The sequence below is a fragment of the Pleurodeles waltl genome, chromosome 7, assembly GCF_031143425.1.
Source record: "Pleurodeles waltl isolate 20211129_DDA chromosome 7, aPleWal1.hap1.20221129, whole genome shotgun sequence".
NCBI classification, from domain to species: domain Eukaryota; kingdom Metazoa; phylum Chordata; class Amphibia; order Caudata; family Salamandridae; genus Pleurodeles; species Pleurodeles waltl.
The window spans coordinates 280,530-1,433,962 of NC_090446.1; the positions used below are offsets into that span (position 1 = coordinate 280,530).

Sequence of the window (1,153,433 nt, forward strand, 5' to 3'; positions counted from 1 at the left end):
GATGCAAAGGGTAGGCTTAATAATCTCTCACAGAGGGCCCCTACACCACGATTCGTCACGTAATCAGACCCCATCAGTAAGATACTGTAGAGCGTCCCGAGATGGAGCTCGCGCGCCACCCATTCAAGTCTACATGAAGTGCGAGAGGGGTGGCAGATGCCGCTGATGCAGCAGCTCGGCCGTCTCTGGCTGGACTGGCTCAGGTGGGCGGCATCTTGGCATATGCAAGACCTTCGTGTGAGAACGGTGGCAGCCAGAATTAGAAATCACTTTGAACCCAACAACAGAAAGTGCGTATTCTAAGAAATCCTAAACTAGTCCTAATTTATTTCATAATGCGTACATTGTGCCAAACCTTCGTGTAAGAACAGTGGCAGCCGTAATTAGAAAGAACATTGATAATGAGCAGAAAGTGCATAGCCCAGTATATCCTAAGCTGTTCCTGTTATTATTTCGGTCGATATGGGATGCGTGTTCGGCCAGACACACGGCCGGTGTATAGATCCCTGCTATACTCAATAGAATACTAACTCCTATCAACAAGGAGCGCGCCACGCTTGTGAGGATCCAGACTGAGTGCAAAGGTTGCTGAGAGTAAGAAATCATTTAAAAACACTGTAAATGCAAAGGCATTGGCAAATAACAATCACCCATCACAGAAAATGAATTGCATTTGTCACGTCGTATATGCAGATCGATCGTCATCAGTCTCCCGTAAAATACTCCAGTTCCTGGTCAGTATTTAGACCCTCCACAAGTGCCCTGAAACGCATCATCCACATCGCTTCTCCGCTCTGTAGATGGAGCTTCAGCTGCCTCCCGGGGTCTCTGAATATATTTTCAATCCCATAAGACCCGAAGTCCTTATTGGGCACATGTGTGGCGCAATCCCTGGCGTGCACTGCATTGGATGGCTCACATCTCTTATATGTTCACTCATCCTCTCTTTAAAAGCTCTAATAGTACTCCCAGCATATGTACGGTCGCACCTACACACAATTAAATATATTACATACATGGTGTTACAATTGATATTGGGTTGAATTTCATAACTGTTATTCACATCCCTCTGAAACTCTTTATCTCATGCAAAGCTCATCACAAACACCACGATGGCCACATTTAAAAAACACTCAACGTATGTTTTGTAAGCGAATAATCATGTGGTTTAGATGTAGGATAACTGGGGCTCAGAATAACTCTCAAAGATCTACCCCTACGGTCTGTCTGAAATACAGTAATCCAAGGCCTTGTCTTCCATAAAACATGCCACTGTCTCTGCATGATATTCCGTAAGGCACTGGACCTCCATGTATAATCTGAGATTAATAGAGCCATGTCTTGTTTCCTTTCCTTTTAGTGGTTAACATTAAGGGTTCACTCCTTCTCACTTTAACGATCTTTTCCTATGCCCTCTGATAACTCATGCTGTGTACCCTCTTCGTGCAAAGCGTACCCCCATATCATGTGCACATTCATGAAATCTTAGTTTGTTGCTACAGTTGCATCTGGCACGCATCATCTCTCCACATGGGACTGCTCTACTCTGGTGTCTTGGGTGTGCACTGGATGCATGCAAAACAGGGTTGCATGAAGATGTTTTACAGTATAATCTGCTGTGTATTGTGTTGTTTTCAATAACGGTTCCACATCTAAAAAGACATTCTTGTCCTCACTGTATTGGTGTGTAAAACTGATGTTCGCATTGTTTGTACTAAGATAGTCACAAAACTCCTTTAGTTCTTGTGTGGTGCCAGTCCGTTTCATAAAACAATCATTAATGTAATGTCCCAATATGTAATGAAACCATTCTATCATGTGCCTCCTGAGCCCCAGATACACTCCTCCTCTGACTGCCCTAAAGAGGTTCCTCTCGGAGATAGAAAACCTGGAGCCCACAGCCACACCCTGTGTTTGTCTATACCAATCATGCTCGAAGAGAAAGAAATTAATACTCATTATTAAGTCACTCATACACAGTAACATTTCTGTATGTTCCCACAAACTGGCAGATCTAGTGTTAAGAGTATGTTGTAATGCTTGCATCCTTATTTCATGTTCAATACTGGTATATAGTGTCAGACATCCAGTGTCACCATAATCATTCCATGTTCCCAACGATCACCACTGACTAAACTCAAAATATGCTTGGTGTCTTTTATAAATGAAGGAAGATTTAGCACAAATGGTTGTGAAAATATGTCTACAAACTCAGAAAGCCTTTCCGTTGGTCCTGCAATGCCAGACACAAAGGGCCTACCTGCTGGAAAGGGGAGATCTCTCTGTACTTTAGGAAGGGCATATGGACAGAGGTATCTAGGGCGATGCACTCGATAACACATGTATTCATCGTCATCTAATAAACATTTGTCATGCCACAACTTAAGACGTTTGTTAATCCTACTGGTAAGGTCAAAGATTGGATTAGATGTCAATTTCCCTAACAAGCTACATCATGTAGTTGTGAGTATAGTTTTGTTCATAATCACAGCAGTTCATCTCCACAGTATTGCCCCCCTTGTCAGCCTCACTAATTATAAGGTTGGCATCTTTCTGTAATGACTTCAGGGCCACGCGTTTCCTATGACTGAAGTTATCGCTCTCTCTGCCATCTCTTGACCTCTGACATCGAATGAGTTTGTCCAGGTCCCCAGAAATAAGTATATAGAAGGCATCTATATTATGACTACTTGTAAAACCTGGCATCCATCAGGATTTGGTTTTTAAATCAGTAATGACATTGGTAGCAGTATTGAGATCATCCTGCAGCTTGGGGACCGTGATGGGATCATCCTTAAAGTACGTGGCATAGTAGCGTCACCACATGACGTATGTCTCGTATAGTGAACGCACTCCACTCCGGTATCTGACAGCCTCAGCTCGTTATTTGGTTGAGGGTTCAATGTGAAAAATGCCTTTATTTGGAGACATCTAATATACTTGTATAAATCTATTTTTAATTTCCAAATGTCACCCCGCTAGCAGGGCAAACCCCAACGCTCTCCTCAAGAGTGAATTCACATGAGGAGTGAGTGTCTTCCTGGCAGTCCCTGCTCTGTATCAGTTTCTGCTTTTTGTCCCATGACCTCGTCTTCGAGCCTTTCCCCTCTTCTGGAGCTGCCGCCTCTCTTTCCCCTCCGCGGTTTCTTGTGGGATCCAATCACCTGATTTGCTCCAGATCCCCCCATTCAATATGCTGAACTTCCCGTAAGAAAGTGCTCTCCTTAGCAGACCTACTTTGTAAGGATATCCCTTCGGCTCCATCAGTATCACTCTCGCTGATGGGTGGAGTGCTGGGGGAGGTGGAGTCCAAACCAACACAGGCTGTCTCTTCTGCCTTTTTTTACCGTCCGACTGTACCAGATGATCATATTTTTTAGAAAAGTGAAAATTCTGCCACTATGATAATCCGCCTCATCCCTTTTTGACTTTCTTGCTTTTCGTTGTTTTTTATCATCCTGATGTTTGGATAAGATACCATTGAGAATTTGGTAATTCTTGGTAGGTGGTTCAACTAGGTTTAAGTCCCTAATTTTGTTATCTAAAGTTGCAATTTCTGCTTGCAATCTGGAGACCGTTCTATCAGTGTTCTCAACGAGAATATCGACAGGCTTCATGAATCTAGGTGTTAGTTCCTTTTCCCATAATACCAATAGACCCTTCTCTAAGTCATTGTAGGCAGGGATAACCTGTGATCTCAGACCCCTCGGTATTCTGTTCAGTTTGACATATTGTCCCAATGTGTCATATCATACCATCACAGCGCTTTTGTGTCTACCTCACGGTTTGAGTTCCTACTGTAAAATGCATGCCTAGGGTGTGGTGAACTGAAGGTGTCTTCTGATGGGGAATGCTATTAATGTGGATTATTTTGGTGTTGGGTTTTACCTTGAAGTTGTGCACAGGTTTCCTATTTCACACTAACTGATTCTTTGAAGACAGACCCAGCTTCTTTTCCACATGCATGACATCTGCATCCCTATGCTGATGAACATTTCACAAGGTATGTACTTTCACCAGAGAGGCTATGGTCACGTTTCATTTATCCTAGCCATGGTCTTGACATGTATGTTGTCATGTTAACTGAAACTTAAAAGGATTTGTTACATGGGCCATGTGAGCAATGAACACAGAAGAAAGGAGATGAGAAACATCTGCAGGAGGAGACAAAGAATACCAGTGGTTTATTAAAATACATTGAACACCCGTATGTATGTGCCCTCTGGCCTAGCTTTGCCTTTAAGACTGCATCTGTGGGCGTGGCGAAGTGCCCTCTAGAAAGATGGGACACGCCCATTTTATAACATAATTCATGTTTCTTGTTGCAGAAACACCTGAGTAAACATAAAAAATGAAATTCCCACGGTACTACAACACCACGTGTATCCCCATCCCCCATCTGGTGGGTCCCTGGGCCAGAGCCTGTGAAGGTCTTCCAGACACAGGAAGTAAGCATCCTCTGGATGGGATGGGGCGGGGTCCTTCGGTTCTCTGGGTTATTGTCAATGGCTGCAGAGCCTGCCCCACAGTTCAAGCAGTCTCAGGCCCGCCTTCTGTCCTTTTGTGGGGATGAAGATCACAAATGTTATTTTTGGGTCAAGGCATCCTGGGGCTTGACACAGAGAGAGTATTCTGCGTACATTGGGTGTTGAGGTCTTGGCATTGCAGCTGCCATGTTTCATGCGACAAGCTGCTCCGGTCAGACACTGATACCCCTCATTCTCACAGCAGAAGATTCCCTGGTTTAATGATAGGTTGTTGGCTCAAGAGTCCAAGGTTTATATTGAAAAAGCCGCTGTGGTTGTGTATTGAGTCATCCACATCAGAATCGCTGAGTTCATACAGATATCAACACTTTGCCAAAAGTCACCACGTTCTTTTGGAAGAGGCACTGATTGGACAGTGCGTGGGAGTCCAGAGGCGGTCTTTGACCTCACAGAAGGTGCTACTCAGGTTTACGTGATGTTGTGTTCCTGAGATCTGCCATGTTCTTACAGTAGATTCTGTATTGTTTGGGCGATGAGTTGTAGGGTGGTGAGTCCCTGTGTCCTTCCAGACCTTACTCAGGTGAGACCATGAGTTTAGTACATTGGAGAAGCTTCAGGGTCCCTCAGCAGGTGGTCCTCAGGTGGAAGTAAGGGTCGCAGAAGGAAGAGTCTTCCTATTTTGAAAGGTGACACTTCTGTGGCTGGAAGAGGAGGTGTGCACCAGAGAGTCCTCAGTCCTACAGGAGATGGGAGTCTGTCTGAAAGGCAAGGTTTACAATGGAGTCTCCACTACTTCCAAAGGCTACTCTTCTTGCATAACCATGAGTTGTATATTGAAGAGTCGCTACTCTGGCTGAACAATAAGCATTTAGCATCACCACCACTATAGTCCTAGAGCAAAATTTGTTTTGGTAGTTTTTTTCTGTTGTTCGTTGGAGATTCGTCATATTCCTACAAAATGTACATCTAACACTGACAGATGCAAGAAGATGAGGCCTCGTTTTCACAGAAGATGCTGCTCCCATTGAACGTCTGGTTGCAGGAAGTCAAAGGCTGGAGTTTTCACTGACGATGCTGCTCCCATTGAACGTCTGGTTGTAGGAAGTCAAAGCCTGGAGTTTTCACTGAAGATGCTGCTCCCATTGAACGTCTGGTTGCAGGAAGTCGAAGTCTGGAGTTTTCACTGACGATGCTGCTCCCATTGAACGTCTGGTTGTAGGAAGTCGAAGCCTGGAGTTCTCACTGAAGATGCAGCTCCCACTGAACGTCTGGTTGTAGGAAGTCAAAGCCTGTAGTTTTAATTGAAGATGCTGCTCAGTGCTGATTTGCAAGAAGGCAAGGGCTTGAGGTTTCACAGAGGATTCTGCTCAGGTTGCATGGTGAGCTGTAAAGAGAAGGCCACGAGTTCTCACCGAAGATCCTGCTCAGGGTCAGTGAAGATTCCTTTGGCTGACAGACACGACCTGCTTACAGAGACCAGAGTCCACACATTGTTGTAGCAAAGGCAACTCTGAAGGAGGAGTTGTAAGATGGTGATTGTTGAGGCTCAAATAGGAATTGCCACAGTTGGTGAAAAATGAGTTCTCTCTAACAACATGTTCTTCTAATGTAAAGTTTGTAACTTTAGAACAATTGTGTTGTCTTAAAAGATGTTCTCTTTGGGTTCATCTGGCCTGAACATTCTTACAAATGGTTTTCTGAAAGGAGAAGCTGCTGCAGTTAATATTTAGGCTGTATGGTCTGGACCCCCAAGGCTCTCCGAAGATGCTGAAGTCGTTTAACCCTGCTAAAGAGATCAGCTCTTTTCATAATTATGCTCTGTCTCATCCAATTAGGCTGGCCTGTTTCCTGATGGCAGGAAATACCTTGTAATGAAAACACAACAAGCAGTGGGTCAGCCATGAAGGAAGAATGTCCCACTCTGGTGGTGAGGTAGAATGGCCACACATTACTCGACTGACACGTTTGCACCTTCCTGAAAGCAGTGCAAAGATGAAATACAGATGAACCAAAGAGAGATATACCATGGGGTAGTGTGGTCATAGGATTGTCTATGGTACTTGTGTTGTCAGCTCACTAGAGCTGCACGTCCTCCTCATAGTCCTCGTCCAAGGCCGTAGACTGCAGATCCTCGAGAATTTGTGAGATCTCTTCAGCCGTTGGGTGTGTGAACTCCATCTCGTCCAGCTCCATGTCCAGGTCTGCAGGTGCTGGCCCGTTCGGGCCTTCCTCTGGCACAGGAGTCGGTGCGGACTCCTCCGGCATACACGGGTCCAGGTGCACCACGCAACTGCTGCCCTTCCGGCTCCATACTTTAGGGTTCTGATCGGAGGGGCGTCCCTTTGTGGAGAGGCTCCGACTTCCATCTCGAAAGCTGGCTAATGGCGGGCGCAGCCTCACACCAGATTTGGTGGATCCCTCAATGGCTTTCTGTAGCTGCGATAAAAAGAAGAAAGAATGGCAAAATGTGAGTAGCAATGAGGAGAGAAGGTTAGAAGATTTGAAAGCAACAAACTACCATTTACAAGGCCTCAGCTTTGTGCACCCAGAGCAGCAACTACTTACAAGAAACCTGAGATGGACTTCAACATCCACAGAGTACCTCATACCAGAACTGTACCACTGACTCCCACCACCACAGACTTCTCTAATAAGACCTCTGAAATGGACATAGAGCAGCAGGCTGTCTCTTACGAGAAGTCGGAGATGGACTCAATGGACGCTGGATTACCTCTTACAAGGAATCCGACATGGAGTCCTTCGTCAATGAAGTACTCTTACAGGTCCTGACCTCCAAGAGGGACTCCAAGAGGGACTCCAAGAGTAACAGACACCCTCTCAAACATACTCTAAAAAGGACTCCGAGAACAACAGACAACCTCGTACAAGGATGCTGACATAGTCGAAGAAGGTAAACCACCTCTTCCAGGATCTCTGATAGTGGTAAGAATTACACCCAGAATCCCTGTCGCCTGCGCAATGTATGAAACCCTCTCAGGTGTCGGGCGTGGAGTTGGAACAGTCCAGTTAGAGGGTGGAAAGTGACACAAGAACAATCCTTAGAGGCATATTCCTCTCTCTATGTGCGCTGAAGAATGCATCACACACGGATAGAGAGTGGTTGTAATGAGACTCCACCCACTATGAGGCCCCCTCTCTTTTTCATCACCCCTCATGACTCCCCACCCAGACCCTTCTACACTCATTCCTTCCCTCTTCCGTCACCTCTCTCACTTTTTATGAGTCTCACACTCTATGCCCTCTCCGTCCCACTCGGCGGAAGTCTCACTCAAGCTTGTACTCACGTCCTTACTCGGATACAGGACCCAGATGAGGGTGCACCGCAGGTTTCTCACTCACCTCTGGCAGCGCCAGCACCCCTCGCAGCTTCCCGATGTTTGTCACGTAGGCATGACTGAGGCCCAGCAGAGAGAAGAGAGTGTGGGTCTAGAAGGAAAGCAAATGGGTAGAAGTAAAAAAAGAGAATGAATTCATAAATGAATACATAGAGAAGGAGTCCTGATGCCAGTGTGAAGCTAGAGGTGCAAGTTATTACACACTGAGTATTTATTTTATTTTTTCCGGAGAATTCCCTCTGTTTTTAACCCGCTGGTGTCTTGTCAAATAACACCCCCCTCAAGAGACCAGAAATCATGACTGGCTGGGGTGAGACTAAAGCACCCAATGTTTTGAGTTCAACAGAGTAATATAATTTGCCTGGTTAAGGGGGGAACTGGTGGTTGGAATCCTTCTACTGCAGTGCATGACAGCCTTTTTACAGAAGCACATGGGGTGATGTCTGAAGGCCTCCTATGTAAAGTCCATGCAGCCCCTTGTGACTGGACATCACCCCAAATGTGGCCCTCCTGATGAAGCAGGAGGTAATTGTGATCTGGTTGGAAATTCATCTTTCAGCCCAAATCAGGGTTGTAAGTGTTGGGCCAAAACCACATGCAGTGATGCCCACCACACCTCACCAGGTGGAACCTGTGGAAATCTGCCCGGGGAAGCTGCACACCATGTGAGGAAAACAGGCCTGAAAATCTTATGTATCTCCTCTTGGCACTAGAGAATGTTCAACCAAGTAAATAACATCATCAAAATGAACATAAAAGTAGTCTACAGAATAAAAGTTTTGATGGCCTTTCGGAAGCTTACAGGGCAGGTTTACCTAGAGTTCATGGAAGGCGAGTCGCTGCGCTGCATGAATGTGAGAGCGCTGAAGAGCGCCATATTCACTAAGATGCAATGCTCTTATGCCCTCTCCCGGCACTGGCACCAACAAAGGTGCCTACACAGCATGGTGCAGGGATGCCTGCATTATGACAGGATTGTTTGTGTGCAGGGAGGGACATCTTCCTGCACTAAAACATTCAGACGCATATTCCTTTTGCAGCACACACTGAATGAGGAAGCAATGAGGAAAATAAAGATATTTATCATTGTTACACCTCGCTGGAACAGGCGAAGCATTACGATGCATTCCCAGGTTTACTGGCTTTATGAAATCTAGGAATGCTCAAAATCCATGGGTGGACACATAGGAACGCCTGTGCTTCATCCACAGAATGCCTTCTAGGCGCAGGGTAATGCAAGGCAGCACTATGCGCTGTGTTGCAATACTTTGTGTTTACTAAACCATGCAAAGTAGTTTTTATGGCTTAGCAAATACCAAAAATGATTTAGCACTGGGGCTGCCCACAAAAGTGACACAACCCAGACATGAAATCATAGTAAATCTGCCCCCAAGTGTGGGTGAAGAATAAGCCCGGGGTCGGACTGTATCTGAAGACTTCAAAGCTCTCAAGTCGCTGGTAAGGGGTGTGGGCTTCATATTAACACTGGGAGTAATCTCAGATGACCTCACCAGAGCCATATTGCATCCACACTGGTGCAGCAATGTCACTTTCCATCTGTCTTTCCAAGCCTTTGAGGAGAGTCAATGGACTGGCGTCAACATTAACTGGTTCTCTACAAAACGTGAACTGGGGTCTCAGTAACTTACTCTGTAACAGCCACCAAGCAGGCAGGCGGGTGGGAGAATGGACCAGAAAGATCACTGTAGGTGAGTAAGTTTTTCTTTTTTCTTCTGATGGCTACTTCTGCATGCAGATTCCTCACCTATGGAACAGATTCTGGGAACAACTTCCCAGAAGGCTGCTTAATGAGGAAGACCTAGAGAACCGATCTGGCAAAATAGCCATCCCTATGAACTCTGGAATCCAACAGTAACGGTTAGCAAAAGTGTGTAGTGATGCTCACGTAGCCGTGCAGCAGATGTCTGCAGTAGGAAGAGCCCTGGCCTGATGGAATGAGCACTGATCCCTCCTGGTGGCTCCTTCCTGGCCAGAGCACAGCAGGTCTTTGATGCACAGAATGACCCATCTGGACAGTGTTCGCTTATGAACTGCGTTGCTTTTCATGGAACAGCAGTAACCAAACAAGAGCTGCTCATCCAGCCGTGTATCCTTGAAGAAGTCTAAGTAGAAGCTGATCGCCCGTTGTGCAGCCAACCTATGAAGTGTTCTTCCTCAGTAGCACAATTAACTGCCCCAAGTGAAGGTGAATGGACCCTTCAGGACTGAAAGCGGCCATGGTTTGCAACATCAACTTCTCAGGGAACAATGAGGTGAATAACTGATGGGAACCAAGACTTGCCTTGTCACGGTGATTGCCACTGAAAACACTATCTAAAACGTTAACATTCACAAGTACTAACTGTGACTGGGCTCAAAAATAGATCCCATCAAAAACCTCAAACCAAGGTTAACGTTACCACGGGGCACAACAAAGGGAGCTGATGGATTCAAACGAGTAAACACAACTCAACAGGGAATCTGAACAGGGAAGGCCAGAGAGACAGAAGAATGCTGACATCACAGCCAAATCCCCCTCACGCTGCCTATTGAACACCCCTCTGAGCAGGGCGCGTGCGAGCTGCATAATTTCCAACAAATGAGCCCAAAGTGGGTCTGTGCTGTGTCTACGCGCCAGGAAATACATCTGTTTCATCTCCCAGAATAAGCAGATTTAATGGGTGAGTGACCAGCTGATAGGATTACGCTGACCATCTCCAGTGGTAGCTGAAAGGAGCCTACAAGTCCCCGCTGAATCTCCAGGCATGAAGGTGGAGGTGCAGATATCGGGGTGCAGCACCATTCTCCTTGACTGGAACAGAAGGTCTGGTCTGAGTGGAGGCATGAGCGAGGCACGGGGAGAAGCACAGGTCTGCATACCACACCCTCCTTGGCCAATTTAGGATGATTAGAATTACTTGGCAAATCTTCTTCAGAACTCTTGGAATACACAGGGTACCTAAACCATGTCAACTAAATCTCGTCCCCCAAGGCTCCACTCAACGGATACTGAAGGGCACAAACTGCTGGCATTGAGCATTACCTGAGGAGATGAACAAGTTCAGTAAAGTATGTGCTGAGTGCATCTGGCAGGAGATGCCATTGGGGTTCAGCAGGATAAAACTGACTCAGACTGTCAGCTCTGACATTAAGAGACCACACTAGGTAATTGGCTGTCAACAAGATCCCCTTGTGGAGTACCCAAGACCACAGCCTCAATTCCATTAGGCAAAAAAGTTGAGACTCTACTCCCCCTTGCTTGATCACTTATCACGTTGTACTGTCCGTCAAGACCTGGATGGACCAGCCTTGGATGGAGAGGAGGACGCCTAGTGCACCAGCCAAATCACCTGCAATTCCAGCAGATTAATGTGAAGTACCCACTCTTCTGGAGCCCAAAGACCTGTGATTTCCAGGTCCCCCAGATGAGTGCGGCCCCTAGGTGGAGTCATCTGTCCCTACCGTGTCCAAGGTTGGAGGGAGACATCTGCTGCAGTGCTCGGGGAAATTAAGATGGAGTTTGACAGGTCTCCCCCTGTGCTGGAACCACTGTTTGTGGGGGGCACCACTTCATACCCTAATGCCCCAATGCATGCATGTCCAGACGAATTCAGGAAGCCAGAGGACCTAACAGCAGTAAAACTTTGAGTTCTGGAACTCGCTCCCTCTGGAAAAGATGGGACCATTTTTAGAACATCGACAATTCTCAGAGGAAGGGGGAAAGAGTGGAGAAGGGTACGAACTCTTTGAACTGGAAGTCCTGGAAAGGCTTGAGATGAGATTTGGGCTTATTGATCGGAAAGTGACGGTCGAACAGTAATAGCACTGTCAACTGCAGATGACGCATCACCACCTTCAACAAACCGGCTCTGATCAACCTGTCATCCAAGTACAGGAAGATTGGGATGCCCAACTCTCTGAGATGGGTGGCAACCACTGTAATCACCTTGGTGACGTTTCAAGGTACCAATGTCAAACCCGAGGGGGGCACTGTAAATTGGTAGTGCTTAGAGCCCACCACCAAATGCAAGAGCTTCGAAGGAAACTACAAAACTGGAATTTGGAAATATGCATTGTGCAGGTTGAGTGATATCCTCTAGCCCCCAACTACCGATGCCAATAACACCCGAGCTAAAGTCAACATCTTATCCTTCTCCTTCCTGAGGAAGAAATCCACCTCCTTACAGTCTAGGACCCAGCAAAACAGCCACCCTCTGGGGACAGGGAAGTAACAGGAGCAGCATCCTTTTGCATTTCCTGCTCTGGTACTAACTCCACAGCGGTCTTCAAGGGGAGTGTTGCAATTTCTTTTTGTAAGACGGAGAGATGGTCTGGTGGAAAGGAGGTTGGAGGTGGGGGATGGAGGACGTGAGGGTTTCCACCTGAAGGACAGGGACGGTGTACACCATCCCTGTGGTCTGAAGGATCCACTGGTCTGGCGTAATGGCCTTCCAGGCCAACCGAAAGGAGGATAACCACCCACATACTCCATTAGGGTCTGAAGAACCAAAAAGAACCAAACTAGACCTGCTTTCCAAGTGGTGCAGGAAGGACAAGGAGGAGGCTTGCTGGGAGGATCCAGGGCCCTTAACTGTAGTTCTGCCTCTGTCGTGCTTGACCAGCAGACTTTGAGGCTGCTTGGCCTATAAGGACTGGAACTGGGAAATGGAAAACCACCCTTGAGAATCATTGAAAGCACAAAACAGGTGCTAGTCCCGGGTTGGCTGAGGTTGTTGAAGAATCAAGTATTGGTCTGTGGCCTTGATCACCCTGAAGCCCTCTAGTGACGAATTGAGCTTCTCCCTAAACCGGCGTACTCCATTGCAGGGGGGTCCATCCAGTTGGCCTGCACATCCATGGAGAAGTTGGAGGCTTGAAGTCAAGCACTTTACCTTCCATGTATAGAGGTACCCATTGCACGTGCCACCAAGTCAGTGGTGTCAAGGCTGGATTGTATAATGTGATCACAGGGTCCTGGAAGTGGGCTTTCATGTCTTCCAGGCCCTGGGGGTCCCATTACCCACTGGTTTACTGTGCCAGAAGAGAGGTAGCACTGCGTGCCAGACTGCCTGCCGAAACCGTTTTCTCCCCCCAAACTTCCTGCTGTTTTGACTCCCTGGTGAAGGAGCAAAAGGAATGATGTCCACCGAATGCCTGGAGGAACAGGATGCTTGTGTGATGAGGCTTTCAGGGGACAGGTAAGAACGGGGGGGTCTGTTGGTGCTGGGCAGGATCACCTTACCACCAGTGAGTGGACCCCTGGTGCTGAGAGGTCTTCTCCCAGGCTGCCATCACGGGATGCAGCAAGGCCTCTTTTTTGGAGGCCAGAAGGGGTTCTTATGTGGGTCTGATAGGCATGAGCGCCTCAGCGAGGGCTTTCTTCTTCACGCCCACCATTGGACGTTGAAGCACCGGTACTTCTCCTGCTTCTTGGACCACTGAGTTCAAAGGCCTGGTGTTTGTGCCCCCGTGCCTGGTGTTTGTGCTCCCGTGCCTGGTGTCTGTGCTGTGCCTGGTGTCTGAGCCGTGCCTGGTGTTTGTGCCCCCCGTGCCTGGTGTCCATGCTGTGCCTGGTGTCTGTGCTGTGCCTGGTGTCCATGCTGTGCCTGTTGTTTGTGCTGTGCCTGGTGTCTGTGCTGTTCCTGGTGTCTGTGCTGTGCCTGGTGTCTGTGCTGTGCCTGGTGTTTGTCCCCCCCCGTGCTTGGTGTCTGTGCTGGTCCTGGTGTCTGTGCTGTGCCTGGTGTTTGTACCCCAGGGCCTGGTGTCTGTGCTGTGCCTGGTGTCTGTGCTGTGCCTGGTGTTTGTGTCTGGTGTCTGTGCTGTGCCCGGTGTCTGTGCTATGCCTGGTATTTGTGCTCCCGTGTCTGGTGTCTGTGTTGTGCCTTGTGTCTGTGCCGTGCCTGGTGTCTGTACCGTGCCTGGTGTCTGTGCCGTGCCTGGTGTCCATGCTGTGCCTGGTGTCTGTGCTGTGCCTGGTGTTTGTGCTCCTGTGCCTGGTGTCTGTACTGTGCCTGGTGTTTGTGCGGTGTCTGGTGTCTGTGCTGTGTCTGGTGTCTGTGCTTTTCCTGGTGTCTGTGCTGGTCCTGGTGTCTGTGCTGTGCCTGGTGTTTGTGCTCCCCTGTCTGGTGTTTGTGTCCCCGTGCCTGGTGTCTGTGCTGGTCCTGGTGTCTGTGCTGGTCCTGGTGTCTGTGCTGTGCCTGGTGTCTGTGCTGTGTCTGGTGTTTGTGCTCCCGTGTCTGGTGTCTGTGCTGTGTCTGGTGTTTGTGCTCCCGTGTCTGGTGTCTGTGCTGTGCCTGGTGTCTGTGTTGTGTCTGGTGTTTGTGCTCCCGTGTCTGGTGTTTGTGCTGTGCCTGGTGTCTGTGCTGTGCTGTGCCTGGTGGCTGTGCTGTGCTTGGTGTCTGTGCTGTGCCTGGTGTTTGTGCTCCCTTTCCTGGTGTCTGTGCCGTGCCTGGTGTTTGTGCTGAGCCTGGTGTCTGTGCTGTGCCTGGTGTCTGTGCTGTGCCTGGTGTTTGTACCCCCCGTGCCTGGCAGGCTGCACCTGGTTGGGTGTGGTGTCCCCCACATGCTCAAGCTATCAGACGATGCTTACGGACATCAACAATATTTTCTGTCTTTCCTTTAAGAAGATCCCTTGGGCCACCGTCACGAGATGATTCTGTCAGGGTCCCGCATTATCAGGGCATGGAAGGTGGGTCTCATGTAGATGTCCCTGGGATGTCATCAGTTGCATATCATCCACCAAGAAGGCTTGGGCTCCGGCTGCCACTCAGGCTTACAAATCATCATGGTTTTGTTGTCTCGCTCGTGTTTGAATGGCAATACCAGTTCCTTGTGCAAGATATCGCTTGAGTAATTAATTATGTGACTTCTGTGAGTCCTGAAAGAAAGTCTTACTGTGCGGGTAAAAGCCACAAGTTGTCTGTTCCTTTGAATCATAATCTAGTGAATGGTTGTCTACTGGGGGCACACCCTACTCCTTTGTGTTTTAACGAAGGAATCAAACTTTCTAAGAGTCCTAAATAATTAATGAGTAAATGAGTGAAATAAATCACACCGCTGCCAAAATCTCACCCGATGCTGAATATCCTATACATGTATCTGAAATATACCCATATATGTCCTTTTTTAAAGCCTTAATACTCAACATCCTGGGATGCCAGCTCGGTTTTACAGTTGCCTCCAGCCCTGTGTGCCAATGATGTCTGTAGCGTCCTCGGCAGCCTGGGTACCTGCCAGTGACCACGACACACATGGAGCTGAATATTACAGCCTTTACGCATCTACATGTAACTGTGAACACAACATTCTAAGCCAAGCTTTCCTTGTGTTCCTCTTTAACACTTGCTGCTACGGAGTCCGTTCCGTGCCAAAAAGGTTCCGTCATAAAACCCGCAAGACACTACAATGCCCTCTCCCTTAAGCTATTTTCCACTAAACTGAGGACCTGTGTGTCTAATCTACGAGCACAGGGCAGGAGAATAAGGCCCTCATTCTGACTTTGATGGGCGGCGGTCGCCGCCCGCCAAAATCTGGCTGCCGAATGACCGCTCCACGGTCAAAAGACCGCAGCGGCCATTCCAACTTTCCCGCTGGGCCGGCGGGCGCCCTCCAAAAGAGCGCCCGCCAGCCCAGCGGGAAAGCCCCTGCAACATTGAAGCCGGCTCCGAATGGAGCCGGCGGTGTTGCAGGGGTGTGACGGGTGCAGTTGCACCAATCGCGATTTTCACTGTCTGCAAAGCAGACAGTGAAATTCCTGCTGGGGCCCCCAGGGGCCCCACGACACCCGTTCCCGCCCTCCTGTTCTGGCGGTGAAAACCGCCAGAAACAGGCTGGCGGGAAGGGGGTCGGAATTCCCATTGCGGCGCTGCAAGCAGCGCCGCCATGGAGGATTCCCCCAGCTGGGGGAAATCCGGAGGGAAACCGCCGGACCCAGCTGGGCGACCGCGGCTGTCGGAATAACAAAGGAAGCACCGCCAGCCTATTGGCGGTGCTTCCGTGGTCGTTGACCCTGGCGGTCGATGACCGCCAGGGTAAGAATGACCCCCTAAGATCCGTAATTCAGTCAGACATCCTCGTTTCCTCCTCGCCTAGGACTGTGTGTCGTCTGTCGCCTCAAGAACACGACGCTTGAAGGCCAGCTTCCAGAGCATCCTCTCTCATGGCTTCCAGGAGCCCCCGGGGGCCGCGTCATCTCCTCTAAGCCGCAGCATCGATGCCATCTGCTGTGGGGCTCAGTCAGCCACAGCAGCTCTGGCCTCTCAAGCCCGGGGGTCTGCTCCCGACCTGGGGCGCCCCCATCGGTGGTGCCCGGTCCTCATGCCCCCACCAGTGGGATGGACGTGCTCCAAGCAGATGCCAGACGCCTCCGGTCCTTAGGTGACTTATCATCCCACCGCAGTGGGAGTTATGGCCTCCCCTGCACCCCCCAGTTCCCCCTCCTAGTTCCAGGTGCCCACATTCTCCCACCTCATGAGGATGACGTCAATGGCCTTTGCAGTTTGACCCCCCATAGCTGGTGCTGCTTTCCTGGCCTTGTTCTTCCTTCTGGTTATTTTCCTGCCCCGCACATAGTCCCTTCACAGTGAGAATCAGGACTTCAGTGCTTGCCCCAGAATGAGCCCAACCCCCTCGCGTGTGCCAGGGTGAGGCGCAGACGGTCTATCACGATCTGTCTGCCCTGTTTTAAAATCCCCACGAGGCTGGTTTTTAAACTTCCTTTTCTGAAATATGGTATTAAATCAGCTAGAACAGCCGCTCAGGTGTTGAACAGGCTGGCTGATGAAATTATGTGTTTCAGAATTTTAAAATTGTTTCACAGCTTTAACACATGTATTGATTCTTGTTGTACATCGATTAATTCTCACAACGCTGTTATAAAACTATCCAATTTCAATGTATTATGTTTCTAACTTTTTATGGCATCTTACTGTTTTTCTCTTTGTAGATCTTAAACGTTATTAAAATCTTGAACTCTTGAGACTTGTTACTGATTCGATCTTTCATTTGCTCAGGGCAGTGTCAGGATTGGCTGGGAGCGCCCACCCAGGGCGCGCCCGGGCAGTCTGGGAGCCTGTGCAGGCTCTCTCCAGCGAGAGCTCTGTGAGCATGCGTGTTTGGACGGCCCGAGGTCGCCGGCCAAACATATGCGCTCTGAGGGGGAGTGCTGTGTACTACCGCTCACTGCTCGTCACCCCCGTGGCCCCGCCCCCTTTACCAGAAAACGATCATAAACAAAGTTTAGGATCGTTTTCTGGTAAAGATTTTGAGGCTGCTGCTGCTGGCAGTGGGGGCGACGCTCCTCCGTCCAAACAGAGGGGTGGCCACTCTTTCTGTTTGTGCGGCATTCTCCAGCAGACATAGAAAGAGGACAGAGCCCACATGGATTCTTTCTGTGCAGGAAGGGGCCCCTTCTGTCTGCGACACAGGCATCCAGGGATCATGGTGCAAGGGTCCCTGAATCAGCGCTAGCAACTGATTGTGCGCCCGCGCAGGGGCAGAGGACAGAAATGAGCCCTGTGGAACAGGGCAGCTCCGCAAGGTCACTTGCTCTGCTGCCCCGCGCCGCGGGGCTCGCAAATAATATGCCCTGTAGTCTTTAATAAAACTAGGACTTTCCCTCATTAACTTACGAACATCTACCTGTGTGTGAGTAAGGTGTTAGTGAAACTACAGGTGAAAGTAATCTCATGGCAGTGTATTGGGTAGGATTGTCTATGGCTCTGAGATGTCCAATGTTGATGAGATAAGGGACAGGGTGCATGGAAACAGGTGATGGTGTGCAGGTGTGCTTGGAAATAAAAGACACGGGCCCAGATTTAGTGCCCCCTTAGTGTCGTTTTTTAATGTTAAGGCAGCACTAAGTTGGCCTTTTCTGCACCATATTTACAAAGTGGCGCAATGCATGCATTGCGCCACTTTGTAATCTTTTGCCCTACATTATGCGTGCACCTGGCATAATGTATACTATGGGGGCGTTTCCCCAGTAGCTGGGCTGAAAAAATATCACAAAGAAATCTAAAAGATTTTTTGCATAATGTTTTTGGCACTTTTAACGCCTTCTCAGAGCAGGCGTTAAAAGAGGGCACATCCTTGTTTACAATGGGCCCCTCTGTACCGTTCAGGGTTAGCACCAAAATGTTGGGACTCACCCTGAACAGTACCTCAATAGTGTAAAATGTTTTGATGCTATTGCCCCCTACCCTGCGCCATTGTGCTCCGTATCTTAGATACGGGGTACACATGGTGGTGGTGGGGGGCGCTGGGTGCAGCACCACTTTCCTAAAGCTGCCCCACAGTGCGGGTGAACCTCACAAGAGAGTAGATTATTTCACTAGTATGCTGGGATATGGTATGCCCAGAAAGGAAATCCAGTGTTGGTGAAACAAGAGAGCGCAGATTATTTCACCAGTGAGCTTCGGTGTAAGTATGCATGGGCAGCAGAGACACCACAGTGTTGGTGGAACACTGGACATGGTAAATTATTTCACTAAAGTGCTGGGATGGGAGTGTACATAGAAAACATAAGTCGTATTAGCAAATAAATAGGGGGTGTCCTAGATGTGGTGTGCTGAGGTGTGTCTGCACAGAAAACATATGCAGTATTACTGAAAACAAAGAAGAGGGGTGTCCCAGCTGGGATGAGTGTGCATGGAAAGCACAAGGAGTAATAGTGAAAACACATGCCAGAGACATCCTAGTTGTAAAGTGCTGGGATGTGAGTGTGCATGGAAAGCACAAGCAGTATTAGTGAAAAGACAGGAGAGCATTTATCCTAGCTCTAATATGTGGGAACGCGAGTGTGCATGGAAAGCACAAGCAGTATTAGTGAAAACACAGAAGAGCGTGCATCCTAGTTGTAATATGTGGGAACACAAGTGTGCATGGAAAGCACAAGTAGTATTACTGAAAACACATGCCAGGGGGTATCCCAGTTGTAATGTATTGGAATGTGAGTGTGCATGGATAGCACAAGATGTATTAGTGAAGACACAGTAGAGGGCGTATCCTAGTTGTAATATGCTGGGATGTGAGTGTGCATGGAAAGCACAAGCAGTATTAGTGTAAAAACACAGAAGGGTGTCATTCCTAGCTGTAATATCTGGGAACGCGAGTGTGCATGGAAAGCACAAGCAGTATTAGTGAAAACACATGCCAGTGGGTATCCTAGTTATAATGTGCTGGGATGTGAGTGTGCATGGAAAGCACAAGCAGTAATAGTGAAAACACAGAAAAGTGTGATTCCTAGCTGCAATATGTGGGAACGCGAGTGTGCATGGAAAGCACAAGCAGTATTAGTGAAAACACAGGAGAGCGTGCATCCTAGTTGTAATATGTGGGAACACAAGTGTGCATGGAAAGCACAAGGAGTATTACTGAAAACACATGCCAGGGGGTATCCCAGCTGTAATGTATTGGAATGTGAGTGTGCATGGAAAGCACAAGCAGTATTAGTGAAAAAACATGTCAGTGGGTATCATAGTTATCATGTGCTGGGATGTGAGTGTGCATGGAAAGCACAAGCAGTAATAGTGAAAACACAGAAGAGTGTGATTCCTAGCTGCAATATGTGGGAATGCGAGTGTGCATGGAAAGCACAAGCAGTATTAGTGAAAACACATGCCAGGGGGTATCCTAGTTGTAATGTGCTGGGATGTGAGTGTGCATGGAAAGCACAAGATGTATTAGTGAAGACACAGTAGAGGGCGTATCCTAGTTGTAATATGCTGGGATGTGAGTGTGCATGGAAAGCACAAGCAGTAATAGTGAAAACACAGGAGAGCGTGCATCCTAGCTGTAATATGTGGGAACGTGAGTGTGCATGGAAAGCACAAGCAGTATTATTGAAAACACATGCCAGGGGGTATCCTAGTTATAATGTGCTGGGATGTGAGTGTGCATGGAAAGCACACGCAGTATTGGTGAAAACACAGAAGAGTGTGATTCCTAGCTGCAATATGTGGGGACGCAAGTGTGAATGGAAAGCACAAGCAATATTAGTGAAAACACATGCCAGGGGGTATCCTAGTTGTAATGTGCTGGGATATGAGTGTGCATGCAAAGCACAAGCAGTATTAGTGAAAACACAGAAGAGTGTGATTCCTAGTGTGGGAACGCGAGTGTGCATGGAAAGCACAAGCAGTATTAGTGAAAACACAGGAGAGCATGCATCCTAGTTGTAATATGTGGGAACACAAGTGTGCATGGAAAGCACAAGTAGTATTACTGAAAACACATACCAGGGGGTATCCCAGTTGTAATGTATTGGAATGTGAGTGTGCATGGATAGCACAAGATGTATTAGTGAAGACACAGTAGAGGGCGTATCCTAGTTGTAATATGCTGGGATGTGAGTGTGCATGGAAAGCACAAGCAGTATTAGTGAAAACACAGAAGAGTGTCATTCCTAGCTGTAATATCTGGGAACGCGAGTGTGCATGGAAAGCACAAGCAGTATTAGTGAAAACACATGCCAGTGGGTATCCTAGTTATAATGTGCTGGGATGTGAGTGTGCATGGAAAGCACAAGCAGTAATAGTGAAAACACAGGAGAGCGTGCATCCTAGTTGTAATATGTGGGAACACAAGTGTGCATGGAAAGCACAAGGAGTATTACTGAAAACACATGCCAGGGGGTATCCCAGCTGTAATGTATTGGAATGTGAGTGTGCATGGAAAGCACAAGATGTATTAGTGAAGACACAGTAGAGGGCGTATCCTAGTTGTAATATGCTGGGATGTGAGTGTGCATGGAAAGCACAAGCAGTATTAGTGAAAACACAGAAGAGTGTGATTCCTAGCTGTAATATATGGGAACGCTAGTGTGCATGGAAAGCACAAGCAGTATTAGTGAAAAAACATGTCAGTGGGTATCATAGTTATCATGTGCTGGGATGTGAGTGTGCATGGAAAGCACAAGCAGTAATAGTGAAAACACAGAAGAGTGTGATTCCTAGCTGCAATATGTGGGAACGCAAGTGTGCATGGAAAGCACAAGTAGTATTAGTGAAAACACATGCCAGGGGGTATCCTAGTTGTAATGTGCTGGGATGTGAGTGTGCATGGAAAGCACAAGATGTATTAGTGAAGACACAGTAGAGGGCGTATCCTAGTTGTAATATGCTGGGATGTGAGTGTGCATGGAAAGCACAAGCAGTAATAGTGAAAACACAGGAGAGCGTGCCTCCTAGCTGTAATATGTGGGAACGTGAGTGTGCATGGAAAGCACAAGCAGTATTATTGAAAACACATGCCAGGGTGTATCCTAGTTATAATGTGCTGGGATGTGAGTGTGCATGGAAAGCACACGCAGTATTGGTGAAAACACAAAAGAGTGTGATTCCTAGCTCCAATATGTGGGGACGCGAGTGTGAATGGAAAGCACAAGCAATATTAGTGAAAACACATGCCAGGGGGTATCCTAGTTGTAATGTGCTGGGATGTGAGTGTGCATGGAAAGCACAAGCAGTATTAGTGAAAACACAGAAGAGTGTGATTCCTAGCTGCAATATGTGGGAACGCGAGTGTGCATGGAAAGCACAAGCAGTATTAGTGAAAACACAGGAGAGCGTGCATCCTAGTTATAATATGTGGGAACACAAGTGTGCATGGAAAGCACAATGAGTATTACTGAAAACACATGTCAGGGGGTATCCCAGCTTTAATGTATTGGAATGTGAGTGTGCATGGAAAGCACAAGATGTATTAGTGAAGACACAGTAGAGGGCGTATCCTAGTTGTAATATGCTGGGATGTGAGTGTGCATGGAAAGCACAAGCAGTATTAGTGTAAAAACACAGAAGGGTGTCATTCCTAGCTGTAATATCTGGGAACGCGAGTGTGCATGGAAAGCACAAGCAGTATTAGTGAAAACACATGCCAGTGGGTATCCTAGTTATAATGTGCTGGGATGTGAGTGTGCATGGAAAGCACAAGCAGTAATAGTGAAAACACAGAAAAGTGTGATTCCTAGCTGCAATATGTGGGAACGCGAGTGTGCATGGAAAGCACAAGCAGTATTAGTGAAAACACAGGAGAGCGTGCATCCTAGTTGTAATATGTGGGAACACAAGTGTGCATGGAAAGCACAAGGAGTATTACTGAAAACACATGCCAGGGGGTATCCCAGCTGTAATGTATTGGAATGTGAGTGTGCATGGAAAGCACAAGCAGTATTAATGAAAAAACATGTCAGTGGGTATCATAGTTATCATGTGCTGGGATGTGAGTGTGCATGGAAAGCACAAGCAGTAATAGTGAAAACACAGAAGAGTGTGATTCCTAGCTGCAATATGTGGGAATGCGAGTGTGCATGGAAAGCACAAGCAGTATTAGTGAAAACACATGCCAGGGGGTATCCTAGTTGTAATGTGCTGGGATGTGAGTGTGCATGGAAAGCACAAGATGTATTAGTGAAGACACAGTAGAGGGCGTATCCTAGTTGTAATATGCTGGGATGTGAGTGTGCATGGAAAGCACAAGCAGTAATAGTGAAAACACAGGAGAGCGTGCATCCTAGCTGTAATATGTGGGAACGTGAGTGTGCATGGAAAGCACAAGCAGTATTATTGAAAACACATGCCAGGGGGTATCCTAGTTATAATGTGCTGGGATGTGAGTGTGCATGGAAAGCACACGCAGTATTGGTGAAAACACAGAAGAGTGTGATTCCTAGCTGCAATATGTGGGGACGCAAGTGTGAATGGAAAGCACAAGCAATATTAGTGAAAACACATGCCAGGGGGTATCCTAGTTGTAATGTGCTGGGATATGAGTGTGCATGCAAAGCACAAGCAGTATTAGTGAAAACACAGAAGAGTGTGATTCCTAGTGTGGGAACGCGAGTGTGCATGGAAAGCACAAGCAGTATTAGTGAAAACACAGGAGAGCGTGCATCCTAGTTGTAATATGTGGGAACACAAGTGTGCATGGAAAGCACAAGTAGTATTACTGAAAACACATACCAGGGGGTATCCCAGTTGTAATGTATTGGAATGTGAGTGTGCATGGATAGCACAAGATGTATTAGTGAAGACACAGTAGAGGGCGTATCCTAGTTGTAATATGCTGGGATGTGAGTGTGCATGGAAAGCACAAGCAGTATTAGTGAAAACACAGAAAAGTGTCATTCCTAGCTGTAATATCTGGGAACGCGAGTGTGCATGGAAAGCACAAGCAGTATTAGTGAAAACACATGCCAGTGGGTATCCTAGTTATAATGTGCTGGGATGTGAGTGTGCATGGAAAGCACAAGCAGTAATAGTGAAAACACAGGAGAGCGTGCATCCTAGTTGTAATATGTGGGAACACAAGTGTGCATGGAAAGCACAAGGAGTATTACTGAAAACACATGCCAGGGGGTATCCCAGCTGTAATGTATTGGAATGTGAGTGTGCATGGAAAGCACAAGATGTATTAGTGAAGACACAGTAGAGGGCGTATCCTAGTTGTAATATGCTGGGATGTGAGTGTGCATGGAAAGCACAAGCAGTATTAGTGAAAACACAGAAGAGTGTGATTCCTAGCTGTAATATATGGGAACGCTAGTGTGCATGGAAAGCACAAGCAGTATTAGTGAAAAAACATGTCAGTGGGTATCATAGTTATCATGTGCTGGGATGTGAGTGTGCATGGAAAGCACAAGCAGTAATAGTGAAAACACAGAAGAGTGTGATTCCTAGCTGCAATATGTGGGAACGCAAGTGTGCATGGAAAGCACAAGTAGTATTAGTGAAAACACATGCCAGGGGGTATCCTAGTTGTAATGTGCTGGGATGTGAGTGTGCATGGAAAGCACAAGATGTATTAGTGAAGACACAGTAGAGGGCGTATCCTAGTTGTAATATGCTGGGATGTGAGTGTGCATGGAAAGCACAAGCAGTAATAGTGAAAACACAGGAGAGCGTGCCTCCTAGCTGTAATATGTGGGAACATGAGTGTGCATGGAAAGCACAAGCAGTATTATTGAAAACACATGCCAGGGTGTATCCTAGTTATAATGTGCTGGGATGTGAGTGTGCATGGAAAGCACACGCAGTATTGGTGAAAACACAAAAGAGTGTGATTCCTAGCTCCAATATGTGGGGACGCGAGTGTGAATGGAAAGCACAAGCAATATTAGTGAAAACACATGCCAGGGGGTATCCTAGTTGTAATGTGCTGGGATGTGAGTGTGCATGGAAAGCACAAGCAGTATTAGTGAAAACACAGAAGAGGGTGATTCCTAGCTGCAATATGTGGGAACGCGAGTGTGCATGGAAAGCACAAGCAGTATTAGTGAAAACACAGGAGAGCGTGCATCCTAGTTATAATATGTGGGAACACAAGTGTGCATGGAAAGCACAATGAGTATTACTGAAAACACATGTCAGGGGGTATCCCAGCTTTAATGTATTGGAATGTGAGTGTGCATGGAAAGCACAAGATGTATTAGTGAAGACACAGTAGAGGGCGTATCCTAGTTGTAATATGCTGGGATGTGAGTGTGCATGGAAAGCACAAGCAGTATTAGTGAAAACACATAAGAGTGTCATTCCTAGCTGTAATATCTGGGAACGCGAGTGTGCATGGAAAGCACAAGCAGTATTAGTGAAAACACATGCCAGTGGGTATCCTAGTTATAATGTGCTGGGATGTGAGTGTGCATGGAAAGCACAAGCAGTAATTGTGAAAACACAGAAGAGTGTGATTCCTAGCTGCAATATGTGGGAACGCGAGTGTGCATGGAAAGCACAAGCAGTATTAGTGAAAACACAGGAGAGCGTGCATCCTAGTTGTAATATGTGGGAACACAAGTGTGCATGGAAAGCACAAGGAGTATTACTGAAAACACATGCCAGGGGGTATCCCAGCTGTAATGTATTGGAATGTGAGTGTGCATGGAAAGCACAAGATGTATTAGTGAAGACACAGTAGAGGGCGTATCCTAGTTGTAATATGCTGGGATGTGAGTGTGCATGGAAAGCACAAGCAGTATTAGTGAAAACACAGAAGAGTGTGATTCCTAGCTGTAATATATGGGAACGCGAGTGTGCATAGAAAGCACAAGCAGTATTAGTGAAAAAACATGTCAGTGGGTATCATAGTTATCATGTGCTGGGATGTGAGTGTGCATGGAAAGCACAAGCAGTAATAGTGAAAACACAGAAGAGTGTGATTCCTAGCTGCAATATGTGGGAACGCGAGTGTGCATGGAAAGCACAAGCAGTATTAGTGAAAACACATGCCAGGGGGTATCCTAGTTGTAATGTGCTGGGATGTGAGTGTGCATGGAAAGCACAAGATGTATTAGTGAAGACACAGTAGAGGGCGTATCCTAGTTGTAATATGCTGGGATGTGAGTGTGCATGGAAAGCACAAGCAGTAATAGTGAAAACACAGGAGAGCGTGCATCCTAGCTGTAATATGTGGGAACGTGAGTGTGCATGGAAAGCACAAGCAGTATTATTGAAAACACATGCCAGGGGGTATCCCAGTTATAATGTGCTAGGATGTGAGTGTGCATGGAAAGCACACGCAGTATTGGTGAAAACACAGAAGAGTGTGATTCCTAGCTGCAATATGTGGGGACGCGAGTGTGAATGGAAAGCACAAGCAATATTAGTGAAAACACATGCCAGGGGGTATCCTAGTTGTAATGTGCTGGGTTATGAGTGTGCATGGAAAGCACAAGCAGTATTAGTGAAAACACAGGACAGTGTGTATCCTAGCTGTAATATGTGGGAACGCCATGGGCATGGAAAGCACAAGGAGTATTAGTGAAAACATATGCCGGGGGTATCCCAGCTGTGATGTGCTGGGATGTGAGTTTGCATGGAAAGCACAAGCAGTATTTAGTGAAAACACAGGAAAGTGTTTATCCTAGCTGTAATATGTGGGAACGCAAGTGTGCATGGAAAGCACAAGGAGTATTACTGAAAACACATGCCTGGGGGTATCCCAGCTGTAATGTATTGGAATGTGAGTGTGCATGGAAAGCACAAGCTGTATTAGTGAAGACACAGTAGAGGGTGTACCCTAGTTGTAATGTGGTGAGATGTGAGTGTGCATGGAACGTACAAGCAGTATTTGTGAAAACACAGGAGCGCGTGTATCCTAGCTGTAATATGTGGGAACGTGATGGGCATGGAAAGCACATGCAGTCTTATTGAAAACACATGCCAGGGGGTATCCTAGTTGTAGTGTGCTGGGGTGTGAGTGTCCATGGAAAGCACAAGCAGTAATAGTGAAACACAGGAGAGGGGGTATCCTAGCTGTAATATGTGGGAACATGATGGGCATGGAAAGCACAAGCAGTATTAGTGAAAACACATGCCGGGGGTATCCCAGCTGTGATGTGATTGTGCATAGAAGACACCAAGGAAATACACCAGCGACAGGACAGGGAGTGCAACGTCGCCTCACCTTATGCAGGGACGTCCTCTCCACCAGCTGGAAGGGTGAAGGGTCAATGCGACAGGTGTCAAAGCAGGCAGGCTTGTCCAGCTCCTGTTCCTCCCACTCTCTGACCTATGGGGAGACAGACATATGAAAGATCAACATCTCTGGTAATGTCAGGCCCTCACTCCCCTGCCTACCCGTAACCCCTCCATCTAACATCCTCATGCAGCAGCAGGAATGGTACTATCACACACTGCCTTCCAGGTGAAGCTGCAGTTACTGCAGGAATGGTACTATTACACACTGCCTTTCAGGTGAAGCTGCAGTTACTGCAGGAATGGTACTATTACACACTGCCTTTCAGGTGAAGCAGCAGTTACTGCAGGAATGGTACTAGTACACACCGCCTTCCAGGTGAAGCTGCAGTTACTGCAGGAATGGTACTATTACACCACCCCTTCCAGGTGAAGCTGCAGTTACTGCAGGAATGGTACTATCACACACCCCGTTCCAGGTGAAGCTGCAGTTACTGCAGGAATGGTACTAGTACACACCACCTTCCAGGTGAAGCTGCAGTTACTGCAGGAATTGTACTATTACACACCGCCTTCCAGGTGAAGCTGCAGTTACTGCAGGGTTTGTACTATTACACACCGCCTTCCAGGTGAAGCTGCAGTTACTGCAGGAATGATACTATTACACACTTCCTTCCAGGTGAAGCTGCAGTTACTGCAGGAATTGTACTATTACACACTGCCTTCCAGGTGAACCTGCAGTTGCTGCAGGAATGGTACTATTACACACTGCCTTCCATGTGAAGCTGCAGTTACTGCAGGGTTTGTAATATTACACACTGCCTTCCAGGTGAAGCTGCAGTTACTGCACGAATGGTACTATTACACACTGCCTTCCAGGTGAACCTGCAGTTACTGCAGGGCTGGGGCTATTACACACTGCCTTCCAAGTGAGGGAAGTGAAGCTGCAGTTACTGCAGGAATGGTACTACTACACACCGCCTTCCAGGTGAAGCTGCAGTTACTGCAAGAATGGTACTATTACACACTGCCTTCCAGGTGAACCTGCAGTTACTGCAGGAATGGTACTAGTACACACCACCTTCCAGGTGAAGCTGCAGTTACTGCAGGAATGGTACTAGTACACACTACCTTCCAGGTGAACCTGCAGTTACTGCAGGGGTTGTACTATTACACACTGCCTTCCAGGTGAAGCTGCAGTTACTGCAGGAATGGTACTATTAGACACTGCCTTTCAGGTGAAGCTGCAGTTACTGCAGGAATGGTACTAGTACACATTGCCTTCCAGGTGAAGCTGCAGTTACTGCAGGAATGGTACTAGTACACACCGCCTTCCAGGTGAAGATGCAGTTACTGCAGGAATGGTACTATTACACACCCCCTTCCAGGTGAAGCTACAGTTACTGCAGGAATGGTACTAGTACACATTGCCTTCCAGGTGAAGCTGCAGTTACTGCAGCAATGGTACTAGTACACACTCCCTTCCAGGTGAAGCTGCAGTTACTGCAGGGTTGGTACTAGTACACACTGCCTTCCAGTGGAAGCTGCAGTTACTGCAGGGTTTGTACTATTGCACACTGCCTTCCAGGTGAGGGAAGGGAAGCTGCGGTGACTGCAGGAATGGTACTATTACACACCGCCTTCCAGGTGAAGCTGCAGTTACTGCAGGAATGGTACAATTACACACTGCCTTCCAGGTGAAGCTGCAGTTACTGCAGGGTTTGTACTATTACACACTGCCTTCCAGGTGAGCCCGCAGTTACTGCAGGAATGGTACTAGTACACACTGCCTTCCAGGTGAAGCTGCAGTGACTGCAGGGTTGGTACTCTTACACACCGCCTTCCAGGTGAGGGAAGGGAAGCTGCGGTCACTGCAGGGTTGGTACTATTACACACTGCCTTCCAGCTGAGAGAAGGGAAGCTGCAGTGACTGCAGGATTGGTACTATTACACACTGCCTTCCGGGTGAGGGAAGGGAAGCTGCAGTGACTGCAGGGTTGGTACTATTACACACTACCTTCCATGTGATGGAAGGGAAGCTGCGGTGTCTGCAGGGTAGGTACTATTACACACCGCCTTCCAGGTGAGGGAAGGGAAGCTGCAGTGACTGCAGGGTTGGTACTATTACACACTGCCTTCCAGGTGAGAGAAGGGAAGCTGCAGTGACTGCAGAATTGGTACTATTACACACTGCCTTCCGGGTGAGGGAAGGGAAGCTGCAGTGACTGCAGGGTTGGTACTATTACACACTACCTTCCAAGTGAGGGAAGGGAAGCTGCGGTGACTGCAGGGTAGGTACTATTACACACCGCCTTCCAGGTGAGGGAAGGGAAGCTGCAGTGACTGCGGGGTTGGTAATATTATACACCGCCTTCCAGGTGAGAGTAGGGAAGCTGCAGTTACTCTAGGGTTGGTACTATCACACACTGCCTTCCAGTTGAGTAACGGGAAGCTGCAGTGACTGCAGGGTTGGTACTATTACACACTGCCTTCCAGGTGAGAGAAGGGAAGCTGCAGTGACTGCAGGGTTGGTTCTATTACACACCGCCTTCCAGGTGAGGGCAGGGAAGCTGCAGTGAATGCAGGGTTGATACTATTACACACCGGATTCCAGGTGAAGCTTCAGTGACTGCAGGGTTGGTACTATTACATACTGCCTTCCAGGTGAGTAAAGGGAAGCTGCAGTGACTGCAGGGTTGGTACTATTACACACTGGCTTCCAGATGAAGCTGCTGTTACTGCAGGAATGGTACTATTACACACTGCCTTCCAAGTGAGGGAAGGGAAGCTGCGGTGACTGCAGGGTAGGTAATATTACACACCACCTTCCAGGTGAGAGAAGGGAAGCTTCAGTGACTGTAGGAATGGTACTATTACACACCGCCTTCCTGGTGAAGCTGCAGTGACTGCAGGGTCTGTACTATCACACACTGCCTTCCAGGTGAAGCCACAGTTATTGCAGGAATGGTACTAGTACACACTGCCTTCCAGGTGAGGGAAGGTAAGCTGCAGTGACTGCATGGTTGGTACTATTACACACTACCTTCCATGTGAGGGAAGGGAAGCTGCGGTGACTGCAGGGTAGGTACTATTACACACCGCCTTCCTGGTGAGGGAAGGGAAGCTGCAGTGACTGCAGGGTTGGTCCTATTACACACTGCCTTCCAGGTGAGAGAAGGGAAGCTGCAGTGACTGCAGAATTGGTACTATTACACACTGCCTTCCGGGTGAGGGAAGGGAAGCTGCAGTGACTGCAGGGTTGGTACTATTACACACTACCTTCCAAGTGAGGGAAGGGAAGCTGCGGTGACTGCAGGGTAGGTACTATTACACACCGCCTTCCAGGTGAGGGAAGGGAAGCTGCAGTGACTGCGGGGTTGGTAATATTACACACCGCCTTCCAGGTGAGAGTAGGGAAGCTGCAGTTACTGCAGGGTTGGTACTATCACACACTGCCTTCCAGGTGAGTAACGGGAAGCTGCAGTGACTGCAGGGTTGGTACTATTACACACTGCCTTCCAGGTGAGAGAAGGGAAGCTGCAGTGACTGCAGGGTTGGTTCTATTAAACACCGCCTTCCAGGTGAGGGCAGGGAAGCTGCAGTGAATGCAGGGTTGGTACTATTACACACCGGATTCCAGGTGAAGCTGCCGTGACTGCAGGGTTGGTACTATTACATACTGCCTTCCAGGTGAGTAAAGGGAAGCTGCAGTGACTGCAGGGTTGGTACTATTACACACTGGCTTCCAGGTGAAGCTGCTGTTACTGCAGGAATGGTACTATTACACACTGCCTTCCAAGTGAGGGAAGGGAAGCTGCAGTGACTGCAGGGTAGGTAATATTACACACCACCTTCCAGGTGAGAGAAGGGAAGCTGCAGTGACTGCAGGAATGGTACTTTTACACACCGCCTTCCTGGTGAAGCTGCAGTGACTGCAGGGTCTGTACTATCACACACTGCCTTCCAGGTGAAGCCGCAGTTATTGCAGGAATGGTACTAGTACACACTGCCTTCCAGGTGAGGGAAGGTAAGCTGCAGTGACTGCATGGTTGGTACTATTACACACTACCTTCCATGTGAGGGAAGGGAAGCTGCGGTGACTGCAGGGTAGGTACTATTACACACCGCCTTCCTGGTGAGGGAAGGGAAGCTGCAGTGACTGCAGGAATGGTACTTTTACACACTGCCTTCCAGGTGAAGCTGCAGTTACTGCAGGGTTTGTACTATTACACACTGCCTTCCAGGTGAGCCCGCAGTTACTGCAGGAATGGTACTAGTACACACTGCCTTCCAGGTGAAGCTGCAGTGACTGCAGGGTTGGTACTCTTACACACCGCCTTCCAGGTGAGGGAAGGGAAGCTGCGGTCACTGCAGGGTTGGTACTATTACACACTGCCTTCCAGCTGAGAGAAGGGAAGCTGCAGTGACTGCAGGATTGGTACTATTACACACTGCCTTCCGGGTGAGGGAAGGGAAGCTGCAGTGACTGCAGGGTTGGTACTATTACACACTACCTTCCATGTGATGGAAGGGAAGCTGCGGTGTCTGCAGGGTAGGTACTATTACACACCGCCTTCCAGGTGAGGGAAGGGAAGCTGCAGTGACTGCAGGGTTGGTACTATTACACACTGCCTTCCAGGTGAGAGAAGGGAAGCTGCAGTGACTGCAGAATTGGTACTATTACACACTGCCTTCCGGGTGAGGGAAGGGAAGCTGCAGTGACTGCAGGGTTGGTACTATTACACACTACCTTCCAAGTGAGGGAAGGGAAGCTGCGGTGACTGCAGGGTAGGTACTATTACACACCGCCTTCCAGGTGAGGGAAGGGAAGCTGCAGTGACTGCGGGGTTGGTAATATTATACACCGCCTTCCAGGTGAGAGTAGGGAAGCTGCAGTTACTCTAGGGTTGGTACTATCACACACTGCCTTCCAGTTGAGTAACGGGAAGCTGCAGTGACTGCAGGGTTGGTACTATTACACACTGCCTTCCAGGTGAGAGAAGGGAAGCTGCAGTGACTGCAGGGTTGGTTCTATTACACACCGCCTTCCAGGTGAGGGCAGGGAAGCTGCAGTGAATGCAGGGTTGATACTATTACACACCGGATTCCAGGTGAAGCTTCAGTGACTGCAGGGTTGGTACTATTACATACTGCCTTCCAGGTGAGTAAAGGGAAGCTGCAGTGACTGCAGGGTTGGTACTATTACACACTGGCTTCCAGATGAAGCTGCTGTTACTGCAGGAATGGTACTATTACACACTGCCTTCCAAGTGAGGGAAGGGAAGCTGCGGTGACTGCAGGGTAGGTAATATTACACACCACCTTCCAGGTGAGAGAAGGGAAGCTTCAGTGACTGTAGGAATGGTACTATTACACACCGCCTTCCTGGTGAAGCTGCAGTGACTGCAGGGTCTGTACTATCACACACTGCCTTCCAGGTGAAGCCACAGTTATTGCAGGAATGGTACTAGTACACACTGCCTTCCAGGTGAGGGAAGGTAAGCTGCAGTGACTGCATGGTTGGTACTATTACACACTACCTTCCATGTGAGGGAAGGGAAGCTGCGGTGACTGCAGGGTAGGTACTATTACACACCGCCTTCCTGGTGAGGGAAGGGAAGCTGCAGTGACTGCAGGGTTGGTCCTATTACACACTGACTTCCAGGTGAGAGAAGGGAAGCTGCAGTGACTGCAGAATTGGTACTATTACACACTGCCTTCCGGGTGAGGGAAGGGAAGCTGCAGTGACTGCAGGGTTGGTACTATTACACACTACCTTCCAAGTGAGGGAAGGGAAGCTGCGGTGACTGCAGGGTAGGTACTATTACACACCGCCTTCCAGGTGAGGGAAGGGAAGCTGCAGTGACTGCGGGGTTGGTAATATTACACACCGCCTTCCAGGTGAGAGTAGGGAAGCTGCAGTTACTGCAGGGTTGGTACTATCACACACTGCCTTCCAGGTGAGTAACGGGAAGCTGCAGTGACTGCAGGGTTGGTACTATTACACACTGCCTTCCAGGTGAGAGAAGGGAAGCTGCAGTGACTGCAGGGTTGGTTCTATTAAACACCGCCTTCCAGGTGAGGGCAGGGAAGCTGCAGTGAATGCAGGGTTGGTACTATTACACACCGGATTCCAGGTGAAGCTGCCGTGACTGCAGGGTTGGTACTATTACATACTGCCTTCCAGGTGAGTAAAGGGAAGCTGCAGTGACTGCAGGGTTGGTACTATTACACACTGGCTTCCAGGTGAAGCTGCTGTTACTGCAGGAATGGTACTATTACACACTGCCTTCCAAGTGAGGGAAGGGAAGCTGCAGTGACTGCAGGGTAGGTAATATTACACACCACCTTCCAGGTGAGAGAAGGGAAGCTGCAGTGACTGCAGGAATGGTACTTTTACACACCGCCTTCCTGGTGAAGCTGCAGTGACTGCAGGGTCTGTACTATCACACACTGCCTTCCAGGTGAAGCCGCAGTTATTGCAGGAATGGTACTAGTACACACTGCCTTCCAGGTGAGGGAAGGTAAGCTGCAGTGACTGCAGGGTTGGTACTATTACACACTGCCTCCCAGGTGAGAGAAGGGAAGCTGCAGTGACTGCAGGGTTGGTACTATTATACACTGCCTTCCGGGTGTGGGAAGGGAAGCTGCAGTGACTGCAGGGTTGGTACTATTAAACACCGCCTTCTGGGTGAGGGAAGGGAAGCTGCAGTGACTGCAGGGTTGTTACTATTACACACCACCTTCCAGGTGAGAGAAGGGAAGCTGCAGTGACTGCAGGCTGGTACTATTACACACTGCCTTCCAGGTGAAGCTGCAGTGACTGCAGGGTTGGTACTATTACACACTGCCTTCCAGGTGAGTAAAGGGAAGCTGCAGTGACTGCAAGGTTGGTACTATTACACACTGCCTTCCAGGTGAATCCGCTGTTACTGCAGGAATGGCACTATTACACACTGCCTTCCAAGTGAGGGAAGGGAAGCTGCGGTGACTGCAGGGTTGGTACTATTACACACTGCCTTCCAGGTGAAGCTGCAGTTACTGCAGGAATGGTACTATTACACACCGCCTTCCAGGTGAGGGAAGGAAAGCTGCAGTGACTGCAGGGTTGGTAATATTACACGCCGCCTTCCAGGTGAGAGAAGGGAAGCTAGCTGCAGTGACTGCAGGAATGGTACTATTACACACCACCTTCCTGGTGAAGCTGCAGTGACTGCAGTGTCGGTACTATCACACACTGCCTTCCAGGTGAAGCCACAGTTACTGCAGGAATGGTACTAGTACACATTGCCTTCCTGGTGAGGGAAGGTAAGCTGCAGTGGCTGCAGGGTAGGTACTATTACACGCTGCCTTCCAGGTGAGTAAAGGGAAGCTGCAGGGACTGCAGGGTTGGTACTATTACACACTGCCTTCCGGGTGAGAGAAGGGAAGCTTCAGTGACTGCAGGGTTGGTACTATTACACACCGCCTTCCGGGTGAGGGAAGGGAAGCTGCAGTGACTGCAGGGTTGGTACTATTACACACCGCCTTCCGGGTGAGGGAAGGGAAGCTGCAGTGACTGCAGGGTTGGTACTATTACACACCGCCTTCCAGGTGAGGGAAGGGAAGCTGCAGTGACTGCAGGGTTGGTACTATTACACACTGCCTTCCGGGTGAGAGAAGGGAAGCTTCAGTGACTGCAGGGTTGGTACTATTACACACCGCCTTCCGGGTGAGGGAAGGGAAGCTGCAGTGACTGCAGGCTGCTACTATTACACACTGCCTTCCAGGTGAGGGAAGAGAAGCTGCAGTGACTGCAGGCTGGTACTATTACACACTGCCTTACAGGTGAAGCCGCAGTTACTGCAGGAATGGTGATAGTACACACCGCGTTCCAGGTGAAGCTGCAGTTACTGCAGGAATGGTACTAGTACACACCGCCTTCCAGGTGAGGGAAGCTGCAGTGACTGCAGGGTGGTACTATATCCAACTGAGGGAAGGGAACTGGCAGTCACTGAAGTCTTATACCTCTTTGAAGTGAAAGCCTGCCCCCTGGTGATGAGACTTGGAAGTGCAGCTGCACAGGTGCTTGCTTTTGCAAGTCCTGTGGAGAGGTGTCACATCGCGCTCTGCTGTGGCAACATGTGGAGGTGCAACTTTAGAGAGTCTCAGAGATCTTCACAGTGGAGGGAAGAAGCACAGAGTAGTGCTGAGAAGCAAGACTAGAGCTATACAGAGGCTGAACTTCTCCCTAGAGAGCAGAAACGTTTTGGTGACCGGTGGGACGGAAGCTACAGAGCCTCACTGGCGTAACAAAGGCCCCGGCAGCCCCCGTGGTGCAAGGGGCCCAGGAGTCCAGGGCCCCCTCAGCACACCGCCAGGCCTGAGTGAGTCCGGAGCAGGGGGGTCTTCATGTTCTTTGCAGGGGGCCCCTTGCAGTGTTGTTACGCCCTGCTGAGCCTCACAGCTTGTTTCAGCTGGGAAAGGCATGGCGTCTTGCTGGTCAGAGGTGACGTACCATAAATAAGGCCTGAGGTTACCAAAAGACGCTCCTTCAGTACAGTCATTGGAGACTGGGTGCACAGACTCTCTGTAGGTGAGGGTGGTAATCAAGAAAGGACTGTAGACGGCTTCTAGGCTCCTTCGGCTGGGGAAAGAAGTCCTGAACCATCTTCTCTTAGATGAGAGGTGGCATTGTCTCTGCAGAGTCCTACAGCTCCTGGGAGAAGAGACACACGGCACCCTGGTGCGGTGAAGTAAAAACGCAGACAGAGTCTCATATCTCCTTCTAGTTCCACTGCTCCAGTAAAGAGATGCCACTGTAGCTTTGAAGGGTGTTGTAGCTCCAGGTTTAAGAAAAAGATATCCTGCTCCCACCTCTGTCAGTGGCCTGAGGACCTGCAGCAGAAGAGGGTTTCTTTCTCCAGCTGGAGAGATGACATGCTCTGCCCGCTGGTGGTGAAATGTGGAACTGCTGCTATGACAAAGCTTCTCCGTTGCAAGAGCTTTGAGAAATAACATGCTCTGCCCCCGGTGGTGAAATGTTGAACTGATGCTATGAAGCCTCGCAAAGCTTCTCCATTGCAACAGCTATGAGAGATAACATTCTCTGCCCCCTGGTGGTGAAACGTGGAACTGCTGCTGTGAAGCCTTGCAAAGCTTCTCCATTGCAACAGCTATGAGAGATAACATTCTCTGCCCCCTGGTGGTGAAACGTGGAACTGATGCTATGACAAAGCTACTCCATTGCAAGAGCTATGAGAGATAACATGTTCTGCGTCTGGTGGTGAAATGTGGATCTGCTGCTGTAAAGGGTCTCACAGCTCCTCTTGCAGTGGCAGAGATGTAATCCTCTGAGCTTTGATGCTGAGAATGGAAAGAGAGGTATTTTTTGTTCTCCATGATTGCGACTCACCTCATCAGGAGTCATTGTGTCCAGGAACTCCAGAGAATCCTGCAGAAGAAGCAGAGAAAGGGATCAGTGGCAGTGAGATGGATGCGCTCATTTAAAAGAAGCCTGGGTAACTCCCAGCACTTCAATCTTCATGCCAAACCATTACCAACTCACTATTGTAACTCCTACAAACTGCATATTTACAACAAACTGGTCCCTGCCACCAGGGTGAGACCCACCACCTTTACACTAGACCAGTCCCTGCTCACCAGAGTGAGACCCATGACCTGCATCTTCATACCAGATCAGTCCTTGCTCACCAGGGTGAGACCCACAGGGTGAGACCCACCACCTGCATCTTTATAGCAGAACAGTCTCTACTCACCAGGGTCAGACCCACCACCTGCATCTTTATACCACACCTGTCCCTACTCACCAATGGTGAGACCCACAGGGTTAGACCCACCACCTGCATCTTTATACCATACCAGTCTCTGCTCACCAGGGTGAGACCCACCACCTGCATCTTTATACCACACCTGTCCCTACTCACCAATGGTGAGACCCACAGGGTTAGACCCACCACCTGCATCTTTATACCATACCAGTCTCTGCTCACCAGGGCGAGACCCACAGGGTGAGATCCACCACCTGCATCTTTATACCATACCAGTCTCTGCTCACCAGGGTGAGACCCACAGGGTGAGACCTACCACCTGCATCTTTATAGCAGACCAGTCTCTACTCACCAGGGTGAAACCCATCACCTGCATCTTTATTCTAGACCAGTCCCTACTCACCAGGGTGAGACCCACCACCTGCATCTTCATACCACACCTGTCCCAACTCACCAGGGTGAGACCCACCACCTGCGTCTTTGTAACAGACCAGTCTCTACTCACCAGGGTGAGACCCACCACCTGCATCTTTATACCAGACCAGTCTCTGATCACCAAGGTGAGACCCACCAACCCCATCTTTATACCAGACCAGTCCATACTCGCCTGCGGAGGCCCCAACACCTGCATCTCTATAGCAGACCAGTCTCTTCTCACCAGGGTGAGACCCACAGGGTGAGACCCACCACCTGCATCTCTATACCACATGCCTAGTCACCAGAGTCTCGCTATCTGTATCTATATACCAAGCCAGCACCTACTGTCTGGGGTACCCTCACCAGCTGCATCTTTACACCAAACTGGTCCTCGCTGGCTGAGGTTGATGCCCCCTTTATCCAGGGCAGAGGACAACTGCACTGAACCAGGGGGAAGTCATAGTTGCCCATGAAAAGATGTAAGTATAGGAGATGAGAAAAAAGCTCTGGAAATAGAGTCTAGAAAGAGACTACAGAGGTTGAGAAGCGAGTCTTGTGATTAGACAGAACGAGCTCTTTAAGTAAAGCTGAAGAGAATTACACAGAGACATTCACATCTTTTATTTTTTGTTATAATCTGTCCTGTTAACTGGTTAACAAGAATGAACACCATCGCTCCCTGCCTATTGCCATCCAACATGCATGTTTGTGAGGAAGAGAAGAGATTGTCCCAATAAATGCTGACCCAGAATGTTCAAGTGGACACGAGCAATATAATGTCAACTAGTCAAACAAGTGCTCTCGTAGCTGTGAAGATTGTGCCATATGCAGGACAGCTCTACCAGTCAACCTGCTGCTAAATAGTACAAAGTACACCGGATGAGTGCATATGAGAAGCAATTTGTAAAAATCAAATGACATGCCCCTGTAGATTCGCATACATAGGAAATATTTAAGCATGATCGTGGTTTGCACCGAAGAAACTGAGCACTCCACTTCCAAAGGGACTCAATGGCAATGAAGAGCTCAGAGTATGGCGCTGGGGCAGAGGCTCTGAAGGGAGTCATCACTTGATGATCTTCATCCTTCTCACGTTAGTAAAGGCTCTCCTGGTCCATCTCTTTGCTAACTGTTTACTGTTCTTGGTCTGCATTCTCTGTCATGCTGATGGATTGTACTATCATTGTGGATTGGGTCATAAGATTAATCTATTTTTCAAACTCAGAAAAACAAAATGTGGTGTTAACTATACACAGGCATAAATAAAGTTCACAGTCTGGGCTAGTGGTGCTTGTATTCTGCATAGTTGATGGTGTTGAACCTTGAATGGCTTGAGAAATGTCATGGAAAACCAAGAGTGTAGTTAGTTGGAAATAGCAAACAAGGATTACTAAATTAGTAAACATTTTTGAAATTAACGTCTTAAATGACAACTGATAATACAATCGTATACATTTTTTCTTGCCACGGACCAGTGGTGTTTGCACTTTCTTCAGCATTAGTCTGACAGCATGATCTGCTCACATGTTTCTCACGCACTTCAGAAGTATGAATAAGGGCTGCAGAGCGTATTATTCAAACCCTTATTCCGATGTATATATCAGCACTAGTTTGTCCCACCTCTGAGATACCAGAAGTTCACTTTCTCACTTTTCTTCTGCTTTGATTTATGTTTACTCATAAAATAATCATTCTGCATTTTCAAGCACGGTGGTCCATATTTATGGATGGTTAGTGTCGCTTAAGCGCCATTACTTTTGGCGCTAATAGGGTGCTAACCTAACTCCATATTTATATTTTGACGCTTTACCTGTCTAGCGTCAAAGTATTAAAGTTAGCACAATATTTAGGATGTGCAACTCCACCTTGCATCAATGAGGTGAAAATAGGCGTTCCTGTACTAAATATGATGCTAACCGCCTAGCGCCATATTTATCTCCAGGCGCAGACACAACGCGCAAGGATGAGCCGGACCTTCATAATGTGCTAAGCCCACTTAGCGCCGTTCTTTAACGCCTGGGTCAGACGAGGCATTAGGGTGCAGGTAGGCCCATTTCCATGGGTAAACACTGTGGAGTGGGCACAACGATGCCAGCCCCAGGAACACCACCATCCACACCACATGGACACCACAGCAGGGAGTCCATCCCAGGTAAGTTGAGGTAAGCATAATTGTTTTTTTTAAGTAACATTGGAGGCCCCTTACATGGGGCCCACTGCCTGGCACTGGATCTGTACGGCTTGCCCAGAGGACACTAGTCCCCTGTGGTGGGCTTTGGGGTGGTGGTAATGACTCTTGTCTACACTTAGAAAGAGCCATTTTTTGGCTGCTTAGCCATCATAAAATGACACTAGGTTGGTTAGCGGCATATTTTTTGCTGCTAACCAGCCTAACGTCATTTCAGACCCATTAGCTCAATTTTCCCTAACATTATCCCTGACCTGCTAGAGTCTTTTTTTTATGCTAGCCATTCCTTAGAGCCATCTCACGTCATTTAATAAATATGGTGCTAAAATTGCTCTAAGGAATGGCCCTAGCCAGCATTAAGAAAAATTACGCAAAACGGCGTTTGCACAGTTTTGAAATTATTTTTCATAAATATGCCCCTGTCTTTTTAATACTATTTCCTCAATAAAGGGCATTCCTGGCCCTTAATGTTTTAGCTCCTTAAACCTAAACTAGAGGATGGAACATTCAATATCAGTACACAGTAAAAGAAACATTCAAGCTGCTTACAGTGCTGCCTTGAGGATCGAATCTGAAGCTGTAGAGTGTTGTGTTGACTTAAAGTACCTCTTCAATCTCTTAGCAAAATATATATAAAATGATTCTTCCAAACTGCTCTCAAGATAATTACATTCTCAGCTGGGATGGTTTGTGGGGGCTTCAAGATCTCAGCTGGGATGGTTTGTGGGGGCTTCAAGATCTCAGCTGGGATGGTTTGTGGGGGCTTCAAGATCTCAGCTGGGATGGTTTGTGGGGGCTTCAAGATCTCAGCTGGGATGGTTTGTGGGGGCTTCAAGATCTCAGATGGTGGTTTGTGGTGGCTTCAAGATCTCAGTTGGGATGGTATGTGGTGTCTTCAAGATCTGAGCTGGGATAGTTTGTGGTGGCTTCAAGATTTAGGCCCTCATTTGGACCTTGCCGGTATATACCGCCTACCGCCGCGGCGACCGCTGCCAAAAGACCGTTGCCGCGGCAACCAGCCATGTGCCGTATCATGACCACAGCCGGATTTTCTCCAGAAGGATGGTGGAAATCCAGCTGTGGCCATGCTGGCGGATGGCGCTAAGGTGGCGCTGCTGCCGGCCGTATTATGAGAATTAATACAGCCTGGCAGTGTTCTGCTAGCAGATGCTGCTTCTGGCAGCAGCGCCCCATCCCATCTCCTGCCAGAGGACCCCCTGGACACAGGTAAGTGGGTGATCCGACAGGGGTGGGGGGTGTTTTGTGTGTGTGTGTGTGTATGAATGTGCATGCATTTATGTGGATGTGTGTTGTGTGTTGTATGTGTGTGCATGTTTGGGGGTGTGAGTCTGTGTATGTTGAGTTGTGTGAATGCATGTCATATGTAAGTGTGTGTGGATGTGTGTGTGAATGGATGTATGAATGCCTGGATGAATGTAGAAATGGATGTGTGTATGCATGTGTGTGTGTGTGTGAAGGGAGAGGCGTGTATGAAGGGGGGTCTGGAGAGGAAGTGGGGGTGGGAGGGAAACCTGTGGGGGGGCGGGGAAGACCCCTATCAGTGACAGGGAAGGGATTCCCTGTCACTGTTAGTGCCTACCGCCATGGTTTTCGTCATAATCCCACAGGCGGTACAGAGGCGGCCGCCGGGCTGGAGATTGCAGTCGGTGTGGTATATTGGCGGTTTGGCTTCAGCCAATATTATAATATGGAGAAAAGTACCGCCAGCCTGTTGGCAGTACCTTCCTCCATATTACCGCCGACCGCTGGGGTCATAATGACCCCCTTAATCTCCCAAGTGTTATTCTGAATATCAAAACGGATGCCTTGGCCCTGCAGAATCATTAGCTGAGTTTTGAAGTAGAGATTATGGGGGTCATTAAGACCCCGGCGGTCGGCGATAATATGCCAGTAAGTACTGCCAACAGGATGGCGGTACCTACCTCCATATTATGACAGTGGAGGGTTGGCTGAAGCCAACCCACCAATGTATCACTCCGACCGCTATGGCGGTAACAGCCGCTGGGTTAGAGATATCCATCTCCAGCCCGGCGGCCATCAGTGTTCCACCTGCAGGATTATGACCCCGCCTCCCGACATGGTTTTCGTGGCTTTCTTAATGCCACGAAAACTATGGCGGTAGGCACTATCAGTGACAGGGAATTCCTTCCCTGTCACTGATAGGGGTCTCCCCCATCTAGTTAGGCTCCACCCCACCTCGCCAAAGCCCCCCACCACCTCTACATTCACACCCCCTTCACACACACACACACACACGCATTCCCACATGCATCCATGCATGCATAGATCCCTTCGCACACACATCTGCATACACTTTCATACATACATGCAGACACACATTCACATAACACAAGATACACGCACTCACACGTCCATACATGCACACATGCATTCAAAACGCAACACACACCCCCATCCACACTCTCAAACATTCACACTCACCTCCACACACAACACCCCCCACTCCCCTCCCCTGTCGAAGACCCGACTTATCTGTAGTCAGGGGGTCCTCCGGCAGGACATGGGACGGAGCGCTGCTACCGCCAGCAGCACCTGCCAGCAGAACACCGCCAGGCTGTATTATTTTTCATAATACGGCTGGCGGCACCACCTTACCGCCATCTGCCGGCATGGCCACAGCCGGATTTCCGCCATTCTCCTGGCGGAAATCCAGCTGTGGTCATAATACGGCAGAAGCCTGGTAGCTGCGGTGACGGTCCTTTGGTGGCCATCACCGCGCCGGTAGGCGGTTTTTACCGCCATTGTCATAATGAGAGCCTTAGATTTGATTTTCATCTGTTTTGTTGTAGACAAAAATTAAAAGTTTCACTTGGTCAGCACTGCGATAAGCTGTGGGTGAAAGTCACAAGGGTTTGTAGTAATGTCAGTAAATTGTTTAATAGGAGGGGTCAGTACATGGTGAACTCTAGGAGAGGTTTGTGTACCATTTCAACACCCGGATCTCTTGGCAGCTGGCAGTTCTTGTGAAGGATGCAGCTCCCAGTTTGGGCCCTGAAACTTAGAGGACCTCATTTACAAGGCCCTTGCGCCATTGGAGCGTCACCGTTAGTGATGCTCCCCTAACGCCGTTCCATTATCTATATTTACAAGGCAGCATTAGGCCACTTGCCATGGCTTAACGCTGCCTTGTAAGTATGCCCCCCTGGACGCAGTTTTCTGTGGCAGAGGGGTGTGCAGTGTGTTTTGCCATGGGCGTTCCACCACAACACACATTGCATTTTGACGCTGCCCCGGTTTTATGAGGAATCATAAACCTGATGCAGCGCCAGTAACTAACGCCGACCCAGGAGTGGCGTTAGCATGGTGCAACGAGGAGAAATACTTTTATTTCTCCTTGTTTTTGCTTTTCCTACGTGTGCTGCATTCTGGAATGCACATAGAAAAGCAAAACACCATCAATGATGGGTCATGTGCAGGAGTTCCCGTGTTGTTGTTTGGCAGCTCATTTTAGCGCTAGGGAAGTCACAGGGGGGTACTGTATTGCTTTAAATACGGCGCATCCCTGCATTTCTTAAGTGACACAGCGTGGCACTGCCAGTTTTGACTTAGAGCTGCTCCACTTTTAAGTAAATGAGGCCCATAGTTTGGAAAGGTCATCGATGTTGGTCCTGGCAGCGAATCTGCAAGGGAAGTTATATTTCAGGATCCGTCTTTTTAGCCAAAGATTGGGCAGATTTAAGAAAAGCGGTGCTCGCCCAGCGCAGCGCCACTTTTCCTGCACTACTTAGCACCCCCCTACCACCACCATGTGTGCTCCATATTTAAAATACAGTGCACCAAGGGTCAGGGGAAGGGGCAATACCGTCAAAATATTTGATGCTGTTGATGCACTGTTCAGGGTTAGCACAAAATGTTGGCGCTAACTCTGAACACTACATAGGGGCTCATTGAAAACAACGGTGTGCCCCCTTTTAACGCCTGCTCCACGGAGGTGTTACAAGTATTCCCAAAAAATTATGCAGTGGAATCCCTTAGATTCCACTGCGCCATTTTTGGAGTCCACCTAGCGGGGGAACGCCCTTTTGTATACATTATGCATGGCGCATAGATTTTTTAAGCCTAACAGCACATTAGCAGAAAAAAATGACTCTAATGTGGCACTAGAGCACATTAAATCAGGGCCATTGTTACTAGAGTAATGCATGTCGTGAGAGCTGCCTGCCAGACACTAGTACTCCAAGCCTGCGGCGTGGAATCTTTGGGTGATGGAAGGCTCCTGGCTACCTTGGACTTTCTAGCTCAAGTTAAATTCCTCAGGAATCCAGTTGGGTATCAAATCCACCAACGTGGGGCTCATTAAGAAACTTGTAGAGCTGAAGCTGAACCCTAGAATGACTTCGAGATAGGAGCCATTGTGAAGCAGGCAACAAAAGAGACAAAGGGCACTATCGAGAGAACTAAAAACTGTATTATATGAAAGACTTTTCTGAGATACCCAGTCAGACTAAGGAAATCTTCAACATCTTACTTTTACTCAGCAAGCCTGAATCCTTAAAGAGCATCACATGCGTTTCCCAACCACACACCCCATTTTCTTCGATTACGGAGTTCACAAATAAGCTATATCATCACCAATGCCCAGGACGTGCCTCAATTCGCCCATCCCTTTTCCGGACTTACATTCAACCTTCACCTCGTTCCAACCCCTGAAACCTAGCTAGGCCCTCAGCTTGGCCATATAAAAAAGGCTCTTCCCCTTGCTCAGCCAAATGCCTCCAAGTGCCTCCTCCAATGCTGGTGAATGGTGTTACTGTTGGAAAAATCGATGTGCACAATGATACATTCATTCATAAAAAAGGAAACCGGATTGCTATGGTCAAATTCTCCCACCATGAACTCTCCATCAACCCCTACCCAAACGTACGTGTCAGGCAGGCTCTGAGGCCTAGCCCTGAGGCCACTGATTGACAGGTCACAAGAGAGGCAGCAAGTCGCCGGCAGACAAACGCGCAAACGGGAAACTCATATAGGCGCAGGAACACCACAATGGTACCAGGAGATTGGCCCCAATAAAACACACATGCCAGGAGGCTTGTGCAGACATGCCCAAACACCATAAAGTCAGATGCCACATGTAGTTATAAACACCAAGCAACTCAGAACACAGCACACATAGTAACACACAGCAATCACGCGCCCCTCATGCCGGATATCTGAACACCTTACCCACTGGCCTTCATTGTGTTCATGCAAGGTCGAGGCCCACCTGCATCTGTTATCAGTACTTTATTTATGACTCCAAGAAAACTGCTTGCATTCTTCACCAAAATAGAAATGTTTAAATTGTTTTATAGCACTCAGAGAAATGTATAAAACACCGTGCAGATCAATTGTACTTTAAGACAGTCCTCATACCCTGTTCCTGTAACTGTTCTCCCAGCCATAATACTTAATGAAACAAACTGTTCCTGTTTTGTCAAAAGCCTCTTGTCTTTCGTTTTTTCAAGGTAAAGCTTCGAGCAACAATGGCCTGATCAATCCCTCCCTCCTTACGGAATAGTACCCGGTGCCCTGAAACATGCAGTGCTCACTTCCTTCTGACAACACCAACTGCTAACCAGGAAACGCAGCCATCTACTGCCCTAAACACACCCTCCAGCTCCCGGCTCCTGGACAGTCATGGAAAGGGAAGAAGCACAATGGCTACAAGAATGCGTAGAACCCAATCACCTTCTTCGTGAGTCCGTCTGGTGAGGGGCATCAAAACGACATTAATTAACATTAGGAAGGAGCTGCTCCTCTTGCTGGACAAGGACAAGACAACTTTCTGAAACCCTGCTTGATATGTCCACAGCCTACGATGCGAGTGACTATTCAATATGTCTGGAGAGGATGGAGGGAGCTCTGGACCTGCACTGCACTGCGCAAAATCATTCCCACCAACCACAGTCAAAAGTCAATTTTGTGTCAATTGACGCATCCTCATGTCCGTTGATGTGTGAAGCTCCTACAGGGTCTTCCAGTCATTCCTTCTTTACGTCATCGACGGTAATCCCTTAGCAGACCACCAAGGGCACTACTGGGTGAACTTCCAAAGGAAGCTGAAGATATTCAACCCGACATCGACTAAGAAAACAGATCGGAGAATTAAACTGACTTGTCCATCTGTCTGGACCAGGAGTTCAAATGCACTATGGAGAGCTACGTGTGCAAGAATAGAGCAGGACAGAGATTTGGTTCAGGTGGTCAGAAAGCCTGAGCATGATGCACTACCATTTGCCTGGCATTCAAACCTCAGACCCCCAACCTCAACCTCATTAAAAGTGAGGAATTTGGGAATACTCTTTGACACTGTTCTCACGGTTGCTCCCCAAGTCAATGCCACAGCAGATGGTGAATATGTATCTCTCTAGTATCCCACTGGCCCAAGCTGAGTGGAGCCCTGATCCAGGCACACCTCAAATACTGCAACGTGTTCTTCTCTTCTAATTTGGTCTCCAAAAGAAACTCTTTGCCAGCCTTTAAAACTGAGGAATCTAATGTGCCTTAACACAGAAAGTGTTACCACAGCAAGCCTATTTTTAAAGCTCCCGACTGCCCTTCAGATGCCAGGATTAAATAAAAGATCCCGTAGACCATCCACAGAGCTACTGTGGCAAACATCCCACTTATGTCTGGAAGATCACACCTTTCTACACCCCCATGAGGGATTTTTATTCTCAGCCCATCAGAAGAACCTATGAAAGGATTTTAGCTCACTACATACCCACTAGAGAACGTTGTTCTACCTCAGCTCATCAGACCAGCTAAACCTGTTATCCTTCAAAAAAGCAAAATACCACGGAACACCCTTGATCTGAAAGCCAACCACAAGATGTTTAGGAACCTCATGAAAATTGAACTTTTCAGGCTCACGTTGAACTGAGTTTGCCTTGGAACAAGGATCACAATGAAGAAAATTGGACATGGTCACCTACCTCGCCCAAGCAGAGGCTAACTTTCTCTCCCAACAATGAATCTTCATCTCTTTATCATAAGCACTCTGACATTAATAAAAGGAAACACGTAAAAAAAAACATATCACTCTATGGAAACTTATCAACCTCACTACTTCATTCGAATGAAAGCTTGCCCGCTCTTGATCCTACTCAGACCACTCAATTTAAGACTCTTGTCCCAGGGCCGAGGCTCGGCCACCCATGAAATGGCCTCTGGCATTGAGGTTTCCCGCTCTCTCGGAGCTTATGATCAGATAACTGCAAGTCCCGCTGCTCTTTCACATATGGCATCGGAACGGCTGGCAAGCGATCGGGCGAGGTTATTAATCTTTTTTGGTCTTTTGTGTCACTTACCCAATCTGACATCCGCTCTTAATTTCGTGCCACAAAAGTGCCATTTTGGATATTTTCTTAGAGTGTAAAGCTTTCACGCTCCATCTACCAAATGACAAGAGGAGATATTCTATATTTTGAAGGTTGAAGAGCAACTGATAGACCTGGCATCTTTTGGCCTGTTTCCCCTGTCCTTTTGCCTTCTGACCTGTTGTTATGGTACACTGGACTTGGTTTTTACTGGTTTACTGTCTCTGCACACTTTACCACTGCAGACCAGTGCTGAAGTGCAAGTGCTACCTGTGTAAATTGTATTGCTGATTGGTTTATCCATGATCGGCATATCTGATTTACTAATAAGTCCATACTAAAGTGCACAACGTGCGCCCAGGGACTGTAAATCAAATGCTACTAGTAGGCCTGCAGTGCTGATTGTGCCACTGTAGGACAGTAACCTCTTTCTAGCTAGGTTACCCCCACTTTTGGCCTGTATGTCAGTGTGTTTGACTGTGTCTACTGGGATCCTGCTAATCAGGACCCCAGTAGTTATGCTCTTTCCCTTAAATTATGGTTCTTGCATACTGATAACCCAGTATTTCACCCATAATTGGCATACTGGTGCCCCCTTATAAGTCCCAAGTATATCGTACTGAGGTACCCAGGGCATTGGGGTTCCAGGGGATCCATATGCAAAGGCATCTGCAGGACTGCCATTGCATCCTGCGTGAAAGGGTGCATGCACCCTTTCACTGCCATTTAACTGCACCAGGTCACTGTAAGTCACCCCTACAGCAGGCCCTCCACCCCTGAGGGCAGGGTGCAGAGTACCGGTGTATGAGGGCACCGCTGCACTAGCAGAGGTGCCCCCACGACCTCCATGACCATTTTCCCGGACTTCGTGAGTGCGGGGACTCCATTTTACGATTGTTCTGGACATAGGTCACTATCTATCTCCAGCTACATAATGGTAACTCCGAACATAGGCATGTTTGGTAGCAAACATCTTGGAAACATACCCAAGGCTTTTCAAGCATTGGTTGTATGATTCCATGCACTCTGGGGGCTCCTTAGAAGACTCCCAGTATTACCATCCCAGCCTTCTGCTAGCACATCACAGACAGGTTTCTGTACTCCTGTTGCTTGAGCAGCTCAAGCCCAGGAAGCAGAACAAAGGATTTCCTCTGAGAGAGGGTGTTACACCCTCTACCTTTAAAAATAGGTGTGACAGGCTGGGGAGGAGTAGCCTCCCCAAGCCACTGGAATGCTTTGAAAGGCACAGATGGTGCCCTCCTTGCATAATCCAGTCTACACCGGTTCAGGGACCCCCAGACCCTGCTCTGGCGCGAAACTGGACAAAGGACAGGGGAGTGACCACTCCCCTGTCCATCACCACCCCAGGTGTGGTGCTCAGAGCTCCTCCACAGGGTCCCTGGGTTTTGCCATCTTGGATTCCAAGTTGGCAGGGAGCTCTGGGAGCATCTGAGTGGCCAGTGCCAGCAGGTAACGTCAGAGCCCCCTGATAGGTACTTACCTGTGTAGCTGACCAATCCCCCTTTCAGGGCTATTTAGGGTCTCTCTCTTGGGCGGTTCTTCAGATTCGGATTGGAAGACTCCAGCAGGAATCCCCTGCATCCTTTACTTCACCTTCTTACTGAAGAAACTGCATTTGGACCCTCCAGGAACTCCACAAACTGCAACAAAGAAGCAAAGATGACTTCTGCAACATTGTGTCTTCAGCTCCTGCCAGACACTGCAACTGTTTCCTGGTCGTGCATCCTCGGAGGACAGCCTGTCTTCAGCCTGAACCAGAAGAGCTAAGGAATCTCCTGTGAGGTGAAGGAGTCACTCCCCTGCTTCAGAAGGCACCTCACTGCATTGGCTGTGTGGATCCTGCATCATGGGTGGTGGACTGAAGTGGTCCTAATGATCCTAAAGTCCTACTGTCCAACTTTGTGGAGGTAAGAGCTAACCTCCCCACGCAAGACAGTATCACTATGCACCGCATGTTTTGCAGTTGCCAAGGCTTGTTGCCATCTTTCTACAAAGTTCTTCATCATAGTGCAGCTCCAGCCCCCAGCACTCTATCCTGCAATGCATATCTTCCTGAGTGGTTCTCCGGCGGCATGGGAGCCTTTGTCGTAGTGCTGCGTGGGCCTCCTTTTGCACCTCCTTTGTCCCCATGCTGTGGGAATCCTGTGCATGCTGCCTGGTCTTCTGTGGACGCTCTGAGTTGCTGAGAGCCCCCTCTGTATCTCCCTCCTGGGTAGAGTCCACCTGGGCCTTCCTGGTCCTGGTAGCGCCATTTTCCGCTAACTGCCAGCTTTGCTTGTGCCAAGGCTTGTTGGCGGACTCCAGCAACGCAAACCAGACTGCAATCCTCTATCCGTGGGACATCATCTGCACCAACCAGGAACCCAAATCCGTCTTCCTGGGTGCAGTACTGACTGTTCTTCTTCACCAGTGGTTCTTCTTTTGCACCTTCATCCGGGTTAGCACGGCTCCTGTTCTCCCTGGACTCCAGGAATCCATCTTGGTGGCTTGCAGTCTCTTCTGGTTCTTGCAAAATCTTCTATCATGTGTTCTTGTGTGTTCTAGGAAACCTACTGTGATTTACTCCTGCTTTCCTGGGCTCTTGGGTGGGTTTTATTACTTACTTTTGGTGTTTTCTAAAACTCCCAGCACCCCTCTACACACTACACTTGCCTAGGTGGGAAACTAACTTTCGCATTCCACTATTTTAGTATATGGTTTGTGTTCCCCCAGGCCCTTTTCTAACTATTGTGATTTTCACTAATTCCACTGTTTTCTAACTGTTTTACACCTGTTTCTGCATACTAGTGTATATAATTTGGGTATTATTTACCATCTAAGGGAGTATAGCATTGATGGTATTTTTGGCATTTGTGTCACCAAAATAAAGTACCTTTATTTTTGTAACACTGAGTATTTTCTTTCATGTGTGTGAGTACTGTGTGACTACAGTGGTATTGCATGAGCTTTGCATGTCTCCTAGATAAGCATTGGCTGCTCAGCTACAGCCACCCCTAGGCAGCCTGGCTTCTAGACACTGGCTATGTTTCACTAATAAGGGATAACTGGACCTGGTACAAGGTGTAAGTACCCAAGGTACCTACTTCAAACCAGGCCAGCCTCCTACAGCCACCCACCTGAGCAGCCTGTAAACCTGTCACAGGGACCACTTGCACTTTAGCACTGGTCTGCAGTGGTGAAGTGCACAGAGATAATAAGCCAGCAAAACCAAGACCAGCAAACCATAAAAACAGGAGGTCAGAAGGCAAAAGGACAGGTGAAACACACCAAAAGATGCCAGGTCTAACATGTACCCCCTGCAGCTGAGAGTAAGGAGAACTACCCAATCCCCTGGGAGTTCTCCTCAATACGGCAGAAGAACCAGGACAGACATCAGCGTTGGTGTGCTCTGTGCCAGCACAGTGATCCACCGTAAAGTCCATCCCCTGTAGGGAAATGGACCACCTACATCCTAATGCAAATTGAACCAGTCATATATTTAAACAAAGGGAAAGGCATAAAACCAGCAGCTTCCAGCTAAACATTCTCTCTCCTTGAGGCCATTGCTGTACTTTATCCTTAACTATTTGGTGCAATTTCTCATTTTTTTAGGCCTTTTACTTCTCGTTGAGATTATTTATTAGATACAATTCCACCACATGCCTTCCTTTATTTCAATGGGTAGAACAAAACCAGCCAAGCGCCGTGACAAGATGCTGTTGGTCACTCATAAATCCTAGAATGTGCAGCAACCTGACATTGTTATCTACTCAATGGCCGAATCCTCATTAACAATGGATAATCAAGTTTCATCCACCCATAAACCTTTTTCTCCTCCTACCACTATCATTACTCCAGGAAAAGAACTGGCTCCTCCAGCCAAATCACCTACAATTTTGATGCTGGAGGACGCAATGGAAGATATCAAAAGCGTAAACCTTTTGTTGTGGAAACTGATTCTACCCTCCAGAGAACGGGGTGAAATGGTCTAATCTAGAATCCAGTTTCTGAGAGAGAACCAAGAGTAAGTGCTGCTCGAGGTGAGGCACCTACAATTGACTCAGTGTTTAAAATGATCTCCTCTAAGAAACAAGCAGAGGTCTTAGAAAATCCCAACAGGTATAATAATTTGAGAATTTCTGGAACTCCTGAAGGGGGAGAAGGCAACAATGTGATTTCCTTCTTTAATATTAACATTTCTTAAAGCGTTTGCCTTCAGTATTGCCTCGATCTCAATATGCAGAGGGCACACAGTGTTGGGTGTAAGTCTACAATGGCTCCTTATACTGGACGGAGAGGGATTAATGTTCTTTTTCTTCAATACTTTGACTTAATGAAACTTCTTTCAGCAGCAAAGCAAAGGAAACAAATGATCTGATGTGTTGAGAAGATCCTTTTCACTCATAATCTCCCAAGAGCAACAGCTAACAGACAGAGGCGGTCATTCTGACAGCGGCGGGCGGCGGTCACCGCCCGCCATGCGGTCACCGGTCGCCGCCCACCATGCGGTCACCGCCAAATGGCCGCTCCGCGGTCAGAAGACCGCGGATGCCATTCTGGCTTTCCCGCTGGGCCGGCGGGCGCCCGCCAAGGGAGCGCCCGCCGGGCCAGCGGGAAAGGCCCTGCAACAATGAAGCCGGCTCCGAACGGAGCCGGCGGAGTTGCAGGGGTGCGACGGGTGCAGTTGCACCCGTCGCGATTTTCACTGTCTGCTAAGCAGACAGTGAAAATCATGGTGGGGCCCTGTTAGGGGGCCCCTGCACTGCCCATGCCAGTGGCATGGGCAGTGCAGAGGCCCCCAGGGGCCCCACGACACCCGTTCCCGCCATCCTGTTCCTGGCGGTAAAAACCGCCAGAAACAGGATGGCGGGAAGGGGGTCGGAATCTCCATGGGGGCGCTGCAAGCAGCGCCGCCATGGAGATTCAGCCCAGCCGGGGGAAATCCGGCGGAAAACCGCCGGACCCGGCTGGGCGACCGCGGCTGTCAGAATAGCAATGGAAGCACCGCCAGCCTGTTGGCGGTGCTTCCGTGGTCGTCGAGCCAGGGTCAGAATGACCCCCAGAGTTTCTTTAACTGTGTCCAGCTCTGACATCCATGAATTCCAGATTTGTTCTTAGTACTTCTTGCCTCTATAAAGTCACCTTTAAGGATCAAACTACAACTTTGAAACTCCTGACCAACTTAAAAAGTGGATTTATTTCCACAAAGGTTAAGCTATGGATGCTGGCAAAATCCGAACTTTAATATTGTTTTATCTTTTGATAACATGAATGTGTATGTGATTGGATCCTTTTTATTCAATTTCATCTTCACCTGGTCCTTGTTTGTCACAGGTGTGGGTTGCTTGGCCTCATGATCTTATTTCCGACTGTGCATTCTGCTACGCTTCCCATCACCGCTAAGCACCCCTATTGCTCCTGTAATGCGCTTCCTGAGGTGTTTATCCGTTCAGTCCTTACCTCTTGTCTCTATATTACTCTTTTTAGATCTCTGGTCCAGTGGGGCTTGACCTCAGGCTGGGAATTTCTTTGTGTTTCAAACAACCCCCCCCCCCAACATACATTGCTCTCTCTTCAATTTTATTCCAAAATTATAGTTGAAGTCTTGGAGAATCTGCTAGGCTCTCTTTCTTACCAAGGTAGTTATTTCTTTAACCCCTTTGTCTTTCTTTCTTTTCCTTTTTGTTTCATCTTCTCTTGTCATTTTATTTCATTCTCTCTCCCATAGCCCTACATTCTACCCCTTCTTGTTGTTCATTTGTTCACAAATGTATTTTAGTTCTTGGATTGTTCCTGATTGCATAATGTCCGTCTCTGCCTACGTGTTGTATACATCATCATGCGTAACCTTTGTGTCACTTCCTGGAATGTTAAAGGTCTATAAAATCCTATCAAAAAGCAAATCGTCATGACTCACGTATCTAGGGTGAAGCATAAGGTTGCTTTACTGAACGAAACTCACCTCATTCATGAAGATACCAATGCTCTTAAAAAAATGGGTGTCATGTTTTTCTACTTCTGCTAAGAATAATAATAACGAGATAATTGTCGTCTTTCATAAATCATTAAACCCTGACATAGAAAAAGAAATAAGACATGATGATGAGAGGTGGCTTCTTGTAAATCTCAGGATAAACAATGACAGATTATTTATATTGTTTTGGCCCTAATGGGGTTGATGTTCGGTTCATGGATCCTTTTTTAAATATAAGTTTAAATGTACACTAATGACATGAAACAGCCTTTAAAGAATCAATACACCTTAGAGGATTAGTAGGTGGTTGGAGGGTATACTGCCCTGATCTTATGTAGTATACTTTCTGCCCTCCTGCACACCCCATCAATAATTACAACAGATTAAATCTCATAATGTATAATATTGTACTATTTGTGCTGCTGACACTGGACTCAAGGAGGAAAGGGCACTGTGCTGCTGACACTGGACTGAAGGAGGAAAGAGCACTGTGCTGCTGACACTAGACTCACGGGGCAGGAGCACTGCGCTGCTGACACTAGACTCAAGGAGGAAAGAGCACTGTGGTGCTGACACTGGACTCAAGGAGGAAAGAGCACTGTGCCGCTGACACTGGACTCAAGGAGGAAAGAGCACTGTGCCGCTGACACTGGACTCAAGGAGGAAAGAGCACTGTGCCGCTGACACTGGACTCAAGGAGACAAGAACACTGTGCCACTGGCACTGGACTCAAGGAGGAAAGAGCACTGTGGTGCTGACACTGGACTCAAGGAGGAAAGAGCACTGTGCTGCTGACACTAGACTCACGGAGGAAAGAGCACTGTGCCACTGGCACTGGACTCAAGGAAGCAAGAACACTGTGCTGCTGACACTGGACTCAAGGAGGAAAGAGCACTGTGCTGCTGACACTAGACTCACGGGGCAGGAGCACTGCGCTGCTGACACTAGACTCAAGGAGGAAAGAGCACTGTGGTGCTGACACTGGACTCAAGGAGGAAAGAGCACTGTGCCGCTGACACTGGACTCAAGGAGACAAGAACACTGTGCCGCTGACACTGGACTCAAGGAGGAAAGAGCACTGTGCTGCTGACACTAGACTCAAGGAGGCAAGAGCACTGTGCTGCTGACACTGGGGTCAAGGAGGCAAGAGCACTGTGCTGCTGACACTGGACTCAAGGAGACAAGAACACTGTGGTGCTGACACTGGAATCAAGGAGTAAAGAGCACTGTGCTGCTGACACTGGACTCAAGGAGACAAGAACACTGTGGTGCTGACACTGGACTCAAGGAGGAAAGAGCACTGTGCCGCTGACACTGGACTCAAGAAGGAAAGAGCACTGTGCCGCTGACACTGGACTCAAGGAGACAAGAACACTGTGCCACTGGCACTGGACTCAAGGAGGAAAGAGCACTGTGGTGCTGACACTGGACTCAAGGAGGAAAGAGCACTGTGCTGCTGACACTAGACTCACGGAGGAAAGAGCACTGTGGTGCTGACACTGGACTCAAGGAGGAAAGAGCACTGTGCCGCTGACACTGGACTCAAGGAGGAAAGAGCACTGTGCCGCTGACACTGGACTCAAGGAGGAAAGAGCACTGTGCCGCTGACACTGGACTCAAGGAGACAAGAACACTGTGCCACTGGCACTGGACTCAAGGAGGAAAGAGCACTGTGGTGCTGACACTGGACTCAAGGAGGAAAGAGCACTGTTCTGCTGACACTAGACTCACGGAGGAAAGAGCACTGTGCCACTGGCACTGGACTCAAGGACGCAAGAACACTGTGCTGCTGACACTGGACTCAAGGAGGAAAGAGCACTGTGCTGCTGACACTAGACTCACGGGGCAGGAGCACTGCGCTGCTGACACTAGACTCAAGGAGGAAAGAGCACTGTGGTGCTGACACTGGACTCAAGGAGGAAAGAGCACTGTGCCGCTGACACTGGACTCAAGGAGACAAGAACACTGTGCCGCTGACACTGGACTCAAGGAGGAAAGAGCACTGTGCTGCTGACACTAGACTCAAGGAGGCAAGAGCACTGTGCTGCTGACACTGGGGTCAAGGAGGCAAGAGCACTGTGCTGCTGACACTGGACTCAAGGAGACAAGAACACTGTGGTGCTGACACTGGAATCAAGGAGTAAAGAGCACTGTGCTGCTGACACTGGACTCAAGGAGACAAGAACACTGTGGTGCTGACACTGGACTCAAGGAGGAAAGAGCACTGTGCCGCTGACACTGGACTCAAGAAGGAAAGAGCACTGTGCCGCTGACACTGGACTCAAGGAGACAAGAACACTGTGCCACTGGCACTGGACTCAAGGAGGAAAGAGCACTGTGGTGCTGACACTGGACTCAAGGAGGAAAGAGCACTGTGCTGCTGACACTAGACTCACGGAGGAAAGAGCACTGTGGTGCTGACACTGGACTCAAGGAGGAAAGAGCACTGTGCCGCTGACACTGGACTCAAGGAGACAAGAACACTGTGCCGCTGACACTGGACTCAAGGAGGAAAGAGCACTGTGCTGCTGACACTAGACTCAAGGAGGCAAGAGCACTGTGCTGCTGACACTGGGGTCAAGGAGGCAAGAGCACTGTGCTGCTGACACTAGACTCAAGGAGGCAAGAGCACTGCACTGCTGACACTGGATTCAAGGAGGCAAGGGCACTGTGCCGCTGACACTGGACTCAAGGAAGCAAGGGCACTGTGCTGCTGACACTGGGGTCAAGGAGGCAAAGGTGCTGTGCTGCTGACACTGGACTCAAGGAGGCAAGAGCACTGTGGTGCTGACATTAGACTCACGGGGCAAGAGCACTGTGCTGCTGACACTAGACTCAAGGAGGCAAGAGCACTGCGCTGCTGACACTGGACTCAAGGAGGAAAGGGCACTGTGCCACTGGCACTGGACTCAAGGAGGAAAGAGCACTGTGCTGCTGACACTGGACTCATGGAGGAAAGGGCACTGTACTGCTGACACTGGACTCAAGGAGGAAAGAGCACTGTGCTGCTGACACTAGACTCACGGGGCAGGAGCACTGCGCTGCTGACACTAGACTCAAGGAGGAAAGAGCACTGTGCCGCTGACACTGGACTCAAGGAGACAAGAACACTGTGCCACTGGCACTGGACTCAAGGAGGAAAGAGCACTGTGGTGCTGACACTGGACTCAAGGAGGAAAGAGCACTGTGCTGCTGACACTAGACTCACGGAGGAAAGAGCACTGTGGTGCTGACACTGGACTCAAGGAGGAAAGAGCACTGTGCCGCTGACACTGGACTCAAGGAGACAAGAACACTGTGCCGCTGACACTGGACTCAAGGAGGAAAGAGCACTGTGCTGCTGACACTAGACTCAAGGAGGCAAGAGCACTGTGCTGCTGACACTGGGGTCAAGGAGGCAAGAGCACTGTGCTGCTGACACTAGACTCAAGGAGGCAAGAGCACTGCACTGCTGACACTGGATTCAAGGAGGCAAGGGCACTGTGCCGCTGACACTGGACTCAAGGAAGCAAGGGCACTGTGCTGCTGACACTGGGGTCAAGGAGGCAAAGGTGCTGTGCTGCTGACACTGGACTCAAGGAGGCAAGAGCACTGTGGTGCTGACATTAGACTCACGGGGCAAGAGCACTGTGCTGCTGACACTAGACTCAAGGAGGCAAGAGCACTGCGCTGCTGACACTGGACTCAAGGAGGAAAGGGCACTGTGCCACTGGCACTGGACTCAAGGAGGAAAGAGCACTGTGCTGCTGACACTGGACTCAAGGAGGAAAGGGCACTGTGCCACTGGCACTGGACTCAAGGAGGAAAGAGCACTGTGGTGCTGACACTGGACTCAAGGAGACAAGAACACTGTGCCACTGGCACTGGACTCAAGGAGGAAAGGGCACTGTACTGCTGACACTGGACTCAAGGAGGAAAGAGCACTGTGCTGCTGACACTGGACTCAAGGAGGCAAGAGCACTGTGCTGCTGACACTGGACTCAAGGAAGCAATGGCACTGTGCTGCTGACACTGGGGTCAAGGAGGCAAAGGTGCTGTGCTGCTGACACTGGACTCAAGGAGGAAAGAGCACTGTGCTGCTGACACTGGACTCAAGGAGGAAAGAGCACTGTGCTGCTGACACTGGACTCAAGGAGGAAAGAGCACTGTGCTGCTGACACTAGACTCAAGGAAGCAAGAGCACTGTGCTGCTGACACAGGAGTCAAGGAGGAAAGAGCACTGCGCTGCTGACACTGGACTCAAGGAGGAAAGGGCACTGTGCCGCTGACTCAGACTCAAGGAAGCAATGGCACTGTGCTGCTGACACTGGGGTCAAGGAGGCAAAGGTGCTGTGCTGCTGACACTGGACTCAAGGAGGCACTGTGACTCTGCAGCTGTCAGTGCTGTTGAAGAGCAGACAGGATTGTGCTGTTGACTCTGGTGCTGAGGAGACCACAGCATTGCGCTGTTAAATCATTTAATGCTGGATTTTTGAGTGATACACAGCTGCACTCCAGTGTAAGGAAAGTGAAACCTGTCACACCAGACTTGTGCCTCAGCTTTGTTCAGTGAGCTGTCCTGTTGACTTGCAGATCAAAGGTGAAATAAATACCACATTTGGCTCTGGCAGTCCTGTCTGTTTCAGAGAAGGAGGAAGTATGGGCCTGTTTGCACCTTTATGACATGGATTGTGTGCACGTCCTTTTCACCCCTCCATAATTTGTAACTAGTACTTGTAAAGTCATCAAGCGTGTTGCTGAGTGGGGCTAGTTCCACTGGATGGGATGTTTATTGTTTTCCTTTCTCTGTACTTTTTTGTGGGTTTGCGGCTTATCTAGATCTGTGCTCAGTTGTCCTGGAGGACGTCTTTGCAGATCGCTTACATTTTTCCTGCAGGTTGTTAGGCCTGACACACGGAGGTAGTGGTTCCCCAAGATGTTTTGCTTTTCTCTAGGAGGTTTTGCTGGATCTCACAAGGGGCCACCGGCCCTGGTCACTTTCCCACTGTATGATCAGTGCGAAAGTGCTGCTGTGATCTTCCATCCACCAGGAAGTGGTGCTAGCCCGTGTGCACCTACTGGCGCATGGGTGGTCTCCTATACAGATACTGGGGGGTGCCCACCTGCAGATGGGTTTTCTAACATGAGGACTGAGCCTGAGAGCGCAGGCCAGTATAGGCCCCCTTGCCATCTTGTGGTGTCTTTAATCCACTGGCATAACGAAACTGGGGGGGGCCCCCTACAAAGAAATTGGAGGGGTCCCTCCTCTGGACCCACTCGGGTCAGGTGATGTGCTGAAGGGGCCTGGTGAAGCTCAGGGGTCCCCGCACCATGGGGTCTTTGTTACACCACTGATTTAACTAAAGTGTTCAGCCTGCCTCTAAAGCATTGTGTGTGCGCCACAGCACATGTGCCCAGGGAGTGAGGAGTACCCAAGCGTGTTGTCGCTGCCCATGACAGCTGCTCTGCCCATAAGGTGACATGGGAAGAAGTCTTATCAGGTCCGGCTGCAACAGTGGACTGCAGGGAGCTGCCTCATGATGTTTAGTGTCATTGGATTCAGAATGACAAACCCCCTCTGATGGTAAAGGTGGTTTTGTTATTAATGCCCTAGGAAGAGGGCATTTATTGGTTATAAAATGCTTTGTGTCCTGTAAATTCAGCTTTATTCCACTGGTTGTGGGGAAATAGCATTACCCAAGCATCAGCTACGTAACTTCGGAATTTAGAACGACAGACCCCCTGCCGTTGGGGCTGCGATAGATCGATTGACGGAGTGCTTCCTCACACTGGGCCTCTTGGAGCCAGAGCCCGCCCCACTAAAGACAAAGATCTACATTCCATGGCCTCGGCGGAATGAGGCAGGGATGAAGTTTACGGGATACATCTGTGTTTCAAAGGAGAATCTTTGAACCACCCCGCACTTCAAAGGCACACTTTAGTATGACTAGGGATACAACACGTCAGCAGGGAGAGTTGCATCTACGGTGACAAGGTACAAGGGACTGGTACTGCTGGAGCATGTGGTGAGCACGGTCAGAGGAGTGCACAGGAGGATAACAGCCCGAGGAAGAGATTCACTCACATTCCTGTGTTGTGGCTGGCCTGAGCCGACTGCCTGCTGCTGTCTAGTAACCTGAAGTCTGATCTCTAAGGGCAGGTTGGGCTGCCCCTCGTTCTCTGTGGAGGTCTCAGGCCATCAAAGACCTCCTGCGAGGGACTTACAGCGCCTGCCAGTATCATCTAGGGAGCAGTGCCCTCAACTGTGCCTACATCGTATGCTGGACTCCACCTGGCAGCAGCGGCATGAGCGTGGACTACGTATTGTGTCTGGAGACCAGAATTGCCTGGTCGGGTGGTTGTCAAGTGCTTCCCACACTGCAGGCGAGTGGCCCTTCATTATGGGGACCACTGCACGCCAAAACATCTTGTGGTGTGAATCGGATCCCCTGGTGCGGGACCCCCGTAAACTGCTGTTGTCAAGTGTGCCACATTTCTCTCATGTGACCCTCGGCTGCAAGCGCATTGCATGCTGTGCCCCGGGGGTACCACTGTATCTGTGCTATATTCTGCCCCATATGGCATGGCTGAACTTGTGTCGAAGTGTGTGACGGGGGGGTCTGGTGCAACTAAAGTCATTGTGTACCAGACATTGTGCCTCATTCCAGGGAGGCACAGAAACCAAGTTCCTTGTGTGAGCGGAGGGTCTAGATCGACTCAAGTCATCGAGCACTGGATGTTGTGCCTCACTCCAGTGGAGTGAGGGATTTACGTTCTCCATGGGAGCGTCCGGGATTGTCGGGTGCAGTTCAAGTCATCACACACCTGACTTGTGCCTCTTTGTGAGGCGGTACCACATTGTAAAGTGTCTATGGAGTGATTGTATGGCCAAGGGCGACCCAGGTCATCGGGCCCTTGATGTTGTGCCTTATATTTGTGGAGGTACAGCACTGAGCACTTTTCACATGGGATCCCCATCGTCTGGTGCAACTCAAGTTTTCATGCACCAGATGCGGTGCCTCCTTGTGCAGGTGGCATGGACCTAATAACTCTTCATGTGGGACCACCATTGTCAAGGGTAACTCAAGTCAACACGCCCAATGGTGCACCTCTATGGAAGTGCTGGAATTGGTAACTATTTGGTAACATTGGATTGTCTGGCTGGACGCAGGAGGCTAGCGGGTGCCCCAGTGACTCTCCACCGTTGTGTTGCAGACCTCTGAGAAAACCTCCTACTGGGAGCCCAAATGTCTTTGCTGATTGTTGCTGGACCGGCTGCTGTCTCCCCCTCCCTTTGTCCCCGGGATTCGGCGAGGTGTGACTTTGGCCGCTAGTGGCCTCGTATCCAGCGGAAGGTTGACTCAATCTCAGGGTTGTGGTGGGGCGGGATAGCTGAAGCTGTTTGGTGGGTTGAGGGCAATTTGGGCCCAGGGTGCTGCATTAGGGTCCCAGTAGTGAGTACATACGAGTGTATGTGCTCGAGCTGACTAATACCCATGGCACAGCACGGAGGTGGAGAGTGGATGTGCGGGCGAGAGTGCTGGTGATTGCAAGGGCAGCACTGTGGAATTTCTTTTCACGTTCTTCTTACAGTGAATTCCTGAGGCTGGCATTGCAAATTATTAGTGCTGCCTACGCCGCAGTGTTATTGGAAACCAGGGTGCACCCTGAAGTTATGTGTTAGACTGAAGTTGGTAAACCCTAGCATGGGTCTTGTGCTGACAATGTTTGGCATCGCATGAGGGTGCTGGGAGTAAAACTATAGTTTTCTCACTTGTACATACTGTCGCTGGTGTTACACACAGTTCGCATAATTTTGTGAACTCTATTGCTAAAAGTGATTTATGCCCAGATTTACATGATACGTATGTTGTGTTATCAATGTGTGTATTGGATACAACTTTAACATACCTACACAGTGAGTGAAGTCTCATTTGTGGTTATGGTGAGTGAGTGTTGTGCCAGTGCTTTACAAATTGCCTCAGTGATAAGCCTGACTGCAGTGCCAAGCTACCCAAGGGTGAGTGCAGGCTATACAGTGAGTGCAATCACCCATCCCTGATGGGAGTAGCAGGTTCTGTCTGGCTAGGGCCTTGCCTAAGTCATCCAGAACGTGCCGCCTCCAACAGGGGTGATTATACTTACTTTCTTAATGTTGGCATGACATCCCACAGGTCCTTTGCTCTTCATCTGCTGACACGGAGCTAGGCTGAGAAAGGCGTGTGATATCTGACAGCTCATTGCTTAGTTGTTGAGAAATGTTTTTTAAGGGCACCCTTTTGTCTTGACATTGTGTGTTGTGTTGACAATCTCAAGGTCCAGGGAACTGCCTTCATATTCTTGGCTCGTGCCCGTGCACCCGGAATCATTGATATTTTTGCTTTATGCACGATCTAAGGACTGCGCTTGGCTGTCTACTTTTGTTTGGGGAGGGGCCAGTGCCATCCATGCTCGTACAATAGCATGCATCTGACAATGTGGGCCCTGCTCTCAGTAGTTTTTGTTTAAACTTTCCATGTTCTGATAAATTTCTTGTTTTTAGGTCTTGCCTACATACAGCTTTAGATGTCTGCTGTGAAAAGACCTATTGTGTACAAGACCAGCACTTAGAGTGGGTTTTAAGTTAGAACATTGCTTACCATTGGTTGGCTTTCTTGTCTGTTACTGATTAAAAGAAGTGTATCCTTCCCTGCTTACATTTAGGGAAGTACCCTTTTTCTTTCAGCACTCAGTGGGCATGCAAGTGTGCTCTTACTCTCTCCTTCACGAGCAGCGTTCCCCTCACATTCCCCACACTCTCTGCGTTGCTCTGACCCTAAGTTTATCTTCTGCTTCCCCTGCCCCACCCGCCACACTTCTCTTTTTAAGATTATTTCTAACTCCCTGCCCCTCCCTGCAGCGCTCCTTTCTGCCTCTTGAGGGCAGGGCCTTCCTCCTCCCACTCTTCTCTTGCTCCCCTTCCTTTCACGTTGTTTAATTCTGTTTTTTCTAGAGCACCCAGCTGCCGACATTTTCTACCCAGTGAGCCTGCCACCTGGAACAGCATCTAAGCGACTGCAGAGAGGCCAGGGTTCCTGCAGTGAAGCTCGCCGGCAACATCAGCTAACTCAGCGGCTGCGCATCAGCTGCCCTGAGACCCAGAGAGAAGCAAGAAAAGCCACAGTAATGTCTCATCGTCTCTGGCTTGTGTACTGTGCGCACCACAGGCATATTTACTTGAATGGCAGCGCAGGGCGATGTAGCAAGTGACCTTGCTGTGCTGCCCTGCACCACAAGGAAAGGGCAGAAAGTACCATGGATATGAAATACGTGCATTTCTGTCCTTTCCCCTGTGCTGGCACCCCCTTGGCTGCCTAGCACCAACGCAGGCACCCTTGCACCATGGAGCCCCTTCCTGCACAAAACAATCCTGCTTACAGCTCAGGCATCCATGCACCAAGGTGCCCCTTCCTGCACCAAACGATCCTGCTTACGGCGCAGGCATCCATGCACCAAGGTGCCCCTTCCCGCACCAAACGATCCTGCTTACACCGCAGGCATCCATGCATCATGGAGCCCCATCCCGCACAAAACGATCCTGCTTACAGCGTAGGCATCCAAGCACCAAATTGCCCCTTCCTGCACAAAACGATCTGCGTGCACCACTCCTGCACCAAACGATCCTGCTTACAGAGCAGGCATCCATGCACCATGGTGCCCCTTCCTGCACCAAACGAGCCTGCTTACGGCGCAGGCATCCATGCACCATGGGGCCCCTTCCTGCACAAACGATCCTGCTTACAGCACAGGCATCCATGCGCCATGGTGCCCCTTCCTGCACAAACAATCTTGCTTAAACCACAGGCATCCATGCACCAAGGTGCCCCTTCATGCACCAAACGATCCTGCTTACAGCGAAGCCATCCATGCACCAAGGTGCCCCTTCCCGCACCAAATGATCCTGCTTACAGCGCAGGCATCCATGCACCAAGGTCCCCCTTCCTTCACTAAATGATCCTGCTTACAGCGCAGGCATCCATGCACCATGAAGCCCCTTCCCGCACCAAATGATCCTGCTTACAGCGCAGGCATCCATGCACCAAGGTGCCCCTTCTAGCACCAAACGATCCTGCTTACAGCGCAGGCATCCATGCGCCATGGAGCCCCTTCCTGCACAAAATGATCCTGCATACAGTGCAGGCATCCAGGTGCCTAGGTGCCCCTTTCTGCACCAAACGATCCTGCTTACAGCTCAGGCATCCATGCGCCAAGGTGCCCCTTCCCGCACCAAACGTTCCTGTTTACAGCGCAGGCATCCATGCACCATGCAGCCCCTTTCTGCACAAAACGATCCTGCTTACAACGCAGGCATCCATGCGCCATGGTGCCCCTTCCTGCACAAACGATCCTGCTTACAGCGCAGGCACCCTTGCACAATGACGCAATGTGGCCTGCATGAATGCACCAGGAGAAGCAATGCATCTGTGGGCATTTAAACCAGGCCAGGAGGCTGCCACATGATGGGACCAGGGGAGAGAACTGCTTTCTGAGGGTTTTGGAAACAGGCCAGGTGGCTGCCATGGGGTGGAACAGGATCTCTGGACTAGATCCTACTGCTTGCTAACTGACTGCTCCTAGAGAAATCCATGGCCCATAGTGGACGATCTGTGCGCACATTTGGCCATTTGGTTGTTTTTGAAGTGTTCAGTGTGAAAGATAATCAGAAAGTGGAAGCTCAAAGGCACCACCATGGCTAGTAGGAGGGAGCGGTAGGCCAGACGTGCAGGGGTTAAACCTTTAGACGTGGCAGCTGTGGGGATGTGCGGGATGGCATCAGCAGAGGCAGACCTCTGGATCAGCAAGTGGCTCCCAAAGGTGAGGACCAGAAGCCAGACACTGCAGCAGTGTGGCCACAAAGCAGCTCTGAAGGGTCTGGACGCTTGACACAGGACCACAAGGTGGATGGAGGGGTGAGGCGGGGGGGTTCCAAGAGAGCCATGCTGTGGCTCTAGATGTGACATGGCCATTGATCCTGGGCAAGAGGATGACCAGAGCTGAAAAGGAGGCAGCAGTAGCAAAAGTTTACAGACTTTAGAAGTCACTATTGGATGTAGGTGCAGAGATGCCATCTGGGAAAGAACAAAGGGCCCTCGTGGTAAAAAGAGAATCAAGACTTGGGGAATATTTGTGAAATTGTGGCGCCCCTTGCCACTGCGTCACAGAGAAAGGGCAGGAATGCGCCGTATTTAAGGCAATACACCGCAAGGGTGCTGCGTTCACGCACCAGCGCAGGGAAGACATGGCGCATTCCGGCCCTCCTGTGAGGCTCTTGTGTGTGCTTCAATGCGCAGCACACACAGAGGAAAGAAAGAAGATATTTACGGGGAGGCGCAGTTTTTTTATGCATTCCTAGGTCTACCACTGCTGATAAATCTGGAAATGCATCAAAATCCACAGCTGTCGCGTGGGAACACCCACGGAAACGCCCTCTGGCGCGGATTAATGCGACACAGCGATTTGCTTACTTGAGATTTATGAACCACTCAAGCCCGCACAAGGTAGCCTTGCGTGACTTCATAAATCGCACTAAAGGTTTGCGTAGGTGCAGACGTGACACAAAGCTGCTCAGAAGGAAGGCCCTGGGTTCAGAGCAGCACTGATTACACTCCATGAAGTGATGTCTTTAGGAAGTGAATTGGGGACCAGTATGCAGTGATGCTTAAAGTCTGCTCAGGCGGATACTGTAGGATGGGACAGCAGTTCAGGAAGTCACCCATGTGGGCCTGAAGGATGTGCGTGGACCAGACCTTGCAGTAACCAGGGGCTGAGCATGGGTAAAGTCGAGCTAGTCTCACCTGGGTGGGCGCCTCCAGTTCTGGCACCTCAGGACTGCGACGAAGCAAGCGCTGCACCAGTGACCTTAGGACAGTGACAGGGCTCCTGGCTGAAGAGAAAAGACAGAGAAAGCTCTCAGGACTATGCAGGAGGCTGGAAATACAATCCACAATAAAACTCTGGAACAGGCAGCGGTGGTGCAAGCTTCTCTAACAGAGTCTAGGTGGAGCACAGGCAGAGGTGGTGCAAGCATCTCTCACACAGACGGTGCATCACAGGCAGCAGAGGTGCAAGCTTCTCTCACACGAACTGGGTGTGGCACAGACAGGAGTGGTGCAAGCTTCTCTCACACAGACTAGGTGCAGCACTGGCAGCAGTGGTGCAAGCTTCACTGTCAATGCCCAAGCACAGTACAGGCTGCAGCGGTGCAAGCTTCTCTCAAACAGTCTAGGTGCAGCACAGAGAGCAGCGGTACAAGCTTCTCTCACACAGTCTATCTGCAACACAGACAGAGGTGGTGCAAGCTTCTCTAACAGAGTCTAGGTGGAGCACAGGCAGCAGTGGTGCAAGCATCTCTCACACAGACGGTGCATCACAGGCAGCAGAGGTGCAAGCTTCTCTCACAGAGTCTAGGTGCAGCACAGACAGCTGTGGTGCAAGCTTCTCTCACACAGACTAGGTGCAGCACAGAGAGCAGCGGTACAAGCTTCTCTCACACACTCTAGGTGCAGCACAGAGAGCAGCGGTACAAGCTTCTCTCACACAGACTAGGTGCAGCACAGAGAGCAGCGGTACAAGCTTCTCTCACACAGTCTAGATGCAGCACAGGCAGCGGAGGTGCAAGCTTCTCTCACAGAGTCAAGGTGCAGAATGTGCAGCAGTGGTGCAAGCTTCTCTCACACAGACTAGGTGCAGCACAGAGAGCAGCGGTACAAGCTTCTCTCACACAGTCTAGGTGCAGCACAGAGAGCAGCGGTACAAGCTTCTCTCACACAGTCTAGGTGCAGCACAGAGAGCAGCGGTACAAGCTTCTCTCACACAGACTAGGTGCAGCACAGAGAGCAGCGGTACAAGCTTCTCTCACACAGTCTAGGTGCAGCACAGAGAGCAGCGGTACAAGCTTCTCTCACACAGTCTAGGTGCAGCACAGAGAGCAGCGGTACAAGCTTCTCTCACACAGACTAGGTGCAGCACAGAGAGCAGCGGTACAAGCTTTTCTCAAACAGTCTAGGTGCAGCACAGAGAGCAGCAGTACAAGCTTCTCTCACACAGTCTAGATGCAGCACAGAGAGCAGCAGTACAAGCTTCTCTCACACAGTCTAGATGCAGCACAGGTAGCGGAGGTGCAAGCTTCTCTCACAGAGTCAAGGTGCAGAATGTGCAGCAGTGGTGCAAGCTTCTCTCACACAGTCTAGGTGCAGCACAGAGAGCAGCGGTACAAGCTTCTCTCACACAGACTAGGTGCAGCACAGAGAGCAGCGGTACAAGCTTCTCTCACACAGTCTAGATGCAGCACAGGCAGCGGAGGTGCAAGCTTCTCTCACAGAGTCAAGGTGCAGAATGTGCAGCAGTGGTGCAAGCTTCTCTCACACAGACTAGGTGCAGCACAGGCAGAGGTGGTGCAAGCTTCTCTAACAGAGTCTAGGTGGAGCACAGGCAGCAGTGGTGCAAGCTCCTCTCACACAGTCTATGTGCAACACAGACAGAGGTGGTGCAAGCTTCTCTCACACAGACTAAGTGCAGCACAGGCAGAGGAGGTGCAACCTTCTCTAACAGAGTCTAGGTGGAGCACAGGCAGCAGAGGTGCAAGCTTCTCTCACATAGACTGGGTGTGGCATTGACAGGAGTGGTGCAAGCTTCTCTCACAGAGTCTAGGTGCAGCACAGACAGCTGTGGTGCAAGCTTCTCTCACACAGACTAGGTGCAGCACAGAGAGCAGCGGTACAAGCTTCTCTCACACACTCTAGGTGCAGCACAGAGAGCAGCGGTACAAGCTTCTCTCACACAGACTAGGTGCAGCACAGAGAGCAGCGGTACAAGCTTCTCTCACACAGTCTAGATGCAGCACAGGCAGCGGAGGTGCAAGCTTCTCTCACAGAGTCAAGGTGCAGAATGTGCAGCAGTGGTGCAAGCTTCTCTCACACAGACTAGGTGCAGCACAGAGAGCAGCAGTACAAGCTTCTCTCACACAGTCTAGGTGCAGCACAGAGAGCAGCGGTACAAGCTTCTCTCACACAGTCTAGGTGCAGCACAGAGAGCAGCGGTACAAGCTTCTCTCACACAGACTAGGTGCAGCACAGAGAGCAGCGGTACAAGCTTCTCTCACACAGTCTAGGTGCAGCACAGAGAGCAGCGGTACAAGCTTCTCTCACACAGTCTAGGTGCAGCACAGAGAGCAGCGGTACAAGCTTCTCTCACACAGACTAGGTGCAGCACAGAGAGCAGCGGTACAAGCTTTTCTCAAACAGTCTAGGTGCAGCACAGAGAGCAGCAGTACAAGCTTCTCTCACACATTCTAGATGCAGCACAGAGAGCAGCAGTACAAGCTTCTCTCACACAGTCTAGATGCAGCACAGGTAGCGGAGGTGCAAGCTTCTCTCACAGAGTCAAGGTGCAGAATGTGCAGCAGTGGTGCAAGCTTCTCTCACACAGTCTAGGTGCAGCACAGAGAGCAGCGGTACAAGCTTCTCTCACACAGACTAGGTGCAGCACAGAGAGCAGCGGTACAAGCTTCTCTCACACAGTCTAGATGCAGCACAGGCAGCGGAGGTGCAAGCTTCTCTCACAGAGTCAAGGTGCAGAATGTGCAGCAGTGGTGCAAGCTTCTCTCACACAGACTAGGTGCAGCACAGGCAGAGGTGGTGCAAGCTTCTCTAACAGAGTCTAGGTGGAGCACACGCAGCAGTGGTGCAAGCTCCTCTCACACAGTCTATGTGCAACACAGACAGAGGTGGTGCAAGCTTCTCTCACACAGACTAAGTGCAGCACAGGCAGAGGAGGTGCAACCTTCTCTAACAGAGTCTAGGTGGAGCACAGGCAGCAGTGGTGCAAGCTTCTTTCACACAGTCTATGTGCAACACAGACAGAGGTGGTGCAAGCATCTCTCACACAGATGGTGCATCACAGGCAGCAGAGGTGCAAGCTTCTCTCACACGAACTGGGTGTGGCACAGACAGGAGTGGTGCAAGCTTCTCTCACAGAGTCTAGGTGCAGCACAGACACCTGTGTGCAAGCTTCTCTCACACAGACTAGGTGCAGCACTGGCAGCAGTGCTGCAACCTTCTTTCACAGACTCTAGGTGCCGCACAAGTAGCAATGGCGCAAGCTTCTCTAACGCAGACTAGGTGCATTACAGGCAGCAGAGGTGCAAGCTTCTTTCACACAGTCTATGTGCAACACAGACAGAGGTGGTGCAAGCATCTCTCACACAGACGTGCATCACAGGCAGCAGAGGTGCAAGCTTCTCTCACACGAACTGGGTGTGGCACAGGCAGCAGTGGTGCAAGCTTCTCTAACGCAGACTAGGTGCATTACAGGCAGCAGAGGTGCAAGCTTCTCTCACATAGACTAGATGCAGCACAGGCAGCAGTGGCGCAAGCTTCTCGCACACAGACTGGGTGTCGCACAGACAGGAATAGTGCAAGCTTCTCTCACAGAGTCTAGGTGCATCACAGGCAGCAGAGGTGTAAGCTTCTCTCATGTAGACTAGATGCAGCACAGGCAGCAGTGGCGCAAGCTTCTCTCACACGGACTGGGTGTGGCACAGACAGGAGTAGTGCAAGCTTCTTTCATGCATACTAGGTGAAGCACAAACAGCAGCAGTGCAAGCTTCTCTCATGCAGACTAGGTGCAGCACAGGCAGCAGCAATGAAAGTTACCTCACACAGACTAGGTCCGGCACAGAGAGCAGCGGTGCAAGCTTCTCTCACAGAGTCAAGGTGCAGAATGTGCAGCAGTGATGCAATCTTCTCTCACATAGACTAGGTGCAGCACAGGCAGCAGTGGTGCAAGCTTCTCTCACAGAGTCAAGGTGCAGAATGTGCAGCAGTGGTGCAAGCTTCTCTCACACAGACGGTGCATCACAGGCAGCAGAGGTGCAAGCTTCTCTCACATAGACTGGGTGTGGCACAGACAGGAGTGGTGCAAGCTTCTCTCACAGAGTCTAGGTGCAGCATAGACAGCTGTGTGCAAGCTTCTCTCACGCAGACTAGGTGCAGCACAGGTAGCAGCAGTACAAGCTTCTCTCACACAGTCTAGATGCAGCACAGGCAGCGGAGGTGCAAGCTTCTCTCACAGAGTCAAGGTGCAGAATGTGCAGCAGTGGTGCAAGCTTCTCTCACACAGACTAGGTGCAGCACAGGCAGAGGTGGTGCAAGTTTCTCTAACAGAGTCTAGGCGGAGCACAGGCAGCAGTGGTGCAAGCTTCTCTCAAACAAACGGTGCACCACAGGCAGCAGAAGTGCACGCTTCTCTCACATAGACAGGGTGTGGCACAGAGAGCAGCGGTACAAGCTTCTCTCACACAGACTAGGTGCAGCACAGGCAGAGGTGGTGCAAGCTTCTCTAACGGAGTCTAGGTGGAGCACAGGCAGCAGTAGTGCAAGCTTCTCTCACACAGACTAGGTGCAGCACAGGCAGAGGTGGTGCAAGTTTCTCTAACAGAGTCTAGGTGGAGCACAGGCAGCAGTAGTGCAAGCTTCTCTCACACAGTCTATCTGCAACACAGACAGAGGTGGTGCAAGCTTCTCTAACAGAGTCTAGGTGGAGCACAGGCAGCAGTGGTGCAAGCATCTCTCACACAGATGGTGCATCACAGGCAGCAGAGGTGCAAGCTTCTCTCACATAGACTGGGTGTGGCACTGACAGGAGTGGTGCAAGCTTCTCTCACAGAGTCGAGGTGCAGCACAGAGAGCTGTGTGCAAGCTTCTCTCACACAGACTAGGTGCAGCACAGGTAGCAGAGGTGCAAGCTTCTCTCACAGAGTCTAGATGCAGCACAGGCAGCGGAGGTGCAAGCTTCTCTCACAGAGTCAAGGTGCAGAATGTGCAGCAGTGGTGCAAGCTTCTCTCACACAAACTAGGTGCAGCACAGGCAGAGGTGGTGCAAGTTTCTCTAACAGAGTCTAGGTGGAGCACAGGCAGCAGTGGTGCAAGCTTCTCTCACACAGTCTATGTGCAACACAGACAGAGGTGGTGCAAGCTTCTCTAACAGAGTCTAGGTGGAGCACAGGCAGCAGTGGTGCAAGCATCTCTCACACAGACGGTGCATCACAGGCAGCAGAGGTGCAAGCTTCTCTCACATAGACTGGGTGTGGCACAGACAGGAGTGGTGCAAGCTTCTCTCACAGAGTCTAGGTGCAGCACAGACAGCTGTGGTGCAAGCTTCTCTCACACAGACTAGGTGCAGCATTGGCAGCAGTGCTGCAAGCTTCTTTCACAGACTCTAGGTGCCGCACAAGTAGCAGCGGCGCAAGCTTCTCTCACACAGACTAGATGCAGCACAGGCAGCAGTGGCGCAAGCTTCTCCGACACAGACTGGGTGTGGCACAGACAGGAGTAGTGCAAGCTTCTCTCACAGAGGCTAGATGCAGCACAAACAGCAGCAGTGCAAGCTTCTCTCGCACAGACTGGGTGCAGCACAGGCAGCAGTAGCGCAAGCTTCTCTGACACAGACTGGGTGTGGCACAGACAGGAGTAGTGCAAGCTTCTCTCACAGAGGCTAGATGCAGCACAAACAGCAGCAGTGCAAGCTTCTCTCACATAGACTGGGTGTACCACAGACAGCTGTGTTCAAGCTTCTTTCATGGAGACTAGGTGCAGCACAGGCAGCAGCCGAGCAAGCTTCTCTCACATAGACTGGGTGTGGCACAGAAAGCTTTTTGCAAGCTTCTTTCATGCAGACTAGGTGAAGTACAGGCAGCAGCGCTGCAAGCTTCTCTCACACAGACTTGGTGCAGCACAGGCAGCAGCAATGAAAGCTTACCTCACACAGACTAGGTCCAGCACAGAGAGCAGCGGTGCAAGCTTCTCTCACACAGTCAAGGTGCAGAATGTGCAGCAGTGGTGCAAGTTTCTCTCACACAGACTAGGTGCAGCACAGGCAGAGTTGGTGCAAGTTTCTCTAACAGAGTCTAGGTGGAGCACAGGCAGCAGTGGTGCAAGCTTCTCTCACACAGTCTGTGCAACACAGACAGAGGTGGTGCAAGCTTCTCTAACAGAGTCTAGGTGGAGCACAGGCAGCAGTGGTGCAAGCATCTCTCACACAGACGGTGCATCACAGGCAGCAGAAGTGCAAGCTTCTCTCACATAGACTGGGTGTGGCACTGACAGGAGTGGTGCAAGCTTCTCTCACAGAGTCTAGGTGCAGCACAGACAGCTGTGGTGCAAGCTTCTCTCACACAGACTAGGTGCAGCATTGGCAGCAGTGCTGCAAGCTTCTTTCACAGACTCTAGGTGCCGCACAAGTAGCAGCGGTGCAAGGTTCTCTCACACAGACTAGATGCAGCACAGGCAGCAGTGGCGCAAGCTTCTCCGACACAGACTGGTGTGGCACAGACAGGAGTAGTGCAAGCTTCTCTCACAGAGGCTAGATGCAGCACAAACAGCAGCAGTGCAAGCTTCTCTCGCACAGACTGGGTGCAGCACAGGCAGCAGTGGCGCAAGCTTCTCTGACACAGACTGGGTGTGGCACAGACAGGAGTAGTGCAAGCTTCTCTCACACAGACTAGGTGCAGCAGAGGCAGAGGTGGTGCAAGTTTCTCTCACACAGACTAGATGCAGCACAGGCAGCGGAGGTGCAAGCTTCTCTCACAGAGTCAAGGTGCAGAATGTGCAGCAGTGGTCCAAGCTTCTCTCACACAGACTAGGTGCAGCACAGGCAGAGGTGGTGCAAGTTTCTCTCACACAGACTAGGTGCAGCATAAGTAGCAGCGGTATAAGCTTCTCTCACACAGACTAGGTGCAGCACAGAGAGCAGCGGTACAAGCTTCTCTCACACAGTCTAGATGCAGCACAGGCAGCGGAGGTGCAAGCTTCTCTCACAGAGTCAAGGTGCAGAATGTGCAGCAATGGTGCAAGCTTCTCTCACACAGACTAGGTGCAGCACAGGCAGAGGTGGTTCAAGCTTCTCTAACAGAGTCAAGATGGAGCATAGGCAGCAGTGGTGCAAGCTTCTCTCACACAGACTAGGTGCAGCACAGGCAGAGGTGGTGCAAGCATCTCTCACACAGACTAGGTGCAGCACTGGCAGCAGCTGTGCAAGCTTCTCTCACACAGACTAGGTGCAGCACTGGCCGCAGTGCTGCAAGCTTCATTCACAGACTCTAGATGCCGCACAAGTAGCAGCAGCACAAGCTTCTCTAACGCAGACTAGGTGCATTACAGGCAGTAGAGGAGCAAGCTTCTCTCACAGAGGCTACGTGCAGCACAAACAGCAGCAGTGCAAGCTTCTCTCACACAGACTAGGTGCAGCACAGGCAGCAGTGGTGCAAGCTTCTCTAACAGAGTCTAGGTGGAGCATAGGCAGCAGTGGTGCAAGCTTCTCTCACATAGACTGGGTGTGGCACAGACAGGAGTGGTGCAAGCTTCTCTCACAGACTCTAGGTGCAGCATAGACAGCTGTGTGCAAGCTTCTCTCACACAGACTAGGTGCAGCACAGGTAGCAGCAGTACAAGCTTCTCTCACACAGTCTAGATGCAGCACAGGCAGCGTAGGTGCAAGCTTCTCTCACAGAGTCAAGGTGCAGAATGTGCAGCAGTGGTGCAAGCTTCTCTCACACAGACTAGGTGCAGCACAGACAGAGGTGGTGCAAGTTTCTCTAACAGAGTCTAGGCGGAGCACAGGCAGCAGTGGTGCAAGCTTCTCTCACACAGACGGTGCACCACAGGCAGCAGAAGTGCACGCTTCTCTCACATAGACTGGGTGTGGCACAGAGAGCAGCGGTACAAGCTTCTCTCACACAGACTAGGTGCAGCACAGGCAGAGGTGGTGCAAGCTTCTCTCACAGAGTCAAGGTGCAGAATGTGCAGCAGTGGTGCAAGCTTCTCTCACAGAGTCAAGGTGCAGAATGTGCAGCAGTGGTGCAAGCTTCTCTCACACAGACTAGGTGCAGCACAGGCAGAGGGGGTGCAAGCTTCTCTAACAGAGTCTAGGTGGAGCACAGGCAGCAGTAGTGCAAGCTTCTCTCACACAGTCTATCTGCAACACAGACAGAGGTGGTGCAAGCTTCTCTAACAGAGTCTAGGTGGAGCACAGGCAGCAGTGGTGCAAGCATCTCTCACACAGACGGTGCATCACAAGCAGCAGAGGTGCAAGCTTCTCTCACATAGACTGGTTGTGGCACAGACAGCTGTGTGCAAGCTTCTCTCACACAGACTAGGTGCAGCACAGGTAGAAGCAGTACAAGCTTCTCTCACACAGTCTAGATGCTGCACAGGCAGCGGAGGTGCAAGCTTCTCTCACAGAGTCAAGGTGCAGAATGTGCAGCAGTGGTGCAAGCTTCTCTCACACAGACTAGGTGCAGCACAGGCAGAGGTGGTGCAAGTTTCTCTAACAGAGTCTAGGTGGAGCACAAGCAGCAGTGGTGCAAGCTTCTCTCACACAGTCTATGTGCAACACAGACAGAGGTGGTGCAAGCTTCTCTAACAGAGTCTAGGTGGAGCACAGGCAGCAGTGGTGCAAGCATCTCTCACACAGACTGGGTGTGGCACTGACAGGAGTGGTGCAAGCTTCTCTCACAGAGTCTAGGTGCAGCACAGACAGCTGTGGTGCAAGCTTCTCTCACACAGACTAGGTGCAGCATTGGCAGCAGTGCTGCAAGCTTCTTTCACAGACTCTAGGTGCCGCACAAGTAGCAGAGGTGCAAGCTTCTCTCACACAGACTAGATGCAGCACAGGCAGCAGTGGCGCAAGCTTCTCCGACCCAGACTGGGTGTGGCACAGACAGGAGTAGTGCAAGCTTCTCTCACAGAGGCTAGATGCAGCACAAACAGCAGCAGTGCAAGCTTCTCTCGCACAGACTGGGTGCAGCACAGGCAGCAGTGGCGCAAGCTTCTCTGACACAGACTGGGTGTGGCACAGACAGGAGTAGTGCAAGCTTCTCTCACAGAGGCTAGATGCAGCACAAACAGCAGCAGTGCAAGCTTCTCTCACACAGACTGGGTGCACCACAGACAGCTGTGTTCAAGCTTCTTTCATGGAGACTAGGTGCAGCACAGGCAGCAGCCGAGCAAGCTTCTCTCACATAGACTGGGTGTGGCACAGAAAGCTTTTTGCAAGCTTCTTTCATGCAGACTAGGTGAAGTACAGGCAGCTGCGCTGCAAGCTTCTCTCACACAGACTTGGTGCAGCACAGGCAGCAGCAATGAAAGCTTACCTCACACAGACTAGGTCCAGCACAGAGAGCAGCGGTGCAAGCTTCTCTCACACAGTCAAGGTGCAGAATGTGCAGCAGTGGTGCAAGTTTCTCTCACACAGACTAGGTGCAGCACAGGCAGAGGTGGTGCAAGCTTCTCTAACAGAGTCTAGGTGCAGCACAGACAGCTGTGTGCAAGCTTCTCTCACACAGACTAGATGCAGCACTGGCAGCAGCTGGGCAAGCTTCTCTCACACAGACTAGGTGCTGCATAGGTAGCAGCGGTATAAGCTTCTCTCACACAGTCTAGATGCAGCACAGGTAGCGGAGGTGCAAGCTTCTCTCACACAGTCAAGGTGCAGAATGTGTAGTAGTGGTGCAAGCTTCTCTCACACAGACTAGGTGCAGCACAGGCAGAGGTGGTGCAAGTTTCTCTCACACAGACTAGATGCAGCACAGGCAGCGGAGGTGCAAGCTTCTCTCACAGAGTCAAGGTGCAGAATGTGCAGCAGTGGTGCAAGCTTCTCTCACACAGACTAGGTGCAGCACAGGCAGAGGTGGTGCAAGTTTCTCTCACACAGACTAGGTGCAGCATAAGTAGCAGCGGTATAAGCTTCTCTCACACAGACTAGGTGCAGCACAGAGAGCAGCAGTACAAGCTTCTCTCACACAGTCTAGATGCAGCACAGGCAGCGGAGGTGCAAGCTTCTCTCACACAGTCAAGGTGCAGAATGTGCAGCAATGGTGCAAGCTTCTCTCACACAGACTAGGTGCAGCACAGGCAGAGGTGGTTCAAGCTTCTCTAACAGAGTCAAGATGGAGCATAGGCAGCAGTGGTGCAAGCATCTCTCACACAGACTAGGTGCATTACAGGCAGTAGAGGAGCAAGCTTCTCTCACAGAGTCTACGTGCAGCACAAACAGCAGCAGTGCAAGCTTCTCTCACACAGACTAGGTGCAGCACAGGCAGCAGCGGTGCAAGCTTCTCTCACACAGACTAGGTGCAGCATAGGCAGCAGTGGTGCAAGCGCCTCTAACAGAGTCTAGGTGGAGCATAGGAAGCAGTGGTGCAAGCTTCTCTAACAGAGTCTAGATGGAGCATAGGCAGCAGTAGTGCAAGCATCTCTCACACAGACTAGGTGCAGCACTGGCTGCAGTGCTGCAAGCTTCTTTCACAGACTCTAGATACCGCACAAGTAGCAGCGGTGCAAGCTTCTCTAACGCAGACTAGGTGCAGCATTGGTAGCAGCGTTACAAGCTTCTCTCACACAGTCTAGATGCAGCACAGGCAGCGGAGGTGCAAGCTTCTCGCACAGTCTAGATGGAGCACAAACAGCAGTAGAGCAAGCATCTCTCACAAAGACTAAGTGCAGAATGTGCTGCAGTGGTGCAAGCTTCTCTCACATCGACAGGGTGTGCCATAGACAGGAGTGGTGCAAGCTTCTCTCACAGAGTCTAGATGCAGCACAGACAGCTGTGTGCAAGCTTCCTTCATGCAGGCTAGGTGCAGCACAGGCAGCGGCACAAGCTTCTCTCAAACAGGCTAGGTGCAGTACAGGCAGTGTATGCTTCATTCACACAAACTAAGCACAGCACAGAGAGCAGCAGTGCAAGCTTCTATCACAGAGTCTAAGTACAGCACAGGCTTCTCTCATGCAGACTAGGTGCAGCACAGACAGCAGCAGTACAAGTTTGCACCACACAAGATTCCTTCACAAACGCACATGATAGGTGTCTCACTGGCAGCAGCCACCCAAGCTTCCCTCAAAACACAGATATGATAGGGTGGGATCAAGCTTTTGTCACGCATGCACGCGTGCACCCACACACACAGCATTGGTGGGTCACTAGCAGCAGCAGTGAAAGCTCCATCACAACAACGTGTGACAGGGGCCTGGCTTGCAGTCGCCATGGAGAGATGCCAACCACCCCGTTGTGCAGAAGACTCCCGTTTACCCACCAGGTTGACGCTACTTCACTTTCCTCCACTCTCTACACCATTACGTTAATAAGAAAGACAATGAAACAATAATGGCCGCCTCTTTCCTCTTCAGCATGTCCCAGATGTGGAGGAGATGTGGATGGATCAATCCAGGTCACCTGGTGGATTTACTACATCTTCCAGCATCACACCTGTATTTTGTGAATGTGAGCTCAAGGCTGTACCACCAGGTCTCTCTCCTGTCTCTCTGATAGCTCACATCATCAAGTCTCGGCCCCAGTGATTGCGAACACGTTACATACCTCCAGTAACTACTTCTCCTGTAGAGACTCTAACTGCAGATTCCTCACCTTTTGAATATTTCCCAGACGTCGGACTGGATCTGAAAAAAATTCAAGCCGTGCCACTGTGGGCAACATGTGGACCCACACCGACGTCACTCCAACGCGGAAGCGATGCCCAGTGGCCTGATGCACTCTGACATCACTCTGCGTGCTGAACCGTCTCTGCCCGCACACGCAGAATCCAGTCTCCATATTGGTAGTGACCAGTGTGCAGAACTATAATGGGGACTCTTATTAGAAGAGTCCAGGTCGCAGACGAGGGAAGAAGGGAAGGTCAGTGAGGAACCTGCAGTTAAATAGTCTCTTACAGAAATATCGTTACCTCATATAAGTAACTTGTTCTTCAGCTAGAGACCTCTAAGAGCAGATTCCTCTGAAGAGCAGATTCTTTTGAATAGATACCAAAGTAGTACCTCTTAGATGGGGGTCTGTGAACTGGCTCAAACCGAAAAGCTCTGCAGGACCGAGCATGCAAAGTGTCTTTCTCGACAAGGCTGTTCAGACGATAGTGCTTTGTGAACGTATGGAGTGACGCCCACGCAGACACCTAGCAAATGTCCAGGACAGGCACTCCAAGTGCGGTGGTAGCAGCCTGGGTCTTGGTGGAGTGAGCCTGCGTGCCTCTCGGATGCTGCTTCTTGGCTATTGCACAGCTAATCTTATTGCATAGAGCGATCTAGCGAGAAGCGGTCCACTACTGCACTGCTTCGCCTTTCCTCACTCCACAGAATCCAATATTGCACCGATCACCTACCCGGTCTCCTCTGGGGTGAACAGTATAGAAGCTAAGATCCAATCGATGGAGTCTCTCCTCCTCATAGGGGTGAGATGGAGCAAAGAAGGCAGGAAAGGTAATATTCTGGCTGACAGGAAATGGAGTCCCTACCTTTGGAAGCAAGGAGTCTCAAGTCTAGAGGACCAACTTGTTTGAGTAGAAAGTGGTGTGGGGTGGTTTGACGGAGAGGTCTTGTGGCTCGCTCACCCATTGTGCCGATACAGACTTTTTTGAGAGACATCTGACTGCCAAGATCACATCAACAACCTCCGGGGGAAGATTGAAAACTCTCAACTGTTGCTGCTCAGTCACCAAGCATGGAAGTGGAGTGCGTGAGGGTTCGGATGCAGGGCTCTGTCCTGCTGCTGCACCTGAAGTGGAAGCCTGATCAGAGAAGAGATGCTCATGCCCAGGAGTTTGGGATACCTTACTGTCCATGCCCAATCTTCAGCCTTTAGATGACTTTGGTTCGGTCATTGCTGATCTTTTTCAGAACTCGGGGCAAGATAGGTATTGATGGGAAGGTGTACAGGAGTCCTACGTTCCACCACCAGAACATATCTCTGAGCAAGAGACACCTTGGAAACTCCAACATGCAAACGCGCTGACATTGCACATTGTTGGCCGTGGCGAGAAGATCGAGCCAAGGTCCTCTCCAGTCATGGAAATCCTTGCACCACTTCCAGGTGTAACTGGCAATCATAATCTGCAGCAGAGTTCACCTACTCTCGCGTTCAGAGATCCTGGCGGGTGGCATCCCACCAGGGAAATCGCCCGAGGTGCAGGGCGTCCTAGCACAGGGTCCACGACTCCGCTCTGCCCTGCTTGTTGGAGTATCACGTGGCGATGGTGTTCTCGATGACAGCTGGCAGCAGCATGCCTTTGATAGAAGAAAAGCTTTCAATGCCAAGTGGAAGGAAGACTCAGAGCTTCAACAGGCTGATGTGGAATCGAGCCTCTGTGGGAAGCAATAAGCCTCGGATCTCCACCTCTTCCACGTTGCCACTCTGACCCAGAAGCGATCCTTCGATCATCACTGTTAGCTCCAGGTGGGGTAGTAACAGGGGTCTGCCACTGACCCACTCACGTTCCAGCAGTCACCACTGCGGGTCTTTTTCAGTTTCATCCAAAATCTGGACCTGATCTAAGAGATCCCTCTGTCGCTGTGCCCACTGGGACTCCAGATCCCACTTCAGAGTATGAATGTGCTGTCTGGTGTGCTTGATGAGAAGGCCATAATCAGTCGAAAACAGCCTCAGAGTCATCCATGCTGCAAACCCGGACCGAAGCTGAAACATTGGGATCACAGCCAGCATGTCCTGGATTATCTGTTCTGGGAGGGAGGTATGCAACTATGCCATGTCCAGAATGGCCTTGATAAAGGGAGCCTCTGCCATGGAATCATGTGTGACTTTGGAATGGTGATAGTGACCCCCAACAATGTTGAGAGGTTCGCGCAGTCTGGAGGTGGTGACGACTGCCTACAGCGAACCTGTCTTCAGAAGCCAGTCACTGAGGAAGGGGAAGACTGGGACCCCGGCCTCTGAAGATGCGTTGCAACCATCTCCATCCCCTTCGTGAACACCTGAGGGTGCTGCTAAAGCAAAAGAGAAACAGAGCAAACTGAAAATACTCCTGGCTCACTGTGAACCGCAGGTAACATCTGTGGGCCAGCAGGGTGGGGATGTGGAAATACACGTCCTAGGCGCCCAACGCTACCATCCAGAACCAAGGGTCAAGAGCTGACAAGACCTGAGCCAGGGTCAGCATCTTGAATTTGAGAAGCTCAATGAAAAGGCGAACGTCTAGGTTGGAACAGACTTTTTTGAGCCCCAAGAAGTAACAGGAGCAACAACCACAACCAACATCTGGAGCCTCTCTATGACTCCTTTGGCCAAAAGGCCCTGTGCTTCCTGCAGCGATGGGGACAGCAAGCGCACTGCGGTCCTGTCATCTTTAAAGGCCTCTAAGGCCAAGTCAACTTCATCCCCAAAAAGACAGTAACCATGCAAGGGCATGTCCATGAGACTGACCTGGACACCACCCAAAATATCAGTGGACCGCATAAAGACATGACTGAGAAGGATCGTGCTGGAGGCTATGCACCCACCAATACAGTCCGTGGTATCTAGCTCACATAAGATGGTGAATTTGGTGGCATCACGATCATCCTGTGCAGGATGGCAAACTCTTCCTCAAGTACACTAAGGGAACACCTGGGCCACAGGGTCTACAAAGTATGAGGGTAGCATCCTTAAAGGCAGCTGCCATCCACTGAGTGAAGGGCCAAATGTATGGAAAACAAAACTCACTTCCTCTTGGATTCCCTATCAGGGGAAGTAGATAGGAATGAAGTCGGGTTCACCATGCTGGCCGAAGCTTGTACCACAAGGCTCTTAGGAGTGAGGGGTGGGTGAGGAAGTCTGGGTCGCCCGGAGAACAGCAATGATGCCTGCAACAGATGAAATAACAGAGGGGCCTTGAAGCGGGTTTGGCCCAGATCCACAAAAGTGTGTCTGTAAGAGCCTTGCTGAAGGTAAGTATGGGCTTGATCAGGTTGGAGCACCTCAGTTCAGACACTGAACTTAACTTCCTGAGTGTAGAGTTGAAAAGCAAGGACCTCTGTCACCACCCACACAGCCATCGCAAAGGAGGCACTTTTCTCTGTTGCAATGCCAGGAGGCAAAACCAACCCAGGGCCTGATTCACAAAGGTAAACTTAGACGCTTGGTCTAAACTTAGACCAAGCATCTAAATTTACAACTTTGGGAATTCAGAAAGACCATTTACGAGTCCTATCTTTAGGTCCACACTCTGGGCAGAGATAAGCCTGAGTGTGGACCTAAAGATAGTACATGTAAATGCCCTTTGTAAATTCCAAAGTCATAAACTTAGATGTTTAGTCTAAGTTTAGACCAGACATCTAAGTTTACCTTTGTGAATCGGGCCCCCAGTGTCTGGTGAAGTATCCAGACCTCTGCCATCCTGGAAGTTCTCATATCAACTGTCATCATGCTAGAGCTGAGCAAACTCATCCCCAGCATCACAGACACCGTTATCCAAATCTGTGTTAAACAATTCATGTAGCACGTGAGCTCTTCTGAGGGGAAGGGGCACTGTATCAGAATTAAACCAGTGGGCAGTAGGCGGCTGCTTTATGAGAGAAATGCATGGCATTGGTTGAAGTTGGAGCAGAGCCGTCTCTGTGTCGCACAGCACTATGGGCTGCCCATCATCATCTGGTGTCCGTGGCCCACAGTTGGTGGATCATGTTCCGTGGCGCAGAGAGGCTGCCAGTACCAAAGTTGGTCTGTAACCCAGAATTAAACCTGACAGTTTGACTGGCACTCAGGGTGGACCTGATGGTGGAAGTCCATTTGGGAGACCCATCAGCTCATTGGGGCCTAAAGGCACCCTACAGGGAGCTGGCAAAAAGCCACAGCTTGGCATCATAGAACTCTTCGATTAGCTGAGGCATTGCAGACAGGCCTGGAAATTCAGGACAAGGATCAGAATCAGCTTCGAGAGGGAACGGGTTTGGAAGCGACACTGGGAGATACGTTGATGTCTTAGCGTGTTCTCAGGTGATTAAGAGTTTGGGAAGGGGCAAAGTCTTGCTTGAAGTTTTTCTGTTTTTTCTCTGACTTACCCAAAGATTTGCACGGTGGTGACAATCTGTCACAGGTATGACCTTTCAAGTGGGATCAGAACGCCCCTTGGAACTCAACCAGTCACGACGTGGAGTCCTGCCGTGCTTCGTGATGAACAGCTTTGCATCTCAATCCCAGGTGGGTTTTGGGTGCTTCAAGGCGCATTCACTGCAGGCCTTGGAGTCGGGGTCAAACCCAGCCACCACAGGCAAACCACGTGCGGATCGGTTACACACAGGTTTTTGGTGACATTCCCCACACAGTTTAAACCCTGTAGGTTTGGGTGGTGATATATTGCCTTGCACACTGTAGCAAAATTGAAATGACCATCTCGAAAGAGATGATGGTGTATGTTGGCGTGGAAAGAAAGAACTGATGTTAATGCGCATCAGGTTCCCCGCATGTCACTTCTAGAGCCAAAATCGGCGTGCAAAGCTACTTCTTGAGATTTACTGAATCAAGTCTGACACCTGGGGGATATTCAAAAGGTGAGAAATCGGTGCTTAGAAGTATTCATCAGAATGTACAACCAGGCCTCTCTCCTGCTACTAGATCCAACTGGATCAAGTCTTCTCCCCACTCACGGTGAGTTCAAAGGTGTACAACCAGGCCTCTCTCCCGCTACTAGATCCAACTGGATCAAGTCTTCTCCCCACTCACGGTGAGTTCAAAGGTGTACAACCAGGCCTCTCTCCCGCTACTAGATCCAACTGGATCAAGTCTTCTCCCCACTCACGGTGAGTTCAAAGGTGTACAACCAGGCCTCTCTCCCGCTACTAGATCCAACTGCATCAAGTCTTCTCCCCACTCACGGTGAGTTCAAAGGTGTACAACCAGGCCTCTCTCCCGCTACTAGATCCAACTGGATCAAGTCTTCTCCCCACTCACGGTGAGTTCAAAGGTGTACAACCAGGCCTCTCTCCCGCTACTAGATCCAACTGGATCAAGTCTTCTCCCCACTCACGGTGTGTTCAAAGGTGTACAACCAGGCCTCTCTCCACATCTCTACTAGATCTCCCAGGATTCATTCTCGGTCGAAGTGACTGTGTGAGCACAAAGCTGTACAAATAGGCTTCTCTCCCTGCCTCAGCTTGATCTCCCAGCACCTAGTTATTGGTCCCTGTGATTGTAAATACAAGGCTGTACAACCAGGCTTCTGTCCCTGTCTCTGGGAGACCTCAAGTCCTGCCATCTGTGACTTTGAGCACAAGACTATACTGCCATGCCTCTCTCCATACCTCTGCTAGACGTCCTTAGACCTGAAGTCTTGTGGTGATGAGCGAAGCTTGTTTGATCCCATTTAATGCCCAGAAGCCTGGAAAGATGGAGCTTCAGGAAGCTTCTTTGGGAAGCCAGGAGTGAGAAGTTGCAGGCTAAATTTGTCACATCCCCATGGGAGATACATGAGTGCACATCGGCTCCTGACATTAAACCCCCTTGAGTGTCCCCTGTAATAGCCTAACACCCTTTCGGCCCTTACCCTGGGGGTCCGTGCTTATCGGCTGCTCCACAGGTTTGAGACAAATCACGGGGCCATTGGGTTCATCTGAAACACGAGGGGGAGTTGTTGGGGCCTACGATGAGAGAGAAATAAAGAAAATTGATTAGACAATGAGAAACAATAACACTAAAGCATCTACATTTAAATTAACCATGCCATATAATATTAGTGTTAGTCCTGTCAGGCTTAGATTGGTCTTGATCCGAACGTTTGCCTGCTCCCTTCCTATTTTGCTGAATGTGTTTTTGTTGCCCATAAGCCTTTGTGCACTTTACCACTGCTAACCAGTGCTAAAGTGCTCGTGCTCACTCCCTACAACATGGAAACATTGGTTAACACCTGATGAGGGTATTTAATTTATGTCTAAGTCCCTAGCAAAGTGGTATACCATATATCCAGGGCCTGTAAATAAAAAGCTACTAGTGGGCCTGCAGCTCTTATTGTGCCACCATTTCTGTTGCCATTTCTGTGTATGTAGTTTAAACCGTCAATTCGACTTGGCCGAACAAGTCCTTTGCCAAGCCTAAAACTATCTTTTTAATAGACAGGGCAGGGGGCATTGTATTTAAAAAGCTGGCATGTACTTTTAAGTTTTACATGTCCTGGTTGTGAAAAACTGCTAAATTTGCAATTCACTACAGGGAGGCCTACCTCTCTCACAGATTAACATTGAGTTATCTTATTACATCTAATTCATCTAATTACATGGTAACGTTTGTTTGGGAACAGTTACAAGAATCATGTTTGATGTAATTGTAATTTAAACGCCTTTTCACTGTTAAAGCCAGATTTAAATCACAATTCTGAAAATTCCACTTTTAAAAAGTTGCCATTTTCATGTCCTAAATATATGGTGCCTGCAGCTGGTTTCTGGGTCACATTACTGGGTGTGAGTGGCATTTACCCTTTGTGTGTTCCTACTAGACAGTCACAAAAAAGGTAAAGGGTGGTGGCAGGATAGGGCTAGATAACCCAAATCCCCAACTTGGGACTTATAAACTTTTCTGCCAAAAAGTGCTCTGAGAACTGAGAGAAGACTGGGACCTACCTCCTCATTGATTTGCCTAAGGTTTATCACTGGTTGGCCAAACTTCCTGGTAGTTCCTGCTATGGTTTTCTTTGCAGCAGAAAATCCTGTTCAATGGCTTCTCTCTGGAAGAGTATCCAGCCTTCTGGAGCCCTTGTTGGACTCAGCTTGCAGTCCCATCCCACTGGAGATTTTCGACTTTAAAAAAAAAATACTAAGTACGAAAGTAGAACTCTTCACCATGACTTCATCCAGCAGCTCTCCGACGACAACGCCTTCTTCTTGGACACCACTAGCTGCCTTTGCCCAAAGAACTTTACTTCTAAGACATTGTTCTCCAAACATTCTTTTAAGTCCGAAGGAAAGCGGAGACGGGGCCCAATTCACTTTGTGCATCCGAACGGCTTGCCATTGCAGATGAGCATGGTTCTCAACTTCGCCTTAATCTTGCATGACTATGGCCCTCATTCCAACCCTAGCGGTCTCTGACCGCCAGGGTGGAGGGCAACGTTAGAACCGCCAACAGGCTGGCGGTGCTTCCAGGGCCATTCTGACCGCGGCGGTAAAGCTGCGGTCAGAAAAGGGGATCCGGCAGTTTACCGCCGGATTTCCCCTGGCCCAGAGAATCCCCCATGGCGGCGTCGCTTGCAGCGCCGCCATGGGGATTCTGACCCCCTTCCCGCCAGCCTGTTTCTGGCGGTTTACACCGCCCGAACCAGGATGGCGGGAACGGGTGTCGTGGGGCCCCTGACAGGGCCCCATTAAGATTTTCACTGTCTGCTTTGCAGACAGTGAAAATCGCGACAGGTGCAACTGCACCAGTCACACCCCTGCAACTCCACCGGCTCCATTCGGAGCCGGCTTCATTGTTGCAGGGTCTTTCCCGCTGGGCCGGCGGGCACCCTTTTGGCGGTCGCCCGCCGGCCCAGCGGGAAAGTCGAAACGACCCCTGTGGTCTTTTGACCGCGGAGCGGTCTTTCGACGGGGGAACTTTGGCGGGCGGCCTCCGCCGCCCGCCAAACTCAGAATGACCCCCTATATGTCCTTAGTTGGTGCTTTGATCTTTTAGGCACTAGATTTTACTAAAACCTTTAAAAACTCATAACTCAGGTTCTACTTATTGGACTTTTGTTGATTTAGTGTCAGATAATTTGATAAAATGTACTGTATTTTGACTTAAGTGGTGTGGGATTTTTCTTGTGTTATATTTTCACTTTATTACGCTTTGTGTGCTGCATACATACTTTACACATGCCTCTAACTTAAGGGGGACTGCTTTTGTGTCAGGCTACCAGAGGCTTAATCACAGCTTGATTTAGTGACTTTTTGTGGTTCTTTCTGACATGGATTGTGGCTGTTGCTTGAGAAGGGTCACAGCAGCCCTCCAACCAACAACCTGATTTCTCACAATTAATCTAGCAGTACAGCTTCCTACCAAGCAAGAGTACTTAGAACAGGAACAGAACCACCTTTTCGTTTTAATGCATCACATAGGAAATTATTTTTTCTTGTTGATTCAAAGGTAAGGTACTATTGGTTTTGAATTACTGCAACCTCTCAACACAATTTTAACACAAAAGGATGTCAAAAGGTGGGAAAGGGAGGGAAGAAAACACAAGGAGGGTATAGTCTTAGCCCATGAGCCCTGGCACTGCCCTGCATTTTTTTGTTTGCTTGTGCCCATGTGACGAGGAAAACGTTTGCACAGTGCTAGGGAGGGAATGCACGACGTTTGCTGACCCACTGCCCCATGCTGTATGTTGTGCTGGGCGTACCTCCCATCACTTTTTGAATATATTAGTGCGATGAACTAGTTGCAAGGGGTATCCCTAAACATGGGTCCTGTGGTCACTGTGCTGCTGGAACCAAGCTACACCCGACTGAAGAGCTCCAACCAGGGTTGAAGAGGTCTAGAGCTGCTTGTATTCCGTTTCAGGGAGGAGATGGCCTGGCAGACCAGGCTGGACTGTACCCATTGGTGCAGGGTTGGGACTGATTTCCAGAAGGCTGGGTCCAACAGAGGTGGCACAGTGCGCAAGATAACGATGGACTGGGATGTGGCCCAAGTAAGTACCAGTGGCTGCGAGGAATTCAAGCATTCCAGCCACACTTTTCTGTATACTTCGGTTATCTGTGAGAAGAGCACAAGCGTTTCCACATAGAGTTTGAAGATGAGATGGGCAGTATGGAACCTAGGAGGTCCCGCAGAGGACAGGGAGCTTTCAGGACCTGGAGGTGGCCAAGTGACCAAACTGGTGTCTGTCGGAAGACCAGTGAATGTCTCCTGTCACTGTCAGGGCTTTCAGCAGGAGGTGGGGATCAGAAACCTGATAATCTATTCCCAAACCATCAATAAAGATGAAAGATGAGACTCGCCCTGCTCATGCCTCCTTAGTACGCACTTCTCTGATCACAACTCCTTGGTACGAATGCAGCTGCAACTGGACGACTGGACGGGGCAAACCAACAGCATTGTGGTCATCAATCTGCCAAGAACCCAGCACGGAAAGACCCAGCACATCCCTCATCCAAGAGTTTCCTGAAATGCGGCCGCCTCCAGATGGTCCCTGCTATTCAAGGGACTTAGGAGCAGTTTGAAGTAAGATGCCACTGCAGAGGAGCTCTCTCACCTTGTGCTACGTTTGCATTTCCTGACAGGCTGCAGGCTCAGGGGCTGCTTTCATTGCACGAGGCCTGATTCTGGTTTCCAGCCTGGCTCTGCTCAAGGCACGAAGAGAGTTCAGTCCTCATCAACAGCAGTCTTTCAGCGACAAGAGATCTCTAGAATACAAGAGAGGCTGATACTCTGGGAGCAGGGACAACCTACTCTCAGGATGTGGACACAGGCAGTACTCATCCATGGAGACAGTTCTGTGAGCAGTGGACACAGAGACTGTTCAAGGGAGACAGCTCTGAGACAGCTCTGTGAGCAGTAGACACAGAGACTGTTCAGGAGAGACAGCTATGTGAGCAGTGGACACAGAGACCGTTCAAGGGAGACAGCTCTGTGAGCAGTGGACGCAGAGACTGTTCAAGGGACACAGCTCTGAGACAGCTCTGTGAGCAGTAGACACAGAGACTGTTCAGGAGAGACAGCTCTGTGAGCAGTGGACACAGAGACTGTTCAAGGGACACAGCTCTATGAGCAGTGGACACAGAGACTGTTCAAGGGAGACAGCTCTGTGAGCAGTGGACTCAGAGACCGTTCAAGGGAGACAGCTCTGTGAGTAGTGGACGCAGAGACCGTTCAAGGGAGACAGCTCTGTGAGCAGCGGACTCAGAGACCGTTCAAGGGAGACAGCTCTGTGAGCAGCGGACTCAGAGACCGTTCAAGGGAGACAGCTCTGTGAGCAGGGGACTCAGAGACCGTTCAAGGGAGACAGCTCTGTGAGCAGCGGACGCAGAGACCGTTCAAGGGAGACAGCTCTGTGAGCAGCGGACGCAGAGACCGTTCAAGGGAGACAGCTCTGTGAGCAGTGGACTCAGAGACCGTTCAAGGGAGACAGCTCTGTGAGCAGCGGACGCAGAGACCGTTCAAGGGAGACAGCTCTGTGAGCAGTGGACTCAGAGACCGTTCAAGGGAGACAGCTATGTGAGCAGTGGACACAGAGACCGTTCAAGGGAGACAGCTCTGTGAGCAGTGGACGCAGAGACTGTTCAAGGGACACAGCTCTGAGACAGCTCTGTGAGCAGTAGACACAGAGACTGTTCAGGAGAGACAGCTCTGTGAGCAGTGGACACAGAGACTGTTCAAGGGACACAGCTCTATGAGCAGTGGACACAGAGACTGTTCAAGGGAGACAGCTCTGTGAGCAGTGGACTCAGAGACCGTTCAAGGGAGACAGCTCTGTGAGTAGTGGACGCAGAGACCGTTCAAGGGAGACAGCTCTGTGAGCAGCAGAGAGAGAGACTGTTCAAAGCCTGCCTCTCAGGATGTGGACACAGCCTAGTACTCATCCATGGAGACAGCTCTCGAGAACACTCAGGTCTTCAGCATTCATGGCATGGAGTCTCCTCCAGTCCTGAAGCTTTGGACAGACTGCTCTACTTAGATGAATGGAAGGATGCATTTGGCTTCATTCAGAGGCTCACATATCACGGGTAACTGGTCATTCGTCACTTTTCTGAAATATGCCATAACCGGATTTAATATAAATTGAGCCTATGCAGTCCTGACAGAGAAATGAGAGGAAATTCTGCTCTATTAACATCCAGAGGTACAAAATAAGGCTGTTATATCAGCCCAAGTACAACCTTCCAGCTCTTATAACAATATGCGATGAGCGATCTAATGTATTTTCAAAATATTATTTCATCTGAAGTGTTTTTATTTCCAGTGACCTTAGGTTCACAGGAGGTGAAACTGTAGTGATGTCACATGCCTGTGTCACGTGAACTCTATCCTCATTGGAGTTCGATACTGGAGTGATGTCACATGTCTGTGTCATATGAACTCTGTGCTCATAGGAGTTGGATACTGTAGGGATGTCACGTGTCTGTGTCGCACGGACTCTGTGCTCATAGGAGTTGGATACTGTAGTGATATCAGGTGTTTGTGTCACATGGACTCTGTGCTCATTGGAGTTGGATACTGTAGTGATGTCACATGTCTGTGTCGCTTGGACTCTATGCTCATCGGAGTTGCATACTGTGGTGATGTCACGTGTCTGTGTCGCATGGACTCTGTGCTCATAGGAGTTGGATACTGTAGTGATGTCACGTGTCTGCGTCACATGGACTCTGCGCTCATAGGAGTTGGATACTGTATGGATGTCACGTGTCTGTGTCGCATGGACTCTGTGCTCATAGGAGTTGGATACTGTAGTGATGTCACGTGTCTGTGTCACATGAACTCTGTGCTCATAGGAGTTGGATACTGTAGTGATGTCACATGTCTGTTTCACATGGACTCTGTGCTCATAGGAGTTGGATACTGTAGTGATGCCACGTGTCTGTGTCACATGAACTCTGTGCTCATAGGAGTTGGATACTGTAGGGATGTCACATGTCTGTGTTGCATGGACTCTATGCTCATTAGAGTTGGATACTGTAGTGATGTCACGTGTCTGTGTCGCATGGACTCTGTGTTTATAGGAGTTGGATACTGTAGTGATGTCACGTGTCTGTGTCGCATGGACTCTGTGCTCATAGGAGTTGGATACTGTAGTGATGTCACGTGTCTGTGTCGCACGGACTCTGTGCTCATAGGAGTTGGATACTGTAGTGATGTCACGTGTCTGTGTCGCACGGACTCTGTGCTCATAGGAGTTGGATACTGTAGTGATGCCACGTGTCTGTGTCACATGAACTCTGTGCTCATAGGAGTTGGATACTGTAGGGATGTCACATGTCTGTGTTGCATGGACTCTATGCTCATCGGAGTTGGATACTGTAGTGATGTCACGTGTCTGGGTCACATGGACTCTGTGTTCATCGGACTTGGATACTGTATTGATGCCACGTGTCTGTGTCACATGGACTCTGTGCTCATAGGAGTTGGATACTGTAGTGAAGTCACGTGTCTGTGTCACATGGACTCTGTGTTCATAGGAGTTGGAAACTGTAGTGATGTCACGTGTCTGTGTCGCATGGACTCTGTGCTCATAGGAGTTGGATACTGTAGTGATGTCACGTGTCTGCGTCGAATGGACTCTGTGCTTATAGGAGTTGGATACTGTAGTGATGCCACGTGTCTGTGTCGCTTGGACTCTATGCTCATCGGAGTTGCATACTGTGGTGATGTCACGTGTCTGTGTCGCATGGACTCTGTGCTCATAGGAGTTGGATACTGTAGTGATGTCACGTGTCTGCGTCACATGGACTCTGCGCTCATAGGAGTTGGATACTGTATGGATGTCACGTGTCTGTGTCGCATGGACTCTGTGCTCATAGGAGTTGGATACTGTAGTGATGTCACGTGTCTGTGTCACATGAACTCTGTGCTCATAGGAGTTGGATACTGTAGTGATGTCACATGTCTGTTTCACATGGACTCTGTGCTCATAGGAGTTGGATACTGTAGTGATGCCACGTGTCTGTGTCACATGAACTCTGTGCTCATAGGAGTTGGATACTGTAGGGATGTCACATGTCTGTGTTGCATGGACTCTATGCTCATTAGAGTTGGATACTGTAGTGATGTCACGTGTCTGTGTCGCATGGACTCTGTGTTTATAGGAGTTGGATACTGTAGTGATGTCACGTGTCTGTGTCGCATGGACTCTGTGCTCATAGGAGTTGGATACTGTAGTGATGTCACGTGTCTGTGTCGCACGGACTCTGTGCTCATAGGAGTTGGATACTGTAGTGATGTCACGTGTCTGTGTCGCACGGACTCTGTGCTCATAGGAGTTGGATACTGTAGTGATGCCACGTGTCTGTGTCACATGAACTCTGTGCTCATAGGAGTTGGATACTGTAGGGATGTCACATGTCTGTGTTGCATGGACTCTATGCTCATCGGAGTTGGATACTGTAGTGATGTCACGTGTCTGGGTCACATGGACTCTGTGTTCATCGGACTTGGATACTGTATTGATGCCACGTGTCTGTGTCACATGGACTCTGTGCTCATAGGAGTTGGATACTGTAGTGAAGTCACGTGTCTGTGTCACATGGACTCTGTGTTCATCGGAGTTGGATACTGTAGTGATGTCACGTGTCTGTGTCGCATGGACTCGGTGCTCATAGGATTTGGGGACTGTAGTGATGTCACGTGTCTGTGTCACATGGACCCTGCGCTCATAGGAGTTGGATACTGGAGGGATGTCACATGTCTGTGTCACATTGACTCTGTGCTCATAGGAGTTGGATACTGTAGTGATGCCACGTGTCTGTGTCACATGGTCTCTGTGCTCATCGGAGTTGGATACTGTAGTGATACCACGTGGCTGTGTCACATGGACTCTGTGCTCATAGGAGTTGGATACTGTAGGGATGTCACGTGTCTGTGTCACATGGACTCTGTGCTCATAGGAGTTGGATACTGTAGGGATGTCACGTGTCTGTGTCGCATGGACTCTATGCTCATCGGAGTTGGATACTGTAGTGATGTCACGTGTCTGTGTCACATGGACTCTGTGTTCATCGGAGTGGGATACTGTAGTGATGTCATGTGTCTGTGTCGCATGGACTCTGTGTTTATAGGAGTTGGATACTGTAGTGATGTCACGTGTCTGTGTCGCATGGACTCTGTGCTCATAGGAGTTGGATACTGTAGTGATGTCATGTGTCTGTGTCGCACGGACTCTGTGCTCATAGGAGTTGGATACTGTAGTGATGTCACGTGTCTGTGTCGCACGGACTCTGTGCTCATAAGAGTTGGATACTGTAGTGATGTCATGTGTCTGTGTCGCACGGACTCTGTGCTCATAGGAGTTGGATACTGTAGCTCATAGGAGTTGGACACTGTAGTAATGTCACGTGTCTGTGTCGCACGGACTCTGTGCTCATAGGAGTTGGACACTGTAGTGTTGCCACGTGTCTGTGTCGCACGGACTCTGTGCTCATAGGAGTTGGACACTCTAGTGTTGCCACGTGTCTGTGTCGCACGGACTCTGTGCTCATAGGAGTTGGATACTGTAGTGATGTCACGTGTCTGTGTCGCATGTACTCTGTGCTCATCGGAGTTGGATACTGTAGTGATGTCACATATCTGTGTCACATGAACTCTGTGCTCATAGGAGTTGGATACTGTAGTGATGTCACGTGTCTGTATAGCATGGACTCTGTGCTCATAGGAGTTGGATACTGTAGTGATGTCACGTGTCTGTGTCGCATGGATTCTGTGCTCACAGGAATTGGATACTGTAGTGATGTCACGTGTCTGTGTAGCATGGACTCTGTACTCATAGGAGTTGGATACTGTAGGGATGCCACGTGTCTGTGTCACATGGACTGTGTGCTCATAGGAGTAGTGATGCCACGTGTCTGTGTCGCATGGACTCTGTGCTCATAGGAGTTGGAGACTGTAGTGATGCCACGTGTCTGTGTTGCATGGACTCTGTGCTCATAGGAGTTGGAGACTGTAGTGATGCCACGTGTCTGTGTCACATGAACTCTGCGCTCATTGGAGTTGGATACTGTAGTGATGCCAGGTGTCTGTGTCGCATGTACTCTGTGCTCATCGGAGTTGGATACTGTAGTGATGTCACATATCTGTGTCACATGAACTCTGTGCTCATAGGAGTTGGATACTGTAGTGATGTCACGTGTCTGTATAGCATGGACTCTGTGCTCATAGGAGTTGGATACTGTAGTGATGTCACGTGTCTGTGTCGCATGGATTCTGTGCTCACAGGAATTGGATACTGTAGTGATGTCACGTGTCTGTGTAGCATGGACTCTGTACTCATAGGAGTTGGATACTGTAGGGATGCCACGTGTCTGTGTCACATGGACTGTGTGCTCATAGGAGTAGTGATGCCACCTGTCTGTGTCGCATGGACTCTGTGCTCATAGGAGTTGGAGACTGTAGTGATGCCACGTGTCTGTGTTGCATGGACTCTGTGCTCATAGGAGTTGGATACTGTAGTGATGTCACGTGTCTGTGTCGCATGAACTCTGTGCTCATAGGAGTTGGATACTGTAGTGATGTCACATGTCTGTGTCGCATGGACTCTGTGCTCATAGGAGTTGGATACTGTAGTGATGTCACGTGTCTGTGTTGCATGGACTCTGTGCTCATTGGAGATGGATACTGTAGGGATGTCACGTGTCTGTGTCGCATGGACTCTGTGCTCATCAGAGTTGGATTCTGTAGTGATGTCACGTGTCAGTGTCACATGGCCTCTGTGTTCATCGGAGTTGGATACTGTAGTGATGTTACGTGTGTGTGTCACATGGACTCTGTGCTCATCGGAGTTGGACACTGTAGTGCTGTCACGTGTCTTTGTCACATGAACTCTGAGCTCATAGGAGTTGGATACTGTCGTGATGTCACGTGTCTGTGTCACATGGACTCTGCGCTCATAGGAGTTGGAGACTGTAGTGATGTCACGTGTCTGTGTCGCATGGACTCTGTGCTCATCAGAGTTGGATTCTGTAGTGATGTCACGTGTCTGTGTCACATGGACTCTGTGTTCATCGGAATTGGATACTGTAGTGATGTCACATGTCTGTGTCACGTGGACTCTGTGCTCATAGGAGTTGGATACTGTAGGGATGTCACGTGTCTGTGTCACGTGGACTCTGTGCTCATAGGAGTTGGATACTGTAGGGATGTCACATGTCTGTGTTGCATGGACTCTGTGCTCATAGGAGTTGATACTGTAGGGATGTCACGTGTCTTTGTCGCATAGAATCTGTGCTCATCGGAGCTGGATACTGTAGTGATGTCACATGTCTTGGTCACATGAACTCTGTGCTCATCGGAGTTGGATACTGTAGTGATGTCACATATCTGTGTCACATGAACTCTGTGCTCATAGGAGTTGGATACTGGAGGGATGTCACATGTCTGTGTCACATTGACTCTGTGCTCATAGGAGTTGGATACTGTAGTGATGATCACTTGTCTGTGTCGCATGGATTCTGTGCTCATAGGAATTGGATACTGTAGTGATGTCACATGTCTGTGTCGCATGGACTGTGTGCTCATAGGAGTAGTGATGCCACGTGTCTGTGTCGCATGGACTCTGTGCTCATAGGAGTTGGAGACTGTAGTGATGCCACGTGTCTGTATCGCATGGACTCTGTGCTCATAGGAGTTGGATACTGTAGTGATGTCACGTGTCTGTGTCGCATGGACTCTGTGCTCATAGGAGTTGGAGACTGTAGTGATGCCACGTGTCTGTGTCACATGAACTCTGTGCTCATAGGAGTTGGATACTGTAGTGATGTCACGTGTCTGTGTCGCATGGACTCTGTGCTCATAGGAGTTGGATACTGTAGTGATGTCACGTGTCTGTGTCGCATGGACTCTGTGCTCATTGGAGTTGGATACTGTAGGGATGTCACGTGTCTGTGTCGCATGGACTCTGTGCTCATAGGAGTTGGAGACTGTAGTGATGTCACGTGTCCGGTTCGCATGGACTCTGTGCTCATAGGAGTTGGATACTGTAGTGATGCCACGTGTCTGTGTCACATGGAGTCTGTGCTCATAGGAGTTGGATACTGTAGTGATGCCAGGTGTCTGTGTCACATGGACTCTGTGCTCATCGGAGTTGGATACTGTAGTGATGTCACGTGTCTGTGTCGCACGGACTCTGTGCTCATAGGAGTTGGATACTGTAGTGATGTCACATGTCTGTGTCACACGGACTCTGTGCTCATAGGAGTTGGATACTGTAGTGATGTCACGTGTCTGTGTCGCATGGACTCTGTGCTCATAGGAGTTGGACACAGTAGTGATGTCACATGTCTGTGTCGCATGGACTCTGTGCTCATAGGAGTGCATACTGTAGTGTTGCCACATGTCTGTGTCGTGTGAAGTCTGCGCTCATTGGAGTTGGATACTGTAGTGATGCCAGGTGTCTGTGTCGCATGTACTCTGTGCTCATCGGAGTTGGATACTGTAGTGATGTCACGTGTCTGTGTCACATGAACTCTGTGCTCATAGGAGTTGGATACTGTAGTGATGTCACGTGTCTGTATAGCATGGACTCTGTGCTCATAGGAGTTGGATACTGTAGGGATGCCACGTATCTGTGTCGCATGTACTCTGTGCTCATAGTGATGCCACGTGTCTGTGTCGCATGGACTCTGTGCTCATATGAGTTGGAGACTGTAGTGATGTCACGTGTCTGTGTGGCATGGACTCTGTACTCATAGGAGTTGGATACTGTAGTGATGTCACGTGTCTGTGTCGCATGGACTCTGTGCTCTTAGGAGTTGGAGACTGTAGTGATGCCACGTGTCTGTGTCGCATGAACTCTGTGCTCATAGGAATTGGATACTGTAGTGATGTCACGTGTCTGTGTCGCATGGACTCAGTGCTCATAGGAGTTGGATACTGTAGTGATGTCACGTGTCTGTGTTGCATGGACTCTGTGCTCATTGGAGATGGATACTGTAGGGATGTCACGTGTCTGTGTCGCATGGACTCTGTGCTCATAGGAGTTGGATACTGAAGTGATGTCACGTGTCTGGTTCGCATGGACTCTGTGCTCATAGGAGTTGGATACTGTAGTGATGGCACGTGTCTGTGTCGCATGGACTCTTTGCTCATAGGAGTTGGATACTGTAGTGATGCCAGGTGTCTGTGTCGCATGGACTCTGTGCTCATCGGAGTTGGATACTGTAGTGATGCCACGTGTCTCTGTCGCATGAACTCTGTGCTCATAGGAGTTGCATACTGTAGTGATGTCACGTGTCTGTGTCGCATGAAATCTGTGCTCATAGGAGTTGGATACTGTAGTGATGTCACGTGTCTGTGTCGCATGGACTCTGTGCTCATAGGAGTTGGATACTGTAGGGATGTCACGTGTCTGTGTCGCATGGACTCTGTGCTCATCGGAGTTGGATACTGAAGGGATGTCACGGGTCTGTGTCGCATGGACTCTGTGCTCATCGGAGTTGGATACTGTAGTGATGTCACGTGTCTGTGTCGCATGGACTCTGTGCTCATCGGAGTTGGATACTGTAGTGATGTCATGTGTCTGTGTCGCATGAACTCTGTGCTCATAGGAGTTGGATACTGTAGTGATGTCACATGTCTGTGTCGCATGGACTCTGTGCTCATAGGAGTTGGATACTGTAGGGATGTCACGTGTCTGTGTCGCATGGACTCTGTGCTCATCGGAGTTGGATACTGTAGTGATGTCACGTGTCTGTGTCGCATGGACTCTGTGCTCATCGGAGCTGGATACTGTAGTGATGTCACGTGTCTGTGTCGCACGGACTCTGTGCTCATTGGAGTTGGATACTGTAGGGATGTCACGTGTCTGTGTCGCATGGACTCTGTGCTCATAGGAGTTGGAGACTGTAGTGATGTCACGTGTCCGGTTCGCATGGACTCTGTGCTCATAGGAGTTGGATACTGTAGTGATGCCACGTGTCTGTGTCACATGGACTCTGTGCTCATAGGAGTTGGATACTGTAGTGATGCCAAGTGTCTGTGTCACATGGACTCTGTGCTCATCGGAGTTGGATACTGTAGTGATGTCACGTGTCTGTGTCGCACGGACTCTGTGCTCATAGGAGTTGGATACTGTAGTGATGTCACATGTCTGTGTCGCATGGACTCTGTGCTCATAGGAGTTGGATACTGTAGTGATGTCACGTGTCTGTGTCGCATGGACTCTGTGCTCATAGGAGTTGGACACTGTAGTGATGTCACATGTCTGTGTCGCATGGACTCTGTGCTCATAGGAGTGCATACTGTAGTGTTGCCACATGTCTGTGTCGTGTGAAGTCTGCGCTCATTGGAGTTGGATACTGTAGTGATGCCAGGTGTCTGTGTCGCATGTACTCTGTGCTCATCGGAGTTGGATACTGTAGTGATGTCACGTGTCTGTGTCACATGAACTCTGTGCTCATAGGAGTTGGATACTGTAGTGATGTCACGTGTCTGTATAGCATGGACTCTGTGCTCATAGGAGTTGGATACTGTAGTGATGTCACTTGTCTGTGTAGCATGGACTCTGTGCTCATAGGAGTTGGATACTGTAGGGATGCCACGTGTCTGTGTCGCATGTACTCTGTGCTCATAGTGATGCCACGTGTCTGTGTCGCATGGACTCTGTGCTCATATGAGTTGGAGACTGTAGTGATGTCACGTGTCTGTGTGGCATGGACTCTGTACTCATAGGAGTTGGATACTGTAGTGATGTCACGTGTCTGTGTCGCATGGACTCTGTGCTCTTAGGAGTTGGAGACTGTAGTGATGCCACGTGTCTGTGTCGCATGAACTCTGTGCTCATAGGAGTTGGATACTGTAGTGATGTCACATGTCTGTGTCGCATGGACTCTGTGCTCATAGGAGTTGGATACTGTAGTGATGTCACGTGTCTGTGTCGCATGGACTCTGTGCTCATAGGAGTTGGATACTGTAGGGATGTCACGTGTCTGTGTCGCATGGACTCTGTGCTCATTGGAGATGGATACTGTAGGGATGTCACGTGTCTGTGTCGCATGGACTCTGTGCTCATAGGAGTTGGATACTGAAGTTATGTCACGTGTCTGGTTCGCATGGACTCTGTGCTCATAGGAGTTGGATACTGTAGTGATGGCACGTGTCTGTGTCGCATGGACTCTGTGCTCATAGGAGTTGGATACTGTAGTGATGCCAGGTGTCTGTGTCGCCTGGACTCTGTGCTCATCGGAGTTGGATACTGTAGTGATGCCACGTGTCTCTGTCGCATGAACTCTGTGCTCATAGGAGTTGCATACTGTAGTGATGCCACGTCTCTGTGTCGCATGAACTCTGTGCTCATAGGAGTTGGATACTGTAGTGATGTCACGTGTCTGTGTCGCATGGACTCTGTGCTCATAGGAGTTGGATACTGTATGGATGTCACGTGTCTGTGTCGCATGGACTCTGTGCTCATAGGAGTTGGATACTGAAGGGATGTCACGGGTCTGTGTCGCATGGACTCTGTGCTCATCGGAGTTGGATACTGTAGTGATGTCACGTGTCTGTGTCGCATGGACTCTGTGCTCATCGGAGTTGGATACTGTAGTGATGTCATGTGTCTGTGTCGCATGAACTCTGTGCTCATAGGAGTTGGATACTGTAGTGATGTCACGTGTCTGTGTCGCATGGACTCTGTGCTCATAGGAGTTGGATACTGTAGGGATGTCACGTGTCTGTGTCGCATGGACTCTGTGCTCATCGGAGTTGGATACTGTAGTGATGTCACGTGTCTGTGTCGCATGGACTCTGTGCTCATCGGAGCTGGATACTGTAGTGATGTCACGTGTCTGTGTCACATGAACTCTGTGCTCATAGGAGTTGGATACTTTAGTGATGTCACGTGTCTGTGTCGCGTGGACTCTGTGCTCATAGGAGTTGATACTGTAGGGATGTCACGTGTCTGTGTCGCATGGACTCTGTGCTCATCGGAGTTGGATACTGTAGTGATGTCACATGTCTGTGTCACATGCACTCTGTGCTCATAGTAGTTGGATACTGTAGTGATGTCACGTGTCTGTGTCACAAGGACTCTGTGCTCATAGGAGTTGGATACTGTAGTGATATCAGGTGTTTGTTTCACATGGACTCTGTGCTCATAGGAGTTGGATACTGTAGGGATGTCACATGTCTGTGTCGCATGGACTCTATGCTCATCGGAGTTGCATACTGTGGTGATGTCACGTGTCTGTGTCGGATGGACTCTGTGCTCATCGGAGTTGAATACTGTAGTGATGCCACATGTCTGTTTCACATGGACTATGTGCTCATAGGAGTTGGATACTGTAGTGATGTCACATGTCTGTGTCGCATGGACTCTGTGCTCATAGGAGTTGGATACTGTAGGGATGTCACATGTCTGTGTCGCATGGACTCAAAGCTCATCGAAGTTGCATACTGTAGTGATGTCACGTGTCTGTGTCACATGGACTCTGTGCTCATAGGAGTTGGATACTGTAGTGATGTCACGTGTCTGTGTCGCATGGACTCTGTGCTCATAGGAGTTGGATACTGTAGGGATGTCACATGTCTGTGTCGCATGGACTCAAAGCTCATCGAAGTTGCATACTGTAGTGATGTCACGTGTCTGTGTCACATGGACTCTGTGCTCATAGGAGTTGGATACTGTAGTGATGTCACGTGTCTGTGTCGCATGGAATCTGTGCTCATAGGAGTTGGATACTGTAGTGATATCAGGTGTTTGTGTCACATGGACTCTGTGCTCATAGGAGTTGGATACTGTAGTGATGTCACATGTCTGTGTAGCATGGACTCTGTGCTCATAGGAGTTGGATACTGTAGGGATGCCACGTGTCTGTGTCGCATGGAATCTGTGCTCATAGGAGTTGGATACTGTAGTGATGCCACGTGTCTGTGTCGCATGGACTCTGTGCTCATAGGAGTTGGATACTGTAGTGATGTCACGTGTCTGTGTCGCATGGACTCTGTGCTCATCGGAGTTGGATACTGTAGTGATGTCACGTGTCTGTGTCGCATGGACTCTGTGCTCATAGGAGTTGGATACTGTAGTGATGTCACGTGTCTGTGTCTCATGAACTCTGTGCTCATAGGAGTTGGATACTGTACTGATGCCAGGTGTCTGTGTCACATGGACTCTGTGCTCATCGGAGTTGGATACTGTAGTGATGTCACGTGTCTGTGTCACATGAACTCTGTGCTCTTAGGAGTTGGATACTGTAGTGATGTCACGTGTCTGTGTCGCATGAATTCTGTGCTCATAGGAGTGGGATACTGTAGTGATTTCACGTGTCTGTGTCGCATGGACTCTGTGCTCATAGTAGTTGGATACTGTAGGGATGTCACGTGTCTGTGTCGAATGGACTCTGTGCTCATAGGAGTTGGATACTGTAGTGATGTCACGTGTCTGTGTCGCATGGACTCTGTGCTCATAGGAGTTGGATACTGTAGTGATGTCACGTGTCTGTGTCACATGGACTCTGTGCTCATCGGAGTTGGATACTGTAGTGATGTCACGTGTCTGTGTCACATGAACTCTGTGCTCTTAGGAGTTGGATACTGTAGTGATGTCACGTGTCTGTGTCGCATGAATTCTGTGCTCATAGGAGTGGGATACTGTAGTGATTTCACGTGTCTGTGTCGCATGGACTCTGTGCTCATAGTAGTTGGATACTGTAGGGATGTCACGTGTCTGTGTCGAATGGACTCTGTGCTCATAGGAGTTGGATACTGTAGTGATGTCACGTGTCTGTGTCGCATGGACTCTGTGCTCATAGGAGTTGGATACTGTAGTGATGTCACATGTCTGTGTCGCATGGACTCTGTGCTCATAGGAGTTGGATACTGTAGGGAAGTCACGTGTCTGTGTTGCATGGACTCTGTGCTCATAGGAGTTGATACTGTAGGGATGTCACATGTCTGTGTCGCATGGACTCTGTGCTCATCGGAATTGGATACTGTAGTGATGTCACGTGTCTGTGTCACATGAACTCAGTGCTCATAGGAGTTGGATACTGTAGTGATGTCACGTGTCTGTTTCACATGGACTCTGTGCTCATAGGAGTTGGATACTGTAGTGATGCCACGTGTCTGTGTCACATGAACTCTGGGCTCATAGGAGTTGGATACTGTAGGGATGTCACATGTCTGTGTCGCATGGACTCTATGCTCATCGGAGTTGGATACTGTAGTGATGTCACGTGTCTGGGTCATATGGACTCGGTGTTCATCTGAGTTGGATACTGTAGTGATGCCACGTGTCTGTGTCACATGGACTCTGTGCTCATAGGAGTTGGATACTGTAGTGAACTCACGTGTCTGTGTCACATGGACTCTGTGTTCATCGGAGTTGGATACTGTAGTGATGTCACGTGTCTGTGTCGCATGGACTAGGGTGCTCATAGGAGTTGGAGACTGTAGTGATGTCACGTGTCTGTGTCACATGGACCCTACGCTCATAGGAGTTGGATACTGTAGGGATGTCACATGTCTGTGTCGGATGGACTATATGCTCATCGGAGTTGGATACTGTATTGATGTCACGTGTCTGTGTCACATGGACTCTGTGTTCATCGGAGTTGGATACTGTAGTCATGCCACGTGTCTGTGTCACATGGACTCTGTGCTCATAGGAGTTGGATACTGTAGTGATGCCACGTGTCTGCGTCACAAGGTCTCTGTGCTCATAGGAGTAGGAGACTGTAGTGATGTCACGTGTCTGTGTTGCATGGACTCTGTGTTCATCGGAGTTGGATACTGTAGTGATACCACGTGTCTGTGTCACATGGACTCTGTGCTCATAGGAGTTGGATACTGTAGGGATGTCACGTGTCAGTGTCGCATGGACTCTGTGCTCATCGGAGTTGGATACTGTAGTGATGTCATGTGTCTGTGTCGCATGGACTCTGTGCTCATAGGAGTTGGATACTGTAGTTATATCACGTGTCTGTGTCGCATGGACTCTGTGCTCATAGGAGTTGGATACTTTAGTGATGTCACGTGTCTGTGTCGCACGGACTCTGGGCTCATAGGAGTTGGATACTGTAGTGATGTCATGTGTCTGTGTCGCATGGACTCTGTGCTCATAGGAGTTGGATACTGTAGTTATATCACGTGTCTGTGTTGCACGGACTCTGTGCTCATAGCAGTTGGATACTGTATTGATGTCACGTGTATGTTTCGCATGGTCTCTGTTCTCATAGGAGTTGGACACTGTAGTGATGTCACGTGTCTGTGTCGCATGGACTCTGTGCTCATAGGAGTTGGATACTGTAGTGATGTCACGTACTTGTCGCATGGACTCTGTGCTCATAGGAGTTGGATACTGTAGTGATGCCACGTGTCTGTGTCACATGGAATCTGTGCTCATAGGAGTTGGATACTGTATTGATGTCACGTGTCTGTTTCGCATGGACTCTGTGCTCATAGGAGTTGGATAATGTAGTGATGCCACGTGTCTGTGTCACATGGAATCTGTGCTCATAGGAGTTGGAGACTGTAGTGATGTTACGTGTCTGTGTCACATGGACTCTGTGCTCATAGGAGTTGGATACTGTAGTGATGTCACGTGTCTGCGTCACATGGACTCTGTGCTTATAGGAGTTGGATGCTGTAGTGATGTCACGTGTCTGTGTCGCATGGACTCTGTGCTCATCGGAGTTGGATACTGTAGTGATGTCACGTGTCTGTGTCGCATGGACTCTGTGCTCATAGGAGTTGGATACTGTAGTGATGTCACATGTCTGTGTCGCATGGACTCTGTGCTCATCAGAGTTGGATACTGTAGTGATGTCACGTGTCTGTGTCGCATGGACTCTGATGCTCATAGGAGTTGGATACTGTAGTGATGTCACATGTCTGTGTCGCATGCACTCTGCGCTCATAGGAGTTGGATACTGTAGTGATGTCACATGTCTGTGTCGCATGGACTCTGTGCTCATCAGAGATGGATACTGTAGTGATGTCACGTGTCTGTGTCGCATGGACTCTGTGCTCATAGGAGTTGGATACTGTAGGGATGTCACGTGTCTGTGTCGCATGGACTCTGTGCTCATAGGATTTGAATACTGTAGTGATGTCACATGTCTGTGTCGCATGGACTCTGTGCTCATCGGAGTTGGACACTGTAGTGATGTCACGTCTCTGTGTCACATGGACTCTGTCCTCATTGGAGTTGGATACTGTAGTGATGTCACATGTCTGTGTCGCATGGACTCTGCGCTCATAGGAGTGGATACTGTAGTGATGTCATGTGTCTGTGTCACATGGACTCTTTGCTCATCGGAGTTGGATACTGTAGTTATGTCACGTGTCTGTGTCACATGGCCTCTGTGTTCATCAGAGTTGGATACTGTAGTGATGTCACGTGTCAGTGTCACATGGCCTCTGTGTTCATCGGAGTTGGATACTGTAGTGATGTTACGTGTGTGTGTCACATGGACTCTGTGCTCATCGGAGTTGGACACTGTAGTGCTGTCACGTGTCTTTGTCACATGAACTCTGCGCTCATAGGAGTTGGATACTGTAGTGATGTCACGTGTCTGTGTCACATGGACTCTGCGCTCATAGGAGTTGGAGACTGTAGTGATGTCACGTGTCTGTGTCGCATGGACTCTGTGCTCATCAGAGTTGGATACTGTAGTGATGTCACGTGTCTGTGTCACATGGACTCTGTGTTCATCGGAGTTGGATACTGTAGTGATGTCACGTGTCTGTGTCACGTGGACTCTGCGCTCATAGGAGTTGGATACTGTAGGGATGTCACGTGTCTGTGTCACGTGGACTCTGTGCTCATAGGAGTTGGATACTGTAGGGATGTCACGTGTCTGTGTTGCATGGACTCTGTGCTCATAGGAGTTGATACTGTAGGGATGTTACGTGTGTGTGTCACATGGACTCTGTGCTCATCAGAGTTGGACACTGTAGTGCTGTCACGTGTCTTTGTCACATGAACTCTGCGCTCATAGGAGTTGGATACTGTAGTGATGTCACATGTCTGTGTCACATGGACTCTGCGCTCATAGGAGTTGGAGACTGTAGTGATGTCACGTGTCTGTGTCACATGAACTCTGTGCTCATAGGAGTTGGATACTGTAGGGATGTCACATGTCTGTGTTGCATGGACTCTATGCTCATCGGAGTTGGATACTGTAGTGATGTCACGTGTCTGGGTCACATGGACTCTGTGTTCATCGGAGTTGGATACTGTAGTGATGCCACATGTCAGTGTCACATGGACTCTGTGCTCATAGGAGTTGGATACTGTAGTGAAGTCACGTGTCTGTGTCACATGGACCCTGCGCTCATAGGAGTTGGATACTGGAGGGATGTCACATGTCTGTGTCGGATGGACTATATGCTCATCGGAGTGGGATACTGTGTTGATGTCAGATGTCTGTGTCGGATGGACTCTGTGCTCATTGGAGTTGGATACTGTAGGGATGTCACGTGTCTGTGTCGCATGGACTCTGTGCTCATAGGAGTTGGAGAGTGTAGTGATGTCACATGTCTGGTTCGTATGGACTCTGTGCTCATAGGAGTTGGATACTGTAGTGATGCCACGTCTCTGTGTCACATGGACTCTGTGTTCATCGGAGTTGGATACTGTAGTGATGTCACGTGTCTGTGTCGCATGGACTCTGTGCTCATAGGATTTGGAGACTGTAGTGATGTCACGTGTCTGTGTCACATGGACCCTGCGCTCATAGGAGTTGGATACTGGAGGGATGTCACATGTCTGTGTCGGATGGACTATATGCTCATCGGAGTTGGATACTGTGTTGATGTCAGATGTCTGTGTCGGATGGACTCTGTGCTCATTGGAGTTGGATACTGTAGGGATGTCACGTGTCTGTGTCGCATGGACTCTGTGCTCATAGGAGTTGGAGAGTGTAGTCATGTCACATGTCTGGTTCGTATGGACTCTGTGCTCATAGGAGTTGGATACTGTAGTGATGCCACATGTCTGTGTCACATGGACTCTGTGCTCATAGGAGTTGGATACTGTAGTGATGCCAGGTGTCTGTGTCACATGGACTCTGTGTTCATCGGAGTTGGATACTGTAGTCATGCCACGTGTCTGTGTCACATGGACTCTGTGCTCATAGGAGTTGGAGACTGTAGTGATGTCACATGTCTGTGTCGCATGGACTCTGTGTTCATCGGAGTTGGATACTGTAGTGATACCACGTGTCTGTGTCACGTGGACTCTGTGCTCATAGGAGTTGGATACTGTTGGGATGTCACGTGTCTGTGTCGCATGGACTCTATGCTCATCGGAGTTGGATACTGTAGTGATGTCACGTGTCTGTGTATCGCATGGACTCTGTGTTCATAGGAGTTGGATACTGTAGTGATGTTTCGTGTCTGTGTCGCATGGACTCTGTGTTCATAGGAGTTGGATACTGTAGTGATGTCACGTGTCTGTGTCGCATGGACTCTGTGCTCATAGGAGTTGGATACTGTAGTGATGTCACGTGTCTGTGTCGCACGGACTCTGTGCTCATAGGAGATGGATACTGTAGTGATGTCACGTATCTGTGTCGCACGGACTCGGGGCTCATAGGAGTTGGATACTGTAGTGATGTCACGTGTCTGTGTCTCACGGACTCTGTGCTCATAGGAGTTGGACACTGTAGTGATTTCACGTGTCTGTGTCGCACGGACTCTGTGCTCACAAGAGTTGGATACTGTAGTGTTGCCACGTGTCTGTGTCGCACGGACTCTGTGCTCATAGGAGTTGGATACTGTAGGGATGTCACGTGTCTGTGTCGCATGGACTCTGTGCTCATAGGAGTTGGATACTGTAGGGATGTCACATGTCTGTGTCGCATGGACTCTGTGCTCATAGGAGTTGGGTACTGTAGTGATGCCACGTGTCTGTGTCACATGGAATCTGTGCTCATAGGAGTTGGAGACTGTAGTGATGTCACGTGTCTGTGTCACATGGACCCTGCGCTCATAGGAGTTGGATACTGGAGGGATGTCACATGTCTGTGTCGGATGGACTATATGCTCTTCGGAGTTGGATACTGTATTGATGTCACGTGTCTGTGTCACATGGACTCTGTGTTCATCGGAGTTGGATATTGTAGTCATGCCACGTGTCTGTGTCACATGGACTCTGTGCTCATAGGAGTTGGAGACTGTAGTGATGTCACATGTCTGTGTCGCATGGACTCTGTGTTCATCGGAGTTGGATACTGTAGTGATACCACGTGTCTGTGTCACGTGGACTCTGTGCTCATAGGAGTTGGATACTGTTGGGATGTCACGTGTCTGTGTCGCATGGACTCTATGCTCATCGGAGTTGGATACTGTAGTGATGTCACGTGTCTGTGTCGCATGGACTCTGTGTTCATAGGAGTTGGATACTGTAGTGATCTTTCGTGTCTGTGTCGCATGGACTCTGTGTTCATAGGAGTTGGATACTGTAGTGATGTCACGTGTCTGTGTCGCATGGACTCTGTGCTCATAGGAGTTGGATACTGTAGTGATGTCACGTGTCTGTGTCGCACGGACTCTGTGCTCATAGGAGATGGATACTGTAGTGATGTCACGTATCTGTGTCGCACGGACTCGGGGCTCATAGGAGTTGGATACTGTAGTGATGTCACGTGTCTGTGTCTCACGGACTCTGTGCTCATAGGAGTTGGACACTGTAGTGATGTCACATGTCTGTGTCGCACGGACTCTGTGCTCACAAGAGTTGGATACTGTAGTGTTGCCACGTGTCTGTGTCGCACGGACTCTGTGCTCATAGGAGTTGGATACTGTAGGGATGTCACGTGTCTGTGTCGCATGGACTCTGTGCTCATAGGAGTTGGATACTGTAGGGATGTCACATGTCTGTGTCGCATGGACTCTGTGCTCATAGGAGTTGGGTACTGTAGTGATGCCACGTGTCTGTGTCACATGGAATCTGTGCTCATAGGAGTTGGAGACTGTAGTGATGTCACGTGTCTGTGTCACATGGACCCTGCGCTCATAGGAGTTGGATACTGGAGGGATGTCACATGTCTGTGTCGGATGGACTATATGCTCATCGGAGTTGGATACTGTATTGATGTCACGTGTCTGTGTCACATGGACTCTGTGTTCATCGGAGTTGGATATTGTAGTCATGCCACGTATCTGTGTCACATGGACTCTGTGCTCATAGGAGTTGGAGACTGTAGTGATGACACGTGTCTGTGTCGCATGGACTCTGTGTTCATCCGAGTTGGATGCTGCAGTGATACCACGTGTCTGTGTCACATGGACTCTGTGCTCATAGGAGTTGGATACTGTAGGGATGTCACATGTCTGTGTCGCATGGACTCTGTGCTCATCGGAGTTGGATACTGTAGGGATGTCACATGTCTGTGTCGCATGGACTCTGTGTTCATCGGAGTTGGATACTGTAGTGATGTCACGTGTCTGTGTCGCATGGAATCTGTGTTCATAGGAGTTGGATACTGTAGTGATGTCACGTGTCTGTGTCGCATGGACTCTGTGCTCATAGGAGTTGGATACTGTAGTGATGTCACGTGTCTGTGTCGCACGGACTCTGTGCTCATAGGAGTTGGATACTGTAGTGATATCACGTGTCTGTGTCGCACGGACTCTGTGCTCATAGGAGTTGGATACTGTAGTGATGTCACGTATCTGTGTCGCACGGACTCTGTGCTCATAGGAGTTGGACACTGTAGTGATGTCACGTGTCTGTGTCACACGGACTCTGTGCTCACAGGAGTTGGATACTGTAGGGATGTCACATGTCTGTGTCGCACGGACTCTGGGGTCACAGGAGTTGGATACTGTAGTGATGCCACGTGTCTGTGTCACATGGAATCTGTGCTCATAGGAGTTGGAGACCGTAGTGATGTCACGTGTCTGTGTCGCATGGAATCTGTGCTCATAGGAGTTGGAGACTGTAATGATGTCACGTGTCTGTGTCGCATGGACTCTGTGCTCATAGGAGTTGGATACTGTAGTGATGTCACGTGTCTGCGTCGCATGGACTCTGTGCTTATAGGAGTTGGATACTGTAGTGATGTCACGTGTCTGTGTCACATGGACTCTGTGCTCATCGGAGTTGGACACTGTAGTGCTGTCACGTGTCTTTGTCACATGAACTCTGCGCTCATAGGAGTTGGATACTGTAGTGATGTCAAGTGTCTGTGTCACGTGGACTCTGCGCTCATAGGAGTTGGAGACTGTAGTGATGTCACGTGTCTGTGTCGCATGGACTCTGTGCTCATCAGAGTTGGATACTGTAGTGATGTCACGTGTCTGTGTCACATGGACTCTGTGTTCATCGGAGTTGGATACTGTAGTGATGTCACGTGTCTGTGTCACGTGGACTCTGCGCTCATAGGAGTTGGATACTGTAGTGATGTCACGTGTCTGTTTCACATGGACTCTGTGCTCATAGGAGTTGGATACTGTAGTGATGCCACGTGTCTGTGTCACATGAACTCTGTGCTCATAGGAGTTGGAGAGTGTAGTCATGTCACATGTCTGGTTCGTATGGACTCTGTGCTCATAGGAGTTGGATACTGTAGGGATGTCACATGTCTGTGTTGCATGGACTCTATGCTCATCGGAGTTGGATACTGTAGTGATGTCACGTGTCTGGGTCACATGGACTCTGTGTTCATCGGAGTTGGATACTGTAGTGATGCCACATGTCTGTGTCACATGGACTCTGTGCTCATAGGAGTTGGATACTGTAGTGAAGTCACGTGTCTGTGTCACATGGACCCTGCGCTCATAGGAGTTGGATACTGGAGGGATGTCACATGTCTGTGTCGGATGGACTATATGCTCATCGGAGTGGGATACTGTGTTGATGTCAGATGTCTGTGTCGGATGGACTCTGTGCTCATTGGAGTTGGATACTGTAGGGATGTCACGTGTCTGTGTCGCATGGACTCTGTGCTCATAGGAGTTGGAGAGTGTAGTGATGTCACATGTCTGGTTCGTATGGACTCTGTGCTCATAGGAGTTGGATACTGTAGTGATGCCACGTCTCTGTGTCACATGGACTCTGTGTTCATCGGAGTTGGATACTGTAGTGATGTCACGTGTCTGTGTCGCATGGACTCTGTGCTCATAGGATTTGGAGACTGTAGTGATGTCACGTGTCTGTGTCACATGGACCCTGCGCTCATAGGAGTTGGATACTGGAGGGATGTCACATGTCTGTGTCGGATGGACTATATGCTCATCGGAGTTGGATACTGTGTTGATGTCAGATGTCTGTGTCGGATGGACTCTGTGCTCATTGGAGTTGGATACTGTAGGGATGTCACGTGTCTGTGTCGCATGGACTCTGTGCTCATAGGAGTTGGAGAGTGTAGTCATGTCACATGTCTGGTTCGTATGGACTCTGTGCTCATAGGAGTTGGATACTGTAGTGATGCCACGTGTCTGTGTCACATGGACTCTGTGCTCATAGGAGTTGGATACTGTAGTGATGCCAGGTGTCTGTGTCACATGGACTCTGTGTTCATCGGAGTTGGATACTGTAGTCATGCCACGTGTCTGTGTCACATGGACTCTGTGCTCATAGGAGTTGGAGACTGTAGTGATGTCACGTGTCTGTGTCGCATGGACTCTGTGTTCATCGGAGTTGGATACTGTAGTGATACCACGTGTCTGTGTCACGTGGACTCTGTGTTCATCGGAGTTGGATACTGTAGTCATGCCACGTGTCTGTGTCACATGGACTCTGTGCTCATAGGAGTTGGAGACTGTAGTGATGTCACATGTCTGTGTCGCATGGACTCTGTGTTCATCGGAGTTGGATACTGTAGTGATACCACGTGTCTGTGTCACGTGGACTCTGTGCTCATAGGAGTTGGATACTGTTGGGATGTCACGTGTCTGTGTCGCATGGACTCTATGCTCATCGGAGTTGGATACTGTAGTGATGTCACGTGTCTGTGTCGCATGGACTCTGTGTTCATAGGAGTTGGATACTGTAGTGATGTTTCGTGTCTGTGTCGCATGGACTCTGTGTTCATAGGAGTTGGATACTGTAGTGATGTCACGTGTCTGTGTCGCATGGACTCTGTGCTCATAGGAGTTGGATACTGTAGTGATGTCACGTGTCTGTGTCGCACGGACTCTGTGCTCATAGGAGATGGATACTGTAGTGATGTCACGTATCTGTGTCGCACGGACTCGGGGCTCATAGGAGTTGGATACTGTAGTGATGTCACGTGTCTGTGTCTCACGGACTCTGTGCTCATAGGAGTTGGACACTGTAGTGATGTCACGTGTCTGTGTCGCACGGACTCTGTGCTCACAAGAGTTGGATACTGTAGTGTTGCCACGTGTCTGTGTCGCACGGACTCTGTGCTCATAGGAGTTGGATACTGTAGGGATGTCACGTGTCTGTGTCGCATGGACTCTGTGCTCATAGGAGTTGGATACTGTAGGGATGTCACATGTCTGTGTCGCATGGACTCTGTGCTCATAGGAGTTGGGTACTGTAGTGATGCCACGTGTCTGTGTCACATGGAATCTGTGCTCATAGGAGTTGGAGACTGTAGTGATGTCACGTGTCTGTGTCACATGGACCCTGCGCTCATAGGAGTTGGATACTGGAGGGATGTCACATGTCTGTGTCGGATGGACTATATGCTCTTCGGAGTTGGATACTGTATTGATGTCACGTGTCTGTGTCACATGGACTCTGTGTTCATCGGAGTTGGATATTGTAGTCATGCCACGTGTCTGTGTCACATGGACTCTGTGCTCATAGGAGTTGGAGACTGTAGTGATGTCACATGTCTGTGTCGCATGGACTCTGTGTTCATCGGAGTTGGATACTGTAGTGATACCACGTGTCTGTGTCACGTGGACTCTGTGCTCATAGGAGTTGGATACTGTTGGGATGTCACGTGTCTGTGTCGCATGGACTCTATGCTCATCGGAGTTGGATACTGTAGTGATGTCACGTGTCTGTGTCGCATGGACTCTGTGTTCATAGGAGTTGGATACTGTAGTGATGTTTCGTGTCTGTGTCGCATGGACTCTGTGTTCATAGGAGTTGGATACTGTAGTGATGTCACGTGTCTGTGTCGCATGGACTCTGTGCTCATAGGAGTTGGATACTGTAGTGATGTCACGTGTCTGTGTCGCACGGACTCTGTGCTCATAGGAGATGGATACTGTAGTGATGTCACGTATCTGTGTCGCACGGACTCGGGGCTCATAGGAGTTGGATACTGTAGTGATGTCACGTGTCTGTGTCTCACGGACTCTGTGCTCATAGGAGTTGGACACTGTAGTGATGTCACGTGTCTGTGTCGCACGGACTCTGTGCTCACAAGAGTTGGATACTGTAGTGTTGCCACGTGTCTGTGTCGCACGGACTCTGTGCTCATAGGAGTTGGATACTGTAGGGATGTCACATGTCTGTGTCGCATGGACTCTGTGCTCATAGGAGTTGGGTACTGTAGTGATGCCACGTGTCTGTGTCACATGGAATCTGTGCTCATAGGAGTTGGAGACTGTAGTGATGTCACGTGTCTGTGTCACATGGACCCTGCGCTCATAGGAGTTGGATACTGGAGGGATGTCACATGTCTGTGTCGGATGGACTATATGCTCATCGGAGTTGGATACTGTATTGATGTCACGTGTCTGTGTCACATGGACTCTGTGTTCATCGGAGTTGGATATTGTAGTCATGCCACGTATCTGTGTCACATGGACTCTGTGCTCATAGGAGTTGGAGACTGTAGTGATGTCACGTGTCTGTGTCGCATGGACTCTGTGTTCATCCGAGTTGGATGCTGCAGTGATACCACGTGTCTGTGTCACATGGACTCTGTGCTCATAGGAGTTGGATACTGTAGGGATGTCACATGTCTGTGTCGCATGGACTCTGTGCTCATCGGAGTTGGATACTGTAGGGATGTCACATGTCTGTGTCGCATGGACTCTGTGTTCATCGGAGTTGGATACTGTAGTGATGTCACGTGTCTGTGTCGCATGGAATCTGTGTTCATAGGAGTTGGATACTGTAGTGATGTCACGTGTCTGTGTCGCATGGACTCTGTGCTCATAGGAGTTGGATACTGTAGTGATGTCACGTGTCTGTGTCGCACGGACTCTGTGCTCATAGGAGTTGGATACTGTAGTGATATCACGTGTCTGTGTCGCACGGACTCTGTGCTCATAGGAGTTGGATACTGTAGTGATGTCACGTATCTGTGTCGCACGGACTCTGTGCTCATAGGAGTTGGACACTGTAGTGATGTCACGTGTCTGTGTCACACGGACTCTGTGCTCACAGGAGTTGGATACTGTAGGGATGTCACATGTCTGTGTCGCACGGACTCTGGGGTCACAGGAGTTGGATACTGTAGTGATGCCACGTGTCTGTGTCACATGGAATCTGTGCTCATAGGAGTTGGAGACCGTAGTGATGTCACGTGTCTGTGTCGCATGGAATCTGTGCTCATAGGAGTTGGAGACTGTAATGATGTCACGTGTCTGTGTCGCATGGACTCTGTGCTCATAGGAGTTGGATACTGTAGTGATGTCACGTGTCTGCGTCGCATGGACTCTGTGCTTATAGGAGTTGGATACTGTAGTGATGTCACGTGTCTGTGTCACATGGACTCTGTGCTCATCGGAGTTGGACACTGTAGTGCTGTCACGTGTCTTTGTCACATGAACTCTGCGCTCATAGGAGTTGGATACTGTAGTGATGTCACGTGTCTGTGTCACGTGGACTCTGCGCTCATAGGAGTTGGAGACTGTAGTGATGTCACGTGTCTGTGTCGCATGGACTCTATGCTCATCAGACTTGGATACTGTAGTGATGTCACGTGTCTGTGTCACATGGACTCTGTGTTCATCGGAGTTGGATACTGTAGTGATGTCACGTGTCTGTGTCACGTGGACTCTGCGCTCATAGGAGTTGGATACTGTAGTGATGTCACGTGTCTGTTTCACATGGACTCTGTGCTCATAGGAGTTGGATACTGTAGTGATGCCACGTGTCTGTGTCACATGAACTCTGTGCTCATAGGAGTTGGAGAGTGTAGTCATGTCACATGTCTGGTTCGTATGGACTCTGTGCTCATAGGAGTTGGATACTGTAGGGATGTCACATGTCTGTGTTGCATGGACTCTATGCTCATCGGAGTTGGATACTGTAGTGATGTCACGTGTCTGGGTCACATGGACTCTGTGTTCATCGGAGTTGGATACTGTAGTGATGCCACATGTCTGTGTCACATGGACTCTGTGCTCATAGGAGTTGGATACTGTAGTGAAGTCACGTGTCTGTGTCACATGGACCCTGCGCTCATAGGAGTTGGATACTGGAGGGATGTCACATGTCTGTGTCGGATGGACTATATGCTCATCGGAGTGGGATACTGTGTTGATGTCAGATGTCTGTGTCGGATGGACTCTGTGCTCATTGGAGTTGGATACTGTAGGGATGTCACGTGTCTGTGTCGCATGGACTCTGTGCTCATAGGAGTTGGAGAGTGTAGTGATGTCACATGTCTGGTTCGTATGGACTCTGTGCTCATAGGAGTTGGATACTGTAGTGATGCCACGTCTCTGTGTCACATGGACTCTGTGTTCATCGGAGTTGGATACTGTAGTGATGTCACGTGTCTGTGTCGCATGGACTCTGTGCTCATAGGATTTGGAGACTGTAGTGATGTCACGTGTCTGTGTCACATGGACCCTGCGCTCATAGGAGTTGGATACTGGAGGGATGTCACATGTCTGTGTCGGATGGACTATATGCTCATCGGAGTTGGATACTGTGTTGATGTCAGATGTCTGTGTCGGATGGACTCTGTGCTCATTGGAGTTGGATACTGTAGGGATGTCACGTGTCTGTGTCGCATGGACTCTGTGCTCATAGGAGTTGGAGAGTGTAGTCATGTCACATGTCTGGTTCGTATGGACTCTGTGCTCATAGGAGTTGGATACTGTAGTGATGCCACGTGTCTGTGTCACATGGACTCTGTGCTCATAGGAGTTGGATACTGTAGTGATGCCAGGTGTCTGTGTCACATGGACTCTGTGTTCATCGGAGTTGGATACTGTAGTCATGCCACGTGTCTGTGTCACATGGACTCTGTGCTCATAGGAGTTGGAGACTGTAGTGATGTCACGTGTCTGTGTCGCATGGACTCTGTGTTCATCGGAGTTGGATACTGTAGTGATACCACGTGTCTGTGTCACGTGGACTCTGTGCTCATAGGAGTTGGATACTGTTGGGATGTCACGTGTCTGTGTCGCATGGACTCTATGCTCATCGGAGTTGGATACTGTAGTGATGTCACGTGTCTGTATCGCATGGATTCTGTGTTCACAGGAGTTGGATACTGTAGTGATGTTTCGTGTCTGTGTCGCATGGACTCTGTGTTCATAGGAGTTGGATACTGTAGTGATGTCACGTGTCTGTGTCGCATGGACTCTGTGCTCATAGGAGTTGGATACTGTAGTGATGTCACGTGTCTGTGTCGCACGGACTCTGTGCTCATAGGAGATGGATACTGTAGTGATGTCACGTATCTGTGTCGCACGGACTCGGGGCTCATAGGAGTTGGATACTGTAGTGATGTCACGTGTCTGTGTCTCACGGACTCTGTGCTCATAGGAGTTGGACACTGTAGTGATGTCACGTGTCTGTGTCGCACGGACTCTGTGCTCACAAGAGTTGGATACTGTAGTGTTGCCACGTGTCTGTGTCGCACGGACTCTGTGCTCATAGGAGTTGGATACTGTAGGGATATCACGTGTCTGTGTCGCATGGACTCTGTGTTCATAGGAGTTGGATACTGTAGTGATGTCACGTGTCTGTGTCGCATGGACTCTGTGCTCATAGGAGTTGGATACTGTAGTGATGTCACGTGTCTGTGTCGCACGGACTCTGTGCTCATAGGAGATGGATACTGTAGTGATGTCACGTATCTGTGTCGCACGGACTCGGGGCTCATAGGACTTGGATACTGTAGTGATGTCACGTGTCTGTGTCTCACGGACTCTGTGCTCATAGGAGTTGGACACTGTAGTGATGTCACGTGTCTGTGTCGCACGGACTCTGTGCTCACAAGAGTTGGATACTGTAGTGTTGCCACGTGTCTGTGTCGCACGGACTCTGTGCTCATAGGAGTTGGATACTGTAGTGATGTCACGTGTCTGGGTCACATGGACTCTGTGTTCATCGGAGTTGGATACTGTAGTGATGCCACATGTCTGTGTCACATGGACTCTGTGCTCATAGGAGTTGGATACTGTAGTGAAGTCACGTGTCTGTGTCACATGGACCCTGCGCTCATAGGAGTTGGATACTGGAGGGATGTCACATGTCTGTGTCGGATGGACTATATGCTCATCGGAGTGGGATACTGTGTTGATGTCAGATGTCTGTGTCGGATGGACTCTGTGCTCATTGGAGTTGGATACTGTAGGGATGTCACGTGTCTGTGTCGCATGGACTCTGTGCTCATAGGAGTTGGAGAGTGTAGTGATGTCACATGTCTGGTTCGTATGGACTCTGTGCTCATAGGAGTTGGATACTGTAGTGATGCCACGTCTCTGTGTCACATGGACTCTGTGTTCATCGGAGTTGGATACTGTAGTGATGTCACGTGTCTGTGTCGCATGGACTCTGTGCTCATAGGATTTGGAGACTGTAGTGATGTCACGTGTCTGTGTCACATGGACCCTGCGCTCATAGGAGTTGGATACTGGAGGGATGTCACATGTCTGTGTCGGATGGACTATATGCTCATCGGAGTTGGATACTGTGTTGATGTCAGATGTCTGTGTCGGATGGACTCTGTGCTCATTGGAGTTGGATACTGTAGGGATGTCACGTGTCTGTGTCGCATGGACTCTGTGCTCATAGGAGTTGGAGAGTGTAGTCATGTCACATGTCTGGTTCGTATGGACTCTGTGCTCATAGGAGTTGGATACTGTAGTGATGCCACGTGTCTGTGTCACATGGACTCTGTGCTCATAGGAGTTGGATACTGTAGTGATGCCAGGTGTCTGTGTCACATGGACTCTGTGTTCATCGGAGTTGGATACTGTAGTCATGCCACGTGTCTGTGTCACATGGACTCTGTGCTCATAGGAGTTGGAGACTGTAGTGATGTCACGTGTCTGTGTCGCATGGACTCTGTGTTCATCGGAGTTGGATACTGTAGTGATACCACGTGTCTGTGTCACGTGGACTCTATGCTCATAGGAGTTGGATACTGTTGGGATGTCACGTGTCTGTGTCGCATGGACTCTATGCTCATCGGAGTTGGATACTGTAGTGATGTCACGTGTCTGTATCGCATGGACTCTGTGTTCATAGGAGTTGGATACTGTAGTGATGTTTCGTGTCTGTGTCGCATGGACTCTGTGTTCATAGGAGTTGGATACTGTAGTGATGTCACGTGTCTGTGTCGGATGGACTATATGCTCATCGGAGTGGGATACTGTGTTGATGTCAGATGTCTGTGTCGGATGGACTCTGTGCTCATTGGAGTTGGATACTGTAGGGATGTCACGTGTCTGTGTCGCATGGACTCTGTGCTCATAGGAGTTGGAGAGTGTAGTGATGTCACATGTCTGGTTCGTATGGACTCTGTGCTCATAGGAGTTGGATACTGTAGTGATGCCACGTCTCTGTGTCACATGGACTCTGTGTTCATCGGAGTTGGATACTGTAGTGATGTCACGTGTCTGTGTCGCATGGACTCTGTGCTCATAGGAGTTGGACACAGTAGTGATGTCACATGTCTGTGTCGCATGGACTCTGTGCTCATAGGAGTGCATACTGTAGTGTTGCCACATGTCTGTGTCGTGTGAAGTCTGCGCTCATTGGAGTTGGATACTGTAGTGATGCCAGGTGTCTGTGTCGCATGTACTCTGTGCTCATCGGAGTTGGATACTGTAGTGATGTCACGTGTCTGTGTCACATGAACTCTGTGCTCATAGGAGTTGGATACTGTAGTGATGTCACGTGTCTGTATAGCATGGACTCTGTGCTCATAGGAGTTGGATACTGTAGTGATGTCACTTGTCTGTGTAGCATGGACTCTGTGCTCATAGGAGTTGGATACTGTAGGGATGCCACGTATCTGTGTCGCATGTACTCTGTGCTCATAGTGATGCCACGTGTCTGTGTCGCATGGACTCTGTGCTCATATGAGTTGGAGACTGTAGTGATGTCACGTGTCTGTGTGGCATGGACTCTGTACTCATAGGAGTTGGATACTGTAGTGATGTCACGTGTCTGTGTCGCATGGACTCTGTGCTCTTAGGAGTTGGAGACTGTAGTGATGCCACGTGTCTGTGTCGCATGAACTCTGTGCTCATAGGAATTGGATACTGTAGTGATGTCACGTGTCTGTGTCGCATGGACTCAGTGCTCATAGGAGTTGGATACTGTAGTGATGTCACGTGTCTGTGTTGCATGGACTCTGTGCTCATTGGAGATGGATACTGTAGGGATGTCACGTGTCTGTGTCGCATGGACTCTGTGCTCATAGGAGTTGGATACTGAAGTGATGTCACGTGTCTGGTTCGCATGGACTCTGTGCTCATAGGAGTTGGATACTGTAGTGATGGCACGTGTCTGTGTCGCATGGACTCTTTGCTCATAGGAGTTGGATACTGTAGTGATGCCAGGTGTCTGTGTCGCATGGACTCTGTGCTCATCGGAGTTGGATACTGTAGTGATGCCACGTGTCTCTGTCGCATGAACTCTGTGCTCATAGGAGTTGCATACTGTAGTGATGTCACGTGTCTGTGTCGCATGAAATCTGTGCTCATAGGAGTTGGATACTGTAGTGATGTCACGTGTCTGTGTCGCATGGACTCTGTGCTCATAGGAGTTGGATACTGTAGGGATGTCACGTGTCGGTGTCGCATGGACTCTGTGCTCATCGGAGTTGGATACTGAAGGGATGTCACGGGTCTGTGTCGCATGGACTCTGTGCTCATCGGAGTTGGATACTGTAGTGATGTCACGTGTCTGTGTCGCATGGACTCTGTGCTCATCGGAGTTGGATACTGTAGTGATGTCATGTGTCTGTGTCGCATGAACTCTGTGCTCATAGGAGTTGGATACTGTAGTGATGTCACGTGTCTGTGTCGCATGGACTCTGTGCTCATAGGAGTTGGATACTGTAGGGATGTCACGTGTCTGTGTCGCATGGACTCTGTGCTCATCGGAGTTGGATACTGTAGTGATGTCACGTGTCTGTGTCGCATGGACTCTGTGCTCATCGGAGCTGGATACTGTAGTGATGTCACGTGTCTGTGTCGCACGGACTCTGTGCTCATTGGAGTTGGATACTGTAGGGATGTCACGTGTCTGTGTCGCATGGACTCTGTGCTCATAGGAGTTGGAGACTGTAGTGATGTCACGTGTCCGGTTCGCATGGACTCTGTGCTCATAGGAGTTGGATACTGTAGTGATGCCACGTGTCTGTGTCACATGGACTCTGTGCTCATAGGAGTTGGATACTGTAGTGATGCCAAGTGTCTGTGTCACATGGACTCTGTGCTCATCGGAGTTGGATACTGTAGTGATGTCACGTGTCTGTGTCGCACGGACTCTGTGCTCATAGGAGTTGGATACTGTAGTGATGTCACATGTCTGTGTCGCATGGACTCTGTGCTCATAGGAGTTGGATACTGTAGTGATGTCACGTGTCTGTGTCGCATGGACTCTGTGCTCATAGGAGTTGGACACTGTAGTGATGTCACATGTCTGTGTCGCATGGACTCTGTGCTCATAGGAGTTGGATACTGTAGTGATGTCACATGTCTGTGTCGCATGGACTCTGTGCTCATAGGAGTTGGATACTGTAGTGATGTCACGTGTCTGTGTCGCATGGACTCTGTGCTCATAGGAGTTGGACACTGTAGTGATGTCACATGTCTGTGTCGCATGGACTCTGTGCTCATAGGAGTGCATACTGTAGTGTTGCCACATGTCTGTGTCGTGTGAAGTCTGCGCTCATTGGAGTTGGATACTGTAGTGATGCCAGGTGTCTGTGTCGCATGTACTCTGTGCTCATCGGAGTTGGATACTGTAGTGATGTCACGTGTCTGTGTCACATGAACTCTGTGCTCATAGGAGTTGGATACTGTAGTGATGTCACGTGTCTGTATAGCATGGACTCTGTGCTCATAGGAGTTGGATACTGTAGTGATGTCACTTGTCTGTGTAGCATGGACTCTGTGCTCATAGGAGTTGGATACTGTAGGGATGCCACGTGTCTGTGTCGCATGTACTCTGTGCTCATAGTGATGCCACGTGTCTGTGTCGCATGGACTCTGTGCTCATATGAGTTGGAGACTGTAGTGATGTCACGTGTCTGTGTGGCATGGACTCTGTACTCATAGGAGTTGGATACTGTAGTGATGTCACGTGTCTGTGTCGCATGGACTCTGTGCTCTTAGGAGTTGGAGACTGTAGTGATGCCACGTGTCTGTGTCGCATGAACTCTGTGCTCATAGGAGTTGGATACTGTAGTGATGTCACATGTCTGTGTCGCATGGACTCTGTGCTCATAGGAGTTGGATACTGTAGTGATGTCACGTGTCTGTGTCGCATGGACTCTGTGCTCATAGGAGTTGGATACTGTAGGGATGTCACGTGTCTGTGTCGCATGGACTCTGTGCTCATTGGAGATGGATACTGTAGGGATGTCACGTGTCTGTGTCGCATGGACTCTGTGCTCATAGGAGTTGGATACTGAAGTTATGTCACGTGTCTGGTTCGCATGGACTCTGTGCTCATAGGAGTTGGATACTGTAGTGATGGCACGTGTCTGTGTCGCATGGACTCTGTGCTCATAGGAGTTGGATACTGTAGTGATGCCAGGTGTCTGTGTCGCCTGGACTCTGTGCTCATCGGAGTTGGATACTGTAGTGATGCCACGTGTCTCTGTCGCATGAACTCTGTGCTCATAGGAGTTGCATACTGTAGTGATGCCACGTCTCTGTGTCGCATGAACTCTGTGCTCATAGGAGTTGGATACTGTAGTGATGTCACGTGTCTGTGTCGCATGGACTCTGTGCTCATAGGAGTTGGATACTGTAGGGATGTCACGTGTCTGTGTCGCATGGACTCTGTGCTCATAGGAGTTGGATACTGAAGGGATGTCACGGGTCTGTGTCGCATGGACTCTGTGCTCATCGGAGTTGGATACTGTAGTGATGTCACGTGTCTGTGTCGCATGGACTCTGTGCTCATCGGAGTTGGATACTGTAGTGATGTCATGTGTCTGTGTCGCATGAACTCTGTGCTCATAGGAGTTGGATACTGTAGTGATGTCACGTGTCTGTGTCGCATGGACTCTGTGCTCATAGGAGTTGGATACTGTAGGGATGTCACGTGTCTGTGTCGCATGGACTCTGTGCTCATCGGAGTTGGATACTGTAGTGATGTCACGTGTCTGTGTCGCATGGACTCTGTGCTCATCGGAGCTGGATACTGTAGTGATGTCACGTGTCTGTGTCACATGAACTCTGTGCTCATAGGAGTTGGATACTTTAGTGATGTCACGTGTCTGTGTCGCGTGGACTCTGTGCTCATAGGAGTTGATACTGTAGGGATGTCACGTGTCTGTGTCGCATGGACTCTGTGCTCATCGGAGTTGGATACTGTAGTGATGTCACATGTCTGTGTCACATGCACTCTGTGCTCATAGTAGTTGGATACTGTAGTGATGTCACGTGTCTGTGTCACAAGGACTCTGTGCTCATAGGAGTTGGATACTGTAGTGATATCAGGTGTTTGTTTCACATGGACTCTGTGCTCATAGGAGTTGGATACTGTAGGGATGTCACATGTCTGTGTCGCATGGACTCTATGCTCATCGGAGTTGCATACTGTGGTGATGTCACGTGTCTGTGTCGGATGGACTCTGTGCTCATCGGAGTTGAATACTGTAGTGATGCCACATGTCTGTTTCACATGGACTATGTGCTCATAGGAGTTGGATACTGTAGTGATGTCACATGTCTGTGTCGCATGGACTCTGTGCTCATAGGAGTTGGATACTGTAGGGATGTCACATGTCTGTGTCGCATGGACTCAAAGCTCATCGAAGTTGCATACTGTAGTGATGTCACGTGTCTGTGTCACATGGACTCTGTGCTCATAGGAGTTGGATACTGTAGTGATGTCACGTGTCTGTGTCGCATGGACTCTGTGCTCATAGGAGTTGGATACTGTAGGGATGTCACATGTCTGTGTCGCATGGACTCAAAGCTCATCGAAGTTGCATACTGTAGTGATGTCACGTGTCTGTGTCACATGGACTCTGTGCTCATAGGAGTTGGATACTGTAGTGATGTCACGTGTCTGTGTCGCATGGAATCTGTGCTCATAGGAGTTGGATACTGTAGTGATATCAGGTGTTTGTGTCACATGGACTCTGTGCTCATAGGAGTTGGATACTGTAGTGATGTCACATGTCTGTGTAGCATGGACTCTGTGCTCATAGGAGTTGGATACTGTAGGGATGCCACGTGTCTGTGTCGCATGGAATCTGTGCTCATAGGAGTTGGATACTGTAGTGATGCCACGTGTCTGTGTCGCATGGACTCTGTGCTCATAGGAGTTGGATACTGTAGTGATGTCACGTGTCTGTGTCGCATGGACTCTGTGCTCATCGGAGTTGGATACTGTAGTGATGTCACGTGTCTGTGTCGCATGGACTCTGTGCTCATAGGAGTTGGATACTGTAGTGATGTCACGTGTCTGTGTCTCATGAACTCTGTGCTCATAGGAGTTGGATACTGTACTGATGCCAGGTGTCTGTGTCACATGGACTCTGTGCTCATCGGAGTTGGATACTGTAGTGATGTCACGTGTCTGTGTCACATGAACTCTGTGCTCTTAGGAGTTGGATACTGTAGTGATGTCACGTGTCTGTGTCGCATGAATTCTGTGCTCATAGGAGTGGGATACTGTAGTGATTTCACGTGTCTGTGTCGCATGGACTCTGTGCTCATAGTAGTTGGATACTGTAGGGATGTCACGTGTCTGTGTCGAATGGACTCTGTGCTCATAGGAGTTGGATACTGTAGTGATGTCACGTGTCTGTGTCGCATGGACTCTGTGCTCATAGGAGTTGGATACTGTAGTGATGTCACGTGTCTGTGTCACATGGACTCTGTGCTCATCGGAGTTGGATACTGTAGTGATGTCACGTGTCTGTGTCACATGAACTCTGTGCTCTTAGGAGTTGGATACTGTAGTGATGTCACGTGTCTGTGTCGCATGAATTCTGTGCTCATAGGAGTGGGATACTGTAGTGATTTCACGTGTCTGTGTCGCATGGACTCTGTGCTCATAGTAGTTGGATACTGTAGGGATGTCACGTGTCTGTGTCGAATGGACTCTGTGCTCATAGGAGTTGGATACTGTAGTGATGTCACGTGTCTGTGTCGCATGGACTCTGTGCTCATAGGAGTTGGATACTGTAGTGATGTCACATGTCTGTGTCGCATGGACTCTGTGCTCATAGGAGTTGGATACTGTAGGGAAGTCACGTGTCTGTGTTGCATGGACTCTGTGCTCATAGGAGTTGATACTGTAGGGATGTCACATGTCTGTGTCGCATGGACTCTGTGCTCATCGGAATTGGATACTGTAGTGATGTCACGTGTCTGTGTCACATGAACTCAGTGCTCATAGGAGTTGGATACTGTAGTGATGTCACGTGTCTGTTTCACATGGACTCTGTGCTCATAGGAGTTGGATACTGTAGTGATGCCACGTGTCTGTGTCACATGAACTCTGGGCTCATAGGAGTTGGATACTGTAGGGATGTCACATGTCTGTGTCGCATGGACTCTATGCTCATCGGAGTTGGATACTGTAGTGATGTCACGTGTCTGGGTCATATGGACTCGGTGTTCATCTGAGTTGGATACTGTAGTGATGCCACGTGTCTGTGTCACATGGACTCTGTGCTCATAGGAGTTGGATACTGTAGTGAACTCACGTGTCTGTGTCACATGGACTCTGTGTTCATCGGAGTTGGATACTGTAGTGATGTCACGTGTCTGTGTCGCATGGACTAGGGTGCTCATAGGAGTTGGAGACTGTAGTGATGTCACGTGTCTGTGTCACATGGACCCTACGCTCATAGGAGTTGGATACTGTAGGGATGTCACATGTCTGTGTCGGATGGACTATATGCTCATCGGAGTTGGATACTGTATTGATGTCACGTGTCTGTGTCACATGGACTCTGTGTTCATCGGAGTTGGATACTGTAGTCATGCCACGTGTCTGTGTCACATGGACTCTGTGCTCATAGGAGTTGGATACTGTAGTGATGCCACGTGTCTGCGTCACAAGGTCTCTGTGCTCATAGGAGTAGGAGACTGTAGTGATGTCACGTGTCTGTGTTGCATGGACTCTGTGTTCATCGGAGTTGGATACTGTAGTGATACCACGTGTCTGTGTCACATGGACTCTGTGCTCATAGGAGTTGGATACTGTAGGGATGTCACGTGTCAGTGTCGCATGGACTCTGTGCTCATCGGAGTTGGATACTGTAGTGATGTCATGTGTCTGTGTCGCATGGACTCTGTGCTCATAGGAGTTGGATACTGTAGTTATATCACGTGTCTGTGTCGCATGGACTCTGTGCTCATAGGAGTTGGATACTTTAGTGATGTCACGTGTCTGTGTCGCACGGACTCTGGGCTCATAGGAGTTGGATACTGTAGTGATGTCACGTGTCTGTGTCGCATGGACTCTGTGCTCATAGGAGTTGGATACTGTAGTGATGTCACGTGTCTGTGTTGCACTGACTCTGTGCTCATAGGAGTTGGATACTGTAGTGATGTCACGTGTCTGTGTTGCACGGACTCTGTGCTCATAGCAGTTGGATACTGTATTGATGTCACGTGTATGTTTCGCATGGTCTCTGTTCTCATAGGAGTTGGACACTGTAGTGATGTCACGTGTCTGTGTCGCATGGACTCTGTGCTCATAGGAGTTGGATACTGTAGTGATGTCACGTACTTGTCGCATGGACTCTGTGCTCATAGGAGTTGGATACTGTAGTGATGCCACGTGTCTGTGTCACATGGAATCTGTGCTCATAGGAGTTGGATACTGTATTGATGTCACGTGTCTGTTTCGCATGGACTCTGTGCTCATAGGAGTTGGATAATGTAGTGATGCCACGTGTCTGTGTCACATGGAATCTGTGCTCATAGGAGTTGGAGACTGTAGTGATGTTACGTGTCTGTGTCACATGGACTCTGTGCTCATAGGAGTTGGATACTGTAGTGATGTCACGTGTCTGCGTCACATGGACTCTGTGCTTATAGGAGTTGGATGCTGTAGTGATGTCACGTGTCTGTGTCGCATGGACTCTGTGCTCATCGGAGTTGGATACTGTAGTGATGTCACGTGTCTGTGTCGCATGGACTCTGTGCTCATAGGAGTTGGATACTGTAGTGATGTCACATGTCTGTGTCGCATGGACTCTGTGCTCATCAGAGTTGGATACTGTAGTGATGTCACGTGTCTGTGTCGCATGGACTCTGATGCTCATAGGAGTTGGATACTGTAGTGATGTCACATGTCTGTGTCGCATGCACTCTGCGCTCATAGGAGTTGGATACTGTAGTGATGTCACATGTCTGTGTCGCATGGACTCTGTGCTCATCAGAGATGGATACTGTAGTGATGTCACGTGTCTGTGTCGCATGGACTCTGTGCTCATAGGAGTTGGATACTGTAGGGATGTCACGTGTCTGTGTCGCATGGACTCTGTGCTCATAGGATTTGAATACTGTAGTGATGTCACATGTCTGTGTCGCATGGACTCTGTGCTCATCGGAGTTGGACACTGTAGTGATGTCACGTCTCTGTGTCACATGGACTCTGTCCTCATTGGAGTTGGATACTGTAGTGATGTCACATGTCTGTGTCGCATGGACTCTGCGCTCATAGGAGTGGATACTGTAGTGATGTCATGTGTCTGTGTCACATGGACTCTTTGCTCATCGGAGTTGGATACTGTAGTTATGTCACGTGTCTGTGTCACATGGCCTCTGTGTTCATCAGAGTTGGATACTGTAGTGATGTCACGTGTCAGTGTCACATGGCCTCTGTGTTCATCGGAGTTGGATACTGTAGTGATGTTACGTGTGTGTGTCACATGGACTCTGTGCTCATCGGAGTTGGACACTGTAGTGCTGTCACGTGTCTTTGTCACATGAACTCTGCGCTCATAGGAGTTGGATACTGTAGTGATGTCACGTGTCTGTGTCACATGGACTCTGCGCTCATAGGAGTTGGAGACTGTAGTGATGTCACGTGTCTGTGTCGCATGGACTCTGTGCTCATCAGAGTTGGATACTGTAGTGATGTCACGTGTCTGTGTCACATGGACTCTGTGTTCATCGGAGTTGGATACTGTAGTGATGTCACGTGTCTGTGTCACGTGGACTCTGCGCTCATAGGAGTTGGATACTGTAGGGATGTCACGTGTCTGTGTCACGTGGACTCTGTGCTCATAGGAGTTGGATACTGTAGGGATGTCACGTGTCTGTGTTGCATGGACTCTGTGCTCATAGGAGTTGATACTGTAGGGATGTTACGTGTGTGTGTCACATGGACTCTGTGCTCATCAGAGTTGGACACTGTAGTGCTGTCACGTGTCTTTGTCACATGAACTCTGCGCTCATAGGAGTTGGATACTGTAGTGATGTCACATGTCTGTGTCACATGGACTCTGCGCTCATAGGAGTTGGAGACTGTAGTGATGTCACGTGTCTGTGTCACATGAACTCTGTGCTCATAGGAGTTGGATACTGTAGGGATGTCACATGTCTGTGTTGCATGGACTCTATGCTCATCGGAGTTGGATACTGTAGTGATGTCACGTGTCTGGGTCACATGGACTCTGTGTTCATCGGAGTTGGATACTGTAGTGATGCCACATGTCAGTGTCACATGGACTCTGTGCTCATAGGAGTTGGATACTGTAGTGAAGTCACGTGTCTGTGTCACATGGACCCTGCGCTCATAGGAGTTGGATACTGGAGGGATGTCACATGTCTGTGTCGGATGGACTATATGCTCATCGGAGTGGGATACTGTGTTGATGTCAGATGTCTGTGTCGGATGGACTCTGTGCTCATTGGAGTTGGATACTGTAGGGATGTCACGTGTCTGTGTCGCATGGACTCTGTGCTCATAGGAGTTGGAGAGTGTAGTGATGTCACATGTCTGGTTCGTATGGACTCTGTGCTCATAGGAGTTGGATACTGTAGTGATGCCACGTCTCTGTGTCACATGGACTCTGTGTTCATCGGAGTTGGATACTGTAGTGATGTCACGTGTCTGTGTCGCATGGACTCTGTGCTCATAGGATTTGGAGACTGTAGTGATGTCACGTGTCTGTGTCACATGGACCCTGCGCTCATAGGAGTTGGATACTGGAGGGATGTCACATGTCTGTGTCGGATGGACTATATGCTCATCGGAGTTGGATACTGTGTTGATGTCAGATGTCTGTGTCGGATGGACTCTGTGCTCATTGGAGTTGGATACTGTAGGGATGTCACGTGTCTGTGTCGCATGGACTCTGTGCTCATAGGAGTTGGAGAGTGTAGTCATGTCACATGTCTGGTTCGTATGGACTCTGTGCTCATAGGAGTTGGATACTGTAGTGATGCCACATGTCTGTGTCACATGGACTCTGTGCTCATAGGAGTTGGATACTGTAGTGATGCCAGGTGTCTGTGTCACATGGACTCTGTGTTCATCGGAGTTGGATACTGTAGTCATGCCACGTGTCTGTGTCACATGGACTCTGTGCTCATAGGAGTTGGAGACTGTAGTGATGTCACATGTCTGTGTCGCATGGACTCTGTGTTCATCGGAGTTGGATACTGTAGTGATACCACGTGTCTGTGTCACGTGGACTCTGTGCTCATAGGAGTTGGATACTGTTGGGATGTCACGTGTCTGTGTCGCATGGACTCTATGCTCATCGGAGTTGGATACTGTAGTGATGTCACGTGTCTGTGTCGCATGGACTCTGTGTTCATAGGAGTTGGATACTGTAGTGATGTTTCGTGTCTGTGTCGCATGGACTCTGTGTTCATAGGAGTTGGATACTGTAGTGATGTCACGTGTCTGTGTCGCATGGACTCTGTGCTCATAGGAGTTGGATACTGTAGTGATGTCACGTGTCTGTGTCGCACGGACTCTGTGCTCATAGGAGATGGATACTGTAGTGATGTCACGTATCTGTGTCGCACGGACTCGGGGCTCATAGGAGTTGGATACTGTAGTGATGTCACGTGTCTGTGTCTCACGGACTCTGTGCTCATAGGAGTTGGACACTGTAGTGATGTCACGTGTCTGTGTCGCACGGACTCTGTGCTCACAAGAGTTGGATACTGTAGTGTTGCCACGTGTCTGTGTCGCACGGACTCTGTGCTCATAGGAGTTGGATACTGTAGGGATGTCACGTGTCTGTGTCGCATGGACTCTGTGCTCATAGGAGTTGGATACTGTAGGGATGTCACATGTCTGTGTCGCATGGACTCTGTGCTCATAGGAGTTGGGTACTGTAGTGATGCCACGTGTCTGTGTCACATGGAATCTGTGCTCATAGGAGTTGGAGACTGTAGTGATGTCACGTGTCTGTGTCACATGGACCCTGCGCTCATAGGAGTTGGATACTGGAGGGATGTCACATGTCTGTGTCGGATGGACTATATGCTCTTCGGAGTTGGATACTGTATTGATGTCACGTGTCTGTGTCACATGGACTCTGTGTTCATCGGAGTTGGATATTGTAGTCATGCCACGTGTCTGTGTCACATGGACTCTGTGCTCATAGGAGTTGGAGACTGTAGTGATGTCACATGTCTGTGTCGCATGGACTCTGTGTTCATCGGAGTTGGATACTGTAGTGATACCACGTGTCTGTGTCACGTGGACTCTGTGCTCATAGGAGTTGGATACTGTTGGGATGTCACGTGTCTGTGTCGCATGGACTCTATGCTCATCGGAGTTGGATACTGTAGTGATGTCACGTGTCTGTGTCGCATGGACTCTGTGTTCATAGGAGTTGGATACTGTAGTGATGTTTCGTGTCTGTGTCGCATGGACTCTGTGTTCATAGGAGTTGGATACTGTAGTGATGTCACGTGTCTGTGTCGCATGGACTCTGTGCTCATAGGAGTTGGATACTGTAGTGATGTCACGTGTCTGTGTCGCACGGACTCTGTGCTCATAGGAGATGGATACTGTAGTGATGTCACGTATCTGTGTCGCACGGACTCGGGGCTCATAGGAGTTGGATACTGTAGTGATGTCACGTGTCTGTGTCTCACGGACTCTGTGCTCATAGGAGTTGGACACTGTAGTGATGTCACGTGTCTGTGTCGCACGGACTCTGTGCTCACAAGAGTTGGATACTGTAGTGTTGCCACGTGTCTGTGTCGCACGGACTCTGTGCTCATAGGAGTTGGATACTGTAGGGATGTCACGTGTCTGTGTCGCATGGACTCTGTGCTCATAGGAGTTGGATACTGTAGGGATGTCACATGTCTGTGTCGCATGGACTCTGTGCTCATAGGAGTTGGGTACTGTAGTGATGCCACGTGTCTGTGTCACATGGAATCTGTGCTCATAGGAGTTGGAGACTGTAGTGATGTCACGTGTCTGTGTCACATGGACCCTGCGCTCATAGGAGTTGGATACTGGAGGGATGTCACATGTCTGTGTCGGATGGACTATATGCTCATCGGAGTTGGATACTGTATTGATGTCACGTGTCTGTGTCACATGGACTCTGTGCTCATAGGAGTTGGAGACTGTAGTGATGTCACGTGTCTGTGTCGCATGGACTCTGTGTTCATCCGAGTTGGATGCTGCAGTGATACCACGTGTCTGTGTCACATGGACTCTGTGCTCATAGGAGTTGGATACTGTAGGGATGTCACATGTCTGTGTCGCATGGACTCTGTGCTCATCGGAGTTGGATACTGTAGGGATGTCACATGTCTGTGTCGCATGGACTCTGTGTTCATCGGAGTTGGATACTGTAGTGATGTCACGTGTCTGTGTCGCATGGAATCTGTGTTCATAGGAGTTGGATACTGTAGTGATGTCACGTGTCTGTGTCGCATGGACTCTGTGCTCATAGGAGTTGGATACTGTAGTGATGTCACGTGTCTGTGTCGCACGGACTCTGTGCTCATAGGAGTTGGATACTGTAGTGATATCACGTGTCTGTGTCGCACGGACTCTGTGCTCATAGGAGTTGGATACTGTAGTGATGTCACGTATCTGTGTCGCACGGACTCTGTGCTCATAGGAGTTGGACACTGTAGTGATGTCACGTGTCTGTGTCACACGGACTCTGTGCTCACAGGAGTTGGATACTGTAGGGATGTCACATGTCTGTGTCGCACGGACTCTGGGGTCACAGGAGTTGGATACTGTAGTGATGCCACGTGTCTGTGTCACATGGAATCTGTGCTCATAGGAGTTGGAGACCGTAGTGATGTCACGTGTCTGTGTCGCATGGAATCTGTGCTCATAGGAGTTGGAGACTGTAATGATGTCACGTGTCTGTGTCGCATGGACTCTGTGCTCATAGGAGTTGGATACTGTAGTGATGTCACGTGTCTGCGTCGCATGGACTCTGTGCTTATAGGAGTTGGATACTGTAGTGATGTCACGTGTCTGTGTCACATGGACTCTGTGCTCATCGGAGTTGGACACTGTAGTGCTGTCACGTGTCTTTGTCACATGAACTCTGCGCTCATAGGAGTTGGATACTGTAGTGATGTCACGTGTCTGTGTCACGTGGACTCTGCGCTCATAGGAGTTGGAGACTGTAGTGATGTCACGTGTCTGTGTCGCATGGACTCTGTGCTCATCAGAGTTGGATACTGTAGTGATGTCACGTGTCTGTGTCACATGGACTCTGTGTTCATCGGAGTTGGATACTGTAGTGATGTCACGTGTCTGTGTCACGTGGACTCTGCGCTCATAGGAGTTGGATACTGTAGTGATGTCACGTGTCTGTTTCACATGGACTCTGTGCTCATAGGAGTTGGATACTGTAGTGATGCCACGTGTCTGTGTCACATGAACTCTGTGCTCATAGGAGTTGGAGAGTGTAGTCATGTCACATGTCTGGTTCGTATGGACTCTGTGCTCATAGGAGTTGGATACTGTAGGGATGTCACATGTCTGTGTTGCATGGACTCTATGCTCATCGGAGTTGGATACTGTAGTGATGTCACGTGTCTGGGTCACATGGACTCTGTGTTCATCGGAGTTGGATACTGTAGTGATGCCACATGTCTGTGTCACATGGACTCTGTGCTCATAGGAGTTGGATACTGTAGTGAAGTCACGTGTCTGTGTCACATGGACCCTGCGCTCATAGGAGTTGGATACTGGAGGGATGTCACATGTCTGTGTCGGATGGACTATATGCTCATCGGAGTGGGATACTGTGTTGATGTCAGATGTCTGTGTCGGATGGACTCTGTGCTCATTGGAGTTGGATACTGTAGGGATGTCACGTGTCTGTGTCGCATGGACTCTGTGCTCATAGGAGTTGGAGAGTGTAGTGATGTCACATGTCTGGTTCGTATGGACTCTGTGCTCATAGGAGTTGGATACTGTAGTGATGCCACATCTCTGTGTCACATGGACTCTGTGTTCATCGGAGTTGGATACTGTAGTGATGTCACGTGTCTGTGTCGCATGGACTCTGTGCTCATAGGATTTGGAGACTGTAGTGATGTCACGTGTCTGTGTCACATGGACCCTGCGCTCATAGGAGTTGGATACTGGAGGGATGTCACATGTCTGTGTCGGATGGACTATATGCTCATCGGAGTTGGATACTGTGTTGATGTCAGATGTCTGTGTCGGATGGACTCTGTGCTCATTGGAGTTGGATACTGTAGGGATGTCACGTGTCTGTGTCGCATGGACTCTGTGCTCATAGGAGTTGGAGAGTGTAGTCATGTCACATGTCTGGTTCGTATGGACTCTGTGCTCATAGGAGTTGGATACTGTAGTGATGCCACGTGTCTGTGTCACATGGACTCTGTGCTCATAGGAGTTGGATACTGTAGTGATGCCAGGTGTCTGTGTCACATGGACTCTGTGTTCATCGGAGTTGGATACTGTAGTCATGCCACGTGTCTGTGTCACATGGACTCTGTGCTCATAGGAGTTGGAGACTGTAGTGATGTCACGTGTCTGTGTCGCATGGACTCTGTGTTCATCGGAGTTGGATACTGTAGTGATACCACGTGTCTGTGTCACGTGGACTCTGTGCTCATAGGAGTTGGATACTGTTGGGATGTCACGTGTCTGTGTCGCATGGACTCTATGCTCATCGGAGTTGGATACTGTAGTGATGTCACGTGTCTGTATCGCATGGACTCTGTGTTCATAGGAGTTGGATACTGTAGTGATGTTTCGTGTCTGTGTCGCATGGACTCTGTGTTCATAGGAGTTGGATACTGTAGTGATGTCACGTGTCTGTGTCGCATGGACTCTGTGCTCATAGGAGTTGGATACTGTAGTGATGTCACGTGTCTGTGTCGCACGGACTCTGTGCTCATAGGAGATGGATACTGTAGTGATGTCACGTATCTGTGTCGCACGGACTCGGGGCTCATAGGAGTTGGATACTGTAGTGATGTCACGTGTCTGTGTCTCACGGACTCTGTGCTCATAGGAGTTGGACACTGTAGTGATGTCACGTGTCTGTGTCGCACGGACTCTGTGCTCACAAGAGTTGGATACTGTAGTGTTGCCACGTGTCTGTGTCGCACGGACTCTGTGCTCATAGGAGTTGGATACTGTAGGGATATCACGTGTCTGTGTCGCATGGACTCTGTGTTCATAGGAGTTGGATACTGTAGTGATGTCACGTGTCTGTGTCGCATGGACTCTGTGCTCATAGGAGTTGGATACTGTAGTGATGTCACGTGTCTGTGTCGCACGGACTCTGTGCTCATAGGAGATGGATACTGTAGTGATGTCACGTATCTGTGTCGCACGGACTCGGGGCTCATAGGACTTGGATACTGTAGTGATGTCACGTGTCTGTGTCTCACGGACTCTGTGCTCATAGGAGTTGGACACTGTAGTGATGTCACGTGTCTGTGTCGCACGGACTCTGTGCTCACAAGAGTTGGATACTGTAGTGTTGCCACGTGTCTCTGTCGCACGGACTCTGTGCTCATAGGAGTTGGATACTGTAGTGATGTCACGTGTCTGGGTCACATGGACTCTGTGTTCATCGGAGTTGGATACTGTAGTGATGCCACATGTCTGTGTCACATGGACTCTGTGCTCATAGGAGTTGGATACTGTAGTGAAGTCACGTGTCTGTGTCACATGGACCATGCGCTCATAGGAGTTGGATACTGGAGGGATGTCACATGTCTGTGTCGGATGGACTATATGCTCATCGGAGTGGGATACTGTGTTGATGTCAGATGTCTGTGTCGGATGGACTCTGTGCTCATTGGAGTTGGATACTGTAGGGATGTCACGTGTCTGTGTCGCATGGACTCTGTGCTCATAGGAGTTGGAGAGTGTAGTGATGTCACATGTCTGGTTCGTATGGACTCTGTGCTCATAGGAGTTGGATACTGTAGTGATGCCACGTCTCTGTGTCACATGGACTCTGTGTTCATCGGAGTTGGATACTGTAGTGATGTCACGTGTCTGTGTCGCATGGACTCTGTGCTCATAGGATTTGGAGACTGTAGTGATGTCACGTGTCTGTGTCACATGGACCCTGCGCTCATAGGAGTTGGATACTGGAGGGATGTCACATGTCTGTGTCGGATGGACTATATGCTCATCGGAGTTGGATACTGTGTTGATGTCAGATGTCTGTGTCGGATGGACTCTGTGCTCATTGGAGTTGGATACTGTAGGGATGTCACGTGTCTGTGTCGCATGGACTCTGTGCTCATAGGAGTTGGAGAGTGTAGTCATGTCACATGTCTGGTTCGTATGGACTCTGTGCTCATAGGAGTTGGATACTGTAGTGATGCCACGTGTCTGTGTCACATGGACTCTGTGCTCATAGGAGTTGGATACTGTAGTGATGCCAGGTGTCTGTGTCACATGGACTCTGTGTTCATCGGAGTTGGATACTGTAGTCATGCCACGTGTCTGTGTCACATGGACTCTGTGCTCATAGGAGTTGGAGACTGTAGTGATGTCACGTGTCTGTGTCGCATGGACTCTGTGCTCATAGGATTTGGAGACTGTAGTGATGTCACGTGTCTGTGTCACATGGACCCTGCGCTCATAGGAGTTGGATACTGGAGGGATGTCACATGTCTGTGTCGGATGGACTATATGCTCATCGGAGTTGGATACTGTGTTGATGTCAGATGTCTGTGTCGGATGGACTCTGTGCTCATTGGAGTTGGATACTGTAGGGATGTCACGTGTCTGTGTCGCATGGACTCTGTGCTCATAGGAGTTGGAGAGTGTAGTCATGTCACATGTCTGGTTCGTATGGACTCTGTGCTCATAGGAGTTGGATACTGTAGTGATGCCACGTGTCTGTGTCACATGGACTCTGTGCTCATAGGAGTTGGATACTGTAGTGATGCCAGGTGTCTGTGTCACATGGACTCTGTGTTCATCGGAGTTGGATACTGTAGTCATGCCACGTGTCTGTGTCACATGGACTCTGTGCTCATAGGAGTTGGAGACTGTAGTGATGTCACGTGTCTGTGTCGCATGGACTCTGTGTTCATCGGAGTTGGATACTGTAGTGATACCACGTGTCTGTGTCACGTGGACTCTATGCTCATAGGAGTTGGATACTGTTGGGATGTCACGTGTCTGTGTCGCATGGACTCTATGCTCATCGGAGTTGGATACTGTAGTGATGTCACGTGTCTGTATCGCATGGACTCTGTGTTCATAGGAGTTGGATACTGTAGTGATGTTTCGTGTCTGTGTCGCATGGACTCTGTGTTCATAGGAGTTGGATACTGTAGTGATGTCACGTGTCTGTGTCGGATGGACTATATGCTCATCGGAGTGGGATACTGTGTTGATGTCAGATGTCTGTGTCGGATGGACTCTGTGCTCATTGGAGTTGGATACTGTAGGGATGTCACGTGTCTGTGTTGCATGGACTCTGTGCTCATAGGAGTTGGAGAGTGTAGTGATGTCACATGTCTGGTTCGTATGGACTCTGTGCTCATAGGAGTTGGATACTGTAGTGATGCCACGTCTCTGTGTCACATGGACTCTGTGTTCATCGGAGTTGGATACTGTAGTGATGTCACGTGTCTGTGTCGCATGGACTCTGTGCTCATAGGATTTGGAGACTGTAGTGATGTCACGTGTCTGTGTCACATGGACCCTGCGCTCATAGGAGTTGGATACTGGAGGGATGTCACATGTCTGTGTCGGATGGACTATATGCTCATCGGAGTTGGATACTGTGTTGATGTCAGATGTCTGTGTCGGATGGACTCTGTGCTCATTGGAGTTGGATACTGTAGGGATGTCACGTGTCTGTGTCGCATGGACTCTGTGCTCATAGGAGTTGGAGAGTGTAGTCATGTCACATGTCTGGTTCGTATGGACTCTGTGCTCATAGGAGTTGGATACTGTAGTGATGCCACGTGTCTGTGTCACATGGACTCTGTGCTCATAGGAGTTGGATACTGTAGTGATGCCAGGTGTCTGTGTCACATGGACTCTGTGTTCATCGGAGTTGGATACTGTAGTCATGCCACGTGTCTGTGTCACATGGACTCTGTGCTCATAGGAGTTGGAGACTGTAGTGATGTCACGTGTCTGTGTCGCATGGACTCTGTGTTCATCGGAGTTGGATACTGTAGTGATACCACGTGTCTGTGTCACGTGGACTCTGTGCTCATAGGAGTTGGATACTGTTGGGATGTCACGTGTCTGTGTCGCATGGACTCTATGCTCATCGGAGTTGGATACTGTAGTGATGTCACGTGTCTGTGTCGCATGGAATCTGTGTTCATAGGAGTTGGATACTGTAGTGATGTCACGTGTCTGTGTCGCATGGACTCTGTGCTCATAGGAGTTGGATACTGTAGTGATGTCACGTGTCTGTGTCGCACGGACTCTGTGCTCATAGGAGTTGGATACTGTAGTGATATCACGTGTCTGTGTCGCACGGACTCTGTGCTCATAGGAGTTGGATACTGTAGTGATGTCACGTATCTGTGTCGCACGGACTCTGTGCTCATAGGAGTTGGACACTGTAGTGATGTCACGTGTCTGTGTCACACGGACTCTGTGCTCACAGGAGTTGGATACTGTAGGGATGTCACATGTCTGTGTCGCACGGACTCTGGGGTCACAGGAGTTGGATACTGTAGTGATGCCACGTGTCTGTGTCACATGGAATCTGTGCTCATAGGAGTTGGAGACCGTAGTGATGTCACGTGTCTGTGTCGCATGGAATCTGTGCTCATAGGAGTTGGAGACTGTAATGATGTCACGTGTCTGTGTCGCATGGACTCTGTGCTCATAGGAGTTGGATACTGTAGTGATGTCACGTGTCTGCGTCGCATGGACTCTGTGCTTATAGGAGTTGGATACTGTAGTGTTGTCACGTGTCTGTGTCACATGGACTCTGTGCTCATCGGAGTTGGACACTGTAGTGCTGTCACGTGTCTTTGTCACATGAACTCTGCGCTCATAGGAGTTGGATACTGTAGTGATGTCACGTGTCTGTGTCACGTGGACTCTGCGCTCATAGGAGTTGGAGACTGTAGTGATGTCACGTGTCTGTGTCGCATGGACTCTGTGCTCATCAGAGTTGGATACTGTAGTGATGTCACGTGTCTGTGTCACATGGACTCTGTGTTCATCGGAGTTGGATACTGTAGTGATGTCACGTGTCTGTGTCACGTGGACTCTGCGCTCATAGGAGTTGGATACTGTAGTGATGTCACGTGTCTGTTTCACATGGACTCTGTGCTCATAGGAGTTGGATACTGTAGTGATGCCACGTGTCTGTGTCACATGAACTCTGTGCTCATAGGAGTTGGAGAGTGTAGTCATGTCACATGTCTGGTTCGTATGGACTCTGTGCTCATAGGAGTTGGATACTGTAGGGATGTCACATGTCTGTGTTGCATGGACTCTATGCTCATCGGAGTTGGATACTGTAGTGATGTCACGTGTCTGGGTCACATGGACTCTGTGTTCATCGGAGTTGGATACTGTAGTGATGCCACATGTCTGTGTCACATGGACTCTGTGCTCATAGGAGTTGGATACTGTAGTGAAGTCACGTGTCTGTGTCACATGGACCCTGCGCTCATAGGAGTTGGATACTGGAGGGATGTCACATGTCTGTGTCGGATGGACTATATGCTCATCGGAGTGGGATACTGTGTTGATGTCAGATGTCTGTGTCGGATGGACTCTGTGCTCATTGGAGTTGGATACTGTAGGGATGTCACGTGTCTGTGTCGCATGGACTCTGTGCTCATAGGAGTTGGAGAGTGTAGTGATGTCACATGTCTGGTTCGTATGGACTCTGTGCTCATAGGAGTTGGATACTGTAGTGATGCCACGTCTCTGTGTCACATGGACTCTGTGTTCATCGGAGTTGGATACTGTAGTGATGTCACGTGTCTGTGTCGCATGGACTCTGTGCTCATAGGATTTGGAGACTGTAGTGATGTCACGTGTGTGTGTCACATGGACCCTGCGCTCATAGGAGTTGGATACTGGAGGGATGTCACATGTCTGTGTCGGATGGACTATATGCTCATCGGAGTTGGATACTGTGTTGATGTCAGATGTCTGTGTCGGATGGACTCTGTGCTCATTGGAGTTGGATACTGTAGGGATGTCACGTGTCTGTGTCGCATGGACTCTGTGCTCATAGGAGTTGGAGAGTGTAGTCATGTCACATGTCTGGTTCGTATGGACTCTGTGCTCATAGGAGTTGGATACTGTAGTGATGCCACGTGTCTGTGTCACATGGACTCTGTGCTCATAGGAGTTGGATACTGTAGTGATGCCAGGTGTCTGTGTCACATGGACTCTGTGTTCATCGGAGTTGGATACTGTAGTCATGCCACGTGTCTGTGTCACATGGACTCTGTGCTCATAGGAGTTGGAGACTGTAGTGATGTCACGTGTCTGTGTCGCATGGACTCTGTGTTCATCGGAGTTGGATACTGTAGTGATACCACGTGTCTGTGTCACATGGACTCTGTGCTCATAGGAGTTGGATACTGTTGGGATGTCACGTGTCTGTGTCGCATGGACTCTATGCTCATCGGAGTTGGATACTGTAGTGATGTCACGTGTCTGTATCGCATGGACTCTGTGTTCATAGGAGTTGGATACTGTAGTGATGTTTCGTGTCTGTGTCGCATGGACTCTGTGTTCATAGGAGTTGGATACTGTAGTGATGTCACGTGTCTGTGTCGCATGGACTCTGTGCTCATAGGAGTTGGATACTGTAGTGATGTCACGTGTCTGTGTCGCACGGACTCTGTGCTCATAGGAGATGGATACTGTAGTGATGTCACGTATCTGTGTCGCACGGACTCGGGGCTCATAGGAGTTGGATACTGTAGTGATGTCACGTGTCTGTGTCTCACGGACTCTGTGCTCATAGGAGTTGGACACTGTAGTGATGTCACGTGTCTGTGTCGCACGGACTCTGTGCTCACAAGAGTTGGATACTGTAGTGTTGCCACGTGTCTGTGTCGCACGGACTCTGTGCTCATAGGAGTTGGATACTGTAGGGATATCACGTGTCTGTGTCGCATGGACTCTGTGTTCATAGGAGTTGGATACTGTAGTGATGTCACGTGTCTGTGTCGCATGGACTCTGTGCTCATAGGAGTTGGATACTGTAGTGATGTCACGTGTCTGTGTCGCACGGACTCTGTGCTCATAGGAGATGGATACTGTAGTGATGTCACGTATCTGTGTCGCACGGACTCGGGGCTCATAGGACTTGGATACTGTAGTGATGTCACGTGTCTGTGTCTCACGGACTCTGTGCTCATAGGAGTTGGACACTGTAGTGATGTCACGTGTCTGTGTCGCACGGACTCTGTGCTCACAAGAGTTGGATACTGTAGTGTTGCCACGTGTCTGTGTCGCACGGACTCTGTGCTCATAGGAGTTGGATACTGTAGTGATGTCACGTGTCTGGGTCACATGGACTCTGTGTTAATCGGAGTTGGATACTGTAGTGATGCCACATGTCTGTGTCACATGGACTCTGTGCTCATAGGAGTTGGATACTGTAGTGAAGTCACGTGTCTGTGTCACATGGACCCTGCGCTCATAGGAGTTGGATACTGGAGGGATGTCACATGTCTGTGTCGGATGGACTATATGCTCATCGGAGTGGGATACTGTGTTGATGTCAGATGTCTGTGTCGGATGGACTCTGTGCTCATTGGAGTTGGATACTGTAGGGATGTCACGTGTCTGTGTCGCATGGACTCTGTGCTCATAGGAGTTGGAGAGTGTAGTGATGTCACATGTCTGGTTCGTATGGACTCTGTGCTCATAGGAGTTGGATACTGTAGTGATGCCACGTCTCTGTGTCACATGGACTCTGTGTTCATCGGAGTTGGATACTGTAGTGATGTCACGTGTCTGTGTCGCATGGACTCTGTGCTCATAGGATTTGGAGACTGTAGTGATGTCACGTGTCTGTGTCACATGGACCCTGCGCTCATAGGAGTTGGATACTGGAGGGATGTCACATGTCTGTGTCGGATGGACTATATGCTCATCGGAGTTGGATACTGTGTTGATGTCAGATGTCTGTGTCGGATGGACTCTGTGCTCATTGGAGTTGGATACTGTAGGGATGTCACGTGTCTGTGTCGCATGGACTCTGTGCTCATAGGAGTTGGAGAGTGTAGTCATGTCACATGTCTGGTTCGTATGGACTCTGTGCTCATAGGAGTTGGATACTGTAGTGATGCCACGTGTCTGTGTCACATGGACTCTGTGCTCATAGGAGTTGGATACTGTAGTGATGCCAGGTGTCTGTGTCACATGGACTCTGTGTTCATCGGAGTTGGATACTGTAGTCATGCCACGTGTCTGTGTCACATGGACTCTGTGCTCATAGGAGTTGGAGACTGTAGTGATGTCACGTGTCTGTGTCGCATGGACTCTGTGTTCATCGGAGTTGGATACTGTAGTGATACCACGTGTCTGTGTCACGTGGACTCTATGCTCATAGGAGTTGGATACTGTTGGGATGTCACGTGTCTGTGTCGCATGGACTCTATGCTCATCGGAGTTGGATACTGTAGTGATGTCACGTGTCTGTATCGCATGGACTCTGTGTTCATAGGAGTTGGATACTGTAGTGATGTTTCGTGTCTGTGTCGCATGGACTCTGTGTTCATAGGAGTTGGATACTGTAGTGATGTCACGTGTCTGTGTCGCATGGACTCTGTGCTCATAGGAGTTGGATACTGTAGTGATGTCACGTGTCTGTGTCGCACGGACTCTGTGCTCATAGGAGATGGATACTGTAGTGATGTCACGTATCTGTGTCGCACGGACTCGGGGCTCATAGGAGTTGGATACTGTAGTGATGTCACGTGTCTGTGTCTCACGGACTCTGTGCTCATAGGAGTTGGACACTGTAGTGATGTCACGTGTCTGTGTCGCACGGACTCTGTGCTCACAAGAGTTGGATACTGTAGTGTTGCCACGTGTCTGTGTCGCACGGACTCTGTGCTCATAGGAGTTGGATACTGTAGGGATGTCACGTGTCTGTGTCGCATGGACTCTGTGTTCATAGGAGTTGGATACTGTAGTGATGTCACGTGTCTGTGTCGCATGGACTCTGTGCTCATAGGAGTTGGATACTGTAGTGATGTCACGTGTCTGTGTCGCACGGACTCTGTGCTCATAGGAGATGGATACTGTAGTGATGTCACGTATCTGTGTCGCACGGACTCGGGGCTCATAGGACTTGGATACTGTAGTGATGTCACGTGTCTGTGTCTCACGGACTCTGTGCTCATAGGAGTTGGACACTGTAGTGATGTCACGTGTCTGTGTCGCACGGACTCTGTGCTCACAAGAGTTGGATACTGTAGTGTTGCCACGTGTCTGTGTCGCACGGACTCTGTGCTCATAGGAGTTGGATACTGTAGGGATGTCACGTGTCTGTGTCGCATGGACTCTGTGCTCATAGGAGTTGGATACTGTAGGGATGTCACATGTCTGTGTCGCATGGACTCTGTGCTCATAGGAGTTGGGTACTGTAGTGATGCCACGTGTCTGTGTCACATGGAATCTGTGCTCATAGGAGTTGGAGACTGTAGTGATGTCACATGTCTGTGTCACATGGACCCTGCGCTCATAGGAGTTGGATACTGGAGGGATGTCACATGTCTGTGTCGGATGGACTATATGCTCATCGGAGTTGGATACTGTATTGATGTCACGTGTCTGTGTCACATGGACTCTGTGTTCATCGGAGTTGGATATTGTAGTCATGCCACGTGTCTGTGTCACATGGACTCTGTGCTCATAGGAGTTGGAGACTGTAGTGATGTCACGTGTCTGTGTCGCATGGACTCTGTGTTCATCCGAGTTGGATACTGCAGTGATACCACGTGTCTGTGTCACATGGACTCTGTGCTCATAGGAGTTGGATACTGTAGGGATGTCACGTGTCTGTGTCGCATGGACTCTGTGCTCATCGGAGTTGGATACTGTAGGGATGTCACGTGTCTGTGTCGCATGGACTCTGTGTTCATCGGAGTTGGATACTGTAGTGATGTCACGTGTCTGTGTCGCATGGAATCTGTGTTCATAGGAGTTGGATACTGTAGTGATGTCACGTGTCTGTGTCGCATGGACTCTGTGCTCATAGGAGTTGGATACTGTAGTGATGTCACGTGTCTGTGTCGCACGGACTCTGTGCTCATAGGAGTTGGATACTGTAGTGATATCACGTGTCTGTGTCGCACGGACTCTGTGCTCATAGGAGTTGGATACTGTAGTGATGTCACGTATCTGTGTCGCACGGACTCTGTGCTCATAGGAGTTGGACACTGTAGTGATGTCACGTGTCTGTGTCACACGGACTCTGTGCTCACAGGAGTTGGATACTGTAGGGATGTCACATGTCTGTGTCGCACGGACTCTGGGGTCACAGGAGTTGGATACTGTAGTGATGCCACGTGTCTGTGTCACATGGAATCTGTGCTCATAGGAGTTGGAGACCGTAGTGATGTCACGTGTCTGTGTCGCATGGAATCTGTGCTCATAGGAGTTGGAGACTGTAATGATGTCACGTGTCTGTGTCGCATGGACTCTGTGCTCATAGGAGTTGGATACTGTAGTGATGTCACATGTCTGCGTTGCATGGACTCTGTGCTTATAGGAGTTGGATACTGTAGTGATGTCACGTGTCTGTGTCGCATGGACTCTGTGCTCATCAGAGTTGGATACTGTAGTGATGTCACGTGTCTGTGTCACATGGACTCTGTGTTCATCGGAGTTGGATACTGTAGTGATGTCACGTGTCTGTGTCACGTGGACTCTGCGCTCATAGGAGTTGGATACTGTAGGGATGTCACGTGTCTGTGTCACGTGGACTCTGTGCTCATAGGAGTTGGATACTGTAGGGATGTCACGTGTCTGTGTTGCATGGACTCTGTGCTCATAGGAGTTGATACTGTAGGGATGTTACGTGTGTGTGTCACATGGACTCTGTGCTCATCGGAGTTGGACACTGTAGTGCTGTCACGTGTCTTTGTCACATGAACTCTGCGCTCATAGGAGTTGGATACTGTAGTGATGTCACGTGTCTGTGTCACATGGACTCTGCGCTCATAGGAGTTGGAGACTGTAGTGATGTCACGTGTCTGTGTCACATGAACTCTGTGCTCATAGGAGTTGGATACTGTAGTGATGTCACATGTCTGTTTCACATGGACTCTGTGCTCATAGGAGTTGGATACTGTAGTGATGCCACGTGTCTGTGTCACATGAACTCTGTGCTCATAGGAGTTGGATACTGTAGGGATGTCACATGTCTGTGTTACATGGACTCTATGCTCATCGGAGTTGGATCCTGTAGTGATGTCACGTGTCTGGGTCACATGGACTCTGTGTTCATCGGAGTTGGATACTGTAGTGATGCCACATGTCTGTGTCACATGGACTCTGTGCTCATAGGAGTTGGATACTGTAGTGAAGTCACGTGTCTGTGTCACATGGACCCTGCGCTCATAGGAGTTGGATACTGGAGGGATGTCACATGTCTGTGTCGGATGGACTATATGCTCATCGGAGTTGGATACTGTGTTGATGTCAGATGTCTGTGTCGGATGGACTCTGTGCTCATTGGAGTTGGATACTGTAGGGATGTCACGTGTCTGTGTCGCATGGACTCTGTGCTCATAGGAGTTGGAGAGTGTAGTGATGTCACATGTCTGGTTCGTATGGACTCTGTGCTCATAGGAGTTGGATACTGTAGTGATGCCACGTGTCTGTGTCACATGGACTCTGTGTTCATCGGAGTTGGATACTGTAGTGATGTCACGTGTCTGTGTCGCATGGACTCTGTGCTCATAGGATTTGGAGACTGTAGTGATGTCACGTGTCTGTGTCACATGGACCCTGCGCTCATAGGAGTTGGATACTGGAGGGATGTCACATGTCTGTGTCGGATGGACTATATGCTCATCGGAGATGGATACTGTGTTGATGTCAGATGTCTGTGTCGGATGGACTCTGTGCTCATTGGAGTTGGATACTGTAGGGATGTCACGTGTCTGTGTCGCATGGACTCTGTGCTCATAGGAGTTGGAGAGTGTAGTCATGTCACATGTCTGGTTCGTATGGACTCTGTGCTCATAGGAGTTGGATACTGTAGTGATGCCACGTGTCTGTGTCACATGGACTCTGTGTTCATCGGAGTTGGATACTGTAGTCATGCCACGTGTCTGTGTCACGTGGACTCTGTGCTCATAGGAGTTGGATACTCTTGGGATGTCATGTGTCTGTGTCGCATGGACTCTATGCTCATCGGAGTTGGATACTGTAGTGATGTCACGTGTCTGTGTCGCATGGACTCTGTGTTCATAGGAGTTGGATACTGTAGTGATGTTTCGTGTCTGTGTCGCATGGACTCTGTGTTCATAGGAGTTGGATACTGTAGTGATGTCACGTGTCTGTGTCGCATGGACTCTGTGCTCATAGGAGTTGGATACTGTAGTGATGTCACGTGTCTGTGTCGCACGGACTCTGTGCTCATAGGAGATGGATACTGTAGTGATGTCACGTATCTGTGTCGCACGGACTCGGGGCTCATAGGAGTTGGATACTGTAGTGATGTCACGTGTCTGTGTCTCACGGACTCTGTGCTCATAGGAGTTGGACACTGTAGTGATGTCACGTGTCTGTGTCGCACGGACTCTGTGCTCACAAGAGTTGGATACTGTAGTGTTGCCACGTGTCTGTGTCGCACGGACTCTGTGCTCATAGGAGTTGGATACTGTAGGGATGTCACGTGTCTGTGTCGCATGGACTCTGTGTTCATAGGAGTTGGATACTGTAGTGATGTCACGTGTCTGTGTCGCATGGACTCTGTGCTCATAGGAATTGGATACTGTAGTGATGTCACGTGTCTGTGTCGCACGGACTCTGTGCTCATAGGAGATGGATACTGTAGTGATGTCACGTATCTGTGTCGCACGGACTCGGGGCTCATAGGAGTTGGATACTGTAGTGATGTCACGTGTCTGTGTCTCACGGACTCTGTGCTCATAGGAGTTGGACACTGTAGTGATGTCACGTGTCTGTGTCGCACGGACTCTGTGCTCACAAGATTTGGATACTGTAGTGTTGCCACGTGTCTGTGTCGCACGGACTCTGTGCTCATAGGAGTTGGATACTGTAGGGATGTCACGTGTCTGTGTCGCATGGACTCTGTGCTCATAGGAGTTGGATACTGTAGGGATGTCACATGTCTGTGTCGCATGGACTCTGTGCTCATAGGAGTTGGGTACTGTAGTGATGCCACGTGTCTGTGTCACATGGAATCTGTGCTCATAGGAGTTGGAGACTGTAGTGATGTCACGTGTCTGTGTCACATGGACCCTGCGCTCATAGGAGTTGGATACTGGAGGGATGTCACATGTCTGTGTCGGATGGACTATATGCTCATCGGAGTTGGATACTGTATTGATGTCACATGTCTGTGTCACATGGACTCTGTGTTCATCGGAGTTGGATATTGTAGTCATGCCACGTGTCTGTGTCACATGGACTCTGTGCTCATAGGAGTTGGAGACTGTAGTGATGTCACGTGTCTGTGTCGCATGGACTCTGTGTTCATCCGAGTTGGATACTGCAGTGATACCACGTGTCTGTGTCACATGGACTCTGTGCTCATAGGAGTTGGATACTGTAGGGATGTCACGTGTCTGTGTCGCATGGACTCTGTGCTCATCGGAGTTGGATACTGTAGGGATGTCACGTGTCTGTGTCGCATGGACTCTGTGTTCATCGGAGTTGGATACTGTAGTGATGTCACGTGTCTGTGTCGCATGGAATCTGTGTTCATAGGAGTTGGATACTGTAGTGATGTCACGTGTCTGTGTCGCATGGACTCTGTGCTCATAGGAGTTGGATACTGTAGTGATGTCACGTGTCTGTGTCGCACGGACTCTGTGCTCATAGGAGTTGGATACTGTAGTGATGTCACTTGTCTGTGTCGCACGGACTCTGTGCTCATAGGAGTTGGATACTGTAGTGATGTCACGTATCTGTGTCGCACGGACTCTGTGCTCATAGGAGTTGGACACTGTAGTGATGTCACGTGTCTGTGTCACACGGACTCTGTGCTCACAGGAGTTGGATACTGTAGGGATGTCACATGTCTGTGTCGCACGGACTCTGGGGTCACAGGAGTTGGATACTGTAGTGATGCCACGTGTCTGTGTCACATGGAATCTGTGCTCATAGGAGTTGGAGACCGTAGTGATGTCACGTGTCTGTGTCGCATGGAATCTGTGCTCATAGGAGTTGGAGACTGTAGTGATGTCACATGTCTGTGTCGCATGGACTCTGTGCTCATAGGAGTTGGATACTGTAGTGATGTCACGTGTCTGCGTCGCATGGACTCTGTGCTTATAGGAGTTGGATACTGTAGTGATGTCACGTGTCTGTGTCGCATGGACTCTATGCTCATCGGAGTTGGATACTGTAGGGATGTCACGTGTCTGTGTCGTATGGACTCTGTGTTCATCGGAGTTGGATACTGTAGTGATGTCACGTGTCTGTGTCGCATGGAATCTGTGTTCATAGGAGTTGGATACTGTAGTGATGTCACATGTCTGTGTCGCATGGACTCTGTGCTCATAGGAGTTGGAGAGTGTAGTGATGTCACATGTCTGGTTCGTATGGACTCTGTGCTCATAGGAGTTGGATACTGTAGTGATGCCACGTGTCTGTGTCACATGGACTCTGTGTTCATCGGAGTTGGATACTGTAGTGATGTCACGTGTCTGTGTCGCATGGACTCTGTGCTCATAGGATTTGGAGACTGTAGTGATGTCACGTGTCTTTGTCACATGGACCCTGCGCTCATAGGAGTTGGATACTGGAGGGATGTCACATGTCTGTGTCGGATGGACTATATGCTCATCGGAGTTGGATACTGTGTTGATGTCAGATGTCTGTGTCGGATGGACTCTGTGCTCATTGGAGTTGGATACTGTAGGGATGTCACGTGTCTGTGTCGCATGGACTGTGTGCTCATAGGAGTTGGAGAGTGTAGTCATGTCACATGTCTGGTTCGTATGGACTCTGTGCTCATAGGAGTTGGATACTGTAGTGATGCCACGTGTCTGTGTCACATGGACTCTGTGCTCATAGGAGTTGGATACTGTAGTGATGCCAGGTGTCTGTGTCACATGGACTCTGTGTTCATCGGAGTTGGATACTGTAGTCATGCCACGTGTCTGTGTCACATGGACTCTGTGCTCATAGGAGTTGGAGACTGTAGTGATGTCACGTGTCTGTGTCGCATGGACTCTGTGTTCATCGGAGTTGGATACTGTAGTGATACCACGTGTCTGTGTCACGTGGACTCTGTGCTCATAGGAGTTGGATACTGTTGGGATGTCACGTGTCTGTGTCGCATGGACTCTATGCTCATCGGAGTTGGATACTGTAGTGATGTCACGTGTCTGTGTCGCATGGACTCTGTGCTCATAGGAGTTGGATACTGTAGTGATGTCACGTGTCTGTGTCGCACGGACTCTGTGCTCATAGGAGATGGATACTGTAGTGATGTCACGTATCTGTGTCTCACGGACTCTGTCCTCATAGGAGTTGGACACTGTAGTGATGTCACGTGTCTGTGTCGCACGGTCTCTGTGCTCACAAGAGTTGGATACTGTAGTGTTGCCACGTGTCTGTGTCGCACGGACTCTGTGCTCATAGGAGTTGGATACTGTAGGGATGTCACGTGTCTGTGTCGCATGGACTCTGTGTTCATAGGAGTTGGATACTGTAGTGATGTCACGTGTCTGTGTCGCATGGACTCTGTGCTCATAGGAGTTGGATACTGTAGTGATGTCACGTGTCTGTGTCGCACGGACTCTGTGCTCATAGGAGATGGATACTGTAGTGATGTCACGTATCTGTGTCGCACGGACTCGGGGCTCATAGGAGTTGGATACTGTAGTGATGTCACGTGTCTGTGTCTCACGGACTCTGTGCTCATAGGAGTTGGACACTGTAGTGATGTCACGTGTCTGTGTCGCACGGACTCTGTGCTCACAAGAGTTGGATACTGTAGTGTTGCCACGTGTCTGTGTCGCACGGACTCTGTGCTCATAGGAGTTGGATACTGTAGGGATGTCACGTGTCTGTGTCGCATGGACTCTGTGCTCATAGGAGTTGGATACTGTAGGGATGTCACATGTCTGTGTCGCATGGACTCTGTGCTCATAGGAGTTGGGTACTGTAGTGATGCCACGTGTCTGTGTCACATGGAATCTGTGCTCATAGGAGTTGGAGACTGTAGTGATGTCACGTGTCTGTGTCACATGGACCCTGCGCTCATAGGAGTTGGATACTGGAGGGATGTCACATGTCTGTGTCGGATGGACTATATGCTCATCGGAGTTGGATACTGTATTGATGTCACATGTCTGTGTCACATGGACTCTGTGTTCATCGGAGTTGGATATTGTAGTCATGCCACGTGTCTGTGTCACATGGACTCTGTGCTCATAGGAGTTGGAGACTGTAGTGATGTCACATGTCTGTGTCGCATGGACTCTGTGTTCATCCGAGTTGGATACTGCAGTGATACCACGTGTCTGTGTCACATGGACTCTGTGCTCATAGGAGTTGGATACTGTAGGGATGTCACGTGTCTGTGTCGCATGGACTCTATGCTCATCAGAGTTGGATACTGTAGGGATGTCACGTGTCTGTGTCGCATGGACTCTGTGTTCATCGGAGTTGGATACTGTAGTGATGTCACGTGTCTGTGTCGCGTGGAATCTGTGTTCATAGGAGTTGGATACTGTAGTGATGTCACGTGTCTGTGTCGCATGGACTCTGTGCTCATAGGAGTTGGATACCGTAGTGATGTCACGTGTCTGTGTCGCACGGACTCTGTGCTCATAGGAGTTGGATACTGTAGTGATGTCACGTGTCTGTGTCGCACGGACTCTGTGCTCATAGGAGTTGGATACTGTAGTGATGTCACGTATCTGTGTCGCACGGACTCTGTGCTCATAGGAGTTGGACACTGTAGTGATGTCACGTGTCTGTGTCACACGGACTCTGTGCTCACAGGAGTTGGATACTGTAGGGATGTCACATGTCTGTGTCGCACGGACTCTGGGGTCACAGGAGTTGGATACTGTAGTGATGCCACGTGTCTGTGTCACATGGAATCTGTGCTCATAGGAGTTGGAGACCGTAGTGATGTCACGTGTCTGTGTCGCATGGAATCTGTGCTCATAGGAGTTGGAGACTGTAATGATGTCACGTGTCTGTGTCGCATGGACTCTGTGCTCATAGGAGTTGGATACTGTAGTGATGTCACGTGTCTGCGTCGCATGGACTCTGTGCTTATAGGAGTTGGATACTGTAGTGATGTCACGTGTCTGTGTCGCATGGACTCTGTGCTCATCAGAGTTGGATACTGTAGTGATGTCACGTGTCTGTGTCACATGGACTCTGTGTTCATCGGAGTTGGATACTGTAGTGATGTCACGTGTCTGTGTCACGTGGACTCTGCGCTCATAGGAGTTGGATACTGTAGGGATGTCACGTGTCTGTGTCACGTGGACTCTGTGCTCATAGGAGTTGGATACTGTAGGGATGTCACGTGTCTGTGTTGCATGGACTCTGTGCTCATAGGAGTTGATACTGTAGGGATGTTACGTGTGTGTGTCACATGGACTCTGTGCTCATCGGAGTTGGACACTGTAGTGCTGTCACGTGTCTTTGTCACATGAACTCTGCGCTCATAGGAGTTGGATACTGTAGTGATGTCACGTGTCTGTGTCACATGGACTCTGCGCTCATAGGAGTTGGAGACTGTAGTGATGTCACGTGTCTGTGTCACATGAACTCTGTGCTCATAGGAGTTGGATACTGTAGTGATGTCACGTGTCTGTTTCACATGGACTCTGTGCTCATAGGAGTTGGATACTGTAGTGATGCCACGTGTCTGTGTCACATGAACTCTGTGCTCATAGGAGTTGGATACTGTAGGGATGTCACATGTCTGTGTTACATGGACTCTATGCTCATCGGAGTTGGATCCTGTAGTGATGTCACGTGTCTGGGTCACATGGACTCTGTGTTCATCGGAGTTGGATACTGTAGTGATGCCACATGTCTGTGTCACATGGACTCTGTGCTCATAGGAGTTGGATACTGTAGTGAAGTCACGTGTCTGTGTCACATGGACCCTGCGCTCATAGGAGTTGGATACTGGAGGGATGTCACATGTCTGTGTCGGATGGACTATATGCTCATCGGAGTTGGATACTGTGTTGATGTCAGATGTCTGTGTCGGATGGACTCTGTGCTCATTGGAGTTGGATACTGTAGGGATGTCACGTGTCTGTGTCGCATGGACTCTGTGCTCATAGGAGTTGGAGAGTGTAGTGATGTCACATGTCTGGTTCGTATGGACTCTGTGCTCATAGGAGTTGGATACTGTAGTGATGCCACGTGTCTGTGTCACATGGACTCTGTGTTCATCGGAGTTGGATACTGTAGTGATGTCACGTGTCTGTGTCGCATGGACTCTGTGCTCATAGGATTTGGAGACTGTAGTGATGTCACGTGTCTGTGTCACATGGACCCTGCGCTCATAGGAGTTGGATACTGGAGGGATGTCACATGTCTGTGTCGGATGGACTATATGCTCATCGGAGATGGATACTGTGTTGATGTCAGATGTCTGTGTCGGATGGACTCTGTGCTCATTGGAGTTGGATACTGTAGGGATGTCACGTGTCTGTGTCGCATGGACTCTGTGCTCATAGGAGTTGGAGAGTGTAGTCATGTCACATGTCTGGTTCGTATGGACTCTGTGCTCATAGGAGTTGGATACTGTAGTGATGCCACGTGTCTGTGTCACATGGACTCTGTGTTCATCGGAGTTGGATACTGTAGTCATGCCACGTGTCTGTGTCACATGGACTCTGTGCTCATAGGAGTTGGAGACTGTAGTGATGTCACGTGTCTGTGTCGCATGGACTCTGTGTTCATCGGAGTTGGATACTGTAGTGATACCACGTGTCTGTGTCACGTGGACTCTGTGCTCATAGGAGTTGGATACTGTTGGGATGTCACGTGTCTGTGTCGCATGGACTCTATGCTCATCGGAGTTGGATACTGTAGTGATGTCACGTGTCTGTGTCGCATGGACTCTGTGTTCATAGGAGTTGGATACTGTAGTGATGTTTCGTGTCTGTGTCGCATGGACTCTGTGTTCATAGGAGTTGGATACTGTAGTGATGTCACGTGTCTGTGTCGCATGGACTCTGTGCTCATAGGAGTTGGATACTGTAGTGATGTCACGTGTCTGTGTCGCACGGACTCTGTGCTCATAGGAGATGGATACTGTAGTGATGTCACGTATCTGTGTCGCACGGACTCGGGGCTCATAGGAGTTGGATACTGTAGTGATGTCACGTGTCTGTGTCTCACGGACTCTGTGCTCATAGGAGTTGGACACTGTAGTGATGTCACGTGTCTGTGTCGCACGGACTCTGTGCTCACAAGAGTTGGATACTGTAGTGTTGCCACGTGTCTGTGTCGCACGGACTCTGTGCTCATAGGAGTTGGATACTGTAGGGATGTCACGTGTCTGTGTCGCATGGACTCTGTGTTCATAGGAGTTGGATACTGTAGTGATGTCACGTGTCTGTGTCGCATGGACTCTGTGCTCATAGGAGTTGGATACTGTAGTGATGTCACGTGTCTGTGTCGCACGGACTCTGTGCTCATAGGAGATGGATACTGTAGTGATGTCACGTATCTGTGTCGCACGGACTCGGGGCTCATAGGAGTTGGATACTGTAGTGATGTCACGTGTCTGTGTCTCACGGACTCTGTGCTCATAGGAGTTGGACACTGTAGTGATGTCACGTGTCTGTGTCGCACGGACTCTGTGCTCACAAGAGTTGGATACTGTAGTGTTGCCACGTGTCTGTGTCGCACGGACTCTGTGCTCATAGGAATTGGATACTGTAGGGATGTCACGTGTCTGTGTCGCATGGACTCTGTGCTCATAGGAGTTGGATACTGTAGGGATGTCACATGTCTGTGTCGCATGGACTCTGTGCTCATAGGAGTTGGGTACTGTAGTGATGCCACGTGTCTGTGTCACATGGAATCTGTGCTCATAGGAGTTGGAGACTGTAGTGATGTCACGTGTCTGTGTCACATGGACCCTGCGCTCATAGGAGTTGGATACTGGAGGGATGTCACATGTCTGTGTCGGATGGACTATATGCTCATCGGAGTTGGATACTGTATTGATGTCACGTGTCTGTGTCACATGGACTCTGTGTTCATCGGAGTTGGATATTGTAGTCATGCCACGTGTCTGTGTCACATGGACTCTGTGCTCATAGGAGTTGGAGACTGTAGTGATGTCACGTGTCTGTGTCGCATGGACTCTGTGTTCATCCGAGTTGGATACTGCAGTGATACCACGTGTCTGTGTCGCATGGACTCTGTGCTCATAGGAGTTGGATACTGTAGGGATGTCACGTGTCTGTGTCGCATGGACTCTGTGCTCATCGGAGTTGGATACTGTAGGGATGTCACGTGTCTGTGTCGCATGGACTCTGTGTTCATCGGAGTTGGATACTGTAGTGATGTCACGTGTCTGTGTCGCATGGAATCTGTGTTCATAGGAGTTGGATACTGTAGTGATGTCACGTGTCTGTGTCGCATGGACTCTGTGCTCATAGGAGTTGGATACTGTAGTGATGTCACGTGTCTGTGTCGCACGGACTCTGTGCTCATAGGAGTTGGATACTGTAGTGATGTCACTTGTCTGTGTCGCACGGACTCTGTGCTCATAGGAGTTGGATACTGTAGTGATGTCACGTATCTGTGTCGCACGGACTCTGTGCTCATAGGAGTTGGACACTGTAGTGATGTCACGTGTCTGTGTCGCACGGACTCTGTGCTCACAGGAGTTGGATACTGTAGGGATGTCACATGTCTGTGTCGCACGGACTCTGGGGTCACAGGAGTTGGATACTGTAGTGATGCCACGTGTCTGTGTCACATGGAATCTGTGCTCATAGGAGTTGGAGACCGTAGTGATGTCACGTGTCTGTGTCGCATGGAATCTGTGCTCATAGGAGTTGGAGACTGTAGTGATGTCACGTGTCTGTGTCGCATGGACTCTGTGCTCATAGGAGTTGGATACTGTAGTGATGTCACGTGTCTGCGTCGCATGGACTCTGTGCTTATAGGAGTTGGATACTGTAGTGATGTCACGTGTCTGTGTCGCATGGACTCTATGCTCATCGGAGTTGGATACTGTAGGGATGTCACGTGTCTGTGTCGTATGGACTCTGTGTTCATCGGAGTTGGATACTGTAGTGATGTCACGTGTCTGTGTCGCATGGAATCTGTGTTCATAGGAGTTGGATACTGTAGTGATGTCACATGTCTGTGTCGCATGGACTCTGTGCTCATAGGAGTTGGAGAGTGTAGTGATGTCACATGTCTGGTTCGTATGGACTCTGTGCTCATAGGAGTTGGATACTGTAGTGATGCCACGTGTCTGTGTCACATGGACTCTGTGTTCATCGGAGTTGGATACTGTAGTGATGTCACGTGTCTGTGTCGCATGGACTCTGTGCTCATAGGATTTGGAGACTGTAGTGATGTCACGTGTCTGTGTCACATGGACCCTGCGCTCATAGGAGTTGGATACTGGAGGGATGTCACATGTCTGTGTCGGATGGACTATATGCTCATCGGAGTTGGATACTGTGTTGATGTCAGATGTCTGTGTCGGATGGACTCTGTGCTCATTGGAGTTGGATACTGTAGGGATGTCACGTGTCTGTGTCGCATGGACTGTGTGCTCATAGGAGTTGGAGAGTGTAGTCATGTCACATGTCTGGTTCGTATGGACTCTGTGCTCATAGGAGTTGGATACTGTAGTGATGCCACGTGTCTGTGTCACATGGACTCTGTGCTCATAGGAGTTGGATACTGTAGTGATGCCAGGTGTCTGTGTCACATGGACTCTGTGTTCATCGGAGTTGGATACTGTAGTCATGCCACGTGTCTGTGTCACATGGACTCTGTGCTCATAGGAGTTGGAGACTGTAGTGATGTCACGTGTCTGTGTCGCATGGACTCTGTGTTCATCGGAGTTGGATACTGTAGTGATACCACGTGTCTGTGTCACGTGGACTCTGTGCTCATAGGAGTTGGATACTGTTGGGATGTCACGTGTCTGTGTCGCATGGACTCTATGCTCATCGGAGTTGGATACTGTAGTGATGTCACGTGTCTGTGTCGCATGGACTCTGTGCTCATAGGAGTTGGATACTGTAGTGATGTCACGTGTCTGTGTCGCACGGACTCTGTGCTCATAGGAGATGGATACTGTAGTGATGTCACGTATCTGTGTCTCACGGACTCTGTCCTCATAGGAGTTGGACACTGTAGTGATGTCACGTGTCTGTGTCGCACGGTCTCTGTGCTCACAAGAGTTGGATACTGTAGTGTTGCCACGTGTCTGTGTCGCACGGACTCTGTGCTCATAGGAGTTGGATACTGTAGGGATGTCACGTGTCTGTGTCGCATGGACTCTGTGTTCATAGGAGTTGGATACTGTAGTGATGTCACGTGTCTGTGTCGCATGGACTCTGTGCTCATAGGAGTTGGATACTGTAGTGATGTCACGTGTCTGTGTCGCACGGACTCTGTGCTCATAGGAGATGGATACTGTAGTGATGTCACGTATCTGTGTCGCACGGACTCGGGGCTCATAGGAGTTGGATACTGTAGTGATGTCACGTGTCTGTGTCTCACGGACTCTGTGCTCATAGGAGTTGGACACTGTAGTGATGTCACGTGTCTGTGTCGCACGGACTCTGTGCTCACAAGAGTTGGATACTGTAGTGTTGCCACGTGTCTGTGTCGCACGGACTCTGTGCTCATAGGAGTTGGATACTGTAGGGATGTCACGTGTCTGTGTCGCATGGACTCTGTGCTCATAGGAGTTGGATACTGTAGGGATGTCACATGTCTGTGTCGCATGGACTCTGTGCTCATAGGAGTTGGGTACTGTAGTGATGCCACGTGTCTGTGTCACATGGAATCTGTGCTCATAGGAGTTGGAGACTGTAGTGATGTCACGTGTCTGTGTCACATGGACCCTGCGCTCATAGGAGTTGGATACTGGAGGGATGTCACATGTCTGTGTCGGATGGACTATATGCTCATCGGAGTTGGATACTGTATTGATGTCACATGTCTGTGTCACATGGACTCTGTGTTCATCGGAGTTGGATATTGTAGTCATGCCACGTGTCTGTGTCACATGGACTCTGTGCTCATAGGAGTTGGAGACTGTAGTGATGTCACATGTCTGTGTCGCATGGACTCTGTGTTCATCCGAGTTGGATACTGCAGTGATACCACGTGTCTGTGTCACATGGACTCTGTGCTCATAGGAGTTGGATACTGTAGGGATGTCACGTGTCTGTGTCGCATGGACTCTATGCTCATCAGAGTTGGATACTGTAGGGATGTCACGTGTCTGTGTCGCATGGACTCTGTGTTCATCGGAGTTGTATACTGTAGTGATGTCACGTGTCTGTGTCGCGTGGAATCTGTGTTCATAGGAGTTGGATACTGTAGTGATGTCACGTGTCTGTGTCGCATGGACTCTGTGCTCATAGGAGTTGGATACCGTAGTGATGTCACGTGTCTGTGTCGCACGGACTCTGTGCTCATAGGAGTTGGATACTGTAGTGATGTCACGTGTCTGTGTCGCACGGACTCTGTGCTCATAGGAGTTGGATACTGTAGTGATGTCACGTATCTGTGTCGCACGGACTCTGTGCTCATAGGAGTTGGACACTGTAGTGATGTCACGTGTCTGTGTCACACGGACTCTGTGCTCACAGGAGTTGGATACTGTAGGGATGTCACATGTCTGTGTCGCACGGACTCTGGGGTCACAGGAGTTGGATACTGTAGTGATGCCACGTGTCTGTGTCACATGGAATCTGTGCTCATAGGAGTTGGAGACCGTAGTGATGTCACGTGTCTGTGTCGCATGGAATCTGTGCTCATAGGAGTTGGAGACTGTAATGATGTCACGTGTCTGTGTCGCATGGACTCTGTGCTCATAGGAGTTGGATACTGTAGTGATGTCACGTGTCTGCGTCGCATGGACTCTGTGCTTATAGGAGTTGGATACTGTAGTGATGTCACGTGTCTGTGTCGCATGGACTCTGTGCTCATCAGAGTTGGATACTGTAGTGATGTCACGTGTCTGTGTCACATGGACTCTGTGTTCATCGGAGTTGGATACTGTAGTGATGTCACGTGTCTGTGTCACGTGGACTCTGCGCTCATAGGAGTTGGATACTGTAGGGATGTCACGTGTCTGTGTCACGTGGACTCTGTGCTCATAGGAGTTGGATACTGTAGGGATGTCACGTGTCTGTGTTGCATGGACTCTGTGCTCATAGGAGTTGATACTGTAGGGATGTTACGTGTGTGTGTCACATGGACTCTGTGCTCATCGGAGTTGGACACTGTAGTGCTGTCACGTGTCTTTGTCACATGAACTCTGCGCTCATAGGAGTTGGATACTGTAGTGATGTCACGTGTCTGTGTCACATGGACTCTGCGCTCATAGGAGTTGGAGACTGTAGTGATGTCACGTGTCTGTGTCACATGAACTCTGTGCTCATAGGAGTTGGATACTGTAGTGATGTCACGTGTCTGTTTCACATGGACTCTGTGCTCATAGGAGTTGGATACTGTAGTGATGCCACGTGTCTGTGTCACATGAACTCTGTGCTCATAGGAGTTGGATACTGTAGGGATGTCACATGTCTGTGTTACATGGACTCTATGCTCATCGGAGTTGGATCCTGTAGTGATGTCACGTGTCTGGGTCACATGGACTCTGTGTTCATCGGAGTTGGATACTGTAGTGATGCCACATGTCTGTGTCACATGGACTCTGTGCTCATAGGAGTTGGATACTGTAGTGAAGTCACGTGTCTGTGTCACATGGACCCTGCGCTCATAGGAGTTGGATACTGGAGGGATGTCACATGTCTGTGTCGGATGGACTATATGCTCATCGGAGTTGGATACTGTGTTGATGTCAGATGTCTGTGTCGGATGGACTCTGTGCTCATTGGAGTTGGATACTGTAGGGATGTCACGTGTCTGTGTCGCATGGACTCTGTGCTCATAGGAGTTGGAGAGTGTAGTGATGTCACATGTCTGGTTCGTATGGACTCTGTGCTCATAGGAGTTGGATACTGTAGTGATGCCACGTGTCTGTGTCACATGGACTCTGTGTTCATCGGAGTTGGATACTGTAGTGATGTCACGTGTCTGTGTCGCATGGACTCTGTGCTCATAGGATTTGGAGACTGTAGTGATGTCACGTGTCTGTGTCACATGGACCCTGCGCTCATAGGAGTTGGATACTGGAGGGATGTCACATGTCTGTGTCGGATGGACTATATGCTCATCGGAGATGGATACTGTGTTGATGTCAGATGTCTGTGTCGGATGGACTCTGTGCTCATTGGAGTTGGATACTGTAGGGATGTCACGTGTCTGTGTCGCATGGACTCTGTGCTCATAGGAGTTGGAGAGTGTAGTCATGTCACATGTCTGGTTCGTATGGACTCTGTGCTCATAGGAGTTGGATACTGTAGTGATGCCACGTGTCTGTGTCACATGGACTCTGTGTTCATCGGAGTTGGATACTGTAGTCATGCCACGTGTCTGTGTCACATGGACTCTGTGCTCATAGGAGTTGGAGACTGTAGTGATGTCACGTGTCTGTGTCGCATGGACTCTGTGTTCATCGGAGTTGGATACTGTAGTGATACCACGTGTCTGTGTCACGTGGACTCTGTGCTCATAGGAGTTGGATACTGTTGGGATGTCACGTGTCTGTGTCGCATGGACTCTATGCTCATCGGAGTTGGATACTGTAGTGATGTCACGTGTCTGTGTCGCATGGACTCTGTGTTCATAGGAGTTGGATACTGTAGTGATGTTTCGTGTCTGTGTCGCATGGACTCTGTGTTCATAGGAGTTGGATACTGTAGTGATGTCACGTGTCTGTGTCGCATGGACTCTGTGCTCATAGGAGTTGGATACTGTAGTGATGTCACGTGTCTGTGTCGCACGGACTCTGTGCTCATAGGAGATGGATACTGTAGTGATGTCACGTATCTGTGTCGCACGGACTCGGGGCTCATAGGAGTTGGATACTGTAGTGATGTCACGTGTCTGTGTCTCACGGACTCTGTGCTCATAGGAGTTGGACACTGTAGTGATGTCACGTGTCTGTGTCGCACGGACTCTGTGCTCACAAGAGTTGGATACTGTAGTGTTGCCACGTGTCTGTGTCGCACGGACTCTGTGCTCATAGGAGTTGGATACTGTAGGGATGTCACGTGTCTGTGTCGCATGGACTCTGTGTTCATAGGAGTTGGATACTGTAGTGATGTCACGTGTCTGTGTCGCATGGACTCTGTGCTCATAGGAGTTGGATACTGTAGTGATGTCACGTGTCTGTGTCGCACGGACTCTGTGCTCATAGGAGATGGATACTGTAGTGATGTCACGTATCTGTGTCGCACGGACTCGGGGCTCATAGGAGTTGGATACTGTAGTGATGTCACGTGTCTGTGTCTCACGGACTCTGTGCTCATAGGAGTTGGACACTGTAGTGATGTCACGTGTCTGTGTCGCACGGACTCTGTGCTCACAAGAGTTGGATACTGTAGTGTTGCCACGTGTCTGTGTCGCACGGACTCTGTGCTCATAGGAATTGGATACTGTAGGGATGTCACGTGTCTGTGTCGCATGGACTCTGTGCTCATAGGAGTTGGATACTGTAGGGATGTCACATGTCTGTGTCGCATGGACTCTGTGCTCATAGGAGTTGGGTACTGTAGTGATGCCACGTGTTTGTGTCACATGGAATCTGTGCTCATAGGAGTTGGAGACTGTAGTGATGTCACGTGTCTGTGTCACATGGACCCTGCGCTCATAGGAGTTGGATACTGGAGGGATGTCACATGTCTGTGTCGGATGGACTATATGCTCATCGGAGTTGGATACTGTATTGATGTCACGTGTCTGTGTCACATGGACTCTGTGTTCATCGGAGTTGGATATTGTAGTCATGCCACGTGTCTGTGTCACATGGACTCTGTGCTCATAGGAGTTGGAGACTGTAGTGATGTCACGTGTCTGTGTCGCATGGACTCTGTGTTCATCCGAGTTGGATACTGCAGTGATACCACGTGTCTGTGTCACATGGACTCTGTGCTCATAGGAGTTGGATACTGTAGGGATGTCACGTGTCTGTGTCGCATGGACTCTGTGCTCATCGGAGTTGGATACTGTAGGGATGTCACGTGTCTGTGTCGCATGGACTCTGTGTTCATCGGAGTTGGATACTGTAGTGATGTCACGTGTCTGTGTCGCATGGAATCTGTGTTCATAGGAGTTGGATACTGTAGTGATGTCACGTGTCTGTGTCGCATGGACTCTGTGCTCATAGGAGTTGGATACTGTAGTGATGTCACGTGTCTGTGTCGCACGGACTCTGTGCTCATAGGAGTTGGATACTGTAGTGATGTCACTTGTCTGTGTCGCACGGACTCTGTGCTCATAGGAGTTGGACACTGTAGTGATGTCACGTGTCTGTGTCACACGGACTCTGTGCTCACAGGAGTTGGATACTGTAGGGATGTCACATGTCTGTGTCGCACGGACTCTGGGGTCACAGGAGTTGGATACTGTAGTGATGCCACGTGTCTGTGTCACATGGAATCTGTGCTCATAGGAGTTGGAGACCGTAGTGATGTCACGTGTCTGTGTCGCATGGAATCTGTGCTCATAGGAGTTGGAGACTGTAGTGATGTCACGTGTCTGTGTCGCATGGACTCTGTGCTCATAGGAGTTGGATACTGTAGTGATGTCACGTGTCTGTGTCGCATGGAATCTGTGTTCATAGGAGTTGGATACTGTAGTGATGTCACATGTCTGTGTCGCATGGACTCTGTGCTCATAGGAGTTGGAGAGTGTAGTGATGTCACATGTCTGGTTCGTATGGACTCTGTGCTCATAGGAGTTGGATACTGTAGTGATGCCACGTGTCTGTGTCACATGGACTCTGTGTTCATCGGAGTTGGATACTGTAGTGATGTCACGTGTCTGTGTCGCATGGACTCTGTGCTCATAGGATTTGGAGACTGTAGTGATGTCACGTGTCTGTGTCACATGGACCCTGCGCTCATAGGAGTTGGATACTGGAGGGATGTCACATGTCTGTGTCGGATGGACTATATGCTCATCGGAGTTGGATACTGTGTTGATGTCAGATGTCTGTGTCGGATGGACTCTGTGCTCATTGGAGTTGGATACTGTAGGGATGTCACGTGTCTGTGTCGCATGGACTGTGTGCTCATAGGAGTTGGAGAGTGTAGTCATGTCACATGTCTGGTTCGTATGGACTCTGTGCTCATAGGAGTTGGATACTGTAGTGATGCCACGTGTCTGTGTCACATGGACTCTGTGCTCATAGGAGTTGGATACTGTAGTGATGCCAGGTGTCTGTGTCACATGGACTCTGTGTTCATCGGAGTTGGATACTGTAGTCATGCCACGTGTCTGTGTCACATGGACTCTGTGCTCATAGGAGTTGGAGACTGTAGTGATGTCACGTGTCTGTGTCGCATGGACTCTGTGTTCATCGGAGTTGGATACTGTAGTGATACCACGTGTCTGTGTCACGTGGACTCTGTGCTCATAGGAGTTGGATACTGTTGGGATGTCACGTGTCTGTGTCGCATGGACTCTATGCTCATCGGAGTTGGATACTGTAGTGATGTCACGTGTCTGTGTCGCATGGACTCTGTGCTCATAGGAGTTGGATACTGTAGTGATGTCACGTGTCTGTGTCGCACGGACTCTGTGCTCATAGGAGATGGATACTGTAGTGATGTCACGTATCTGTGTCTCACGGACTCTGTCCTCATAGGAGTTGGACACTGTAGTGATGTCACGTGTCTGTGTCGCACGGTCTCTGTGCTCACAAGAGTTGGATACTGTAGTGTTGCCACGTGTCTGTGTCGCACGGACTCTGTGCTCATAGGAGTTGGATACTGTAGGGATGTCACGTGTCTGTGTCGCATGGACTCTGTGTTCATAGGAGTTGGATACTGTAGTGATGTCACGTGTCTGTGTCGCATGGACTCTGTGCTCATAGGAGTTGGATACTGTAGTGATGTCACGTGTCTGTGTCGCACGGACTCTGTGCTCATAGGAGATGGATACTGTAGTGATGTCACGTATCTGTGTCGCACGGACTCGGGGCTCATAGGAGTTGGATACTGTAGTGATGTCACGTGTCTGTGTCTCACGGACTCTGTGCTCATAGGAGTTGGACACTGTAGTGATGTCACGTGTCTGTGTCGCACGGACTCTGTGCTCACAAGAGTTGGATACTGTAGTGTTGCCACGTGTCTGTGTCGCACGGACTCTGTGCTCATAGGAGTTGGATACTGTAGGGATGTCACGTGTCTGTGTCGCATGGACTCTGTGCTCATAGGAGTTGGATACTGTAGGGATGTCACATGTCTGTGTCGCATGGACTCTGTGCTCATAGGAGTTGGGTACTGTAGTGATGCCACGTGTCTGTGTCACATGGAATCTGTGCTCATAGGAGTTGGAGACTGTAGTGATGTCACGTGTCTGTGTCACATGGACCCTGCGCTCATAGGAGTTGGATACTGGAGGGATGTCACATGTCTGTGTCGGATGGACTATATGCTCATCGGAGTTGGATACTGTATTGATGTCACATGTCTGTGTCACATGGACTCTGTGTTCATCGGAGTTGGATATTGTAGTCATGCCACGTGTCTGTGTCACATGGACTCTGTGCTCATAGGAGTTGGAGACTGTAGTGATGTCACATGTCTGTGTCGCATGGACTCTGTGTTCATCCGAGTTGGATACTGCAGTGATACCACGTGTCTGTGTCACATGGACTCTGTGCTCATAGGAGTTGGATACTGTAGGGATGTCACGTGTCTGTGTCGCATGGACTCTATGCTCATCAGAGTTGGATACTGTAGGGATGTCACGTGTCTGTGTCGCATGGACTCTGTGTTCATCGGAGTTGGATACTGTAGTGATGTCACGTGTCTGTGTCGCGTGGAATCTGTGTTCATAGGAGTTGGATACTGTAGTGATGTCACGTGTCTGTGTCGCATGGACTCTGTGCTCATAGGAGTTGGATACCGTAGTGATGTCACGTGTCTGTGTCGCACGGACTCTGTGCTCATAGGAGTTGGATACTGTAGTGATGTCACGTGTCTGTGTCGCACGGACTCTGTGCTCATAGGAGTTGGATACTGTAGTGATGTCACGTATCTGTGTCGCACGGACTCTGTGCTCATAGGAGTTGGACACTGTAGTGATGTCACGTGTCTGTGTCACACGGACTCTGTGCTCACAGGAGTTGGATACTGTAGGGATGTCACATGTCTGTGTCGCACGGACTCTGGGGTCACAGGAGTTGGATACTGTAGTGATGCCACGTGTCTGTGTCACATGGAATCTGTGCTCATAGGAGTTGGAGACCGTAGTGATGTCACGTGTCTGTGTCGCATGGAATCTGTGCTCATAGGAGTTGGAGACTGTAGTGATGTCACGTGTCTGTGTCGCATGGACTCTGTGCTCATAGGAGTTGGATACTGTAGTGATGTCACGTGTCTGCGTCGCATGGACTCTGTGCTTATAGGAGTTGGATACTGTAGTGATGTCACGTGTCTGTGTCGCATGGACTCTGTGCTCATCAGAGTTGGATACTGTAGTGATGTCACGTGTCTGTGTCGCATGGACTCTGTGCTCATAGGAGTTGGATACTGTAGTGATGTCACGTGTCTTTGTCGCATGGACTCTGTGCTCATAGGAGTTGGATACTGTAGTGATGTCACGTGTCTGTGTCGCATGGACTCTGTGCTCATATGAGTTGGATACTGTAGTGATATCACGTGTCTGTGTCGCATGGACTCTGTGCTCATCAGAGTTGGATACTGTAGTGATGTCACGTGCCTGTGTCGCATGGACTCTGATGCTCATAGGAGTTGGATACTGTAGTGATGTCACATGTCTGTGTCGCATGTACTCTGCGCTCATAGGAGTTGGATACTGTAGTGATGTCACGTGTCTGTGTCGCATTGACTCTGTGCTCATCAGAGTTGGATACTGTAGTGATGTCACGTGTCTGTGTCGCATGGACTCTGTGCTCATAGGAGTTGGATACTGTAGGGATGTCACGTGTCTGTGTCGCATGGACTCTGTGCTCATAGGATTTGAATACTGTAGTGATGTCACATGTCTGTGTCGCATGGACTCTGTGCTCATCGGAGTTGGACACTGTAGTGATGTCACGTCTCTGTGTCACATGGACTCTGTCCTCATTGGAGTTGGATACTGTAGTGATGTCACATGTCTGTGTCGCATGGACTCTGCGCTCATAGGAGTGGATACTGTAGTGATGTCATGTGTCTGTGTCACATGGACTCTTTGCTCATCGGAGTTGGATACTATAGTTATGTCACGTGTCTGTGTCACATGGCCTCTGTGTTCATCGGAGTTGGATACTGTAGTGATGTCACGTGTCAGTGTCACATGGCCTCTGTGTTCATCGGAGTTGGATACTGTAGTGATGTTACGTGTGTGTGTCACATGGACTCTGTGCTCATCGGAGTTGGACACTGTAGTGCTGTCACCTGTCTTTGTCACATGAACTCTGCGCTCATAGGAGTTGGATACTGTAGTGATGTCACGTGTCTGTGTCACATGGACTCTGCGCTCATAGGAGTTGGAGACTGTAGTGATGTCACGTGTCTGTGTCGCATGGACTCTGTGCTCAACAGAGTTGGATACTGTAGTGATGTCACGTGTCTGTGGCACATGGACTCTGTGTTCATCGGAGTTGGATACTGTAGTGATGTCACGTGTCTGTGTCACGTGGACTCTGCGCTCATAGGAGTTGGATACTGTAGGGATGTCACATGTCTGTGTCACATGGACTCTGTGCTCATAGGAGTTGGATACTGTAGGGATGTCACGTGTCTGTGTTGCATGGACTCTGTGCTCATAGGAGTTGATACTGTAGGGATGTTACGTGTGTGTCACATGGACTCTGTGCTCATCGGAGTTGGACACTGTAGTGCTGTCACGTGTCTTTGTCACATGAACTCTGCGCTCATAGGAGTTGGATACTGTAGTGATGTCACGTGTCTGTGTCACATGGACTCTGCGCTCATAGGAGTTGGAGACTGTAGTGATGTCACATGTCTGTGTCGCATAGACTCTGTGCTCATCGGGGTTGAATACTGTAGTGATGCCACGTGTCTGTGTCACATGAACTCTGTGCTCATAGGAGTTGGATACTGTAGTGATGCCACGTCTCTGTGTCACATGGACTCTGTGCTCATAGGAGTTGGATACTGTAGTGAAGTCACGTGTCTGTGTCACATGGACTCTGTGATCATCGGAGTTGGATACTGTAGTGATGTCACGTGTCTGTGTCGCATGGACTCTGTGCTCATAGGATTTGGAGACTGTAGTGATGTCACGTGTCTGTGTCACATGGACCCTGCGCTCATAGGAGTTGGATACTGGAGGGATGTCACATGTCTGTGTCGGATGGACTATATGCTCATCGGAGTTGGATACTGTGTTGATGTCACGTGTCTGTGTCGGATGGACTCTGTGCTCATTGGAGTTGGATACTGTAGGGATGTCACGTGTCTGTGTCGCATGGACTCTGTGCTCATAGGAGTTGGAGAGTGTAGTGATGTCACATGTCTGGTTCGTATGGAGTCTGTGCTCATAGGAGTTGGATACTGTAGTGATGCCACGTGTCTGTGTCACATGGACTCTGTGCTCATAGGAGTTGGATACTGTAGTGATGCCAGGTGTCTGTGTCACATGGACTCTGTGTTCATCGGAGTTGGATACTGTAGTCATGCCAAGGGTCTGTGTCACATGGACTCTGTGCTCATAGGAGTTGGATACTGTAGGGATGTCACGTGTCTGTGTTGCATGGACTCTGTGCTCATAGGAGTTGATACTGTAGGGATGTTACGTGTGTGTCACATGGACTCTGTGCTCATCGGAGTTGGACACTGTAGTGCTGTCACGTGTCTTTGTCACATGAACTCTGCGCTCATAGGAGTTGGATACTGTAGTGATGTCACGTGTCTGTGTCACATGGACTCTGCGCTCATAGGAGTTGGAGACTGTAGTGATGTCACATGTCTGTGTCGCATAGACTCTGTGCTCATCGGGGTTGAATACTGTAGTGATGCCACGTGTCTGTGTCACATGAACTCTGTGCTCATAGGAGTTGGATACTGTAGTGATGCCACGTCTCTGTGTCACATGGACTCTGTGCTCATAGGAGTTGGATACTGTAGTGAAGTCACGTGTCTGTGTCACATGGACTCTGTGATCATCGGAGTTGGATACTGTAGTGATGTCACGTGTCTGTGTCGCATGGACTCTGTGCTCATAGGATTTGGAGACTGTAGTGATGTCACGTGTCTGTGTCACATGGACCCTGCGCTCATAGGAGTTGGATACTGGAGGGATGTCACATGTCTGTGTCGGATGGACTATATGCTCATCGGAGTTGGATACTGTGTTGATGTCACGTGTCTGTGTCGGATGGACTCTGTGCTCATTGGAGTTGGATACTGTAGGGATGTCACGTGTCTGTGTCGCATGGACTCTGTGCTCATAGGAGTTGGAGAGTGTAGTGATGTCACATGTCTGGTTCGTATGGAGTCTGTGCTCATAGGAGTTGGATACTGTAGTGATGCCACGTGTCTGTGTCACATGGACTCTGTGCTCATAGGAGTTGGATACTGTAGTGATGCCAGGTGTCTGTGTCACATGGACTCTGTGTTCATCGGAGTTGGATACTATAGTCATGCCAAGGGTCTGTGTCACATGGACTCTGTGCTCATAGGAGTTGGAGACTGTAGTGATGTCACGTGTCTGTGTCGCATGGACTCTGTGTTCATCGGAGTTGGATACTGTAGTGATACCACGTGTCTGTGTCACATGGACTCTGTGCTCATAGGAGTTGGATACTGTTGGGATGTCACGTGTCTGTGTCGCATGGACTCTATGCTCATCGGAGTTGGATACTGTAGTGATGTCACGTGTCTGTGTCGCATGGACTCTGTGTTCATAGGAGTTGGATACTGTAGTGATGTCACGTGTCTGTGTCGCATGGACGCTGTGTTCGTAGGAGTTGGATACTGTAGTGATGTCACCTGTCTGTGTCGCATGGACTCTGTGTACATAGGAGTTGGATACTGTAGTGATGTCACGTGTCTGTGTCGCACGGACTCTGTGCTCATAGGAGATGGATACTGTAGTGATGTCACGTGTCTGTGTCGCACGGACTCTGTGCTCACAAGAGTTGGATACTGTAGTGTTGCCACGTGTCTGTGTCGCACGGACTCTGTGCTCATAGGAGTTGGATACTGTAGGGATGTCACGTGTCTGTGTCGCATGGACTCTGTGCTCATAGGAGTTGGATACTGTAGGGATGTCACATGTCTGTGTCGCAAGGACTCTGTGCTCATAGGAGTTGGATACTGTAGTGATGCCACGTGTCTGTGTCACATGGAATCTGTGCTCATAGGAGTTGGAGACTGTAGTGATGTCACGTGTCTGTGTCACATGGACCCTGCGCTCATAGGAGTTGGATACTGGAGGGATGTCACATGTCTGTGTCGGATGGACTATATGCTCATCTGAGTTGGATACTGTATTAATGTCACATGTCTGTGTCACATGGACTCTGTGTTCATCGGAGTTGGATATTGTAGTCATGCCACGTGTCTGTGTCACATGGACTCTGTGCTCATAGGAGTTGGAGACTGTAGTGATGTCACGTGTCTGTGTCGCATGGACTCTGTGTTCATCGGAGTTGGATACTGTAGTGATACCACGTGTCTGTGTCACATGGACTCTGTGCTCATAGGAGTTGGATACTGTAGGGATGTCAATTGTCTGTGTTGCATGGACTCTATGCTCATCGGAGTTGGATACTGTAGGGATGTCACGTGTCTGTGTCGCATGGACTCTGTGTTCATCGGAGTTGGATACTGTAGTGATGTCACGTGTCTGTGTCGCATGGACTCTGTCTTCATAGGAGTTGGATACTGTAGTGATGTCACGTGTCTGTGTCGCATGGACTCTGTGCTCATAGGAGTTGGATACTGTAGTGATGTCACGTGTCTGTGTCGCACGGACTCTGTGCTCATAGGAGTTGGATACTGTAGTGATGTCACGTATCTGTGTCGCACGGACTCTGTGCTCATAGGAGTTGGACACTAGTGATGTCACGTGTCTGTGTCACACGGACTCTGTGCTCACAGGAGTTGGATACTGTAGGGATGTCACATGTCTGTGTCGCACGGACTCTGGGGTCACAGGAGTTGGATACTGTAGTGATGCCACGTGTCTGTGTCACATGGAATCTGTGCTCATAGGAGTTGGAGACCGTAGTGATGTCACGTGTCTGTGTCGCATGGAATCTGTGCTCATAGGAGTTGGAGACTGTAGTGATGTCACGTGTCTGTGTCGCATGGACTCTGTGCTCATAGGAGTTGGATACTGTAGTGATGTCACGTGTCTGTGTCACATGGACTCTGTGTTCATCGGAGTTGGATATTGTAGTCATGCCACGTGTCTGTGTCACATGGACTCTGTGCTCATAGGAGTTGGAGACTGTAGTGATGTCACGTGTCTGTGTCGCATGGACTCTGTTTTCATCGGAGTTGGATACTGTAGTGATACCACGTGTCTGTGTCACATGGACTCTGTGCTCATAGGAGTTGGATACTGTAGGGATGTCAATTGTCTGTGTTGCATGGACTCTATGCTCATCGGAGTTGGATACTGTAGGGATGTCACGTGTCTGTGTCGCATGGACTCTGTGTTCATCGGAGTTGGATACTGTAGTGATGTCACGTGTCTGTGTCGCATGGACTCTGTCTTCATAGGAGTTGGATACTGTAGTGATGTCACGTGTCTGTGTCGCATGGACTCTGTGCTCATAGGAGTTGGATACTGTAGTGATGTCACGTGTCTGTGTCGCACGGACTCTGTGCTCATAGGAGTTGGATACTGTAGTGATGTCACGTATCTGTGTCGCACGGACTCTGTGCTCATAGGAGTTGGACACTGTAGTGATGTCACGTGTCTGTGTCACACGGACTCTGTGCTCACAGGAGTTGGATACTGTAGGGATGTCACATGTCTGTGTCGCACGGACTCTGGGGTCACAGGAGTTGGATACTGTAGTGATGCCACGTGTCTGTGTCACATGTAATCTGTGCTCATAGGAGTTGGAGACCGTAGTGATGTCACGTGTCTGTGTCGCATGGAATCTGTGCTCATAGGAGTTGGAGACTGTAGTGATGTCACGTGTCTGTGTCGCATGGACTCTGTGCTCATAGGAGTTGGATACTGTAGTGATGTCACGTGTCTGCGTTGCATGGACTCTGTGCTTATAGGAGTTGGATACTGTAGTGATGTCACGTGTCTGTGTCGCATGGACTCTGTGCTCATCAGAGTTGGATACTGTAGTGATGTCACGTGTCTGTGTCGCATGGACTCTGTGCTCATAGGAGTTGGATACTGTAGTGATGTCACGTGTCTGTGTCGCATGGACTCTGTGCTCATAGGAGTTGGATACTGTAGTGATGTCACGTGTCTGTGTCGCATGGACTCTGTGCTCATATGAGTTGGATACTGTAGTGATATCACGTGTCTGTGTCGCATGGACTCTGTGCTCATCAGAGTTGGATACTGTAGTGATGTCACGTGCCTGTGTCGCATGGACTCTGATGCTCATAGGAGTTGGATACTGTAGTGATGTCACATGTCTGTGTCGCATGTACTCTGCGCTCATAGGAGTTGGATACTGTAGTGATGTCACGTGTCTGTGTCGCATGGACTCTGTGCTCATCAGAGTTGGATACTGTAGTGATGTCACGTGTCTGTGTCGCATGGACTCTGTGCTCATAGGAGTTGGATACTGTAGGGATGTCACGTGTCTGTGTCGCATGGACTCTGTGCTCATAGGATTTGAATACTGTAGTGATGTCACATGTCTGTGTCGCATGGACTCTGTGCTCATCGGAGTTGGACACTGTAGTGATGTCACGTCTCTGTGTCACATGGACTCTGTCCTCATTGGAGTTGGATACTGTAGTGATGTCACATGTCTGTGTCGCATGGACTCTGCGCTCATAGGAGTGGATACTGTAGTGATGTCATGTGTCTGTGTCACATGGCCTCTGTGTTCATCGGAGTTGGATACTGTAGTGATGTCACGTGTCAGTGTCACATGGCCTCTGTGTTCATCGGAGTTGGATACTGTAGTGATGTTACGTGTGTGTGTCACATGGACTCTGTGCTCATCGGAGTTGGACACTGTAGTGCTGTCACCTGTCTTTGTCACATGAACTCTGCGCTCATAGGAGTTGGATACTGTAGTGATGTCACGTGTCTGTGTCACATGGACTCTGCGCTCATAGGAGTTGGAGACTGTAGTGATGTCACGTGTCTGTGTCGCATGGACTCTGTGCTCATCAGAGTTGGATACTGTAGTGATGTCATGTGTCTGTGTCACATGGACTCTGTGTTCATCGGAGTTGGATACTGTAGTGATGTCACGTGTCTGTGTCACGTGGACTCTGCGCTCATAGGAGTTGGATACTGTAGGGATGTCACGTGTCTGTGTCACATGGACTCTGTGCTCATAGGAGTTGGATACTGTAGGGATGTCACGTGTCTGTGTTGCATGGACTCTGTGCTCATAGGAGTTGATACTGTAGGGATGTTACGTGTGTGTGTGTCACATGGACTCTGTGCTCATCGGAGTTGGACACTGTAGTGCTGTCACGTGTCTTTGTCACATGAACTCTGCGCTCATAGGAGTTGGATACTGTAGTGATGTCACGTGTCTGTGTCACATGGACTCTGCGCTCATAGGAGTTGGAGACTGTAGTGATGTCACATGTCTGTGTCGCATAGACTCTGTGCTCATCGGGGTTGAATACTGTAGTGATGCCACGTGTCTGTGTCACATGAACTCTGTGCTCATAGGAGTTGGATACTGTAGTGATGTCACATGTCTGTGTCGCATGGACTCTGCGCTCATAGGAGTGGATACTGTAGTGATGTCATGTGTCTGTGTCACATGGACTCTTTGCTCATCGGAGTTGGATACTGTAGTTATGTCACGTGTCTGTGTCACATGGCCTCTGTGTTCATCGGAGTTGGATACTGTAGTGATGTCACGTGTCAGTGTCACATGGCCTCTGTGTTCATCGGAGTTGGATACTGTAGTGATGTTACGTGTGTGTGTCACATGGACTCTGTGCTCATCGGAGTTGGACACTGTAGTGCTGTCACCTGTCTTTGTCACATGAACTCTGCGCTCATAGGAGTTGGATACTGTAGTGATGTCACGTGTCTGTGTCACATGGACTCTGCGCTCATAGGAGTTGGAGACTGTAGTGATGTCACGTGTCTGTGTCGCATGGACTCTGTGCTCATCAGAGTTGGATACTGTAGTGATGTCACGTGTCTGTGTCACATGGACTCTGTGTTCATCGGAGTTGGATACTGTAGTGATGTCACGTGTCTGTGTCACGTGGACTCTGCGCTCATAGGAGTTGGATACTGTAGGGATGTCACGTGTCTGTGTCACATGGACTCTGTGCTCATAGGAGTTGGATACTGTAGGGATGTCACGTGTCTGTGTTGCATGGACTCTGTGCTCATAGGAGTTGATACTGTAGGGATGTTACGTGTGTGTGTGTCACATGGACTCTGTGCTCATCGGAGTTGGACACTGTAGTGCTGTCACGTGTCTTTGTCACATGAACTCTGCGCTCATAGGAGTTGGATACTGTAGTGATGTCACGTGTCTGTGTCACATGGACTCTGCGCTCATAGGAGTTGGAGACTGTAGTGATGTCACATGTCTGTGTCGCATAGACTCTGTGCTCATCGGGGTTGAATACTGTAGTGATGCCACGTGTCTGTGTCACATGAACTCTGTGCTCATAGGAGTTGGATACTGTAGGGATGTCACATGTCTGTGTTGCATGGACTCTATGCTCATCGGATTTGGATACTGTAGTGATGTCACATGTCTGGGTCACATGGACTCTGTGTTCATCGGAGTTGGATACTGTAGTGATGCCACGTGTCTGTGTCACATGGACTCTGTGCTCATAGGAGTTGGATACTGTAGTGAAGTCACATGTCTGTGTCACATGGACTCTGTGATCATCGGAGTTGGATACTGTAGTGATGTCACGTGTCTGTGTCGCATGGACTCTGTGCTCATAGGATTTGGAGACTGTAGTGATGTCACGTGTCTGTGTCACATGGACCCTGCGCTCATAGGAGTTGGATACTGGAGGGATGTCACATGTCTGTGTCGGATGGACTATATGCTCATCGGAGTTGGATACTGTGTTGATGTCACGTGTCTGTGTCGGATGGACTCTGTGCTCATTGGAGTTGGATACTGTAGGGATGTCACGTGTCTATGTCACATGGACTCTGTGCTCATAGGAGTTGGAGAGTGTAGTGATGTCACATGTCTGGTTCGTATGGAGTCTGTGCTCATAGGAGTTGGATACTGTAGTGATGCCACGTGTCTGTGTCACATGGACTCTGTGCTCATCGGAGTTGGACACTGTAGTGATGTCACGTCTCTGTGTCACATGGACTCTGTCCTCATTGGAGTTGGATACTGTAGTGATGTCACATGTCTGTGTCGCATGGACTCTGCGCTCATAGGAGTGGATACTGTAGTGATGTCATGTGTCTGTGTCACATGGACTCTTTGCTCATCGGAGTTGGATACTGTAGTTATGTCACGTGTCTGTGTCACATGGCCTCTGTGTTCATCGGAGTTGGATACTGTAGTGATGTCACGTGTCAGTGTCACATGGCCTCTGTGTTCATCGGAGTTGGATACTGTAGTGATGTTACGTGTGTGTGTCACATGGACTCTGTGCTCATCGGAGTTGGACACTGTAGTGCTGTCACCTGTCTTTGTCACATGAACTCTGCGCTCATAGGAGTTGGATACTGTAGTGATGTCACGTGTCTGTGTCACATGGACTCTGCGCTCATAGGAGTTGGAGACTGTAGTGATGTCACGTGTCTGTGTCGCATGGACTCTGTGCTCATCAGAGTTGGATACTGTAGTGATGTCATGTGTCTGTGTCACATGGACTCTGTGTTCATCGGAGTTGGATACTGTAGTGATGTCACGTGTCTGTGTCACGTGGACTCTGCGCTCATAGGAGTTGGATACTGTAGGGATGTCACGTGTCTGTGTCACATGGACTCTGTGCTCATAGGAGTTGGATACTGTAGGGATGTCACGTGTCTGTGTTGCATGGACTCTGTGCTCATAGGAGTTGATACTGTAGGGATGTTACGTGTGTGTGTGTCACATGGACTCTGTGCTCATCGGAGTTGGACACTGTAGTGCTGTCACGTGTCTTTGTCACATGAACTCTGCGCTCATAGGAGTTGGATACTGTAGTGATGTCACGTGTCTGTGTCACATGGACTCTGCGCTCATAGGAGTTGGAGACTGTAGTGATGTCACATGTCTGTGTCGCATAGACTCTGTGCTCATCGGGGTTGAATACTGTAGTGATGCCACGTGTCTGTGTCACATGAACTCTGTGCTCATAGGAGTTGGATACTGTAGGGATGTCACATGTCTGTGTTGCATGGACTCTATGCTCATCGGATTTGGATACTGTAGTGATGTCACATGTCTGGGTCACATGGACTCTGTGTTCATCGGAGTTGGATACTGTAGTGATGCCACGTGTCTGTGTCACATGGACTCTGTGCTCATAGGAGTTGGATACTGTAGTGAAGTCACATGTCTGTGTCACATGGACTCTGTGATCATCGGAGTTGGATACTGTAGTGATGTCACGTGTCTGTGTCGCATGGACTCTGTGCTCATAGGATTTGGAGACTGTAGTGATGTCACGTGTCTGTGTCACATGGACCCTGCGCTCATAGGAGTTGGATACTGGAGGGATGTCACATGTCTGTGTCGGATGGACTATATGCTCATCGGAGTTGGATACTGTGTTGATGTCACGTGTCTGTGTCGGATGGACTCTGTGCTCATTGGAGTTGGATACTGTAGGGATGTCACGTGTCTATGTCACATGGACTCTGTGCTCATAGGAGTTGGAGAGTGTAGTGATGTCACATGTCTGGTTCGTATGGAGTCTGTGCTCATAGGAGTTGGATACTGTAGTGATGCCACGTGTCTGTGTCACATGGACTCTGTGCTCATCGGAGTTGGACACTGTAGTGATGTCACGTCTCTGTGTCACATGGACTCTGTCCTCATTGGAGTTGGATACTGTAGTGATGTCACATGTCTGTGTTGCATGGACTCTGCGCTCATAGGAGTGGATACTGTAGTGATGTCATGTGTCTGTGTCACATGGACTCTTTGCTCATCGGAGTTGGATACTGTAGTTATGTCACGTGTCTGTGTCACATGGCCTCTGTGTTCATCGGAGTTGGATACTGTAGTGATGTCACGTGTCAGTGTCACATGGCCTCTGTGTTCATCGGAGTTGGATACTGTAGTGATGTTACGTGTGTGTGTCACATGGACTCTGTGCTCATCGGAGTTGGACACTGTAGTGCTGTCACCTGTCTTTGTCACATGAACTCTGCGCTCATAGGAGTTGGATACTGTAGTGATGTCACGTGTCTGTGTCACATGGACTCTGCGCTCATAGGAGTTGGAGACTGTAGTGATGTCACGTGTCTGTGTCGCATGGACTCTGTGCTCATCAGAGTTGGATACTGTAGTGATGTCATGTGTCTGTGTCACATGGACTCTGTGTTCATCGGAGTTGGATACTGTAGTGATGTCACGTGTCTGTGTCACGTGGACTCTGCGCTCATAGGAGTTGGATACTGTAGGGATGTCACGTGTCTGTGTCACATGGACTCTGTGCTCATAGGAGTTGGATACTGTAGGGATGTCACGTGTCTGTGTTGCATGGACTCTGTGCTCATAGGAGTTGATACTGTAGGGATGTTACGTGTGTGTGTGTCACATGGACTCTGTGCTCATCGGAGTTGGACACTGTAGTGCTGTCACGTGTCTTTGTCACATGAACTCTGCGCTCATAGGAGTTGGATACTGTAGTGATGTCACGTGTCTGTGTCACATGGACTCTGCGCTCATAGGAGTTGGAGACTGTAGTGATGTCACATGTCTGTGTCGCATAGACTCTGTGCTCATCGGGGTTGAATACTGTAGTGATGCCACGTGTCTGTGTCACATGAACTCTGTGCTCATAGGAGTTGGATACTGTAGGGATGTCACATGTCTGTGTTGCATGGACTCTATGCTCATCGGATTTGGATACTGTAGTGATGTCACGTGTCTGGGTCACATGGACTCTGTGTTCATCGGAGTTGGATACTGTAGTGATGCCACGTGTCTGTGTCACATGGACTCTGTGCTCATAGGAGTTGGATACTGTAGTGAAGTCACATGTCTGTGTCACATGGACTCTGTGATCATCGGAGTTGGATACTGTAGTGATGTCACGTGTCTGTGTCGCATGGAATCTGTGCTCATAGGATTTGGAGACTGTAGTGATGTCACGTGTCTGTGTCACATGGACCCTGCGCTCATAGGAGTTGGATAATGGAGGGATGTCACATGTCTGTGTCGGATGGACTATATGCTCATCGGAGTTGGATACTGTGTTGATGTCACGTGTCTGTGTCGGATGGACTCTGTGCTCATTGGAGTTGGATACTGTAGGGATGTCACGTGTCTATGTCGCATGGACTCTGTGCTCATAGGAGTTGGAGAGTGTAGTGATGTCACATGTCTGGTTCGTATGGAGTCTGTGCTCATAGGAGTTGGATACTGTAGTGATGCCACGTGTCTGTGTCACATGGACTCTGTGCTCATAGGAGTTGGATACTGTAGTGATGCCAGGTGTCTGTGTCACATGGACTCTGTGTTCATCGGAGTTGGATACTGTAGTCATGCCAAGGGTCTGTGTCACATGGACTCTGTGCTCATAGGAGTTGGAGACTGTAGTGATGTCACGTGTCTGTGTCGCATGGACTCTGTGTTCATCGGAGTTGGATACTGTAGTGATACCACGTGTCTGTGTCACATGGACTCTGTGCTCATAGGAGTTGGATACTGTTGGGATGTCACGTGTCTGTGTCGCATGGACTCTATGCTCATCGGAGTTGGATACTGTAGTGATGTCACGTGTCTGTGTCGCATGGACTCTGTGTTCATAGGAGTTGGATACTGTAGTGATGTCACGTGTCTGTGTCGCATGGACGCTGTGTTCGTAGGAGTTGGATACTGTAGTAATGTCACCTGTCTGTGTCGCATGGACTCTGTGTACATAGGAGTTGGATACTGTAGTGATGTCACGTGTCTGTGTCGCACGGACTCTGTGCTCATAGGAGATGGATACTGTAGTGATGTCACGTGTCTGTGTCGCACGGACTCTGTGCTCACAAGAGTTGGATACTGTAGTGTTGCCACGTGTCTGTGTCGCACGGACTCTGTGCTCATAGGAGTTGGATACTGTAGGGATGTCACGTGTCTGTGTCGCATGGACTCTGTGCTCATAGGAGTTGGATACTGTAGGGATGTCACATGTCTGTGTCGCAAGGACTCTGTGCTCATAGGAGTTGGATACTGTAGTGATGCCACGTGTCTGTGTCACATGGAATCTGTGCTCATAGGAGTTGGAGACTGTAGTGATGTCACGTGTCTGTGTCACATGGACCCTGCGCTCATAGGAGTTGGATACTGGAGGGATGTCACATGTCTGTGTCGGATGGACTATATGCTCATCGGAGTTGGATACTGTATTAATGTCACGTGTCTGTGTCACATGGACTCTGTGTTCATCGGAGTTGGATATTGTAGTCATGCCACGTGTCTGTGTCACATGGACTCTGTGCTCATAGGAGTTGGAGACTGTAGTGATGTCACGTGTCTGTGTCGCATGGACTCTGTGTTCATCGGAGTTGGATACTGTAGTGATACCACGTGTCTGTGTCACATGGACTCTGTGCTCATAGGAGTTGGATACTGTAGGGATGTCAATTGTCTGTGTTGCATGGACTCTATGCTCATCGGAGTTGGATACTGTAGGGATGTCACGTGTCTGTGTCGCATGGACTCTGTGTTCATCGGAGTTGGATACTGTAGTGATGTCACGTGTCTGTGTCGCATGGAATCTGTCTTCATAGGAGTTGGATACTGTAGTGATGTCACATGTCTGTGTCGCATGGACTCTGTGCTCATAGGAGTTGGATACTGTAGTGATGTCACGTGTCTGTGTCGCACGGACTCTGTGCTCATAGGAGTTGGATACTGTAGTGATGTCACATATCTGTGTCGCACGGACTCTGTGCTCATAGGAGTTGGACACTGTAGTGATGTCACGTGTCTGTGTCACACGGACTCTGTGCTCACAGGAGTTGGATACTGTAGGGATGTCACATGTCTGTGTCGCACGGACTCTGGGGTCACAGGAGTTGGATACTGTAGTGATGCCACGTGTCTGTGTCACATGGAATCTGTGCTCATAGGAGTTGGAGACTGTAGTGATGTCACATGTCTGTGTCGCATGGAATCTGTGCTCATAGGAGTTGGAAACTGTAGTGATGTCACGTGTCTGTGTCGCATGGACTCTGTGCTCATAGGAGTTGGATACTGTAGTGATGTCACGTGTCTGCGTCGAATGGACTCTGTGCTTATAGGAGTTGGATACTGTAGTGATGTCACGTGTCTGTGTCGCATGGACTCTGTGCTCATCAGAGTTGGATACTGTAGTGATGTCACGTGTCTGTGTCGCATGGACTCTGTGCTCATAGGAGTTGGATACTGTAGTGATGTCACGTGTCTGTGTCGCATGGACTCTGTGCTCATAGGAGTTGGATACTGTAGTGATGTCACGTGTCTGTGTCGCATGGACTCTGTGCTCATAGGAGTTGGATACTGTAGTGATATCACGTGTCTGTGTCGCATGGACTCTGTGCTCATCAGAGTTGGATACTGTAGTGATGTCACGTGTCTGTGTCGCATGGACTCTATGCTCATCGGAGTTGGATACTGTAGTGATGTCACGTGTCTGGGTCACATGGACTCTGTGTTCATCGGAGTTGGATACTGTAGTGATGCCAGGTGTCTGTGTCACATGGACTCTGTGCTCATAGGAGTTGGACACTGTAGTGAAGTCACATGTCTGTGTCACATGGACTCTGTGTTCATCGGAGTTGGATACTGTAGTGATGTCACGTGTCTGTGTCACATGGACTCTGTGTTCATCGGAGTTGGATACTGTAGTGATGTCACGTGTCTGTGTCACGTGGACTCTGCGCTCATAGGAGTTGGATACTGTAGGGATGTCACGTGTCTGTGTTGCATGGACTCTGTGCTCATAGGAGTTGATACTGTAGGGATGTTACGTGTGTGTGTCACATGGACTCTGTGCTCATCGGAGTTGGACACTGTAGTGCTGTCACGTGTCTTTGTCACATGAACTCTGCGCTCATAGGAGTTGGATACTGTAGTGATGTCACGTGTCTATGTCACATGGACTCTGCGCTCCTAGGAGTTGGAGACTGTAGTGATGTCACGTGTCTGTGTCGCATAGACTCTGTGCTCATCGGGGTTGGATACTGTAGTGATGTCACATGTCTGTGTCACATGAACTCTGTGCTCATAGGAGTTGGATACTGTAGTGATGTCACGTGTCTGTGTCGCATGGACTCTGTGCTCATAGGAGTTGGATACTGTAGTGATATCACGTGTCTGTGTCGCATGGACTCTGTGCTCATCAGAGTTGGATACTGTATTGATGTCACGTGTCTGTGTCGCATGGACTCTATGCTCATCGGTGTTGGATACTGTAGTGATGTCACGTGTCTGGGTCACATGGACTCTGTGTTCATCGGAGTTGGATACTGTAGTGATGCCACGTGTCTGTGTCACATGGACTCTGTGCTCATAGGAGTTGGATACTGTAGTGAAGTCACATGTCTGTGTCACATGGACTCTGTGTTCATCGGAGTTGGATACTGTAGTGATGTCACGTGTCTGTGTCGCATGGACTCTGTGCTCATCAGAGTTGGATACTGTAGTGATGTCACGTGTCTGTGTCACATGGACTCTGTGTTCATCGGAGTTGGATACTGTAGTGATGTCACGTGTCTGTGTCACGTGGACTCTGCGCTTATAGGAGTTGGATACTGTAGGGATGTCACGTGTCTGTGTCACGTGGACTCTGTGCTCATAGGAGTTGGATACTGTAGGGATGTCACGTGTCTGTGTTGCATGGACTCTGTGCTCATAGGAGTTGATACTGTAGGGATGTTACGTGTGTGTGTCACATGGACTCTGTGCTCATCGGAGTTGGACACTGTAGTGCTGTCACGTGTCTTTGTCACATGAACTCTGCGCTCATAGGAGTTGGATACTGTAGTGATGTCACGTGTCTGTGTCACATGGACTCTGCGCTCCTAGGAGTAGGAGACTGTAGTGATGTCACGTGTCTGTGTCGCATAGACTCTGTGCTCATCGGGGTTGGATACTGTAGTGATGTCACATGTCTGTGTCACATGAACTCTGTGCTCATAGGAGTTGGATACTGTAGTGATGTCACGTGTCTGTTTCACATGGACTCTGTGCTCATAGGAGTTGGATACTGTAGTGATGCCACGTGTCTGTGTCACATGAACTCTGTGCTCATAGGAGTTGGATACTGTAGGGATGTCACATGTCTGTGTTGCATGGACTCTATGCTCATCGGAGTTGGATACTGTAGTGATGTCACGTGTCTGGGTCACATGGACTCTGTGTTCATCGGAGTTGGATACTGTAGTGATGTCACGTGTCTGTGTCACGTGGACTCTGCGCTTATAGGAGTTGGATATTGTAGGGATGTCACGTGTCTGTGTCACGTGGACTCTGTGCTCATAGGAGTTGGAGACTGTAGTGATGTCACGTGTCTGTGTCGCATGGACTCTGTGCTCATCGGAGTTGGATACTGTAGTGATGTCACGTGTCTGTGTCACGTGGACTCTGCGCTCATAGGAGTTGGATACTGTAGGGATGTCACGTGTCTGTGTCACATGGACTCTGTGCTCATAGGAGTTGGATACTGTAGGGATGTCACGTGTCTGTGTTGCATGGACTCTGTGCTCATAGGAGTTGATACTGTAGGGATGTTACGTGTGTGTGTGTCACATGGACTCTGTGCTCATCGGAGTTGGACACTGTAGTGCTGTCACGTGTCTTTGTCACATGAACTCTGCGCTCATAGGAGTTGGATACTGTAGTGATGTCACGTGTCTGTGTCACATGGACTCTGCGCTCATAGGAGTTGGAGACTGTAGTGATGTCACATGTCTGTGTCGCATAGACTCTGTGCTCATCGGGGTTGAATACTGTAGTGATGCCACGTGTCTGTGTCACATGAACTCTGTGCTCATAGGAGTTGGATACTGTAGGGATGTCACATGTCTGTGTTGCATGGACTCTATGCTCATCGGATTTGGATACTGTAGTGATGTCACGTGTCTGGGTCACATGGACTCTGTGTTCATCGGAGTTGGATACTGTAGTGATGCCACGTGTCTGTGTCACATGGACTCTGTGCTCATAGGAGTTGGATACTGTAGTGAAGTCACGTGTCTGTGTCACATGGACTCTGTGATCATCGGAGTTGGATACTGTAGTGATGTCACGTGTCTGTGTCGCATGGACTCTGTGCTCATAGGATTTGGAGACTGTAGTGATGTCACGTGTCTGTGTCACATGGACCCTGCGCTCATAGGAGTTGGATACTGGAGGGATGTCACATGTCTGTGTCGGATGGACTATATGCTCATCGGAGTTGGATACTGTGTTGATGTCACGTGTCTGTGTCGGATGGACTCTGTGCTCATTGGAGTTGGATACTGTAGGGATGTCACGTGCCTGTGTCGCATGCACTCTGTGCTCATAGGAGTTGGAGAGTGTAGTGATGTCACATGTCTGGTTCGTATGGAGTCTGTGCTCATAGGAGTTGGATACTGTAGTGATGCCACGTGTCTGTGTCACATGGACTCTGTGCTCATAGGAGTTGGATACTGTAGTGATGCCAGGTGTCTGTGTCACATGGACTCTGTGTTCATCGGAGTTGGATACTGTAGTCATGCCAAGGGTCTGTGTCACATGGACTCTGTGCTCATAGGAGTTGGAGACTGTAGTGATGTCACGTGTCTGTGTCGCATGGACTCTGTGTTCATCGGAGTTGGATACTGTAGTGATACCACGTGTCTGTGTCACATGGACTCTGTGCTCATAGGAGTTGGATACTGTTGGGATGTCACGTGTCTGTGTCGCATGGACTCTATGCTCATCGGAGTTGGATACTGTAGTGATGTCACGTGTCTGTGTCGCATGGACTCTGTGTTCATAGGAGTTGGATACTGTAGTGATGTCACGTGTCTGTGTCGCATGGACGCTGTGTTCGTAGGAGTTGGATACTGTAGTGATGTCACCTGTCTGTGTCGCATGGACTCTGTGTACATAGGAGTTGGATACTGTAGTGATGTCACGTGTCTGTGTCGCACGGACTCTGTGCTCATAGGAGATGGATACTGTAGTGATGTCACGTGTCTGTGTCGCACGGACTCTGTGCTCACAAGAGTTGGATACTGTAGTGTTGCCATGTGTCTGTGTCGCACGGACTCTGTGCTCATAGGAGTTGGATACTGTAGGGATGTCACGTGTCTGTGTCGCATGGACTCTGTGCTCATAGGAGTTGGATACTGTAGGGATGTCACATGTCTGTGTCGCAAGGACTCTGTGCTCATAGGAGTTGGATACTGTAGTGATGCCACGTGTCTGTGTCACATGGAATCTGTGCTCATAGGAGTTGGAGACTGTAGTGATGTCACGTGTCTGTGTCACATGGACCCTGCGCTCATAGGAGTTGGATACTGGAGGGATGTCACATGTCTGTGTCGGATGGACTATATGCTCATCGGAGTTGGATACTGTATTAATGTCACGTGTCTGTGTCACATGGACTCTGTGTTCATCGGAGTTGGATATTGTAGTCATGCCACGTGTCTGTGTCACATGGACTCTGTGCTCATAGGAGTTGGAGACTGTAGTGATGTCACGTGTCTGTGTCGCATGGACTCTGTGTTCATCGGAGTTGGATACTGAAGTGATACCACGTGTCTGTGTCACATGGACTCTGTGCTCATAGGAGTTGGATACTGTAGGGATGTCAATTGTCTGTGTTGCATGGACTCTATGCTCATCGGAGTTGGATACTGTAGGGATGTCACGTGTCTGTGTCGCATGGACTCTGTGTTCATCGGAGTTGGATACTGTAGTGATGTCACGTGTCTGTGTCGCATGGACTCTGTGCTCATAGGAGTTGGATACTGTAGTGATGTCACATGTCTGTGTCGCACGGACTCTGTGCTCATAGGAGTTGGATACTGTAGTGATGTCACGTATCTGTGTCGCACGGACTCTGTGCTCATAGGAGTTGGACACTGTAGTGATGTCACGTGTCTGTGTCACACGGACTCTGTGCTCACAGGAGTTGGATACTGTAGGGATGTCACATGTCTGTGTCGCACGGACTCTGGGGTCACAGGAGTTGGATACTGTAGTGATGCCACGTGTCTGTGTCACATGGAATCTGTGCTCATAGGAGTTGGAGACTGTAGTGATGTCACATGTCTGTGTCGCATGGAATCTGTGCTCATAGGAGTTGGAAACTGTAGTGATGTCACGTGTCTGTGTCGCATGGACTCTGTGCTCATAGGAGTTGGATACTGTAGTGATGTCACGTGTCTGCGTCGAATGGACTCTGTGCTTATAGGAGTTGGATACTGTAGTGATGTCACGTGTCTGTGTCGCATGGACTCTGTGCTCATCAGAGTTGGATACTGTAGTGATGTCACGTTTCTGTGTCGCATGGACTCTGTGCTCATAGGAGTTGGATACTGTAGTGATGTCACGTGTCTGTGTCGCATGGACTCTGTGCTCATAGGAGTTGGATACTGTAGTGATGTCACGTGTCTGTGTCGCATGGACTCTGTGCTCATAGGAGTTGGATACTGTAGTGATATCACGTGTCTGTGTCGCATGGACTCTGTGCTCATCAGAGTTGGATACTGTAGTGATGTCACGTGTCTGTGTCGCATGGACTCTATGCTCATCGGAGTTGGATACTGTAGTGATGTCACGTGTCTGGGTCACATGGACTCTGTGTTCATCGGAGTTGGATACTGTAGTGATGCCACGTGTCTGTGTCACATGGACTCTGTGCTCATAGGAGTTGGATACTGTAGTGAAGTCACATGTCTGTGTCACATGGACTCTGTGTTCATCGGAGTTGGATACTGTAGTGATGTCACGTGTCTGTGTCACATGGACTCTGTGTTCATCGGAGTTGGATACTGTAGTGATGTCACGTGTCTGTGTCACGTGGACTCTGCGCTCATAGGAGTTGGATACTGTAGGGATGTCACGTGTCTGTGTTGCATGGACTCTGTGCTCATAGGAGTTGATACTGTAGGGATGTTACGTGTGTGTGTCACATGGACTCTGTGCTCATCGGAGTTGGACACTGTAGTGCTGTCACGTGTCTTTGTCACATGAACTCTGCGCTCATAGGAGTTGGATACTGTAGTGATGTCACGTGTCTATGTCACATGGACTCTGCGCTCCTAGGAGTTGGAGACTGTAGTGATGTCACGTGTCTGTGTCGCATAGACTCTGTGCTCATCGGGGTTGGATACTGTAGTGATGTCACATGTCTGTGTCACATGAACTCTGTGCTCATAGGAGTTGGATACTGTAGTGATGTCACGTGTCTGTGTCGCATGGACTCTGTGCTCATAGGAGTTGGATACTGTAGTGATATCACGTGTCTGTGTCGCATGGACTCTGTGCTCATCAGAGTTGGATACTGTATTGATGTCACGTGTCTGTGTCGCATGGACTCTATGCTCATCGGAGTTGGATACTGTAGTGATGTCACGTGTCTGGGTCACATGGACTCTGTGTTCATCGGAGTTGGATACTGTAGTGATGCCACGTGTCTGTGTCACATGGACTCTGTGCTCATAGGAGTTGGATACTGTAGTGAAGTCACATGTCTGTGTCACATGGACTCTGTGTTCATCGGAGTTGGATACTGTAGTGATGTCACGTGTCTGTGTCGCATGGACTCTGTGCTCATCAGAGTTGGATACTGTAGTGATGTCACGTGTCTGTGTCACATGGACTCTGTGTTCATCGGAGTTGGATACTGTAGTGATGTCACGTGTCTGTGTCACGTGGACTCTGCGCTTATAGGAGTTGGATACTGTAGGGATGTCACGTGTCTGTGTCACGTGGACTCTGTGCTCATAGGAGTTGGATACTGTAGGGATGTCACGTGTCTGTGTTGCATGGACTCTGTGCTCATAGGAGTTGATACTGTAGGGATGTTACGTGTGTGTGTCACATGGACTCTGTGCTCATCGGAGTTGGACACTGTAGTGCTGTCACGTGTCTTTGTCACATGAACTCTGCACTCATAGGAGTTGGATACTGTAGTGATGTCACGTGTCTGTGTCACATGGACTCTGCGCTCCTAGGAGTTGGAGACTGTAGTGATGTCACGTGTCTGTGTCGCATAGACTCTGTGCTCATCGGGGTTGGATACTGTAGTGATGTCACATGTCTGTGTCACATGAACTCTGTGCTCATAGGAGTTGGATACTGTAGTGATGTCACGTGTCTGTTTCACATGGACTCTGTGCTCATAGGAGTTGGATACTGTAGTGATGCCACGTGTCTGTGTCACATGAACTCTGTGCTCATAGGAGTTGGATACTGTAGGGATGTCACATGTCTGTGTTGCATGGACTCTATGCTCATCGGAGTTGGATACTGTAGTGATGTCACGTGTCTGAGTCACATGGACTCTGTGTTCATCGGAGTTGGATACTGTAGTGATGCCACGTTTCTGTGTCACATGGACTCTGTGCTCATAGGAGTTGGATACTGTAGTGAAGTCACCTGTCTGTGTCACATGGACTCTGTGTTCATCGGAGTTGGATACTGTAGTGATGTCACGTGTCTGTGTCGCATGGACTCTGTGCTCATAGGATTTGGAGACTGTAGTGATGTCACGTGTCTGTGTCACATGGACCCTGCTCTCATAGGAGTTGGATACTGGAGGGATGTCACATGTCTGTGTCGGAGGGACTATATGCTCATCGGAGTTGGATACTGTGTTGATGTCACATGTCTGTGTCACATGGACTCTGTGTTCATCGGAGTTGGATATTGTAGTCATGCCACGTGTCTGTGTCACATGGACTCTGTGCTCATAGGAGTTGGAGACTGTAGTGATGTCACGTGTCTGTGTCGCATGGACTCTGTGTTCATCCGAGTTGGATACTGCAGTGATACCACGTGTCTGTGTCACATGGACTCTGTGCTCATAGGAGTTGGATACTGTAGGGATGTCACGTGTCTGTGTCGCATGGACTCTGTGTTCATCGGAGTTGGATACTGTAGTGATGTCACGTGTCTGTGTCGCATGGAATCTGTGTTCATAGGAGTTGGATACTGTAGTGATGTCACGTGTCTGTGTCGCATGGACTCTGTGCTCATAGGAGTTGGATACTGTAGTGATGTCACGTGTCTGTGTCGCACGGACTCTGTGCTCATAGGAGTTGGATACTGTAGTGATGTCACGTGTCTGTGTCGCACGGACTCTGTGCTCATAGGAGTTGGATACTGTAGTGATGTCACGTATCTGTGTCGCACGGACTCTGTGCTCATAGGAGTTGGACACTGTAGTGATGTCACGTGTCTGTGTCACACGGACTCTGTGCTCACAGGAGTTGGATACTGTAGGGATGTCACATGTCTGTGTCGCACGGACTCTGGGGTCACAGGAGTTGGATACTGTAGTGATGCCACGTGTCTGTGTCACATGGAATCTGTGCTCATAGGAGTTGGAGACCGTAGTGATGTCACGTGTCTGTGTCGCATGGAATCTGTGCTCATAGGAGTTGGAGACTGTAGTGATGTCACGTGTCTGTGTCGCATGGACTCTGTGCTCATAGGAGTTGGATACTGTAGTGATGTCACGTGTCTGCGTCGCATGGACTCTGTGCTTATAGGAGTTGGATACTGTAGTGATGTCACGTGTCTGTGTTGCATGGACTCTGTGCTCATCAGAGTTGGATACTGTAGTGATGTCACGTGTCTGTGTCGCATGGACTCTGTGCTCATAGGAGTTGGATACTGTAGTGATGTCACGTGTCTGTGTCGCATGGACTCTGTGCTCATAGGAGTTGGATACTGTAGTGATGTCACGTGTCTGTGTCGCATGGACTCTGTGCTCATATGAGTTGGATACTGTAGTGATATCACGTGTCTGTGTCGCATGGACTCTGTGCTTATCAGAGATGGATACTGTAGTGATGTCACGTGCCTGTGTTGCATGGACTCTCATGCTCATAGGAGTTGGATACTGTAGTGATGTCACATGTCTGTGTCGCATGTACTCTGCGCTCATAGGAGTTGGATACTGTAGTGATGTCACGTGTCTGTGTCGCATGGACTCTGTGCTCATCAGAGTTGGATACTGTAGTGATGTCACGTGTCTGTGTCGCATGGACTCTGTGCTCATAGGAGTTGGATACTGTAGGGATGTCACGTGTCTGTGTCGCATGGACTCTGTGCTCATAGGATTTGAATACTGTAGTGATGTCACATGTCTGTGTCGCATGGACTCTGTGCTCATCGGAGTTGGACACTGTAGTGATGTCACGTCTCTGTGTCACATGGACTCTGTCCTCATTGGAGTTGGATACTGTAGTGATGTCACATGTCTGTGTCGCATGGACTCTGCGCTCATAGGAGTGGATACTGTAGTGATGTCATGTGTCTGTGTCACATGGACTCTTTGCTCATCGGAGTTGGATACTGTAGTTATGTCACGTGTCTGTGTCACATGGCCTCTGTGTTCATCGGAGTTGGATACTGTAGTGATGTCACGTGTCAGTGTCACATGGCCTCTGTGTTCATCGGAGTTGGATACTGTAGTGATGTTACGTGTGTGTGTCACATGGACTCTGTGCTCATCGGAGTTGGACACTGTAGTGCTGTCACCTGTCTTTGTCACATGAACTCTGCGCTCATAGGAGTTGGATACTGTAGTGATGTCACGTGTCTGTGTCACATGGACTCTGCGCTCATAGGAGTTGGAGACTGTAGTGATGTCACGTGTCTGTGTCGCATGGACTCTGTGCTCATCAGAGTTGGATACTGTAGTGATGTCACGTGTCTGTGTCACATGGACTCTGTGTTCATCGGAGTTGGATACTGTAGTGATGTCACGTGTCTGTGTCACGTGGACTCTGCGCTCATAGGAGTTGGATACTGTAGGGATGTCACGTGTCAGTGTCACATGGACTCTGTGCTCATAGGAGTTGGATACTGTAGGGATGTCACGTGTCTGTGTTGCATGGACTCTGTGCTCATAGGAGTTGATACTGTAGGGATGTTACGTGTGTGTGTGTCACATGGACTCTGTGCTCATCGGAGTTGGACACTGTAGTGCTGTCACGTGTCTTTGTCACATGAACTCTGCGCTCATAGGAGTTGGATACTGTAGTGATGTCACGTGTCTGTGTCACATGGACTCTGCGCTCATAGGAGTTGGAGACTGTAGTGATGTCACATGTCTGTGTCGCATAGACTCTGTGCTCATCGGGGTTGAATACTGTAGTGATGCCACGTGTCTGTGTCACATGAACTCTGTGCTCATAGGAGTTGGATACTGTAGGGATGTCACATGTCTGTGTTGCATGGACTCTATGCTCATCGGATTTGGATACTGTAGTGATGTCACGTGTCTGGGTCACATGGACTCTGTGTTCATCGGAGTTGGATACTGTAGTGATGCCACGTGTCTGTGTCACATGGACTCTGTGCTCATAGGAGTTGGATACTGTAGTGAAGTCACGTGTCTGTGTCACATGGACTCTGTGATCATCGGAGTTGGATACTGTAGTGACGTCACGTGTCTGTGTCGCATGGACTCTGTGCTCATAGGATTTGGAGACTGTAGTGATGTCACGTGTCTGTGTCACATGGACCCTGCGCTCATAGGAGTTGGATACTGGAGGGATGTCACATGTCTGTGTCGGATGGACTATATGCTCATCGGAGTTGGATACTGTGTTGATGTCACGTGTCTGTGTCGGATGGTCTCTGTGCTCATTGGAGTTGGATACTGTAGGGATGTCACGTGTCTGTGTCGCATGGACTCTGTGCTCATAGGAGTTGGAGAGTGTAGTGATGTCACATGTCTGGTTCGTATGGAGTCTGTGCTCATAGGAGTTGGATACTGTATTGATGCCACGTGTCTGTGTCACATGGACTCTGTGCTCATAGGAGTTGGATACTGTAGTGATGCCAGGTGTCTGTGTCACATGGACTCTGTGTTCATCGGAGTTGGATACTGTAGTCATGCCAAGGGTCTGTGTCACATGGACTCTGTGCTCATAGGAGTTGGAGACTGTAGTGATGTCACGTGTCTGTGTCGCATGGACTCTGTGTTCATCGGAGTTGGATACTGTAGTGATACCACGTGTCTGTGTCACATGGACTCTGTGCTCATAGGAGTTGGATACTGTTGGGATGTCACGTGTCTGTGTCGCATGGACTCTATGCTCATCGGAGTTGGATACTGTAGTGATGTCACATGTCTGTGTCGCATGGACTCTGTGTTCATAGGAGTTGGATACTGTAGTGATGTCACGTGTCTGTGTCGCATGGACGCTGTGTTCGTAGGAGTTGGATACTGTAGTGATGTCACCTGTCTGTGTCGCATGGACTCTGTGTACATAGGAGTTGGATACTGTAGTGATGTCACGTGTCTGTGTCGCACGGACTCTGTGCTCATAGGAGATGGATACTGTAGTGATGTCACGTGTCTGTGTCGCATGGACTCTGTGTTCATAGGAGTTGGATACTGTAGTGATGTCACGTGTCTGTGTCGCATGGACGCTGTGTTCGTAGGAGTTGGATACTGTAGTGATGTCACCTGTCTGTGTCGCATGGACTCTGTGTACATAGGAGTTGGATACTGTAGTGATGTCACGTGTCTGTGTCGCACGGACTCTGTGCTCATAGGAGTTGGATACTGTAGGGATGTCACGTGTCTGTGTCGCATGGACTCTGTGCTCATAGGAGTTGTATACTGTAGGGATGTCACATGTCTGTGTCGCAAGGACTCTGTGCTCATAGGAGTTGGATACTGTAGTGATGCCACGTGTCTGTGTCACATGGAATCTGTGCTCATAGGAGTTGGAGACTGTAGTGATGTCACGTGTCTGTGTCACATGGACCCTGCGCTCATAGGAGTTGGATACTGGAGGGATGTCACATGTCTGTGTCGGATGGACTATATGCTCATCGGAGTTGGATACTGTATTAATGTCACGTGTCTGTGTCACATGGACTCTGTGTTCATCGGAGTTGGATATTGTAGTCATGCCACGTGTCTGTGTCACATGGACTCTGTGCTCATAGGAGTTGGAGACTGTAGTGATGTCACGTGTCTGTGTCGCATGGACTCTGTGTTCATCGGAGTTGGATACTGTAGTGATACCACGTGTCTGTGTCACATGGACTCTGTGCTCATAGGAGTTGGATACTGTAGGGATGTCAATTGTCTGTGTTGCATGGACTCTATGCTCATCGGAGTTGGATACTGTAGGGATGTCACGTGTCTGTGTCGCATGGACTCTGTGTTCATCGGAGTTGGATACTGTAGTGATGTCACGTGTCTGTGTCGCATGGACTCTGTCTTCATAGGAGTTGGATACTGTAGTGATGTCACGTGTCTGTGTCACATGAACTCTGCGCTCATAGGAGTTGGATACTGTAGTGATGTCACGTGTCTGTGTCACATGGACTCTGCGCTCATAGGAGTTGGAGACTGTAGTGATGTCACATGTCTGTGTCGCATAGACTCTGTGCTCATCGGGGTTGAATACTGTAGTGATGCCACGTGTCTGTGTCACATGAACTCTGTGCTCATAGGAGTTGGATACTGTAGGGATGTCACATGTCTGTGTTGCATGGACTCTATGCTCATCGGATTTGGATACTGTAGTGATGTCACGTGTCTGGGTCACATGGACTCTGTGTTCATCGGAGTTGGATACTGTAGTGATGCCACGTGTCTGTGTCACATGGACTCTGTGCTCATAGGAGTTGGATACTGTAGTGAAGTCACGTGTCTGTGTCACATGGACTCTGTGATCATCGGAGTTGGATACTGTAGTGATGTCACGTGTCTGTGTCGCATGGACTCTGTGCTCATAGGATTTGGAGACTGTAGTGATGTCACGTGTCTGTGTCACATGGACCCTGCGCTCATAGGAGTTGGATACTGGAGGGATGTCACATGTCTGTGTCGGATGGACAATATGCTCATCGGAGTTGGATACTGTGTTGATGTCACGTGTCTGTGTCGGATGGACTCTGTGCTCATTGGAGTTGGATACTGAAGGGATGTCACGTGTCTGTGTCGCATGGACTCTGTGCTCATAGGAGTTGGAGAGTGTAGTGATGTCACATGTCTGGTTCGTATGGAGTCTGTGCTCATAGGAGTTGGATACTGTAGTGATGCCACGTGTCTGTGTCACATGGACTCTGTGCTCATAGGAGTTGGATACTGTAGTGATGCCAGGTGTCTGTGTCACATGGACTCTGTGTTCATCGGAGTTGGATACTGTAGTCATGCCAAGGGTCTGTGTCACATGGACTCTGTGCTCATAGGAGTTGGAGACTGTAGTGATGTCACGTGTCTGTGTCGCATGGACTCTGTGTTCATCGAAGTTGGATACTGTAGTGATACCACGTGTCTGTGTCACATGGACTCTGTGCTCATAGGAGTTGGATACTGTTGGGATGTCACGTGTCTGTGTCGCATGGACTCTATGCTCATCGGAGTTGGATACTGTAGTGATGTCACGTGTCTGTGTCGCATGGACTCTGTGTTCATAGGAGTTGGATACTGTAGTGATGTCACGTGTCTGTGTCGCATGGACGCTGTGTTCGTAGGAGTTGGATACTGTAGTGATGTCACCTGTCTGTGTCGCATGGACTCTGTGTACATAGGAGTTGGATACTGTAGTGATGTCACGTGTCTGTGTCGCACGGACTCTGTGCTCATAGGAGATGGATACTGTAGTAATGTCACGTGTCTGTGTCGCACGGACTCTGTGCTCACAAGAGTTGGATACTGTAGTGTTGCCACGTGTCTGTGTCGCACGGACTCTGTGCTCATAGGAGTTGGATACTGTAGGGATGTCACGTGTCTGTGTCGCATGGACTCTGTGCTCATAGGAGTTGGATACTGTAGGGATGTCACATGTCTGTGTCGCAAGGACTCTGTGCTCATAGGAGTTGGATACTGTAGTGATGCCACGTGTCTGTGTCACATGGAATCTGTCCTCATAGGAGTTGGAGACTGTAGTGATGTCACGTGTCTGTGTCACATGGACCCTGCGCTCATAGGAGTTGGATACTGGAGGGATGTCACATGTCTGTGTCGGATGGACTATATGCTCATCGGAGTTGGATACTGTATTAATGTCACGTGTCTGTGTCACATGGACTCTGTGTTCATCGGAGTTGGATATTGTAGTCATGCCACGTGTCTGTGTCACATGGACTCTGTGCTCATAGGAGTTGGAGACTGTAGTGATGTCACGTGTCTGTGTCGCATGGACTCTGTGTTCATCGGAGTTGGATACTGTAGTGATACCACGTGTCTGTGTCACATGGACTCTGTGCTCATAGGAGTTGGATACTGTAGGGATGTCAATTGTCTGTGTTGCATGGACTCTATGCTCATCGGAGTTGGATACTGTAGGGATGTCACGTGTCTGTGTCGCATGGACTCTGTGTTCATCGGAGTTGGATACTGTAGTGATGTCACGTGTCTGTGTCGCATGGACTCTGTCTTCATAGGAGTTGGATACTGTAGTGATGTCACGTGTCTGTGTCACATGAACTCTGCGCTCATAGGAGTTGGATACTGTAGTGATGTCACGTGTCTGTGTCACATGGACTCTGCGCTCATAGGAGTTGGAGACTGTAGTGATGTCACATGTCTGTGTCGCATAGACTCTGTGCTCATCGGGGTTGAATACTGTAGTGATGCCACGTGTCTGTGTCACATGAACTCTGTGCTCATAGGAGTTGGATACTGTAGGGATGTCACATGTCTGTGTTGCATGGACTCTATGCTCATCGGATTTGGATACTGTAGTGATGTCACGTGTCTGTGTCACATGGACTCTGTGTTCATCGGAGTTGGATACTGTAGTGATGCCACGTGTCTGTGTCACATGGACTCTGTGCTCATAGGAGTTGGATACTGTAGTGAAGTCACGTGTCTGTGTCACATGGACTCTGCGATCATCGGAGTTGGATACTGTAGTGATGTCACGTGTCTGTGTCGCATGGACTCTGTGCTCATAGGATTTGGAGACTGTAGTGATGTCACGTGTCTGTGTCACATGGACCCTGCGCTCATAGGAGTTGGATACTGGAGGGATGTCACATGTCTGTGTCGGATGGACTATATGCTCATCGGAGTTGGATACTGTGTTGATGTCACGTGTCTGTGTCGGATGGACTCTGTGCTCATTGGAGTTGGATACTGTAGGGATGTCACGTGTCTGTGTCGCATGGACTCTGTGCTCATAGGAGTTGGAGAGTGTAGTGATGTCACATGTCTGGTTCGTATGGAGTCTGTGCTCATAGGAGTTGGATACTGTAGTGATGCCACGTGTCTGTGTCACATGGACTCTGTGCTCATAGGAGTTGGATACTGTAGTGATGCCAGGTGTCTGTGTCACATGGACTCTGTGTTCATCGGAGTTGGATACTGTAGTCATGCCAAGGGTCTGTGTCACATGGACTCTGTGCTCATAGGAGTTGGAGACTGTAGTGATGTCACGTGCCTGTGTCGCATGGACTCTGTGTTCATCGGAGTTGGATACTGTAGTGATACCACGTGTCTGTGTCACATGGACTCTGTGCTCATAGGAGTTGGATACTGTTGGGATGTCACGTGTCTGTGTCGCATGGACTCTATGCTCATCGGAGTTGGATACTGTAGTGATGTCACGTGTCTGTGTCGCATGGACTCTGTGTTCATAGGAGTTGGATACTGTAGTGATGTCACGTGTCTGTGTCGCATGGACGCTGTGTTCGTAGGAGTTGGATACTGTAGTGATGTCACCTGTCTGTGTCGCATGGACTCTGTGTACATAGGAGTTGGATACTGTAGTGATGTCACGTGTCTGTGTAGCACGGACTCTGTGCTCATAGGAGATGGATACTGTAGTGATGTCACGTGTCTGTGTCGCACGGACTCTGTGCTCACAAGAGTTGGATACTGTAGTGTTGCCACGTGTCTGTGTCGCACGGACTCTGTGCTCATAGGAGTTGGATACTGTAGGGATGTCACGTGTCTGTGTCGCATGGACTCTGTGCTCATAGGAGTTGGATACTGTAGGGATGTCACATGTCTGTGTCGCAAGGACTCTGTGCTCATAGGAGTTGGATACTGTAGTGATGCCACGTGTCTGTGTCACATGGAATCTGTGCTCATAGGAGTTGGAGACTGTAGTGATGTCACGTGTCTGTGTCACATGGACCCTGCGCTCATAGGAGTTGGATACTGGAGGGATGTCACATGTCTGTGTCGGATGGACTATATGCTCATCGGAGTTGGATACTGTATTAATGTCACGTGTCTGTGTCACATGGACTCTGTGTTCATCGGAGTTGGATATTGTAGTCATGCCACGTGTCTGTGTCACATGGACTCTGTGCTCATAGGAGTTGGAGACTGTAGTGATGTCACGTGTCTGTGTCGCATGGACTCTGTGTTCATCGGAGTTGGATACTGTAGTGATACCACGTGTTTGTGTCACATGGACTCTGTGCTCATAGGAGTTGGATACTGTAGGGATGTCAATTGTCTGTGTTGCATGGACTCTATGCTCATCGGAGTTGGATACTGTAGGGATGTCACGTGTCTGTGTCGCATGGACTCTGTGTTCATCGGAGTTGGATACTGTAGTGATGTCACGTGTCTGTGTCGCATGGACTCTGTCTTCATAGGAGTTGGATACTGTAGTGATGTCACGTGTCTGTGTCGCATGGACTCTGTGCTCATAGGAGTTGGATACTGTAGTGATGTCACGTGTCTGTGTCGCACGGACTCTGTGCTCATAGGAGTTGGATACTGTAGTGATGTCACGTATCTGTGTCGCACGGACTCTGTGCTCATAGGAGTTGGACACTGTAGTGATGTCACATGTCTGTGTCACACGGACTCTGTGCTCACAGGAGTTGGATACTGTAGGGATGTCACATGTCTGTGTCGCACGGACTCTGGGGTCACAGGAGTTGGATACTGTAGTGATGCCACGTGTCTGTGTCACATGGAATCTGTGCTCATAGGAGTTGGAGACCGTAGTGATGTCACGTGTCTGTGTCGCATGGAATCTGTGCTCATAGGAGTTGGAGACTGTAGTGATGTCACGTGTCTGTGTCGCATGGACTCTGTGCTCATAGGAGTTGGATACTGTAGTGATGTCACGTGTCTGCGTCGCATGGACTCTGTGCTTATAGGAGTTGGATACTGTAGTGATGTCACGTGTCTGTGTTGCATGGACTCTGTGCTCATCAGAGTTGGATACTGTAGTGATGTCACGTGTCTGTGTCGCATGGACTCTGTGCTCATAGGAGTTGGATACTGTAGTGATTTCACGTGTCTGTGTCGCATGGACTCTGTGCTCATAGGAGTTGGATACTGTAGTGATGTCACGTGTCTGTGTCGCATGGACTCTGTGCTCATATGAGTTGGATACTGTAGTGATATCACGTGTCTGTGTCGCATGGACTCTGTGCTCATCAGAGTTGGATACTGTAGTGATGTCACGTGCCTGTGTCGCATGGACTCTGATGCTCATAGGAGTTGGATACTGTAGTGATGTCACATGTCTGTGTCGCATGTACTCTGCGCTCATAGGAGTTGGATACTGTAGTGATGTCACGTGTCTGTGTCGCATGGACTCTGTGCTCATCAGAGTTGGATACTGTAGTGATGTCACGTGTCTGTGTCGCATGGACTCTGTGCTCATAGGAGTTGGATACTGTAGGGATGTCATGTGTCTGTGTCGCATGGACTCTCTGCTCATAGGATTTGAATACTGTAGTGATGTCACATGTCTGTGTCGCATGGACTCTGTGCTCATCGGAGTTGGACACTGTAGTGATGTCACGTCTCTGTGTCACATGGACTCTGTCCTCATTGGAGTTGGATACTGTAGTGATGTCACATGTCTGTGTCGCATGGACTCTGCGCTCATAGGAGTGGATACTGTAGTGATGTCATGTGTCTGTGTCACATGGACTCTTTGCTCATCGGAGTTGGATACTGTAGTTATGTCACGTGTCTGTGTCACATGGCCTCTGTGTTCATCGGAGTTGGATACTGTAGTGATGTCACGTGTCAGTGTCACATGGCCTCTGTGTTCATCGGAGTTGGATACTGTAGTGATGTTACGTGTGTGTGTCACATGGACTCTGTGCTCATCGGAGTTGGACACTGTAGTGCTGTCACCTGTCTTTGTCACATGAACTCTGCGCTCATAGGAGTTGGATACTGTAGTGATGTCACGTGTCTGTGTCACATGGACTCTGCGCTCATAGGAGTTGGAGACTGTAGTGATGTCACGTGTCTGTGTCGCATGGACTCTGTGCTCATCAGAGTTGGATACTGTAGTGATGTCACGTGTCTGTGTCACATGGACTCTGTGTTCATCGAAGTTGGATACTGTAGTGATGTCACGTGTCTGTGTCACGTGGACTCTGCGCTCATAGGAGTTGGATACTGTAGGGATGTCACGTGTCTGTGTCACATGGACTCTGTGCTCATAGGAGTTGGATACTGTAGGGATGTCACGTGTCTGTGTTGCATGGACTCTGTGCTCATAGGAGTTGATACTGTAGGGATGTTACGTGTGTGTGTGTCACATGGACTCTGTGCTCATCGGAGTTGGACACTGTAGTGCTGTCACGTGTCTTTGTCACATGAACTCTGCGCTCATAGGAGTTGGATACTGTAGTGATGTCACGTGTCTGTGTCACATGGACTCTGCGCTCATAGGAGTTGGAGACTGTAGTGATGTCACATGTCTGTGTCGCATAGACTCTGTGCTCATCGGGGTTGAATACTGTAGTGATGCCACGTGTCTGTGTCACATGAACTCTGTGCTCATAGGAGTTGGATACTGTAGGGATGTCACATGTCTGTGTTGCATGGACTCTATGCTCATCGGATTTGGATACTGTAGTGATGTCACATGTCTGGGTCACATGGACTCTGTGTTCATCGGAGTTGGATACTGTAGTGATGCCACGTGTCTGTGTCACATGGACTCTGTGCTCATAGGAGTTGGATACTGTAGTGAAGTCACATGTCTGTGTCACATGGACTCTGTGATCATCGGAGTTGGATACTGTAGTGATGTCACGTGTCTGTGTCGCATGGACTCTGTGCTCATAGGATTTGGAGACTGTAGTGATGTCACGTGTCTGTGTCACATGGACCCTGCGCTCATAGGAGTTGGATACTGGAGGGATGTCACATGTCTGTGTCGGATGGACTATATGCTCATCGGAGTTGGATACTGTGTTGATGTCACGTGTCTGTGTCGGATGGACTCTGTGCTCATTGGAGTTGGATACTGTAGGGATGTCACGTGTCTATGTCACATGGACTCTGTGCTCATAGGAGTTGGAGAGTGTAGTGATGTCACATGTCTGGTTCGTATGGAGTCTGTGCTCATAGGAGTTGGATACTGTAGTGATGCCACGTGTCTGTGTCACATGGACTCTGTGCTCATCGGAGTTGGACACTGTAGTGATGTCACGTCTCTGTGTCACATGGACTCTGTCCTCATTGGAGTTGGATACTGTAGTGATGTCACATGTCTGTGTCGCATGGACTCTGCGCTCATAGGAGTGGATACTGTAGTGATGTCATGTGTCTGTGTCACATGGACTCTTTGCTCATCGGAGTTGGATACTGTAGTTATGTCACGTGTCTGTGTCACATGGCCTCTGTGTTCATCGGAGTTGGATACTGTAGTGATGTCACGTGTCAGTGTCACATGGCCTCTGTGTTCATCGGAGTTGGATACTGTAGTGATGTTACGTGTGTGTGTCACATGGACTCTGTGCTCATCGGAGTTGGACACTGTAGTGCTGTCACCTGTCTTTGTCACATGAACTCTGCGCTCATAGGAGTTGGATACTGTAGTGATGTCACGTGTCTGTGTCACATGGACTCTGCGCTCATAGGAGTTGGAGACTGTAGTGATGTCACGTGTCTGTGTCGCATGGACTCTGTGCTCATCAGAGTTGGATACTGTAGTGATGTCATGTGTCTGTGTCACATGGACTCTGTGTTCATCGGAGTTGGATACTGTAGTGATGTCACGTGTCTGTGTCACGTGGACTCTGCGCTCATAGGAGTTGGATACTGTAGGGATGTCACGTGTCTGTGTCACATGGACTCTGTGCTCATAGGAGTTGGATACTGTAGGGATGTCACGTGTCTGTGTTGCATGGACTCTGTGCTCATAGGAGTTGATACTGTAGGGATGTTACGTGTGTGTGTGTCACATGGACTCTGTGCTCATCGGAGTTGGACACTGTAGTGCTGTCACGTGTCTTTGTCACATGAACTCTGCGCTCATAGGAGTTGGATACTGTAGTGATGTCACATGTCTGTGTCACATGGACTCTGCGCTCATAGGAGTTGGAGACTGTAGTGATGTCACATGTCTGTGTCGCATAGACTCTGTGCTCATCGGGGTTGAATACTGTAGTGATGCCACGTGTCTGTGTCACATGAACTCTGTGCTCATAGGAGTTGGATACTGTAGGGATGTCACATGTCTGTGTTGCATGGACTCTATGCTCATCGGATTTGGATACTGTAGTGATGTCACGTGTCTGGGTCACATGGACTCTGTGCTCATCGGAGTTGGACACTGTAGTGCTGTCACGTGTCTTTGTCACATGAACTCTGCGCTCATAGGAGTTGGATACTGTAGTGATGTCACGTGTCTGTGTCACATGGACTCTGCGCTCATAGGAGTTGGAGACTGTAGTGATGTCACATGTCTGTGTCGCATAGACTCTGTGCTCATCGGGGTTGAATACTGTAGTGATGCCACGTGTCTGTGTCACATGAACTCTGTGCTCATAGGAGTTGGATACTGTAGGGATGTCACATGTCTGTGTTGCATGGACTCTATGCTCATCGGATTTGGATACTGTAGTGATGTCACATGTCTGGGTCACATGGACTCTGTGTTCATCGGAGTTGGATACTGTAGTGATGCCACGTGTCTGTGTCACATGGACTCTGTGCTCATAGGAGTTGGATACTGTAGTGAAGTCACATGTCTGTGTCACATGGACTCTGTGATCATCGGAGTTGGATACTGTAGTGATGTCACGTGTCTGTGTCGCATGGACTCTGTGCTCATAGGATTTGGAGACTGTAGTGATGTCACGTGTCTGTGTCACATGGACCCTGCGCTCATAGGAGTTGGATACTGGAGGGATGTCACATGTCTGTGTCGGATGGACTATATGCTCATCGGAGTTGGATACTGTGTTGATGTCACGTGTCTGTGTCGGATGGACTCTGTGCTCATTGGAGTTGGATACTGTAGGGATGTCACGTGTCTATGTCACATGGACTCTGTGCTCATAGGAGTTGGAGAGTGTAGTGATGTCACATGTCTGGTTCGTATGGAGTCTGTGCTCATAGGAGTTGGATACTGTAGTGATGCCACGTGTCTGTGTCACATGGACTCTGTGCTCATCGGAGTTGGACACTGTAGTGATGTCACGTCTCTGTGTCACATGGACTCTGTCCTCATTGGAGTTGGATACTGTAGTGATGTCACATGTCTGTGTCGCATGGACTCTGCGCTCATAGGAGTGGATACTGTAGTGATGTCATGTGTCTGTGTCACATGGACTCTTTGCTCATCGGAGTTGGATACTGTAGTTATGTCACGTGTCTGTGTCACATGGCCTCTGTGTTCATCGGAGTTGGATACTGTAGTGATGTCACGTGTCAGTGTCACATGGCCTCTGTGTTCATCGGAGTTGGATACTGTAGTGATGTTACGTGTGTGTGTCACATGGACTCTGTGCTCATCGGAGTTGGACACTGTAGTGCTGTCACCTGTCTTTGTCACATGAACTCTGCGCTCATAGGAGTTGGATACTGTAGTGATGTCACGTGTCTGTGTCACATGGACTCTGCGCTCATAGGAGTTGGAGACTGTAGTGATGTCACGTGTCTGTGTCGCATGGACTCTGTGCTCATCAGAGTTGGATACTGTAGTGATGTCATGTGTCTGTGTCACATGGACTCTGTGTTCATCGGAGTTGGATACTGTAGTGATGTCACGTGTCTGTGTCACGTGGACTCTGCGCTCATAGGAGTTGGATACTGTAGGGATGTCACGTGTCTGTGTCACATGGACTCTGTGCTCATAGGAGTTGGATACTGTAGGGATGTCACGTGTCTGTGTTGCATGGACTCTGTGCTCATAGGAGTTGATACTGTAGGGATGTTACGTGTGTGTGTGTCACATGGACTCTGTGCTCATCGGAGTTGGACACTGTAGTGCTGTCACGTGTCTTTGTCACATGAACTCTGCGCTCATAGGAGTTGGATACTGTAGTGATGTCACATGTCTGTGTCACATGGACTCTGCGCTCATAGGAGTTGGAGACTGTAGTGATGTCACATGTCTGTGTCGCATAGACTCTGTGCTCATCGGGGTTGAATACTGTAGTGATGCCACGTGTCTGTGTCACATGAACTCTGTGCTCATAGGAGTTGGATACTGTAGGGATGTCACATGTCTGTGTTGCATGGACTCTATGCTCATCGGATTTGGATACTGTAGTGATGTCACGTGTCTGGGTCACATGGACTCTGTGTTCATCGGAGTTGGATACTGTAGTGATGCCACATGTCTGTGTCACATGGACTCTGTGCTCATAGGAGTTGGATACTGTAGTGAAGTCACATGTCTGTGTCACATGGACTCTGTGATCATCGGAGTTGGATACTGTAGTGATGTCACGTGTCTGTGTCGCATGGACTCTGTGCTCATAGGATTTGGAGACTGTAGTGATGTCACGTGTCTGTGTCACATGGACCCTGCGCTCATAGGAGTTGGATACTGGAGGGATGTCACATGTCTGTGTCGGATGGACTATATGCTCATCGGAGTTGGATACTGTGTTGATGTCACGTGTCTGTGTCGGATGGACTCTGTGCTCATTGGAGTTGGATACTGTAGGGATGTCACGTGTCTATGTCGCATGGACTCTGTGCTCATAGGAGTTGGAGAGTGTAGTGATGTCACATGTCTGGTTCGTATGGAGTCTGTGCTCATAGGAGTTGGATACTGTAGTGATGCCACGTGTCTGTGTCACATGGACTCTGTGCTCATAGGAGTTGGATACTGTAGTGATGCCAGGTGTCTGTGTCACATGGACTCTGTGTTCATCGGAGTTGGATACTGTAGTCATGCCAAGGGTCTGTGTCACATGGACTCTGTGCTCATAGGAGTTGGAGACTGTAGTGATGTCACGTGTCTGTGTCGCATGGACTCTGTGTTCATCGGAGTTGGATACTGTAGTGATACCACGTGTCTGTGTCACATGGACTCTGTGCTCATAGGAGTTGGATACTGTTGGGATGTCACGTGTCTGTGTCGCATGGACTCTATGCTCATCGGAGTTGGATACTGTAGTGATGTCACGTGTCTGTGTCGCATGGACTCTGTGTTCATAGGAGTTGGATACTGTAGTGATGTCAGGTGTCTGTGTCGCATGGACGCTGTGTTCGTAGGAGTTGGATACTGTAGTGATGTCACCTGTCTGTGTCGCATGGACTCTGTGTACATAGGAGTTGGATACTGTAGTGATGTCACGTGTCTGTGTAGCACGGACTCTGTGCTCATAGGAGATGGATACTGTAGTGATGTCACGTGTCTGTGTCGCACGGACTCTGTGCTCACAAGAGTTGGATACTGTAGTGTTGCCACGTGTCTGTGTCGCACGGACTCTGTGCTCATAGGAGTTGGATACTGTAGGGATGTCACGTGTCTGTGTCGCATGGACTCTGTGCTCATAGGAGTTGGATACTGTAGGGATGTCACATGTCTGTGTCGCAAGGACTCTGTGCTCATAGGAGTTGGATACTGTAGTGATGCCACGTGTCTGTGTCACATGGAATCTGTGCTCATAGGAGTTGGAGACTGTAGTGATGTCACGTGTCTGTGTCACATGGACCCTGCGCTCATAGGAGTTGGATACTGGAGGGATGTCACATGTCTGTGTCGGATGGACTATATGCTCATCGGAGTTGGATACTGTATTAATGTCACGTGTCTGTGTCACATGGACTCTGTGTTCATCGGAGTTGGATATTGTAGTCATGCCACGTGTCTGTGTCACATGGACTCTGTGCTCATAGGAGTTGGAGACTGTAGTGATGTCACGTGTCTGTGTCGCATGGACTCTGTGTTCATCGGAGTTGGATACTGTAGTGATACCACGTGTTTGTGTCACATGGACTCTGTGCTCATAGGAGTTGGATACTGTAGGGATGTCAATTGTCTGTGTTGCATGGACTCTATGCTCATCGGAGTTGGATACTGTAGGGATGTCACATGTCTGTGTCGCATGGACTCTGTGTTCATCGGAGTTGGATACTGTAGTGATGTCACGTGTCTGTGTCGCATGGACTCTGTCTTCATAGGAGTTGGATACTGTAGTGATGTCACGTGTCTGTGTCGCATGGACTCTGTGCTCATAGGAGTTGGATACTGTAGTGATGTCACGTGTCTGTGTCGCACGGACTCTGTGCTCATAGGAGTTGGATACTGTAGTGATGTCACGTATCTGTGTCGCACGGACTCTGTGCTCATAGGAGTTGGACACTGTAGTGATGTCACATGTCTGTGTCACACGGACTCTGTGCTCACAGGAGTTGGATACTGTAGGGATGTCACATGTCTGTGTCGCACGGACTCTGGGGTCACAGGAGTTGGATACTGTAGTGATGCCACGTGTCTGTGTCACATGGAATCTGTGCTCATAGGAGTTGGAGACCGTAGTGATGTCACGTGTCTGTGTCGCATGGAATCTGTGCTCATAGGAGTTGGAGACTGTAGTGATGTCACGTGTCTGTGTCGCATGGACTCTGTGCTCATAGGAGTTGGATACTGTAGTGATGTCACGTGTCTGCGTCGCATGGACTCTGTGCTTATAGGAGTTGGATACTGTAGTGATGTCACGTGTCTGTGTCGCATGGACTCTGTGCTCATCAGAGTTGGATACTGTAGTGATGTCACGTGTCTGTGTCGCATGGACTCTGTGCTCATAGGAGTTGGATACTGTAGTGATTTCACGTGTCTGTGTCGCATGGACTCTGTGCTCATAGGAGTTGGATACTGTAGTGATGTCACGTGTCTGTGTCGCATGGACTCTGTGCTCATATGAGTTGGATACTGTAGTGATATCACGTGTCTGTGTCGCATGGACTCTGTGCTCATCAGAGTTGGATACTGTAGTGATGTCACGTGCCTGTGTCGCATGGACTCTGATGCTCATAGGAGTTGGATACTGTAGTGATGTCACATGTCTGTGTCGCATGTACTCTGCGCTCATAGGAGTTGGATACTGTAGTGATGTCACGTGTCTGTGTCGCATGGACTCTGTGCTCATCAGAGTTGGATACTGTAGTGATGTCACGTGTCTGTGTCGCATGGACTCTGTGCTCATAGGAGTTGGATACTGTAGGGATGTCATGTGTCTGTGTCGCATGGACTCTCTGCTCATAGGATTTGAATACTGTAGTGATGTCACATGTCTGTGTCGCATGGACTCTGTGCTCATCGGAGTTGGACACTGTAGTGATGTCACGTCTCTGTGTCACATGGACTCTGTCCTCATTGGAGTTGGATACTGTAGTGATGTCACATGTCTGTGTCGCATGGACTCTGCGCTCATAGGAGTGGATACTGTAGTGATGTCATGTGTCTGTGTCACATGGACTCTTTGCTCATCGGAGTTGGATACTGTAGTTATGTCACGTGTCTGTGTCACATGGCCTCTGTGTTCATCGGAGTTGGATACTGTAGTGATGTCACGTGTCAGTGTCACATGGCCTCTGTGTTCATCGGAGTTGGATACTGTAGTGATGTTACGTGTGTGTGTCACATGGACTCTGTGCTCATCGGAGTTGGACACTGTAGTGCTGTCACCTGTCTTTGTCACATGAACTCTGCGCTCATAGGAGTTGGATACTGTAGTGATGTCACGTGTCTGTGTCACATGGACTCTGCGCTCATAGGAGTTGGAGACTGTAGTGATGTCACGTGTCTGTGTCGCATGGACTCTGTGCTCATCAGAGTTGGATACTGTAGTGATGTCACGTGTCTGTGTCACATGGACTCTGTGTTCATCGGAGTTGGATACTGTAGTGATGTCACGTGTCTGTGTCACGTGGACTCTGCGCTCATAGGAGTTGGATACTGTAGGGATGTCACGTGTCTGTGTCACATGGACTCTGTGCTCATAGGAGTTGGATACTGTAGGGATGTCACGTGTCTGTGTTGCATGGACTCTGTGCTCATAGGAGTTGATACTGTAGGGATGTTACGTGTGTGTGTGTCACATGGACTCTGTGCTCATCGGAGTTGGACACTGTAGTGCTGTCACGTGTCTTTGTCACATGAACTCTGCGCTCATAGGAGTTGGATACTGTAGTGATGTCACGTGTCTGTGTCACATGGACTCTGCGCTCATAGGAGTTGGAGACTGTAGTGATGTCACATGTCTGTGTCGCATAGACTCTGTGCTCATCGGGGTTGAATACTGTAGTGATGCCACGTGTCTGTGTCACATGAACTCTGTGCTCATAGGAGTTGGATACTGTAGGGATGTCACATGTCTGTGTTGCATGGACTCTATGCTCATCGGATTTGGATACTGTAGTGATGTCACATGTCTGGGTCACATGGACTCTGTGTTCATCGGAGTTGGATACTGTAGTGATGCCACGTGTCTGTGTCACATGGACTCTGTGCTCATAGGAGTTGGATACTGTAGTGAAGTCACATGTCTGTGTCACATGGACTCTGTGATCATCGGAGTTGGATACTGTAGTGATGTCACGTGTCTGTGTCGCATGGACTCTGTGCTCATAGGATTTGGAGACTGTAGTGATGTCACGTGTCTGTGTCACATGGACCCTGCGCTCATAGGAGTTGGATACTGGAGGGATGTCACATGTCTGTGTCGGATGGACTATATGCTCATCGGAGTTGGATACTGTGTTGATGTCACGTGTCTGTGTCGGATGGACTCTGTGCTCATTGGAGTTGGATACTGTAGGGATGTCACGTGTCTATGTCACATGGACTCTGTGCTCATAGGAGTTGGAGAGTGTAGTGATGTCACATGTCTGGTTCGTATGGAGTCTGTGCTCATAGGAGTTGGATACTGTAGTGATGCCACGTGTCTGTGTCACATGGACTCTGTGCTCATCGGAGTTGGACACTGTAGTGATGTCACGTCTCTGTGTCACATGGACTCTGTCCTCATTGGAGTTGGATACTGTAGTGATGTCACATGTCTGTGTCGCATGGACTCTGCGCTCATAGGAGTGGATACTGTAGTGATGTCATGTGTCTGTGTCACATGGACTCTTTGCTCATCGGAGTTGGATACTGTAGTTATGTCACGTGTCTGTGTCACATGGCCTCTGTGTTCATCGGAGTTGGATACTGTAGTGATGTCACGTGTCAGTGTCACATGGCCTCTGTGTTCATCGGAGTTGGATACTGTAGTGATGTTACGTGTGTGTGTCACATGGACTCTGTGCTCATCGGAGTTGGACACTGTAGTGCTGTCACCTGTCTTTGTCACATGAACTCTGCGCTCATAGGAGTTGGATACTGTAGTGATGTCACGTGTCTGTGTCACATGGACTCTGCGCTCATAGGAGTTGGAGACTGTAGTGATGTCACGTGTCTGTGTCGCATGGACTCTGTGCTCATCAGAGTTGGATACTGTAGTGATGTCATGTGTCTGTGTCACATGGACTCTGTGTTCATCGGAGTTGGATACTGTAGTGATGTCACGTGTCTGTGTCACGTGGACTCTGCGCTCATAGGAGTTGGATACTGTAGGGATGTCACGTGTCTGTGTCACATGGACTCTGTGCTCATAGGAGTTGGATACTGTAGGGATGTCACGTGTCTGTGTTGCATGGACTCTGTGCTCATAGGAGTTGATACTGTAGGGATGTTACGTGTGTGTGTGTCACATGGACTCTGTGCTCATCGGAGTTGGACACTGTAGTGCTGTCACGTGTCTTTGTCACATGAACTCTGCGCTCATAGGAGTTGGATACTGTAGTGATGTCACGTGTCTGTGTCACATGGACTCTGCGCTCATAGGAGTTGGAGACTGTAGTGATGTCACATGTCTGTGTCGCATAGACTCTGTGCTCATCGGGGTTGAATACTGTAGTGATGCCACGTGTCTGTGTCACATGAACTCTGTGCTCATAGGAGTTGGATACTGTAGGGATGTCACATGTCTGTGTTGCATGGACTCTATGCTCATCGGATTTGGATACTGTAGTGATGTCACGTGTCTGGGTCACATGGACTCTGTGTTCATCGGAGTTGGATACTGTAGTGATGCCACGTGTCTGTGTCACATGGACTCTGTGCTCATAGGAGTTGGATACTGTAGTGAAGTCACATGTCTGTGTCACATGGACTCTGTGATCATCGGAGTTGGATACTGTAGTGATGTCACGTGTCTGTGTCGCATGGACTCTGTGCTCATAGGATTTGGAGACTGTAGTGATGTCACGTGTCTGTGTCACATGGACCCTGCGCTCATAGGAGTTGGATACTGGAGGGATGTCACATGTCTGTGTCGGATGGACTATATGCTCATCGGAGTTGGATACTGTGTTGATGTCACGTGTCTGTGTCGGATGGACTCTGTGCTCATTGGAGTTGGATACTGTAGGGATGTCACGTGTCTATGTCGCATGGACTCTGTGCTCATAGGAGTTGGAGAGTGTAGTGATGTCACATGTCTGGTTCGTATGGAGTCTGTGCTCATAGGAGTTGGATACTGTAGTGATGCCACGTGTCTGTGTCACATGGACTCTGTGCTCATAGGAGTTGGATACTGTAGTGATGCCAGGTGTCTGTGTCACATGGACTCTGTGTTCATCGGAGTTGGATACTGTAGTCATGCCAAGGGTCTGTGTCACATGGACTCTGTGCTCATAGGAGTTGGAGACTGTAGTGATGTCACGTGTCTGTGTCGCATGGACTCTGTGTTCATCGGAGTTGGATACTGTAGTGATACCACGTGTCTGTGTCACATGGACTCTGTGCTCATAGGAGTTGGATACTGTTGGGATGTCACGTGTCTGTGTCGCATGGACTCTATGCTCATCGGAGTTGGATACTGTAGTGATGTCACGTGTCTGTGTCGCATGGACTCTGTGTTCATAGGAGTTGGATACTGTAGTGATGTCACGTGTCTGTGTCGCATGGACGCTGTGTTCGTAGGAGTTGGATACTGTAGTAATGTCACCTGTCTGTGTCGCATGGACTCTGTGTACATAGGAGTTGGATACTGTAGTGATGTCACGTGTCTGTGTCGCACGGACTCTGTGCTCATAGGAGATGGATACTGTAGTGATGTCACGTGTCTGTGTCGCACGGACTCTGTGCTCACAAGAGTTGGATACTGTAGTGTTGCCACGTGTCTGTGTCGCACGGACTCTGTGCTCATAGGAGTTGGATACTGTAGGGATGTCACGTGTCTGTGTCGCATGGACTCTGTGCTCATAGGAGTTGGATACTGTAGGGATGTCACATGTCTGTGTCGCAAGGACTCTGTGCTCATAGGAGTTGGATACTGTAGTGATGCCACGTGTCTGTGTCACATGGAATCTGTGCTCATAGGAGTTGGAGACTGTAGTGATGTCACGTGTCTGTGTCACATGGACCCTGCGCTCATAGGAGTTGGATACTGGAGGGATGTCACATGTCTGTGTCGGATGGACTATATGCTCATCGGAGTTGGATACTGTATTAATGTCACGTGTCTGTGTCACATGGACTCTGTGTTCATCGGAGTTGGATATTGTAGTCATGCCACGTGTCTGTGTCACATGGACTCTGTGCTCATAGGAGTTGGAGACTGTAGTGATGTCACGTGTCTGTGTCGCATGGACTCTGTGTTCATCGGAGTTGGATACTGTAGTGATACCACGTGTCTGTGTCACATGGACTCTGTGCTCATAGGAGTTGGATACTGTAGGGATGTCAATTGTCTGTGTTGCATGGACTCTATGCTCATCGGAGTTGGATACTGTAGGGATGTCACGTGTCTGTGTCGCATGGACTCTGTGTTCATCGGAGTTGGATACTGTAGTGATGTCACGTGTCTGTGTCGCATGGAATCTGTCTTCATAGGAGTTGGATACTGTAGTGATGTCACATGTCTGTGTCGCATGGACTCTGTGCTCATAGGAGTTGGATACTGTAGTGATGTCACGTGTCTGTGTCGCACGGACTCTGTGCTCATAGGAGTTGGATACTGTAGTGATGTCACATATCTGTGTCGCACGGACTCTGTGCTCATAGGAGTTGGACACTGTAGTGATGTCACGTGTCTGTGTCACACGGACTCTGTGCTCACAGGAGTTGGATACTGTAGGGATGTCACATGTCTGTGTCGCACGGACTCTGGGGTCACAGGAGTTGGATACTGTAGTGATGCCACGTGTCTGTGTCACATGGAATCTGTGCTCATAGGAGTTGGAGACTGTAGTGATGTCACATGTCTGTGTCGCATGGAATCTGTGCTCATAGGAGTTGGAAACTGTAGTGATGTCACGTGTCTGTGTCGCATGGACTCTGTGCTCATAGGAGTTGGATACTGTAGTGATGTCACGTGTCTGCGTCGAATGGACTCTGTGCTTATAGGAGTTGGATACTGTAGTGATGTCACGTGTCTGTGTCGCATGGACTCTGTGCTCATCAGAGTTGGATACTGTAGTGATGTCACGTGTCTGTGTCGCATGGACTCTGTGCTCATAGGAGTTGGATACTGTAGTGATGTCACGTGTCTGTGTCGCATGGACTCTGTGCTCATAGGAGTTGGATACTGTAGTGATGTCACGTGTCTGTGTCGCATGGACTCTGTGCTCATAGGAGTTGGATACTGTAGTGATATCACGTGTCTGTGTCGCATGGACTCTGTGCTCATCAGAGTTGGATACTGTAGTGATGTCACGTGTCTGTGTCGCATGGACTCTATGCTCATCGGAGTTGGATACTGTAGTGATGTCACGTGTCTGGGTCACATGGACTCTGTGTTCATCGGAGTTGGATACTGTAGTGATGCCAGGTGTCTGTGTCACATGGACTCTGTGCTCATAGGAGTTGGACACTGTAGTGAAGTCACATGTCTGTGTCACATGGACTCTGTGTTCATCGGAGTTGGATACTGTAGTGATGTCACGTGTCTGTGTCACATGGACTCTGTGTTCATCGGAGTTGGATACTGTAGTGATGTCACGTGTCTGTGTCACGTGGACTCTGCGCTCATAGGAGTTGGATACTGTAGGGATGTCACGTGTCTGTGTTGCATGGACTCTGTGCTCATAGGAGTTGATACTGTAGGGATGTTACGTGTGTGTGTCACATGGACTCTGTGCTCATCGGAGTTGGACACTGTAGTGCTGTCACGTGTCTTTGTCACATGAACTCTGCGCTCATAGGAGTTGGATACTGTAGTGATGTCACGTGTCTATGTCACATGGACTCTGCGCTCCTAGGAGTTGGAGACTGTAGTGATGTCACGTGTCTGTGTCGCATAGACTCTGTGCTCATCGGGGTTGGATACTGTAGTGATGTCACATGTCTGTGTCACATGAACTCTGTGCTCATAGGAGTTGGATACTGTAGTGATGTCACGTGTCTGTGTCGCATGGACTCTGTGCTCATAGGAGTTGGATACTGTAGTGATATCACGTGTCTGTGTCGCATGGACTCTGTGCTCATCAGAGTTGGATACTGTATTGATGTCACGTGTCTGTGTCGCATGGACTCTATGCTCATCGGTGTTGGATACTGTAGTGATGTCACGTGTCTGGGTCACATGGACTCTGTGTTCATCGGAGTTGGATACTGTAGTGATGCCACGTGTCTGTGTCACATGGACTCTGTGCTCATAGGAGTTGGATACTGTAGTGAAGTCACATGTCTGTGTCACATGGACTCTGTGTTCATCGGAGTTGGATACTGTAGTGATGTCACGTGTCTGTGTCGCATGGACTCTGTGCTCATCAGAGTTGGATACTGTAGTGATGTCACGTGTCTGTGTCACATGGACTCTGTGTTCATCGGAGTTGGATACTGTAGTGATGTCACGTGTCTGTGTCACGTGGACTCTGCGCTTATAGGAGTTGGATACTGTAGGGATGTCACGTGTCTGTGTCACGTGGACTCTGTGCTCATAGGAGTTGGATACTGTAGGGATGTCACGTGTCTGTGTTGCATGGACTCTGTGCTCATAGGAGTTGATACTGTAGGGATGTTACGTGTGTGTGTCACATGGACTCTGTGCTCATCGGAGTTGGACACTGTAGTGCTGTCACGTGTCTTTGTCACATGAACTCTGCGCTCATAGGAGTTGGATACTGTAGTGATGTCACGTGTCTGTGTCACATGGACTCTGCGCTCCTAGGAGTTGGAGACTGTAGTGATGTCACGTGTCTGTGTCGCATAGACTCTGTGCTCATCGGGGTTGGATACTGTAGTGATGTCACATGTCTGTGTCACATGAACTCTGTGCTCATAGGAGTTGGATACTGTAGTGATGTCACGTGTCTGTTTCACATGGACTCTGTGCTCATAGGAGTTGGATACTGTAGTGATGCCACGTGTCTGTGTCACATGAACTCTGTGCTCATAGGAGTTGGATACTGTAGGGATGTCACATGTCTGTGTTGCATGGACTCTATGCTCATCGGAGTTGGATACTGTAGTGATGTCACGTGTCTGGGTCACATGGACTCTGTGTTCATCGGAGTTGGATACTGTAGTGATGTCACGTGTCTGTGTCACGTGGACTCTGCGCTTATAGGAGTTGGATATTGTAGGGATGTCACGTGTCTGTGTCACGTGGACTCTGTGCTCATAGGAGTTGGATACTGTAGGGATGTCACATGTCTGTGTTGCATGGACTCTATGCTCATCGGAGTTGGATACTGTAGTGATGTCACGTGTCTGTGTCGCATGGACTCTGTGCTCATAGGAGTTGGATACTGTAGTGATGTCACGTGTCTCTGTCGCACGGACTCTGTGCTCATAGGAGATGGATACTGTAGTGATGTCACGTGTCTGTGTCGCACGGACTCTGTGCTCATAGGAGTTGGATACTGTAGTGATGTCACGTGTCTGTGTCGCACGGACTCTGTGCTCATAGGAGTTGGACACTGTAGTGATGTCACCTGTCTGTGTTGCACGGACTCTGTGCTCACAAGAGTAAGATACTGTAGTGTTGCCACGTGTCTGTGTCGCATGGACTCTGTGCTCTTAGGAGTTGGATACTGTAGGGATGTCACGTGTCTGTGTCGCATGGACTCTGTGCTCATAGGAGTTGGATACTGTAGGGATGTCACATGTCTGTGTCGCATCGACTCTGTGCTCATAGGAGTTGGATACTGTAGTGAGGCCACGTGTCTGTGTCACATGGAATCTGTGCTCATAGGAGTTGGAGACTGTAGTGATGTCACGTGTCTGTGTCACATGGACCCTGCGCTCATAGGAGTTGGATACTGGAGGGATGTCACATGTCTGTGTCGGATGGACTATATGCTCATCGGAGTTGGATACTGTATTGATGTCACGTGTCTGTGTCACATGGACTCTGTGTTCATCGGAGTTGGATATTGTAGTCATGCCACGTGTCTGTGTCACATGGACTCTGTGCTCATAGGAGTTGGAGACTGTAGTGATGTCACGTGTCTGTGTCGCATGGACTCTGTGTTCATCGGAGTTGGATACTGTAGTGATACCACGTGTCTGTGTCACATGGACTCTGTGCTCATAGGAGTTGGATACTGTAGGGATGTCACGTGTCTGTGTCGCATGGACTCTATGCTCATCGGAGTTGGATACTGTAGGGATGTCACGTGTCTGTGTCGCATGGACTCTGTGTTCATCGGAGTTGGATACTGTAGTGATGTTACTTGTCTGTGTCGCATGGACTCTGTCTTCATAGGAGTTGGATACTGTAGTGATGTCACGTGTCTATGTCGCATGGACTCTGTGCTCATAGGAGTTGGATACTGTAGTGATGTCACGTGTCTGTGTCGCACGGACTCTGTGCTCATAGGAGTTGGATACTGTAGTGATGTCACGTGTCTGTGTCGCACGGACTCTGTGCTCATAGGAGTTGGATACTGTAGTGATGTCACGTATCTGTGTCGCACGGACTCTGTGCTCATAGGAGTTGGACACTGTAGTGATGTCACGTGTCTGTGTCACACGGACTCTGTGCTCACAGGAGTTGGATACTGTAGGGATGTCACATGTCTGTGTCGCACGGACTCTGGGGTCACAGGAGTTGGATACTGTAGTGATGCCACGTGTCTGTGTCACATGGAATCTGTGCTCATAGGAGTTGGAGACTGTAGTGATGTCACATGTCTGTGTCGCATGGAATCTGTGCTCATAGGAGTTGGAGACTGTAGTGATGTCACGTTTCTGTGTCGCATGGACTCTGTGCTCATAGGAGTTGGATACTGTAGTGATGTCACGTGTCCGCGTCGAATGGACTCTGTGCTTATAGGAGTTGGATACTGTAGTGATGTCACGTGTCTGTGTCGCATGGACTCTGTGCTCATCAGAGTTGGATACTGTAGTGATGTCACGTGTCTGTGTCGCATGGACTCTGTGCTCATAGGAGTTGGATACTGTAGTGATGTCACGTGTCTGTGTCGCATGGACTCTGTGCTCATAGGAGTTGGATACTGTAGTGATGTCACGTGTCTGTGTCGTATGGACTCTGTGCTCATGGGAGTTGGATACTGTAGTGATATCACGTGTCTGTGTCGCATGGACTCTGTGCTCATCAGAGTTGGATACTGTAGTGATGTCACGTGTCTGTGTCGCATGGACTCTATGCTCATCGGAGTTGGATACTGTAGTGATGTCACGTGTCTGGGTCACATGGACTCTGTGCTCATAGGAGTTGGATACTGTAGTGAAGTCACGTGTCTGTGTCACATGGACTCTGTGTTCATCGGAGTTGGATACTGTAGTGATTTCACGTGTCTGTGTCGCATGGACTCTGTGCTCATCAGAGTTGGATACTGTAGTGATGTCACGTGTCTGTGTCACATGGACTCTGTGTTCATCGGAGTTGGATACTGTAGTGATGTCACGTGTCTGTGTCACGTGGACTCTGCGCTCATAGGAGTTGGATACTGTAGGGATGTCACGTGTCTGTGTCACGTGGACTCTGTGCTCATAGGAGTTGGATACTGTAGGGATGTCACGTGTCTGTGTTGCATGGACTCTGTGCTCATAGGAGTTGATACTGTAGGGATGTTACGTGTGTGTGTCACATGGACTCTGTGCTCATCGGAGTTGGACACTGTAGTGCTGTCACGTGTCTTTGTCACATGAACTTTGCGCTCATAGGAGTTGGATACTGTAGTGATGTCACGTATCTGTGTCACATGGACTCTGCGCTCATAGGAGTTGGAGACTGTAGTGATGTCACGTGTCTGTGTCGCATAGACTCTGTGCTCATCGGGGTTGGATACTGTAGTGATGTCACGTGTCTGTGTCACATGAACTCTGTGCTCATAGGAGTTGGATACTGTAGTGATGTCACGTGTCTGTTTCACATGGACTCTGTGCTCATAGGAGTTGGATACTGTAGTGATGCCACGTGCCTGTGTCACATGAACTCTGTGCTCATAGGAGTTGGATACTGTAGGGATGTCACATGTCTGTGTTGCATGGACTCTATGCTCATCAGAGTTGGATACTGTAGTGATGTCACGTGTCTGGGTCACATGGACTCTGTGTTCATCGGAGTTGGATACTGTAGTGATGCCACGTGTCTGTGTCACATGGACTCTGTGCTCATAGGAGTTGGATACTGTAGTGAAGTCACCTGTCTGTGTCACATGGACTCTGTGTTCATCGGAGTTGGATACTGTAGTGATGTCACGTGTCTGAGTCGCATGGACTCTGTGCTCATAGGATTTGGAGACTGTAGTGATGTCACGTGTCTGTGTCACATGGACCCTGCGCTCATAGGAGTTGGATACTGGAGGGATGTCACATGTCTGTGTCGGATGGACTATATGCTCATCGGAGTTGGATACTGTGTTGATGTCACGTGTCTGTGTCGGATGGACTCTGTGCTCATTGGAGTTGGATACTGTAGGGATGTCACGTGTCTGTGTTGCATGGACTCTGTGCTCATAGGAGTTGGAGAGTGTAGTGATGTCACATGTCCGGTTCGTATGGACTCTGTGCTCATAGGAGTTGGATACTGTAGTGATGCCACTTGTCTGTGTCACATGGACACTGTGCTCATAGGAGTTGGATACTGTAGTGATGCCAGGTGTCTGTGTCACATGGACTCTGTGTTCATCGGAGTTGGATACTGTAGTGATGCCACGTGTCTGTGTCACATGGACTCTGTGCTCATAGGAGTTGGAGACTGTAGTGATGTCACGTGTCTGTGTCGCATGGACTCTGTGTTCATCGGAGTTGGATACTGTAGTGATACCACGTGTCTGTGTCACATGGACTCTGTGCTCATAGGAGTTGGATACTGTTGGGATGTCACGTGTCTGTGTCGCATGGACTCTATGCTCATCGGAGTTGGATACTGTAGTGATGTCACGTGTCTGTGTCGCATGGACTCTGTGTTCATAGGAGTTGGATACTGTAGTGATGTCACGTGTCTGTGTCGCATGGACTCTGTGTTCATAGGAGTTGGATACTGTAGTGATGTCACGTGTCTGTGTCGCATGGACTCTGTGCTCATAGGAGTTGGATACTGTAGTGATGTCACGTGTCTGTGTCGCACGGACTCTGTGCTCATAGGAGTTGGATACTGTAGTGATGTCACGTGTCTGTGTCGCACGGACTCTGTGCTCATAGGAGTTGGACACTGTAGTGATGTCACCTGTCTGTGTTGCACGGACTCTGTGCTCACAAGAGTAAGATACTGTAGTGTTGCCACGTGTCTGTGTCGCACGGACTCTGTGCTCTTAGGAGTTGGATACTGTAGGGATGTCACGTGTCTGTGTCGCATGGACTCTGTGCTCATAGGAGTTGGATACTGTAGGGATGTCACATGTCTGTGTCGCATGGACTCTGTGCTCATAGGAGTTGGATATTGTAGTGAGGCCACGTGTCTGTGTCACATGGAATCTGTGCTCATAGGAGTTGGAGACTGTAGTGATGTCACGTGTCTGTGTCACATGGACCCTGCGCTCATAGGAGTTGGATACTGGAGGGATGTCACATGTCTGTGTCGGATGGACTACTTGCTCATCGGAGTTGGATACTGTATTGATGTCACGTGTCTGTGTCACATGGACTCTGTGTTCATCGGAGTTGGATATTGTAGTCATGCCACGTGTCTGTGTCACATGGACTCTGTGCTCATAGGAGTTGGAGACTGTAGTGATGTCACGTGTCTGTGTCGCATGGACTCTGTGTTCATCGGAGTTGGATACTGTAGTGATACCACGTGTCTGTATCACATGGACTCTGTGCTCATAGGAGTTGGATACTGTAGGGATGTCACGTGTCTGTGTCGCATGGACTCTATGCTCATCGGAGTTGGATACTGTAGGGATGTCACGTGTCTGTGTCGCATGGACTCTGTGTTCATCGGAGTTGGATACTGTAGTGATGTTACGTGTCTGTGTCGCATGGACTCTGTCTTCATAGGAGTTGGATACTGTAGTGATGTCACGTGTCTATGTCGCATGGACTCTGTGCTCATAGGAGTTGGATACTGTAGTGATGTCACGTGTCTGTGTCGCACGGACTCTGTGCTCATAGGAGTTGGATACTGTAGTGATGTCACGTGTCTGTGTCGCACGGACTCTGTGCTCATAGGAGTTGGATACTGTAGTGATGTCACGTATCTGTGTCGCACGGACTCTGTGCTCATAGGAGTTGGACACTGTAGTGATGTCACGTGTCTGTGTCACACGGACTCTGTGCTCACAGGAGTTGGATACTGTAGGGATGTCACATGTCTGTGTCGCACGGACTCTGGGGTCACAGGAGTTGGATACTGTAGTGATGCCACGTGTCTGTGTCACATGGAATCTGTGCTCATAGGAGTTGGAGACTGTAGTGATGTCACATGTCTGTGTCGCATGGAATCTGTGCTCATAGGAGTTGGAGACTGTAGTGATGTCACGTGTCTGTGTCGCATGGACTCTGTGCTCATAGGAGTTGGATACTGTAGTGATGTCACGTGTCCGCGTCGAATGGACTCTGTGCTTATAGGAGTTGGATACTGTAGTGATGTCACGTGTCTGTGTCGCATGGACTCTGTGCTCATCAGAGTTGGATACTGTAGTGATGTCACGTGTCTGTGTCGCATGGACTCTGTGCTCATAGGAGTTGGATACTGTAGTGATGTCACGTGTCTGTGTCGCATGGACTCTGTGCTCATAGGAGTTGGATACTGTAGTGATGTCACGTGTCTGTGTCGCATGGACTCTGTGCTCATGGGAGTTGGATACTGTAGTGATATCACGTGTCTGTGTCGCATGGACTCTGTGCTCATCAGAGTTGGATACTGTAGTGATGTCACGTGTCTGTGTCGCATGGACTCTATGCTCATCGGAGTTGGATACTGTAGTGATGTCACGTGTCTGGGTCACATGGACTCTGTGCTCATAGGAGTTGGATACTGTAGTGAAGTCACGTGTCTGTGTCACATGGACTCTGTGTTCATCGGAGTTGGATACTGTAGTGATTTCACGTGTCTGTGTCGCATGGACTCTGTGCTCATCAGAGTTGGATACTGTAGTGATGTCACGTGTCTGTGTCACATGGACTCTGTGTTCATCGGAGTTGGATACTGTAGTGATGTCACGTGTCTGTGTCACGTGGACTCTGCGCTCATAGGAGTTGGATACTGTAGGGATGTCACGTGTCTGTGTCACGTGGACTCTGTGCTCATAGGAGTTGGATACTGTAGGGATGTCACGTGTCTGTGTTGCATGGACTCTGTGCTCATAGGAGTTGATACTGTAGGGATGTTACGTGTGTGTGTCACATGGACTCTGTGCTCATCGGAGTTGGACACTGTAGTGCTGTCACGTGTCTTTGTCACATGAACTTTGCGCTCATAGGAGTTGGATACTGTAGTGATGTCACGTATCTGTGTCACATGGACTCTGCGCTCATAGGAGTTGGAGACTGTAGTGATGTCACGTGTCTGTGTCGCATAGACTCTGTGCTCATCGGGGTTGGATACTGTAGTGATGTCACGTGTCTGTGTCACATGAACTCTGTGCTCATAGGAGTTGGATACTGTAGTGATGTCACGTGTCTGTTTCACATGGACTCTGTGCTCATAGGAGTTGGATACTGTAGTGATGCCACGTGCCTGTGTCACATGAACTCTGTGCTCATAGGAGTTGGATACTGTAGGGATGTCACATGTCTGTGTTGCATGGACTCTATGCTCATTGGAGTTGGATACTGTAGTGATGTCAAGTGTCTGGGTCACATGGACTCTGTGTTCATCGGAGTTGGATACTGTAGTGATGCCACGTGTCTGTGTCACATGGACTCTGTGCTCATAGGAGTTGGATACTGTAGTGAAGTCACCTGTCTGTGTCACATGGACTCTGTGTTCATCGGAGTTGGATACTGTAGTGATGTCACGTGTCTGAGTCGCATGGACTCTGTGCTCATAGGATTTGGAGACTGTAGTGATGTCACGTGTCTGTGTCACATGGACCCTGCGCTCATAGGAGTTGGATACTGGAGGGATGTCACATGTCTGTGTCGGATGGACTATATGCTCATCGGAGTTGGATACTGTGTTGATGTCACGTGTCTGTGTCGGATGGACTCTGTGCTCATTGGAGTTGGATACTGTAGGGATGTCACGTGTCTGTGTCGCATGGACTCTGTGCTCATAGGAGTTGGAGAGTGTAGTGATGTCACATGTCCGGTTCGTATGGACTCTGTGCTCATAGGAGTTGGATACTGTAGTGATGCCACTTGTCTGTGTCACATGGACACTGTGCTCATAGGAGTTGGATACTGTAGTGATGCCAGGTGTCTGTGTCACATGGACTCTGTGTTCATCGGAGTTGGATACTGTAGTGATGCCACGTGTCTGTGTCACATGGACTCTGTGCTCATAGGAGTTGGAGACTGTAGTGATGTCACGTGTCTGTGTCGCATGGACTCTGTGTTCATCGGAGTTGGATACTGTAGTGATACCACGTGTCTGTGTCACATGGACTCTGTGCTCATAGGAGTTGGATACTGTTGGGATGTCACGTGTCTGTGTCGCATGGACTCTATGCTCATCGGAGTTGGATACTGTAGTGATGTCACGTGTCTGTGTCGCATGGACTCTGTGTTCATAGGAGTTGGATACTGTAGTGATGTCACGTGTCTGTGTCGCATGGACTCTGTGTTCATAGGAGTTGGATACTGTAGTGATGTCACGTGTCTGTGTCGCATGGACTCTGTGCTCATAGGAGTTGGATACTGTAGTGATGTCACATGTCTGTGTCGCACGGACTCTGTGCTCATAGGAGATGGATACTGTAGTGATGTCACGTGTCTGTGTCGCACGGACTCTGTGCTCATAGGAGTTGGATACTGTAGTGATGTCACATGTCTGTGTCGCACGGACTCTGTGCTCATAGGAGTTGGACACTGTAGTGATGTCACGTCTCTGTGTCGCACGGACTCTGTGCTCACAAGAGTTGGATACTGTAGTGTTGCCACGTTTCTGTGTCGCACGGACTCTGTGCTCTTAGGAGTTGGATACTGTAGGGATGTCACGTGCTGTGTCGCATGGACTCTGTGCTCATAGGAGTTGGATACTGTAGTGATGCCACGTGTCTGTGTCACATGGAATCTGTGCTCATAGGAGTTGGAGACTGTAGTGATGTCACGTGTCTGTGTCACATGGACCCTGCGCTCATAGGAGTTGGATACTGGAGGGATGTCACATGTCTGTGTCGGATGGACTATATGCTCATCGGAGTTGGATACTGTATTGATGTCACGTGTCTGTGTCACATGGACTCTGTGTTCATCGGAGTTGGATATTGTAGTCATGCCACGTGTCTGTGTCACATGGACTCTGTGCTCATAGGAGTTGGAGACTGTAGTGATGTCACGTGTCTGTGTCGCATGGACTCTGTGTTCATCGGAGTTGGATACTGTAATGATACCACGTGTCTGTGTCACATGGACTCTGTGCTCATAGGAGTTGGATACTGTAGGGATGTCACGTGTCTGTGTCGCATGGACTCTATGCTCATCGGAGTTGGATACTGTAGGGATGTCACGTGTCTGTGTCGCATGGACTCTGTGTTCATCGGAGTTGGATACTGTAGTGATGTCACGTGTCTGTGTCGCATGGACTCTGTGTTCATAGGAGTTGGATACTGTAGTGATGTCACGTGTCTGTGTCGCATGGACTCTGTGCTCATAGGAGTTGGATACTGTAGTGATGTCACGTGTCTGTGTCGCACGGACTCTGTGCTCATAGGAGTTGGATACTGTAGTGATGTCACGTGTCTGTGTCGCACGGACTCTGTGCTCATAGGAGTTGGATACTGTAGTGATGTCACGTATCTGTGTGACACGGACTCTGTGCTCATAGGAGTTGGACACTGTAGTGATGTCACGTGTCTGTGTCGCACGGACTCTGTGCTCAGTAGTTGGATACTGTAGGGATGTCACGTGTCTGTGTCGCACGGACTCTGTGCTCACAGGAGTTGGATACTGTAGTGATGCCACGTGTCTGTGTCACATGGAATCTGTGCTCATAGGAGTTGGAGACTGTAGTGATGTCACGTGTCTGTGTCAAATGGAATCTGTGCTCATAGGAGTTGGAGACTGTAGTGATGTCACGTGTCTGTGTCGCATGGACTCTGTGCTCATAGGAGTTGGATACTGTAGTGATGTCATGTGTCTGCGTCGCATGGACTCTGTGCTTATAGGAGTTGGATACTGTAGTGATGTCACGTGTCTGTGTCGCATGGACTCTGTGCTCATCAGAGTTGGATACTGTAGTGATGTCACGTGTCTGTGTCGCATGGACTCTGTGCTCATAGGAGTTGGATACTGTAGTGATGTCACATGTCTGTGTCGCATGGACTCTGTGCTCATCGGAGTTGGATACTGTAGTGATGTCACATGTCTGTGTCGCATGGACTCTGTGCTCATAGGAGTTGGATACTGTAGTGATGTCACGTGTCTGTGTCGCATGGACTCTGTGCTCATCAGAGTTGGATACTGTAGTGATGTGACGTGTCTGTGTCGCATGGACTCTGTGCTCATAGGAGTTGGATACTGTAGGGATGTTACGTGTCTGTGTAGCATGGACTCTGTGCTCATAGGAGTTGGATACTGCAGGGATGTCACGTGTCTGTGTCGCATGGACTCTGTGCTCATAGGATTTGGATACTGTAGTGATGTCACATGTCTGTGTCGCATGGACTCTGTGCTCATCGGAGTTGGACACTGTAGTGATGTCACGTGTCTGTGTCACATGGACTCTGTCCTCATTGGAGTTGGATACTGTAGTGTTGTCATGTGTGTGTGTCACATGGACTCTGTCCTCATTGGAGTTGGATACTGTAGTGATGTCACATGTCTGTGTCGCATGCACTCTGCGCTCATAGGAGTGGATACTGTAGTGATGTCATGTGTCTGTGTCACATGGACTCTTTGCTCATCGGAGTTGGATATTGTAGTGATGTCACGTGTCTGTGTCACATGGCCTCTGTGTTCATTGGATTGGGATACTGTAGTGATGTCACGTGTCAGTGTCACATGGACTGTGTTCATCGGAGTTGGATACTGTAGTGATGTTACGTGTGTGTGTCACATGGACTCTATGCTCATCGAAGTTGGATACTGTAGTGATGTCACGTGTCTGTGTCGCATGGACTCTGTGTTCATCGGAGTTGGATACTGTAGTGATACCACGTGTCTGTGTCACATGGACTCTGTGCTCATAGGAGTTGGATACTGTAGGGATGTCACGTGTCTGTGTCGCATGGACTCTGTGCTCATAGGAGTTGGATACTGTAGGGATGTCACGTGTCTGTGTCGCATGGACTCTATGCTCATCGGAGTTGGATACTGTAGTGATGTCACGTGTCTGTGTCGCATGGACTCTGTGTTCATCGGAGTTGGATACTGTAGTGATGTCATGTGTCTGTGTCGCATGGACTCTGTGCTCATAGGAGTTGGGTACTGTAGTGATGCCACGTGTCTGTGTCACATGGAATCTGTGCTCATAGGAGTTGGAGACTGTAGTGATGTCACGTGTCTGTGTCACATGGACCCTGCGCTCATAGGAGTTGGATACTGGAGGGATGTCACATGTCTGTGTCGGATGGACTATATGCTCATCGGAGTTGGATACTGTATTGATGTCACATGTCTGTGTCACATGGACTCTGTGTTCATCGGAGTTGGATACTGTAGGGATGTCACGTGTCTGTGTTGCATGGACTCTGTGCTCATAGGAGTTGATACTGTAGGGATGTTACGTGTGTGTGTCACATGGACTCTGTGCTCATCGGAGTTGGACACTGTAGTGCTGTCACGTGTCTTTGTCACATGAACTTTGCGCTCATAGGAGTTGGATACTGTAGTGATGTCACGTATCTGTGTCACATGGACTCTGCGCTCATAGGAGTTGGAGACTGTAGTGATGTCACGTGTCTGTGTCGCATAGACTCTGTGCTCATCGGGGTTGGATACTGTAGTGATGTCACGTGTCTGTGTCACATGAACTCTGTGCTCATAGGAGTTGGATACTGTAGTGATGTCACGTGTCTGTTTCACATGGACTCTGTGCTCATAGGAGTTGGATACTGTAGTGATGCCACGTGCCTGTGTCACATGAACTCTGTGCTCATAGGAGTTGGATACTGTAGGGATGTCACATGTCTGTGTTGCATGGACTCTATGCTCATTGGAGTTGGATACTGTAGTGATGTCAAGTGTCTGGGTCACATGGACTCTGTGTTCATCGGAGTTGGATACTGTAGTGATGCCACGTGTCTGTGTCACATGGACTCTGTGCTCATAGGAGTTGGATACTGTAGTGAAGTCACCTGTCTGTGTCACATGGACTCTGTGTTCATCGGAGTTGGATACTGTAGTGATGTCACGTGTCTGAGTCGCATGGACTCTGTGCTCATAGGATTTGGAGACTGTAGTGATGTCACGTGTCTGTGTCACATGGACCCTGCGCTCATAGGAGTTGGATACTGGAGGGATGTCACATGTCTGTGTCGGATGGACTATATGCTCATCGGAGTTGGATACTGTGTTGATGTCACGTGTCTGTGTCGGATGGACTCTGTGCTCATTGGAGTTGGATACTGTAGGGATGTCACGTGTCTGTGTCGCATGGACTCTGTGCTCATAGGAGTTGGAGAGTGTAGTGATGTCACATGTCCGGTTCGTATGGACTCTGTGCTCATAGGAGTTGGATACTGTAGTGATGCCACTTGTCTGTGTCACATGGACACTGTGCTCATAGGAGTTGGATACTGTAGTGATGCCAGGTGTCTGTGTCACATGGACTCTGTGTTCATCGGAGTTGGATACTGTAGTGATGCCACGTGTCTGTGTCACATGGACTCTGTGCTCATAGGAGTTGGAGACTGTAGTGATGTCACGTGTCTGTGTCGCATGGACTCTGTGTTCATCGGAGTTGGATACTGTAGTGATACCACGTGTCTGTGTCACATGGACTCTGTGCTCATAGGAGTTGGATACTGTTGGGATGTCACGTGTCTGTGTCGCATGGACTCTATGCTCATCGGAGTTGGATACTGTAGTGATGTCACGTGTCTGTGTCGCATGGACTCTGTGTTCATAGGAGTTGGATACTGTAGTGATGTCACGTGTCTGTGTCGCATGGACTCTGTGTTCATAGGAGTTGGATACTGTAGTGATGTCACGTGTCTGTGTCGCATGGACTCTGTGCTCATAGGAGTTGGATACTGTAGTGATGTCACATGTCTGTGTCGCACGGACTCTGTGCTCATAGGAGATGGATACTGTAGTGATGTCACGTGTCTGTGTCGCACGGACTCTGTGCTCATAGGAGTTGGATACTGTAGTGATGTCACATGTCTGTGTCGCACGGACTCTGTGCTCATAGGAGTTGGACACTGTAGTGATGTCACGTCTCTGTGTCGCACGGACTCTGTGCTCACAAGAGTTGGATACTGTAGTGTTGCCACGTTTCTGTGTCGCACGGACTCTGTGCTCTTAGGAGTTGGATACTGTAGGGATGTCACGTGCTGTGTCGCATGGACTCTGTGCTCATAGGAGTTGGATACTGTAGTGATGCCACGTGTCTGTGTCACATGGAATCTGTGCTCATAGGAGTTGGAGACTGTAGTGATGTCACGTGTCTGTGTCACATGGACCCTGCGCTCATAGGAGTTGGATACTGGAGGGATGTCACATGTCTGTGTCGGATGGACTATATGCTCATCGGAGTTGGATACTGTATTGATGTCACGTGTCTGTGTCACATGGACTCTGTGTTCATCGGAGTTGGATATTGTAGTCATGCCACGTGTCTGTGTCACATGGACTCTGTGCTCATAGGAGTTGGAGACTGTAGTGATGTCACGTGTCTGTGTCGCATGGACTCTGTGTTCATCGGAGTTGGATACTGTAATGATACCACGTGTCTGTGTCACATGGACTCTGTGCTCATAGGAGTTGGATACTGTAGGGATGTCACGTGTCTGTGTCGCATGGACTCTATGCTCATCGGAGTTGGATACTGTAGGGATGTCACGTGTCTGTGTCGCATGGACTCTGTGTTCATCGGAGTTGGATACTGTAGTGATGTCACGTGTCTGTGTCGCATGGACTCTGTGTTCATAGGAGTTGGATACTGTAGTGATGTCACGTGTCTGTGTCGCATGGACTCTGTGCTCATAGGAGTTGGATACTGTAGTGATGTCACGTGTCTGTGTCGCACGGACTCTGTGCTCATAGGAGTTGGATACTGTAGTGATGTCACGTGTCTGTGTCGCACGGACTCTGTGCTCATAGGAGTTGGATACTGTAGTGATGTCACGTATCTGTGTGACACGGACTCTGTGCTCATAGGAGTTGGACACTGTAGTGATGTCACGTGTCTGTGTCGCACGGACTCTGTGCTCAGTAGTTGGATACTGTAGGGATGTCACGTGTCTGTGTCGCACGGACTCTGTGCTCACAGGAGTTGGATACTGTAGTGATGCCACGTGTCTGTGTCACATGGAATCTGTGCTCATAGGAGTTGGAGACTGTAGTGATGTCACGTGTCTGTGTCAAATGGAATCTGTGCTCATAGGAGTTGGAGACTGTAGTGATGTCACGTGTCTGTGTCGCATGGACTCTGTGCTCATAGGAGTTGGATACTGTAGTGATGTCATGTGTCTGCGTCGCATGGACTCTGTGCTTATAGGAGTTGGATACTGTAGTGATGTCACGTGTCTGTGTCGCATGGACTCTGTGCTCATCAGAGTTGGATACTGTAGTGATGTCACGTGTCTGTGTCGCATGGACTCTGTGCTCATAGGAGTTGGATACTGTAGTGATGTCACATGTCTGTGTCGCATGGACTCTGTGCTCATCGGAGTTGGATACTGTAGTGATGTCACATGTCTGTGTCGCATGGACTCTGTGCTCATAGGAGTTGGATACTGTAGTGATGTCACGTGTCTGTGTCGCATGGACTCTGTGCTCATCAGAGTTGGATACTGTAGTGATGTGACGTGTCTGTGTCGCATGGACTCTGTGCTCATAGGAGTTGGATACTGTAGGGATGTTACGTGTCTGTGTAGCATGGACTCTGTGCTCATAGGAGTTGGATACTGCAGGGATGTCACGTGTCTGTGTCGCATGGACTCTGTGCTCATAGGATTTGGATACTGTAGTGATGTCACATGTCTGTGTCGCATGGACTCTGTGCTCATCGGAGTTGGACACTGTAGTGATGTCACGTGTCTGTGTCACATGGACTCTGTCCTCATTGGAGTTGGATACTGTAGTGTTGTCATGTGTGTGTGTCACATGGACTCTGTCCTCATTGGAGTTGGATACTGTAGTGATGTCACATGTCTGTGTCGCATGCACTCTGCGCTCATAGGAGTGGATACTGTAGTGATGTCATGTGTCTGTGTCACATGGACTCTTTGCTCATCGGAGTTGGATATTGTAGTGATGTCACGTGTCTGTGTCACATGGCCTCTGTGTTCATTGGATTGGGATACTGTAGTGATGTCACGTGTCAGTGTCACATGGACTGTGTTCATCGGAGTTGGATACTGTAGTGATGTTACGTGTGTGTGTCACATGGACTCTATGCTCATCGAAGTTGGATACTGTAGTGATGTCACGTGTCTGTGTCGCATGGACTCTGTGTTCATCGGAGTTGGATACTGTAGTGATACCACGTGTCTGTGTCACATGGACTCTGTGCTCATAGGAGTTGGATACTGTAGGGATGTCACGTGTCTGTGTCGCATGGACTCTGTGCTCATAGGAGTTGGATACTGTAGGGATGTCACGTGTCTGTGTCGCATGGACTCTATGCTCATCGGAGTTGGATACTGTAGTGATGTCACGTGTCTGTGTCGCATGGACTCTGTGTTCATCGGAGTTGGATACTGTAGTGATGTCATGTGTCTGTGTCGCATGGACTCTGTGCTCATAGGAGTTGGGTACTGTAGTGATGCCACGTGTCTGTGTCACATGGAATCTGTGCTCATAGGAGTTGGAGACTGTAGTGATGTCACGTGTCTGTGTCACATGGACCCTGCGCTCATAGGAGTTGGATACTGGAGGGATGTCACATGTCTGTGTCGGATGGACTATATGCTCATCGGAGTTGGATACTGTATTGATGTCACATGTCTGTGTCACATGGACTCTGTGTTCATCGGAGTTGGATATTGTAGTCATGCCACGTGTCTGTGTCACATGGACTCTGTGCTCATAGGAGTTGGAGACTGTAGTGATGTCACATGTCTGTGTCGCATGGACTCTGTGTTCATCCGAGTTGGATACTGCAGTGATACCACGTGTCTGTGTCACATGGACTCTGTGCTCATAGGAGTTGGATACTGTAGGGATGTCACGTGTCTGTGTCGCATGGACTCTATGCTCATCAGAGTTGGATACTGTAGGGATGTCACGTGTCTGTGTCGCATGGACTCTGTGTTCATCGGAGTTGTATACTGTAGTGATGTCACGTGTCTGTGTCGCGTGGAATCTGTGTTCATAGGAGTTGGATACTGTAGTGATGTCACGTGTCTGTGTCGCATGGACTCTGTGCTCATAGGAGTTGGATACCGTAGTGATGTCACGTGTCTGTGTCGCACGGACTCTGTGCTCATAGGAGTTGGATACTGTAGTGATGTCACGTGTCTGTGTCGCACGGACTCTGTGCTCATAGGAGTTGGATACTGTAGTGATGTCACGTATCTGTGTCGCACGGACTCTGTGCTCATAGGAGTTGGACACTGTAGTGATGTCACGTGTCTGTGTCACACGGACTCTGTGCTCACAGGAGTTGGATACTGTAGGGATGTCACATGTCTGTGTCGCACGGACTCTGGGGTCACAGGAGTTGGATACTGTAGTGATGCCACGTGTCTGTGTCACATGGAATCTGTGCTCATAGGAGTTGGAGACCGTAGTGATGTCACGTGTCTGTGTCGCATGGAATCTGTGCTCATAGGAGTTGGAGACTGTAATGATGTCACGTGTCTGTGTCGCATGGACTCTGTGCTCATAGGAGTTGGATACTGTAGTGATGTCACGTGTCTGCGTCGCATGGACTCTGTGCTTATAGGAGTTGGATACTGTAGTGATGTCACGTGTCTGTGTCGCATGGACTCTGTGCTCATCAGAGTTGGATACTGTAGTGATGTCACGTGTCTGTGTCACATGGACTCTGTGTTCATCGGAGTTGGATACTGTAGTGATGTCACGTGTCTGTGTCACGTGGACTCTGCGCTCATAGGAGTTGGATACTGTAGGGATGTCACGTGTCTGTGTCACGTGGACTCTGTGCTCATAGGAGTTGGATACTGTAGGGATGTCACGTGTCTGTGTTGCATGGACTCTGTGCTCATAGGAGTTGATACTGTAGGGATGTTACGTGTGTGTGTCACATGGACTCTGTGCTCATCGGAGTTGGACACTGTAGTGCTGTCACGTGTCTTTGTCACATGAACTCTGCGCTCATAGGAGTTGGATACTGTAGTGATGTCACGTGTCTGTGTCACATGGACTCTGCGCTCATAGGAGTTGGAGACTGTAGTGATGTCACGTGTCTGTGTCACATGAACTCTGTGCTCATAGGAGTTGGATACTGTAGTGATGTCACGTGTCTGTTTCACATGGACTCTGTGCTCATAGGAGTTGGATACTGTAGTGATGCCACGTGTCTGTGTCACATGAACTCTGTGCTCATAGGAGTTGGATACTGTAGGGATGTCACATGTCTGTGTTACATGGACTCTATGCTCATCGGAGTTGGATCCTGTAGTGATGTCACGTGTCTTGGTCACATGGACTCTGTGTTCATCGGAGTTGGATACTGTAGTGATGCCACATGTCTGTGTCACATGGACTCTGTGCTCATAGGAGTTGGATACTGTAGTGAAGTCACGTGTCTGTGTCACATGGACCCTGCGCTCATAGGAGTTGGATACTGGAGGGATGTCACATGTCTGTGTCGGATGGACTATATGCTCATCGGAGTTGGATACTGTGTTGATGTCAGATGTCTGTGTCGGATGGACTCTGTGCTCATTGGAGTTGGATACTGTAGGGATGTCACGTGTCTGTGTCGCATGGACTCTGTGCTCATAGGAGTTGGAGAGTGTAGTGATGTCACATGTCTGGTTCGTATGGACTCTGTGCTCATAGGAGTTGGATACTGTAGTGATGCCACGTGTCTGTGTCACATGGACTCTGTGTTCATCAGAGTTGGATACTGTAGTGATGTCACGTGTCTGTGTCGCATGGACTCTGTGCTCATAGGATTTGGAGACTGTAGTGATGTCACGTGTCTGTGTCACATGGACCCTGCGCTCATAGGAGTTGGATACTGGAGGGATGTCACATGTCTGTGTCGGATGGACTATATGCTCATCGGAGATGGATACTGTGTTGATGTCAGATGTCTGTGTCGGATGGACTCTGTGCTCATTGGAGTTGGATACTGTAGGGATGTCACGTGTCTGTGTCGCATGGACTCTGTGCTCATAGGAGTTGGAGAGTGTAGTCATGTCACATGTCTGGTTCGTATGGACTCTGTGCTCATAGGAGTTGGATACTGTAGTGATGCCACGTGTCTGTGTCACATGGACTCTGTGTTCATCGGAGTTGGATACTGTAGTCATGCCACGTGTCTGTGTCACATGGACTCTGTGCTCATAGGAGTTGGAGACTGTAGTGATGTCACGTGTCTGTGTCGCATGGACTCTGTGTTCATCGGAGTTGGATACTGTAGTGATACCACGTGTCTGTGTCACGTGGACTCTGTGCTCATAGGAGTTGGATACTGTTGGGATGTCACGTGTCTGTGTCGCATGGACTCTATGCTCATCGGAGTTGGATACTGTAGTGATGTCACGTGTCTGTGTCGCATGGACTCTGTGTTCATAGGAGTTGGATACTGTAGTGATGTTTCGTGTCTGTGTCGCATGGACTCTGTGTTCATAGGAGTTGGATACTGTAGTGATGTCACGTGTCTGTGTCGCATGGACTCTGTGCTCATAGGAGTTGGATACTGTAGTGATGTCACGTGTCTGTGTCGCACGGACTCTGTGCTCATAGGAGATGGATACTGTAGTGATGTCACGTATCTGTGTCGCACGGACTCGGGGCTCATAGGAGTTGGATACTGTAGTGATGTCACGTGTCTGTGTCTCACGGACTCTGTGCTCATAGGAGTTGGACACTGTAGTGATGTCACGTGTCTGTGTCGCACGGACTCTGTGCTCACAAGAGTTGGATACTGTAGTGTTGCCACGTGTCTGTGTCGCACGGACTCTGTGCTCATAGGAGTTGGATACTGTAGGGATGTCACGTGTCTGTGTCGCATGGACTCTGTGTTCATAGGAGTTGGATACTGTAGTGATGTCACGTGTCTGTGTCGCATGGACTCTGTGCTCATAGGAGTTGGATACTGTAGTGATGTCACGTGTCTGTGTCGCACGGACTCTGTGCTCATAGGAGATGGATACTGTAGTGATGTCACGTATCTGTGTCGCACGGACTCGGGGCTCATAGGAGTTGGATACTGTAGTGATGTCACGTGTCTGTGTCTCACGGACTCTGTTCTCATAGGAGTTGGACACTGTAGTGATGTCACGTGTCTGTGTCGCACGGACTCTGTGCTCACAAGAGTTGGATACTGTAGTGTTGCCACGTGTCTGTGTCGCACGGACTCTGTGCTCATAGGAATTGGATACTGTAGGGATGTCACGTGTCTGTGTCGCATGGACTCTGTGCTCATAGGAGTTGGATACTGTAGGGATGTCACATGTCTGTGTCGCATGGACTCTGTGCTCATAGGAGTTGGGTACTGTAGTGATGCCACGTGTTTGTGTCACATGGAATCTGTGCTCATAGGAGTTGGAGACTGTAGTGATGTCACGTGTCTGTGTCACATGGACCCTGCGCTCATAGGAGTTGGATACTGGAGGGATGTCACATGTCTGTGTCGGATGGACTATATGCTCATCGGAGTTGGATACTGTATTGATGTCACGTGTCTGTGTCACATGGACTCTGTGTTCATCGGAGTTGGATATTGTAGTCATGCCACGTGTCTGTGTCACATGGACTCTGTGCTCATAGGAGTTGGAGACTGTAGTGATGTCACGTGTCTGTGTCGCATGGACTCTGTGTTCATCCGAGTTGGATACTGCAGTGATACCACGTGTCTGTGTCACATGGACTCTGTGCTCATAGGAGTTGGATACTGTAGGGATGTCACGTGTCTGTGTCGCATGGACTCTGTGCTCATCGGAGTTGGATACTGTAGGGATGTCACGTGTCTGTGTCGCATGGACTCTGTGTTCATCGGAGTTGGATACTGTAGTGATGTCACGTGTCTGTGTCGCATGGAATCTGTGTTCATAGGAGTTGGATACTGTAGTGATGTCACGTGTCTGTGTCGCATGGACTCTGTGCTCATAGGAGTTGGATACTGTAGTGATGTCACGTGTCTGTGTCGCACGGACTCTGTGCTCATAGGAGTTGGATACTGTAGTGATGTCACTTGTCTGTGTCGCACGGACTCTGTGCTCATAGGAGTTGGACACTGTAGTGATGTCACGTGTCTGTGTCACACGGACTCTGTGCTCACAGGAGTTGGATACTGTAGGGATGTCACATGTCTGTGTCGCACGGACTCTGGGGTCACAGGAGTTGGATACTGTAGTGATGCCACGTGTCTGTGTCACATGGAATCTGTGCTCATAGGAGTTGGAGACCGTAGTGATGTCACGTGTCTGTGTCGCATGGAATCTGTGCTCATAGGAGTTGGAGACTGTAGTGATGTCACGTGTCTGTGTCGCATGGACTCTGTGCTCATAGGAGTTGGATACTGTAGTGATGTCACGTGTCTGTGTCGCATGGAATCTGTGTTCATAGGAGTTGGATACTGTAGTGATGTCACATGTCTGTGTCGCATGGACTCTGTGCTCATAGGAGTTGGAGAGTGTAGTGATGTCACATGTCTGGTTCGTATGGACTCTGTGCTCATAGGAGTTGGATACTGTAGTGATGCCACGTGTCTGTGTCACATGGACTCTGTGTTCATCGGAGTTGGATACTGTAGTGATGTCACGTGTCTGTGTCGCATGGACTCTGTGCTCATAGGATTTGGAGACTGTAGTGATGTCACGTGTCTGTGTCACATGGACCCTGCGCTCATAGGAGTTGGATACTGGAGGGATGTCACATGTCTGTGTCGGATGGACTATATGCTCATCGGAGTTGGATACTGTGTTGATGTCAGATGTCTGTGTCGGATGGACTCTGTGCTCATTGGAGTTGGATACTGTAGGGATGTCACGTGTCTGTGTCGCATGGACTGTGTGCTCATAGGAGTTGGAGAGTGTAGTCATGTCACATGTCTGGTTCGTATGGACTCTGTGCTCATAGGAGTTGGATACTGTAGTGATGCCACGTGTCTGTGTCACATGGACTCTGTGCTCATAGGAGTTGGATACTGTAGTGATGCCAGGTGTCTGTGTCACATGGACTCTGTGTTCATCGGAGTTGGATACTGTAGTCATGCCACGTGTCTGTGTCACATGGACTCTGTGCTCATAGGAGTTGGAGACTGTAGTGATGTCACGTGTCTGTGTCGCATGGACTCTGTGTTCATCGGAGTTGGATACTGTAGTGATACCACGTGTCTGTGTCACGTGGACTCTGTGCTCATAGGAGTTGGATACTGTTGGGATGTCACGTGTCTGTGTCGCATGGACTCTATGCTCATCGGAGTTGGATACTGTAGTGATGTCACGTGTCTGTGTCGCATGGACTCTGTGCTCATAGGAGTTGGATACTGTAGTGATGTCACGTGTCTGTGTCGCACGGACTCTGTGCTCATAGGAGATGGATACTGTAGTGATGTCACGTATCTGTGTCTCACGGACTCTGTCCTCATAGGAGTTGGACACTGTAGTGATGTCACGTGTCTGTGTCGCACGGTCTCTGTGCTCACAAGAGTTGGATACTGTAGTGTTGCCACGTGTCTGTGTCGCACGGACTCTGTGCTCATAGGAGTTGGATACTGTAGGGATGTCACGTGTCTGTGTCGCATGGACTCTGTGTTCATAGGAGTTGGATACTGTAGTGATGTCACGTGTCTGTGTCGCATGGACTCTGTGCTCATAGGAGTTGGATACTGTAGTGATGTCACGTGTCTGTGTCGCACGGACTCTGTGCTCATAGGAGATGGATACTGTAGTGATGTCACGTATCTGTGTCGCACGGACTCGGGGCTCATAGGAGTTGGATACTGTAGTGATGTCACGTGTCTGTGTCTCACGGACTCTGTGCTCATAGGAGTTGGACACTGTAGTGATGTCACGTGTCTGTGTCGCACGGACTCTGTGCTCACAAGAGTTGGATACTGTAGTGTTGCCACGTGTCTGTGTCGCACGGACTCTGTGCTCATAGGAGTTGGATACTGTAGGGATGTCACGTGTCTGTGTCGCATGGACTCTGTGCTCATAGGAGTTGGATACTGTAGGGATGTCACATGTCTGTGTCGCATGGACTCTGTGCTCATAGGAGTTGGGTACTGTAGTGATGCCACGTGTCTGTGTCACATGGAATCTGTGCTCATAGGAGTTGGAGACTGTAGTGATGTCACGTGTCTGTGTCACATGGACCCTGCGCTCATAGGAGTTGGATACTGGAGGGATGTCACATGTCTGTGTCGGATGGACTATATGCTCATCGGAGTTGGATACTGTATTGATGTCACATGTCTGTGTCACATGGACTCTGTGTTCATCGGAGTTGGATATTGTAGTCATGCCACGTGTCTGTGTCACATGGACTCTGTGCTCATAGGAGTTGGAGACTGTAGTGATGTCACATGTCTGTGTCGCATGGACTCTGTGTTCATCCGAGTTGGATACTGCAGTGATACCACGTGTCTGTGTCACATGGACTCTGTGCTCATAGGAGTTGGATACTGTAGGGATGTCACGTGTCTGTGTCGCATGGACTCTATGCTCATCAGAGTTGGATACTGTAGGGATGTCACGTGTCTGTGTCGCATGGACTCTGTGTTCATCGGAGTTGGATACTGTAGTGATGTCACGTGTCTGTGTCGCGTGGAATCTGTGTTCATAGGAGTTGGATACTGTAGTGATGTCACGTGTCTGTGTCGCATGGACTCTGTGCTCATAGGAGTTGGATACCGTAGTGATGTCACGTGTCTGTGTCGCACGGACTCTGTGCTCATAGGAGTTGGATACTGTAGTGATGTCACGTGTCTGTGTCGCACGGACTCTGTGCTCATAGGAGTTGGATACTGTAGTGATGTCACGTATCTGTGTCGCACGGACTCTGTGCTCATAGGAGTTGGACACTGTAGTGATGTCACGTGTCTGTGTCACACGGACTCTGTGCTCACAGGAGTTGGATACTGTAGGGATGTCACATGTCTGTGTCGCACGGACTCTGGGGTCACAGGAGTTGGATACTGTAGTGATGCCACGTGTCTGTGTCACATGGAATCTGTGCTCATAGGAGTTGGAGACCGTAGTGATGTCACGTGTCTGTGTCGCATGGAATCTGTGCTCATAGGAGTTGGAGACTGTAGTGATGTCACGTGTCTGTGTCGCATGGACTCTGTGCTCATAGGAGTTGGATACTGTAGTGATGTCACGTGTCTGCGTCGCATGGACTCTGTGCTTATAGGAGTTGGATACTGTAGTGATGTCACGTGTCTGTGTCGCATGGACTCTGTGCTCATCAGAGTTGGATACTGTAGTGATGTCACGTGTCTGTGTCGCATGGACTCTGTGCTCATAGGAGTTGGATACTGTAGTGATGTCACGTGTCTTTGTCGCATGGACTCTGTGCTCATAGGAGTTGGATACTGTAGTGATGTCACGTGTCTGTGTCGCATGGACTCTGTGCTCATATGAGTTGGATACTGTAGTGATATCACGTGTCTGTGTCGCATGGACTCTGTGCTCATCAGAGTTGGATACTGTAGTGATGTCACGTGCCTGTGTCGCATGGACTCTGATGCTCATAGGAGTTGGATACTGTAGTGATGTCACATGTCTGTGTCGCATGTACTCTGCGCTCATAGGAGTTGGATACTGTAGTGATGTCACGTGTCTGTGTCGCATTGACTCTGTGCTCATCAGAGTTGGATACTGTAGTGATGTCACGTGTCTGTGTCGCATGGACTCTGTGCTCATAGGAGTTGGATACTGTAGGGATGTCACGTGTCTGTGTCGCATGGACTCTGTGCTCATAGGATTTGAATACTGTAGTGATGTCACATGTCTGTGTCGCATGGACTCTGTGCTCATCGGAGTTGGACACTGTAGTGATGTCACGTCTCTGTGTCACATGGACTCTGTCCTCATTGGAGTTGGATACTGTAGTGATGTCACATGTCTGTGTCGCATGGACTCTGCGCTCATAGGAGTGGATACTGTAGTGATGTCATGTGTCTGTGTCACATGGACTCTTTGCTCATCGGAGTTGGATACTGTAGTTATGTCACGTGTCTGTGTCACATGGCCTCTGTGTTCATCGGAGTTGGATACTGTAGTGATGTCACGTGTCAGTGTCACATGGCCTCTGTGTTCATCGGAGTTGGATACTGTAGTGATGTTACGTGTGTGTGTCACATGGACTCTGTGCTCATCGGAGTTGGACACTGTAGTGCTGTCACCTGTCTTTGTCACATGAACTCTGCGCTCATAGGAGTTGGATACTGTAGTGATGTCACGTGTCTGTGTCACATGGACTCTGCGCTCATAGGAGTTGGAGACTGTAGTGATGTCACGTGTCTGTGTCGCATGGACTCTGTGCTCAACAGAGTTGGATACTGTAGTGATGTCACGTGTCTGTGGCACATGGACTCTGTGTTCATCGGAGTTGGATACTGTAGTGATGTCACGTGTCTGTGTCACGTGGACTCTGCGCTCATAGGAGTTGGATACTGTAGGGATGTCACATGTCTGTGTCACATGGACTCTGTGCTCATAGGAGTTGGATACTGTAGGGATGTCACGTGTCTGTGTTGCATGGACTCTGTGCTCATAGGAGTTGATACTGTAGGGATGTTACGTGTGTGTCACATGGACTCTGTGCTCATCGGAGTTGGACACTGTAGTGCTGTCACGTGTCTTTGTCACATGAACTCTGCGCTCATAGGAGTTGGATACTGTAGTGATGTCACGTGTCTGTGTCACATGGACTCTGCGCTCATAGGAGTTGGAGACTGTAGTGATGTCACATGTCTGTGTCGCATAGACTCTGTGCTCATCGGGGTTGAATACTGTAGTGATGCCACGTGTCTGTGTCACATGAACTCTGTGCTCATAGGAGTTGGATACTGTAGTGATGCCACGTCTCTGTGTCACATGGACTCTGTGCTCATAGGAGTTGGATACTGTAGTGAAGTCACGTGTCTGTGTCACATGGACTCTGTGATCATCGGAGTTGGATACTGTAGTGATGTCACGTGTCTGTGTCGCATGGACTCTGTGCTCATAGGATTTGGAGACTGTAGTGATGTCACGTGTCTGTGTCACATGGACCCTGCGCTCATAGGAGTTGGATACTGGAGGGATGTCACATGTCTGTGTCGGATGGACTATATGCTCATCGGAGTTGGATACTGTGTTGATGTCACGTGTCTGTGTCGGATGGACTCTGTGCTCATTGGAGTTGGATACTGTAGGGATGTCACGTGTCTGTGTCGCATGGACTCTGTGCTCATAGGAGTTGGAGAGTGTAGTGATGTCACATGTCTGGTTCGTATGGAGTCTGTGCTCATAGGAGTTGGATACTGTAGTGATGCCACGTGTCTGTGTCACATGGACTCTGTGCTCATAGGAGTTGGATACTGTAGTGATGCCAGGTGTCTGTGTCACATGGACTCTGTGTTCATCGGAGTTGGATACTGTAGTCATGCCAAGGGTCTGTGTCACATGGACTCTGTGCTCATAGGAGTTGGATACTGTAGGGATGTCACGTGTCTGTGTTGCATGGACTCTGTGCTCATAGGAGTTGATACTGTAGGGATGTTACGTGTGTGTCACATGGACTCTGTGCTCATCGGAGTTGGACACTGTAGTGCTGTCACGTGTCTTTGTCACATGAACTCTGCGCTCATAGGAGTTGGATACTGTAGTGATGTCACGTGTCTGTGTCACATGGACTCTGCGCTCATAGGAGTTGGAGACTGTAGTGATGTCACATGTCTGTGTCGCATAGACTCTGTGCTCATCGGGGTTGAATACTGTAGTGATGCCACGTGTCTGTGTCACATGAACTCTGTGCTCATAGGAGTTGGATACTGTAGTGATGCCACGTCTCTGTGTCACATGGACTCTGTGCTCATAGGAGTTGGATACTGTAGTGAAGTCACGTGTCTGTGTCACATGGACTCTGTGATCATCGGAGTTGGATACTGTAGTGATGTCACGTGTCTGTGTCGCATGGACTCTGTGCTCATAGGATTTGGAGACTGTAGTGATGTCACGTGTCTGTGTCACATGGACCCTGCGCTCATAGGAGTTGGATACTGGAGGGATGTCACATGTCTGTGTCGGATGGACTATATGCTCATCGGAGTTGGATACTGTGTTGATGTCACGTGTCTGTGTCGGATGGACTCTGTGCTCATTGGAGTTGGATACTGTAGGGATGTCACGTGTCTGTGTCGCATGGACTCTGTGCTCATAGGAGTTGGAGAGTGTAGTGATGTCACATGTCTGGTTCGTATGGAGTCTGTGCTCATAGGAGTTGGATACTGTAGTGATGCCACGTGTCTGTGTCACATGGACTCTGTGCTCATAGGAGTTGGATACTGTAGTGATGCCAGGTGTCTGTGTCACATGGACTCTGTGTTCATCGGAGTTGGATACTATAGTCATGCCAAGGGTCTGTGTCACATGGACTCTGTGCTCATAGGAGTTGGAGACTGTAGTGATGTCACGTGTCTGTGTCGCATGGACTCTGTGTTCATCGGAGTTGGATACTGTAGTGATACCACGTGTCTGTGTCACATGGACTCTGTGCTCATAGGAGTTGGATACTGTTGGGATGTCACGTGTCTGTGTCGCATGGACTCTATGCTCATCGGAGTTGGATACTGTAGTGATGTCACGTGTCTGTGTCGCATGGACTCTGTGTTCATAGGAGTTGGATACTGTAGTGATGTCACGTGTCTGTGTCGCATGGACGCTGTGTTCGTAGGAGTTGGATACTGTAGTGATGTCACCTGTCTGTGTCGCATGGACTCTGTGTACATAGGAGTTGGATACTGTAGTGATGTCACGTGTCTGTGTCGCACGGACTCTGTGCTCATAGGAGATGGATACTGTAGTGATGTCACGTGTCTGTGTCGCACGGACTCTGTGCTCACAAGAGTTGGATACTGTAGTGTTGCCACGTGTCTGTGTCGCACGGACTCTGTGCTCATAGGAGTTGGATACTGTAGGGATGTCACGTGTCTGTGTCGCATGGACTCTGTGCTCATAGGAGTTGGATACTGTAGGGATGTCACATGTCTGTGTCGCAAGGACTCTGTGCTCATAGGAGTTGGATACTGTAGTGATGCCACGTGTCTGTGTCACATGGAATCTGTGCTCATAGGAGTTGGAGACTGTAGTGATGTCACGTGTCTGTGTCACATGGACCCTGCGCTCATAGGAGTTGGATACTGGAGGGATGTCACATGTCTGTGTCGGATGGACTATATGCTCATCTGAGTTGGATACTGTATTAATGTCACATGTCTGTGTCACATGGACTCTGTGTTCATCGGAGTTGGATATTGTAGTCATGCCACGTGTCTGTGTCACATGGACTCTGTGCTCATAGGAGTTGGAGACTGTAGTGATGTCACGTGTCTGTGTCGCATGGACTCTGTGTTCATCGGAGTTGGATACTGTAGTGATACCACGTGTCTGTGTCACATGGACTCTGTGCTCATAGGAGTTGGATACTGTAGGGATGTCAATTGTCTGTGTTGCATGGACTCTATGCTCATCGGAGTTGGATACTGTAGGGATGTCACGTGTCTGTGTCGCATGGACTCTGTGTTCATCGGAGTTGGATACTGTAGTGATGTCACGTGTCTGTGTCGCATGGACTCTGTCTTCATAGGAGTTGGATACTGTAGTGATGTCACGTGTCTGTGTCGCATGGACTCTGTGCTCATAGGAGTTGGATACTGTAGTGATGTCACGTGTCTGTGTCGCACGGACTCTGTGCTCATAGGAGTTGGATACTGTAGTGATGTCACGTATCTGTGTCGCACGGACTCTGTGCTCATAGGAGTTGGACACTAGTGATGTCACGTGTCTGTGTCACACGGACTCTGTGCTCACAGGAGTTGGATACTGTAGGGATGTCACATGTCTGTGTCGCACGGACTCTGGGGTCACAGGAGTTGGATACTGTAGTGATGCCACGTGTCTGTGTCACATGGAATCTGTGCTCATAGGAGTTGGAGACCGTAGTGATGTCACGTGTCTGTGTCGCATGGAATCTGTGCTCATAGGAGTTGGAGACTGTAGTGATGTCACGTGTCTGTGTCGCATGGACTCTGTGCTCATAGGAGTTGGATACTGTAGTGATGTCACGTGTCTGTGTCACATGGACTCTGTGTTCATCGGAGTTGGATATTGTAGTCATGCCACGTGTCTGTGTCACATGGACTCTGTGCTCATAGGAGTTGGAGACTGTAGTGATGTCACGTGTCTGTGTCGCATGGACTCTGTTTTCATCGGAGTTGGATACTGTAGTGATACCACGTGTCTGTGTCACATGGACTCTGTGCTCATAGGAGTTGGATACTGTAGGGATGTCAATTGTCTGTGTTGCATGGACTCTATGCTCATCGGAGTTGGATACTGTAGGGATGTCACGTGTCTGTGTCGCATGGACTCTGTGTTCATCGGAGTTGGATACTGTAGTGATGTCACGTGTCTGTGTCGCATGGACTCTGTCTTCATAGGAGTTGGATACTGTAGTGATGTCACGTGTCTGTGTCGCATGGACTCTGTGCTCATAGGAGTTGGATACTGTAGTGATGTCACGTGTCTGTGTCGCACGGACTCTGTGCTCATAGGAGTTGGATACTGTAGTGATGTCACGTATCTGTGTCGCACGGACTCTGTGCTCATAGGAGTTGGACACTGTAGTGATGTCACGTGTCTGTGTCACACGGACTCTGTGCTCACAGGAGTTGGATACTGTAGGGATGTCACATGTCTGTGTCGCACGGACTCTGGGGTCACAGGAGTTGGATACTGTAGTGATGCCACGTGTCTGTGTCACATGTAATCTGTGCTCATAGGAGTTGGAGACCGTAGTGATGTCACGTGTCTGTGTCGCATGGAATCTGTGCTCATAGGAGTTGGAGACTGTAGTGATGTCACGTGTCTGTGTCGCATGGACTCTGTGCTCATAGGAGTTGGATACTGTAGTGATGTCACGTGTCTGCGTTGCATGGACTCTGTGCTTATAGGAGTTGGATACTGTAGTGATGTCACGTGTCTGTGTCGCATGGACTCTGTGCTCATCAGAGTTGGATACTGTAGTGATGTCACGTGTCTGTGTCGCATGGACTCTGTGCTCATAGGAGTTGGATACTGTAGTGATGTCACGTGTCTGTGTCGCATGGACTCTGTGCTCATAGGAGTTGGATACTGTAGTGATGTCACGTGTCTGTGTCGCATGGACTCTGTGCTCATATGAGTTGGATACTGTAGTGATATCACGTGTCTGTGTCGCATGGACTCTGTGCTCATCAGAGTTGGATACTGTAGTGATGTCACGTGCCTGTGTCGCATGGACTCTGATGCTCATAGGAGTTGGATACTGTAGTGATGTCACATGTCTGTGTCGCATGTACTCTGCGCTCATAGGAGTTGGATACTGTAGTGATGTCACGTGTCTGTGTCGCATGGACTCTGTGCTCATCAGAGTTGGATACTGTAGTGATGTCACGTGTCTGTGTCGCATGGACTCTGTGCTCATAGGAGTTGGATACTGTAGGGATGTCACGTGTCTGTGTCGCATGGACTCTGTGCTCATAGGATTTGAATACTGTAGTGATGTCACATGTCTGTGTCGCATGGACTCTGTGCTCATCGGAGTTGGACACTGTAGTGATGTCACGTCTCTGTGTCACATGGACTCTGTCCTCATTGGAGTTGGATACTGTAGTGATGTCACATGTCTGTGTCGCATGGACTCTGCGCTCATAGGAGTGGATACTGTAGTGATGTCATGTGTCTGTGTCACATGGCCTCTGTGTTCATCGGAGTTGGATACTGTAGTGATGTCACGTGTCAGTGTCACATGGCCTCTGTGTTCATCGGAGTTGGATACTGTAGTGATGTTACGTGTGTGTGTCACATGGACTCTGTGCTCATCGGAGTTGGACACTGTAGTGCTGTCACCTGTCTTTGTCACATGAACTCTGCGCTCATAGGAGTTGGATACTGTAGTGATGTCACGTGTCTGTGTCACATGGACTCTGCGCTCATAGGAGTTGGAGACTGTAGTGATGTCACGTGTCTGTGTCGCATGGACTCTGTGCTCATCAGAGTTGGATACTGTAGTGATGTCATGTGTCTGTGTCACATGGACTCTGTGTTCATCGGAGTTGGATACTGTAGTGATGTCACGTGTCTGTGTCACGTGGACTCTGCGCTCATAGGAGTTGGATACTGTAGGGATGTCACGTGTCTGTGTCACATGGACTCTGTGCTCATAGGAGTTGGATACTGTAGGGATGTCACGTGTCTGTGTTGCATGGACTCTGTGCTCATAGGAGTTGATACTGTAGGGATGTTACGTGTGTGTGTGTCACATGGACTCTGTGCTCATCGGAGTTGGACACTGTAGTGCTGTCACGTGTCTTTGTCACATGAACTCTGCGCTCATAGGAGTTGGATACTGTAGTGATGTCACGTGTCTGTGTCACATGGACTCTGCGCTCATAGGAGTTGGAGACTGTAGTGATGTCACATGTCTGTGTCGCATAGACTCTGTGCTCATCGGGGTTGAATACTGTAGTGATGCCACGTGTCTGTGTCACATGAACTCTGTGCTCATAGGAGTTGGATACTGTAGTGATGTCACATGTCTGTGTCGCATGGACTCTGCGCTCATAGGAGTGGATACTGTAGTGATGTCATGTGTCTGTGTCACATGGACTCTTTGCTCATCGGAGTTGGATACTGTAGTTATGTCACGTGTCTGTGTCACATGGCCTCTGTGTTCATCGGAGTTGGATACTGTAGTGATGTCACGTGTCAGTGTCACATGGCCTCTGTGTTCATCGGAGTTGGATACTGTAGTGATGTTACGTGTGTGTGTCACATGGACTCTGTGCTCATCGGAGTTGGACACTGTAGTGCTGTCACCTGTCTTTGTCACATGAACTCTGCGCTCATAGGAGTTGGATACTGTAGTGATGTCACGTGTCTGTGTCACATGGACTCTGCGCTCATAGGAGTTGGAGACTGTAGTGATGTCACGTGTCTGTGTCGCATGGACTCTGTGCTCATCAGAGTTGGATACTGTAGTGATGTCACGTGTCTGTGTCACATGGACTCTGTGTTCATCGGAGTTGGATACTGTAGTGATGTCACGTGTCTGTGTCACGTGGACTCTGCGCTCATAGGAGTTGGATACTGTAGGGATGTCACGTGTCTGTGTCACATGGACTCTGTGCTCATAGGAGTTGGATACTGTAGGGATGTCACGTGTCTGTGTTGCATGGACTCTGTGCTCATAGGAGTTGATACTGTAGGGATGTTACGTGTGTGTGTGTCACATGGACTCTGTGCTCATCGGAGTTGGACACTGTAGTGCTGTCACGTGTCTTTGTCACATGAACTCTGCGCTCATAGGAGTTGGATACTGTAGTGATGTCACGTGTCTGTGTCACATGGACTCTGCGCTCATAGGAGTTGGAGACTGTAGTGATGTCACATGTCTGTGTCGCATAGACTCTGTGCTCATCGGGGTTGAATACTGTAGTGATGCCACGTGTCTGTGTCACATGAACTCTGTGCTCATAGGAGTTGGATACTGTAGGGATGTCACATGTCTGTGTTGCATGGACTCTATGCTCATCGGATTTGGATACTGTAGTGATGTCACATGTCTGGGTCACATGGACTCTGTGTTCATCGGAGTTGGATACTGTAGTGATGCCACGTGTCTGTGTCACATGGACTCTGTGCTCATAGGAGTTGGATACTGTAGTGAAGTCACATGTCTGTGTCACATGGACTCTGTGATCATCGGAGTTGGATACTGTAGTGATGTCACGTGTCTGTGTCGCATGGACTCTGTGCTCATAGGATTTGGAGACTGTAGTGATGTCACGTGTCTGTGTCACATGGACCCTGCGCTCATAGGAGTTGGATACTGGAGGGATGTCACATGTCTGTGTCGGATGGACTATATGCTCATCGGAGTTGGATACTGTGTTGATGTCACGTGTCTGTGTCGGATGGACTCTGTGCTCATTGGAGTTGGATACTGTAGGGATGTCACGTGTCTATGTCACATGGACTCTGTGCTCATAGGAGTTGGAGAGTGTAGTGATGTCACATGTCTGGTTCGTATGGAGTCTGTGCTCATAGGAGTTGGATACTGTAGTGATGCCACGTGTCTGTGTCACATGGACTCTGTGCTCATCGGAGTTGGACACTGTAGTGATGTCACGTCTCTGTGTCACATGGACTCTGTCCTCATTGGAGTTGGATACTGTAGTGATGTCACATGTCTGTGTCGCATGGACTCTGCGCTCATAGGAGTGGATACTGTAGTGATGTCATGTGTCTGTGTCACATGGACTCTTTGCTCATCGGAGTTGGATACTGTAGTTATGTCACGTGTCTGTGTCACATGGCCTCTGTGTTCATCGGAGTTGGATACTGTAGTGATGTCACGTGTCAGTGTCACATGGCCTCTGTGTTCATCGGAGTTGGATACTGTAGTGATGTTACGTGTGTGTGTCACATGGACTCTGTGCTCATCGGAGTTGGACACTGTAGTGCTGTCACCTGTCTTTGTCACATGAACTCTGCGCTCATAGGAGTTGGATACTGTAGTGATGTCACGTGTCTGTGTCACATGGACTCTGCGCTCATAGGAGTTGGAGACTGTAGTGATGTCACGTGTCTGTGTCGCATGGACTCTGTGCTCATCAGAGTTGGATACTGTAGTGATGTCATGTGTCTGTGTCACATGGACTCTGTGTTCATCGGAGTTGGATACTGTAGTGATGTCACGTGTCTGTGTCACGTGGACTCTGCGCTCATAGGAGTTGGATACTGTAGGGATGTCACGTGTCTGTGTCACATGGACTCTGTGCTCATAGGAGTTGGATACTGTAGGGATGTCACGAGTCTGTGTTGCATGGACTCTGTGCTCATAGGAGTTGATACTGTAGGGATGTTACGTGTGTGTGTGTCACATGGACTCTGTGCTCATCGGAGTTGGACACTGTAGTGCTGTCACGTGTCTTTGTCACATGAACTCTGCGCTCATAGGAGTTGGATACTGTAGTGATGTCACGTGTCTGTGTCACATGGACTCTGCGCTCATAGGAGTTGGAGACTGTAGTGATGTCACATGTCTGTGTCGCATAGACTCTGTGCTCATCGGGGTTGAATACTGTAGTGATGCCACGTGTCTGTGTCACATGAACTCTGTGCTCATAGGAGTTGGATACTGTAGGGATGTCACATGTCTGTGTTGCATGGACTCTATGCTCATCGGATTTGGATACTGTAGTGATGTCACATGTCTGGGTCACATGGACTCTGTGTTCATCGGAGTTGGATACTGTAGTGATGCCACGTGTCTGTGTCACATGGACTCTGTGCTCATAGGAGTTGGATACTGTAGTGAAGTCACATGTCTGTGTCACATGGACTCTGTGATCATCGGAGTTGGATACTGTAGTGATGTCACGTGTCTGTGTCGCATGGACTCTGTGCTCATAGGATTTGGAGACTGTAGTGATGTCACGTGTCTGTGTCACATGGACCCTGCGCTCATAGGAGTTGGATACTGGAGGGATGTCACATGTCTGTGTCGGATGGACTATATGCTCATCGGAGTTGGATACTGTGTTGATGTCACGTGTCTGTGTCGGATGGACTCTGTGCTCATTGGAGTTGGATACTGTAGGGATGTCACGTGTCTATGTCACATGGACTCTGTGCTCATAGGAGTTGGAGAGTGTAGTGATGTCACATGTCTGGTTCGTATGGAGTCTGTGCTCATAGGAGTTGGATACTGTAGTGATGCCACGTGTCTGTGTCACATGGACTCTGTGCTCATCGGAGTTGGACACTGTAGTGATGTCACGTCTCTGTGTCACATGGACTCTGTCCTCATTGGAGTTGGATACTGTAGTGATGTCACATGTCTGTGTTGCATGGACTCTGCGCTCATAGGAGTGGATACTGTAGTGATGTCATGTGTCTGTGTCACATGGACTCTTTGCTCATCGGAGTTGGATACTGTAGTTATGTCACGTGTCTGTGTCACATGGCCTCTGTGTTCATCGGAGTTGGATACTGTAGTGATGTCACGTGTCAGTGTCACATGGCCTCTGTGTTCATCGGAGTTGGATACTGTAGTGATGTTACGTGTGTGTGTCACATGGACTCTGTGCTCATCGGAGTTGGACACTGTAGTGCTGTCACCTGTCTTTGTCACATGAACTCTGCGCTCATAGGAGTTGGATACTGTAGTGATGTCACGTGTCTGTGTCACATGGACTCTGCGCTCATAGGAGTTGGAGACTGTAGTGATGTCACGTGTCTGTGTCGCATGGACTCTGTGCTCATCAGAGTTGGATACTGTAGTGATGTCATGTGTCTGTGTCACATGGACTCTGTGTTCATCGGAGTTGGATACTGTAGTGATGTCACGTGTCTGTGTCACGTGGACTCTGCGCTCATAGGAGTTGGATACTGTAGGGATGTCACGTGTCTGTGTCACATGGACTCTGTGCTCATAGGAGTTGGATACTGTAGGGATGTCACGTGTCTGTGTTGCATGGACTCTGTGCTCATAGGAGTTGATACTGTAGGGATGTTACGTGTGTGTGTGTCACATGGACTCTGTGCTCATCGGAGTTGGACACTGTAGTGCTGTCACGTGTCTTTGTCACATGAACTCTGCGCTCATAGGAGTTGGATACTGTAGTGATGTCACGTGTCTGTGTCACATGGACTCTGCGCTCATAGGAGTTGGAGACTGTAGTGATGTCACATGTCTGTGTCGCATAGACTCTGTGCTCATCGGGGTTGAATACTGTAGTGATGCCACGTGTCTGTGTCACATGAACTCTGTGCTCATAGGAGTTGGATACTGTAGGGATGTCACATGTCTGTGTTGCATGGACTCTATGCTCATCGGATTTGGATACTGTAGTGATGTCACGTGTCTGGGTCACATGGACTCTGTGTTCATCGGAGTTGGATACTGTAGTGATGCCACGTGTCTGTGTCACATGGACTCTGTGCTCATAGGAGTTGGATACTGTAGTGAAGTCACATGTCTGTGTCACATGGACTCTGTGATCATCGGAGTTGGATACTGTAGTGATGTCACGTGTCTGTGTCGCATGGACTCTGTGCTCATAGGATTTGGAGACTGTAGTGATGTCACGTGTCTGTGTCACATGGACCCTGCGCTCATAGGAGTTGGATAATGGAGGGATGTCACATGTCTGTGTCGGATGGACTATATGCTCATCGGAGTTGGATACTGTGTTGATGTCACGTGTCTGTGTCGGATGGACTCTGTGCTCATTGGAGTTGGATACTGTAGGGATGTCACGTGTCTATGTCGCATGGACTCTGTGCTCATAGGAGTTGGAGAGTGTAGTGATGTCACATGTCTGGTTCGTATGGAGTCTGTGCTCATAGGAGTTGGATACTGTAGTGATGCCACGTGTCTGTGTCACATGGACTCTGTGCTCATAGGAGTTGGATACTGTAGTGATGCCAGGTGTCTGTGTCACATGGACTCTGTGTTCATCGGAGTTGGATACTGTAGTCATGCCAAGGGTCTGTGTCACATGGACTCTGTGCTCATAGGAGTTGGAGACTGTAGTGATGTCACGTGTCTGTGTCGCATGGACTCTGTGTTCATCGGAGTTGGATACTGTAGTGATACCACGTGTCTGTGTCACATGGACTCTGTGCTCATAGGAGTTGGATACTGTTGGGATGTCACGTGTCTGTGTCGCATGGACTCTATGCTCATCGGAGTTGGATACTGTAGTGATGTCACGTGTCTGTGTCGCATGGACTCTGTGTTCATAGGAGTTGGATACTGTAGTGATGTCACGTGTCTGTGTCGCATGGACGCTGTGTTCGTAGGAGTTGGATACTGTAGTAATGTCACCTGTCTGTGTCGCATGGACTCTGTGTACATAGGAGTTGGATACTGTAGTGATGTCACGTGTCTGTGTCGCACGGACTCTGTGCTCATAGGAGATGGATACTGTAGTGATGTCACGTGTCTGTGTCGCACGGACTCTGTGCTCACAAGAGTTGGATACTGTAGTGTTGCCACGTGTCTGTGTCGCACGGACTCTGTGCTCATAGGAGTTGGATACTGTAGGGATGTCACGTGTCTGTGTCGCATGGACTCTGTGCTCATAGGAGTTGGATACTGTAGGGATGTCACATGTCTGTGTCGCAAGGACTCTGTGCTCATAGGAGTTGGATACTGTAGTGATGCCACGTGTCTGTGTCACATGGAATCTGTGCTCATAGGAGTTGGAGACTGTAGTGATGTCACGTGTCTGTGTCACATGGACCCTGCGCTCATAGGAGTTGGATACTGGAGGGATGTCACATGTCTGTGTCGGATGGACTATATGCTCATCGGAGTTAGATACTGTATTAATGTCACGTGTCTGTGTCACATGGACTCTGTGTTCATCGGAGTTGGATATTGTAGTCATGCCACGTGTCTGTGTCACATGGACTCTGTGCTCATAGGAGTTGGAGACTGTAGTGATGTCACGTGTCTGTGTCGCATGGACTCTGTGTTCATCGGAGTTGGATACTGTAGTGATACCACGTGTCTGTGTCACATGGACTCTGTGCTCATAGGAGTTGGATACTGTAGGGATGTCAATTGTCTGTGTTGCATGGACTCTATGCTCATCGGAGTTGGATACTGTAGGGATGTCACGTGTCTGTGTCGCATGGACTCTGTGTTCATCGGAGTTGGATACTGTAGTGATGTCACGTGTCTGTGTCGCATGGAATCTGTCTTCATAGGAGTTGGATACTGTAGTGATGTCACATGTCTGTGTCGCATGGACTCTGTGCTCATAGGAGTTGGATACTGTAGTGATGTCACGTGTCTGTGTCGCACGGACTCTGTGCTCATAGGAGTTGGATACTGTAGTGATGTCACATATCTGTGTCGCACGGACTCTGTGCTCATAGGAGTTGGACACTGTAGTGATGTCACGTGTCTGTGTCACACGGACTCTGTGCTCACAGGAGTTGGATACTGTAGGGATGTCACATGTCTGTGTCGCACGGACTCTGGGGTCACAGGAGTTGGATACTGTAGTGATGCCACGTGTCTGTGTCACATGGAATCTGTGCTCATAGGAGTTGGAGACTGTAGTGATGTCACATGTCTGTGTCGCATGGAATCTGTGCTCATAGGAGTTGGAAACTGTAGTGATGTCACGTGTCTGTGTCGCATGGACTCTGTGCTCATAGGAGTTGGATACTGTAGTGATGTCACGTGTCTGCGTCGAATGGACTCTGTGCTTATAGGAGTTGGATACTGTAGTGATGTCACGTGTCTGTGTCGCATGGACTCTGTGCTCATCAGAGTTGGATACTGTAGTGATGTCACGTGTCTGTGTCGCATGGACTCTGTGCTCATAGGAGTTGGATACTGTAGTGATGTCACGTGTCTGTGTCGCATGGACTCTGTGCTCATAGGAGTTGGATACTGTAGTGATGTCACGTGTCTGTGTCGCATGGACTCTGTGCTCATAGGAGTTGGATACTGTAGTGATATCACGTGTCTGTGTCGCATGGACTCTGTGCTCATCAGAGTTGGATACTGTAGTGATGTCACGTGTCTGTGTCGCATGGACTCTATGCTCATCGGAGTTGGATACTGTAGTGATGTCACGTGTCTGGGTCACATGGACTCTGTGTTCATCGGAGTTGGATACTGTAGTGATGCCAGGTGTCTGTGTCACATGGACTCTGTGCTCATAGGAGTTGGACACTGTAGTGAAGTCACATGTCTGTGTCACATGGACTCTGTGTTCATCGGAGTTGGATACTGTAGTGATGTCACGTGTCTGTGTCACATGGACTCTGTGTTCATCGGAGTTGGATACTGTAGTGATGTCACGTGTCTGTGTCACGTGGACTCTGCGCTCATAGGAGTTGGATACTGTAGGGATGTCACGTGTCTGTGTTGCATGGACTCTGTGCTCATAGGAGTTGATACTGTAGGGATGTTACGTGTGTGTGTCACATGGACTCTGTGCTCATCGGAGTTGGACACTGTAGTGCTGTCACGTGTCTTTGTCACATGAACTCTGCGCTCATAGGAGTTGGATACTGTAGTGATGTCACGTGTCTATGTCACATGGACTCTGCGCTCCTAGGAGTTGGAGACTGTAGTGATGTCACGTGTCTGTGTCGCATAGACTCTGTGCTCATCGGGGTTGGATACTGTAGTGATGTCACATGTCTGTGTCACATGAACTCTGTGCTCATAGGAGTTGGATACTGTAGTGATGTCACGTGTCTGTGTCGCATGGACTCTGTGCTCATAGGAGTTGGATACTGTAGTGATATCACGTGTCTGTGTCGCATGGACTCTGTGCTCATCAGAGTTGGATACTGTATTGATGTCACGTGTCTGTGTCGCATGGACTCTATGCTCATCGGTGTTGGATACTGTAGTGATGTCACGTGTCTGGGTCACATGGACTCTGTGTTCATCGGAGTTGGATACTGTAGTGATGCCACGTGTCTGTGTCACATGGACTCTGTGCTCATAGGAGTTGGATACTGTAGTGAAGTCACATGTCTGTGTCACATGGACTCTGTGTTCATCGGAGTTGGATACTGTAGTGATGTCACGTGTCTGTGTCGCATGGACTCTGTGCTCATCAGAGTTGGATACTGTAGTGATGTCACGTGTCTGTGTCACATGGACTCTGTGTTCATCGGAGTTGGATACTGTAGTGATGTCACGTGTCTGTGTCACGTGGACTCTGCGCTTATAGGAGTTGGATACTGTAGGGATGTCACGTGTCTGTGTCACGTGGACTCTGTGCTCATAGGAGTTGGATACTGTAGGGATGTCACGTGTCTGTGTTGCATGGACTCTGTGCTCATAGGAGTTGATACTGTAGGGATGTTACGTGTGTGTGTCACATGGACTCTGTGCTCATCGGAGTTGGACACTGTAGTGCTGTCACGTGTCTTTGTCACATGAACTCTGCGCTCATAGGAGTTGGATACTGTAGTGATGTCACGTGTCTGTGTCACATGGACTCTGCGCTCCTAGGAGTAGGAGACTGTAGTGATGTCACGTGTCTGTGTCGCATAGACTCTGTGCTCATCGGGGTTGGATACTGTAGTGATGTCACATGTCTGTGTCACATGAACTCTGTGCTCATAGGAGTTGGATACTGTAGTGATGTCACGTGTCTGTTTCACATGGACTCTGTGCTCATAGGAGTTGGATACTGTAGTGATGCCACGTGTCTGTGTCACATGAACTCTGTGCTCATAGGAGTTGGATACTGTAGGGATGTCACATGTCTGTGTTGCATGGACTCTATGCTCATCGGAGTTGGATACTGTAGTGATGTCACGTGTCTGGGTCACATGGACTCTGTGTTCATCGGAGTTGGATACTGTAGTGATGTCACGTGTCTGTGTCACGTGGACTCTGCGCTTATAGGAGTTGGATATTGTAGGGATGTCACGTGTCTGTGTCACGTGGACTCTGTGCTCATAGGAGTTGGAGACTGTAGTGATGTCACGTGTCTGTGTCGCATGGACTCTGTGCTCATCGGAGTTGGATACTGTAGTGATGTCACGTGTCTGTGTCACGTGGACTCTGCGCTCATAGGAGTTGGATACTGTAGGGATGTCACGTGTCTGTGTCACATGGACTCTGTGCTCATAGGAGTTGGATACTGTAGGGATGTCACGTGTCTGTGTTGCATGGACTCTGTGCTCATAGGAGTTGATACTGTAGGGATGTTACGTGTGTGTGTGTCACATGGACTCTGTGCTCATCGGAGTTGGACACTGTAGTGCTGTCACGTGTCTTTGTCACATGAACTCTGCGCTCATAGGAGTTGGATACTGTAGTGATGTCACGTGTCTGTGTCACATGGACTCTGCGCTCATAGGAGTTGGAGACTGTAGTGATGTCACATGTCTGTGTCGCATAGACTCTGTGCTCATCGGGGTTGAATACTGTAGTGATGCCACGTGTCTGTGTCACATGAACTCTGTGCTCATAGGAGTTGGATACTGTAGGGATGTCACATGTCTGTGTTGCATGGACTCTATGCTCATCGGATTTGGATACTGTAGTGATGTCACGTGTCTGGGTCACATGGACTCTGTGTTCATCGGAGTTGGATACTGTAGTGATGCCACGTGTCTGTGTCACATGGACTCTGTGCTCATAGGAGTTGGATACTGTAGTGAAGTCACGTGTCTGTGTCACATGGACTCTGTGATCATCGGAGTTGGATACTGTAGTGATGTCACGTGTCTGTGTCGCATGGACTCTGTGCTCATAGGATTTGGAGACTGTAGTGATGTCACGTGTCTGTGTCACATGGACCCTGCGCTCATAGGAGTTGGATACTGGAGGGATGTCACATGTCTGTGTCGGATGGACTATATGCTCATCGGAGTTGGATACTGTGTTGATGTCACGTGTCTGTGTCGGATGGACTCTGTGCTCATTGGAGTTGGATACTGTAGGGATGTCACGTGCCTGTGTCGCATGCACTCTGTGCTCATAGGAGTTGGAGAGTGTAGTGATGTCACATGTCTGGTTCGTATGGAGTCTGTGCTCATAGGAGTTGGATACTGTAGTGATGCCACGTGTCTGTGTCACATGGACTCTGTGCTCATAGGAGTTGGATACTGTAGTGATGCCAGGTGTCTGTGTCACATGGACTCTGTGTTCATCGGAGTTGGATACTGTAGTCATGCCAAGGGTCTGTGTCACATGGACTCTGTGCTCATAGGAGTTGGAGACTGTAGTGATGTCACGTGTCTGTGTCGCATGGACTCTGTGTTCATCGGAGTTGGATACTGTAGTGATACCACGTGTCTGTGTCACATGGACTCTGTGCTCATAGGAGTTGGATACTGTTGGGATGTCACGTGTCTGTGTCGCATGGACTCTATGCTCATCGGAGTTGGATACTGTAGTGATGTCACGTGTCTGTGTCGCATGGACTCTGTGTTCATAGGAGTTGGATACTGTAGTGATGTCACGTGTCTGTGTCGCATGGACGCTGTGTTCGTAGGAGTTGGATACTGTAGTGATGTCACCTGTCTGTGTCGCATGGACTCTGTGTACATAGGAGTTGGATACTGTAGTGATGTCACGTGTCTGTGTCGCACGGACTCTGTGCTCATAGGAGATGGATACTGTAGTGATGTCACGTGTCTGTGTCGCACGGACTCTGTGCTCACAAGAGTTGGATACTGTAGTGTTGCCACGTGTCTGTGTCGCACGGACTCTGTGCTCATAGGAGTTGGATACTGTAGGGATGTCACGTGTCTGTGTCGCATGGACTCTGTGCTCATAGGAGTTGGATACTGTAGGGATGTCACATGTCTGTGTCGCAAGGACTCTGTGCTCATAGGAGTTGGATACTGTAGTGATGCCACGTGTCTGTGTCACATGGAATCTGTGCTCATAGGAGTTGGAGACTGTAGTGATGTCACGTGTCTGTGTCACATGGACCCTGCGCTCATAGGAGTTGGATACTGGAGGGATGTCACATGTCTGTGTCGGATGGACTATATGCTCATCGGAGTTGGATACTGTATTAATGTCACGTGTCTGTGTCACATGGACTCTGTGTTCATCGGAGTTGGATATTGTAGTCATGCCACGTGTCTGTGTCACATGGACTCTGTGCTCATAGGAGTTGGAGACTGTAGTGATGTCACGTGTCTGTGTCGCATGGACTCTGTGTTCATCGGAGTTGGATACTGAAGTGATACCACGTGTCTGTGTCACATGGACTCTGTGCTCATAGGAGTTGGATACTGTAGGGATGTCAATTGTCTGTGTTGCATGGACTCTATGCTCATCGGAGTTGGATACTGTAGGGATGTCACGTGTCTGTGTCGCATGGACTCTGTGTTCATCGGAGTTGGATACTGTAGTGATGTCACGTGTCTGTGTCGCATGGACTCTGTGCTCATAGGAGTTGGATACTGTAGTGATGTCACATGTCTGTGTCGCACGGACTCTGTGCTCATAGGAGTTGGATACTGTAGTGATGTCACGTATCTGTGTCGCACGGACTCTGTGCTCATAGGAGTTGGACACTGTAGTGATGTCACGTGTCTGTGTCACACGGACTCTGTGCTCACAGGAGTTGGATACTGTAGGGATGTCACATGTCTGTGTCGCACGGACTCTGGGGTCACAGGAGTTGGATACTGTAGTGATGCCACGTGTCTGTGTCACATGGAATCTGTGCTCATAGGAGTTGGAGACTGTAGTGATGTCACATGTCTGTGTCGCATGGAATCTGTGCTCATAGGAGTTGGAAACTGTAGTGATGTCACGTGTCTGTGTCGCATGGACTCTGTGCTCATAGGAGTTGGATACTGTAGTGATGTCACGTGTCTGCGTCGAATGGACTCTGTGCTTATAGGAGTTGGATACTGTAGTGATGTCACGTGTCTGTGTCGCATGGACTCTGTGCTCATCAGAGTTGGATACTGTAGTGATGTCACGTTTCTGTGTCGCATGGACTCTGTGCTCATAGGAGTTGGATACTGTAGTGATGTCACGTGTCTGTGTCGCATGGACTCTGTGCTCATAGGAGTTGGATACTGTAGTGATGTCACGTGTCTGTGTCGCATGGACTCTGTGCTCATAGGAGTTGGATACTGTAGTGATATCACGTGTCTGTGTCGCATGGACTCTGTGCTCATCAGAGTTGGATACTGTAGTGATGTCACGTGTCTGTGTCGCATGGACTCTATGCTCATCGGAGTTGGATACTGTAGTGATGTCACGTGTCTGGGTCACATGGACTCTGTGTTCATCGGAGTTGGATACTGTAGTGAAGTCACATGTCTGTGTCACATGGACTCTGTGTTCATCGGAGTTGGATACTGTAGTGATGTCACGTGTCTGTGTCACATGGACTCTGTGTTCATCGGAGTTGGATACTGTAGTGATGTCACGTGTCTGTGTCACGTGGACTCTGCGCTCATAGGAGTTGGATACTGTAGGGATGTCACGTGTCTGTGTTGCATGGACTCTGTGCTCATAGGAGTTGATACTGTAGGGATGTTACGTGTGTGTGTCACATGGACTCTGTGCTCATCGGAGTTGGACACTGTAGTGCTGTCACGTGTCTTTGTCACATGAACTCTGCGCTCATAGGAGTTGGATACTGTAGTGATGTCACGTGTCTATGTCACATGGACTCTGCGCTCCTAGGAGTTGGAGACTGTAGTGATGTCACGTGTCTGTGTCGCATAGACTCTGTGCTCATCGGGGTTGGATACTGTAGTGATGTCACATGTCTGTGTCACATGAACTCTGTGCTCATAGGAGTTGGATACTGTAGTGATGTCACGTGTCTGTGTCGCATGGACTCTGTGCTCATAGGAGTTGGATACTGTAGTGATATCACGTGTCTGTGTCGCATGGACTCTGTGCTCATCAGAGTTGGATACTGTATTGATGTCACGTGTCTGTGTCGCATGGACTCTATGCTCATCGGAGTTGGATACTGTAGTGATGTCACGTGTCTGGGTCACATGGACTCTGTGTTCATCGGAGTTGGATACTGTAGTGATGCCACGTGTCTGTGTCACATGGACTCTGTGCTCATAGGAGTTGGATACTGTAGTGAAGTCACATGTCTGTGTCACATGGACTCTGTGTTCATCGGAGTTGGATACTGTAGTGATGTCACGTGTCTGTGTCGCATGGACTCTGTGCTCATCAGAGTTGGATACTGTAGTGATGTCACGTGTCTGTGTCACATGGACTCTGTGTTCATCGGAGTTGGATACTGTAGTGATGTCACGTGTCTGTGTCACGTGGACTCTGCGCTTATAGGAGTTGGATACTGTAGGGATGTCACGTGTCTGTGTCACGTGGACTCTGTGCTCATAGGAGTTGGATACTGTAGGGATGTCACGTGTCTGTGTTGCATGGACTCTGTGCTCATAGGAGTTGATACTGTAGGGATGTTACGTGTGTGTGTCACATGGACTCTGTGCTCATCGGAGTTGGACACTGTAGTGCTGTCACGTGTCTTTGTCACATGAACTCTGCGCTCATAGGAGTTGGATACTGTAGTGATGTCACGTGTCTGTGTCACATGGACTCTGCGCTCCTAGGAGTTGGAGACTGTAGTGATGTCACGTGTCTGTGTCGCATAGACTCTGTGCTCATCGGGGTTGGATACTGTAGTGATGTCACATGTCTGTGTCACATGAAATCTGTGCTCATAGGAGTTGGATACTGTAGTGATGTCACGTGTCTGTTTCACATGGACTCTGTGCTCATAGGAGTTGGATACTGTAGTGATGCCACGTGTCTGTGTCACATGAACTCTGTGCTCATAGGAGTTGGATACTGTAGGGATGTCACATGTCTGTGTTGCATGGACTCTATGCTCATCGGAGTTGGATACTGTAGTGATGTCACGTGTCTGAGTCACATGGACTCTGTGTTCATCGGAGTTGGATACTGTAGTGATGCCACGTTTCTGTGTCACATGGACTCTGTGCTCATAGGAGTTGGATACTGTAGTGAAGTCACCTGTCTGTGTCACATGGACTCTGTGTTCATCGGAGTTGGATACTGTAGTGATGTCACGTGTCTGTGTCGCATGGACTCTGTGCTCATAGGATTTGGAGACTGTAGTGATGTCACGTGTCTGTGTCACATGGACCCTGCTCTCATAGGAGTTGGATACTGGAGGGATGTCACATGTCTGTGTCGGAGGGACTATATGCTCATCGGAGTTGGATACTGTGTTGATGTCACATGTCTGTGTCACATGGACTCTGTGTTCATCGGAGTTGGATATTGTAGTCATGCCACGTGTCTGTGTCACATGGACTCTGTGCTCATAGGAGTTGGAGACTGTAGTGATGTCACGTGTCTGTGTCGCATGGACTCTGTGTTCATCCGAGTTGGATACTGCAGTGATACCACGTGTCTGTGTCACATGGACTCTGTGCTCATAGGAGTTGGATACTGTAGGGATGTCACGTGTCTGTGTCGCATGGACTCTGTGTTCATCGGAGTTGGATACTGTAGTGATGTCACGTGTCTGTGTCGCATGGAATCTGTGTTCATAGGAGTTGGATACTGTAGTGATGTCACGTGTCTGTGTCGCATGGACTCTGTGCTCATAGGAGTTGGATACTGTAGTGATGTCACGTGTCTGTGTCGCACGGACTCTGTGCTCATAGGAGTTGGATACTGTAGTGATGTCACGTGTCTGTGTCGCACGGACTCTGTGCTCATAGGAGTTGGATACTGTAGTGATGTCACGTATCTGTGTCGCACGGACTCTGTGCTCATAGGAGTTGGACACTGTAGTGATGTCACGTGTCTGTGTCACACGGACTCTGTGCTCACAGGAGTTGGATACTGTAGGGATGTCACATGTCTGTGTCGCACGGACTCTGGGGTCACAGGAGTTGGATACTGTAGTGATGCCACGTGTCTGTGTCACATGGAATCTGTGCTCATAGGAGTTGGAGACCGTAGTGATGTCACGTGTCTGTGTCGCATGGAATCTGTGCTCATAGGAGTTGGAGACTGTAGTGATGTCACGTGTCTGTGTCGCATGGACTCTGTGCTCATAGGAGTTGGATACTGTAGTGATGTCACGTGTCTGCGTCGCATGGACTCTGTGCTTATAGGAGTTGGATACTGTAGTGATGTCACGTGTCTGTGTTGCATGGACTCTGTGCTCATCAGAGTTGGATACTGTAGTGATGTCACGTGTCTGTGTCGCATGGACTCTGTGCTCATAGGAGTTGGATACTGTAGTGATGTCACGTGTCTGTGTCGCATGGACTCTGTGCTCATAGGAGTTGGATACTGTAGTGATGTCACGTGTCTGTGTCGCATGGACTCTGTGCTCATATGAGTTGGATACTGTAGTGATATCACGTGTCTGTGTCGCATGGACTCTGTGCTTATCAGAGATGGATACTGTAGTGATGTCACGTGCCTGTGTTGCATGGACTCTCATGCTCATAGGAGTTGGATACTGTAGTGATGTCACATGTCTGTGTCGCATGTACTCTGCGCTCATAGGAGTTGGATACTGTAGTGATGTCACGTGTCTGTGTCGCATGGACTCTGTGCTCATCAGAGTTGGATACTGTAGTGATGTCACGTGTCTGTGTCGCATGGACTCTGTGCTCATAGGAGTTGGATACTGTAGGGATGTCACGTGTCTGTGTCGCATGGACTCTGTGCTCATAGGATTTGAATACTGTAGTGATGTCACATGTCTGTGTCGCATGGACTCTGTGCTCATCGGAGTTGGACACTGTAGTGATGTCACGTCTCTGTGTCACATGGACTCTGTCCTCATTGGAGTTGGATACTGTAGTGATGTCACATGTCTGTGTCGCATGGACTCTGCGCTCATAGGAGTGGATACTGTAGTGATGTCATGTGTCTGTGTCACATGGACTCTTTGCTCATCGGAGTTGGATACTGTAGTTATGTCACGTGTCTGTGTCACATGGCCTCTGTGTTCATCGGAGTTGGATACTGTAGTGATGTCACGTGTCAGTGTCACATGGCCTCTGTGTTCATCGGAGTTGGATACTGTAGTGATGTTACGTGTGTGTGTCACATGGACTCTGTGCTCATCGGAGTTGGACACTGTAGTGCTGTCACCTGTCTTTGTCACATGAACTCTGCGCTCATAGGAGTTGGATACTGTAGTGATGTCACGTGTCTGTGTCACATGGACTCTGCGCTCATAGGAGTTGGAGACTGTAGTGGTGTCACGTGTCTGTGTCGCATGGACTCTGTGCTCATCAGAGTTGGATACTGTAGTGATGTCACGTGTCTGTGTCACATGGACTCTGTGTTCATCGGAGTTGGATACTGTAGTGATGTCACGTGTCTGTGTCACGTGGACTCTGCGCTCATAGGAGTTGGATACTGTAGGGATGTCACGTGTCAGTGTCACATGGACTCTGTGCTCATAGGAGTTGGATACTGTAGGGATGTCACGTGTCTGTGTTGCATGGACTCTGTGCTCATAGGAGTTGATACTGTAGGGATGTTACGTGTGTGTGTGTCACATGGACTCTGTGCTCATCGGAGTTGGACACTGTAGTGCTGTCACGTGTCTTTGTCACATGAACTCTGCGCTCATAGGAGTTGGATACTGTAGTGATGTCACGTGTCTGTGTCACATGGACTCTGCGCTCATAGGAGTTGGAGACTGTAGTGATGTCACATGTCTGTGTCGCATAGACTCTGTGCTCATCGGGGTTGAATACTGTAGTGATGCCACGTGTCTGTGTCACATGAACTCTGTGCTCATAGGAGTTGGATACTGTAGGGATGTCACATGTCTGTGTTGCATGGACTCTATGCTCATCGGATTTGGATACTGTAGTGATGTCACGTGTCTGGGTCACATGGACTCTGTGTTCATCGGAGTTGGATACTGTAGTGATGCCACGTGTCTGTGTCACATGGACTCTGTGCTCATAGGAGTTGGATACTGTAGTGAAGTCACGTGTCTGTGTCACATGGACTCTGTGATCATCGGAGTTGGATACTGTAGTGACGTCACGTGTCTGTGTCGCATGGACTCTGTGCTCATAGGATTTGGAGACTGTAGTGATGTCACGTGTCTGTGTCACATGGACCCTGCGCTCATAGGAGTTGGATACTGGAGGGATGTCACATGTCTGTGTCGGATGGACTATATGCTCATCGGAGTTGGATACTGTGTTGATGTCACGTGTCTGTGTCGGATGGTCTCTGTGCTCATTGGAGTTGGATACTGTAGGGATGTCACGTGTCTGTGTCGCATGGACTCTGTGCTCATAGGAGTTGGAGAGTGTAGTGATGTCACATGTCTGGTTCGTATGGAGTCTGTGCTCATAGGAGTTGGATACTGTATTGATGCCACGTGTCTGTGTCACATGGACTCTGTGCTCATAGGAGTTGGATACTGTAGTGATGCCAGGTGTCTGTGTCACATGGACTCTGTGTTCATCGGAGTTGGATACTGTAGTCATGCCAAGGGTCTGTGTCACATGGACTCTGTGCTCATAGGAGTTGGAGACTGTAGTGATGTCACGTGTCTGTGTCGCATGGACTCTGTGTTCATCGGAGTTGGATACTGTAGTGATACCACGTGTCTGTGTCACATGGACTCTGTGCTCATAGGAGTTGGATACTGTTGGGATGTCACGTGTCTGTGTCGCATGGACTCTATGCTCATCGGAGTTGGATACTGTAGTGATGTCACATGTCTGTGTCGCATGGACTCTGTGTTCATAGGAGTTGGATACTGTAGTGATGTCACGTGTCTGTGTCGCATGGACGCTGTGTTCGTAGGAGTTGGATACTGTAGTGATGTCACCTGTCTGTGTCGCATGGACTCTGTGTACATAGGAGTTGGATACTGTAGTGATGTCACGTGTCTGTGTCGCACGGACTCTGTGCTCATAGGAGATGGATACTGTAGTGATGTCACGTGTCTGTGTCGCATGGACTCTGTGTTCATAGGAGTTGGATACTGTAGTGATGTCACGTGTCTGTGTCGCATGGACGCTGTGTTCGTAGGAGTTGGATACTGTAGTGATGTCACCTGTCTGTGTCGCATGGACTCTGTGTACATAGGAGTTGGATACTGTAGTGATGTCACGTGTCTGTGTCGCACGGACTCTGTGCTCATAGGAGTTGGATACTGTAGGGATGTCACGTGTCTGTGTCGCATGGACTCTGTGCTCATAGGAGTTGTATACTGTAGGGATGTCACATGTCTGTGTCGCAAGGACTCTGTGCTCATAGGAGTTGGATACTGTAGTGATGCCACGTGTCTGTGTCACATGGAATCTGTGCTCATAGGAGTTGGAGACTGTAGTGATGTCACGTGTCTGTGTCACATGGACCCTGCGCTCATAGGAGTTGGATACTGGAGGGATGTCACATGTCTGTGTCGGATGGACTATATGCTCATCGGAGTTGGATACTGTATTAATGTCACGTGTCTGTGTCACATGGACTCTGTGTTCATCGGAGTTGGATATTGTAGTCATGCCACGTGTCTGTGTCACATGGACTCTGTGCTCATAGGAGTTGGAGACTGTAGTGATGTCACGTGTCTGTGTCGCATGGACTCTGTGTTCATCGGAGTTGGATACTGTAGTGATACCACGTGTCTGTGTCACATGGACTCTGTGCTCATAGGAGTTGGATACTGTAGGGATGTCAATTGTCTGTGTTGCATGGACTCTATGCTCATCGGAGTTGGATACTGTAGGGATGTCACGTGTCTGTGTCGCATGGACTCTGTGTTCATCGGAGTTGGATACTGTAGTGATGTCACGTGTCTGTGTCGCATGGACTCTGTCTTCATAGGAGTTGGATACTGTAGTGATGTCACGTGTCTGTGTCACATGAACTCTGCGCTCATAGGAGTTGGATACTGTAGTGATGTCACGTGTCTGTGTCACATGGACTCTGCGCTCATAGGAGTTGGAGACTGTAGTGATGTCACATGTCTGTGTCGCATAGACTCTGTGCTCATCGGGGTTGAATACTGTAGTGATGCCACGTGTCTGTGTCACATGAACTCTGTGCTCATAGGAGTTGGATACTGTAGGGATGTCACATGTCTGTGTTGCATGGACTCTATGCTCATCGGATTTGGATACTGTAGTGATGTCACGTGTCTGGGTCACATGGACTCTGTGTTCATCGGAGTTGGATACTGTAGTGATGCCACGTGTCTGTGTCACATGGACTCTGTGCTCATAGGAGTTGGATACTGTAGTGAAGTCACGTGTCTGTGTCACATGGACTCTGTGATCATCGGAGTTGGATACTGTAGTGATGTCACGTGTCTGTGTCGCATGGACTCTGTGCTCATAGGATTTGGAGACTGTAGTGATGTCACGTGTCTGTGTCACATGGACCCTGCGCTCATAGGAGTTGGATACTGGAGGGATGTCACATGTCTGTGTCGGATGGACAATATGCTCATCGGAGTTGGATACTGTGTTGATGTCACGTGTCTGTGTCGGATGGACTCTGTGCTCATTGGAGTTGGATACTGTAGGGATGTCACGTGTCTGTGTCGCATGGACTCTGTGCTCATAGGAGTTGGAGAGTGTAGTGATGTCACATGTCTGGTTCGTATGGAGTCTGTGCTCATAGGAGTTGGATACTGTAGTGATGCCACGTGTCTGTGTCACATGGACTCTGTGCTCATAGGAGTTGGATACTGTAGTGATGCCAGGTGTCTGTGTCACATGGACTCTGTGTTCATCGGAGTTGGATACTGTAGTCATGCCAAGGGTCTGTGTCACATGGACTCTGTGCTCATAGGAGTTGGAGACTGTAGTGATGTCACGTGTCTGTGTCGCATGGACTCTGTGTTCATCGAAGTTGGATACTGTAGTGATACCACGTGTCTGTGTCACATGGACTCTGTGCTCATAGGAGTTGGATACTGTTGGGATGTCACGTGTCTGTGTCGCATGGACTCTATGCTCATCGGAGTTGGATACTGTAGTGATGTCACGTGTCTGTGTCGCATGGACTCTGTGTTCATAGGAGTTGGATACTGTAGTGATGTCACGTGTCTGTGTCGCATGGACGCTGTGTTCGTAGGAGTTGGATACTGTAGTGATGTCACCTGTCTGTGTCGCATGGACTCTGTGTACATAGGAGTTGGATACTGTAGTGATGTCACGTGTCTGTGTCGCACGGACTCTGTGCTCATAGGAGATGGATACTGTAGTAATGTCACGTGTCTGTGTCGCACGGACTCTGTGCTCACAAGAGTTGGATACTGTAGTGTTGCCACGTGTCTGTGTCGCACGGACTCTGTGCTCATAGGAGTTGGATACTGTAGGGATGTCACGTGTCTGTGTCGCATGGACTCTGTGCTCATAGGAGTTGGATACTGTAGGGATGTCACATGTCTGTGTCGCAAGGACTCTGTGCTCATAGGAGTTGGATACTGTAGTGATGCCACGTGTCTGTGTCACATGGAATCTGTCCTCATAGGAGTTGGAGACTGTAGTGATGTCACGTGTCTGTGTCACATGGACCCTGCGCTCATAGGAGTTGGATACTGGAGGGATGTCACATGTCTGTGTCGGATGGACTATATGCTCATCGGAGTTGGATACTGTATTAATGTCACGTGTCTGTGTCACATGGACTCTGTGTTCATCGGAGTTGGATATTGTAGTCATGCCACGTGTCTGTGTCACATGGACTCTGTGCTCATAGGAGTTGGAGACTGTAGTGATGTCACGTGTCTGTGTCGCATGGACTCTGTGTTCATCGGAGTTGGATACTGTAGTGATACCACGTGTCTGTGTCACATGGACTCTGTGCTCATAGGAGTTGGATACTGTAGGGATGTCAATTGTCTGTGTTGCATGGACTCTATGCTCATCGGAGTTGGATACTGTAGGGATGTCACGTGTCTGTGTCGCATGGACTCTGTGTTCATCGGAGTTGGATACTGTAGTGATGTCACGTGTCTGTGTCGCATGGACTCTGTCTTCATAGGAGTTGGATACTGTAGTGATGTCACGTGTCTGTGTCACATGAACTCTGCGCTCATAGGAGTTGGATACTGTAGTGATGTCACGTGTCTGTGTCACATGGACTCTGCGCTCATAGGAGTTGGAGACTGTAGTGATGTCACATGTCTGTGTCGCATAGACTCTGTGCTCATCGGGGTTGAATACTGTAGTGATGCCACGTGTCTGTGTCACATGAACTCTGTGCTCATAGGAGTTGGATACTGTAGGGATGTCACATGTCTGTGTTGCATGGACTCTATGCTCATCGGATTTGGATACTGTAGTGATGTCACGTGTCTGTGTCACATGGACTCTGTGTTCATCGGAGTTGGATACTGTAGTGATGCCACGTGTCTGTGTCACATGGACTCTGTGCTCATAGGAGTTGGATACTGTAGTGAAGTCACGTGTCTGTGTCACATGGACTCTGCGATCATCGGAGTTGGATACTGTAGTGATGTCACGTGTCTGTGTCGCATGGACTCTGTGCTCATAGGATTTGGAGACTGTAGTGATGTCACGTGTCTGTGTCACATGGACCCTGCGCTCATAGGAGTTGGATACTGGAGGGATGTCACATGTCTGTGTCGGATGGACTATATGCTCATCGGAGTTGGATACTGTGTTGATGTCACGTGTCTGTGTCGGATGGACTCTGTGCTCATTGGAGTTGGATACTGTAGGGATGTCACGTGTCTGTGTCGCATGGACTCTGTGCTCATAGGAGTTGGAGAGTGTAGTGATGTCACATGTCTGGTTCGTATGGAGTCTGTGCTCATAGGAGTTGGATACTGTAGTGATGCCACGTGTCTGTGTCACATGGACTCTGTGCTCATAGGAGTTGGATACTGTAGTGATGCCAGGTGTCTGTGTCACATGGACTCTGTGTTCATCGGAGTTGGATACTGTAGTCATGCCAAGGGTCTGTGTCACATGGACTCTGTGCTCATAGGAGTTGGAGACTGTAGTGATGTCACGTGCCTGTGTCGCATGGACTCTGTGTTCATCGGAGTTGGATACTGTAGTGATACCACGTGTCTGTGTCACATGGACTCTGTGCTCATAGGAGTTGGATACTGTTGGGATGTCACGTGTCTGTGTCGCATGGACTCTATGCTCATCGGAGTTGGATACTGTAGTGATGTCACGTGTCTGTGTCGCATGGACTCTGTGTTCATAGGAGTTGGATACTGTAGTGATGTCACGTGTCTGTGTCGCATGGACGCTGTGTTCGTAGGAGTTGGATACTGTAGTGATGTCACCTGTCTGTGTCGCATGGACTCTGTGTACATAGGAGTTGGATACTGTAGTGATGTCACGTGTCTGTGTAGCACGGACTCTGTGCTCATAGGAGATGGATACTGTAGTGATGTCACGTGTCTGTGTCGCACGGACTCTGTGCTCACAAGAGTTGGATACTGTAGTGTTGCCACGTGTCTGTGTCGCACGGACTCTGTGCTCATAGGAGTTGGATACTGTAGGGATGTCACGTGTCTGTGTCGCATGGACTCTGTGCTCATAGGAGTTGGATACTGTAGGGATGTCACATGTCTGTGTCGCAAGGACTCTGTGCTCATAGGAGTTGGATACTGTAGTGATGCCACGTGTCTGTGTCACATGGAATCTGTGCTCATAGGAGTTGGAGACTGTAGTGATGTCACGTGTCTGTGTCACATGGACCCTGCGCTCATAGGAGTTGGATACTGGAGGGATGTCACATGTCTGTGTCGGATGGACTATATGCTCATCGGAGTTGGATACTGTATTAATGTCACGTGTCTGTGTCACATGGACTCTGTGTTCATCGGAGTTGGATATTGTAGTCATGCCACGTGTCTGTGTCACATGGACTCTGTGCTCATAGGAGTTGGAGACTGTAGTGATGTCACGTGTCTGTGTCGCATGGACTCTGTGTTCATCGGAGTTGGATACTGTAGTGATACCACGTGTTTGTGTCACATGGACTCTGTGCTCATAGGAGTTGGATACTGTAGGGATGTCAATTGTCTGTGTTGCATGGACTCTATGCTCATCGGAGTTGGATACTGTAGGGATGTCACGTGTCTGTGTCGCATGGACTCTGTGTTCATCGGAGTTGGATACTGTAGTGATGTCACGTGTCTGTGTCGCATGGACTCTGTCTTCATAGGAGTTGGATACTGTAGTGATGTCACGTGTCTGTGTCGCATGGACTCTGTGCTCATAGGAGTTGGATACTGTAGTGATGTCACGTGTCTGTGTCGCACGGACTCTGTGCTCATAGGAGTTGGATACTGTAGTGATGTCACGTATCTGTGTCGCACGGACTCTGTGCTCATAGGAGTTGGACACTGTAGTGATGTCACATGTCTGTGTCACACGGACTCTGTGCTCACAGGAGTTGGATACTGTAGGGATGTCACATGTCTGTGTCGCACGGACTCTGGGGTCACAGGAGTTGGATACTGTAGTGATGCCACGTGTCTGTGTCACATGGAATCTGTGCTCATAGGAGTTGGAGACCGTAGTGATGTCACGTGTCTGTGTCGCATGGAATCTGTGCTCATAGGAGTTGGAGACTGTAGTGATGTCACGTGTCTGTGTCGCATGGACTCTGTGCTCATAGGAGTTGGATACTGTAGTGATGTCACGTGTCTGCGTCGCATGGACTCTGTGCTTATAGGAGTTGGATACTGTAGTGATGTCACGTGTCTGTGTTGCATGGACTCTGTGCTCATCAGAGTTGGATACTGTAGTGATGTCACGTGTCTGTGTCGCATGGACTCTGTGCTCATAGGAGTTGGATACTGTAGTGATTTCACGTGTCTGTGTCGCATGGACTCTGTGCTCATAGGAGTTGGATACTGTAGTGATGTCACGTGTCTGTGTCGCATGGACTCTGTGCTCATATGAGTTGGATACTGTAGTGATATCACGTGTCTGTGTCGCATGGACTCTGTGCTCATCAGAGTTGGATACTGTAGTGATGTCACGTGCCTGTGTCGCATGGACTCTGATGCTCATAGGAGTTGGATACTGTAGTGATGTCACATGTCTGTGTCGCATGTACTCTGCGCTCATAGGAGTTGGATACTGTAGTGATGTCACGTGTCTGTGTCGCATGGACTCTGTGCTCATCAGAGTTGGATACTGTAGTGATGTCACGTGTCTGTGTCGCATGGACTCTGTGCTCATAGGAGTTGGATACTGTAGGGATGTCATGTGTCTGTGTCGCATGGACTCTCTGCTCATAGGATTTGAATACTGTAGTGATGTCACATGTCTGTGTCGCATGGACTCTGTGCTCATCGGAGTTGGACACTGTAGTGATGTCACGTCTCTGTGTCACATGGACTCTGTCCTCATTGGAGTTGGATACTGTAGTGATGTCACATGTCTGTGTCGCATGGACTCTGCGCTCATAGGAGTGGATACTGTAGTGATGTCATGTGTCTGTGTCACATGGACTCTTTGCTCATCGGAGTTGGATACTGTAGTTATGTCACGTGTCTGTGTCACATGGCCTCTGTGTTCATCGGAGTTGGATACTGTAGTGATGTCACGTGTCAGTGTCACATGGCCTCTGTGTTCATCGGAGTTGGATACTGTAGTGATGTTACGTGTGTGTGTCACATGGACTCTGTGCTCATCGGAGTTGGACACTGTAGTGCTGTCACCTGTCTTTGTCACATGAACTCTGCGCTCATAGGAGTTGGATACTGTAGTGATGTCACGTGTCTGTGTCACATGGACTCTGCGCTCATAGGAGTTGGAGACTGTAGTGATGTCACGTGTCTGTGTCGCATGGACTCTGTGCTCATCAGAGTTGGATACTGTAGTGATGTCACGTGTCTGTGTCACATGGACTCTGTGTTCATCGAAGTTGGATACTGTAGTGATGTCACGTGTCTGTGTCACGTGGACTCTGCGCTCATAGGAGTTGGATACTGTAGGGATGTCACGTGTCTGTGTCACATGGACTCTGTGCTCATAGGAGTTGGATACTGTAGGGATGTCACGTGTCTGTGTTGCATGGACTCTGTGCTCATAGGAGTTGATACTGTAGGGATGTTACGTGTGTGTGTGTCACATGGACTCTGTGCTCATCGGAGTTGGACACTGTAGTGCTGTCACGTGTCTTTGTCACATGAACTCTGCGCTCATAGGAGTTGGATACTGTAGTGATGTCACGTGTCTGTGTCACATGGACTCTGCGCTCATAGGAGTTGGAGACTGTAGTGATGTCACATGTCTGTGTCGCATAGACTCTGTGCTCATCGGGGTTGAATACTGTAGTGATGCCACGTGTCTGTGTCACATGAACTCTGTGCTCATAGGAGTTGGATACTGTAGGGATGTCACATGTCTGTGTTGCATGGACTCTATGCTCATCGGATTTGGATACTGTAGTGATGTCACATGTCTGGGTCACATGGACTCTGTGTTCATCGGAGTTGGATACTGTAGTGATGCCACGTGTCTGTGTCACATGGACTCTGTGCTCATAGGAGTTGGATACTGTAGTGAAGTCACATGTCTGTGTCACATGGACTCTGTGATCATCGGAGTTGGATACTGTAGTGATGTCACGTGTCTGTGTCGCATGGACTCTGTGCTCATAGGATTTGGAGACTGTAGTGATGTCACGTGTCTGTGTCACATGGACCCTGCGCTCATAGGAGTTGGATACTGGAGGGATGTCACATGTCTGTGTCGGATGGACTATATGCTCATCGGAGTTGGATACTGTGTTGATGTCACGTGTCTGTGTCGGATGGACTCTGTGCTCATTGGAGTTGGATACTGTAGGGATGTCACGTGTCTATGTCACATGGACTCTGTGCTCATAGGAGTTGGAGAGTGTAGTGATGTCACATGTCTGGTTCGTATGGAGTCTGTGCTCATAGGAGTTGGATACTGTAGTGATGCCACGTGTCTGTGTCACATGGACTCTGTGCTCATCGGAGTTGGACACTGTAGTGATGTCACGTCTCTGTGTCACATGGACTCTGTCCTCATTGGAGTTGGATACTGTAGTGATGTCACATGTCTGTGTCGCATGGACTCTGCGCTCATAGGAGTGGATACTGTAGTGATGTCATGTGTCTGTGTCACATGGACTCTTTGCTCATCGGAGTTGGATACTGTAGTTATGTCACGTGTCTGTGTCACATGGCCTCTGTGTTCATCGGAGTTGGATACTGTAGTGATGTCACGTGTCAGTGTCACATGGCCTCTGTGTTCATCGGAGTTGGATACTGTAGTGATGTTACGTGTGTGTGTCACATGGACTCTGTGCTCATCGGAGTTGGACACTGTAGTGCTGTCACCTGTCTTTGTCACATGAACTCTGCGCTCATAGGAGTTGGATACTGTAGTGATGTCACGTGTCTGTGTCACATGGACTCTGCGCTCATAGGAGTTGGAGACTGTAGTGATGTCACGTGTCTGTGTCGCATGGACTCTGTGCTCATCAGAGTTGGATACTGTAGTGATGTCATGTGTCTGTGTCACATGGACTCTGTGTTCATCGGAGTTGGATACTGTAGTGATGTCACGTGTCTGTGTCACGTGGACTCTGCGCTCATAGGAGTTGGATACTGTAGGGATGTCACGTGTCTGTGTCACATGGACTCTGTGCTCATAGGAGTTGGATACTGTAGGGATGTCACGTGTCTGTGTTGCATGGACTCTGTGCTCATAGGAGTTGATACTGTAGGGATGTTACGTGTGTGTGTGTCACATGGACTCTGTGCTCATCGGAGTTGGACACTGTAGTGCTGTCACGTGTCTTTGTCACATGAACTCTGCGCTCATAGGAGTTGGATACTGTAGTGATGTCACATGTCTGTGTCACATGGACTCTGCGCTCATAGGAGTTGGAGACTGTAGTGATGTCACATGTCTGTGTCGCATAGACTCTGTGCTCATCGGGGTTGAATACTGTAGTGATGCCACGTGTCTGTGTCACATGAACTCTGTGCTCATAGGAGTTGGATACTGTAGGGATGTCACATGTCTGTGTTGCATGGACTCTATGCTCATCGGATTTGGATACTGTAGTGATGTCACGTGTCTGGGTCACATGGACTCTGTGCTCATCGGAGTTGGACACTGTAGTGCTGTCACGTGTCTTTGTCACATGAACTCTGCGCTCATAGGAGTTGGATACTGTAGTGATGTCACGTGTCTGTGTCACATGGACTCTGCGCTCATAGGAGTTGGAGACTGTAGTGATGTCACATGTCTGTGTCGCATAGACTCTGTGCTCATCGGGGTTGAATACTGTAGTGATGCCACGTGTCTGTGTCACATGAACTCTGTGCTCATAGGAGTTGGATACTGTAGGGATGTCACATGTCTGTGTTGCATGGACTCTATGCTCATCGGATTTGGATACTGTAGTGATGTCACATGTCTGGGTCACATGGACTCTGTGTTCATCGGAGTTGGATACTGTAGTGATGCCACGTGTCTGTGTCACATGGACTCTGTGCTCATAGGAGTTGGATACTGTAGTGAAGTCACATGTCTGTGTCACATGGACTCTGTGATCATCGGAGTTGGATACTGTAGTGATGTCACGTGTCTGTGTCGCATGGACTCTGTGCTCATAGGATTTGGAGACTGTAGTGATGTCACGTGTCTGTGTCACATGGACCCTGCGCTCATAGGAGTTGGATACTGGAGGGATGTCACATGTCTGTGTCGGATGGACTATATGCTCATCGGAGTTGGATACTGTGTTGATGTCACGTGTCTGTGTCGGATGGACTCTGTGCTCATTGGAGTTGGATACTGTAGGGATGTCACGTGTCTATGTCACATGGACTCTGTGCTCATAGGAGTTGGAGAGTGTAGTGATGTCACATGTCTGGTTCGTATGGAGTCTGTGCTCATAGGAGTTGGATACTGTAGTGATGCCACGTGTCTGTGTCACATGGACTCTGTGCTCATCGGAGTTGGACACTGTAGTGATGTCACGTCTCTGTGTCACATGGACTCTGTCCTCATTGGAGTTGGATACTGTAGTGATGTCACATGTCTGTGTCGCATGGACTCTGCGCTCATAGGAGTGGATACTGTAGTGATGTCATGTGTCTGTGTCACATGGACTCTTTGCTCATCGGAGTTGGATACTGTAGTTATGTCACGTGTCTGTGTCACATGGCCTCTGTGTTCATCGGAGTTGGATACTGTAGTGATGTCACGTGTCAGTGTCACATGGCCTCTGTGTTCATCGGAGTTGGATACTGTAGTGATGTTACGTGTGTGTGTCACATGGACTCTGTGCTCATCGGAGTTGGACACTGTAGTGCTGTCACCTGTCTTTGTCACATGAACTCTGCGCTCATAGGAGTTGGATACTGTAGTGATGTCACGTGTCTGTGTCACATGGACTCTGCGCTCATAGGAGTTGGAGACTGTAGTGATGTCACGTGTCTGTGTCGCATGGACTCTGTGCTCATCAGAGTTGGATACTGTAGTGATGTCATGTGTCTGTGTCACATGGACTCTGTGTTCATCGGAGTTGGATACTGTAGTGATGTCACGTGTCTGTGTCACGTGGACTCTGCGCTCATAGGAGTTGGATACTGTAGGGATGTCACGTGTCTGTGTCACATGGACTCTGTGCTCATAGGAGTTGGATACTGTAGGGATGTCACGTGTCTGTGTTGCATGGACTCTGTGCTCATAGGAGTTGATACTGTAGGGATGTTACGTGTGTGTGTGTCACATGGACTCTGTGCTCATCGGAGTTCGACACTGTAGTGCTGTCACGTGTCTTTGTCACATGAACTCTGCGCTCATAGGAGTTGGATACTGTAGTGATGTCACATGTCTGTGTCACATGGACTCTGCGCTCATAGGAGTTGGAGACTGTAGTGATGTCACATGTCTGTGTCGCATAGACTCTGTGCTCATCGGGGTTGAATACTGTAGTGATGCCACGTGTCTGTGTCACATGAACTCTGTGCTCATAGGAGTTGGATACTGTAGGGATGTCACATGTCTGTGTTGCATGGACTCTATGCTCATCGGATTTGGATACTGTAGTGATGTCACGTGTCTGGGTCACATGGACTCTGTGTTCATCGGAGTTGGATACTGTAGTGATGCCACATGTCTGTGTCACATGGACTCTGTGCTCATAGGAGTTGGATACTGTAGTGAAGTCACATGTCTGTGTCACATGGACTCTGTGATCATCGGAGTTGGATACTGTAGTGATGTCACGTGTCTGTGTCGCATGGACTCTGTGCTCATAGGATTTGGAGACTGTAGTGATGTCACGTGTCTGTGTCACATGGACCCTGCGCTCATAGGAGTTGGATACTGGAGGGATGTCACATGTCTGTGTCGGATGGACTATATGCTCATCGGAGTTGGATACTGTGTTGATGTCACGTGTCTGTGTCGGATGGACTCTGTGCTCATTGGAGTTGGATACTGTAGGGATGTCACGTGTCTATGTCGCATGGACTCTGTGCTCATAGGAGTTGGAGAGTGTAGTGATGTCACATGTCTGGTTCGTATGGAGTCTGTGCTCATAGGAGTTGGATACTGTAGTGATGCCACGTGTCTGTGTCACATGGACTCTGTGCTCATAGGAGTTGGATACTGTAGTGATGCCAGGTGTCTGTGTCACATGGACTCTGTGTTCATCGGAGTTGGATACTGTAGTCATGCCAAGGGTCTGTGTCACATGGACTCTGTGCTCATAGGAGTTGGAGACTGTAGTGATGTCACGTGTCTGTGTCGCATGGACTCTGTGTTCATCGGAGTTGGATACTGTAGTGATACCACGTGTCTGTGTCACATGGACTCTGTGCTCATAGGAGTTGGATACTGTTGGGATGTCACGTGTCTGTGTCGCATGGACTCTATGCTCATCGGAGTTGGATACTGTAGTGATGTCACGTGTCTGTGTCGCATGGACTCTGTGTTCATAGGAGTTGGATACTGTAGTGATGTCAGGTGTCTGTGTCGCATGGACGCTGTGTTCGTAGGAGTTGGATACTGTAGTGATGTCACCTGTCTGTGTCGCATGGACTCTGTGTACATAGGAGTTGGATACTGTAGTGATGTCACGTGTCTGTGTAGCACGGACTCTGTGCTCATAGGAGATGGATACTGTAGTGATGTCACGTGTCTGTGTCGCACGGACTCTGTGCTCACAAGAGTTGGATACTGTAGTGTTGCCACGTGTCTGTGTCGCACGGACTCTGTGCTCATAGGAGTTGGATACTGTAGGGATGTCACGTGTCTGTGTCGCATGGACTCTGTGCTCATAGGAGTTGGATACTGTAGGGATGTCACATGTCTGTGTCGCAAGGACTCTGTGCTCATAGGAGTTGGATACTGTAGTGATGCCACGTGTCTGTGTCACATGGAATCTGTGCTCATAGGAGTTGGAGACTGTAGTGATGTCACGTGTCTGTGTCACATGGACCCTGCGCTCATAGGAGTTGGATACTGGAGGGATGTCACATGTCTGTGTCGGATGGACTATATGCTCATCGGAGTTGGATACTGTATTAATGTCACGTGTCTGTGTCACATGGACTCTGTGTTCATCGGAGTTGGATATTGTAGTCATGCCACGTGTCTGTGTCACATGGACTCTGTGCTCATAGGAGTTGGAGACTGTAGTGATGTCACGTGTCTGTGTCGCATGGACTCTGTGTTCATCGGAGTTGGATACTGTAGTGATACCACGTGTTTGTGTCACATGGACTCTGTGCTCATAGGAGTTGGATACTGTAGGGATGTCAATTGTCTGTGTTGCATGGACTCTATGCTCATCGGAGTTGGATACTGTAGGGATGTCACATGTCTGTGTCGCATGGACTCTGTGTTCATCGGAGTTGGATACTGTAGTGATGTCACGTGTCTGTGTCGCATGGACTCTGTCTTCATAGGAGTTGGATACTGTAGTGATGTCACGTGTCTGTGTCGCATGGACTCTGTGCTCATAGGAGTTGGATACTGTAGTGATGTCACGTGTCTGTGTCGCACGGACTCTGTGCTCATAGGAGTTGGATACTGTAGTGATGTCACGTATCTGTGTCGCACGGACTCTGTGCTCATAGGAGTTGGACACTGTAGTGATGTCACATGTCTGTGTCACACGGACTCTGTGCTCACAGGAGTTGGATACTGTAGGGATGTCACATGTCTGTGTCGCACGGACTCTGGGGTCACAGGAGTTGGATACTGTAGTGATGCCACGTGTCTGTGTCACATGGAATCTGTGCTCATAGGAGTTGGAGACCGTAGTGATGTCACGTGTCTGTGTCGCATGGAATCTGTGCTCATAGGAGTTGGAGACTGTAGTGATGTCACGTGTCTGTGTCGCATGGACTCTGTGCTCATAGGAGTTGGATACTGTAGTGATGTCACGTGTCTGCGTCGCATGGACTCTGTGCTTATAGGAGTTGGATACTGTAGTGATGTCACGTGTCTGTGTCGCATGGACTCTGTGCTCATCAGAGTTGGATACTGTAGTGATGTCACGTGTCTGTGTCGCATGGACTCTGTGCTCATAGGAGTTGGATACTGTAGTGATTTCACGTGTCTGTGTCGCATGGACTCTGTGCTCATAGGAGTTGGATACTGTAGTGATGTCACGTGTCTGTGTCGCATGGACTCTGTGCTCATATGAGTTGGATACTGTAGTGATATCACGTGTCTGTGTCGCATGGACTCTGTGCTCATCAGAGTTGGATACTGTAGTGATGTCACGTGCCTGTGTCGCATGGACTCTGATGCTCATAGGAGTTGGATACTGTAGTGATGTCACATGTCTGTGTCGCATGTACTCTGCGCTCATAGGAGTTGGATACTGTAGTGATGTCACGTGTCTGTGTCGCATGGACTCTGTGCTCATCAGAGTTGGATACTGTAGTGATGTCACGTGTCTGTGTCGCATGGACTCTGTGCTCATAGGAGTTGGATACTGTAGGGATGTCATGTGTCTGTGTCGCATGGACTCTCTGCTCATAGGATTTGAATACTGTAGTGATGTCACATGTCTGTGTCGCATGGACTCTGTGCTCATCGGAGTTGGACACTGTAGTGATGTCACGTCTCTGTGTCACATGGACTCTGTCCTCATTGGAGTTGGATACTGTAGTGATGTCACATGTCTGTGTCGCATGGACTCTGCGCTCATAGGAGTGGATACTGTAGTGATGTCATGTGTCTGTGTCACATGGACTCTTTGCTCATCGGAGTTGGATACTGTAGTTATGTCACGTGTCTGTGTCACATGGCCTCTGTGTTCATCGGAGTTGGATACTGTAGTGATGTCACGTGTCAGTGTCACATGGCCTCTGTGTTCATCGGAGTTGGATACTGTAGTGATGTTACGTGTGTGTGTCACATGGACTCTGTGCTCATCGGAGTTGGACACTGTAGTGCTGTCACCTGTCTTTGTCACATGAACTCTGCGCTCATAGGAGTTGGATACTGTAGTGATGTCACGTGTCTGTGTCACATGGACTCTGCGCTCATAGGAGTTGGAGACTGTAGTGATGTCACGTGTCTGTGTCGCATGGACTCTGTGCTCATCAGAGTTGGATACTGTAGTGATGTCACGTGTCTGTGTCACATGGACTCTGTGTTCATCGGAGTTGGATACTGTAGTGATGTCACGTGTCTGTGTCACGTGGACTCTGCGCTCATAGGAGTTGGATACTGTAGGGATGTCACGTGTCTGTGTCACATGGACTCTGTGCTCATAGGAGTTGGATACTGTAGGGATGTCACGTGTCTGTGTTGCATGGACTCTGTGCTCATAGGAGTTGATACTGTAGGGATGTTACGTGTGTGTGTGTCACATGGACTCTGTGCTCATCGGAGTTGGACACTGTAGTGCTGTCACGTGTCTTTGTCACATGAACTCTGCGCTCATAGGAGTTGGATACTGTAGTGATGTCACGTGTCTGTGTCACATGGACTCTGCGCTCATAGGAGTTGGAGACTGTAGTGATGTCACATGTCTGTGTCGCATAGACTCTGTGCTCATCGGGGTTGAATACTGTAGTGATGCCACGTGTCTGTGTCACATGAACTCTGTGCTCATAGGAGTTGGATACTGTAGGGATGTCACATGTCTGTGTTGCATGGACTCTATGCTCATCGGATTTGGATACTGTAGTGATGTCACATGTCTGGGTCACATGGACTCTGTGTTCATCGGAGTTGGATACTGTAGTGATGCCACGTGTCTGTGTCACATGGACTCTGTGCTCATAGGAGTTGGATACTGTAGTGAAGTCACATGTCTGTGTCACATGGACTCTGTGATCATCGGAGTTGGATACTGTAGTGATGTCACGTGTCTGTGTCGCATGGACTCTGTGCTCATAGGATTTGGAGACTGTAGTGATGTCACGTGTCTGTGTCACATGGACCCTGCGCTCATAGGAGTTGGATACTGGAGGGATGTCACATGTCTGTGTCTGATGGACTATATGCTCATCGGAGTTGGATACTGTGTTGATGTCACGTGTCTGTGTCGGATGGACTCTGTGCTCATTGGAGTTGGATACTGTAGGGATGTCACGTGTCTATGTCACATGGACTCTGTGCTCATAGGAGTTGGAGAGTGTAGTGATGTCACATGTCTGGTTCGTATGGAGTCTGTGCTCATAGGAGTTGGATACTGTAGTGATGCCACGTGTCTGTGTCACATGGACTCTGTGCTCATCGGAGTTGGACACTGTAGTGATGTCACGTCTCTGTGTCACATGGACTCTGTCCTCATTGGAGTTGGATACTGTAGTGATGTCACATGTCTGTGTCGCATGGACTCTGCGCTCATAGGAGTGGATACTGTAGTGATGTCATGTGTCTGTGTCACATGGACTCTTTGCTCATCGGAGTTGGATACTGTAGTTATGTCACGTGTCTGTGTCACATGGCCTCTGTGTTCATCGGAGTTGGATACTGTAGTGATGTCACGTGTCAGTGTCACATGGCCTCTGTGTTCATCGGAGTTGGATACTGTAGTGATGTTACGTGTGTGTGTCACATGGACTCTGTGCTCATCGGAGTTGGACACTGTAGTGCTGTCACCTGTCTTTGTCACATGAACTCTGCGCTCATAGGAGTTGGATACTGTAGTGATGTCACGTGTCTGTGTCACATGGACTCTGCGCTCATAGGAGTTGGAGACTGTAGTGATGTCACGTGTCTGTGTCGCATGGACTCTGTGCTCATCAGAGTTGGATACTGTAGTGATGTCATGTGTCTGTGTCACATGGACTCTGTGTTCATCGGAGTTGGATACTGTAGTGATGTCACGTGTCTGTGTCACGTGGACTCTGCGCTCATAGGAGTTGGATACTGTAGGGATGTCACGTGTCTGTGTCACATGGACTCTGTGCTCATAGGAGTTGGATACTGTAGGGATGTCACGTGTCTGTGTTGCATGGACTCTGTGCTCATAGGAGTTGATACTGTAGGGATGTTACGTGTGTGTGTGTCACATGGACTCTGTGCTCATCGGAGTTGGACACTGTAGTGCTGTCACGTGTCTTTGTCACATGAACTCTGCGCTCATAGGAGTTGGATACTGTAGTGATGTCACGTGTCTGTGTCACATGGACTCTGCGCTCATAGGAGTTGGAGACTGTAGTGATGTCACATGTCTGTGTCGCATAGACTCTGTGCTCATCGGGGTTGAATACTGTAGTGATGCCACGTGTCTGTGTCACATGAACTCTGTGCTCATAGGAGTTGGATACTGTAGGGATGTCACATGTCTGTGTTGCATGGACTCTATGCTCATCGGATTTGGATACTGTAGTGATGTCACGTGTCTGGGTCACATGGACTCTGTGTTCATCGGAGTTGGATACTGTAGTGATGCCACGTGTCTGTGTCACATGGACTCTGTGCTCATAGGAGTTGGATACTGTAGTGAAGTCACATGTCTGTGTCACATGGACTCTGTGATCATCGGAGTTGGATACTGTAGTGATGTCACGTGTCTGTGTCGCATGGACTCTGTGCTCATAGGATTTGGAGACTGTAGTGATGTCACGTGTCTGTGTCACATGGACCCTGCGCTCATAGGAGTTGGATACTGGAGGGATGTCACATGTCTGTGTCGGATGGACTATATGCTCATCGGAGTTGGATACTGTGTTGATGTCACGTGTCTGTGTCGGATGGACTCTGTGCTCATTGGAGTTGGATACTGTAGGGATGTCACGTGTCTATGTCGCATGGACTCTGTGCTCATAGGAGTTGGAGAGTGTAGTGATGTCACATGTCTGGTTCGTATGGAGTCTGTGCTCATAGGAGTTGGATACTGTAGTGATGCCACGTGTCTGTGTCACATGGACTCTGTGCTCATAGGAGTTGGATACTGTAGTGATGCCAGGTGTCTGTGTCACATGGACTCTGTGTTCATCGGAGTTGGATACTGTAGTCATGCCAAGGGTCTGTGTCACATGGACTCTGTGCTCATAGGAGTTGGAGACTGTAGTGATGTCACGTGTCTGTGTCGCATGGACTCTGTGTTCATCGGAGTTGGATACTGTAGTGATACCACGTGTCTGTGTCACATGGACTCTGTGCTCATAGGAGTTGGATACTGTTGGGATGTCACGTGTCTGTGTCGCATGGACTCTATGCTCATCGGAGTTGGATACTGTAGTGATGTCACGTGTCTGTGTCGCATGGACTCTGTGTTCATAGGAGTTGGATACTGTAGTGATGTCACGTGTCTGTGTCGCATGGACGCTGTGTTCGTAGGAGTTGGATACTGTAGTAATGTCACCTGTCTGTGTCGCATGGACTCTGTGTACATAGGAGTTGGATACTGTAGTGATGTCACGTGTCTGTGTCGCACGGACTCTGTGCTCATAGGAGATGGATACTGTAGTGATGTCACGTGTCTGTGTCGCACGGACTCTGTGCTCACAAGAGTTGGATACTGTAGTGTTGCCACGTGTCTGTGTCGCACGGACTCTGTGCTCATAGGAGTTGGATACTGTAGGGATGTCACGTGTCTGTGTCGCATGGACTCTGTGCTCATAGGAGTTGGATACTGTAGGGATGTCACATGTCTGTGTCGCAAGGACTCTGTGCTCATAGGAGTTGGATACTGTAGTGATGCCACGTGTCTGTGTCACATGGAATCTGTGCTCATAGGAGTTGGAGACTGTAGTGATGTCACGTGTCTGTGTCACATGGACCCTGCGCTCATAGGAGTTGGATACTGGAGGGATGTCACATGTCTGTGTCGGATGGACTATATGCTCATCGGAGTTGGATACTGTATTAATGTCACGTGTCTGTGTCACATGGACTCTGTGTTCATCGGAGTTGGATATTGTAGTCATGCCACGTGTCTGTGTCACATGGACTCTGTGCTCATAGGAGTTGGAGACTGTAGTGATGTCACGTGTCTGTGTCGCATGGACTCTGTGTTCATCGGAGTTGGATACTGTAGTGATACCACGTGTCTGTGTCACATGGACTCTGTGCTCATAGGAGTTGGATACTGTAGGGATGTCAATTGTCTGTGTTGCATGGACTCTATGCTCATCGGAGTTGGATACTGTAGGGATGTCACGTGTCTGTGTCGCATGGACTCTGTGTTCATCGGAGTTGGATACTGTAGTGATGTCACGTGTCTGTGTCGCATGGAATCTGTCTTCATAGGAGTTGGATACTGTAGTGATGTCACATGTCTGTGTCGCATGGACTCTGTGCTCATAGGAGTTGGATACTGTAGTGATGTCACGTGTCTGTGTCGCACGGACTCTGTGCTCATAGGAGTTGGATACTGTAGTGATGTCACATATCTGTGTCGCACGGACTCTGTGCTCATAGGAGTTGGACACTGTAGTGATGTCACGTGTCTGTGTCACACGGACTCTGTGCTCACAGGAGTTGGATACTGTAGGGATGTCACATGTCTGTGTCGCACGGACTCTGGGGTCACAGGAGTTGGATACTGTAGTGATGCCACGTGTCTGTGTCACATGGAATCTGTGCTCATAGGAGTTGGAGACTGTAGTGATGTCACATGTCTGTGTCGCATGGAATCTGTGCTCATAGGAGTTGGAAACTGTAGTGATGTCACGTGTCTGTGTCGCATGGACTCTGTGCTCATAGGAGTTGGATACTGTAGTGATGTCACGTGTCTGCGTCGAATGGACTCTGTGCTTATAGGAGTTGGATACTGTAGTGATGTCACGTGTCTGTGTCGCATGGACTCTGTGCTCATCAGAGTTGGATACTGTAGTGATGTCACGTGTCTGTGTCGCATGGACTCTGTGCTCATAGGAGTTGGATACTGTAGTGATGTCACGTGTCTGTGTCGCATGGACTCTGTGCTCATAGGAGTTGGATACTGTAGTGATGTCACGTGTCTGTGTCGCATGGACTCTGTGCTCATAGGAGTTGGATACTGTAGTGATATCACGTGTCTGTGTCGCATGGACTCTGTGCTCATCAGAGTTGGATACTGTAGTGATGTCACGTGTCTGTGTCGCATGGACTCTATGCTCATCGGAGTTGGATACTGTAGTGATGTCACGTGTCTGGGTCACATGGACTCTGTGTTCATCGGAGTTGGATACTGTAGTGATGCCAGGTGTCTGTGTCACATGGACTCTGTGCTCATAGGAGTTGGACACTGTAGTGAAGTCACATGTCTGTGTCACATGGACTCTGTGTTCATCGGAGTTGGATACTGTAGTGATGTCACGTGTCTGTGTCACATGGACTCTGTGTTCATCGGAGTTGGATACTGTAGTGATGTCACGTGTCTGTGTCACGTGGACTCTGCGCTCATAGGAGTTGGATACTGTAGGGATGTCACGTGTCTGTGTTGCATGGACTCTGTGCTCATAGGAGTTGATACTGTAGGGATGTTACGTGTGTGTGTCACATGGACTCTGTGCTCATCGGAGTTGGACACTGTAGTGCTGTCACGTGTCTTTGTCACATGAACTCTGCGCTCATAGGAGTTGGATACTGTAGTGATGTCACGTGTCTATGTCACATGGACTCTGCGCTCCTAGGAGTTGGAGACTGTAGTGATGTCACGTGTCTGTGTCGCATAGACTCTGTGCTCATCGGGGTTGGATACTGTAGTGATGTCACATGTCTGTGTCACATGAACTCTGTGCTCATAGGAGTTGGATACTGTAGTGATGTCACGTGTCTGTGTCGCATGGACTCTGTGCTCATAGGAGTTGGATACTGTAGTGATATCACGTGTCTGTGTCGCATGGACTCTGTGCTCATCAGAGTTGGATACTGTATTGATGTCACGTGTCTGTGTCGCATGGACTCTATGCTCATCGGTGTTGGATACTGTAGTGATGTCACGTGTCTGGGTCACATGGACTCTGTGTTCATCGGAGTTGGATACTGTAGTGATGCCACGTGTCTGTGTCACATGGACTCTGTGCTCATAGGAGTTGGATACTGTAGTGAAGTCACATGTCTGTGTCACATGGACTCTGTGTTCATCGGAGTTGGATACTGTAGTGATGTCACGTGTCTGTGTCGCATGGACTCTGTGCTCATCAGAGTTGGATACTGTAGTGATGTCACGTGTCTGTGTCACATGGACTCTGTGTTCATCGGAGTTGGATACTGTAGTGATGTCACGTGTCTGTGTCACGTGGACTCTGCGCTTATAGGAGTTGGATACTGTAGGGATGTCACGTGTCTGTGTCACGTGGACTCTGTGCTCATAGGAGTTGGATACTGTAGGGATGTCACGTGTCTGTGTTGCATGGACTCTGTGCTCATAGGAGTTGATACTGTAGGGATGTTACGTGTGTGTGTCACATGGACTCTGTGCTCATCGGAGTTGGACACTGTAGTGCTGTCACGTGTCTTTGTCACATGAACTCTGCGCTCATAGGAGTTGGATACTGTAGTGATGTCACGTGTCTGTGTCACATGGACTCTGCGCTCCTAGGAGTTGGAGACTGTAGTGATGTCACGTGTCTGTGTCGCATAGACTCTGTGCTCATCGGGGTTGGATACTGTAGTGATGTCACATGTCTGTGTCACATGAACTCTGTGCTCATAGGAGTTGGATACTGTAGTGATGTCACGTGTCTGTTTCACATGGACTCTGTGCTCATAGGAGTTGGATACTGTAGTGATGCCACGTGTCTGTGTCACATGAACTCTGTGCTCATAGGAGTTGGATACTGTAGGGATGTCACATGTCTGTGTTGCATGGACTCTATGCTCATCGGAGTTGGATACTGTAGTGATGTCACGTGTCTGGGTCACATGGACTCTGTGTTCATCGGAGTTGGATACTGTAGTGATGTCACGTGTCTGTGTCACGTGGACTCTGCGCTTATAGGAGTTGGATATTGTAGGGATGTCACGTGTCTGTGTCACGTGGACTCTGTGCTCATAGGAGTTGGATACTGTAGGGATGTCACGTGTCTGTGTTGCATGGACTCTGTGCTCATAGGAGTTGATACTGTAGGGATGTTACGTGTGTGTGTCACATGGACTCTGTGCTCATCGGAGTTGGACACTGTAGTGCTGTCACGTGTCTTTGTCACATGAACTCTGCGCTCATAGGAGTTGGATACTGTAGTGATGTCACGTGTCTGTGTCACATGGACTCTGCGCTCCTAGGAGTTGGAGACTGTAGTGATGTCACGTGTCTGTGTCGCATAGACTCTGTGCTCATCGGGGTTGGATACTGTAGTGATGTCACATGTCTGTGTCACATGAACTCTGTGCTCATAGGAGTTGGATACTGTAGTGATGTCACGTGTCTGTTTCACATGGACTCTGTGCTCATAGGAGTTGGATACTGTAGTGATGCCACGTGTCTGTGTCACATGAACTCAGTGCTCATAGGAGTTGGATACTGTAGGGATGTCACATGTCTGTGTTGCATGGACTCTATGCTCATCGGAGTTGGATACTGTAGTGATGTCACGTGTCTGGGTCACATGGACTCTGTGTTCATCGGAGTTGGATACAGTAGTGATGCCACGTGTCTGTGTCACATGGACTCTGTGCTCATAGGAGTTGGATACTGTAGTGAAGTCACCTGTCTGTGTCACATGGACTCTGTGTTCATCGGAGTTGGATACTGTAGTGATGTCACGTGTCTGTGTCGCTTGGACTCTGTGCTCATAGGATTTGGAGACTGTAGTGATGTCACGTGTCTGTGTCACATGGACCCTGCGCTCATAGGAGTTGGATACTGGAGGGATGTCACATGTCTGTGTCGGAGGGACTATATGCTCATCGGAGTTGGATACTGTGTTGATGTCACGTGTCTGTGTCGGATGGACTCTGTGCTCATTGGAGTTGGATACTGTAGGGATGTCACGTGTCTGTGTCGCATGGACTCTGTGCTCATAGGAGTTGGAGAGTGTAGTGATGTCACATGTCCGGTTCGTATGGACTCTGTGCTCATAGGAGTTGGATACTGTAGTGATGCCAGGTGTCTGTGTCACATGGACTCTGTGTTCATCGGAGTTGGATACTGTAGTGATGCCACGTGTCTGTGTCACATGGACTCTGTGCTCATAGGAGTTGGAGACTGTAGTGATGTCACGTGTCTGTGTCGCATGGACTCTGTGTTCATCGGAGTTGGATACTGTAGTGATACCACGTGTCTGTGTCACATGGACTCTGTGCTCATAGGAGTTGGATACTGTTGGGATGTCACGTGTCTGTGTCGCATAGACTCTATGCTCATCGGAGTTGGATACTGTAGTGATGTCACGTGTCTGTGTCGCATGGACTCTGTGTTCATAGGAGTTGGATACTGTAGTGATGTCACGTGTCTGTGTCGCATGGACTCTGTGTTCATAGGAGTTGGATACTGTAGTGATGTCACGTGTCTGTGTCGCATGGACTCTGTGCTCATAGGAGTTGGATACTGTAGTGATGTCACGTGTCTCTGTCGCACGGACTCTGTGCTCATAGGAGATGGATACTGTAGTGATGTCACGTGTCTGTGTCGCACGGACTCTGTGCTCATAGGAGTTGGATACTGTAGTGATGTCACGTGTCTGTGTCGCACGGACTCTGTGCTCATAGGAGTTGGACACTGTAGTGATGTCACCTGTCTGTGTTGCACGGACTCTGTGCTCACAAGAGTAAGATACTGTAGTGTTGCCACGTGTCTGTGTCGCATGGACTCTGTGCTCTTAGGAGTTGGATACTGTAGGGATGTCACGTGTCTGTGTCGCATGGACTCTGTGCTCATAGGAGTTGGATACTGTAGGGATGTCACATGTCTGTGTCGCATCGACTCTGTGCTCATAGGAGTTGGATACTGTAGTGAGGCCACGTGTCTGTGTCACATGGAATCTGTGCTCATAGGAGTTGGAGACTGTAGTGATGTCACGTGTCTGTGTCACATGGACCCTGCGCTCATAGGAGTTGGATACTGGAGGGATGTCACATGTCTGTGTCGGATGGACTATATGCTCATCGGAGTTGGATACTGTATTGATGTCACGTGTCTGTGTCACATGGACTCTGTGTTCATCGGAGTTGGATATTGTAGTCATGCCACGTGTCTGTGTCACATGGACTCTGTGCTCATAGGAGTTGGAGACTGTAGTGATGTCACGTGTCTGTGTCGCATGGACTCTGTGTTCATCGGAGTTGGATACTGTAGTGATACCACGTGTCTGTGTCACATGGACTCTGTGCTCATAGGAGTTGGATACTGTAGGGATGTCACGTGTCTGTGTCGCATGGACTCTATGCTCATCGGAGTTGGATACTGTAGGGATGTCACGTGTCTGTGTCGCATGGACTCTGTGTTCATCGGAGTTGGATACTGTAGTGATGTTACTTGTCTGTGTCGCATGGACTCTGTCTTCATAGGAGTTGGATACTGTAGTGATGTCACGTGTCTATGTCGCATGGACTCTGTGCTCATAGGAGTTGGATACTGTAGTGATGTCACGTGTCTGTGTCGCACGGACTCTGTGCTCATAGGAGTTGGATACTGTAGTGATGTCACGTGTCTGTGTCGCACGGACTCTGTGCTCATAGGAGTTGGATACTGTAGTGATGTCACGTATCTGTGTCGCACGGACTCTGTGCTCATAGGAGTTGGACACTGTAGTGATGTCACGTGTCTGTGTCACACGGACTCTGTGCTCACAGGAGTTGGATACTGTAGGGATGTCACATGTCTGTGTCGCACGGACTCTGGGGTCACAGGAGTTGGATACTGTAGTGATGCCACGTGTCTGTGTCACATGGAATCTGTGCTCATAGGAGTTGGAGACTGTAGTGATGTCACATGTCTGTGTCGCATGGAATCTGTGCTCATAGGAGTTGGAGACTGTAGTGATGTCACGTTTCTGTGTCGCATGGACTCTGTGCTCATAGGAGTTGGATACTGTAGTGATGTCACGTGTCCGCGTCGAATGGACTCTGTGCTTATAGGAGTTGGATACTGTAGTGATGTCACGTGTCTGTGTCGCATGGACTCTGTGCTCATCAGAGTTGGATACTGTAGTGATGTCACGTGTCTGTGTCGCATGGACTCTGTGCTCATAGGAGTTGGATACTGTAGTGATGTCACGTGTCTGTGTCGCATGGACTCTGTGCTCATAGGAGTTGGATACTGTAGTGATGTCACGTGTCTGTGTCGTATGGACTCTGTGCTCATGGGAGTTGGATACTGTAGTGATATCACGTGTCTGTGTCGCATGGACTCTGTGCTCATCAGAGTTGGATACTGTAGTGATGTCACGTGTCTGTGTCGCATGGACTCTATGCTCATCGGAGTTGGATACTGTAGTGATGTCACGTGTCTGGGTCACATGGACTCTGTGCTCATAGGAGTTGGATACTGTAGTGAAGTCATGTGTCTGTGTCACATGGACTCTGTGTTCATCGGAGTTGGATACTGTAGTGATTTCACGTGTCTGTGTCGCATGGACTCTGTGCTCATCAGAGTTGGATACTGTAGTGATGTCACGTGTCTGTGTCACATGGACTCTGTGTTCATCGGAGTTGGATACTGTAGTGATGTCACGTGTCTGTGTCACGTGGACTCTGCGCTCATAGGAGTTGGATACTGTAGGGATGTCACGTGTCTGTGTCACGTGGACTCTGTGCTCATAGGAGTTGGATACTGTAGGGATGTCACGTGTCTGTGTTGCATGGACTCTGTGCTCATAGGAGTTGATACTGTAGGGATGTTACGTGTGTGTGTCACATGGACTCTGTGCTCATCGGAGTTGGACACTGTAGTGCTGTCACGTGTCTTTGTCACATGAACTTTGCGCTCATAGGAGTTGGATACTGTAGTGATGTCACGTATCTGTGTCACATGGACTCTGCGCTCATAGGAGTTGGAGACTGTAGTGATGTCACGTGTCTGTGTCGCATAGACTCTGTGCTCATCGGGGTTGGATACTGTAGTGATGTCACGTGTCTGTGTCACATGAACTCTGTGCTCATAGGAGTTGGATACTGTAGTGATGTCACGTGTCTGTTTCACATGGACTCTGTGCTCATAGGAGTTGGATACTGTAGTGATGCCACGTGCCTGTGTCACATGAACTCTGTGCTCATAGGAGTTGGATACTGTAGGGATGTCACATGTCTGTGTTGCATGGACTCTATGCTCATCAGAGTTGGATACTGTAGTGATGTCACGTGTCTGGGTCACATGGACTCTGTGTTCATCGGAGTTGGATACTGTAGTGATGCCACGTGTCTGTGTCACATGGACTCTGTGCTCATAGGAGTTGGATACTGTAGTGAAGTCACCTGTCTGTGTCACATGGACTCTGTGTTCATCGGAGTTGGATACTGTAGTGATGTCACGTGTCTGAGTCGCATGGACTCTGTGCTCATAGGATTTGGAGACTGTAGTGATGTCACGTGTCTGTGTCACATGGACCCTGCGCTCATAGGAGTTGGATACTGGAGGGATGTCACATGTCTGTGTCGGATGGACTATATGCTCATCGGAGTTGGATACTGTGTTGATGTCACGTGTCTGTGTCGGATGGACTCTGTGCTCATTGGAGTTGGATACTGTAGGGATGTCACGTGTCTGTGTTGCATGGACTCTGTGCTCATAGGAGTTGGAGAGTGTAGTGATGTCACATGTCCGGTTCGTATGGACTCTGTGCTCATAGGAGTTGGATACTGTAGTGATGCCACTTGTCTGTGTCACATGGACACTGTGCTCATAGGAGTTGGATACTGTAGTGATGCCAGGTGTCTGTGTCACATGGACTCTGTGTTCATCGGAGTTGGATACTGTAGTGATGCCACGTGTCTGTGTCACATGGACTCTGTGCTCATAGGAGTTGGAGACTGTAGTGATGTCACGTGTCTGTGTCGCATGGACTCTGTGTTCATCGGAGTTGGATACTGTAGTGATACCACGTGTCTGTGTCACATGGACTCTGTGCTCATAGGAGTTGGATACTGTTGGGATGTCACGTGTCTGTGTCGCATGGACTCTATGCTCATCGGAGTTGGATACTGTAGTGATGTCACGTGTCTGTGTCGCATGGACTCTGTGTTCATAGGAGTTGGATACTGTAGTGATGTCACGTGTCTGTGTCGCATGGACTCTGTGTTCATAGGAGTTGGATACTGTAGTGATGTCACGTGTCTGTGTCGCATGGACTCTGTGCTCATAGGAGTTGGATACTGTAGTGATGTCACGTGTCTGTGTCGCACGGACTCTGTGCTCATAGGAGTTGGATACTGTAGTGATGTCACGTGTCTGTGTCGCACGGACTCTGTGCTCATAGGAGTTGGACACTGTAGTGATGTCACCTGTCTGTGTTGCACGGACTCTGTGCTCACAAGAGTAAGATACTGTAGTGTTGCCACGTGTCTGTGTCGCACGGACTCTGTGCTCTTAGGAGTTGGATACTGTAGGGATGTCACGTGTCTGTGTCGCATGGACTCTGTGCTCATAGGAGTTGGATACTGTAGGGATGTCACATGTCTGTGTCGCATGGACTCTGTGCTCATAGGAGTTGGATATTGTAGTGAGGCCACGTGTCTGTGTCACATGGAATCTGTGCTCATAGGAGTTGGAGACTGTAGTGATGTCACGTGTCTGTGTCACATGGACCCTGCGCTCATAGGAGTTGGATACTGGAGGGATGTCACATGTCTGTGTCGGATGGACTATATGCTCATCGGAGTTGGATACTGTATTGATGTCACGTGTCTGTGTCACATGGACTCTGTGTTCATCGGAGTTGGATATTGTAGTCATGCCACGTGTCTGTGTCACATGGACTCTGTGCTCATAGGAGTTGGAGACTGTAGTGATGTCACGTGTCTGTGTCGCATGGACTCTGTGTTCATCGGAGTTGGATACTGTAGTGATACCACGTGTCTGTGTCACATGGACTCTGTGCTCATAGGAGTTGGATACTGTAGGGATGTCACGTGTCTGTGTCGCATGGACTCTATGCTCATCGGAGTTGGATACTGTAGGGATGTCACGTGTCTGTGTCGCATGGACTCTGTGTTCATCGGAGTTGGATACTGTAGTGATGTTACGTGTCTGTGTCGCATGGACTCTGTCTTCATAGGAGTTGGATACTGTAGTGATGTCACGTGTCTATGTCGCATGGACTCTGTGCTCATAGGAGTTGGATACTGTAGTGATGTCACGTGTCTGTGTCGCACGGACTCTGTGCTCATAGGAGTTGGATACTGTAGTGATGTCACGTGTCTGTGTCGCACGGACTCTGTGCTCATAGGAGTTGGATACTGTAGTGATGTCACGTATCTGTGTCGCACGGACTCTGTGCTCATAGGAGTTGGACACTGTAGTGATGTCACGTGTCTGTGTCACACGGACTCTGTGCTCACAGGAGTTGGATACTGTAGGGATGTCACATGTCTGTGTCGCACGGACTCTGGGGTCACAGGAGTTGGATACTGTAGTGATGCCACGTGTCTGTGTCACATGGAATCTGTGCTCATAGGAGTTGGAGACTGTAGTGATGTCACATGTCTGTGTCGCATGGAATCTGTGCTCATAGGAGTTGGAGACTGTAGTGATGTCACGTGTCTGTGTCGCATGGACTCTGTGCTCATAGGAGTTGGATACTGTAGTGATGTCACGTGTCCGCGTCGAATGGACTCTGTGCTTATAGGAGTTGGATACTGTAGTGATGTCACGTGTCTGTGTCGCATGGACTCTGTGCTCATCAGAGTTGGATACTGTAGTGATGTCACGTGTCTGTGTCGCATGGACTCTGTGCTCATAGGAGTTGGATACTGTAGTGATGTCACGTGTCTGTGTCGCATGGACTCTGTGCTCATAGGAGTTGGATACTGTAGTGATGTCACGTGTCTGTGTCGCATGGACTCTGTGCTCATGGGAGTTGGATACTGTAGTGATATCACGTGTCTGTGTCGCATGGACTCTGTGCTCATCAGAGTTGGATACTGTAGTGATGTCACGTGTCTGTGTCGCATGGACTCTATGCTCATCGGAGTTGGATACTGTAGTGATGTCACGTGTCTGGGTCACATGGACTCTGTGCTCATAGGAGTTGGATACTGTAGTGAAGTCACGTGTCTGTGTCACATGGACTCTGTGTTCATCGGAGTTGGATACTGTAGTGATTTCACGTGTCTGTGTCGCATGGACTCTGTGCTCATCAGAGTTGGATACTGTAGTGATGTCACGTGTCTGTGTCACATGGACTCTGTGTTCATCGGAGTTGGATACTGTAGTGATGTCACGTGTCTGTGTCACGTGGACTCTGCGCTCATAGGAGTTGGATACTGTAGGGATGTCACGTGTCTGTGTCACGTGGACTCTGTGCTCATAGGAGTTGGATACTGTAGGGATGTCACGTGTCTGTGTTGCATGGACTCTGTGCTCATAGGAGTTGATACTGTAGGGATGTTACGTGTGTGTGTCACATGGACTCTGTGCTCATCGGAGTTGGACACTGTAGTGCTGTCACGTGTCTTTGTCACATGAACTTTGCGCTCATAGGAGTTGGATACTGTAGTGATGTCACGTATCTGTGTCACATGGACTCTGCGCTCATAGGAGTTGGAGACTGTAGTGATGTCACGTGTCTGTGTCGCATAGACTCTGTGCTCATCGGGGTTGGATACTGTAGTGATGTCACGTGTCTGTGTCACATGAACTCTGTGCTCATAGGAGTTGGATACTGTAGTGATGTCACGTGTCTGTTTCACATGGACTCTGTGCTCATAGGAGTTGGATACTGTAGTGATGCCACGTGCCTGTGTCACATGAACTCTGTGCTCATAGGAGTTGGATACTGTAGGGATGTCACATGTCTGTGTTGCATGGACTCTATGCTCATTGGAGTTGGATACTGTAGTGATGTCAAGTGTCTGGGTCACATGGACTCTGTGTTCATCGGAGTTGGATACTGTAGTGATGCCACGTGTCTGTGTCACATGGACTCTGTGCTCATAGGAGTTGGATACTGTAGTGAAGTCACCTGTCTGTGTCACATGGACTCTGTGTTCATCGGAGTTGGATACTGTAGTGATGTCACGTGTCTGAGTCGCATGGACTCTGTGCTCATAGGATTTGGAGACTGTAGTGATGTCACGTGTCTGTGTCACATGGACCCTGCGCTCATAGGAGTTGGATACTGGAGGGATGTCACATGTCTGTGTCGGATGGACTATATGCTCATCGGAGTTGGATACTGTGTTGATGTCACGTGTCTGTGTCGGATGGACTCTGTGCTCATTGGAGTTGGATACTGTAGGGATGTCACGTGTCTGTGTCGCATGGACTCTGTGCTCATAGGAGTTGGAGAGTGTAGTGATGTCACATGTCCGGTTCGTATGGACTCTGTGCTCATAGGAGTTGGATACTGTAGTGATGCCACTTGTCTGTGTCACATGGACACTGTGCTCATAGGAGTTGGATACTGTAGTGATGCCAGGTGTCTGTGTCACATGGACTCTGTGTTCATCGGAGTTGGATACTGTAGTGATGCCACGTGTCTGTGTCACATGGACTCTGTGCTCATAGGAGTTGGAGACTGTAGTGATGTCACGTGTCTGTGTCGCATGGACTCTGTGTTCATCGGAGTTGGATACTGTAGTGATACCACGTGTCTGTGTCACATGGACTCTGTGCTCATAGGAGTTGGATACTGTTGGGATGTCACGTGTCTGTGTCGCATGGACTCTATGCTCATCGGAGTTGGATACTGTAGTGATGTCACGTGTCTGTGTCGCATGGACTCTGTGTTCATAGGAGTTGGATACTGTAGTGATGTCACGTGTCTGTGTCGCATGGACTCTGTGTTCATAGGAGTTGGATACTGTAGTGATGTCACGTGTCTGTGTCGCATGGACTCTGTGCTCATAGGAGTTGGATACTGTAGTGATGTCACATGTCTGTGTCGCACGGACTCTGTGCTCATAGGAGATGGATACTGTAGTGATGTCACGTGTCTGTGTCGCACGGACTCTGTGCTCATAGGAGTTGGATACTGTAGTGATGTCACATGTCTGTGTCGCACGGACTCTGTGCTCATAGGAGTTGGACACTGTAGTGATGTCACGTCTCTGTGTCGCACGGACTCTGTGCTCACAAGAGTTGGATACTGTAGTGTTGCCACGTTTCTGTGTCGCACGGACTCTGTGCTCTTAGGAGTTGGATACTGTAGGGATGTCACGTGCTGTGTCGCATGGACTCTGTGCTCATAGGAGTTGGATACTGTAGTGATGCCACGTGTCTGTGTCACATGGAATCTGTGCTCATAGGAGTTGGAGACTGTAGTGATGTCACGTGTCTGTGTCACATGGACCCTGCGCTCATAGGAGTTGGATACTGGAGGGATGTCACATGTCTGTGTCGGATGGACTATATGCTCATCGGAGTTGGATACTGTATTGATGTCACGTGTCTGTGTCACATGGACTCTGTGTTCATCGGAGTTGGATATTGTAGTCATGCCACGTGTCTGTGTCACATGGACTCTGTGCTCATAGGAGTTGGAGACTGTAGTGATGTCACGTGTCTGTGTCGCATGGACTCTGTGTTCATCGGAGTTGGATACTGTAATGATACCACGTGTCTGTGTCACATGGACTCTGTGCTCATAGGAGTTGGATACTGTAGGGATGTCACGTGTCTGTGTCGCATGGACTCTATGCTCATCGGAGTTGGATACTGTAGGGATGTCACGTGTCTGTGTCGCATGGACTCTGTGTTCATCGGAGTTGGATACTGTAGTGATGTCACGTGTCTGTGTCGCATGGACTCTGTGTTCATAGGAGTTGGATACTGTAGTGATGTCACGTGTCTGTGTCGCATGGACTCTGTGCTCATAGGAGTTGGATACTGTAGTGATGTCACGTGTCTGTGTCGCACGGACTCTGTGCTCATAGGAGTTGGATACTGTAGTGATGTCACGTGTCTGTGTCGCACGGACTCTGTGCTCATAGGAGTTGGATACTGTAGTGATGTCACGTATCTGTGTGACACGGACTCTGTGCTCATAGGAGTTGGACACTGTAGTGATGTCACGTGTCTGTGTCGCACGGACTCTGTGCTCAGTAGTTGGATACTGTAGGGATGTCACGTGTCTGTGTCGCACGGACTCTGTGCTCACAGGAGTTGGATACTGTAGTGATGCCACGTGTCTGTGTCACATGGAATCTGTGCTCATAGGAGTTGGAGACTGTAGTGATGTCACGTGTCTGTGTCAAATGGAATCTGTGCTCATAGGAGTTGGAGACTGTAGTGATGTCACATGTCTGTGTCGCATGGACTCTGTGCTCATAGGAGTTGGATACTGTAGTGATGTCATGTGTCTGCGTCGCATGGACTCTGTGCTTATAGGAGTTGGATACTGTAGTGATGTCACGTGTCTGTGTCGCATGGACTCTGTGCTCATCAGAGTTGGATACTGTAGTGATGTCACGTGTCTGTGTCGCATGGACTCTGTGCTCATAGGAGTTGGATACTGTAGTGATGTCACATGTCTGTGTCGCATGGACTCTGTGCTCATCGGAGTTGGATACTGTAGTGATGTCACATGTCTGTGTCGCATGGACTCTGTGCTCATAGGAGTTGGATACTGTAGTGATGTCACGTGTCTGTGTCGCATGGACTCTGTGCTCATCAGAGTTGGATACTGTAGTGATGTGACGTGTCTGTGTCGCATGGACTCTGTGCTCATAGGAGTTGGATACTGTAGGGATGTTACGTGTCTGTGTAGCATGGACTCTGTGCTCATAGGAGTTGGATACTGCAGGGATGTCACGTGTCTGTGTCGCATGGACTCTGTGCTCATAGGATTTGGATACTGTAGTGATGTCACATGTCTGTGTCGCATGGACTCTGTGCTCATCGGAGTTGGACACTGTAGTGATGTCACGTGTCTGTGTCACATGGACTCTGTCCTCATTGGAGTTGGATACTGTAGTGTTGTCATGTGTGTGTGTCACATGGACTCTGTCCTCATTGGAGTTGGATACTGTAGTGATGTCACATGTCTGTGTCGCATGCACTCTGCGCTCATAGGAGTGGATACTGTAGTGATGTCATGTGTCTGTGTCACATGGACTCTTTGCTCATCGGAGTTGGATATTGTAGTGATGTCACGTGTCTGTGTCACATGGCCTCTGTGTTCATTGGATTGGGATACTGTAGTGATGTCACGTGTCAGTGTCACATGGACTGTGTTCATCGGAGTTGGATACTGTAGTGATGTTACGTGTGTGTGTCACATGGACTCTATGCTCATCGAAGTTGGATACTGTAGTGATGTCACGTGTCTGTGTCGCATGGACTCTGTGTTCATCGGAGTTGGATACTGTAGTGATACCACGTGTCTGTGTCACATGGACTCTGTGCTCATAGGAGTTGGATACTGTAGGGATGTCACGTGTCTGTGTCGCATGGACTCTGTGCTCATAGGAGTTGGATACTGTAGGGATGTCACGTGTCTGTGTCGCATGGACTCTATGCTCATCGGAGTTGGATACTGTAGTGATGTCACGTGTCTGTGTCGCATGGACTCTGTGTTCATCGGAGTTGGATACTGTAGTGATGTCATGTGTCTGTGTCGCATGGACTCTGTGTTCATAGGAGTTGGATACTGTAGTGATGTCACGTGTCTGTGTCGCATGGACTCTTTGCTCATAGGAGTTGGACACCGTAGTGATGTCACGTGTCTGTGTCGCACGGACTCTGTGCTCATAGGAGTTGGATACTGTAGTGATGTCACGTGTCTGTGTCTCACGGACTCTGTGCTCATAGGAGTTGGATACTGTAGTGATGTCACGTGTCTGTGTCGCATGGACTCTGTGTTCATAGGAGTTGGACACTGTAGTGATGTCACATGTCTGGGTCGCATGGACTCTGTGCTCATAGGAGTGCATACTGTAGTGTTGCCACATGTCTATGTCGTGTGAACTCTGCACTCATTGGAGTTGGATACTGTAGTGATGCCAGGTGTCTGTGTCGCATGTACTCTGTGCTCATCGGAGTTAGATACTGTAGTGATGTCACATGTCTGTGTCACATGAACTCTGTGCTCATAGGAGTTGGATACTGTAGTGATGTCACATGTCTGTATAGCATGGACTCTGTGCTCATAGGAGTTGGATACTGTAGTTATGTCACATGTCTGTGTCACATGGATTCTGTGCTCATAGGAATTGGATACTGTAGTGATGTCACGTGTCTGTGTAGCATGGACTCTGTACTCATAGGAGTTGGATACTGTAGGGATGCCATGTGTCTGTGTCGCATGGACTGTGTGCTCATAGGAGTTGGAGACTGTAGTGATGCCACGTGTCTGTGTCGCATGGACTCTGTGCTCATAGGAGCTGGATACTGTAGGGATGTCACGTGTCTGTGTCGCATGGACTCTGTGCTCATAGGAGTTGGAGACTGTAGTGATGCCACGTGTCTGTGTCACATGAACTCTGTGCTCATAGGAGTTGGATACTGTAGTGATGTCACGTGTCTGTGTCGCATGGACTCTGTGCTCATAGGAGTTTGATACTGTAGTGATGTCACGTGTCTGTGTCACATGGACTCTGTGCTCATTGGAGTTGGATACTGTAGGGATGTCACGTGTCTGTGTCGCTTGGACTCTGTGCTCATAGGAGTTGGAGACTGTAGTGATGTCACATGTCCAGTTCGCATGGACTCTGTGCTCATAGGAGTTGGATACTGTAGTGATGCCACGTGTCTGTGTCACATGGACTCTGTGCTCATTGGAGTTGGATACTGTAGTGATGCCAGGTGTCTGTGTCACATGGACTCTGTGCTCATCGGAGTTGGATACTGTAGTGATGTCATGTGTCTGTGTCGCACGGACTCTGTGCTCATAGGAGTTGGATACTGTAGTGATGTCACATGTCTGTGTCACACGGACTCTGTGCTCATAGGAGTTGGATACTGTAGTGATGTCACGTGTCTGTGTCGCATGGACTCTGTGCTCATAGGAGTTGGACACTGTAGTGATGTCACATGTCTGTGTCGCATGGACTCTGTGCTCATAGGAGTGCATACTGTAGTGTTGCCACATGTCTGTGTCGTGTGAAGTCTGCGCTCATTGGAGTTGGATACTGTAGTGATGCCAGGTGTCTGTGTCGCATGTACTCTGTGCTCATCGGAGTTGGATACTGTAGTGATGTCACGTGTCTGTGTCACATGAACTCTGTGCTCATAGGAGTTGGATACTGTAGTGATGTCACGTGTCTGTATAGCATGGACTCTGTGCTCATAGGAGTTGGATACTGTAGTGATGTCACGTGTCTGTGTCGCATGGACTCTGTGCTCATAGGAGTTGGATACTGTTGTGATGTCACGTGTCTGTGTAGCATGGACTCTGTGCTCATAGGAGTTGGATACTGTAGGGATGCCACGTGTCTGTGTCGCATGGACTCTGTGCTCATAGGAGTAGTGATGCCACGTGTCTGTGTCGCATGGACTCTGTGCTCATAGGAGTTGGATACTGTAGGGATTTCACGTGTCTGTGTAGCATGGACTCTGTGCTCATAGGAGTTGGATACTGCAGGGATGTCACGTGTCTGTGTCGCATGGACTCTGTGCTCATAGGATTTGGATACTGTAGTGATGTCACATGTCTGTGTCGCATGGACTCTGTGCTCATCGGAGTTGGACACTGTAGTGATGTCACGTGTCTGTGTCACATGGACTCTGTCCTCATTGGAGTTGGATACTGTAGTGTTGTCATGTGTCCGTTTCACATGGACTCTGTCCTCATTGGAGTTGGATACTGTAGTGATGTCACATGTCTGTGTCACATGGACTCTGCGCTCATAGGAGTGGATACTGTAGTGATGTCATGTGTCTGTGTCACATGGACTCTTTGCTCATCGGAGTTGGATACTGTAGTGATGTCACGTGTCTGTGTCACATGGCCTCTGTGTTCATTGGAGTGGGATACTGTAGTGATGTCACGTGTCAGTGTCACATGGACTGTGTTCATCGGAGTTGGATACTGTAGTGATGTTACGTGTATGTGTCACATGGACTCTATCCTCATCGAAGTTGGATACTGTAGTGATGTCACATGTCTGTGTCGCATGGACTCTGTGCTCATCGGAGTTGGACACTGTAGTGATGTCACGTGTCTGTGTCACATGAACTCTGCGCTCATAGGAGTTGGATACTGTAGTGATGTCACGTGTCTGTGTTGCATGGACTCTGCGCTCATAGGAGTTGGAGACTGTAGTGATGTCACGTGTCTGTGTCGCATGGACTCTGTGCTCATCAGAGTTGGATACTGTAGTGATGTCACGTGTCTGTGTCACATGGACTCTGTGTTCATCGGCGTTTGATACTGTAGGGATGTCACGTGTCTGTGTCACGTGGACTCTGCGCTCATAGGAGTTGGATACTGTAGTGATGTCAAGTGTCTGTTTCGCATGGACTCTATGCTCATAGGAGTTGGATACTGTGGTGATGCCAGGTGTCTGTGTCACATGAACTCTGCGCTCATAGGAGTTGGACACTGTAGTGGTGCCACGTGGCCATGTCCCATTGACTGAGAGAGAGTGATGTAGAATGCCGGTGCGGATGCTGTGAGTGAGCCATGAAGCATGGAGCTGTGGTGCCTGAGTCCTTTGTGAAGTCCAGGAGTTGCTTACAGTTGTAGGGAGGATGAAGCCTCACACTGCTCTCAGTCTGTGGCTTTAACCTATCAAGTACTGACAAGTGAGACAAATGTGCATTATTACGAGGAGGAAAGAAACACAACACTTTCTATCAGATCCAACTCCAGATGAACTGCTGCCTAAAACAAAACATTCTAAAACAAGACGTATCATGAGATCATAATCCCAATCAAAGAAACAGGACCATTACATAACCTAAAGGACCAGCATGAACTAAAGCATCTGTCTCCTACCTAAGTGGTAGCATGCTCTTATGTGAGGACCCTTTTCTCAAACTACAACATTTGGTGCAAATTGATAAAGAGTACCTGTGAGAAGATGCAGCAGGACTCTTCTGGTCATTGGAGTTATTTCTGACACAGAAGGAGGTCCATTGAGAGCCAGAGAGAGGCTCTGTGACTATGGAAGTGTGGTGTGGGGCCGCCCACTCTCAAGTGTAGTGTGGAGTCGCCCACTCTTGAGTGTAGTGTGGGCCGCCCTCACTCCATTGTAGTGTGGGGCCACCCAGGAGCTATCCTCTCTCCAGTGTAGTGTGGGGCCACCCAGGAGCTATCCACTCGCGAGTATAGTGTGGGGCCACCCACTCCCCACTCTCGAATGTAGTGTGGGGCCACCCACTCTCAAGTGTAGCATGGGCCCACCGACTCTCGAGTGTACTGCGGGGCAGCCCACAATCGAGTGTTGCGTGGGGCAGCCCACTCTTGAGTGTAGTGTGGGGTCACCTACTCTGAAGTGAAGCTTGGGGCTGCGCACTATAGAGTGTAGTGTGGGGCTGCCCACACTCGAGTGTAGGTTGGGGCCACCCATTCTCGAGTGAAGTGTGGGGCCACCCACAGTTGAGGTTAGAGTGGGGCAACCCACTATCAATTGTAGTGTGGGGCCACCCACTCTCGAGTGTAGCATGGGGCTGCCCACTCTCCAGTGTAGCATGGAGCCGGCCACTCTCCAGTGTAGCGTGGGGCCGCCCACTCTCCAGTGTAGCGTGGGGCCACCCACTCTCCAGTGTAGTGTGGGGCTGCCCACTCTCCTGTGTAGTGTGGGGCCACCCACTCTCCAGTGTAGAGTGGTGCTGCCCACTCTTGAGTGTAGCATGAGGCCGCCCACTGTCTAGTGTACCATGCGGCCACCCACTCTGGAGTGTAGCGTGCGGCTGCCCACTCTTGAGCATACTGTGGGGCTGCCCACTCTCAAGTGTAGTGTGGGGCTGCCCACTCTCGAGTGCAGTGTGGGGCCACCCGCTCTCAGCTGCTGGGCATGAGGAGTCTAGGCGGGAAGAGACTATAAGCCAGCAGAGTGGAGAGACTGCTAAAGTTATGTGTTGAGTGAAGAGTCCAAAGCATAATGACATTGCAATGGAGACAGGTAGTAGAGGTAGGGTATGTGCCATGTGATGAGCAGCGAATAGAAGCTGAGGCTTACTAAGAACTTGTGCTTATGTATCACAAGTCGTTGCAAAGCAATGCACGTCCTTAAATGGGATTTACAAAGGCACGCAAGGGCTATTTTCACCACCTTACACAACTCTGTAAAGAAATGTCACGAAATGTAGCAGATTGCGCTAGGTTGCGTTACACTTCACTGTGCGAGGCGTTCCATGGGAAGAGCATGGGTGTTCCCATGCATCCACCCACGGAAGCTGACCAATCTCAGACTGGCTAGAGGTAGCAAACCTGGGATTACTCCACAATGGTGGGCCTACCACACAGAGGCTTAGCAAGGAGAAATATGTTTTTCTCCTTGATACTTCGTCTTTCTGTGTGTGACGTGTTCCGCCACATGCATAGAAAGATGAAATCTCCTCTTAGAATAGTTCTTGTGCAGGAAGGAATAGGAACGCAGCCACGGTGGACGGGCATTTGCAATAACCATGGAAAGGATGCGAAAGTGGACTTTACATCACTTCATTGGAACAATCTGGCAGGTTTACTGTTTGTTTATGGTCTGCTTGTTAAAGTGAAGGTTGATACTGTCACAACCCCTTTCAGAGGGCCATGGGGCAGACAGGGGCTACTGGGCCCAATCACAGGGGTTGCGACCTTTTACTACCACTGTCCCAAGGCACAACCTACTAGGAGTCCTGAGTAACTGGGCCAAATACTACACCTTCAGCACTTGACTCTCAGAAGTAGCACTGGAGTGAAGCAGTCCAAGGCTCCTCAGGGGGAGGTAGGTGCAAGGTATGTGAGGGCTCAAAACTCAAAATACTCATAGCTACCCCAATAAGACTGTCCAGTTGAATGCATAGGTTTGGTAAACAAAAGCAGTATGTATTACACATGCAAAACACAGCATATGAAATAATCCACACAACAAGTCCCTAACGGGTAGCATCCTAGTAGCGGCCTGGACAGTGCCCCACTCCTCCAGGGCACCTTCCTCCCTCCTCCAGACGAACCTGCCATCCCTGGCTTTTCTTTAGAAGTGACCCCTCAGGTGCTGCCCGCACAAGCGATCCGCAGAAAAATCACGCTTTGGTTTTGAAAGTTCAGCTCACTATCGCACTAATCCGTCAAGCTCGAGCAAGCCAGGGTGCATCTTCACACCGTCCAGGCATGAACAAGCTGCACTACATATTTCCGCATCGGCTGGGTGATGCACTGATGTGGTAGCAGTCAGAAACACCTTTCAGGTGCTGCGGTTTCTCCAGTAGCTTCTCCAGGCCCAGGGCTTCCAAAATGGAACCCATGGGCCTCCAGGTTATACACCATCCTCAGGCACACATACAACTCAGCAAGCTCACACAAGTATCATGCACTGCCGAGTGCTACACACAGGGTAAAGGCACACAACATCAGAACTTTGCATGAGTGGGCCTGCAGGCACCACTCCTGTAACACATAAAACACCTGTTTACATCACAGATTACTATTAAACACCACTTGGGTAAGCTGCCACCTCTGCGCTCATACTACCTAACTCCTGGCAAGGGCAGTAGCTCTCTACCATTGTGAGTGAGATGCTTGATGTGCCCCTCCCAGTCTAAGACCACATAATCATGAGACCAGCCAGGATCACCCGCAAAGTCAGTGTTCACCCATGACCAAAAATCACTACCAGAAAACCAGCTCTCCATAGAGCTAGGGCACTCAGGCCAGGGGTGCACTTTCACCACTATGCAGGGGACTTTTCTGTCCCAACAGACGCCATGAGGATTTCACCTTTATGCACTTACGAGCCCCGCCACTGCCCTGTGTTGTGGGCCACAAGTTCTGCCTTTTCCACTATAAGGTGTTGTGAGCACTGACGTCCTGTATGAGGACGAGAGCACGCTCTCCTTGGAATGCTGAGCTAAAGCCCTTCGATGCATCATGTGAGTCGGAAGCACCCAGCTCCTGAACATCCTCATCTGATGGTGCTCAGCGCACATCACCTCAGAAGCTGGTACGTGGGCCCTGAGTGCTCCACGACACCCAGTGCGAGTAAAGAAAAAAGAGTGTCTCATGCCTACAGAGGCTGCATATTTAAGGGCGTCCATTTCAGAGTTACCGCAGGAGATACCGTGGCGTAGCGCTGCCATTATGGCTTGATATGCAGCTCCATGATGTTCGATCCTTCCCACTGTGATGTGAGTGGGTTTAGCGGTTGATGAAGATGGCATGGCAGTGACCATGGAAGTAAAAAAGGACTACTGTACTTGGGTTACCTATTGATGGGGCAGAAGCAGGTTAGCAATGAAGGAAGAAGAGTCCTTCAGCAAGGACCTGGGAGAAGATGATGGGATACTAGCAAAGAAAAGGCAGAACTGTTGAACGGAGTACTTCTAGCTTCGAGGTGCCAATGAAGATCTGGAACGCCAGTACATATCCATGCTGGGTATGCAGGATCAGAGAAGATGCATTTATGTAATGTTATGTAGATCTGATTGGTGGAGCTTATCACCCATGAGGGCATCCAGCGCCGGAGCAGAAGCGTAGGTCTTCTAGGTGAGCATCCAGGTCTTCTGATATTTGTGGAAGTCGAGGAGTGGAGTTGTAGTCCTCAATGTAGAGGGAGTTCATTCCAGTTTTTGGATGCAATGGAGGAAAAAGCGCAACCTCCTGTCTTGTGTCTGTGGATACGGAGGATTTGTGTGAGGAAGAAAGAGGTGGAGTGCAAATATCTGGAAGGTTGACAGAGTTGCAGTTACGGAGGTACGCTAGCTCTGCACTGTGGAGGGCTTTGTAGGCGTAGATGAGAAGCTTGAATGCAGTGCAGTTTCACGAGGTATGGCATAATTTGAATGCTTCTGGCGATGTCTAGGATGAGTCAGGAGTGTTCCGGATGGGCTGGAGTCTTTGGGTGAGTTGGCTGGGGATGCCGACATACAGGGCATTGCCGTAGTCGAGTCTGCTGGTGAAGAAGCCCCAGGGACCATTTGTTTACTGTGTGTGAGGAGCCATTTGAAGATTTTATGACGCATTCTGAGGATGTGCAGCAGAAGGTGATCACGGCATTCACTTCTTTGGTCATTGATAGCTTGTCATCAAGGATGATGCCGAGGTTTTTGGCATGGTCTGTGGAGTGGGTGTAGAACCCAGGTCGGGTTCCCTATAGGACGGGTCCCAGGGATAGTTCTTACTTCTGAAGACCAGGATCTCTGTTTTATCAGTGTTGAGTTTGAGGCAGTTCTCAAGCATCCAGTTTGCTTTGTTGGGAATGCAGGCGTAGAAGTTATTCCTGGAGGCGTTGTTCATTTCGGTGGGAGAGAGAATGAGCTGAGTGTCATCAGCATAGGAGACGCTGTTGATGTTGTGGGTTTTTATGATGCAAGCAAGAGGTGCCATGTAAATGTTGAAGGGTTTGACTGAGGAAGGAGCCTCCGGGGGACTGTGCAGATGAGCTGCTTGTGTTCAGAGGTCAAAGTAAGGAGTCTGACCCACTGGGTCTTGTTGGAGAGGAGTGAGGCGATTCAACTTAGGGCAAGTCCTTGGACTCCTGATTCTGAAGTCTGGTGATGAGGGTGCTACGGGAGACCTTGTTGAATGCTGCCAGAAGTTTGAGCAGGGTAAGTGCAATGCTCTCTTCTCTGTCAATGATTGAGCGAATATCATCTCTTGCAGATGACCTCCATGCTGTGTTTGCTGCAAATCCTGATTGGGCAGATTCCAGGAATTGGAGAGCTATTTGTTGATCTCTTTCTCAAGGACTTTGGCTAGGAAGGGAAGGAGCGAGATGGGCCTCAAGTTGCTGAAGTCCTTTGGATTAGCCAAGGTTTCTTCAGCAGAACCTTGACCTCCGTGTGTTTCCAGCTGGGCGGGAAGTGTCTGCTGAGGATGAAGGTGCTGATGATGGTGACAAGGTTGGTGCTGATCATTGCACATAGGGTATGTGGGAATATGTAATTCTTGTGTCTCTTAGCTCAGGGGTTAGTACATTTGAGTGAAAGTACTGTTTGTATTGCCAGTTCCTATTGGAAACGATCTTGCTGAAGTTTGAAATGGGATTCTAATGCTAAGTGAGAACCAGATATTTTTAGTGCTGTGTCTTTGTTTGACACATGTTTATTGTTCAGTTTTATTTGCTTTTACAGCATTTGGTAAATGTGTCCACCATTGTTTCATGTGTGGCTAAACTGGTTCATGTGTTGTTTTAAGAGGATCCTGTTAGAAGAGATTAAACTTGCTGAGTGTGTGGGAAAGAGTGGTAGATGTGCAAATGAAGATACAGGCATGTGGAGGAGGAGAACCAGGTGGCGAGAGGAATTGAAGGGATCTGATGTGTGGCTGACAGACAGACACAGAGGCTTGTGCTCCGGCAACAGTCGTCACAGTGAACAAATGTGAAGTTTCAACAACTGTCTGGTGCTGGAGACGGAGGGCTTCAGTGTAAGGTGTCGTGTGTGTATTCGTTTTCTTTCGGGTTCTTTTTTCCCCTGTATATTCTCTGGACGAGTGATCATTTTGAACAAATGAGAGGAATCAACAGATGTGTGGTAGTGTAGGCGGAGTACATAGGCACTTGCCTCCTGTAGGTGTGTGATCACCTACACTTCTGCGGGTCCATTGTGTGTACAGAAGGGAGGATCACACTTGGCTTCGGTGAGTGTAAGTGTCAGGTGTGGTGTATGGCTGCTTCACTGTCCTGGCACCAGTAGGTGTTGGTCCACTCTACTGAGCTGAGCTGACGTTGTCTTGTTGTTTAAGGGTCACTCTTGCAGGAGTTCAATATATGCCCTGTGCGTAAGGACCTCTGCGATGTCGTGTATGTAAAGAAGATGCTGATGTGGTGATGTGGCACGTCTGGGTTGTCCTGTGTGTTAGAGGAGGATGTGATAACGTGGCATGTCTGGGTTGTCCTTTGTGTAAGTAAGAGGAGGATGTGGTAACATGGCACATCTGGGTTGTCCTGTGTGTAAGATGATGATGATGTGGTGATGTGGCATGTCTGGGTTGTCCTGTGTGTAAGGAATAGGAGTATGTGGCAACGTGGTACATCTGGGTTGTCATGTGTGTTAGAGGAGGATGTGGTAACGTGGCACGTCTGGGATGTCCTGTGTGTAAGATGATGATGATGTGGTGACGTGGCAAGTCTGGGTTGTCCTGTGTGTAAGGCAGCGGATGAAGGGGTGACGTGGCACGCCTGGGTTGCCCTGTGTGTAAGAGTAGGATGTGGTGACATGGCACGTCTGAGGTGCCCTGTGTGTGTAAGGAAGTGGTTGATGTGGTGACGTGGCATGTCTGGGTTGTCCTGTGTGTAAGGAAGAGGATGATGTGGCATGTCTGGGTTGTCATGTGTGTTAGAGGAGGATGTGGTGACGTGGGATGTCTGGGTTGTCCTGTGTGTAAGAAAGATGAGGATGTGGTAACGTGGCACGTCTGGGTTGTCATGTGTGTTAGCGGAGGATGTGGTTACCTGCCACGTCTGGGTTGTCCTTTGTGTAAGATGATGATGTGGTGACGTGGCACGTCTGGGTTGTCCTGTGTGTAAGGAAGATGATGATGTGGTTACCTGGCACCTCTGGGTTGTCCTGTGTGTTAGAGGAGGATGTGGTGACGTGGCATGTCTGGGTTGTCCTTTGGGTAAGCAAGGGGAGGATGTGGTAACGTGGCACATCTGGGTTGACCTGTGTGTTAGAGGAGGATGTGGTGATGTGGGACGTCTGGGTTTTCCTGTGTGTAAGTAAGAGGATGATGTGGTGACGTGGCACGCCTGGGATGTCCTGTGTGTAAGATGATGATGTGGTGACGTGGCACGCCTGGGTGGTCCTGTGTGTAAGATGGTGATGTGGTGACAATGCATGTCTGGATTGTCCTGTGTGTAAGGAAGAGGATGATGTGGTGACATGGCACGTCTGGGTTGTCCTGTGTGTAAAGAAGGGGTTGATGTGGTGATGTGGCATGTCTGGGTTGTCCCATGTCTAAAAAGAGGATGATGTGGTGACGTGGCATGTCTGGGTTGTCCTGTGTGAAAGGAAGGGGATGATGTGGTGACGTGGCACGTCTGGGTTGCCCTGTCTGTAAGATGATGACGTCATCTGGGTTGTCCTTTGTGTTAGAGAAGGATGTGGTGACGTGGCACGTCTCAGTTGTCCTTTGTGTAAGTAAGAGGAGGATGTGATGATGTGGCACGTCCGGTTTGTCCTGTGTGTAAGTAAGAGGAGGATGTGGTAACGTGGCACGTCTGGGTTGTCCTGTGTGTAAGGAAGAGGATGATGTGGTGACATGGCACGTCTAGATTGTCCTGTGTGTAAAGGAAAGGGTTGATGTGGTGATGTGGCATGTCTGGGTTGTCCTGTGTGTAAGGAAGAGGATGATGTGCTGACGTGGCACATGTGGGTTGTCTTGTGTGTGAGGAAGTGGATGATGTGGCATGTCTGGGTTGTCCATTGTGTAATGACAATGATGATGTGGTGATGTGGCACGTCTGGGTTGTCCTGTGTGTAACGAAGCTGATGATGTGGTGACGTGGCATGTCTGGGTTGTTCTGTGTGTAAGAACAGGGGACGATGTGGTGCGAGCCATGTCAGGTTTGTCCTGTGTGTAAGGAAAAAGAGAATCTGGTGATGTGGCACATCTGGGTATTCCTGTGTGTAACAGGAGGATGTGATGATGTGGCACATCTGGGTTGTCTTGTGTGTAAGGAAGTGGATGAAGGGGTGGTGGGGTAATGTGGCACGTGTGGGTAGCCCTGTGTATAAGATGATGATGTGGTGACATGGCACATGTGGGTTGTCCTGTGTAACGAAGAGGATGAAGTGGTGACGTGGCATGTCTGGGTTGCCCTGTCTGTAAGATGATGATGTGGTGACGTGGCACTCCTGGATTGCCCTCTGTGTAAGATGATGATGTGGTGACGTGGCACGCTTTGGATGTCCTCTGTGTAAGATGATGATGTTGTGACGTGGCACGCTTGGGATGTCCTCTGTGTAAGATGATGATGTTGTGACGTGGCACGCCTGGGATGTCCTCCGTGTAAGATGATGTGGTGACGTGGCACGCCTGGGAAGTCCTCTGTGTAAAGATGGGACAATGTGGCACAGTGGTGTGCGTCTGTGATGCACGCGCTGGCTGTGCATGCTGGAGATGATGAAGGTCCATGCTGTGAGGGTGAGGATCACACATGGGGTGTTGGTGTCCGCTGTGCTGGTGTGAAGCCTGGAGGTGAGGACGCCCGGAGGGAGGTTGGAACCCAAGCAGGACCTGGGGTGATGGTCTCTAAGAGCCCCCCAAAGGAGTCAAGAGCTTGCTCCTCCGTCTACAGCACACACGTGTCTCACTCTTCGGAACCTGCCACAGGACATCAGTGTGGCACAGTTTATTGAAAGTTATTGACGTGTTTAGCTTACATGTGAATGAGGCGCGCAGCCGCACCAGAAGCTGTCACGTGTGTCCAGTCACCAAAGACTGAGGCCAATAGTTACTGAACATTTCTCAGCAGTGAGAAAGTCAACAATTACCGTCTGACTCTCAGAAAACAGCTCTGTTTTGATTATTAAACGCTCATCTGGATGCAGTCAGCAGCATCCATTAGATCTGGTGTACTTTAGGCGTGAGATGTGCACGACCCGAGGCAGAGGTTGGTGTTTCCCTGAGGCCTCCCCGCCCAGAGAAGGCTCTTTACCGGGGTCAGGTGGGCAGTGGCAGGTCTCAGATGCTCCGGGTAATGAGATGATGCTCAGGAGCTTTGGGGCTCCTTCAGCTGAGTAACAGAAGCTGGACCTGACACATAGCGAAGTGGGATGAATGGTTCACTTACTGGTAAAATGCACTTGGTGAAGGCGTTGAAACAAACTGCTACGTTTCCACATTTCGAGAGGTTGGTAAAACAACGTTTAATTTACATTTGCATAAACTGAAGTTTCCAGCAGAAACCCCAAGTTTATGATTGAATGTGCATTTGAAACGCTCCCCCTAAGGCTGGTGCGCTTGGCGCAGGCGCGCCGGTGCCTGGAGGAGTTGCACGTCTGCTGCCCTGTAAAGCTCCTTGAAGCCCATTATAGTGAAGGACACTGAAGTGCGGACTGGACAAACCGCCGAAGCGCTACAGGTCTCTCTCAGCCACCTTGAATGGGATGTAGACTCCATGATGTTGGCTTCTCTCTCCTCTTTCCCTCTTCTCTGCTGACTTTCCCATTCTTTCTCACACTCTCTCTTCCTCCCTTCTCTTGCATTTGATCTCTCAACTTCACTTCTCTCTATCTCGATCTCATCCCCACTTCCTCTCCTCCCTTCTCTCTCTTTCTCGCTCCCTCCTTCGCTCCCCCTCTCCTTTTTGTCTCTTTTTTGTCAATCTCTACTTCCCACTCTTTCTCTTTTTCTCAGTCCTTCGTGCCTGTTCCTACCTCTCCCTGACTTACCTCCCTCTTCACAGCCTCGGTCTCTTCGGCTGTTACATCCTCGTCCACGAAGGCGAAAGACTCGCGCTTGGTCTTTGGTGGCGATGACCCATGGCCTCTCCTAGGAGGCTGTCGCTGGCCATCATAGGGGGCCTCCTGAAGCTTCTCCTGCATGTCCCTGGTCAGCATGAGGCGGCGCTCTGGACTCAGTTGTCGATCCAGCAGACCCAGGACCTCTGTCCTCTCTATGGACCCCAGGAGGACCATAGAGTCTGAGAAAAGACAGGAGAGCAGGGTCAATAGATAGATAATCATAGAGTCAGAGAAATTATAGAACAGTAAGGTCAGTAGTTAGAGGTTCATAGAGTCTGAGAAAAGACAGGAGAACAAACCACTAGATAGAAGATCCTAGAGTCTAGGAAAAGACAGGAGAGCAAGGTCAGTAGATAGAGGATCATAGAGTCTCAGAAAAGCGAGAAGAGGATCATAGAGACTCAGAAAAGAGAGGAGTAAGGTCAGTAGAGGATCAAAGAGTCTGGGGAAAGACAGGAGAGCATAGTCAGTAGATAGAGGATCATAGAGTCTAGGCAAAGCCAGTAGATAGAGGATCAGCGAGTCTAGGAAAAGATTGGAGAGCATGGTCAGTAGACAGATAATCACAGAGTCTAGGAAAAGACAGGAGAGCAAGGTTAGTAGATAGAGAATCATAGAGTCTGAGAAGAGAGAAGAGGATCATAGAGTCCCAGAAAAGAGAAGAGTAAGGTCAATAGAGGATGATAGAGCCTTGGAAAAGACAGGAGAGCAAGGTCAGTAGTTACGGGATCATATAGTCTGAGAAAAGACATGAGAGCAAGGTCAGTAGATAGGAGATCATAGAGTCTGAGAAAAGACAGGAGAGCAAGGTCAGTAGAGTCTGAGAAAAGACAGGAGAGCAAGGTCAATACTTTGAGGATCATAGAGTCTGTGAAAAGAGAGGAAAGCAAGCCCAATAGATAGAGAATCATAGAGTCTGATAAACGAGAGAAGATAGAGGATCATAGAGTCTGCGAAAGGAGAGTAGAGGATCATAGAGTCAGAAAGGAGAAGAGTAAGGTCATTAGAGGGGGATTGATTCTGAGAAAAGACAGGAGAGCAAAGTCAGTGGATAGAGGATCATAGAGTCTGAAAAAAGATAGAAGAGTATGATCAGTAGATAGAGGATCATAGAGTCTAGGAAAAAGTGGGAGCAAGGTCAGTAGATGGAGGATCATATAGTCTGAAAAAAGACAGGGGGAGCAAGGACAGCAGACAGAGAATCATAGAGTCTAGAAAAAAGACAGGAGAACAAGGTCAGTAGATAGAGGGTCATAGGGTCTGAGAAGAGAGGGAAGAGGATCATAGAGTCCCAGAAAAGAGAAGAGTAAGTTCATTAGAGGATGATAGAGCCTGGGGAAAGACAGGAGAGCAGGGTCAGTAGTTATAGGATCATAGAGTCTGAGAAAAGACATGAGAGCAAGATCAGTAGTTACAGGATCATAGAGTTTGAGAAAAGACAGGAGAGCAAGGTCAGTACTTAGAGGATCATAGAGACTGTGAAAAGACAGAAGAGCAGGTCTGTCCATAGAGAATCATAGAGTCTGAGAAAAGACAGGAGAGCAAGGTCATCAGTTAGAGGACCATAGAGTCTGAGAAGAGGATCATAGAGTCTCGGAAAAGAGAAGAGTAAGATCATTAGAAGATCATAGAGTCTGGGGAAAGACAGGAGAACAAAATCAGTAGATAGAAATTGATAGAGTCTAGGAAAAGACAGGAGAGCAAAGTAAGTACACAGAGGATCATAGGGTCCGTGAAAAGAGAGGAAAGCAAGCCCAATAGATAGAGAATCATAGAGTCTGATAAAAGAGAGAATAGGAAGGTTAGAAGATAGAGGATCATAGGGTCTGAGAAAGGAGAGAAGAGGATTATAGAGTCTCAGAAAAGAGAAGTGTAAGGTCATTAGAGGGGAATTGATTCTGAGAAAAGACAGGAGAGCAAATTCAGTGGATAGAGGATCATAGAGTCTGAAAAAAGATAGAAACGTATGGTCAGTAGACAGAGGATCATAGAGTCTAAGAAAAGACAGTGGGAGCAAGGTCAGTAGATAGAGGATCATATAGTCTAGAAAAAGACAGGGGAAGCAAGGGAAGCAGACAAAGAATCATAGAGTCTAGAAAAAGACAGGAGAGCAAGGTCAGTAGATAGAGGATCATATAGTCTGAGAAGAGAGAGAAGAGTATCATAGAGTCTCAGAATAGAGAAGAGTAAGGTCATTAGAAGATCATAGAGTCTGGGGAAAGACAGGAGAGCAAGGTTAGTAGTTAGAGGATCATAGAGTCTGAGAAAATACAGGAGAGTAAAGTCAGTAGATAGAGGATCATGGAGTATGAAAGAAGACAGAAGAGTATGGTCACTAGATGGAGGATCATGGAGTCTAGGAAAAGACAGGAGAGCAAAGCCAGTAGATAGAGGATCCTAGAGTCTAGGAAAAGACAGGAGAGAAAGGTCAGTAGATAGAGGAGCATAGAGTCTGAAAGAAGATAGAAGAGTATGGTCACTAGATGGAGGATCATGGAGTCTAGGAAAAGACAGGAGAGCAAAGCCAGTAGATAGAGGATCCTAGAGTCTAGGAAAAGACAGGAGAGAAAGGTCAGTAGATAGAGGGTCACAGAGCCTCAGAAGAGAGAGGAGTAAGATCATTAGAGGGTCATAGAGTATGGGGAAAGACAAGAGAGCAAAGTCAGTAGACAGTGAATCGTAGAGTCTAGGAAAGGACAGGAGAGCAAGGCCAGTAGAGGATCATAGAGTCTAGGAAAATTCAGGAGAGCAAGGTCAGTAGATAGAGGATCATAGAGTCTAGAACAATTCAGGAGAGCAAGGTCAGTAGATAGAGGATCATAGAGTCTGTGAACAGACAGGAGAGCAAAGCCAGTAGAAAGAGGATCATAGAGTCTGAGAAAAGACAGGAAAGCAAGGTCAGTAGATAGAGGATCATAGGTTCTGAAAAAAGGAGAGAAGAGGAACATAGAGTCTCGGAAAAGAGAAGAGTAAGGTCATTAGAGGAGCATTGGTTTTGTTAAAGGACAGGAGAGCAAGGCCAGTAGATAGAGGATCATAGAGTCTAGGACAATTTAGGAGAGCAAGGTCAGTAGATAGAGGATCATAGAGTCTAGAAAAATTCGGGAGAGCAAGGTCAGTAGATAGAGGATCATAGAGTCTGTGAACAGACAGGAGAGCAAAGCCAGTGGAAAGAGGATCATAGAGTCTGAGAAAAGACAGGAAAGCAAGGTCAGTAGTTAGAGGATCATAGATTCTGAAAAAAAGGAGAGAAGAGGAACATAGAGTCTCAGAAAAGAGAAGAGTAAGATCATTAGAGGAGCATTGATTTTGTTAAAGGGCAGGAGAGCAAAATCAGTAGATAGAGGATCATAGAGTCTAGGAAAAGACAGGTTTAATGTCAGTAGCTAGAGGATCATAGTGTCTGAAAAAAGATAGAAGAGTATGGTCAGTAGACAGAGGATCATAGAGACTGAGAAAAGATAGAAGAGTATGGTCAGTGGATAGAGGACCATAGAGTCTTAGAAAAGATAGAAGAGTATGGCCAGTAGATAGAAGAGCATAGAGTTTCATAAAAGAGAGAAGAGGAATGTCAGTAAATGAATGACATTGAGTCTGAGAAAGGAGAGGAGAGTAGGGTCATTAGATTAAGGATCATAGAGTTTGAGAAAGGGGAGAAGAGCAAGATCAGGAAGTTGGAGGATCATAGAGTCTGAGAAAAGAAAAAAGAGGAAAGTCATTATATGAAGTATTATATAGTCTGAGAAAGGAGAGAAGAGCACGAGGATATTTAGAGGATCATAGATCCTTCTCTTTCTTTGCTGCTTCGCAGAACAGGACTGTTTGTCTTTACTGTTTGTTCATTGTGATCATGCTTTAGTGATGATTTCCTTAGTGTGATAAAATTGTGTAAGTAGCAGCGAGAGACCACTTCAGCGCACGCGATTCCCATTATTGCATGTACCGCCGCACAGAGTGATTCAAGCGGTCGGATTACATGGCCTCGTGTAACGCCACGTTACACTCGTGCTGCAACAGGCCATATTTATTTGTTGCACCCGGCTGGGTGCAGGGAGGCTGAAGGATGGAGAGCTTTAGTGCGAAGACCGTAGGCCTCTTTCTGGCTTGCTGCCCACGCTTGCGCTTCACGCCGTGGGTCTGTTTGCAGGATTGAATTGGATCGCAGGCCCATTCCCAGAATCGGCGAGCACTGAGTCAGCTCCCCCTGTGCCAAGAACGCAGTAGAGCATAACATTCCCCATACGCCTGTGTGCCTGGGCTGTAATCTGGCTCATACAGGTTTATTCCTGAGGGGAAAGAGAAGTGAAATAAGGGAACTTCCTCCTGCTAATCTTATAGGAAGTTAACTGTGCCTCCCTAAACGGGCTGAATGTTTCTGCCCCCCTCCGTATGACAGTCATTACAGAAGGCTTGCTTTCCCCCCATTTTTACCAAATTGCATTATACAGGCCTGTGACTCTTTCATCATTCCGTTGCTATGGCGGACAGGCAGACCCCTGATGATGTCTCATATTACCAGGAGTAGGAGGACCGGCTCCCTACGGAAGTGCACACACTGGATGCCTCATTTGCCCAATTGGTTAACAGGGCCCTCGCGGTACTGCTCCAGTCAATTGCCAGAGAGCTGAAGAGGTATGCCCTGATTGTCCCTCCCTATGGCCAACCTAACCCCGTGCCTTGCCCTCCCCGAAAGGACGAGTGATCCCTTCCTCCTCCCAAATGGCCCTATGCAGCTCCCATGGCCCAACAGCCCCAAACTACAGCCACGTACCACAAGTACTCATCGCAGCCCTCCACCAGCGCCCAGGCCCTCTCTCCCCCTCCTCAGATGACTTCTCAGATGATTCACACTCCCCCAGTCAGACTCAGACAACGACACCTTGCATCCCCAGAAACGACAGCATCATACCTCAGACGACCAACAGACGGCCACCCTGACAGGCAAAGGTCTGGACCCAACTTCTGCTCTTACCTTTGATCCAGATGCGATCATTCACCCCAAGTCATCAGATTGGATCCCGCTTTCTGCAGTTGCGGAATGCGCCCAAACACGACTCAGAAATGCCTTATCCAAGGATGTCAGGTACCGCCTCCATTCTGAATGCCCCTGCCCTGATATTCCTGGCATGATAGCCCTGACACCCGAGTTAGACCCATACCTGGTGACCTTAATCAAACGCTCCTCCAAAGTCCCTAAGAAGGGTAGAGATAGATCCTTGAAGTCCTGCCAGGACAAAGTTTTGGACCTTGAAGGGCTCTTGTGCAAAATTTTACACCTGGTAGTAGCCGCAAAGGAGACCAGCTCCATAATTGATACCGAGACCCTAGCAGGCTGGGAACAACATGCATTGTGCATTTTGGGCAATGCGAATTGTGCAATTTCCATGGAGAGGAGGTGGTCGATTTTATTGCACATCAATAACAGGCTAGGAGATCTGGCCATTGCTGAGCCAGGAACCCTGGCCAATGGTCTCCTGTTTGGGGACAAATTTGAAAAAGATCTGAGCAAGTTTGTCTATATATTCACAGCCCTAGACAAGTCCCAAACCTCACTAAACAACATGTTCCAGCAGCCAGGGCCAGCAGAAATCGAGGGCATCTGCCTGGCCGCTGCATCGCACACATCTCCCAGTCAGGCTATACCACCTCAAGAGGGGATATATGTCTCAAGCGAGAGACACCTTCTATCCTGCCAGGGCGCAGGCTGGACATGCCCGTTTAAATCGAGGTACTTCTGGGGCAACTACAACTCTGGCTCCAACCCCCAAGGTAACCTTGATCCCTCCCTCGTCAGTAATGCTGGGGGGGCAGGACCAGACTTTTCCCTGTACAATTGGTCCTTGTTAACCTCAGATCAATGAGTACTGGAGATAGTCACAAGTTTCCACTGAGTTCTTTGGGACTTCCCAACAGACATGCCTACCACAGCCAATCCATTTTCCCCTACTAGATCACTTCTCTATTCAACAATAAAAAGACATAGACCAACTGTTGAGCAAAGATGCAATCTCCCCCTGCCAAGTCAATCTCTCAGGGTTTTGCAGCAATATTTTTGTTGTAAACAAGAAAGGTGGAGGCTCCCACTTAGTAATCAACTTGAAAGAACTCAACAGCTGGATTCTTTATCCCCCCTTCAAAATGGAGGGGATCCATCTCCCAAGAGACATTCTCAAGGAAGGAGGTTGAATGGTTCGTTTGGGCCTAAAGGATGCCTACCTCTCGATCCTGATATTTCCTCCTCACATGAAGTTCCTACAATTCAATCAATGGTTCTTCTCTTCGGACTCTCCTCTGCCCCTTGATATTTCACCAAGGTTATACGTTCGGTGACAGAGAAGCTCTGCTCCAGAAGGGTTTGAATGATCGTCTACTTAGACGACATCCTCCTTATGGCCCAAGAAGTCATTAGAGTAGCATAGAGTCTGAATAAAGATAGAAGAGTAAGGTCAGCAGATAGAGGATTACAGAGTCAGAGAAAAGAGAGAAGAGGCAGGTCAGTAAAGGAATGATTATAGAGTCTGAGAGTGATAGAAGAGTACGGTCAGTAGATATAGGATCATAGAGTCTGAGAAGTGATAGACGAATACTGTCAGTAGATAGAGGATCAGAGAGTCTGAGAAGTGATAGACGAGTACGGACAGTAGATATAGGATCATAGAGTCTGAGAAGTGATAGAAGAGTACGATCAGTAGATAGAGGATCATAGAGTCTGAGAAGTGATAGAAGAGTATGGTCAGTAGATAGAGGATCATAAAGTCTGGGAGAGGAGAGGAAAGTAAGGTCTGTAGATAAAGGATCATAGAGTCTGAGAAGTGATAGAAGAGTACGGCCAGTAGATAGAGGATCATAGAGTCTGAGAAAGGAGAGGAACGTGAGGTCTGTAGATAAATGATCATGGAGTCAGACAAAAGAGAAATGAGTGACGGCAGGATGTAGGAGGGGCATCATATCTGTGTGAAGATAGAAGAACACATTTAAGAAGATGGAGAACAAAATAGACTTTAGAGAAGGTAGACAAGCCTGGCAGGAAGATGGGAGACCTAATCTCAGTGATTGTGACGGCAACCTTTTCCTACCCCTAGAGAAGACAGAGTGGACATCTATTGTTAGAGCAGTATTTGAGGTGAGTTTTAATCCAGACCAGAGCTACATTAGTGGAGCATTTTACAAGATTGAGCCCTTCCCAATACCAGGAGTATACCAGGAGTATTCTGTGCAGTGGAGGCCCAGTAAATGCCAGGCTGCAATGGTGAAGATGTTAGATATACACAAGTAATCAACTCTCATCACTTACCTGCTGATTCCACCAGAGGCAGCGTCTTCAGAGTGCAGCTCTCCAGCAAGTTCTGTAGGTCCCGATATTTGCAGTTAGAAGAGATAAATTTCACGTCTTGCACCATGATGTCCTCCACGAAAATGTTGTATTTACTACAAGACATGCAATAGTAAATCTCACTAAACAACACAAGGAAGTGTGAATGTGCTGGCCTTAACCACGTTAATGTTAGTCCTCTTGAGGCTGGCACGGGTCCCCAGATACATCCCCAGGCTCAGCTCAGATCTTAGCTTGAGTGTGACCTGCATCCAGTTTCAGGTGGAGTCCACTATGGGCTCTGCCCTTTGGTTTCTATCACCGTGGTGCTTTTTGTGCAGGTGTATACTGAACTTTCAGACACTGTAGACCATCCAAAATGTCCATGTAGAAGGACATTGGTGGCATGGAGCTGAGACTGACTCTATTCTACCTTTCAGATGCACACCAGGAATCTCTGTGTCCTTCTTCTATCTTTACATTTCCTACACGTTGGGTTCATCTGAGCTCCGCCCTTAACCATGACCTTTTTAATACATTATCTTAACTTTAATACAGCCCTCACAACAAAAACGCCAAGGTCATTCTCTGCATTTACTCTCACCTGGGTGCCTTTGTCAAAAGATTTTAGAGCTGTATGATTGGAATTAAATGTTTTAATTCTGGTAAAACCAGGGTTCTGTTACTAGGTGGCCCCATTTGTCTGGTTTTCTGGACTCAGTCACCAGACTCCACCTCCATCAATGGCCCAGCAAGTTTGAAATCTTTGCTTTAAATACCATCACCAGCTTTTTCTGGCGCCTCAGAGTTGTTAGTTTTCACCATCTTATTTCTTTGCATTACAAATGTTGGTGAAAACCCTTCCCTGGTTTCCAATAAATACACAGAGTGATGATTAAAAATAAACTTTTCCTAATATCTGCATTTATGGCAATTCTTTATATTTAGGTGTCTCTGGAAATGCTGCTACCAAATTAATATTGGGCATCTCCTATTGCAGCCCCTCAAAATCTATTTTATTTACTGAAATAGCACTTTCTTCATTTGAACAAACATTTTAGTGTAAAGCATTGGCAGTGCCTTTCAGACATGGCCTTTTAGGCTTATTTCAGGAGCAGGCTTTAGTTCCACCAATCAGTGGGATGCAAATGTGCATTCAATCCAGGGATTGCTTCCTGCTCCAAACATCTGGTGTGGAGTCTACTTTTGCCACCTACTTCCACATCCTTATAAGATTCTGCCCTGACATTTGAGACTTACATTAAGTTACAAGTTGTTTCATAAAGGGATAAAAACTATTGGGTTCTTTCCAAGGGAGAAACGTGTTGAAGAATGGCTTGGTTGTAGCTACTGTGTCATTTGGGGTGACAGTAGGTTTTATAAAGTGTACATTTACACCACTGCCTAAGCATCCATTTCTGCAGGCACTCACTGGTCCCCACTGGCCACATGCCACTTTCAAGCCAATCGTCACAACTCAGACTTTGTAGAAAAGTGAAGACCTGCCTATCTGACGGCACACCCGGGCACCTCCATTGGGTGACTCCTATTTCTACCAATGAAAGCCAAGAGGCAGTGACCTTTCAATTAAAGGCAACCTATCTTGTTGTTTGAAAAGGTCACTTCCCCTTCCAATATCAGTTTCTGAAAATGCCCCTGTCTCATTTACACAACTCATCACCTTCAAGGTCACCATCAACCATCACAAAGACCAACACATCTACAAATCTGCCTCACAGTCTTCAATCTCCCAGTGGGCCCCACTACAAAAACAGATGAAGGAAGTATTCACAGAATATGCCACCTCTCCAGACCCCACTTCACACACGCAGCCTCCACTACACTCACTGATCTCCGGATTGGCCAACATTTTAGACCTGGCAGTAGCCGCAAAGGAGACCGGATCCATGATTGATACAGAAACCCTAGCAGGCTGGGCACAACACGCATTGTCCAGTTTGGGCAATGCGAATTGCGCAATCTCAATGGAGAGGAGGCGGTCGATTTTATTGCGCATCAGTCCCAAGCTAGGAGATCTGGCCTTTGCTGAGCTGGGAACCCTGGCCAATGGTCTCCTGTTTGGGGACAAATTTGTAAAAGATCTGGGCAAGTTTGTCTATACATTCAAGGCCCTAGACAAGGCCAAAACCTCTTTAAACAACATGATTGGCCACTATTTCTAGTCTTGTTATAGTAAATGTCTTCTATCTAGGAGAACCCCTTCTCTGGTTTTCATAACCATGTATGTCATGGTGAGAAAGTAATAATGCACCTGTTTTCCTTCTTGGTACCTGAACTCCTGGGGGGGGGGGAATATGCAAGGGAATTGGCCTTAGAGTAGGCTTCTGCATTATACAGAAACCAAGTGGGGTGGGACAAAGACTCTCGTTTTAATGATGAGTGCCACGTTCAGGCTCAAAATCTCTTCAGTTAGAAGCTAAGGGTGATATAAAAGCTACTCTAGATCAATTACAATATCAAGGTACAAAAGTGACTTATCACTCCACCCCAATCACTCCTCTTTTCCCAGTTGAAACCGGCAGTTCCTATGGAATAGTTCTAGATGATAGAGCTTTAAATGTACATACACATGCTGTCCAAAACACTCATGCAAAAAGAACAGATGATGGAGAAAATGCTGAACAATGTCAAACATTCACCTCCAGTGAGAGACCTGGGCCTGATTCCATTGTTTGTTTTTGCTCACCACAATATTCCAGTTTGAACCCAGCCATATGCAAATCTCTGCTCCCCTAGGGCACAGTTCAGCCAGAACTAACAGGCCAGGTCCTCCCCAGACCAGAAACAAGCATCCCGGGACCAGGTTCAAGGTATCACCCCTCATCAGGATGCTTGCTTCTGGTCCAATGGGGCAGGGTCAAGACCGATTTGCATATGATTTGCATAAGGCTGGGACCAAGCTATATATAACAAACTATCGCTGGAATCACCAGTGTCATCACCTCCCTCGCTGGCCCTGGTAAGACGTCCTTAGTGCTAGAGGGTCTAGAAAATACCTTACCGGACAGTTTTCTTCTAAGAAATCCTGATAATGTATCAGTCGGGCTGCCTCCCTGGGACTGGCAGATCCCCACGCCATCTCTTTCATCATTTGTGCATCAACCCTGCACAGAAGGACCAACCACGGCCAGTAAAAGGAGGCATCCATCATTCATTTTGACTCACACTAGATGCTGACTTCTTAATAAAGCAATCTGTACTGACCGACTGGTACTCTCTACTGACCTACTAGTACTCTCTACTGACCGACTGGTACTCTCTGCTGAACTACTGATACTCTCCACTGACCTACTGGCACTCTTTACTGACCTACTGGTACTCTTCACTGACCTACTGGTACTGTCTAATGACCTACTGGCACTCTCAAATGACCTATTGATACTCTCCAGTGACCTACTGGCACTCGCTACTGACCTACTGGTACTCTCAGCTGACCTACTGGTATTTTCCGCTGACCTACTGGTACACTCTACTGACCTACTGGTACTCTCCACCTACTGGTACTCTCTGCTGACCTACTGGTACACTCCACTGCCCTACTTGTACTCTCTACTGACCTACTGGCACTCTCTGCTGACCTACTGGTACTCTCTGCTGACCTACTGGTATTCGCTACTGACCTACTGGCAATCTCTACTAACCTACTGGTACTCTCGCTGAACTACTGGTACTCTCTACTGACCTAGTGGTATTCTCCACCTACTGGTACTCGCTCCTGACCGACTGACACTCTCTACTGACCTACTGGTACTTTCCGCTGACCTACTGGTACTCTCTGCTGACCTACTGGTACTCTCTACTGACCTACTGGTAGTCTCTAATGACCTACTGGTACTCCCCACAGACCTACTGGTACTCTCCACCTACTGGCACTCTCTACTGCCCTACTGGTACTCTCTACTGACCTACTGGTACTCTCCACTGACCTACTGAAACTCTCTACTGACCTACTGGTACTCTCCACCTACTGGTACTTGCTATTGACCTACTGGCACTCTCTACTGACCTACTGGTACTCTCCACTGACCTACTGGTACTCTCTACTGACCTACTGGCACTCTCTACTGACCTACCGGTACTTTCCACTGACCTACTGGTACTCTCACTGAACTACTGGTACTCTCTACTGACCTACTGGTGCTCTCCACCTACTGGTAGTCACTACTGACCTACTGGCACTCTCTATGACCTACTGGTACTCTCCGCTGACCTACTGGTATTCTCTACTGACCTACTGGTACTCTCTACTGACTTACTGGAACTGTCTACTGACCTAGTGGTACTCTCTACCGATCTACATGTACTCTCCGTTGACCTACTGGTACTCTCTACTGACCTACTGGCACTCTCTGCTGACTTACTGGTACTCAATACTGTCCTAGTGGTACTCTCTACCGACCTACATGTACTTTCCACTGACCTACTGATACTCTCCACTGACCTACTAGTACTCTCTGCTGACCTACTGGTACTCTCTGCTGACCTACTGGCACTTTCTACTGATCTACTGGTACTCTCTACTGACCTACTGCCACTCTGCACTGACCTACTGGAACTCTCCACTGACCTACTGGTATTCTCTACTGACCTACAGGTAGTCTCTACTGACCTACTGGTACTCTCCACTGACCTACTGATACTCTCCACTGACCTACTGGTACTCTCTGCTGACCTACTGGTATTCTCTGCTGACCTACTGGCACTTTCTACTGATCTACTGGCACTCTCTACTGACCTACTGGTACTCTCCACTGACCCACTGACCTGCTGCCACACTCTACTGACCTACTGGCACTCTCTACTGACTTACTGCTACTGTCTACTGACCTAGTGGCACTCTTTACTGACCTACTTGTACTCTCCGCTGACCTACTGGTACTCACCACTGACCTACTAGTATTCTCAACTGACCTACTGCTACTCTCTGCTGACCTACTGGCACTCTTCAGTGACCTACTGGTACTCTCCAATGACTTACTGGTACTCTCCGCTGAACTACTGGTACTCTCTACTAACCTACTGGTACTCTCCACCTACAGGTACTCGCTACCGACCTACTGGCACTCTCTACTGATCTACTGGTACTCTCTACTGACCTACTGGTACTCTCCACTGACCTACTGGTACTCTCTACTGACCTACTGGTACTCCCCACCTACTGGTACTCACTACTGACCTACTGGCACTCTCTACTGACCTATTGGTACTCTCCACTGACCTACTGGTAGTCTCTATTGACCTACTGGTACTCTCCACAGACCTACTGGTAATCTCCACTGACCTACTGGTACTCTCCACCTACTGGCACTCTCTACTGCCCTACTGATACTCTCTACTGACCTACTGGTACTCTCCACTGAGCTACTGAAACTCTCTACTGACCTACTGGTACTCTCCACCTGCTGGTACTTGCTATTGACCTACTGGCACTTTCTACTGACCTACTGGTACTCTCTACTGACCTACTGGTACTCTCCACTGACCTACTAGTACTCTCTACTGACCTACTGGCACTCTCTACTGACCTACTGGTACTCTCCACTGACCTACTGGTACTCTCACTGAACTACTGGTGCTCTCTACTGACCTATTGGTACTCTCCACTGACCTACTGGTACTCTCACTGAACTACTGGTACTCTCTACTGACTTACTGGTACTGTCTACTGGCCTAGTGATACTCTCTACTGACCTACATGTACTCTCTGTTGACCTACTGTTACTCTCTACTGACCTACTGCCACTCTCCACTGACTTACTGGTACTCACTACTGACCTAGTGGTACTCTCTACCGACCCACATGTACTCTCCACTGACCTACTGGTACTCTCTACTGACCTACTGGCACTCTGCACTGACCTACTCGAACTCTCCACTGACCTACTGGTATTCTCTACTGACCTACAGGTAGTCTCTACTGACCTACTGGTACTCTCCACTGACCTACTGATTCTCTCCACTGCCCTACTGATACTCTCTACTGACCTACTGGTACTCTCCACTGACCTACTGAAACTCTGTACTGACCTACTGGTACTCTCCACCTGCTGGTACTTGCTATTGACCTACTGGCACTCTCTACTGACCTACTGGTACTCTCCACTGACCTACTAGTACTCTCTACTGACCTACTGGCACTCTCTACTGACCTACTGGTACTCTCCACTGAACTACTGGTACTCTCACTGAACTACTGGTACTCTCTACTGACCTACTGGTACTCTCCATTGACCTACTGGTACTCTCACTGAACTACTGGTACTCTACTGACTTACTGGTACTGTCTACTGGCCTAGTGGTACTCTCTACCGACCTACATGTACTCTCTGTTGACCTACTGGAACTCTCTACTGACCTACTGGCACTCTCCACTGACTTACTGGTACTCACTACTGACCTAGTGGTACTCTCTACCGACCTACATGTACTCTCCACTGACCTACTGGTACTCTCTACTGACCTACTGGCACTCTGCAATGACCTTCTCGAACTCTCCACTGACCTACTGGTATTCTCTACTGACCTACAGGTAGTCTCTACTGACCTACTGGTACTCTCCACTGGCCTAACGATACTCTCCACTGACCTACTGGTACTCTCTGCTTACCTACTAGTACTCTCTGCTGACCTACTGGCACTTTCTACTGATCTACTGGCACTCTCTACTGACCTACTGGTACTCTCCACTGACCCACGGACCTGCTGGCACACTCTACTGACCTACTGGTACTCTCTACTGACTTACTGGTACTCTCTACTGACCTAGTGGCACTCTCTACTGACCTACTGGTACTCTCCGCTGACCTACTGGTACTCTCCACTGACCTACTAGTACTCTCAACTGACCTACTGGTACTCTCTGCTGACCTACTGGCACTCTTCAGTGACCTACTGGTACTCTCCACTGACCTACTGGTACTCTCTGCTGACCTACTGGCACTCTCTACTGACTTACTGGTACTCTCTACTGACCTAGGGGCACTCTCTACTGACCTACTGGTACTCACCGCTGACCTACTGGTACTCACCACTGACCTACTAGTACTCTCAACTGACCTACTGGTACTCTCTGCTGACCTACTGGCACTCTTCAGTGACCTACTGGTACTCTCCACTGACCTACTGGTACTCTACGCTGAACTACTGGTACTCTCTACTGACCTACTGGTACTCTCCACCTACTGGTACTCACTACCGACCTACTGGCACTCTCTACTGACCTACTGGTACTCTCTACTGACCTACTGGTACTCTCCACTGACCTACTGGTACTCTCTACTGACCTACTGGTACTCCCCACCTACTGGTACTCACTACTGACCTACTGGCACTCTCTACTGACCTATTGGTACTCTCCACTGACCTACTGGTACTCTCCACTGACCTACTGGTACTCTCTACTGACCTACTTCTACTAGCCACTGACCTACTGGTACTCTCGCTGAACTACCGGTACTCTTTACTAACCTATTGGTACTCTCCACCGACTAGTATTCGCTACTGACCTTCTGGTACTCTCTATTGACCTAGTGGCACTCTTTACTGTGCTACTGGTACTCTCCGCTGACCTACTGGTACTCACCACTGACCTACTGGTGCTCTGCTGACCTACTGGTACTCACCACTGATCTACTGGTACTCTCAACTGACCTACTGGTACTCCCTGCTGACCTACTGGCACTCTTCACTGACCTACTGGTACTCTCCACTGACCTACTGGTACTCTCGGCTGAACTACTGGTACTCTATACTGACCTACTGGTACTCTCCACATACTGGTACTCGCTACTGACCTACTGGTGCTCTCTACTGACCTACTGGTACTCTCAACTGACCTACTGGTACTCTCCACTGGCCTACTGGTACTCTCTACAGACCTACTGGTACTCTCCACCTACTGGTACTCTCTACTGACCTACTGGTACTCTCCACTGACCTACTGGTACTCACTACTGACCTATTGGCACTCTCTACTGACCTACTGGTACTCTCGCTGAACTACCGGTACTCTCTACTGACCTACTAGTACTCTCCACCTACTAGTATTCGCTACTGACCTACTGGTACTCTCTAATGACCTACTGGTATTCTCCACTGAACTAATGGTACTCTCCACTGACCTACTGGCACTCTCCACTGACCTACTGGAACTCTCTACTGACCTACTGGTAGTCTCCACTGACCTACTGGTACTCTCTGCTGACCTACTGGTAGTCTCTACTGACCTACAGGTACTCTCTACGGACCTACTGGTATTCTCCACTGACCTACTGGTACTCTCTACTGACGTACTGGTAATCTTCACGGACCCACTGGTACTGTCTAATGAGCTACTGGCACTTTCAACTGACCTACTGGTACTCTCCACTGACCTACTGGTACTCACCACTGACCTACTAGTACTCTCAACTGACCTACTGCTACTCTCTGCTGACCTACTGGCACTCTCCATTGACCTACTGGTACTCTCACTGAACTACTGGTACTCTACTGACTTACTGGTACTGTCTACTGGCCTAGTGGTACTCTCTACCGACCTACATGTACTCTCTGTTGACCTACTGGTACTCTCTACTGACCTACTGGCACTCTCCACTGACTTACTGGTACTCACTACTGACCTAGTGGTACTCTCTACCGACCTACATGTACTCTCCACTGACCTACTGGTACTCTCTACTGACCTACTGGCACTCTGCAATGACCTTCTCGAACTCTCCACTGACCTACTGGTATTCTCTACTGACCTACTGGTACTCTCCACTGGCCTACTGATACTCTCCACTGACCTACTGGTACTCTCTGCTTACCTACTGGTACTCTCTGCTGACCTACTGGCACTTTCTACTGATCTACTGGCACTCTCTACTGACCTACTGGTACTCTCCACTGACCCACGGACCTGCTGGCACACTCTACTGACCTACTGGTACTCTCTACTGACTTACTGGTACTCTCTACTGACCTAGTGGCACTCTCTACTGACCTACTGGTACGCTCCGATGACCTACTGGTACTCTCCACTGACCTACTAGTACTCTCAACTGACCTACTGGTACTCTCTGCTGACCTACTGGCACTCTTCAGTGACCTACTGGTACTCTCCACTGACCTACTGGTACTCTCTGCTGACCTACTGGCACTCTCTACTGACTTACTGGTACTCTCTACTGACCTAGGGGCACTCTCTACTGACCTACTGGTACTCACCGCTGACCTACTGGTACTCACCACTGACCTACTAGTACTCTCAACTGACCTACTGGTACTCTCTGCTGACCTACTGGCACTCTTCAGTGACCTACTGGTACTCTCCACTGACCTACTGGTACTCTACGCTGAACTACTGGTACTCTCTACTGACCTACTGGTACTCTCCACCTACTGGTACTCACTACCGACCTACTGGCACTCTCTACTGACCTACTGGTACTCTCTACTGACCTACTGGTACTCTCCACTGACCTACTGGTACTCTCTACTGACCTACTGGTACTCCCCACCTACTGGTACTCACTACTGACCTACTGGCACTCTCTACTGACCTATTGGTACTCTCCACTGACCTACTGGTACTCTCCACTGACCTACTGGTACTCTCTACTGACCTACTTCTACTAGCCACTGACCTACTGGTACTCTCGCTGAACTACCGGTACTCTTTACTAACCTACTGGTACTCTCCACCGACTAGTATTCGCTACTGACCTTCTGGTACTCTCTATTGACCTAGTGGCACTCTTTACTGTGCTACTGGTACTCTCCGCTGACCTACTGGTACTCACCACTGACCTACTGGTGCTCTGCTGACCTACTGGTACTCACCACTGATCTACTGGTACTCTCAACTGACCTACTGGTACTCCCTGCTGACCTACTGGCACTCTTCACTGACCTACTGGTACTCTCCACTGACCTACTGGTACTCTCGGCTGAACTACTGGTACTCTATACTGACCTACTGGTACTCTCCACCTACTGGTACTCGCTACTGACCTACTGGTGCTCTCTACTGACCTACTGGTACTCTCAACTGACCTACTGGTACTCTCCACTGGCCTACTGGTACTCTCTACAGACCTACTGGTACTCTCCACCTACTGGTACTCTCTACTGACCTACTGGTACTCTCCACTGACCTACTGGTACTCACTACTGACCTATTGGCACTCTCTACTGACCTACTGGTACTCTCGCTGAACTACCGGTACTCTCTACTGACCTACTGGTACTCTCCACCTACTAGTATTCGCTACTGACCTACTGGTACTCTCTAATGACCTACTGGTATTCTCCACTGAACTAATGGTACTCTCCACTGACCTACTGGCACTCTCCACTGACCTACTGGAACTCTCTACTGACCTACTGGTAGTCTCCACTGACCTACTGGTACTCTCTGCTGACCTACTGGTAGTCTCTACTGACCTACAGGTACTCTCTACGGACCTACTGGTATTCTCCACTGACCTACTGGTACTCTCTACTGACGTACTGGTAATCTTCACGGACCCACTGGTACTGTCTAATGAGCTACTGGCACTTTCAACTGACCTACTGGTACTCTCCACTGACCTACTGGTACTCACCACTGACCTACTAGTACTCTCAACTGACCTACTGCTACTCTCTGCTGACCTACTGGCACTCTTCAGTGACCTACTGGTACTCTCCAATGATTTACTGGTACTCTCCGCTGAACTACTGGTACTCTCTACTAACCTACTGGTACTCTCCACCTACAGGTACTCGCTACCGACCTACTGGCACTCTCTACTGATCTACTGGTACTCTCTACTGACCTACTGGTACTCTCCACTGACCTACTGGTACTCTCTACTGACCTACTGGTACTCCCCACCTACTGGTACTCACTACTGACCTACTGGCACTCTCTTCTGACCTATTGGTACTCTCCACTGACCTACTGGTAGTCTCTACTGACCTACTGGTACTCTCCACAGACCTACTGGTAATCTCCACTGACCTACTGGTACTCTCCACCTACTGGCACTCTCTACTGCCCTACTGATACTCTCTACTGACCTACTGGTACTCTCCACTGAGCTACTGAAACTCTCTACTGACCTACTGGTACTCTCCACCTGCTGGTACTTGCTATTGACCTACTGGCACTTTCTACTGACCTACTGGTACTCTCTACTGACCTACTGGTACTCTCCACTGACCTACTAGTACTCTCTACTGACCTACTGGCACTCTCTACTGACCTACTGGTACTCTCCACTGACCTACTGGTACTCTCACTGAACTACTGGTGCTCTCTACTGACCTACTGGTACTCTCCACTGACCTACTGGTACTCTCCACTGAGCTACTGAAACTCTCTACTGACCTACTGGTACTCTCCACCTGCTGGTACTTGCTATTGACCTACTGGCACTTTCTACTGACCTACTGGTACTCTCTACTGACCTACTGGTACTCACTACTGACCTATTGGCACTCTCTACTGACCTACTGGTACTCTCGCTGAACTACCGGTACTCTCTACTGACCTACTGGTACTCTCCACTGACCTACTGGTACTCACCACTGACCTACTAGTACTCTCAACTGGCCTACTGCTACTCTCTGCTGACCTACTGGCACTCTTCAGTGACCTACTGGTACTCTCCAATGATTTACTGGTACTCTCCGCTGAACTACTGGTACTCTCTACTAACCTACTGGTACTCTCCACCTACAGGTACTCGCTACCGACCTACTGGCACTCTCTACTGATCTACTGGTACTCTCTACTGACCTACTGGTACTCTCCACTGACCTACTGGTACTCTCTACTGACCTACTGGTACTCCCCACCTACTGGTACTCACTACTGACCTACTGGCACTCTCTACTGACCTATTGGTACTCTCCACTGACCTACTGGTAGTCTCTACTGACCTACTGGTACTCTCCACAGACCTACTGGTAATCTCCACTGACCTACTGGTACTCTCCACCTACTGGCACTCTCTACTGCCCTACTGATACTCTCTACTGACCTACTGGTACTCTCCACTGAGCTACTGAAACTCTCTACTGACCTACTGGTACTCTCCACCTGCTGGTACTTGCTATTGACCTACTGGCACTTTCTACTGACCTACTGGTACTCTCTACTGACCTACTGGTACTCTCCACTGACCTACTAGTACTCTCTACTGACCTACTGGCACTCTCTACTGACCTACTGGTACTCTCCACTGACCTACTGGTACTCTCCACTGACCTACTGGTACTCACCACTGACCTACTAGTACTCTCAACTGGCCTACTGCTACTCTCTGCTGACCTACTGGCACTCTTCAGTGACCTACTGGTACTCTCCAATGATTTACTGGTACTCTCCGCTGAACTACTGGTACTCTCTACTAACCTACTGGTACTCTCCACCTACAGGTACTCGCTACCGACCTACTGGCACTCTCTACTGATCTACTGGTACTCTCTACTGACCTACTGGTACTCTCCACTGACCTACTGGTACTCTCTACTGACCTACTGGTACTCCCCACCTACTGGTACTCACTACTGACCTACTGGCACTCTCTACTGACCTATTGGTACTCTCCACTGACCTACTGGTAGTCTCTACTGACCTACTGGTACTCTCCACAGACCTACTGGTAATCTCCACTGACCTACTGGTACTCTCCACCTACTGGCACTCTCTACTGCCCTACTGATACTCTCTACTGACCTACTGGTACTCTCCACTGAGCTACTGAAACTCTCTACTGACCTACTGGTACTCTCCACCTGCTGGTACTTGCTATTGACCTACTGGCACTTTCTACTGACCTACTGGTACTCTCTACTGACCTACTGGTACTCTCCACTGACCTACTAGTACTCTCTACTGACCTACTGGCACTCTCTACTGACCTACTGGTACTCTCCACTGATCTACTGGTACTCTCACTGAACTACTGGTGCTCTCTACTGACCTACTGGTACTCTCCACTGACCTACTGGTACTCTCACTGAACTACTGGTACTCTCTACTGACTTACTGGTACTGTCTACTGGCCTAGTGGTACTCTCTACTGACCTACATGTACTCTCTGTTGACCTACTGTTACTTTCTACTGACCTACTGCCACTCTCCACTGACTTACTGGTACTCACTACTGACCTAGTGGTACTCTCTACCGACCCACATGTACTCTCCACTGACCTACTGGTACTCTCTACTGACCTACTGGCACTCTGCACTGACCTACTCGAACTCTCCACTGACCTACTGGTATTCTCTACTGACCTACAGGTAGTCTCTACTGACCTACTGGTACTCTCCACTGACCTACTGATACTCTCCACTGCCCTACTGATACTCTCTACTGACCTACTGGTACTCTCCACTGACCTACTGAAACTCTGTACTGACCTACTGGTACTCTCCACCTGCTGGTACTTGCTATTGACCTACTGGCACTCTCTACTGACCTACTGGTACTCTCTACTGACCTACTGGTACTCTCCACTGACCTACTAGTACTCTCTACTGACCTACTGGCACTCTCTACTGACCTACTGGTACTCTCCACTGACCTACTGGTACTCTCACTGAACTACTGGTACTCTCTACTGACCTACTGGTACTCTCCATTGACCTACTGGTACTCTCACTGAACTACTGGTACTCTACTGACTTACTGGTACTGTCTACTGGCCTAGTGGTACTCTCTACCGACCTACATGTACTCTCTGTTGACCTACTGGAACTCTCTACTGACCTACTGGCACTCTCCACTGACTTACTGGTACTCACTACTGACCTAGTGGTACTCTCTACCGACCTACATGTACTCTCCACTGACCTACTGGTACTCTCTACTGACCTACTGGCACTCTGCACTGACCTTCTCGAACTCTCCACTGACCTACTGGTATTCTCTACTGACCTACAGGTAGTCTCTACTGACCTACTGGTACTCTCCACTGGCCTACTGATACTCTCCACTGACCTACTGGTACTCTCTGCTTACCTACTGGTACTCTCTGCTGACCTACTGGCACTTTCTACTGATCTACTGGCACTCTCTACTGACCTACTGGTACTCTCCACTGACCCACGGACCTGCTGGCACACTCTACTGACCTACTGGTACTCTCTACTGACTTACTGGTACTCTCTACTGACCTAGTGGCACTCTCTACTGACCTACTGGTACTCTCCGCTGACCTACTGGTACTCTCCACTGACCTACTAGTACTCTCAACTGACCTACTGGTACTCTCTGCTGACCTACTGGCACTCTTCAGTGACCTACTGGTACTCTCCACTGACCTACTGGTACTCTCTGCTGACCTACTGGCACTCTCTACTGACTTACTGGTACTCTCTACTGACCTAGGGGCACTCTCTACTGACCTACTGGTACTCACCGCTGACCCACTGGTACTCACCACTGACCTACTAGTACTCTCAACTGACCTACTGGTACTCTCTGCTGACCTACTGGCACTCTTCAGTGACCTACTGGTACTCTCCACTGACCTACTGGTACTCTACGCTGAACTACTGGTACTCTCTACTGACCTACTGGTACTCTCCACCTACTGGTACTCACTACCGACCTACTGGCACTCTCTACTGACCTACTGGTACTCTCTACTGACCTACTGGTACTCTCCACTGACCTACTGGTACTCTCTACTGACCTACTGGTACTCCCCACCTACTGGTACTCACTACTGACCTACTGGCACTCTCTACTGACCTATTGGTACTCTCCACTGACCTACTGGTACTCTCCACTGACCTACTGGTACTCTCTACTGACCTACTTCTACTAGCCACTGACCTACTGGTACTCTCGCTGAACTACCGGTACTCTTTACTAACCTACTGGTACTCTCCACCTACTAGTATTCGCTACTGACCTTCTGGTACTCTCCATTGACCTAGTGGCACTCTTTACTGTGCTACTGGTACTCTCCGCTGACCTACTGGTACTCACCACTGACCTACTGGTGCTCTGCTGACCTACTGGTACTCACCACTGATCTACTGGTACTCTCAACTGACCTACTGGTACTCCCTGCTGACCTACTGGCACTCTTCACTGACCTACTGGTACTCTCCACTGACCTACTGGTACTCTCGGCTGAACTACTGGTACTCTATACTGACCTACTGGTACTCTCCACCTACTGGTACTCGCTACTGACCTACTGGTGCTCTCTACTGACCTACTGGTACTCTCAACTGACCTACTGGTACTCTCCACTGGCCTACTGGTACTCTCTACAGACCTACTGGTACTCTCCACCTACTGGTACTCTCTACTGACCTACTGGTACTCTCCACTGACCTACTGGTACTCACTACTGACCTATTGGCACTCTCTACTGACCTACTGGTACTCTCGCTGAACTACCGGTACTCTCTACTGACCTACTGGTACTCTCCACCTACTAGTATTCGCTACTGACCTACTGGTACTCTCTAATGACCTACTGGTATTCTCCACTGAACTAATGGTACTCTCCACTGACCTACTGGCACTCTCCACTGACCTACTGGGACTCTCTACTGACCTACTGGTAGTCTCCACTGACCTACTGGTACTCTCTGCTGACCTACTGGTAGTCTCTACTGACCTACAGGTACTCTCTACGGACCTACTGGTATTCTCCACTGACCTACTGGTACTCTCTACTGACGTACTGGTAATCTTCACGGACCCACTGGTACTGTCTAATGAGCTACTGGCACTTTCAACTGACCTACTGGTACTCTCCACTGACCTACTGGCACTCTCTGCTGACCTACTGGTACTCTCTACTGGTACTCTCTGCTGACCTACTGGTACTCTCTACTGACTTACTGGTATTCTCTGCTGACCTACTGGTACTCTCCGCTGACCTACTGCTACTCTCCACTGACCTATTGGTACTCTCTGCTAATCTACTGGCACTCTCTACTGACCTACTGATACTCTCTACTGACCGACTGATACTTTCTACTGACCTACTGGTACTCTCTGCTGATCTACTGGTACTCTCCGCTGACCTTCTGCTACTCTCCACTGACCTACTCTCTACTGATCTACTGGCACTCTCTACTGGCCTACTGGTACTCTCCACTAACCCACTGACCTACTGGTACTCTCTACTGACCTACTGGTACTCTCTACTGACTTACTGGTACTCTCTACTGACCTACTGGGACTCTCTACTGACCTACTGGTACTTTCTACTGACCTACTGGTACTCTCAGCTGACCTACTGGCACTCTCCACTGACTTACTGGTACTCTCTACTGACCTACTGGTACTTTGTAGATATACACATGATAGAACACTGAAGATTTCAAACCCAACACAGAACAGATCTACAGATTTAAAAAAGAAAAATATGACAAGAGAAGCCAATGTCACAAAGGCCTCAATGCTCTCCAAATCAATCACTCAACACGCAAACAGAATGTTCCCAGCGACAAATGCAACTTCCATATTACTTTGATGAAACCGATCAACAATGAGATATGACCTCTATCCAAATTGCTAAAGTGATGTGAAGGGCACTGATCGCATCATCCTAAAATAGACCTTCTTGTTTCTGTTTTGAGAAATCATTTATGCAGTGAGGACCTCCAGGTCCAGCCCTGACCACTTCTGAAGACCTGCAGCTCCCCCAGTTCCTCTGTAGTAACATCTCTTGTTCAGCACCAAGAGAAGTTCTGGGCACAAGTCTGCGCTCAATAAAAATAGTTTTATATAGAGAGAGATAGAGAGACAGAACTTCTAGGGTTGTGCTGGTCACCTTTGAGGTCACCACAGATCTGTTCATTAATGACGTGCATCTTTATCTCGGGTTGTGATCCATCAATGAGCATTACCAGATACAAACCTGAATATGAGCCTATTGTAAATGAACCCCCACCAGAGCAAAGCATCTGCTCGTTTATGATGTTGCAGCAGAATTCAAGCCCCACCCTGGCAACGTAACACAGTGTTGTTTAGATTTATCCTATCTCTTGCCTTATGCGCTGACTCACTCTACTTGTGCAGTGACTTCCAGCTCTTCTTAAAAGAAAGTATAGGAAACAAGTCACACAGCATGCCAGACACTGGTCCCCTCTAAAAACAGGACCCTCTCTGTGCTCCTAATCCTAGCTTCTCATATCTGGGCCCAGTTCATCACCCACTGGCCTGACAACACTGACTGACATACCGCATGCAGCCACTCACAGGATAGGCAGCAAAACTGACTGTGACCATGTTTCCCCCACAGTGAGGATCAACCTTGGCTGCCACACCCAGCATGTGTCTGATTTACAACTATCTGTAAGATGATCCTCCCATGGCACAGACCTTTATGGCCATTAAAAGGACTGTCACTGTCATCCCACACTGGACCCAAGATCATTCACTGGTGAGATCAGAATTCAATGCATCACCAAATGGACCAAGAAGAAAGATGCCAGAGCATGCAACCAACAACTGTCCTGCTCTCTTGCTTGCTTCAACAGTTTAGAAAGCCAGTGAAGACTTTCCTCTTCTTGTGACTCCTGTACCAATGAGTTAAATATCCTGTGTGACTCCAACCCACTCTGTAAGACTTGATGACAGAGTCAGAGTGACCTGGAGGTTCACCTGGTGTTACACGGGGCCACGTTACTGAAGTGAAGCTCATCTTTCCCATGTACTCACTTGAGCCATCCTTAGAAGCTGCCTGAATGGAGTTGCCACTCCATGGACTGAGCATTTTACTTCCCGTAAGCGGTATTGCCTTAGGTCAGAAGTCCCTGCACTACGTACATGCCGTGTACCCTCAATAGCACAGCCCATGCCGGGAAAATGTACAAGTTAAATAAATAAAATTAAAAAAAATCCTGACTTCACTGCACCAATGCTGATCTGCAGACACCATTCTCATGTCACTCACTGAAAGGACTTGCTTGCCCAGGCCCCTTTAACAGGGACGGCAGAAGTAAAAATTCTAAAAACTGAAATGAGAGAATAGCACATTTCAGAGGGGACACTTCAGAAGCCTGTCCTAGGTCCATGCACACTTGCAGACCCGGAATCAGGCTCTGTGCCTGTGGATTTGATGACTGACAGACAATGGGAACAAACCATGATTCATCCAGCCCTCGCACTGCCTAATGCTAAATGGTGCGGATGGTCATCTTCTGCTGCATGGGTCAGTGCATGCTTGGAGCAGAGGAGGAGGCCGTGCTGTGGGTTAGTACCTCATGTGGCTCCAGGCGAGGTCGGGCAGATAGGGCAACTTCTTCACCTGAATGATGCTGTCGTACAAGCTGGGCTGCAAGCTCTGGGCCACCATGTTGGCGAGAATCACAGCTACCATCATCGGAAGGATGTGCGAGATCTGGCCAGTCAGCTCGAAACAGATGACTGCAGTGGAGACCGTGTGCGTCACTGCCCCAGTCATGGCTGCTGCACCTAAGGGTGGGAGACGAAGCATGGTTGGAGGGTACGGCACAGATTAGGAGAGGGAGGAAGGAGACAAAGAAATCTGGAAAAGTACTAGAGAACATGCAAGAAGAAAGTAGGTAACTCACCTATGACAGCATATCCCCCGGGCAAGATTTTGTAAACAATTCCATCAAAAAGAATTCCGTTAGGGAAGAGGGTTGCCATAACTTCGCCGATGGTGCGTCCGAAGGCAGCTCCTGTAACCAATCACACCAGGCTTTGGTCAGAGCAGGACCTGCCGGGAACATCCAACCACACGTAGACCAGTGAGTTCACAGCACGCGCTGTGGACATATACCTGCTTACTCACTTGCTCACTCACCTGCTCACTCGCTCACTCACCTGCCCACTCACTCACCTTCTCACTCACCTGCTCAATCGCTCACTCACTCACTCACCTACTCACTCGCTCACTCACCTGCTCACTCACTCACTCACCTGCTCACTCACCTGCTCACTCGCCTGCTCACTCACCTACTCACTCGCTCACCTGCTCACTCACCTGCTCACTCACCTGCTCGCTCGCTCACTCACCTGCTCGCTCACCTGCTCACCGGCTCACTCGCTCACTCACTCACCTGCTCACTCGCTCACCTGCTCACTCACCTGCTCACTCACTTGCTCACTCACCTGCTCAACTTCTCACTCACTCACCTGCTCACTCACTCACCTTCTCACTCGCTGACTCACCCGCTCATTCACCTGCTCACTCACCTGCTCACTCACCTGCTCACCTGCTCACTCACTCACCTGCTTACTCACTTGCTCACTCCCTCACTAACCTGCTCACTCACCTGCTCACTTGCTCACTCACCTGCTCACTCAACTGCTCACTTGCTTACTCACCTGCTCACTCACTCACCTGCTCATTCACCTGCTCACTCACTCAACATCTCACCCACCTGCTCACTCGCTCCCTCACTTGCTCACTCACCTGCTCACCTGCTCCCTCACCTGCTCACTCGCTCACTCACCTGCTCACTCACCTGCTCACTCACTCACCTGCTCACTCACCTTCTCAATCACTCACTTGCTCACTCACTCAATGGCTCAATAACCTGCTCACTCACCTGCTCAGTCACCTGCTCACTTGCTCAGTCACCTGCTCACTCGCCCAGTCACTCACCTGCTCACTCACCTCCTCACTCACCTGCTCACCTGCTTACTCGCTCACTCACCTGCTCACCTGTTCACTCACCTGCTCACTCGCTCACTCACCTGCTCACTCGCTCAATCACCTGTTCGTTCACCTGCTCGCTCACCTGCTCACTCGCCTGCTCACTCAATTGCTCATTTGCTCACTCACCTGCTCACTCACCTGCTCATTCACCTGCTCACTCGCTCACCTGCTCACTCACCTGCTCACTCGCTCACTCACCTGCTCAATCACCTGCTCACTTGCTCACTCACCTGCTCACTCGCTCACCTGCTCACTGACCTGCTCACTTGCTCACTCATCTGTTCACTAGCTCACTCACCTGCTTACTCACCTGCTCATTTGCTCACTCGCCTGCTCACTCACATGCTCACTCACCTGCTCACTCACTCACCTGCTCACTCACTCACTCACCTGCTCATTAACCTGCTGACCCACCTGCTCACTCACCTTCTCACTCACCTGCTCACTCACCGGTTCACTCGCTCACTCACCTGCTCACTCGCCTGCTCACTCACCTGCTCACCTGCTCACTCACCTACTCACTCACTCACCTGCTCACTCACCTGCTCACTCACCTGCTCACTCACCTGCTCACTCACCTGCTCACTCGCTCACTCACCTGCTCACTCACCTGCTCGCTTGCTCACTCACCTGCTCACTCACCTGCTCACCTGCTCGCTCACTCACCTGCTCACTCCCTCACTCACTCACCTGCTCACTCACCTGCTCACTCACTCACCTACTCACCCACCTGCTCACTTGCTCACCTGCTCACTCGCTCACCTGTTCACTCACCTGCTCACTCACTTGCTCACTCACCTGCTCACCTTCTCACTCACTCACCTGCTCACTCACTCACCTTCTCACTCGCTGACTCACCCGCTCATTCACCTGCTCACTCACCTGCTCACTCACCTGCTCACCTGCTCACTCACTCACCTGCTTACTCACTTGCTCACTCCCTCACTAACCTGCTCACTCACCTGCTCACTTGCTCACTCACCTGCTCACTCAACTGCTCACTTGCTTACTCACCTGCTCACTCACTCACCTGCTCATTCACCTGCTCACTCACTCAACATCTCACCCACCTGCTCACTCGCTCCCTCACTTGCTCACTCACCTGCTCACCTGCTCCCTCACCTGCTCACTCGCTCACTCACCTGCTCACTCACCTGCTCACTCACTCACCTTCTCAATCACTCACTTGCTCACTCACTCAATGGCTCAATAACCTGCTCACTCACCTGCTCAGTCACCTGCTCACTTGCTCAGTCACCTGCTCACTCGCCCAGTCACTCACCTGCTCACTCACCTCCTCACTCACCTGCTCACCTGCTTACTCGCTCACTCACCTGCTCACCTGTTCACTCACCTGCTCACTCGCTCACTCACCTGCTCACTCGCTCAATCACCTGTTCGTTCACCTGCTCGCTCACCTGCTCACTCGCCTGCTCACTCAATTGCTCATTTGCTCACTCACCTGCTCACTCACCTGCTCATTCACCTGCTCACTCGCTCACCTGCTCACTCACCTGCTCACTCGCTCACTCACCTGCTCAATCACCTGCTCACTTGCTCACTCACCTGCTCACTCGCTCACCTGCTCACTGACCTGCTCACTTGCTCACTCATCTGTTCACTAGCTCACTCACCTGCTTACTCACCTGCTCATTTGCTCACTCGCCTGCTCACTCACATGCTCACTCACCTGCTCACTCACTCACCTGCTCACTCACTCACTCACCTGCTCATTAACCTGCTGACCCACCTGCTCACTCACCTTCTCACTCACCTGCTCACTCACCGGTTCACTCGCTCACTCACCTGCTCACTCGCCTGCTCACTCACCTGCTCACCTGCTCACTCACCTACTCACTCACTCACCTGCTCACTCACCTGCTCACTCACCTGCTCACTCACCTGCTCACTCACCTGCTCACTCGCTCACTCACCTGCTCACTCACCTGCTCGCTTGCTCACTCACCTGCTCACTCACCTGCTCACCTGCTCACTCACCTGCTCACCTGCTCGCTCACTCACCTGCTCACTCCCTCACTCACTCACCTGCTCACTCACCTGCTCACTCACTCACCTACTCACCCACCTGCTCACTTGCTCACCTGCTCACTCGCTCACCTGCTCACTCACCTGCTCACCTGCTCACTCACCTGCTCACCTGCTCACTCGCTCACCTGCTCACTCACTTGCTCATCTTCTCACTCACCTGCTCACTCATTCACCTGCTCACTCGTTCCCTCACCTGCTTACTCACTCACCTGCTCACTCACCTGCTCACTCATCTGCTCACTCACTCGCTCACCTGCTCACTCACTCACCTGCTCACTCGCTCACCGGCTCACTCACTCACTTGCTCACCTGCTCACTTACTCACCTGCTCATTCACCTGCTCACTCGTTCACTCACCTCACTCACCTGCTCACTCGCTCACTCACCTGCTCACTCACCTGCTCATTCGCTCACTCACCTGCTCACTCACTTTCTCATTTACCTGCTCACTCACCTGCTCACTCACATGTTCACTCGCTCACTCACCTGCTCACTCACCTGCTTACTCACCTGCTTAGTCGCTCACTCACCTGCTCACTCACCTGCTCACTTGTTCACTCACCTACTCACTCACTCACCTGCTCACTCGCTCACTCAATTGCTCACTCCCCTGCTCACTCGCTCACTCACCTGCTCACTCACCTGTTCACTCACTCACTCACCTGCTCACTTACCTCCTCACTCGCTCAGTCATCTGCTCATTCACCTGCTGACTCGTTCACTCACCTTCTCACTCACCTCCTCACTCGCTCACTCACCTGCTCATTCACCTGCTCACTCGCTCACTCACCTGCTCACTCGCTTCCTTTAAAGCTCAAGAACACCAGGGCCTTAAAGCACAGAGACCCAGACACACTGGCATTTGTAAACATGTGTGCATCTCTAATTGATTGTACCCTTTCTGCTGTTCCCCTTACAAGATTGGTAAAGGACCCTTCCTTGATGAGTGGCTCAAGAACGCTTCAGCAGTGGTTCCCCATAATCGGTCGTGCTGCTGCCCAAAGTCCAGTGTCTTGTAACTACAAGTTGCGTGCTATGACAGACTGCACTCAGCCGTCACGCCAGGAGGTTTGGAACAATCATCAATGGAAAACCATACAAGGCCACACAGTTAAATGCCGTCACAGCATCTTGCTTTCATACCCTGACGCTGCAGAGGAAGATGTTCAAATGGCTCCCAACCAACACTAGACAAACTATTAATCACGGCCTGCCCACCAGCAAGTTAGACTGCGGGGAACCCCCTCAAAGTGGGGACCACCAAGCAGCTCGCTAGAAGACTACAGACCATCCAGAACTCAACAGCCAGACTCATCCTGAACCTCCACCACAGCCCTCGCACCACACCACACTAGAGGAGCGCCTCTGGCTCCCGACGCAAAATGTGCTCATTTCAAGCGCCTCACTCACACATAATCAAGCAAGTATACAACTTAGGCTAGTTCAGGCAGGTAGGCCCCACCTCCCTACCTGACCTGTGGAATCTCCTTCCACCGACAGACACCTCCCCTGCGCAGGACTCCTATGTGCACACCGCCCACGCATAAACAGAACAAGAGCGGGACTGCAGGCCTTTGAAAGCTTGGCACCACCTCCAGCTCCACACCAGAGCCTCCTCCCTTCCTGAATCCCACGAGAAGCTCAAGCCCTGGCTTTTCAATCACCCAACCTGCCTAGGCAGGGCTGGGCTCACACCTGCTCAGCACCAGGGTACCCTCGCGGTGACTGTGCACCTCACGAATACGCATCACATCATTCCAACCACCGCCTTTTGTACACTTCAGAACAGCTACAAGGCACTGGTGATAATCATACGCTGACCAGTAGTTATAAATAGGTCTGGGCAAATCTTTTGTCCAGTAATATTCTTGCTCAATTCCAAATTAATTGGTTATGCTCCCTCTCTTATCACTCATTGACTTTATGCTGGACTTTGATCATGTGCACACACACTATGGAAATACCACACACACATACTTGGCTTTATTTTTGTATTCCTGAAGCTGATCTTTGACAAGAACATGACTAGTGGGAACGTGTGGAGCTGAACGTGTGCCACGGTGAGCATGGAAATCTAGCAGACGAAGGGAAGGAGCTGAATTACAATGCTTTTCACAATCAGGCATAGCGGAAGGGAAACTCACCTAGTATAAAGACTGGCATGAAGGCTCCACAGGGGATTGGCATCGTGGTGGCAATGACGGACATCCAGAACTGCAAGAGAACCCCAAACACATAACTTAACTTCCATGAACGTCCCCCTCCTGAGCTATGGTCCCTACATGTTTCTTAGCAGAAACCTCTGACGAAACGCCACGGAGCACCTCTGGGTGTTGGTTATTCCGGCATGCAAGGGGAGTAAACATGGCAATGGCTTGCGAGGGTAGCTGACACCAAGATGGTGCTGACTGGAGCACTGGCATCCCCTCTGGATGTGCCAAGAAAGGTCAGAAGTGCCCTCCACCCTGACACGATGCTCATCATCCTCAGAGAAGCCCCCCACAATGTTCCTTCAGCACCAGATCTGGAAGGGCCAGGAAGACAGAAGCTGCAGGTCCCACCTTCTGTGCCTTTCTTGGCATTAATGTGACATTACCAAGAAAGTGGCAACCACCTCAAAAAGTATAATTAGGATTTTGTGAGTGGCAATTGGCATCTATCTCACTGAGACGTGAATTCACAGCTCACCTGGTCAGGGAGATGACAATACATTTTAGTTACAAACCATATCAGAGTCTCTCAAACTAGTGATCTGGATGGGAAATTCTCCCATCGCCAGTTCCAGCAAGGTGAGTGCTCCGCTCATAAAAGCCTGCAGCTGCAGTCAGCAGGGTGAGCCACCCCCAGAGGTGGGGGTGACATATAGACACTACTTGTTGAGAGGGTGAGGGTGGTGTTCCTGACATGGATGCAGTGTTTACTGGGTTGCTTGTTAGACTGGGTTTGTAATTGTTCTTTGCATGAAGGAAGCTGTTAGTACTGATATATAGACACTACTAGAAGGTGATGGTGGTTTTCTTGATGCGCATACTGTGGTGGCCGAGGTAATTGTTGGGTTAAGCTTGTTGATTTTCCTTACATACCCAGGTTGGCTTGTTTTGTCCAGTGAGTTGGATACTGTGGGTTTCTCGATATATACCTAGGGGCAGATTTAAGAGCCCCTCGTACCTCCTAGCCCCACATTAGCATAATTTTTTTAACACTAATATGGCCCAATGAGGCCAAAATCGCAGAAAACTACAAAGTGGCACAATGCCTGCCCCACTTTGTAACCCTTTGTGCTACAGTATGCCTGCGCCAGGTATAATGTATGCAAAGGGGGTGTTCCCCCGTTAGGGGTCCGAAAGAATGGTGCAAAGAAATCTAAGTCATTTTGTTGCGTCATTTTTTCTGCACTTTTAACACCTGCACACAGCAGGCATTAAAATGATACTTTCATTGGTTTCAATGGGCTTCTGGGTGCTTTGCACAATTAGCGTCAGAATTCTTTATGCTAAACCTGCAATGCGCCAAACTAATGTCAAAAACTCTGATGCTAGTTCCCTAACTACCACCATGGTGTGCAGTATATAAAAACAGTGCACACATGCTGGCGTTAGGGGGCGCTAATGGGTGCAAGAGAAGTGGCACTGCACTAGGGGTTGGTGTCCTCACTGTTTGGATATGGTTGCACAATTGTTGGTATGCAAGTTGTGTTTGATTACTTGACTGTGTTGCATGTCAGGGTTGTTATTTATGGTTTTGATACGCAGACTGCTGGTTGTGATGAGTGTGATGGGACTTGGTATGCCACTTTGCTTATTAACTTGGTTTTGCAGTCTTCTTCATGTGCATTTAAAGTAAAACTGGCTGTTCTTGAAACCTGTGCTTAGTGGGATGGGTGTATTTGTGTTTTTGAGTCACAAACTGCATTTTGAGTACAGTATGTTGGACAGTTTTTGCTGTGTGTTTAGATGCTCTGTAAGTGTAGGCCGTGCTTCTTAAGATGCATCTTGGTTCCAGATATGCAGATGGTGACCACTGCAATAGATGCTGTTGGGTTTTCTTAAGTCACAGTGTTGTCTGCATTCCTTACACTGGCGTCCTTAAGATGCACAGTACTTGCTGAGTTGTGTGGTTACTTGTTGAGTCAGGTTTCTTGATGTTCTCCGTACAGACAGGCATTATTGAAAGGAGTGTTGCGCTCTTATTAGGCATGGAGACCTGTTGAGCTGGGTTAGTTGTGTTCTTCACAGGGTTGTTGAAGTGGGCGAGGTGTTCTTGTTAGGCAGGGAGACCTGTCGAGCTGGGTTAGTTGTGTTCTTCACAGGGTTGTTGATGTGGGCGAGGTGTTCTTATATGACAGGGAGATCTGTTGAGCTGGGTTAGTTGTGTTCTTCACAGGGTTGTTGATGTGGGCAAGGTGTTCTTGTTAGGCAGGGAGATCTCTTGAGCTGGGTTAGTTGTGTTCTTCACAGGGTTGTTGATGTGGGCGAGGTGTTCTTGTTAGGCAGGGAGGTCTGTTGAGCTGGGTTGGTTGTGTTCTTCACACAGTTGTTGATGTGGGCGAGGTGTTCTTGTTAGGCAGGGAGACCAGTTGAGCTGGGTTAGTTGTGTTCTTCACAGGGTTGTTGATGTGGGTGAGGTGTTCTTATTAGGCAGGGAGATCTCTTGAGCTGGGTTAGATGTGTTCTTCACACGGTTGTTGATGTGGGTGAGGTGTTCTTGTTAGGCAGGGAGGTCTGTTGAGCTGGGTTGGTTGTGTTCTTCACACAGTTGTTGATGTGGGCGAGGTGTTCTTGTTAGGCAGGGAGACCTGTTGAGCTGGGTTAGTTGTGTTCTTCACACAGTTGTTGATGTGGGTGAGGTGTTCTTATTAGGCAGGGAGATCTGTTGAGCTGGGTTAGTTGTGTTCTTTACAGGGTTGTTGAAGTGGGCGAGGTGTTCTTGTTATGCAGGGAGACCTCTTGAGCTGGGTTAGTTGTGTTCTTCACAGGGTTGTTGAAGTGCGCGAGGTGTTCTTGTTAGGAAGGGAGACCTGTTGAGCTGGGTTGGTTGTTCTTCACATAGAGACAGGGTTGTTGATGTGGGCAAGTTGTTTTTGTTAGGCAGGGAGGTCTGTTGAGCTGGGTTAGTTGTGTTCTTCACACAGTTGTTGATGTGGGTGAGGTGTTCTTGTTAGGCAGGGAGACCTGTTGAGCTGGGTTAGTTGTGTTCTTCACAGGGTTGTTGATGTGGGTGAGGTGTTCTTATTAGGCAGGGAGACCTGTTGAGCTGGGTTAGTTGTGTTCTTCACAGGGTTGTTGAAGTGGGTGAGGTGTTCTTGTTAGGAAGGGAGACCTCTTGAGCTGGGTTAGTTGTATTCTTCACATGGTTGTTGATGTGGGCAAGGTGTTTTTGTTAGGAAGGGAGACCTCTTGAGCTGGGTTAGTTGTCTTCTTCACAGGGTTGTTGAAATGGGCGAGCTGTTCTTTTCAGTCAGGGAGACCTGTTGAGCTGGGTTAGTTATGCTCTTCACAGGGTTGTTGATGTGGGCGAGGTGTTCTTGTTAGGTAGGGAGACCTCTTGAGCTGGGTTAGTTGTGTTCTTCACAGGGTTGTTGAAGTGGGCGAGGTGTTCTTGTTAGGAAGGGAGGCATGTTGAGCTGGGTTAGTTGTTCTTCACATAGAGACAGGGTTGTTGATGTGGGCGAGGTGTTCTTGCTAGGCAGGGAGGTCTGTTGAGCTGGGTTAGTTGTGTTCTTCACACAGTTGTTGATGTGGGCGAGGTGTTCTTGTTAGGCAGGGAGACCTGTTGAGCTGGGTTAGTTGTGTTCTTCACAGGGTTGTTGATGTGGGTGAGGTGTTCCTATTAGGCAGGGAGACCTGTTGAGCTGGGTTAGTTGTGTTCTTCACAGGGTTGTTGATGTGGGCGAGGTGTTCTTATTTGACAGGGAGATCTGTTGAGCTGGGTTAGTTGTGTTCTTCACAGGGTTGTTGATGTGGGTGAGGTGTTCTTATTTGACAGGGAGATCTGTTGAGCTGGGTTAGTTGTGTTCTTCACAGGGTTGTTGATGTGGGCGAGGTGTTCTTGTTTGGCAGGGAGATCTGTTGAGCTGGGTTAGTTGTGTTCTTCACACAGTTGTTGATGTGGGCGAGGTGTTCTTGTTAGGCAGGGAGATCTGTTGAGCTGGGTTAGTTGTGTTCTTCACAGGGTTGTTGAAGTGGGCGAGGTTTTCTTGTTAGAAAGGGAGACCTGTTGAGCTGGGTTAGTTGTGTTCTTCACAGGGTTGTTGATGTGGGTGAGGTGTTCTTATCAGGCAGGGAGACCTGTTGAGCTGGGTTAGTTGTGCTCTTCACAGGGTTGTTGATGTGGGTGAGGTGTTCTTGTTAGGTAGGGAGACCTCTTGAGCTGGGTTAGTTGTGTTCTTCACAGGGTTGTTGATGTGGGCGAGGTGTTCTTGTTAGGCAGGGAGACCTGTTGAGCTGGGTTAGTTGTGTTCTTCACAGGGTTGTTGATGTGGGTGAGGTGTTCTTATTAGGCAGGGAGACCTGTTGAGCTGGGTTAGTTGTGTTCTTCACAGGGTTGTTGATGTGGACGAGGTGTTCTTGTGGGTGAGGTGTTCTTGTTAGGTAGGGAGACCTCTTGAGCTGGGTTAGTTGTGTTCTTCACAGGGTTGTTGAAGTGGGCGAGGTGTTCTTGTTAGGAAGGGAGGCATGTTGAGCTGGGTTAGTTGTTCTTCACATAGAGACAGGGTTGTTGATGTGGGTGAGGTGTTCTTGTTAGGCAGGGAGGTCTGTTGAGCTGGGTTAGTTGTGTTCTTCACACAGTTGTTGATGTGGGGGAGGTGTTCTTGTTAGGCAGGGAGACCTGTTGAGCTGGGTTAGTTGTGTTCTTCACAGTGTTGTTGATGTGGGTGAGGTGTTCTTATTAGGCAGGGAGACCTGTTGAGCTGGGTTAGTTGTGTTCTTCACAGGGTTGTTGATGTGGACGAGGTGTTCTTATTTGACAGGGAGATCTGTTGAGCTAGGTTAGTTGTGTTCTTCACAGGGTTGTTGATGTGGGTGAGGTGTTCTTATTTGACAGGGAGATCTGTTGAGCTGGGTTAGTTGTGTTCTTCACAGGGTTGTTGAAATGGGCGAGGTGTTCTTATCAGTCAGGGAGACCTGTTGAGCTGGGTTAGTTATGCTCTTCACAGGGTTGTTGATGTGGGCGAGGTGTTCTTGTTAGGTAGGGAGACCTCTTGAGCTGGGTTAGTTGTGTTCTTCACAGGGTTGTTGAAGTGGGCGAGGTGTTCTTGTTAGGAAGGGAGGCATGTTGAGCTGGGTTAGTTGTTCTTCACATAGAGACAGGGTTGTTGATGTGGGCGAGGTGTTCTTGCTAGGCAGGGAGGTCTGTTGAGCTGGGTTAGTTGTGTTCTTCACACAGTTGTTGATGTGGGCGAGGTGTTCTTGTTAGGCAGGGAGACCTGTTGAGCTGGGTTAGTTGTGTTCTTCACAGGGTTGTTGATGTGGGTGAGGTGTTCCTATTAGGCAGGGAGACCTGTTGAGCTGGGTTAGTTGTGTTCTTCACAGGGTTGTTGATGTGGGCGAGGTGTTCTTATTTGACAGGGAGATCTGTTGAGCTGGGTTAGTTGTGTTCTTCACAGGGTTGTTGATGTGGGTGAGGTGTTCTTATTTGACAGGGAGATCTGTTGAGCTGGGTTAGTTGTGTTCTTCACAGGGTTGTTGATGTGGGCGAGGTGTTCTTGTTTGGCAGGGAGATCTGTTGAGCTGGCTTAGTTGTGTTCTTCACACAGTTGTTGATGTGGGCGAGGTGTTCTTGTTAGGCAGGGAGACCTGTTGAGCTGGGTTAGTTGTGTTCTTCACAGGGTTGTTGATGTGGGTGAGGTGTTCCTATTAGGCAGGGAGACCTGTTGAGCTGGGTTAGTTGTGTTCTTCACAGGGTTGTTGATGCGGCGAAGTGTTCTTATTTGACAGGGAGATCTGTTGAGCTAGGTTAGTTGTGTTCTTCACAGGGTTGTTGATGTGGGTGAGGTGTTCTTATTTGACAGAGAGATCTGTTGAGCTGGGTTAGTTGTGTTCTTCACAGGGTTGTTGATGTGGGCGAGGTGTTCTTGTTTGGCAGGGAGATCTGTTGAGCTGGGTTAGTTGTGTTCTTCACAGAGTTGTTGATGTGGGCGAGGTGTTCTTGTTAGGCAGGGAGATCTGTTGAGCTGAGTTAGTTGTGTTCTTCACAGGGTTGTTGAAGTGGGCGAGGTGTTCTTGTTAGAAAGGGAGACCTGTTGAGCTGGGTTAGTTGTGTTCTTCACAGGGTTGTTGATGTGGGTGAGGTGTTCTTGTCAGGCAGGGAGACCTGTTGAGCTGGGTTAGTTGTGCTCTTCACAGGGTTGTTGATGTGGGTGAGGTGTTCTTGTTAGGTAGGGAGACCTCTTGAGCTGGGTTAGTTGTGTTCTTCACAGGGTTGTTGAAGTGGGCGAGGTGTTCTTGTTAGGAAGGGAGGCATGTTGAGCTGGGTTAGTTGTTCTTCACATAGAGACAGGGTTGTTGATGTGGGCGAGGTGTTCTTGTTAGGCAGGGAGGTCTGTTGAGCAGGGTTAGTTGTGTTCTTCACACATTTGTTGATGTGGGCGAGGTGTTCTTGTTAGGCAGGGAGACCTGTTGAGCTGGGTTAGTTGTGTTCTTCACATGGTTGTTGATGTGGGTGAGGTGTTCCTATTAGGCAGGGAGACCTGTTGAGCTGGGTTAGTTGTGGGCGAGGTGTTCTTATTTGACAGGGAGATCTGTTGAGCTGGGTTAGTTGTGTTCTTCACAGGGTTGTTGATGTGGGTGAGGTGTTCTTATTTGACAGGGAGATCTGTTGAGCTGGGTTAGTTGTGTTCTTCAAAGGGTTGTTGATGTGGGCGAGGTGTTCTTGTTTGGCAGGGAGATCTGTTGAGCTGGCTTAGTTGTGTTCTTCACACAGTTGTTGATGTGGGCGAGGTGTTCTTGTTAGGCAGGGAGACCTGTTGAGCTGGGTTAGTTGTGTTCTTCACAGGGTTGTTGATGTGGGTGAGGTGTTCCTATTAGGCAGGGAGACCTGTTGAGCTGGGTTAGTTGTGTTCTTCACAGGGTTGTTGATGTGGGCGAAGTGTTCTTATTTGACAGGGAGATCTGTTGAGCTAGGTTAGTTGTGTTCTTCACAGGGTTGTTGATGTGGGTGAGGTGTTCTTATTTGACAGGGAGATCTGTTGAGCTGGGTTAGTTGTGTTCTTCACAGGGTTGTTGATGTGGGCGAGGTGTTCTTGTTAGGCAGGGAGATCTGTTGAGCTGAGTTAGTTGTGTTCTTCACAGGGTTGTTGAAGTGGGCGAGGTGTTCTTGTTAGAAAGGGAGACCTGTTGAGCTGGGTTAGTTGTGTTCTTCACAGGGTTGTTGATGTGGGTGAGGTGTTCTTATCAGGCAGGGAGACCTGTGGAGCTGGGTTAGTTGTGCTCTTCACAGGGTTGTTGATGTGGGTGAGGTGTTCTTGTTAGGTAGGGAGACCTCTTGAGCTGGGTTAGTTGTGTTCTTCACAGGGTTGTTGAAGTGGGCGAGGTGTTCTTGTTAGGAAGGGAGGCATGTTGAGCTGGGTTAGTTGTTCTTCACATAGAGACAGGGTTGTTGATGTGGGTGAGGTGTTCTTGTTAGGCAGGGAGGTCTGTTGAGCTGGGTTAGTTGTGTTCTTCACACATTTGTTGATGTGGGCGAGGTGTTCTTGTTAGGCAGGGAGACCTGTTGAGCTGGGTTAGTTGTGTTCTTCACAGGGCTGTTGATGTGGGTGAGGTGTTCTTATTAGGCAGGGAGACCTGTTGAGCTGGGTTAGTTGTGTTCTTCACAGGGTTGTTGATGTGGGCGAGGTGTTCTTATTTGACAGGGAGATCTGTTGAGCTGGGTTAGTTGTGTTCTTCACAGGGTTGTTGATGTGGGTGAGGGGTTCTTATTTGACAGGGAGATCTGTTGAGCTGGGTTAGTTGTGTTCTTCACAGGGTTGTTGATGTGGGCGAGGTGTTCTTGTTTGGCAGGGAGATCTGTTGAGCTGGGTTAGTTGTGTTCTTCACAGGGTTGTTGAAGTGGGCGAGGTGTTCTTGTTAGAAAGGGAGACCTGTTGAGCTGGGTTAGTTGTGTTCTTCACAGCGTTGTTGATGTGGGTGAGGTGTTCTTATTAGGCAGGGAGACCTGTTGAGCTGGGTTAGTTGTGCTCTTCACAGGGTTGTTGATGTGGGCGAGGTTTTCTTGTTAGGAAGGGAGATCTGTTGAGCTGGGTTAGTTGTGCACTTCACACAGTTGTTGATGTGGGCGAGGTGTTCTTGTTAGGCAGGGATATCTATTGAGCTGGGTTAGTTGTGTTCTTCACACAGTTGTTGATGTGGGCAAGGTGTTCTTGTTAGGCAGGGAGATCTGTTGAGCTGGGTTAGTTGTGTTCTTCACAGGGTTGTTGATGTGGGTGAGGTGTTCTTGTTAGGCAGGGAGATCTGTTGAGCTGGGTTAGTTGTGTTCTTCACAGGGTTGTTGAAATGGGCGAGGTGTTCTTATTAGGCAGGCAGACCTGATGGGCTGGGGGTCCCAACAGCCTTTGCTCACTTCCTGCTGTTTGTGTTCTTGATAGGCAGTATTTGAGTGGTTTTTGTTATCGATATGTGCAAATTGTTTGTTGGGGGATGTTTTGACATGCAGACAGCACTGGGAGAGTTGGGTTTGCAGTTTGGATTTCCATAAAGTGCTTTTCCAATGTTCATTGTAGGCAGACACCACTTTTTTAGTTGAGGTTGTTCGTTTTTTAATCTATAGAGTGTTTGTCCAATTGACTCTATTGAGTTGAATTTACTGTCTTTTTGATTGTGTGAGTCGCTTCTCTTGATAAACGCTAGATGCTGGAGTTCTTGACGTACAGACAATGCTTGTTAACTTTAGTAGGCAGTCTTTTGGGGTGAATATGTTTTTTTAAACATTAAACAAAGGGGATTTTGAGTGGAAGGTATCAGAACACCTTCTGACATAAATACTGGTTCCTAAACTTTGTTTATAAAATATTGCCCTATTGTACTTAATAACAGAAATCGTACACCAAAGGGGACAATATTTTAGTAAATTATATTTATTTCACAATATGTATGTCAGTCGATGCATACTCGCAGACAGTGTTCTAACATACAACCTTTTCAAGTCTGCTTGAGATGAGTATACTGCTTGATGGAAATATCCATGTAGTTTGTTGCACTCGTATTAGTGGTCTTGATAAGCAGCCAGTGTTTGTTGATCTTACTGGGTTGCTTGTTCTCAGTGTGCATGAGAGCTCGTTAGTGCTTGTTGACTGGGTTTGCTGGTTATCCAGACATGATAACTGAATCAGGTGCCCTACAGCTCCTGTATAGAATGCATTGGTTGAACTGGGTTCTTCACAGACAGACACATTGGGTTGGATGTCTTGGTGTTTTTGATGCAGTCATTACCTGTTCACTTGCAAGTGGTGCACGTGACATTGAGGTCATGCTTCCTCAATCAGCAGTTTTCTGTTCTTGCTACACAGAGACTGTTTTGTTGATGTCTTGATCTGCAGACAGTGTTTTGAGGGGGTTGAGCTGGTGTTCTGATACTTACACACTGCTTGTTGGCTTGGGTTTATTGGTGTTTTTAATTACTATAGAGTCATTGAGTTCTTTGTGCTACTGTTTTGATCTGAAGACAGTGTCGGCTGAGTTTTTCATGCCAGCGTTGTTGGTACGTTGGGCCAGATTTACAAGAAAGTGGTGCAGCAGCTGAGATGCGCCACGTTTCTTGTGCCCTCCCTAATGGCACCATGTGTGCGCTGTATTTACAATGCGGCACACCATGGCGCATGCTAGCACAATAGCATCAATATGTATGACTCTATTGTGGTACTTTGCAGGATTAGCGCCATAAATTGTGGCGCTAATCCTGCATGGTAAAGGGAGGCCCGCTGAAAGTAATGACCATGTCATATTAACGCCTGCTCCGAGCACTGATGCTAAAAATGGCGCAGTGGAATGTAAGTTTACCTGCGCCGCTTCTATAGGCCTTCTTACGGGGGAACGCCCCATGCGCCACATTATGCCTGGCGCATCATAACGTTGCTCAAGGGGGCACAAAGTGGTGCAATGCAAGCATTGCACCACTTTGTAAATATGGCAAAGGAAAATGGCCTCTTTAACACCACATTAGCGTAAAACAAATGATGCTAGTGTGGCACTAGGAGGCGCCAGGGCCGTTTAAACCTGGCCCTTCGAGTTGGATATGTCTCTTTCCTAGATATACGTCTACATGTTGCATGTGTTTATATGATGGAGGATCACCATGACCTAGTCTAAGAGCCGTGTGAATGTTTCATGGACATTGCTATTCTGGACTTGTTGCAAATGGTACCCCTACCTTCATGATGAAGAAAAGGCTCAGGATGACGAAGACGCTGACTTTAGGGTGGACCCACACGGCTGATCGACCCAGCCCTTGCGTGTTGTCCATGTGCTTCGTCCAGGTCTGGTTATCAAATAGAGAAGATATGCTTTCTCGTGGCATCAGCTGAAAAGAGGAACCATTAGAAGAGACCAGTTAGAAGAGACCAGTCAGTTGTATCACCTACAGAAACTTTCCCTTGTAGGGTTACTCCTATAGTGGGAACAACGCCTCCTAGCTTGTCATCAGACAGAAAGGATAGCCCCACTTTCACCTGCAGGTTTGTTCATATAGTGGGTACATTTCCCCTTGTGCACCCACAGCTTGGCCTTGTCTTTGGGTAGGAAGGTGGGACGGGAGAGGCTCTGTTCTCATTACTTTTCTCAGACGTGCCCGAGGAGAAGAATTCTAGGCCCAGATTCACTTAGATTTTGTATCAGGGTTGTGCCACTAAAGCAAAATTCAACACAAAATCCATTTGGGCATTTACTAAGCCACTCAAAATCAATCTGCGTGGCTTAGTAAATCCAAAATTACACAGCACCGCACCTAGCACGGCCTTGTATAGCTTTCCATTGAGCTTGCATACAAGGGTGGACCATGGGTGTTACTGGGCATCCAACCACATAGTTTGATGCAAACTCAGACTTACAAAGTCTTGTAAACCTGGGTTTGCTCCAGAATGGTGCACCTACCCGACAGAAGCGTAATGAGACGAAATGCCTTTATTTACCCTCCTTACTTTCTGTTTCTAGGCATCATGCTGTCTGCATCACACATAGAAAGAGGAAATTGCTTCTCAGGACTGTGTTTTTTGCAGGAAGAAATCCCTTCCTCCACAAAACCAGTCCTCCCCATAATACATGCCACGGTGCAGCACGGCGTAAGGGCGCCTACATTGGTTCTAAGCATCACACAGTGCACCACTGCTACGAGCGAGAACACGTGCGCCACATCTCAGTGGATATGGTGCACTTCTCTCTCCCTTTCACGCAATGAAACGCAGCATTGATGTGTTGCGTGAAATATTAGTAAATCTGCCCCTTAGGGGCCCTAAAGAAAGACCTCACGTGAAACCACAAACCTGTTGCGGCAATTGTCTTGAGATGTATCCACTAATAACCTTGTCTCAGCCCATTACTGGCCGGGGAGACGTAGCTAATCCTGCCTCTGAGGAGCAGAGCATCTGAAGAGAGAGAACCAAGGTGGCGCTAACCAAGGTGGCAATGCCTCAGCAGCAAGTCTAGGGCACACGTGACCCACTGGCTGGGAGGATACACATTGGACTGGGCCATGAGTCTGTCACATTCTCAGAAGTGGATCACTGTGGGACACTCTGAGTCGCTGAGGGTCACCATGAGCCTTTCTGGGGTCACAGTAGGTTCCAGTGAATCATCTAGAGTCCTTATGGGTCACAGTGGGTCATTGTGAATCTTGGTGGATCACTGACTCATCATGAGTCCTTATGGTTTACCATGCGTCACAGTGAGTCTTTATGGGTCACCATGGGTCATCGTGAATCTTGGTGGATCGCTGGCTCATCATGAGTCCTTATGGTTTACCATGGGTCACAGTGAGTCTATGTGGGTCACCGTGGGGCATTGTGAATCTTGGTGGATCCTTGACTCATCATGAGTCCTTCGGTTTACCACCGGTCACAGTGACTCTTTATGGGTCACCATGGATCTTGGTGGATCACTGAGTCATCATAAGTCCTTATAGTTTACCATGGGTCACAGTTATTCCTTATGGGTCACCATGGGTTATCGTGAATCTTGGTGGATCACTGACTCATAATATGTCCTTATGGTTTACCATGGGTCACATTGAGTCTTTATGAGTCACTGTGGGTGATTGTAGGGTCACACTGGGTTACAGTGAGTCATCTAAAGTTTTTATGTGCCACCATGGGTCATCGTGAATCATGGTGGATCACTGACTCATCATGAGTCCTTATGGTTTACCATGGGTCACAGTGAGTCTTTATGGGTCACCGTGGGTTATTGTGAAACTTGGTGGATCACTGACTCATCATATGTCCTTATGGTTTACTATGGGTCACAGTGAGTCTTTATGGGTCACCATGGGTTATTATGACTCTTGGTGGATCATTGACTCATCATAAGTCCTTATGGTTTACCATGGGACACAATGAGTCTATATGGGTCACAATGAGTCATCGTGAATCTTGGTGGATCACTGACTCATCATGAGTCCTTATGGTTTACCATGGGTCACAGTGAGTCTTTATGGGTCACCATGGGTCATTTTGAAACTTGGTGGATCACTGACTCGCCATGAGTCCTTATGGTTACCATGGGTCACAGTGAGTCTTTATGGGTCACCATGGGTCATTGTGAAACTTGGTGGATCACTGACTCGCCATGAGTCCTTATGGTTACCATGGGTCACAGTGAGTCTTTATGGGTCACCTGGGTCATTGTGAAACTTGGTGGATCACTGACTTGTCATGAGTCCTTTTGGTTACCATGGGTGGCAGTGAGCCTTTATGGGTCACCGTGGGTTAGGGGGAATCTTGGTGGATCACTGACTCATCATGAGTCCTTATGGTTTATTATGGGTCACAGTGAGTCTTTATGGGTCACTGTGGGTCACTGTGAATCTTGGTGGATCACTGACTCATCATAAGTCCTTATGATTTACCATGGGTCACAGTGAGTCTTTCGGGTTCACTGTGTGTCACTGTGAATCTTGGTGGATCACTGACTCGTCATAAGTCCTTATGATTTACCATGGGTCATAGTGAGTCTTTACAGGTCACCGTTGGTCACTGTGAATCTTGGTGGATCACTGCCTCATCATGAGTTCTTATGATTTACCATTGGTCACAGTAAGTTTTTATGGGTCACCGTGGGTCAGCGTGAATCTTGGTGGATTACTGGCTCGTCATAAGTCCTTATGGTTTACCATGGGTCACAGTGAGTCTTTAGGGTTCACCGTGGGTCACTGTGAATCTTGGTGGATCACAGACTCATTATAAGTCCTTATGGTTTACCATGGGTCACAGTGAGCCTTTACTGATCATTGGACGTTGTCATGGGTCACTAGGAATCTTCATTAGTCACTGTGGGTTACCATGAGTCTTTATGGGTCAGTATATGTCTTTGTGGGTCACTATAGGTCACTGTGAGTGTTCATGGGTCACTGTGAGTTTTCGTGGATTATCATGAGTCCTCATGGGTCACCATAGATAACTTTTGATCACCATGGGTCCTCGCGTTTCTTTGGGGGTCACAGAGGGTCACTGTAGTTGGTGAGGTTCACTATAAATGTTCTTGGGTCATGGTGGGTCTTTGTGGGTCTCCGTGGGTCACTGTGAGTCTTCATGGGTCACTTTTGATCACCATGGGTCCTCACGTTTCTTCGGGGGTCACAGAGGGTCACTGTAGTTGTTGGGGTTCAATATAAATATTCTTGGGTCATGGTGAGTCTTTGTGGGTCTATGTGCGTCACTGTGAGTCTTCATGGGTCACCATTGGTCACTTTTGATCACCATGGGTTCTTGTGTGTCTCTGAGGGTCACCGTGGGTCACTGTGAGTCTTCATGGTTCACCACAGGGAATCATATATCTTTATGAGTCACTGTGGGTCATTGTGAGTCACTGTGAGTCTTTGTGAGTCACTGTGGGTCAGTGTGAGTCACTGTGGGTCAGTGTGACCGTCTGTAGGGAACCGAGGAACACTGTGTATCACTCTATCACATACCCTGCCGTCCATCCTGACCACCAGACCGCTGTGTCAACAGTTGAAAACCCGTGTCCATTACCATACATTCACCCATTCATTCATTCACTCATTCATTCGAGGGCCAAGAGATGCTCACACTTTTCTACGCTGCTTCACAACAGTGTGAACTTGCAATGCTGCTGTCTGGCAGGAAAGCACAAACACACTGGATTGTCACCCTCTGGGACAACATCTACACAGTAATGTGTCTGACCTGGCAAATCTCTCGGCCCCAAAGTGGTCCCTGTGGCACATCTGACCCTTCATGGAGCCTCCCGCCAATAACCTGCAGGCAGCACCTACCTCTCCGGCCATGAACTGTCCGAATCCTGGGGGAAAGGTCAGCGTTGCGATGACAAAGGTGATGACCCCGGGGTATATGAGGCGACTGTGGAGAGAAGAAGTGCAGAGTGTGAATGAGGGCTCATCCTCCAGGCGGTGCTGGCAGCGTCTGTCACACCTCTTGACACTTTCACACTGCGGTGCCTTCACAAGGTGCCTCTCGCTAACACCCAGACAGCAGGTTACACCCCACAGGTCCTCTTCCCACAATCCCAACCTAACAACAAGAGGGAGTGATGCTCCAGACGCGTGGTCAAACCAAGGCACCGGGCCTGATTTACAGTTTGGTGGATGGGTTACTCCGTCACAAGAGCGAGTGATATCCCATCTGCTCTATTACGGTGTCCGTAGGATATAATGGCATCGTAACATGGCGGACGAGTTACTCCGTCACAAGAGTGAGTGATATCCCACCTGCTCTATGATGGTGTCCGTAGGATATAATGGCATCGTAACATGGCGGACGAGTTACTCCGTCACAAGAGTGAGTGATATCCCACATGCTCTATTATGGTGTCCGTAGGATATAATGGGATCGTAATATGGCGGATGAGTTACTCCGTCACAAGAGCGAGTGACATCCCATCTGCTCTATTACGGTGTCTATAGGATATAATGAGATCGTAACATGGCGGACGAGTTACTCCGTCACAAGAGTGAGTGATATCCCACATGCTCTATTATGGTGTCCGTAGGATATAATGGGATCGTAACATGGCAGATGAGTTACTCCGTCACAAGAGTGAGTGACATCCCATCTGCTCTATTGGGATCGTAATATGGCGGACGGATATCTCTCACGTTTGCCACAGAGGAACCCCTTCAGCCAAAGTATAAAGGTCACACCAGTACAGAGGTGACACCAGTACCGAGAGCATGTCAGTACTGAGGTGACTCTAGTACCGAGGTGACACCAGTACCGGGATCACACCAGTACCGAGCTCACACCAGTACTGAGGTCACACCAGTACCGGGCTCACACCAGTACCGGGATCACACCAGTACCGGGCTCACACCAGTACCGAGGTGACACCAGTACCGGGCTCACCAGTACCGAGGTGACACCAGTACCGGGCTCAGTACCGAGGTGACTCCAGGATCATCTCACACCTAAGGGGCTCCGAAGCCTGGTGTTGGTGTGTTTGGCACAGTCCAGCAGCAGGGGCGGGACCTGTACCCCAGATTCACTCTTTTCCCACTGAACCCCCTCCAGCTGCACACACGCCATGGGCGGATATTCACAGGTCTGCGGAGCTCACCCAGTGCTAGGTGGAGGGTGGATGCCATGTCTGGCGGGGCCTGGCCAGACCACCAGTGGTGAAACCTGCTGTGGGGTGTTCGTGGCCCCTCGAGCCCTTGTTTAGGGACAGTTTGCAGCCGGGCTTGGAAGACTTGCAGGGTGTTGGCTACCAGTGCTTGTTTGCTGGTCGCCACTGCACATCCATGCAGTCAGGGCGGACAGAGCTTGTTAACTCGCTGGTTAGTGCTCTCACTCGTGCACCCTTCACACCACACACCCCAGGACAGGGCCAGCCCCGCCCCACCCGCACAGCACAAGCACACTTACTACTTGGTGAGAAACTTGCTGAGGGCGGTCTGCCGCCGGATGCACAGCACCACTTGTCGGTTCAGGTAGACGAAGAAGGCGCCCAGGAAGCCACAGCAGATCCTGCAGATGGGACAGGAGAGGAGGGGGGTGAAGGAGGCAGAGAGAAACTAGAGGCAAAAAAGAGGCAAACAAGAGGCAAACTAGAGACAAACAAGAGGCAAACAAGAGGCAAACTAGAGGCAAACTAGAGACAAACTGGAGGCAAACAAGAGGCAAACTAGAGACAAACAAGAGGCAAACTAGAGGCAAACAAGAGGCAAACTAGAGGCAAACAACATGCAAACATGAGGCAAACAAGAGGCAAACAACAGGCAAACTAGAGGCAAACTAAAGGCAAACTAAAGACAAACTAGAGAGAAACTAGAGGCAAACTAGAGACAAACTAAAGGCACACAAAAGGCAAACAAGAGGCAAACTAGAGACAAACAAGAGGCAAACTAGAGCCAAACAAGAGAGAAACTAACGACAAACTAGAAGCAAACTAGAGACAAACTAGAGGCAAACTATAGACAAACTAGAGCCAAACAAGAGGCAAACTAGAAGCAAACTAGAGACAAACCACAGGCAAACAAGAGGCAAAGCAGAGACAAACTAGAGGACAACAGGAGGCAAACTAAAGGCAAACTAGAGACAAACAAGAGGCAAACTAGAGACAAACTAGAGGCAAACTAGAGACAAACTAGAGACAAACTAGAGGCAAACAACAGGCAAACTAGAGACAAACAAGAGGCAAACTAGAGACAAACTAGAGACAAACTAGAAACAAACAAGAGGCAAACAAGAGGCAAACTAGAGGCAAACTAGAGACAAACAAGAGGCAAATTAGAGGCAAACTAGAGACAAACAAGAGGCAAAATAGAGACAAGCTAGAGACAAACTAGAGACAAACTAGAGACAAACTAGAGGCAAACTAGAGGCAAACAGGCAAACTAGAGACAAACTAGAGACAAACTAGAGGCAAACTAAAGGCAAACTAGAGACAAACTAGAGGCAAACAACAGGCAAACTAGAGATAAACTAGAGGCAATCAAGAGGCACACAAGAGGCAAACTAGAGGCAAACTAGAGAGAAACTAGAGGCAAACTAGAGACAAACTAGAGTCAAACAACAGGCAAACTAGAAGCAAACAAGAGACAAACAAGAGACAAACTAGAGACAAACAAAAGGCAAACTAGAAGCAAACAAGAGGCAAACTAGAGACAAACTAGAGGCAAACAACAGGCAAACTAGAGACAAACTAAAGGCAAACTAGGGACAAACTAGAGGCAAACTAGAGGCAAACTAGAGGCAAACAACAGACAAACTACAGGCAAACAAGAGGCAAACCAGAGGCAAACTAGAGACAAACAAGAGGCAAACTAGAGACAAACTAGAGGCAAACTAGAGTCAAACTAGAAGCAAACAAGAGGCAAACAAGAGGTAAACTAGAGGCAAACAAGAGGCAAACTAGAGGCAAACAAGAGGCAAACTAGAGGCAAACAAGAGGCAAACAAGAGGCAAACAGGCAAACAAGAGGCAAACAACAGGTAAACTAGAGGTGAACAAGAGGCAAACTAGAGACAAACTAGAGGCAAACAAGAGGCAAGCTAGAGGCAAACAAGAGGCAAACAGGCAAACAAGAGGCAAACTAGAGGTGAACAAGAGGCAAACTACAGACAAACTAGAGGCAAACTAGAGGCAAACAAGAGGCAAACTAGAGACAAACTAGAAGCAAACTAGAGACAAACTAGAGGCAAACAGGAGGCAAACTAGAGACACACAAGAGGCAAACACGAAGCAAACAAGAGACAAACAAGAGCCAAACTAGAGGCAAACAACAGCCAAACTAGAGGCAAACTAGAGAGAAACTAGAGGCAAACTAGAGACAAACTAGAGGCAAACAACAGGCAAACTAGAGACAAACTAGAAGAAAACAACAGGCAAACTAGAGGCAAACTAGAGACAAACTAGAGGCAACCAACAGGCAAACTAGAGACAAACTAGAGGCAAACAACAGGCAAACTAGAGGCAAACAACAGGCAACTAGAGGCAAACAACAGGCACACAAGAGGCACACATGAGGTACACAAGAGGCAAACAACAGGCAAACAAGAGGCAAACTAGAGACAAACAAGAGGCAAACTAGAGACAAACAAGAGAGAAACTAACGACAAACTAGAAGCAAACTAGAGACAAACTAGAGGCAAACTATAGACAAACTAGAGCCAAACAAGAGGCAAACTAGAAGCAAACAAGAGGCAAACCACAGGCAAACAAGAGGCAAAGCAGAGACAAACTAGAGGCAAACAACAGGCAAACTAGAGGCAAACAGAAGGCAAACTAAAGGCAAACTAGAGGCAAACTGGAGACAAACTAGAGACTAACTAGAGGCAAACAACAGGCAAACTAGAGGCAAACTAGAGACAAACAAGAGGCAAACTAGAGACAAACTAGAGGCAAACTAGAAACAAACAAGAGACAAACAAGAGGCAAATTAGAGGCAAACTAGAGACAAACAAGAGGCAAAATAGAGACAATCTAGAGACAAACTAGAAGCAAACTAGAGGGAAACTAGAGACAAACTAGAGGCAAACTAGAGGCAAACAGGCAAACTAGAGACAAACTAGAGACAAACTAGAGGCAAACTAGAGACAAACTAGAGGCAAACTAGAGGCAAACTAGAGGCAAACAGGCAAACTAGAGACAAACTAGACACAAACTAGAGACAAACTAGAGGCAAACTAAAGGCAAACTAGAGACAAACTAGAGGCAAACAACAGGCAAACTAGAGATAAACTAGAGGCAAACAAGAGGCACACAAGAGGCAAACTAGAGGCAAATTAGAAGGAAACTAGAGGCAAACTAGAGACAAACTAGAGGCAAACAACAGGCAAACTAGAAGCAAACAAGAGACAAACAAGAGACAAACTAGAGACAAACAAGAGGCAAACTAGAAGCAAACAAGAGGCAAAGTAGAGACAAACTAGAGGCGAACAACAGGCAAACTAGAGACAAGCTAAAGGCAAACTAGGGACAAACTAGAGGCAAACTAGAGGCAAACTAGAGACAAACTAGAGGCAAACTAGAGTCAAACTAGAGGCAAACAACAGCCAAAATAGAGGCAAACTAGAGAGAAACTAGAGGCAAACTAAAGACAAACAACAGGCAAACAACAGGCAAACTGGAGGCAAACTAGAGGCAAACAACAGGCAAACTAGAGGCAAACTAGAGACAAACTAGAGGCAAACAACAGGCACACTAGAGGCAAACTAGAGACAAACTAGAGGCAAACAACAGGCAAACTAGAGGCAAACAACAGGCAAACTAGACACAAACAAGAGGCACACGAGAGGCAAACTAGAGACAAACAAGAGGGAAACTAGAGACAAAGTAGAGGCAAACAACAGCAAACCAGAGGCAAACTAGAGGCGAACAAGAAGCAAACTAGAGGCAAACTAGAGGCAAACAAGAGGCAAACAGGCAAACAAGAGGCAAACAACAGGTAAACTAGAGGTGAACATGAGGCAAACTAGAGACAAACTAGAGGCAAACAAGAGGCAAACAACAGGCACACTAGAGGCAAACTAGAGACAAACTAGAGGCAAACAACAGGCAAACAACAGGCAAACTAGACACAAACAAGAGGCACACAAGAGGCAAACTAGAGACAAACAAGAGGGAAACTAGAGACAAAGTAGAGACAAACAACAGCAAACCAGAGGCAAACTAGAGGCGAACAAGAAGCAAACTAGAGGCAAACTAGAAGCAAACAAGAGGCAAACAGGCAAACAAGAGGCAAACAACAGGTAAACTAGAGGTGAACAAGAGGCAAACTAGAGACAAACTAGAGGCAAACAAGAGGCAAACTAGAGGCAAACAAGAGGCAAACGAGGCAAACAAGAGGCAAACAGGCAAACAACAGGCAAACTAGAGGTGAACAAGAGGCAAACTAGAGACAAACTGGAGGCAAACTAGAGGCAAACAAGAGGCAAACTAGAGACAAACTAGAAGCAAACTAGAGACAAACTAGAGGCAAACAGGAGGCACACGAGAGACAAACAAGAGGCAAACACGAAGCAAACAAGAGACAAACAAGAGCCAAACTAGAGGCAAACAACAGCCAAAATAGAGGCAAACAAGAGAGAAACTAGAGGCAAACTAGAGAGAAACTAGAGGCAAACAACAGGCAAACTGGAGGCAAACTAGAGACAAACTAGAGGCAAACAACAGGCAAACTAGAGGCAAACTAGAGACAAACTAGAGGCAAACAACAGGCAAACTAGAGGCAAACTAGAGACAAACTAGAGGCAAACAACAGGCAAACTAGAGGCAAACAACAGGCCCACAAGAGGCACACATGAGGTACACAAGAGGCAAACAACAGGCAAACTAGAGACAAACTAGAGACAAACTAGAGGCAAACTAGAGGCAAACAGGAGGCAAACAACAGGCAAACTAGAGGCGAACAAGAGGCAAACAACAGGCAAATTAGAGGCAAACTAGAGACAAACTACAGGCAAACTACAGGCAAACTACAGGCAAACAACAGGCAAACAACAGGCAAACTAGAGACAAACAAGAGGCAAACTAGAGACAAACTAGAGACAAACTAGAGGCAAGCAAGAGACAAACAACAGGCAAACAACAGGCAAACAACAGGTAAACAACAGGCAAACTAGAGGCGAACAAGAAGCAAACAAGAGGCACACTAGAGGCAAACTAGAGGTAAACAACAGGCAAATTAGAAGCAAACAAGAGACAAACAACAGACAAACTAGAGGCAAACTAGGGACAAACTAGAGGCAAACAACAGGTAACTAGAGGCAAACAGGAGGCAAACAGCATGCAAACTAGAGGCGAACAAGAGGCAAACAACAGGCAAACTAGAGGCAAACAACAGGCAAACTAGAGGCAAACAGGAGGCAAACAACAGGCAAACTAGAGGCGAACAAGAGGCAAACAACGGGCAAACTAGAGGCAAACTAGAGACAAACTAGAGGCAAACAACAGGCGAACTAGAGACAAACAACAGGCAAACTAGAGACCAACTAGAGGCAAACTAGAAGCAAACTAGAAGCAAAGCAGAGGCAAACTAGAGACAAACTAGAGGCAGACTAGAGGCAAACAGGTGGCAAAATAGAGGCAAACTAGAGACAAACTAGAGGCAAACAACAGGCAAACTAGAGGCAAACTAGAGACAAACTAGAGGCAAACAACAGGCAAACTAGAGGCAAACAACAGGCACAGAAGAGGCACACATGAGGTAAACGAGAGGCAAACAACAGGCAAACTAGAGACAAACTAGAGGCGAACAAGAGGCAAAATACAGGCAAACTAGAGGCAAACTAGAGACAAACTAGAGGCAAACTAGAGGCAAACTACAGACAAACTACAGGCAAACTAGAGGCAAACAAGAGGCAAACAAGAGGCAAACTAGAGACAAACAAGAGGCAAATTAGAGACAAACTAGAGACAAACTAGAGGCAAACAAGAGACAAACAACATGCAAACAACAGGCAAACAGGCAAACTAGAGACAAACAACAGGCAAACTAGAGACAAACTAGAGACAAACTAGAGGCAAACAAGAGACAAACAACAGGCAAACAACAGGCAAACAGGAGGCAAACAACAGGCAAACTAGAGGCGAACAAGAAGCAAACTAGAGGCAAACAAGAGGTAAACAACAGGCAAATTAGAAGCAAACAAGAGACAAGCTGGAGGCAAACTAGAGACAAACTAGAGGCAAACAACAGGCAAACTAGAGGCAAACAGGAGGCAAACAACATGCAAACTAGAGGCGAACCAGAGGCAAACAACAGGCAAACTAGAGGCAAGCTAGAGGCAAACAACAGGCAAACAACAGGCAATCAGGAGACAAACAACAGGCAAACTAGAGGCAAACAACAGGCAAACAACAGGCAAACAACAGGCAAACTAGAGACAAACTAGAGACAAACAACAGGCAAACTAGAGACAAACTAGAGACAAACTAGAGGCAAACTAGAAGCAAAGCAGAGGCAAACTAGAGACAAACTAGAGGCAAACAAGACGCAAACTAGAGGCAAACAGGTGGCAAAATAGAGGCAAACTAGAAGCAAAGAAGAGGCAAACTAGAGGCAAACTAGAGTTAAACAAGAGGCAAACAAGAGGCAAACAAGAGGCAAACAAGAGGCTAACTAGAGGCAAACAAGAGGCAAACTAGAAACAAACAAGAGGCAAATAAGAAGCAAACAAGAGGCTTACATGAGGGAAACAACGGGCAAACAAGAGTCAAACTAGAGGCGAACAAGAGGAAAACTAGAGACAAACAAGAGGCAAACAACATGCAAAAACGAAGCAAACAAGAGGCAAACAAGAGACAAACAACAGGCAAACAACAGGAAAACTAGAGGCAAACTAGACACAAACAAGAGGCACACAAGAGGCACACGTGATGTAAACAAGAGGTAAAAAAGAGGCAATCTAGAGGCAAAGAAGAGGCAAACAACAGGAAAACTAGACACCAACAAGGGGCAAACGAGGCAAACTAGAGGCAAACTAGAGGCAAACTAGACACAAACAAGAGGCACACAAGAGGCAAACTAGAGGCAAACAAGTGGCAAACTAGAGACAAAGTAGAGACAAACAACAGCAAACCAGAGGCAAACTAGAGCCAAACAAGAGGCAAAAGTAGGGACAAACAAGAGGCAAGCAAGGAGACAAACAAGAGGCAAATAAGAAGCAAACAAGAGGCAAACAAGAGGGAAACAACAGGCAAACAAGAGTCAAACTAAAGGCGAACAAGAGGAAAACTAGAGACAAACTGGAGGCAAACTAGAGGCAAACGACATGCAAACACGAGGCAAACAAGAGACAAACAAGAGACAAACAACAGGCAAACAACAGGCAAACTAGACACAAACAAGAGGCACCCAAGAGGCAAACTAGAGACAAACAAGAGGGAAACTAGAGACAAAGTAGAGACAAACAACAGCAAACCAGAGGTAAACTAGAGCCAAACAAGAGGCAAAAGTAGGGACAAACACGAGGCAAGCAAGGAGACAAACAAGAGGCAAATAAGAAACAAACAAGAAGCAAACAAGAGGGAAACAACGGGCAAACAAGAGTCAAACTAGAGGCGAACAAGAGGAAAACTAGAGACAAACTAGAGGTAAACTAGAGGCAAACAACATGCAAACAGGAGAACAAGAGACAAACAAGAGACAAACAAGAGGCAAACTAGAGGTAAACCAGAGGCAAACTAGAGACAAACAAGAGGCAAACTAGGGACAAACAAAAGGCAAGCAAGAGACAAACTAGAGGTAACTAAGAAGCAAACAAGAGCCTTACAAAAGGGAAACAACAGACAAACAAGAGTCAAACTAGAGGCGAACAAGAGGAAAACTAGAGAAAAACAAGAGGCACACAAGAGGCACACATGGGGTAAACAAGAGGTAAAAAAGAGGCAATCTAGAGGCAAAGAAGAGGGAAACAGCAGGCAAACTAGAGGCAAATTAGACACTAATAAGGGGCAAACAACAGGCAAACTAGAGGCAAACAAGAGGCAAACTAGAGACAAACTAGAGGCAAACAACAGGCAAACTAGAGGCAAACAATAGGCAAACTAGAAGCAAAGCAGAGGCAAACTAGAGACACACTAGAGGCAAACAAGAGTCAAACTAGAGGCAAACAGGTGGCAAAATAGAGGCAAACTAGAAGCAAAGAAGAGGCAAACTAAAGGCAAACTAGAGGCAAACTAGAGGCGAACAAGAGCCAAACAAGAGGCAAACAAGAGGCAAACTAGAGGCAAACAAGAGGAAAACTAGAGACAAACAAGAGGCAAATAAGAAGCAAACAAGAGGCTTACATGAGGGAAACAACAGGCAAACAAGAGTCAAACTAGAGGCGAACAAGAGGAAAACTAGAGACAAACAAGAGGCAAACAACATGCAAACACCAGGTAAACAAGAGGCAAACAAGAGACAAACAACAGGGAAACTAGAGGCAAACTAGACACAAACAAGAGGCAAACGAGACAAACAAGAGGCAAACTAGAGTCAAACTAGACGAAAACAAAAAGCAAACTAGAGGCAAACAAGAGGCAAACTAGAGACAAAATAGAGACAAACACCAGGCAAACCAAAGGCAAACTAGAGACAAACAAGAGGCAAGCAAGAGACAAACAAGAGTCAAAGAAGAAGCAAACAAGAGGCAAACAAGAGGGAAACAATGGCCAAACCAGAGTCAAACTAGAGGCGAACAAGAGGAAAAACTAGAGACAAACTAGAGGCAAACTAGAGGCAAACAACATGCAAACACGAGGCAAACAAGAGGCAAACAACAGGCAAACTAGAGGCAAACTAGACACAAACAAGAGGCACACAAGAGGCAAACTAGAGGCAAAAAAGAGGCAAACTAGAGACAAAGTAGAGACAAACAACAGCAAACCAGAGGCAAACTAGAGCCAAACAAGAGGCCAGAGTAGGGACAAACAAAAGCAAGCAGAAGACAAACCAGAGTCAAATAAGAAGCAATCAAGAGGCAAACAAGAGGGAAACAAGGGGCAAACAAGAGTCAAACTAGAGGCGAACAAGAGGAAAACTAGAGACAAACTAGAGGCAAACTAGAGGCAAACAACATGCAAACACGAGGCAAACAAGAGGCAAACAAGAGACAAACAACAGGCAAACAACAGGCAAACTAGACACAAACAAGGGGCACACAAGATGCAAACTAGAGGCAAACAAGAGGCAAACTAGAGACAAAGTAGAGGTAAACTAGAGGGAAACAACATGCAAACAGGCAAACAAGAGACAAACAAGAGTCAATCAAGAGGCAAACTAGAGGTAAACCAGAGGCAAACTAGAGACAAACAAGAGGCAAACTAGGGACAAACAAGAGGCAAGCAAGAGACAAACAAGAGGCAAATAAGAAGCAAACAAGAGGCTTACAAGAGGGAAACAACAGGCAAAAAAGAGTCAAACTAGAGGCGAACAAGAGGAAAACTAGAGAAAAACAAGAGGCACACAAGAGGCACACATGAGGTAAACAAGAGGTAAAAAAGAGGCAATCTAGAGGCAAAGAAGAGTGAAACAACAGGCAAACTAGAGGCAAACTAGACACCAACAAGGGGCAAACAACGGGCAAACCAGAGGCAAACCAGAGGCAAACTAGAGTAAAACTAGAGAAAAACAAGAGGCAAACTAGAGGCAAACAAGAGGCAAACTAGAGACAAAGTAGAGACAAACAACACGCATTCCAGAGGCAAACTAGAGACAAACAAGAGGCAAGCAAGAGACAAACAAGAGTCAAATAAGAAGCAATCAAGAGGCAAACAAGAGGGAAACAACAGGCAAACATGAGTCAAACTAGAGGCGAACAAGAGGAAAACTAGAGACAAACTAGAGGCAAACTAGAGGCAAACAACATGCAAACACGAGGCAAACAAGAGGCAAACAAGAGACAAACAACAGGCAAACAACAGGCAAACTAGAGACAAAGTAGAGACAAACAACAGCAAACAAGAGGCAAACTAGAGCCAAACACGAGGCAAAAGTAGGGACAAACAAGAGGCAAGTAGGGAGACAAACAAGAGTCAAATAAGAAGCAAACAAGAGGGAAACAACGGGCAAACAAGAGTCAAACTAGAGGCAAACTAGAGGTAAACCAGAGGCAAACTAGAGACAAAAAAGAGGCAAACTAGGGACAAACAAGAGGCAAGCAAGAGACAAACAAGAGGCAAATAAGAAGCAAACAAGAGGCTAACAAGAGGTAAACAATGGGCAAACAAGGGTCAAACTAGAAGCAAACAAGAGGAAAACTAGAGACAAACTAGAGGAAAACTAGAGGCAAACAACATGCATACAGGCGAACAAGAGACAAACAAGAGACAAACAAGAGTCAAACTAGAGACAAACTAGAGGCAAACTAGAGGTAAACAACATGCAAACAAGAGGCAAACAAGAGACAAACAACAGGCAAACAACAGGCAAACTAGAGGCAAACTCGACACAAACAAGAGGCATACAAGAGGCAAACAAGAGGCAAACTAGAGACAAAGTAGAGGTAAACTAGAGGAAAACAACATGCAAACAGGCAAACAAGAGACAAACAAGAGACAAACAAGAGTCAAAAAGAGGCAAACTAGAGGTAAACCAGAGGCAAACTAGAGACAAACAAGAGGCAAACTAGGGACAAACAAGAGGCAAGCAAGAGACAAACAAGAGGCAAATAAGAAGCAAACAAGAGGCTTACAAGAGGGAAACAACAGGCAAACAAGAGTCGAACTAGAGGCGAACAAGAGGAAAACTAGAGAAAAACAAGAGGCACACAAGAGGCACACATGGGGTAAACAAGAGGTAAAAAAAAGGCAATCTAGAGGCAAAGAAGAGGGAAACAACAGGCAAACTAGAGGCAAACTGGACACCAACAAGGGGCAAACAAGAGGCAAACTAGAGGCAAATAATAGGCAAACTAGAGGCAAACTAGAGAAAACAAGAGGCAAACTAGAGGCAAACAAGAGGCAAACTAGAGACAAACAACAGGCAAACCAGAGGCAAACTAGAGACAAACAAGAGGCAAGCAAGAGACAAACAAGAGTCAAATAAGAAGCAAACAAGAGGCAAACAAGAGGCAAACAAGAGGGTAACAACTGGCAAACGAGTCAAACTAGAGGCGAACAAGAGGAAAACTAGAGACAAACTAGAGGCAAATTAGAGGCAAACAACATGCAAACATGAGGAAAACAAGAGGCAAACAAGAGACAAACAACAGGCAAACAACAGGCAAACTAGAGGCAAACTAGACGCAAACAAGAGGCAAAGAAGAGGCAAACTAGAAGCAAACAAGAGGCAAACTAAAGACAAAGTAGAGACAAACAACAGCAAACCAGAGGCAAACTAGAGCCAAACAAGAGGCAAAAGCAGGGACAAACAAGAGGCAAGTAAGGAGGCAAACAAGAGGCAAATAAGAAGCAAACAAGAGGCAAACAAGACGGAATCAACGGGCAAACAAGAATCAAACTAGAGGCAAACTAGAGGTAAACCAGAGGCAAACTAGGGACAAACAAGAGGCAAGCAAGAGACAAACAAGAAGAGGCAAACTAGGGACAAACAAGAGGCAAGCAAGAGACAAACAAGAGGCAAATAAGAAGCAAACAAGAGGCTAACAAGAGGGAAACTAGAGACAAAGTAGAGACAAACAACAGGGAAACTAGAGGCAAAGTAGAGACAAACAAGTGGCAAATCAGTGCCAAGTAAGAGGTAAGCAAGAGACAAACAATAGTCTAATAAGAAGCAAACAAGAGGCAAACAAGAGGGAAACAACGGGCAAACAAGAGTCAAACTAGAGGCAAAGAAGAGGAAAACTAGAGACAAACAAGAGGCACACAAGAGGCAAACAAGAGACAAACAAGAGGTTAAAAAAGAGGCAAACGAGAGGCAAAGAAGAGGCAAACAACAGGCAAACAACATGCATACCAGAGGTAAACAAAAGGCAAACAAGAGACAAACAAGAGGCAAACTAATGGCAAACAAGAGTCAAACTAGAGTCAAACTAGAGGCAAACAAAAGGAAACTAGAGGCAAACACGAGGCAAACTAGAGACAATCTAGAGACAAACAACAGGCAAACCAGAGGCAAACAATGGACAAACAATAGTAAACTAGAGGCGAACAAGAGGAAAACTAGAGACAATCAAGAGGCACACATGAGGTAAACAAGAGGTAAAAAAGAGGCAAACTAGAGGCAAACAAGAGGCAACCTAGAGACAAAGTAGGGACAAACAACAGCAAACCAGAGGCAAACTAGAGACAAACAAGAGGCAAAAGTAGGGACAAACAAGAGGCAAGCAAGAGACAAACAAGAGTCAAATAAGAAGCAAACAAGAGGCAAACAAGAGGGAAACAATGGGCAAACAAGAGTCAAACAAGAAGCGAACAAGAGGAAAAGTAGAGACAAACAAGAGGCACACATGAGGTAAACAAGAGGTAAAAAAAGAGGCAAACTAGAGTCAAACAACAGGCAAACTAAAGACAAAGTATAGGCAAACAAGAGGCAAAGAAGAGGAAAAGAAGAGGCAAACTAGAGGGAAACTTCATGCAAGAATCATGTGAACAAGAGACAAACAAGAGGCAAACTAGAGACAAACCAGAGGCAAAGAAGAGGCAAACTAGAGGCAAACAACATGCAAACAAGAGGCAAACAAGAGGCAAACAAGAGACAAACAAGAGGCAAACTAGAAACATACAAGAGGTGAAAGAGAGGCAAACAAGAGGCAAACAAGAAGCAAACTAGATACAAAGTAGAGGCAAATTAGAGGCAAACAAGAAGCAAACAAGAGGCAAACTCCATGCAAACAACAGACAAACAACAGACAAACAAGACGCAAACTAGAGGCAAACAACAGACAAACAACAGGCAAACAACATACAAACAACAGGTGAACAAGAGACAAACAAGAGGCAAACTTCATGCAAACAACAGACAAACAAGAGATAAACAAGAGGCAAACTAGAGACAAACTAGAAGTAAATAAGAGGCAAACAAGAGACAAACAAGAGGCACATAAGAGCCAAACTATAGGTAAACAAAAGGCAAACAAGAGGCAAACTAGAGACAAACAAGAGGTAAACAAATGGCAAACTAGAGACAAACAAGAGGTAAACAAGTGGTAAACCAGAGACAAATAAGAGGTAAACAAGATGCAACCTAGAGACAAACAATAGGCAAACTAGAGGCAAACCAGAGACAGACAAGAGGTAAACAAGAGTCAAACAACAGGCAAACTAGAGGCAAACTAGAGCCAAACAAGAGGCAAACAAGAGGCAAACACCAGGCAAACAAGAGGCAAACATGAAACAAATAAGAGGCAAACACGAGGTAAACACGAAACAAACAAGAGGCAAACAAGAGACAAACAAGAGGTAAACAAGAGGCTTGGAAGAGACAAGCAAAAGGCAAACTAGAGTCAAGCAACAGGCAAACAACAGGCATACCAGAGGTAAACTCAAGGCAAACAAGAGACAAACAAGAGGCAAACTAGAGGCAAAATAGAGGCAAACAAGAGGCAAACTAGAGACAAACTAGAGACAAACAGCAGGCAAACCAGAAGCAAACTAGAGACAATCAAGAAGCAAACTAGGGACAAACAAGAGGCAAGCAAGAGACAAACAAGAGGCAAATAAGAACAAAACAAGAGGCTAACAAGAGGAAAACAATGGGCAAACAATAGTCAAACTAGAGGCGAACAAGAGGAAAACTAGAGACAAACAAGAGGCACACAAAAGGCACACATGAGGTAAACAAGAGGCACACAAGAGTCAAACTAGAGGCAAACAAGAGTCAAACTAGAGGCAAAAAAGCGGTCAACTAGAGACAAAGTAGAGACAAACAATAGGCACAACAGAGGCAAACTAGAGACAATAAATAGGCAAACTAGGGACAAACAAGAGGCAAGCAAAAGACAAACAAAAGGCAAATAAGAAGCAAACAAGAGACAAACGCGCGAAACAAAGAGCAAACAAGAGTCAAACTAGAGGCGAACAAGAAGAAAATGAGAAAAATAAGAGGCACACATGAGGTGAAGAAGAGGTAAAAAAAAGAGGCGAACTAGACACCAACAAGAGGCAAGCAAGAGGCAAAAAACCGGCAAACACAAAGCAAACGACAGGCAAACACGAAGCAAACAAGGCGAAGAAGAAACAAACAGAAACAAACAACAGGCAAACTGGAGGCAAACAAGAGGCAAGTTAGAGACAAATAACAGGCAAACAACATGCAAACAAGAGGTAAACAAGAGGCAAAGAAGAGGCAAACTAGAGACAAACAAGAGGCACACAAGAGGCACACAAGAGGTAAACAAGAGGCAAACAACAGGCAAACAAGAGGCAAACAAGAGGCAAACAAGAGGCAAGCTAGAGACAAACAACAAGCAAACAAGAGGCAAACAAGAGGTAAACAAGAAGTAAACAAGAGGCAAACAAGAGGCAAACAAGAGACAAACAAGAGACAAACTAGAGGAAAATAAGAGACAAACAAGAGGCAAACAAGAGGCAAACTAGAGGCAAACTAGAGACAAACAAGAGGCAAACTAGAGGCAAACAAGAGGTAAAATAGAGACAAATAACCAGCAAACAACAGGCAAACAAGCAGAACACTAGAGGCAAACAAGAAGTAATCAAGAGGCAAAAAAGAGGCAAGCAAGAGACAAAAAAGGGTCAAACTAGAGGCAAACAAGAAGCAAACAAGAGGCAATCAAGAGGCAAACTAGAGACAAACAAGAGGTACCAACAGGCAAACAACAGGCAAACTAGAGGCAAGCAGGCAAATAACAGGCAAACTAGAGACAAACAACAGGCAAACAAGAAGCAAAGAAGAGGCAAAGAAGAGGCAAAATTGAGAAAAATTAGAGACAAACACAAGGCAAACTAGAGGTAAACAAGAGGAAAACAAGAGGCAAACAAGAGGTAAATAAGAGGCAAACAAGAAGCAATCAACAGCCAAACAAGAGACAAACAATAGGCAAACAAGAAGCAAACAAAAGGCAAACAAGAGGCAAACTAGAGACAAAAAGCCAACAAACAACAGGCAAACAAGCTGGAAACTATAGGCACACAAGAGGCACACAGGAGGTAAAGAAGAGGCAAAGAAGAGGCAAGCTTGAGGCAAAAAAGAGTCAAGGTAGAGGCAAACTAGTGAAAACAAGAGGCAAACCAGAGACAAACCAGAGGCAAACTAGATGCATACAAGAGACAAACAAGAGGCAAACTAGAGACAAACAGGCAAACAAGAGGCAAACTAAAGACAAACACCAGGCAAACAAGAAACAAATAAGAGCCAAACAAGAGGCAACCTAGAGCCAAACAAGAGGCACACTAGAGGCAAACAGCAGGCAAACTAGAGGCAAAATAGAGACAAACAAGAGGCAAACAAGAGACAAACAAGAGTCAAATAAGAAGCAAACAAGAGGCAAACAAGAGGGAAACAACGGGCAAACAAGAGTCAAACTGGAGGCGAAGAAGAGGAAAACTAGAGACAAACTAGAGGCAAACAACATGCAAACACGAGGCAAACAAGAGTCAAACAAGAGAAAAACAACAGGCAAACAACAGACAAACTAGAGGCAAACTAGACACAAACAACAGGCACATAAGAGGCACACGTGAGGTAAACAAGAGGTAAAAAAGAGGCAATCTAGAGGCAAACAACAGGCAAACTAGAGGCAAACTAGACACCAACAAGGGGGAAACAAGAGGCAAACAAGAGCCAAACAAGAGGCACACTAGAGGCAAACAAGAGGTAAACTAGAGACAAACAAGAGTCAAACTAGAGGCAAACAAGAGGCAAACTAGAGACAAACAAGAGGCAAACAAGAGGCAAACAACAGACAAACAAGAGTCAAATAGGAAGCAAACAAGAGGCAAACAAGAGGGAAACAACAGGCAAACAAGAGTCAAACTGGAGGCGAAGAAGAGGAAAACTATAGACAAACAAGAGGCACACAAGAGGCACACAAGAGGCACACAAGAAGCACACAAGAGGCAAACAAGAAGTAAAAAAATAGGCAAATTAGAGGCAAACAACAGGCAAACTAGAGGCAAACTAGACACCAACAAGGGGAAACAAGAGGCAAACGAGAGGCAAAATAGAGGCAAACAAGAGGCAAACTAGAGACAAACTAGAGACAAACAGCAGGCAAACCAGAAGCAAACTAGAGACAATCAAGAAGCAAACTAGGGACAAACAAGAGGCAAGCAAGAGACAAACAAGAGGCAAATAAGAAGAAAACAAGAGGCTAACAAGAGGAAAACAATGGGCAAACAAGAGTCAAACTAGAGGCAAACAAGAGGAAAACTAGAGGCGAACAAGAGGAAAACTAGAGACAAACAAGAGGCACACATGAGGTAAACAAGAGGCACACAAGAGGCAAACTAGAGGCAAACAAGAGTTAAACTAGAGGCAAAAAAGCGGTCAACTAGAGACAAAGTAGAGACAAACAATAGGCACAACAGAGGCAAAATAGAGACAATCAATAGGCAATCTAGGGACAAACAAGAGGCAAGCAATAGACAAACAAAAGGCAAATAAGAAGCAAACAAGAGACAAACGCGCGAAACAAAACGCAAACAAGAGTCAAACTAGAGGCGAACAAGAGGAAAATGAGAAAAATAAGAGGCACACATGAGGTGAAGAAGAGGTAAAAAAAGAGGCAAACTAGACACCAACAAGAGGCAAGCAAGAGGCAAACAAACGGCAAACACAAAGCAAACGACAGGCAAACACGAAGCAAACAAGGTGAAGAAGAAACAAACAGAAACAAACAACAGGCAAACTGGAGGCAAACAAGAGGCAAGTTAGAGACAAATAACAGGCAAACAACAGGCAAACAAGAGGTAAACAAGAGGCAAAGAAGAGGCAAACTAGAGACAAACAAGAGGCACACAAGAGGCACACAAGAGGTAAACAAGAGGCAAACAACAGGCAAACAACAGGCAAACCAGAGGCAAACAAGTGGCAAGCTAGAGACAAACAACAAGCAAACAAGAGGCAAACAAGAGGTAAACAAGAAGTAAACAAGAGGCAAACAAGAGGCAAACAAGAGACAAATAAGAGACAAACTAGAGGCAAACAAGAGGCAAACAAGAGGAAAACAAGAGGCAAACAAGAGGCAAACTAGAGGAAAATAAGAGACAAACAAGAGGCAAACAAGAGGCAAACTAGAGGCAAACTAGAGGCAAACAAGAGTTAAACTAGAGGCAAAAAAGCGGTCAACTAGAGACAAAGTAGAGACAAACAATAGGCACAACAGAGGCAAAATAGAGACAATCAATAGGCAATCTAGGGACAAACAAGAGGCAAGCAATAGACAAACAAAAGGCAAATAAGAAGCAAACAAGAGACAAACGCGCGAAACAAAACGCAAACAAGAGTCAAACTAGAGGCGAACAAGAGGAAAATGAGAAAAATAAGAGGCACACATGAGGTGAAGAAGAGGTAAAAAAAGAGGCAAACTAGACACCAACAAGAGGCAAGCAAGAGGCAAACAAACGGCAAACACAAAGCAAACGACAGGCAAACACGAAGCAAACAAGGTGAAGAAGAAACAAACAGAAACAAACAACAGGCAAACTGGAGGCAAACAAGAGGCAAGTTAGAGACAAATAACAGGCAAACAACAGGCAAACAAGAGGTAAACAAGAGGCAAAGAAGAGGCAAACTAGAGACAAACAAGAGGCACACAAGAGGCACACAAGAGGTAAACAAGAGGCAAACAACAGGCAAACAACAGGCAAACCAGAGGCAAACAAGTGGCAAGCTAGAGACAAACAACAAGCAAACAAGAGGCAAACAAGAGGTAAACAAGAAGTAAACAAGAGGCAAACAAGAGGCAAACAAGAGACAAATAAGAGACAAACTAGAGGCAAACAAGAGGCAAACAAGAGGAAAACAAGAGGCAAACAAGAGGCAAACTAGAGGAAAATAAGAGACAAACAAGAGGCAAACAAGAGGCAAACTAGAGGCAAACTAGAGACAAACAAGAGGCAAACTAGAAGCAAACAAGAGGTAAAATAGAGACAAATAACCAGCAAACAACAGGCAAACAAGCGGAACACTAGAGGAAAACAAGAAGTAATCAAGAGGCAAAAAAGAGGCAAGCAAGAGACAAAAAAGAGTCAAACTAGAGGCAAACAAGAAGCAAACAAGAGGCAATCAAGAGGCAAACTAGATACAAACAAGAGGTAACCAACAGGCAAGCAACATGCAAACTAGAGGCAAGCAGGCAAACAACAGGCAAACTAGAGACAAATAGGCAAAGAAGAGGAAAACTAGAGACAAACAACAGGCAAACAAGAAGCAAAGAAGAGGCAAAGAAGAGGCAAAATTTAGAAAAATTAGGGACAAACACAAGGCAAACTAGAGGTAAACAAGAGGAAAACAAGAAGCAAACAAGAGGCAAACAAGAGGTAAATAAGAGGCAAACAAGAAGCAAACAACAGCCAAACAAGAGACAAACAATAGGCAAACAAGAAGCAAACAAAAGGCAAACAAGAGGCAAACTAGAGACAAAAAGCCAACAAACAACAGGCAAACAAGCTGGAAACTATAGGCACACAAGAGGCACACAGGAGGTAAAGAAGAGGCAAATAAAAGGCAAGCTTGAGGCAAAAAAGAGTCAAAGTAGAGGCAAACTAGTGAAAACAAGAGGCAAACCAGAGACAAACGAGAAGCAAACTAGATGCAAACAAGAGACAAACAAGAGGCAAACAGCAGGCAAACAAGAGGCTCACTAGAGGCAAACAGCAGGCAAACTAGAGGCAAAATAGAGACAAACAAGAGGCAAAAAAGAGACAAACAAGAGTCAAATAAGAAGCAAACAAGAGGCAAACAAGAGGGAAACAACGGGCAAACAAGAGTCAAACTGGAGGCGAAGAAGAGGAAAACTAGAGACAAACTAGAGGCAAACAACATGCAAACACAAGGCAAACAAGATGCAAACAAGAGACAAACAACAGGCAAACAACAGGCAAACTAGACATAAACAAGAGGCACATAAGAGGCACACGTGAGGTAAACAAGAGGTGTAAAAGAGGCAATCTAGAGGCAAACAAGAGGCAAACTAGAGGCAAACTAGACACCAACAAGGGGGAAACAAGAGGCAAACAAGAGCCAAACAAGAGGCACACTAGAGGCAAACAAGAGGTAAACTAGAGACAAACAAGAGTCAAACTAGAGGCAAACAAGAGGCAAACTAGAGACAAACAAGAGGCAAACAAGAGACAAACAAGAGTCAAATAAGAAGCAAACAAGAGGCAAACAAGAGGGAAACAACAGGCAAACAAGAGTCAAACTGGAGGCAAAGAAGAGGAAAACTATAGACAAACAAGAGGCACACAAGAGGCACACACGAGACACACAAGAAGCACACAAGAGGCAAACAAGAAGTAAAAAAATAGGCAAATTAGAGGCAAACAACAGGCAAACTAGAGGCAAACTAGACACCAACAAGGGGAAACAAGAGGCAAACTAGAGGCAAACAAGAGGCAAACTAGAGTAAAACTAGAGGAAAACAAAAGGCAAACTAGAGGCAAACAAGAGGCAAACTAGAGACAAAGTGGAGTCAAACAACAGGCAAACTAGAGAAAAACAAGAGGCAAACTAGGGACAAACAAGAGGCAAACAACAGACAAACTAGATACAAACAGGCAAACAATAGGCAAAAAAGAAGTAAACAAGAGGTAAACAAGAGGCAAAGTAGAAACAAAAAAAACTACTAAAACGGGCAAACAAGTGGGAAACCAGAGGCAAACAAGAGGCACACTAGAGGCAAACAAGAGGCAAATAAGAGACAAGCTAGAGGCAAACATGACGCAAACTAGAGACAATCAAGAGGTAAACGAGTGACAAACAAGAGGGAAACCAGAGACAAACAAGAGGCAAACAAGATTCAAACTAGAGACAAACAAGAGGCAAACAAGAAACAAACAACAGGCAAACTAGGGACAAACATGAGGTAAACAAGAGGCAAACAACAGGGAAACTGGAGACAAACAGGCAAACAAGAGGCAAGCTAGAGGCAAACACCAGGCACACAAGAAACAAATAAGAGGCAAGCATGAGGTAAACAAGAGACAAAAGAGGCAAACAAGAGACAAGAAAGAGGTAAACAAGAGCAAACTAGAGACAAACAACAGGGAAACTAGAGACAAACGACAGGCAAGAAAGAGACAAACAAGAGGCAAACTAGAGACAGACAAGAGGCAATCACAAGGCACACAAGAGGCATACAAGAGCTAAACAAGGGACCAACAAGAAGCAAACTAAAGGCAAACTAGAGGCAAACAAGAGGCAAACTAGAGACATCCAGTAGGCAAACAACAGGCAAACAAGATGTAAACTAGAGGTAAACAAGAGACAAACAAGAGACAAACAAGAGACAAACAAGAGACGAACTAGAGGCAAACTAGACTAGAGGCAAACAAGAAGCATACAAGAGGAAAACAAGAGGAAAACAAGAGGCAAACTAGAGACAAACAAGAGGGGAACTAGAGACAAACAAGAGGTAACTAGAGACAAACTAGAGACAAACAAGTGGCAAACGGGAAGCAAACAGGAGACAAACAAGAGGCAATATAGAGACAAACAAGAGGCAAAATAGAGACTAACTAGAGACAAACATTAGGCAGCTGAGAGGATGGAAGAGGAGACCCCGTTCTGAAGACAACCAAACTTGAGAGAAATATACACTGAATTATACCTCTAGGAAGCAAGATGTCGTCAGATATAGGAGATGAAAAGAAAAAAATAATACAAAATTCACTTACTGACGTGCAAAACTCACTTCAGAGGCAAAACACATAGGTAATTCTGTGAAGAGTCGGAGAACCACCTGATATTTTGTGTTCTTTAACGTGGGTTAACTTATGGTGATCTAGCATGTACCCCTGCCCGGACTGCCCGAGTGAATGTATAACTGGACTTGTATGTTTGCCCTGGCATCACACGACTCTAGCGTGTGTAGTGAGGCACAGGTCTGTCCCTCACAATGTGATGTCCAGGAGCTGGCCTGTGCCCTGAAGGCATACACCAGGAGTGCAGAGAGGACAGATGGCTACTGCCCTGAGAGTGGGCACACAACTACTGCCCGCAGAGTGGACATATGGCTACTGCCCTCAGAGTCAGGTGGCTACTGCCCTCAGAGTGGACATATGGCTTTTAGAGTCAGATGGCTACTGCCCTCAGAGTGGGCATATGGCTACTGCCCTTAGAGTGGACATATGGCTGCTGCCCCCAAAGTGGACAGATGGCTACTGCTCTGAGAGTGGGCACACAACTACTGCCCTCAGAGTGGACATATGGCTGCTGCCCTCAGAGTCAGGTGGCTACTGCCCTGAGAGTGGACATATGGCTACTGCCCTGAGAGTGGACAGATGGCCACTGTTATGTTATGTTAATTTAATTTATATAGCGCATGGCTGCCCTAAGGCTTCCCAGCGCTTGCAGTAGTGATCTCACTCAGATAAGTGTTGAAGGCAATTACACACAGGATTTAAAGTAACCAGGTCTTTAAGAGACGCCGGAAACTTAGTTCATCTCTATTCTGCCGAAGAGAAATGGGGAGTGAATTCCAAAGTTTGGCGCCCAGGAAAGCCATTGACCTGCCACCCCACTTGGTCTTCTTTGTTGTAGGAATAGCTGCTAGGGCTGCGGATGATGACCTGAGTTGTCTGCTAGGCTCCTGAACCTCACTGAAGAGTACAGAAAAGGAGGACTCTTTGCATGAAGGGACCCTCTGTGAAGATAACAGAGGGTCTTAAACTTTATTCGTTGCTCTATCGGTAGCCAATGCAGAGCCACCAGGGCAGCCTTGGCCGAATGATGTTTGGGCAGATTATACAGAAGACGGGCCGCTGTGTTTTGTAGCACCTGGAGTCTTTTTATCACATATTTTGGGGAACCCAGAAAGAGGGTATTACCATAGTCTTCTTGAGAGCTAATGAGCACCTGGACTATGAGCCTTTTTGCAAGTAAAGGAAGAATTTCCTGAGAAGTCTGAAAATTCCGACACAGGTAGAAGATATTTTCTTTGCCTGCACCTCCATTGTTAGCCAGGGATCTAGCCCTACCCCCTGGCTCTTGATCTGGTTCCTCTGGGCTGTGAGCTCTCCTAGGAACTCAAGTGTCGGGACTACTTGAAACGAGGGGGAGGGATGTCCCATTATCATAACCTCCGTTTTGTCCCCATTCAGCTTTAGCTTGCTTTCCTCCATCCACTTGGAGACTGCCTGTAAGCAGGGACCCAGCTGATCTGTGGAAGAGTTATGAATGGGGGAGAAGGATACCACGAGCTGCGTATCATCAGCATATGATACAAGTGACAGCCCGAAGGATTCCACTATTCTGGCCAGCGGGGTCATATAAACATTAAAAAGTGTGGGGCTAAGGGAGGAGCCCTGCGGTACTCCCCACTGGCTTTCCAAACTGTCTGATAGAAAAGAGCAATCAAGGACTTGGAATGTTCTCCCTTCTAAAAATTGAATAAGCCATTTATGGGCCTTATCAGATATTCCAGCTTCCCTTAGTCTATGGAGCAGCATCACATGCTCTACAGTATCAAATGCTGCACTAAGGTCTAGGAGGATGACTGCAGATGGCATACCTTGGTCCATGCGTTTCTTGACTATTTCAGTCACTCCTATCAGCACAGATTCAGTACTGTGGGCTGGCCTGAAGCCCATCCGGGAGGGATGAAGAATTTGGTTTTCCTCAAGGAACTTACAAAGATGGACATTAACATGTTTCTCGAGGATTTTAGTCGCTGTGGGAAGCATGGAGACGGGCCTATAGTTGTTCAGTATCAGCGGATCCAGATTGGATTTTTTGATCAAAGGTTTTACTATTGCATGCTTCCATTGTGAAGGTAACGCATTGTGAGTCAGGGACAGGTTCCGTAAATCTGTCAGAATGGGGACTGCCGTGTCTCCTCCTCGAAGTAAAATGGAGGGAGGAGCGGGGTCTAAAGGAGATCCGGATTTCAAAGTCCTGAGAAGACCCAGCGTGGCCTCTACAGACAGGGCCGGGAACCTAGATAAACTGGGTAGGTTTTCAATTTTTAAGCTACATCTTTCCTGTGGAATGTGGGGTTGATTCGGAAAAGCTGAATATATATCTGCAATTTTCTTTTGGAAGAATGTGGCAAGCATATTACTGTGTTCTACAGATGCCTCTGTGTTAGGTAATGGGGCATGGGGGGGACACTAAGAACCGGAATATTTATTTGGGGGAGTTTACGGTCAATTTTATTTTTGTCTCATAGTAATTGCTTTGGGCTATAAACATGAAATTGTCTGATGGCCTCCCTGTATTCTTTCCTAATCGTGTTGTCATAAGTTTTCCTCCATTTCCTCTCAATGCGCTCGCAGACTCTTTTTTACTCATGCAACTGGAGAGAAAAACAACGGGGCTCTCTTTTTCTGGGTGCCCGAGGACCCTCCGGAAAGTAGGAGAGTGGTATCCAAACTATTAGTTAACCAGTTGTCAAAAACTGTCGCTGCATTATCAATATTTCCCTGAAGAATGGGTTTAGTTTGTTTGAGAGATTGCGTCCATTGGCTAGTGTTCAAGAGATGCCAGCGCCTGCGCGGGTGAGAATTGGCATAGGAGATGTTTATTCTTGTTTTAAGAGTCAGAGTCAAGGAAATTAGCATATGGTCTGACCGGGCCAGAGGAGACGGGGGAGTGCTTTTAATTCTGATAAATTGCTAAAAACCAAGTCAATCGTATGCCCTTTATCGTGTGTGGGTCCTTGGATCAATTGGCTTAGATCCAATGCTTTCATGTCATCTAGGAGGGTCCTGGCTGCAGTGTTAGAGGATTCGGCTTGGATATTAAAATCTCCTAGTAACGTGAAGTTGGGTCTAGTACAAATGAGTTCTGCTACTTTATCAGGGAGAGCATCAAGTAACTGTTGTACCGAACCGGGAGGGCGATAAACTAGTAAGCCCGAAAGGGTGAATTGGGGGCTAAAATAGAGGAGAACAGAAGTCTCTCACACTCCGGTAAGGGGAACGATTGGGTGGAAACTCTCAAAGTGTCATTGCAGATGATGGCGATTCCTCCACCTCTACCAGAAGATCTATCTACTCTTGTAATTGAATAGGGGGGGGGGCAATGCCAGTGCCATGTCAGGTCCAGATCCCTCGTGGAGCCAGGTTTCTGTAAGGAAAAGGACTGAGGGTTTTTTAGGTTAATATCTAGTTTATGCGCTGTCAAAGACCTGCAGTTAGCCATCAAAAGGGTACATTTAGATAATAGTTGACTGTGGTTTATTGGCCCATTGTTTTGCCTTGTCCCCCAGTTGTTCTCCTGAACACCTGTTAAGTCTGTGATGGTGTGGCTACCCCTATCTGTTTCTGTATCAGGTCTGACTGGTCTGCCTGTGAGTTGAGAGATAACCTGTTTGGGACTGTTATCCGGGTCTGATCAGGCAGGGGAACTAGCACCTAGGCCCGGTCTGGCGCGGACGGGCGCAGACGGGCTTGCCTTGAGGGCACCTTCAGCGCGCCCGCGGCGCCCTCAGAGTCCGATGGCTACTGCCCTCAGAGTGGACAGATGACTTCTGCCATCAGATTCAGGTGGCTACTGCCCTCAGAGTGGACATGGCTACTGCCCTCAGAGTGGACATATGTCTACTGCCCTGAGAGTGGACAGATGGCTACTGTCCTCAGAGTGGACAGATGGCCACTGTCCTCAGAGTCAGATGGCTACTGCCCTCAGAGTAGACAGATGGCTTCTGCTCCCCGAGTGGACAGGTGACTACTACCCCAAAAGTAGACCAATGGCTACTCCCCCAAGAGTGGACAGGTGACTACTACCCTCAGAGTGGACAGGTGACTACTGCCCGAGTGGACAGATAACTACGGTACTCCAAGTAGACAGGTGACTACTGCCCTCAGAGTGGACAGATGGCTACCATGCTCAGAGTGGACGAATTGCTACTGTCCTTGGAGTGGACAGATGACTTCTGCCCTCAGAGTGGACAAATGGCTACTGCCCTCAGAGTGGACAGACGGCTACAGCCCTCAGAGTGGACAGATGGCTACTGCCCTCAGAGTGGACATATGGCTATGCCCTCAGAGGGGACAGATGGCTACTGCCCTCAGAGTGGACGGATGGCGACTGCCCTAAGAGTCAGATGGCTGCTGCCCCTAGAGTAGACAGATTGCTCCTGCCCCCAGAGTGGACAGGTGACTACTGCCCTGAGAGTGGAGAGATGAGTCCTGCCCTCAAAGTCGACAGATAACTACTGCCTGCAGAGTGGACAGATGGCTACTGCCCGCAGAGTGGACAGATGGTCACTGCCATCAGAGTGGACAGATAACTACTGCCCGCAGAGTGGACAGATAACTACTGCCCGCAGAATGGACAGATGGCTACTGCTTGCAGAGTGGACATGTGGCTACTGCCCGCAGAGTGGACAGATGAGTCCTGCCCGCAGAGTGGACAGATGAGTCCTACCCTCAGAGTGGACAGATAACTACTGCTGCCAGAGTGGACAAATGGCTACTGCCCTCAGAGTGGACAGATGAGTCCTGCCCTCAGAGTGGACAGATGGCTACTGCCCCAGAGTGGACAGATGGCTACTGCCCACAGAGTGGGCAGATTGCTCCTGTAGCCAGACTGGACAGGTGACTACTGCTCTCCGAGTGGACGGTTGAGTCCTGCCCTCAGAGTGGACAGATAACTACTGCCTGCAGAGTGGACAGATGGTTACTGCCCACAGAGTGCACAGGTGGCTTCTGCCCTCAGAGTGGACAGATGGCTACTGCCCGCAGAGTGGACAGATAACTACTGCCCACAGAGTGGACAGATGGCTACTGCCTGCAAAGTGGATAAATGGTTACTGCCCGCAGAGTAGATGGATGGCTACTGCCCTCAGAGTGGACAGATAGCTATGGCCCTCAGAGTGGACAGATGGATACTGCCCTCAGAGTGGACGGGTGAATACTGCCCTGAGAGTGGACAGATGAGTCCTGCCACAAGAGTGGACAGATGGATACTGCCCTAAGAGTGGACGGGTGAATACTGCTCTGGGAGTGGACAGATGAGTCCTCTACTGCCCGCAGAGTAGACAGATGGCCCCTGTCCTGGGTTTAACACATAGGCTATGGTGGCACACATTGTACTGTATTGATCTTATTTAGATGCCCAGATCTTTCATTCTGTGCCAGTGTGGCCTAGATGTCCCATGAGAGAAAGATCCTGCTGTGTTGTGAAGCCCAGAGTCTTCTGCTAAATCCTACCTATGCCCGGGGCATGTAGAGTGTGTGACCGGTGTACGTACAGTGTGTAACCGGTGCACGTACAGTGTGTGACCGGTGCATGTGCAGTGTTTGACAGGTACACGTACAGTGTGTGACCGGTGCACGTAAGTGTGTGACCGGCACATGTGCAGTGTGTGACCGGTGCACTTGCAGTGTGACCTGTGCACGTACAGTCTTTGACATGTGCACGTACAGTGTGTCACTGGTGCATGTACAGTGTGTGACCGGTTCACGTACAATGTGCGACCGGCGGACGTACAATGTGTGATCGGGGCATGTACAGTGTGTGACCGGTGCATGTAGTGTGTGACCGGCGCACACACAGTGTGTGACCGGTGCACGTACTGTGTGTGACAGGTGCACGTACAGTGAGTGACAGGTGCACGTACAGTGTGTAAGAGGTGAACGTACAGTGAGTGACAGGTGCACGTACAGTGTGTGAATGGTGCACGTACAGAGTGTAAGAGGTGCACGGATAGTGAGTGACAGGTGCATGTACAGTGTGCGACCGGTGCATGTACAGTGAGTGACAGGTGCACGTACAGTGTGTGACCAGTGCACGTACAGTGTATAAGAGGTGCACGTACAGTGAGTGACAGGTGCACGTACAGTGTGTGAATGGTGCACGTACAGAGTGTAAGAGGTGCACGGATAGTGAGTGACAGGTGCATGTACAGTGTGTGACCGGTGCACGTACAGTGAGTGACAGGTGCACGTACAGTGTGTGACCGGTGCACGTACAGTGTGTAACAGGTGCACGTACAGTGAGTGACAGGTGCACGTACAGTGTGTGACCGGTGCACGTACAGTGTGTAACAGGTGCACGTACAGTCAGTGACAGGTGCACGTACAGTGTGTGACCGGTGCATGTACAGTGCGTGACCGGTGCATGTACAGTGTGTAACAGGTGCACGTACAGTGAGTGACAGGTGCACGTACAGTGAGTGACAGGTGCATGTACAGTGTGTAACAGGTGCACGTACAGTCAGTGACAGGTGCACGTACAGTGTGTGACCGGTGCATGTACAGTGCGTGACCGGTGCATGTACAGTGTGTGACAGGTGCACGTACTGTGTGTGACAGGTGCACGTACAGTGAGTGACAGGTGCACGTACAGTGAGTGACAGGTGCATGTACAGTGTGTGACAGGTGCACGTACAGTGAGTGACAGGTGCACGTACAGTGTGTGACCGGTGCATGTACAGTGCGTGACCGGTGCATGTACAGTGCGTGACCAGTGCATGTACAGTGTGTGACAGGTGCACGTACTGTGTGTGACAGGTGCACGTACAGTGAGTGACAGGTGCACGTACAGTGTGTGACCGGTGCATGTACAGTGCGTGACCGGTGCATGTACAGTGTGTGACAGGTGCAGGTACAGTGTATAAGAGGTGCATGTACAGTGTGTGACAGGTGCAGGTACAGTGTGTGAATGGTGCACGTACAGAGTGTAAGAGGTGCACGGATAGTGAGTGACAGGTGCATGTACAGTGAGTGACAGGTGCACGTACAGTGTGTGACCAGTGCACGTACAGTGTATAAGAGGTGCACGTACAGTGAGTGACAGGTGCACGTACAGTGTGTAAATGGTGCACGTACAGAGTGTAAGAGGTGCACGGATAGTGAGTGACAGGTGCATGTACAGTGTGCGACCGGTGCATGTACAGTGAGTGACAGGTGCACGTACAGTGTGTGACCGATGCACGTACAGTGTGTAACAGGTGCACGTACAGTGAGTGACAGGTGCACGTACAGTGTGTGACCGGTGCACGTACAGTGTGTAACAGGTGCATGTACAGTGTGTAACAGGTGCACGTACAGTGAGTGACAGGTGCACGTACAGTGTGTGACCGGTGCATGTACAGTGCGTGACCGGTGCATGTACAGTGTGTGACAGGTGCACGTACTGTGTGTGACAGGTGCACGTACAGTGAGTGACAGGTGCACGTACAGTGTGTAAGAGGTGCATGTACAGTGAGTGACAGGTGCACGTACAGTGTGCGACCGGTGCATGTACAGTGTGTGACAGGTGCATGTACAGTGTGTGACCGGTGCATGTACAGTGAGTGACAGGTGCACGTACAGTGAGTGACAGGTGCACGTACAGTGCGTGACCGGTGCATGTACAGTGTGTGACAGGTGCACGTACAGTGTGTGAATGGTGCACGTACAGTGAGTGACAGGTGCACGTACAGTGCGTGACCGGTGCATGTACAGTGTGTGACAGGTGCAGGTACAGTGCGTGAATGGTGCACGTACAGAGTGTAAGAGGTGCACGGATAGTGAGTGACAGGTGCATGTACAGTGAGTGACAGGTGCACGTACAGTGTGTGACCGGTGCACGTACTGTGTGTGACAGGTGCACGTACAGTGAGTGACAGGTGCACGTACAGTGTATAAGAGGTGCACGTACAGTGAGTGACAGGTGCACGTACAGTGTGTGAATGGTGCACGTACAGAGTGTAAGAGGTGCACGGATAGTGAGTGACAGGTGCCTGTACAGTGTGCGACCGGTGCATGTACAGTGAGTGACAGGTGCACGTACAGTGTGTGACCGGTGCACGTACAGTGTGTAACAGGTGCACGTACAGTGAGTGACAGGTGCATGTACAGTGTGCGACCGGTGCACATACAGTGTGTGACCGGTGCACGTACAGTGTGTAACAGGTGCACGTACAGTGAGTGACAGGTGCACGTACAGTGTGTGACCGGTGCACGTACAGTGCGTGACCGGTGCACGTACAGTAAATGACAGGTGCACGTACAGTGTGTGACCGGTGCACGTACAGTGCGTGACCGGTGCATGTACAGTGTGTGACCGGTGCATGTACAGTGTGTGACCGTTGCATGTACAGTGTGTAACAGGTGCACGTACAGTGAGTGATAGGTGAACGTACAGTGTGTGACCGGTGCACGTACAGTGCGTGACCGGTGCACGTACAGTGAGTGACAGGTGCACGTACAGTGTGTGACCGGTGCACGTACAGTGCGTGACCGGTGCATGTACAGTGTGTGACCGGTGCATGTACAGTGTGTGACCGGTGCACGTACAGTGCGTGACCGGTGCATGTACAGTGTGTGACCGGTGCACGTACAGTGTGTGACCGGTGCACGTACAGTGATCACCTTTGGAGCTGCCCAGACCTCAGATGGCCCTGATCCAAACACAATTTCAGACCCCTTCTGATGTGCTGAACCAAGTGTGCCTGAGTTATTGCAGCCGGAGTCCATGACTTCTGGAGGTGGCACAAAAACCCCAAAAGGACCCTCTACTACAGGACAACCATTATCATGGCTGCCATATTCGCCATGACTTGAAGCCAGCTTCTCACCCTAGAGGTGTCCTGGTTCAGAAGTGGCTGCCTCTGAATCTTCAAAGGTCGGGGTTCTGGTAGCACCTCTACCCCAATATCTCTCCGGAACCTCGCCGCCTTGAGCTCAAGCACCTAATGGTGTCACTTTGGACTTCTTCAAATTGATGAAAAATCCATGATCCTGGAGCAGAGATATCACTTGTCGAAGATGCCCCAGCATAACTGCCTTGGAAGGAGAATGTACAGCATTCGTCCAGATAAGGCTGTTTATCCCCGGGTGTGTAACACACCCACAAGAAGCGCCACCAGCTTTGTAAACACTCTTGGAGCTAATTTTAGTCCAAAGGAAAAAATACAGACTGAAAATGCAGCCCTAAGCTGAAAAATAAAGAAACTCCTGATCTCCGTTTGCAATTGAGATGTGAAGATAAGCGTCCTGCAAATCCGTGGTTAGCATATATTTCTTTGGCTGAATTATTAGAAACGTTTGTCTTGATAACAGCTGTTGGGCTCATGATGAATTTCTGGCTGAGAATGGCTCCTTTCCTCGCCCCTCTATGGCTCGCCTGAGGTGCTGGCGGTCCGGCAGCAGAGGAAAGCCTCCCTTGTAAGGCACAGTAAGCTCTGAGGAGGGTATGCAACTGCTCCTCGAACAGGTTTAATGGTAAGAAGCCCGGCTTCTTGCTCCTGTTAGCCAGACCCTCAGAAGCCCCTGTCCTCATGCGTGGCCCCCTCCAAGCTATGAGGATCCCTCCCTAGAGATTGAGCAGCGGGTCCTGCACACACCTGCGCTCACTGCCAGGGTTATCTCAGCATCAGTCATTGGTGGCCACATGAGTCTCCTTGTCCCACATCAGACGAAGGGCCCTCTTTGGACTGACCAGCTAGGGCTCCTCACACCGAGTCTCGGTGGCGACTCTCAAACACGCCACAATGTGGTCTTCTTCTCCTCGTCTGATGGACCTTCCTCTAGACAGTGACCAAAGGAGCCCTGGGGCAACGAGGCTTACGCAGGGCGTCCGCGACCGTTTTATACAATTGAATAACACCAAAAACCATGCACTAAAAATGGTAAAGTATATACACATAAAGGAGAAAAGTTGAAAATGTAAACACATGTTCTATATTTGACTGATAACTAAACCAAATATTTCAATATTTGAGAATCTGTCTGGTGTATTCTGGTTTTTCCATTTTTGTGTACCGTTTTGAGGTTCAAATCAAAGAAATTGCTTAGGCCGGGCATCTCCGGCTTCTAATAATGATGAAGTGCACACCTGCGGATTTCAGTACTGGCGGTCTTTTGCCTGCAGCAGCTTCGGCGGTCCTGTAAAAGAACCACTAAAGTCGTAATGAGGCCCTTCGTGTGCGCCTGCGGATTCCAGTAATGCTTGGTGAGGATCCACTGAAGTCAAAGTTAAGAACCGCAGCTCTAGAGGAAGGACCTGCCTCCTCAAGAGTGGGTGAGAGGAAGGATGAGGAGTGATGATGAACGGAAGGATGAGGAGTGATGATGAAAGGATGAGCAGTGATGATGAGTAGAAGGATGAGGAGTGACGATAGAAGGATGAGGAGTGATGATAGAAGGATGAGCAGTGATGATGAGTGGAAGGATGAGGAGTGATGATGGAAGGATGAGGAGTGATGATAGAAGGATAAGGAGTGATCATAGAAGAATGAGGAGTGATGATAGAAGGATGAGGAGTGATGATGGAAGGATGAGCAGTAATGATGAGTGGAACGATGAGGAGTGATGATGAGTAGAAGGATGAGGAGTGATGATGAGCAGAAGGATGAGGAGTGATGATAGAAGGATGAGGAGTCATCATAGAAGGATGAAGAGTGATAATGGAAGGATGAGCAGTGATGATGAGTGGAAGGATGAGGAGTGATGATGGAAGGATGAGGAGTGATGATAGAAGGATAAGGAGTGATCATAGAAGAATGAGGAGTGATGATAGAAGGATGAGGAGTGATGATGGAAGGATGAGCAGTAATGATGAGTGGAACGATGAGGAGTGATGATGAGTAGAAGGATGAGGAGTGATGATGAGCAGAAGGATGAGGAGTGATGATAGAAGGATGAGGAGTGATCATAGAAGGATGAGGAGTGATGATGGAAGGATGAGCAGTGATGAAGAGTGGAAGGATGAGGAGTAATGATGGAAGGATGAGGAGTGATGATAGAAGGATGAGGAGTGATCATAGAAGGATGAGGAGTGATGATGGAAGGATGAGCAGTAATGATGAGTGGAACGATGAGGAGTGATGATGAGCAGAAGGATGAGGAGTGATGATGAGTGGAATGGTGAGGAGTGATGATGAGTAGAAGGATGAGGAGTGATAATGAAAGATGAAGAATGATGATGGAAGGATGAAGAGTGATGATGAGCAGAAGGATGACAAGTGATGATGGAAAGATGAGGAGTGATGATGGAAGGATGAGGAGTGATGATGAAAGATGATGAGTGATGATGGAAGGATGAGGAATGGTGATGAGGGAAGGATGAGGAGTGATGAGCGGAAGGATAAGGAGTGATGATGGAAGGGTGAGGAGTGATGATCAGCTGAAGGGTGAGGAGTGATGATGAGCGGAAGGATGAGGAGTGATGATGAGCAGAAGGATGAGGAGTGATGATGGAACTATGAGGTGTGATGATGAGTAGAAGGATGAGAAGTAATAAAAGGTGAATAGAGATGAAAGAAGATGAAGAGTGATGATGGAAGGATGAGGAGTGATGATGAGCGGCAGGATGAGGAATGATGACAGAAGATGAAGAGTGATGATGAAAGGATGAGGAGTGATTATGAGCAGAAGGATGAGGCGTGATGATGGAAAGATTATGAGTGATGATGGAAGGATGAGGAGCGATAATGAAGGAAGGATGAGGAGTGATGATGGAAGGATGAGGAGTGATGACGAAAGGATAAGGAGTGATGGTAAGTGGAAGGATGAGGAGTGATGATGGAAGGATGAGTGATGATGAGCTGAAAGATGAGAAGTGATGATGAGCAGAAGGATGAGGACTGATGATGAGTAGAACGATGAGGAGTGATGACGAAAGATGAAGAGTGATGATGGGGGCATAAGGATAGATGATGAGCGGAAGGATGAGGAGTGATAATGAAAGATGAGGAGTGATGATGAGAGAAGGATGAGGAGTGATGATGAGCAGAAGGATGAGGAGTGATAATGAAAGATGAGGAGTGATGATGAGGGAAGAATGAGGAGTGATGATGAGCGGAAGGATGAGGAGTGATGTTGGAAGGATGAGGAGTGATGATGGAAGGATGAGGAGTGATGATGAGTGGAAGGATGAGGAGTGATGATGGAAGGATGAGGAGTGATGATCAGCTGAAGGATGAGGAGTGATGATGGAATGGTGAAAAGTGATGAGGGAAGTATGAGGAGTGATGAAGGAAGGATGAGGAGTGATGATGGAAGGATGAGGAGTGATGATGAGTGGAAGGATGAGGAGTGATGATGGAGGGATGAGGAGTGAGGATGGAAGAATGAGGAGTGATGATGAGTGGAAGGAAGAGAACTGATGATGACTGGAAGGTTGAGGAGTGAGGATGATCAGAAGGATGAGGAGTAATGAAGGAAGGATGAGGAGTTATGATGAGCAGAAGGATGAGGAGTGATGATGAGTGGAACGATGAGGAGTGATAATGGAAAGATGAAGAATGATGATTGAAGGATGAGGAGTGATGAGCAGAAGGATGAGGAGCGATGATGGAAGGCTGAGGAGTGATGATGAGCGGAAGGATGAGGAGCGATGTTGAAAATATGAGGAGTGATGATGGAAGGATAAGGAATGATGATGAGCAGAAGGATGAGGAGGAAAGATGACTGAAAGGATGAGGACTGATGATGAGTGGAAGGGTGAGGAGTGATGATGGAGGATGAAGAGTGACGATGGAAGGATGAGGAGTGATGATGAGTAGAAGGATGAGGAGTGATGATGAGCAGGAGGATGAGGAGTGATGATGACTGGAAGGATGAGAAGTGATGATGAGTTGAACAATGAGGAGTGATGATGAGCAGAAGGATGAGGTGTGATGATAGAAGGATGAGGAGTGATGAAGAAAGGGTGATGAGTGATGTTGGAAAGATGAGAAGTGATGTTGGAAGGATGAGAGGTGATGATGGAGGGATGACGAGTGATGATGAGCTTAAGGATGATGAGTGATGGAAGGATGAGGAGTAAAAATGGAAGAATGAGGAGTGATGATGAGGAGCTGAAGGATGAGGAGTGATGATAGAAGGATGAGGAGTGATGATGAGCAGAAGGATGAGGAGTGATGATGGAAAGATGAGGAGTGATGATGAATGGAAGGATGAGGAGTGATGGAAGGATGGGGAGTAAAGATGGAACAATGAGGAGTGATGATAAGCTGAAGGATGAGGAGTTATGATGGAAGGATGAGGAGTGATGATGGAAGGATGAGAAGTGATGATGAGCAGAATAATGAGGAGTGATGATGGAAAGATGAGGAGTGATGATGAGTGGAAGGATGAGGAGTGATGATGGAAGAATGAGGAGTGATGATGAGTAGAAGGATGAGGAGTAATGATGAAAGATGAAGAGTGATGATGGAAGGATGAGGAGAGATGATGGACGGAAGGATGAGGCGTGATGATGAAAGGTGAGGAGTGATGATGAGGGGAAGGATGAGGAGTGATGATGAGCTGAAGGATGAGGGCTGATGATGAGTGGAAGCATGAGAAGCGATGATGGAAGGTTGAGGAGTGATGATGAGCAGAAGGAAGAGGAATGATGATGGAAGGATGATGAGTGATGATGGAAGGTTGAGGAGTGATGATGAGGGAAGGATGAGGATTGATGGATGAGGAGTGATGATGGAAGGATGAAGAGTAATGATGAGCGAAAGGATGAGGAGTGATAATGAGCAGAAGGATGAGGAGTGATGATGAGTAGAAGGATGAGGAGTAATGATGAAAGATGACGAGTGATGATGGAAGGATGAGGAGAGATGATGAGCGGAAGGATGAGGAGTGATGATGAGTAGAAGGATGAGGAGTGATGATGAAGAGTGAGAGGCAGAAGGATGAGGAGTGAGGATGAGCGGAAGGATGAGGAGAGATGATGAGCAGAAGTATGATGAATGATGATGAAAGATGAAGAGTGATAATGGAAGATGAAGAGTGATGATGGAAGCATGAGGTGATGATGAGTTGAAGGATGAGGAGTGATGATGAGTTGAAGGATGAGGGTTGATGAGTGGAAGGATGAGGAGTGATGATAAGTGGAAAGATGAGGAGTGATGATGGAAGGGTGAGGAGTGATGAGCGGAAGGCTGAGGAGTGATGATGAGTTGAAGGATGAGGGCTGATGATGAGCAGAAGGATGAGGAGTGATGATGGAAGGATGAGGAGTGATGATGAGCAGAAGGATGAGGAGTGATGATGAGTGGAAGGATGGGGAGTGATAATGGAAAATGAAGAATGATGATGGAAGGATGAGGAGTGATGAGCGGAAGGATGAGGAGTGATGATGGACGGCTGAGGAGTTATGATGAGAGGAAGGATGAGGATCGATGTTGAAAAGATGAGGAGTGATGATGGAAGGATGAGGAATGATGATGAGCAGAAGGATGATGAGTGATTGTAGGAGGCTGGACTGGTTTGTAGTGAGTACCTAGGGGTACTTGCACCTTGCACCAGGCCCAGTTATCCCTTATTAGTGTATAGGGTGTCTAGCAGCATAGGCTGATAGATAATGGTAGCTTAGCAGAGCAGCTTAGGCTGAACTAGGAGACGAGTGAAGCTCCTACAGTACCACTTAGTGTCATATGCACAATATCATAAGAAAACACAATACACAGTAATACTAAAAATAAAGGTACTTTATTTTTATGACAATATGCCAAAGTATCTCAGAGTGTACCCTCAGTGAGAGGATAGGAAATATACACAAGATATATATACACAATACCAGAAATATGCAGTATAGTCTTAGAAAACAGTGCAAACAATGTATAGTTACAATAGGATGCAATGAAGACACATAGGGATAGGGGCAACACAAACCATATACTCCAAAAGTGGAATGCGAACCACGAATGGACCCCAAACCTATGTGACCTTGTAGAGGGTCGCTGGGACTATTAGAAAATAGTAAGGGTTAGAAAAATAGCCCACTCCAAGACCCTGAAAAGTGAGTGCAAAGTGCACTAAAGTTCCCCAAAGGACAAAGAAGTCGTGATAGGGGAATAAGGCAGGAAAGACACAAACCAACAATGCAACAACGCTGGATTTCCAATCTGGGGTACCTGTGGAACAAGGGGACCAAGTCCAAAAGTCACAAGCAAGTCGGAGATGGGCAGATGCCCAGGAAATGCCAGCTGCGGTTGCAAAAAAGCTTCGACTGGACTGAAGAAGCTGCGGTTTCTGCAGGAACGCAAAGGGCTAGAGACTTCTCCTTTGGAGGACGGATCCCACTTGCCTAGTAGAGTTGTGAAGAAGTGTTTTCCCGCCGAAAGAACACCAACAAGCCTTGCTAGCTGCAATTCGTGCGGTTAGCGTTTTTGGACTCTGCTGTGGCCCAGGAGAGACCAGGAGGTCGCAAATTGGGCCAGGAGGTAGAAGGGACATCAAGCAAGACAAGAAGCCCTCTTAGCAGCAGGTAGCACCCACAGAAGTGCCAGAAACAGGCACTACAAGGATGCGTGAAACAGTGCTCACCCGAAGTTACACAAAGGAGTCCCACGTCGCCGGAGACCAACTTAGAAAGTCGTGCAATGCAGGTTAGAGTGCCGTGGACCCAGGCTTGGCTGTGCACAAAGGATTTCCGCCGGAAGTGCACAGGGGCCGGAGTAGCTGCAAAAGTCGCGGTTCCCAACAATGCAGTCCAGCAAGGTGAGGCAAGGACTTACCTCCACCAAACTTGGACTGAAGAGTCACTGGACTGTGGGAGTCACTTGGACAGAGTTGCTGGATTCGAGGGACCTCGCTGGTCATGCTGAGAGGAGACCCAAGGGACCGGTAATACAGCTTTTTGGTGCCTGCGGTTGCAGGGGGACGATTCCGTCGACCCACAGGAGATTTCTTCGGAGCTTCTAGTGCAGAGAGGAGGCAGACTACCCCCACAGCATGCACCACCAGGAAAACAGTCGAGAAGGCGGCAGGATCAGCGTTACAGAGTTGCAGTAGTCGTCTTTGCTACTATGTTGCAGGTTTGCAGGCTTCCAGCGCAGTCAGCAGTCGATTCCTTGGCAGAAGGTGAAGAGAGAGATGCAGAGGAACTCGGATGAGCTCTTGCATTCGTTATCTAAGGAATCCCAAGAGACAGAGACCCTAAATAGCCAGAAAAGAGGGTTTGGCTACCTAGGAGAGAGGATAGGCTAGCAACACCTGAAGGAGCCTATCACAAGGAGTCTCTGACGTCACCTGGTGGCACTGGCCACTCAGAGCAGTCCAGTGTGCCAGCAGCACCTCTGTTTCCAAGATGGCAGAGGTCTGGAGCACACTGGAGGAGCTCTGCGCACCTCCCAGGGGAGGTACAGGTCAGGGGAGTGGTCACTCCCCTTTCCTTTGTCCAGTTTCGCGCCAGAGCAGGACTAAGGGGTCCCCTGAACCGGTGTAGACTGGCTTATGCAGAATTGGGCACATCTGTGCCCAAGAAAGCATTTCCAGAGGCTGGGGGAGGCTACTCCTCCCCTGCCTTCACACCATTTTCCAAAGGGAGAGGGTGTAACACCCTCTCTCAGAGGAAGTCCTTTGTTCTGCCATCCTGGGCCAGGCCTGGCTGGACCCCAGGAGGGCAGATGCCTGTCTGAGGGGTTGGCAGCAGCAGCAGCTGCAGTGAAACCCCGGGAAAGGCAGTTTGGCAGTACCAGGGTCTGTGCTACAGACCACTGGGATCATGGGATTGTGCCAACCATGCCAGGATGGTATAGAGGGGGCAATTCCATGATCATAGACATATTACATGGCCATATTCGGAGTTACCATTGTGAAGCCACATATAGGTAGTGACCTATATGTAGTGCACGCGTGTAATGGTGTCCCCGCACTTACAAAGTCCGGGGAATTGGCCCTGAACAATGTGGGGGCACCTTGGCTAGTGCCAGGGTGCCCTCACACTAAGTAACTTAGCACCCAACCTTTACTAGGTAAAGGTTAGACATATAGGTGACTTATAAGTTACTTAAGTGCAGTGTAAAATGGCTGTGAAATAACGTGGACGTTATTTCACTCAGGCTGCAGTGGCAGGCCTGTGTAAGATTTGTCAGAGCTCCCTATGGGTGGCAAAAGAAATGCTGCAGCCCATAGGGATCTCCTGGAACCCGAATACCCTGGGTACCTCAGTACCATATACTAGGGAATTATAAGGGTGTTCCAGTAAGCCAATGTAAATTGGTAAAATTGGTCACTAGCCTGTCAGTGACAATTTGAAAGAAATGAGAGAGCATAACCACTGAGGTTCTGATTAGCAGAGCCTCAGTGAGACAGTTAGTCACTACACAGGTAACACATTCAGGCACACTTATGAGCACTGGGGCCCTGGAGAACAGGGTCCCAGTGACACATACAACTAAAACAACATATATACAGTGAAAAATGGGGGTAACATGCCAGGTAAGATGGTACTTTCCTACACAACCCCCCCCCCCCAAACGAAGGACAATAAGACTAGCCATGACCTGACGAGTCTTCATTGTCTAAGTGGAAATATCTGGAGAGTCCATCTGCATTGGAGTGGCTACTCCCAGGTCTATGTTCCACTGTATAGTCCATTCCCTGTAGGGATATGGACCACCTCAACAATTTAGGATTTTCACCTTTCATTTGTTTTAGCCAAAGTAGAGGTTTGTGGTCTGTCTGAACAATGAAGTGAGTGCCAAACAGGTATGGCCTCAACTTCTTCAGAGCCCAGACCACAGCAAAGGCCTCCCTCTCAATGGCAGACCAACGCTTTTCTCTAGGGGTCAACCTCCTACTAATAAAAGCAACAGGTTGATCCTGGCCCTCAGAATTAAGTTGTGATAGGACTGACCCTACTCCTAATTCAGATGCATCAGTCTGGACATAGAATTTTTTAGAGTAACAAGGGCTTTTTAGGACAGGTGCAGAGCACATGGCCTGCTTCAGCTCCTCAAAAGCTTTCTGACAGCTAGCTGTCCACAATACCTTTTTAGGCATCTTTTTGGATGTGAGGTCATTAAGAGGGGCTGCAATGTTCTTAATGAACCTCCTGTAATACCCAGTGAGGCCTAGGAAGGCTCTCACCTGAGTCTGAGTGGTAGGGGGAACCCAATCTATAATAGTTTGGATTTCCCCCTGTAGTGGTGCAATCTGTTCCCCACCAACAAGGTGTCCCAGATAAACCACCTTCCACTGCCCTATCTGGCACTTTGAAGCCTTGATAGTGAGGCCTGCCTTTTGCAGGGCCTCCAAAACTTTCCATAGGTGGACCAGGTGATCATCCCAGCTGGAGCTAAAGACAGCTATATCGTCCAAATATGCTGCACTGAAAGCTTCCAGCCCTTGCAGGACTGTGTTCACCAACCTTTGAAAAGTGGCAGGTGCATTCTTCAATCCAAAAGGCATTACTGTGAACTGGTAATGTCCTCCAATGGTTGAAAATGCAGTTTTAGGTTTAGCATCTTCTGATAATTTGATCTGCCAATACCCTGCAGTCAAATCAAAAGTGCTTAGATACTTGGCAGATGCCAGTGTATCTATGAGCTCATCTGCCCTGGGTATAGGGTGAGCATCAGTTTTGGTTACAAGGTTGAGACCTCTATAGTCTACACAAAACCGCATTTCCTTCTTTCCATCTTTGGAATGGGGTTTTGGTACAAGTACCACAGGAGAAGCCCATGGACTTTCAGAGTGCTCAACCACTCCCAGCTCTAACATTTTCTGCACCTCTTGCTTTATGCAGTCCCTGACATGGTCAGGCTGCCTATAGATCTTACTTTTGACAGGTAAACGGTCTCCAGTATCTATAGTGTGCTCACACCAAGAACTGGTACCTGGCACAGTAGAGAAGAGTTCAGAGAATTGATCTAGGAGGTTTATGCAATGGTCTTTCTGCTCAGCAGTAAGACAATCAGCCAAAACTACACCTTCCACAAGAGCATCTTGTTCTGTGGAAGAGAAGAGATCAGGTAGAGGATCACTGTCTTCTTCCTGTCCCTCATCAGTTGCCATGAGCAGGGTGAGATCAGCCCTGTCATAGTAGGGTTTCAGGCGATTGACATGGAGCACCCTAAGGGGACTCCTGGCAGTGCCTAAGTCAACTAAGTAGGTGACTTCACCCTTCTTTTCAACAATTATGTGGGGTCCACTCCATTTATCTTGGAGTGCTCTTGGGGCCACAGGCTCCAAGACCCACACTTTCTGCCCTGGTTGGTACTGAACCAAAACAGCCTTCTGATCATGCCATTGCTTCTGGAGCTCTTGGCTGGCCTGAAGGTTTTTACTGGCCTTTTTCATATACTCAGCCATCCTTGATCTGAGGCCAAGTACATAATCCACAATATCTTGTTTTGGAGCTTTTAAAGGTTGTTCCCAACCCTCCTTTACAAGTGTGAGTGGACCCCTAACAGGGTGTCCAAAAAGAAGTTCAAAGGGGCTGAAGCCCACTCCTTTCTGGGGTACCTCCCTGTACGCAAAAAGGAGGCATGGTAACAGGATATCCCTGGAGTTTTTCAGGGAGACCCATAATCATGCCTTTGAGAGTTTTATTAAATCTCTCCACCAGTCCATTTGTTTGTGGATGATAGGGTGTAGTGAACTTGTAAGTCACACCACACTCTTTCCACATGGCCTTTAAGTATGCAGACATGAAATTGCTTCCTCTGTCTGATACTACTTCCTTTGGGAAGCCCACCCTAGAAAATATTCCCAGGAGGGCCTTTGCCACTGCAGGTTCTGTAGTGGTCCTTAAAGGAATTGCTTCAGGATATCTTGTGGCATGGTCCACTACCACCAAGATAAACCTATTGCCTGAAGCAGTAGGAGGGTCAAGGGGGCCAACTATGTCAACCCCTACCCTTTCAAAGGGAACCCCAACCACAGGCAGTGGAATAAGGGGTGCCTTTGGAGTGCCACCTGTCTTGCCACTGGCTTGACAGGTTTCACAGGACTTACAAAATTCCTTTGTGTCCTCAGACATCCTAGGCCAATGAAACAAGGGAACAAGTCTGTCCCAAGTTTTCATTTGTCCCAGGTGTCCAGCTAGGGGAATGTCGTGTGCAAGAGTTAGGAGGAACTTTCTGTACTCCTGAGGAATCACTAATCTCCTGGCAGTTCCAGGTTTAGGATCCCTTGCCTCAGTGTACAAGAGGTTGTCCTCCCAGTAAACTCTGTGAGAGTCACTGACATCCTCATTAGCCTGTTTGACAGCTTGCTGTCTTAGACCCTCTAATGTGGGACAGGTTTGCTGTGCCACACTCAGCTCCTCCCTGGCAGGCCCCCCTTCACCCAAAAGCTCAGCAGTGTCTGCTTGAAGCTCCTCTGGTGTAGGTTCTGCACAGGGAGGGAACTCTTCTTCCTCAGAAGTAGAATCCACTGTAGAGGGAGGGATAGTAGGAAGTGGTTTGCTTCTACTAGCCCTAGCTTTAGGGAGCACTTGGTCCATTGTTCCAGGATCCAAGCTTCCCTGTCCTTTTTGCTTTTTGGCCTGAGCCCTTGTCAAAGCAAAAATATGCCCTGGGATGCCCAGCATTGCTGCATGGGCCTCCAACTCCACATCTGACCAAGCTGATGTCTCCAAATCATTCCCTAATAGACAGTCTACAGGTAAATCTGAAGCTACCACAACTTTCTTTGGACCAGTAACCCCCCCCCCCCCAGTTGAGATTTACAACAGCCATGGGGTGGCTAAGTGTGTTGTTGTGAGCATCGGTTACTTGGTACTGGTGACCAAGTAGGTGTTGTTCAGGGTGGACCAGTTTCTCTATGACCATAGTCACACTGGCTCCAGTGTCCCTGTAGGCCTGAACCTCAACACCATTTATTAGGGGTAGCTGCTTGTACTTATCCATATTAAGGGGACAAGCAACTAAGGTGGCTAAATCAATAGCCCCCTCAGAGACTAACACAGCCTCTGTGGTCTCCCTAACAAGACCAACCCCAACTAAGTTACCAATAGTGAGCCCAGCTACTCCCTTGGATTGGCTATTAGTAGGTTTGCTCCCACCACCACTGCTATTAATAAGGACACTAGGTGTAGCAGTAGGGGTTGTAGTGGTAGGAGGCTTGGTGCCTTTCTTTGGACAACTGGGATCTGTTGTCCAATGGCCTTTTATTTTACATAAATAGCACCATGGTTTCTTTTCCTTGTTTTGATTAGAAGAGGATTTGGGCCCACCACCCCCACCAGAGTGTTTTTGTGGGCCTGATGAAGACTCATTTTTAGATTTGTCCCCACCCTTGTCAGAAGACTTACCATCCTTCTTCTTGTTGCCATCTTTGTCACCCCCTGTATGAACTTTTCTGTTCACCCTTGTTCTGACCCATTTGTCTGCCTTCTTTCCCAATTCGTGGGGAGAGGTCAGATCAGAGTCCACCAAGTACTGGTGCAACAAATCAGACACACAATTATTAAGAATATGCTCTCTCAGGATCAAGTTATACAGGCTGTCATAATCAGTAACTTTACTGCCATGTAACCACCCCTCCAAGGCCTTCACTGAATGGTCAATGAAATCAACCCAGTCTTGTGAAGACTCCTTTTTGGTCTCTCTGAACTTTATCCTGTATTGTTCAGTGGTTAAGCCATAACCATCCAGGAGTGCATTCTTAAGAACTTTGTAATCATTAGCTTCATTTTCTTTTACAGTAAGGAGCCTATCCCTACCTTTTCCACTAAATGATAGCCATAGGATAGCAGCCCACTGCCTTTGAGGGACATCCTGTACAGCATAGGCCCTCTCAAGTGCAGCAAACCACTTGTTAATGTCATCCCCCTCCTTATAAGGGGGAATTATCTTATGCAGATTCCTGGAATCATGCTCTTTTGCAGGATGACTATGGGGAATACTGCTGCTGCCACCATGGGTTTCTAAACCCAGTTTCTGTCTCTCCTTCTCTACTTCTAAAGTCTGTCTATCCAAATCCAGCTGTTGCTTCTTGAGCTTCAGTCTGGTTTGTTCCACTCTCAATCTATTGAGTTCCCTTTCTAACAATCTGTCATCAGGGTGGGTGGGAGGGACATGCCTTGAAACAGAAGTATGGTGAGAATGGACAGAAGGAGACCTGTCCCTTACAGAGGGCACCCTAACAGCTTGGCTAACAGAACCATCATTTCTACTGTGATGAGAATGAATGCTCTTGCTATGATGTGAGACAACACTATCTGTATGGTGTGACTCAACATCAGTACCAACTATGCTAGACTGTCTAGTAATGGGCAGGCTAGGAATTTTCTTTCCTGAATCTTTTCCTGGGGGAGTCCCTGGATCAGATTGGGAACCATTAGCTACTTTTTCAACAGATGGGGCACTTCTTGCCTTATCTTGTTCTTTAAGCATGTTAAGTAACAATTCCAAGGAAGGATTCTTCCCTACACTCAAACCTCTCTCTATGCAGAGACTCCTTGCTCCTTTCCAGCTAAGGTGATCATATGCAAGTTTGGACAGATCAACATTTTGGCCTGTGCCAGACATTTTTAGAGAGAGTTAAAGTGATAGGAAAAGAGAAAAACGTTTGTCAGAGCTTTTAGAAAGACAGAGAAAAAAACTTTTAAAACTTTTTAGAACTTTTTAGAAAGTTAGAAGTACTTTTCAGCACTTAGAAAAGAGTGAAAAGAGGAAATGCAAAACTTTTTGGCAATGTGTTTATACACTGAACTTGTTTTGTATATTTTTCTCTTATGAAAAGTACAATGACAAGAGTGGTAAGTAGTCTCAAAGCACTTATCCCACCGCTGCACAACCAATGTAGGAGGCTGGACTGGTTTGTAGTGAGTACCTAGGGGTACTTGCACCTTGCACCAGGCCCAGTTATCCCTTATTAGTGTATAGGGTGTCTAGCAGCATAGGCTGATAGATAATGGTAGCTTAGCAGAGCAGCTTAGGCTGAACTAGGAGACGAGTGAAGCTCCTACAGTATCACTTAGTGTCATATGCACAATATCATAAGAAAACACAATACACAGTTATACTAAAAATAAAGGTACTTTATTTTTATGACAATATGCCAAAGTATCTCAGAGTGTACCCTCAGTGAGAGGATAGGAAATATACACAAGATATATATACACAATACCAGAAATATGCAGTATAGTCTTAGAAAACAGTGCAAACAATGTATAGTTACAATAGGATGCAATGGAGACACATAGGGATAGGGGCAACACAAACCATATACTCCAAAAGTGGAATGCGAACCACGAATGGACCCCAAACCTATGTGACCTTGTAGAGGGTCGCTGGGACTATTAGAAAATAGTAAGGGTTAGAAAAATAGCCCACCCCAAGACCCTGAAAAGTGAGTGCAAAGTGCACTAAAGTTCCCCAAAGGACAAAGAAGTCGTGATAGGGGAATAAGGCAGGAAAGACACAAACCAACAATGCAACAACGCTGGATTTCCAATCTGGGGTACCTGTGGAAGAAGGGGACCAAGTCCAAAAGTCACAAGCAAGTCGGAGATGGGCAGATGCTCAGGAAATGCCAGCTGCGGGTGCAAAGAAGCTTCGACTGGACTGAAGAAGCTGCGGTTTCTGCAGGAACGCAAAGGGCTAGAGACTTTCCCTTTGGAGGACTGATCCCTCTCGCCTTGTAGAGTCGTGCAGAAGTGTTTTCCCGCCGAAAGAACGCCAACAAGCCTTGCTAGCTGCAATTCGTGCGGTTAGCGTTTTTGGACGCTGCTGTGGCCCAGGAGGGACCAGGAGGTCGCAAATTAGGTCAGGAGGTAGAGGGGACGTCGAGCAAGACGAGGAGCCCTCTTAGCAGCAGGTAGCACCCACAGAAGTGCCAGAAACAGGCACTACGAGGATGCGTGAAATGGTGCTCACCCGAAGTTACACAAAGGAGTCCCACATCGCCGGAGACCAACTTAGAAAGTCGTGCAATGCAGGTTAGAGTGCCGTGGACCCAGGCTTGGCTGCGTACAAAGGATTTCCGCCGGAAGTGCACAGGGGCCGGAGTAGCTGCAAAAGTTGCGGTTCCCAACAATGCAGTCCAGCGAGGTGAGGCAAGGACTTACCTCCACCAAACTTGGACTGAAGAGTCACTGGACTGTGGGAGTCACTTGGACAGAGTTGCTGGATTCGAGGGACCTCGCTCGTCGTGCTGAGAGGAGACCCAAGGGACCGGTAATGCAGCTTTTTGGTGCCTGCGGTTGCAGGGGGACGATTCCGTCGACCCACGGGAGATTTCTTCGGAGCTTCTAGTGCAGAGAGGAGGCAGACTACCCCCACAGCATGCACCACCAGGAAAACAGTTGAGAAGGCGGCAGGATCAGCGTTACAGAGTTGCAGTAGTCGTCTTTGCTACTATGTTGCAGGTTTGCAGGCTTCCAGCGCGGTCAGCAGTCGATTCCTTGGCAGAAGGTGAAGAGAGAGATGCAGAGGAACTCGGATGAGCTCTTGCATTCGTTATCTAAGGAATCCCAAGAGACAGAGACCCTAAATAGCCAGAAAAGAGGGTTTGGCTACCTAGGAGAGAGGATAGGCTAGCAACACCTGAAGGAGCCTATCACAAGGAGTCTCTGACGTCACCTGGTGGCACTGGCCACTCAGAGCAGTCCAGTGTGCCAGCAGCACCTCTGTTTCCAAGATGGCAGAGGTCTGGAGCACACTGGAGGAGCTCTGGGCACCTCCCAGGGGAGGTACAGTTCAGGGGAGTGGTCACTCCCCTTTCCTTTGTCCAGTTTCGCGCCAGAGCAGGGCTAAGGGGTCCCCTGAACCGGTGTAGACTGGCTTATGCAGAATTGGGCACATCTGTGCCCAAGAAAGCATTTCCAGAGGCTGGGGGAGGCTACTCCTCCCCTGCCTTCACACCATTTTCCAAAGGGAGAGGGTGTAACACCCTCTCTCAGAGGAAGTCCTTTGTTCTGCCATCCTGGGCCAGGCCTGGCTGGACCCCAGGATGGCAGATGCCTGTCTGAGGGGTTGGCAGCAGCAGCAGCTGCAGTGAAACCCCGGGAAAGGCAGTTTGGCAGTACCAGGGTCTGTGCTACAGACCACTGGGATCATGGGATTGTGCCAACCATGCCAGGATGGTATAGAGGGGGCAATTCCATGACCATAGACATATTACATGGCCATATTCGGAGTTACCATTGTGAAGCCACATATAGGTAGTGACCTATATGTAGTGCACGCGTGTAATGGTGCCCCCGCACTCACAAAGTCCGGGGAATTGGCCCTGAACAATGTGGGGGCACTTTGGCTAGTGCCAGGGTGCCCTCACACTAAGTAACTTAGCACCCAACCTTTACTAGGTAAAGGTTGGACATATAGGTGACTTATAAGTTACTTAAGTGCAGTGTAAAATGGCTGTGAAATAACGTGGACGTTATTTCACTCAGGCTGCAGTGGCAGGCCTGTGTAAGATTTGTCAGAGCTCCCTATGGGTGGCAAAATAAATGCTGCAGCCCATAGGGATCTCCTGGAACCCCAATACCCTGGGTACCTCAGTACCATATACTAGGGAATTATAAGGGTGTTCCAGTAAGCCAATGTAAATTGGTAAAATTGGTCACTAGCCTGTCAGTGACAATTTGAAAGAAATGAGAGAGCATAACCACTGAGGTTCTGATTAGCAGAGCCTCAGTGAGACAGTTAGTCACTACACAGGTAACACATTCAGGCACACTTATGAGCACTGGGGCCCTGAAGAACAGGGTCCCAGTGACACATACAACTAAAACAACATATATACAGTGAAAAATGGGGGTAACATGCCAGGCAAGATGGTACTTTCCTACACAACCCCCCCCCAAACGAAGGACAATAAGACTAGCCATGACCTGATGAGTCTTCATTGTCTAAGTGGAAATATCTGGAGAGTCCATCTGCATTGGAGTGGCTACTCCCAGGTCTATGTTCCACTGTATAGACCATTCCCTGTAGGGATATGGACCACCTCAACAATTTAGGATTTTCACCTTTCATTTGTTTTAGCCAAAGTAGAGGTTTGTGGTCTGTCTGAACAATGAAGTGAGTGCCAAACAGGTATGGCCTCAACTTCTTCAGAGCCCAGACCACAGCAAAGGCCTCCCTCTCAATGGCAGACCAACGCTTTTCTCTAGGGGTCAACCTCCTACTAATAAAAGCAACAGGTTGATCCTGGCCCTCAGAATTAAGTTGTGATAGGACTGACCCTACTCCTAATTCAGATGCATCAGTCTGGACATAGATTTTTTTAGAGTAACAAGGGCTTTTTAGGACAGGTGCAGAGCACATGGCCTGCTTCAGCTCCTCAAAAGCTTTCTGACAGCTAGCTGTCCACAATACCTTTTTAGGCATATTTTTGGATGTGAGGTCATTAAGAGGGGCTGCAATGGAGCCATAGTTCTTAATGAACCTCCTGTAATACCCAGTGAGGCCTAGGAAGGCTCTCACCTGAGTCTGAGTGGTAGGGGGAACCCAATCTATAATAGTTTGGATTTTCCCCTGTAGTGGTGCAATCTGTTTCCCACCAACAAGGTGTCCCAGATAAACCACCTTCCCCTGCCCTATCTGGCACTTTGAAGCCTTGATAGTGAGGCCTGCCTTTTGCAGGGCCTCCAAAACTTTCCATAGGTGGACCAGGTGATCATCCCAGCTGGAGCTAAAGACAGCTATATCGTCCAAATATGCTGCACTGAAAGCTTCCAGCCCTTGCAGGACTGTGTTCACCAACCTTTGAAAAGTGGCAGGTGCATTCTTCAATCCAAAAGGCATTACTGTGAACTGGTAATGTCCTCCAATGGTTGAAAATGCAGTTTTAGGTTTAGCATCTTCTGATAATTTGATCTGCCAATACCCTGCAGTCAAATCAAAAGTGCTTAGATACTTGGCAGATGCCAGTGTATCTATGAGCTCATCTGCCCTGGGTATAGGGTGAGCATCAGTTTTGGTTACAAGGTTGAGACCTCTATAGTCTACACAAAACCGCATTTCCTTCTTTCCATCTTTGGAATGGGGTTTTGGTACAAGTACCACAGGAGAAGCCCATGGACTTTCAGAGTGCTCAACCACTCCCAGCTCTAACATTTTCTGCACCTCTTGCTTTATGCAGTCCCTGACATGGTCAGGCTGCCTATAGATCTTACTTTTGACAGGTAAACTGTCTCCAGTATCTATAGTGTGCTCACACCAAGAAGTGGTACCTGGCACAGTAGAGAAGAGTTCAGAGAATTGATCTAGGAGGTTTATGCAATGGTCTTTCTGCCCAGCAGTAAGACAATCAGCCAAAACTACACCTTCCACAAGAGCATCTTGTTCTGTGGAAGAGAAGAGATCAGGTAGAGGATCACTGTCTTCTTCGTGTCCCTCAACAGTTGCCATGAGCAGGGTGAGATCAGCCCTGTCATAGTAGGGTTTCAGGCGATTGACATGGAGCACCCTAAGGGGACTCCTGGCAGTGCCTAAGTCAACTAAGTAGGTGACTTCACCCTTCTTTTCAACAATTATGTGGGGTCCACTCCATTTATCTTGGAGTGCTCTTGGGGCCACAGGCTCCAAGACCCACACTTTCTGCCCTGGTTGGTACTGAACCAAAACAGCCTTCTGATCATGCCATTGCTTCTGGAGCTCTTGGCTGGCCTGAAGGTTTTTACTGGCCTTTTTCATATACTCAGCCATCCTTGATCTGAGGCCAAGTACATAATCCACAATATCTTGTTTTGGAGCTTTTAAAGGTTGTTCCCAACCCTCCTTTACAAGTGTGAGTGGACCCCTAACAGGGTGTCCAAAAAGAAGTTCAAAGGGGCTGGAGCCCACTCCTTTCTGGGGTACCTCCCTGTAGGTAAAAAGGAGGCATGGTAACAGGATATCCCATCTCCTGCTGAGTTTTTCAGGGAGACCCATAATCATGCCTTTGAGAGTTTTATTAAATCTCTCCACCAGTCCATTTGTTTGTGGATGATAGGGTGTAGTGAACTTGTAAGTCACACCACACTCTTTCCACATGGCCTTTAAGTATGCAGACATGAAATTGCTTCCTCTGTCTGATACTACTTCCTTTGGGAAGCCCACCCTAGAAAATATTCCCAGGAGGGCCTTTGCCACTGCAGGTTCTGTAGTGGTCCTTAAAGGAATTGCTTCAGGATATTTTGTGGCATGGTCCACTACCACCAAGATAAACCTATTGCCTGAAGCAGTAGGAGGGTCAAGGGGGCCAACTATGTCAACCCCTACCCTTTCAAAGGGAACCCCAACCACAGGCAGTGGAATAAGGGGTGCCTTTGGAGTGCCACCTGTCTTGCCACTGGCTTGACAGGTTTCACAGGACTTACAAAATTCCTTTGTGTCCTCAGACATCCTAGGCCAATGAAACAAGGGAACAAGTCTGTCCCAAGTTTTCATTTGTCCCAGGTGTCCAGCTAGGGGAATGTTGTGTGCAAGAGTTAGGAGGAACTTTCTGTACTCCTGAGGAATCACTAATCTCCTGGCAGTTCCAGGTTTAGGATCCCTTGCCTCAGTGTACAAGAGGTTGTCCTCCCAGTAAACTCTGTGAGAGTCACTGACATCCCCATTAGCCTGTTTGACAGCTTGCTGTCTTAGACCCTCTAATGTGGGACAGGTTTGCTGTGCCACACTCAGCTCCTCCCTGGCAGGCCCCCCTTCACCCAAAAGCTCAGCAGTGTCTGCTTGAAGCTCCTCTGGTGTAGGTTCTGCACAGGGAGGGAACTCTTCTTCCTCAGAAGTAGAATCCACTGTAGAGGGAGGGATAGTAGGAAGTGGTTTGCTTCTACTAGCCCTAGCTTTAGGGAGCACTTGGTCCATTGTTCCAGGATCCAAGCTTCCCTGTCCTTTTTGCTTTTTGGCCTGAGCCCTTGTCAAAGCAAAAATATGCCCTGGGATGCCCAGCATTGCTGCATGGGCCTCCAACTCCACATCTGACCAAGCTGATGTCTCCAAATCATTCCCTAATAGACAGTCTACAGGTAAATCTGAAGCTACCACAACTTTCTTTGGACCAGTAACCCCCCCCCCCAGTTGAGATTTACAACAGCCATGGGGTGGGTAAGTGTGTTGTTGTGAGCATCGGTTACTTGGTACTGGTGACCAAGTAGGTGTTGTTCAGGGTGGACCAGTTTCTCTATGACCATAGTCACACTGGCTCCAGTGTCCCTGTAGGCCTGAACCTCAACACCATTTATTAGGGGTAGCTGCTTGTACTTATCCATATTAAGGGGACAAGCAACTAAGGTGGCTAAATCAATAGCCCCCTCAGAGACTAACACAGCCTCTGTGGTCTCCCTAACAAGACCAACCCCAACTAAGTTACCAATAGTGAGCCCAGCTACTCCCTTGGATTGGCTATTAGTAGGTTTGCTCCCACCACCACTGCTATTAGTAGGGACACTAGGTGTAGCAGTAGGGGTTGTAGTGGTAGGAGGCTTGGTGCCTTTCTTTGGACAACTGGGATCTGTTGTCCAATGGCCTTTTATTTTACATAAATAGCACCATGGTTTCTTTTCCTTGTTTTGATTAGAAGAGGATTAGGACCCACCACCCCCACCAGAGTGTTTTTGTGGGCCTGATGAAGACTCATTTTTAGATTTGTCCCCACCCTTGTCAGAAGACTTACCATCCTTCTTCTTGTTGCCATCTTTGTCACCCCCTGTATGAACTTTTCTGTTCACCCTTGTTCTGACCCATTTGTCTGCCTTTTTTCCCAATTCTTGGGGAGAGGTCAGATCAGAGTCCACCAAGTACTGGTGCAACAAATCAGACACACAATTATTAAGAATATGCTCTCTCAGGATCAAGTTATACAGGCTGTCATAATCAGTAACTTTACTGCCATGTAACCACCCCTTCAAGGCCTTCACTGAATGGTCAATGAAATCAACCCAGTCTTGTGAAGACTCCTTTTTGGTCTCTCTGAACTTTATCCTGTATTGTTCAGTGGTTAAGCCATAACCATCCAGGAGTGCATTCTTAAGAACTTTGTAATCATTAGCTTCATTTTCTTTTACAGTAAGGAGCCTATCCCTACCTTTTCCACTAAATGATAGCCATAGGATAGCAGCCCACTGCCTTTGAGGGACATCCTGTACAGCACAGGCCCTCTCAAGTGCAGCAAACCACTTGTTAATGTCATCCCCCTCCTTATAAGGGGGGACTATCTTATGCAGATTCCTGGAATCATGCTCTTTTGCAGGATGACTATGGGGAATACTGCTGCTGCCACCATGGGTTTCTAAACCCAGTTTCTGTCTCTCCTTCTCTACTTCTAAAGTCTGTCTATCCAAATCCAGCTGTTGCTTCTTGAGCTTCAGTCTGGTTTGTTCCACTCTCAATCTATTGAGTTCCCTTTCTAACAATCTGTTATCAGGGTGGGTGGGAGGGACATGCCTTGAAACAGAAGTATGGTGAGAATGGACAGAAGGAGACCTGTCCCTTACAGAGGGCACCCTAACAGCTTGGCTAACAGAACCATCATTTCTACTGTGATGAGAATGAATGCTCTTGCTATGATGTGAGACAACACTATCTGTATGGTGTGACTCAACATCAGTACCAACTATGCTAGACTGTCTAGTAATGGGCAGGCTAGGAATTTTCTTTCCTGAATCTTTTCCTGGGGGAGTACCTGGATCAGATTGGGAACCATTAGCTACTTTTTCAACAGATGGGGCACTTCTTGCCTTATCTTGTTCTTTAAGCATGTTAAGTAACAATTCCAAGGAAGGATTCTTCCCTACACTCAAACCTCTCTCTATGCAGAGACTCCTTGCTCCTTTCCAGCTAAGGTGATCATATGCAAGTTTGGACAGATCAACATTTTGGCCTGTGCCAGACATTTTTAGAGAGAGTTAAAGTGATAGGAAAAGAGAAAAAAGTTTGTCAGAGCTTTTAGAAAGACAGAGAAAAAAACTTTTTAAACTTTTTAGAACTTTTTAGAAAGTTAGAAGTGCTTTTCAGCACTTAGAAAAGAGTGAAAAGAGGAAATGCAAAACTTTTTGGCAATGTGTATATACACTGAACTTGTTTTGTATATTTTTCTCTTATGAAAAGTACAATGACAAGAGTGGTAAGTAGTCTCAAAGCACTTATCCCACCGCTGCACAACCAATGTAGGAGGCTGGACTGGTTTGTAGTGAGTACCTAGGGGTACTTGCACCTTGCACCAGGCCCAGTTATCCCTTATTAGTGTATAGGGTGTCTAGCAGCATAGGCTGATAGATAATGGTAGCTTAGCAGAGCAGCTTAGGCTGAACTAGGAGACGAGTGAAGCTCCTACAGTACCACTTAGTGTCATATGCACAATATCATAAGAAAACACAATACACAGTTATACTAAAAATAAAGGTACTTTATTTTTATGACAATATGCCAAAGTATCTCAGAGTGTACCCTCAGTGAGAGGATAGGAAATATACACAAGATATATATACACAATACCAGAAATATGCAGTATAGTCTTAGAAAACAGTGCAAACAATGTATAGTTACAATAGGATGCAATGGAGACACATAGGGATAGGGGCAACACAAACCATATACTCCAAAAGTGGAATGCGAACCACGAATGGACCCCAAACCTATGTGACCTTGTAGAGGGTCGCTGGGACTATTAGAAAATAGTAAGGGTTAGAAAAATAGCCCACCCCAAGACCCTGAAAAGTGAGTGCAAAGTGCACTAAAGTTCCCCAAAGGACAAAGAAGTCGTGATAGGGGAATAAGGCAGGAAAGACACAAACCAACAATGCAACAACGCTGGATTTCCAATCTGGGGTACCTGTGGAACAAGGGGACCAAGTCCAAAAGTCACAAGCAAGTCGGAGATGGGCAGATGCCCAGGAAATGCCAGCTGCGGGTGCAAAGAAGCTTCGACTGGACTGAAGAAGCTGCAGTTTCTGCAGGAAAGCAAAGGGCTAGAGACTTCCCCTTTGGAGGACGGATCCCTCTTGCCTCGTAGAGTTGTGCAGAAGTGTTTTCCCGCCGAAAGAACACCAAGAAGCCTTGCTAGCTGCAATTCGTGCGGTTAGCGTTTTTGGACGCTGCTGTGGCCCAGGAGGGACCAGGAGGTCGCAAATTGGGTCAGGAGGTAGAGGGGACGTCGAGCAAGACAAGGAGCCCTCTTAGCAGCAGGTAGCACCCACAGAAGTGCCAGAAACAGGCACTACAAGGTTGCGTGAAACAGTGCTCACCCGAAGTTACACAAAGGAGTCCCACGTCGCCGGAGACCAACTTAGAAAGTCGTGCAATGCAGGTTAGAGTGCCGTGGACGCAGGCTTGGCTGTGCACAAAGGATTTCCGCCGGAATTGCACAGGAGCCGGAGTAGCTTCAAAAGTCGCGGTTCCCAACAATGCAGTCCAGCGAGGTGAGGCAAGGACTTACCTCCACCAAACTTGGACTGAAGAGTCACTGGACTGTGGGAGTCACTTGGACAGAGTTGCTGGATTCGAGGGACCTCGCTCGTCGTGCTGAGAGGAGACCCAAGGGACCGGTAATGCAGCTTTTTGGTGCCTGCGGTTGCAGGGGGACGATTCCGTCGACCCACGGGAGATTTCTTCGGAGCTTCTAGTGCAGAGAGGAGGCAGACTACCCCCACAGCATGCACCACCAGGAAAACAGTCGAGAAGGCGGCAGGATCAGCGTTACAGAGTTGCAGTAGTCGTCTTTGCTACTATGTTGCAGGTTTGCAGGCTTCCAGCGCGGTCAGCAGTCGATTCCTTGGCAGAAGGTGAAGAGAGAGATGCAGAGGAACTCGGATGAGCTCTTGCATTCGTTATCTAAGGAATCCCAAGAGACAGAGACCCTAAATAGCCAGAAAAGAGGGTTTGGCTACCTAGGAGAGAGGATAGACTAGCAACACCTGAAGGAGCCTATCACAAGGAGTCTCTGACGTCACCTGGTGGCACTGGCCACTCAGAGCAGTCCAGTGTGCCAGCAGCACCTCTGTTTCCAAGATGGCAGAGGTCTGGAGCACACTGGAGGAGCTCTGGGCACCTCCCAGGGGAGGTACAGGTCAGGGGAGTGGTCACTCCCCTTTCCTTTGTCCAGTTTCGCGCCAGAGCAGGGCTAAGGGGTCCCCTGAACCGGTGTAGACTGGCTTATGCAGAATTGGGCACATCTGTGCCCAAGAAAGCATTTCCAGAGGCTGGGGGAGGCTACTCCTCCCCTGCCTTCACACCATTTTCCAAAGGGAGAGGGTGTAACACCCTCTCTCAGAGGAAGTCCTTTGTTCTGCCATCCAGGGCCAGGCCTGGCTGGACCCCAGGAGGGCAGATGCCTGTCTGAGGGGTTGGCAGCAGCAGCAGCTGCAGTGAAACCCCGGGAAAGGCAGTTTGGCAGTACCAGGGTCTGTGCTACAGACCACTGGGATCATGGGATTGTGCCAACCATGCCAGGATGGTATAGAGGGGGCAATTCCATGATCATAGACATATTACATGGCCATATTCGGAGTTACCATTGTGAAGCCACATATAGGTAGTGACCTATATGTAGTGCACGCGTGTAATGGTGTCCCCGCACTCACAAAGTCCGGGGAATTGGCCCTGAACAATGTGGGGGCACCTTGGCTAGTGCCAGGGTGCCCTCACACTAAGTAACTTAGCACCCAACCTTTACTAGGTAAACGTTGGACATATAGGTGACTTATAAGTTACTTAAGTGCAGTGTAAAATGGCTGTGAAATAACGTGGACGTTATTTCACTCAGGCTGCAGTGGCAGGCCTGTGTAAGATTTGTCAGAGCTCCCTATGGGTGGCAAAAGAAATGCTGCAGCCCATAGGGATCTCCTGGAACCCCAATACCCTGGGTACCTCAGTACCATATACTAGGGAATTATAAGGGTGTTCCAGTAAGCCAATGTAAATTGGTAAAATTGGTCACTAGCCTGTCAGTGACAATTTGAAAGAAATGAGAGAGCATAACCACTGAGGTTCTGATTAGCAGAGCCTCAGTGAGACAGTTAGTCACTACACAGGTAACACATTCAGGCACACTTATGAGCACTGGGGCCCTGGAGAACAGGGTCCCAGTGACACATACAACTAAAACAACATATATACAGTGAAAAATGGGGGTAACATGCCAGGCAAGATGGTACTTTCCTACACAACCCCCCCCCCCCAAATGAAGGACAATAAGACTAGCCATGACCTGATGAGTCTTCATTGTCTAAGTGGAAATATCTGGAGAGTCCATCTGCATTGGAGTGGCTACTCCCAGGTCTATGTTCCACTGTATAGTCCATTCCCTGTAGGGATATGGACCACCTCAACAATTTAGGATTTTCACCTTTCATTTGTTTTAGCCAAAGTAGAGGTTTGTGGTCTGTCTGAACAATGAAGTGAGTGCCAAACAGGTATGGCCTCAACTTCTTCAGAGCCCAGACCACAGCAAAGGCCTCCCTCTCAATGGCAGACCAACGCTTTTCTCTAGGGGTCAACCTCCTACTAATAAAAGCAACAGGTTGATCCTGGCCCTCAGAATTAAGTTGTGATAGGACTGCCCCTACTCCTAATTCAGATGCATCAGTCTGGACATAGAATTTTTTAGAGTAACAAGGGCTTTTTAGGACAGGTGCAGAGCACATGGCCTGCTTCAGCTCCTCAAAAGCTTTCTGACAGCTAGCTGTCCACAATTACCTTTTTAGGCATATTTTTGGATGTGAGGTCATTAAGAGGGGCTGCAATGGAGCCATAGTTCTTATTGAACCTCCTGTAATACCCAGTGAGGCCTAGGAAGGCTCTCACCTGAGTCTGAGTGGTAGGGGGAACCCAATCTATAATAGTTTGGATTTTCCCCTGTAGTGGTGCAATCTGTTCCCCACCAACAAGGTGTCCCAGATAAACCACCTTCCCCTGCCCTATCTGGCACTTTGAAGCCTTGATAGTGAGGCCTGCCTTTTGCAGGGCCTCCAAAACTTTCCATAGGTGGACCAGGTGATCATCCCAGCTGGAGCTAAAGACAGCTATAGCATCCAAATATGCTGCACTGAAAGCTTCCAGCCCTTGCAGGACTGTGTTCACCAACCTTTGAAAAGTGGCAGGTGCATTCTTCAATCCAAAAGGCATTACTGTGAACTGGTAATGTCCTCCAATGGTTGAAAATGCAGTTTTAGGTTTAGCATCTTCTGATAATTTGATCTGCCAATACCCTGCAGTCAAATCAAAAGTGCTTAGATACTTGGCAGATGCCAGTGTATCTATGAGCCCCTCTGCCCTGGGTATAGGGTGAGCATCAGTTTTGGTTACAAGGTTGAGACCTCTATAGTCTACACAAAACCGCATTTCCTTCTTTCCATCTTTGGAATGGGGTTTTGGGACAAGTACCACAGGAGAAGCCCATGGACTTTCAGAGTGCTCAACCACTCCCAGCTCTAACATTTTCTGCACCTCTTGCTTTATGCAGTCCCTGACATGGTCAGGCTGCCTATAGATCTTACTTTTGACAGGTAAACTGTCTCCAGTATCTATAGTGTGCTCACACCAAGAAGTGGACCCTGGCACAGTAGAGAAGAGTTTAGAGAATTGATCTAGGAGGTTTATGCAATGGTCTTTCTGCTCAGCAGTAAGACAATCAGCCAAAACTACACCTTCCACAAGAGCATCTTGTTCTGTGGAAGAGAAGAGATCAGGTAGAGGATCACTGTCTTCTTCCTGTCCCTCATCAGTTGCCATGAGCAGGGTGAGATCAGCCCTGTCATAGTAGGGTTTCAGGCGATTGACATGGAGCACCCTAAGGGGACTCCTGGCAGTGCCTAAGTCAACTAAGTAGGTGACTTCACCCTTCTTTTCAACAATTATGTGGGGTCCACTCCATTTATCTTGGAGTGCTCTTGGGGCCACAGGCTCCAAGACCCACACTTTCTGCCCTGGTTGGTACTGAACCAAAACAGCCTTCTGATCATGCCATTGCTTCTGGAGCTCTTGGCTGGCCTGAAGGTTTTTACTGGCCTTTTTCATATACTCAGCCATCCTTGATCTGAGGCCAAGTACATAATCCACTATATCTTGTTTTGGAGCTTTTAAAGGTTGTTCCCAACCCTCCTTTACAAGTGTGAGTGGACCCCTAACAGGGTGTCCAAAAAGAAGTTCAAAGGGGCTGAAGCCCACTCCTTTCTGGGGTACCTCCCTGTAGGCAAAAAGGAGGCATGGTAACAGGATATCCCATCTCCTGCGGAGTTTTTCAGGGAGACCCATAATCATGCCTTTGAGAGTTTTATTAAATCTCTCCACCAGTCCATTTGTTTGTGGATGATAGGGTGTAGTGAACTTGTAAGTCACACCACACTCTTTCCACATGGCCTTTAAGTATGCAGACATGAAATTGCTTCCTCTGTCTGATACTACTTCCTTTGGGAACCCCACCCTAGAAAATATTCACAGGAGGGCCTTTGCCACTGCAGGTGCTGTAGTGGTCCTTAAAGGAATTGCTTCAGGATATCTTGTGGCATGGTCCACTACCACCAAGATAAACCTATTGCCTGAAGCAGTAGGAGGGTCAAGGGGGCCAACTATGTCAACCCCTACCCTTTCAAAGGGAACCCCAACCACAGGCAGTGGAATAAGGGGTGCCTTTGGAGTGCCACCTGTCTTGCCACTGGCTTGACAGGTTTCACAGGACTTACAAAATTCCTTTGTGTCCTCAGACATCCTAGGCCAATGAAACAAGGGAACAAGTCTGTCCCAAGTTTTCATTTGTCCCAGGTGTCCAGCTAGGGGAATGTCGTGTGCAAGAGTTAGGAGGAACTTTCTGTACTCCTGAGGAATCACTAATCTCCTGGCAGTTCCAGGTTTAGGATCCCTTGCCTCAGTGTACAAGAGGTTGTCCTCCCAGTAAACTCTGTGAGAGTCACTGACATCCCCATTAGCCTGTTTGACAGCTTGCTGTCTTAGACCCTCTAATGTGGGACAGGTTTGCTGTGCCACACTCAGCTCCTCCCTGGCAGGCCCCCCTTCACCCAAAAGCTCAGCAGTGTCTGCTTGAAGCTCCTCTGGTGTAGGTTCTGCACAGGGAGGGAACTCTTCTTCCTCAGAAGTAGAATCCACTGTAGAGGGAGGGATGGTAGGAAGTGGTTTGCTTCTACTAGCCCTAGCTTTAGGGAGCACTTGGTCCATTGTTCCAGGATCCAAGCTTCCCTGTCCTTTTTGCTTTTTGGCCTGAGCCCTTGTCAAAGCAAAAATATGCCCTGGGATGCCCAGCATTGCTGCATGGGCCTCCAACTCCACATCTGACCAAGCTGATGTCTCCAAATCATTCCCTAATAGACAGTCTACAGGTAAATCTGAAGCTACCACAACTTTCTTTGGACCAGTAACCCCCCCCCCCCCAGTTGAGATTTACAACAGCCATGGGGTGGCTAAGTGTGTTGTTGTGAGCATCGGTTACTTGGTACTGGTGACCAAGTAGGTGTTGTTCAGGGTGGACCAGTTTCTCTATGACCATAGTCACACTGGCTCCAGTGTCCCTGTAGGCCTGAACCTCAACACCATTTATTAGGGGTAGCTGCTTGTACTTATCCATATTAAGGGGACAAGCAACTAAGGTGGCTAAATCAATAGCCCCCTCAGAGACTAACACAGCCTCTGTGGTCTCCCTAACAAGACCAACCCCAACTAAGTTACCAATAGTGAGCCCAGCTACTCCCTTGGATTGGCTATTAGTAGGTTTGCTCCCACCACCACTGCTATTAGTAGGGACACTAGGTGTAGCAGTAGGGGTTGTAGTGGTAGGAGGCTTGGTGCCTTTCTTTGGACAACTGGGATCTGTTGTCCAATGGCCTTTTATTTTACATAAATAGCACCATGGTTTCTTTTCCTTGTTTTGATTAGAAGAGGATTTGGGCCCACCACCCCCACCAGAGTGTTTTTGTGGGCCTGATGAAGACTCATTTAAAGATTTGTCCCCACCCTTGTCAGAAGACTTACCATCCTTCTTCTTGTTGCCATCTTTGTCACCCCCAGTATGAACTTTTCTGTTCACCCTTGTTCTGACCCATTTGTCTGCCTTTTTTCCCAATTCTTGGGGAGAGGTCAGATCAGAGTCCACCAAGTACTGGTGCAACAAATCAGACACACAATTATTAAGAATATGCTCTCTCAGGATCAAGTTATACAGGCTGTCATAATCAGTAACTTTACTGCCATGTAACCACCCCTTCAAGGCCTTCACTGAATGGTCAATGAAATCAACCCAGTCTTGTGAAGACTCCTTTTTGGTCTCTCTGAACTTTATCCTGTATTGTTCAGTGGTTAAGCCATAACCATCCAGGAGTGCATTCTTAAGAACTTTGTAATCATTAGCTTCATTTTCTTTTACAGTAAGGAGCCTATCCCTACCTTTTCCACTAAATGATAGCCATAGGATAGCAGCCCACTGCCTTTGAGGGACATCCTGTACAGCACAGGCCCTCTCAAGTGCAGCAAACCACTTGTTAATGTCATCCCCCTCCTTATAAGGGGGGACTATCTTATGCAGATTCCTGGAATCATGCTCTTTTGCAGGATGACTATGGGGAATACTGCTGCTGCCACCATGGGTTTCTAAACCCAGTTTCTGTCTCTCCTTCTCTACTTCTAAAGTCTGTCTATCCAAATCCAGCTGTTGCTTCTTGAGCTTCAGTCTGGTTTGTTCCACTCTCAATCTATTGAGTTCCCTTTCTAACAATCTGTTATCAGGGTGGGTGGGAGGGACATGCCTTGAAACAGAAGTATGGTGAGAATGGACAGAAGGAGACCTGTCCCTTACAGAGGGCACCCTAACAGCTTGGCTAACAGAACCATCATTTCTACTGTGATGAGAATGAATGCTCTTGCTATGATGTGAGACAACACTATCTGTATGGTGTGACTCAACATCAGTACCAACTATGCTAGACTGTCTAGTAATGGGCAGGCTAGGAATTTTCTTTCCTGAATCTTTTCCTGGGGGAGTACCTGGATCAGATTGGGAACCATTAGCTACTTTTTCAACAGATGGGGCACTTCTTGCCTTATCTTGTTCTTTAAGCATGTTAAGTAACAATTCCAAGGAAGGATTCTTCCCTACACTCAAACCTCTCTCTATGCAGAGACTCCTTGCTCCTTTCCAGCTAAGGTGATCATATGCAAGTTTGGACAGATCAACATTTTGGCCTGTGCCAGACATTTTTAGAGAGAGTTAAAGTGATAGGAAAAGAGAAAAAAGTTTGTCAGAGCTTTTAGAAAGACAGAGAAAAAAACTTTTTAAACTTTTTAGAACTTTTTAGAAAGTTAGAAGTGCTTTTCAGCACTTAGAAAAGAGTGAAAAGAGGAAATGCAAAACTTTTTGGCAATGTGTATATACACTGAACTTGTTTTGTATATTTTTCTCTTATGAAAAGTACAATGACAAGAGTGGTAAGTAGTCTCAAAGCACTTATCCCACCGCTGCACAACCAATGTAGGAGGCTGGACTGGTTTGTAGTGAGTACCTAGGGGTACTTGCACCTTGCACCAGGCCCAGTTATCCCTTATTAGTGTATAGGGTGTCTAGCAGCATAGGCTGATAGATAATGGTAGCTTAGCAGAGCAGCTTAGGCTGAACTAGGAGACGAGTGAAGCTCCTACAGTACCACTTAGTGTCATATGCACAATATCATAAGAAAACACAATACACAGTTATACTAAAAATAAAGGTACTTTATTTTTATGACAATATGCCAAAGTATCTCAGAGTGTACCCTCAGTGAGAGGATAGGAAATATACACAAGATATATATACACAATACCAGAAATATGCAGTATAGTCTTAGAAAACAGTGCAAACAATGTATAGTTACAATAGGATGCAATGGAGACACATAGGGATAGGGGCAACACAAACCATATACTCCAAAAGTGGAATGCGAACCACGAATGGACCCCAAACCTATGTGACCTTGTAGAGGGTCGCTGGGACTATCAGAAAATAGTAAGGGTTAGAAAAATAGCCCACCCCAAGACCCTGAAAAGTGAGTGCAAAGTGCACTAAAGTTCCCCAAAGGACAAAGAAGTCGTGATAGGGGAATAAGGCAGGAAAGACACAAACCAACAATGCAACAACACTGGATTTCCAATCTGGGGTACCTGTGGAACAAGGGGACCAAGTCCAAAAGTCACAAGCAAGTCGGAGATGGGCAGATGCCCAGGAAATGCCAGCTGCGGGTGCAAAGAAGCTTCGACTGGACTGAAGAAGCTGCGGTTTCTGTAGGAACGCAAAGGGCTAGAGACTTCCCCTTTGGAGGACGGATCCCTCTTGCCTTGTAGAGTTGTGCAGAAGTGTTTTCCCGCCGAAAGAACACCAACAAGCCTTGCTAGCTGCAATTCATGCGGTTAGCGTTTTTGAACGCTGCTGTGGCGCAGGAGGGACCAGGAGGTCGCAAATTGGGCCAGGAGGTAGAGGGGACATCGAGCAAGACAAGGAGCCCTCTTAGCAGCAGGTAGCACCCACAGAAGTGCCAGAAACAGGCACTACAAGGATGCGTGAAACGGTGCTCACCCGAAGATACACAAAGGAGTCCCACGTCACCGGAGACCAACTTAGAAAGTCGTGCAATGCAGGTTAGAGTGCCGTGGACCCAGGCTTGGCTGTGCACAAAGGATTTCCGCCGGAATTGCACAGGGGCCGGAGTAGCTTCAAAAGTCGCGGTTCCCAACAATGCAGTCCAGCGAGGTGAGGCAAGGACTTACCTCCACCAAACTTGGACTGAAGAGTCACTGGACTGTGGGAGTCACTTGGACAGAGTTGCTGGATTCGAGGGACCTCGCTCGTCGTGCTGAGAGGAGACCCAAGGGACCGGTAATGCAGCTTTTTGGTGCCTGCGGTTGCAGGGGGACGATTCCGTCGACCCACGGGAGATTTCTTCAGAGCTTCTAGTGCAGAGAGGAGGCAGACTACCCCCATAGCATGCACCACCAGGAAAACAGTCGAGAAGGCGGCAGGATCAGCGTTACAGAGTTGCAGTAGTCGTCTTTGCTACTATGTTGCAGGTTTGCAGGCTTCCAGCGCGGTCAGCAGTCGATTCCTTGGCAGAAGGTGAAGAGAGAGATGCAGAGGAACTCGGATGAGCTCTTGCATTCGTTATCTAAGGAATCCCAAGAGACAGAGACCCTAAATAGCCAGAAAAGAGGGTTTGGCTACCTAGGAGAGAGGATAGACTAGCAACACCTGAAGGAGCCTATCACAAGGAGTCTCTGACGTCACCTGGTGGCACTGGCCACTCAGAGCAGTCCAGTGTGCCAGCAGCACCTCTGTTTCCAAGATGGCAGAGGTCTGGAGCACACTGGAGGAGCTCTGGGCACCTCCCAGGGGAGGTACAGTTCAGGGGAGTGGTCACTCCCCTTTCCTTTGTCCAGTTTCGCGCCAGAGCAGGGCTAAGGGGTCCCCTGAACCGGTGTAGACTGGCTTATGCAGAATTGGGCACATCTGTGCCCACGAAAGCATTTCCAGAGGCTGGGGGAGGCTACTCCTCCCCTGCCTTCACACCATTTTCCAAAGGGAGAGGGTGTAACACCCTCTCTCAGAGGAATTCCTTTGTTCTGCCATCCTGGGCCAGGCCTGGCTGGACCCCAGGAGGGCAGATGCCTGTCTGAGGGGTTGGCAGCAGCAGCAGCTGCAGTGAAACCCCGGGAAAGGCAGTTTGGCAGTACCAGGGTCTGTGCTACAGACCACTGGGATCATGGGATTGTGCCAACCATGCCAGGATGGTATAGAGGGGGCAATTCCATGATCATAGACATATTACATGGCCATATTCGGAGTTACCATTGTGAAGCCACATATAGGTAGTGACCTATATGTAGTGCACGCGTGTAATGGTGTCCCCGCACTCAGAAAGTCCGGGGAATTGGCCCTGAACAATGTGGGGGCACCTTGGCTAGTGCCAGGGTGCCCTCACACTAAGTAACTTAGCACCCAACCTTTACTAGGTAAAGGTTGGACATATAGGTGACTTATAAGTTACTTAAGTGCAGTGTAAAATGGCTGTGAAATAACGTGGACGTTATTTCACTCAGGCTGCAGTGGCAGGCCTGTGTAAGATTTGTCAGAGCTCCCTATGGGTGGCAAAAGAAATGCTGCAGCCCATAGGGATCTCCTGGAACCCCAATACCCTGGGTACCTCAGTACCATATACTAGGGAATTATAAGGGTGTTCCAGTAAGCCAATGTAAATTGGTAAAATTGGTCACTAGCCTGTCAGTGACAATTTGAAAGAAATGAGAGAGCATAACCACTGAGGTTCTGATTAGCAGAGCCTCAGTGAGACAGTTAGTCACTACACAGGTAACACATTCAGGCACACTTATGAGCACTGGGGCCCTGGAGAACAGGGTCCCAGTGACACATACAACTAAAACAACATATATACAATGAAAAATGTGGGTAACATGCCAGGCAAGATGGTACTTTCCTACAGTGATGATAACTGAAAGGATGAGGAGTGATGATGAGTGGAAGGGTGAGGAGTGATGATGGAGGATGAAGAGTGACGATGGAAGGATGAGAAGTGATGATGAGTAGAAGGATGAGGAGTGATGATGAGCAGGAGGATGAGGAGTGATGATGACTGGAAGGATGAGAAGTGATGATGAGTGGAACAATGAGAAGTGATGATGAGCAGAAGGATGAGGAGTGATGATAGAAGGATGAGGAGTGATGATGACTGGAAGGATGAGGAGTGATGAGTGGAAGGATGAGGAGTGATTATGGAAGGATGAGGAGTGATAATGAGCAGAAGGATGAGGAGTGATGATGAGTCGAAGGATGAGGAGTGGTGATGGAAGGATGAGGAGTGATGATGAGTGGAAGGATGAGAACTGATGATGACTGGAAGGTTGAGGAGTGATGATGAGCGGAAGGATGAGGAGTGATGAAGGAAGGATGGGGAGTGATGATGAAAGGATGAGGAGTGATGATGTGTGGAAGGGTGAGGAGTGATGATGAAAGGATGAGGAGTGATGATGGAAGGATGACAAGTGATGATGAGCAGAAGGTTGAGGACTGACGTTGAGCAGAAGGATGAGGACTAAAGATGGAAGGTTGAGGAATGATGATGAGCGGAAGGTTGAGGAGTGGTGATGAGTGTAAGGATGGCAAGTGATGATGGAAAGATGAGGAGTGATGATGGAAGGTTGAGGAGTGATGATGAGTAGAAGGATGAGGAGTGATGATGAGGGAAGGTTGAGGAGTGATGATGAGCGGAAGGATGAGGAGTGATGATGGAAGGATGAGGAGTGATGATGAGCAGAAGGATGAGGAGTGATGATCAGCTGAAGGATGAGGAGTGATGATGGAATGGTGAAGAGTGATGAGGGAAGTATGAGGAGTGATGAAGGAAGGATGAGGAGTGATGATGGAAGGATGAGGAGTGATGATGAGTGGAAGGATGAAGAGTGATGATGGAAGAATGAGGAATGATGATGAGCAGAAGGATGAGGAGTGATGATGACTGAAAGTATGAGGAGTAATGATGAGTGGAATGGTGAGGAGTGATGATGGAGGATGAAGAGTGACGATGGAAGGATGAGGAGTGATGATGAGTAGAAGGATGAGGAGTGATGATGAGCAGGAGGATGAGGAGTGATGATGACTGGAAGGATGAGAAGTGATGATGAGTGGAACAATGAGGAGTGATGATGAGCAGAAGGATGAGGAGTGATGATAGAAAGATGAGAAGTGATGAGGAAAGGATGAGGAGTGATGTTGGAAAGATGGGAAGTGATGTTGGAAGGATGAGAGGTGATGATGGAGGTATGACGAGTGATGATGAGCTTAAGGATGATGAGTGATGGAAGGATGAGGAGGAAAAATGGAAGAATGAGGAGTGATGATGAGCTGAAGGATGAGGAGTGATGATGGAAGGATGAGGAGTGATGATGAGCAGAAGGATGAGGAGTGATGATGGAAAGATGAGGAGTGATGATGAATGGAAGGATGAGTGATGATGATGGAAGAATGAGGAGTGATGATGAGTAGAAGGATGAGGAGTAATGATGAAAGATGAAGAGTGATGATGGAAGGATGAGGAGAGATGATGGACGGAAGGATGAGGCGTGATGATGAGGGGATGGATGAGGAGTGATGATGAGCTGAAGGATGAGGGCTGATGATGAGTGGAAGCATGAGGAGCGATGATGGAAGGATGAGGAGTGATGATGAGCAGAAAGAAGAGGAATGATGATGGAAGGATGATGAGTGATGATGGAAGGTTGAGGAGTGATGATGAGGGAAGGATGAGGATTGATGGGTGAGGAGTGATGATGGAAGAATGAAGAGTAATGATGAGCGAAAGGATGAGGAGTGATAATGAGCGGAAGGATGAGGAGTGATAATGAGTAGAAGGATGAGGAGTGATGATGGAAGAATGAGGAGTGATGATGAGTGGAAGGATGAGGAGTAATGTTGAAAGATGAAGAGTGATGATGGAAGGATGAGGAGAGATGATGAGCGGAAGGATGAGGAGTGATGATGAGTAGAAGGATGAGGAGTGATGATGAAGAGTGAGAGGCAGAAGGATGAGGAGTGATGATGAACGGAAGGATGAGGAGTGATGATGAGCAGAAGTATGATGAATGATGATGAGTGGAGCGGTGAGGAGTGATGATGTGTGGAAGGATGAGGAGTAATAATGGAAAGATGAAGAGTGATAATGAGCAGAAGGATGAGAAGTGATGATGAGTGGAACGATGAGGAGTGATGATGAGTTGAAGGATGAGGAGTGATGATGGAAGGGTGAGGAGTGATGAGCGGAAGGATGAGGAGTGATGATGAGTTGAAGGATGAGGGCTGGTGATGAGCGGAAGGATGAAGAGTGATGATGGAAGGATGAGGAGTGATGATGAGCAGAAGGATGAGGAGTGATGATGAATGGAAGGATGAGGAGTGATGGAAGGATGGGGAGTAAAGATGGAACAATGAGGAGTGATGATAAGCTGAAAGATGAGGAGTTATTGTGGAAGCATGAGGAGTGATGATGGAAGGATGAGGAGTGATGATGAGCAGAAGAATGAGGAGTGATCATGGAAAGATGAGGAGTGATGATGAGTGGAAGGATGAGGAGTGATGATGGAAGAATGAGGAGTGATGATGAGTAGAAGGATGAGGAGTAATGATGAAAGATGAAGAGTGATGATGGAAGGATGAGGAGAGATGATGGACGGAAGGATGAGGCGTGATGATGAGGGGAAGGATGAGGAGTGATGATGAGCTAAAGGATGAGGGCTGATGATAAGTGGAAGCATGAGGAGCGATGATGGAAGGATGAGGAGTGATGATGAGCAGAAAGAAGAGGAATGATGATGGAAGGATGATGAGTGATGATGGAAGGTTGAGGAGTGATGATGAGGGAAGGATGAGGATTGATGGATGAGGAGTGATGATGGAAGGATGAAGAGTAATGATGAGCGAAAGGATGAGGAGTGATAATGAGCTGAAGGATGAGGAGTGATAATGAGTAGAAGGGTGAAGAGTGATGATGGAAGGATGAGGAGAGATGATGAGCGGAAGGATGAGGAGTGATGATGAGTAGAAGGATGAGGAGTGATGATGAAGAGTGAGAGGCAGAAGGATAAGGAGTGATGATGAAACGAAGGATGAGGAGTGATGATGAGCAGAAGTATGATGAATGATGATGAAAGATGAAGAGTGATAATGGAAGATGAAGAGTGATGATGGAAGGATGAGGAGTGATGATGGAGGGATGAGGAGTGATGATGGAAGGATGAGGAGTGATGAGGGAAGGATGAGCAGTGAAGATGGAAGGATGAGGAATGATGAAGACTGGAAGGTTGAGGAGTGATGATGAGCAGAAGAATGAGGAATGATGAAGGAAGGATGAGGAGTGATAATGAGCAGAATGATGAGGAGTGATGATGAGCAGAATGAAGAGGAGTGATGATAAGCAGAAGGATGAGGAGTGATGAGTGGAAGGATGAGGAGTGATAATGGAAGGATGAGGAGTGATGATGAGTGGAAGGATGAGGAGTGATGTTGGAAAGATGAGGAGTGATGATGGAAGGATAAGGAGTGATGATGGAGGGATGAGAAGTGATGATGGAAAGATAAGGAGTGATGAGTGGAAGGATGAGAACTGATGATGACTGGAAGGTTGAGGAGTGATATAGGAAGGATGAGGAGTGATAATGAGCAGAAGGATGAGGAGTGATGATGAGTGGAAGGATGGGGAGTGATGATAGAAGGATGAGGAGTTATGATGGATGGATGAGGAATGATGATAAGCAGAAAGATGAGGACTGATGATGACTGAAAGGATGAGGAGTGATGATGAGTGGAAGGATGAGGAGTGATGATGGACAGATGTGGAGTGATGAGGGAAGGATGAGCAGTGAAGATGGAAAGATGAGTGATGATGAGTAGAAGGATGAGAACTGATTATGAGTAGAAGGATGAGGAGTGATGATGAGTGGAAGGATGAGGAATGATGAAGGAAGGATGAGGAGTGATGACTGGAAGGATGAGGAGTGATGATGACTGGAAGGATGAGGAGTGATGAGTGGAAGCATGAGGAGTGATTATGGAAGGATGAGGAGTGATAATGAGCAGAAGGATGAGGAGTGATGATGAGTCGACGGGTGAGAAGTGGTGATGGAAGGATGAGGAGTGATGATGAGTGGAAGGATGAGAACTGATGATGACTGGAAGGTTGAGAAGTGATGATGAGCGGAAGGATGAGGATTGATGAAGGAAGGATGAGGAGTGATGATGAAAGGATGAGGAGTGATGATGTGTGGAAGGATGAGGAGTGATGATGAAAGGATGAGGAGTGATGATGGAAGGATGAGAAGTAATGATGAGCAGAAGGTTGAGGAGTGATGTTGAGCGGAAGGATGAGGACTAAAGATGCAAGGTTGAGGAGTGATGATGGGCAGAAGGTTGAGGAGTGATGATGGGCAGAAGGTTGAGGAGTGATGATGAGCGGAAGGATGACATGTGATGATGGAAAGATGAGGAGTGATGATGGAAGGTTGAGGAGTGATGATGAGCAGAAGGATGAGGAGTGATGATGAGTGGAAGGATGAGGATTGATGATAGAAGGATGAGGAGTGGTGATGGATGAATGAGGAATGATGATAAGCAGAAGGATGAGGACTGATGATGACTGAAAGGATGAGGAGTGATAATGAGTGGAAGAATGAGGACTGATGATGGAAAGATGTGGAGTGATGAGGGAAGGATGAGCAGTGAAGATGGAAGGATGAGAAGTGATGATGAGTAGAAGGATGGGAACTGATTATAAGTGGAAGGATGAGGAAGGATGATGAGTGGAAGGATGAGGAATGATGAAGGAAGGATGAGGAGTGATGATGACTGGAAGGATGAGGTGTGATGAGTGGAAGGATGAGGAGTGATGATGGAAGGATGAGGAGTGATGATGAGCGGAAGGATGAGGAGTGATTTTGGAAAGATATGGAGTGATGATGGAAGGATAAGGAGTGATGATTTAGGGATGAGGAGTGATGATGGAGGGATGAGGAGTGATGATGGAAGGATAAGGAGTGGTGATGGAATGGTGAAGAGTGATGAGGGAAGGATGAGGAGTGATGATGAGCGGAAGGATGACGAGTGATGATGAGCAGAAGGGTGAGAAGTGATGATGAGTGGAACGGTGAGGTGTGATGATGTGTGGAAGGATGAGGAGTGATGATGGAAAGATGAAGAGTGATAATGAGCAGAAGGATGAGAAGTGATGATGAGTGGAACGATGAGGAGTGATGATGAGTTGAAGGATGAGGAGTGATGATGGAAGGGTGAGGAGTGATGAGCGGAGGGATGAGGAGTGATGATGAGTTGAAGGATGAGGGCTGGTGATGAGCGGAAGGATGAAGAGTGATGATGGAAGGATGAGGAGTGATGATGAGCAGAAGGATGAGGAGTGATGATGAGTGGAAGGATGGGGAGTGATAATGGAAAATGAAGAATGATGATGGAAGGATGAGGAGTGATGATGGAAGGCTGAGGAGTGATGATGAGCGGAAGGATGAGGAGCAATGTTGAAAAGATGAGGAGTGATGATGGAAGGATGAGGAGTGATGATGGAGGGATGAGGAGTGATGATGGAAGGATGAGGAGTGATGAGGGAAGGATGATCAGTGAAGATGGAAGGATGAGGAATGATGAAGACTGGAAGGTTGAGGAGTGATGATGAGCAGAAGAATGAGGAATGATGAAGGAAGGATGAGGAGTGATAATGTGCAGAATGATGAGGAGTGATGATGAGCAGAATGAAGAGGAGTGATGATAAGCAGAAGGATGAGGAGTGATGAGTGGAAGGATGAGGAGTGATAATGGAAGGATGAGGAGTGATGATGAGTGGAAGGATGAGGAGTGATGTTGGAAAGATGAGGAGTGATGATGGAAGGATAAGGAGTGATGATGGAGGGATGAGAAGTGATGATGGAAAGATGAGGAGTGATGAGTGGAAGGATGAGAACTGATGATGACTGGAAGGTTGAGGAGTGATATAGGAAGGATGAGGAGTTATAATGAGCAGAAGGATGAGGAGTGATGATGAGTGGAAGGATGGGAAGTGATGATAAAAGGATGAGGAGTTATGATGGATGGATGAGGAATGATGATAAGCAGAAAGATGAGGACTGATGATGACTGAAAGGATGAGGAGTGATGATGAGTAGAAGGATGAGGAGTGATGATGGACAGATGTGTAGTGATGAGGGAAGGATGAGCAGTGAAGATGGAAAGATGAGTGATGATGAGTAGAAGGATGAGAACTGATTATGAGTAGAAGGATGAGGAGTGATGATGAGTGGAAGGATGAGGAATGATGAAGGAAGGATGAGGAGTGATGACTGGAAGGATGAGGAGTGATGATGACTGGAAGGATGAGGAGTGATGAGTGGAAGCATGAGGAGTGATTATGGAAGGATGAGGAGTGATAATGAGCAGAAGGATGAGGAGTGATGATGAGTCGAAGGATGAGAAGTGGTGATGGAAGGATGAGGAGTGATGATGAGTGGAAGGATGAGAACTGATGATGACTGGAAGGTTGAGAAGTGATGATGAGCGGAAGGATGAGGATTGATGAAGGAAGGATGAGGAGTGATGAGGAAAGGATGAGGAGTGATGATGTGTGGAAGGATGAGGAGTGATGATGAAAGGATGAGGAGTGATGATGGAAGGATGAGAAGTGATGATGAGCAGAAGGTTGAGGAGTGACGTTGAGCGGAAGGATGAGGACTAAAGATGGAAGGTTGAGGAGTGATGATGGGCAGAAGGTTGAGGAGTGATGATGGGCAGAAGGTTGAGGAGTGATGATGAGCGGAAGGATGACAAGTGATGATGGAAAGATGAGGAGTGATGATGGAAGGTTGAGGAGTGATGATGAGCAGAGGGATGAGGAGTGATGATGAGTGGAAGGATGAGGATTGATGATAGAAGGATGAGGAGTGGTGATGGATGAATGAGGAATGATGATAAGCAGAAGGATGAGGACTGATGATGACTGAAAGGATGAGGAGTGATAATGAGTGGAAGAATGAGGACTGATGATGGAAAGATGTGGAGTGATGAGGGAAGGATGAGCAGTGAAGATGGAAGGATAAGGAGTGATGATGAGTAGAAGGATGGGAACTGATTATAAGTGGAAGGATGATGAGTGGAAGGATGAGGAATGATGAAGGAAGGATGAGGAGTGATGATGACTGGAAGGATGAGGTGTGATGAGTGGAAGGATGAGGAGTGATGATGGAAGGATGAGGAGTGATGATGAGCGGAAGGATGAGGAGTGATTTTGGAAAGATATGGAGTGATGATGGAAGGATAAGGAGTGATGATTTAGGGATGAGGAGTGATGATGGAGGGATGAGGAGTGATGATGGAAGGATAAGGAGTGGTGATGGAATGGTGAAGAGTGATGAGGGAAGGATGAGGAGTGATGATGAGTGGAAGGATGACGAGTGATGAGTGGAAGGATAAGGAGTGATGATGACTGAAAGTATGAGGAGTGATGATGAAAGGATGAGGAGTAATGATGTGTGGAAGGATGAGGAGTGATGATGAAAGGATGAGGAGTGATGATGGAAGGATGAGAAGTGATGATGAGCAGAATGAAGAGGAGTGATGATAAGCAGAAGGATGAGGAGTGATGAGTGGAAGGATGAGGAGTGATAATGGAAGGATGAGGAGTGATGATGAGTGGAAGGATGAGGAGTGATGTTGGAAAGATGAGGAGTGATGATGGAAGGATAAGGAGTGATGATGGAGGGATGAGAAGTGATGATGGAAAGATGAGGAGTGATGAGTGGAAGGATGAGAACTGATGATGACTGGAAGGTTGAGGAGTGATATAGGAAGGATGAGGAGTTATAATGAGCAGAAGGATGAGGAGTGATGATGAGTGGAAGGATGGGAAGTGATGATAAAAGGATGAGGAGTTATGATGGATGGATGAGGAATGATGATAAGCAGAAAGATGAGGACTGATGATGACTGAAAGGATGAGGAGTGATGATGAGTGGAAGGATGAGGAGTGATGATGGACAGATGTGGAGTGATGAGGGAAGGATGAGCAGTGAAGATGGAAAGATGAGTGATGATGAGTAGAAGGATGAGAACTGATTATGAGTAGAAGGATGAGGAGTGATGATGAGTGGAAGGATGAGGAATGATGAAGGAAGGATGAGGAGTGATGACTGGAAGGATGAGGAGTGATGATGACTGGAAGGATGAGGAGTGATGAGTGGAAGCATGAGGAGTGATTATGGAAGGATGAGGAGTGATAATGAGCAGAAGGATGAGGAGTGATGATGAGTCGAAGGATGAGAAGTGGTGATGGAAGGATGAGGAGTGATGATGAGTGGAAGGATGAGAACTGATGATGACTGGAAGGTTGAGAAGTGATGATGAGCGGAAGGATGAGGATTGATGAAGGAAGGATGAGGAGTGATGATGAAAGGATGAGGAGTGATGATGGAAGGATGAGAAGTGATGATGAGCAGAAGGTTGAGGAGTGACGTTGAGCGGAAGGATGAGGACTAAAGATGGAAGGTTGAGGAGTGATGATGGGCAGAAGGTTGAGGAGTGATGATGGGCAGAAGGTTGAGGAGTGATGATGAGCGGAAGGATGACAAGTGATGATGGAAAGATGAGGAGTGATGATGGAAGGTTGAGGAGTGATGATGAGCAGAGGGATGAGGAGTGATGATGAGTGGAAGGATGAGGATTGATGATAGAAGGATGATGAGTGGTGATGGATGAATGAGGAATGATGATAAGCAGAAGGATGAGGACTGATGATGACTGAAAGGATGAGGAGTGATAATGAGTGGAAGAATGAGGACTGATGATGGAAAGATGTGGAGTGATGAGGGAAGGATGAGCAGTGAAGATGGAAGGATAAGGAGTGATGATGAGTAGAAGGATGGGAACTGATTATAAGTGGAAGGATGATGAGTGGAAGGATGAGGAATGATGAAGGAAGGATGAGGAGTGATGATGACTGGAAGGATGAGGTGTGATGAGTGGAAGGATGAGGAGTGATGATGGAAGGATGAGGAGTGATGATGAGCGGAAGGATGAGGAGTGATTTTGGAAAGATATGGAGTGATGATGGAAGGATAAGGAGTGATGATTTAGGGATGAGGAGTGATGATGGAGGGATGAGGAGTGATGATGGAAGGATAAGGAGTGGTGATGGAATGGTGAAGAGTGATGAGGGAAGGATGAGGAGTGATGATGAGCGGAAGGATGACGAGTGATGAGTGGAAGGATAAGGAGTGATGATGACTGAAAGTATGAGGAGTGATGATGAAAGGATGAGGAGTAATGATGTGTGGAAGGATGAGGAGTGATGATGAAAGGATGAGGAGTGATGATGGAAGGATGAGAAGTGATGATGAGCAGAAGGTTGAGGAGTGACGTTGAGCGGAAGGATGAGGACTAAAGATGGAAGGTTGAGGAGTGATGATGAGCGGAAGGCTGAGGGGATGATAATGAGGGGGAAGGATGACTGATGTCTCCCCTGACTCCACTGAGCCCCACCCGCCGTCCCCACAGTGCACACGTGCTGCACGCGCCGCCAACATCGTGGAAGAGGAAAGTGGGAAAGTTTTAAAAACATAGTCGGAAGAATGTATTTCGCCATCTGACTTCTACCGAAGCAGAGGCAGCTAAATGGACCCTTTGAAGGTTTTAAAAACCGAGAGTCGCCCGCCTGAATCGGGTCTAGTGGCATGAATGCGCTCAGTGTTACCACCCGGGCGGTATTGTACCGACACCACCAGTAGTTTCAACCCGAAGCTTGTGCTGGGGATTACTGAAGACTGGCCATGAGTCGCCCCGTATTTGTATCCCTTTTGTTAACAGTCAAGTAATCTCAGCTGAGACACCAGGTGCTTCAGTGCGCTATGGTTCCGGAGGTGGGCCCTTCTGTGCCAGCGACAAGCATGCGCCATGAGGTGAAATGTGCCCTGCCCCCTCGCCCCTAATCCGGTAACTGCACTCTGTGCCCCCGTCTGTCCGGAGCCTGTACTACTCTACCACCAGCTGGGTGCTTCGGTGCGCTACGGCTGTGGGGATGGACCCTTCCGTGCCAGCGACAAGCTTGCGCCATGAGGTGAGATATGCTCTGCCCCCCCCCCCCCTCCTCTCCCCCCCACACACCTCTATTCGGCGCCTGTACTACCCTAAAAATGCTGGGTGCTTCGGTGCGCTATGGTTCCGGAGGTGGACCCTTCTGTGCCAGCAACAAGCTCCCCCCCCCCGCCCCTAATCCGGCATCTGTTCACTGTGCCCCTTCTGTCCGGCGCCTGTACTACCCTAGCACCAGCTGGGTGCTTCGGAGCGCTATGGTTGTGGAGGTGGACCCTTCTGTGCCAGCGACAAGCATGCGCCATGAGGTGAGATCTGCGCTGCCCCCTCTATCCGGCGCCTGTACTACCCTACCACCAGCTGGGTGCTTCGGTGCGCTATAGTTGTGGAGGTGGACCCTTCTGTGCCTGCGACAAGCATGCGCCATGAGGTGAGATCTGCGCTGCCCCCCTCTATTCGGCGCCTGTACTACCCTAAAACTGCTGGGTGCTTCGGTGCGCTATGGTTCCGGAGGTGGACCCTTCTGCGCCAGCAACAAGCTCCCCCCCGCCCCTAATCCAGTATCTGTTCACTGTGCCCCTTCTGTCCGGCGCCTGTACTACCCTAGAACCAGCTGGGTGCTTCAGTGCGCTATGGCTGTTGGGATGGACCCTTCTGTGCCAGCGACAAGCTTGCGCCATGGGGTGAGATCTGCTCTGCCCCTCTATCTGGCGCCGGTACTACCCCAGCACAAAGCTCGGAGCTTCGGTGCGCTAACATCTCACTAGAAGGTTTTAAAGGGTTTTTTCTACATTAGAGATGGGCAGGGACTGAGATCTCAAGGGCCTCCAAGAAGTGGATCTTCGAGGCCCGGCGAGCCCAGCTTAGTTTCCGTGCAGGAGACGTGGCCTGGTGACCCCAGCCACAGACCACGTTGCCTGTGTCCTCGGGAGAAGGTCTGAACCATGGGATCGTCTCATCTTCATTTTAATCCCGGCAAATCTCCCTGTCATAGAAAGGACGTGACCCACTTCGTGTTTGTTGAGATTCACTGCAATAACGCCCACAGTTTGTGCCATGTATAGCTGGCCACCCTAAAATGTGGGTTCACCCTCCTCGCTGCACATGGTCCCCCCTCCCCGGACCCCCGAGTGCCCGCTCACTCCAGCACTTACCCAATGACTGCAAAGGCCGGCAGCTCCTGCAGGTCAAAGGGGAACTCCATCCGGAAGTTGGTTCTGAAGAGGGCAGTTATGGTGACTGTGGAGAGAGAGATGCTGTGAGATGGAGGGCAGAGAGGGTGGAGAGAGAGGGTGAGGCGGGATGGAATTGTGGGAGGGTGGACAGCAATCGAGAGAGGCAGATGGGGGGGGGGGGAGAGCAGTGATGCTGACTGTGGAAATAAAGATGCTGTGAGATGCACATGGAGAAGAAGAACACGAAGAGAAGGGCAGAGCTGAGGAGAGAAGGGACAGGACTGATGAGAGAAGGGCAGAGCTGTGGAGAGAAGGGACAGGACTGAGGAGAGAAGGGACAGGACTGAGGAGAGAACAGCAGAGCTGTGTAGAGAAGGGACAGGACTGAGGAGTAAAGGGGTAGAGCTGTGGAGAGAAGGGACAGGACTGAGGAGAGAAGGGGCAGAGCTGAGAAGAGAAGGGGCAGAGCTGTGGGGAGAAGGGACAGAGCTGAGGAGAGAAGGGCAGAGCTGTGGAGAGAGGGGCAGAGTTGTGGAGAGAGGGGCAGAGCTGAGGAGAGAAGAGGCAGAGCAGGTGAGAGAAGGGACAGGACTGAGGAGAGAAGGGCAGAGCTGTGGAGAGAAGGGGCAGGGCTGTGGAGAGAGGGGCAGAGATGAGGAGAGAAGGGCAGAGCTGTGGGGAGAGGGGCTGAGCTGATGAGAGAAGGGCAGAGCTGTGGGGAGAGGGGCAGAGCTGAGGAGAGAAGGGCAGAGCTGTGAAGAGAAGGGGCAGAGCTGAGGAGAGAAGGGCAGAGCTGAGGAGATAAGGGACAGGACTGAGGAGAGAGGGTCAGAGGTGAGGAGAGAAGGGCAGAGCTGTGGGGATAGGGGCAAAGCTGAGGAGAGAAGGTGCAGAGCTGTGGAGAGAGGGGCAGAGCTGAGGAGAGAAGGGACAGAGCTGTGGAGAGAGGGGCAGAGCTGAGAAGAGAAGGGTCAGAGCTGTGGAGAGAAGGGACAGGGCTGAGGAGAGGAGGGCAGAGCCCTCTACGCCGGCACCACAGTCAAGCTTCAGCAGAAACTCCAGAGGATCCAAAACGCAGCCGCCAGCCTCATCCTGAACCGCCCACGCCATGAACACATCTCCCACCTCAGATCCCTTCACTGGCCCCCGATCCATAAAAGGGTCATCTTCAAAGTCCCCATCCACGCACACAAATCCCTCCACAACACTGGACCAGCCTACCTTAACGAAAGAGTGAACTTCCACACTCCCACCCGCCACCTCCACTCCGCTGACCTCGCACTCACCACAGTTGCCTGCATCCAACGCACCACCACTGGAGGCAGATCCTTCTTCTACCTCGCCCCCAAGACCCTGAATTCCCTCCCCACCAACCTCTGCAAGACTCAGGACCTCCTGTCTTTCAGAAAACACCCCCAGACATGGATTTTCAAACAGTAACCGGCAGCCCCACCACCCTACTGCCTGCCCCCCCCCCCCCCCAGCACCTTGAGACCCTTACGGGTGAGTAGCGCGCTCTATATATTTTTTGATTGATCGAGCTGTGGAGAGAAGGGGCAGAGCTGTGGGGAGAGGGGCAGAGCTGTGGAGAGAAGGCCAGAGCTGTGGGGAGAGGGGCAGAGCTGTGGAGAGAAAGGGCAGAGCTGTGGAGAGAAGGGGCAGAGCCGTGGGGAGAGAGGGGCAGAGCTGAGGAGAGAAGGGCAGAGCTGAGGAGAGAAGGGACAGGACTGAGGAGAGAGGGGCAGAGATGAGGAGAGAAGGGCAGAGCTGTGGGGAGAGGGGCTGAGCTGATGAGAGAAGGGCAGAGCTGTGGGGAGAGGGGCAGAGCTGAGGAGAGAAGGGCAGAGCTGTGAAGAGAAGGGGCAGAGCTGAGGAGAGAAGGGCAGAGCTGAGGAGATAAGGGACAGGACTGAGGAGAGAGGGTCAGAGGTGAGGAGAGAAGGGCAGAGCTGTGGGGAGAGGGGCAGAGCTGAGGAGAGTGGCAGAGCTGAGGAGAGAGGGGCAGAGCTGTGGGGAGAAGGGCAGAGCTGTGGAGAGAGGGGCAGAGCTGAGCAGAGAAGGGCAGAGCTGTGGAGAGAAGGGCAGAGCTGTGGGGAGAGGGCAGGGATAGCAGAGAGGAGAGGAAGGGATGGGGGGAGCACTGGAGGTGAGGACTGAGGATACGAGACAGAGTATGGACAGTGCAGCACAGATGGGACGAGGCAGCTCACACACAGCCAGAGAAGGGCAGGGTCTGGAAGAGGGGGGCCATGTGATGGGCCCCTGGACACAGCATCTTATGTCCTGTTGATGGCGAGGGGAGGACTCCCTAGGTCCACAGGGCTTACCAGGCACTTCCTCTTACCTTAATGCAGAGATGGCACCCCCAGGACTCACTACAGGGCTCCTGATGGCACCTTGGGGCCTCCTGGTGTCCCTAAGCATTGGCATTCCTCACACACACTATAGTCTCTCCAGCCATCGCTTCTTGGTCATCAGTCGAGGGTCAGTCGTGAGGTCGCTATAACAAACACTAGTTTCTCCAGCCACTGCTTCTTGGTCATCAGTCGAGGGTCAGACGTGGGGTCGCTACAACACACAATAGTCTCTCCAGCCATCGCTTGTTGGTCATCAGTCGAGGGTCAGTCGTGGTGTCGCTATAACACACAATAGTCTCTCCAGCCATTGCTTGTTGGTCATCAGTCGAGGGTTAGTCATGGGGTTGCTATAACACACTGTAGTCTCTCCAGTCATTGCTTCTTGGTCATCAGTCAAGGATCAGTCGTGGGGTCGCTATAACACACAATAGTCTCTCCAGCCATTGTTTCTCGTCATCAGTCAAGGGTCAGTCATGGGGTTGCTATAACACACTGTAGTCTCTCCAGCTATTGCTTCTTGGACATCAGTTGAGGGTCAGTCGTGGGGTCGCTATAACACACAGTAGTCTCTCCAGCCATAGCGTCTTGGTCATCAGTTGAGGGTCAGTCGTGGGGTCGCTATAACACACTGTAGTCTTTCCAGCCAACGCTTCTTGGTCATCAGTCGCAGGGTCGCTATAACACAACATAGTCTCTCCAACTATCGCTTCTTGGTCATCAGTCGAGGGTCAGTCGTGGGGTCGCTAGAACACAACATAGTCTCTCCAGTCATCGCTTCTTGGTCATCAGTCGAGGATCAGTCGTGGGGTCACTTTAACACACAATAGTCTCTCCAGCCATTGCTTCTTGGTCATCAGTCGAGGGTCGGTTGCGGGGTCGCTATAACACACTATAGTCTCTCCAGCCACTGCTTCTTGGTCATCAGTAGAGGATCAGTCGTGGGGTCGCTATGACACACTGTAGTCTCTCCAGCCATTGCTTCTTGGTCATCAGTCGAGGGTCAGTTGTGGGGTCGCTATAACACACTGTAGTCTCTCCAGCCATCTCTTCTTGGTCATCAGTTGAGGGTCAGTCGTGGGGTCGCTATAACACACAATAGTCTCTCCAGCCATCGCTTCTTGGTCATCAGTCGAGGGTCAGTCATGGGGTCTCTATAACACACAATAGTCTCTCCAGCCATCGCTTCTTGGTCATCAGTCGAGGGTCAGTCGTGGGGTCTCTATAACACACAATAGTCTGTCCAGCCATCGCTTTTTGGTCATCAGTCGGGGGTCAGTCGTGGGGTCGCTAGAACACACTGTAGTCTCTCCAGCCATCGCTTCTTGGTCATCAGTCGAGGATCAGTCGTGGGAGTCACTATAACACACTGTAGTCTCTCCAGCCATTGCTTCTTGGTCATCAGTTGAGGGTCAGTCATGGGGTCGCTATAACACACAATAGTCTTCCAGCCATTGCTTTTTGGTCATCAGTAAAGGGTCAGTCACGGGGTCGTTAGAACACACTGTAGTCTCTCCAGCCGTCGCTTCTTGGTCATCAGTAGAGGGTCAGTCGTGGGGTCGCTATAACACACAATAGTCTCTCCAGCCACCGCTTCTTTGTCATCAGTCGAGGGTCAGTCGTGGGGTCGCTATAACACACTGTAGTCTCTCCAGCAATTGCTTCTTGGTCATCAGTCGAGGATCAGTTGTGGGGTTGCTATAACACAACATAGTCTCTCCAGCCATTGCTTCTTGGTCATCAGTCGAGGGTCAGCTGTGGGGGTCGCTATAACACACAATAGCCTCTCCAGCCATCGCTTCTTGGTCATCAGTCACGGGTTAGTCGTGGGATCGCTATAACACCCAATAGTCTTCCAGCAATAGCTTTTTGGTCATCAGTAGACAGTCAGTCACGGGGTCGCTATAACACACAGTAGTCTCTCCAGCTATTGCTTCTTGGACATCAGTTGAGGGTCAGTCGTGGGGTCACTATAACACACAGTAGTTTCTCCAGCCATCGCTTCTTGGTCATCAGTCACGGGTCAGTCGTGGGATCGCTATAACACCCAATAGTCTTCCAGCAATAGCTTTTTGGTCATCAGTAGACAGTCAGTCACGGGGTCGCTATAACACACAGTAGTCTCTCCAGCTATTGCTTCTTGGACATCAGTCGAGGGTCAGTCGTGGGGTCACTATAACACACAGTAGTCTCTCCAGCCATCGCTTCTTGGTCATCAGTCGAGGGTCAGTCGTGGGGTCGCTATAACACACTGTAGTCTCTCCAGCCATCGCTTCTTGGTCATCAGCCGAGGGTCAGTCATGGGGTCGCTATAACACACTGTAGTCTCTCCAGCCATTGCTTCTTGGTCATCAGTCGAGGAGTTGCTATAATACAGTGTTGTCTCTACAGCTATTGCTTCTTGGTCATCAGTCGAGGGTCAGTCGTGGGGTCGCTATAACACGCAATAGTCTCTCCAGCCACTGCTTCTTGGCTACTGCTACCAGATTCACTTGCTGAAAACTCTGCCAGTAAATATATTTACAACTATTGAACCACTGGTTTGAATATTGCCCTCCAGCGTGTGGCAGTGGGGGGGTGTTGGGTGGTTCGGGCATCTCTAAGACCCTCATATTGTGGCCTTTGCTTGACCTGCGGTGATTGCAGGGGATCACATGTTTATAAAGCATCCAAGCTAGAGCGCATGGCTATACCTTATTACATGTCCCAGCCACCTCTTCTCACATTAACCAAGAGTCCACACCCACACAGGCCGGCCCTACTGGCCACAGCACTGGCCTTTGCATCCAACCTCCCCACCACACTCCCACATGGACACCACCCTGCATCCTTGTTCCACACAGGCAACCCCTTCTGGCCACAGCACTGGCCCCTGCATCCAACCTCCCCACCACACGCCCACATGGACACCAACCTGCATCCTTGTTCCAGACAGGCAAGCCCTTCTGGCCACACCACTGACCTTTGCATTCCTTCCTCTCCACCACATGGACACCAACCTGCATCCTTGTTCCACACAGGCCAGCCCTTCTGGCCACAGCACTGACACTTGCATCCAACCTCCCCACCATACCCCTACATGGGCACCAACCTGCATCCTTGTTCCACACAGGCCAGCCCTTCTGGCCACAGCACTGACACTTGCATCCAACCTCCCCACCACACCCCTACATGGGCACCAACCTGCATCCTTGTCCCATACAGCCCTGCTCTTCTGGCCACAGCATTGACACTTTCATCCAACCTCCACACCACACCCCCACATGGACACCAACCTGAATCCTTGTTCCAGACAGCCCAGCTATTTTGGCCACTCCACTGACCATTGCATCCAACCTCCACACCACACTCCAACATGGATACCAATCTGCATCCTTGTTCCACACAGCCCAGCTCTTCTGGCCACAGCACTGAACCTTGCATCCAACCTCCCCACCACACTCCTGCATGGACACCAACCTGAATCCTTGTACCACAGAGGCCAGCCCTTCTGGCCACAGCACCGACCCTTGCATCCCTTCCTCCCCACCACACTCCCACATGGGCACCAACCTGCATCCTTGTTCCAGACGGCCAGCACCCGGAAGATGAAAGCGCTGAAGGTGGCTGCAAAGAAGCCTCGCCAGTAGTTCCTCACAGCGAAGTAAGTAGATGTGACCTCAATGCTGAATAAGACTCCTGAAGGGATAGATATGGTTCAGAGGAAGGCGTTAGTGAAACATTGCACTGCTTGTTTCCTGCCTACACACATGCAACCCGCCTTCTTTCCAGAAGCTGCACTGCGTGTGAGTACCACCCCACGTCTCCTACTATGGTGGTCTTACAAATCCCGGCTTTAGTGGGGGAGAAGGTTTGGCAGGTATGTGGAGCACAGAATCCCCTGGGAGACTTGTCATAGGAACTGAACACACATCTGAATTGTGAAGAGGAGACGCGACATAGTCGACATAGTTGAAGTAGTGTGTGAGGTGGAGGTTGCTTTAGGTGTCTTTGGCTTGCCCGGTGGAGAGGGTTGTGACATGGAGGTCCCTGCGCTGCTGCGCTGCAGTACTTACTGCTTTGTTGTGAGATGCAGGTCTCTCCAGGGATGTGTGGGCTGCATATGTGGAGCAGGATGTGAAATGAAAGATAATGCAAGCTTTTTTTAGGTCACGTTGGTAAGGTAGTCTGTCAAATAAATGTATTTCCACAATTGCAGTGGAGCAGAGAATCGTTAGGTGAGCTGGAGGTGAGCTCCAGGTGTGTGCTGTCCCTCACTGATGGTGCGGCGTCTGAGATGGTGATGTCTCCAGGTGTGTGGTATCCCTCGCTGATGGTGCGGCGTGTGAGATGGAGTTGTCCCATGGTGTGTGCTGTCCCTCACTGATGGTGCAATGTATGCAATGGAGATGTCTCCAGCAATCTCCCAGGGTGTGCTGTCCCTCACTGATGGTGTGGCGAGTGAGATGCTTCCAGGTGTGTACTGTCCTCATTGATGGTACGGCGTGCGAGATGTCTCCGGGTGCGTGTGGCCCTCACTGATGGTGCGGTCTGTGAGCTGGAGATGTCTCCAGGTGTCTCCTGTACCTTATTGATGGTGCAGAGTGGAGCTGGAGATGTCTCCTGGTGTGTGCTTTCCCTCACTGATGGTGCAGCATGCAAGATGGAGATGTCTCCAAGAGTGTTCTGTCCCTCACTGATGGTGTGGCGTGTGAAATGGAGATGCCTCCAGAAGTTTGCGGTTCTCTATCAGTGGTACTGCATGTGAGATGGAAACGTCCCCAGGTGTGTGCTGTCACTCACTGATGGTGTGGCATGCAAGATGCGCATGCTTCCAGGTATGTGCTGTCCCTCACTGATGGTGCAGCGTGCAAGATGGAGATGTCTCCAGGTTTGTCCTGTCACTCACTGATGGTGCCTTCTGTGATATGGAGATGTCTCAACGTGTGTGCTGTCCCTCATTGATGGTGCAGCGTGTGAGATGGAGATGTCTTCAGGTGTGTGCTGTCCCTCACTGATGGTGGGGTGTGTGAGATGGAGATGTCTCCAGGTGTGTGCTGTCCCTCACTGATGGTGCGGCGAGTGAGATGGCGATGTCTGCAGGTGTGTGCTGGCCCTCACAGATGGTGCAGTCTGTCAGTTTAACGACGCAACTCCAGCAATGCGTCACTTTAGTAGCAACAGATGCGTCAGAATTTCTGACGCATCTGTGAAAATGTGTGCCATGGAGCTCTGTATTGTAAATACAGCGCATCCATGGCGTTGTTAGGGGATGTGTGGGAGACGCAGGAAATCTGGTGCATCAATGACGATGTTTCAGTTTCTTCTAAATGAGGCCCACAATTTGTGAAGCAGAACATACCGGTGAGGTAGGGGATGGTCATCATGATTCAGTCTAGGCTTCCTCACTTGTAAGTCATGATCCCTCCCCAAACTTGACAATGGTAATACAGGCCGCTCTGCATGACCAAAGGCCCTGCGCAGTGTGAGGTTGGTTGGCTTTATGAAGGATGGGTTCCCCAGTTCCTAGTAAGGTTTGGGAAGGAAGTCCACCCGGCCACCTCCCCCTTTAATTAAATAAATTGACCATGGGGTCCCCAGGGCCTAATAATGCTTGGTAAGGGGGCCTTGCACCACTCTACCTCTTAATAAAAAAAGGCCCTGGGGATGGAGTTCCCAGAGCCATAATGTGTTTGAGTGGAGGAGGGTCCCACAGCTCCTCTCCTCTTTAAAACAAAGAGGTCCTGGGTGATGAGGTCCCCAGGCCCAGCCCTGTAACCAAGATGTTGTGCACTGTGGGGCTTTCTGCCTTTGAGGGCATTGGTCAAAGGTCACAGGCCAAACCTTGTGGCCAACCCCCCTCCAGACATGGCCAAAGGCTGTGCACAGCGTAGGGTTGGCTGCATGCGGGGGTTGACGAAAGGACCTCTCCACATGGCAGCCCGTTGGCCAACCTCCGCCATGCATGACCAAAGGCCCTATGTTGTGTGGGGTTGCTGCCTTTATGGGGGTGGGGACCCCATGGCCTAATAAGGCTCAGAAAGGGGGGGGGGGCACCCGGCCTGTTCCCTCTTTAATAAAAAAAAAGGTCAAAGGGGGATGGGATAACCAGGGCTTAATAAGGCTCGGGGAGGGGGCCCACGTGGCCACTCGCCCCTTAATAAAAAACAAAAGGCCCTGGGGGATGGGGACCAGAGCCATAATAGGTTTGGGGAGGGGAGCCACGCAGCCCCCCTAAGCCCTGTGCTCAACACCCTGCCACACACGGCCAAAAGGCATGTGCAGTGTGGTGTTAGCTGCATTTTTTAGCATTTAAACGTTACGTGGTTACTGAACATTTTACCTAACTATAACGTTACTTTAACTTTTGTTTTTAATATTCACTGCAAAACAAAGGCTAAAGGGACATTATAGGTATCTCAAGTAACTATAACTATAGCTCATGCCCTCAGGTAACTATAAGGCATGCCCTGACCATGAACAGTTGATGTCATTACACATATTGCATGATATAATCAATGGTGTCATAGAAGATGTCATGAATGATGTAATATATGGGGTAATTAGCACTGCATGGTGAGGGTGTGAGTTATAATTTACTTAAGGAACAAGTTATAGTTACTTGAAATAACTATAACTGGTGAATTTCAGTGGTTTTGTTCATTAAAATGACTAACATTTTCACCTAACTATAAAGTCCATTTAATCTTTTTTTTCAGTGAATTTCTAGTGTTTTTTATGTAGTTATATTTTATTACCATATGTAAAGCCAACGCCGACCGCGCATGGTCGAGGGTGGGGTATTTGTTGCAGTCCCTCAAGGATCAATCCTCGCTCAGACCCAGCTCAGTCTGAGGATCTAGCCTCCTGGAGTCTTACTGGGAAACTGGACATCTTCCATCATCATCCGCCGATGATGCTCAACTGTACATAAAGGTCTGCTCTCCCAGCAACATCCTGCACCTTGCCAGCACACTAAACGCCTTCCAAGGCTGGATGAATTCCCATCACTCAAAACGGAATTCTTCCAAAACTCTATTGCTCCTCATCTGCTACCAAAAGCACCACTGCCCGAAACAATCTTGGATGGACATATTAAACACCCTCAAGAGCTAACCCATCCTCCTTGACGGTGCCAAACCCTCAGAGTCATCCTAGGAAAATGGCTTAACCTATCATCTCAGATGGACACTATGGCCAGAAATGCGTGCTATCAATGTTGTCTTCTCTGAGGAACGCACCTTTATATTCCTGACCACTATCCAATCATTCTTGGGCAATTCCTGGTACTACCCAGGATCAATTACTGTAACTCTCTCCAGGACTCATCTCACCCCCTACCCCCATCAGTCCTACACCTGGCAATACACTTCCTCTATGGCACAAAGGGAACAACCATATTTTATCAGTACTGAGCTCACTGCACTGGCTACGCATTGATGCCAGGCACTCACAGCTTCATTCACTCACAATAACCTGCGCACATTGACTCCACGGGCTTCTAATGATGTACCCCAGAACCTGCAGGCTTCCACATTCAGTGCACAAGGTTCAAGGCTGAGATCAGTCTCAGGGCAGTGGCACGTGCACCAGGACAGGGCGGCCAGCTCACTGCTCCCCTGCATCACGGGCATTGCATGATGTACCCCAGAACCTGCAGGCTTCCACATTCAGTGCACAAGGTTCAAGGCTGAGATCAGTCTCAGGGCAGTGGCAAGTGCACCAGGACAGGGCGGCCAGCTCACTGCTCCCCTGCATCACGGGCTTCTTGTGATGTACCCCAGAACACGCAGGCTTCCACATTCAGTGCACAAGGTTCAAGGCTGAGATCAGTCTCAGGGCAGTGGCACGTGCACCAGGACAGGGCGGCCAGCTCACTGCTCCCCTGCATCACGGGCATTGCATGATGTACCCCAGAACCTGCAGGCTTCCACATTCAGTGTACATGGTTCAAGGCTGAGATCAGTCTCAGGGCAGTGGCAAGTGCACCAGGACAGGGCGGCCAGCTCACTGCTCCCCTGCATCACGGGCTTCTTGTGATGTACCCCAGAACACGGAGCCTTCCACATTCAGTGTACAAGGTTCAAGGCTGAGATCAGTCTCAGGGCAGTGACACGTGCACCAGGACAGGGCGGCCAGCTCACTGCTCCCCTGCATCACGGGCTTCTTATGATGTACCCCAGAACCTGCAGGCTTCCACATTCAGTGCACAAGGTTCAAGGCTGAGATCAGTCTCAGGGCAGTGGCACGTGCACTAGGACAGGGCGGCCAGCTCACTGCTCCCCTGCATCACGGGCATTGCATGATGTACCCCAGAACCTGCAGGCTTCCACATTCAGTGCACAAGGTTCAAGGCTGAGATCAGTCCCAGCAGTGACACGTGCACCAGGACAGGGCGGCCAGCTCACTGCTCCCCTGCATCACGGGCTTCTTATGATGTGCCCCACAAAATGACTTTAGGGACAATATTTCTTTTCACCCTTTGAATGGGGCTTTGCTTGTGTGTAGTACGCATGCTACTCCACAAAGCACCATTGTCACCTCCTGTAAGCTGAAATGCTTGAAATCTGCTTCATTGCATGAAAATGGTTAAACAACCTTTCAAATTAGATTCCACCACCATGGATCCCGACGTCCTCTCAGTGGTACCCCTCTGCACACGTATGCACAGTTAGTGAAAATAGCACGCTTACTGGTATCCTTCTTCAGACGCCCACCAGCTGGTGTCACTTTCAATGTACTATTTGGACATTTACAGTCTCACCTAACGTGCTTAATTTGTATATAAAAACGTGCCGGTGCCCAAAGCTCTCCTCTTAAACATGTGGCTGCTACATTTTAACATGCGAGCAAAGAATACTGAGGCAGTGTAATCCTAAAGCCATCTTGGGCCTCTTTTATCCATTTACAGCCACTTCTGCCCCTTCAACTCACTCTTGCAGCTTTCTGCTTTCTCCCTTTGTGACGCTTTTTTGTTTTTATCTTCCTCCCTCTTTCCCATGTGTGTCTTTTGCTCGCAGTAAATGCCTGATAGAAAAAAATAGGTGTCAGACCCCAAAACTAAGTGCCGGTACCCTGCACCGGAAACCACAGGCTGAAATAAGCACTACTCACCTACCAGACGCACAAGCTGTCTGATTGTGAAAGACGTACTGTGGCTTAACAAGAACTGGTACTGGGTTTAGAGCCCACCTGTAGGAAAGAACCATCTTGCCTGGCATGTTACCCCCATATTTCACTGTAGATATGTTGTTTTAGTCTATGTGTCACTGGGACCCTGCCAGGAAGGGCCCCAGTGCTCATAAGTATGTGCCCTGTATGTGTTCCCTGTGTGATGCCTAACTGTCTCACTGAGGCTCTGCTAACCAGAGCCTCAGTGGTTATGCTCTCTCTGCTTTCCAAATTTGTCACTAACAGGCTAGTGACTAAATTTACAAATTCACATTGGCATATTGGTACACTCATATAATTCCCTAGTATATGGTACTGAGGTACCCAGGGTATTGGGGTTCCAGGAGACCCCTATGGGCTGCAGCATTTCTTTTGCCACCCATAGGGAGCTCTGACAATTCTTATACAGGCCTGCCACTGCAGCCTGAGTGAAATAACGTTCACGTTATTTCACAGCCATTTAACACTGCACTTCAGTAACTTATAAGTCACCTATATGGCTAACCTTCACCTGGTGAAGGTTGGGTGCAAAGTTACTTAGTGTGTGGGCACCCTGGCACTAGCCAAGGTGCCCCCACATCGTTCAGGGCAAATTCCCCGGACTTTGTGAGTGTGGGGACACCATTACACGCGTGCACTGTACATAGGTCACTACCTATGTACAGCGTCACAATGGTAACTCCGAGCATGGCCATGTAACATGTCTAAGATCATGGAATTGTCACCCCAATGCCATTCTGGCATTGGGGGAACAATTCCATGATCCCGCTGGTCTCTAGCACAGAACCCGGGTACCGCCAAACTGCCTTTCGGGGGTCTCCACTGCAGCTGCTGCTACTGCCAACCCCTCAGACAGGTTTCTGCCCTCCTGGGGTCCAGGTAGCCCTGGCCCAGGAAGGCAGAACAAAGGACTTCCTCTGAGAGAGGGTTTAACACCCTCTCCCTTTGGAAATAGGTGTGAAGGCTGGGGAGGAGTAGCCTCCCCCAGCCTCTGGAAATGCTTTGATGGGCACAGATGGTGCCCATCTCTGCATAAGCCAGTCTACACCGGTTCAGGGATCCCCCAGCCCTGCTCTGGCACGAAACTGGACAAAGGAAAGGGGAGTGACCACTCCCCTGACCTGCACCTCCCAGGGGAGGTGCCCAGAGCTCCTCCAGTGTGTCCCAGACCTCTGCCATCTTGGAAACAGAGGTGTCTGTGGCACACTGGACTGCTCTGAGTGGCCAGTGCCAGCAGGTGACGTCAGAGGCTCCTTCTGATAAGCTCTTACCTCTCTTGGTAGCCAATCCTCCTTTTCTGGCTACTTAGGGTCTTTGTTTTGGGGATCTCACCAGATAACGAATGCAAGAGCTCATCAGAGTTCCTCTGCATCTCCCTCTTCACCTTCTGCCAAAGGATCAACCGCTGACTGCTCAGGACGCCTACAAAACCGCAACAAAGTAGCAAGACTACTACTAGCAACCTGGTATCGCTTCATCCTGCCGGCTTTCTCGACTGTTTCCTGGTGGTGCATGCTCTGGGGGTAGTCTGCCTCCTCTCTGCACCAGGAGCTCTGAAGAAATCTCCCGTGGGTCGACGGAATCTTCCCCCTGCAACCGCAGGCACCAAAAGACTGCAACACCGGTCCCCTGGCCCCCCTATTAGCATGACGAGCGTGGTCCCTGGAACTCAGCAACTCTGTCCAAGTGACTCCCACAGTCCAGTGACTCTTCAGTCCAAGTTTGGTGGAGGTAAGTCCTTGCCTCCCCACGCTAGACTGCATCACTTGTCCTCTGGGTCCCCTCTCATCCTGACGAGCGTGGTCCCTGGAACTCAGCAACTCTGTCCAAGTTATTCCCACAGTCCAGTGACTCTTCAGTCCAAGTTTGGTGGATGTAAGTCCTTGCCTCCCCACGCTAGACTGCATTGCTGGGTACCACGTGATTTGCAGCTGCTCCGGCTCCTGTGCACTCTTCCAGGATTTCCTTTGTGCACAGCCAAGCCTGGGTCCCCGACACACTAACCTGCAGTGCACAACCTTCTGAGTTGTCCTCCAGCGTCGTGGGACTCCCTTTTGTGACTTCACATGGACTCTGGTTCACTCTTCTTCCAAGTGCCTGTTCAGGTACTTCTGTGGGTGCTGCCTGCTTCTGTCAGGGCTCCCTACGCTGCTGGGTGCCCCCTCTGTCTCCTCCTGCAAGTGGCGACATCCTGGTCTCTCCTGGGCCACAGCAGCACCCAAAAACCTCTACCGCGACCCTTGCAGCTAGCAAGGCTTGTTTGCAGTCTTTCTGCATGGGAACACCTCTGCAAGCTTCATCGCGACGTGGGACATCTATCCTCCAATGGAGAAGTTCATAGTCCTCTTCTTTCATGCAGAACTCCAAGCTTCTTCCAACAGGTGGCAGCTTCCTTGCACCCTCAGCTGGCATTTCCTTGGCTCCTGCCCACTCTCGACACTGTTGTGACTATTGGACTTGGTCCCCTTGTCTTACAGGTGCTCAGGTCTGGAAATCCACTGTTGTTGCATTGCTGGTGTTTGTTCTTCCTGCAGAATCCCCCAATCACGACTTCTGGGCTCTCTGGGGGTAGCAGGTGCACTTTACACCTACCTTTCAGGGTCTTGGGGTGGACTATTTTTCTAACCATCACTGTTTTCTTACAGTCCCAGCGACCCTCTACAAGCTCACACAGGTTTGGGGTCCATCCGTGGTTCGCATTCCACTTTTGGAGTATATGGTTTGTGTTGCCCCTATACCTATGTGCTCCTATTGCAATCTACTGTAATTTTACACTGCTTGCATTACTTTTCTTGCTATTACCTGCATAATTTTGGTTTGTGTACATATATCTTGTGTATATATCTCATCCTCATACTGAGGGTACTCACTGAGATACTTTTGGCATATTGTCATAAAAATAAAGTACCTTTATTTTTAGTACTTCTGTGTATTGCGTTTTCTTATGATATTGTGCATATGACACCAGTGGTATAGTAGGAGCTTTACATGTCTCCTAGTTCAGCCTAAGCTGCTTTGCCATAGCTACCTTCTATCAGCCTAATCTGCTAGAAACACCTCCTCTACACTAATACGGGATAACTGGACCTGGCACAAGGAGTAAGTACCTTTGGTACCCACTACAAGCCAGGCCAGCCTCCTACATTGGTTGTGCAGCGGTGGGATAAGTACTTGTAACTACTTACCACTTTGTCATTGTGCACTTTTCATAAGAGAATAATATACAAAACAAGTTCAGTGTATGTACACCTAACCAAAAAGTTTTGAATTTCTTCTCTCATACTTTTTATAAAGTGCTGAAAAGTATTCTAAAACTTCTAAAAGTTTTCTAAAAGTTAGAAAAAGTTTTTTTTCTCTGTTCTTTAAAAAGTTCTGAAACTTTTTCTTCCTTCTCACTGTCTCTAAACCTTTTACTATCTTGTCTGTAGAAGACTCTACTCTTAAAATGGTCAATACTACTTATGACAATTTGAATCACAAGAACCTAAGGAGTCTCTGCCTAGATAGAGGTTTAGTGATAGGAAAGAACCCTACAAAAGAGTTTCTATTTAACATGCTTATTATGAATGATGAGTCCCAAGCAGGCACTTCAAATGAGAGGTTAATAGAAGGGTCCCATTCTGACTCAGGGGATCTCCTTGAGGGAGGTGGGGAGGGTTCTGTTCCAAATCTGCCCCCTAGCAGAACACCCAGTAATGTTGGTAGTAATAGAGGTTCCCATCATAGTAGAGGAGTCTTTATTCCTGGAGGCCAAGTTGTTAGGGTTCAGTCAGTTAGAGGCAGATCCCCCTCTGTTGTTTCCAATTTATCTTCTGTGTCCAAGCATTCCCAACCCACCCACCCTGAAGACAATATGTTAGAAAGGGAACTCAAAAAGTTGAGAGTTGAAGAGACCAGGCTGAAGCTTAAACAGCAACAGCTGGCCTTAGATAGGGAATCCTTAGACCTGGAGAAGGAGAGACAGAGATTGGGGTTAGGACCCCATGGTGGCAGCAAAAGCAGTATTCCTGATAGTGATCCTGTTAGAGAGCATGATTCCAGGAATCTGCACAAGATAGTCCCCCCTTACAAGGAGGGGGATGACATCAACAAGTGGTTTGCTGCACTTGAGAGGGCCTGTATGGTACAGGGGGTCCCTCAAAGGCAGTGGGCTGCTATATTGTGGCTACTCTTTAAATGGAAAAGGTAGGGATAGGCTCCTTACTGTTAGAGAAAGTGATGCTAACAATTTTGCAGTTTTGAAGGATGCACTCTTGGATGGATTTGGCTTAACCACTGAACAATACAGGATTAAGGTCAGAGACCCCAGAAAAGAGTCCTCACAAGACTGGAAATACTTTGTTGACTGTTTAGTGAAGGCCTTGGAGGGGTGGTTACATGGCAGTAAAGTTTCTGACTATGAAAGCCTGTATAATCTTATTCCGAGAGAGCATATTCTGAATAACTGTGTGTCTGACTTGTTACACCAATATCTAGTGGACTCAGATCTGACCTCTCCCCAAGAATTGGGAAAGAAGGCAGACAAATGGGTCAGAACAAGAGTGAACAGAAAAGTTCATACAGGGGGTGACAAGGATGGCAAGAAGAAGGATGGTAAATCTTCTGACAAGGGTGAGGACAAAAGTAAAACTGAGTCTTCATCAGGCCCACAAAAATCCTCTGGTGGGGGTGGTGGGTCCAAATCCTCTTCAAATCAACCTAAAAAGCCTTGGTGTTATTTGTGTAAAGTCAAAGGCCATTGGACAACTGATGCCAGTTGTCCAAAGAAAAACACCAAAACTCCCACTACCACAACCCCTACTGCAAATTCTAGTGCCCCTAGTTATAGCAGTGGTGGTGGGAGCAAACCTACTAATAGCCAATCCAAGGGAGTAGCTGGGCTCACTTTTGGTAATTTAGTTGGGGTTGGTCTTGTTAGGGAGACCACAGAGGCTGTGTTAGTCTCTGCAGGTGCCATTGATTTGGCCACCTTGGTTGCTTGTCCCCTTAATATGGATAAGTACAAGCAACTTCCCCTAATAAATGGTGTTGAGGTTCAGGCCTACGGGGACACAGTTGCCAGTGTTACCATGGTGATAGAGAAACTGGTGCACCCTGAACAACACCTACTTGGTCAGCAGCAGTACCAAGTGACAGACGCTCATAACAACACTCTTAACCAAAACATGGGAAAGGCTTGTCCCCCTGTTTCACTGGCCTAGGATGTCAGAGGACACTAAAGATTTTTGCAAGTCTTGTGTGACCTGCCAAGCCAGTGGCAAGACTGGTGGCACACCGAAGGCTCCCCTTATTCCACTACCTGTGGTTGGGGTCCCCTTTGAAAGGGTAGGGGTTGACATAGTTGGCCCCCTTGACCATCCTACTGCTTCAGGCAATAGGTTTATCTTGGTGGTTGTGGACCATGCCACAAGATATCCTGAGGCAATTCCTCTAAGGACCTCTACAGCACCTGCAGTGGCAAAAGCCCTCCTGGGAATCTTTTCCAGGGTGGGTTTCCCAAAAGAGGTTGTATCAGACATGGGTAGCAACTTTATGTCTGCATACTTGAAAGCTATGTGGAAGGAATGTGGTGTAACATACAAATTCATCACTCCTTATCATCCACAGACTAATGGACTGGTAGAGAGGTTTAAAAAAACTCTCAAAGGTATGATAATGGGACTCCCTGAAAAACTCAGGAGGAGATGGGATGTCCTGTTACCTTGCCTCCTTTTTGCTTACAGGGAGGTACCCCAGAAAGGAGTGGGCTTCAGCCCCCTTGGAACTCCTCTTTGGACACCATGTAAGAGGTCCACTAACACTTGTGAAGGAGGGTTGGGAACAACCTTTAAAAGCTCCCAAACAGGACGTAGCCTAAGATCCAGAATGGCCGAGTACATGAAAAAGGCCAGTAAAAACCTTTAGGCCAGCCAAGAGCTCCAGAAGCAATGACATGACCAGAAGGCTGTTCTGATTCAGTACCAACCAGGACAGATGGTGTGGGTATTGGAGCCTGTGGCCCCAAGAGCACTCCAAGACAAATGGAGTGGACCCCATCTAATTATTGAGAAAAAGGGTGAGGTTACCTATCTGGTAGACCTGGGCACTGCTAGAAGTCCCCTTAGGGTGATTCATGTCAACCGCCTAAAACCCTACTATGACAGGGCTGATCTCACCCTGCTCATAGCAACAGATGAAGGACAGGAAGAAGAGAGTGACCCTCTCCCTGATCTCTTCTCCTCCACTGAAGAAGATGCTTTAGTGGAGGGAGTAGTTTTGGCAGATTGTCTGACTGCAGAACAGAAAGACAACTGCATAAATCTCCTTGGACAATTTTCTGAACTCTTTTGAACTGTGCCAGGCACCACATCTTGGTGTGAACACACAATTGATACTGGAGTCAGTATGCATGTCAAAAGTAAAATATATAGGCCACCTGACCATGTCAGGGACTGCATAAAACAAGAGTTTCAGAAAATGCTTGATCTAGGAGTGGTTGAACCTTCTGAGAGCCCATGGGCGAGTCCTGTGGTGCTTGTACCAAAGCCTCGCTCAAAAGATGGAAAAAGGGAGATGAGGTTTTGTGTAGACTACAGAGGTCTCAATCAGGTAACAAAAACTGATGCTCACCCTATACCCAGGGCAGATGAGCTCATAGATACACTGGCATCTGCCAAGTATCTAAGCACCTTTGATTTGACTGCAGGGTATTGGCAGATCAGATTGGTTGAGGATGCTAAACCTAAAACTGCATTTTAAACTTTAGGAGGGCACTACCAATTTACAGTGATGCCCTTTGGTTTGAAAAATGCACCTGCCGCTTTTCAGAGATTGGTGAACACAGTCCTGCAAGGGTTGGAGGCTTTTAGTGCAGCATATCTAGATGATATAGCTGTCTTTAGCTCCACCTGGGATGAGCACCTGGTCCACCTTTGGAAAGTTTTGGAGGCCCTGCAAAAGGCAGGCCTCACTATAAAGGCCTAAAAGTGCCAGATAGGGCAGGGAAAGGTGTTTTATCTGGGACACCTGGTAGGTGGAGAACAGATTGCACCACTGCAGGGGAAAATCCAGACAATCATGGATTGGGTTCCCCCTTCAACTCAGACCCAGGTGAGAGCCTTCTTAGGCCTCACTGGGTATTACAGGAGATTCATTAAAAATTATGGCTCCATAGCAGCCCCTCTTAATGATCTCACAAGTAAGAAGATGCCTAAAAAGGTATAGTGGACAGCTAGCTCTCAGAAAGCTTTTGAGGAGTTCAAACAGGCCATGTGCTCTGCACCTGTCCTAAAAAGCCCATGTTACTCCAAGAAATTAATTGTTCAAACTGATGCATCTGAATTAGGGGTAGGGGCAGTCTTAGCACAACTGAATTCTGAGGGTCGGGATCAACCAGTTGCTTTTATCAGCAGAAGGTTGACCCCTAGGAAAAGCGTTGGTCTGCCATAGAAAGGGAGGCCTTTGCTGTGGTCTGGTCACTGAAGAAGTTGAGGCAATATCTGTTTGGCACTCACTTCATTGTTCAGACAGACCACAAACCTCTACTTTGGCTAAAACAAATGAAAGGTGAAAACCCTAAATTGTTGAGGTGGTCCATATCTCTACAGGGAATGGACTATACAGTGGAACATAGACCTGGGAGTACCCACTCCAATGCAGATCGACTCTCCAGATATTTCCACTTAGACAATGAAGACTCATCAGGTCATGGCTAGTCTTATTGTCCTTCTTTTTTTTGGGGGGGGGGTTGTGTAGGAAAGTACCATCTTGCCTGGCATGTTACCCCCATATTTCACTGTAGATATGTTGTTTTAGTCTATGTGTCACTGGGACCCTGCCAGCCAGGGCCCCAGTGCTCATACGTATGTGCCCTGTATGTGTTCCCTGTGTGATGCCTAACTGTCTCACTGAGGCTCTGCTAACCAGAACCTCAGTGGTTATGCTCTCTCTGCTTTCCAAATTTGTCACTAACAGGCTAGTGACTAAATTTACCAATTCACATTGGCATACTGGTACACCCATATAATTCCCTAGTATATGGTACTGAGGTACCCAGGGTATTGGGGTTCCAGGAGATCCATATGGGCTGCAGTATTTCTTTTGCCACCCATAGGGAGCTCAGACAAACCCTTACACAGGACTGCAATTACAGCCTGCGTGAATTAACGCACATGTTATTTCACAGCCATTGTCACTGCACTTAAATAACTTATAAGTCACCTATATGTCTAACCTTCACTTGTTGAAGGTTAGGTGCAAAGTTACTAAGTGTGAGGGCACCCTTGCACTAGCAAAGGTGCCCCCACATAGTTCAGGGCCATTTCCCCGGACACTGTGAGTGCGGGGACACCATTACACGTGTGCACTACATATAGGTCAATACCTATATGTAGCTTCACAATGATAACTCCGAATATGGCCATGTAACATGTCTAAGATCATGGAATTGTCCCCCCATGCCAAATCTGGTATTGGGGAGCCAATTCCATGCATCCCGGGGGCTCCACTATGGACCCCCAGTCCTGCGAAGCCAGCTCTCTGAGGCTTGCACTGCAGCTGCTGCTGCTGCCACCTCACAGACAGGGTTCTGCCCTCCTGGGGTCTGGGCAGCCCAGTTCCAGGAAGGTAGAACAAAGCATTTCCTCTGAGATCAGGGTGTCACAACTTCTTCCTTTGGAAATAGGTGTTACAGGCTGGGGAGGGGTAGCCTCCCCCAGCCTCTGGAAATGCTTTGAAGGGCACAGATGGTGCCCTCCTTGCATAATCCAGTCTACACCAGTTTAGGAAACCCTCAGCCCCTGCTCTGGTGGAAACTGGACACAGGGGAGGGGAGGGACCACTCCCCTGTTCATCACCACCCCAGGGGTGGTGCCCAGAGCTCCTCCAGTGTGTCTCAGACCTCTGCCATCTTGTTTTCAGAGTTGTGAGGACACTCTGGAGGCCTCTGAGTGGCCAGTGCCAACAGGTGACATCAGAGACCCCTCCTGTAAGGTGCATACCTGGGTAGGTAGCCAATCTTTCTCTCAGGGCTATTTAGGGTCTCTCCTGAGGGCTTCTCCTCAGATTACGACTTGCAAGAATCCACCAGGACTCTTTTGCACTTCTCTCTTCAACTTCTGCCAAGGATCGACCGCTGACTGCTCCAGGACGCCTGCAAAACTGCAACAAAGTAGCCAGAAGACTACCAGCGACATTGTAGCGCCTCATCCTGCCAGCTTTCTCAACTGTTTCCTGGTGGTGGATGCTTTCAGGGCTGCCTGCCTTCACCCTGCACTGGAAGCCATGAAGAAATCTCCTGTGGGTCGACAGAATTTTCCCCCTGCTCCAGCAGGCACCAAACTACAGCCTCACCGGTACTCTGGGTCCCCTCTCATCCTGACGAGCGTGGCCCCTGGAACACAGGTGATGGACCCAAGTGACCTGACTGTCCAGTGGTCCAACTGTCAGAATTTGGAGGAGGTAAGTGCTTGCCTCTCCTCCCCAGACAGTAATCCTGTGCACCGTGTGATCTGCAGCTACAAGGGCTTCTGTGCACATTTCCAAGAAATCCTGCATGCACAGCCGAGCCTAGGGCCCCAGCACTCCGTCCTGCGATGCTCAGCTCCCTGAGTTGACCTCCGATGTCGTGGGACCTCTTTTTGCAGTGTTGAGACGACCACAGTGTTCAGTATTCTTGAACCCGTGTTTAAGGACTTCTGCGGGTGCTTCCCTCCTACCAGTGGGCTCCCTACGTGGCTGAGGGCCCCCTCTGGTAACATCCTCTTCCTTCCTGGGCCCGGACAGCACCCTTTTTCTTCAACGCGACTCTTGCAGGTAGCAAGGCCTGTTTGCAGTATTTTGCCAAGGAAACAACTCTGCATCCACCAGCATGCGGTGTGACACCTTCTGCACAAAGCAGAAGGTCCTACCTCCTTTCGTTGGTGCAAAACCAGCATCTTCTTCTAACCGGAGGCAATCATTTTGCACCTTCATCCGGGGTTTAGTGTACTCCTGCCCCCCCTAGACACTTTAGCGACTCTTGAACTTGGTCCCCTTTCTTTACAGGTCTTCAGGTCTAGGAATCCGTCTTCAGTGCTTTGCAGTCTGTTGTGGTCCTTGCAAAATCCTTTATCACGACTTTAGTGTGTTATGGGGTAAATAGTAGTACTTTACTCCTGCTTTCCTGGATCCTGGGGTCGGGTCTCCTTTACACTCTTAGTGTTTCCTCACACTCCCAGCGACCCTCTACACACTACACTAGCCTAGGGGTCCATTCGTGGTTCGCATTCCACTTTCTTACTATATGGTTTGTGTTGCCCCTATGCCTATTACATTCTATTGTTTTACAGTGTTTGCACTACTTTCTGACTGTTTTACTTACCTGATTTGGTTAGTTGTGTATATTTTGTGTATGTTACTTACCTCCTAAGGGAGTATTTCCTCTGAGATATTTTTGGCACATTGTCACTAAAATAAAGTACCTTTATTTTTAGTAACTATGAGTATTGTCTTTCTTGTGATATAGTAACTATATGATATAAGTGGTATTGCATGATCTTTGCTTGTCTCCTAGTTCAGCCTTGGCTGCTCTGCTATAGCTACCTCTATCAGCCTAAGCTGCTAGAACATTACTACACTCTACTAATAAGGGATATCTGGTAAAAGGTGTAAGTACCATTGGTACCCACTACAAGCCAGGCCAGCCTCCTACCCTGTTCCAAACCTGCAACAACTTTGCAACAAAGAAACAACTTTTAAATAACTCTCTCTTCCCGCCGGAAGCGTGAGACTTCACACTCTGCACCCGATGCCCCCAGCTCAAGCTCCAGAGAACCAACACCGCAGAGAGGGCTCCCAGGCGACTACGACGACGTGGGTAACCCCTGAACTCCCACAGGGACGCCTGCAGAGAGGATCGAGAGGCTCCCCCTGACCGCGACTGCCTGGTAACAAGGAACCCGACACCTGGACCAAGGACTGCACCCGCAGCCCCCAGGACAGAGAGGAACCACCTTCCAGTGCAGGAGTGACCAGCAGGCGGCCCTCATCCTAGCCCAGTCAGTGGCTGGCCCGGGAAGCCCCCCTGTGCTCTGCCTGCATCGCCTAAGTGACAACCGGGTCCTTCCATTGTTTTCAATAGCAAACCCGACGCCTACTTTGCACAGTGGACCCTGCCGCCCCTGTGCCACTGAGGGTGTGTTTTGTGTGCCTGTTTGTGTCCACCCCGGTGTTCTACAAAACCCCCCTGGTCTGCTCCCCAAGGATGCAGGTACTTACCTGCTAGCAGACTGGAACCGGAACACCCCTGTTCTTCATAGGCGCCTATGTGTTTTGGGCCCTCCTTTCACCTCTGCACCTGACCGGCCCTGTGTTGCTGGTATAGTGACTTTGGGGTTGCCTTGAACCCCCAACGGAGGGTTGCCTAGGCTCAGGAGACTGACGGTGTAAGTGCTTTGCTTACTTGAGGAACCTAACCGTGGTTTATATAGCGCTTTATCCCCCCGGTCAGCAAGTGAACCGCTCCACCTTTATTCATGTTCTTGGTGCCCTCCGAAGCGGGTGATAGAGAGGGCCCCTCACGCCCAGCCTCGTCTCTTCTCAAACGAAGCACCTCTTCTCGAGAGCTTCCCTCGGATGTTAAATGGATTTCCCCTTGAGCTCGTGGCCGTGTCATGAAGGAGGGGAGCGTGAGCTGAAGTCCGGCCCGCTAAGGCCTCGAAGCACTTGTCACGACTCAGAAGTACTTCCACATATTCGGGCCACTTGAATTATGTGGCAAGGTTTCCTGCGCGAGAAGTAAGGGTGAGCAATGCAGCAGGTCTTGTGGTAGAATGACTCCAATGACGTGTCACAAAGGTTGTTACTCACTAGTACCAGTGTAACACTCACCAATAGCATTCAGCGACTTAAAGGTGACCCGTAACCTCTTACGAAGGGCCTGTGACTGACTGCCAGGCTGAGAGCAGAGTTCTTGGTAACTTTTGACCAAAGCATGGAGCAGATGATGGATTATGTGGCAAGAAGTACATATCCAGAATAATGCAAACACTGAGCCTCAGGAATGAATAAGGGCTGTGCCCTGCATGCGTTACTCGGTGAATAAATCAGCAAGGAGAGCGCCTTAGACACAAGTGCCAGGCCCACTCATGAGCAAAGAAACACTCAGGGGGTCATTTTGGTACGGGACCGCCAGGGCTAAAACGACAGAAGCACCGCCAACAGACTGGCAGTGCTTCCAGGCGTATTACAACCGCGGCGGAAGTCCCGGTGATTACGAGTCCCCTACCGCCAGCCTTTTTCTGGCAGTTTTCACCACCAGGAAAAGGCTGGCGGTACGGGGAGTCGTGGGGCCCCTGGGGGCCCCTGCACTGCCCATGCACATGCAGACAGTGAAAAGCGCGACGGGTGCAACTGCACCCGTCGCACAGCCGCAACACCGTTGCTCAATTTGGAGCCGGCTCCTATGTTGCGGCCGTGATCCCCGCTGGGCCGGCGGGGATCTCCAAATGGCCACGGCGGGGGTGCAGCCACATTCACGGGCGCATGGCGGTCAGATCTTGGCAGGCGGCTAATGCCGCCTGCCAAGGTCGTAATAACCCCCTCAGTCTGTGGTGTACAGCGCCTACAAGACCTTCCCTAATCTGTACTCGGCGCTGTATCTGGCCCCACGATTACAGAACCTAGTTTTTTGCTTCTTTGCTAATTCCATGTCATTTTATGTGAAAAGGCTCTGCCACCCTGTGCTGAGGGGTTGATGGCTACACCAAGAACCTGAATTAATAAATACTTACTTAGTGAGCACTGATATATAACTTCGAGTGATTACTGGTACAAATTCTTGAGTGAGGGAGTTTTGTATGAACACACTCTGAGCCCAATGTGGCAGAAAGCACATGGATGTAAACTATTCACCCAGAATGAAGTCACTTGCTCATTTGACAAATCAGGAATTCCGCCCTTAGTTCTTCGCAAAGTCTGTAATTCTTTTGCAAATCACATTTCCTCCTCTCTCTAGCCTTAAACCCAGAGCAGTGCATTGTACAGGAAAACCAGCACTGCCTTCAATAAGTCTTAAACGAAGTTTCCATATTTCGTGATAAATCAACCAGAAACTATATACGATTTTTGTAGTGTGTAAATAGGTGAGGAAAAAAGTACGATGCCTTCATTCATGCAGCACTCACTCTGCACTGAGAACACTCACACCCTCCTCCCTGCACTCATACACTGCCCCCACACCTCTTAACCTATTACTAATCCCATAGCCGAAACCGAATGCATTTACCAATGCTTGTCCATTCGGCTCCAGGAAGGCTATTTAAGGTGTTTCTACTTTCGTGCATGACATTTCCTTGGCAAGTTGTGTGCAGTGAATAAATCATTGTCTAAGTTCCGCATGCTCCGTCTGCTGAGTAATCCATTGACACTTACAATGCAGGTATTTGTATAGGAATGTGGTGTTTGTGCTCCGCTGGGTCAAAGGTAAAGAGACATTGGATGTGTCACTGGGTGGGGGATGGGCGTCAGAGGTGGTAACATGAGTGGTGCCTCCCGTATGGACATCGTCTGGGAGCCACTGATTCCTCTCATGTTTGTATCACACTAAGGCCCTCATTATGAGATTGCCGGCAAATACCACCTACCGCCACGGTGACGGCCGCCAACATACCCTCACTACCGACCGCTATAACCGTCGATGGAATTCTGGCAGAAGGCTGGTGGAATTCCGTCTACTGTCATGGCGGCAGATGGCGGTAAGGTGGTGCTTCTGCCAGCAGCAGCGCCTCACCAGCAAAACACCGCCTACCATAGCAGCAGCGCCGCGTCCCGTCTCTTGCCGGAGGACCCCCTGCATGCAGGTAAGTGAGGTTCTCTGACAGGAGAGGGGAGTGGGGGCAGTTGTGTGCATGTGTGGGGGTGTGTGTGACTGTGTGTGAATGCGTGCATGCATGTGTGATGCGTGTGTGCATGAGTGGCTGTGAGTGGACGTGCATGTTGTGTCGTGAGATTGCGTGTGTGCCTGGATGTATGTTCGTGAGTGTTGCAGTGACTGTGTATGAATGCGTGGGTGAATGCATGTATTCATGTGTGTGTATGGGTGTGTATGTATGTGCGTGTATGTGTGTAAATGTGCGGGGAGTTGGGAGGGGAGGATGGGGGAGGTCTCTGGGGAGGGAGGGGTGGGGGAGACCCCTATTAGTGCCGGGGAAGGAATTCCCTGGCACTGATAGTGCCTACCGCCATGGTTTGAGTGGCGGTACAGAAACGACTGAAACCATGGCGGTGGGCGGGGTCATAATGCCATTGGTGGCCTAGTGATGGCCGCAGAGCTGGAGACTGTACTCTCCAGCCCGGCGGTCATTACCGCCATGGAGGTCGGTGTGGTGCATTGGCAGTTTAGCAATGTTATAATAGTGGAGGTAGGAACCGCAAGCCTGTTGGCGGTAATACCTCCACTATTCCACCGACCGAAACTGAGAGGGATTCTCTGTCCCTGGCATCCGAGGTAAGTTACATGAATGTTTTTAAATCTATGTTCTCTGCATTCTTGAGGTGAGCGTGTGTTTACGTGAGAGAGAGTTTGTAATTGTGCATGTGTGTGTGTGTGAAACTGAAGGCCAAGGGGCGAGTGATGTCACTTCCGGCCACTAGCCCTGGCCCTTTCATGGGTAGCCAGATTCTGAGAGCGGAAGTACTGTTACCTCATCATGGACTCTTGTGACACACTTCCTTCGAGCTGTGCAGCAGAGGTGCAGTATGTGTCTATTGGGGTATAAGTTAGAGATGAGAATGAACTTTTCCTGAGCCGAGGCAAGTCTTGTTCTGCTCAGTATGGGGTGTGACTTGGGAGGCCTCTCACTCTTCCCATGTCCACAACACTTCTTACAGCATTCTAGGCCATGTGCTGCTGCTGTGCTGTGGCCCTGGCTGTGCTGCTGCTGTGGTGTGACCCTAGCTGGAGAGCACCTCCTGTGCTGGGAGTGCTGTGCCTGTCATGTGCAGCTGCTGTGGTGTGGCCCTGGTTGTGTTGCTGCTGTGGTGTGACCCTGGCTGGAGGGCACTTTCTGTGCCGGGCGTGCAGTGCCTGTCATGTGCTGCTGCTGTGGTGTGACCATGGCTGTGCTGCTGCTGTGGTGTGACCCTGGCTGTGCTGCTGCCATGGTGTGGCCCTGGCTGGATGGCATCTTCTGTGCCGGGCGCACTGTGCCTGTCATGTGCTGCTGCTGTGGTGTGGCCCTGGCTGGAGGGCACCTTCTATGCCGGGTGTGCTGTGTCTGTCATGTGCTGCTGTGCTGTGGCCCTGGCTGGAGGGCATCTTCTGTGCCGGGCGCACTGTGCCTGTCATGTGCTGCTGCTGTGGTGTGGCCCTGGCTGTGCAGCTGCTGTGGCGTGGCCCTGGCTGGAGGGCACCTTCTGTGCCGGGCGCGCTGTGCCTGTCATGTGCTGCTGCTGTGGTGTGACCCTGGCTGTGCTGCTGCTGTGGTGTGGCCCTGGCTGGAGGGCACCTTCTGTGCCGCCTGTGCTGTGCCTGTCATGTGCTGCCGCCTTGGTGTGACCTTGGCTGGCGGGCACCTCCTGTGCGGGGCGCGCTATGCCTGTCATGTGCTGCTGCTGCTGTGGTGTGGCCCTGGGTGGAGGGCACCTTCAGTGCCGGGCGCGCTGTGCCTGTCATGTGCTGCTATGACCCTGGCTGGAGGGCACCTTCTGTGCCGGGCGCGCTGTGCCTGTCATGTGCTGCTGCTGTGATGTGACCCTGGCTGTGCTGCTACTGTGGAGTGGCCCTGGCTGGAGGGCACCTTCTGTGCCGGGCGTGCCGTGCCTGTCATGTGCTGCTGCTATGACCCTGGCTGGAGGGCACCTTCTGGGCCGGGCGTGCTGTGCCTGTCATGTGCCGCTGCTGTTGTGTGGCCCTGGCTGGATGGCACCTGCTGAGCCGGGTGCGCTCTGCCTGTCATGTGCTGCTGCTGCTGTGGAGTGGCCCTGGCTGGAGGGCACCTTCTGTGCGGGCGCGCTGTGCCTGTCATGTGCCGCTGCTGTGGTGTGGCCCTGGGTGGAGGGCACCTCCAGGTCCGGGAGCGCTGTGTCGGTCATGTGCTGCTGCTGTTGTGTGGCCCTGGCTGGATGGCACCTGCTGAGCCGGGTGCGCTCTGCCTGTCATGTGCTGCTGCTGCTGTGGAGTGGCCCTGGCTGGAGGGCACCTTCTGTGCTGGGCGGGCTGTGCCTGTCATGTGCTGCTGCTGTGGTGTGGTCCTGGGTGGAGGGCACCTTGTGTGCCGGGCGCGCTGTGCCTGTCATGTGCTGCTGCTGTGGTGTGGCCCTGGGTGGAGGGCACCTTCAGGTCCAGGCATGCTGTGCCTGTCATGTGCCGCTGCTGTTGTGTGGCCCTGGCTGGATGGCACCTGCTGAGCCGGGTGCGCTCTGCCTGTCATGTGCTGCTGCTGCTGTGGAGTGGCCCTGGCTGGAGGGCACCTTCTGTGCGGGCGCGCTGTGCCTGTCATGTGCCGCTGCTGTGGTGTGGCCCTGGGTGGAGGGCACCTCCAGGTCCGGGAGCGCTGTGTCGGTCATGTGCTGCTGCTGTTGTGTGGCCCTGGCTGGATGGCACCTGCTGAGCCGGGTGCGCTCTGCCTGTCATGTGCTGCTGCTGCTGTGGAGTGGCCCTGGCTGGAGGGCACCTTCTGTGCTGGGCGGGCTGTGCCTGTCATGTGCTGCTGCTGTGGTGTGGTCCTGGGTGGAGGGCACCTCGTGTGCCGGGCGCGCTGTGCCTGTCATGTGCTGCTGCTGTGGTGTGGCCCTGGGTGGAGGGCACCTTCAGGTCCAGGCATGCTGTGCCTGTCATGTGCCGCTGCTGTTGTGTGGCCCTGGCTGGATGGCACCTGCTGAGCCGGGTGCGCTCTGCCTGTCATGTGCTGCTGCTGCTGTGGAGTGGCCCTGGCTGGAGGGCACCTTCTGTGCGGGCGCGCTGTGCCTGTCATGTGCCGCTGCTGTGGTGTGGCCCTGGGTGGAGGGCACCTCCAGGTCCGGGAGCGCTGTGTCGGTCATGTGCTGCTGCTGTTGTGTGGCCCTGGCTGGATGGCACCTGCTGAGCCGGGTGCGCTCTGCCTGTCATGTGCTGCTGCTGCTGTGGAGTGGCCCTGGCTGGAGGGCACCTTCTGTGCTGGGCGGGCTGTGCCTGTCATGTGCTGCTGCTGTGGTGTGGTCCTGGGTGGAGGGCACCTCGTGTGCCGGGCGCGCTGTGCCTGTCATGTGCTGCTGCTGTGGTGTGGCCCTGGGTGGAGGGCACCTTCAGGTCCAGGCATGCTGTGCCTGTCATGTGCTTCTGCTGTGACCCTGGCTGGAGGGCACATTCTGTGCTGGACGCACTGTGCCTGTCATGTGCTGCTGCTGTGGTGTGGCCCTGGGTGGAGGGCACCTTCAGGTCTGGGCGCGCTGTGCCGGTCATGTGCTGCTGCTGCTGTGGTGTGGCCCTGGCTGGAGGGAACCTTCTGTGCCGGGTGCGCTGTGCCTGTCATGTGCTGCGGCCCTGGCTGGAGGGCGCTTTCTGTGTCTGTCTTGAGGTTCACTACAGCTCTGGTGCAAGTGTCACTTTGAGAAGGTCCCCGGCTCAGGCCTGAGTGCGGATGGGATACTCACCTCCTCCACAGGGTTTTCATTCAGTGTTTAGTAAGATCCATTGGTGGTGGTGGTAAGATGGAGGTCTGGACACCAGTGGGATCATTATGGAAGCAGCGCCTGTGACTGAGGTCTCTGCCTTGGCTTCAGTGCTGGAGTGAGGGGTCTATGGATGTCAGGGCTGGTCTACAGAGCGCAGCAGTGTAGGAGATTCTGAGAAGGATGTATACCCATGGACAAGGGTGGGGAGGACATGGGGGACAAATGATCCTGAAGTTTAAAAAGAGATAGTGATACAGTCCCTGTTTAAACTTCATTCGTTTTTCAGTGCATTAAAAGCAACAGAACTTTAAACGAACGAAGTTTAAACCGGGCTGATGACTCTTTTCCCGATCCAAGCTGGCAAAGCCCATCGGCCCGAGATTGCTGCAGCTTCCATGACACAGAGGATTATCTATCTGTGTTCTGGACTCTTGTACTTCCCAGGTCATTCAAAGGCCTTTCAAATGTAGAAGAGGCTTTGTTTTTTATTGCTTCTTGTGCCCCCTGCAGTATCACACTCTTTTCAGCCAACTTGCAAGGTGTCATTTAAAAACTTGGGGGCATATTTACACTCCATTTGTGCTGAATTTGCATCAGCTCTTTACACAGATTCGGTGCAAAACTAACTCCATATTTATATTTTGACACTAGACACATCTAACATCAAAATATTGGAGCTTGCACCATTTGTAAAATGTGTCAACCTACCTTGCGTCAATGAGATGCAAGGCAGGCGTTCCCATCTAAAAAATGGTGCTAACCCCAGAGCCCCATATTTATCCCCCTGTGCTAAAATGACGCACAGGTGGGAGGAGGGGCTAAATAATGGTGCTAGGCTTGCTTTGCACCATTATTTAACGCCTGGGTCAGACCAGGCGTTAGGGGACCTCTGGACCCATTTCCATGGTTGAACACCATGGAATGGGTCCACAGTTGCCCTCCTCAAGCCTCAGGAACACCCCCACCCACACCAGAGGGATACTGGAGGATAGGGGACCCCATCCCAGGTAAGTACAGTAAGTATAGGTGAGTATTTTGTTTTTTAAATTGAAGTGCCATCGGGCCCAACTTTGGCCCCCCCTGCATGTCACAGGGAGCAATGGCCATGTCACCTGTGCTGGCCATTGGAATGGTGGGCATGACTGCTGCCTTTTCTAAGACAGGAGTCATTTGGTATGGATGGTTTGAGTCAGAAAATGATGCTAGGCTGGCTAGAGGCATTTTTTGGCGCAAAACCCCCTTCTCCCATACCGCTACCCAAACCCGGCTAACGCAATTATTTTTTTTCCGCTAGCCCACCCTTTGCACCGGAATGCACCATTCCATTAATATAGCACTCAGCTGGCATCCTGGAATGACGCAAACCGATGCTATACTTTTTGACCCAAAACTGTGCAAACGCAGTTTTGCGTCAAAAAGTATAAATATGGGCCTTGGTGGGGCAGATAAACAGGGATAAACTGCTTCATTAGCATAGCTCTCCCCATTGACAAATATACTGCAGAAGAACCTTGTCACACACTTATCTTCTTCAAATGAGAGGGTATCAAGCTCCCTTTAAAATACAAATGAGCAAGACAGTTCCAATGTATTATTATTTTGGTATTTCTATGGCGCTTTCCTATTACTTGTGAGTCCCAAGGAGCTGTAACATAAATATTTGACAGAATATAAAAGTGAATGTCTTTTTATTTTCATAGCACGGGGCTGGTCTGTGTGTGTATAGGGTGTGTGGACATGTATGTGTGTGTGCGGGGGGTGCAGTAACCAAATGAAATCTGACTACCCCCATCCCCTGCAGGAATGAGGCTTCTGGAAGTCTTTTCTAAGCATTAGTTAGTAGGACACCCCAAAAGGAGGTGGTGTGAGAGCCGATGCACTCCCCAGTTATAGGGTCTTGGCCGCAGCCCCTGGCACTGTGTCCACCTCGCCTCACACCCGTGGCCAGGCCCAGCGGGGACAGACAGACAGACAGGAACCAGCCAGAGACATGGAGAAGTGAGAAGGTGGAGACTTGCCTCCAAGTGGAGTCCCGAAGCAGCAGCCCACGCCGACAGCACAGCCCACGGTCAGCACATCCGTGTAGTGATACGGCTGCTACTGGTGGAAGAGATGGGAGGCCCAGAGGAGACAGACAGACACCACAGAGACAGACAGAAAGGAGGGAGAAACGGGGGTGAGTGAAGAAGACTCCAGGACTTCCAGGGGGCTGGTGGACTCCCAGTGGACCCTTCACAAGCCCAAAGATTGTGACCACATGCATCACATAGCAAGAGTGCTGTGTGCATTCTGCTTCAGGCATAAAACAACCTCGCTCTACACAGGAAGTGACCTTTTCACAAAGTGGCCTAAACAGGAAGTTATCTCAAAGAGGAGCGGCTTACATAGGAAGTGATGTCACCCAATAATGGTGAAAGCAGGAACTAAAGTCAAAAGGGAAAGACCAAAACAGGGAAATGTCCTCACAACCTCATACATGAAAGAGAACATATCCTAGCATGGAGGTTGTTGGAACAGAAGATTACCATGTACATCTTAAACAGGAAATGAGCTAAGAGTGATCCATGCTGCAGAGGAACTCAAAGTCACATCTGAAAACCAACAGAACGGACCTGCATGCGTGCACATCTCCTGCTTAAGTTACACGGGCCACAGCGTCTGAATTTAATTCACTTCCTCTCTTTGCAACTTAATGTGCCTTTGTGATGCCACACTGAGTGAATCTGACTTCACACTGCAGGGAAAGGCAACCCCTCAAAAGATCAAAACAAGAAAAAAGCCAGGCCCAGTGGTTCAGCCTCTGTCTTCAGAAGTGAGGTTCAGCTTAAGTCTCAAAGCCCCACGAGGACAGAGCTCAGGATCTGCAAAATCCACATCTCTGAGGGTTACAATGACAAAGTCAGGAGTATTGGTGTAAATACTTCAACCTTTACTTTATAGTGGCGGAGGTTAGTCCTAAGCAGCACCCCATCACCTCAGCTCTGCTCCTTGCTTTGTAGGAAAAGGGACCTCTACACCCTGACCACCCTCTGATTCCTTCATCTTTGCTTGTCTCTGTAAGACGCCAAGCCTATACCCTCTCTACAGTGTCCCATCCCTTCGCCAGCGCTTGTCTCTGTAGGACGCTGAGCCTATGTGCTCCGTGCAGTGACCCGCCCCTTCACCTGCGCTTGTCTCTGCAGGACGCTGAGCCTATACCCTCTGTACAGTGTGCCATCCCTTCGCTTGTCTCTGTAGGACGTTGAACCTATACCCTCTGTACAGTGTCCCATCCCTTCGCTTGTCTCTGTAGAATGCTTAGCCTATACCCTCTGTACAGTGTCCCATCACTTCGCTTGTCTCTGTAGGACGCTGAACCTATACCCTCTGTACAGTGCCCCATCCCTTCGCTTGTCTCTGTAGCATGCCAAGCCTATACCCTCTGTACAGTGTCCCATCCCTTCGCTTGTCTCTGTAGGATACTGAACCTATAGCCTCTGAACAGTGTCCCATCCCTTCGCTTGTCTCTACAGGACGCTGAGCCTATACCCTCTGTACAGTGTCCCATCCCATTGCTTGTCTTTGTAGGACGCTGAGCCTATACCCTCTGTACAGTGTCCCATCCCTTCGCTTGTCTCTGTAGGACGCTGAACCTATACCCTCTGTACAGTGTCCCATCCCTTCGCTTGTCTCTGTAGGACACTGAACCTATACCCTCTGTACAGTGTCCCATCCCTTCGCTTGTCTCTGTAGGACGTTGAACCTATACCCTCTGTACAGTGTCCCATCCCTTTGCTTGTCTCTGTAGCATGCTGAGCCTATACCCTCTGTAGAGTGTCCCATCCCTTCGCTCGTCTCTGTAGGACACTGAACCTAATCCCTCTGTACAGTGTCCCATCCCTTTGCTTGTCTTTGTAGGACGCTGAGCCTATACCCTTTGTACAGTGTCCCTTGCCTTCACCTATGCTTGCCTCTGTAGGACACCGAGCCTATACCCTCTGTACTGTGTCCCATCCCTTTGCCAGCGCGTGTTTCTGTAGCACGCAGAGCCTATACCCCCTCTACAGTGTCCCATCCCTTCGCTTGTCTCTGTAGGAACCTGAGCCTATACTCTCTGTACAGTGTCCCATCCCTTCACTCATCTCTCTAGGATGCTGAGCCTATTCCCTCTGTATAGTGTCCCAACCCTTCGACTGGCACTTGTCTCTGTAGGAAACCGAGCCTATACCCTCTGTACAATGTCCCAACCCTTCGCCAGCGCTTGTTTCTGTAGGATGCTGAGCCTATACCCGCTGTACAGTGTCTCATCCCTTCGCTTATATCTGTAGGATGCAAGCCTATACCCTCTGAACAGTATCCCATCCCTTCAACCGGTGCTTGTCTCTGTAGGACGTTGTGTCTACACCCTCTGTACAGTGTTACATGCCTTTGCTTGACTCTGTAGGACGCTAAACCTATACCCTTCGTACAGTGTCCCATCCCTTCAACCGGGGACCCTTGCAGTGCCCATGCCATTGGCATGGGCACTGCAGGGGCCCCCAGGGGCCCCACAACACCCCATACCGCCATCCTGTTCCTGGCGGGCGACCCGCCAGGAACAGGATGGCGGTATGGGGTGTCAGAATCCCCATGGCGGCACAGCAAGCTGCGCCGCCATGGAGGATTCTGCAGGACAGCGGAAAACCGGCGGGAGACCGACGGTTTTCCTGTTCTGACCGCGGCTGAACCGCCGCGGTCAGAATGTCCTGAGGAGCACCGCCAGCCTGTTGGTGGTGCTCCCGCATCCCCCGGGTCGGAATGACCCCCTAAAACTTTACCCTCTGTATAGTGTCCCATCCCTTCGCTTGTCTCTATAGGACGTTGAGCCTATACCCTCTGTACAGTGTCCCATCCCTTTGCTTGTCTCTGTAGGACGTTGAGCCTATACCCTCTGTACAGTGTCCCATCCCTTTACTTGTCTCTGTAGGATGCTGAGCCTATACCCTCTGTACAGTGTCCCATCCCTTCGCTTGTCTCTGTAGGACGTTGAGCCTGTAACCTCTGTACAGTGTCTCATCCCTTCGCCTTTGCTTGTCCCTGTAGGACGCTGAGCCTATACCCTCTGTAAAAAGTCCCATCCCTTCACTTGTCTCTATAGGACGCTGAGCCTATACTCTCTGTACAGTGCCCCATCCCTTCGCTTGTCTCTGTAGGACGCTGAGCCTATACCCTCTGTACAGTGCCCCATCTCTTCGCTTGTCTCTACAGAACGCTGAGCCTATACCCTCTGTACGGTGTCCCATCCCTTCGCTTGTCTCTAAAAGAGACGCTGAGCCTATATCCTCTGAACAGTGTCCCTTCCCTTCACTTGTCTCTGTAGGACGCTGAGCCTATACCCGCTGTACAGTGTCCCATCCCTTCGCTTGTCTCTGTAGGACGCTAAGCCTATACCCTCTGTACAGTGTCCCTTCCCTTCGCTTGTCTCTTTAGGACGCTGAGCCTATACCCTCTGTCCCATCCCTTCGCTTGTCTCTGTAGGACACTGAGCCTATACCCTCTGTACAGTGTCCCATCCCTTCGCTTGTCTCTGTAGGACGCTGAGCCTATACCCTCTGTACAGTGCCCCATTCCTTCGCTTGTCTCTATAGGACGCTGAGCCTATACCCTCTGTACGGTGTCCCATCCCTTTACTTGTCTCTGTAGGACGCTGAGCCTATACCCTCTGTACAGTGCCCCATCCCTTCGCTTGTCTCTATAGGACGCTAAGCCTATACCCTCTGTATGGTGTCCCATCCCTTCGCTTGTCTCTGTAGGATGCTGAACCTATACCCTCTGTACGGTGTCCCATCCCTTCGCTTGTCTCTGTAGGACGCTGAGCCTATACCCTCTGTACGGTGTCCCATCCCTTCGCTTGTCTCTATAAGATGCTGAGCCTATATCCTCTGTACAGTGTCCCTTCCCTTCGCTTGTCTCTGTAGGACACTGAACCTATACCCTCTGTACAGTGTCCCATCCCTTCGCTTGTCTCTGTAGGACGATGAGCCTATACCCACTGTAGAGGGTCTCATCCTTTCACCATCACTTGCATCTTCTGGACACTGAGGGTACAACCTTTCAGCTGCATCCCATGCGTTCACCTTGAATCTTTACACTTGAGTTCACAGGGAAGCACATACTGTGGAAATGACTGCTTCAGAAATTAAAGAACATAAGTAAACAGTTTCCTAAGATGAGAGCTGATTGGGCAGAATTAAATTCCAGATGGAAGGAAACACGACATGGCTTCTACAAAGAAGCGCCCTGAAGCAGGAAATGACTTCACTGGTAACCAGTGTCTAAAAATAAAATAACCCCAGAAGAAGGAAGCATAAAGAGGCAATGGTCTCTTACTCAAGCACAGAGAAGGCCCCTACTTATAAAGTGGCCTGAAACAGGTCTGAGGTGAAGTAACCGTACATGGTTGGATATTGCTGGGGGAGGATATGACCTGTTAGAGGAGGGTTTGAAACTGGTCCTGACCTCCTCTGTGAGGGGACAGGAGACAGGTGGGTGGTACCAGAGTATCACCGCCAGAATGTGGTCTGGCACAATCATCACCAGTGGAAGTCCCATCGCACACCCCCATCTTCTTCCCTCTTTAAGAGAGTACTTAGAGGACACAAATTAATAAGTTACACCTTGAATGAAGTGAAAAACAAATGCAAAAAGTTGAAAGGTGAAAGGGCAGAGGTTGTCGCAAATGTTGAAGATTCCACTTGCCTCCAAGAGGAGCACCGAAGCAGCAGCCCACTCCGACTGCGCATGCGGCCACCAGAAGGTCGAGCTGCCTCTGCACATCCTGCAGTGTGGGTGGTGGGACCAGCATGCAAGGGTTAGAGACAAAACACAGCCAGAGGGTTAGTACAGAGCACTGAGAGCCAGCAGCAGCAGCGCAAGGACACAAGAGCGGGCAATGAACTGGATCCAGCTACAGGTAAAGTCAACCCTAGAGGAGATGAGTCAGGAGACAGAAACCCCACCTAGAGGGATCAGTGTTAGCTCAAGGTCATCCCTACAGGAGATCAGTCAAAAGACATAAAACTTACCTACAGGGAACAGTGTTAACATCAGGTCCACCCTACAGGAGATCAGTCAGAAGATATAAACCCTACCTAGAGGGATCAGTGTTACCACAAGGTCAACTCTACAAGAGATCAGTCTAAACACCTAAAACTTACCTACAGGGAACAGTGTTAACATCAGGTCCACTCTTCAGGAGATAAGTCAGAAGACAGAAACGCTACCTACAGGGATCAGTGTTAACACAAGTTCAGCCCTTCAGGAGATCAGTCTAAACACATAGGGGGTTATTACAACTTTGGAGGAGGTGTTAATCCGTCCCAAAAGTGACGGTAAAGTGACGGATATACCACCAGCCGTATTACAAGTCCATTATATCCTATGGAACTCGTAATACGGCTGGTGGTATATCCGTCACTTTACCGTCACTTTTGGGACGGATTAACACCTCCTCCAAAGTTGTAATAACCCCCATAAACTCTACCTACAGAGATCAGAGTTAGCACAAGGTCAGTCATACAGGAGATCAGTCAAAACAGATAAAACCTACCTACAGGGATCAGTGTTAACACAAGGTCAACCCTACAGGAGATCAGTCTAAACACATAAAACTTACCTACAGGGAACAGTGTTAACATCAGGTCCACCCTCCAGGAGATCAGTCAGAAGACATAAACCCTACCTACAGTGATCATTGTTAACTTAAGGTCAACCCCACAGAAGTTCACTCTAAACACATAAACCCTACTTACAGGGATCAGTGTTAACACAAGGTCCATCCTAAAGGAGAGCAGTCTAAATACATCAAACCTACAGGGATCAGTGTTAACACGAGGTCAGTCCTACAGGAAGTCATTCAATACACATGAAACTTATGAACAGGGATCAGTGTTAGCACAAGGTCAACCCTAGATGAGATCAATCAGGAGACATAAACCGTACCTAGAGGGATCAGTGTTAACTCAAGGTCAGTCCTAAAGGAGATTAGTCTAAACACATAAAACCTGCAGGGATAAGTGTTTAACACAGTCAATCATACAGGAGTTCACTCTGAACACATAGGGGGTCATTCTGAGTTTGGCGGGCGGCGGTTGCCGCCTGCCAAACTTCCCCCGTCGAAAGACCGCTCTGCGGTCAAAAGACCGCAGGGTCCATTTCGACTTTCCCGCTGGGCCGGCGGACGACCGCCAAAAGAGCGCCCGCCGGCCCAGCGGGAAAGGCCCTGCAACATTGAAGCCGGCTCCGAATGGAGCCGGCGGTGTTGCAGGGGTGCGACGGGTGCAGTTGCACCCGTCACGATTTTCACTGTCTGCAAAGCAGACAGTGAAAATCCTGCCGGGGCTCTGTTAGGGGGCCCCTGCACTGCCCATGCCAGTGGCATGGGCAGTGCAGGGGCCCCCAGGGGCCCCACGACACCCGTTCCCGCCATCCTGTTCTGGCAGTGAAAACCGCCAGAAACAGGCTGGCGGGAAGGGGGTCGGAATCCCCATGGCGGCGCTGGAGGATTCTCCCAGCCGGGGGAAATCCGGCGGGAAACCGCCGGACCCGGCTGGGCGACCGCGGGTCGGAATACTAAAGGAAGCACCGCCAGCCTGTTGGCGGTGCTTCCGTGGTCGTCGACACCGCCAGGGTCAGAATGACCCCCATAATCCCTACCTACAGGGATCAATGTTAACACAAGGTCAGTCCTAAACGAGATCAGTCTAAACACATAAACCTACAGGGATCAGTGTTAACACAAGTTCAGTCCTACAGGACATCAACCAAAGCTGATAAATCCCCCCCGCTGGGGATCAGTCGTAACTGAAGGGGATCTGTAGACAAGACCGCTGGCCAGAGGCCTAGCACTCAGGCTAGAAACACAGAGTCAACCCAACAAGCATCAGTCTACAGACCGGAGGTCAGTCTATGAACATAAGGTCGATCTGACAGGCGATCTGTTTAGACCCAGAAGGACAGCCCTAGAGCAGAGCAGTCTGTGCACATAAAGCCTGCGCTACAAGAGGCTGATCTATGAAACGACTTCAGTTCCTCTAGGCCACTGTGAAAGATGGCAGTCACTAGGTGGGATCACTCTAAGGCCCAGATTTATGGGGTTCGTGTTGAAGGGCAGCGCAGCAGGTCACCTAGTTGTGGTGCCCTGCATCACAGGGAATGCACCATATCTAGCCAATGACGCACATTCCCGTCCTGTCCCCTGCGCTGGTGCACAGTGGGCTGCTGCAGGATTATTTTTGTGCAGATAGGTACACCTTCCAGCACAAAAACAATCTGAGAGGAAACAACAAGATGAAATAGTGACATTTCTTCTTGGTACGCCTCTCCTGGGTAGGCATGAGATTTTGGTGAATTCCCAGCTTTACAAGTCCTTGTAAATCTGGGAATGCTTGTCCATGGGTCCATGGGTTTGTGTGGGAACTCCCACAGCAGCGCCCATGGAACAACTCCCTTGCGTAGAGTAAGGCAACACAACGATTTTCGTTGCTTTGGCTTATTCCATATTTATGAAGCCATTCAAAGCCATGCAACGTGGCTTTCCGTGGCTTCAAAAGTATGACTTAGTGGTTTCCACCACCCATGAACCACGTGGCTTGGTGCAAGCATGGTGCAAACCGCTCATAAATATCCCACTAAATGCAGAACACCTCCCTGAAAGGAATCAGTCTACGCAAATAATCAAAATTATATATTAGATCTATCTAGACACACAAAAACATCTTTACAGTCCCTACACAGGTCTCTCTCTCACAGACACACACGCAGAGATGCACACACATATACACACAGACATACACACTCACACAGACACACACACAGACACACAAACACACACACATAGATGCACACAGACACACGCAGACTCACAGACACACACACTAACTGACTCTTTAGGATATCAGCCCAGACTCACAGGGCCTCACTTCTGAGGTTTTGGCATTGCCAGCTTTATGAAATCCTGTATATCTGGGAATGTGTCAAATGCCATGGGTGTTATGTGGGTACACCCCGTAACACCCCTGTCATGCCTCCCTATCCAAGTATGAGGTAATGCAACGACCTGCGCTGCGTTGCCTCAGTCCATTTCTACAGGGCCATGAAAAGCCACACATGGTGGCTTTACGTGGCCTTATAGATATGTCCCTGCAGTGTGCACCGCAGGACCGTCACTAAAAGTGACAATCTGTCAGCGCAGAGGGGCTCGTAAGTAGGCCCCACAGGATCAACCCTACAGGGAGCAGTCTATATACAGAAGGGCAACTCTCTGTGACTCAGTCTGTACACTTAAGGTCACTCCCCTATTGGAGGTCAGTCTCAATACACAAAACATACTCTAAAGTGTATCACTCTACACAAACAATGACAATTCTACGTATGTCAGTCTGTGCATATGCTCAACTCTACCGGGGAACATTCTACAAAAGACCAGTGCAAACCTCTAAGCCGTGCCGGATGGTGTTCACCGTATAGCCGCAATGTCACTCCTGCGGGAGATCATTCAATGCACAATATGTCAGCTCTATAGAGCACCAGTCAGTGCAGGCAAGGTCACCTCTAAAAGCGTGACTCTGCATATACAAGGTCAACTCTACAAGACATATTCCTCTTCAGAAGATGAACTTGACGAGAGGTCCTCATTCCGTCGCCTCTTCGTTTCCGCTTGTATTTCCCTCACGAGCCAAGTCTGCTACATAGATGCAATGTCAACGCACAGGTGTAAACAAAGGGGGTTATTCTAACTTTGGAGGAGGTGTTAATCCGTCCCAAAAGTGACGGAAAAGTGACGGATTGACCACCAGCCGTATTACGAGTCCATTATATCCTATGGAACTCGTAATACGGCTGGTGGTATATCCGTCACTTTACCGTCACTTTTGGGGCGGATTAACACTCCTCCAAAGTGAGAATAACCCCCAAAGTGTCCTGGTTTTTCTACTTGCAGGATACTCGCGGGAAGCTATCAAGATCTTCTTTTGGGGCTTGAGGTGACTTGCACCAGGAAGCAGGCAAGCTTCCTGAGTATGAATCCATCTAAAGCTCTGCAGATGGGGAGATCTTTGTGGACTAACTTGAAATAGTTGTAAGAAACACAGGAAGGGTGCGGATTCTGGGCTCCTCCTTGGTCACCAGTCAGCTTGCCCTATGGACCCTCCCTTCTTCAACAAACACTTGTTTCTACTCTCCCTGCTTCTTAAGGTGCAGCTGCCATTCCTGTGTTTTGTACACAGGGTCATGATAGCCAGGGAGTATTTTCAGCCCCACACTGGCTTTGAGATTCTGTTTGTTCAGGACTTGCGGTGCGTGCAAAGGGTCCTAAACGCGCCAGTGGCATGCTCATAAGTGGGAGACGTTGTTTGACAAAGCCAAGCATCTTCCACAGCTTCTTGGAGAGGACATTCCAGGCATGTGTGAAATGTACATCTTGGGGTACCCCCCCCGACGCACTCTTTGCTAGCTAGCCTCAGCGGATCTATCCACCCTCCTAAATTATCCACCAGAAGTGAGGCTGTCCAGTGCGTCCAGTGCGGAGCCGCAGTCTGCAAGTCCCTCCTTTATCTCCATGGCTCCAGCTTTTCAAACCTAGAACTGTGCAAAGGCTGAGAGTGAACATCAGGCTGAGGAGGGGAGGAGAGATTGCACAGAAAAAGGGTAAGTCTGTGTGTTCAAGGTCACCACAACACAAGGGTGGGTCTGTATGTTCAAGGTCACCACTACAGAGGGGTGGTCTGTATATTCAAGGTCAACCCTACACAGGGGTGCGTCTGTATGTTCAAGGTCACCAACAGGGGTGGTCTGTATATTCAATGTTACCACCACAGAGGGGTGGTTTGTATATTTAAGGTTACCACTACAGAGGGATGGTCTGTATATTCAATGGTACCACTACAGAGGGGTGGTCTGTATATTCAAGGTCACCTCTACACAGGGGTGGGTCTGTATATTCAAGGTACCACTACAGAGGGTTGGTCTATATATTCAAGGTCACCACTACGGATGTTTCTCTGGTGCACACAAGGTGAGTTTATAGAGGATTCGCTTCTACAGACCAGGTCAACGCTACAGTGAGGTGCTTTGTATATAGATAGTCAATCTCGGCCTACAGTGAGTTGGATAGTACACAGAGGGTCAGCTTCGGCCTACAGTGAGGTGGTTTGTACACATATGGTCAGTCTAGGCCTACAGCGATGTGGTTTGGATGCAGAGGGGCAGCCTCAGCCTACTGTGAGGTCATAGTGTGCAGGGTGGAACTCCATTGGGAGGCACTGTCTGCAAATGTGCTGCCAGCTAACTGGGGGTCACTAAGAATGTTGCTTTCTCTACAGGGGAAAGACATGGTCACATGCGAGCAGTGTCCACAGACGGACCGTCTATGGCAAGAAGCCAGCACCAAGAGTGGCCTGAGCCACACACAGGTGCAGTTTCTGAACCCAGGTGAGGGACCCTATGATGTGGACCCAAGAGGCATGCTCTGTAAATCATGTGACCTGTGAGGCGAGAAACTTACAGAATATGCTGCAAACAAGAACACTTGCTAAATAGTGTTACTCATGTACAGGGAGGGTCTAACAGCCTCTGGTGAACATTATTCACAGGCAGAGATAGGTAGGGACATTGGTAAACTCAAAGTAAGTCACTTTTTCAAGGAAGAGTCTCTACTGAGAAACACTGTCTACAGATAAGGTGTTCTCTGCAGTAACATGCTCCTCGGAGAAGTGTGCTGGAGAAGGGCATACACGGCGCAGCCAAAGCCCCTATTGGAACTACTCAAGCTCTGCAGCCGAGCTGTCTCTACCAGGAGACAATCTTTAATGTGACGCAAGGCAGTCAGTACAGTGAAGGCATCAGGCACAGCTTCCAGCTGGCTTCTCCCATCATCCACAGACCCCATATCGTAGTGTCTGTAATGCTCTCCTGTGTCCACCACACGTAGATCTATCTGTGAGGAAGCCAAGGGGTCGCAGCTCCTTCTGGGATGCCAAAGATTCTGGAATTGTTCCTTCCCATTCGTTTCCCTGTAGAGGATGGCAGATCTCCACCAGCTGGGCATGTTGTGATGAGCTCCATGAATGGAGGTGGTGTCTAGTGGTGCAGGTAAGAGGATGATGTGATTACTGGTGAACGTAGCTAACCTGTCTCTGCAAAAAGGTTGTGCATACAGAGGAACCACAAGCGGTCTCTACAGCAAAGGGTTCCCTACTGGACAGCTTTCACCCCCTGCACCGGTGGTCTCTACAGGAAAGGGGTCTCTACAAGACAGTTGTCACCACCTGCACAGGCGGTCTCTACAGCAAAAGGTTCCCTACTGAACAGCTGTCACTCTCTGCACTGGCGGTCTTTACGTGAAAAGGTCCCGTACTGGACAGCTGTCACCCCCTGCAGTGGTTGTCTCTACAGGAAAGGGTTCTCTACTAAACAGCTGTCACTCTCTTCACTGGTGGTCTCTACAGGAAAGGTTTCTCTACTAGACATTTGTCACCATCTGCACAGGTGGTCTCCATAGAAAAGGGTTCCCTACTGGACAGCTGTCACTCTATGCACAGGTGGTCTCTACATGAAAGGGACCCTAATGGACAGCTGTCACCACCAGCACAGGGGGTCTCTACAGCAAGGCAGGCACTTGAAACAGCAGCTTATGTTGTCTTTGCGATGAGGAGCTTCACTATGCACCCCTACATCAGATAGGCACAGGCAGCCAATACAAGGAAGCAGTCATTAGACAAGTCACTATGAGCAGGCACAATGATGCAGCCAGTGGATAGGCAGTCACTGGCACAGCCAGCCCATGCGGCTAAGCTGGCGCTTGTATGTTTCAACAAGCACTGCAAGATGCAAGTCTTGTCAGTGGTGATGGACGTGGCCTTGCATGCAGGCAGCCTGTCCTCTCAAGCGGTATAACTCCACTAAATGTGCTTAGTGGCAGCATAGCTATGTGTATAATCTGGCTAGTGGCAGTCCTAACACATACTAAGATGAAGCAGTTTGTAGTATGTGCATGACAAGCAACATAGCACAGAGGGCAGGCAGCCATGTATGAAGCAGGTTTAATCCCCATGGGCTCATTCTCACATTTCACAGAGGACAGGCAGCCATGTATGAAGTAGGTTTCATCCCCGTGGGTGCACTCTCACATAGCACAGAGGCCAGGCAGCCATGTATGATGCAGGTATCATCCCCATGTGCGCATCCTCACATATCACAGAGGACAGGCAGCCATGTATGAAGTAGGTTCCATCCCCATGGGTGCACTCTCACATAGCACAGAGGCGAGGCAGCCATGTATGAAGCAGGTATCATCCCCATGGGAGCACCCTCACATATCACAGAGGACAGGCAGCCATGTATGAAGCAGGTTTAATCCCCATGGGTGCACTCTCACATAGCACAGAGGCCAGGCAGCCATGTATGAAGGATGTTTCATCCCCATGGGTGCACTCTCACATAGCATGGAGGCCTGGCAGCCATGTATGAAGCAGGTTTCATCCCCATGGGTGCACCCTCACATATCACAGAGGACAGGCAGCCATGTATGAAACAGGTTTCCTCCCCATGGGTGCACTCTCACATAGCACAGAGGACAGGCAGCCATGTATGAAGGAGGTTTCATACCCATGGGCGCACCCTCACATATCACAGAGGACAGGCAGCCATGTATGAAGCAGGTTTCATCCCATGGGTGCACTCTCACATAGCATGGAGGCCAGGCAGCCATGTATGAAGCAGGTTTCCTCCCCATGGCTGCACTCTCACATAGCACAGAGGACAGGCAGCCATGTATGAAGCAGGTTTCATCCCCATGGGTGCACTCTCACATAGCACAGAGGCCGGGCAGCCATGTATGAAGCAGGTTTTATCCACATGGGTGCACTCTCACATAGCACAGAGGCCAGACAGCCATGTATGAAGCAGGTTTCCTCCCCATGGGTGCACTCTCACATAGCACAGAGGCCAGGCAGCCATGTATTAAAAAGCAGGTTTCATCCCATGGTTTAAGTCCTACAAGGCAGGACCTCTTAGATTCCAGCCTGGGATGCTGGGTGCATGTCATGCAACTCCTGCACCCCTTAACATGTATCAGGAGATCTGAGCCCCACACTTACCTGGTACACACCGCAGAAGACCGACATGAACTTGCTGAGTACAGCAGCGCAGATGCTTGCAATATGCACAAAAGGCCCCTGGGGAGGAAGAAACAGAGAGAGAGGTCGCTGGGATGAAAACAGACAAGGGACTTACTGTGTCTTTGGTGTAGAGCACCACTCTCTTTATTATTCAACTCCACGAGGCTGAAGGTCTCCCCAGGCACTGATGTCTCAATGTGGGAAGACCTAACCAGGCTGTGGACTAGCACTGGAGCCATAAGAGACCAACCCAGGCAGCCCAGGCACCCAGGCTGCTGCCCCACACCCACCCACCGTGGTGGCCTCCCTCATGAGTCATTTGCCTCTGGTGGAGATGCTCACTGAGAGATGTGTAAGAGGAAATGTGTTAAGAGACCAAAACTGTCTCCAGATTCAAAACCACACCCACCATACTAGCAGAAGACCCTTCAGCTTCCTCGTCACTCCTTCCCAGGAGGTTCTAACATTACCAGCCCATTATCTTTCTCTGGAATGTTCCAAAATTATAACTTCAGTCTCTTCCTTCAGGATGCTCCAGAAGGAAGAGTCCATCATCTTTCCTTGGAATGTTCTGAAGGAAGACTGCAATTTCCTTCTCTGGAATGCTACAGAATGAAGAACCCATTGCCTTCCTACAGAATGTTGAAGAACAAAGAGTCAATTGTCTTCCTCTAGAATGTTCCAGAAGGGATAGTCCACTGCTCCCTTGGAATGTTCTGAAGGAAGAGTCTACAGACTTCCCTTTGAATATTCCAGAATGAAGAACCCATTGTCTTCCCTTGGAATGTTCTGAGGGAAGAGTCCATTGTCTTCCCTTGGAATGTTCTGAGGGAAGAGTCCATTGTCCTCCCAGGGAGTGTTTTGAAGGAAGAGCCCCTTGTCTTTCCTTGGAATATTCCAGAAGGAAGAGACCATTGTCTTCCTCTGAAAGACCCCCAAAACAAATCAAAGTTGAAAGAAGCATTACTTTCTCAGTGGGGTTGGTGTAGAGGCGCCCTTCATTCCCCAGGTGCCAGCTCAAGAAGGACAAGACCATCAGTGTTTATCACAGCGTTTAAAGGATGAGGGGTATCACCACCTCCCAGATGGATTGCACAAATTAGATGCTCCCAGCCTCCCCTTCTGAGGTGTTCGAATGAGGTTCCACAACCTTCCTCTTGATCAGTCATTGCCAACCCATCCCCCCACCAAGGCTCAGTCTGAACCTTACCCTAGATCGGTCACCCACCCCCTCCCAGGATGAGAACCTTACCTCCTTGCCCACCGGCATCCCACTGCCCAGACCCGCAGTCAGGCCGATGACCTTGGCCAAGAAGGCCTTGAAAGTGAGGTACTCCTTCAGGACCACGCCACGCAGGATTGTCTTCAGCTCTGGGATCCCTGATCCTGGAGGGAGAGGAAGGAGGGTGAGTGAGACAACAACAGAGTGAGACAACAACAACTGAGTGAGACAACAACAACTGAGTGAGATGATAACAGAGTGAGACAACAACAACTGAGTGAGATACAACAACAGAATAAGACAATAACAAAGTGAGACTACAACAGAGTGAGGCAACAACTGAGTGAGACAATAACAACTGAGTGCGACACAACAGAATGAGACAAGAACAGAGTGAGACAAAAGCTGAGTGAGACAGAACAGGGTAAGACTACAACAGAGTGAGACAACAGCAACTGAGCGTGACACAGGAGAGTGAGACAACAACAGACTGGGACCACAAGAGAGTGAGACAACAACAACAGAGTGAGACACAACAACAACAGAGTGAGACAACAACAGTCAGACAACAACAGAATGAAACAAGAACAGAGTGAGACAAAAGCTGAGTGAGACAGAACAGGGTAAGACTACAACAGAGTGAGACAACAGCAACTGAGCGTGACACAGGAGAGTGAGACAAAAACAGGCTGGGACAACAAGAGAGTGAGGCAACAACAACAGAGTGAGACACAACAACAGCAGAGTGAGACAACAACAATCAGACAACAACAGAATGAGACACAAGAACAGAGTGAGACACAAGAACAGAGTGAGCCAGCAACAACAGAGTGAGGAGACACAACAACAGATTGAGACAACAGAGTGAGACAACAACAGCAGAGTGAGACAACAACAGAGTCAGACAACAGCAGAGGCAGGTACAACAACGGAGTCAGACAACATAGTAAGACAACAATAGAGTGAGACGCAAGAGCAGAGTGAGACCCAATAGAGTGTGACAACAACGGAGTGAGCCAACAAGAGAGTGAGACACAAGAACAGAGTGAGACACAAGAACAGAGTGAGTCAAAAACAGAGTGAGACACAACAACAGAGTGAGACACAACAACAGAGTGAGACAACAAAGACCTATCAGAATGAATCTCATAGTCAGGCATATGTGGCATTAGGAGGAAAAATTAGTCCAGGTAAAATACAAAAGGAGGATAGAGACAGATATAACACAGACGCATGGAGGGAAACAGACCCAAGGACAGGCATGGCCAAGGAAAACCTGGTGGAGAAACACAGCTAGGAGCAAACAGCCAGAGAGAACAATAGTTTAGAGCGACACTGACCAAGGCCTACAGGCACAAAAGACACAAAAAGCAAAACCATGTTAAAGCAATGAAACACATAGGGAAACAAGCACAAGCTGACACAAGGGCAGAAAGAAAGATGCAGAAAGTGAGACAGAAAGCGGGGGGCAGACAAGGAGACACAGATATATTTGTATATTTACACTAGTTTGTCCAGTGGGGAGTGCTTCTGCCAGGCCTGTAAAGCGGCACAAGTGAACCCCAAAACACTGTTATTGTTCATTCATCTTCTGTGGATTGTAGAAGGTGAGACTTGTGTTTTACCTTTGCTGTTACAGGCTTTTCAAGTTGCACTAGACTCCCCGGGACACCCCCCTCACTGCAGGATTTGCTGCTGTCACTTTGCTGGAAGGTTCTTTCTGGAGGGAATAACTGTGCCCACTAAAGGGACTTCACAGTTTAACTTAATCAGAGGGAAATTGGTAGCATCTGAAAATGCACGAAGTCGCTTATGTGCAGCATTTGTATTTTATTTTACATATATATGGTATTCACTTAAAAGCCAAAGGTTACAGGGACGTTATAGTTAGGTTCTGAATTAACTCGCACAAAACCAGAGAAATTCCCCTGTAATAGTTAGAGTTCTTTAAAGTAAGTATAACCCGCACCCTAAGGTAACTGTAACTTGCAACTTAGCCGTGCACTGCTAATGACCCCACATGTTACAGCACATAGGCAGCTGCTTAAGATGCAGCTCTCTGTCTGCAAAATAAATTGTTTGCTCTGTTTCCCTGCTCGCATGTCTTCAGGCAGGGAAACAGAGGAAACCTCTACTTCCAGCAGGTGAGAGCTGCTTGACGGCTCTCACTTGCTGCGAGCAGAGTGTTTGCTCTGGCTTGGATGGAGCTGCCAAAGCTCCTGCCAAGTCAGCACAAACAGCTGTGTCCCGAGGGTGAGCACCCCAGGACATAGCAGGAGCTGTCCTTGGGGGGTGGCAGTCCCCAAGGCCATCTGTGGCTCCACGAGGGGGGCCGCGCAGCCCCCCTCCAACGTTAAAATAGCCCTAGTTTTAAAATAGCCCCAAGGAGGTGCTGGTCCCTGGAGCCTGCAACGGACCCCCTTCCTTATTTTATATCAGCTCCGGGGAGGTGACGGTCCCCAGGGCTGCCGGGGGTTGCGCAGCCCCACTTCTTATAATTAAATTGCCCCAGTGAGATGGTGGTCCCTGGGACTGCGGGGGTCCACAGGATCCCTCCTAGTACAATAAACACATTTTGCCCCAGGGAGGTGTTGGTATCCGTGGTGCGGGGGCTGTGTGCCCCTGCATATTATGAAAAAAACAGCCCTGGGGAGGTGGGGAGCCCCAGGGCATGAATAAGCCTAGGAGGGGGATCCTTGTGCCCCCTCCTTATTTTAAACAATCCCTGGGACCTGGCCCACCTGGGAGCTCTAATGGGAGAGCGCGTTTATTTAAAAAAAAAAAATCTTACCAGAAACTTACAGCGATGTTGCAAAATTGCAGTAAAAATATCAAATAAAGTGTTTTTTTGCTCTGGTTTGGTCCCTCTGCTACCCAAGCACTAGAACTAAGAGGTCAGGTTTGTCCCTACTCTGGCCCCTTTTCTTTTTATATCACTTGTTTTTTTGGAACTTGGCTGCCGAGCCACAAGATGGCTGCAAACACTGCCTGGTTTGAGGTGTTGGCAGCCAGTCAGAGCTCTGCAGCTCGGTGCACAAATTCTTCTTATTCATAAAGTCGTCTAGGAGGATCCGTGGCCCTAGATATAAACATTTATTTTGCCTTTAATATCGCAAAAACTACTGAACGGATTTACACCAAATAACCAAAAGCACAACCTGCAGAACAAGATCTAGCTTTCTGCCAAGTCTGGTGCAGTTTCATCCCGCAGTTTGGGTGGTTTGGGCTTTTCCTCTGGGAATTAACATGGGAAATGCACGTTTTTTGACCCCCCTGCCCCCCCCCCCCCTTTTCTCAGCCTCCGAGGGATGGATCACCCCAAAACTTCTCATTCGCATCAAAATTCACTAGAACACTTTTTGGGGGAAATTTTGTGAAGATTCTTCAAATGGTGACAAAGATATGGGCAAGCCAAAATGGTTTTTCTATGGAAACATGGTCCTAAGTATAAGTACATAGTGGCGACCGCCAGCCGGTAATGGACTGCAGAGGACAGTGCGATATAAACTGCAAAGGGCAGATAAATGTGGACTCGAAAGGGCATTAAGGTATTAACTGCAAAGGATATTAGGATATGGGATTTTAAGGGCAGTGAGTTGTGAACAGCAGGGGCAGTGAGATGTGGGTTGACATGGACAGTGAGGTGTGGGCTGCAAGGGACAGTGACACATGGACTGCAGAGGACAGGGGGATGTGGACTTTAAAGGGCAGTGAGGTATTAACAGTAAAGGACATTAAGATATGGGACTTTAAGGGCAGTGAGTTGTGGACTGCAAGGGAAAATCACATGTGAACAGTAAAGGACAATGAGATTTGGCTGACAAGGGCCATCAGGTGAGGACTGCAAGGGGCAGTGAGATGTTGTAGGAAAGTACCATCTTGCCTGGCATGTTACCCCCATATTTCACTGTATATATGTTGTTTTAGTTGTATGTGTCACTGGGACCCTGTTCACCAGGGCCCCAGTGCTCATAAGTGTGCCTGAATGTGTTACCTGTGTAGTGACTAACTGTCTCACTGAGGCTCTGCTAATCAGAACCTCAGTGGTTATGCTCTCTCATTTCTTTCAAATTGTCACTAACAGGCTAGTGACCATTTTTACCAATTTACATTGGCTTACTGGAACACCCTTATAATTCCCTAGTATATGGTACTGAGGTACCCAGGGTATTGGGGTTCCAGGAGATCCCTATGGGCTGCAGCATTTCTTTTGCCACCCATAGGGAGCTCTGACAATTCTTACACAGGCCAGCCACTGCAGCCTGAGTGAAATAACGTCCACGTTATTTCACAGCTATTTACCACTGCACTAAAGTAACTTATAAGTCACCTATATGTCTAACCTTCACCTGGTGAAAGTTGGGTGCAAAGTTACTTAGTGTTTGGGCATCCTGGCACTAGCCAAGGTGCCCCCACATCGTTCAGGGCAAATTCCCCAGACTATGTGAGTACGGGGACACCATTACACGCGTGCACTATACATAGGTCACTACCTATGTATAGCGTCACAATGGTAACTCCGAACATGCCCATGTAACATGTCTAAGGTCATGGAATTGTCACCCCAATACCATTCTGGTATTGGGGGGAGAAGTACATGATCCCCTGGGTCTCTAGCACAGTACCCGGGTACTGCCAAACTGCCTTTCCAGGGTCTCCACTGCAGCTGCTGCCAACCCCTCAGACAGGTTTCTGCCCTCCTGGGGTCCAGGCAGCCCTGGCCCAGGAAGGCAGAACAAAGGATTTCCTCTGAGATAGGGTGTTACACCCTCTCACTTTGGAAATAGGTGTGAAGGACTGGGGAGGAGTAGCCTCCCCCAGCCTCTGGAAATGATTTGATGGGCACACATGGTGCCCATCTCTGCATAAGCCAGTCTACACCGGTTCAGTGATCCCCCAGCCCTGCTCTAGCGCGAAACTGGACAAAGGAAAGGGGAGTGACCACTCCCCTGACCTGCACCTCCCAGGGGAGGTGCCGAGAGCTCCTCCAGTGTGTCCCAGACCTCTGCCATCTTGGAAACAGAGGTGTTGGGGGCACAATGGACAGCTCTGAGTGGCCAGTGCCAGCAGGTGACGTCAGAGGCTCCTTCTAATAGGCTCTTACCTCTCTTGGTAGCCAATCCTCCTAACTTGGAAGCCAAACCTCCTTTTCTGGCTATTTAGGGTCTCTGCTTTGGGGAATTCTTCAGATAACGAATGCAAGAGCTCACCAGAGTTCCTCTGCATCTCCCTCTTCACCTTTTGCCAAAGGATCGACCGCTGACTGCTCAGGACGCCTGCAAAACGCAACAAAGTAGCAAGATGACTACTAGCAACCTTCTATCGCCTCATCCTGCCGGCTTTCTTGACTTTTTCCTGGTGGTGCATGCTCTGGGGGTAGCCTGCCTTCACCCTGCACCAGAAGCTCTGAAGAAATCTCCTGTGGGTCGACGGAATCTTCCCCTTGCTAACGCAGGCACCAAAAGACTGCAACACTGGTCCTCTGGGTCCCCTCTCATCCTGACGAGCGTGGTACCTGGAACACAGCAACTCTGTCCAAGTGACTCCCACAGTCCAGTGACTCTTCAGTCCAAGTTTGGTGGAGGTAAGTCCTTGCCTCCCCACGCTAGACTGCAAAGTTGTGTACCGCGTGATTTGCAGCTGCTCCGGCTCCTGTGCACTCTTCCAGGATTTCCTTCATGCACAGCCAAGCCTTGGTCCCCGGCACTCCTTCCTGCAGTGCACAATCTTCTGAGTTGTCCTCCGGCATCGTGGGACTCCCTTTTGTGACTTTGCATGGACTCTGGTTCACTTTTCTTCTAAGTGCCTGTTAGGGTACTTTTGCGGGTGCTGCCTGCTTCTGTGAGGGCTCCCTGAGTTGCTGGGCGCCCCCTCTGTCTCTTCCTCCAAGTGGCGACATCCTGGCCCCTCCTGGGCCACAGCAGCACCCAAAATCCTCTACCGTGACCCTTGCAGCTAGCAAGGCTTGTTTGTGGTCTTTCTGCATGGGAACACCTCTGCAAGCTTCATCGTGACGTGGGACATCAGTCTTCCAAAGGAGAAGTCCTCTTCTTTCTTGCAGAACTCCAAGCTTCTTCCAACTGGTGGCAGCTTCCTTGCATCTTCAGCTGGCATTTCCTGGGCTCCTGCCCACTCTCGACACTGTCACCACTATTGGACTTTGTCCCCTTGTCTTACAGGTACTCAGGTCTGGAAATCCACTGTTGTTGCATTGCTGGTGTTTGTTCTTCCTGCAGAATCCCCCTATCACGACTTCTGTGCTCTCTGGGGGTAGTAGGTGTACTTTACTCCTACTTATCAGGGTCTTGGGTGGGGTATTTTTCTAACCCTCACTGTTTTCTTACAGTCCCAGCGACCCTCTACAAGCTCACATAGGTCTGGGGTCCATTCGTGGTTCGCATTCCACTTTTGGAGTATATGGTTTGTGTTGCCGCTATACCTATGTGCTCCTATTGCAATCTATTGTAATTCTACACTGTTTGCATTACTTTTCTTGCTATTACTTACCTAGTTTTGTTTTTTGTACATATAACTTGTGTATATATCTTATCCTCTTACTGAGGGTACTCACTGAGATACTTTTGGCATATTGTCATAAAAATGAAGTACCTTTATTTTTAGTAACTCTGTTTATTGTGTTTCTTATGATATAGTGCTACATGATGTATGTGGTATAGTACGAGCTTTACATGTCTCCTAGTTCAGCCTAAGCGGCTTTGCCATAGCTACCTTCTATCAGCCTAAGCTGCTAGAAACACCTCTTCTACACTAATAAGGGATAACTGGACCTGGCACAAGGTGTAAGTACCTCTGGTAGCCACTACAAGCCAGGCCAGCTTCCTACGGATGTGGACTGCAGAGATCAGTGACATGAACTGCAAAGGACAGTGAGAGATGGCCTGCAGAGGACAGTGAGATGTGGACTGCAGAGGACAGCGACATGAACTGCAGAGATCAGTGACATGAACTGCAAAGGACAGAGAAACATGGACTACAGAGGACAGTGAGGTGCACAGTCAGGTGAGGACTGGAAGGGACAGTGAGACGTGGACTACAAAGGACATTGAGGTGTGGACTGACATGCACAGTGAGGTGAGGACTGAAAGGGACATTGAGACGTGGACTACAGAGGACAGTGAGGTGTGGACTGAAAGGGACAGTGAGACGTGGGTTGCTGAGGACAGTAAGGTGTGGGGTGACATGCACAGTAAGGCAAGAACTGAAAGGGACAGTAAGACATGACTACAGAGGACAGGGAGGTTTGGACTGACATGCACAGCGAGATGAGGACTGAAAGGGACAGTGAGACGTGGACTGCAGAGTGTAGGAAGCTGGCCTGGCTTATAGCGGGTACCTGATGGTACTTACACCTTGTGCCAGGTCCAGTTATCCCTTATTAGTAGATTAGTAGTGTTCTAGCAGCTTAGGCTGATAGAAGGTAGCTATGGCAAAGCAGCTTAGGATGAACTAGGAGACATGCAAAGCTCCTACTATACCACTTATATCATATGGCACTAGATCATAAGAATCATAATACTCAGAGGGCCAGATGTATGAAAGCTTTTTGCATTCGCAAACGGTGCGAATGCCCGTTTGCGAATGCACAAAGCCATTTCAGAATGTATGAAAGACATTCTGAAAGCAATTTTAAGGAATCGCTAAAATAGCGACTCCTTAAAATTGTGACCCTGTTTAGAGAGTCGCAAATTGCGACTCTCTAAATAAGAAATCGCAAATAAGGAATCCTTGTTTGCGATTTCTTAGCACATGTATGAAGCAATTCCTAAATGCGAATTGGGCATTTAGGAATCGTTATTTACCACCGGATTGAACCTGGTGGTAACCATGTGCAAATTTTTAAAATGCATTTAAAATGCATTTTTAAAATGTACATGTAAAGCACACAGGCCCTTTGGGCATGTGTGCACCTTACATGTCCTAAAAAAATATTTTGGGGTGCAGCAGAGGGGGCCTTAGGCCCCCAGCACCCTGGGGTTTTGCATCTCCAAAATTGCGATTTCTAGTTAAGAAATCGCAAATTTGGAAATGCAAAAAATTTGCAGATATGGGCCTCCAGTAGTACTACTATTTCCCCAGAAACACACTAAACTCGTGATAGAGGATTTTGTAAAGACCACAACTGACTGCAAAGCACTGAAGACGGATTCCTGGACCTGAGGACCTACAAGGGAAGAGGACCAAGTCCAAGAGTCATTAAAGTGTCCAGGGGGGGGCAGGAGCCCACTAAACCCCGGATGAAGGTGCAAAATGGCTGCCTCCGGATGGAAGAAGCTGAAGATTCTGCAACAACGAAAGGTGCCAGGAACTTCTCCTTCGTGCAGAAGATGTCCCACGGAATGCTGGTGGATGCAGAGTTGTTTGAAGTAAAAGGGTGCTGCCCGGGCCCAGGAAGGACCAGGATGTCGCCACTTGGGAGAGGAGAGAGAGGGGGGCCCTCAGCAACATTGAGAGCCCACGCAAAAGAAGGTAGCATCCACAGAAGTCCGAGAACAAGGGTTCAAGAAATTGAGCACGGCGATCGTCTCAACACTACAAAAGAGGGTCCCACGAAGCCGGAGGTCAACTCAGAGGGTTGAGCAATGCAGGACGGAGTGCTGGGGACCTGGGCTAGGCTGTGCATGAAGGATTCCTTGGAAATGTGCACAGAAGCCCTACCAGCTGCAGTTCACGCATTGCACAGGATTACTGTGTGGAGAGGGGAGGCAAGGACTTACCTCCTCCAAATTTGGACAGTTGGACCACTGGACAGTCTGCGCTACTTGGGTCCACCACCTGTGTTCCAGAGGCCATGCTTGTCAGGATGAGAGGGGTCCCTGAGTACAGGTGACGCTGAAGTTTGGGGCCTGCTGAAGCAGAGGGAAGATTCCCTCGATCCCCGGGAGATTTCTTCGTGACTTCCAGTGCAGGATGAAGGCAGGCAGCCCCCAAAGCATGCACCACCAGGAAACAGTCGATAAAGCCGGCAGGATAAGGCGCTACAATGTCGCTGGTAGTCTTCTTGCTACTTTGTTGCAGTTTTGCAGGCATCCTGGAGCAGTCAGCGGTCGATCCTTGGCAGAAGCCGAAGAGAGAGGTGCAGAGGAACTCTGGTGAATTCTTGCAAGTCATTATCTGAGGAAAAGCCCACTGGAGAGAACCTAAATAGCCCTCAGAGGAAGATTGGCCACCTAGACAGGTAAGCACCTATCAGGAGGGGTCTCCGACGTCACCTGCTGGCACTGGTCACTCAGAGGCCTCCATTGTGCCCTCACACCTCTGGATCCAAGATGGCAGAGGTCTGGGATACACTGGAGGAGCTCTGGGCACCACCCCTGGGGTGGTGATGGACTGGGGAGTTGTCACTCCCCTTTCCTTTGTCCAGTTTCGCACCAGAGCAACTGGGGGGTCCCTCAACCAGTGTAGACTGGCTTATCCAGAGATGGGCACCATCTGTGCCCTTCAAAGCATTTCCAGAGGCCAGGAGAGGCTACTCCTCCCCAGCCCTTAAAACCTATTTCCAAAGGGAGGGGGTGTAACACCCTCTCTCAGAGGAAATTCTTTGTCTGCCTTCCTGGGACTGGGCTGCCCAGACCCCAGGAGGGCAGAACCCTGTCTGTGGGTTGGCAGCAGCGGTAGCTGCAGTGAAAACCTCAGAGAGCTAGTTTGGCAGTGGCCGGGGTCCATAGTGGAGCCCCGGGGATGCATGGGATTGGCACCCCAATACCAGATTTGGCATGGGGGACAATTCCATGATCTTACACGGCCATATTTGGAGTTACCATTGTGAAGCTACATATAGGTGTTGATCTATATGTAGTGCACGCGTGTAATGGTGTCCCTGCACTCACAAAGTCCGGGGAAATGGCCCTGAACTACGTGGGGGCACCATTGCTAGTGCAAGGGTGCCCTCACACTTAGTAACTTTGCACCTAACCTTCAGCAAGTGAAGGCTAGACATATAGGTGACTTATAAGTTACTTAAGTGCAGTGTAAAATGGCTGTGAAATAACGTGGACGTTATTTCACTCAGGCTGCAGTGGCAGTCCTGTGTAAGATTTGTCTGAGCTCCCTATGGGTGGCAAAAGAAATGCTGCAGCCCATAGGGATCTCCTGGAACCCCAATACCCTGGGTACCTAGGTACCATATACTAGGGAATTATAAGGGTGTTCTAGTGTGCCAATTGGAATTGGTAAAAATGGTCACTAGCCTATAGTGAAAATCTTAAAGGCAGAGAGAGCATAAGCACTGAGGTTCTGGTTAGCAGAGCCTCAGTGACACAGTTAGTCTCCTCACAGGTACGCACATTCAGGCCACAAACTATGAGCACTGGGGTCCTGGCTAGCAGGATCCCAGTGAGACAGACAAAAACAAACTTATATACATGTGAAAAATGGGGTAACATGCCAGGCAAGATGGTACTTTCCTACACAGAGGACAGTGAGACGTGGACTGCAGAGGACAGTGAGGTGTGGACTGACATGCACAGTCAGACGATCACTGAAAGGGACAGTGAGACATGGACTGCAGAGGACAGTGGGGTGTGGACTGACATGCACAGTCAGACGAGGAATGAAAGGGACAGTGAGACGTGAACTGCAGAGGACAGTGAGGTGTGGACTGACATGCACAGTCAGGTGAGGACTGAAAGGGACAGTGAGCCATGAACTGCAGAGGACAGTGAGGTGTGGACTGACATGCACAGCGAGGCGAGGACTGAAAGGAATAGTGAGACGTGGGCTGCAGAGGACAGAGAGGTGTGGACTGACATGCACAGCGAGGCGAGGACTGAAAGGGACAGTGAGACGTGGACTACAGAGGAGAGTGAGGTGTGGGCTGATGCACAGCGAGGCGAGGACTGAAAGGGACAGTGAGACGTGGACTGCAGAGGACAGTGAGGTGTGGACTGACATGCACAGTGAGGCAAGGACTGAAAGGGACAGTGAGACGTGGACTATAGAGAAGAGTGAGGTGTGAACTGACATGCACAACGAGGTGAGGACTGAAGGGGACAGTGAGACGTGGACTGCAGAGGACAGTGAGGTGTGGACTCACATGCACAGCGAGGGGAGGGCTGAAGGGGACAGTGAGACGTGGACTGCAGAGGACAGTGAGGTGTGGACTGACATGCACAGCAAGGTGAGGATTGAAAGGGACAGTGAGACGTAGACTACAGAAGACAGTGAGGTGTGGACTGACATGAACAGCGAGGCGAGGACTGAAAGGGACAAAGAGACGTGGACTACAGAGGACAGTGAGGTGTGGACTGACATGCACAGTGAGGTGGGCTAACATGCACAGTCAGGCGAGGACTGAAAGGGACAGTGAGATGTGGACTACAGAGGACAGTGAGGTGTGGACTGACATGCACAGGGAGCTGAGGATTGAAAGGGACAGTGAGACGTGGACTGCAGAGGACAGTGAGGTGTGGGTGGACATGCACAGCGAGGCGAGGACTGAAAGGGACAGTGAGACGTGGACTGCAGAGGACAGTGAGTTGTGAACTCACATGCACAGTCAGGCGAGGACTGAAAGGGACAGTGAGACATGGACTGCAGAGGACAGTGAGGTGTGGACTGAGATGAACAGCGAGGCGAGGACTGAAAGGGACAGTGAGATGTGGACTGCAGAGGACAGTGAGGTGTGGACTGTCATGCACAGCGAGGTGAGGACTGAAAGGGACAGTGAGACGTGAACTGCAGAGGACAGTGAGGTGTGGGTTGACATGTACAGCGAGGTGAGGATTGAAAGGGACAGTGAGGCGAGGACTGAAAGGGACAGTGAGATTTGGACTGCAGAGGACAGTGAGGTGTGGAATGACATGCATAGTGAGGCGAGGACTGAAAGGGACATTGAGGCTAGGACTGAAAGGGACAGTAAAACGTGTACTGCAGAGGACAGTGAGGTGTGGACTGTCATGCACAGCGAGGTGAGGACTGAAAGGGACAGTGAGACGTGAACTGCAGAGGACAGTGAGGTGTGGACTGACATGCACAGTGAGGTGAGAACTGAAAGGGCCAGTGAGACGTGGACTGCAGAGGACAGTGAGGTGTGGGTTGACATGCACAGCGAGGCGAGGACTGAAAGGGACAGTGAGACGAGGACTGCAGAGGACAGTGAGGTGAGAACTGACATGCACAGCGAGGTGAGGACTGAAAGGGACAGTGAGACGTGAACTGCAGAGGACAGTGAGGTGTGGACTGACATGCACAGTGAGGTGAGAACTGAAAGGGCCAGTGAGACGTGGACTGCAGAGGACAGTGAGGTGTGGGTGGACATGCACAGCGAGGCGAGGACTGAAAGGGACAGTGAGACGTGGACTGCAGAGGACAGTGAGTTGTGAACTCACATGCACAGTCAGGCGAGGACTGAAAGGGACAGTGAGACATGGACTGCAGAGGACAGTGAGGTGTGGACTGAGATGAACAGCGAGGCGAGGACTGAAAGGGACAGTGAGATGTGGACTGCAGAGGACAGTGAGGTGTGGACTGTCATGCACAGCGAGGTGAGGACTGAAAGGGACAGTGAGACGTGAACTGCAGAGGACAGTGAGGTGTGGGTTGACATGTACAGCGAGGTGAGGATTGAAAGGGACAGTGAGGAGAGGACTGAAAGGGACAGTGAGATTTGGACTGCAGAGGACAGGGAGGTGTGGACTGACATGCATAGTGAGGCGAGGACTGAAAGGGACATTGAGGCTAGGACTGAAAGGGACAGTAAAACGTGTACTGCAGAGGACAGTGAGGTGTGGACTGTCATGCACAGCGAGGTGAGGACTGAAAGGGACAGTGAGACGTGAACTGCAGAGGACAGTGAGGTGTGGACTGACATGCACAGTGAGGTGAGAACTGAAAGGGCCAGTGAGACGTGGACTGCAGAGGACAGTGAGGTGTGGGTTGACATGCACAGCGAGGCGAGGACTGAAAGGGACAGTGAGACGAGGACTGCAGAGGACAGTGAGGTGAGAACTGACATGCACAGCGAGGTGAGGACTGAAAGGGACAGTAAGACGTGGACTGCAGAGGACAGTGAGGTGTGGGTTGACATGCACAGCGAGGCGAGGACTGAAAGGGACAGTGAGACGAGGACTGCAGAGGACAGTGAGGTGTGGACTGACATGCACAGCGAGGCGAGGACTGAAAGGGACAGTGAGACGTGGACTGCAGAGGACAGTGAGGTGTGGGTTGACATACACAGCGAGACGGGGACTGAAAGGGACAGTGAGACGTGGACTGCAGAGGACAGTGAGGTGTGGACGGACATGCACAGCGAGGCGAGGACTTAAAGGGACAGTTAGACGTGGACTGCAGAGGACAGTGAGGTGTGGACTGACATGCAGAGCGAGGCGAGGACTGAATGGGACAGTGAGACGTGGATTGCTGAAGACAGTGAGGTGTGGACTGACATGCACAGCGAGGTGAGGAGTGAAAGGGACAGTGAGACGTGGACTGCAGAGGACAGTGAGGTGTGGACTGACATGCACAGCGAGGCGAGGACTGAAAGGGACAGTGACACATGGACTGCAAAGGATGGAGGCTGGTGATAAGCCACAGACCACCGCCTAGCAGCAGCATTTTGCCACCAACTTACCAATCGCCTGTGGGGACACAAGGTGGCAGAAGAGGGCAGCAAAGAGGATCAGCACCAGAGGGTAGGTGACCCAGGCCAGGTACTGCAGGACCACGTTGTCACCCATCTGCTTGAACATCCACTTGTAGGCTGTGGGGAGAGGCAGAGACGGGGTGAGCACTGCACGTGTAGCACCTAGCGTAAAAGTTATATACCTACCATATTGCATGTATAGCAGAAAAGAGTTATATACCCACTATATTGCGTGTATAGTGCGTGGCGGAAGAGTTATATACACACTATATCGCGTATATAGTGCGTAGCGTAAGAGTTATATACCCACTATATTGCGTGTATAGTGCGTGGCGGAAGAGTTATATACCCACTATATCGCGTGTATAGTGCGTAGCGGAAGAGTTATATACCCAGTATATCACATGTATAGCACATAGCGGAAGAGTTACATACCCACTATATTGCACGCATAGCGCATAGTGGATGAGTTATATACCCACTATATTGCATGTATATTGCATGTATAGGGCGTTGCAGGAAGAATTAAATACCCACTTTATCACATGTATAGCACATAGTGGAAGGGTTATTTACCCACTATACACAAAGGACAGGGGAATGATCACTCCCTATCCACCTCCTCCCCTAGGGAGGTGCCCAGAGCTCTGCCAGGTGACCACTTAATTCTGCCTTCTTGGAAATAAGATGGACAGAGGCCCCTGGAAGCATTTGAGTGGTTAGGCCAGGTAGATGACGTCCCGGACCCCCTCTAACAGGTGGGTCACTTCAGAGAGTGACCAACCTCCTTTTAGGGTTACTTAGGGGTCCGTGGGGGTCCTCAAATTTGTCGAGCAAGAATCTCCAAGTAACTATCTGCAAGACATCTGCTCCTGGCCTCTCAGGAGCAAAAGATGGTCTGCTGGTCTGCTTTGGAACCAAACAATTCTGCTTCTGGTGGGAAGGCTCCCATTGCAACATTGTTTCTCTGGATCCTGCAAGAATTCTGCAACATCCAAGGCTGTGCATCCTCCAAGGTAACAAAGACTCTGTTTGCACTAGGAAGCAAGAAGGAATCTCCTTTGGAGTGAAGGGATCACTCCCCTGCATCCACAGGCACCTCAAGACAAACTTGACTGGTTGGTGGGGTCTGCTGTTCCAAAGACATTGAAAGGCTCTATGACTTCCTCTTGGTCCTGCTTGTCTTCTGACCAACTTGGGAGACTGTGGGCCCATGCTCCTGCCAATGGGCTGGATCCCCTGTGCACCACAACTGTTGCACTTGCCAAGGATTGTTGACCTTTGTCCAGGAAATCTTCAGTTGCCAAGAAGCCGCGGCCTTCAGCACTGTGCAGCTCGAAGATCAGCCCCTGTCCTGCAACTCCTGCGACATGGGACTTCTGTTTTGTTGTGCCGCTGAGACCTCCTTGTGACTCACTGTGTCCATCACCTGTGGGTAACTCATGGAGGCTCTAATGACTTCTGCTGGCCATTCTGTGTGCCGAGGGCCAGTCCTGACTCTCCTTCAAGGGTAGAGACTCCTGGATCTTGCTGGTTGCCAAAACTCTGCAAATACCTCTTCAGCTCCCTGCCTGCATTTACCAGTGATTGTTGGTGACCTGGCTGATCACTGACCCTCTTACAATCCAGCAACTATCGAGGGACTGCTCATAGACAACTCCTAATATCTTTTGCAGGTCCTGGACCCCACAGCTGGGCTTCTACCTGCACTGACTTGCAGGAACTTCACCTCTAGGAGAGTGGGCAATGCCACCTGCACCATCCTGGGCACCTCCACGGGTGCTGGACTCTGTCCCTTCCTTTTCAGGTCCTCCACGTCCAGAATTTGGTCGTGGGTTCCTCTGGCCTGGTCTACGGATCGTGACAGCAGCTGGGCAATCTGAGGCTTCCAATGACTTCAGAGAGAGTCCCTTCTTTCCTCTGCATCGGGGTCCCCTGGTGTAGGTACTCCTGTCTTATGGGTATCCACTGTGGTCGGCATTCCCCAACCCTCATCTTGTCTGTTGGTTTCCTCGGGGTCCACTGGGAAGGGTCCTGAATCACACAAACTCCAACCACTACTCCCTGTGTTAGACTATGGGATGACTGGGTGGGTAAATACCTTGAACCTGGACGCTGGACACTCGGGACACTTACTGAGCTTACCTCTGGTGTTTTCATCTACCCCCTGATCCTAGCTAACTACCACACTTACCTTGGTTGGGTTCACTATTTCTCATTCCACTTACTTAGTATATGGTTTGGCCTCCCCATAGGGCCCTGTGTATTTTTTGCTGTTGGTTATTTTGTGTGTATATTGTGTGTAGAAACCTCCAAAGGGAGATATATCAATGCTAGTCTAGTAGTTAGTGCTGTAATAAATTTGCCTGACTGCTGAGGCGTGGAAGTGTTTTACATTCCTCCTGGATAAGCTTTAGCTGCTCGCCTCAGCTACCTATAGAAATGTTTTACTATCACTAAGGTTGCCTGGACTCAGTATAGGGTGCCACGCCATAGGCGTACACCATAAAACTGAGCCAGCCTCCTACATTGGTGGCAGCGGTGGGATAAGACACTTGCATTGCTTTACCAGTAAGTCATCAGTGACTTTCCATAAGAAAGATCACTACTAACTATAGGTTACACCCTACACAAGTAACTTTAGGAACTTCTAAACTTTTGCCTGGGTAGTCAGGGGTCTAGCATACACCTTCCTCTGAGCCTTTTAAAAGTTTAGAAACTTAGGGCCAGATTTAAGGAAAAGTGGTGCTGCACCAAGTGCAGCGCCACTTTTCTTGGGCCCCTTATCGCCCCCCTAATGCCACCATGTGTGTGCTGTATCTAAGATACAGCGCTCCATGGCAGAAGTTTGGGAACTAGTGTCAAAATTTTTTACGCCAGTTTGGAGCTTTGCAGGATTAGCATCAAAATGTTTGACGCTAATCCTGCAAAGCCCATTGAGGCTCATTTTAAGCAACGGTGTGTCTCCTTTTAACACTTGCTCTGAGCAGGCATTAAAATGCCAAAAAAAAGATGCAAAGAAATTTCTTAGATTTCTTTGCACCATTTTTTCACCCCCCAATGGGCGAACACTCCCTTTGCATACATTATAGCTGGCACAGGCATAATGTGGCACAAAGGGTTACAAAGTGGCACAATGCATGCATTGCACCACTTTGTAAATCTGGTGCAGCAATTTTGGCCTCGTTGGTGCATCACGTACACTACTCTAATACCATGTATTTAGCGGAGAACACTGACCAGACTCATTAGTCTAGGCATGGGGGGCTTAAGTACAATTAACTTAGTTCCCTGTGTCCAGTTAGAAACTTAAAGACCAGTAGTAACCTTACCAAAGCTATTCTTCTAGATTTACTTATTCAGGATGACCTTCAGAATCCTAATAGGGACATGGAATTAGATGAAGAGGGTGAACCCCAAGTGTTGGAAAAGGAGGTGCCGGGTACTTTCTATGACCTCACTGGGCAGAACCATGAGGATTCTGGAGAGAACCTTGAGCCTGCAGGGAGCTGTGATGGTAGCACAAGGGGGGGTTGTAATAGTAGGTCCTATTTTTCTCCTCCTGGGTTGGTAAAAAGGGTATCCAGGAGGAGTGTTTCCTCCTCATCCTCAGATTTCCTTGCCCCAAAATCTGCTATTGGCACCATCCACTCTAGCTCAGATGAGGGATCCCTAGAGAGGGGGCTCAGTTTGCTGAAACTTGAGAAGTCCAAACTCAAGTTGAAACAGCAGCAGCTGAGGGAGAGAGGACCTGATATGGAAAGGGAAGGAAATAATTTGGGGTTAGAACCCGATGGTGGCAGCATAAGAGAGTCCAGGGTCAGGGAAGACTCCTTTGATTCCAGGAATCCCAGCAGGATAGTCCCTCTTTACAAGACAGGGGGTGACATCTATAAGTGGATGACTGCTTTAGAAAGGGCCTGTAAAGTCCAGAAGGTCCCTCGGAGTCAGTGGGCAGCTATCCTGTGGCCCTCCTTTGCAGACAAAGGCAGAGACAGGTTTCTGAATGTGAGGGAGGAAGATGCAGATAACTGCCAGGTCTTGAAAGAGGCTCAGACTGATGGGTTTGGGCTCATGACTGAGGAGAATAGGTATAAGTTCAGAGAAACTCAGAAGAATTCCTCCCAAGACTGGTTGGATTTTGTGGACTGTGCGGTTAAGGCCCCGGAGGCTGGTGGCCTGGTAGTAATGTGCAGGACTATGACGAGCCGTACAATCTTATCAAGAGGGAGCACATCCTTAATAATTGTGTGTCGGACAAGCTGCATCAGTACCTGGTGGACTCAGATCTGACCTCTCCCCAAGAATTGGGAAAGAAGGCAGAAAAATGGGTTTGCACCAGGGTGATTAAGAAGTCTCACAGTGGGGGTGACCAAAAGAAGAAGGGTTCTTCTAAAACCCAGGCGAAAGATGGGGAGAAACCTACTGAAAAGAAGAAAGAATCTTCATCAGGACCAGAACATTCTTCTGGGGGTGGGTCTAAATCCTCTTCCTCCTCCTCCAAAAATAAACCTCTGTGCTTCCTGCGTAGGGAAAAAGGCCATAGAGCAGGTGTTAGCAACTGCCCTAAGAAAAGCATCAAGAGTACTACCACTCGCCCTAGTGACCCTAGCAATAGCACAGGTGGTAGTACTTCAACCAAGGGTGTAGCTGGGTTCACCTCTGACACTGCAGTGGACTCTGGCCTAGTCAGAGAAACCACTGAGGCTGTCCTGGTATCAGAGGGTGGCACTCACATTACCACTCTGGCTGCCTGGCCTTCTAATATGAGTAAATGCAGGCAGCACCCCCTCATAAATGGTACTGAGACAAAAGCTTACAGGACCACAGGTGCCAGTGTCACCATGGTGACTGAAAAACTGGTGTCTCCTGAGCAAATCTTACTTGGTCCCAATTACTAAGTCACCAATGCTGATAACACCACTAAGTTTCACCCCATGGCAGATGTTAACCTTAGCTGGAAGGAGAGGGTTACTGGCCCTAAAAGAGTTGTAGTGTCCTCTTCTATTCCTGTAGATTGTCTAATGGGCTGAAGTGGAGTTACAGACCCATGCAGCAATGCTGGGTATCCCTACCAATGTTTTTGTGACAACTAGAGCACAGGCCAGAAAACAGGGAGGATCAGGGGCACTGAAGCTTGAAGGTATGGACCAGTGTGCTCCCAAGAAGAGAGGTAGGAAGGGTAAAAGATTACCTCCTGCCCAGGACTCATGTGAGGGTCAGCCTGCTCAGGTAGACGATCTTACTCCTTGTGGGGAACCTGCATCAGAGGAGCTGGAAGCTGACACAGCAGAGCTCTTGGGTGAAGGGGGGGGGGCTCCAAGGAAGATTTGAGTTTGGAGCAGAACTCCTGCCCCTCTCTTGAAAGCCTCAGGCACCAAGCTGCTGCAAAGGAGGCAATGGATGTCAGTGGCCCCCACAGGGTCTATTGGGAAAATGGGCTCCTATACTCTGAGGCTAGAGACCCCAAACCTGGTGCCACCAGGAGGTTGACCATACCTCAGAGGTTTAGGGAGTTATTATTGAACTTAGCCCATGACATTCCCCATGTAGGACATCATGGGCAAAGAAAGACTTGGGACAGACTTTCACTGATCCCATATGTCTGAAGACACCAAGGAGTTTTGTTGCTCCTGTGTCACCTGTCAGGCCAGTGGCAAGACTGGTGGCACTCCAAAGGCCCCCTTAATCCCACTGCCAGTGGTTGGGGTGCCCTTTGAGAGGGTAGGGATGAACATTGTTGGTCCCATTGACCCTCCTACAGCATCTGGGTACCACCAGGTACCCAGAGGCCATTCCCCTTTGGTCCACTACAGCTCATGCAGTGGCCAAGGCCCTCCTGGGAATCTTTTCCAGGGTGGGCTTTCCTAAGGAGGTTGTATCCAACAGAGGCGCAAACTTCATGCCTGGATAACGCAAAGCAATTTTGAAGGAATGTGGTGTAACCTAAAAAGTCACCACTCCTTATCATCCACAGGGAAATTGGTTAGTTGTGAGGTTCAACAATACCCTAAAAGGTATTATTATGGGCCTCCCATACAAACCAAGGAGAAGATGGGATGTCCTACTACCTTGTCTTCTTTTTGCCTACAGAGAGGTTCCACAGAAGGGGAGTGGGTTACAGTCCATTTGACTTCTGTTTGGACATCCAGTTAGGGGTCCTCTTGCTCTTGTGCAGGAGGGTTGGGAGCAACCTCTTAAACCCCCTAAACAGGACATAGTTTACTATGTACTAGGCCTACGCTCTCGCATTGCAGAGTAAATGAAGAAGCCTTCCAAAAACCTTGAGGCCTGCCAAGAGCATCAAAAGCAGTGGCATGGCCAAAAGGCTGTGCTAACTGTTTACCAGCAAGAACAGAAAGTGCGGGTCTTAGAGCCGCCTGTGGCCCCAAGAGCACTCCAAGAGACGTGGAGTGCCCCCCACACGATAGTAGAGCAAAAAGGTGAGTTCACCTATCTGCTTGACCTGGGCACTCCAAGAACTCCCCAGAGGGTGCCTCATGTGAACTGCCTTAACCTTACCATGACAGAGTTGACATGAGCTTGAAGCATGGCCACTGATGAAGGGCAAGAAGCAGAGGGTGACCCTCCCCCTGACCTTCTGTCCCACAACTCTGTTGATGGTTCAGTGGATGGGGTAGTCTTTGCAGATTGCCTCTCTGAACAACAACAATCCGACTGCAGACAAGTTCTCAGTCAGTCTTCTGAACTCTTCTCCCTGACCCCTAGTTAGCCCCTCTGGTGTGTCCATGATGTGGACACAGGTGATAATCTGCCTGTGAAGAGTGAAATCAACAGGCAGCCTGACTGTGTCAGAGATTGCTTCAGGACAGAAGTCCAAAAGATGCTGGATTCTGGGGAGAGCCTTCAGATAGCCCTTGGGCTAACCCAGTAGTCTTTGTGCCAAAAACCCCACTCCCCGGGTGGAAAGAGAGAAGTGAGGTTTTGTTTAGATGACAGAGGCCTCAATGCAGTCACTAGGACTGATGCCCATCCAATTATTTGGGCAGATGAGCTGATTGATAAGCTGGCTTCAGCTAAGTACCTCAGAACGTTTGACCTAACAGCAGACTATTGGCAGATCAAGCTAACTGATGCTGCCAAGCCTAAAACAGCATTTCCCCCCCATGCACTTTGGTCTGGAAAAAGCACCTGCTACATTCCAGAGGTTGGTGGACCAAGACCTGGCAGGCATGGAAGACTTTAGTGCAGCATATCCAGAATACATTGTTGTCTTTAGCCTGGCAGGATCACCTGGTCCGCCTCAGGAGTGTACTTGAGGCCTTGCAAACGGCAGGCCTCACTATCAAGGCTACAAAATGCCAGATAGGGTAGAGTAAAGTTGTTTACCCGGGCCACCTGGTAGGTGGAGGCCAAGTTCAACCCCTACAGAGCAAAATCCAAACCATCATGGATAGGGTTTCTCCAACTACCCAGACCCAGGTCAGGGCTTTTGTGGGCCTGACTGGCTATGACAGGAGATTTGTAGAAGGATATGGCCCCATCCCATTGTTGCCCCCCTGAATGATCTCACTTCTAAAAAGATGCCCAAAAAGGTACAATGGACAGTTAGCTGTCAAGAGACCTTTGATGCCCTGAAAAGGGCCATCTGCTCAGCTCCATTTCTCAAAAGCCCAAACTATTCCAAATAATTCATTGTTCACACTGGTGTTTCTGAATTAGGAATAGGGTCAGTGCTATCAAAACTAAATGAAGATGACCAGGATCAGTGTGTGGCTTTTATCAGCAGAAGGTTGACCCCCAGAGAAAACATTGGTCAGTCATTGAGAGGGACAGCTTTGCTGTGGTCTGGGTCTTGAAGAAGTTGAGGCCATACATGTTTGGCACTCACTTTATTGTTCAAACAGACCACAAGCCCCTCCCCTGGCATAAACAGATGAAAGGTGAGAAGCCCAAAGTTTTGAGGTGGTTCATTTCCCTACAGGGGATGGACTTTTCAGTTAAACATAGACCTGGGAGTAACCATACCAATGCAGATGGACCCTCCAGATATTTCCACTTAAATAATGAAGACTCAACTGGGCAAGGGTGGTCTCATTAGCTTTCTTATGGAGGGGTTATGTAGGAAAGTGTCAACTTTCTACTATAGTTACCCCCACTTTTTACCTGATGCCAGTGTGTTTAGACTGTAGTTCATTGGAACCCTGCTAATCAGGACCCCAGTGTCTGTGCTCTCTCCTCTAGACTTGGTTGCTGGTAAACTTTTTACACCCACAATTGGCATACTTGTGCACCCATGTAAGTCCCTAGTATATGGTACTTAGGTACCCAAGGCATTGGTACACAAGGCATCCCCATGGGCTGCAGCACAGATTGTTCCACCCATGGGAGCCCATGCAAACTGTGTCTGCAGGCCTGCCTTTGCAGCCTGCATAAAATGGTGCATGCACCTTTTCACCACAGATATATATCCTGGTCACTGCACGTTGACACTGTAAGTCACCCCTCTGGAAGGCACTTCAGCCAAAGCATGTCCCTAAGTGTAAGAGTACCCCTGCATGAGCAGAGTGCCCCTTTAGACCCCAGGCCCCATTTCCTGGACTCTTTATTTAAATGCAGGAAAGCCACCCTAAGGTATGTAGTGGACTAGTCAACTCAAGTGGTCCATCTACATGATGGCTTCTCTGAACCTAGGCATGCTTGGTATCAAACATGGTGGAATCATGCAACTACACCGATTCCAGAGTTAGTTGCAGGATACCATGTACTGCCCCTTGTTCTGCTTGGGCCAGTGCCTTTGTAGCCTTAGGGGGTCTAGCTGCCGGCCCATGCTGCTGCTGACCCCAGACAAGGTTATGCCCTCCTGCTGGCGAGCCTGATGAAGACCAGAGAGGCAGAACTAACTGTCGTTAATGGTTACTTAAAAGCTACCCCGTGGGTGGGTCCTAAGATTTGCCGAGCAAGACTCTCCAAGGAAGTCTCTGCAAGACATCTGCTCCTGGCCTCTGGCACAGCTGCTGGTCTGCTTTGGAAGTGAAACATGGCTGCTTCTGGTGGAAAGGCTCCCATTGCAACACTTTTTCTCCGGATCCTGCAAGAACTGTGCAACATCCAAGGCTGTGCATCCTCCAGCCAGGGTCACAAGGACACTGTTTGTACCTGGAAGCACAAAGGAATCTCCCTTGAAGTGAACGAGTCACTCCCTTGCATCCGCAGGCACCTCAAGACAACGTCAACCAGCTGGTGGAGCCTGCTGTTCCAGGGGCATCGAAAGGCCCTGCTTCACAGGTGGTGAGTCTGTGGCTTCCTTTGGGTTCTGCTTGTCTTACGACCAACGTGGGTGACTGTGGGCCCCTGACACTGGACTGGAATCCCTGTGCACCATGACTGCTGCACTTGCCAAGGCTTGTTGATTCTTCCTCCAAGAGATCTTCAGGCACCAAGGAGCCCTGGCCTCCAGCACTCTGCAACTCACAGATCAGCCCCAGTCCTGCAATGCCTGCAACGTGGGACTTCGTTTTTATTGTGCTGCTGAGACCTCCTTGTGACTTCCTGTGTCCATTACCTGTGGGTCACTTGTGGGTGCTCCAACAACTTCAGCTGGCCTTCATGCATGCTGAGGGCCAGCCCTTATTCCCACTGAAGGGTAGAGTCTACTGGACCTTGCTGGTCCCCAAAACTCTGCAAATACCTCTTCAGTTCCTGCTTGCATTTGCCAGAGCGTTGCCGGAGACTTGGCTAGTCACTGACCCTCCTGCAATCCGGCGACCATCGAGGGACCGATAACACGTGTCTCCTGGGATCTTTTGCAGCTCCTGGAGCCCTCAGCTGGACTCCTTCCTCCACTGACTTGCAAGAACTTCACCTTCAGGAGGGAGGGCATTGCCACCTGCACCACCTGGGCACCTTCAAGGGTGCTGAACTCTGTCCCTTGCTTTTCAGGTCTTCCACGCCCAGAATCTATCCGTGGGTTCCACCGGCCTGGTCCAAGGGTCATGACAGCAGCTGGGCAATTCGAGGCTTCCACTGACTTCAGAGGGAGTCCCTCGTCCCCTCTGCATCCGGGTTCCCAGGTGTAGGCACTCCTGTCTTCTGGGTATTCTCGGGTGGGGACTCTCCAGCCCTCCTCTTGTCTGTTGGCTTCCTCAGGGTCCACTGGGAGGGGTCCTGAATCACACAAAGTCCAACCACTACTCCCTATGTTAGTCTATGGGATGACTGGGTGGGTAACTACCTTGCACCTGGACGTTAGGGACACTTACCGTACCTATCTCTGGTGTTTTCATCTACCCCCAGCTCCTAGCTAACTAACACACTTACTTTGGTTGGGTCCACTTTTTCGCATTCCACTCACTTAGTATATGGTCGCACCCCCCACCCCCATAGGGCCGTGAGTTTTTTATGCTATTTCTACTACTTATTTTGTGTGTATATTGTGTGTAGATATCTCCAAAGGGATATATACCAATGCTAGTCTAGTAGTTAGTGCTGTAATAGTCTTTTATTTTTGCAACATGTGAGATTCTTTCTTGCGAGTGAGTTACTGACTGACTATTGTGGTATTGCAAGTGCTTTATATTCCTCCTGGATAAGCCTCAGCTGCTCAACTCAGCCATCCCTAGAGAGCTCTTGCTATCTGGACACCTATTCACTATCACTAGGGGTTGCCTGGACTCAGTATGGGGTGCCGCACCATAGGTGTACACCATAAACTGAGCCAGCCTCCCACAGGGTATACACCCCCATATTGCATGTTTAGCTCACAGCAGAAGGGGTATACACCTTTTATATCTCATGTATAGTGGGTAGCGAAAGGGGTATAGACCTATTATATCACACATATAGCTCGCAGCGGAAGGGCTACACACCCTCTATATTGCATGTATAGAGGGTAGCGAAAGGAGTATACACTCACTATATCACACGTATAGCTTGCAGAGGAAGGGGTACACACCCTCTATATCTCATGTATAGTGGGTAGCAAAAGGGGTATACACTCACTATTTCACACATATAGCTCGCATCGGAAGGGGTACACACCCTCTATATTGCATGTATAGTGGGTGGCGAAAGGGGTATACACTCACTATATCACACGTATAGCTTGCAGTGGAAGGGGTGCACACCCTCTATATCGCATGTATAGTGGGTAGCGAAAGGGGTATACACCTACTAGATCACAGGCATAGCTTGCAGCAGAAGGTGTATACTCCCTCTATATCTCATGGATAGTGGGTAGCGAAAGGGGTATACACCCTCTATATCACACGTATAGCTTGCAGCGTAAGGGGTATACACCCTCTATATCTCATGTATAGTGGGTAGCGAAAGGGGTATACACCTACTACATCACACGTATAGCTCGCAGCGGAAGGGGTATACTCCCTCTATGTTGCACGTATAGCTTGCAGCGGAAGGGGTACAGACCCTCTATATCACATGTATAGGGGGTAGGGAAAGGGGTATACACCTACTATATCACACATATAGCTCGCAGCGGAAGGGGTATACACCCTCTATATCTCATGTATAGTGGGTAGCGAAAGGGGTATACACCTACTATATCACACGTATAGCTTGCAGGGGAAGGGGTACACACTCTCTATATCGCACGTATAGTGGGTAGCGAAAGGGGTATACACCTACTATATCACACGTATAGCTTGCAGCGGAAGGGGTACACACCCTCCATATCTCATGTATAGTGGGTAGCGAAAGGGGTATACACCTACTATATCACACGAATAGCTCGCAGCGGAAGGGGTACACACCCTCTATATCGCACGTATAGTGGGTAGCGAAAGGGGTATACACCTACTATATCACACGTATAGCTTGCAGCGGAAGGTGTAAACTCCCTCTATATCTCATGTATAGTGAGTAGCGAAAGGAGTATACACCTACTATATCACACGTATAGCTCACTGCGGAAGGGGTATACTCCCTCTATATTGCATGTATAGCTTGTAGCGGAAGGGGTATACACCTACTATATCACACGTATAGCTCGCAGCAGAAGGGGTACACACCCTCTATATCTCATGGATAGTGGGTAGCGAAAGGGGTATACACCCTCTATATCACACGTATAGCTTGCAGCGTAAGGGGTATACACCCTCTATATCTCATGTATAGTGGGTAGCGAAAGGGGTATACACCTACTACATCACACGTATAGCTCGCAGCGGAAGGGGTATACTCCCTCTATGTTGCACGTATAGCTTGCAGCGGAAGGGGTACAGACCCTCTATATCACATGTATAGGGGGTAGGGAAAGGGGTATACACCTACTATATCACACATATAGCTCGCAGCGGAAGGGGTATACACCCTCTATATCTCATGTATAGTGGGTAGCGAAAGGGGTATACACCTACTATATCACACGTATAGCTTGCAGGGGAAGGGGTACACACTCTCTATATCGCACGTATAGTGGGTAGCGAAAGGGGTATACACCTACTATATCACACGTATAGCTTGCAGCGGAAGGGGTACACACCCTCCATATCTCATGTATAGTGGGTAGCGAAAGGGGTATACACCTACTATATCACACGAATAGCTCGCAGCGGAAGGGGTACACACCCTCTATATCGCACGTATAGTGGGTAGCGAAAGGGGTATACACCTACTATATCGCAGGTATAGCTTGCAGCAGAAGGGGTACACACCCTCTATATCTCATGGATAGTGGGTAGCGAAAGGGGTATACACCTACTATATCACACGAATAGCTCGCAGCGGAAGGGGTACACACCCTCTATATCGCACGTATAGTGGGTAGCGAAAGGGGTATACACCTACTATATCGCAGGTATAGCTTGCAGCAGAAGGTGTAAACTCCCTCTATATCTCATGTATAGTGAGTAGCGAAAGGAGTATACACCTACTATATCACACGTATAGCTCACTGCGGAAGGGATATACTCCCTCTATATTGCATGTATAGCTTGTAGCGGAAGGGGTATACACCTACTATATCACACGTATAGCTCGCAGCAGAAGGGGTACACACCCTCTATATCTCATGTATAGTGGGTAGCGAAAGGGGTATACACCTACTATATCACACGTATAGCTCGCAGCGGAAGGGGTACACACCCTCTATATCGCACGTATAGTGGGTAGCGAAAGGAGTATACACTCACTATATCACACGTATAGCTCGCAGCGGAAGGGGTATACACCCTCTATATCTCATGTATAGTGGGTAGCGGAAGGGGTATACACCTACTATATCACACGTATAGCTCGCAGCGGAAGGGAGATACAACCGTTATATCCTACCCCCTCTATATCACACATATGGCTCATAGTGACTGCTAAATGTGACCACTTGCTCCCGCCCCTCCAGCCCTGGCTCACCCTGCAGGCTCTTAGCACTGGCGTAGTCCATGCTCCAGCTCACCAGCGCCATCACCAGGCCGAGCAGCACAAGGAAGATCCAGTCCTCGCCGAGCTTCCGTATGATGTACTTCTGCACACGCCGCACACAGTCTGCGGACAGAGACACAGGCCTTGTTAGTTATAGGCATACGAAGCAAGGGTGTGACCAACTCTAACCCTCCTCTTCTCATTCTCAGTGTCACTGTCCCAACTTTATGGTTGTGTGCATTCCTGAAGCACAAGTGCGTCGCTTGGGCGATCAGTTCTAGAAGCTGCCTTTGAAATATGTGTGGCAGTTGTAGGACCCTTACCTGCAGCATCAACCAATCTCTAGCCTTGCAGCACAGCAATGAATACTGAATCCAGCTCTACACATCACTCTGGAGTACTGTAATCAAACCCAAAGGCTGTCTCTAGAGTATTGTGCTCCCTCCTATGTCTCACTCCACAGTGTATGATATAACATTTCTCATCAGTGAACAAATAAGTGACAGCAGTTACAGCTGTCGTTGCACTTCTCACCACCAGAGGACAGAGCACAACCTGTCTTTCACTACAGAAGATGCCAGATGCCCTGTGTGTGCAGCTCTCTGTCTCATCATTAGATGGCACTGCGGGACATCTCTTTCACTAGAAACAATGACAAATGACCTGTGCATGCAGTTCTCTGTCTCATCATTAGATGGCACCGAAGAACATCTCTTTCACTGAATGGGAAGCTGAGAGGCCCTCGTCTTAGGGGAACTGCTGCTTATCACCACCAGGAGGCAGAGCAACATCTGTTTCATTAAAAGGGATGACAAATGCCTATGCATACAGCTCTCAGTTTCGTCATTAGGTGGAGCTGCAGGACATCTCTTTCACTAAAGAAGATGACAAATTCCCTGTGTGTGCAGCTCTCCATCTCGTCATTAGGTGGCGCTGCATGACATCTCTTTCACTGCATTGGTGCACTCCTCCTTATCACCACCAGAAGGCAGAGCACGAACTTCCTTTCATTATGTAGAAAACCGGCTCTCTATATAGTGCACTAAAAGGAAGTACACTGTGCAAAGAGTCCATTGGATCTCCAACTCGTTTGAGAGGCAGAAATAGATAGGAACTATTCTGTGGTAGTGTGGGTGAGCAGTTAGGTTTATCAAGGAGTCGTTTTAGGCATGTGTTGTACTCACAGAAGCAATAAATGTGACACACACTCAATGAATAAATACGAGACCGATTTAGAAAAATAACATTTGCTTTTATATATGCTTTGAACCAAAGAACTTCGTTATAAGGTGAACAGATTTTAAAAGATAAATACTTTGCAGTTTCAAGAATCAACACCGTGCAATTTCTGAGTTCAGCAATGTTAACCTAACTGAGGAAATCAAGAATGCAGTTTGGCAGGTAAAGACACAACTTACAAATCCAGTCTTTGAGATTTTAGGTCATCATCAGGCAAGGTTGAAATCAGTACCAAGAGTGCACCGTCAGTGGCACGGGGGCAGCCGGGTGCAGAGTGCCAGCACAGCATCGGGCACCCAATGTTAACCGATAGAGACTGGGGGTAATCGATGATGCGCTGCTCCCAGGTGAGTAAAGTGGTGTCAGGGCTGGATCTCCTGGGCTTGAGGTAATCACAGGGGGAGTCACAAGGCAGCACCAAACTTGCACCTTCTGCAGCACAGGGGTGGCGGGGTGCAGAGTGCCAACACAGCTTTGAGCACCCGGTGAAAGTCAATGGGGGAGAACAGTTTTGGAAAAAGGCTGCAGGCTCGGGCCAGAAGGCGGAATGAAAAAACCCGCAGCTGCCCAGATAAGTTCTGATTCTAGAGTACGTAGGGACACCGACGGTCCAGCTCCTCAAGGCCCAGGGGCTCCAGGTGCAGGGGTGTACTTTTCCATCGGGAACAGGTGACCGGGCAGGTCGATGTCAGGCATCAGGAGTCTTCAATTTGAAGCTATAGGCTTTGAGGCTGAGTCCGGCAGGGGTCCGCCCACGGTGGACTCGGACAAAGAATCACTGGGGAACCTCTGCAAGGCCGGTAGGTTACTTGGACTAGGGCTGTGAGGGTCGGGTGCAAAGGTGGGTCCGGACGAGGTTTTGCAAATCCTCGGGGCAGAGTTATTTTTCTTATAAAGTTGGTTCCTTCTTGAACAGGTCCACTCTTCTCAGGAGATCTTGATCTACATTGAAGGCAGGCAGTTCTCCCAAAGCTTTGGAGGTCGCTGGGCTGCAGGATGGGTCATCTTTTGGCACAGGATTGTTGTAGGCTTTAGTGCAGACAGGCCGGTAGGGCTGGGGCCAAGTCAGTTTGTGTGTGCAGTCTTCTCTGCTGATGTGACTCTGTACTGTTCGGCTCTTCTTACGTCATCAGGAATCTGAGTTCTAGGGCTCAGGGATGCCACCTAAACACTGAATTTATGGGTGTAAGAGGGAGTGCTGTGTGGTAGTCAATGGGCTACTCACCTTTAGGTTTACTACACCCTCTTTATGACCACTTCTGTTGGGAAGTGGGCATAACCTTAACCCCACTGGCCTAATTCAATCCAAACAAGATTAAGGAATTTAAAAATTAGTGTCCACTTCAGTTCGTCCACCTTAGGGGTGGAACTGCCATGAAGTGAGCACTCCTCCTAATTTCACTAATTTTCCTGACTGTGCTGGTGCCAAAATTGGGGTCAGGATGGGGGGAGGGCAGTAATCACCACCATCTGGAGAGATTTGAGTTGCATTACAAAGTCAGCAAGATCTTTGAAGAACCCCTCCCTGGAATCTCCATCCTGCCTGGGAGAAGAAGTAACACCTCTGTCCAGTGCAGGCTTTTGCCTCAGGACCTCAAGAGTGCTGGCTCTCACCGTGGAGGGGCAGAAATGGGTCTGTGGTGGCTGAACTCGTCAGGGCCAGTCAGTCAGCACACTGGTAGTTGGTAGGTTTTCAGGAGGCACCTCTAAGGTGTGTGAATTTTTTTAACAAATTCATGAGTGGAATCAGTGAGGGTTTATTATTCTGAGATGTTTGACACTAAACACCCCAGGATTCAGAGAACCATCATGTAGCTGGGGAACTCGTAGTGACCAGTGGCCAGCACAGGCATTTAAAATGTCTTCGACTTACTATGTCTGAGAATAGACAAAGACATAGCAGGGGCAAATCCGCTCACACAGATATGCCCTCACATGTAATTTAATGAGCCCTGTCTTAGGTCTGTAAGGCCTGCTTGAGGGGTGACTTACATATACTGCACGCAGTGTTTAAGGGACATGGCACACAGGCCGTGTGCCATGTCTTGTTTTCAATTTTGGAAGCAGCTTGTCACGCAGCCTGCAATGGCAGTCTGCATAAGGTTGGTACTGGGTTCCTCAGTGTGGCACAAGTAGTGCTGCAGTTCTGAGGAGCCCTCTTCAGTACGCATGGTCTAGGTACCAGGGGTATCATTTACTAGGGACTTATAGGGGGCTGAAGTGCCTGGTCACTTGGGGATCAAGTGACCAGATGTCTTGTTTTGGGGAGGGAACACTGGCACTGGAGACCTAGTTAGGAGGAGCCCAGTGTACTTCATTCAAAGTTGCATCTAAAAAACAGGCAAAAAGTGTGTGTGGGGGAGAGGGGCGGGGACTGCAACCAGAACCCAGCTCCCTACACATTACAGATGATGCCTGGTGCCCTATTCGTGCAGCTCTCTGTCTCGTCATTAGGTGGCGTTGCAGGGCCTGTCTTTTACCATGTATGAAGCTGAGAGTCCCTCGTCATAGGTGCACTGCTGCTCAGCACCACCAGGGGTAAGAGCACGACCTCTCTTTCATTACAGTTGATGAAATATGTCTATGCTTGCAGTTCTCCATCTCGTCATATGGTGGTGCTCTAGGACATCTCTTTCACTGCATGGGAAGCTGGGAGATCCTCATCATGGGTTCACTGCAGCCTATCACCACCAGAGGGCAGAGCACGGTCTCTCTTTCATTACAGAAGATGACAAATGCCCTGTGTGTACAGTTCTCCATCTCACCATTAGGTGCTGCTGGAGGACATCTCTTTCACTACAGAAGATGACAAATGCCCTGTGTGTGCAGTTCTCTGCATCATCATTAGATGGCACTGCGGGACATCTCTTTCACTGCATGGGAAGCTGAGAGGTCCTTGTCATAGGTGCACTGCAGCCTACTACCACCAGAGGGCAGAGCACGGCCTCTCTTTCACTACAGAAGATGACAAATGCCCTGTGTGTGCAGTTCTCTGCATCGTCATTAGATGGCATTGCAGGACATCTCTTTCACTGCATGGGAAGCTGAGTGGTCCTTGTCATAGGTGCACTGCAGCCTACTACCACCAGAGGGCGGAGCACGGCCTCTCTTTCACTACAGAAGATGACAAATGCCCTGTGTACAGTTCGCCATCTTGCCATTAGGTGGCACTGGAGGACATCTATTTCACTACAGAAGATGACAAATGCTCTGTGTGTGCAGTTCTCTGTATCGTCATTAGATGGCACTGCGGGACATCTCTTTCACTGCATGGGAAGCTGAGAGGTCCTTGTCATAGGTGCACTGCAGCCTACTACCACCAGAGGGCAGAGCACGGCCTCTCTTTCATTTATAGAAGATGACAAATGCCGTGTGTGTGCAGTTCTTTGTCTCCTCGTTAGGTGGCGCTGCAGGACATCTCTTTCACTACATATGATGACTGATGCCCTATGCATGCAGTTCTCCTTCTGGTCTTTAGATGGCGCTGCAGGACAACTCTTTCATTACAGGAGAAGCTGCAAGGGCTTCCTCATAGGAGCACCTGCAAAGGAGATGGGAGATCCTGTAGAGCCGTGGTCCACGTCTCACCACCAGATGACCGACTCTGATGCTTGTCCAAGGGTGGAGTCCTGCACACTAGGCAGTCATTGGCGTACATAGCACGCCGGATGCAGGTCAGGGGCATCCGACCTTGGTTATATAACCTTCAGGGAAGAAGTCTCGAGGGTCGTACTCTCCTGTGGGTGGGGTCTCTCCACTGCCCAGTCCCCACTTCCAGTTCCTGGCCAAAGGGAGGCGGTGACTGCGGACCTAGAAAAATCATCACTGAGGGATTCTTGAAAGAGAAGGGGCTGAACCTCAATTCCCAGGGCCGGGCAGGCCTGGGACACTAAATAAGCCTGGCCCCATTAGGGAATCAGCTATAAAAAAGTGTCTCATATGTAACCAGGGCAGTTGTGAATAGTAACACACACTGCGTTGGTGTTTTATGAGGTATGGGAGGATCCATCCTCTAGCGCTTGCTGTGGTGCGTGGGTGGGTGGTTGGGCCATCTCGGTAGACGCCAGTGCTTTGTGGAAGGGATGCATGACCACTCATGACACACGGCTCAGGAACTCATGGCCAGTGCAGCCTTCATCTCTCTTCTTCTAGTTCAGAGCTTTTTCTGTTTGACGCTGATGTTCCGTAGCGCTTGGTTGCCACAGGGGCTCCAGCACTATAGGTTGGCAGTGGTGTCAGTGCAAGCAGTCCTGAGACGCAGAAAGACGAGTACCTCTTGTCACCAGAAGAGGGAAGATGAGGACACATCGCCAACACATGCAACATGAAGCTGCTGTGAAGCTGAATTCCCACCCATCAGCTGCAGAGGACAACACATGCCACTTCACACCTTATGGATGAGCCGTTAGACCCCGTACGTGGCAGCTTCATGTGTTGTCAACAGAAGGCACAACACCTCATCACAGATCAAACCTCTCAGCTTACCGGAAATGATTGTGTGTGCCTGTGTCCCCTCTCTTCAACCATCACACTTCTAGGCCTGCGTCCCATAACATCATAACCACACCTCGGTGGTCATCACGCGTGGAATGGAAACACTTTCTACATAGGATCAAAGCAAACAACAGCATTCTTGCAGTACCAGCCACAACAGCCAGCCCATGTAGCAATTGCTCCTGCACCCTACATAGAGGAAGTAAGCACTATACAGATGCCACATTATGATAAACAGACACACACAAATGGATGAGCTGTTGAACAATCTTTAGGTCAGTTCCATTTCTCACCACAAGAGGGCAGAATCTCCAGTGCTTCTGCGCATGCCCAAGGCTCTTACCTCGCCACTTGGAGTAGTGCAGTCGTTTGACCTCCGCTTCACTATCACGCTTTGGGGTGCTGGCCTTGCGCTCTTTTGCCTGTTTGTCATGCAGGAGCCTGGCTGCCTCCTTGCGAGCGAAGTCTGAGAGCTGGTCCGTGTACTGTCCATAGATCTGTGAGGGCGAGAGAGAGGGTGAAGGAGATGGAAGGACATAGCCAGAGCGCCCTCACTCTCACCAGCAGACCACCATGGCCTTTCGTGTAACGTTGAGGTGAAAATACTGAAACTTAGTTTGCCTACACTTTTTGCTGCTTAGCAACAAAGTGCACACAAAACAGATTTCCCTAAAAAGTTGTCCTGTCTTTTATGACTACAAAGTAGAAAGTGTTAACACTTGCGCAGAGATGCTAGACGCTGTGGGTCTGATTTGGCACTCAAAAGCGATGGATATCCCATCCACCGAAATCTAAATCTCATCGAAGATAATGGGCCTATGTCATTCCAGTACAAAAACAAACATGCATTGGCAAAGCCAATACGTCTGACAATGTCCACCAGCCTTTTGTTTTTTTGCAAATTATTTTGTGTGGAAGCTGCTGTGCCCTCATCAATCAAAACATTGGCTTAAAAGAGATTTTTTGGTTTAAAAAACCACACTTTTCCCTAGTAGTCTCTGCCACTACACTAAACTGCTTTGTGTGTGGCCGTGCTCTTTGCGAAGGTCAGAGTGTAGTCACAGTGAAGGTAGCCAGCGGCTGAAGTGAGCTGACGCACCTCCCCTGCTATGGGCTTTAGTGAACGTCAGTAACACAATAAAAGCCCAAGCGATGAACCAATTTGAGTATAGAGGTGCTCGTTGTGAAAGAGCAGAACGCCATCATTCGCAGAGATGTGAGCCCACAGGGGCGGTGGGCTGCCAGTGCCCACTGCGCATCCTGTAGTATGCGGGGGAAAAGATACATTTCAGAATAGCAATCAAATGGTTGAAGAGGGCTGGCTGAAAGCCCCTGTAAGTAGGAATATTATGTATTTGATTTTAGTTCAATCAAGAAGTCTTGACTTTGGCCAGACGTAAAAACCTGTGCCATTTGCTGTGAGTGGGTAATTCAGTTAGTGATGAGGGGAGTGCACCAGTGGTGAGTGGGTAATTCGGTTAGTGGTGAAGGGAGTGCATCAGTGGTGAGTGGGTAATTCGGTTAGTGTTGAATGGAGTGCACCAGTGGTGAGTGAGTAATTAGGTCAGTGATGAGGGAAGTGCACCAGTGGTGAGTGGGTAATTCAGTTAGTGATGACGGGAGTGCATCAGTGGTGAGTGGGTAATTCGGTTAGTGGTGAAGGGAGTGCACCAGTGGTGAGCGGGTAATTATGTTAGTGATGAGGGGAGTGCACCAGTGGTGAGTGGGTAAATTGGTTAGTGATGAGGGGAGTGCATCAGTGGTGAGTGGGTAATTTGGTTAGTGATGAGGGGTGTGCATCAGTGGGAAGTGGGTAATTCTGTTAGTGATGAGGGGAGTGCACCAGTGGTGAGTGGGTAATTCGGTTGTTGGTGAGGGGAGTGCATCAGTGGTGAGTGGGTAATTCTGTTAGTGATGAGGGGAGTGCATCAGTGGTGAGTGGGTAATTCGGTTAGTGATGACGGGAGTGCACCAGTGGTGAGCGGGTAATTATGTTAGTGATTAGGGGAGTGCACCAGTGGTGAGTGGGTAATGTGGTTAGTGATGAGGGGAGTGCATCAGTGGTGAGTGGGTAATTATGTTAGTGATGAAGGGAGTGCACCAGTGGTGAGTGGGTAATTCGATTAGTGGTGAGGGGAGTGCACCAGTGGTGAGTGGGTAATTCGGTTAGTGGTGAGGGGAGTGCAACAGTGGTGAGCGGGTAATTCGGTTAGTGATGAGGGGTGTGCATCAGTGGTGAGTGGGTAATTTGGTTAGTGATGAGGGGAGTGCACCAGTGGTGAGCGGGTAATTCTGTTAGTGATGAGGGGAGTGCACCACTGGTGAGTGGGTAATTCGGTTAGTGGTGAGGGGAGTGCACCAGTGGTGAGTGGGTAATTCTGTTAGTGGTGAGGGGTGTGCACCAGTGGTGAGTGGGTAATTCAGTTAGTGGTGAAGGGAGTGCACCAGTGGTGAGTGGGTAATTCGATTAGTGGTGAGGGGAGTGCACCAGTGGTGAGTGGGTAATTCAGTTAGTGGTGAAGGGAGTGCACCAGTGGTGAGTGGGTAATTCGGTTAGTGGTGAAGGGAGTGCACCAGTGGTTAGTGGGTAATTCTGTTAGTGGTGAGGGGAGTACATCAGTGGTTAGTGGGTAATTCGGTTAGTGGTGAGGGGAGTGCATCAGTGGTGAGTGGGTAATTCTGTTAGTGATGAGGGGAGTGCACCAGTGGTGAGTGGGTAATTCGGTTAGTGGTGAAGGGAGTGCACCAGTGGTGAGCGGGTAATTCGGTTAGTGATGAGGGGAGTGCTTCAGTGGTGAGTGGGTAATTCTGTTAGTGATGAGGGGAGTGCCCCAGTGGTGAGTGGGTAATTCAGTTAGTGGTGAAGGGAGTGCACCAGTGGTGAGTGGGAAATTCGGTTAGTGATGAAGGGAGTGCACCAGTGGTGAGTGGGTAATTCGGTTAGTGACGAGGGGAGTGCACCAGTGGTGAGTGGGTAATTCTGTTAGTGATGAGGGGAGTGCCCCAGTGGTGAGTGGGTAATTCAGTTAGTGGTGAAGGGAGTGCACCAGTGGTGAGTGGGAAATTCGGTTAGTGATGAAGGGAGTGCACCAGTGGTGAGTGAGTAGTTCTGTTAGTTATGAGGTGAGTGCATTAGTGGTGAGCGGGTAATTCTGTTAGTGATGAGGGGAGTGCATCAGTGGTGAGTGGGTAGTTCGGTTATTGATGAGGGAAGTGCACCAGTGGTGAGTGGCTAATTCGGGTAGTGATGAGGGGAGTGCATCAGTGGTTAGTGGGTAATTCTGTTAGTGGTGAGGGGAGTTGTAGGAAAGTACCATCTTGCCTGGCATGTTACCCAATATTTCACTGTATATATGTTGTTTTAGTTGTATGTGTCACTGGGACCCTGCCAGCCAGGGCCCCAGTGCTCATAAGTGTGCCCTGTATGTGTTACCTGTGTTATGACTAACTGTCTCACTGAGGCTCTGCTATCCAGAACCTCAGTGGTTATGCTCTCTCATTCCCTTTCCAAATTGTCACTAACAGGCTAGTGACCAATTTCAACAATTTACATTGGCATACTGGAACACCCTTATAATTCCCTAGTATATGGTACTGAGGTACCCAGGGTATTGGGGTTCCAGGAGATCCCTATGGGCTGCAGCATTTCTTGTGACACCCATAGGGAGATCTGACAATTCTTACACAGGCCTGCCAGTGCAGCCTTAGTGAAATAACGTCCATGTTATTTCACAGCCATTTACCACTGCACTTAAGTAACTTATAAGTCACCTATATGTCTGACCTTTACCTGGTAAAGGTTGGGTGCTAAGTTACTTAGTGTGTGGGCACCTTGGCACTAGCCAAGGTGCTCCCACATTGTTCAGGGCAAAATCCCCGGACTTTGTGAGTGCGGGGACACCATTACACGCGTGCACTATACATATGTCACGACATATGTATAGCGTCACAATGGTAACTCCGAACATGGCCTTGTATCATGTCTAGGATCATGGAATTGTCACCCCAATGCCATTGTGGCATTGGGGAGACAATTCCATGATCCCCAGAGTCTCTAGCTCAGACCCGGGTACTGCCAAACTATCTTTCCCGGGGTTTCACTGCAGCTGCTGCTGCTGCCAACCCCTCAGACAGGTTTCTGCCCTCCTGGGGTCCAGCCAGGCTTGGCCCAGGAAGGAAGAACAAAGGACTTCCTCAGAGAGAGGGTGTTACACCCTCTCCCTTTGGAAAAAGGTGTCAGGGCTGGGGAGGAGCAGCCTCCCCCAGCCTCTGGAAATGCTTTGATGGGCACAGATGGTGCCCATCTCTGCATAAGCCAGTCTGCACCGGTTCAGGGATCCCTCAGCCCTGCTCTGGCGCGAAACTGGACAAAGGAAAGGGGAGTGACCACTCCCCTGACCTGCACCTCCCCTGGGAGGTGCCCAGAGCTCCTCCAGTGTGCTCCAGACCTCTGCCATCTTGGAAACAGAGGTGCTGCTGGCACACTGGACTGCTCTGAGTGGCCAGTGCCAGCAGGTGACGTCAGAGACTCCTTCTGATAGGCTCCTTCAGGTGTTGCTAGCCTATCCTCTCTCCTAGGTAGCCAAACCCTCTTTTCTGGCTATTTAGGGTCTCTGCTTTGGGGAATTCCTTAGATAACGAATGTAAGAGCTCATCAGAGTTCCTCTGCATCTTTCTCTTCACCTTCTGCCAAGGAATCGACTGCTGACCGCGCTGGAAGCCTGCAAAACTGCATCAAAGTAGCTAAGACGACTACTGCGACCTTGTAACGCTGATCCTGCCGCCTTCTCGACTGTTTTCCTGGTGGTGCATGCTGTGGGGGTAGTCTGCCTCCTCTCTGCACTAGAAGCTCCGAAAAAATCTCCAGTGGGTCAACGGAATCTTCCCCCTGCAACCGCAGGCACCAAAGAACTGCATCACCGGTCCTCTGGGTCTCCTCTCAGCACAACGAGCAAGGTCCCTTGAACTCAGCAACTCTGTCCAAGTGACTCCCACAGTCCAGTGACTCTTCAGTCCAAGTTTGGTGGAGGTAAGTCCTTGCCTTCCCACGCCAGACTGCATTGCTGGGAACCGCGTGTTTTGCAGCTACTCCGGCTCCTGTGCACTTTTCCAGGATTTCCTTTGTGCACAGCCAAGCCTGGGTCCACGGCACTCTAACCTGCATTGCACAACCTCCTGAGTTGTCCCCCGGCGGCGTGGGGCTCTCTTGTGCAACTTTGGGTGAGCACCATTTCACTCCACTCCTTAGTGCCTGTTCCGGCACTTCTCCGGGTGCTGATTGCTTCTGAGTGGGCTCCTTGTCTTGCTGGATGCCCCCTCTGTCCCCTCACACAATTGGCGACATCCTGGTCCCTCCTGGGCCACAGCAGCATCCAAAAACCCTAACCGCGACCCTTGCAGCTAGCAAGGCTTGTTTGCGGTCTTTCTGCTGGAAAACACTTCTGCACGACTCTTCGTGACATGGGACATCCATCCTCCAAAGGGGAGGTTTCTAGCCCTTGTCGTTCTTGCAGAATCCACAGCTTCTACCATCCAGTGGCAGCTTCTTTGCACCCACAGCTGTCATTTCCTGGGCATCTGCCCACTCCCGACTTGATCGTGACTTTTGGACTTGGTCCCCTTGTTCCACAGGTACCCTCATCTGGAAATCCATCGTTGTTGCATTGTTGGTGTTGGTCTTTCCTGCAGAATTCCCCTATCACGACTTCTGTGCTCTTTGGGGAACTTCAGTGCACTTTGCACTCACTTTTCAGGGTCTTGGGGTGGGCTATTTTTCTAACCCTCACTGTTTTCTTACAGTCCCAGCGACCCTCTACAAGGTCACATAGGTTTGGGGTCCATTCGTGGTTCGCATTCCACTTCTAGAGTATATGGTTTGTGTTGCCCCTATTCCTATGTGCCCCTATTGCATCCTATTGTGACTATACATTGTTTGCACTGTTTTCTATTGTTATTACTGCATATTTTTGTGTTGTGTACATATATCTTGTGTATATTTGCTATCCTCATATTGAGGGTACTCACTGAGATACTTTTGGCATATTGTCATAAAAATAAAGTACCTTTATTTTTAGTATATCTGTGTATTGTGTTTTCTTATGATATTGTGCATATGACACTAGTGATACTGTAGGAGCTTCAGTCGTCTCCTAGTTCAGCCTAAGCTGCTCTGCTAAGCTACCTTTTCTATCAGCCTAAGCTGCTAGACACCCTCTACACTAATAAGGGATAACTGGGCCTGGTGCAAGGTGTAAGTACCCCTTGGTACTCACTACAAGCCAGTCCAGCCTCCTACAGGAGTGCACCAGTGGTGAGTGGGTAATTTGGTTAGTGATGAGGGAACTGCACCAGTGGTGAGTGGGTAATTCAGTTAGTGGTGAAGGGTGTGCATCAGTGGTGAGTGGGTAATTCGGTTACTGATGAGGGGAGTGCACCACTGGTGAGTGGGTAATTCGGTTAGTGGTGAGGGGAGTGCACCAGTGGTGAGCAGGTAATTCTGTTAGTGATGAGGGGAGTGCACCAGTGGTGAGTAGGTAATTCAGTTAGTGGTGAAGGGAGTGCACCAGTGGTGAGTGGGTAATTCTGTTAGTGATGAGGGGAGTGCACCAGTGGTGAGTGGGTAATTCTGTTAGTGATGAGGGGAGTGCACCAGTGGTGAGCGGGTAATTCTGTTAGTGATGAGGGGAGTGCACCAGTGGTGAGTGGGTAATTCGGTTGGTGGTGAGGGGAGTGCATCAGTGGTGAGTGGGTAATTCTGTTAGTGATGAGGGGTGTGCATCAGTGGTGAGTGGGTAGTTCGGTTAGTGATGAGGGGAGTGCATCAGTGGTGAGTGGGTAATTCTGTTAGTGATGAGGGGAGTGCACCAGTGGTGAGTAGGTAATTCAGTTAGTGGTGAAGGGAGTGCACCAGTGGTGAGTGGGTAATTCTGTTAGTGATGAGGGGAGTGCACCAGTGGTGAGCGGGTAATTCTGTTAGTGATGAGGGGAGTGCACCAGTGGTGAGTGGGTAATTCGGTTGGTGGTGAGGGGAGTGCATCAGTGGTGAGTGGGTAATTCAGTTAGTGGTGAAGGGTGTGCATCAGTGGTGAGTGGGTAATTCTGTTAGTGATGAGGGGAGTGCACCAGTGGTGAGTGGGTAATTCTGTTAGTGATGAGGGGAGTGCATCAGTGGTGAGTGGGTAATTCGGTTAGTGGTGAGGGGACTGCCTCAGTGGTGAGTGGGTAATTCGGTTAGTGGTGAAGGGAGTGCACCAGTGGTGAGTGGGTAATTTGGTTAGTGGTGCGGGGAGTGCATCAGTGCTGAGTGGGTAATTCGGTTAGTGATAAGGGGAGTGCATCAGTGGTTAGTGGGTAATTCTGTTAGTGGTGAGGGGAGTGCACCAGTGGTGAGTGGGTAATTCGGTTAGTGGTGAGGGGAGTGCACCAGTGGTGAGTGGGTAATTCTGTTAGTGGTGAGGGGAGTGCATCAGTGGTGAGTGGGTAATTCAGTTAGTGGTGAAGGGAGTGCACCAGTGGTGAGTGAGTAATTTGGTTAGTGGTGAGGGGAGTGCACCAGTGGTGAGTGGGTAATTCGGTTAGTGGTGAGGGGAGTGCATCAGTGGTGAGTGGGTAATTCAGTTAGTGGTGAAGGGAGTGCACCAGTGGTGAGTGGGTAATTCGGTTAGTGGTGAGGGGAGTGCACCAGTGGTGAGCGGGTAATTCAGTTAGTGATGACGGGAGTGCATCAGTGGTGAGTGAGTAATTTGGTTAGTGGTGAGGGGAGTACATCAGTGGTTAGTGGGTAATTCTCTCCCATAACAACGTGGAGAATCCTGGGAGCACAGTGGGTGCTGCAGACATTTCTCAATTGTGTTCTTCGCCGCTCTCTTCCACGCCGCTCGCTGCCCTCCCACATCCATCCATATCCGGCATTTCAAGCAATGAACATCTCCAGCTGGTGTTTCATCCTCATCAGACTGAAGCCCCTCGTGAGCTCTGTGGCTCTCACCAACGTGAAGCCTCCACTTATCCCCCCACAGCTCCCTCTTTTCAAGACCTCCTACCAATGTTTTCTATCCGCCCTCAGTGTAACTTTCTCAGGGTTGGGTCCTTTGACAAACCCCATCAGAGGTGTGTGTTGTGTGCAGCTCTGCCCTCCCTTTGAGCCTCTAGCCTCCGTGTACAACTCTTTCCCCTTTTATACAACTCACCCATCTGTCTGTTCATCTCCCCCCTCCGTCTGTACAGCTCTCCCTTCCGACTGTACAACTCTAACCTCCCTCTTTACAACTCTAACCTTCATCTCTACAACTCTCCCATCCATCTGTACAACTCTCCCATCCATCTGAACAACTCTCCCCTGAGTCTGTACAGGTCTCCTTTCCGCTTGTATAACTCTCCCTTCCTTCTGTACAACTCTCCTCTCCATCTGTACAACTCTCCCATCCATCTGTACAACTCTCCCATCCATCTGTACAACTCTCCCTTCTGTCTATATAACTCTCCCCTCCATGTGTACAACTCTCCCTTTCATCTGTACAACTCTCCCATCCATCTGTACAACTCTCCCGAGTCTGTACAGCTCTCCTTTCCACTTGTACAACTCTCCCTTCCTTCTGTACAACTCTCCTCTCTATCTCTACAACTCTCCCTTCCATCTGTACAACTCTCCCCTCCATTTGTACAACTCTCCCATCCATCTGTACACCTCTCCCTTCCATCTGTACAACTCTCCCCTGAGTCTGTACAGCTCTCCTTTCCACTTGTACACCTCTTCCCCCATCTGTAGATCTCTTCATTTTATCTGTACATCTCTCCCATCCATCTGTACAACTTTCCCCTCCGTCTTTACAACTCTTCCCCCATCTGTACATCTCTCCCCTCTTGTGACCTCACCTAATGTTCTTTAAATAGATCCCTTCTTTGTAACTCAATACTTGTCTTATTTCTGTCTTCAGAGTCTGTATCTGTATTAAGATTGTCACTTTCAAGTTCCTCCAACATCAGCCTACATTCGTCAGGTCTCAGCCCTGTCTGTACAACTCTCCCCATGTCTGTACAGCTCCATCTGTACAACTCTTGTCTTTAAAGCTCTCCCTTCAGTCCGTACAGCTCTCCCTTCTGTCTGTACAACTCTCTGTTACGTCTGCACAACTCTCCCTTGTCTGTACAACTCTCCCTTCCACTTGTACAACTCTCCCTTCCGTCTGTACAACTCCCCACTCTCCCATCCATCTGTACAATTCTCCCTTCGTTCTATACAATTCTCCCTTTTGTCTGTACAACTCTCCCCTCCATCTGTATAACTCTGCTGTCTATACGGTTCTCCCTTCCGTCTATACAACTCTCCGTCCTGTCTGTACAACTCTCGCATCTGTCTGTACAACTCTCCCTTCCACTTGAACAACTCGACTTCCGTCTGTACAACTCTTATTGTGACGCCGCAGAGACCAGCGGCATCCCCCTTGCAGGCCGCGCTCAGATCGGAGGTCGGCGTCTCGGGCGGTCGATTCTGCTTTGGCCCGCTTTTTGGGCTGCAACCTGCTTTTTGGGCGGCTGCGTGGTCTGGAAGTCCTCTTTTGGGTTTGGGTCACGCTGCGCTCCTTCATGACCCCCATAGTTTGCTCACCTGCTTTCTGGAGTTCTTTCTTCTTCTTTTCTTTTTTCTCCTTCCTTGGCCATATCTTCTTCTTCCCAGGAGTCTGTGTTTCCTTCCCTGCATGTATTGCTCACCACCTTTTCTACTATGGCTATTTTTCCATTCACCTATATGTGGCTTTTCCCAATCCAAGATGGTGTTTTAGCTCTTCCTGCATGTCATTTCCTGTTTGCAAGTATATAGGCACAGAAGGTCTTCTGTTCCTTGCATTGCAAACACTTCCATCCTGGTGGTGCTTCACGCTCCCATGTCCTGTGATTTGGACTCTCCTGTTTTGCTCACAGTTTTCCTGTTCCTGATTTATCTTGTGTTTTTTTTTCCTTTTGCCTCTTTTGAGGAGATCCTGTGATCTGAGGTTTCTTTCCCAATATTGTTTTTTTTTTCCCTCTGGGGCTCCTTCTGGAGGTTCCGGCCTCCTAGGCGTTATACTGTCAGCAGCACCATGGCCACTGGAAAGGGTGCCCCTTACCTTGGCCAATCCAGAACAAGCAAGAAACCAGGTGGTGCCCCTAGACTGGCAGATTATGGCGGTAAGCAGCGTGCAAATCGTGACACTCCCTTCCATCTATACAACTCTCCCTTCCACTTGTACAACTTTTCTTCCTTCTGTATAACTGTCCCTTTTGTCCGTACAACTCTCCCTTCCACTTGTAGAACTCTCCCTTCTATCAGTACAACTCTCTGTTACATCTGTACAACTCTCACATCCATCTGTACAATGCTCCCTTCTGTCTGTATCATTCTCCCTCCCATCTGTTCTACTCTCCCCCTTGTGTCGCCACCTAATGTCAGGCTCCCCCTGCAACTCAATACTTGTGTCTGTCCTCAGAGTCCGAGTCTGTATTAAGATTGTCACTTTCATCTTCCTCGAAGTTCAGCCTCGTACTGTCAGGTCCGAACTCCTCACTCTGCACCAGGTCCCCTCGGTCTGTACAACTCTCCCTTCCATTTGTACAACTCTCCCCTCCATCTTTACAACTCTAGCCTCCATCTGTTCATCTCCCCCTCCATCTGTACAACTCTCCCTTCCTTCTGTACAATTCTCCCCTTCATCATTGCAACTGTCCCTTCCATCTATACGACTCTCCCTTTCATCTCTACCACTCTCCCCTCTATCAGTACAACTCTTCCTTCCATCTGTACAACTCTCCCTTCTGTTGATACAACTCTCCCCTCTGTCTGTACAACCCCCCCTTCCATCTTTACAACTCTAGCCTCCATCTGTTCATCTCCCCCCTTCATCTGTACAACTCTCCCCTCTGTCTGTACATCTCTCTCCTCCATCTCTACGACTCTCCCTTCTATCTGTACAGCTCTCCCTTCTGTCTGTATAACTCTCCCCTCCATCTTTGCACTCTAGCCTTCATCTGTACAACTCTCCCCTCCATCTTTACAACTCTCCCTTCCATCTCTACCACCCCCCCTCTGTCAGTACAACCCTCCCTTCCATCAGTACAACTCTCCCCTTCATCCGTACAACTGTCCCTTTCATCTGTACAACTCTCCTTTTCATCTCTACAACTCTCCGCTCTCTCTGTACAACTCTCCCTTCATTCTGTACAGCTCTCCCTTCCATCTGTACAACTCTCCCTTCCATCTGTACAACTCTGTTTCATCTGTACAACTCTCCGATCCTTCTGTACAACTCTCCCATCTGCCTGTAGAATTCTCTATTCTACAGTGGCATAACAAAACTTTTGGGGACCCCACTGCAAAGTACCTTGAGAGCCCCCCCCCGGACCCAATCAGAGACCTGCCGCCTGTGCGCAGTTTACTGTGCTTAGGGGGCCCCTGGAAGCTTGGCCTTCCCCCACACTGCAGGGGCTGCAGGGGCCTTTGTTACGCCACTGCACTTACATCTGTACAACTCTTCCTTCTGTCTGTATAACTCTCCTCTCCGTCTGCACAACTCTCCCATCTGTACTGTTCTCCCTTCCATCCGTACAACTCTCTATCCTGTCTGTACAACTCTCCCATCCATTTGTGCAGCTCTCCCTTCTGTCTGTACAGCTCCCTGTCCATCTGTGCAACACTCCCTTCCATCTATACAACTCTCCCTTCCACTTGTACAAATCTCCTTCAGTCTGTACAACTCTCCCTTCCTTCTGTACTGCTCCCCCTTGTGCCTTTGCCTAATGTTCTATAAATAGGTTCCCTCCCTGTAACTCAATACTAAGGGGGTCATTCCGACTCCCGCCGGCGGCGGTAACTGCATGCCCGGTGGGAGCTGCCGAATGACCGCACCGCGGTCAAATGACCGTGGCAGCCATTCTGGCTTTCCCGCTGGGCCGGCGGGCGACCGCCAGAAGGCCGCCCGCCGGCCCAGCGGGAAAGCGCCTTCAACAAGGAAACCAGCTCCGAATGGAGCCGGCGGAGTTGAAGGCGTGCGACGGGTGCAGTGACACCAGTCGCGATTTTCAGTGTCTGCTTGGCAGACACTGAAAATCTCAATGGGGCCCTGTTAGGGGGCCCCTGCAGTGCCCATGCCAGTGGCATGGGCACTGCAGGGGCCCCCAGGGGCCCCACAACACCCGTTCCCGCCAGCCTGGTTCTGGTGGTGAAAACCGCCAGAAACAGGCTGGCGGGAAGGGGGTCGGATTCCCCATGGCGGCGCTGCTTGCAGCGCCGCCATGGAGGATTCATTTGGCCAGGGGAAAACCGGCGGGAAACCGCCGGTTTCCCTTTTCTGACCGCGGCTTTACCGCCGCGGTCAGAATTGGCCTGGAAGCACCGCCAGCCTGTTGGCGGTGCTTCCGTGGTCGTTGAACCTGGCGGTCAATGACCGCCAGGGTCAGAATGACCCCCTAAGTCTGTATTAAGATTGTCACTTTCAATTTCCTTTAAATTCAGCCTCGTACTGTCAGGTCTGAACTCCTCACTGTGCACCAGGCCACGGTCTACAGCAGGCTTCTCCAATAAGTAGCTTGCGAGCTACCAGTAGCTCTCCAGCTACCTGTAAGTAGCTCTCCATTCTGCAGTCAACCCTGCTAAATGAGAAGCTTTTGCTTAGTTGAAATAATATAGGTATACTAAAATTGAAAGTGTGTATTCGAGAAAAAAGGTTTGTATTTTCAGAACTCATGAGCTGATATTTGAATGAAAACGGCTACATTTCTAAACTATACTCAAAGCTGATATTTGAGTAATAAATCAAGAAGCATTGAGGTTATTTTAATTAATGTTATTACCTTGGTACCAGGCGCACCGCAGCTATGGCTGTTATGCCTTGCTCGTGTAGAGGCATGCCACATTTCTAAAGCCTTTTTTATATGACTGCTGGCAACCATGCCTGATGCACTGAGGTGATGGCTGGTAGTAACCTGTTAGTAACCTTGCACATGCTGCCTCTAATGTACTATTGTCTGACGTGGACACTACTGACACAATAATAATATTAGTGGCTCCCAATGAGTTTCATTGAACATAAGTAGCTCTCTTCACAGAAAAGGTTGGAGACCCTTGGTCTACAGGTTGAGTCTTTAAAAGGGAGAGAGGTCTGTGAATCATAGGACCCCATAAGTAGGGTTTGGTCGGACTTCTGAACTCCGAGGGACCATGAACCCTACTGCAGCAGAGTGTGCCAGGCGTACAGCAGGTGCACAGCGGTAATATAGCTTCAAAAATATCACTGGACACAAAGATTGGGTCTAAAGATTTTGGAATGCACCAATATTGTTGGACAGAATATTGCATGTCGTCTGTAAGAATATCATTTCTTAAGGGTATAACATTATTATATTTCATATTGTTGTATATACTATCCAAGTTAAATTATTTCTCAGTGCTTTGTTTGCTATAAGTTGTTATTTGTTATGTTGCTTATTTGTAATTATTTGTAAGTAGAGTTTAATTTTTTTGCTTTGTTAGTAATTCTAAAGAGCTATTTTTTTTTGTTTTCATTTTTTTCTTTATTGGCTGGATTTGTTGACAAGAAGCGTGGTAGGTATTTTTAATATATAGTGTAATTTTTTGTAAATTGGGTATTCATTTCTTTAAATGTATTAATTAGATCATTAATTATGTATCTTATTTAACATGGTATTTAATTGCTATTTGTTATACATGTTTAAATTTTAGTTGGTTATCAGATCACTAAATGTGTAACATTGTTAATTCTGTAGTTTAATTGATTTAACCCATTTTAAGTATCTTTTCTTTTTTATAAATATTTAGTCCTTTTAGATTCTTCTTCTTCTTATTATTATTATTATTTTTATTTTTATTATCATTATTATTATCATCATTTTGTTTGCTGGGTTGTAGGGTTCAGGTGCAAAGTGTTTTTATTTTTTATATTTTTAATTAGTAAAACATTTTTAATTTATTGTTTTGTTTTTGAGGTAAGTGTAATTTTTGAATCAATTATTTAAGATCATTTAATGACTAGCAGTTTAGAAAAATGGTAATGTTTTAGAAATATCTGGTCTTTTAAGTAATGTATTTCTGTTTTTTATGTTTGTAAAAGGTTATTTATTTACTAATAATTTTAAATGTTACTGTTGAATTGTTTGAGAAGCATGGATTCCCATATGGATATCAATGTTTAATATTTACTTTATGATTTGCTAATTAATTAAACAGTTTTTTCAGTTGTGTATATTATGTGGTTCGATATGTTATATTTATTATATATATTTTAGCGTATTTGATTACAATTTGTAATTTATATATTTCTATAGCATATTCATGTTTGTTTTTATATTTTTTATTGTTTTCATGGATTTCTCTTTTTATTAGTTTTAATTAGGAACTGAAATGTTATCAGTAACTTTTAATGTTGTGAATGTCTTTTTTAATTTTGTAATACTTATTTTGTATTTTAATTTAGAAATGTAGGATAGGTAATAGTAAATTTGAACCCTGCCAAGTCAAACACTTTCCCTAGTGTTAATTAGTTTGGAGTGGGAATAATAAATTCAACTGGTCCTAGGTCCAACCCGTTCTCTACTGTCACTTAGGTGCCGATTACGGGTTAGGTGTACGGAACACCACATCCGCAGAACTTCTGATGGGTAGGTAGCCGCGTTACTGGCTACGTCCCCGCCGGCCCCTTTACGTCTTTCCCACTGTAAAGTGCACCTACTACCCCCAGAGAGCACAGAAATTGTGATAGGGGGATTCTGCAGGAAGAACAAACACCAGCAATGCAACAACAGTGGATTTCCAGACCTGAGTACCTGTAAGACAAGGGGACCAAGTCCAATAGTCACGACAGTGTCGAGAGTGGGCAGGAGCCCAGGAAATGCCCGCTGAGGGTGCAAGGAAGCTGCCACTGAATGGAAGAAGCTTTGAGTTCTGCAAGAAAGAAGAGGACTAGAGACTTCTCCTTTGGAAGACTGATGTCCCACGTCGCGATGAAGCTTGCAGAGGTGTTCCCACGCAGAAAGACCACAAACAAGCCGTGCTAGCTGCAAGGGTCGCGGTAGAGGTTTTTGGGTGCTGCTGTGGCCCAGGAGGGACCAGGATGTCGCCACTTGGAAGAGGAGACAGAGGGGGCGCCTGGCAACTCAGGGAGCCCTCACCGAAGCAGGCAGCACACGCAAAAGTACCTGAACAGGCACTTAGAAGGAAAGTGAACAGAAGTCCACGCGAAGTCACAAAAGGGAGTCCCGTGACGCCAGAGGACAACTCAGAAGGTTGTGCACTGCAGGAAGGAGTGTCGGGGACCCAGGCTTGGCTGTGCACAAAGGAAATCCTGGAAGAGTGCACAGGAGCAGCTGCAAATCACGCAGTACCCAGCAATGCAGTCTAGCGTGGGGAGGCAAGGACTTACCTCCACCAAACTTGGACTGAAGAGTCACTGGACAGTGGGAGTCACTTGGACAGAGTTGCTGAGTTCCAGGGACCACGCTCGTCAGGCTGAGAGGGGACCCAGAGGACCAGTGATGCAGTCTTTTGGTGCCTGCGGTTGCAGGGGGAAGATTCCGTCGACCCACGGGAGATTTCTTCAGAGCTCCTGGTGCAGAGAGGAGGCAGGCTACCCCCAGAGCATGCACCACCTGGAAACAGTCGAGAAAGCCATCAGGATGAGGCGATACAAGGTTGCTAGTAGTCGTCTTGCTACTTTGTTGCGGTTTTGAAGGCGTCCTGAGCAGTCAGCGGTCGATCCTTTGGTAGAAGGTGAAAAGGGAGATGCAGAGGAACTCTGGTGAGCTCTTGCATTTGTTATCTAAAGAATTCCCCAAAGCAGAGACCCTAAATAGCCAGAAAAGGAGGTTTGGCTACCAAGAGAGGTAAGAGCCTATCAGAAGGAGCCTCTGACGTCACCTGCTGGCACTGGCCACTCAGAGCAGTCCAGTGTGCCAGCAACACCTCTGAATCCAAGATGGCAGAGGTCTGGGGCACACTGGAGGAGCTCTGGGCACCTCCCCTGGGAGGTGCAGGTCAGGTGAGTGGTCACTCCCCTTCCCTTTGTCCAGTTTCGCGCCAGAGCAGGGCTGGGGGATCCCTGAACCGCTGTAGACTGGCTTATGCAGAGATGGGCAGCATCCGTGCCCATCAAAGCATTTCCAGAGGCTGGGGGAGGCTACTCCTCCCCAGCCATCACACCTATTTCCAAGGGGAGAGGGTGTCACACCCTCTCTCATAGGAAGCCTTTGTCCTGCCTTCCTGGGCCAGGGCTGCCTGGACCCCAGGAGGGCAGAAACCTGTCTGAGGGGTTGGCAGCAGCAGCAGCTGCAGTGGAGACCCCGGAAAGGCAGTTTGTCAGTACCCGGGTTCTGTGCTAGAGACCCGGGGGATCATGGAATTGTCCCCCCAATGCCAGAATGGCATTGGGGTGACAATTCCATGATCTCAGACATGTTACATGGCCATGTTCGGAGTTACCATTGTGACGCTATACATAGGTAGTGACCTATGTATAGTGTACCCGTGTAAAGGTGTCCCCGCACTCACAAAGTCCGGGGACTTTGCCCTGAACGATGTGGGGGCACCTTGGCTAGGGCCAGGGTGCCCACACACTAAGTAACTTTGCACCTAACCTTTACCAGGTAAAGGTTAGTCATATAGGTGACTTATAAGTTACTTAAGTGCCGTAAAAATGGCTGTGAAATAATGTGTGCATTATTTCACTCAGGCTGCAGTGGCAGGCCTGTGTAAGAATTGTCAGAGCTCCCTATGGGTGGCAAAAGAAATGCTGCAGCCCATAGGGATCTCCTGGAACCCCAATACCCTGGGTACCTCAGTACCATATATTAGGGAATTATATGAGTGTACCAGTATGCCAATGTGAATTGGTAAATTTAGTCACTAGCCTGTTAGTGACAACTTTGTAAAGCAGAGAGAGCATAACCACTGAGGTTCTGGTTAGCAGAGCCTCAGTGAGACAGTTAGGCATCACACAGGGAACACAAACAGGGCACATACTTATGAGGACTGGGGCCCTGGCTGGCAGGGTCCCAGTGACACATACCACTAAAACAACATGTATACAGTGAAATATGGGGGTAACATGCCAGGCAAGATGGTACTTTCCTACACATACTACAGCAGAGCGAGACCAGGAGTAGGTAAAAACCGTGAACATACTACAGCAGAGCGAGACCAGGAGTAGGCGAGAGCCATGGACACACTAAAACAGACCGAGTCCAAGCATAGACATGAGTATCCGGACACATTGCAGCAGAGCTGGTACAGGAGTACCCAAGTCCCTGAACATGCTACACCAGATGCTTGACCCACTTCTACAAAGCCCTGCACAACAAGAGCCCCCTTATATCAAGAAATGCATGACCTTCCACCAACCGAACAGACCCCAGGCGATCTGACTCCCTCTTCCTCGCAGATCACCACAGGAGGACGCTACTTCTCCGACCGGGTGGCCAAAGTTGGAAAAACTCTCCCCTGCACCATAGTAATATGGCATCCCTCTGGGAATTCAACAGAGGACTCAACACCTGCTGGGAAGCAATTCTAGGGCCTTGAGACCCTTACCGGTGATTCGCTGCGCTTTACAAATCCTTGATTGATTGATTGACAAGTACACTACAACAGGGTGCAATACCAGACGTCTACAAGAACACTACATCAGGGTCAGTACACACCTATACAAGGACACTACATCAGGGTCAGTACCTCACCCCTACAAGAACACTACATCAGGGTCAGTACAGACCTCTACAAGAACACCACATCAGGGTCAGTACAGACCTCTACAAGAACACTACATCAGGGTCAGTACAGACCTCTACAAGAACACCACATCAGGGTCAGTACAGATCTCAACAAGAACACTACATCAGTGTGCAGTACAGACCTCTAGAAGAACACTACATCAGGGTCAGTACAGACCTCTAGAAGAACACTACATCAGGGTCAGTACAGACCTCTACAAGAACACCACATCAGGGTCAGTACAGACCTCTACAAGAACACTACATCAGTGTGTGCTACAGACCTCTACAAGAACACTACATCAGTGTTCAGTACAGACCTCTACAAGAACACTACATCAGTGTGCAGTACAGACCTCTGCAAGAACACTACATCAGGGTGCAGTACAGACCTCTACAAGGACACTACATCAGAGTCAGTACCAGACCTCTGCAAGAACACTACATCAGGGTCAGTACCAGACCACTGCAAGAACCCTACCTCAGGGCCAGTACCAGACCTCTACAAGAACACTACATCAGGTTCAGTACAGACCTCACCAAGAACACTACATCAGGGTCAGTACAGACCTCTACAAGAACACTACATCAGGGTCAGTACCAGACTGCTACAAGAACACTACATCAGGTTCAGTACAGACCTCACCAAGAACACTACATCAGGGTTAGTACCAGACCTCTACAAGAACACTACATTAGGGTCAGTACATACCTCTACAAGAACACTACATCAGGGTCAGTCCAGACCTCTACAAGAACACTACATCAGGGTCAGTACAGATCTCAACAAGAACACTACATCAGGGTCAGTACAGACCTCTACAAGAACACTACATCAGGGTCAGTACAGACCTCCACAAGAACACTACATCAGGGTGCAATACCAGACCTCCACAAGAACACTATATCAGGGTCAGTACAGACCTCTGCCAGAACACTACATCAGGTGCAGTACAGACCTCTACAAGAACACTACATCAGGGTCAGTACAGACCTCCACAAGAACACTACACCAGGGTGCAATACCAGACCTCCACAAGAACACTACATCAGGGTCAGTACAGACCTCTACAAGAACACTACATCAGGGTCAGTACCGACCTCTACAAGAACATTACATGAGGGTCAGTACAGACCTCCAGAAGAACACTACACCAGGGTGCAATACCAGACCTCCACAAGAACACTACATCAGGGTCAGTACAGACCTCCACAAGAACACTACATCAGGGTCAGTACCAGACCTCCACAAGAACACTACACAGGGTGCAGTACAGACCTCTACAAGAACACTACATCAGGGTCAGTACCAGACCTCCACAAGAACACTACATCAGGGTCAGTACAGACCTCTACAAGAACACTACATCAGGTGCAGTACAGGCCTCTACAAGAACACTACATCAGGGTCAGTACCAGACCTCCACAAGAACACTACATCAGGGTCAGTACCAGACCTAAGCAAGAACACTACATCAAAGCCAGTACCAGACCTCTACAAGAGCACTACATCAGTGTGCAGTACAGACCTCTACAAGAACACTACATCAGGTGCAGTACAGACCTCTACAAGAACACTACATCAGTGTGTGCTACAGACCTCTACAAGAAAACTACATCAGTGTGCAGTACAGACCTCTGCAAGAACACTACATCAGGGTCAGTACCAGACCTCTACAAGAACATTGCATCAGTGTGCAGTACAGACCTCTGCAAGAACACTACATCAGTGTGCAGTACAGACCTCTACAAGAACACTACATCAGGTTCAGTATCAGACCTCTACAAGAACACTACATCAGTGTCACTCCAGACCTCTACAAGAACACTACATCAGGGTCAGTACTGACCTCAACAAGAACATTGCATCAGTGTGCAGTACAGACCTCTGCAAGAACACTACATCAGTGTGCAGTACAGACCTCTACAAGAACACTACATCAGGGTCAGTACCAGACCTCTGCAAGAACACTGCATCAGGGTCAGTACAGACCTCTACAAGAACACTACATCAGTGTCAGTACCTCACCTCTACAAGAACACTACATCAGGGTCAGTACAGACCTCTACAAGAACACTATATCAGGGTCAGTACAGACCTCTGCAAGAAAACTACATCAGGGTCAGTACAGACCTCTGCAAGAACACTACATAAGGTTCAGTACCAGACCTCTACAAGAACACTACATCAGGGTCAGTACAGATCTCTACAAGAACACTACATCAGGGTCAGTACAGATCTCTACAGGAACACTACATCAGTGTCACTCCAGACCTCTACAAGAACACTACATCAGGGTCAGTACAGACCTCACACCAGGGTCAGTACAGACCTCTACATGAACACTACATCAGGATCAGTACCAGACCTCTACAAGAACACTACATCAGGGTCAGTACAGACCTCTACAAGAACACTACATCAGGGTCAGTACAGACCTCTGCAAGAACACTACATCAGGATCAGTACCAGACCTCTACAAGAACACTACATCAGGGTCAGTACAGACCTCACACCAGGGTCAGTACAGACCTCTACATGAACACTACATCAGGGTCAGTACCAGACCTCTACAAGAACACTACATCAGGATCAGTACCAGACCTCTACATGAACACTACATCAGGGTCAGTACCAGACCTCTACAAGAACACTACATCAGGATCAGTACCAGACCTCTACATGAACACTACATCAGGATCAGTACCAGACCTCTACAAGAACACTACATCAGGGTCAGTACAGACCTCTACAAGAACACTACATCAGGGTCAGTACAGACCTCTGCAAGAACACTACATCAGGATCAGTACCAGACCTCTACAAGAACACTACATCAGGGTCAGTACAGACCTCACACCAGGGTCAGTACAGACCTCTACATGAACACTACATCAGGGTCAGTACCAGACCTCTACAAGAACACTACATCAGGATCAGTACCAGACCTCTACATGAACACTACATCAGGGTCAGTACCAGACCTCCACAAGAACACTGCATCAGAGGCAGTACAGACCTCTACAAGAACACTACATCAGGTGCAGTACAGACCTCTGGCAGGAGGGGCAGATGGAAGGGGTCCCTGGCACAAGGGACAGATGGTAGGGGCCCCTGGCAGGAGGGGCAGATGGGAGGGACCCCTGGCAGGAGAGAGAGATGGTAGGGGCCCCTGGCACAAGGGACAGATGGGAGGGACCCCTGGCAGGAGAGAGATGGGAGGGGCCCCTGGCAGGAGAGAGAGATGGGAGGGGTCCCTGGCACAACGGGCAGATGGGTGGAACCAGTGGCAGGAGGCAGTAATGGGAGGGGCCCCTGGCAGGAGAGAGAGATGGAACCCTTTGAAGGAGGGACAGATGGGAAGGGCACCAGGCACGACCGGCAGATGGGAGGGATCCATGGCAGGAGGGAGTAATGGGAGGGGCCCCTGGCAGGAGGGACAGATGGGAGGGACCCCTGGCAGGAGGGACAGATGGGAGGGGCCCCGGGCACGACGGACAGATGGGAGGGGCCCCTGGCAGGAGGGAGTAATAGGAGAGGCCCCTGGCAGGAGGGTCAGATGGAGGGACCCCTGGTAGGAGAGACAGACGGGAGGGGGCCCCTGGCAGGACGACAGATGGTGGGGCCCCTGGCAGGAGGGATACATGGGCGAGGCTCCTGGCCCCCTCCCGGCCTCCCTGCAGCTGCCCATGTTGGCAGGGAGCACAGCAGTGGCAGCCCCACAGGTGCTGGGTGTTTCTGCTCCTGATGTGGGTTCGGTGCGACCCCCCCGCACCCCCAAACACACCCGGAGTCAGCAGAACCGGATCCCCTGCAGGAGACGTAAATCACTCCCACGGGGTCTCCCCTTACGACACAGGAGCCCCCTGGCGTGCCAGTGTGCACAGCTCAGGGTGAGGAGTGCAGGGGTGGGCACTCAGCTGAGCTCTGCCAATGCACCTCACGCTATGCTAACCTACCACTGACACCCACACAGCTCTGCCAATGCACCTCCTACTGCTGAGACCACACACAGCTCTGCCAATGCACTCATACTACTGAGACCACACACAGCTCTGCTAATGCACCTTATACTGCTGAGACCACACACAGCTCTGCCCATGCACCTCATACCACTGAGACCCACACCGCTCTGCCAAGGCACCTCCTACTGCAGAGACCACACACTGCTCTCCCAATGTACCTCACTCTATGCTAACGTACCACTGAGACCCACACAGCTCTGCCAATGCACCTCCTACTGCAGAGACCACACACAGCTCTGCCAGTGCACCTCACGCTATGCTAACCTACCGCTGACACCCACACAGCTCTGTCAATGCACTTCATACTGCTGAGACCACACACAGCTCTGCCAATGCACCTCATACTACTGAGACCACACACTGCTCTGCCAAAGCACCTCATACTACTGAGACCACACACTGCTCTGCCAATGCACCTCATACTGCTGAGACCCACACACAGCTCTGCAAATGCACCTCATACTGCTGGGACCCACACAGCTCTGCCAATGCACCTCATACTGCTGAGACCACACACAGCTCTACTAATGCACCTCATACAACTGAGACCCACACAGCTCTACCAATGCACCTCCTACTGCTGAGACCACACAAAGCTCTCCCAATGCACCTCATACTACTGAGACCACACACAGCTCTGCCAATGCACCTCATACAACTGAGACCCACACAGCTCTGCCAATGCACCTCCTACTGCTGAGACCACACAAAGCTCTGCCAATGCACCTCATACTACTGAGACCACACACAGCTCTGCCAATGCACCTCATACTGCTGAGACCACACACAGCTCTGCCAATGCACCTCATACTATTGAGATCACACACTGCTCTGCCAATGTACCTCATACTACCGAGACCACACACTGCTCTGCCAATGCACCTTACACTACTGAGACTTCATACAGCTCTGCCAATGCACCTCATGCTATGCTAACCTACCACTCACACACACACAGCTCTTCCAATGCACCTCATACTACTGAGACCACTCACAGCTCTGCCAATGCACCTCATACTACTGAGACCACGCACTGCTCAGCCAATGCACCTCATACTACTAAGGCCACACATTGCTCTGCCCATGCACCTCATAATACTGACACCACACACAGCTCTGCTAATGCACCTCATACTGCTGAGACCACATACAGCTCTGCCAATGCACCTCATACCACTGAGACCCACACAGCTCTGCCAATGCACCGCCTACTGCTGAGACCACACACAGCTCTGCCAATGCACCTCACGCTATGCTAACCTACCACTGACACCCACACAGCTCTGCCAATGCACCTCATATTGATGAGACCACACACTGCTCTGCCAATGCACCTCGTCCAATAGAGACCACACACTGCTCTGCCAATGCCCCTCATACTGCTGAGACCACACACAGCTCTGCCAATGCACCTCATACTATAGAGACCACACACTGCTTTGCAAATGCACCTCCTACTGCTGAGACCACACACAGCTCTGCAAATGCACCTCACGCTATGCTCCCCTGGTACTGAGACCACATACAGCTCTGCCAATGAACCTCATACTACTGAGACCACAAACAGCTCTCCCAATGCACCTCATACTACTGAAACTACACACTGCTCTGCCAAAGCACCTCATACTGCTGAGACCACACACAGCTCTGCAAATGCACCTCACACTATGCTCCCCTGGTACTGAGACCACATACAGACCTGTCAATGCACTGCAGACTGCTGAGACCACACACAGCTCTGCCAGTGCACCTCCTACTACTGAGACCACGCACTGCTCTGCCAATGCACCTCATACTACTGAGACCACACACAGTTCTGCCAATGCACCTCATACTACTGAGACCACACACAGCTCTGCCAAGGCACCTCACGCTATGCTCTCCTGGCACTTGAGACCCACACAGAGCTCGGCCAATGCACCTCATACTACTGAAACTTCATACAGCTCTGCCAATGCACCTCATACTGCTGAGACCACACACAGCTCTGCCAATGCACCTCACGATATGCGAACCTACCGCTGACACCCACACAGCTCTGCCAATGCACCTCATGCTACTGAGACCACATACAGCTCTGAGAATGCACCTCATACTGCTGAGATCACACACAGCTCTCCTAATGTACCTCCTGCCACTGAGACCCACACAGCTCTGCAGATGCAACTCATACTACTGAGACCACATACAGCTCTGCCCATGCACCTAATATTATTGAGACCACACACTGCTCTGCCAATGCACCTCATACTACTTAGACCACATACAGCCCTGCCAATGCATCTCATACTACTAGGACCACATACAGCTCTGCCAATGCACCTCACGCTATGCTAACCTACCGCTGACACCCACACTGCTCTGCCAAAGCACCTCATACTGTTGAGACCACACACAGCTCTGCCAATGCACCTCACACTATGCTCTCCTAGCACTGAGAGCCACACAGAGCTCTGTCAATGCTCCTCATACTGCTGGGACCACACACTGCTCTACCAATGCACCTCATACTGCTGAGACATACACACAGCTCTGCCAGTGCACCTCATACTGCTGAGCCATACAAAGCCCTGCCAATGGTCCTCATGCTATGCTAACCTACCAATGAGGCCCACACACAGCTCTGCCAATGCACCTCATACTACTGACACCTCATACAGCTCTGCAAATGCACCTCCTACTGTTGAGACCACACATAGCTCTGCTAATGCACCTCACACTGCTGAAATCACGCGCTGCTCTGCCAATACACCTCATACTTCTGAGACATACATGCAACTCTCCCAATGCATCTCATACTGCTGAGACCACACACAGCTCTGCCAATGCACGTCATACTGCTAAGACCACACACTCCTCTGCCAATGCACCACATACTGCTAAGACCACACACAGCTCTGCCAATGCACCTCATGCTGCAGAGACCCACACACAGCTCTGCCAATGCACCCCATATTGCTGAGACCACAAACTGCTCAGCCAATGAACCTCATACTGCTGAGACCCACACACAGCTCTGCCAATGCACCTCATACTGCTGAGACCCACAGAGAGCTCTGCCAATGCACCTCATACTGCTGAGACCACACACATTGCTGCCAATGCACCTCATATTATAGAGACCACACACTGCTCTGCCAATGCATCTCATACTGCTGAGACCACACACAGCTCTGCAAATGCACCTCACACTATGCTCTTCTGGTACTGAGACCACATACAGCTCTGACAATGTGTCTTACACTACTTAGAGTACACACAGCTCTCCCAATGCACCTCATACTACTGAGGCCACACGTAGCTCTGCCAATGCACCTCATACTGCTGAGACCACACACAGCTCTGCTAATGCACCTCCTACTGTTGAGACCACATACAGCTCTGGCAATGCACGTCATACTACTGCGACCACACACAGCTCTGCCAATGCACCTCATACTTCTGAGACATACACGCAGCTCTTCCAATGCATCTCATACTGCTGAGACCACACACAGCTCTGCCAATGCACGCCATACTGCTAAGACCATACACTCCTCTGCCAATGCACATCATACTGCTAAGACCACATACAGCTCTGCCAATGCACCTCATACTGCGGAGACCCACACACAGCTCTGCCAATGCACCTCACGCTATGCTAACCTACCACTGACACCCACACAGCTCTGCCAATGCACCTCATACTGATGAGACCACACACTGCTCTGCCAATGCACCTCGTCCAATAGAGACCACACACTGCTCTGCCAATGCCCCTCATACTGCTGAGACCACACACAGCTCTGCCAATGCACCTCATACTATAGAGACCACACACTGCTTTGCAAATGCACCTCCTACGGCTGAGACCACACACAGCTCTGCAAATGCACCTCACGCTATGCTCCCCTGGTACTGAGACCACATACAGCTCTGCCAATGAACCTCATACTACTGAGACCACAAACAGCTCTCCCAATGCACCTCATACTACTGAAACTACACACTGCTCTGCCAATGCACCTCATACTGCTGAGACCACACACAGCTCTGCAAATGCACCTCACACTATGCTCCCCTGGTACTGAGACCACATACAGACCTGTCAATGCACTGCAGACTGCTGAGACCACACACAGCTCTGCCAGTGCACCTCATACTACTGACACCACACATAGCTCTGCCAATGCACCTCATACTACTGAGACCACACACAGTTCTGCCAATGCACCTCATACTACTGAGACCACACACAGCTCTGCCAAGGCACCTCACGCTATGCTATCCTGGCACTTGAGACCCACACAGAGCTCGGCCAATGCACCTCATACTACTGAAACTTCATACAGCTCTGCCAATGCACCTCATACTGCTGAGACCACACACAGCTCTGCCAATGCACCTCACGATATGCTAACCTACCGCTGACACCCACACAGCTCTGCCAATGCACCTCATACTACTGAGACCACATACAGCTCTGACAATGCACCTCATACTACTCAGACCACACACAGCTCTGCAAATGCATCTCATACTGCTGAGACCACATACAGCTCTGCCAATGCACCTCATACTAATGAGACCACATACAGCTCTGACAATGCACCTCATACTACTCAGACCACACACAGCTCTGCAAATGCATCTCATACTGCTGAGACCACATACAGCTCTACCAATGCACCTCATACCACTGAAACCAACATAGCTCTGCCAAGGCACCTCCTACTGCAGAGACGACACACAGCTCTGCCAATGCACCTCACGCTATGCTAACCTACCACTGACACCCACACAGCTCTGCCAATGCAGCTCATACTGCTGGGACCACATACAGCTCTGCCAATGCACCTCCTACTGCTGAGACCACACACATTGCTGCCAATGCACCTCATACTAAAGAGACCACACACTGCTCTGCCTATGCACTTCATATTGCTGAGACCACACATTGCTCTGCAAATGCACCTCACACTATGCTCTTCTGGTACTGAGACTACACACAGCTATCCCAATGCACCTCATACTACTGAGACCACACACTGCTCTGCCCATGCACCTCATACTACTGAGACCACACACAGCTCAGGTAATGCACCTCATACTGCTGAGACCACATACAGCTCTGCCAATGCACCTCATACCACTGAGACCCACAGAGCTCTGCCAATGCACCTCCTACTGCTGAGACCACACACTGCTCTACCAATGCACCTCATACTACTGAGACAACTCACTGCTCTGGCAATGCACCTCATACTACTGAGATCACACACAGCTCTGCAAATGCACCTCATACTGCTGAGACCACATACAGCTCTGCCAATGCACCTCCTACTGCAGAGACCACACACAGCTCTACCAATGCACCTCACACTATGCTAACCTACCACTGACACCCACACAGCTCTGCCAATGCACCTCCTGCTGCTGAGACCACACACAGCTCTGTCAATGCACCTCCTACTGCTGAGACCACACACACAGCTCTGCCAATGCACCTCATGCTGCTGAGACCACACAAAGCTTTGCAAATGCACCTCACGCTATGCTCCCCTGGTGCTGAGACCACATACAGCTCTACTAATGCACCTCATACTACTGAGACCACACAATGCTCTGCCAATGCACCTCATACTGCTGAGCCACACACAGCTCTGCCAATGCCCCTCACACTATGCTCCCCTGGTAGTGAGACCACATATAGCTCTGTCAATGCACTGCATACTCCAGAGACCACACACAGCTCTGCCAATGCAGCTCACACTACTGAGACCACACACAGTTCTGCAAATGCTCCTCATACCTCTGAGACCATACAAAGCTCTGCCAATGCACCTCACACTATTCTAACCTACCACTGACACCCACACAGCTCTGCCAATGCACCTCATACTACTGAAACCACATACAGCTCTGACAATGCACCTCTTCCTGCTGAGACCACACACAGCTCTCCCAATGCACCTCCTGCCACTTTGACCCACACAGCTCTGCCAATGCACCTCTTGCCACTGAGACCCACACAGCTCTGCCAATGCACCTCTTACTACTGAGACCACATACAGCTCTGCCAATGCACCTCATATTATTGAGACCACACACTGCTCTGCCAATGCACCTCACGCTATGCTAACCTACCGCTGACAGCCACACTGCTCTGCCAATGCACCTCATACTGCTGAGACCACACACTGCTCTGCCAATGCACCTCATACTGCTGAGACATACACACAGCTCTGCCAGTACACCTCATACTGCTGAGCCATACAAAGCCCTGCCAATGGTCCTCATGCTATGCTAGCCTACCAATGAGGTCCACACACAGCTCTGCCAATGCACCTCATACTACTGACACCACATACAGCTCTGCCAATGCACCTCCTACTGTTGAGACCACACATAGCTCTGCTAATGCACCTCATACTGCTGAAACCACGCACAGCTCTGCCAATACACCTCATACATCTGAGACATACACGCAGCTCTTCCAATGCATCCCATACTGCTGAGACCACACACAGCTTAGCAAATGCACCTCAAACCATGCTCCCCTGGTACTGAGACCACATACATCTCTGCCAATGAACCTCATACTACTGAGACCACACACAGCTCTACCAATGCACCTCATACTACTGAAAGCACACACTGCTCTGCCAGTGCACCTCATACTGCTGAGACCACTCACAGCTCTGCAAATGCACCTCACACTATGCTCCCCTGGTACTGAGACCACATACAGCTCTGTCAATGTACTGCATACTGCTGAGACCACACACAGCTCTGCCAATGCACCTCATACTACTGAGACCACACACAGCTCTGCCAATGCACCTCACGCAATGCTCTCCTGGCACTTGAGACCCACACAGAGCTCTGCCATTGCACCTCATACTACTGAGACTTCATACAGCTCTGCCAATGCTCCTCATACTTCTGAGACCACACACAGCTCTGCCAATGCACCTCACGCTATGCTAACCTACCGCTGACAGCCACACAGCTCTGCCAATGCACCTCATACTACTGAGACCACATACAGCTCTGACAATGCACCTCTTACTGCTGAGACCACACACAGCTCTTCCAATGCACCTCCTGCCACTGAGACCCACACAGCTCTGCCAGTGCACCTCATACTACTGAGACCACATACAGCTCTGCCAATGCACCTAATATTATTGAGACCACACACTGCTCTGCCAATGCACCTCATACTACTGAGACCACATACAGCCCTGCCAATGCACCTCATACTACTGAGACCACATACAGCTCTGCCAATGCACCTCACGCTATGCTAACCTACCGCTGACACCCACAGTGCTCTGCCAATGCACCTCATGCTACTGAGACCACATACAGCTCTGACAATGCACCTCATACTGCTGAGATCACACACAGCTCTCCTAATGTACCTCCTGCCACTGAGACCCACACAGCTCTGCAGATGCAACTCATACTACTGAGACCACATACAGCTCTGCCCATGCACCTAATATTATTGAGACCACACACTGCTCTGCCAATGCACCTCATACTACTTAGACCACATACAGCCCTGCCAATGCATCTCATACTACTAGGACCACATACAGCTCTGCCAATGCACCTCACGCTATGCTAACCTACCGCTGACACCCACACTGCTCTGCCAAAGCACCTCATACTGTTGAGACCACACACAGCTCTGCCAATGCACCTCACACTATGCTCTCCTAGCACTGAGAGCCACACAGAGCTCTGTCAATGCTCCTCATACTGCTGGGACCACACACTGCTCTACCAATGCACCTCATACTGCTGAGACATACACACAGCTCTGCCAGTGCACCTCATACTGCTGAGCCATACAAAGCCCTGCCAATGGTCCTCATGCTATGCTAACCTACCAATGAGGCCCACACACAGCTCTGCCAATGCACCTCATACTACTGACACCTCATACAGCTCTGCAAATGCACCTCCTACTGTTGAGACCACACATAGCTCTGCTAATGCACCTCACACTGCTGAAATCACGCGCTGCTCTGCCAATACACCTCATACTTCTGAGACATACATGCAACTCTCCCAATGCATCTCATACTGCTGAGACCACACACAGCTCTGCCAATGCACGTCATACTGCTAAGACCACACACTCCTCTGCCAATGCACCACATACTGCTAAGACCACACACAGCTCTGCCAATGCACCTCATGCTGCAGAGACCCACACACAGCTCTGCCAATGCACCCCATATTGCTGAGACCACAAACTGCTCAGCCAATGAACCTCATACTGCTGAGACCCACACACAGCTCTGCCAATGCACCTCATACTGCTGAGACCCACAGAGAGCTCTGCCAATGCACCTCATACTGCTGAGACCACACACATTGCTGCCAATGCACCTCATATTATAGAGACCACACACTGCTCTGCCAATGCATCTCATACTGCTGAGACCACACACAGCTCTGCAAATGCACCTCACACTATGCTCTTCTGGTACTGAGACCACATACAGCTCTGACAATGTGTCTTACACTACTTAGAGTACACACAGCTCTCCCAATGCACCTCATACTACTGAGGCCACACGTAGCTCTGCCAATGCACCTCATACTGCTGAGACCACACACAGCTCTGCTAATGCACCTCCTACTGTTGAGACCACATACAGCTCTGGCAATGCACGTCATACTACTGCGACCACACACAGCTCTGCCAATGCACCTCATACTTCTGAGACATACACGCAGCTCTTCCAATGCATCTCATACTGCTGAGACCACACACAGCTCTGCCAATGCACGCCATACTGCTAAGACCATACACTCCTCTGCCAATGCACATCATACTGCTAAGACCACATACAGCTCTGCCAATGCACCTCATACTGCGGAGACCCACACACAGCTCTGCCAATGCACCTCACGCTATGCTAACCTACCACTGACACCCACACAGCTCTGCCAATGCACCTCATACTGATGAGACCACACACTGCTCTGCCAATGCACCTCGTCCAATAGAGACCACACACTGCTCTGCCAATGCCCCTCATACTGCTGAGACCACACACAGCTCTGCCAATGCACCTCATACTATAGAGACCACACACTGCTTTGCAAATGCACCTCCTACGGCTGAGACCACACACAGCTCTGCAAATGCACCTCACGCTATGCTCCCCTGGTACTGAGACCACATACAGCTCTGCCAATGAACCTCATACTACTGAGACCACAAACAGCTCTCCCAATGCACCTCATACTACTGAAACTACACACTGCTCTGCCAATGCACCTCATACTGCTGAGACCACACACAGCCCTGCCAATGCATCTCATACTACTAGGACCACATACAGCTCTGCCAATGCACCTCACGCTATGCTAACCTACCGCTGACACCCACACTGCTCTGCCAAAGCACCTCATACTGTTGAGACCACACACAGCTCTGCCAATGCACCTCACACTATGCTCTCCTAGCACTGAGAGCCACACAGAGCTCTGTCAATGCTCCTCATACTGCTGGGACCACACACTGCTCTACCAATGCACCTCATACTGCTGAGACATACACACAGCTCTGCCAGTGCACCTCATACTGCTGAGCCATACAAAGCCCTGCCAATGGTCCTCATGCTATGCTAACCTACCAATGAGGCCCACACACAGCTCTGCCAATGCACCTCATACTACTGACACCTCATACAGCTCTGCAAATGCACCTCCTACTGTTGAGACCACACATAGCTCTGCTAATGCACCTCACACTGCTGAAATCACGCGCTGCTCTGCCAATACACCTCATACTTCTGAGACATACATGCAACTCTCCCAATGCATCTCATACTGCTGAGACCACACACAGCTCTGCCAATGCACGTCATACTGCTAAGACCACACACTCCTCTGCCAATGCACCACATACTGCTAAGACCACACACAGCTCTGCCAATGCACCTCATGCTGCAGAGACCCACACACAGCTCTGCCAATGCACCCCATATTGCTGAGACCACAAACTGCTCAGCCAATGAACCTCATACTGCTGAGACCCACACACAGCTCTGCCAATGCACCTCATACTGCTGAGACCCACAGAGAGCTCTGCCAATGCACCTCATACTGCTGAGACCACACACATTGCTGCCAATGCACCTCATATTATAGAGACCACACACTGCTCTGCCAATGCATCTCATACTGCTGAGACCACACACAGCTCTGCAAATGCACCTCACACTATGCTCTTCTGGTACTGAGACCACATACAGCTCTGACAATGTGTCTTACACTACTTAGAGTACACACAGCTCTCCCAATGCACCTCATACTACTGAGGCCACACGTAGCTCTGCCAATGCACCTCATACTGCTGAGACCACACACAGCTCTGCTAATGCACCTCCTACTGTTGAGACCACATACAGCTCTGGCAATGCACGTCATACTACTGCGACCACACACAGCTCTGCCAATGCACCTCATACTTCTGAGACATACACGCAGCTCTTCCAATGCATCTCATACTGCTGAGACCACACACAGCTCTGCCAATGCACGCCATACTGCTAAGACCATACACTCCTCTGCCAATGCACATCATACTGCTAAGACCACATACAGCTCTGCCAATGCACCTCATACTGCGGAGACCCACACACAGCTCTGCCAATGCACCTCACGCTATGCTAACCTACCACTGACACCCACACAGCTCTGCCAATGCACCTCATACTGATGAGACCACACACTGCTCTGCCAATGCACCTCGTCCAATAGAGACCACACACTGCTCTGCCAATGCCCCTCATACTGCTGAGACCACACACAGCTCTGCCAATGCACCTCATACTATAGAGACCACACACTGCTTTGCAAATGCACCTCCTACGGCTGAGACCACACACAGCTCTGCAAATACACCTCACGCTATGCTCCCCTGGTACTGAGACCACATACAGCTCTGCCAATGAACCTCATACTACTGAGACCACAAACAGCTCTCCCAATGCACCTCATACTACTGAAACTACACACTGCTCTGCCAATGCACCTCATACTGCTGAGACCACACACAGCTCTGCAAATGCACCTCACACTATGCTCCCCTGGTACTGAGACCACATACAGACCTGTCAATGCACTGCAGACTGCTGAGACCACACACAGCTCTGCCAGTGCACCTCATACTACTGACACCACACATAGCTCTGCCAATGCACCTCATACTACTGAGACCACACACAGTTCTGCCAATGCACCTCATACTACTGAGACCACACACAGCTCTGCCAAGGCACCTCACGCTATGCTATCCTGGCACTTGAGACCCACACAGAGCTCGGCCAATGCACCTCATACTACTGAAACTTCATACAGCTCTGCCAATGCACCTCATACTGCTGAGACCACACACAGCTCTGCCAATGCACCTCACGATATGCTAACCTACCGCTGACACCCACACAGCTCTGCCAATGCACCTCATACTACTGAGACCACATACAGCTCTGACAATGCACCTCATACTACTCAGACCACACACAGCTCTGCAAATGCATCTCATACTGCTGAGACCACATACAGCTCTGCCAATGCACCTCATACTAATGAGACCACATACAGCTCTGACAATGCACCTCATACTACTCAGACCACACACAGCTCTGCAAATGCATCTCATACTGCTGAGACCACATACAGCTCTACCAATGCACCTCATACCACTGAAACCAACATAGCTCTGCCAAGGCACCTCCTACTGCAGAGACGACACACAGCTCTGCCAATGCACCTCACGCTATGCTAACCTACCACTGACACCCACACAGCTCTGCCAATGCAGCTCATACTGCTGGGACCACATACAGCTCTGCCAATGCACCTCCTACTGCTGAGACCACACACATTGCTGCCAATGCACCTCATACTAAAGAGACCACACACTGCTCTGCCTATGCACTTCATATTGCTGAGACCACACATTGCTCTGCAAATGCACCTCACACTATGCTCTTCTGGTACTGAGACTACACACAGCTATCCCAATGCACCTCATACTACTGAGACCACACACTGCTCTGCCCATGCACCTCATACTACTGAGACCACACACAGCTCAGGTAATGCACCTCATACTGCTGAGACCACATACAGCTCTGCCAATGCACCTCATACCACTGAGACCCACAGAGCTCTGCCAATGCACCTCCTACTGCTGAGACCACACACTGCTCTACCAATGCACCTCATACTACTGAGACAACTCACTGCTCTGGCAATGCACCTCATACTACTGAGATCACACACAGCTCTGCAAATGCACCTCATACTGCTGAGACCACATACAGCTCTGCCAATGCACCTCCTACTGCAGAGACCACACACAGCTCTACCAATGCACCTCACACTATGCTAACCTACCACTGACACCCACACAGCTCTGCCAATGCACCTCATACTGCTGAGACCACATACAGCTCTGCCAATGCACCTCCTGCTGCTGAGACCACACACAGCTCTGTCAATGCACCTCCTACTGCTGAGACCACACACACAGCTCTGCCAATGCACCTCATGCTGCTGAGACCACACAAAGCTTTGCAAATGCACCTCACGCTATGCTCCCCTGGTGCTGAGACCACATACAGCTCTACTAATGCACCTCATACTACTGAGACCACACAATGCTCTGCCAATGCACCTCATACTGCTGAGCCACACACAGCTCTGCCAATGCCCCTCACACTATGCTCCCCTGGTAGTGAGACCACATATAGCTCTGTCAATGCACTGCATACTCCAGAGACCACACACAGCTCTGCCAATGCAGCTCACACTACTGAGACCACACACAGTTCTGCAAATGCTCCTCATACTTCTGAGACCATACAAAGCTCTGCCAATGCACCTCACACTATTCTAACCTACCACTGACACCCACACAGCTCTGCCAATGCACCTCATACTACTGAAACCACATACAGCTCTGACAATGCACCTCTTCCTGCTGAGACCACACACAGCTCTCCCAATGCACCTCCTGCCACTTTGACCCACACAGCTCTGCCAATGCACCTCTTGCCACTGAGACCCACACAGCTCTGCCAATGCACCTCTTACTACTGAGACCACATACAGCTCTGCCAATGCACCTCATATTATTGAGACCACACACTGCTCTGCCAATGCACCTCACGCTATGCTAACCTACCGCTGACAGCCACACTGCTCTGCCAATGCACCTCATACTGCTGAGACCACACACTGCTCTGCCAATGCACCTCATACTGCTGAGACATACACACAGCTCTGCCAGTACACCTCATACTGCTGAGCCATACAAAGCCCTGCCAATGGTCCTCATGCTATGCTAGCCTACCAATGAGGTCCACACACAGCTCTGCCAATGCACCTCATACTACTGACACCACATACAGCTCTGCCAATGCACCTCCTACTGTTGAGACCACACATAGCTCTGCTAATGCACCTCATACTGCTGAAACCACGCACAGCTCTGCCAATACACCTCATACATCTGAGACATACACGCAGCTCTTCCAATGCATCCCATACTGCTGAGACCACACACAGCTTAGCAAATGCACCTCAAACCATGCTCCCCTGGTACTGAGACCACATACATCTCTGCCAATGAACCTCATACTACTGAGACCACACACAGCTCTACCAATGCACCTCATACTACTGAAAGCACACACTGCTCTGCCAGTGCACCTCATACTGCTGAGACCACTCACAGCTCTGCAAATGCACCTCACACTATGCTCCCCTGGTACTGAGACCACATACAGCTCTGTCAATGTACTGCATACTGCTGAGACCACACACAGCTCTGCCAGTGCACCTCATACTTCTGAGACCACACACAGCTCTGCCAATGCACCTCATACTACTGAGACCACACACAGCTCTGCCAATGCACCTCACGCAATGCTCTCCTGGCACTTGAGACCCACACAGAGCTCTGCCATTGCACCTCATACTACTGAGACTTCATACAGCTCTGCCAATGCTCCTCATACTTCTGAGACCACACACAGCTCTGCCAATGCACCTCACGCTATGCTAACCTACCGCTGACAGCCACACAGCTCTGCCAATGCACCTCATACTACTGAGACCACATACAGCTCTGACAATGCACCTCTTACTGCTGAGACCACACACAGCTCTTCCAATGCACCTCCTGCCACTGAGACCCACACAGCTCTGCCAGTGCACCTCATACTACTGAGACCACATACAGCTCTGCCAATGCACCTAATATTATTGAGACCACACACTGCTCTGCCAATGCACCTCATACTACTGAGACCACATACAGCCCTGCCAATGCACCTCATACTACTGAGACCACATACAGCTCTGCCAATGCACCTCACGCTATGCTAACCTACCGCTGACACCCACAGTGCTCTGCCAATGCACCTCATGCTACTGAGACCACATACAGCTCTGACAATGCACCTCATACTGCTGAGATCACACACAGCTCTCCTAATGTACCTCCTGCCACTGAGACCCACACAGCTCTGCAGATGCAACTCATACTACTGAGACCACAAACAGCTCTCCCAATGCACCTCATACTACTGAAACTACACACTGCTCTGCCAATGCACCTCATACTGCTGAGACCACACACAGCCCTGCCAATGCATCTCATACTACTAGGACCACATACAGCTCTGCCAATGCACCTCACGCTATGCTAACCTACCGCTGACACCCACACTGCTCTGCCAAAGCACCTCATACTGTTGAGACCACACACAGCTCTGCCAATGCACCTCACACTATGCTCTCCTAGCACTGAGAGCCACACAGAGCTCTGTCAATGCTCCTCATACTGCTGGGACCACACACTGCTCTACCAATGCACCTCATACTGCTGAGACATACACACAGCTCTGCCAGTGCACCTCATACTGCTGAGCCATACAAAGCCCTGCCAATGGTCCTCATGCTATGCTAACCTACCAATGAGGCCCACACACAGCTCTGCCAATGCACCTCATACTACTGACACCTCATACAGCTCTGCAAATGCACCTCCTACTGTTGAGACCACACATAGCTCTGCTAATGCACCTCACACTGCTGAAATCACGCGCTGCTCTGCCAATACACCTCATACTTCTGAGACATACATGCAACTCTCCCAATGCATCTCATACTGCTGAGACCACACACAGCTCTGCCAATGCACGTCATACTGCTAAGACCACACACTCCTCTGCCAATGCACCACATACTGCTAAGACCACACACAGCTCTGCCAATGCACCTCATGCTGCAGAGACCCACACACAGCTCTGCCAATGCACCCCATATTGCTGAGACCACAAACTGCTCAGCCAATGAACCTCATACTGCTGAGACCCACACACAGCTCTGCCAATGCACCTCATACTGCTGAGACCCACAGAGAGCTCTGCCAATGCACCTCATACTGCTGAGACCACACACATTGCTGCCAATGCACCTCATATTATAGAGACCACACACTGCTCTGCCAATGCATCTCATACTGCTGAGACCACACACAGCTCTGCAAATGCACCTCACACTATGCTCTTCTGGTACTGAGACCACATACAGCTCTGACAATGTGTCTTACACTACTTAGAGTACACACAGCTCTCCCAATGCACCTCATACTACTGAGGCCACACGTAGCTCTGCCAATGCACCTCATACTGCTGAGACCACACACAGCTCTGCTAATGCACCTCCTACTGTTGAGACCACATACAGCTCTGGCAATGCACGTCATACTACTGCGACCACACACAGCTCTGCCAATGCACCTCATACTTCTGAGACATACACGCAGCTCTTCCAATGCATCTCATACTGCTGAGACCACACACAGCTCTGCCAATGCACGCCATACTGCTAAGACCATACACTCCTCTGCCAATGCACATCATACTGCTAAGACCACATACAGCTCTGCCAATGCACCTCATACTGCGGAGACCCACACACAGCTCTGCCAATGCACCTCACGCTATGCTAACCTACCACTGACACCCACACAGCTCTGCCAATGCACCTCATACTGATGAGACCACACACTGCTCTGCCAATGCACCTCGTCCAATAGAGACCACACACTGCTCTGCCAATGCCCCTCATACTGCTGAGACCACACACAGCTCTGCCAATGCACCTCATACTATAGAGACCACACACTGCTTTGCAAATGCACCTCCTACGGCTGAGACCACACACAGCTCTGCAAATGCACCTCACGCTATGCTCCCCTGGTACTGAGACCACATACAGCTCTGCCAATGAACCTCATACTACTGAGACCACAAACAGCTCTCCCAATGCACCTCATACTACTGAAACTACACACTGCTCTGCCAATGCACCTCATACTGCTGAGACCACACACAGCTCTGCAAATGCACCTCACACTATGCTCCCCTGGTACTGAGACCACATACAGACCTGTCAATGCACTGCAGACTGCTGAGACCACACACAGCTCTGCCAGTGCACCTCATACTACTGACACCACACATAGCTCTGCCAATGCACCTCATACTACTGAGACCACACACAGTTCTGCCAATGCACCTCATACTACTGAGACCACACACAGCTCTGCCAAGGCACCTCACGCTATGCTATCCTGGCACTTGAGACCCACACAGAGCTCGGCCAATGCACCTCATACTACTGAAACTTCATACAGCTCTGCCAATGCACCTCATACTGCTGAGACCACACACAGCTCTGCCAATGCACCTCACGATATGCTAACCTACCGCTGACACCCACACAGCTCTGCCAATGCACCTCATACTACTGAGACCACATACAGCTCTGACAATGCACCTCATACTACTCAGACCACACACAGCTCTGCAAATGCATCTCATACTGCTGAGACCACATACAGCTCTGCCAATGCACCTCATACTAATGAGACCACATACAGCTCTGACAATGCACCTCATACTACTCAGACCACACACAGCTCTGCAAATGCATCTCATACTGCTGAGACCACATACAGCTCTACCAATGCACCTCATACCACTGAAACCAACATAGCTCTGCCAAGGCACCTCCTACTGCAGAGACGACACACAGCTCTGCCAATGCACCTCACGCTATGCTAACCTACCACTGACACCCACACAGCTCTGCCAATGCAGCTCATACTGCTGGGACCACATACAGCTCTGCCAATGCACCTCCTACTGCTGAGACCACACACATTGCTGCCAATGCACCTCATACTAAAGAGACCACACACTGCTCTGCCTATGCACTTCATATTGCTGAGACCACACATTGCTCTGCAAATGCACCTCACACTATGCTCTTCTGGTACTGAGACTACACACAGCTATCCCAATGCACCTCATACTACTGAGACCACACACTGCTCTGCCCATGCACCTCATACTACTGAGACCACACACAGCTCAGGTAATGCACCTCATACTGCTGAGACCACATACAGCTCTGCCAATGCACCTCATACCACTGAGACCCACAGAGCTCTGCCAATGCACCTCCTACTGCTGAGACCACACACTGCTCTACCAATGCACCTCATACTACTGAGACAACTCACTGCTCTGGCAATGCACCTCAAACTACTGAGATCACACACAGCTCTGCAAATGCACCTCATACTGCTGAGACCACATACAGCTCTGCCAATGCACCTCCTACTGCAGAGACCACACACAGCTCTACCAATGCACCTCACACTATGCTAACCTACCACTGACACCCACACAGCTCTGCCAATGCACCTCCTGCTGCTGAGACCACACACAGCTCTGTCAATGCACCTCCTACTGCTGAGACCACACACACAGCTCTGCCAATGCACCTCATGCTGCTGAGACCACACAAAGCTTTGCAAATGCACCTCACGCTATGCTCCCCTGGTGCTGAGACCACATACAGCTCTACTAATGCACCTCATACTACGGAGACCACACAATGCTCTGCCAATGCACCTCATACTGCTGAGCCACACACAGCTCTGCCAATGCCCCTCACACTATGCTCCCCTGGTAGTGAGACCACATATAGCTCTGTCAATGCACTGCATACTCCAGAGACCACACACAGCTCTGCCAATGCAGCTCACACTACTGAGACCACACACAGTTCTGCAAATGCTCCTCATACTTCTGAGACCATACAAAGCTCTGCCAATGCACCTCACACTATTCTAACCTACCACTGACACCCACACAGCTCTGCCAATGCACCTCATACTACTGAAACCACATACAGCTCTGACAATGCACCTCTTCCTGCTGAGACCACACACAGCTCTCCCAATGCACCTCCTGCCACTTTGACCCACACAGCTCTGCCAATGCACCTCTTGCCACTGAGACCCACACAGCTCTGCCAATGCACCTCTTACTACTGAGACCACATACAGCTCTGCCAATGCACCTCATATTATTGAGACCACACACTGCTCTGCCAATGCACCTCACGCTATGCTAACCTACCGCTGACAGCCACACTGCTCTGCCAATGCACCTCATACTGCTGAGACCACACACTGCTCTGCCAATGCACCTCATACTGCTGAGACATACACACAGCTCTGCCAGTACACCTCATACTGCTGAGCCATACAAAGCCCTGCCAATGGTCCTCATGCTATGCTAGCCTACCAATGAGGTCCACACACAGCTCTGCCAATGCACCTCATACTACTGACACCACATACAGCTCTGCCAATGCACCTCCTACTGTTGAGACCACACATAGCTCTGCTAATGCACCTCATACTGCTGAAACCACGCACAGCTCTGCCAATACACCTCATACATCTGAGACATACACGCAGCTCTTCCAATGCATCCCATACTGCTGAGACCACACACAGCTTAGCAAATGCACCTCAAACCATGCTCCCCTGGTACTGAGACCACATACATCTCTGCCAATGAACCTCATACTACTGAGACCACACACAGCTCTACCAATGCACCTCATACTACTGAAAGCACACACTGCTCTGCCAGTGCACCTCATACTGCTGAGACCACTCACAGCTCTGCAAATGCACCTCACACTATGCTCCCCTGGTACTGAGACCACATACAGCTCTGTCAATGTACTGCATACTGCTGAGACCACACACAGCTCTGCCAGTGCACCTCATACTTCTGAGACCACACACAGCTCTGCCAATGCACCTCATACTACTGAGACCACACACAGCTCTGCCAATGCACCTCACGCAATGCTCTCCTGGCACTTGAGACCCACACAGAGCTCTGCCATTGCACCTCATACTACTGAGACTTCATACAGCTCTGCCAATGCTCCTCATACTTCTGAGACCACACACAGCTCTGCCAATGCACCTCACGCTATGCTAACCTACCGCTGACAGCCACACAGCTCTGCCAATGCACCTCATACTACTGAGACCACATACAGCTCTGACAATGCACCTCTTACTGCTGAGACCACACACAGCTCTTCCAATGCACCTCCTGCCACTGAGACCCACACAGCTCTGCCAGTGCACCTCATACTACTGAGACCACATACAGCTCTGCCAATGCACCTAATATTATTGAGACCACACACTGCTCTGCCAATGCACCTCATACTACTGAGACCACATACAGCCCTGCCAATGCACCTCATACTACTGAGACCACATACAGCTCTGCCAATGCACCTCACGCTATGCTAACCTACCGCTGACACCCACAGTGCTCTGCCAATGCACCTCATACTGCTGAGACCACACACAGCTCTGCCAATGCACCTCATACTACTGAGACCACACACAGTTCTGCCAATGCACCTCACGCAATGCTCTCCTGGCACTTGAGACCCACACAGAGCTCTGCCAATGCACCTCATACTACTGAGACTTCATACAGCTCTGCCAATGCTCCTCATACTTCTGAGACAACACACAGCTCTGCCAATGCACCTCACTCTATGTTAACCTACCGCTGACACCCACACAGCTCTGCCAATGCACCTCGTACTACTGAGACCACATACAGCTCTGACAATGCACCTCTTACTGCTGAGACCACACGCAGCTCTTCCAATACACCTCCTGCCACTGAGACCCACACAGCTCTGCCAGTGCACCTCATACTACTGAGACCACATACAGCTCTGCCAATGCACCTAATATTATTGAGACCACACACTGCTCTGCCAATGCACCTCATACTACTGAGACCACATACAGCCCTGCCAATGCACCTCATACTACTGAAACCACATACAGCTCTGCCAATGCACCTCACGCTATGCTAACCTACCGCTGACACCCACACTGCTCTGCCAATGCACCTCATACTGCTGAGACCACACACAGCTCTGCCAATGCACCTCACACAATGCTCTCCTAGCACTGAGAGCCACACAGAGCTCTGTCAATGCTCCTCATACTGCTGAGACCACACATTGCTGTGCCAATGCACCTCATACTGCTGAGACATACACACAGCTCTGCCAGTGCACCTCATACTGCTGAGCCATACAAAGTCCTGCCAATGGTCCTCATGCTATGCTAACCTACCAATGAGGCCCACACACAGCTCTGCCAATGCACCTCCTACTGTTGAGACCACACATAGCTTGGCTAATGCACCTCATACTGCTGAAACCACGCACAGCTCTGCCAATACACCTCATACTTCTGAGACATACACGCAGCTCTTCCAACGCATCTCATTTTGCTGAGACCACACACAGCTCTGCCAATGCACGTCATCCTGCCAAGACCACACACAGCTCTGCCAATGCACCTCACACTGCTAAGACCACACACAGCTCTGCCGATGCACCTCATACTGCGGAGACCCACACACTGCTCTGTCAATGCACCTCATACTGCTGAGACTCACACACAGCTCTGCCAATGCCCCTCATACTGCTGAGACCCACACAGAGCTCTGCCAATGCACCTCATACTGCTAAGATCACACACTGTTCTGCCAATGCACCTCATACTGCTGAGACCACACACAGCTCTGCAAATGCATCTCACACTATGCTCTTCTGGTACTGAGACCACATACAGATCTGCCAATGCGCCTTATACTACTGAGAGTACACATAGCTCTCCCAATGCACCTCATACTACTGAGACCACACGTAGTTCTGCCAATGCACCTCATGCTGCTGAGACCACACACAGCTCTGCAAATGCACCTCATACTGCTGAGACCACACACAGCTCTGCCAATGCACCTCATACTGCTGAGACCACACACAGCTCTGCCAATGCACCTCACGCAATGCTCTCCTGGCACTTGAGACCCACACAGAGCTCTGCCATTGCACCTCATACTACTGAGACTTCATACAGCTCTGCCAATGCTCCTCATACTTCTGAGACCACACACAGCTCTGCCAATGCACCTCACGCTATGCTAACCTACCGCTGACAGCCACACAGCTCTGCCAATGCACCTCATACTACTGAGACCACATACAGCTCTGACAATGCACCTCTTACTGCTGAGACCACACACAGCTCTTCCAATGCACCTCCTGCCACTGAGACCCACACAGCTCTGCCAGTGCACCTCATACTACTGAGACCACATACAGCTCTGCCAATGCACCTAATATTATTGAGACCACACACTGCTCTGCCAATGCACCTCATACTACTGAGACCACATACAGCCCTGCCAATGCACCTCATACTACTGAGACCACATACAGCTCTGCCAATGCACCTCACGCTATGCTAACCTACCGCTGACACCCACACTGCTCTGCCAATGCACCTCATACTACTGAGACCACACACAGCTCTGCCAATGCACCTCACGCAATGCTCTCCTGGCACTTGAGACCCACACAGAGCTCTGCCAATGCACCTCATACTACTGAGACTTCATACAGCTCTGCCAATGCTCCTCATACTTCTGAGACCACACACAGCTCTGCCAATGCACCTCACTCTATGCTAACCTACCGCTGACACCCACACAGCTCTGCCAATGCACCTCATACTACTGAGACCACATACAGCTCTGACAATGCACCTCTTACTGCTGAGACCACACACAGCTCTTCCAGTGCACCTCCTGCCACTGAGACCCACACAGCTCTGCCAGTGCACCTCATACTACTGAGACCACATACAGCTCTGCCAATGCACCTAATATTATTGAGACCACACACTGCTCTGCCAATGCACCTCATACTACTGAAACCACATACAGCTCTGCCAATGCACCTCACGCTATGCTAACCTACCGCTGACACCCACACTGCTCTGCCAATGCACCTCATACTGCTGAGACCACACACAGCTCTGCCAATGCACCTCACACAATCCTCTCCTAGCACTGAGAGCCACACAGAGCTCTGTCAATGCTCATCATACTGCTGAGACCACACACTGCTGTGCCAATGCACCTCATACTACTGAGACATACACACAGCTCTGCCAGTGCACCTCATACTGCTGAGCCACACAAAGTCCTGCCAATGGTCCTTATGCTATGCTAACCTACCAATGAGGCCCACACACAGCTCTGCCAATGCACCTCCTACTGTTGAGACCACACATAGCTTGGCTAATGCACCTCATACTGCTGAAACCACGCACAGCTCTGCCAATACACCTCATACTTCTGAGACATACACGCAGCTCTTCCAATGCATCTCATTTTGCTGAGACCACACACAGCTCTGCCAATGCACGTCATCCTGCCAAGACCACACACAGCTCTGCCAATGCACCTCACACTGCTAAGACCACACACAGCTCTGCCAATGCACCTCATACTGCGGAGACCCACACACTGCACTGTCAATGCACCTCATACTGCTGAGACCCACACACAGCTCTGCCAATTCCCCTCATACTGCTGAGACCCACACAGAGCTCTGCCAATGCACCTCATACTGCTAAGATCACACACTGTTCTGCCAATGCACCTCATACTGCTGAGACCACACACAGCTCTGCAAATGCATCTCACACTATGCTCTTCTGGTACTGAGACCACATACAGCTCTGCCAATGCGCCTTATACTACTGAGAGTACACATAGCTCTCCCAATGCACCTCATACTACTGAGACCACACGTAGTTCTGCCAATGCACCTCATGCTGCTGAGACCACACACAGCTCTGCAAATGCACCTCATACTGCTGAGACCACACACAGCTCTGCCAATGCACCTCATACTGCTGAGACCACACACAGCTCTGCTAATGCACCTCCTACTGCTGAGACCACACACAGCTCTGGCAATGCACCTCACACTATGCTAACCTACCACTGAGACCCACACAGCTCTGCCAATGCACCTCAATACAAACCTTTACTCTGACACCCTTCCTCCCCCCGGCTGTAGCATCCTGTTCCCTACAACCCTCACAGCAGCGGGTTCCATATGTACCCTCCCTCATTCCTACAATACCGCAGGGTGTTACCGCACTGAGTGCATAAGAAGCCGCCTCTGACCAGCAGTAGCCCAGCTCACAGCACAGGCTGCCCAGAGCCCCCCCAAACCTCACACACAGACCGGCAGCAGGTGAAGAGTGTGACCCCTTAATTAAATACTCGTGAGGCTGAGTTCCGCTCACCAGACAGCTGTGCAGACAGCATGGAGGATGGGGGTCGGGTGGGGGATGTATTTTTAGATCTATGGAGCAGGGTTACTCAGCAGAGGATCACAACATGCACCAGTGTAATCCCATTGAAAGCAATACTGCCACACAGTGAACTCCTCGTCACTTAGAGAGGCCAAGCACTGAATATGCAGAGAGAAGACTCATACAACTAGAGAGGCCAAGCACTGAATGTGCAGAGAGAAGACTCATATGAACTAGAGAGACCAAGCACTGAATGTGCAGCGAGTGGACTCATACAACTAGAGAGGCCAAGCACTGAATGTGCAGAGAACAGACTCATACTAACTAGAGAGGCCAGGCACTGAATGTGCAGAGACCAGACTCATATTAACTAGAGAAGCCAAGCACAGAATACGCAGAGTGGATTCATGATCCCTTAAAGAGGCCATGCACTGATTGTGCAGAGTGGACGCATCATCACTTAAAGAGGCCAAGTTGTGAATGTGCAGAGAGCAGACTCATACTAACTAGAGAGGCCAAGCACTGAATGTGCAGAGTGCAGACTCATACTAACTAGAGAGGCCAAGCACTGATTGTGCAGAGTGCAGACTCATACTAACTAGAGAGGCCAAGCACTGAATGTGCAGAGAGCAGACTCATACTAACTAGAGAGGCCAAGCACTGATTGTGCAGAGCGCAAACTCATACTATCTAGAGAGGCCAAGCACTGGATGTGCAGAGAGCAAACCCATATTAACCTCAGAGGCCAAGCTCTGAATGTACAGAGAACAGACTCTTACTAACTAGAGAGGCCAAGCACTGAATGTGCAGAGCACAGACTCATACTAACTAGAGAGGCCAAGCACTGAATGTGCAGAGCACAGACTCATACTAACTAGAGAGGCCAAGCACTGAATGTGCAGAGAGCAGGCTCATATTAACTAGAGAGGCCAAGCACTGAATGTGCAGAGAACAGACTCATACTAACTAGAGAGGCCAAGCACTGAATGTGCAAAGTGGACTCATCATCACTTAAAGAGACCAAGCCCTGGGTGTGCAGAGTGGGCTCATCGTCTCATAAAGAGGCCAAACACTGAATGTGCAGAGAGCAGACTCATACTAACTAGAGAGGCCAAGCACTGAATGTGCAAAGTCGACTCATCATCACTTAAAGAAGCCAAGCTCTGAATGTGCAGAGTGGACTCCCCATCCCTTAAATAGGCCAACCACTGATTGTGTAGAGAGCATACCCACACTAACTAGAGAGGCCAAGAATTGAATGTGCAGAGTGGACTCATCGTCATTTAAATAGGCCAAGCACTGATTGTGTAGAGAGCAGACCCATGATAACTAGAGAGCCCGAGCACTGAATGTGCAGAGTGGACTCATCATCACTTAAAGAGGCCAAGCACTGGAGGTGCAGAGAGCAAAATCCTGCTAACTAGAGAGGCTAAGGGCCTCATTACAACATTGGCGGGCGGCAACAGCTGCCTGCCAAGTTGTAACCGCTGTGCGGCCGCCAATGCGGCCGCACTCCCGCCGTGCCCATTCTGACATCCCCGCTGGGCCGGCAGGTGGAAACAGACATCCCCGCCGGCCCAGCGGGGATGTGGGTCGCAACATGGGAGCCGGCTCCAAATGGAGCCGGCGGTGTTGCGGCTGTGCAAAGGGTGCAGCTGCACCCGTCGTGATTTTCACTGTCTGCTGTGCAGACAGTTCAAAGCAGTGTGGGGCTGTGTCTAGGGGTCCCTGCACTGCCCATGCCAGGTGCTTGGGCAGTGCAGGGGCCCCCAGGGGCCCCGCGACTCCCCTTCCCGCCAGCCTTTCCATGGTGGTTCCTACCGCCATGGAATGGCTGGCGGGAGGGGGACTTGTAATCCCCTGGGCAGTGCTGCAAGCAGCGCTGCCCTGGCGGATTAAAACCATGGACAACCATGTCGGTAAACCGCCGGTCCCAGCGGTGCGACCGCGGCGCTTCTGCCGCGGTCGTAATCCGCGAGTTTGTACCGCCAGCCTGTTGGCGGTACAACCTCCAAAACAGCGGGTTGTAATGAGGGCCTAAGCACTGAATGTGCAGAGTGCACTCATCATCACTTAAAGAGGCTAAGCACTGAGGCCCGTATTTATACTTTTTTTAGCGCCGCATTTGTGCCACTTTTTGACGCAAAACGGCGCAAACCTACAAAATACGATGGCATTTTGCAAGTTTGCGCCGTTTTTGCGTCAAAAAACGACGCAAATGCGGCACAAAAAAAGTATAAATACGGGCCTAATTGTGCAGAGAGAAGACACATGCTAACTAGAGAGTCCAAGCCCTGAATGTGCAAAGTGGACTCATTATCACTTAAAGAGGCCAAGTCCTGGGTGGGCAGAGTGGACTCATCGTCACTTAAAGTGGCCAAGCAATGAATGTGCAGAGAGCAGAGTCATGCTAACTAGAGAGGCCCAGCACTGAATATGCAAAGTGAATTCATCATCACTTAATGAGGCCACGCACTGATTGTGCAAAGTGGGCTTATCATCACTTTAAGAGGCCAAGCGCTGAGAGGACTCATCTTCACTTAAAGAGGCCAAGCACAGAATGTGCAGAGTGGACTCATCATCACTTACTGAGGCCAAACACTAAGGCCCATATTTATACTTTGTTTGCACTGAATTAGTTTCATTTATTTACGCTAATTCGGCACAAACGTAACTCCATATTTATACTTTGACGCTAGACCGGTCTAGCGTCAACAATATGGCGATAACGTCATTTTATGGATGTGTGAAACCACCTTGCGTCAATGAGATGCAAGGTAGGCGTTCCCATCCAAAAAATGACTCAAAGCCCCTAACGCCATATTTATCCAACAGGGCAAAAATGGCGCATGGATGGGAGGCGGACCCAAAAAATTACGTTATCTCCAATTTGCGTCAAATTTTAACCCCTGGGTCAGGACAGGCGTTAAAATGAGGCAAACTCACCAATACTACTTAAGGAAAACACACACAAGCAACATCACAGAGCAACAGGACAACATGGAGGTGCAACTGATGCAGCTTGCAAGACAACGCCGAGCACACGACGAACGGCAGCAGGCACCACCACCCCAACGTGGCCCACAAAGGCAACGCAGAAGGCAGGAGAGGGTCATCAGGAACAGGGCAAACCTCCAGGGCCTCAGGGAACAGAACATCATCCGAAGCTATCGACTCAACTGCCAAGCCATACTGCAGCTGCTGTGCCATACAGAGCCGCAACTAACAGATAGCGCGGACACCACGCAACATACCACCGGTGACCAAGCTGCCAGCTGTCCTGCATATATCCCAGACAGCGGGTGCCCTGGTCGCTGGGGTATCACAGCCCTCATTCTCGTCTTCCTGCCCAAGGTGTTAGATGCCATAATCTCCCTCACACCCCGCCACATCAGCTTCCCCAACACCCAGCAGAAGCATCAGGAGACCAAACAGGGGTTTTACCAAATACTTGGCTTCCCGCATATGCTTGGTGCAATTGACTGCACCCATGACCGGATCGTCCCACCTGCAGCATCAGAGCATTCATGCCGGAACAGAAAGCACACGCATTCCATCAGTGTGCAGGCCATTGTGGATCACCAGGGATTGTTCACTAACATCTTGGCCAAGTATCCTGGGAGTGTCCATGACTCATTCATATTCCACCACAGCACGATCAATCAGCACTTCCAGGACAGGCAACAAGCCTGTAAGTCAATAAACCTAGCAATATACACACAGCACAACAACCCTGTACGACACACAAAACATACACCACTACATTGACATGTGGGCAGGCTGACACTGAGGTTTGACACTGGTAGTCATGTTGTACATCCTGACACAATGGGATACACATCCTTGGACAAATGACGGCTGCCACAAACATTTGCTGCCATTCTAGGGCACCAAGAGGTGAATGTTAAAGCCCAGAGTGACACTGTAAGTACAACTTGGAAGATTAACTATTTACAATTGCTTTAGGCCACATAGTCAATAGGCCACCCTCCTCGGCAGTATGTAGCGTGGAAGGGGTGTGATATGTGTGTTGTAGCAGGTTTAACACCATGAGACACATAGCATGATGATGCTGACTCACATGTAGGTGACACAGAAATACTGAGGCAGAGCCAACATCAAACACCACTCCAGGGGTGCCGTTTGCAGGTTGCAATAAGGACGTGGACTGTGCTATGAACACATATTAATGATGCACCAATGCACACTTCACACTGCTGCACACACTGAAAGAGACAATTGTCCATTAAAATAGGATATGTACAGGGAGGTGGCCGTTCCCGCACAGATACGTCCACCTCCACAAGCCAGTTACCAGGTTCCCTGGTGCAAGGTCGGTAGTGTAGGTGCACGGCTGCACATGAGCATCTGGCAGAGGGAACAACAAAGGGTTGCCTATAACCAAGTCACACATGGGACAATTGTGCATCGTCAATACTGAAGAGCTCAGTGCTGCCATCTTATGGAGATGTGATGTGCATTGTCACCTACCCAACTCAATGGGCCTCAGTGTCGCATTTCATCCGCAATGACACATGTCTAAATGGATGGGATGTCTGGGCCATGTAGTGCAACCATGTTACCCCCACATCTGAACCCATTGTGTGAGTGGATGTATCATGTCCCCTCTAGTGAAAGCACACTGATACATGTGGGACACTACACAACACATGGCACATACATACTGACCAACAGTTAGGAAACCAAATCATATATCCCAGGTCATTGAGCCAAACACAAGTTGTCATGTCCAACAACCCAGTGCTGAGAAGACCTTACGGAAGGCCAGGAACTCACACCATACCACTAGCACATATGAGTCACAAACAACACAATATATCAACTGTCATGCTACATGACAATCCTGTTGCAAGCATTAACAAAATACTTACTCCTATTATCTCTTTCAGCTGATCAGGGTTAGAGGATCCAGCCATGGATCATGACCCCATTCCCCAACCCAAGCACAGCAGCAGAGCGTGCCTATAATGAGGCACATCGGAGGACACGCACCATTGTGGAAAGGACCTTTGGCATCCTGAAGTCCAGATTCAGGTGCCTGGACATCACCGGAGGAAGCCTCCTATATGCCCCAGAAATGGTCTGCAAGATCATATTGACGTGTGCCATCCTGCACAACATTTGTGTGAGGAGGAACATCCCCGTATACGAGCCGGACCAAGAACTGCCTGAGGAGGAGGAGGATGGTGCCAGGGAAAAGGAGGGGGAACAGCAGAACACAGCAAATTGTACACAACTTTTTCACTTAATAGTCACTCTACACACCTTGTTAAGATATGTAAATAAACACCTTTCTTGATCACACAATCCTGCTCTGGTGTCTTCATTCTCCATCACATGTACCTTCGGAATGTGAGTATCACCTCCGGGGGCATGTCACAAATAGACATCTGACAACTTCTGATGCAACATCACATGTGATGCGTATGATTGTACAGCAACCATCACACCCATAACAAAAAGACTCATCTCTTGAATGTCACAACTGAAGGACACAATCAATGGACCACAACATATGAGTCACATCCACGTTGCCAACATGGTCAACTGTGGCTCATGACACACAACTATGACATCTCCAATAATAAGGTAAATAAGGGCCCGTACATGAGGCAGAGAATGTAAAATATCAGAAGTACAGAAATGTATGAGCAGACCCCTGGCATTACTAAGTGTGACACTTGCAATGCCTGCTAGGAGCTTGTGTGATAAGGGGGGCATCATTTGTGACAATGGATAGCATGATTGTCCCAGGTATGACAAGCAGTGTTCAAAACACTTGCCCTGCACAGCCCATCCATGGAAATCAGTCCTGCCACTGCCATGGGGCCCAGTCCTGACACAGGGTGCACATGTCCACATACTTGGACTGGACACTTCTGTGAAATGCACATCAGAAATAATGAGAACACATGCAGCTAGCGTGGCAGGTCCACCACAACAACAAAAGAAACATAGCTAATTGTAATGAGTCAAATTGACGTGTTCAAAACATTATATGGGTGGGATTTAGGCACAGTGTGTCAAACACAGTACGTACCAAATATGTACACATGCCAGACATTTGTGTAGTCCACACACAAGTCACCATGAGCTCATTACCAACATTTAGAGACAGTTGAAGGGTAACATATCCTACATAGCACTCATCAACCATCATCAACAATGCCTGAGTTGTGTATGTTGTCTTAAATGTAATGCCCTCTAAGTCAAACAACTACACACATCACATGATTCAACACATTTCACAAACACATATCATGACTGTTGTAGATCACTGACTGCCATCAAATGTAGATACACAGTTGTCACACATGCACACATATGCATGACGTCCAAAGTTTTGCATGCTGTTCATTCAGAAACACACACATCTGTGTTACAGACAATACACACCCAAATCACAAAGTTGCATGGTCTACCACATGTGGCTATACACAATATCACACACTGCAGCCCATCCCATTTGCATGTTGATACAGAGTGCATCCATGGTCAATGGAACAAAATCATTCAATCACAAATAGAGTCAAAACTATTTACTCAAATGCGTTGAAAAGATCCATAAAAGCAAAGTTCTGAACCATGGGCCCTTAGCGTGAATTCCACCCTCGCAGTACACTCATGCGGATATCCTGTGAAATCGAAGCCTACAGGTAATGCGTCGTATATTGCCACACACGCAGGTAATGCATCGGAAACAGTCCTGCAAACATCTTATGAATAAAAAAAAATACACTCATGACGTAAAACGTGACGCATGGGGACAGGTAGTGATGTAATAGGAAATCCTGTTTACAGTCATGGTACAGTGGGTGTACTTTCACTTTTACTTTACAGTCTGTGCATCTTACGACTGTGTGGCTCTGCCTTGGTGTTGGTGGTATGTTTTAGGCGATTTTTGTATCTTGTGGTCTCTCTCTTGTTGTGTCTGGTGTGAATTCTGACTGTTACTTGTACCAGTCTCTGCGATTTTGTGTAGTTTTCTGTATTTCTCTTTGTACTTGTACTGTGGGGTGTCTGTCCGGGTATTAGATTAGTTGGGTTACTTGGGGCTAATAAGTTTGGGCTCTAAGTTTTCTTTTTTGTCAATTTTTATTTTCCTATTTACTGTTTCACAATCTGTGTGAGGGACATGTCAGGAAGGGCGAGGCTGACACGGATGGGGAGGAGGAGCTTGAAGGCTTCGTGTGGCTGGTGGGCCACTTCTTGCCAATGATGCTTGAGATGGGGGGCAGAGTGATACAGGGGTATCAGACGGAGGCAAGGTGCCTGCGGTGGGACAAGGTGCTCCGCCACCTGAAGAGGGTGTACCGTACCAGCCGTAACGAGCACCAGCTGAAGCATCGCTGGGCTGATCTGGTGGCCAGAGAGCAGGATCTGCTAGACCATCTGGGTGTGGTGATCGGTGGCCCTGTTGGTGAGTATCCCATTGACATACATGTACTGTAGAACGCTCCTGAGTGACAGTTGCAGATGTGTTGGCGTGCTGCATGTAATGCTTGTGGACAGGTTGCGTGCAACCAGAACGAAGTGTAACTGTCCCAGTACTGAGATGGAGTTCACATGTCTATACATGTTAACAATGCTGGTCAGAGGTTTGTTGAGTCATGTACGACTATCACTTAGTCACACATTCCATGGGCCATGGCAACACCTGTGCCCCTGCATTGCATTAAAATGATAAGGCATGACACCAGCAGCATACCATAATTCCTGGATTCTGACAGCAAAGCGGGCAATCCATGTATAGCGCTACATTGTCATCATTACACACACATGATCCCTGCCATCATGTTGGCAAAGGGGTCATACCCGCCTTAGGGGACACTGGCAATGGGGCATTTGTTACCAACATACAACTGCGCCACATCAGTCATGGACCACTGAGCGCGTGATAATTGCAGACTAAAAATTGAGCCCCATGTCCATCAAAGAGTTACTCAGTGTGCCTTGAAGCACAAAACACAATACTTGACACACTTGTATTGCAGTGCACCAGGGAAGCGCCATGGATTTTTTTATCCAAATCCAAATCATGCCATGCAGTACCATCTTTTATGGATTGCCACATATGGTTGTGGTAGGGTATAGCACTACATGAGTCTTAGATCCAGTGCGTGTGTCCAGATGTGTGGCTCTCACTCACCATAGTGCTAGTGCAATGTGAGTTTGCAGTGGTGTGTCTGTTGTACTGTCATCAAGCAGGATCACTAGCTCACTCATCTAAAATGTTACACACTGCGAAATGTTGTCCACTCGTAGTGACAGCGAAATGACACTGAGCATGTTTTTCCATCCATGTCTTACAGTTGGACCCACCCCCTACACCACTGGAGAAGTGGCAAGATTTCAGGACCCAGATGTATCCAGTAAGTGTGATAATGTCTGTCCTGTGTAGTGATTGCGGATGTTGTGTGAGTGGCTGTTGTGTGTTGCACTCAATGCTAGATATGATGAGCTGGCACGTGATATGATGTCTTTCTCAGGTAGATGGTGACTGTAAGGAAATACCTCCTTGGCATGGTTACCCCCTGACTTTTTGCCTTTGCTGATGCCAAGTTATGATTGAAAGTGTGCTGGGACCCTGCTAACCAGGCCCCAGCACCAGTGTTCTTTCCCTAAACTGTACCTTTGTCTCCACAATTGGCACAACCCTGGCACTCAGGTAAGTCCCTTGTAACTGGTACCCCTGGTACCAAGGGCCCTAATGCCAGGGAAGGTCTCTAAGGGCTGCAGCATGTCTTATGCCACCCTGGGGACCCCTCACTCAGCACATACACACTGCTTGCCAGCTTGTGTGTGCTGGTGGGGAGAAAATGACTAAGTCGACATGGCACTCCCCTCAGAGTGCCATGCCAGCCTCATACTGCCTGTGGCATAGGTAAGTCACCCCTCTAGCAGGCCTTACAGCCCTAAGGCAGGGTGCACTATACCACAGGTGAGGGCATAGGTGCATGAGCACTATGCCCCTACAGTGCCTAAGCAAAACCTTAGACATTGTAAGTGCAGGGTAGCCATAAGAGTATATGGTCTGGGAGTCTGCCAAACACGAACTCCACAGTTCCATAATGGCTACACTGAAAACTGTGAAGTTTGGTATCAAACTTCTCAGCACAATAAATGCACACTGATGCCAGTGTACATTTTATTGTGAAATACACCCAAAGGGCATCTTAGAGATGCCCCCTGAAAACATACCCGACTTCCAGTGTGGGCTGACTAGTTTACCAGCCTGCCACACACCAGACATGTTGCTGGCCTCATGGGGAGAGTGCCTTTGTCACTCTGTGGCCAGGAACAAAGCCTGTACTGGATGGAGGTGCTTCTCACCTCCCCCTGCAATAACTGTAACACCTGGCGGTGAGCCTCAAAGGCTCACCCCCTTTGTTACCATGCCACAGGGCATCCCAGCTAGTGGAGATGCCCGCCCCTCCAGCCACTGCCCCCACTTTTGGCGGCAAGGCCGGAGGAGATAATGAGAAAAACAAGGAGGAGTCACTGGCCAGTCAGGACAACCCCTAAGGTGTCCTGAGCTGAGGTGACTCTGACTTTTAGAAATCCTCCATCTTGCAGATGGAGGATTCCCCCAATAGGATTAGGGATGTGACCCCCTCCCCACCGGGAGGAGGCACAAAAAGGGTGTAGCCACCCTCAGGGCTAGTAGCCATTGGCTACTAACCTCCCAGACCCAAACACACCCCTAAATTGAGTATTTAGGGGCTCCCAGAACCGAGGAAGATAGATTCCTGCAACCTGAAGACGAAGAAGGACTGCTGACCTGAAGCCCTGCAGAGAAGACGGAGACACCAACTGCTTTGGCCCCAGCCCTACCGGCCTGTCTCCCCACTTCAAGAAAAACTGCAACAGCGACGCATCCCACAGGGTCCAGCGACCTCTGAAGCATCAGAGGACTACCCTGCATGTAAAAGGACCTAGAAGCTCCCGAGAACAGCGGCCCTGTTCAACAAACCTGCAACTTTGCAACAAAGAAGCAACTTTTAAAGACCACACGTTTCCCGCCGGAAGCGTGAGACTTTCCACTCTGCACCCGACGCCGCCAGAGGAAATCCAGAGGCTCCCCCTGACCGCGACTGTCTGCTTCAAAGAACCCGACGCCTGGAAACCACACAGCACCCGCAGCCCCCAGGACCTGAAGGAACCGAACTCCAGTGCAGGAGCGACCCCCAGGCGACCCTCTGCCTAGCCCAGACGGTGGCTACCCCAGGGAGCCCCCCCTGTGCCTGCCTGCATCGCTGAAGAGACCCCCGGGTCTCCCCATTGAATCCTATTGAAAACCCGACGCCTGTTTGCACTCTGCTCCCGGCCGCCCCAGTGCCACTGAGGGTGTACTTTCTGTGCCTGCTTGTGTCCCCCCCAGTGCCCTACAAAACCCCCCTGCTCTGCCCTCGAAGTCGCGGGTACTTACCTGCTGGCAGACTGGAACCGGGGCACCCCTATTACCATTGAAGCCTATGTGTTTTGGGCACCACTTTGACCTCTGCACCTGACCGGCCGTGAGCTGCTGGTGTGGTAACTTTGGGGTTGCCTTGAACACCCAACCACCTGATCGGCCCTGAGCTGCTGGTGTGGTAACTTTGGGGTTGCCTAGAACCCCCAACAGTGGGCTACCTTGGACCCAACTTTGAACCCTGTAAGTGTTGTACTTACCTGTGAACTTAACATTTACTTACCTCCCCCAGGAACTGTTGATTTTTGCAGTGTCCACTTTCAAAATAGCTTATTGCCATTTTTGCCAAGACTGTACATGCTATTGTGATAATTCAAAGTTCCTAAAATGCCTGAGTGAAATACTTTTCATTTAAAGTAATGTTTGTAAATCTTGAACCTGTGGTTCTTTAAAAAAACTAAGAAAATATATTTTTCTATATAAAAACCTATTGGCCTGGAATTGTCTTTGAGTGTGTGTTCCTCATTTATTGCCTGTGTGTGTACAACAAATGCTTAACACTACCCTCTAATAAGCCTACTGCTCGACCACACTACCACAAAATAGAGCATTAGAATTATCTCTTTTTGCCACTATCTTACCTCTAAGAGAAACTCTTGGACTCTGTGCATGCTATTTCTTACTTTGAAATAGTACATACAGAGCCAACTTCCTACAGTGACATTGTGTCCCATGCAAAGGTTACTGTAGGAAAGTACCATCTTGCCTGGCATGGTACCCCCATTTTTTCACTGTATATATGTTGTTTTAGTTGTATGTGTCACTGGGACCCTGTCAGCCAGGGCCCCAGTGCTCATAAGTGTGCCTGAATGTGTTACCTGTGTAGTGACTAACTGTCTCACTGAGGCTCTGCTAATCAGAACCTCAGTGGTTATGCTCTCTCATTTCTTTCAAATTGTCACTAACAGGCTAGTGACCAATTTTACCTATTTACATTGGCTTACTGGAACACCCTTATAATTCCCTAGTATATGGTACTGAGGTACCCAGGGTATTGGGGTTCCAGGAGATCCCTATGGGCTGCAGCATTTCTTTTGCCACCCATAGGGAGCTCTGACAATTCTTACACAGGCCTGCCACTGCAGCCTGAGTGAAATAACGTCCACGTTATTTCACAGCCATTTTACACTGCACTTAAGTAACTTATAAGACACCTATATGTCTAACCTTTACCTGGTAAAGGTTAGGTGCAAAGTTACTTAGTGTGAGGGCACCCTGGCACTAGCCAAGGTGCCCCCACATTGTTCAGGGCCAATTCCCCGGACTTTGTGAGTGCGGGGACACCATTACACGCGTGCACTACATATAGGTCACTACCTATATGTAGCTTCACAATGGTAACTCCGAATATAGCCATGTAACATGTCTATGATCATGGAATTGGCACTGCCAAACTGCCTTTCCTGGGGTTTCACTGCAGCTGCTGCCAACCCCTCAGACAGGTTTCTGCCCTCCTGGGGTCAAGCCAGGCTTGTCCCAGGATGGCAGAACAAAGGACTTCCTCTGAGAGAGGGTGTTACACCCTCTCCCTTTGGAAAATGGTGTGAAGGCAGGGGAGGAGTAGCCTCCCCCAGCCTCTGGAAATGCTTTCATGGGCACATTTGGTGCCCATTTCTGCATAAGCCAGTCTACACTGGTTCAGGCACCCCTTAGCCCTGCTCTGGCGCGAAACTGGACAAAGGAAAGGGGAGTGACCACTCCCCTGACCTGTACCTCCACTGGGAGGTGCCCAGAGCTCCTCCAGTGTGCTCCAGACCTCTGCCATCTTGAAAACAGAGGTGCTGCTGGCACACTGGACTGCTCTGAGTGGCCAGTGCCATCAGGTGACGTCAGAGACTCCTTCTGATAGGCTCCTTCAGGTGTTGCTAGCCTATCTTCTCTCCTAGGTAGCCAAACCCTCTTTTCTGGCTATTTAGGGTCTCTGTCTCTTGGGATTCCTTAGATAACGAATGCAAGAGCTCATCCGAGTTCCTCTGCATCTCTCTCTTCACCTTCTGCCAAGGAATCGACTGCTGACCGCGCTGGAAGCCTGCAAAACTGCAACAAAGTAGCAAAGACGACTACTGCAACTCTGTAACGCTGATCCTGCCGCCTTCTCGACTGTTTTCCTGGTGGTGTATGCTGTGGGGGTAGTCTGCCTCCTCTCTGCACTAGAAGCTCCAAAGAAATCTCCCGTGGGGCGACGGAATCGTCCCCCTGCAACCGCAGGCACCAAAGAACTGCATCACCGGTCCCCTGGGTCTCCTCTCAGCACGACGAGCGAGGTCCCTTGAATCCAGCAACTCTGTCCAAGTGACTCCCACAGTCCAGTGACTCTTCAGTCCAAGTTTGGTGGAGGTAAGTCCTTGCTTCCCCACGCCAGACTGCATTGCTGGGAACCGCAACTTTTGCAGCTACTCCGGCCTCCGTGCACTTCCGGCGGAAATCCTTTGTGCACAGTCCAGTCTGGGTCCATGGCACTCTAACCTGCATTGCACGACTTTCTAAGTTGGTCTCCGGCGACGTGGGACTCCTTTGTGCGACTTCGGGTGAGCACCATTTCACGCATCCTTGTAGTGCCTGTTTCTGGCACTTCTCCGGGTGCTGCCTGTTGCTGAGAGGGCTCCTTGTCTTGCTCGACGTCCCCTCTGTCCCCTGACGCAATTGGCGACATCCTGGTCCCTCCTGGGCCACAGCAGCATCCAAAAACACTAACCGCACTATTTGCAGCTAGCAAGGCTTGTTGGCGGTCTTTCGGCGGGAAAACACTTTTGCACGACTCTCCACGGCGTGAGGGATCCGTCCTCCAAAGGGGAAGTCTCTAGCCCTTGTCGTTTCTGGAGAAACCTAAGCTTCTACTATCCAGTGGCAGCTTCTTTGCACCCACAGCTGGCATTTCCTGGGCATCTGCCCATCTCCGACTTGCTTGTGACTTTTGGACTTGGTCCCCTTGTTCCACAGGTACCCTCGACTGGAAATCCATTGTTGTTGCATTGCTGGTTTGTGTCTTTCCTGCAGAATTCCCCTATCACGACTTCTATGTCCTTTGGGGAACTTTAGTGCACTTTGCACTCACTTTTCAGGGTCTTGGGGTGGGCTATTTTTCTAACCCTTACTATTTTCTAATAGTCCCAGCGACCCTCTACAAGGTCACATAGGTTTGGGGTCCATTCGTGGTTCGCATTCCACTTTTGGAGTATATGGTTTGTGTTGCCCCTATCCCTATGTGTCCCCATTGCATCCTATTGTAACTATACATTGTTTGCACTGTTTTCTAATACTATTACTGCATATTTTGGTATTGTGTACATATATCTTGTGTATATTTGCTATCCTCATACTGAGGGTACACTCTGAGATACTTTGGCATATTGTCATAAAAATAAAGTACCTTTATTTTTAGTATATCTGTGTATTGTGTTTTCTTATGATATTGTGCATATGACACTAAGTGGTACTGTAGGAGCTTCACTCGTCTCCTAGTTCAGCCTAAGCTGCTCTGCTAAGCTACCATTATCTATCAGCCTATGCTGCTAGACACCCTATACACTAATAAGGGATAACTGGGCCTGGTGCAAGGTGCAAGTACCCCTTGGTACTCACTACAAGCCAGTCCAGCCTCCTACAGTTACCCATTCACAAGCAGAGAGTCATATCTTGGGAGTCCTGTGCTGTGCAATAGGGAGCAGTGTGTGAACAAGGTGATTAGTAGCCACATGTAGGCCCACATGTGACTTAAAAGTGCACCACTGTCAATATATTGGCACTGGGTCATACCGTCATTCTCACAACACAGTGATGCACCAGTTTTCCACACAAGTTGGTGCATCCCTGTATTGTAATGTCCATGTAGGGCTGGGTGGGTAATTGTCCCCCAGCATGGTGCCACATAAGTTGTCCTCCATTTATGTCACACTTATGTGGTATGTTATAGATGTGCATGCAGGTCAAGGCCAGACGTGTGCTGGCATCACTGTGGGTGTGTTGGGAATTGTGTTGGCAGATCAGGTGCTGATGGGTGTCCACACCTGGACACATGAATGTAGGTGTGAATGAGCTATGGATACCTGCTTCCTAGGTGGCAGCCCTCCTCACATGTGGTCCACCCACCAAATCCATGTACTGGTGCACATGGCTTTGTGGTTGTCCTCAACAGTTCTGATGATGTATTGCATGCCCATCCTCTCTGAGGCACAGGGGTAGGGGACAACATATATGTAGGTAGATGTGATAGTCACAGTTTAGATGACCGTCATCTCATTCAGGCTTGCATGTGGGCCAAACAACACTGACCCCTTATGATTAGCAACTGCATACGGAACTCCCAATGACATCTACTGGTTACTGGTGATGTGTGGTTTAAAGTTGCCTCAGATGATGAATATTAGTCGGCCTGGCCTATGTGCAGTTGTGGTTGTCTTTGCATTGTGACACATTGCACTAAATCAATGCACAGATTATTTTTTTTGGTTCCAACTTACATTGCTCAGGGATATTGTATTATCTGGAGTGTGATTCGCAGTGCATGTGCAAATCGTGGGAGAGTGTTAGACTATCGTCTGTACACACATCACACAATGCTGACACTGATGGTTCCCTGTCTCAATTTAACAGCTGCCAACATCTATAGTGAGGAACTCGGGCGTTCAAGAAGAGGGCAGTGCGCTAGCGCCACATATTGGATGTGGAGTCTGGGTACCGCAGGATGGCATGACGCTATCGAAAGGAGCAAGCCACCGGGGAATGGTGGGCATTCAGCCAGGGGGGACCCGCTTTGGCCACAAAGAGTGGACCGAGCACCACACCTACACAGGGGGTCACAGCCACCACTGTCACTTCTGCCCACCTGCAACGCCCTCTACATCCGCACCACAGCCCACCACGCATGCGGCCATGGACATCTCTGCAATACAGGAGCTCCAGAGGGACATGAAACAGGTCCTCAAGAAGCTGGACAGCCTAAAGAAGGAGGTGGACCAAGGACAAGGAGACTGAAGGCCATCAAGAGTACACCCAAGAGGGACAACCTCTGAACTGATGCCTCCCTTCACCCCCAGTTCAGTCCCCTCCCTCCTCATTCCCTATCATATTTTGTAGTGGGTTTTAGGGGGTTAGTGATGGGTTAGATTAGGTAGTTTAGATAGGATAAGTAGGTTTGGGGGTGGGTTTTCAAACTATGACATGTTAGTTTGTGGGTGGGGGGTAATGTTGGGCATTTATGTGTTAAATAAAATGTAAACAATATACAACAAATATATATATTTGTTTAGGATTAGGTAGTATATGTTTAGGTTAGTATACGTTTTCCTACATGTGTCTCATGATATAAGTGGGGTGGGGGGCCAATGTTGAGGGTGTGTTGTTAAATGCGGTAAGCAAGTTAGGGTCAGTTGTGGATAATGTATAGCTGAGATAGATTAGGTTAGGATAGGCGTTTTTCATAATTTTAAGTTCTGTTTTGTACATAGTTATTAAAGATTTAGGTACTCCCTTCCTGCATGTGTCATATGCTTGGGTCTCAGGGTCTTCCCATGAGTGTACAGTGAGAATTGTGTGTTGGCCTGGGGATCCCGTCCTGCATCCAGAGCCCTCCCTTGACATGTTCCTTCCCACTTACAACTGAGCTGTCACATTGGCAGCTACAACACATCTACTTGTCAATGCACCTGCCGTCCAATGTACCCACCACTCAAGGTGACTATGTTTCCCGTGTATTGGACAGGTAGGTGTGGTTTTTAATCTGTCATTGTTTGAGTCCTGTGTCGGGATGTTGGGCACTGTGGGACGTCTGCCTTGCTGAAGATTTGTGACTCTTTACCAACACACTATTGACCTTTCCACTATGGACTGCAATAGTGTGTCGGTGAAGAGTGCATGTCACCAACTGTAGCAACACTGGCATGCTGTCAAGCACAGGACAATGGGAAATCAGTGCCCATGTGGCATGGGCTGGTGCTACTGGGTACTCCTACAGGTGAAGATGATCTGTTCCACATCTTCATCCGCTGATGTGTGTGTCGTCTCCTCTGCCCTTGATGGTGGTGGTGGTGGGCTTGAGTGGGCAACACACACTTCAGTGGTTGGAGAAGTGGACTCCAAATTCCTGGCAGCTGCCATCTGTGGAACTACATATGACATCACCGCAGCAAGGAGGAGCTGCTGATTAATGAGTATGGCAGTAACATTCCTGTGGTAGGCAGCCATGTCTGCCCTGTGGGAGGCCAGTTCCCGGTGCATGGAGTTCTGCTTGTTGTCATGCATGCAGCAGCAAGATTGGGAGGGCAGGTGTTGTGGCAACTCCCTCACAGCAGTGGTGATGTCCCTCACACACTGTTGGACTCCTTGCAGTAGGGACTGTGTGACTTGTTTGGCTGCAGTCTGTTCTGCGGAGGTCATCATGCACATGCGCATCCCCTCAAGGCTGGCTGCCACAGCCTGCATCCCCGCACACACCTCCTTGGCCAGCTCACACTGTACTCCCACTACTGTCCTCAAAGGTGGTCCCTGTGTCATCAGAGTCCTCAGCTGTGTTTGAGCTGGCTGGTCGTAATATTGGGTTGGTGGGTGGGTCCTCTGGGATGGCAGCTACACGTGTGCTCCTCCTTGCGACTGGAGGTGGTGTCTGGAGGGTCCCCAGGACATCTTGGAGTGTTTAGTGGCTGATGGTTGTCAGCTGGTCATCCAGGTCCTCAGGGTAGCCCAGGACAGACAGATCCACAGGAGCCATCGTCCTCTGTAATGAGATATTGTACTATTGTAATGTGACGTCACTGACTTCCTATTGGTGGTACGTTGTAATCTGGGTTCCCATGCATTGTTCCTGTCATTAATGTTTGCAGTCTATCAGCCTATGCCCCACCTGCATGTCACATGTAGTGAAGGGCAGATTGGGCACTTGTCTGCGTCACATCTTCTAGGTGTAGGTTCTGTCCAATTTGTGGCTTGCAACCTTCTTGTCCTCATCAACCATCCCTCTGCTTCCATTCGCACTGTGAGGCATTGCAATGGGTGTTGGTGTGCTAATGCCAAATGCACCACGCATAACAATAAGGCCCTGCCCCAGTCTTTCATGTTTCGCATACAGTTATGCGGTGCTGAGACCTAGCACCATACCATGCATGGCATTTCCATGAGGCAATGCACGTGTTACCATTGGTAGTTTCTCATGTTGATGTTTGCGTATGTGTGCTACATTGCATCGCACAGATGGACCTGGCAGAGTTCCTGTGACTGTTCGTGTGTGTTCACCTTCCTACACACATATATCCTCCCCCTCAATGCAGTCGTCTTAGCACTATGTTACCTGAGATGTTGCATGGTGGATTGCAGCTAATGTGACAGAGGCACAGGGCTAAACCCAGGGATGGGCAGCATGGGTGTGAGATTACTGCTGTGTACATCATTATGTATGTGACAGTGCCCGATGGTTATTGAGTCTCTGGACATGAGCAGTTGACAGGAGTTGCACTTGGATAGGGATTGATGGGGATTGATCACGTATTCATACTGAACCCTCATTTCGAGTGTGTTTGTCCTATGGGCACCTTACTGGCTTTTCCTAAATGACCAGTGCCAACAGCACGGGTGGTAGTGGCAACTGTTGTCAATGGGGAATGTGCCTTGGGCCAATGGCCTGAGACTGGGCATTGTCCTATAGTTTACATTCTGACAATACCAGCTGTCCTGTGACACCAGACCAGTTTTACGTTCAACGTTACCCTCCTGGTCTGTTTCCACATTTCCACCAGCCTTGGTATGGCTGTGAACCCCCATGCAGAGGTTGCTGGTGTTGTGTTGTGCCCCTGGGTGCCCCTGCACTGCCCATGCACCTGGCATGGGCGGTGCAGGGGGTCCCATGCCCTGGCTCTTTGCTCTTTCCACTGCGTGATTTGCAGGGCTGACGTGTATAAGCTATGTGCCTCCCCCTTCTTGCACATGCCATAAAGGCATTATGGTCCCCCATGCAACTTACCCTGCATTATATGCGTTGTTTCCTGGTAGTCTGCGCTGTCCTGCGATACCAGTGATGATTTCCTCCAGGATGACCACTGCAACCATCTGCTCCATCTCGTCCAAGTCCTCTTGCGGTGCTGGACTCCCACCTCCAGTCTGCAGTGCTGCCTTCCTGTTCCTGGCCATTTTCTCCTTTGTCCTCCGTTTGCAGTCGTGCCAGCGTTTCTTGCACTCAGTGACAGTTCTTCTGACCTCTGCCACACTGTTAATCTTGTCCACAATCTGTTGCCAAATTGCCTCTCTCCTTCCAATTGGCAATTTAGAGGTGATGAAGAGTTGGTGCTGGTGCTCCGTCACCTCTCTCACCAGGATTTTGTGCTCCTCTGCGCTGAAGCGACTCTTCCTCTTCTGCTTGTCTCTCCCCTGGGTCTTGTCTGTGTCCTCCTGGCTGGTTCCTGGCTGTCTGGGGCCTCCCTGGGGTCTCTCCTGGCTTTCTAGCTCCATCTTGCCTCTCCTTTGCACTGTTTACTCCGTTAGCGTCTCTTTTTGACGCTATTGCAGGCAAAAATGGGGCATTTCCGTTTTGCGACATATTTACATGTCATAAACCGGATTAGAGTCATTTTTCCTCCGTTAACGTCATTTTACCTTACGACAAGGCGCAATGGTTAGCGTCAGGAAAAATGACTCTAACCTAGTTTTAGAGCCACCCAGCGTCATAGTATAAATATGATGCCCGGGTGGCGTTAAAAAATGGCACTAGTCAGCGTTAAACTTTTTGAAGCAAAACTGCATGAGCACAATTTTGCATCAAAAAGTATAAATAAGGGCCTCAAAGTGCAGAGTGGACTCATCGTCAATTAAAGAGGCCAGCCACTGAGGGGCCTATCCATAAAGATGCATGTACCCGCGGGTAGATCTACTCATACAACTATACTCCTACACTGGGTACACACATGTACTACTTTTGACCCGTCACCATCTCCGAATGTAAATTTACTACAACGTCAACCCTGAAAAGAGGGAACAAGAACATGAGACTTCCAGTTCCCAGAGAAGATTTAGGGACAGATTTAAGAAAAGTGTGTCCCCTAGCGCCCCCCTACCTCCACCATGTGCGCACCATATTTAAAATACGTCACACCATGGCGCAGGTTAGGGGGCAACAGCGTAATTTTTTTGATGCGATTGATGTACTGTTCAGGGTTAGCGCCAGACTGTTGGCGCTAGCCACAAACAGTACAGAGGGGCCCTTTGTAACCGATGGTCTGCTCCGAGCAGGAATAAAAAGTGCCGGAAAAACGCAACATTTTTTCGGCCACTCCTAACAGGGGAACACCCCCCTTGCATAAAATATGCCTCGCTCAGGCATAACATGGCGTAAGGGTTTACAAAGTGGCGCAATACATGCATTGTACCACTTTGTAAATATGGCACAGGGGAAATCGCACTTTAGCACTGCATTAGCGTAAAAAAATGACGCTAACGTGGCAATGGGGGCTCTTAAATCTGCCCCTTAATGTTGTGTCCTCGCCATGAAAATTGCAGTCATTGCAAACAATCTAAGCATGCCCTGTCTGTGCGTGCAGTGTTTGTGGGTGCAATGTCTGTGGGAGCAGTGTGTGTGGGTGCAGTGTTTGAGGGTCCAGTCTCTGTGGGTGGTGAGGTTGGGTGCAGTGTCTGTGGGTGCAGTGTCTGTAGGTGCAGCCCGCAGACAACGCACCCACAGCCATGCACCCAACCTCACCACCCACAATCACTGCACCCACAGACACTGCACCCACACACACTGCACCCATAGACAGTGCACCCACACACACTGTACCCACAGACAATGCACCCAACCTCACCACCCAAAACACCGCACCACACCGCACCCACAGACACTGCAACCGCAGTCCTGCACCCACACGCTGCACCCACACACACACTGCACCCACACACGCTTCATCCTCAGACAGTGCATCCACAGACACTGCACCTACAGACAGTACACCCACACACACTTAACCCACAGAGACTGCACCCACAGACACTGCACCCACAGACAGTGCCACCCACAAACACTTCACCCACAGACACTGCACCACACACACTGCACTCAGACACTGCACCCAACCTCACCACCCAAAATACACTGCAGACACTGGACCCACACACACACTGCACCCACAGACAGTGCACCCACAGACACTGCACCCACAAACACTGCACCCACACACACTGCACCCACAAACTGTGCATCCAAAGACAGTGCACCCACACACACTGCACCCACGGACACTGCACCACACACACTGCACCCACACATACTGCACCCACAGACACTGCACCCACAGACACTTCACCCACAAACACTGCACCCACACACACTGCACCCACAGACAGTGCACCCACAGACACTGCACCACACACACTGCACCCACACAAACTGCACCCAGAGATACTGCACCCACAGACAATGCACCCACAGACACTGCATCCACTGAGCCTGCACCCACACACTGCACCCACAGACACTGCACCCACAGACACTGCACCCACACACTGCATCCAGAGACACTGCATCCACAGTCAGTCCACCCACACACACATTGTACCACAGACACTGCACCCACAGACACTGCACCCAAACTCACCACTCACAAACACTGCACCCACAGACAGTACACCCACAGAGATTGCACCCACACACACTGCACCCACAGACTGCATCCACAGTGTACCCACGGACATTGCACCTACAGACAGTGCACCCACACACACTGCACCGACACTGCACCCACACACACTACACCCACACACACTGCACCCATCCTCACCACCCACAAGCACTGTACCCACAGACACTGCACACACACACTGCACTGACAGACACCGCAACCAACCTCACCACCCAAAAACACTGCACCCACAGACACTTCACCCACACACACTGCACCCACACACATTGCATCTATAGACACACACACACTGCACCCACAGACGTTGCACCCACACACACTGCACCCACAAACACTGCTCACCACCCACAATGCACCTGCAAACATTGCACCCACAAACACTGCACTCACACAGTGCACCCACACACACTGCAACCACACACACTGCACTCACACAGTGCACCCACACACACTGCAACCACACATACTGCACCCACAAACACTGCAACACAGACATTGCACCCACAGACAGTGCACCAACTCACACTGCAGCCAAACACACTGCACCCACAGACACTGCATCCACAGACACTGTACCCAACCTCACCACCCACAAACATGCACCTGCAGTTAGTGTGGGCGCAGTGTGTGTGGGTGCAGTGAGAATATCCAGCCACAGCCAGCTCCCCGCATGGTGCAGGGGCTGGCATTGCTCCCGACCAGAGGGAGCTACATCAGGCAGGAGCAATGTGCTCTGCTTCTCTACCTGCATCAATGCAAACAGGAAAACAGAACACAAATCTGTTCCCAGTCTCATGGAGCATTTTTAAAGCTCCTGCCGGCTGGGGGCAGGTTTAGTATTTCCTCAGCTTGGCAGGAGATTTGAAAATGAGCCTGCCAGATGGAAGCAAACACATGCTTCCCTACCCGCTGTAGTGCAGGCAAAGAAACTACTATGTCCCGGAGGTGGGCTCCCCAGAGACACTAAGTGAGCCAGCCCAAGGGTAAAAAGTCCCATGGCCCTTTAAAAATACAGAATGCATCCCCCCTCTCTTTTAATGTATGCGACAGCCCTGGGTGATGGGGTTTCCAGGGCCTTCATAAGGCTTGGGGAGGGGAGCCGTGAGGCCTCCCTTCCCTTAATTAAATACATTGGGTCCAAGGAAAACAGCTCAGGGAGGGGAGCTGCACACCTCCTCCCCTTAATCACTACATTTGGCTCTGGGGATGGGGTCCTCAGGCCGAAAACTGCTTGGTGAGGGGTTACATGCCCCTTCACCTTATTAAATAGATTGGGCCCCAGGGATGGGGGTCACTGGGCCAAAAATAGCTCAGGTAGGGAGGCTGCACCCCTCCAATAATGTATACCTAGCCCTGGCGGATGGGGTCCCGGGGGCTCTAAGTGAGCTGGGAGAGAGTCCTATTGACTCCCCCGTCCATATATATACTATAAGTTGGTGGCCACTATTTTGTTTTTTTTCTTTTGTTGCTGCAAAGTTTGCAGATTTTTATTTTTTTTGTCCAGGGAGGTCCCTCTGGGTCCCTCCCATGGGGCCTAGGGTGACGGATATCCCGTCCGCCTTATTACAATCTCCATAGGAGATCAAGGGATCAGAATATGGCGGGCGGTATATCCATCATGTTGATGACGGAGTATTCCCCTCCACCAAGAACTAAATCAGCCCTGAGTAACCGATTCTTATAATGGCTGCCGGCTACATGTTTCTCATGTTGCTAGCAGCCAATCAGACTGCTTGCTGCCAACAGGAGTCTGACCCCGCAGGGGCGAGCTGGCCCAAGGGGAAAAATGCGCCCTGGGCCTATCAGAACGCTCTATTTTTAAACTAGTGCTCCCACGAGATTCTTGCAAGCCTCTCACAGAACAAGCTACACGTATATATATATCAATATTTTTAAACCTTAATTTCTCAAAAACTACTGAATGGATTTACACCAAATCACAAAAAGCAAAATCTGCAATCAAGATCCAACTTCCTGCCAAATTTGGTGTCCTCGTATAGGAAGAGTATATTTTTGTTTGCTAACTTTGGTGCTGTTCGACAAACCTTCACAAAACTTTCAAACACAAAAGGTTCATCCACCTCAACTCCTTCATTGAAAGTTTTGGAGTGATCTGTGAAGAGGGGGCTGAGACGAACGGGGGGAAGGGTCCCAAAACACAATTTCCCCAATCTGCTGAACCAAATTACACCAAATTTGGCAGAAAGCTAGCTCTTTACCCAGAAAGTGTGCTTTTGTGATTTTATGTAATTTTGTTTGGCAGTTTTTGATAAATTAAGGTTCAAATTGTATAAACATCTGTTTCGAGGGGCTGAAGTTCAAAAATGTAATCCTTTTGATTGGCTGAGGGGCATTTTCAGTGAAAGCGCTCTGATTGGCTGGCGCAACATTAAAGACGTGCTGCATTGGTCATTATAGGGCGTGGTTCCCATGTCCTAAAAAGGTTTTTGAAAAAGGACATAAGGGGGCAGGGTAGAGATACTGGGACCCCTTAGTCCCTATGGAGGGGTCCAAGAGGGGCTTAGTGAGTTCTCAAATGTATTGTTTTTAATTTGTTGTGCTGATTGACTGGCCATCAGATTTAAAGAAAAATGCATGATACCCTATTTTGTGTTTTATTCCCTGGAGTTGTCCAGGGACTGTCGGTCCCAGGGACCCCACCCCCCAGAGCCCAAAGCAATGCTGTCCCGGGATCCAGAGTGATGCACCCAGTGCTGGGCGGTCACTGGTCCGGAGCCAAAAATAAAAGTCTGCTCCCGACGGGGGGCATCCCGCTCGGCCCCGTATGACAGGGCTGCATGAGTCATGGGATCTTGGGGCTCCCCCCACAGCCCCAATAATAAAATAAGTAGGGGATGTCTCTGGTGGGACACACAAATAAATAAAAAAATGGGGCAACAAAAGACTAATAAACGAGCAGCCAGAGCTGCTCATTTAATATTCACTGCTCCCGGCAGGAGTGCCCATGATGCCTTCCTGGGGCAATTTGCATATTTTTTTTAGGCTTTGTAGTGCCCCAATCTGGCCATAGGCACCACCAAAAAGTAACAAACGTGTAGTGAGGGGATGCAGTCCCGGAAAACTTTTTTTAAAAGCAACCCTAGGTTTGCTGGAGTCTATATATTGTTATTAAACTTTGCTCCGGGTGGCGCTTCTGCTCTTTAGCTGTGGATTGCAGGGGTCTCCTTATGTCAGCATTATGTGGCCTTTGAAAGAAAAACTCTTACAGTGTTTACGGTTGTTGACAGAGGCAATGGGTGTGCCTTCCTATATTGATGAGGTGACCCCTTGACAAAGCCAAAAGACTTGCATAACTTAAAATGATACCCCTTTATGTAGTGATAAGTGCTCTCATTGGTTGGTCGTGTGGGGAGGTCGGCATCCTGTGTGCTGGCTGGGCCTAGGATGAGCCATTTGTGGGGCCATATGTGGCGCGGTGGGTGAACCCCCTCTTGTCCACAGTTGAAGGCCGTGTAAGTTTAAACATAACATTTTAAAGTAAAGACACTGACATTTACCAGTTATAGTTACTTGAAGTAACTAAAACACGCGTCCTCGCCAGGCATGGTATATGACCTGACATATTACATCTATCGGGATGTTCCATGACATCACTGATGGCATTACTGTGCATGGCGGGGACACAAGCTTAATTTTTATTGGTATGCCACTCCCCTCCCCCCCAAGCCATATTGTGGGCTGAGGGTCCCATCCCACAGGGCTAATTGTGATAATTTGGGGAGTCTTATAGGCATTCCCCAGGGCTGACTTTACAACTTAGGGGAGTGTGCAGCCCACCTCCCTGAACCACTCACCCACATTTGGGGACCGTATTGCCTCGGATCCAATGACAGCATCATCCCAGGTACCTCATTCTCTGGGACACTGCTGTTTCCTTCCTGGGAAATGTGGGCAGGAAACACAACTTTGCTCACACCCGGGCGGAAGCAGAGAAAAAAGCTGTTCCCATTCGGGTGGGAGCAAAGTTAAAGCGATGGGTGCTGGATGGGTAGCTGGCCAGGGCTGTGGGGACACTGTGGCTCCCCTGTGATAGCCAATTATTTAAAAACTTGTGGGTGCCCCGGGAGGGCACCAAGGCACCCACTTTAAGGGGCTATGTGGGCCTTGGGTCTCCCACCATGGCTCCAACTTATTAAAAAATAAATAAAAAGGCTGGTGCCCGAAGTGGCACTTTTTAATGTTGTGGGGGGCTGCAGGGAGTGCAGCACCCCCCCCCAGGAAAAATACCACAAAAATACAGTAAGTCTCCAGTGTCATTGATTTCAGGACCCCCATGACAGCTTACCATATTTCTTAAAGCACTCCGACCGGGAGCTGAATGCACTTCACCTGGTGTACAGGGACCCCTGTGGTTGGTTTTATGGCTGCACTTTGGTGGCCTGAAAAATGCTAAATAAAGACTCACATACATTTTTATTTTTTAAATACATTTTATGGAAATCATGTTGTGACAATCACTATTATTAAATATTGCAATGTGTGAATTTATAAAGTGAACATTTGATTACAGTTAGTGATGAATTTTTAACAATGCCTGCAGGTCTGCTTTAGGTTTGTTGATGTGCTGACCTCTTGATAAAGCCAATAGGCACCCTGCTTTTTATATTTTGTTGTTTTGACCCTTTCACAAAGCGTGTCGGTCTGCCTCACTTAAAATGACACAGTTTATATTGTTACAACACATAGATGTGAGTGACGGTGGCAGTTAGGCACCAGGGTAAGGGGTGGGCACAGGGCCTAGCCACAGGTCAGATGCAGTGCCCAACCCCACACATGCACAGCCAAAGAACATGCACAGCAAGGGGTGAGCACCCAATCTCACATCCTTATAGCTAAAGGTAATGCGCTGTTGGGAATTAGTTGAGTGCTTTCTTCAATGGTACATCTCTCCCAGGGTCGGAGACGTAATCCCCTGAGAGAGGTCGGGTTACTTTTTACGCTGCATTCCTGAGTCGGGGCTGCTCACTTCTTACAGCCTCCCTACACTCTTGAACCACGGTTGGTGGCGCGCCTGCCATCCTTGGTCCACCACAAGCAAGAAAGTTATTCAAATTAACCCTCACAGGGCATTATGGGGGCTCTCAGCCGGAAGCACTGAATGTTACTGAGAGGCGGAGGCCACTTTTATTTCTGTTTTTTATTTTGGGTGCCCGACCGCACCCAGAGCACCCAAAGACTTTGATATTCATTGAGGGCTGAAGGGGGCAAAAGGCACCCATACATTCGGCTCATGTGCTGCGCAGAAGCAGCTCCTCTTCTGGGCTCCCTGCCCATGGTAGGACACTATCCCCTGCCTATGAGGGGAGTGGTAAGAGGCCGGGACATCCTGCCCACCACACACGGGCACAGCAGAGGGCAATGTGCCCGGCTCTGTGGCCGCCACTGCTGCCGCTTGCTTCACTGTCCCTGGGATGAGGTCTACTGGAACAAAGCTTGACTTGGGGGGGTGACCCTCTCCTCCGAAATTCAATAAAATCAGGATCCCTGGGCCTAGCACACTCAGTGATTCGTTTTTAAAAACACGGCAGAGCCCTGTTTTGTGTTTTGAAATAGCAAATCTTTGACTGATCCATTGGCCCGATTTTCTTGATCTTTGGCTCAGTGGGCTCCTTTTGGCCAGGATTATTCTCCAGGATCATTCTCATTGGGTCAACTGGCCCACCACATTGTGAAGGAAGTTTGTTTTCTTACAGTAGTCTCAAACATGCCGCCCACACACAAGTTCACACATGTTCACATGTAAACAGCACAAAGTCTCTTATCAACGCTGTGCAGTAGAGGCATTATCTTAAGAGGCGGGCACTGGGGGTTAGCACTCTAGCTCCTATTGCCATGAATTTACCATGAGACAGGCCCTGGTAGTGGGACCCATTCAGAGTTTAAGTCCAAAACCCACGTAGTCAAAGGTGAAAAATCCTGCCCAGGACCTGTAGGAAGTTGGCTCTGTATATACTATCTCAAAGTGAGAGATAGTGTGCACAGAGTCCAAGGGTTCCCCTTAGAGGTAAGATAGTGGCAAAATTAGATAATACTAATGCTCTATTTTGTGGTAGTGTGGTCGAGCAGTAGGCTTATCAGAGGGTAGTGTTAAGCATTTGTTGTACACACACAGGAAATAAATGAGGAACACACACTCAAAGACTTAACTCCAGGCCAATAGTTTTTATATAGAAAAATATAATTTCTTAGTTTACTTTAGAACCACAAGATTCAAGATTTGAGGTAAGTACATAAAATGCAAAGTACTTCACACAGATAAGTAGGGAACTTTGATTTAAAACAGTAGTACAAAAAGTTTAGGTTAAAATGCAATAAGCTATTTAAAAGTGGATACTGCAAAAATCAACAGTTCCTGGGGGAGGTACGTTTTGTTAAGTTTGTCAGGTAAGTAAAGCACTTACACAGTCAGTCTCCTGGGCATAGGCAGCCCACCATTGGGGGTTCAAGGCAACCCCAAAGTCACCGCAGCAGCAACATAGGGCCTGTCAGGTGCAGAGGTCAAAGGAGGGCCCAAAACACATAGGTGCCTATGGAGAACAGGGGTGCTCCGGTTCCAGTCTGCTGGCAGGTAAGTACCTGCGTCCCCGGGGGGCAGACCAGGGGGGTTTTGTAGAGCACTGGAGGGGACACAAACAGGCACACAAAACACACCCGCAGCGGGACAGGAGCGGCCAGGTGCAGTGTGCAAAGTAGGCGTCAGGTTTGCTATAGGAAGCAATGGAGGGACCCGGGGGTCACTTAGGCGATGCAGGCAGGGCACGGGGGCTTCTTGGGCCAGCCGCTGACTGGGCTAGGGAGAGGGCAGCCTGCTGGTCACTCCTGCACTGGAAGGTGGTTCCCGGGGGCTGCGGGTGCAGTGCTTGGTCCAGGCGTCAGGTTCCTTGTTACCAGGCAGTCACGGTGAGAGGGAGCCTCTGGATCCTCTCTGCAGGCGTCGCTGTGGGGTGCAGGGAGGTCGACTCAAGTTACTCACGTCGTCGTAGTCGCCTGGGAGTCCTCCCTGTAGTGTTTGTTCTCTGGAGCTCGAGCCGGGGGTGTCGGGTGCAGAATGAGAAGTCTCACGCTTCCAGCTGGAAGAGAGAGTTCTTTAAACGTTATTTTAAGTTGCAAAAATGTTGCAGTTGGTGAACAGTGCCGTTGTTTCTGGAGTTTCTTGGTCTTTCGGGTTCAGGGCAGTCCTCTGAGTTTTCAGAGGTCGCCGGTCCCTGTCGGATGCGTCGCTGGAGCAGGTTCTTTGAGTCTGGAGACAAGCCGGTAGGGCTGGGGCCAAGTCAGTTGGTGTCTCCGTCGTCTCTGCAGGGCTTTCAGGTCAGCAGTCTTTCTTCTTTGTGTAGGTTGCAGGAATCTGATTTCCTGGGTTCTGGGTAGACCCTAAATACTAAATGTAGGGGTGTGTTTAGGTCTGGGGGGTTTGTAGCCAATGGCTACTGCCCTGGAGGGTGGCTACACCCTCTTTGTGCCCCCTCCTGTGGGGAGGGGGGCACATCCCTATTCCTATTGGGGGAATCCTCCAAACTCAAGATTGAGGATTTCTAAAGGCAGGGGTTACCTCAGCTCAGGGCACCTTAGGGGCTGCCCTGACTGGTGGGTGGACCCTCCTTGTTTTTCTCATTATCCTCTCCTGCCTTGCCACCAAAAGTGGGGGTAGTGGCCGGCATCTCCACTAGCTGGGATGCCCTGGGGCGCTCTAACAAAAGGCATGAGCCTTTGATGCTCACCACCAGGTGTTACAGTTCCTGCAGGGGAGATGAGAAGCACCTCCACCCAGTACAGGCTTTGTTCATGACCACAGAGTGACAAAGGCACTCTCCCCATGTGGCCAGCAACATGTCTGGTGTGTGGCAGGCTGGCAGAAACTGGTCAGCCCACACTAGAAGTCGGACTGCTATTCAGGAGGTATCTCTAAGGTGCCCTCTCGGTGTATTTTATAATAAATCCCACACTAGCATCAGTGTGCATTTATTGTGCTGATAAGTTTGATACCAAACTTCCCAGTTTTCAGTGTAGCATTATGGAACTGTGGAGTTTGTGTTTGACAAACTCCCAGACCATATACTCTTATGGCTACCCTGCACTTACAATGTCTACAGTTTTGCTTGGACAGTGTATGGGCATAGTGCTCATGCACATATGACCTCACCTGTGGTATAGTGTGCCCTGCCTTAGGGCTGTAAGGCCTGCTAGAGGGGTGACTTACCTATGCCACAGGCAATGGGTTGTGGGCATGGCACTCTGAAGGGAGTGCCATGTCGAGTTAGTTTTTTTCTCCCCACCAGCACACACATGCTGTGAGGCAGTGTGCATGTGCTGAGCGAGGGGGTCCCCAGGGTGGCATAAAACATGCTGCAGCCCTTAGAGACACTCCCTGGCATCAGGGCTCTTGGTACTGGGCTACCATTTACAAAGAACATATCTGTGTGCCAGGCTGTGCCAATTGTGGGAACAAAGGTACAGTTTAGGGAGAGAACACTGGTGCTGGGGCCTGGTTGGCAGGGCCCACACACTTTCAATCATAACTGGCATCAACAAAAGGCAAAACGCCAGGGGGTAACCATGCCAAGGAGGCATTTCCTTATAGGACCCATTCGTTGCACCGTGGATTACAAGTGGAAATCTGGGGGTCCAGTTGGGAAATGAAGCATTATCGGTGGAAGTAGTTTTCCATCCCCAGTGCAATCTGTAATTCTGAGCCCAGACGGGTTTACCTGTTATTCCCCATTTCTTCGCTCAGATGAAAGACACTATACCCACATGGTTCCTGCTTGGTTGTAATTCTAATCAAACTGAGGCTCGTAGCAGACCAGGACTTCTTCAGTTTGTGTGGGGGTTTTTTGGGGTGCGCATGAACTTGGATGTAGTTAATGCGCCTCCTAGCATAATTGTAATAAAGCTTTTTTCAACACCTTCATCTTCATCAAAGCGAGACTCAAGGGCTTACAAACGAGTTACTTCCCTTCAGTTACGCTCTTCTGGTGGATCCTCTATCTGACCTCAGATGCCTCACCTTTACAATATTCCCCAGGTGCCAGACTGGATCTGGGTGGTTTCGTAGCAGTGTTCCCGCGTGCCACTAGGTGGCACTGTGCGGCTCCAGGTGAACTTCACTTCATCCAGGAAGGGAGAGAGTGGAGCTGCATACAAGGGCCACATCTGCGCTGAATGCAGGGTTGTGCTTGGCTCATCAAACACGAGGCACAGAATAATTGGAGGCACCAGTGTGTGCTCCTGGTGGTGGTGAAAAGGTCTATCCAGCTTTGTTGTCAGAAGACACATTTTACCAGCTCAGGGAGCAGCCACCATTAGTGCTCCAAGAGGCACCAACCATCAGACATTCCCTGCCCCTTCAACCCTTCACCAGGGTGCAGCCATCATACAAACCACCAGACATTCCTTGCCCTTTCAACCCTTCACCAGGGTGCAGCCACCATACCAACCCCCAGACATTCCCTGCCCCTTTAATACACCCCAGGGTGCAGCCACCATACCAACCACCAGACATTCCCTGCCCCTTTAATACACCACCAGGGTGCAGCCACCATACCAACCACCAAACATTCCCTGCCCCTTCAACCCTTCACCAGGGTGCAGCCACCATACCAACCACAAGACATCCCCTGCCCCTTTAATACACCCCAGGGTGCAGCCACCATACCAACCACCAGACATTACCTGCCCCTTTAATACATCACCAGGGTGCAGCCACCATACCAACCACCAGACATTCCCTGCCCCTTCAAACCTTCACCAGGGTGCAGCCACCAGACCAACCACCAGACATTCCCTGTCCCTTCATCCCTTCACTGGGGTGCAGCCACCATACCAACCACCAGACATTACCTGCCCCTTTAATACATCACCAGGGTGCAGCCACCATACCAACCACCAGGCATTCCCTGCCCCTTTAATACATCACCAGGGTGCAGCCACCATACCAACCACCAGACATTCCCTGCCCCTTGAACCCTTCACCAGGGTGCAGCCACCATACCAACCACCAGACATTCCCTGCCCCTTCAACCCTTCACCAGGGTGCAGCCACCATACCAACCACAAGACATCCCCTGCCCCTTTAATACACCCCAGGGTGCAGCCACCATACCAATCACTAGACATTCCCTACCCCATTAACACACCACCACGGTGAAGCCATCATACCAACCACCAGGCATTCCCTGCCCCTTCAACCCTTCACCAGGGTGCAGCCACCATACCAACCACAAGACATCCCCTGCCCCTTTAATATACCCCAGGGTGCAGCCACCATACCAACCACCAGACATTACCTGCCCCTTTAATACATCACCAGGGTGCAGCCACCATACCAACCACCAGGCATTCCCTGCCCCTTTAATACATCACCAGGGTTCAGCCACCATACCAACCACCAGACATTCCCTGCCCCTTGAACCCTTCACCAGGGTGCAGCCACCATACCAACCACCAGACATTCCCTGCCCCTTCAACCCTTCACCAGGGTGCAGCCACCATACCAACCACAAGACATCCCCTGCCCCTTTAATACACCCCAGGGTGCAGCCACCATACCAACCACCAGACATTCCCTACCCCATTAACACACCACCAGGGTGAAGCCATCATACCAACCACCAGGCATTCCCTGCCCCTTCAACCCTTCACCAGGGTGCAGCCACCATACCAACCACAAGACATCCCCTGCCCCTTTAATACACCCCAGGGTGCAGCCACCATACCAACCACCAGACATTACCTGCCCCTTTAATACATCACCAGGGTGCAGCCACCATACCAACCACCAGGCATTCCCTGTCCCTTTAATACATCACCAGGGTGCAGCCACCATACCAACCACCAGACATTCCCTGCCCCTTGAACCCTTCACCAGGGTGCAGCCACCATACCAACCACCAGACATTCCCTGCCCCTTCAACCCTTCACCAGGGTGCAGCCACCATACCAGCCACAAGACATCCCCTGCCCCTTTAATACACCCCAGGGTGCAGCTACCATACCAACCACCAGACATTCCCTACCCCATTAACACACCGCCAGGGTGAAGCCATCATACCAACCACCAGGCATTCCCTGCCCCTTCATTCCTTCACCAGGGTGCAGCCACCATACCAACCACCAGACATTCCCTGCCCCTTTAATACACCACCAGGGTGCAGCCACCATACCAACCACCAGACATTCCCTGCCCCTTCAACCCTTCACCAGGGTGCAGCCACCATACCAACCACCAGCCATTCCTTGCCCCTTCAACCCTTCACCAGGGTGCAGCCATCATACCAGCCACCAGACAGTCCCTGCCCCTTTAATACACCACCAGGGTGCAGCCACCATACCAACCACCAGACATTCCCTGCCCCTTTAATACATCACAAGGGTGCAGCCATCATACCAACCACCAGACATTCCCTGCCCCTTCACCAGGGTGCAGCCACCATACCAACCACAAGACATTCCCTGCCCCTTCAACCCTTCACCAGGGTGCAGCCATCATACCAACCACCAGCCATTCCCTGCCCCTTCAACCCTTCACCAGGGTGCAGCCACCATACCAACCACCAGACATTCCCTGCCCCTTTAATACACCACCAGGGTGCAGCCACCATACCAACCACCAGCCATTCCCTGCCCCTTCAGCCCTTCACCAGGGTGCAGCCACCATACCAACCACCAGCCATTCCTTGCCCTTTCAACCCTTCACCAGGGTGCAGCCATCATACCAACCACCAGACAGTCCCTGCCCCTTTAATACACCACCAGGGTGCAGCCACCATACCAACCACCAGACATTCCCTGCCCCTTTAATACATCACCAGGGTGCAGCCATCATACCAACCACCAGACATTCCCTGCCCCTTCACCAGGGTGCAGCCATCATACCAACCACCAGACATTCCCTGCCCCTTCGACCCTTCACCAGGGTGCAGCCACCATACCAACCACCAGACATTTCCTGCCCCTTCAACCCTTCACCAGGGTGCAGCCACCATACCAACCACCAGACATTCCCTGCCCCTTTAACACACCACCAGGGTGCAGCCACCATACCAACCACCAGACATTCCCTGCCCCTTCAACCCTTCACCAGGGTGCAGCCACCATACCGACCACCAAACATTCCCTGCCCCTTTAATACACCACCAGGGAGCAGCCACCATACCAATCACCAGCCATTCCCTGCCCCTTCAACCCTTCACCAGGGCGCAGCCATCATACCAACCACCAGCCATACCCTGTCCCTTTAATACATCACCAGGGTGCAGCCACCATTAGTGCTCCAAGAGGTACCAACCACCAGACATTCTCTGCCCCTTTAATACACCAGCAGGGTGCAGCCACCACTCGTGATCCTGCAGGTGCATCCATCCTGGCGCTCGGTGATCCAGACGGGTGAGTCAGAGATGTCCCGACAGGCCAACCCCCTCCACAAGTGCAGTCAGAGCAAGTAATCCCTCAACCATGTATTCATTCATTCAGCCATTCTTGATTTCCTGTGCTTGTGTATTTATGGTGTACTCTGCAGGAAGGAAGGAGGGAGCTATAGTGCCCACTTGGGCCTCGCAGGACATGGCTGCAGCACGATGCTGTATCATGGCGCTATATCACGATATCGACCACCAACGTATCGTCAATGTCAGTAATGCGGAATGTAGAACAGGAAGTCTGCGCTTCCTCAGGTGCACGGTGTAAGGCGCTGTACGGTACGCAGCGCTATATACAATGCGACGTAGTAAAGGTGACAAGGCCCCCATCCTCGGGTTGAACAGTGAAATACAAATACATCGAGGCGCAGTGGGGCCCTCGCACCACCGGGCCCCGGTGCCACTGCACCCCCTGCACTGAGTGAGATAGTGCAGCTGGCATGAAAGGCACGGAGCGGGTGAGGGAGCAGTGATACACCCTGACTGTGAAACGGAGAAGGAGAGGCGGGGAGCAGAAGGGAATAGCTCTATGCGTCCCCTGCAGCAATCAAGATGACAGACCCGTGCTGCTTAATTTGAGGCGGTGGCTACCGGTGGGCGGACGGGAGGACGGGAAACCTGCAACAAAGGTGGAAATGGGGAACCCACAGGAAGAGATAATGGGGCAGGGGGTGTCTGGTGAAGGGGTGAGGGGTCAGGGAGTGTCTGGTGAAGGGTTCAAGGGGCAGGGAGTGTCTGGTGAAGGGTAAAGGGGCAGTGAGTGTCTGGTGAAGGGTTAATGGGGCAGGGGGTGTCTGGTGAAGGGGTAAAGGGGCAGGGAGTGTCTGGTGAAGGGGTGAAGGGTCAGGGGGTGTCTGGTGAAGGGTTAACGGGGGGGGAATGTGTCTGGTGAAGGGGTGAAGGGTCAGGGAGTGTCTGGTGAAGGGTTCAAGGGGCAGGGGGTGTCTGGTGAAGGATTAAAGGGGCAGGGAGTGTCTGGTGAAGGGTCAGGGAGTGTCTGGTGAAGGGTTCAAGGGGCAGGGAGTGTCTGGTAAAGGGTTAATGGGGCAGGGAGTGTCTGGTGAAGGGTTAATGGGGCAGGGGTGTCTGGTGAAGGGCTCAAGGGGCAGGGGGTGTCTGGTGAAGGGCTAAAGTGCCAAGGAGTGTCTGGTGAAGGGTTAATGGGGCAGGGGGTGGGGGTGTCTGGTGAAGGGTTAATGGGACAGGGAGTGTCTGGTGGAGGGGTAAAGGAGCAGGGAGTGTCTGGTGAAGGGGTGAAGGGTCAGGGAGTGTCTGGTGAAGGGTTCAAGGGGCAGGGGGTGTCTGGTGAAGGGTTAGTGGGGCAGGGGGTGGCTGGTGAAGGGGTAAAGGGGCAGGGAGTGTCTGGTGAAGGGGTGAAGGGGTGAAGGGGCAGGGAGTGTCTGGTGAAGGGTTAATGGGGCAGGGGGTGTCTGGTGAAGGGGTAAAGGGACAGGGAGTGTCTGGTGAAGGGGTAAAGGAGCAGGGAGTGTCTGGTGAAGGGGTGAAGGGTCCGGGAGTGTCTGGTGAAGGGCTAAAGGGGCAGGGAGTGTCTGGTGAAGGGGTGAAGGGTCAGGGAGTGTCTGGTGAAGGGTTCAAGGGGCAGAGGGTGTCTGGTGAAGGGTTAATGGGGCAGGGGGTGTCTGGTGAAGGGTTAATGGGGCAGGGAGTGTCTGGTGAAGGGTTAATGGGGCAGGGAGTGTCTGGTGAAGGGTTAATGGGGCAGGGGGTGTCTGGTGAAGGGCTAAAGGGGCAGGGAGTGTCTGGTGAAGGGTTAATGGGGCAGGGGATGTCTGGTGAAGGGTTAATGGGACAGGGAGTGTATGGTGGAGGGGTAAAGGAGCAGGGAGTGTCTGATGAAGGGGTGAAGGGTCAGGGAGTGTCTGGTGAAGGGTTAATGGGAAGGGAGTGTCAGATGAAGGGTTAAAGGGACAGGGGGTGTCTGGTGAAGGGTTAAAGGGGCAGGGGGTGTCTGGTGAAGGGTTAGTGAGGCAGGGGGTGTCTGGTGAAGGGTTAGTGGGGCCGGGGGTGGCTGGTGAAGGGGTAAAGGGGCAGGGAGTGTCTGGTGAAGGGGTGAAGGGTCAGGGAGTGTCTGGTGAAGGGTTAATGGGGCAGGGGGTGTCTGGTGAAGGGGTAAAGGGACAGGGAGTGTCTGGTGAAGGGGTAATGGAGCAGGGAGTGTCTGGTGAAGGGGTGAAGGGTCCGGGAGTGTCTGGTGAAGGGCTAAAGGGGCAGGGAGTGTCTGGTGAAGGGGTGAAGGGTCAGGGAGTGTCTCGTGAAGGGCTCAAGGGGCAGGGGGTGTCTGGTGAAAGGTTAATGGGGTAGGGGGTGTCTGGTGAAGGGTTAATGGGGCAGGGGGTGTCTGGTGAAGGGTTCAAGGAGCAGGGAGAGTCTGGTGGTGGATTAAAGAGGCACGTAGAGTCTGGTGAAGGGTTAAGGGGGCAGGGAGTGTCTGGGGGTGGATTAAAGGGACAGGGAGTGTCACAGACCACTCTTCTACAGACCCAAGGCACGGTGGTTTTACGGACCCACAGTCTTGCAGTTCCACAGTGCTGTGGTTTAGCAGTCCTGCAGTTGCACAGCGCTGTGGATTTGTAGTCCTGCAGTTGCACAGCGCTGTGGATTTGTAGTCCTGCAGTTGCACAGTGCTGTGGATTTGCAGTCCTGCAGTTACACAGCGCTGTGGATTTGTAGTCCTGCAGTTGCACAGTGCTGTGGTTTTGCAGTCCTGCAGTTGCACAGTGCTGTGCTTTTGCAATCCTGTAGTCATACAGCAGTGTGGTTTCACAGCCCCACAGTCCTGTAGTTGCACTGTGCTGTGGTTTTGCAATCCTGCAGTCGCACAGAGCTGTGCTTTCATTCTCCTTCAGGCCCACACCACTGTTGTTTCAAAGGCCCGCAGGTACACAGTGCTGTGTTTTCATAGTCACTCAGATGCACTGTAGCTATAGTTTCACAGTCCTGTAGTTGCACAATGCTGTGGTTTCACAGTCCTTCAGCTGCACTGTAGCTATAGTTACACAGCCCTGCAGTCGCACACAGCTGTAGACTCACAGTCTCACGGTCTAGTAGTTGCACAATGCTGTGGTTTCACAGTCCCTCAGTTGCACTGTAGCTATACTTTCACAGTCCTGTAGATGTTCAGTGCTGTGGTTCCACAGTCCTTCAGTTGCACTGTAGCTATAGTTACACAGCTCTGCAGTCTCACAGAGCTGTGGTTTCACAGTACCTCAGTCCTGTAGTTGCACTGTGCTGTGGTTTCACAGTCCTTCAGCTGCACTGTAGCTATAGTTTCACAGTCCTGTAGTTGCACAGCGCTACGGTTTCACAGTTCTTTAGCTGCACTGTAGCTATAGTTACACAGCCCTGCAGTCTCACAGAGCTGTGGTTTCACAGTACCTCAGTCCTGTAGTTGCACTGTGCTGTGGTTTCACAGTCCTTCAGCTGCACTGTAGCTATAGTTTCACAGTCCTGTAGTTGCACAGCGGCTACGGTTTCACAGTTCTTTAGCTGCACTGTAGCTATAGTTACACAGCCCTGCAGTCTCACAGAGCTGTGGTTTCACAGTACCTCAGTCCTGTAGTTGCACTGTGCTGTGGTTTCACAGTTCTTCAGCTGCACTGTAGCTATAGTTTCACAGTCCTGTAGTTGCACAGCGCTACGGTTTCACAGTCCTTCAGTTGCACTGTAGCTATAGTTACACAGCCCTGCAGTCTCACAGAGCTGTGGTTTCACAGTACCTCAGTCCTGTAGTTGCACTGTGCTGTGGTTTCACAGTCCTTCAGCTGCACTGTAGCTATAGTTTCACAGTCCTGTAGTTGCACAGCGCTACGGTTTCACAGTCCTTTAGCTGCACTGTAGCTATAGTTACACAGTCCTACAGTTGCACACAGCTGTGGATTCACAGTCCCAAGGTCCTGTAGTTGCATAGTGCTATGGTTTCACAGTCCTTCAGCTGCACTGTAGCTGTAGTTTCACAGTGCTGTAGTTGCACAGCGCTGTGGTTTCACAGTCCTTCAGTTGCACTGTAGCTATAGTTACACAACCCTGCAGTCGCACACAGCTGTAGATTCACAGTCCCACGGTCCAGTAGTTGCACAATACTGTGGTTTCACAGTCCCACAGCCCTGCAGTCAGACAGCGCTGTGGTTTCACAATCCTGCAGTTCCACAGGGCTGTGGTTGCACCGCCCTGCAATTGCACAGTGCTTAAGTTTCACACTCCCACGGTCCTGCAGTTGCACAGCACTGTGGTTCCACAATCCTGCAGTTGCACAGGGCTGTGGTTTCACAGTCATACAGTGCTGCTATTTCACAGTACTGCAGTTGAACAGCATGGGCCGCTGTGGTTTAACAGTCCTGCAGCTGCACAGCACTGTGGTTTCACAGGCGTGAAGGTACACAGTGCTCTGTTTTCACAGTCCTGCAGTTGCACAGGGGTGTGGTTTTACAGTCCTGCAGTTGCACAGCGCTGTGGTTTCATACGCCTTCAGGCCCACAGTGCTGTAGTTTCACAGTCCCATTGTCTGCAATTGCACAGTGCTGTGGGTTCACAGTCTTACAGTTGCACAGCACTATGGTTTCACAGCTCTTTAGTTGCACAGTGCTATAAATTCATACTCCATCAGGTCCTCAGTGCTGGGGTTTCACAGTCCTGCAGTTGCACAGCGCTGTGGTTTTATACTCCCTCAGGGCTACAATGCTGTGGTTTCACAGTCCTGCAGTTGCACATTCCTGCAGTTTCACAGCGATGTGGTATCATAGTCCCACAGTCCTGCAGTGGCACAGTGCTGTGGTTTAGGAACCCTGCAGTTGTACAGTGCTGTGGTTTCATATTCCTTCAGACCCACAGCACTGGGGTTTCACAGTCCTGCAGGCACACAGGGCTGTTTTCACAGTCCTACAGTTGCACAGAGGTGTGGTTTCACAGCCCTGCAGTTGCACAGCGCTGTGGTTTCATACTCGTTCAGTTACACAGTGCTGTGGTTTCACAGTCCTGTAGTCAAACAGTGCTGTAGTTTCACAATCCCACTGTCTGCAGTTCCACAGCGCTGTGGTTTCATAGTCCTACAGTTGCATAGTGCTATGGTTTTATAGCTCTGCAGTTGGATAGCACTGTGGTTTCACAGTCCCACAGTCGTGCAATTGCACAGTGCTGTAGCTTCACAGTCCTACAGTTGTGCAGCGCTGTGGTTTCACGGTCTTGCAGTTTCACAGAGCTGTGCTTTAGCAGTCCTGCAGTCACACAGCGCTGTAGTTTCACAGTCCCACAGGCCTGAAGTTGCCCAATGATATACTTCCACAGTCCTGCAGTCGTCCAGTGATGTGGTTTCATAGTCTCACAGTCCTGTAGTTGCACAGTGCTGTGGTGCCACAGTCCTGCAGGTGGTCAGTGATGAGGTTCCACAGTCTCACAGTCCTGTAGTTGCACAGTGCTGTGGTGTCACAGTCCTGCAGGTGGTCAGTGATGAGGTTCCACAGTCCCACAGTCCTGCATTTGCACAGCGCTGTAGTTCACAATCCTGCAGTTTTTCAGCATCAGAAAGCTCCCTCTTTCTGGAATGGTTACCCCCACTTTTTGCCTGATGTCAGTCTGCTTAGACTGTTTTCATTGGGATCCTGCTAACCAGGACCCAGTGACTGTGTTCTCTCCTCAAAGTTTAGTTGCTCTGGTACTTCTTACACCCCACAATTGGCATTCTGGTGTACCCCTGTGTGTCTCTAGTATAGGGAACCCAGATGCCGAGGGCATTGGTACACCAGGGGTCCCCATGGGCTGCACCATGTATTATGTCACCCATGGGAGCCCATGCAAGCTGTGTCTGCAGGCCTGCCGTTGCAGCCTGCATGAAAAGGTGCATGCACCTTTCACCACAGGTCACTGAACCAGGGCACTGTAAGTCACCCCTACGGTAGGCCCTCCCAACCCTAAGGGCAGGGGCTAGGACCCTATGTGTGTGAGCATCCCTGCTTGAGCAGAGGTGCCCCTATGAACTCCAGTTACATTTCCCCGGACTTTGTAAGTGTGGGGAAGTCATTGTAGCCAGGTACCGGCCACATGTCGTAACCTGTGGCCCAGCTACGTAATGGTAACTCTGAACCCAGGCATGTTTGGTACAAACATGTCAGAATCATACCCCAGTACTGATGCCAGTATTGGTGGTATGATTCCATGCACTCTAGGGGGCTTCTTAGAGGACCCCCAAGTATTGCTTCTACCAGTCATTGTCAACCCCATGGCTGCGCCCGCGCTCTAGGGCCCGCCTGATGCCAGAATCCGTGCATTACTGTTTCCACCACACAGTCTTAGTCCAGAAACTGCCATCTGCAGAATCTAGTGGCTGCTGCGGCGCGCTACACGCGCATTATCTTTATTTCATGGCATTGGTCCCAAGTATCTTTGTAACAGCTATCTTGGGTGGGGCACTTTGAGCATGGTACATTAGGTGGGGCACTTTGGGTGGGGCACTTTGGGCATGGCACATTGGGCGGGGCACTTTGGGTGGGGCACCTTGAGCATGGCACATTGGGCGGGGCACTTTGGGCATGGCACATTGGGCGGGGCACTTTGGGTGGGGCACTTTGGGCATGGCACTTTGGGCAGAGCACTTTGGGTGTGACACTTGGGGCGGGACACTTTGGGCGTGGCACATTGGACGGGGCACTTTGGGTGTGGCACTTGGGACGGGGCACTTTGGGTGTGGCACATGGGGCGGGGCACAAATATACTTAAGTGACCCCACCCAGTTCTCACTGCTCACTATTCTGAGGATCTCGTGAGGACCGGAGCTTTTCTGTTTGAAGTCGGGTGTTTCCATGTTCCTGCTTGTTCACCTGGGATTTCCCCGTGTTGAGGCATTTGAAGCAGCGAGTTGTAGACACTCAGGACGGTAAGACGGATGGTGGCTTCTAGCTTCCATCATCCGTTTTCTTATTTGATAAAACTGTTTAAAGGTTGACATTCTTTTTTTTGGAGAAAGTAGTAATATTTGGCAATCAGCTGTAAATATTTAAATTGATAACAAACTAAGGGGGTCATTCCAACCCTGGCGGATGGCAGAGAACCGGCGGTAAGACCGCCAACAGGCTGGCGGTCTTACCTAGGTGAATTATGACCATGGCGGTTACCGCCATGGTCATCCGCCAGTTCTCCGTCCCGCCCGCCAGGGCGGAAACGACCGCCGGGCTGGAGACGGCCGTCAGTATACCGCCGGCGGTATTTGGACCCAGCTTACCGCTGTGGATTTCCTGCGGTTTGAACCGCCATGAAATCCATGGCGGTAAGCACTATCAGTGCCAGGGAATTCCTTCCCTGGCACTGATAAGGGTCTCCCCCACCCCCCACCCCGACTCCCTCCCCTACACCCCCCACCACCCCTGCCACCCCCCAAAGGTGGCAGGGCCCCCCTCCCCACCCCGACCCCAACATAACATTACTCACACACACCCGACACGCATGCAGGCACCACCAACACACACACGCACACACCCCGACATACATGCCTACATCCACACACACATTCAAACATACACGCACACATCCATACAGACATACCCACAGACATACACGCACTCATTCCCATACACACAACACCCCCGCAAGCATACACGCACTCACACACCCCCCCTACATACACACACGCACACCCCCATGCATGCACACAACACCCAACACCACTCCACCCCCCCCCCCCTACCGGACGATCAACTTACCTGGTCCGTCGATCCTCCGGGAGGGGACGGGAGCCCTGGGGGCAGCTCCGCCGCCACCGCCACGCCAACAGAACACCGCCACAGCGAATCACAGGACGTGATTCGCTGGGCGGTGTTCTGTTGGCGTGGCGGTGGAGGTGGAGCAACCTCCACTTCCCCGCCGCCCGCAAGTATGGCTGTTGGCGGCTCTCCGTCGGAATACCGATGGAGAGCAGCCAACAGTCATAATACGCCGAGCGGCAAACCGCCTGCACAGGCGGTCTTCCGCACGGCGGTCCCTCGGCGGTCTTGCAAAAAGACCGCAAAGGTCGTAATGACCCCCTAAGTGAATGTTTTGCTGTTACAGCGTTACTGCTTTCTCGCGGTCACTTTTCAACTTCAGCTGCTTACTTCTGGAGTCGCTCAGTAGCAACAGAGATTCCTCGTATAAGCATGGTTGTTCAGAAGAGGCTTACATGGTTATGAATAAATGCTAAGGCAATAAGTTGAACTTAAGGGAATATTTGATTATGGTTAATGTAAAATACGGACACAAACTGAAATCGTGTATCTTGGAAAGTTTTTGAAATGGGAAGTAACATTTCTTTGAGTGAATACAGTGTTAACCTTTTGTAGAAAGTTGGCTCTGTATATACTATTTCAAAGTAAGAAATAGTGTGCACAGAGTCCAAGGGCTCCCCTTTGAGGTAAGATAGTGGCAAAAAGAGATAATTCTAATGCTCTATTTTGTGGTAGTGTGGTCGAGCAGTAGGCTTATCAGAGGGTAGTGTTAAGCATTTGTTGTACACACACAGGCAATAAATGAGGAACACACACTCAAAGACTTACTCCAGGCCAATAGGTTTTTATATTGAAACATATATTTTCTTAGTTTATTTTAAGAACCACAGGTTCAAGATTTACAGTTCATACTTTAAATGTAAGGTACTTCACTTAGATACTTTAGTAACTTTGAATGAAAGCAATATCACATACAGTCTTTGTAAAAATGGCAATAAGCTATTTTCAAAGTGGACACAGTGCACAAATCAACAGTTCCTGTGGGAGGTAAGTAAAGGTTAGTTTTGGAGGTAAGTAAAACACTTACAAGTCTCAAGTTTGGGGCATAGGCAGCCCACTGTTGGGGGTTCAAGGCAACCCCAAAGTTACCACACCAGCAGCTCAGGGCCAGTCAGGTGCAGCGGTCAAAGAGATGCCCAAAACACATAGGCGCCTATGGGAAACAGGGGTGCTCCAGTTCCAGTCTGCCATCAGGTAAGTACTTGCGTCCCCAGGGGGTAGACCAGTTGGGTTTTGTAGAGCACTGGGGGGGACACGAGAAGGCACACAAAGTACACCCTCAGCGGCACAGGGGCGGCCAGGTCAGTGAGCAAAGCAGGTGTCGGGTTTTAGGTTGAAAACAATGGAGAGACCAGACGGTCACTCTAGCGTTGCAGGCAGGCACGGGGGGGGGGCTTCTCGGGACAGCCACCACCTGGGCTAGGCAGAGGGTCGCCTGGGGGTCACTCTTGCACTGATGTTCGGTTCATTCAGGTCCTGGGGGCTGCGGGTGCAATGTTGGTTCCAGGCGTCGGGTCCCTTGTTACAGGCAGTCGCAGTCAGGGGGAGCCTCTGGATTCTCTCTGCAGGCGTCACTGTGGGGGCCCAGGGGGGTCATTTCTGGTTACTCACGGGCTCGCAGTCGCCGGGAGTCCTCCCTGAGGTGTTGGTTTTCTGCAGGTCGAGCCAGGGGCATCGGGTGCAGAGTGTGAAGCCTCACGCTTCTGGCGGGAAACGTGAAGTCCTTGGAAGTTGCTTCTTTGTTGCAAAGAAGTAGCTGGTTTTGAACAGGACCACTGTTCACAGGAGTTTCTTGGTCCTTTAGTCCAGGGCAGTCCTCTGAGGCTTCAGAGGTCGCTGGTCCCTGTCGGATGCATCGCTGGAGCAGGTTTTCGAAGTTGGAGACAGGCCGGTAGGGCTGGGGCCAAATCAGTTGTCGTCTTCCTCCTTCTCTGCAGGCTTGTAGGTCAGCAGTCCTTCTTTCTTCAGGTTGCAGGAATCTGATTTCTTGGGATCTGGGGAGCCCCTAAATACTGAATTTAGGGGTGTGTTTAGGTATGGGAGGGCATCAGCCAATGGCTACTGTCCTTGAGAGTGGCTACACCCTCTTTGTGCCTCTTCCCTGTGGGGAGGGGGGCACATCCCTAATCCTATTGGGGAAGTCCTCCAAACTCAAGATGGAGGATTTCTAAAAGCAGGAGTCACCTCAGCTCAGGACACCTTAGGGGTTGTCCTGACTGGTGGGTGACTCCTCCTTGTTTTTCTCATTATCTCATCCAGCCTTGCCGCCAAAAGTGGGTGGCCAGCAACATGTCTGGTGTGTGGCAGGCTGGCAGGAACTGGTCAGCCTACACTAGAAGTCGGGTAGGTATTCAGGGGGCATCTCTAAAATGCCGTCTGGGTGTATGTTACAATAAATTGCACACTGGCATCAGTGTGCATTTATTGTGCTGAGAAGTTTGATACCAAACTTCCCAGTTTTCAGTGTAGCCATTATGGAACTGTGGAGTTCGTGTTTGACATACTCCCAGACCATATACTCTTATGGCTACCCTGCACTTACAATGTCTACAGTTTTGCTTGGACAGTGTATGGGCATTGTGCTGAGTGAGGGGTCCCTAGGGTGGCATAAGACATGCTGCAGCCCTTAGAGACCTTCCCTGGCATCAGGGCCCTTGGTACCAGGGGTACCAGTTACAAGGGACTTACCTAAATGCCAGGGTTGTGCCAATTGTGGACACAAAGGTACAGTTTAGGGAAAGAACACTGGTGCTGGGGCCTGGTTAGCAGGGTCCCAGCACACTTTCAAATCATAACTTAGCATCAGCAAAGGCAAAAAGTTAGGGGGTACCATGCCAAGGAGGCATTTCCTCACATCTTTCATTTCTTGAAACTTATGAAAGGCGCTATGATTTACTATTGTTCCAAGTGACTGCTGGATTTATAGTTGACAGATTCCGAAGAGTTCTGTGATTGATATTTCTCAGTAGTATCTGTGATTCTTGTTTCCGCAGCTCTCCTTCCCCGCTGTACCCTTCCTTAACTCCCTACCCCCCACTTGGCCACTCTAAGACTCTGCACTGTTAAGGCTTGTAGAGTTGGAGCTACCAGGAGGTGGGCCTATTGACAACAATGCGTGTACCCTGAGGATTTGGTCTTGCTGACAGAGTAGTGAGAACAGAAATTTAAATCCTCCTGGTTCACGCTTGAGTTGTCAATATGGCCACCTTGGACGATTTGTTAAAAGTAATTACGCAAATACAACTTGATTTGGTTGAGTTGAGGAACACCACTGCCGCCATAGCTGAAAAGGTTGCTCAACTACAGGATAAAGTGGGAAAGAAGGAACAAAGGCCTTTGGGAACGGGTTGGCATACTGTTCCACCACAAACACCAGGAGTGAATCCCCCAATTAACATTTCACTCACTGTTCCCACACCAATTCCTTTAGCTGCACCCGATCAGTTTTCTGGTGAACCCAATAAAGTTCAGACTTTTCTTACACAAGTGGAACTCCATTTCACTTGTAGACCAAATACCTTTCCAGATCCACAATCCAGAGTAGCATTTCTAATTTCCTATTTATCTGGAGATGCTGCCACATGGACAGTTCCCTTAGTTCGGCAAGATAGCCCATTACTCTAGAATTGGAGAAGATTTGTGCAAGAGTTCGAAAATGTCTTTGACCTAAGAGCAAATACCTTGTCAGCAGATCGAGAGTTGCTAGAGTTACATCAAGGAAATAGGGATTTAGTTTCATATTTGGCTAATTTCAATCGGTTAGTGGCGGAAACAGCTTGGCCAGAGTAGAAAAGAGACGCTCTTTTCTACCAAGGTCTCAAAGACGAGTTGAAAGATGTTCTTGCACAAATTGATCCTCAACCAACTGGCTGTTCAGAGTTAATCAACCTTGCTTTAAGATTGGATCATCGCCTTGCTGAAAGGAAAGGAGAACGGAGAAAACCTGAGAGAAGCACTTGGCATGCAGACAGGAGTAAAGGTCCACAACCAAATAATGAAGTTAGCCCAGAACCAGTGGAGATAGAAGCAGTCAGGCAACCTTTAACTAAAGAGGAAAAAGAACAGCGCCGAACAAATGGACAATGCTTGTTTTGTGGCCGTAAGGGTCATTTTGTAAAAGAGTGCCCAGTAAAACCAAAAAGCAAGATACCTGTAACAAAAAGAACTGTAGCAAGTGTAGATACCGAAAAGGAAAACTAGAAAACCCAAGGTGTAAAGAAGGGTTACTCTTGGGTGTAGGCATTAACCCTTCCCAAGACACAAATCGAAATCAACAATTAATAAGGTCACAACATTTAAGAATCGATCTGGAGATACAGGTACAAGATCAAGTTCATCTAGGCAAGGATTCAGTGGACTCTGGTGCCACTGGCAATTTCATAGATGCACAGATAGTTCAATCATGGAATATCCTGTGTGAGAAAAAGAAAACACCAGAGGTGATGCAAGCAGTAGATGGCAAACTACTATCTGGAGGACCAGTGGTTCTACAAACTCTTCCATTGTCAGTAACTTGTGATGGACAGACGCAAAAGAGTAAACATGTTGAATTGATAACGTTTGATGTGATTCATGCTCCTCAGTATGGGATGATTCTTGGAATGCCATGGTTGAGTTATCATAATCCCCAAGTAGACTGGAAAGAAAGAAAGATAACGTTTTCATCTCCTTTCTGTAAAGTGAAGTGTCTTAAGACAATGAACATTAAAACTCCCATTGAATCCTACATAGCCACAGCCGCTGAGAAGGATATAGTATTACCCCCGCAATATTCACCATTTACTGAGGTGTTTGATGAAAAGGAAGCAGAAATTTTACCCCCGCACAGACCATATGACTGTCAAATCGATCTCATGCCTGGAGCCGTACTTCCTGGTTGTCGTATATATGCCTTATCTGAACAGGAAAATCAATATCTCAGAAAGTACTTTGACCAATTTCTAGCTAACGGATTTATTTGCCCTTCTAAATCTCCAGCAGCCTCTCCTCTTTTCTTTGTCTCCAAAGCAAATGGAGATCTTAGAGCTTGCATAGATTATAGGGCGCTTAACAAGATCACAATAAAGAATAAGTATCAGTTACCCTTCATTCCCATCTTTCTAGACCAAGTAAAAAAAAGGCGACAATCTACACAAAACTAGATTTAAGAGGAGAATATCATTTAGTCGGAATGAGAACTGGTGACAAGTGGAAAACTGCCTTTAAAACTCGGTATGGGTTATTCGGATGCACTGTCATGCCATTTGGACTATGTAATGCCCCGGCAGCCTTTCAGTTCTTTCTGAATGATGTCCTCCAAGAATATTTTGATCTTTTTGCAATAGTATATATAGACGACATTCTCTATTCCGATAATGAAACTGAACATGAGCAACATGTAAAAAAGATTCTTCTAATGCTCAGAAAACATCATTTATATTGCAAAATGAGCAAATGTGAGTTTCATGTCACTAACGTTGAATTCTTGGGTGTAATACTTACCCCACAAGGAATGACCCGGGCCGAAAGAAAAGTTCAAGCTGTCAGCTATTGGCCAATCCCTAAAACTGTGTGAGATGTACAATGTTTTTTTGGTTTCGCCAACTTTTATCGCAGATTTATTGATAATTTTTCTCAAACAATATCACCCATTACCAAGTTGCTGAGGAAAAAAGAACCCTTCTTGTGGTCCCCAGAAGCTGATAAGGCCTTTTCGACCTTAAAGAAAGCATTTTCTACCACACCTATCTTAGCTCATCCAGATACCGAACGCCCATTTGTTGTAGAAGCAGATGCTTCTGATATAGCGATAGGTGCAGTACTCTCTCAACGCAATAAAGAAACTTGTCAACTTCATCTGGTGGCTTATATGTCCCGAAAGTTGAATGAGGCAGAACAAAATTATGTAATAGCAGAAAAAGAGCTCCTAGCAATTCGTGACGCCTTTAAGGAATGGAGATATTACTTATTAGGTGCACAATATATAATCACAGTTTACACAGACCATCATAATCTACAATTCATGAGCGCAGCTCGCCTCTTAAAACCCAGACAATAACGATAGATGTTATTTTTTGCAGAATTTGACTTTGTGGTAACCTTTTGCCCTGGTAAAGACAATCATAAAGCTGATGCTTTATCCAGACAAGATTCTACGATATTACCCATAACTCAACCACCACAAGCCATAATAGCCCCAGAAAAGGTTCTATGTATTATAAAAACTGAAGACTTTTTTAAAAACATCCGTAACTATTTTACCACTGAGAAATGGCAGAAATGGGTTCAAGCAAATCGTGATAGAACTATAAAACAAGGCCTGCCCTTCCATGAATCTCATTTGTTTGTCCCGAAAACTAGCCTACGTAAGTTAGTTTTTCACTGGCTACACACCATCCCCATAGCAGGAGATCCAGGCATCCCAATAACACTTGAATTAATTCAAAGATACTTTTGGTGGCCTACCCTAGTAAAAGATGTTAAACAAATGGTAACAGACTACGAAGCCTCTGCCCGAACAAAAACAAATCATTCAAAGTCCAAAGGAATTTACAACCTCTCCCAACTCCAAATAAACCATGGGAACAAATATCTGTAGATTTTATTACAGGATTACCGTCAGTACAACATCACTCTGTAATTCTCGTAGTTGTAGACAGTCTCACTAAATATGCACACTTCATCGCTTGCACAAAAAATTACCTACTTCCATTGATTTGGCAATTATACTTCTAAATCAAGTGGTTTGCCTTTATGGACTGCCTAAAGTGATACTCTCTGACTGAGGCTCGCAATTTACCTCACGTTTCTGGCAAACATGGTGTAAAACATTACAAGTCACATACACTCTGTCCACCAGTCATCATCCACAAGCAGACAGACAAACCGAAAGATTAACTCAATCATTAAAGCAATATTTACGAGCGTATGCATAAAAGGCGGTAACTTCTTAGGTATCAATGCTTTGGCTAGCTGAATTAGCCTATAATAACTCTTACCATACATCCACAGGATGAACACCTTTTAATGGGATGTTTAGGTATCACCCAGTTACATTACCTATCACAATACCCCAAGAAACCTCCCTTACTCCCGCAGTCTCAGATACTATACAACAACTTCATCAGGTGCAAAAGCAAATTCAACAACACCTGGAAAAAGTGAAATTAAAATATAAAAGACATTATGATAAAAAAACATTGTGAAGGTCCACAATGCAAGCCAGGAGATAAAGTGTGGCTCTCAACTCGTCACATCGCATTTAAGAAAAAACAGTTGTTCCATCCTAAATACATTGGTCCTTACACAGTACTTCAGCAGATACATCCAGTGACATACAAACTGCTTTTACACACACTATTACGTATTCACCCCATTTTTCATACTTCCCTTCTGAAAAAAGCAAATCGAAAATCCTGTTTTCGTCCTTCTCCAGTTCTAGTGCAAGGAGAATGGAAATATGAAGTGCGACAGATTTTAGATTCAAAATTCCGAGGCTGCACCTTATGGTATCTGATAGCATGGAAAGGCTACGGACCAGAAAATGAATCCTGCGTTCCAGCACATGAAGTGCATGTCCCACGACTCGTGCAGCGTTTTCACCGCCTCCATCCTCATACCAGGCCCTAGAGAGCGCTAGGGAGGGGGGAATACTGTCAACACCATGGCTGCACGCGCGCTCTAGGGCCTGCCTGATGCCAGAATCCGTGCATTACTGTTTCCACCACACAGTCTTAGTCCAGAAACTGCCCTTTGCAGAATCTAGTAGCTGCTGCAGCGCGCATTATCTTTATTTCATAGCATTGGTCCCAAGTATCTTTGTAACAGCCATCTTGGGTGGGGCACTTTGAGCATGGCACATTGGGCGGGGCACTTTGAGCATGGCACATTGGGCGGGGCACTTTGGGTGGGGCACTTTGGGCATGGCACATTGGGCAGGGCACTTTGGGTGTGGTACTTGGGGTGGGACACTTTGGGCGTGGCACATTGGACTGGGCACTTTGGGTGTGGCACTTGGGACGGGGCACTTTGGGTGTGGCACATGGGGCAGGGCACAAGTCTATTTAAGTGACCCCGCCCATTTCTCACTGCTCACTATTCTGAGGATCTCGTGAGGACCGGAGCTTTTCTGTTTGAAGTCGAGTGTTTCCATGTTCCTGCATGTTCACCTAGGATTTCCCCGTGTTGAGGCATTTGAAGCAGCGAGTTGCAGACACTCAGGATGGTAAGACGGATGGTGGCTTCTAGCTCCCATCATCCATTGTCTTATTTGATAAAACTGTTTAAAGGTTGATATTCTTTTTTTTGGAGAAAGTAGTAATCTTTGGCAATCAGCTGTAAATATTTAAATTGATAACAAACTAAGTGAATGTTTTGCTGTTACAGCGTTACCGCTTTCTCGCGGTCACTTTTCAACTTCAGCTGCTTACTTGTGGAGTCGCTCGGTAGCAACAGAGATTCATTGTATAAGCGCAGTTATTCAGAAGAGGTTTATATGGTTCTGAATAAATGCCTAGGCAATAATTTGAACTTAAGGGAATATTTGATTATGGTTAATGTAAAATACGGACACAAACTGAAATCGTGTATCTTGGAAAGTTTTTGAAATGTGAAGTAATATTTCTTTGAGTGAATACAGTGTTAACCTTTCATTTCTTTAAACTTATGAAAGGCGCTATGATTTACTATTGTTGCAAGCGACTGCTGGATTTATAGTTGACAGATTCCTAAGAGTTCTGTGATTGATATTTCTCTGTAGTATCTGTGATTCTTGTTTCCGCAGGTCTCCTTTCCCGCTGTACTCTTCCTTAATCCCCTACCCCCCACTTGGCCACTTTAAGACTCTGCGCTGTTAAGGCTTGTAGAGATGGAGCTGCCCGGAGGTGGGCCTATTGACAACAATGCATGTGCCCTGAGGATTTGGTCTCGCCGACAGTCTTTCAGGGTCTGTGGGCAGCCCACGCTGCTGCCACCCCTCAGACAGGATTCTGCCCTTCTGCTGCTTGACAAGCTCAAGCAGGGGAAGGCAGAACAGAGGATTCCCTTGGAAATAGGTGTTACATGGCTTGTGAGGAGTAGCCTCCCCACGCCACAGACTGCTTTGAAGGGCACAATTGGTGTCCTCCTTGCAGAATCTGGTCTGCACCAGCCCTGGGACCCATGGTCCCTGCTCTGGTGTGAAACTGCACAAGGGAAAGAGGAGTGACCACTCCCCTGTCTATCACCACCCCAGGGGTGGTGCCCAGAGCTCCTTCAGGTGGCCACTTGATTCTGCCACCTTGAAACTAGATGGGCAGCGTCCCTTGGGAGCATCTGACTGTTGAGGGTAGGCAGATGACGTCAGTAGCCCCCTCACCTTGCAAAGTGACCAGGCCCCTTTTTGGGATATTTAGGGACACCCTTGTGGGTGGGTCCCCAGATTCAGAGTGCAAGACTCCACCAGAACTCCTCTTCAATGACCTCTCCTGCTCCTGGCCACCGGAACCACTGCTGGACTTCACAGGAACCGAACAAGACTGCAACTCTGAGACGACATCTCCTTGCAACATTGTTTCCCCGGCTCCTTCCAGCAACTACAACGTTTCCAGGGATGTGCACCCGCTGGGGTTGGCAAGACTTCAGCTGCACCAAAGAAGCAAGAAGGAATCTCCCTTGAAGTGAAGGAATCACTCCCCTGCATCCGCAGGCACCTACGGCAAAGACGACTGGCTGCTGGAATCTGATGTCCACCTGACTTGCGAAGGTTGTCCAACACAGGTGATGGTTCTGAGGGGTCCCCTGGGTCGTCTCTGTCTTCTGGCCAACTTGGGAGACAGTGAGCTCTTGCCTCCTTCTCCAAGACAGTACCCCTGTGCACCGGGACTGTTGCAGCTACCAAGGCTTGTTGACCCCTGCTCCGAGAGATCTTCAAGCTCTGAGTAGCCCCGGCCTCCAGCACTCAAGCTCTGCAAGGCCAGTCTCCTCTCTGCTGCTCCAGGGGTTCCTGTAATAAAGCACCTTTGTTTTTGCAAAACTGTGTGGTTCCTTTCATGTGTGATAGGTTATTGTGTGACTGCTGTGGTATTGCAAATGCTTCACATGCCTCCTAAATGAGTCTTGACTGCTCACTACAGCTACCACTAGAGAGCCCTGGCTCCCTAGACACTTAACACTATCTAATAAGGGTTGCCTTGTCCCAGTATAAGGTGTAACACCATGGGCGTCCACCACACACTGAGCCAGCCTTCTACATATAGGACAGTGGTTTCATAGTCCTGCAGTCACACAGTGCTGTGGATTCACAGTCCCACAGACCTGCAGTCACACAGTGCTTTGGTTTCACAATCCTGACTTTGCACAGGGCTGTGGTTTCACAGTTCTGCAGTCGAACAGTGCTGTGGTTTCACAGTCCCACAGACCTGCATCACACAGTGCTTTGGTTTCACAATCCTGACTTTGCACAGGGCTGTGGTGTCACAGTTCTGCAGTCACACAGTGCTGTGGTTTCACAGTCCCACAGACCTGCAGTCACACAGTGCTTTGGTTTCACAATATTGACTTTGCCCAGGGCTGTGGTTTCACAGTCCCACAGTTTTGAAGTTGAACAGTGCTGTGCTGCTGTAGTTTCACAGTCCTGCACAGCACTGTGGTTTTGCAGTTCTGCAGGCCCACAGCTCTATGGTTTCACAGTCCCATAGTTTCACAGTCCCACAACATTGTGGTTTCACAGTTCTACAGTCCCAGAGTGCTGTGATTTCAGTGCTGTGGTTTCACACTCCTTCAGTTCTACAGAGCTGTGGTTTCAGTAATGCAGTTGCACAGCACTGTGGTTTCACAGTCCTGCATGTAGGATGCTGGACTGGCTTGTAGTGGGTACCAAGGGGTACTTACACTCTGCACCAGGTCCAGTTATCCCTTATTAGTGTATAGGGTGTCTAGCAGTAAAGGCTGATAGATAATGGTAGCTTAGCAGAGCAGCTTAGGCTGAACTAGGAGACGAGTGAAGCTCCTACAGTACCACCAGTGTCATATGCACAATACCATAAGAAAACACAATACACAGATATACTAAAAATAAAGGTACTTTATTTTTATGACAATATGCCAAAAGTATCTCAGTGAGTACCCTCAGTATGAGGATAGCAAATATACACAAGATATATGTACACAATACCAAAATATGCAGTAATAACTATAGAAAACAGTGCAAACAATGTATAGTCACAATAGAATGCAATGGAGACACATAGGGATAGGGGCAACACAAACCATATACTCCAGAAGTGGAATGCGAACCACGAATGGACCCCAAACATATGTGACCTCGTAGAGGGTAGCTGGGACTGTAAGAAAACAGTGAGGGTTAAAAAAATAGCCCACCCCAAGACCCTGAAAAGTGGGTGCAAAGTGCACCTAAGTTCCCCAAAGAGCACAGAAGTCGTGATAGGGGAATTCTGCAGGAAAGACCAACACCAGCAATGCAACAACGATGGATTTCCAGACGAGGGTACCTGTGGAATAAGGGGACCAAGTCCAAAAGTCACGATCAAGTCGGGAGTGGGCAGATGCCCAGGAAATGCCAGCTGTGGATGCAAAGAAGCTGCCACCGGATGGTAGAAGCTGAGGATTCTGCACAAACGACAAGGGCTAGAAACTTCCCCTTTGGAGGATGGATGTCCCACGTTGTAGGAGGCTGGACTGGCTTGTAGTGAGTACCAAGGGGTACTTGCACCTTGCACCAGGCCCAGTTATCCCTTATTAGTGTATAGGGTGTCTAGCAGCTTAGGCTGATAGATAATGGTAGCTTAGCAAAGCAGCTCAGGCTGAACTAGGAGACGTGTGAAGCTACTACAGTACCACTTAGTGTCATATGCACAATATCATAAGAAAACACAATACACAGTTATACTAAAAATAAAGGTACTTTATTTTTATGACAATATGCCAAAGTATCTTAGAGTGTACCCTCAGTGAGAGGATAGGAAATATACACAAGATATATATACACAATAGCAAAAATATGCAGTATAGTCTTAGAAAACAGTGCAAACAATATATAGTTACAATAGGATGCAATGGGGAAACATAGGGATAGGGGCAACACAAACCATATACTCCAGAAGTGGAATGCGAACCACGAATGGACCCCAAACCTATGTGACCTTGTAGAGGGTCGCTGGGACTAGTGGAAAATAGTGAGAGTTAGAAAAATAACCCTCCCCAAGACCCTGAAAAGTGAGTGCAAAGTGCACTAAAGTTCCCCTAAGGACAAAATAGTCGTGTTAGAGGGAGAATGCAAGGAAAACACAAATCAGCAATGCAACAACGATGGATTCCTGTCTGAGGGTACCTGTGGAACAAGGGGACCAAGTCCAAAAGTCACAAGCAGCTCGGAGATGGGCAGATGCCCAAGAAATGCCAGCGGTTGGTGCAAAGAAGCTCTTACTAGGCTGAAGAACTGTGAATACTGCAGGAACGACAAGGGCTAGAGACTTCCCCTTTGGAGGATGGATCCCCCACGCCTTGGAGAGTCGTGCAGAAGTGTTTTCCCGCCGGATGGACGCCAACAAGCCTTGCTACACGCAAATCGTGCGTTTGGCGTTTTTGGACGCTGCTGGGGCCCAGGAGGGACCAGGAGGTCGCAAATTGGACCTGCAGAGAGAGGGGACGTCGAGCAAGACAAAGAGCCCTCACTGAAGCAGGTAGCACCCGGAGAAGTGCCAGAAACAGGCACTACGAGGATGCGTGAAACGGTGCTCGCCGAAGTTGCACAAAGGAGTCCCACGTCGCCGGAGACCAACTTAGAAAGTCGTGCAATGCAGGTTAGAGTGCCGTGGACCCAGGCTTGGCTGTGCACGAAGGATTTCCGCCGGAAGTGCACAGGGGCCGGAGTAGCTTGCAAAGTCGCGGTTCCCAGCAATGCAGCCCAGCGAGGTGAGGCAAGGACTTACCTCCACCAAACTTGGGCTGAAGAGTCACTGGACTGTGGGGGTCACTTGGACGGTGTCGCTGGATTCGAGGGACCTCGCTCGTCGTGCTGAGAGGAGACCCAAGGGACCGGAGATGCAGCTTTTTGGTGCCTGCGGTTGCAGGGGGAAGATTCCGTCGACCCACGGGAGATTTCTTCGGAGCTTCTGGTGCAGAGAGGAGGCAGACTACCCCCACAGCATGCACAAGCAGGAAAACAGTCGAGAAGGCGGCAGGATCAGCGTTACAGAGTTGCAGTAGTCGTCTTTGCTACTATGTTGCAGGTTTGCAGGCTTCCAGCGCGGTCAGCGGTCGATTCCTTATCAGAAGGTGAAGAGGGAGATGCAGAGGAACTTGGCTGAGCTCATGCATTCGTTATCTAAAGTTTCCCCAGAGACAGAGACCCTAAATAGCCAGAAAAGAGGGTTTGGCTACCTAGGAGAGAGGAAAGGCTACTAACACCTGAAGGAGCCTATCACAAGGAGTCTCTGACGTCACCTGGTGGCACTGGCCACTCAGAGCAGTCCAGTGTGCCAGCAGCACCTCTGTTTCCAAGATGGCAGAGGTCTGGAGCACACTGGAGGAGCTCTGGACACCTCCCAGGGGAGGTGCAGGTCAGGGGAGTGGTCACTCCCCTTTCCTTTGTCCAGTTTCGCGCCAGAGCAGGGGCTAAGGGGTCCCTGAACCGGTGTAGACTGGCTTATGCAGAATTGGGCACATCTGTGCCCAACAAAGCATTTCCAGAGGCTGGGGGAGGCTACTCCTCCCCTGCCTTCACACCATTTTCCAAAGGGAGAGGGTGTCACACCCTCTCTCAGAGGAAGTTCTTTGTTCTGCCATCCTGGGCCAGGCCTGGCTGGACCCCAGGAGGGCAGCTGCCTGTCTGAGGGGTTGGCAGCAGCAGCAGCTGCAGAGAAACCCCAGGAAGGGCAGTCTGGCAGTACCAGGGTCTGTGCTACAGACCACTGGGATCATGGAATTGTACCAACAATGCCAGGATGGCATAGAGGGGGCAATTCCATGATCATAGACATGTTACATGGCCATATTCGGAGTTACCATGGTGAAGCTACATATAGGTAGTGACCTATATGTAGTGCACGCGTGTAATGGTGTCCCCGCACTCACAAAGTTCAGTGAATTGGCTCTGAACAATGTGGGGGCACCTTGGCTAGTGCCAGGGTGCCCTCACACTAAGTAACTTTGCACCTAACCTTTACCAGGTAAAGGTTAGACATATAGGTGACTTATAAGTTACTTAAGTGCAGTGTAAAATGGCTGTGAAATAACGTGGACGTTATTTCACTCAGGCTGCAGTGGCAGGCCTGTGTAAGAATTGTCAGAGCTCCCTATGGGTGGCAAAATAAATGCTGCAGCCCATAGGGATCTCCTGGAACCCCAATACCCTGGGTACCTCAGTACCATATACTAGGGAATTATAAGGGTGTTCCAGTAAGCCAATGTAAATTGGTAAAAATGGTCACTAGCCTGTTAGTGACAATTTGAAAGTAATGAGAGAGCATAACCACTGAGGTTCTGGTTAGCAGAGCCTCAGTGAGACAGTTAGGCACCACACAGGGAACATATACATGCACACCTATGAGCACTGGGGCCCTGTGTGACAGGGTCCCAGTGACACATACATATAGGCCACAAACCTATGAGCACTGGGGTCCTGACTAGCAGGATCCCAGTGACACATAACAACCATACTGAAAACATGGTGTTTTCACTATGAGCACTGAGGCCTGGCTATCAGGATCCCAGTGAGACAGTGAAAACAGTGACAAACACCCTGACATACACTCACAAACAGGCCAAAAGTGGGGGTAACAAGGCTAGAAAGAGGCTACCTTCTCACACAACCCCCCCCCAAACGAAGGACAATAAGGCTAACCTTGGCCAGTTGAGACTTTATTGTCTAAGTGGTGATAAGTAGAGAGTAGCTCTGCAATAGACTGGTTACTCCCTTTATCATCCACTATATGGTTACTTCCCTGTGGGGATGTAAACCACCCTGTTTGAAGTTTTTTAGCTAAGCAACAATGTGAAGATGTATTTTCAGAGTTTCTATCAGTAAGTTTTAGTTTAGAGCAGTGGGAATTGTCCACTGAACCTATTTGTAGTGATGGAAATGCCAGACAGGGATGCTGTCTCAGAAAAGCCATAGCTGGGCAAAAACTTTGTCCATCTGGCTGGAAGAGAGAACAGGGATGCTGTTTCTCTTGAGTTGGAGCAGGGCAGGGATGCTGTCCTATGAGCTCCACACTAGGGCAGGGATGCTGTCCTAAGTGTTGTGAGGTAGTGCAGGGTTTCTGCACTAAAGTTTCTCTGGGAGGGTTGGAGGGATGCTCCATGTTAACTAAAATGGTGCTGTTTTTCTCACCAATGTTAGTTATCCCACAGAGAGGTACTTCCACCTCAGGGAGTCTAGCTTTGCCAGCTGATGATTCCCTTGGAACAGGTGCCACCCCAGGAGAGGTTTCTCCCACCACAGGAATAGTATCCTGAATGGTAGGGTGGTTAGGGGATACTGTGATACCCTTTTTACCTGTTGATGGAGAGGGATCCTGAGTTTTCAGGCCTTCTCTCCTTTGCTTTTTCATTTCACTTGAAATGAGAGGGAACAATTCCTCAGGGATGCCCAGCATGGCTGCATGGGCATAAAACTCTACATCAGCCCAACCTGAGGCCTCTAGGTCATTACCTAAGAGACAGTCTACAGGTAAGCTAGGTGATACCACCACCTGCTTAGGGCCAGTAACTCCACCCCAACTAAACTGAATTATAGCTAAGGGAAGAAACTTAGTGGAGTTATGGACATCAATAATCTTATACTGTTGTCCAATGATGTGTTGTTCAGGAGGCACTAGGTTTTCAGTCACCAAAGTGAAACTGGCACCTGTGTCCCTGTAGGCCAAGGCCTCAACACCATTTATTGAAACTGTCTGCCTGTACTTATCCATTGTAAGGGGACAAGCAGCCAGTGTGGCAAGGCCAATGCCACTAGGTGTGACAGAAACTGTCTTGGGACTGATTACATCAGTTTCCACTATGGACCCATAAGTGAACCCAACTACACCCTTTGCTTGACTGTTGCCAGCAGTCCCACCACTAGTATCACTACTGCTAGGGGCACTAGAGCTTGATGTATTAGTGGTGGTAGGCTCAGGGGGTTTACCTGGACAGGACTTATCCCCTGGCCTATGGCCTCTGTTTTTACACACAAAGCACCAAGGCTTTTTAATGTGTGCAGGTTGGGAAGAAGAGGAAGAATTTGTTTTATCCCCACCCTCTGAAGAGTGTTTAAGATTTGAAGTGGGATCTTTGGTTTTACCCTTATCCCCATGCTTATCTTGAGATTTTTCACCATCTTTCTTCTTATTGCCATCTTTGTCACCCCCTGTATGAACTTTTCTGTTCACCCTTGTTCTGACCCATTTGTCTGCCTTCTTTCCCAATTCTTGGGGAGAGGTCAGATCAGAGTCTACCAGGTACTGGTGCAACAAATCAGACACACAATTATTAAGTATATGCTCTCTCAGGATTGTGTTATACAGGCTTTCATAATCAGTAACTTTACTGCCATGTAACCACCCCTCCAAGGCCTTCACTGAATGGTCAATGAAATCAACCCAGTCTTGTGAAGACTCCTTTTTGGTCTCTCTGAACTTTATCCTGTACTGTTCAGTGGTTAAGCCATAACCATCCAGGAGTGCATTCTTAAGAACTGTAAAATTATTGGCATCATTTTCTTTCACTGTAAGGAGCCTATCCCTACCTTTTCCACTAAATGATAGCCATAGGATAGCAGCCCACTGCTTTTGAGGGACATCCTGTACAGCACAGGCCCTCTCAAGTGCAGCAAACCACTTGTTAATGTCATCCCCCTCCTTGTAAGGGGGAACTATCTTATGCAGATTCCTGGAATCATGCTCTTTTGCAGGATGACTATGGGGAATACTGCTGCTGCCACCATGGGTATCTAAACCCATTTTCTGTCTTTCCCTCTCTATTTCTAAAGACTGTCTATCCAAATCCAGCTGTTGCTTCTTGAGCTTCAGTCTGGTTTGCTCCACTCTCAATCTATTGAGCTCCCTTTCCAACAATCTGTCATCAGGGTGGGTGGGAGGGACATTTCTAGATACAGAGGTATGATGGGAATGAACAGAAGGAGACCTGTCCCTTACAGAGGGCACCCTAACAGCTTGGCTACCAGTATAATGTGAGAGCACATCATCAGTATGATGTGATTCAACCTCTGTACCAACTATGCTAGACTGTCTAGTAATGGGCAGGCTGAGAAGTTTCTTTCCTGAACCTTTTCCTGGGGGAGTCCCTGGATCAGATTGAGAACCATTAGCTACTTTTTCTACAGATTGGGCACTTATGGCCTTATCCTGTACTCTAAGCATATTAATTAACAGTTCTAAGGAAGGATTCTTCCCTACACTCAAACCTCTCTCTATGCAGAGACTCCTTGCTCCTTTCCAGCTAAGGTGATCATATGCAAGTTTGGACAGTTCAACTTTTTGGCCTGTGCCAGACATTTTTAGAGAGAGTTAAAGTGATAGACAAAGAGAAAAAAAAGTTTTCAGAACTTTTTGGAAAGACAGAAAAAACTTTTTAAACTTTTAAGAACTTTTTGAAAGTTTAGAAGTACTTTTCAGCACTTAGAAAAGAGTGAAAAGAGGAAATGCAAAACTTTTTGGCTATGTGTATATACACTGACCTTGTTTTGTATATTTTTCTCTTATGAAAACTACAATGACAAGAGTGGTAAGTAGTCTCAAAGCCCTTATCCCACCACTGCACAACCAATGTAGGAGGCTGGACTGGCTTGTAGTGAGTACCAAGGGGTACTTGCACCTTGCACCAGGCCCAGTTATCCCTTATTAGTGTATAGGGTGTCTAGCAGCTTAGGCTGATAGATAATGGTAGCTTAGCAAAGCAGCTCAGGCTGAACTAGGAGACGTGTGAAGCTACTACAGTACCACTTAGTGTCATATGCACAATATCATAAGAAAACACAATACACAGTTATACTAAAAATAAAGGTACTTTATTTTTATGACAATATGCCAAAGTATCTTAGAGTGTACCCTCAGTGAGAGGATAGGAAATATACACAAGATATATATACACAATAGCAAAAATATGCAGTATAGTCTTAGAAAACAGTGCAAACAATGTATAGTTACAATAGGATGCAATGGGGAAACATAGGGATAGGGGCAACACAAACCATATACTCCAGAAGTGGAATGCGAACCACGAATGGACCCCAAACCTATGTGACCTTGTAGAGGGTCGCTGGGACTAGTGGAAAATAGTGAGAGTTAGAAAAATAACCCTCCCCAAGACCCTGAAAAGTGAGTGCAAAGTGCACTAAAGTTCCCCTAAGGACAAAATAGTCGTGTTAGAGGGAGAATGCAAGGAAAACACAAATCAGCAATGCAACAACGATGGATTCCTGTCTGAGGGTACCTGTGGAACAAGGGGACCAAGTCCAAAAGTCACAAGCAGCTCGGAGATGGGCAGATGCCCAAGAAATGCCAGCGGTTGGTGCAAAGAAGCTCTTACTAGGCTGAAGAACTGTGAATACTGCAGGAACGACAAGGGCTAGAGACTTCCCCTTTGGAGGATGGATCCCCCACGCCTTGGAGAGTCGTGCAGAAGTGTTTTCCCGCCGGATGGACGCCAACAAGCCTTGCTACACGCAAATCGTGCGTTTGGCGTTTTTGGACGCTGCTGGGGCCCAGGAGGGACCAGGAGGTCGCAAATTGGACCTGCAGAGAGAGGGGACGTCGAGCAAGACAAAGAGCCCTCACTGAAGCAGGTAGCACCCGGAGAAGTGCCAGAAACAGGCACTACGAGGATGCGTGAAACGGTGCTCGCCGAAGTTGCACAAAGGAGTCCCACGTCGCCGGAGACCAACTTAGAAAGTCGTGCAATGCAGGTTAGAGTGCCGTGGACCCAGGCTTGGCTGTGCACGAAGGATTTCCGCCGGAAGTGCACAGGGGCCGGAGTAGCTTGCAAAGTCGCGGTTCCCAGCAATGCAGCCCAGCGAGGTGAGGCAAGGACTTACCTCCACCAAACTTGGGCTGAAGAGTCACTGGACTGTGGGGGTCACTTGGACGGTGTCGCTGGATTCGAGGGACCTCGCTCGTCGTGCTGAGAGGAGACCCAAGGGACCGGAGATGCAGCTTTTTGGTGCCTGCGGTTGCAGGGGGAAGATTCCGTCGACCCACGGGAGATTTCTTCGGAGCTTCTGGTGCAGAGAGGAGGCAGACTACCCCCACAGCATGCACAAGCAGGAAAACAGTCGAGAAGGCGGCAGGATCAGCGTTACAGAGTTGCAGTAGTCGTCTTTGCTACTATGTTGCAGGTTTGCAGGCTTCCAGCGCGGTCAGCGGTCGATTCCTTATCAGAAGGTGAAGAGGGAGATGCAGAGGAACTCGGCTGAGCTCATGCATTCGTTATCTAAAGTTTCCCCAGAGACAGAGACCCTAAATAGCCAGAAAAGAGGGTTTGGCTACCTAGGAGAGAGGAAAGGCTACTAACACCTGAAGGAGCCTATCACAAGGAGTCTCTGACGTCACCTGGTGGCACTGGCCACTCAGAGCAGTCCAGTGTGCCAGCAGCACCTCTGTTTCCAAGATGGCAGAGGTCTGGAGCACACTGGAGGAGCTCTGGACACCTCCCAGGGGAGGTGCAGGTCAGGGGAGTGGTCACTCCCCTTTCCTTTGTCCAGTTTCGCGCCAGAGCAGGGGCTAAGGGGTCCCTGAACCGGTGTAGACTGGCTTATGCAGAATTGGGCACATCTGTGCCCAACAAAGCATTTCCAGAGGCTGGGGGAGGCTACTCCTCCCCTGCCTTCACACCATTTTCCAAAGGGAGAGGGTGTCACACCCTCTCTCAGAGGAAGTTCTTTGTTCTGCCATCCTGGGCCAGGCCTGGCTGGACCCCAGGAGGGCAGCTGCCTGTCTGAGGGGTTGGCAGCAGCAGCAGCTGCAGAGAAACCCCAGGAAGGGCAGTCTGGCAGTACCAGGGTCTGTGCTACAGACCACTGGGATCATGGAATTGTACCAACAATGCCAGGATGGCATAGAGGGGGCAATTCCATGATCATAGACATGTTACATGGCCATATTCGGAGTTACCATGGTGAAGCTACATATAGGTAGTGACCTATATGTAGTGCACGCGTGTAATGGTGTCCCCGCACTCACAAAGTTCAGTGAATTGGCTCTGAACAATGTGGGGGCACCTTGGCTAGTGCCAGGGTGCCCTCACACTAAGTAACTTTGCACCTAACCTTTACCAGGTAAAGGTTAGACATATAGGTGACTTATAAGTTACTTAAGTGCAGTGTAAAATGGCTGTGAAATAACGTGGACGTTATTTCACTCAGGCTGCAGTGGCAGGCCTGTGTAAGAATTGTCAGAGCTCCCTATGGGTGGCAAAATAAATGCTGCAGCCCATAGGGATCTCCTGGAACCCCAATACCCTGGGTACCTCAGTACCATATACTAGGGAATTATAAGGGTGTTCCAGTAAGCCAATGTAAATTGGTAAAAATGGTCACTAGCCTGTTAGTGACAATTTGAAAGTAATGAGAGAGCATAACCACTGAGGTTCTGGTTAGCAGAGCCTCAGTGAGACAGTTAGGCACCACACAGGGAACATATACATGCACACCTATGAGCACTGGGGCCCTGTGTGACAGGGTCCCAGTGACACATACATATAGGCCACAAACCTATGAGCACTGGGGTCCTGACTAGCAGGATCCCAGTGACACATAACAACCATACTGAAAACATGGTGTTTTCACTATGAGCACTGAGGCCTGGCTATCAGGATCCCAGTGAGACAGTGAAAACAGTGACAAACACCCTGACATACACTCACAAACAGGCCAAAAGTGGGGGTAACAAGGCTAGAAAGAGGCTACCTTCTCACACACGTCGTGAAGTGTCCTGCAGAAGTGTTTTCCTGAAGAAAGACCGCAAACAAGCCTTGCTAGCTGCAAAGCTCACGGTTAGGGTTTTTGGATGCTGCTGTGGCCCAGGAGGGACCAGGATGTCACCAATTGCGTGAGGGGACAGAGGGGGCATCCATCAAGACAAGGAGGCCACTCAGAAGCAAGCAGCACCCGTAGAAGTGCCGGAACAGGCACTATGAAGTGGAGTGAATCGGTGCTCACCCGAAGTTGCACAAGAGAGTCCCTCGCCGCCGGAGGACAACTCAGGAGGTCGTGCAATGCAGGTTAGAGTGCCGGGGACCCAGGCTTGGCTGTGCATGAAGGAAATCCTCTGTGAGTGCACAGGAGCCGGAGTAGCTACAAAACTGGCGGTTCCCAGAGGACCGGTGATGCAGTTCTTTGGTGCCTGCGGTTGCAGGGGGAAGATTCCGTCGACCCACGGGAGATTTCTTCGGAGCTTCTAGTGCAGAGAGGAGGCAGACTACCCCCACAGCATGCACCACCAGGAAAACAGTCGAGAAGGCGGCAGGATCAGCGATACACGGTTGCAGTAGTCGTCTTCGCTACTTTGTTGCAGTTTTTCAGGCTTCCAGCCCGGTCAGCAGTCGATTCCTTGGCAGAAGGTGAAGAGAGAGATGCAGAGGAACTCTGATGAGCTCTTGCATTCGTTATCTAAAGAATTCCCCAAAGCAGAGACCCTAAATAGCCAGAAAAGAGGGTTTGGCTACTTAGGAGAGAGGATAGGCTAGCAACACCTGAAGGAGCCTATCAGAAGGAGTCTCTGACGTCACCTGCTGGCCCTGGCCACTCAGAGCAGTCCAGTGTGCCAGCAGCACCTCTGTTTCCAAGATGGCAGAGGTCTGGAGCACACTGGAGGAGCTCTGGGCACCTCCCAGGGGAGGTGCAGGTCAGGGGAGTGGTCACTCCCCTTTCCTTTGTCCAGTTTCGCGCCAGAGCAGGGCTGAGGGATCCCTGAACTGGTGTAGACTGGCTTATGCAGAGATGGGCACCATCTGTGCCCATCAAAGCATTTCCAGAGGCTGGGGGAGGCTACTCCTCCCCAGCCCTGACACCTTATTCCAAAGGGAGAGGGTGTAACACCCTCTCTCTGAGGAAGTCCTTTGTTCTGCCTTCCTGGGCCAAGCCTGGCTAGACCCCAGGAGGGCAGAAACCTGTCTGAGGGGTTGGCAGCAGCAGCTGCAGTGAAACCCCAGGAAAGGTAGTTTGGCAGTACCCGGGTCTGTGCTAGAGACACAGGGAATCATGGGATTGTCTCCCCAATACCAGGATGGCATTGGTGGGGCAATTCCATGATCTTAGACATGTTACATGGCCATATTCGGAGTTACCAGTGTGAAGCTACATATAGGTAGTGACCTATATGTAGTGCACGCATGTAATGGTGTCCCCGCACTCACAAAGTCCGGGGAATTGGCCCTGAACAATGTGGGGGCACCTTGGCTAGTGCCAGGGTGCCCACACACTAAGTAACTTAGCACCCAACCTTTACCAGGTAAAGGTTAGACATATAGGTGACTTATAAGTTACTTAAGTGCAGTGTAAAATGGCTGTGAAATAACGTGGACGTTATTTCACGCAGGCTGCAGTGGCAGGCCTGTGTAAGAATTGTCTGAGCTCCGTATGGGTGGCAAAAGAAATGCTGCAGCCCATAGGGATCTCCTGGAGCCCCAATACCCTGGGTACCTCAGTACCATATACTAGGGAATTATAAGGGTGTTCCAGTATGCCAATGTAAATTGGTAAAATTGGTCACTAGCCTGTTAGTGACAATTTGGGAAGAAGTGAGAGAGCATAACCACTGAGGTTCTGATTAGCAGAGCCTCAGTGAGACAGTTAGTCATAACACAGGTAACACATACAGGGCACACTTATGAGCACTGGGGCCGTGGCTGGCAGGGTCCCAGTGACACATACAACTAAAACAACATATATACAGTGAAATATGGGGGTAACATGCCAGGCAAGATGGTACTTTCCTACACTGCAGTTGTACAGCACTGTGTTTTCAAAGTCCTGCAGACCCACAGTGATGTCGTTTCACAGTCCTGCAGCTGCACTAGCGCTGTGGTTTCGCAGTCCTGCAGTTGAACAGGGGTGAGGCTGTGCAGTCCTGCAGTTGTACAGCACTGTGGTTTCATATTCTTTTAGACCCACACCACTGTGGTTTCACAGTCCTGCAGCTGCACCAGCGCTGTGGTTTCGCAGTCCTGCATTTGCGCAGTACTGTGGTTTCTTACTCCTTCAGGCCCACAGCGCTGTGGTTTCACAGGCCTGCAGGTACATAGTGCTGTGTTTTCAGAGTCGTGCAGTTGAACAGTGGTGTGGTTTTAAAGTCCTTGTAGGTAACTGCCTCTTTTGACATGGTCACCCCCACTTTTCCTCTGGTTTCTGGTGTGATTTTGACTGCTAGTGCCCAGGGTCCCTGCTAACCAGGTCCCCAGTGCCAGATCTCTTTCCCCAAAACTGCACAGTCGTTTTGCACAACTGGCAAAGCGTTTGATCCCACAGTAAGTCCCTAGTAAATGGTCCCCTGGTCCCTAGGGCTTGGGTTACTAAACAAAAGCCTGTGAGGGCTGCAGCACAGAGTGGGCCACCCTCAGGGACCCTGTCACCAACTGCACACTGCACTGCCATTGCAGGCTGTGTGCCTTGGTGCAGAACTAAAATGAAAACACAACATGGCACACAGCCTGTGTGCCATGTACCCCAACACTGCATGTGATATATGCACCCCTCTGGCAGGTCTGCTAGCCCTAAAAGCAGGGTGCATTATATTACAGGTGTGGGCATACCTGTATGAGCAGATATGCCCCTGCTACATCTGTGTCGATTCTCAGACATAGTAAATGAACAGAGAAGCCATTCTGAATGCATGTGCTGGACACTGGTACCTATGAGTTCCCCAGCTACATGATGGCTTCACTGACAATAGGGATGTTTGGTGTCAAACATCTCATATTATTAAACCCTCACTGAACCCAGTGATGGATTTAGTAATAAATGCATTCAGAGGGCACCTTAGCGGTGCCCCCTGCAAACCTACCAAATCCTAGTCTGGACACTGACTGGCGACAACGAGTACAGCCACCTTAGGCAGAGTTCTTGTCGCCTGAGGTGAGAGCCAATGCTCTCGAGGGCTCAGAACAAAGGCCTGCTCTGGGCGGAGGTGCTAACACCTCGTCCAGGCAGGATGGGCATTCCAGGGTGGGGAGCTTTAAAGGCCTTGCCGCCCATTTAAAGCAGCCCAGGCCACTCCAAATGGTAGAGAAGGCCGACCCCCAGTTCCTGACCCCACTTTTGGTGGCTGGACTGTCGGAACATTAGGCATATTAGGAGTTGTGCCCACTTTATTCCAGTCCCACCTCTAAGGTGGACGAGCTGAAGTGGAAACTACCTTTTAAATGCCTCCATCCTGTCTGGAAGGAATGTAGGGCAATAGGGTTAGGGCTTTGCCCACTTCCCAAGAGAAGTGTTCGTAAAAAGGTGTAGTCACCCCAAAGGTGAGTAGGCCATTGGCTATCACCTGGTACTCCCTGTAGCCCCTCTAAATTCAGTATTTAGGTGAAACCCCAGAGCCCTAGAACTCAGATTCCCGACGGCTTAAGAAGAGTTGGATACTACAGAGTCTCATCAGCAGAGAAGGCTGCAGACACCAACTGACTTGGCCCCAGCCCTACCGGCCTGTCTGTATCCCTCGATGAGCCAAAAGTCAACCTGTCCTGCAGCCCAACCACCTCCAAAGCGTTGGGAGGAGGCCTGCCTTCAACAAAAGTCAACCTGTCCTGCAACCCAACCACCTCCAAAGCGTTGGGAGGAGGCCTGCCTTCAACAAAAGTCAACCTGTCCTGCAACCCAACCACCTCCAAAGCGTTGGGAGGAGGCCTGCCTTCAACATACAAGATCTCCCGAGAAGAGTGGACCTGTTCAAGAAGAAAACAACTTTAAAAGAAAAACAACTCTGCCCTAAGGAACCTGAAACCTCAGTACCTGACACCCACAGCTGGAGTCCAAGTGGCCCACAAGTGGTCCACCAGTCCTTTGAAGGTTCCCCAGTAATTGGGCTCGAGTCCACTGTGGCTGACCCCTGACTCACCCTGGATGCCTGCAGCCTCAAGAAAGGACACCCCTGCACCCGCAGCCCCTGGTGCCCCTCCTTCAGCCGTGGTGTGCTCTGAGCAGTGGGGAGCCTCACAGGGGGTCACTCCATGACCTCACGTCTCCAGCCTCCATCTTTTCTACTACAAATCGACCAGTGCCGGAAGCAGGCGCGACGCATGATGTTCGCAGCTTGTGATCTGAGGCCTGGGACAGGCGGAGTCTAATACTCTTTATTATGGAAAAATGGGAAAAACTGCAGAAATAATCATGAAACTGCACCCAACGGTTTCAATTCTTAATCGTTATTCGAATGAATAGCAGATACATTTATTTAAATATATACATATCCCAAACTATGCCAAAGCACAAGCTGATCTTACCCTGTTTTGCAACTTTTCCAATGATAATGTAACCAATTGATTTTGCCTTCAACGAAGACCGACATTTCCCACTTGAAAGTGGATGAACATATTCCCCACAGCGATTCCTTCCTATCATTCAAACATGACCGATGCAGCATACGTCGGTGTGTGTCATGTGACATGCCGGGCAGGGATTTGCTCTGGTATTTCACCAGTGCAGAGCTCACGCTGTGCTGGGTAATAGGGGGGGGGGGGGGGGGGTGCAGCTCGTCACTGCAGCTCAGAGTGCAGTAGGGACCGTGACCATAGTGTGTGGACAACGACAGATGTGTGTGTGCCCCCCCCCCCCCCACCAGCTCCCAGGGAACTGGGACGGTGTTCACTGCATGTGCACAAAATACAACCATTTCTGGCACCCCCTCCCCCACCGTGGAGACACAGGCCCAGAATTTACTCACCCTCTGTAGTGGCATAGCCCACTGTTGCACTATACTCACTCACCCTCTGTAGTGGCATAGCCCACTGTTGCACTATACTCACTCACCCTCTGTAGTGGCATAGCCCACTGTTGCACTATACTCACTCACCCTCTGTAGTGACACAGCCCACCGTTGCACTATACTCACTCACTCTCTGTAGTGACAGAGCTCACCCTTGCACTATACTCACTCACCCTCTGTAGTGACACAGCCCACCGTTGCACTATACTCACTCACTCTCTGTAGTGACAGAGCTCACCCTTGCACTATACTCACTCACCGTCTGTAGTGACAGCCCACACTTGCACTATACCCACTCACCCTCCGTAGTGGCACAGCCCTCCATTGCACTATACTCACTCGTCCTCTGTAGTGACACAGCACACCCTTACACTATACTCACTCACTCTCTGTAGTGACACAGCTCACCCTTGCACTATACCTACTCACTGCCGGTAGTGACACAGCCCACCCTTGCACTAATGCCTACTCACTCACCATAGTGGCAAAGCCCAACCTTGCACTGTGCCTACTCACTCTCCATAGTGACACAGACCACCCTTGCACTATGGCTACCCACTCTTCATAGTGACACAGCCCATCCTTGCACTGTGCCTACTCACTCTCCATAGTGACACAGCCCACCCTTGCACTATACTTACTCACTCTCCATAGTGACACAGCTCACCCTTGCACTACGGCTACTCACTCTCCATAGTGACACAGGCCACCCTTGCACTATGCCTACTCACTCTCTGTAGTGACACAGACCAGCCTTGCACTATACCTAATCACTCTCTGTAGTGACACAGCCCACCCTTGCACTATACTTACTCACTCTCCATAGGGACACAGCTCACCCTTGCACTACGGCTACTCACTCTCCATAGTGACACAGCCCACCCTTGCACTATACCCACTCACCCTCTGTAGTGACACAGCCCACCCTTGCACTACGGCTACTCACTCTCCATAGTGACACAGCTCACCCTTGAACTATGCCTACTCAACCTCTGTAGTGACACAGCCCACCCTTGCACTATACTCACTCACTCACTCTCTGTAGTGACAGCCCACACTTGCACTATACTCACTCACCCTCTGTAGTGACAGCCCACACTTGCTCTATACTCACTCACTTCCAGAAGTGACACAGCCCACCCTTGCACTATACTCACTCACCCTCTGTAGTGACACAGCCCACCCTAACACTATACTCACTCAACCTGTGTAGTGACACAGCCCACCCTTTCACTATGGTGACACACTCTCCATAGTGACACAGCCCACCCTTACACTATACTCACTCACTCTCTGTAGTGACACAGCCCACCCTTGCACTATACTCACTCACCCTCTGTAGTGACAGCCCACCCTTGCACTATACGCACTCACCCTCTGTAGTGACACAGCCCACCCTTGTACTATACTCACTCACCCTCTATAGTGATACAGCCCACCCTTGCACTATACTCACTCACTCTCTGTAGTGACACAGCCCACCCTTGCACTATACTCACTCACCCTCTGTAGTGACACAGCCCACCCTTGCGCTATACTCACTCACTCTCTGTAGTGACACAGCCCACCCTTGCACTATACTCACTCACCCTCTGTAGTGACACAGCCCACCCTTGCGCTATACTCACTCACTCTCTGTAGTGACACAGCCCACCCTTGCACTATACTCACTCACCCTCTGTAGTGACAGCCCACCCTTGCACTATACTCACTCACCCTCTGTAGTGACACAGCCCGCCCTTGCACTATACTCACTCACTCTCTGTAGTGACACAGCCCACCCTTGCACTATACGCACTCACCCTCTGTAGTGACACAGCCCACCCTTACACTATACTCACTCACTCTCCATAGTGACACAGCCCACACTTGCACTATATTCACTCACCCTCTGTAGTGACACAGCCCACCCTTACACTATACTCACTCACTCTCTGTAGTGACACAGCCCACCCTTTCACTATACTCACTCACCCTCTGTAGTGACAGCCCACACTTGCACTATACTCACTCCCTCCCAGAAGTGTGCGCTCACCCACCGCTGCCTCCATCCCCCTCTCTCCATCTTGCCCCAGGATGACCTCTTCACCCCTCGCTCACCTTCTCATCCAGCTGGGGTTCCCCCTCAGTGGCCCACGTCCCGTCCAGCGCCTCCACCTTGGCTTCGAGGCACCTCTCCGAGGGGATTCCGTAGCTCAGGCAGTTCCTGAACTGGACGTAGTGGTACTGGGGGTCGTCGCCCCACCAGCCGTACTCCCCAGCCCCCTCCCGGGAGCTCCTGGCCTTGTCCTGGGCATCCTCCGAGGCCGCCATTGTAGGGTCAGTGGCCCTTCGGACCCCAGGGGCCCCGCGTGCCTGCGAGGCTCCCCCCAGGTTGGGTGACTCCTTCTGGGGAAGGGCTGCTCTGCACTGATAAACCTATTTATAGCGCCTCGCTGGGGGCGTCACGTGGGCCCAAATCTGATCTGCACTTGGCCGGAGTGAACTTTCCAAGGATTGAATATCAGGTGTGCAAGGGGGACTCCTGAGGAGCTGTGGAGGGAGAGGAGAGCATTGAAGGAGGAGATGGAGGGGGAGGAGGGCAGCAGAGAGCTTGGCAGGGAGAGGGGAGCATTGATGGAGGTGATGGTGGGGTAGGAGGGAGGCTCAGAGCACGGCAGGGGAGGATTGATGGAGGTGATGAAGGGCAGAGAGAGAGGGCAGTGATGGAGGGAGAGGAGGGCAGATGGGAAGGGCACAGGGAGAGGGCAGTGTTGGAGGGGAGGAGGGAAGAGGGAGGGGGCAGTGATGGAGGGGTAGGAGGACAGAGGGAGAGGGCACTGGGGGATGGGAGGAGTGCAGATGGAGAGGGCATTGATTGAGGGGTAGGAGGACAGAGGGAGAGGGCACTGATGGAGGGGTAGAAGGACAGAGGGAGAGGGCACTAGTGGAGTGCAGAAGGAGAGGGCACTGATGGAGGGGGCAGAGGGAGAGGGCACTGATGGAGGGGAGGAGGGCAGCTGAGAACTGGGCAGGGAGAGGGAAGCATTTATGGAGGGGCAGGAGGGAGGCTCAGAGGAGGACAGAGGGAGAGGGCACTGATGAGGGGAAGGAGGGCAGAGGGAGAGGGCATTCATGGAGGGGTAGGAGGACAGAGGGAGAGGGCACTGATGTAGGGGGAGGAGGGCAGAGGGCGAGGGCACTGATGGAGGGGGAGGAGGGAAGAGGGAGAGGGCACTGATGGAGGGGGAGGAGGGAAGAGGGAGAGGGCACTGGTGGAGGAGGGGAGAGGGAGAGGGCACTGATGGAGGGGGAAAGCAGAGGGAGAGGGCACTGGTGGAGGGGGGAGAGCAGAGGGAGAGGGCACTGGTGGAGGGGGAGAAGGGCAGAGGGAGAGGGCACTGATGGAGTGGGAGAGCAGAGGGATAGGGCATTGATGGAGGGGGAGAGCAGAGGGAGAGGGCACTGATGGAGGTGGGAGAGCAGAGGGAGAGGGCATTGGTGGAGGGGGAGGAGAGCAGAGGGAGAGAGCACTGATGTAGGGGGAGGAGGGCAGAGGGAGAGGGCAGTGATGGAGGGGGAGGGCAGAGGGAGAGGGCACTGATGGAGGGGAGGGGGCAGAGTGAGAGGGCAGTGATGGAGGGGTAGGAGGGCAGAGGGAGAAGGCAGTGATTGAGGGGAGGAGGGCAGAGGGAGAGGGCAGTGATGAGGGGGAGGGGGGCAGAGGGATAGGGCATTGATGGAGGGGGAGAGCAGAGGGAGAGGGCACTGATGGAGTGGGAGAGCAGAGGGAGAGGGCACTGGTGGAGGGGAGGAGGGCAGAGGGAGAGGGCACTGCTGGAGGGGAGGGCAGTGATGGAGGGGCAGGGCAGAGGGAGAGGGCACTGATGGAGGGGGGAGCAGAGGGAGAGGGTACTGGTGCAGGGGGAGGAGAGCAGAGGGAGAGGGCACTGTAGGAAGGTAGCCTCTTTCTAGCCTTGTAACCCCCACTTTTGGCCTGTTTGTGAGTATATGTCATGGTGTTTTCACTGTCTCACTGGGATCCTGCTAGCCAGGGCCCAGTGCTCATAGTGAAAACCCTATGTTTTCAGTATGTTTGTTATGTGTCACTGGGACCCTGCTAGTCAGGACCCCAGTGCTCATAAGTGTGCCCTGTATGTGCTCCCTGTGTGATGCTTAACTGTCTCACTGAGGCTCTGCTAACCAGAACCTCAGTGGTTATGCTCTCTCTGCTTTCTAAATTGTCACTAACAGGCTAGTGACCAATTTTACCAATTTACATTGGCATACTGGAACACCCTTATAATTCCCTAGTATATGGTACTGAGGTACCCAGGGTATTGGGGTTCCAGGAGATCCCTATGGGCTGCAGCATTTCTTTTGCCACCCATAGGGAGCTCTGACAATTCTTACACAGGCCTGCCACTGCAGCCTGCGTGAAATAACCTCCACGTTATTTCACAGCCATTTACCACTGCACTTAAGTAACTTATAAGTCACCTATATGTCTAACCTTCACCTGGTGAAGGTTGGGTGCTAAGTTACTTAGTGTGTGGGCACCCTGGCACTAGCCAAGTTGCCCCCACATCGTTCAGGGCAAATTCCCCGGACTTTGTGAGTGCGGGGACACAATTACACGCGTGCACTACACATAGGTCACTACCTATGTACAGCGTCACAATGGTAACTCCGAACATGGCCATGTAACATGTCTAAGGTCATGGAATTGTCACCCCAAAACCATTCTGGTATTGGGGGGACAATTCCATGATCCCCCGGGTCTCTAGCACAGAACCCGGGTACTGCCAAACTGCCTTTCCGGGGTTTCCACTGCAGCTGCTGCTGCTGCCAACCCCTCAGACAGGTTTCTGCCCTCCTGGGGTCCAGGCAGCCCTGTCCCAGGAAGACAGAACAAAGGATTTCCTCTGAGAGAGGGTGTTACACCCTCTCCCTTTGGAAATAGGTGTGAAGGCTGGGGAGGAGTAGCCTCTCCTGGCCTCTGGAAATGCTTTGATGGGCACAGATGATGTCCATTTCTGCATAAGCCAGTCTGCACCGGTTCAGGGATCTCTCAGCCCTGCTCTGGTGCGAAACTGGACAAAGGAAAGGGGAGTGACCACTCCCCTGACCTGCACCTCCCAGGGGAGGTGCCCAGAGCTCCTCCAGTGTGCTCCAGACCTCTGCCATCTTGGAAACAGAGGTGTCTGTGGCACACTGGACTGCTCTGAGTGGCCAGTGCCAGCAGGTGATGTCAGAGGCTCCTTCTGATAGGATCTTACCTTTCTTGGTAGCCAATCCTCCTTTTTTAGTAGCCAAACCTCCTTTTCTGGCTATTTAGGGTCTCTGCTTTGGGGATCTCACCAGATAACGAATGCAAGAGCTCACCAGAGTTTCTCTGCATCTCCCTCTTCACCTTCTACCAAAGGATCGACTGCTGACTGCTCAGGACGCCTGCAAAACCGCAACAAAGTAGCCAGACGACTACCAGCAACATTGTAGCGCCTAATCCTGCCGGCTTTCTCGACTGTTTCCAGGTGGTGCATTCTCTGGGGGTAGCCTGCCTTCACCCTGCACCAGAAGCTCCGAAGAAATCTCCTGTGGGTCGACGGAATCTTCCCCCTTCAACCGCAGGCACCAAAGAACTGCATCACCGGTCCTCTGGGTCCCCTCTCAGCCCAACAAGCGTGGTCCCTGGAACCCAGCAACTCTGTCCAAGTGACTCCCACAGTCCAGTGACTCTTCAGTCCAAGTTTGGTGGAGGTACGTCCTTGCCTCCCCACGCTAGACTGCAAAGCTGTGTACTGCGTGATTTGCAGCTGCTTCGGCTCCTGTGCACTCTTCCAGGATTTCCTTCATGCACAGCCACGCCTGGGTCCCCGGCACTCCATCCTGTAGTGCACAACATTCTGGGTTGTCCTCCGGCGTCGTGGGACTCCCTTTTGTGACTTCGCGTGGGCTCCAGTTCACTTCACTTCAAAGTGCCTGTTTAGGTACTTCTGCGGGTGCTGCCTGCTTCTGTGAGGGCTCCCTGAGTTGCTGGGTGCTCTCTCTGTCTCCTCCTCCAAGTGGCAACATCCTGGTCCCTGCTGGGCCACAGCAGCATCCAAAAACCTCTACCGCAACCCTTGCAGCTAGCAAGGCTTGTTTGCGGTCTTTCTGCATGGGAATACTTCAGCAAGCTTCATCGCGACGTGGGACATCCGTCTTCCAAAGGAGAAGTTCCTAGTCCTCTTCTTTCTTGCAGAACTCCAAGCTTCTTCCAACCGGTGGCAGCTTCCTTGCACCTTCAGCTGGCATTTCCTGGGCTCCTGCCCACTCTCGACACTGTCGCGACTATTGGACTTGTTCCCCTTGTCTTACAGGTACTCAGGTCTGGAAATCCACTGTTGTTGCATTGCTGGTGTTTGTTCTTCCTGCAGAATCCCCCTATCACGACTTCTGTGCTCTCTGGGGGTAGTAGGTGCACTTTAGACCTACCTTTCAGGGTCTTGGGGTGGGGTATTTTTCTAACCCTCACTGTTTTCTTACAGTCCCAGCGACCCTCTACAAGCTCACATAGGTTTGGGGTCCATTCGTGGTTCGCATTCCACTTTTGGAGTATATGGTTTGTCTTGCCCCTATACCTATGTGCTCCTATTGCAATCTATTGTAATTCTACACTGTTTGCATTACTTTTCTTGCTATTACTTACCTAATTTTGGTTTGTGTACATATCACTTGTGTATATATCTTATCCTCTTACTGAGGGTACTCCCTGAGATACTTTTGGCATATTGTCATAAAAATAAAGTACCTTATTTTTAGTATATCTGTGTATTGTGTTTTCTTATGATATTGTGCAGATGATACAAGTGGTATAGTAGGAGCTTTACATGTCTCCTTGTAGGAGGAGAGCAGAGGGAGAGGGCACTGATGTAGGGCGGAGGAGGGCAGAGGGAGAGGGCACTGATGGAGGAGGAGGACAAAGGGAAAGGGCACTGGTGGAGGGGGAGGAGGGCAGAGGGAGAGGGCACTGATGGAGGAGGAGGAGGACAGAGGGAGAGGGCAGTGATGGAGTGGGAGGAGGGCAGAGGGAGAGGGCACTGATGTAGGGGGAGGAGGGCGGAGGGAGAGGGCACTGATGGAGGGGAGGGCAGAGGGAGAGGGCACTGATGTAGGGGGAGGAGGACAGAGGGAGAGGGCACTGCTGGAGGGGGAGGAGGGCAGAGGGAGAGGGCACTGCTGGAGGGGGTGGGCAGAGGGAGAGGGCACTGATGTAGGCGGAGGAGGGCAGAGGGAGAGTGTAGTGATGGAGGGAGAGGGAGGTGATGGAGGGGAAGGGCAGAGGGAAAGGGCACTGGTGAAGGGGGGAGAGCAGAGGGAGAGGGCACTGATGGAGGGGGAGGAGGACAGAGGGAAAGGGAACTGGTGGAGGGTGGAGGGCACTGATGGAGGGGGAGGGCAGAGGGCACTAATGGAGGAGGGAGGGCAGAGGGCACTGATGTAGGGGGAGGGCAGAGGGCACTGCTGGAGGGGGAGGGCAGAGGGAGAGGGCACTGATGTAGGGGGAGGAGGGCAGAGGGAGAGGGCAGTGATGGAGGGGGAGGGCAGAGGGAGAGGGCACTGCTGGAGGGGGAGGGCAGAGGGAGAGGGCACTGATGTAGGCGGAGGAGGGTAGAGGGAGAGGGCAGTGATGGAGGGGGAGCGCAGAGGGAGAGGGCACTGGTGGAGGGGGTGGAGGGCAGAGGGGGAGGGCAGTGATGGAGGGGGAGGAGGGCAGAGGGAAGGGGCACTGGTGGAGGGGGAGAGCAGAGGGAGAGGGCACTGATGGAGGGGGAGGAGGGCAGAGGGAAAGGGCACTGGTGGAGGGTGGGTGGCAGAGGGCACTAATGGAGGAGGGAGGGCAGAGGGCACTGATGTAGGGTGAGGGCAGAGGGCACTGCTGGAGGGTGAGGGCAGAGTGAGAGGGCATTGATGTAGGGGGAGGAGGGCAGAGGGAGAGGGCAGTGATGGAGGGGTAGGGCAGAGGGAGAGGGCAGTGATGGAGGGGGAGGGCAGAGGGAGAGGGCGCTGGTGGAGGGGGAGGGGGCAGAGGGGGAGGGCAGTGATGGAGGGGGAGGAGGGCAGAGGGAAATGGCACTGGTGGAGGGGGGAGACAGGGCGAGAGGGCACTGATGGAGGGGGGGGGCAGAGGGAAAGGGCACTGGTGGAGGGTGGAGGGCAGAGGGCACTGATGGAGGGGGAGGGCAGAGGGCACTGATGGAGGGGAAGAGGCATTAACACCAGTTTCACAAGGCATCTAAAGCCTGCTCTGGCTGTCCTCGCAGCGCAGGCTTCGCCTCAAAACCTGTGAGTGTTTGCACTGATCTGCTCGAGTAACACCCAGTAACACTCTCTGGAAGCAAAGCAGCACAGAGCAGCACAAAGCAACACAGAGCAGCACAAAGCAACACAAAGCAGCACGAAACAGCACAAAGCAGCACAAAGCAGCACAAAGAAGCACAAAGCAGCACAAAACACCACAAAGCAGCACAAAGCAACACAAAGTAGCACAAAACAGCACAAAACAGCACAAAACAACACAAAGCAGCACAAAACAACACAAAGATGCACAGAGCAGCACAAAGCAGCACAGAGCAGCACAATACAGCACAAAACAGCACAAAGCAGCACAAAACAACACAAAGCAGCACAAAGCAGCACAAAGCAACACAAAGCAGCACAAAACAACACAAAGCAACACAAAGCAGCACGTAGCAGCAAAAAGCAACACAAAACAGCACAAGGCAACACAAAGCAGCAAAAACAACACAAAACAAACCAAAGCAGCACAAAACAACACAAAGCAGCACAAAACAACACAAAGCAGCACAAAGCAACACAAAGCAGCACAAAACAGCACAAAGCAACACAAAGCAGCACAACACTGAGGTAGGGGGAGGAGGGCAGAGGGAGAGGGCACTGGTGGAGGGGAAGGGCAGAGGGAGAGGGCACTGATGTAGGCGGAAGAGGGCAGAGGGAGAGTGTAGTGATGGAGGGGGGGTAGGGTAGAGGGGGAGGGCAGTGATGGAGGGGGAGGAGGGCAGAGGGAAAGGGCACTGGTGGAGGGGGAGAGCAGAGGGAGAGGGCACTGATGGAGGGGGAGGAGGGCAGAGGGAAAGGGCACTGGTGGAGGGTGGAGGGCAGAGGGCACTGATGGAGGGGGAGGGCAGAGGGCACTAATGGAGGGGAAGAGGCATTAACACCAGTTTCACAAGGCATCTAAAGCCTGCTCTGGCTGTCCTCGCAGCTCAGGCTTCGCCTCAAAACCTGTGAGTGTTTGCACTGATCTGTTTGAGTAACACCCAGTAACACTCTCTGGAAGCAAAGCAGCACAAAGCAGCACAAAGACACACAAAGCAGCACAAAACAGCACAAAGCAGCACAAAGCAACACAAAGCAGCACAAAACAGCACAAAACAGCACAAAGCAGCACAAAGCAACACAAAGCAGCACAAAACAACACAAAGCAGCACAAAACAGCACAAAACAGCACAAACAACACAAAGCAGCACAAAGCAGCACAAAACAGCACAAAACAGCACAAAGCAGCACAAAACAACACAAAGCAGCAGAAAGCAGCACAAAGCAACACAAAGCAGCACAAAACAACACAAAGCAGCACGTAGCAGCACAAAGCAACACAAAACAGCACAAAGCAACACAAAGCAGCAAAAACAGCACAAAACAAATCAAAGCAACACAAAGCAGCACAAAACAACACAAAGCAGCACAAAACATCACAAAACAACACAAAACAACACAAAACAGCACAAAACAGCACAAAGCAACACAAAGCAGCACAAAACAGCATAAAGCAACACAAAACAGCACAACACAACACAAAGCTGCAAAAAACAGCACAAAGCAGCACAAAACAGCACAAAGCTTTCTCTACCTCTTCTCGACTAGGAGTGTGCAAAGTCTGTTCATGCACCACCTTCTGCGTTCTTCCACTTCAGAAGCTTTGTAACTTGCATGCAGGTTGGTGTACGGTGCATCTACAAGATGCGGTGCATTTCTGTCCGCGCCCCCTGCACTGGCGCACAAGTTGCTGCCTAGCGCCAATGCAGACACCCAGGCCCCGTGGTGCACGAGTGTCTGCGTTGCCTGCAGGATTGTTTTTGTGCAGGAAGGGACGGCTTGCTGCACAGAAACAACCCATGGAGGCTTTTCCTCTTTTTATTCCTGCTGCAGAATTCAACACACATAAAAATATATTTCTCCCTGTTGCGTCATTCCAAGACTTGTAAATCTGGGAATGTGTCTAATTCCTTAGCATTCCATGGGTATTGGTGGTAACATCCCAAGCAACACCCATGGAACGCCCATGGAATGCCCCTTTTACGCAGTGTTATGCGAAAAAGGGTCCATATCTAAAAGGCCATGAAAAGCCAAGCAAGGTGGCCTTGCATGCCCTTGTAAATATGGACTGGCACACTGCACCACCCGAGCGTAAAATAAATGCCACTGGGTGTCGCAGTGTGTCGCCAGGGCCTCGTAAGTGAGGCCCTAGATTCACACTTAAAAGCCAGAACACAGCCAAAGTGTGGTCTGAACAATATGACTGCATTTTACTTTGGTAAGGGTAGTCATTAGCCAACCACATACTGTTACATGGGGTATAGCGCAGCCCCGTATATCACTACAGTGTTGCACCTTATGGACCTGATTCACAATGGTAAACTGACACGTTTCTGCAAGTTTACAAGTGTTTCCTATTCACAAGGGCATTTTACTAGCAGCTCCTTCACTCCATGACACGCCACTCTGGTGTGTGACACTTTACCTGACCCGATGCTATGCCACTACACTGTACGCCACTCCACACCACTCTACTCTATGACACACCACTCCACTCAATGACAATTTACTCCATCCTATGCCGCTCCACTCTACGACACTCTACCATACGTCACCCTACACCACTCCATGAACTCAACTACACAGTAAGACACTCAACAGCACGCCACTGCGCTCCGCTCTATGACATGTCACTCCCCTGTACAACACTCATCCACTCTACTCTATGACCCTGCAATCGTAGATACTCAGCTCTACGACTCTCTTCTCCATCCACCCTACGCCACTCTATGAACTTCTACTGCGTGCCACTCAACTACACCTTATGACACTCAACGGCACGCCACTGCGCTCCTCTGTATGACATGTCACTCCCCTGTACGACACTCATCCACTCTACTCTATGACCCTGCACTCGTACATACTCCTCTCTATGACTCTCTACTCCATCCACCCTATGCCACTCTATGAACTTCTACTGCATGCCACTCAACTACACCTTATGACACTCAACGGCACGCCACTGCGCTCCTCTGTATGACATGTCACTCCCCTGTACGACACTCATCCACTCTACTCTATGACCCTGCACTCGTACATACTCCTCTCTATGACTCTCTACTCCATCCACCCTACGCCACTCTATGAACTTCTACTGCATGCCACACAACTACACCGTATGACTCTCAGCTGCACGCCACTGCGCTCCTCTCTATGACATGCCACTCCCCTGTACGACACTCATCCACTCTACTCTTACACTGCACTCAAAGATACTCCTCTCTACGACTCTCTACTCCATCCACCCTATGCCACTCTATGAACTTCTACTGCATGCCACACAATTACACTGTATGACACTCAACGGCACGTCACTGCGCTCCTGTCTATGACATGCCACCCCCCTGTACGACACTCATCCACGCTACTCTGACACTGCACTCAAAGATACTCCTCTCTACGACTGTCTACTCCATCCACCATACGCCACTCTATGAACTTCTACTGTGTGCCACTCAACTACACCACATGACACTCTACAGCACGCCACTGCGCTCCTGTCTATGACATGCCACTCCCCTGTACGACACTCATCCACGCTACTCTGACACTGCACTCAAAGATACTCCTCTCTACGACTGTCTACTCCATCCACCATACACCACTCTATGAACTTCTACTGCGTGCCACTCAACTACTCCGTATGACACTCAGCAGCATGCCACTGCGTTCCTCTCTATGACATGCCACTCCCCTGTACGACACTCATCCACGCTACTCTGACACTGCACTCAAAGATACTCCTCTCTACGACTCTCTACTCCATCCACCCTACGCCACTCTATGAACTTCTACTGTGTGCCACTCAACTACACCACAGGACACTCAACGGCACGCCACTGCGCTCCTGTCTATGACATGTCACTCCCCTGTACAACACTCATCCACTCTACTCTATGACCCTGCACTTGAAGATACTCCTCTCTAGGACTCTCTACTCCATCCACCCTACGCCACTCTATCAACTTCTACTGCATGCTACTCCACTACTCCTTATGACACTCAACGGCACGCCACTGCGCTACTCTCTATGACATGCCACTCCCCTGTACGACACTCATCCACTCTACTCTGACACTGCACTCAAAGATACTCCTCTCTACGACTCTCTACTCCATCCACCCTACGCCACTCTATGAACTTCTACTGTGTGCCACTCAACTACACCGTATGACACTCTACGGCACGCCACTGCGCTCCTCTCTATGACATGCCACTCCCCTGTACAACACTCATCCACTCTACTCTATGACCCTGCACTTGAAGATACTCCTCTCTACGACTCTCTACTCCATCCACCCTACGCTACTCTATGAACTTCTACTGTGTGCCACTCAACAACACAGTAAGACACTCAACGGCACGCCACTGCGCTCCTCTCTATGACATGTCACTCCCCTGTACGACACTCATCCACTCTACTCTATGACCCTGCACTCGTACATACTCCTCTCTATGACTCTCTACTCCATCCACCCTACGCCACTCTATGAACTTCTACTGTGTGCCACTCAACTACACCACATGACACTCAACGGCACGCCACTGCGCTCCTGTCTATGACATGTCACTCCCCTGTACGACACTCATCCACTCTACTCTATGACCCTGCACTCGTACATACTCCTCTCTATGACTCTCTACTCCATCCACCCTACGCCACTCTATGAACTTCTACTGGGTACCACTCAACTACACCGTATGACTCTCAGCTGCACGCCACTGCGCTCCTCTCTATGACATGCCACTCCCCTGTACGACACTCATCCACTATACTCTGGCACTGCCCTCGAAGATACTCCTCTCTACGACTCTCTACTCCATCCACCATACACAACTCTATGAACTTCTACTGTGTTCCACTCAACTACACCACATGACATTCAACGGCACGCCACTGCGCTCCTGTCTATGAGATGCCACTCCCCTGTACGACACTCATCCACTCTACTCTGACACTGCACTCAAAGATACTCCTCTCTACGACTCTCTACTCCATCCACCCTACGCTACTCTATGAACTTCTACTGGGTACCACTCAACTACACCGTATGACTCTCAGCGGCACGCCACTGCGGTCCTCTCCATGACATGCCACTCCCCTGAACGACACTCATTCACTCTACTCTGACACTGCACTCAAAGATACTCCTCTCTACGACTCTCTACTCCATCCACCCTACGCTACTCTATGAACTTCTACTGTGTTCCACTCAACTACACCACATGACATTCAACGGCACGCCACTGTGCTCCTGTCTATGACATGCCACTCCCCTGTACGACACTCATTCACTCTACTCTGACACTGCACTCAAAGATACGACTCTCTACTCCATCCACCTTGCATCACTCAATGAACTTCTACTGCATGCCACTCAACTACACCGTAGGACTCTCAGCGGCACGCCACTGCGCTCCTCTCCATGACATGCCACTCCCCTGTACGACACTCATCCACTCTACTCTGACACTGCACTCGAAGATACTCCTCTCTACGACTCTCTACTCCATCCACCTTACATCACTCTATGAACTTCTAATGCGTGCCACTCAACTACACCGCATGACACTCAACAGCAGGCCACTGTGCTCCTCTCTATGACATGCCACTCCCCTGTACGACACTCATTCACTCTACTCTGACACTGCATTTAAAGATACTCCTCTCTACGACTCTCTACTCCATCCACCCTAAGCCACTTTATGAACTTCTACTGCGTGCTACTCGACTACACCTGATGACACTCAATGGCACGCCACTGCGCTCCTCTCTATGACATGTCACTCCCCTGTACGACACTCATCCACTCTACTCTATGACCCTGCACTCGTACATACTCCTCTCTATGACTCTCTACTCCATCCACCCTACGCCACTCTATGAACTTCTACTGCGTACCACTCAACTACACCGTATGACACTCTACGGCACGCCACTGCGCCCCTCCCTATGACATGCCACTCCCCTGTACGACACTCATCCACTCTACTCTATGACCCTGCACTCGTACATACTCCTCTCTATGACTCTCTACTCCATCCACCCTACGCCACTCTATGAACTTCTACTGCATGCCACACAACTACACCGTATGACTCTCAGCTGCACGCCACTGCGCTCCTCTCTATGACATGCCACTCCCCTGTACGACACTCCTTCACTCTACTCTGACACTGCACTCCAAGATACTCCTCTCTACAACTCTCTACTCCATCCACCATACACAACTCTATGAACTTCTACTGCGTGCCAGTCAACAACAACACAGTAAGACACTCAACGGCACGCCACAGCACTCCTCTATATGACATGTCACTCCCCTGTACGACACTCATCCACTCTACTCTATGACCCTGCACTCGAAGATACTCCTCTCTACGACTGTCTACTCCATCCACCCCATGCCACTCTATGAACTTCTACTGCGTGCCACTCAACTACACCGTATGGCACACAACAGCACGCCACTGCCCTCCTCTCTATGACATGCCACTCCCCTGTACGACACTCATCCACTCTATGATATGGCACTCGAAGATACTCCTCTCTACGACTCTCTACTCCATCCCCCCTACGCCACTCTATGAACTTCTAATGCGTGCCACTCAACTACACCGCATGACACTCAACAGCAGGCCACTGTGCTCCTCTCTATGACATGCCACTCCCCTGTACGACACTCATTCACTCTACTCTGACACTGCATTTAAAGATACTCCTCTCTACGACTCTCTACTCCATCCACCCTACGCCACTCTATGAACTTCTACTGCGTGCTACTCGACTACACCTGATGACACTCAATGGCACGCCACTGCGCTCCTCTGTATGACATGTCACTCCCCTGTACGACACTCATCCACTCTACTCTATGACCCTGCACGCGTACATACTCCTCTCTATGACTCTCTACTCCATCCACCCTACGCCACTCTATGAACTTCTACTGCGTACCACTCAAGTACACTGTATGACACTCTACGGCACGCCACTGCGCTCCTCTCTATGACATGCCACTCCCCTGTACGACACTCATCCACTATACTCTGGCACTGCCCTCGAATATACTCCTCTCTACGACTCTCTACTCCATCCACCCTACGCTACTCTATGAACTTCTACTGCGTGCCACTCAACTACACCGCATGACACTCAACGGCACGCCACTGCGCTCCTCTCTATGACATGCCACTCCTCTGTACGACACTCATCCACTCTAATCTATGACCCTGCACTCGTACATACTCCTCTCTATGACTCTCTACTCCATCCACCCTACGCCACTCTATGAACTTCTACTGTGTGCTACTCGACTACACCTGATGACACTCAATGGCACGCCACTGCGCTCCTCTCTATGACATGTCACTCCCCTGTACGACACTCATCCACTCTACTCTATGACCCTGCACTCGTACATACTCCTCTCTATGACTCTCTACTCCATCCACCCTACGCCACTCTATGAACTTCTACTGCGTACCACTCAACTACACTGTATGACACTCTACGGCACGCCACTGCGCTCCTCTCTATGACATGCCACTCCCCTGTACGACACTCATCCACTCTACTCTGGCACTGCCCCCGAATATACTCCTCTCTACGCCTTTCTACTCCATCCACCCTACGCTACTCTATGAACTTCTACTGCGTGCCACTCAACTACACCGTATGACACTCAACGGCACGCCACTGCGCACCTCTCTATGACATGCCACTCCCCTGTACGACACTCATCCACTCTACTCTATGACCCTGCACTCGTAGCACTCGTACATACTCCTCTCTATGTCTCTCTACTCCATCCACCCTACGCCACTCTATGAACTTTTACTGCATGCCACACAACTACACCGTATGACTCTCAGCTGCACGCCACTGTGCTCCTCTCTATGACATGCCACTCCCCTGTACGACACTCATCCACTCTACTCTGACACTGCCCTCGAAGATACTCCTCTCTACAACTCTCTACTCCATCCACCATACACAACTCTATGAACTTCTACTGCGTGCCACTCAACTACACAGTAAGACACTCAACAGCACGCCACAGCACTCCTCTCTATGACATGTCACTCCCCTGTACGACACTCATCCACTCCACTCTATGACCCTGCAATCGTAGATACTCCTCTCTACGACTCTCTACTCCATCCACCCTAAGCCACTTTATGAACTTCTACTGCATGCCACTCAAGTACACTGTATGACACTCAACGGCACGTCACTGCGCTCCTGTCTATGACATGCCACCCCCCTGTACGACACTCATCCATTCTACTCTGACACCGCACTCGAAGATACTCCTCTCTATGACTCTCTACTCCATCCACCCTACGCCACTCTATGAACTTCTACTGCATGCCACTCAACTACACCGTATGACTCTCAGCGGCACGCCACTGCGGTCCTCTCCATGACATGCCACTCCCCTGTACAACACTCATCCACTCTACTCTGACACTGCACTCAAAGATACTCCTCTCTACGACTCTCTACTCCATCCACCCTACGCCACTCTATGAACTTCTACTGTGTGCCACTCAACTACACCACATGACACTCAATGGCACGCCACTGCGCTCCTGTCTATGACATGCCACTCCCCTGTACGACACTCATTCACTCTACTCTGACACTGCCCTCGAATATACTCCTCTCTATGACTCTCTACTCCATCCACCCTACGCCACTCTATGAACTTCTACTGCATGCCACACAACTACACCGTATGACTCTCAGCTGCACGCCACTGCGCTCCTCTCTATGACATGCCACTCCCCTGTACGACACTCCTCCACTCTACTCTGACACTGCACTCGAAGATACTCCTCTCTACAACTCTCTACTCCATCCACCATACACAACTCTATGAACTTCTACTGCGTGCCACTCAACAACACAGTAAGACACTCAACGGCACGCCACAGCACTCCTCTATATGACATGCCACTCCCCTGTACGACACTCATCCACTCTACTCTATGACACTGCACTCAAAGATACTCCTCTCTACGACTGTCTACTCCATCCACCCTACACCACTCTATGAACTTCTACTGCGTGCCACTCAACTACACCGTATGACACTCAGCAGCATGCCACTGCGCTCCTCTCTATGACATGCCACTCCCCTGTACGACACTCATTCACTCTACTCTGACACTGCACTCAAAGATACTCCTCTCTACGACTCTCTACTCCATCCACCCTACGCCACTCTATGAACTTCTACTGTGTGCCACTCAACTACACCACAGGACACTCAACGGCACGCCACTGCGCTCCTCTCTATGACATGTCACTCCCCTGTACAACACTCATCCACTCTACTCTATGACCCTGCACTCGTACATGCTCCTCTCTATGACTCTCTACTCCATCCACCCTACGCCACTCTATGAACTTCTACTGCGTGCCACTCAACTACACCGTATGACTCTCAGCTGCACGCCACTGGCTCCTGTCTATGACATGCCACTCTCCTGTACGACACTCATCCACTCTACTCTGACACTGCACTCAAAGATACTCCTCTCTACGACTCTCTACTCCATCCACCATACACAACTCTATGAACTTCTACTGCGTGCCACTCAACAACACAGTAAGACACTCAACGGCACGCCACAGCACTCCTCTCTATGACATGTCACTCCCCTGTACGACACTCATCCACTCCACTCTATGACCCTGCACTCGTACATACTCCTCTCTATGACTCTCTACTCCATCCACCCTACGCCACTCTATGAACTTCTACTGCATGCTACTCCACTACTCCTTATGACACTCAACGGCACGCCACTGCGCTCCTCTCTATGACATGCCACTCCCCTGTACGACACTCATCCACTCTACTCTGACACTGCACTCAAAGATACTCCTCTCTACGACTCTCTACTCCATCCACCCTACGCCACTCTATGAACTTCTACTGTGTGCCACTCAACTACACCGTATGACTCTCAGCGGCACGCCACTGCGGTCCTCTCCATGACATGCCACTCCCCTGTACGACACTCATCCACTCTACTCTGACACTGCACTCAAAGATACTCCTCTCTACTACTCTCTACTCCATCCACCCTACGCCACTCTATGAACTTCTACTGTGTGCCACTCAACTACACCACATGACACTCAACGGCACGCCACTGCGCTCCTGTCTATGACATGCCACTCCCCTGTACGACACTCATCCACTCTACTCTGACACTGCCCTCGAATATACTCCTCTCTATGACTCTCTACTCCATCCACCCTACGCTACTCTATGAACTTCTACTGCGTGCCACTCATGTACACCTTATGACACTCAACGGCACGCCACTGCGCTCCTCTCTATGACATGTCACTCCCCTGTACGACACTCATCCACTCTACTCTATGACCCTGCACTCGTACATACTCCTCTCTACGACTGTCTACTCCATCCACCCCATGCCACTCTATGAACTTCTACTGCGTGCCACTCAACTACACCGTATGGCACACAACAGCACGCCACTGCCCTCCTCTCTATGACATGCCACTCCCCTGTACGACACTCATTCACTCTACTCTGACACTGCATTTAAAGATACTCCTCTCTACGACTCTCTACTCCATCCACCCTACGCCACTCTATGAACTTCTACTGCGTGCTACTCGACTACACCTGATGACACTCAATGGCACGCCACTGCGCTCCTCTCTATGACATGTCACTCCCCTGTACGACACTCATCCACTCTACTCTATGACCCTGCACTCGTACATACTCCTCTCTATGACTCTCTACTCCATCCACCCTACGCCACTCTATGAACTTCTACTGCGTACCACTCAACTACACTGTATGACACTCTACGGCACGCCACTGCGCTCCTCTCTATGACATGCCACTCCCCTGTACGACACTCATCCACTCTACTCTGGCAATGCCCTCGAATATACTCCTCTCTACGCCTTTCTACTCCATCCACCCTACGCTACTCTATGAACTTCTACTGCGTGCCACTCAACTACACCGTATGACACTCAACGGCACGCCACTGCGCTCCTCTCTATGACATGCCACTCCCCTGTACGACACTCATCCACTCTACTCTATGACCCTGCACTCGTAGCACTCGTACATACTCCTCTCTATGACTCTCTACTCCATCCACCCTACGCCACTCTATGAACTTTTACTGCGTGCCACTCAACTACACCACATGACACTCAACGGCACGCCACTGCGCTCCTGTCTATGACATGCCACTCCCCTGTACGACACTCATCCACTCTACTCTGACACTGCCCTCGAAGATACTCCTCTCTACAACTCTCTACTCCATCCACCATACACAACTCTATGAACTTCTACTGCGTGCCACTCAACTACACAGTAAGACACTCAACAGCACGCCACTGCGCTCCTCTCTATGACATGTCACTCCCCTGTACAATACTCATCCACTCTACTCTATGACCCTGCAATCGTAGATACTCCTCTCTACGACTCTCTACTCCATCCACCCTAAGCCACTTTATGAACTTCTACTGCATGCCACTCAAGTACACTGTATGACACTCAACGGCACGTCACTGCGCTCCTGTCTATGACATGCCACCCCCCTGTACGACACTCATCCATTCTACTCTGACACCGCACTCGAAGATACTCCTCTCTATGACTCTCTACTCCATCCACCCTACGCCACTCTATGAACTTCTACTGCATGCCACTCAACTACACCGTATGACTCTCAGCGGCACGCCACTGCGGTCCTCTCCATGACATGCCACTCCCCTGTACAACACTCATCCACTCTACTCTGACACTGCACTCAAAGATACTCCTCTCTACGACTCTCTACTCCATCCACCCTACGCCACTCTATGAACTTCTACTGTGTGCCACTCAACTACACCACATGACACTCAATGGCACGCCACTGCGCTCCTGTCTATGACATGCCACTCCCCTGTACGACACTCATCCACTCTACTCTGACACTGCCCTCGAATATACTCCTCTCTATGACTCTCTACTCCATCCACCCTACGCCACTCTATGAACTTCTACTGCATGCCACACAACTACACCGTATGACTCTCAGCTGCACGCCACTGCGCTCCTCTCTATGACATGCCACTCCCCTGTACGACACTCATCCACGCTACTCTGACACTGCACTCAAAGATACTCCTCTCTACGACTGTCTACTCCATCCACCCTACACCACTCTATGAACTTCTACTGCGTGCCACTCAACTACACCGTATGACACTCAGCAGCATGCCACTGCGCTCCTCTCTATGACATGCCACTCCCCTGTAAAACACTCATCCACTCTACTCTGACACTGCACTCAAAGATACTCCTCTCTACGACTCTCTACTCCATCCACCCTACGCCACTCTATGAACTTCTACTGTGTGCCACTCAACTACACCACAGGACACTCAACGGCACGCCACTGCGCTCCTCTCTATGACATGTCAATCCCCTGTACAACACTCATCCACTCTACTCTATGACCCTGCACTCGTACATACTCCTCTCTATGACTCTCTACTCCATCCACCCTACGCCACTCTATGAACTTCTACTGTGTGCCACTCAACTACACCACAGGACACTCAATGGCACGCCACTGCGCTCCTCTCTATGACATGTCACTCCCCTGTACAACACTCATCCACTCTACTCTATGACCCTGCACTTGAAGATACTCCTCTCTACGACTGTCTACTCCATCCACCCTACGCCACTCTATGAACTTCTACTGCATGCTACTCCACTACTCCTTATGACACTCAACGGCACGCCACTGCCCTCCTCTCTATGACATGCCACTCCCCTGTACGACACTCATCCACTCTACTCTGACACTGCACTCAAAGATACTCCTCTCTACGACTCTCTACTCCATCCACCATACACAACTCTATGAACTTCTACTGCGTGCCACTCAACAACACAGTAAGACACTCAACGGCACGCCACAGCACTCCTCTCTATGACATGTCACTCCCCTGTACGACACTCATCCACTCCACTCTATGACCCTGCACTCGTACATACTCCTCTCTATGACTCTCTACTCCATCCACCCTACGCCACTCTATGAACTTCTACTGCATGCTACTCCACTACACCACATGACACTCAACGGCACGCCACTGCGCTCCTGTCTATGACATGCCACTTCCCTGTACGACACTCATCCACTCTACTCTGACACTGCACTCAAAGATACTCCTCTCTACGACTCTCTACTCCATCCACCCTACGCCACTCTATGAACTTCTACTGCGTGCCACTCATGTACACCTTATGACACTCAATGGCACGCCACTGCGCTCCTCTCTATGACATGTCACTCCCCTGTACGACACTCATCCACTCTACTCTATGACCCTGCACTCGAAGATACTCCTCTCTACAACTCTCTACTCCATCCACCATACACAACTCTATGAACTTCTACTGCGTGCCACTCAACTACACAGTAAGACACTCAACAGCACGCCACTGCGCTCCTCTCTATGACATGTCACTCCCCTGTACAATACTCATCCACTCTACTCTATGACCCTGCAATCGTAGATACTCCTCTCTACGACTCTCTACTCCATCCACCCTAAGCCACTCTATGAACTTCTAATGCGTGCCACTCAAGTACACTGTATGACACTCAACGGCACGTCACTGCGCTCCTGTCTATGACATGCCACCCCCCTGTACGACACTCATCCATTCTACTCTGACACCGCACTCGAAGATACTCCTCTCTATGACTCTCTACTCCATCCACCCTACGCCACTCTATGAACTTCTACTGCATGCCACTCAACTACACCGTATGACTCTCAGCGGCACGCCACTGCGGTCCTCTCCATGACATGCCACTCCCCTGTACAACACTCATCCACTCTACTCTGACACTGCACTCAAAGATACTCCTCTCTACGACTCTCTACTCCATCCACCCTACGCCACTCTATGAACTTCTACTGTGTGCCACTCAACTACACCACATGACACTCAATGGCACGCCACTGCGCTCCTGTCTATGACATGCCACTCCCCTGTACGACACTCATCCACTCTACTCTGACACTGCCCTCGAATATACTCCTCTCAATGACTCTCTACTCCATCCACCCTACGCCACTCTATGAACTTCTACTGCATGCCACACAACTACACCGTATGACTCTCAGCTGCACGCCACTGCGCTCCTCTCTATGACATGCCACTCCCCTGTACGACACTCATCCACGCTACTCTGACACTGCACTCAAAGATACTCCTCACTACGACTGTCTACTCCATCCACCCTACACCACTCTATGAACTTCTACTGCGTGCCACTCAACTACACCGTATGACACTCAGCAGCATGCCACTGCGCTCCTCTCTATGACATGCCACTCCCCTGTAAAACACTCATCCACTCTACTCTGACACTGCACTCAAAGATACTCCTCTCTACGACTCTCTACTCCATCCACCCTACGCCACTCTATGAACTTCTACTGTGTGCCACTCAACTACACCACAGGACACTCAACGGCACGCCACTGCGCTCCTCTCTATGACATGTCACTCCCCTGTACAACACTCATCCACTCTACTCTATGACCCTGCACTTGAAGATACTCCTCTCTAGGACTCTCTACTCCATCCACCCTACGCCACTCTATGAACTTCTACTGCATGCTACTCCACTACTCCTTATGACACTCAACGGCACGCCACTGCGCTACTCTCTATGACATGCCACTCCCCTGTACGACACTCATCCACTCTACTCTGACACTGCACTCAAAGATACTCCTCTCTACGACTCTCTACTCCATCCACCATACACAACTCTATGAACTTCTACTGCGTGCCACTCAACAACACAGTAAGACACTCAACGGCACGCCACAGCACTCCTCTCTATGACATGTCACTCCCCTGTACGACACTCATCCACTCCACTCTATGACCCTGCACTCGTACATACTCCTCTCTATGACTCTCTACTCCATCCACCCTACGCCACTCTATGAACTTCTACTGCATGCTACTCCACTACTCCTTATGACACTCAACGGCACGCCACTGCGCTCCTCTCTATGACATGCCACTCCCCTGTACGACACTCATCCACTCTACTCTGACACTGCCCTCGAATATACTCCTCTCTATGACTCTCTACTCCATCCACCCTACGCTACTCTATGAACTTCTACTGCGTGCCACTCATGTACACCTTATGACACTCAACGGCACGCCACTGCGCTCCTCTCTATGACATGTCACTCCCCTGTACGACACTCATCCACTCTACTCTATGACCCTGCACTCGTACATACTCCTCTCTATGACTCTCTACTCCATCCACCCTACGCCACTCTATAAACTTCTACTGGGTACCACTCAACTACACCGTATGACACTCTACAGCACGCCACTGCGCTCCTCTCTATGAGATGCCACTCCCCTGTACGACACTCATTCACTCCACTCTGACACTGCACTCAAAGATACTCCTCTCTACGACTCTCTACTCCATCCATCCTACGCTACTCTATGAACTTCTACTGTGTTCAACTCAACTGCACCACATGACATTCAACGGCACGCCACTGTGCTCCTGTCTATGACATGCCACTCCCCTGTACGACACTCATTCACTCTACTCTGACACTGCACTCAAAGATACTCCTCTCTACAACTCTCTACTCCATCCACCTTACATCACTCAATGAACTTCTACTGCATGCCACTCAACTACACCGTAGGACTCTCAGCGGCACGCCACTGCGGTCCTCTCCATGACATGCCTCTCCCCTGTACGACACTCATCCACTCTACTCTGACACTGCACTCAAAGATACTCCTCTCTACGACTCTCTACTCCATCCACCTTACATCACTCTATGAACTTCTAATGCGTGCCACTCAACTACACCGCATGACTCTCAACAGCAGGCCACTGTGCTCCTCTCTATGACATGCCACTCCCCTGTACGACACTCATTCACTCTACTCTGACACTGCATTTAAAGATACTCCTCTCTACGACTCTCTACTCCATCCACCCTACGCCACTCTATGAACTTCTACTGCGTGCTACTTGACTACACCTGATGACACTCAATGGCACGCCACTGCGCTCCTCTCTATGACATGTCACTCCCCTGTACGACACTCATCCACTCTACTCTATGACCCTGCACTCGTACATACTCCTCTCTATGACTCTCTACTCCATCCACCCTACGCCACTCTATGAACTTCTACTGCGTACCACTCAACTACACCGTATGACACTCTACGGCACGCCACTGCGCTCCTCTCTATGACATGTCACTCCCCTGAACGACACTTATCCACTCTACTCTGGCACTGCCCTCGAATATACTCCTCTCTACGACTCTCTACTCCATCCACCCTACGCTACTCTATGAACTTCTACTGCGTGCCACTCAACTACACCGTATGACACTCAACGGCACGCCACTGCGCTCCTCTCTATGACATGCCACTCCCCTGTACGACACTCATCCACTATACTCTATGACCCTGCACTCGTACATACTCCTCTCTATGACTCTCTACTCCATCCACCCTACGCCACTCTATGAACTTCTACTGCATGCCACACAACTACACCGTATGACTCTCAGCTGCACGCCACTGCGCTCCTCTCTATGACATGCCACTCCCCTGTACGACACTCCTTCACTCTACTCTGACACTGCACTCCAAGATACTCCTCTCTACAACTCTCTACTCCATCCACCATACACAACTCTATGAACTTCTACTGCGTGCCACTCAACAACACAGTAAGACACTCAACGGCACGCCACAGCACTCCTCTATATGACATGTCACTCCCCTGTACGACACTCATCCACTCTACTCTATGACCCTGCACTCGAAGATACTCCTCTCTACGACTGTCTACTCCATCCACCCCATGCCACTCTATGAACTTCTACTGCGTGCCACTCAACTACACCGTATGGCACACAACAGCACGCCACTGCCCTCCTCTCTATGACATGCCACTCCCCTGTACGACACTCATCCACTCTATGATATGGCACTCGAAGATAGTCCTCTCTACGACTCTCTACTCCATCCCCCCTACGCCACTCTATGAACTTCTAATGCGTGCCACTCAACTACACCGCATGACACTCAACAGCAGGCCACTGTGCTCCTCTCTATGACATGCCACTCCCCTGTACGACACTCATTCACTCTACTCTGACACTGCATTTAAAGATACTCCTCTCTACGACTCTCTACTCCATCCACCCTACGCCACTCTATGAACTTCTACTGCGTGCTACTCGACTACACCTGATGACACTCAATGGCACGCCACTGCGCTCCTCTGTATGACATGTCACTCCCCTGTACGACACTCATCCACTCTACTCTATGACCCTGCACTCGTACATACTCCTCTCTATGACTCTCTACTCCATCCACCCTACGCCACTCTATGAACTTCTACTGCGTACCACTCAACTACACCGTATGACACTCTACGGCACGCCACTGCGCTCCTCTCTATGACATGCCACTCCCCTGTACGACACTCATCCACTCTACTCTGGCACTGCCCTCGAATATACTCCTCTCTACGACTCTCTACTCCATCCACCCTACGCTACTCTATGAACTTCTACTGCGTGCCACTCAACTACACCGTATGACACTCAACGGCACGCCACTGCGCTCCTCTCTATGACATGCCACTCCCCTGTACGACACTCATCCACTATACTCTATGACCCTGCACTCGTACATACTCCTCTCTATGACTCTCTACTCCATCCACCCTACGCCACTCTATGAACTTCTACTGCATGCCACACAACTACACCGTATGACTCTCAGCTGCACGCCACTGCGCTCCTCTCTATGACATGCCACTCCCCTGTACGACACTCCTCCACTCTACTCTGACACTGCACTCCAAGATACTCCTCTCTACAACTCTCTACTCCATCCACCATACACAACTCTATGAACTTCTACTGCGTGCCACTCAACAACACAGTAAGACACTCAACGGCACGCCACAGCACTCCTCTATATGACATGTCACTCCCCTGTACGACACTCATCCACTCTACTCTATGACCCTGCACTCGAAGATACTCCTCTCTACGACTGTCTACTCCATCCACCCCATGCCACTCTATGAACTTCTACTGCGTGCCACTCAACTACACCGTATGGCACACAACAGCACGCCACTGCCCTCCTCTCTATGACATGCCACTCCCCTGTACGACACTCATCCACTCTATGATATGGCACTCGAAGATAGTCCTCTCTACGACTCTCTACTCCATCCCCCCTACGCCACTCTATGAACTTCTAATGCGTGCCACTCAACTACACCGCATGACACTCAACAGCAGGCCACTGTGCTCCTCTCTATGACATGCCACTCCCCTGTACGACACTCATTCACTCTACTCTGACACTGCATTTAAAGATACTCCTCTCTACGACTCTCTACTCCATCCACCCTACGCCACTCTATGAACTTCTACTGCGTGCTACTCGACTACACCTGATGACACTCAATGGCACGCCACTGCGCTCCTCTGTATGACATGTCACTCCCCTGTACGACACTCATCCACTCTACTCTATGACCCTGCACGCGTACATACTCCTCTCTATGACTCTCTACTCCATCCACCCTACGCCACTCTATGAACTTCTACTGCGTACCACTCAACTACACTGTATGACACTCTACGGCACGCCACTGCGCTCCTCTCTATGACATGCCACTCCCCTGTACGACACTCATCCACTATACTCTGGCACTGCCCTCGAATATACTCCTCTCTACGACTCTCTACTCCATCCACCCTACGCTACTCTATGAACTTCTACTGCGTGCGACTCAACTACACCGCATGACACTCAACGGCACGCCACTGCGCTCCTCTCTATGACATGCCACTCCTCTGTACGACACTCATCCACTCTAATCTATGACCCTGCACTCGTACATACTCCTCTCTATGACTCTCTACTCCATCCACCCTACGCCACTCTATGAACTTCTACTGCATGCCACACAACTACACTGTATGACTCTCAGCTGCACGCCACTGCGCTCCTCTCTATGACATGCCACTCCCCTGTACGACACTCATCCACTCTACTCTGACACTGCACTCGAAGATACTCCTCTCTACAACTCTATACTCCATCCACCATACACAACTCTATGAACTTCTACTGCGTGCCACTCAACAACACAGTAAGACACTCAACGGCACGCCACAGCACTCCTCTATATGACATGTCACTCCCCTGTACGACACTCATCCACTCTACTCTATGACCCTGCACTCGAAGATACTCCTCTCTACGACTGTCTACTCCATCCACCCCATGCCACTCTATGAACTTCTACTGCGTGCCACTCAACTACACCGTATGGCACTCAACAGCACGCCACTGCCCTCCTCTCTATCACATGCCACTCCCCTGTACGACACTCATCCACTCTATGATATGGCACTCGAAGATACTCCTTGCTACGACTCTCTACTCCATCCCCCCTACGCCACTCTATGAACTTCTAATGCGTGCCACTCAACTACACCTTATGACACTCAACGGCACGCCACTGCGGTCCTCTCTATGACATGCCACTCCCCTGTACGACACTCATCCACTCTACTCTTACACTGCACTCGAAGATACTCCTCTCTACGACTCTCTACTCCATCCACCCTATGCCACTCTATGAACTTCTACTGCGTGCCACTCAACTACACCTAATGACACTCAACGGCACGCCACTACGCTCCTCTCTATGACATGCCACTCCCCTGTACAACACTCATCCACTCTACTCTTACACTGCACTCAAAGATACTCCTCTCTACGACTCTCTACTCCATCCACCCTACGCCACTCTATGAACCAATACTGTCTGCCACTCAACTATACTGTATGACACTCAACGGCACGGCACTGCGGTCCTCTCTATGACATGCCACTCCCCTGTATGACACTCATCCACTCTACTCTTACACTGCACTCGAAGATACTCCTCTCTACGACTTACTACTCCATCCACCCCATGCCACTCTATGAACTTCTACTGCGTGCCACTCAACTACACCGTATGGCACACAACAGCACGCCACTGCCCTCCTCTCTATGACATGCCACTCCCCTGTACAACACTCATCCACTCTATGATATGGCACTCGAAGATACTCCTCTCTACGACTCTCTACTCCATCCCCCCTACGCCACTCTATGAACTTCTAATGCGTGCCACTCAACTACACCTTATGACACTCAACGGCACGCCACTGCGGTCCTCTCTATGACATGCCACTCCCCTGTACGACACTCATCCACTCTACTCTTACACTGCACTCGAAGATACTCCTCTCTACGACTCTCTACTCCATCCACCCTACGCCACTTTATGAACTTCTACTGCGTGCCACTCAACTACACCTAATGACACTCAACGGCACGCCACTACGCTCCTCTCTATGACATGCCACTCCCCTGTACGACACTCATCCACTCTACTCTTACACTGCACTCGAAGATACTCCTCTCTACGACTCTCTACTCCATCCACCCTACGCCACTCTATGAACCGATACTGTCTGCCACTCAACCATACTGTATGACACTCAACGGCACGGCACTGCGGTCCTCTCTATGACATGCCACTCCCCTGTATGACACTCATCCACTCTACTCTTACACTGCACTCGAAGATACTCCTTTCTACGACTTACTACTCCATCCACCCTATGCCACTCTATGAACTTCTACTGCATGCCACTCAACTACACCGTATGACACTCAACGGCACGCCACTGCACTCCTCTCTATGACATGCCACTCCCCTGTACGACACTCATCCACTCTACTCTATGACCCTGCACTCGTACATACTCCTCTCTATGACTCTCTACTCCATCCACCCTACGCCACTCTATGAACTTTTACTGCATGCCACACAACTACACTGTATGACTCTCAGCTGCACGCCACTGCGCTCCTCTCTATGACATGACACTCCCCTGTACGACACTCATCCACTCTACTCTGACACTGCCCTCGAAGATACTCCTCTCTACAACTCTCTACTCCATCCACCATACACAACTCTATGAACTTCTACAGTGTGCCACTCAACTACACAGTAAGACACTCAACAGCACGCCACTGCGCTCCTCTCTATGACATGTCACTCCCCTGTACGACACTCATCCACTCTACTCTATGACCCTGCAATCGTAGATACTCCTCTCTACGACTCTCTACTCCATCCACCCTAAGCCACTTTATGAACTTCTACTGCATGCCACTCAAGTACACTGTATGACACTCAATGGCACGTCACTGCGCTCCTGTCTATGACATGCCACCCCCCTGTACGACACTCATCCATTCTACTCTGACACCGCACTCAAAGATACTCCTCTCTATGACTCTCTACTCCATCCACCCTACGCCACTCTATGAACTTCTACTGCATGCCACTCAACTACACCGTATGACTCTCAGCGGCACGCCACTGCGGTCCTCTCCATGACATGCCACTCCCCTGTACAACACTCATCCACTCTACTCTGACACTGCACTCAAAGATACTCCTCTCTACGACTCTCTACTCCATCCACCCTACGCCACTCTATGAACTTCTACTGTGTGCCACTCAACTACACCACATGACACTCAATGGCACGCCACTGCGCTCCTGTCTATGACATGCCACTCCCCTGTACGACACTCATCCACTCTACTCTGACACTGCCCTCGAATATACTCCTCTCTATGACTCTCTACTCCATCCACCCTACGCCACTCTATGAACTTCTACTGCATGCCACACAACTACACCGTATGACTCTCAGCTGCACGCCACTGCGCTCCTCTCTATGACATGCCACTCCCCTGTACGACACTCATCCACGCTACTCTGACACTGCACTCAAAGATACTCCTCTCTACGACTGTCTACTCCATCCACCCTACACCACTCTATGAACTTCTACTGCGTGCCACTCAACTACACCGTATGACACTCAGCAGCAGGCCACTGTGCTCCTCTCTATGACATGCCACTCCCCTGTACGACACTCATCCACTCTACTCTGACACTGCACTCAAAGATACTCCTCTCTACGACTCTCTACTCCATCCACCCTACGCCACTCTATGAACTTCTACTGTGTGCCACTCAACTACACCACAGGACACTCAACAGCACGCCACTGCGCTCCTCTCTATGACATGCCACTCCCCTGTAAAACACTCATCCACTCTACTCTGACACTGCACTCAAAGATACTCCTCTCTACGACTCTCTACTCCATCCACCCTACGCCACTCTATGAACTTCTACTGTGTGCCACTCAACTACACCACAGGACACTCAACGGCACGCCACTGCGCTCCTCTCTATGACATGTCAATCCCCTGTACAACACTCATCCACTCTACTCTATGACCCTGCACTCGTACATACTCCTCTCTATGACTCTCTACTCCATCCACCCTACGCCACTCTATGAACTTCTACTGTGTGCCACTCAACTACACCACAGGACACTCAATGGCACGCCACTGCGCTCCTCTCTATGACATGTCACTCCCCTGTACAACACTCATCCACTCTACTCTATGACCCTGCACTCGTACATACTCCTCTCTATGACTCTCTACTCCATCCACCCTACGCCACTCTATGAACTTCTACTGTGTGCCACTCAACTACACCACAGGACACTCAATGGCACGCCACTGCGCTCCTCTCTATGACATGTCAATCCCCTGTACAACACTCATCCACTCTACTCTATGACCCTGCACTCGTACATACTCCTCTCTAGGACTCTCTACTCCATCCACCCTACGCCACTCTATGAACTTCTACTGCATGCTACTCCACTACTCCTTATGACACTCAACGGCACGCCACTGCGCTCCTCTCTATGACATGCCACTCCCCTGTACGACACTCATCCACTCTACTCTGACACTGCACTCAAAGATACTCCTCTCTACGACTCTCTACTCCATCCACCATACACAACTCTATGAACTTCTACTGCGTGCCACTCAACAACACAGTAAGACACTCAACGGCACGCCACAGCACTCCTCTCTATGACATGTCACTCCCCTGTACGACACTCATCCACTCCACTCTATGACCCTGCACTCGTACATACTCCTCTCTATGACTCTCTACTCCATCCACCCTACGCCACTCTATGAACTTCTACTGCATGCTACTCCACTACACCACATGACACTCAACGGCACGCCACTGCGCTCCTGTCTATGACATGCCACTTCCCTGTACGACACTCATCCACTCTACTCTGACACTGCACTCAAAGATACTCCTCTCTACGACTCTCTACTCCATCCACCCTACGCTACTCTATGAACTTCTACTGCGTGCCACTCATGTACACCTTATGACACTCAATGGCACGCCACTGCGCTCCTCTCTATGACATGTCACTCCCCTGTACGACACTCATCCACTCTACTCTATGACCCTGCACTCGTACATACTCCTCTCTATGACTCTCTACTCCATCCACCTTACGCCACTCTATGAACTTCTACTGCGTACCACTCAACTACACTGTATGACACTCTACGGCACGCCACTACGCTCCTCTCTATGACATGCCACTCCCCTGTACGACACTCATCCACTCTACTCTGGCACTGCCCTCGAATATACTCCTCTCTACGCCTTTCTACTCCATCCACCCTACGCTACTCTATGAACTTCTACTGCGTGCCACTCAACTACACCGTATGACACTCAACGGCACGCCACTGCGCTCCTCTCTATGACATGCCACTCCCCTGTACGACACTCATCCACTCTACTCTATGACCCTGCACTCGTAGCACTCGTACATACTCCTCTCTATGACTCTCTACTCCATCCACCCTACGCCACTCTATGAACTTTTACTGCATGCCACACAACTACACCGTATGACTCTCAGCTGCACGCCACTGCGCTCCTCTCTATGACATGCCACTCCCCTGTACGACACTCATCCACTCTACTCTGACACTGCCCTCGAAGATACTCCTCTCTACAACTCTCTACTCCATCCACCATACACAACTCTATGAACTTCTACTGCGTGCCACTCAACTACACAGTAAGACACTCAACAGCACGCCACAGCACTCCTCTCTATGACATGTCACTCCCCTGTACGACACTCATCCACTCTACTCTATGACCCTGCAATCGTAGATACTCCTCTCTACGACTCTCTACTCCATCCACCCTAAGCCACTTTATGAACTTCTACTGCATGCCACTCAAGTACACTGTATGACACTCAACGGCACGTCACTGCGCTCCTGTCTATGACATGCCACCCCCCTGTACGACACTCATCCATTCTACTCTGACACCGCACTCGAAGATACTCCTCTCTATGACTCTCTACTCCATCCACCCTACGCCACTCTATGAACTTCTACTGCATGCCACTCAACTACACCGTATGACTCTCAGCGGCACGCCACTGCGGTCCTCTCCATGACATGCCACTCCCCTGTACAACACTCATCCACTCTACTCTGACACTGCACTCAAAGATACTCCTCTCTACGACTCTCTACTCCATCCACCCTACGCCACTCTATGAACTTCTACTGTGTGCCACTCAACTACACCACATGACACTCAATGGCACGCCACTGCGCTCCTGTCTATGACATGCCACTCCCCTGTACGACACTCATCCACTCTACTCTGACACTGCCCTCGAATATACTCCTCTCTATGACTCTCTACTCCATCCACCCTACGCCACTCTATGAACTTCTACTGCATGCCACACAACTACACCGTATGACTCTCAGCTGCACGCCACTGCGCTCCTCTCTATGACATGCCACTCCCCTGTACAACACTCATCCACTCTACTCTATGACCCTGCACTTGAAGATACTCCTCTCTAGGACTCTCTACTCCATCCACCCTACGCCACTCTATGAACTTCTACTGCATGCTACTCCACTACTCCTTATGACACTCAACGGCACGCCACTGCGCTCCTCTCTATGACATGTCACTCCCCTGTACGACACTCATCCACTCTACTCTATGACCCTGCACTCGTACATACTCCTCTCTATGACTCTCTACTCCATCCACCCTACGCCACTCTATAAACTTCTACTGGGTACCACTCAACTACACCGTATGACACTCTACAGCACGCCACTGCGCTCCTCTCTATGAGATGCCACTCCTCTGTACGACACTCATTCACTCCACTCTGACACTGCACTCAAAGATACTCCTCTCTACGACTCTCTACTCCATCCATCCTACGCTACTCTATGAACTTCTACTGTGTTCAACTCAACTGCACCACATGACATTCAACGGCACGCCACTGTGCTCCTGTCTATGACATGCCACTCCCCTGTACGACACTCATTCACTCTACTCTGACACTGCACTCAAAGATACTCCTCTCTACAACTCTCTACTCCATCCACCTTACATCACTCAATGAACTTCTACTGCATGCCACTCAACTACACCGTAGGACTCTCAGCGGCACGCCACTGCGGTCCTCTCCATGACATGCCTCTCCCCTGTACGACACTCATCCACTCTACTCTGACACTGCACTCAAAGATACTCCTCTCTACGACTCTCTACTCCATCCACCTTACATCACTCTATGAACTTCTAATGCGTGCCACTCAACTACACCGCATGACTCTCAACAGCAGGCCACTGTGCTCCTCTCTATGACATGCCACTCCCCTGTACGACACTCATTCACTCTACTCTGACACTGCATTTAAAGATACTCCTCTCTACGACTCTCTACTCCATCCACCCTACGCCACTCTATGAACTTCTACTGCGTGCTACTTGACTACACCTGATGACACTCAATGGCACGCCACTGCGCTCCTCTCTATGACATGTCACTCCCCTGTACGACACTCATCCACTCTACTCTATGACCCTGCACTCGTACATACTCCTCTCTATGACTCTCTACTCCATCCACCCTACGCCACTCTATGAACTTCTACTGCGTACCACTCAACTACACCGTATGACACTCAACGGCACGCCACTGCGCTCCTCTCTATGACATGCCACTCCCCTGTACGACACTCATCCACTCTACTCTGGCACTGCCCTCGAATATACTCCTCTCTACGACTCTCTACTCCATCCACCCTACGCTACTCTATGAACTTCTACTGCGTGCCACTCAACTACACCGTATGACACTCAACGGCACGCCACTGCGCTCCTCTCTATGACATGCCACTCCCCTGTACGACACTCATCCACTATACTCTATGACCCTGCACTCGTACATACTCCTCTCTATGACTCTCTACTCCATCCACCCTACGCCACTCTATGAACTTCTACTGCATGCCACACAACTACACCGTATGACTCTCAGCTGCACGCCACTGCGCTCCTCTCTATGACATGCCACTCCCCTGTACAACACTCCTTCACTCTACTCTGACACTGCACTCCAAGATACTCCTCTCTACAACTCTCTACTCCATCCACCATACACAACTCTATGAACTTCTACTGCGTGCCACTCAACAACACAGTAAGACACTCAACGGCACGCCACAGCACTCCTCTATATGACATGTCACTCCCCTGTACGACACTCATCCACTCTACTCTATGACCCTGCACTCGAAGATACTCCTCTCTACGACTGTCTACTCCATCCACCCCATGCCACTCTATGAACTTCTACTGCGTGCCACTCAACTACACCGTATGGCACACAACGGCACGCCACTGCCCTCCTCTCTATGACATGCCACTCCCCTGTACGACACTCATCCACTCTATGATATGGCACTCGAAGATAGTCCTCTCTACGACTCTCTACTCCATCCCCCCTACGCCACTCTATGAACTTCTAATGCGTGCCACTCAACTACACCGCATGACACTCAACAGCAGGCCACTGTGCTCCTCTCTATGACATGCCACTCCCCTGTACGACACTCATTCACTCTACTCTGACACTGCATTTAAAGATACTCCTCTCTACGACTCTCTACTCCATCCACCCTACGCCACTCTATGAACTTCTACTGCGTGCTACTCGACTACACCTGATGACACTCAATGGCACGCCACTGCGCTCCTCTGTATGACATGTCACTCCCCTGTACGACACTCATCCACTCTACTCTATGACCCTGCACTCGTACATACTCCTCTCTATGACTCTCTACTCCATCCACCCTACGCCACTCTATGAACTTCTACTGCGTACCACTCAACTACACCGTATGACACTCTACGGCACGCCACTGCGCTCCTCTCTATGACATGCCACTCCCCTGTACGACACTCATCCACTCTACTCTGGCACTGCCCTCGAATATACTCCTCTCTACGACTCTCTACTCCATCCACCCTACGCTACTCTATGAACTTCTACTGCGTGCCACTCAACTACATCGTATGACACTCAACGGCACGCCACTGCGCTCCTCTCTATGACATGCCACTCCCCTGTACGACACTCATCCACTATACTCTATGACCCTGCACTCGTACATACTCCTCTCTATGACTCTCTACTCCATCCACCCTACGCCACTCTATGAACTTCTACTGCATGCCACACAACTACACCGTATGACTCTCAGCTGCACGCCACTGCGCTCCTCTCTATGACATGCCACTCCCCTGTACGACACTCCTCCACTCTACTCTGACACTGCACTCCAAGATACTCCTCTCTACAACTCTCTACTCCATCCACCATACACAACTCTATGAACTTCTACTGCGTGCCACTCAACAACACAGTAAGACACTCAACGGCACGCCACAGCACTCCTCTATATGACATGTCACTCCCCTGTACGACACTCATCCACTCTACTCTATGACCCTGCACTCGAAGATACTCCTCTCTACGACTGTCTACTCCATCCACCCCATGCCACTCTATGAACTTCTACTGCGTGCCACTCAACTACACCGTATGGCACACAACAGCACGCCACTGCCCTCCTCTCTATGACATGCCACTCCCCTGTACGACACTCATCCACTCTATGATATGGCACTCGAAGATAGTCCTCTCTACGACTCTCTACTCCATCCCCCCTACGCCACTCTATGAACTTCTAATGCGTGCCACTCAACTACACCGCATGACACTCAACAGCAGGCCACTGTGCTCCTCTCTATGACATGCCACTCCCCTGTACGACACTCATTCACTCTACTCTGACACTGCATTTAAAGATACTCCTCTCTACGACTCTCTACTCCATCCACCCTACGCCACTCTATGAACTTCTACTGCGTGCTACTCGACTACACCTGATGACACTCAATGGCACGCCACTGCGCTCCTCTGTATGACATGTCACTCCCCTGTACGACACTCATCCACTCTACTCTATGACCCTGCACGCGTACATACTCCTCTCTATGACTCTCTACTCCATCCACCCTACGCCACTCTATGAACTTCTACTGCGTACCACTCAAGTACACTGTATGACACTCTACGGCACGCCACTGCGCTCCTCTCTATGACATGCCACTCCCCTGTACGACACTCATCCACTATACTCTGGCACTGCCCTCGAATATACTCCTCTCTACGACTCTCTACTCCATCCACCCTACGCTACTCTATGAACTTCTACTGCGTGCCACTCAACTACACCGCATGACACTCAACGGCACGCCACTGCGCTCCTCTCTATGACATGCCACTCCTCTGTACGACACTCATCCACTCTAATCTATGACCCTGCACTCGTACATACTCCTCTCTATGACTCTCTACTCCATCCACCCTACGCCACTCTATGAACTTCTACTGCATGCCACACAACTACACCGTATGACTCTCAGCTGCACGCCACTGCGCTCCTCTCTATGACATGCCACTCCCCTGTACGACACTCATCCACTCTACTCTGACACTGCACTCGAAGATACTCCTCTCTACAACTCTATACTCCATCCACCATACACAACTCTATGAACTTCTACTGCGTGCCACTCAACAACACAGTAAGACACTCAACGGCACGCCACAGCACTCCTCTATATGACATGTCACTCCCCTGTACGACACTCATCCACTCTACTCTATGACCCTGCACTCGAAGATACTCCTCTCTACGACTGTCTACTCCATCCACCCCATGCCACTCTATGAACTTCTACTGCGTGCCACTCAACTACACCGTATGGCACTCAACAGCACGCCACTGCCCTCCTCTCTATCACATGCCACTCCCCTGTACGACACTCATCCACTCTATGATATGGCACTCGAAGATACTCCTTGCTACGACTCTCTACTCCATCCCCCCTACGCCACTCTATGAACTTCTAATGCGTGCCACTCAACTACACCTTATGACACTCAACGGCACGCCACTGCGGTCCTCTCTATGACATGCCACTCCCCTGTACGACACTCATCCACTCTACTCTTACACTGCACTCGAAGATACTCCTCTCTACGACTCTCTACTCCATCCACCCTATGCCACTCTATGAACTTCTACTGCGTGCCACTCAACTACACCTAATGACACTCAACGGCACGCCACTACGCTCCTCTCTATGACATGCCACTCCCCTGTACAACACTCATCCACTCTACTCTTACACTGCACTCAAAGATACTCCTCTCTACGACTCTCTACTCCATCCACCCTACGCCACTCTATGAACCAATACTGTCTGCCACTCAACTATACTGTATGACACTCAACGGCACGGCACTGCGGTCCTCTCTATGACATGCCACTCCCCTGTATGACACTCATCCACTCTACTCTTACACTGCACTCGAAGATACTCCTCTCTACGACTTACTACTCCATCCACCCCATGCCACTCTATGAACTTCTACTGCGTGCCACTCAACTACACCGTATGGCACACAACAGCACGCCACTGCCCTCCTCTCTATGACATGCCACTCCCCTGTACAACACTCATCCACTCTATGATATGGCACTCGAAGATACTCCTCTCTACGACTCTCTACTCCATCCCCCCTACGCCACTCTATGAACTTCTAATGCGTGCCACTCAACTACACCTTATGACACTCAACGGCACGCCACTGCGGTTCTCTCTATGACATGCCACTCCCCTGTACGACACTCATCCACTCTACTCTTACACTGCACTCGAAGATACTCCTCTCTACGACTCTCTACTCCATCCACCCTACGCCACTTTATGAACTTCTACTGCGTGCCACTCAACTACACCTAATGACACTCAACGGCACGCCACTACGCTCCTCTCTATGACATGCCACTCCCCTGTACGACACTCATCCACTCTACTCTTACACTGCACTCGAAGATACTCCTCTCTACGACTCTCTACTCCATCCACCCTACGCCACTCTATGAACCGATACTGTCTGCCACTCAACCATACTGTATGACACTCAACGGCACGGCACTGCGGTCCTCTCTATGACATGCCACTCCCCTGTATGACACTCATCCACTCTACTCTTACACTGCACTCGAAGATACTCCTTTCTACGACTTACTACTCCATCCACCCTATGCCACTCTATGAACTTCTACTGCATGCCACTCAACTACACCGTATGACACTCAACGGCACGCCACTGCACTCCTCTCTATGACATGCCACTCCCCTGTACGACACTCATCCACTCTACTCTATGACCCTGCACTCGTACATACTCCTCTCTATGACTCTCTACTCCATCCACCCTACGCCACTCTATGAACTTTTACTGCATGCCACACAACTACACTGTATGACTCTCAGCTGCACGCCACTGCGCTCCTCTCTATGACATGCCACTCCCCTGTACGACACTCATCCACTCTACTCTGACACTGCCCTCGAAGATACTCCTCTCTACAACTCTCTACTCCATCCACCCTACGCCACTCTATGAACTTCTACTGCGTGCCACTCAACTACACAGTAAGACACTCAACGGCACGCCACTGCGCTCCTCTCTATGACATGTCACTCCCCTGTACGACACTCATCCACTCTACTCTATGACCCTGCAATCGTAGATACTCCTCTCTACGACTCTCTACTCCATCCACCCTAAGCCACTTTATGAACTTCTACTGCATGCCACTCAAGTACACTGTATGACACTCAACGGCACGTCACTGCGCTCCTGTCTATGACATGCCACCCCCCTGTACGACACTCATCCATTCTACTCTGACACCGCACTCAAAGATACTCCTCTCTATGACTCTCTACTCCATCCACCCTACGCCACTCTATGAACTTCTACTGCATGCCACTCAACTACACCGTATGACTCTCAGCGGCACGCCACTGCGGTCCTCTCCATGACATGCCACTCCCCTGTACAACACTCATCCACTCTACTCTGACACTGCACTCAAAGATACTCCTCTCTACGACTCTCTACTCCATCCACCCTACGCCACTCTATGAACTTCTACTGTGTGCCACTCAACTACACCACATGACACTCAATGGCACGCCACTGCGCTCCTGTCTATGACATGCCACTCCCCTGTACGACACTCATCCACTCTACTCTGACACTGCCCTCGAATATACTCCTCTCTATGACTCTCTACTCCATCCACCCTACGCCACTCTATGAACTTCTACTGCATGCCACACAACTACACCGTATGACTCTCAGCTGCACGCCACTGCGCTCCTCTCTATGACATGCCACTCCCCTGTACGACACTCATCCACGCTACTCTGACACTGCACTCAAAGATACTCCTCTCTACGACTGTCTACTCCATCCACCCTACACCACTCTATGAACTTCTACTGCGTGCCACTCAACTACACCGTATGACACTCAGCAGCAGGCCACTGTGCTCCTCTCTATGACATGCCACTCCCCTGTACGACACTCATCCACTCTACTCTGACACTGCACTCAAAGATACTCCTCTCTACGACTCTCTACTCCATCCACCCTACGCCACTCTATGAACTTCTACTGTGTGCCACTCAACTACACCACAGGACACTCAACAGCACGCCACTGCGCTCCTCTCTATGACATGCCACTCCCCTGTAAAACACTCATCCACTCTACTCTGACACTGCACTCAAAGATACTCCTCTCTACGACTCTCTACTCCATCCACCCTACGCCACTCTATGAACTTCTACTGTGTGCCACTCAACTACACCACAGGACACTCAACGGCACGCCACTACGCTCCTCTCTATGACATGTCAATCCCCTGTACAACACTCATCCACTCTACTCTATGACCCTGCACTCGTACATACTCCTCTCTATGACTCTCTACTCCATCCACCCTACGCCACTCTATGAACTTCTACTGTGTGCCACTCAACTACACCACAGGACACTCAACGGCACGCCACTGCGCTCCTCTCTATGACATGTCACTCCCCTGTACAACACTCATCCACTCTACTCTATGACCCTGCACTTGAAGATACTCCTCTCTAGGACTCTCTACTCCATCCACCCTACGCCACTCTATGAACTTCTACTGCATGCTACTCCACTACTCCTTATGACACTCAACGGCACGCCACTGCGCTCCTCTCTATGACATGTCACTCCCCTGTACGACACTCATCCACTCTACTCTGACACTGCACTCAAAGATACTCCTCTCTACGACTCTCTACTCCATCCACCATACACAACTCTATGAACTTCTACTGCGTGCCACTCAACAACACAGTAAGACACTCAACGGCACGCCACAGCACTCCTCTCTATGACATGTCACTCCCCTGTACGACACTCATCCACTCCACTCTATGACCCTGCACTCGTACATACTCCTCTCTATGACTCTCTACTCCATCCACCCTACGCCACTCTATGAACTTCTACTGCATGCTACTCCACTACTCCTTATGACACTCAACGGCACGCCACTGCGGTCCTCTCTATGACATGCCACTCCCCTGTACGACACTCATCCACTCTACTCTGACACTGCACTCAAAGATACTCCTCCCTACGACTCTCTACTCCATCCACCCTACGCCACTCTATGAACTTCTACTGTGTGCCACTCAACTACACCACATGACACTCAACGGCACGCCACTGCGCTCCTGTCTATGACATGCCACTCCCCTGTACGACACTCATCCACTCTACTCTGACACTGCCCTCGAATATACTCCTCTCTACAACTCTATACTCCATCCACCATACACAACTCTATGAACTTCTACTGCGTGCCACTCAACAACACAGTAAGACACTCAACGGCACGCCACAGCACTCCTCTATATGACCTGTCACTCCCCTGTACGACACTCATCCACTCTACTCTATGACCCTGCACTCGAAGATACTCCTCTCTACGACTGTCTACTCCATCCACCCCATGCCACTCTATGAACTTCTACTGCGTGCCACTCAACTACACCGTATGGCACTCAACAGCACGCCACTGCCCTCCTCTCTATGACATGCCACTCCCCTGTACGACACTCATCCACTCTATGATATGGCACTCGAAGATACTCCTTGCTACGACTCTCTACTCCATCCCCCCTACGCCACTCTATGAATTTCTAATGCGTGCCACTCAACTACACCTTATGACACTCAACGGCACGCCACTGCGGTCCTCTCTATGACATGCCACTCCCCTGTACGACACTCATCCACTCTACTCTTACACTGCACTCGAAGATACTCCTCTCTACGACTCTCTACTCCATCCACCCTATGCCACTCTATGAACTTCTACTGCGTGCCACTCAACTACACCTAATGACACTCAACGGCACGCCACTACGCTCCTCTCTATGACATGCCACTCCCCTGTACGACACTCATCCACTCTACTCTTACACTGCACTCGAAGATACTCCTCTCTACGACTCTCTACTCCATCCACCCTACGCCACTCTATGAACCGATACTGTCTGCCACTCAACTATACTGTATGACACTCAACGGCACGGCACTGCGGTCCTCTCTATGACATGCCACTCCCCTGTATGACACTCATCCACTCTACTCTTACACTGCACTCGAAGATACTCCTCTCTACGACTTACTACTCCATCCACCCCATGCCACTCTATGAACTTCTACTGCGTGCCACTCAACTACACCGTATGGCACAGAACAGCACGCCACTGCCCTCCTCTCTATGACATGCCACTCCCCTGTACGACACTCATCCACTCTATGATATGGCACTCGAAGATACTCCTCTCTACGACTCTCTACTCCATCCCCCCTACGCCACTCTATGAACTTCTAATGCGTGCCACTCAACTACACCTTATGACACTCAACGGCACGCCACTGCGGTCCTCTCTATGACATGCCACTCCCCTGTATGACACTCATCCACTCTACTCTTACACTGCACTCGAAGATACTCCTCTCTACAACTCTCTACTCCATCCACCCTACGCCACTTTATGAACTTCTACTGCGTGCCACTCAACTACACCTAATGACACTCAACGGCACGCCACTACGCTCCTCTCTATGACATGCCACTCCCCTGTACGACACTCATCCACTCTACTCTTACACTGCACTCGAAGATACTCCTCTCTACGACTTACTACTCCATCCACCCCATGCCACTCTATGAACTTCTACTGCGTGCCACTCAACTACACCGTATGGCACAGAACAGCACGCCACTGCCCTCCTCTCTATGACATGCCACTCCCCTGTACGACACTCATCCACTCTATGATATGGCACTCGAAGATACTCCTCTCTACGACTCTCTACTCCATCCCCCCTACGCCACTCTATGAACTTCTAATGCGTGCCACTCAACTACACCTTATGACACTCAACGGCACGCCACTGCGGTCCTCTCTATGACATGCCACTCCCCTGTATGACACTCATCCACTCTACTCTTACACTGCACTCGAAGATACTCCTCTCTACAACTCTCTACTCCATCCACCCTACGCCACTTTATGAACTTCTACTGCGTGCCACTCAACTACACCTAATGACACTCAACGGCACGCCACTGCGCTCCTCTCTATGACATGCCACTCCCCTGTACGACACTCATCCACTCTACTCTTACACTGCACTCGAAGATACTCCTCTCTACGACTCTCTACTCCATCCACCCTATGCCACTCTATGAACTTCTACTGCGTGCCACTCAACTACACCTAATGACACTCAACGGCACGCCACTACGCTCCTCTCTATGACATGCCACTCCCCTGTACGACACTCATCCACTCTACTCTTACACTGCACTCGAAGATACTCCTCTCTACGACTCTCTACTCCATCCACCCTACGCCACTCTATGAACCGATACTGTCTGCCACTCAACTATACTGTATGACACTCAACGGCACGGCACTGCGGTCCTCTCTATGACATGCCACTCCCCTGTATGACACTCATCCACTCTACTCTTACACTGCACTCGAAGATACTCCTCTCTACGACTTACTACTCCATCCACCCCATGCCACTCTATGAACTTCTACTGCGTGCCACTCAACTACACCGTATGGCACAGAACAGCACGCCACTGCCCTCCTCTCTATGACATGCCACTCCCCTGTACGACACTCATCCACTCTATGATATGGCACTCGAAGATACTCCTCTCTACGACTCTCTACTCCATCCCCCCTACGCCACTCTATGAACTTCTAATGCGTGCCACTCAACTACACCTTATGACACTCAACGGCACGCCACTGCGGTCCTCTCTATGACATGCCACTCCCCTGTATGACACTCATCCACTCTACTCTTACACTGCACTCGAAGATACTCCTCTCTACAACTCTCTACTCCATCCACCCTACGCCACTTTATGAACTTCTACTGCGTGCCACTCAACTACACCTAATGACACTCAACGGCACGCCACTACGCTCCTCTCTATGACATGCCACTCCCCTGTACGACACTCATCCACTCTACTCTTACACTGCACTCGAAGATACTCCTCTCTACGACTTACTACTCCATCCACCCCATGCCACTCTATGAACTTCTACTGCGTGCCACTCAACTACACCGTATGGCACAGAACAGCACGCCACTGCCCTCCTCTCTATGACATGCCACTCCCCTGTACGACACTCATCCACTCTATGATATGGCACTCGAAGATACTCCTCTCTACGACTCTCTACTCCATCCCCCCTACGCCACTCTATGAACTTCTAATGCGTGCCACTCAACTACACCTTATGACACTCAACGGCACGCCACTGCGGTCCTCTCTATGACATGCCACTCCCCTGTATGACACTCATCCACTCTACTCTTACACTGCACTCGAAGATACTCCTCTCTACAACTCTCTACTCCATCCACCCTACGCCACTTTATGAACTTCTACTGCGTGCCACTCAACTACACCTAATGACACTCAACGGCACGCCACTGCGCTCCTCTCTATGACATGCCACTCCCCTGTACGACACTCATCCACTCTACTCTTACACTGCACTCGAAGATACTCCTCTCTACGACTCGCTACTCCATCCACCCTACGCCACTCTATGAACCGATACTGTCTGCCACTCAACTATACTGTATGACACTCAACGACACGGCACTGCGGTCCTCTCTATGACATGCCACTCCCCTGTATGACACTCATCCACTCTACTCTTACACTGCACTCGAAGATACTCCTCTCTACGACTTACTACTCCATCCACCCTATGCCACTCTATGAACTTCTACTGCATGCCACTCAACTACACCGTATGACACTCAACGGCACGCCACTGCACTCCTCTCTATGACATGCCACTCCCCTGTACGACACTCATCCACTCTATGATATGGCACTCGAAGATAGTCCTCTCTACGACTCTCTACTCCATCCCCCCTACGCCACTCTATGAACTTCTACTGCATGCCACTAAACTACACCGTATGACACTCAACGGCACGCCACTGCGCTCCTCTCTATGACATGCCACTCCCCTGTACGACACTCATCCACTCTACTCTGACACTGCCCTCGAAGATACTCCTCTCTACAACTCTCTACTCCATCCACCCTACGCCACTCTATGACACTCTACTTGACAACAATCCACTGAGTGACACTCCAATCAATGACACGCCACTGTACGACACTCCACTGCACGTTACTCCACTCTATGCCCCTCCACAGTACTCTATGCCACCACACTCCACTCTAGAACACGGTACTCCACTGTCTGCCTCTCCACAATGCACCCACCTTCAAATTACTATAGATTGCACACCTCCGTACACCGTGTTGCCAACTCCCTAGCCACACTACATTACCTATAACTCACGCCTTCATGACACACTGCTTATATCCATTCCAATAACGTATTTCTATTGGGTTTTTCAAACTATTGAGGTACATAGACATTCAATCTTGGGGTGCCAAGAAAAGAAACTGTAAAAAAAAGAAAGAAAGAAAAGAAAAGAAAAAATGTTGTGTGTCGCAATCACATAATCTTCATAACAAAGTAAAAGTCTACATGGAAAACTCTGGTATAGAATGTGGAAGCGACGGGCAAGCCTCATCATCTGTCTTCAGGAATCATAGACCTAGCCCCACTTTTTGCTCGTGGCCTGTGAAATCTCAGCATTCTTAACAACACGCATGACATCTCAAGCGACATATTTTGTGAAAACACTGCATGAGAGCATGGTGAGTTATAGGTAATGTACTGTCGCTAGTGAGTGGCCCACACCATGTATGGAGTTGCACAAATTATAGTAATTTGAAGGTGGTGCGTAAATCATAAATCTGAGGTATAAACAGGGACACTGGAATTATGTGTTTGTGTGGCTGGGGCGATTTTCGCATACATTTAGATTTGCCACATTTGCCTCATAATCTGAGGATTTTAGCAAAAAAAATAGTTCCTAGCTCAACCGGTTCAAAACATTTTCAAAACGCCACAAAACGTCTTGCACCGCAGTGGATGGCGCTTGGCAAAGGTTGACTGGTCACCTTCCTGTAGTGTATTGCTATATATGGGTGTTAAACTAGTGCTAGTGAGGCACAACTAAAGCGCAGACAGTGTTAACAAGTTAAAGAATGACAAAATAATGAAGTAATACTGTCACAAAATGTGCCCTGTAATGCTGCATCATTTGTCTTTCATGCTGCATAATTTATTCAACTGTGCCGCATAATTTGACCCTCCCCTGACGCATAATTCCAGTGGCCCTGGGTATAAATACAACTTTCGAATTTTAAGTCTTTGTCTAGTTTAAGTTTGTTTGTATAGAAAGAAACAATAAAGGTATAATGATCCGAAGGCGGTGAATAAATTATAAACCTAATACAAGTCAGTTTAAAGATATCATGTAAACAAAGAAAACGACCTGAACGCCCCACTTACAGTTATAGCAAGTAACTTGTGCCCTAAAGTAACTATAACTGGCGCCCGCAATGCACAGTTCTGTCACCAATGAGATCGTGTCAGGTGCTGCAATGGTGCCATCAATGATGTCAGAGAACATATCTTGAGTGATATATTATGTGGAGTGACGCGGCCAGGCTTTGCATCCAACCCCCCACAGGCAGCCAACCTCACGCCGCACATTACTTTTGGCCACGTGAAGTGTGGGTTTGGCTACAGGTCAGGCTTTGCAGCAAAACCCTACTGATGCCCAACCCCCCCCGCGCACAAGCTGTGCAGGGCTTGGAGGCCAAACTCCCACAGGTGCACTTGGCTGAATGTAAGAGGTGCTGTTTTAAGTAAGGCAGAGCTACTGACTTTGGTAAGTGGGCGGAACACTAAAATAAAAAAATTGGGCCTTTTGGCTTTGTGAAAGGGTCAGCATATCAACATATATAAAAGCACATGCATTGTCTTTGTCAAAAAATGACCAATAATTATAATGAAATGTATATTTCATTAATTCACACAGTCCAATGTATAATAAAAGTGATTGTCATTAAAGCACTAAATAAAGCTTAATTAAAAAAATAACACATCTTTGAGTCTTTTTTAAGCAATTTTCAAGCTACAAAGTGCAGCCATAGAGCAGACCACAAGGGGGCTCTGTGCTCCAGCTGAAGAACATAGCGCTCCAGCCAGGAGGCTTGAAAGAATGTGGTAAGCTCCTGGGGTCATGGATTTAATGACTCAGGGGACTTACCTTTATTTTAATGCTGCTGGGGGACTGCCGCAGTCTCAAAGCCCCCACAGCATCAAAACAATGAATGGTGGTGCTCACGCCAGGTCTAGGCTCCAACAAATAGGTGTAGAAAGCCCTTAGAGGGCATTATGGCATGCTCTTTGCAAGCAATAGTGAAGAATAAATTCACTATTCACTATTCATTTATTACTCATTTTTTTGTAATTTATATTTTGGGTATCCCAGTGCCCACCCGGCACACCCCAATTTTTTTTTTTTGGGGGGGGGGATGTGGATCCCCTGCCAGCACCTATCCAGGGTGCTGGCGGGAGTCTGGAATTATTTTCTCTTTAAAAAAAATATATTGGGAATGGAGGAATGTGGCCCCTTTCCCCAAGCCAATACTGTCCCCGGGGACCACATACCCTAGGGTTGAACTTTATTTAAAAGAGGGGTGTGTGCCGCACTGCCAGTATCAACCCCTGTAGCCCAATATGAGTCTGCCCATGCCCTACCAGCTCCCTGGCACCCAACATTATCCTCACAGCCCGATGACAGCCCACACAGGCCAATACAAGTGCAGCTAACCAACAACCACCTCCACAGTGCAACACTAGCCCAGAAGCCCACCATCAGCCCAACACCAATCCGTGCAGCTCAACACCAGCCCGCTGCGCAAACCCAGTCCGCAGAGCCACACCGGTCCCTCAGCGCCATACAAGCCTCTGCTGCCCAGTACTAGCCCCACAGCTCAACACCAAGCAAGCAGGGACATTTCTGAGAGGGTATCATAGCAGAGGGGCACAAGAACACACAACCACTAATGAAACCCAGAAGACTGAGGGTTAAGGCTGGCTCCTTCTGCCCCTGGGGTCCAGTGGGCCACTGCCCTCCTGGCCCCTGCCTGACCCATGGCCTAGGTACTGGCCTAGGTACAGCTGAAAAGCAACCAACCACAGTGACGTTATCAACCCCCTGACAAAATTCTAACCACACCACACCAGAACACACCACACCATACACAATCGCACCACACCACACACAATCACACCACAGCAGAACACAGCACACACAAACACACCACACACTATCACACTACACCACACACAATCACACCACACCAGAACCCAGCACACACAAACACACCACACACAATCACACCATATCACACCAGATCACACTCAGTCCCAACACACCAGACCACACCACATACGATCATACCACACACAATCACACCACACTAGACCTCACAATACAATCAAACCACACACAGGCACACCACACCAGAGCATAGCACACACAATCACACTACACACAATCACACCATACCGCACCACACACAATCACACAACACCACACACAATCACACCACACCAGAACACAGCACACACAATCATACCACACACAATCACACTACACCACACACAATCACACCACACCAAAACACATCACACACAATCACAACCATAACACACCACACACAATCAGACTACACCACACACAATCACACCACACCAGAACACAGCACACACAATCATACCACACACAATCACACAATACAACACCATACCACACACAATCAGACTACACCACACACAATCACACCACACCAGAACACAGCACACACAATCACACAACACACAATCACACCATACCACACCACACACAATCACACTACACCACACACAATCACACCACACCAGAATGCAGCACACACAATCACACCACACACAATCACACAATACCACACCAGACAACACACAATCAAACTACACCACCTCAATCACACCACACCAGAATACACCACACACAAACACACCAAACACAATCACACAATACCACACCAGACCACACACAATCACACTACACCACACACAATCACACCACACCAGAACCCAGCACACACAAACACACCACACACAATCACACCATACCACACCAGACACAATCACACCATACCACACCACACACAATCACACTACACCACACACAATCACACCACACCAGAACACAGCACACACAATCATACCACACACAATCACACAATACCACACCAGACCACACACAATCACACTACACCACACACAATCCCACCACGCCAGAACACAGCACACACAATCACACAACACACAATCACGCCATACCACACCACACACAATCACACTACACCACACACAATCACACCACACTAGAACACAGCACACACAATCACACCACACACAATCACACAATACCACACTAGATGACACACAATCACACTACACCACACACAATCACACCACACCAGAACACACCACACACCAGAACACAGCACACACAATCACACAATACCACACCAGACCACACACAATCCCAGCACACCAGACCACACCACACACGATCGTACCACACACAATAACACTACACCATACTAGACCACACCACACACAATCACAACACACCACACACAACCACACCACAGCATACACAATCACATGACATGCAACCGCACCACACCGAAGGAATGAACACCCTGAGAAGGAAAAGGGAAAATGAAACCAAGAGAACAAACACCCATCACCCATATGGGGTCTGTGCAACAGCCCCCCCCTTCCCCTCTCCGTAGGACAACCTAAGACTAGGCTTCTAACTTCAAACATGGCCGAGAGGTCACTGGAAATGACGAATGTTGTGCACAGAGCTTAATTTGTGAATGAGAGACTGCTGGTGCACAAAGCTCTCCTCTGAAACATGCGCCAGCTGCAAATAGAAAACTGAGGTAGCATAATTATGTGGCAATCTCGTGCCTCTTTAATCCATTTGCACCCACTCCTTGCCCCTTCAGATCACTCTTGCAGCTTTCTTCTTTCTCCCCTTCTGACACTTTTCCATCTTTCTTGACCTCCTCTTTCCCTTTTGTATGTTTTCCTTCTTTTGCTTGAATGAAATGCCTAATGCAGAATAATAAGTGCTGGTGCCCCCCACCTGCAACCGCCGGCTCAAGTTAAGCATTGGTTGTGCACTATACGCAATACAAAAACTCTGCAGCATAAGAAGCAAAAAATCAAGACCAGAAACCTGTATGCGGTGCCTCCAGGGTGGAGGGTAACAGTTGTTACTTCACTTCAGCAGAGCATCACACCTGCCGGCATCTCTCACCCTGCTGGGTACGGTGGAGCTCTCCTCCTTCCAGTGACAATATCCACATCTGCCTGCCCAGTGTGCATGTTTCCCCCTTAATGCCATGTGCCTGGCTCCCGGTGCCATTATCTATGTGTCTCTTCTCGATGGTCTGTCACCACACCTAATGACCATGTCCTTCAGCCCCACTGTCCGTGTCTTCCTGCAGCAGTGTCCATGCCCCCATAACAATGTCCATTTATGTCTGTCTGTGTGTCTCCCTGTATTAGTGCTCTTGTCTTCTTGCCTCTCTGTCCATATGTCACTGTCCCAATATAAGAAAATGCCTCTTTTGACATGGTCACCCCCACCCTTTTTTTGCCTGGTTTCTGGTGCAATTTCTACTGAAAGTGCACTGGTTCCCTGCTAACCAGGCCCCCAGTGCCAGATATCTTTCCCTATAACTGCACAGTTGTGTTTGCCAATTGGCAAATCTTTTGTTGCCACTGTAAGTCCCTAGTAAATGGTACCCCTGGCACCTTGGGCATGGGGTCCTAAAGGAAGGCCCCTGAGGGCTGCTGCACATATAGTGCAACCATCAGGTACCCTCTCAATAAGTGCACCCGGTGCTGCGTTCACAGGCTGCATGTCTTGGTGCATTCCGAAAATGAAAACACAACAATGCAGACAGCCTGTGTCCTGTCCCCTGCACACTGCAAGCAATATATATAAGTCATCCCTCTGGCAGGCCTTCCAGCCCTAAGGCAGGGTGCATTATATTACATGTGAGGGATACCTGCATGAGCAGATCTGGCCCTGCTATGTTTGTGAGTTCTCACACATAGTAAGTGATTATGGAAGCCATCTTAATTACATGGGCTGGGCGCAGGTCATTACGAGTTCTCCATCTACATGATGGCTTCACTGACAATAGGGATGTTTGGTATCAATCATCTCGTATTAATAAACCCTCACTGTTGCCAGTGATGGGTTTATTAATGCATGCACTCGGAGGGCACCTTTGAGGTGCCCCCTGAAAAACCTACCAATTTCTAGTGTGGGCACTGACTGGTCAAAACCAGTACACCACCTTAAGACAGAGTACTGGCCCCCGGAGGTGAGAGCCAATGCTCTTGAGGGCTCAGAACAAAGGCCTGCTCTGGGCAACGGTGTGACCGCCTCTCCCAGGCAGGATGGACATTCCAGAGCGGGGAGCTTCAAAGCACCTTTGAAATGCAATGAAGTGGTCTTAGGAAGGGTCTAGTCACCCTAAAGGTGAGTAGTCCATTGGCTACCACCTGGCACCCCCAGTTGTGCCCCTAACTTCAGTATTTAGGTGGCACTCCTGAACCCTAGAAGCAGACTCCTGATGACCAAAGAAGAGCCAGACGCTACAGCGTTGCAACAGCAGAGAAGACTACGGACACCAACTGACTTGACCCCAGCCCTACCGGCCTGTCTGCAGCCCTCAAAGAACCTGCAACAAGAGTCGACCAGTCCTGCCGCCAGCAACCTCAAAGCCTTGGGAGGTTGGCCTGCCTTTAACAAAGACCAAGCTCTCCCAGGGCCGGGACCCGTCCAGAAGAAACCAGCTGTTAAAGACAAAGACCACAGCCCTGAGGAACCGCGTCCAGACGCACCTCTGCACACGGCACCCACAGCCTGGGTTCAAGTGGCCCACTGATCTTCCCAATGATCCTGAGCTGAGCCCACCATGGGTGGACCCCTGCCGGACCCTGCGTCCAACCCTGCAGCCTCAATCTGTGGACCCCCCCTGACCGCGATCACCCTGTGAGCTGATTTCTGACACCCAGAGACACCCCTGCACCCAGAGCCCCTGGGCCTGAGGAAGCTGGACCAACGGAGTCCCTGAGTTCTCCAACATCAGAACTTTTCTGGCCCGAGCCTGCAGCCTTTATCCAAAACTGATCTCCGTCATTGGTTAACATTGGGAGCCTGACCATGTGTTGGTTACTCTGCACCCGGCTGCCCCAGTAACGTTGAAGGTGTAAGATTGGTGCTGCCTTGTGACCCCCCTTGTACTTACCTCAGCTCCAGGAGATCCACCCCTGACCTCACTCTACTCACCTGGGAGCAGTGCATCTTCGGTTACCCCCAGTCTCCATTGGTTAACATGGGCGCCCAACGCGTTGGTAAAACTCTGCACCCGGCCGCCCCTTAGCCGCTGAAGGTGTAAGTTTGGTGCTCCTTGTGGCCCCCCCTTGTACTTACCTCAGCCCCAGGAAATCGACCCCTGACACCGCTTTACTCACCCCTGAGCAGCACATCTTGGTTCACCCACAGTCTCCATTGGTTAACATTGGACACCCGACTCCAAATTCAACCTCGGCCCCTGGACTCCCCTGTGCCACTGAGGGTGCACTCTTGGTGCTGATCTGAACCTCGCCCGGTGTTGACCTAAAATCCCCAAAAACTGGAACTGTAAGTTGTGTACTTACCTGCAAAACTGTGTCTTTGTTTCCCTCCGTAGGGTAACATTGGAGACTCTGAAAACTGCACTGTGCCGATTTCTGAAACTGAAAAGTATTATCTTTTAAAAACTGCTTACCTTATAACTTTCTTTGGTTCAGAGCATATATAAAAGCAAATGCTATTTATCTAAATTGGTCTCTGATTTATTTATTGAGTGTGTGTGTCTCATTTATTGCCTCTTTGAGTACAAGAAATGCTTAACACGACTCCTTGATAAGCCTAGCAGCTCGCCTACACTACCACAAATAGAGCTCTAGACCTATTTCTGCCACTGCGCATCTTTTGGGATCAACTGGACTCTCTGCACAGTGTACTTCATTTTAGTGCACTATATAGAGAGCCAGCGCCCTACGCTCCGTGGTTGTATACTCTTCTCACTTGTTGTGTGTCTGTCTCCAGGGGGCTGTGAGTCTCCACCCACCTCTCTGGTTTTCATTCCATGTGTCTCACTGCCCCATTGTCCGTGTCTCAATGTACCAATGTCCGTGTTTCCCTGCCCCAGTGCCCATGTCTCCCTGTCCCAGTGTCTGTGTCTCCCTGTCCCAGTGCTCGTGTCTCCCTGCCCCAGTGCCCATCTATCACAGACCCAGTGTCCGTGTATCACTGTCCCAGTGTCCGTGTCTCCCTGCCCCAGTAATCGAGTATCCCTGCCCCAGGTGTCCGTGTCTCCCTCCCCCAGTGCCTGTGTCTCACTTCCCCAGTGCCTGTGTCTCCCTGTCCCAGTGCTTGTGTCTCCCTGCTCCAGTGTCCGTGTATCACTGCTCCAGTGTCTGTATCACTATCCCAGTGTTTGTGTCTCACTGCCCCAGTGTCCATATCACTGGCCCAGTGTCCTTCTCTCCCTTTCCCAGTGCCTGTGTCTCCCTGCTCCAGTGCCCCTGTACCACTACCCCAGTGTACGTGTCTCACTGCCCCAGCATTCATGTATCACTGCTGCAGTGTCCATGTATCACGGTTCCAGTGCCCATGTCTACCTGTCCCAGTGCCTATGTCTCCCAACTTCAAAGGCAGAAAGGGGTATAAGTAGTGGATCCAACCCCCAGATTTTTAGATTACTTCTGGATTTAAGAGGAACCTCTGCCAAGGAGAAGAGCTGAGAGCTGGAGGAGGAGTACTGCCCCTTTGCCTGTGACTGTGCTTTGCTGTGTTGGACTGCAGCTGCTGCTTCTGCCTGAGAGGAGACAAAGTCTGAACTTTGTGGTACATCCCTGCTTGTGAAGTGTCTCCAAGGGCTTGAACTGAGCTTGCCTCCTGTTTTGAAGTCTCTGAGCCATCAAAGACTTCCTCTGTCAGTATTTGGACTCTGCTGAGACTCCTGCCCTGCCATGTGGTGCCCCATCCAGTCCCTGGGCCCTTGAAACATGAAGCTGGTAGAACAAGGACTAAAATCCATGCACAGGAAGCCGTGCTGGAAAAATGTTGACGCACCACCTGCAATGCTGTAAAAACAATGCACCACCCGCCTAGCAGCTGATTTCAACACACCACCTGCATCGCGGCTGGAGCACCATCCGCTAGCGCCTACTGAAAACGACGCAAACCCCATGCATCACAGTTTTTTCACGCAACATTGCGTCAAAATCCACGTGCAAATGCAGGGATCCGAGGTCCCCCAACCAGAAATTGACGCATTGCTGCCTCCTACACTGCCTCAGTGTCCGTCTCACAGCCCCAATGTCCGTGTCTCCCTGGCCCAGTGTCTGTGTATCACTGCCCCAAAGCCTGTGTCTCCCTGCCCCAGGGTCTGTGTCTCCCTGCCCCGGCGTCCCTGTCTCTCTGGCCCATTGCCCGTGCCTCCCTGCCGCAGTGCTGGTGTCTCAACACCCCAGTGTTCGTGTCTCCCTGCCCCAGTGTTCGTGTCTCCATGCCCCGGAGTCCATGTATCTATTGTCTATGGATCACTGCCCCAGTGGAAGTCACTTCCTGTCCCTGAGGCTGTTATCCTGTCCCAGTGTGCTTTTCTGCCAATCCTATTAATTCTGTGGCAACCATTTGCATGTTTGTGAATCTGTTACATACATCTACAATCTGTCAGTCCTGATGCCCCACAAGCCATTCGCTCGGGCATCAGCTACCAACTATGAAGGAGGCTGCGGCTGGCATGGGCTGGCGAGGGCTTGTGGGCACTGGTACAGACTTGCATGGATTGGCATAGAATTGCATGGATTGGCATAAACTGGCATGGATTGGCATAGAGTGGTATGGATTGGCATACAGTGGGATGGATTGGCACACACCAGCATGGATTGGCATAGAGTGGCATGGATTGGCACACACTGGAATGGATTAGCATAGAGTCAGTGGCGGCTCACCCCCCTCCCGCGAGCAGCAGCCGCTGCAAACCTTTAACAATAAAAGGTTATTAAACTGTGTTTACTATGGTTTTATTGTAAAAGGGGTGAGCCACTGGGGACGACAGTGACAATGGGGAGTGCACAGCAGTCCCCTCAGTGCGCATGTATGTTTGGCCGGTCGCCTCGGGCGTACTGTGCTCTTTCCAACCCGGCACAGTGTTGCCGGGCTGGAGAGAGAGAGAGCAGGACAGGCTCCCAGTTTGGGAGTGCCCAGCCAGGGCGCTCCTGCCAATCCTAACGCTGCTTTCATGCATCGTGAGGACTGGCTGCAGGGCATGCTGGGAGCCTGTGCCTCCAGTGACCAGGAAAGAGGAGCAGTGGCGAGGCAGGTAAGTTTTTTTTTATTTTTTTTATTGAATGTTTATTTTGTCCCCCCCCCCGCTGCGCTGCCCCTTCACCGCGCAGCGAGCTGCAACTGCATAGAGTGGCATGGATTGGCATAAACTGGCATGGACTGGCATAAAGTGGCATGGATTGGCATAAACTGGCATGGACTGGCATAAAGTGGCATGGATTGGCATAGAGTGGCATACAGAGAAGCATGGCTTACATTGGCATGGCCTGACATGAACGCGCATGGCCTGGCATGGACTTGCAAGCATTGGCGTTAACATCTATGGCCTGAGACACACTGGTAGAGGCTGGCTCGGACCGTCATGGATTCTTACAGACTGGTATGGATTAGCAAAGATTGGCCTGGATTGGCACAGACTGTCATGGATTGGCCTCGATTGGCAAAGACTGTTATGGATCGGCACAGACTGTCATGGATTGGCACAGACTGGCATGGATTCTTACAGCCTGGTATTGATTAGAACAGATTGGCCTGGATTGGCACAGACTGTCATGGATTGGCACAGATTGGCCTGGATTGGCACAGACTGGTATGGATTGTCACAGATTGTCATGGATTGGCACAGATTGGCATGAATTCTTACAGCCTGGTATGTATTGGCACAGATTGGCCTGGATTGGCACAGACTGGTATGGTATGGACTGGCACATACTGTCATGGATTGGCACAGATTGTCATGGATTGGCACAGACTGGCATGGATTCTTACAGCCTGGTATGGATTGGCACAGATTGGCCTGGATTGGCATAGACTGGTATGGTATGGACTGGTACATACTGTCATGGATTGGCACAGATTGGCACAGACAGGTATGGATTGGCACAGATTGTCATGGACTGGCACAGACTGGCATGGATTCTTACAGCCTGGCATGGATTGGCATAGATTGGCCTGGATTGGCACAGACTGGTATGGTATGGACTGGCACATACTGTCATGGATTGGCACAGATTGTCATGGATTGGCACAGACTGGCATGGATTCTTACAGCCTGGTATGGATTGGCACAGATTGGCCTGGATTGGCATAGACTGGTATGGTATGGACTGGCACATACTGTCATGGATTGGCACAGATTGGCACAGACAGGTATGGATTGGCACAGATTGTCATGGACTGGCACAGACTGGCATGGATTCTTACAGCCTGGCATGGATTGGCATGGATTGGCACAGACTGGTATGGTATGGACTGGCACATACTGTCATGGATTGGCACAGATTGTCATGGATTGGCACAGACTGGCATGGATTCTTACAGCCTGGTATGGATTGGCACAGATTAGCCTGGATTGGCATAGACTGGTATGGTATGGACTGGCACATACTGTCATGGATTGGCACAGATTGGCACAGGCAGGTATGGATTGGCACAGATTGTCATGGACTGGCATGGATTCTTACAGCCTGGCATGGATTGGCACAGATTGGCCTGGATTGGCACAGACTGGTATGGTATGGACTGGCACATACTGTCTTGGATTGGCACAGATTGCCATGAATTGGCACAGACTGTCATGCACTGTCATAGACTGTCATGGATTGGCATGAAGTTAACTTACCTTTGTCGGCCGGTGCCGGGACGTGCGCTTGGGCATGGTGTCTGTCCAGAGGGCACCTCGGTGCCTGGCAATCTCTTCTCTGGAGGTCTCAGTGGCACATCGGTGCCTGGCAGTCTCTTCCCTTGAGGCCTCAGTGGTACCTCGATCCCTGGCAGTCTCTTCCCTGGAGACCTCAGGGGCACCTCGGTGCCTTGCAGTCTCTTCCCAGGAGGCCTCAGTGGCACCTCGGTCCCTGGCAGTCTCTTCCCTGGAGGCCTCAGGGGCACCTCGGTCCCTGGCAGTCTCTTCCCTGGAGACCTCAGGGGCACCTCGGTGCCTGGCAGTCTCTTCGAGGCCTCAGGGGAACCTCGGTCCCTGGCGGTCTCTTCCCAGGAGGCCCCAGGGGCACCTCGATCCCTGGCAGTCTCTTCCCTGGAAGCCTCAGTGGAACCTCGGTCCCTGGCAGTCTCTTCCCTGGAGGCCTAAGGGGCACCTCGATCCCTGGCAGTCTCTTCCCTGGAGGCCTAAGGGGCACCTCTAACCCTGGCAGTCTCTTCCCTGCAGGCCTCAGGAGCACGTCGGTCCCTGGCAGTCTCTTCGAGGCCTCAGGGGAACCTCGGTCCCTGGCAGTCACTTCCCTGGAGGCCTAAGGGGCACCGCTATCCCTGGCAGTCTCTTCCCTGGAGGCCTCAGGGGCACCTCGGTGCCTTGCAGTCTCTTCCCTGGAGACCTCAGGGGCACCTCGGTGCCTTGCAGTCTCTTCCCTGGAAGCCTCAGGGGCACCTCGATCCCTGGCAGTCTCTTCCCTGGAGGCCTCAGGGGCACGTCGGTGCCTTGCAGTCTCTTCCCCGGATACCTCAGTGGCACGTCGGTGCCTTGCAGTCTCTTCTCTGGAGACCTCTGCACTCACCTGTGCCTCTCCTGAGAGACGTAAGCCCCCCACCACCTGAGGCTGCCCTTAAACACCCCATCCCTGGGACACACCCCTCTTCCCAGGGGCGTGAGGTGCCAGCGTCACCAGCGAGGCCTGTGCCCATAAAGGTGCCACCGGAGACAGGTACAAGTGGGTGTAATTTACAACCTCCTATCAGGACGCAATTCATCCAACCCAGGTGGGAGGTGTGTGACCCCCCGCCTGCCATACCTGGGGAGGGAGGTTTTCTCTATGGGGGGGCGGGGGCCTACACTGCTAGGCCAGGGAGATGGGGGGGGGGTAAACCTTTAATTGAGGGGAGAGGTCTCTTTCACAACGTTGCACCTCCGCTGGGGTTGGTGGGGCTTTCTATGGGGAGGGGTGTCTACTGGGGCGGGGGGGGGGGGGGGCTTTCATTGGCATGAGAGTTATCTCCTGCACTGCGAGGTGAGGGAGGGGGTGGGTTACACTTGCACGGGGGGGTCGGGGGGGCACTTTTACAGTGTCAGACCTCCGGGGGGGGGGGGGGTAAACCTTTAATTGAGGGGAGAGGTCACTTTTACAACGTTGGACCTCCGCTGGGGTTGGTGGGTGTCTACTGGGGCGGTGTGGGGGGGGGGGTCTTTCGTTGGCATGAGAGTTATTCCCTGCACTGCTAGGTCGGGGAGGGGGTGGGTTATACTTGCACGGTGGGGGGCACTTTTACAGTGTCAGACCTCCGGGGGGGGGGGGGTAAACCTTTAATTGAGGGGAGAGGTCTCTTTCACAACGTTGCACCTCCGCTGGGGTTGGTGGGGCTTTCTATGGGGAGGGGTGTCTACTGGGGCGGGGGGGGGGGCTTTCATTGGCATGAGAGTTATCTCCTGCACTGCGAGGTGAGGGAGGGGGTGGGTTACACTTGCACGGGGGGGGGGGGGGCACTTTTACAGTGTCAGACCTCCGGGGGGGGGGGGTAAACCTTTAATTGAGGGGAGAGGTCACTTTTACAACGTTGGACCTCCGCTGGGGTTGGTGGGCGGTGGTGGGGGTGTCTACTGGGGCGGTGGGGGGGGGGGGGGCTTTCATTGGCATGAGAGTTATCTCCTACACTGCGAGGTGAGGGAGGGGGTGGGTTACACTTGCACGGGGGGGGGCACTTTTACAGTGTCAGACCTCCGGGGGGGGGGGTAAACCTTTAATTGAGGGGAGAGGTCACTTTTACAACGTTGGACCTCCGCTGGGGTTGGTGGGCGGTGGTGGGGGTGTCTACTGGGGCGGTGTGGGGGGGGGGGGGCTTTCGTTGGCATGAGAGTTATTCCCTGCACTGCTAGGTCGGGGAGGGGGTGGGTTATACTTGCACGGTGGGGGGGGCACTTTTACAGTGTCAGACCTCATGTAACCCCCAGAAGACAGATGATCCATTCAGCGCTAGCTCTGTGTGTGGCTGGGGTCTGTATCTCTGTGAGTGTGGCGGGGGGGTCCACGCAGCAGAACATTCGAGGTGCCCCAGGGCACACTGACGCAGACACTGGAGAGTCAGGGGAGAGTTTACCCCAAGTGCCTTCCAAAGAGACCCTTTGAGGTCTTTTGTGACGGTGTGTTGGGCTCACATGGGGGGTCGGGGAGAGAGAGGTCTCACGGAAGTTCTGGTTCAGCCCCCTCCGTCCGATCTAGTCGGGAGAAGAGACCGCCCTGTGCCCCAGCAGCGCACCGAGGCAGTAATCACACAAAGGTGCCCTGTGCCTTTAAGAGCAGGGGCATCTTAAGGTAAGTCAGGTGCAAAGTGGGCCCCACCCTCCAAGGGCCCTCTCCCTCCTTCCAAGGGCCCCACGCTCCAAGGCCCTCCCCTTCCAAGGGCCCCCTCCCTCCTTCCAAGGGCTGCTTCTTCCAAGGCCCCACCTTACAAGGCCCCCCTCTCATTCCAGGGGCCCCTTACCCCTTCCAAGGGCCCCACCCTCCAAGGGCCCCCTCCCTCCTTCCAAGGGCCCCACCATCCAAGGGCCCCCCTTCCAAGGGCCCCTGCCTCCTTCCAAGGGCCGCTTCTTCTAAGGCCCCACCTTACAAGGCCCCCCTCTAATTCCAGGGGCCCCACCCTCGAAGGACCCCCTGAGAGAGTGAACCTTCTTTCTGGCCTCTGTCTATTCAATTCTCTTATCTAAACCAGGGGTGGGCGCAACTCGCGTAATTACTAGAATGACCTAAACATTCAGCCACATTTTGCGTAATGACACAAGAAGAGCAGTTCTGCGTTTAGCGCTATTTCTTAAGGCAAACAGCGCCTCCTGGCGTCCGGAATGGGTGTGAGCTGCAACACAACAGAAGAGGCGCCCAACCACCGCGCTGGCTAAATGCGCTCTTGGGGTAGGATTTTACCAATTTACCCCCAGCATTTAGCTCTCTATCGGTAAAATGCCCCTCTAGCATCCTAAATGGGCACATGAAGCCATCTTGAGTTAAGAAAAATGTTCCCACCAACTTAACTCCCCGCATCAAGTGCTATTTTCTTAGCGCAAAATGCACCCCGCGTCCGAAAGGTGCGCGAGGATGCAGGTCGCATTAAGAAATAGTGCTAACTGCAGCAGAAGGCAAACAGAGCACCAGCGGCAACTAGTGGTCACTAAAGGTACTCGTTTCCCCTAAATTACTCTTAACTACGTAATCAGCGGGAATCATGGTAGCGGTATTTCCGCGTCAAAAGGTAATGCGGAATCAACAAACTCACTCCAATGACGCCACGGTAATTAAAGGTTGGCCCAGGCCTCATCTCACCCTCTCTGCCCAGCTTCAGTTCTGCCCTCTCCCAATATCATCTGAGGGATTGTTGCCCCCAGGGAAGACGTATTTTAACAAACTTTAACATGCAATGTGATGGTGGCATTATTGGCTTGAATTACAAGGACATTGGTAATAAAATTAACATTCTTCCAGAACTGGGGCCCCCACAATATATCTTGCCTGGGGCCCCCAAAATCCTTAAGATGGCACGGTTTAACGCCCCTCTACCCCCCCATGGCTTTACCCACACATGACAGGTGGGGACGGTGGGGGTGGCCAGACCCCCATCAGTCAGCTGAGAGTCCAGCCCTCCTTCTACCCTGGAGGAAGACACGTGAGGGTGGAGGGTGGTACTCACAGCCCCCAGGTATCAGCTGAGAGTACAGCCCTCCTTCTACCTTGGAGGAGGGCACGTGAAGGTGGAGGGTGGTACTCACAGCCCCAGGTGTCAGCTGAGGGGCCAGCCCTCCTTCTACCTCGGAGGAAGACACGTGAGGGTGGTACTCACAGCCCCCAGGTGTCAGCTGAGAGTCCAGCCCTCCTTCTACCCTGGAAGAAGACACGTGAGGGTGGAGGGTGGTACTCACAGCCCCAGGTGTCAGCTGAGGGGCCAGCCCTCCTTCTACTTTGGAGGAAGACACGTGAGGGTGGACGGTGGTACTCACAGCCCCAGGTGTCAGCTTAGAGTCCAGCCCTCCTTCTACCCCGGAGGAGGGCACGTGAAGGTGGAGGGTGGTACTCACAGCCCCAGGTGTCAGCTGAGGGGCCAGCCCTCCTTCTACCTTGGAGGAAGACATGTGAGGATGGAGGGTGGTACTCACAGCCCCAGATGTCAGCTGAGAGTCCAGCCCTCCTTCTACCTTGGAGGAGGGCACGTGAGGGTGGAGGGTGGTACTCACAGCCCCAGTTGTCAGCTGAGAGTCCAGCCCTCCTTCTACCTTGGAGGAAGACACGTGAGGGTGGTACTCACAGCCCCCAGGTGTCAGCTGAGAGTCCAGCCCTCCTTCTACCGTGGAGGAAGACACGTGAGGGTGGAGGGTGGTACTCACAGACCCCAGGTGTCAGCTGGGAGGCCAGCCCTCCTTCTACCTTGGAGGAAGACACTTGAAGGTGGAGGGTGGTACTCACAGCCTCTAGGTGTCAGCTGAGAATCCAGCCCTCCTTCTACCTTGGAGGAGGGCACGTGAGGGTGGAGGGTGGTACTCACAGCCCCAGGTGTCAGCTGAGGGGCCAGCCCTCCTTCTCCCTTGGAGGAAGACACGTGAGGGTGGAGGGTGGTACTCACAGCCCCCAGGTGTCAGCTGAGAGTCCAGCCCTCCTTCTACCCTGGAGGAGGGCACGTGAGGGTGGCACCCAGAGTCCCCGGGTGTCAGCTGAGGGGCCTGCCCTCCTTCTACCTTGGAGGAGGGCACGTGAAGGTGAAGGGTGGTACTCACAGCCCCCAGATGTCAGCTGAGGGTTCTGCCCTCCTTCTACCTTGGAGGAAGACACGTGAAGGTGGAGGGTGGTACTCACAGCCCCAGGTCTCAGCTGAGGGGCCAGCCCTCCTTCTACCTTGGAGGAAGACACATGAGGGTGGAGGGTGGTACTCACAGCTCCCAGGTGTCAGCTGAGGGGGTCAGCCCTCCTTCTACCCTGGAGGAAGACACGTGAGGGTGGAGGGTGGTACTCACAGACCCCAGGTGTCAGCTGGGAGGCCAGCCCTCCTTCTACCTTGGAGGAAGACACTTGAAGGTGGAGGGTGGTACTCACAGCCTCTAGGTGTCAGCTGAGAATCCAGCCCTCCTTCTACCTTGGAGGAGGGCACGTGAGGGTGGAGGGTGGTACTCACAGCCCCCAGGTGTCAGCTGAGGGTTCTGCCTCCTTCTACCTTTGAGGAAGACACGTGAGGGTGGCGGGTGGTACTCACAGCCCCCAGGTGTCAGCTGAGAGTCCAGCCCTCCTTCTACCCTGGAGGAGGGCATGTGAGGGTTGCACCCAGAGTCCCCGGGTGTCAGCTGAGGGGCCTGCCCTCCTTCTACCCTGGAGGAAGACACGTGAGGGTGGAGGGTGGTACTCACAGCCCCAGGTGTCAGCTGAGAGTCCAGCCCTCCTTCTACCCTGCAGGAGGGCACGTGAGGGTGGCATCCAGAGCCCCCGGGTGTCAGCTGAGGGGCATGCCCTCCTTCTACCTTGGAGGAGGGCACGTGAAGGGTGGTACTCACAGCCCCCAGATGTCAGCTGAGGGTTCTGCCCTCCTTCTACCCTGGAGGAGGGCACGTGAAGGGAAGGTGGAGGGAGGTACTCACAGCCCCCAGGTGTCAGCTGAGAGTCCAGCCCTCCTTCTACCCTGCAGGAGGGCACGTGAGGGTGGCATCCAGAGCCCCCGGGTGTCAGCTGAGGGGCCTGCCCTCCTTCTACCTTGGAGGAGGGCACGTGAAGGTGAAGGGTGGTACTCACAGCCCCCAGATGTCAGCTGAGGGTTCTGCCCTCCTTCTACCTTGGAGGAAGACACGTGAAGGTGGAGGGAGGTACTCACAGCCACCAGGTGTCAGCTGAGAGTCCAGCCCTCATTCTACCCTGGAGGAGGGCACGTGAAGGTGGAGGGTGGTACTCACAGCCCCCAGATGTCAGCTGAGGGTTCTGCCCTCCTTCTACCCTGGAGGAGGGCACGTGAAGGTGGAGGGAGGTACTCACAGCCCCAGGTGTCAGCTGAGAGTCCAGCCCTCCTTCTACCCTGCAGGAGGGCACGTGAGGGTGGCATCCAGAGTCCCCGGGTGTCAGCTGAGGGGCCTGCCCTCCTTCTACCTTGGAGGAGGGCACGTGAAGGTGAAGGGTGGTACTCACAGCCCCCAGATGTCAGCTGAGGGTTCTGCCCTCCTTCTACCCTGGAGGAGGGCACGTGAAGGTGAAGGGTGGTACTCACAGCCCCCAGATGTCAGCTGAGGGTTCTGCCCTCCTTCTACCCTGGAGGAGGGCACGTGAAGGTGAAGGGTGGTACTCACAGCCCCCAGATGTCAGCTGAGGGGCCTGCCCTCCTTCTACCCTGCAGGAGGGCACGTGAAGGTGGAGGGAGGTACTCACAGCCCCAGGTGTCAGCTGAGGGGCCAGCCCTCCTTCTACCTTGGAGGAAGACACATGAGGGTGGAGGGTGGTACTCACAGCCCCCAGATGTCAGCTGAGGGTTCTGCCCTCCTTCTACCCTGGAGGAAGACACGTGAAGGTGGAGGGAGGTACTCACAGCCCCCAGGTGTCAGCTGAGAGTCCAGCCCTCCTTCTACCCTGCAGGAGGGCACGTGAAGGTGGAGGGAGGTACTCACAGCCCCAGGTGTCAGCTGAGGGGCCAGCCCTCCTTCTACCTTGGAGGAAGACACATGAGGGTGGAGGGTGGTACTCACAGCCCCCAGATGTCAGCTGAGGGTTCTGCCCTCCTTCTACCCTGGAGGAAGACACGTGAAGGTGGAGGGAGGTACTCACAGCCCCCAGGTGTCAGCTGAGAGTCCAGCCCTCCTTCTACCCTGCAGGAGGGCACGTGAAGGTGGAGGGAGGTACTCACAGCCCCAGGTGTCAGCTGAGGGGCCAGCCCTCCTTCTACCTTGGAGGAAGACACATGAGGGTGGAGGGTGGTACTCACAGCCCCCAGATGTCAGCTGAGGGTTCTGCCCTCCTTCTACCCTGGAGGAAGACACGTGAAGGTGGAGGGAGGTACTCACAGCCCCCAGGTGTCAGCTGAGAGTCCAGCCCTCCTTCTACCCTGCAGGAGGGCACGTGAGGGTGGACGTTGGCCCTCAGAGCCCTCATCAGAGAGCCTTGTCCTACTCCTGCTTTGGACAGTCGTGTTCTGACTTCCGTGAACACTGAGGGCCCTACTCATTTCCACATGCAGAGTTACTCGCATAGAAATTACCTTTTGCAATTAGGTGTATATCTTTACAACTCCGGAGCGCAGAGTGACCTTAGGGTAGACGTGCGTGTCTCCTGGCTGAAACCAGGGGGTGGAGGCGACGAGGGTCTCCCTCCGAGCTTAAGTCACATCTGGCAGCTTCATACTCGCAGGTGGGGACCTCTGCGGGAAGATATAGGGAACACGTGGAAAGCTCGTTTCAAAGACTACAAATATTTTAATATAAAAATAAATGTAAAACAATTTAAAATATTCATGATTACATAGAACTAATAAAATGTTATGAAAAGTGCTGGTACTCATTGTCCAAATGTTCCTATTTGATACGGAGAAGTGCTGATACTCACTATTGAAGAGTACGTATTTACTACTGAGAAGTACTGGTACTCACTGACCCAGAGTACATATTTGCTACAGAGAAGTGCTGGTACTCACTGTCCAGGAGTACCTATTTGCTACTGATAACTACTAGCACTCACTGTCCAGGAGTACATGTTTGCTAATGTAGAAGTACTAGCACTAACTGTCCAGGAGTACCTATTTGCTACTGAGAAGTACTAGCACTCACTGTCCAGGGGTAACTATTTGCTGCAGAGAAATGCTGGTACTCACTGTTCAAGAGTACCTATTTGCTACTGAGAAGTGCTGGCACTCACTGTCCAGGAGTACATGTTTGCTACTGAAAAGTGCTGGTACTCACTGTCCAGGAGTACCTGTTTGCTACTGAGAAGTGCTGGTGCTCACTGTCCAGGAGTACCTATTTGCTACTGAGAAGTGCTGTCCAGGACTACATGTTAGCTACTGAGAAGTGCTGGTACTCACTGTCCAGGAGTACCTGTTTGCTACTGAGAAGTGCTGGTACTCACTGTCCAGGAGTACCTATTTTCTACTGAGAAGTGCTGGCACTCACTGTCCAGGAGTACATGTTTGCTACTGAAAAGTGCTGGTACTCACTGTCCAGGAGTACCTGTTTGCTACTGAGAAGTGCTGGTACTCACTGTCCAGGAGTACATGTTTGCTACTGAAAAGTGCTGGTACTCACTGTCCAGGAGTACCTGTTTGCTAATGAGAAGTGCTGGCACTCACTGTCCAGGAGTACATGTTTGCTACTGAAAAGTGCTGGTACTCACTGACCAGGAGTACCTGTTTGCTACTGAGAAGTGCTGGTGCTCACTGTCCAGGAGTACCTATTTGCTACTGAGAAGTGCTGTCCAGGACTACATGTTAGCTACTGAGAAGTGCTGGTACTCACTGTCCAGGAGTACCTGTTTGCTACTGAGAAGTGCTGGTACTCACTGTCCAGGAGTACCTATTTTCTACTGAGAAGTGCTGGCACTCACTGTCCAGGAGTACATGTTTGCTACTGAAAAGTGCTGGTACTCACTGTCCAGGAGTACCTGTTTGCTACTGAGAAGTGCTGGTACTCACTGTCCAGGAGTACCTATTTTCTACTGAGAAGTGCTGGTACTCACTGTCCAGCAGTACATGTTTGCTACTGAGAAGTGCTGGTACTCACTGTCCAGGAGTACCTGTTTCCTACTGAGAAGTGCTGGTACTCACTGTCCAGGAGTACATGTTTGCTACTGAAAAGTGCTGGTACTCACTGTCCAGGAGTACCTGTTTGCTACTGAGAAGTGCTGGTACTCACTGTCCAGGAGTACCTATTTTCTACTGAGAAGTGCTGGTACTCACTGTCCAGGAGTACCTTTTTCTACTGAGAAGTGCTGGTACTCACTGTCCAGCAGTACATGTTTGCTACTGAGAAGTGCTGGTACTCACTGTCCAGCAGTACATGTTTGCTACTGAAAAGTACTCTGGGCCTGAAATTGCTGCTGAGGCGTGAAGCCTCGCTTCCTCGGAGGGGGGGGGGGGGGGAGGCAGCAGTGAGTGAAGCTCTATGCTACATGTTCCCACGTTCCCACCTGTGGTGATGAATCACTGATGTCACGTTTGACAGGTGAGATAAGAGACATAAAACTACCCATGGGAAGAAGGAACTTCCCCATCTCCGCCCCGCCCTCTGCCTCCCGGGGTGCCGCCCCGCCCCCACTGCGACAGCCAAGAAATGTCAGCCCTGTCCCACCCGCACCCCCACCCCCCCAGCTGTGGGGAGCAGCCCCCTCACAGCCCCCTAGCCCCCTCTCCCATGTGGTACCGTGAGGACAGCACAGGCCCCTTCATTAAACATGGGACCAGTGCAAGAAGTGTGTGTGGGGGGGGGGGGAGGGGTGCAACATCCCCTCAGCCCTAACTCCCCCCACCTCTGCCCCCACAGCCCCCCAGAGCCCCCCAGGGGTACAGTGAGGACAGCACTTGTGATCCCTTAGTACATGCGAGTACACACACCTGCTGCGTGTGATTCTCAGACTGTAATGCTGCCCTGTAGTAACCAGGGCACCGCAGGGTCCCCCCGTAGCCCCCCACACCCTCTCTGTGGGGTGCAGTGAGGACAGCACATGTGATCCCTTAGTACATGTGAGTACACACACCTGCTGCGTGTGATTCTCAGACTGTAATGCTGCTCTGTAGTAACCAGGGCACCGCAGGGTCCCACCATAGCCCCCCACACCCCCTCTGTGGGGTGCAGTGAGGACAGCACATGTGATCCCTTAGTACATGTGAGTACACACACCTGCTGCGTGTGATTCTCAGACTGTAATGCTGCCCTGTAGTAACCAGGGCACCGCAGGGTCCCCCCGTAGCCCCCCACACCCTCTCTGTGGGGTGCAGTGAGGACAGCACATGTGATCCCTTAGTACATGTGAGTACACACACCTGCTGCGTGTGATTCTCAGACTGTAATGCTGCTCTGTAGTAACCTGGGCACCGCAGGGTCCCCCCATAGCCCCCCAGAGCCCCCCAGGGGTGCAGTGAGGACAGCACATGTGATCCCTTGGTACATGTGAGTACACACACCTGCTGCGTGTGATTCTCAGACTGTAATGCTGCTCTGTAGTAACCAGGGCACCGCAGGGTCCCCCCACAGACCCCCCCGTGTACAGTGAGGACAGCACATGTGATCCCTTAGTACATGTGAGTACACACACCTGCTGCGTGTGATTCTCAGACTGTAATGCTGCTCTGTAGTAACCAGGACTCCGCAGGGTCCCCCCGCAGCCCCCCACACCCTCTCTGTGGGGTGCAGTGAGGACAGCACATGTGATCCCTTAGTACATGTGAGTACACACACCTGCTGCGTGTGATTCTCAGACTGTAATGCTGCTCTGTAGTAACCAGGGCACCGCAGGGTCCCCCCATAGCCCCCCACACCCCCTCTGTGGGGTGCAGTGAGGACAGCACATGTGATCCCTCAGTACATGTGAGTACACACACCTGCTGCGTGTGATTCTCAGACTGTAATGCTGCTCTGTAGTAACCAGGGCACCGCAGGGTCCCCCCATAGCCTTCCACCTCCCCCCGTGTACAGTGAGGACAGCACATGTGATCCCTCAGTACATGTGAGTACACACACCTGCTGCGTGTGATTCTCAGACTGTAATGCTGCCCTGTAGTAACCAGGGCACCGCAGGGTCCCCCCGTAGCCCCCCACACCCTCTCTGTGGGGTGCAGTGAGGACAGCACATGTGATCCCTTAGTACATGTGAGTACACACACCTGCTGCGTGTGATTCTCAGACTGTAATGCTGCTCTGTAGTAACCAGGGCACCGCAGGGTCCCACCATAGCCCCCCACACCCCCTCTGTGGGGTGCAGTGAGGACAGCACATGTGATCCCTTAGTACATGTGAGTACACACACCTGCTGCGTGTGATTCTCAGACTGTAATGCTGCCCTGTAGTAACCAGGGCACCGCAGGGTCCCCCCGTAGCCCCCCACACCCTCTCTGTGGGGTGCAGTGAGGACAGCACATGTGATCCCTTAGTACATGTGAGTACACACACCTGCTGCGTGTGATTCTCAGACTGTAATGCTGCTCTGTAGTAACCTGGGCACCGCAGGGTCCCCCCATAGCCCCCCAGAGCCCCCCAGGGGTGCAGTGAGGACAGCACATGTGATCCCTTGGTACATGTGAGTACACACACCTGCTGCGTGTGATTCTCAGACTGTAATGCTGCTCTGTAGTAACCAGGGCACCGCAGGGTCCCCCCACAGACCCCCCCGTGTACAGTGAGGACAGCACATGTGATCCCTTAGTACATGTGAGTACACACACCTGCTGCGTGTGATTCTCAGACTGTAATGCTGCTCTGTAGTAACCAGGACTCCGCAGGGTCCCCCCGCAGCCCCCCACACCCTCTCTGTGGGGTGCAGTGAGGACAGCACATGTGATCCCTTAGTACATGTGAGTACACACACCTGCTGCGTGTGATTCTCAGACTGTAATGCTGCTCTGTAGTAACCAGGGCACCGCAGGGTCCCCCCATAGCCCCCCACACCCCCTCTGTGGGGTGCAGTGAGGACAGCACATGTGATCCCTCAGTACATGTGAGTACACACACCTGCTGCGTGTGATTCTCAGACTGTAATGCTGCTCTGTAGTAACCAGGGCACCGCAGGGTCCCCCCATAGCCTTCCACCTCCCCCCGTGTACAGTGAGGACAGCACATGTGATCCCTCAGTACATGTGAGTACACACACCTGCTGCATGTGATTCTCAGACTGTAATGCTGCTCTGTAGTAACCAGGGCTCCGCAGGGTCCCCTCAGAGCCCCCCAGAGCCCCCCAGGGGTACAGTGAGGACAGTACATGTGATCCCTCAGTACATGTGAGTACACACACCTGATGTGTGTGATTCTCAGACTGTAATGCTGCTCTGTAGTAACCAGGGCACCGCAGGGTCCCCCCATAGCCCCCCAGAGCCCCCCAGGGGTACAGTGAGGACAGTACATGTGATCCCTCAGTACATGTGAGTACACACACCTGATGTGTGTGATTCTCAGACTGTAATGCTGCTCTGTAGTAACCAGGGCTCTGCAGGGTCCCCCCGCAGCCCCCCACAACTCTCCCTCCTCTTGGGTCACTTTCACCCCATCCTCAGTGCGGTGCTATAATGCGATCTATTGTGGTCAAAGTCTCCACGTCTTCAAATACACTTTTTTGTGATTTTGAAGCAGTTTACCATGTTTCAGTGGTTTGTTGAGTGATTTCCAGATCATTTTCAGGGCTCGGCTCGTGCACGGGCTCTGGCTCGGCTCTGGCTCGGCTCGCCCTGTTAGTTTGTTGGCCCGCCCACCCCTGCCGCCCTCACGCCCGGGGCACTTGTGCGTGACGTCAGTTCTGCCTTCAGGCTGCTTTTCAAGTTATTACAGAGGTCACAGTGAGGGGGGACCTGGGTTTCTGTATTTATTGTTTGGACAGCGCCACCCAGTGGCATGGAGCAGTTCTGCAGCACATCTCTCCCTCTCTGACCAAGGATTCCCAGTGCATGCACTGAAGGGTCCAGAGGGAACACGGAGCAGAGGTCCTCTCTATGCAAAGATGAGGTGACAAAAGGTCCCCCGCTTTCAAGGACTCTCCCGGTGTCCCAACTCTTTGCAAAAATAGCATCACGTCCTGGTTTTGATAGAGGGTCTGCTGAGCGCCAACATTTACAACTGTGTGGGAAGGCTTGTGTCACACCGTCCATCATCACACCTGGGGAGGCGTTTATGTGCTGCCTGGCCTCAGTCACGCAGCACAGCAAGATCTCATGTGGGGGTGACTTAGAGGCATAACAAAGGTTCCAGCAGCCCTCGTGGCGCGGGGCGAATTCCAGGGGCCCCCCTCAGCACACTACCCTGGCCTGAGAATTCCTGAGTGACTCCGGAGGGGGGCCCTCTATGTACTTTGCCGGGGTCCCCTCCAGTTTTGTTACACCACTGGGGTGAATCCACCTTTACAGAGCCCATCACCCAAGGCCTGGATCAAAGTGCTGGCTTGGGCACCCCCCAGCATGCAACACATAACATATATATTTTTTCCAAAACTTTTTTGGAGGGAACCGTCAACTGGGGATAAAGAAAAAGGGGTGCCCAAAATGGAATCCCCCCATGCAATTTCCTGAGGGATTTTTTTAACAGAGCATCAGCTAGAACTGCTGAATGAAACTACACCAAAGTTGTCAGAAGCTGGATTTTTAACCAGAAAGAGTGATTTTTGTTATTTAGAGTTAATTCGTTCAGTAGTTTTGGCGAAATTAAAGATAACATTTGTAAATATATGCTTCCGTGGGGATCATGCAGACTGGCCGATCAAAAGATAATCTCTGTTTGGTTGCTGTCAATATAAACAGAGATGTTCAGCAGCAGTTTTAGGACTCAGGGCTCAGTCCAGTGTTATGTAAAATAAGACAATAAAAATGTAAGGGGACAGGGTAGGGATACCAGGACCCCATACCCTTGTGGGGGGGGCTCAGAGGCAAACTCCGGGCCAAAATGAAAAAGTTTCATAACAGTTTGATAATAAAGCAACATCCTTGTAAGGAAATGCCTCCTTGGCATGGTTACCACCTGACTTTTTGCCTTTGCTGATGCCAAGTTATGATTTGAAAGTGTGCTGAGGCCTGATACCCAGGCCCCAGCACCAGTGTTCTTTCCCTAAAACTGTACCTTTGTCTCCACAGTTGGCACACTCTGGCATTTAGGTAAGTCCCTTGTAACTGGTACCCCTAGTACCAAGGGCCCTGATGCCAGGGAAGGTCTCTAAGGGCTGCAGCATGTCTTATGCCACCCTAGGGACCCCTCACTCAGCACAGACACACTGCTTGCCAGCTTGTGTGTGCTGGTGGGGATAAAATGACTAAGTCGACATGGCACTCCCCTCAGGGTGCCATGCCAACCTCACACTGCCTATGGCATAGGTAAGTCACCCCTCTAGCAGGCCTTACAGCCCTAGGGCAAGGTGCACTATACCACAGGCGAGGGCATAGGTGCATGAGCACTATGCCCCTACAGTGTCTAAGCAAAACCTAGACATTGTAAGTGCAGGGTAGCCATAAGAGTATATGGTCCAGGAGTCTGTCAAGCACGAACTCCACAGTTCCATAATGGCTACACTGAAAACTGTGAAGTTTGGTATCAAACTTCTCAGCACAATAAATACACACTGATGCCAGTGTGCACTTTATTGTAAAACTACACCCAGAGGGCATCTTAGAGATGCCCCCTGAAAACATACCCGACTTCCAGTGTGGGCTGACTAGTTTTGCCAGCCTGCCACACACCAGACATGTTGCTGGCCACATGGGGATAGTGCCTTTGTCACTCTGTGGCCAGGAACAAAGCCTGTACTGGGTGGGGGTGCTTCTCACCTCCCCCTGCAGGAACTGTAACACCTCGCGGTGAGCCTCAAAGGCTCACCCCCTTTGTTACAGTGCCACAGGGCATCCCAGCTACTGGAGATGCCCGCCCCTCCGGCCACTGCCCCCACTTTTGGCGGCAAGGATGGAGGAGATAATAGGAAAAACAAGGAGGAGTCACTGGCCAGTCAGGACAACCCCTAAGGTGTCCTGAGCTGAGGGGACTCTGACTTTTAGAAATCCTCCATCTTGCAGATGGAGGATTCCCCCAATAGGATTAGGGATGTGCCCCCCTCCCCACAGGGAAGAGGCACAAAGAGGGTGTAGCCACCCTCAGGGCTAGTAGCCATTGGCTACTATCCTCCCAGACCTAAACACACCCCTAAATTGAGTACTTAGGGGCCCCCAGAACCTAGAAAGATAGATTCCTGCAACCTGAAGACGAAGAAGGGCTGCTGACCTGAAGCCCTGAAGAGAAGACGGAGACACCAACTGCTTTGGCCCCAGCCCTACCGGCCTGTCTCCCCACTTTGAGAAAAACTGCAACAGCAACGCATCCCCCAGGGTCCAGCGACCTCTGAAGCCTCAGAGGACTACCCTGCATCTAAAAGGACCAAGAAGCTCCCGAGGACAGCGGCCCTGTTCCACAAAACTGCAACTTTGCAAATAAGAAGCAATTTTTAAAGACCACGCGTTTCCCGCCGGAAGCGTGAGACTTTCCACTCTGCACCCGACACCCCCGGCTCGAGCTGCGGAAAACTAACTCTACTGGGAGGACTCCCCAGCGACTGCGAGCCCGTCAGTAGCCAGAGTTGACCCCCCTGAGCCCCGACAGCGACGCCTGCAGAGGGAATCCAGAGGCTCCCCCTGACCGCGACTGCCTGCTTCAAGGAACCTGACGCCTGGAAAACACACTGCACCCGCAGCCCCCAGGACCTGAAGGAACCCGAACTCCAGTGCAGGAGCTACCCCCAGGCAGCCCTCTTCCTAGCCCAGGTGGTGGCTACCCCGAGGAGCCGCCCCTTGCCTGCCTGCTTCGCTGAAGAGACCCCCGGGTCTCCCCATTGAATGCTATTGCAAACCCGATGCCTGTTTGCACTCTGCACCCGGCCGCCCCTGTGCCGCTGAGGGTGTACTTTCTGTGCCTGCTTGCATCCCCTGCGGTGCCCTACAAAACCTCCCCTGGTCTGCTCTCCGAAGTCGCGGGTACTTACCTGCTGGCAGACTTGACCCAGGGCACCCCTATTTCCATTGAAGCCTATGTGTTTTGGGCACCACTTTGACCTCTGCACCTGACCGGCCCTGAGCTGCTGGTGTGGTAACTTTGGGGTTGCCTTGAACCCCCAACGGTGGGCTACCTTGGACCCACTTTTGAACCCTGTAAGTGCTTTACTTACCTGTGAACCTAACAAATACTTACCTCCCCCAGGAACTGTTGTTTTTTGCACTGTGTCCAATTTTAAAATAGCTTACTGCAATTTGTGCCACAACTGTACATGCTATTGTGATGATTCAAAGTTCCTAAGATACCTAAGTGAAATACCTTTCATTTAAAGTATTGTTTGTAAATCTTGAACCTGTGGTTCCTAAAATAAACTAAGAAAATATATTTTTCTATATAAAAACCTAGTGGCCTGGAATTGTCTTTGAGTGTGTGTTCCTCATTTATTGTCTGTCTGTGTACAACAAATGCTTAACACTACTCCTTGGATAAGCCTACTGCTCGACCACACTACCACAAAATACAGCATTAGAATTATCTATTATTGCCACTATCTTACCTCTAAGGGGAACCCTTGGACTCTGTGCACACTATTTCATACTTTGAAATAGTATATACAGAGCCAACTTCCTACAATCATTTTTAACCAAACCCCCTTTGTGTGTGGGGGTGGTGGGGTCGGAGCCACAGGGATGTTGGAGGAGGGTCTTTTGGCACATTTTGGTGCATTTTGTGATGGGGTTGGCAGTGAGTCCCCACCCTGATGCGAGTATGCCCACACGCCCGTGATGAGGGTCCTGAGGGACCGCAAGGCATCAGTAATTTCTCCATCTGAGCATTAATCATGGGTAAACAACCTACTCACAAGTGCTGTTCGTGTGATACTGAGTAACTCGTGCGGGAGACAGAAATAAATAACAGCGGGGGTTCTGCCATTCCAGCTGCATCTCACAAGAGTGCCAAGCCATGCGGATAGCTATGGATCACCACACGAGAAGATATATATATATATATATATATATATATATATATATATATATATATATATTCATTTAAAAAAACAAACGGCACAGAGACGTTATAGTTAGGTTCATATTTTAAAAATACAAAACCACAGAAATTCACCAGTTTTAGTTAGAGTTACCTCAAGTAACTATAACTTGCGCCGCGGCCGTGCACAGTTTTTTCACCAAAAATGTTACTGCAAATATTACACTGATCTTATCAATGATGTTATCAAATATGTTATGAGTGCCGTAATTTGTTGGGTAATTAGCAGTGCATGGCACAGGTGTGCGTTATAGTTACCTTAGGGCCCCCCTCCAACATACAAAACCACGGGGAGGTGGTGGTCCCAGGGGCTGCAGGGGATTCGAAATGGACCCCCGATCTCTTTTCTTTTTACATCTGCCCCGGGAAGGTGGTGGTCCCCAGGGCTGTGGGAAAGGCCGCACGGCCCGCGCCAAATTTACTTAGTAGCGGGGAGGTGGTGGTCCCCGGGGCTGCGGTGGGTCCGCACGGCTCCCCGCACAAAGTTTACTTAATTCCCCTGGGAGGTGGCAGTCCCCGGGGCTATGGAAGGGTGGGGGGGGGCAGGTGGCCCCCTGCACTTCAATAAGCATTGTCCCCAGAACTTGGCCCACCCGGGGGCTTGAAAAAGACAAAAAAAAATTAAAACATTTGCTGGATCTGCCACAAATCACAGCAAAAAAACATTTAAATTGCTTTTTTGCTCTACTGGGTCCCTGTGGGACCCCAGCACCAGAGTTAAGATGTTAGGGTGTTCCTACCCTGGCCCCTTATTTTAACATTTTTGTCTGGAACTCGACTCAAGACGAGTCCCAAGATGGCAGCCAACACTTCCTGTTTGAAGTGTTGGCAGCCAATCAGATCTTAGCACAAGTTTGGAAGAGGTCGCAAATTCAATGCGTCCCTACATGTAAAAATTTTGATTTTCTTCAATTTCTCAAAAACTACTAAATATTTTTACACCAAATAACAAAAAGAGCTGTTTCTTGAACAAGAGCTGTCTTTCTGCGAAGTTTGGTGTAATTCCATCCTGTGCTTTCGGTGCTGTCACTCTTCAACTTTTCCTATGGAATTAACTTTGGAAATGCTTTAAATATCACCCCCCTTTATCTTGGCCCCCCACTTCACAGATCACCCCAAAACTTTCCAGACAGCAGCTCACGTGACTGTTCATTTTGGGCGCAATTTTTATGCAGATTTGTCAAGCAATGCCAAAGATATAGGCAAGTAAAAGACTGCTTTTTCTATAGAAACTAGGTCCTAGCTATAACTACCCAGTGGCGGTCGCCAGGCGAGCTATAACGTCCCTGTAACCGATGGGTTTTTAGTGAATTTCTATGTTTTTTAAAATTCTATTTCCTAACTATAACCTCACCGTAACCTTTGGTTTTCTCAATGAATATTTATATATATATAAACACACACACACACACACAGACATGTGAATATTAGAGTCCACCAAGCATGTAAACCAGTGCCAAGGTGTTGTCCTATTTCTATCTCCATGGCTGTTTCAGTTCCTGGTCACCATATGCAAAGAACTGTTTGGCACATTGGACTCCACTGTTTGCCACAAGGCGCTCTGCAGTTCTCACGTTGTAGAGACTGCCTCCTGCGAGCACTGTGGCACTGCGTCAAGACCAAGAAAGATGGGGCATTCTGGGTCAGACACACCTAGCCAGGAGAACGAGGGCCTTTCCGGGGGGTGTCACAGCATCAACCCACCCCCCAGCTATGGGAAAAACAGGAGAGTCATGACACCACCCTCTAGTTTTAACCCCACCCCCCCACCCAGGCTGTCACAGCACCTTCAAGGCCTCCTCCCCCAGCTATGGAGAGAAGAGGGGAGTCATGACCCCCTTGACCCTCCCTCCACCTCCCCACCCCACCCAGCTATGGACAGAACAGGAGAGCCTATGTCCTCCCACTCTTAGCCCCCCTCCCCGCCCAGGGAATCACAGCTTCCTCATGCCCTCCTCCCCCTGCTATGGAGAGAACAGGAGAGTCATGATCCCTGTTACCCCATCCCCCACCCAGGGAGCAAACAGCCTCTTCATGGCCCCCTGCCTCCCCAGCGCCCATCCCGCCTGAGTTGCATGGACCTCCAGGCGTTGATCCCCCACTGCAAGGTCAGAAGCTGCACAACTGGAGTCACGTGGTCAGAAGATTTTCACAAGAGACCACGTGGAGTGCACGTCTCCCACGCCCGTGGAGAGGGAGGTTCTCTCAGACTAGTCTAACACCTTTACCTCCCTCATAATAGTCTCACAATTATGACCAATTGTCTTTAATCGTTTGACCCTATTACTCTTTAGCATTAGAGCACGACCCTTGTGGAAAAGTGTGCGCAGGTCTTTACTGCCGAGGGCCTTGCTGTCTTCAGACTTGGGCTCTGCCAGGAGTGGGGAAAGTCTGCCAAATACAAACAAGCATTGGTAAATGCATTAGGTTTCGCCTATGTGATTAACAATAAGCTGTTTTTTGTTCTAAGTTGTATCTTGCCGAGTAGTTGTATAATATGAGTTACAGAAGGGCTATTAAAGTGTCATGTCTTGTTTGTGTAGAAAAAGGCGACATATTGTGCTGGTACTATTGGTGGGGGGTAAGTAATAACAACATTTTGAAAAATGAAACAAAAGTGGTCAAAATCAGGCCCTATGTGTTTAGAGGTGTTCTGACAACTTTTGGGCCTGGTGCCACTGCACCTGCTGCACAATTCAAATCATGACCTTATCGCCTGTAAGGTAACTGCACTGGTGACTGCCTGTTTAGTGGTAAAATATTGCAATATTTGGAGCCAGATTTGAGAAACGTGGTGCTGCTCCACTTTTCTTGCGCCCATTAGCGCCCCACTAACTAACGACACCACGTGTGCACCGTATCTAAGATACAGCGCACCATGGCGGTAGCTAGGGAACCAGCATCAAAATTCAGAGCTTTGCAGGATTAGCAAAAAAAATGTGCATGATAATCCTGCAAAGCCCATCGAGGCTCATTGTAAACAATAATGTGGCCCCTTTTAACAAGTGCTGAAAAAAATGACGCAAAAAAATCTCTTAGATTTCTTTGCACCATTTTGTTGCCCCCCCCCTCAGGGGGGAACGCTCCCTTTGCATTCATTATGCGTGGCGCAGGCATAACGTAGTGCAAGGGGTACAAATGGCGCAATGCATGCGTGGAGATTTACAACAAAAATCAGTGTAAAACAATGATGCTAACGTGGCGCGAGGAGGCACTAGGGGCTCTTAAATATGCCCCTTGGTGTTTAGAGAGGGGTTCCTAGAACTTTGGGCCCTGGTGTCACTGCACCTGCTGCACCATTAAAATCCTGACCCTAGTGCCTGCAAGGTAACTGCACCTGAGACTGGCTGTTTAGTGGTAACATTTAGCAATATTGACAGCCTTTGGCCCCAGTGAACAGGCACATGAAGGCTCTGCGGCGGTTGCTTGGCGCTGTAATGTTACACAGAAACTGTCCCAACAGATAAAGGAGGTTTAAATGTCCCTTCAGAACACCACGGAGTGTGCTCATGCGAAGCGCTGCAAACCCCTCCGTTCGGCTCTACCTTACAGACACACGAAGAGATGCTCTTGATGTGAACTTAGGGCCTGTTGTAGGAAATTGCGACTCGCAAATTGCGAATCTGTGCGACTTGCCATGTGCTATGCAGAACGGTGCCTCAGACGCCGTCTGCGACTCGCAAGGGGGTCGCAGAGACCCACCTCATTAATATTAACGAGGTGGGTCGCAGTTTGCGACCCCATTGCGAGTCAGGGCACTCACGGGGATGGGGCCTGCGGGAGACAGCAGACCTCCATGTCCGTGACTGCTTTTTAATAAAGCAGTTTTTTTTTTCTATCTGCGGCCCGTGGTCCTTAAAGGAAAACGAGCTGCACTTAGAGAAAAAACTAAACCTTTTGTTTCAGTATTTTTCAGAGCAGGCAGTGGTCCCTTGGACCACTACCTGCTCTGAAAATTTATTTTTATTTCCATTCACAAAGGGGAAGGGGTCCTACGGGGACCCCTTCCCGTTTGCGACTGGGTTACCATCCACTTCAAGTGGATGGTAACTGCGAGTCCATTTGCGACCACTTTTCCGGTCGCAAATGAAATTGAATTGCATTGCGAGTCGCAAATAGGAAGAGAACACCCCTTCCTATTTGCGAGTCGGAAATGCATTTTGCGAGTCGGATCCGACTCATAAAATGCGTTTCTGCATAGCAAAGAGTCTTTTGCGCTTCGCATACGGCATTTTTCGCTGTTTGCGAGGCGCAAACACTTTGCTACATCTGGCCCTTAATCTTTAACGTGCAATCTTTATTACAACATGCGAAGAAATGCCCTGAGGCATGAACAGAAAACACCACAAACGTTCAAGCCTTCCCGCATCCTGTTAGAAGCCACCGGACTTTTCCATGGGAAGAGATCTTACCTTATAGTTTACCAGTCCCTGACGTCTGGCAGCGAATGGGGCTTAAACAGTGTGAATTGCCCAAGATCACCATATGCTAGGGCGGCACCGAGACTTAAATCTACTTTTGTCCTTTAAACTCTTCCAGCCACACTCGTAATTGTTTGTTGTGTACAAATAATATATAAAATACGCTATAGAGTTTCCGGGAGTGCATTTAATGTGTATGAATTGAGAATGCCGATAATAAAGGGAAATTACATTAAATGCAAACGTCATTAAATGCAAATGTACCCAAACGCCGATCTAAATTAAGGTCGTCCTCTAATGTCAGTAAATGACACAAATTACTATCCAGAGGTTTGTATTAAGCTACCGCTGGCTTCACTTAGCCCTGTGTTGTATTTCAGGCCATTCAGCACTGGGGTTACGCTAGCGCTTCGAAAATGCACGATATTATTCAATGGACTATCAAGTCGCTAATGCAACAATCCCCATTATAAAGAAAGCAGCAGAGACCAGTTCAGTTATTAAGGCCCATAGTTATACTCGGTTTGCGCGGAATTAGCAGCATTTTTTTCCCCCTAATTCAGCGCAAACCTAACTCCAAATTTATACTTTGGCGCCAAACACGTCTAGCGCCAAAGTAACTGAGTTTACGTCATTTTTTGGAGGGGAAAACCTACATTGCGTCAATGAAATGCAAGGTAGGCTTTCCCGCCCAGAAAAGGACAATATGGCCTGCTTAGCGCCATTATTTAACACCTGGGTCTGGGCAGGCGGAAGAGGAGCTGTAGGCAAATTGCCCCCAGGTGCCCTTCCCTGTCCCCAGGGTCACTCCCACCCACACCTACCCACAGCAGGAGGTCACCTAAGGATGGGGGACCCATCCAAGGTAATTCAAAGTGAGTATTTTTATTTTGTTTGCCAAACAACGCTCGGGGGCCCAGACTTGGGGCCCCCTGCACAGCGCTGGCCCCAATGGTAATGCCAGGGGACGCTACAGTGCCTAGAGGCAATATTTTTGCCTCTAAACAGTAGCACCATAATTTGGCGCACAAACCCCGGTTCCCCTCACGCCTCCCCGGCCCTGTTAGTGTCCTTTACAAGGACGCTAACAGGGCCTTAGAGCCGGCTAACGCCATTCCATAAATGTGGCGCTCGGCTGGTGTCTTGGAATGGCACTATACTTTTTGACGCAACTCTGTGCTAACGCAGGTTTGCGTCAAAAAGTATAAATCTGCCCCTAAGTGTCCATAACGTCCATAAGATGTGCTTGTATATTCTATAATAACCAGGACAAAAATGCAGCTTTAGTAGGAGATTAGTATCGTAAGTGCGTGCACCAGGGGAATATAAGCATCAGTAAACAGTAAACGCCGTGCACCCTTGTAAGAAAAAGATCCACCCACTAAAGCGGAATTGAATGAGTACTTGAGCCCCGGAGTACGGATGAGAGAAGCCCCTTTTAAGATCTATTAGAAACAATAGATTTCACAAGCACAGCGCAGGTGCTGTGCAGGCGAAACCTAAAAAAGGTTTTCTAGCACCCCAATGATACGTAACTTCTAAAGCAGGTCTTCCATCCCAAAAAATCTTTATTCTGATGCAACTTGGCACAAATATTTACAAGAATTCTCCAAATGCGCTTCACAACTTTCAAAGTTCAAAGCAGGAGAACCATAAAACAGCATCCAACGCCAAGACACGTTTCGTCTGCGTAGGCAATAGTGGTGCTCCACAATATCCAGTATCTCGCCAACCCTTCCATAGCCGAATTCCAGCCGGTGATGCCCTCATGTTATTTTGGAGCAATCTCCTCTGATGGACATGTTTATGGAATATTGAGAAGGAAGGAACCCTGCATTTCTTCTCGCCATGCTTTAGGGGGAGAGTACCTGGATACTATTTGCATGGATAGGCGTCATGGTGGCAAAGATATGATGGACTGGGATGTGACCTGAGTAAATACCAGTGGCTGAGATTCATTCAAGCATACACCCATCACTTCAACTACTTCATTACTTTTGTTGTAAAGTGCAAGTCCCCGCTTGCTGGCAGCAGGTCCTTGATGGGAGGGTTTAAGCACCATCAGTAGGGCCACTCGGTGGGGTTCAAGCACTGACAGCTGTCAGGTCTCTGTGTGTTGTAAGCAATGATAGCAGAGGGCCTCTGCGGGGTTTAGGCACTGATAGCAGAGGGCCTCTGCAGGGTTTAGGCACTGATAGCAGAGGGCCTCTGCAGAGTTTGAGCACTGGTAGCAGAGGGCCTCAGCAGGGGTTAGGCACTGATAGCAGAGGGCCTCTGCAGGGTTTAAGCACTAACAGCAGAGGGCCTCTGCATGGTTTAAGCACTGATAGCAGAGGGCCTCTGCAGGGTTTAGGCACTGATAGCAGAGGGTCTCTGCAGGGTTTGAGCACTGATAGCAGAGGGCCTCAGCAGGGCTTAGGCACTGATAGCAGAGGGCCTCAGCAGGGCTTAGGCACTGATAGCAGAGGGCCTCTGCAGGGTTTAGGCACTGATAGCAGAGGGCCTCCGCAGGGTTTAGGCACTGATAGCATAAGGCCTCTGCAGGGTTTAAGCACTCACAGCAGGGTGCCCTCTATAGCGTTAATAGTATAAGGGGACACCTTCCATCAGTCTTTTGACAGGTACCATGCCCTATGGTGATGTAGGCAATGACATAGGCAGTGACGTGGGTGCCCCCACCCATGCTGACGTAGGCACTGACCTTGGTGTATGTGAGTTACAATGGTTGTGACTGTGAGAAGGTAGCCTCTTTCTAGCCTTGTTACCCCCACTTTTGGCCTGTTTGTGAGTGTATGTCAGGGTGTTTGTCACTGTTTTCACTGTCTCACTGGGATCCTGATAGCCAGGCCTCAGTGCTCATAGTGAAAACACTATGTTTTCAGTATGTTTGTTATGTGTCACTGGGATCCTGCTGGTCAGGACCCCAGTGCTCATAGGTTTGTGGCCTATATGTATGTGTCACTGGGACCCTGTCACACAGGGCCCCAGTGCTCATAGGTGTGCATGTATATGTTCCCTGTGTGGTGCCTAACTGTCTCACTGAGGCTCTGCTAACCAGAACCTCAGTGGTTATGCTCTCTCATTACTTCCAAATTGTCACTGACAGGCTAGTGACCATTTTTACCAATTTACATTGGCTTACTGGAACACCCTTATAATTCCCTAGTATATGGTACTGAGGTACCCAGGGTATTGGGGTTCCAGGAGATCCCTATGGGCTGCAGCATTTCTTTTGCCACCCATAGGGAGCTCTGACAATTCTTACACAGGCCTGCCACTGCAGCCTGAGTGAAATAACGTCCACGTTATTTCACAGCCATTTTACACTGCACTTAAGTAACTTATAAGTCACCTATATGTCTAACCTTTACCTGGTAAAGGTTAGGTGCAAAGTTACTTAGTGTGAGGGCACCCTGGCACTAGCCAAGGTGCCCCCACATTGTTCAGAGCCAATTCACTGAACTTTGTGAGTGCGGGGACACCATTACACGCGTGCACTACATATAGGTCACTACCTATATGTAGCTTCACCATGGTAACTCCGAATATGGCCATGTAACATGTCTATGATCATGGAATTGCCCCCTCTATGCCATCCTGGCATTGTTGGTACAATTCCATGATCCCAGTGGTCTGTAGCACAGACCCTGGTACTGCCAGACTGCCCTTCCTGGGGTTTCTCTGCAGCTGCTGCTGCTGCCAACCCCTCAGACAGGCATCTGCCCTCCTGGGGTCCAGCCAGGCCTGGCCCAGGATGGCAGAACAAAGAACTTCCTCTGAGAGAGGGTGTGACACCCTCTCCCTTTGGAAAATGGTGTGAAGGCAGGGGAGGAGTAGCCTCCCCCAGCCTCTGGAAATGCTTTGTTGGGCACAGAGGTGCCCAATTCTGCATAAGCCAGTCTACACCGGTTCAGGGACCCCTTAGCCCCTGCTCTGGCGCGAAACTGGACAAAGGAAAGGGGAGTGACCACTCCCCTGACCTGCACCTCCCCTGGGAGGTGTCCAGAGCTCCTCCAGTGTGCTCCAGACCTCTGCCATCTTGGAAACAGAGGTGCTGCTGGCACACTGGACTGCTCTGAGTGGCCAGTGCCACCAGGTGACGTCAGAGACTCCTGCTGATAGGCTCCTTCAGGTGTTAGTAGCCTTTCCTCTCTCCTAGGTAGCCAAACCCTCTTTTCTGGCTATTTAGGGTCTCTGTCTCTGGGGAAACTTTAGATAACGAATGCATGAGCTCAGCCGAGTTCCTCTGCATCTCTCTCTTCACCTTCTGATAAGGAATCGACTGCTGACCGCGCTGGAAGCCTGCAAACCTGCAACATAGTAGCAAAGACGACTACTGCAACTCTGTAACGCTGATCCTGCCGCCTTCTCGACTGTTTTCCTGCTTGTGCATGCTGTGGGGGTAGTCTGCCTCCTCTCTGCACCAGAAGCTCCGAAGAAATCTCCCGTGGGTCGACGGAATCTTCCCCCTGCAACCGCAGGCACCAAAAAGCTGCATCTCCGGTCCCTTGGGTCTCCTCTCAGCACGACGAGCGAGGTCCCTCGAATCCAGCGACACCGTCCAAGTGACCCCCACAGTCCAGTGACTCTTCAGCCCAAGTTTGGTGGAGGTAAGTCCTTGCCTCACCTCGCTGGGCTGCATTGCTGGGAACCGCGACTTTGCAAGCTTCTCCGGCCCCTGTGCACTTCCGGCGGAAATCCTGTGTGCACAGCCAAGCCTGGGTCCACGGCACTCTAACCTGCATTGCACGACTTTCTAAGTTGGTCTCCGGCGACGTGGGACTCCTTTGTGCAACTTCGGCGAGCACCGTTTCACGCATCCTCGTAGTGCCTGTTTCTGGCACTTCTCCGGGTGCTACCTGCTTCAGTGAGGGCTCTTTGTCTTGCTCGACGTCCCCTCTCTCTGCAGGTCCAATTTGCGACCTCCTGGTCCCTCCTGGGCCCCAGCAGCGTCCAAAAACGCCAAACGCACGATTTGCGTGTAGCAAGGCTTGTTGGCGTCCATCCGGCGGGAAAACACTTCTGCACGACTCTCCAAGGCATGGGGGATCCATCCTCCAAAGGGGAAGTCTCTAGCCCTTGTCGTTCCTGCAGTATTCACAGTTCTTCAGCCTAGTAAGAGCTTCTTTGCACCAACCGCTGGCATTTCTTGGGCATCTGCCCATCTCCGAGCTGCTTGTGACTTTTGGACTTGGTCCCCTTGTTCCACAGGTACCCTCAGACAGGAATCCATCGTTGTTGCATTGCTGATTTGTGTTTTCCTTGCATTCTCCCTCTAACACGACTATTTTGTCCTTAGGGGAACTTTGGTGCACTTTGCACTCACTTTTCAGGGTCTTGGGGAGGGTTATTTTTCTAACTCTCACTATTTTCTAATAGTCCCAGCGACCCTCTACAAGGTCACATAGGTTTGGGGTCCATTCGTGGTTCACATTCCACTTTTGGAGTATATGGTTTGTGTTGCCCCTATCCCTATGTTTCCCCATTGCATCCTATTGTAACTATACATTGTTTGCACTGTTTTCTAAGACTATACTGCATATTTTTGCTATTGTGTATATATATCTTGTGTATATTTCCTATCCTCTCACTGAGGGTACACTCTAAGATACTTTGGCATATTGTCATAAAAATAAAGTACCTTTATTTTTAGTATAACTGTGTATTGTGTTTTCTTATGATATTGTGCATATGACACTAAGTGGTACTGTAGTAGCTTCACACGTCTCCTAGTTCAGCCTAAGCTGCTCTGCTAAGCTACCATTATCTATCAGCCTAAGCTGCTAGACACCCTATACACTAATAAGGGATAACTGGGCCTGGTACAAGGTGCAAGTACCCCTTGGTACTCACTACAAGCCAGTCCAGCCTCCTACATTGGTTGTGCAGTGGTGGGATAAGTGCTTTGAGACTACTTACCACTCTTGTCATTGTACTTTTCATAAGAGAAAAATATACAAAACAAGGTCAGTGTATATACACATAGCCAAAAAGTTTTGCATTTCCTCTTTTCACTCTTTTCTAAGTGCTGAAAAGTACTTCTAAACTTTCAAAAAGTTCTTAAAAGTTTAAAAAGTTTTTTCTGTCTTTCCAAAAAGTTCTGAAAACTTTTTTCTCTTTGCCTATCACTTTAACTCTCTCTAAAAATGTCTGGCACAGGCCAAAAAGTTGAACTGTCCAAACTTGCATATGATCACCTTAGCTGGAAAGGAGCAAGGAGTCTCTGCATAGAGAGAGGTTTGAGTGTAGGGAAGAATCCTTCCTTAGAACTGTTAATTAATATGCTTAGAGTACAGGATAAGGCCATAAGTGCCCAATCTGTAGAAAAAGTAGCTAATGGTTCTCAATCTGATCCAGGGACTCCCCCAGGAAAAGGTTCAGGAAAGAAACTTCTCAGCCTGCCCATTACTAGACAGTCTAGCATAGTTGGTACAGAGGTTGAATCACATCATACTGATGATGTGCTCTCACATTATGCTGGTAGCCAAGCTGTTAGGGTGCCCTTGGTAAGGGACAGGTCTCCTTCTGTTCATTCCCATCATACCTCTGTATCTAGAAATGTCCCTCCCACCCACCCTGATGACAGATTGTTAGAAAGGGAGCTCAATAGATTGAGAGTGGAGCAAACCAGACTGAAGCTCAAGAAGCAACAGCTGGATTTGGATAGACAGTCTTTAGAAATAGAGAGGGAAAGACAGAAAATGGGTTTAGATACCCATGGTGGCAGCAGCAGTATTCCCCATAGTCATCCTGCAAAAGAGCATGATTCCAGGAATCTGCACAAGATAGTTCCCCCTTATAAGGAGGGGGATGACATTAACAAGTGGTTTGCTGCACTTGAGAGGGCCTGTGCTGTACAGGATGTCCCTCAAAGGCAGTGGGCTGCTATCCTATGGCTATCATTTAGTGGAAAAGGTAGGGATAGGCTCCTTACTGTGAAAGAAAGTGATGCCAATAATTTTACAGTTCTTAAGAATGCACTCCTGGATGGTTATGGCTTAACCACTGAACAGTACAGGATAAAGTTCAGAGAGACCAAAAAGGAGTCTTCACAAGACTGGGTTGATTTCATTGACCATTCAGTGAAGGCCTTGGAGGGGTGGTTACATGGCAGTAAAGTTACTGATTATGAAAGCCTGTATAACACAATCCTGAGAGAGCATATACTTAATAATTGTGTGTCTGATTTGTTGCACCAGTACTTGGTGGACTCTGATCTGACCTCTCCCCAAGAATTGGGAAAGAAGGCAGACAAATGGGTCAGAACAAGAGTGAACAGAAAAGTTCATACAGGGGGTGACAAAGATGGCAATAAGAAGAAAGATGGTGAAAAATCTCAAGATAAGCATGGGGATAAGGGTAAAACCAAAGATCCCACTTCAAATCTTAAACACTCTTCAGAGGGTGGGGATAAAACAAATTCTTCCTCTTCTTCCCAACCTGCACACATTAAAAAGCCTTGGTGCTTTGTGTGTAAAAACAGAGGCCATAGGCCAGGGGATAAGTCCTGTCCAGGTAAACCCCCTGAGCCTACCACCACTAATGCATCAAGCTCTAGTGCCCCTAGCAGTAGTGGTACTAGTGGTGGGACTGCTGGCAACAGTCAAGCAAAGGGTGTAGTTGGGTTCACTTATGGGTCCATAGTGAAAACTGATGTCATCAGTCCCAAGACAGTTTCTGTCACACCTAGTGGCATTGGCCTTGCCACACTGGCTGCTTGTCCCCTTACAATGGATAAGTACAGGCAGACAGTTTCAATAAATGGTGTTGAGGCCTTGGCCTACAGGGACACAGGTGCCAGTTTCACTTTGGTGACTGAAAACCTAGTGCCTCCTGAACAACACATCATTGGACAACAGTATAAAATTATTGATGTCCATAACTCCACTAAGTTTCTTCCCTTAGCTATAATTCAGTTTAGTTGGGGTGGAGTTACTGGCCCTAAGCAGGTGGTGGTATCACCTAGCTTACCTGTAGACTGTCTCTTAGGTAATGACCTAGAGGCCTCAGGTTGGGCTGATGTAGAGTTTTATGCCCATGCAGCCATGCTGGGCATCCCTGAGGAATTGTTCCCTCTCATTTCAAGTGAAATGAAAAAGCAAAGGAGAGAAGGCCTGAAAACTCAGGATCCCTCTCCATCAACAGGTAAAAAGGGTATCACAGTATCCCCTAACCACCCTACCATTCAGGATACCATTCCTGTGGTGGGAGAAACCTCTCCTGGGGTGGCACCTGTTCCAAGGGAATCATCAGTTGGCAAAACTGTACTCCCTGAGGTGGAAGTACCTCTCTGTGGGATAACTAACATTGGTGAGAAAAACAGCACCATTTTAGTTAACATGGAGTATCCCTCCAACCCTCCCAGAGAAACTTTAGTGCAGAAACCCTGCACTACCTCACAACACTTAGGACAGCATCCCTGCCCTAGTGTGGAGCTCATAGGACAGCATCCCTGCCCTGCTCCAACTCAAGAGAAACAGCATCCCTGTTCTCTCTTCCAGCCAAATGGACAAAGTTTTTGCCCAGCTATGGCTTTACTGAGACAGCATCCCTGTCTGGCATTTCCATCATTACAAATAGGTTCAGTGGATAATTCCCACTGCTCTAAACTAAAACTTACTGATAGAAACTCTGAAAATACATCTTCACATTGTTGGTTAGCTAAAAAACTTCAAACAGGGTGGTTTACATCCCCACAGGGAAGTAACCATATAGTGGATGATAAAGGGAGTAACCAGTCTATTGCAGAGCTACTCTCTACTTATCACCACTTAGACAATAAAGTCTCAACTGGCCAAGGTTAGCCTTATTGTCCTTCGTTTGGGGGGGGGTTGTGTGAGAAGGTAGCCTCTTTCTAGCCTTGTTACCCCCACTTTTGGCCTGTTTGTGAGTGTATGTCAGGGTGTTTGTCACTGTTTTCACTGTCTCACTGGGATCCTGATAGCCAGGCCTCAGTGCTCATAGTGAAAACACTATGTTTTCAGTATGTTTGTTATGTGTCACTGGGATCCTGCTGGTCAGGACCCCAGTGCTCATAGGTTTGTGGCCTATATGTATGTGTCACTGGGACCCTGTCACACAGGGCCCCAGTGCTCATAGGTGTGCATGTATATGTTCCCTGTGTGGTGCCTAACTGTCTCACTGAGGCTCTGCTAACCAGAACCTCAGTGGTTATGCTCTCTCATTACTTCCAAATTGTCACTGACAGGCTAGTGACCATTTTTACCAATTTACATTGGCTTACTGGAACACCCTTATAATTCCCTAGTATATGGTACTGAGGTACCCAGGGTATTGGGGTTCCAGGAGATCCCTATGGGCTGCAGCATTTCTTTTGCCACCCATAGGGAGCTCTGACAATTCTTACACAGGCCTGCCACTGCAGCCTGAGTGAAATAACGTCCACGTTATTTCACAGCCATTTTACACTGCACTTAAGTAACTTATAAGTCACCTATATGTCTAACCTTTACCTGGTAAAGGTTAGGTGCAAAGTTACTTAGTGTGAGGGCACCCTGGCACTAGCCAAGGTGCCCCCACATTGTTCAGAGCCAATTCACTGAACTTTGTGAGTGCGGGGACACCATTACACGCGTGCACTACATATAGGTCACTACCTATATGTAGCTTCACCATGGTAACTCCGAATATGGCCATGTAACATGTCTATGATCATGGAATTGCCCCCTCTATGCCATCCTGGCATTGTTGGTACAATTCCATGATCCCAGTGGTCTGTAGCACAGACCCTGGTACTGCCAGACTGCCCTTCCTGGGGTTTCTCTGCAGCTGCTGCTGCTGCCAACCCCTCAGACAGGCATCTGCCCTCCTGGGGTCCAGCCAGGCCTGGCCCAGGATGGCAGAACAAAGAACTTCCTCTGAGAGAGGGTGTGACACCCTCTCCCTTTGGAAAATGGTGTGAAGGCAGGGGAGGAGTAGCCTCCCCCAGCCTCTGGAAATGCTTTGTTGGGCACAGAGGTGCCCAATTCTGCATAAGCCAGTCTACACCGGTTCAGGGACCCCTTAGCCCCTGCTCTGGCGCGAAACTGGACAAAGGAAAGGGGAGTGACCACTCCCCTGACCTGCACCTCCCCTGGGAGGTGTCCAGAGCTCCTCCAGTGTGCTCCAGACCTCTGCCATCTTGGAAACAGAGGTGCTGCTGGCACACTGGACTGCTCTGAGTGGCCAGTGCCACCAGGTGACGTCAGAGACTCCTTGTGATAGGCTCCTTCAGGTGTTAGTAGCCTTTCCTCTCTCCTAGGTAGCCAAACCCTCTTTTCTGGCTATTTAGGGTCTCTGTCTCTGGGGAAACTTCAGATAACGAATGCATGAGCTCAGCCGAGTTCCTCTGCATCTCCCTCTTCACCTTCTGATAAGGAATCGACCGCTGACCGCGCTGGAAGCCTGCAAACCTGCAACATAGTAGCAAAGACGACTACTGCAACTCTGTAACGCTGATCCTGCCGCCTTCTCGACTGTTTTCCTGCTTGTGCATGCTGTGGGGGTAGTCTGCCTCCTCTCTGCACCAGAAGCTCCGAAGAAATCTCCCGTGGGTCGACGGAATCTTCCCCCTGCAACCGCAGGCACCAAAAAGCTGCATCTCCGGTCCCTTGGGTCTCCTCTCAGCACGACGAGCGAGGTCCCTCGAATCCAGCGACACCGTCCAAGTGACCCCCACAGTCCAGTGACTCTTCAGCCCAAGTTTGGTGGAGGTAAGTCCTTGCCTCACCTCGCTGGGCTGCATTGCTGGGAACCGCGACTTTGCAAGCTTCTCCGGCCCCTGTGCACTTCCGGCGGAAATCCTGTGTGCACAGCCAAGCCTGGGTCCACGGCACTCTAACCTGCATTGCACGACTTTCTAAGTTGGTCTCCGGCGACGTGGGACTCCTTTGTGCAACTTCGGCGAGCACCGTTTCACGCATCCTCGTAGTGCCTGTTTCTGGCACTTCTCCGGGTGCTACCTGCTTCAGTGAGGGCTCTTTGTCTTGCTCGACGTCCCCTCTCTCTGCAGGTCCAATTTGCGACCTCCTGGTCCCTCCTGGGCCCCAGCAGCGTCCAAAAACGCCAAACGCACGATTTGCGTGTAGCAAGGCTTGTTGGCGTCCATCCGGCGGGAAAACACTTCTGCACGACTCTCCAAGGCATGGGGGATCCATCCTCCAAAGGGGAAGTCTCTAGCCCTTGTCGTTCCTGCAGTATTCACAGTTCTTCAGCCTAGTAAGAGCTTCTTTGCACCAACCGCTGGCATTTCTTGGGCATCTGCCCATCTCCGAGCTGCTTGTGACTTTTGGACTTGGTCCCCTTGTTCCACAGGTACCCTCAGACAGGAATCCATCGTTGTTGCATTGCTGATTTGTGTTTTCCTTGCATTCTCCCTCTAACACGACTATTTTGTCCTTAGGGGAACTTTGGTGCACTTTGCACTCACTTTTCAGGGTCTTGGGGAGGGTTATTTTTCTAACTCTCACTATTTTCTAATAGTCCCAGCGACCCTCTACAAGGTCACATAGGTTTGGGGTCCATTCGTGGTTCACATTCCACTTTTGGAGTATATGGTTTGTGTTGCCCCTATCCCTATGTTTCCCCATTGCATCCTATTGTAACTATACATTGTTTGCACTGTTTTCTAAGACTATACTGCATATTTTTGCTATTGTGTATATATATCTTGTGTATATTTCCTATCCTCTCACTGAGGGTACACTCTAAGATACTTTGGCATATTGTCATAAAAATAAAGTACCTTTATTTTTAGTATAACTGTGTATTGTGTTTTCTTATGATATTGTGCATATGACACTAAGTGGTACTGTAGTAGCTTCACACGTCTCCTAGTTCAGCCTAAGCTGCTCTGCTAAGCTACCATTATCTATCAGCCTAAGCTGCTAGACACCCTATACACTAATAAGGGATAACTGGGCCTGGTACAAGGTGCAAGTACCCCTTGGTACTCACTACAAGCCAGTCCAGCCTCCTACAGTGACATCATGTGGTCACGTGTTAGTCGTGTGCCAGGGTCCTAGCCCCTGTGTCTAGGTCTACGGGCTGTGTAAAATGAGGGCCCTGCTGGTGTGCAACCTGTTCAGATCCTAAGAGGACAGGTCTAGACATGTCAGACATTCAGGACCAAGTGGCTGCTTGGGGGCCTCCTCACAGGGCGGCGCATTGGGAGTGCAGGCCAAACCTCCACACTGCTGGCTGGGCAATGCTGCACAGGTCGTGACATATGATTAGTGCCACATGTAACCCCATCAACGTATCGGAGCCATCAAGGAGAACATGTGACCGCTATGTGTTGTAGAGGCGTACGCTCTTTTTGAGCCATTGAATACATATAAGGAGCCGGCAACAGCAGCATGCCAAACCGTGAACCACTGCTGAGATCGGTTGTCAAGGCAACATGACGAGATACAATCCGCTCACTGGAAAAGCCGCCTCCTCAGGGACACAGAGCCCTATCAATAGATATTATTGCACCGTAGCAGCTCTTGTGTTGGATGAGAATGCCCAGCAGACTGACCCCAAAGATGGGGGTGCCGACGTTGCCGGGTTTCAGGAGGAACTCTGCCGGCGGCTTGAAGCTGAGCCTCAAGGATTAGCCGCAGCTGATATCCCCGATCAAGGTTGACAGCAGCTGCAGCGAAGCCTCGAAAGATGGATTAACTGATGCAATCAACTTCATCGACACTGAAGGTGATGAAGAAGGTATAGCACCACCGAAATCGCCGGTCTATGAAGGACCCTGATCCTGAGGCAGTCGTTGTACAGCCGGCAGGTGTAAACTCCGGAGCTGCGTATACATCAATGGACCTTTGCGACTCGCAAGATTTCAGAGCAGCCGCTGAGTGTCGCGAAAATGCTGAGGTTAGTAAAAACTCTATACACAATTATTGTGTAAACGCTGATATCATACTTCTAACTAATAGTATGTGTTTTGCTTTCTGTTTGAACCATAGAAAACAACTGCAGAAAGAGATGCTCTAGAGAGTTCTATGCCAAAGGTTAACAACGTAAATTTTTGCTGCTTATGCTGTTCCAGACAGTCTGAAAGTGTTACAGCCAGGATAAAGAGCCGCGTAAGAAATGTGTTTGCACCTTCAATAGCATCGATTTTGAAAAGGAAACTCCGGGCGTACCCTATGACGCCATATGGCCTGTTAAAGGTTTTGCAGCGACCGTTGTGAACACATGAGTTAAACGTGACTATTATAACCTGTGTTACGGGCTTCAAATTAATGAGCCACAGCAGGAGGCTCACGACTGTCTATACGAGTCATACACCGCAAGAACAATTCCACACATATGTAGCCGGTTAGACCCTCACGAGGTACATAAGTTGTCAAGGGTGGTGTACGGGTTGTCAGCTGTGAAGAAAGGTGTCCACGCCGGTATGATTAGGGTCTTGGCAGCAGTGGTCAATGACATCCAATACGCTGCTGAGCCCTGCTCAAAACTCGAACGTAGGCAGGGTGTGTGTATCTACTTTGACAAAACCTTGATAGAAAGGGTCATAGAAAGACGAATGTGTGATATTTTTTATAAAAATAGAAGACTGAGATCTTTTGCCCCACGAAAGTTGTTTAAAAATAAAATAAAATACAGAGGTCGTGGATAGCAGACCATAACTGTGTTACTTAACGCTACATACTTACTCACTTTTACAACGAGAATCAGAGTGTCGCGGTGGTTGATGTCTATGAGTTACACCCAGGAGACATCTGTATCGGGAGATTAATATACGTGCTGGGTAAAGAAAGAATAGCTGAAATACTCCCTGTAACTCTGCGTTATCTGAACATTTCGGAACCTCCTGCCACGTTACAGTGTGACAGCCCTGTGTGTATCGCCAGCTGGTGTATCAACACGTGGCTTCCCGCAACGCATAAATACTGGAGCGCCTACAAAGACTGTGCGCATGAGTTAAGACTTTCACCATTGATAGGGCTACACCGTGCTTTGGAATGCCTGACTGAAGATTATTTCACAAATAAAGGTCCTGTATTGTCCGACCTAGAACACTATGAACTGTTGAATGCTGTCAGTATCCTGAGCGTCCAGAGTTATAGGCGGGGGAGCGGGAAGTCATGTCCAGAGCTATTGAGAGTATAGCTATAAAAATATCAAAGCTTGTGACGCTGAGACCTAGTAAAAGGAACGGCTCTGAGTAATATCTAATTAGTAAATCTAGTACTAATGTCGTACTATGTATACGTAGTCAAAAGGCAGTGTCCAGCAGCACCGACAGCTATAAGCTATGTACAGCGAAATGTCAAGTACACTGTGTTTGTGTTGTGCTGACCTACTTTTATTTGTTTACATTTTTTTATGTTTAATAAAATGACCTTACACAAAACAAAACGTCATTCATTTCATGGTTGCTGTGTGTGGCAGCATGACAGGGGCTGCTTTAAGGAAATGTTATTACGATACACTAGGGGTTTGAAGGTTCTGATCTGCCAAAGCTCTGTCTAGAAGGGCTCGAGTTGAAAATGAATCTGTAAAACGATCAAGGGTGAAGACTTGGTTAGTGGGGGAAGAGGCGTATTCACTCCACAAACCAGCCAGGAGACGTTTTAAGAGGAGGGCCACAATTGTTAGCGCGCAGCTAGATTATCAGTGGCAGGCTTACATAATCAGTCTTCAAGATCTAGCAAAGCATAACAGCGGCTTAATGTACATATTAACAGTAATAGACGTATTGTCCAATTACGCCTATGCAGAGGCGTTGAACGATGAAAGTGGTACCAGCGTCACAGCCGCCTTTAAAGACATCTTCGCGAGAGGTTGAGTACCTCAAAAACTACAAACAGATGCTGGAAAGGAATTTTTAAACACACCTTTTCAGAAATTATTAAAGCAGGACACTGTTCAGCATTTTGTAGTGCACACCGAGGGAAAAGTGGCCGTTGTAGAGCGTTTTAACAGAACTTTAAAATCAAAGATGTGGCGATATTTCACAGGCAACAATACCTACACATACATGGATGTTCTACAGGCTTTTATAGATGTTTATAACGCCAGTTACCATAGGACCATCAAAATGTGTCCCGTGGAGGTAACCGCAGATAATTTGTTAATGGTGTGGGTTGGTGTGGAGAACTGTGTACGGGAGTCGTCTCGAGGCAAAGGTCAAGAAACCTGTTTTAAAAGAAGGGGATCATGTCAGGGTTCAAAAGTTGAAGGGTGTCTTACCAAAGGCTACCAACAGACATTTAGCGATGAGATATTCAAGTGCGGAGCTTAAAGAAGGGGTTTATATTTACAAGTTGAAGGACTACGACGGTGAAAAAGTAACGGGTGTCTTTTACAACGAAGAGTTACAAAAGGTGCCCTACGATCCAAACAGGTTGTAAAGGGTTGAAAATGTTCTGAAAAGGAAAGGCAGCGGAGCAAAGAGACAGGCGCTGGTCAAATGGCAGGGATGGGCCGAGAAATTTAACAGTTGGGTTTTGGACAGCTCGCTGCACAGGGGTGAGGTCGTGCTGTAAGCACCTAGATGGATACCTCACCTTTTTATATTACGCTATAAGACGCGAATCTGCACAGAGTCCATTTTACAATCTTTTAATGATAGTAAAACATAATCTATTGGGCGTGATTGACTTGAATGACGCTGTCCAATACAGAGAATACAACCATGTTCACGTTGGTAGCCAGTGCCTGTGAAAAGTGTATTTCAGCTGTTAGATTTCCATTTTTGATCAAGTTGTAGTGGTCACAGTTTTCCATGTCAGGAGTCAGGTCGAACGCAAACAGTGTGTAGCCGGCCCCATACCCCTCTCTTGAAACGACTCCTGAGTCACGCATATGTTTCCCCATTATCGAGACCAGCCCCAGATATCCCCTGACAAAAGTGGATGTTCCAAAACTAGGGGTGAACGGTTTTGTGGGGATAACAGCTCCCTCGTGAACCAAAGCGGCGTAGTTGATGTCGTAGTGCTTGAAGTTGAAAGAGTTAGAGGTATTGAGCCCGCTAAAAGCTGTATTCTCCACAAACCCTGTGATGTTAAGTTTCAAGATTTGCCCCGGAAATATATTTTGCTGCTGCGCTAATCTAGTACCTGCGGGGATGCTGAATATCTTCAGAGCCACTCTTTCAATGGCGTACTTGGCGTTCGATAGTTGTACAGCTTTGGCGTGGGCCAGTTCAACGCTCTGTGACACGTTCACTCTCTTTACAAACAGGCTTGAGGACAATATAACCAGTTTATACTGCTCCCCATCGCCACCGATGAGACAGAGCACGTCCTTGTTGCGGTTGAGTATGATCTTAAGATCTATACTGTTGACGAGTAGCTTATCTTGGAAGGAAAGGTCTGAATGGATGTGCCCCAGGAGGTCAAACTGACTGCCGGCGGCGAAGCTGGCTCTATCTTTAAAACCATTGTTGCCCCGTCCAATGCTGTGTCATAAAAAATGCACTTGAGTATGTTTGTAGAAGAGCCCCACTGAAAGCTGTGTGTCCAGGGCTTTGCGACTGTCATCAGGCGTACATGTTATCACTTTGCATGGCGAGTTCATCGTCCAGGTTAATGTCCACTTGATTAAACATGGTTGCAACGAGGTAGGCGATCGGCACCATTTTAGCATCAGCCTCGATGTTGGTGCCGTTCGCTTTGGTCATTTTGCAGACGAAGTGTCGCAGAGTGTTGTTGAGATCCAAATACATATCCGTGGACCCGACACATAAAACTCTATCGGCGTCAGAGGTGTCAGAGCGGCTAGAGGCGATACTTCCATGAAAAAACTGTTCTCGATGCTGGTCTGTGAGGCTTTAAGAGAAAAGTAATCTAGCTCAGATTTGACACATTCAACTGAGGCGCAGTGTACGAAGGCCATGATAGCTGATTTAAAAAATATTCGCATTAGAGCGTGTTCTCTTCTTCTTCTTGAAAGCTCTCTTCCGTCTTATGACTCTTCTTTAGTGTGAGTCTTTTGAAGAAGACCTCAATTTTTTATAGGGCATTGGCGGGCCCCTAAGCCCCGAAGCCATTCGCTTCCTTTTAACAGCCGCGTGCGCTTGGAAACAACTCAGCTCCTTCTTGGGGCTGTTTGTTCATGTTGTCAGTAACAGCCAATGTTACAGAGCCCACAACATCATGGGCTATGTTAGTAGCAGCCGCTGTAACGTGAGGCTTTGCAATTTCGTACCCTCTTCTCAAAAAAGGCATGGCTCTTCTAAACAAACTGAAAGAAGCCCCCCAATCGGACCCGTACATAACAGGGGCCCCTTGAAAGTAGGTCGGGGTCCTCCATAGCCGGCCTGAACTCTATATTAGTCCCTGCACATCGAGGGGTCCCCGTATGTTTTCACGATGACCATCGCTACTGCCTGATAGTCACCGTTGTGGCCCGGCCTTAAATCAAGCTTAACAATAACTTTCCTTTATTTAACCCCTAGGGTGCCTTGGACGAGGTGGCCTCGTCCCAGCACACAGTTCCCGTGTGCCAGGGACGAGACTACCTCGTCCTGCACCGGGCCCACGGGGGAAGTGCTAGGGCTCTCCCGTGGCCCCCCACCCACACCTCCCCATCAGGGATGAAAGGGGAATCGCTTCCCCTTTCACCCCCGACACCCCCATCCCCGTGACGTCTGATGACGTCAGCACGCGATCGCATGCTGACCTCATCAGAGGTCGCCTCCCGTCCAGCGCGCTGCGGAAGAGAAATGCTTAACATTTCTCTTCGGCTCGGGAGGAGGAGGGCGGGAGGTACATTGGAAGAAAGGAAAGGCTTTTCCTTTCTTCCGATGTCATTCTAAGCATTTCTGCTGAATGTCCACTAGACACCAGGGAATTTTGTTTCTTTGTGTTTTGTGATAAAGGGAGCAACCCCTTAGACAAGGGTCGCTCCCTGGGGGCCAAATTGTGCTTAAGCCATTTCTGCACCCCCAGGGGGGAAAGAAATGCCCACTAGACACCAGCAATTTTTTTTATTTTGTGTTTTCTAATAAAGGGAGCGGCCCCTTGGTCAAGGATCGCTCCCCATGGGGACACGTTACTGTTGGCCAATCTGCCCCACTTGGGCGCAGATTGGCCTATTTTTGGGAGGCCCATCTGCCCCCAAGTGGGGCAGAAAGCTCACCAGAGACCGGGGAAGATTTTTTTTTCAAAATGAGAGGGTGGGATTATGGCCATACCCCCACCCTAAATAAATGGGGCCAAAGTTGTTCTGCCCACCAGTGGGCAGATGGGGCAATTACCCCGATCCACACCCCAGGGGGCAGAAAGTCTACTAGATGCCATGAAATAAAAAAAAAAAATAGTGGGGTGGTGACTACCAACCAGTATGAGCCTGGTTATGTCCTCACCCGAACTGAAGGGGCTAACAGTCTTTCAGCTCTCCCCTGCACACTAAAACATCTTATCCCATGGCAAGCAAGAGGACGTTTGATTATTTTTGGTTTTTGTTTTACATTTGGGCCATGAGAGCTTGGTAACTCTCAAAATTGTCCCACTTGGAATGGTGAGGGCTACACTTTTTTTGACTTTGGGACGCTGCCATGTAGAAAAATCCACAAGACCTAGACACATCTGAAAACTAAACATCTGGTTGATTCCAGGGTGGTGTGCTTCACATGGACCCCGCATCATTTCCTTACCCACAATGCCCTGCAAACCTGCAACTTTGCTGGAAAGCACACATTTTTCCCACATTTTTAGGATGGAACCTTCCGGAATCTGCAGGAATTCACAAAATTCCTACCACCCAGCATTGTCTCATCTATACTGATAAAATTTCTGCTGCACTTGTCAGCCTAAAAATGTTTTGTTTCAAACTGCCCTCTTGGACCCACTGTGGTTCCCCCTCAATTTCGACGTGTTTTTGGCTCTTCCCTGTCACAAACACTTGGCCCACCTACACAAGTGAGGTATCATTTTTACCGGGAGACTAAGGGGAATGTTGGGTGGTAAGAAATTTGTCCCGGTGCGGGGAACCCACACAGAAATGTGGGAAAAAAGTGATTTTTTAGCTAAACTTGAGGTTTGCTGAGGATTCTGGGTAAGAAAACATTGGGGGATCCACGCAAGTCACACCTCCCTTGAATCCCTCAGGTGTCTAGTTTTCAGAAATGTCTGGGTTTGGTAGGTTTCCCTGTATGGCTGCTGAGCCCAGGACCAAAAACCCAGGTGCCCCCACCCCACAAAAACAGATAGTTTTCTACTTGATAATTTTGATGTGTCCAGATAGTGTTTTGGGGCATTTCCCATCGCAGGCACTAGGCCTACCCACACAAGTGAGGTACCATTTTTATCGGGAGACTTGGTGGAACGCTGGGTGTTAGGAAATTTGTGGCTCCTCTCAGATTCCAGAACTTTCTGCCAATGAAATGTGAGAAAAAAGTGTTTTTATATCCACATTTTGAGGTTTGCAAAGGATTCTGGGTAACAGAACCTGGTGAGAGCCCCACAAGTCACCCCATCTTGGATTCCCCTAGGTCTCTAGTTTTCAAAAATGCACAGGTTTGGTAGGTTTCCCTAGGAGGCGGATGAGCTAGATGCCAAAATCCACAGCCAGGCACTTTGCAAAAAACACCTCTGTTTTCTTTGAGAAAATGTGATGTGTCTACTTTGTGTTTTGGGGCATTTCCTGTTGTGGGCACTAGGCCTACCCACACAAGTGAGGTACCATTTTTATCAGGAGACTTAGGCGAATATAGAATAGCAAAACAAGTGTTATTGCCCCTTGTATTTCTCTACATTTTTCCTTCCAAGTATAAGAAAGTGTGTAAAAAGGACGTCTATTTGAGAAATGCCCTGTAATTCACATGCTAGTAAGGACACCCCAGAATTCAGAGATGTGCAAATAACCACTGCTCGTCAACACCTTATCTTGTGCCCATTTTGGAAATACAAAGGTTTTCTTGATACCTATTGTTCACTATTTATATTACAGCAAATTAATTGCTGTATACCCGGTGTAGAATGAAAACCCACTGCAAGGTGCAGCTCATTTATTGGCTCTGGGTACCTAGGGTTCTTGATGAACCTACAAGCCCTATATATCCCCGCAACCAGAGGTGTCCAGCAGACGTAACGGTATATTGCTTTTAAAAATCTGACATTGCAGGAAAAAGTTACAGAGTAAAATGTAGAGACAAATGGCGGTTTTTTTCACCTCAATTTGAATATTTTTTGATTTCAGTTGTTATTTTCTGTAGGAAACCCTTGTAGGATCTACACAAATTACCCATTGCTGAATTCAGAATTTTGTCTACTTTTCAGAAATGTTTAGGTTTCTGGGATCCAGCATTGGTTTCACACCCATTTCTGTAACTGACTGGAAGGAGGCTGAAAGCACAAAAAAATCGTAAAAATGGGGTACGCCCCAGTAAAATGCCAAAATTGTGTTGAAACATTGGGTTTTCTGATTCAAGTCTGCCTGTTCCTGTAAGCTGGGAAGCTAGTGATTTTAGCACTGCAAACATTTTGTTGATGCCAATTTCAGGGGAAAAAACACAAGCCTTCTTCTGCAGCCCTTTTTTCTATTTGTTTTAAAAAAAACAAAAATTTTACTGTATTTTGGCTAATTTCTTGGTCTCCTTCAGTGGAACCCACAAAGTCTGGGTACCCCTAGGATGTTGACAAAAAGGACGCATATTTGGCGTGGGTAGCTTATGTGGACAAAAAGTTATGAGGGCCTAAACGCGCCCTGCCCCAAATAACCAAAAAAAGGCCTGGCACAGGAGGGGGAAAAAGCCTGGCAGTGAAGGGGTTAAAGGCCACCGGCTCTGACTGATCATTGTAGACTATGATGGTTATAGTGTCAAAATGTTTTTGGGAAATTGCCACGTAGTCGGGTTTGTGATGCTGTATATTAACCATCATGTTATTTTCTCCCTTCACCAGGACCCATCTCAACAATGGTGAATAACTATCCCGATCCTCTGAGGTTCTACGATGTCGCTATACACGTAGAGTGTATAAAATTCACCGTTAATATCGGTACACGTAGGGTCTGGATCCACCTGTCTTTTCACATGTTGCACGGTCCCTAAAACCCTTTGTAATTTACTGGTACAGGCAAACCTAGTATTGAGCTCCGGGGCTTTAAGAAACACTTTTCTTCTAACGTTATCCGACACGAGATGTATATTCGCATACTCTTCAATGTGGCTATGGCTCTGTTGATGGCGTTGACCTCCGCCGCAATGGTGCTGTAATACCTGTGGGGAAATCCACGGGAAAGCTCAGTAAGTCTTGAGAGTGCTTTATGATACATTTTGCCTTGTGCTTTGTAAATGTATTCCACATTCTAAGGTACTGTATCTCTTTCAGGTCCACCGGTTTAGCCAGTTTCACAGTATAATTAGAAATCTGATTGTCGGGGAACATGTCGTTCGAGGAGTTGGACGGTAGCGTAGCTTACAGCGGACCTCACACCCTGTGCAGCGAGCTGTCCAAAAGCCAACTGTTACATTTCTCGGGCCACCCCCGCCATTTGACCAGCGCCTGTCTCTTAGCTCCGCTGCCTTTCCTTTTCAGGACCTTTTAAACCCTGTACACCCTGTTCGGATCGTAGGGCACCTTTTGTAACTCTTCATTGTAAAAGACACCCATTACCTTTTCCCTGTCGTAGTCCTTCAGCTTGTAAATATATACCCCTTCTTTAAGCTCTGCACTTTCCACTATAAATATCTCGTCGCTAAATGTCTGTTGGTAGCCTTTGGTGAAGACACCCTTCAATTTCGAAACCCTGACATGATCCCCTTCTTTTAAAACAGGTTTCTTGACCTTCGCCTCAAGACGACTTCCGTACACAGTTCTTCACACCATTAACGAATTAACTGCCGTTACCTCCACAGGACACATCTTGATGGTCCTATGGTAACTGGCGTTATAAACATCTATAAAAGTCTGTAGAACATCTACATATCTGTAGGTATTGTTGGCTGTGAAATATTGCCACATCTTTGATTTTAAAGTTCTGTTAAAACACTCTACAACCACCGCTTTTCCCCGATGTGCGTTACAAAATGCTGAACAGCGTGCTGCTTTATTAATTTCTGAAAAGGTTTGTTTAAAGATTCCTCTCCTAGGTCTGTAGTTTTTGAGGTACTCGACCTCTTGCGAAGATGTCTTTAAAGGCTGCGGTGATGCTGGTACCACTTTTATCGTTTAACGCCCCTGCATAGGCGTACTTGGACAATACGTCTATGACTGTTAATATATACATTATGCTGTTGTTAAGCTTTGGTTGATCTTGAAGACTGATTACGTCAGCCTGCCACTGATAATCCAGCTGGATGCTAAAAACTGTGGCCCTCCTCTTAAAACGTCTCCTGGCTGGTTTGTGGAATGAATGCGCCTCTTCCCCCCGCTAACCAAGTCTTCACTCTTGATCGTTTTACAGATTCATTTTCAACTCAAGCCCTCCTAGACAGAGCTTCAGCACCTCCGAACCTTCCAACCCCTAGTGTATCGTAATAACGTTTCCTTAAAGCAGCCCCCGTCATGACGTTTTGTTTTGTGTAAGGTCATTTTATTAAACATAACAATTTTTTTTTTTTAAAGTGGGTCACCACAACATAAACACAGTGTACTTGACATTTTGCTGTACATAGCTTATAGCTGTCGGTGCTGCTGGACACTGCCTTTTGACTACATATACGTAGTACAACATTAGTACTAGATTTACTAATTAGATATTACTCAGAGCCGTTCCTTTTACTAGGTCTCAGCGTCACAAGCTTTGATATTTTTATAGCTATACTCTCAATAGCTCTGGACATGACTTCCCGCTCCCCCGCCTATAACTCTGGACGCTCAGGATACTGACAGCATTCAACAGTTCATAGTGTTCTAGGTCGGACAATACAGGACCTTTGTTTGTGAAATAATCTTCAGTCAGGCGTTCCAAAGCAGGGTGTAGCCCTATCAATGGTGAAAGTCTTAACTCATGCGCACAGTCTTTGTAGGCGCTCCAGTATTTATGCGTTGCGGGAAGCCACATGTTGATACACCAGCTGGCGATACACACAGGGCTGTCACACTGTAACGTGGCAGGAGGTTCCGAAATGTTCAGATAACGCAGAGTTACAGGGAGTATTTCAGCTATTCTTTCTTTACCCAGCACGTATATTAATCTCCCGATACAGATGTCTCCTGGGTGTAACTCATAGACATCAACCACTGCAACACTCTGATTCTCGTTGTAAAAGTGAGTAAGTATGTAGCGTTAAGTAACACAGTTATGATCTGCTATCCACGACCTCTGTATTTTATTTTATTTTTAAACAACTTTCGTGGGGCTAAAGACCTCAGTCTTCTATTTTTATAAAAAATATCACACATTCGTCTTTCTATGACCCTTTCTATCAAGGTTTTGTCAAAGTAGATACACACACCCTGCCTACGTTCGAGTTTTGAGCAGGGCTCAGCAGCGTATTGGATGTCATTGACCACTGCTGCCAAGACCCTAATCATACCGGCGTGGACACCTTTCTTCACAGCTGACAACCCGTACACCACCCTTGACAACTTATGTACCTCGTGAGGGTCTAACCGGCTACATATGTGTGGAATTGTTCTTGCGGTGTATGACTCGTATAGACAGTCGTGAGCCTCCTGCTGTGGCTCATTAATTTGAAGCCCGTAACACAGGTTATAATAGTCACGTTTAACTCATGTGTTCACAACGGTCGCTGCAAAACCTTTAACAGGCCATATGGCGTCATAGGGTACGCCCGGAGTTTCCTTTTCAAAATCGATGCTATTGAAGGTGCAAACACATTTCTTACGCGGCTCTTTATCCTGGCTGTAACACTTTCAGACTGTCTGGAACAGCATAAGCAGCAAAAATTTACGTTGTTAACCTTTGGCATAGAACTCTCTAGAGCATCTCTTTCTGCAGTTGTTTTCTATGGTTCAAACAGAAAGCAAAACACATACTATTAGTTAGAAGTATGATATCAGCGTATACACAATAATTGTGTATAGAGTTTTTACTAACCTCAGCATTTTCGCGACACTCAGCGGCTGTTCTCAAATCTTGCGAGTCGCAAAGGTCCATTGATGTATAATCGGCTTCGGAGTTTATACCTACCGGCTGTACAACGACTGCCTCTGGATCAGGGTCCTTCATAGACCGGTGATTTCGGTGGTGCTATACCTTCTTCATCACCTTCAGTGTCGATGAAGTTGATTGCATCAGTTAATCCATCTTTCGAGGCTTTGCTGCTGTCAACCTTGATATGGGATATCAGCTGCGGCAAATCCTTGAGGCTCAGCTTCAAGCCGCTGGCAAAGTTCCTCCTGAAACCCGGTAACGTCGGCACCCCCATCTTTGGGGTCAGTCTGCTGGGCATTCTCATCCAACACAAGAGGTGCTATGGTGCAATAATATCTATTGATAGGGCCCTGTGCCTCTGAGGAGGCGGCTTTTCCAGTGAGCGGATTGTATCTCGTCATGTTGCCTTGACAACCGATCTCAGCAGTGGTTCACGGTTTGGCATGCTGCTGTTGCCGGCTCCTTATATGTATTCAGTGGCTCAAAAAGAGCGTACGTCTCTACAACACATAGCGGTCACATGTTCTCCTTGATGGCTCCGATACGTTGATGGGGTTACATGTGGCACTAATCATATGTCACGACCTGTGCAGCATTGCCCAGCCAGCAGTGTGGAGGTTTGGCCTGCACTCCCAATGCGCCGCCCTGTGAGGAGGCCCCCAAGCAGCCACTTTGTCCTGAATGTCTGACATGTCTAGACCTGTCCTCTTAGGATCTGAAACAGGTTGCACACCAGCAGGGCCCTCATTTTACACAGCCCATAGACCTAGACACAGGGGCTAGGACCCTGGCACACGACTAACACGTGACCACATGATGTCACAACCCATGGGACACACCTACACCTACGTCAGGGCCTATGTCAGCACGGGGCGGGGGCACCCACATTACTGCCTGTGTCATTGTCTACGTCACCATGGGGCGTGGTACCTGTCAAAAGCCTGATGGAAGGTATCCCCTTACACTACCAGCGTTGAATCACTGACAGCAAGGGTCTCTGTAGGGGTTAAGCACTGACTGAGGGGGTCTCTGTACGATTTAAGCACTGACAGCCAGAAGTCTCTGTAGGGTTTACGCACTGACAGCAGGGAGTCTCTGTAGGATTTAAGCACTGACAGCAGGGGTCTCTGTAGGGTTTAAGCACTGACAGCAGGCAGTCTCTGTAGGATTTAAGCACTGACTACAGGGGGTCTCTGTAGGGTTTAAGCACTGACACCAGGGGGTCTCTGTAGGATTTAAGCACTGATCGCAGGGGTCTCTGTAGGGTTTAAGCACTGACAGCAGAGGGTCTCTGTAGGGTTTAAGCACTGACAGCAGGTGGTCTCTGTAGGATTTAAGCACTGACAGCCGGAGGTCTCTGTAGGGTTTAAGCACTGACAGCAGGGAGGTCTCTGTAGGGTTTAAGCACTGACTGCAGGGGGTCTCTGTAGGGTACCAGCACTGACTGCAGGGGTTCTCTGTAGGGTTTAAGCACCGACAGCAGGGGGCCTCTATAGGGTTTAGGCACTGATAGCTGGGCGTCCCTGTAGGGTTTAAGCACTGATAGCTGGGGGCCTCTGTAGGATTTAAGCACTTACAGCAGGGGGTCTCTGTAGGTCTAATCACTGACAGCAGGGGCTCCCTGTAGGATTTAAGCATTGTCAGCAAGGGGTCCTTGTAGGATTTAAGCACTGACTGCGGGGGGGTCTCTGTAGGATTCAAGCACTGACTGTGGGGGGTCTCTGTATGATTTAAGCACTGATTACGGGGGGTCTCTGTAGGGTGTAATCACTGACACTAGGGGGTCTCTGTAGGGTGTAATCACTGACAGGAGGGGGTCCCTGTAGGGTTTCATAACTGATAGCAGGGGGTCTCTGTAAAGTAGAAGCACTGACAGCAGGGGGGTCTCTGTAGAGTAGAAGCACTGACAGGAGGGGGTCCCTGTAGGGTATAATCACTGACAGCAGGGGCTCTCTGTAAAGTAGAAGCACTGACAGCAGGGGGGTCTCTGTAGAGTAGAAGCACTGACAGCAGGGGATCTCTGTAGGGTTTAATCTCTGACAGCAGGGGGTCTCTGTAGAGTAGAAGCACTGAAAGCAGGAGGTCTCTGTAGGGTTTAAGTACTGACAGCTGGAGCTTTTGTAAGGTTGAAGCACTGACAGCAGGGGGTCTCTGTAGGGTTTAAGCACTGACAGCAGGGGGTCTCTGTAGGGTTTAAGCACTGACAGCTCGTGTCTCTGTAGGGTTTAATCACTAACAGCAGGGGGTCTCTGTACGGTTGAAATACTGACCGCAAGAGGTCGCTGTAGGGTTTAAGCACTGACAGCAGGGGGTCTATGTAGGGTAAAGGCACTGACAGCAGAAGGGGTTTCTGTAGGCTTGAAGCACTGATAGCAAGCGGTCGCTGTAGGGTTTAATCACTGACAGCAGGGGGTTTCTGTAGGGTTTAAGCACTGACTGCAGGGGGTCTCTGTAGGGTTTAAGCACTGACAGCCGGGGGTCTCTGTAGGGTTTAAGCACTGACAGCCGGAGGTCTCTGTAGGGTTTAAGCACTGACATCCAGGTTCTCTGTAGGGTTTAAGCACTGAGTGCAGGGGCTCTCTGTAGGGTAGAAGCACTGACAGCGGGGGGGTCTCTGTAGGGTTTCAGCATTGACAGCAGAAGGGGTCTCTGTAGGGTTTAAACACTGACAGCATAAGGAGGTCTCTGTAGGGTTTAAGCACTGACTGCAGGGGGTCTCTGTAGTGTTTAAGCACTGACAGCAGGAACTATAGGGTTTAAGCACTGACAGCAGGAGGTCTCTGTAGGATTTAAGCACTGACAGCAGGGGGTCCCTGTAGGATTTAAGCACTGACAGCAGGTGGTCTCTATAGGGTTTAATCACTGTCTGCAGGGGATCTCTCTCAGATTTAAGCACTGACCGCAGGGGGTCTCTGTAGACTTGAAGCACTGATAGCAGGGGGGTCTCTGTAGGGTTTACGCACTGACAGTAGGTGGTCTCTGTAGGGTTTACGCACTGACTACAGGGGGTCTCTCTCATATTTAAGCACTGACCGCAGGGGGTCTCTGCAGGATTTAAGCACTGACTGCAGGGGGTCTCTGTAGGCTTAAAGCACTGATAGCAGGGGGTCTCTGTAGGGTTCACGCACTGACAGCATGGGGTTTCTGTAGGGTTTAAGCACTGACTGCAGGGGGTCTCTGTACAGTGTAATCACTGAAAGCAGGGGGTCTCTGTAGGGTTTAAGCAATGACAGCAGAGGGTCTCTGTAGGGTTTAAGCACTGACTGCAGGGTGTCTCTGTAGGGTTTAAGCACTGACAGCAGGGGGTCTCTGTAGGGTTAAAGCACTGACAGCCGGAGGTCTATGTAGAGGTTTCTGTAGGGTTTAAGCACTGACTGCAGGGGGTCTCTGTAGGGTTTAAGCACTGACTGCAGGGTGTCTCTGTCGGGTTTAAGCACTGACAGCAGAGGGTCTCTGTAGGGTTTAAGCACTGACTGCAGGGGGTCTCTGTACTGTGTCATCACTGACAGCAGGGGGTCTCTGTAGGGTTTAAGCACTGACAGCAGTGGGTCTCTGTAGGGTACCAGCACTGCCAGCAGGGGGTCTCTGTAGGGTACCAGCACTGACAGCCGTACGTCTCTGTAGGGTACCAGCACTGACAGCAGGGGGTCTCTGTAGGGTACCAGCACTGACAGCTGTCCGTCTCTGTAGGGTTTAAGCACTGACAGCAGGGGGTCTCTGTAGGGTTTAAGCACTGACAGCCGGAGGTCTCTGTAGAGGTTTCTGTAGGGTTTAAGCACTGACTGCAGGGGGTCTCCGTAGGGTTTAAGCACTGACTGCAGGGTGTCTCTGTCGGGTTTAAGCACTGACAGCAGAGGGTCTCTGTAGGGTTTAAGCACTGACTGCAGGGGGTCTCTGTACTGTGTCATCACTGATAGCAGGGGGTCTCTGTAGGGTTTAAGCACTGACTGCAGGGGGTCTCTGTAGGGTACCAGCACTGCCAGCAGGGGGTCTCTGTAGGGTACCAGCACTGACAGTAGGGGTCTCTGTAGGGTACCAGCACTGACAGCTGTCCGTCTCTGTAGGGTTTAAGCACTGACAGCAGGGGGTCTCTGTAGGGTTTAAGCACTGACAGCAGGGGGACTCTGTAGGGTTTAAGCACTGACAGCTCGGGGTCTCCGTAGGGTTTAATCACTAACAGCAGGGGGTCTCTGTACGGTTGAAATATTGATCGCAAGAGGTCGCTGTAGGGTTTAAGCACTGACAGCAGGGGGTCTATGTAGGGTAGAGGCACTGACAGCAGAAGGGGTTTCTGTAGGCTTGAAGCACTGATAGCAAGCGGTCGCTGTAGGGTTTAATCACTGACAGCAGGGGGTTTCTGTAGGGTTTAAGCACTGAAAGCAGGTGGTCTCTGTAGGATTTAAGCACTGAATGCAGGTGGTCTCTGTAGGATTTAAGCACTGACTGCAGGGGGTCTCTGTAGGGTTTAAGCACTGACAGCCGGGGGTCTCTGTAGGGTTTAAGCACTTACAGCAGAGGGTCTTTGTAGGGGTTAAGCACTGACTGCAGGGGGTCTCTGTAGGGTTTAAGCACTGACTGCAGGGGGTCTCTGTAGGGTTTAAGCACTGACAGCAGAGGGTCTCTGTAGGGTTTATGCACTAACTGCAGGGGGTCTCTGTACTGTGTCATCACTGACAACAGGGGGTCTCTGTAGGGTTTAAGCACTGACAGCAGGGGGTCTCTGTAGGGTTAAAGCACTGAACGCAGGGGGTCTCTGTAGGGTTTAAGCACTGGCAGCAGGTGGTCTCTGTAGGGTTTAAGCACTGGCAGCAGGTGGTCTCTGTAGGGTTTAAGCACTGACTGCAGGGGGTCTCTGTAGGGTTTAAGCACTGACAGCCGGAGGTCTCTGTAGGGTTTAAGCACTGACTGCAGGGGGTCTCTGTAGGGTTTAAGCACTGACAGCAGGGAGTCTCTGTAGGGTTTAATCACTGACAGCAGGTGGCCTGTAAGGTTAAAGCACGGACAGTAGGTGGTCTCTGTAGGGTTTAAGCGCTGACTGCAGGGGGTCTCTCTCAGATTTAAGCACTGACCGCAGGGGGTCTCTGCAGGATTTAAGCACTGACTGCAGGGGGCCTCTGTACAGTGTAATCACTGACAGCAGAGGGTCTCTGTAGGGTTTAAGCACTGACAGCAGGGGGTCTCTGTAGGGTTTAAGCACTGACTGCAGGGGGTCTCTGTAGGGTTTAAGCACTGACAGCAGAGGGTCTCTGTAGGGTTTAAGCACTGACAGCAGGGGTCTCTGTAGGTTACCAGCACTGGCAGCAGGGGGTCTCTGTAGGGTACCAGCACTGACAGCCGTACGTCTCTGTAGGGTACCAGCACTGACAGCAGGGGGTCTCTGTAGGGTACCAGCACTGACAGCTGTCCGTCTCTGTAGGGTTTAAGCACTGACAGCAGGGGGTCTCTGTAGGGTTTAAGCACTGACAGCAGAGGGTCTCTGTAGGGTTTAAGCACTGACAGCAGGGGGTCTCTGTAGGGTACTAGCACTGCCAGCAGGGGGTCTCTGTAGGGTACCAGCACTGACAGCCGTACATCTCTGTAGGGTACCAGCACTGACAGCAGGGGGTCTCTGTAGGGTACCAGCTCTGACAGCTGTCCGTCTCTGTAGGGTTTAAGCACTGACAGCAGGTGGTCTCTGTAGGATTTAAGCACTGACAGCCGGGGGTCTCTGTAGGGTTTAAGCACTGACCGCCGGGGGTCTCTGTAGGGTTTAAGCACTGGCAGCCGGAGGTCTCTGTAGGGTTTAAGCACTGACAGCAGAGGGTCTCTGTAGGGTTTAAGCACTGACTACAGGGGGTCTCTGTACTGTGTCATCACTGACAGCAGGGGGTCTCTGTAGGGTTTAAGCACTGACAGCAGGGGGTCTCTGTAGGGTACCAGCACTGCCAGCATGGGGTCTATGTAGGGTACCAGCACTGACAGCCGTACGTCTCTGTAGGGTACCAGCACTGACAGCAGGGGGTCTCTGTAGGGTACCAGCACTGACAGCTGTCCGTCTCTGTAGGGTTTAAGCACTGACAGCAGGGGGTCTCTGTAGGGTTTAAGCACTGACAGCAGGGGGTTTCTGTACGGTTGAAATACTGACCGCAAGAGGTCGCCGTAGGGTTTAAGCACTGACAGCAGAGGGTCTATGTAGGGTAGAGGCACTGACAGCAGAAGGGGTTTCTGTAGGCTTGAAGCACTGATAGCAAGCGGTCGTTGTAGGGTATAATCACTGACAGCAGGGGGTTTCTGTAGGGTTTAAGCACTGAAAGCAGGTGGTCTCTGTAGGATTTAAGCACTGACCGCAGGGGGTCTCTGTAGGGTTTAAGCACTGACAGCAGGGAGTCTCTGTAGGATTAAAGCACTGAACGCAGGTGCTCTCTATAGGGTTTAATCACTGACAGCAGGTGGTCTGTAAGGTTAAAGCACTGACAGTAGGTGGTCTTTGTAGGGATTTAAGCACTGACTGCAGGGGGTCTCTCTAAGATTTAACCACTGACCGTAGGGGTCTCTGTAGGATTTAAGCACTGACTGCAGGGGGTCTCTGTAGGCTTGAAGCACTGACTGCAGGGGGTCTCTGTACAGTTTAATCACTGACAACAGGGGGTCTCTGTAGGATTTAAGCACTGACAGCAGGGGGTCTCTGTAGGGTACCAGCACTGACAGCAGGGGGTCTCTGTAGGGTACCAGCACTGACAGCCGTACGTCTCTGTAGGGTACCAGCACTGACAGCAGGGGGTCTCTGTAGGGTACCAGCACTGACAGCTGTCCGTCTCTGTAGGGTTTAAGCACTGACAGCAGGTGGTCTCTGTACAGTGTAATCACTGAAAGCAGGGGGTCTCTGTAGGGTTTAAGCACTGACAGCAGAGGGTCTCTGTAGGGTTTAAGCACTGACAGCGGGGGTATCTCTAGGGTTGAAGCACTGACAGCAGGTGGTCTTTGTAGGGCTTAAGCACTGACTGCAGGGGGTCTCTGTAGGGTTTAAGCACTGACAGCCGGAGGTCTCTGTAGGGTTTAAGCACTGACAGCCGGAGGTCTCTGTAAGGTTTAAGCACTGACTGCAGGGGGTCTCTGTAGGGTTTAAGCACTGACAGCAGGGGGTCTCTGTAGGGTTTAAGCACTGACAGCCGGAGGTCTCTGTAAGGTTTAAGCACTGAGTGCAGGGGGTCTCTGTAGGGTTTAAGCACTGGTATACATCGCCGGAACGCCCCCCCTTGTATACATCGCCGGAACGCCCCCCCTTGTATACATCGCCGGAACGCCCCCCATTGTATACATCGCCGGGACGCCCCCCCCCCCATGTATAAATTATACCTGACGGAGGCATAATGTGGCGCACGGGGTTGCCAAGAAAGCATTGCGCCACTTTGTAAATACGGTGCGGGGGGGAGGGGGGTACAGCAGCACCGCCTTGTGTAAAAAGAAAACAAATTACACGGGGGGCGCGGGGGAAGGACCCAGGTTTGTCAGGCTGCTACTTGTGTCTGTTGTAAAAGGATGTTTATCCATTAAAGTGTCTGTGTGTTAATGTGCGTGTGTGTGTGTTATTGTGCCTCTGCCCCTGTGTGTGTGACTCTGGGTGTGTTAATGTGCCTCTGTCCCTGTGTGTGTGACTCTGGGTGTGTTAATGTGCCTCTGTCCCTGTGTGTGTGACTCTGGGTGTGTTATTGTGCCTCTGTCCCTGTGTGTGTGACTCTGGGTGTGTTATTGTGCCTCTGTCCCTGTGTGTGTGACTCTGGGTGTGTTATTGTGCCTCTGTCCCTGTGTGTGTGACTCTGGGTGTGTTATTGTGCCCCTGTCCCTGTGTGTGTGACTCTGGGTGTGTTATTGTGCCCCTGTCCCTGGGTGTGTGACTCTGGGTGTGTTATTGTGCCTCTGTCCCTGTGTGTGTGACTCTGGGTGTGTTATTGTGCCTCTGTCCCTGTGTGTGTGACTCTGGGTGTGTTATTGTGCCTCTGTCCCTGTGTGTGTGACTCTGGGTGTGTCAATGTGCCTCTGTCCCTGTGTGTGTGACTCTGGGTGTGTTATTGTGCCTCTGTCCCTGTGTGTGTGACTCTGGGTGTGTTATTGTGCCCCTGTCCCTGTGTGTGTGACTCTGGGTGTGTTATTGTGCCCCTGTCCCTGTGTGTGTGACTCTGGGTGTGTTATTGTGCCCCTGTCCCTGGGTGTGTGACTCTGGGTGTGTTATTGTGCCTCTGTCCCTGTGTGTGTGACTCTGGGTGTGTTATTGTGCCTCTGTCCCTGTGTGTGTGACTTTGGGTGTGTTATTGTGCCTCTGTCCCTGTGTGTGTGACTCTGGGTGTGTTATTGTGCCCCTGTCCCTGTGTGTGTGACTCTGGGTGTGTTATTGTGCCTCTGTCCCTGTGTGTGTGACTCTGGGTGTGTTATTGTGCCCCTGTCCCTGGGTGTGTGACTCTGGGTGTGTTATTGTGCCCCTGTCCCTGTGTGTGTGACTCTGGGTGTGTTATTGTGCCTCTGTCCCTGTGTGTGTGACTCTGGGTGTGTTATTGTGCCCCTGTCCCTGGGTGTGTGACTCTGGGTGTGTTATTGTGCCCCTGTCCCTGTGTGTGTGACTCTGGGTGTGTTATTGTGCCTCTGTCCCTATGTGTGTGACTCTGGGTGTGTTATTGTGCCCCTGTCCCTGTGTGTGTGACTCTGGGTGTGTTATTGTGCCTCTGTCCCTGTGTGTGTGACTCTGGGTGTGTTAATGTGCCCCTGTCCCTGTGTGTGTGACTCTGGGTGTGTTATTGTGCCTCTGCCCCTGGGTGTGTGTGTTAATGTGTCTGTGCCCCTGTGTGCGTGTGTGTGTTATTGTGCCTCTGTCCCTGTGTGTGTGACTCTGGGTGTGTTAATGTGCCCCTGTCCCTGTGTGTGTGACTCTGGGTGTGTTATTGTGCCTCTGCCCCTGGGTGTGTGTGTTAATGTGTCTGTGCCCCTGTGTGCGTGTGTGTGTTATTGTGCCTCTGTCCCTGTGTGTGTGACTCTGGGTGTGTTAATGTGCCTCTGTCCCTGTGTGTGTGACTCTGGGTGTGTTATTGTGCCTCTGTCCCTGTGTGTGTGACTCTGGGTGTGTTATTGTGCCTCTGTCCCTGTGTGTGTGACTCTGGGTGTGTTATTGTGCCCCTGTCCCTGGGTGTGTGACTCTGGGTGTGTTATTGTGCCCCTGTCCCTGGGTGTGTGACTCTGGGTGTGTTATTGTGCCCCTGTCCCTGTGTGTGTGACTCTGGGTGTGTTATTGTGCCTCTGTCCCTGTGTGTGTGACTCTGGGTGTGTTATTGTGCCCCTGTCCCTGTGTGTGTGACTCTGGGTGTGTTATTGTGCCTCTGTCCCTGTGTGTGTGACTCTGGGTGTGTTAATGTGCCCCTGTCCCTGTGTGTGTGACTCTAGGTGTGTTATTGTGCCTCTGCCCCTGTGTGTGTGACTCTGGGTGTGTTATTGTGCCTCTGCCCCTGGGTGTGTGTGTTAATGTGTCTGTGCCCCTGTGTGCGTGTGTGTGTTATTGTGCCTCTGTCCCTGTGTGTGTGACTCTGGGTGTGTTAATGTGCCTCTGTCCCTGTGTGTGTGACTCTGGGTGTGTTATTGTGCCTCTGTCCCTGTGTGTGTGACTCTGGGTGTGTTATTGTGCCTCTGTCCCTGTGTGTGTGACTCTGGGTGTGTTATTGTGCCCCTGTCCCTGGGTGTGTGACTCTGGGTGTGTTATTGTGCCCCTGTCCCTGGGTGTGTGACTCTGGGTGTGTTATTGTGCCCCTGTCCCTGTGTGTGTGACTCTGGGTGTGTTATTGTGCCTCTGTCCCTGTGTGTGTGACTCTGGGTGTGTTATTGTGCCCCTGTCCCTGTGTGTGTGACTCTGGGTGTGTTATTGTGCCTCTGTCCCTGTGTGTGTGACTCTGGGTGTGTTAATGTGCCCCTGTCCCTGTGTGTGTGACTCTGGGTGTGTTATTGTGCCTCTGCCCCTGTGTGTGTGACTCTGGGTGTGTTATTGTGCCTCTGCCCCTGGGTGTGTGTGTTAATGTGTCTGTGCCCCTGTGTGCGTGTGTGTGTTATTGTGCCTCTGTCCCTGTGTGTGTGACTCTGGGTGTGTTATTGTGCCTCTGCCCCTGTGTGTGTGACTCTGGGTGTGTTATTGTGCCTCTGCCCCTGGGTGTGTGTGTTAATGTGTCTGTGCCCCTGTGTGCGTGTGTGTGTTATTGTGCCTCTGTCCCTGTGTGTGTGACTCTGGGTGTGTTAATGTGCCTCTGTCCCTGTGTGTGTGACTCTGGGTGTGTTATTGTGCCTCTGTCCCTGTGTGTGTGACTCTGGGTGTGTTATTGTGCCTCTGCCCCTGTGTGTGTGACTCTGGGTGTGTTATTGTGCCTCTGCCCCTGGGTGTGTGTGTTAATGTGTCTGTGCCCCTGTGTGCGTGTGTGTGTTATTGTGCCTCTGTCCCTGTGTGTGTGACTCTGGGTGTGTTATTGTGCCTCTGCCCCTGTGTGTGTGACTCTGGGTGTGTTATTGTGCCTCTGCCCCTGGGTGTGTGTGTTAATGTGTCTGTGCCCCTGTGTGCGTGTGTGTGTTATTGTGCCTCTGTCCCTGTGTGTGTGACTCTGGGTGTGTTAATGTGCCTCTGTCCCTGTGTGTGTGACTCTGGGTGTGTTATTGTGCCTCTGCCCCTGGGTGTGTGTGTTAATGTGTCTGTGCCCCTGTGTGCGTGTGTGTGTTATTGTGCCTCTGTCCCTGTGTGTGTGACTCTGGGTGTGTTATTGTGCCTCTGCCCCTGTGTGTGTGACTCTGGGTGTGTTATTGTGCCTCTGCCCCTGGGTGTGTGTGTTAATGTGTCTGTGCCCCTGTGTGCGTGTGTGTGTTATTGTGCCTCTGTCCCTGTGTGTGTGACTCTGGGTGTGTTAATGTGCCTCTGTCCCTGTGTGTGTGACTCTGGCTGTGTTATTGTGCCTCTGCCCCTGGGTGTGTGTGTTAATGTGTCTGTGCCCCTGTGTGCGTGTGTGTGTTATTGTGCCTCTGTCCCTGTGTGTGTGACTCTGGGTGTGTTATTGTGCCTCTGTCCCTGTGTGTGTGACTCTGGGTGTGTTATTGTGCCTCTGCCCCTGTGTGTGTGACTCTGGGTGTGTTATTGTGCCTCTGCCCCTGGGTGTGTGTGTTAATGTGTCTGTGCCCCTGTGTGCGTGTGTGTGTTATTGTGCCCCTGTCCCTGTGTGTGTGACTCTGGGTGTGTTATTGTGCCCCTGTCCCTGGGTGTGTGACTCTGGGTGTGTTATTGTGCCTCTGTCCCTGTGTGTGTGACTCTGGGTGTGTTATTGTGCCCCTGTCCCTGGGTGTGTGACTCTGGGTGTGTTATTGTGCCTCTGTCCCTGTGTGTGTGACTCTGGGTGTGTTATTGTGCCTCTGTCCCTGTGTGTGTGACTCTGGGTGTGTTATTGTGCCTCTGTCCCTGTGTGTGTGACTCTGGGTGTGTTATTGTGCCCCTGTCCCTGTGTGTGTGACTCTGGGTGTGTTATTGTGCCTCTGCCCCTGGGTGTGTGTGTTAATGTGTCTGTGCCCCTGTGTGTGTGTGTGTGTTATTGTGCCTCTGTCCCTGTGTGTGTGACTCTGGGTGTGTTATTGTGCCCCTGTCCCTGTGTGTGTGACTCTGGGTGTGTTATTGTGCCCCTGTCCCTGGGTGTGTGACTCTGGGTGTGTTATTGTGCCTGTCCCTGTGTGTGTGACTCTGGGTGTGTTATTGTGCCTCTGTCCCTGTGTGTGTGACTCTGGGTGTGTTATTGTGCCTCTGTCCCTGTGTGTGTGACTCTGGGTGTGTTATTGTGCCCCTGTCCCTGGGTGTGTGACTCTGGGTGTGTTATTGTGCCTCTGCCCCTGGGTGTGTGACTCTGGGTGTGTTATTGTGCCTCTGTCCCTGTGTGTGTGACTCTGGGTGTGTTATTGTGCCTCTGTCCCTGTGTGTGTGACTCTGGGTGTGTTATTGTGCCTCTGTCCCTGTGTGTGTGACTCTGGGTGTGTTATTGTGCCTCTGTCCCTGTGTGTGTGACTCTGGGTGTGTTATTGTGCCTCTGTCCCTGTGTGTGTGACTCTGGGTGTGTTATTGTGCCCCTGTCCCTGTGTGTGTGACTCTGGGTGTGTTATTGTGCCTCTGCCCCTGGGTGTGTGTGTTAATGTGTCTGTGCCCCTGTGTGCGTGTGTGTGTTATTGTGCCCCTGTCCCTGTGTGTGTGACTCTGGGTGTGTTAATGTGCCTCTGTCCCTGTGTGTGTGACTCTGGGTGTGTTATTGTGCCTCTGTCCCTGTGTGTGTGACTCTGGGTGTGTTATTGTGCCCCTGTCCCTGTGTGTGTGACTCTGGGTGTGTTATTGTGCCTCTGCCCCTGGGTGTGTGTGTTAATGTGTCTGTGCCCCTGTGTGCGTGTGTGTGTTATTGTGCCCCTGTCCCTGTGTGTGTGACTCTGGGTGTGTTAATGTGCCCCTGTCCCTGTGTGTGTGACTCTGGGTGTGTCAATGTGCCTCTGTCCCTGTGTGTGTGACTCTGGGTGTGTTATTGTGCCTCTGTCCCTGTGTGTGTGACTCTGGGTGTGTTAATGTGCCCCTGTCCCTGTGTGTGTGACTCTGGGTGTGTTAATGTGCCTCTGTCCCTGTGTGTGTGACTCTGGGTGTGTTATTGTGCCTCTGTCCCTGTGTGTGTGACTCTGGGTGTGTTATTGTGCCCCTGTCCCTGTGTGTGTGACTCTGGGTGTGTTATTGTGCCTCTGCCCCTGGGTGTGTGACTCTGGGTGTGTTAATGTGCCTCTGTCCCTGTGTGTGTGACTCTGGGTGTGTTATTGTGCCCCTGTCCCTGTGTGTGTGACTCTGGGTGTGTTATTGTGCCCCTGTCCCTGTGTGTGTGACTCTGGGTGTGTTATTGTGCCCCTGTCCCTGTGTGTGTGACTCTGGGTGTGTTATTGTGCCCCTGTCCCTGTGTGTGTGACTCTGGGTGTGTTATTGTGCCTCTGTCCCTGTGTGTGTGACTCTGGGTGTGTTATTGTGCCCCTGTCCCTGTGTGTGTGACTCTGGGTGTGTTAATGTGCCTCTGTCCCTGTGTGTGTGACTCTGGGTGTGTTATTGTGCCTCTGTCCCTGTGTGTGTGACTCTGGGTGTGTTAATGTGCCTCTGTCCCTGTGTGTGTGACTCTGGGTGTGTTATTGTGCCTCTGCCCCTGGGTGTGTGTGTTAATGTGTCTGTGCCCCTGTGTGCGTGTGTGTGTTATTGTGCCTCTGTCCCTGTGTGTGTGACTCTGGGTGTGTTAATGTGCCTCTGTCCCTGTGTGTGTGACTCTGGGTGTGTTATTGTGCCTCTGTCCCTGTGTGTGTGACTCTGGGTGTGTTATTGTGCCCCTGTCCCTGTGTGTGTGACTCTGGGTGTGTTATTGTGCCTCTGCCCCTGGGTGTGTGACTCTGGGTGTGTTATTGTGCCCCTGTCCCTGTGTGTGTGACTCTGGGTGTGTTATTGTGCCCCTGTCCCTGTGTGTGTGACTCTGGGTGTGTTATTGTGCCCCTGTCCCTGTGTGTGTGACTCTGGGTGTGTTATTGTGCCTCTGTCCCTGTGTGTGTGACTCTGGGTGTGTTATTGTGCCTCTGTCCCTGTGTGTGTGACTCTGGGTGTGTTATTGTGCCCCTGTCCCTGTGTGTGTGACTCTGGGTGTGTTATTGTGCCTCTGTCCCTGTGTGTGTGACTCTGGGTGTGTTATTGTGCCCCTGTCCCTGTGTGTGTGACTCTGGGTGTGTTATTGTGCCCCTGTCCCTGTGTGTGTGACTCTGGGTGTGTTAATGTGCCTCTGTCCCTGTGTGTGTGACTCTGGGTGTGTTATTGTGCCCCTGTCCCTGGGTGTGTGACTCTGGGTGTGTTATTGTGCCCCTGTCCCTGGGTGTGTGACTCTGGGTGTGTTATTGTGCCCCTGTCCCTGGGTGTGTGACTCTGGGTGTGTTATTGTGCCCCTGTCCCTGGGTGTGTGACTCTGGGTGTGTTATTGTGCCCCTGTCCCTGTGTGTGTGACTCTGGGTGTGTTAATGTGCCTCTGTCCCTGTGTGTGTGACTCTGGGTGTGTTATTGTGCCTCTGTCCCTGTGTGTGTGACTCTGGGTGTGTTAATGTGCCTCTGTCCCTGTGTGTGTGACTCTGGGTGTGTTATTGTGCCTCTGCCCCTGGGTGTGTGTGTTAATGTGTCTGTGCCCCTGTGTGCGTGTGTGTGTTATTGTGCCTCTGTCCCTGTGTGTGTGACTCTGGGTGTGTTATTGTGCCTCTGCCCCTGTGTGTGTGACTCTGGGTGTGTTATTGTGCCTCTGCCCCTGTGTGTGTGACTCTGGGTGTGTTATTGTGCCTCTGTCCCTGGGTGTGTGACTCTGGGTGTGTTAATGTGCCCCTGTCCCTGTGTGTGTGACTCTGGGTGTGTTATTGTGCCTCTGCCCCTGTGTGTGTGACTCTGGGTGTGTTATTGTGCCTCTGCCCCTGGGTGTGTGTGTTAATGTGTCTGTGCCCCTGTGTGCGTGTGTGTGTTATTGTGCCTCTGTCCCTGTGTGTGTGACTCTGGGTGTGTTATTGTGCCTCTGTCCCTGGGTGTGTGACTCTGGGTGTGTTATTGTGCCTCTGTCCCTGGGTGTGTGACTCTGGGTGTGTTAATGTGCCCCTGTCCCTGTGTGTGTGACTCTGGGTGTGTTATTGTGCCTCTGTCCCTGGGTGTGTGACTCTGGGTGTGTTATTGTGCCTCTGTCCCTGTGTGTGTGACTCTGGGTGTGTTATTGTGCCTCTGTCCCTGTGTGTGTGACTCTGGGTGTGTTATTGTGCCTCTGCCCCTGTGTGTGTGACTCTGGGTGTGTTATTGTGCCTCTGTCCCTGTGTGTGTGACTCTGGGTGTGTTATTGTGCCTCTGCCCCTGTGTGTGTGACTCTGGGTGTGTTATTGTGCCCCTGTCCCTGGGTGTGTGTTAATGTGCCCCTGTCCCTGTGTGTGTCACTCTGGGTGTGTTATTGTGCCCCTGTCCCTGTGTGTGTGACTCTGGGTGTGTTAATGTGCCTCTGTCCCTGGGTGTGTGACTCTGGGTGTGTTATTGTGCCTCTGTCCCTGTGTGTGTGACTCTGGGTGTGTTATTGTGCCTCTGTCCCTGTGTGTGTGACTCTGGGTGTGTTATTGTGCCTCTGCCCCTGTGTGTGTGACTCTGGGTGTGTTATTGTGCCTCTGCCCCTGGGTGTGTGTGTTAATGTGTCTGTGCCCCTGTGTGCGTGTGTGTGTTATTGTGCCTCTGTCCCTGTGTGTGTGACTCTGGGTGTGTTATTGTGCCTCTGTCCCTGGGTGTGTGACTCTGGGTGTGTTATTGTGCCTCTGTCCCTGGGTGTGTGACTCTGGGTGTGTTAATGTGCCCCTGTCCCTGTGTGTGTGACTCTGGGTGTGTTATTGTGCCTCTGTCCCTGTGTGTGTGACTCTGGGTGTGTTATTGTGCCTCTGTCCCTGTGTGTGTGACTCTGGGTGTGTTATTGTGCCTCTGCCCCTGTGTGTGTGACTCTGGGTGTGTTATTGTGCCTCTGTCCCTGTGTGTGTGACTCTGGGTGTGTTATTGTGCCTCTGCCCCTGTGTGTGTGACTCTGGGTGTGTTATTGTGCCCCTGTCCCTGGGTGTGTGTTAATGTGCCCCTGTCCCTGTGTGTGTCACTCTGGGTGTGTTATTGTGCCCCTGTCCCTGTGTGTGTGACTCTGGGTGTGTTAATGTGCCTCTGTCCCTGGGTGTGTGACTCTGGGTGTGTTATTGTGCCTCTGTCCCTGGGTGTGTGACTCTGGGTGTGTTAATGTGCCTCTGCCCCTGGGTGTGTGTGTTAATGTGTCTGTGCCCCTGTGTGCGTGTGTGTGTTATTGTGCCTCTGTCCCTGTGTGTGTGACTCTGGGTGTGTTATTGTGCCTCTGCCCCTGTGTGTGTGACTCTGGGTGTGTTATTGTGCCTCTGTCCCTGGGTGTGTGACTCTGGGTGTGTTATTGTGCCTCTGTCCCTGTGTGTGTGACTCTGGGTGTGTTATTGTGCCTCTGTCCCTGTGTGTGTGACTCTGGGTGTGTTATTGTGCCTCTGCCCCTGTGTGTGTGACTCTGGGTGTGTTATTGTGCCTCTGTCCCTGTGTGTGTGACTCTGGGTGTGTTATTGTGCCTCTGCCCCTGTGTGTGTGACTCTGGGTGTGTTATTGTGCCCCTGTCCCTGGGTGTGTGTTAATGTGCCCCTGTCCCTGTGTGTGTCACTCTGGGTGTGTTATTGTGCCCCTGTCCCTGTGTGTGTGACTCTGGGTGTGTTAATGTGCCTCTGTCCCTGGGTGTGTGACTCTGGGTGTGTTATTGTGCCTCTGTCCCTGTGTGTGTGACTCTGGGTGTGTTATTGTGCCTCTGTCCCTGTGTGTGTGACTCTGGGTGTGTTATTGTGCCTCTGCCCCTGTGTGTGTGACTCTGGGTGTGTTATTGTGCCTCTGCCCCTGGGTGTGTGTGTTAATGTGTCTGTGCCCCTGTGTGCGTGTGTGTGTTATTGTGCCTCTGTCCCTGTGTGTGTGACTCTGGGTGTGTTATTGTGCCTCTGTCCCTGGGTGTGTGACTCTGGGTGTGTTATTGTGCCTCTGTCCCTGGGTGTGTGACTCTGGGTGTGTTAATGTGCCCCTGTCCCTGTGTGTGTGACTCTGGGTGTGTTATTGTGCCTCTGTCCCTGTGTGTGTGACTCTGGGTGTGTTATTGTGCCTCTGTCCCTGTGTGTGTGACTCTGGGTGTGTTATTGTGCCTCTGCCCCTGTGTGTGTGACTCTGGGTGTGTTATTGTGCCTCTGTCCCTGTGTGTGTGACTCTGGGTGTGTTATTGTGCCTCTGCCCCTGTGTGTGTGACTCTGGGTGTGTTATTGTGCCCCTGTCCCTGGGTGTGTGTTAATGTGCCCCTGTCCCTGTGTGTGTCACTCTGGGTGTGTTATTGTGCCCCTGTCCCTGTGTGTGTGACTCTGGGTGTGTTAATGTGCCTCTGTCCCTGGGTGTGTGACTCTGGGTGTGTTATTGTGCCTCTGTCCCTGGGTGTGTGACTCTGGGTGTGTTAATGTGCCTCTGCCCCTGGGTGTGTGTGTTAATGTGTCTGTGCCCCTGTGTGCGTGTGTGTGTTATTGTGCCTCTGTCCCTGTGTGTGTGACTCTGGGTGTGTTATTGTGCCTCTGCCCCTGTGTGTGTGACTCTGGGTGTGTTATTGTGCCTCTGTCCCTGGGTGTGTGACTCTGGGTGTGTTATTGTGCCTCTGTCCCTGTGTGTGTGACTCTGGGTGTGTTATTGTGCCTCTGTCCCTGTGTGTGTGACTCTGGGTGTGTTATTGTGCCTCTGTCCCTGTGTGTGTGACTCTGGGTGTGTTATTGTGCCTCTGCCCCTGTGTGTGTGACTCTGGGTGTGTTATTGTGCCTCTGCCCCTGGGTGTGTGACTCTGGGTGTGTTATTGTGCCTCTGCCCCTGGGTGTGTGTGTTAATGTGTCTGTGCCCCTGTGTGCGTGCGTGTGTCACCGTGTGTGCGTGTGGTGTTGCTGCCCCGGGTTATATTTAGCAGTGCCCCCCCTCACTCCACAGAGAGGCCTCAGTTGAGGGAACCGGATCCGGGCGACAGGAAGAGGGGATTAGAGGGGGGCGGGGGGTGGGGGGGGGCTGGAGCTTGCAATCCTGGAGGGGGGTGGGGGGTGGGGAGGCAGCAGCGAACTCCTCCACAGGACCCAGGGGCCCACGTGCGAGGTGCGGCCTGCAGACGTGTGTTCATGTGTGGACACGTGCAGGGCCATGCTAACACATGGCATGAGAGACTCTGGACCGGGCCTCGCACACATGGGAGGATCATGGACCAGCCCACACCACAGCTTGTTACTTACACGGACAGACATCTCCCAGGCCCAGCCTGTACTTACACATGAAAAGATCATAGTGCAGCCCACAAGACAGCTTGTACTGACACATGCACAGACATGTCCCAGGCCGAGCCTGTACTTAAACATGGTTTGACATGCAGGGACATGACACAAGCTCACTCTGTGCACACACACAGAGGGGCATGAGACAGGCTCATCCCGTGAACACACACAAAGGGGGTATGACACACGCTCACCCTGTGCTCACACATGATGGGGACATGACACAGGCTCACGCCATGTTCACACATGGAGGGAGCATGACACAGGCTCACCCTTTGCTCACACGTGATGGGACATGACACGGGGTCACCCTCTGTTCACACATGGAGGGAGCATGGCACAGGGTCACCCTCTGCTCACACATGGAGGGAGCATGGCACAGGGTCACCCCGTGCTCACACATGGAGGGAGCATGGCACAGGGTCACCCCGTGCTCACACATGGAGGGAGCATGGCACAGGCTGACTGCAGGACTCTATATCGTGCACTAAAATGAAGTGCACTGTGCAGAGTCCAGGGGGTCGCAGCTGGTTTACAGAAGTTAAAGTAGATGAGACCAATGCTCTCTTTGTGGTAGGGTGGGCGAGCAGTAGGGTAGTGCTAAGCATTCCTTGTACTCACAGAGGCAATAAGTGAGAACCAGACTCAAAGAATAAATCCGAGACCAATTTATAAAAATAACATTTTTTATACATATATTTTAAAACCAAGAACTTTGCAAAAGTGTAAGTACTGATATAGGCCCTCATTACGACTCCGGCGGGCGGCGGAGGCCGCCCGCCAGAATTCCACCCTCCATAATACCGCTCCGCGGTCAGAAGACCGCGGAGGGTATTATGAGTTTTTCCCTGGGCTGGCGGGCGGTCTCCAAAAGACCGCCCGCCAGCCCAGGGAAAAACTCCCTTCCCACGAGGATGCCGGCTCGTAATCGAGCCGGCGGAGTGGGAAGGTGCGACGGGTGCTACTGCACCCGTCGCGTATTTCACTGTCTGCTATGCAGACAGTGAAATACATTTTGGGGCCCTCTTACGGGGGCCCCGCGACTCCCCCTCCCGCCATCCGGTTCCCGGCGGGAGAACCGCCAGGAACTGGATGGCGGGAGGGGGAGTCGGAATCCCCAAGCCGGCGCAGCAAGCTGCGCCGGCTTGGAGGATTCCTTGGGGGCAGCGGGAAACCGGCGGGAGACCGCCGGTTTCCCTTCTCTGACCGCGGCTAAGCCGCCGCGGTCAGAATGCCCCGCGGGGCACCGCCGGCCTGACGGCGGTGCTCCCGCGTGCCGCGGCCCTGGCGGTTCTATACCGCCAGGGTCGTAATGAGGGCCATAGTTTTTAAAAGTTACAGGTAAGTAAAGAGTTCAAACCTGGACGCCTCTAGGCACAATGCAATACTATGCAGAGAAAAATCAATATCGCATAAAGGTAAATACAGTCAGTTCTGGGGGTTCATTTTCTGGAATTAGAGATGTCGGGGCCCATGGTCCAAAGAACAACTGCAGCTCATCTGGAGCTCCCCGAATTCCACCGGGAGCAGGGTCACCTAAAAACATGCTGCACCTCGGGATCTGGGGACAAGTCCAGGAGCTCCCAAACAGGGCTTGCGTCACAAGGAGCCTTACACAAAGGGGGCCCAGATGGTTTTTCGAGACCAGTACTGGTCAGCTCGGGTGCAGAGTGGATAGGCCGGCTGGGCGCTGGGTGCAAAAGGGCTTCTCGCAGTCAGGGTAAACCAGCTGGCAGGGGCAAAATCAGGACACCTGGGCCACTCTCAAGGTGGGTCTCAGTGGCGCTGATATCCTTCGATGGCTGCTTGGTCCTGGTGCAGTGAGAATCCCGACTGGACTCTCACTGTTGATGCTTGGTGTACGGCACCCGGTACCCCAGGGATTGGTTCTGCACGTCTCTGGTGGGTCCTGCTGCAGTCACACTTGGTGGGGGGACAGTCCTGGTCCTACAGAGCAGGGGTACCTCCTCCTAGTCATCTGCGCTGCAGTCGGGGCCAGAGAGCTGCAAGGCGGTGGACCGGACTCTGCTCTTCAGTGCCTGAGGCTGCAGGAAAGTAGCTCTTGTACTCCAACGTAGACGGGCGGTGGTTCTTGAGATGCTGTCAGGCTACCTGAGGCTTTGGTAGTTCTCCAGCTCGCTGGACAAGTCAGTCTGCTGCGATTCTGGATAGAGGTGCGGGCAGGCAGGGTTTTGTGCCAAGATGTCCACAGCTCTTCTGCTGTTCTCACCAGGCACTGGCTCTTTGTCCTTCTTCTCGATCTGTTGGATTTGAGTTCTTGGGTTCAGGGGTGCAGCCTAAACACTCAATTACAGGGAGCCCCAAGCCGCTGAGAAGTGGGAATAACCCTGGCCCTGGAAAACTAATTTAATTCAAAACAATATGGAGGGATTTTAAACGTGGTGTCCACTTCAGCTGGTCCACATTAGGGGTGTGACTGGCATGAGGTGGACACACCTCCTAATCTTACTAATTTTCCTGCCTGTCTTGCTGCCAAAAAGTGGGGTTAGGACAGGGGGCTGGTCACCTCCAGCATCTGGAGAGACCTGGGTTGCATAGCAAAGGCAGCCGGACCTTTGAAGCTTCCCGCTCGGGAATGTCCATCCTGCCTGGAAGAGGTAATAACACCTCCGCCCAGAGCAGGCTTTTCTCCTGGCCTCCGACAGTGCTGGCTCGCACCTCAGGAGGTCAGAAATCTGTCTGTGGTGGCTGTGCTAGTTTAGACCAGTCGGTTAACACACTAGCAGACTGGTACGTCTTCAAGGGCCGCCTCTAAGGTGCCCTCTGAGTGCGTGAATTAATACATCCATCACTGGAATCAGTGAGGGCTTATTAATATGAGATGTTTGATACCAAACATCCCCAGTTTCAGTGAAGCCATCATGTAGCTGGGCAACTCATAATGACCAGTGTCCAGCACATGTATTTAAAATGGCTTCCGTAATCACTTACTATGTGTAGGAATTGACAAATACTTAGTAGAGGCATATATGCTCATATAGGTATGTCCTCACATATGACGTGTCCTGCCTCAGGCTTTAGGCCTTCTGTAGGGGGGACTTACAAATATCACATGCAGTGGTTGGGGATCTCGCACACGGTGAGGTGTGACAAGTCGTGTTTTCACTTTTGCCTGCCCCAAGACACGCACCCTACGATGGCAGCCCTGTGTGCGTTTGGTGCAAGGACCCAGAGGGTGGCACAATTCCTGCTGCAGACTTTAGGGACCTTCTTTAATACCCCAGGCCCTTGGTACCAGGGGGGCATTTACTAGGGACTTACAGTGGGTGCTAAGGTGGTGCCAATCAGGAGAAACAACTGTACAATTCAGGGAAAGAGATCTAGCGCTGGGGACCTGACTAGCAGGAACCCAGTGCACTTTCAATCCAAATTACATAAGATACCAGGCAAAAAGGGGGGGGCTAACCATGCCAAAAAGGGTGCTTTCCTACACTGATTCTTCGTGTGCAGGCACGGACGTGGCCTGACAGAGGCTGAGCCTGTGCTCTCACACAGCAGGGCACGGTACAGTCCTGAGGCCCCTGAACTCCGCCTCCTGTCACATCAGGGTCCTATCCTGGTCGTGTATGTTGAGGGTACATGCATTCCTGGGAGGGCTGGGGAGTCAGGTACCTCCAAGGAAAGCCCTGGCCCCCCAAGTCCATTCACAAATCAAAAAGCCTCTTTTCTGGTTCTTCAGACAGGCCCCTGGGCTCAGCTCTTTGCCACTTCACCTCACTTGAAGCATAACTGGTAGCAGTCTGGACTTGTAGCATCAGGGGCAGGAACTGTGACCACCCCCTGCCTGCGGCCCACCCACAACTTACTGGGTGTCCTGCCTTACTCCCACTACACAAAGCAGCACTTCAGCGCCTTGAGACCCTTACCGGCGAGTATTGCGCTTTACAAATTCCCTGATTGATTGATTGATTGACTTCATGTGTGAAAACAATACGCCCCAGGGCCCTTGTGAGGAGGCCACTGCAGGGTGCTTTACCCATTGCCCCTGCCAGCGCGGCCAATGACATAACCAACACACCTACGAACCATCACACTGCCACAAGTGTGGCAGTAAAGACTATTCCAGGCCCCCAGAGCGGTAAGAATGAGTTGGGAAGTAGGAATCAGTCATTTTTAATGTATATTGAATTAATAAACTGTGGTCGCGCTCATCTCTAATTTAGACAAACAGCGCCTCTAGGAAAGTACCATCTTGCCTGGCATGTTACCCCATATTTCACTGTATATATGTTGTTTTAGTTGTATGTGTCACTGGGACCCTGACAGCCAGGGCCCCAGTGCTCATAAGTGTGCCTGAATGTGTTACCTGTGTTATGACTAACTGTCTCACTTAGGCTCTGCTATCCAGAACCTCAGTGGTTATGCTCTCTCTGCTTTTAAAATTGTCACTGACAGGCTAGTGACTAATTTTACCAATTCGCATTGGCATACTGGAACACCCTTATAATTCCCTTGTATATGGTATCTAGGTACCCAGGGTATTGGGGTTCCAGGAGATCCCTATGGGCTGCAGCTTTTTTATACACCCATAGGGAGCTCAGACAATTCTTACACAGGCCTGCCACTGCAGCCTGAGTGAAATAACGTCCACGTTATTTCACAGCCATTTACCACTGCATTTAAGTAACTTATAAGTCACCTATATGTCTAACCTTCACCTAGTGAAGGTTGGGTGCAAAGTTACTTAGTGTGAGGGCACCCTGGCACTAGCCAAGGTGCCCCCACATCATTCAGGGCAAATTCCCCGGACTTTGTGAGTGCGGGGACACCATTACACACATGCACTATACATAGGTCACTACCTATGTATAGCGTCACAATGGTAACTCCAAACATGGCCATGTAACATGTCTAAGATCATGGAATTGGCCCCCTAATACCATTCTGGTATTGGGGGGACAATTCCATGATCCCCCGGATCTCTAGCACAGAACCCGGGTACTGCCAAACTGCCTTTCCCGGGGTTTCACTGCAGCTGCTGCTGCTGCCAACCCCTCAAACAGGTTTCTGCCCTCCTGGGGTCCAGCCAGGCTTGGCCCAGGAAGGCAGAACAAAGGATTTCCTCTGAGAGAGGGTGTTACACCCTCTCCCTTTGGAAAAAGGTGTCAGGGCTGGGGAGGAATAGCCTCCCCCAGCCTCTGGAAATGCTTTGATGGGCACAGATGGTGCCCATCTCTGCATAAGCCAGTCTACACCGGTTCAGGGATCCCCCAGCACTGCTCTGGCGCGAAACTGGACAAAGGAAAGGGGAGTGACCACCCCCCTGACCAGTACCTCCCAGGGGAGGTGCCCAGAGCCCCTCCAGTGTGTCCCAGACCTCTGCCATCTTGGAAACAGAGGTGTTGGGGGCACACTGGACTGCTCTGAGTGGCCAGTGCCAGCAGGTGACGTCAGAGACTCCTTCTGATAGGCTCTTACCTGTCGTGGTCCTCAACAGCGCCCAAAAACCTCTACCACGACCCTTGCAGCTAGCAAGGCTTTCTGCATGAGAACACCTCTGCAAGCTTCACCGCGACGTGGGACATCGGTCTTCCAAAGGAGAAGTCCCTAGTCCTCTTCTTTCTTGCAGAACTCCAAGCTTCTTCCAACTGGTGGCAGCTTCCTTGCACCTTCAGCTGGGGTTTCCTGGGCTCCTGCCCCCCCTGGACACTATCGCGACTATTGGACTTGGTCCCCTTGTCTTACAGGTACTCAGGTCCGGAAATCCGTTGTCAGTGCACTGCTGGTGTTTGTCTTCCTGCAGAATCCCCCTATCACGACTTCTGTGCTCTCTGGGGGTAGTAGGTGTACTTTACTCCTATTTTTCAGGGTCTTGGGGTGGGGTATTTTTCTAACCCTCACTGTTTTCTTACAGTCCCAGCGACCCTCTACAAGCTCCCATAGGTCTGGGGTCCATTTGTGGTTCGCATTCCACTTTTGGAGTATATGGTTTGTGTTGCCCCCATACCTATGTGCTCCTATTGCAACCTATTGTAATTCTACACTGTTTGCATTACTTTTCTTTCTCTTACTTACCTAATTTTGGTTTGTGTACATATATCTTGTGTATATTTGCTATCCTCATACTGAGGGTACTCACTGAGATACTTTTGGCATATTGTCATAAAAATAAAGTACCTTTATTTTTAGTATATCTGTGTATTGTGTTTTCTTATGATATTGTGCATATGACACCAGTGGTATAGTAGGAGCTTTGCATGTCTCCTAGTTCAGCCTAAGCTGCTCTACTATAGCTACCTTCTATCAGTCTAAGCTGCTAGAAACACCTCTTCTACACTAATAAGGCATAACTGGACCTGGCACAAGGTGTAAGTACCTCTGGTACCCACTACAAGCCAGGCCAGCCTCCTACATTGGTTGTGCAGCGGTGGGATAAATACTTGTAACTACTTACCACTTTGTCATTTTGTACTTTTCATAAGAGAATCATATACCAAACAGTTCAGTGTATGTACACTTAACCAAAAAAGTTTGCTTTTCTTCTCTAAAACTTTTTACAAAGTTTTGAAAAGTTTCTTAAAACTTCTAAAAGTTTTCTAAAAGTTAGAAAAGGTTTTTTTCTCTGTGCTTTAAAAAGTTCTGAAACTTTTTCTCTTTTCTCACTATCTCTAAACCTTGTGCTATCATGTCTGTGGTAGATTTTGCTCCCAAAACTGTCAATGCTACTTATGACATTTTGAATTACAAGAGCTGAAGGAGTCTCTGCTTAGATAGAGCTTTAGTTATAGGAAAGAACCCTACAAAAGAGTTTCTGTATAACATGCTTATGGTGAATGACCAGAACCAGTCTGGTCCATCCAATGAGAGGTTAATAGAAGCTTCCCAGTCTGATTCAGAGGAACCCCCTGAGGAAGCTGGGGAGGGATCTGAACAGGGTCTGCCCCCTAGCAGGACACCCAGTAATGTTGGTAGTAATGGAGGTTCCCATCACAGTAGGGCACCCTTTATTCCTAAAGGCCAAGTTACTAGGGTCCAGACAGTTAGATACAGGTCCCCCTCTGAAGTTTCCAATTTGTCTTCTGTGTCAAAGCATTCCCAACCCACCCACCCAGAGGATAACTTGTTAGAAAGGGAACTCAAAAATGTGAGGGTTGAAGAGACCAGACTGAAGCTTAAACAGCAACAGCTGGCCTTAGATAGGGAATCCCTAGACATTGAGAAGGAAAGACAGAGGTTGGGGTTAGGACCCCATGGTGGCAGCAGCAGTATTCCTGATAGTAATCCTGTTAGAGAGCATGATTTCAGGAATCTGCACAAGATAGTCCCCCCTTACAAGGAGGGGGGTGACATCAACAAGTGGTTTGCTGCACTTGAGAGGGCCTGTATGGTACAAGGGGTCCCTCAAAGGCAGTGGGCTGCTATCCAATGGCTATCTTTCAATGGAAAGGGTAGGGATAGGCTCCTTACTGTTAGAGAAAGTGAAGCTAACTATTACACAGTATTGAAGGATGCACTCTTGGATGGATTTGGCTTAACCACTGAACAATACAGGATTACGTTCAGAGACACCAGAAAAGAGCCCTCTCTAGACTGGACAGATTTTGTGGACTGTTCAGTGAAGGCCTTGGAGGTGTGGTTACATGGCAGTAAGGTATCTGACTATGAAAGCCTGTATAATCTTATTCTGAGAGAGCATATTCTGAATAACTGTGTGTCTGACTTGTTGCACCAATACCTAGTGGACTCGGATCTGACCGCTCCCCAAGAATTGGGAAAGAAGGCAGATAAGTGGGTCAGAACAACGGTGAACAGAAAAGTTCATACAGGGGGTGTGAGAAAACAGGGCTGATTGCAGAGGCCCCATAACTTTTTGCCCCCATTTTCCACTTTTTGCTGGTGTTTTCCTGACTTTAAAGGTGCCCTGGGTACTGCTAAACAGTCCCGGGGCCTGTGCTCTGTGTAAAATGGATATGCAAATTAGGCTAATTATAATTGGCTAAGTTAACCTACCTATAAGTCCCTAGTATATGGTAGGGCATGTAGGTTTAGGGACCACTGCATAGGTGGTGCACACCTAGGTGCATTGCTGAGGTGCCCAGTGTCATTTTAAAAGCAAGCCTGCCTTGCTGGCTGCTTTTAAATTAAAGTTATATGCAAATTCGACTTTGGAATTAAAGGTACTTCCAAAGTCTTAAACTACCTTATTTTTACATATAAGTCACCCCTAAGGTGTGCCCTATGTGCCCCTAGGGCTGGGTGCCATGTAACTATAAGCAGGGACTTTATAAAAATAGATTTATAAGCCCTGGTGAGGTAAAAACAGCCAAATTTGTTTTTCCCTCATTGAAGTAAATGGCCTTCATAGGCTAGAATGGGCAGACTTTATTTTAAATTTTAAAGTCTCCTTAAATGTTACATACCAAGAATTTGGTATCAAATTGATTGTTGTAATAAATCCCACAACTTCCAGTTGTTGGATTTAATATAACTTGTCCAGGTAAAAAGTTTAGACTTTACCTAAAAAGTTGCCAATTTCAGCTCTGCATTGTTTTTGCTGCTGTGCTCTGATTGGCCAGCCTGCAGCAGCTTCTGCCAGGCTGCCTTGATTAGGTGTGAAGTGGCCTGACTTCACACAAAGGAATGTGCTTGGGGGAGAGAATCTCCCCTCAGCAGATGGTGAGGCAGGAAGGGGGAGGGCTGCCAAACTGGTCTTCAAAGGCAGAGAAGGACATTTGGAGCACCCAGCAACACCCCCACATCCTGCAACCCCAGACAATTAGGTGCCCCCTTGATTAGATTAGGAGAGGGCAGGAGAGGGGTGTGTTTATGATTTTTAGCCACACCAGTGGGTGGGCTCAGCCAGATGTAACCTCCAAAAATCAGATTCATCCATGTTGGATTTTTAGAGACTGTTGCCTTCTGGGATGGATTTTTGCCACACTTCCCAGGAAGTGGTCATCACAGGGGGACGACCCTGTCCCTGATTGGAGAACCAGGGCCCCCCTGCTTTTCACCCAGGAGCAAGGATAAAACTGGCAGACCTGCACCCACACCTCAGATCCCCTCCAGAATTCAACAAGAAAGGAACTAAAGAAGAAGAAGGACTGCCCTGCTGGACCCCTGGCCTGCACCTGGAACCTGCACTCAGAAGGACTGCACCAGCTGCACAATTGGGCTTCACCACAAGAAGGACTTTGCCTGGCTTCAACTGGTTCAAGGAGGGACTCCCTGTTTGCTACAGGTGAAAAATTGCTAAACCAGAGTCCCCTGCACCAACTCCTGAAGAAAGCGACCAGCTGACCACTGTCCAGTGGCCAAAAAGGAGTTTGCGCCAGGTGCATTCTGGGAGTTGAAGTCCGCACCCCCCAAGGACCATCACAGAACTTCTGGACCCTTGGGGTGAGCTGTGGACCCCAAAAGAACCTTAAAAGAACATCTGGGTGAAGCCCCAGAAGTTTGGAAAAGATTTGAGAATTTTTGGAAAAAAGCTCCAGAGAGGGACCGACCCGCCGCGGAAATTCTAGCCGGCTTGCCTCAACCGCGACCCGGCCTGACTTCGTGGTTCGTCCCGGTAAAGAAAAACATCCAAAAAAGAGACTAAGGCCCTCATTACGAGCCTGGCGGTCTGTGACCGCCAGGCTCGCGGTTGGCGGGAGCACCGCCGACAGCCTGGCGGTGCCCCTTAGGGCATTCTGACCGCGGCGCTTTGGCCGCGGTCAGTGCAGGAAAACCGGCGGTCTCCCGCCGGTTTTCCGCTGCCCGTCAGAATCCTCCAAGGCGGCGCAGCATGCTGCGCCGCTTTGGGGATTCTGACACCCCCTACCGCCATCCTGTTCCTGGCGGTTCGCCCGCCAGGAACAGGATGGCGGTAGGGGGTGTCGCGGGGCCCCTGGGGGCCCCTGCAGTGCCCATGCCAATGGCATGGGCACTGCAGGGGCCCCCGTAAGAGGGCCCGCTTGTATTTCACTGTCTGCATAGCAGACAGTGAAATACGCGACGGGTGCAGTAGCACCCGTCGCACCTTCCCACTCCGCCGGCTCGATTACGAGCCGGCTTCATGGTGGGAAGGTCGTTATCCCCTGGGCTGGCGGGCGGCCTTTTGAAGGCCGCCCGCCAGCCCAGGGGAAAACTCAAAATACCCGCCGCGGTCTTCCGACCGCGGTACGGTATTTTGACGGCGGGACTTTGGCGGGCGGCCTCCGCCGCCCGCCAAGGTCCGAATGAGGGCCTAAGTCCGAACGTAAAAAGTTGACCGGGACCTCCCAGCCATCGTATCCGAGAAGGGCTCCATGGACGTCGGATCAAGATCCAGGTTTACCCCGGTCGAAGGATTTTCATCTCGAAAAAACGACTAAGTCCGAAGGTAAAAGTCTCCACCGAGGAAACCCACATCGCATATCCGGACAAGGGCTCCAGGAGGTCGGATTCAACTGGCAGGTTCGTCCCGGTGAAGAAAAACTACAAAATAAAGACTAAGGGGGTCATTCTAAGTCTAGCGGGCGGCGGAGGCCGCCCGCCAGACTTCCCCCTCCGAAATACCGCTCCGCGGTCGAAAGATCGCGGAGGGTATTCTAAGTTTTTCCCTGGGCTGGCGGGCGGTCGCCAAAAGACTGCCCGCCAGCCCAGGGAAAAACTCCCTTCCCACAAGGATGCCGGCTCGTAATCGAGCCGGCGGAGTGGGAAGGTGCGACGGGTGCTGTTGCACCCGTCGCGTATTTCACTGTCTGCCAAGCAGACAGTGAAATACTTGTAGGGGCCCTCTTACGGGGGCCCCTTCAGTGCCCATGCCAGTGGCATGGGCACTGCAGGGGCCCCCAGGGGCCCCGCGACCCCCCCTACCGCCATCCGGTTCCCGGCGGGCGGACCGCCGGGAACTGGATGGCGGTAGGGGGGGTCGGAATCCCCTCGGCGGCGCAGCTAGCTGCGTCGCCTTGGAGGATTCAATAGGGCGGCGGTACACTGGCGGGAGACCGCCAGTGTTGCCGGTCTGACCGCGGCTTTACCGCCGCGGTCAGAATGCCCTGCGGGGCACCGCCGGCCTGTCGGCGGTGCTCCCGCCGACCCTGGCCCCGGCGGTCTAAGACCGCCGGGGTCAGAATCACCCCCTAAGTCAGAAGGTAACTTTTTAACCGAGGCCTCCCGCAACCTGTAGCCGAGCAGGGCTCCATCGCGGTCGGCCTGAAAGTTTGACTTTGCCCCGGTCCTGGTGCAACCAGATGACCCGATTGGCGCTTTTTGTTTCTAAGCGCTAGAAAAGTAATAATTCTTTAAAAATTCATATCTCCGGTTCCCCTGAACCGATTTTAATCGTTTTTGTGTCATTTTAAAGATAAAAATATAAACTATTTTTATAAATTGGTTTTGGATTTTTAAACTGTTTCCTGTGTTTTATTTAATTACTGTTTTGTGATATTTGAATGCTTTACACTTTGTCTCCTAAGTTAAGCCTTGACGCTCGTTGCCAAGCTACCAAGGGTTGAGCTGGGATTAATTTACTGAGACCTAACTGTACCTATGTGGAGGTTAGTGGCTTGTTGCTAGGTGTAGGTACCTACCTGCCCTACCAATAACCCATTTTCCAACAGGGGGTGACAAGGATGGCAAGAAGAAGGATGGTAAGTCTTCTGACAAGGGTGGGGACAAAGGTAAAAATACTGAGTCTTCATCAGGCCCACAAACATCCTCTGGTGGGGGTGGTGGGTCCAAATCCTCTTCCAATAATCAGCCTAAAAAGCCTTGGTGCTATTTGTGTAAAGTCAAAGGCCATTGGGCAACTGATTCCAGTTGTCCAAAGAAAAACAGTAAATCTCCCACTACCACAACCCCTGCTGCAAATTCTAGTGCCCCTAGTAATAGCAGTGGTGGTGGGAAACCTACAAATAGCCAATCCAAGGGAGTAGCTGGGCTCACTATTGGCAATGTAGTTGGGGTTGGTCTTGTTAGGGAGACCACAGAGGCTGTGTTAGTCTCTGAAGGTGCCATTGATTTGGCCACCTTGGTTGCTTGTCCCCTTAATATGGATAAGTACAAGCACCTTCCCCTAATTAATGGTGTTGAGGTTCAGGCATACAGGGACACAGGAGCCAGTGTAACTATGGTGATAGAGAAACTGGTCCACCCTGAGCAACAACTACTTGGTCAGCAATACCAAGTGACAGACACTCATAACAACACTCTTAGCCCCCCCATGGCTGTTGTGAATCTCAACTGGGTGGGGGGGGGGGGTTACTGGTCCAAAGAAAGTTGTGGCTGCCTCAGATTTACATGTAGACTGTCTACTAGGGAATGATTTAGAGACATCAGCTTGGGCAGAAGTGGAGTTGGAGGCTCAGGCAGCAAAGCTGGGCATTCCTGGGCATATTTTTGCTTTAACCAGGGCTCAGGCCAAAAAGCAAAAAGGACAGGGTAACTTGGATCCTGGAACAATGGACTAAGTGCTCCCTAAAGCTAGGGGTAGTAAGGGTAAATCCCTACCCACTATCCCTCCCTCTACAGATGATTCTCCTTCTGATGAAGAAGAATTTCCTCCCTGTGCAGAACCTTCACCAGATGAGCTAGCAGCAGACACTGCTGAACTTTTGGGTGGAGGGGGGCCTGCCAGGGAAGAGCTGAGTGTGGCACAGCAAACCTGTCCCACATTAGAGGGTCTCAGACAGCAAGCTGTCAAACAGCAAAATGGGGATGTCAGTGACTCACATAGAGTTTACTGGGAGGACAACCTCTTGTACACAGAGGCAAGGGACCCAAAACCTGGAGCAGTCAGGAGATTGCTCATTCCCCTGCAGTACAGAGAGTTCCCCCTAACTCTTGCACATGACATTCCTTTGGCTGGGCATTTGGGCCAGATGAAAACATGGGAAATACTTGTCCACTTGTTTCACTGGCCTAGGATGTCAGAGGACACTAAAGATTTTTGCAAGTCTTGTGTGACCTGCCAAGCCAGTGGCAAGACTGGTGGCACTCCAAAGGCTCCCCTTATTCCACTACCTGTGGTTGGGGTGCCCTTTGAAAGGGTAGGGGTTGACATAGTTGGCCCCCTTTACCCTCCTACTGCTTCAGGCAATAGGTTTATCTTGGTGGTTGTGGACCATGCCACAAGATATCCTGAAGTAATTCCTCTAAGGACCACTACAGCTCCTGCAGTGGCAAAGGCCCTCCTGGGAATCATTTCCAGGGTGGGTTTCCCTAAAGAGGTAGTATCAGACAGAGGTAGCAACTTCATGTCTGCGTACTTGAAAGCAATGTGGAAGGAGTGCGGTGTTGCCTACAAGTTCACCACACCTTACCATCCACAGACTAATGGACTGGTAGAGAGGTTTAATAAAACTCTCAAAGGTATGATAATGGGACTCCCTGAAAAACTCAGGAGGAGATGGGATGTCCTGTTACCTTGCCTCCTTTTTGCTTACAGGGAGGTACCACAGAAAGGAGTGGGCTTCAGCCCCTTTGAACTCCTCTTTGGACACCCTGTAAGAGGTCCACTCACTCTTGTGAAGGAGGGTCACCAGGCAAGTCGCTCCCCCCATCTGCCACGCAGCCCCCTGTGGGTTGAACCTCCGTTGCCGCTTTTGCCGCCTGACTACTCGCTCCCTTTTTTCTGTACCCCTGCGCTTGGCTTCTGTGCCACTTCGTTTTTTCATTCTGTGCCCCTGTGTTTTGCTTTCTGTACCCCTGTGCTCTGTTGTCCCTCTCCCGCCGTCTTTTACCGCCATTTTTTCCCTGGGTTTTTCCCCGGGTTTTTCCCTCGCTGCTGAGCCCCTGCTGCCCGTCCCCTTCACTCCCATTGGCCGCCCCGCTCCCACCTCCCAGCTGCTCCTCCCTCCCTCTGCCCTCATATGGAGCCCGCGAAGCGGTGGTAGAGAGCAACCTTTGACCCTGTCACCAGGCAGGTCGCTCCCCCCATCTGCCACGCAGCCCCCTGTGGGTTGAACCTCAGTTGCCGCTTTTGCCGCCTGACTACTCGCTCCCTTTTTTCTGTACCCCTGCGCTTGGCTTCTGTGCCACTTAGTTTTTTCATTCTGTGCCCCTGTGTTTTGCTTTCTGTAGCCCTGTGCTCTGTTGTCCCTCACCCGCCGTCTTTTCCCGCAGTTTTTTCCCCGGGTGTTTCCCTCGCCGCTGAGCCCCTGCTGCCCCGCCCCCTTCACTCCCATTGGCCGCCCCGCTCCCACCTCCCAGCTGCTCCTCCCTCCCTCTGCCCTCATATGGAGGCCGGGAAGCAGGCGCGGATGCGCGCAGATGGCGCGCCGCTGGCGCGCCAAAGGCGCACCTAAGACAAGCCCGTCTGCACCCGTCCGCGCCTGGACCGCACCCAGCACCAGAACCCCTGGAACTCGCACCCCCGCAACGCTAGACTGCACTACGACGCAAGCACCCTCCACGCACTCAACACCAGACGAGACCACCCCTGCTACCGGGCCACCCCGAAACGCACCCAGGGGCCTTTCACCTGCCGGAACTGCAGATTCACCAGCATCCAACCCTCCACACCACCAGCCAGAGAACCCAACCACCTCCGCTGCATCCTCCTCAACACCCGCTCCGCTCGCAAGCACACCATCAAACTTTGGGACCTCCTAGACTCAACCGCCCCGACGTCGCCTTCCTGATGGAGACCTGGCTGAACGCCACCTCAGCACCAGACATTGATATAGCCATCCCACAGGGCTACAAGATCTCTCGCAGAGACCGCACCAACGGAGTGGGAGGAGGAATCGCCATCATCCACAAAGACTCCATCAAAATCTCAACGAACACCGATGACACCCTCACCACCGCCGAACACATGCACTTCCAGATCCACACCGACCCCAACACCACCCCAGAGGAACTCTCATCTACAGACCTCCCGGAACCCGCCCACAGTTCAGTGACACCATCGCCGACCTCATCAGCACCCACGCCCTCCCTTCCACGGACTACATCCTCCTCGGGGACCTGAACTTCCTCCTCGAGAACAACAACGACGCCAACTCCACCGCCCTGATCGCCAACCTTGCCAACCTCGGGCTCAAACAGCTCGTAACAACACCCACTCACGCCGCTGGACACACGCTCGACCCCATCTTCTCCGCAAGCCCCCACGTCTCCTTCAACCACACCACCGAACCACACTGGACCGACCACAGATGCGTCCACTTCACCTTCAGAAAACCCACCGCACCCGACAGCTACCACGCCGCTGCTGGGGCAAGGTCACCGAGGACCAACTGACTACCGCCCTCGCCCTGAGACCACCCACCGACCCAGACAACGCCGCGACCAACCTCACACAGTGGATCAACGACTGCGCCAACACCCTCGCCCCTCTCAAGACCTCTACAACCAACCACACCAACAAGAAAGCCGCCTGGTTCACCGAGGACCTCCAGATCTCCAAGCACACCTGTCGGAAGCTGGAGAAGAAATGGCTCCACGACCGAACACCAGACAACCACACAGCCCTCAAGAGCACCACCCGCAGACACCACCAACTCATCAGGACCGCCAAGAAGACCGCCTTCACATCCCGCCATCACAAGACCTGTGCGACTCCCTGGCCACCTTCTTCCACCGCAAGATCACCGACATCCACAACAGCTTCAACCCCGACCCCCCCGCACCCACCACTGAGTCCACCACCCCTGCGACTACCACTCGCACCAGTCGCCTGACCGTCTGGTCCAGCTTCAGCGACGAAGACACCATCAAAACCATGAACTCCATCCACTCCGGATCCCCATCGGACCCTTGCCCTCACCACGTCTTCAACAAAGCCAGCGCAGCCATCGCGCCCCACCTCCGGAAAACAATCAACTGTTCCTTCGAGACAGCAACCTTCCCAGAAAGATGGAAGCACGCCGCGATCAACGCCCTTCTGAAGAAGCCCAAGGCGGACCTCAAGAACTTCCGGCCCATCTCCCTGCTCCCTTTCCCGGCAAAAGTGACCGAGAATATTGTCAACAAACAGCTGACCCGCTACCTCGAAGTCAACAACATCCTGGACCCTTCCCAATCCGGTTTTCGCAGTAACCACAGCACCGAGACCGCCCTCATCGCCGCCACTGACGACATCTGGACCCTGATGGACAAAGGAGAAACATCCGCCCTCATCCTCCTGGACCTATCAGCAGCCTTTGACACTGTCTGCCACCGTACCCTATCATCACGCCTCCATGACGCCGGTATCCAAGAGAAGGCCCTGGCCTGGACCACATCCTTCCTCTCCGGCAGAACCCAGAGCGTCCGCCTCCCACCCTTCTGCTCCAAAACCACCTAGATCATCTGCGGCGTCCCACAGGGATCCTCCCTCAGCCCTACGCTGTTCAATATCTACATGGCCCCCCTCGCCCACGTCGCACGACAACACAACCTCAACATCATCTCCTACGCCGACGACACCCAGCTGATCATATCCCTCACCGAAGATCCCCACACCGCCAAAGCTAACCTCCACCAAGGAATGAAGGCCGTAGCCGACTGGATGAAGGACAGCAGACTGAAGCTGAACTCAGACAAGACGGAGGTCCTTATTCTCGGACCCACCCCATCAGCCTGGTACGACTCTTGGTGGCCTACGTCACTAGGCACAGCCTCGGAACCCACGCACCACGCATGCAACCTGGGGGTCATCCTCGACTCCACCCTCTCCATGACCAGGCAAGTCAACGCCGTCTCCGCGTCCTGCTTCAACACCCTCCGTATGCTCCGCAGGATCTTCAAATAGATCCCCCTTGACACAAGAAAAACCGTTACCCAGGCCCTCATCACCAACAGACTCGACTACGGGAACGCCCTCTACTCAGGCACTACAAACAAGCTCCTGAGACGACTCCAACGCATCCAGAACGCCTCGGCCCGACTCATCCTCGATGTCCCCCGCCGCAGCCACATCACACTCCACCTGAGAGGCCTGCACTGGCTTCCCGTCAACAAAAGGATCACCTTCAAGCTCCTGATCCACGCACACAAAGCACTGCACAACACCGGACCCACCTACCACAACAACCGACTCAGCTTCCACACCCCCACCCGAAGCCTCCGCTCAGCCAACCTCGCCCTCGCCACAGTTCCCCGCATCCCAAAAACCACCGGCGGCGGCAGATCCTTCTCCTACCTCGCCGCCAAGACCTGGAACACTCTCCCCACCATCCTACGACAGACACAGGACCTGCTGGCCTTCAGAAGACTCCTCAAGACCTGGCTCTTTGACCAGTAGCACCCCCCGCCCCCCCAGAGCCTTGAGACCCTTGCGGGTATGTAGCGCGCTTTACAAATGCAGTGATTGATTGATTGATTGAGGCTTGGGAACAACCTTTAAAAGCTCCTAAACAGGAAATAGTGGATTATGTACTTGGCCTAAGATCCAGAATGGCTGAGAACATGAAAAAGGCCAGTAAAAACCTTCAGGCCAGCCAGGAGCTGCAAAAGCAATGGCATGACCAGAAGGCTGTTCTGATCCAGTACCAACCAGGACAGAAGGTGTGGGTATTAGAGCCTGTGGCCCCAAGAGCACTCCAGGACGAATGGAGTGGACTGTAGGAGGCTGGCCTGGCTTGTAGTGGGTCCAGAGGTACTTACACCTTGTGCCAGGTCCAGTTATCCCTTATTAGTGTAGAAGAGGTGTTTCTAGCAGCTTAGGCTGATAGAAGGTAGCTATAGCAGAGCAGCTTAGGCTGAACTATGAGACATGTAAAGCTCCTACTATACCACTGGTGTCACATGCACAATATCATAAGAAAACACAATACACAGATATACTAAAAATAAAGGTACTTTATTTTTATGACAGTATGCCATAAGTATCTCAGTGAGTACCCTCAGTATGAGGATGACAAATAAACACAAGATATATGTATGCAATACCAAAAATATGCAGTAATAGCAAAAGGAAGTAATGCAAGCAGTGTTAAGTTACAATAGATTGCAATAGGAGCACGTAGGTATAGGGGCAACACAAACCATATACTCCAAAAGTGGAATGCGAACCACGAATGGACCCCAAACCTATGTGAGCTTGTAGAGGGTCGCTGGGACTGTAAGAAAACAGTGAGGGTTAGAAAAATAGCCCACCCCAAGACCCTGTAAGGTAGGTGTAAAGTGCACCTACAACCCCCAGAGAGCACAGAAGTCGTGATAGGGGGATTCTGCAAGGAAGACCAACACCAGCAATGCAACAACAGTGGATTTCCAGACCTGAGTACCTGTAAGACAAGGGGACCAAGTCCAAGAGTCGCGACAATGTCGAGAGTGGGCAGGAGCCCAGGAAATGCCAGCTGAGGATGCAAGGAATCTGCCACCGGGTGGAAGAAGCTTAGTGTTCTGCAAGAACGAAGAGGACTAGGAACTTCCCCTTTGGAGGATGGATGTCCCACATCGTGAAGAAGCTTGCAGAGGTGTTCCCACGCAGAAAGACCGCAAACAAGTCTTGCTAGCTGCAAGGGTCACGGTTAGGGTTTTGGATGCTGCTATGGCCCAGGAGGGACCAGGATGTCGCCACTTGGAGGAGGAGACAGAGGGGGTGCCCAGCAAGTCAGGGAGCCCTCACAGAAGCAGGTACCACCTGTAGAAGTACTGTATCAGGCACTTAGAAGAGGAGTGAACTGGAGTCCACCCAAAGTCAGAAAAGGGAGTCCCACAATGCCGGAGAACAACTCAGAAGGTTGTGCACTGCAGGTTAGAGTGTCGGGGACCCAGGCTTGGCTGTCCACGAAGGAAATCCTGGAAGAGTGCACAGGAGCCGGAGCAGCTGCAAATCACGTGGTACCCAGCAATGCAGTCTAGCGTGGGGAGGCAAGGACTTACCTCCACCAAACTTGGACTGAAGAGTCACTGGACTGTGGGAGTCACTTGGACAGAGTTGCTGAGTTCCAGGGACCACGCTCGTTGCGCTGAGAGGGGACCCAGAGGACCAGTGATGCAGTCTTTTGTTGACTGCGGTTGCAGGGGGAAGATTCCGTCGACCCACAGGAGATTTCTTCAGAGCTCCTGGTGCAAGAAGGAGGCAGTCTACCCCCAGAGCATGCATCACCAGGAAACAGGCGAGAAAGCCAGCAGGATGAAGCGATACAAGGTTGCAGTAGTCGTCTTTGCTACTTTGCTGCAGTTTTGCAGGTGTCCTGAGCTGTCAGCGGTCGATCCTTTGGCAGAAGGTGAAGAGGGAGATGCAGAGGAACTCTGATGAGCTCTTGCATTCGGTATCTGAAGAATTCCCCAAAGCAGGGACCCTAAATAGCCAGAAAAGGAGGTTTGGCTACCTAGGAAGGAGGATAGGCTAGTAAGAAAGGTAAGAGCCTATCAGAAGGAGTCTCTGACGTCACCTGATGGCACTGGCCATTCAGAGCAGTCCAGTGTGCCAGCAACACTTCTGTTTCCAAGATGGCAAAGGTCTGGAGCACACTAGAGGAGCTCTGGGCACCTCCCCTGGGAGGTGCAGGTCAGTGGAGTGGTCACTCCCCTTCCCTTTGTCCAGTTTTGCGCCAGAGCAGGGCACCCTGAACTGGTGCAGACTGGCTTATGCAGAGATGGGCACCATCTGTACCCATCAAAGCATTTCCAGAGGCTGGGGGAGGCTACTCCTCCCCAGCCCTGACACCTTTTTCCAAAGGGAGAGGGTGTAACACCCTCTCTCTGAGGAAGTCCTTTGTTCTGCCTTCCTGGGCCAGGCCTGGCTGGACCCCAGGAGGGCAGAAACCTGTCTGAGGGGTTGGCAGCAGCAGCAGCTGCAGTGAATCCCCGGGAAAGGCAGTTTGGCAGTACCCGGGTTCTGTGCTAGAGACCCGGGGGATCATGGAATTGTCTCCCCAATGCCAGAATGGCATTGGGGTGACAATTCCTTGATCTTAGACATGTTACATGGCCATGTTCAGAGTTACCATTGTGACGCTATACATAGGTAGTGACCTATGTATAGTGCACGCGTGAAATGGTGTCCCCGCACTCACAAAGTCCGGGGAATTTGCCATGAACAATGTGGGGGCACCTTGGCTAGTGCCAGGGTGCCCACACACTAAGTAACTTAGCACCCAACCTTTACCAGGTGAAGGTTAGACATATAGGTGACTTATAAGTTACTTAAGTGCAGTGGTAAATGTCTGTGAAATAACGTGGACATTATTTCACTCAGGCTGCACTGGCAGGCCTGTGTAAGAATTGTCAGATCTCTCTATGGGTGGCAAAAGAAATGCTGCAGCCCATAGGGATCTCCTGGAACCCCAGTACCCTGGGTACCTCAGTACCATATACTAGGGAATTATATGGGTGTACCAGTATGCCAATGTGAATTGGTGAAATTGTTCACCCTATATGTCTAACCTTCACCTGGTGAAGGTTTGGTGCAAAGTTACTTAGTGTGTGGGCACCCTGGCACTAGCCAAGGTGCCCCCACATCGTTCAGGGCAAATTCCCCGGACTTTGTGAGTGCGGGGACACCATTACACGCGTGCACTATACATAGGTCACTACCTAAGTATAGCGTCACAATGGTAACTCCGAACATGGCCATGTAACATGTCTAAGATCATGGAATTGTCACCCCAATACCATTTTGGTATTGGGGGGACAATTCCATGATCCCCCGGGTCTCTAGCACAGTACCCGGTCACTGCCAAACTGCCTTTCCGGGGTCTCCACTGCAGCTGCTGCCAACCCCTCAGACAGGTTTGTTTGTGCCCAGGAAGGCAGAACAAAGGATTTCCTCTGAGAGAGGGTGTTACACACTCTCCCTTTGGAAATAGGTGTGAAGGGCTGGGGAGGGGTGAAGGGCTCCAGTGTGCCCCAGACCTCTGCCATCTTGGAAACAGAGGTGTCTGCGGCACACTGAACTGATCTGAGTGGCCAGTGCCAGCAGGTGACGTCAGAGACTCCTTCTGATAGGCTCTTACCTGTCTTGGTAGCCAGTCCTACTTGGTAGCCAAACCTCCTTTTCTGCCTATTTAGGGTCTCTGCTTTGGGGAATTCTTTAGATAACGAATGCAAGACCTCATCAGAGTTCCTCTGCATCTCCCTCTTCACCTTCTACCAAGGATCGACAGCTGGCTGCTCCAGGATGCCTGCAAAACCGCAACAAAGTAGCAAGACGACTACCAGCAACATTGTAGCACCTAATCCTGCCAGCTTTCTCGACTGTTTCCAGGTGGTGCATGCTCCTGGGGTAGCCTGCCTTCACCCTGCACCAGAAGCTCCGAAGAAATCTCCTGTGGGTCGACTGAATCTTCCCCCTGCTAACGCAGGCACCAAAAGACTGCAACACTGGTTCTCTGGGTCCCCTCTCATCCCAACGAGCGTGGTCCTTGGAACACAGCAACTCTGTCCAAGTGACTCCCACAGTCCAGTGACTCTTCAGTCCAAGTTTGGTGGAGGTAAGTCCTTGCCTCCCCACGCTAGACTGCAAAGCTGTGTACCACGTGATTTGCAGCTGCTCTGGCTCCTGTGCACTCTTCCAGGATTTCCTTCATGCACAGCCAAGCCTGGGTCCCCAACACTCTAACCTGCAGTGCACAACCTTCTGAGTTGTCCTCCGGCGTCGTGGGACTCCCTTTTGTGACTCTGCGTGGACTTGGTTCACTTTCCTTCCAAGTGCCTGTTTAGGTACTTCTGCGGGTGCTGCCTGCTTCTGTGAGGGCTCTCTGAGTTGCTGAGCGCCCCCTCTGTCTCCTCCTCCAAGAGGCGACATCCTGGTCCTTCCTGGTCATCAGCAGCACCCAAAAACCTCTACCGCAATCCTTGCAGCTAGGAAGGCTTGTTTGCGATCTTTCTGCACAGGAATACCTCTGCAACCTTCATCGCGACGTGGGACATCTGTTTTCCAAAGGAGAAGTCTCTTGTCCTCTTCTTTCTTGCAGAACTCCAAGCTTCTTCCAACTGGTGGCAGCTTCCTTTCACCTTCAGCTGGGGTTTCCTGGGCTCCTGCCCCCCCTGGACACTGTTGCGACTATTGGACTTGGTCCCCTTGTCTTACAGGTACTCAGGTCCGGAAATCCGTTGTCAGTGCACTGCTGGTGTTTGTTCTTCCTGCAGAATCCCCCTATCACGACTTCTGGGCTCTCTGGGGGTAGTAGGTGCACTTTACTCCTACTTTTCAGGGTCTTGGGCTGGGGTATTTTTCTACCCCTCACTGTTTTCTTACAGTCCCAGCGACCCTCTACAAGCTCACATAGGTTTGGGGTCCATTCGTGGTTCACATTCCACTTTTGGAGTATATGGTTTGTGTTGCCCCCATACCTATGTGTTCCTATTGCAACCTATTGTAATTCTACCCTGTTTGCATTACTTTTCTTGCTCTTACTTACCTAATTTTGGTTTGTGTACATATAACTTTGTGTATGTTACTTACCTTCTTACTGAGGGTACTCACTGAGATACTTTTGGCATATTGTCATAAAAATAAAGTACCTTTATTTTTAGTATATCTGTGTATTGTGTTTTCTTATGATATTGTGTATATGACACCAGTGGTATAGTAGGAGCTTTGCATGTCTCTTAGTTCAGCCTAAGCTGCTCTGCTATAGCTACCTTCTATCAGCCTAAGCTGCTAGAAACACCTCTTCTACACTAATAAGGGATAACTGGACCACGCACAAGGTGTAAGTACCTCTTGTACCCACTACAAGCCAGGCCAGCCTCCTACAGCGCCACCATGTGGTAGACTGCCATAAGTGCTGGTATTGACAATTAAGTGCCCGTGCTGAGCACAGGAAACCATCAGCTCAAATTAAACACTGACATAAAGAGACCTCGAGAGACTCAAGCTAGAGTCAAAGATGGTTAAATGTCTGAAACCTCCTCAAAAAGAGAAAAGTAAACAAACTCCTAAGCATGCAAGTGCAACTTTTATCTTTGTAATGGGTTGGTTTTATTTTATTCCTGCTGCGAGGCCGGTGTGCTGACTCCTGGTGCTATATAAAAATGAATGTCACAAAATGTGAATGAAAGAAATGCTACACCACAAGTTTGGGATACATGACAAACACGCAGTGCATCATTTTACTTAATGCACCTGACATTCATATGAAATGAGACAGTGTTGAATATGAGCACTGTGCGTTCTGCAGTGATCTGGGAGGAACCCGGAGGACTTGAGGCGGACAGGCATTGGACCATGCTCCAACTTGTCAGTGCCACTATCATAAACTATCCAAAAAGGTGAGCGAAGCCAGCCCTCCGCACACCTACACCACACTCTAGACAGCCCTCACAGATCATTGTGCACCTCTCGACAATCCCGAGTACGAGTGGTTCCTGCTCAGACAGGCACAGCGGACACCTGAAGGGTCAGTAGATGGGATTCATGCCAGCCTCTTCGAGCTAGTGACCACGAGCACCCTCCCTGATGGGCAGGATGAACCCTGCACTCAAGGCATCTGGGGCTGAGCATCACCAAAGCTACAAGAACACATCTTGCAAGTGCCTCCATATGTGATGGACAACACCCTCACCATGGGCAGGTCAAGGGGCCTGTGGAAAGCACGAGCTGCCCATATGGAGGCTACACTCCCGGGAGCCCTCAAAGCCCTCAACCAAGTGGGCACCACTACCTCGGCTCAAAACAAGAAAGACCAACCCAAGGCGCAGCAGATTGCCAGACCTTGCGGGTGGCGTGACACCCCAACCCACATGAGAGAACGTGCCCGGCGTGCAGCAAAATGAACCATTACACCAAGGTCTGCAGATCGACGCCAGCAAGGGCAGCCTGCTGGATTGGCACCGAGTCAGTACTAGTGGATGACGACAGCATGGATGATGATGAGTCAGAAGGTATCGTTCACGTCCATCACATAGTGGAACCGAGCCCAGGCCGCATCCGCCATGCTCCCTGCCACGTCAAGGTTGATGGGTAACCACTGGTGGTGCTTATTGACATGGGGTCTCAACCAACATCCTACCCTGTCACCTGCACAGAGGGATGCACCACTACCAGCACTGTGCCCCGCCAGGGCATGCCTACGGCACCCCTGCAGCCTCCCATTCAAGGCGCTTTCACCACTACGATCAGTCACCAAAACGGAAGTCCATGTCACAGAAGGTGCCACACTGCAGCACAGGCCCAACTAGTCAAGTTCACATTTGGAGGTCAGGCCAGTGCCCTCAACTCCCTCCTGGGTGAGTTTGAATAAGTGTTCCAAGCAATCGGGTGCCTCCAAGACGAGTTTGTCCACCTCCACGTCAGCCAGTTGGTGCATCTGTTGTACTGCAGCACAGACGAGAATTGCAAATTGGAAATACGTGAGTTGAGCTGTTTTAGTGTAAGGGCTCTGTGGGAGCACAGAGAGTGAATAGAAACCGTACTTAATTTGTAAAACAATCAGTGCTGCGGCCCAAACTTGTGCAGAACCCATGGTGCTGTTGAACGTCAGTGGGCTGAGTACTGGCTGTGTAGTCTGAAGTCCACCCCAGGCCTCTTAAGTCCACCACCAGACACTCCCTGCCCTTCTCAGTCTCGCAGCTTGCTGCTGTCTCACCTTGTCCCTGCTTCTCCCTCTCTCTCCGTCTGGAAGTAACCAGTGTCCCTGGTGGCGCATGCGCTCATTTCTACCTAAATGTACATACATGTGCACCAGCAAGGCTTCGCTGCGCAGTTACCCTACACCACGCAGACCAGAATCGACAGCTATCAGAAGAAATAAAGAGCCAGATTTATACATTTTGCCGCAAACTGCGTTAGCGCAGGTTTGCAGCAAAAAGTATAGCGCCGGTTAGCGCCATTCCTAGACGCCGGCCGTGCGCCATATTTAAGGAATGGCGCTAGCCAGCGCTAAGGCCCTGTTAGCATCCTTTAAAAGGACGCAAACAGGGCCTGGGAGGCGTAGAGGGAAATGGGGCTTGTGCACCAAATTATGGTGCTCACTGTTTAGAGACAAACAAATTGCCTCTAAGCAGTGTAGCGACATTTTCTGAAGCACAAGACCCATGGACATGGCTCCTGTCTTCGTAAAGACAGGAGCCAGGCCCACAACCCCAATGGCCATGCCCAGGGCACAAATGGCCCCTGGCCATGTCAATTCAATTCAATTCAATTCTCTTTATTCAGTCAATATTTAGACCATTGGAGTACAATCAACCATACATCAGTACATCAAAAGAAGAAAAACAAGAAAGAAATAATAAAAAGCTCTTAATAAATACTAAAAACAGGAACAACCTTTGGTTTATTCATAGTCTAAGAGAAATAAATAACAGGAAACCTCCTTGCCTACTTAAAAAACGATTGTCAGCACATTTCAGCAAGCTCCTGCTAGAAGATATTGGATTCCCATTCACAGCTATTTGAAATGAGGTGTGCTTTTAACCATTAGTACATGTATAAATACATAGAATCAAGACTTCAGTATAGAAATAATTTCGAGACTACTAATATAAGGTTCAGTATACTGTTAGCCTAAAAAGGAAAAACACATTTTGTAGCCAAAACCACTCTTATTAAAATAATTCAGATACTAACAGTCTAAAATACAATGTACTATCATACGGTAAATAGATTTGTGAATAGATGCGATATCTCAGCCGTAAGTCATAAAAACTGTTTTGATCGTAACAATCTAAAGTGCAGCGTGCTGTAATACAGTAAATAGATTGAAAGATAAGTGCTTTATCTCAGCCATTGACCATGAAAACTAAAAATAGTAAAAGCAAATGCTGTTGTTATCATAATGTTGTCACTATAAGTTATAATAAGATTTAATGAGAAAATGTCATCTCTAAAACCATTAAATAGAAACAGGAAAAAGGGGATAAACCATCCAAAAGTCACACCCATCTGTTGTTCCCCGCTGTACCTGCTATAAAGCGCAACATTGGAAGCCAAACACTGAGAGTTGCCGTATAACGAGTAGACCAAGCCGCTGTCAAAAATTTAGTGACCGTGCTTACAACCAGCGTAGACGAGTCATATTTGCAAATTCTATAGGCGTTAGCTCAGTCATATAATAGCAAAGCTTTACAAAATGGGATAATCCATTTCCCCCTAGGACTCTTATATAGGGGGCAGAAAAACAGAACATGTTCGATTGATTCCTCCAATGTATTACATTTTAAGCATTTATTTGCCTCTGAACTGTTCTTCGACCATCGAGCAGTGAAACTGTTGACTGGTAGAGTTGCATATCTAAACTGGAGGAATAGAGCACGGGCGTCAGCAGGTATTGGAAGGTCAAGTAATTGCTCAGGCCATGGTTCTTGTTTTACAAGCAGGAACTCAGAAGTTAATCGGCCCCCCCATTACCATGAAGGATCTCCACATTGGCCCTCTCCCAGTATCTTTGTTTAACTAATGAAATATCATTAGAGGGGATCGACTCGGGTTTCTCCCAAAAATGGTGGAAGGCCAATTCGTCCCAGGCCAATTTCATCTCCCTCAGCCAGCTGACCTTTTTCCAGCTATTCTGGGTCTTTATGAGATCTTTTATTGCCTCTCGAAAAGATTCCAGTTCTTCAATTTTCCATATGCGAATCCAATATAAGAGAGGTCTCAAACCCACTACATCTTTAATGCTATTTGTTCCGAGATCAAGTCTGAGAGGGATCATCGGTGTACCTTTCCCCAACCTGGTTATATACCTGAGAAAGTAGTTCTCTTTAATTTGGAGAACATCCAACTGCCTTAGAGAACCCCATAACTCTTCCCCATACAGTGCAGCACCTCTGATTTGAACTTTATATATTTCAAGGATAGGATTCAAGGGAGGACTGGCTACAGTCCTAGCTTTGCGTCCTAGGGCCCCCCCTCTTTGGCATATTATATGAGCCCCTTTTCTGATAGCTGCAACCCAACTGCCCGAATCCATTAATCTGATCCCCAAGTAATCATACTCAGTGACCCTTTCCAAAGGAATGAAATTCATTATAATGGTTGCTTTAGCTTTTGTTCTCCTGGAGCTACATATCATAAGCTTGGTTTTGTTAACGTTAACTTCCAAACCGAAATCTTTGCAAAACAAACAGAATTGGTTAGCAAGATTTTGCAATCCCAGAGGAGTTTTGGCTGGTAGGATGGTGTCATCCGCATAGAGCAGACCTGGAATTTTCTTGCCTGCCAACTTGGGCGAATCATTATTACAGTTGGTTAAATACTTAATACAGTTATTTATATATAAAAGGAAGAGCGTGGGTGCTAAGACGCAGCCTTGCCTAACTCCTCTTTCAATAGCAACTGGGTCAGATAATACACCATCTTTACCGCTCCTGATTTGGGCAAACGTACTGTCATGAAGTCAAACTATAAGGTTTAGAAGACCTTCAGGGACAACCATATTAGATAGTGTCAGACAAATTTTGTTCCTAGGTACCAGGTCAAAAGCTGCTCTGAGATAAACAAAAGCCACATATAGATTTCCACCTCCAACATCCACTGTCTTCCATTTAATAACCTTAAGACCCGGTCTATTGTACTAGTCGCAGGTCTGAACCCTGCCTGTAAGTCGGAGATGGCTCCATTCTCTATTATCCACTCTTCTAAGTGGAACAAGATCTGCTTTGTAAAAAGTTTTTGGAGGTTATCGAGTAGGCATATTGGCCGATAATTAGAAGGATCGCTAGGGCTGCATTTTTTAAAGAGGGGATCTATCTCGGCTCCCTTCCATGCCCGGGGAATGGGTGCTCCTGCAGCAACTGCATTGCAGACCAAGTTCAGATAAGGGGCCCAGATTTCGGGGTTTGATTTATAAAGATCGCCAGGGATTTTGTCGAGACCCGGGGCCTTCCCCCACTTCAGAGAGGTTATTGCTCCCTTGGTTTCTGCCAAGGTGAATCTAATTGGTGGTACAGCAGATTTCCTGGTTTCAAATAATTCCCTGGAATGTGATGCATCTGCCTCTGTATAAAGAGACCCAAAGTGTTGTACCCAGGTTACAGGGAGGATTGAGGTACCAGGCAGAGGACGGGAGTCGCCACAATCGCTTGAAATCAGTTTCCAGAACTTGGAGGTGTCATTAGCTCTTGCGGAGTCAAGGAGAGGAGCCCACCTCGCTTCCTCCCCGCTCCTCCGGGCCTGGTGAGTTCCTGTTTATAGCTCTCTCTTGACTGCCTTATAGGCTCTCTAGCCCCCCTTCTCAGATCCCTCAATAGCTTAACTTCCCTACATGAATGGTTAAACCATCTCTCACTGCACTATTCCTTATTTTGGCAGCCGTCTCTTTGATGAAATGATTTTGGAGAGAGTTAAATAAATCTAGATGTGCTTCCACAAGCCTATCCCCATCCTCATGTAACCGGAGTATATGCTCCATTCGTTCGGCTAAAAGGCTGTATATCGATGTGAGGGAGCCCAATGAAGAATTAACAGCGTTCCACTTGATGTTGCGTTTGTTATTGGTCATGGCAAGCTGCTGCACATAATTCTTATGGCCGGAGGCTTCTAATATAGGCAGCAAACCCCTAGTACATAAAACTAGTGGTTCATGGTCGCTTTCCTCATGTTCCATTACCATCATATCGGCCATATGTCCCCACAAACAGAAATCCAATTACAAATACTCGATATGGCTCCTATAAGCTCCTCGCCTAAAAGTGGGGCAGGGTTTAACCTCTGAGCGAGAGCGGCCATTACAGCACGAACACCGCATGCAAGTGTGAGGTCAACAATTTGGTAGGCTGTTCTGCTCATTCTTATACTTTTATTCGATGTTAATTGCGGAATACCCCAATAAATATCCTCTTCTACGTAAAGTTCTTGGGCTACTGGGTAAGGCTCGAAAGTCGCATTGAAATCCCCTGCAACTATATGATGAGTGGTTGATTCACTGGCTCAAATATTGTCTAATGCAGTCAAGACATCAGACTCACAGTTGCTACCCATACTCTTGCTATATATTAAGTTGAAAGAACCACGGCACATCCAAGCATTCCAAATGTAAGTCCTTTATTCTTCTTGGGTATTCAATGAAAACAGCAAACGTTGTACCAATCCATGTATATACAGTCGACACGTGTTTCGTCATGAAAACAACTTTTTCAAGGCTCATTAAAGACTGTAAGTTATTTGATCTGTCTCACAATATGGTCGCCTTGTAATATTCGGTGTAGAAGTTGCTTATCACATGTGTGGATATAGCAATATATATTTGACGGTACACCTTGGTAATGAAAAAGGTGACTTTGTGTAACCCGTATCTGTGTTGCTACGTATAGAGCTGCTGGAGTCCTCACTGTTGAGACTGGAACAGCTGGACATGTCTGTGTTGCTAGTTCTAACGCTCGAGACTACAGGGGACTGTGTCCTACTATTCATGTTGCCAAGCCTTTCTAAGTTGGTGTTATCAAATTTATGTGAATAAGTAAAGACTCTACCTGTTGCATAATCAATTGCATCCCTCTTCCATTTGCGCATCTTCTTCTCCCTCATATACTCCTGGTGTCCCTGAAGGACTTCTCTTAAGATACCATAGTTTTTGTTTATAGCTTCTGACAGGTTGGTGTCCTGAATCTCTTTTTCTAATTCACTGATTTCTAAAAGTAGTTTCTCTCTTTTCTCATCTGCATCTCTAATGAGAAACAAATACCGAGAGGTTTAAGGGTAGTGCTCTTCCCATCTTTTGGCGATCTAAACCCAACACTTTTACAGGAGTGGGAACAATTATTGATTACATCCTCCTATGGTATTATGGACATTCTCATTAGCGATGCAGATGAGAAAAGGGAGAAACTACTTTTAGAAATCAGTGAATTAGAAAAAGAGATTCAGGACCTCAACCTGTCAGAAGCTATTAACAAAAACTATGGTATCTTAAGAGAAGTCCTTCAGGGACACCAGGAGTATGTGAGGGAGAAGAAGATGCGCAAATGGAAGAGGGATGCAATTGATTATGCAACAGGGAGAGTCTTTACTTATTCACATAAATTTGATAACACCAACTTAGAAAGGCTTGGCAACATGAATAGTAGGACACAGTCCCCTGTAGTCTCGAGCGTTAGAACTAGCAACACAGACATGTCCAGCTGTTCCAGTCTCAACAGTGAGGACTCCAGCAGCTCTATACGTAGCAACACAGATACGGGTTACACAAAGTCACCTTTTTCATTACCAAGGTGTACCGTCAAATATATATTGATATATCCACACATGTGATAAGCAACTTCTACACCGAATATTACAAGGCGACCATATTGTGAGACAGATCAAATAACTTACAGTCTTTAATGAGCCTTGAAAAAGTCGTTTTCACGACGAAACACGTGTCGGCTGTATATACATGGATTGGTACAACGTTTGCTGTTTTCATTGAATACCCAAGAAGAATAAAGGACTTACATTTGGAATGCTTGGCTGTGCCGTGGTTCTTTTAACTTAATTCACTCATTGTGGACCTTCGGGATCACAATCTACACATTCCTGCTATATATGTTTACTAATAATAGGTGTTTTTCCTTATGGGTCGATAGTATTAAACCTTGCAGATCTACACTGCCCATATCTATTTCTTCGACCCGCCACTTAAGTGACCAATTAACCCATATAAGTAATCCACCCAAAGAACTCCCAGAAGTCACTTTACAGGCTGGGACCCAATAACTTTTAAAACCACATCTATACTTGGGCTCCAAGGCCCATGTCTCTTGGATTAAGCATATCTTATGCTCATCTATGAAATGGCCCCAGTCAGGGATTCGCATATTATAATCGAGCCCGGCTATATTCCAGCAAAGAATTTTTGCTGAAATATCATCTCGGACTTGTAATGCGTCAGTCGAAGTTGAGGAGTGATAGATGGGTTGCTCATAGGGTTCGTGTTACACGTTGCGACTGTCGATGAACAACTCCCAATAAGTCACCCTGCATCTTTGTCTCCAGTAGTATCCCTCGCCCCTGTAAGTTCAGGCTCTGTTGTATTCCATCTAGTTACTAGAGACCTCGTGTCATTCTGGGTTAGCATTATGGTTTGGGTCGGGCCCCTAGAATCCGCATTTAAGATCAGAGTTCCATCTGGGTTTCCTACTCTGGTTCTTTCTTGCTCAATGGGCATGTCCATTGGGGCAAGTGCCATGCAGGGGGCCCCAAGCCATGGCCCCCAAGCCGCCTTGGACCACAAAAAACAAAATTCTCACCCAGACTTACCTGCTCCATGGGTGACCTCTTGGTGTGGGTAGGGGTGGGTGGGGGTGTCCTGGGGGCAGGGAAGGGCACCTGTGGGCAATTTTCATGGTCTATGACCATGAAAATCTGCCTACAGGTCCCCTTATGCCTGCCCATACCCAGGCGTTAAATAATGGCGCTAAGCAGGCTTAGCGCCATTACTTAAGGCCCTTCTCCTCCTGTGTGTGATTTTTGCACAGGAGGATAAATAAGGCGCTAGGGCCTTAGAGGCATTTTCTGCCTGGGAACACCTATCTTGCATCTCATTGGCGAAAGGTAGGTTCCTGCAGGCAAAAAATGTCGTTAACTCCAATATTTTGGCTCTAGACATGTCTAGCACTAAAACATAAATATGGAGTTAAGTTTGTGCCAGATTTGCATAAAAAAAATTACACAAATCCGGCGCAAACAGAGTATAAATATGGGCCACAGTCTACATCCACTTGGAGTCGAACCATATAACTCGCTTAAGAGCTTTATGTCAGTGTCTGGAAGTCCAAGCGACCGAGCTATGCTACATCCACTGGAATCATCGGCCGTTATCGACTGATATAGCTATGAAATGGACTCATCGAGCACAAGACAAGATGCTCTGGTCCTACAGCTCACGATGCACATATGCTTTCATATGTATGTTCCTGTTTTCAGTTTCTATTTTTTGTGAAATCTGAAGCTTTTTTTTCAATGTTTTCAAAAATTGCAAAATTCAGTGGCTATTAGTGTTTATCGTTTTTTGCTCTCTACAGGGTGACAATGTCGGTGCTTTTCCAATTTACATAAAGAAATCTGATTTTATTTCTTTCCTTCCCTTATTCATTCCCATTGTCAATTATTCCTTGAGTGCTTCCTGCTAACAACTCACTTGCTGTGCACTTTTATGGAATGCTCTCCTTCAGGTAACTTTTTTTATTTTTCTCAGCTCCCTGCCTAGGTCCCCAATACTCGAACCCCTCTTTCCAGCAGTCACACCCTGTGCCCAGGATCAGCATGAATGGAGACATGTGTTCAATCCATCAAGATTTGGTTGCAGCAAATAAAGAGGTGATGGTGGAAGGTTTACTGAATGAAGAGTTCCTGCTTCGGGCGTGAGGTGTAGGAGGTGTGTAGGACACGAGTGGGGTCCCCCGCCTCGGTTATTGCAGCCAATGGCTCTCTAGCTTGCGTGCTGCCTTGCGACACCAAGGAAGAGCTGGGCAATGTTCTTTTCTCATCTGATGTGGACCTGTTTCTGCTCTTCCCGCTCAGAGGAGAGACGCGTCCGCAGAGAGTGCCTGCGCCTCCGGTTACCTGTAGGGACTTTGGTGACGCCAAACTGTGCTGCGACCTGCAGGAGCACCCAAGGTACTGAAGGGATCCACCACCTGCAAGCGGCCTCCGGTCACCCACATGTGCACCTAACAGAAATAAAGTTTAATTCACACATTGCGCTGCGCCTGTAGGATTTTGTTTGAGGCCCCCTGAGCACTGATTATTACTAAGCATGTGGGTAGGTCTTTGCTTTTGAAAGCAGTGAGGGGACAGTGTCCCTGTGGGACATTTATCACAGTTGCACAAAGCACTTTAAATTCTCCACATTCTGCGCTATGTTAGTTCATTTTCCATCATGGGGAAGAAGAAGTGCAGCTTAATAAGTTTGCATTAAGTGTGATCAGTGTTTTGAGCTGGTGATGTCAACCCTCAGGCCCTGTTCCAGCACCACGGCTGCAGTTATACTACCGGCCCCCAGAGGGCGCCACAGCAGGGACGTGCAGCACGTCCTTCCCTGTGGTGGTGTTTTATCAGTTATAATCAGTTTTAACTGAAAACCGGAAACCCTTTTTCTATACGAGTAAGTACAGGCAAGACTTGATCCACTGGTCCGAGTTATCCTACATGAATCAGGACGATTGGCCGGAGTGTGTCCTGCGGCCAAGACAGTGAATGTGAATCATTGCCAAGCGGAGCCACCAGCTACAACCCTCAAATCCCAAATATACAGCTATCCACAGATCAGCAGCAGAGGTGGAAACCGGCTGCGTGGACGGAGTTGTTCTGCACATCTTCAGATCATTGGCCAGTAGAAACAGCAATGACATGGGAAACTCCCTGAGCTGCAGGAAACTCTCTTTAACAATCCAACCAGCTACACAGAACGCGGGCTGCACTCGACCAGATGTCCCACCCCGGGAAGCATGCAGATGTACTCAGAGCAGACAACCGCCCGGGGTGCCCTGGTGCCATCCTGAGCCCAGTCACTGCACCACAACCATAGTGTGAGTTCCCTGCTCTGCAAAGAAGCATCCGGGACTGATGAAGTTCATGAACCTAGAAGTGGAGAACAGGTAAGCCATGCGGAAGCCATCACCCTGGCACTGTGTAAGTAATACATTCATTCGGACTCCAAGCTCAGGATCCAGCGTGCCACCGGGAGAGCCACGAGGGCACCGTGCAGTCAGTACCTCGGGCTGGCAGCACTGAGGCCCGAGGGAAGACCTCATTCTGCATGGAAGCAGACAGAGGGTCAGGCACGAGGACTCGGGCGATAGTGACCACAGCAGATATTTGCTCCAAAATACACCATTGATGCAGAGAAGGGGGCGCTGCCCTGCACCGGACTGGGCTTTCAGGCCCCCCAACTGGTCTCAGCCGAGGCCAACAAAGCGCAGACTGAGCCCTAAGGACTGGACCATCCAGCCACGTGGAGGGGTGCAGGTGACGCAGAGGAATGTGCTGCTCATCACCACTCTGGGTCGGACAACCCCTCCAGGGCTCCTGCAGACATGTCCTGTTACACTAGAAGCAAGAGTGTGCGGTCAGAGCTTGTCCACTCGGCAAACAAGCACAGGGCGCTCCCAGGAGCACGTGAGAGAGCAGAGCACTGCTCGAGAGGGGGGGGGCAACCAGAGCCGGCCTTCCCTAGAAAGAGGGGTGCATGCAGGCCTTCCCTAGAAAGAGGGGTGCATGCAGGCCTTCCCTTGAAAGAGACTGACGTCCTTGCACTGGGCACTGAGAGACAGGGGGAAGCAATGAATTACAATAAAGAGACAGGCCTCCCTGGCTGTCACCTGAAAGAGGGGTGCATGCAGGCCTTCCCTTGAAAGAGACTGCTGTCCTCGCACTGGGGAGGGAGAGACAGCTGGAAGCAATGAATTACAATAAAGAGACAGGCCTCCCTAGCAGGCCTTCCATTGAAAGAGACGTCTGTCCTCGCACTGGGGAGGAAGAGACAGCTGGAAGCAATGAATTACAATAGAGACAGACCTCCCTGGCTGTCACCTGAAAGGGGGGTGCAGCAGACCTTTCGTTTGCACCTTTTCAGCTGAAATGAACAGCTAATGCATGTTTGCTCTGGATGAATGTGACAGTGAATAATACATGTGTGATGTGCTTGTCTAAGGGGGCCTTGGGGGGAGGAGCCTCCATCTTCAAGCTCCTGTGCATGAGGCTTCGCAGAGGGGGGCGGGGGGGCCTGCTCAGGGTCTTGGCGACTGATAGTAAATATGGGTGATTCCGCAGCCTCCCTTGGAGGGGAGCCGGGTCTAGGTAGCATGAAGGGCTGAGGCAGCCGCTGGTCTCTTCCGGCGTCCTCTGCCCCAGGAGGGCACTGCAGGCAGAGCTGGGCAGTGCCCGCTTCAGTGCCTCTCCTCTTCTGGGCCTTCGCCCTCAGCCCCTCCAAGGCGCATCTATCTTCACTGCCTCTAAGCGCTGCTCTACTAATCCAACATGAGTGCTTTGCACTGTGTGGACCTCCAGCAAACCCCCCGAAACCGGTCGTGACCCCGAACCGATCAGGGTTTTGGAACCCACACGGTGCCAGCTAGGTAGGAAGCGTGGTGTTTACTACAAGTTCATCCCAGGGTGGCTGGGTAGTGCCTGAGCTCCAGGGTGGGCTGCAGGTGCCCCCCCATCATCACCAGGCCAGAAGAGACCCTGTCCTCGTGGGGGGGCTGAAGTGCTATGAAGAGCAGCACTGGGGACCCTGCAGGAGGAGAGAGCTGCGGGGGGCGTCTCCAGCCCTCCCAGCAGCACCACTGTGCACCCCTCGGCCTCACTAGCCTGAGTGCATGTGTGTGTGTGTGTCTGTGTGTGTGCATGTGTTTGTGTCTGTGTGTGTGTGTGTGCATGTGTGTGTGTCTGTGTGTGCATGTGTGTGTGTGTGTGTGTGTCTGTGTGTGTGCATGTGTGTGTGTCTGTGTGTGTGTGCGTGTGTGTGTCTGTGTGTGCATTTGTGTCTGTGTGTGCATGTGTGTGCATGTGTGTGCATGTGTGTGTGTGTCTGTGTGCGTGTGTTAAGCACTGGGGACCCTGCAGGAGGCAAGGGCTGCACGGAGGCGTCTCCAGCCCTCCCCAGCAGCACCAGTGTGCACCCCTCGGCCTCACTAGCCTGAGTGCATGGGTGTCTGTGTGTGCATGTGTGTCAGTGCGTGCAGTGTGTGGTGCGTGTGTCTGTGAGTGCATGTGTGTGGTGCGTGTGTCTGTGTGTGCATGTGTGTGCTGTGTGTGTGTGTCTGTGCGTGAATGTGTGTGGTGCGTGTGTCTGTGTGTGGTGTGTGTGTGTGCCTGTTTGTGGCATGACTGTGTGTACATGTGTGTGGTGTGTGTCTCTGTGTACATGTGTGTGGTGCGTGTGTCTGTGTGTGCATGTGTGTGTTGCATATGTTTGTGTGTGTATATGTGTGCACATGTGTGTGGTGTTTGTCTGTGTGTACATGTGTGTGGTGCATGTGTCTGTGTGTGCATGCGTGTGTGTCTGTGCGTGCATGTGTGTAGTGCGTGTGTCTGTGTGTGCCTGTGTGTGGTGTGTGGTGTGTGTGTCTGTGTGTACTTGTGTGTGGTGCGTGTGTCTCTGTGTGCATGTGTGTGGTGTGTGTGTCTGCGTGTGTGCGTTTATGTGTCTGTTTACATGTGTGTGCTGCGTGTGTCTGTGTTTGCATGTGTATATGTGTGTGTGCGTGTCTGTGCATGCATGTGTGCGTGTGTCTGTGCATGCATGTGCGTGGTGCGTGTGTCTGTGTGTGCATGTATGTATGTGTGTGTGTGTGTCTGTGCGTGCATGTGTGTGTGTGTCTGTGCATGCATGTGTGTGGTGTGTGTCTGTGTGTGGTGTGTGGTGTGTGTGTGTCTGTGTGTACATGTGTGCGTACATAGTAGAAATCGATACTAGAAAATCGTTATTTAGGAAATGCTGTTTAGGAAAGGCAAAACCAAGAATGGCTATGGGCCTGTGGCCCCCCTTGAGGCACCTAAAAAAAAAAGTGGTGCCCATGTAAAGCGCAGAAATGCCCCCGGGGCAGTGCGCTACACAGCACTTTACAAAATGCATTTTGGGTGCACATGTTTAGTTTGCGCATGGTTTCCATGGACTAGGAGTAGATGGTAATAGCATTTCCTAAACACCCATTTCGCATTGATGAACGTTTGTACATGTGATCAGGAAATCGCTGTTTGCGATCCACTATCGCGTCTGTACATATGAAGAGGCAGTGAGTGGAACTGCGATTCCGTCCCTTAAGAAATGCTGAATCCTTTCCCACAGCTGGCCCCGGTCCCACATCTGGCCCCGGTCCCACAGCTGGCCCGGTCCCACATCTGGCCCCGGTCCCACAGCTGGCCCCGGTCCCACAGCTGGCCCCGGTGCTTGCGGGTCTGGAAGCTGTTACCGGAGATATATCCCGGTATCCCTGGCCCCCAACAAGCTGTCACACTCTTGAGGCGCCCATACACTCCCAGCCCCCCTTACAAAACTAATTAATAACACCTTAGACGGCGGATCTGCATGTATGGTGAATCCCACACTCATCTGTTTCAGGTCTAAATGGAGTCAGGGCTGTGGTAATGTCATTTGATTCACTGCACTAATGAGTGTTGTCACTGAAGATACTGCACCAAAGACACTGTACTGGAACCACAGCCCTAGAGACAGAGATCCAGAGGAACAGCACTGCAGTCACTGCACCAAAACTATCCCTCAGGACTAAACCCGCAGAGACAGGCACAGAACCACAGCACTGCACTAAAACCATCCCCCAGGACTAAACCCGCAGAGACAGGCACAGAACCACAGCACTGCACCAAAACCATCCCCCAGGACTAAACCCGCAGAGACAGGCACAGAACCACAGCACTGCACTAAAACCATCCCCCAGGACTAAACCCGCAGAGACAGGCACAGAACCACAGCACTGCACTAAAACCACCCCCCAGGACTAAACCAGCAGAGACAGGCACAGAACCACAGCACTGCACTACAAACAGATCAGCAGTACAATAGAAATGAAAGTTCTGCAGCAAAACTACCCCATGGTGAGCAGCTCCCCTGAGAAAGCCAGAAGCACAGCACTGGAAGCACTGCACCGCCACCACCACCACCCACAGGGAAGCACAGCCCCGGATAGAAAGACCTAGAAGCATAGCACTGGAAGCACTGCAACACTGCTACCCTCTGGGAAGCACAGCCTCATATAGAGAGACCTAGAAGCACAGCACTGCAAGCACTGCATCACTGTCGCCCTCTGGGAAGCACAGTCCAAGGTGTAAAGAGACCAAAATGCACAGCACTAGAAGTACATCACCACTGTCACCCTCTGGGAGCCACAGCACCAGATACAGAGACCCACATGCACAGCACTGGAAACACTGCACAACTGCCACCCACAGGGAAGCACAGCCGCATATAGAGAGACCTAGAAGAACAGCACTGCATCACTGCCACCTTCTGGGAAGCACAGCCTCATAAAGAGAGACCTAGAAGCACAGCACTGCAAGCACTGCACCACTGGCACCACCACCTACAGGGAAGCACAGCCTCATATAGAGAGACCTAGAAGCACAGCACTGCAAGCACTGCATCACTGTCCCCCTCTGGGAAGCACAGTCCAAGGTGTAAAGAGACCAACATGCACAGCACTAGAAGTACATCACCACTGTCACCCTCTGGGAGCCACAGCACCAGATACAGAGACCCACATGCACAGCACTGGAAACACTGCACAACTGCCACCCACAGGGAAACACAGCCACAGGTCCAGAAAGATGTAAAAGCACAGAACTGGAAGCTCTACACCACTTCCCCCCACAGGGAAGCACAGCCCCAGATAGAAAGACCTAGAAGCATAGCACTGGAAGCACTGCACCACTACCACCCTCTGGAAAGCACAGCCTCATATAGAGACACCTAGAAGCACAGCACTGGAAGGGCTGCATTACTGCCACCCTAACGAAAGCACAGTCCAAGGAGTAAAGAGACTACAAAGCACAGCACTAGAAGCACATCAATGCTGTCATCCTCTGAGACCACAGCACCAGATAGAGAGACCCACATGCACAGCACTGGAAACACTGCACTACTGCCACCCACAGGGAAGCACAGCCACAGGTGAAGAAAGAAGCAAAAGCACAGCACTGGAAGCACTACACCACTGCCACCCACAGGGAAGCACAGCTCCAGGTGTAAAGAGACCCAGAAGCACTGCACTAAAAGAGCATCACCACTGTCGTCCTCTGTGAGCCACAGCTCCAGGTAGCGAAGCAGAAGCACAGCACTGGATGCACTGCACCACTACCACCCTCTGGGAAGCACAGAGACCCAAAAGCACAGCACTGAAAGCACTGCACCACCGCCACCCACAGGGAAGCACAGCCCCATAGAAAGAGACATAGAAGCACAGCACTGGAAGCACTGCACCACTGCATCCACATAGAAGCACAGCACCAGATAAACCCAGAACCATAGCTCCAGAAGCACTGCACTACTGCACACACAGGAAATCACAGCCTCAGATAGAGAGACCCAGAAGCACAGCACTGGAAGCACTGCACCACTGCCACCCTCCTGGAAGCACACCCATCATAGAAAGACCTAGAATCTCAACACTAGTGGCACTGCACCACTGACACCCACAGGGAAGCACAGCCCCAGATAGAGAGACCTGGAAGCACAGCAATGGCAGCACTGCACCACTGTCACCCACAAGGGAGCACAGTCCTAGATGGACCCAGGTACGCAACACTGGAAGCAATGCACCATTGCCACCCACTGGGAAGCACACCCCCAGATAGAGACCAAGAAGCAGAGCACCGGAAGGACTGCACCCTTGCCACACACAGGGAAGCACACCCCCAGATAGACCCAGAAGCACACCACTAGAGGCACTGCACTACTGCCACACACAGGGAAGCACACCCCCAGATAGACCCAGAAGTACACTACTAGAGGCACTGCACTACTGACACACACAGGGAAGCACAGCCCCAGTTAGAAAGACCGAGAAGCACAGCACTAGAGGCACTGCACCACTGCCACCTACAGAGAAGCAAAGCCCTAGATAGACACAAAAGCACAGCACTAGAGGCACTGCACCACTGCCACCCACAGGGAAGCACAGCCCCAGATAGAGAGACCAAGGAGCACAGCACTGGAAGCACTGCACCACTGCGACCCACAGGGAAGCACAGCCCCAGATAGACACAGAAGCACAGCACTAGAGGCACTGCACCACTGCCACCCACAGGGAAGCACAGCCCCAGATAGAGAGACCCAGGAGCACACCACTAGAGACAATGCACCACTGCCACCCAAAGGGAAGCACAGCCCCAGAGAGAGACCAAGGAGCACAGCACTGGAAGCACTGCACCACTGCGACCCACAGGGAAGCACAGCCCCAGATAGACCCAGAAGCACAGCACTAGAGGCACTGCACCACTGCCACCCACATGGAAGCACAGACCCAGATAGAGACCCAGGAGCACAGCACTAGAGGCACTGCACCACTGCCACCCACAGGGAAGCACAGCCATAGATAGATAGACACAGAAACACATCACTAGAGGAACTGCACCACTGCCAACTACAGGGAAGCACAGCCCCAGATAGACCCAGAAGTACAGCACTAGAGGCACTGCACCACTGCCACCCACAGGGAAGCACAGCCCTAGATAGACCCAGAAGCACACCACTAGAGGCACTGCACTACTGCCACACACAGGGAAGCACACCCCCAGATAGACCCAGAAGCACAGCACTAAAGGCACTGCACTACTGCCACACACAGGGAAGCACAGCCCCAGATAGAAAGACCCAGAAGCACAGCACTAGACGCACTGCACCACTGCCACCCACAGGGAAGCACAGCCCCAGATAGAGAGAGCAAGGAGCACAGCACTGGAAGCACTGCACCACTGCCATCCACAGAGAAGCAAAGCCCTAGATAGACACAGAAGCACAGCACTAGAGGCACTGCACCACTGCCACCCACAGGGAAGCACAGCCATAGATAGATAGACACAGAAACACATCACTAGAGGCACTGCACCACTGCCAAATACAGGGAAGCACAGCCCCAGATAGACCCAGAAGTACAGCACTAGAGGCACTGCACCACTGCCACCCACAGGGAAGCACAGCCCTAGATAGACCCAGAAGCACACCACTAGAGGCACTGCACCACTGCCACCCACAGGGAAGCACAGCCCCAGATAGACACAGAAGCACAGCACTAAAGGCACTGCACCACTGCCATCCACAGGGAAGCACAGCCCCAGATAGAGAGACCAAGGAGCACAGCACTGGAAGCACTGCACCACTGCCATCCACAGAGGAGCAAAGCCCTAGATAGACACAGAAGCACAGCACTAAAGGCACTGCACCACTGCCACCCAAAGGGAAGCACAGGCCCAGAGAGAGAAACCCAGGAGCACAGCACTAGAGGCACTGCACCACTGCGACCCACAGGGAAGCACAGCCCCAGATAGAAACCCAGGAGCACAGCACTGGAAGCACTGCACCACTGCCACCCACAGGGAAGCACAGCCCCAGATAGACCCAGAAGCACAGCACTAGAGGCACTGCACCACTGCCACCCACAGGGAAGCACAGCCCCAGAGAGAGAGACCCAGGAGCACACCACTAGAGGCACTGCACCACTGCCACCCACTACAGGGAAGCACAGCCCCAGATACACACAGAAGCACAGCACTAGAGGCACTGCACCACTGCCACCCACAGGGAAGCACAGCCCCAGATAGGCCCAGAAGCACAGCACTAAAGGCACTGCACCACTGCCACCCACAGGGAAGCATAGCCCCAGATAGAGAGACCAAGGAGCACAGCACTGGAAGCACTGCACCGCTGCCACCCGCAGGGAAGCACACCCCAGATTGAGAGACCAAGGAGCACAGCACTGGAAGCACTGCACCACTGCCATCCACAGAGAAACAAAGCCCTAGATAGACACAGAAGCACAGCACTAGAGGAACTGCACCACTGCCACCCACAGGGAAGCACAGCCCCAGATAGACCCAGAAGCACAGCATTAGAGGCACTGCACCACTGCCATCCACAGGGAAGCACAGCCTCAGAGAGAGAGACCCAGGAGCACAGCACTAGAGGCACTGCACCACTGCGACCCACAGGGAAGCACAGCCCCAGATAGAAACCCAGGAGCACAGCACTGGAAGCACTGCACCACTGCCACCCACAGGGAAGCACAGCCCCAGATAGACCCAGAAGCACAGCACTAGAGGCACTGCACCACTGCCACCCACAGGGAAGCACAGCCCCAGAGAGAGAGACCCAGGAGCACACCACTAGAGGCACTGCACCACTGCCACCCACTACAGGGAAGCACAGCCCCAGAGAGAGAGACCCAGGAGCACACCACTAGAGGCACTGCACCACTGCCACCCACAGGGAAGCACAGCCCCAGATAGGCCCAGAAGCACAGCACTAAAGGCACTGCACTACTGCCACACACAGGGAAGCACAGCCCCAGATAGAAAGACCCAGAAGCACAGCACTAGAGGCACTGCACCACTGCCACCCACAGGGAAGCACAGCCCCAGATAGAGAGACCAAGGAGCACAGCACTGGAAGCACTGCACCACTGCCATCCACAGAGAAGCAAAGCCCTAGATAGACACAGAAGCACAGCACTAGAGGCACTGCACCACTGCCACCCACAGGGAAGCACAGCCATAGATAGATAGACACAGAAACACATCACTAGAGGCACTGCACCACTGCCAACTACAGGGAAGCACAGCCCCAGATAGACCCAGAAGTACAGCACTAGAGGCACTGCACCACTGCCACCCACAGGGAAGCACAGCCCTAGATAGACCCAGAAGCACACCACTAGAGGCACTGCACCACTGCCACCCACAGGGAAGCACAGCCCCAGATAGACACAGAAGCACAGCACTAGAGGCACTGCACCACTGCCATCCACAGGGAAGCACAGCCCCAGATAGAGAGACCAAGGAGCACAGCACTGGAAGCACTGCACCACTGCCATCCACAGAGAAGCAAAGCCCTAGATAGACACAGATGCACAGCATTAGAGGCACTGCACCACTGCCATCCACAGGGAAGCACAGCCCCAGAGAGAGAGACCCAGGAGCACAGCAGTAGAGGCACTGCACCACTGCGACCCACAGGGAAGCACAGCCCCAGATAGAAACCCAGGAGCACAGCACTGGAAGCACTGCACCACTGCCACCCACAGGGAAGCACAGCCCCAGATAGACCCAGAAGCACAGCACTAGAGGCACTGCACCACTGCCACCCACAGGGAAGCACAGCCCCAGAGAGAGAGACCCAGGAGCACACCACTAGAGGCACTGCACCACTGCCACCCACTACAGGGAAGCACAGCCCCAGATACACACAGAAGCACAGCACTAGAGGCACTGCACCACTGCCACCCACAGGGAAGCACAGCCCCAGATAGGCCCAGAAGCACAGCACTAAAGGCACTGCACCACTGCCACCCACAGGGAAGCATAGCCCCAGATAGAGAGACCAAGGAGCACAGCACTGGAAGCACTGCACCACTGCCACCCGCAGGGAAGCACAGCCCCAGATTGAGAGACCAAGGAGCACAGCACTGGAAGCACTGCACCACTGCCATCCACAGAGAAGCAAAGCCCTAGATAGACACAGAAGCACAGCACTAGAGGAACTGCACCACTGCCACCCTTGGGGAAGCACAGCCCCAGATAGAGACCCAGGATCACAGCACTGGAAGCACTGCACCAATGCCACCCACAGGGAAGCACAGCCCCAGATATAGAGACCAAGGAGCACACCACTAGAGGCACTGCACCACTGCCACCCACAGGGAAGCACAGCCCCAGATGAACACAGAAGCACAGCACTAGAGGCACTGCACCACTCCCACCCACATGGAAGCACAGCCCCAGATAGAGACCCAGGAGCACAGCACTAGAGAGACTGCACCACTGCCACCCACAGGGAAGCACAGCCCCAGAGAGAGACCCATTGTAGGAGGCTGGCCTGGCTTGTAGTGGGTACCAAGGGGTACTTACACTCTGTACAAGGTCCAGTTATCCCTTATTAGTGTAGAAGAGGTGTTTCTAGAAGCTTAGGCTGAACTAGGAGACATGCAAAGCTCCTACTATACCACTGGTGTCATATGCACAATATCATAAGAAAACACAATACACAGAAGTACTAAAAATAAAGGTACTTTATTTTTATGACAATATGCCAAAAGTATCTCAGTGAGTACCCTCAGTATGAGGATAGCAAATATACACAAGATATATGTGCACAATACCAAAAATATGCATTAATAGCAAAAGGAAGTAATGCAAGCAGTGTAGAATTACAGTAGATTGCAATTGGAGCACATATGTATAGGGGCAACACAAACCATATACTCCAAAAGTGGAATGCGAACGACGAATGGACCCCAAACCTATGTGAGCTTGTAGAGGGTCGCTGGGACTGTAAGAAAACAGTGAGGGTTAGAAAAATAGCCCACCCCAAGACCCTGAAAAGTGGGTGCAAAGTGCACCTAAGTTCCCCAAAGAGCACAGAAGTCGTTATAGGGGAATTCTGCAAGGAAGACCAACACCAGAAATGCAACAAAGGTGGATTTCCGGATGAGAGTACCTGTGGAACAAGGGGACCAAGACCAAGAGTCGCGACAAAGTTGAGATTGGGCAGATGCCCAGGAAATGCCAGCTGAGGGTGCAAAGAAGCTGCCACCGGATGGTAGAAGCTGTGGATTCTGCAAGAACGAAGAGGGCTAGAAACTTCCCCTTTGGAGGATGGATGTCCCACGTCGTTTAGAAGCTTGCAGAGGTGTTCCCACGCAGAAAGACCGCAAACAAGCCTTGCTAGCTGCAAGGGTCGAGGTTAGGGTTTTTGGATGCTGCTGAGGCCCAGGAGGGACCAGGATGTCGCCACATGGATGAGGAGACAGAGGGGGCGCCCAGCAAGTCAGGGAGCCCTCACAGAAGCAGGCAGCACCCGCAGAAGTACCGGAATAGGCACTTGGAAGAGGAGTGAACCGGAGCTCACCCGAAGACACAAAAGGGAGTCCCACGACGCCAGAGGACAACTCAGGAGGTTGTGCACTGCAGGTTAGAGTGTCGGGGACCCAGGCTTGGCTGTGCACGAAGGAAATCCTGGAAGAGTGCACAGGAGCCGGAGCAGCTGCAAATCACGCGGTACCCAGCAATGCAGTCTAGCGTGGGGAGGCAAGGACTTACCTCCACCAAACTTGGACTGAAGAGTCACTGGACTGTGGGAGTCACTTGGACAGAGTTGCTGAGTTCCAGTGACCACGCTCTTGCTGAGAGGGGACCCAGAGGACCGGTGATGCAGTCTTTTGTTCCCTGCGGTTGCAGGGGGAGGATTCCGTCGACCCACGGGAGATTTCTTCAGAGCTCCTAGTGCAAGAAGGAGGCAGGCTACCCCCAGAGCATGCACCACCAGGAAACAGGCGAGAAAGCGGCAGGATCAGTGATACAAGGTTGCAGTAGTCGTCTTTGCTACTTTGTTGCGGTTTTGCAGGCGTCCTGAGCTGTCAGCGGTCGATCCTTTGGCAGAAGGTGAAGAAAGAGATGCAGAGGAACTCTGATGAGCTCTTGCATTCGTTATCTAAAGAATTCCCCAAAGCAGAGACCCTAAATAGACAGAAAAGGAGGTTTGAGTACCTAGGAAGGAGGATAGGCTAGCAACACAGGTAAGAGCCTGTCAGAAGGAGTCTCTGACGTCCTCTGCTGGCACTGGCCACTCATAGCAGTCCAGTGTGCCAGCAGCACCTCTGTTTCCAAGATGGCAGAGGTCTGGAGCACACTGGAGGAGCTCTGGGCATCTCCCAGGGGAGGTGCAGGTCAGGGGAGTGGTCACTCCCCTTTCCTTTGTCCAGTTTCGCGCCAGAGCAGGGCTGAGGGGTCCCTGAACCGGTGTAGACTGGCTTATGCAGAGATGGGCACCATCTGTGCCCATCAAAGCATTTCCAGAGGCTGGGGGAGGCTACTCCTCCCCAGCCCCGACACCTTTTTCCAAAGGGAGAGGGTGTAACACCCTCTCTCTGAGGAAGTCCTTTGTTCTGCCTTCCTGGGCCAAGCCTGGCTGGACCCCAGGAGGGCAGAAACCTGTCTGAGGGCTTGGCAGCAGCAGCAGCTGCAGTGAAACCCCAGGAAAGGTAGTTTAGTAGTACCCGGGTCTGTGCTAGAGACTCGGGGGATCATGGAATTGTCTTCCCAATGCCAGAATGGCATTGGGGTGACAATTCCATGATCTTAGACATGTTACATGGCCATGTTCGGAGTTACCATTGTGAAGCTATACATAGGTAGTGACCTATGTATAGTGCACGCGTGAAATGGTATCCCCGCACTCACAAAGTCCGGGGAATTTGCCCTGAACGATGTGGGGGCACCTTGGCTAGTGCCAGGGTGCCCACACACTAAGTAACTTAGCACCAAACCTTTACCAGATAATGGTTAGACATATAGGTGACTTATAAGTTACTTAAGTGCAGTGGTAAATGGCTGTGAAATAACGTGGACGTTATTTCACTCAGGCTGCAGTGGCAGGCCTGTGTAAGAATTGTCAGAGCTCCCTATGGGTGGCAAAAGAAATGCTGCAGCCCATAGGGATCTCCTGGAACCCCAATACCCTGGGTACCTTAGTACCATATACTAGGGAATTATAAGGGTGTTCCAGTATGCCAATGTGAATTGGTGAAATTGGTCACTAGCCTGTTAGTGACAATTTGTAAAGTAAAGAGAGAGCATAACCACTGAGGTTCTGGTTAGCAGAGCCTCAGTGAGACAGTTAGGCATCACACAGGGAACACATACATAAAGGTCACAAACTTATGAGCACTGGGGTGCTGGCTAGCAGGGTCCCAGTGACACCTAACAAACATACTGAAAACATAGGGTTTTCACTCTGAGCACTGGGCCCTGGCTAGCAGGATCCAAGTGTGACAGTGAAAACACCCTGACATACACTCACAAACAGGCCAAAAGTGGGGGTAACAAGGGTAGAAAGAGGCTACTTTCTCACACCCATGAGCACAGCACTGGAAGCACTGCACCACTGCCACCCACAGGGAAGAACAGCCCCAGATAGAGAGACCCAGGAGCACAGCACTGGAAGCACTGCACCACTGCCATCCACAGGGAAGCACTGCCCTAGATAGACACAGAAGTACAGCACTAGAGGCACTGCACCACTGCCATCCACAGGGAAGCACAGCCCCAGATAGACCCAGAAGCACAGCACTAGAGGCACTGCATCACTGCCATCCACAGGGAAGCACAGCCCCAGAGAGAGAGAACCAGGAGCACACCACTAGAGGCACTGCACCACTGCCACTCACAGGGAAGCACAGCCCCAGACAGAGAGACCCAGCAGCACAGCACTGGAAGCACTGCACCACTGCCATCCACAGGGAAGCACAGCCCTAGATAGACACAGAAGCATAGCACTAGAGGCACTGCACCACTGCCACTCACAGGGAAGCACAGCCCCAGATAGAGAGACCCAGGAGCACACCACTACAGACACTGCACCACTGCCACCCACAGGGAAGCACAGCCCCAGAGAGAGACCCAGGAGCACAGCACTGGAAGCACTGCACCACTGCCACCCACAGGAAAGCACAGCCCCATATAGAGAGACCCAGGAGCACAGCACTGGAAGCACTGCACCACTGCCACCCACAGGGAAGCACAGCCCCAGATAGACCCAGAAACACAGCACTAGAGGCACTGCACCACTGCCACCCACAGGGAAGCACAGCCCCAGATAGACCCAGAAACACAGCACTAGAGGCACTGCACCACTGCCACCCACAGGGAAGCACAGCCCCAGATAGAGAGACCAAGGAGCACAGCACTGGAAGCACTGCACCACTGCCACCCACAGGAAAGCACAGCCCCAGATAGAGACCCAGGAGCACAGCACTGGAAGCACTGCACCACTGCCACCCACAGGGAAGGACAGCCCCAGATAGAGACCCAGGAGCACAGCACTGGAAGCACTGCACCACTGCCACCCACAGGGAAGCACAGCCCCAGATAGACCCAGAAGTACAGCACTAGAGGCACTGCACCACTGCCACCCACAGGGAAGCACAGCCCTAGATAGACCCAGAAGCACACCACTAGAGGCACTGCACCACTGTCACCCACAGGGAAGCACAGCCCCAGATAGACCCAGAAGCACAGCATTAGAGGCACTGCACCACTGCCATCCACAGGGAAGCACAGCCTCAGAGAGAGACCCATGAGCACAGCACTGAAAGCACTGCTCCACTGCCACCCACAGGGAAGCACAGCCCCAGATGGAGAGACCCAGGAGAACAGCATTAGAGGCACTGCACCACTGCCATCCACAGGGAAGCACAGCCCCGGATAGACACAGAAGCACAGCACTAGAGGCACTGCATTACTGCCATCCACAGGGAAGCACAGCCCCAGAGAGAGAGACCCAGGAGCACACCACTAGAGGCACTGCACCACTGCCACTCACAGGGAAACACAACCCCAGATAGAGAGACCCAGGAGCACAGCACTGGAAGCACTGCACCACTGCCATCCACAGGGAAGCACAGCCCTAGATAGACACAGAAGCACAGTACTAGAGGCACTGCACCACTGCCACCCACAGGGAAGCACAGCCCCAGATAGAGAGACCCAGGAGCACACCACTAGAGACACTGCACCACTGCCACCCACAGGGAAGCACAGCCCCAGAGAGAGACCCAGGAGCACAGCACTGGAAGCACTGCACCACTGCGACCCACAGGGAAGCACAGCCCCAGATAGAGAGACCAAGGAGCACAGCACTGGAAGCACTGCACCACTGCCATCCACAGGGAAGCACAGCCTTAGATAGACACATTAGCACAGCACTAGAGGCACTGCACCACTGCCATCCACAGGGAAGCACAGCCCTAGATAGACACAGAAGCACAGCACTAGAGGCACTGCACCACTGCCACCCATAAGGAAGCACAGCCCCAGATAGATCCAGAAGCAGAGCACTAGAGGCACTGCACCACTGCCACCCACAGGGAAGCACAGCCCCAGAGAGAGAGACCCAGGAGCACAGCACTAGAGGCACTGCACCACTGCGACCCACAGGGAAGCACAGGCCCAGATAGAAACCCAAGAGCACAGCACTGGAAGCACTGCACCACTGCCACCCACAGGGAAGCACAGCCCCAGATAGACCCACAAGCACAGCACTAAAGGCACTGCACCACTGCCACCCACAGGGAAGCACAGCCCCAGATAGAGAGACCAAGGAGCACAGCACTGGAAGCACTGCATCACTGCCATCCGCAGAGAAGCAGAGCCCTAGATAGACACAGAAGCACAGCACTAGAGGAACTGCACCACTGCCACCCATGGGGAAGCACAGCCCCAGATAGAGACCCAGGAGCACAGCACTGGAAGCACTGCACCACTGCCAACCACAAGGAAGCACAGATAGAGAGACCAAGGAGCACAGCACTGGAAGCACTGCACCACTGCCATCCACAGAGAAGCAAAGCCCTAGATAGACAGAGAAGCACAGCACTAGAGGAACTGCACCACTGCCACCCATGGGGAAGCACAGCCCCAGATAGAGACCCAGGAGCACAGCACTGGAAGCACTGCACCACTGCCACCCACAGGGAAGCACAGCCCCAGATATAGAGACCAAGGAGCACAGCACTGGAAGCACTGCACCACTGCTATCCACAGGGAAGCACAGCCCTAGATAGACACAGAACCGCAGCACTAGAGGCACTGCACCACTGCCACCCACAGGGAAGCACAGCCCCAGATAGAGAGACCCAGGAGCACACCACTAGAGATACTGCACCACTGCGACCCACAGGGAAGCACAGCCCCAGATAGAGAGACCAAGGAGCACAGCAATGGAAGCACTGCACTAGTGCCACCCACAGGGAAGCACAGCCCCAGATAGACCCAGAAGCACAGCACTAAAGGCACTGCACCACTGCCACCCACAGGGAAGCACAGCCCCAGATAGAGAGACCAAGGAGCACAGCACTGGAAGCACTGCCCCACTGCCATCCACAGAGAAGCAAAGCCCTAGATAGACACAGAAGCACAGCACTAGAGGAACTGCACCAATGCCACCCATGGGGAAGCACAGCCCCAGATAGAGACCCAGGAGCACAGCACTGGAAGCACTGCACCACTGCCACCCACAGGGAAGCACAGACCCAGATAGAGACCCAGGATCACAGCACTGGAAGCACTGCACCACTGCCATCCACAGGGAAGCACAGGCCTAGATAGACACAGAAGCACAGCACTAGAGGTACTGCACCACTGCCACCCACATGGAAGCACAGACCCAGATAGAGACCCAGGAGCACAGCACTAGAGGCACTGCGCCACTGCCACCCACAGGGAAGGACAGCCCCAGAGAGAGAGACCCAGGAGCACAGCACTAGAGGCACTGCACCACTGCGACCCACAGGGAAGCACAGGTCCAGATAGAAACCCAGGAGCACAGCACTGGAAGCACTGCACCACTGCCACCCACAGGGAAGCACAGCCCCAGATAGAGAGACCAAGGAGCACAGCACTGGAAGCACTGCACCACTGCCATCCACAGAGAAGCAAAGCCCTAGATAGACACAGAAGCACAGCACTAGAGGAACTGCACCACTGCCACCCATGGGGAAGCACAGCCCCAGATAGAGACCCAGGAGCACAGCACTGGAAGCACTGCACCACTGCCAACCACAAGGAAGCACAGATAGAGAGACCAAGGAGCACAGCACTGGAAGCACTGCACCACTTCCATCCACAGAGAAGCAAAGCCCTAGATAGACACAGAAGCACAGCACTAGAGGAACTGCACCACTGCCACCCATGGGGAAGCACAGCCCCAGATAGAGACCCAGGAGCACAGCACTGGAAGCACTACACCACTGCCACCCACAGGGAAGCACAGCCCCAGATATAGAGACCAAGGAGCACAGCACTGGAAGCACTGCACCACTGCCATCCACAGGGAAGCACAGCCCTAGATAGACACAGAACAACAGCACTAGAGGCACTGCACCACTGCCACCCACAGGGAAGCACAGCCCCAGCTAGAGAGACCCAGGAGCACACCACTAGAGATACTGCACCACTGCCACCCACATGGAAGCACAGCCCCAGAGAGAGACCCAGGAGCACAGCACTGGAAGCACTGCACCACTGCGACCCACAGGGAAGCACAGCCCCAGATAGAGAGACCAAGGAGCACAGCACTGGAAGCACTGCACCAGTGACACCCACAGGGAAGCACAGCCCCAGATAGAGAGACCAAAGAGCACAGCACTGGAAGCACTGCACCACTGCCATTCACAGAGAAGCAAAGCCCTAGATAGACACAGAAGCACAGCACTAGAGGAACTGCACCACTGCCACCCATGGGGAAGCACAGCCCCAGATAGAGACCCAGGAGCACAGCACTGGAAGCACTGCACCACTGCCACCCACAGGGAAGCACAGCCCCAGATATAGAGACCAAGGAGCACAGCACTAGAGGCACTGCACCACTGCCAACCACAAGGAAGCACAGACCCAGATAGAGACCCAGGAGCACAGCACTGGAAGCACTGCACCACTGCCATCCACAGGAAAGCACAGGCCTAGATAGACACAGAAGCACAGCACTAGAGGTACTGCACCACTGCCACCCACATGGAAGCACAGACCCAGATAGAGACCCAGGAGCACAGCACTAGAGGCACTGCACCACTGCCACCCACAGGGAAGCACAGCCCCAGATAGAGACCCACAGGGAAGCACAGCCCCAGATAGAGAGACCCAGGAGCACAGCACTGGAAGCACTGCACCACTGCCACCCACAGGGAAGCACAGCCCCAGAGAGAGAGACCCAGGAGCACACCACTAGAGGCACTGCACCACTGCCACCCACAGGGAAGCACAGCCCTAGATAGACACAGAAGCACAGCACTAGAGGCACTGCACCACGGCCATCCACAGGGAAGCACAGCCCTAGATAGACACAGAACCACAGCACTAGAGGCGCTGCACCACGGCCATCCACAGGGAAGCACAGCCCCAGATAGAGACTCACAGGGAAGCACAGCCCCAGATAGAGACCAAGGAGCAAAGCATTAGAGGCACTGCACCACTGCCATCCACAGGGAAGCACAGCCCCAGATGGACACTGAAGCACAGCACTAGAGGCACTGCACCACTCCCACCCACATGGAAGCACAGCCCCAGATAGAGACCCAGGAGCACAGCACTAGAGGCACTGCACCACTGCCACCCACAGGTAAGCACAGCCCCAGATAGAGACCCACAGGGAAGCACAGCCCCAGATAGAAAGACCCAGGAGCACAGCACTGGAAGCACTGCACCACTGCCACCCACAGGGAAGCACAGCCCCAGAGAGAGAGACCCAGGAGCACACCACTAGAGGCACTGCATCACTGCCACCCACAGGGAAGCACAGCCCCAGATAGAGGCCCACAGGGAAGCACAGCCCCAGATAGAGAGACACAGGAGCACAGCACTGGAAGCACTGCACCACTGCCACCCACAGGGAAGCACAGCCCCAGAGAGAGAGACCCAGGAGCACACCACTAGAGGCACTGCACCACTGCCACCCACAGGGAAGCACACCTAGATAGACACAGAAGCACAGCACTAGAGGCAGTGCACCACGGCCATCCACAGGGAAGCACAGCCCTAGATAGACACAGAAGCACAGCACTAGAGGCACTGCACCACTGCCACCCACAGGGAAGCACAGCCCCAGAGAGAGAGACCCAGGAACACACCACTGGAGGCACTGCACCACTGCCACCCACAGGGAAGCACAACCCTAGATAGACACAGAAGCACAGCACTAAAGGCACTGCACCACTGCCACCCACAGGGAAGCACAGCCCTAGATAGACCCAGAAGCACAGCACTAGAAGCACTGCACCACGGCCATCCACAGGGAAGCACAGCCCTAGATAGACACAGAAGCACAGCACTAGAGGCACTGCACCACTGCCACCCACAGAGAAGCACAGCCCCAAAGAGAGAGACCCAGGAGCACAGCACTGGAAGCACTGCACCACTGCCACCCACAGGGAAGCACAGCCCCAGAGAGAGAGACCCAGGAGCACACCACTAGGGGCACTGCACCACTGCCACCCACAGGGAAGCACAGCCCTAGATAGACACAGAAGCACAGCACTAGAGGCACTGCACCATGGCCATCCACAGGGAAGCACAGCCCTAGATAAACACAGAAGCACAGCACTAGAGGCACTGCACCACTGCCACCCACAGGCAAGCACAGCCCCAGATAGACCCAGAAGCACAGCACTAGAAGCACTGCACCACTGCCACCCACAGGGAAGCACAGCCCCAGATAGACCCAGAAGCACAGCACTGGAAGCACTGCACCACTGCCACCCACAGGGAAGCACAGTCCAAGATAGATAGACCCAGAAGCACAGCACTAGAGGCACTGCACCACTGCCACCCACAGGGAAGCACAGCCCCAGACAGAGAGATAGACCCAGAAGCACAGCACTAGAAGCACTGCACCACTGACACCCGCAGGGAAGCACAGCCCCAGAGAGAGAGACCCAGGAGCACACCACTAGAGGCACTGCACCACTGCCACCCACAGGGAAGCACAGCCCTAGATAGACACAGAAGCACAGCACTAGAGGCACTGCACCACTGCCACCCACAGGGAAGCACAGACCCAGATAGAGAGCCCCAGGAGCACACCACTAGAGACACTGCACCACTGCCACCCACAGGGAAGCACAGCCCCAGAGAGAGGCCGAGGAGCACAGCACTGGAAGCACTGCACCACTGCCACCCACAGGGAAGCACACCCCCAGATAGACCCAGAAGCACAGCACTAGAGGCACTGCACCACGGCCATCCACAGGGAAGCACAGCCCCAGATAGACCCAGAAGCACAGCACTAGAGGCACTGCACCACTGCCACCCACAGGGAAGCACAGCCCCAGAGAGAGAGACCCAGGAGAACACCACTAGAGGCACTGCACCACTGCCACCCACAGGGAAGCACAGCCCCAGATAGAGACCCAGGAGCACAGCACTGGAAGCACTGCACCACTGCCACCCACTGGGAAGCACAGCCCCAGATAGACCCAGAAGCACAGCACTAGAGGCACTGCACCACTGCCACCCACAGGGAAGCACAGCCCCAGATAGAGAAACCAATGAGCACAGCAGTGGAAGCACTGCACCACTGCCATCCACAGAGAAAAAAAGCCCTAGATAGACACAGAAGCACAGCACTAGAGACACTGTGCCACTGCCACCCACAGGGAAGCACAGCCCCAGAGAGAGAGACCCAGGAGCACAGCACTGGAAGCACAGCACCACTGCCACCCACAGAGAAAAAAAGCCCTAGATAGACACAGAAGCACAGCACTAGAGGCACTGCACCACTGCCATCCACAGGGAAGCACAGCCCTAGATAGACACAGAAGCACAGCACTAGAGGCACTGCACCACTGCCACCCACAGGGAAGCACAGCCCTAGATAGACACAGAAGCACAGCACTAGAGGCACTGCACCACTGCTACCCACAGGGAAGCACAGCCCTAAATAGAGAGACCCAGAAGCACAGCATTAGAAACACTGCACCACGGCCATCCACAGGGAAGCAAAGCCCTAGATAGACACAGAAGCACAGCACTAGAGGCACTCCACCACTACCACCCACAGGGAAGTACAGCCCCAGAGAGATACCCAGGAGCACAGCACTAGAGGCACCACACTACTGCCATTAACAGGGAAGCACAGCCCTAGATAGACCCAGGAGCACAGCATTAGAGGCACTGCACCACTGCCACCCTCAGGGAAGCCCAGCCCCAGCTAGAGAGACCAAGGAGCACAGCACTGGAAGCACTGCACCACTGCCACCCACAGGGAAGCACAGTCCTAGATAGAGAGACCCAGGAGCACAGCACTGGAAGCACTGCACCACTGCCACCCACAGGGAAGCACAGCCCTAGATAGACACATTAGCACAGTACTAGAGGCACTGCACCACTGCCATCCACAGGGAAGCACAGCCCTAGATAGACACATTAGCACAGTACTAGAGGCACTGCACCACTGCCACCCATAAGGAAGCACAGCCCCAGATAGATCCAGAAGCAGAGCACTAGAGGCACTGCACCACTGCCACCCACAGGGAAGCACAGCCCCAGAGAGAGAGACCCAGGAGCACAGCACTAGAGGCACTGCACCACTGCGACCCACAGGGAAGCACAGCCCCAGATAGAAACCCAGGAGCACAGCACTGGAAGCACTGCACCACTGCCACCCACAGGGAAGCACAGCCCCAGATAGACCCAGAAGCACAGCACTAGAGGCACTGCACCACTGCCACCCACAGGGAATCACAGCCCCAGAGAGAGAGACCCAGGAGCACACCACTAGAGGCACTGCACCACTGCCACCCACTACAGGGAAGCACAGCCCCAGATACACACAGAAGCACAGCACTAGAGGCACTGCACCACTGCCACCCACAGGGAAGCACAGCCCCAGATAGACAGAGAAGCACAGCACTAGAGGCACTGCACCACTGCCACCCACAGGGAAGCACAGCCCCAGATAGACACAGAAGCACAGCACTAGAGGCACTGCACCACTGCCACCCACAGGGAAGCACAGCCCCAGATAGAGACCCAGGAGCACAGCACTGGAAGCACTGCACCACTGCCACCCACAGGGAAGTACAGCCCCAGATAGACACAGAAGCACAGCACTAGAGGCTCTGCACCACTGCCGCCCACAGGGAAGCACAGCCCCAGATAGAGAGACGAAGGAGCACAGCACTGGAAGCACTGCACCACTGCCACCCACAGGGAAGCACAGCCCCAGATATAGAGACCAAGGAGCACAGCACTAGAGGCACTGCACCACTGCCACCCACAGGGAAGCACAGCCCTAGATAGACACAGAAGCACAGCACTAGAGGCACTGCACCACTGCCACCCACAGGGAAGCACAGCCCCAGATAGAGAGCCCCAGGAGCACACCACTAGAGACACTGCACCACTGCCACCCACAGGGAAGCACAGCCCCAGAGAGAGGCCCAGGAGCACAGCACTGGAAGCACTGCACCACTGCCACCCACAGGGAAGCACAGCCCCAGATAGACCCAGAAGCACAGCACTAGAGGCACTGCACCACGGCCATCCACAGGGAAGCACAGCCCCAGATAGACCCAGAAGCACAGCACTAGAGGCACTGCACCACTGCCACCCACAGGGAAGCACTGCCCCAGATAGAGAAACCAATGAGCACAGCAGTGGAAGCACTGCACCACTGCCATCCACAGAGAAAAAAAGCCCTAGATAGACACAGAAGCACAGCACTAGAGACACTGCGCCACTGCCACCCACAGGGAAGCACAGCCCCAGAGAGAGAGACCCAGGAGCACAGCACTGGAAGCACTGCAGCACTGCCACCCACAGGGAAGCACAGCCCTAGATAGACACAGAAGCACAGCACTAGAGGCACTGCACCACTGCCATCCACAGGGAAGCACAGCCCTAGATAGACACAGAAGCACAGCACTAGAGGCACTCCACCACTACCACCCACATGTCAGGACACAGCCTCAGCACTCACAGCACAGCTTTAGCAGTCATACCACAGGCTCAGCAGTCAGGACACACTCAGCAATCACAGCACAGCCTCGGCAGTCAGGACACAGCCTCAGCAGTCAGGACACAGCCTCAGCAGCCAGAGCACAGCCTCACATGAACAGCCCGAGATGCACAGCCTCAACAGTCACAACACAGCTTCAGGAGTCGCAGCACATCCTCACCAGCCACAGCACAGCGTCAGCGGTCAGGGCGCAGCCTCAGCAGTCACAGCACAGCCCCAGCAGCCGGAGCACAGCTTTAGCAGCCGAAGCACAGCCTTAGCAGTCACAGCACAGCAGTAACAGCAAAACCTCAGCAGAGGGAGCACAGATGCACACCCTCAGCAGCCGGAGCACAGCCTCAGGAGACGAAGCACAGCAGTAACAGCAAAGCCTCAGGAGACGAAGCACAACCCAGAAGCCCGGCTTCAGCAGTCGCAGCACATCCTCAGCAGCCACAGCACAGCGTCAGCGATCAGGGAGCAGCCTCAGCAGTCACAGCACAGCCCCAGAAGCCGGAGCACAGCTTCAGCAGCCGAAGCACAGCCTTAACAGTCACAGCACAGCAGTAACAGAAAAGCCTCAGCAGTCACAGCACATCCTCAGTAGTCACAGCACAGCCTCAGCAGACGAAACACAACCCAGAAGCCCGGCTTCAGCAGTCGCAGCACATCCTCAGCAGCCACAGCACAGCGTCAGCGGTCAGGGCGCAGCCTCAGCAGTCACAGCACAGCCCCAGCAGCCGGAGCACAGCTTTAGCAGCCGAAGCACAGCCTTAGCAGTCACAGCACAGCAGTAACAGCAAAGCCTCAGCAGATGGAGCACAGATGCACACCCTCAGCAGCCGGAGCACAGCCTCAGGAGACGAAGCACAGCCCAGAAGCCCGTCCTTAGCAGTCGCAGCAGATCCTCAGTAGCCACAGCACAGCCTCAGCGGTCAGGGAGCAGCCTCGGCAGTCAGGGCACATCCTCAGCAGCCACAGCAGTCACAGCACAGCCTCCAGTGAAGGCGCACTCACCAGAGACTGCTGGAAGCGCAGGGCCTTCCTCTGTGGGATCTCGCCGGTCATAGCCAGGGTCTTCAGAAGCGGGGTACAAGAACGGGGGTGCTGGTCCTTACCCCATGGAGGGGGCAGGAGCTAACGGGGGGAGCGGAACAGTCACTCCCGGCCTCGGCAATCACAGCACAGCCTCTGCGGTCACTCTCGGCTTCCAGCAGTGCACTCCCAGCAGTCAGGACACAGGCCCAGCAGTCAGGACACAGCCTCAGCCGTCAGGACACGGGCCCAGCAGTCAGGACACAGCCTCAGTAGTCAATCCTGGCTTCGAGCAGTGCAGTCCCAGCAGTCAGGACACAGCCTCAGCCATCAGGACACAGGCCAGCCGCCAGGACACAGGCCCAGCAGTCAGGACACAGCCTCAGTAGTCAATCCTGGCTTCCAGCAGTGCACTCCCAGCAGTCAGGACACAGCCTCAGCCGTCAGGACACAGGCCCAGCAGTCAGGACACAGCCTCAGCCGTCAGGACACAGGCCAGCAGCCCGGACACAGGCCCAGCAGTCAGGACACAGCCTCAGTAGTCAATCCTGGCCTCGAGCAGTGCAGTCCCAGCAGTCATGACACAGCCTCAGCCGTCAGGACAGGGCCCAGCAGTCAGGACACAGGCCCAGCAGTCAGGGCACAGGCCCAGCAGTCAGGACACAGCCTCAGCCGTCAGGACACAGGCCAGCAGCCAGGACACAGGCCCAGCAGTCAGGACACAGCCTCAGTAGTCAATCCTGGCCTCGAGCAGTGCAGTCCCAGCAGTCATGACACAGCCTCAGCCGTCAGGACAGGGCCCAGCAGTCAGGACACAGGCCCAGCAGTCAGGGCACAGGCCCAGCAGTCAGGACACAGCCTCAGCCGTCAGGACACAGGCCCAGCCGTCAGGACACAGTCCCAGCAGTCAGGACACAGCCTCAGCCGTCAGGACACAGGCCCAGCAGTCAGGACACAGCCTCAGTAGTCAATCCTGGCCTCGAGCAGTGCAGTCCCAGCAGTCATGTCACAGCACCAGCAGTCACTCCCGGCCTCAAGCAGGGCAGAGTCCCAGGGCAGTGAGGGAAGTAACCGGACCCCGGGGCCACCGGCAGCCAAGGCAGTTTCCGGACACTTGACACAGGAGAGGCCAGGGCTGCACATACCGGACAAGGGCACCGAGCCGGGGTGGAACCTGATGCCACCGGCTGCCCGGGCGTCCGAGTCCCGGCTCATGCACTGAGCTCACCGTGTGACCTGAGGGAAGTGCAACATCAACCTGTGTGCGGCTCATCCACTGAGCTCACCGTGTGACCTGAGGGAAGTACAACATCAACATGTGTGTGGCTCCTGGCTCATGCACTGAGCTCACTGTGTGACCTGAGGGAGTGCAACATCAACCTGAGTGCGGCTCATCCACTGAGCTCACCGTGTGACCTGAGGGAAGTACAATATCAACCTGTGTGCGGCTCATCAACTGAGCTCACCGTGTGACCTGAGGGAAGTACAACATCAACCTGTGTGCGGCTCATGCACTGAGCTCACCGTGTGACCTGAGCGAAGTGCAATCATCACCTTATACCTCTGATTCCGGCTCATCCACGGAGCTCACCGTGTGACCTGAGGGAAGTACAACATCAACCTGAGTGCGGCTCATCCACTGAGCCCACCGTGTGACCTGAGGAGAGGACAATCATTACTTAAACCTCTGACTCCCGGCTCATGCACTGAGCTCACCGTGTGACCTGAGGGAAGTACATCAACCTGGGTGCGGCTCATCCACTGAGCTCACCGTGTCACCTGAGGGAAGTACAACATCAACCTGTGTGCGCCTCATCCACTGAGCTCACCGTGTGACCTGAGGGAAGTACAACATCAACCTGTGTGTGGCTCCTGGCTCATGCACTGAGCTCACCGTGTGACCTGAGGGAAGTGCAACATCAACCTGTGTGTGGCTCCTGGCTCATCCACTGAGCTCACCGTGTGACCTGAGGAGAGGACAATCATTACTTAAACCTCTGACTCCCGGCTCATGCACTGAGCTCACCGTGTGACCTGAGGGAAGTACAACATCAACCTGTGTGCGGCTCATCCACTAAGCTCACCGTGTGACCTGAGGAGAGTACAACATCAACCTGTGCAGCTCCTGGCTCATCCACTGAAGTCACCGTGTGACCTGAGGAGAGGACAATCATTATCTTATACCGCTGACTCCCGGGTCATCCACTGACCTCACCGTGTGACCTGTGGAGAGGACAATCATTACTTATACCTCTGACTCCCGGCTCATCCACTGAACTCACCGTGTGACCTGAGGAGAGGACAATCATTATCTTATACCTCTGACTCCCGGCTCATCCACTGAGCTCACCGTGTGACCTGAGGAGAGGACAATCATTACCTTATACCTCTGAATCCCGGCTCATCCACTGAGCTCACCGTGTGACCCGAGGAAAGTACAACATTAACCTGTGTGCGGCTCATCCACTGAACTCACCGTGTGACCTGAGGAGAGGACAATCATTATCTTATACCTCTGACTCCCGGCTCATCCACTGAGCCCACCGTGTGACCTGAGGAGAGGACAATCATTACCTTATACCTCTGACTCCCGGCTCATCCACTGAGCCCACCATGTGACCTGAGGAGAGGACAATCATTACCTTATGCCTCTGACTCCCGGCTCATCCACTGATCTCACCGTGTGACCTGAGGAGAGGACAATCATTACCTTATACCTCTGACTCCCGGCTCATCCACTGAGCTCACCGTGTGACCCGAGGAAAGTACAACATTAACCTGTGTGCGGCTCATCCACTGAGCTCACCGTGTGACCTGAGGAAAGGACAATAATTACTTATACCTCTGACTCCCGGCTCATCCACTGAGCTCACCGTGTGACCTGAGGAGAGGACAATAACAACCTGTGTGCGGCTCATCCACTGACCTCACCGTGTGACCTGAGGAAAGGACAATCATTACTTATACCTCTGACTCCCGGCTCATCCACTGAGCTCACCGTGTGACCTGAGGAGTGTACAACATCAACCTGTGTGCGGCTCATCCACTGAGCTCACCGTGTGGCCTGAGGAGAGGACAATCATTACCTTATACCTCTTACTCCCGGCTCATCCACTGAGCTCACCGTGTGACCTGAGGAAAGTGTAATCATCACCGTATACCTCTGACTCCCGGCTCATCCACTGAGCTCACCGTGTGACCTGAGGAGAGGACAATAACAACCTGTGTGCGGCTCATCCACTGACCTCACCGTGTGACCTGAGGAAAGGACAATCATTACTTATACCTCTGACTCCCGGCTCATCCACTGACCTCACCGTGTGACCTGAGGAGTGTACAACATCAACCTGTGTGCGGCTTCCGGCTCATGCACTGAGCTCACCGCGTGACCTGAGGAGGGTACAATATCACCTTATACCTCGGACTCCCGGCTCATCACCTGAGCTCACCGTGTGACCTGAGGGAAGTACAACATCAACTTATGTGCAGCTCTCGGCTCATCCACTGAGCTCACCGTGTGACTTGACGGAAGTACAACATCAACTTGTGTGCGGCTCATCAACTGAGCTCACCGTGTGACTTGACGGAAGTACAACATCAACTTGTGTGCGGCTCCCGGCTCATCCACTGAGCTCACCGTGTGACCTGAGGAGGGTACAATATCACCTTAAATCTCTGACTCCCGGCTCCTCCCCTGAGCTCACCGTGTGACCCGAGGGAAGTACAACAGTAACTTGTGTGCGGCTCTCGGCTCACCCACTGACCTCACCGTGTGACCTGAGGGAAGTGCAATCATCTCCTTATACCTCTGACTCCCGGCTCATCCACTGAGCTCACCGTGTGACCTGAGTCGAGCACACTCAGGCACCTGTCCGCAGCTCCGGCTCAGAGGTTGAGGTGGCGCCGTCTCCTCCGCGGGTTCCCTCTGACCTGCTCTCTTGCTGACATCCACTGGAACCCCAGAGACAGGTGGAAGGAAGCCTTGCCTGTCTCAGGACAGTCTCAGGACAGCAGGGGAGCTTCACCTTTCTCAGGACAACCAGGGAGCTTCGCCTGTCTCAGGACAGACATGGAGCTTCACCTGCCGCAGGACAGCCGGGGAGCTTCACCTGCCTCAGGACAGTCTCAGGACAGTCTCAGGACAGCAGGGGAGCTTCACCTGTCTCAGGACAGCCAGAGAGCTTTGCCTGTCTCAGGACAGACAGTCAGGAAGGTTCGCCTGTCTCTGGACAGCCAGGGAACTTCACTTATCTCAGGACAGACAGCCAGGGAGCTTCGCCTCTCAGGACGGATCGCCAGGGAGCCTCACCTCTCAGGACTGACTGCCAGGGAGCTTCGCCTATCAGGACTGACCTCCAGAGAGCGTCACTTCTCAGGACAGTCAGGGATCTTTGCTTCTCTCAGGACAGACAGACAGGGGTCTTCGCCTGTCTCAGGACACGGTCAGGAAGCTTCAATTGTCTCTGGACAGCCAGGGAACTTCACCAATCTCGGGACAGACAGTCAGGGAGCTTCATTTGTCTGGACAGACAGCCAGGAAGCTTCACCTGTCTCAGGACAGCCAGAGAGCTTTGCTTGTCTCAAGAAAGACAGTCAGGAAGCTTCACCGGTCTCTGGACAGCCAGGGAACTTCGCCTATCTCAGGACAGACAGTCAGGGAGCTTCACTTGTCAGGACTGACCGACAGGGAGCTTCATCTCTCAGGACAGACCATCAGGGATCTTCACCTTTGAGGACAGACCGCCAGGGAGCTTCGCCTCTCAGGACTGACTGTCAGGGAGCCTCACCTCTCAGGACTGATTGTCAGGGAGCTTCGCCTCTCAGGACTGACCACCAGGGAGCGTCACCTCTCAGGACAGTCAGGGAGCTTTGCTTCTCTCAGGACAGCCAGCCAGGGGTCTTCGCCTGTCTCAGGAAACGGTCAGGAAGCTTCTCTGTCTCTGGACAGCCAGGGAACTTCACCAATCTCGAGACAGATCGTCAGGGAGCTTCACTTGTCAGGACAGAAAGCCATGAAGCTTCACCGGTCTCTGTACAGCCAGGGAACTTCGCCTATCTAAGGACAGACAGTCAGGGAGCTTCACTTCCCAGGACTGACCGACAGGGAGCTTCGCCTCTCAGGACTGACTGCCAGGGAGCTACACTTCTCAGGACAGACAGGTTGTCACCAGGCAGCCTCAGTGTTCACAGTGCAGGGCCTCAGGAGCCAGCAGCCCAGGCCAGTGATGGAGGGTGGGAGGACATCCTGCAGGCAGGACCGGCCTGGTCCGAAGGAGCTCCAGGCACCACAAGCAGCCCGGCCCGTCTAAGGCCAGACGTGTCCAAACTCTGCAGGAGCTCAGGGATAGCTCTGGACGAAGAGGAAACCTGCAGAGATCATTTCAACCACATTATGGAAAGTGCAGAAGGTGGACTGTTCCTTCTTTAAACCCCTCTGTGGTTCCTGCAGCCCCAGAAGGTGGACTGCTCCTTCTCTTAACCGCTCTGCGGTTCCTGCGCGTGTGTCCTGCAGCCCCAGAAGGTGGACTGTTCCTTCTTTAAACCGCTCTGTAGTTCCTGCAGCCCCAGAAGGTGGACTGCTCCTTGTCTAAACCGCTCTGTGGTTCCTGCGTGTGTGTCCTGCAGCCCCAGAAGGTGGACTGTTCGTTCTTTAAACCCCTCTGTGGTCCCTGCAGCCCCAGAAGGTGGACTGTTCCTTCTTTAACCCCCCAGTGGCTCCTGCAGCCCCAGAAGGTGGACTGCTCCTTCTTTAAAACCCTCTGTGGTTCCTGCGCGTGTCCTGCAGCCCCAGAAGGTGGACTGTTCCTTCTTTAAACCCCTCTGTGGTTCCTGCGCGTGTGTCCTGCAGCCCCAGAAGGTGGGCTGTTCCTTCTTTAAACCCCTCTGTGGTTCCTGCAGCCCCAGAAGGTGGACTGCTCATTGTCTAAACCGCTCTGTGGTTCCTGCGTGTGTGTCCCGCAGCCCCAGGAGGTTGACTGTCCCTTCTCTTAACCGCTCTGTGGTTACTGCGCGTGTGTCCTGCAGCCCCAGAAGGTGGACTGCTATTTCTCTTACACGCTCTGTGGTTCCTGCCGTGTGTCCTGCAGCACCAGAAGGTGGACTGTTCCTTCTTTAACCCGCTCTGTGGTTCCTGCAGCCCCAGAAGGTGAACTGTTCCTTTTTTAAACCCCTCTGTGGTTCTTGCGTGTGTGTCCTGCACCCCCAGAAGGTGGACTGCTCCTTCTCTTAACTGCTAAATTCTGTATTTAGTTGTGCTTCTAGTGGGAACCTGGTAGTGTTCAATGGGTCCCCTACCTTTGGGTGGCTACACCCACTACAGTGACCACTTTCTGTTGGGAGGGTCACTTCCCTATACATAATTAGCTATTTTCCTTCCATCCAAGATGAGTGCCCACCTCACAGGCAACACCTTAGGGGTGGTGCATGCCAGGTGGGGGTACTCTGCCTACCGTTGGAGTTTCCCGCCGTTCCTTCTGCCAAAAGTGGGGGTTTCCATGGGGGTTACCATCTGCTGCTAGCAGCAGGCCTGGGGATCAAGTTTCAAAAGTGGTTAGCTCATTGAAGCTCGAGGCCAGGGCAGTGCACAATCCTGAGGGAAGGGGTGTTAGCACCTCCACCCAGGAAGGGCTTTGTTCTACAAACCGGAGACAGATCATTCCCCTAAGGTTTGTAGATTGGGTGTCTGGAGGTGCCGGGCTGGCTAGGACCAGTCAGCAACCATGCCAGGGCAGTCAGCTTTTGCAGGAGGAACCTCTAAGGTGACATTTAGGGATAAATGCAATACTGGGTCCAGTATGGATTTATTATTCTGAGTTGTTTGATACCAAACAACCCAGGGTTTTGAGTGCCCATCATGTAGCTGGGAAACTCGTTTTGACCAGTGCCCAGCACATGTATTACAATGGCTGCCCGGTTCACTCACTATGTCCCAGGTTTGGCAAGGACACAGTGGGGGCATATTGCTCTTGCATCTATGCCCTCACATGTACTGTGGTGCACCCTGCCTTAGGGCTGTAAGGCCTGCCAGAGGGGTGTCTTACCCATAGTATATGCAGTGTAGGGTGGACAGGGTACACAAGAAGTGTGCCATGTTGATTTAGTGTTTCAGGTTTGCACCAGGGCACTCAGCCTGCAATGGAAGTGCTGGGTGTATGGCCCTTGAGGGTGGCTGTAGGAAGTTGGCTCTGTATGCACTATTTCAAAGTAAGAAGTAATTTGCACAGAGTCCAAGGATTCCCCTTAGAGGTTGATAGTGGCAAAAAGAGATAATACTAATGCTCTATTTTGTGGTATTGTGGTCGAGCAGTAGGCTTATCAGAGGGTAGTGTTAAGCATTTGTTGTACACACAGGCAATAAATGAGGAACACACACTCCAAGACTTACTCCAGGCCAATAGGTTTTTATTAGAAAATATATTTTCTTAGTTTATTTTAAGAACCACAGGTTCGAGATTTACAAGTAATACTTCAAATGAAAGGTATTTCACTCGGGTATTCTAGGAACTTTGAATAATCACAATAGCATGTACAGTTTTGGCAACAATGGCAATAAGCTATTTTAAAAGTGGACACTGCAAACATCAACAGTTCCTGGTGGATGTAAGTAATTGTTAAGTTCACAGGTAAGTAAAATACTTACAGGGTTCAAAGTTGGGTCCAAGGTAGCCCACCGTTGGGGGTTCAAGGCAACCCCAAAGTTACCACACCAGCAGCTCAGGGCAGGTCAGGTGCAGAGGTCAAAGAGGTGCCCAAAACACATAGGCTTCAATGGAGAACAGGGGTGCCCCGGTTCCAGTCTGCCAGCAGGTAAGTACCTGCGTCCTCGGAGGGCAGACCAGGGGGGCTTTGTAGGGCACCAGGGGGGACACAAGCAGGCACAGAAAGTACACCCTCGGCGGCATAGGGGCGGCCGGGTGCAGAGTGCAAACAGGCGTTGGGTTTTCAATAGGAATCAATGGGGAGACCCGGGGGTCTCTTCAACAATGCAGGGGGGGACGGGGGGGCTCCTGGGGGTAGCCACCAACTGGGCTAGGCAGAGGGTTGCCTGAGGGTCGCTCCTGCACTGGAGTTTGGTTCCTTCAGGTCCTGGGGGCTGCGGGTGCAGTGTTGGTTCCAGGCGTCGGGTCCCTTCTTACAGGCAGTCGCAGTCAGGGGGAGCCTCTGGATTTCCTCTGCAGACGTTGCTGTGGGGGCTCAGGGGGGTGGTCTCTGGCTCCTCACGGGCTCGCAGTCACCGGGGAGTCCTCCCTGTAGTGTTGGTTTACCGCAGGTCGAGCTGGGGGCGTCGGGTGCAGAGTGGAAAGTCTCACACTTCCGGCGGGAAACGTGAAGTCTTTAAAGTTGTTTCTTTGTTGCAAGAAAGTTGCAGATTGTTGAACAGGGCTGCTGTTCTCGGGAGTTTCTTGGTCCTTGGTTGCAGGGCAGTTCTCTGAGGCTTCAGAGATCGCTGGTCCCTGTTGGATGCGTCGCTGTTGCAGTTTTGTTTAAAGTAGGGAGACAGGCTGGTAGGCTGGGGCCAAAGCAGTTGTCGTCTCCGTCTTTACTGCAGGGCTTCAGGTCAGCAGTCCTTCTTGTTAAGGTTGCAGGAATCTAGTTTCCTAAGTTCTGGGGGACCCTAAATACTGAATTTAGGGGTGTGTTTAGGTCTGGGAGGGCAGTAGCCAATGGCTACTGTCCTTGAGGGTGGCTACACCCTCTTTGTGCCTCCTCCCTGAGGGGAGGGGTGCACATCCCTAACCCTATTGGGGGAATCCTCCATCCACTGGGTGTATGTTACAATAAATTGCACACTGGCATCAGTGTGCATTTATTGTGCTGAAAAGTTTGATACCAAACTTCCCAGTTTTCAGTGTAGCCATTATGGTGCTGTGGAGTTCGTGTATGACAGACTCCCAGACCATATACTCTTATAGCTACCCTGCACTTACAATGTCTAAGGTTTTGCTTAGACACTGTAGGGGCATAGTGCTCATGCACATATGCCGTCACCCGTGGTATAATGCACCCTGCCTTAGGGCTGTAAGGCCTGCTAGAGGGGTGACTTACCTATGCCACAGGCAGTGTGAGGTTGGCATGGCACTCTGAGGGGAGTGCCATGTCGACTTGTCTTTTTCTCCCCACCAGCACACACAAGCTGGCAAGCAGTGTGTCTGTGCTGAGTGAGGGGTCTCCAGGGTGGCATAAAACATGCTGCAGCCCTTAGAGACCTTCCCTGACATCAGGGCCCCTTGGTACCAGGGGTACCAGTTACAAGGGACTTACCTGGGTGCCAGGGTTGTGCCAGTTGTGGAGACAAAGGTACCATTTAGGGAAAGAACACTGGTGCTGGGGCCTGGTTAGCAAGGTCCCAGGACACTTTCAAATCATAACTTGGCATCAGCAAAGGCAAAAAGTCAGGGGGTAACCATGCCAAGGAGGCATTTCCTTCCAGTGGCACAATCAGTGCTGCTGCCCTCAGGGGCCTGTAGGAAAGTACCATCTTGCCTGGCATGTTACCCCCATATTTCACTTTATATATGTTGTTTTAGTCTATGTGTCACTGGGACCCTGCCAGGCAGGGCCCCACTGCTCATAAGTATGTGCCCTGTATGTGTTCCCTGTGTGATGCCTAACTGTCTCACTGAGGCTCTGCTAACCAGAACCTCAGTGGTTATGCTCTCTCTGCTTTCCAAATTTGTCACTAACAGGCTAGTGACTAAATTTACCAATTCACATTGCCATACTGGTACACCCATATAATTCCCTAGTATATGGTACTGAAGTACCCAGGGTATTGGGGTTCCAGGAGATCCCTATGGGCTGCAGCATTTCTTTTGCCACCCATACGGAGCTCTGACAATTCTTACACAGGCCTGCCACTGCAGCCTGCGTGAAATAACGTCCACGTTATTTCACAGCCATTTACCACTGCACTTAAGCAACTTATAAGTCACCTATATGTCTAACCTTCACCTGGTGAAGGTTGGGTGCAAAGTTACTTAGTGTGTGGGCACCCTGGCACTAGCCAAGGTGCCCCCACATCGTTCAGGGCAAATTCCCCGGACTTTGTGAGTGCGGGGACACCATTACACGCGTGCACTGTACATAGGTCACTACCTATGTGCAGTGTCACAATGGTAACTCCGAACATGGCCATATAACATGTCTAAGATCATGGAATTGTCACCCCAATGCCATTCTGGCGTTGGGGGAACAATTCCATGATCCCCCGGGTCTCTAGCACAGAACCCAGGTACTGCCAAACTACCTTTCCGGGGTCTACACTGCAGCTGCTGCTGCTGCCAACCCCTCAGACAGGTTTCTGCCATCCTGGGGTCCTGGCAGCCCTGGCCCAGGAAGGCAGAACAAAGGACTTCCTCTGAGAGAGGGTGTAACACCCTCTCCCCTTGGAAATAGGTGTGAAGTCTGGGGAGGAGTAGCCTCCCCCAGCCTCTGGAAATGCTTTGATGGGCACAGATGGTGCCCATCTCTGCATAAGCCAGTCTACACCGGTTCAGGGATCCCCCAGCCCTGCTCTGGCACGAAACTGGACAAAGGAAAGAGGAGTGATCACTCCCCTGACCTGCACCTCCCAGGGGAGGTGCCCAGAGCTCCTCCAGTGTGTCCCAGACCTCTGCCATCTTGGAAACAGAGGTGTTTGTGGCACACTGGACTGCTCTGAGTGGCCAGTGCCAGCAGGTGACGTCAGAGGTTCTTTCTGATAGGCTCTTACATCTCTTGGTAGCCAATCCTCCTTCCTAGGTAGCCAAACCTCCTTTTGTGGCTATTTAGGGTCTCTGCTTTGGGGATCTCACCAGATAATGAATGCAAGAGCTCATCAGAGTTCCTCTGCATCTCCCTCTTCACCTTCTACCAAAGGATCAACCGCTGACTGCTCAGGACGCCTGCAAAACCGCAACAAAGTAGCAAGACGACTACTAGCAACCTTGTACCGCTTCATCCTGCCGGCTTTCTCGACTGGTTCCAGGTGGTGCATGCTCTGGGGGTAGCCTGCCTCCTCCCTGCACCAGAAGCTCTCAAGAAATCTCCAGTGGGTCGACGGAATCTTCCCTCTGCATCCGCAGGCACCAAAAGACTGCATCACTGGTCCTCTGGGTCCCCTCTCAGCACAACGAGCATGGTCCCTGGAACTCAGCAACTCTGTCCAATTGACTCTCACAGTCCAGTGACTCTTCAGTCCAAGTTTGGTGGAGGTAAGTCCTTGCCTCCCCACGCTAGACTGCATTGCTGGGTACCGCGTGATTTGTGGGTGCTCCGGCTCCTGCGCACTCTTCCAGGATTTCCTTCGTGCACAGCCAAGCCTGGGTCCCCAACACTCTAACCTACAGTGCACAACCTTCTGAGTTGTCCTCCGGCGTCGTGGGACTCCTTTTTATCTCTTTGGGTGAGCTCCAGTTCACTCCTCTTCTAAGTGCCTGTTCCGGTACTTCTGCGGGTGCTGCCTGCTTCTGTGAGGGCTCCCTGACCTGCTAGGCGCCCCCTCTGTCTCCTCCTCCAAGTGGCAACATCCTGGTCCCTCCTAGGCCACAGCAGCACCCAAAAACCTCTACTGTAACCTTTGCAGCTAGCAAGGCTTGTTTGCGGTCTTTCTGCATGGGAACACCTCTGCAAGTTTCAACGCGACATTGGACATCCATCCTCCAAAGGAGAAGTTCCTAGCTCTCTTCTTTCTTGCAGAACTCCAAGCTTCTTCCAACAGGTGGCAGCTTCCTTGCACCCTCAGCTGACATTTCCTGGGCTCCTGCCGACTCTCGACACTGTCGCGACTATTGGACTTGGTCCCCTTGTCTTACAGGTACTCAGGTCCGGAAATCCACTGTTGTTGCATTGCTGGTGTTTGTTCTTCCTGCAGAATCCCCCTATCACGACTTCTGTGCTCTCTGGGGGAAGTAGGTGCACTTTACACCTACCTTTCAGGGTCTTGGGGTGGGCTATTTTTCTTACCCTCACTGTTTTCTTACAGTCCCAGCGACCCTCTACAAGCTCACATAGGTTTGGGGTCCATTTGTGGTTCGCATTCCACTTTTGGAGTATATGGTTTGTGTTGCCCCTACACCTATGTGCTCCTCTTGCAATCTACTGTAATTTTACACTGCTTGCATTACTTTTCTTGCTATTACCTGCATAATTTTGGTTTGCGTACATATATCTTGTGTATATAACTTATCCTCATACTGAGGGTACTCACTGAGATACTTTTGGCATATTGTCATACCTTTATTTTTAGTACTTCTGTGTATTGTGTTTTCTTATGATATTGTGCCTATGACACCAGTGGTATAGTAGGAGCTTTGCATGTCTCCTAGTTCAGCCTAAGCTGCTTTTCCATAGCTACCTTCTATCAGCATAAGCTGCTAGAAACACCTCTTCTACACTAATAAGGGATAACTGGACCTGGCACAAGGTGTAAGTACCTCTGGTACCCACTACAAGCCAGGCCAGCCTCCTACAAGGCATACCCTTAGTGCCCACTGCACTGTGTACCCAAGTATCTATTACTAGGGACTTATAGTGGTAGCTAAAGGTGTACCCAATTGTGCCAATGCATCACAACAGTTTTAGGGAAGGAGCTCTGGCCCAGGGAACCCGGTTAGCATGGGCCCGGGCACTACAATTTCTAGGCTACATCATACATTAGGCAAAAAGTGGGGTCTAACCATGTGAAAAAGAGGCCTTTTCTCACAACAATGTCTGAGGAAAGCAGTCCTGATCCTCCTGGCGTCTGTCTTGCTAAAACCAGGGGAATCCAAAACTGATCCCACTGATTCCAATACTCTGACTCAAACAGAACATTACTACCAATAACGTGCTACTCACTGTACATACACACACTTCACATGGGACACCAACACAAGGTTCCGGGTGTCATAACCGTGGATATTTACACAGGAGGAGCCAATAGGATGCGTGGCAGGAGCCCAGTGCCGCTGCGTGGCAGGACTCCAGTGCCGTTGCGTGGCAGGAGCCCAGTGCCGCTGCGTGGCAGGAGTCCAGTGCTGCTGCGTGGCAGGAGCCCGGTGCCGCTGGTGGCAGGAGCCCAGTGCCGCAGCGTGGCAGGAGCCCAGTGCCTCTGCATGGCTGGAGCCGCACTGCATGGCAGGAGCCCAGTGCCGCTGCGTGGCAGGACTCCACTGCTGCTGCGTGGCAGGAGCCCAGTGCTGCTGCATGGCAGGAGTCCACTGCCGCTGCATGGGAGGAGTCCAGTGCCGCTGCGTGGCAGGAGCCCAAGTCCGCTGAGTGGCAGGAGTCCAGTGCCGCTGCGTGGCAGGAGACCAGTGCCGCTGCGTGGTAGGAGCCCAGTGCCGCTGCGTGGCAGGAGCCCAGTGCCGCTGCGTGGCAGGAGCCCAGTGCCGCTGCATGGCAGGAGCCCAGTGCTGCTGAATGACAGGAGTCCAGGGCCGCTGAATGGCAGTCCAGTGCCACTGCATGGCAGGAACAGGAGCCCAGTGCCGCTGCATGGGAGGAGCCCCACTGCATGGCAGAAGCCCGGTGCCGCTGCGTGGCAGGAGTCCAGTGCCGCTGCATAGCAGGAGCCCAGGAGCCCAGGAGCCCAGTGCCGCTGCGTGGCAGGAGCCCGGTGCCACTGTACGGCAGGAGCCCAGTGCCACGGCATGGCAGGAGCCGCAGTGCATGGCAGGAGCCCAGTGGCACTGCATAGCAGGAGCCGCAGTGCATGGCAGGAGCACGGTGCCGCTGCATGGGAGGAGCCCAGTGCCACTGCGTGGCAGGAGCCCAGTGACACTGCGTGGCAGGAGCCCAGTGCCACTGCGTGGCAGGATTCCAGTGCCGCTGCGTGGCAGGAGCCCAATGCCACTGCGTGGTAGGAATCCAGGAGTCCAGTGCCGCTGCATGGCAGGAGTCCAGTGCCACTGCGTGGCAGGAGCCCAGTGCTGCTGCGTGGCAGGAGCCCAGTGCCGCTGCGTGGCAGAAGCCCAGTGCCGCTGCGTGGCAGGAGCCCAGTGCCGCTGCGTGCAGGAGTCCAGTACCGCTGCACGGCAGGAGCCCAGGAGCCAATTGCCGCTGTGTGGCAGGAGCGCAGTGCCGTTGAATGGCAGGAGCCCAGGAGCCCAGTGCTGCTGCGTGGCAGGAGCCAAGTGCCGCTGCATGGCAGGAGCCCAGTGCCGCTGCGTGGCAGGAGCCCAGTGCCGCTGAATGGCAGGAGCCCAGTGCTGCTGCGTGGCAGGAGCCCAGTGCTGCTGCGTGGCAGGAGCCCAGTGCCACTGCATGGGAGGAGCCCAGTGCCGCTGTGTGGAAGGACTCCAGTGCCGCTATATGGCAGGGGCCCAGGAGCCCAGTGCTGCTGCGTGGCAGGAGCCCAGTGCCACTGAATAGCAGGAGCCCAGTGCCCCTGCGTGGTAGGAGTCGAGGAGTCCAGTGCTGCTGCATGGCAGGAGCCCAGTGCCGCTGCGTGGCAGGAGTCCAGTGCCTCTGCGTGGCAGGAGCACAGTGCTGCTGAGTGACAGGAGTCCAGTGCCACTGAATTGCAGGAGCCCAGTGACACTGCACGGCAGGAGCCCAGTGCCACTGCATGGCAGGAGCCGCAGTGCATGGCAGGAGCCCAGTGCCACTGCATAGCAGGAGCCGCAGTGCATGGCAGGAGCCCGGTGCCGCTGCATGGGAGGAGCCCAGTGCCGCTGCGTGGCAGGAGCCCAATGCCACTGCGTGGTAGGAATCCAGGAGTCCAGTGCCGGTGCATGGCAGGAGCCCAGTGCAGCTGCGTGGCAGGAGCCCAGTGCTGCTGTGTGGCAGAAGCCCAGTGCCGCTGCGTTGCAGGCGCCCAGTGCCGCTGAGTGCCGGAGTCCAGTGCCGCTGCACGGCAGGAGCCCAGGAGCCAAGTGCCGCTGCGTGGCAGGAGCGCAGTGCCGTTGAATGGCAGTAGCCCAGGAGCCCAGTGCTGCTGCGTGGCAGGAGCCAAGTGCCGCTGCGTGGCAGGAGTCCAGTGCCACTGCGTGGCAGGAGCCCAGTACTGCTGCATGGCAGGAGCCCAGTGCCGCTGAATGGCAGGAGCCCAGTGCTGCTGCGTGGCAGGAGCCCAGTGCTGCTGCGTGGCAGGAGCCCAGTGCCGCTGCATGGGAGGAGCCCAGTGCTTCTGCATGGGAGGAGCCCACTGCCGCTGCATGGGAGGAGCCCAGTGCCGCTGTGTGGAAGGACTCCAGTGAAGCTGCAAGGCAGGGGCCCAGGAGCCCAGTGCTGCTGCGTGGCAGGAGCCCAGTGCCACTGAATGGCAGGAGCCCAGTGCCCCTGCGTGGTAGGAGTCCAGGAGTCTAGTGCTGCTGCATGGCAGGAGCCCAGTGCCGCTGCGTGGCAGGAGCCCAGTGCCGCTGCGTGGCAGGAGTCCAGTGCCGCTGCGTGGCAGGAGTCCAGTGCCACTGAATGGCAGGAGCCCGGTGACACTGTACGGCAGGAGCCCAGTGCCACTACGTGGCAGGAGCGGCAGTGCATGGCAGGAGCCCGGTGCTGCTGCATGGGAGGAGCTCAGTGCCACTGCGTGGCAGGAGCCCAGTGCCGCTGCGTGGCAGGAGTCCAGTGCCGCTGCGTGGTAGGAATTCAGGAGTCCAGTGCCGCTGCGTGGTAGGAATTCAGGAGTCCAGTGCCGCTGCATGGCAGGAGCCCAGTGCCGCTGCGTGGCAGGAGCCCAGTGCCGCTGCGTATCAGAAGCCCAGTGCCCCAGCGTGGCAGGAGCCCAGTGCCGCTGCGTGCAGGAGTCCAGTGCCGCTACACGGTAGGAGCCCAGGAGCCAAGTGCCGCTGCGTGGCAGGAGCCCAGTGCCACGGCATGGCAGGAGCCGCAGTGCATGGCAGGAGCCCAGTGGCACTGCATAGCAGGAGCCGCAGTGCATGGCAGGAGCCCGGTGCCGCTGCATGGGAGGAGCCCAGTGCCACTGCGTGGCAGGAGCCCAGTGACACTGCGTGGCAGGAGCCCAGTGCCACTGCGTGGCAGGATTCCAGTGCCGCTGCGTGGCAGGAGCCCAATGCCACTGCGTGGTAGGAATCCAGGAGTCCAGTGCCGCTGCGTGGCAGGAGTCCAGTGCCACTGCGTGGCAGGAGCCCAGTGCTGCTGCGTGGCAGGAGCCCAGTGCCGCTGCGTGGCAGAAGCCCAGTGCCGCTGCGTGGCAGGAGCCCAGTGCCGCTGCGTGCAGGAGTCCAGTACCGCTGCACGGCAGGAGCCCAGGAGCCAATTGCCGCTGTGTGGCAGGAGCGCAGTGCCGTTGAATGGCAGGAGCCCAGGAGCCCAGTGCTGCTGCGTGGCAGGAGCCAAGTGCCGCTGCATGGCAGGAGCCCAGTGCCGCTGCGTGGCAGGAGCCCAGTGCCGCTGAATGGCAGGAGCCCAGTGCTGCTGCGTGGCAGGAGCCCAGTGCTGCTGCGTGGCAGGAGCCCAGTGCCACTGCATGGGAGGAGCCCAGTGCCGCTGTGTGGAAGGACTCCAGTGCCGCTATATGGCAGGGGCCCAGGAGCCCAGTGCTGCTGCGTGGCAGGAGCCCAGTGCCACTGAATAGCAGGAGCCCAGTGCCCCTGCGTGGTAGGAGTCGAGGAGTCCAGTGCTGCTGCATGGCAGGAGCCCAGTGCCGCTGCGTGGCAGGAGTCCAGTGCCTCTGCGTGGCAGGAGCACAGTGCTGCTGAGTGACAGGAGTCCAGTGCCACTGAATTGCAGGAGCCCAGTGACACTGCACGGCAGGAGCCCAGTGCCACTGCATGGCAGGAGCCGCAGTGCATGGCAGGAGCCCAGTGCCACTGCATAGCAGGAGCCGCAGTGCATGGCAGGAGCCCGGTGCCGCTGCATGGGAGGAGCCCAGTGCCGCTGCGTGGCAGGAGCCCAATGCCACTGCGTGGTAGGAATCCAGGAGTCCAGTGCCGGTGCATGGCAGGAGCCCAGTGCAGCTGCGTGGCAGGAGCCCAGTGCTGCTGTGTGGCAGAAGCCCAGTGCCGCTGCGTTGCAGGCGCCCAGTGCCGCTGAGTGCAGGAGTCCAGTGCCGCTGCACGGCAGGAGCCCAGGAGCCAAGTGCCGCTGCGTGGCAGGAGCGCAGTGCCGTTGAATGGCAGTAGCCCAGGAGCCCAGTGCTGCTGCGTGGCAGGAGCCAAGTGCCGCTGCGTGGCAGGAGTCCAGTGCCACTGCGTGGCAGGAGCCCAGTACTGCTGCATGGCAGGAGCCCAGTGCCGCTGAATGGCAGGAGCCCAGTGCTGCTGCGTGGCAGGAGCCCAGTGCTGCTGCGTGGCAGGAGCCCAGTGCCGCTGCATGGGAGGAGCCCAGTGCTTCTGCATGGGAGGAGCCCACTGCCGCTGCATGGGAGGAGCCCAGTGCCGCTGTGTGGAAGGACTCCAGTGAAGCTGCAAGGCAGGGGCCCAGGAGCCCAGTGCTGCTGCGTGGCAGGAGCCCAGTGCCACTGAATGGCAGGAGCCCAGTGCCCCTGCGTGGTAGGAGTCCAGGAGTCTAGTGCTGCTGCATGGCAGGAGCCCAGTGCCGCTGCGTGGCAGGAGCCCAGTGCCGCTGCGTGGCAGGAGTCCAGTGCCGCTGCGTGGCAGGAGTCCAGTGCCACTGAATGGCAGGAGCCCGGTGACACTGTACGGCAGGAGCCCAGTGCCACTACGTGGCAGGAGCGGCAGTGCATGGCAGGAGCCCGGTGCTGCTGCATGGGAGGAGCTCAGTGCCACTGCGTGGCAGGAGCCCAGTGCCGCTGCGTGGCAGGAGTCCAGTGCCGCTGCGTGGTAGGAATTCAGGAGTCCAGTGCCGCTGCGTGGTAGGAATTCAGGAGTCCAGTGCCGCTGCATGGCAGGAGCCCAGTGCCGCTGCGTGGCAGGAGCCCAGTGCCGCTGCGTATCAGAAGCCCAGTGCCCCAGCGTGGCAGGAGCCCAGTGCCGCTGCGTGCAGGAGTCCAGTGCCGCTACACGGTAGGAGCCCAGGAGCCAAGTGCCTCTGCGTGGCAGGAGCGCAGTGCCGCTGAATGGCAGGAGCCCAGTGCCACTGCGTGGTAGGAGTCCAGGAGTCCAGTGCTACTGCACGGCAAGAGCCCAGGAGCCCTGTGCAGCTGCGTGGCAGGAGCCCAGTGCTGCTGCGTGGCAGGAGCCCAGTGCCGCTGCGTGGCAGGAGTCCGGTGCCGCTGTGTGGCAGGAACCCAGTGCCACTGCATGGCAGGAGGCCAGTGCCGCTGCGTGGCAGGAGCCCAGTGCCGCTGCGTGGCAGGAGGCCAGTGCCGCTGCGTTGCAGGAGCCCAGTGCCACTGCGTGGCAGGAGCCCAATGCCACTGCGTGGTAATAGTCCGGGAGTCCAGTGCCGCTGCATGGCAGGAGCCCAGTGCAGCTGCGTGGCAGGAGCCCAGTGCCGCTGCGTGCAGGAGTCCAGTGCTGCTGCACGGCAGGAGCCAAGTGCCGCTGCTTGGCAGGAGCCCAGTGCCGCTGAATTGCAGGAGACCAGTGCCACTGCGTGGTAGGAGCCCAGGAGTCCAGTGCCGCTGCACAGGAGGAGCCCAGTGCCGTTGCGTGGCAGGAGTCCAGTGCTGCTGCATGGCAGGAGCCCAGTGCCGCTGTGTGGCAGGAGCCCAGTGTTGCTGCGTGGCAGGAGCCCAGTGTCGCTGCGTGGCAGGAGTCCAGTGCCACTGAACGGCAGGAGCCCAGGAGCCCAGTACCGCTGCGTGGCAGGAGACAAGTGCCGCTGCGTGGCAGGAGTCCAGTGCCACTGAATGGCAGGAGCCCGGTGCCACTGTACGGCAGGAGCCCAGTGCCACTGCATGGCAGGAGCCGCAATGCATGGCAGGAGCCGCAGTGCATGGCAGGAGCCCGGTGCCGCTGCATGGGAGGATCCCAGTGCTGCTGCGTGGCAGGAGCCCAGTGCCGCTGCGTGGCAGGAGTCCAGTGCCGCTGCATGGCAGGAGCCCAGTGCCACAGCAGCACCCAAAAAACCTCTACCGCGACCTTTGCAGCTAGCAAGGCTTGTTTGCGGTCTTTCTGCATGGGAACACCTCTGCAAGTTTCATCGCGACATTGGACATCCATCCTCCAAAGGAGAAGTTCCTAGCTCTCTTCTTTCTTGCAGAACTCCAAGCTTCTTCCAACAGGTGGCAGCTTCCTTGCACCCTCAGCTGACATTTCCTGGGCTCCTGCCGACTCTCGACACTGTTGCGACTATTGGACTTGGTCCCCTTGTCTTACAGGTACTCAGGTCCGGAAATCCACTGTTGTTGCATTGCTGGTGTTTGTTCTTCCTGCAGAATCCCCCTATCACAACTTCTGTGCTCTCTGGGGGTAGTAGGTGCACTTTACACCTACCTTTCAGGGTCTTGGGGTGGGCTATTTTTCTTACCCTCACTGTTTTCTTACAGCACCAGCGACCCTCTACAAGCTCACATAGGTTTGGGGTCCATTTGTGGTTCGCATTCCACTTTTGGAGTATATGGTTTGTGTTGCCCCTATACCTATGTGCTCCTCTTGCAATCTACTGTAATTTTACACTGCTTGCATTACTTTTCTTGCTATTACCTGCATAATTTTGGTTTGCGTACATATATCTTGTGTATATAACTTATCCTCATACTGAGGGTACTCACTGAGATACTTTTGGCATATTGTCATACCTTTATTTTTAGTACTTCTGTGTATTGTGTTTTCTTATGATATTGTGCCTATGACACCAGTGGTATAGTAGGAGCTATGCATGTCTCCTAGTTCAGCCTAAGCTGCTTTTCCATAGCTACCTTCTATCAGCCTAAGCTGCTAGAAACACCTCTTCTACACTAATAAGGGATAACTGGACCTGGCACAATGTGTAAGTACCTCTGGTACCCACTACAAGCCAGGCCAGCCTCCTACAAGGCATACCCTTAGTGCCCACTGCACTGTGTACCCAAGTATCTATTACTAGGGACTTATAGTGGTAGCTAAAGGTGTACCCAATTGTGCCAATGCATCACAACAGTTTTAGGGAAGGAGCTCTGGCCCAGGGAACCCGGTTAGCATGGGCCCGGGCACTACAATTTCTAGGCTACATCATACATTAGGCAAAAAGTGGGGTCTAACCATGTGAAAAAGAGGCCTTTTCTCACAACAATGTCTGAGGAAAGCAGTCCTGATCCTCCTGGCGTCTGTCTTGCTAAAACCAGGGGCATCCAAAACTGATCCCATTGATTCCAATACTCTGACTCAAACAGAACATTACTACCAATAACGTGCTACTCACTGTACATACACACACTTCACATGGGACACCAACACAAGGTTCCGGGTGTCATAACCGTGGATATTTACACAGGAGGAGCCAGCAGGATGCGTGGCAGGAGCCCAGTGCCGCTGCGTGGCAGGACTCCAGTGCCGTTGCGTGGCAGGAGCCCAGTGCCGCTGCGTGGCAGGAGTCCAGTGCTGCTGCGTGGCAGGAGCCCGGTGCCGCTGCGTGGCAGGAGCCCAGTGCCGCTGGTGGCAGGAGCCCAGTGCTGCTGCGTGGCAGGAGCCCAGTGCCGCTGCGTGGCAGGAGTCCGGTGCCGCTGTGTGGCAGGAACCCAGTGCCACTGCATGGCAGGAGGCCAGTGCCGCTGCGTGGCAGGAGCCCAGTGCCGCTGCGTGGCAGGAGGCCAGTGCCGCTGCGTTGCAGGAGCCCAGTGCCACTGCGTGGCAGGAGCCCAATGCCACTGCGTGGTAATAGTCCGGGAGTCCAGTGCCGCTGCATGGCAGGAGCCCAGTGCAGCTGCGTGGCAGGAGCCCAGTGCCGCTGCGTGCAGGAGTCCAGTGCTGCTGCACGGCAGGAGCCAAGTGCCGCTGCTTGGCAGGAGCCCAGTGCCGCTGAATTGCAGGAGACCAGTGCCACTGCGTGGTAGGAGCCCAGGAGTCCAGTGCCGCTGCACAGGAGGAGCCCAGTGCCGTTGCGTGGCAGGAGTCCAGTGCTGCTGCATGGCAGGAGACCAGTGCCGCTGGGTGGCAGGAGCCCAGTGTTGCTGCGTGGCAGGAGCCCAGTGTCGCTGCGTGGCAGGAGTCCAGTGCCACTGAACGGCAGGAGCCCAGGAGCCCAGTACCGCTGCGTGGCAGGAGACAAGTGCCGCTGCGTGGCAGGAGTCCAGTGCCACTGAATGGCAGGAGCCCGGTGCCACTGTACGGCAGGAGCCCAGTGCCACTGCATGGCAGGAGCCGCAATGCATGGCAGGAGCCGCAGTGCATGGCAGGAGCCCGGTGCCGCTGCATGGGAGGATCCCAGTGCTGCTGCGTGGCAGGAGCCCAGTGCCGCTGCGTGGCAGGAGTCCAGTGCCGCTGCATGGCAGGAGCCCAGGAGCCCAGTGCCACAGCAGCACCCAAAAAACCTCTACCGCGACCTTTGCAGCTAGCAAGGCTTGTTTGCGGTCTTTCTGCATGGGAACACCTCTGCAAGTTTCATCGCGACATTGGACATCCATCCTCCAAAGGAGAAGTTCCTAGCTCTCTTCTTTCTTGCAGAACTCCAAGCTTCTTCCAACAGGTGGCAGCTTCCTTGCACCCTCAGCTGACATTTCCTGGGCTCCTGCCGACTCTCGACACTGTTGCGACTATTGGACTTGGTCCCCTTGTCTTACAGGTACTCAGGTCCGGAAATCCACTGTTGTTGCATTGCTGGTGTTTGTTCTTCCTGCAGAATCCCCCTATCACGACTTCTGTGCTCTCTGGGGGTAGTAGGTGCACTTTACACCTACCTTTCAGGGTCTTGGGGTGGGCTATTTTTCTTACCCTCACTGTTTTCTTACAGCACCAGCGACCCTCTACAAGCTCACATAGGTTTGGGGTCCATTTGTGGTTCGCATTCCACTTTTGGAGTATATGGTTTGTGTTGCCCCTATACCTATGTGCTCCTCTTGCAATCTACTGTAATTTTACACTGCTTGCATTACTTTTCTTGCTATTACCTGCATAATTTTGGTTTGCGTACATATATCTTGTGTATATAACTTATCCTCATACTGAGGGTACTCACTGAGATACTTTTGGCATATTGTCATACCTTTATTTTTAGTACTTCTGTGTATTGTGTTTTCTTATGATATTGTGCCTATGACACCAGTGGTATAGTAGGAGCTATGCATGTCTCCTAGTTCAGCCTAAGCTGCTTTTCCATAGCTACCTTCTATCAGCCTAAGCTGCTAGAAACACCTCTTCTACACTAATAAGGGATAACTGGACCTGGCACAATGTGTAAGTACCTCTGGTACCCACTACAAGCCAGGCCAGCCTCCTACAAGGCATACCCTTAGTGCCCACTGCACTGTGTACCCAAGTATCTATTACTAGGGACTTATAGTGGTAGCTAAAGGTGTACCCAATTGTGCCAATGCATCACAACAGTTTTAGGGAAGGAGCTCTGGCCCAGGGAACCCGGTTAGCATGGGCCCGGGCACTACAATTTCTAGGCTACATCATACATTAGGCAAAAAGTGGGGTCTAACCATGTGAAAAAGAGGCCTTTTCTCACAACAATGTCTGAGGAAAGCAGTCCTGATCCTCCTGGCGTCTGTCTTGCTAAAACCAGGGGCATCCAAAACTGATCCCATTGATTCCAATACTCTGACTCAAACAGAACATTACTACCAATAACGTGCTACTCACTGTACATACACACACTTCACATGGGACACCAACACAAGGTTCCGGGTGTCATAACCGTGGATATTTACACAGGAGGAGCCAGCAGGATGCGTGGCAGGAGCCCAGTGCCGCTGCGTGGCAGGACTCCAGTGCCGTTGCGTGGCAGGAGCCCAGTGCCGCTGCGTGGCAGGAGTCCAGTGCTGCTGCGTGGCAGGAGCCCGGTGCCGCTGCGTGGCAGGAGCCCAGTGCCGCTGGTGGCAGGAGCCCAGTGCTGCTGCGTGGCAGGAGCCCAGTGCCGCTGCGTGGCAGGAGTCCGGTGCCGCTGTGTGGCAGGAACCCAGTGCCACTGCATGGCAGGAGGCCAGTGCCGCTGCGTGGCAGGAGCCCAGTGCCGCTGCGTGGCAGGAGGCCAGTGCCGCTGCGTTGCAGGAGCCCAGTGCCACTGCGTGGCAGGAGCCCAATGCCACTGCGTGGTAATAGTCCGGGAGTCCAGTGCCGCTGCATGGCAGGAGCCCAGTGCAGCTGCGTGGCAGGAGCCCAGTGCCGCTGCGTGCAGGAGTCCAGTGCTGCTGCACGGCAGGAGCCAAGTGCCGCTGCTTGGCAGGAGCCCAGTGCCGCTGAATTGCAGGAGACCAGTGCCACTGCGTGGTAGGAGCCCAGGAGTCCAGTGCCGCTGCACAGGAGGAGCCCAGTGCCGTTGCGTGGCAGGAGTCCAGTGCTGCTGCATGGCAGGAGCCCAGTGCCGCTGTGTGGCAGGAGCCCAGTGTTGCTGCGTGGCAGGAGCCCAGTGTCGCTGCGTGGCAGGAGTCCAGTGCCACTGAACGGCAGGAGCCCAGGAGCCCAGTACCGCTGCGTGGCAGGAGACAAGTGCCGCTGCGTGGCAGGAGTCCAGTGCCACTGAATGGCAGGAGCCCGGTGCCACTGTACGGCAGGAGCCCAGTGCCACTGCATGGCAGGAGCCGCAATGCATGGCAGGAGCCGCAGTGCATGGCAGGAGCCCGGTGCCGCTGCATGGGAGGATCCCAGTGCTGCTGCGTGGCAGGAGCCCAGTGCCGCTGCGTGGCAGGAGTCCAGTGCCGCTGCATGGCAGGAGCCCAGGAGCCCAGTGCCACAGCAGCACCCAAAAAACCTCTACCGCGACCTTTGCAGCTAGCAAGGCTTGTTTGCGGTCTTTCTGCATGGGAACACCTCTGCAAGTTTCATCGCGACATTGGACATCCATCCTCCAAAGGAGAAGTTCCTAGCTCTCTTCTTTCTTGCAGAACTCCAAGCTTCTTCCAACAGGTGGCAGCTTCCTTGCACCCTCAGCTGACATTTCCTGGGCTCCTGCCGACTCTCGACACTGTTGCGACTATTGGACTTGGTCCCCTTGTCTTACAGGTACTCAGGTCCGGAAATCCACTGTTGTTGCATTGCTGGTGTTTGTTCTTCCTGCAGAATCCCCCTATCACGACTTCTGTGCTCTCTGGGGGTAGTAGGTGCACTTTACACCTACCTTTCAGGGTCTTGGGGTGGGCTATTTTTCTTACCCTCACTGTTTTCTTACAGCACCAGCGACCCTCTACAAGCTCACATAGGTTTGGGGTCCATTTGTGGTTCGCATTCCACTTTTGGAGTATATGGTTTGTGTTGCCCCTATACCTATGTGCTCCTCTTGCAATCTACTGTAATTTTACACTGCTTGCATTACTTTTCTTGCTATTACCTGCATAATTTTGGTTTGCGTACATATATCTTGTGTATATAACTTATCCTCATACTGAGGGTACTCACTGAGATACTTTTGGCATATTGTCATACCTTTATTTTTAGTACTTCTGTGTATTGTGTTTTCTTATGATATTGTGCCTATGACACCAGTGGTATAGTAGGAGCTATGCATGTCTCCTAGTTCAGCCTAAGCTGCTTTTCCATAGCTACCTTCTATCAGCCTAAGCTGCTAGAAACACCTCTTCTACACTAATAAGGGATAACTGGACCTGGCACAATGTGTAAGTACCTCTGGTACCCACTACAAGCCAGGCCAGCCTCCTACAAGGCATACCCTTAGTGCCCACTGCACTGTGTACCCAAGTATCTATTACTAGGGACTTATAGTGGTAGCTAAAGGTGTACCCAATTGTGCCAATGCATCACAACAGTTTTAGGGAAGGAGCTCTGGCCCAGGGAACCCGGTTAGCATGGGCCCGGGCACTACAATTTCTAGGCTACATCATACATTAGGCAAAAAGTGGGGTCTAACCATGTGAAAAAGAGGCCTTTTCTCACAACAATGTCTGAGGAAAGCAGTCCTGATCCTCCTGGCGTCTGTCTTGCTAAAACCAGGGGCATCCAAAACTGATCCCATTGATTCCAATACTCTGACTCAAACAGAACATTACTACCAATAACGTGCTACTCACTGTACATACACACACTTCACATGGGACACCAACACAAGGTTCCGGGTGTCATAACCGTGGATATTTACACAGGAGGAGCCAGCAGGATGCGTGGCAGGAGCCCAGTGCCGCTGCGTGGCAGGACTCCAGTGCCGTTGCGTGGCAGGAGCCCAGTGCCGCTGCGTGGCAGGAGTCCAGTGCTGCTGCGTGGCAGGAGCCCGGTGCCGCTGCGTGGCAGGAGCCCAGTGCCGCTGGTGGCAGGAGCCCAGTGCTGCTGCGTGGCAGGAGCCCAGTGCCTCTGCATGGCTGGAGCCGCACTGCATGGCAGGAGCCCAGTGCCGCTGCGTGGCAGGACTCCAGTGCTGCTGCGTGGCAGGAGCCCAGTGCTGCTGCATGGCAGGAGTCCACTGCCGCTGCATGGGAGGAGTCCAGTGCCGCTGCATGGCAGGAGCCCAGGTCCGCTGAGTGGCAGGAGTCCAGTGCCGCTACGTGGCAGGAGCCCAGTGCCGCTGCGTGGTAGGAGCCCAGTGCCGCTGCGTGGCAGGAGCCCAGTGCCGCTGCATGGCATGAGCCCAGTGCCGCTGCGTGGCAGGAGCCCAGTGCCACTGCATGGCATGAGCCCAGTGCTGCTGAATGGCAGGAGCCCAGTGCCGCTGCATGGGAGGAGCCCCACTGCATGGCAGAAGCCCGGTGCCGCTGCGTGGCAGGAGTCCAGTGCCGCTGCACAGCAGGAGCCCAGGAGCCCAGTGCCGCTGCGTGGCAGGAGCCCGGTGCCACTGTTCGGCAGGAGCCCAGTGCCACTGCATGGCTGGAGCCGCAGTGCATGGCAGGAGCCGCAGTGCATGGCAGGAGCCCAGTGCCACTGTTCGGCAGGAGCCCAGTGCCACTGCATGGCAGGAGCCGCAGTGCATGGCAGGAGCCCGGTGCCGCTGCATGGGAGGAGCCCAGTGCCACTGCGTGGCAGGAGCCCAGTGACACTGCGTGGCAGGAGCCCAGTGCCGCTGCGTGGCAGGAGTCCAGTGCCGCTGCGTGGCAGGAGCCCAGTGACGCTGCGTGGCAGGAGCCCAGTGCCGCTGCGTGGCAGGAGTCCAGTGCCGCTGCATGGCAGGAGCCCCACTGCATGGCAGAAGCCCGGTGCCGCTGCACGGCAGGAGTCCGGTGCCACTGCATGGCAGGAGCCGCACTGCAAGGTTCCGGGTGTCATAATCGTGGATATTTACACAGGAGGAGCCAGCAGGATGCATGGCAGGAACCCAGTGCCGCTGCGTGGCAGGAGCCCGGTGCCGCTGCGTGGCAGGAGCCCGGTGCCGCTGCGTGGCAGGAGCCCGGTGCCGCTGGTGGCAGGAGCCCAGTGCCGCTGCGTGGCAGGAGCCCAGTGCCTCTGCATGGCTGGAGCCGCACTGCATGGCAGGAGCCCAGTGCCGCTGCGTGGCAGGACTCCAGTGCTGCTGCGTGGCAGGAGCCAAGTGCTGCTGCATGGCAGGAGTCCACTGCCGCTGCATGGGAAGAGTCCAGTGCCGCTGCGTGGAAGGAGCCCAGGTCCGCTGAGTGGCAGGAGTCCAGTGCCGCTGCGTGGCAGGAGCCCAGTGCCGCTGCGTGGTAGGAGCCCAGTGCCGCTGCGTGGTAGGAGCCCAGTGCCGCTGCGTGGCAGGAGCCCAGTGCCGCTGCATGGCATGAGCCCAGTGCTGCTGCATGGCAAGAGTCCAGGGCCGCTGAATGGCAGTCCAGTGCCACTGCATGGCAGGAGCAGGAGCCCAGTGTCGCTGCATGGGAGGAGCCCCACTGCATGGCAGAAGCCCGGTGCCGCTGCGTGGCAGGAGTCCAGTGCCGCTGCACAGCAGGAGCCCAGGAGCCCAGTGCCGCTGCGTGGCAGGAGCCCGGTGCCACTGTACGGCAGGAGCCCAGTGCCATGGCATGGCAGGAGCCGCAGTGCATGGCAGGAGCCCAGTGCCACGGCATGGCAGGAGCCGCAGTGCATGGCAGGAGCCCAGTGCCACTGCATAGCAGAAGCCGCAGTGCATGGCAGGAGCCCGGTGCCGCTGCATGGGAGGAGCCCAGTGCCACTGCGTGGCAGGAGCCCAGTGACACTGCGTGGCAGGAGTCCAGGAGTCCAGTGCTGCTGCATGGCAGGAGCGCAGTGCCGTTGAATGCCAGGAGCCCAGTGCTGCTGCGTGGCAGGAGCCAAGTGCCGCTGTGTGGCAGGAGTCCAGTGCCACTGCGTGGCAGGAGCCCAGTGCTGCTGCGTGGCAGGAGCCCAGTGCCGCTGAATGGCAGGAGCCCAGTGCTGCTGCGTGGCAGGAGCCCAGTGATGCTGCGTGGCAGGAGCCCAGTGCCGCTGCATGGGAGTAGCCCAGTGCCGCTGCATTGGAGGAGCCCAGTGCCGCTGTGTGGCAGGACTCCAGTGCCGCTGCAAGGCAGGGGCCCAGGAACCCAGTGCTGCTGCGTGGTAGGAGCCCAGTGCCACTGAATGGCAGGAGCCCAGTGCCCCTGCGTGGTTGGAGTCCAGTGCTGCTGCATGGCAGGAGCCCAGTGCCGCTGCGTGGCAGGAGCCCAGTGCCGCTGCGTGGCAGGTGTCCAGTGCCGCTGCACGGCAGGAGCCCAGTGCCGCTGCGTGGCAGGAGCCCAGTGCCGCTGCGTGGCAGGAGTCCAGTGCCACTGAATGGCAGGAGCCCGGTGACACTGTATGGCAGGAGCCCAGTGCCACTATGTGGCAGGAGCGGCAGTGCATGGCAGGAGCCCGGTGCCGCTGCATGGGAGGAGCTCAGTGCCACTACGTGGCAGGAGCCCAGTGCCGCTGCGTGGCAGGAGTCCAGTGCAGCTGTGTGGTAGGAATTCAGGAGTCCAGTGCCGCTGCGTGGTAGGAATTCAGGAGTCCAGTGCCGCTGCATGGCAGGGGCCCAGTGCCGCTGCGTGTCAGAAGCCCAGTGCCCCAGCGTGGCAGGAGCCCAGTGCCGCTGCGTGGCAGGAGCCCAGTGCCGCTACACGGCAGGAGCCCAGGAGCCAAGTGCTGCTGCGTGGCAGGAGCGCAGTGCCGCTGAATGGCAGGAGCCCAGTGCCACTGCGTGGTAGGAGTCCAGTGCTACTGCACGGCAAGAGCCCAGGAGCCCTGTGCAGCTGCGTGGCAGGAGCCCAGTTCTGCAGCGTGGCAGGAGCCCAGTGCCGCTGCGTGGCAGGAGCCCAGTGCCGCTGTACGGCAGGAGCCCAGTGCCCCTGCGTGGCAGGAGCCCAGGAGTCCAGTGCTGCTGCATGGCAGGAGCCCAGTGCCGCTGCGTGGCAGGAGCCCAGTGCCGCTGCGTGGCAGGAGTCCACTGCCGCTGCACGGCAGGAGCCCAGGAGCCCAGTGCCGCTGCGTGGCAGGAGCCCAGTGCCGCTGCGTGGCAGGAGCCCAGTGCCGCTGCGTGGCAGGAGTCCAGTGCCACTGAATGGCAGGTTCCCGGTGACACTGTACGGCAGGAGCCCAGTGCCGCTGAATGGCAGGAGTCCAGTGCCGCTGAATGGCAGTCTTGTGCCACTGCATGGCAGGAGCCCAGTGCCGCTGCATGGCAGGAGCCCCACTGCATGGCAGAAGCCCGGTGACGCTGCACGGCAGGAGTCCAGTGCCACTGCATGGCAGGAGCCGCACTGCAAGGTTCCGGGTGTCATAATCGTGGATATTTACACAGGAGGAGCCAGCAGGATGCATGGCAGGAACCCAGTGCCGCTGCGTGGCAGGAGCCCGGTGCCGCTGAGTGGCAGGAGCCCAGTGCCGCTGGTGGCAGGAGCCCAGTGCCGCTGCGTGGCAGGAGCCCAGTGCCTCTGCATGGCTGGAGCCGCACTGCATGGCAGGAGCCCAGTGCCGCTGCGTGGCAGGACTCCAGTGCTGCTGCGTGGCAGGAGCCCAGTGCTGCTGCATGGGAAGAGTCCAGTGCCGCTGCATGGAAGAATCCCAGGTCCGCTGAGAGGCAGGAGTCCAGTGCCGCTGCGTGGCAGGAGCCCAGTGCCGCTGCGTGGTAGGAGCCCAGTGCCGCTGCGTGGCAGGAGCCCGGTGCCGCTGCGTGGCATGAGCCCAGTGCTGCTGAATGGCAGGAGTCCAGGGCCGCTGAATGGCAGTCCAGTGCGACTGCATGGCAGGAGCCCAGTGTCGCTGCATGGGAGGAACCCCACTGCATGGCAGAAGCCCGGTGACGCTGCGTGGCAGGAGTCCAGTGCCGCTGCACAGCAGGAGCCCAGGAGCCCAGTGCCGCTGCGTGGCAGGAGCCCGGTGCCACTGTACGGCAGGAGCCCAGTGCCACGGCATGGCAGGAGCCGCAGTGCATGGCAGGAGCCCAGTGCCACTGCATAGCAGAAGCCGCAGTGCATAGCAGGAGCCCGGTGCCGCTGCATGGGAGGAGCCCAGTGCCACTGCGTGGCAGGAGCCCAGTGACACTGCGTGGCAGGAGTCCAGTGCTGCTGCATGACAGGAGCGCAGTGCCGTTGAATGGCAGGAGCCCAGGAGCCCAGTGCTGCTGCGTGGCAGGAGCCAAGTGCCGCTGTGTGGCAGGAGTCCAGTGCCACTGCGTGGCTGGAGCCCAGTGCTGCTGCGTGGCAGGAGCCCAGTGCCGCTGAATGGCAGGAGCCCAGTGCTGCTGCGTGGCAGGAGCCCAGTGCTGCTGCGTGGCAGAAGCCCAGTGCCGCTGCATGGGAGAAGCCCACTGCCGCTGCATGGGAGGAGCCCAGTGCCGCTGTGTGGCAAGACTCCAGTGCCGCTGCAAGGCAGGGGCCCAGGAACCCAGTGCTGCTGCGTGGTAGGAGCCCAGTGCCACTGAATGGCAGGAGCCCAGTGCCCCTGCGTGGTAGGAGTCCAGGAGTCCAGTGCTGCTGCATGGCAGGATCCCAGTGCCGCTGCACAGCAGGAGTCCAGTGCCGCTGCACGGCAGGAGCCCAGGAGCCCAGTGCCGCTGCGTGGCAGGAGCCCAGTGCCGCTGCGTGGCAGGAGTCCAGTGCCACTGAATGGCAGGAGCCCGGTGACACTGTACGGCAGGAGCCCAGTGCCACTATGTGGCAGGAGCGGCAGTGCATGGCAGGAGCCCGGTGCCGCTGCATGGGAGGAGCTCAGTGCCACTACGTGGCAGGAGCCCAGTGCCGCTGCGTGGCAGGAGTCCAGTGCCGCTGCGTGGTAGGAATTCAGGAGTCCAGTGCCGCTGCATGGTAGGAATTCAGGAGTCCAGTGCCGCTGCATGGCAGGAGCCCAGTGCTGCTGCGTGGCAGGAGCCCAGTGCCGCTGCGTGTCAGAAGCCCAGTGCCCCAGCGTCGCAGGAGCCCAGTGCCGCTGCGTGGCAGGAGCCCAGTGCCGCTACACGGCAGGAGCCCAGGAGCCAAGTGCCGCTGCGTGGCAGGAGCGCAGTGCCGCTGAATGGCAGGAGCCCAGTGCCACTGCGTGGTAGGAGTCCAGGAGTCCAGTGCTACTGCACGGCAAGGGCCCAGGAGCCCTGTGCAGCTGCGTGGCAGGAGCCCAGTGCTGCTGCGTGGCAGGAGCCCAGTGCCGCTGCGTGGCAGGAGCCCAGTGCCGCTGTACGGCAGGAGTCCAGTGCCGCTGCGTGGCAGGAGTCCGGTGCCGCTGTGTGTCAGGAGCCCAGTGCCACTGAGTGGCAGAAGCCCAGTGCCGCTGCGTGACAGGAGCCCAGTGCCGCTGCGTGCAGGAGTCCAGTGCCGCTGCACAGCAGGAGCCCAGGAGCCAAGTGCCGCAGCGTGTCAGGAGCGCAGTGCCGTTGAATGGCAGGAGCCCAGGATCCCAGTGCTGCTGCGTGGCAGGAGCCCAGTGCCGCTGCGTGGCAGGAGCCCAGTGCCGCTGCGTGGCATGTGCCCAGTGCTGCTGCGTGGCAGGAGCCCAGTGCCGCTGCGTGGCAGGAGCCCAGTGTCGCTGCATGGGAGGAGCCCCGTGCCGCTGCATGGGAGGAGCCCAGTGCCGCTGCATGGGAGGAGCCCACTGTCGCTGCATGGGAGGAGCCCACTGCCGCTGCATGGGAGGAGCCCAGTGCCGCTGTGTGGCAGGACTCCATTGCCGCTGCATGGCAGGGGCCCAGGAGCCCAGTGCTGCTGCGTGGCAGGACTCCAGTGCCGCTGCGTGGCAGGAGCCCAGTGCCGCTGCATGGTAGGAATCCAGGAGTCCAGTGCCGCTGCATGGCAGGAGCCCAGTGCCGCTGCGTGGCAGGAGCCCAGTGCCGCTGCATGTCAGAAGCCCAGTGCCTCTGCGTGGCAGGAGCCCAGTGCCGCTGCGTTTAGGAGTCCAGTGCCGCTACACGGCAGGAGCCAAGTGTCGCTGCGTGGCAGGAGCGCAGTGCCGCTGAATGGCAGGAGCCCAGTGCCACTGCGTGGTAGGAGTCCAGTGCTGCTGCACAGCAAGAGCCCAGGAGCCCAGTGCCGCTGCGTGGCAGGAGCCCAGTGCAGCTGCGTGGCAGGAGCCCAGTGCTGCTGTACGGCAGGAGCCCAGTGCTGCTGTACGGCAGGAGCCCAGTGCCGCTGTACGACAGGAGTCCAGTGCCGCTGCGTGCCAGGAGTCCAGTGCCGCTACGTTGCAGGAGTCCAGTGCCGCTGCGTGGCAGGAGTCCGGTGCCTCTACATGGCAGGAGCCCGGTGCCGCTGCGTGGCAGGAGCCCGGTGCCGCTGCGTGGCAGGAGCCCGGTGCCGCTGGTGGCAGGAGCCCAGTGCCGCTGCGTGACAGGAGCCCAGTGCCGCTGCATGGCAGGAGCCCAGTGCCGCTGCATGGCTGGAGCCACACTGCATGGCAGGAGCCCAGTGCCACTGCGTGGCAGGACTCCAGTGCCGCTGCGTGGCAGGACCCAGTGCTGCTGCATGGCAGGAGATCCAGTGCCACTGCATGGGAGGAGTCCAGTGCCCCTGTGTGGCAGGAGCCCAGGGCCGCTGCATGGCAGGAATCCAGTGCAGCTGCGTGGCAGGAGTCCAGTGGAGCTGCGTGGCAGGAGTCCAGTGGCGCTGCGTGGCAGGAGTCCAGTGGCGCTGCGTGGCAGGAGCCCGGTGACGCTGCGTGGCAGGAGCCCGGTGCCGCTGCATGGTAGAACGCAGTGCCGCTGGTGGCAGGAGCCCAGTGCTGCTGCATGGCAGGAGCCCAGTGCCGCTGCATGGCTGGAGCCGCACTGCGTGGCAGGAGCCCAGTGCCGCTGCGTGGCAGGAGTCCAGTGGCGCTGCATGGCAGGAGTCCAGTGGCGCTGCGAGGCAGGACTCCAGTGCCGCTGCGTGGCAGGAGCCCAGTGCTGCTGCATGGCAGGAGTCCAGTGCCGCTGCATGGGAGGAGTCCAGTGCCGCTGCATGGGAGGATCCCAGTGCCGCTGAGTGGCAGGAGTCCAGTGCCACTGCGTGGCAGGAGCCCAGTGCCGCTGCATGGCAGGACCCCAGTGCCGCTGAATAGCAGGAGTCCAGTACCGCTGAATGGCAGTCCAGTGCCACTGCATGGCAGGAGCCCAGTGCCGCTGCATGGCAGGAGCCCCACTGCATGGCAGAAGCCCGGTGCCGCTGCACGGCAGGAGTCCGGTGCCACTGCATGCCAGGAGCCGCACTGCAAGGTTCCGGGTGTCATAACCGTGGATATTTACACAGGAGGAGCCAGCAGGATGCCCAGTGCCGCTGTGTGGCAGAAGCCCAGTGCCGCTGCGTGGCAGGCACCCAGTGCCGCTGCGTGGCAGGCGACCAGTGCCGCTGAGTGCAGGAGTCCAGTGCCGCTGCACGGCAGGAGCCCAGGAGCCAAGTGCCGCTGCGTGGCAGGAGCGCAGTGCCGTTGAATGGCAGGAGCCCAGTGCTGCTGCGTGGCAGGAGCCAAGTGCCGCTGCGTGGCACGAGTCCAGTGCCACTGCGTGGCAGGAGCCCAGTGCCGATGAATGGCAGGAGCCCAGTGCTGCTGCGTGGCAGGAGCCCAGTGCTGCTTCGTGGCAGGAGCCCAGTGCCGCTGCATGGGAGGAGCCCAGTGCCGCTGCATGGGAGGAGCCCACTGCCGCTGCATGGGAGGAGCCCAGTGCCGCTGTGTGGAAGGACTCCAGTGCCGCTGCAAGGCAGGGGCCCAGGAGCCCAGTGCTGCTGCGTGGCAGGAGCCCAGTGCCACTGAATGGCAGGAGCCCAGTGCCCCTGCGTGGTAGGAGTCCAGGAGTCCAGTGCTGCTGCATGGCAGGAGCCCAGTGCCGCTGCGTGGCAGGAGTCCAGTGCTGCTGCAGGGCAGGAGCCCAGGAGCCCAGTGCCGCTGCGTGGCAGGAGCCCAGTGCCGCTGCGTGGCAGGAGTCCAGTGCCACTGAATGGCAGGAGCCCGGTGACACTGTACGGCAGGAGCCCAGTGCCACTACGTGGCAGGAGCGGCAGTGCATGGCAGGAGCCTGGTGCCGCTGCATGGGAGGAGCTCAGTGCCACTGCGTGGCAGGAGCCCAGTGTCGCTGCGTGGCAGGAGTCCAGTGCCGCTGCGTGGTAGGAATTCAGGAGTCCAGTGCCGCTGCGTGGTAGGAATTCAGGAGTCCAGTGCCGCTGCATGGCAGGAGCCCAGTGCCGCTGCGTGGCAGGAGCCCAGTGCCGCTGCGTGTCAGAAGCCCAGTGCCCCAGCGTGGCAGGAGCCCAGTGCCGCTGCGTGCAGGAGTCCAGTGCTGCTACACGGCAGGAGCCCAGGAGCCAAGTGCTGCTGCGTGGCAGGAGCGCAGTGCCGCTGAATGGCAGGAGCCCAGTGCCACTGCGTGGTAGGAGTCCAGGAGTCCACTGCCACTGAATGTCAGGAGCCCAGTGACACTGCACGGCAGGAGCCCAGTGCCACTGCATGGCAGGTTCCCGGTGACACTGTACGGCAGGAGCCCAGTGCCACTACGTGGCAGGAGCCGCAGTGCATGGCAGGAGCCCGGTGCCGCTGCATGGGAGGAGCCTAGTGCCGCTGCGTGGCAGGAGCCCAATGCCACTGCGTGGTAGGAATCCAGGAGTCCAGCGCCGGTGCATGGCAGGAGCCCAGTGCCGCTGCGTGGCAGGAACCCAGTGCCGCTGTGTGGCAGAAGCCCAGTGCCGCTGCGTGGCAGGCGCCCAGTGCCGCTGCGTGACAGGCGCTCAGTGCCGCTGCACGGCAGGAGCCCAGGAGCCAAGTGCCGCTGTGTGGCAGGAGCGCAGTGCCGTTGAATGGCAGGAGCCCAGGAGCCCAGTGCTGCTGCGTGGCAGGAGCCAAGTGCCGCTGCGTGGCAGGAGCCAAGTGCCGCTGCGTGGCAGGAGTCCAGTGCCGCTGCGCGGCAGGAGTCCAGTGCTGCTGCGTGGCAGGAGACCGGTGCCGCTGCGTGGCAGGAGCCCGGTGCCGCTGCGTGGCAGGAGCCCAGTGCCGCTGCGTGGCAGGAGTCCAGTGCCGCTGCGTTGCAGGAGTCCAGTGCCGCTGCGTGGCAGGAGTCTGGTGCCTCTGCGTGGCAGGAGCCCGGTGCCGCTGCGTGGCAGGAGCCCGGTGCCGCTGCGTGGTAGAACCTGGTGCCGCTGGTGGCAGGAGCCCAGTGTCGCTGCGTGACAGGAGCCCAGTGCCGCTGCGTGACAGGAGCCCAGTGCCGCTGCATGGCAGGAGCCCAGTGCCGCTGCATGGCAGGAGCACAGTGCCACTGCGTGGCAGGACTCCAGTGCCGCTGCGTGGCAGGACCCAGTGCTGCTGCATGGCAGGAGATCCAGTGCCACTGCATGGGAGGAGTCCAGTGCAGCTGCATGGCAGGAGTCCAGTGGCGCTGCGTGGCAGGAGTCCAGTGGCGCTGCGTGGCAGGAGCCCGGTGCCGCTGCATGGCAGGAGCCGGTGCCGCTGCGTGGTAGAACCCGGTGCCGCTGGTGGCAGGAGCCCAGTGCCGCTGCATGGCTGGAGCCGCACTGCATGGCAGGAGCCCAGTGCCGCTGCGAGGCAGGACTCCAGTGCCGCTGCGTGGCAGGAGCCCAGTGCTGCTGCATGGCAGGAGTCCATTGCCGCTGCATGGGAGGAGTCCAGTGCCGCTGCATGGGAGGATCCCAGTGCCGCTGAGTGGCAGGAGTCCAGTGCCACTGCGTGGCAGGAGCCCAGTGCCGCTGCATGGCAGGACCCCAGTGCCGCTGCATGGCAGGACCCCAGTGCCGCTGAATGGCAGTCCAGTGCCACTGCATGGCAGGAACCCAGTGCCGCTGCATGGCAGGAGCCCCACTGCATGGCAGTAGCCCGGTGCCGCTGCACGGCAGGAGTCTGGTGCCACTGCATGCCAGGAGCCGCACTGCAAGGTTCCGGGTGTCATAACCGTGGATATTTACACAGGAGGAGCCAGCAGGATGCATGGCAGGAACCCAGTGCCGCTGAGTGGCAGGAGCCCAGTGCCGCTGCGTGGCAGGAGCCCAGTGCCGCTGTGTGGCAGGAGCCCAGTAGTGCTGCTGCGTGGCAGGAGCCCAGTAGTGCCGCTCCGTGGCAGGAGCCCAGTAGTGCCGCTGCGTGGCAGGAGCCCAGTGCAGCTGCATGGCAGGAGTCTGGTGCTGCTGCGTGGGAGGAGCCCAGTGCTGCTGCGTGGCAGGAGCCCAGTGCCACTGAATGGCAGGAGCCCAGTGCCCCTGCGTGGTAGGAGTCCAGGAGTCCAGTGCTGCTGCATGGCAGGAGCCCAGTGCCGCTGCGTGGCAGGAGCCCAGTGCCGCTGCGTGGCAGGAGTCCACTGCCCCAGCGTGGCAGGAGCCCAGTGCCGATGCGTGCAGGAGTCCAGTGCCGCTACACGGCAGGAGCCCAGGAGCCAAGTGCCGCTGCGTGGCAGGAGCGCAGTGCCGCTGAATGGCAGGAGCCCAGTGCCACTGCGTGGTAGGAGTTCAGGAGTCCAGTGCCACTGAATGTCAGGAGCCCAGTGACACTGCACAGCAGGAGCCCAGTGCCACTGCATGGCAGGAGCCGCAGTGTATGGCAGGAGCCCGGTGCCGCTGCATGGGAGGAGCCCAGTGCCGCTGCGTGGCAGGAGCCCAATGCCACTGCGTGGTAGGAATCCAGGAGTCCAGTGCCGGTGCATGGCAGGAGCCCAGTGCCGCTGTGTGGCAGAAGCCCAGTGCCGCTGCGTGGCAGGCACCCAGTGCCGCTGCGTGGCAGGTGCCCAGTGCCGCTGAGTGCAGGAGTCCAGTGCCGCTGCACGGCAGGAGCCCAGGAGCCAAGTGCCGCTGCGTGGCAGGAGCGCAGTACCGTTGAATGGCAGGAGCCCAGTGCTGCTGCGTGGCAGGATCCAAGTGCCGCTGCGTGGCAGGAGCCCAGTGCCCCTGCGTGGTAGGAGTCCAGGAGTCCAGTGCTGCTGCATGGCAGGAGCCCAGTGCCGCTGCGTGGCAGGAGCCCAGTGCCGCTGCGTGGCAGGAGTCCAGTGCCGCTGCATGGCAGGAGTCTGGTGCTGCTGCGTGGGAGGAGCCCAGTGCTGCTGCGTGGCAGGAGCCCAGTGCCACTGAATGGCAGGAGCCCAGTGCCCCTGCGTGGAACTAGTCCAGGAGTCCAGTGCTGCTGCATGGCAGGAGCCCAGTGCCGCTGCGTGGCAGGAGCCCAGTGCCGCTGCGTGGCAGGAGTCCACTGCTGCTGCACGGCAGGAGCCCAGGAGCCCAGTGCCGCTGCGTGGCAGGAGCCCAGTGCCGCTGCGTGGCAGGAGTCCAGTGCCACTGAATGACAGGTTCCCGGTGACACTGTACGGCAGGAGCCCAGTGCCACTACGTGGCAGGAGCAGCAGTGCATGGCAGGAGCCCGGTGCCGCTGCATGGGAGGAGCTCAGTGCCACTGCGTGGCAGGAGCCCAGTGCCGCTGCGTGGCAGGAGTCCAGTGCTGCTGCGTGGTAGGAATTCAGGAGTCCAGTGCCGCTGCGTGGTAGGAATTCAGGAGTCCAGTGCCGCTGCATGGCAGGAGCCCAGTGCCGCTGCGTGTCAGAAGCCCAGTGCCCCAGCGTGGCAGGAGACCAGTGCTGATGCGTGCAGGAGTCCAGTGCCGCTACACGGCAGGAGCCCAGGAGCCAAGTGCCGCTGCGTGGCAGGAGCGCAGTGCCGCTGAATGGCAGGAGCCCAGTGCCACTGCGTGGTAGGAGTTCAGGAGTCCAGTGCCACTGAATGTCAGGAGCCCAGTGACACTGCACGGCAGGAGCCCAGTGCCACTGCATGGCAGGAGCCGCAGTGCCTGGCAGGAGCCCGGTGCCGCTGCATGGGAGGAGCCCAGTGCCGCTGCGTGGCAGGAGCCCAATGCCACTGCGTGGTAGGAATCCAGGAGTCCAGTGCCGGTGCATGGCAGGAGCCCAGTGCCGCTGTGTGGCAGAAGCCCAGTACCGCTGCGTGGCAGGCGCCCAGTGCCGCTGCGTGGCAGGCGCCCAGTGCCGCTGTGTGGCAGGCGCCCAGTGCCGCTGAGTGCAGGAGTCCAGTGCCGCTGCACGGCAGGAGCCCAGGAGCCAGGTGCCGCTGCGTGGCAGGAGCGCAGTGCCGTTGAATGGCAGGAGCCCAGTGCTGCTGCGTGGCAGGAGCCAAGTGCCGCTGCGTGGCAGGAGTCCAGTGCCACTGCGTGGCAGGAGCCCAGTGCTGCTGCGTGGCAGGAGCCCAGTGCCGCTGAATGGCAGGAGCCCAGTGCTGCTACGTGGCAGGAGCCCAGTGCTGCTGCTTGGCAGGAGCCCAGTGCCGCTGCATGGGAGGAGCCCAGTGCCGCTGCATGGGAGGAGCCCACTGCCGCTGCATGGGAGGAGCCCAGTGCCGCTGTGTGGAAGGACTCCAGTGCCGCTGCAAGGCAGGGGCCCAGGAGCCCAGTGCTGCTGCGTGGCAGGAGCCCAGTGCCACTGAATGGCAGGAGCCCAGTGCCCCTGCGTGGTAGGAGTCCAGGAGTCCAGTGCTGCTGCATGGCAGGAGCCCAGTGCCGCTGCGTGGCAGGAGCCCAGTGCCGCTGCGTGGCAGGAGTCCAGTGCCGCTGCACGGCAGGAGCCCAGGAGCCCAGTGCCGCTGCGTGGCAGGAGCCCAGTGACACTGTACGGCAGGAGCCCAGTGCCACTACGTGGCAGGAGCGGCAGTGCATGGCAGGAGCCCGGTGCCGCTGCATGGGAGGAGCTCAGTGCCACTGCGTGGCAGGAGCCCAGTGCCGCTGCGTGGCAGGAGTCCAGTGCCGCTGCGTGGTAGGAATTCAGGAGTCCAGTGCCGCTGCGTGGTAGGAATTCAGGAGTCCAGTGCCGCTGCATGGCAGGAGCCCAGTGCCGCAGCGTGGCAGGAGCCCAGTGCCGCTGCGTGTCAGAAGCCCAGTGCCCCAGCGTGGCAGGAGCCCAGTGCCGCTGCGTGCAGGAGTCCAGTGCTGCTACACGGCAGGAGCCCAGGAGCCAAGTGCCGCTGCGTGGCAGGAGCGCAGTGCCGCTGAATGGCAGGAGCCCAGTGCCACTGCGTGGTAGGAGTCCAGGAGTCCAGTGTCACTGAATGTCAGGAGCCCAGTGACACTGCACGGCAGGAGCCCAGTGCCACTGCATGGCAGGAGCCGCAGTGCATGGCAGGAGCCCAGTGCCACTGCATAGCAGGAGCCGCAGTGCATGGCAGGAGCCCGGTGCCGCTGCATGGGAGGAGCCTAGTGCCGCTGCGTGGCAGGAGCCCAATGCCACTGCGTGGTAGGAATCGAGGAGTCCAGTGCCGGTGCATGGCAGGAGCCCAGTGCCACTGCGTGGCAGGAACCCAGTGCTGCTGTGTGGCAGAAGCCCAGTGCCGCTGCGTGGCAGACGCCCACTGCCGCTGCGTGACAGGCGCCCAGTGCCAAGTGCCGCTGCGTGGCAGGAGCGCAGTGCCGTTGAATGGCAGGAGCCCAGGAGCCCAGTGCTGCTGCGTGGCAGGAGCCAAGTGCCGCTGCGTGGCAGGAGCCCAGTGCCACTGCGTGGTAGGAGTCCAGGAGTCCAGTGCTACTGCACGGCAAGAGCCCAGGAGCCCTGTGCAGCTGATTGGCAGGAGCCCAGTGCTGCTGCGTGGCAGGAGCCCAGTGCCGCTGTACGGCAGGAGTCCAGTGCCACTGCGTGGCAGGAGTCCGGTGCCGCTGTGTGGCTGGAGCCCAGTGCCGCTGCGTGGCAGGAGTCTAGTGCCGCTGCACGGCAGGAGCCCAGGAGCCCAGTGCCGCTGCGTGGCAGGAGCCCAGTGACACTGTACGGCAGGAGCCCAGTGCCACTACGTGGCAGGAGCGGCAGTGCATGGCAGGAGCCCGGTGCCGCTGCATGGGAGGAGCTCAGTGCCACTGCGTGGCAGGAGCCCAGTGCCGCTGCGTGGCAGGAGTCCAGTGCCGCTGCGTGGTAGGAATTCAGGAGTCCAGTGCCGCTGCGTGGTAGGAATTCAGGAGTCCAGTGCCGCTGCATGGCAGGAGCCCAGTGCCGCTGCGTGGCAGGAGCCCAGTGCCGCTGCGTGTCAGAAGCCAAGTGCCCCAGCGTGGCAGGAGCCCAGTGCCGCTGCGTGGCAGGAGTCCAGTGCTGCTACACGGCAGGAGCCCAGGAGCCAAGTGCCGCTGCGTGGCAGGAGCGCAGTGCCGCTGAATGGCAGGAGCCCAGTGCCACTGCGTGGTAGGAGTCCAGGAGTCCAGTGCCACTGAATGTCAGGAGCCAAGTGACACTGCACGGCAGGAACCCAGTGCCACTGCATGGCAGGAGCCGCAGTGCGTGGCAGGAGCCCAGTGCCACTGCATAGCAGGAGCCGCAGTGCATGGCAGGAGCCCGGTGCCGCTGCATGGGAGGAGCCTAGTGCCGCTGCGTGGCAGGAGCCCAATGCCACTGCGTGGTAGGAATCCAGGAGTCCAGTGCCGCTGCGTGGCAGGAACCCAGTGCCGCTGTGTGGCAGAAGCCCAGTGCCGCTACGTGGCAGGCGCCCAGTGCCGCTGCGTGACAGGCGCCCAGTGCCGCTGCACGGCAGGAGCCCAGGAGCCAAGTGCCGCTGCGTGGCAGGAGCGCAGTGCCGTTGAATGGCAGGAGCCCAGGAGCCCAGTGCTGCTGCGTGGCAGGAGCCAAGTGCCGCTGTGTGGCAGGAGTCCAGTGCCACTGCGTGGCAGGAGCCCAGTGCGGCTGCGTGGCAGGAGCCCAATGCCGCTGAATGGCAGGAGCCCAGTGCTGCTGCGTGGCAGGAGCCCAGTGCCGCTGCATGGGAGGAGCCCACTGCCGCTGCATGGGAGGAGCCCAGTGCCACTGTGTGGAAGAACTCCAGTGCTGCTGCAAGGCAGGGTCCCAGGAGCCCAGTGCTGCTGCGTGGCAGGAGCCCAGTGCCACTGAATGGCAGGAGCCCAGTGCCCCTGCGTGGTAGGAGTCCAGGAGTCCAGTGCTGCTGCATGGCAGGAGCCCAGTGCCGCTGCGTGGCAGGAGCCCAGTGCCGCTGTGTGGCAGGAGTCCAGTGCCGCTGCACGGCAGGAGCCCAGGAGCCCAGTGCCGCTGCGTGGCAGGAGCCAAGTGCCGCTGCGTGGCAGGAGTCCAGTGCCACTGAATGGCAGGAGCCCAGTGACACTGTACGGCAGGAGCCCAGTGCCACTACGTGGCAGGAGCGGCAGTGCATGGCAGGAGCCCGGTGCCGCTGCATGGGAGGAGCTCAGTGCCGCTGCGTGGCAGGAGTCCAGTGCCGCTGTGTGGTAGGAATTCAGGAGTCCAGTGCCGCTGCGTGGTAGGAATTCAGGAGTCCAGTGCCGCTGCGTGGCAGGAGCCCAGTGGCGCTGCGTGTCAGAAGCCCAGTGCCCCAGCGTGGCAGGAGCCCAGTGCCGCTGCGTGCAGGAGTCCAGTGCCGCTACACGGCAGGAGCCCAGGAGCCAAGTGCCGCTGCGTGGCAGGAGCGGAGTGCCGCTGATGGCAGGAGCCCAGTGCCACTGCGTGGTAGGAGTCCAGGAGTCCAGTGCTACTGCACGGCAAGAGCCCAGGAGCCCTGTGCAGCTGATTGGCAGGAGCCCAGTGCTGCTGATTGGCAGGAGCCCAGTGCCGCTGTACGGCAGGAGTCCAGTGCCACTGCGTGGCAGGAGTCCGGTGCCGCTGTGTGGCTGGAGCCCAGTGCCGCTGCGTGGCAGGAGTCTAGTGCCGCTGCACAGCAGGAGCCCAGGAGCCCAGTGCCGCTGCGTGGCAGGAGCCCAGTGACACTGTACGGCAGGAGCCCAGTGCCACTACGTGGCAGGAGCGGCAGTGCATGGCAGGAGCCCGGTGCCGCTGCATGGGAGGAGCTCAGTGCCACTGCGTGGCAGGAGCCCAGTGCCGCTGCGTGGCAGGAGTCCAGTGCCGCTGCGTGGTAGGAATTCAGGAGTCCAGTGCCGCTGCGTGGTAGGAATTCAGGAGTCCAGTGCCGCTGCATGGCAGGAGCCCAGTGCCGCTGCGTGGCAGGAGCCCAGTGCCGCTGCGTGTCAGAAGCCCAGTGCCCCAGCGTGGCAGGAGCCCAGTGCCGCTGCGTGGCAGGAGTCCAGTGCTGCTACACGGCAGGAGCCCAGGAGCCAAGTACCGCTGCGTGGCAGGAGCGCAGTGCCGCTGAATGGCAGGAGCCTAGTGCCACTGCGTGGTAGGAGTCCAGGAGTCCAGTGCCACTGAATGTCAGGAGCCAAGTGACACTGCACGGCAGGAGCCCAGTGCCACTGCATGGCAGGAGCCGCAGTGCGTGGCAGGAGCCCAGTGCCACTGCATAGCAGGAGCCGCAGTGCATGGCAGGAGCCCGGTGCCGCTGCATGGGAGGAGCCTTGTGCCGCTGCGTGGCAGGAGCCCAATGCCACTGCGTGGTAGGAATCCAGGAGTCCAGTGCCGGTGCATGGCAGGAGCCCAGTGCCGCTGCGTGGCAGGAACCCAGTGCCGCTGTGTGGCAGAAGCCCAGTGCCGCTACGTGGCAGGCGCCCAGTGCCGCTGCGTGACAGGCGCCCAGTGCCGCTGCACGGCAGGAGCCCAGGAGCCAAGTGCCGCTGCGTGGCAGGAGCGCAGTGCCGTTGAATGGCAGGAGCCCAGGAGCCCAGTGCTGCTGCGTGGCAGGAGCCAAGTGCCGCTGCGTGGCAGGAGTCCAGTGCCACTGCGTGGCAGGAGCCCAGTGCTGCTGTGTGGCAGGAGCCCAGTGCCGCTGAATGGCAGGAGCCCAGTGCTGCTGCGTGGCAGGAGCCCAGTGCTGCTGCGTGGCAGGAGCCCAGTGCCGCTGCATGGGAGGAGCCCACTGCCGCTGCATGGGAGGAGCCCAGTGCCACTGTGTGGAAGGACTAAAGTGCCGCTGCAAGGCAGGGGCCCAGGAGCCCAGTGCTGCTTCGTGGCAGGAGCCCAGTGCCACTGAATGGCAGGAGCCCAGTGCCCCTGCGTGGTAGGAGTCCAGGAGTCCAGTGCTGCTGCATGGCAGGAGCCCAGTGCCGCTGCGTGGCAGGAGCCCAGTGCCGCTGTGTGGCAGGAGTCCAGTGCCGCTGCACGGCAGGAGCCCAGGAGCCCAGTGCCGCTGCGTGGCAGGAGCCCAGTGCTGCTGCGTGGCAGGAGTCCAGTGCCACTGAATGGCAGGAGCCCGGTGACACTGTACGGCAGGAGCCCAGTGCCACTACGTGGCAGGAGCGGCAGTGCATGGCAGGAGCCCGGTGCCGCTGCATGGGAGGAGCTCAGTGCCGCTGCGTGGCAGGAGTCCAGTGCCGCTGTGTGGTAGGAATTCAGGAGTCCAGTGCCGCTGCGTGGTAGGAATTCAGGAGTCCAGTGCCGCTGCGTGGCAGGAGCCCAGTGGCGCTGCGTGTCAGAAGCCCAGTGCCCCAGCGTGGCAGGAGCCCAGTGCCGCTGCGTGCAGGAGTCCAGTGCCGCTACACGGCAGGAGCCCAGGAGCCAAGTGCCGCTGCGTGGCAGGAGCAGAGTGCCGCTGATGGCAGGAGACCAGTGCCACTGCGTGGTAGGAGTCCAGGAGTCCAGTGCTACTGCACGGCAAGAGCCCAGGAGCCCTGTGCAGCTGATTGGCAGGAGCCCAGTGCTGCTGCGTGGCAGGAGCCCAGTGCCGCTGTACGGCAGGAGTCCAGTGCCACTGCGTGGCAGGAGTCCGGTGCCGCTGTGTGGCTGGAGCCCAGTGCCGCTGCGTGGCAGGAGTCCGGTGCCGCTGCACGGCAGGAGCCCAGGAGCCCAGTGCCGCTGCGTGGCAGGAGCCCAGTGACACTGTACGGCAGGAGCCTAGTGCCACTACGTGGCAGGAGCGGCAGTGCATGGCAGGAGCCCGGTGCCGCTGCATGGGAGGAGCTCAGTGCCACTGCGTGGCAGGAGCCCAGTGCCGCTGCGTGGCAGGAGTCCAGTGCCGCTGCGTGGTAAGAATTCAGGAGTCCAGTGCCGCTGCGTGGTAGGAATTCAGGAGTCCAGTGCCGCTGCATGGCAGGAGTCCAGTGCCGCTGCGTGGCAGGAGCCCAGTGCCGCTGCGTGTCAGAAGCCCAGTGCCGCTGCGTGGCAGGAGTCCAGTGCTGCTACACGGCAGGAGCCCAGGAGCCAAGTGCCGCTGCGTGGCAGGAGCGCAGTGCCGCTGAATGGCAGGAGCCCAGTGACACTGCGTGGTAGGAGTCCAGGAGTCCAGTGCCACTGAATGTCAGGAGCCAAGTGACACTGCACGGCAGGAGCCCAGTGCCACTGCATGGCAGGAGCCGCAGTGCGTGGCAGGAGCCCAGTGCCACTGCATAGCAGGAGCCGCAGTGCATGGCAGGAGCCCGGTGCCGCTGCATGAGAGGAGCCTAGAGCCGCTGCGTGGCAGGAGCCCAATGCCACTGCGTGGTAGGAATCCAGGAGTCCAGTGCCGGTGCATGGCAGGAGCCCAGTGCCGCTGCGTGGCAGGAACCCAGTGCCGCTGTGTGGCAGAAGCCCAGTGCCGCTACGTGGCAGGCGCCCAGTGCCGCTGCGTGACAGGCGCCCAGTGCCGCTGCACGGCAGGAGCCCAGGAGCCAAGTGCCGCTGCGTGGCAGGAGCGCAGTGCCGTTGAATGGCAGGAGCCCAGGAGCCCAGTGCTGCTGCGTGGCAGGAGCCAAGTGCCGCTGCGTGGCAGGAGTCCAGTGCCACTGCGTGGCAGGAGCCCAGTGCTGCTGCGTGGCAGGAGCCCAGTGCCGCTGAATGGCAGGAGCCCAGTGCTGCTGCGTGGCAGGAGCCCAGTGCCGCTGCATGGGAGGAGCCCACTGCCGCTGCATGGGAGGAGCCCAGTGCCACTGTGTGGAAGGACTCCAGTGCCGCTGCAAGGCAGGGGCCCAGGAGCCCAGTGCTGCTGCGTGGCAGGAGCCCAGTGCCACTGAATGGCAGGAGCCCAGTGCCCCTGCGTGGTAGGAGTCCAGGAGTCCAGTGCTGCTGCATGGCAGGAGCCCAGTGCCGCTGCGTGGCAGGAGCCCAGTGCCGCTGCGTGGCAGGAGCCCAGTGCCGCTGTGTGGCAGGGGTCCAGTGCCGCTGCACGGCAGGAGCCCAGGAGCCCAGTGCCGCTGCGTGGCAGGAGCCCAGTGCCGCTGCGTGGCAGGAGTCCAGTGCCACTGAATGGCAGGAGCCCGGTGACACTGTACGGCAGGAGCCCAGTGCCACTACGTGGCAGGAGCGGCAGTGCATGGCAGGAGCCCGGTGCCGCTGCATGGGAGGAGCTCAGTGCCACTGCGTGGCAGGAGCCCAGTGCCGCTGCGTGGCAGGAGTCCAGTGCCGCTGTGTGGTAGGAATTCAGGAGTCCAGTGCTGCTGCGTGGTAGGAATTCAGGAGTCCAGTGCCGCTGCGTGGCAGGAGCCCAGTGCCGCTGCGTGTCAGAAGCCCAGTGCCCCAGCGTGGCAGGAGTCCAGTGCCGCTACACGGCAGGAGCCCAGGAGCCAAGTGCCGCTGCGTGGCAGGAGTGCAGTGCCGCTGAATGGCAGGAGCCCAGTGCCACTGCGTGGTAGGAGTCCAGGAGTCCAGTGCTACTGCACAGCAAGAGCCCAGGAGCCCTGTGCAGCTGCGTGGCAGGAGCCCAGTGCTGCTGCGTGGCAGAAGCCCAGTGCCGCTGCGTGGAAGGAGCCCAGTGCCGCTGTACGGCAGGAGTCCAGTGCCACTGCGTGGCAGTAGTCCGGTGCCGCTGTGTGGCTGGAGCCCAGTGCCGCTGAGTGGCAGAAGCCCAGTGCCGCTGCGTGGCAGGAGCCCAGTGCCGCTGCGTGCAGGAGTCCAGTGCCGCTGCACGGCAGGAGCCCAGGAGCCAAGTGCCGCTGCGTGGCAGGAGCGCAGTGCCGTTGAATGGCAGGAGCCCAGGAGCCCAGTGCTGCTGCGTGGCAGGATCCCAGTGCCACTGCATGGCAGGAGCCCAGTGCCGCTGCATGCAGGAGTCCAGTGCCGCTACACGGGAGGAGCCCAGGGGCCAAGTGCCGCTGCGTGGCAGGAGCGCAGTGCCGTTGAATAGCAGGAGCCCAGTGCTGCTGCGTGGCAGGATCCCAGTGCCGCTGCGTGGCAGGAGCCCAGGAGCCCTGTGCAGCTGCGTGGCAGGAGCCCAGTGCTGCTGCGTGGCAGGAGCCCAGTGCCGCTGCGTGGCAGGAGCCCAGTGCCGCTGTACGGCAGGAGTCCAGTGCCACTGCGTGGCAGGAGTCTGGTGCCGCTGTGTGGCAGGAGCCCAGTGCCACTGAGTGGCAGATGTCCAGTGCCGCTGCACGGCAGGAGCCCAGGAGCCAAGTGCTGCTGCGTGGCAGGAGCGCAGTGCCGTTGAATGGCAGGAGCCCAGGAGCCCAGTGCTGCTGCGTGGCAGGATCCCAGTGCCGCTGCGTGGCAGGAGCCCAGTGCCGCTGCGTGGCTGGAGCCCAGTGCCGCTGCGTGGCAGGAGCCCAGTGCCGCTGTGTGGCAGGAGTCCAGTGCCGCTGCACGGCAGGAGCCCAGGAGCCCAGTGCCGCTGCGTGGCAGGAGCCCAGTGCTGCTGCGTGGCAGGAGTCCAGTGCCACTGAATGGCAGGAGCCCGGTGACACTGTACGGCAGGAGCCCAGTGCCACTACGTGGCAGGAGCGGCAGTGCATGGCAGGAGCCCGGTGCCGCTGCATGGGAGGAGCTCAGTGCCGCTGCGTGGCAGGAGTCCAGTGCCGCTGTGTGGTAGGAATTCAGGAGTCCAGTGCCGCTGCGTGGTAGGAATTCAGGAGTCCAGTGCCGCTGCGTGGCAGGAGCCCAGTGGCGCTGCGTGTCAGAAGCCCAGTGCCCCAGCGTGGCAGGAGCCCAGTGCCGCTGCGTGCAGGAGTCCAGTGCCGCTACACGGCAGGAGCCCAGGAGCCAAGTGCCGCTGCGTGGCAGGAGCAGAGTGCCGCTGATGGCAGGAGACCAGTGCCACTGCGTGGTAGGAGTCCAGGAGTCCAGTGCTACTGCACGGCAAGAGCCCAGGAGCCCTGTGCAGCTGATTGGCAGGAGCCCAGTGCTGCTGCGTGGCAGGAGCCCAGTGCCGCTGTACGGCAGGAGTCCAGTGCCACTGCGTGGCAGGAGTCCGGTGCCGCTGTGTGGCTGGAGCCCAGTGCCGCTGCGTGGCAGGAGTCCGGTGCCGCTGCACGGCAGGAGCCCAGGAGCCCAGTGCCGCTGCGTGGCAGGAGCCCAGTGACACTGTACGGCAGGAGCCCAGTGCCACTACGTGGCAGGAGCGGCAGTGCATGGCAGGAGCCCGGTGCCGCTGCATGGGAGGAGCTCAGTGCCACTGCGTGGCAGGAGCCCAGTGCCGCTGCGTGGCATGAGTCCGGTGCCGCTGCGTGGTAGGAATTCAGGAGTCCAGTGCCGCTGCGTGGTAGGAATTCAGGAGTCCAGTGCCGCTGCATGGCAGGAGCCCAGTGCCGCTGCGTGGCAGGAGCCCAGTGCTGCTGCGTGTCAGAAGCCCAGTGCCGCTGCGTGGCAGGAGTCCAGTGCTGCTACACGGCAGGAGCCCAGGAGCCAAGTGCCGCTGCGTGGCAGGAGCGCAGTGCCGCTGAATGGCAGGAGCCCAGTGCCACTGCGTGGTAGGAGTCCAGGAGTCCAGTGCCACTGAATGTCAGGAGCCAAGTGACACTGCACGGCAGGAGCCCAGTGCCACTGCATGGCAGGAGCCGCAGTGCGTGGCAGGAGCCCAGTGCCACTGCATAGCAGGAGCCGCAGTGCATGGCAGGAGCCCGGTGCCGCTGCATGGGAGGAGCCTAGTGCCGCTGCGTGGCAGGAGCCCAATGCCACTGCGTGGTAGGAATCCAGGAGTCCAGTGCCGGTGCATGGCAGGAGCCCAGTGCCGCTGCGTGGCAGGAACCCAGTGCCGCTGTGTGGCAGAAGCCCAGTGCCGCTACGTGGCAGGCGCCCAGTGCCGCTGCGTGACAGGCGCCCAGTGCCGCTGCACGGCAGGAGCCCAGGAGCCAAGTGCCGCTGCGTGGCAGGAGCGCAGTGCCGTTGAATGGCAGGAGCCCAGGAGCCCAGTGCTGCTGCGTGGCAGGAGCCAAGTGCCGCTGCGTGGCAGGAGTCCAGTGCCACTGCGTGGCAGGAGCCCAGTGCTGCTGCGTGGCAGGAGCCCAGTGCCGCTGAATGGCAGGAGCCCAGTGCTGCTGCGTGGCAGGAGCCCAGTGCCGCTGCATGGGAGGAGCCCACTGCCGCTGCATGGGAGGAGCCCAGTGCCACTGTGTGGAAGGACTCCAGTGCCGCTGCAAGGCAGGGGCCCAGGAGCCCAGTGCTGCTGCGTGGCAGGAGCCCAGTGCCACTGAATGGCAGGAGCCCAGTGCCCCTGCGTGGTAGGAGTCCAGGAGTCCAGTGCTGCTGCATGGCAGGAGCCCAGTGCCGCTGCGTGGCAGGAGCCCAGTGCCGCTGCGTGGCAGGAGCCCAGTGCCGCTGTGTGGCAGGAGTCCAGTGCCGCTGCACGGCAGGAGCCCAGGAGCCCAGTGCTGCTGCGTGGCAGGAGCCCAGTGCCGCTGCGTGGCAGGAGTCCAGTGCCACTGAATGGCAGGAGCCCGGTGACACTGTACGGCAGGAGCCCAGTGCCACTACGTGGCAGGAGCGGCAGTGCATGGCAGGAGCCCGGTGCCGCTGCATGGGAGGAGCTCAGTGCCACTGCGTGGCAAGACCCCTGCGCTGCGTGGCAGGAGTCCAGTGCCGCTGTGTGGTAGGAATTCAGGAGTCCAGTGCCGCTGCGTGGTAGGAATTCAGGAGTCCAGTGCCGCTGCGTGGCAGGAGCCCAGTGCCGCTGCGTGTCAGAAGCCCAGTGCCCCAGCGTGGCAGGAGTCCAGTGCCGCTACATGGCAGGAGCCAAGGAGCCAAGTGCCGCTGCGTGGCAGGAGTGCAGTGCCGCTGAATGGCAGGAGCCCAGTGCCACTGCGTGGTAGGAGTCCAGGAATCCAGTGCTACTGCACAGCAAGAGCCCAGGAGCCCTGTGCAGCTGCGTGGCAGGAGCCCAGTGCTGCTGCGTGGCAGAAGCCCAGTGCCGCTGCGTGGAAGGAGCCCAGTGCCGCTGTACGGCAGGAGTCCAGTGCCACTGTGTGGCAGGAGTCCGGTGCCGCTGTGTGGCTGGAGCCCAGTGCCGCTGAGTGGCAGAAGCCCAGTGCCGCTGCGTGGCAGGAGCCCAGTGCCGCTGCGTGCAGGAGTCCAGTGCCGCTGCACGGCAGGAGCCCAGGAGCCAAGTGCCGCTGCGTGGCAGGAGCGCAGTGCCGTTGAATGGCAGGAGCCCAGGAGCCCAGTGCTGCTGCGTGGCAGGATCCCAGTGCCACTGCATGGCAGGAGCCCAGTGCCGCTGCATGCAGGAGTCCAGTGCCGCTACACGGGAGGAGCCCAGGGGCCAAGTGCCGCTGCGTGGCAGGAGCGCAGTGCCGTTGAATAGCAGGAGCCCAGGAGCCCAGTGCTGCTGCGTGGCAGGATCCCAGTGCCGCTGCGTGGCAGGAGCCCAGGAGCCCTGTGCAGCTGCGTGGCAGGAGCCCAGTGCTGCTGCGTGGCAGGAGCCCAGTGCCGCTGCGTGGCAGGAGCCCAGTGCCGCTGTACGGCAGGAGTCCAGTGCCACTGCGTGGCAGGAGTCTGTTGCCGCTGTGTGGCAGGAGCCCAGTGCCACTGAGTGGCAGATGCCCAGTGCCGCTGCACGGCAGGAGCCCAGGAGCCAAGTGCCGCTGCGTGGCAGGAGCGCAGTGCCGTTGAATGGCAGGAGCCCAGGAGCCCAGTGCTGCTGCGTGGCAGGATCCCAGTGCCGCTGCGTGGCAGGAGCCCAGTGCCGCTGCGTGGCTGGAGCCCAGTGCCGCTGCGTGCCAGGAGCCCAGTGCCGCTGCGTGACAGGAGCCCAGTGCCGCTGCGTGGCAGGAGCCCAGTGCCGCTGCGTGGGAGGAGCCCAGTGCCGCTGCGTGGGAGGAGCCCAGTGCCGCTGCATGGGAGGAGCCCAGTGCCGCTGCATGGGAGGAGCGCAGTGCCTCTGTGTGGCAGGACTCCATTGCCGCTGCATGGCAGGGGCCTAGGAGCCCAGTGCTGCTGCGTGGCAGGAGTCCAGTGCCTCTGCATGGCAGGAGCCCAGTGCCGCTGCGTTGTGGGAATCAAGGAGTCCAGTGCCGCTGCATGGCAGGAGCCCAGTGCCGCTGCGTGGCAGGAGCCCAGTGCCGCTGCGTGTCAGGAGCCCAGTGCCTCTGCGTGGCAGGAGCCCAGTGCCGCTGCGTGGCAGGAGCCCAGTGGCGCTACACGGCAGGAGCCAAGTGTCGCTGCGTGGCAGGAGCGCAGTGCCGCTGAATGGCAGGAGCCCAGTGCCACTGCGTGGTAGGCGTCCAGTGCTGCTGCACGGCAAGAGCCCAGGAGCCCAGTGTAGCTGCGTGGCAGGAGCCCAGTGCTGCTGCGTGGCAGGAGCCCAGTGCTGCTGCGTGGCAGGAGCCCAGAGCTGCTGCTTGGCAGGAGCCCACTGCTGCTGCGTGGCAGGAGCCCAGTGCCGCTGTACGGCAGGAGTCCAGTGCCGCTGCGTGGCAGGAGTCCGGTGCCGCTGCGTGGCAGGAGCCCGGTGCTGCTGCGTGGCAGGAGCCCGGTGCCGCTGCGTGGCAGGAGCCCGGTGCCGCTGCGTGGTAGAACGCGGTGCCGCTGGTGGCAGGAACCCAGTGCTGCTGCGTGGCAGGAGTCCAGTGCCACTGAATGGCAGGAGCCCGGTGACACTGTACGGCAGGAGCCCAGTGCCACTACGTGGCAGGAGCGGCAGTGCATGGCAGGAGCCCGGTGCCGCTGCATGGGAGGAGCTCAGTGCCACTGCGTGGCAGGAGCCCTGTGCCGCTGCGTGGCAGGAGTCCAGTGCCGCTGTGTGGTAGGAATTCAGGAGTCCAGTGCCGCTGCGTGGTAGGAATTCAGGAGTCCAGTGCCGCTGCGTGGCAGGAGCCCAGTGCCGCTGCGTGTCAGAAGCCCAGTGCCCCAGCGTGGCAGGAGTCCAGTGCCGCTACATGGCAGGAGCCAAGGAGCCAAGTGCCGCTGCGTGGCAGGAGTGCAGTGCCGCTGAATGGCAGGAGCCCAGTGCCGCTGAATGGCAGGAGCCCAGTGCCACTGCGTGGTAGGAGTCCAGGAATCCAGTGCTACTGCACAGCAAGAGCCCAGGAGCCCTGTGCAGCTGCGTGGCAGGAGCCCAGTGCTGCTGCGTGGCAGAAGCCCAGTGCCGCTGCGTGGAAGGAGCCCAGTGCCGCTGTACGGCAGGAGTCCAGTGCCACTGTGTGGCAGGAGTCCGGTGCCGCTGTGTGGCTGGAGCCCAGTGCCGCTGAGTGGCAGAAGCCCAGTGCCGCTGCGTGGCAGGAGCCCAGTGCCGCTGCGTGCAGGAGTCCAGTGCCGCTGCACGGCAGGAGCCCAGGAGCCAAGTGCCGCTGCGTGGCAGGAGCGCAGTGCCGTTGAATGGCAGGAGCCCAGGAGCCCAGTGCTGCTGCGTGGCAGGATCCCAGTGCCACTGCATGGCAGGAGCCCAGTGCCGCTGCATGCAGGAGTCCAGTGCCGCTACACGGGAGGAGCCCAGGGGCCAAGTGCCGCTGCGTGGCAGGAGCGCAGTGCCGTTGAATAGCAGGAGCCCAGGAGCCCAGTGCTGCTGCGTGGCAGGATCCCAGTGCCGCTGCGTGGCAGGAGCCCAGGAGCCCTGTGCAGCTGCGTGGCAGGAGCCCAGTGCTGCTGCGTGGCAGGAGCCCAGTGCCGCTGCGTGGCAGGAGCCCAGTGCCGCTGTACGGCAGGAGTCCAGTGCCACTGCGTGGCAGGAGTCTGTTGCCGCTGTGTGGCAGGAGCCCAGTGCCACTGAGTGGCAGATGCCCAGTGCCGCTGCACGGCAGGAGCCCAGGAGCCAAGTGCCGCTGCGTGGCAGGAGCGCAGTGCCGTTGAATGGCAGGAGCCCAGGAGCCCAGTGCTGCTGCGTGGCAGGATCCCAGTGCCGCTGCGTGGCAGGAGCCCAGTGCCGCTGCGTGGCTGGAGCCCAGTGCCGCTGCGTGCCAGGAGCCCAGTGCCGCTGCGTGGCAGGAGCCCAGTGCCGCTGCGTGGGAGGAGCCCAGTGCCGCTGCGTGGGAGGAGCCCAGTGCCGCTGCATGGGAGGAGCCCAGTGCCGCTGCATGGGAGGAGCGCAGTGCCTCTGTGTGGCAGGACTCCATTGCCGCTGCATGGCAGGGGCCTAGGAGCCCAGTGCTGCTGCGTGGCAGGAGTCCAGTGCCTCTGCATGGCAGGAGCCCATTGCCGCTGCGTTGTGGGAATCAAGGAGTCCAGTGCCGCTGCATGGCAGGAGCCCAGTGCCGCTGCGTGGCAGGAGCCCAGTGCCGCTGCGTGTCAGGAGCCCAGTGCCTCTGCGTGGCAGGAGCCCAGTGCCGCTGCGTGGCAGGAGCCCAGTGGCGCTACACGGCAGGAGCCAAGTGTCGCTGCGTGGCAGGAGCGCAGTGCCGCTGAATGGCAGGAGCCCAGTGCCACTGCGTGGTAGGCGTCCAGTGCTGCTGCACGGCAAGAGCCCAGGAGCCCAGTGTAGCTGCGTGGCAGGAGCCCAGTGCTGCTGCGTGGCAGGAGCCCAGTGCTGCTGCGTGGCAGGAGCCCAGAGCTGCTGCTTGGCAGGAGCCCACTGCTGCTGCGTGGCAGGAGCCCAGTGCCGCTGTACGGCAGGAGTCCAGTGCCGCTGCGTGGCAGGAGTCCGGTGCCGCTGCGTGGCAGGAGCCCGGTGCTGCTGCGTGGCAGGAGCCCGGTGCCGCTGCGTGGCAGGAGCCCGGTGCCGCTGCGTGGCAGGAGCCCGGTGCCGCTGCGTGGTAGAACGCGGTGCCGCTGGTGGCAGGAACCCAGTGCTGCTGCATGGCAGGAGCCCAGTGCCGCTGCATGGCAGGAGCCGCACTGCGTGGCAGGAGCCCAGTGCCGCTGCGTGGCAGGAGTCCAGTGCCGCTGCGTTGTAGGAGTCCAGTGCCACTGCGTGGCAGGAGTCCGGTGCCTCTGCGTGGCAGGAGCCCAGTGCCGCTGCATGGATGGAGCCGCACTGCATGGCAGGAGCCCAGTGCCGCTGCGAGGCAGGACTCCAGTGCCGCTGCGTGGCAGGAGCCCAGTGCTGCTGCATGGCAGGAGTCCAGTGCCGCTGCATGGGAGGAGTCCAGTGCCGCTGCATGGGAGGATCCCAGTGCCGCTGAGTGGCAGGAGTCCAGTGCCACTGCGTGGTAGGAGTCCATGAGTCCAGTGCCACTGCATGGCAGGAGGCCAGTGCCGCTGCATGGGAGGATCCCAGTGCCGCTGAGTGGCATGAGTCCAGTGCCGCTGCGTGGCAGGAGCCCAGTACCGCTGCGTAGTAGGAGTCCAGTGGCGCTGCGTGGCAGGAGTCCACTGGCACGGCGTGGCAGGAGCCCGGTGCCGCTGCATGGCAGGAGCCCGGTGCCGCTGCATGGTAGAACCCGGTGCCGCTGGTGGCAGGAGCCCACTGCCGCTGCGTGGCAGGAGCCCAGTGCCGCTGCATGGCTGGATCCGCACTGCATGGCAGGAGCCCAGTGCCGCTGCACAGCAGGAGCCCAGGAGTCCAGTGCCGCTGCGTGGCAGGAACCCAGTGCCGCTGCACAGCAGCAGTCCAGTGCCACTGAATGGCAGGAGCCCGGTGCCACTGTACGGCAGGAGCCCAGTGCCATTGCATGGCAGGAGCTGCAGTGCATGGCAGGAGCCCGGTGCCCCTGCATGGGAGGAGCCCAGTGCCGCTGCGTGGCAGGAGCCCAGTGCCGCTGCGTGGCAGGAGCCCAGTGCCACTGCGTGGCAGGAGCCCAGTGCGGCTGCGTGGCAGGAGCCCAAAGCCACTGCGTGGTAATAGTCCAGGAGTCCAGTGCCGCTGCATGGCTGGAGCCCAGTGCAGCTACGTGGCAGGAGCCCAGTGCCGCTGCGTACAGGAGCCAAGTGCCGCTGCGTGGCAGGAGCCAAGTGCCGCTGCGTGGCAGGAGCCAAGTGCCGCTGCGTGGCAGGAGCCAAGTGCCGCTGCTTGGCAGGAGCCCAGTGCCGCTGAATGCCAGGAGCCCAGTGCCACTGCGTGGTAGGAGTCCAGGAGTCCAGTGCCGCTGCACAGCAGGAGCCCAGTGCCACTGCGTGGCAGGAGCCCAGTGAGGGATCGGCTATGGCCTAAATGTTTCTTGGCCAGTGAAGGATCAGGATCCGCTATGACCTGGCTGGTTCTTGGCCAGTGAGGGATGGGCTATGACCTGGCTGGATCTTGGCCAACGAGGGATGGGCTATGACCTGGCTGGTTCTTGTCCAGCGAGGGATCGGCTAGGACCTGGCTGTTTCTTGGCCAGTGAGGGATCGGCTATGACCTCGCTGTTTCTTGGCCAGTGAGGGATTAGCTCTGACCTGGCTGTCTCTTGGCCAGTGAGGGATCGGCTATGACCTGGCTGTTTCTTGGCCAGTGAGGGATCGGCTATGACCTGGCTGTTTCTAGGCCAGTGAGGGATCGGCTCCGACCTGGCTGTTTCTTGGCCAGTGAGGGATCGGCTATGACCTGGCTGTTTCTTGGCCAGTGAGGGATCGGCTCTGACCTGGCTGTTTCTTGGCCAGTGAGGGATTGGCTAAGGCCTGGCTGTTTCTTGGCCAGTGAGGGATCAGGATCGGCTATGACCTGGCTGGTTCTTGGCCAGTGAGGGATGGGCTATGACCTGGCTGGTTCTTGGCCAGCAAGGGATGGGCTATGACCTGGCTGGTTCTTGGCCAGCGAGGGATGGGCTATGACCTGGATGTTTCTTGGCCAGCGAGGGATCAGCTAGGACCGGACTGTTTCTTGGTCAGTGAGGGATCGGCTCTGACCTGGCTGTTTCTTGGCCAGTGTGGGATCGGCTATGACCAGTTAGGGATCGGCTCTGCCTTCGCTGTTTCTTGGCCAGTAAGGGATTGGCTCTGACCTGGCTGGTTCTTGGCCACTGAGGGATGGGCTATGACCTGGCTGTTTCTTGGCCAGTGAGGGATCGGCTCTGACCTGGCTGTTTCTTGGCCAGTGAGGGTTCGGCTCTGACCTGGCTGTTTCTTGGCCAGTGAGGGATCGGCTCTGACCTGGCTGTTTCTTGGCGAGTGAGGGATTGGATCTGACCTGGCTGGTTCTTGGCCAGTGAGGGATTTGTTCTGACCTGGCTGGTTCTTGGCCAGTGAGGGATGGGCTATGACCTGGCTGTTTCTTGGCCAGTGAGGGATCGGCTATGACCTGGCTGTTTCTTGGCCAATGAGGGATCAGCTCTGACCTGGCTGTTTATTGGCCAGTGAGGGATCGGCTCTGACCTGGCTGTTTCTTGGCCAGTGAGGGATCAGGATCGGCTATGACCTGGCTGAGAGGGATCAGCTCCGACCTGGCTGTTTCTTGGCCAGTGAGGGATGGGCTGTGACCAGTGAGGGATCGGCTATGTTTCTTGGCCAGTGAGGGATCGGCTATGACCTGCATGTTTCTTGGCCAGTGAGGGATCGGCTATGACCTGGCTGTTTCTTGCCCAGTGAAGGATCGGCTCTGTTTCTTGGCCAGTGAGGGATCGGCTATGACCTGCCTGTTTCTCGGCCAGTGAGGGATCGGCTATGTTTCTTGGCCAGTGAGGGATCGTCTCTGACCTGGCTGGTTCTTGGCCAGTGAGGGATCGGCTATGACCTGGCTGTTTCTTGGCCAGTGAGGGATGGGCTATGACCTGGCTGTTTCTTGGCCAGTGAGGGATGGGCTATGACCTGGCTGTTTCTTGGCCAGTGAGGGATCGGCTATGACCTTGCTGTTTCTTGGCCAGTGAGGGATCGGCTCTGACCTGGCTGTTTCTTGGCCAGTGAGGGATCGGCTATGACCTGGCTGTTTCTTGGCCAGTGAGGGACTGGCTATGACCTGGCTGTTTCTTGGCCAGTGAGGGATCGGCTATGACCTGCCTGTTTCTTGGCCAGTGAGAGATCGGCTATGACCAGTGAGGGACCGGCTCTGACCTGGCTGTTTCTTGGCCAGTGAGGGATAGGCTCTGACCTGGCTGTTTCTTGGCCAGTGAGGGATCGGCTATGACCTGGCTGTTTCTTGGCCAGTGAGGGATCGGATATGACCTGCCTGTTTCTTGGCCAGTGAGGGATCGGCTATGACCTGGCTGTTTCTTAGCCAGTGAGGGATCGGCTCTGACCTGGCTGTTTCTCTGCCAGTGAGGGATCGGCTATGACCTGGCTGTTTCTTGGCCAGTGAGGGATCCGCTATGAGCTGGCTGTTTCTTGGCCAGTGAGGGATCGGCTCTGACCTGGCTGTTTCTTGGCCAGTGAGGGATCGGCTCTGACCTGGCTGTTTCTTGGCCAGTGAGGGATCAGGATCGGCTATGACCTGACTGGTTCTTGGCCAGTGAGGGATGGGCTATGACCTGGCTGGTTCTGGCCAGCGAGGGATGGGCTATGACCTGGCTGTTTCTTGGCCAGCGAGGGATCTGCTAGGACCTGGCTGTTTTTTGGCCAGTGAGGGATCAGCTCTGACCTGGCTGTTTCTTGGCCAGTGTGGGATCGGCTATGACCAGTGAGGGATCGGCTATGTTTCTTGGCCAGTGAGGGATTGGCTCTGACCTGGCTGTTTCTTGGCCAGTGAGGGATCGGCTCTGACCTGGCTGTTTCTTGGCCAGTGAGGGATCGGCTATGACCTGGCTGTTTCTTGGCCAGTGAGGGATCGGCTCTGACCTGGCTGTTTCTTGGCCAGAGAGGGATCGGCTATGACCTGGCTGTTTCTTGGCCAGTGAGGGAGGGATTGGCTATGACCTGGCTGCTTCTTGGCCAGTGAGGGATCTGCTATTACCTGCCTGTTTCTTGGCCAGTGAGGGATCGGCTATGACCAGTGAGGGACCGGCTCTGACCTGGCTGTTTCTTGGCCAGTGAGGGATCGGCTCTGACCTGGCTGTTTCTTGGCCAGTGAGGGATCGGCTATGACCTGGCTGTTTCTTGGCCAGTGAGGGATCGATTATGACCTGCCTGTTTCTTGGCCAGTGAGGGATCAGCTATGACCTGGCTGTTTCTTAGCCAGTGAGGGATCGGCTCTGACCTGGCTGTTTCTTGGCCAGTGAGGGATCGGCTATGACCTGGCTGTTTCTTGGCCAGTGAGGGATCCGCTATGAGCTGGCTGTTTCTTGGCCAGTGAGGGATCGGCTCTGACCTGGCTGTTTCTTGGCCAGTGAGGGATCGGCTCTGACCTGGCTGTTTCTTGGCCAGTGAGGGATCGGCTATGACCTGACTGGTTCTTGGCCAGTGAGGGATGGGCTATGACCTGGCTGGTTCGGGCCAGCGAGGGATGGGCTATGACCTGGCTGTTTCTTGGCCAGCGAGGGATCGGCTAGGACCTGGCAGTTTTTGGGCCAGTGAGGGATCGGCTCTGACCTGGCTGTTTCTTGGCCAGTGTGGGATCGGCTATGACCAGTGAGGGATCGGCTATGTTTCTTGGCCAGTGAGGGTTCGGCTCTGCCCTGGCTGTTTCTTGGCCAGTGAGGGATTGGCTCTGACCAGGCTGTTTCTTGGCCAGTGAGGGATCGGCTATGACCTGGCTGTTTCTTGGCCAGTGAGGGATCGCCTCTGACCTGGCTGTTTCTTGGCCAGTGAGGGATCGGCTATGACCTGGCTGTTTCTTGGCCAGTGAGGGATCGGCTCTGACCTGGCTGTTTCTTGGCCAGTGAGGGATCGGCTATGACCTGGCTGTTTCTTGGCCAGTGAGGGAGGGATTGGCTATGACCTGGCTGTTTCTTGGCCAGTGAGGGATGGGCTATGACCTGGCTGTTTCTTGGCCAGTGAGGGATCGGCTATGACCTTGCTGTTTCTTGGCCAGTGAGGGATCGGCTCTGACCTGGCTGTTTCTTGGCCAGTGAGGGATTGGCTATGACCTGGCTGTTTCTTGGCCAGTGAGGGATTGGCTATGACCTGGCTGTTTCTTGGCCAGTGAGGGATCGGCTATGACCTGCCTGTTTCTTGGCCAGTGAGGGATCGGCTATGACCAGTGAGGGACCGGCTCTGACCTGGCTGTTTCTTGGCCAGTGAGGGATCTGCTGTGACCTGGCTGTTTCTTGGCCAGTGAGGGATCGGCTATGACCTGGCTGTTTCTTGGCCAGTGAGGGATCGGATATGACCTGCCTGTTTCTTGGCCAGTGAGGGATCGGCTATGACCTGCCTGTTTCTTAGCCAGTGAGGGATCGGCTCTGACCTGGCTGTTTCTTGGCCAGTGAGGGATCGGCTATGACCTGGATGTTTCTTGGCCAGTGAGGGATCCGCTATGAGCTGGATGTTTCTTGGCCAGTGAGGGATCGGCTCTGACCTGGCTGTTTCTTGGCCAGTGAGGGATCGGCTCTGACCTGGCTGTTTCTTGGCCAGTGAGGGATCAGGATCGGCTATGACCTGACTGGTTCTTGGCCAGTGAGGGATGGGCTATGACCTGGCTGGTTCTGGCCAGCGAGGGATGGGCTATGACCTGGCTGTTTCTTGGCCAGTGAGGGATCGGCTAGGACCTGGCTGTTTTTTGGCCAGTGAGGGATCAGCTCTGACCTGGCTGTTTCTTGGCCAGTGTGGGATCGGCTATGACCAGTGAGGGATCGGCTATGTTTCTTGGCCAGTGAGGGATTGGCTCTGACCTGGCTGTTTCTTGGCCAGTGAGGGATCGGCTATGACCTGGCTGTTTCTTGGCCAGTGAGGGATCGGCTCTGACCTGGCTGTTTCTTGGCCAGTGAGGGATCGGCTATGACCTGGCTGTTTCTTGGCCAGTGAGGGATCGGCTCTGACCTGGCTGTTTCTTGGCCAGCGAGGGATCGGCTATGACCTGGCTGTTTCTTGGCCAGTGAGGGAGGGATTGGCTATGACCTGGCTGCTTCTTGGCCAGTGAGGGATCGGCTATGACCTGCCTGTTTCTTGGCCAGTGAGGGATCGGCTATGACCAGTGAGGGACCGGCTCTGACCTGGCTGTTTCTTGGCCAGTGAGGGATCGGCTCTGACCTGGCTGTTTCTTGGCCAGTGAGGGATCGGCTCTGACCTGGCTTTTTCTTGGCCAGTGAGGGATCGGCTATGACCTGGCTATTTCTTGGCCAGTGAGGGAGGGATTGGCTATGACCTGGCTGTTTCTTGGCCAGTGAGGGATGGGCTATGACCTGGCTGTTTCTTGGCCAGTGAGGGATCGGCTATGACCTTGCTGTTTCTTGGCCAGTGAGGGATCGGCTCTGACCTGGCTGTTTCTTGGCTAGTGAGGGATCGGCTATGACCTGGCTGTTTCTTGGCCAGTGAGGGATTGGCTATGACCTGGCTGTTTCTTGGCCAGTGAGGGATCGACTATGACCTGCCTGTTTCTTGGTCAGTGAGGGATCGGCTATGACCAGTGAGGGACCGGCTCTGACCTGGCTGTTTCTTGGCCAGTGAGGGATCTGCTGTGACCTGGCTGTTTCTTGGCCAGTGAGGGATCGGCTATGACCTGGCTGTTTCTTGGCCAGTGAGGGATCGGATATGACCTGCCTGTTTCTTGGCCAGTGAGGGATCGGCTATGACCTGGCTGTTTCTTAGCCAGTGAGGGATCGGCTCTGACCTGGCTGTTTCTTGGCCAGTGAGGGATCGGCTATGACCTGGCTGTTTCTTGGCCAGTGAGGGATCCGCTATGAGCTGGCTGTTTCTTGGCCAGTGAGGGATCGGCTCTGACCTGGCTGTTTCTTGGCCAGTGAGGGATCGGCTCTGACCTGGCTGTTTCTTGGCCAGTGAGGGATCAGGATCGGCTATGACCTGACTGCTTCTTGGCCAGTGAGGGATGGGCTATGACCTGGCTGGTTCTGGCCAGCGAGGGATGGGCTATGACCTGGTTGTTTCTTGGCCAGTGAGGGATCGGCTAGGACCTGGCTGTTTTTTGGCCAGTGAGGGATCAGCTCTGACCTGGCTGTTTCTTGGCCAGTGTGGGATCGGCTATGACCAGTGAGGGATCGGCTATGTTTCTTGGCCAGTGAGGGATTGGCTCTGACCTGGCTGTTTCTTGGCCAGTGAGGGATCGGCTATGACCTGGCTGTTTCTTGGCCAGTGAGGGATCGGCTCTGACCTGGCTGTTTCTTGGCCAGTGAGGGATCGGCTATGACCTGGCTGTTTCTTGGCCAGTGAGGGATCGGCTCTGACCTGGCTGTTTCTCGGCCAGCGAGGGATCGGCTATGACCTGGCTGTTTCTTGGCCAGTGAGGGAGGGATTGGCTATGACCTGGCTGCTTCTTGGCCAGTGAGGGATCTGCTATGACCTGCCTGTTTCTTGGCCAGTGAGGGATCGGCTATGACCAGTGAGGGACCGGCTCTGACCTGGCTGTTTCTTGGCCAGTGAGGGATCGGCTCTGACCTGGCTGTTTCTTGGCCAGTGAGGGATCGGCTATGACCTGGCTGTTTCTTGGCCAGTGAGGGATCGGATATGACCTGCCTGTTTCTTGGCCAGTGAGGGATCGGCTATGACCTGGCTGTTTCTTAGCCAGTGAGGGATCGGCTCTGACCTGGCTGTTTCTTGGCCAGTGAGGGATCAGCTATGACCTGGCTGTTTCTTGGCCAGTGAGGGATCCGCTATGAGCTGGCTGTTTCTTGGCCAGTGAGGGATCGGCTCTGACCTGGCTGTTTCTTGGCCAGTGAGGGATCGGCTCTGACCTGGCTGTTTCTTGGCCAGTGAGGGATCGGCTATGACCTGACTGGTTCTTGGCCAGTGAGGGATGGGCTATGACCTGGCTGGTTCTGGCCAGCGAGGGATGGGCTATGACCTGGCTGTTTCTTGGCCAGCGAGGGATCGGCTAGGACCTGGCTGTTTTTTGGCCAGTGAGGGATCGGCTCTGACCTGGCTGTTTCTTGGCCAGTGTGGGATCGGCTATGACCAGTGAGGGATCAGCTATGTTTCTTGGCCAGTGAGGGATCGGCTCTGCCCTGGCTGTTTCTTGGCCAGTGAGGGATTGGGTCTGACCTGGCTGTTTCTTGGCCAGTGAGGGATCGGCTATGACCTGGCTGTTTCTTGGCCAGTGAGGGATCGGCTCTGACCTGGCTGTTTCTTGGCCAGTGAGGGATCGGCTATGACCTGGCTGTTTCTTGGCCAGTGAGGGATCAGCTCTGACCTGGCTGTTTCTTGGCCAGTGAGGGATCGGCTATGACCTGGCTGTTTCTTGGCCAGTGAGGGAGGGATTGGCTATGACCTGGCTGCTTCTTGGCCAGTGAGTGATCAGGATCGGCTATGACCTGGCTGGTTCTTGGCCAGTGTGGGATCGGCTATGACCAGTAAGGGATCGGCTTTGTTTCTTGGCCAGTGAGGGATCGGCTATGACCTGGCTGGTTCTTGGCCAGTGAGGGATCGGCTATGACCTGGCTGTTTCTTGGCCAGTGAGGGATCGGCTATGGCCTGGAAGTTTCTTGGCCAGTGAGGGATCAGGAACCGCTATGACCTGGCTGGTTCTTGGCCAGTGAGGGATGGGTTATGACCTGGCTGGTTCTTGGCCAACGAGGGATGGGCTATGACCTGGCTGGTTCTTGGCCAGCGAGGAATCGGCTAGGACCTGGCTGTTTCTTGGCCAGTGAGGGATCGGCTCTGACCTGGCTGTTTCTTGGCCAGTGTGGGATGGGCTATGACCTGGCTGTTTCTTGGCCAGTGAGGGATTAGCTCTGACCTGGCTGTTTCTTGGCCAGTGTGGGATCGGCTATGACCAGTGAGGGATCGGCTATGTTTCTTGGCCAGTGAGGGATCGGCTCTGACCTGGCTGTTTCTTGGCCAGTGAGGGATCAGGATCGGCTCTGACCTGGCTGGTTCTTGGCCAGTGAGGGAGGGATCGGCTATGACCTGGCTGGTTCTTGGCCAGTGAGGGAGGGATCGGCTATGACCTGGCTGGTTCTTGGCCAGTGAGGGATCAGGATCGGCTCTGACCTGGCTGTTTCCTGGCCAGTGAGGGATCGGCTCTGACCTGGCTGTTTCCTGGCCAGTGAGGGATCGGCTATGACCTGGCTGTTTCTTGGCCAGTGAGGGATCCGCTATGACCTGCCTGTTTCTTGGCCAGTGAGGGATCAGCTCTGACCTGGCTGTTTCTTGGCCAGTGAGGGATCGGCTCTGACCTGGCTGTTTCTTGGCCAGTGAGGGATCAGGATCGGCTATGACCTGGCTGGTTCTTGGCCAATGAGGGATGGGCTATGACCTGGCTGGTTCTAGCCAGCGAGGGATGGGCTATGACCTGGCTGTTTCTTGGCCAGCGAGGGATCGGCTAGGACCTGGCTGTTTCTTGGCCATTGAGGGATCGGCTCTGACCTGGCTGGTTCTTGGCCAGTGTGGGATCGGCTATGACCAGTGAGGGATCGGCTATGTTTCTTGGCCAGTGAGGGATCGGCTCTGCCCTGGCTGTTTCTTGGCCAGTGAGGGATTGGCTCTGACCTGGCTGTTTCTTGGCCAGTGAGGGATCGGCTATGACCTGGCTGTTTCTTGGCCAGTGAGGGATCAGCTCTGACCTGGCTGTTTCTTGGCCAGTGAGGGATCGGCTATGACCTGGCTGTTTCTTGGCCAGTGAGGGATTGGCTCTGACCTGGCTGGTTGTTGGCCAGTGAGGGATCGGCTATGACCTGGCTGTTTCTTGGCCAGTGAGGGAGGGATCGGCTATGACCTGGCTGCTTCTTGGCCAGTGAGGGATCAGGATCGGCTATGACCTGGCTGGTTCTTGGCCAGTGTGGGATCGGCTATGACCAGTAAGGGATCGGCTATGTTTCTTGGCCAGTGAGGGATCGGCTATCACCTGGCTGTTTCTTGGCCAGTGAGGGATCGGCTATGACCTGGCTGTTTCTTGGTCAGTGAGGGATTGGCTATGGCCTGGATGTTTCTTGGCCAGTGAGGGATCAGGATCCGCTATGACCTGGCTGGTTCTTGGCCAGTGAGGGATGAGCTATGACCTGGCTGGTTCTTGGCCAACGAGGGATGGGCTATGACCTGGCTGTTTCTTGGCCAGCGAGGGATCGGCTAGGACCTGGCTGTTTCTTGGCCAGTGAGGGATCAGCTCTGACCTGGCTGTTTCTTGGCCAGTGTGGGATCGGCTATGACCTGGCTGTTTCTTGGCCAGTGAGGGATTGGCTCTGACCTGGCTGTTTCTTGGCCAGTGTGGGATCGGCTATGACCAGTGAGGGATCGGCTATGTTTCTTGGCCAGTGAGGGATCGGCTCTGACCTGGCTGTTTCTTGGCCAGTGAGGGATCAGGATTGTCTCTGACCTGGCTGGTTCTTGGCCAGTGAGGGAGGGATCGGCTATGACCTGGCTGGTTCTTGGCCAGTGAGGGATCGGCTCTGACCTGGCTGTTTCTTGGCCACTGAGGGATCGGCAATGACCTGGCTGTTTCTTGGCCAGTGAGGGATTGGCTCTGACCTGGCTGGTTCTTGGCCAGTGAGGGATGGGCTATGACCTGGCTGTTTCTTGGCCAGTGAGGGATCGGCTCTGACCTGGCTGTTTCTTGGCCAGTGAGGGATCGGCTCTGACCTGGCTGTTTCTTGGCCAGTGAGGGATCGGCTATGACCTGGCTGTTTCTTGGCCAGTGAGGGAGGGATCGGCTATGACCTGGCTGCTTCTTGGCCAGTGAGGGATCAGGATCGGCTATGACCTGGCTGCTTCTTGGCCAGTGTGGGATCGGCTATGACCAGTAAGGGATCGGCTATGTTTCTTGGCCAGTGAGGGATTGGCTATGACCTGGCTGTTTCTTGGCCAGTGAGGGATCGGCTATGACCTGGCTGTTTCTTGGCCAGTGAGGGATCGGCTATGGCCTGGATGTTTCTTGGCCAGTGAGGGATCAGGATCCGCTATGACCTGGCTGGTTCTTGGCCAGTGAGGGATGGGCTATGACCTGGCTGGTTCTTGGCCAACGAGGGATGGGCTATGACCTGGCTGCTTCTTGGCCAGCGAGGGATCGGCTAGGACCTGGCTGTTTCTTGGCCAGTGAGGGATCGGCTCTGACCTGGCTGTTTCTTGGCCAGTGTGGGATCGGCTATGACCTGGCTGTTTCTTGGCCAGTGAGGAATTGGCTCTGACCTGGCTGTTTCTTGGCCAGTGTGGGATCGGCTATGACCAGTGAGGGATCGGCTATGTTTCTTGGCCAGTGAGGGATCGGCTCTGACCTGGCTGTTTCTTGGCCAGTGAGGGATCAGGATCGGCTCTGACCTGGCTGGTTCTTGGCCAGTGAGGGAGGGATCGGCTATGACCTGGCTGGTTCTTGGCCAGTGAGGGATCGGCTCTGACCTGGCTGGTTCTTGGCCAGTGAGGGATCAGGATCGGCTCCGACCTGGCTGTTTCTTGGCCAGTGAGGGATCGGCTATGACCTGGCTGTTTCTTGGCCAGTGAGGGATCGGCTATGACCTGGCTGTTTCTTGGCCAGTGAGGGATCGGCTCTGACCTGGCTGTTTCTTGGCCAGTGAGGGATCGGCTATGACCTGGCTGTTTCTTGGCCAGTGAGGGATCGGCTCTGACCTGCCTCTTTCTTGGCCAGTGAGGGATCGGCTATGACCTGGCTGTTTCTTGGCCAGTGAGGGAGGGATTAGCTATGACCTGGCTGCTTCTTGGCCAGTGAGGGATCGGCTATGACCTGCCTGTTTCTTGGCCAGTGAGGGATCGGCTATGACCAGTGAGGGACCGGCTCTGACCTGGCTGTTTCTTGGCCAGTGAGGGATCGGCTCTGACCTGGCTGTTTCTTGGCCAGTGAGGGATCGGCTATGACCTGGCTGTTTCTTGGCCAGTGAGGGATCGGATATGACCTGCCTGTTTCTTGGCCAGTGAGGGATCGGCTATGACCTGGCTGTTTCTTAGCCAGTGAGGGATCGGCTCTGACCTGGCTGTTTCTTGGCCAGTGAGGGATCGGCTATGACCTGGCTGTTTCTTGGCCAGTGAGGAATCCGCTATGAGCTGGCTGTTTCTTGCCCAGTGAGGGATCGGCTCTGACCTGGCTGTTTCTTGGCCAGTGAGGGATCGGTTCTGACCTGGCTGTTTCTTGGCCAGTGAGGGATTGGCTATGACCTGACTGGTTCTTGGCCAGTGAGTGATGTGCTATGACCTGGCTGGTTCTGGCCAGCGAGGGATGGGCTATGACCTGGCTGTTTCTTGGCCAGCGAGGGATCGGCTAGGACCTGGCTGTTCTTTGGCCAGTGAGGGATTGGCTCTGACCTGGCTGTTTCTTGGCCAGTGTGGGATCGGCTATGACCAGTGAGGGATCGGCTATGTTTCTTGGCCAGTGAGGGATCGGCTCTGCCCTGGCTGTTTCTTGGCCAGTGAGGGATTGGCTCTGACCTGGCTGTTTCTTGGCCAGTGAGGGATCGGCTACGACCTGGCTGTTTCTTGGCCAGTGAGGGATCGGCTCTGACCTGGCTGTTTCTTGGCCAGTGAGGGATCGGCTCTGACCTGGCTGTTTCTTGGCCAGTGAGGGATCGGCTATGACCTGGCTGTTTCTTGGCCAGTGAGGGACCGGCTATGACCTGGCTGTTTCTTGGCCAGTGAGGGAGGGATTGGCTATGACCTGGCTGCTTCTTGGCCAGTGAGGGATCAGGATCGGCTATGACCTGGCTGGTTCTTGGCCAGTGTGGGATCGGCTATGACCAGTAAGGGATCGGCTATGTTTCTTGGCCAGTGAGGGATCGGCTATGACCTGGCTGTTTCTTGGCCAGTGAGGGATCGGCTATGACCTGGCTGTTTCTTGGCCAGTGAGGGATCGGCTATGGCCTGGAAGTTTCTTGGCCAGTGAGGGATCAGGATCCGCTATGACCTGGCTGGTTCTTGGCCAGTGAGGGATGGGTTATGACCTGGCTGGTTCTTGGCCAACGAGGGATGGGCTATGACCTGGCTGGTTCTTGGCCAGCGAGGGATCGGCTAGGACCTGGCTGTTTCTTGGCCAGTGAGGGATCGGCTCTGACCTGGCTGTTTCTTGGCCAGTGTGGGATGGGCTATGACCTGGCTGTTTCTTGGCCAGTGAGGGATTAGCTCTGACCTGGCTGTTTCTTGGCCAGTGTGGGATCGGCTATGACCAGTGAGGGATCGGCTATGTTTCTTGGCCAGTGAGGGATCGGCTCTGACCTGGCTGTTTCTTGGCCAGTGAGGGATCAGGATCGGCTCTGACCTGGCTGGTTCTTGGCCAGTGAGGGAGGGATCGGCTATGACCTGGCTGGTTCTTGGCCAGTGAGGGAGGGATCGGCTATGACCTGGCTGGTTCTTGGCCAGTGAGGGATCAGGATCGGCTCCGACCTGGCTGTTTCCTGGCCAGTGAGGGATCGGCTCTGACCTGACTGTTTCTTGGCCAGTGAGGGATCGGCTATGACCTGGCTGTTTCTTGGCCAGTGAGGGATCCGCTATGACCTGCCTGTTTCTTGGCCAGTGAGGGATCGGCTCTGACCTGGCTGTTTCTTGGCCAGTGAGGGATCGGCTCTGACCTGGCTGTTTCTTGGCCAGTGAGGGATCAGGATCGGCTATGACCTGGCTGGTTCTTGGCCAGTGAGGGATGGGCTATGACCTGGCTGGTTCTGGACAGCGAGGGATGGGCTATGACCTGGCTGTTTCTTGGCCAGCGAGGGATCGGCTAGGACCTGGCTGTTTCTTGGCCAGTGAGGGATCGGCTCTGACCTGGCTGTTTCTTGGCCAGTGTGGGATCGGCTATGTCCAGTGAGGGATCGGCTATGTTTCTTGGCCAGTGAGGGATCGGCTCTGCCCTGGCTGTTTCTTGGCCAGTGAGGGATTGGCTCTGACCTGGCTGTTTCTTGGCCAGTGAGGGATCGGCTATGACCTGGCTGTTTCTTGGCCAGTGAGGGATCAGCTCTGACCTGGCTGTTTCTTGGCCAGTGAGGGATCGGCTATGACCTGGCTGTTTCTTGGCCAGTGAGGGATCGGCTCTGACCTGGCTGTTTCTTGGCCAGTGAGGGATCGGCTCTGACCTGGCTGTTTCTTGGCCAGTGAGGGATCGGCTATGACCTGGCTGTTTCTTGGCCAGTGAGGGAGGGATCGGCTATGACCTGGCTGCTTCTTGGCCAGTGAGGGATCAGGATCGGCTATGACCTGGCTGGTTCTTGGCCAGTGTGGGATCGGCTATGACCAGTAAGGGATCGGCTATATTTCTTGGCCAGTGAGGGATCGGCTATCACCTGGCTGTTTCTTGGCCAGTGAGGGATCGGCTATGATCTGGCTGTTTCTTGGCCAGTGAGGGATCGACTATGGCCTGGATGTTTCTTGGCCAGTGAGGGATCAGGATCCGCTATGACCTGGCTGGTTCTTGGCCAGTGAGGGATGGGCTATGACCTGGCTGGTTTTTGGCCAACGAGGGATGGGCTATGACCTGGCTGTTTCTTGGCCAGCGAGGGATCGGCTAGGACCTGGCTGTTTCTTGGCCAGTGAGGGATCGGCTCTGACCTGGCTGTTTCTTGGCCAGTGTGGGATCGGCTATGACCTGGCTGTTTCTTGGCCAGTGAGGGATAGGCTCTGACCTGGCTGTTTCTTGGCCAGAGTGGGATCGGCTATGACCAGTGAGGGATCGGCTATGTTTCTTGGCCAGTGAGGGATCGGCTCTGACCTGGCTGTTTCTTGGCCAGTGAGGGATCAGGATTGGCTCTGACCTGGCTGGTTCTTGGCCAGTGAGGGAGGGATCGGCTATGACCTGGCTGGTTCTTGGCCAGTGAGGGATCGGCTCTGACCTGGCTGTTTCTTGGCCACTGAGGGATCGGCAATGACCTGGCTGTTTCTTGGCCAGTGAGGGATTGGCTCTGACCTGGCTGGTTCTTGGCCAGTGAGGGATGGGCTATGACCTGGCTGTTTCTTGGCCAGTGAGGGATCGGCTCTGACCTGGCTGTTTCTTGGCCAGTGAGGGATCGGCTCTGACCTGGCTGTTTCTTGGCCAGTGAGGGATCGGCTATGACCTGGCTGTTTCTTGGCCAGTGAGGGAGGGATCGGCAATGACCTGGCTGCTTCTTGGCCAGTGAGGGATCAGGATCGGCTATGACCTGGCTGGTTCTTGGCCAGTGTGGGATCGGCTATGACCAGTAAGGGATCGGCTATGTTTCTTGGGCAGTGAGGGATCGGCTATGACCTGGCTGTTTCTTGGCCAGTGAGGGATCGGCTATGACCTGGCTGTTTCTTGGCCAGTGAGGGATCGGCTATGGCCTGGATGTTTCTTGGCCAGTGAGGGATCAGGATCCGCTATGACCTGGCTGGTTCTTGGCCAGTGAGGGATGGGCTATGACCTGGCTGGTTCTTGGCCAACGAGGGATGGGCTATGACCTGGCTGCTTCTTGGCCAGCGAGGGATCGGCTAGGACCTGGCTGTTTCTTGGCCAGTGAGCGATCGGCTCTGACCTGGCTGTTTCTTGGCCAGTGTGGGATCGGCAATGACCTGGCTGTTTCTTGGCCAGTGAGGGATTGGCTCTGACCTGGCTGTTTCTTGGCCAGTGAGGGATCGGCTCTGACCTGGCTGGTTCTTGGCCAGTGAGGGATCGGCTCTGACCTGGCTGTTTCTTGGCCAGTGAGGGATCAGGATGGGCTCTGACCTGGCTGGTTCTTGGCCAGTGAGGGAGGGATCGGCTATGACCTGGCTGGTTCTTGGCCAGTGAGGGATCGGCTCTGACCTGGCTGGTTCTTGGCCAGTGAGGGATCAGGATTGGCTCCGACCTGGCTGTTTCTTGGCCAGTGAGGGATCGGCTATGACCTGGCTGTTTCTTGGCCAGTGAGGGATCGGCTATGACCTGGCTGTTTCTTGGCCAGTGAGGGATCCGCTCTGACCTGGCTGTTTCTTGGCCAGTGAGGGATCGGCTCTGACCTGGCTGTTTCTTGGCCAGTGAGGGATCGGCTCTGACCTGGCTGTTTCTTGGCCAGTGAGGGATCGGCTATGACCTGGCTGTTTCTTGGCCAGTGAGGGATTCGCTGTGACCTGGCTGTTTCTTGGCCAGTAAGGGATGGGCTATGACCTGGCTGTTTCTTGGCCAGTGAGGGAGGGCTATGACCTGGCTGGTTCTTGGCCAGTGAGGGATCGGCTATGACCTGGCTGGTTCTTGGCCAGTTGGGGATCGGCTATGACCTGGCTGGTTCTTGGCCAGTGAGGGATCGGCTATGACCTGGCTGGTTCTTGGCCAGTGATCGCAGATCCCATGTAGAGGACTACTCACTCAACGGGGTACTCTTCTGCACAGCCTTCCCTTTCTCGCCCTACAGAACCGCACAAGAGCTGATCGTCCACTGGATGGTCCTTCGCGCGATCCATGGAACAGCTAAAGTTCAGCGAACAGAGCCTGTCTGGGTCCGTGAGGTGAAGCAAAGGATGCGGGAGAGTGATGGTTCCTCAGAGAGGAAGGGAGACGCGGCTTTCGGTTAAGAAGGCCACCCAGGACGTGTCAGGGAAGGACAGGGGACGCAGCGAGCAGAGATGCTCCAGCCCGGGGCGGACACTCGCGGAACACCAAGCTAAGCTCGCGCTGTGCTATCAGAAACTACTTGGGAGAGAACCTTTGGTAAACCTCTTCACAACAGGTGAACTTAACAAGCATTGGCAAAGCTAATACATCTCGATGTGAAATCTAGTGGTTTTCTGCAGCATAAGTAAATACTAAATAAGTGCTATGACACGGTCAATGCTGCCGCTATACACCTTTTTTTTTTTTTTTTTAAACTTTCAGGTATGCTGCAAGCAGCCATCCAGCTGTACCATATGGCAAAGAAAACACTGACAAGGACAAATAGCTCTACTCTTTGAATTTTCAAGTTTTTTTTAAAGTCATGTGCGTCATAGCACTTTTTCTTCTTCACAGCATGGTAAGCTGCTGTTCAACATGGCTAAAAACCATTAACAAAGCGCTAGAGCCTGCACAGGTGACACCCAATAGCCTTGTCAATGCTAGTCTTGCTCGGTTTTAAGTACAGATCGTGGGGTCAACATATCGCAAAATTCGGCTTTGTGTGCACTGAATCTTTGTAGCCCTAGTGTGCTGTGCTCAGTCTCTTTCATAGATGATCATTCCAATGGAGTACAGGACGAACTGCCCAAGCAGTAAAGGCCACCTACATGGGACCTAAGAATGTGGCAGCACAGACGATCCCTCGACAGAAGAGCGGACACTCGGGCTCCCATGCCCCGTATCCGGTGGGACCCCTCGACAGAAGAGCGGACACTCGGGCTCCCATGCCTCCTATCCGGTGGGACCCTGTAGGAGGCTGGCCTGGCTTATAGTGGGTACTTTGTGGTACATACACCTTGTGCCAGGTCCAGTTATCCCTTATTAATTAGTAGATTAGTAGTGTTCTAGCAGCTTAGGCTGAACTAGGACACATGCAAAGCTCCTACTGTACCACTTATATCACTTAGCACTATACCATAAGAAACACAATACTCAGAGTTACTAAAAATAAAGGTACTTTATTTTAGTGAAAATGTGCCAAAGATATCTCAGAGGATATACTCCCTTAGGAGGTAAGTAACATACACAAAGTATACACAACTAACCAAATCAGGTAAGGAAAAACAGTCAGAAAGTAGTGCATACACTAAAATACAATAGGATGCAATAGGCCTAGGGGCAACACAAACCATATATTAAGTTAGTGGAATGCGAACCACCAATGCACCCCTAGGCAAATGTAGCATGTAGAGGGTCACTGGGAGTGTGAGAAAACACCAGGGGTGTAAAGGAGACCCCCACCCCAGGAAAGCAGGAGTAAGTACTACTATTTCCCCCAAAACACACTAAAGTCATGATAAAGGATTTTGCAAGGATCACAACAGACTGCAAAGCACTGAAGACGGATTCCTGGACCTGAAGACCTGTAAAGGAAGGGACCAAGTTCAAGAGTTGCTAAAGTGTCTAGGGGGGGCAGGAGCCCACTAAACACCAAAGTACAGTGCAAAATGGCTGCCTCCGATTGGAAGAAGATGCTGGTTTTGCACCAACTAAAGGAGTTAGCCGGCAGGAATAGGCACTACAATGTCGCTGGTAGTCCTCTGGCTACTTTGCTGCAGTTTTGCAGGCGTCCTGTAGCAGTCAGCGGTCGATCCTTGGCAGAAGTCGAAGAGAGAAGTGCAGAGGAGTCCTGGTGGATTCTTGCAAGTCGTAATCTGTGGAGAAGCCCACAGGAGAGACCCTAAATAGCCCTGAGAGGAGGATTGCCTACCTAGCCAGTTAAGCACCTATCAGGAGGGGTCTCTGATGTCACCTGCTGGCATTGGCCACTCACAGGCCTCCAGAGTGCCCTCACACCTCTGAAAACAAGATGGCAGGGGTCTGGGACACTCTGGAGGAGCTCTGGGCACCACCCCTGGGGTGGTGAGGGACATGGGAGTGGTCACTCCCCTTTCCTTTGTCCAGTTTCACGCCAGAGCGTGGACTGGGGTTCCCTAAACCGGTGTAGACTGGCTTATGCAAGGAGGGCACCATCTGGGCCCTTCAAAGCCTTTACAGAGGCTGGGGGAGGCTGTCCCTCCCCAGCCTGTAACACCTTTTCCAAAGGGAGAGGGTGTAACACCCTCTCTCAGAGGAAATTCTTTGTTCTGCCTTCCTGCCCAGACCCCAGGCGGGAAGAACCCTGTCTGTGAGGTGGCAGCAGCTGTAGCTGCAGTGCAAGCCTCAAGAGAGCTGGTTTGGCAGTACTGGGGGTCCATGGTGGAGCCCCCAGGATGCATGGAATTGGCTCCCAAATACCAGATGTGGAATGGGGGCACAATTCCATGGTCTTAGACATGTTACATGGCCATATTCTGACTTACAATTGTGAAGCTACATATAGATATTGACCTATAAGTAGTGCACGCGTGTAATGGCGTTCCCACAATCACAAAGTCAGAGAAAATGGCCCTGAACTATGTGGGGGCACCTTTGCTAGGGCAAGGGTGCCCTCACACTTAGTGAATTTGCACCTAACCTTCAGCAAGTGAAGGTTAGACATATAGGTGACTTATAAGTTACTTAAGTGCAGTGAAAATGGCTGTGAAATAACATGTGCTTTATTTCACGCAGGCTGCAATGGCAGTCCTGTGTAAGGGTTTGTCTGAGCTCCCTATGGTGGGAAAAGAATTGCTGCAGCCTATATGGATATCCTGAAACCCCAATGCCATATACTAGGGACTTATAAGGGGGGTCCAGTACACCTATTAGAATTGGTAAATGTAGTCACTAGCCTATAGTGACAATTTAAAAGGCAGAGAGAGCATAAGCACTGAGGTTCTGGTTAGCAGAGCCTCAGTGACACAGTTAGGCACTACACAGGCATACACATTTAGGCCACAAACTATGAGCACTGGGGTCCTGGCTAGCAGGATCCCAGTGAGACAGGCAAAAACATACTGACATACATGTAAAATTGGGGTTAACATGCCAAGAGAGATGTTACTTTCCTACAGACCCCTCGACAGAAGAGCAGACACTTCGTCTCCCGTGCTGGGACCCCTCAACAGACGAGCAGACGCTTCGGCTCCCGTGCCTCCTATCACGATAATGAAAGACAGCTGGCCTAATGTGGTTATTAATGGGGCACACTTACTAAAACGGGCAACTCTGAAGGAAGACGACTCGGAGTCCAGGGCAGTTTGCTGAAACCCTACAGGCTGCCTAGGAGAGATCTTTGGTGTGTGCAGCTCGACTGTCTTGGAAGGCGATGATGACGAGTCTTCTCGTGCGCAAAGCTACTCCTGAGGGTCACCCGGAGCTGTGAATTTGGGGAATAGTAGCTAGCGATTTGGTTGCCGACCTCAGATTTTTCTGTGGGTTATAGAAACTAAACCATGCTCTGAGATAGACCGCACCAGAATGGTACAGGGCCCATGTACCATACCAGGGCTTTATAATTTTTTTTTATGGGAAACCAGTGAGGATCTCCCAACTGGGGGACATCCAAGCTCTGACTGCCAGGTTGAACAGCAGATGGGCTGCGGCCTTTTCTACTACTTGAAGCATACTCAGCTGTTGTTCTGGTAGTTGTGTGCTTGATACACAGGAACAGAAAAGCAGACACTCGTCTAAGAATGGTTTCCATCACCCACTGAACTCCAAAGTGCAGCACCCACACTACTCCAGATAACACGCTCTGGATACAACGGAGCGCTCCCTTTTCACACGCGAGACCAACTGCTACAGTGAGTAGGCCTCCGAGCAAAGAACTAGAGAAACATACTGTAGGAAAATGCCTCCTTGGCATGGTTACCCCCTGACCTTTTGCCTTTGCTGATGCCTAGTTTTGATTGAAAGTGTGCTGAGGCCTGCTAACCAGGCCCCAGCACCAGTGTTCTTTCCCTAAACTGTACCTTTGTCTCCACAATTGGCACAACCCTCCACAGGGCATCCCAGCTAGTGGAGATGCCCGCCCCTCCAACCACTGCCCCCACTTTTGGCGGCAAGGCTGGAGGAGATAATTAGAAAAACAAGGAGGAGTCACCCACCAGTCAGGATAGCCCCTAAGGTGTCTCGAGCTGAGGTGACTCCTGCTTTTAGAAATCCTCCATCTTGAGAGTGGAGGATTCACCCAATAGGATTAAGGATGTGCCCCCCTCCCCACAGGGAAGAGGCACAAAGAGGGTGTAGCCACCCTCCAGGACAGTAGCCATTGGCTACTGCCCTCCCAGGCCTAAACACACCCCTAAATCTAGTATTTAGGGGGACCCAAGAACCTAGGAAACTAGATTGCTGCAACCTTAACGAAGAAGGACTGCTGACCTGAAGCCCTGCAGAGAAGGAGGAGACAACAACTGCCTTGGCCCCAGCCCTACCAGCCTGTCTCCCAACTTCGAAGAAAACTGCAACAGCGACGCATCCAACAGGGACCAGTGACCTCTGAAGCCTCAGAGGACTGCCCTGCACCCAAGGACCCAGAAACTCACGTGAACAGCGGCCCTGTTCGAAAACCTGCAACTTCTTTGCAACAAAGAAGCAACTTTAAAGACTTCATGTTTCCCGCCAGAAGCGTGAGACTTCCCACTGTGCACCCGACACCCCCAGCTCGACCTTGTAGGAGGCTGGACTGGCTTGTAGTGAGTACCAAGGGGTACTTGCACCAGGCCCAGTTATCCCTTATTAGTGTATAGGGTGTCTAGCAGCTTAGGCTGATAGATAATGGTAGCTTAGCAGAGCAGCTCAGGCTGAACTAGGAGACGTGTGAAGCTACTACAGTACCACTTAGTGTCATATGCACAATATCATAAGAAAACACAATACACAGTTATACTAAAAATAAAGGTACTTTATTTTTATGACAATATGCCAAAGTATCTTAGAGTGTACCCTCAGTGAGAGGATAGGAAATATACACAAGATATATATACACAATAGCAAAAATATGCAGTATAGTCTTAGAAAACAGTGCAAACAATGTATAGTTACAATAGGATGCAATGGGGAAACATAGGGATAGGGGCAACACAAACCATATACTCCAGAAGTGGAATGCGAACCACGAATGGACCCCAAACCTATGTGACCTTGTAGAGGGTCGCTGGGACTATTAGAAAATAGTGAGAGTTAGAAAAATAACCCTCCCCAAGACCCTGAAAAGTGAGTGCAAAGTGCACTAAAGTTCCCCTAAGGACAAAATAGTCGTGTTAGAGGGAAAATGCAAGGAAAACACAAATCAGCAATGCAACAACGATGGATTCCTGACTGAGGGTACCTGTGGAACAAGGGGACCAAGTCCAAAAGTCACAAGCAGCTCGGAGATGGGCAGATGCCCAAGAAATGCCAGCGGTTGGTGCAAAGAAGCTCTTACTAGGCTGAAGAACTGTGAATACTGCAGGAACGACAAGGGCTAGAGACTTCCCCTTTGGAGGATGGATCCCCCACGCCTTGGAGAGTCGTGCAGAAGTGTTTTCCCGCCGGATGGACGCCAACAAGCCTTGCTACACGCAAATCGTGCGTTTGGCGTTTTTGGACGCTGCTGGGGCCCAGGAGGGACCAGGAGGTCGCAAATTGGACCTGTAGAGAGAGGGGACGTCGAGCAAGACAAAGAGCCCTCACTGAAGCAGGTAGCACCCGGAGAAGTGCCAGAAACAGGCACTACGAGGATGCGTGAAACGGTGCTCGCCGAAGTTGCACAAAGGAGTCCCACGTCGCCGGAGACCAACTTAGAAAGTCGTGCAATGCAGGTTAGAGTGCCGTGGACCCAGGCTTGGCTGTGCACACAGGATTTCCGCCGGAAGTGCACAGGGGCCGGAGTAGCTTGCAAAGTCGCGGTTCCCAGCAATGCAGCCCAGCGAGGTGAGGCAAGGACTTACCTCCACCAAACTTGGGCTGAAGAGTCACTGGACTGTGGGGGTCACTTGGACGGTGTCGCTGGATTCGAGGGACCTCGCTCGTCGTGCTGAGAGGAGACCCAAGGGACCGGTAATGCAGCTTTTTTGGTGCCTGCGGTTGCAGGGGGAAGATTCCGTTGACCCACGGGAGATTTCTTCGGAGCTTCTGGTGCAGAGAGGAGGCAGACTACCCCCACAGCATGCACAAGCAGGAAAACAGTCGAGAAGGCGGCAGGATCAGCGTTACAGAGTTGCAGTAGTCGTCTTTGCTACTATGTTGCAGGTTTGCAGGCTTCCAGCGCGGTCAGCGGTCGATTCCTTATCAGAAGGTGAAGAGGGAGATGCAGAGGAACTCGGCTGAGCTCATGCATTCGTTATCTCAAGTTTCCCCAGAGACAGAGACCCTAAATAGCCAGAAAAGAGGGTTTGGCTACCTAGGAGAGAGGAAAGGCTACTAACACCTGAAGGAGCCTATCAGCAGGAGTCTCTGACGTCACCTGGTGGCACTGGCCACTCAGAGCAGTCCAGTGTGCCAGCAGCACCTCTGTTTAGAAGATGGCAGAGGTCTGGAGCACACTGGAGGAGCTCTGGACACCTCCCAGGGGAGGTGCAGGTCAGGGGAGTGGTCACTCCCCTTTCCTTTGTCCAGTTTCGCACCAGAGCAGGGGCTAAGGGGTCCCTGAACCGGTGTAGACTGGCTTATGCAGAATTGGGCACATCTGTGCCCAACAAAGCATTTCCAGAGGCTGGGGGAGGCTACTCCTCCCCTGCCTTCACACCATTTTCCAAAGGGAGAGGGTGTCACACCCTCTCTCAGAGGAAGTTCTTTGTTCTGCCATCCTGGGCCAGGCCTGGCTGGACCCCAGGAGGGCAGCTGCCTGTCTGAGGGGTTGGCAGCAGCAGCAGCTGCAGTGAAACCCCAGGAAGGGCAGTTTGGCAGTACCAGGGTCTGTGCTACAGACCACTGGGATCATGGGATTGTGCCAACTATGCCAGGATGGCATAGAGGGGGCAATTCCATGATCATAGACATGTTACATGGCCATATTCGGAGTTACCATGGTGAAGCTACATATAGGTAGTGACCTATATATAGTGCACGCGTGTAATGGTGTCCCCGCACTCACAAAGTTCAGGGAATTGGCTCTGAACAATGTGGGGGCACCTTGGCTAGTGCCAGGGTGCCCTCACACTAAGTAACTTTGCACCTAACCTTTACCAGGTAAAGGTTAGACATATAGGTGACTTATAAGTTACTTAAGTGCAGTGTAAAATGGCTGTGAAATAACGTGGACGTTATTTCACTCAGGCTGCAGTGGCAGGCCTGTGTAAGAATTGTCAGAGCTCCCTATGGGTGGCAAAAGAATTGCTGCAGCCCATAGGGATCTCCTGGAACCCCAATACCCTGGGTACCTCAGTACCATATACTAGGGAATTATAAGGGTGTTCCAGTAAGCCAATGTGAATTGGTAAAAATGGTCACTAGCCTGTCAGTGACAATTTGAAAGTAATGAGAGAGCATAACCACTGAGGTTCTGGTTAGCAGAGCCTCAGTGAGACAGTTAGGCACCACACAGGGAACATATACATGCACACCTATGAGCACTGGGGCCCTGTGTGACAGGGTCCCAGTGACACATACATATAGGCCACAAACCTATGAGCACTGGGGTCCTGACCAGCAGGATCCCAGTGACACATAACAAACATACTGAAAACATAGTGTTTTCACTATGAGCACTGAGGCCTGGCTATCAGGATCCCAGTGAGACAGTGAAAACAGTGACAAACATCCTGACATACACTCACAAACAGGCCAAAAGTGGGGGTAACAAGGCTAGAAAGAGGCTACTTTCTCACACAACCCCCCCCCAAACGAAGGACAATAAGGCTAACCTTGGCCAGTTGAGACTTTATTGTCTAAGTGGTGATAAGTAGAGAGTAGCTCTGCAATAGACTGGTTACTCCCTTTATCATCCACTATATGGTTACTTCCCTGTGGGGATGTAAACCACCCTGTTTGAAGTTTTTTAGCTAAGCAACAATGTGAAGATGTATTTTCAGAGTTTCTATCAGTAAGTTTAAGTTTAGAGCAGTGGGAATTGTCCACTAAACCTATTTGTAATGATGGAAATGCCAGACAGGGATGCTGTCTCAGTAAAGCCATAGCTGGGCAAAAACTTTGTCCATATGGCTGGAAGAGAGAACAGGGATGCTGTTTCTCTTGAGTTGGAGCAGGGCAGGGATGCTGTCCTATCAGCTCCACACTAGGGCAGGGATGCTGTCCTAAGTGTTGTGAGGCAGTGCAGGGTTTCTGCACTAAAGTTTCTCTGGGAGGGTTGGAGAGATGCTCCATGTTAACTAAAATGGTGCTCTTTTTGTCACCAATGTTAGTTATCCCACAGAGAGGTACTTCTACCTCAGGGAGTCCAGCTTTGCCAGCTGATGATTCCCTTGGAACAGGTGCCACCCCAGGAGAGGTTTCTCCCACCACAGGAATGGTATCCTGAATGGCAGGGTGGTTAGGGGATACTGTGATGCCCTTTTTACCTGTTGATGGAGAGGGATCCTGAGTTTTCAGGCCTTCTCTCCTTTGCTTTTTCATTTCAGTAGAAATGAGAGGGAACAATTCCTCTGGGATGCCCAGCATGGCTGCATGGGCATAAAACTCTACATCAGCCCAACCTGAGGTCTCTAGGTCATTACCTAAGAGACAGTCTACAGGTAAGCTAGGTGATACCACCACCTGCTTAGGGCCAGTAACTCCACCCCAACTAAACTGAATTATAGCTAAGGGAAGAAACTTAGTGGAGTTATGGACATCAATAATCTTATACTGTTGTCCAATGATGTGTTGATCAGGGTGCACTAGGTTTTCAGTCACCAAAGTGAAACTGGCACCTGTGTCCCTGTAGGCCAAGGCCTCAACACCATTTATTGAAACTGTCTGCCTGTACTTATCCATTGTAAGGGGACAAGCAGCCAGTGTGGCAAGGCCAATGCCACTAGGTGTGACAGAAACTGTCTTGGGACTGATTACATCAGTTTCCACTATGGACCCATAAGTGAACCCAACTACACCCTTTGCTTGACTGTTGCCAGCAGTCCCACCACTAGTACCACTACTGCTAGGGGCACTAGAGCTTGATGTATTAGTGGTGGTAGGCTCAGGGGGTTTACCTGGACAGGACTTATCCCCTGGCCTATGGCCTCTGTTTTTACACACAAAGCACCAAGGCTTTTTAATGTGTGCAGGTTGGGAAGAAGAGGAAGAATTTGTTTTATCCCCAACCTCTGAAGAGTGTTTAAGATTTGAAGTGGGATCTTTGGTTTTACCCTTATCCCCATGCTTATCTTGAGATTTTTCACCATCTTTCTTCTTATTGCCATCTTTGTCACCCCCTGTATGAACTTTTCTGTTCACCCTTGTTCTGACCCATTTGTCTGCCTTCTTTCCCAATTCTTGGGGAGAGGTCAGATCAGAGTCTACCAGGTACTGGTGCAACAAATCAGACACACAATTATTAAGTATATGCTCTCTCAGGATTGTGTTATACAGGCTTTCATAATCAGTAACTTTACTGCCATGTAACCACCCCTCCAAGGCCTTCACTGAATGGTCAATGAAATCAACCCAGTCTTGTGAAGACTCCTTTTTGGTCTCTCTGAACTTTATCCTGTACTGTTCAGTGGTTAAGCCATAACCATCCAGGAGTGCATTCTTAAGAACTGTAAAATTATTGGCATCATTTTCTTTCACAGTAAGGAGCCTATCCCTACCTTTTCCACTAAATGATAGCCATAGGATAGCAGCCCACTGCTTTTGAGGGACATCCTGTACAGCACAGGCCCTCTCAAGTGCAGCAAACCACTTGTTAATGTCATCCCCCTCCTTATAAGGGGGAACTATCTTGTGCAGATTCCTGGAATCATGCTCTTTTGCAGGATGACTATGGGGAATACTGCTGCTGCCACCATGGGTTTCTAAACCCAACTTCTGTCTTTCCCTCTCTATTTCTAAAGACTGTCTATCCAAATCCAGCTGTTGCTTCTTGAGCTTCAGTCTGGTTTGTTCCACTCTCAATCTATTGAGCTCCCTTTCTAACAATCTGTCATCAGGGTGGGTGGGAGGGACATTTCTAGATACAGAGGTATGATGGGAATGAACAGAAGGAGACCTGTCCCTTACAGAGGGCACCCTAACAGCTTGGCTACCAGCATAATGTGAGATCACATCATCAGTATGGTGTGATTCAACCTCTGTACCAACTATGCTAGACTGTCTAGTAATGGGCAGGCTGAGAAGTTTCTTTCCTGAACCTTTTCCTGGGGGAGTCCCTGGATCAGATTGAGAACCATTAGCTACTTTTTCTACAGATTGGGCACTTATGGCCTTATCCTGTACTCTAAGCATATTAATTAACAGTTCTAAGGAAGGATTCTTCCCTACACTCAAACCTCTCTCTATGCAGAGACTCCTTGCTCCTTTCCAGCTAAGGTGATCATATGCAAGTTTGGACAGTTCAACATTTTTTCCTGTGCCAGACATTTTTTAGAGAGAGTTAAAGTGATAGAAAAAGAGGAAAAAGTTTTCAGAACTTTTTGGAAAGACAGAAAAAACTTTTTTAACTTTTAAGAACTTTTTTGAAAGTTTAGAAGTACTTTTCAGCACTTAGAAAAGAGTGAAAAGAGGAAATGCAAAACTTTTTGGCTATGTGTATATACACTGACCTTGTTTTGTATATTTTTCTCTTATGAAAAGTACAATGACAAGAGTGGTAAGTAGTCTCAAGCACTTATCCCACCGCTGCACAACCAATGTAGGAGGCTGGACTGGCTTGTAGTGAGTACCAAGGGGTACTTGCACCTTGCACCAGGCCCAGTTATCCCTTATTAGTGTATAGGGTGTCTAGCAGCTTAGGCTGATAGATAATGGTAGCTTAGCAAAGCAGCTCAGGCTGAACTAGGAGACGTGTGAAGCTACTACAGTACCACTTAGTGTCATATGCACAATATCATAAGAAAACACAATACACAGTTATACTAAAAATAAAGGTACTTTATTTTTATGACAATATGCCAAAGTATCTTAGAGTGTACCCTCAGTGAGAGGATAGGAAATATACACAAGATATATATACACAATAGCAAAAATATGCAGTATAGTCTTAGAAAACAGTGCAAACAATGTATAGTTACAATAGGATGCAATGGGGAAACATAGGGATAGGGGCAACACAAACCATATACTCCAAAAGTGGAATGCGAACCACGAATGGACCCCAAACCTATGTGACCTTGTAGAGGATCGCTGGGACTATTAGAAAATAGTGAGAGTTAGAAAAATAACCCTCCCCAAGACCCTGAAAAGTGAGTGCAAAGTGCACTAAAGTTCCCCTAAGGACAAAATAGTCGTGTTAGAGGGAAAATGCAAGGAAAACACAAATCAGCAATGCAACAACGATGGATTCCTGACTGAGGGTACCTGTGGAACAAGGGGACCAAGTCCAAAAGTCACAAGCAGCTCGGAGATGGGCAGATGCCCAAGAAATGCCAGCGGTTGGTGCAAAGAAGCTCTTACTAGGCTGAAGAACTGTGAATACTGCAGGAACGACAAGGGCTAGAGACTTCCCCTTTGGAGGATGGATCCCCCACGCCTTGGAGAGTCGTGCAGAAGTGTTTTCCCGCCGGATGGACGCCAACAAGCCTTGCTACACGCAAATCGTGCGTTTGGCGTTTTTGGACGCTGCTGGGGCCCAGGAGGGACCAGGAGGTCGCAAATTGGACCTGTAGAGAGAGGGGACGTCGAGCAAGACAAAGAGCCCTCACTGAAGCAGGTAGCACCCGGAGAAGTGCCAGAAACAGGCACTACGAGGATGCGTGAAACGGTGCTCGCCGAAGTTGCACAAAGGAGTCCCACGTCGCCGGAGACCAACTTAGAAAGTCGTGCAATGCAGGTTAGAGTGCCGTGGACCCAGGCTTGGCTGTGCACACAGGATTTCCGCCGGAAGTGCACAGGGGCCGGAGTAGCTTGCAAAGTCGCGGTTCCCAGCAATGCAGCCCAGCGAGGTGAGGCAAGGACTTACCTCCACCAAACTTGGGCTGAAGAGTCACTGGACTGTGGGGGTCACTTGGACGGTGTCGCTGGATTCGAGGGACCTCGCTCGTCGTGCTGAGAGGAGACCCAAGGGACCGGTAATGCAGCTTTTTTGGTGCCTGCGGTTGCAGGGGGAAGATTCCGTCGACCCACGGGAGATTTCTTTGGAGCTTCTGGTGCAGAGAGGAGGCAGACTACCCCCACAGCATGCACAAGCAGGAAAACAGTCGAGAAGGCGGCAGGATCAGCGTTACAGAGTTGCAGTAGTCGTCTTTGCTACTATGTTGCAGGTTTGCAGGCTTCCAGCGCGGTCAGCGGTCGATTCCTTATCAGAAGGTGAAGAGGGAGATGCAGAGGAACTCGGCTGAGCTCATGCATTCGTTATCTCAAGTTTCCCCAGAGACAGAGACCCTAAATAGCCAGAAAAGAGGGTTTAGCTACCTAGGAGAGAGGAAAGGCTACTAACACCTGAAGGAGCCTATCAGCAGGAGTCTCTGACGTCACCTGGTGGCACTGGCCACTCAGAGCAGTCCAGTGTGCCAGCAGCACCTCTGTTTCCAAGATGGCAGAGGTCTGGAGCACACTGGAGGAGCTCTGGACACCTCCCAGGGGAGGTGCAGGTCAGGGGAGTGGTCACTCCCCTTTCCTTTGTCCAGTTTCGCGCCAGAGCAGGGGCTAAGGGGTCCCTGAACCGGTGTAGACTGGCTTATGCAGAATTGGGCACATCTGTGCCCAACAAAGCATTTCCAGAGGCTGGGGGAGGCTACTCCTCCCCTGCCTTCACACCATTTTCCAAAGGGAGAGGGTGTCACACCCTCTCTCAGAGGAAGTTCTTTGTTCTGCGATCCTGGGCCAGGCCTGGCTGGACCCCAGGAGGGCAGATGCCTGTCTGAGGGGTTGGCAGCAGCAGCAGCTGCAGTGAAACCCCAGGAAGGGCAGTTTGGCAGTACCAGGGTCTGTGCTACAGACCACTGGGATCATGGGATTGTGCCAACTATGCCAGGATGGTATAGAGGGGGCAATTCCATGATCATAGACATGTTACATGGCCATATTCGGAGTTACCATGGTGAAGCTACATATAGGTAGTGACCTATATGTAGTGCACGCGTGTAATGGTGTCCCCGCACTCACAAAGTTCAGTGAATTGGCTCTGAACAATGTGGGGGCACCTTGGCTAGTGCCAGGGTGCCCTCACACTAAGTAACTTTGCACCTAACCTTTACCAGGTAAAGGTTAGACATATAGGTGACTTATAAGTTACTTAAGTGCAGTGTAAAATGGCTGTGAAATAACGTGGACGTTATTTCACTCAGGCTGCAGTGGCAGGCCTGTGTAAGAATTGTCAGAGCTCCCTATGGGTGGCAAAAGAAATGCTGCAGCCCATAGGGATCTCCTGGAACCCCAATACCCTGGGTACCTCAGTACCATATACTAGGGAATTATAAGGGTGTTCCAGTAAGCCAATGTAAATTGGTAAAAATGGTCACTAGCCTGTTAGTGACAATTTGAAAGTAATGAGAGAGCATAACCACTGAGGTTCTGGTTAGCAGAGCCTCAGTGAGACAGTTAGGCACCACACAGGGAACATATACATGCACACCTATGAGCACTGGGGCCCTGTGTGACAGGGTCCCAGTGACACATACATATAGGCCACAAACCTATGAGCACTGGGGTCCTGACCAGCAGGATCCCAGTGACACATAACAAACATACTGAAACCATAGTGTTTTCACTATGAGCACTGAGGCCTGGCTATCAGGATCCCAGTGAGACAGTGAAAACAGTGACAAACACCCTGACACACTCACAAACAGGCCAAAAGTGGGGGTAACAAGGCTAGAAAGAGGCTACCTTCTCACAGACCTGCAGAAAACCAACACCTCAGGGAGGACTCCCCGGCGACTGCGAGCCCGTGAGTAACCAGAGACGACCCCCCTGAGCCCCCACAGCGACGCCTGCAGAGAGAATCCAGAGGCTCCCCCTGACCGCGACTTCCTGTAACAAGGGACCCGACGCCTGGAACCACCACTGCACCCGCAGCCCCCAGGACCTGAAGGAACCAAACTCCAGTGCAAGAGCGACCCCCAGGTGACCCTCTGCCTAGCCCAGTTGGTGGCTGCCCCAAGGAGCCCCCCCTGTGCCTGCCTGCATCATTGAAGTGACCCCCGGGCCCCTCCATTACTTCCTATACAAAACCCAACACCTGTTTGCACACTGTACCTGGCCGCCCCTGTGCCGCTGAGGGTGTACCTTCTGTGCCTTCTTGGGTCCCACCCGGTGCCCTACAACCCCCCCCCCCAGGTCTGCCCCCAAAGGACGCGGGTACTTACCTGCTGGCAGACTGGAACCAGGGCACCCCTGTTCTCCATAGAAGCCTATGTTTTTTGGGCACCTCTTTGACCTCTGCACCTGACCGGCCCTGAGCTGCTGGTGTGGTAACTTTGGGGTTGCCCTGAACCCCCAATGGTGGGCTGCCTATGCCCCAACTTTGAGACTTGTGTTTTATTTACCTTCAAAACTAACCTTTGCTTACCTCCCCCAGGAACTGTTGATTTGTTTAACTAAGTGTCCACTTTTGAAATAGCTTATTGCCATTTTTACAAAGACTGTACATGATATTGTGTTCATTCAAAGTTCCTAAAGTATCTAAGTGAAGTACCTTACATTTAAAGTTTTAATTGTAAATCTTGAACCTGTGGTTCTTAAAATAAACTAAGAAAAGATATGTTTTTAATATAAAAACCTACTGGCCTGAAGTAAGCCTTTGAGTGTGTGTTCCTCATTTATTGCCTGTGTGTGTCCAACAAATGCTTAACACTACCCTTTGATAAGCCTACTGCTCGACCACACTACCACAAAATAGAGCATTAGAATTATCTATTTTTGCCACTATTTTACCTTTAAGGGGAACCCTTGGACTCTGCACACTATTTCTTACTTTGAAATAGTATATACAGAGCCAACTTCCTACAAGTCCCTTGTAAATGGTACCCCTGGTACCAAGGGCCCTGTTGCCAGGGAAGGTCTCTAAGGGCTGCACCATGTCTTATGCCACCATAGGGACCCCCTCACTCAGCACATGCATACTGCCTCACAGCTTATGTGTGCTGGTGGGGATAAAATGACTAAGTCGACATGGCACTCCCCTCAGAGTGCCATGCCGACCTCTCACTGCCTATGGCATAGATAAATCACCCCTCTAGAGGGCCTTACAGCCCTAAGGCCGGGTGCACTATACCACAGGTGAGGGCATAAGTGCATGAGCACTATGCCCCTACAGTGTCTAAGCAAAAGCTTAGACATTGTAAGTGCAGGGTAGCCATAAAGAGTATATGGTCTGGGAGTCTGTCAAACACGAACTCCACAGCACCATAATGGCTACACTGAAAACTGGGAAGTTTGGTATCAAACTTGTCTGTACAATAAATACACACTGATGCCAGTGTGGGAGTTATTGCAAAAATACACCCAGAGGGCATCTTAGAGATGCCCCCTGAATACCAGTCCGACTCCTAGTGCTAGGCTGACCAGTTTCTGCCAGCCTGCCACAACCAGTCGAGTTTCTGGCCACATGGGGAGAGTGCCTTTGTCACTCTGTGGCCAGGAACAAAGCCTGTACTGGGTGGAGGTGCTTCTCACCTCCCCCTGCAGGAACTGTAACACCTGGTGGTGAGCTTCAAAGGCTCATGCCTTTTGTTACAGCACCTCAGGGCATCCCAGCTAGTGGAGATGCCCGCCCCTCCGGCCACTGTCCCCAATTTTGGCGGCAAGGCTGTAGTACATAATGAGGAAAACAAGGAGGAGCCACCCACCACTCAGGACAGCCCCTAAGGTGCCCTGAGCTGAGGTGACTCCTGCCTTTAGAAATCCTCTATCCTGAGATTGGAGGATTCCCCCAATAGGATTAGGGATGTGCCCCCGTCCCCTCAGGGAGGAGGCAAAAAGAGGGTGTAGCCACCGTCCAGGACAGTAGCCATAGGCTACTGCCCTCCAGACCTAAACACACCCTTAAATTTAGTATTTAGGGGCGACCCTGAACCCGGGAATTCAGATTCCTGCAACTTACAAGAAGGAGGAGGACTGTTGACCTGAAAGCCCCGCAGAGACGACAACTGACTTGGCCCCAGCCCTACTGGCCTGCCTCCACACTCAAAGAACCTGCACAGCGATGCATCTGACAGGGACCAGCGACCTCTGAGGACTCAGAGGACTACCCTGAACCCGAAGGACCAAGAAACTCCAGAGAACAGCAGCACTGTTCACCAACTGCAACATTTTTTCAACTTTGAAACAACCTTGAAAGAACTCTCCCTTCCCGCCGGAAGCGTGAGACTTCTCACTCTGCACCCGAAGCCCCCGGCTGGAGCTCCAGAAAACAAACACTGCAGAGAGGACTCCCAGGCGATCAGCCAACGTGAGTAACCTGAGTCGACCCCCCTGCACTCCCACAGCAACGCCTGCAGATCCAGAGGCTCCCCCTGACCACGACTGCCCGGTAACAAAGGAACCCGACACCAGGACAAAGCACTGCACCCGCAGCCCCCAGGAACTAGAGGAACCATCCTCCAGTGCAGGAGTGACCAGCAGGCAGCCCTCTTCCTAGCCCAGTCGGTGGCTGGCCTGAGAAGACCCCCTGTGCCCTGCCTACATCACCTAGGTGACCCCCGGGTCCCTCCATTGCTTCTTATAGCAAACCCGACGCAAACTTTGCACACTGCACCCGGCCGTCCCTGTTCTGCTGAGGGTGTGTTTTGTGTGCTTGTTTGTGTCCCTCCCCAGTGCTCTACAAAACCCCCCTGGTCTGCACCCCGAGGTCACGGGTACTTATCTGCCAGCAGACTGGAACCAGACCACCCCTGTTCTCCAAAGGGCCTATGTGTTTTGGGCCCTCCTTTGACCTCTGCACCTGACCAGCCCTGTGTTGCTGGTGCAGTGACTTTGGGGTTGCCATGAACCCCCAACGGTGGGCTGCCTATGCCCAGGAGACTGACTGTTTAAGTGCTTTACTTACCTGCAAAACCTAACTGTAGGAAGTTGGCTCTGTATGTACTATTTCAAAGTAATAAATAGCATGCACAGAGTCAAAGGGTTCCCCTTAGAGGTAAGATAGTGGCAAAAAGAGATAATTCTAATGCTCTATTTTGTGGTAGTGTGGTCGAACAGTAGGCTTATCAGAGGGTAGTCTTAAGCATTTGTTGTACACACACAGGCAATAAATGAGGAACACACACTCAAAGACAATTCCAGTCCAATAGGTTTTTTATATAGAAAAATATATTTTCTTAGTTTACTTTAAGAACCACAGGTTCAAGATTTACAAACAATACTTTAAATGAAAGGTATTTCACTTGGGAACTTTGAATTAGCAAAATAGCATATACAGTTTTCACACAAATGGGAATAAGCTATTGTAAAACTGGACACAGTGCAATTTTCAACAGTTCCTGGGGGAGGTAAGTGATTGTTAGTTTTGCAGGTAAGTAAACCACCTACAGGGTTCAAAGGTGGGTCCAAGGTAGCCCACCGTTGGGGGTTCAGGGCAACCCCAAAGTTACCACACCAGCAGCTCAGGGGCGGTCAGGTGCAGAGGTCAAAGTGATGCCAAAAACGCATAGGCTTCAATGGAGAAGGGGGTGCCCCAGTTCCAGTCTGCCCGCAGGTAAGTACCCGCGTCTTTGGAGGGCAGATCAGGGGGGTTTTGTAGGGCACCGGGGGGGACACAAGTCAGCACAAAAAGTACACCCCCAGCGGCACGGGGCGGCCGGGTGCAGAGTGCAAACAGGTGTCAGGTTTGCAATGTAGTTCAATGGGAGACCCAGGGGTCTTTTCAGCGAAGCAGGCAGGCAAGGGGGGGGGGCTCCTCGGGGTAGCCACCACCTGGGCAAGGGAGAGGGCCACCTGAGGGTCGCTCCTGCACTGGATGTCGGATCCTTCAGGTCCTGGGGGCTGCGGGTTCATTGTCCTTACCAGGCGTCGGGTTCTTAGAAGCAGGCAGTCGCTGTCGGGGGAGCCTCTGGATTCCCTCTGCAGGTGTCGCTGGGGGGGCTCAGGGGGGGGTCAACTCTGGCTACTCACAGGGTCGTAGTCGCCGGGGAGTCCTCCCTGTAGTGTTGGTTCTCTACAAGTCGAGCTGGGGCGTCGGGTGCAGAGTGCAAAGTCTCACGCTTCAGGCGGGAAACGTGTGTTCTTTCAAAGTTGCTTCTTTGTTGCAAAGATGTTTCTCCTTTGGAGCAGAGCCGCTGTCCTCAGGAGTTCTTGGTCCTTTTAGATGCAGGGTAGTCCTCCGAGGCTTTAGAGGTCGCTGGACCCTGTGGAACGCGTCGCTGGAGTAGTTCTTTTGAAGTGGGGAGACAGGCCGGTAGAGCTGGGGCCAAAGCAGTTGGTGTCTCCATTTTCTCTGCAGGATTTGCAGCTCAGCAGTTCTTCTTCGTCTTAGGTTGCAGGAATCTAGTTACCTAGGTTCTGGGAGCCCCTAAATACTTGATTGAGGGGTTTGTTTAGGTCTGGGGGGTTAGTAGCCAATGGCTACTAGCCCTGAGGGTGGCTACACCCTCTTTGTGCCTCTTCCCTGAGGGGAGGGGGGCACATCCCTAATCCTATTGGAGGAATCCTCCATCTGCAAGATGAACGAGTTACTTACCTTCGGTAACGACTTTTCTGGTGGATACATTAGCTACCTGTGGATTCCTCACCTAATGAATACTCCCATGGCGCCAGCATTCGACGGAAATCTTCTTACTAGTCTCTGCACGTCGACGAGGACGTCACTCTAGCCCACGCGACGCCGTCTGACGTCATACAGGCAATAAGAGGTCCTCGACGACGTGCGGACGTCAGTACCAATCATTTTTTACGTGCATGAGAACAACCAGGCAATGCAATGAAAGAGCAAGGCAACATCCCATTATATTGTAAAAATACACAACATTGCATGAATAACTGTAAATCTTTTATATATATATATATAACTTTCTCTTTTTAAAATATATATACACATCAAGTATATACACAAAGATATATACATATATACATATATATAAATATATTATATACAACATCTATTGCACCCTCAAAGACCAAGAGGAGCGTACCCAAGGATTACTTGGTAAGACCAGAAAGGCAACGGGGAGGCGGGTGGGACCGTGAGGAATCCACAGGTAGCTAATGTATCCACCAGAAAAGTCGTTACCGAAGGTAAGTAACTCGTTCTTCTGATGGATACAACTACCTGTGGATTCCTCACCTAATGAATAGAGTCCCAAAGCAGTACCACGCCCGGCGGTGGGTGCCTAAATGGTCAAACCAAGAAATCCTGCAGCACTGACCGTGCAAAATGGCCGTCCCTTCTAACCTCAGAATCCAAACAGTAATGTTTTGCAAAAGTGTGAAGGGACGACCAAGTTGCGGCCTTGCAGATGTCGACCACAGGAACACCTCTGGCCAAGGCCGAAGTGGCCGACTTAGCTCTGGTGGAATGAGCTCTAATGCCCTCAGGAGGATCCTTCTTTGCCAAAGAGTAACAGATTTTAATGCAAAGAACAACCCACCTGGATAGTGTTCTCTTGTGGACTGCCTTTCCTCTCCTCTTGCCCACGTATCCAATAAACAGCTGATCCTCCAGCCTAAAATCCTTTGTTCTATCCATAAAGAAGCTCAACGCTCTCTTTGGGTCCAGACGGTGCAGTCTTTCTTCCTCTTTGGAAGGATGAGGCGGAGGATAGAACGTGGACAAAGTAATTGCCTGAGCCAAATGGAAGGGTGAAACAACCTTCGGGAGGAAAGCAGCCTTGGTCCTCAACACCACCTTATCCCCATAAAAAGTTGTATAAGGGGGCTTTACTGATAAGGCCTGCAACTCACTCACTCTCCTTGCTGATGTTATAGCTATCAGGAAGACTGTTTTTAAAACCAAATACCTTAAGGGGCAAGAATGCATAGGTTCAAAAGGGGACCCCATAAGGAAAGTCAGGACCAAGGACAAATCCCATTGCGGCATAACGAATGGCTTTGGAGGATATTTATTTAGAAGACCTTTCAGGAATCTGATAACAATAGGGGATTTAAATAAAGATGGTTGGTCTGGAAGACATATGAAGGCTGACAAGGCCGATAAATAACCCTTAATGGTAGCCACTGCACAACCTTTCTGCGCTAGAGACAGAGCAAAAGACAAAACGTCCGATAGATGAGAATGCAAAGGATCAATCTGCCTCTCTCCACACCACGCAACAAATTTAGACCATCTATTAGCGTAGATAGATTTAGTGGAGTGTCGCCTGGCCGCTAATATAACATCCACTACCTCAGGCGGGAGAGAGAAGGAACTCAGGTTGCCCCGTTCAATCTCCAGGCATGTAGGTGCAGACTCTGGAGGTTGGGGTGTAGAACCTGCCCCTGCGAGAGGAGGTCTACCCTGAAAGGGAGACGGAGCGGAGGGCACATTGAGAGTTGGAGAAGGTCGGAGTACCATACCCTCCTTGGCCAATCCGGAGCTATTAGGATGACTAGAGCCCGGTCCTGGCGAATCTTCCTCAATACTCGAGGAATCAAGGGTATGGGAGGAAACGCGTAAAGCAACTGGCCGCACCAGGTTATTTGAAACGCGTCCCCCAACGCTCCCTGCATCGGATACTGGAGGCTGCAGAACAACGGACAATGCGCGTTCTCTCGAGTGGCAAACAGATCTACCCGAGGAAACCCCCACCTCTGGAAGATTAAACGGACTTGATCTGGATGGAGACGCCACTCGTGGTCTGCCGAGAAATGGCGACTGAGACTGTCCGCACGCGCGTTCAAGACTCCGGCCAGATGGTTTGCTATCAAGCAAATCTGATGGTCCTTTGCCCAGGACCATAGTCGAAGAGCTTCTCTGCAGAGAAGGTACGACCCCACTCCTCCCTGCTTGTTTATGTACCACATCGTGGTAGTATTGTCCGTTAGGACCTGTACCGACTGACCACGAAGGGAAGGGAGGAAGGCCTTGAGAGCTAGACGTACAGCCCGTAACTCTAACAGATTGATGTGAAACATCTGTTCCTCTGGAGACCAAAGACCTTTGATCTCCAGATCCCCCAGATGAGCTCCCCACCCTAGAGTGGAAGCATTCGTTATGACTGTGGCCACTGGTGGCGACTGCTGGAACGGCTTTCCTTGTGAAAGATTGTTGCTTACAATCCACCACTTCAAATCCACAGCAGCATCTCTGGAGATCTTGACAGTACCCTCTAGATCCCCTTTGTGTTGAGACCACTGCCTTCGGAGGCACCACTGAAGAGCCCTCATGTGCCAGCGAGCATGCGTGACCAACAGAATGCAGGAGGCAAAAAGACCGAGCAGACGAAGGACCTTGAGAACTGGAACTACCGCTCCATTTTGAAACATTGGAACCAAATCCTGAATATCTTGAATCCGCTGAGGCGGAGGAAAGGCCCGACCCAATGTTGTATCCAGTACTGCCCCTATGAACAGGAGGCGCTGAGAGGGCTCTAGGTGAGATTTGGGCTCGTTCACCGAAAAACCCAGGTCGAACAACAACTGGGTTGTTGACTGCAGATGATGCGACACAAGCTCCGGGGACTTGGCTTTGATCAACCAGTCGTCCAAGTAAGGGAATACTGCTATCCCCTTCCTTCTGAGTTCTGCCGCAACCACCGAAATCACCTTCGTGAAGACTCGAGGTGCTAAAGTAAGACCAAACGGAAGGACCGCAAACTGATAGTGTTGCGATCCCACCACAAACCGGAGATACTTCCTGTGTGACTTGAGTATCGGGATATGAAAGTAAGCATCCTGCAAGTCGACAGACACCATCCAGTCTTCCTTGTTCAACGCCAAAAGCACCTGTGCTAGGGTCAGCATCTTGAATTTTTCCTGCTTGAGGAACCAATTCAAGATCCTCAGGTCCAGAATTGGTCTCAAACGACCATCCTTCTTGGGAATCAGGAAATACCTTGAGTAACATCCTCGACCCCTTTCCTGCTCTGGGACCAACTCCACCGCGCCCTTGGAAAGGAGGGCTTGTACCTCCTGTTCTAGCAACAGGAGGTGTTCTTCTGAACAATAAGAAGGGCGGGGCGGGATGAGGGGCGGGAACTCCCGAAAGGGAAGGGTGTAGCCTTTTCCCACAATACTGAGAACCCAAGTGTCCGTTGTAACAGTCTTCCATTTGGTGAGAAAATGCTGTAATCTTCCCCCTACAGGAGAGGAGTGAGTGGGAAATGGTGGAAGCCTAAGGCTGCTTCCCCTGCTGCACCCCGCCAGAGGATGAGGAAGAGGCAGAGTGCTGCTGAGAGGCTCCTCTGGTGCGGACCCTACCTCTCCCCCTGAAAGATCTATAGGGATGGGAAGAGGCAGGTTGCTGATATCTTCCCCGAAAGGAAGAGGAGGAAGAGCCACGCCCAAATCCACGAAACCTCCTGAAAAATCTGGAAGAGGCCGTGGAAGAAGGAGCTTGGAGCCCTAACGACTTAGCCGTGGCCCTGCTTTCCTTAAAACGTTCCAAGGCCGAATCAGCCTTGGCTCCAAACAGTTTGTCCCCATCAAACGGGAGATCCAACAATGTAGACTGTACATCTGCAGAAAAGCCCGAGTTACGGAGCCAGGCCTGTCTCCTTGCCACCACAGTTGTGCCCATTGCTCTGGCTACCGAGTTGGTGGTATCCAGTCCCGTCTGGATAATCTGGGTCGCAGCAGCCTGGGCATTTGAGACAAGATCCAAAAGACCCTGGGGAAGCTCTGTAAACGATGAGGAAATGTCATCCATCAGAGCATGAATATACCTCCCCAGGATACAGGTTGCATTGGTGGCTTTTAACGCCAGACTGCAGGACGAAAAAATCTTCTTCGACTGCGCCTCTAGCTTCTTTGAATCTCTGTCCCCAGGCACCGTCGGGAAAGAACCAGGCGCTGACTTGGATGAACAGGAGGCCTGCACCACCAAGCTCTCCGGCGTAGGGTGCCTAGATAGAAACCCAGGGTCAGTCGGAGCCGCCCGATACCTCCTGGCCACGGCTCTGTGAACTGCTGGGGAAGATACCGGCCTCTTCCACACCTCTAACACTGGATCCAGCAAAGCGTCATTAAATGGCAACAGAGGCTCCGCCGCAGCTGAGGCCGGATGTAGCACCTCTGTTAAAAGGTTTTGTTTAGCCTCCACCACCGGCAAAGGCAGGTCCAAAAAACTAGCTGCCTTCCGTACCACTGCATGAAAGGAAGCAGCCTCCTCAGTATATTCCCCCGGGGACGAAAGATCCCACTCAGGGGAAGTGTCCAGCCCACTGGCCGACTCCAGTCCACGCAGCCCATCACCCGAGTCCTCTAGTTCTCCTTCCTCCAGGGCTCGTTGGTACTCCTGCTCTTCTAATACGCGGAGAGCACGTCTCCTGGAATGAAGTCGTTGTTCAATACGCGGAGTCGACAATGCCTCCGCCGAAGTCGAAGATCGGCGCCGATCTTCAGAAGCCACCGACGCCGCGTCCGGCGCCACAGGTAACTTCGGTGCCGACAAAAGAGCAGCTGAAGCAGATGGACCCACCGGAGTCACAGGCCGAAATCCCGACTTCGACGTCGACGGGATGGAAATCCCCGGGGCCAATCCTTCTGAAGCCACGGAGCGGCCACCGGCGCCGACACTGGCGCCGAGCCCACGTTCCCAAAAGGGAGAAAGGGCATAAAGGATGCCGGCCGAAGAGGCGCAGGATCACCCAAAGAAAAGGCCAAAGGCCCAGCCGGAGCACCCCCTGGAGCCATCTGTTGGAAGATGGCATACATCGCATTCAAGAATGCGGAACTATCGGCTCCAGGGGTGGGAAAAGCCGGATACTGAGGTGCCTGTCTCGGAGGCGACCCCGACGCCGGCCTCGGCGTATGCGCCGGAGAAAACACCTGAGGCTCCAATACCTCAATCACCGACGCCTGTCCAGGTGAAGTCGGAGACGCCGGAGAGGGCAACGGCGTCGAAGGATGCGGCGTAACCGTGGGACTGATCTCCCATGTCCTTCGGCGCCGATCCGAAGACCTGGAACGAGTCTCCTTCGAATGACGCCGAGATTCTCTACGGCGCCGGGAGTCTCGATGACGCCGATGTCTTGGAGAAGAAGACTTCTTGTGATGCTTCTCCTTCGATTTAGCCATAAACAGCTTCGCCTCACGTTCCTTGAGGGCCTTTGGATTCATGTGCTGGCATGAATCACAAGTCGAGACGTCGTGGTCGGAGCTCAAACACCAAAGGCAATCGGAATGAGGATCCGTCACCGACATCTTGCCTCCACACTCACGACAAGGCTTGAATCCAGACTTTCTCTGCGACATTATTACCACAGCGAAAGACTACGCAGCAAAAATACACTGTAACCAAAAATGTAACAGTTGCTCCCTCGAAGATAACCGTTTCGAATGCACGGAAAAAAGGGAACTGACGTCCGCACGTCGTCGAGGACCTCTTATTGCCTGTATGACGTCAGACGGCGTCGCGTGGGCTAGAGTGACGTCCTCGTCGACGTGCAGAGACTAGTAAGAAGATTTCCGTCGAATGCTGGCGCCATGGGAGTATTCATTAGGTGAGGAATCCACAGGTAGTTGTATCCATCAGAAGGAGGATTTCTAAAAGTCAGTCAGCTCAGGACACCTTAGGGGCTGTCCTGACTGGCCAGTGACGACTCCTTGTTTTTTTCATTATCTCCTCCGGCCTTGCCGCCAAAAGTGGGGCCGTGGCCGGAGGGGGGCGGGCAACTCCACTAGCTGGAGTGCCCTGGGGCGCTGTGAGCCTTTGAGGCTCACCGCCAGGTGTTACAGTTCCTGCAGGGGGAGGTGTGAAGCACCTCCACCCAGTACAGGCTTTGTTACTAGCCACAGGGTGACAAAGGCACTCTCCCCATGTGGCCAGCAACATGTCTGGTGTGTGGCAGGCTGCTAAACTAGTCAGACCACACTGGTAGTCAGGTATGGTTTCAGGGGGCATCTCTAAGATGTCCTCTGGGGTGTATTTTACAATAAAATGGACACTGGCATCAGTGTGCAATTATTGCGCTGAGAAGTTTGATACCAAACTTCCCAGTTTTCAGTGTAGCCATTATGGTGCTGTGGAGTTCGTGTTTGACAGACTCCCAGACCATATACTCTTATGGCTACCCTGCACTTACAATGTCTAAGGTTTTGCTTAGACACTGTAGGGGCATAGTGCTCATGCACCTATGCCCTCACCTATGGTATAGTGCACCCTGCCTTAGGGCTGTAAGGCCTGCTAGAGGGGTGACTTATCTAAACCTATAGGCAGTGTGAGGTTGGCATGGCACCCTGAGGGGAGTGCCATGTCGACTTAGTCATTTTCTCCCCACCAGCACACACAAGCTGGCAAGCAGTGTGTCTGTGCTGAGTGAGGGGTCTCCAGGGTGGAATAAGACATGCTGCAGCCCTTAGAGACCTTGCCTTGCATCAGGGCCCTTGGTACCAGGGATACAAGTTACAAGGGACTTACCTGGATGCCAGGGTGTGCTGTGAGAAAGTAGCCTCTTTCTAGCCTTGTTACCCCCACTTTTGGCCTGTTTGTGAGTGTATGTCAGGGTGTTTGTCACTGTTTTCACTGTCTCACTGGGATCCTGATAGCCAGGCCCCAGTGCTCATAGTGAAAACACTATGTTTTCAGTATGGTTGTTATGTGTCACTGGGATCCTGCTGGTCAGGACCCCAGTGCTCATAGGTTTGTGGCCTATATGTATGTGTCACTGGGACCCTGTCACACAGGGCCCCAGTGCTCATAGGTGTGCATGTACATGTTCCCTGTGTGGTGCCTAACTGTCTCACTGAGGCTCTGCTAACCAGAACCTCAGTGGTTATGCTCTCTCATTACTTTCAAATTATCACTAACAGGCTAGTGACCATTTTTACCAATTTACATTGGCTTACTGGAACACCCTTATAATTCCCTAGTATATGGTACTGAGGTACCCAGGGTATTGGGGTTCCAGGAGATCCCTATGGGCTGCAGCATTTCTTTTGCCACCCATAGGGAGCTCTGACAATTCTTACACAGGCCTGCCACTGCAGCCTGAGTGAAATAACGTCCACGTTATTTCACAGCCATTTTACACTGCACTTAAGTAACTTATAAGTCACCTATATGTCTAACCTTTACCTGGTAAAGGTTAGGTGCAAAGTTACTTAGTGTGAGGGCACCCTGGCACTAGCCAAGGTGCCCCCACATTGTTCAGAGCCAATTCCCTGAACTTTGTGAGTGCGGGGACACCATTACACGCGTGCACTACATATAGGTCACTACCTATATGTAGCTTCACAATGGTAACTCCGAATATGGCCATGTAACATGTCTATGATCATGGAATTGCCCCCTCTATGCCATCCTGGCATAGTTGGCACAATCCCATGGTCCCAGTGGTCTGTAGCACAGACCCTGGTACTGCCAAACTGCCCTTCCTGGGGTTTCACTGCAGCTGCTGCTGCTGCCAACCCCTCAGACAGGCATCTGCCCTCCTGGGGTCCAGCCAGGCCTGGCCCAGGATGGCAGAACAAAGGACTTCCTCTGAGAGAGGGTGTGACACCCTCTCCCTTTGGAAAATGGTGTGAAGGCAGGGGAGGAGTAGCCTCCCCCAGCCTCTGGAAATGCTTTCTTGGGCACAGATGTGCCCAATTCTGCATAAGCCAGTCTACACCGGTTCAGGGACCCCTTAGCCCCTGCTCTGGCGCGAAACTGGACAAAGGAAAGGGGAGTGACCACTCCCCTGACCTGCACCTCCCCTGGGAGGTGTCCAGAGCTCCTCCAGTGTGCTCCAGACCTCTGCCATCTTGGAAACAGAGGTGCTGCTGGCACACTGGACTGCTCTGAGTGGCCAGTGCCACCAGGTGACGTCAGAGACTCCTTGTGATAGGCTCCTTCAGGTGTTGCTAGCCTATCCTCTCTCCTAGGTAGCCAAACCCTCTTTTCTGGCTATTTAGGGTCTCTGTCTCTGGGGAAACTTTAGATAACGAATGCATGAGCTCAGCCGAGTTCCTCTGCATCTCTCTCTTCACCTTCTGATAAGGAAACGACCGCTGACCGCGCTGGAAGCCTGCAAACCTGCAACATAGTAGCAAAGACGACTACTGCAACTCTGTAACGCTGATCCTGCCGCCTTCTCGACTGTTTTCCTGCTTGTGCATGCTGTGGGGGTAGCCTGCCTCCTCTCTGCACCAGAAGCTCCGAAGAAATCTCCCGTGGGTCGACGGAATCTTCCCCCTGCAACCGCAGGCACCAAAAAGCTGCATTACCGGTCCCTTGGGTCTCCTCTCAGCACGACGAGCGAGGTCCCTCGAATCCAGCGACGCTGTCCAAGTGACCCCCACAGTCCAGTGACTCTTCAGCCCAAGTTTGGTGGAGGTAAGTCCTTGCCTCACCTCGCTGGGCTGCATTGCTGGCAACCGCGACTTTGCAGCTACTCCGGCCCCTGTGCACTTCCGGCGGAAATCCTTTGTGCACAGCCAAGCCTGGGTCCACGGCACTCTAACCTGCATTGCACGACTTTCTAAGTTGGTCTCCGGCGACGTGGGACTCCTTTGTGCAACTTCGGCGAGCACCGTTTCACGCATCCTCGTAGTGCCTGTTTCTGGCACTTCTCCGGGTGCTACCTGCTTCAGTGAGGGCTCTTTGTCTTGCTCGACGTCCCCTCTCTCTTCAGGTCCAATTTACGACCTCCTGGTCCCTCCTGGGCCCCAGCAGCGTCCAAAAACGCCAAACGCACGATTTGCGTGTAGCAAGGCTTGTTGGCGTCCTTCCGGCGGGAAAACACTTCTGCACGACTCTCCAAGGCGAGAGGGATCCGTCCACCAAAGGGGAAGTCTCTAGCCCTTTTCGTTCCTGCAGAAACCTCAGCTTCTTCTGTCCAGTCGAAGCTTCTTTGCACCCGCAGCTGGCATTTCCTGGGCATCTGCCCATCTCCGACTTGCTTGTGACTTTTGGACTTGGTCCCCTTGTTCCACAGGTACCCTAGATTGGAAATCCACAGTTGTTGCATTGCTGGTTTGTGTCTTTCCTGCATTATTCCTCTAACACGACTATTTTGTCCTTAGGGGAACTTTAGTGCACTTTGCACTCACTTTTCAGGGTCTTGGGGAGGGTTATTTTTCTAACTCTCACTATTTTCTAATAGTCCCAGCGACCCTCTACAAGGTCACATAGGTTTGGGGTCCATTCGTGGTTCGCATTCCACTTTTGGAGTATATGGTTTGTGTTGCCCCTATCCCTATGTTTCCCCATTGCATCCTATTGTAACTATACATTGTTTGCACTGTTTTCTAAGACTATACTGCATATTTTTGCTATTGTGTATATATATCTTGTGTATATTTCCTATCCTCTCACTGAGGGTACACTCTAAGATACTTTGGCATATTGTCATAAAAATAAAGTACCTTTATTTTTAGTATAACTGTGTATTGTGTTTTCTTATGATATTGTGCATATGACACTAAGTGGTACTGTAGTAGCTTCACACGTCTCCTAGTTCAGCCTAAGCTGCTCTGCTAAGCTACCATTATCTATCAGCCTAAGCTGCTAGACACCCTATACACTAATAAGGGATAACTGGGCCTGGTGCAAGGTGCAAGTACCCCTTGGTACTCACTACAAGCCAGTCCAGCCTCCTACATTGGTGGCAGCGGTGGGATAAGTGCTTGAGACTACTTACCACTCTTGTCATTGTACTTTTCATAAGAGAAAAATATACAAAACAAGGTCAGTGTATATACACATAGCCAAAAAGTTTTGCATTTCCTCTTTTCACTCTTTTCTAAGTGCTGAAAAGTACCTCTAAACTTTCAAAAAGTTCTTAAAAGTTTAAAAAGTTTTTTTTCTGTCTTTCCAAAAAGTTCTGAAAACTTTTTTCTCATTTTCTATCACTTTAACTCTCTCTAAAAAATGTCTGGCACAGGCCAAAATGTTGATCTGTCCAAACTTGCATATGACAACCTTAGCTGGAAAAGAGCAAGGAGTCTCTGTATAGAGAGAGGTTTGAGTGTAGGGAAGAATCCTTCCTTGGAACTGTTACTTAACATGCTTAGAGAACAGGATAAGGCCATAGGTGCCTCATCTGTTGAAAAAGTACATAATAGTTCTCAATCTGATTCAGGGACTCCCCCAGGAAAAGATTCAGGAAAGAAACTTCCTAGCCTGCCCATTACTAGACAATCTAGCATAGATGGTAATGATGATGAACCACACCATATAAATAGTGTTGTCTCACATCATAGCAAAAGCATTTATTCTCACCATACTGGTAGTAATGTTTCTGTTAACCAAGCTGTTAGGGTGGCTTCTGTAAGGGACAGGTCTCCTTCTGTTCATTCCCATCATAGCTCTGTTTCTAGGAATGTCCCTCCCACCAACCCTGATGACAGAATGTTAGAGAGGGAACTCAATAAGTTGAGGGTGGAACAAACCAGACTGAAGCTTAAAAAGCAACAGCTGGATTTGGATAGACAGTCTTTTGAATTAGAGAAGGAAAGACAGAAGTTGGGTTTAGATACCCATGGTGGCAGCAGCAGTATTCCCCATAGTCATCCTGCAAAAGAGCATGATTCCAGGAATCTGCACAAGATAGTTCCCCCTTATAAGGAGGGGGATGACATTAACAAGTGGTTTGCTGCACTTGAGAGGGCCTGTGTTGTACAGGATGTCCCTCAAAGGCAGTGGGCTGCTATCCTATGGCTATCATTTAGTGGAAAGGGTAGGGATAGACTCCTTACTGTGAAAGAAAGTGATGCCAATAATTTTACAGTTCTTAAGAATGCACTCCTGGATGGTTATGGCTTAACCACTGAACAGTACAGGATAAAGTTCTGAGAGACCAAAAAGGAGTCTTCACAAGACTGGGTTGATTTCATTGACCATTCAGTGAAGGCCTTGGAGGGGTGGTTACATGGCAGTAAAGTTACTGATTATGAAAGCCTGTATAACACAATCCTGAGAGGGCATATACTTAATAATTGTGTGTCTGATTTGTTGCACCAGTACCTGGTAGACTCTGATCTGACCTCTCCCCAAGAATTGGGAAAGAAGGCAGACAAATGGGTCAGAACAAGGGTGAACAGAAAAGTTCATACAGGGGGTGACAAAGATGGCAATAAGAAGAAAGATGGTGAAAAATCTCAAGATAAGCATGGGGATAAGGGTAAAACCAAAGATCCCACTTCAAATCTTAAACACTCTTCAGAGGGTGGGGATAAAACTAATTATTCCTCTTCTTCTCAACCTGCACACATTAAAAAGCCTTGGTGCTTTGTGTGTAAAAACAGAGGCCATAGGCCAGGGGATAAGTCCTGTCCAGGTAAACCCCCTGAGCCTACCACCACTAATACATCAAGCTCTAGTGCCCCTAGCAGTAGTGGTACTAGTGGTGGGACTGCTGGCAACAGTCAAGTAAAGGGTGTAGTTGGGTTCACTTTTGGGTCCATAGTAGAAACTGGGGTAGTCACTCCCAAGACAGTTTCTGTCACACCTAGTGGCATTGGCCTTGCCACACTGGCTGCTTGTCCCCTTACAATGGATAAGTACAGGCAGACAGTTTCAATAAATGGTGTTGAGGCCTTGGCCTACAGGGACACAGGTGCCAGTTTCACTTTGGTGACTGAAAACCTAGTGCACCCTGATCAACACATCATTGGACAACAGTATAAGATTATTGATGTCCATAACTCCACTAAGTTTCTTCCCTTAGCTATAATTCAGTTTAGTTGGGGTGGAGTTACTGGCCCTAAGCAGGTGGTGGTATCACCTAGCTTACCTGTAGACTGTCTCTTAGGTAATGACCTAGAGGCCTCAGGTTGGGCTGATGTAGAGTTTTATGCCCATGCAGCCATGCTGGGCATCCCTGAGGAATTGTTCCCTCTCATTTCTACTGAAATGAAAAAGCAAAGGAGAGAAGGCCTGAAAACTCAGGAACCCTCTCCATCAACAGGTAAAAAGGGTATCACAGTATCCCCTAACCACCCTACCATTCAGGATACCATTCCTGTGGTGGGAGAAACCTCTCCTGGGGTGGCACCTGTTCCAAGGGAATCATCAGTTGGCAAAACTGTACTCCCTGAGGTGGAAGTACCTCTCTGTGGGATAACTAACATTGGTGAGAAAAAGAGCACCATTTTAGTTAACATGGAGCATCCCTCCAACCCTCCCAGAGAAACTTTAGTGCAGAAACCCTGCACTGCCTCACAACACTTAGGACAGCATCCCTGCCCTAGTGTGGAGCTGATAGGACAGCATCCCTGCCCTGCTCCAACCCAAGAGAAACAGCATCCCTGTTCTCTCTTCCAGCCATATGGACAAAGTTTTTGCCCAGCTATGGCTTTACTGAGACAGCATCCCTGTCTGGCATTTCCATCACTACAAATAGGTTCAGTGGACAATTCCCACTGCTCTAAACTAAAACTTACTGATAGAAACTCTGAAAATACATCTTCACATTGTTGCCTAGCTAAAAAACTTCAAACAGGGTGGTTTACATCCCCACAGGGAAGTAACCATATAGTGGATGATAAAGGGAGTAACCAGTCTATTGCAGAGCTACTCTCTACTTATCACCACTTAGACAATAAAGTCTCAACTGGCCAAGGTTAGCCTTATTGTCCTTCGTTTGGGGGGGGGGGGGGGTTGTGTGAGAAAGTAGCCTCTTTCTAGCCTTGTTACCCCCACTTTTGGCCTGTTTGTGAGTGTATGTCAGGGTGTTTGTCACTGTTTTCACTGTCTCACTGGGATCCTGATAGCCAGGCCCCAGTGCTCATCGTGAAAACACTATGTTTTCAGTATGGTTGTTATGTGTCACTGGGATCCTGCTGGTCAGGACCCCAGTGCTCATAGGTTTGTGGCCTATATGTATGTGTCACTGGGACCCTGTCACACAGGGCCCCAGTGCTCATAGGTGTGCATGTACATGTTCCCTGTGTGGTGCCTAACTGTCTCACTGAGGCTCTGCTAACCAGAACCTCAGTGGTTATGCTCTCTCATTACTTTCAAATTATCACTAACAGGCTAGTGACCATTTTTACCAATTTACATTGGCTTACTGGAACACCCTTATAATTCCCTAGTATATGGTACTGAGGTACCCAGGGTATTGGGGTTCCAGGAGATCCCTATGGGCTGCAGCATTTCTTTTGCCACCCATAGGGAGCTCTGACAATTCTTACACAGGCCTGCCACTGCAGCCTGAGTGAAATAACGTCCACGTTATTTCACAGCCATTTTACACTGCACTTAAGTAACTTATAAGTCACCTATATGTCTAACCTTTACCTGGTAAAGGTTAGGTGCAAAGTTACTTAGTGTGAGGGCACCCTGGCACTAGCCAAGGTGCCCCCACATTGTTCAGAGCCAATTCCCTGAACTTTGTGAGTGCGGGGACACCATTACACGCGTGCACTACATATAGGTCACTACCTATATGTAGCTTCACAATGGTAACTCCGAATATGGCCATGTAACATGTCTATGATCATGGAATTGCCCCCTCTATGCCATCCTGGCATAGTTGGCACAATCCCATGGTCCCAGTGGTCTGTAGCACAGACCCTGGTACTGCCCTTCCTGGGGTTTCACTGCAGCTGCTGCTGCTGCCAACCCCTCAGACAGGCATCTGCCCTCCTGGGGTCCAGCCAGGCCTGGCCCAGGATGGCAGAACAAAGGACTTCCTCTGAGAGAGGGTGTGACACCCTCTCCCTTTGGAAAATGGTGTGAAGGCAGGGGAGGAGTAGCCTCCCCCAGCCTCTGGAAATGCTTTCTTGGGCACAGATGTGCCCAATTCTGCATAAGCCAGTCTACACCGGTTCAGGGACCCCTTAGCCCCTGCTCTGGCGCGAAACTGGACAAAGGAAAGGGGAGTGACCACTCCCCTGACCTGCACCTCCCCTGGGAGGTGTCCAGAGCTCCTCCAGTGTGCTCCAGACCTCTGCCATCTTGGAAACAGAGGTGCTGCTGGCACACTGGACTGCTCTGAGTGGCCAGTGCCACCAGGTGACGTCAGAGACTCCTTGTGATAGGCTCCTTCTGGTGTTGCTAGCCTATCCTCTCTCCTAGGTAGCTAAACCCTCTTTTCTGGCTATTTAGGGTCTCTGTCTCTGGGGAAGCTTTAGATAACGAATGCATGAGCTCAGCCGAGTTCCTCTGCATCTCTCTCTTCACCTTCTGATAAGGAAACGACCGCTGACCGCGCTGGAAGCCTGCAAACCTGCAACATAGTAGCAAAGACGACTACTGCAACTCTGTAACGCTGATCCTGCCGCCTTCTCGACTGTTTTCCTGCTTGTGCATGCTGTGGGGGTAGCCTGCCTCCTCTCTGCACCAGAAGCTCCGAAGAAATCTCCCGTGGGTCGACGGAATCTTCCCCCTGCAACCGCAGGCACCAAAAAGCTGCATTACCGGTCCCTTGGGTCTCCTCTCAGCACGACGAGCGAGGTCCCTCGAATCCAGCGACGCTGTCCAAGTGACCCCCACAGTCCAGTGACTCTTCAGCCCAAGTTTGGTGGAGGTAAGTCCTTGCCTCACCTTGCTGGGCTGCATTGCTGGGAACCGCGACTTTGCAGCTACTCCGGCCCCTGTGCACTTCCGGCGGAAATCCTTTGTGCACAGCCAAGCCTGGGTCCACGGCACTCTAACCTGCATTGCACGACTTTCTAAGTTGGTCTCCGGCGACGTGGGACTCCTTTGTGCAACTTCGGCGAGCACCGTTTCACGCATCCTCATAGTGCCTGTTTCTGGCACTTCTCCGGGTGCTACCTGCTTCAGTGAGGGCTCTTTGTCTTGCTCGACATCCCCTCTCTCTTCAGGTCCAATTTGCGACCTCCTGGTCCCTCCTGGGCCCCAGCAGCGTCCAAAAACGCCAAACGCACGATTTGCGTGTAGCAAGGCTTGTTGGCGTCCTTCCGGCGGGAAAACACTTCTGCACGACTCTCCAAGGCGAGAGGGATCCGTCCACCAAAGGGGAAGTCTCTAGCCCTTTTCGTTCCTGCAGAAACCTCAGCTTCTTCTGTCCAGTCGAAGCTTCTTTGCACCCGCAGCTGGCATTTCCTGGGCATCTGCCCATCTCCGACTTGCTTGTGACTTTTGGACTTGGTCCCCTTGTTCCACAGGTACCCTAGATTGGAAATCCACAGTTGTTGCATTGCTGGTTTGTGTCTTTCCTGCATTATTCCTCTAACACGACTATTTTGTCCTTAGGGGAACTTTAGTGCACTTTGCACTCACTTTTCAGGGTCTTGGGGAGGGTTATTTTTCTAACTCTCACTATTTTCTAATAGTCCCAGCGACCCTCTACAAGGTCACATAGGTTTGGGGTCCATTCGTGGTTCGCATTCCACTTTTGGAGTATATGGTTTGTGTTGCCCCTATCCCTATGTTTCCCCACTGCATCCTATTGTAACTATACATTGTTTGCACTGTTTTCTAAGACTATACTGCATATTTTTGCTATTGTGTATATATATCTTGTGTATATTTCCTATCCTCTCACTGAGGGTACACTCTAAGATACTTTGGCATATTGTCATAAAAATAAAGTACCTTTATTTTTAGTATAACTGTGTATTGTGTTTTCTTATGATATTGTGCAAGTGACACTTGTGGTACTGTAGTAGCTTCACACGTCTCCTAGTTCAGCCTAAGCTGCTCTGCTAAGCTACCATTATCTATCAGCCTAAGCTGCTAGACACCCTATACACTAATAAGGGATAACTGGGCCTGGTGCAAGGTGCAAGTACCCCTTGGTACTCACTACAAGCCAGTCCAGCCTCCTACATGTGCCAATTGTGGAAACAAAGGTACAGGTTAGGGAAAGAACACTGGTGCTGGGGCCTGATTAGCAGGCCTCATCACACTTTCAAATCATAACTTGGCATCAGCAAAGGCAAAAAGTCAGGGGGTAACCATGCCAAGGAGGCATTTCCTTACACAACCCCCCCCCCCCCCCAAACGAAAGAGGATGAGACTAACCTTTCCCAAGAGAGTCTTCATTTTCTAAGTGGAAGAACCTGGAAAGGCCATCTGCATTGGCATGGGCAGTCCCAGGTCTGTGTTCCACCATAAAGTCCATTCCCTGTAGGGAGATTGACCACCTCAACAGTTTTGGATTTTCATCTTTCATTTGCATTAACCATCTGAGAGGTCTGTGGTCAGTTTGAACTACAAAGTGAGTACCAAAGAGGTATGGTCTCAGCTTCTTCAGGGACCAAACCACAGCAAAGGCCTCCCTTTTAATGGCACTCCAACGCTGCTCCCTGGGGAGTAACCTCCTGCTAATGAAAGCAACAGGCTGGTCAAGGCCATCATCATTTGTTTGGGACAAAACTGCCCATATCCCATGTTCAGAGGCATCAGTCTGCACAATGAACTGCTTGAAGTAATCTGGAGCTTTGAGAACTGGTGCTGTGCACATAGCTTGTTTCAGGGTGTCAAAGGCCTGTTGGCATTCTAGTCCAGTTTACCTTCTTGGGCATTTTCTTGGAGGTAAGTTCTGTGAGGGGTGTCACTATAGATCCATATCCCTTCACAAACCTCCAGCAGTAGCCAGTCAAGCCAAGGAATTCCCTGACTTGAGTCTGGGTTTTTGGAGCTGCCCAGTCCAGAATAGTCTGGATCTTGGGCTGGAGTGGCTGAACTTGGCCTCCACCTAAAAGGTGTCCCAAGTAAACCACAGTTCCCTGCCCTATCTGGTTGGATGCCTTGATAGAGAGGCCTGCTGCTTGCAGTGCCTTCAAAACCTTCTTCAGGTGGACCAGGTGATCCTGCCAGCTGGAGCTAAAGACAGCAATATCGTCAAGATAAGTTGCACTAAAGGACTCCAAGCCAGCAAGGACTTGATTCGCCAACCTTTGGAAGGTGGCAGGGGCATTCTTTAAACCAAAGGGCATCACAGTGAACTGATAGTGCCCATCAGGTGTGGAGAATGCAGTCTTTTCTTTTGCTCCTGGTGCCATTTTGATTTTCCAGTACCCTGCTGTCAAGTCAAAGGTACTTAAGTATCTGGCAGCACCTAGCTTATCAATCAATTCATCTGCCCTTGGAATGGGATGGGCATCTGTCTTGGCGACAGAATTAAGTCCTCTGTAGTACACACAGAACCTCATCTCTCTCTTTCCATCTTTGGTGTGAGGTTTGGGGACTAAGACCACCGCTGCTCAATGACTCCCAATTCCAGCATCTTGTGGACTTCCACCTTGATGCTTTCCTTCACTTGGTCAGACTGTCTAAAAAAAATTGTTTTTGACAGGCATGCTGTCTCCTGTGTCCACATCATGGGTACACAGGTGTCTCTGACCAGGGGTTAGGGAAAAGAGCTCAGCAAACTGTTGCAGGGCCTTCCTACAGTCAGATTGCTGTTGGCCAGAGAGGGTGTCTGAATAGATCACTCCATCAACTGAACCATCTTTAGGGTCTGCGGAGAGGAGATCAGGGAGAGGTTCACTCTCAGCTTCCTGGTCCTCATCTGTTACCATCAACAGATTCACATCTGCCCTGTCATGGAAGAGTTTGAGGCGGTTCACATGGATCACCCTTTTGGGGGTCCTGCTAGTGCCTAGGTCTACCAGGTAGGTGACCTGACTCTTTCTTTCTAGCACTGGGTAAGGGCCACTCCATCTGTCCTTAAGTGCCCTGGGAGCCACAGGCTCCAGAACCCAGACTTTCTGCCCTGGCTGAAACTCAACCATAGCAGCCTTTTGATTATACCACATCTTCTGGAGTGGTTGGCTGTCCTCAAGGTTTTTACTTGCCTTTTACATGTACTCTGCCATCCTTGAACGCAGGCCTAGTACATAGTCCACTATATCTTGTTTAGGCTCATGAAGAGGTCTCTCCCAGCCTTCTTTGACAAGAGCTAGTGGTCCCCTGACAGGATGGCCAAACAGAAGTTCAAAGAGGGAAAACCCTACTCCCTTCTGAGGCACCTCTTTGTAGGTGAAAAGCAGACATGGCAAGAGGACATCCCATCTCCTTTTGAGTTTTTCAGGGAGCCCCATTATCATGCCTTTCAATGTCTTGTTAAATCTTTCTACTAGACCATTGGTTTGTGGATGGTATGGTGTGGTGAATTTGTAAGTCACCCCACACTCATTCCACATATGTTTTAGGTATGCTGACATGAAGTTGGTACCTCTATCAGACACCACCTCCTTAGGAAATCCCACTCTGGTAAAAATACCAATGGGTGCTTTGGCTACTGCAGGGGCAGTAGTCAACCTAAGGGGAATTGCTTCAGGGTATCTAGTAGCATGATCCACTACTACTAGTATGTATTGGTTCCCTGAGGCTGTGGGAGGTTCAAGTGGACCCACTATGTCCACACCCACTCTTTCAAATGGGACCCCCACTACTGGAAGTGGAATGAGGGGGGCCTTTGGGTGCCCACCTGTCTTACCACTGGCTTGACAGGTGGCACAGGAGACACAAAACTCCTTGACCTTCTGGGACATGTTGGGCCAATAGAAATGGTTGACTAATCTCTCCCAAGTCTTGGTCTGGCCCAAATGCCCAGCAAGAAGAATATCATGAGCTAAGGTCAGAATGAACTCCCTAAACTCCTGAGGCACTACCACTCTCCTAGTGGCACCAGGTTTGGGATCTCTTGCCTCATTGTAAAGGAGTCCATCTTCCCAATAGACTCCATGTGTTCCTGTTATTTTCCCTTTGGACTCTTCAGCAGCTTGCTGCCTAAGGCCTTCAAGAGAGGGACATGTTTCTTGCCCCTTACACAACTGTTCCCTTGTGGGTCCCCCTGGGCCTAGGAGCTCAACCTGATAAGGTTCTAACTCCATGGGCTCAGTTCCCTCAGAGGGCAGAACTTCTTCCTGGGAAGATAGGTTCTCTTTTTCTTGTTGTGTTGAAACTGGTTCCCCAGTTTTCTTTCCTTTTCTCTTGGAGGGTTGGGCCCTTTTTCCAGGCTCCAACACCACTTTTTCACCCTGAGCCTTGCACTGTGCCCTTGTCTTGACACACACCAGTTCAGGGATACCCAGCATGGCGGCATGGGTTTTGAGTTCTACCTCAGCCCATGCTGAGGACTCCAGATCATTTCCAAGCAAACAGTCTACAGGGATATTTGAGGAGACCACCACCTGTTTCAGGCCATTGACCCCTCCCCACTCTAAAGTTACCATAGCAATGGGATGTACTTTAGTCTGATTGTCAGCGTTGGTGACTGGATAAGTTTGTCCAGCCAGGTATTGACCAGGGGAAACCAGTTTCTCTGTCACCATTGACACACTGGCACCAGTATCCCTCAGGCCTTCTACACTTGTCCCATTAATTAAGAGTTGCTGCCTGTATTTTTGCATATTAGGGGGCCAGGCAGCCAGTGTGGCTAAATCCACCCCACCCTCAGAGACTAATGTAGCTTCAGTGTGAACCCTGATTTGCTCTGGGCACACTGTTGATCCCACTTGGAGACTGGCTATTCCAGTGTTAGCTGGAGTAGAGTTAGAAGTGGAACCTTTCTTGGGACAGGCCTTGTCTCCAGTTTGGTGTCCTTGCTGATTACAGCTACGACACCAGGTCTTTTTGGGATCAACGTTTTTACCCTTGTACCCAAAATTGGATTGTGAAGAGGCTCTGGACCCTCCCAACTGAGCAGGTTTTTGGGGCCCTATAGAAGACTCTTTACTTATTCCCTTGGATGTCTCAAAATTCTTCCCCTGGGGAGTCTTTGTGACCCCTTTCTTTTGGTCACCCACTGTGGAAGTCTTGGTCACCCTAGTCTTGACCCAATGGTCTGCCTTCTTTCCAAATTCTTGGGGAGAAATTGGTCCTAGGTCTACCAGATGCTGATGCAGTTTATCATTGAAACAATTAATTAACAGGTGTTCTTTCACAAATAAATTGTACAGCCCATCATAATCATTTACACCACTGCCTTGAATCCAACCATCCAGTGTTTTTACTGAGTAGTCAACAAAATCAACCCAGGTCTGGCTCGAAGATTTTTGAGCCCCCCTGAACCTAATTCTATACTCCTCAGTTGAGAATCCAAAACCCTCAATCAAGGTAGCCTTCATGAGGTCATAGGATTCTGCATCTTTTCCAGAGAGTGTGAGGAGTCTATCCCTACACTTTCCAGTGAACATTTCCCAAAGGAGAGCCCCCCAGTGAGATCTGTTTACTTTTCTAGTTGCACAAGCCCTCTCAAAAGCTGTGAACCATTTGGTGATGTCATCACCATCTTCATATTTAGTTACAATCCCTTTTGGGATTTTCAACGTCAGGAGAATCTCTGACCCTATTTATGTTGCTGCCACCATTGATGGGACCTAGGCCCGTCTCTTGTCTTTCCCTTTCTATGGCTAGGAGCTGTCTCTCTAAAGCCAATCTTTTGACCATCGTGGCTAACTGGAGGTCATCTTCATTGAGGCTGCCCTCAATGCTTCCAGAGTTGCTGGACTCTCCTGTGAGAGAAGCAGCATCTCTGACTATCACTTGTGGAGACAGGGTTTGAGGGACCCTGTTATCCCTAACTAGGAGTGGGGGTTGGAAATCCTCAACATCACTAGCTTCCTCCTCTGGGAAGGTATCCTCAGGGGGGTTGTTCTTAGCAAACTCTGCCAAAAGCTCCTGGAGCTGTACTTTGGTAGGGTTTGAACCAGTTTTAATCTTTTTGATTTTGCAGAGAGACCTTAACTCTGACATCCTAAGATGCAGGGAAGGGGTGAGGTTGAGTTCCATCACTATCTCTTCTGCATTAGACATTATGGGCCTGATTACAACTTTGGAGGAGGTGTTAATCCGTCCCAAAAGTGACGAAGTGACGGATATACCACCAGCCGTATTACGAGTTCCATAGGATATAATGGACTCGTAATACGGCTGGTGGTATATCCGTCACTTCAGTCACTTTTGGGACGGATTAACAACTCCTCCAAAGTTGTAATCAGGCCCTATGTTTCTGAAAGTTGGAATACTATTTAAGAATCTAAAATCATCTCTAGAACTTAATTAAAACTTTTACAAAACTTTTGAAGTCTAAAAGAAATGCTAACAGGGACTAACACAAGGCCCTAGCAGGACTTTTAAAAAATTTGAAAAATAGCTCAAATTTTTAAAATCAGTTTCTAATGACAATTTTTGGAATTTAGTCGTATGCTCAGGTATTGGCTGAGTAGTCCAGCAAATGCAAAGTCTTGTACCCCACCGCTGATCCACCAATGGCGGAAGTTGGCTGTGTATGTACTATTTCAAAGTAAGAAATAGCATGCACAGAGTCCAAAGGTTCCCCTTAGAGGTAAGATAGTGGCAAAAAGAGATAATTCTAATGCTCTATTTTGTGTTAGTGTGGTCGAGCAGCAGGCTTATCAGAGGGTAGTGTTAAGCATTTGTTGTACACACACAGGCAATAAATGAGGAACACACACTCAGACAATTCCAGGCCAATAGGTGTTTTATATAGAAAAATATATTTTCTTAGTTTATTTTAAGAACCACAGGTTCAAGATTTAGAAACAATACTTTAAATGAAAGGTATTTCACTTAGGAACTTTGAATTAGCAAAATAGCATATACAGTTTTCACACAAATGGCAATAAGCTATTTTAAAACTGGACACAGTGCAATTTTCAACAGTTCCTGGGGAGGTAAGTGTTTGTTAGTTTTGCAGGTAAGTAAACCACCTACAGGGTTCAAAGTTGGGTCCAAGGTAGCCTACCGTTGGGGGTTCAGGGCAACCCCAAAGTTACCACACCAGCAGCTCAGGGCCGGTCAGGTGCAGAGGTCAAAGTGGTGCCCAAAACGCATAGGCTTCAATGGAGAAGGGGGTGCCCTGGTTCCAGTCTGCCAGCAGGTAGGTACCCGCGTCTTTGGAGGGCAGACCAGGGGGGGTTTGTAGGGCACCGGGGGGGACACAAGTAAGCACAAAAAGTACACCCTCAGCGGCACAGGGGCGGTAGGGTACAGAGTGCAAACGGGCATCGGGTTTGCAATGTAGTTCAATGGGAGACCCAGGGGTCTCTTCAGCGAAGCAGGCAGGGATAGGGGGGGGGGGCTCCTCGGGGTAGCCACCACCTGGGCAAGGGAGAGGGCCACCTGGGGGTCGCTCCTGCAATGGAGGTCGGATCCTTCAGGTCCTGGGGGCTGCGGGTGCAGTGTCCTTACCAGGCGTCGGGTTCTTAGAAGCAGGCAGTCGCAGTCAGGGGGAGCCTCTGGATTCCCTCTGCAGGCGTCGCTGGGGGGGGCTCAACTCTGGCTACTCACAGGGTCGTAGTCGCCGGGGAGTCCTCCCTGTAGTGTTGGTTCTCCACAAGTCGAGCCGGGGACGTCGGGTGCAGAGTGCAAAGTCTCACGCTTCTGGCGGGAAACGTGTGTTCTTTCAAAGTTGCTTTTTTGTTGCAAAGATGTTTCTTCTTTGGAGCAGAGCCGCTGTCCTCGGGAGTTCTTGGTCCTTTTAGATGCAGGGTAGTCCTCTGAGGCTTCAGAGGTTGCTGGACCCTGTGGAATGCGTTGCTGTTGCAGTTGCAGTTTTTCTTGAAGTGGGGAGAAAGGCCAGTAGAGCTGGGGCCAAAGCAGTTGGTGTCTCCGTCTTCTCTGCAGGATTTTCAGCTCAGCAGTCCTTCTTCGTCTTAGGTTGCAGGAATCTAGTTACCTAGGTTCTGGGAGCCCCTAAATACTCGATTTAGGGGTGTGTTTAGGTCTGGGGGGTTAGCCAATGGCTACTAGCCCTGAGGGTGGCTACACCCTCTTTGTGCCTCCTCCCTGGGGGGAGGGGGGCACATCCCTAATCCTATTGGGGGAATCCTCCATCTGCAAGATGAAGGATTTCTAAAAGTCAGTCACCTCAGGACACCTTAGGGGCTGTCCTGACTGGCCAGTGACGACTCCTTGTTTTTCTCATTATCTCCTCCGGCCTTGCCGCCAAAAGTGGGGCCGGGGCCGGGCAACTCCACTAGCTCGAGTGCCCTGGGGTGCTGTAACAAAGGGGGTGAGCCCTTGAGGCTCACCGCCAGGTGTTACAGTACCTGCAGGGGGAGGTGTGAAGCACCTCCACCCAGTACAGGCTTTGTTACTAGCCACAGAGTGACAAAAGGCATTCTCCCCATGTGGCCAGCAACATGTCTGGTGTGTGGCAGGCTGCTAAACTAGTCAGCCCACAATGAAACTCAGGTATGGTTTCAGGGGGGATCTCTAAGATGCCCTCTGGGGTGTATTTTACAATAAAATGTACACTGGCATCAGTGTGCATTTATTTTGCTGAGAAGTTTGATACCAAACTTGCCAGTTTTCATGCAGCCATAACGGTGCTGTGGAGTTTGTGTTTGACAGACTCCCAGACCATATACTCTTATGGCTACCCTGCACTTACAATGTCTAGGGTTTTGCTTAGACACTGTAGGGTCGTAGTGCTCATGCACCTATGCCCTCACCTATGGTATAGTGCACCCTGCCTTTGGGCTGTAAGGCCTGCTAGAGGGGTGACTTATCTATACCTATAGGCAGTGTGAGGTTGGCATGGCACCCTGAGGGGAGTGCCATGTCGACTTAGTCATTTTCTCCCCACCAGCACACACAAGCTGGCAGGCAGTGTGTATGTGCTGAGTGAGGGGTCTCCAGGGTGGCATAAGACATGCTGCAGCCCTTCGAGACCTTCCCTGGCTTCAGGGCCCTTGGTACCAGGGGTACCAGTTACAAGGGACTTACCTGGATGCCAGGGTGTGCCAATTGTGGAAACAAAGGCACAGGTTAGGGAAAGAACACTGGTGCTGGGGCCTGATTAGCAGGCCTCAGCACACTTTCAAATCATAACTTGGCATCAGCAAAGGCAAAAAGTCAGGGGGTAACCATGCCAAGGAGGCATTTCCTTACACTAACCAAACTGACCTCCCCCAGGAACTGATTTTTGCACGGTGTCCACTTTTAAAATAACTTATTGGCATTTTAACCTATACTGTGTGTACTACTGCTTTAATTCAAAGTTCCATGCTTACCTGTGTGAAGTACCTTGCATTTTCTGTACTTACCTCAAATCTTGAATCTTGTGGTTCTAAAATAAACGATAATTTTCTATATAAAAACTATTGGCCTCGAGTTAAGTCTTTGAATGTGTGTTCCTCATTTATTACCTGTGTGTGTACAACAAATGCTTAACACTACCCTCTTATAAGCCTACTGCTTGACCACACTACCACAAAATAGAGCATTAGAATTATCTAATTTTGCCACTATCAACCTCAAAGAGGAACCCTTGGACTCTGTGCATACTATCTCTTACTTTGAGATAGTATATACAGAGCCAACTTCGTACAGATTGTAACTAAATATGAAGAAGGTGAAGACATCACCAAATGGTTCTCAGCTTTTGATAGGGCTTTTGCAACCAGAAAAGTAAGCAGATCTCACTGGGGAGCTCTCCTTTGGGAAATGTTCACTGGAAAGTGTAGGGATAGACTCCTCACACTCTCTGGAAAAGATGCAGAATCCTATGACCTCAGGAAGGCTACCCTGATTGAGGGCTTTGGATTCTCAACTGAGGAGTACAGGATTAGGTTCAGGGGGACTCAAAAATCCTCGAGCCAGACCTGATTTTGTTGACTTCTCAGTCAAAACACTGGATTGTTGGATTAATGGCAGTGGTGTAAGTGATTATGATGGGCTGTATGATTTATTTATGAAAGAACATCTGTTAAGTAACTGCTTCAATGACCAACTGCACCAACATCTGGTAGACCTATGTCCTATTTCTCCCCACGAATTGGGAAAGAAAGCAGACCACTGGGTCACGACTAGGGTGACCAAGACTTCCACAGGGGGTGACCAAAAGAAAGGGGTCACACAACCTCCCCAGGGGTATGGTGGTGAGACATCCAAGGACAAAAACAAAGAGTCTTCTACAGGGCCCCAAAAACCTGCTGACGAGGGTGGGCCCGAGCCTCTTCACAGTCCACAAATGGGAATAAGGGTAAAAACTTTGATCCCAAGAAGGCCTGGTGTCACAGCTGTAGACAGCATGGACACCAAACTGGAGACAAGGCCTGTCCTAAGAAAAGTCCCACAGCTTCTACTCCAGATAGTACTGGAATAGCCAGTCCCCAGGTGGGATCAACAGTGTGCCCAGAGCAAATCAGGGTCCACACTGAAGCTACTTTAGTCTCAGAGGGTGGGGTGGATTTAGCCACACTTGCTGCCTGGCCGCCTAACATGCAAAAATACAGGCAGCAGCTCTTGATAAATGGAAATAGAGTAGAAGCCCTGAGGGATACAGGTGTCAGTGTCACCATTGTGACAGACAAACTGGTTTCCCCAGGACAGTACCCGCTGGACAGACATATTCAGTCACAAATGCTGACAATGAAACTAAAGTCCATCCCATGGCAATGGTAACTTTAGAATGGGGAGGGGTCACTGGCCTGAAACAGGTGGTAATCTCCTCTGCAATTCCAGTAGCGTGTCTGCTAGGGAATGATCTGGAGTCCTCAGCATGGGCTGAGGTAGAGCTCAAGACCCATGCAGCCGTACTGAGCATCCCTGAACTGGTGTCTGTCAAGACTAGAGCACAGGGTGAAAAAGAAGTGTTGGAGTATGGAATAACGGCTCAACCTTCCAAGAGGAAAGGAAAGAAGACTAGGGGACCAGCTTCTGCACAGTACAAGAAGCAGAACCTCTCTTCTCATAAGATGTTCTATCCCCTGAGGGAACTGAGTCTGTGGAGCTGGAGCCTTATCAGGTAGAGCTCTTGGGCCCAGGGGGACCCTCAAGGGAACAGCTATGTCAGGGACAAAATAGCTGTCCCACTCTTGAAGGCCTAAGACAGCAAGCAGCTGAGCAAGAAAAAGGTAATGTCAGTGGAACCCACAGGGTCTATGGGGAAGATGGACTCCTTTACACTGAGGTAAGATATCCCAAACCTGGTGCCACTAGGGCCTCAGGAGTTTAGGGAGTTCATTCTGACCTTAGCCATGACATCCCCCTTGCTGGGCATTTGGGACAAACCAAGACTTGGGAGAGATTAGTCAACCATTTCTATTGGCCCAATATATCCCAGAAGGTAAAGGCGTTTTGCAGCTCCTGTGTCACCTGTCAAGCCAGTGGTAAGACAGGTGGCCATCCAAAGTCCCCCTCATTCCACTTCCAGTGGTGGGGGTCCCCTTTGAGAGAGTGGGAGTGGACATAGTGGGTCTACTTGAACATCCCACAGCATCAGGGAACCAATATATACTGGTAGTAGTAGATCATGTTACCAGGTACCCTGAGGCAATTCCCCTTAGGTCCACTACTGCCCCTGCAGTAGCAAAAGCATTCATGTATTTTTACTAGAGTGGGATTTCTAAGGAGGTGGTTTCTGACAGGTACCAACTTCATGTCAGCTTACCTGAAACATATGTGGAATGAGTGTGGGGTGACTTATAAGTTCACCACACCATACCATCCACAAACCAATGGTCTTGCAGAAAGGTTCAACAAGACATTGAAGGGCATGATCATGGGGCTCCGTGAAAAACTCAAAAGGAGATGGGATGTCCTCATGCAATGCCTGCTTTTCGCCTACAGAGACGTGCCACAGAAGGGAGTAGGGTTTTCCCCCCTATGAGCTTCTGTTTAGCCATCCTGTAAGGGGACCACTGGCACTTGTAAAAGAAGGCTGGGAGAGACCTCTCCATGAGCCTAAGTAAGATGTAGTGGACTATGTACTGGGCCTCCGCTCCAGGATGGCAGAGTACATGGAAAAGGCAACGAAAAACCTTGAGACCAGCCAACAACTCCAGAAGTTGTGGTATGACCAAAAGACTGCACTGGTTGAGTTTCAGCCAGGGCAGAAAGTCTGGGTTCTGGAGCCTGTGGCTCCCAGGGCACTTCAAGACAGGTGGAGTGGCCCTTACCCAGTGCTAGAGAAAAAGAGCCAGGACACTTTCTTGGCACTAGCAGGACACCCAAGAGGGTGATGCATGTTAACCGCCTTAAGCTCTATAATAAGGCAGACTTAACCATGTTGATGGTTACAGATGAGGACCAGTAAGCAGAGAGTGAACCTCTCACTGACCTCCTCTCAACTGACCCTAAGGATGGCTCAGTTGATGGAGTGATCTACTCAGACACCCTCTCTAGCCAACAGCAAGCTGCCTGCAGGCAAGTCCTCCAGCAGTTTGCTGAGCTCTTTCCTTTGACCCTTGGTCAGACACACCTGTGTACCCATGATGTGGACACAGAAGACAGTTTACCTGTCAAGAATAAAATATTCAGACAGTTGGACCAAGTCAAAGAAAGCATCAAAGTGGAAGTCCACAAGATGCTGGAGTTGAGAGTGATACAGCACTCTGACAGTCCATGGGCTAGCCCAGTGGTCTTGGTCCCCAAACCTCACACCAAGGATGGAAAAAGAGAGATCAGGTTTTGTGTGGACTACAGAGGGCTCAACCCTGTCACCAAGATAGATGCTCACCCCATGACAAGGACAGATGAATTGACAAATTAGGGGCAGCCAAATTCTTATGTACCTTTTACTTGACAGCAGGGTACTGGCAAATCAAAATGGCACCTGGAGCAAAAGAAAAGACAGCATTCTCTACACCTGATGGGCACTATCAGTTTACAGTTATGCCCTTTGGCTTAAAGAATGCCCCTGCCACCTTCCAAAGGTTGGTGAATCAAGTCCTTGCTGGCTTGGAGTCCTTTAGTGCAGCATATCTAGATGATATTGCTGTCTTTAGCTCCAACTGGCAGGATTACCTGGTCCACCTGAAGAAGGTTTTGCAGGCCCTGCAAGCAGCAGGCCTCTCTATCAAGGCATCCAAATGTCAGATAGGGCAGGGTACAGTGGTTTACTTGGGACACCTTGTAGGCGAAGGCCAAGTTCAGCCACTACAACCCAAGATCCAGACTATTCTGGACTGGGAAGCTCCAAAAACCTAGACTCAAGTCATGGCATTCCTTGGCTTGACTGGCTACTACAGGAGGTTTGTGAAGGGATCTGGATCCATAATGAACCCCTCACAGAACTTACCTCCAAGAAAATGCCTAGAAAAGGTAAGTGGACCTTGGACTGTCAAAAGGCCTTTGATACCCTGAAAGAAGCTATATGTTCAGCACCAGTTTTGAAAGCTCCAGATTATTCAAAGCAGTTCATTGTGCAGACTGATGCCTTTGAGCATGGGATAGTATCCCAAACCAATGATGAGGGTCTTGACCAGTCTGTTGCTTTTATTAGCAGGAGGTTACTCCCCAGGGAGCAGCGTTGGAGTGCCATTAAAAGTAAGGCTTTTACTGTTGTTTTGTCCCTGAAGAAGTTGAGACCATACCCGTTTGGAACTCACAGTCCAAACTGACCACTGACTTTACAGATGGCTTATGCAGATGAAAGGAGAGAACCCTAAACTGTTGAAGTGGTCCATATCCCTACAGGGAATGGACCTTGTAGTGGAACACAGACCTGGGACTGCCCATGACAATGGAGATGGGCTTTCCAGGTTCTTCCACTTAGAAAATGAAGACTCTCTTGGGAAAGGTTAGTCTCATCCTCTTTCGTTTGTGGGGTGGGTGCGTGTGTGTGTAGGAAAATGCCACTGTTGGCATGGTTACCCCCTAACGTTTTGCCTTTTGTTGATGCCAGTTATGAGTGAAAGTGTGCTGGGACCCTGCTAACCAGGCCCCAGCACCAGTGTTCTTTCCCTAAAAATGTACCATTGCTTCCACAATTGGCACAGCCCTGGGACACAGATAAGTCGCTTGTAAATGGTACCCCTTGTACCAAAGGCCCTGTGACCAGGGAAGGTCTCTAAGGGCTGCAGCAAGTATTATGCCATCATGGGGGCCCCTCACAAAGCACATGCACACTGCCTCACAGCTTGTGTGTGCTGGTGGGGAGAAAAAGACTAAGTCGACATGGCACTCCTCTCAGAGTGCCATGCCACCCTCACACTGCCTGTGGCATAGGTATGTCACCCCTCTAGCAGGCCTTACAGCCATAATGCAGGGTGCACTATACCACATAATGGCTACACTGAATACTGAGAAGTTTGATCTCAAACTTCTCAGCACAATAAATCCACTGATGCCAGTGTGGGATTTATTGAGAAATGCACACAGAGGGCATCTTAGAGATGCTCCCTGTATACCAGTCCGACTACCAGTGCTAGGCTGGCCAGTTTCTGCCAGCCTGCCACATCCGGATGGGTTTCTGGCCACATGGGGTGAGTGCCTTTGTCACTCTGTGGCCAGGAACAAAGCCTGTACTGGGTGGAGGTGCTTCACACTTCCTCCTGCAGGAACTGTAACACCTGGCAGTGAGCCTCAAAGGCTCAAGCCTGGTGTTACAGCACCCCAGGGCACTCCAGCTAGTGGAGATGCCCGCACCTCCGGGCACAGCCCCCACTTTTGGCGGCAAGTCCGGAGGAGATAATGAGAAAAACAAGGAGTCACCACCCTCCAGCCAGGACAGCCCCTAAGATGTCCTGAGCTGAGGTGACCCCTGCTTAGGACATCCTCCATCTTGTTTTGGAGTATTCCCCCCAATAGGATCAGGGATGTGCCTCCCCCTCCCCACAGGGAGGAGACACAAAGAGGGTGTAGCCACCCTCAAGGACAGCAGCCATTGGCTGCTTCCCCCAGACCTAAACACACCCCTAAATGGAATATTTAGGGGAAGACCATGAACCTAGGAAACTAGATTCCTGACGACCTACAACAAGAAGGATTGCTGACCTGAAAGCCCTGCAGAGACGACGGAGACAACAACTGCCTTGCCCCCAGCCCTACCGGCCTGCCTCCAGACTCAAAGAACCTGCACAGTGACGCATCCAGCGAGACCAGTGACCTCTGAGGACTCAGAGGACTGACCTGCACCCAAAGGACCAAGAAACTCCCACGGACAGCGGCTCTGTCCAAGAAACCAAGAAACAAGCATTGTTAAAGGGACTCCAGCCTCACTATGGAAGCGTGAGTTCCAAACACCCTGCACCTGACGCCCCTGGCTCGTGTCCAGAAGAACCAACACTGCAGAGAGGACCCCCAGGTGACTAACGACCTAGACACCCTGAGTCGGCCTCCTTGAACCCCCACAGCAAAGCCTGCAGAGAAGATCCAGAGGCTCCACCTGACCCCGACTGCCCGGTAACAAAGGAACCAGACGCCAGGAAGAAGCACTGCACCCGCTACCCCCAGGCCCAAGAGAAACCAACTAGTGGTGCAGGAGTGACCAGCAGGTGGCCACCCTCCTTGCCCAGTCGGTGGCTGGCCCGAGAAGCCCCCCTGTGCCCTGCCTGCATCTCCTGTGACCCCCAGGTCTCTCTATTGATTCCTATCTGAATCCCAACACCTAATTCACACACTGCATCCAGCCGCCCCTGTGCCGCTGAGGGTGTATTTTGTGTGTCTGTTTGTGAACCCTCTCCCTCCCCCCCCCCCCGGTCTGCTCCCCGAGGACGCAGGTACTTACCTGCTAGCAGACTGGAACCGGAGCACCCCATGTCCCCATAGGCGCCTATGTTATTTGGGCCCTACTGTGACCTCTGCACCTGACCGGCCCTGTGTTGCTGGGTGTTTGGGGTTGACTTGAACCCCCAACAGTGGGCTGTCTATGCCCAGGAGACTCAACTTTTAAGTGCTTTACTTACCTGAAAAACTAACTATTACTTACCTCTCCCAGGAACTGTTGATTTTTGCAGTGTCCACTTTTAAAATAGCTTATTGCCATTTTTGACAAAACTGTGTACACTACTGTTCTAATTCAAAGTTCCATACTTACCTGTGTGAAGTACCTTATAATTTATGTACTTACCTAAATTCTGAATTTTGTGGTTCTAAAATAAATTAAGAAAATAATATTTCTCTATATAAAAACCTATTGGCCTGGAGTAAGTCTTTGAGTGTGTATTCCTCATTTATTGCCTGTGTGTGTACAACAAATGCTTAACACTACCCTCTGATAAGCCTACTACTCGACCACACTACCACAAAATAGAGCATTAGAATTTTCTATTATTGCCTCTGTCAAGCCTCTTGGGGAACCCCTTGGACTCTGTGCACAATATCTCTCACTTTGAGATAGTATATACACAGAGCTAACTTCCTACATGTGCAATCTCTCAAAGTGAGAAATACATGAGCTCAAAACATTGAATCTAACAGCTTTTCCTAGGACTGCCTTACTGCTTAAAAAAAATTGCTGTGCACGGTTAGAAATTAATAAAGCACAGTTTGATTACCTTGGTAGAAACGGAAGAAACTGCCACTTTCAATGCACATGAAGAACAGAACCAAAAGACGATACAACCAGGAGAATGCACAGCGCTGTGAACACCTCAGACATATAAATCAGAGTTTGCTATTTTTAAATAACATGAATATCTCTTCACGTGTTAAAAATGTAGATTTATACATTGCTGCTGCAGACTTTGAGCCACCAGAAACCCTGTTGTTTTTCTGTTTTTTACAAAGTCGTTGAGTTGGGATATCTTTTTGTAATCATCCACGAGGTGGCGCCAGAGACCAGGAAGAAAACATCTGCCAGCTGCTGAAGTTAATAAAAGAAATAAGCAAGGACGGCGCCGCTGCTGCAACATCCTGTGATTCTGTACAAGGCGCTTATCTTGCCGTACCTGAAGACACAGCCTGACATCTGACCTCTGTCTTTGAATGCACAACAAAAGTAGAAAGATAAGAACAAGATTTACAAGCCTGCGTACAGGAAGGGAGCACTCGGAAAGATACTGGTATATAACGTTTTGGCATGGGGAAGGAGGAAGTGAACCTGGGGAGCTTAAGCCAGCAAATGGAAAGCAAGAAAACATGAGTTACAAACCACAAAGCCAATGGCAACCAACAGGCAGAATCCATTCCTAGGTCAAGTTTCTGAATGTCCCCAAGATGTTTTTCGCATGCCTAGACAGCTGTGCCATCTGGTAGGCTTCGACCTAAAAAGAACGGTTGCTCCAGCAAAAGTAGAAAGGCCAGAGAATAACCTTTCATAATGCCCATTGTAAGGCCCTGTTGGTCAAAGATAAAGAGCATGTACAAGAGCTTTGCTCGTTACGGAGTATCCATGCGAATGCCATTCCAGGCCACACACTTCTCGCTGCGGCTAGCGTAAATGGATTTTGGGAAAGGACGCCTGGTAGCAAGTATGGTGTCCACCACTTCAGGCACCTGATCCCACACCATCAGTCGCCACCTTTCACCCTTCATACAAGTAGGTGTGCATTGGGCAGATTCATGTCAAACACTGTTGGAAATGGCCCTTTTGCAGGGTTATCCCCAAACGTTTTGCCTCAGACCTCTGTTTTTGATTGTGTACTGCATTTCGTTTTTGCTGGCTTTAGGACTCTGGGCACTTTACCACTGCTGATTAATGCTAAAGTGCAAGTGCTCCCTGAGTAAATCATATTGGTAATTGTCTTTTCCATGATTGGCATATTTGATTTACAAGCAAGTCCCTAGTAAAGTGCACTGTGTGCGCCCAGGGCCCGTAAATCAAATGCTACTAGTGGGCCTGTAGCACTGATTGTGCCACTCACATCAGTAGCCCTGTAAACATGTCTCACATTGTACTGTTTGTGTGGGCAGTTCTATACTGCCAATTCGACCTAGCAAGTGCACCGACTTGCCAGGCCCAAATCTTCCCTTCTCCTTCATGTACGTCACCGCTAGGATAGGCCCCAGGCAGCCCCATGGAAAGGGTGCAGTGTATTTAAAAGGTAGGACTTGTATTGGTGTGGTTTATATGTCCTGAAAGTGAAATACTGCTAAATTTGTTTTTCACTATTGCAAGGCCGATCTCTCCCACAGCCACAGGGTAACATGGAGATTGCCTTGAAATATTTTAAGTGTATTTTCCCATTGGAAGCAGATAGAGTTATGGAGTTTGGGGTCTCTGAACTCACATTTTAAAAACACATCTTTTGATGAAGTTAATTTTTGAATGGTAAGTTTGAAAATGCCACTTTTAGAAGTGGGCATTTTCTTGCTTAATCATTCTGGGCCTCTGCCTGTCTGTGTAATACAAGTCTGGGCCAGGATGACAGTTGTGCTGTTTGTGAATTCACTCTAGAGAGTTACACAAAGGAAGACCAGGTGTGCCATGTATATCCTGATGGGTCTTCCTAGGCTAGAGTGGTGGGAGGAGCTGACACTTGCACCTGAATAGGGCTGTGCCTGTCCTTACACAAAGCAGTCTCTAACCCCCTGGAGTGTGTTTGGGGTCAGGGCAGGGAAAGGCAGGGTCTTGTGCACTACATATACTTCTCTTTGAGGTTTTCCTACTTCAAAGACAGAAATGGGTATAAGTACTGGACCTCTGACACCACATAGTTAGAATCCTTCTGGGCTGAGGAAATTCTACCAGGAAGAGGAGCTGGATGCTGTAGGAGGGACTGCCACTTTGCTGGTTGCTTTGCTGTGCTGGCCTGCTGCTTCTGTCTTGGGAGTGAAAGGACCAGACTTTGCTTTCTACATCCTGTTTCCAAGGTTCTTTAAGGGCTTGAACTGAGCTTGCCTCCTGTTAAGAAGTCTAAGGGACGTCAAAGACTTCCTCTGCCAGTGCCTGGGCTCTTCTGCTTAAAGTCCTGACTTGCCAAGTGGTGCCAACTCCAGTCCCTGGGCCCTGGAAGTGTGAGCTGGTGACCTGAAGGAGAACATCCATGCACTGACACCTGAAAAAGTGACGCAGCACCTGTTTCCCGATGGCCCCATCAACTCAGCCCGTCTGGACTTTTCCAGGCACTGTCCCTGGATGTAAATTTTCTCATCGACCCCACAGTGCAGTAAGGAACAGAGGGTGCGTGTCCAGAAATCAATGCAGCGACTTTCCTGCGAGGAAATAATCTGCGCATCACCTCCCCTGTCAGTTAGGAACTGACGCATCACCTTTCCTGCGAGCAAAGAATCAATGCGTCACATCCCCTGCCAGTAAGGACCAGACACATTGCTTTCCTTTTTCAGCGCTTCACCTCCCCTGCGGCCCGCACTGTATTTATTTTTTGACACATCCCAGGTACTTTGTCTTGAAAAGATACAACCACTGATTCCTGTGGACTAAGACTCATTTAAACCTTTAAACAGAAAAGTGATATCTTTACTTTTGTAGGTTGTTTTTTTGTCATTTCGGTCTTGATTGCTCAGACACTTATTGGCTATTTTCCTAAACTGGTGTGGAGGACTTTTGTAGTGTTTTCACTGATATTGTTTGTGTGTGTACAAATACTTTACACATTGCCTCTGAGATAAACCTAACTGCCCTTGTAAAGCTACCAAGTTGGTGAGCAGAAGGTATCTTGGCTGTGAGGCTCCCTCACCCTGACTATAGTGAGGGTCCCTATTTGCACAGGGTGCAAACCACTGCCAACTAGAGACCCCATTCCTAACAAGGATCCTGCCCTGCTGCTGAGACAGGAGATCCTCACACAGTGGCAGCCCGGTGGAGGACAGATGCGCATGCCCAGAAGGTCTGGTTCCCACACTCCCCTGACCCAATCCAAAGCCACTAGGATACCTTGGACCTAGTCACTCATTATCTTTTTCAGAGCTTGGGGCAGATGAGGAAATACGTACAAGAGCCATGTGTTCCACTCCCCTAACAAGTGTTCTAGTGGAAACTCCAATTCTCAAAACGTTTGACAGTGCATGTTTTTTACAGTGGCAAAAAGATCTAGCCAGGGTTCTGCCCACACTAGGATGGAGAGACCACTCGCAATCTGCCAGACGCAGCCACACGGCCTGCTCTGGCTTTCAGGAAACCTTCTGGTAGTTCGCTATCAGGAAATCGCCCTGGCATTCCAAGCATCTTTGCTTGACAGGTCATAAAGCCTACTCTGCCTTGCTTGTTAAAATACCACAGGGCAGCACTGTTGTTCTTGAGATCTTGTTCCAGCCTCCCTTTGCTGGATGGGGGGGGGGGGGGGGAGGCTTTCAGAGCCAGGTGAATGGCCGCAATTCAATCAGATTTATCTAAAGCTAGCCCTCTACCGTAGACCAAAGTCCCCTGATCTCCAGCTCCCAGCCCAGCAGGAATGCATACATCACGATCGTCCAATCTAGGTGGGGAAGGGAGAGCGTCCTGTCACTTGACAATTTGCATATCTCATGCTGTCTCCTCCCAGACTTGGGTAGCATTGATCGGATTGCCGTGTTACTGGTCCCACTGGAACGTCAAATTGCATTGCAGAGGTGCACTTGTCTCCCAGTGAAGCTGACAAAGACTATGTAGGAGGCCTGAAACATCAGGTTCATAGACTGAATGTCCTGGACTTATTATAGCGGAGGAAAAGCCCTGAACTCCACTGTGAGTACTGCTCCAATGAATGACTGCCTCTGCGAGGGAGTCAGGTGGGACCTTTTTTCAGTGACAGGGAACCCCAAAGATGTCAAGAGATTTGCTGTCACCTGGAGGTGGCCAAACAGAGATCCAACAGGGTCAGTCGGCTCCAGTCCCTCAAGCAGAAGTATGTCTGGCAGCCCTGCAGCATGATGGGGCATCAAGGCCTGCGAGAGGAAGCCGGCACCACCTTGAAAGGTTATATCATTGATTCCCTGAAGGTCTCTATCTGCAGTGGGGTCGACAACCGTGGCCTGAGAACTCTGAGCGCGCCAGGAGCAGCCTCAGATTTGGACCATGAAAGTGGAGTCAAGTCCTTCAAGTGCAGATGGCGTGACTTCGCAAGAGAGGGGAAGTGACAGGAACAAGTCTTGCATGGACTTCTTGTATTTGTCTTACTTTTCAGCCACACTTCAGGTATTTACGAAGGTGATGTGGGTGCTTGCGAGCCATCTTTGTAGATCAGGGATGCATGAACTCATTAGAGAACTGGTTGGCTGCTGAAGAAAGGTTCACTGCAGAGGGGTCTCTAGGAGACCTATGACAGACCTTCAGTGAGTGTTTGAAAGCTGGTGCAATCAACGTTATCTCTGTACCCGCTGGCAATACAACATTTTTATGTATTGTGACTTATGACAAGTCAACCTTCAAACAACAGAAACCTTGAAGTATATTCGTAATATTCTGAATCCAACACTAGACAGGAAGGCAGTGCACATCATGTGATCTACAACACTGCATGCTGCAAACACTGGGCTACACAAGTTATTGTGTGCTTAAAAATAATCTAAATATTTGGAATTTTTAACTAAAGGGTCACCTATAAAAACCCTCATGGGAATACAGTTGATTTTAAATGCCAATGGAATTATTTTCCAGAAACAACAGGGGTAACTAAAAATCTCCCTGAAATAAAGTTCACCTCAAATCCTACCTCAATTGATATAGCTAACAAGTTTCATGTGGCCATTTAATAGTTAGCAAGAAATATCCATGAAACCAAGCTAATTGCACTTAAGTGTCCATAAACATTGAACTACAAAATTCCTTAAATGTATATTTTTAAGTTTAACTCTACCTCAAATGGGTTATCAACAAAACACATTGAGATGCTCACAAGAATCTGAAACCTGTATGAAATAGTCAACCCCACATGACCTGTAACAGGTGGTAAGCTTCAAACTCCCCCCCCCCCCCCACCTCCCCAAAGTTGGCACAGCGAAACCAATATCTCTCACAATCCACAGGAAGACAGCAGACACAACTGTTCAAACAGAAGCAGTCTGGGCACAGGTAAGACCAGCGCACTGATGGCAGGTAAGCACTCAGTCATTCAAAATTAAAATAAATGACAAATTTATTTTTAAAAACACAATGGCAGGAATTTTGATTTTCTGTACAAAAATGCATAAACACTGGATAAAAGGAAGATAAACAGCCCCCCCTCAAAGAACACTGGCCTTAAAAACAAAAGGAATAGCAAAACGAGTTTGGATGAAGAAAATACTTGAAATACAAAAATATCAATCTCTGCTGGGTTCTTGTAAAATCTTTGGTCTTTACGCCACATGGCATCATGGTGGGATGAACGGGATGGAAAACGACGCACCTCATATGCGTTGCGAATAACGGATATATTTACAAAGTGCCCTCACAACGGCTTACAGGCAAGTGCTTGAGTAAGACAACGGACCCCACAGATGGGCAGTGACATGAACTACAAACCTTGTCCGGAGCCCCGCCCGCAGTGGCAGTGTGAGAGCATGGCCTGCTGCCCCCCACCCCCATACCTCACCCGCTGTGGGACAGGGCAACCTCAGTGTGCAACAGTGGCCTGATGTCCATTGGTCCCTAAAAGACATGGGTCAGCCTGAAGAGCGTTCGCCGCACTCTGAGGTGGTCTGGCCGCAGAAGGTGTCCCGTCTGACTGTCAGGCCTCCTCCGCTGGGGTTGGCAGGCCAGGGAAGAGATAGAGATCCTTGCATAGGGTGCTGCTGTACTCCGACATCTCCTTGCAGCGGTGGAACTCTGTGCCAGGGGCATAGCCTTCCCTCTCCTTGATCATGCCGTTCACCTGTGGCGTGGGGAAGGAGACAGAAGAAGAAAGAAAGCGTCAAGTCTTGGCCAAGATTCATCTGCATCCTCTAATTCTTAAACTGATCAAGAGCTCCAGGGCAGGGTAACATAAAACATTAAGCAATGAATGAAGAACAGGAGTGATTACACAAAGGAATGAGTCTTGAGCCGACAGATCTTCAAAGGTGCACTGACCAGAAGAGCACGTCCACTGAGGGCCCTGTCTGGAGAGCAGCACACGAAGAAGGGTGGGCAGCATGTGTGGCTGCTACAGACATTTCAGCATGCCACGCAGGCCTCAGACTAGATCAGCACACAAGCACTAGGCAAGAGGCAAGTGTGGGCTCTGGGCTCAGAATCGGTACATTTTCCTTTGGGATTGGAGGAGAGGCAGACATTTGATTGTGACATTACATTCTGACCACCATAGGGGTGCAGACCCGAATCCTATGGCATCCGGCCCTTATCCGGTGGGGTGTAACCCTTCTAGTATCACACCCTGACCACCAGGGGAGTATGCTGTCAACCCCTCTGGTACCCTTCCTTGACCAACAGGGGGCTGAAAGTACCCAACTCCTCTGGCATTCAGCCCTCACCACCAGAGCGTTACCAGTTCCCCACCTTGGTCACAGGAGGGTGTCAGCACCCATCCTCTCTGGCATCACGCACGACCACGAAGGCGTGGAAGTACACAACACCTCTGGCATCAGCCCTCACCACCAGAGCGTTACCAGTTCCCCACCTTGGTCACAGGAGGGTGTCAGCACCCAACCTCTCTGGCATCACGCACGACCACGAAGGCGTGGAAGTACACAACTCCTCTGGCATTCAGCCCTCACCACCAGAGCGTTACCAGTTCCACACCTTGGTCACAGGAGGGTGTCAGCACCCAACCTCTCTGGCATCACGCACGACCACGAAGGCGTGGAAGTACCCAACTCCTCTGGCATCAGCCCTCACCACCAGAGCGTTACCAGTTCCCCACCTTGGTCACAGGAGGGTGTCAGCACCCATCCTCTCTGGCATCACGCCCGACCACGAAGGCGTGGAAGTACACAACACCTCACCCAGGCTCTGGTTCCCTCCTGTCATAGGTTTCTATCTGAATTCAAGAGCAGTGGAATATCCCAAACACTTTATGGCACGTTTACCAAATGAAAAAACATTACAACAAAGAATAAATGTAATTTGTCAAAATAAGTAATACAATACAGATGACAGAAAACACTACTGTTTTGTAAGATTTTTAGAATTGAAAAAATCAAAGCAAGATGAAGTCTGTAACATACGTGTTATGCAGAGTAAAAAACTGATACAGCAGCAAATAACTGACAAACACCCGTTTGCATTTCTTCTGAGCTCACAACTTATAGACGCCTCCAAGTACACACGATTGTTGTGCACAGTAGTCCAAAAGAACAATGTCATGATAGTGGTTATCAGGCAGATGGAGTAGTCAGTGCAGTGGACATTCCCACTACAACACTGACTAGTTCACAAAAATAACTATAGTAAAAACACTACCACAAGACTGCTCACAAAAAAACACAGGTTAGAGGGACGTTAAGTTAGGTTCAGATTTTACACGCACAAAACCATAGAAGTTCAACAGTTATACTAATGGCATGAAACTATACCTCCTCTGGAGGACCGAGCCACACTCCAGCAACAGCCCAGTGTTCAGCGTATTCTGGTGCAACTTTGTGCATCAGGTCCGGGTCCCTGGTGCTGCACAGCAGTGATAGGCGTTGGGCTGAAGAATCTGGGCTACCGACTGTAGGAAGCTGGCTCGCTATCTAGAATACCAAAATGACGTATGTAGGCAGGGTTCAGGTATTCCCTTATGAGTGGACAGGGGCTTGCTCTACCAATCCCAAGGTGCTCTTTTAGGGGGTAGTGTGGTCTGTAGGAAAGTACCCTCTTTTTGCATAGTCAGTATGTTTTGACCGTGTTCACTGGATCCTGCTAGCCAGGATCCCAGTGACCGTACTCTCGCCCTTTAAATTTGGTTGCTTGGATTTCACACACCCCAACATTTGGCACACTGGTGCCCCCATATAAGTCCCTAGTATATAGAACCCAGGTACCCAGGGCATTGGTACACCAGGGGTTCCCCATGGGCTGCAGCATGTATTATGCCACCCAGGGAAGCCACTGCAGATGGGTGACAAGGTGCATGCACCGTTTCACAACAGGTCACTAAGCCACCCCTATGGTAGGCCGCTGCAGCCCAAAGGTTAGGGAGCAGGTGCCTGCGTTTGAGGCCCCCCTGCATCAGCAGACATGTCCCTACAAACTCCACCTCCATTGTACTGGACTTCGTAAGAGCAGGCAAGCCATTTTACCCGTGTACTGGACATAGTCATTACCCTGTGTCCACCTACTTGATAGTAACTCCGAACCTGGGCATGTTTAGTGTCAAACCTGTCAGAATCAAACCCCAATACTAATGCCAGTATGGTTGTACGATTCCATGCACTCTGGGGCTCCTTAAAGGACCCCCCAGTATTGCTCCTACCAGTTTTCCAGGGTTTTTCAGGCCGCCGGCTGCTGCCACCCCTCAAAAAGGTTTATGCCCTCCTGCTGCTTGAACAGCTCATGCAGAGGAAGGCAGAACAAAGGATTTCCTGTGGGAGAGGGAGGTAAGAACCACTCCCTTAGAAATAGGTGGTACATGGCTGGCGAGGGGAACCCTCCCCAAACCACTGGTTTGCTTTGAAGGGCACATTTGGTGCCCTTCTTGCATAAACCGGTCCACCAGCCCAGGGACCCCCAGTCCCTGCTCTGGTGCGAAACTGGACAAAGGAAAGTTGAGTTACCACTCCCCTGTCCATCACCACCCATGTGCCCAGAGTTCCTCCAGGCGGCCACTCGATTCTGCCATCTTGGAAACAAGATGAGCAGAGGCCCCTGGGAGCCTCCTCCTGATAGGTGGTCACCGTGCAAGGTGACCAAACCCCATTTTAGGGCTATTTAGGGACTCCTTCGAGGGTGGATTCCCCAAATTCAGCATGCAAGACTCCACCAGGACTCCTCCTCCAAGCTTACTTCTGCTCCTGACCACCGTAACCGCAACTGGACACTTCAGGAACAGACAAGACTGCAACTCCCAAGACTAGCTCGCCTTGCAACATTGTTTCACCTGCTCCTTCCAGCAACTGCAACATTTCCCCGGCTGTGCATCCTCTGGGGTCAGCAAGACTTGCTGCACTAGGAAACCAGAGGGAATCTCCCTTGGAGTGAAGGAGTCACTCTCCTGCATCTGCAGCGAACTACAGCAATGACATCTGGCTGCAAGGATCTCTTCTCCTGTGGAACTGCGTGGATCCTGCATCACAGGTGGTGGTCTGGAGTGGTCACCTTGGTGCTCTCTGCCCACTGTCCATCTTGGGAGATGGTGAGCCCTTGACTCTCCTTGCGGGACAGCACCACTGTGCACCGCTACTCTTGCAGCTACCAAGGCTTGTTGTCACCTGCTTCAATAGGATCTTGAGGCTCCGAGTAGCCCTGGCCCTAGCACTTCAACCTTGCAAGGACAGTCTCTCCTCTGCTGCTCCAGCAACATGGGACTCCGCTCCAGGCGTGCTGATTGGGCCTCAATGCAACTTACTGTGTCTGCTGCCAATGGGTTGCCTATGGGGGCTGCAACTGCTTCTGTTGGCTCTACCGACTGCTGATGGTCAGCCCATACTCCTCTCTAAGGGCCGAGTCACCTGGAACTTGCTGGTCCTCTTCAGCCTTGCAACTCTTCTTTTGCCTTCTCTTGCATTTGCCAAGGCTTGTTGGTGGTGGTTCTAACCACTGAGCATCTGCAACCCGACGACCGACATGGGACATCATCTGCACCGCAGCAAGGACTCCTCTTCAGGTCCTGGACTCCACAGCTTGTCTTCTTCTCCTTTCCTTGCACAATCTATTTCCTAAGTCCTCTTGTTCGTCCTTGGGAATATCAGGTACTCTGAGCTCCTGGTCGCGGAGGTCACTAAGGTACTCACCTTTTGGGGTTCAGAGTTCTCCCAACTCCCCTCTAGCTACTCAACATCCTGGGGTGGGGGACCTCACTTTGCTTTCCTCTATTTTAGTATATGGGTTGGTCCTCCCCTAGGGCCCTATTTTCTAAAATTGTTGCCAATGCTTGTTGTTTTCTAGGTTTTTAAGGGGCTACCTCTAAGGTGCCCTCAGGGTGAATGTATTAATAAATCCAGCACTGAAATCAGTGTGGGTTTATTAGTATGAGATGTTGATAGCAAACATTCCTGGTTTCAGTGGCGCCATCATGTACCTGGGGAACCTGAATAAACCAGTGTCCAGCAAATGTACTTAAAAAGGCTTCACTGCACACTTACTATGTTTAAGAATCGACAAAGACATAGCAGGGGCACATCTGATCTTGCAGGTATGCCCACACACGTAATATGATGCACCCTGCTTTATGGCTGTAAGGCTGTGTAAGGAAATGCCTCCTTGGCATGGTTACCCCCTGACATTTTGCCTTTGCTGATGCAAAGTTATGATTTGAAAGTGTGCTGGGACCCTGCTAACCAGGCCCCAGCACCAGTGTTCTTTCCCTAAATTGTACCTTTGTCTCCACAAGTGGCACAACCCTGGCACCCAGGTAAGTCCCTTGTAACTGGTACCCGTGGTACCAAGGGCCCTGATGCCAGGGAAGGTCTCCAAGGGCTGCAGCATGTCTTATACCACCCTGGGGACCCCTCACTCAGCACAGACACACTCCTTGCCAGCGTGTGTGTGCTGGTGGGGAGAAAATGACTAAGTCACCATGGCACTCCCCTCAGAGTGCCATGCCAACCTCACACTGCCTGTGGCATAGGTACGTCACCCCTCTAGCAGGCCTTACAGCCCTAAGGCAGGGTGCACTATACCACAGGTGAGGGCATATGTGCATGAGCACTATGCCCCTACAGTGTCTAAGCAAAACCTTAGACATTGTAAGTGCAGGGTAGCCATAAGAGTATATGGTCTGGGAGTCTGTCAAACACGAACTCCACAGCACCATAATGGCTACACTGAAAACTGGCAAGTTTGGTATCAAACTTCTCAGCAGAATAAATGCACACTGATGTCAGTGTGCACTTTATTGTAAAGTATACCCAGAGGGCATCTTAGAGATGCCCCCTGAAAATATAACTGACTTCCAGTGTGGGCTGACTAGGTTCTGCCAGCCTGCCACACACCAGATATGGTGCTGGCCACATGGGGAGAGTGCCTTTGTCACTCTGTGGCCAGGAACAAAGCCTGTACTGGGTGGAGGTGCTTCTCACCTTCCCCTGCAGGAACTGTAACACCTGGCGGTGAGCCTCAAAGGCTCACCCCTTTTGTTTCAGCGACCCAGGGCATCCCAGCTAGTGGAGATGCCCGCCCCTCCGGCCAGTGCCCCCACTTTTGGCGGCAAGGCTGGAGGAGATAATGCGAAAAACAAGGAGGAGTCACCCACCAGTCAGGACAGCCCCTAAGTGTCCTGAGCTGAGGTGACTCTTACTTTTAGAAATCCTCCATCTTGTAGAAGGAGGATTCCCCCAATAGGATTAGGGATGTGCCCCCTCCCCACCGGGAGGAGGCACAAAGAGGGTGTAACCACCCTCAAGGACAGTAGCCATTGGCTACTGCCCTCTCAGACCTAAACACACCCCTAAATTCTGTATTTAGGGGCTCCCAGAACCAAAGAAGACCGATTCCTGCAACCTAAAGAAGAAGGATTGCTGACCTGAAGCCCTGCAGTGAAGACGGAGACGACAACTGATTTGGCCCCAGCCCCACCGGCCTGTCTCTCTACTTTGAAGAAAACTGCAACAGCGACGCATCCAACAGGGTCCAGCGACCTCTGAAGCCTCAGAGGACTGCCCTGCATCTAAAGGACCAAGAAGCTCCCGAGAACAGCGGCCCTGTTCAACAAACTGCAACTTTCTGCAACAAAGAAGCAACTTTTGAAGACCACATGTTTCCCGCTGGAAGGTTGAGACTTTCCACTCTGCACCCGACGCCCCCGGCTCGACCTGCGGAAAACTAACTTAACAGGGAGGACTCCTCAGCGACTGCAAGCCTGTGAGTAGCCAGAGTTGACCTCCCTGAGCCCCCACAGCGACGCCTGCAGAGGGAATCCAGAGGCTCCCCATGACCGCGACTGCCTGTAACAAGGAAACCGACGCCTGGAACCAGCACTGCACCCACAGCTCCAGGGACCTGAAGGAACCGAACTCCAGTGCAGGAGCGACCCCCAGGCGAATCTTTGCCTAGCCCAGGTGGTGGTTACCTTGAGGAGCCCCCCCCTGTGCCTGCATCGTTGAAGAGACCCCCGGGTCTCCCCATTGATTCCTATAAGAAACCCGACGCCTGTTTGTACTCTGCACCCGGCCAACCCTGTGCCGCTGAGGGTTTACTTTCTGTGCCTGCTTGTGTCCCCCCCAGTGCCCTACAAAACCCCCCTGGTCTGCCCTCCGAGGACGCGGGCACTTGACAGACTGGAACCGGGGCACCCCTATTTCCATTGAAGCCTATGTGTTTTCGGCACCACTTTGACCTCTGCACCTGACCAGCCCTGAGCTGCTGGTGTGGTAACTTTGGGGTTGCCCTGAACCCCCAACGGTGGGCTACCTTGGACCCAACTTTGAACCCTGTGTTTTACTTACCTGTGAACTCAACATTTACTTACCTCCCCCAGGAACTGTTGATTTTTCCACTGTGTCCACTTTTAAAATAGCTTATTGCCATTTTTGTCAAAACTGTACATGCTATTGTTCCTAGAATAGCAGAGTGAAATACCTTTCATTTGAAGTATTACTTGTAAATCTTGAACCTGTGGTTCTTAAAATAAACGAAGAAAATATACTTTTCTATATAAAAACCTATTGGCCTGGAGTAAGTCTTTGAGTGTGTGTTCCTCATTTATTGCCTGTGTGTGTACAACAAATGCTTATCACTACCCTCTGATAAGCCTACTGCTCGACCACAATACCACAAAATACAGCATTAGAATGATCTCTTTTTGCCACTATCTTACCTCTAAGGGGAACCCTTGGACTCTGTGCACACTATCTCTCACTTTGAGATAGTATATACAGTGCCAACTTCCTACAGGCTGTGACTCACACATACTGCACGCAGTGTTTGGGGGCACGGCACACAGGCCTTGTGCCGTGCTGTGTTTTCACTTTTATTAGCACCACGACACGCAGCCTGTCATGTGTTTGGTGAGGGGTCCCTTAGGGTGGCACAATTGGTCCTGCAGCCCTTGGGGGGCCCCCTTTTGTGCCCATGCCCGAGGTACAAGGGGTACCATTTATTAGGGACTGGAGGTAATGGTATTGCCAATAGGGGAACAATTGTACAGTTTTAGGGAAAGTGATCCGGCACTGAGGACCTGGACAGCAGGAACCCAGTGCACTTTGTCAAAATTGCTTCAATTACCAGATAAAAAGTAAGCGTGACAATGTCGAAAAGGGGCACTTTCCTACACCAACATGCCCGACAGGCGCCTCAAGGTTCTTCCAAGCAGGGACACTGAGGAATGCCCTATGGATCGACTTTCTTCTGATTCCCCTGATCCCGTCAGTCCTCGTCAAGCTGTCCTACTAGAGAGCCAGGATGATCCTGATTGCTTCCGGAGTGGCCACGTCAATGGTGGTTCACAGACCTTCATCACCGGTCACAGCATTCACATCTCAACCTGCCAGGAAGACCGGATCTTCTAACGAAATTCATGGACATAAAGTAGTCGCAGCAAGACTCCCGTCGATAACAGCATCCTTTCAGCATTTTCCAAATCCTTTACATCAGGATCACTTACACAGGAAAGCCAGGCAAAGGATAAAAGTGCTTGGAACTTACTGGAGACTGCTTCACCTGCAGAGGGACCTTGCTGATCCCTCTGACTGGCTCCCCACTGGAGCTGGGTGTTTAAAGTGGCTCCAAGTGACCGCATTACAACAAGCGCAAACTTTTTAGTGAAAAAGTTGTCAAATTTGCTGAATCTGCCAACGCTTGTTTACCGTTGAATGAAATGCTTTTATTTACTATGCTATTCTGTGAATCTTTGTCATTGTGGTATCAAAAAGTACATAAAAATACAATCTTTATGAATCGGTACAGGATTTCTTTGGTGTCTTGACTTTTTCTTCAATTGTTCTGGTGCTGTGTAATCCTTCACATCTGTTCCTTTGTGCTGCTCAGAGCCACAATTACCCTGGGCTGAGCTGAGGATTTGAGAAACAACACCTGAAGGTCCTACTGGGTTTGGCACGTGTATTACGTGGCGAGGTTGCACAGCCACACTGTGTAATACACCCCATTTCCTCACAATGCCAGTGTCGCAGCCTGGTAGATGTTGAGAACAGGCACTTTTGAGCACCAGCACAATGATAGCGCTTCGGTTCTGGTGCGATGTGCCCACAGGCCTTCTGGAGGCTGTTTCTTGGCCAATCCATAGCAGAGCTTTCAACCAAGGGCAGTGCAACTGGAGATGGTCTCTTGTGCACTGCTCTTCCCTTTTCGTTACAGAGAAACCAACAAAGCTGACCATTCATCCACTGATCTTTGGTATGATCTATATGGAAGCCGAGAGCGCTCTTCGGACCTAGTAGATGGGAATCTCCTCCTACCTGGATGGATGAGGTGGAGCAAAGAACATTAGCAGAATGACAGACTGAGCAATGTGCAAAAGTGTGAACTTTTGGGAGGAACGTGGCCCTCGTCTTTACACCTAACTTGTCGGGTAAGAAAGGGGTATAAGGTTGCTGGACAACAAGTGCTTGCAACTCACTTGATGAACACTGTATTCAATGGGGGCAACCTTAAAGGACAGAGGTGCATAGGCTCAAATGGCATGCACATCAAAAAAGCTGAGAACCAGGTTGGGATCCAAGAGTGTTTCTGCTGGAACATATGGTCGCCCATCAAACACCCATCACAACCGGTGACTTAACCAGAGATGGCAGATCAAGTAACCACAAAAATACTATATAAGACTGACAAATGCTTTTAACTGTTGCCACTGCAGGACCCTGCTGGGCTAGAAACGGGAGAAAAGAAGAACATCCTATGAGTGGGGTGGTAAAGGCTGGATATGTCGAAAACACCGATGTCTGGCTACCAGAATCACAGTCACTACTTCAGGGGGGAGATCGAAGGCAGTCAATTGTCACCGCTCAAGGTATGGGGCACACCTGGAGGCACAGGGTGTGGGACCTTGTACTGCTTTTGCGTCAGGAACTCCTTCCAAAGAGGCAGACAAACTGGAGGACAGATGCTCATGGCCAGAGATTCTCAGTAACAAACTCTCCGTGCCAAATTCCCAGCCTCCAGGATGACTTGGCCCGGTCATCCTTTATATTCTTCAGAACACTGGGCAGTGGAGGGAAGGCATACAGGAGTCCCGCGCTCCAGTCTAACAGAAAGGCATCTCCAAGCGAGTAGGGCCTCAGAAACTTTCAAATGCAAAAGTTTGGAAACTGCACGTTCTTTGGTGGAAAAAAGATCAATCCAGGGTTCTCCCCACTGTTGGAAAATGCTGTGCACAAACACCTCTGAGTAAAGCTACCATTCATGCTCCGCTAGGCAACAGATGAGAGTTTGTCCACTAATGGTGTTTAAAGATCCTGCCAGGTCTAATACAACTAGGAAGATGCCCTGAGGAGTCAACCAGTCCCGGAGGCATCGATTCTCTTGGCACAGACCCCATGAACCCCTCCTCCTTACTAATTGTAGTGTCAAATATGGGTGGCAATGTCTGTGAGGATCACAGCACCCATTCTCCCTAAACAAACGATTTTCAGAGCCAAGTGACTCACTGTAGGAGGCTGGCCTGGCTTGTAGTGGGTACCAAGGGGTACTTACACTCTGCACCAGGTCCAGTTATCCCTTATTACACTCTGTACCAGGTCCAGTTATCTCTTATTACACTCTGTGCCCGGTCCAGTTATCCCTTATTAGTGTAGAAGAGGTGTTTCTAGCAGCTTAGGCTGATAGAAGGTAGCTATAGCATAGCAGCTTAGGCTGAACTAGGAGACATGTAAAGCTCCTACTATACCACTGGTGTCATATGCACAATATCATAAGAAAACAATACACAGATATACTAAAAATAAAGGTACTTTATTTTTATGACAATATGCCAAAAGTATCTCAGTGAGTACCCTCAGTATGAGGATGAGAACTATACACAAGATATATGTACACAAACCAAAATTATGCAGATAATAGCAAAAGGAAGTAATGCAAGCAGTTTATAGTTACAATAGATTGCAATAGGAGCACATAGGTATAAGGGCAACACAAAATATATACTCCAAAATTGGAATGCGGACCACGAATGGACCCCAAACCTATGTGAGCTTGTAAAGGGTCGCTGGGACTGTAAGAAAACAGTGAGGGTTAGAAAAATAGCCCACCCCAAGACCCTGAAAAGTGAGTGCAAAGTGCACTAAAGTTCCCCAAAGGACATAGAAGTCGTGATAGGGGAATTCTGCAAGGAATACCAACACCAGCAATGCAACAAAGGTGGATTTCCAGACCTGAGTACCTGTGGAACAAGGGGACCAAGTCCAAGAGTCGCGACAAAGTCGAGGATGGGCAGATGCGCAAAAAATGCCAGCTGAGGGTGCAAAGAAGCTGCCACCGGATGGTAGAAGCTGTGGATTCTGCAAGAACGAAGAGGGCTAGAAACTTCCCCTTTGGAGGATGGATGTCCCATGTCGTGAAGAAGCTTGCAGAGGTGTTTCCGTGCAGAAAGACCGCAAACAAGCCTTGCTAGCTGCAAGGGTCGCGGTTAGGGTTTCTGGATGCTGCTGTGGCCCAGGAGGGACCAGGATGTCGCCACTTGGATGAGGAGACAGAGGGGGCGCCCAGAAAGTCAGGGAGCCCTCACAGAAGCAGGCAGCACCCGCAGAAGTACCGGAACAGGCACTTGTTAGAGGAGTGAACTGGAGCTCACCCAAAGACACAAAAAGGAGTCCCACGATGCCGGAGGACAACTCCGAAGGTTGTGCACTGCAGGTTAGAGTGTCAGGGACCCAGGCTTGGCTGTGCACGAAGGAAATCCTGGAAGAATGCACAGGAGCCAGAGCAGCTGCAAATCATGCAGTACCCAGCAATGCAGTCTAGTGTGGGGAGGCAAGGACTTACCTCCACCAAACTTGGACTCAAGAGTCACTGGACTGTGGGAGTCACTTGGACAGAGTTGCTGAGTTCCAGGGACCACGCTCTTCGTGCTGAGAGGGGACTCAGAGGACCGGTGATGCAGTCTTTTGTTGCCTGCGGTTGCATGGGGAAGATTCTGTTGTCCCACGGGAGATTTCTTCAGAGCTCCTGGTGCAGAAAGGAAGCAGGCTACCCCCAGAGCATGCACCACCAGGAAACAGGCGAGAAAGCGGCAGGATCAGCGATACAAGGTTGCAGTAGCCGTCTTTGCTACTTTGTTGCGGTTTTGCAGGCGTCCTGAGCAGTCAGCGGTCGATCCTTTGGCAGAAGGTGAAGAGAGAGATGCAGAGGAACTCTGATGAGCTCTTGCATTCGTTATCTAAAGAATTCCCCAAAGCAGAGACCCTAAATAGCCAGAAAAGGAGGTTTGGCTACCTAGGAAGGAGGATAGGCTAGCAACACAGGTAAGAGCCTATCAGAAGGAGTCTCGGACATCACCTGGTGGCACTGGCCACTCAGAGCAGTCCAGTGTGCCAGCAGCACCTCTGTTTCCAAGATGGCAGAGGTCTGGAGCACACTGGAGGAGCTCTGGGCACCACCCCTGGGAGGTGCAGGTCAGGGGAGTGGTCACTCCCCTTTCCTTTCCTTTGTCCAGTTTCGCGCCAGAGCAGGGCTGGGGGATCCCTGAACCGGTGTAGACTGGCTTATGCAGAGATGGGCACCATCTGTGCCCATCAAAGCATTTCCAGAGGCTGGGGGAGGCTACTCCTCCCCAGCCCTGACACCTTTTTCCAAAGGGAGAGGGTGTAACACCCTCTCTCTGAGGAAGTCCTTTGTTCTGCCTTCCTGGGCCAGGCCTGGCTGGACCCCAGGAGGGCAGAAACCTGTCTGAGGGGTTGGCAGCAGCAGCAGCTGCAGTAAAACCCCGGGAAAGGTAGTTTGGCAGTACCCGGGTCTGTGCTAGAGACTCGGGGAATCATGGATTTGTCTACCCAATGCCAGAATGGCATTGGGGTGACAATTCCATGATCTTAGACATGTTACATGGCCATGTTCGGAGTTACCATTGTGACACTATACATAGGTAGTGACCTATGTATAGTGCACACGTGTAATTGTGTCCCCGCACTCACAAAGTCCGGGGAATTTGCCCTGAACGATGTGGGGGCACCTTGGCTAGTGCTTAGCAACTTAGCACCCAACCTTCACCAGGTGAAGGTTAGACATATAGGTGACTTATAAGTTACGTAAGTGCAGTGGTAAATGGCTGTGAAATAACGTGGACGTTATTTCACTCAGGCTGCAGTGGCAGGCCTGTGTAAGAATTGTCAGGGCTCCCTATGGGTGGCAAAAGAAATGCTGCAGCCCATAGGGAATCTCCTGGATCCCCAATACCCTGGGTACCTCAGTACCATATACTAGGGAATTATAAGGGTGTTCCAGTATGCCATAGTGAATTGGTGAAATTGGTCACTAGCCTGTTAGTGACAATTTAGAAAGCAGAGAGAGCATAACCACTGAGGTTCTGGATAGCAGAGCCTCAGTGAGACAGTTATAACACAGGTAACACATTCAGGGCACACTTATGAGCACTGGGGCCCTGGCTGGCAGGGTCCCAGTGACACATCTACTAAAACAACGTACATACAGTGAAATATGGGGGTAACATGCCAGGCACGATGGTACTTTCCTACACTCACCCACCACTCCAACAGATTAATGTGAAGGTGGGTTTCCATCGGCCACCAGAGTCCTCGGATCTCTACTTCTCCCAGATGAGCAGACCAGCAATGATGCAACTGTCACAACCATTAAATCTGAGTGAAACCAAAAGAAGGGTCTGCCAATCACCACTGCAGATATTTCCGAGTCTTCCGAGAGGTTCCACTGGTACTGTGCCCACTGAGACTTCAGATTCCACTGTGGAGCCCTTATGTGCCACTTGCAGTGGCCCTCTTGCAGGATGCCGGACACCATGAGGTCAAGAAACCGGACAGTGACTTCACAGAGCCAGATTAAAGGTTGAAACATCAGGGTTATAGCCCGAATGTCCTGGACTTAGTGAGGTGGAGGGAAAGCTCAAAACAGCACTGTGTCCATGATAGTTCCAATGAAGAGAAGCTTCTGTGAAGGAGTCAGACTGGCACATTGATGGGGTAAACCTGATTGGGCGAGCCTGCTTTCTGCAATCTGTTGTCGAGGTATGTGAAGACTGGTATACCCAAACTCCAAAGATGGGCAGCAACCACCACCATCACGTTTGTGAACACACAAGATGCACAGGTACGGCTAAAGGGGAGCACCGAGAACTGAAAGTGCTCGTGGCCTACTTGAAACCACAGGTGGTGTCTGCGGGCCTGCAGCACGGGTATGTGTAAATAGGCATCTTGCAAATCTAACACCACCATCCAGTCTCCTGGGTCCAGGGCAGACAGACCAGGGGCCAGGGTCACCAGTTTAAATGTATCCATTTTGAGGAAGGAGTTCAGAGGGTGACTATGGCTCGCTTCTCCAAGACAGTTTGAACTTCTCTTTTCAGGACGGACTCTTGGCCCTCCGGATGTCGCCCTGGTGTAGGTGGCATATGTAGCGGGTTAGAAAGGAAAGGCAGGGAGTAACCATTTTGAACAATCTGACATCCATCTGAACTATGAGATGCTTTGTCACCCATGAAGGTAGCTGATTCACCTTGTCAGGTGACGATGAGCGGCTGAGGGTGGGAGATTTTACAGTATAGGCAGGGAGAGGGTTAATCGCTCTGATGGCCTAGACGCTGTCCGCTGGATCTTTGATCTGTCCTTCAAAATGCTGTGGAGGCTTGTTGCCGAGACAAAGTTTGTCACTGTAGAAAGCTGAACTGGTGTGTGGTGGATACCAGGTCCAGGTATCCCCTGGGTATAGGCCACTCACGTATTAGTGAAGTGTAGGCAGTGACTAGAAGCCAGGTCTCTCTACGGGTAGCTGTGGATGAGCAGCCAAGGCTTATCTAGGAGCCATGCAAAGCTCATGCAATACCAATGTAGTCACACAGCACTTACACATATGAAAGAAAACACTCAGTGTTTCAAAAATAAAGGTCCTTTATTACAGTAACACAAATACCAAAAAGTACTAGATAGTCAACCCTCCAATAGAAGGTAACACACTAAATATATACACTAGCAATCAGATATAGGCATGGAACGTGACAAGAAACAGTGTAAATGCAGTTAGACAATAGTGACCATAGGGGAAATCCAAACCATATAGCAAAAAAATGGAATGCTAACACAGGACCCCCACCTAGGTATGTGGAATGTGTAGACGGGAAAGGAGTAAGTTACACTCAGACAAGACTGCAAGAAACCAGCGGTGGATTCCTGGACAGGAAGACCTGTGGAAGAAGGGGACCAAGTCCAGAAGGCACACAAGAGTCCAGGGGGAGTAGAGCTGCTACCCACCCAGCTGTGGATGCAGGAGTTGGTCGACGGTGATGTGGAGACGGTCAGCACTGCAGCCCTGAAGTTGGTGAAGAGCTCCTGAGGGATGCAGACGACGTCCCACGCTGGAAGAAGAATTGCAGTCGAGTTGGTGCAGGAAATCGACCAACAAGCCTTGGAAAAAGGCAAAGGTCGCAGTGGCGAAAAGTGGAGCTGCGGGGGACTAGCAAGGCCCAGGAGGACACAACCCAGGAGGGGAGTCAGAGGGGACCCTCAGCGACACAAAGTCCACAGGAGCGCAGGCAGCACCCACAGGACAGGGACACGCGAGTCGCAGAAGAGTCCATTCAGCACGACTGAAGAAGGATCCCATGCTGCTGGAGAGCCACGCAGAGGGCTGTGCATCACAGGAAGGGGTGTGGGGGCTGGGGCTACACAAAGCCTGAAGATCCCTTGGAGGAGAGGCAAACAAGCCTTAGCAGCTGCAAGGGACGCAGTGCACAGGGGTACTATCCTGCGTGGGAAGTCAAGGACTTACCTCCACCAAAGTTGGACATCTGCCAGAGGCGACCAAGAGGACTACTCCGGACCATCCTCCGTGATGCAGGATTCACGCAGCTCAGAAAGAGAGGAGATCCACACAGCCAGTCGTCGTTACAGTAGGTGCCTGTGGATGCAGGCGTGTGACTCCTTCACTCCAAGGGAGATTCCTTCTTACTTCTCATGCACACTGAAGACTTGCTGCCCGCAGAGGATGCACAGCCAGGGAAATGTTGCAGAAACTGGAGGGAGCAATGGAAACAATGTTGAAGGAAGACTCTTCTCCGTGGATGTAGACTGTCGGTTCCTGGAAGGTTCAGGCACAGTTCCAGTGGCTAAATGTCAAAGTGGAGGTTCAGAGGAGTCCTGCTGGAATCCTGCAAGCCGAAACAGAGGACCCACCCAAGAGAACAACCCTAAAGAACGAGTTACTTACCTTTGGTAACGACTTTTCTGGTGGATACATTAGCTACCTGTGGATTCCTCACCTAATGAATTCTCCCATGGCGCCAGCATTCAACGGAAATCTTCTTCCTAGCTTCTGCACGTCGACGAGGACGTCACATTAGCCCACGCGACGCCGTCCGACATCATACAGGCAATAAGAGGTCCTCGCCGACGTCAGTACCAACATTTTTTACGTGCATGAGAACAATAACCCAATGCAATGAAAGATCAAGTCAACATCCCATAACATTGTAAATCACACAACATTGCAATGGAATGGCTGTAGATTTAATATAACTTTTTTTTTTTTTTAAATCAAAACAAATATATACTAATTATGTATATACACAAAGATATATGGAAAATGTCACTTACCCAGTGTACATCTGTTCGTGGCATTAGTCGCTGCAGATTCACATGCTGTGCACATCCCGCCATCTGGTGTTGGGCTCGGAGTGTTACAAGTTGTTTTTCTTCAAAGAAGTCTTTTCGAGTCACGAGATCGAGGGACTCCTCCCATTTTGGCTCCATTGCGCATGGGCGTCGACTCCATCTTAGATTGTTTTCCCCCGTAGAGGGTGAGGTAGGAGTTGTGTATGCTAGTAATAGTGCCCATGCAATGGAGTGAATATGTATGTACATAATGTAGTTTAAAGTAATATATTTACAAATTTACAAATGTTCAAGATCAACTTCTAAACTGCTACAGGCTCCCGGGGAGGCGGGTGGGCGCATGTGAATCTGCAGCGACTAATGCCACGAACAGATGTACACTGGGTAAGTGACATTTTCAGTTCGATGGCATCTGTCGCTGTAGATACGCATGTTTTGCATAGACTAGTAAGCAGTTATCTCCCCAAAAGCGGTGGTTCAGCCTGTAGGAGTTGAAGTTGTCTGAAACAATGTTCGTAGTACTGCTTGGCCTACTGTGGCTTGCTGTGTTGTTAGCACGTCTACACAGTAGTGTTTGGTAAATGTATGAGGCGTAGACCATGTAGCTGCCTTTCTGTCATTGGAATATTTCCTAGAAAGGCCATGGTAGCACCTTTCTTTCTAGTTGAGTGTGCCTTTGGTGTAATAGGCAGTTCTCTTTTAGCTTTAAGATAGCAGGTTTGAATGCACTTAACTATCCATCTAGCAATGACTTGCTTAGAATGAAAATGTCACTTACCCAGTGTACATCTGTTCGTGGCATCAGTCGCTGAGATTCACATGGTCTGCATAGCTCGCCATCTGGTGTTGGGTCGGAGTGTTACAAGTTGTTTTTCTTCGAAGAAGTGTTTTCGAGTCACTGGACCGAGTGGCTCCTCCTTCTGTGCTCATTGCGCATGGGCGTCGACTCCATCTTCGATTGTTTTCCCCGCAGAGGGTGAGGTAGGAGTTGTACTATAGTAATAGTGCCCGCGCAATGAAATGTGTAAGTATGTACCTATTAAAGGTTTAAATAATAAATATACAAATGTACAAAATTGAAGGTAACTTCTGAACTGCTACAGGCTTCCGGGGAGGTGGGTGGGCCCATGTGAATCTCAGCGACTGATGCCACGAACAGATGTACACTGGGTAAGTGACATTTTCAGTTCGATGGCATCTGTCGCTGTAGATACACATGGTATGCATAGACTAGTAAGCAGTTAGTTCCCCATAAGCGGTGGTTTAGCCTGTAGGAGTAGAAGTTGTCTGAAATAGAGTTCTTAATACAGCTTGACCTACTGTAGCTTGTTGTGCGGATAACACATCTATACAGTAGTGTTTGGTGAATGTGTGAGGCGTAGACCATGTGGCTGCCTTACATATTTCATGCATTGGGATGTTTCCTAAAAAGGCCATTGAAGCACCTTTTTTCCTTGTTGAATGTGCCCTGGGAGTAATGGGCAGTTGTCTTTTTGCTTTAAGGTAGCAGATTTGGATGCATTTAACTATCCATCTGGCTATACCTTGTTTTGATATTGGGTTACCTGCATGAGGTTTTTGGAATGCAATAAATAGCGGTTTAGTCTTTCTGATGTTCTTTGTTCTGTCAATGTAGTACATTAATGCTCTTTTGACATCTAGTGTATGTAGTGCTCTTTCAGCCACAGAATCTGGCTGTGGGAAAAAAACTGGTAGTTCTACCGTTTGATTTAGATGGAACGGTGAAATAACTTTTGGTAAAAATTTTGGATTAGGTCGTAGGACGACCTTATTTTTATGTATTTGTATAAAAGGTTCCTGTGTTGTGAAAGCTTGAATTTCACTTACTCTTCTCAGAGATGTAATGGCGATGAGAAAGGCAACTTTCCAGGTTAGGAATTGTATTCCGCAAGAGTGCATGGGTTCGAAAGGTGGGCCCATGAGTCTTGTTAGGACCACGTTTAGGTTCCATGAAGGAACAGGTGGTGTTCTTGGTGGTATAATTCTTTTAAGCCCTTCTATGAATGCTTTGATAACTGGTATTTTATACAAGGAAGTTGAATAGGTAGTTTGCAAGTATGCAGATATTGCTGCAAGGTGTATTTTAATAGAAGAGAAGGCTAGCTTTGCTTTTTGTAAATGGAGCAAGTAATTTACTATATGTTTTGGAGTTGCGTCTAGTGGTTGTATCTGATTATGATGGCAGTAACAAACAAATCTTTTCCACTTACTTGCGTAGCAGTGTCTAGTGGATGGCCTTCTGGCCTGCTTTATGACCTCCATACACTCTTGGCTAAGTTGTAAGTGTCCGAATTCTAGGATTTCAGGAGCCAGATTGCTAGATTCAGCGATGCTGGATCTGGGTGTCTGATCTGTTGGTTGTGTTGCGTTAACAGATCTGGTTTGTTCGGCAGTTTGATGTGGGGTACTACAGAAAGATCTAGCAGTGTTGTGTACCAGGGTTGTCTTGCCCACGTTGGTGCTATTAAAATGAGTTTGAGTTTGTTTTGACTCAATTTGTTTACTAGATAAGGGAGGAGAGGGAGAGGAGGAAAAGCGTAAGCAAATATTCCTGACCAGTTCATCCATAGGGCATTGCCTTGGGAGTGCTTGTGTGGGTATCTGGACGCGAAGTTTTGGCATTTTGCGTTCTCTTTTGTTGCAAATAAGTCTATTTGAGGTGTTCCCCAGAGTGTGAAGTATGTGTTCAGAATTTGTGGGTGTATTTCACATTCGTGGACTTGCTGGTGATCTCGAGAGAGATTGTCTGCCAGTTGATTCTGGATCCCTGGAATAAACTGTGCTATGAGGCGAATTTGATGGTGGATTGCCCACTTCCATATGTCTTGAGCTAATAAGCTTAACTGCGTTGAATGTGTTCCTCCTTGTTTGTTTAGATAATACATCGTTGTCATGTTGTCTGTTTTGACAAGGATGTATTTGTGGGTTATGATTGGTTGGAAAGCTTTTAGTGCTTGAAGAACTGCTAATAATTCAAGATGATTTATATGCAGTTTTGTTTGATGTATGTTCCATTGTCCTCTTATGTTGTGTTGATTGAGATGTGCTCCCCACCCTGTCATGGAAGCATCTGTGTTATTACGTACTGTGGCACTGGGTCTTGGAAAGGCCGCCCTTTGTTTAAATTTATACTGTTCCACCATAGAAGCGAGAGGTAAGTTTGGCGGTCTATTAACACCAGATCTAGAAGGTGACCCTGTGCTTGAGACCACTGTGAGGCTAGGCACTGTTGTAAGGGCCTCATGTGCAGTCTTGCGTTTGGGACAATGGCTATGCATGAGGACATCATGCCTAGGAGCTGTAGTATTGTTCTTGCTTGTATTGTTTGATTTGGAGACATGTGTTGAATGACTCTGTTGAAATTGTGAATTCTTTGTGGAGTTGGCGTTGCTACTCCTTTTGTCGTGTCTATTATGGCTCCTAGATATTGCTGTACTTTGCTTGGCTGAACGTTGGATTTTGCAAAGTTGACGGTGAACCCTAGTTTGTAGAGGGTTTGTATGACTTGATTTGTGTGGTTTGAGCATTGTATGAGCGAACTGGTTTTGATTAGCCAGTCGTCTAGATACGGGAATACATGTATTTGCTGCCTTCTGATGTGTGCAGCGACTACTGCTAGGCATTTTGTGAATACCCTTGGAGCGGTTGTTAAACCGAAAGGCAATACTTTGAATTGGTAATGTATTCCTTTGAATACAAACCTTAGATATTTTCTGTGTGATTGATGTATTGGTATATGGAAATATGCGTCTTTGAGGTCTAGGGTTGTCATGTAGTTGTGTTTTTTGAGCAATGGTAACACTTCTTGTAGTGTGACCATGTGAAAGTGGTCTGATTTGATGAATGTGTTTACTACTCTGAGGTCCAGAATTGGTCTCAGTGTTTTGTCCTTTTTTGGTATCAAGAAGTACAGAGAATAAACTCCTGTGTTTATTTGTGTGCTTGGTACTAATTCTATTGCATTTTTTTGCAGTAGTGCTTGAACTTCTATCTCTAGAAGCTGTGAATGGTGTTTTGATAAATTCTGTGCTTTTGGTGGTATGTCTGGAGGGAATTGCAGGAATTCTATGCAATAACCATGTTGGATAATTGCTAGGACCCATGTGTCTGTAGTTATTTCCTCCCATGCTTCGTAATATTGACCTATCCTTCCCCCCACTGGTGTTGTGTGGGGGGGGTGAGTGACGTGTGAGTCACTGCTTGTTGGTAGTGGTTTTGGGGCTTTGAAATCTTCCTCTATTCCTAGGGAATTGCCCTCCTCTATACTGGCCCCGAAAGCCTCCCCTGTACTGTCCCTGGTAGGTGGACGGTGCGGACTGTGAGGTACTGGCTTGTGTGGCCTGACCCCGAAACCCTCCTCTAAAAGGTGTTTTGCGGAAGGTGGTATAAGATCCTCTGCTCTGCGGGGAGTAGAGTGCGCCCATGGCCTTGGCAGTGTCAGTGTCCTTTTTGAGCTTTTCTATGGCTGTGTCGACCTCCGGACCGAACAGAAGTTTTTCGTTTACTGGCATGTTAAGTACTGCCTGCTGAATTTCTGGCTTGAATCCAGACGTTCTGAGCCATGCGTGCCTACGGATGGTAACCGACGTATTAATGGTCCTTGCGGCTGTGTCTGCTGCATCCATAGAGGAGCGTATTTGATTGTTGGAAATGTTTTGACCCTCTTCAACAACCTGTTTTGCTCTTTTTTGTAGATCTTTTGGGAGATGTTCAATGAGATGCTGCATCTCATCCCAGTGGGCTCTGTCGTATCGCGCTAGCAGCGCTTGTGAGTTTGCGATGCGCCACTGGTTTGCTGCCTGGACAGCGACCCTCTTCCCGGCTGCATCGAACTTTCTGCTTTCTTTATCTGGGGGAGGTGCATCCCCAGAAGTGTGTGAATTTGCCCGTTTTCTGGCAGCCCCTACCACCACAGAATCTGGTGGCAGCTGAGAGGTGATGAATACAGGGTCCGTAGGAGGCACCTTATACTTTTTGTCCACTCTAGGCGTTACTGCCCTACTTTTAACTGGCTCCTTGAAGATCTCCTTTGCATGGCGTAGCATGCCTGGGAGCATAGGCAGGCTTTGGTAGGAGCTGTGGGTGGAGGAGAGGGTGTTAAATAAAAAGTCATCCTCTACTTGTTCAGAGTGTAGTTCCACATTATGGAACTGAGCTGCTCTAGCCACCACTTGTGAATAGGCTGTGCTGTCCTCAGGTGGTGATGGCCTAGTTGGGTATGTGTCTGGGCTGTTATCAGACACTGGTGCATCGTACAAGTCCCACGCGTCATGATCTTGGTCGTCGTGGCTCATGGCGGTGTGAGCTGGTGAATGTGACGGGGTGTAAGTTGGCGAAGCCGGAGTTACAGGTGGAGGCGAGGGAGGAGGTGTTACAGTCTTTGCTGTTTGTTGCTGAGGAGCCTCTCGTGCTACAAACTGAAGTGTTCTCTTTCTTTTGACAGGTGGAAGGGTACTGATCTTCCCTGTCCCCTGCTGAATAAAGATACGCTTTTGCGTGTGATCCACTTCAGTGGATTGCAGTTCCTGTTCGAATCTGTGTCTTTTCATTTGTGAAGACATAGAAAGTTCTTCAGTATAGGAGCCTGAAACTGGGTCTGTTGGTGCTTTTTTCGGCTCCGAAAACCCTGTTGTTTGTTTTTTCGGCTCCGAGGTAACCTTCCTCTTCTTTTGTGCCGAAAAATCTTGGCCTCTATGGTCTTCGGCGCCACTGTCTCGGCGTCGATCTGTGTCGACACCAAACTCTCGGTGTCGATGCTTCTGTTTAGCACTCTCTCGGTCCCGAGGAGGCTGCGTGCCGGTGTCTCGACCGGAGTCGGACGATCTCGACACTGAATGGGCCTTTTTCGGTGCCGATTGTTGGTCACCGTGAAGTTGGGTGGAGCCATGGCCGGTTGGCAGTGGCGTCCCCTGGGCCTTTTTGCCTTTTTTAATTTCTGATCTCGACGTCTTACTCACAGTTTTTGTATTGTCGAGTTCGTCGGAGTCTGAATCCTGGATGGAAAAGGATTCCTCCTGTTCCTCTTCTGTCTCGAACTGTCGATGCTCCTTTGGCGTGGACGCCATCTGCAGTCTTCTCGCTCGACGGTCGCGCAGAGTTTTTCGGGACCGGAACGCCCAACAGGCCTCACAGGATTCTTCGCTGTGCTCGGGTGACAGGCACAGGTTACAGACCGAGTGTTGGTCCGTATAGGGATATTTATTGTGGCATTCAGGGCAGAATCGAAACGGGGTCCGTTCCATCGGCGTTGTTCTCCACGCGGTCGGGCCGACTAGGCCCCGACGGTGTGCCGAAATCTACCCCGAAGGGCACCGAAGCGCTTCGATGTTCAATGCGTTGTCGTCTGTGTTTATCTCGAACCGGATCGCAACGATACCGTCGAAAATCTTCCGTTTTCAGCTATCTCTCCGTTCCGAAACTCGGAGCGACAGGAACACGTCCGAACCCGATGGCGGAAAGAAAACAATCGAAGATGGAGTCGACGCCCATGCGCAATGAGCACAGAAGGAGGAGCCACTCAGTCCAGTGACTCGAAAACACTTCTTCGAAGAAAAACAACTTGTAACACTCCGACCCAACACCAGATGGCGAGCTATGCAGACCATGTGTATCTACAGCGACAGATGCCATCGAACATTGGATTTCCTGTATGAAGTTTTTGGAAAGCAATAAATAATTGTTTTGCGAATTAGTTTTGTTCTGTCAATGTAGTACATTAACACTCTTTTGATGTCCAATGTATGTAGTGCTCTTTCAGCTACAGAGTCTGGCTGTGGGAAGAACACTGGTAATTCTACTGTTTGATTTAAGTGGAACGGTGATATGACTTTTGGTAAAAATTTAGGATTTGTTCGTAGAACCACTTTATGCTTGTGTATCTGAATAAATGGTTCTTGTATGGTAAATGCTTGAATCTCACTTACTCTTCTTAAAGATGTGATGGCAATTAAAAATGCAACTTTCCATGTTAAGTATTGCATTTCACAAGAGTGCATGGGCTCAAAAGGTGGACCCATGAGTCGTGTTAAGACAATGTTGAGGTTCCATGAAGGAACTGGTGGTGTTCTTGGTGGTATAATTCTCTTTAGACCTTCCATAAATGCTTTTATGACTGGTATTCTAAATAGAGAAGTTGAGTGCGTAATTTGCAGGTAAGCTGAAATTGCTGTAAGATGTATTTTAATGGAAGAAAAAGCTAGCTTTGATTTTTGCAAATGTAGTAAGTATCCTACGATGTCTTTGGCAGATGCGTGTAAGGGTTGAATTTGATTATTGTGGCAGTAATAGACAAATCTTTTTCACTTATTTGCATAGCAATGTCTAGTGGTAGGTTTCCTAACTTGTTTTATGACCTCCATACATTCCTGTGTAAGGTCTAAATGTCCGAACTCTAGGACTTCAGGAGCCAGATTGCTAGATTCAGCGATGCTGGATTTGGGTGTCTGATCTGTTGTTTGTGTTGCGTTAACAGATCTGGTCTGTTTGGTAGTTTGACATGAGGCACTACTGAGAGGTCTAGTAGCGTTGTGTACCAAGGTTGCCTTGCCCATGTCAGTGCTATTAGTATGAGTTTGAGTTTGTTTTGACTCAGCTTGTTTACTAGATATGGAAGGAGTGGGAGAGGGGGAAAAGCGTAAGCAAATATCCCTGACCAACTCATCCATAACGCATTGCCCTGAGACTGATCTTGTGGGTACCTGGATGCGAAGTTTTGGCATTTTGCGTTTTCCTTTGTTGCAAATAGATCTATTTGTGGCGTTCCCCAACTCTGGAAGTAAGTATTCAGTATTTGGGGGTGAATCTCCCATTCGTGGATCTGTTGGTGATCCCGAGAAAGATTGTCCGCTAGATGGTTCTGAATTCCTGGAATAAATTGTGCTATTAGGCGAATGTGGTTGTGAATCACCCAATGCCATATTTTCTGTGCCAGGAGACACAACTGTGTTGAGTGTGTGCCTCCCTGTTTGTTTAGGTAAAACATCGTTGTCATGTTGTCTGTTTTGACAAGAATGTGTTTGTAGCTTATTATGGGTTGAAATGCTTTCAGCGCTAGAAATACTGCCAATAGTTCCAAGTGATTTATGTGAAAGTGTTTTTGGTGAGTGTCCCATTGTCCTTGGATGCTGTACTGATTGAGGTGTGCTCCCCACCCTATCATGGAGGCATCTGTTGTTATTACGTATTGTGGCACTGGGTCTTGGAAAGGCCGCCCTTTGTTTAAATTTATACTGTTCCACCATTGAAGCGAGGTGTATGTTTGGCGGTCTATCAACACCAGATCTAGAAGCTGATCCTGTGCTTGTGACCATTGTGATGCTAGGCACTGTTGTAAGGGCCGCATGTGTAACCTTGCGTTTGGGACAATGGCTATGCCTAGGAGTTTCATCACCTTTTTGACTTGTATTTTTTGATTTGGATACATGGTCTGTATTACATTGTGAAATGCCTGAATTCTTTGTGGGCTTGGAGTGGCAATCCCTTTTGCTGTGTTGATTGTCGCCCTTAAGTATTGCTGTGTTTGACACGGCAGAAGGTGAGACTTTGTGTAGTTGATTGAGAAACCTAGTTTGTGTAGGGTTTCTATGACATACTTTGTGTGTTGTGAACACCTTTCTAGAGTGTTGGTTTTGATTAACCAATCGTCTAGGTACGGGAACACATGTATTTGCTGCCTTCTGATATGTGGAGCTACGACTGCCAGGCACTTTGTAAAAACTCTTGGCGCAGTTGTTATTCCGAATGGCAACACCTTGAATTGGTAATGTATCCCTTGGAATACAAACCTTAAGTACTTTCTGTGTGAAGGATGTATCGGTATATGGAAATATGCATCCTTTAGGTCTAGTGTTGTCATGTAGTCTTGTTGTTTGAGCAGTGGGATTACGTCTTGTAATGTCACCATGTGAAAGTGATCTGATTTGATGTAGGTATTTAATGTTCGGAGATCTAATATAGGTCTCAGAGTCTTGTCTTTTTTGGGTATGAGAAAGTACAGAGAGTAAACTCCAGTTCCTTTCTGGTGTTCTGGTACTAATTCTATTGCTTCTTTTAGTAGTAATGCCTGAACTTCTAGTCCTAGAAGATCTATATGTTGTTTTGACATTGTGTGTTTTCGGTGGCACGTTTGGAGGGAATTTGAGAAATTCTATGCAATAACCATGCTGGATAATTGCCAGTACCCAAGAGTCTGTTGTTATCTCCTCCCAATGTTTGTATAATTGTGTTAGTCTCCCCCCCACAGGTGTTATGTGTTGGGGATGTGTGACTTGGAAGTCAATGTTTATTTTGAGGGGTTTTGGGGCTTTGGAACTTCCCTCTATTTTTGGGGAATTGTGCCCCTCTATATTGCCCCCGAAAACTTCCCCGCTGGTATTGGCTTTGATAAGTGGGCCTTGCTTGTGAGGTTGTGGCCTCTGTAGGTTGACCTCGAAACCCTCCCCTAAATGGTGTTTTGCAAAATGTGCCTCTGCTTTGTGGGGAGTAGAGTGCGCCCATGGCTTTTGCGGTATCAGTATCTTTTTTGAGTTTTTCAATAGCAGTGTCGACTTCCGGCCCAAACAACTGCTGTTCATTAAAGGGCATATTCAGCACAGCTTGTTGTATTTCCGGCTTGAATCCTGACGTACGCAACCATGCGTGTCTCCTTATTGTTATTGCAGTATTTACTGTCCTTGCAGCTGTATCTGCTGCGTCCATTGATGACCGTATATGATTATTGGAGATACTTTGTCCTTCTTCTACCACTTGTTGTGCCCTTTTCTGGAACTCTTTGGGTAAGTGTTCTATGAAATGCTGCATTTCGTCCCAATGAGCTCTATCGTATCTTGCCAAAAGTGCTTGTGAATTGGCAATACGCCATTGGTTTGCTGCTTGTGCTGCAACTCTTACCTGCAGCATCGAATTTGCGACTCTCCTTGTCTGGAGGTGGTGCATCTCCTGAGGTATGAGAGTTTGCTCTCTTGCGAGCTGCCCCAACAACCATAGAATCTGGTGTTAATTGCTGCGTAATATAAACAGGGTCTGTTGGTGGTGGCTTATACTTTTTTTCCACCCTTGGAGTTATGGCTCTGCCTTTAACAGGCTCCTGAAATATTTGTTTTGAATGTTTTAGCATTCCTGGGAGCATAGGTAAGCTTTGGTATTGGCTATGAGTGGAGGAGAGTGTATTAAATAAAAAGTCATCCTCAATTGGTTCTGAATGCAAGGTGACGTTATGAAACGCAGCTGCCCTTGAGACCACCTGCGTGTAGGATGTACTGTCTTCAGGTGGCGACGGCCTTGTAGGGTAACAGTCTGGGCTGTTATCTGATACAGGAGCATCATAAAGGTCCCATGCATCAGGATCATCTTGACTCATTGCAGTATGAGTCGGAGATTGCATCAGTGGTGGAGTGGCTACCGGTGATGTGTGCATTGATGGTGGTGGAGATGGTGGTGGAGTTGTTTGTCTTGCCACCTTTGCCTGTGGCTGCTTGTCCTTTTCTTGAAAGGCAAGTCTTCTTTTCATTTTAATTGGGGGAAGAGTGCTTATCTTCCCTGTGTCTTTTTGAATGTGGAGCCTTCTTTGAGTGTAGTCTGGCTCAACAGATTGAAGTTCCTCTCCGAACTTATGTCCTTGCATCTGGGAGGACAATCCTTGTTCCTCTGTGTAGGAACCTGTTTTCGGTTCCGATGCTGGATGTTTCGAAATCGAAATCTTTTCGGTCGCCTTTTTGGGCTCCGAGGCAACCTTCTTTATTTTCGGCGTCGTGGTTTCTCGGTGCCGAACCATTTCGGTGCCACTGTCTCGGTGCTGAATCTGTTCGGGCTGGTGTCTCGGGCCCGAGATTGCTGTGTGGCGGTTTCTCGACCGGAGTCTGATGACTTCGCCACATGCATGCCCTTTTTCGGTGCCGATGATCGGTCACCTATCTTTCGGGTTAAGCCATGGCCTGTTGGCGGTGGCGTCCCCTGGGCTTTTGTTGTCTTCTCGTGAGTTTTATGTTTCGATGTCTTACTCACGGTTTTCGGCGTTTCTTCGGGATCGAGCTCGTCCGAGTCCGATTCATGGAGGAAGAAGCTTTCTTCTTCCTCCTCGAAACGCCCTTGTCCTGTCGGCACCAACGCCATCTGCAGTCTTCTTGCTCTTCGGTCTCTTAATGTCTTCCTCAACCGAAACGCTCGACAGGCTTCACAGGTATCCTCCTTGTGCTCTGGAGACAGACACAAGTTACAGACCAGATGCTGATCTGTATATGGATACTTGTTATGGCATTTTGGGCAGAAGCGGAATGGGGTCCATTCCATCAGCCTTGAAGAGACACGTGGCCGGGCCGACCAGGTCCCGACGGGGGGAATCGAAAAAACCCCAAACGGCCACCGGAGCTCTTCAAAAGTCGGTGTCGATCTGTTATAACTAACCCGATACCGAACGCAAACAATACCGACGTTTTTTCCGAGATTCTAACTAACTTTCCGACCCGAAACACGGAGCGAAAACGAACACGTCCGAACCCGATGGCGGAAAAAAAACAATCTAAAATGGAGTCGACGCCCATGCGCAATAGAGCCAAAATGGGAGGAGTCCCTCGATCTCGTGACTCGAAAAGACTTCTTCGAAGAAAAACAACTTGTAACACTCCGAGCCCAACACCAGACGGCGGGATGTGCACAGCATGTGTATCTGCAGCTACACATGCCACCGAACATATATATATATATACACAAGTATTCATATATACAAAATCTATTGCAGTCAAAGACCAAGAGGAGCAAACTCAAGGATTACTTGGTAAGACCAAAAAGGCAACGGGGAGGCGGGTGGGACCGTGAGGAATCCACAGGTAGCTAATGTATCCACCAGAAAAGTCGTTACCGAAGGTAAGTAACTTGTTCTTCTGATGGATACAACTACCTTTGGATTCCTCACCTAATGAATAGAGTCCCAAAGCAGTACTGCGCCCGGTGGTGGGAGCCTGAATGGTCAAACCAAGAAATCCTGCAGCACTGACCGTGCAAAATGGCCGTCCCTTCTGACCTCAGAGTCCAAACAGTAATGTTTCGCAAAAGTGTGAAGGGACGACCAAGTTGCGGCCTTACAGATGTCGACCACAGGAACACCTCTGGCCAAGGCCGAAGTGGCCGACTTAGCTCTGGTGGAATGAGCTCTAATACCATCAGGAGGATCCTTCTTTGCTAAAGAATAACAGATTTTAATGCAAAGAACAACCCACCTGGAAAGTGTTCTCTTGTGGACTGCCTTTCCTCTCCTCTTGCCCACGTATCCAATGAACAGCTGATCCTCCAGCCTGAAATCCTTCGTTCTATCAATGTAGAAGCTTAACGCCCTCTTTGGGTCCAAGCGATGTAGTCTCTCTTCCTCCTTTGAAGGATGAGGCGGAGGATAGAACGTGGACAAAGTAATTGTCTGGGCCAAATGGAAGGGTGAAACAACCTTCGGGAGGAAAGCAGCCTTGGTCCTCAACACCACCTTATCCCCATAAAAAGTTGTATAAGGAGGTTTTACCGATAAGGCCTGCAACTCACTCACTCTCCTTGCAGATGTTATAGCCACCAGGAAGACTGTTTTAATAACTAAGTACCTTAAGGGGCAAGAATGCATAGGCTCGAAAGGGGACCCCATAAGGAAAGTCACGACCAAGGACAAATCCGATTGAGGCATAACGAATGGTTTTGGAGGATATTTATTTAGAAGACCTTTCAAGAATCTAAGAACAATAGGGGATTTAAATAACGAAGGTTGGTCTGGAAGACAAATGAAGGCTGACAAGGCAGAAAAGTAACCTTTAATAGTAGCCACTGCACAACCTTTTTGCGCTAGTGACAAAGCAAAAGACAAAACATCTAACAGATGAGCATGTAAGGGATCAATCTGTCTCTCTCCACACCACATAACAAATTTAGACCACCTATTAGCGTAGATAGATTTAGTGGAGTGTCGCCTGGCCGCTAATATAACATCCACTACATCAGGAGGGAGAGAGAAGGAACTCAGGTTGCCCCGTTCAATCTCCAGGCATGTAGGTGCAGACTCTGGAGGTTGGGGTGTAGAACCTGCCCCTGCGACTGCGAGAGGAGGTCTGCCCTGAGAGGGAGACGGAGCGGAGGGCACAGTGAGAGTTGGAGAAGGTCGGAATACCACACCCTCCTTGGCCAATCCGGAGCTATTAAGATGACTTGAGCCCGGTCTTGGCGAATTTTCCTCAATACTCGAGGAATCAAGGGTATGGGGGGAAACGCGTAAAGCAACTGGTCGCACCAGGTTATCTGAAACGCGTCCCCCAACGCTCCCTGCACCGGATATTGGAGGCTGCAGAAAAACGGACAGTGCGTGTTCTCCCGAGTGGCAAACAGATCTATCCGAGGAAACCCCCACATCTGGAAGATTAAACAGACTTGATCTGGATGGAGACGCCACTCGTGGTCGGCCGAGAAATGGCGACTGAGACTGTCCGCACGTACATTCAAGACCCCGGCCAGATGATTTGCTACCAAGCAAATCTGATGGTCCTTTGCCCAGGACCATAGTCGAAGAGCTTCTCTGCGCGGAAGGTACGACCCCACTCCTCCCTGTTTGTTTATGTACCACATCGCGGTAGTATTGTCAGTCAGGATCTGTACCGACTGACCACGAAGGGAAGGGAGGAAGGCCTTGAGAGCCAGACATACAGCCCGCAACTCCAACAGATTGATATGAAAAATCTGTTCCTCTGGAGACCAAAGCCCTTTGATCTCCAGATCCCCCAGATGAGCTCCCCACCCTAGAGTGGAAGCATCCGTTATGACCGTGGTCACTGGTGGTGACTGAGCGAACGGCTTTCCTTGTGAAAGATTGTTGCCCGCAATCCACCACTTCAAGTCCACAGCAGCATCTCTGGAGATCTTGACAGCACCTTCGAGATCTCCTTTGTGTTGAGACCACTGCCTTCGGAGGCACCACTGAAGAGCCCTCATGTGCCAGCGAGCATGCGTGACCAATAGTATGCAGGAGGCAAACAGACCGAGCAGACGAAGGACCTTGAGGACTGGAACTACCGCTCCATTTCGAAACATTGGAACCAACTCCTGAATATCTTGAATCCGCTGAGGCGGAGGAAAGGCTTGATTCAATGTTGTATCCAGTACTGCCCCTATGAACAGGAGGCGCTGAGAGGGCTCCAGGTGAGATTTGGGCACGTTCACCAAAAAGCCCAGGTCGAACAACAACTGGGTTGTTGACTGCAGATGATGCGACACAAGCTCCGGGGACTTGGCTTTGATCAACCAGTCGTCCAAGTAAGGGAATACTGCTATCCTCTTCCTTCTGAGCTCTGCCGCAACCACCGACATCACCTTTGTGAAGACTCGAGGTGCTGAAGTAAGACCAAACGGGAGGACCGCAAACTGATAGTGCTGCGACCCGACCACAAACCGGAGATACTTCCTGTGCGACTTGAGTATCGGGATATGAAAATAAGCATCCTGCAAGTCGACAGACACCATCCAATCTCCCTTGTTCAACGCCAAAAGCACCTGAGCTAGGGTCAGCATCTTGAACTTTTCCTGTTTGAGGAACCAATTCAAGATCCTCAGATCCAGGATTGGTCTCAACCGACCATCCTTCTTGGGAATCAGGAAGTACCTTGAGTAACAACCTCAACCCCTTTCCTGCTCCACCGCGCCCTTTGAAAGGACTTGAACCTCCTGTTCTAACAACAGGAGGTGTTCTTCTGAACAATAAGATGGGCGGGGCGGGATGGGGGGGCGGAAACTCCCGAAAGGGAAGGGTGTAGCCTTTTCCCACAATGCTGATAACCCAAGTGTCCGATGTAATAGTCTCCCACTTGTGGCGAAAATGCCGTAACCTTCCCCCTACAAGAGAGGAGTGAGTGGGAAATGGTGAAGCCTAAGGCTGCTTTCCCTGCTGCACCCCTCCAGAGGACGAGGAAGAGGCAGAGTGCTGCTGAGAGGCTCCCCTGGTGCGGGCCCTACCCCCTCCCTCTAAATGATCTATAGGGGAGGGAAGAGGTGGGTTGCTGGAATCTCCCCCAAAAGGGAGAGGAGGAAGAGCCACGTCCAAATCCATGAAACCTCCTGAAAAATCTGAAGGAGGTAGAAGAAGGGGCTTGCAGTCCTAATGATTTGGCTGTGGCCCTGCTTTCTTTGAACCTCTCCAAGGCCGAATCCGCCTTGGCTCCAAACAGTTTGTCCCCATCAAACAGGAGGTCCAACAGGGTCGACTGCACGTCCGCAGAGAACCCTGAGTTGCGGAGCCAGGCCGGTCTCCTCGCCACCACAGCCGTGCCCATCGCCCTAGCCACCGAGTCGGTCGTGTCCAGCCCAGACTGGATAATCTGGGTTGCGGCAGCCTGGGCATCCGAAACAATGTTCAAAAGTCCCTGGGGAAGCTCCGTATATGAAGATGATATGTCGTCCATAAGAGCATGGATGTATCTCCCCAGAATGCAAGTCGCGTTGGTGGCCTTCAATGCCATACTGCAAGACGAAAATATCTTCTTAGATTGCGCGTCCAACTTTTTGGAGTCCCTGTCCCCTGGTACCGTTGGGAAAGATCCAGGCGCTGACCTAGAGGAGCAGGAGGCTTGCACCACCAAGCTCTCCGGCGTAGGGTGTCTAGACAGAAAGCCAGGGTCAGATGGCGCAGCCCGATATCTCCTGGCCACAGCCCTATGAACAGCCGAGGAAGATACTGGCTTCTTCCACACCTCTAACACCGGATCAAGCAAAGCCTCATTGAATAGCAAAAGAGGCTCCGCTGCAGTAGAGGCCGGATGTAGTACCTCAGTCAGCAAATTCTGCTTCGCCTCTGCCACCGGCAAAGGCAGGTCCAGAAAGTTAGCTGCCTTTCTTACCACAGCGTGAAAGGTAGCAGCCTCCTCCGTATACTCCCCTGGAGATGATAGGTCCCACTCAGGGAAAGTTTCCAGCCCACTGGCTGTATCCAGACCATGAAGTCCATCACCAGAGTCCTCAACCTCTCCTTCCTCCAAGACTCGTTGGTATTCTTGCTCTTCCAAAAGACGGAGAGCACGCCTTCTCGAGTGCAGTCTTTCTTCGATACGCGGAGTCGACCTGGCCTCCGCCGAAGTCGAGGATCGGCGCCGATCTCCGGAACCATCCGACGCCATGTCCGGCGCCACAGGCAGCTTCGGCGCCGAGGTAGGAGCCGGACGAAGAAAGTCACGTCTTGGAGTCTCCGATGGACCCGCCGGAGTCACAGGACGAAATCCTGAAGTCGACGGGATGGAAACCTCCGGGGCCAAAACCTCTGGAGCCACCGGAGCGGCCACTGGCGCTGACACCGGCGCCGAGCCCACATTCCCCAAAGGGAGAAAGGGCATAAAGGGTGCCGGCCGTAGAGGCGCAGGACCACCCAAGGAAAAAGCCAACGGCCCCGAAGGACCAGCCGGAGCACCGCCTGGAGCCATCTGCTGGAAGATGGTATACATCGCATTCAGAAATGCGGTATTATCGGCTCCAGGGGCTGGAAAAGCCGGATACTGGGGTGCCTGGATCGAAGGCGACCCCGATGCCAGCCTCGACGTCTGAGACGCCGGAGAAAACACCTGAGGCTGCGTCACCTCGATCACAGAAGCCTGTCCAGGCGAAGTCGGTGACGCCGGAGAAGGCAACGGCGTCGATGGATGTGGCGTGACCGTGGGACTGACCTCCCAAGTCTTCTGACGCCGAGCCGAAGGCAACCTCGAACGAGACTCCTTGCTGGAATGGCGCCGTGAATCCCTACGGCGCCGGGAGTCTCGATGACGCCGATGAGACCTTGGCGAAGAAGACTTATGATGTTTTTTCTCCTTCCTTTTCGACTTCGCCATGAATAGTTTAGCCTCACGTTCTTTCAGGGCCTTCGGATTCATGTGCTGACATGAATCACATGTTGCGACGTCGTGGTCGGAGCTTAAACACCATAAACAGTCGGAGTGAGGATCAGTAACGGACATCTTGCCCCCACACTCTCGACAGGGCTTGAAACCCGACTTCCTCTGAGACATAATTACCGCTGAGAAAATCCACGCAGCAGAAAATACACTGTAACTATGAAAGTAACAGTAGCTCCCTCGAAGATAACCGTTTCGAATGCACGGAAAAAAGGGAACTGACGTCGGCACGTCGGCGAGGACCTCTTATTGCCTGTACGACGTCAGACGGCGTCGCGTGGGCTAATGTGACGTCCTCGTCGACGTGCAGAAGCTAGGAAGAAGATTTCCGTCGAATGCTGGCGCCATGGGAGAATTCATTAGGTGAGGAATCCACAGGTAGTAGTATCCATCAGAATAGCCTGAAAGGGGGATTGGTCACCTAGCCAGGTGACCACCTATCAGGAAGGGGCTCTGATGTCACCTGCCTGCCCATTCAGATGCTCCCAGAGGTCCCCGACAATCTCTGATTCAAGCTCTGGGCATCACCCCTGGAGTGGTGATTGACAAGAGAGTGGTCACTCCCCTTTCCATTGTCCAGTTTCGCGCCAGAGCAGGGACTGGAGGACCCGGAACCGGTGTAGACTGGTGTATACATGAAGGGCACCAAATGTGCCTGTCAAAGCATACCAATGGATTGGATTACCCCTCCCAAGTCTAAGGCCTATTTCCAAAGGGAGAGGGTGTTACACCCACCTCTCCCAAAGGAAATCCTTTGTTCTGCCTACCTGGGCTTGAGCCGTTCGAGCAGCAGGAGGACAGAAACCTGTGAGTGGTGGCAGCATCTTGTGCTGCGCGGAAAACCCTGGAAGACTGGTAGGAACAATGCGGGGGTCCTCTAAGGAGCCCCCAGAGTGCATGGAATCATACTTGCAACAGTATTGGGGTATGATTCTGACATGTTTGATACCAAACACGCCTAGGTTCGGTGTTATGTAGCTGGACATAGGTAGTGACCTATGTCCAGTACACACATACAATGGCTTCCCCGCAATCAAGAAGTCCATGAAAATGGAACTTGAGTTCATGGGGGCACCTCTGCTAGTGCAGGGGTACCCTCACACACAGGTACTTGCACCCTGCCCTCTGGGTTAAAAGGGCCTGCCGTAAGTGTGACTTCTAGTGAGTGACCTGCTGCAGTGACCTGTAGTGACAGGGTGCATGCACCTTTTCACGCAGGCTGCAATGGCAGGCCTGCAGAACACTTTGCGTGAGCTCCCCATGGGTGGTACAATACATGCTGCAGCCCATGAGGATAACCTGGTACCCCAATGCCCTGGGTACCTAAGTACCATATACTAGGGACTTGCATGCGGGCACCAATATGCCAAATGGGGGGTGAGAATGGTACAAGTCCCCAACTTTGAAGGGAAAGAGCATAATCACCGGGGTCCTGGTTAGTTGGATCCCAGTGAACACATAAACACACTGACAACTGGCATAAAATTGGGGTGTAGGAAAATGGCTCCTTGTTGAACTCTCTCCCTCCCCCCAACAACGTTTTGCCTGATATTGATGCTGACTGGACTGAGAAGTGTGCTGGGACCCTGCTAACCAGGCCCCAAGCACCAGTGTTCTTTCACTAAAAATGTACCATTGTTTCCACAATTGGCACACCCCTGGCACACAGATAAGTCCCTTGTAAAAGGTACCAGTGGTACCAAGGGCCCCGTGACCAGGGAAGTTCCCTAAGGGCTGCAGGATATGTTGTGCCACCCTAAGGGACCCCTCACCTAACACATGCACACTGCCATTGCAGATTGTGTGTGTTGGTGGGGAGAAAAAGGCAAAGTCGACATGGCATCCCCCTCAGGATGCCATGCACACAAAATACTGCCTGTGGCATAGGTATGTCACCCCTCTAGCAGGCCTTACGGCCCTAAGGCAGGGTGCACTATACCACAGGTGAGGGCATAGTTGCATGAGCAATATGCCCCTACAGTGTCTAAGTCTATTCTTAGACACTGTAAGTGCAGGGTGGCCATATTAAGTATATGGTCTGGGAGTTTGTCAAAACAAACTCCACAGTTCCATAATGACTACACTGAATACTGGGAAGTTTGGTACCAAACTTCTCAGATTAATAAACCCACACTGGTGCCAGTGTCGGATTCATTAACAAAATGCACACAGAGGGCATCTTAGAGATGCCCCCTGTATTGTACCCAACCCTTCAGTACAGGACTGACTGGTCTGTACCAGCCTGCCAATGAGAGACGAGTTTCTGACCCCCTGGGGTGACCACCTTTGTGCTCTCTGAGGACAGAAAAGAAGCCTACACTGGGTGGAGTTGCTTAACACCCCCTCCCCCCCTGCAGGAACTGTAACACCTGGCAGTGAGCCTCAAAGGCTCAGGCTTCATGTTACAATGCCCCAGTGTAGGAGGCTGGACTGGCTTGTAGTGAGTATCTAGGGGTACTTGCACCTTGCACCAGGCCCAGTTATCCCTTATTAGTGTATAGGGTGTCTAGCAGCTTAGGCTGATAGATAATGGTAGCTTAGCAGAGCAGCTTAGGCTGAACTAGGAGACGTGTGACGCTACTACAGTACCACTTATTGTCATATGCACAATATCATAAGAAAACACAATACACAGTTATACTAAAAATAAAGGTACTTTATTTTTTATGACAATATGCCAAAGTATCTCAGAGTGTACCCTCAGTGAGAGGATAGGAAATATACACAAGATATATATACACAATACCAGAAATATGCAGTATAGTCTTAGAAAACAGTGCAAACAATGTATAGTTACAATAGGATGCAATGGGGACACATAGGGATAGGGGCAACACAAACCATATACTCCAAAAGTGGAATGTGAACCACGAATGGACCCCAAACCTATGTGACCTTGTAGAGGGTCGCTGTGACTATTAGAAAATAGTGAGAGTTAGAAAATTAGCCCTCCCCAAGACCCTGAAAAGTGAGTGCAAAGTGCACTAAAGTTCCCCAAAGGACAAAGAAGTCGTGATAGGGGAATAAGGCAGGAAAGACACAAACCAACAATGCAACAACGCTGGATTTCCAATCTGGGGTACCTGTGGAACAAGGGGACCAAGTCCAAAAGTCACAAGCAAGTCGGAGATGGGCAGATGCCCAGGAAATGCCAGCTGCGGGTGCAAAGAAGCTTCGACTGGACTGAAGAAGCTGCGGTTTCTGCAGGAACGCAAAGGGCTAGAGACTTCCCCTTTGGAGAACGGATCCCTCTCGCCTTGTAGAGTCGTGCAGAAGTGTTTTCCCGCCGAAAGAACGCCAACAAGCCTTGCTAGCTGCAAATCGTGCGGTTAGCGTTTTTGGATGCTGCTGTGGCCCAGGAGGGACCAGGAGGTCGCAAATTGGACCAGGAGGTAGAGGTGACGTCAAGCAAGACAAGGAGCCCTCTTAGCAGCAGGTAGCACCCGGAGGAGTGCCAGAAATGGGCACTACGAGGATGCGTGAAACGGTGCTCACCCGAAGTCGCACAAAGGAGTCCCACGTCGCCGGAGACCAACTTGGAAAGTCGTGCAATGCAGGTTAGAGTGCCGTGGACCCAGGCTTGGCTGTGCACGAAGGATTTCTGCCGGAAGTGCACAGGGGCCGGAGTAGCTGCAAAAGTCGCGGTTCCCAGCAATGCAGTCTAGCGAGGTGAGGCAAGGACTTACCTCCACCAAACTTGGACTGAAGAGTCACTGGGCTGTGGGAGTCACTTGGACAGAGTTGCTGGATTCGAGGGACCTCGCTCGTCGTGCTGAGAGGAGACCCAAGGGACCGGTAATGCAGCTTTTTGGTGCCTGCCGTTGCAGGGGGAAGATTCCGTCGACCCACAGGAGATTTCTTCGGAGCTTCTAGTGCAGAGAGGAGGCAGACTACCCCCACAGCATGCACCACCAGGAAAACAGTCGAGAAGGCGGCAGGATCAGCGTTACAGAGTTGCAGTAGTCGTCTTTGCAACTATGTTGCAGGTTTGCAGGCTTCCAGCGCGGTCAGCAGTCGATTCCTTGGCAGAAGGTGAAGAGAGAGATGCAGAGGAACTCGGATGAGCTCTTGCATTCGTTATCTAAGGAATCCCAAGAGACAGAGACCCTAAATAGCCAGAAAAGAGGGTTTGGCTACCTAGGAGAGAGGATAGGCTAGCAACACCTGAAGGAGCCTATCACAAGGCGTCTCTGACGTCACCTGGTGGCACTGGCCACTCAGAGCAGTCCAGTGTGCCAGCAGCACCTCTGTTTCCAAGATGGCAGAGGTCTGGAGCACACTGGAGGAGCTCTGGGCACCTCCCAGGGGAGGTACAGGTCAGGGGAGTGGTCACTCCCCTTTCCTTTGTCCAGTTTCGCGCCAGAGCAGGGCTAAGGGGTCCCTGAACCGGTGTAGACTGGCTTATGCAGAATTGGGCACATCTGTGCCCAAGAAAGCATTTCCAGAGGCTGGGGGAGGCTACTCCTCCCCTGCCTTCACACCATTTTCCAAAGGGAGAGGGTGTAACACCCTCTCTCAGAGGAAGTGCTTTGTTCTGCCATCCTGGGCCAGGCCTGGCTGGACCCCAGGAGGGCAGATGCCTGTCTGAGGGGCTGTCAGCAGCAGCAGCTGCAGTGAAACCCCGGGAAAGGCAGTATGGCAGTACCAGGGTCTGTGCTACAGACCACTGGGATCATGGGATTGTGCCAACTATGCCAGGATGGTATAGAGGGGGCAATTCCATGATCATAGACATATTACATGGCCATATTCGGAGTTACCATTGTGAAGCTACATATAGGTAGTGACCTATATGTAGTGCACGCGTGTAATGGTGTCCCCGCAATCACAAAGTCCGGGGAATTGGCCCTGAACAATGTGGGGGCACCTTGGCTAGTGCCAGGGTGCCCACACACTAAGTAACTTAGCACCCAACCTTTACTAGGTAAAGGTTAGACATATAGGTGACTTATAAGTTACTTAAGTGCAGTGAAAAATGGCTGTGAAATAACGTGGACGTTATTTCACTCAGGCTGCAGTGGCAGGCCTGTGTAAGATTTGTCAGAGCTCCCTATGGGTGGCAAAAGAAATGCTGCAGCCCATAGGGATCTCCTGGAACCCCAATACCCTGGGTACCTCAGTACCATATACTAGGGAATTATAAGGGTGTTCCAGTAAGCCAATGTAAATTGGTAAAATTGGTCACTAGCCTGTCAGTGACAATTTGAAAGAAATGAGAGAGCATAACCACTGAGGTTCTGATTAGCAGAGCCTCAGTGAGACAGTTAGTCACTACACAGGTAACACATTCAGGCACACTTATGAGCACTGGGGCCCTGGTGAACAGGGTCCCAGTGACACATACAACTAAAACAACATATATACAGTGAAAAAATGGGGGTAACATGCCAGGCAAGATGGTACTTTCCTACACCCAGGGCACTCCAGCTAGTGGAGATGCAGCCAAAAGTGGGGGCTGTGTCCAGGGGGCGGGCAAGTCCAGGGAGATAATGAGCTGATGTGACCCCCTCCTTGGAAAATCCTCTATCTTGCTTTGGAGGATTTCGCCCAATAGAAATAGGGATGTGGGCCCCTTCCCAAAGGGAGGCGGCACAAGGAGGGTGTAGCAACCCTCAGGGACAGAAGCCATTGGCTACTGCCCTCTATCCCTAAACACCCCACTAAATTTTGTATTTAGGGGTAACCCTGAACCCAGGAAATCAGATTCCTGTCTACTAGAACAAGAAAGACTGCTGGCCTGAAAACCTTGCAGAGAAGACAAACGACAACTGATTTGGCCCCAGCCTTACCGGCCTGTCTCCAGACTCAAAGAACCTGCAACAGCGACGTATCCAGCAGGACCAGTGACCTCTGACGACTCAGAGGACTGCCCTGCAACCCAAAGGACCAAGAAACTCCTGTGGACCGCGGCTCTGTCCAAACAGCAACAAAGAAACCATCTTTAAAGGGACTCCAGTCGCACTCCGGAAGTGTGAGTCCCCAACACTGTGAACCTGACTCCCCGGCTCATGTCCAGAGAAACCAACACTGCAGCGAGGAACCCCAGACTCCCCCCACGACATGGACACCCTGTGACGACCTCCCTGCACCCCCACGGCAACGCCTTCAATCCAGAGGCTCCCCCTGACCGCGACTGCCCGGTAACAAAGAACCCGACGCCTGGAAGAAGCACTGTGCCCGCAGCCCCCAGGCCTGAGAGGAACCAACTACCGGTGCAGGAGTGACCAGCAGGCGGCCCTCTTCCTAGCCCAGTCGGTGATTGGCCTGAGAAGCCCCCCTGTGCCCTGCCTGCATCGCCAGAGTGACCCCCGGGTTCCTCCATTGAAACCAATACAAAACCCGATGCCTACTTTGCACACTGCACTCTGCGGCCCCTGTGCCGCTGAGGGTGTATTTTGTCTGCCTGTTTGGGACCCCCCCCCCAGTGCTCTACAAAACCCCCCTGGTCTGCTCCCTGAGGACGCAGGTACTTACCTGCTAGCAGACTGGAGCACCCCTGTTCTCCATAGGCGCCTATGTCATTTGGGCCCCTCTTTGACCTCTGCAACTGACCGGCCCTGGTGCTGGGTGTTTGGGGTTGACTTGAACCCCCCAACGGTGGGCTGCCTATGCCCCGGAGACTGAACTTGTAAGTGCTTTACTTACCTGATAAACTAACTTGTGCTTACCTCCTCCAGGAACTGTTGAATTTTGCAGTGTCCACTTTTAAAATAGCTTATCGCCATTTTCTGCTAAACTGTGTAGATTACTGTTTTGATTCAAAGTTCTATATTTACCTATGCCAAGTACGTTACAATGTATGTACTTACTTGAATTCTGAATCTTGTGGTTCTAAAATAAATTAAGAAAATAATATTTTTCTATATAAAAACCTATTGGCCTGGAGTTGGGTCTGTGTGTGTTCTCATTTATTGCCTGTGTGTGTACAAAAAATGCTTAACACTACCCTCTGATAAGCCTACTGCTCGACCACGACCACACTACCACAAAATAGAGCATTAGTATTATCTAATTTTGCCACTATCAACCTCTAAGGGAAACCCTTGCTGAAAGCCTTTTCCAAAGCCTCGAAAAGGGAGAAATTGTTGGGGGGAAGCCATGTGGACAGTGGTAGGCAGAGGAAGCGCGATGTTACTTTGCTGTCTTTAAAGTGCTCCAGGGCGCAATCTGCCTGCTCTCCAAAGAGACAGGTGCCATTTCAGAGCATATCCATATGGAATTGTTTTGATTCGCTTGAAAAGCCTGTGGATTGAATACAATTGTGCCGTAGAACCACCACACTGGTGCTACCAAACCAGTCGGTTGAGTCCAGGCCAGAGTGTATAACGTATTTTTCTGCGTCTTGGCCATCCTCAATGAGATGTTAAAGGTTGACCAGAATATCTTCTGGGACTACTGGCAAGATGTCGGGCACCATTGTCCCACAACACATGATAATAATCACCAAGACTGCGAGACAAAAACATACAATTTCCAAATGTCTTTGTACGTTTCAACTCTTTCTGCGGGGTGGTTGGAAATGCGTTTGGATTCAGCCTGCAGGTCGAGGCCTAATTGATCGGGTTCTCAGATGATGGACGCTGCAGGAGGATAGCTGGGTCACCTGGAGCTGGTCTACGCTGTCTGGCTACTTGTCTATTTACTGGGGGGCTTCAAGATCCTACCTTATCCCAGGTGCCCAGGAGAGTGTTTGTCAAGGTGTCTTTGAAGAGTAGGAGAGGTCCTTTTGTGGCCTGCCTTGTGCAGGACTCCCATAAGGACATTAGGTTTTACTTTGACTGATGGAAGTTGTAAGTTCAATACATCCGCTGCTCATCTGATCACCGTCGCAAAGAAGCCAGACTCTTCAGTGGAAACAGAAGGGTAGTTGAAGCCCACATCTGGCAAAGTGTCTAGGACACTGGCCTCCTGTAAATCCAGGACCATGTTCTCATTTTCCTTTAATTAAGAACTGTCGCTGTCATCCTGTGGTTCTTCTGTGTAGCTATATGGCAAAGGAAGCGCATCTGAGTCTGAATGAGGTTTGACTAGAGGCTGGGCAGGTGAGTCTTTGATGAACAAGATTACGGTGGATTCCCTTCCGATCTGAAAAACTGTGGGCTCCGCCTCCAGTGGCATTGCCTGCATCGGTCGAGCTTGAGGTACTGGAGCAAGCAGACGCTGGAACCGGTCGAGAAGCACAACTGTTGACGAATCAGACTGGAGGCCCTGGTGAATCCATGGGGACTGAAGGTGCATCAAAGGGATCGAGTGGAGAGACAAAATCCGCAGCATAGCCTCTTTGAAAGCCTGGGTCAGGTGCAGCATCACAGATGGACCTGGAAACTGTGGTTGGATTGGAACAAAAGCCGGGATGGGTTCTGAGGTCAGAGGCCAAGACCACAAATTTGAGGTACCCTGATGTCCACAAGACTTCTCCGGCCAGGAAGAGGGAGTGTGTGTTTGGACTTCTTGTGATTTTTTTTATTTGACTTACCTCAGGACTTGGAGTGAGACGACGACCTCTCTTGGAAATGATATCGGGAGCAAGAATATATTGCCTACTCCACTGACACTTTCGAGCCTACGGTGCTCAGTGCCAGAGTTTGGCATCACGGTCCAGAATGACCTTGAGGTTCGTCTGAGCGCGGTTGATGCGCGACAGAGTCATGCAAGGAGCCCAGACACTAGTGGCAGACCATGTGAAGGTCTCTGCCAACATCTGCTTGTGGCACTTGTAGGAAGTTGGCTCTGTATATACTATTTCAAAGTAAGAAATAGCGTGCACAGAGTCCAAGGGTTCCCCTTAGAGGTTGATAGTGGCAAAAAGAGAATTCTAATGCTCAATTTTGTGGTAGTGTGGTCGAGCAGCAGGCTTATCAGAGGGTAGTGTTAAGCATTTGTTGTACACACAAAGGCAATAAATGAGAACACACACTCAAAGACTTACTCCAGGCCAATAGTTTTTATATAGAAAAATATATTTTCATAGTTTATTTTAAGAACCACAGGTTCAAGATTTACAAGTAATACTTCAAATGAAAGGTATTTCACATAGGTACTCCAGGAACTTTGAATAATCACAATATCATGTACAGTCTTGGTAAAAATGGCAATAACCTATTTTAAAAGTGGACACAGTGCAAAAATCAACAGTTCCTGGGGGAGGTAAGTAGAGGTTAAGTTCACAGGTAACTAAAACACTAACACGTCTCAAAGTTGGGTCCAAGGTAGCTCACCGTTGGGGGTTCAAGGCAACCCCAAAGTTACCACACCAGCAGCTCAGGGCCGATCAGGTGCAGAGGTCAAAAGGGTGTCCAAAACACATAGGCTTCAATGGAGAACAGGGGTGCCCCGGTTCCAGTCTGCCAGCAGGTAAGTACCCGCGTCCTCAGGGGTGTGGGGGGCACAAGCAGGGCCAGATAGTACACCCTCAGCGGCACAGGGGTGGCCGGGTGCAGAGTGCAAACAGGCAGCGAGTTTTGTATAGGAAGTAATGGGGAGACCCGGGGATCTCTTCAACGATGCAGGCAGGCACAGGGGGGGCTCCTCGGGGTAGCCACCACCTGGGCTAGGCAGAGGGTCGCTCCAGCACTGGAGTTCGGTTCCTTCAGATCCTGGGGGCTGCAGGTGCAGTGTTGGTTCCAGGCGTCAGGTCCCTTCTTACAGGCAGTCGCGGTCAGGGGGAGCCTCTGGATTTCCCCTGCAGGCGTCACTGTGGGGGCTCAGGGGGGTCGTCTCTGGCTACTCACAGGCTCGCAGTCGCTGGGGAGTCCTCCCTGTAGTGTTGGTTTTCCACACGTTGAGCCGGGGGCGTTGGGTGCAGAGTGGGAAACGTGTAGTCTTTAAAGTTGCTTCTTTGTTGCCAAGAAGTAGCTGGTTTTGAACAGATGCGCTGTTCACTGGAGTTTCTTGGTCCTTGGGTGCAGGTCAGTCCTCTGAGGCTTCGGAGGTCACTGGTCCCTGTTGGATGCGTCGCTGTTGCAGTTTTCTTTGAAGTTGGGAGACAGGCCGGTAGGGCTGGGGCCAAGGCAGTTGTCGTCTCCGTCTTCTCTGCAGGGCTTCAGGTCAGCAGTCCTTCTTCTTTGTTAAGGTTGCAGGAATCTAGTTTCCTAGGTCCTGGGGAGCCCCTAAATACTGAATTTAGGGAGGTGTTTATGTCTGGGAAGGCAGTAGCCAATGGCTACTGTCCTTGAGGGTGGCTACACCCTCTTTGTGCCTCCTCCCTGTGGGGAGGGGGGCACATCCCTAATCCTATTGCGGGAATCCTCCATCCACAAGATGGAGGATTTCTAAAAGTAAGGGTCACCTCAGCTCAGGACACCTTAGGGGCTGTCCTGACTGGTGGGTGACTCCTCCTTGTTTTTCTCATTATCTCCTCCAGCCTTGCCACCAAAAGTGGGGGCAGTGGCCAGAGGGCCGGGCATCTCCACTAGCTGGGATGCCCTGGGGCGCTGTAACAAAAGGGGTGAGCCTTTGAGGCTCACCGCCAGGTGTCACAGATCCTGCAGGGGGAGGTGAGAAGCACCTCCACCCAGTACAGGCTTTGTTCCTGGCCACCGAGTGACAAAGGCACTCTCCCCATGTGGCCAGCAACATGTCTGGTGTGTGGCAGGCTGGCAAAACTAGTCAGCCCACACTGGAAGTCGGGTATGTTTTCAGGGGGCATCTCTAAGATGCCCTCTGGGTGTATTTCACAATAAAATGTACACTGGCATCAGTGTGCATTTATTGTGCTAAAAAGTTTGATACCAAACTTCCCAGTTTTCAGTGTAGCCATTATGGTGCTGTGGAGTTTGTGTTTGACAGACTCCCAGACCATATACTCTTATGGCTACTCTGCACTTACAATGTCTAAGGTTTTGCTTAGACACTGTATGGGCATAGTGCTCATGCACCTATGCCCTCACCTATGGTATAGTGCACCCTGCCTTAGGGATGTAAGGCCTGCTAGAGGGGTGACTTACCTATGCCACAGGCAGTGTGAGGTTGGCATGGCACCCTGAGGGGAGTGCCATGTCGACTTAGTCATTTTCTCCCCACCAGCACACACAAGCTGTGAGGCAGTGTGTCTGTGCTGAGTGAGGGGTCCCCAGGGTGGCATAAGACATGCTGCAGCCCTTAGAGACCTTCCCTGGCATCAGGGCCCTTGGTATCAGGAGTACCAGTTACAAGGGACTTACCTGAGTGCCAGCATTGTGCCAATTGTGGAGACAAAGGTACAGTTTAGGGAAAGAACACTGGTGCTGGGGCCTCGTTAGCAGGCCTCAGCACACTTTCAATCAAAACTAGGCATCAGCAAAGGCAAAAGGTCAGGGGGTAACCATGCCAAGGAGGCATTTCCTTACAGCACTCCTCACAGGTTTTAAAACCTGATGTTTTAGGGTGAGATGTCCACTGCACACTTGAGAACTTTCGAAAAGTTAAAAAATTAAGTTTGTCGCGTGACAGAGATAGAGGTAAAGACCTCTGGATCTGCGAGGATATAAGAGAACTGACATTGACGAGTGGAGGTGGCCGAGAGGCACGGCAATACCTTCTGCGGCGCGAGGGAATTGCTGAGAACAAAACTCTGGATGGAGTCTAATGCCTGGGGGCATTCACAAGAGTATTCCCAGGTTTTCACAAAGTGAGGACATTTGCGGCATCAGAATGTAAACGCGTTACAGTAAATACATTGCCCGGATCCCTGAGAGCAGTTTTGTAGGTATCGGCCCCAGAAGGGCAGCCTGAGTCGCCCGTCGCAGAGCCCTCCTAGCAGTCTGACTCCTAGCACCTAGGTCCAATGCCAGGGATCAGCTGTTAAGGAACTTTCTTTCATGCACTGTCAGGAGCTAGGAAATACCATTAACTTAAAGTCATTATTATTAAGATTATTACATTACGTGGGCCTGACAGTGTCGGGCACAGCACAAGAATTCCTTTTTCAGTGCACTTGTCAGTGCACAGAACTAGGAGTACTTCTGCTGAAGGTGAACACGTCTGAGTTCTGCCTTTTTTAAAAAACATATAAGCAATGAGGGAGTAAAAAAACAATTCACCAACCCCCACCTGCTACACGTCAATGAGGCATCCATTTTGCTAAGAATTTTAACCCTGAAATTTGCTGGGTCTTAATGAACCCTCCAGCTTGCTAAGCAGTGAGGAGGCCTGCAGTTTACAGAAGACGTACTTAAGGCCAGGCAGCGCCTCAGAATAATTCACATTTGCCTCAAAGCACTAGCCATGTGGACGGTCTATCATTCGCTGGTCCTGTTTACAGGACTATTGTCAGAGATGGAAAGGCTGTCAAGCACTTCGCTAGGTAGTCGAGGCAGGCGACACCTACTGAGAACCTCTGCAAATGCACACAGATGTGGAGGGTAAGCTGGATATATTGCATCTCACTATGAAACATGCGTCTCCTTACCTTCACCAGCATATCAGCCACATGCATGCACCGGGCATTCTCTGCGAAGACAGACGTTAACGCTTCAATGTACCAAGAGCCTCGCTTGGTGTTGCGCAGAGCTGCCGTGCCTTGACCAGGAAAGAAGAAAGGTCATTAACGGCCTAGCACAGGCAAAATATTGAGTAGGGGACTAAAGGAAATGCATGTTTGCTTAAATGACAGTTGTGATAACATGTGACAAACAAGAAACCACTGTTCAGGTCATGGTGGGTCTGCAAGCCCATGACAAACTGAATTAAAGTTCAGGGCTGGAGCTACGATCGCCTCCCGCCTCCTGCCTTGCCTGCAGCCTCGCTGCCTCTTGCCAGTTGTAGTGGAGCAGGTCACCAGCCTCACCTGCATCGCCCTGCCTACGGCTAGATATGGTGCAGCAGGTCACATGCTTCTCCCACATTCTTCCTACCTCTCACCAGCTGTAGTGCAGCCCCTCGTCTGTTCCTACACCTCCTACCTCTCACCAGCTGTAGTGCAGCCTATCGTCTGCTCCTACACCTCCTACCTCTCACCAGCTGTAGTGCAGCCTATCGTCTGCTCCTACCTCTCACCAGCTGTAGTGCAGCCTATTGACTGCTCCTACACCTCCTACCTCTCACTAGCTGTGGTGCAGCCTATCGTCTGCTCCGCTACACCTCCTACCTCTCACCAGCTGTAGTGCAGCATATCGTCTGCTCCTCTACACCTCCTGCCTCTCACCAGCTGTAGTGCAGCCTATCGTCTACTCCTCTACACCTCCTACCTCTCACCAGCTGTAGTGCAGCCTATCGTCTGCTCCTACACCTCCTACCTCTCACCAGCTGTAGTGCAGCCTATCGTCTGCTCCTACACCTCCTACCTCTCACCAGCTGTAGTGCAGCCTATCGTCTGCTCCTACCTCTCACCAGCTGTAGTGCAGCCTATCGACTGCTCCTACACCTCCTACCTCTCACCAGCTGTAGTGCAGCCTATCGTCTGCTCCTACCTCTCACCAGCTGTAGTGCAGCCTATCGTCTGCTCCTACCTCTCACTAGCTGTGGTGCAGCCTATCGTCTGCTCCGCTACACCTCCTACCTCTCACCAGCTGTAGTGCAGCCTATCGTCTGCTCCTACACCTCCTACCTCTCACCAGCTGTAGTGCAGCATATCGTCTGCTCCTCTACACCTCCTGCCTCTCACCAGCTGTAGTGCAGCCTATCGTCTACTCCTCTACACCTCCTACCTCTCACCAGCTGTAGTGCAGCCTATCGTCTGCTCCTACACCTCCTACCTCTCACCAGCTGTAGTGCTGCCTATCGCCTGCTCCTACACCTCCTACCTCTCACTAGCTGTGGTGCAGCCTATCGTCTGCTCCGCTACACCTCCTACCTCTCACCAGCTGTAGTGCAGCATATCGTCTGCTCCTCTACACCTCCTGCCTCTCACCAGCTGTAGTGCAGCCTATCATCTGCTCCTACACCTCCTACCTCTCACCAGCTGTAGTGCAGCCTATCGTCTCCTCCTACACCTCCTACCTCTCACCAGCTGTAGTGCAGCCTATCGTCTCCTCCTACACCTCCTACCTCTCACCAGCTGTAGTGCAGCCTATCGTCTGCTCCTACCTCTAACCAGCTGTAGTGCAGCCTATTGACTGCTCCTACACCTCCTACCTCTCACTAGCTGTGCTGCAGCCTATCGTCTGCTCCGCTACACCTCCTACCTCTCACCAGCTGTAGTGCAGCCTATCGTCTGCTCCTCTACACCTCCTGCCTCTCACCAGCTGTAGTGCAGCCTATCGTCTACTCCTCTACACCTCCTACCTCTCACCAGCTGTAGTGCAGCCTATCGTCTGCTCCTACACCTCCTACCTCTCACCAGCTGTAGTGCTGCCTATCGTCTGCTCCTACACCTCCTACCTCTCACCAGCTGTAGTGCAGCCTATCGTCTCCTCCTACACCTCCTACCTCTCACCAGCTGTAGTGCAGCCTATCGTCTGCTCCTCTACACCTCATACCTCTCTCCAGCTGTAGTGCAGCCTATCGTCTGCTCCTGCCTCTAACCAGCTGTAGTGCAGCCTATCGTCTACTCCTCTACACCTCCTACCTCTCACCAGCTGTAGTGCAGCCTATCGTCTGCTCCTACACCTCCTACCTCTCACCAGCTGTAGTGCTGCCTATCGTCTGCTCCTACACCTCCTACCTCTCACCAGCTGTAGTGCAGCCTATCGTCTGCTCCTCTACACCTCATACCTCTCTCCAGCTGTAGTGCAGCCTATCGTCTGCTCCTGCCTCTAACCAGCTGTAGTGCAGCCTATCGACTGCTCCTACACCTCCTACCTCTCACCAGCTGTAGTGCAGCCTATCGTCTGCTCCTACACCTCCTACCTCTCACCAGCTGTAGTGCAGCCTATCGTCTGCTCCTACACCTCCTACCTCTCACCAGCTGTAGTGCTGCCTATCGTCTGCTCCTACACCTCCTACCTCTCACCAGCTGTAGTGCAGCCTATCGCCTGCTCCTACACCTCCTACCCCTCACCAGCTGTAGTGCAGCCTATCGCCTGCTCCTACACCTCCTACCTCTCACCAGCTGTAGTGCAGCCTATCGTCTGCTCCGCTACACCTCCTACCTCTCACCAGCTGTAGTGCAGCATATTGTCTGCTCCTCTACACCTCCTGCCTCTCACCAGCTGTAGTGCAGCCTATCGTCTGCTCCTACACCTCCTACCTCTCACCAGCTGTAGTGCAGCCTATCGTCTGCTCCTACACCTCCTGCCTCTCACCAGCTGTAGTGCAGCCTATCGTCTGCTCCTCTACACCTCCTACCTCTCTCCAGATGGAGTGCAGCCTATCGTCTGCTCCTACACCTCCTACCCCTCACCAGCTGTAGTGCAGCCTATCGTCTGCTCCTCTACACCTCCTACCTCTCTCCAGATGGAGTGCAGCCTATCGTCTGCTCCTACACCTCCTACCCCTCACCAGCTGTAGTGCAGCCTATCGTCTGCTCCTCTACACCTCCTACCTCTCTCCAGATGGAGTGCAGCCTATCGTCTGCTCCTCTACACCTCCTGCCTCTCACCAGCTGTAGTGCAGCCTATCGTCTACTCCTCTACACCTCCTACCTCTCACCAGCTGTAGTGCAGCCTATCGTCTGCTCCTCTACACCTCCTACCTCTCTCCAGATGGAGTGCAGCCTATCGTCTGCTCCTACACCTCCTACCCCTCACCAGCTGTAGTGCAGCCTATCGTCTGCTCCTCTACACCTCCTACCTCTCTCCAGATGGAGTGCAGCCTATCGTCTCCTCCTACACCTCCTACCTCTCACCAGCTGTAGTGCAGCCTATCGTCTGCTCCTCTACACCTCATACCTCTCTCCAGCTGTAGTGCAGCCTATCGTCTGCTCCTGCCTCTAACCAGCTGTAGTGCAGCCTATCGTCTACTCCTCTACACCTCCTACCTCTCACCAGCTGTAGTGCAGCCTATCGTCTGCTCCTACACCTCCTACCTCTCACCAGCTGTAGTGCTGCCTATCGTCTGCTCCTACACCTCCTACCTCTCACCAGCTGTAGTGCAGCCTATCGTCTGCTCCTCTACACCTCATACCTCTCTCCAGCTGTAGTGCAGCCTATCGTCTGCTCCTGCCTCTAACCAGCTGTAGTGCAGCCTATCGACTGCTCCTACACCTCCTACCTCTCACCAGCTGTAGTGCAGCCTATCGTCTGCTCCTACACCTCCTACCTCTCACCAGCTGTAGTGCAGCCTATCGTCTGCTCCTACACCTCCTACCTCTCACCAGCTGTAGTGCTGCCTATCGTCTGCTCCTACACCTCCTACCTCTCACCAGCTGTAGTGCAGCCTATCGCCTGCTCCTACACCTCCTACCCCTCACCAGCTGTAGTGCAGCCTATCGCCTGCTCCTACACCTCCTACCTCTCACCAGCTGTAGTGCAGCCTATCGTCTGCTCCGCTACACCTCCTACCTCTCACCAGCTGTAGTGCAGCATATCGTCTGCTCCTCTACACCTCCTGCCTCTCACCAGCTGTAGTGCAGCCTATCGTCTGCTCCTACACCTCCTACCTCTCACCAGCTGTAGTGCAGCCTATCGTCTGCTCCTACACCTCCTGCCTCTCACCAGCTGTAGTGCAGCCTATCGTCTGCTCCTCTACACCTCCTACCTCTCTCCAGATGGAGTGCAGCCTATCGTCTGCTCCTACACCTCCTACCCCTCACCAGCTGTAGTGCAGCCTATCGTCTGCTCCTCTACACCTCCTACCTCTCTCCAGATGGAGTGCAGCCTATCGTCTGCTCCTACACCTCCTACCCCTCACCAGCTGTAGTGCAGCCTATCGTCTGCTCCTCTACACCTCCTACCTCTCACCAGCTGTAGTGCAGCCTATCGACTGCTCCTACACCTCCTACCTCTCACCAGCTGTAGTGCAGCCTATCGTCTGCTCCTCTACACCTCCTACCTCTCACCAGCTGTAGTGCAGCCTATCGACTGCTCCTACACCTCCTACCTCTCTCCAGATGGAGTGCAGCCTATCGTCTGCTCCTACACCTCCTACCTCTCACCAGCTGTAGTGCAGCCTATCGTCTGCTCCTCTACACCTCATACCTCTCTCCAGCTGTAGTGCAGCCTATCGTCTGCTCCTGCCTCTAACCAGCTGTAGTGCAGCCTATCGACTGCTCCTACACCTCCTACCTCTCACCAGCTGTAGTGCAGCCTATCGTCTGCTCCTACACCTCCTACCTCTCACCAGCTGTAGTGCAGCCTATCGTCTGCTCCTACACCTCCTACCTCTCACCAGCTGTAGTGCTGCCTATCGTCTGCTCCTACACCTCCTACCTCTCACCAGCTGTAGTGCAGCCTATCGCCTGCTCCTACACCTCCTACCCCTCACCAGCTGTAGTGCAGCCTATCGCCTGCTCCTACACCTCCTACCTCTCACCAGCTGTAGTGCAGCCTATCGTCTGCTCCGCTACACCTCCTACCTCTCACCAGCTGTAGTGCAGCATATCGTCTGCTCCTCTACACCTCCTGCCTCTCACCAGCTGTAGTGCAGCCTATCGTCTGCTCCTACACCTCCTACCTCTCACCAGCTGTAGTGCAGCCTATCGTCTGCTCCTACACCTCCTGCCTCTCACCAGCTGTAGTGCAGCCTATCGTCTGCTCCTCTACACCTCCTACCTCTCTCCAGATGGAGTGCAGCCTATCGTCTGCTCCTACACCTCCTACCCCTCACCAGCTGTAGTGCAGCCTATCGTCTGCTCCTCTACACCTCCTACCTCTCTCCAGATGGAGTGCAGCCTATCGTCTGCTCCTACACCTCCTACCCCTCACCAGCTGTAGTGCAGCCTATCGTCTGCTCCTCTACACCTCCTACCTCTCACCAGCTGTAGTGCAGCCTATCGACTGCTCCTACACCTCCTACCTCTCACCAGCTGTAGTGCAGCCTATCGTCTGCTCCTCTACACCTCCTACCTCTCACCAGCTGTAGTGCAGCCTATCGACTGCTCCTACACCTCCTACCTCTCTCCAGATGGAGTGCAGCCTATCGTCTGCTCCTACACCTCCTACCTCTCACCAACTGTAGTGCAGCCTATCGTCTGCTCCTACACCTCCTACCTCTCACCAGCTGTAGTGCAGCCTATCGTCTGCTCCTCTACACCTCCTACCTCTCACCAGCTGTAGTGCAGCCTATCGACTGCTCCTACACCTCCTACCTCTCTCCAGATGGAGTGCAGCCTATCGTCTGCTCCTACACCTCCTACCTCCCACCAGCTGTAATCTCTCCTACATTCTGTTTAGATGTTATTCTTACTCCTGGCATGTCTAGGGAACAGAGTGTTGGGAGCCAATTAAAATGGACATTACATAGGAGTACAAAAGCGGGCGATGAGCAGAAGAAGCAGAAAAGGGAAACAGGCGAAGGGGATGCGGGGAAACGGATAAAACGTAAACGGGGCAGCAGGCTCAAGGAGGTCTTTCCTCTGAGTGCTGCTGTCTTGTCCCCTGCTCTAGGCAGCACCGGATGATCAGTCTCATGGTGAAGAGAGATTCCAGACAAGCAGGGATTTTACTGGAGACCTGTCCATTTAAGGAATACGACCAGATACCGGGCCAATAATGTGGAAGTTAAAAATTAGCGATAAAAGGGACTGCGAAGAAAAGAAAAAAAACAAGGCAGAAATAAAACAGGAACAGCAAAGACACAGACTGAAAAAAGAGGAGGAAATGGCATGGAAAGAGGCTGAAAAGAACATTCGTATTCTAAGGAGGTGTGGAGATGGAATGCACAACGCCACGGCTGATAGAAGGAACAACTTGCAGATCCTGTGAGAGCCGTGTAGAAGTCATAAGTAATATGCATAAGGGCGGGGTACAAACAATGAACACCAGGATGGAGAAGGAATTCACAGACTAGGGAGAGACGACCCAGTACGTACCTTCGGTAACGCCTTTCCTGGTAGAGACGAACCACAGATTCTTCACCTTGTGAATTTCCTCAGGGGCCAGACTAGATCTGGAAAGGTTTTTAGCAATTTCCTCACACATCAAGAGATGTTGCAGTGCGGCTCTGCATCGGATCGTCCCCAGTTCGGATATGATGTTAGAGCCACTATACAGGCGCAGATATCCATTTCTTCCGCACTTCTGGCCATACCACCTGACTCGGTGCTATAAGAATCATATCCCACAGTGTGCAGCTCTTAAGAGTTGGCATCTTATTAATGAACAGTGAGTCTGATCCAGTGGATGGGGGCTGGGGTGAGGGTGGGTCTGTGAGAGACTGTGGTTAGATAGAGTCTCAATCAGAAAAGGCGTTACCGAAGATAAATAACTTGTTCTTAACTGCAGATACCTCACCTTGTGAACAGATACCAATGCAATAGCTCCTCTGGTGGGGAGTTTGTGGAATGGCTCAGATCAGGAACTGGTGCAGGACAGATCGGGCAAAGCGCCCATCTCACCAGCCTGGCCATCTAGAGATTAATGCTTCGTGAAGATGTGAAGAGATGCCCACGTTGCAGCCTAGCAAATGTTCAGAACTGGCACACCGTGCACCAGAGTGCTGGTAATAGCCTTTGCTCTGGTGGAAAGGCACGCAAGCCTTTGGAGGCTGTTTCATGGCTAGCCCACAGCAGCTCTTGATGTGCAAGAGAATCCTTCTCGAGCATCTGCTTTCTTAGTCCCAGAGAAACACTCCAATAGTTGGCCATCTGGTCAGTATCCTTTTGTTCGGGCTACACAGAAGCTAAGCAGCCTCCAAGGATCAAGGCAGTGGAGCCGTTCTCCCTCCTCGGAGGGATGAGGCGGTGCACAGAACAGAAACATGGTGGCAGAATGCACTATGCGGAAGGGTGCGACTGCATGGGCAGGAATGTTCGTGTTGTGTGGAGGACTAAGCTGGAACCACTGACAAGCCCTGAAGTTCATTCACTCCCCCGACTGATGTTATGGTGATGAGAAAAGTGGTGTTTATAGTCAGGAGGAGAAGGAGACAACTGTGGCTGGCTTCGAAGGGATCCCACTGCAGCACCACAAAGGGTGCACATGAAACATGTGAATGCGTCGCTTCAGAAAACGCATCACAACAGGAGACTTTGAAAGAGACGGCTAGGCTGGTAAAAGTAGGAAAGCCAAAAGGGCAAAAAGGTAACCCTTTTCTGCTGCCACTGCAAGGCCTTGTTGGGCTAAGAACAAACACAACAGCAGGACGTCCGTAAACTGTGCATCCAGGGCTTGCAATGTCTGAAGGAGCACCAAGCAAACATATTGGGGATGGACACCTCACTGTAAAGATGACTCCAACCACATCAGGAGGTTCATCACAGGCCAACAGCTGTTGCCACTCAATCGTTACGTAAGGAGGTGTGAGTTGTGCAGGCTTGGAGCAGGACTCGGCCCTTCACCTGTGACAGGAGACCCTTCTCAGAAGGCACCAGGGTCGGAGGCCTGGCGGTACCCTGGGCGTCAAACGACTCTGAACGTTCAACTGGCAGGTCGTCAGGACCTTAGGAGTTCTGCAACCTCAATGGGGATTGATTGCATGATTGGTCTCGGCAGAGAGAGCGCCTCCACACCTTCCACTTCAATTGGGTTCTGCTTCTACGACCTCTTCTGGCGTTCTGCGGGGGGAGCTCAGTCTGGCGCTTGCAGATGGCTCTGCCGTGCATTCTCGCTCAACTGGAACACAACTTAGTGTTGTGCAAGGCATCAGAGGCAAATATCTTGGGTTCTGTAACCAACATCTGATGATTAGAGACAACATATCTTGAATACTGTACTTTAGGACCCATAGCTGCACTCTGTACAAAGGTTTTTTGAGGGAAAAAGTGTCAGAAGACAGAACCACCAGACTCGGGTCCACGCTGGAAAGAGCAGAAAGAAAGGAGTGATGTCAGTGCCTGTAGCTGGCACATCTACGGCGTGGGACACATCCGGTGCGGGCAGCATGATGCTTAAAAGTGTTCGGATCCAGCCTGTCCCCGGGGGACATTCATGAGGTGAAGAATCTGCAGAATGTGGATACATTTAGCAGAGGTACATGGCATGCAAAAAGGAGGGTGGACAGGAAATTCACAGACAACTGAGGGATCCAGAATAGACCCAGTGACGGAAAAAAGAAGTCGGAAAGGGGATTCAGAGTACGTAGAGACAGGGAATGTATACCGAAAAGTTGGCTATGGGATGCATAAAACCATGGCTGGGGAGGAAAGGGGTTCACCTTTCAAGCAGGCGTATCCACAGATCATGTCTGAGCGAGTTGGAAGTCGCACTCGTAGGCTCTCTTGCTTGCCAGCATCTGTCTCCTCACAGCCAGGTGAGTCCGAGCGCCCTTTGCCATCCTGCTGGTCGACCCCAGGATCGGTTTCCTCTGGATGAAGACAAGTGACAAGCTCACATTACACCACAAAGATGCTGGGAAGTGCAGGGGATGAAATAAAGGCATTACAACAACATGTTGATTTTGCTGCTAGGTGTCTGGTACAGATTCACATGTGCTAGAAGGGAGCACGACCTGCAGCTCGGTGTCTGGTAGGGATTCACATGTGTTTAGAAAGGAGAGAGGGAGCTCTGCAGTTTGGTGTCTGGTAGAGATTCACATGTGTTTAGAAAGGAGAGAGGGAGCTCTGCAGTTTGGTGTCTGGTAGAGATTCACATCTGTTTCGAAGGGAGGGAGCTCCGCAGTTAGGTGTCTGGTAGAGATTCACGTGTGTTTAGAAGGGAGGTATCTTTGCAGTTAGGTGTCTGGTAGAGATTTACTTGTGTTTAGAAGGGAGGGAGATCTGCAGTTTGGTGTCTGGTAGAGATTCATGTGTTTAGAAGGGAGGGAGATCTGCAGTTTGGTGTCTGGTAGAGATTCACAAGTGTTTAGAAGGGAGGGAGATCTGCAGTTTGGTGTCTGGTAGAGATTCACATGAGTTTAGAAGGGAGAGAGGGAGCTCTGCAGTTTGATGTCTGGTACAGATACACATGTGTTCAGAAGGGAGGGAGCTCTGCAGTTTGGTGTCTGGTACAGATTCACATGTGTTTAGAAGAGAGGGAGCTCTGCAGTTTGGTGTCTGGTACAGATTCACAGGTGTTTAGAAGGGGCTCTACAGTTTGGTGTCTGGTAGCGATTCACATGTGTTTAGAAGGGGTGGGGCTCTACAGTTTGGTGTTTGGTAGAGATTCATCGGTGTTTAGAAGGGAGAGAGGGAGCTCTGCAGTTTGGTTTCTGGTAGAGATCCACATGTGTTTAGAAGGGGTGGGGCTCTACAGTTTGGTGTCTGGTAGAGATTCACATGTGTTTAGAAGGGGTGAGGCTCTGCAGTTAGGTGTCTGGTAGAGATTCAGTTCTGTTTAGAAGGGGAGCTCTGCAGTTTGGTGTCTGGTAGAGATTCACGGGTGTTTAGAAGGGAGAGAGAGAGCTCTGCAGTTTGGTGTCTGGTAGAGATTCACATGTGTTTAGAAGGGGTGGGGCTCTACAGTTTGGTGTCTGGTAGAGATTCACATGTTTTTAGAAGGGTGGACCTCTGTAGTTTTGTGTCTGGTAGAGATGCACAGATGTTTGGGAGGGAGATCTGCAATTGGTGTCTGGTACAGATTCACATGTGCAGGAGCTCTACAGTTTGGTGTCTGTTACAGATTCACATGTGTTTAGAAGGGGTGAGGCTCTACAGTTTGGTGTCTGGTAAAGATTCACATGTGTTTAGAAGGGAGGGAGATCTGCAATTAGGTGTCTGGTATAGATTCACATGTGCAGGAGCTATACAGTTTGGTGTCTGTTACAGATTCACATGTGTTTAGAAGGGGTGAGGCTCTACAGTTTGGTGTCCTGTAGAGATTCACATGTGTTTAGAAGGGGAGCTCTGCAGTTTGGTTTCTGGTAGAGATTCACGTGTTTAGAAGGGAGAGAGAGAGCTCTGCAGTTTGGTGTCTGGTAGAGATTCACATGTGTTTAGAAGGGAGGGAGATATGCAATTGGTGTCTGGTACAGATTCACATGTGCAAGAGCTCTACAGTTGGGTGTCTGTTACAGATTCACATGTGTTTAGAAGGGGTGAGGCTCTACAGTTTGGTGTCCTGTAGAGATTCACATGTGTTTAGAAGGGGAGCTCTGCAGTTTGGTTTCTGGTAGAGATTCACATGTTTAGAAGGGAGAGAGAGAGCTTTGCAGTTTGGTGTCTGGTAGAGATTCACATGTGTTTAGAAGGGAGGGAGCTCTGCAGTTAGGTGTCTGTTTCATAGTCACGTTCTACAGAACATTGGGATATCAGTGACTGGCTACAGGCCTCAGTCTTGATGTGAAAACAAGTAAGGGCAACCTGATAACCCCTTACGAGCTTGGGAACAGTATACACAGAGAGAAATTGCCAAGAAGGGGGTCATTTACAGAGTGTGAAATTCAATTATTCTATAGTGTTACTTAGACATCTGAAATAGACATATAGAATCAATCAATAAATTAATCGAGATACAAAATGTCAACAGAGCAAAACAAAAAGAAAGAACACAGGCGAACAAAAGTTAGAGAATTTTAAAAAATCGAGCACTTAAACAAGCAAATGGATGTGGGGTACAAAACTGACAACATTACTCGTGGTAACTCAAGATGGAATTTCTTTGGTATAGTGAATCAGCAAATGAGTGATTAAATCAGGAAATGAGGGAGTAAATAGTGAAATAAGTAGGCAAACTACCAGCTTGTGAGAGTTATCTGTCCGCTCATCTCTCGATTTACTTGCTCCTACCGGATGAGCCACCAGACCATAGAAACTGCTTCTTGGGCTGCCTCGAGGTCTGGGGAGCAAAGCAAACCGCTATGGAATGATCTTCTTGGAGGAGGGACTGGAGGTGAGACCACGAGCCACCTTCTCAGGAAGGGACGAGTCTTGCTTGACCTTCCTGAGCCTCGTCTTCGACTTACGCGAAGTCTTGGACCACAACAATGACCTTTCGTGGAACTGGTCCTCTGCCCTGACTTCTTGCTCGCTTTTGCGTTCCCAGATTGCCTTTGGATTTACAAGGATTCACTCTTTGCATGGCTTTGGGTCTTGGCGTAAACACTAAAGACACACCTTGGGAGATCCGTCGCAGACATCTGTTTGCAACAGTCCCTATAAGGTTTAAACCCTGTAGTTTTAGGAGAGGACTTGTTCATTGTACACTGGAAAAAAATGAATTTTGAAGGAAATAAATTGTCAACTGACGAGAAAAAAGTTGTAAGCTAATTCCAGATCTGTGTACGCAGGCAGGGAAAGAGAAACTGCCATCAGCCAACAGCCGTAGCACTTATATGTGGCTCTGACCATCACATCAGGGGAGGAAAGGGGCATTTGTGGAGCCAAACGATGGCATCTACTGGTGTGCACGTGCTGTGCCGTAAAAATCTCCTGGATCCAGTCTGGGGATATTTGCAAGGTGAGGAATCTGCGGTTAGAAGTATATCAGAAAATACTTTATTCGAAGCTCGGTCAAAAAAACACTTCAACAATTAGTGGGGCAGCGCCTGACAGGGTTCTTGACTTTACCAACGAGGACAGTGAAATCCTTTTACACGTGCTATTAAACCATCTGAGACCACGTCCTTATCTGCCTTCCAATTCCAGCTTTTACACTGGAGCTTTATTCAATATATGAAGGAGAATTCATATATTATTCGCTTTTGGTGAAACTTTCTAGTTTGCGTTCATACCTTCAGGGAGAAAAGGAGGGAAGGATGCCAACACGGATCCCTGCTTTTGGTCATTTAAGATCTCAAACATTGGACATTTGTTCTTTACTTCCAAGCAGGACCTTTGCCCGAGCACCTGAATTAAGTTTAGGGTAAGTCAAACAATACTTGAAGTCCTCAGCACCCCAGGCTGGGCGATAAACTGCACCAGTCCAGAGTTGGATGCTGAGCGGAGTTCCACTAACCATAAACACGTGTCCCTCTCCATCAGGGACATGTGCACACAATGCAAAGATCAGGGACTGGAACCAAACTGGAGCTAGTCCTTTGCCAGCGCCTGCAGCAAGACTGCGCTTTCAAATGGAAGAGAGAAAGACCTTTCGCCCAAGACCCCAGGTCCCCCCAAGTCACCTTCTAGAGGACTGGCCTGCTTGTTAGTCCTTATCCAAGGAGAAAGGAAGTCCCCTTACCTGCCACAAGCTGAAGAAAGCCATTCTTCCGACATCAGAATAGTCCAGATATTTTAATTATTTAGTAAAATGTCACAAGAATGTGGTTTCTAGCTGTGTCACCAAAGGTCAGGCAAAAAATGGCTTCTGAAAGGGCACAAACTTGCACAGTGGGTTTGGGAAGAGGATTTCAGCTAATTTTTCTTTTGGAAAACACGCCTTACATGTGGCATTTGTAAAGTTATCTTAATGTTGGATTTATTATGTCAAAGTTAATAAAGACTCATTTTTGAGATTCTAACCACGAGCACTGAGCCAGAGGGTGCAGGGGCTGTTTTCAGCTAATGTTCTACACGATTACAGGTAATCGTCTACGGGTGGCGGAAGGCCTTGCGCAGCCTACGTGCACAATTTGCCTTTATGACTGGCACAGTTTTGGGCAAAATTTGCAGCAGAGTTACAAAAACATCAATTGCAAAAATGACTGAATTCAATATGACTGACTTTGAAGGGAATCAGCAGATGCAACGAGGGCTGTTTGGCATCGTTCAAAGCATTTAGATACAAAATGCCAGTAAACGCTGCCAATGAAAAGCAGATACTGTGGGAAGAACCGGAAGAAGCAGACAGAAGACAGACCCCTGCAGGTCACTGCGCTACAAGAGTGTCTCCAATGACAGCCTCCCAGTGACTGACTCCCTCCCTCCCTCCTCAGGGACTTGTTCTGGTCATGGTGTGAAGGTGAGGAGATGCACGCCAGTTGTGAGGACCCCCAGGAGCCCGCCCCATACTGCACCTAAGTCCCCATGAACACAGCCAGCCTGGGGGGCTGCAAGCTCAGATGCTGGGGGGCTGTTGTCAATCCCATGCAGGTCACACTGCTCCCATGTACCCGTGCACTGACCTGGCCACATTCGCCTCCATTCCTGAACCTGCTAACTATGAAAGAGGAGCCCTTTTCCGTCATACATGTGAGACTTGGGGGGGCTTAAGAATGTTCAGTGGTTGTGGACATTGAAAGCCTTTGTGGTGCCTCGAAGCCAGATCTTTCTGGCTCACAATGGACTACATGTGTACTCTTGGAACAAGAGGGTCGAGCAGTGCTCGGGGGCACAACGGGTGTGCTGTGACGATGACGTCACATTACAAGGCACTGGAATGGGGTACACTGGGACAGATTTCCAGAAGGGCAACCCCATGAGGGGGTGTTAGCAGGATAGATATTTCTGCCAGTTTAGTCAACAAAAAGAAAAATTACTAATTTCTGAAGAGCAAGCGGGCAAGCCAGAAAGCAGGTGTTGGTAAAATGTGTATTTCTGCCAGGCCAGTGGGCGAAGAGAACTGTTACTAACCTCCTGAATGGTCGAGCCCACAAAGTGGTAACAGTACTGGGTATTTCTGCCATGCCAGTCATCAAAGATAAAAGTTACTAACATTTAAGGAGGGTAAACCCCAAGCTGGTTTTGGTTTGATTGCTGCCATGTTACTCAACCAAGAGGTGTTACTTTCTGAAGATCGAACCTGCGAGTATTTGCAGGATGAGTATTTCTGCCAGTAAACAAAGTATTAATACCCTACAGAAGAGGGAGGGTGCCACAAACCCCATCTTAGGATGGCATATAACCACCAGGCCTGTCCTGATGGGTTAGGATGGGCAAAACACCAGTGGCCAGGGCAGGCAGCTCTCTATGCCTCAAAGATGTTACCTGTGTATGCTCAGAGAGCAGTTGGAAGGACAGGGCAGTAACACCTCCTCAAACTTGTGTCAACTGTGCAACACTGCCAGCCTAACCACACCACTCGCCCATTATATGGAGGAATCCCTGACAGACACCGCTCGTGCCACACGCTTGTGTGTTGGCTGTGTGTGCAATCCAAGTTTGTGAAATTTGTCGACTGTTTAAATTTACTGCAAGTCATCAGAGAACCCTCCCCATCCAGGAGCACCAGAGGTAATATTCTCACTGCTCAGTCAGACTGAAACAGAGGATCTCTGCGCGTTTATAGTCCACCGGACTCCAGGCGCGCCACGCCACGCCACGCCGGACTCCAAGCACGCCACACAGGGCGGACTCCAAGCACGCCACACCGCGCGCGGTGACTCCAAGCACGCCACACCGCGCGCGGTGACTCCAGGCACGCCACACAGGGCGGACTCCAAGCGCGCCACACCGCGCGCGGACTCCAAGCGCGCCACACCGCGCGCGGACTCCAAGCGCGCCACACCGCGCGCGGACTCCAAGCGCGCCACACCGCGCGCGGACTCCAAGCGCGCCACACCGCGCGCTGTGACTCCAGGCACGCCACACCGCGCGCGGTGACTCCAGGCACGCCACACCGCTCCAGGCACGCCACACCGCGCGCGGTGACTCCAGGCACGCCACACCGCGCGCGGTGACTCCAGGCACGCCACACCGCGCGCGGTGACTCCAGGCACGGCGCGCGGTGACTCCAGGCACGCCACACCGCGCGCGGACTCCAGGCGCGCCACACCGCGCGCGGTGACTCCAGGCACGCCACACCGCTCCAGGCACGCCACACCGCGCGCGGTGACTCCAGGCGCGCCACACCGCGCGCGGTGACTCCAGGCACGCCACACCGCTCCAGGCACGCCACACCGCGCGCGGTGACTCCAGGCACGCCACACCGCGCGCGGTGACTCCAGGCACGGCGCGCGGTGACTCCAAGCACGCCACACCGCGCGCGGACTCCAGGCACGCCACACCGCGCGCGCGTACTCCAGGCACGCCACACCGCGCGCGCGGACTCCAGGCACGCCACACCGCGCGCGCGGACTCCAGGCACACCACACCGCGCGCGCGGACTCCAGGCACGGCGCGCGGTGACTCCAGGCACGCCACACCGCGCGCGGACTCCAGGCACGCCACACCGCGCGCGGTGACTCCAGGCACGCCACACCGCGCGCGGTGACTCCAGGCACGCCACACCGCGCGCAGACTCCAAGCACGCCACACCGCGCGCAGACTCCAAGCACGCCACACCGCGCGCAGACTCCAAGCACGCCACACCGCGCGCAGACTCCAAGCACGCCACACCGCGCGCAGACTCCAAGCACGCCACACCGCGCGCAGACTCCAGGCACGCCACACCGCGCGCGGACTCCAGGCACGCCACACCGCGCGCGGACTCCAAGCACGCCACACCGCGCGCGGACTCCAGGCACGCCACACCGCGCGCGGTGACTCCAGGCACGGCGCGCGGTGACTCCAGGCACGGCGCGCGGTGACTCCAGGCACGGCGCGCGGTGACTCCAGGCACGCCACACCGCGCGCGCGGACTCCAAGCACGCCACACCGCGCGCGCGGACTCCAAGCACGCCACACCGCGCGCGCGGACTCCAAGCACGCCACACCGCGCGCGCGGTGACTCCAGGCACACCACACCGCGCGCGCGGACTCCAGGCACACCACACCGCGCGCGCGGACTCCAGGCACACCACACCGCGCGCGGACTCCAGGCACACCACACAGCGCGCGGACTCCAGGCACACCACACAGCGCGCGGACTCCAGGCACACCACACAGCGCGCGGACTCCAGGCACACCACACCGCGCGCGCGGACTCCAGGCACACCACACAGCGCGCGGACTCCAGGCACACCACACAGCGCGCGGACTCCAGGCACACCACACCGCGCGCGCGGACTCCAGGCACGGCGCGCGGTGACTCCAGGCACGGCGCGCGGTGACTCCAGGCACGGCGCGCGGTGACTCCAGGCACGCCACACCGCGCGCGGACTCCAGGCACGCCACACCGCGCGCGGTGACTCCAGGCACGGCGCGCGGTGACTCCAGGCACGGCGCGCGGTGACTCCAGGCACGGCGCGCGGTGACTCCAGGCACGGCGCGCGGTGACTCCAAGCACACCACGCAGAATTCTATCATACAATCACACTACGCGGACTTCAAGCGCACTACAAAGACATGAACACACAAATGTACTCCAGTGGAGCCAGTTACAGGGATGTGCATTGTTCAATGAACACACAAATGTACTCCAGTGAAGCGTGTTAGGGTGACGTGTATTGTCCAATGAACCATCTACAGCCGTTCACCATTGTTCCTAAGGTTTCAGATAGTAAGCAGTTTTGCTACTCAGATCAGATGCATTCCTCTATGAACCAACAGAGCGTCTACATAGCGCCACAACCCTGCATATTTTACCACCTGGGTTGCAAATGATCACAAACTACTTTCAGTTTATAAGAGAACTTAAAGTTGATTGTTTATCCAGCATTTTGAAGCATAGGCCTTCTCCTCTTCTCACCAGCAGGCACTAGAAGGCGACGTTTAGCCTTATACAAGTAATTAAACAATAGAATAAGGCATACTTTTAATTCAGAACACCTATTTCCCTCTACTGGCCGGTGTCTTACATCTTCTGAAGGGTTGTCTGATGACGTCATACAACAGAAACAAAAATTCTGAGCATGTGATGCCATCAAAGTGTGGCACTAAGCTCAGACTAGTAACAAAAGTAATCCCAGGTAAGGGTCAAGCAACACCTGACCACACACAGACAGCAGACGAACAGAGGCCCATGCAAGCACCACAGAAACACACAATGCATCCTGCCATGCCTAGGTGAAAGCAAAGAGCATTCAAAACCAAAAGCCACACCCAGTCATGCCCTGGAGACAGCGCAGGCCCACAAGGGGACCAGACACCAGCATAACAGGCCCAGCCATGCACTAGTGAACTTGAAAACCAGGAGCACACCAACCCATGCTTAGGAGGCACCAGAATCCATGTGGAGACAACAATAAAACCCTGCACCCAAAGTGTAATCAAAGGCCTAACCAAGGACCAATAAAAACGTCAATGCAGACACCCAGAGGGCCAAGCAAGGACTGCACAAAAGCACAACACTTCAGCAATATCCAGGTTTACGCAGACTGCACGACAATCACCGAGCAGTACAAGACCCCAAACCATGCCCATTTGAACGAGGTGTTCGAAGGCAAGTACCAAGCAAGACCAGACCAAGAACCCCAAAACAAACCACAAGGAGAATTTGTGCACCACTGCAACCTGGAAATGTTAGTTATTACAGATGCCTACCCTGCACCCAGTCGCCCACGCTGAGCCAAAGCAATAGGAGACTTACAGAAATAGCTTGCGATAGTCGTGTAAGGAATTCAGCAGCAGGGGAGCTCTGCTGTGAGTAAGAGACAATAGAGTCAGAAAAGAGTGAAGAAAATAAACCACAGAACCCCTTCCCATCCCCCATGAGTGACCCTCCAGGCCCACCCTAAACTCACCTCCGCGGCATGCCTGGATGAAGAACATTTTGGGCTTGTTCTGCAGGCTGGGGCAGTTGGCGTTGTCAAAGAGCTGGAAGACTTCATGTAACTGCGGACGTAAAGGAAGAGTTAGAACCACTGTGTGACCAGGAGTCTAACAGCAGCAAACTGAAGTCCTGGTAGAAGTGTGCCGGCTACAGGACTGGATCCACTCAGAGTCCAACTAAGATACTTCTCCCTCCTAGCCTCAGTGGTTGTATGCAGGTGAGTACATAACAGCAGGCAGGAATGACCGCAACATGCAAGTTCAGCTCTGGGAGCCAAGATATTTGACAACTTACTTAATTTGCGCCAGTGGCGGTAAAGCTGTGATACACAAGACTGGTAAATTCCTTTCGAGCAACTCTGTCCTGCATGTATATGGTCACTGTAGGAGGCTGGCTCGGTGTGTGGTGGACACCTATGGTGTTACGCCTTATACTGGGACCAGGCAACCCTTATGAGATAGTGTTACAGTGTCTAGGAAGCCAGGGCTCTCTAGTGGTAGCTGTGGTGAGCAGCCGAGACTTATCTAGGAGGAGCATGAAGCACTTGCAATACCACAGCAGTCTCACAGCAACTTATCACACATGAAAGGAGCCACACAGTGTTGCAAAAACAAAGGTACTGTATTACATGAAACCTAAACTATACTGCAGTTACCCCCTTCTGGAGGTAAGTACACACAAAATCAAAATATACACAGGTAAGTATTAGTAAATAACACAAAACATTGGGGGGGGGGAGGGCTGGGAGACACTGGAACCCCAAGAGGTAAGTACCTAGAAGACCCCAGCGACCAGGAGAGCAGAGGTAAGTTTCCTGGTCGTTCCATGTGCTAACATGGGGACTCATTAATGGAATATAGCAAGAACTGGACCAGGCCAGTGGAACCCAACAGTGTATTCTGGAGGAAGAGGGCCTACAAAAGAAGGGGAGAGAGTCCCGTCCATGGAGGCGTGTCCAGATGGGGCAGGAGGCCATGCCCACCCTTCTGTGGATGATGATCTGGGTTGACAGTAGTGATGAAGTCCAGGAGCTGCAGAGGAGTCCCTGAAGTCACCTAGCTGTCCCCCGACAGTCGCCAGATTGCAGATGGGTCAGTGGTCAGGAGGACAAGGGAATGTAACTGGAGCTGTTGGAGATTTGCAGAGCCGAAGAGGACCAGCAAGGTCCTGGAGACTTGACCCTTAGAGAGGAGTCTGGGCTGACAGGAGAGACAGGAGAGCCAGCAGAATCAGTCGGGCAATCCACTGGCAGCAGGCACAGTAAGTAGCAGTGAGGCCCAGGAAGTACACCTGAAGAGGAGTCTCACGTTGCTGTAGCATCAGAGAGGAGACGGTCCTTGCAAAGGTTTAGTGCTGGGGGTATGGGCCACTTGGAGCCTGAAGATCCCTCAAAGCAGGAATCAACAAGACTTGGTTGCTGCAACAGTCATGGTGCACAGGGGTTCTGTCTTGGAGGAAGAGGCAAGGGTTCACCATCTCCAAAGTTAGATAGAAGGCAGAGAGGACACAGAGCACCCCTCAGAACCACCACCTGTGTTGGAGATTCTTCACGGGTCCAGGGGACAGCAGATCCCCGCTAGCGGACGGCATTGCCTTAGGTGCCTGCAGATGCAGGGGAGTGACTCCGTCACTTCAAGGGCGATGCCTTCTTGCTTCTTTGGTGCAGCTGAAGTCTTGTCGACCCCAGATGATGAACAGCCGTGGAAATGTTGCAAGTAGCTGACAGGAGCAGCAGAAACAATGTTGCAGGGCGAGGTCATCTTGTTGTTGCAGACTTGGTCGGTTCCTGTGAAGTCCAGCGGCAGTTCCGGTGGCCAGGAGCAGAAGAGTTTGTTGCTGAAGAGTCCTGGTGGAGTCTTGCACGCCAAAACTGGAGATCCACCTGCAAGAGAGTTCCTAAATAGCCCAAAAAGGGACTTAGTCACTTTGCACGGTGACCATCTAGCTTAGGGGGGCCACTGACATCACCTGCCAACCAGTTAGGTGCCAACAGGGGCCTCTGCCCATCTAGTTTCAAGATGGCAGAATCAAGTGGCTACCTGGAGGAGCTCTGGGCACCACCCCTGGGGTGGTGATGGACAGTGGAGTGGTCACACCCCCTTCCTTTGTGCAGTTTTGCGCCAGAGCAGGAACCAGGGGTCCCAGGACTGGTGCAAATCGGATTATGCAAGGAGAGCACCAAATGTGGCCTTCAAAGCAAGCTGGTGGCCTGGTGAGTCCACCCCTCCCCAGCCTTGTAACACCTCTTTCCAAGTAAGAGGAGGCTGCACCCCTCTCCATCAGGAAATCATTTGTTCTGTCTTCAAGCACTTAAGCTGGTCAACCAGCAGGAGGGCAGAATCCTGTCTGAGGGGTGGCAGCAGCGTTGGCTGCTTGCAGACCCTGAAAGACTGGTAGAAGCAATGCTGGGGTGTCCTATAAGGAGCCTCCAAAGTTCATGGAATCATGCCACCAATACTGGCATCAGTATTGGGGTATAATTCTGACATGTTTGATACCAAACATGCCTGGGTTTGGAGTTACCATTATGTAGCTGGACCATAGGTAGTGGCCCGTGTCCAGTACACAGCTAAAACGGCTTCTCTGCACTTACGGAGTCCAGGGAATTGGAACTGGAGTTCGGAGGGGCACCTCTGCTCCTGCAGAGGTGCCCACACATACCGGGACCTGCACCCTGCCCATAGGGCAGGAAGGGCCACCCATAGGGGTGACTTAGTGACCTGGTGTTGTGGCCGGCAGTGAAAGGGTGCATGTACCTTTTCACGCAGGCTGCAATGGCAGGCCTGCTGAAACAGATTGCATGGTCTCCCATGGGTGGCATAAAACATGTTGCAGCCCATGGGGGACCCCTGGTGTACCAATGCCCTTGGTACCCAAGTACCATATACTAGGGGCTTACAGGGCTACATCAGTATGTCAATTGTGGTGTGTAAAGGGTACCAAGGCAACCACATTTAGAGAAGAGAGCACAATCACTGGGGTCCTAGTTAGCAGGCTCCCAGTGAAAATAGTCTAAGCACACTGACAACAGGAGAAAGGTGGGGGTAACCATGCAAGAAAGAGGGACTTTCCTACAGTCACCAAGAACATAAAAGCTACCAGACACACTTAGGGCCTCATTCTGAGGCTGGCGGGCGGCGGTAGCCGCCCGCCTGGCTGGAACCGCCAAATGGCCGCTCCGCGGTCGAAAGACCGCAGAGGCCATTCTGGTTTTCCCGCTGGGCTGGCGGCCGACCGCCAGGAGGCCGCCTGCCAGCCCAGCGGGAAACCCCTTCCCACGAGGAAGCCGGCTCCGAATGGAGCCGGCGGAGTGGGAAGGTGCGACAGGTGCAGTTGCACCCGTCGCGTATTTCAGTGTCTGCAAAGCAGACACTGAAATACTTTGTGGGGCCCTCTTACGGGGGCCCCTGCAGTGCCCATGCCATTGGCATGGGCACTGCAGGGGCCCCCAGGGGCCCCACGACACCCCTCACTGCCATCCTCCGACCGCCAGGAACAGGATGGCGGTGAGGGGGTCGGAATCCCCCATGGGGGATTCCCAGGGCAGCGGAAAACTGGCGGGAGACCGCCGGTTTTCCTCTTCTGACCGCGGCCAAACCGCCGCGGTCAGAATGCCCTGCGGGGCACCGCCAGCCTGTTGGCGGTGCTCCCGCATCCCCGGCCCCAGCGGTCCTTGACCGCCGGGGTCGGAATGACCCCCTTAGTCCACTAAGAATACCCAGGGTCACCAGCAACTGCGAGGACAAATAGCAAAATCTAGGCCACCAGAGATACTGAAGCGACAAAAGCATCCAGGCGTTCAGAAACATCGAGGCCGCTACCTGGGCTACCAGCAACAGCCAGATGAAGGGGTCACATCCAAAATTAATTTAGAAAATTAGTTACTTACCTGTAACTGTGGTTCTCCAGTATTGGTATCTTTCATCGATTCACATGCTTGAATCATCCCCGTCGTCGAGGTGGGAGCCTCACGGTAACCTGAAATACACATAGCAGTACATTTTACACACTAGGCCTCAAGGGCCTCCTTGGGTCCTTTTATAGTCTAGCCTTGTCGTTTTGCAAAAAGACCCAAAGTTGAAACGCAGCCAATCAGGCGTTGACACCCTTTAGAACACTCCCAACAGAGGCTCTCTCCCTCAAATTTTCTAGTACAAGTGTGACGATAAGAGTTTACTTAAAAGGGGAGCCACTGCGGGGAGGAGGGTGGGTCGCATGTGGATCTATGAAAGATACCAATACTGGAGAACCACAGTTACAGGTAAGTAACTCATTTTCTTCTCCGGTATTGGATCTTTCATACCCAGTGTACATCTGTTTGTGGCATTAGTCGCTGCAGATTCACATGCTGTGCACATCCCGCCATCTGGTGTTGGGCTCGGAGTGTTACAAGTTGTTTTTCTTCGAAGAAGTCTTTTCGAGTCACGAGACCGAGGGACTCCTCCCATTTCGACTCCATTGCGCATGGGCGTCGACTCCATCTTAGATTGTTTTCCCCGCAGAGGGTGAGGTAGGAGTTGTGTATGCTAGTAATAGTGCCCATGCAATGGAGTGAATGCGTATGTACATAATGAAGTTTAAAGTAATATATTTACAAAATGTACAAATGTTTAAGATCTACTTCTAAACGGCTACAGGCTCCCGGGGAGGCGGGTGGGCGCATGTGAATCTGCAGCGACTAATGCCACGAACAGATGTACACTGGGTAAGTGACATTTTCCGTTCGATGGCATGTGTAGCTGCAGATACACATGCTGTGCATAGACTAGTAAGCAGTTATCTCCCCAAAAGCGGTGGTTCAGCCTGTAGGAGTGGAAGTTGTTTGAAATAATGTTCTTAGTACAGCCTGACCTACTGTTGCCTGTTGTGCAGTTAACACATCTACACAGTAGTGCTTGGTAAATGTATGAGGCGTAGACCATGTAGCTGCCTTACATATTTCGTCATTGGAATATTACCTAGAAAGGCCATGGTAGCACCTTTCTTTCTGGTTGAGTGTGCCTTTGGTGTAATAGGCAGTTCTCTTTTAGCTTTAAGATAGCAGGTTTGAATGCACTTAACTATCCATCTAGCAATGCCTTGTTTTGAAATTGGATTTCCTGTATGAGGTTTTTGAAAGGCGATAAATAGTTGTTTTGTCTTTCGAATTAGTTTTGTTCTGTCAATGTAGTACATTAGTGCTCTTTTGATGTCTAATGTATGTAGTGCTCTTTCAGCTACAGAATCCGGCTGTGGGAAGAACACTGGTAATTCTACCGTTTGATTCAAGTGGAACGGTGAGATTACTTTTGGTAAAAATTTAGGATTTGTCCGTAGAACAACTTTATGTTTGTGTATTTGAATAAATGGTTCTTGAATGGTAAATGCTTGAATTTCACTCACTCTTCTTAGAGATGTGATGGCAATTAAAAATGCAACTTTCCACGTTAAGTATTGCATTTCACAAGAGTGCATGGGCTCAAAAGGTGGACCCATGAGTCGTGTTAAGACAATGTTGAGGTTCCATGAAGGAACTGGTGGTGTTCTTGGTGGTATAATTCTCTTTAGGCCTTCCATAAACGCTTTTATGACTGGTATCCTAAATAATGAAGTTGAGTGCGTAATTTGCAGGTAAGCTGAAATTGCCGTAAGATGTATTTTAATGGAAGAGAAAGCTAGTTTTGATTTTTGCAAATGTAGTAAGTATCCTACTATATCTTTTGCAGATGCGTGTAAAGGTTGAATTTGATTATTATGGCAGTAATAAACAAATCTTTTCCACTTATTTGCATAGCAGTGTATAGTGGTAGGTTTTCTAGCTTGTTTTATAACCTCCATACATTCCTGTGTGAGGTCTAAGTGCCCGAATTCCAGGATTTCAGGAGCCAAATTGCTAGATTCAGCGATGCTGGATTTGGATGTCTGATCTGTTGTTTGTGTTGTGTTAACAGATCTGGTCGTTTGACATGAGGTACTACTGAAAGGTCTAGTAGTGTTGTGTACCAAGGTTGCCTTGCCCATGTTGGTGCTATTAGTATGAGTTTGAGTTTGTTTTGACTCAACTTGTTTACTAGAGATGGAAGAAGTGGGAGAGGGGGAAAAGCGTATGCAAATATCTCTGACCAGTTCATCCATAGTGCATTGCCCTGAGACTGATGTTGTGGGTACCTAGATGCGAAGTTTTGGCATTTTGAGTTTTCTTTTGTTGCAAATAGATCTAGTTGTGGCGTTCCCCACATTCTGAAGTAAGTGTTCAGTATTTGGGGGTGAATTTCTCATTCGTGGATCTGTTGGTGATCCCGAGAGAGATTGTCTGCTAACTGATTCTGAATCCCTGGAATAAATTGTGCTATTAGGCGAATGTGGTTGTGAATCGCCCAATGCCATATTTTTTGTGTCAGGAGACATAACTGTGTCGAGTGTGTTCCTCCCTGTTTGTTTAGGTAATACATTGTTGTCATGTTGTCTGTTTTGACAAGAGTGTATTTGTGGGTTATTATGGGTTGAAATGCTTTCAGCGCTAGAAACACCGCTAACAGTTCTAAGTGATTTATATGAAACTGTCTTTGCGGAATGTCCCATTGTCCTTGGATGCTGTGCTGATTGAGGTGTGCTCCCCACCCTGTCATGGATGCATCTGTCGTTATTACGTATTGTGGCACTGGGTCTTGAAAAGGCCGCCCTTGGTTTAAATTTATACTGTTCCACCATTGAAGCGAGATGTATGTTTGGCGGTCTATCAACACCAGATCTAGAAGTTGACCCTGTGCCTGTGACCACTGTGATGCTAGGCACTGTTGTAAGGGCCGCATGTGCAACCTTGCGTTTGGGACAATGGCTATGCATGAGGACATCATGCCTAGGAGTTTCATTACTAATTTGACCTGTATCTTGGTTTGGATACATGGCTTGTATTACATTGTGAAATGTTTGGACTTGGAGTGGCAATTCCTTTTACTGTGTTGATTGTTGCTCCTAGGTATTGCTGTGTTTGACACGGCAGAAGGTGTGACTGAGTAATTGATTGAGAAACCTAGTTTGTGTAGGGTTTCTATGACATAATTTGTGTGTTGTGAACACTGTATTTGCGTGTTGGTTTTGATTAACCAATCGTTTAGGTACGGGAACACATGTATTTGCTGCCTTCTGATATGTGCAGATACTACTGCTAGACATTTTGTAAAAACTCCTGGCGCAGTCGTTATTCGGAATGGCAACACTTTGAATTGGTAATGTATCCCTTGGAATACAAACCTTAGGTACTTTCTGTGTGAAGGATGTATTGGTATATGGAAATATGCATCCTTTAGATCCAGTGTTGTCATGTAGTCTGTTGTTTGAGCAGTGGGATTACTTCTTGTAATGTAACCATGTGAAAATGGTCTGATTTGATGTATGTATTTAATATTCTGAGATCTAGTATAGGTCTTAGACTTTTGTCTTTTTTGGGTATCAGAAAGTACAGTGAGTAAACTCCTGTGTTTAGTTCTTGTTTTGGTACTAATTCTATTGCCTCTTTTTGGAGCAATGCTTGAACTTCTAATCCTAGAAGATTTATATGTTGTTTTGACATACTGTGTGTTTTCGGTGGGACTGTTGGAGGGAATTCGAGAAATTCTATGCAATAACCATGCTGGATAATTGCTAGTACCCAAGTATCTGTTATCTCCTCCCAATGTTTGTAAAATTGGCTTAGTCTTCCCCCCACAGGTGTTATGTGATGGGGATGTGTGACTTGTAAGTTACTGCTTATTTTGAGGACTTTTGGGGCTTTGGAATTTTCCTCTATTTTTTTGGAATTGTCCCCCTCTATATTGCCCCCGAAAACTTCCCCGCTGATATTGGCTTTGGTAAGTGGGCCTTGTTTGTGATGATGTGGTTTCTGTAGGTTGTCCTCGAAACCCTCCCCTAAAAGGTGTTTTGCAAAATGTGCCTCTGCTCTGCGGGGAGTAGAGTGCGCCCATGGCTTTTGCTGTATCAGTGTCTTTCTTGAGTTTATCAATAGCAGTGTTGACTTCCGGCCCAAACAACTGCTGTTCATTAAATGGCATATTTAGCACGGCTTGTTGAATTTCCGGCTTGAACCCTGACGTGCGCAGCCATGCGTGCCTTCTTATTGTTATTGCAGTATTTACTGTCCTTGCAGCCGTATCTGCTGCATCCATTGAAGACCGTATCTGATTATTAGAGATACTTTGTCCTTCTTCCACCACTTGTTGTGCTCTTTTTTGGAACTCCTTGGGTAAGTGTTCTATCAAATGTTGCATCTCATCCCAGTGAGCTCTATCATATCTTGCCAAAAGTGCTTGTGAATTGGCAATGCGCCATTGGTTTGCTGCTTGTGCTGCAACCCTTTTGCCCGCAGCATCAAATTTGCGACTCTGTCTGGAGGTGGTGCGTCCCCCGAGGTATGAGAGTTTGCTCTCTTACAAGCTGCCCCGACAACTACTGAGTCTGGTGTTAACTGCGTTGTAATATAAACTGGATCTGTTGGCGGTGGCTTGTACTTTTTCTCCACCCTTGGAGTTATTGCTCGGCCTTTAACAGGATCCTGAAAGATTTGTTTTGAATGTTTTAGCATTCCTGGGAGCGTAGGTAGTCTTTGGTATTGGCTATGAGTGGAGGATAGCGTGTTAAACAAAAAGTCATCCTCAATTGGTTCGGAATGCAAGGTGACGTTATGGAAAGCAGCTGCCCTTGCGATCACCTGTGTGTAAGATGTACTGTCCTCAGGTGGGGACGGCCTGGCAGGGTACGAGTCTGGGCTGTTGTCCGATACTGGAGCATCGTAAAGGTCCCATGCATCGGGATCATCTTGACTCATGGTAGTATGAGTCGGGGAGTGCATCAGTGGAGGAGTTGCTACTGGTGATGTGTGCACTGATGGTGGTGGAGACGGTGGTGGAGTTTTCCTTGCCACCTTTGCCTGTGGCTCCTTGTCCTTTTCTTGAAAGGCAAGTTTTCTTTTTATTTTAATTGGGGGGGAAGAGTGGTTATCTTCCCTGTGTCTTGTTGAATGTGGAGCCTCCTTTGAGTATAGTCTGGCTCTACTGCTTGAAGTTCCTCTCCGAATCTATGTTTTTGCATTTGGGAGGACAATCCTTGTTCCTCTGTATAGGAACCTGTTTTCGGCTCCGAGGCTGGATGTTTCGGAACCGAAACTTTTTCGGACGTCTTTTTAGGCTCCGAAGACACCTTTGTAATTTTCGGCGTGGTGGTGTTTCGGTGACGAATTTGTTCGGTGCTGCTGTCACGGTGCCGAAATTTCTCTGAGCCGATGTCTCGGGTCCGAGATTGCTGTGTGGCGGTATCTCGACCGGAGTGGGATGACTTCGACACCAGCGTGCCCTTTTTCGGTGCCTTGGATCGGTCACCTATTTTTTGGGTTAAGCCATGACCTGTTGGCGGTGGCGTCCCCTGGACTTTTGTTGACTTCTCGTGAGTCTTATGTTTCGATGTCTTACTCACGGTTTTCGGCATTTCTTCGGCCTCGAGCTCTTCCGAGTCCAACTCTTGGATAGAGAAAGCTTCCTCTTCCTCCTCGAAACGCTCTTGTCCTGTCGGCGTCTACGCCATCTGCAGTTTTCTGGCTTTTCGGTCTCTTAACGTCTTTCTGGACCGAAATGCTCGACAGGCCTCACAAGTATCTTCCTTGTGCTCTGGGGACAAGCACAAGTTACAGACCAGATGCTGATCCGTATACGGATACTTATTATGGCATTTTGGACAGAAGCGGAATGGGGTCCGTTCCATCAGCCTTGAAGTCACACGTGGCCGGGCCGACCAGGCCCCGACGGGGGAATCGAAAAAACCCCAAAGGGCCACGAGAGCTCTTCAAAATTCGGTGTCGATCTGTTGTAACTAACCCTATACCGAACGCAAACAATACAGACGTTTTTTCCGAGATTCTAACTAACTTTCCGAACCGAAACACGGAGCGAAAAGGAACGCGTCCGAACCCGATGGCAGAAAAAAAACAATCTAAGATGGAGTCGACGCCCATGCGCAATGGAGTCGAAATGGGAGGAGTCCCTCGGTCTCGTGACTCGAAAAGACTTCTTCGAAGAAAAACAACTTGTAACACTCCGAGCCCAACACCAGATGGCGGGATGTGTACAGCATGTGTATCTTCAGCTACACATGCCATCGAACATATATATATATATATCCAAGCAAAAATATTTATTCCCAAAATAACAACCACCAACGCGGTTCAACTCCCTAAGGAGTCTTGTTCACAGTGAATAAATATGCACTATTGAAACTTCATGGAGTGCAGTGAATACTTTTTGGTGATATATATATATATATATATATAGCCATATTTATACCAACCGAACCCACATTCGGATATCAATAGGAAAGAAGGCATCAGCAGTTCTAATTAGTGATCAATAGAGCATAATGTTATTCTGCTAGTAACCATCAATCATAATAAGCCTAGATCACTGTTGCATAACAAATACATATATATATATATGGAAAATGTCACTTACCCAGTGTACATCGGTTCGTGGCATGAGACGCTGCAGATTCACATGCTGTGCATATCCCGCCATCTAGTGTTGGGGTCGGAGTGTTACAAGTTGTTTTTCTTCGAAGAAGTCTTTGAGTCACGAGACCGAGAGACTCCTCACATTTCGGCTCCATTGCGCATGGGCGTCGACTCCATCTTAGATTGTTTTCCCCGCAGAGGGTGAGGTAGGAGTTGTGTATATAGTAATAGTGCCCATGCAATGGACTAAGTATGTATGTACATAATGTGACTAAAAGTGTTATATTTAAAAATTTACAAATGTACAAGTTTGATTTTAATCAACTTATAACGGCTACAGGCTCCTGGGAGGTGGGAGGGCGCATGTGAATCTGCAGCGTCTCATGCCACGAACAGATGTACACTGGGTAAGTGACATTTTCCGTTCGATGGCATGTGTAGCTGCAGATACACATGCTGTGCATAGACTAGTAAGCAGTTATCTCCCCAAAAGCGGTGGATCAGCCTGTAGGAGTTGAAGTTGTTTGAAATAATGTTCTTAGTACTGCTTGTCCTACTGTGGCTTGTTGTGTTAACACATCCACGCAGTAATGTTTAGTGAATGTATGAGGTGTAGACCATGTGGCTGCCTTACAGATTTCTGTCATTGGTATTTTTCCTAGAAAGGCCATGGTGGCGCCTTTCTTTCTAGTGGAGTGTGCCTTTGGTGTAATAGGCAGTTCTCTTTTAGCTTTAACATAACAGGTTTGAATACATTTAACTATCCATCTGGCAATGCCTTGTTTGGATATTGGATTTCCTGTATGAGGTTTTTGGTAAGCTACAAACAATTGTTTTGTTTTGCGAAACTGTTTGGTTCTATCAATGTAGTACATTAGAGCTCTTTTTATGTCTAATGTATGTAATGCTCTTTCAGCTACAGGGTCTGGTTGTGGAAAAAACACTGGGAGTTCCACAGTTTGGTTTAAGTAGAACGGAGATATAACTTTTGGCAAAAATTTGGGATTAGTACGTAGAACCACTATGTTTGTGTATTTGTATAAAGGGTTCCTGTATGGTAAAGGCTTGTATTTCACTTACTCTTCTGAGAGATGTGATAGCTATTAGGAAGGCTACTTTCCAAGTTAAGTATTGCATTTCACAAGAGTGCATGGGTTCGAATGATGGACCCATGAGTAGCGTTAATACAATATTGAGGTTCCACGAAGGAACTGGTGGTGTTCTTGGTGGAATGATCCTTTTTAGACCCTCCATAAATGCTTTTATGACTGGGATTCTAAATAGTGAAGTTGAATGTGTAATTTGCAGATAGGCAGAAATTGCTGTGAGATGTATTTTAATGGATAAAAAAGCTAACTTAGATTTTTGTAAGTGTAGTAAGTAGCTTACAATGTCTTTAGCGGACGCGTGTAATGGTTGAATTTGATTATTATGACAGTAATAAACAAATCGTTTCCATTTATTTGCGTAGCAATGTCTTGTAGTAGTTTTTAGCCTGTTTGATGAACTCCATACATTCTTGTGTAAGGTCTAGATGTCCAAATTCTAAGACTTCAGGAACCAGATTGCTAGATTGAGCGATGCTGGATTCGGGTGTCTGATCTGCTGTTTGTGTAGAGTTAACAGATCTGGTCTGTTTGGTAGTTTGATATGAGGCACTACTGACAAGTCTAGTAGTGTTGTGTACCAAGGTTGTCGTGCCCAAGTTGGTGCTATTAGTATTAGTTTGTTTTGACTCAATTTGTTTACTAGATACGGAAGGAGAGGGGGAAAAGCGTAAGCAAATATCCCTGACCAACTCATCCATAACGCATTGCCCTTGGAGTGAGGCTGTGGGTACCTGGATGCAAAGTTTTGGCATTTTGCGTTTTCTTTTGTTGCGAATAGGTCTATTTGCGGTGTTCCCCAGTTTTGGAAGTAAGTTTGTAGTATCTGGGGATGAATCTCCCATTCGTGGATCTGTTGGTGATCCAGAGAGAGATTGTCGGCTAACTGATTCTGAATTCATGGTATGAACTGCGCTATTAGGCGAATGTGATTGTGAATCGCCCAATGCCAAATCTTCTGTGCTAAGAGACACAGTTGTGATGAGTGTGTGCCTCCCTGTTTGTTTAAGTAATACATTGTTGTCATGTTGTTTGTTTTGACAAGAATGTGTTTGTGGGCTATTAGTGGTTGAAATGCTTTCAGCGCTAGAAATACTGCTAGTAGTTCTAAGTGATTTATGTGAAGCTGTCTCTGCTGAGTGTCCCATTGTCCTTGGATGCTGTGTTGGTTGAGGTGTGCTCCCCACCCTACCATGGCAGCATCTGTTGTGATCACGTATTGAGGCACTGGGTCTTGGAATGGCCGCCCTTGATTTAAATTTACATGATTCCACCATTGAAGCGAGGTGTGTGTTTGGCGGTCTATCAACACTAGATCTTGAAGTTGACCCTGTGCTTGTGACCATTGTGTTGCTAGGCACTGTTGTAAGGGCTACATGTGTATTCTTGCGTTTGGGAAAATGGCTATGCATGAGGACATCATGCCTAGTAGTTTCATCACTAATTTTACCTGATACTTTTGGTTTGGATGCATGCTTTGTATTACGTTTTGGAATGCTTGTACCCTTTGTGGACTTGGAGTGGCAATCCCTTTTTTTGTGTTGATTGTTGCTCCTAAGTATTGTTGTATTTGACATGGCTGTAAGTGTGATTTTTGGTAGTTTAGTGAGAAACCCAGTTTGTGAAGGGTTTCTATGACGTATTTTGTGTGTTGAAGACACTGTTTTTGATTGTTGGTTTTTATTAACCAATCGTCTAGATACGGGAATACGTGTATGTGCTGTCTTCTGATATGTGCCGCTACTACTGCAAGGCATTTTGTAAATACCCTTGGTGCTGCTGTTATCCCGAATGGTAACACTTTGAATTGGTAATGTACTCCTTGGATTACAAACCTTAAGTATTTCCTGTGTGAAGGATGTATGGGTATATGGAAGTACGCATCTTTGAGATCTAATGTGGTCATGTTGTCTTGTTTGAGCAAGGGGATTACGTCTTGAAGTGTTACCATGTGAAAGTGATCTGATTTGATGTAAAGATTTAGTGTTCTGAGATCTAAGATGGGTCTCAGAGTTTTGTCCTTTTTGGGTATGAGAAAATACAGGGAATAAACACCTGTTCCTTTCTGATGGTTGGGTACCAGTTCTATTGCATCTTTCTGTAACAACTCTTGGACTTCTAGTTGTAATAGATCCAAGTGCTGTTTGTACATGTTGTGTGTTCTTGGAGGCACATTTGGTGGTAATTGTAGGAATTCTATACAATAACCATGTTGGATAATGGCTAGGACCCACGAGTCTGTTATTTCCTCCCAATTTTGGTAATCTGTGAGTCTCCCCCCCACTGGTGTTATGTGTTGGGGATTTGTGACACTGAAGTCACTGTTTAGTTTGAGGGGTCTTTGGGCTTTGGAACTTCCCCCTAGTTTTAGGGAACTGTCCACCTCTGTATCGTCCCCGAAAGCCTCCTCTTTGATACTGGCCCTGATATGTGGGTCTGGTTTGTGAGGTTGAGGGTTCTGTGCTTTGGGCCCGAAACCCCCCTCTAAATTGTATCTTCCTAAATGTGCCTCTGCTCTGTGGGGAGTAGAGCGCGCCCATGGCCTTGGCTGTATCAGTGTCCTTCTTCAGCTTCTCTATAGCTGTGTCCACTTCCGTCCCAAACAACTGCTGTCCTTTAAAAGGCATATTAAGCACAGCCTGTTGGATCTCTGGCTTAAACCCGGAGGTGCGTAGCCATGCGTGTCTCCGAATAGTGACCGCTGTATTCACAGTTCTTGCGGCTGTGTCCGCTGCATCCATTGCCGATCGTATCTGGTTGTTCGAGATACTTTAGCCCTCTTCCACCACTTGTTGTGCACGCTTTTGGAACTCCTTGGGCAGATGTTCTATAAAGTGCTGCATTTCATCCCAATGAGCTCTGTCATATCTTGACAATAAAGCTTGGGAATTGGCAATGAGCCATTAATTGGCCGCTTGTGCTGCAACTCTTTTTCCCGCTGCATCAAACTTTCGACTTTCCTTGTCGGGTGGTGGTGCATCTCCAGAGGTGTGTGAATTAGCTCTTTTACGTGCTGCGCCCACTACTACTGAGTCAGGTGTCAGTTGTTGTGTGATGTACACGGGGTCTGTAGGGGGAGGCTTGTACTTTTTCTCCACCCTAGGTGTGATGGCTCTGCCTTTGACGGGTTCTTGAAATACTTGTTTTGCGTGTTTCAACATCCCTGGTAACATTGGGAGACTTTGGTACTGACTGTGTGTCGACGACAAAGTATTAAATAAAAAGTCATCCTCAATGGGTTCAGCGTGCAGTGCCACATTGTGAAAAGCCGCTGCTCTGGACACCACCTGCGTGTAGGCAGTACTGTCTTCAGGTGGTGATGGTCTTCCTGGGTAGCAGTCTGGACTATTGTCCGATACAGGCGCATCATAGAGATCCCATGCATCTGGGTCATCCTGGCTCATCCCTGTGTGCGTTGGAGATTGCATCATAGGGGGTGTTGCAATTGGTGACAGTTGCGGTGAGTGGTGTGGTGATGGTTGTGGCAAAGAGTGAGGTGGAGTTACTGCTTTTGCCACTTTTGCTTGTTTTTCTTTGTCTTGGAAAGCAAGTTTCCTTTTCATCCTTATAGGAGGGAGAGTTCTTATTTTCCCTATATCCTTTTGAATATGGAGCCTTCTTTGTGTATAATCTGGCTCCCCTGCTTCTAGCTCTTGTCCAAAGTTATGGCCTTGTAGTTGTGCTGAAAGGCCTTGTTCTTCGGAGTAGGAGCTTGTTTTCGGCTCCGAAGCTGGATGTTTCGGTACCGAAACTTTTTCTACAGTCTTTTTCGGTTTCGGTGTGCCGATCTTTCGGTGCTGACTTATCTCAGTGCCGGTATCTCGATGTCGAGTTTGGTCGGAACCAGGGTCTCGGTGTCGAGTATGTTCTGTGCCGGGATCTCGACCGGAGTCGGATGACTTTGACACGTGTGTGCCCTTTTTCGGTGCTGATGGACGGTCACCGATTTTACGGGTTAAGCCATGGCCTGCCGGCGGTGGCGTCCCCTGGGCCTTTATGATTTTGGCGTGAGTTTTGTCCGGGGCTGTTTTACTCACGGTTTTCGGCGTATGCTCTGTCTCAGGCTCGTCCGAGTCAGCAATGGAGAAAGTCTCTTCTTCCTCGATATCGTGGTGTCCTGACGGCGCCGACGCCATTTGAAGCCTTTGTGCTCTCCGGTCCCGTAGCGTTTTCTTCAACCGAAATGCCCGACAGGCCTCGCAAGTATCCTCTTTGTGTTCAGGGGACAAACACAAATTACAGACCAGATGTTGATCTCTGTATGGATACTTGTTATGGCATTCGGGGCAGAAGCGGAATAGGGTCCGTTCCATGAGCCTTGAAGACGCACGCGGTCAGGCCGACCAGGTCCCGCTGGGGGATAGAAGCCCCGAAGGGCTACCGGAGCTCTTCTTTAATTCGGTGTTGATCTGCGTTAACTAACTCGATACCGAACGCAAACAATACCGTTGAATTTTCTGAGATTTAACTAACTTTCCGAACCGAAAAACAGAGCGAAGAGGAACACGTCCGAACCTGATGGCGGAAAGAAAACAATCTAAGATGGAGTCGACGCCCATGCGCAATGGAGTCGAAATGGGAGGAGTCCCTCGGTCTCGTGACTCGAAAAGACTTCTTCAAAGAAAACAACTTGAAACACTCCGAGCCCAACACTAGACGGCGGGATATGCACAGCATGTGTATCTGCAGCTACACATGCCATCGAACACACACACACACACACATATATATATATATATATATATAAAATGTCACTTACCCAGTGTACATCTGTTCGTGGCATGAGACACTGCAGATTCACAAGCTGTGCATTATCCTGCCATCTAGTGTTGGGCTTGGAGTGTTACAAGTTGTTTTTCTTCGAAGAAGTCTTTTAGAGTCACGAGACCGAGGGACTCCTCTCGGCTCCATTGCGCATGGGCGTCGACTCCATCTTAAGATTGTTGTTCCCGCAGAGGGTGAGGTAGGAGTTGTGTATATAGTAATAGTGCCCATGCAATGGATTAAGTATGTATGTACATAATGTGTCTAAAAGTGATATATATTTACAAATTTACAAAAGTACTAGTTTTATCAACATATAATATATAATTTTCATCAACTTATAACGGGTACAGGCTCCCGGGGAGGCGGGAGTGCGCATGTGAATCTGCAGCGTCTCATGCCACGAACAGATGTACACTGGGTAAGTGACATGTTCCGTTCGATGGCATGTGTAGCTGCAGATACACATGCTGTGCATAGACTAGTAAGCAGTTATCTCCCCAAAAGCGGTGGTTCAGCCTGTAGGAGTTGAAGTTGTTTGAAATAATGTACATAATACTGCCTGTCCTACTGTGGCTTGTTGTGTTGTTAACACATCCACACAGTAATGTTTTGTGAATGTATGAGGCGTAGACCATGTTGCAGCCTTACAGATTTCTGTCATAGGTATATTTCCTAAAAAGGCCATTGTGGCGCCTTTCTTTCTAGTGGAGTGTGCCTTTGGTGTAATAGGCAGTTCTCTCTTTGCTTTAACATAGCAAGTTTGAATACACTTAACTATCCATCTGGCAATGCCTTGTTTGGATATTGGATTTCCTGCATGAGGTTTTTGAAAGGCTACAAACAATTGTTTTCTTTTGCGAAATTGTTTTGTCCTATCAATGTAATACATTAGTGCCCTTTTGATGTCTAATGTATGTAATGCCCTTTCAGCTACTGAGTCAGGTTGTGGAAAAGAAGACTGGGAGTTCCACTGTTTGGTTTAGGCGGAATGGTGATATAACTTTTGGTAAAAATTTGGGATTTGTGCGTAAAACCACTTTGTTTGTGTATTTGTATAAAGGGTTCTTGTATAGTAAATGCTTTTATTTCACTCACTCTTCTAAGAGATGTGATAGCTATTAGGAAGGCTACTTTCCAGGTTAAGTATTGCATCTCACAAGAGTGCCTGGGTTCAAATGGTGGACCCATGAGTCGTGTTAATAAAATATTAAGGTTCCAAGAAGGTACTGGTGGTGTTCTCGGGGGTATGATTCTCTTTAATCCCACCATAAATGCTTTGATAACTGGGATTCTAAAGAGTGATGTTGAATGTGTAATCTGCAGATAGGCCGATATTGCTGTGAGATGTATTTTAATGGACGAAAAAGCTAGCTTTGATTTTTGTAAGTGTAATAAGTAGCTTACAATGTTTTTTGTGGACGCATGTAGTGGTAGAATTTGATTATTATGGCAATAATAAACAAATCTTTTCCATTTATTTGCGTAACAATGTCTTGTAGTAGGTTTCTTAGCTTGTTTAATGACCTCCATACATTCTTGTGTAAGGTCTAAATGTCCAAATTCTAAGACTTCAGGAACCAGATTGCTAGATTGAGCGATGCTGGATTCAGGTGTCTGATCTGTTGTTTGTGTTGAGTTAACAGATCTGGTCTGTTTGGTAGTTTGATGTGGGGTACTACTGACAGATCTAGTAGTGTCATGTACCATGGATGGCGAGCCCAAGTTGGTGCTACTAGTATTAGTTTGAGTTTGTTTTGACTCAATTTGTTTACTAGATACGGAAGGAGTGGGAGAGGGGGAAAAGCGTAAGCAAATATCCCTGACCAACTCATCCATAACGCATTGCCCTTGGAGCGAGGGTGTGGGTACCTGGACGTGAAGTTTTGGCATTTTGCGTTTTCCTTTGTTGCGAATAGGTCTATTAGTGGTGTTCCCCAGTTTTGAAAGTAAGTTTGTAGTATGTGGGGATGAATTTCCCATTCGTGGATTTGTTGGTGATCTCGACTGAGATGGTCGGCTAACTGGTTTTGAATTCCTGGGATGTACTGTGCTATTAGGCAAATGTGATTGTGAATCGCCCAATGGCAAATCTTTTGTGCTAAGAGACACAGCTGTGATGAGTGTGTCCCTCCCTGTTTGTTTAAGTAATACATTGTTGTCATGTTGTCTGTTTTGACAAGAATGTGTTTGTGGGCTATTAACGGTTGAAATGCTTTCAATGCTAGAAACACTGCTAGTAGTTCTAGCTGATTTATATGAAGCTGGCTTTGTTGAGCGTCCCATTATCCCTGTATGCTGTGTTGGTTCAGGTATGCTCCCCACCCTATCATGGAAGCATCTGTTATGATCACGTATTGGGGCACAGGGTCTTGGAATGGCCGCCCTTGGTTTAAATTTATAGGATTCCACCTTTGAAGCGAGGAGTATGTTTGGAGGTCTATCAACACTAGATCTTGGAGTTGACCCTGTGCTTGTGTCCACTGTGATGCTAGGCACTGTTGTAAGGGCCGCATGTGTAGTCTTGCATTTGGGACAATGGCTATGCATGAAGACATCATGCCTAGAAGTTTCATCACAAACCTTACTTGATAGTGTTGGTTTGGGTGCATGTTTAGTATTACGTTTTGGAATGCTTGTACCCTTTGTGGACTTGGAGTGGCAATCCCTTTTTGTGTGTTGATTGCTGCTCCTAAGTATTGTTGTATTTGACATGGTTGTAAATGTGATTTTTGGTAGTTTATTGAGAACCCTAGCTTGTGAAGGGTTTCTATGACGTATTTTGTGTGTTGAAGACACTGTTTCTGAGTGCTGGTTTTTATTAACCAATCGTCTAGGTAAGGGAATACGTTTTTGGGCTTTGGAATTTCCCTCTTGTTTTAGGGAACTGTCCACCCCTATATTGTCCCCGAAAGCCTCCTCTTTGGTATTAGCCCTGGTATGTGGGTCTAGCCTGTGAGGTAGAAGGCTCTGTGCTGTGGGCCCGAAACCCCCCTCTAAAGTGTGGCTTCCTTAAGGTACCTCTGCTGTGTGAAGAGTAGAGCGCGCCCATGGCTTTGGCCGTATCAGTGTCTTTCTTTAGCTTTTCTATAGCTGTGTCCACCTCCGGCCCAAACAATTGTTGTCCATTAAAAGGCATATTCAGTACAGCCTACTGGATCCCTGGCTTAAATCCGGAGGTGCGTAGCCATGCGTGTCTCCGAATGGTGACCGCTGTGTTTACTGTTCTGGCGGCTGTGTCTGCTGAGTCCATAGCCGATCTTATTTGGTTGTTGGAGATACTTTGGCCTTCCTCCACAACCTGTTGGCCACGCTTCTGAAACTCTTTGGGAAGGTGTTCAATGAAATATTGCATTTCGTCCCAATGTGCCCTGTCGTATCTTGCCAATAAAGCTTGCGAATTGGCTATTCGCCATTGATTGGCTGCCTGTGCTGCCACCCTTTTCCCTGCTGCATCGAACTTTCGACTTTCCTTGTCGGATGGTGGTGCATCCCCAGAAGTCTGTGAGTTTGCCCTTTTCCGGGCTGCTCCTACTACCACTGAGTCAGGAGTTAGCTGTTGCGTTATGTACACAGGGTCCGTAGGGGAAGGTTTGTATTTCTTCTCCACCCTAGGTGTGATGGCTCTGCCTTTGACTGGGTCTTGAAACACCTGTTTAGCATGTTTTAACATGCCTGGTAACATAGGCAAACGTTGGTATTGGCTATGTGTTGATGACAGGGTATTGAATAAAAAGTCATCCTCTATAGGCTCGGAATGCAGTGCTACGTTATGAAAAGTAGCTGCCCTGGAGACCATCTGCATGTAAGCAGTAATGTCTTCTGGTGGTGATGGTCTTGCCGGGTAGCAATCCGGACTATTATCAGATACTGGTGCATTGTACAGATCCCATGCATCTGGGTCATCTTGGCTCATCCCTGTGTGCGTTGGTGATTGCATCATTGGGGGTGTTGCAATTGGGGACAGTTGTAGTGAATGCGGTGGTGATGGCTGTGGTGAAAAACGTGGTGGTGTTTTTTCTTTAGCCACCTTTGCTTTTGGCTGTTTTTCTGTTTCCGCTTCATTTTAATTAGGGGAAGAGTTCTTATTTTCCCCGTGTCCTTCTGCATATGGAGCCTCCTCTGTGTATAGTCTGGCTCTCCCATCTCTAGTTCTTGTCCAAATTTATGGCCTTGTAGTTGTGAGGAAAGGCTTTGTTCGTCGGTATAGGAGCTTTGTTTTGGCTCTGAGGCTGGATGTTTTGGCACCGAAACCTTTTCAGCAGTCTTTTTCGGCTCCGAATCAACTTTTTTAGTTTTCAGTGTGCCGATCTCTCGGTGCCGAGTTTGTTCGGAGCTGGTATCTCAGTGCCGAGTTTGGTCGGAGCCGGTTTCTCGGTGTCGAGTATACTCTGTGCTGTTATCTCGACCGGAGTCGGATGTCTTCGGCTGGTGTGTCCCCTTTTTCGGTGCCGATGCTTGGTCACCGTGCTTACGGGTAAAGCCAAGGCCTGTTGGCGGTGGCGTCCCCTGGGCTTTCATAATTTTTGAGTTAGTTTTGGCTGGGGCTGTTTTACTCACTGTTTGTTGCCTCGCCTGCTGCTCACTCTTGGGCTCATCCAAGTCAGAATCAGGAATGGAGAATGTCTCCTCTTCTTCGACGTCGGGGTGTCCAGCCGGCGTCGACGGCATTTGAAGCCTTCGAGCTCTCCGGTCCCGTAGCGTCTTCTTCGACCGAAATGCCCGACAGGCCTCGCAGGTATCCTCTTTGTGTTCGGGGGACAAACACAAATTACAGACCAAATGCTGGTCTGTATAAGGATACTTAGCGTGGCATTCGGGGCAGAAGCGGAATGGGGTCCGTTCCATGAGCCTTGAAGACGCACGCGGTCGGGCCGACGAGGCCCCGCCGGGGAGTGGAAGCCCCGAAGGAGCTCTTCTTTTCTTCGGTGTCGATGTGCTATTACTAACCCGATACCGAGCTGTAGGAAGTTGGCTCTGTATGTGCTATTTCAAAGTAAGGAATAGCATGCACAGAGTCCAAGGGTTCCCCTTAGAGGTAAAATAGTGGTAAAAAGAGATAATACTAATGCTCTATTTTGTGGTAGTGTGGTCGAGCAGTAGGCTTATCCAAGGAGTAGTGTTAAGCATTTGTTGTACATACACAGACAATAAATGAGGTACACACACTCAGAGACAAATCCAGCCAATAGGTTTTGTTATAGAAAAATATCTTTTCTTAGTTTATTTTAAGAACCACAGGTTCAAATTTAACATGTAATATCTTGTTTGAAAGGTATTACAGGTAAGTACATTAGGAACTTTGAATCATTTCAATTGCATGTATACTTTTCAAGTTATTCACAAATAGCTATTTCAAAAGTGGACACAGTGCAATTTTCACAGTTCCTGGGGGAGGTAAGTTTTTGTTAGTTTTACCAGGTAAGTAAGACACTTACAGGGTTCAGTTCTTGGCCCAAGGTAGCCCACCGTTGGGGGTTCAGAGCAACCCCAAAGTTACCACACCAGCAGCTCAGGGCCGGTCAGGTGCAGAGTTCAAAGTGGTGCCCAAAACGCATAGGCTTCAAAGGAGAGAAGGGGGTGCCCCGGTTCCGGTCTGCTTGCAGGTAAGTACCCGCGTCTTCGGAGGGCAGACCAGGGGGGTTTTGTAGGGCACCGGGGGGGACACAAGCCCACACAGAAATTTCACCCTCAGCGGCGCGGGGGCGGCCGGGTGCAGTGTTAGAACAAGCGTCGGGTTCGCAATGGAAGTCAATGAGAGATCAAGGGATCTCTTCAGCGCTGCAGGCAGGCAAGGGGGGGCTTCCTCGGGGAAACCTCCACTTGGGCAAGGGAGAGGGACTCCTGGGGGTCACTTCTGCAGTGAAAGTCCGGTCCTTCAGGTCCTGGGGGGCTGCGGGTGCAGGGTCTTTTCCAGGCGTCGGGACTTAGGTTTCAGAGAGTCGCGGTCAGGGGAAGCCTCGGGATTCCCTCTGCAGGCGGCGCTGTGGGGGCTCAGGGGGGACAGGTTTTGGTACTCACAGTCGTAGAGTAGTCCGGGGGTCCTCCCTGAGGTGTTGGTTCTCCACCAGCCGAGTCGGGGTCGCCGGGTGCAGTGTTGCAAGTCTCACGCTTCTTGCGGGGAGATTGCAGGGTTCTTTAAAGCTGCTCCTTTGGATAAAGTTGCAGTCTTTTTGGAGCAGGTCCGCTGTCCTCGGGAGTTTCTTGTCGTCGTCGAAGCAGGGCAGTCCTCAGAGGATTCAGAGGTCGCTGGTCCCTTTGGAAGGCGTCGCTGGAGCAGAGTTCTTTGGAAGGCAGGAGACAGGCCGGTGAGTTTCTGGAGCCAAGGCAGTTGTTGTCTTCTGGTCTTCCTCTGCAGGGGTTTTCAGCTAGGCAGTCCTTGTTGTTGCAGGAATCTAATTTTCTAGGGTTCAGGGTAGCCCTTAAATACTAAATTTAAGGGCGTGTTTAGGTCTGGGGGGTTAGTAGCCAATGGCTACTAGCCCTGAGGGTGGGTACACCCTCTTTGTGCCTCCTCCCAAGGGTAGGGGGTCACAATCCTAACCCTATTGGGGGAATCCTCCATCTGCAAGATGGAGGATTTCTAAAAGTTAGAGTCACCTCAGCTCAGGACACCTTAGGGGCTGTCCTGACTGGCCAGTGACTCCTCGTTATTCTCATTATTTTCTCCGACCTTGCCGCCAAAAGTGGGGGCCGGGGCCGGAGGGGGCGGGCAACTCCACTAGCTGGAGTGTCCTGCGGTGCTGTGACAAAGGGGTGAGCCTTTGAGGCTCACCGCCAGGTGTTACAGCTCCTGCCTGGGGGAGGTGTTAGCATCTCCACCCAGTGCAGGCTTTGTTACTGGCCTCAGAGTGACAAAGGCACTCTCCCCATGGGGCCAGCAACATGTCTCTAGTGTGGCAGGCTGCTGGAACTAGTCAGCCTACACAGACAGTCGGTTAAGTTTCAGGGGGCACCTCTAAGGTGCCCTCTGGGGTGTATTTTGCAATAAAATGTACACTGGCATCAGTGTGCATTTATTGTGCTGAGAAGTTTGATACCAAACTTCCCAGTTTTCAGTGTAGCCATTATGGTGCTGTGGAGTTCGTGTTTGACAAACTCCCAGACCATATACTCTTATGGCTACCCTGCACTTACAATGTCTAAGGTTTTGTTTAGACACTGTAGGGGTACCATGCTCATGCACTGGTACCCTCACCTATGGTATAGTGCACCCTGCCTTAGGGCTGTAAGGCCTGCTAGAGGGGTGACTGACCTATACTTGCATAGGCAGTGAGAGGCTGGCATGGCACCCTGAGGGGAGTGCCATGTCGACTTACTCGTTTGGTTCTCACTAGCACACACAAGCTGGCAAGCAGTGTGTCTGTGCTGAGTGAGAGGTCTCCAGGGTGGCATAAGACATGCTGCAGCCCTTAGAGACCTTCCTTGGCATCAGGGCCCTTGGTACTAGAAGTACCAGTTACAAGGGACTTATCTGGATGCCAGGGTCTGCCAATTGTGGATACAAAAGTACAGGTTAGGGAAAGAACACTGGTGCTGGGGCCTGGTTAGCAGGCCTCAGCACACTTTCAATTGTAAACATAGCATCAGCAAAGGCAAAAAGTCAGGGGGCAACCATGCCAAGGAGGCATTTCCTTACACGAGCGCAAACAATACCGTAGAATTTTCCGATTGTTAACTAACTTTTCCGAACCGAAACACGGGGCGAAGAGGAACACATCCGAACCCGATGGCGGAAAGAAAACAATCTAAGATGGAGTCGACGCCCATGCGCAATGGAGCCGAAAGGGGAGGAGTCCCTTGGTCTCGTGACTCGAAAAGACTTCTTTGAAGAAAAACAACTTGTAACACTCAGAGCCCAACACTAGATGGCAGGATAATGCACAGCATGTGTATCTGCAGCTACACATGCCATCGAACATATATATATATATATATATATATATATATATATATATATATATATATATATATATATATATTCTGGTGTTGGGCGCGGAGTGTTACAAGTTGTTTTTCTTCGAAGAAGTCTTTTCGAGTCACGAGACCGAGGGACTCCTCCCATTTCGACTCCATTGCGCATGGGCGTCAACTCCATTTTAGATTGTTTTCCCCGCAGAGGGTGAGGTAGGAGTTGTGTATGCTAGTAATAGTGCCCATGCAATGGAGTGAATGCGTATGTACATAATAAAGTTTCAAGTAATCTATTTACAAATTTACAAATGTTTAAGATCTACTTCTAAATGGCTACAGGCTCCCGGGGAGGCGGGTGGGCGCATGTGAATCTGCAGCGTCTAATGCCACAAACAGATGTACACTGGGTAAGTGACATTTTCCGTTCGATGGCATGTGTAGCTGCAGATACACATGCTGTGCATAGACTAGTAAGCAGTTATCTCCCCAAAAGCGGTGGTTCAGCCTGTAGGAGTTGAAGTAGTTTGGAATAATGTTCTTAGTACAGCTTGACCTACTGTTGCTTGTTGTGCAGTTAACACATCTACACAGTAGTGCTTGGTAAATGTATGAGGCGTAGACCATGTCGCTGCCTTACATATTTCGTTCATTGGAATATTTCCTAGAAAGGCCATAGTAGCACCTTTCTTTCTGGTTGAGTGTGCCTTTGGTGTAATAGGCAGTTCTCTTTTAGCTTTAAGATAGCAGGTTTGAATGCACTTTACTATCCATCTAGCAATGCCTTGTTTTGAAATTGGATTTCCTGTATGAGGTTTTTGAAAGGCGATAAATAGTTGTTTTGTCTTTCGAATTAGTTTTGTTCTGTCAATGTAGTACATTAGTGCTCTTTTGATGTCTAATGTATGTAGTGCTCTTTCAGCTACAGAATCTGGCTGTGGGAAGAACACTGGTAATTCTACTGTTTGATTCAAGTGGAACGGTGAGATTACTTTTGGTAAAAATTTGGGATTTGTTCGTAGAACAACTTTATTTTTGTGTATTTGAATAAATGGTTCTTGAATGGTAAACACTTGAATTTCACTCACTCTTCTTAGAGATGTGATGGCAATTAAAAATGCAACTTTCCACGTTAAGTATTGCATTTCACAAGAGTGCATGGGCTCAAAAGGTGGGCCCATGAGTCGTGTTAAGACAATGTTGAGGTTCCATGAAGGAACTGGTGCCGTTCTTGGTGGTATAATTCTCTTTAGGCCTTCCATAAACGCTTTTATGACTGGTATCCTAAATAATGAAGTTGAGTGCGTAATTTGCAGGTAAGCTGAAATTGCAGCAAGATGATTATGGAAGAGAAAGCTAGTTTTGCTTTTTGCAAATGTAGTAAGTATCCTACTATATCTTTTGTAGATGCGTGTAAGGGTTGAATTTGATTATTATGGCAGTAATAGACAAATCTTTTCCATTTATTTGCATAGCAGTGTCTAGTGGTAGGCTTTCTAGCCTGTTTTAGGACCTCCATACATTCTTGTGTGAGGTCTAAGTGTCCGAATTCTAGGATTTCAGGAGCCAAATTGCTAGATTCAGCGATGCTGGATTTGGATGCCTGATCTGTTGTTTGTGTTGTGTTAACAGATCTGGTCTGTTTGGTAGTTTGACATGAGGTACTACTGACAGGTCTAGTAGTGTTGTGTACCAAGGTTGCCTTGCCCATGTTGGTGCTATTAGTATGAGTTTGAGTTTGTTTTGACTCAACTTGTTTACTAGATATGGAAGGAGTGGGAGAGGGGGAAAAGCGTAAGCAAATATCCCTGACCAGTTCATCCATAGCACATTGCCCTGAGACTGATCTTGTGGGTACCTGGATGCGAAGTTTTGGCATTTTGAGTTTTCCTTCGTTGCAAATAGATCTATTTGTGGTGTTCCCCAAATTTGGAAGTAAGTGTTTAGTATTTGTGGGTGAATCTCTCATTCGTGGATCTGTTGGTGATCCCGTGAGAGATTGTCTGCTAACTGATTCTGAATTCCTGGAATAAATTGTGCTATTAGGCGAATGTGGTTGTGAATAGCCCAATGCCATATTTTCTGTGTTAGGAGACACAACTGAGTTGAGTGTGTCCCTCTTTGTTTGTTTAAGTAGTACATTTTTGTCATGTTGTCTGTTTTGACAAGAATGTATTTGTGTGTTATCATGGGTTGAAATGCTTTCAGCGCTAGAAATACCGCTAACAGTTCTAGGTGATTTATGTGTAACTGTTTTTGCTGTACGTTCCATTGTCCTTGGATGCTGTGTTGATTGAGGTGTGCTCCCCACCCTGTCATGGAAGCATCTGTTATCACGTATTGTGGCACTGGGTCTTGGAAAGGCCGCCCTTGGTTTAAATTTATACTGTTCCACCATTGAAGCGAGATGTATGTTTGGCGGTCTATCAACACCAGATTTAGAAGCTGACCCTGTGCTTGTGACCATTGTGATGCTAGGCACTGTTGTAAGGGCCGCATGTGTAACCTTGCATTTGGGACAATGGCTATGCATGAGGACATCATGCCTAGTAGTTTCAGTATTATTTTGACTTGTACTTTTTGTTTTGGATACAAGGTTTGTATTACATTGTGAAATGTTTGTACTCTTTGTGGACTTGGAGTAGCAATCCCTTTTGCTGTGTTGATTGTTGCTCCTAAGTATTGCTGTGTTTGGCACGGCTGCAGGTGTGACTTTGCGTAGTTGATTGAGAAACCTAGTTTGTGTAGGGTTTCTATGACATATTTTGTGTGTTGTGAACACCGTTTTAGCGTATTGGTTTTGATTAACCAATCGTCTAGGTATGGGAACACATGTATTTGCTGCCTTCTGATATGTGCAGCTACTACTGCCAGGCATTTTGTAAAAACTCTTGGCGCAGTTGTTATTCCGAATGGCAACACTTTGAATTGGTAATGTATCCCTTGGAATACAAACCTTAGGTACTTTCTGTGTGAAGGATGTATAGGTATATGGAAATATGCATCCTTTAGGTCTAGTGTTGTCATGTAGTCTTGTTGTTTGAGCAGTGGGATTACGTCTTGTAGAGTAACCATGTGAAAATGGTCTGATTTGATGTATGTATTTAATATTCTGAGATCTAGTATAGGTCTCAGGCTCTTGTCCTTTTTGGGTATCAGGAAGTACAGCGAGTAAACGCCTGTGTTTAATTGATCTTTTGGTACTAATTCTATTGCTTCTTTCTGTAGCAATGCCTGAACTTCTAGTCCTAGAAGATCTATATGTTGTTTTGACATATTGTGTGTTTTCGGTGGGACGTTTGGAGGGATTTTGAGAAATTCTATGCAATAACCATGCTGGATAATTGCTAAGACCCAAGTGTCTGTTGTTATTTCCTCCCAATGTGTGTAAAACTTGGTTAGTCTCCCCCCCCCCACAGGTGTTGTGTTGGGGATTTGTGACCTTGAAGTCACTGTTTGTTTTGAGGAGTTTTGGGACTTTGGAACTTTCCTCTGTTTCTCTGAAACTGTCCTCTATATTGTCCCCGAAAACCTCCCCGCTGATACTGGCTCTGGTAAGTGGGCTTTGTGAGGTTGTGGCTTCTGTGGTTTGCCCTCGAAACCCCCCTCGAAATTGTGTTTTTCGAAATGTGCCTCTGCTCTGCGGGGAGTAGAGCGCGCCCATGGCTTTGGCCGTGTCAGTGTCTTTTTTAAGTTTTTCAATTGCAGTGTCCACCTCCGGCCCAAACAACTGCTGTCCGTTGAATGGCATATTCAGCACAGCTTGCTGTATCTCTGGTTTAAATCCTGATGTACGCAGCCATGCATGCCTCCTTATCGTTACTGCTGTGTTGACAGTTCTAGCAGCTGTGTCTGCAGCATCCATTGCTGATCGAATTTGATTATTGGAGATATTTTGTCCCTCTTCGACCACTTGCTGCGCTCTTTTTTGAAACTCCTTTGGCAAGTGTTCAATAAGGTGTTGCATCTCGTCCCAATGGGCCCTATCATATCTGGCTAGCAAAGCTTGCGAATTTGCAATACGCCACTGGTTTGCTGCCTGTGCCGCCACCCTTTTGCCTGCCGCGTCGAATTTTCTACTCTCTTTATCTGGAGGTGGCGCGTCTCCTGAAGTACGAGAGTTGGCTCTTTTGCGCGCTGCTCCAACTACAACAGAGTCTGGTGATAGCTGTTGTGTTATGTACACTGGGTCTGTTGGAGGCGGTTTATATTTTTTATCTACTCTTGGAGTAATGGCTCTCCCTTTGACAGGCTCTTCAAACACTTGTTTGGAGTGTTTTAGCATTCCGGGCAACATTGGCAGACTTTGATATTGACTGTGCGTAGACAACAGTGTATTAAAAAGGAAGTCATCTTCAATGGGTTCTGAGTGAAGGCTGACATTGTGAAATGCTGCTGCCCTTGATACCACTTGAATGTAGCCTGTACTATCCTCAGGTGGCGAGGGTCTTGCTGGATAGCATTGAGGACTTGTCTGACACTGGTGCGTCGTAAAGGTCCCATGCGTCAGGGTCATCTTGACTCATCCCCGTATGTGTTGGGGATTGCATCATTGGTGGAGTGGCTACCGGTGATAGTTGTGGAGAGTGATGTGGGGATGGTGGTGGTGTTATTTGTTTAGCCACTTTTGCTTGTGGCCGTTTGTCCTTGTCCTTGTCTTGGAAGGCAAGTTTTCGTTTCATTCTGATTGGGGGGAGAGTGCTGATCTTCCCTGTATCTTTCTGAATAAAGAGCCGCCTTTGCGTGTGATCTGGCTCTATTGTCTGTAATTCTTCTTCAAATCTGTGTGTCTTCATTTGAGAGGACAGTCCTTGTTCCTCTGAATAGGAACTAATTTTCGGTTCGGAGGCCGGATGTTTCGGCACCGAAACCTTTTCTGCTGCTTTTTTCGGCTCCGACAAAATCTTTTTGCTTTTCAGCGTAGTGCCCTCTCGGTGCCGACCAATTTCGGTGCCGCTGTCTCGGTGCCGAATCTTTTCGGAGCCACTCTCTCGGGCCAGAGATTGCTGCATGCCTGTATCTCGACCGGAGTCGAATGACTTCGACACTAGCTCGCCCTTTTTCGGTGCCGATGGACGGTCACCTACTTTTCGGGTTAAGCCATGGCCTGTTGGCGGTGGCGTCCCCTGGGCTTTGGCAGTCTTTTCGTGAGTTTTTTGTTTCGACGTCTTACTCACGGTTTTCGGCGTTTCTTCGGGATCGACCTCCTCCGAGTCCGAATCCTGGATGGAGAATGTTTCTTCCTCCTCCTCGAAACACCCTTGTCCTGCCGACGCCATTTGCAGTCTTCTTGCTCTTCGGTCCCTGAGTGTCTTCCTCGACCGAAACGCTCGACAGGCCTCACAAGTATCCGCCTTGTGTTCTGGTGACAAACAAGTTACAGACCAGGTGTTGATCTGTATATGGATACTTGTTATGGCATTTTGGACAGAAGCAGAATGGGGTCCGTTCCATCAGCCTTGAAGAGACACGTGGCCGGGCCGACCAGGCCCCGACGGGAATCGAAAAACCCCGACAGGCCACCGGAGCTCTTCTCAATTCGGTGTCGATCTGTTGTAACTAACCCGATACCGAACGCAAACAATACCGACAATTTTTCCGAGATTCTAACTAACTTTCCGACCCGAAACACGGAGCGAAAAGGAACACGTCCGAACCCGATGGCGGAAAAAAACCAATCTAAGATGGAGTCGACGCCCATGCGCAATGGAGTCGAAATGGGAGGAGTCCCTCGGTCTCGTGACTCGAAAAGACTTCTTCAAAGAAAAACAACTTGTAACACTCCGAGCCCAACACCAGATGGCGGGATGTGCACAGCATGTGTATCTGCAGCTACACATGCAATCGAACATATTATATATATGGAAAAAGTCACTTACCCAGTGTACATCTGTTCGTGGCATTAGTCGCTGCAGATTCACATGCTTTGCACATCCCGCCATCTAGTGTTGGGCTTGGAGTGTTACAAGTTGTTTTTCTTCGAAGTCTTTTCGAGTCACGAGATCGAGGGACTCCTCCCATTTCGGCTCCATTGCGCATGGGCGTCGACTCCATCTTAGATTGTTTTCCCCGCAGAGGGTGAGGTAGGAGTTGTGTATTATACTAATAGTGCCCATGCAATGGAGTGAATATGTATGTACATAATGTAGTTTGAAGTGATATATTTACAAATGTTCAAGATCAACTTCGAAACTGCTACAGGCTATGGAGGCGGGTGGGCACATGTGAATCTGCAGCGACTAATGCCACGAACAGATGTACACTGGGTAAGTGACATTTTCCGTTTGATGGCATGTGTAGCTGCAGATACACATGCTTTGCATAGACTAGTAAGCAGTTATCTCCCCAAAAGCGGTGGTTCAGCCTGTAGGAGTTGAAGTTGTTTGAAACAATGTTCGTAGTACTGCTTGGCCTACTGTGGCTTGTTGTGCCGTTAACACATTCACGCAGTAGTGTTTGGTAAACGTATGAGGCGTAGACCATGTGGCTGCCTTACATATTTCAGTCATTGGAATATTTCCTAAAAAGGCCATGGTAGCACCTTTCTTTCTGGTTGAGTGTGCCTTTGGTGTAATAGGCAGTTCTCTTTTTGCTTTGAGATAACAAGTTTGAATGCACTTAACTATCCATCTAGCAATGCCTTGTTTTGAAATTGGATTTCCTGTATGAGGTTTTTGGAAAGCAATAAATAATTGTTTTGTTTTCCAAATTTGTTTTGTTCTGTCAATGTAGTACATTAACGCTCTTTTGATGTCTAATGTATGTAGTGCTCTTTCAGCTACCGAATCTGGCTGTGGAAAGAACACTGGTAGTTCTACTGTTTGATTCAAGTGGAACGGTGATATGACTTTTGGATTTGTTTGTAAGACTACTTTATTCTTGTGTATCTGAATAAATGGTTCTTGTATGGAAAATACTTGTATCTCACTTACTCTTCTTAGAGATGTGATAGCAATTAGAAATGCAACTTTCCATGTAAAGTATTGCATTTCACATGAGTGCATAGGTTCGAAAGGTGGACCCATGAGTCGAGTTAAGACAATGTTGAGGTTCCACAAAGGAACTGGTGGTGTTCTTGGTGGTATAATTCTCTTCAGGCCTTCCATAAACGCTTTTATGACTGGTATCCTAAATAATGAAGTTGAGTGCGTAAATTGCAGATAAGCTGAAATTGCGGTAAGATGTATTTTAATGGATGAAAAAGCTAGCTTTGACTTTTGCAAATGTAGTAAGTAGCTTACAATGTCTTTAGCAGATGCGTGTAATGGCTGGATTTGATTATTATGGCAATAATAAACAAATCTTTTCCACTTATTTGCATAGCAATGTCTAGTGGTTGGTTTCCTAGCTTGTTTTATGACCTCCATATATTCCTGTGTAAGGTCTAAGTGTCCGAATTCTAAGATTTCAGGAGCCAAATTGCTAGATTGTTGTTTGTGTTGAGTTAACAGATCTGGTTTGTTTGGTAGTTTGACATGAGGCACTACTGAGAGGTCTAGTAGTGTTGTGTACCAAGGTTGTCTTGCCCAAGTTGGTGCTATTAGTATGAGTTTGAGTTTGTTTTGACTCAATTTGTTTACCAGATATGGAAGGAGTGGGAGAGGGGGAAAAGTGTATGCAAATATCCCTGACCAACTCATCCATAACGCATTGCCCTGAGACTGATCCTGTGGGTATCTGGATGCAAAGTTTTGGCATTTTGCGTTTTCTTTTGTTGCAAATAGGTCTATTTGTGGTTTTCCCCATCTTTGGAAGTGTTTAGTATTTGGGGGTGAATCTCCCATTCGTGGATCTGTTGGTGATCCCGAGAAAGATTGTCTGCTAACTGATTCTGAATCCCTGGAATAAACTGTGCTATTAGGCGAATGTGGTTGTGAATCGCCCAATGCCATATTCTCTGTGCCAGGAGACACAACTGTGTTGAGTTTGTTCCTCCCTGTTTGTTCAGATAATACATCGTTGTCATGTTGTCTGTTTTGACAAGGATGTGTTTGTGGCTTATTATGGGTTGAAATGCTTTCAGCGCTAGAAACACCGCTAACAGTTCTAAGTGATTTATATGAAACTGTCTTTGCTGAATGTCCCATTGTCCTTGGATGCTGTGCTGATTGAGGTGTGCTCCCCACCCTATCATGGAGGCATCTGTCGTTATTACATATTGTGGCACTGGGTCTTGGAAAGGCCGCCCTTGGTTTAAATTTATACTGTTCCACCATTGAAGCGAGGTGTATGTTTGGCGGTCTACCAACACCAGATCTAGAAGGTGACCCTGTGCTTGTGACCATTGTGATGCTAGGCACTGTTGTAAGGGCCGCATGTGTAACCTTGCGTTTGGGACAATGGCTATGCATGAGGACATCATGCCTAGGAGTTTCATCACCATCTTCACTTGTATCTTTTGTTTTGGGTACATGGCCTGTATTACATTGTGAAATGCTTGTACCCTTTGTGGACTTGGAGTGGCAACCCCTTTTGTTGAGTTGATTGTCGCCCCTAAGTATTGCTGTGTTTGACACGGCTGAAGGTGTGACTTTGTGTAGTTGAGTGAGAAACCTTGTTTGTGGAGGGTTTCGATGACGTACTTTGTGTGTTGTGAACACCGTTCTTGCGTATTGGTTTTGATTAACCAATCGTCTAGGTACGGGAACACGTGTATTTGCTGTCTTCTGATATGCGCAGCTACTACTGCCAGGCATTTTGTAATAACTCTTGGCGCAGTTGTTATCCCAAATGGCAACACTTTGAATTGGTAATGTACCCCTTGGAATACAAACCTTAGGTACTTTCTGTGTAAAGGATGTATTGGTATATGGAAGTATGCATCCTTTAGGTCTAGTGTTGTCATGTAGTCTTGTTTGAGCAGTGGGATTACGTCCTGTAATGTCACCATGTGAAAGTGATCTGATTTGATGTAGGTATTTAATGTTCTGAGATCTAATATAGGTCTTGGAGTTTTGTCCTTTTTGGGTATGAGAAAGTACAGAGAGTAAACTCCTGTTCCTTTCTGATGAATTGGTACTAATTCTATTGCTTCTTTTTGTAACAACGCTTGGACCTCCAGTTGTAGAAGATCCATGTGTTGTTTTTAAATATTGTGTGTTTTCGGTGGGACATTTGGAGGGAAATTGAGAAATTCTATGCAATAACCATGCTGGATAATTGCTAGGACCCAAGTATCTGTTGTTATTTCCTCCCATTGTTTGTAGAACTTGGTTAGTCTCCCCCCCCCCACAGGTGTTATGTGTTGGGCATTTGTGACGTGTAAGTCACTGCTTGTTTTGTGGAGTTTTGGGACTTTGGAACTTCCCTCTACTTTTTTGGAACTGTCCCCCTCTATATTGTCCCCGAAAACTTTCCCGCTGATATTGGCTCGGATAAGTGGGCCTTGTTTGTGAGGTTGTGGGTTCCGTGCTTTGTCCTCGAAACCCCCCTCGAAACTGTTTTACGAAATGTGCCTCTGCTCTGTGGGGAGTAGAGTGCGCCCATGGCTTTGGCTGTATCAGTGTCCTATTTAAGCTTTTCGATGGCAGTGTCCACCTCCGGCCCAAACAACTGCTGTCCGTTAAATGGCATATTCAGCACGGCCTGTTGTATTTCCGGCTTGAATCCTGACGTACGCAGCCATGCATGTCTCCTTATTGTCACTGCTATGTTTACAGTTCTAGCAGCTGTGTCTGCTGCATCCATTGCTGACGGTATCTGATTGTTGGAGATACTCTGTCCTTCTTCTACTACTTGCTGTGCTCTCTTCTGGAACTCCTTGGGCAAATGTTCTATAAAGTGTTGCATTTCGTCCCAATGAGCCCTATCTTATCTGGCCAACAAAGCCTGTGAGTTTGCAATACGCCACTGGTTTGCTGCCTGTGCCGCCACCCTTTTCCCTGCCGCGTTGAATTTGCGACTTTCTTTATCTGGAGGTGGTGCATCTCCTGAAGTATGTGAGTTTGCTCTCTTGCGAGCTGCCACTACTACAACTGAGTCTGGTGTTAGCTGTTGTGTGATGTACACGGGGCCTGTTGGTGGCGGTTTATATTTTTTCTCCACTCTTGGAGTAATGGCCCTTCCTTTTACAGGCTCCTCAAACACTTGTTTGGAGTGTTTTAGCATCCCGGGTAGCATGGGAAGACTCTGGTATTGGCTGTGTGTGGATGACAGTGTATTAAATAGAAAGTCGTCTTCAATGGGCTCTGCATGTAAGCTGACATTATGAAATGCCGCTGCCCTTGACACCACTTGTGCATAGGCTGTACTATCTTCTGGTGGCGACGGTCTAGCTGGATAAGAGTCAGGACTATTATCTGACACTGGTGCATCATAAAGGTCCCATGCGTCAGGGTCATCTTGACTCATCCCTGTGTGGGTTGGGGATTGCATCATAGGTGGAGTGGCTACCGGTGATGGTTGCGGAGAGCATTGTGGAGATGGTGGCGGGGTTACTTGTTTAGCCATCTTTGCCTGTGGCTGCTTGTCTTTCTCCTGGAAGGCAAGTTTGCGTTTCATCCTAATAGGAGGGAGAGTGCTGATCTTTCCCGTTTCTTTTTGGATGTGGAGCCGTCTTTGGGTGTAGTCTGGCTCCATTGTCTCTAATTCCTGTCCAAATCTATGTATTTTCATTGGTGAGGACAGTCCTTGTTCCTCTGTGTAGGAACTTGTTTTCGGTTCCGAAGCCGGATGTTTCTGTATCGAAACCTTTTCGGCTACTTTTTTCTGTTCCAACGAAACCTTTTTTGTTTTCGGCGTCGTGGTCTCTCGGTGGGTAAACATCCTTTTTTACGACTTTATTACGAAAGTCGTGGTTAACGAAAGGGTAACACCACTTTTTTTTAACCACGACTTCGTATTTTTGTGCCTTAACTACGTATGTTCTGAACAACGAACATGCGTGGTTAAGGTACAAAGAAGGGAGTTGGCGAAGGTAAGTGGTGGGTTTAGGTTTTGGGGTGGGGTGGGGCGGGGCGTTTTTGGTTTTGGGGAGGGGGTGGGGAGTCAGGGGGTTTTAGGTTTTGGGGTGGGGTTGGGGGGGTTGGGGGGTGGGGCGTTTTTGGTTTTGGGGAGTGGGTGGGGGTCAGGGGGTTTTATGTTGGGGTTGGGGGGGTGGGGCGTTTTTGGTTTTGGGGAGTGGGTGGGGGTCAGGGGGTTTTAGGTTGGGGTTGGGGCGTTTTTGGTTTTGGGGAGTGGGTGGGGGTTCAGGGGGTTTTAGGTTGGGGTTGGGGGGTGGGGCGTTTTTGGTTTTGGGGAGTGGGTGGGGGTTCAGGGGGTTTTAGGTTTTGGGGTGGGGTTGGGGGGTGGGGAGTTTTTGGTTTTGGGGAGTGGGTGGGGGGGTCAGGGGGTTTTAGGTTTTGGGGTGGGGTGAGGGATGTAGGGTGAATGGTGCCTATTGCTAATGATTTTATCAGGAATGCCTTTACAACGAAATATCGTTGTTAAGGCATTTGTGGTAAAATCATTAGTAATAAGGACGAGGTCGGTGTTCCGACCTCGTTGTTAAGGTTAGTAGTTGTTTTTAATTCAGTGTTCCGTCATATAATCCTCTCGGTGCCAACTCATTTCGGTGCCGCTGTCTCTGTGCCGAACCTGCTCGGAGCCACTATCTCGAGCCAGAGATTGCTGTGTGGCGGTATCTCGACCGGAGTCGGATGACTTCGCCACCAGCGTGCCCTTTTTCGGTGCCGATGATCGGTCACCCATTTTTCGGGTTAAGCCATGGCCTGTTGGCGGTGGCGTCCCCTGGGCTTTAGTGGTTTTTTCGTGAGTCTTGACGTCTTACTCACGGTTTTCGGCGTTTGTTCGGGATCGATCTCATCCGAGTCCGATTCATGGATGGAGAATGTTTCTTCCTCCTCCTCGAAACGCTCTTGTCCTGTCGACGTCATTTGCAGTCTCCTTGCTCTTCGGTCTCTTAGTGTCTTCCTGGACCGAAACGCTCGACAGGCCTCACAATTATCTTCCTTGTGTTCGGGCGACAAACACAAGTTACAGACCAGATGCTGATCTGTATATGGATACTTGTTATGGCATTTTGGGCAGAAGTGGAATGGGGTCCGTTCCATCAGCCTTGACGAGACACGTGGCCGGGCCCGACCAGGCCCCGACGGGGGATCGAGAAAACCCCAAAGGGCCACCGGAGCTCTTCAAAAGTCGGTGTCGATCTGTTGTAACTAACCCGATACCGAACGCAAACAATACCGACGATTTTTCCGAGATTCTAACTAACTTTCCGACCCGAAACACGGAGCGAAAAGGAACACGTCTGAACCCAATGGCGGAAAAAAAAACAATCTAAGATGGAGTCGACGCCCATGCGCAATGGAGTCGAAAGGGGAGGAGTCCCTCGGTCTCGTGACTCGAAAAGACTTCTTCGAAGAAAAACAACTTGTAACACTCCGAGCCCAACACCAGATGGCGGGATGTGCACAGCATGTGTATCTGCAGCTACACATGCCATCGATCATATATATATATATATATATATATATATATATATATATATATATATATATATGGAAAATGTCACTTACCCCAGTGTACATCTGTTCGTGGCATTAGTCGCTGCAGATTCACATGCTGTGCACATCCCGCCATCTGGTGTTGGGCTCGGAGTGTTACAAGTTGTTTTTCTTCGAAGAAGTCTTTTCGAGTCACGAGATCGAGGGACTCCTCCCATTTCGGCTCCATTGCGCATGGGCGTCGACTCCATCTTAGATTGTTTTCCCCGCAGAGGGTGAGGTAGGAGTTGTGTATGCTAGTAATAGTGCCCATGCAATGGAGTGAATATGTATGTACATAATGTAGTTTAAAGTAATATATTTACAAATTTACAAATGTTCAAGATCAACTTCTAAACAGCTACAGGCTCCCGGGGAGGTGGGTGGGCGCATGTGAATCTGCAGCGACTAACGCCACGAACAGATGTACACTGGGTAAGTGACATTTTCCATTCAATGGCATGTGTAGCTGCAGATACACATGCTGTGCATAGACTAGTAAACAGTTATCTCCCCAAAAGCGGTGGCTCAGCCTGTAGGAGTTGAAGTTGTTTGAAACAATGTTCGTAGTACTGCTTGACCTACTGTGGCTTGTTGTGCCGTTAACACATCTACACAGTAGTGTTTGGTAAATGTATGAGGCGTAGACCATGTAGCTGCCTTACATATTTCAGTCATTGGAATATTTCCTAGAAAGGCCATGGTAGCATCTTTCTTTCTAGTTGAGTGTGCCTTTGGTGTAATAGGCAGTTCTCTTTTTGCTTTAAGATAACAGGTTTGAATGCATTTAACTATCCATCTAGCAATGCCTTGTTTAGAAATTGGATTTCCTGTATGAGGTTTTTGTAAAGCAATAAATAATTGTTTTGTTTTCCGAATTAGTTTTATTCTGTCAATTTAGTACATTAACGCTCTTTTGATGTCTAATGTATGTAGTGCTCTTTCAGCTACAGAGTCTGGCTGTGGGAAGAACACTGGTAATTCTACTGTTTGATTTAAGTGGAACGGTGATATGACTTTTGGTAAAGATTTAGGATTTGTCCGTAGAACTACTTTATGCTTGTGTATTTGAATAAATGGTTCTTGTATGGTAAATGCTTGAATCTCACTTACTCTTCTTAAAGATGTGATGGCAATTAAAAATGCAACTTTCCATGTTAAGTATTGCATTTCACAAGAGTGCATGGGCTCAAAAGGTGGACCCATGAGTCGTGTTAAGACAATGTTGAGGTTCCATGAAGGAACTGGTGGTGTTCTGGGTGGTATAATTCATTTTAGGTCTTCCATAAATGCTTTTATGACTGGTATCCTAAATAGAGAATTTGAGTGCGTAATCTGCAGGTAAGCTGAAATTGCTGTAAGATGTATCTTAATGGAAGAAAAAGCTAGCTTTGACTTTTGCAAATGTAGTAAGTATCCTACGATGTCTTTGGCAGATGCGTGTAAGGGTTGAATTTGATTATTATGGCAGTAATAAACAAATCTTTTCCACTTATTTGCATAGCAATGTCTAGTGGTAGGTTTCCTAGCTTGTTTTATGACCTCCATACATTCCTGTGTAAGGTCTAAGTGTCCGAACTCTAGGACTTCAGGAGCCAGATTGCTCGATTCAGTGATGCTGGATTTGGGTGTCTGATCTGTTGTTTGTGTTGCGTTAACAGATCTGGTATGTTTGGTAGTTTGACATGAGGCACTAGTGAGAGGTCTAGTAGTGTTGTGTACCAAGGTTGTCTTGCCCATGTTGGCGCTATTAGTATGAGTTTGAGTTTGTTTTGACTCAACTTGTTTACTAGATATGGAAGGAGTGGGAGAGGGGGAAAAGCGTAAGCAAATATCCCTGACCAGCTCATCCATAACGCATTGCCCTGAGACTGATCGTGAGGGTACCTGGATGCAAAGTTTTGGCATTTTGCGTTTTCTTTTGTTGCAAATAGATCTATTTGTGGTGTTCCCCAACTCTGGAAGTAAGTATTCAGTATTTGGGGGTGAATCTCCCATTCGTGGATCTGTTGGTGATCCCGAGAGAGATTGTCTGCTAACTGTTGCTGAATTCCTGGAATAAATTGTGCTATTAGACGAATGTGGTTGTGAATCGCCCAATGCCATATTCTCTGTGCCAGGAGACACAACTGTGTTGAGTGTGTCCCTCCCTGTTTGTTTAGGTAATACATAGTTGTCATGTTGTCTGTTTTGACAAGAATGTGTTTGTGGCTTATGGGTGGAAATGCTTTTAGCGCTAGAAATACTGCCAATAGTTCTAAGTGATTTATGTGAAAGTATTTTTGGTGAGTGTCCCATTGTCCTTGGATGCTGTATTGATTGAGGTGTGCTCCCCACCCTATCATGGAGGCATCTGTCGTTATTACATATTGTGGCACTGGGTCTTGGAAAGGCCGCCCTTGGTTTAAATGTATACTGTTCCACCATTGAAGCGAGGTGTATGTTTGGCGGTCTACCAACACCAGATCTAGCAGTTGACCCTGTGCCTGTGACCATTGTGATGCTAGGCACTGTTGTAAGGGCCGCATGTGTAACCTTGCATTTGGGACAATGGCTATGCATGAGGACATCATGCCTAGGAGTTTTAACACCATTTTGACTTGTATTTTTTGTTTTGGATACATGGCCTGTATTACATTGTGAAATGCTTGAACCCTTTGTGGACTTGGAGTGGCAATCCCTTTTGCTGTGTTGATTGTCGCCCCTAAGTATTGCTGTGTTTGACACGGCAGAAGGTGTGTCTTTGTGTAGTTGATTGAGAAACCTAGTTTGTGGAGGGTTTCTATGACATACTTTGTGTGTTGTGAACACCGTTTTAGCGTATTGGTTTTGATTAACCAATCGTCTAGGTACGGGAACACATGTATTTGCTGCCTTCTGATATGTGCAGCTACGACTGCCAGGCACTTTGTAAAAACTCTTGGCGCAGTTGTTATCCCGAATGGCAACACCTTGAATTGGTAATGTATCCCTTGGAATACAAACCTTAAGTACTTTCTGTGTGAAGGATGTATCGGTATATGGAAGTATGCATCCTTTAGGTCTAGTGTTGTCATGTAGTCTTGTTGTTTGAGCAGTGGGATTACGTCTTGTAATGTCACCATGTGAAAGTGATCTGATTTGATGTAGGTATTTAATGTTCGGAGATCTAATATAGGTCTCAGAGTCTTGTCTTTTTTGGGTATGAGAAAGTACAGAGAGTAAACTCCTGTTCCTTTCTGGTGTTTTGGTACTAATTATATTGCTTCTTTTTGTAGCAATGCTTGAACTTCTAGTCCTAGAAGATCTATATGTTGTTTTGACATATTGTGTGTTTTCGGTGGGACGTTTGGAGGGAATTTGAGAAATTCTATGCAATAACCATGCTGGATAATTGCTAAGACCCAAGTGTCTGTTGTTATTTCCTCCCAATGTGTGTAAAACTTGGTTAGTCTCCCCCCCCCCCACAGGTGTTGTGTTGGGGATTTGTGACCTTGAAGTCACTGTTTGTTTTGAGGAGTTTTGGGACTTTGGAACTTTCCTCTGTTTCTCTGAAACTGTCCTCTATATTGTCCCCGAAAACCTCCCCGCTGATACTGGCTCTGGTAAGTGGGCTTTGTGAGGTTGTGGCTTCTGTGGTTTGCCCTCGAAACCCCCCTCGAAATTGTGTTTTTCGAAATGTGCCTCTGCTCTGCGGGGAGTAGAGCGCGCCCATGGCTTTGGCCGTGTCAGTGTCTTTTTTAAGTTTTTCAATTGCAGTGTCCACCTCCGGCCCAAACAACTGCTGTCCGTTGAATGGCATATTCAGCACAGCTTGCTGTATCTCTGGTTTAAATCCTGATGTACGCAGCCATGCATGCCTCCTTATCGTTACTGCTGTGTTGACAGTTCTAGCAGCTGTGTCTGCAGCATCCATTGCTGATCGAATTTGATTATTGGAGATATTTTGTCCCTCTTCGACCACTTGCTGCGCTCTTTTTTGAAACTCCTTTGGCAAGTGTTCAATAAGGTGTTGCATCTCGTCCCAATGGGCCCTATCATATCTGGCTAGCAAAGCTTGCGAATTTGCAATACGCCACTGGTTTGCTGCCTGTGCCGCCACCCTTTTGCCTGCCGCGTCGAATTTTCTACTCTCTTTATCTGGAGGTGGCGCGTCTCCTGAAGTACGAGAGTTGGCTCTTTTGCGCGCTGCTCCAACTACAACAGAGTCTGGTGATAGCTGTTGTGTTATGTACACTGGGTCTGTTGGAGGAGGTTTATATTTTTTATCTACTCTTGGAGTAATGGCTCTCCCTTTGACAGGCTCTTCAAACACTTGTTTGGAGTGTTTTAGCATTCCGGGCAACATTGGCAGACTTTGATATTGACTGTGCGTAGACAACAGTGTATTAAAAAGGAAGTCATCTTCAATGGGTTCTGAGTGAAGGCTGACATTGTGAAATGCTGCTGCCCTTGATACCACTTGAATGTAGCCTGTACTATCCTCAGGTGGCGAGGGTCTTGCTGGATAGCATTGAGGACTTGTCTGACACTGGTGCGTCGTAAAGGTCCCATGCGTCAGGGTCATCTTGACTCATCCCCGTATGTGTTGGGGATTGCATCATTGGTGGAGTGGCTACCGGTGATAGTTGTGGAGAGTGATGTGGGGATGGTGGTGGTGTTATTTGTTTAGCCACTTTTGCTTGTGGCCGTTTGTCCTTGTCCTTGTCTTGGAAGGCAAGTTTTCGTTTCATTCTGATTGGGGGGGAGAGTGCTGATCTTCCCTGTATCTTTCTGAATAAAGAGCCGCCTTTGCGTGTGATCTGGCTCTATTGTCTGTAATTCTTCTTCAAATCTGTGTGTCTTCATTTGAGAGGACAGTCCTTGTTCCTCTGAATAGGAACTAATTTTCGGTTCGGAGGCCGGATGTTTCGGCACCGAAACCTTTTCTGCTGCTTTTTTCGGCTCCGACAAAATCTTTTTGCTTTTCGGCGTAGTGCCCTCTCGGTGCCGACCAATTTCGGTGCCGCTGTCTCGGTGCCGAATCTTTTCGGAGCCACTCTCTCGGGCCAGAGATTGCTGCATGCCTGTATCTCGACCGGAGTCGAATGACTTCGACACTAGCTCGCCCTTTTTCGGTGCCGATGGACGGTCACCTACTTTTCGGGTTAAGCCATGGCCTGTTGGCGGTGGCGTCCCCTGGGCTTTGGCAGTCTTTTCGTGAGTTTTTTGTTTCGACGTCTTACTCACGGTTTTCGGCGTTTCTTCGGGATCGACCTCCTCCGAGTCCGAATCCTGGATGGAGAATGTTTCTTCCTCCTCCTCGAAACACCCTTGTCCTGCCGACGCCATTTGCAGTCTTCTTGCTCTTCGGTCCCTGAGTGTCTTCCTCGACCGAAACGCTCGACAGGCCTCACAAGTATCCGCCTTGTGTTCTGGTGACAAACAAGTTACAGACCAGGTCTTGATCTGTATATGGATACTTGTTATGGCATTTTGGACAGAAGCAGAATGGGGTCCGTTCCATCAGCCTTGAAGAGACACGTGGCCGGGCCGACCAGGCCCCGACGGGAATCGAAAAACCCCGACAGGCCACCGGAGCTCTTCTCAATTCGGTGTCGATCTGTTGTAACTAACCCGATACCGAACGCAAACAATACCGACAATTTTTCCGAGATTCTAACTAACTTTCCGACCCGAAACACGGAGCGAAAAGGAACACGTCCGAACCCGATGGCGGAAAAAAACCAATCTAAGATGGAGTCGACGCCCATGCGCAATGGAGTCGAAATGGGAGGAGTCCCTCGGTCTCGTGACTCGAAAAGACTTCTTCGAAGAAAAACAACTTGTAACACTCCGAGCCCAACACCAGATGGCGGGATGTGCACAGCATGTGTATCTGCAGCTACACATGCCATCGAACATATTATATATATGGAAAAAGTCACTTACCCAGTGTACATCTGTTCGTGGCATTAGTCGCTGCAGATTCACATGCTTTGCACATCCCGCCATCTAGTGTTGGGCTTGGAGTGTTACAAGTTGTTTTTCTTCGAAGTCTTTTCGAGTCACGAGATCGAGGGACTCCTCCCATTTCGGCTCCATTGCGCATGGGCGTCGACTCCATCTTAGATTGTTTTCCCCGCAGAGGGTGAGGTAGGAGTTGTGTATTATACTAATAGTGCCCATGCAATGGAGTGAATATGTATGTACATAATGTAGTTTGAAGTGATATATTTACAAATGTTCAAGATCAACTTCGAAACTGCTACAGGCTATGGAGGCGGGTGGGCACATGTGAATCTGCAGCGACTAATGCCACGAACAGATGTACACTGGGTAAGTGACATTTTCCGTTTGATGGCATGTGTAGCTGCAGATACACATGCTTTGCATAGACTAGTAAGCAGTTATCTCCCCAAAAGCGGTGGTTCAGCCTGTAGGAGTTGAAGTTGTTTGAAACAATGTTCGTAGTACTGCTTGGCCTACTGTGGCTTGTTGTGCCGTTAACACATTCACGCAGTAGTGTTTGGTAAACGTATGAGGCGTAGACCATGTGGCTGCCTTACATATTTCAGTCATTGGAATATTTCCTAAAAAGGCCATGGTAGCACCTTTCTTTCTAGTCGAGTGTGCCTTTGGTGTAATAGGCAGTTCTCTTTTTGCTTTGAGATAACAAGTTTGAATGCACTTAACTATCCATCTAGCAATGCCTTGTTTTGAAATTGGATTTCCTGTATGAGGTTTTTGGAAAGCAATAAATAATTGTTTTGTTTTCCAAATTTGTTTTGTTCTGTCAATGTAGTACATTAACGCTCTTTTGATGTCTAATGTATGTAGTGCTCTTTCAGCTACCGAATCTGGCTGTGGAAAGAACACTGGTAGTTCTACTGTTTGATTCAAGTGGAACGGTGATATGACTTTTGGATTTGTTTGTAAGACTACTTTATTCTTGTGTATCTGAATAAATGGTTCTTGTATGGAAAATACTTGTATCTCACTTACTCTTCTTAGAGATGTGATAGCAATTAGAAATGCAACTTTCCATGTAAAGTATTGCATTTCACATGAGTGCATAGGTTCGAAAGGTGGACCCATGAGTCGAGTTAAGACAATGTTGAGGTTCCACAAAGGAACTGGTGGTGTTCTTGGTGGTATAATTCTCTTCAGGCCTTCCATAAACGCTTTTATGACTGGTATCCTAAATAATGAAGTTGAGTGCGTAAATTGCAGATAAGCTGAAATTGCGGTAAGATGTATTTTAATGGATGAAAAAGCTAGCTTTGACTTTTGCAAATGTAGTAAGTAGCTTACAATGTCTTTAGCAGATGCGTGTAATGGCTGGATTTGATTATTATGGCAATAATAAACAAATCTTTTCCACTTATTTGCATAGCAATGTCTAGTGGTTGGTTTCCTAGCTTGTTTTATGACCTCCATATATTCCTGTGTAAGGTCTAAGTGTCCGAATTCTAAGATTTCAGGAGCCAAATTGCTAGATTGTTGTTTGTGTTGAGTTAACAGATCTGGTTTGTTTGGTAGTTTGACATGAGGCACTACTGAGAGGTCTAGTAGTGTTGTGTACCAAGGTTGTCTTGCCCAAGTTGGTGCTATTAGTATGAGTTTGAGTTTGTTTTGACTCAATTTGTTTACCAGATATGGAAGGAGTGGGAGAGGGGGAAAAGTGTATGCAAATATCCCTGACCAACTCATCCATAACGCATTGCCCTGAGACTGATCCTGTGGGTATCTGGATGCAAAGTTTTGGCATTTTGCGTTTTCTTTTGTTGCAAATAGGTCTATTTGTGGTGTTCCCCATCTTTGGAAGTGTTTAGTATTTGGGGGTGAATCTCCCATTCGTGGATCTGTTGGTGATCCCGAGAAAGATTGTCTGCTAACTGATTCTGAATCCCTGGAATAAACTGTGCTATTAGGCGAATGTGGTTGTGAATCGCCCAATGCCATATTCTCTGTGCCAGGAGACACAACTGTGTTGAGTTTGTTCCTCCCTGTTTGTTCAGATAATACATCGTTGTCATGTTGTTTGTTTTGACAAGGATGTGTTTGTGGCTTATTATGGGTTGAAATGCTTTCAGCGCTAGAAACACCGCTAACAGTTCTAAGTGATTTATATGAAACTGTCTTTGCTGAATGTCCCATTGTCCTTGGATGCTGTGCTGATTGAGGTGTGCTCCCCACCCTATCATGGAGGCATCTGTCGTTATTACATATTGTGGCACTGGGTCTTGGAAAGGCCGCCCTTGGTTTAAATTTATACTGTTCCACCATTGAAGCGAGGTGTATGTTTGGCGGTCTACCAACACCAGATCTAGAAGGTGACCCTGTGCTTGTGACCATTGTGATGCTAGGCACTGTTGTAAGGGCCGCATGTGTAACCTTGCGTTTGGGACAATGGCTATGCATGAGGACATCATGCCTAGGAGTTTCATCACCATCTTCACTTGTATCTTTTGTTTTGGGTACATGGCCTGTATTACATTGTGAAATGCTTGTACCCTTTGTGGACTTGGAGTGGCAACCCCTTTTGTTGAGTTGATTGTCGCCCCTAAGTATTGCTGTGTTTGACACGGCTGAAGGTGTGACTTTGTGTAGTTGAGTGAGAAACCTTGTTTGTGGAGGGTTTCGATGACGTACTTTGTGTGTTGTGAACACCGTTCTTGCGTATTGGTTTTGATTAACCAATCGTCTAGGTACGGGAACACGTGTATTTGCTGTCTTCTGATATGCGCAGCTACTACTGCCAGGCATTTTGTAATAACTCTTGGTGCAGTTGTTATCCCAAATGGCAACACTTTGAATTGGTAATGTACCCCTTGGAATACAAACCTTAGGTACTTTCTGTGTAAAGGATGTATTGGTATATGGAAGTATGCATCCTTTAGGTCTAGTGTTGTCATGTAGTCTTGTTTGAGCAGTGGGATTACGTCCTGTAATGTCACCATGTGAAAGTGATCTGATTTGATGTAGGTATTTAATGTTCTGAGATCTAATATAGGTCTTGGAGTTTTGTCCTTTTTGGGTATGAGAAAGTACAGAGAGTAAACTCCTGTTCCTTTCTGATGAATTGGTACTAATTCTATTGCTTCTTTTTGTAACAACGCTTGGACCTCCAGTTGTAGAAGATCCATGTGTTGTTTTTAAATATTGTGTGTTTTCGGTGGGACATTTGGAGGGAAATTGAGAAATTCTATGCAATAACCATGCTGGATAATTGCTAGGACCCAAGTATCTGTTGTTATTTCCTCCCATTGTTTGTAGAACTTGGTTAGTCTCCCCCCCCCCACAGGTGTTATGTGTTGGGCATTTGTGACGTGTAAGTCACTGCTTGTTTTGTGGAGTTTTGGGACTTTGGAACTTCCCTCTACTTTTTTGGAACTGTCCCCCTCTATATTGTCCCCGAAAACTTTCCCGCTGATATTGGCTCGGATAAGTGGGCCTTGTTTGTGAGGTTGTGGGTTCCGTGCTTTGTCCTCGAAACCCCCCTCGAAACTGTTTTACGAAATGTGCCTCTGCTCTGTGGGGAGTAGAGTGCGCCCATGGCTTTGGCTGTATCAGTGTCCTATTTAAGCTTTTCGATGGCAGTGTCCACCTCCGGCCCAAACAACTGCTGTCCGTTAAATGGCATATTCAGCACGGCCTGTTGTATTTCCGGCTTGAATCCTGACGTACGCAGCCATGCATGTCTCCTTATTGTCACTGCTATGTTTACAGTTCTAGCAGCTGTGTCTGCTGCATCCATTGCTGACGGTATCTGATTGTTGGAGATACTCTGTCCTTCTTCTACTACTTGCTGTGCTCTCTTCTGGAACTCCTTGGGCAAATGTTCTATAAAGTGTTGCATTTCGTCCCAATGAGCCCTATCTTATCTGGCCAACAAAGCCTGTGAGTTTGCAATACGCCACTGGTTTGCTGCCTGTGCCGCCACCCTTTTCCCTGCCGCGTTGAATTTGCGACTTTCTTTATCTGGAGGTGGTGCATCTCCTGAAGTATGTGAGTTTGCTCTCTTGCGAGCTGCCACTACTACAACTGAGTCTGGTGTTAGCTGTTGTGTGATGTACACGGGGCCTGTTGGTGGCGGTTTATATTTTTTCTCCACTCTTGGAGTAATGGCCCTTCCTTTTACAGGCTCCTCAAACACTTGTTTGGAGTGTTTTAGCATCCCGGGTAGCATGGGAAGACTCTGGTATTGGCTGTGTGTGGATGACAGTGTATTAAATAGAAAGTCGTCTTCAATGGGCTCTGCATGTAAGCTGACATTATGAAATGCCGCTGCCCTTGACACCACTTGTGCATAGGCTGTACTATCTTCTGGTGGCGACGGTCTAGCTGGATAAGAGTCAGGACTATTATCTGACACTGGTGCATCATAAAGGTCCCATGCGTCAGGGTCATCTTGACTCATCCCTGTGTGGGTTGGGGATTGCATCATAGGTGGAGTGGCTACCGGTGATGGTTGCGGAGAGCATTGTGGAGATGGTGGCGGGGTTACTTGTTTAGCCATCTTTGCCTGTGGCTGCTTGTCTTTCTCCTGGAAGGCAAGTTTGCGTTTCATCCTAATAGGAGGGAGAGTGCTGATCTTTCCCGTTTCTTTTTGGATGTGGAGCCGTCTTTGGGTGTAGTCTGGCTCCATTGTCTCTAATTCCTGTCCAAATCTATGTATTTTCATTGGTGAGGACAGTCCTTGTTCCTCTGTGTAGGAACTTGTTTTCGGTTCCGAAGCCGGATGTTTCTGTATCGAAACCTTTTCGGCTACTTTTTTCTGTTCCAACGAAACCTTTTTTGTTTTCGGCGTCGTGGTCTCTCGGTGGGTAAACATCCTTTTTTACGACTTTATTACGAAAGTCGTGGTTAACGAAAGGGTAACACCACTTTTTTTTAACCACGACTTCGTATTTTTGTGCCTTAACTACGTATGTTCTGAACAACGAACATGCGTGGTTAAGGTACAAAGAAGGGAGTTGGCGAAGGTAAGTGGTGGGTTTAGGTTTTGGGGTGGGGTGGGGCGGGGCGTTTTTGGTTTTGGGGAGGGGGTGGGGAGTCAGGGGGTTTTAGGTTTTGGGGTGGGGTTGGGGGGGTTGGGGGGTGGGGCGTTTTTGGTTTTGGGGAGTGGGTGGGGGTCAGGGGGTTTTATGTTGGGGTTGGGGGGGTGGGGCGTTTTTGGTTTTGGGGAGTGGGTGGGGGTCAGGGGGTTTTAGGTTGGGGTTGGGGCGTTTTTGGTTTTGGGGAGTGGGTGGGGGTTCAGGGGGTTTTAGGTTGGGGTTGGGGGGTGGGGCGTTTTTGGTTTTGGGGAGTGGGTGGGGGTTCAGGGGGTTTTAGGTTTTGGGGTGGGGTTGGGGAGTTTTTGGTTTTGGGGAGTGGGTGGGGGGGTCAGGGGGTTTTAGGTTTTGGGGTGGGGTGAGGGATGTAGGGTGAATGGTGCCTATTGCTAATGATTTTATCAGGAATGCCTTTACAACGAAATATCGTTGTTAAGGCATTTGTGGTAAAATCATTAGTAGTAAGGACGAGGTCGGTGTTCCGACCTCGTTGTTAAGGTTAGTAGTTGTTTTTAATTCAGTGTTCCGTCATATAATCCTCTCGGTGCCAACTCATTTCGGTGCCGCTGTCTCTGTGCCGAACCTGCTCGGAGCCACTATCTCGAGCCAGAGATTGCTGTGTGGCGGTATCTCGACCGGAGTCGGATGACTTCGCCACCAGCGTGCCCTTTTTCGGTGCCGATGATCGGTCACCCATTTTTCGGGTTAAGCCATGGCCTGTTGGCGGTGGCGTCCCCTGGGCTTTAGTGGTTTTTTCGTGAGTCTTGACGTCTTACTCACGGTTTTCGGCGTTTGTTCGGGATCGATCTCATCCGAGTCCGATTCATGGATGGAGAATGTTTCTTCCTCCTCCTCGAAACGCTCTTGTCCTGTCGACGTCATTTGCAGTCTCCTTGCTCTTCGGTCTCTTAGTGTCTTCCTGGACCGAAACGCTCGACAGGCCTCACAAGTATCTTCCTTGTGTTCGGGCGACAAACACAAGTTACAGACCAGATGCTGATCTGTATATGGATACTTGTTATGGCATTTTGGGCAGAAGTGGAATGGGGTCCGTTCCATCAGCCTTGACGAGACACGTGGCCGGGCCCGACCAGGCCCCGACGGGGGATCGAGAAAACCCCAAAGGGCCACCGGAGCTCTTCAAAAGTCGGTGTCGATCTGTTGTAACTAACCCGATACCGAACGCAAACAATACCGACGATTTTTCCGAGATTCTAACTAACTTTCCGACCCGAAACACGGAGCGAAAAGGAACACGTCTGAACCCAATGGCGGAAAAAAAAAAAATCTAAGATGGAGTCGACGCCCATGCGCAATGGAGTCGAAAGGGGAGGAGTCCCTCGGTCTCGTGACTCGAAAAGACTTCTTCGAAGAAAAACAACTTGTAACACTCCGAGCCCAACACCAGATGGCGGGATGTGCACAGCATGTGTATCTGCAGCTACACATGCCATCGATCATATATATATATATATATATATATATATATATATATATATATATATATGGAAAATGTCACTTACCCCAGTGTACATCTGTTCGTGGCATTAGTCGCTGCAGATTAACATGCTGTGCACATCCCGCCATCTGGTGTTGGGCTCGGAGTGTTACAAGTTGTTTTTCTTCGAAGAAGTCTTTTCGAGTCACGAGACCGAGGGACTCCTCCCATTTCGGCTCCATTGCGCATGGGCGTCGACTCCATCTTAGATTGTTTTCCCCGCAGAGGGTGAGGTAGGAGTTGTGTATGCTAGTAATAGTGCCCATGCAATGGAGTGAATATGTATGTACATAATGTAGTTTAAAGTAATATATTTACAAATTTACAAATGTTCAAGATCAACTTCTAAACAGCTACAGGCTCCCGGGGAGGTGGGTGGGCGCATGTGAATCTGCAGCGACTAACGCCACGAACAGATGTACACTGGGTAAGTGACATTTTCCATTCAATGGCATGTGTAGCTGCAGATACACATGCTGTGCATAGACTAGTAAACAGTTATCTCCCCAAAAGCGGTGGCTCAGCCTGTAGGAGTTGAAGTTGTTTGAAACAATGTTCGTAGTACTGCTTGACCTACTGTGGCTTGTTGTGCCGTTAACACATCTACACAGTAGTGTTTGGTAAATGTATGAGGCGTAGACCATGTAGCTGCCTTACATATTTCAGTCATTGGAATATTTCCTAGAAAGGCCATGGTAGCATCTTTCTTTCTAGTTGAGTGTGCCTTTGGTGTAATAGGCAGTTCTCTTTTTGCTTTAAGATAACAGGTTTGAATGCATTTAACTATCCATCTAGCAATGCCTTGTTTAGAAATTGGATTTCCTGTATGAGGTTTTTGTAAAGCAATAAATAATTGTTTTGTTTTCCGAATTAGTTTTATTCTGTCAATTTAGTACATTAACGCTCTTTTGATGTCTAATGTATGTAGTGCTCTTTCAGCTACAGAGTCTGGCTGTGGGAAGAACACTGGTAATTCTACTGTTTGATTTAAGTGGAACGGTGATATGACTTTTGGTAAAGATTTAGGATTTGTCCGTAGAACTACTTTATGCTTGTGTATTTGAATAAATGGTTCTTGTATGGTAAATGCTTGAATCTCACTTACTCTTCTTAAAGATGTGATGGCAATTAAAAATGCAACTTTCCATGTTAAGTATTGCATTTCACAAGAGTGCATGGGCTCAAAAGGTGGACCCATGAGTCGTGTTAAGACAATGTTGAGGTTCCATGAAGGAACTGGTGGTGTTCTGGGTGGTATAATTCATTTTAGGCCTTCCATAAATGCTTTTATGACTGGTATCCTAAATAGAGAATTTGAGTGCGTAATCTGCAGGTAAGCTGAAATTGCTGTAAGATGTATCTTAATGGAAGAAAAAGCTAGCTTTGACTTTTGCAAATGTAGTAAGTATCCTACGATGTCTTTGGCAGATGCGTGTAAGGGTTGAATTTGATTATTATGGCAGTAATAAACAAATCTTTTCCACTTATTTGCATAGCAATGTCTAGTGGTAGGTTTCCTAGCTTGTTTTATGACCTCCATACATTCCTGTGTAAGGTCTAAGTGTCCGAACTCTAGGACTTCAGGAGCCAGATTGCTCGATTCAGTGATGCTGGATTTGGGTGTCTGATCTGTTGTTTGTGTTGCGTTAACAGATCTGGTATGTTTGGTAGTTTGACATGAGGCACTAGTGAGAGGTCTAGTAGTGTTGTGTACCAAGGTTGTCTTGCCCATGTTGGCGCTATTAGTATGAGTTTGAGTTTGTTTTGACTCAACTTGTTTACTAGATATGGAAGGAGTGGGAGAGGGGGAAAAGCGTAAGCAAATATCCCTGACCAGCTCATCCATAACGCATTGCCCTGAGACTGATCGTGTGGGTACCTGGATGCGAAGTTTTGGCATTTTGCGTTTTCTTTTGTTGCAAATAGATCTATTTGTGGTGTTCCCCAACTCTGGAAGTAAGTATTCAGTATTTGGGGGTGAATCTCCCATTCGTGGATCTGTTGGTGATCCCGAGAGAGATTGTCTGCTAACTGTTGCTGAATTCCTGGAATAAATTGTGCTATTAGACGAATGTGGTTGTGAATCGCCCAATGCCATATTCTCTGTGCCAGGAGACACAACTGTGTTGAGTGTGTCCCTCCCTGTTTGTTTAGGTAATACATAGTTGTCATGTTGTCTGTTTTGACAAGAATGTGTTTGTGGCTTATGGGTGGAAATGCTTTTAGCGCTAGAAATACTGCCAATAGTTCTAAGTGATTTATGTGAAAGTATTTTTGGTGAGTGTCCCATTGTCCTTGGATGCTGTATTGATTGAGGTGTGCTCCCCACCCTATCATGGAGGCATCTGTCGTTATTACATATTGTGGCACTGGGTCTTGGAAAGGCCGCCCTTGGTTTAAATGTATACTGTTCCACCATTGAAGCGAGGTGTATGTTTGGCGGTCTACCAACACCAGATCTAGCAGTTGACCCTGTGCCTGTGACCATTGTGATGCTAGGCACTGTTGTAAGGGCCGCATGTGTAACCTTGCATTTGGGACAATGGCTATGCATGAGGACATCATGCCTAGGAGTTTTAACACCATTTTGACTTGTATTTTTTGTTTTGGATACATGGCCTGTATTACATTGTGAAATGCTTGAACCCTTTGTGGACTTGGAGTGGCAATCCCTTTTGCTGTGTTGATTGTCGCCCCTAAGTATTGCTGTGTTTGACACGGCAGAAGGTGTGTCTTTGTGTAGTTGATTGAGAAACCTAGTTTGTGGAGGGTTTCTATGACATACTTTGTGTGTTGTGAACACCGTTTTAGCGTATTGGTTTTGATTAACCAATCGTCTAGGTACGGGAACACATGTATTTGCTGCCTTCTGATATGTGCAGCTACGACTGCCAGGCACTTTGTAAAAACTCTTGGCGCAGTTGTTATCCCGAATGGCAACACCTTGAATTGGTAATGTATCCCTTGGAATACAAACCTTAAGTACTTTCTGTGTGAAGGATGTATCGGTATATGGAAGTATGCATCCTTTAGGTCTAGTGTTGTCATGTAGTCTTGTTGTTTGAGCAGTGGGATTACGTCTTGTAATGTCACCATGTGAAAGTGATCTGATTTGATGTAGGTATTTAATGTTCGGAGATCTAATATAGGTCTCAGAGTCTTGTCTTTTTTGGGTATGAGAAAGTACAGAGAGTAAACTCCTGTTCCTTTCTGGTGTTTTGGTACTAATTATATTGCTTCTTTTTGTAGCAATGCTTGAACTTCTAGTCCTAGAAGATCTATATGTTGTTTTGACATATTGTGTGTTTTCGGTGGGACGTTTGGAGGGAATTTGAGAAATTCTATGCAATAACCATGCTGGATAATTGCCAGTACCCAAGTGTCTGTTGTTATCGCCTCCCAATGTTTATAAAATTGGCTTAGTCTCCCCCCCCCAGGTGTTGTGTTGGGGATGTGTGACTTGGAAGTCACTACTTGTTTTGAGGGGTTTTGGGGCTTTGGAACTTCCCTCTATTTTTTTGGAATTGTCCCCCTCTATATTGCCCACGAAAACTTCCCCGCTGATATTGGCTTTGATAAGTGGGCTTTGCTTGTGGCCTCTGTAGGTTGAACTCTTAACCCTCCCCTAAATTGTGTTTTGCGAAATGTGCCTCTGCTTTGTGGGGAGTAGAGTGCGCCCATGGCTTTTGCGGTATCAGTATCTTTTTTGAGTTTTTCAATAGCAGTGTCGACTTCCGGCCCAAACAACTGCTGTTCATTAAAAGGGCATATTCAGCACGGCTTGCTGTATTTCCGGCTTGAATCCTGACGTGCGCAACCATGCGTGTCTCCTTATAGTTATTGCAGTATTTACTGTCCTTGCAGCCGTATCTGCTGCATCCATTGCTGACCGTATCTGATTATTGGAGATACTTTGTCCTTCTTCTACCACTTGTTGTGCCCTTTTCTGGAACTCTTTGGGTAAGTGTTCTATGAAATGCTGCATTTCGTCCCAATGAGCTCTATCGTATCTTGCCAAAAGTGCTTGTGAATTGGCAATACGCCATTGGTTTGCTGCTTGTGCTGCAACCCTTTTACCCGCAGCATGGAATTTGCGACTCTCCTTGTCTGGAGGTGGTGCATCTCCCGACGTATGAGATTTTGCTCTCTTGCGAGCTGCCCCAACAACCACAGAGTCTGGTGTTAATTGCGGCGTAATATAAACAGGGTCTGTTGGCGGTGGCTTGTACTTCTTCTCCACCCTTGGAGTTATGGCTCTGCCTTTTACAGGATCCTGAAATATTTGTTTGGAATGCTTTAGCATTCCCGGGAGCATAGGTAAGCTTTGGTATTGGATATGAGTGGAGGAGAGTGTATTAAACAAAAAGTCATCCTCAATCGGTTCTGCATGCAAGGTGACGTTATGAAAAGCAGCTGCCCTTGAGACCACCTGCGTGTAGGATGTACTGTCTTCAGGTGGCGACGGCCTCGCAGGGTAACAAGCTGGGCTGTTATCTGATACAGGAGCATCATAAAGGTCCCATGCATCGGGATCATCTTGACTCATTGCAGTATGAGTCGGGGATTGCATCAGTGGTGGAGTGGCTACCAGTGATGTGTGCATTTATGGTGGTGGAGATGTTGGTGGAGTTGTTTGTCTTGCCACCTTTGCCTGTGGCTGCTTGTCCTTTTCTTGAAAGGCAAGTCTTCTTTTCATTTTAATTGGGGGAAGAGTGCTTATCTTCCCTGTGTCTTTTTGAATGTGGAGCCTTCTTTGAGTGTAGTCTGGCTCAACTGATTCAAGTTCTTCCCCGAACTTATGTCCTTGCATCTGGGAGGACAATCCCTGTTCCTCTGTGTAGGAACCTGTTTTCGGTTCCGAGGCTGGATGTTTCGGAATCGAAATCTTTTCGGTCACCTTTTTGGGCTCCGAGGAAACCTTTATTTTCGGCGTCGTGGTGTCTCGGTACCGAACCATTTCGGTGCCACTGTCTCTGTGCCGAATCTGCTCGGAGCCGCTGTCTCGGGCCCGAGATTGTTGTGTGGCGGTATCTCGACCGGAGTCGGATGACTTCGCCACATGCATGCCCTTTTTCGGTGCCGATGATCGGTCACCTATTTTTCAGGTTAAGCCATGGCCTGTTGGCGGTGGCGACCCTGGGCTTTTGTTGTCTTCTCGTGAGTTTTATGCTTCGACGTCTTACTCACGGTTTTTGGCGTTTCTTCGGGATCGAGCTCGTCCGAGTCCGATTCCTGGATGGAGAAGGTTTCTTCTTCCTCCTCGAAACGCCCTTGTCCTGTCGGCGCCGACGCCATCTGCAGTCTTCTTGCTCTTCGGTCTCTTAATGTTTTCCTCGACCGAAACGCTCGACAGGCTTCACAGGTATCCTCCTTGTGCTCTGGAGACAGACACAAGTTACAGACCAGATGCTGATCTGTATATGGATACTTGTTATGACATTTTGGGCAGAAGCGGAATGGGGTCCGTTCCATCAGCCTTGAAGAGACACGTGGCCGGGCAGACCAGGCCCCGACGGGGGATCGGAAAAACCCCAAAGGGCCACCGGAGCTCTACAAAAGTCGGTGTCGATCTGTTGTAACTAACCCGATACCGAACACAAACAATACCGACGATTTTTCCGAGATTCTAACTAACTTTCCGACCCGAAACAGGGAGTCAGAACCCGATGGCAGAAAAAAAACAATCTAAGATGGAGTCGACGCCCATGCGCAATGGAGCCGAAATGGGAGGAGTCCCTCGATCTCGTGACTCGAAAAGACTTCTTCGAAGAAAAACAACTTGTAACACTCCGAGCCCAACACCAGATGGTGGGATGTGCACAGCATGTGTATCTGCAGCTACACATGCCATTGAACATATATATATATATATATATATATATATATATTATATATATATATATATATATTATATATTTATTGTATATATATATATATATGAATATATATAAATATATCCATACCCTGCTACGATAATCAAACTCTAATAAAAAAACATAAGAAATGAAACAGACTAATCTTGATTAATATAGGATAAAAACATTGTTCACCTTACCCTGGTTGTGGAGGTGGGATGATCCAAGAGGCTCACCTTAGCGAAACAAGTGCCTCAAGACTGCTTGGCCCACTGCTGTGTCCATGGTATTCGTCTCCTCAAGACAATAGTGCCTCATGAAGGTGTGCTGGCTGGACCATGTAGCTGCTCTGCAGATTTGCCGTAGGGGTACTCCAGCGAAGAGGTCAGCCGATGCGGCTACCGCCCTAGTCGTGTGGGCCTGTACCTTGCTGTGGAGAAGTTTACCAGCCTGGTTATGACAGAACTGTATGGCTAGGCCAATCCAGCTAGCTATAGTTTGTTTTGATACTGCAAGTCCCTTCCTTGCTCTTCCGAAGGCTACGAATAACTGGTCCGACCTGCGTATGCCCTGAGTCTTTTGCAGGTATAACTTAAGACATCTTTTAACGTCCAGGGAATGCAGTGCTCTTTCCACCACTGTCTGCGGATTAGGAAAGAAAGTCTTCAAAACAACTGGTTTATTTAGATGGAAAGTTGAAGGCACCTTCGGAATGTACTTGGGATTTGTTCTTAAAATCACACAAGTAGTGGTGAACTGAAGAAAAGGCTCTTTAATCGTGAATGCCTGTATGTCACTCACTCTCTTAGCGGAGGTAAGAGCCAGCAACAGCGCCGTCTTCCATGCAATGAACTTTAACTCCGCTCTATGAATAGGCTCAAAAGGAGGCTTCATGAGCTGCCCCAGGACCACGTTCAAAGACCACAATGGTGGAAGTTTTTGCACTGGCAGAAAAGTACAAAACAGCCCCTTAAGAAACTGTTTCACAATTCTGGTGAAACACAATGAAACCGCTTCCTGAGATCCGCGGTATCTTGAAATTGCGGCCACATGCACACTGATAGAAGTGTATGAGAATCCAGAATTTGCCAGGTGCAACAAGTACGGTAATACCTGTTCTGGAGGCAAAGAGATTGGGTGTATTCCTTCAGCCGTGCACCACAAACAAAAACGCTTCCATTTTAGTCTGTAGGTCTTGTTGGTAGTATCCACTCTAGCCCTGGCTAGAATCTTTCTGTATTCAGAAGAGATATTTACTTTGGAGTACTCATGGAAGTCAGGAGCCAGGCAGATAAGTGGAGAGATGACAGGTCCGGATGTCTGACTTGGCCCTGGTGCATCGTTAATAGGGCTGGTTTCTGTTTGAGTAGCACATGTGGTCGTTCCGAGAGCATGAGGAGCTCCGTGAACCACACCTGTCTGGGCCATCTCGGTGCTATTAACAGGATGCGACAACCATCCACTTTCATTTTGCTGAGGACCCTCGGTATGAGTGGGATCGGAGGAAAAGCCTAGTCATAAATGCCTGACCATCTTATCGAAAACACATTCCCCCACGACCTTCTTTGGGGAAGCCAGCTTGCATAGTAAGGGCATTTTCTGTTCTCGAATGTGGCAAACAGATCGATGTTTGGTTTGCCCCATAATTGGAATATTTGATCCAGAACCTCCTGATCCAGTTCCCACTCGTGGTAGGGAATTATTGTCCTGCTCAGAATGTCCACTAGCACATTGTTGTGTCCTGCGACATGTTCTGCCTTCAGAGAAATGTTGTGCTCTCTGGCCCATTTCCATGTGTTTTGAGCCTGCCGTGAGAGTTGTAGAGACTTTGTGCCACCTTGTTTGTTTAGGTAAAACATGCACGTGGTATTGTCCATTCTGATCAATACGTCTGCGCCCTGAATCCTTGGTTGGAAAGCTTTAAGGGAGAAATCTATCGCTTTGAGCTCCAGGTGATTGATGTGGAGCTGTCTGTCCTTCGTGGTCTAGGACCCACTGATGCAAAGATCCTGAAGGTGGGCACCCCACCCTTCGAGGGAAGCATCCGTTGTCACTACATAGCTAGGCACCTGGTGCAGAAACGTGAGATCGCTGGATAAATTTGTTGGTGTTGCCCACCAATCCATGGCTACTCTAATTTTCTATGTGATGAGAATCTTGTCTTCGAAAGACCCCTGAAGCTGATGCCACTGCAAATCCAGTTGCACTTGCAGTGGCCGCATTTGTAACCTGCAGTCCTGAACCAGTGGGATGCATGATGAGATCATTCCCAGCAAAGATTTGTAAATGCGAACTGAAACGCACTTTTTTGCCGAGAGGTTGCGGGCTAACCTGCTGAGCTTGCACTGTCTTTCCTGCGACGGATACGCTTTGCCTTGGATAGTGTCCTAAAAAGTTCAATGTTTTTGTTGGATGAGGATGCGATTTCTGGTAGTTGACCGTAAGTCCCAGATCGCAAACAACTGGAGGCAGAGAGATATGTGACGCACCACCTGGTGTTTTGACGGTGCTTTTATCAGCCAGTCGTCTAGATAGGGAAACACCTGTACGCCCGACTGGCGCAGATGAGCCGCCACTGGAGCCGGCATCTTTGTCAAAATTCTGGGGGCTGATTTTAAACCGAAAGGAAGGACCCGAAACTGTAGGTGCATACCAGCTACCTTGAACCTGAGGAATTTTCGGTGGTTGCGGTGTATTGGAACATGAAAATAAGCATCTTGGAGGTCTAGGGATGCCATATGATCTCCAGTTTTCAGGAGGCGCAAGATGTCCTGCAATGTCACCATCCTGAACGACTTTTCTCAGAAATTTGTTTAGCAACCGTAAGTCCAGAATGGGGCGCCAGTCTCCAGAAGGTTTCTTCACTAGAAAGAAGCGCGAGTAGAACCCCCTGTTCCTGTGAGGGGCAGGGACCCGCTCTATTGCTCCCTTGCGTAGCGTCACTTGTACTTCCTTGAGGAGTTGGGCTACTCGCGGAGGTGGAGGGCCCGACGGCGGGACGTTCAGTGGTTTCTGAATGAATTCCAGAGTACGTCCTCTGGCTACTACGTCCAACACCAATTTGTCTGATGTTACGGCCTTCCAACGAAGGAAATGAGAAGTGATGCGACGCCAACCTTGAATCCCCTGACAGTGTAGGAAGCTGGTATGGCTAGCTGGTCATTTGTTCCTGGCGGTGTCTCTTCCTCTTGGCGCCGATATGCTGCGGAAGGCGGTAACCGGTAAAGCGGTAGATGCTGGCCTTATTGTTGTCTGGGTCCCGACGAAGAGGGCTGATACTGGGGTCTATGTTGCTGAAAACCCCCTCGAAAGGAGTAACTTGCCCTGCCTATTGCCCCACGAAAGGGCTGCCTGCGGTACTGCAAGGTACTGAGCGATCTTGCCGTATCCGTCGTCTTTATGGATTGCAGCATGTCATCCACATGCTTTCCAAATAAACTCTCTCCGTCAAACGGCATATCGAGAATGCGGCTCTGGACTTCTGGGCGGAACGAAGTAGACTTGAGCCACCCCATCCTACGCAAGACCACTGCTTCTGCTAGTTGGTGGAATCCTGTTAGGGAAATGTCAATGGCACAGTCAATTACTTCCGCTGCGACCCGCTCCCCTTCTTGCAGTACTTTCCTTGCTTCCACCTTGACATCCCCAGGTAATAAGTCCACGTAAGCTGACATGTCAGCCCACATCTGTCTGTCATACCTCCCCAGAATGGCTAAGGAGTTGGCTGCCTTCACTGTGATCGCCACCACCGAAGATAACTTTTTCCCAATATTATCCAACCTCCTTCCATCCTTGTCAGGAGGCGCTGCAATGGGTGCCGAAGGGTTCATTGACCTGCGCTGTGCAGCTTGTGATATCACTGAGTCCGGTTTCGGCTGCGATATTAAACAGGCTGGAGTTTTGTCCGGGCCTTGAATTTCTTCTCTAGCTTCGGCATCTGTGAAGGCACTGTGGCTGGGTTCATAGCCTTCAATCCCTCTTGCCAGAGGAAGTCCACTATTGGTATTGCCCTTATGGTTTTTCGGGATGGCTCCTTGAAATCGTATAGGAAACAATCTGTCTCTTGGGAAACGAGGTAATTCGAACCTCTTGGCTGCTCTCTCCATTAGATTGTGGAAACCCCCAATGTCCTTCGGGGGCGAGTCTACCGGTGCTGCTGGCTGAGGAGACGGTGTAGAAATGAGGTAGTCATCCCACTCACTAGGGGCTGCCTCAGAAATCTCTCCTTCCTCTCTCTCTTCATCTGATGAGATGTGTTCCTCCTGTGGCGGTGTCACGAATGCGACACTCTCTTGCGGCGTTCCATGAGGACTAGAAAATGGGGCCTGTATAGGTGTCCGTGGACCTTACGGTCTAGATGGGGTTGCCGGCATTGATGGCAGAAATCGTCTGTAGTAGTCCTTAAGTATACTCTGCAGATTTGATACTAGAGACCTAGGTATGGGGAACGATGTGCAGCTGAGATGGGATACTGGCTGCACCGAACAGACCTTCATCCTGGGAAGAGTTTGTCGTCGTCATTATCATCCAATAAATTCTGCGGTGGATATGGCAGGACTTTACTTGGAGATGTATGGCTTGGAAGGATTGAAGATGTCCTTTCTTCCATGGAGATAAAAGAAAGAGGGAGGAATCTTGAGGACTCCTGCTGTGCCTCCAAATCTGCGGTAGAGGACATGATGGTCAGTGGTTGAGTGGACAGAACCTCCATCCCTGCAGCTGACATTTCAGCATCCGTCGTCGACAGTCTTGTTGACGGTTCCCTCGTCGACGGTGTTGCTGCAGACGGGATTCTTGTCCTCGGTTGCGCCATCGACGAGTCTGTCGTCGTCGATGGTGGTGACGGATTCCTCGAAGGGTCCTTCGTCGCCGGTTGTCTTGTGGACGGTTGTCGCGCCGACGGTTGTCTCGTGGACGGTACAGGTGCGAAGTCGACGTTGTCTGTCTTCCTCGCAGACAGAAGCTTCGGTGACGGTAATGCTGCCACCGACGGATAAACTACCTCTGCTCCCGCCGTCGACGATGTCTTCGTCGACGATGCCTTCTTGAATATTTTAGCCGTTATGATAGTCGACGACAGTGGTGACGATGTCAATCATTGGCGACACAGCCGTCATAAACGTGGATGTCATCATCGTCGCGTTGTTTGGTGACATCAGCTGTAGGACTTACCGGATCACTCGTCTGCAACAGTGACAGAGAGGCACTTTTTGCTGGTGCCTTTTTTGTCACAGGTGTTGTAGGCTTTTTCACCATCTTTCTTGGTGGTTCCTCAGTCAGCAGTTCTTTTGCTCCCTGACGCATAAGGGAGCGAGATGGTGCCTCATCTTCATCTGAGGATGGGTTTTCCATATCTTTCTGCCTCTGGAGCCACAACAGAAGCCTACCCTCACGGTCTTTGAGGGTTTTCTGACTAAAGGTGCGACAGATTTTACAGGCTCTCACCTTGTGGTCAGGATAGAGGCAGTAAATACATTTCTTGTGGGTGTCATCAACATGAAGTCTCTTCTTCCCACAACTGCCACAATCTCTAAACAGACCTTTCTTAGCCTGCTGAGACATGCTAGAATGGCAAAAGTGAAATTTTCTGAGAGAAAAAATTCCTGTCAGAAAAATATACTGAGCTGAGCTCAGGGAGACTCCCTTCACACGACGGGCGGTAGAAAATCTGAGGGAGAGAGCCTCTGTTGGGAGTGTTCTAGAGGGTGTAGACGCCTGATTGGCTGAGTTTCAACTTTGGGTCTTTTTGCAAAACGACAAGGATAGACTATAAAAGAACCCAAGGAGGCCCTTGAGGCCTAGTGTGTAAAATTTACTGCTATGTGTATTTCAGGTTACCGTGAGGCTCCAACCTCGACAACGGGGATGATTCAACCATGTGAATCTATGAAAGATCCAACACTGGAGAACAAAGAGCAGAGGATCCAAGCAACCAAGAACATCTAGGCCACTATCCAGGCCACCGGCAACACCAAGGTGACGAGGAGCATCCAAGTAACCAAGAGCATCCAGGCCACTATCCTGGCCACCAGCAACAGCCAGATGAAGATGAGCATCCAAGCAACCATGAGCATCTAGGCCACCAGCAACACCATGGTGACGAGGAGCATCCAAACAACCAAGAGCATCTAGGCCACTAACCAGGTGACAAAGAGCATCCAAACAACCAAGAGCATCTAGGCCACTATCCAGGCCACCAGCAACACCAAGGTGACGAGGAGCATCCAAGCAACCAAGAGCATCTAGGCCACTACCCAGGCCACCAGCTAAACTAGGATGACAAGGAGCATCCAGACCAATACCCAGGTAAGAGGAACATACACGTGACTATGAACACCCGGGCCACCAGGATCATCTCGGCCATGAGGAACACACAGATAACCAGGAACACCCAGGACAAGAGGAACATCTACAAACTCTAGGAACATCTGGGGTCAAGAACACATGCCGCCTCCCCCCCCCCCCCCCACACTTATGCCAAAGGAACCGCTAAGCCACCAGGGACATTTAAACCCCAAAGAATGGCCACGCAGTCTGAGCCACCTTGACCTTTTGGGCCCTCGGACTCATCTGGTCTAGGAGGATCAACCATGCAACAAAGAACATCCATGCTTCTAGCATCATTTAGGAGGATGGAACTGTAGGAGGCTGGACTGGCTTGTAGTGAGTACCAAGGGGTACTTGCACCTTGCACCAGGCCCAGTTATCCCTTATTAGTGTATAGGGTGTCTAGCAGCTTAGGCTGATAGATAATGGTAGCTTAGCAGAGCAGCTTAGGCTGAACTAGGAGACGTGTGAAGCTACTACAGTACCACTTAGTGTCATATGCACAATATCAGAAGAAAACACAATACACAGTTATACTAAAAATAAAGGTACTTTATTTTTATGACAATATGCCAAAGTATCTTAGAGTGTACCCTCAGTGAGAGGATAGGAAATATACACAAGATATATATACACAATAGCAAAAATATGCAGTATAGTCTTAGAAAACAGTGCAAACAATGTATAGTTACAATAGGATGCAATGGGGAAACATAGGGATAGGGGCAACACAAACCATATACTCCAAAAGTGGAATGTGAACCACGAATGGACCCCAAACCTATGTGACCTTGTAGAGGGTCGCTGGGACTATTAGAAAATAGTGAGAGTTAGAAAAATAACCCTCCCCAAGACCCTGAAAAGTGAGTGCAAAGTGCACTAAAGTTCCCCTAAGGACAAAGAAGTCGTGTTAGAGGAATAATGCAGGAAAGACACAAACCAGCAATGCAACAACTGTGGATTTCCAATCTTGGGTACCTGTGGAACAAGGGGACCAAGTCCAAAAGTCACAAGCAAGTCGGAGATGGGCAGATGCCCAGGAAATGCCAGCTGCGGGTGCAAAGAAGCTTCTACTGGACAGAAGAAGCTGAGGTTTCTGCAGGAACGAAAAGGGCTAGAGACTTCCCCTTTGGTGGACGGATCCCTCTCGCCGTGGAGAGTCGTGCAGAAGTGTTTTCCCGCCGAAAGAACGCCAACAAGCCTTGCTAGCTGCAAATCATGCGGTTAGCGATTTTGGACGCTGCTGAGGCCCAAGAGGGACCAGGAGGTCGCAAATTGGACCAGCAGAGAGAGGGGACGTCGAGCAAGACAAGGAGCCCTCTCTGAAGCAGGTAGCACCCGGAGAAGTGCCAGAAACAGGCACTACGAGGATGCGTGAAACGGTGCTCGCCGAAGTTGCACAAAGGAGTCCCACGTCGCCGGAGACCAACTTAGAAAGTCGTGCAATGCAGGTTAGAGTGCCGTGGACCCAGGCTTGGCTGTGCACAAAGGATTTCCGCCGGAAGTGCACAGGGGCCGGAGTAGCTGCAAAAGTCGCGGTTCCCAGCAATGCAGCCCAGCGAGGTGAGGCAAGGACTTACCTCCACCAAACTTGGACTGAAGAGTCACTGGACTGTGGGGGTCACTTGGACAGAGTCGCTGGATTCGAGGGACCTCGCTCGTCGTGCTGAGAGGAGACCCAAGGGACCGGTAATGCAGCTTTTTGGTGCCTGCGGTTGCAGGGGGAAGATTCCGTCGACCCACGGGAGATTTCTTCGGAGCTTCTGGTGCAGAGAGGAGGCAGACTACCCCCACAGCATGCACAAGCAGGAAAACAGTCGAGAAGGCGGCAGGATCAGCGTTACAGAGTTGCAGTAGTCGTCTTTGCTACTATGTTGCAGGTTTGCAGGCTTCCAGCGCGGTCAGCAGTCGATTCCTTGGCAGAAGGTGAAGAGAGAGATGCAAAGGAACTCGGATGAGCTCTTGCATTCGTTATCTAAAGTTTCCCCAGAGACAGAGACCCTAAATAGCCAGAAAAGAGGGTTTGGCTACCTAGGAGAGAGGATAGGCTACTAACACCTGCAGGAGCCTATCAGCAGGAGTCTCTGACGTCACCTGGTGGCACTGGCCACTCAGAGCAGTCCAGTGTGCCAGCAGCACCTCTGTTTCCAAGATGGCAGAGGTCTGGAGCACACTGGAGGAGATCTGGACACCTCCCAGGGGAGGTGCAGGTCAGGGGAGTGGTCACTCCCCTTTCCTTTGTCCAGTTCTGCACCAGAGCAGGGCTAAGGGGTCCCTGAACCGGTGTAGACTGGCTTATGCAGAATTGGGCACCTCTGTGCCCAACAAAGCATTTCCAGAGGCTGGGGGAGGCTACTCCTCCCCTGCCTTCACACCATTTTCCAAAGGGAGAGGGTGTCACACCCTCTCTCAGAGGAAGTTCTTTGTTCTGCCATCCTGGGCCAGGCCTGGCTGGACCCCAGGAGGGCAGATGCCTGTCTGAGGGGTTGGCAGCAGCAGCAGCTGCAGTGAAACCCCAGGAAGGGCAGTTTGGCAGTACCAGGGTCTGTGCTACAGACCACTGGGATCATGGGATTGTGCCAACTATGCCAGGATGGCATAGAGGGGGCAATTCCATGATCATAGACATGTTACATGGCCATATTCGGAGTTACCATTGTGAAGCTACATATAGGTAGTGACCTATATGTAGTGCACGCGTGTAATGGTGTCCCCGCACTCACAAAGTTCAGGGAATTGGCTCTGAACAATGTGGGGGCACCTTGGCTAGTGCCAGGGTGCCCTCACACTAAGTAACTTTGCACCTAACCTTTACCAGGTAAAGGTTAGACATATAGGTGACTTATAAGTTACTTAAGTGCAGTGTAAAATGGCTGTGAAATAACGTGGACGTTATTTCACTCAGGCTGCAGTGGCAGGCCTGTGTAAGAATTGTCAGAGCTCCCTATGGGTGGCAAAAGAAATGCTGCAGCCCATAGGGATCTCCTGGAACCCCAATACCCTGGGTACCTCTACCATATACTAGGGAATTATAAGGGTGTTCCAGTAAGCCAATGTAAATTGGTAAAAATGGTCACTAGCCTGTCAGTGACAATTTGGAAAGAAATGAGAGAGCATAACCACTGAGGTTCTGATTAGCAGAGCCTCAGTGAGACAGTTAGTCACTACACAGGTAACACATTCAGGCACACTTATGAGCACTGGGGCCCTGGGTTACCAGGGTCCCAGTGACACATACAACTAAAACAACATATATACAGTGAAAAATGGGGGTAACATGCCAGGCAAGATGGTACTTTCCTACAGGAACATCCTGGCCAGCAGGAACAGCAAAATAACCAGGTTTATGTAGGCCACCAGGAACATCAGGCTAAGTGGATCATCTAAACCACCAGGAACACGAAGGATCCAGGAACATTTAGGCCTTCAGAAACATCTGTGCCAGGGCAAACATTTGACGTCACCTGGAAAATCCACTTACTCAAACACCAAGGAACCAGAAATGCCATGGGCAGCAGTGACGCCAAGGAACACCAAAGGAACACCAGAAACACCAAAGGAACCAGAAACACAAAAGCTAGATCTGACAGCAAGGAACCAGAAACACCAAGGAGCAGGACACCAAGTAATAACACCAAATAATAACCAGTGACACCAAATAATAACCAGGAACACCAAATAATAACCAGGAACACCAAAGGAACTAGGAACACCAAAGTTAGAAGTGAGGCAAAGGAACTAGAAACACCCAGGAGCCAGGATACCAAGGAACCATAAACACCCAGGAACCAGAAACATCAAAGGAACCAGAAACACCCAAGGGAACCAGAAACACCCAAGGGAACCAGAAACACCAAAGGGAACCAGAAACACCAAAGGGAACCAGAAACACCAAAGGGAACCAGAAACACCAAAGGGAACCAGAAACACCAAAGGGAACCAGAAACACCAAAGGGAACCAGAAACACCAAAGGGAACCAGAAACACCAAAGGGAACCAGAAACACCAAAGGGAACCAGAAACACCAAAGGGAACCAGAAACACCAAAGGGAACCAGAAACACCTAGGACATCAGTGACGCCAAGGAACCAGAAACACTAAAGCAAACCAGGAACACCAAGGACAGCGGTGGCACCAAGGACAAAGGACACTGTACCATCCAAACCAACAGGAACATCCAAGCAACTGCCAATACTCCCCAGAGGCAGCCTGCACAAGGAGGTAGGAAGGAGGGCTGAAGCCGATGTTTGTTGTGAAAGAGAAGTGGGGTAAAAATGGTGTGTCCTGATGGTGGCCACTGAACCTCACTGCAAGGTGTTACAAAAAGGATAAGGAGCTTCACATTTTGGAGTCTCCGCCTTCATCGGAAGGATGTTCAAGACAAAACAAAGCAGTGGTTTTGTCCAACTTTGGAGAAAAGACACCCTCAAGCATCTGCCTCCACTCCTTGAACATTTGTGGCTCCGTCGAATGATTTGACCGTACTCCTAATGCTTAATTTGAGCCAGTGGTTGCTGGTGGGGGCAGGCACTTATTTTTGCATCAGGCATTTACTGCAAGCAAAATACAAAAATGGGAAATACAGAGGAAGAGAAAGACAGAAAAATGTCACAAAGGGAGAAAGCTGCAAGAGTGAACTGCAGGGGCAGGGAGTACCTGTAAATGGATTAAAGAGGCCCGAGATGGCTTCAGGATTACGCTGCCTCTGTGTTCTGTGCTCGCACATTTAATTGCAGCAGCCGTGTGTTTCAGAGGCGAGCTTTCAGCATTGGCACGTTTTTATTTACAAATTAACCACTGAGTGCTCCCTGCAATGAAGCTGGCCTGGTGTGTGTTGTGCACCTATGGTGTTATCACTTTATACCAGGTGCAAGTATCCCCTGTTAGCAAGGTGCAGACAGTGTCTAGGAAGCCAGACCTCTCTAGAGGTAGCTGTGGGTTAGCAGCCAAGGCTTATCTAGGAGACATGCAAAGCTTATGCAATACCAATGTAGTCACACAGCACTTACACACATGGAAGAACCACACAGTGTTACAAAAATAAAAGTTATTTATTATAGTAACACAAATACTAACATACTGTATAGGCAATACTCCAATAGGAGGTAAGTAACCACACTATTATGTACACGTTAGAAGTCAGTGATGAGTATAGAAAGCAATCGCAAATAGTTAAAACAATAGCAAATATTGAAAGCCCTAGGGGTAAACCAAACCATATACTAAGTAAGTGGAATATGAAAGGCAGTCTCCCATCGAAGGAAGAGGAATCGGTATAGGGGAGCTGGGGGAACTAGGAACCCCAAAAAGTAAGGACTGGGGTGCCCCCCAGTGACTAGGAGGGAAGAGGCAAGTACCTGTTTTTTTCCCAACCCAACAGGAGAACTCTGGAAAAGGACTGTGCAAGACCCAAGCAAGACTGCAAGAAAAAGAAGATGGATCCTGACGGAGGAGGACCTGCAAAGGAAGGGGACCAAGTCCAGTTTGTGTTGGAGTGTCCGGCTGTGGCAGGAGCCACTACCCAACCTTCTGTGGATGCAGTATCAGGGCGACGGTGGATGAAGAAAGTCAGCAGTGCAGCACAGGAGCAGAAGGGGTGTTCCAGAGGTGATACAAGTGATGTCCGATTTCGCCAGTCGTGTTGCAGTCAGTGGTGTTGGAAAAGCACCAACAATCCTTGGCAAATGCAGGAGTCGGTGAAGAAGGTTTTGCAAGGCTGAAGAGAACCAGCAAGGCACAGGGGACTCGACCAAAGGAAGGGAGTCTGAGGAAATCCTCATCAGCTGGAAGAGTCACAAGAAGAGGAGTCAGCCCCCACAGGCAGTAGGTACAGGATTTAAGCTGAGGCCCACGCAGCACACCTGGAGAGGAGTCCCACGTCGTTGGAGCAGCAGACAAGAGACTGTACTTTGCAGGGAAGAGTGCTGGAGGCCGGGGTTACACGAAGCCTGAAGATCCCTTAGAGGAGGCGCAAGCAAGGGCTTACTGTCTCCCAAGTTAGAGAGCTGGTAGAGAGGGCCAAGGGAACCACTCCAGACCACCACCTGTGAGGTAGGATCCACACAGCTCTGGAGGAGAGAAGATCCACGCAGCCGGTTGTTGTTGCAGTTGGTGCCTGCGGATGCAGGGGAGTGACTCCTTCACTCCAAGGAAGATTCCTTCTTACTTCTTCTGCAGGCTAAAAGACTCGCCGAGTTGTTGCTGGAGTTGCAGACGGTCGATTCCTGGAGGGTCCAGTTCCAGTGGCCAGAAGATGAAGTAAACATTGCAGAGGAGTCCTGAAGGAATCCTCCACGTCGAATCTGAAGACCCATCCAAGAGGGAGACCCTAAATAGCCCAGGAACTGGGACTGGTCACCAAGAAGGGTGACCACCTATGAGGAGGGGGCTGTGATGTCACCTGCCTGACCTGGCGACTCAGATGCTCCCAGGGGCCTCTGCCCACCTTGGATTCAAGATGGCAAAATCAAGTGGTCATCGAAGGAGTTCTGGGCACCATTCCTCGGGTGGTGATAGACTGGGGCATGGTCACTCCCCTGGCCAGTTTCGCACTAAAGCAGGGACCTGGGGTCCCTGGACTGGTGCAAACCTGTGTATGCAAGGAAGGCACCAAGGGGTATATTTATACTTGTTTTGCGCTGAATTTGCATCTTTTTTATTTTTTACGCAAATTCAGTGCAAAAGTAACTCCATATTTATACTTTGGCGGTAGACCCGTCTGGTGCCAAAGTTATGGATCTAAAGTCATTTTTTGGACGTGGAAACCTACCTTGCGTCAATTAGATGCAAGGTAGGCATTCCCATGAAAAAAATGACTATGGCCTTAGTACCATATTTATCCCCCTGTGCTAAAATCACTCACGGTGGGGGGCCCGGGGGGGGGGGGGGGGGCTCCACATACATGGCACTGGGTGCAATGGCCATGCCCAGGGGACCCTGGTCCCCTGTGCTGGCCATTGGTGTGGTGGGCATGACTCCTGTTTTTTCTAAGACAGGAGACATGTGGTATGGATGGTTTTGCGCCAGAAAATGACACTAGGCTGGTTAGAGTTTTTTTTTTTTTTTTTTACTCTAACCTGCCTAACGTCATTTTTTGGGTGCAAAGCCCCCTTCTCCCATACCGCGATCCCCACCAGGCTAACATCTTTTTTTTTTGCTAGCCTACCCTTTGCGCCGGCTTACACCATTGCATAAATATGGCTCCCGACTGGCACTCAAGAATGGTGCAAGCTGGTGCAAAACTGCATTAGTGCAGTTTTGCACAAAAAAGTATAAATATGCCCCCAAATGTGCCCTTCAAAGCATACCAGTGGCTTGGGGAGGCTACCCCTCCCAAGCCAGTCACACCTATTTCCAAAGAGAGAGGGTGTTGCCTCCCTCTCCCAAAGGAAATCCTTTGTTCTGCCTCCCTCTGCTTTAGCTGGTCAAGCAGCAGGAGGTCAGAAACCTGTCTGTAGGATGGCAGCTGTGCGGGCTGCCTGGAAAAACCCTGCAAACTGGTAGGAGCAAAGCAGGGGTCCTCTAAGGCGCCCCCAGAGTGCATGGCATCATACAACCACTATTGGCTATTTGGTATTATTCGGACATGCTTGATACCAAACATGCCTAGGTTCAGAGTTACCATTATGTAGCTGGACAGAGGTAGTGACCCGTGTCCAGTACACAGGTAAAATGGTGTCCCTGCACTCACGAAGTCCAGAAAAATGGAGCAGGCGTTTGCAGGGGCGCCTCTGCTTGTGCAGGGGTGCCCTCACACAGAGGTACTTGCACCCTGCCCTCTAGGCTGGGAGCACCTGCCATAGGAGTGACTTGCAAGGACCTGTGGTGAAAGGGTGCATGCACCTTTTCACGCAGGCTGCAACGGCAAGCCTGCAGGCACAGCTTGCATGGGCTCCCATAGGTGGCATAATACATGCTGCAGCCCATGGGTAAACCCTGGTGCCCCAATTCCCTGAGTACCTAGGTAGCATATACTGGGGTATGATAATGGGGGCACCAGTATGCCAATCGTGGGGTGTGCTAAGTACTGAACAACTAAATTTAGAGGAAGAGCACAGTCACTGGGGTCCAGGTTAGCGGAATCCCAGTGAACAGTCTCAAAAATACACTGACAGCAGACAATAAAGGGGGTAACCATACCACAAAGAGGGTACTTTCCTACACTCCAGATCCCCCAAGATTAGAGACATCTACGTACTTGGCCAAACTCTTGGACCCCAACATTTACTTGCGCACAGGACCTCTTACCTGAAATAAGCTGCCATCACTGCCGTAGACTGCCCCTTCGACACCATGTGAGAGTAACGCCACGATGCAGGCATCAGCCCCCTGATGCTCAGGATGGCGGGAGAACAACCTGAGCTGGCATTTCATCTCCTGGAGACAGAAAGGAGGAAGAAGTGAGCAGGGGAGCACAGCTTTGATGCAAAGACGTTACAATGAGGTTGATGAGGCCTCATTAATGACATACTCGACACAAGACCTCAACATATTAATGATGAGGCCTTACTAGTGACAAGCACCAAGCCAGGAAGCAGGAAGGCTGTACATCAATAAGGTCTTTAAAGACCATTCAAGAGCGAGCACACGAAGGGCATTTCACACAAACGTTCAATCACAGTACTTTGGTTACAGAACATCATCAAACTGAGGAAGAGGGGCACCAAGGGACTTACCAAATAAGCACAACAGGTTTAACCAAGAGCAGAACACAGCAGAATTAGAGTCTCCTGGTGCCCAGATAGTTATCGTTACTTCGCAGGCTCTACATAGGGAGTCACTTTAATGCAAGAATTGCATCACAATTACCTTTTCAGCCTTTTACTTTGCAGGTCTTTCTTCTCTGCGTACGACAGAAACCAGACAGACATATATATTGTTTAGGTTTTGTTTCTGTAATTTCTAATAATACTTTAAATTAATTGCAGAGGTTGTAAGGAGTTTTTAGCGTTCAACTATACATAATGTATAGGCATAGTAACTTGTTTTTAGTGTTAATAAGTAGCGCATCGGAGTAATATGTCGGTTTTTTGGGGTCTGCAATGGCCGGTGTACAGGAGTAGTGAGTAGTTTTAGGGTTCAGCAATGGGTGCTGTATAGAAGTAGTGAGTGGTTTTAGGGTTCAATGGGTGCAGTATAGGAGTAGGGAGTAGTTTTAGGGTTCAGCAATGGGTGCAGTATAGGAGTAAGTAGTTTTAGGGTTCAATGGGCTCTGTATAGGCGTAAGTAGTTTTAGGGTTCAATGGGCGCTGTATAGGAGTAGTGAGTAGTTTTAGGGTTCAGCAATGGGTGCTGTATAGGAGTAATGAGTAGTTTTAGGGTTCAGCAATGGGTGCTGTACAGGAGTAGTAAGTAGTTTTAGGGTTTAGCAATGGCCGCTGTATAGGAGTAGTGAGTAGCTTTAGGGTTCAGTGGGCGCTGTATAGGAGTAAGTAGTTTTAGGGTTCAATGGGAGCTGTATAGTAGCAGTGAGTAGTTTTAGGGTTTAGCAATGGCCGCTGTATAGGAGTAGTGAGTAGCTTTAGGGTTCAGTGGGCGCTGTATAGGAGTTAGTTTTAGGGTTCAATGGGCGCTGTATAGGACTAGTAAGTAGTTTTAGGGTTCAGCAATGGGGGCGGTACAGGAGTAGTAAGTAGTTTTAGGGTTCAGTAATGGGTGCTGTACAGGAGTAGTAAGCAGTTTTAGGCTTCAATGGCCGCTGTACAGGAGTAGTAAGTAGTTTTAGGGTTCAATGGGAGCTTTATAGGAGTAGCAAGTAGTTTTAGGGTTCAATGGGAGCTTTATAGGAGTAGCAAGTAGTTTTAGGGTTCAAAGGGCGCTGTATAGGAGTAGTAAGTAGTTTTAGGGATCAATGGGCACTGTATAGGAGTAGTGAGTAGTTTTAGGGTTCAATGGGCGCTGTATAGGAGTAGTGAGTAGTTTTAGGGTTCAGCAATGGGCGCTGTATAGGAGTAGTGAGTAGTTTTAGGGTTCAGCAATGGGCGTTTTATAGGAGTTGTGAGCAGTTTTAGGGATTAATGGCAGGTGTACAGGAGTAGTAAGTAGTTTTAGGGTTCAATGGGCGCTGTATAGGAGTAGAAAGTTTTAGGGTTCAACAATCGGCGCTATATAGGAGTAGTGAGTAGTTTTAGGGTTCAGCAATGGGCGCTGTATCGGAGTAGTGAGTAGTTTTTGGGTTCAGCAATGGGCGCTGTAAAGGAGTAGTACGTTTTAGGGTTCAATGGTCTAAGGAAATGCCTCCTTGGCATGGTTACCCCCTGACTTTTTGTCTTTGCTGATTCCAAGTTATGATTTGGAAGTGTGCGGAGGCCTGCTAACCAGGCCCCAGCACCAGTGTTCTTTCCCTAAACCTGTACCTTTGTTTCCACAATTGGCACACCCTGGCATCCAGGTAAGTCCCATGTAACTGGTACCAAGGGCCCTGATGCCAGGGAAGGTCTCTAAGGGCTGCAGCATGTCTTATGCCACCCTGGGGACCCCTCACTCAGCACAGACACACTGCATGCCAGCTTGTGTATGCTGGTGGGGAGAAAATGACAAATTCGACATGGCACTCCCCTCAACGTGCCATGCAAACCTCACACTGCCTATGGCATAGATAAGTCACCCCTCTAGCAGGCCTTACAGCCCTAAGGCAGGGTGCACTATACCATAGGTGAGGGAATAGGTGCATGAGCACTATGCCCCTACAGTGTCTAAGCAAAACCTTAGACATTGTAAGTGCAGGGTAGCCATAAGAGTATATGGTCTGGGAGTCTGTCATACACGAACTCCACAGCACCATAATGGCTACACTGAAAACTGGGAAGTTTGGTATCAAACGTCTCAGCACAATAAATGCACACTGATGCCAGTGTACATTTTATTGTGAAATACACCCAGAGGGCATCTTAGAGATGCCCCCTGAAAACATACCCGACTTCCAGTGTGGGCTGACTAGTTTTGCCAGCCAGCCACACACCAGACATGTTGCTGGCCACATGGTGAGAGTGCCTTTGTCACTCTGTGGCTAGTAACAAAGCCTGTACTGGTTGGAGGTGCTTCTCACCTCCCCCTGCAGGAACTGTAACACCTGGCGGTGAGCCTCTAAGGCTCACCCCCTTTGTTAAAGCGCCCCAGGGCACTACAACTAGTGGAGTTGCCCGCCCCCTCCAGCCACGGCCCCACTTTTGGCGGCAAGGCCTGAGGAGATAATGAGAAAAACAAGGAGGAGTCACTGGCCAGTCAGTACAGCCCCTAAGGTGTCCTGAGCTGAGGTGACTCTGAATTTTAGAAATCCTCCATCTTGCAAATGGAGGATTCCCCCAATAGGATTAGGGATGTGCCCCCCTCCCCTCAGGGAGGAGGCACAAAGAGTGTAGCCACCCTCCCCTCAGGGAGGAGGCACAAAGAGGGTGTAGCCACCCTCAGGGCTAGTAGCCATTGGCTACTAACCCCCCAGACCTAAACACACTCCTAAATTGAGTATTTAGGGCCCCCCAGAACCATGCAAGATAGATTCCTGCAACCTGAAGATGAAATAGGACTGCTGACCTGAAAGCCCTGCAGAGAAGACGGAGATACCAACTGCCTTGGCCCCAGCTCTACCGGCCTGTCTCCCCACTTCAAGAAAAACTGCACCAGCGACGCGTCCCCCAGGGTCCAGCGACCTCTGAAGCCTCAGAGGACTACCCTGCATCTAAAAGGGCCAAGAACTCCCGAGGACAGCGGCTCTGCTCCAAAGAAGAAACAACTTTGCAACAAAGAAACAACTTTAAAAGGACTCCACGTTTCCTGCCGGAAGCGTGGGACTTTGCACTCTGCACCCGACGCCCCTGGCTCGACCTGCGGAGAAACAACACTACAGGGAGGACTCCCTGGCGACTGCGACCCTGTGAGTAGCCAGAGTTGACCCCCCTTACCCTCCGCCCCCCCAGCGACGCCTGCAGAGGGATCCAGAGGCTCCCCCTGACCGCAACTGCCTGCTTCTAAGAACCCGATGCCTGGTAAAGACACTGCACCCGCACCCCCCAGGACCTGAAGGATCCGACCTCCAGTGCAAAAGCGACCCCCAGGTGGCCCTCTCCCTTGCCCAGGTGGTGGCTACCCCAAGGAGCCCCCCACCCCCTTGCCTGCCTGTTTTGCTGAAGAGACCCCTGGGTCTCCCACTGAACTCCATTGCAAACCCGACGCCTGTTTAAACTCTGCACCCGGCCGCCCCCGTGCCGCTGAGGGTGTACTTTTTGTGCTGACTTGTGTCCCCCCCTGTGCCCTACAAAACCCCCCTGGTCTGCCCTCCGAAGACGTGGGTACTTAACTGCTAGCAGACTGGAACCGGAGCACCCTAGTCTCCATAGGTGCCTATGTTCATTGGGCCCCTCTTTGAGCTCTGCACCTGACTGGCCCTGTTTTGCTGGTACGGGGTGTTTGGGGTGGACTTGAACCCCCAATGGTGGGCTGCCTATGCCCCGGAGACTGAACTTGTAAGTGCTTTACTTACCTGACAAACTAACCTTTACTTACTTCCCCCAGGAAATGTTGACATTTTGAAGTCACTTTCAATCATAACTAGCATCAACAAAAGGCAAAACGTTAGGGGGTAACCATGCCAAGAAGGCATTTTCCTACAAAAATCCTTTCAGAAATCGTTTAATAAACCTAGAGGACCAGAACGAAAGAGAAGAGTATGAACTTCTATAAGAGGCATCACCCCCAGGTGAACCTTTATGGAAGAATGCGCAAGCCCTGAGTGAGCTAAACGTAGCAAATAAGGCAATATCTGTTCCAGTGATGAAGAAAGAGGATCAATTTGTTGCTGATGACACCACAAACAGAATCTTTTCCACTTCCATGATTAAGTCTTATTGGTGCTAATTGCTCTGGCTTTGAACTGAATATCTCTGCACTCCTGCGAATGTTTAGGTGTGAAAACTCACGGTGCTCAGGAGGCACGCTGGTAACTGCATTGATTGAGGATTCGGATGTAAGATTTGTTTGTTGTTCATTGTTAGCAGATGCAGAGATATTCTTAGTGAGAAGCGAGGCTTCACTGACCGGAGAAGAAGCTCTGTGAACCAATGTTGACGAGCCCAGTACGGGGCTATTAATATTAGCGTGCATGGTTCTCTCTTCATCTTCCGCAGAACTTTCCGCATCAAGGGAATTGGCAGAAAAGCGTATGCAAAGTGTCCTGAACAGGCTATGGAAAACACATTCCCCCATGATCCCCTCTGGTGATGCCAGCTTGCGTAGTATCCGCATTTGGCTTTCGACCAGCTGGCGAAGAGGTCGAGGTTGGGTGTTCCCTACTGAGAAAAAATGTGGTTGACCGTAAACTGGTCCAGTTCCCATTCGTGACACATTGATTTTTGCCTGCTAAGCAAGTCAGCTCTCCTGTTCTGGATACCTGGAAGGTGAACTGCTGTGAGGAGTATGCCAGGCTGTACAGCCCAGTTCCAAATCTCCTGAGCTTTCCTGGAGAGAGGAAGAGATGAACAAGTTACTTACCTTCGGTAACGACTTTTCTGGTGGATACATTAGCTACCTGTGGATTCCTCACCTAATGAATTCTCCCATGGCGCCAGCATTCGACGGAAATCTTCTTCCTAGCTTCCGCACGTCGACGAGGACGTCACATTAGCCCATGCGACGCCGTCTGACGTCATACAGGCAATAAGAGGTCCTCGCTGATGTGCCGACGTCAGTACCAACATTTTTTACGTGCATGAGAACAATAACCCAATGCAATGAAAGATCAAGGCAACATCCCATAACATTGTAAATCACACAACATTGCAATGGAATGGCTGTAGATTTAATATAACTTTTTTTTTTTTTTTAAATCAAAACAAATATATACTAATTATGTATATACACAAAGATATATATACATATATACACAAGTATTCATATATACAAAATCTATTGCAGTCTTAAAGACCAAGAGGAGCACACTCAAGGATTACTTGGTAAGACCAAAAAGTCAACGGGGAGGCGGGTGGGACCGTGAGGAATCCACAGGTAGCTAATGTATCCACCAGAAAAGTCGTTACCGAAGGTAAGTAACTCGTTCTTCTGATGGATACAACTACCTGTGGATTCCTCACCTAATGAATAGAGTCCCAAAGCAGTACCGCGCCCGGTGGTGGGAGCCTGAATGGTCAAACCAAGAAATCCTGCAGCACTGACCATGCAAAATGGCCGTCCCTTCGGACCTCAGAGTCCAAACAGTAATGTTTCGCAAAAGTGTGAAGGGACGACCAAGTTGCGGCCTTACAGATGTCGACCACAGGAACACCTCTGGCCAAGGCCGAAGTGACCGACTTAGCTCTGGTGGAATGAGCCCTAATACCATCAGCAGGATCCTTCTTTGCTAAAGAATAACAGATTTTAATGCAAAGAACAACCCACCTGGAAAGTGTTCTCTTGTGGACTGCCTTTCCTCTCCTCTTGCCCACGTATCCGATGAACAGCTGATCCTCCAGCCTGAAATCCTTCGTTCTATCAATGTAGAAGCTTAACGCCCTCTTTGGGTCCAAGCGATGTAGTCTCTCTTCCTCCTTTGAAGGATGAGGCAGAGGATAGAACGTGGACAAAGTAATTGTCTGGGCCAAATGGAAGGGTGAAACAACCTTCGGGAGGAAAGCAGCCTTGGTCCTCAACACCACCTTATCCCCATAAAAAGTTGTATAAGGAGGTTTTACCGAGAAGGCCTGCAACTCACTCACTCTCCTTGCAGATGTTATAGCCACCAGGAAGACTATTTTAATAACTAAGTACCTTAAGGGGCAAGAATGGATAGGCTCGAAAGGGGACCCCATAAGGAAAGTCAGGACCAAGGACAAATCCGATTGAGGCATAACGAATGGTTTTGGAGGATATTTATTTAGAAGACCTTTCAAGAATCTAAGAACAATAGGGGATTTAAATAACGAAGGTTGGTCTGGAAGACAAATGAAGGCTGACAAGGCAGACAAGTAACCTTTAATAGTAGCCACTGCACAACCTTTTTGCGCTAGTGACAAAGCAAAAGACAAAACATCTGACAGATGAGCATGTAAGGGATCAATCTGTCTCTCTCCACACCACATAACAAATTTAGACCACCTATTAGCGTAGATAGATTTAGTGGAGTGTCGCCTGGCCGCTAATAGAACATCCACTACATCAGGCGGGAGAGAGAAGGAACTCAGGTTGCCCCGTTCAATCTCCAGGCATGTAGGTGCAGACTCTGGAGGTTGGGGTGTAAAACCTGCCCCTGCGACTGCGAGAGGAGGTCTGCCCTGAGAGGGAGACGGAGCGGAGGGCAGAGCGAGAGTTGGAGAAGGTCGGAATACCACATTCTCCTTGGCCAATCCGGAGCTATTAAGATGACTTGAGCCCGGTCTTGGCGAATTTTCCTCAATACTCGAGGAATCAAGGGTATGGGGGAAAACGCGTAAAGCAACTGGTCGCACCAGGTTATCTGAAACGCGTCCCCCAACGCTCCCTGCACCGGATACTGGAGGCTGCAGAAAAACGGACAGTGCGTGTTCTCCCGAGTGGCAAACAGATCTATCTGAGGAAACCCCCACATCTGGAAGATTAAACGGACTAGATCTGGATGGAGACGCCACTCGTGGTCGGCCGAGAAATGGCGACTGAGACTGTCCGCACGTACATTCAAAACCCCGGCCAGATGATTTGCTACCAAGCAAATCTGATGGTCCTTTGCCCAGGACCATAGTCGAAGAGCTTCTCTGCAGAGAAGGTACGACCCTACTCCTCCCTGTTTGTTTATGTACCACATCGCAGTAGTATTGTCCGTCAGGACCTGTACCGACGGACCATGAAAAGAAGGGAGGAAGGCCTTGAGAGCCAGACGTACAGCCCGTAACTCCAACAGATTGATATGAAAAATCTGTTCCTCTGGAGACCAAAGCCCTTTGATCTCCAGATCCCCCAGATGAGCTCCCCACCCTAGAGTGGAAGCATCCGTTATGACCGTGGTCACTGGTGGTGACTGCGCGAACGGCTTTCCTTGTGAAAGATTGTTGTCCGCAATCCACCACTTCAAGTCCACAGCAGCATCTCTGGAGATCTTGACAGCACCTTCGAGATCTCCTTTGTGTTGAGACCACTGCCTTCGGAGGCACCACTGAAGAGCCCTCATGTGCCAGCGAGCATGCGTGACCAATAGTATGCAGGAGGCAAACAGACCGAGCAGACGAAGGACCTTGAGGACTGGAACTACCGCTCCATTTCGAAACATTGGAACCAACTCCTGAATATCTTGAATCCGCTGAGGCGGAGGAAAGGCTCGATTCAATGTTGTATCCAGTACTGCCCCTATGAACAGGAGGCGCTGAGAGGGCTCCAGGTGAGATTTGGGCACGTTCACCGAAAAGCCCAGGTCGAACAACAACTGGGTTGTTGACTGCAGATGAAGCGACACAAGCTCCGGGGACTTGGCTTTGATCAACCAGTCGTCCAAGTAAGGTAATACTGCTATCCCCTTCCTTCTGAGCTCTGCCGCAACCACCGACATCACCTTTGTGAAGACTCGAGGTGCTGAAGTAAGACCAAACGGGAGGACCGCAAACTGATAGTGCTGCGACCCGACCACAAACCGGAGATACTTCCTGTGCGACTTGAGTATCGGGATATGAAAATAAGCATCCTGCAAGTCGACAGACACCATCCAATCTCCCTTGTTCAACGCCAAAAGCACCTGAGCTAGGGTCAGCATCTTGAACTTTTCCTGTTTGAGGAACCAATTCAAGATCCTCAGATCCAGGATTGGTCTCAACCGACCATCCTTCTTGGGAATCAGGAAGTACCTTGAGTAACAACCTCGACCCCTTTCCTGCTCTGGGACCAACTCCACCGCACCCTTTGAAAGGAGGACTTGAACCTCCTGTTCTAACAACAGGAGGTGTTCTTCTGAACAATAAGATGGGCGGGGCGGGATGGGGGGCGGAAACTCCCGAAAGGGAAGGCCTTTTCCCACAATGCTGATAACCCAAGTGGCCGATGAAATAGTCTCCCACTTGTGGAGAAAATGCCGTAACCTTCCCCCTACAGGAGAGGAGTGAGTGGGAAATGGTGGAAGCCTAAGGCTGCTTTCTCTGCTGCACCCCTCCAGAGGATGAGGAAGAGGCAGAGTGCTGCTGAGAGGCTCCCCTGGTGCGGGCCCTACCCCTCCCTCTAAATGATCTATAGGGGAGGGAAGAGGTGGGTTGCTGGAATCTCCCCCGAAAGGAAGAGGAGGAAGAGCCACGTCCAAATCCACGAAACCTCCTGAAAAATCTGGAGGAGGTAGAAGAAGGGGCTTGCAGTCCTTATGATTTGGCTGTGGCCCTGCTTTCTTTGAACCTCTCCAAGGCCGAATACGCCTTGGCTCCAAACAGTTTGTCCCCATCAAATGGGAGGTCCAACAGGGTCGACTGCACGTCCGCAGAGAACCCTGAGTTGCGGAGCCAGGCCTGTCTCCTCACCACCACAGCCGTGCCCATCGCCCTAGCCACCGAGTCGGTCGTGTCCAGCCCAGACTGGATAATCTGGGTTGCGGCAGCCTGGGCATCCGAAACAATGTTCAAAAGTCCCTGGGGAAGCTCCGTATATGAAGATGATATGTCGTCCATAAGAGCATGGATGTATCTCCCCAGAATGCAAGTCGCGTTGGTGGCCTACAATGCCATACTGCAAGACGAAAATATCTTCTTAGATTGCGCGTCCAACTTTTTGGAGTCCCTGTCCCCTGGTACCGTCGGGAAAGATCCAGGCGCTGACCTAGAGGAGCAGGAGGCTTGCACCACCAAGCTCTCCGGCGTAGGGTGTCTAGACAGAAAGCCAGGGTCAGATGGCGCAGCCCGATATCTCCTGGCCACAGCCCTATGAACAGCCGAGGAAGATACTGGCTTCTTCCACACCTCTAACACCGGATCAAGCAAAGCCTCATTGAATGGCAAAAGAGGCTCCGCTGCAGTAGAGGCCGGATGTAGTACCTCAGTCAGCAAATTCTGCTTCACCTCTGCCACCGGCAAAGGCAGGTCCAGGAAGTTAGCTGCCTTTCTTACCACAGCGTGAAAGGTAGCAGCCTCCTCCGTATACTCCCCTGGAGATGATAGGTCCCACTCAGGGGAAGTATCCAGCCCACTTGCTGTATCCAGACCATGAAGTCCATCACCAGAGTCCTCAACCTCTCCTTCCTCCAAGACTCGTTGGTATTCTTGCTCTTCCAAAAGACGGAGAGCACGCCTTCTCGAGTGCAGTCTTTCTTCGATACGCAGAGTTAACATGGCCTCCGCCAAAGTCGAGGATCGGCGCCGATCTCCGGAACCATCCGACGCCATGTCCGGCACCACAGGCAGCTTCGGCGCCGAGGTAGGAGCCGGACGAAGAAAGTCACGTCTTGGAGTCTCCGATGGACCCGCCGGAGTCACAGGACGAAATCCTGAAGTCGACGAGATGGAAACCTCCGGGGCCAAAACCTCCGGAGCCACCGGAGCGGCCACTGGCGCCGACACCGGCGCCAAGCCCACATTCCCCAAAGGAAGAAAGGGCATAAAGGGTGCCGGCCGTAGAGGCGCAGGACCACCCAAGGAAAAAGCCAACAGCCCGAAGGACCAGCCGGAGCACCGCCTGGAGCCATCTGCTGGAAGATGGTATACATCGCATTCAGAAATGCGGTATTATCGGCTCCAGGGGCCGGAAAAGCCGGATACTGGGGTGCCTGGATTGAAGGCGACCCCGACACCAGCCTCGACGTCTGTGACGCCGGAGAAAACACCTGAGGCTGCGTCACCTCGATCACAGAAGCCTGTCCAGGCTAAGTCGGTGACGCCGGAGAAGGCAACGGCGTCGATGGATGTGGCGTGACCGTGGGACTGACCTCCCAAGTCTTCCGATGCCGAGCCGAAGGCGACCTCGAACGAGACTCCTTGCTGGAATGGCGCCATGAATCCCTACGGCGCCGGGAGTCTCGATGACGCCGATGAGACCTTGGCGAAGAAGACTTCTTATGATGTTTTTTCTCCTTCCTTTTCGACTTCGCCATGAATAGTTTAGCCTCACGTTCTTTCAGGGCCTTCGGATTCATGTGCTGACATGAATCAACACCATAAACAGTCGGAGTGAGGATCAGTAACGGACATCTTGCCCCCACACTCTCGACAGGGCTTGAAACCCGACTTCCTCTGAGACATAATTACCGCAGAGAAAATCCACGCAGCAGAAAATACACTGTAACTATGAAAGTAACAGTAGCTCCCTCGAAGATAACCGTTTCGAATGCACGGAAAAAAGGGAACCGACGTCGGCGAGGACCTCTTATTGCCTGTATGACGTCAGACGGCATCGCGTGGGCTAATGTGACGTCCTCGTCGACGTGCAGAAGCTAGGAAGAAGATTTCCATCGAATGCTGGCGCCATGGGAGAATTCATTAGGTGAGGAATCCACAGGTAGTTGTATCCATCAGAAATTGTGCCTCCCTGTTTGTTCAGGTAATGCATTGTAGTGGTGCTGTCTGTTCTTATTATCACTTCTAAACTGGCAATCTTTGGGAGGAAAGCCTGTAAAGCTAAACAGACCGCTTTGAGCTCCAGCAGATTGATGCGACTTATTTGCAACTCTAGTGGCCATTTGCCACTCGTAAGGAAATGCCTCCTTGGCATGGTTACCCTCTGACCTTTTGCCTTTGCTGATGCTAAGATTTGATTGAAAGTGTACTGGGACCCTGCTAACCAGGCCCCAGCACCTGTGCTCTTTCCCTAAACTGTACCTTTGCTTCCACAATTGGCAAAGCCCTGGCACTCAGATAAGTCCCTTGTAACTGGTACCCCTGGTACCAACGGCCCTGATGCCAGGGAAGGTCTCTAAGGGCTGCAGCATGTCTTATGCCACCCTGGGGACCCCTCACTCAGCAAATGCACACTGCCTCACAGCTTGTGTGTGGGAGAAAATGACCAAGTCGACATGGCACTCCCCTCAGAGTGCCATGCCAACCTCACACTGCCTGTGGCATAGGTAAGTCACCCCTCTAGCAGGCCTTACAGCCCAGTGCACTATACCACAGGTGAGGGCATAGGTGCATGAGCACTATGTCCCTACAGTGTCTAAGCAAAATCTTAGACATTGTAAGTGCAGGGTAGCCATAAGAGTATATGGTCTGGGAGTTAGTCAAACACGAACTCCACAGTTCCATAATGGCTACACTGAAATCTGGGAAGTTTGGTATCAAACTTCTCAGTACAATAAATGCACACTGATGCCAGTGTGGAATTTATTGTAACATGCCAATCTGTAGACCAATCCGACTTCTAGTGTAGGGCTGACAAGTTTCTGCCAGCCTGCCACAAGCAGACGAGTTGCTGGCCACATGGGGAGAGTGCCTTTGTCACTCTGTGGCCAGGAACAAAGCCTGTACTGGGTGGAGGTGCTTCACACCTCCCCCTGCAGGAACGGTAACACCTGGCGGTCAGCCTCAAAGGCTCACCCCCTGCGTTACAGTGCCACAGGGCATCCCAGCTAGTGGAGATGCCCGCCCCTCCGGCCACTGCTCCCACTTTTGGCGGCAAGGCTGGAGGAGATAATTAGGAAAACAAGGAGGAGTCACCCACCAGTCAGGACAGCCCCTAAGGTGCCCTGAGCTGAGGTGACCCCTGCCTTTAGAAATCCTCCATCTTAGTTTTGGAGGATTCCCCCAATAGGATTAGGGATGTGCCCCCCTCCCCTCAGGGAGGAGGCACAAAGAGGGTGTAGCCACCCTCCAGGACAGTAGCCATTGGCTACTGCCCTCCCAAACCTAAACACCCCCCGAAATTTAGTATTAAGGGGCACCCCAGAACCCAGGAAATCGGATTCCTGCAACCTGAAACAAAAAAGGACTGCTGGCCTACAAGCCTGCAGAGACGACGGAAGACGACAACTGCTTTGGCCCCAGCCCTACCGGCCCGTCTCCTGAGTCGAAAACCTGCAACCAGTGGCGCATCCAACAGGGAGCAGCGACCACTGAAACCTCAGAGGACTGCCTTGAACCCCAGGACCAAGAAACTCCTGTGAGCAGCGGCTCTGCTCAGCAACCAGCATCAAACTTGCAACTTTTCTACAACTTCGAAGACCTCACTCTTCCCGCCGGAAGTGTGAGACTACACACTCTTCACCAAGCGCCCCCGGCTCGAGATCCAGAGAACCAACATCACAGTGAGGACTCCCCGGCGACTGCGACCCTGTGAGTAGCCCAAGACGACCCCCCTGAACCCCCACAGCGACACCTGTAGAGAGAATCCAGAGGCTTCCCCTGACCGCAACTGCCTGTAACAAGGGACCCGACGCCTGGACCAAGGACTGCACCCGCAGCCCCCAGGAGCAGAAGGAACCGAACTTCAGTGCAGGAGTGACCCCCAGGCGATCCTCTGCCTAGCCCAGGTGGTGGCTGTCCCGAGAAGCCCCCCTGTGCCTGTCTGCACCGCTAGAGTGACCCACGGGTCCCTCCACTGAATCCTATCTAAAACCGGACGCCTGCTTTGCACACTGCACCCGGCCGCCCCTGTGCTGCTGAGGGTGTGTTTTGTGTGCCTTCTTGTGTCCCCCCCCCCCCAGTGCTCTACAAAACCCCCCTGGTCTGCCCCCCGAGGACGCGGGTACTTACCTGCTGGCAGACTGGACCCAGAGCACCCCTGTTCTCCATAGGCGCGAATGTGTTTTGGGCACCTCTCTGACCTCTGCACCTGACTGGCCCTGAGCTGCTGGTTTTGGTAACTTTGGGGTTGCCTTGAACCCCCAACGGTGGGCTGCCTATGCCCAGGAACTGAGACTTGTAAGTGTCTTATTTACCTCACAATCTAACCAATACTTACCTCTCCCAGGAACTGTTGATTTTTGCACTGTCTACTTTTAAAATAGCTTATTGCCATAGCTTTCCATTTTAACAAAAGCTGTATATGTTATTGCTCTAATTCAAAATTCCTAACTTACCTGTGTGGAGTACCTTGCATTTTATTTATTTACTTCAAATCTTGAACTTGTGGTTCTAAAAATCAATTGAGAAACAATATTTTTGTATATAAAAACTATTGGCCTGGAGTTAAGTCTCTGAGTGTGTGTTCCTCATTTATTGCCTGTGTGTACAACAAATGCTTAACACTACCCTCTGATAAGCCTACTGCTCGACCACACTACCACAAAATAGAGCATTAGAATTATCTCTTTTTGCCACTATCTTACCTCTTAGGGGAACCCTTGGTCTCTGTGCACCCTATCTCTTACTTTGAAATAGTATATACAGAGCCAAATTCCTACACTACTTATCTGCAGGTCTTGTAAAACCGCTCCCCAACCCTCCAGAGGCATGGCCATTGTCCACAGGGCTGGGCGATGAAGAAAAGATAGACCAATAGAAAGATGATGTTCCTGAGACCATCACACCAGAACATTGGTGATTGCTGGAGTAATTTTTATCTGATCTTCGAAGCTTTCTGAAACCTGGAGCCATTGCAGATTGATCTGCACTTGCAGGGGCAAATTTTGAGTCTGCAGAGAGGAACTAGAGGGATGCATGAGGGCATCATCCCCAATAAGGACTTATACAGGCATACTGAAAGGTATTCTTTTCTTTGTATTGATTTTTCCAGAGATAGCAGTTTCAGTTGTATTTCTACAGTGGGGAGGCCATTGTGGATTGAGTGTTCAGTTTTGCCCCTAGAAAAGTGATTGTGTGTGATGGTTGAGGTTTGGTTTTCTCCCAGTTGATAGTCAGGCCTAAGCTGCTGAGTAAGGCAATGCACTTTCTTGTTGACCTGCATACTGCCGAACAGGTGTCTTTTATCAGCCAGTCGTCTAAGTATGGGAATACTTGATGTTTTCTTCTCCTGAGAAAGGCTGCAATAGGAGCTAGGCACTTTGTGAATATTCTGGGAGCTGATTTTAGACCAAATGGAAGGACTCAAATTTGAAAATGGCTTCTGGCTACTATGAACCTCAGGTACTGTCTGTGGGCTGGGTGAAAGGAGATGTGGAAATATGCATCCTTTAGGTCTAGAGTAGACAAAGTCTCTCTGGTTCAACCGAAGGACGCCCTGCAGGGCGATCATGCAGAAAGACTGTTTTCTCAAGTAGGTGTTTAATTCGGAGATCGAGCATCGGTCCTCCAGTCCTTCCACTTTTTGCGAATGAGGACGAATCTGGAGTAAAAACCTTTTCCTTGCTGTGATGGAGGCACCATTTCTATTGCACCCTTGAGGAGCATTTTGTTGATCTCTCTTGAGTTGTTCTGGATACTTCAGGGAAGTTCTGCGAGGAGGATTGGGAGGAGGCATTTGGACAAACTCTAGTGTATGTCCACACTTTATCAGCTGTAAGACCCACTTGTCCGATGTTATGGGTTGCCAATGCAGGAAAAACGAAATGAAAATGTCACTTACCCAGTGTACATCTGTTCGTGGCATCAGTCGCAGTAGATTCGCATGTTCTGCAATAGCTCGCCATCTGGTGTTGGGCCGGAGTGTTACAAGTTGTTTTTCTTCGAAGAAGTCTTTCGAGTCACGGGACCGAGTGACTCCTCCTTTTGTGTCCATTGCGCATGGGCGTCGACTCCATCTTCGATTGTTTTTCCCCGCAGAGGGTGAGGTAGGAGTTGAATTGTAGTAATAGTGCCCATGCAATGGAGTGACTAAGTATGCACCTATTTAAGGTTGAGATGATACATATATAAATAATTGAAGGTAACTTCCAAACTGCTACAGGCTCCCGGGGAGGCGGGTGGGCACATGCGAATCTACTGCGACTGATGCCACGAACAGATGTACACTGGGTAAGTGACATTTTCAGTTCGATGGCATCTGTCGCTGTAGATACGCATGTTCTGCAATAGACTAGTAAGCAGTTATTTCCCCAAAAGCGGTGGATCAGCCTGTAGGAGTGGAAGTAGTCTGAAATAATGTCCTTAATACAGCTTGACCTACTGTGGCTTGTTGTGCGGATAACACGTCTACACAGTAGTGCTTGGTGAATGTGTGAGGCGTAGACCATGTGGCTGCCTTACATATTTCTTGCATTGGGATGTTTCCTAGAAAGGCCATGGTAGCACCTTTCTTTCTGGTTGAGTGTGCCCTTGGTGTAATGGGCAGCTGTCGTTTAGCTTTAAGGTAGCAGATTTGGATGCATTTAACTATCCATCTGGCTATACCTTGTTTTGAAATTGGGTTTCCTGCGTGAGGTTTTTGAAATGCAATAAAGAGTTGTTTAGTCTTTCTGATGTTTTTTGTTCTGTCAATGTAATACATTAATGCTCTTTTGACATCTAATGTATGTAGTGCCCTTTCAGCTACGGTATCTGGCTGTGGAAAGAACACTGGAAGTTCCACTGTTTGATTTAGATGGAACGGTGAAATAACCTTTGGCAAAAATTTAGGATTGGTCCTTAGGACGACTTTATTTTTGTGTAGTTGTATAAAAGGTTCCTGTATAGTAAACGCCTGAATCTCGCTTACTCTTCTCAGGGAAGTAATGGCGATGAGAAATGCCACCTTCCAGGTTAGGAACTGTATGTCGCAGGAGTGCATGGGTTCAAAAGGTGGACCCATAAGTCTAGTTAGGACAACATTTAGGTTCCATGAAGGAACAGGTGGTGTTCTTGGTGGTATAATTCTCCTAAGGCCCTCCATGAATGCTTTAATGACTGGTATTTTATATAGGGAAGTTGAATAGGTAGTTTGCAGGTATGCAGATATTGCTGCAAGGTGTATTTTAATGGAAGAGAAAGCCAGGTTAGATTTTTGTAAGTGAAGCAAGTAACCCACTACATGTTCTGGAGTTGTGTGTAATGGTTGTATTTGATTAATATGGCAGTAGCAAACAAACCTCTTCCATTTACTTGCATAGCAGTGCCTGGTGGATGGCCTTCTTGCTTGTTTTATGACTTCCATACATTCTTGGGTAAGTTGTAAGTGCCCGAATTCTAGGATTTCAGGAGCCAGATTGCTAGATTCAGCGATGCTGGATCTGGGTGTCTGATCTTTTGGTTGTGCTGTGTCAACAGATCTGGCCTGTTGGGCAATTTGATGCAGGGTACCACTGATAGGTCTAGCAGCGTTGTGTACAAGGGTTGCCTTGCCCAAGTTGGTGCTATCAATATGAGTTTGAGTTTGCTTTGACTGAGTTTGTTTACCAGGTAAGGAAGGAGAGGGAGAGGAGGAAAAGCGTAAGCAAATATCCCTGACCAGTTCATCCATAGGGCATTGCCTTGGGATTGTTTGTGTGGGTACCTGGATGCGAAGTTTTGGCATTTTGCGTTCTCCCTTGTCGCAAACAAGTCTATCTGAGGTGTTCCCCAGAGTTTGAAATAAGTGTTCAGAATTTGGGGGTGAATTTCCCATTCGTGGACCTGTTGGTGATCTCGAGAGAGATTGTCTGCGAGTTGATTTTGTATCCCTGGTATAAACTGTGCAATTAGGCGAATTTGGTTGTGAATTGCCCAATGCCAAATTTTTTGTGCTAGCAGGCTTAACTGCGTGGAGTGCGTCCCTCCCTGCTTGTTTAGATAATACATTGTTGTCATGTTGTCTGTTTTGACGAGAATGTATTTGTGAACTATTATTGGTTGGAAAGCTTTTAGTGCTTGAAAAACTGCTAGCAGTTCTAGGTGATTGATATGCAGTTTTGTTTGATGTACGTTCCATTGTCCTTGTATGCTGTGTTGATTGAGGTGTGCTCCCCACCCTGTCATGGAAGCATCTGTTGTTATTACGTATTGTGGCACTGGGTCTTGGAAAGGCCGCCCCTTGTTTAAATTTGTGTTGTTCCACCATAGAAGCGAGAGGTAAGTTTGGCGGTCTATTAACACCAGATCTAGAAGGTGACCCTGTGCTTGAGACCACTGTGATGCTAGGCATTGTTGTAAGGGCCTCATGTGCAGTCTTGCGTTTGGGACAATGGCTATGCATGATGACATCATGCCTAGGAGTTGTAATACCATCTTTGCCTGTATCTTTTGTGTTGGATACATGCGTTGTATGATGGTGTTGAAATTTTGAATTCTTTGTGGACTTGGAGTGGCTACTCCCTTTGATGTGTCTATTATGGCTCCCAGGTATTGTTGTACCTTGCGTGGCAGAATTTTGGATTTTGTGAAATTGACGGTGAACCCGAGTTTGAAGAGGGTTTGTATGATCTGATTTGTGTGATTTGAGCACTGTATGAACGAATGGGCCTTGATTAGCCAGTCGTCCAAATATGGGAACACATGTATTTGCTGCCTTCTTATGTGTGCAGCGACTACCGCTAGACATTTGGTAAAGACTCTTGGTGCGGTTGTTAATCCGAAAGGCAGTACCTTGAATTGGTAATGTATTCCTTTGAATACGAACCTTAGGTATTTCCTGAGAGATGGGTGTATTGGTATATGGAAATAAGCATCCTTGAGGTCTAAAGTTGCCATGTAGTCGTGTAGTTTTAGCAATGGCAATACTTCTTGTAGTGTGACCATGTGGAAGTGGTCTGATTTGATGAAAGTGTTCACTACTCTGAGGTCTAGGATTGGTCTCAGCGTTTTGTCCTTCTTTGGTATCAAAAAGTACAGTGAGTAAACTCCTGCGTTTATTTGTGTGTTTGGCACTAATTCGATTGCATTCTTTTGCAATAGTGCCTGCACTTCTATCTCCAGGAGATTGGAATGGTGTGTTGTTAAATTTTGTGCTTTTGGTGGTATGTTTGGAGGGAATTGTAGAAATTCTATGCAATAACCATGTTGGATAATTGCTAGAACCCAAGTGTCTGTAGTGATTTCCTCCCATGCTTTGTAATAATGACCTATTCTTCCCCCCACTGGTGTTGTGTGGAGGGGGTGAGTGACATGTGAGTCATTGTTTAGTAGTAGGGGTTTTGGGGCTTTGAAATCTCCCTCTATTTCTAGGGAATTGCCCTCCTCTATATTGTCCCCGAAAACCTCCTCTATACTGTCCCTGGTAAGTGGACGGTGTTGCTTGTGAGGTGCTGGCTTGTGTGCTTTGACCCCGAAACCCCCCTCGAAAGGGCGTTTTACGGAATGTGCTGTAATTCCCTCTGCTCTGCGGGGAGTAGAGTGCGCCCATGGCTTTGGCAGTGTCCGTATCTTTTTTGAGTTTCTCAATCGCTGTGTCCACTTCTGGACCGAACAGTTCTTTTTCATTAAAAGGCATATTGAGAACTGCTTGTTGAATCTCTGGTTTAAATCCAGACGTTCGGAGCCATGCATGCCGTCTGATAGTTACAGATGTATTAATTGTCCGTGCAGCTGTATCTGCAGCGTCCATGGAGGAACGTATCTGGTTGTTGGAGATGGTCTGTCCCTCCTCAACCACTTGTTTCGCCCTATTTTGGAAGTCCTTGGGCAGATGTTCAATGAGATGTTGCATCTCGTCCCAGTGGGCTCTGTCATAGCGCGCAAGTAGTGCCTGGGAGTTTGCGATGCGCCACTGGTTTGCAGCTTGTGCTGCGACTCTTTTACCAGCTGCATCGAACTTGCGGCTTTCTTTATCTGGGGGTGGTGCATCTCCAGATGTGTGAGAGTTGGCCCTTTTCCTAGCTGCTCCTACAACAACAGAGTCTGGTGGCAGCTGTGTAGTGATGAAAACCGGGTCCGTAGGAGGCGGCTTATACTTCTTTTCCACCCGTGGTGTGATTGCCCTACTTTTGACCGGCTCCTTAAATATGTCTTTTGCGTGCCGGAGCATACCAGGGAGCATAGGCAGGCTTTGGTAGGAGCTGTGGGTGGAGGAGAGTGTGTTGAACAAGAAATCATCCTCGACCTGTTCTGAGTGGAGGCTTACGTTATGAAATTGTGCTGCTCTAGCCACCACCTGAGAGTACGCGGTGCTGTCTTCTGGTGGAGATGGCTTTGTAGGGTAGGCCTCCGGGCTGTTATCTGACACTGGGGCGTCGTATAGGTCCCATGCGTCCTGATCTTGGTCACCCTGGCTCATGGTGGTGTGAGCTGGGGAGTGAGATGGAGTTTGTGCTGGTGAAACGTTAATCACGGGCGGAGGAGAGGGTGGTGGTGTAATTCTTTTAACCACTTTTGGTTGTGGTGCTTGTTCCGTCTGGAACTCCAACCTTCTCTTTCTCCTAATGGGGGGAAGGGTGCTTATTTTTCCTGTCCCCTGCTGAATGAAGATACGCTTTTGCGTATGGTCCACATCAGTTGCTTGTAGCTCTTCCTCAAACCTATGCTTTTGCATTTGGGAGGTTAGCGAGTGCTCTTCTGTATAAGAGCCTGAAGCTGGGTCGCTTGCAGTTTGTTTCGGCGTCGAAACTTTGTCTGCGTGTTTTTTCGGCTCCGAGGTGACTTTTTTCCTTTTCGGGGCCGAAACCTCTCGGCGTCGATCTGTTTCGGTGCCGCTGTCTCGGCGTCGAGCCGTGTCCACGCCGGTATCTCGGTGTCGAGGCTTGTCTCCAGCACTTTCTCGGTCCTGAGAAGGCTGCGTGCCGGTGTCTCGACCGGAGTCGGACGATCTCGGCACTGTTTTGGCCTTTTTCGGTGCCGACGGTCGGTCACCGAATTTATGGGTCGAGCCATGGCCTGGTGGCAGTGGCGTCCCCTGGGCCTTGTAAATGTTTCTCTGTGTGTTTTTCGACGTCTTACTCACGGTTTGTGTATCGTCGAATCCTTCGGAGTCTGAGTCTTGGATCGAGAAGGTACCTTCCTCCTCCTGTTCCTCGAACTCCCGTCGGGCTGTCGGTGCGGACGCCATTTGAAGTCTTCTGGCTCGACGGTCTCGGAGTGTTTTTCGGGACCGGAACGCACGACAGGCCTCGCAGGTGTCTTCGCTGTGCTCAGGTGACAGGCACAGGTTGCAGACCAAGTGTTGGTCTGTGTAGGGGTATTTATTGTGGCATTTGGGGCAGAAACGGAACGGGGTCCGTTCCATCGGCGTTCCTCAGCACGCGGTCGGGCCGACCAGGCCCCGACGGAGGATCGAAAAACCACCCCGAAGGGCACCGGAGCTCTTCGATCTTCGATGCGGTGTTGAATCTAAGTACGCCGATCCCGAACGCAACAATACCGACGAAAATTTTCCGAGATTAACTATTTTTTCCGTTCCGAAACTCGGAGCGACAGGAACACGTCCGAACCCGATGGCGGAAAAAAAACAATCGAAGATGGAGTCGACGCCCATGCGCAATGGAGACAAAAGGAGGAGTCACTCGGTCCCGTGACTCGAAAGACTTCTTCGAAGAAAAACAACTTGTAACACTCCGGCCCAACACCAGATGGCGAGCTATTGCAGAACATGCGTATCTACAGCGACAGATGCCATCGAACATATTTTTCTGCCTAGATTAGGGGGGTAGGAGAGTTAATGGTTGGGGGTAGCCGGAGCCTTGGAGACATCATGCTCTGCGAGCCATGTGTTTAGTTGGGCGAGCTGACCGTCCCCTGGAAGCAGACCTGCTGTATGCCACTTGTGGCGGCTGCCTTTGGGTGTAATGTTGACAAAATTGCTGAGAGGACGACGGAAACGATGGATATCTGAATTGCTGGCAGCCTCCCCTATCTGAAGGCATTCCACGCCCTCTCGTGACTCAAAAGGAAGGCTTCCGAAACTGGAGTGTACCCAAAGATCTGGCTGTGTCCGTGTCGGATTTAATCAACTGCAGTGCCTCCTCAATATGCTTGCCAAACAGTGTTTGACAATCAAAAGGAACATTTAGTATGTTATTCTGCACTTCCGGACGGAATGATGTGGCCTTTAGCCAACCTTGCCTTAGTAGGACAACCTGCGAGTTTACAAAACGCAGTAGTGGCTATGTCTATTGCACAATCTATTATCTCTGCCGATGTGTGTGCTCCCTCATGCAATGTCTTTTTAGCTTCCGATTTAATGTCCTCCAGCAACTGATCGAGATATGGGGCAATATCAGCCCATAATGGTCTACCATATCTGGCTAACACTGCCAGCAAGTTAGCCGCTCTTACAGTGAGATTAGACATTGAGGAAAATCTCTTACTGATGTTGTCTAATCGTCTGCCCTCTTTGTCGGGACGTGCGGAAATTGGAGCAGAGGGATTTTTAAATCATCTCTGGGCTGCTTGTGTTACCACAGAATCCGGATGGGGGTGACCAGTCAAGCATGATGGAGCATCTTCCGGTGCTTTGTACTTCTTATCCAAGCGAGGAAGTACTGCTGTGACTGTAGCAGGGTTTTGCATAACCTTCAAACCCTCCTCCCATATGTAACTGACCAGTGGTAGGGAGCGTACTGACTTCTAAAATGGTTCTTCAAAATCATATAGAAAACAATCATTTTGCTTGGATGGCATTGGAATTGCAAAATGCTTAGCTGCTCTTTTCAAAAGATTATGGGATCCTCCGATGTCATCTGGAGGTGAATCGACTTTTGGAGGAGGAGCTGGAATAAGATACTCATCCCACTCCGACTGATTGTCGAGGAGCTCACCTTCCTCTTGTTCTCCCTCCGATATGTCAGTGTCATGTGGTAGGCTCATATCCGGTGTGGCCACATTCGCCAGTGGTAGAGTGGTTGGCCTCTGATGTGGGGTGGCTACCCTTGAAACAGGCGATTAAGGGGGTTGCGGTTGCACCTGTTCTGAAGGAGGAAAACGCCTACTGTAGTCGGTTATAATCGCTCTGAGGTCAGATAATAATGAGCTTGGCATATACACATCCTCCTGATATGGCTGATCACTTGCGTAGTACTGTGGATTGTAAGTTTCGCCATACTTATCACCATCCTCATACTTTACGTTCAACTGTGGGGGGCTGTGTGCTGTCCCAAATGGACCCTCATCATCCGATTCATCATCACCCTCCAAAAGATGTATTGGAATTAGAGGGGTTATCTAACTAGGAGAAGTATGGTCTGGAGTAATTCTTGCTTTTTCCTGACTTCTGCAGGTTTTTTCCCCTTGTCGACGGAGTGGTAAACGCCTTCATCGACGTTGTAGTCTGAGCTGCCGTCGATGTTGTCCACATGGAAATCTTAACCGTTGACGACTGAGGTGGAAGCTACCGTCGACAGGGTCATCGACGATGAAGATGGCAATGAGGAGACCGTGATCGCTGACACAGACGATGATGACGTGTAGGTCTTCATCGACGATGTTGTCCTCTTCGTCAGCATGGCCGTCGACGGTATGAGTGTAGAAACAGTCAGCCACGGTGAAATGGCACTTACCGCTGCCATTGATGAGGCTGTCGTAGACGGTATAGTTTTGGCCAATGGCCTATCAACCGTAGGAGCAGAGGAAGGCCTTTTAAAAGGTTCAGCAGACTTAGATGGCACAGAAGATGATTTTCTAGGCCTTTCGGAACTGCTGGCATGTCCTCTTTCCCCTTTTGTGGAGAATTTTTGAGGTGATGAAGGGCTGCGGCCTTTGTAAGACCCTGAGGTGGTCTTTTTGTGGGCCTTTCTTGACTGCTCTGAGGAAGACCTTGAATGAGATCTAGGTCTCTTCGATGACTTTTGGGAAGATGTGGAGGAATCATCGCTGTCTGAATCGGAGACTGGGTTGTCTCTAGATTTTAGTTTCTGCAGCCATATTGATAATCTGCCCTCTCTATCCTTCAGGGTGTTAGAAGAGAAGGTGACACATACCTTGCATGTCCTTGGCAGAGTGGTCTGGGTAGAGGCAGTAAATGCAGTCCTGATGAGGGTCTTCAGAGTGTAATCTCTTTTTCCCACAGGTCTTGCAGAATCTGAACAAACCTTTCTTTTCCTTGTCAGACATGTTGTAGGCCTTACCCACAATCAGGCAGAACAAGTTTTGAAGAGTATAACCTTGAAGTTATGCCAAAAGATGTGAAGAATAGAGCAGAGCTCTGAGGAGACTCCCTAGCACGACATACAGTAGGAAATCTGAGGTGCTGGATCTTCTCTCAGGAAGGTTCTAAAGGGTGGTGGCGCCTGACTGGTGGACCCTGAAGTTTGATCCTTTTTCTTAAAATGACTCTGATAAAGAGTGTTAAACTGAGAGGCCTAATGGGCCTTTAGGGTTAAACCTATGTTAATACTACTTAATTAAATGTACCGGGGGCTCCCATCTCGACGGCGGGGAATGATTCAAGCATGTGAATCTATGAAGGTTCCAATACTGGAGTAAGTATGTAGTTTTAGGGTTCAGCAACGGGCGCTGTATAGGAGTAGTACGTTTCAGAGTTCAGCAATGGGCGCTGTATAGGAGTAGTGAGTAGTTTTAGGGTTCAGCAATGGGCGCTGTATAGGAGTAGTGAGTAGTTTTAGGGTTCAGCAACAGGAGCTGTATACGAGTTCTAAAACACTACTGTGTTCAGGAATAGGTCTTAAGGTGTAGGTTAGTCAAGAAGTTGAGTACTTGGGCTTTTGGGTTGTCTCGAACCTTCTCCATCAAATCTCATCCCGAGCCCCACTCTACCCGATCCGCTCAAGCCCTGCTTTTTTCTCAAATACTACTTGAACCAGCTCCCATTCAATGAGATTTGTGATCCCTAATCCAAGCAACTATCCAAAGAATAGACTATTGAAATGTTGTTCTCATTGGAGCATTCTTTCTTACAGCTGCTCGTTTAAGCGGAAACACCAAGAAGAAAATGAGTTACTTACCTGTAACTGTGGTTCTCCAGTACTGGTATCTTACATGGATTCACATGTTGGTAGTCCCACAGTATCTTTAATGAAGCAGTAGGTGAACTACCACAGGCCCCAATGGGAATGAACCGTCACTGCCATAGCCTATCTGTGTCCTTTTCTACAAAAGACAACCTGAACAATAACCAATCAGGCAACAGCTCCCTCGAGAATACTCCCAGCAGAGGCTGAATCCTTCAGACTTTCTAGCAGTAGTTTGAAATAATTATTTGTATGTCTGAGGGGAGCCTCTAAGCGGATAAGGGTGGGTCAAATGTGGATCTATGAAAGATACCAATACTGGAGAACCACAGTTACAGGTAAGTCATTTTCTTCTCCAGTATTGGATCTTTCATAGATTCACATACTTGAATCAAAACAAGCAATACTCAAAATGATCATAATAATAGTACACAGTATTATGTAATTCTAGTTTACATTTAGTGGATGGTGGGTAGAAATGAAAGAGGCTCACCCATGAAAGAGATGTCTTAGCACTGCCTGTCCGACTGTGGATCAGTCTTGTGTGCCTCATCCAGGCAATACTGCTTTGTAAACGTGTCTTGCTGGACCACGTTGCAGCACGGCAGAATTGCTGGATAGGTACTCCAGCAAAAAGAGCTGTAGATGTGGAAACAGCCCTGGTAGAATGGGCTTTAACTTTGTCCTTTAGCTGCTTTCCAGCTTACAACAGTGAGAGCAATCCATCTGGCGATGGTCTGTTTTGAGACTGGAAAACCTTTCCTGACACACCAGTGTGCTACACACCGCTGGTCTGCTTGACCTATCTGATGTGTTCTATTGAGACAGAATTTCAGACGTCTCTTTACATCCAGAGAATGTAGTGATTTTTCTGCGGCTGTTTGCGGATTCTGAAAGAATGTTCACAGGACTACTAGCTCGTTAAGATTGAAGTCTGGTGGAACCTTCGGGATAAACTTAGCATTTGTTCGAAGTATAACGCAGTTGAATGTGAATTGAAAAAAAGGGTCTTTGACGGCAAAAGCATGAATATCACTTACTATTTTGGCAGATGAGAGGGCCAGTAAAAGTGATCTCTTCCAAGTGAGGTACTTTGTGATTGGGCTCAAATGGGGATTTCCTAAGCTGTCTTAATACTACATTAAGGGCCAGATGTATCAAAGGGTTTTACCCATTCTGTCAATGGGAAAATGCTTTGGTACATATGGCCCTAAGATACCACAATGGTGGAGGCTTTCTCACAAGAGGGAAAACTCTGAAGAGTCCTTTGAGGAATTGTTTCACCATTCAATTAGACCATAAAGAAGGAGTTTTGTGAGAACGTTTGAATCTGGAAATTGCCGGCAGGTGCACTCTTATGGATGAAGGAGATAATCTGGATTTAGCCAGGTGGAGCAGATATGGGAGTATGTGCTCTGGTGGCGATGTGAGAGGGTTGTAGGGTCTGGCCAGTATGTGGTGGACACCTATGGTTTTACACCTGATACTGGATCCAGGCAACCCTTACTAGATAGTGTTAAGTGTCTAGGGAGCCAGGGCTCTCTGGTGGTAGCTGTGGTGAGCAGCCAAGCCTTATCTAGGAGTGTGAACCACTTTCAATACCACAGCAGCCACGCAGCAGCTTATCACACCTGAAGCGAACCGCACAGTGTTACAAAAATAAAGGCATTTTATTACAGTAGCACTGAACTAGATTACTTACAGGCCATCCCGCAACTGGAGGCAAGTACACATTATATTAATGGCACACTGGTGCCCCCATGTAAGTCCCTGGTATACAGTAGCTAGGCACCCAGGGCATTAGGGCACCAGAGGTTCCCATGGTCTGCACATGTATTATGTCACCCATGTGAACCCATGTAAAACCTTTGCAGCCTGCATGAAAGAGTGCATGCACCCTTTCACTACAGGTCCCTGCACCAGATCTTTAAGTCACTCCTATGGAAGGCCCTCCTAGCCCAGAGGGCAGGGTGTAAGTACCTGTGAGTCTGAGGGCACCCCTGCATGAGCGGAGGTCCCCCCACAAACTCCAGCTCCATTTTCCTGGACTTTGTAAGTGCGGGAAGCCATTTTACCCATGTACTGGACACAGGTCACTACCTATGTCCAGCTACATAATGGTAACTCCAAACCGAGGCATGTTTGGTATCAAATATGTTGGAATCATATCCCAATACTGTTGCCAGTATTGGAAGTATGATTCCATGCACTCTGGGGGTTCCTTAGATGATCCCCATCTTTGCTCCTACCAGTTTGCAGGGTTTTCTCGGGCAGCCCACGCCGCTGCCATCCAACAGACAGGTTTCTGCCCTCCTGCAGATTGACCAGCTCAAGCCCAGGAAGGCACAACAAAGGATTTCCTCTGGGAGTGAGAGGCAACACCCTCTCCCTTTGGAAACCAGTGTTACATGGCATGGGAGGGGTATCCTCCGCAAGCCACTGGTATGCTTTGAAGGACACATTTAGTGCCCTCCTTGCATAAACCGGTTTGCACCAGCCCGTGGACCCCCAGTCCCTGCTCTGGCACGAAACTGGACAGGGAAGTGGCCACTCCCATGTCTATTACCACCCCAGGGGTGGTGCCCAGATCTCCAGGTGGCCACTTGCTTCTGCCATCTTGAATCCAAGGTGGGCAGAGGACCCTGGGAGCATTTGAGTGACCAGGTCAGGCAAGTGACGTCACAGCCCCCTCCTGATAGGTGGTCACCCTGCTAGGTGGCCAATCCCCCTTTTACGCTATTTAGGGGCTCCCTCTTAGGACGGTCCTCATATTCGACGTGCAAGATTCCAGCAGGACTCCTTTGCAACATCTACTTCTAGCCACTGGAACTGCAAATGGACTCCACAGGAACCTACAATCTGCAGCTCCAGCAACGACTTAGCTCTGCAACACTGTTTCTCCGGCTACTCCCAACAACTGCAACATTTCTCCGGCTGTACATCTCAGGGGGAGACAAGTCTTCAGTCTGCACCAAGAAACAAGAAGGAATCTCCCTTGGAGTGAAGGGGTCACTCCCCTGCATCCACAGGCACCAACTGCAACGACGACGGGCTGCGTAGGTCCTCTCTCCTGCAACTCTGCGTGGATCCTGCAACACAGGTGGTCTTGAGTGGTCCCCTCGGTTCCTTCTACTAGCTGTCCAACTTGGGAGGTGGTGAGTCTTTGCCTTTCCTTGCAGGACAGCACCGCGACTCTTGCAGTTAACAAGGCTTGTTCCAAAGGGATCTTCAGGCTTCGTATAGCCCCGGCCTCCAGCACTCTTCACTGCAAACACGTAGTCTCCTGCCTGCTGGTCCAGCGACACAGGACTCCTTTCCAAGTGTGGTGAGTGGGTCTCACTGCGACTCCTGTGCCTGCTGTCTTTGAGTTGCCTGTGTGGGCTGCATCCACGATTTCCTACACCCCCAGCAGCTCTGCCAATCTTCTCCTACAATTCTTGCCTTTGCCCAGGCTTGTTGGTGGTTTTCCCACACCACTGACCGACTGCAACTCTTTTTCCAACGTGGGACATCAACTGCATCACTTCTGGAACTCTTCTTCTGTTCCTGTGCTGCGTAGCAGACTCCTGGTCTCCACAGTCGACCTGGTCCTGCACCTCCAGAAGGGTGGGTACTGGCTCCTGTCCCAACCGGACACCCCAACTGGAACTGGGCTTGGTGCCCTTCATTTGCAGGTCCCTCTGTCTGGATCCATCTTCTGTTTCTTCCCCTCTTGCTTGGGTCTTGAACAGTCCTTTTACAAAGTTTCTCTGGGGGTTGGGAAAAACCAGGTACTTACCTCTTCTCTCCTGGTCCCTGGGGGGGCACTCTGGTACTTACATTGTGGGGTTCCTAGTTCCTTCAGCTCCCCACTACAGATTCCACTCACCTGGGTGGGAGGCCATCATGCGCATCCTATTTCTTTTAGTACATGGTTTGGACTCCGAGAGTCACTATTGTCTGTTGTCATTGCACTGTTCTCTATTACTATCTATGCTCATTGCTGACAACTGAGGTGTATATAATAGTGTGTTGCCTATATAGTATTTGTGTCACTAAAATAAAGTACCTTCATTTTTGTAACATTGTGTGGTTCCTTCATGTGTGTAAGCGCTGTATGACTACAGTGGTATTGCAAGAGCTTTGCATGTCTCCTAGTTCAGCCTTGGTTGTGCTGCCTACAGCTACTTCTAGAGAGCCCTGGCTTCTAGACACTGACTACACCTCACTAATAAGGGATACCGGGACCTGGTATAAGGCGGTGACACCACACATCAGGCCAGCTGCCTACATCGGTGGTGCAGCGGTGGGATAAGCACTTGCAATTGTCTTACCACTCTGTCACGGAGTACTTTCCACAGGAAATACCATTTACTGTTAGGTACACTACACACGTAGTGTTAGGGATCTAGTCTCGGAAGTTGGGTACGCTAGAGTCGGGCATAGCCTTGCTTTACACTTCTTTAGGAGCCTAGATTTAGAGTAGTTATGGACTCCTACACCACTCTAGCTAGACATCATGTCTTCAGAGGAGCTCACATCTCAGGCCCCGAATTCTCAGTATGAGGGTTTAACTTTCCAAGAGTTAAGGGAGATGTGTGCTGATAGGAAACTGAAGGCTGCGAGAAATCCCAATAAGAGTCTGCTTCTGGGCCTGCCCCTCCAGGACGATCAGGAACATGCTGGTAGCCAGGAGGAGCAGGAGGGAGAAGTAGAATCTGCCCACACACCCCCACAAAGGCTAGAGAGTAGACGTAGACACTGAGGTGGGTCAGGAAGCACCCAGGGAGGGTAAGAGAATACTCACAGTCCTACTAGGAGCACTACTGGTAGTGGAAAGGGGGTCATTTACAAGTAGGTCCACCTTTGTCCCTAGAGGGCTGGTTGTGAGGGGTTTCCAAGAATAGGAACGGATCCTCTTCTGCACACTCCCAAGTCTCCTCAGTCTCTGAGGGGACCCACTGCTCAACGTCAGGTGAGGACTCCCTAGACAGGGAGCTCAGGCAACTGAGACTGAAGGAGGCCAAGCTGAGGCTGCAGCAGCAACAGCTGACCCTAGATAGAGAGGCCTTGGCAGTGGAGAGAGAAAGGCAGGGTTAGGAATAGTAACCTGTGGCGGCAGCAGTTTTAATTTCAGGGACACTAGGGTCAGGGAGGACTCTTGATTCCAGAAACCTGAATAAGGTAGTTCTCCCTTACAAAGTGGGGGATGACATCTAAAAGTGGTTCATTGCTCTGAAGAGGGCCTGTAAGGTACAGAGTGTCCCTCAGAGGCAGTGGGCAGCTATATCTCTGGCAAAGGTAGGGATAGGCTCCTTACTGTCAGAGAAGAGGATGCAGGCAACTACACAGTTCTCAAGACAACCCTTTTAGATGTGTTTGGTGTGACTACTGAACAGTACAGGATCAAGTTCAGAGACACCAGGAAACAATCCTCCCAAGATTGGGTTGATTTTGTGGACTGCTCTGTGAAAGCTCTGGAAGGCTAAATGCACGGGAGAAAAGTTAACGACTACCAAGGCTTGTATAACCTAATTCTAAGAGAGCACATTTTGAATAATTGTGTATCTGATCAGCTGCATCAGTCCCTGGTGGAGTCTGATCTGACCTCTCCCCAAGAACTGGGAAAAAAGTAAGGCGGCTCACACAGGGGAGACCACACAAACAAGGAGGCGGGTAAGTCTCAAGGCACGTTTGGAGACAAAGAAAAACAGTGTCTTCATCAGGCCCACACAACTCATCTGGGTGTGGGAACAATTCCTCTTCCAACTTCAAAAAGCCTCTGTGCTAGGTTTGCAAAAACAAAGGCCTCAGGGCAGGGGACAGCCCCTGGCCTAAGAATGGCACCAAGCCTTCCACCACTACTAACCCCACCTCCACTCCTAATGCCCCCAGCAACAGCTGTAGTGGTGGGACTGCAAAACAGAAGTCAGTCTAAGGGTGTAGCTGGGCTCACCTTAGGGGCTGTAGTGGGGTCTGGGCTAGTTAGAGAGGCCACTGGAGCAGTGCTAGTCTCCGATGGGGGCATTGACTTTGCCACCCTTGCTGCCTGTCCTGTTAACATGGGTAAGTACTGGCAGCAGCCCCTAATTAATGGTGTTGAGGCTGAGCCCTAAAGGGACACAGATGCCAGTGTCACTGTGGTAACTAAAACATTGGTGTCTCCTGAGCAACACCTATTTGGTCACAAGTACCAAGTGACTGATGCTCATACCAACACTGTATGCCACCCTATGGCAATTATTGATTTCAGCTGGTGGGGGGGGGGGGGGAGGGGGGGGGGGGGGGTTCGGAGGAGTTCACTTGTCCTAAAATAAGGGGTGGTTTCCCTTGCCTGTAGAGTGTCTACTAGGGATGACTTGGAGACCTCAACTAGGGCTGAGGTGGAATTGGAGGCCCATGCAGCAATGCTGGGCATCTCAGGGCATATCTTTTCCCTGAGAAGAGCACAAGCCAAGAAACAAAAAGCACAAGGGTCCTTAGAGCCTGGAACAATGGTCCAAGAGCTTCCTAAATCCTTTGGCAGGAAGGGCAAAAAGTTACCCCCACTCCAGTGAGGATTCAACTCTAGAATCCACTTCCTGGGTGAAATCTACACCAGAGGAGCTGCAAGCTGACACAGCTGAGCTCTCAGGTGCAGGGTGGCCCACCAGGGAAGAGTTCAGTAGGGAACAATACGTTTGTCCCACACTGGAGAGCATGAGGCAACAAGCTGCAACACAAGAGGCAGGGGATGTCAGTGGCACCCATAAGGTGTACTGGGAAGACAGTCTCCTATATTCAGAATCCAGGAAAAACAAACCTGGTGCCACCAGGAGGCTGGTGGTCCCTCTGAAAAATAGGGAGTTTATACTGTCCCTAGCACCCTCAAGTCTCCTCGATCTCTGAGGGGACACACTGCTCAGCTTCAGGAAACTGGTTACCCCTCTGACGTTTACATAGTTCCTGTTAACTCTAGCACATGATACTCCCCTGGCAGGCCACTTGGGGTAAAGCAAACCTTGGGACACACTGGTCCCCCACTTTCACTGGCCCCACATATCTGAAGACACAAATGAGTTTTGTCGCTCCTGTGTCACCTGTCAAGCCAGTGGCAAAACAGGTGGCACTGCAAAGGCCCCCCTAAAGCCACTACCAGTGGTTGGGGTACTCTCTGAGAGGGCCGGGTGGATATTATTGGCCTCCTGGGCCCCCCAACAGCCTCTGGGAACAGGTTCATACTGGTGGTGGTGGACCATGTCACCAGGTACCCAGAGGCCATTCCTCTTAGGACCACCACAGCTCCTGCAGTGGCCAAAGCCATCTTGGCATTTTTTCCAGAGTGGGTTTTCCTAAAGTGGTGGTATCAGACAGAGGTAGAAACTTCATGTCAGCATACCTGAAAGCCATGCGGAAAGAGTGCTGTGTTACTTACAAGTTCCCACCCACTACTATCCCCAAACAAATGGCTTGGTTGAGAGGTTTATAAAACTCTCAAAAGGTATGATTAAAGGACTCTTAAGAGAAACTCAGAAGGAGGTGGGATGTCCTATTACCATGCCTCCTCTTCGCCTATAAGAAGGTCCCTCAGAAGGGTGTGGGCTACAGCCCCTTTGAACTTCTGTTTGGGCACCCTGTTAGGGGTCCCCTTGCTCTTGTTAGAGAAGGGTGGGAGCAAACAAGACATAGTGGATTATGTACTCAGATCAAGGGTGGCCGAGTATATCAAGAGGGTCACTAAAAACCTTCAGGCCAGCCATGAGCTACAAAAGCAATGGTATGGACAGAAGGCTGTCCTAACTGTGTAGCAGCTAGGTAAGAAAGTGTGGGTCCTGGAGCCTGTGGCTCCCAGGGTACTCCAGGATAAGTGGAGTGGTCCCCACACCATTGAGGAGAAAAAGGGTGAGGTAACCTACCGGGTAGACCTTGGCACTCCCAGAAGCCCCCTTAGGGTCCTTCATGTGAACAGCCTTAAACCTTACTATGGCAGGTCTGATAGGATTCTGCTCATGGCAACTGATGAGGGACAGGAAGAAGAGAGTGACCCTCTCCCTGACCTATTTTCGCACACTGCAGCAGATGGCCAAGTGTAGGGGGGTAGTACTTGCTGACTGCCTCTCTCAGTCTCAAAAAGAGGACTGCAGAAATCTCCTAGGACAGTTCTCTGAACTGTTCTCCCTAATACCTGGGTCAAACCATATGGTGTGGACACACCATTGACACAGGGGACAGCTGGCCTGTCAACAGTAACACTTACAAGCAAGCTGTTCATGTAAGGGAGTGCATCAAATATGAAGTTCAGAAGATCCTAGACTAAGGAGTCCTTATACAGCACCTGGGCTTTCCCTATACTGCTTGCCCCAAAACCTCACTCCCAAGATGGCAAAAGAGAAATTAGGTTTTGTGTAGACCACACAAGTCTTAACACAGTTTCTAAGACAGGTGCTCATTCTATCACTAGGGCAGATGAGCTTATAGATACACTGGCCTCTGCCAAGTATCTGAGCACCTTTGATCTGACTGCTGGCTTTTGGCAGATCAAGTTATCAAAGGATACTAAATCAAAAACTGTATTTTCTACCATGGGAGGGCACTATCACTTCACTGTGATGCCCTTTGGTTTGAAAAACGCACCTGCCACATTCCAGAGGCTGGTCAATACAGTTCTCCAAGGTTTGGAAGACTACAGTGCAGCTTATCTTGATGATGTAGCTGTCTTGAGCTCTACCTCGGAGAAGCACCATGCACACCTGTGGAATGTTTTGGAGGCTCTACAAAAGCAGGCCTCACTATCAAGGTCTCTAAATGCCAGAAAGGGCAGGGGAAAGTGCTTTATCTGGGCCACCTGGTAGGCGGAGGCCTGATTCAACCACTACAGGGGAAAATCCAAACTATTTTGGATTGAACTGCATCTGCTACACAGACCCAGGTTACTGCCTTTTTAGGCCTCACTAGGTACTGCAGGAGGTTCATTAAGAACTAGGACTCCATGGCAGCCCCTCTTAATGACTTCACCTCCAAAAGAATGGTCAAGAAAGTTTTATGGACAGCCAGCTGCCAAAAGCTTTTGAAGATCTGAAACAGGCCATGTGCTCCGCACCTATTTTAAGAAGCCCTGACTACTTCAAGCAGTTCATAGTACAAACAGATGCTTCTGAGGAAGAGGTTGGGATATACTGCCACAACTAAACACAGAGGGCCAGGATCAACCAGCTACTTTTTTAAGCAGAAGGTTGACCCCCAGGGAAAAGCGTTGGTCAGCTATAGAAAGGGAGGCCTTTGCTGTGGTTTGGGCTTTTGAAGAAGCTGAAGCTATACCTGTTTGGCACTCGCTTCCTCGTTCAAACAGACCAGCAAGCCCCTTCTATAGTTAAAACAAACGAAGGGTGAAAATCCCAAATTCTCGAGGTGGTCCATATCCCTACAGGGAATGGACTTTACAGTGGAACATAGACCCGGGAGTACCCACTCCAATGCAGATGGACTCTCCAGATATTTCCAGTTGGATAATGAAGACTCAAATGTGCAAGGTTAGCCTTATAGTCCTCTCTTTTTGGGATGGTTACCCCCACGTTTTGCCTGCTCTCAGTGTGTTTTGACTGTGTTCACTGGGATCCTGATAACCAGGACCCCAGCGACTGTTCTCTCTCCCTCTAGAGTTTGTTGACTGGTACTTCACACACACCACACATTTGGCATACTGGTGCCCCCCTATAAGTCCCTAGTACATGGAACCAAGGAAGGCATTGGGGCACCAGGGGTTCCTCCCTGGGGTGCAGCATGTAATATGTCACCCATGGGAACCCATGTAAGATGTGTTTGCAGCACTGCCACTGCAGCCTGCGGGAAAAGGTGCATGCACCCTGCTACACCTGGCAGCTTTTTAGTGTGTCTCCCCTGTCTTTTTGCTTGCTGACCTCCTGTTTTTATGGTGTACTGGACTCTGTTTTTGCTGGTTTGTTGTTTCTGCACACTTTACCACTGCTGATCAGTGCTAAAGTGCAACCGCTCCCTAGGTAAATTATAGTGTTGATTGGTTTATCCATAATTGTCATATTTGATTTACTGGTAAGTCCCTAGTAAAATGCACCAGAGGTGCCCAGGGCCTGTAAATCCAATGCTACTAGTGGGCCTGCAGCACTGGTTGTGCCACCCACATTAGTAGCCCTGTAAACATGGCTCAGACCTGCCACTGCAGTGTGTGCAGTTTAAACTGCCAATTCGACTTGGCAAGTGTACCCACTTGCCAGGCCCAAACCTTCCCTTTTCTTACATGTAAGACACCCCTAAAGTAGGCCCTAGGTAGCCCCATGGGCAGGGTGCAATGTATTTAAAAAGGTAGGACATGTACTGGTGTGTTTTACATGTCCAAACACTGAAATACTGCCAAATTTGGGTTTCACTGCTGCAAGGCCTATCTCCCTCATAGGTTAACATGGAGGCTGCCTTTAAATAACTTTAAAGCATCGATTACCTTTGAAGGCAGATAGAAATATGGAGTTTAGGGTCTCTGAACTCACATTTTAAAAATACATCTTTTAGTGAAGTTGGTTTTTAGATTGTTAGTTTGAAAATGCCACTTTTAGAAAGTAGAAATTTTCTTGCTTAAACCATTCTGTGACTCTGCCTATTGGGGATTCCCCCTCTACTCTACACCGTGACACAAAGGGAGCTGGGGTGTAGCCTGCGTATCTTAATGAGCCATCTGAGCTAGAGTGGAGGGAGGAGTGGTTGCTTACACCTGAAAGGGCTGTGACTGCCCTCACACAATGTAGTCTCCAACCCCCTGGTGTGCGTCTAGGGTCTGGCCTGGACAAGGCAGGATCTTGCCCCCCTCTCCCACAGGAAATCCTTTGTTCTGCCTTCCTGGGCTTGAGCTGGTCAAGCACCAGGAGGGCAGAAACCTGTCTAAGGGGTGGCAGCAGCGTGGGCTACCCGGGTAAACTATGCAAACCGGTAGGAGCAAAGCTGGTGGTCCTCTAAGGAGCCCCCAGAGTGCATGAAATCGCACAACCAATACTGTCAACAGTATTGGGGTATGATTCTGACATGTTTGATACCACAGGCCCGGGAAAACCCTGCAGAAACTGAAACCTGACCAATGTACACTCCAAGCCTTCTCTGGGAGCAGTGCCTACATTCTGGAACTCTCCTCAATGAGCACTGAGAAAAATAATACTCTGTGGTTTTCGAGAAAAAGAAAAATCGAAACAGTTCTGTACTAACAGTTGAATATTCACTCCGCTTGGATCACCTTCGATATTAACCTTCTTCCTTTTCTCTTGCGCCGTTCTGTTCTCCCATTTTAATTTCCCTCTACCTACTCCACCTCACATTCCTTCTTTCTTGCTCAGATGTCCATTGTGCGTTTAGAGAATTCGTTTTCTCTGATATTTTTTCCAATGCATACCTGGGGCCTAGTCAGGTAGGTTTGTTTCGCTGACCAGCGTGCTGACATCCCATGTGTCGAGCAGTGCTAAACACAGAGATAAATGACTTCCCCAAGTTATACTCTCCGAGTATTGGGATGGGCAGTGTGATTAGGTATATATGTCATGTCAAGTGTGCGGGACAATGCAGTTTAGGGTTGCAAGTGAGTGCCAGGATGGCATCAGGTAGGAGAGAGAGAATGAGAGTAAAACTGAGGGTGTAATTTGGAGTACAGTTCGCAGCACGATGGAACAACGCAGGTGATGAGGCCCTTTCCAATTTTCTAAACTGCCATGAGACCCTGATGAACAAGCTTGCAATTGCTACCCGGTGCCATCACGGACATACTAGACACTCCATGACCACCCCGCTCCTCCTTGGTCCCACTCCTGATGGGGGTGGCTATGAACATAAAGAAAGTGATGAGATGCAATGCTCCTGCAACAGAACAGCCAAAACAGCCCCTGCTCACTTTAGAAAAAAAATAAAGACAAAGGCATCCATCTGTGGGGCCACAGTTTAACCAGCTTCCCTGTAGTTTCTCAGCAATAAAAAGTGTTTTAAAAAGTGAAAGGGCAAAAATATTTACATTAATGGATTATTAAAAACATGAAAAATGCTGGTGTTTTAGGGGCTAGTCTGGTGAGTATGAAATATTCCACAAATTAAGAATGGAGGTAACAGTCTCTCCTTTGAGAACTGCTGTTCAGGGTAAATACCATTTCTATTTCTGGACAATTATGTTATTTTGCCTAAGACTTAACTTTGACCCACCAGCAATTCCCAACCTTCAGTCAATCTGTGACATCACTTGTCAAAGTGTTAGAAGGACAAGTGGGTCTGGGAGGTAGGAGTCTTCCATGGAGCCCTTCATGAGGGACCTGCTTACTCTTCCCACCTCACCTCTGCAGTCTGGTTCTCCAGTACGGTGACTTTGAAGTCCATGGAGGAGAAGAGTCTTTCCAGGGCAGCTTGATCCACGTCACCCCCGGAGCGGAAATCTAGGTCACCGCTGCCACTGAACCGCACATTGCTAATTACTATGGCCTGGCCCCGTGGTCTTGATCTCATCTGATAGGCCTGGAGTGTCCAAAAAAAGAAAAGAGGGGGAAGAAAGCGAGACAGAAAGGAAGGAGCATTAATATACATCTGCTTGAACAATCCAAAGTCATACATCAAAGATCAGTCCTTCAATATGCTGCTAACCCACTTTTACCAGGCAGTAACCTCCCCTTCTCCAGCCTAAACCCTTACGCAGATTTACTGGCTTAGGACTTCCACGATTCCCAGCAAGATCTCCCAGGACTAAACTTTGGCAGCCATGCATTGCAGGAAAGTAACATTCATTCTCCAGCATGGGAACTGTGGCAGCATTAGTGGAGCACACCACGGAGCAGTGTGTAGGGCAAATCTTAAACCACTTTGAATAGAGAACTATTGTGAAATTAAAGTAAATGTTCTGTCTCCACCGTATTGGTTGTGGTGTGTGCAACAGTGTCCACAGAAGACTTGAGTAGAATTTTCAGTTACCTAATCTATCCCTTCACCATCATACTCTTCTGCATATTCACAGGTGAACACTTTGAATGCTAAATCGATTGCCGCAGAGAAAAAACCTTTCCTTCTGCACTGTGGGAACCTCTCCACAACCTGGCGCACTGGGCAGCATCTCAACACTTCACAGTCCGGCAACTGGTCAAACGATATACCTCCAGGGCCAACGTGCAAGTAAACCATGGGGGTGGAGAAGGAATGGGGTAGAAAGCTTCAGCTGAACTGGTGACTTGGGGCACCCAAACTAAGTGCAGAGTTCAGCCCTCGTTGTCTGTATCTATGAAACAGTCTTCTCAGTGCCCATCTTAGAATACTCAGTGCCCATCGTAGAATACTCCGTGCCCATCGTAGAATACCCAGTGCTTAATTTCTAAAAGAAGGGTTGCAGTGCCCAACTCTCTGCGGAGGAGCACACTGCCGGTGCCATTAGATATCACAGCGCCAAATATTAAGACTGAGTAGGCCTGAATCCACCTCAGACTTCTTTAATCCATGGTCAGACAATCCCTGACCCTTCATATCATGCCTGTAGGTTCCTGCTTTCTCCCTCTGGGATGGTTTTACCATGATTTCCCTGCCTCCTTTCCCCTTTGCGTGGTATTCTCCCTCTTGCTCTTGGGAATAATCCGATCAGGAAAAGTCAACCAAAACGTTATGTTAACCTTTATTTTGTCAGTGAACGCACACGTATATCTATGATATTTCTATAGCACAACCCCAAAAGGGATAGAGCACTGGACATAGGCAAAGAGAAGAAGAACGTCAAACAATGAGAGGAGATGGAGCTGGGATGAGGAAGGTTAATGCATTATCTGTGGTGTTCTTTAAAGAGGTACGTCTTCAACGCTGTCCTAAACTGGAGCAGCGCTCAGGTGGTCCTGATGGCTACAAGGAGATGGAAGAGGCTTTTCTTTCTTGTTTTTTTCTTTTTTTAGAATTCTGAGGGCCTGATTCAGAGCTTGCAGGACAGGCACTTTGGCACAAACATGCCGGACAGTCAGTCCAGCTCATTTGAAGTGCTCTACGACAGGTTACCCTTCATGTTTGCAACTGAGTAACCATCCGCTAAATACTAAATCAGGCTCCTGATCAGCAGTCTTGTGGTGTCCTGGCTGCAGGGTTGCCCAGATCCACCCGAAACAGTGAGCTTGTCTGCGAGATAAGCGTGCATGCTGGTCGTGAGGGTTTGTAAATAATGCTGGTTTTGAAGATGGTGAAGGCTGGCAAGGGGAGAAAGTGGAGTTCCATAAGGATGGCAGTGATCTGATAGTTCTTACAGGCTTGTGTGAGATGTGCTGCAGCAAGTAGGCTGCCCAGAGGAGTGCCAGTGTGGCATCCACGAGGCTCTGGAGGAGGGCATGAACACCATCCATATGTGAAAGAACTAGGGTTTAAACAGTAGTTCTGAAATTGCTTTCTGGAAACAAAGATTTGACTTTCTATAGAAGAGAAAGTTGGCATAAGGCCGTCTTTGTTTTTTGGCATTGTGTTCCCTGAGGGAGAGGTAGGTGGCCGGGGTGAATCCAAGTAACTTGGCATTTTGTGATTCAAAGCCATCAAGGTTCTTCACATTCAGCCATGTTTGTACTATTTCTTGTTTGCTGTTCTTGGCAAATAATAGGAATTCTGCCTTGTTTGTGCCGAGCTTCATGTAGTCGCGGGATATCCAGGTCTGGATGATGTGGAGGCAGTGCTTGAGGCTTTGGATGTCTGAGGCAGAGGAGACTTTCATGCAAAGTCGTGTGACATCGGCATATTGGTGAATCTTTGTGCACTTATCTGTGACTAAAGCTCCGAACGGCTCAGTATCTGTTGAAGATAAACAGGACACATTACGGAGCCCTGGAAGAGACTACATACAATAGGGACCTTTTGTGACCTCAGCCTGCACAAGGGTACAAACTGTGGGTCGGAAAGGTAGGTGTTGAACCAGTGCAGGACACTGCTGGGGAATCCCATTCGAGACTCCAGGGTGTGTGTATAAGGGTGGGATGGTTGGCAGCTGAGGTTCAGCAACATCAGGAGGCGGGGGTCATCTGTGAGCAGGAGGACATTATCTACGATGTGTAAGCGGTCTCCAAGCTGCAGCATGATCTAAAGCCAGACTGGTAGTCGTGCAGGAGATGGTTAGCGCCGACGATCTTGGAATTGAACATTGGTTGCTTTTTCAATGATCACACCGATGAATGGTAGGTGAGTGATGGGTCAGTAGTGGTGATGTCATCAGGGCCCAGGGCAGGTTTCTTTAGGTTTGAGAGCATGTGGCCTGTATTCAGACCTTCAGGAAGATGCCTTGCACGAGGGAGGCATTGACGGTTGTGAGTAGGTGTGGGAGAGAATCTCCAGAGACCGCTCCAATGGAAAGACTTCTTCAAAAGAACTGTCTTTAAGGGAGATGACTGGGGTTGCGCCCGCCCAGCATGCACTCCCGGGGATGAATGTGTTTAAATAAATGTGGAGGGGTACCCAGACCCCTCCCCCCCCCCCCCCCACACCCTGGGGGCCGCCACCTCCCCAGGGCTATGTTACATTGCAGGGGGGCCTTGTGGGGTGAATAATGGCCCCGGGGGAACACCACCCTCCAGTGCTGGCCCCGGGGGAACACCACCCTCCAGTGCCGGCCCCGGGGGAACACCACCCTCCAGTGCCGGCCCCGGGGGAACACCACCCTCCAGTGCCGGCCCCGGGGGAACACCACCCTCCAGTGCCGGCCCGGGGGAACACCACCCTCCAGTGCCGGCCCGGGGGAACACCACCCTCCAGTGCCGGCCCGGGGGAACACCACCCTCCAGTGCTGGCCCGGGGGAACACCACCCTCCAGTGCAGTCTCCTGCTGCGTCCTAGTATGCCCATCCCCAGGACATAGATTTGCTCTGACTTTGTGGGAACTTTGAAAGCTCCTGCCAAGTCGGAGCAAACGCTCATAGCTCTCACTTGCTGGAAGATGAGGTTTCCTCTGTTTCCCTGCTCCACAGATGCAGGCAGGGAAACAGAGCAAACTATTGCTCTCACAGAGAGGGTGCTGCTTCTTTAGCATCTCCCTCCTTGAGACAGCAATGTCGGTTCACGCAGCAGGCAGGGAACATTCTAGGTCAGCGGGGGCCTTGAGGCTCCCTCCACGGTCCCGAACTATTTTGACTGGGTGCCTTGAGGAGCACCCAGGTGACTTGGCCAGACCGGGGAACTGGGGTCCCCAGGGCAGAGATCGGCCTGGGGAGGTGGGGCTGCACTGACTCTACCCCCACCCTCCCCAAACCACCAAAATAAAATGCTTAGGCCGGGTCCCAGGGATAGGGTCCCAAGGGCCAAGATCGGCCAGGGAGGGTCCACATTCCACCTACCAAAAAGGTCCTTAGAGGACCACCAGCATTACTCCAACCAGTCTTCTGAGGTTTTCGGGGCAGCCCTGCTGCCACCCCTCAGACAGGTTTCTGACCTCCTGCTTCTTGACCAGCTCAGGCAGAGCAAAGGATTTCCTGTGTAAGAGGAAGGTAACACCCTCTCCCTTTGGTAATAGGTGTTACATGGATTGGATGGATTGGAGGGGTAGCCTCCCCAAGCCACAGGCATTTTTGGAAAAGCACATTTGGTGCCCTCCTTGCATACACCGGTTTGCACCAGTCCAGGGACCCCCAGTCCCTGCTCGAACATAAAAATGGACAATGGAAAGGGGATTGACCACTCCCCTGTCCATCACCACCCCAGAGGTGGTATCCAGAGCTCCTCTGGGTGGCCACTTGATTCTGCCATCTTGAATCCAAGGTGGGCAGAGGTCCCCAGGAGCATCCGAGTGGCCAGGTCAGGCAGGTGACGTCACAGCCCACTCCTCAAAAGGTTGATCCCCTGCTTGGTGGCCAATCCCCCTTCCTGGGCTATTTAGTGTCTCCCATATTCGACATGCAGGATTCCAGCAGGACTCCTCTGCAACTCATCTTCTGGCCACTGGGACTGCAACTGGACCCTCCAGGAACCGACAATCTGCGACTACAGCGATGACTCCGCTCTGCAACATTGTTTCTCCAGCTCCTTCCAGCAACTGCAACATTGCCCCAGCTGTGCATCCTCTAAGGGTGACGAGTCTTCAGCCTGTACATGAAGTAAGAAGGAATCTCCCTTGGAGTGAAAGTCACTTCCCTGCATCCACAGGCACCAACTGCAACGACAACCAGGTGCGTGGTTCTTCTCTCGTCCGGAGCAGCGTGGATCCTACCTCACAGGTGGTGGTCTGGACTGGTCTCCTTGGTTCTCTCTACCAGCTGTCCCCGTGCACAGAGACACTTGCAGCTACCAAGGCTTGCTTGTTCCTCCTCCAAGGGATCTTCAGGCTCCGTGTGGCCCCAGCCCCCACCACTCCATCCTGTGAAGCATAGTCTCCTGCCTGCTGCTCTCGCCATGTGGGACTCCTCTTCAGGTGTGCTGAGTGGGCCTCACTGCAACTCCTGTGCCTGCTACCGGTGGGTCACCTGTGGGGGATACCTCTTCTTCTCGTGACTCTCCCAGCTGCGAAGGGTCATCCCAGACTCCTCTCCTTAAATCAAATTTCCTGGGCCTTGCTCGTCCTCTTTAGACTTGAAAAAATGTCTTCTCCAACTCTTCAATTTACCAAGGCTTGTTGGTGGTTTTCCAGCACCACTGACCGACTGCATCATGACCGCCAACGTGGGACATCACTTTCATCACTTCTGGAACTCCTCTTCTGCTCCGGTGCTGCCCTGCTGACTTTCTTCATCCACTGACAACCTGGTCCTGCATCCACAGAAGGTTGGGTATTGGCTCCTGCCACAACTGGACACTCCAACTCAAACCGGACTTGGTCCCCTTCCTTTGCAGGTCCTCTTCTGTCGGGGATCCACCCTGTGGGTTCTTCCAGACTTGTCTGGGTCTTGCACAATCCTCTTCTAAAGTCCTCCTGTTGGTTTTGGGGAAAACCAGATACATACCTCTGCTCTCCTGGTAGCTGGGGGGCACCCCGGTACTCACCTTCTGGGGCTCCTAGTCCCTCCAGCTCTGCTCTATCGATTCCACATCCTTGGGTGGGGGACTAACTTGCATTCTACTTTCTTAGTATATAGTTTGTCCCTCCCCAAGGGTCCTCACTATTTGCTATTACCAATGCCTATTGCTTTTTATGATATTTACTGCTTGCTAATGTATATATAATACTGTGTTTACTTACCTGCAGTTGTGGTATTGTCTATACAGTAGTTCAGTATTTGTGCTGTCATAATAAAGTACCTTTTTTTTGTAACACTGAGGATTTTCTTTCATGTGTGTCAGTGCTGTGTGACTACAGTGGTATTGCATGAGCTTTGCATGTCTCCTAGATCAACCCTGGCTGCTCAGCTACAGCTACCTCTAGACAGCCTGGCTTCTAGACATTGCCTACACTTCACTAATAACGGATAACTGGACCTGGTATAAGGTGTAAGTACCTTAGGAACCCACCACACACCAGGCCAGCTTCCTAAGGATGGATTAATGTGTAGTAATGAAAATTACTTTGCTTAAAATGTTTTTGTTTTTTTAAACTGAGAAATTCACTGAAAAAAAAACCTAAGATTACAGGGACGTTTTAGTTCTGCTCACACTGTAAACATACAAAACCATAGAAATTCACCAGTTATATTTAGTTATCACAAGTAACTATTACTCTTGCCCTTAGGTAATACAACTCTCCCCCTCGCCATGCACTGCTAATTACCCCACAAGTTACAACACATGACATCTTAGATAACATCACTGATGTCAGTGTAACATCTGCAGTAAAATTATTGATCAGATAACTGTGCATGGTGGGGTGCAAGTTAGTTATATTTGGGCGTCAGTTATAGTTACTTGAGATAACTAAATATAACAGGTGGATTTCTATGGTTTTATAATTGCAAAATGTGAGCTTAACAATAACGACCTTGTAACCTTTCCTAACTATAACGAGCCTATAACCTTTGGTTTTTTCCCCCCAGTGAAAATATGGAAAATGTCACTTGCCCAGTGTACATCTGTTCGAGGCATGGGACGCTGCAGATTCACATGCTGTGCATTATCCTGCCATCTAGTGTTGGGCGCAGAGTGTTACATGGGACCGAGTGACGCCTCCCTTTCAGCTCCATTGCGCATGGGCGTCGGCTCCATCTTAGATTGTTTTCCCCGCAGAGGGTGAGGTAGGAGTTGTGAATATACTAGATGTGCCCATGCAATGGAGTAAGTATGTATGTACATAATGTGTATTAAAAAGTATTTATTTACAAATTTACAATTTTCATTCATCTTATAACGGCTACAGGCTCCTGGGGAGGGCGCATGTGAATCTGCAGCGTCTCATGCCACGAACAGATGTACACTGGGTAAGTGACATTTTCCGTTCGATGGCATGTGTAGCTGCAGATGCACATGCTGTGCATAAACTAATAAGCAGTAATGTCCCCAAAAGCGGTGGTTTAGCCTGTAGGAGTTGAAGTTGTCTGAAATAATGTTCATAGTACTGCTTGTCCTACTGTGGCTTGTGTTGTTAACACATCTGCACAGTAATGTTTTGTGAATGTATGAGGCGTAGACCATGTGGCTGCCTTACAAATTTCTGTCCTAGTTATATTTCCTAGAAAAGCCATTGTGGCGCCTTTTTTCCTAGTGGAATGCGCTCTTGGTGTAATAGGTAGATCTCTTTTTGCTTTAATATAGCAAGTTTGAATACATTTCACTATCCATCTGGCAATACCTTGTTTGGATATAGGATTTCCTGCATGAGGTTTTTGGAAGGCTACAAACAATTGTTTTGTTTTGCGAAACTGTTTTGTTCGGTCATTGTAATACATTAATGCTCTTTTTATGTCTAATGTATGTAATGCTCTTTCAGCTACTGAGTCTGGTTGTGGAAAGAAGACTGGGAGTTCCACTGTTTGGTTTAGGCGGAATGGTGATATAACTTTTGGTAAGAATTTGGGATTTGTGCATAGAACCACTTTATGTTTATGTATTTGTATAAAGGGTTCTGTGTAGTGAATGCTTGTATCTCACTTACTCTTCTAAGAGATGTGATAGCTATTAGGAAGGCTACTTTCCAGGTTAAGTATTGCATCTCACATGAGTGCCTGGGTTCAAATGGTGGACCCATGAGTCCTATTAATACAATGTTAAGGTTCCACGAAGGTACTGGTGGTGTTCCTGGGGGTATGATTATTTTTAATCCCTCCATAAATGCCTTGATAACTGGGATTCTAAAAAGTGATGTAGAATGTGTAATCTGCAGATAGGCAGATATTGCTGGGAGATGTATTTTAATAGAAGAGAATGCTAGTTTAGACTTTTGTAAGTGTAATAAGTAACTTACAATGTTCTTTGCGGAAGCATGGAGTGGTTGAATTTGATTATTGTGGCAGCAGTGAACAAATCTTTTCCATTTGTTTGCATAACAATGTCTTGTAGTAGGTTTCCTAGCTTGTTTAATGACCTCCATACATTCTTGTGTAAGGTCTAAGTGTCCAAATTCTAAGACTTCAGGAACCAGATTGCTAGATTGAGCGATGCTGGATTTGGATGTCTGATCTGTTGTTTGTGTTGAGTTAACAGATCTGGCCTGTTTGGTAATTTGACGTGAGGTACTACTGATAGGTCCAGCAGTGTTGTGTACCACGGTTGGTGAGCCCAGGTTGGTGCTATTAGTATTAGTTTGAGTCTGTTTTGACTCAGTTTGTTTACCAGATAAGGAATGAGTGGGAGAGGGGGAAAAGCGTAAGCAAATATCCCTGACCAACTGATCCATAACGCATTGCCCTTGGACAGAGGGTGTGGGTACCTGGATGCGAAGTTTTGGCATTTTGCGTTTTCTTTTGTTGCAAATAGGTCTATTTTTGGTGGTCCCCAACGTCTAAAGTAATCCTGTAGGATCTGGGGATGAATTTCCCATTCGTGTGTTTGTTGGGGATGTCGACTGAGATTGTCGGCTAACTGGTTTTGAATGCCTGGGATGTTTTGTGCTATTAGGCGAATGTGATTGTGAATCGCCCAATGCCAATTTTTTTGTGCTAAGAGAGACAGTTGTGACGAGTTTGTCCCTCCCTGTTTGTTGAGGTAATACATTTTTGTCATGTTGTCTGTTTTGACAAGAATGTGTTTGTGGGCTATCAGTGGCTGAAATGCTTTCAATGCTAGAAACACTGCTAACAGTTCTAAATGATTTATGTGCAGTTGTTTTTGTTGAATGTCCCATTGTCCCTGTATACTGTGCTGGTTGAGGTGTGCTACCCACCCCATCATGGAAGCATCTGTTGTGATCACATATTGAGGCTCTGGGTCTTGGAATGGCCGCCCTTGGTTTAAATTTATAGGGTTCCAACATTGAAGCGAGAAGTGTGTCTGGCGGTCTATCAACACTAGATCTTGGAGTTGACCCTGTGCTTGTGTCCATTGTTTTGCTAGGCACTGTTGTAAGGGCCGCATGTGTAACCTTGCATTTGGGACAATGGCTATGCATGAGGACATCATGCCTAGAAGTTTCATTACAAACTTCACCTGGTAGTGTTGGTTTGTCTGCATGTTTAATGCTATATTTTGGAAAGCTTGTATCCTTTGCGGAATTGGAGTGGCAATCGCCTTTTGTGTGTTGAGTGTTGCTCCCAAATATTGTTGTATCTGGGATGGTTGCAGATGTGATTTTTGGTAATTTATAGAAAACCCTAGTTTGTGTAGAGTTTCTATAACGTATTGCGTGTGAAGAAGACACTGTTGATGAGTGCTGGTTTTTATTAACCAATCATCTAAGTAAGGGAATACGTGCATGTGCTGTCGCCTTATATGAGCGGCTACTACTGCAAGGCATTTTGTGAATACCCTTGGGGCTGTTGTTATCCCGAACGTTAACACCTTGAATTGGTACTGCACGCCCTGGATTACAAACCTTAAGTATTTCCTGTGAGAAGGATGTATGGGTATGTGGAAATATGCATCCTTGAGATCTAACGTTGACATGTAGTCCTGTTTTTTGAGCAAGGGAATCTCGTCTTGAAGTGTTACCATGTGGAAGTGATCTGATTTGATGTAAAGGTTCAGCGTTCTGAGGTCTAATATGGGCCTCAACATTTTGTCTTTCTTTGGAATTAGGAAATATAAGGAGTAGACACCTGTTACTTTTTGATGGTTGGGTACTAGTTCTATTGCTTGTCTTTGTAACAATGCTTGGACTTCTAGCTGCAACAGGTCTAAGTGTTGTTTGGACATATTGGGGGTTATTCTAACTTTGGAGGAGGTGTTAATCCGTCCCAAAAGTGACGGAAAAGTGATGGATTTACCACCAGCCGTATTACGAGTCCATTATATCCTATGGAACTCGTAACACGGCTGGTGGTATATCCGTCACTTTACCGTCACTTTTGGGACGGATTAACACTCCTCCAAAGTTAGAATAACCCCCATTGTGTGCTCTTGGGGGCAGGTCTGGTGGGAAATGTATGAATTCTATGCAATAACCATGTTGGATAATGGCTAGGACCCATGCGTCCGTAGTTATGTTTGTCCAGTTTGTGTAGAATGCAGTAAGTCTCCCCCCCCCCCCACTGGTGTTAAGTGTTGGGGGTTTGTGACATTGAAGTCACTGTTTGGCTGGAGTTGTTTTGGGGCTTTGGAATTTTCCCCTTGCTCTTGGGAATTGACCACCCCTGTAAGTGCCTCGAAACTCTCCTCTTTGGTACTGCCCCTGATAGGTGGTTCTGGCTTGTGAGGTGGAAGGCTCTGGGGTTTGGGTACGAAACCCCCCCTCTAAACTGTGGTCGTCTAAAAGTGCCTCTGCTTTGTGGGGAGTAGAGCGCGCCCATGGCTTTGGCCGTGCCTGTGTCCTCCTTTAGCTTCTCTATTGCCGTGTCCACCTCCGGCCCAAACAATTGTTCCTGGTTAAACGGCATATTTAACACAGCTTGCTGGATTTCGGGTTTAAAACCTGAGCTCCGTAACCATGCATGCCTGCGAATGGTTACCGGAGTGTTCACTGTCCATGCTGCTGTGTCTGCCGAGTCCAGTGCAGACCTTATCTGGCTGTTGGAAATTGCTTGTCCTTCCTCAACAACCTCTTGGGCACGTTTCTGGTGTTCCTTGGGCAAGTGCTGTATTATATGTTGCATCTCGTCCCAGTGTGCCCTGTCGTAGCGAGCCAGTAGAGCCTGCGAGTTGGCGATCCGCCATTGATTGGCTGCCTGTGCTGCCACTCGTTTGCCCGCAGCATCGAACTTCCGACTTTCCTTGTCAGGCGGTGGTGCGTCTCCTGATGATTGGGAGTTTGCCCTTTTTCTTGCTGCTCCCACGACCACCGAATCTGGTGTCAGTTGCTGTGTTATAAACATAGGGTCCGTTGGGGGAGGTTTGTGTTTTTTCTCCACCCTAGGCGTGATAGCTCTGCCTTTCACTGGGTCCTGGAACACCAGTTTTGCGTGCTTGAGCATGCCTGGGAGCATTGGCAAACTTTGATAAGAACTGAGGGTGGATGCCAAGGTGTTAAATAAGAAATCATCTTCTATTGGCTCTGCATGCATTGCTACATTGTGGAATGTAGCTGCCCTTGATAATACCTGCATATATGCAGTGCTGTCCTCTGGAGGTGACGGCCTTGCCGGGTAACAATCAGGACTGTTGTCGGAGACCGGTGCATCATATAAGTCCCATGCATCCGGCGTCATCCTGTGTCATCCCCGTGTGTGTTGGTGACTGCATTGGGGGTGTTGTTACCGGGGACAGCTGTGGTGAATACAGTGGAGAAGGCTGTGGCGAAAACCTTGGTGGTGGTGTTTTGTCTCTTGCCACCTTTGCCTTTGGCTGCATTTCTGACCCTTGAACTGCAGTTTTCTTTTAATTGGAGGAAGAGTTTGAATTTTTCCAGTCTCTTTCTGGATGTGCAGCCTTTTTTGAGTGTGGTCTGGTTCCCCCATACTTATTTCCTGCTCAAAGCGATGTTGTTGCATTTGGCTGGAAAGTCCGTGCTCTTCTGTGTAAGAGCTTACTTTGGGCTCCGAGGCTGCCTTTTTCGGTACCAAAGGTTTGGAGACAGTCTTTTTCGGTTCCGAAACAACTTTCTTTACTTTGGGTGTTTCGAACTCTTGGTGCTGAGATGGTTCAGAGCCGGTATCTCGACCGGAGTCGGATGTCTTCGGCTGTTGTGTGGCCTTTTTCGATGCGATGGTTGGTCACTGTGTTTTCGGGTTAAGCCATGGCCTGCTGGCGGTCGCATCCCCTTGGCCTTTATGATTTTGGAGTGAGTCTTAGACGGGGCAGTTTTACTCACAGTTTTCTGCAGTAGCTCACTTTCGGAGTCGTCAGAGTCCGATTCTTGTATGGAGATTCTTTCCTACTCCTCAACGTCGATCTGTTCTGTCGGTGTCGACGCCATTTGCAGTCTTCTGGCTCTTCGATCGCGTAGGGTCTTTTTCAATAGAAATGCCCGGCAGGCCTCGCAGGTATCCTCCCTGTGTTCCGGTGATAGACACAGTTTACAGACCAAGTGTTGGTCCGTATAAGGATTCTTGGCGTGGCAATTAGGGCAGAAGCGGAAGGGGGTCCGGTCCATGAGTTTCGACGATGGACGCGGTCGGGCCGACCAGGCCCCGCCGAGGAGTGGAAGCCACAAAGGGCTGCCGGAGCTCTTCTTTCTTCGGTGTCGATGTGCTAGCACTAACCCGGTACAGAGCGCAAACAATACCGTCAAATTTTCCGATTGATAACTATCTTTTCCGAACCGAAACACAGAGTGAAGAGGAACACGTCCGAACCCGATGGCGGAAAGAAAACAATCTAAGATGGAGTCGACGGCCATGCGCAATGGAGCCGAAAGGGAGGAGTCCCTCGGTCTCGTGACTCGAAAAGACTTCTTCGAAGAAAAACAACTTGTAACACTCCGAGCCCAACACTAGATGGCAGGATAATGCACAGCATGTGTATCTGCAGCTACGCATACCATCGAACATATATATATTAAACTAGATTACCTACTAGCGGTCGCCACTAGGTAGTTATAGTTAGAACCATGTTTCCATGGAAAAAGCATTTTTTGGCATACCTATATCTTTGGCACCGTTTGATGAATCTTCACAAAAATTTTGGGGAAAAAGTGTGCTGGTGATTTTTGTTGCGCATGGAAAGTTTTGGGGTGATTCGTCAAGCAGGGCTGAGAGGGTGTGTAAAAAAGAAAAAAGAAAAGTGTTTCCCCAATGTTAATTCCCGTAGGTGTTTTGAGCACGACTACAGCCCAAACTGCTGGCTGGAATTACACCAAATGTGGCAGAAAGCTAGCTTTCGGTACGCAGATTACACTTTGTTATTTAGTGTAAATCAGTTCAGTAGTTTTTTAAATATTAACATTTGCATATCTGGGACTGCAAATCCTTCCCGACTTTGCGAATAATAAGAACTTGCGTGCAGAGAGCTGCAGAGCTCTGACTGTCTGGAAACACTTTAAACCAGGAAGTGTTGGCAACCATCTTGGGACTCTGCTTCAGCCAAGTCCCAGAAAAAAGCTCTGGTGTTGGGATCCAGAGGGATCCTGTCAGGTCAAAAAAGCACTTAAAAAATAAATAAATAAAAGTTGGCACCCAATTTGCAGGGACGTCGCAAATTTATGTCAAAAAGAAAAAAAAGGTGCAGTCTTCCGCGCTGGTTTATAGGAAGCCTGGGTGGGTCAGGTCACAGGGGCATGTTGAAATAAAGGAAGGGGCTCTGGGCTCCCCTACTAGGGCATTTTTATGCCCCGGGGACTGCCAGATCCCTGGACTTAGATCACATAGATTGTGGCCAGTCCAACCACCCACAGCCCTAGGGATTTGATGATAATGAATGTTGGGGGAGGCCTCGCAGCTGTTCCCCCCCCACCCCACTCTGGGGTATCACCACCTTCCAGGGCTGAAATTAAAGAGGGAAGAGGGTCCATCACCACCCCTCCCCCCCACAGGCCTGGGGACCACCACCTCCCTGGGGCTATGTTACATGGAGGGCGCCCCTTGTGGGGCCAACAATGGCCCTGGGGATCGCCACCCCCTCAAGGCCGGCACCTGCATTGTTCCGGGCTGTTCACCCCCAGGGCATAGCTTTTTGCCCTATCTTGGTGGGAGCTTTAACAGCTCCTGCAAAGTCAGAGCAAACACTACGCTTCTGCAAGTGGGAGTTGTCAAACAGCTCCTGCCTGCAAAAAGTGGAGTTTTCATCTGTTTTCCTGCACGCAAATATTTGAGCAGGGAAACTGTTGAAAACATTAAAAGGATGAAAACATTGCTCCGACAAGCAGGGAGGTGCTACTTAAAGCAATGTTGGCTCGGCTGGTCCTTCACCTCAAAGAGTCAGACTAGCATGATGTTTGGAAAGAATGTTATAGTAACGTTTGGATGCAGAGCAGAACAGTCACTTCCGGCCTAATTGTAAAGCTCTTAGACCAGTGGTTCCCAAACATTTTCGACCCACGGCTCCCTTGATCTATTGGCCACTGGCTGCGGCTCCCCATTATGTTACTTTTTGTTGGCGGGTGGGGGATGTAAACCTGGCCTAGGGAGTACATCCATTTTTCTCCCTGAAAAGAATTGGGATGACGCCAATGAAGGTATTGTAATTCTATATATAACTGTAAAAAATAAAAATGTAACAGTTGTTTAATTACAGCATGCATAGGGTTTTTTAGTAAGGGGAAAATATTGGTTGACGGTAACCCTAGTAAAATGGGCAGGTCTCATTTTTATGTAGTTATAACATAACTGTTTAAATATTGTGAAATGTAGAATCCCTTTAGTTGTGTTTAACCACCAGAGGGCGCTCAAGGACAAAATTAAAAAAGAGCTGCTACAACTGAGTAGTTTTATTTTGTACGAACTGGCCCAAGGGCTATAAATAGCTCAGTGGTTCCCAAACTGTGTGCGGCGCCCCTGGCTAGTTTTGATGGCGCACCAGCGAGCCGCGGCGCACAGATTGGGAACCACTGTCTTAGACTGTCAGTAGGTTGAAGGTTCAAATCCTAGTATCTCATGATAGTGTGTGTTTATGTCTGGTGTTTTGACTGTTAAACATTCCTAGTGATGGACACTGAAGTCTTTTAACCCTCAAAATCTGTGGGTTGAATGTCATAGCTAAGAATGCACTGCACAGTAAGGAGCTACCTCTAGCCTAGTGGTTAAGGTCTCATACATGCACACTGATGGTCAACAGTTCCAGTCTTAGCGAGTCTGTGGTCTCTTTCCTGCTTTATTTATTTTCAACTATAAATATTTAAGTTACATACTGAAAGGTGATCTCACACTTAAATTGACAAAAACATTTTTCTTTTCAATTTGTCTGGAAATATCTCATTCTAAGCATATTGTTAATCAAAGCCTGAAAAAACACCTATCTCTCTCAATTTCTGTCAAATATTTATATAAATTACTCTCTCTCTTTCAAACTCTCACTATCTCTTGCGCCCTCTCAGGGTTGGGTGATTATAGGGGATTGGTTTAATCCCACTGTGCATGGCCAAAGGCTGTGAGCGACGGTGGCTGGATAAACATATAGTAATGAAAATTACTATACGTTAAAATAAACATAGAAATTCACTGAAAAAGCAAAAGGTTAAGGGACGTTATAGTTAGGAAATAGATTTATAGATTTTTTGTTTTTTACTTAGAAATTCACTTAAAAAACCAAAGGTTACAGAGACTTTATAGTTCGGCTCACATTTTAAATGTACAAAACCACAGAAATTCACCAGTTATAGTTAAAGTTATCTCAAGTAACTAACTCGTGCCCTTGCCATGCACTGCTAATTACCACACATATTACAGCACTCAGGACACCTTTTCTAACTTCAATGATAATATCACTAACATTTGTTGTCAAATTATTAAAAGAAAAAGTGTGCATGGCGGGGCACAAGTTATAGTTACTTGAAATAACCAACTAGAACAGGTGAATTTCTATAATTTTGTACTTTTAAAACGTGAGCCTACCTGAAGTAAATAGATATACAGACATGTTCACTAAGAACACAAAGGTTAAGCTGGAGTCATACGTGAGGAAGGCAGTAAGATTGTAACTTGCGTTAAAAAAAACTCTTAAAGACTCACTCCAAAAGTACTACTGTTTAAAGACAAGGTCCGTTTGTCAGTTACATATAACTGACAAATATACCTTGCACTCCCATAGATTTCAGCTGTCATCAATGATGTGATATGTGAGGTCATAAGTAGAGTATCACACAGAAGAACACACATCCTTGTGTGTGTAGGAGGTTGGCCTGGCTTATAGTGGGTACCTTGTGGTACTTACACTGTGCCATGTCCAGTTATCCCTTATTAGTGTAGAAGAGGTGTTTCTAGCAGCTTAGGCTGATAGAAGGTAGCTATGGCAAAGCAGCTTAGGCTGAACTAGGAGACATGCAAAGCTCCTACTATACCACTTATATCATATAGCTCTATATCATAAGAAAACACAATACTCAGAGTTACTAAAACTAAAGGTACTTTATTTTAGTGACTGTAGGAAGTTGGCTCTGTATGCACTATTGCAAAGTAAGAAATAGCATGCACAGAGTCCAAGGGTTCCCCTTAGAGGTAAGACAGTGGCAAAAAGAGAGAATTCTAATGCTCTATTTTGTGGTAGTGTGGTCGAGCAGTAGGCTTATCAAAGGAGTAGTGTTAAGCATTTGTTGTACATACACACAGGCAATAAATGAGGAACACACACTCCGAGACAATTCCAGGCCAATAGGTTTTTGTATAGAAAAATATATTCTCATTTTATTTTAGGAACCACAGGTTCAAATTCTAAATGTAATATCTCATTTGAAAGGTAGTGCAGGTAAGTACTTTAGAACTTTGAATAATCACAATAGCATATATACTTCTGGAATAAAACACATATAGCTATTTTAAAACTAGACACTTAGTGCAATTTTCAACAGTTCCTGGGGGAGGTAAGTTATTGTTAGTTCTTGCAGGTAAGTAAACCACCTACGGGGTTCAAATTGGGGTCCAAGGTAGCCCACCGTTGGGGGTTCAGAGCAACCCCAAAGTCACCACACCAGCAGCTCAGGGCCGGTCAGGTGCAGAGTTCAAAGCGGTGCCCAAAACACATAGGCTTCAATGGAGAATGGGGTGCCCCAGTTCCAGTCTGCCAGCAGGTAAGTACCCGTGTCTTCGGAGGGCAGACCAGGGGGGTTTTGTAGGGCACCGGGGGGGACACAAGTCAGCACAGAAAGTACACCCTCAGCAGCACGGGGGCGGCCGGGTGCAGTGTGCAAACACGCGTCGGGTTTTCAATAGATTTCAATGGGAGACCAAGGGGTATCTTCAGCGATGCAGGCAGGCAAGGGGGGAGGCTCCTCGGGGTAGCCACCACCTGGGCAAGGGAGAGGGCCTCTGGGGGTCACTCCTGCACTGGAGTTCCAATCCTTCAGGTCCTGGGGGCTGCGGGTGCAGGGTCTTTTCCAGGCATCGGGATTTTGGATTCAGACAGTCACGGTCAGGGGGAGCCTCTGGATTCCCTCTGCAGGCGTCGCTGTGGAGGCTCAGGGGGGACAACTCTGGTTACTCACAGTCTTGGAGTCGCCGGGGGGTCCTCCCTGTAGTGTTGTTTCTCCACCAGTCGAGTCGGGGTCGCCAGGTGCAGTGTTGCAAGTCTCACGCTTCTGGCGGGGATTGCAGGGGTCTTTAAAGCTGCTCCTCTGGAAACAAAGTTGCAGTCTTTGTTGAACAGGGCCGCTGTTCTCGGGAGTTTCTTGGTCCTTTTAGAGCAGGGCAGTCCTCTGAGGATTCAGAGGTCGCTGGTCCTGGGGAAAGCGTCGCTGGAGCAGTTTTCTTCCGAAGGGGGGAGACAGGCCGGTAGGGCTGGGGCCAAAGCAGTTGGTGTCTCCGTCTTCTCTGCAGGGTTTTTAAGCTCAGCAGTCCTCTTCTTCTTAGGTTGCAGGAATCTGAGTTCCTAAGTTCAGGGGAGCCCCTAAATACAGAATTTAGGGGTGTGTTTAGGTCAGGGAGGGCAGTAGCCAATGGCTACTAGCCCTGAGGGTGGCTACACCCTCTTTGTGCCTCCTCCCAAGGGGAGGGGGGGTGTCACATTCCTATCCCTATTGGGGGGGATCCTCCATCTGCAAGATGGAGGATTCCTAAAAGTCAGAGTCACTTCAGCTCAGGTTGCCTTAGGGGCTGTCCTGACTGGTCAGTGACTCCTCCTTTTTTTTCTCATTATCTCCTCCGGCCTTGCCGCCAAACGTGGGGCTGTGGCCGGAGGGGGCGGGCAACTCCACTAGCTGGAATGCCCTGTGGTGCTGGAACAAAGGGGGTGAGCCTTTGAGGCTCACCGCCAGGTGTTACAGCTCCTGCCTGGGGGAGGTGATAGCATCTCCACCCAGTGCAGGCTTTGTTACTAGCCACAGAGTGACAAAGGCACTCTCCCCAGGTGGCCAGCAACATGTCTCGAGTGTGGCAGGCTGCTAAAACCAGTCAGCCTACACAGGTAGTTGGTTAAGGTTTCAGGGGGCACCTCTAAGGTGCCCTCCGGGGTGTATTTTACAATAAAATGTACACTGGCATCAGTGTGCATTTATTGTGCTGAGAAGTTTGATACCAAACTTCCCAGTTTTCAGTGTAGCCATTATGGTGCTGTGGAGTTCGTGTTTGACAGACTCCCAGACCATATACTCTTATGGCTACCCTGCACTTACAATGTCTAAGGTTTGGCTTAGACACTGTAGGGGCACAGTGCTCATGCACTGGTGCCCTCACCGATGGTATAGTGCACCCTGCCTTAGGGCTGTAAGGCCTGCTAGTGGGGTGACTTATCTATACTGCATAGGCAGTGTGAGGTTGGCATGGCACCCTGAGGGGAGTGCCATGTCGACTTACTCGTTTTGTCCTCACCAGCACACACAAGCTGGCAAGCAGTGTGTCTGTGCTGAGTGAGGGGTCCCCAGGGTGGCATAAGATATGCTGCAGCCCTTAGAGACCTTCCCTGGCATCAGGGCCCTTGGTACCAGGGATACAAGTTACAAGGGACTTACCTGGATGCCAGGGTGTGCCAATTGTGAAAACAAAAGTACAGGTTAGGGAAAGAACACTGGTGCTGGGGCCTGGTTAGCAGGCCTCAGCACACTTTCAATTCAAAACATAGCATCAGCAAAGGCAAAAAGTCAGGGGGTAACCATGCCAAGGAGGCATTTCCTTACAGTGACAATATGCCAAAAGTATCTCAGAGGATATACTCCCTTAGGAGGTAAGTAATATACACAAATTATATACACACAAACCAAAATCAGGTAAGTAAAACACTTAGAAAAGTAGTGCAAACATTGTAGAACACAATAGAATGCAATAGGAGCCTAGGGGCAACACAAACCATACACTCCAAAAGTGAATGCGAACCATGAATGGACCCCTGGCCTAGTGAAGTGTGTAGAGGGACGCTGGGAGTGTAAGAAAACACTAAGGGTGTCCAAGATACCCCACCCCAAGACCCTGAAAAGTAGGAGTAAAGTTACCCTACTACCCCAGAGAGACAGTAAGTCGAGATAGGGGATTCTGCAAGGACAACAACTGACTGCAAAGCACTGAAGACGGATTCCTGGACCTGAGGACCTGTAAAGGAAGGGGACCAAGTCCAAGAGTCACAGAAGTGTCCGGGGTGGCAGGAGCCCACTAAACCCCAGATGAAGGTGCAAAAGGGCTGCCTCTGGGTGGAAGAAGCCAAAGATTCTGCAACCACAGAAGGTGCCAGGAACTTCTCCTTTGGTCAGAAGATGTCCCACGGTGTGCTGGAGGATGCAGAGTTGTTTCCAAGCAGAAATACCGCAAACAAGCTTTCCTACCTGCAAGAGTCGTGGCTGAGGATTCTGGGTGCTGCTAGGACCCAGGAAGGACAGGGAGGTCGCCCCTTGGAGGAGGAGACAGAGGGGGCGCACAATAACACGGAGAGCCCACGCAGAAGCAGGCAGCACCCGCAGAAGCACCTGAACAGGCACTTAGAAGATCTGAGGACAGTGGTCCACTCAGTCACAAAGGAGGGTCCCACGACGTCGGAGTTCGGCAATGCAGGACGGAGTGCTGGGGACCTGGGCTAGGCTGTGCACGAAGGAAGTCTTGCAAAAGTGCACAGAAGCCTGAGCAGCTGCAGTTCACGCAGTACACAGGATTACTGTCTGGCGTGGGGAGGCAAGGACTTACCTCCACCAAATTTGGGCCGAAGGGCCACTGGACTGTCGGGGACACCTGGACCCAGCACCTGTTTTTCAGGGACCACGCTCGTCAAGATGAGAGGGGACTCAGAAGACCGGTGATGCAGAAGTTTGGTGCCTGCGTTGGCAGACCCACAGGAGATTTCTTCTTGGCTTCCAGTGCAGGGTGAAGGCAGACAGCCCTCAGAGCATGCACCACCAGGAAACATTTGAGAAAGCTGGCTGGCTGAGGCGCTACAATGTTGCTGGTAGTCGTCTTGCTACTTTGTTGCAGTTATGCAGGCGTCCTGTAGCAGTCAGCGGTCGATCCTTGGCAGAAGTCGAAGAGGGAAGTGCAGAGGAACTCTGGCGAGCTCTTGCATTCGTTATCTGATGAGATGCTGTAGGAGGCTGTCCTGGTTTGTAGTGGGTACCAAGGGGTACTTACACCTTGCACCAGGTCCAGGTATCCCTTATTAGTGTAGAGGAGTGTCTAGCAGGTTAGGCTGATAGAAAAGGTAGCTTAGCAGAGCAGCTTAGGCTGAACTAGGAGGCGTGTAAAGCTCCTACTATACCACTGGTGTCATATGCACAATATCATAAGAAAACACAATACACAGGTATACTAAAAATAAAGGTACTTTATTTTTATGACAATATGCCAAAGTATCTCAGTGAGTACCCTCAGTATGAGGATAGCAAATATACACAAGATATATGTACACAATACCAAAATATGCAGTAATAGCAATAGAAAACAGTGCAAGCAATGTATAGTCACAATAGGTTGCAATGAGAGCACATAGGTACAGGGGCAACACAAACCATATACTCTAGAAGTGGAATGCGAACCACGAATGGACCCCAAACCTATGTGACCTTGTAGAGGGTCGCTGGGACTGTAAGAAAACAGTGAGGGTTAGAAAAATAGCCCACCCCAAGACCCTGAAAAGTGGGTGCAAAGTGCACCTAAGTTCCCCAAAGAGCACAGAAGTAGTGATAGGGGTATTCTACAAGGAAGACCAGCACCAGAAATGCAACAACGATGGATTTCCTGACGAGAGTACCTGTGGAACAAGGGGACCAAGTCCAAGAGTCACGATCAAGTCGGGAGTGGGCAGATGCCCAGGAAATGCCAGCTGTGGGTGCAAAGAAGCTGCCACCGTATGGTAGAAGCTGTGGATTCTGCAAGAACGACAAGGGCTAGAAACTTCCCCTTTGGAGGATGGATGTCCCACGTCGTGAAGAGACTTGCAGAGGTGTTTCCGTGCAGAAAGACTGCAAACGAGCCTTGCTAGCTGCAAGGGTCGCGGTTAGGGTTTTTGGATGCTGCTGTGGCCCAGGAGGGACCAGGATGTCGCCAATTGCGTGAGGAGACAGAGGGGGCGCCCAGCAAGACAAGGAGCGCTCTCAGAAGCAAGCAGCACCCGCAGAAGTGCCGGAACAGGCACTACGAAGTGGAGTGAACCGGAGCTCACCCGAAGTCACAAAAGAAGGTCCCACGATGCCGGAGGACAACTCAGGAGGTCGTGCACTGCAGGTTAGAGTGTCGGGACCCAGGCTTGGCTGTGCACAAAGGAAATCCTGGAAGAGTGCACAGGAGCCGGAGCAGCTGCAAATCATGCGGTACCCAGCAATGCAGTCTAGCATGGGGAGGCAAGGACTTACCTCCACCAAACTTGGACTGAAGAGTCACTGGACTGTGGGAGTCACTTGGACAGAGTTGCTGAGTTCAAGGGACCTCGCTCGTCATGCTGAGAGGAGACCCAGAGGACCGGTGATGCAGTCTTTTGGTGCCTGCGGTTGCAAGGGGAAGATTCCGTCGACCCACAGGAGATTTCTTCGGAGCTTCTAGTGCAGAGAGGAGGCAGACTACCCCCACAGCATGCACCACCAGGAAAACAGTCGAGAAGGCGGCCGGATCAGCGTTACAAGGTCGCAGTAGTCGTCTTTGCTACTTTGTTGCAGTTTTGCAGGCTTCCAGAGCAGTCAGCGGTCGATTCCTAGGCAGAAGGTGAAGAGAGAGATGCAGAGGAACTCTGATGAGCTCTTGCATTCGTTATCTAAAGAATTCCCCAAAGCAGAGACCCTAAATAGCCAGAAAAGGAGGTTTGGCTACTTAGGAGAGAGGATAGGCTAGCAACACCTGAAGGAGCCTATCAGAAGGAGTCTCTGACGTCACCTGCTGGCACTGGCCACTCAGAGCAGTCCAGTGTGCCAGCAGCACCTCTGTTTACAAGATGGCAGAGGTCTGGAGCACACTGGAGGAGCTCTGGGCACCTCCCAGGGGAGGTGCAGGTCAGGGGAAGTGGTCACTCCCCTTTCCTTTGTCCAGTTTCGTGCCAGAGCAGGGCTGGGGGAACCCTGAACCGGTGTAGACTGGCTTTTGCAGAAATGGGCACCATCTGTGCCCATGAAAGCATTTCCAGAGGCTAGGGGAGGCTACTCCTCCCCAGCCCTAACACCTTTTTCCAAAGGGAGAGGGTGTAACACCCTCTCTCTGAGGAAATCCTTTGTTCTGCCTTCCTGGGCCAAGCCTGGCTGGACCCCATGAGGGCAGAAACCTGTCTGAGGGGTTAGCAGCAGCAGCTGCAGTGAAACCCCAGGAAAGGTAGTTTGGCAGTACCCGGGTCTGTGCTAGAGACTCGGGGGATCATGGAATTGTCTCCACAATGCCAGAATGGCATTGGGGTGACAATTCCATGATCTTAGACATGTTACATGGCCATGTTCGGAGTTACCATTGTGACGCTATACATATGTAGTGACATGTATAGTGCACGCGTGTAATGGTGTCCCCGCACTCACAAAGTCTGGGGAATTTGCCCTGAACAATGTGGGGGCACCTTGGCTAGTGCCAGGGTGCCCACACAATAAGTAACTTTGCACCTAACCTTCACCAGGTGAGGGTTAGACATATAGGTGACTTAAAAGTTACTTAAGTGCAGTGTAAAATGGCTGTGAAATAACGTGGACGTTATTTCACTCAGGCTGCACTGGCAGGCCTGTGTAAGAATTGTCTGAGCTCCCTATGGGTGGCAAAAGAAATGCTGCAGCCCATAGGGATCTCCTGGAACCCCAGCACCCCGGGTACCTAGGTACCATATACTAGGGAATTATAAGGGTGTTCCAGTGTGCCAATGAGAATTGGTAAAATTTGTCACTAGCCTGCAGTGACAATTTTAAAAGCAGAGAGAGCATAAAAACTGAGGTTCTGGTTAGCAGAGCCTCAGTGATAGTTAGGCACCACACAGGGAACACATATAGGCCACAAACGTATGATCACTGGGGTCCTGGCTAGCAGGATCCCAGTGACACATATCAAACACACTGACAACATAGGGTTTCCACTATGAGCACTGGGCCCTGGCTAGCAGGATCCAAGTGACACATATCAAACACACTGACAACATAGGGTTTCCACTATGAGCACTGGGCCCTGGCTAGCAGGATCCAAGTGACACATATCAAACACACTGACAACATAGGGTTTCCACTATGAGCACTGGGCCCTGGCTAGCAGGATCCAAGTGACACAGTAAAAATACCCTGACACACACTCACAAACATGCCAAAAGTGGGGGTAAAAAGGCTAGATAGAGGCTACTTTCCTACAGTGGGCGTACACCAACACACTGTATTAACTGCCCATCCTTGAAGAGAGCTGTGTGTGACAAGGCAGACAACTAGGATTAATCCTTCTTATTACAGGATATTTACAGACCCAGATGACAAATGCTGTCTCTGAAGAAAAAAAAAACAAGTAGATGAGGGGGACAAAAGCAAGACACTTCACTCTGCCTCTGGACAGGAAAAGGCTATCATGGACTCGCTCTACCTGCTCATAAGTGCTTTTTTTTTAGCACCAGGAGAGCAAAGCAGTTTCCCCATCTGAGCCCCACCCAGCCTCGAAGGCAGGTCCCAGCACCATCCCACTAAACAAATACAGGAAAGGCTTTCGCCTGTGGTTGAGAACACCGGTGCAACCTTGGCTCCGAGAGCCTGGGTGCGGCACTCTGACACCCGTCCTGCAATGCTACACACAGCACCGGCCCTGAAAGACTCTGCGTAGAGTCTGACACCCCCCGTCCTGCAATGCTACCCACAGCACCGGCCTGGACAGACTCTGCGTAGAGTCTGACACCCGCCCTGCAATGCTAAACACAGCACCGGCCCTGACAGACTCCGCGTAGAGTCTGATACCCATCCTGCAATGCTACACACAGCACCGGGCCCGACAGACTCCGTGTAGATGAAAGAACCACACAGTGTTACAAAAATAAAGGTACTTTATTATGGCAATACAAATACTAGAATAGTAATAGGCAGTTCACCCCAACTGGAGGTAAGTAAACACACTAAATATATACAAAAATAGCAATCAGTAAGGAGCATAAAGAGCAACAAGCACTGGCAATACTTAGTGAAAACAGACAGAGCCCTAGAGGAGGACCAAACCATATAATAAAAGTGGAATGCAAATACAGTCCCCCACCCAAGGATGTGGAATCAGAGAGGAGCTGGAGGAACTAGAAACCCCAAGATGTGAGTACTAGAGTGACCCCCAGCGACCAGGAGAGCAGAGGTAAGTACCTGGTTTTCCCCAAAACTAACAGGAGGATTTAGGCAAAGTATTGTGCAAGACCCAGACCAGACTGGAAGAACCCAAAAGGTGGATTCTGGCAGAAAGGGACGTGCAAAGGAAGGGGATCAAGTCCAGTTCGTGATGTGTCTGGTCGTGGCAGGAGCCACTACCTTTCCTTCTGTGGATGCAGGACCAGGTCGACAGGGGAACGAAGAAGATCAGCTGTGCAGCACAGGAGATTAAGAGGAGTCCCTGAAGCAATGCAGATGGTGTCCCACTTCGGCCATCGGGTTGCAGTGGGTCAGTGATGCCGGTGAACCACCAACAAGCCATGGCAAACACAAAAGAAGACAAAGTGTTCCACGGCTAGAGGACCAGCAAGGTTTAGGGGACTTAACCCAAGGAAGGGAGTCCGGGGTGACCCTCAGCAGTCGGAATAGTCACCAGAAGAGGATGCAGCCCCTCACAGGCAACCCACTGGCAGCAGGCTCAGCAAGTTGAAGTGAGGCCTACTCAGCACGCCTGGAGAGGAGTCCCACATCGGTGGAGCAGCAGAGAGGAGACTCTGCTTGGCAGGAAGAAGTGCTGGGGGCCGGGACTAGAGCCTGAAGATCCCTTGGAGCAGGAGCAAACAAGCCTTGGTAGCTGCAAGAGTCATGGTGCACAGGGGTACTGTCCTGCAAGGAGAGGCAAGGGCTTAACGTCTCCCAAGTTGGACAGCTGGCAGAAAGGAGAAAGGGGACCACTCCAGACCACCACCTGTGATGCAGGATCCACGCAGCTCTGGATGGGAGGAGACCCACGCAGCCGGTCGGCATTGCAGTTGGTGTCTGCAGATGAAGGGGAGTGACTCCTTCACGCCAAGGGAGATTCCTTCTTACTGCAGGCTGGAGTCTCATCGACCTCAGAGGATGCACAGCTGGGGAAATGTTGCAGTTGCTGGGAGGAGCCAGAGAAACAGTGTTGCAAAGCGGAGTCATCGTTGAAGTTGCAGATTATCAGTTCCTGAAGAGTCCAGTCGCAGTTCCAGTGGGCAGAAGATGAAATAAACGATGCAGAGGAGTCCTAGTGGAATCTTGCACGTCGAATCTGAGGATCCATTCAAGAGAGAGACCCTAAACAGCCCAGGAAGGGGGAAATCGCTCACCTAGCAAGGTAACCACCTATCAGGAGAGGGCTGTGACTTCACCTGCCTGACCTGGCCACTCAGATGCTCCCATGGGCCTCTGCCCATCTTTGATTCAGGACAGCAGAATCAAGTGGCCATCTGGAGGAGCTCAGGGCTTCAACCCTGGGGTGGTGATGGACAGGGGAGAGTCACTCCCTTTTCCTTGGTCCAGTTTTGCACCAGAGCAAGGACCGGGGATCCCTGGACTGGTGCAACTGGTTTATGCAAGGAGGGCACCAAATGTGCCCTGCAAAGGATACCAGTGGCTTCAGGAGGCTACCCTTCCCAAGCCATGTAACACCTATTTCCAAGGAAGAGGGTGTTAACTGCCTCTCCCACAGGAAGACTGGTAAGAGCAATGCTGGGGGGGTCCTCTAAGGAGCCCCCAGAGTGCATGGAATTCTAGGTATGATCATGGGTATGATTCCAACAGGTTTGATGCCAAACATGCCCACATTCGGAGTTACCATTATATAGCTGGACATAAGTAGTGAGCGACATGTGTCACACTTACGAAGTCCAGTGAAATGGAACTGGAGTTTGTAGGGGCACTTTTCCTCCTGCACGGGTGCAGTCACACACAGGTACTTGCACCCTGCCCATTGGGCTAGGAGGGCCTGCCAGAGGGGGGACTTACAGTGACCTGGTGCAGTGACCTACTGTGAAAGGCTGCATGCACAGACACACTGCTTGCCAGCTTGTGTGTGCTGGAGGGGAGAAAATGACGACTTTGTCTTTTTCTCCCCACCAGCACACACCAGCTGTGAGGCAGTGTTAATGTGCTGAGTAAGGGGTCCCCATGGTGGCATAATACAAGCTGGAGCCCTTAGAGACCTTCCCTAGCGACAGGGCGCTTGGTACCAGGGGTACCATGTACAAGGGACTTATCTGTGTGCCAGGGCTGTTCCAGTTGTGGAGACAAAGGTACAGTTTAGGGAAAGAACACTGGTGCTGGGGCCTGGTTAGCAGGATCCCAGCACACTTTCAATCATAACTAGCATCAACAAAAGGCAAAAGGTTATGGGGTAACCATGCCAACAGAGGCATTCTCCTACAGACGCCCTCTCGCTCGAGGCCCCGGTAGAGGCGCCCTCTCGCTCGAGGCCCCGGTAGAGGCGCCCTCTCGCTCGAGGCCCCGGTAGAGGCGCCCTCTCGCTCGAGGCCCCGGTAGAGGCGCCCTCTCGCTCGAGGCCCCGGTAGAGGCGCCCTCTCGCTCGAGGCCCCGGTAGAGGCGCCCTCTCGCTCGAGGCCCCGGTAGAGTAGAGGCTCCCTTTTGCTTGAGGCCCGGTAGAGGTGCCCTCTCGCTTGAGGCCCGGTAGAGGCTCCCTCTCGCTTGAGGCCCAGTAGGGGCGCCCTCTCGCTTGAGGCCCAGTAGGGGCGCCCTCTCGCTTGAGGCCCAGTAGGGGCGCCCTCTCGCTTGAGGCCCAGTAGGGGCGCCCTCTCGCTTGAGGCCCAGTAGAGTAGGGGCGCCCTCTCGCTTGAGGCCCAGTAGAGTAGGGGCGCCCTCTCGCTTGAGGCCCAGTAGAGTAGGGGCGCCCTCTCGCTTGAGGCCCAGTAGAGTAGGGGCGCCCTCTCGCTTGAGGCCCAGTAGAGTAGGGGCGCCCTCTCGCTTGAGGCCCAGTAGAGTAGGGGCGCCCTCTCGCTTGAGGCCCAGTAGAGTAGGGGCGCCCTCTCGCTTGAGGCCCAGTAGAGTAGGGGCGCCCTCTCGCTTGAGGCCCAGTAGAGTAGGGGCGCCCTCTCGCTTGAGGCCCAGTAGAGTAGGGGCGCCCTCTCGCTTGAGGCCCAGTAGAGTAGGGGCGCCCTCTCGCTTGAGGCCCAGTAGAGTAGGGGCGCCCTCTCGCTTGAGGCCCAGTAGAGTAGGGGCGCCCTCTCGCTTGAGGCCCGGTAGAGGCGCCCTCTCGCTTGAGGCCCGGTAGAGGCGCCCTCTCGCTTGAGGCCCGGTAGAGTAGAGGCTCCCTCTCGCTTCAGGCCCTGTAGAGGCACCCAATCGCTTGAAGCCCGGTAGAGGCGAACTCTCGCTTGAGGCTCGGTAGACCTAATGTCCTGGAGTTAAGTCTGAGTGTGTGCTCTCATTTATTGCCTGTGTGTGTGTACAACAAATGCTTAACACTACCCTCTGATAAGCCTACTGCTCGACCACACCTCCACAAAATAGAGCATTAGAATTATCTACTTTTTCCACTATCTTACCTCTAAGGGGAACCCTTGGACCCTGTGCACACTATTTCTTACTTTGAAATAGTATATACAGAACCAACTTCCTACATCAGTGGAACACAGAGGGTCTATTGGGAAGATGGACTCCTTTACACTGAGGCAAGAGATCCCAAACCTGGTGCCACTAGGAGAGTGGTAGTGCCTCAGGAGTTTAGGGAGTTCATTCTGACCTTAGCCCATGACATTCCCCTTGCTGGGCATTTGGGACAAACCAAGACTTGGGAGAAATTAGTCAACCATTTCTATTGGCCAAATATGTCCCAGAAGGTAAAGGAGTTTTGTGCCTCCTATGTCACCTGTCAAACCAGTGGCAAGACAGGTGGCCACCCAAAGGCCCCCCTCATTCCACTTCCATGTGGTGGGGGTCCCATTTGAGAGAGTAGGAGTGGACATAGTGGGTCCGCTTGAACCTCCCACAGCATCAGGGAACCAATATATACTGGTAAAGTGGATCATGCTACCAGTTACCCTGAGGCAATTCCCCTTAGGTCCACTACTGCCCCTGCAGTAGCCAAAGCACTCAAATATTTTTACTGGAGTGGAACTTCCTAAGGAGGTGGTTTCTGACTTGTCTTTTGTTGATGCTAGTTATGATTCAAAGCGTGCTGGGACCCTGCTAACTAGGCCCAGCACCAGTGTTCTTTCCCTAAACTGTATTGTTGTCTCCACAATTGGCACAGCCCTGGCACACAGATAAGTCCCTTGTAAATGCCAAGGGCCCTGTGGCCAGGGAGGGTCTCTAAGGGCTACAACATGTGTTATGCCACCCTAGGGACCCCTCACTCAGCACATGCACACTGCCTCACAGCTTGTGTGTGCTGGTGGGGAGAAAAAGACTAAGTCAACCTGGCACTCCTCTCAGAGTGCCATGCTCACAACCCACTGCCTTTGGCATAGGTAAGTCACCCCTCTAGCAGGCCTTACAGCCCTAAGGCAGGGTGCACTATACCACAGGTGAGGGCATATGTGCATGAGCACGATGCCCCTACAGTGTCTAACCAAATTCTTAGACTTTGTAAGTGCAGGGTAGCCATAAAGAGTATATGGGCTGGGACTCTGTCCAACACAAACTCCACAGTTCCATAGTGGCTACACTGAACACTGAGAAGTTTAATATCAAACTTCTCAGCACAATAAATCCACACTGATGCCAGTGTGGGATTTATTGGGAAATGCACACAGAGGGCATCTTAGAGATGCCCCCTGTATAACAGCCCAACTACTCGTGCTAGGCTGACCAGTTTCTACCAGCCTGGCACATCCAGATGGGTTTCTAGCCACATGGGGTGAGTGCCTTTGTCACTGTGGCCAGGAACAAAGCCTGTACTTGGTGGAGGTGCTTCACACCTCCACCTGCAGGAACTGTAACACCTGGTGGTGTTACAATGCCCCAGGGCACTCCAGCTAGTGGAGATGCCCGCCCCTCCAGACACAGCCCCACTTTTGGCAGCAAGTCTGGAGCAGATGAGAAAAACTAGGAGGAGTTACCCACCAGCCAGGACAGCCCCTAAGGTGTCCTGAGCTGAGGTGACCCCTGCCTTAGGACATCCTCCATCTCGCTTTGGAGGAATTCCCCCAATAGGATTGGGGATGTGCCCCCCTCCCCAAAGGGAGGAGGCACAAAGAGGGTGTAGCCACACTCAAGGACAGCAGCAGTTGGCTACTGCCCCCCAGACCTAAACACACCCCTAAATTGAGTATTTAGAGGCAACCCTGAACCCAGGAAATCAGATTCCTGACGACCTACAACAAGAAGGGCTGCTGACGTGACAGCCCCGCAGAGACGATGGAGGCGACAACTGACTTGGCCCCAGCGCTACCGGCCTGTCTCCAGACTCATAGAACCTGCACAGCAACACATCCAGCGGGACCAGCTACCTCTGAAGACTGCCCTGCAACCAAAGGACCAAGAAACTCCAGTGGACAGTGGATCTGTCCAAACAGCAACAAAGAAACCACCTTTAAAGGGACTCCAGCCTCACTCCGGAAGCGTGAGTACCCAACACTCTGCACTCGCTGCCCCGGCTCGTGTACAGAAGAACCAACACTGCAGCAATGACTCCCAGGCAACTCCAATGACGTGGACACCCTGAGACAACCTCGCTGCACCCCCACAGCGACGTCTGCAGAAAGAATCCAGAGGCTCCCCCAGACCGCGACTGCCCAGTAACAAAGAACCCGACACCTGGAAGAAGCACTGCACCCGCAGCCCCTAGGCCCGGAAGAAACCAACTACTGGTGCAGGAGTGACCAGCAGGCGTCCCTCATCCTTGCCCAGTCGGCGGCTGGCCCGAGAAGCCCCCCTGTGCCCTGCCTGCATCGCTAGAGTGACCCCTGGGTCTCCCATTGATTTCAACCTAAAACCCGACACCTACTTCACACACTGCACCCGGCCACCTCTGTGCTGCTGAGGGTGTATTTTGTGTGCCTGTGACCTCCCCCCCAGAGCTCTACAAACCCCCCCTGGTCGGCTCCCAGAGGACAGACCCCTAGACTCCAGAGGCGCCTATGATATTTGGGCACCTCTTTGACCTCTGCATCTGACCGGCCCTGTCTTGCTGGTGTTGGGGGTTGACTTGAACCCCCAACGGTGGGCTGCCTATGTCCAGGAGACAACTAACTTGTACTTACCTCCCCCAGGAACTGTTGAGTTTTGCAGTGTCCACTATTAAAATAGCTCATTGCATTTTTGACCAAACTATTAACATTACAGTTTTAATTCAAAGTTCCATATTTACCTGTGAGGCACCTTAACATTTATGTACTTACTTGAATTTTGTGGTTCTAAAATAAATTAAGAAAATATTTTTTTTTTTTATATAAAAACCTATTGGCCTGGAATGGTCTTTGAGTATGTGTTTTCATTTATCGCTTGTGTGTGTACAACAAATGCTTAAGACTACCCTCTGATAAACCTACTGCTCGACCACACTACCACAAAATAGAGCATTAGAATTATCTAATATTGCGAATATCAACCTCGAAGGGGAACCCTTGGACTCTGTGCACACTATCTCTCCCTTTGAAATAGTATATACAGAGCCAACGTCCTACACTCACTTCATTTTTTAACGCTGAGTATTTTCTTTCATGTGTGTGAGTGCTGTGTGGCTACAGTGGTATTGCATGATCTTTGCATGTGTCCTAGATAAGCCTTGGCTGCTCACCCACAGCTACCTCTAGAGAGCCCTGGCTTCCAGACACTGTTTACACTTCACTAAGAGGGGATGCCTGGTATAAGGGGTAAGTACCTCGGGTACCCACCACACACCAGGCCAGCTTCCTACACCTAGCCAGAAATGTGGGAGCAGAAAAGCCATGAGGTTCTGATTCCGAGATTGCTCCTGCACTCTCCCCGTGCGCAACAAAACTCATGCGCTCCACGAGCTTGCTTAAAGAAGAAATAAGTCGCTCCCTAGACAGACGCACTATCACTGCACACAATGGATCTTTCAACCTGAAGGTGAAGCTAAAAACTACTTGTGACAAACATAGCAGGAGAGAGATGGAGGCCTGGACCAAGCCACAAACTGAAAACACCAACCTCTAGGCATCAACAGAACCGGAAACTTGCAGCTACTGTCGTTACTCTGAATCTTTCACCTTTTGTTAAAGAGAGACTGCAGAGAGCATGGCCATGCTAGGGATGTGAAAATGAATCTCTTACACCCGCCCCAGAAGCCATCTTTCTCATCTCACATTGGGCTTCTTGGCACCCATGCCTGTCTGCCTCAGTGCATCCTTCTACTATGAGGTGTGGCCTTGAGGCACTCACGTTCAGGTACTCACAGAGTAAAGGTGTATCCGGTAGAAGTCGGGGGAGCAGGGCTTCAAGAAGGGAGTTGGGGGACCATCACCATCGTCCAGGGAGGTCTCGATGGGGGGTGCTAGACAAAAGGAGAGATGGCTTCTATTAAAACAAATAACTGAACAAAACATCACTTCTGCATCCAAACACGGAATAACCCTTGAGACTCAGTGGTATGGCTGGACACACCCATGAAGACACAAAGCATTACACTGGAGGTAGTAGCCTGGTTTGTCCTTGTGGATGTACTAGCATACACCTCTACTCTCTCTGCGTGCAAAACATCTCCACCCTCTAACACTTCATGCTTATGTGGTAGCAGAATTACATTACACCTCTGGACACTACACTTGCTGGAGGACAGCACATCTGCTGCGTAGGGTGCCAGGACGCAGGACCTGGGCCCAGCGGACCACTGCATCCTTGGAGCTTACACTCCGCTGCCTGTGGGATGCCTCACCCACACTGTAACCTATTTGTGTTAATGTGAACTTAACACCCCCGCCAAAGGGATTTAAAAGCCTTGACCCAGAGCACAATTCACTAGGGAGAAACTATTCTCGTCTTTGTCCTGTGATCAGGGCTCCTTAAGGGGAGCAAAGCAGCTGGACCCTCATATCCACGGGACTGCTCTGGAAGGACTCATCTCATGATCAACCTTCAACACCCTACACCTGCCGTAGGGGAGAAGGGCCCCACACCACTGAGAACACGAGGGTTAGAGCATGTCAAAAGACAGAGTCCTTCCATGACAAACCTTAAACCCCTTACACCTGCCTTAGGGGAGAATGGCCGCACAGCACTGAGAATAGATTCAATCTGGGGCTGCACACCACTTAGAATAGATTCAACGTCATGCCCCACCACCGAGAACACATTCGACCTTAGGCCGCACACCACTGAGAACAGATGCAACCTCAGGCCCCTCCATTGATAATAGATGCAACTCCAGACTGCACCACTGAGAACAGATTCAACTTCAGGCTGCACACCACTGAGAAAAGATTCAACTTCAGGCCCCACCACTGAGAAAAGATTCAACTTCAGGCCCCACCACTGAGAAAAGATTCAACTTCAGGCCCCACCACTGAGAAAAGATTCAACTTCAGGCCCCACCACTGAGAAAAGATTCAACTTCAGGCCCCACCACTGAGAAAAGATTCAACTTCAGGCCCCACCACTGAAAAAACATTCAACTTCAGGCCCCACCACTGAAAAAACATTCAACTTCAGGCCCCACCACTGAAAAAACATTCAACTTCAGGCCCCACCACCGAAAAAACATTCAACTTCAGGCCCCACCACCGAAAAAACATTCAACTTCAGGCCCCACCACCGAAAAAAACATTCAACTTCAGGCCCCACCACCGAAAAAAACATTCAACTTCAGGCCCCACCACCGAAAAAAACATTCAACTTCAGGCCCCACCACCGAAAAAAACATTCAACTTCAGGCCCCACCACCGAAAAAAACATTCAACTTCAGGCCCCACCACCGAAAAAAACATTCAACTTCAGGCCCCACCACCGAAAAAAACATTCAACTTCAGGCCCCACCACCGAAAAAAACATTCAACTTCAGGCCCCACCACTGAAAAAAACATTCAACTTCAGGCCCCACCACCGAAAAAAACATTCAACTTCAGGCCCCACCACCGAAAAAACATTCAACTTCAGGCCCCACCACCGAAAAAACATTCAACTTCAGGCCCCACCACCGAAAAAACATTCAACTTCAGGCCCCACCACCGAAAAAACATTCAACTTCAGGCCCCACCACCGAAAAAACATTCAACTTCAGGCCCCACCACCGAAAAAACATTCAACTTCAGGCCCCACCACCGAAAAAACATTCAACTTCAGGCCCCACCACCGAAAAAACATTCAACTTCAGGCCCCACCACCGAAAAAACATTCAACTTCAGGCCCCACCACCGAAAAAACATTCAACTTCAGGCCCCACCACCGAAAAAACATTCAACTTCAGGCCCCACCACCGAAAAAACATTCAACTTCAGGCCCCACCACCGAAAAAACATTCAACTTCAGGCCCCACCACCGAAAAAACATTCAACTTCAGGCCCCACCAACGAAAAAACATTCAACTTCAGGCCCCACCAACGAAAAAACATTCAACTTCAGGCCCCACCAACGAAAAAACATTCAACTTCAGGCCCCACCAACGAAAAAACATTCAACTTCAGGCCCCACCAACGAAAAAACATTCAACTTCAGGCCCCACCAACGAAAAAACATTCAACTTCAGGCTGCACACCACTGAGAAAAAAGATTCAACTTCAGGCCCCACCTCTGAGAAAAGATTAAACTTGAGGCCCCACCACTGAGAAAAGATTCAACTTCAGGCCCCACCACTGAGAAAAGATTCAACTTCAGGCCCCACCACCGAGAAAAGATTCAGGCCCCATCACCGAGAAAACATTGAACTTCAGGTCCCAAAACTGAGAACAGATTCAACTTCAGGCCACACACCACTGAGAATAGACTCAACCTCAGGTCGCACACCACTGAACAGATTTGACCAGCTACCTCTGAGGACTCAAAGGACTGCCACTGAGAATAGATTGAACTTCAGGCCCCACCACTGAGAACAGATTTGACCTCAGGCCGCACACCACTGCGAAAAGATTCAACTTCAGGCGGCACACCACTGCGAAAAGATTCAACTTCAGGCTGCACACCACTGAACAGATTCGACCTCAGGCCCCACCACTGTGAACAGATTCGACCTCAGGACCCATCACTGTGAACAGATTCGACCTCAGGCCCCACCACTGTGAACAGATTCGACCTCAGGACCCATCACTGTGAACAGATTCGACCTCAGGACCCACCACTGTGAACAGATTCGACCTCAGGACCCACCACTGTGAACAGATTCGACCTCAGGACCCACCACTGTGAACAGATTCGACCTCAGGACCCACCACTGTGAACAGATTCGACCTCAGGACCCACCACTGTGAACAGATTCGACCTCAGGACCCACCACTGTGAACAGATTCGACCTCAGGCCCCACCACTGTGAACAGATTCGACCTCAGGCCCCACCACTGTGAACAGATTCGACCTCAGGCCCCACCATTGCCTTGTTCTATCCCTGTGGAGCAATAAGTGACAGTTAATTCTCCAGCCCTATTCTGCCAGTCGTAAATCAAGCCTGCTAGTGAGCGTTTGCCAACGAGCCAGCAGTAGATCTCTCGGCGGGGACACCTGGTGCAGTGGAAGCCCAGACTGGGCCAGCTGGACTGCTAGAGAGACCTGTCCTAGGAGCCCTCTCACGCACACTGCTCCTGTTCACAAACTAAGAGCATGCTGCATCGAGGTTTGCAAGCAGTGAAACAAGGTGCCTGGTGCCATAAGTGTCTTCCATGGGAGACAGCAGGGGGCGCCAGGGATAAATCAGCAAAGGCTTCAGAATTAGATCCCCTAGAGGGCGTGCCTCAGCACCCCACCTGCCATGCCTTGGAAGGCACCCTCTGCACCTGTCACGATCACACCAGCATCATGGCCGCACTCACCCCACAGCATCCCATTTCTTGCTTTAGGAAGGTGTTCGGGTGCACAGAGCACGTACCACCCAAGCCAGCTCTCAGCCACCCCAAAGCAGTCCATGACCTGCCTTCAGGAATGCGCCCCTCTGCATCTGTAAAGCGTTGAAAGAGCAGGTCTCACGCCCTCCCCATGGTTTCACTCACTTCTCCAACGCATCTTCTTGGCGGATGGGGAGGTCTCTTGAATGGAGAGACGGGGGCAGCTGCCACTGTCACTGGTCCGCTGCAGAAACAAAAGGAGAATGAAACAAGGAAGACAAGCTCAGGGAAGTGATCCTCAGAGGCCCACAGCCCCTTAGAGCCTAACAGTCCAGAATCCTGTTAAACCATGACTCTAGAGATTCCATTCCAGAGCCACCTAGCTTTCCAGAGGACCCAGATTCCACAACCCCCACATTTCGAGAGACCCCCATTCCACAGACCCTACATCTCTAGAGACCCCCCTTTCATAGATCCCTACATTTCAAGAGACCCCCCATTCCACAGTGCCCACATCTCGAATTACCCCATTTCACAGACCCCTATATCTGGAGAGACACCATTTCACAGACCCCTATATCTGGAGAGACACCATTCCACAGCCCCCTACATCTCGAAAGACCCCCCATTCCACAGCCCCATACATTTCAAGAGACCCCATTCCAAAGCCCCCTCTAATTCAAGAGACCCCATTCCAAAGCCCCCTCTAATTCAAGAGACCCCATTCCAAAGCCCCCTCTAATTCAAGAGACCCCATTCCAAAGCCCCCTCTAATTCAAGAGAACCCCTTTCCACACACTCCATTTCGAGAGACCCCGGCTCCACAGCCTCGAACATTTAAAAAAATCCCATTCCACAACCCCTACATCTCAAGAGACTCCCATCCCACAACCCCTACATCTCAAGAGACTCCCATCCCACAGCCCCTACATCTCCAGAGGACTCCATCCCACAGCCCCTACATCTCCAGAGGACTCCATCCCACAGCCCCTACATCTCCAGAGGACTCCATCCCACAGCCCCTACATCTCCAGAGGACTCCATCCCACAGCCCCTACATCTCCAGAGGACTCCATCCCACAGCCCCTACATCTCCAGAGGACTCCATCCCACAGCCCCTACATCTCCAGAGGACTCCATCCCACAGCCCCTACATCTCCAGAGGACTCCATCCCACAGCCCCTACATCTCCAGAGGACTCCATCCCACAGCCCCTACATCTCCAGAGGACTCCATCCCACAGCCCCTACATCTCCAGAGGACTCCATCCCACAGCCCCTACATCTCCAGAGGACTCCATCCCACAGCCCCTACATCTCCAGAGGACTCCATCCCACAGCCCCTACATCTCCAGAGGACTCCATCCCACAGCCCCTACATCTCCAGAGGACCCCATCCCACAGCCCCTACATCTCCAGAGGACCCCATCCCACAGCCCCTACATCTCCAGAGGACCCCATCCCACAGCCCCTACATCTCCAGAGACCCCCATCCCACAGCCCCAACATCTCCAGAGACTCCCTTTCCACAGCCCCTATATCTCCAGCAGCCCTCATCCCACAACCCCTACATCCCCAGAGACCCCATCCCACAGCCCCTATATGTCCAGCAGCCCTCATCCCACAACCCCTACATCCCCAGAGACCCCATCCAGCAGCCCCTACATCTCCAGAGACCCCATTCCACAGCCCCTACATCTTCAGAGACGCCATCCCACAGCCCCTACATCTCCAGAGACGCCATCCCACAGCCCCTACATCTCCAGAGACGCCATCCCACAGCCCCTACATCTCCAGAGACGCCATCCCACAGCCCCTACATCTCCAGAGACCCCATTCCACAGCCCCTACATCTCCAGAGACGCCATCCCACAACCCCTACATCTCCAGAGGACCCCATCCCACAGCCCCTACATCTCCAGAGGACCCCATCCCACAGCCCCAACATCTCCAGAGACTCCCTTTCCACAGCCCCTATATCTCCAGCAGCCCTCATCCCACAACCCCTACATCCCCAGAGACCCCATCCCACAGCCCCTATATGTCCAGCAGCCCTCATCCCACAACCCCTACATCCCCAGAGACCCCATCCAGCAGCCCCTACATCTCCAGAGACCCCATTCCACAGCCCCTACATCTTCAGAGACGCCATCCCACAGCCCCTACATCTCCAGAGACGCCTACATCTCCAGAGACGCCATCCCACAGCCCCTACATCTCCAGAGACGCCATCCCACAGCCCCTACATCTCCAGAGACGCCATCCCACAGCCCCTACATCTCCAGAGACGCCAACCCACAGCCCCTACATCTCCAGAGACGCCAACCCACAGCCCCTACATCTCCAGAGACGCCAACCCACAGCCCCTACATCTCCAGAGACGCCAACCCACAGCCCCTACATCTCCAGAGACGCCAACCCACAGCCCCTACATCTCCAGAGACGCCAACCCACAGCCCCTACATCTCCAGAGATCCCATCCCACAGCCCCTACATCCCCAGAGACCCCCCACACCACAGCCCCTACATCCCCAGAGACCCCCCACACCACAGCCCCTACATCTCCAGTAGCCCCCGTCCCACAGCCCCTACATCTCCAGTAGGCCCCGTCCCACAGCCCCTACATCTCCAGTAGCCCCCGTCCCACAGCCCCTACTTCTCCAGTAGCCCCCGTCCCACAGCCCCTACATCACGAGAGACCCCCATTCCACACCACTACATCTCGAAAACCCATCCAACAGCCACAACATCCCCACAGACCCTATCCCACAGCCCCTACATCTCCAACAGCCTCCATCCCACAGCCCCTACATCTCCAGAGACCCCCATTCAACAGTCCCTACATCTTGAGACACCCATCCAGCAGCCCCTACATCTCTAGAGATCCTCACCCCACAACCCCTACATCTCCAGCAGCCCCCATCCCACAGCCCCTACATCCCCAGTAGCCCCATCCCATAGCCCCTAAATCCCCAGCAACCCCCATCCCACAGCTCCTACATCTCGAGATACTCCCATCCCACAGCCCCTAAATATCCAGAGACTCCATCCCACAGCCCCCACATTTCCAGAGAGGCCCATTCTACAGCCCTGTCTCCAGAAGCCCCATCCCCCAGCCCCTACATCTCCAGAGACCCCCCCATCTCACACACCCCTACATCTCCAGATGCGCTCATTGCACAGCCCCTACACCTCCAGAGACCCCATTCCACAGCCCCTGCATCTCCCACAGCCCCTACATCTCCGGAGACTCGCATCCCACAGCCCCTACATCTCCAGAGACTCGCATCCCACAGCCCCTACATCTCCAGAGACTCGCATCCCACAGCCCCTACATCTCCAGAGACTCGCATCCCACAGCCCCTACATCTCCAGAGACTCGCATCCCACAGCCCCTACATCTCCAGAGACTCGCATCCCACAGCCCCTACATCTCCAGAGACTCGCATCCCACAGCCCCTACATCTCCAGAGACTCGCATCCCACAGCCCCTACATCTCCAGAGACTCGCATCCCACAGCCCCTACATCTCCAGAGACTCGCATCCCACAGCCCCTACATCTCCAGAGACTCGCATCCCACAGCCCCTACATCTCCAGAGACTCGCATCCCACAGCCCCTACATCTCCAGAGACTCGCATCCCACAGCCCCTACATCTCCAGAGACTTGCATCCCACAGCCCCTACATCTCCAGAGACTCGCATCCCACAGCCCCTACATCTCCAGAGACTCGCATCCCACAGCCCCTACATCTCCAGAGACTCGCATCCCACAGCCCCTACATCTCCAGAGACTCGCATCCCACAGCCCCTACATCTCCAGAGACTCGCATCCCACAGCCCCTACATCTCCAGAGACTCGCATCCCACAGCCCCTACATCTCCAGAGACTCGCATCCCACAGCCCCTACATCTCCAGAGACTCGCATCCCACAGCCCCTACATCTCCAGAGACTCGCATCCCACAGCCCCTACATCTCCAGAGACTCGCATCCCACAGCCCCTACATCTCCAGAGACCTCCATCCCACAGCCCCTACATCTCCAGAGACCTCCATCCCCTACATCTCCAGAGACCCCCATCCCACAGCCCTACATCTCCAGAGACCCCCATCCCACAGCCCTACATCTCCAGAGACCCCCATCCCACAGCCCTACATCTCGAAAACCCATCCAGCCACTACATCTACACAGACCCCCATCCCACAGCCCCTACATCCCCAGAGACCCTCATCCCACAGCCCCTACATCTCCAGAGACCCTCATCCCACAGCCCCTACATCTCCAGAGACCCTCATCCCACAGCCCCTACATCTCCAGAGACCCTCATCCCACAGCCCCTACATCTCCAGAGACCCTCATCCCACAGCCCCTACATCTCCAGAGACCCTCATCCCACAGCCCCTACATCTCCAGAGACCCTCATCCCACAGCCCCTACATCTCCAGAGACCCCATCCCACAGCCACCACATCTCCAGTGACCCCATCCCACAGCCCCCACATCTCCAGGAGCCCTCATCCTTGCCCTGTCCGCAACTGAATCACTTTTCACCTCATGACACCTGCTGATAGTGTCTAAGGTTGCTTTAGCCTTGCAGCCATGGCACCCTGATGTTCTTCCTATTCTCTATTTAGCCGTTCTGTTGCTGTCGTGGATATTTACATTCCATTTGCGCTATGCCTGTGGTAGTTTTAATGGGGTGTTTGTCATTGTTTTAGGCATCTTTCTTTTATTGTAAATGTTTGCAGATTTATCTTGTATTTACACTATCATGTGGTGCAAACACAAACTCAAACAAACTAACAGCAGGCCTCCACTACCCTCTCCTATGCTACCAGCCCCAGGCTGTACCTTTTGGATCTACCTGCCTCGACACCTGCATTCAAGGTAAGCAGCATCAAAAGACTACAGGGATTACCACAGCCCTTTGCTGCACAAGTTAAACACTCAGTATTTTCATTTTTGTAAAATCGACTCCAGTATCTGGCCATCTCGCCGGTGCACAACAAAAACGTCTAGTTTCGCTATAGTGTCTTAAGAAAATAGCAGTGGCGTTTGTAATGCCTATATTAAGACATAGCAAACCACAATTTACTTTTGCCTAATTTTGTTTATTAATAATATTTACATTTACACTGTAAAAATATATGGATACTAAATAAGATATACCTCTTCACCTGACCTATGTCCAGTCAGTGAGGTGGGGACGACTCAATGTTTTAGGCCCATCACTGTCACTAGGGGTTTCCACTCCAATCTCCACAGCGTTTTCTCAGAGGCCTTCTGTTCCTGCCCCAAAACTTCCCCACCGCTTTCTCTAGAGGCTCCCACTCCCATCTCAAGAGCCCCCCCACTCCTTTGGTTATCTTAAGAGCCAATCACCCAAGCCTCTGCCACCACCAAACTGTCACATCTCCTTAGAGCCTCCTTCCCTCCAACCCTTTACTGATCAACACAGTACAGGTTATCTGCTGACCAATTCTGGACTCCACTGGACTTTACTATTTGAGGGCCCCTGCTATGCCATATCAGACAATCTCCTTTCTGAAAGCTCCCTCACATCCCTCACAGCCCCTACTAAGATTCGACGACTGCCCCATTCCCAGATCCTGCCCTGATCCACACTGCACCCTTCCTGCTGTGGTCCTCACCCTCATGTGGTGCTCTTCTCGGTTGCAGATGGCATTCTGCAGCAGCTTCTCCAGGTGCCCCTGCTTGGTCTCGTGTAGAGCTTCACAGAAGGCTTCAAAAGCCCGGGGCCCACGCTTCGGCAAGAGATTAAGAAGCTCGATGTTCTGCTTAAAACTCCCACTCTTGGCCTGGGGCATGAAAAAAGATGCATTTATAATAATCATCCACATCTTATTGTGGAGTGTCTATGGCGTCTCAGCTAGGGCCCCCACCACTTAGATGCTAACGTACCTCAATGGCTTCCCTCATGACCATGGTGATGACATCTTCTTCTACAAGAAGCTCCAGGAGTTCGGCCAGTTCCAGCTGCTTGGCGAGACACACTCGATTCTTCTTCAAGGCCTGCTGGTGGGCTTCCTGCATGCCCCCCAGCATCCTGTGGGAAAGACACAGGAATTTAGCATGGGCACTACATCGGACATTCACAAATGCTTACTGGACGTTCAGCACTAGAGGAGTCTCTTACAGATTTAAGTGCTCAGAACATCCCAAGCCCCACTGGAGGGTCGTCAGGACGGATATCATCTCCCATGGCCCCTACATCAAGTGCTAACACCAGCCCCAGCTGGGGAGAGGATCTTCAGCACAGATCCTACCCCATCTCCTGCAGTTTCTAGTGCTTATGCCAGTCCCAGCCCAAGGGAAGACCTGGAGCCTCGATCTTATCCCATATCTTGCAGATTCAAGTGCTTACACCAAGCCGAGGATCTTCAGCAGACTGTTTCCCATCTCTGACAGAGTCAAGTGCTTACACCAGCCCCAGCCCAAGCCCAAAGGAAGGCCTTCAGCACAGATCTCATAACCTCACATTCAAATGTTTACAATGCTCCCAGCCCAGGAGAGGATCGTCATGATAGATACCATCAGGAGGGTATTCAGCATCAATCTCCTCTCCTGCAGATTCAAGTGCTTACAGCAACTCTGACCAAAGGGAGGTTGTTCAGCAAGGATCCCATCTCCAGAGATTCATGAGCTTCTACCAACTCTGGCTCACGGGAGGATCGTCAGGGTGGATCCCATCCCGTCTCAGAGATTCAGGAGCTTCTACGAACCCTGGCTCACAGGAGGATCATCAGGATGGATCCCATCCCATCTCCTAGAGATTCATGATCTTACACCAATTCTGGCTCATGGGAGGATCATCAGGATTGATCCCATCCTGTCGGCTCACAGGAGGATTGCCAGGATGGATCCCATCCCATCTCCTAGAGATTGATAAGCTATTTCCAAGTTTCATTGGAGGAGATAGAGAATGGATCCGATCTCCAGAGACTCAAGTGCTTTCACAATCCCCAGACAGTTGAAGACCTTCGGCATGGATCCTTCTACAGACTCAAGCCCTTACAACATCCCAAGCCGCTTTAGAGCTCTCCAGAATAAATCTCTCACCTACAGATTGAAGTCTTTACAACATGCCCTGCCCATGAGAGGGTCTTCAGCAAGGATCCCATCTCCAGAGGTTCAAGGGCTTTCACAATCCCCAGACAGTTGGAGACCTTCGGCATGGATCCCTCTACATGTCTCTTAGTGTTCCAAATGCTGCTGGGTCACTCCTGGACTAATTCTTCCACACAGAGGCTTGTATTTAACTATGTAGTTAGTCGGGTTGGTCCAGCTAGCTTTGCATCCATCTAGAGTTGTTACAAAGAGCACCTCTGAGTTGGCAGCCTAACGTCAATGTCTTCTCCCGCTGTAGACCGCAGTGACTGATGAGCTTCAAGCTCCCTTGTTGTCACTGTCCCTTCTTTTAACTCGGTTTGTCTTCTGCTTTAGTCAGCTCCATCTTATATTAGGATGCCCTGAGATTTCTAGGCCTTTGTACCATGCCCAGGTACTTCTGTAGTGGCTTACTTGTGAGTGGTTCATTTTACCTACACTGTTATTAATCTGTGAATGTCTATGTTCGCGATGACTCCTAAATTATTTTCTGAAGCTGCCACATTTGATGCTTTAAAATAATTGCATGTTTTTTTTATAAATATGCGCTTATAAATCTAGCACATGTGAGCTCTCCTTTATTCCATTGTTCCTGGGAGGGCTCCAAAACACATGTTGTCTACAAAGACAAAAGGCGAGACCTATTGGCTTTGCCAATGCTTGCAATGTACCTCTGCTAGACTGCAGAGTGCCTTGAAACAATAGGAAATATGATAAGAACTTGCACAACAATTGAAGGTGGAAAAGAAATGACAAAATAGTGAGGCAGGTGACATCTCTATACTTGTGCGGATGACATCAACAGTCCACGGGTATTACCTACTGGCGGTCCCCACTAGGTAGTTATTGCTAGGACCTGATACCTATTGAAAAACTTTTTTATTTGCCTATATCTGTTCACCTATATCTGTGGCACCAGTTGAGGAATCTTCACAAATTTTTTCCAAAAAACATTAATGGTTTTAAATAAAGTTTTGGGGTGATCCGTCAAAAGGTGGGGTCCCAAAACATGTTTTCCCCATTCATTTCTCCCTAGGGATTCGAACAGCGATAGCACCGAAACCACTGGACGGAATTACACCAAATTTGACAGAAAGCTAGGGCCTGGTCCCACCAAGCAAAAACAAAGTCTGCTTTCTGACAGAGGAAGCTGTCAAACAGCTTCAGCTGTCAGAATGCAGAGTTTTCATCTGTCTTCCCTGCATGCAAATATAGATGGATGAAAACATTGTTCCCACAAGCAGGGAGCTGCTATTAAAAGCAGCTCTCTGCTTGTGGGAGCAATGCCGGCTCCCACAGGACAGGCCTTGCGGCCAAATGCTAAAGCACACGGCCAAAGGCCATGCACGGCAGTAGTTGGATTAAAGTATAGTAATGAAAATTATTTTAGGTTAGAAAAACCATAGTAATTCACTGAAAAAAACAATGGATACAGGGAAGCTATAGTTAAGAAATAGAATTTAAAATTTTTAAAAACAAATTCACTTAAAAAACAAAAGGGATGTTATAGTTCGGCTTACATTTTAAATGTATGAAATCATATAAATTCACAATCAGAGTTTCTCAAGTAACTAGGGTAAGGCATCGTGCCCTAGGGTAATACAACTCTACTCCTTGCCATGCACTGCTAATTACCCCACAAATTATGGCACTCATGACATCTTTGATACCATCACTGATAGTATCAATGTAATATTTGCAGTACAATTTGATGAACTGTGCATGGTGGGGGCGCGAGTTATAGTTACCTTAGGGCATGAGTTATAGTTACTTGAGATAACTAACTATAACTGGTGAATTTCTATGGTTTTGAATGTTTAAAATGTGATCCTAACTAGAATGGCCCCGCAACCTTTGGTTTTTAAGTGAATTTCTATGTGATTTTTAATTCTATTTCCTACTTATAACCTCTAGTTTTTTTCAGTGATTTAAAACATATGTACATCTGTAGCCAGTAATGTCTAAACAAGTAGGCATAAAGTAGTACAGCAGGTATGTAAGATGTACACAACTGTAATAGGCAGCAGTGTGGGGAGATAGGAAAGGGTGAGGGTGTGGCTGGGACACGAAGGAGACACTTGAACCTGTGCGCGGCAGGAGTTAAACAGAGGGGGTCTAATAACGATGCTTCTGAAGTCAGCAGTACACGGGTGGAGTGACAGTGCAAGGCACAGGAATAATGAGAGCACGTCACACAGGTTCAATAAGGGAAACTTTAGCTTCCTTTGAAGATTTGTAATGAGGAAGCAAATCCTACAAAGGCTTTGAAAGGACATCCCAGATCATTGGTGCATTTTCTGATACGGTGAGCTTGATGGACATTATTTTGAGGTAAAGTGTGAGAAGTAGATTGGGTTTGCTTTCTAGTTATCTGGTATTTTTTACTGAGCTTCTGTGCAAGATATATGCATGTTTGCCTGGGGGGAAAATGGGGAAGTGCATTGTTTTGTAAGCAATTAAGATTAGACAGCCTTTGGTACATGTCAACCTGGCAACTAGCAGCACCAGGGAGGCTGAGCACATGCACTTTTTTTTTAAATAAAACACTGCTTGTAGCCTGCATGAGTCACTATTAATTTGAGATTGCAGTCCCAGAATACCAAAAAAAAAAGTTCAGTGGATCACAAGCTTGCATGGACCTGGGAAACCTAAGACCTCAACGCGATATGGGCAGATGAATCCGTTTCTCAAGTTTTTAAGGTTTGTGCAAGAGTGGCCCACCCAATCCAGGCTTCAGCTATTCATTCTGGGATTTGTACTCAATTTTATAACAGGACACTGCAAACATCAAATGCGCATTTACACCAGGCTAAAGCATGTGTGTCTCAGCAGGAACATCAGGGACAGGCTCTTGTTTCTCAGCAAACACCTCAAGAAGAAGCTGATGTGTCCCAGCAGGTCCTCCAGGTGGACGCCTATGTATCTCTCATATATGGTGAAAGAGGCTTATGTGTTTCAGCAGGTACTTTGGACAAAGCGACAAGCAACTGAGCAGATACGGTGTTCAAAAACTCACGTCATGGCAGACAATCTGGGAAGAAGTACATATACTACAAACAAAATTCCTGTCAGAGTCCCATGTGCTGCAAAAGGTACTTTGGGTTAGAGGTCAATGTGTCTCAACAGATACTTTGATCAGAGACTCATGTGCTGCAGCAGACACGTTGGACAGAAGTCCATGTAGTTCAGCAGATACTTTGGTCTGAGGTCCGTGTTTCTGAGCAGATACTTTGGTCAGAGGCCCATGTCGTCTCAGTAGATACTTTGGTCAGAGGCCATGGCGTCTCAGTAGATACTTTGGTCAGAGACCAGGGCGTCTCAGCAGATTCTTTGGTCAGAGACCAGGGCGTCTCAGCAGATTCTTTGGTCAGAGACCAGGGCGTCTCCGCAGATACTTTGGTCAGAGACCAGGGCGTCTCAGCAGATACTTTGGTCAGAGACCAGGGCGTCTCAGCAGATACTTTGGTCAGAGACCAGGGCGTCTCAGCAGATACTTTGGTCAGAGACCAGGGCGTCTCAGCAGATACTTTGGTCAGAGACCAGGGCGTCTCAGCAGATACTTTGGTCAGAGACCAGGGCGTCTCAGCAGATACTTTGGTCAGAGACCAGGGCGTCTCAGCAGATACTTTGGTCAGAGACCAGGGCGTCTCCGCAGATACTTTGGTCAGAGACCAGGGCGTCTCCGCAGATACTTTGGTCAGAGACCAGGGCGTCTCAGCAGATACTTTGGTCAGAGACCAGGGCGTCTCAGCAGATACTTTGGTCAGAGACCAGGGCGTCTCAGCAGATACTTTGGTCAGAGACCAGGGCGTCTCAGCAGATACTTTGGTCAGAGACCAGGGCGTCTCAGCAGATACTTTGGTCAGAGACCAGGGCGTCTCAGCAGATACTTTGGTCAGAGACCAGGGCGTCTCAGCAGATACTTTGGTCAGAGACCAGGGCGTCTCAGCAGATACTTTGGTCAGAGACCAGGGCGTCTCAGCAGATACTTTGGTCAGAGACCAGGGCGTCTCAGCAGATACTTTGGTCAGAGACCAGGGCGTCTCAGCAGATACTTTGGTCAGAGACCAGGGCGTCTCAGCAGATACTTTGGTCAGAGGCCCATGTGCTGCAGCAAATACTTTGGTCAGAGGCCAACGTGCTGCAGCAGATACTTTGGTCAGAGGCCAACGTGCTGCAGCAGATACTTTGGTCAGAGGCCAACGTGCTGCAGCAGATACTTTGGTTAGGAAGTTGGCTGTGTATGTACTATTTCAAAGTAAGAAATAGCATGCACAGAGTCCAAGGGTTCCCCTTAGAGGTAAGATAGTGGCAAAGAGATAATTCTAATGCTCTATATTGTGGTAGTGTGGTCGAGCAGTAGGCTTATCAGAGGGTAGTGTTAAGCATTTGTTGTACACACACGGGCAATAAATGAGGAACATACACTCAAAGGCAATTCCAGGCCAATAGGTTTTTATATAGAGAAATATATTTTCTTAGTTTATTTTAAGAACCACAGGTTCAAGATTTACAAACAATACTTTAAATGAAAGGTATTTCACTCAGGTATCTTAGGAACTTTGAATCTTCACAACAGCATGTACAGTTTTGGCAAAAATGGCAATAAGCTATTTTAAAATTGGACACAGTGCAAAATTCAACAGTTCCTGGGGGAGGTAAGTATTTGTTAGTTTCACAGGTAAGTAAAGCACTTACATGGTTCAAAGTTGGGTCCAAGGTAGCCACCGTTGGGGGGTTCAGGGCAAACCCAAAGATAACCACACCAGCAGCTCAGGGCCAGTCAGGTGCAGAGGTCAAAGTGGTGCCCAAAACGCATAGGCTTCCATAAAAATAGGGGGTGCCCCGGTTCCAGTCTGCCAGCAGGTAAGTACCTGCGACTTCGGAGGGCAGACCAGGGGGGTTTTGTAGGGCACCGGGGGGGACACAAATCAGCACAGAAAGTACACCCTCAGCGGCACGGGCGGCCGGGTGCAGTGTGCCAACAGGCATCGGGTTCGCAATAGGTTTCAATAGGAGACCCAAGGGTCTCTTCAGCAATGCAGGCAGGCAAAGGGGGGGGGAGGGGGGCTCCTCAGGGTAGCCACCACCTGGGCTAGGGAAAGGGCCTCCTGGGGGGTCGCTTCTGCACTGGAGGTCGGATCCTTCAGGTCCTGGGGGCTGAGGGTGCAGTGTCTTTACCAGGCGACGGGTTCTTTGAAGTAGGCAGTCGCGGTCAGGGGGGAGCCTCTGGATTCCCTCTGCAGGCGTCACTGAGGGGACTAAGGGGGGGGTCAACTCTGGCTACTCACGGGCTCGCAGTCGCCGGGGAGTCCTCCCTGTAGAGTTAGTTTTCCGCAGGTCGAGCCGGGGCGTTGGGTGCAGAGTGGAAAGTCTCACGCTTCCGGCGGTAAATGTGTGGTCTTTAAAAGTTGCTTCTTTGTTGCAAAGTTGCAGTTTCTTTGGAACAGGGCCGCTGTCCTCAGGAGTTCTTGGTCCTTTTAGATGCAGGGTGGTCCTCTGAGGCTTCAGAGGTCGCTGGACCCTGGCGGACGCATCGCTGTTGCAGTTTTTCCTGAAGTGGGAGACAGGCCGGTAGGGCTGGGGCCAAAGCAGTTGGTGTCTCCGTCTTCTCTGCAGGGCTTCAGGTCAGCAGTACTCCTTCGTCTTCAGGATGCAAGAATCTATCTTCCTAGGCTCTGGGGAGCCCTTAAATACTGAATTTAGGGGGGTGTTTAGGTCTGGGAGGGCAGTAGCCAATGGCTGTCCTTGAGGGTGGCTACACCCTCTTTGTGCCTCCTCCCTGTGCGGAGGGGGGGCACATCCCTAATCGTATTGGGGGAATCCTCCAAAACCAAAATGGAGGATTTCTCAAGGCAGGGGTCACCTCAGCTCAGGAAACCTTAGGGGCTGACCTGAATGGTGGGTGGTGACTCCTTGTTTTTCTCATTATCTCCCCTGGACTTGCCGCCAAAAGTGGGGGCTGTGTCCAGGGGGCGGGCATATCCACTAGCTGGAGTGCCCTGGGGCATTGTAACACGAAGCCTGAGCCTTTGAGGCTCACTGCTAGGTGCTACAGTTCCTGCAGGGGGAGGTGTGGAGCACCTCCACCCAGATCAGGCTTTGTTTCTGTCCTCAGAGAGCACAAAGGCCCTCACCAAATGGGGTCAGAAACTGGTCTCTCAGCAGCAGGCTGGCACAGACCAGTCAGTCCTGCACTGAACAATTGGGTAAAATACAGGGGGCATCTCTAAGATGCCCTCTGTGTGCATTTTTTAATAAATCCAACACTGGCATCAGTGTGGGTTTATTATTCTGAGACGTTTGATACCAAACTTCCCAGTATTCAGTGTAGCCACTATGGAGCTCTGGAGTTCGTTTTTGACAAAATCCCAGACCATATACTTAATATGGCCACAACTGTACTTACAATGTCTAAGAATAGACTTAGACATTGTAGGGGCATATTGCTCATGCAGCTATGTCCTCACCTGTGGTATAGTGCACCCTGCCATAGGGCTGTTGTAGGAGGCTGGACTGGCTTGTAGTGAGTACCTAGGGGTACTTGCACCTTGCACCAGGCCCAGTTATCCCTTATTAGTGTATAGGGTGTCTAGCAGCATAGGCTGATAGATAATGGTAGCTTAGCAGAGCAGCTTAGGCTGAACTAGGAGACGAGTGAAGCTCCTACAGTACCACTAGTGTCATATGCACAATATCATAAGAAAACACAATACACAGATATACTAAAAATAAAGGTACTTTATTTTTATGACAATATGCCAAAAGTATCTCAGTGAGTACCCTCAGTATGAGGATAGCAAATATACACAAGATATATGTACACAATACCAAAATATGCAGTAATAGTATTAGAAAACAGTGCAAACAATGTATAGTTACAATAGGATGCAATGGAGACACATGAGGATAGGGGCAACACAAACCATATACTCCAAAAGTGGAATGCGAACCACGAATGGACCCCAAACCTATGTGACCTTGTAGAGGGTCGCTGGGTCTATTAGAAATAGTAAGGGTTAGAAAAATAGCCCACTCCAAGACCCTGAAAAGTGAGTGCAAAGTGCACTAAAGTTCCCCAAAGGACATAGAAGTCGTGATAGGGGAATTCTGCAGGAAAGACACAAACCAACAATGCAACAACGATGGATTTCCAGTCGAGGGTACCTGTGGAACAAGGGGACCAAGTCCAAAAGTCACAAGCAAGTCGGAGATGGGCAGATGCCCAGGAAATGCCAGCTGTGGGTGCAAAGATGCTGCTACTGGACAGTAGAAGCGTAGGTTTCTGCAAGAACGACAAGGGCTAGAGACTTCCCCTTTGGAGGAAGGATCCCTCACGCCGTGGAGAGTCGTGCAGAAGTGTTTTCCCGCCGAAAGACCGCCAACAAGCCTTGCTAGCTGCAAATCGTGCAGTAAGGGTTTTTGGATGCTGCTGTGGCCCAGGAGGGACCAGGATGTCGCAAATTGCGTCAGGGGACAGAGGGGGCGTCGAGCAAGACAAGGAGCCCTCTCAGCAGCAGGCAGCACCCACAGAAGTGCCAGAAACAGGCACTACGAGGATGCGTGAAACGGTGCTCACCCGAAGTCGCACAAAGGAGTTCCACGTCGCCGGAGAACAACTTAGGAGGTCGTGCAATGCAGGTTAGAGTGCCGTGGACCCAGGCTGGACTGTGCACAAAGGATTTCCGCCGGAAGTGCACGGAGGCCGGAGTAGCTGCAAAAGTCGCGGTTCCCAGCAATGCAGTCTGGCGTGGGGAGGCAAGGACTTACCTCCACCAAACTTGGACTGAAGAGTCACTGGACTGTGGGAGTCACTTGGACAGAGTTGCTGGATTCAAGGGACCTCGCTCGTCGTGCTGAGAGGAGACCCAAGGTACCGGTGATGCAGTTCTTTGGTGCCTGCGGTTGCAGGGGGACGATTCCGTCGACCCACGGGAGATTTCTTCGGAGCTTCTAGTGCAGAGAGGAGGCAGACTACCCCCACAGCATGCACCACCAGGAAAACAGTCGAGAAGGCGGCAGGATCAGCGTTACAGAGTTGCAGTAGTCGTCTTTGCTACTATGTTGCAGTTTTGCAGGCTTCCAGCGTGGTCAGCAGTCGATTCCTTGGCAGAAGGTGAAGAGAGAGATGCAGAGGAACTCGGATGAGCTCTTGCATTCGTTATCTAAGGAATCCCAAGAGACAGAGACCCTAAATAGCCAGAAAAGAGGGTTTGGCTACCTAGGAGAGAGGATAGGCTAGCAACACCTGAAGGAGCCTATCAGGAGGAGTCTCTGACGTCACCTGATGGCACTGGCCACTCAGAGCAGTCCAGTGTGCCAGCAGCACCTCTGTTTCCAAGATGGCAGAGGTCTGGAGCACACTGGAGGAGCTCTGGGCACCTCCCAGGGGAGGTACAGGTCAGGGGAGTGGTCACTCCCCTTCCCTTTGTCCAGTTTCGCGCCAGAGCAGGGCTAAGGGGTCCCTGAACCGGTGTAGACTGGCTTATGCAGAAATGGGCACCAAATGTGCCCATGAAAGCATTTCCAGAGGCTGGGGGAGGCTACTCCTCCCCTGCCTTCACACCATTTTCCAAAGGGAGAGGGTGTAACACCCTCTCTCAGAGGAAGTCCTTTGTTCTGCCATCCTGGGCCAGGCCTGGCTGGACCCCAGGAGGGCAGAAGCCTGTCTGAGGGGTTGGCAGCAGCTGCAGTGAAACCCCGGGAAAGGCAGTTTGGCAGTACCAGGGTCTGTGCTACAGACCACTGGGATCATGGGATTGTGCCAACTATGCCAGGATGGTATAGAGGGGGCAATTCCATGATCATAGACATATTACATGGCCATATTCGGAGTTACCATTGTGAAGCTACATATAGGTAGTGACCTATATGTAGTGCACGCGTGTAATGGTGTCCCCGCACTCACAAAGTCCGGGGAATTGGCCCTGAACAATGTGGGGGCACCTTGGCTAGTGCCAGGGTGCCCTCACACTAAGTAACTTAGCACCCAACCTTTACCAGGTAAAGGTTAGACATATAGGTGACTTATAAGTTACTTAAGTGCAGTGTAAAATGGCTGTGAAATAACGTGGACGTTATTTCACTCAGGCTGCAGTGGCAGGCCTGTGTAAGAATTGTCAGAGCTCCCTATGGGTGGCAAAAGAAATGCTGCAGCCCATAGGGATCTCCTGGAACCCCAATACCCTGGGTACCTCAGTACCATATACTAGGGAATTATAAGGGTGTTCCAGTAAGCCAATGTAAATTGGTAAAATTGGTCACTAGCCTGTTAGTGACAATTTGAAAGTAATGAGAGAGCATAACCACTGAGATTCTGGTTAGCAGAGCCTCAGTGAGACAGTTAGTCATAACACAGGTAACACATTCAGGCACACTTATGAGCACTGGGGCCCTGACTAGCAGGGTCCCAGTGACACATACAACTAAAACAACATATATACAGTGAAAAATGGGGGTAACATGCCAGGCAAGATGGTACTTTCCTACAGCTGTAAGGCCTGCTAGAGGTGTGACTTACCTATGCCACAGACAGCATTTTGTGTGCATGGCATCCTGAGGGGGATGCCATGTCGACTTTGCCTTTTTCTCCCCACCAACACACACAATCTGCAATGGCAGTGTGCATGTGTTAGTTGAGGGGTCCCTTAGGGTGGCACAACATATGCTGCAGCCCTTCGGGACCTTCCCTGGTCACAGGGCCCTTGGTACCACTGGTACCTTTTACAAGGGACTTATCTGTGTGCCAGGGGTGTGCCAATTGTGGAAACAATGGTACATTTTAGTTGAAAGAACACTGGTGCTGGGGCCTGGTTGGCAGGGTCCCAACACACTTCTCAGTCAAGTCAGCATCAGTATCAGGCAAAAGGTGGGGGGTAACTGCAACAGGGAGCCATTTCGTTACACTTTGGTCAGAGGCCCGTGTGCTGCAGCAGATACTTTGGTCAGAGGCCCGTGTGCTGCAGCAGATACTTTGGTCAGAGGCCCGTGTGCTGCAGCAGATACTTTGGTCAGAGGCCCGTGTGCTGCAGCAGATACTTTGGTCAGAGGCCCGTGTGACTCAGCAGATACTTTGGTCAGAGGTCCATGTGACTCAGCAGATACTTTGGTCAGAGGTCCATGTGACGCAGCAGATACTTTGGTCAGAGGTCCATGTGACGCAGCAGATACTTTGGTCAGAGGTCCATGTGACGCAGCAGATACTTTGGTCAGAGGTCCATGTGACGCAGCAGATACTTTGGTCAGAGGTCCATGTGCTGCAGCAGATACTTTCGGGTGGAGCCTCATGTGCTGCTGTTACTTTTGTCAGAGGTCCTGACCGAAGCTGTGGAGAATCAAGTGAAAGCATTCATCCAGGAAAACAATTTACTGGACCCTCAAACTGAATTCAGATCTTGGTGTAGTACAGAACTGGCTATGTTACAAATAACAGGCAAAGTTCTCACCATCTCAGACCAGGTGAATCCTACCTACTAGTTATTTTGGAAATGCAGTGCATTTGATAATCAACAAGTCTCTTTACAGCTTAAATGAGCTTATAGATCGTCAGGGACCAGTTCTATTGTGGTTTGAATCTCACCTCTCTAACCGATCCCAAGAGGTAAAATCACGAAGTTCTCAACCTCCCTGACCTACTCAAACAGTAAGCATCCCACCCCCCCCCCCACCCCAAGGTTCCATCCTCTCACCCACCCTTTTTAACTTATGCATGGAACCCCTGACTACTGAGTAACTCAGATGCAGCATCATTCCACCACTACGCTGACACCAACATAACATCAAGGTCTCCACACTAGATCACATAACTTCACTAGTAGAGTGAGGGAGGAGCTACACATCTCGGATGATTCGCTATCACCTCAAACTTAACCCACAGAAGACGGAATTCCTTCTGATCTTAAGATTGCACCCAGTGCTTGAGGGTTCAGAGGAGCCCAGAGTGAGGGTGGTAAGAGATGTCAGTGATGCGGAGGGGGCTTGAGGGAACCACTCAGTGCTTGAAGGGGGGGGGACAGTGTGAAGCAGCCCGGGGGGCAATGTCTCTTCAGATCCATATCTGTCTGGTTTAAGAGAAGGGCTCTGTTTACATGGGGAGGGGGGGTGGCAGTGTGAAGCAGCCCAGGTTGCGTGCGGGGGTTAATTGGGGTAACGTCTCTGCAGATATGTGTCTGCTGTAAAAAGAAGGGGGAGCTCTGTTTACATGGGGGGGGGGCAGGATTCCCCCCAGGGGGTTGAGGCAGCGGGGGGGGGGGGGGAGGGAACAGTGTGAAGCAGCCCAGCGGTGGGGGTGGTAACGTCTCTGCAGGTGTGTGTCCTCTGTAAGAGAAGGGGTAGCTCTGCTTACATGGGGGGGGGCAGGATTCCACTCGGGGGGTTGAGGCTGCGGGGCGGGCAGTGTGAAGCAGCCAAGGGGGTGGGGGGGGTAACATCTCTGCAGGTGTGTGTCCTCTAAGTGAGGGGGGCGCTCTGCTTACATGGGGGGCAGGATTCCCCCGGGGGGGGCTTGAGGCTGCGGGGGGGGGGCAGTGTGAAGCAGCCCAGGGGGTGGGGGGGGTAACGTCTCTGCAGGTGTGTGTCCTCTGTAAGTGAAGGGGGAGCTCTGCTTACATGGGGGGGCAGGATCCCCCCCCCCCAGGGGGGGTTGAGGCAGCAGGGGGGGGGGCAGTGTGAAGCAGCCCAGGGGGTGGGGGGGTAACGTCTCTGCAGGTGTGTGTCCTCTGTAAGTGAAGGGGGCGCTCTGTTTACATGGGGGGGCAGGATCCCCCCCCTGGGGGGGGTTGAGGCAGCAGGGGGGGGGCAGTGTGAAGCAGCCCAGGGGGTGGGGGGGTAACATCTCTGCAGGTGTGTGTCCTCTGTAAGTGAAGGGGGCGCTCTGTTTACATGGGGGGCAGGATTCCCCCCTGGGGGGGTTGAGGCTGCAGGGGGGGGCAGTGTGAAGCAGCCCAGGGGGTGGGGGGGGGGTAACATCTCTGCAGGTGTCTGCTGTAAGAGAAGGGGGAGCTCTGTTTACATGGGGGGGCAGGTTTCCCTGAGGCTGGGGGCGGGGGCAGTGGGAGAGGGCCCCGCCGGGGGGTGGTATGGCAGGGCGGAGGGGTGGGGGCTGGTTCTGTGCCCCCGGGACCCCCACGGGGAGCCGTTCTTACCTCCCGCTACCGCTCTAACCGCCAGCAGTGAGTGACGGGCCGCAGAGCCAATAGGAGACCGAGGCGCCCCGCAGTCGCTGATTTGTTAAAACAAATCAATTACTCCTGGAGGGGCACGCACAACAACCAATGGGAGCCAGTAAAGCTCTAATTGACCGATGAAGTGACGGGCCATACCGCCCTACGGCCGGTGATTGGCTGAAACAAACGAAACGGTCCTAAAAACGCCGCCCTCAGTGAGTGACAGGCTGCAGAGCTAATGGAAGGGCAAAGAGCGCTCATTCACAGAAGAGACCAGAGCGCAGCGCCCGCAGCCTGTGATTGGTCAAAAGAACCCCATCTATCCGGGGTCCGCCCCGTCATCCGGAAGAATCTGAATCCACGCAGTAACATGGAGCCTGCTGGAGGTGGTGAGGCAGTACCGCGCTCGGCTGAACCGGAAGTGGTCCGCAGCGGCCCGGAAGTAGTCCTCAGCCGTGTTTGTTCTGGTAGACATCCCGAGTCCCCAAATTCTATGTGAGGAGCAGAGGCGACGGTTATGCAGTTCTTTCTCCGCTTTTATTAATACAGAAATTTAAAAGTTCAACAATAGAAAGAGCAAAAACATCTCAAAAACTGCCAATCCCATGATGCTCCCTCGTCGTCATGGTGAGCGATGACCAAATCCGTGTCAAACCACCGTCCTCCCCCCTCTTTCTTCACTGCTGCCTCCGCAGCAGCTCAGTGGTCTTCCCTCCCACCCCCCAAAGGCAGGGATGGAAGCGGAAGCCCTTCCACCTGTGACGTCTGATGACCTCAGCGCGCACGCTGACCTCATCAGAGGCCACTTCCATCGAAGAGAAATGCCGATAGGATCGTAAAGCGATCCGGCTTTTGAAATGCCCACTAGACCCCAGAGATTTCTTTATGTACGGAAACTGGCATGAGGGGAGCGACCCCTTAGCCAAGGATCGCTCCCCTGCGGGGCAAATTGTATTTAGGCCAATCTGCCCCCAAGCGGGGCAACCACTTAGGCTCCAGGGATTGGTGTGTGTGTATGCGTGTGTTTTCTTTAGGGGGGCTCAGCCCCTTGGGTAAGGGTCGCTCCCCATGGGGGCACATTACTGTTGGCAATATCTGCGCGATGGGCCTATTTTTGGAAGGCCCATCTGCCCCCAATGGGGGGGGGGGGGGAGCAGATAGCCAACCAGAGGCCAGGGAAGGGTTTTTTTCAAAAATAAGAGGGTGGGGGTATGTCCATAACCCCACCCCAAATAAATGGGGCCAAAGTTGTTCTGCCCACCAATGGGCAGATGGGGTAATTACCCCTGATCCACACCCCGGGGGGGCAGAAAGTCTACTAGATGCCAGGGAATTAAAAAAAAACAAAAAATATAGGGGTGGTGGCTACCAACCAGTATGGGCCTGGTTACGCCCCCACCCCAACTAAAGGGGGTAACGGTCTTTCCGCTCTCCCCTGCACTCTAAAACATCTTATCCCACAGCAAGCAAGAAGACATTTGATTATTTTGGGTTTTAGTTTTACATTTGGGCCATGAGAGCTTGGCTAACTCTCAAAATTGTCCCACTTGGAATGGTGAGGGCTGCACTTTATGGTCTTTGGGACGCTGCCATGCAGAAAAATCCACAAGACCTAGACAATTCTGTAAACTAAACATCTGGGTGATTCCAGGGTAGTGTGTTTCACATGCACCCCACACCATTTTCGTACCCACAATGCCCTGCAAACCTCCAACTTTGCTGGAAATCAAACATTTTCCCCTTGTTTTTGTGATGGAACCTTCCGGAATCTGCAGGAATACACAAAATTCCTACCACCCAGCATTGTCTATACCGATAAAAATTCTGCTACACTTGTCAGCCTAAAAATGTTTTTTTGCAAACTGCCCTTTTGGACCCCCTTTGGTTCCCCCTCAATATCGACATCTTTTTGGCTCTTCCCTTTCACAAGCACTTGGCCCACCTACACAAATGAGGTATCATTTTTACCGGGAGACTGAGGGGAACATTGGGTGGTATGAAATTTGTCCCAGTGCAGTAATCAAACACAGAAATGTGAGAAAAATGTGATTTTTTTTTAGCTAAATTTGAGGTTTGCTGAGGATTTTGGGTGAGAAAACATTGGGGGATCCAAGCAAGTCACACCTCACTGGACTCCCTCGGGTGTCTAGTTTTCAGAAATGTCTGGGTTTGGTAGGTTTCCCTAGAAGGCTGCTGAGCCCAGGACCAAAAACTCAGGTGGCCCTCGCAAAAACAGGTAGTTTTGTATTTGATAATTTTGATGTGTCCAGATACTGTTTTGGGGCATTTCCTTTCGCGGGCGCTAGGCCTACCCACACAAGTGAGGTACAATTTTTATCGGGAGACTTGGGGGAATGCTGGGTGGAAGGACATTTTTGTGGCTCCTCTCTGATTCCAGAACTTTCTGTCACCGAAATGAGAGGAAAAGGTGTTTTTTTGGCCAAATTTTGAGGTTTGCAAAGGATTCTGGGTAACAGAACCTAGTCAGAGCCCCACAAGTCACCCCATCTTGGATTCCCATAGGTGTCTAGTTCTCAAAACTGCACAGGTTTGCTAGGTTTCCCTAGGTGCCGGCTGAGCTAGAGGCCAAAATCCACAGCTAGGTGCTTTGCAAAAAAACAGCTGTTTTCTTTGTGAAAATGTGATGGCCCATATTTATACTTTTTGACGCTAAACTGCGCTAACGCAGTTTAGCGTCAAAAAATTTAGCGCCGTCTAACGCCATTCCGAAGCGCCATGCGGGCGCCGTATTTATGGAATGGCGTTAGCCGGCGCAAGCAGACCGGCGCTGCCTGGTGTGCGTGGAAAAAAACCACGTAGACCAGGCAGCGCCGGCGTAGGGGGAAAATGGCGCTAGGGCGTCTTAAAATGGCGCAAGTCGGGTTGACGCTAAAAAATCGTCTTAACCCGATTTGCGCCATTTTTTCGACGCCCAGACGCCATTTAAATGACTCCTGTCTTAGTAAAGACAGGAGTCATGCCCCCTTGCCCAATGGCCATGCCCAGGGGACTTATGTCCCCTGGGCATGGTCATTGGGCATAGTGGCATGTAGGGGGGCACAAATAAGGCCCCCCTATGCCACCCCAAAAAAATTGAAAAATATAAAAAATTATACTTACGTGAACTTACCTGAATGTCCCTGGGGTGGGTCCCTCCATCCTTGGGTGTCCTCCTGGGGTGGGCAGGGGTGGCAGGGGGGGTCCCTGGGGGCAGGGGAGGGCACCTGTGGGCTCATTTTGAGCCCACAGGCCCCTTAACGCCTACCCTGACCCAGGCGTTAAAAAGTGGCGCAAATGCGGGGTTTTTTGACCCGCCACCTCCCGGGCGTGATTTTTGCCCGGGAGTATAAATACGACGCATTTGCGTCGCCGTCATTTTTTTAGACGGGAACGCCTTCCTTGCATCTCATTAACGCAAGGAAGGTGTTCACGCTAAAAAATTACGCTCTTTGCCCATACTTTGGCGCTAGACGCGTCTAACGCCAAAGTATAAATATGGCGTTAGTTTTGCGCCGAATTTGCGTTGAAAAAAACGACGCTAATTCGGCGCAAACGGAGTATAAATACGGGCCGATGTGTCCACGTTGTGTTTTGGGGCTTTTCCTGTCACAGGCGCTAGGCCTACCCCCACAAGTGAGGTACCATATTTATCGGGAGACATGGGGGAACGATGGGTGGAAGGAAATTTGTGGCTCTTCTCTGATTCCAGAACTTTCTGTCACCGAAATGAGAGGAAAAAGTGTTTTTTTGGCCACATTTTGAGGGATGCAAAGGATTCTGGGTAACAGAAACTGGTCAGAGCCCCACAAGTCACCCCATCTTGGATTCCCCTAGGTGTCAAGTTTTCAAAACTGCGCAGATTTGCTAGGTTTCCCTAGGTGCCCGCTTAGCTAGAGGCCAAAACCCACACCTAGCCACTTTGCAAAAAACAGATCTGTTTTCTTTGTGAAAATGTGATGTGTCCATGTTGTGTTTTGGGGCAGTTCCTGTCGCAGGCGCTAGGCCTACCCACACACGTGAGGTATCATTTTTATCGGCAGAGAAGAGGGAACACAGAATAGCAAAACAAGTGTTATTGCCCCTTGTCTTTCTCTACATTTTGTGCTTCAAATGTAAGACAGTGTGTAAAAAAGACGTCTATTTGAGAAATGCCCTGTAATTCACATGCTAGTATGGGCACCCCGGAATTCAGACATGTGCAAATAACCACTGCTTCTCAACACATTATCTTGTGGCCATTTTGGAAATTCAAAGGTGTAGGAAAGTACCATCTTGCCTGGCATGTTACCCCCATATTTCACTGTATATATGTTGTTTTAGTCTATGTGTCACTGGGACCCTGCCAGGCAGGGCCCCAGTGCTCATAAGTATGTGCCCTGTATGTGTTCCCTGTGTGATGCCTAACTGTCTCACTGAGGCTCTGCTAACCAGAACCTCAGTGGTTATGCTCTCTCTGCTTTCCAAATTTGTCACTAACAGGCTAGTGACTAAATTTACCAATTCACATTGGCATACTGGTACACCCATATAATTTCCCAGGATTTCTAGGTCTCCTGGCATCTTCCATCCAAGCGATATTTCCGGCCCCTCTGTATTACAGGGCCCTTCAATGATTGGAGATCAGACACCTCCAGACAGAAGTAGGTTACTCAGATCTCATATCTCTGAACGCAGAGACAAGAGCCGAACTTCAATGGTGGCTAGAACACATGTCAGCATGGAATGGCAGGGCCATCTTCGGCTCTCAACCAGATGTAGTCCTGGAATCAGACGCCAGTCGTGGGACTGGGGCGCAGTTGTGGCAACATTTCCACCGGGGGTCGATGATCCATAGAGGAATCCCAACTGCACATTAATTGCTTAGAGCTCTTAGACGGGTCTTTCGCATCTAAACTCTGGCTTCTCTCTCCCCGAGTGCTGCGTTCTGCTGTGGATGGACAATATCTCAGTGGTTTGCTATATCAACCAACTGGGGGGAAAATCCTCCCATATCTTGACGGAGATAGCAAAGAGCCTTTGGCAGTTCTGTCTCCAACATCACATTTCAGTAACTGCAGAATATCTTCCAGGTCAGTGCAATGTGGTGGCAGACTGGAACTCGAGATACCGCAGAGACTCCAGCGAATGGAAAATACTACCTTCCATCTTCCGAGCCCTCCAGAATCGATGGCGCATGTGCCACACGGATCTGTTTGCATCTGGACTGTCACATCAACTGCCTTGGTTCTTCTCCTGGAGACCAAATCCTCTGGCCAAGGCCACAGATGCCTTTCTCCAACAGTGGGGGGGTCATCTGCAATATGCCTCCCCCATTTCTCATGATCCCGAGGGTTGCAGCTCAAACCCTCCATCAACAAGCCAATCTGATCCTGATCACTCCGCTCTGGAGAGCCCAACCCTGGTTCCCTGTTCTGTTGCAGATGTCACTAGATTGCCCTGTGCTGATCCCCGTTACCGGATCGTTTGACAGATCCAATGGGCAACAGGCACCCTCTTCTTCAACAGGGCAACTTTCAACTCATGGCTTGGCGCACTTCCGGACAAGATGGTTTGTGCCGAACTGTAAGAGGTTGGCTCTGTATATACTATCTCAAAGTGAGAGACAGTGTGCACACAGTCCAAGGGTTCCCCGTAGAGGTTGATAATAGATAATACTAATGCTCTATTTGCGGTAGCGTGGTCGAGCAGTTAGGCGTATCAGAGGGTAGTGTTAAGCATTTGTTGTACACACACAGGCAATAAATGAGAACACACACACAATGACTTAACTCCAGTCCAATAGGTTTTTATATAGAAAAATATTATTTTCTTAATTTATTTCAGAACCACAAGATTCAAATTGCAGGTAAGTACAAGAAATGAAGGATACTTTGCATAGGTGTAGATAGGACTTTGAATAAAAACAGTAATGTACACAGCTTGGCATAAAATGGCAATAAGCTATTTTAAAAGTGGACACTGCAAAATTCAACAGTTCCTGGGGGAGGTAAGTACAGGTTAGTTTTTGAGGTAAGTAAAGCACTTACAAGTTCAGTCTCCGGGGCATAGGCAGCCCACCATTGGAGGTTCAAGTCAATCCCAAACACCCAGCCCCAGCAACACAGGGCCGGGCAGGTGCAGAGGTCACAGAGGGGCCCAAATAACATAGGCCCCTATGGAGACTAAGGGTGCTCTGGTTTCAGTCTGATAGCAGGTAAGTACCTGCGTCCTCGGGGAGCAGACCAGGGGGATTTTGTAGAGCACTGAGGGGGGGGGTCCAAAACAGGTACACAAAATACACCCTCAGCGGCACAGGAGTGCAGTGTGCTAACAGGGCGTCGGGTTTTGTATTGGAATTAATGGAGGGACCCGGGAGTCATTCTGACGATGCAGGCAGGGCACAGGGGGGCTTCTTGGCCAGCCACCGACTGGGCAAAGATGACGGCCGCCTGCTGGTCACTTCGGCACCAGTAGTTGGGTCCTCTAGGGTCTGGGGGCTGCGGGTGCCTGTGCTTCTTCCAGGCGTCGGGTTCTTTGTTACTAGGCAGTTGCGGTCAGTGGGGTCCTCTGGATTCTCTCTGCAGGTGTCGTCGTGGGGGTGCAGGGAGGTTGTCTCAGGATGGACACGTCATTGGAGTCACCTAGGGGTCCTCTCTGGGTCGCTGGTTTCTCTGGACACGGGCCAGGGGTGTCGGGTGCAGAGTGGTGGGACTAACGCTTCAGGAGTGAGGCTGGAGTCCCTTTAAAGATGGTTTCTTCTTTGTTGTTTGGACAGAGCCACTGCCCCAGGAGTTTCTTGGTCCTTTGGGTTACAGGACAGTCCTCTGAGTCAGCAGAGGTCGTTGGTCCCGCTGGATGTGTCGCTGTTGCAGGTTCTTTGAGTCTGGAGACAGGCTGGTAGGGCTGGGGCCAAGTCAGTTGTCGTCTCCGTCGTCTCTGCGGGGCTTTCAAGTCAGCAGTCCTTCTTCTTCTTTAGGTCATCAGGAAATCTGTTTTCCTGGGTTTAGGGCCGCCCCTAAATACTAAATTTAGGGGTGTGTTTAGGGCTGGAGGGCAGTAGCCAATGGCTACTGTCCTTGAGGGTGGCTACACCCTTCTTGTGCCTCCTCCCTTTGGGGAGGAGGGCACATCCCTAATCCTATTGGGGAAAATCCTCCAAAGCAAGACGGAGGATTTCGTAAGGAAGGGGTCACCTTAGCTCAGGACACCTTAGGGGCTGCCCTGGCTAGAGGGTGACTCCTCCTTGCTTTTCTCATGATCTCCTCCGCATACTGGTTCACCCATATAATTTCCAAGGATTTCTAGGTCTCCTGGCATCCTCCATCCAAGCGATATTTACGGCCCCTCTATATTACAGGGCCCTTCAATGATTGGAGATCAGACACCTCCAGACAGAAGTAGGTTACTCAGATCTCATATCTCTGAACGCAGAGACAAGAGCCAAACTTCAATGGTGGCTAGAACACGTCAGCATGGAATGGCAGGGCCATCTTTGGCTCTCAACCAGATGTAGTCCTGGAATCAGACGCCAGTCGTGGAACTGGGGCGCAGTTGTGGCGACATTTCCACCGGGGGTTGATGATCCATAGAGGAATCCCAACTGCACATTAATTGCTTAGAGCTCTTAGACGGGTCTTTCGCATCTAAACTCTGGCTTCTCTCTCTCCGAGTGCTGCGTTCTGCTGTGGATGGACAATATCTCAGCGGTTTGCTATATCAACCAACTGGGGGGGAAATCCTCCCATATCTTGACGGAGATAGCAAAGAGCCTTTGGCAGTTCTGTCTCCAACATCACATTTCAGTAACTGCAGAATATCTTCCAGGTCAGTGCAATGTGGTGGCAGACTGGAACTCGAGATACCGCAGAGACTCCAGCGAATGGAAAATACTACCTTCCATCTTCCGAGCCCTCCAGAATCGATGGCGCATGTGCCACACGGATCTGTTTGCATCTGGACTGTCACATCAACTGCCTTGGTTCTTCTCCTGGAGACCAAATCCTCTGGCCAAGGCCACAGATGCCTTTCTCCAACAGTGGGGGGTCATCTGCAATATGCCTCCCCCATTTCTCATGATCCCGAGGGTTGCAGCTCAAACCCTCCATCAACAAGCCAATCTGATCCTGATCACTCCGCTCTGGAGAGCACAACCCTGGTTCCCTGTTCTGTTGCAGATGTCACTAGATTGCCCTGTGCTGATCCCCGTTACCGGATCGTTTGACAGATCCAATGGGCAACAGGCACCCTCTTCTTCAACAGGGCAACTTTCAACTCATGACTTGGCGCACTTCCGGACAAGATGGTTTGTGCCGAACTGTAAGAGGTTGGCTCTGTATATACTATCTCAAAGTGAGAGCTAGTGTGCACAGAGTCCAAGGGTTCCCCGTAGAGGTTGATAATAGATAATACTAATGCTCTATTTGCGGTAGTGTGGACTTCCTGCCAAAAGGGGGGGCTGTGCCTGGGGGGAGGGGGCGGGCATCTCCACTAGCTGGAGTGCCCTGGGGCATTGTAACACCAGGCTTGAGCCTTTGAGGCTCACCCAGGTGTTACAGTTCCTGCAGGGGGAGGTGTGAGGCACCTCCACCCAGGACAGGCTTTGTTCCTGGCCACAGAGTGACAAAGGCACTTTTCCCATGTGGCCAGCAACTCGTCTAGATGTGGCAGGCTGGCAGAAACTGGTCAGCCTAGCACTAGCAGTTGGGCTGGCATGCAGGGGGCATCTCTAAGATGCCCTCTGTGTGCATGTCTCAGTAAATCCCACACTGGCATCAGTGTGGATTTATTGTGCTGAAAAGTTTGATACCAAACTTCCCAGTATTCAGTGCAGCCATTATGGAACTGTGGAGTTTGTGTTTGACAATCTCCCAGACCATATACTCTTTATGGCTACACTGCACTTACAATGTCTAAGAATTGACTTAGACACTGTAGGGGCATAGTGCTCATGCAGCTATGCCCTCACCTGTGGTATAGCGCACCCTGCTTTAGGGCTGTAAGGCCTGCTAGAGGGGTGACTTACCTATGCTACAGTGGGTTGTGGGCATGGCACCCTGAGGGGAGTGTCATGCCGACTTGTCCTTTTCTCCCCACCAGCACACACAAGCTGTGAGGCAGTGTGCATGTGCTGAGTGAGGGGTCCCTAGGGTGGCATAATACATGCTGCAGCCCTTAGAGGCCTTCCCTGGCCACAGGGCCCTTGGTACTAGGGATTACATTTACAAGGGACTTATCTCTGTGCCAGGGCTGTGCCAATTGTTGAGACAAAGGTACAGTTTTAGGGAAAGGATACTAGTGCTGGGGCCTGGTTAGCAGGGTCCCAGCACACTTTCAAATCATAACTTAGCATCAGCAAAGGCAAAACGTTAGGGGGTAACCATGCCAAGGAGGCATTTCCTTACACCCACATACACAGAACACCCCCCTCTCCGGTCGGAGTACTTGGTTCGTGTGAACAAATCTCTGCAAAGAACTGCAGAGGAGGAGAAGCGTGGGAACAAAGGAGTGTGTGTCGATTTCTCGGGCCGCACATGGCGATGCATTGTTTAGTTTTCACGCAGGGACGACTGTGCGTCGATTTCCGGTGCTCGTTCCTGGATCCTCTTTGGGTTGTGGGGTTTTCAGACGCCCTGGGGACGGTGCGTGGATTTCCTGCGCTGGAAGGATGAAGTCACAGGAGCTGCGTCGATTCGGTGGGCATTGCGGGTAATTTTCTACTGCACGACAGGTGCTGCGTCGATTCCTCTCTGGAAGTCGGGCTGCATCATTCCGACTCACCTGTGCGTCGATATGGTGGGCCGTGCATCGAAGTTCCAGTCGCTAAGCCGGTCGCTGGGTCGATCTTCTCGCAGCGAAGTTGGGCTGCGTCATTCTGATTAGGCGTGCAGTGACATTTTCACCGCAGTGCAGGCTGTGCATCATTTCTGGCAGGCTGTGCATCGAATTTTGCCGCACAAGTAGTCCTTCTTGAAGAGATGAAGGGGGTGATTCTGACGGGGCCAGGGTCGGCGGGAGCACCGCCGACAGGCCGGCGGTGCCCCGCAGTGCATTCTGACCGCGGCGGTTCGGCCGCGGTCAGATGCGGAAAACCGGCGGTCTCCCGCCGGTTTTCCGCTGCCCATGTGAATCCTCCATGGCGGCGGAGCGCTCTGACACCCCCTACCGCCATCCTGTTCCTGGCGGGTCTCCCGCCAGGAACAGGATGGCAGTAGGGGGTGCCGCGGGGCCCCTGCAGTGCCCATGCCAATGGCATGGGCACTGCAGGGGCCCCCGTAAGAGGGCCCCACTTTGTATTTCAGTGTCTGCTATGCATACCGTCCCGTCGCACCTTCCCACTCCGCCGGCTCAATTCTGAGCCGGCGTCCTCGTGGGAAGGATGATTTGCCCTGGGCTGACGGGTGGCCTTTTGGCGGTCGCCCGCCAGCCCAGGGCAAATCCCAAAATACCCTCAGCGGTCTTTCGACCGCGGAGCGGTATTTTGGTGGGGGAAGTCTGGCGGGCGGCCTCCGCCGCCCGCCAGACTTAGAATGACCCCCGAAGTCTTTTTGGTCCTGAGACTTCAGGGAAGAGAAGGCAAGCTCTATCCAAGCTCTTGGAGAGCACTTTTTCACCACAGCCAGAGAGCAGCAAGGCAGCAGGGCAACAGCAAGGCAGCAGTACTTCACAGAAAACAGACAGGTGAGTCCTTTGGGCAGCCAGGCAGTTCTTCTTGGCAGGATGCAGGTTCTGGTTCAGGTTTCTTCTCCAGGAAGTGTCTGAGTTGGTAGGGGCAGAGGCCCTGTTTAAATACCCAAATGTGCCTTTGAAGTAGGGGAAACTTCAAAGAGGGGCTTAGAAGTGCACCCGGTCCCCTTTCAGTTCAATCCTGTATGCCAGGGTCCCAGTAGGGGGTGTGGCAGCCCTTTGTGTGAGGGCAGGCTACTGTTTTTTGACATGCAAGTGTCATGCCCACCACCCTCCAAAGCCAGGAAGACCGATTCAAAATGCAGATGTATGCAAGTGAGGCTGAGTATCCTCTGTTTGGGGTGTGTCTGAGTGAATGCACAAGGGAGCTGTCAACTAAGCCTAGCCAGACGTGGATTGGAAGGCACAGAAGGATTTAAGGGCCATGTGTACACATTTTCCCATTGACACAGAATGGGAAAAACCCTTTGCTACATCTGGCCCTAAGTGTAGAGAAATGCTCACTTTCTAGAAGTAGCATTGCTAAAATAGTAATATAAAATCCAACTTCACCATTAAGCTGGATTTTGTATCACTATTCTGGCCATTCTAAATATGACCTGGCTACTCCTTTCAGATCAGGATCTACCACTCAAACAGTATATGAGGGTAGCTCCAATGCTATCCTATGAAAGGAGCAGGCCTCACAGCAGTGTAAAAACGAATTTAGGAGTTTTACACTACCAGGACATATAGAACACACATGTTCATGTCCTGCCTTTTATCTACAAGGCACCCTGCCCTACGGGCTACCTAGGGCCTACCTTAGGGGTGACTTATATATAGAACAAGGAGAGTTTAAGGCTCGGCAAGTACTTTTAAATGCCAAGTCGAAGTGGCAGTGAAACTGCACACACAGGCACTGCAGAGGCAGGCCTGAGACATGGTTAGGAGGCTACGTATGTGGGTGGCACAACCAGTGCTGCAGCCCACTAGTAGCATTTAATTTACAGGCCCTGGGCACATGTAGTGCACTTGACTAGGGACTTACATGTGAATTAAATAAGCCATTTGGGTATGAGACAATTTCACCATGTTTTAAGGAGAGAGCATATGCATCTTAGCACTGGTTAGCAGTGGTAAAGTGCACAGAGTCCTAAAGCCAGCAAAAATGATGTCCGAGGAGGAGGAAAGCAAAAAGTTTGGGGGTGACCATGCAGAAAGGCCATTTCCAAAAGGTGCCATTTTGTTTGTTCAATTTTACTCTATTTTTCTAACTCGTTTTGGGATTTTTATTGTTTTGCATTTCGCCTGTATTGCTGTTTTAGTGCTGCGTAAATACTTTCAAATTGTCTCTATGGTAAGCCTCACTACCCTTCCTCATAGGTACTAGGGAGTTGGGCTTTCAACGATTGCACCAGCCTTGGATCCCGCCACATTGAGACCTTGCAAAAAGTGCATCAGACTTGGACCCGCCACATTGAGACCTTTCAAGAAGTGCACAAGCCTTAGATACCGCCAAATTGAGACCTTTCAAGAAGTGCACCAGCTTTGGACCCCACCACATTGAGACCTTTCAAGAAGTGCACCAGCCTTGGACCCCGCCACATTGAGACCTTTCAAGAAGTGCACCAGCCTTGGTCCCCGCCACATTGAGACTTTTCAAGAAGTGCACCAGCCTTGAATCCCGCCATATTGAGACCTTTCAAGAAGTGCACCAGCCTTGGATCCCGCAACATTGAGACCTTGCAAGAAGTGCACCAGCCTTGGATTCACCCACACTGAGACTTTGCAAGAAGTGCACTAGTCTTGGATCCCGCCACATTGAGACCTTTCAAGAAGTGCACCAGCCTTGGACCCCGCCACATTGAGACCTTTCAAGAAGTGCACCAGCCTTGAATCCCGCCACATTGAGACCTTTCAAGAAGTGCACCAGCCTTGGATCCCGCAACATTGAGACCTTGCAAGAAGTTCACCAGCCTTGGATTCGCCCACACTGAGACTTTGCAAGAAGTGCACTAGTCTTGGATCCCGCCACATTGAGACCTTTCAAGAAGTGCACCAGCCTTGGATCCTGCAACATTGAGACCTTGCAAGAAGTGTACCAGCCTTGGATTCCACAACATTGAGAGCTTTCAAGAAGTGCACCAGCCTTGGACCCAGCCACATTGAGACCTTTCAAGAAGTGCACCAGCCCTGGATCCCGCCACATTGATACCTTTCAAGAAGTGCACCAGCCTTGGATTCCGCCACATTGAGACCTTTCAAGAAGTGCACCAGCCTTGGACCCCGCCACATTGAGACCTTTCAAGAAGTGCACTAGTCTTGGATCCCGCCACATTGAGACCTTTCAAGAAGTGCACCAGCCTTGGATCTCGCCACATTGATACCTTTCAAGAAGTGCACCAGCCTTGGATCCTGCAACATTGAGACCTTGCAAGAAGTGTACCAGCCTTGGACCCAGCCACATTGAGACCTTTCAAGAAGTGCACCAGCCTTGGACCCAGCCACATTGAGACCTTTCAAGAAGTGCACCAGCCTCGGATACCGCCACATTGAGGTACAGATCTTCAATCCTGGGCTGACTCGTGTGAGGGGGAGATTCCGTCTTTATGAGATGTAGTGAACTTTCTGAATTATGGGTTGAAAACTGAACTCACTGCTCTCTGGATGCCTTCGGGTCAGCCAGTTCAGTTGTGCAGGATCCAGGGGACTAGGCCCAGCAGGATGGTTGGCCCTGTAGGCTGCTGGACGGTGTAACCAATGTACGCCACTCTGAGGTACGTATTCACACTTTGGGACGTGAATAGTAGTAGGCCTGTTTCTGAGGGTCTCAGAGTTCTTACCGAAGGCGAGGTCTGGGGAGTTGCCCCTGCTATTGTGTTTGTTGTACTACAAGAAGGTGTTTGATGTTCAAGAGCAGCCTTCTCCAACGAGCAGCTCCAACTACCTGTGAGTAGGTCTTGTGTGTAGCCCCACCTGCTAAATTAGAAACGTATGCTTAATTGAAAGAATGCATTACTCCAAAATTGAAAAAAAATAATTCAAAATGTGTGTATTTTTCAAACTCATTGTAGGAAGTTGGCTCTGTATATACTATTTCAAAGTAAGAGATAGTGTGCACAGAGTCCAAGGGTTCCCCTTAGAGGTAAGATAGTGGCAGAAGTCGATAATTCTAATGCTCTATTTTATGGTAGTGTGGTCAACCAATAGGCTTATCAGAGGGTAGTGTTAAGCATTTGTTGTACACACACAGGCAATACATGAGGGACACACACTCAAAGACTTACTCCAGGCCAATAGGTTTTTATATTGAACAGAGCGCATGGGGATGAGAGAGATGTATTGCACATAGCGTCTGGGGATGAGAGAGATGTATTACACAGAGCGCATGGGGACGAGAGAGATATATTGCACAGAGCGCCTTGAGATGAGAGAGATGTATTGCAGGGAGCGCATGGGGATGAGAGAGGTGTATTGCACGGAGAGCCTGGGGATGAGAGAGATGTATTGCACAGAGCGCATGGGGATGAGAGAGATGTATTGCACAGAGCGCATCGGGATGAGAGACATGTACTGCACTGAGTGCATTGGGATGCAAGAGATGTATTGCACAGAGCACATGAGGATGAGAGAGATGTACTGTATGGAGCGCATGGGGATGGCAGATGTAGTTCACAGAGCACATGGGGATGAGAGAGATGTATTGCACAGAGCGCATGGGGATGAGAGAGATTGTAAGGAAATGCATCCTTGGCATGGTTACCCCCTAACTTTTTGCCTTTGCTGATGCTAAGTTATGATTTGAAAGTGTACTGGGACCCTGCTAACCAGGCCCCAGCACCAGTGTTCTTTCCCTCAACTGTACCTTTGTCTCCACAATTGGCACAACCCTGGCACTCAGGTAAGTCCCTTGTAACTGGTACCCCTGGTACCAAGGGCCCTGGTGCCAGGGAAGGTCTCTAAGGGCTGCAGCATGTCTTATGCCACTCTAGGGACCCCTCACTCAGCACATGCACACTGCTTCGCAGCTTGTGTGTGCTGGTGGGGAGAAAATGACTAAGTTGATATGGCACTCCCCTCAGGGTGCCATGCCAACCTCACACTGCCTATAGGTATAGGTAAGTCACCCCTCTAGCAGGCCTTACAGCCCTAAGGCAGGGTGCACTATACAGTAGGTGAGGGCATAGGTGCATGAGCACTATGCCCCTACAGTGTCTAAGCAAAACCTTAGACATTGTAAGTGCAGGGTAGCCATAAGAGTATATGGTCTAGGAGTCTGTCATACACGAACTCTACAGCAACATAATGGCTACACTGAAAACTGGGAAGTTTGGTATCAAACTTCTCAGCACAATAAATGCACACTGATGCCAGTGTACATTTTATTGTGAAATACAACCCAGAGGGCATCTTAGAGGTGCCCCCTGAAACCCTACCCGACTACCAGTGTAGGCTGACCAGTTTTAGCAGCCTGCCACACACCAGACATGTTGCTGGCCACATGGGGAGAGTGTCTTTGACACTCTGTGGCCAGGAACAAAACCTGTACTGAGTGGAGGTGCTTCTCACCTCCCCCTCCAGGAACTGTAACACCTGGCGGTGAGCCTCAAAGGCTCACCCCTTTTGTTACAGTGCCCCAGGGCATCCCAGCTAGTGGAGATGCCCGCGCCTATGGCCACTGCCCCCACTTTTGGCGGCAAGGCTGGAGGAGATAATGAAAAAAACAAGGAGGAGTCACCCACCAGTCAGGACAGCCCTTAAGATGTCCTGGCCTTAGGTGACCTCTGCCTTGAGAAATCCTCCATCTTGAGTTTGGAGGATTCCCCCAATAGGATTAGGGATGTGCCCCCCCTCCCCACAGGGAGGAGGCACAAAGAGGGTGTAGCCACCCTCAAGGACAGTAGCCATT

The 1,153,433-nt window shown here is 50.3% G+C and overlaps 2 protein-coding genes across 2 annotated transcripts; both read right to left on the reverse strand.

Annotated features, from left to right (window-relative positions):
- Positions 1 to 4,155: 4,155 nt before the first annotated feature.
- CLCN1 (chloride voltage-gated channel 1) lies at positions 4,156 to 613,913 on the reverse strand. The gene is made up of 23 exons (XM_069242656.1): positions 613,639 to 613,913; positions 499,282 to 499,435; positions 493,197 to 493,328; positions 479,856 to 479,984; positions 466,298 to 466,431; positions 465,025 to 465,102; positions 451,930 to 452,008; positions 426,704 to 426,829; positions 420,777 to 420,861; positions 346,828 to 346,929; positions 345,222 to 345,306; positions 341,148 to 341,297; positions 330,929 to 330,998; positions 325,642 to 325,752; positions 325,309 to 325,522; positions 307,059 to 307,192; positions 299,693 to 299,943; positions 81,281 to 81,374; positions 63,759 to 63,847; positions 35,648 to 35,686; positions 26,243 to 26,347; positions 7,848 to 7,934; positions 4,156 to 6,923 (listed from the first exon to the last, which is right to left on the reverse strand). The coding sequence occupies exons 1-23, from the start codon at positions 613,849 to 613,851 to the stop codon at positions 6,564 to 6,566; spliced, it is 3,021 nt and encodes a 1,006-aa protein (XP_069098757.1). The 5' UTR covers positions 613,852 to 613,913; the 3' UTR covers positions 4,156 to 6,563.
- Positions 613,914 to 913,309: 299,396 nt separating this feature from the next.
- CASP2 (caspase 2) lies at positions 913,310 to 1,137,959 on the reverse strand. The gene is made up of 11 exons (XM_069242657.1): positions 1,137,860 to 1,137,959; positions 1,124,511 to 1,124,655; positions 1,124,240 to 1,124,407; positions 1,118,754 to 1,118,832; positions 1,115,019 to 1,115,116; positions 1,083,474 to 1,083,650; positions 1,046,891 to 1,047,019; positions 977,180 to 977,270; positions 968,018 to 968,167; positions 959,298 to 959,407; positions 913,310 to 914,044 (listed from the first exon to the last, which is right to left on the reverse strand). The coding sequence occupies exons 2-11, from the start codon at positions 1,124,652 to 1,124,654 to the stop codon at positions 913,901 to 913,903; spliced, it is 1,290 nt and encodes a 429-aa protein (XP_069098758.1). The 5' UTR covers position 1,124,655; positions 1,137,860 to 1,137,959; the 3' UTR covers positions 913,310 to 913,900.
- Positions 1,137,960 to 1,153,433: the final 15,474 nt, after the last annotated feature.

What these genes read in the sequence shown, in the direction of transcription:
- CASP2 (XM_069242657.1), bottom strand. Translation starts at nt 1,124,654, where the DNA reads ATGCTGGGGGGCATGCAGGAAGCCCACCAGCAGGCCTTGAAGAAGAAT. An exon ending in CAAGAAGATGCGTTGGAGAA is followed by an intron (nt 1,115,117 to 1,118,753) that starts GTGAGTGAAACC and finishes CCTTTTGTCTAG; the next exon opens with CACCCCCCATCGAGACCTCC. An exon ending in ACCGGATACACCTTTACTCT is followed by an intron (nt 1,083,651 to 1,115,018) that starts GTGAGTACCTGA and finishes TGGACACTCCAG; the next exon opens with GCCTATCAGATGAGATCAAG.
- CLCN1 (XM_069242656.1), bottom strand. Translation starts at nt 613,851, where the DNA reads ATGGCGGCCTCGGAGGATGCCCAGGACAAGGCCAGGAGCTCCCGGGAG. An exon ending in AACCCCAGCTGGATGAGAAG is followed by an intron (nt 499,436 to 613,638) that starts GTGAGCGAGGGG and finishes TCGCCCTCACAG; the next exon opens with ATCTATGGACAGTACACGGA. An exon ending in CTTCGGGACTCCACTTGGAG is followed by an intron (nt 426,830 to 451,929) that starts GCAAGTCTCCAC and finishes CTATCCCTTCAG; the next exon opens with GAGTCTTATTCAGCATTGAG.